This window comes from Lacerta agilis, chromosome 11 (genome assembly GCF_009819535.1).
Source record: "Lacerta agilis isolate rLacAgi1 chromosome 11, rLacAgi1.pri, whole genome shotgun sequence".
NCBI classification, from domain to species: Eukaryota; Metazoa; Chordata; class Lepidosauria; order Squamata; family Lacertidae; genus Lacerta; species Lacerta agilis.
Genome location: NC_046322.1, coordinates 11,172,194 through 12,208,610, shown reverse-complemented (window position 1 = coordinate 12,208,610; position 1,036,417 = coordinate 11,172,194). Strand labels below are relative to the sequence as shown.

The window sequence follows — 1,036,417 nt, the reverse complement described above, 5'->3', positions numbered from 1 at the left end:
CACACCATGTTTTAGAGGCATTGTGTTTAACTTATGGCCCCATCTGCACTATGCATTTACATACCTGATTTGACTGGGACATCCTGGAATTACAGAAACCATCCCAACTTCTGATTGGATCCCAGGATGTCCCAGGTTTTGGTCCCGTGCTCTTGTGTGTGTCAGCTGGTTCAAAGATGCTCGTTTTTGTGTTGGGTGGGCTGGTATGTTTGTGGACATGCGCCCCACAGCACCGGGAGCAGGGAATCTGAGCCAGAGTGCATAGGCTCCTGTGGGATGGAGTCCCCTCATATTGCTGTCCACCATCTCCTACTTGCCATCACACTGCTGAACCAGTGTATCCTTGGAGGTGAGTCATGGCTGTTGCTTTGGCCCGGGGTGATGGAGAGAAGAAGAAGAAGAAGAAGAGAAGAAGAAGAAGAGAAGAAGAAGAAGAAGAAGAAAGAAGAAGAGGAGTTTGGATTTGATACCCCGGTTTATCACTACACGAAGGAGACCCATGCTCTGTTCTCTCCCTTACTGACTTCACTAGATGGCTAGCGGATGTCAGTTCTGTCCCAGGGCAGGAGACAGATAGTCGGAACCAATGCCTAAGCAACCACTCACATTGGTTGTATTTAAATAAAGTTGTGGCCAAAAATAATGCCCAAAACCTTAAACTTAAATTGCTGGGAGAAGTGTGAATTTATTGGGGGGTGTCTTGGGACCTCAACATGCAAACACTCTGTGAGGTGAGCGAGACTGAGAGACTTCAAAGAAGTGTGACTAGCCCAAGGTCACCCAGCAACTGCATGTGGAGGAGCGGAGACGCGAAACCGGTTCACCAGATTACGAGTCTACCACTCTTAACCACTACACCACACTGGCTCTCAGTTCCTTTTGCCCCTGGCTAGTGGGTGTGCATATGATTGCCTCCATATGATTGGGTCCCATGTACAGATTTTTATCAGCAGGATGTTGGAAGGTATGCATTTAAAGCAGTATCAGACCCCTTTAAAAACTCATGCCTTTCCCCTAAGAATTCTGGCCATTAAGGGTGCTGAGATTTCTTAAGAGATGTCTATTTCCCTTAAGGTAAAGGTAAAGGGACCTCTGACCATTAGGTCCAGTCACGGACGACTCTGGGGTTGTGGCGCTCATCTTGCTTTATTGGCCAAGGGAGCTGGCGTACAGCTTCCGGGTCATGTGGCCAGCATGACTAAGCCACTTCTGGCGAACCAGAGCAGCGCACAGAAATGCCATTTACCTTCCTGCCGGAGCGGTACCTATTTATCTACTTGCACTTTTGACGTGCTTTCGAACTGCTAGGTGGGCAGGAGCAGGGACCAAGCAATGGGAGCTCACCCCGTCGCAGGGATTTGAACCGCCGACCTTCTGATCAGCAAGCCCTAGGCTCTGTGGTTTAACCCACAGTGCCACCCACTCATACAGCCACGCAAAAACATAATTACACTGAATGGTATTCAACTCAGCTTTCCTCAGAGCAAACTCAGTGAAATTAATAGGCATGATCAATTATTATTATTATTTATTAAATTTGTACACCACGCTTCATCCAAAGATCACAGGGTGGTTCACATCATAAAAATAAAAATGAGAACAAAAAATACTTAATAAAATAAAAATAAACCAATAACCCCCCTCCCACAAACACATTTAAAAGCCCATCGAACATTAATCAGAAAAAGGCCTGGTTACAGAGAAACTTTTTTGCCTGGTGCCTAAAAATATGTAATGAGTCCATTAATTTCAATGAGTCTACTCCGAGTAAAATTTAGTCGCATGCATCCCACTGCATAAAAAGAAAGGCAATTTGACTGACATCCTACCCTGGTGCGTCGTTCAGCATAACAGTTAATTGAGCCTTGACATAGTTTCAACAGGGAAAGAGTCCATTTGATTTTGGGGTGAATGTGAATAATATCTGCTGTTTCTTCTCCGCCGTGAATGTGAACATTAGACACACAAGAATGGCCGAACAGGACATGAAATAATGCAGCCGTGATCCAGTAATGACTGGCATTGAATTAAAATTCAACCTCAATTTCCTGGAGGGGAAAGAAAAACATCTTTCAGCCAGCTTCACAATATGAGTTGGCATTAAAAACCCATAGCAGGCTCACTGTCCGGTGATGAAGCGTCTCGCCAGAGAGAAAATATCCTGCCGCCTATTCTCCATACAGGAGAATGTGCCTCGGTTTCACATTAGTGCCTCCATTCCTGCAAGAAAGGGGAGACATTGTTCAGCAACATTCTCACTGTCAGAGCCAATGAGCGATATCTTTGTCCCTTTTAATCAGAGACCCCCGTACATTTTTCACTTAGGAAACTAATAGACAGATAACACATTTATATGGGCATATTTTACAGCCAGAGAGGCACACACAGTAATTTTTTAAAAAGCAATTCCAGCAGGCCCCTTGTCCTAGAGCCTGCCAAAAGAATAATCAGGGAACAAGAAGTTCCTCTCAAAACCTCTCTGATCCCAATCTGCAGAAACTGCAGACAAGTACAGGCTGCCCAGATCTATTTGCAGCGCCGTTTATTAGCGAATGTCATCGCTAGGCAGAGGGAGCTGCTCCGAAGTGTTGAACAGGGCATTCAGAAGGTGCATTTAAACTCTCCGCCCCTGCCCCAAGACCAGGGAAAGAGAACTCATGGCCCTCCATGAATTGGTAGTCCTCTTGGTAGGTCAACCAAGCTTATTAAGGGTCTGGAAACCAAGTCTTATGAGGAATGGTTGAAGGAGCTGGGTATGTTTAGCCTAAAAAAGAGGAGACAGAGCAGAGATATGATAGCCATCTTCAAATATCTCAAGGGCTGTCACACGGAAGATGGAAAAAGCTTCTTTTCTCCTGTTATGGAGGGTTGGACCCAAACTAATGGCTTCAAGTTACAAGAAAGGAGATTGTGATTAAACATCAGGGGTAACTTTTTGACAGTAAGAGTTGTTCAACAGTGGAATGGTCTCCCTCGGAAGGTGGTGAACTCTCCTCCCTTGGAGGTTTTTAAGCAGAGGTTGGGTGGCCGTCTGCCATGGATGCTTTAGCTGAGATTCCTAGATGAACCTCAGGATCCCTTCCAACTCTATGATTCTATGAGTTGTTGGAATTCCAATTTCCATGAGCACCAGCCTTGCTCAGCGATGGGATATCAGTTTAGCAACATCTGGAGAGTCTTGGGCTCCCAAGTCCTTTTCAAAGTCGCCCAGGGTACAAATTCCCTTTAGCGTCCTTCCACTTCTTCACATTTTGAATAATTTTTCAGGGCATTTGTTTGCAGCCCATTCACAACTTTGACATATGATCTGCACGTGTGATTTATCCTTGTCGTAGATGACAAATTTGCATGGAAGGAGCTGGTTGCAATGGGGTTTAGGTTTGGAAGCTTTCTTCCAAATTAAAGCAACAACGTCAAGAAGGACGCAATGTTGCCAGTTCAGTGTTTGGAATTTTGATTTCTGGACCTGTACCTCTGTTAGCCTGAATAAAGATCTCTCCTTTACTTTCAAGTAAGAATCACTGTCATTTATTTAACTCAGATAGCTTCAAAAAGGAGTTAAATAAATTAATGGAGGATAAGATTATCAATGGCTACAAGTATACCCTGGGATAGCTCAGTTGGTAGAGCATGAGGCTCTTAATCTCATGACTGTGGGTTCAAGACCCATGTTGGGCAAAAGATTCCTTATGGTCGCTTCCAACTCTACAAGTCCGCTCACCCCTCTTGGTGTGGCGGCATTGCAGGATGGCACTGGGGCCCCAACGAGGTAACTGGAACAGTGATGCCCTTCCTGGTAGGAAGTGGGGGCCTAAGCCCCTTCCGTATTGGGAACCGTATGCTAGCCTGCAGACTGCTTTGGAGAATGGGGATGCAAGCTGGGGACTCGGGCTGAGCCGACGGAGCAGGTAGGCTTCCCTCGGATCTGCCCCTTGCCCCATTTAAGCAACCCACACCTGGGGCACTACCTGTTTGTTCCTTCGCTGGGTTTAAGCTGACAGTCAATGACTTTGCTGTGGCCATGGTGGTCGCCGCTCTTTATGGGGCCGGGTAGGAATTTGCCCACCGGGCTAATCGGCACAGACCTGTTGGCTGTGTCTACCTCTTAGTAATCGCTACGACTGGTTGAACATTGGGGCAATCCTTTGTTTTGGACGGAGGGGAGGTTGTAGTCTCCGCCTGCCCCTCCAAACACTGGGGTATCCCATTAAAGGGATCCGGGGGGGAGTGGCCATGTCCGTGTGCCCATGGGGGCCCTGGGCCCTGCCGGGGTCACCCTATTTGATGTAAGTCTTAGGAACCCCCACCTGGATTGACCATGCATCACTTCTGGCGGGCGGGCCAGAAGTATTTTGATTGCCCCATGCCCAAGCCAAACCTCTTTCATCTGTATTCAATAAAGTTGTGGCCTGTTTTGACCGAAACCAGTCTTATTGGTCGCTTACTTGCATGGGTTGGGATATGGGGAGCCCGACGCCTGGTCCTGCAAGTCTATGATTCTAAGTCACGGTGGCATCCCAGTTGCTGCAGAACGCAAGCGGGAGAGTGTTATCACACTCATGTCCTACTTGTGGACATCTCCAGGAAGTGGGTGGCCGCTGTGGATGATGGACTAGTTGGCCTTTGGTTTGATCCAGTACAGCTTTTCTTATGCTAGTATGAGCAGTAGCTGCCATGGGATGAAATCACTAGCCAGGTCTGTCTGCGTGCAAACTTGGAATTAATTAACAGCCGCACTGAATGATAACAAAGACTATTTTGATTCTGCTATATTAGGGAATGAAAAAGGGGACAAAGTCTTTTCAAAGGTCTGCCTTCCTAATAACAAGTGGTTGTCAGTTGTTTATTAAACTGCAATTATCTAAACAATTCAATTGCAAGTTATCTTGAGTAATACCGAGGCTTTCGACATTCATATGAAGAAATGCAAGTTACACATTCCATCCGGAGCAGTAAAATCTGTGGGAAGTACAAGAGGCTCTGCGTTATATTTCAAAGTTCAGTGCCGGAAAGAATGCATTTACTTTATTCAATATCTCTATTAACTTTATTCCGGCAACAGAACTTAAAAGCAATAATTCTGATCAACATTCCAATGAGACACCAAAATTAAATTAGAGCTGCAAGCATTTCATGCGCGCAGGCACACACACACACACAAATACCAAAAGACTACTGCTGTGTTAATAGCATACATGATTTTAAATGAGCTCACTCCTCTGGTGGTATAAAAACAATGCAGTTTAACTGCCTTGCATTGCAGTTGAGATAGGCTTGTTTATTTAATTTAAAATAGTTCCACAACCTTTCTGAGCTTAACTGATAGACTGCACCTCTTCATTCGCATTAGAGAGCAGAGTATAAAACTATGGCAGCTGTGGTAGCATGTTAGGAACAGCTGCCTTAGGCAGAAAAGTGATGCTCAGGCCACATACATTATCAGAAATGAAAATCACGTTAAATCTGCTAGTATTTTGTTTTCAGCTTAGAATAATTAAGCACATTTTTAATATGCTAGATGAAAAACCAAGTGTCAGCATCCAAGGAGGATTAGTTGGGGCAGCTGGCCAGGGAGGCAGAGAGTCACTCACCATTGCAGTTTCTCATTGGCCTAGTGCCTACAGCCTAACACTGCAAATCACATCCAGCCATTGCTGGCAGCGGCAGGAGAAGAGAGGTATGCAGCAGCCAGAAAATAATGATGATACTGCCTTTGGGCAGGAGCAATCAAACTGAGCAGTGAGGTCTCAGTGTTTCTGAAGCAGTCCCCTGAAACCTTAAGGCATAAAGGTTGTATGCGGTGATCTGTAGGTAGCCACTGCGACAGCCAGAGACCCAAACACAGAGAATGGCAATGTTGCATGGGTGAAGTCCTAGAGTCTAGACAGACCTGGAAGTAGGCTATTTATAGTCTTTCCAGGTCACGGGAAACAAGTGGGCAGGATCATTCTGGAACCTAGGAACCTTTTGCTGTCTGAGTTAAAATCTAGCCTGGATTCTTAGTGGTTACAGAAATGAGTTCCTATTTGAAGTTCCTGTGGTTCCTCACAGAACAGCACCTCATGGTCCATGGTACAAGTTTTGTTGTTGTTGTTGTTCAGTCGTTCAGTCGTGTCCGACTCTTCGTGACCCCATGGACCAGAGCACGCCAGGCATGCCTATCCTTCACTGCCTCTCGCAGTTTGGCCAAACTCATGTTAGTAGCTTCAAGAACACTGTCCAACCATCTCATCCACTGTCGTCCCCTTCTCCTTGTGCCCTCCATCTTTCCCAACATCAGGGTCTTTTCTAGGGAGTCTTCTCATGAGGTGGCCAAAGTACTGGAGTCTCAACTTCAGGATCTGTCCTTCTAGTGAGCACTCAGGGCTGATTTCTTTAAGAATGGATAGGTTTGATCTTTTTGCAGTCCATGGGACTCTCAAGAGTCTCCTCCAGCACCAGAATTCAAAAGCATCAATTCTTCGGCGATCAGCCTTCTTGGTACAAGTTTATGGGAGGGCAATTTTATGGGAGGACAATTAATGGCTTGTTACACACTTGGCTTGTATGTGCATTAAATCTGCTAGGGCACAGGGCAGAGACTATTCACCGTAGTACCCACAGTTTGGAGTGCACCATCTACCTCCATATCTGCATATCGTAGGCAAGGAACGGCACTTTTATTTATGAACACACGATTCTCTACATACTCATATGTCTGTTGGCAGTTTGCGTTGCTATTCAAACTAGCGTTGAATTTCTGGCTTCTGGACCTGCGTGGCGCTGTTTCAAAAATACTTCATCTAAGGGTCCGGCAACCCGATATGTTAAAGAACATATCAAGCACAAAGACAAACAAGGTGATACTACATCTGAGAGTGAACTATTTTGGATACATTTTCTGATCTGAGTTCATTAGGCATGTGCTGAATTGTTGAGGTTCTAAATGATTGCATATAACAGGCACTTTGAAATGTAGACATTTCTGCAGCACTCAAAATAACTGCAGTATTTTCATTTTGTGATAATCTAATTTTTTGAAAAGAACTTACACTTAAATCAAATTATAGATGACAAGAAGACATCAAAGATTTGCTATTTGTCCTTGCCTCCGAAAATTTGCCTTGAATGTAACACACAAGTTTACAGCCATTTGATTGAAAGCGACTTGCATGGCAATAGTTGTTTTTGCCTGTTTATTTTGCCATCTTTTCAGCTGAATTTATTTCTCCCTTCTTCCTGGTCTCAGCACCAAACTAAATATTATATAAATTTTGTGACTAAGCTCTCTTCCCCTCTGCCCCACAGCCATATTAGTGGCATCTGTGGGCCTGTGACAGAGATGTGGGGACCTGGGCCCCACTCCCAGCACAGTTCCTGACTGTAACTCCCATCATCCGTGATGCTGGCTGGGGCTGATGGGAATTGGAGCCCAACAACATCTGAAGGACAACAGGTTTTATTGGACCCATTTTTAACCCTTTCATTCGGTGTCCTTGGATCTAGGTCTACGTGGTGGGGGCAGAAAACGACAGCTGAATCGATCTGCTAAGTTCTTCCTAAGTTTCCAGATTTCTGGAAGGAAGGCTTCTGCCTGTGCTTGTATCTTCCATCGCAGGAAGGAGGCTTATTCACATGTTACACTGAACACAGGCAAAAACTGCTCTACACAAAACTGCTTGTGTGAAAGAGGACACACTTGTCGATTTGTGCAGTCCAACCTTTTGTGTATGTGTGGTCATTGTAACAAGTCTAGTAAGTGCTGGTTTTGACCTGTACAACTCTATACAGCTTGGGGTCTCAATATGTGATGGAATGAGCCCCCCAGTAGATACCTACTAGCACCTTGAAATCATCTGTGGAGGTTCTTCTCTGTGCCTTCTCTCCACAATCTGGAAAGGAACTTCTTTAGTCATAGCTCCACAGCTATGGAATGTTGTCCCTAGGGAAGCTTAAGGGATCCCTATATTGTTCTGGTTAAGACATTTGTATAGAGTGAGCACATGCAATCTGAGCACATGTGCATATACAGTTTGCTAAATTTATTGTGATGATGATATTCATAGGAAATGGCACTGTAACATCAACCCCTGAAAAGTTGAAATCCATTGCAACTCCTTTCTTCACCATTCTGAGCTTCAACTGAGTATTTTCAACTCAAGTCTATGTTTGCATCTATAAGGGCTAGAAACTTGCTGAGAATAAAGATGTCGAATTATATGTCCTATACAAGATTGTGTACATGCACACTGTTATGAAACACACAGAGCCTGTCTCTAATCTGAGCACTGGAATTTCAGGGTTAATTTGCTGTAAAATAAATAGCCAGTTCAGCTCAGCAATTGTATCATCCCATAACCCTCATCTCATAACCTTTGCTTTCTTGCATCTCAAGACTGATCTTTGGTGATTCTGTAAGTTATAGCTTTCTGAACAAGACTGAGTGATGCAGCAGACCATATTTCATATAACCTCCTCTCTGAGTCGGCTGTGTGAATTTTCCGGCTATGATTTCAGGAAGCATAAAGCAGTCTTTAGATGGCAAAATAAGTTGTTTTATGACATGCTCTGTGAAACTACCCCAATTGGTAGTATATATTTCAGCTAGGCTGCAAATAGCAAATAAATAAATTTCTTCCCTTTCACTGCTGGAGCAAAACATTTCACATAGTTTTGCTAGACACTTAGAAGCATTCTGAGATCCCTGTGTCTTGCATCTAAAGTGGATAGAGAGGTAGTTGTGATTATTAATTAATTGATGGTAGCTGCACTGATGGTCACATTTTAACCTAATCTTTTAGCCAAGGAGTTTTCACTGGTGCATCACCTGTCCTTCAGGAAAACCAGCCAGCCATTATTTAAGATAAGATAAGATAAGATGTAACAGAAGTGCAGGGTTCTGTTGAAAAGCTGAGCTGAAGTGCATGTAGTGATGGGGAATAAGTATGATTTGGTTAGCATTTAAACATGAATTTCCCCAATTCACACTTTCTGAAACAATGGGTGAACCAACACATCTCCATCTTTTGAAATTTTCACTTTTCTGAATTTTGCAATGCAATTCTCTGACCATTTAATGTGTAGAAAAATGCTTATACAATGATAATGTATTAGTGAAAATAACATACAGAGTGCATAGCATTTTGGAAATTAGATAGGAAAAAATAGGATACATTTGCATGAAAAATGTTGGTGAATTCTCGTGAGGACTAAAAAAATTGCATATCAGTGTGGAAATGTGTAGAATTGAATTTAAGATGGGGGGAAATGAGAAACTGAGTGCAGATCCAACCCCCTGCAATGCAGGAATCTCAGCTAAAGCATCTATGGCAGATGACCATCCAACCTCTGCTTCCAAACCTCCAAGGAAGGAGAATCCACCACCTTCCAAGGGGATTTGTTCCACTGTTGAACAGCTCTTACTGTCAGAAAGTTCCTCCTGAGGTTTAGTCGGAATCTCCTTTCTTGTAACTTGAAGCTGTTGGTTCAAGTCCTACCCTCCAGAGCACAAACATGGCGAGGAGCTAGAGTGTACCATGCTTCCCCCACCCAAATATGGCAGCACATCAACCCTTCCACAGACTGCCACATGTGAGGATAACATTTGCACAATGCCCGCATGCACAAAATCCAACACATGCCCTGTCAATCCTGGAATTTTATTTGCAATTCCAACTGTGCAACCCAGGAACACGTGTTTGAGTGGGTGGAAATAGCTGCTGTTCAAATGTTACACCCCAAAGAAGCTGACATATACTGAGTCAAAACATGGGTAGGCCTAGCTCAGTATGCAGTCAACATGGTGCCTTCCAGCTGTTGCTGGACTACAACTCCCATCAGTGCCTGCTGACAAGGCCAAGAATCAGGAATGATGGGAGTTATAATCCAACAAAAAAAGAGTAAAGGTAAAGGACCCCTGGATGGTTAAGTCCAGTCAAAGGCGACTATGGGATTGCGACACTGATCTTGCTTTCAGGCCGAGGGAGCCGATGTTTGCCCACAGACAGCTTTCCAGGTCATGTGGCCAACATGACTAAACTGCTTCTGGTGCAACAGGACAACATGACGGAAACCAGAGTGCAAGGAAACATTTATCTTCCCGCCATAGTGGTACCTATTTATCTACTTGCACTGGCGTGCTTTTGAACTGCTAGGTTGGCAGGAGCTGGGGCAGAACAACAGGAGCTCACCCCATCCAGGGATTCAAACTGCCGACCTTCTGATTGGCAAGCCCAAGAGACTCGGTGGTTTAGACCACAGCGCCACCCACGTCCCTGGTGCCTCCATTAATATTCAATTGATAGGTGCAGAATTCAGTGAGGTTCAGTGAGAAAAGATTGTGTTATTACTTGATTGGCAGTCCCGTAAGTAACCTCAAAGTAGTAGCAAGAATTTCTACGCTGCATAAAAAGAAGTTAGATTTTGCATAGGAAAAACTATTGAGTTTCACTCAGTAGTTTTAATTCGACTTTTTAAATCCTTGACTCAAGTATCTTGAAGAACAAGCTAAGCAGAAAATTAGGCTATTATACAGCCAAAGAACTGTCCATAGTCTTTGCCAGAACTGTTTATTACAAAATGTACTATTGCATTCGCTTTGGATTTGTGGAGACAACCACAAGTCTGAAGCTGCACATGGCACATTATCCTTCACTAAAGTGTGAGCTCCAGCTGAATAATCACATTTAGTGTTAAGAGTTCACCGCCAGAACATTTGTCAAAAGGGTACAGCAAAGTAAAGTTACCAGGCAGTACAACTCATTCCCTCTGGGATCCAAGTCTCCCCGCAGTTCCTTTGCACAACATGTTAACCAGCAAGATCTTCTAGATCTTCTAGCATTTTATGTCCTAGCTATATTTAAAACGCACTGATACCAAGGCTTATGGATCCGTAACATTTTATCTCTCTTTTATATAAATTTATACACTACCCTTCAATTAACAATGCCCCCATGTTCACCCCCCCCAAAAAAAAACTACAATTACAACACAATGCTACGTACATTTACTTGGAAACTAGTTCCACTTTGTTCAGTGGTGTTTACTCACTGGTGAGCCCTTTCCCCATATAAATCTGCCCAAACCCTGAGATCAACACAGGAGACCTTTATTTGAGAGAGATTCAGAGGGCAGGGAAGAGAGAACAGAGCTTTTCTGCAGTAGCAGAATTTCCCTGGGACGCTTTCCCCAGGGAGGCTTGCCTAGTGCCAACTTTGTTATCAGTTTGGTGATAGGCTAAGAGAGTTACAGGTCCCAGCAACCCTTAACAAACCACAGTGCCTATAATTCTTGGGGGTTGTGCAAGGTATAGTTTTCATGCAGCCCTAGCTTAAAGAGCTCAGCACTCTTGCAATTCAGAAGAAGAACAGCACACATGCCACTGCAGTAGTAGTATGAGTCAGCTTTGTCTCTGAAAGTGCCTAACAGCATATTCAACTGCTTTACCCAAACTTGGGTTCACCGGCGACTCTGGGTCATTTCTCTATGGTAGTCTACCTTAAAGTTTTTATGTGTTTATATGCCTACCGCATTTTTAAACTTAAAATCCATTGCTGTGCATTGTTTTAAATGTTTGTTTTGCTTTTGGGATTGTAGTTCCATTTGTGTTTCACAAGCTGGTCTCTGACCGTAATAAATTTCATATCATATCATATATCAACTGCTTTATGCAAAGCCAGACCACTCATCCATCTAGCTCAATATTGTCTACACTGACTGGCAGGGTGTCAGGGACCATGGTGAGGACGGCTGCACTGAGGAAGAATGGTGGGACCCACCCCCTCCTCTTGATCCTGATCCTGAATCTTCCCAGGGGCAGGAGGACTTTATAGATTTGGAACAGTGGTTTGCAGAGGGGCATAGTTCAGAAGGCAGAAGCTGGGAAATACTGGATGGGGAACAGCTAGAAGAAGAAGAAACACTAGAAGAGAGAGGGTTAACAGATACACAGTCTCTGGACAGCATCCACCTCCCTTCCCCAAAGACACAGAAAGCTCAGAAAGTTTCAGAATAGAAAGCGCAGAGGGTACAAGCTCAGATTACAAAACGTAGGGGTGACTTGGATTAATAGCGATGGAAGGGGGAGTGAGCACCACCATTTCTAGGGAGACGTGCTCTTTTCTCACTCACTGTGATTATTAAAGCATCTAACTGGTAAGACATTCCTTTCATTTGATCTTATTTATGACCATGGGGGAGGAAGCCGATTCCCTGAAGCCTGACACAGGGGCTCTTGGGGTTTCAGAGAAGGGTCATATCTACCTGGAGATGCCAGAGATTGAACCTGGGGCCTTCTGCATGCAACCCAGATGCTATACTGCTGAATTGTGGCCCTTACTTCAAGACTGCAGCATTCTCTGCACCAGCAGCAAGGGTGGTCAATGGAGGAATCCTCCCTCTGTCTGCTGCTGGCAGAACAGATTGCAAAGTGACACAGTCTCTGGGATTCTCAATTAGTCCAGGCAGGTGGTGTTCCCTGCAACTGGATAAAAAGCACACACAAACAAGCAAACGGTTGATTGTTATTTTTCAGCTCAAGGGGCAACTCCAGTTGCCATTGCCATCTCTATTTGGGATCTCTGTCTACTTTCCACCATGGGCAAATGCATGTGCTAAAATTCACCAGAAATAAAAGAATAGCCCCCAACATCCTCTTTTGCTTTGTTCTGCCTCATTTTGAGGGTTTCTTATGCTTTTTTTTTAAAAAACTGATGTTCAAGCTTCAAGCTGCAAGAAAGCCCTCAAGCAGCACATCTCCCCTCTCTGACAAGTTGCTGAGCAACTAAAAGCTGTTTTTGCTATATTTAAAGGTATCTTGGGGTCTTTATTCAAAATTAAATCCAAACAGTGCTGCAGCCTCTCTGTCAAACATAGAAATGACAAAAAAACCCACATCCCTATACCATGTAAAGTTTGATCTTCCCATGTCAAGTTGGCTGCTCTTTGGTACAAAGTCCTGTGCGAAATAACAACAAACAGCTTTCATATTTGAATATTCTGTGGTGGTGACTGGAAGGTACTGTAAATGAAATAAAATGTGTGTGATTTTACCCCCTTTGTGAATAAGCAGGTGGTGAATGAAGGTGGTCAAAGTGTGGAGAAAGTGAATAGGGATTTTTCTTCTTCTCCCTCTCCCATAATATTCGAATACGTGGACATCCCGTGAAGCTTAATGTTGGAAGGTTCGGGACAGAGAAAAGAAAGTACTTCTTCACACGCCACATAGTTAAACTTTGGAACTCACTGCCACAGGAGGAAGTGATGGCCACCAATTTGGATAGCTTTTTTTTAAAAAAAGGATTAGACAAACATATGGAGGATCCAGGTATCAATAGCGGTTGGCCACACTAAAATAAAGAGAAAGATTTCAATGAATTAAATAAGTAGTAATGAGATGACCACCCCCTTTCCCCTCTTCCCTCTTGGAGACACGCAGAGTGTGCCCTAAGATGGAAAATGTCAGGGATTGGACTCAAGGGGACGAGATAGAAGAGGAATGGTGATCACCCCCCCCACACACCCTGTTTTCCTGATGCTGCATGAGAAGAGGAATGCAGCATTGATTTACAGCAGGGGTTTGACGGGTTTGAGGAAGGTCACAGCTCAGAGATTGACAAACAGAAGAGTTGGGAAGTGTTAGAATAAGGGAGGAAGAGACAGAGGCAGGGCAGCCAGCTGACACATTGTCACTGGAGAGTATTTGTGACCCCCCTTCTCCCAGAACTTGGTTTTCGTTAAGAGTGCAGGAACAAAGGACTCAGAGACAATTGGCCATGAGCGGCCACCATAAGGGGAGATGCTGTTGCTCGGAAGGAAGGAAGGAGGAGCTCAGTTGGAGCGACACCATGGTCAGGGCTTGCTGTGTTCTTTTGTCTCTCACTATTATGAATGAATAAACTCATTAAAAAGGACTCTACCTTGTTTTCTCTGCTCTTGCTGCAACTGGGGGAGGAAGAGCTTTTCCAAAGCCTTGAACGGCTTAGGGAGCTGGGTATGTTTAGCCTGGAGAAGAGAAGGTTAAGGGGTGATATGATAGCCATGTTCAAATATATAAAAGGATGTCATACAGAGGAGGGTGAAAGGTTGTTTTCTGCTGCTCCAGAGAAGCGGACACGGGGCAATGGATTCAAACTACAAGAAAGAAGATTCCACCTAAACATTAGGAAGAACTTCCTGACAGTGAGAGCTGTTTGGCAGTGGAATTTGCTGCCAAGGAGTGTGGTGGAGTCTCCTTCTTTGGAGGTCTTTAAGCAGAGGCTTGACAGCCATCTGTCAGGAATGCTTTGATGGTGTTTCCTGCTTGGCAGGGGGTTGGACTGGATGGCCCTTGTGGATGTCTTCCAACTCTATGATTCTATGACAGAATGCTTGAAGAGCCTGGAAACCAAGTCCAATGAGGAATACCGGTAATTGACAGAGCTGGTTACGCTTAGCCGAGAGAAGAGATTATTAAGGGTGGGAAAATAGGGGGGCAGCAGCTGTCGGAGAGAAGATGGCTTGTTCTCTGGTGTTCCAGAGTGCAGGACTAGAGCTTCGGCATTGCAGAAAAGTCAAGTTTGGCTAATCCTTAAGGGAGAGTAGAAGAGAGAGCACTGGGAATTGGTGGGCTCTCCTTCACTACAAGTGTTAAAACGGAGGCTTTCAGGGCTGCTGTAGTTGTTGAAACATTCATGCACTGAGCAGGGGTGACTTTGAGGTCCCTCCAATCCCGCTATTCTTTTAAAAAATATATTGGTGAGTGCCCTCCAACCCTGGTGCCCCAAGCCAGTTCCAGGGGTGCTTGGCCCCAAATCAGTCCCTGAATACGTAAACTGAAGTTCACATTCAGGCCTCCTGCTTTTCTTAGTGCTCTCCTTGGCAAAAAAAAAAAAAAAAAAAACCCACAAAAAAACTTGTCTCACTTTTGCCGGAAGGTTCCTATTAGTCTTGCTGGAAATTGCCCTTCCTCTGCTTGATTTAAACGAGAGCTGTGGCTAATTGTTCATCAGTATTGCAAACCGACTCGTTAAAGTTCATGAGTTGTCTGCCATTTGTCACCAGGCGTGCTCTTCATCATGATCCTGAATTTGCCCATTAGGCGTACTGTTAGAAATGAGCCTAAAACAACCATCAGAAATGTCACTCTCCCCCCCCCCCCGCCCACCCGCCCTGCTTTCCCCTAACAGGCAGGAAATGATTAAGCAAACAGGTCTGCCGATTAATGAGAGACAAAAGGGGATATGCCAGAGTCAGAAGTGATGGGTGGGGGGGGGGATAATGCACAGGGGAGGCCAGGAGATAAAAATGTGAGGTCATTGAGCAGGTAGAGTTGGCTGCACATCTTATCAAGGTTAATTGGATGATCTCGGCATTGTGGTACTGACTGAGTTCACATCTAATATTGCCTGAGTCACTCAGTGCTCAGATCAGCCTTTGTCAACCTATCGCCCTCCAGATGTTTGGGACTGTTTATTTAGTTATTGTATTTAGGAGTAGCTTCACACACAGCACCCTGAAGTGAATTACAATATAATAAAAACACACAGAAAAAGCAGTTACCTATATAAAAAACTTTTATATGCCTGTTGTTTTTGTCCATGGAGTTTTCTTGGCAGGGATACTGGAGCGGCTTGGCGGTTCCTGCTCCAGGTGGATCACGTTTAGTCAAAACTCTCCACTTTGGACACCTCATGAGAAGACTCCCTGGAAAAGACCCTGAGGTTGGGAAAGATTGAGGGCACAAAGAGAAGGGGACGACAGAGGACGAGGTGGTTGGACAGTGTTCTCGAAGCTACCAACATGAGTTTGGCCTAACTGTGGGAGGCAGTGGAAGACAGGAGTGTCTGGCATGCTCTGGTCCATGGGGTCACGAAGAGTCGGACATGACTGAACAATTGAACAACAACAAATCAGCAGGTTGCCCTTCCTTGCAGCAGCTGGTCTTCATTGACCTATTGCCTCGGAGCATGGAGCACCCTTATAGCAATCACAACTCCGAGGGCCTTCTGGCGGTTCCCTCACTGCGAGAAGTGAAGTTGTGCCCGCCCCGTGGAATGGCCTCCCATCAGAGGCAGTGGAAGCGGGAGGCAATGGAAGAAAGGAGTGCCTGGCGTGCTCTGGTCCATGGGGTCACGAAGAGTCGGACACGACTAAACGACTAAACAACAACAAATATAAAAAAAGTTAAAACAATTGCATATTTAACATTTATTAACACCCACCCACACATATAGTTTAAAGCAGGGCTCCCCAAACTTTTCATGTCACCACCCACTTTGTTTCATGAGCTCCTCCCCAGTGCCCCCTACCCTATAAAAAGCATTATTCAGAATTGTCAGGATCCTTCTGTCTTGAGAGACAATGGACTTCAGTGGTGAAGTCAAACCGCAGTGTTTGCCGCATTGAAGTGAACTCCCTGGGATGCAAACCTGGGCAGTGTGTATGGAGGTCCTGGTCTGCCCCAATTACAAGACGCACTTCTCAACCTCACTGATGTGGTCCAAAGGAAAGCAGAGCAATATGTCTGGCACCAGCTTGGTAATAATAAGAATAATAATAACAACAACAATAATTTATTATTTGTACACCGCCCATCTGGCTGGGTCTCCCCGGCCACTCTGGGCGGCTTCCAACAAATATTAAAATGCATTAATTGTTTCTTCCATTGAAGGTACATTTCATTCACACTGAATCTGACAGTCACTCTTCCCCTGTCGCTCCAATCATCTGAAAAAACCCACCCATGTCTTCCTGCTCTGTCTTTTGGTCAGTGAGTGCTGATTCATGTCTTTTCCTCCAAGTGCCTCTAGAGCACTTCTAAATATAGAAGGAACACACCAGTTTCAGCCGATGAAGCAGAAGATTGATCTGTTATATAATGCAAACTCTTAAACATCAGAGGACTCAGGTGAACACATGAGACAGTACAAATGCCTCTTGTCAAACGAGAGCACATTATCTCTGCTCCTCTTGTCCTACAGGAAATTAATTTCCAGACCACTTTGGTCAATGAGCAATTTGCAATGGATTGGTTTTGCCTGAATGTTCATGCCCGCCACAGCATTTGTGTGCAGAACGGGAAGCGGAGCGGTAAACAATACCTGAATGACGAGAGGAGGAGGACATCTTTGGCAAATTGCTTTGGTCAGTTGCTTGTTTTCAAGTTTGCAAAACTGTTGTTTTTCAGCATTTAAATGTGACTTATCTGCAGCGTCTGATTAAAAAATATAGGGTTGGGTCCAGCAAAATAGTTACGCAAACAGGAGCCGGTGAAATGAATCATAGAATCATTTTTTAAAAATTAGATTTATATACCATCTTTGATCTGAGGATCACAGCATGGTTTACTGTAAAAAAAAAAAAACAACCCCACAAAATGCATAACAAACAAAACAATAACCCTCCACTTAAACTGTTTAATTAGCCAAACACCTGGGAGAAGAAGAATATTTTCGCTGGGCACCTAAAGCTATGTAATGAAGGCACCAAGCAAGCCTACCTGGGAGAGAGCATTCCACAAATTAATTGCAGAGCTGGAAGGGACCCAAGTCCAACCCTCAAGTCCAACCCTCAACAATGCAGGAATCATGTCCTGCTAGCACAACAGGGTTTCCCACCCCACCCCACAACCCTCCCAAATTGGCTTGAGGGGACTCAAGATAACCCCAGAACAGTGTGCAGAGGAAGAGGAGATCATTCCACCATGCAAGCAGAAATATTTGTGCTGATGGTAAAGTAAAGGTAAAGGACCCCTGAACGGTTAAGTTCCGTCAAATTTGACTATGTCACTATGGGGTCAAATTGTCATCTCCACACTCATCTCCACTTTCAGGCCGAGGGAGCCGGCGTTTTCCACAGACAGCTTTCCGGGTCATGTGGCCAGGCCAGCATGACTAAACTACTTCTGGCACGGGACACCGTGACAGAAACCAGAGCGCACAGAAACACCATTTACCTTTCCACTGCAGTGGTACCTGTTTATCTACTTGCACTGGTGTGCTTTCGAACTGCTAAAAGGTGAAGGGACCCCTGACCATTAGGTGTAGTCATGTCCGACTCTGGGGTTGCGGCACTCATCTCACGTTACTGGCTGAGGGGAGCCGGCGTACAGCTTCCGGGTCATGTGGTCAGCATGACTAAGCCGCTTCTGGCGAACCAGAGCAGCGCACGGAAACGCCGTTTACCTTCCCGCTGGAGCGGTACCTATTTATCTACTTGCACTTTGATGTGCTTTTGAACTGCTAGGTTGGCAGGAGCAGGGACCGAGCAACGGGAGCTCACCCTCTTGCAGGGATTCGAACTGCCGACCTTCTGATCGGCAAGCCCTAGGCTCTGTGGTTTAGACCCCTTTGAACTGCTAGGTTGGCAGAAACTGGGACAGAGCAATGGGAGCTCGCCCTGTCGCACAGATCCAAACCTCTGACCTTCCGATCGGCAAGCCCAAGAGGCTTTGTGGTTTAGACCATAGCGCCACCTGCATCCCCCCCTGTGCTGACAGAACAATCCTATTGGCATGACATTGAATTCCACCCCATTGCTATCAAACAGCAAAGTAAAAAGATGTATCAGTTTGTGTGTGTTTGATTTCTTTTATTCCATATGACTGGAGGAGCAAAATAAAGTATCCCTTCTGCATGTTCATTTGGGATCAGAATGGATTATGTATATAGGGCAATAAGTCCAGGACCGGCACCTGGAACGTCTAGAAGACTGGCAAAGGGAACTCACCTTCCTAGTGCTCCCCTTTTGCTGCTGTCAGACTTTGGAGGAGAGATGAGACAGCCAAGCTTGGTGAGAAGGAGCTTCCTGCTCTGAATTGTATTGAAGCCAGGCTGTAGAGGCTCCTTTGCAAGCACTAGCACCTGGAACTTTATTTATTGTCCGGTAACTTTCTTTTTTTGCTTCGTGCTTATGCATTTAAAGCTATATTATGATCTTTGCAATATTTATTTTATTCTATGTTGGCTCAGTTGTTGGTTTTTGTATGATTTGAAGGTATTGATATGTTTTGTAAACAGCTTTCTCCCCCCACCCCTTGCCCAGTTTCTTGCATTTTGATATTAAGTGGGTGTTTGTTGTAAGCAGCTTTAGGCACTGTGGAAAGCTAGCATATAAATAACCCCAATCAATCAATATGCACTGTTGGATATACAGCTAGGTTATTTGTATGTACTTTCCTGCATTGAAATTATTGTTATTACTATTTTACAAAAAACAAAAAAAACAAAAAACAAATTGTGCAGCTTGGGGATTTAAACCCATTGACTGAGAGATGTTCTTTATTCAAACTAAAACAGAATGGCATGTCTGAATTCAGCCTAGCCACCTAGGCAACTTTCTGCTTCATATGACTGATCTGAACCAAGAACAATTTCTCTAATGAGAAGTCGAGAGGGGCTTTTAAACAAAGATGTTATAAGCCTAAAGCTAACCTCTGATCCACAGCATAGATACAAAATACAAAACAGTGTTCAAGTTACTGAGGGCAGCACCTTAGCTCTAGTCTTGCTCATCTCTACGCACATATTATTGAATATGTCAATCGTGATTGCTCCCAGTTTCTCCTTTTTCCCATCTCAAATTTCAGTTCTCCACACTTCCATGCCAGTGGGCATTTTTGAAAAATGGTCCTCATGAAATTTCACCAGCATTTTATTGCAAATTTCTCATAATTCATACATTCATTCATTTAAGTTTAAGTTTAAAGGTAAATGTAAAGGTAAAGGGCCCCCTTACCATTAGGTCCAGTCGCGGCCAACTCTGGGGTTGCGGCACTCATCTCGTTTTACTGGCCAAGGGAGCCGGTGTACAGCTTCCGGGTCATGAGGCCAGCATGACTAAGCATCTTCTGGCAAACCAGAGCAGCACACGGAAACACCGCTTACCTTCCCGCTGGAGCGGTACCTATTTATCTACTTGCACTTTGCCGTGCTTTTGAACTGCTAGGTTGGCAGGAGCTGGGTCCAAGCAACAGGAGCTCACCCCGTCGCAGGGATTCAAACCGCCCACCTTCTGTTCGACAAGCCCTAGGCTCTGTGGTTTAACCCACAGTGCCACCCGCGTCCCTATGTTTAAGTTTAAGTTCAGCAATATTACAACACATCTTCCACACCATGTCTGTCTTGGCTCTGAAACAGAGAATTTTTCTCTCATATAAAGCTGTCTCAAGCTACTTATCCATCAGGTCCTGTATTATAATTTGACTAGAGTGTGCCACCCCCATGGTTTTCTGACACAGGCATTGTGTCCATGGGTAAGTAGAATAGAGGAGCAGGAATGTGTGGGGATGAGTGTCCTAGGTTGCCCCCTAGTTGCCATCTCCCCTTCCACTAACTGGAGGGTGACCATCTGCAGTGGGGAGCCAGCTGTGCTTGAACAGCAAGAGATATAGCTCTGTGTTAGAGCATTTATTTTTCATGCAGAAGGTCCCAGGTCCAACCCCCCCCCCCCAACATCTCCAGGTAGGGCTAGGACAGGCCCTTGTCTGAAATCTTGGAGAGCATGTGCCAGTCAGAATATTAAGCTAGATGGACCAATGGTCTAACTAAGAATAAGGCAGCTTCCTCTATTCCTTTGGAGACATCCCCATAGCAATGCAGAAACCTGATTTTTAAGGGTTCCACATCACACACAGATCCTACTTTAGTATAGCAGGCTTCCTGCTGAAGATGGTAATCCTCCAACTCATTGGCTGCAGACTGGGGGCTGGGAGTGGCCACCAGGACCATATAGCACTGGTCCTAAAATATCTGCATTGGCTCCCAGTATGTTTCTGAGCACAATTCAAAGTGTTGGTGCTGACTTTTAAAGCCCTCAATGGCTTCAGCCCTATATACCTGAAGGAGCGTCTCCACCCCCATCATTCAGCCTGGACACTGAGGTCCAGCTCCGAGGGCTTTCCGGTGGTTCTCTCACTGTGAGAAGTGAAGTTACAGGGAACCAGGCAGAGGGCTTTCTTGGTAGTGGCACCTGCCCTGTGGAACGCCCTCCCATCAGATGTCAAAGAAATAAACAACTATCAGACTTTTGGAGAACATCTGAAGACAGCCCTGTATAAGGAGGTTTTAAATGTTTGATGTTTTACTGTGCTAATGTGTTTAATTTGTTGGAAGCCACCAAATAATAATAATAATAATAATAATAATAATAATAATAATAATAATAGATGGTGATGGGACTGGTGGTCCAGCTACTTACTGACCAGCCTAACAACTAGTTGGACTAGCCAGATTAGAGGACTTTCCCATCACTTGACCAGTTTAACTGGAGATACCAGGGACTGAATCTGAGACCTTCTGTCTGCAAACTCTGTGTTCTACCACCAAGCAAATCCTACTGCTTTGCCTTTAATTCAAGCAAACTTCATTAAAACAACAACAATAAAAAGAGCACTATCAAACCAAAGCAAGTCCTCTAGATATCAGGGTGGGAATCTTCAGCACACATGCATGACAGTGGTGCCGGCTGCACACTAGAACTGGTAGGGCAGCAAGCCAGGAGCCCAACAGTAGGTGGCGCTAGAGACAGTGATAGGCGGAGCCACGTAACTCTAGTTCCATCCCCACTATGCTGAGTTCTGCAAGGGCAACACAGAGGCTAAAGAGAAGGAAGCAGATTGGCAGTGCAAACCCCCCCCCCCCGGACTAGTAAGAAAGAAGGCAGGCAACTGGAGGCTGGTTGACAGGAGACTGAAGTTGGTGGGGCAGTGCCCCCTTCTCCTTACTGCAGCAGCCTCCACTGCTGCAAGATGTCCTTTGAAGTCAATGATACTTAAAAGTGACTAACATTGGCTGGATCCCACTCTTATTTTTCAAGTTTTTCTAAGGAACAAAAAAATGAAACAGTTAAAACATTTGACACTACAATAAATTGCCGCAGCTTAGTTTCCATGGTTATCTTGCGAGGGACTATTCTCTGGTTAATTATAATGTCAGTGAGCTTATCAAAAGGTTTTGGTGAACCAGACGCTCTGGATGTTTCAGCTAGAGGACTGCAGGGCTGACCTTTGGGTCAGAATATTTGTTTTGTTAACAATGCATATCTGATTTGCACCGATAAGTTCCCAAAGGTACTGCACATGGAAGGTTTTGCTGCTTGAAAACTAGCACCACACATTCAACAGGGAAGATGTGGACTTTCTCAAGTTTTGTGGTCCGCAGCTAAGTCATCTGACTTGCGGAATTCACTTTAGCATGCAAGGCCTGGCTTTCCAGTGGCACTTTGTCCATGGAAAAGCATCTCAGACCAGGAGCAAGACTTGTGGGCCTTGCCCTGATTCCCTGTGTTATTGCAGTCACCAGAAGCTTATGCCAATTCAGGCTACTGGTCAATCTAGTACAGTATTGTCTACACAGACTGGCAGTAGCTCCCCCGCGGTCTCAGGCACTCCCTGGAAATGTTGGGGGATTTAACCTGAGATCTGCCACAGCCCTTGTTCAGAGAAGAAGACTTTAAGTAGGGATGGAAGTAATATAAAGCAAATTCAAAACCCCACAAGAAACTGTAGCTTCAGATTGTGAACAAACAACCAGTAAGCTGCTGGAAAGGTTCGGATGACACTTTCATCCGACTGCTTTCATCTGGTTACTGTACCATAGACTCAGCTACATTAGTAAAAATAAAACGTTATAAATGTGTTGTAACACTGTGACACCAGATGGTGCTGTAGAGCTGAAATCAGAACTCTATGAAGTTTAACATTGTGAGCTTTAAAATGTTTTTTTAGAGTGTTTTTTTTTTAGTTGTGTAGATGCAGCCCACAACTGGGTTTGCTTCTGTTATATTTCCCCTTTGTTGTGATGGCTCTGTACCTGGACCTGTTGTTGTGATTGTTGATATTATTCTTTGTTCTCTCCTATCCTCCTTTATATCTAATTCATTTGTAACTGAAAATCAGTAAAACACAAATTAAAACAACAACAACACAAGGCTTAGTGTTTGGTGCAAACTGGATCTTTAACAACCATCCCCAAAATGTTCACACAAATGAACAGTCTGCTTCTTAAGGAAATTCCCCTAACTGAAGTGCTAAATGATCTTCTTGAACTTCCAAACATAATGAAGGATAAGAGGGGAATCTGTCAGAATCTTAACAATGCAAGGAAGTTTGCTACTCATTCTATTATGATGATGATTATCCATCAGCCTTTTAAGATCTGCTCCATAAAGTACGAGCAAGCCATTAAAACATGCCGGCTATTTGCTTCCCAATTCCCAACTTGGCACGGGGTAGCAGCTAGGCCTAGAAACTAACTTGAGGGGCTGTAATTTCTGAATGTCGATTAGGCTTGATACCATTTGGAAAGTGAATTTACAGCTTGGACGAGTTGTGGGATCAATATACCCTTTGGAGTTATGGGCTGGGCAGCCATGCCAGAGAAATTGCTATGCAAAGCCAAGGGGCAGGTAACTTTTAGAGCACTGAAAAGGGAGAGGTAATTAAGGCTGATCCCGGCAAGACCGAAAGACAAATGAGGAGGTGCTATTTCAAATCAACGGGGAAGTTTTCAGATGAAAGCAGTAAGTCTTATGCAGAAAACAAAATTGGATACTGCTTGAACGAATGAGGATATTCAGCTTGCTTTGTGTTGCTGAAAACAGATTTTCTGGAGATAATGCCTTGCTTGGTTCTTGAGGTGTCCAAATGTGGCCAACAGCACCTCTATCTCACTCCATACCCAGCTATCTAAGATGTGATAAACTAACTTATTGGGCAAGGGCCATTGCTCAGTGGTAGAGTGTCTGCTTTCAATGTATATGGTCCCAGGTTACACCAATGATCTGACTGTAACATCATCATCATCATCATCATCACCATCATGTGCCTTTAGTAGGAGAAAGGAGCTGAACTACCAATGTTTGTTACTCCTTTTCTCCATTTAAAATAGCAGCACCTATACCTAAGAATATGGAATTTGCCAGGATTTGTGGTCAAAGGCATCTTATAGATGGTTGTGGTGGTCTTTGAGCTTTGCAGAAGGGGATACAGATAGTGACATCTGCTTAGGCTGGAATGAAGGGAGATGCATGAGACTAGAGGGGAAATCACAGCACATAAGAAAAATGCTGAGTTGCACCTGGGAGCTGCAGAGAGGCAATTGCTGACCCACTGTGGTAATGCTGGTGAACGGATTTTGGAAGAGAGTATGTGCAAAGAATGTGGCACATTCCTGTTAGATGGTGAGGGCAAACTTTGGAGCTTGACTTGAAGCGCTGTGTTTTACAGTTTTGTTCTTTGCACCAGTGTGTGTGTGTGTGTGCGCGCGTGTGTGTCTGAGGAGGAAAACTAGAAACATAGGGAACTGCTATTTTCCCACATGGAATTTTGTGGGCACAGAGAATGAGGTGAGCTGCAGGAAGAGAAACCCAAATGGGGTGATTGGTGTGCCCTGAAGAGAAGAGGTATAGACTAGAATTATGGAGTTGGAAGGGAACATGAGAATAATTTAGTTCAACCCCCTGCAATGCAGGAACCTTTTGCCCACTGTGGGGCTCGAATCCATGACCCTGAGATTAAGAGTCTCATGCTTCACCAACTGAGCTATCTAGGGTGAGTTCTGAGAGCCAGTTAGGGAGGCTTTCAGGGCTGCATTTGACCTATGGGTCTGGGGTTCCTCACCCCTGTCCCACTGCATGGAAAATACATCCAGGCAGAAAATTGTCACATGTGTGGCAGCCTTGAGCTTATTAAGTAACTACAAATCGCTTTCCTCCCTAGCCTCATCATCTTCCCCGAGAAGCTCTTCCTTGACATCTTTATGGGGCTTTTATTTGCACAAAAGAATCCCAAGGTCAGGCTTTAAATGTGAATGATACTCCCTTCCCTGGAACATTTGATCACTCAAATAACGGGAACGCAGCTGATGTGTTGCCATTCCATCTCCGTAAAGCACAGCTGTATTTCTTGACGGGACCCATATGGACATTATAAAGACAATGCAAACTGTTTCCCCCCAATGCTCCAAGCACCAGCTTTCAAATCCAGGTTGTGGTTTTATGGACCCCGTAGATGCAACATGGTAAACTGTGCTTTTGTCTGCCAGGTTTCAGCTGATGCTATGCTTAAATAAAAATAAACCCCCCTCGAGCCAGAAGCAAGATTTGCCAGCTGTTTTCACAATGTTTACTGCACGGGTCTGGGGCCAGGAGTATTTGCATGGCATAATTTATACACATCCAAAGATAAAACATAGCTGGTGAAAATGAAGCTTAATACGAAAGGCATATCCATACAGAGATGCCGCACAATTCAATTTTGTGCCTCTCTAACAATTTTGAATTCAGTGGCCTTAACCAGACGCAGATGACTCCCCCCTCCTATCTGTGTGTGTCCCAATGCCCCCAAATCAGCTCCAGAGGATTGGGAGAAGCCCCAGAACAGATTTAGGGATGTGCACTGGGTGTATGGGGCAGGGAGTCTCTTTTCGCAAGTTGACTGTGTTGTCCAATTAGCACTATGTTAAATTCCACCTAATAAAAAAATAAAAGAAGCAATAAAAATACAACAGTTCTGGATAAGGGTACACACTCACTGAAGGAGCAAGTATGTAGCTTGGGGCTGCTCCTTGAGCCATCTTGGTCCTTGAAGGTCCAGGTGGCCTTGGTGGCACAGAGTGCCCATCAATAACTTTGGATGCAGTGACAACTACACCCATTCCTGAACAGAGAGAACCTGGCTACTGTGGTCCATTATAACCCTTCAATTTGACTACTGTAATATGCTCAATGTGGAGCTTCTCTGTGCTTGCTTCATAAACTACAACAGCAGGGACACAAATATGGTGTTGGAAGAACTGTACTGGTTACCTATAAGCTATCAAGCCATGTTCAAGCCATGTTCAATGTTTTGTCATTGGTACATAAGGCCCTAAACGAGTTGTGATCAAAATATGGAGCTGACCGACCAGATCTTCAGAGAAGGCCTTGATGGCTACACCATCTTACAATATCTAGGAAGGGTCCTTCTCAGTGATCTGTAGTGCTTGTCCCTGACTCATCCAAGGCCCAAGGTCCTCCAAATATCCACAATTTGGCTCAGGATTCAGGCCCCAGGTAAATTTGGTGCACAGCCCCACTTTTTAGGACTGTGGGCACATTTGGATTTTTGAGCAAGCATCGTGGGGTCTTACCACTTTGGGACACTACTTCAGAGGAATTGGTCTGCTGAAAAGTACAGAAGACAAAACAGTTACCCTCACCACCTCTAAACCATGGGAGCTGTGTGTGTGTGTGCACCAGATGAACACCTGAAAGGAGAAGTAAAACTCTGATCCCAAATCTCTACTGCTTCATAACTTTAACCGTTCATGACAAAGCCTTCAGGAGTAAACCCCGAGGAGCAATCTGTACCTGCTGCCTTGAGGGATATCTGCGGGAGAAGAAAAGGCTAAGGAGTAAATCCTATACAAATCTGGAGTGAAGTCCCTAAGATGGATGGTGCCTTGTACAGTATGCCTCCTTCTGGCAACTCCTACAGCCAACCTGGAGTCAAATGTATTGTTTTTCTTTCCCTTGGACCACATCAGAGAGCTCAATGGTCGTCTGGGCAGTGCAGGAGCTCTATTCACACTGTCCAGTCCTGTGCACCATGGAAGGTAATTTCAGTGCTGCTAACGCAGTGGTTTGGCTTCACCTCCAGAGGCAAACTCCATTGCCTCTCCAGACAAGTGGATTCCAACAAAAAAATAAATACATACTTAATGGCAATATTATTATTATTATTATTATTATTATTATTATTATTATTATTATTATTATTATTCTTTATGCAATGCAGGAGAATGGACAAGGAGGGTGGTGATTAGCCATGTCATGCAATGCCAAACACTCCCTCCACCAGCTATTTCCTCCCCCAGTCAGGCTCTAAGACTGGAACCACGCCTGACCTAGGAGATAAGGATGAAACAGTTATGAGAGTAGGCTATGGGGACAGTTGACGATTGGTGGTAGGGTTAAGCATGCCCCTGCTACTGACTCCCCCCTGCAAATTCTCCCTTGCTTCTGCAATAGCCAGCGAACACAACGGGTTGTTGGTTGTTGGGTTTTTTTTTTTTTGGTTTTTTTTGTAATGGGGAGATGTGCATGACAGAATAATGTGCTGCTGCTTCCTTGGTAGAAGAGAAATGCCAGCAAAACAACTGGTGATGAATAGCTGTGAAGGGAAGCAAAGAGGGAGCCTGATTAAAACAAAACAGGGAATGAAAGAGAGAAATAGTCAGAGGGGGGTGAGGGAAACCAGGGACCCTGCAGAGGTTTAGAAGACAGCATGCTACAAAGCAAACCATCAATCCACAAATAGCCCTGTATGGACGCCAGATGCCCGTGCTCTCTCTCTCTCTTTCTCTCTCTATATTTATTCTCACCAGTGGTGCTAACAACTAATAAAAAAACCCCAGGTGCAAAGTGCTCAAGTAAATAGATTCTAGAATGGCTGAGGCAGAAAACAAAAAAACACACCCAGGAAATAATATAATAAGCTTACTGCTAATGCATGTTAGCTCCCTTTGCCCTTTATTGACAAAGCAATCCGATGGCTTGTTTCCACAACCTTCCTTTTCAATGGAGTAAGAACTTCTGGGGTAAAGAATTGATTCATGTGCCCACAGCTGCTCCTTGCAACCCATTTCCCCCAGTCTGAAACAATTTATTTCTCTCCTTTTTTATGACCACTGTCCCCAGTGCGTAATTAGTGGATGGAATTCCTGGCCGCAAGCTTCAATCATTTTTTTTACAAAGGGAGTCAACAGATGTGTGGTGGTTAAGGCTACAGTGGAACTTCCATATGCAAAGGCAATGAATTGTATTCAGCTAAGTCCTACGCAGAGTAGACCAATTGAAATTAATGACTGGGATAGCTTAATCCCTGGCATCTCCAAGAAGAACAGAGAAAGGATCGTGTCTGAAATCCTGGATAGTTGTTGCTACTCATTGTAGACCAGCCTTCCTTGGTCTGGTACCTTAAAGATGTCACTGGTCTACAACTCCTGTCACCACTGGTCATGCTGCAGTGGATGATGGGAACTGTGGTCCAAAACATCTGGAGAAAATCAGGTGGGGAAGGCTGGTGCAAACAGTTTTGAACTAGATGGGTCAATGGTGTGACTTGGTATAGCAAAGTCTCCTATGAAGCTCCTCAAAGCTCACCTCTTTTATGAAGACCTTCTGGAACTGTCACAACTTACTCTCACCCACTTCTTTTTTTATTACCCCCAACTGTTCTCTATCACTTTCACCCTTAGCTCCCCCCAAAGGTGTGTTCAGGCTCAATCAATCACCAGTTTCCTCAACAGGAACCGACCTGGATTCTGCAAACATCATCTGAGGTCCTTGTTCATGTGCCTTCTCCACAAGAGGTCCAGATGGTGGCAACAGAAGAAAGGGCCTTTTCTGTGGTGGCTTCCCATTTGTGAAATGCTCACCTGGTGCCTTGGTTACATATCATTAGGAATGAGGCAAAAAACAGTCCTCTTCTCCCAGGCTATTGGCTAATTAAACAATCTGACTTTTTAAACCGGGGGGTGGTATTATTTATGTTTGCAACTATGTTGTGTATTTTTGTGTTTTTATATTATAAACCACCTTCTGATCCTCAGATGAAGGATGGTACAGAAATTTAATAAATCACCCTCCTCCTCCTCCTCATTTCATATTCCTCTTTCCTGCCAAAATTTGCTCTTAAAGTCACTTACAGTTAAAATCTTGTGACCCCTTGGGGGATGACTCGGGGGCCACATTTGTCCCTGGGTCTGAAGTTTCCCATCTGTACCCAGCAGGCAGCCTAAATAAATACTTCTCTCCCCTCCCTCCAATCTCCCTCTACATAAGCAGTCCCTTTGGAAAGTTGGCAATTATTATAATGATAAACGTGAACCCCACATTTATGCCTTCTGCTCTGCAAAGCAGAGGATTGATTTAAATGAGTGATTCAACAGATATGCAGCCTGCATTCTTAAAAAAAATTGAATTAAGCTAAGGAGAATACTTTATTCATTTTCTCTTTCAATCTCGCTTGCAGGGCTGTCGGGAGGGGGGCGACGGTGCTGCGGGGAGGTAGTGTACACAACTTGGTAATTACGAAGCCAAGCATGAGGAATTATCTAAATTACAGACAAGACATGTAAGGAATAAAGAACAAAGGGTTCTGGATGATCATCTCCTAGTAGCTAGCGAGGGATAATACTGTGAAGTGAGGGAGCATCAGGGAAGAATTACAGGAAAATGGGAGAGAGGGAAGGGAAAGAAGGAAAGCCAATAAAATGAACATGCCTACTCAGATCATTGGGTCCATCTAGCTCTGTATTGTTTACATTGACTGGGAGCAGCTCTGCTTGATTTAAGATAGGGAACATTCCCAACCTGACCTGGAGCATCCAGGTATCGGACCTGAGACCTTCTGCATGCAAAGCTGATCCTCTACCAGCTGAGCTATGGCCCTTCCCCTGAACAGGATCCATGCTGATTTCGCATTTCTTCCCATGGGAAACCAAAAAGGGCTGAAGGAAGCATCAATGTGTTTCTTATAGAGTATAAAGGATAAAAAAAGAATTGATGGGGGAAAAACACAGATTAAAATATGTTGGTATCTAAACAGAAGTATTAGGAAGGCTGAAGACTCCAGGGTTTGGCTTCAGGTCTTCCAGGTCCCCTCCAAAGCCAGGCCAAATAGAAACATCTCAGTTCCTTTTTGGCATGCTTTCAGACTGCTAGGTTGGCAGAAGCTGGGACACAGCAACGGGAGCTCACCCCGTCGTGGGGATTCAAACCTCCAACTTTCTGATCGGCAAGCCCAAGAGTTTCAGTGGTTTAGCCACTGCGCCACCCGTGTCCCTAGGTTTGCCTTTAGCAGTGATTTAAAATGGAGAAACTTGCATGTAAATATTTTCATGGAATGGTGGAAAGCAGCTGTGAGACAGTCTATCCATGTGGATATTACACCACCAGTTGTGCTGTCCGCCAATAAGCCCCCAGGCCAGGTTTCCAGGCTTAAGGTTTTGGTGTTGACATATAAAACCATAAACAACTTTGGGACCAGGATACCTGGAGGAGCGCCTTTCTCTGCACCTGGGGTGGGGAATCTTTGTGGCTCCACAGGCCAGATCCTTATCAGGAGTAGCCTTATGGTCCACGTGGACATCCCTGGTAGCATCTGGTACATCTCAGAAATATTGTTGTTGTTGTTCAGTCATTCAGTCGTGTCCGACTCTTCGTGACCCCATGGACCAGAGCACGCCAGGCACCCCTATCCTCCACTGCCTCCCACAGTTTGGTCAGACTCATGTTGGTAGCCTCGAGAACACCGTCCAACCATCTCATCTTCTGTCGTTCCCTTCTCCTTGTGCCCTCCATCTTTCCCAACATCAGGGTCTTTTCCAGGGAGTCTTCTCTTGTCATTAGGTGGCCAAAGTCTTGGAGCCTCAACTTCAGGATCTGTCCTTCCAGTGAGCACTCAGGGCTGATTTCCTTAAGGATGGATAAGATTGAACTTTTTGCAGTCCATGGGACTCTCAAGAGTCTCCTCCAGCACCATAACTCCTCTCTCCTGCCAACCTCCCACCCCAACTGAAAGAACAAAAAGGTTCAATCTCCAGGTAAATTTGTTGGGAGTCAAGCGAATTCTGCTCTCAGAGCACCTCTCTCTGTAACAAAGAGGCGAGATATTATAGTTCTGGACCGTTAATGTTAATGGTCAGATTTTTATCTGTTGCTCCGATTAACTTCCCACAGTGCATTTCCATCACTAGAAATTAGACAGTGTTAAAAAGGCTGTCAAGAGCAATAGAAAAATGAAAGGCAAAAGGAAGTTGCAGCCTCCACAATTTTTTTAAAATCATGCTTCCCCATTCATTCTCTCCAGTTTCTAACTCTGGTCCTTATTTCGTCCATAGACCACTGCTTAAGGTTTGTGTTAAAAATGCAGGCTGTTGGCTGCTTTAACAGCCTGTTCTGTGATTCTGAGGAGAGAGTTGGTTGGCAATGAGTTAAAGAGGTAAACGGGAAAAGGGATGTGTATAAACAGTCTGATGAGCTGACCAAGGTAAAAAAAAAAAAAAAAAAAGCAGATTGAACTGTGCTGCACAGTGATTTATCACTCTGACTCTCAGATTTTCCTCCCAAGGAACTCAAAGCATCTTATGCTTATCTCAAGTAGTCTCCCATCTGGATGACTTTTGCAGAATGCCAGACAAACCATAAGAATCCAGACAACATTTGTGGAATAGCCTTCTTTTGGAAGCTCCCTTGGCACTAACAATCATTTTGGTACCCACTTCCAAGCTACAAGACCCTGATGTTGGGAAAGATGGAGGGCACAAGGAGAAGGGGACGACAGAGGATGAGATGGTTGGACAGTGTTCTCGAAGCTACTAACATGAGTTTGGCCAAACTGCGGGAGGCAGTGAAGGATAGGGGTGCCTGGTGTGCTCTGGTCCATGGGGTCACGAAGAGTCGGACACGACTGAACGACTGAACAACAATCCAAGCTACAGCAGGTCTGGTGAGTTTCCCAAGGGGTCCCAAGGGTGGCAAACAGGACACCCCTCAGCTCACAGTTCTTTCTCTAGCCTCTGCCTCCTCCTCCTCCTGCAGCCTCCATGTAATGGTGACATCTTCTTCCCTCCCTTTCTTTTCCATTCTAATCTAAGTTGAGCATCTAAGTTTGGCACTACGTGTGAATCCAGCACCCTTCCTTTTGGCTGTATGACCAAACCTTACCAAACTATGAAATAGCAAAGGCTGGAAACAAAACCAGACAAAGGCATGGTTTGTCTGACTGTCTGTGGGGCAAACTCATGGTTTCTTAAACAAACCACGGCTTAGCATTACACGCAAACCAGGAATCTGAATAACAGTGGTGGATCTTTACAATGTAAGGCAGAGGTTTTTATTAGCCCTGCTTTCTGCCTAGCCAAGCTGGAGATGCCAAGATTGAATGTGACCTTCTTACCCTGGAATGCAGAAGCTTTGTTGGAATGCAGAGTCGTACTAGGAGAAGAGTGTTTGTAGTTAATTAAATATTTGACTTCTTGCTCCTTCCTGTGCAGGGGTGCCTTTTAAAAATACAAAAATAGCATGTGATAATTTCATTGGAAATTATCATTTCCACTCGATAATGATGATCTCCTGCTGCAAAGACAAATGCCACGCACATGCACATATATATATTAAAAAGAAAATAAATATTACAGAGATGCTTAGGCATTTTGATTGCCAGGAGAAGGACAGAATGACCCCTTTTCCCACCCCCAAATCCAATTTCAGATAGTATATTAGCTGCCTGCCAAGCCAATTACACCAAAACAATATAACAATTATTAAAAAACCCAATGTGGAACAAGTCTAAGAAGCAGAAAGCAAAGCTGGTCATTGTAATGAGTCACTCATATACCAGATGCCAAAAAGTCCGCTATCCAGCAAGCTGAATGGTGTAGAGTGAGGAGGTAAGAGATGTTTTTTCTCCTTCTCTAATAATGTTAGAACTTGGAAACACACTATCTAATTAAGAGCCTAAGGACACAAAAAGAAAGTGGCCAGCATCCTGTTCTCATGGTGGACTCGTAATCTGGGGAACCGGGTTCGCGTCTCCACTCCTCCACATGCAGCTGCTGGGTGACCTTGGGCTAGTCACACTTCTCTGAAGTCTCTCAGCCCCACTCACCTCACAAAGTGTTTGTTGTGGGGGAGGAAGGGAAAGGAGAATGTGAGCTGCTTTGAGACTCCTTCGGGTAGTGAAAAGCGGGATATCAAATCCAAACTCTTCTTCTTCACAGTGGCCAACCAGGTGCCTGTAAGAACTCCTTTCCTTTCCTGCAGTTTCCAACAATTGGTTTTCAGAGAAGCATGCTGCCTCTAGCAGGGTAGGTAGAACATACCCAACAGTAGCCACTGATTAGTCTTAAATCCATAGTCTTTAAATCTTTTAAAGACATCCAAGTCAGTGGCCATAGCTGCCTCTTGTAGGGATGAATTCCATAAATTTGTACTGTGTGAAGAAGCACTTCCCTTTGTCTGTCCTGAAGTGCAACGTAACCTGCAACTCGGTCTAAACACATGCAGCGAAAACTCACAAACCACTTCCCTGCTTAACCCTGCCACCTTTTCCTACCCCTTCCCCTGTAAAGGGATCCGAAGGTTTCAGGATTGTGCAGTGGAGTCATGATCCACCTGGAATGAATCAGGTGCACCTGCTTTGGAATCCAGGTTCTGAGGATTCTTCCCAGATCCCCCACCCTCACTTTTCCAAAGCCAGCACAAATTTAGAGATATATTCATATTCCCCCCCACCAGTCAGAGTGTCGGAAGCAGGTAAACAATAAGGCACAAGGTGTCAATGAAGTTAATTCTTTATTCAAAGAAACAATACAGCTCAGGTCTAGTGAGCTTAGCAACTTTTCCCAGCAGAGGCAGCTGCAAGGACTGAAGGTCCTTTCCACAGCTTCCTAAGTCTCCTCCCCCCCCCCCAGGTCCTTGCCAAGCAATCTGAGACTCCAACCCCTTGTCTGTTTCTGCTCTGCCCTCTTCCTACCTCTTCTGGTTCTGGGAGACCAGGGTGGAGGGGAGCTGGTCACAGTGGGAGAGGAGACTCCCTGACTTCTTCAGCATCCTACCTCATCTCTGCCTCTTGCACCCCTCCTCTCCAGCCTCTGCTTCTGGACTGCTCTCTGCCACAGCCTCTTCCTGCTCACTAAGCCCTGCTCCCTTTTCAAACACCTCCTTCTCCCAGTCTTCTTCTTCCTCTGAGCACTCACCACCAATCCCTGGCTTTGGGCATTACGACACCTCCCCAATTCCATTGTGTTCCTCAAGAACCAAGAAGACGGGCTTTGAGTATAAGCGCATGCACCACTGCGCATCACTTTGTGAACTGCACATTACCTGTTGTTATTTCAGCCCCTGGCAGATTTCCTGATCCTATTACTTTGGAAATGAGTAAGAGAAACAGTGGTGTCGGCTGCCCCCCCTCCTTTCTGCAGTCCTAATATCGCCATCAGTAGCCAGCGAGGGAGCAGGCGAAATGGAGGACCCAGAGGAGAGTGGCGTTCTCTGCTTCTCGTCCACTGCAGTCAAGGTGTTTTATATGGTCATTTGTAGTTTGGGCCATAAAAACAATGGAGCATATAATAAGGAGTCTCCGTTTCATTGAACGAGACCTTGAAGCTACTGTGAGGAAGTTCTTTTGGAACATTGCTGTGATGCAGCGATTACTTTTGGTTAAGCGAGTGAGCAATCGGGGGAACAGGGATGGGCTCATTGTCGAAGTGCACCAGTGCCTTTGCCCTACTTTTCTCGGCACTTTAGGCAGCTAAAGATCCCTGCAGTTAAAAACAGTCGACTTTCCAAGCTGAAAAGGTTCTTGATAAATGCCACTCTCTTTTCCTTACCGTGTCGGCAAATAACACTGTTGTTCCTGAGTTTCTCTCTCTCTCTTAGACACCTGCATGTCAGTCGCAGGGTTCACCAGCATAGCACCTGTTGGCATTAATGTGCCTACCTGTTCTTCCTCTGGCAACTTGAGCATGGTTTAACCATGGACTGGTGACATACAGCTAATCAATGGGGATCAGTGCCAGATTTACGTATAAGCTAAGCAAGCTATAGCTTATGGCCCCACTCTCTTTGTGGGGGGGGGGGACAACTGGAGGTACATTTCCAAAATATAAGATAAAAAACAAATAAAATAAAACCTACATACAGCAACAGTATTTTGTGTTTTGTATGCTCCTATGATGTAAGCCTGTTAGCCTGCTCCCTAAAATATTACTTTGATAAAATACATATTTTGTTATGTGCCAATGGCTTTAGATACCTATTAGGTCCATAAATTACCACATAGCACATATTCAACACAAAAAACAGCAACAATTTGTTGTTGACAAAGGACAGCTGGACATATAAAGGGTCCCATTACCTCCAGTAGTTTAGGGCCTCATCAAACCTAAATCCAGCCCTGATGGGGATGATGATGGCACGATCAGGGAAAATCAATAGGCTCTCTTTTGCGACTAAAAACTAGCACAGTCCCCTTTGACCTCCACTCTGTAACCCTGACCAGATTCCCACAAGCGACTTTCACATGCAGATGCTGAAGTTCCTGTAGCAGCAGCAGCAGCAGCAGCAGCAGCAGCAATAATAATAATAATAATAATAATAATAATAATAATAATAATAATAATAGTTATACCCCACCCATCTGGCTGGGTTGCATCAGCCACTCTGGGCAACTTCCAACACATATAAAAACAAAATAAAACATCAAACATTTTTTTTAAAAAAAACTTCCCTATGCAACGCTGCCTTCACGTGTCTTTTAAAAGTTGCATAGTTGTTTATTTCCTTAACATCCGCTGCTGAGAAGGCCCTCTGCCTGGTTCCCTGTAACTTCACTTTTCGCAGTGAGGGAACTGTCAGAAGACCCTCAGAGGTGAACCTCAGGCTGAACGATGGGGGTGGAGACACTCCTTCAGGTCTTTGACAGAATAAAAATGATCTGTGTAATAAACTCAACCAAGTTCCAAAAGAGCTCTTGGTAGAATTAAAACTGTTATATTTCATCTCGCAAATAATCCATTGGAGTGAGTCTTGTGGACCTCATTTTGGAGGGGGGTATTCCACAGGGCAACCAACCTGTCAATCTCACGCTGTCATTATGATGTCAGACGATGGCTTCAAAGTGGTTCAGTCTTAGTGCCAGTAGTGGATCAGCATTGAGGGTGAGCTCCTTTGAAGGTGTGCTGTCAGTGCCAACCAGTGGAGGGACGTTACTAGAGAGCCCCTCCTGAAATTCAATTGCAAGTGCACTTCATAGAATCCTAGAGTTGGAAGAGACCACAAGGGCCATCCAGTCCAACCCCCTGCCAAGCAGGAAACACCATCAAAGCATTCCTGACAGATGGCTGTCAACCCTCCGCTTAAAGACCTCCAAAGAAGGAGACCCCACCACACTCCTTGGCAGCAAATTCCACTGTCAAACAGCTCTTACTGTCAGGAAGTTCTTCCTAACGTTTAGGTGGAATCTTCTTTCTTGTAGTTTGAATCCATTGCCCTGTGTCCGCTTCTCTGGAGCAGCAGAAAACAACCTTTCTCCCTCTTGTATCATATCACCCCTTAACCTTCTCTTCTCCAGGCTAAACATACCCAGCTCCCTAAGCCGTTCCTCATAAGGCATCGTTTCCAGGCCTTTGACCATTTTGGTTGCCCTCCTCTGGACACGTTCCAGCTTGTCAGTATCCTTCTTGAACTGTGGTGCCCAGAACTGGACACAGTATTCCAGGTGAGGTCTGACCAGAGCGGAATACAGTGGTACTATTACCTCCCTATTACTTCAGATTGAACTTGTGGCTGCAGAGGCACGCCTTCCTCTAAAAAAGATAAAATAAATTGGGCAGTGTATAGCTTGCTTGGCTGGCTTTGTGATATCTGCCTGTCTCTTTCTGGATGTTCTGCATGCAGTTGTCTCGCCTCTGATTAGGCCTCTGCCTCTCTGACTTGTTTTGGTTGTGAGATGCCCTCATTTTACCTTCAAGCAGAAAGGCCATTGGCAATGCATAAGGCGCTGAGAAGAATGTGCAAACACAAGTTTGAATGAATCCATCACCAGAGCATTTTGATTGCTGAAGTGCAGGCCAATAGCTGTATGCAAATGTTAAGTACATTATTGTTGATGGAAAACTTCGAGACGAGCAGCTTGTATTTTTATCTTGTGGTCCATTTGCATCATAGCCGAGCAGCTTTATGTCATTTTTATATGCGAATTTGCAGATGGAAATGCAGGACAGAAAGCTTCTTAATAGACCAAAGTTTTGTTATTGTTTCATCCTTGGATAACACAAATCCCGAAAATAAATAATTAAGTTGCACAGATTCCTTGGCTATAAAATGTCTGGGATCTGCTAAATGCAGAAACATTATGGCGAAGCACTGATTGTGGTTCCTCCCTCTCTCTGCGTGTGTTTTCAATATCTACTGGTCTTCTAGGCATTATACCATTAAATACATATGGTGTGGTAGATTGCAGATATTAATATTATGCAACATGTGACTGGATGCATAACAACTGAGGCCTTTTGAAAATAAAGCATTTCTGACAGTATGATCTGTTTGACAGTGGAACGGTCTCCTTTGGGAGGTTGTGGACTCGCCTTCCTTGGAGGTTATTAAGCAGATGTTGGATGGCCATCTGTCATGGATGCATTGCAGGGGGTTGGACTACATGACCCTTGAGGTCCCTTCCAACTCTACAATTCTATGATTCTATAGCAGGGGTGGCCAACTCCCAAGAGACTGCGATCTACTCTCAGAGTTAAAAACTGGCAGTGATCTACCCCCTTTTGGGGGGTTCAGTTCAAAGTTGTTGAGCTATTTTCAGGGAGGAGCTTTTTCTAGGGGAGCCACAGTTGTTCAGCTTCTTTGGGGGGAGCCAATGATCTACCAGTGATCTACCGCAGATGTCCAGTGATCTACTGGTAGATCACGATCTACCTGTTGGACATGCCTGTGATGAGGTCAAGTACCATATTTTTCCGTGTATAAGACTAGGTTTCCCCCCTAAAAAATAATGTCCATTTGGTGGCATCTTATACACTGATAGATCTCCCTCCATTTTCTTAAATTGCCCCCCCCCCAATATACAATCTTATGCAGGGGGGCATCTTATAGACCGAAAAATATTGATTGATATTGATTGATTGATTGATTGATGGGACAGGCATATACCTAGGAACTCAGAGGAGGGTAAGCAGCAGGCTGCAGCATTCCATTGCAGTTGCCTTAAAAAATAATAATAATCTAGAGCACCTTTGATTTCTTCTTCCATCACAGGGTACGGCACGTTTCAGTGCCATTTTTCTGAGAACCTTCTTTGTTGGCCTTTAAAATAATTCCCCACTGAGCAGTTAAAACATGGAAATGCTTCTAGCTTTCTCTTTTCAGACATCACAGACTTTGTAAAGTGGAATCCCACTGAACATTGCTAAAAAAGTTGTGTTTTCAGCCACGATTTCAATCAAGGTCAAAAGAAGTGACACCCCAATTGGCTCCTTACAGTTGTCATCTTCCTCCAAATAAGCTGGTGCTCAGGATGACCAGAAAATATCCAAGGATGCATAGCAGGAAACCCCCCTCACAAACTCATAACTTATGACTCTTCTAGATTTCTAATGCCCATTTACCTGGGAGTAGTGATGCACCTCATTTTGCACATTATTATATGTCTATTATATGGGTATGATACATATATACCGTCGTTTCTTGGATCCGGAACTCCTTGCGAGTCGAACGTTTTGGCTCCCGAACGCCGCCAACCCAGAAGTGAGTGGTCTGGTTTGCAAGTGTTCTTTGGAACCCTATATATCCGCCGTGGCTTCCATGGCTTCCAATTGGCTGCAGGAGCTTCTTGCAGCCAATCGGAAGCCGTACCTTGGTTTCCAAATGTTTTGGAAGTTGAAAGGACTTCTGGAACGGATTTCATTCTGAGGTACCAGTGTACACTCCAGGTTTGCTAAAGTAACTTTCACATAAACAACAGACAACATTGCATATAATTATATTAGAGTGAGGCATAGGGCCTGACATACATGCACACACACATTTTTGCATATCATTTTTGCATAGTTAATTGGGCTTTTAAAAAAGAAATCTGGAAATGCATGAGAAACTTGAACATACCGGTAAGTGGCTGGTTTCTCCAAGTTTGCTTCATTTGAGCAGTCTAATTTGTTATGTGTACATTAATGTGATTTTGTAGGGGGAGTCAGAAATCCTTCCTAATCTACTGCAACTCGCCCCCAGATTTCCAGAATCAACACTTGACTCTTCCTGTTGGTTCCTGTTAAAATCTACTAATTGAATCATTGATTTGTGGCTACTAGAGATGGAAGAAGAAATTGATTTCTATAACCAACTTCCTTTCAGATCATTTTTTTAATAAAAAAATGCACACATTTCTCTAGATTTTGTGACGTCCCCCAAAATATGTATTTTATGTGAACAATGTGTACAAAATGCATATTTTAGGGAAAATACATAAAAAGCATTTCAATGCATTGTAAAATGTATATTTTCCAATGCATTTCATTGTGCATTTGAGATGCATACAATTCAGGGTGCACATGAGCTGTGTACATTTTGCACACAGATTTTTTAGTGTATTCTTTTGGAATGGGACCTATGACTGTGTGCCAGCAAATGAACATGGAACATCCATCCCTTAGTGTTGTTTTTCCAGTTATCTCCAGTTGTACTTTTATGTGTTGGTTGATCTTTATTTTGTGTAATAGTTTACATTTATCTTTTTTTGAATTTTTCATTTGCCAGTAATATCTCAGCTCTCCAGTTTATCAAGATAACATTTGAATCATGACTACAGGCTTCTTACCATGTGAAGAAGAGGAGCGTGCTAGTATGTGATAAAGCTTATCACTTGCTAAACTAGCATATGAAAGGACCCTTGGAAACTACCCAAGTCACAGACCCAGGAGAGGGATTCTCTGCCTTTGGCCAAGTACATTTCCATGCCAAGATCTCCCTCTGTAGTCATGTCCCTTGATAAAAGATAAATCAAGGCATCTCTCTTACTGTCCCTCCAGTGCTTTTCCACTTCCTGTGGATTCAAACTGGAGTCACTGTGGAACAATGGTTTAAGAAATGCCGTGTGCAACAAGTATCAGGGAAAGCTGTTGTGTCTCCTGTTTACGACTTTCCAGGTACTATTCACCCACATTAAGTGCTGTGCTGAGCATTTCTTTGTTTTGACCATTCCATCAATGAATGGAGATGGCACGTGAAAATTATCAAAGGGGAGAGAAAATGTGAGTAGGATTCTTATTGGTGGGGTGCAAGGTTTCTGCTGTACTTTGCTTCCTTTGGAAAAGGCTGAGAGGTGTTTGTGACTCTCTTGAGTGTCCTTTCATTCTACAAATCCACTCTATAGTGGTCTATGCTCAACAGCATTCCTAGTTTCCTGTACTTCCTGAAAACTCATGATGTCATCAGCTGAACAGGAAGGTGGACCTACTCTGCACTCGGCAGCTGTTTGTTTCTTTTTAAAAAAGTGAAGTCTTCTTACTTTTAAAGAAATCAGTGGGGAGAGATCTCTTAGACAAGGCAAAAGGACTTCCCTTTCAATAACAACCTCTGCAAATGTACTTTCCTGCACTTTAATTAAAGCTCAGGGGAAGGCATCAGAAGGCAGCACCCCTGGGTATTTTCAGATCAGGAAGCACTGGCAGGCAAAGTGACTGGAGAAAAGTTTAATGGAAATGAGCACATATACACAGTCTCCGTGCTCAGCAAACTATTTGGAGGAACTTTTGTGGATAATAATATTGCTTTTTTGGGAATGAGAATGGAAGCAAGAGTGCAACAGCAGGGAGTAGGTTATTCTCTCAGCTCCACCAGTGACAAAGGTTCCCAAGCAGGTCAATATTGTTTTGCATAGTGGAAATAAATATGAGCTGGATTCTGCAATACTGGACCAGATTTTGTTATCACTACTATTAAGGATGCAGCACCCTATAAGAAGAGGATAAAGTTGAGATGAACTCTAGCTCCTTCTGAACTTGAGGATGGAGAGGAACCAAGGGAGTTAGAGGAGACTTTTGAGGAAGAGATGATAGCCTTGGCCCAGTATACCTGAAGGATTGTCTCCACCCCCATCTTTCAGCCCGGTCACTGAGGTCCAGCTCCAAGGGCCTTCTGGCAGTTCCCTCACTGTGAGAAGCAAAGTTACAGGGAACCAGGTGGAGGGCCGTCTCAGTAGTGGTACCCACCCTGTGAAATGCCCTCCCATCAGATGTCAAGGACATAAACAACTATCTGACTTTTAGAAGACATCTGAAGGCAGCCCTGATTAGGGAAATTTTTAATGTTTGATCGTGTTTTTAATAATTGTTGGGAGCCATCCAGAGATGGGCGGGGTAGGTATGTATAAATTAATAAATAATCTAGGGGCCACACAAGTAAAAAAAAAAAAAAGTGCACACTGCCTAGCCCTAGACAGTTGACTGAGCCTGAAAAGCAAGTTTTGGGGGAAGGTGTTATGAGCTTTGGATGCTGATAATTTGCACAAATGGTCTAGTTTTGTGTGTGGTCATAGTCACTTGGTGAACAAGATGGAGTAGATATAATTTCAGTTTGCGCTCCAGATGTTGGACAGGTTATAAAAACAAAACAGGAAGATAGGAAAGGAGAATGAGCAAAATGCGGTCATCATGGAATACAATTGATACTGTCTGGTGTTACAAAACAACAACAACAACAACAACAACAACAACAACAATAACAACAACAAAACAACAACAGCAGCAGCAGCAACAACATCAACAATGGCTGGATTGCCAGATTAACACACCACCAAAGGTTACCATGTTGTGACATGATAAGAGCAAACCCACATGCCTACCTCTGTATTGGATTGTGGCCGTAGTCAGAAACCTGCAAAGATGCTTGACAAGAGTCCATAAATTCTTTGCCTGCACGCTCTAGCGAATAACTCTGATTAATATTTGCTCATTGATTCATGGCTAGTAGCATGTGGGCAAGATAGGACACCATTTCTTTCTTGCAAAAGTGTTGAATTGCAATGATGCTCCCTGTTTTATTAATAATAAACATTGAGCCTGTTTAGTTCAACCAACCACCACACACAATGTACCCAAATGTTTACTTTAGCTGGGTTTTTGTTTGTTTGTTTGTTTGTTTGTTTTTTGGTGTTGGGCAGCTTTTAGAGGAAGTCTCACTGGTAGCTCAAATAGTACTGCTTAGATTTTCTTTCATGTGTTAAGGAAATTTCCCAGCGAGGCTCCAGCTGCTGTTCTTACCAGTGGATTTGACTCCTGGCCCCTGCAAAGTCGGGTTTTCAGCAAATGGGATTGGCTTTAATGAGCTTATCCTTGCTTCAGATTTGGGAAGAATATGCCTCCTGCCTGGGAGACAACATCCTAAATCTGCAGCTGAATGGCTTTATGGGATTCCGATGGTAAAAGGGACCAGGACTAACTCATAGGCATAATGGTGTTAAAGCAAATTCTCCCCAGGCTATTAATTTCTGAGCTGCATATCAGGAGAAAGCAGGGAGAGAAAAGGAGAAAAGGAGAGAGCATACTCTTTTGAAAAGGAATGTGACTTCAAAAGAAATCCCCTTATAGGAGAGGAAGAACTCAAATTAAGTATGATGAGAAATTCTGGTCATGAACTGAAATATCTCATAGTCTGAGAACGCTGGGTATTTTGTTTATTCAGTTTTTTTTTTGCATTAGAGAGCAGCCAGGGCTTGGGATCAGGACCACAGTGCAGGAACGGGTTTCTAAGGCTGCATTCACATGGCAACTTATTCCATTTTTTTTTCAATTTAAGTTCTGCATTATACTTGAGCCTTCACATAATGTAAGAGCCATTTCTGGGGCTATTGTAGAACATAGTGCAAGTTTAATTTGCAAATAATGTGGAAATGAGTGCTGAACTTGAGTTTTATATTCCACTGTAATTTTGCTATATGCCACTTCTACATCATGTGAAAGCTCAAAAAGAATGTGGAAATTGGCAGTTAGGAACTGTGGTCCTGCTCCCTTACCCCCCTCAAAAGAGAAAAGTCACTCCCTGGTAGCTATATGCGGGTCTTTGTGCAGGTGATTGCCTAAAACAGCTTTGGGAAGGTGGCAATTTTCATTTGGACCACAGTATGGCAGGGAAGGGCAGAAAATTTCCTCCCAGCCTTCACAGTGATCGTTATCCTGATTCCTCCCTCCCCCATGGCTGCTTTTTTCCAGTTTTAAAAAACAATGCCAAACTACTAATTTAGTTGTAACGTGTAGTTTAGTCCTGATGCTAACTACACCTCAGGGCCAAATATATCATAACATGGCATATTATGCATATTTCTGTCATGATCAGCCAGAAAGATGGTGAGATCTATTGCCTTCCATGCAATAAAGGATATTTGGGTGAGAACAGCTGAATGTTCATTCTTGTTTCAGGCTGTTCCTTGTAGAATGCTTTGACCAACCCAGCTCTTATGCCTGATGTAAACTGGCTAAGGCATCTGTTTTGCATGCAGAAGGTTGTAGGTTCAATCCTAGACATCTCCAGGTAGCTCTGTGAATGTTCCCTTTCTGGAACTCAGGAGAAACACAGCTAGACAGCGTCGACAAGACTGCACTGGATGGACAAATGGTCTGAATCACTGGTGGACGAAGTGGGGGTGGGGGGCGGTCTGACCTGGGTGCCACCCGGGGGGGTGACATTGTCTCCACCCCGCCCTGGCCCCCCAGGACGCTTGCCACGCACCCCCAGGACAGTCGCCGCTTGCCACACACCCTTGAGATGATTGCCGCTTGCCGCGCACCCCCGACGTGTGCCATGCCCTCGCGGGCGGCGCACCACGCCCCCTGGGACGTGCGTCAGCCACGCCCCCAGAAATACCACTCCCGGTGCCGGAGCAGGTAGCTTTGCCACTGATTTGAATCAGTATAAGGTGCCTTCCTATGATTTTGACACTCTGAATACACCACCACACTTTTTAAAAGGCCCTGGGGACTGAAAGAGCTTCCCTGTAAGCAGAATGCGTACTTCTAATTACGTTACCTGCAAACAAACTTCTGTGCAAAAGCAATCTTTCTGATAAATGTACAAATAATTTGGGACCTCAGACATTCTAATAGCTTTATTTTCTCCTCCTTCCTCCCCCATATTGATATTGCGTTTGGAAATTCCATCGACTTAGCAGCGTAAATACATTAGCGTGGAGTGAATGCATTCATTTGGCTGCTGTAATACTCTGCTTAATACTATCCTTCCGTATCTGATGATCATTTTAAAAGGCTTTCCCTCCAAGTGTAAGATATGTCAAGACGTGTATGGTATAAATATATTAGAAGACTGATGTTTCCATGTGACATTCCTTTTATCTGAGTTCTGCAAGCTCAATAGCATCCAGTGAAAAGTACAAAAGAACCAACAATTGTACACACATCCTTTCTGCAATGTAAAATATTCTGTCTACATGCAGAGCCTTGCAGAGAAAAGTGTCACACATTCATACCCATATAATTAGCACATATCACAGCGCTCCTCTTGTCTTATCATCTATTGCAAAACTAGGTGAGCGCACTTTGGAAACACTCTTTTGGTGTCAGAAAATCTGCCATCTGTTCTGCAAATGGTGCCCCAGGACTTTTAATCAATATCTTGGGCCAGCTTCAACTTAAAAAATAAATAAAAGGTTAGCGATCATAATAATTTTAATTTATTAGCCACCTTTCGCCCTAAGGTCCCAGGGTGAGTTACAACAATTTAAGGCAGTTTGAAAACTTATAATTTAAAAATGGAATCACAAAAGTTAGGGTGGATCTTGAAAGTATACAATCACAGGTGTCAAAGAAGTGTATCTTCAGCACCAAAAACTACCGGTATATAATGAAGTTGTCAGACACATCTGTGTGGGGAAGGAGTTCTGCAACTTAGGGGCTGGCATGGAGAATGTCCTCTTCTGGGCTAACAAGAAAACCCCCTCTGCCCTTCTTAATACCCAAGTGGAGTCTGTAGGGAAGAAGGTGGTCTTTCAGATATGCGGGGCTTGGGTCAATCAGGGCTTTAAATACTAATGTGAGCACCTTGAATTGGTCCTGGAAATGAACTGACAACCAGTGTGGTTGTTTTAAAACTGGGGCTATATGTGATCTAAATGCATGGGTAGGCAAACTAAGGCCCGGGGGCCAGATCCGGCCCAATCGCCTTCCAAATCCAGCCTACGGACAGTCCGGGTATCAGCATGTTTTTACATGAGTAGATTGTGTCCTTTTATTTAAAATGCATCTCTGGGTTATTCAGGTCCTGTATACCTGAAGGAGTGTCTCCACCCCCATTGTTCAGCCCGGACACTGAGATCCAACGCCGAGGGCCTTCTGGCGGTTCCCTCACTGCGAGAAGCAAAGCTACAGGGAACCAGACAGAGGGCCTTCTCGGTAGTGGCGCCCATCTTGTGGAACGCCCTCCTATCAGAGGTCAAAGAGATAAACAACTACCTGGCATTTAGAAAATACCTGAAGGCTTTAAGGAAGTTTTTAATCTGTGATATTCTAATGTGTTTTAATATTTGTTGGAAGCCACCCAGAGTGGTTGGGGAGACCTAGCCAGATGGGTGGGCTACAAATAAATTATTATTATTATTATTATTATTATTATTATTATTAGTGGGGCATAGGAATTAATTCACCTCCCCCCCAAAAAATAGTCCGCCCCAAAACGATGCAGGCCAAATCAAAGACACCAACCTCCTCCCCCGAGATCCCACGTTAGTCACGTGACCTGTGTGAAATCACATACCTGGGGGGGAATTGCTTTTGGGGGGGGGGTTGAGATCATGCGAGAGCGAGACACCCAAAATGGCCATCATACTCTCATAGGGAGAAACAGGATGTCTCAGTTTTTTCTGGGGCAGTTGATGGGTACGACAGCCATGTATCTTCTTCTACACTGATTTTGCAACTGTCCTTCTACCTTGATTCCCCTGTACATTTTAGAAACGCATCGAGGCAGGTGAAGTTCAAAACTGGCATTCAAGACACACAAGACACAAGGTTGATTCATCCCAGTATTGATGCCTTTGCTAATACGTATCTTTCACTCTGAGGGGTGGGGGGGCTGCAGATGGCTGTGTCATCAGTAGGCCAGGACGAGATGATCAGATTTTAATCTCCTTTCGGTTGGGTCCAGGCCAGAATCTGGGCTGCTTCTCCTCCCTTGGGCTCAGCCTGTCCAGAAGAGTGACATTCACCTTATGGTTCTGTGAGTGTGATTTGTGCTAGGTGGGAGTATGAATTACACACTCGGCATTGTGCAGACAAAGTGCCCATCTGCTGAGTGTTTTGGGGTGAGGTTTTTTTTTTAATTTTTAATTTTTTGCAAAGGAAGGCAGCGAAAGCAAATCAGCCAGCCCCCCTCATTTCCCATAGCAAAGCGATCACCCGATGCTTGCCAAAATACAAAAAACAACAACTAGGAGCATTGTTGTCATGGATTTCCCTTTACAGCCTGGAAGTGTGAACAAGAACAAAACAGATGCAGGCGCAGCAGGAGAAACATTATGTGAATGAGCATACGCTCCCGGTAATGTCTCTGTGTTAGCTTAGCTAGCCACAATTCCGCCTCCCTTCCCTCTCCCTTTTCTAGTTGCAAGGAGTGGGGTGCCTGGGAAAGGTGCCTCGGTTTGGCTTCATATTGGAAATAAGGTCCCACAGAAAGAAAGAAAAAGGCTTGTGCATACTGCCCACCTAAGGGGAGGGCTCAGAATCAGAAAGAGAAAAAATGTACAGTGGTACCTCGGTTTTCAAAGAGCTTAGTTCACGAACAACTTAGAACCCGAAAGCTACAAAACCGGAAGAAGGTATTGCGGTTAGTGACTGCTTCAAGAGCTACGGCCATTCCTGGACTGAGAAGGCCTTGCCACAGTAGCCCGTGCATTGGTTACTTCAAGACTGGATGACTGCAATGTGCTCTGTGTGGGGCTTCCCTTGGCTCGAAGCTGCAGTTGATGCAGAATGCTGCAGCACAATTGCCGACAGGAGTGAGGCTTTGCCAGCATAAACACTGTGCTCAGAGAACTGCACTGGTTTCCAATTTGCTACTTAGCCATCTGGCTGGGTTTCCCCAGCCACTCCGGGCAGCTTGCAGCAAAATATTAAAATACAATGCGCTCTTAACAACATGGGACCAGTTTACGCTACTGCCAGGCTTCAGGGAATCTGATCCTCCTCCCTCACGGCAGGCTGCCTGTAATGGAAAGACAAGAAGCTCTTACCAAGGTATCTTATTCAATATTCACAGAGAGAGACGTAGAATTCTGTCTTTTGAATAATGGCATTGCTCTGAGTAAAGTCCCACCCACTCCGCCTCTCCTATTATACGTCATCCCTGCGTCGGCTGATCTGTGCTTTCTGCCTCTGAACTTTCTGTTCTTCTACTCTCAATGCCCACCGGGTTCTGGGAGGAGGGGAGTCTGGAACGCTGTCTAGAGACACTGAGTCTGTCAACTGTCTCTCCCCTGGTGTTTCTTCTTCCTCCTGCTCCCCTTCTAATATTTCCCAGCTTCTCCCCTCTGCAGCCTCTGAACTATGACCTTCTGCAAATCACTGTTGTAAAGCTATACTGTCACCCTCTTCTCTGGGAAATGCAGGAGAAGGGGGAGGGAACGGCCACCACCATTCCTCCTCTCCAGTCCAGTCCCTGACAGCTACATGTGCCCACTTGACACTACAAGTGTCACATGACATCTATTCTGCATTTGTATGAACTCAATTGTTTGGTGTGACAGCGCCTGCACTTTGGAACTCCCTGCCTGTTGAGACCAAGAAGGTGCCTTTGCTGTACACTTTTCAGCACTTGCCAAGAACATTGTGTTTAGACAAGGATGCTTAGAAAGTTGAGGTAATTTGGAATGGAGGTGGCCAGCCCCCCCCCCCCCCGGAACCGAAGAGCCCCGAGGCATTGCGGGGTGCCACCGAAGCACCCGTTGTGTATGAAGAGGTAGCCATGCAAGCCTTGGCTGGCAGCACACCGGGGCTCGTGGGCCACATGGGTGGAGTGTCCTGTAGGTGCACTACGAAGAGCTGAGGCGGCTGGTACAGGGAGATCCGATGTGCCAGAGGGGCTCCAGTTGGGCAACTGGAGTCTGCACCCAGCAGCTCCCAGGAGAGCCTGCATCTCAGAGGTTGCACTAAAAAAACAGGGGTGGAGGACCCACAGTGACATGCTGTCCCCCTTCCCCATGGCGATGCTGCTGCCCCTTTTGCACTTTGCCCTGGGTGCTGGCAACCCACGCTGTGCCACTGAACCTAACTAGCCTAAGCTAGTTTCCTACGTTCCATTTTGGTTTTGCCCTCCAAACAGTTCAAGAAGTCAAAGTGCAAAGTGGGTTCATCCGCTCTGGAGTTTGAGCTCTGCCTGTTAAGAGTGAAAAATGCTGGCTTACTCTCTTCCATTCTTGATTCATTGTAAATAAATGCATATTGTTGTCATCTATATGCAGGCTTGCCTAAGTAGAGTGGAAGTAATTTCTCCTGCTGCAAGAAGAGTGCTATATATCATCAGATGCTCCTTTTTCTGCTTCTTTCTTTTGCTAAGATTTCCCCTCCCGGGCCCCTCCCTTGTTTAGGAGGCACAAATGAACCTTTTTTCTAGGATATGAAAATCTCGCCTAGTCAAACAGAGGAAAAATGAGTTTCTAGATGAGGAGTGCAGTGTTTCTGATGAGACCCAATTACCCCATTCAGTTCCATCAGAGTCTGAACAAAATTGCCTCGGGTTAATCTGACGCACATTTTTATTGAAACTCTGTGATTTGGAAAGTAAAACGTTTATATTTACATATTTGAGAAGTCGTGGGATATTGACTTGCTTTGATGCCAAGTGTAATGGGAAGAGGGGCAGATCCTGCCCATTTGAGAACTGAACTAGATATTATGTGTGAGATTCAAGGAATGTCTTCCCACTGTGGGGGGGGGGGATGCAGTCCTGGTGGGCTCTGAATTCAAGGAGAGCAGCAGCAGCAGCTGGGGAGATTAGGCGCTAAAGATTTTCCCTGTGGGCTATTTCTCCAATCAAAATTGACCTCAGGTGCTTTTCTCTATGAAGGAAAGAAAGGTGTGTATTATTATATTAATTTATATACCACTTAATGCCAAATTAGACTTCTAAGTATTAAAAAATGGTGCAAACATTAAAATAACCATAATTAAAATTTGCAAGGGTTTGTTTCCAATGTTGCTCCCCCACCCTCCTCTTAAACACTTCCCAAAACTGTTGTAGGGGTTTCCCCAGCCCTGTAGAGCAGATTTGAGGAAGACATGTGGGGCACACAAGAGGAGGAGGAGAGAGGGGCAAATCCTTGAACAGATGGGACATGTTGGTTGGATATCACACATAATGCTAAAAATAAATGCCAGCAGCATATTAAAACACTTGTTCAAATATTGCTGTGAGGATTGAACACGCCATTATCAAGCTACCCAAGTCTTGGTAAATAAAAATGTCTTCAGTTGATTGATGCCTGAAGATCAAGTATGGAAGATCATTCCACAGTCAGATCTCGCCACGGAGAAGGTACCATCCAGACTAATACACTGATTTAAAAGTAATTGTCCTCCTGATCTCACACTCTCCAGATTTTGTGATACGGTTCTTGGCTCACTATATATACCAAAACGCATGGGAGGGAAAGCATATTTTTAAGATAAAATACATTTAGAAATGTGTATTTTGAGATGAAATACATATTTAAATATGTATTGATGATAACATGTGCCATAAAATATGAATTTAAATACAAATTTCTGTATGGCCCTTTAAAAATATATAATAATAATAATAATAATAATCATCATCATCATCATCATCATCGCAGATTAATGTGGAATTGGAACAGAAGAACAGACTGCTGAACAAACACATGCAAAATAGGCCACAGACAGGTTCATAAGAACAAAGGCAACTGCTTCAAACTGAGTAACTCCCTCAGTATTGCCTACATGGCTCTCCAGAATTTCAGAAGGAATCTCTCCCCCCCCCCCAATCCTTAGCTAGTGATGCTGGGGATTGAACCTGGGACCATATGCACAGAAAGCATGTCCTCTACTCTTCCCTGATACTGGATCTTCAGATGATGACATTGATTGATTTATTGATCCATCCCTTCCCATCTACCACATGTCCCCAAAATGCTGCCATTGGGATGGTGATGTACCATGACGGAGCTTGGCCGTAGAGGCACTGTGTGGAAAAGTAAGATCAGCGCCCACTGGCCACAACACAAGACTGTGCTACTGGTCTCATGTGTGCTCCTCAACTTCTTCCGAGGCTGACCAGTTCAGCCTCCACCCACTGAAGCATCTGTAGCAGAAAAGTGCCTGTTGCAACATTTCTCAGTGGAGTCAGTGTCCTTGTTTGAAGATTCTATCCTCATTATTCTGCTCACATTTTTCTTTTGCATTAATTTCTTCATTAACGGGGGCAAATTGAGCCAATGTCGTCATAAGTTAATAACTTTCGTTAGCTCCTTCCGTGCACCAAGTACACCAGAATCCTTTTTGACTTAAGCCGACAGGGGTCCTCTTGTCTTCAATACGACTAAATTGACTTAGAGCCACATACACCGGCTTTGCTATCTCATGGACTGGGATGAATCCAGCAGTTATAACCGGCAGAGCGGGGCATGTAAATAGAAGCATTCCCCCTGAAATGTACATATATAAAATTGATGAAAGATAATTTGGTGCTAATTTCTCATGCTCCAGTTGCCCTGCTCCTCCCCTCCAAAAATATGCCAGCTAAATGTTTAAGTCATTATTTTCTGTGCACATTAATAATGAAGAGTTTTGCGGCATAGAGGGATATATGGCCAATTGAATGCTTGATGTTCTGTCCTTGAGCAACATTCAGATCTATATCCATTTATCAGTCACGCAACAACCAAACAATTCCAGCACATCAGTCGTGTCCAAATCGGCAAGAGACTCATTTCTCTAGCAAGGAAAGATGCTTCAGGGAGCAAAGAAGTCCTGGTTATTACACCCCTCGATATTCCCACAAAAATGACCTTGAGAAGGATATAGGTGGAGAGAACATGCAATCAGTGTGTGCTAAATAGCAGGGACAGGGTTTTAAAATAAATATTTACAGGCTGCCTGATGTATAATACTAGTTCTGAAGTTGTAGCCCACCCTGATGTGCGTAAAAAAACTATATGGGGAAGAGATGGAGCTCCGTGGTGAAGCATCTACAGTGGTACCTTGGTTCTCAGACTTAATCCATTCCGGAAGTCCGTTCCAAAACCAAAGCATTCCAAAACCAAGGCGTGCTTTCCCATAGAAAGTAATGCAAAATGGATTAATCCGTTCCAGACTTTTAAAAACAACCCCTAAAACAGCAATTTAACATGAATTTTACTATCTAACGAGACCATTGATCCATAAAATGAAAGCAATAAACAATGTACCGCAGTCACACAATCAATCAATCAATCAATCAATCAGTAGCTGAACTGGGTTCCACACAGTCACAAAAACAAAACAAAAAAGCCGCATAAAAACAGAAATGCAAAATAAATAGCAAAAACAGACAGACCTCAGTGTAACACTCAAAATGGAAGTGTGCCACTCAAAACGGAAGCGTAACACTCAAATTGGAAGCATAACACTCAAAACGGAGCATGTCTGGCTTCCGGAAAAAGTTCGCAAACCAGAACACTTAACTTCCAGGTTTACAGTGTTTGAGTTCCAAGTTGTTTGAGTACCAAGGCGTTTGAGAACCAAGGTACTACTGTACCTTACATGCAAAGGTCCCAGGATCAATCCCTGGCTTCTCCAGGTAGGGCTGGGAAAAATTCCCTGCCTGAAACTCCGAAGAGCTGCTGCCAATCAGTGTAGACAATACTGAGCTAGATGAAACAAGAGGTTTGACTCATTATAAGGCAACTTCCATGTTCCTACGAAACAGATCCAAGGATGGAGCTATGCAGACAAAGAGGTAAGGCTATAGAGTTAGTGATGGTGCTGTGTACCAGACCCTCCTCCAAATTGGGGAATTGTGGTTGTCATATCAGCCAGCCCTTGGGTCTGTGGATGCTGTTGCTGAATGCCAGGTCGGCTTTGAGTAAGACCTCCCCCATCCACAATCCAATTATAGGTGAGGAAGTGATCTTGCCTGTATCACTAACACCTGGATGGGAAAGTGGGATGGGGTTGGTTTTAACTAGCTGTGACCACCTGGCTGTGGCATTAGGGCAGACTTAAGGGTTGGTGAGGGGGAGTTGCTGTAGTCGGTAGAGATTCCACCTCTCTCACTAGGCTCTCTAAGGCAGGCATCCCCAAACTCAGCCCTCCAGATGTTTTGGGAATACAACTCCCATCATCCCTAGCTAGCAGGACCAGTGGTCAGGGATGATGGGAGTTGTATTCCCAAAACATCTGGAGGGCTGAATTTGGGGGTGCCTGCTCTAAGGGCTTCTTACAGTCTTGCTTGAAGGAGGTGGCAGAACCGAAGGTTCTGTGACTTGTCTGCAAAGCATTCTGAGGATAAAAATGCTTGCACTCACCAGGATCTTGACTCCACTGTCTCAAGGGGTGTCCAGATCAAATTTTCCAGTTCTGTTGCACTGGGTGATTTCCAGCTGGTAAGGCTCAAGAAGCTGGACAAGATGCTTGGATTGGTTATGGTGACCACTTGCACTGTAGACCCTTGTCCCTCTTGGTTGATAAAAACTAGCACGGGGAGGTCAGCTGGCTGGGCTAGGGAGGTGTTTAATGCCTCCCTGTGAGAGGCAGTGATCCTGGCCCCCCCTCCACTGGATTAGAGCATCATAAAAAGTTGAATGGAGGTCCAGGTAGGAATCAGTGGCGGACCATGCCAAAGAACCGGGGCCCTGGCAGTGCTGAAAGATGCCAGCCCTGTCGGATGCTTGGTGGTCTTGGCTCCCCTGATAGGATTTCCATGGGGTTCCAGTCTGTTGTGGTCAGATACATATTGCACCTCATGCAATGTACGAGACTTCCTCCACACATATCCTGCTCATCATAACAATGGGCACTTTAATGTTAACAAACAAATAATAGTGCCATCGTTTGTATCCTGTATGTTTTTGGCCATGTTGACATTCCGCAAATGGACAGAAGGAAATCGAGACTCACCCCTTGAGCATCTGGAGCTGAGAGCATTCAGGGAGGCAGAACAATTTATGGATCAGAGGTAAGAATCTGGGCTATAACCTGCATCCGTTTAAATAATGCACAGTGCAAGAAATATTAAAGACAAAGGTCAGCCAAGTAGAGCATATCGCTTAAACTGTCAGCTTGACTTTCTAAAGCAAAAAACACCTTGTAGCAATTCCTCCCTCCTCCTTACAAAGTCCCTGCTGATTTATTATGAGGCCTAATGTTATTTTGTTACCTGAGAAACTCAAAAGGGGATTTAATTTATGAGGCCCGAAGGAGGACAGAATCTTTTTGTGCACGGAGTAAAATATTCCCACTTGCCTGATAATATACTGAACCATGATAAATTTATTAGAGCCCCGCCATTTTCAATTCAAAATGAAAACCTCAACAAATACCATACATCACGGGTTCGTTTACCCTACAGTCATATTTCTCTGTGCTTAAATGTAATATAATGGAATGGGCACCCATTAATCCCTACTGACAATCCCAAATAGAATTTTTCAAGGACTCCACAGCATAGATAGAGAAAGAAGAGGGATAGAATGTAACCCCCAGGTCTGCCATCTGGGTCATCATTCAAATATAATTAATTTTCACCTGTTGTCTATACCATGGGGGGTGGGGGGTGGGAAGGAAGAGCCTTCATAGAAGGAGGTGTCTTCTTTCTTATCAACTTACTGAAGAACAAGATTCTGTAGCGCAACACTGTTTCAATGTAATGAACTTCAACCCTTTCAGCTATTTTTACTAGTGTCACTAGATACCAGACCATGGCATACCAGGTGACAGCGGTCTCTCGGAATGGTGAAGGAATTTGGTTCAGTTCACATTTACAAGCACTAATTTCCGATTATTCTCATTGTACTATTTTACATTTTGTTAATCTCTACGCAGTTCTTTATTACTTTTTAACGTTCCCGTTTCTTATCCAGAATGTTCTTCTATATACTGTCTTTGTATTTCAAGATTCATTCTAAGTCTGCCAGTTTACTGTTATCACAATAGTTTTTAAGATAGTCTTTAAACATTATCTTAACTTTCTGTACTGAATTTCCTCTTAATCCCCCTGTCATCCTTACGAGTTGCAAATGTTCTATCATTTTTGCTTGCCAGTTTTTGTGGGGATGTTATCACTCTTCCAGTTCTTTGCTATTAAAATCCTAGCCACTGTGGTTGCATACATGAAAAGGGGTCAAATCTATGAATCATAGAGTTGGAAGAGACCACAAGGGGCATCCAGACCAACCCCCTGCCAAGCAGGAAACACCACCAAAGCATTCCTGACAGATGGCAGTCAAGCCTCCGCTTAAAGAGCTCCAAAGAAGGAGACTCCACCTCACTCCTTGACAGCAAATTCCACTGTCGAACATCTCTTACTGTCAGGAAGTTCTTCCTAATGTTTAGGTGGAATCTTCTTTCTTGTAGTTTGAATCCATTGCCCCGTGTCTGCTTCTCTGGAGCAGCAGAAAACAACCTTTCTCCCTCCTCTATATGACATCCTTTGATATATTTGAACATGGCTATCATATCACCCCTTAACCTTCTCTTCTCCAGGCTAAACATACCCAGCTCCCTAAGCTGTTCCTCATAAGGCATCGTTTCCAAGCCTTTGACCATTTTGGTTGCCCTCTTTTGGACACGTTGCAGCTTGTCAGTATCCTTCTTGAACTGTGGTGCCCAGAACTGGACACAGTATTCCAGGTGAGTTCTGACCAGAGCGGAATACAGTGGTACTGTTACTTCCCTTGATCTAGATGCTATACCCCTATTGATGCAGCCCAGAACTGCATTGGCTTTTTTAGCTGCTGCACCACGCTGTTGACTCATGTCAAGTTTGTGGTCTACCAAGACTCCTAGATCCTTTTCACATGTACTGCTCTCAAACCAGGTGTCACCCATCCTGTATTGGTGCCTTTCAAATTTTTTTTGCCCAAGTGTAGTACTTTACATTTCTCCCTGTTAAAATTCATCTTGTTTGCTTTGGCCCAGTTCTCCAATCTGTTAAGGTCATTTTGAAATGTGATCCTGTCCTCTGGGGTATTAGCCACCCCTCCCAATTTGGTGTCATCTGCAAACTTGATCAGGATGCCCTCAAGCCCATAATCGAAGTCATTGATAAAGATGTTGAATAAGACTGGGCCCAAGACAGAACCCTGTGGCACCCCACTAGTCACTTCTCTCCAGGATGAAGAGGAGCCATTGATGAGTACCCTTTGGGTTCGCTCTTGATTTCCATGGACATACTTCCTAATAGGAAGGCCTCATTTTTATTTTTTATTTTTTTGTAAATGAGAGTTTGAGGTTTTTTTTTTTTAAGTTCATTATATATACTGTCCCAAAATTCTCTTATTCTCTTACACTCCCACCACATGTGCATAAATGTAGCTACCCCATTTTTACACCTCTAGCAAACCTCTGAACTGTTCTTATACAACTTGGCCAGTTTGGCTGGGGTTAGGTACCATCTGTAGAACATCTTCATTGCATTTTCTCTAAGATTGCAAGATGCAGTGAATCTGATGTCCTCTTTCCACAGCCTTTCCCATTCATTCATGTATATATTGTGTCCCATATCTTGGGCCCAACGCATCATGACATCTTTCACCTCCTCCTCTTTTTGGTGGGAAGATAACATTTTGGCCTGCCACAGTGGTGGCTGCTGCTCCTTGGAACTGGTGGGGCATGAGAAGGCACAGAAAGCAACCAGAGGACAGGTAGAGTCCATCCTCCTCCCTGCCCAGTTATGCAAAGGCAACACCAAGAGTAAGAGGCAGGAGGAAGTAGATAGGCAGTGCCACTCTTTGGACTAATTGTAAGTAAGAAGGGTGACTGAAGGTGGGGTTCTGCTGCATTCACTGTAATTGGCAAGCCTCCTGTGGCCCATACAGCAGATCCAGTTTCCCCACCCCCCTGCTCTTTAAGAATCCCAAGCAAATCTGGAGTTAAAGGATAGAAGAGAGGAGCAGCATTCTCCCACCCCAGCCGACTCTTTCAGCTATCGCTAAGCGTTGCCTCGTCAGAAGAAATCCGTATTGTGTGTGGGAGAAAGGACTGTTGGATTTGCATTCAAACCTTGGGTTATTAATGCTTTCTCTTTTCCAGCGAGGCTTCTAAAAGCATTTTTTTTGAGGAATTTAAAGAGGAAAGGAAAACCAAACGCAAGAAACCTGCCGGAGATGGAAAGAAAAGCCATCAAGTCTGCAGCTGTCAGAACCAAAGCGATTTCCTCTTAAGACGCCCATGGTGAGTGGCTGCCTTTTTTCCAAAGCGAAAGCTTCTCTGCTTCAAATGTACTGTGGGAAGGTTGAGTTAAAAACACCACCTTGGCAGAAAAGAATGGGAAGGGAGGCAAAGATGGTATTAAATGTTTGACAGTGCAGTTCACCAAGAGGGGTGCAGCCACTAGGCTAGCCTCCTGCCAGGTGAATCACTGTTGCTTACTGGGACCGAAGAGGTGGCAGGGAAGTCAGGGTGGTGTAAATATGCTGGCATGAGCAATGGATTGACTCAGCTGGTGCCTTTGCACCATGCTGACTCACCTGCCTCTTCTTCCTCCTGGTAAACAATAGCAAGCCACCTGTCATGAAGCTGGCAAGCCACATCTGATGACAGCATTCCATGCAAAGGTTGGGAACCTCTGAAATGGGGAGTCACAGCCATTGCCCTGGCCACTTTTCCCCCTGACCCTGCCCACAAATTGCAGATGACCCCTGAAAGGCTAGTCATGAAGAAATGAGGCCCCTGGCTTGCAAAACATTCCCCAACCCTGATTTAATGTCTCCTCTGAGTGGTGGATGGGATGCGGGTGGCGCTGTGGTCTAAACCACTGAGCCTAGGGCTTGCTGATCAGAAGGTTGGCAGTTCAAATCCCTGCTATGGGGTGGGCTCCCGTTGCTCGGTCCCAGCTCCTGCCCACCTAGCAGTTCGAAAGCACATCAAAGTGCAAGTAGATAAATAGATACCATTCTGGCGAGAAGGTAAACGGCATTTCCGTGCACTGCTCTGGTTCGCCAGAAGCAGCTTAGTCATGCTGGCCACATGACCTGGAAGCTGTCTGCGGACAAACGCCAGTTCCCTCGGCCTATAGAGCGAGATGAGTGCCGCAACCCCAGAGTTGTCCACAACTGGACTTAACTGTCAGGGGTACCTTTACCTTTACCTTTACCTTTACCTGAGTCGTGTTAGTAAAGCAGCAATGAAAGCCCTTTGGGAGAAGAGAGCGACATAGTCTAGGTTCCACCACTGAGAAGACCCTGCTTTCCATGGACACCCACAGCATTTCAGGCAGCAGGAAGATGCGTGGCAGGACCCCTGGCCTGAGTGCAGGAATAGGTGAAAATAAACGAATCAAGTCTGTACGACAGGATGTCACGGGACTAAGCTTGTTGCGCTTCTGGATTGAGAATGCACACCCCAATTCACCCAAACATCTCTTTCACACCTGATGCATGAGGCCGACAGAGGTAAGTTTTGTATCAAAACTTTTATTTATTAAACAAAAAAATGCACCATTGGAATAACATTTCTATAAAAAAATGAATATGAGACTGTTCTACAGTACATTACAAAACCCCCCCTTTGTTCCTCATGTAGTAGTATACAAGATTGTGTGTAGAAACAGTCATTTATTTCCAAACCCTAAGCAAGTTCCCTTCCTCGTAGAACAAGATTTACACTTAAATATTGCAGTCACTAATCTAATTTGGTTAACAATGCTAGAGTCCAACAATTCAAAGAAAACTTTTGTAGGATCAAAATGCCCAATTTTTAGGCTTTTTGTAACAACAAGATTCTTTTTCTCCCCCCCTAAGGCTAGTTAAAACTGTGGTGTAAGTCACTCCTGTTTGATAAATGCCTCCAGACACAGGTTAATGACTTGTATGGATTCTCCCTTGAAGACTGGGCAGCGGCAGAACCTCTGTTTAATAACTGTGAATTAGCCGGAGGATGAAACCTTGGAAGCCATGCTTTAGGATACAATTCTTAAAAGAAGAAGAAGAAATAAATCTCCTCTGCATACCCACACACCTTTTCAATAAGAACTGAGAAGGAACAATGCTTAGTATGTTACATCCTCATTATTTTTTTTTTACACTGATGAAAGATTTTTTTTATTTTTGCAAATGAGGGTTCCTTCTGTTGGGAAGTTCTCCAGCACAAGACAGGCCCCAAAGTAAATGAGCAAAAGCTCCCACTTAGCTTCCATTTCTTTCAGGAGGAGAACTTCCCAGCAGATCACCTCCAATGTTTCTGAATATCCAGTCCTTGCAAATCACTGAATACAGTGCACACCAAATACAATGTACGTTCTTAAGGCAGGCAATTGGTTGCAACGGATATAAACGGGAAACTCAAAAGTGAACTGCAGAATTCTCCGATATAGTCAGGAGCTCTGGAAAGCAAGTCAAACACACACACACACACCCCAAATTGGGCACCTGTGAAACCAAATGCTAAGACCAGGAGGCTAAAATCTGCCACTGGAATCGATTTTGCACATTGAGAGAAACTATGCAGCTTTCTATTGGTCTGCATTTTAACAAAATGTGTAGAACTGCAGTTTTCCCGAACCTTTGAGGACTGATATACACATTGCATTTTGCAGGTGAACACCAATCTTTTTTTTAATGTAATCTTACAAATATAATGTATGAAGGAGACAAACGTGTGTATCATAGAAGCATGCACTTGTGGAGAGTCAGATTGGCTGAGCCAAACATACTCTTGGTCACCAACTCTGGCTTCCTGCCACATATGGGAACGCTCTGAATCAGTTTGCGTTGAGAGTCTCTAGCTAGAAACTGGGGAACAAAGTGTGGTAGGGTAGGGTCACGAGACTATAAGAGAAATAGAGAGACGTGAACTCAAGGCTACACAGCCTTTACTGTCACTGGTCTGCAGTTCCCATCATCCCTGACCACTGGCCATGCTAATTGGGGCTGAGGGGAGTTAAGAGTCAAACAGCATCCGGATGGGCACCAAGTTGGCTACGCTTGCTATAGAGAAATAACTGAAGTTCAGTTATTTCAAGGCATACCTGTCTCTGGATTGTGTCCTATGTCTCCAGCCCTCATGAAGAAGAGGGTTGCATCAGCTTATTAAAACATTGCTTCCCGTGTGTGTTTATGTCAACGTATACTGAATTTTTCGCTCCATAAGACGCACTTTTTCCCTCCTGAAAAGTAAGGGGAAATACCTGTGCGTCTTATGGAGCGAATGGTGGTCCCTGGAGCTGAATTGCCCAGGGGCCAAAAGCAGAGTGTGCTTTTTATTTTACAAAGAGAAAAGGGGGTGTTGAAAGGACCCCGCTCAGCAGCTGATCAGCAAGAGATCGGGAGAGAGATAAGAGTCCCAGCTCCCTTTCAGCCCCGCCCCCTTGCCCAGGCCTCCTTTGTTGAATGTGCTGCAGAGGGAGGTTGTTTGTTTCCCCAGGACATGTGACTGGCTGATTAGATTATCTGCCTGGAAACAGTAGAAACTGCTCCCTTTCCTTAAGATTTTTCAGAAATGTGAGTTGAACCCCATAAAAATGGGCCTTTTCCTCTTTGCTTTTCTCCCTTTGCAAAAGGAGCTTTGCTTTTCCCCATTTGCAAAAAAAAGCTGCAAAACTTTTAGCTGATCCTCAAAAAACCCAGGGCTTTTCCCTTTGCAAAAAAGCTGCAAAACCTTTAGCTGATCCTCAGAAAAACGGGGCTTTTAGAGGAGGAAAACCAGAAAAATATTTTTTTCCCTTGTTTCCTCCTCTAAAAATGAGGTGCACCCTATGGTCCAGTGCGTCCTATGGAGCGAAAAATACAGTACTTAAGCACTCAAGAGAGCCAGTGTGTTAGCTGCTCTAATGGGGAAATTCCAAATGATGACTAATTTGACCTGCAAGGCCACACACACACACACACCCTGACATGCCACCTGTCATTCAACTGCCATCATATGGCTATTAAGGAACAACTGGGGGTCTTGGAGGGTGCTCCCAAATGTTGATATGCGAGCACATCTTGCATTTGGTTCCATTTAAATTTGGTGATGTCAGGTGATGAACAGACAGGTGTTCCCACCCACCTGTGAAATTTCAGAAATTTCTACATAGAAAACTAGTCTGGTAGGAGAATGCCTACTGTTTTTTTTTGTGTGGAGGTGGTTCTGTGTGGAATGTTTTTGCATGCCTCACCTGCACTTCGAAGAAACATAGCTCAATGAAGTTGACTACCTCATTGAGAATCTGACTTGGGTTACAGACACAAAAACCACCTCCCGGCTTGGTCTTTTCACCCCAGGGAAATGAACACATAACAACTGTTTGCACATTATGATGAACAAATATCATCCAGCTTCCTAAGTACTCCTGGTTCCCAAGGCTGCTCCTTGAGCTAATTTAATTAAGTGGTCACCTTTTGCAATCTCATCCTAGAAGTAAGAAGAATGCCATCCTTACTGTAAAACTTTTTTCTTTTTTAAAAACACTTTGAAATCTCATTTATTTCAACCAAAGGATTTTGCATACGCCTCTCCCACCGCAATACACGGAAATTAAAAGGGATCTCGGTTCCGGTGGCATATTTTGCCATACTGATTACCTGAAATCCAAGCTTCCTTTTAGATGCTTCTTGCAGGCAGCAGTTTCAGTGAAGAATACTGCCTAGGAAGATCTGCCTGGAGAAGACTGCGCCAAAGACTGAGGCTGAGATAAGGGGAGTGCAACGTACAGCGAGATGAGATACACCACAGCTTTAACATCCTGCTCTAGGTCTCCAACCAGGTGTCCCTTTTCTCCCCACCCGCCCCGATCATAAATTATCCCAAAGAAACCACTCTAAATAATAAATTAAATATTACTTATAAAAAATTGTACCCTTCTTCCCTCCCTCCCCTCCCCTGCCCCAAACAGGATGACAATTCACAAAGGTAAGAATTGCCAGGTCTATTTTACAATAATAAAAACAGCATTGTTCCTTCTACCTACCAGCATCGTTTCCTCACTCTTCGTCAAAAGACATTTACAGCATAGCAGTGAGATAACACTGGTCTGGGTGACTTCATGGCATGTTATTTTTTACCATGTTGTTATTACTGGTCTCAAGGAGAAAACAAAAAAAAGGGGGGGAATGACTGAACATTTGCAAAATGTCTGCTAACATACCTAACAAGGGAGATACATAACCTCAGAGTATTATTAATATTATTTGAATCAGAGAAGGCATAGAATTGGCTAATAGCAGTGAGCAAAGAGTCATTACAAAGATTAGTCTTTCCTAATCACATCTTAAAAGACACAGGTTAGAATGGGAGGTGGAATTATTTTTTTGAAGACACTCAAATTTGCAAAGACATGACAAAAGACTGATTGTTTAAAATGCACATGGGAAGTCACTGCAATAGTTCTCCAGACTGGTGTAAACTCATTTGTCATCTCTCTTTGAAGCACCAGATACTCATTCATACAGGGCTTGCTCCCTTCTCTAGCCATGCACTGGAATTCAAGTAGCATCCACAGCAATTCCCATATACAACAAAGCCTGGAAAACTGTGGCTTCACCAATATACAGCCTCAGCAGGGTCTTTTAAAAGAGAACTCGGAACAGTTTTTCCTTTTCTTCGTTGATTCAGAGTTATCACTATGCTTACGGTCAGAAATATCCCTCCACTCCTTGCTTTCCGTAATTTTAGGGGGAATGGATTTGGGCGATCAGATCTGAGGACTTGCAGTTAAGAGGGCACATTAATAAAAATGAATGATATCAAATGGGAAGTTTAAATGGGAATGCGTTTATTGGAGCACAGTGTGCAATATGGCAGGCACCACTCTGCTGAGCAATATCCGTGCCACAGTGAGTAGGTGCTGCTGTTATAGATGCGAATGGTGTAGACAAATTGGAGAGGAAATAGGCAAGGTCGATATGAACAAGATGTTGAGTGCTCTGCAACCCTAAAAACACGGGACATTGTGAGGAGCCAACAACTGCCAGGGCTTCCCTTTCTGTTCCGTCAGGGATTGGAATACACCTTGGAGCCAATGAATTATGGTCCCTACTTGGAATGAGCTGCTCATAGGAGGAGGAAATTGTTTGCTGGAACCTGGGAGTAGAGGGAACGAGAAGGTTAGAAAGATTTTGAGCTCAGCTCGTAATAAGCTCAGGGTTTATGAGATGGGGTTGTTTCTAAATCTCACCTATTCTGAACTTCAGCTCCACAGTCATTTGTGCTGCATTAGACTAATCATGCTAGTGCAGTAATTTAGTGCATTCCTGTTTATTAGTGTGATGGGAGAATAATCTGATTAGTAACAAAGCAACATCCCTCAGTGTACAGATACCCTGGATGGGAACAGCAAACTGAATGTCCAATTGCATCCTTTGCATTTGTTTTCTATGATCAGGATTGACAAGATGCTTACCCGTGGCTGGTATTCTTTGAATGGTGATCTGTAAATGATTAATTTGAATCTGCACCTAGAATCACAAAAGCATAGAATTGTAGAGCTGGAAGGGTCATCTAGTCCAATGCCCTGCAATGCAGGAATATCAACAAAAGTGTCCATGGCAGATGGCCATCCAACATCTGCTTAAAAACATCCAAGGAAGGAGAGTCCACCACCTCTCCGGGGAGACTGTTCCACTGTTAAACAACTGTTACTGTCAGAAAGTTCTTCCTGATGTTTAGTCAGAATCTCCTTTCTTGTAACTTGAAGCCATTGGTTTGAGACCTACCCTCCAGAGTACATACATTGTCAGCACCGGCTTGTGTGGCAGTTAAAATCCAAGTGTGGATCATCTCCTTCTATGAGATGTCCTTCTTTGGTGATTTCCTGGAGTTGCTGCAACATGGGTCCTTCCCAAATCACAATGGTAAGAATTGATGCTTTTGAATTATGGTGCTGAAAGAGACTCTTGAGAGTCCCATGGACTGCAAGAAGATCAAACCTATCAATTCTGAAGGAAATCAGCCCTGAGTGCTCACTGGAAGGACAGATCCTGAAGCTGAGGCTCCAAGACTTTGGCTACCTCATGAGAAGAGAAGACTCCCTGGAAAAGACCCTGATGTTGGGAAAGATTGAGGGCACAAGGAGAAGGCGACGGCAGAGGACGAGATGGTTGGACAGTGTTTTTGAAGCTACCAACATGAGTCTGACCAAACTGCGGTGGAAGACAGGAGTGCCTGGCGTGCTCTGGTCCATGGGGTCACGAAGAGTCGGACACGACTGAACAACAACAATCATATCACCTCTCAGTCTCCTCTTTTCCAATAGAAAATCAGGAAATCTGGGGTATGTAAAGTCTATCTTCCTTAAGCTCCAAATAAAAAGCAGTGATGCTAATATCCTGGCACAAGTGGAATGGGCATGCCAACTCACGGAGAATGGTAACATCAGGTTAAAGTAGCACTTTAGATGTGTGCATTAGCAGGAATGCTGGTTTAGTATGGAGGGCCAACAGCTCAATTGCTCTATGTGCAGAGTAGATTGAACTCTAAATTCGATCTTAAAGCATAGGAGGCATAAATCACAGGGCATCACAGCTTCAGGGATCATCCATGAGTTGCATCAGAACTAGGGAGAGGCTTCAGATTGAAAGAGGAATTCTGGCAGGCAACTACATGGGAGCCAACCCCTTCCAGAGCAGACGGGTGAAATTAAGAGAAGGCATGGGAACAATGTTCATAAATTGCTGACATATAAACTCAGAAAGATGCAAAAGATATTCTAATGGAGGATTCATATGCATTCAATAATACATTTCAGAAGTCAGGTCTAGTATGAGTCCACACTTTGAAGTATCCTACTAGGATGCAAAGAAGGAAAGTCTGGCACTGGAGATAATGTGTAAAATTATTTCTGGACAGTTAAAGAAGGTTTGTGAGCCAAGGTTGTGGCCACCATGAGATTATGAAAATACAGTTTTGGGAAGTATTTGTGGATAGAGAGAATATATACCTAAGAAGCCCCATCCAATGGGACCAAAATCTCAGAGAACCCCAAAACCTGGTTACCTTGAACCAGAGAATTCAGCACTTGGTATTGTCTGAAGTTGCCTCTTAGGGAGATGCATATACACAATCATGAAGGTCATAGAAATAATGAGGGGTGATTAATCAAAGTATAGCCCTTGGTACCAGATGCAGACACAATTAGGATGTAACAGCTATTATCATAATAATAATAATAATAATAATTTATTATTTATACCCCGCCCATCTGGACATAGACCATATCATAGACACTGTCCTGCTGGAGAAAGGCACATCTGTGAAGCATATGCAAAATGGATCCAATTCATCGAATTCTTTGCCCATATTGATGTAGACAAAAACATCAAGGGTGAAATGAAGAGGTTTCTGTACAGTGCTTTGTATAGATTGATAAGAATGACAGGAATGGTAGGGAAGAGCAACAGGTTCTTGAAACAAGAGAAAAACACTTATGTCTGCCAAATTCTCAGTGCCATGGACAGTTCGATGGGCAGGACTCAATACTGGAAGTATTTGTCCCTGGCAGCAAAGTGAAGGAATCAATGGTGTTGAAGTAATAGACGGAGCCAATCAACTATCTTTCTTCAGGACAGTGAAGTAATAAAAGTAGAAACCATATTGATGTCTATGTATGGGAATAGATTCAATAGGTCCTTTGTTTACAACAGGGTTCCCTTCCCAAAGCAATACTAGATTAGGACAGGTACTCTAGAAGTGAAGTTCTGTGGAATAACCTAATCTGACAACGGCAAACACCCAACTGTCCAAATCCATCTCTGAATGTAAACTAGAGAATGAAAAGGATGTCTTAGCTTGGAAAAATTGAAGACTATGTGTAGAAAGTGTCTAAATCTCAGGAGGTTCGCTCTTTGGCTTCTGATACTTCCTTTTGGAAGAGTACATTTTCTTAGCTGGTTTATGATGTCTCAAGGGCTTTGGGAGTAAGCAACTGTAGTGTCAATTGTGCTAACAGAACGAGGTGGCACCTCCCAGATATATAACTAGAAATATTCAAGAGCACCATCAGATTGTGCACTAAATAAACCATCCAATTTTAAGCACACCCATCCAACTGCTTTGAAACCAGTGGGATAAAGAGTTTGTCCTTTGAGGGGGGATAGCAATATTGTAGAAGCCTGTTGAGAACTGGCATCATTGCTCAGCAAGAAAGTTGTTAGAGCAGATGTGTTAGTAGGGTTGCCATATGTCCTCTTTCCCCCCCAGGACACATCCTCTTTTTCATGGGTATGTAAAATGAGAGTTGTCATAGCCATCCATAGGTAAAAGTCGAAGTCGGCAAATGTGTCCTCTTTGTTGCTCTTCAAAATATAGCAACCCTATCTCTGTAAATGATTTCCCTCATTGGGTCTATTCCCACATCAGGGCACCGAATAAAAATAAATCCAGGAGAATGATTTCTTCATGTTGTGTTTGGTGTCGACATTGTACTCTCCACCAACATAGATCAGGCCCTCTGAAATAGGAACTCCTCACCACCCCAAGCTTTGTTGTCATTGTTAAAAACGTGCCTTTGCTGTTCCACAGATGCACAAGTTGCTGAATAAGGAAGAGTAATTCATGGGAAGCAGAATTCACATCTTAGACAAATCACATCTCGCTTCCCCTGCAATGGCAACAAGTGAGAGAAAGGGAAGAAGGCCATGTGGGGTTTCATAAGGAAATTTACAGTGGGAGGGGCACTGTAGTGATCCTGATTCCATGGAAGTCAGACGTTAACTAACTGGGAGGGAATCTGTTGCATCTTCAGGACATGTGGCAGATGGACACATCCTGCTTAACCATGGCTAGGTGCACTTGCCCTCTGACTAGTGTTCCAGAAAGTTCTGAAGATACAGGTGCGGAACCCATTAGGGGCCTTCACAACAAAGAACGAAGTGCATTCTCATTTTAACATTCTTGCAGAACTATCTTTTCAGCTGATAGTGTTTTAAATGCAGAGTCGGATTTGCTTTTAGGAATTTAGCAGTAGGCCTTATCAGTCTACTAAAAATTCATGGATGTTTTTCTTTTCTTTTCTTTTCTTTCTTTTTGTTCTCTCCCACTTGGAGAAGCAATCTTGTCATTCCTGCTTTTTGTTGAAACAAGACATCGAGTTCCATGGCATCAATGCAACTGGATGCAGCTGGGTGCCATCTCAAATTGGTCAGAACATTAAAAAACTCAACCTCCCATACTAAATAAGACTGCCTAGTCATTAGGAAATGTTGCATTAACATTCCAGGCTAAATTGAATAAGAAGCATTATTTTGGGAGAACACATTCACAAAGACACTAGCATTTCTAATGAAGCATTTGGATTCTCTCTTCTCCTACCCACCATAAGGTTGTGTGTGTGTGTGTGTGTCTATGTGTGAGTTTTCCGAATTATTACTTCTGATACTGTGCCATTTTATTCCAAATATTTTATTCAGGGCTTCACATATAATTACCTTCCTAATAAAAAGAGCTATTAGGATGTAAAGATCCTCTCTCCTTTCCATGCTCTTTTAAAATTATGACCTACTCAAGCTTGAAATCAAAGGCAGTGCTGAATGCAATAACTCACCCGAAACCTTCTCATTGGGCTTTTGCAGCCTCATAACTGATAAATATGCAAATTTAGCTCCCTTTTGGTGATTTGCCTGCGAAAACAGGGATTAACTCTGAATGAATGCAGAAGGTTCAGCGCTGGGAAGCATGCACACAACATTTTGTTCATGTTACCACTTATGGATGTCAATAAACACTGTAACAAAAAGCCAGAATACTGCAATGGGACTGGGAGGTAACACTTAGAAGGCATCTTTTAGGTTCATAGCCAGTATCCTGCTGTAAATGGTGCAGACCATTCACAGGCTGCTGCCCATATGGAAACTGTTGTAGAAGGACTTCTTAAAAAAAAACAAAAAACTTTCTGGCACCTTGTTTGTAAACATTTGCACTGGGGGGCATGTTACCCCCCAGCAGTGCTGGCAAAATGTCATACCTTGTGACACAACATCCTATTGATCATCCTATTCTAGGAATTTCTTTGCCAGCACACAGATCTAGCCACTGGTTCTTCATCTCAACTCACTGCCTGCACCTAGGACTTGCTTGATGTCGACAAAGCTCAGCGTTTCCCATACGTTAGACGTTTTCTTCTTGGATAGTTGTGTTGCGGAGTTATGAAACCAAGCAGTCTTTGGGGGCGCCAGGATGAAGCAGAGAGAGGTCAAGAGCGAGCATCCTTTCCCACTGTGGTGCTGCTAAAGGTGGCTCAGGGTGGCACAAAGCCTGCATAGCTTTACACGTGCCTCAATTCCTAGCTTAGGAGCAGAATAACTACATATCAGAGCTCGTTTCAGATGTATATAGAGGTTGACAGTATGGCTCTGTTGCCAATTAACTCCCCCCTCTACTCATATCTTATGTTTAGGCATACGTTTAACTGCGGGGAGATTTGCAAATACTTGCTATGTCTGCGATTTCTCTCCATAAATGGCTCCACCGCTTGTGCAAGTTGAGTGCTTAAAATAATATTTCTTGGTTTTAATTTTAATTTTCGTTTTTTTAAAAAATGAGTGTTATTGTTTTTTTTCTTCGTGTTTTGTGCTGTTGAGAATACTTCCAACCCTTTGGTGCTATGCGATGATGCTTTTGCGTTGAAACGATGAAAAGCAAGAGGATCTACATATTTTATATGATATCACAGTGGCCTACAATGTGCATTGCAATGCACCTGGAAGATCCACACACACAAAAACTCTCCTAGAACCCTCTTTAGCAAGTTAAAAAAAAAATGTTGGGCCTGCTACACATATTATCCGGGTGGTGTAATTTTGGCAGGGAACCTGACACACATGGGTGCTTCCTCATAGTTGAACATGCCAATTTCAACAACACTGGAATTAAATCAGTATGAATAAAGCTAGCACAACGCACAAGAAGGCTCCCTTCCCAAAACGTCAAACCACATGAGCAATGGGTATGCGAAACATGGATAAATTTTGCTAGCGGTATCAAAAACTCTTTTGGCTTCCTTAGAAATTCCTACAGTGCTTCTGCCTGAGGAGAAAAATCTAGATTTGCTTCTAATTTCATATTATGAACAATCTGGGGACAGAGAGCAATGGATAAGCTCCCCTCCAGCTCACATCATTATTTATTTCTCGCTTACTCAGAGACCTCTTAGAGTAGGGATGGGGAGCCTATAGTTCTCCATTTTTTGCTAAACTCCAGCTCTTATCAGCCCCAACAAGCATGGCCAATGGTCAGGGCTGCTGGGAGTTGTAGTTCAGCAACACATGGAGAACTGCATGTTCCTCACTTGGACTTAGCAAAAACTAAGGGTGTTTATTTTTGCAAATGTTTGTAGAATTGGTAATGCTGTAGCATCTGGGGAGCTTCCTGTCTGTTTTCTCTACTGCCCTTCCCATAAGGAGGCCAGTGGTGAGAAGGGCTGGTAGGGAGCATAAACAGTCATAGATGTCCTGCTTTAAGACCCAGGCACTCCAACCTGGATGCTTATGTGGAGAATTGGTTAATGCCGGGAAAGCGAGAGATATTAGAAACTTGTTTGCACAGGCTCTCTGGCATTAATGGGTGCCATGCAATACCTCTCCCCTCTTCCCAACAATCAGTTTTGGGAAAGGAGAAGGGCTGGAGGAAGTGATGGCTTGCTAGCAACAGGGAATGTTGACAGCAGGATGAGTCCATTACATGCTCGGTGGAATGGCTTGGAATGGGCTTCACTTGGGAATGGGAGTGCCTTTACAAGTTTCCAAATTATAAATTTTGGCAGCAGAATCACTTCTGACAATCTATGGATGGGGACTCACCTCACCACCCACCAAGAAATGCCAGTAGTCTCTTTGACTTCCCTCAAAAGATCTCAGGAGTTTCACCTGAGGAAGAACCACCCAATTCACTTTGAATTTCACTGGGGACAAAATTGGTGGCCTCCCTCATGAGGAGAGAGGCCAGCCTAGGTCAGGTTACCATCCACATGATAATGTGTGAAGCAGACCTTAAGTAAGATCCCACCCTGCACACTGTGAAGATCAGCAGAACAAAATAGGCCAACAGGAGGCACTGGGTGGGTCATGGAGACATCTTGTTTCTTGCTTCTCAGGGCTGTTCTTTCATCACTGCTTCAGACTGTTGCTTGACCAATAGGAATGCACGGTGCCATTTCAAGACTGTGAGATCTCTCCTTAGAACAGGGTTTGATGGCGCATTGGTTGGCTTTATGGCAGACGCAGGTGTTTGGTGGTGGTGTATGTGTGAAACGCTGGTATGCTGCAATGTTCCCGGGTTACTCTATTCTTCTGTTCATCCAAAGCTTTCAGAAGGCCGAGCCTGTGATGGCATTAAGCTGCTTCATTAGCCCCTCCAAACTAGCCATCTGTTCACTAAGATCATCCTGTTCATATACCTGCGGAGAAAGCAACCAGCTAGTTAATGCTGTTTCTTTAAGCTTGTGTCCAAATCTATCCAAGATAATCAGCATGGATAACAATTACGACCGGTCACTGCAGAAACATGGAGAACTGTATTTAAGATTGGGGGAAAAATAGAAAGGGACAGATTCATCCATCCCTACTCTGGATCCAGCCCTGATTTCCCCCTGTCTTGCCAGTTTTAAAAACAGACTTTCAGCGGATATTTTCAACGTGACTATCCTGAATCAGTATCAGTACATCAAGGATGTAACACGGAACAGTTTGAAGAGAATGTCCTATAAAAGACATCTTAATTTATATGTGTTTGAAAGGGAATGGCATTATTGGAAAGTAAGTTGGGAGGATACCCAAGTGTTAATAAAAAAGCCAAAGTCTTTAGGATGCCCAAAGAGGTAGAGTGGGACTGAGAACCTGAACTTTGCTCCCCATTGGCTCCTCTTCCATTATCTCCTCTAAGTGTTCCCACTCCTGCCGAGACTTCCCTTGGGAAATAATTTCTCCAGCCATTACGAAAAATAAGATATTTAGAGCTGAAATGTTCCACACTCGACAGCTCCTTATACCAGTCATTTCAACCAAAGTGGCCGTTTTCATTTCTTCACTCCCTTCCCAATTGCATGACGCCAGGCTGCCTTATCTCCTGTACACAGAACAGCCGTCAAGGCTTGGAAACCATTCAGAGGCAAAAAAAATAAAGGCTGTGCAATAATCCAAGAGCTGCCCTGGGATGGCATTGTGCAGTGATGGCTTTTGCCCACCAGTTAGTCTGCCTATTGTGTTTCCGCTCACTTCAATTACCATTTGTTTCAGTTGCTGCTGCTACTTGCAGGAGATGGCCTCTAAATCATGGTGCTTGAATTGCACTAGCGGAGCAAATGCCCTGGACAGGATCCAGAAAGGGAAATAGAACCGCAAAACACGGGGGGGGGGGGAATCACTTGAAAGTTTCTTCCTTTTAGGGTGTGAGGATAATAAGAGGGGCAGATTAAAAATCCTTCTACACTGGCTCCCAGTACGTTTCTGAGCACAACTCAAAGTGTTGGTACTGATCTTTAAAGCCCTAAATGACACTGGCCCCACATACCTGAAGGAGTGTCTCCACCCTCATCATTCAGCCCGGACACTGAGGTCCAGCTTCGAGGGCCTTCTGGCGGTTCCCCCACTGTGAGAAGTGAAGTTACATGGAACCAGGCAGAGGGCCTTCTTGGTAGTGGCGCCCACCCTGTGGAACGCCCTCCCACCAGATGTCAAGGAAATAAACAACTATCTGACTTTTAGAAGACATCTGAAGGCAGCCCTGTTTAGGGAAGTTTTTAATGTTTGATGTTTTATTGTATTTTTAATATTCTGTTGGGAGCCACCCAGATTGGCTGGGGCAACCCAGTCAGATGTGTGGAGTATGAATAAATTATTATTATTATTATTATTATTATTATTATTATTATTATTATTATTATTATTATTATTATATTCTGCTTGTGGAAGTGGCTTAACACACTTCCATGTGGCAGAGCTATACATTCAGGGACAAAGGTTGAAACTATATAGCTTACTGTATCAGGGTCCCCCATTTTGTGGAAGCTGGTAGCTGCCAAGAATGTGGGGTACAGTCGGAGCCATCTATATGGCAAGGGCATTTCAAACGATGCAGCCCCCATCTGTTCTAGATTGCAAATGGGGAGAGCACAGGAGTCTATACTCTTCCATTCAAAATAATAATAATTATAATTATAAAATCATTGCAGCGCCTACTATTCCAACTAACTTCAAGCCGATTTGCAAGGTGAGAAGGAAATTAACTATTAATTATTAATACAGCAAAACGGAAGGATAAAAAGGAACTCCACGCCCATCACTGAGTATTTTAACTGCATGAAAAACTTTACAATGAAAAAGTTGCAGACTAGCCACGGGAGTTAAAGCAGCTAATGGCTGAGAAGGACAAATGATTTTACAAAGCTCTTTGAATACTTTACAGATCTTTAAAAATAAATAAATTGAATTTGAATTTGAACAACAGACCTGAACTTTGAGAGTGCATTTGAACTTGACACAGATCCTGTAATATATTAATATTGAACATGAGAAGTAAATGTTAAGGCTCCAATTGACCGCGGTTAAGCTTTGGGAGGAAAAAAAAATCGGGATGAAACTTGGGGAAAATGATTATTATCCCTTGTATTCTAGAACAAGGGAAGTGCAAACCGCTATATGGTAGAGGAAGAGGAAGAGGAGGAGGAGGAGGAGGAGGAGGAGGAGGAGGAAATGGGCAGTTATTTTCAGTGCCAGCCTTGCTTCCCTAGTAATACCTGCCTTTTGCAGTCTCATCAATCCAATTGGCAGGAGACTGGATCTACAAAACATTTCAGCTAGTGCTTCTGGACTACAAGATAACTATGGACTTGTGCTTACATTTGCAGGATCCTCTGTTTGTTTGTGACCCTCTTCTGAGGCTTCTGGGGCTGTCGGCACTGAGACGGGAAGCAGAGGGGACCTTGCTTTGCCAGCTAGTCCAAGCGATGCTGTCTTAACCTGAGCCTTGGGAAGGTTGGGTGCTGCAATATAAATGGAGGACTATATTAGCACATGAATCATGCACTGAAGAAAGCAGAAGCAACGTGAGAATACACATTAAATCAGCCATATTTTGCCCAGGCCCTCCCTTACATTTATAATCTGTTATCACCTAAAATGTGTAGCACACTTTTTTTTTTTTTAAAAAAAGAATGAAACCACAATAGTGTATTGAATCCAAACAGTGAAAGATCCAAATAGGAATCTTAAAATAAAACCCAGTTAGATTAATGCTACAGTCTTAAGCATACTTAACTGGAAGTAAGTTCCACAGAAATGAATTGCAACCATTTCCAAGTCAATTAGAGGTGATATTGGTAATAAACACCTTTAATTTTTTTCACGGATTTCGGTGGGCTACCCAATTACATGCTCAAGCCTTTCCCACTACAATCAATGAGTGCAAAATATTAAATAAAGGGATGAATGAATCTCAGTTTTGGTCTCTCTTGCTTTCTCATTTTTCTGATCTTAAGTCAGGCTTCCTCAACCTCAGCCCTCCAGATGTTTTGAGACTACAATTCCCATCATCCCTGACCACTGGTCCTGCTGGCTAGGGATCATGGAAGTTGTAGGGCAAAAACATCTGGAGGGCCAAGGCTGAGGAAGCCTGTCGGAAGTTCAGTTCACATTTCCGCATCAGTTTGCAATTTTTTAAAATAAGTCTTCATGAAAATTCACCAGCATTTTAGTGTGAATTTCTCCTTACAGCCACAAATTTGTATGTAGTTTTGCTTAATATCCACATTTGATTCATAGAATTATATTAGTTTAATTAATATATGCATTTTTATGCCCACTTCACCCTAGTATATGCATTTTTTGCACTCATTACTTCACTGGAGAGCTATATCGTATAAGTCAGAGAAATGTGAATTTCAAAGATTGGCTGTGTTTCAGTTTGTGTATATATATATATTTAGTGTGAGTTACAGGTAGGTAGCCGTGTTGGTCTGCCATAGTCAAAACAAAATAAAAAAATTCCTTCCAGTATCTGAAGAACTGTGCATGCACACAAAAGCTCATACCAAGAGCAAACTTAGCTGGTCTCTAAGGTGCTACTGGAAGGAATTTTTTTATTTTTTATTTTATTTAGTGTGAATTAGGTAAGTTGGTCTTTAAACGCTAACTGAATCTAATTTCTCCCCGAAAAATGTAAAGGTAAAGGACCCCTGACAGTTAAGTCCAGTCACAGACGACTCTGGGGTTGCGGCGCTCATCTCGCTTTACAGGCTGAAGGAGCTGGCGTTTGTCCGCAGACAGCTTCCGAGTCATGTGGCCAGCATGACTAAGCCGCTTCTGGCAAAACCAGAGCAGCGCATGGAGATGCCGTTTACTTTCCCATCAGAGCGGTACCTATTTATCTACTTGCACTTTTGGTGTGCTTTCGAACTGCTAGGTTGGCAGGAGCTGGGGGAGAGCAATGGGAGCTCACCCCATTGAGGGATCCATATATCTTAATCTTAAATCCTCCCTCAAACTGCTGGTCTTGCAGGGCTTTCAAAAGATGCTCAGGCTCTGACTTCTGTAAGCCTCCAAGGGAGAGGTTTTCCCAGCTATGGGGGAACCAGAGGAAAAGGTGGGACATAAACTGAATTATCCCTTGGGTGATTGTAGAGATCATGATAGGACACAAGGGATGAGAAGGCCTCCTACTCATATTGGACTTCATATATAGCAATTCCAATGTTGATTTCCACCCAAAAGGGTGTCATCCACCAAGAACCATGGTGACAGTTTTGTGAAGTTCAGCACCTCCCCTAGATTTGAAAGTTACCATGGGTCTTTGTGCTTAAGCCCCAGAGTAGTACTAAGTACAAATGGGCTTCAAAAATTGGGAAGGTTTGTTAAAAGACCAGAAGACTTTTTGCTAGGAATTACAGGCCATGTCTTGCCAAAAAAAGCATAGAAGACTACTCATGTATGCCACAACAGCGGCTAGGATATCACTAGCCCAAAAATGGAAAGACGACAAGATACCAACTAAAGAAGAATGGCAAGAAAAATTGATGGAGTATGCTGAAATGGCAAAGCTAACTGGAAAACTCAGAGACAAGGACAATAGACTTTTTTTAAAAAGACAGGGAACCATTTATGTTGTATCTACAGAAATATTGTAAAGAAATAGACTCACTAGTTGGGGTTTGACTAAACACTTACAATCAGCAAAATAGAGAGATCGGGATGTAATAACAGGAAAATATCAAAATGTAAGAGGTAATAAAAGACCCTGATGTTGGGAAAGATTGAGGGCACAAGGAGAAGGGGACAGAGGACGAGATGGTTGGACAGTGTTCTTGAAACTACCAACATGAGTTTGACCAAACTGCGGGAGGCGTGCTCTGGTCCATGGGGTCACGAAGAGTCGGACACAACTAAATGACTAAACGACAACAATGGTATAAAAGGAGGAGAATATAATAACATTTATTTAAAAGGTTGCAATATTAAGGTATAACATAACAAGCAGGGGAAGTTAATGTGTAAAGAACCAGAGAAGGAAGTTGAGGGAAGTCGTGGGGGGGGAGGGGGAACTAAATCTTTCTTTTTTTCATGGGAATAATGTTATAGTGATGAATATAAAACTGTAAAGCCTAATAAAATTATTTTTAAAAAAATTTGGGAAGGTTTTTGGTGGTGGAGAAATAAAATATATCAGATCTCTTGGCAGAACATCAAAGCATCTTCAGGCACAGAAAAGAATAAGGGTGTGCAATATTGACCTGAGGGACTGGCAGGAAGAAGGAAGGATTTGGACTTGCCAGCTCAAGTATGTGTACTAAGAGTGACTGACCTTGAGTAAAGAGAGACAGAGAGGGCCAAGAACCTGTAACAGAGACTTCTCTGCACCCTCACAAAACCACAACTACACTAAGGGGAAACTATCACGGTTAAATTGGTATAAAAAGGCTGCATTTGTAGCTGGACTGAGCAGAGCCAAAATGCCAAAAATGAGAGGAAATTTTTGCAGAGTGGGAACAATCCCAGACAATTTCAGGGATGCTTATTTGTTATGGCTTTCTTTCTCTGCAGCTCTGAAGGCAGCTACTCCTTCTCTCCTTACACAGCGAGAGATAATTTCTTGGTCAGTTGGCAGGTCAATTGGTTGCAACTACCACTGTTCTCCTCCCAGAAGGTGCCGGGATGGGGCAAATATTTATTGGATTTGTTTAAAATAACTGATACACCAGTAAATATAACAAAATCTTGAAGCTGTTCACATCAACCATGAAATCACAAGCAAAAAGTAAATACATGGAGGGAAAGTCTATGGAAACTATGACGTTTTCTGGAGCTGCTTAAATCTGGCCACAGCAGGTACCTTCTAAACTGCAGGAGGAAGAGTGGGCCAGAGGGCTGGTGTCACTACAGACAAGTGGCTTTGTCTCAATGCAAGAAGCAGTGCCACTGCTTGGACCTTCCGAGAGAAAAATAATGCTGATGTCCCGAGTTTTCTCTACTCCATTGTGTTTGGGCATGTGTGTGCATGCATGAAAAAGAGAGCAGGGGCTATTCAGTCTTGAGGAAGCATTAATATGTGTGATCAGGGAGGAGACTACTAGCTTCACCCCTGCTACTACACATTGGAGGGTGACTTGTCAAAGTAGGCCGTGTGTTTCTGCTTATGTAGGCAGCCCATGCAATGTAGAACCCTGAATTCCATGAGTCTGCATCATGTGGAGAGTCTCTATGACCATAGCAGGCTCCCTCTTTTGGATATTTGATCTTCAGCTCATGGAGGGTGACAGGCACAGTGGTGTTGGGCAGAATTGTCATCCTTCCCCCCTGCTCCCTGTTCCCCTCTTGTATATCTGGATTTGTAGAACACCTAGAGCTAGATAATGAGTGTTTTGCAAGTACAGTGGTACCTCTAGATATGAACGGGATCCGTTCTGGAGCCCCATTCGCATCCTGAGAAGTCTGCAGCACTGCTTCTGCACATGCGCGGGTTGCGATTCGGCGCATCTGTGCATGCGTGTGACGTCACTTGCATGTCTGCGCATGTGCAACCTGCCAAACCCGGAAGTAATCCATTACGTTACTTCTGGGTTTGGAGCTTTCGTAACCCGTGCCGTTCGCAACCCACAGCGAACGCAACACGAGGCACGACTGTACTCCCTTAAAAGAGATGCTGGTCCATTAGGGCTTTCTTCTTTGGCGACCACTAGTAGCCAAGTAAGATTGTCTTCCATAAACACGATTTTAACAATGAGTCCGTAAGTGACTGTGGAGGCCAATTCTGGATCCTTCCACAGTGGGGACATTGGTTTCCGGGCGGGAGCTGATCACGGTGTGGATTTGCCAAGGGTGCCTTCCTCTAAGCACATTTCTCCCATGTGTCCTGAATTTGAGTGTCCTCAAAGCCTATGACACTTTTGGTAAAGGCTGTTCTCCAGTTGGAGTGCTCACAGGCAAGTGTTTCCCAATTGTTGGTGTTTATACTACATTTTTTAAAGATTTGCCTTGAGACAGTCTTTAAACCTCCTTTGTTGACCACCAGCATTACACTTTCCATTTTTAAGTTCGGAATAGAGTAGTTGCTTTGGAAGATGATAATCAGGCATCCACACAACATGACGAGTCCAATGAAGTTGATGTTGAAGAGTCATTGCTTCAACACTGGTGATCTTTGCTTCTTCCAGTACACTGGTATTAGTTCGCCAATGGGACACTGCCCTGCCAACCTCAGTCTGCCCCCTTCCCACCCTCACCTGTCTGTCTGCCTGCTTACTTACAACATGCCCAGGGGATAGCCCTGACTGTCAGCTTTCTCCTTAGTTTCAAGTGTTGCCATTGTATGACTCAGTAGAGAGGAAGATGAGGGGCAAAACTAAAATTACTTGACTCTGCCCATCATTGACTGTGGCTCCATCAACTGTTGGTCTCCCTGCTTTCCACCCTCCCAGGCCAATTGGACACAACCACCACTTCTCCCTTAACAATTCAGCACAGCTCCCTCCCCTCATGGCCACCTCCCCAAAATAGGGTGATGAAATGGGGTGGGCCATTCGTATTCTGCTCTAGTTTGTGGTGGAAATATTTCTAAATGTCTGGTTTTAAAGATATATATTTGGCTATACTTAAGAAGTGTAATTCAACACCAACAACAGGCTACAGAGAGAATGTTTAAAAATGCATTTTGATTTTCTTTTCTTTAGAACTGATTTTTCCCCCCTTTTCAAAAACCCAAACATTAATTTTAATCAAATGTTAAAGCACAGGGTGAGCAAGGCTTGCATTGCTAAATGTTGAAGAATATTCAAAGCAAAGCTCTCCCAAATTAGAGTGTCATGTTGAACTTTGCCACTTATAAATATCTTCCTACTAGGAAGCATTAGACAAAAAGAGAGCCAGACATTTTCTGCATGCCTGAATCTCTTTGATAATCCAAGTTTAGCTGAAATGAAAAAAAGGGAAAGCTAAGAAAGAAAGTTAAATAAATTCTTCAAAAGATAACAATCAGCTTCCTATCTTCACTGTAATAAATGAGTTCCTCAATAAGTAGTTTTGCTGAACTTCCCAGAATCTAAAAGAAAGAACAGACGATATAGCCATCCACAGAAGATAACGGGCGGGGGTGTGTGTGTGTGTGTTTTAAAATAATATGATCCAAGAGGGGAAAGAGTAAAAGGAAGAAAATGTATTTAGGCACAACTGCTTGAAGGCATTTTGATACTCTCAGTTGCTCCTCTATATGGTGTGAGAGTACGGAAGGGAAAATCTGCCAATTTCAAGTTCTTTCAGTTTCTCATTTTATTCAGTCTTATGTTCAGTGCTTCGCACCTTCCACATAAGTCCTTATGCAAGTTCATCAGCATTTCAATACACATTTTCCCAAGTAGACACATCTTTGTATGTACGAAGAGTTGGGTTTTGGGTTTTTGCATTGTTTTGGAAAGGGTGTACCAAAGAGGTTTGAACTCAATTTCTTTCTCCCCCAACCCCATCCCTATGTGAGAACAATGAAACTAAGGATGGAGGAAGATTTTATTTGGTCTCCTGCACTCCTGCCCTTCAGAATTCACACGTCTCTGAATTTTCTGATGAAGAAGCACCAGACCCTATTGAAAATGTGTATTTTAGGATGAAATACAGTATCCCCACCACTATATGACTTCCAGCAACTGGTATTAAGAAGCATTACTGCCCCTGACTTTGGAGCAGCCTCCTCCATGAATTTTGAAATTCATGGAAGTGCAAAGCCCAAATGACAATTATGTGTCAACCTGCACATTAGCACAGGAAGTTTGGATCAAGCCAGTTTGCATTTGAACTTATCAAGCACCCCTAATTTCCAAACACATCTGACATCACAAAGACACCACCATCTCCAGTGCTCTGCAATCCAAAGCTGCAATCATCTAGTGGCAGAAGAGGGCTGGGTTCCTTCTTTCTTTCTGCCCCCAAAACACATTTTATTTTTCCATCTACTGATTTATATCAGCATCACCTTAGACAGCTGATGCTTAAGAGATGCGCAGGCAGCAGAGACAGATCCTTGCACTGGCACTATTCATTTATTTCACAAAAATTATACCGTATTTTTCCGTGTATAACACGCCCCCTACTTTGGGGGACTCGAAATTAAGACAGTGGGGGGAGGATTGCCCAGTAGCCACTGACAATCTCCAGCTCACGGCAACAAGCAATCCCACGTCCCCCCCATGCACTATCCGTGTAAAAGACGACACCAAATTTCAAACATAATTATCTAATAAAAAAAACCTCGTCTTATACACGGAAAAGTACAGTATATTGATTGGTGGTGGTGGTTGTTGTTGTTGTTGTTGTGTGTTTATAAAAAGCCCTCAAGGCAGTTTACAAAGTGAATAAAACAATAAAATTATTTGGGGGGAAAACCTTTCCCACACAAAAAGAGCTTTTAAAATTTACGATGGGGTGGAAGGTTCACAGGCTATGAAGGAATTGCTCACAAATTTATTGACAGCTGCATTATTGATAGCTAGGAAGTGGAAGGGGCAAGCAGAATATAAAATGGAAGAATGGTATAAAGAGGTGTGGGATAGAGCTATTAATGATAAATTAACATGTGCCATTAAGGTAAGACGGGGAATATGCAGAAGGAATTATTTTGAGGAGATATGGAGGGTGTTTGTAGAATTTGTACTGTTAAAACGGAAAGGGGTCAAACCATTGCAAGAGGTCTTGAAATTTTGGTAGGTTGGATAGTTACAATGGAATGGTCTCGGTGATGGGGTGCACATTTTTATTCTTATTTATTTATGATTATTACTTTGTCAAAAAAATAAAATAAAGAAAAACCCCCAGCTTTTTAAATCTTTCAAAACATAAAATCAACAATAAACTAAAAACAGATTAAAGGGTACATCCACATTCTACACATCTGGGTAGGCATGTCTAAACTAAAATGTTTTTAGTAGGTGCCAAAAGAGGATAGTGAAGGCACCTGCCTCACATCAATAGGCAGGGAGTTCCAGAGTGTAAGTGATCGAAGTAGTCTGAGAGCTCATGCATTGGGTAAGGTGATCTTGCAGGTAAACTATGGAATCTGTGGCACCAGTTGCAGGTTGGGACTTTTTAGAAGCAACACCTGCGTGCTGAGCAGCCAGTAACTGCATGTGCATTCAGGACTTAAAAGTAAATAAATAAACAGCATAGGTTTATTATGCTAATTTCTTTCATTTCAGTTTGTTATTCACATTTGCACAGCAATGCTAATTAAAACAATTGCCAAATAAATTACAGGACTTCCGCTCTCTCTCCTGGAACAAGCCAGTCATTCAAAATCCATTTAGGCCTGGCACACAAACTGTATGGCAGAAATAAAGTTCGCTAATATATGCCTGGCACATGGGATATTTGCACCTGTGAGCCTGGTGGTAAGGAAGTGGGGTGAAATCATGTTATTCACATGTAACTCATTAATTGATGTCACTGCGCCTTAAAGAGCTACTTCTCTGCACAAAGGCAGATGGCTCCGTTTGGGCATTGCTAATGAGAAACCAAAATGGCAATTACCGTAAGTTTCCCCTCCTCCGTCTTTGGTTTGGGACTAGCAACAGGTAGCAATTAAAGCTCAAAATTTAAAGTAAAACACACACACACACACACACACAGAGAGAGAGAGAGAGAGAGAGAGAGAGAGAGAGAGAGAGAGAGAGAGATAAAGAAGAAGCAAATGTTGGGATAGCCTCTTAATCAATGTTGTAAGAGTGAGGAATAAGCGGCTGGTAGTAGGACCAGCTCAGAAGTCTGTGCTGAATCTGCACCCCTACCCCAACTCTTCCTGAATTTCATTATCTACTACCTTCTCCTCATCTTCTCTCTGCTGTCACTGATCACCCTCCCTCCCTCCCTCCCTCCCTCCCTCCCTTCCTTCCTTCCTTCCTTCCTTCCTTCCTTCCTTCCCTCCTTCCAAACTTACTCTTCTTTCTGTTGCCATTGCATCGGCAGCTAGCTCTCTTTGTCCCCTCACCTTGCCTTGTTCTGAGAAAGGACCCAAAGGGTGTGTGTGTGTTGGGGTTCTTCCTTAGAGCAAAGCATTGGAAGTGCTCAGCATTTTTACCTAAGTTCCAGCAGCGCTCTTAGGCCCTGCAGCAGAGGGGCAGGTGGTCTCCCAGCCACTTCAACCTAAACACATCACACTCTACGGAAGGACCTCCCCCTTTGATCCTTTCCCACAGTAAGGCGGGATGGAAAGGGACTGACCTGCAGAAGCCTGCAGAAGCCTTTCATGTGCAGCAGGAATGCTGCCACCCATGTGAGGCCAACACTAAGGCAAGAGAGCAAGGAGTCCATGGGGACACCATATTGCTCCCTCCACCAGACCCTGCTGGATCAGGCAGTTCCATCAACGTGTTTTCACAGTGGCCAACCAGATGCCCATGGGAAACCCGAAGGAGGACCCAAACAAAAGAGCACCCTTCCCTCCAGTGCTTCCTAGCAGCTGCTTTTCAGAAGTGTCATTGCCTCTGGCCATGGAGACAGAAGAGAGATGTCATGCATACTGCAACTTGAGGCAGCTGCCTCAACCTGCCTCATGATTGGGCTGGCCCTGACTGGTAGCCCCTGGCTCTTACACAGCCCCTGTCCTGGTTTCGTTGCTCCACACAGTTTTTTTTCCTCTGGCCCCACCAAGCATGTGGCCCTCAGAAGATTTCCCAGGAGGCAACATGGGCCTCTGGCTGGAAAAGGTTCCCTATGCTTGCGTTACAGTCTCGCTTTCCTAAGCCTCGCAAGATGTGACAAAAAGTGTCTCATGAGATGCCACCAGAGCCTTGCAAAACATTGGCCAAACTGCATGGTTGTGTTCCACCATCTAAGTGGCTCACTCAGCATGCTGTGGTGGGCTAGCCCTGTTCCTGGCAGAGGTGGAGGAAGACATTTGGTCACCTGGGGTGGCAAACCCGGGGGCCTGGCAGCAGCACGCACTGCTCTGTGGCACGTATGTGCAGCGTTGCGGCGTACGACGCACGCCGCATGCACCGTGCGTCATATGCAGCGACACATGTGCTGCTGTGTGCGGTGCATGGCGCATGCACCGGGGGGCGGGCCCCGGAAGGGCCGGGGGGCGGAGCGGCCTCACTCCGTGGCTTGCTTGCTGCTGGGGGCCCGCCGGCGGGGCTTGGCTTGGGCCGGGCCGGGGGGGCATGTCGTGTGTCACCACCTCCCCTGGAACATGAGGCGCCCCGCCCCCATCGCACCCACCTTGCTGCACCACTGGTTCCTGGGTCTCTGCAGCTAGCTGTGCTCACTCCCTGCAATTGATTAAAATGTCCAAGAAGGGTTCTTTTCTTTGAATGCAAAAAAACGATTCAACAGAACGACAGCAAAACAAAACGCAGCGAAACAAAGCCCGGCACACGGGAGGTTGGAACTGTAAGTAAACTGAATTAGGCTAATTATAAAATTAATCAAACGAATGGCACTTGGGTCCTAACGCATGCCAATCCAGTAGGGCATCTCAAAGTGCCAGCAAAATCTAGAAACATGAAAGAAAAGGAAAAGGGGGAGGGAGCCCTGCACAGGTTGGAAAGCAAAGAGATGCTGCCGCTGCTCTGCAGAACCACAGCAGGAATTGACTGTAGGAAAATTTTATTTCCTCCATAGGGTTATTAAACATTTCATTAGCTCATTAGTTTGACGATATATGTCTGCCAGGTGCAAATACTGGCTAGCTTATTATTACCGGAAGGCCTCCTTGAGCATATTAGCTGAAGCTTGCTTTAATAGTTCGGCAGCATTTCATATCGGTGCACAAACAAGAGAGACCCTAACAGATGTGACATTTTCCGCTACTTCCATAGCCTCGATGCCTCAAAAATGGTTGTCCTTTTACAATGTTGTTTATGCATATTTTGGCATCTACAAAATATCCAGGTGCCAAACACCTGTGCCATAAATCAGAGCTATATGCGCCACTTGGCAGTACGACTGCAGAGTTAATATTTGATGCTATCATCTTGATTAATGCAATTGTTTGTATGTGTAAGGTCTACCAGGTTCAGTCTCTGGCTCTCTCCAGGTAAATGATCTCTGGAATGTGTCCTTAAACTCCCATAATGCCTCTTGCTTGTTGCAATGGAGGATCAAGGGGGTTGCATGAGTATGAGAAAGAATCCCCATCCTTGTTTTAAACAAACACTTGTCTTTTGCTTTTATGGCAACAGTTAAAAAAAGAAAAGAAAAGATCTTATTTAAGCTGTTTTGTGAGGTCCACCTAAAAAGGGGTATATAGATAAAGAAATATCCCAAAGAAGTAGAACAGATTGCTTGTGATGATATGGCGAGCTGAGCTGAATACATCTCATCCACTGGATTCCAAGATTTATTGCCAGCATTAGTTAGGGAAAAGACAACATCGGAGGTCCCCTTGATGTGCAGGATTTTCAGGCCTTCTGCCTGTTGTCAGAAGTGGATTATTTAGTGATGGGCAGCAGGTGTTTGAAGTGGAAAAGAAAACACCTGGTGTGGGTTTCAACTGTTGTGTAATTCTTATCTGTCAGGGATTAAGAAAACCTGGAAGACTGAGCAGCTGGGAGAAATCCGATTCTGGACACTTCAAACGATCTCCATTGTGTAGTACATGAACTGGAAGAAAACATTGTGTGATGGCACCTTTCATATCTTTGAGATATTCACCTCTTCGGGATGCTATGAAATTTCACAAGATCCACTTGTAACTTGCCATTTTGAGTCCTGCTGTTTGGTTTGGGCTAATGATTGATCACTCCACAGTTCTATTAGTCAGTAGCAAGACAAATAGACTACAGCAGACATGGTCCTGGCAGACAGACCTATCAAAAGCTGCCATGAGCATGGGAATTTAGGGCATCTATCCTAATGTCTAGGTCAATGTATTTCTTGTCCATGTTAATGTTGCATGTTTTCAGTCATATGTCCATATTATTATTATATTAATGTATCACAGCAAAATGGGCATTTCTGTAAATATTTCCTTTTAAATGCACATTTTTCTGCATGTGTTTACCTCCTAATACTGAATGAAGAACTGCATTGCAAAATCTGCACAAGTGTGCATGCTGAACGATAACTGCATTCTGATCCACATGTTAGTCCAGGAAGTGGGAATTTGGCCAGTTTGCCAATGGCACTCATTAGAAAGAAGACATGACACTGTGTGTGATGTAATATATACATACTAAAACCTATAGCATGTAAATCATATACACATTTGTTTTTTGTGCTGTGAGCCTCCACACTTAGCTCCATCTCTGTACTGCACAACCACAGGGTGAAATAAGACATGCATATTTCCACTGCAGATATAGGTCCAGGTCACTAGAGGCCTCAGTGGCCCAGAGTGCCCATCACCAACTTTGGTCCTACCTGGAGTTTTAACCTAGGACCTTCCGCAAGCAAATCATAGGTTCTACCATGGGGCGAAGGGCCTTCGTTCTGTCGTGGGCACTCTACTTTTCTAGAGGTCACTTACCTGTTTGAGATAAAAGGGGTGTATAAGGGACTTTCGGTTCTATTGCACTCATTGGTGGAGGTAGCAAGGGGTTGGCGAAGCTGCGCAGTGGATGTGTAGGCCGGACACATGCCGTGGGAATTGTCCTGCTTGGGGCATCTTCGCTGCTGGAGTGTTCAGGCTGCGTCTGCGGTAGCATGGATGTCTGCTGCGGGGCTGGTCCTTCAGTCACTGCTGCAAGAGGAAGGTGGAAGAAGATGTAAGCAGCTTGAACGCCAACCTGAACTGTAAGGTCATTTATAAATAATAAAGATAAATATTGTTAATCCAGCACTGCTACCACAACTCTTTACTGGGTCTGTTATAAGGAGCTGGGCATTCTTTCTTAGGAGCGAAACCCTTGGCATCATCATGGGTGGGGATGTGGAGCAGATGGATAGGTCTCTGAGCTCACAGATACACCTTGCACTCCCTACTTGAGCCATACCAGTGGAGATTGGAGAAGGTTTTCCTCCACGTTGCAGAAACAGTCCTAAGCCGCCTTAGCACTTAAGAGGAAGACAGGGAGACTTGAATGCCATAGGGTGAGTAGCATCTGGTACCTTAACCACAAGCAAGAAAAAAGGCTGTATTTGGAAATATGACTAGGGTGGAGGCTAAACCTATTATCTGGCCTTTGGTGAAAGGCAGGTCCCACCACCACATCAACAGATTTCAGCCTGGAACAAATGAGTCTTTAAAGTACTTCCATGGTTCCATAGGAATGGCGTTCCCTAACCACGGGGCCACTGCAAAGAAGATCCTATCCCTTTTGCCTGCCAACCCTAATTGACCATACTTGTTGGCACTCAAGGAGGTTCTCTGGAGTTGAGAAGAACATAAGAAGATCTCTGCTGGATCTTCAAATCAAAGGCCCATTTGGTCCAGAATCCTATTCTCACAGTGGCCAACAAGATGCCTCTGGGCTTGAGTGCAAGTGTGGCCTCCCCACCTGCAATTCCAAGCAACTGGCATTCAGAGAAATACTTCCTGAGACAATAGATGTGGAACATGGCCATTATGGCTAGTAACCACTGATAGCTTTATCCCCCATGAATTTGTTTAAGCATTTTTAAAAGCTGTCTAGTTTGGTGCCCATCACCACATCTAGTGGGATCAGACTCCATAGTTTAACAATGCACTGTGATAAGTACTCGTCGGTCCAAAATCTTCCAACATTCAGCTTCATGGAATGTCCATAAATCCTAGTATTATAAGAAAGGGAGATAAAGCCCCCCCCCAATCTTAATAAATAAGCAGGATCATAGAACTTAATGAAAGCTTCTGAGAACGGAGCCAGCTAATGAAATCATTTCATATTGTGGCTACCTTTTTAAGGATGTCTATTTGCCTAGCTCATATTGTTCAAGTACAATACAAATCAACAGCTTATTAGTACAAATACAGAAAATGAGATTCTGCCTATGCAGAGGTAAATCTTATGCACTTGATTCTAATTTAGTGCCAGACACCAATTAATGCTCAAGTAGAGGAAAGTAGTTAAGCTCAGTGATGTTCCTAAGCCTTTGGGAAGGAGGAAGAGTTGACATTTTCAGCAAATCAAATATAGTGCATCTAACATTAAGTTGTGAGCTTTGGGGGGGAAGTTCTGAAAGTTTTCTAAAAATACAATTGGTGATCTGTTTCTGAATTGAACTCAGAGCAATATTCCCATTGCTAGCATCAACCCGTGTCTATCTACTTACTCCTGTTTCAATGCACTGCTGAATTTGGACACAGCCCAGTAATTGGCTGCCTGTGCATGAATTTTCAAGGGAGGGGGGCACACACACCTGGCGACTGTACTTCTTAACTTTTCTACTGTGATTTCAGGATTTGGAAAAATCAACAAAAGACTTAAGTAAAGCAGCCGAGTAAGGAAGACAGTGACACAAATTGCTGCATACTGGATCCTTTGTGTAGAAGCCTATGACATTATGATATCTACACCTTCTGACAAAGACTGTAGACAAAAGAGGTTGCTTAATTAATTTCTATTTAAACCAAATGCCATATCCTTCCTTGAGACAGCTGCAATATTGCCAGAGCTGCTGCTTTATGCTTTATTATCCTGTATTGAGAGTCAAATTTTCTCTGATTTGAATATGCCACTTCAAACCTTCACATTTAAATTGGGCTCTCCCATTGTCTGGAGTATTGCTTATAGGTGAGGAATAAGAAAAGAAAAGAAAAGAAAAGAAAAGAAAAGAAAAGAAAAGAAAAAAGAAAAGAAAAGAAAAGAAAAGAAAAGAAAAGAAAAGAAAAGAAAAGAAAAGAAAAGAAAAGAAAAGAAAATCAGCCTGTGCGCTTTCAGCCCTCAATAGTAGCATGAATACCAAAACAGAGATATGAAGCCAACTCACTCCTCTACCCTGGACACAAAGTCAATGGGGTGACTATTTCACATGTGATGCTACTGCTGGCAATGCCACTAAGTTGCACAGGCTCAGTCTCACCTGGGTAGGGATAGGACTATTTCCTCTCCCAATGCAAACCCCTTACTCAAATGTGAATTTTGCCCCAGGTTTTAGTGGAACTTCACTTTGAATCCAAGAACAAAGCCATTTTCTTCTTATTCCCCCCCCCCCACCTCCAAACCTTAGCAGCTGAGAAACTATGGCTTGGTCTAAGTGCTTGGAGATAAGAGTGTGTGTTGTACATGCATGCATGAGAAGTCTGGTGCCCCTTTTCTCAATTAAAAGAGTCCTGGTAATTAGGACCACAAAGATCCTTGCTTGACAGCTTGAAATGTTGTTTCTAGTCAGTGAGAGAGTATTGGGCTACGTTGAACACTGATATGATCCAGTGCTGTCACAAGCATTCAGAACTTTTGTAATGTATGCAGAGGATGGCGACCAAGATGATCAAGGGTCTGGAAACCAAGCCTTATGAGGAACAGTTGAGGGAGTTAAGGATGTTTAGCGTAGGAAAGAGAAGACATTGAGGAGATATGATAGTCATCTTCAAATATCTAAAGGACTGTCCCATGGAAGAAGGAGCAAACTTGTTTTCTCCTGCTCTGGAGGGCAAGATTCAATCCAATGGCTTCAAGTTACAAGAAAGCAGATTCTGATTAGACATCAGAAAGAGCTTTCTGTTAAACAGTGGAATGGACTCCCTCGGAAGGCAGTGATCTCTCCTTCCTTGAAGATTTTTTAAGCCGAAGTTGGATGTCATGGATGCTTTAGTTGAGATTCCTGCATTGCAGGTGATTAGACTTGATGGCCCTTGGGATCCCTTCCAACACTACAATTCTCAATTAAATTCAATAACTTTTATTAGGCATAACAAACGCAACAATTCTATGATTCTATCTCTCACAGGCATGCAACGGACACCCCTGGAGTGAAGCCATCATGTAAAAAAGTTGGAGGCAGGAGTGAAAACGAAAGATAATCCAACAGGAACAGGTTGTTGTACACAACATAATTTCCACTTCCTTCCCTCTTCTCTAGCCACTTTGTACGCAGGCTAGTAATTACAGGCTGATTATTACAGCTCAGGGCATCCTAATGAATATGGCCCAAACTGCTCTGCCAACATGAGGCAGTCATAACTTCAGAGGGCCACCTGGAGAGGAACGAGAGTTCAGCTCAATTTTCATGTCCATTTGTTGCTTGGTTACAAGTCTGGCAAGGATAAGAACAATGTTAAATTATTGCCCCCATACATTTATTCACATCAATGAGTGTTTCATTTCCCCAAAGAGCATAAAGTTAAATGCAGAGGGCCTGCACCTGAAGTACCAGCACTGTGGGAAGTTGAGGGCCTGATAATGAGTAATCACATCAAATTGGTAAAAAAAAAAAAAAAAAACCCACTATATGAGGGCTATTAAAAAAATGCCACACCTTTTGTTACAGACAACACAGCAACACAAAACAGAATGTCATAAAACTGACACAGTATTAACAAATTTTTTTTTAATAAAGAATTTATTGGTATTTTCCATAACAAAGAATACCGTCACCCACCCACATTTATACAAAACAAAAACAAACATAACCACGATTCTTCTTCTTTTTTACACACATAAAGAAAAAAAATTCTAGTTTCGAATCTTTACAGTTGACTTCCCCTGCCTTCTCTCCTTCGGATCCAGATCCAGATTCTACTTTAATAACTTCATCTCTCAAAAAATTGAATTCATTTAAAAAGAAATTCAAATCTAAACAGTCATCTTAATCCATAATAATTGATAACATAACTTTATATCTTAACAAATTATTCTTATATCAGATCTAAACTATTCTTCTTTCCCTTAAACTGCTGCTAATAACAAAAAAATTCAAAATATCCCTTTTCTTGTTAAAAAATAAAATAAAACTTAATGTCTTAACCCTCCGATTTCAGATTACCATAACAAACCATTTATATTCTGCACTTAACACACTTCACCCTATCCCCCCTCTATCCAATGTCCTTCTCCATCTTACACCGGAACCACTCCTCAAATTGTCCTCTTTTCTTGTACGTCCACAGAACCAGACACAGTCCCCAACAGTCCTTGCATCGAACATCAGGGCACACTGTTCATCTTCTTTCGGCTTCTCCCATTCAATGCTGCATTCTTCTTCTATTTGTAAATATCTTAATTTCTTGCCCTTCGCTCCCGAGCTCTCACCTCGGGGGCTGGATATAACATTCTTCGCCGTTCCCGGGCTGCCACCGCCGAAGGACGTTTCTTTTTCCGGGAGTCGCCAAGCCATCTCTCTCAGTTCTTCAATCATCCCCTTCAGCTCTTTGCCAAGGCTCTCTTCCATTGTGTCGAATACCTGAAAGGTCTCCTCTGTGGGAAGTAAATTTTTCTTCATATCCCCACTCAAAACCTTCAATTTCTGATTAAGCAGTTCCAGTTTCAAAATAATAATCCTTTGTTCATCAGTTAGTCCAGAGTTCAAAACAATTTCAAAAACAAAGCCCAACATGGTGAGGACGGGCATAGGTATCAAATTTCAGTTTCTATTTCAATGTATTCCATCTTATAGCAGTAATTTTCCACTTCGGCTCAGACTTTTCGCAGCCATTTTCTCTGAAACCGGGGCGCAAAGACCATAACTTTCAAAAGGAATATTCTCCATCCTCTTCCTCCCCAAAGGGAGATCTATAAAGTCTCACTTGTGAAAAAATCTTGACATTGTAACCATCTCAGTAGCAACAGTATCATAGACCGTTATTTTCTTGCCGCCGAAGGGAGGGAGGCAGACTTCCTTTCTCTAAAATCTCCCGGATCGTTAAGTCGTTAAGTTCACAAATTAATCCAATCAAGTACTCACGACCACCGGGCTTCGTTTCCTTTCATCTTTACAGGGAGAACGTCGTCGCTCGTCACGGCCAGTACTCGCCGCTTTTCCGCCCAGTTGGGGCATTTCCCCTAATGGCCCAGCTCCGCGCTCCCTTCACCCCCACTCCCCCTTTACAGGGGGAATGAGGGAAGAGTACGGAGCCTAGCGGGCCCGCCGGGGAGCCCGAGGTGCAGGACGCTCTTCCCGCGCCTCACCGGAGCCCCGCTTAGCGGTAGCGGGGCTCCAACCCCCGGGCTGGACTGGGTCGCCTCGCTGCCGAGGCAACCCATGACCGCCCGTGATGGCGACCTCGCCGGAAGTCCAGTATTAACAAAATAAGTCAGAAATGGGTTAACTGCTTTTGGCCCATTTCATAAACCATGTAAGATAAAATCTGAATGAATGAAGGAAACACTAAAACAATGGGGTTTGCGAAGGTGGTCTATGCCTCTAGATCGTGACATGCACCTGAAAATATATCTCCAGTTGTGTGTCAGGTATTTGACCTCTCTGTGAAACCTGTACTTTCATCAGTATGGCTACTCCCAACATCTCCCTCCATGTGCATCAGGGATGGAGAACCTGCAGCTCTCCAGATGTTGTTGGACTCCAACTCTCAGCATCCCCAATCATGGTCCATATTGGCTGGGGCTGATGGGAGCTGGAGTCCAACAACACCTGGAGTGCCATAAGTTCCCAAATCCCTGATATATGTAATACTAGAGGCATCTGCTAGAGCAGGCATGGCCAAACTTGGCCCTCCAGCTGTTTTGGGAAGACCCCAATTTTGGCAGAGGAGATGTAGGCTTCACGGAGGCATTACGTATCTTGAACATTCCTGCATCATGGGAAGCTGAACCTTTCACATATGAGGAAGGGTGGCAGAGAGGCACCGATCCATACCAGAGAAATCACATGTTTCATATACATCTTGGCAATGGGACTTGGCAGTTGTAGTTCCCATAAAACATCCCCGGAGTAGCAAAGGCCTTTGTGAATCTCACACTTCTCTTGGTTTGAACCGGGTCTTCTCCACCATCCCATTATCACCTCTAATAAATGGAACATGATTCCTCCTGAGATCTCTAGATGGGAGGAAGTTTCCATTTGGATCAGGGCCATGGCACCACGGAAGGCTTTGTTAACCACTTCCCCATGTCCTATTTCTCCAACTGAATTTTCCCCTCCCCCAGTTGTTACTGGCTATAGAGGGGGAGGTCAGGTGCAATCTGGATATTTGCACCTCCCTACACCCCACTGCAGATAACAGCAACTTGAAGAAAGCAATTTAAGCTTTGGGAATGGAGTGGAATAAAGGGATAACAACCTTTGACCTTCAATACCATATTCTCAGCCCAAATTGGACCTCCATCTTGGCTATTTTTAATGAAAGAAAAAGACATTGGGATGTCCGATCATGAATTTCCCACCTCAGGTCTAGTTTGGCCGTAAATGGCAAAAGATTGTTATTATACTGTTGGAGGAGGAGAAGAAGAAGAAGAAGAGGAGGAGGAGGAGGAGGAGTTTGGATTTGATATCCCGCTTTATCACTACCAGAAAGGAGTCTCAAAGCGGCTAACATTCTCCTTCCCCTTCCTCCCCCACAACAAACACTCTGTGAGGTGAGTGGGGCTGAGAGACTTCAAAGAAGTGTGACTAGCCCAAGGTCACCCAGCAGCTGCATGTGGAGGAGCGGAGACGCGAACCCGGTTCACCAGATTACGAGTCTACCGCTCTTAACCACTACACCACACTGGCGCTCTCTCTGTGTTAGTGCTTCTTTACAGAAAGATGTGATTGTCAGAATGTTGAATTCCAAACCGGATCCCTCATTCTGTGCTTGCATGCTCTGATCTCAGGGGCCTGGGCTGCACAAAGCCCCGCAAATGAAAGAAATGTCTTAATATGAAACACAGTGGTTTAATCCACTGCAGGTACAAAAGCCTCTTAATATCTATGCCAGTGGGAACACCTAGGGCTTAGCAGACAGTCATGCAACATTCATCAAGAGCCCCCAAGACCAGAGCATTTCATTGTTTTTTTTGCTGGAGGTAACAGCTTCTCTGCTTATCTACATGATGAGAGCAGACTGTTGAACTCTGGCTGGTAGTTCCATTGCTTGCAAAAGCTGATGCGGCACGGAAGGGCCAGCAGCACAAAACTAAAAAAGAACATAGCCAGGTGAACTCTCCGGGCACATTATAATGAAGAATGCCTTGGGGTGTGCATATATTTCTCTACAGGCACCAAATGAGATACTAACTAAGTAGGAAATGCTGGACTGAAATGCATCATTACTATGCTTTCCCAGAACCAGATTATCCAATTCCTGGGAAATACTGGGGAGAATTTTGTCATAATGAACTGCAGACACTGGAGACTAGCTAAAAGCTACAAGGGAAAGCAGAGGTCAGTGCCATTTGCAGAAAGCTTTCCTGTGTATAGTTAAGTTTCCCCAGTTTCTCCTAATGACTAGAGAACAAGTGAGTTTGTGCTCATTTCCTTCTGCTGCTTCTCTTGGTCACTGCAGTCCTTCAGCAATAAACAATTGGTATTGATGTTGCCAGAGCTCATAATTATCTCGTTCAAAACACAAATTTGCTTAGCTTGTAAGGCTGAATTGAAATACAGATTAGCTTGGGATGTAAAAAAAAAAAAGGGGGTTCTCTGTGTGCGCGTGCACACACACATACAGTGCACACACACACACACACACACACACACACAGTGCATTTTCAATTGAAGTCTTCTTTTTCTGTTTGTCAGAGTTTCAGACAATAGTTCCAGCTCAGACAGATCTAAGCAAATCAACACAAATGCGTGTTTTTTTTTAAGGTTCTGTGAAAATCTAGAAAAAGTCCAAAAAGCCCATGCATCTTGGGACAAAGAAGGCACACAACCCCTGAGCTTATCTGACCATGATGATCAGGGGTCTGGAAACCAGGCCTTATGAGGAACGGTTGAAGGAGTTGGGTATGTTTAGTCTGATAATGAGGAGACTGAGAGGAGATACGATAACAATCTTCAAATACCTATCTCGACTATATATTTTATCCAGCTGTCTCCCCATCTAGGGTTGCCATGAAATACCTAACTGGAGCTCCACCAAGACAGCAGCTATTGAACCTAACCATTCATTGCATCCCTTCTGGTACTGGTTTGTTCCCATTTGCTGAAACGCTTCCCAAATGACATATTATTCAAGCTTTGGATGTCTTCACCCATATGCACCTAGTCAGTCTGCATTATAGCAGCTGAGAGTTGTTAGGAGAGCCTTCGTTTCCCTCACAGAGTCATAGTTCCCAGTATTCCATGGAAAGAGGGATTGATGACTTTGAGAACTGTAGCTCTGTGAGGGGAATAGGGGGTCTCCTAACAACACTTGCTACCTTTAATAAACTGGAGTTCCCAGGATTCTCTGGGAGAAGCCATGGCTGGTATCCTAGTGGTTTAAACATGTGGTGTGGGTGTGGCCCTAGTCCAAGATTCCAACCACCATGCCATGCAGGCTGTTAAAAGTTACATCATGGTAAAACCAGACAGCTCCGTGGGAACTAGATTCATAACAGAAAGTGGCGGATGGTTGTGCATAGGCAAGAATGAACAGAGATGTCTTACTAAGCTCCATTGACTCCCTCCGCCCCTTTTGGGAGCTGCTATGGTGATATTTAACGCTCCTTGGGCTGATACCAGGGCTTCATTACGCAGGTTGGCAATCAGCCTGATGGACCGTTCGACATGCACTGTCGTTCTTGAAAGCCTTTCTAAAGCCACAGGAGCTAAACATTAAAAATGAAAGTTGACATTGGAAGGAAACCCAAGTGTCATGAGCAGACACACACACAGAGAGACATCTGGATTTGCCATATGAAGGCTTGATGAAGTAAAACTCCTCCACCCACCCTAGCTGCTATGGAAGAGAGCGGTGGGCTTGTTCTATCAGGATTCAGGGGAAGCTGGCCCGACTTGCAAATCTTTACAAATGGGTTCATCTAGGAAAATGCTGGTGGATCTGAGAATTTGAGAGAGGTGCAGAATATGGAATGCAAACAAGGAAGTAGAAAGAGTAACTACCGGTAGATGTGCTAGGAAACAGGGTCCAATTTAGGGGCAGCTGACAGGAAACTGCCTGGGGGGCTAGTTGGGAGGGCCCTGGTCATGGCAGGAGATGGGGCACTGGTAAAAGGTGCCTAGTCAACTATTCTCCTTCATGGATCACTGCCTTGTCGTGGCGAAGGGGCTTGAATAACTCAGGGAAGCTATGAGCTATGCCACGACAAGGCTGTATATTGTCTCCCTGCTTATTTAACTTATATGCAGAATTCATCATGCAAAAGGCTGGACTGGATGAATCCGAAGCCGGAATTAACATTGCCGGAAGAAATATCAATAACCTCAGATATGCTGATGACACAACCTTGATGGCAGAAAATGAGGAGGAATTAAATAACCTTTTAATGAGGGTGAAAGAGGAGAGCCCAAAATATGGTCTGAAGCTCAACATCAAAAAAACTAAGATCATGGCCACTGGTCCCATCACCTCCTGGCAAACAGAAGGGGAAGAAATGGAGGCAGTGAGAAATTTTACTTTCTTGGGCTCCGTGATCACTGCAGATGGTGACAGCAGTCACGAAATTAAAAGACGCCTGCTTCTTGGGAGGAAAGCAATGACAAACCTAGACAGCATCTTAAAAAGCAGACACATCACCTTGCCGACAAAGGTCCGTATAATTAAAGCTATGGTTTTCCCAGTAGTAATGTATGGAAGTGAGAGCTGGACCATAAAAAAGACTGACTGCCGAAGAATTGATGCTTTTGAATTATGGTGCTGGAGGAGACTCTTTTTTTTTTAATGAACTATTTATTCAGAAGATATAAATACCTCTTAACAAAAATCTGCAGCTGATTTACAGAAAAAAGAATCATCGTACAATAAGATATGCACAAAGTTCAGAATACAATTAATACATTTCGAATGCGTCATTTAAAACAGCCACTAAACAAGGTAGCACTCTCAAGCATCTCCAATAGACCTTTTTTTCTTTTTTCCCCTCCCCCTCCCCTCCCACCCTCCCCTCTGGACAGACCTTCGTTCTTCAGATCTTTATCCATGTACACAGTCTGTTCATTCGAGCTTGTATGTTTGGGTTGGCTTCACCCCTTTCTATCCAATTCCTATAAATTGCCCATTTATTTGTAATTCTTTGGCATTTATTTTCCCAACTATCCTCTGCCGCTATCTGTGCAAATATTTCAGATTGTACGTATTCAAAAACATAATCATTCCATTTTCCCATTTCCCATTTAGCCTTTTCTTTCCATCCCAGTGCAATAACTGCCATTCCGGCTAGAATCATAATCTTATACAGCTCTTGCATATTACTTTTTACTTTGTTATTTCCCAGTATTCCCGAAAATAGTAAATCCCTATTCACTTCTATATTTATTTGAAATAATCCAGAAATTACCTTTGTAATCTTTTGCCAATATTCCTTAACCAGACTGCATTCCCACCACATGTGGGAATAAAATCCTTTTTCCTGACCGCAATGCCAACATTTGGGACTAAACCCTTTCACTATATACGCCATTTGTGCCGGAGTTCTATACCATTTTAATAAAAATTTTCTACTTAGTTCTTTAAACTTTTCTATTTTAATATTATTTATATTCTTCATTAATTCTTGGACTACACTTTGATGAATAACACCCTCCTGCTCCCATTTACTCTGGATTATTCTTATCATTCTTTCTTTATCCCTCACCATCAATCCATACAACATCCCCGCTATCCCCTCTTGAGAGTCCCATGGACTGCAAGAACATCAAACTTATCCATCCTTAAAGAAATCAGCCCTGAGTGCTCACTGGAAGGACAGATCCTGAAGTTGAGGCTCCAGTACTTTGGCACCTCATGAGAAGAGAAGACTCCCTAGAAAAGACCCTGGTGTTGGGACAGATGGAGGGCACAAGGAGAAGGGGACGACTGAGGATGAGATGCTTGGACAGTGTTCTCGAAGCGACTAGCATGAGTTTGGCCAAACTGCGGGAGGCAGTGAAAGATAGGCGTGCCTGGCGTGCTCTCGTCCATGGAGTCACGAAGAGTCGGAAACGACTGAATGACTGAACAACAACAGTCAACTATTCATTTAGCATTTGAAATGAATAGTGCAAATAGTTCATCCTGGAAAGCTGTAAGCACGGATGTGTGTAGGCAACCTTGCATTAATTAAAATAAACAAAACAAATGAAAAAAGCAGAAACTTACAACACTGGTGCCCATTCAAAAGGCAGTCACTGTGATTGGATCCATGCGTGTAGATTTCTCGTCTTATATGACAAGGGATAAACCACACATGCAAACTGTACAGTGCAATTGTGAAATGCAAAGTTGCACAATTGCAAGAAAAGGGTGTTCAGGAGTTGAATAAATAAAGGGAGCAGTCCTGAAGGGAGCTTGCCTGGGATGTAATTTGGCCTGGCACCATCCCTGCCAAGACCTCTCTGGAAGCTGGTCTGGATTTACTGGGTTAAGCTTGTGAGATGTGAGCTAGAAAATCTCACTTCAGCCACATGTTCATTAAGGGAGCAAACCTTTCCACACTTACTGGGGATCAAGTCTCATTTGACCCAATAGGGTTTACTTTTGAGTAGACATGCCTGGTTTCCGTTGCATATGCCCCTAGGCAAGCTGTTGATTCTTAGCACTCTGTTGACTCCCGCACTCTGTAATAATACCAATTCCCCCCTTACAACAGAGTTATTACTGAGTTAATGTTTGTGCATTAAGCACTAACACACACACACACACACACACACACACACACACACACACACACACTGTTATTATCACAGAAACCTGTAAGCCAAACTGGCTTGAAGTTGTTTAAAATTAGCCTTTTGCCTTAAATACTCTTTGCTGTTCATTCCACAAACTCTCTCTGAATGGCTACAATATTACAAAGTGGTTAAAAGATAAGGCCATGGACAAGCATATGAAATGAACACAGTAATGAGATATAAACTGCCATTAGATCCATTAGTCATATTGCTCAGCTGTATAAAAGATGTAGCTCTATGTGAAGATAGAGAAACGATAATACAGCTTTTGGCGGCGGCGCAAACAACCCTCTGTGCTAACTGCAAAAAAAATGAATTACCAGTACATATAAGATCTAACATAAGAAGAGTGGATTGTAAGGGTCTGGGATGCAGCCTACCATGTGTCCTGGCTCTCATCCCAACAACACACAAGCAGCAGCTTTTACTCATAAGAGAGCAATAGAACTTCATTCAGGTAAGCACCGGTAATAGTACATGCTCAGCACCAGACACAGGGCTCAGAAATCATGTTTCAGGAGTTCAGGAGTGGGGCAAAAGGTTCAGAATTGGACAAGAGCAACAAAGATGTCCCAACAAGTTCTTGCACCCCACCTGCCAGGCAAGCTTTTAAAGATCACGTGTGCAGGAATTCCTTTTCAGGAATGCTAAGATAGCAAACATGGGTTTTGTCAGAGTGGTAGGTGGGTCTGCTCCAATCTGATAAGGTGGTGCCTGGCTCCCCCTGGCTGTTCAAAGCACTCCCCGCCCTCCATTGAGGTGCTCTGCTCTGCTTGAAGGTCAGCAGGTTGGGGGAGAGAGAGCTGACAACCCTGCTCCCATTCTGCACATTTCTATCCAAAATCACAGCTTGTTATGTGTTTCTGATTGCACGTAGCAAGGACACTAACACTAGTGGCCCACTGAAGGCATTTCCTTTTGAGACCATGTTGTCCACCACATGCTTGCTGTGGTGGATGCCCTACCATCAAGCATCACTGATTTCATGGACCCTGATCTGGACAAGATGCTCATCATGCCTGGAACAGTTTTCCATGGGCCTGGACCAGCTTCAGTAATCTAATTCAATGCTATCATACACAGGGTGCAATAAAGTCCTTATTGTTTGAGGTTGGAGCATTAATGGGGGGACCTGTGGCCCTCCAGAAGTTGCTGGGCTCCCATCAGAAAGGCCAATGGTCAAGGAAGATGGGAGTTGTAGTCCAGCAGCATCTGGAGGAGGGTATAGGAAGAAAAACAAATCTAGGGTCGGTAGCCTAGAATATGCAGCTTAGATGTCTCCGTCACACACACACACACACACACACACACACACACACTGAAACAGCGGCATGGATTGAAATCACTCTGACAAGATATGCACCTTTATTTTCTGGCAGAAGGAAAAAGAAGAAAGAAGCCAGTGCAAACTCATTATTCTGGTCAATTGCTACCACCCGCTTTGACAGCAGACAAAATGGCAGACAGGTTTATCATCCAATGGAGGCAGGCATGACTGAAGTCTGCCTTTCCCCTTCATTTTCTCCAGTTTCTCTTTCAGCAGATGGCTGAGGGAGAATATTGGCCTTTTCTTCTTCTTTTTTGCTAAGGCTGATTTTTTTTTTAAGCATTGGCTTCTTTCTAGTTCATTAGAAATGGGTTTCAAGAACAGAAAAGAGGGATTCAATCACGGCCCATTTGGCAGGATGAATGGCTGCACCGTCCATGGTGCCATTGCATATGATGGATTTGAAGGGTGCCTCTCTCCAATCAATAGTATGTGCAGTCATGTAATAATGTAGGGACTGTGACTCTGGAATGAGTTACTGCAGTGCACAGTTTGTACTTGTCTACATTTGAGCATGGATCTCATGGCTCAAGTTAAATACTCCTGGTGCACATATCCGACATCTCACTATATCTCATTTATGAACCCATGAAGTTATCCTACACTGGGTAAAACCACGGGAACACTCAGCTCAGTACTGTTATGAGACCCCCTAGTCCCCTCAAAGAGCTACAGTTCCCAACACCCTTAACAAACTACCGGTACTAGTCCCAGTATTCTCTGGAGGAAGCCATGGCTGTGTAGGAGTGGTTGAGATGTATGGTGTCGATGTAACCAACTGTCAGGGACTGGCTAGATGAGGAGGAATGGTAGGAAGCTACAGCTGAAGAACTTCCCAAGGCAGCATCAGAGTGGGAAGGCGAATGGTGGTGGGATACAGAAGACACGTCATTGTCAGAGGAAGAAGGGGGCGGATGTATTGGCGGCTGAGCAAGCATTTGTGAGAGTGAGGCAGATGAGAAGGAGGAGGCTCAGATCCTCAGTTCTGGCAACTGCTTCATCAGGCTAGTTCTGCTTTGCTTTTCTGAATAAAGAATCAACCTTACTGCTCATCGAGGGACCCAGGTGGCGCTGTGGGTTAAACCACAGAGTCTAGGGCTTGCCGATCAGAAGGTCGGCGGTTCGAATCCCTGCGACGGGGTGAGCTCCTGTTGTTCGGTCCTAGCTCCTGCCCACCTAGCAGTTCGAAAGCACGTCAAAGTGCAAGTAGATAAATAGGGACCGCTCCAGCGGGAAGGTAAACGGCGTTTCCGTGCGCTGCTCTGGTTAGCCAGAAGCGGCTTTGTCATGCTGGCCACATGACCCGGAAGCTGTCTGCGGACAAACGCCGGCTCCCTCGGCCTATAGAGCGAGATGAGCGCCGCAACCCCAGAGTCGGACACGACTGGACCTGATGGTCAGGGGTCCCTTTACCTTTACCTTTACTGCTCATCTCTGAGTTTCTGTGCTGAACCGCAGCTGAACAAGTCCTGACACCTACATTTGCAACCAGCCCCTGCCAGCACAGCAAATGGTCATGGGAGTTGTAGTCAACCAACACCTGGAAGGCATTATGTTTGGTATTTTTTATGTATGCCACGACAGCGGCTAGAATTTTATTGGCAAGAACTTGGAAGGGTGAAGAGACACCGACAATTGAAGAATGGCAGATGAAGCTGATGGAGTATATGGAGCTCGCAGACCTGACCGCTAGAATCCGAGACCAGAGGGAGGAGAAGGTGTCGCAAGATTGGAAGAAATTTAAGGATTATTTAGTTAAGTATGTTAAACTGAATGTTTGAATATTTGAGCAGAAATATATAGAAGAACCGGCTTTAGAAGCTTAAGGTTAGTTATAATGGTCTAGAAGAAATTTTTGATGTGATAGATTTATTTGTACAAGAAGGTTTTAAGATATAGAGTATAAGTTAAGATGTATATTGGTTAAAGTAAACTTAAAGAGCATTAAGAAATTGAGTATAAGTTAATGGGAAAAGAAATGAAGCTATCTAAAGAGTATATATGTTTTTGAAGACAGTGGAGGGACCAGGGGAAGTCCCCCCAAAAAGTAAAAAATAAGTTGAGAAACAAAGATAGGTATTTGGTAAGGTTTGTATAAGTTTTCTTTTTCGTATGTTATTGTTGTGTTTGATATTGTTGATTGTGTATTATGTTTTTATTGTGTTAATGTATGTTTAATGTTGTTTCTGTTTTGTTATATTGTAAAATAATAAAAAATCTTTTTTAAAAAAAGGAAGGCATTATGTTTGCTATACCTGGTTTAAAGGAACCTTTATTTACAGAGATAGCTGATGTTTCCCATTTTACTGCTATCGGCAAGAGATGGCCGTGAAAAGTTCAGGTGTGCGGGTCCTTCCAAACGGAGAGCTAACCAGGCATGAGGAAAGTGCAAAGAAAAGCAACCACTTGGCTGGTGTCTCGTGTCAGTGGTAATGTGCACCGAGTGTCATGTTTTCGTCTGGTTGCCTATGAATGCCTCTTGGTTTGACAGACAGAGGCGTGTGGATACTAGGCACACCAGTGGCAACAATGGGGGAAAGAATTCAATCTTGAGAGTAGTCACTCTCTCTTTCAGCTTCAGTTCCCAGTCTGCTAAATGGGAAGGGGGTGTATGGCCTTCCTTGGGTAGTTGTGAAGGCAAAACAAGGTAAAGATCATGATCAATCAGGGATGAATAAGGATACTTCAGTTGCACGGTTCCTATCCCAGCAGGCAGAATCTTTGCTAGAGAAGGAAGGAGAATAGGAGAGCCCTCGGTGCTTTGAGAAAACTCTTTCCCTATCAGCTTTTGCTGCCGAGCCCCCATTGTTTGAGCCAGCAGGAGAACGGGTGAGGTGTCAGACTAAATTCCCGTGGAAGCAAGGTAAAGGAAAAAGGCAGAAGGGGAGCAAGGCAAAGGGAAATAAGCAGATGGCAAATGCAGTTCAGGACAGAAAGAAAACATGAGATTTACAGGGGTCAGAAGCGGTGCTTCGCAGGGGGCCACTGCTTCCCTAACCTCCTATCAGCACCATTGCTTTGGTGTACCAGGAGGGTAGGGGGCGAGTCAGCAATGAGGTTGTTGTGGTGTGAACACACCAACAGGACCTCTAGATCCAAGCGTAAATGGGGAAAAATAAGCCTTTAGATGTGCTTTAGAGAGCCAGTGTGGTGTAGTGGTTAAGAGCGGTAGACCATGGCTGTCAACCTTCCTTGGAATTTCCCGCAAAAAAGGGAAGGTTGACAGCTGTGGCGGTACACTCATAATCTGGTGAACCGGGTTCGTGTCTCTGCTCCTCCACATGCGGCTGCTGGGTGACCTTGGGCTAGTCACACTTCTTTGAAGCCTCTCAGCCCCACTCACCTCACAGAGTGTTTGCTGTGGGGGAGGAAGGGAAAGGAGAATGTTAGCCGCTTTGAGACTCCTTCGGGTAGTGATAAAGCGGGATATCAAATCCAAACTCCTCCTCCTCTTCCTCTTCTTCTTCTTCTTCTTCTTCTTCTTCTTCTTCTTCTTCTTCTTCTTCCATGAAACAATTAATTGGATTATTCCATTACTTCTACCTGTCAACCCAATTTATCTGGCTCTAGGGGTCACAATGCTTTAAAAACGCATTGTTACTGGTGGGATAGCACTTGTAGCATCCATTTTGTGTCTTATTTTGTGTCCTGAAGCTGAGGAGGGAAAGATAAACCACTTTACTTACTTCTTCCTGTTCCAAATGTCCGGTCAACCGAGAGCGTTGGGAATGGCACAGGTCTGAGCGTGAACTGAGGGTGTGGGTATCCACAGGTGGGGGATGGCAGGATTCCTGGGTACTGAGCACTTTCTAGCGTTGGCACTGGGATGGCACTCACCACAGCTGGAAATAAAAAAAGGGACAGAATAGTCTTAGTGCTGTGGATTCCCATGGAAGACTCACGAGGGGATGTTTGGGCCTAGAATTAATTCAAAGGAATGGGGTGATGATTATTATCATGGCTGTCTGGGCGAGGGAGACACTTTCTGAGAGGTGGGAGACATGGCGTTTGGCAGAGACCTCATTGTAATATTGGAGCCTCATTGCTGGCTAGGAGAAAATAAAAGCAAAACTGTTCAATCGTGTCAAAATCAGCTGCTCAAAGGAAAGAAGGCACATGATGAATTAAATTACAAATCAAGTTGATGCTATTCATAATAAAAACTGATCAATTAGCGCTTATTTAAAGTTCAGCACAGCCTTCAAATTAAGAGCGAGGCATGATTTAATGGCAGTGAATAATTGGAAGATGCCCACTGCTATCAAATCCATGTGAGCTGCAGGAAGGTAGAATTAAAATGCGAAATTAATTTTTTTTCTGATTTGCCTATACTGGTCTAAAAAATTAGAGAATAACATATTGAATGCACACCACAGAGAACAGATGGGAAAGAAGGGCTGGAGAGAGTGGAACCCATCTTGATCATTCTATTCCTTGAATAAGCATATAAAGGAGTTTATTTTGAATACATCACTTGAGGATCTCAAGGTCAGAATCATACATCTACTGCAATCATTACTGTAGCTAAATTTTATAGTCACAATGATCAGGGCTGATTCAAACTGGTCATTTGTTTCTAAATGCTTTTTTTGAGGGGACTGTAATAATAAAAACAAAAATATTATTAAAGCATGCAATAATACATATCTGATGGCAAGCAGAATACACACAGAAGACTGCAGAGATTGTGAGGGTTATCAACGTGTTTCTTTGTATTTCTAAATAGTTACGACGTTCCTCAACTAAATCCTTCCCTAGGCATCTCCAAACTTTTATTAAAAATCAATTTACAAAATATACAAAAGCATCTAAGTAAAATATAACAGCAACATAAAGGTAAAGGGACCCCTGCCCATTAGATCCAGTTGTGTCCGACTCTGGGGTTGTGGCGCTCATCTTGTGTTACTGGCCGAGGGAGTCGGGTTACAGCTTCTGGGTCATGTGGCCAACATGACTAAGCCACTTCTGGCGAACCAGAGCAGCAGACAGAAACGCCATTTACCTTCCCACCGGAGTGGTACCTATTTATCTACTTGCACTTTTGACGTGCTTTCAAACTGCTAGGTGGGCAGGAGCTGGGACCGAGCAATGGGAGCTCACCCCGTCGCGGGGATTCGAACTGCCGACCAATTGTTCGGTAAGAAGAGCTGGAGCTGACATGGTTGACATTCTGGCCTCAGGTTCATAGCTGCCTGCCATTGATGGGATGTTAGCCTGCTAACTGCAATTCACGGGCAAGAATTTTTAATCCGGCATTCAATTTATATCATGACCTGATCTTATTTTGTTCTGATTAGATTGCTGTTATAATAAAGTAAATATTGTGAATGTGAAGCATATTATTTATAATCTCCATGGATTTAATTGCATGATCACTTCATTGCTTTCCCCTCAACCCCGTTTGAGATGCTCCTTTGCAAAAGTGAACGTGCACTTTTTGTACTGGGAGTAGAAAACCGCAGGCCAGCTACCAACCACTAGCCTGTGAATAAATTACTAGCTGTTCTGCTTTCTCTGTCCTTCTTGCCACCTGTGCTTTCAAAGGAAAAGGAAGACTTGAAGCTTCTCCCTGCTGCTGGATTCAAACACAAATTACCCATAGCTTTGTGATAGGTGACCTCTTTTTGAAAGGCAGTGGCACAAAAGCAAAGCAGATAAAGAATTTTCACATTTGTGGCCTTTGAGATGGTGGGACATAAATGCTGTTGAGGATTAAACAAGAAGATTAAACACTATTTGTGAGTTGAGGACGGGTGGGCAGGGGAGAGAGAGAGAGAGAGAGAGAGAGAGAGAGAGAGAGAGAGAGAGAGAGAGAGAACAAGACCATCATTAGAAAAAAGTGGCAGCTGTCTCCCTCCTGCCCCCTCCTTCTTCCCAGCCTTCCACTTGACAAATGGATAAATAAGTTTCCATCCAGGTTATGACAGAATCTTCTATTGCAATGAGCTCAATGGTAGCCCAACTTATTAATGCTGGCACAAGTGAGTGAAGATTCACTTTCATTTTGTGCAATTAAAAAAGGCATGGCTTTTACAAAGCAATTATAGCACAGATAAACAGATTACACCTACAGATTGTTGTTTTCTGAAAGAACACTTTACAACAATTGCTTATTATATATGATACAGGAGTGTGTGTGTGGGGGGGTGTTGCTAGCGTTTTCCAAATTCAAATCAGGAAGAAGTGGCAAAAGCTGTTCTAACAAAAAAACAATGCTATCTTCTGCTACTTGACTCAGACTAACACCAACCCATTTTTTTCCAGATGTAACTGGCACACAGATATGGCATAATTCTGAACTGTACTCCTTTGGACTGTAGGTCATGCTAGAGAGTCGTGTTTTTTGAATGCACCAGCTTGAAAGAGACAGTGTGACAGTGTGAGATGGTGCCACATCTAGTTAAGGGCGTGCATTTGAGAAACCGTTCTAAACATATTTAAAACTTGTTTGTTCTTCAGTAAACTTTAATCTTCATTGTTGACTTTACAAACTGACTGAGACTCAGTATTTCACCAGAAGAAACCTGGTTGGTGGCAGCGGAAGAATAAAGCAGTGGTGTACAGGTCAATAGTCCATGAAACGACTGAGGCCTCTATACAGATGCCACAATCCTCAACCAACTTTGGCTGTTCTGCCAACTTCAGTCTATCCTAGGCAAGTTAGGTCTGGCCACAGCTACCAACACCTTGATAATACCAAGATTAGATTACTACATTGCACTTTCTTTAGGGCTGCCTTTGAGGGTTATCCAAAGACTTTTGGCTTGATACAGCAGGCCCTTATTTTCATCTTACAACAACCAGAATTTAATACTTTTAAAAATTGTAAAGTGCAGGGCATTACCTTTTTTATGGGCATTCATTGAAAAACATGATCCTCGACCTGTACTCTGAAGGAGTCCAGTCCAGAATTCTATAAACTCATTCTGCGCAGTTTGTTAAACAGCGTCTGCTTGCACCTCAGAAACCAATTACATCCTTATTAGCTTCTAGTAATTACTCCCTGATTAAAATGATCTGGTGCTGCCATGTATTCCAAATTATTGTTGTTGTAGGTTACTCCCCGTCTTTCTCCCTTACCCAGCAATTTGTTTACATTAGGCTTGCATAACTTTTGACCTTCCAGGACAGGGACCATTCCCCTTCAGGTGAACTCTCCAGGCACTTGATAAGCCTCCCATTTTTGCTTGTAGCCTGGGAACGCCAAAAAGTAAAAATAAAATAACAATTCCCCCCGGGGTGGGGTTACTGAGCACCTGAAATGCCACTGTAAATGCTTGGTGATTTCACATTCACCTTGGTGGGTATAGAAACTCCAGCTGGATCATGTTGCATCTATGCTGTGGCAGCTGCATTGGCACCATGCCTGTCTGTTTCTTGGCCCATTTTAAGATGTTGATATTGACCTTTGAATCTAAAATCAGATGTAGCCAATGTGTGCCTTACAGATGTTGCTGCACCACAGCTCCCATCTGCCTCAGCCAGCATAGCCAATGGTTAGGAATGATGGGCATTGCTGTCCAACAGCACCTGCAGAGCGCTGTGGTCTAAACCACTGAGCATAGGACTTGACGATTGGAAGGTCAGCGGTTTGAATCCCCACGACGGCGAATCCAGAGTAGTGCACGGAAACACCATTTACCTTCCCACCTATTTATCTACTTGCACTGCGTACTTTCGAACTGCTAGGTTGGCAGGAGCTGGGATCGAACAACGGGAGCTCACTCTGTTGCGGGGCCTCGAACTGCCGACCTTCCAATCGGCAAGTCCAAGTGGCACAGTGGTTTAAACCACAGCGCTACCCACGTCCCCCTACCCTAAATTGTTAGTGACTGAGTTATCTGAAGGATTGCTTACACCCATATGAAGCTGCTTGGCATCTGAGTGCCCTCTTCTCTAGTCCAACAATGAGGTCCCTCAGGTTTGGTTTTGTTTTTCCTACAAATTTGGAAGCTTTCAAGTTTATAAAGTCAAGACAGCGCACAATATAAAAGTAGGTAGCTGTGTTGGTCTGCCATAGTCGAAACAAAATAAAAAAAATTCCTTCCAGTAGCACCTTAGAGACCAACTAAGTTTGTTATTGTATGAGCTTTTGTGTGCATGCACAATTCTTCAGATACACTGAAACAGAAGTCACCAGACCCTTATACAGGTATATAGTGAGAGGGTGGAGAGGGGTATTACTCAGAAGGGTGGTGGGAATGGGTGATTGGCTGATAGGTGTGGTAAAGCAGTTGACGACTGTTAACAACTGCAATTAGTCTTACAGGAAAATGCAAGGGATGAGATGGCCAAAAATAGCTTTATCATGTATAATGAGATAAGAATCCAGTCTCTCTATTCAGACCAGGTCATCGCAAGACAGAGAAACCAGTAGGAGAACACTTCAATCTCCCAGGACATTCTATACAAGATCTCAAAGTAGCTGTCATATTACAAAAGAATTTCAGAAATAGACTGGAAAGGGAAGTTGCTGAGTTACAACTTATTACCAAACTTAAAACCATGGAGAGACCTACTGCCATCCCTAGTTTGTTTACACTATGGGTCTCAAAACTGAAAAGACCCCACCCTTCATGCCCACCAGTGGGGCACGGAGCAGGACCTACAGTGATGTCCTGAGCTGGTGGACAGGGAGAAAACACTCTCAAAAATTTTACCTATTGAGATAATGTTATCTTTTCATATGACAAAACACAACAGCACTTGTGTTTCAGAATTAGGGTGGGCTTTATCCTTTAGGCCAAGGAACCTGTAGCTTTGCTAGATCCCATCATCCCTGATCATTGGTCATGCTGGCCGGGACTGATGGGAGGCGAAGTCCAATAACATCTGGAGGGCCACAAGCTTCCTACCCTGGCTGCAGAAACACAACTTACAAGGATTGCTGGGCTGTGAGTCCATTGGAATCATGAGCTTGGTGCGTGTTGCTCTGCGGGCTGCGAGAGACCGTTCCAATGTAGACATGCTGCTCCCCACTTCTTCTGTGTCCGGAGCTGGGAGATTGCAATACAAAGGTTAAATGAGCAAGGGTTCCACACATCAAGCTGAGCAGTACCCTCATCCCACCCCTAGTGGGCTTGGTGCAGGACAGAAGTTTCCCCATATCTTCCCAGAAGGAAAAATGCTGGTTACTTGGTAAGCATCGCCTCCTCCTAGGACCACAGAATAGACCACTTTGGAACAGAAAGAATTGCTTCCCCCCTTTTTTTGCAATTGACTTTTAATGCTAGTTCATTTCTATGAAATTTCATCGCAGCTTCGCAGTCATGCCTCTTTGTAGCTGCAGTGAAAGCACACTGCCAAGAGAGAGAGAAAGTGACCCTGACTGTCATCCTAAAATGTGGTTTGTTGCCGACCTCCCTTCAAGTTCACGTAAAAACTCCATCGCAGGGATGGCCAAACTCCCACACACTAATTATTTGCTCAAATCAGCGTTCTGCCTTCTGTGTGATTGGCGGTAGTGTTTAAAAGGCGGCATATAATCACCCATTTACTCAGGGCCATTTGCTACAGAAATGAGAGTCTATGCAGTGTATTTGGGAACAAAAATAAGTCTCGCTCTCTATTTAATGGCACCAGATTTAAATGTTTTAGCTGAGTTACAAGAATAAAAAGTGGTTTAATATTACCCCCAAATTAAGCTCTTAGAGATTTGGCAGGCTAATGATGAATGCAATGAGATAATGTTTTAGTTCTACATGTGGTTAGGTAAAGGAAGCTGGACAGATATCTTTTTTGCCATATGCATCATTTGCTATATTTAATACTGCTGTAAATAACCCAGCTAGATCCTAAAGTATCAATTCGTAGTTTTGCCAGTGGAAGGTTTGCTAAATGAAATCAGTTGAAGCTCGTTAGCGCTTCATTAAGCCTTGGATGACCTTTGAACTATGTAAATATCATTTTTCTCTATGCTGACTTCAGAGCTGCTTTTTGCTAATGCTTTGCGGAAATAATGATATATTTGGAGTGTCCGAAGCAAGATTTAAATGTGATGTTGGTTGAGCTAAAATTGCTTTACTGCTAAAATTCCATGCAGTGGGCTTCATGTTTAAACTGGGCCCTTAATCGTGCCAGGGATCCATGGCCCCAGCAGGTGCTATCCTGGCATCCGAATGGGCTTTGGGCCCAATTTAAATGTGGAGCTGGCTAAGCGGAACACTGATGAATGGATAAGCAATTTTTGCCCCCAACCAGCATCACCGATTAAATCGGGCCATGGATATAATTAGCAAAGTTTCCAGCTAAGGACCAAAATGAATAAAAAGCACATAGCCTCAAGCAGGAAATTCTTCTGGCTGCATTTGGCAAAAACTGTATTGGTACAACCAGTCATGGACTTTGCCCACACTTTCTGCTCCATATTAATGAAGGAGACAGTGTGGTATAATGGTTGGAGTGGTGGGCTCTCACTGGTGAGACCAGGGTTCGAATCCCCACTTAGCCTCATGGAAGCTCATTGGGCAATGTTGTGCCACTCAACCATGAGCTCCTTGCATATAAATGCAATGCATGCACACAAACAAACATAGGTGTGCGCTGGTGATCGTACCAAGTGCCCGGACCAGGGATTAGGTGGAGCAGTTGGACTAGGGCGACCATCTTGGTGTAATATGAACAATAGGTTAAATCACCCAGTACTTGGGCTCATGTCTTGAGGAGCACATCCCCCATGTCTGGATGTTCTGAGATAAGGGTGCCAGGTGCACTGGGTTGCCATAGCAACACCAGTGAGGTCGAGTGTATGACTTGCTGAGCTGCTTGCCCTCCCATTGGTTCAGGAAATATGGCTATGTGTAAGAGACAGTGTTCTCGAAGCGACTGGCATGAGTTTGGCCAAACTGCGGGAGGCAGTGGAGGATAGGGGTGCCTGGCGTGCTCTGGTCCATGGGGTCATGAAGAGTTGGACACGACTGACCGACTGAACAACAACAACAACAACAGGGCATGGTTTTCACTATGTCTTGTCAAGTCCTGTTGCTGTACTGTTTGCTGTTGGGGTCTGACTCTGAATTCGTGAGTCAGGGGAAGAGGCTGTGGGTTTTGCACAGCAGTGTCAGCTAGAATGGTGATAATATTAGTGGATCTTTCTGCACATATGTATCTTTACTTCAAGGACCCAAAGAACTGCATATAGTAAATAGCAGTGTTCAGCTTTATCTTGTATCTGCAGACAATAAAAACTTTGTTGCTTTGATCTGTGTAGGAGAGTATTCCCCTTAACCAGGGACTCTGGAAGAAGCTGTCTGCTAGGAGTAGGAAATCTCTGTAGACTCTGCTGGGGCTGCGCTTATTCTGTTGATACAACATACAGGTGAAACTCAAAAAATTAGAATATCGTGGAAAAGTCCATTTATGTAAGCAATTGTTTTCATTAGCTACTGGAGTTTAATATATAAGATAGACTCATGACATGCAAAGCGAGATATGTCAAGCTTTTGTTTGTTATAATTGTGATGATTATGGTGTGCAGCTGATGAAAACCCCAAAGTTCAAATTGTTAATTTGGGGTTCTCATCAGCTGTACGCCATAATCATCACAATTATAACAAGCAAAGGCTTGACATAGCTCGCTTTGCATGTCATGAGTCTATCGCGTATATTAGTTTCACCTTTTAAGTTGAGTTACTGAAGGAAATGTACCTTTTCTATGATATTCTAATTTTTTGAGTTTCACCTGTACACTGGTTGAGGTGTGGTGAACTACCGACTGACTTCCTCAAGTCACCAACAGACAAGGGTTCAAAAATCCACCCAGCCATGAAGCTCACTGGGTCACCATGAGCCAGTCCTGGTGCTTCAGCCTAACCTACCACATGGAGTGGTTGCGAGAATAAAATGGTGAGGGGAGAATCATGAACCCCTTGGAGGAAAGGGCACCACATCAATGCAATGTATTTATAAACAACTGTAACATGTATAGCCTTTCTTCCAAGGAGGCTCAGAAATACGCAGAAATACGAAGCAGAAATACGAAACAAATCAAGAAAGAAAAGTCAACAGCAAAAAATCTTAAGCTCAGCACCTTTTTGGAGGGGGAGGGGACATGGGCCAAAGGGCCAGAATTCTTTGCTGGGTTTTATTTACTTTTGCTTTTTATATTCCACCTTTCGTCCAAGAAACCCATACTTATCATATGAATAAATGCAGGATCAGGTTATCACTTTCATGCATTAAACCAAACCAAACAGAACAAGCAACAGAGGCAAAGCTCTGATATTTGTCGTAAACTCAATATTTGTCAGTGGTGGCCATTCACACATTCATCTGTGAGTCATAGAGGGTTTAGCAATTGAGTGTCAACAATGTCTATGCATGTGCTGACTGGCCCTTTGTATAGGTAGCAATGTTACCAGACTGTGAGGCACTCTTGCTGCCCATCTGAACTTCAGATTGGCTGTGGCTGCCTGGAGTGATGTCCTGGCAGCTCTGCATTGGGGAATCTCTTCCTGTTGGATCAGAACCCGCTGGCTTTTCTATATTCTTCATCTCCATCTCTTCATGGTGTATCCAGAGATCTGGGGGCCTCAGGTCTTTCTGGCTGCCCTTCCTCTTGCCAGCACTGTGAGTTGCACGTTTTCTGTTGGGGAAGAGAAAAGGAGTGGAAAGTCAAAACACCTGAAGTACTTAAATGCTGTGTAACTTTCTATCCAGTAGATAATGCTATTTGCATGACCAGGGCTTCAGTCTTCAGTCTCCCAAAATTCTCATCACTAGGTGTGGGCAGTGAAATGGGAGGAATATTTTGTTGGAAATTCTGGGGTGGGGGTTGCAAAGGTGAAATTCACTAACATTTTTTCTTAGTGCATCTGGCCAGCGTGGGTGAGTTTACACTTTTAAAATCTATGACTCCACCTAGCTCCTAGCCGTTCCTAGCCGTGATTGGTCAAGCTACGGGGCGGGGGCAATTCATATTTCCTTTGTTTCAACTCATCTCCCATGTAGCAGCGGTGGCCTTTAAGCTTTCCAGCCCAGGGCTTTACTGTTATACACGTGTATATTTCTGTGGGCCCTTCCAGCTGCCATTGCCATATCTGGGATTTGTCTGTTGGAAATAACGTCTGATTGGAATTTTAGGAATCGGTAAAAGTATCTGGGGAAACCCGGGTGTACGGCAACCCATATAGGAAGCGTTGATCTTTTGGCAAATTATGTGTCCAGATTTTCACTTTTTGAAATATGGCAACCCTAATTTATTTGACCTGCTCTAGAACCAGGGGCCGGGATGCAGGTGGCACTGTGGGTTAAACCATAGAGTCTAGGGCTTGCCAATCAGAAGGTCGGCGGTTCGAATCCCTGTGACGGGGTGAGCTCCCGTTGCTCGGTCCCTGCTCCTGACAACCTAGCAGTTTGAAAGCACAAAGTGCAAGTAGTTAAATAGGTACCGCTCCTGCAGGAAGGTAAACGGTGTTTCCGTGTGCTGCTCTGTTTTGCCAGAAGTGGCTTAGTCATGCTGGCCACATGACCTGGAAGCTGTACGCCAGCTCCCTCGGCCAGTAAAGCGAGATGAGCGCCGCAACCCCAGAGTCGTCCACGACTGGACCTAACGGTCAGGGGTCCCTTTACCTTTAGAACCAGGGGCCACCCTCAAACCAGCTAGGGAGACAGCTTGCCATTGTTTTTAGCACCTCTGCAGGCTGCTGTCAAACCAACTTCCATTGTGGGCTGCCCATAGTCAACTGGTGACTTACTGTAACAACTTAATGGTGAGTTGGACTTTCCTTAAAGAGAAGTATGTGCAAAATAACTGTTCATGCAACAAATCATGCTTCATATTATAGAAATGGCATGGAGAAGATGCCATTGGGGCAATGTTCCAATATAGTATACAGCCATACAGCCATAACTGTTACAGTGATAGGTGTCTTGATCTGTTGATCATACTGTCTTCTGTGAAAGCTTCCTGTGATTTATCTCTCCTGCCTTTTAAGCTCTTATGCCTCTTGAGACCAGGATAGCATCTTCAAATCCCAAGGGCATGGGGTCAGATGCCTAGTTTCTGCTTAGTCTAAAAGTGTAATGGGAGCCCCAGCTGACAAAGGATTTCAGTCCCTGTAATAAAGAGTTAAGGCAAGCCATTAAGTAGACAGGAAAGTGAACCTGTGTGGGTTTACTAAACTGACTTGATACACCCATAGTTATATGTTCTACCAAAAAGCATCTCCTGAATCATTTGGGAGAGTCAAGAGGTCCAGTTCATAGCCATACTGTAGATTGGGAGATTTACTCAGCTTGACCAGATTTTGCATCCCAGTATGAAAGTAGCTCATGTATGTTTATATACATGGTCAATTGTTGCTGAGTAACTATAGGGACGCGGGTGGCATTGTGGGTTAAACCACAGAACCTAGGGCTTGCTGATCAGAAGGTCAGCGGTTCGAATCCCCGCGATGGGGTGAGCTCCCGTTGCTTGGTCCCTGCTCCTGTCAACCTAGCAGTTCGAAAGCACGTCAAAGTACAAGTAGATAAATAGGTACCGCTCCGGCGGGAAGGTAAACGCCGTTTTCGTGCACTGCTCTGGTTCGCCAGAAGTGGGTTAGTCATGCTGGCCATATGACCCGGAAGCTGTACGCCAGCTCCCTTGGCCAGTAAAGCGAGATGAGCGCTGCAACCCCAGAGTCATTTGTGACTAGACCTAATGGTCAGGGGTCCCTTTACCTTTTTTTAACTATAAGAAACTACTCAATTCACATTTTAGACAGGGTTTGCAATGCAGAGGTAAATACATTTAAGAACTGGAAGGAGTTCTTTCAGATGCCCGTAAAAACTTAAATAAGGGGTTTATTTCTGAGGACTTTTTAAAAATGTTTGACTGTAACCTGCTGCTGTTGCTATTTATAGAGTTGGATCCAGAGAGTAAGGCTATCAATGACTTCTAGTCCTGATGGCTACATGGATCCGACTCTGTATATGCTGGGAAGCAATAGCAGTGGGTGGCTGCTGCATCTGGTTGGCCAGTTTGTGAAACAGGACACTGGGGAAGATAGGTCTTCAGTCTGACCCAGCAGGGTTCTTCTAATGTACTCCCATATCAGATGCTTTCTTCTGTTACATAAAGTGACACCAGTTTTAGCTCCAGCTGAGGCTACCTGCCAACCCCTTCCAGCTAGACATCAGGCCCCATGCTGACAGCATATGTTGGGAAGATGCATGGAAGGAGTCCAACGAGAGGAAATGTCAATAGTGGCTTGAAGGGATGCAGGCCTGCAGCTTGACAGAGTAAGTCATTTGTTAACCAGATGATATGCAACCGTTAAAACAGCTCCCTCCAGAAACAGAGGGAATGGTGTGAAGTTCCCCTTTTAGAAATGTGTTCTTTATGATGGAACAATCACCCATTAGTAGCATCAACCCTTTAATTAGTAGAGCTGGCTTGTGCATCTACACTTCCCCCTCTGTTATGCAGCATATGTTGCATTTTTTTTTTAAATCCAAGGATGCATTCAGTGTCAGATCCCCTTTACCACTTTATGAATATTAATCACAATATGTTCTCTTGCTGTATGACTTAGGGTTTCTGTGCAACTGACCACTCTTCACATTTTTTTTAAAAAAAGTATTTCACTTTTCATATAAGAAACACCAAGTGCTCTTAAGCAGTTTACCCACATAGCACGTAATTGAGGATGCTGTTAACATAGAATATGGAATTCATTTATTTTATAAGGGGTTGCATGCAAAGCTAAACCATGTCACTTATCTCGTACTACCATGTTCAGCAAATGGAAGCTGCACGTGGATTGTCTTGTCTATGTTTATCTATGACTCTAGTTCTATAGGTCAGGGGTGGGGAATCTGTTCCCCTCTAGACATTGTTGGACTCGAGTTCCCATCAGCCACAGCCATCATGGCAGGGATCATGGGAACCGTAGCCCAACAACAACTGGAGGTTCCTCAACCATGCCACAAACATACAGTGCCAAGCTCTATTTGAAACGTCAAGTCAACTTTTGTTATTTGGGGGGATTTGATTGGTTTTTCAAATGACCATTCATTCGACCTAATTTGTGCTATGCCACAGAAACTTCAGCAATGTTCCCAGAAACTGTAAAGAGGTTATAAATAATGAGTGTGTCACTCCAGACAGATCTTCGGTCTTGCTTCAGCGACACTACTGCTGCCTAAAGACTTTAAAGGGAGAAAATTTAGCATTCAGTACATTGTTTATTTCTGCACATTACCACCAGTCTCGCTGATAATAAGCAGTGACAGAAATCTGAGACAAGACTATAGAATGAAAGGACATCAATAACAAAGAAATGAAAATGAATGAGTCATCCAAATGTATGTTCTCCTAGTATAAACAACAGTTTTGGGTTTTGTTCTCAATTATTGTCAAGCTCCAGGACTTCTCAGGAAGCAATACCTCCCTGCAAACTTTCTGTAATGGATTTTGACAGCCTGTTGCAATATAAATGTAGGGCAACCTGGCTCTGTTCTGAGTGAGTCAGTGAGCCAAATCCATTTATTTATGTCAGGTAGCATTGTGAGAAGATTTGGGTGTTTTTTTGGAGGGGGGGCTATTGGCTTATTTTGTTTTTGTTTATATTATATACTTTATGGCTTTATTTTGTATTTTTATACTGTGAACCGCCATGTGATCTTTGTTACAGGTAGGTAGCCGTGTTGGTCTGCCATAGTCAAAGCAAAACAAAACAAAAAATTCCTTCCAGTAACACCTTAGAGACCAACTAAGTTTGTGAAAGCTCATACCAAGAACAAACTTAGTTGGTCTCTAAGGTGCTACTGGAAGGAATTTTTTATTTTATTTTGTCATGAGATCTTTGGATGAAGATTTTTTACCAGTGATGGGATCAACTTAGACTGAGTAAATATTCTTCTTCCACTACTGCCTTACTGGCACAACTTTTCCCCTATACTGCTGCTGTTGTTTAACTTGGATTAGTTAGTGAGTGGGACATCTGCTGGAGTAGAATTCAGCCCAGCACGAGGGTTCACAGCTAGAGCAGTAAACTGTCAACCTTCCCTCCACATGCGAAAGCGCTTTCTATTTATGCATGGGTTCTTTGGATCCCAGCCAGAGTTTTGTATCAAATTTGCCATAATGCTGCTTTCCTGATCATATTGTTGTACTCTGATGCTGCGCAGTAATGGCAAATAACAAGTGAAACAAGAGCTCATTATTCATTACCATCAGGTCTTTCAATAGCTGGCTGGTGTGCAGTTTTCTGACTTGCCAATTTAAAGCAATTATTGCCCCATATCCGTCCTCCCGTCGGTAGGGATTCTGCTCATACACAGCTGTAAACAGGTACAAAGGAAGCCAAAGGATACTGATTTCAATTTGCCTCATTGGTCCCAACTGCATGTAAGCCGGTGATATGAAATACTTGCTTCCTTTGTTTCACATGGCTCCATAAAGGGGCCTCAACTGATATCAATGTACGAGGAAGAAAGGAATAGATCGTATTTAGAAACAAGAAATAATGTGCAAATGTGTCTTCTTGCTTTACATGCTGTCACAGAAGGGCTTGGAGGGGAAGTGAAGCTTTCCTATGGTCACACACAGCCCAAACACATCCACGCCCAGCAGAAAAGAGTCAAGGTTTTAAAGCAGAATTGCATACTGTAGCTAATGAGTGCTGGAAACATAGCGCAAAGCTAAAAGAAGAACAATATCCCAAGGCGGAAATGGCAGACTTCCTAGTGATGCTGCATTCTTGCAGTGCCAGGATGATAATTCTTCATTTTTATCAGCTTAGGTTCAAAGCCTGATCCAGGCCCATAGATACTTGTCATGATAAGTTATAACTGTGCCAGAAGGCATTCTTAACATATACTTAGTTTCCCTCCCATTACTAGTGAGGGATGTCTTTGTTCCAGATAGCTTTCTAATATAATAGTCACAGATTGATGCTTTTTTTCAGGGATGGGAGGAAAGACCACTCTTCTATGATCAAGTTGCCATATGGATTTTTGAGTTCTTTCTGGTTCTGGGAGTTATTTTATAACAAACTCTGAATCCATTTAAGCCAATAACATGTCTCTAATTTGTATTGGACAGGCTTATGATCTTTTGCTGAATTGCTCCATTTGAAGCTGCTTCCTCACCCTAATTACATAATTTATCCTTAACAGAGCTTATTAAAGTTTCCTAACACATTCTTCAGTTCTACTAGTTGGCAGTATAAGGCATGCAAAAGTCACTTTGCATTTGTTCTGGTTTCGCTTTCCTTCCTCCCACCTCATTTGTGATGTCCCTAGGCATTGTGATGCTGGGCAGCAGACAGGATGAGTAGCTGAAGGAACAAAGAGGGAAATTCAGTGGGCAGCAAAGAATGCAAAAATCAGGGAGAGAGGATCCAGACAAGGCCTATGCTCTTTCCCTAGCAACTCTGATGCTGAAGCTTTTATAGTTCTACAAGCTTATGGGAAACCTATGAGCTGTCTGGGTGGGTGGAGCCACCAAAAAGCATGGGAGGACATCAGAACCCTGGGAACCTTCAGTCCAGAACTCACTCCAACGAAAAACAAAGGGTGGTATCTGATTAAGATGCACAGCGTAGACCTGTTGAAATCAGTTAGTTAGTCTTGGTTGATTTACGTCAAGTGATTTCAATGGAACTACTCTCAGGATGATGTAAAAGGTAAAGGACCCCTGAATGGTTAAGTCCAGTCAAAGGCGACTATGGGGTTGTGGTGCTCATCTCGCTTTCAGGCCAAGGGAGCCGGTGTTTGTCTACAGACAGGTTTCCGGATCATGTGGCCAGCATGACTAAACTGCTTCTGGAGCAACGGGACCTGTGACAGAAAACAGAGCACACAGAAACGCCGTTTGCCTTCCCGCTGCAGCAGTACCTATTCATCTACTTGCACTTGTGCACTTTCAAACTGCTAGGTTGGCAGGAGCTGGGACAGAGCAATGGGAGCTAACCCCATCTTGTGGATTTGAACTGCCGACATTCTGATCAGCAAGCCCAAGAGGTTCAGTGGTTTAGACCACAGCACCACCAGTTCCTAATAAGGATGATGTAGTTGAATAATACCCAAATAACTGATCTCAAGGTTTCAGATTCTAGCCTGGTTCTAGCTTTTGATTCTGGGAGATTCTTTGCAGCTCTTAAGTTGTTGCTTTTAATTTATATTTGTTGTTGTTCAGTCGTTCAGTCATGTCCGATTCTTCGTGACCCCATGGACCAGAGCACGCCAGGCACGACTATCCTTCACTGCCTCTCGCAGTTTGGCCAAACCCATGTTAGTAGCTTCAAGAACACTGTCCAACCATCTCATCCTCTGTCGTCCCCTTCTCCTTGTGCCCACATCCATATCAGAATGGCCTGTCAGCTACAAAGGTTCACTTGTAGCCAACTTCTACTGGTGCATCCTCCACGGTGTACTCTTTGCGCATACATCCTGTGTGCGAAATCCTCCCTAGATCTCTATCAGCTCCTTATCTTCAAACAGGTAGAGTAAAGAAGCCCTGTTGTTTCTGATGTTACTGTATTTTTGCCATTATGGGTGTGCAAGCTTTACTTACTACTTGGATTTCTGCCTGATAAACACACACGCACACACACACACACACACACACACACATATCCTGGCCACTAAAGCAACTGAATTTGACATTTACTTTTTCCACAAACGGGATGAGACTGTGTGAAGTATCTGGATTCCTAAGTATATTTCACCATTGCATGGAATCTACTTTAGGGTGGGGGGAAAAAACACAGGTTTGCATGGATTGACTTGCTCCAGAGCAGGATGGAAAGATTGATTGACAAGGGTATTTTCCAGTTACTTACTTCCTCTGCTGTGCTGATGAACGCCTGGTACAAATCACAGCCACAATCACCACCACCACAATAGTAACCACCCCAACGGTGACAACGATGATGACAAGAAGGTTGCTGTTCTTCTGCGGTGTTACACTTCCATGAGGAGGGTGCATCTGCCCAATGGGCGGTTCTGGAAGAACATAAAAAGTCCTGAAAGACTGCAAACAGCTATAATGTAACATTCACAGTTTTCCAAATTTTAAAAAAGGAACCATGAACCTTTAGCAAATGACTACTGAAGTCTTCTTTGATTCCTTTAAGCTACTAAAAAGTTAAGCAGGACCAGGTCAACCTGACTATAAAGCTGGGGTGCCTAAGCTGTGGTCCAGTGCTCGAATACAAGTCCCATCATCCCAACAGTTGGTCCTACTGGCTGGAGGTGATGTGAGCTGGAGTCCCACAACATCTGGAAGGCCAGAGGTTAGCTCCTTCTGCTGTAAAGAATCATGAAAAAAGGACAATAGGAATTGGCCTTCGGTCATCTCCCTAAGGATGAGAATAAATAGAAGAAGAGTTTGAAGAGTTTGGATTTGATATCCTGCTTTTCACTACCCGAAGGAGTCTCAAAGCGGCTAACATTCTCCTTTCCCTTCCTCCCCCACAACAAACACTCTGTGAAGTGAGTGGGGCTGAGAGACTTCAGAGAAGTGTGACTAGCCCAAGGTCACCCAGCAGCTGCATGTGGAGGAGCAGAGACACGAACCCGGTTCCCCAGATTGCGAGTCTACCACTCTTAACCACTACACCACACTGGCTCTCAATTCCTATTAACATTTTTTCAGGTGACTTTTTATTGCTATCTACCACTAGCTTTTGAGAACATTCTAGGATTCAGTTTTCTTTTGATCTTACAACCTTGAAAAACCTACATGTTGATAATTATACTGTGAGGAAGGGAGGGAGGAAGAAATTAAAGGCAAAAATCTGCAAACCCACTCTGTAGCCACTTCTCCATCTCGAAAACAGATTATGTGAATGGGCTTTTTATCTGAGAGCCTAGGGTCTTAAACCATAAGAGAATGGAGAAGTGGCTACAGAGTGGGTTTGCAGATTTTTGCCTTTAATTTCTTCCTCCCTCCCTTCCTCACAGTATAATTATCAACATGTAGCTTTTTTTCTAGGAGCGTCCACAGAAAACCAGACATTTGGGCCAAGTTCCTGTTGCTTGGGCTGAAGATCTCAAAGTATGTATGTTGACACATGTGGGCATTGCTTGAAGCATAACTATTATGCAGAGTCAGAGCTGGCAAAGATTTCTATGGATTTCTACGAGGAGCAATTCTTTTTTGCACATCAGTAAGATGATTTTATACTGCAGAAACACATCCTGTGATCTGAGCAGTGAAATATCATAGCTTATGAAAAATATCTGATGTATTTTGATGTGTAGGAAGACAAACTACATAATGCTCCACTGGCACAAATTTACTCCCCTTATTCCCTATCTCCACGTATAAAAACAGATACAATTTAATACCTGCCAAGTGCATGTGAATTTTGCTCTAAAGAACAGGCCTTGCTTGGGAAAGGAGCCATAAAACTCAGGGAACTTATGCTTTGACACATCATGGAAAAGGGGAGAGACCCATCCATTGGCCAGAGAAGGAGTAGGTGCAGAGAACATTCCTGGTAGAACACTTTGCTCCAATTGGGGGAGCAGAGCTGAAGGAAGGCACACTCTAGCTTCTGCCACTGGTCCCCGGGGCTTTGCATTCTTCCTTCTAGGAGGGAGGACTGTGCACAGTCTCCCCAACCCACTTTGTGGGTCCCTTCCAATCAGTCTGACCTGTCCAGGGTCATCCCCAAGGCCACCTGCTCCACCCTGGATCCATGCCTGAAGCAATTTAGTCGGCTAAGGGTTGTTAAAACCCTATTTCTTACTTATGATGGGGAAGGAGGTGGAGGGAGAAGGAGATACTGCATCTCCTTCTGCTCCCATCCTCCAACCAAGACCAGGCAGGTTTGATCCTTCAAGGTGTTTACCCAATTGAATGAAGATTCTCAGCATTGTGATGGGGCGCCAACCACCACTGCAGAGAATTTGATCTTGTGTGGTGCTGCTTCAGGAGGCAGGAAGAAGGAGAGGCCTGGTGGGAAGAAGGGCAGGCAGGGGGGATAAGGCTCCCATCCACTCCTACCTTCCCTTGTGACGATGCAATTGTCTAGCAGGTTCCACCTTTTGTGGCTTCTCCTTCCTGCTCATGCCTGCCTCTCTTTCCTGCCTGATGGCCCCTTACAGCCCTGGATTGCTCTGGGATGCATAACTTGACCCATAGTAATCTGGGGCTGTCTCAACCTGACCAAACCAATGCCTAGATTCCTCCAAAATGGCCCAATATGGCTCAGGGCTCAGGTGAATCCAGTGAACCCTACAACACCCTAACTCCAGTCATTGACCAGTGAGGGTGCTGGGCTGGCTTCATTCTTGCCTCTTTCCTTTGTACCACATCAATTGAATACTTAGCCTACAAGCAGCAATTATCTTATCTTTTGACCCCTAGACAGTTTTTGGGAAATTTCAGGCACTTCCTAAGTCTTAAATAACAACACAGAAAGGAAGAAGCCATTTCAAGTAAGGAACCCTTCATTTACTTCACACTAGCAGCCATTTAGTTAGCAATTGGTGGTGCTCATCATTTTATTAACCTTATCTCCTTGAAGATGGGAGAACAGGAGAGATGGATTCTTATTTTCCTGCCCAGTGGTGTTTATGGTATAATGAACCTCCTCATCTGTTGTCTAATTCGAGGTTCCTGTTTTAACACTCAGCTCACAATCTGTCACAAATTATGTTAATATATTGGTACAGCACCCTTGATTCAAAATTATGATCGCTCTCCTCTCCGGAATCATTGATGTATATACCAAGCTCGGTGTGATGAGCTTTCTCTGTTTGTGCCAACAAAACCATGGCAAGGGACTGTGCACCTAATTTCATTCTTTCCTGCACTTAGGTCCCCAACGCATTTGCTGCTGTGCTGAGAGCAGAACTGAGAAGAATGGGAATACCTGTGTGACCTGTGACTGCTTAGTTGTCACCCCGTGAGAGCTTTACCTACCCTGGTATTGATGCTTATTTTATTTTAAGGAAAACCATTTGGATCATTATTTGGATCATTATTTTAAGGAAAATCATTTGGATCATTATTTGGGCTCAGGAGGATATCCAGAGAACTACCAAGGCTGAAACTCTACAGGTAGGGCAAACTCAATACTTTTTACTTTTCTCTTCTTCTTCTTCTTCTTCTGACTGGGGCAAAGATGGAACCCTCCATTCCTCTATGGAATTTGCTCCTCCAAGATGTAGTGATGGCCACCAACTTAGATGGCTTTAAATGAGGGTTAGATAAGTCAATGGAAGATAAGCCTATCATTGGATACCAGTTCAACCTCCTCTGCTTGAAGCAACATTGCCATTGAAATTCTACTCAATATTGACCCAAAGTAGATTCCAATGTATAGTTAGATGAGTAACAACTTAAACACATTGCAGGATTCCAAAATAATAGACCAGAGGCAGTTATATTTCACCCAGCAGAGTTTTACTGCTACTGAAGGCAAATGAGCATAATGGCCATAAATCCAATACATTCAGGATTGGCACTGTCCATAAGAAATCCAGTTGCAGCAGACTTAACTCAAACTTTCAATAACTTATAACAAGCCTAACCTTAACACTATATACAGAACACCACACCAGAAGGAAAAGAGACAGAAAGAGAAAGTGTGAAACTCAGGCTCCTTCTGGCCTCTTATTATAGTCAGCATGACCTTGACAGAAAGAGATAACAGAACTAGTTTAAACCAGCTGTGCTCAGCTTCTCTGAAGGAATAACCCAAACATCATGAAGTTTTTTTTTTTTCACACAGAGAAGCTTCCAGAAGCGTCCAGAACCTTCTGGAAGAATAGAATAGGAAATATCTTTATACATCAGATCAATACTTTCTGTACTAAGAAATGCAAACTGACAAACATGACTCTGTAACATTAGTTCTTGGCAATCAAAAGTTGGGAGAGTGCTGCGGGCCACTACATCCAACCTTTGGACTTCTCATAGGCATCTGGTTGAGCACTGTTAGAAAAGGCATGCTGACTTAGATGGGCCTCTGGCCTGATCCAGCATGACTGCTTTTATGTTCTTAAGAAACCACACAGACTGGCCACTCAACCTTATTTCCACACTGGTGAAAGACAGTGCCCTTCACCACACATGCGGGAAGCAAGCTAGCTTAGAGGAGGCCAAGCTAGCAAGTAGACACCACAGCACATCTTCCAACAGCTCAACCTCCACGCCCTGCTCCCTGCAATGGCTGTGAGAGAAGAAACACAACAATGGGAACATCAAGAGGGTAATAGTCATTACTATTGACATCTAGACCTTAACTTCCTTAGCTTCTAGTTATGGGGCGATAATAGAGGGCTCATCATGGGAAAATAGACCTGAATACAGAGCTGGTGGATATGGATAGGCAACTGCCACCTTGGCCAAGATGTGGCTCTGCCTTAGTTTGTGACAAGCCAAGTAAATAGAAAATAAAACTCCTCTGCTTATTATGTGCTGCAACTCAGACACTCTCAAAAAAAGAAATCCTTGAGTAATTACCTTAATATTATATAATAACATGTTTCTCACTGCTAAAGCATGTCAACGAAATATGTTGTCATTTCCATGCTGGCTAAGTTTAATATTCTTTGCTTATTATACTAAACCACTACTCCAGAATTCATTTTAAGGCTTCCAGTCCTTTCGAAAGGAGATCACTTGGCTCAGTTCATCTCATCATTGAAGCCAGGCTGCTGAGCTTCATGCTAAACTATAACTCCCATCATCCTGGATCACTGGCTATGCTGGATAGGAATGAAGGTTGTTGTAGTCCAACAACATCTGGGGTGCCGAAGTTGAGAAAGGCTGGGTTAGGATGTCTGACTAGAACTTGGGCGCCCAGACTCTGAATCCCCACTCAGCCATTTAGCTCACTGGGTGACCTTGGGCCAATCGCTCACTCTCAGCCTAACCTACCTCACAGGGTTGTTTCGAGGATAAAATGGGGAGGAGCAGGCCTATGTGCACCAACCTTGAGGGAAAGTGGGATATAAATGCAATAAATAAATAAATAAAAATTTCTAGGTTATAACTGGATTTATTCTATGTTTGCTAAACTGTTGATCTTTGAATTCATGGAAAGGCAGCATATAAATAACTCAACCAACCAACCAATCAGTCAGCCAGACAGCCAGCCAGACAGCAGGCTCCATGCCAATATGGCTCTATCTAAATCAGGCTTCCTCAACCTTGATGTTTTTGGCCTACAACTCCCATGATCCCTAGCTAGCAGGACCAGTGGTCAGGGATGATGGGAATTGTAGTCTCGAAACATCTGGAGGGCCGAGTTTATGAGGGAGCCTGATCTAAATCAAAGCATTCACGTGCATGAGGCCATTGGCCTCCACTAATGCACACAAGAATAGGAGGAGAAACCACAAAGTGGCATCCAGTCCACATGGGAAGCTTCTACACATTAATGGCTCACTGCATAGACCAACCTCCACACGAATGGCTTCATTTTTGACACATGGCAGACATTTCATATGACACCGGTTCTAACCATCTGTTGTGCTTTTCCAATAAATAGAGTTTGTTGTGGCTTTACAGGGCATTCATGTGTTTACCACTGTAATGTAAAGCCCCCCGTCCAAATGTAATGCTCAAAAAGCTAGAAGATTTTAATATTTAAAACGATAGAAAATGATTGATTTGATGCTATCTTTCCCAAAATAACATTTTTTTTCAGAAGCTGCTTTCCCACAGACTCAAGCCATGCTGCAGGTCTTAATCATCTGAATCCAAAGGGTGCAACATGACTAGGTGGATATAAACTGACTTCTCTTTGCACTGATCCAAGCTTAATTGGCTCTGCACACATGATATAGTGATGCAAATGAGATTGCAGAGCACTTCTGACTTTATACTAGAGATCTCATAGCACAAGGTCTACAGGGCTTCTTTATAGAGAAGCTTTATCTTGTACCCACCATTACTTGTGAACAGAGGGTTAGAAGCATCTTCTGTCTTTTAAAAAAAAGAAAAAGAAAAAGAAAACAAAACAACAACTTGGAAATAATTTTCACATTTCAATCCTGGGAAAGAAACCCAGAAGTCCTTGCTTCCTGTGAACTTTAACACACACAGTATGGTTTCCACCACTAAATGATGTACATTTCCATCAACAGTCGAGACCCCTGATTTACTCAGGCTCTGATAAGGAAAATTCTTAGGTGCAAAACATCATGGAGACCTAATTAAACAGGTTTTACTGATACCATCTCTGACTTAGCTACCTAAAAGACAAAAGAAAATTCATCTATCTTCTGATTAGCTACTTATTTTTTCTTTTTTTAAGGAAGACAGAATCAAGAATTGCTTCCTCATCTTGTGTATGGGAGGGGGGAAAAATAGCCCATCTGATTTAATCAGCTATGTGCCTTGTACTAATTTTCTATTTTTGAGGCTGGCTTTATGTAACCTTCAGGTTACATTTATTTTCTTCTTTTAAATTCATGAATCCCCATTAGGTATGGCATAGCAAAGGAAAGAAGCTGGTAGCATGCCTTAACGGAAGTTGATAATGATCAGAAGTTATAAATCCTTTGTAAACCATAGGGCTTTTTCTCCCACAACTTGCAATATCAGGTCAGGCTTAATTAAAATTACATGTCCCATCAGGCGCCTTTACGTGAAAAACAGAAACAAACCTCACTGAATGCGCTTTATGTTCTTTTCTAATTATCTGAAAACCATTTTTATCGTGTGAGAGCAATTTTAGTAGCCATTTCAGACACCAGCCATCAGGAAGCTCTTCTTATTGAAAGGCAAAGATGACTTGTATAACCGTGCACCCCATTGCATTGAATGGGGTGACATCCAACAAGGGGGTGCAATGGTGGCTCTGGAACTGATGTACTTGTTTCCCCTTCATCCCTGGCTGTCACAAGAGCAGATGTGGTGCTTCTTCTAGCATGAACTCTCACTCTTCTTCCTAGGGTGCTACTCTGTGGCTTCTGAAAGGTCATGGGGTATTGCAGAGCCTCTCCTACAAGGTGTGACCAGAAAGTTCGGTGAATGGTCACAGAAATCGGACAGCAAGAAATATTCAGACATATATAGCTTACAGGCCTTCAAAGTAGGTCCCCTCTAATACAATGCACCGTTGAGAAGAAGAAGAAGAAGAAGAAGAAGAAGAGGAGGAGGAGGAGGAGGAGGAGTTTGGATTTGATATCCCACTTTATCACTACCCGAAGGAGTCTCAAAGCGGCTAACATTCTCCTTTCCCTTCCTCCCCCACAACAACACTCTGTAAGGTGAGGTGGGGCTGAGAGACTTCAAAGAAGTGTGACTAGCCCAAGGGTCACCCAGCAGCTGCATGTGGAGGAGCGGAGACGCGAACCCGGTTCACCAGATTGCGAGTCTAACCACTCTTAACCACTACACCACACTGGCTCTGACAACATTCATAGAACTGTTGGAAACTTCTGGAGAAGTCCTCTTTTCGTACGGCTGTCAGTTCCCTTGTCACAGCAGCTTGGACGTGTGAAACGCTGGAAAATCTGTGCCCTTTCAGTGCAGATTTCAGTTTTGGAAAAGAAAGAAATTTGGCTGGGCCAGATCAAGAGGGTAGAACAACTCATAACCTCAGTAACAATTTCACGCAGAATATGCAATTCTTCCTCCATCATTTGGACGGACAAACGCCGATCCCGCATCAATAACTCACGAACCCCATCAACATTTGCCATTCTTCTGCTCGTTGACAGTCTACCAGAACGAGGGTCATCTTCGATGGTTTGCCGCCCTTCACGGAAACGCTTAAACCACTCATACAATGTCTTTCAAGCTACAGCTTCATCTCCGAACACAGTTGTGAGTATTTTGTGGGTTTCTGATGCTGATTGTATGTTTGAATATTTCTCGCTGTCTGATGTCTATGACCATTCACCGAACTTTCAGGTCACACCTTGCATTTTGTTAATGACCTGAGCAAACAGGTTTGTTTGGGGTGTGTCAGAATGGAGGCACAGATCCCAACGCATGGAGCGTCCCATACACTTTCATGGCTGGCATTGTACCAAAGGAGACAAAGGATTTGAGTTTACCAATTTAAAGGAATACTAATATAGATTTGTGTGAGTGGGTGGTGTTGACACAAAATAGGGCCTGCTTCTTAACACAGTGCAATTTCCTGGCTCTGCAGTTTATATCTGCTAAATCTACAGTGCATATAATGACTGCTCTGTCGTGGCTAGGAGAAGCCTAGGAATAATGAATTTCCCCCCCAATTATCTATTCCATCCCCTCTTTAATCTCCTGCACTTTCTTTTCTCACAGAGATTCTTTTGCTCCAGTGATTCTGGCGGGGAAAGGACTGTAAATTTACTGCAGGCTTCCACCCTGCTTTAATACCTTATCACTGTCACCTTTTTTCCTAGCTAGTGTGTTGGGTCACAATTGTTTGAAAGCTTTGTTCAAGTTTCTCCTGACCTTGCCTGCTCACCTAGCTCAAATGCATGATGCTGGGGGGGGGGAGATGTATCTAGACTGATCTGCTGAGCCGTTGTAAAGGTAAACAAATGATTTCCTCGGGGAGCTGCAGCTGCGGTGAGAGTGAAAAGTCACAATTTGATTCCATGCATACATGGGACATTACAGCAGCATAGTGGTGGACACTAGAGCTTAAACACTACTCAACAACACTATCTGAAGAATCTGAAGAAGTGTGCATGCACACGAAAGCTCATACCAATAACAAACTTAGTTGGTCTCCAAGGTGCTACTGGAAGGATTTTTTTTTATTTTTTTATTTAGTTTCATCACTATCACAGGATGAAATGCATTTTCAAGAAAGGATTGGACAGAAGGAGATCAGGCAGATCAAGTCACAATTTGATTCCATGCATACATGGGACATTACAGCAGCATAGTGGTGGACACTAGAGCTTAAACACTACTCAACAACACTATCTGAAGAATCTGAAGAAGTGTGCATGCACACGAAAGCTCATACCAAGAACAAACTCAGTTGGTCTCTAAGGTGCTACTGGAAGGAATTTTCTATTTTGTTTCGACTGTGCTGCCAGTTCGCGATTTCCATTCTCATCCTGGGGCAAAGTTCTCAACCCGAGGTACTACTTCCGGGTTAGCAGAGTTTGTAACCCAAAGTGTTTGTAACCTGAGGCACCACTGTAATTAGAATAGGAAAGATCTCTACACATCAGATCAATACTTTCTGTACTAAGAAATGCAAACTGACATACAGCTCCTATCAGCCTCTGCCAGCATTGCCAGTTGCCAGAGATGATGATAGCTGTGGTCCAAAACATCTAGCACCAGATGACATTGCAAATCCCAGAGCTGGTCACTTGATGGAAGCCATTAAGGGGCCCACAGGGCTGCTTATCTCAGCTTTCAGCTCCTATGACCCATCAATGTGCTGTACTAACATTAAGAGTAGCCCAGAATCCTTGTGGTGCTGCCATATAAGCTGGGGCATTAAGTCGTATTTCTCATATTTTCACCAACAAACTCTGACAGTTATGGGAGGGGCTGTAGCTCAGAAGCAGAGAATCTGCTTACGTGCAGAAGGACCCAGGTTCAACCCCTGGTATCTCCAAGTATGGCTGGGAGAGACTGCCTCTCTGAAACCCCGAAGAGCAGCTGCCAGTCAGTTTAGACAATACTGAGTTAGAGGGACCAGCAGGGCTGGTTCAGTATAAGGCATCTTGCTATGTCTTCTTAGGCCAAGTTGCCTGTTTACGACAGCTGCAGTTGGCTGTACCATAGTAAAATGTATTATTCCATCTGATAAAAGCAGAAAGATTTGATGAAAGTGGAGACAAGGAGGGGGGACATGGATAACAAAGACATTCTGGTGTTTAAATGTATTGAACAAAGAAGGCTAATTCAGAGGAAAATGGTTTTAGTCCATATTTACCATTAAGGCTGCTTCGGTCGATCAGATTTGTGTCAACTGGCCAGTAGGCCCCATCGCCATGACGACCTGCGAAAAGGAAAATGAGCATCAGTGCAGAAGGGCTGATATACCTGAGTCAAGACAGGTTCAGTTCTTCAAACAGTGTCGATCTGACGTTTAAGCTATTAGATATTGTAAGAGGAGGTGACTGCACAGCTGCCTGAGAAAAATCTGCCATAAAAGCAGCCTTTTCTAAACCAAAGTCTCAGAGCACTTTGACGCTCCCCAGCCACATGCTGCTTGTCATTACTCTGCTATTCAGAGTTGCTAGTTAAAAGTGACAAAAGAAGGTGAGGATTGTGGCATGAGCTAGAATATTCTCTCTCAGAAGATGACAAACCCGACAGCAGAGATATTCATGCATCTTCAGACAAGTTTAGTGCTAGATGTGCTCACTTCTCAGAGGTTCATTTCCCTCCTCAAAGCTCCAGCTTTGACATTTTATTTATGTGCATGGTAACTGTACAGTGGTACCTTGGGTTAAGAACTTAATTCGTTCCGGAGGTCCGTTCCTAACCTGAAACTGTTCTTAACCTGAAGCACCACTTTAGCTACTGGGACCTCCCGCTGTTGCTGCGCCGCCAGAGCACAATTTCTGTTCTTATCCTGAAGCAAAGTTCTTAACCTGGAGCATTATTTCTGGACAAAATAAAATAAAAATTCCTTCCAGTGGCACCTTAGAGACCACTAAGTTTGTTCTTGGTATGAGCTTTCGTGTGCACGAAAGCTCATACAAAGAACAAACTTAGTTGGTCTCTAAGGTGCCACTGGAAGGAATTTTTAAATTTTATTTTGTTTTGACTATGGCAGACCAACACGGCTACCTACCTGTAACTGGAACATTATTTCTGGGTTAGTGGAGTATGTAACCTGAAGCGTCTGTAACCTGAGGTACCACTGTATTATTCTGCCAGGTGACACCATGTCTCTTTAAGGCAGTGATGGCCAAACGTGGCCCTTCAGCTGTTTTTGGACTACAACTCCCATCATGATGATGGGAATTGCAGTCCCAAAACAGCTGGAGGGCCGAGTTTGGCCACCACTGCTTTAAGGCATCCACATCTGGGGTAGTCAATGGGGAGCCCAATGACGGACTTTAACAATGCTAACTAGGGCTGATGGGAGGGCATCACAGACTAGACCTAATGCTTTCTTGGCATATATGTCTCCTGTTGACTGACTGACTTCCATGCAAAGTCAAATCACTCAAAAGGAATGTGCTACCAAAAGCTGAGGTGTTTAAAAAAATAAAATAATAACAACCCTGCTCTTTTATTGATCGATTCTGTTTTCACTTTGTGTTGCCTGGTTCCTAACTGTTCGTATAATATTTAATAATATGTCACAGAATGAAAAAAAAATAATATTGACAGATGGTACAGAAATTTTGTAAATAAGTAAAACAAATAGCCTCCTTCACACTCTTGTTATACTAAGCAGCATACCAACTTCTGGATGTCGTATTCCAGAACATAGTAATGGATGTGAGTAGACTTTGTCAAATAAAATGGAAAGTGGTTATTTTACCATATGAAGCATTTTTGAAAAAGTGAAGTTTATTTTAGAAGTATATATCAGCTGTTTGAAGGACAGCACATTATAATAGCTAACCTCTAAGGGCACATGGATATTACACAATATAAATTGTACAGAATTATAGCAGTTTCTTACAATAGCAGAATTTGCAACTGTTCACAAATTGCCTCACTGCCTCCCAGTACTAATGTTGAGTGAACACTGTGCTAATGATGCAAGTCACATTTCCCCATGACTTGACAGAAAAGAATGACTCAGCAAGTGTGGCATTGCACAGCACTGCCATTCCTTCGCAAAGACTCACAAAAAGGCCCTCTAGCTATCTTGTTCTATATCAGTCCTAGGATAAATTCTCAGAGAGTCAGAAGCACTCCAGATATTTCTAACTGTGCCAGTTCTAGCCCACATTGATTAAACCAGGCAGTTTACTCATATACTTTAGCTTCATTTCTAAAAAAGATAAATTATGGATTTATATGTGTATATAGTGGACATGAGTGGTTGCTGTGGTCTAAACCACTGAGCCTAGGGCTTGCTGTTCGGTGATTCGAATCCCCGCAATGGGGTGAGCTCCCTTGCTTGGTCCCAGCTCCTGCCAACCTAAGCGGTTGGAAAGAACATCAAAGTGCAAGCAGATAATAAGTACCACTCCAGCATGAAGGTAAACGGCGTTTCCGTTTCACCAGAAACGGCTTAGTCATGCTGGCCACATGACTCAGAAAAACTGTCTGCGGACAAACATCGGCTCCCTCAGCCAGTAAAGCGAGATGAGCGCCACAACCCCAGAGTCGTTCGCGACTGGACTTAACTGTCAGGGTCCTTTGCCTTTACCTTTTTATGTGTATATATATACAGGTGAAACTCAAAAAAATAGAATATTGTGGAAAGGTTCATTTCTTCAGTAATTCAACTTAAAAGGTGAAATGAAATATGAGATAGACTCTTGACATGCAAAGCGAGATATGTCAAGTTTTTATTTCTTATAATTGTGATGATTATGGCGTACAGCTGATGAGAACCCCAAATTAACAATTTCACTTTGGGGTTTCATCAGCTGCACGCCATAATCATCACAATTATAACAAGCAAAGGCTTGACATAACTCGCTTTGCATGTCACGAGTCTATCTCATATATTAAACTCCAGTAGCTAATGAAAACAATTGCTTACATAAATGGACTTTTCCACGATATTCTAATTTTTTGAGTTTCACCTGTATGTTGTATTAAAGTCATGGAGCAGTCGTGATTTCTGCATTAGGTAAAATGTCTACAATTTGGGGTAGAAGGGAGATCTGCACTTAGAGCAGGAGGAGGAGGATCACTTCCAGAAATGCTCCCATGCCCGGAGCTTCTCCTGCAATTTTTGCATTACACACCCTTGTCCCCAACAACCGGGCAGAGAGATCAAGCAGAGAGTTGGGAACTACAAGATATGTTATTCTGATTACCCGCATGCAGCAAGTTCAGGGTCTTAAATTACAACAAAAACTTTATAGACTCGTAAAAATTACAGGGTTTATAGTCTCATAAAAATAACAGGGATGCCCCACAGGCGCCGAGTGGTCAGGCATACAACTGATGGATTTGCCCATGTTACCTTGGAGGTGCACACCGTGAAACGAGTTTAGGAGAGGCTTCGCAGCAACCCGCAGAGAGGCCTGACATATGCTTCGAGAATGATGGTGGTTAACCCGAGAAGTTGTTTCATTGTGCTGGAGAGGTGCCTGCAGCTTAGGTACACCTGAAATTATTCCTCTTTGCTGATTTGCCTATCAACGGTGTGAAGTGCTCTGGTTTGAAAGGCCCAATTAGGAATGTAAGGTCATTATCATCACGGGCGTTTTCAGCATAATCAACTTCTCAATCAAGATAATTGCAGAGCCATTGGCATTTGATCCTCGGAAGCAGAGTAGAGCTGCACAACGGCTCCGTCGTAATCATTAGAAATGGAGAGCAAATTAGTCACTTTGCACTCATGAGTGGGATATGTGGTGTTTGTTTGTGCATGTGGTCAGAAATCATAGACCAGCTGGAACTTGCACCCCTTGAAATATTGTCACATATTTACTGTACAAATTTTAAAAGGAATGTTGCAACATGTGGAAGCAGTATACAGCAGTGATGTTGATGTTATTAGAACGGATCCCACATCCCATTTGAGCAGAATTCCATCCTTGCCCAGCCATACCTTTTGGCTGTTTTCCTAGGGGCGGTGAGAGAGACACGTGACCTTTAGCTTTACAAAAAACAAAAAACACCTGTGGTTAGTTTTAAGCTCCAATTATGCTGGAAAATAATGTAATGAGTGCAGATATATATGAGTTGGTGATTTCATTCCAATCTACCGAAACCTCCTATAATTATCAAATAAGACCCACTCCAACTTTAGAATATATTCTGAAGTGTTTTCAAAATAGACCTTCTCCTTAGGGAAGCAAAATACCCTGGTTTTATGCATGAAAGCAAAAGGTCTGAGCTTTTGATTTGTGGCAATTAGGCTGATAGCAGAGCTATAAATCAAACAGCCCTTAACAAGTCTAGTGCATGGCATTTCAACAAAACTAATCCAACCAATATCTCATATTGGATTTATGGTGATGCAATTTTATTACTCAGCTTAGACTTTGCTTAGGCATGCAAAGAGAGGCTGAAGATCACCAGAGGGACTGTAATCCTGCTCATCCTAGACCACTCAGAAGCATTTGATAATTTGATAATCAATCCTTCTTGACCATCTGAAATGCATGGGAATGGAGAGCACTGATTGACAGTAGTTCTGTTCCTATTTGAGGGGCCAGTATTAAGAGGTATCTCTCTCTCTCTCTCTCTCTCTCTCTCTCTCTCTGTGTGTGTGTGTGTGTGTGTGTGTGTATCATTGCTCTCTCCAACTGGAGAAAACACGCCTAGGTTCCATCTTGTCCCTGTGGTTTTCAATAACTATAATGAGCCTCTGAGTTTTGCTATGGAAAAGTAACACTTCAGATTCAGAAGCAATTCAGAAAGACTTCTGTGTTTGCCTTATGTCATAGAACCGCAACACTTTAGATTACTGTTACAGGTCGGTAGCCGTGTTGGTCTGCCATAGTCAAAACAAAACAAAATAAAAAATTCCTTCCAGTAGCACCTTAGAGACCAACTAAGTTTGTTCTTGGTATGAGCTTTCGTGTGCATGCACACTTCTTCAGATACTGGAAGGATTTTTTATTTTATTTGTTTTGACTTTAGATTACTATTTAAGTTGAAGAGATGGTGCCCATGTTTGCATTTTTCCTCTTCCTTGCTTTTAATTGTTGTGACATTTTATTTTTTAGAGCGCAAGACTGTGATAAAAACTATCTTGTTTTTTATTGATTCTATGCCAGGTACTGCAGGAGCCCATTCAGCTGAAAAGTGGGGAACACTTTCAAATTTAAATATATAAATTACTTTAAATTAAAACTGAAAACCAGGAGAATCATAGGGCTGCAAGGAACCTCAAGAGTCGTCGAGTCAAAACCCTGCAATGCAGGAACCTTTTGCCCAAACTTGGGCTTGAACCCATGACCTTGAGATTAAGTTTCTCATGCTCTGCCAACTGAGCTATCCCAGAGTTCCTTGCCAATCTTGCTTTGCTAGAATATCTTAAAACGACAAATAGATGAAGACAGAAAACAATTCCAAGGTGACATTCCTCCAAGGTTAGGATTGGACATATGAATAGCACTGAAAAATTTTTCCAACAGCACCAACGCCTTGGCATTTTTACTCAGTAGTAAGTCCCACTATGGCCAATGAGGCTTACTCACAGATAAATGCACACTGGATGGCAGCCTAAAGCTATATTAATCTTCTGATTTCCTGAATCTTCTGGCACTTGCTGCAAGCCCCTCCCCCCAAAAAAAACCACAATTGGACCACTGACATCCAATTATATCTTATTATCTCCACATCCCGCTGAGTATTCACCCTACAGGAAAAACGTTTCATAAAAATCAGAGGTGAAGCCGGAGGGGAGGGGGAACTCTTTTGAGAGAATAGGCAAATATGTATCGGTTAAAAATCATATTTCTCAAGTCTCTCTCACTCTTAAAAAAGGCTTTGAAATCCATCTGAATCTCTCCTCACTGCACGGCAGCTGTGATCCAGGGAAAGGTAAAATAAAATAAAAATGAGGCATATTTCTGCTACTACAGCACTGAAAGAGAGGTCTGCCTGCATGCTGGCATTAGGCAATAGATGTAACTTTCAGTGTTCTCCTTACTAGCTGGGAGAAAGCACCACAACAAGCAAAACCAGACAATTTCTGGTGTTCGGCCAAACAGTGTTGAGCAGAGGCGGTTTATGCTTCAAATAGCCAAGCAGCAACATAACTGCCTGTAATCCAAACACGACACAGGTTGAATTACATTTTTGTTTGGAAAGAGAGAGAGAGTAAAAATTGGAATACCCAGGCAACGCTTCAACTGCCTTACAAATGCTATTTCCTTGAAAACTCAAACAATTAGCACTCTGTTTATTCATGAGATTAAAAGCAGCGAGGTGTAAAATGGCAGGTGTCCTGTCAAACGCAACACATTAATTCCTCGGCCAGAGAAGGCTCGGCATTTTGACAGGATGGGTTTCAAGTTTCTGCTGTTTGCCTTCCACGGAACAGAGGAGGCAACAATTTCTGAAGTTTGAAGCATATGGTTCTGGTTTTCAGCCTGGAAGGTCTGTCCAGTGGTGCTCCCAGTCAACTGGAGGATTATGGGTCTCTTTCCAGCAGGTTCCTTCTAACTCTAAATTTCTAAGGTTCTTTGATTCTAATACACACTGCAACCCGCTAAAAGACAAAACCGGGGGTTTCTGAGGAATCCCCCTACACTTCCCCCATTTGCTTTAAATTTTCCCCATTTTCTGTGGCTCTTCAGATCCATTTTGTACTTCCCAGCACCATCCTGCAGAGCACAGTCTCACAATAGAGGAAAAGGTCATCTGGTTGTCTAGACCAGGGATGTCCAACCGGTCGACTGCGATCTATAGGTTGACCCCCATGTGATAGTGGTCAATTGCAGGCTCATTTTCCTTCCTTTGCGGGGAAACTTTGGTTCCCCCCCCCAAAAAAAAGGTCAACAACTTTGCAGGAAAACTTTTTAAATAACTTTTTTTTTATATATAAAAAAAATAGTTTTCCAATATACCTCCAGTAATAGCCAAATTGGAGGGATGTGGGTGGAGCTGTTGAAGGGGTTAATTAGCTAACCTGGATATATTTACCTGAATGTACTGTTAGAGACTCTTTTGAGTGGAGGCTTTTCTGTATGAAACCTTTCTTTTTGCTGTGAACTTTGATCTGCATTGCACTTCTTTCTAGCATATTATTGTATTAGCTGTGACTAAGTGTCTGAAGATAACGATGGAAGGTCAACCTTGCACAGAGAGGAACTGTCTAGGTCAGAGACAGATGGGATGGCCTTGCTGAAGTGCGCATGCTAGCACAGGAACCAACTCAAGGCTTTGCCTTAAGATTGCAAGAACAGGAAATGTTCCTTATATGGACAAGGACAAGATTCCTGGGGTGGGAAGGTAAGAACTGTCTGAAAATTGACTAGCTTTTGTACTTGCTTGGGTGTCTGAACACCGCAAGTGCCTCTACATGCAGAAAATAAATTTTTCTCTCTCTGAAGCCAGCAGCCTTTGTGTCTTTTCTGCTTCCATGTTTTCTCGCCGGCCGCAACCGTAGGAACCCATAGGGGCAAATAAGGCTGCACTGTGGTCTAAACCACTGAGCCTCTTGGGCTTGCCGATCAGAAGGTCGGTGGTTCGAATCCCCATGACAGGGTGAGCTCCAGTTGCTCTGTCCCAGCTACTGCCCACCTAGCAGTTCGAAAGCACGCCCCCAAGTGCAAGTAGACAGGGGCATAGCAAGGGGGCGAGGGGGGTGGTCCGCCCCGGGTTCCATAATGGAGGGGGTGACAAATTATCAAGGAACAATTTTTTTTGCAAAAAAAAATTCTTTTTGATTTTTTTTTTAAATGCCTGCTCCGAAGGTCTTATCTTACTATACTAGGGATTGTATAGCTATATATGAAATTTCATGCATATCGGTTAATATATTGACCCTCCTCCACCAAAATAGCTGTTCACTTGGCTGTTTTCCTATGTCATGAAGGCTGGAATTTCAGTTCAGAGAACACTTACTGTTCCCAACCCTAACCCTGTGGAAAGCCATCTAATTAGACTTTAATTAGATTTTGAGATGTTTTTAGGAGGTAATTTAATTCTTGTTTGATTTTATACCAATGTTATGTATCTGATGTTAGCCACCCTGAGCCCGAATTTGGCCGGGGAGGGTGGGATATAAAGAAAAGTTTTTATTATTATTACTTGTTATTATTCCTTTGTAAAAAAAAATATGAAATAACATAAAACATTTTTTGCGGGGGGGATCAATGGGGGGGGGGGTTGACAATAAATTTTCCTCACCAGGTACCACCTGACCTTCCCATGCCTTGGGGGGGAGGGGTGACAATTTTTTTTTTGCCTCCGGGTACCAATTTACCTTGCTACGCCCCTGCAAGTAGATAAATAGGTACTGCTCCGACGGGAAGGTAAACGGCATTTCCGTGCACTGCTCTGGTTTCTCCAGAAGCAGCTTAGTCATTCTGGCCACATGACCCACAAAAACTGTCTGCGGACAAACGCCGGCTCCCTCGGCCTGTGAAGCAAGATGAGCATCACAATCCCAGAGTCGTCTGCGACTGGACTTAACTGTCAGGGGTCCTTTACCTTTACCTTTTTAATAGCCAAATTATAACAATAACAATTTGGAAGCCATGGTTGGTTTCCTAGGCAACTGAGTGACGACTTCTGGCATCCTGGCACTTTCAGCACAGTGCTGAAAGGGACAAAACGGCCACAATCGCTGTGCTGGTAAAGGATCAGAAAAAGAAATGAATATCAGGGTGGTTTTCTTGGAGGAGGGAGCATGCTGGACAGTGCAAGGGGCAAACGTTATGGCTCCCCAAACTGAGCCAAAATGGAGGCTACAAGTTTGCAGTTATTGAACAGGACTGTAAAGTTAAACATTATGGGTCGTGAGTTTTTCCTCTGAGTTGTTGTTGTCGTTCAGTTGTGTCCGACTCTTCGTGACCCCATGGACCAGAGCACGCCAGGCACGCCTATCTTTCACTGCCTCCCACAGTTTGGCAGTTTTTCCTCTGAGTAGGCCCATTGAAATTAATGGACCTAACATAGATTTATCTGTTGTTTTCATAATTATTTTCATATCCATTATTTTCAGTGAGTAAGGCTAGCAACGGACACAACCCTTAGGTCAGCGTTCAACAAAGTTTTACTCAGAGTAAACCCACTGAAATGAATAAGCAGAACTTCAGTCGGTTTACTCTGAGTAAAACCTAATTGGATACCACCGTTTGCTTCAGCTCAGGTGTACAACAGATTATTTCCCAGCCCCGGTCCCGGTCCCCTTCAAACCAAGAGTCCCATCTAACAAACGTTTGAGCTTCTCTACAAACAATTATCCATTCTGATTTCCCAGGTTTTCCTATTGTACAGTTGTTGTTGCTTAACTTTCTCCTCATCCTGCGCACAGTTTTCTTTTTCCTTAAGGGAATTAATTCCTCATTATATAATCGCTCTGAAACCAGTGCAAAGAAATGCAGAAATGCACTTTGGTATAATTATATAACCACCGAAGTAATTTCGTTATGAAAACAGCTGGCTTTGTATATATACACACTTTGTATATATAGGCAACCCAAACTCTGCAGAGACCTTGTGCTGGCCACTGGAGAAATACAACCATTTCATAAAGTATGCAGCATCTAATAGCATGTAGAGCCACCTTGTAGCTTTCAGGAGAAGCAAATGAAGGGCTTTTGTTACTTGACCTAATTAAATTAGGTGCTGACATAAAATCAAATCAAATCAAGGACTGCATTTACTCAACACCTTTAGCCTGACACGGAAAACTGATTTAATAAACGGTGAATGGAAATCTACCTTGAAATGATTTAAGGGCCCTCATTTGGCCTTGTCCAGCTGATTTCAAAAATAGTCCTGGCTTCAAGTGTAGGAGTTCCATAAATTTATTTCTCTAGAACTTAGCTTCCTCCTATTTTGCACTTAACAGCAAAATGTGGGCTGTGCCAGAGCAGGAAGGGAAAAAAATGCAATTAGGCTTGAGTGAGAAATGGGAAAAGAGGAACAAATGTCAGAGGCACTCTGTGCATGCCTGTGTTCTATGGAGGTGTGAACATGGAAATGTGAAGGAAGCATGTAGGGACTTGCTGGAACATTTGAGTCATACGAAGCACATGTGGGGACATCTGATCTGTACACAATCAATGGCTATCCCTAAGGAGAAAGAGGAAGAAACAGAGTGGTCCGCTCAGAGTGTGGGTGTGTCAATCGTTTTGAACCTGGACCACCAACCCACTATGGACTACAAGATGGTACTATGGGATCCTGGGCCAACAAGGAGGGATGTCAGAGAATTCCCTTTGAAATGAAAATGTGGATGGAAATTCCTACAATTCGTATGCTTGATCATGGTCAGGGGTGGAAATCACGTGAGCAGATATGGGTGGCATCTGTTATCCTTTTTAAGTCTGCATTTTTTTAAAAAAACTTTTCATTCCACTGAAATGCAATTGAAATTAATCATGTAATTTATTGAAACAAACAAACAAAAATTCCTTCCAGTAGCACCTTAGAGACCAACTAAGTTTGTTATTGGTATGAGCTTTCATGTTGGTCTCTAAGGTGCTACTGGAAGGAATTTTTTGTTGTTGTTGTTTTGACTATGGCAGACCAACACGGCTACCTACCTGTAACTAGAACTATGTAATTAATTACATAAGCAATAGCAGATAGCAAGATGAACAATGTAGGTTTTAGCAGAAGCCAAACTGCAGGGGAGCAGAAACATCACTGATTGCAACAAACCAAGGATGGGAAAGAAATTTCTTCTTCTTCTTCTTCTTCTTCTTCTTCTTCTTCTTCTTCTTCTTCTTCTTCTTCTTCTTCTTTACAAGTTACCTGCACTGCTCCATGCTGTTATGTGCTTCCCAGAGCAGCAATGAGTTCCAAGGGTACCTGTCTTCTTTTGGAAGATGAGTACACTGGAGGTTTGTGGCGTTTTGTAATATCTGGTTTTATTTACAAATAAGTTGAGCATAGGTGGTCTGCTACAAAGCACTACATCTGCTGCCCTAGATTAGATCCCAGAGTAGGATTTGGGGAGAAATTTACTTCCGTTTTCATTTTAAACCTACCTTACTTCACACTTGTCAAAAGCAATATGTGGACTGAAGCAAAGCTATCCTCTGACATTTGCACTTGCAAATTTGGCAATGCGCTTCACCACCAAAAAAATGCTTGCAAAAATATTAGGGAAAATAACATATGAAATATAGTACATTAAGGGAAATTGCTGGCATTAACGTGTTTATAAAGAAAAATGTGCACTAAAGTGCTGGCAGTTTTTTTAAAGGATTTTTAAAAAACCAACCAACCAACCAACCAGGGGTCATGTGAGTTCTAAACTGAGCCATCATCTGACTGCTGCATTTTGAAATCATCCTGGATATCATTTTGAGAACCCCACTGCTGTTTTTCACAATGCTTTATAAAGAATCCTCTGCATCAACATTTCTGTGCATGCATGCATTATTTTAATGCACGCTTATAAAAAAGAACCTGATCGAAGCTACCCATAAAGTTTTACTGAATGCCTGCAGCAGAAAAAAGGAAGGTGTGTTCATTTCCCTTATTTTCCCTTGGCTCCCAGAGCTTTCCCCAGAGAATCAGTCAAAATGAGGCAACACATGTTTTCTGGACAACAAGCGGCACTGCTGTGAGCACATGAGGCCTGGTTACAGCCTCCAACTCCTTGAAGAGGAAGGCATATTGCAGCATACAAACACATTTTCTGCCAAACCCATTGGTAACCTCTGCCACTTCCCATTTAATTTCTTTGGTTCCCACAGCGCAAGGAGAATGAACAAATGGAAGGGAGTGTGGGTGGGAGGAGAGGAGATTTATTATTATTATTATTGCATACCGGGAACTGATGTCTTGTTGACCAAAGTGAGGTTACTGCCACATACACAATCTAATTTTAATCTAGCATGCTTATCTATTTCTCCACATGAAATAAAGTAGTATGAGCTTTCTCAGAATGGGCCGAGCCCCAAAGGGACTTGGTTCTTTTCTATCCTGATTCAAATGCATTCGAAGGAAAAAGATGTTCCCAAATTCACAGGTGAGCCTCCGGGGTCGTAACACGGCAGCCTATTGCAGCCCACTGGACACTGAATGGGGAAACTGGGGGGGCCAGTGGGGCATGCTGGGGAAAAAAACCCTTTACACATTGATGTGAGTTTTAAGGCTAGACTGGTATGCTCTGAAAGGACAGGAATTTACGGGGCACGGGGGGTGGGATTGCCAAGCAAACGATTGATCTGGTCACACTTGTCAGCAGGTAAGTTTAACCACTTCCCCTTAGGAAATGGGATTTGCTGTGGACAGGATTCACCTAGTAATACAATCAAGACCTTGGGCAACTAAGGCAGTACTTTGTCTTTCCAAAAATCACCCCAATTCTGGCGAACCAGGAGTCAGCAAACAAGCACCATGCTTGAGCTATAGCAATAATCTTGAAGCTTGATTCTGAAGTTTTCACTGGTCAAACCACCCTGCTGCTAAAAGGAATCATGTGCCACCTTCTCTGCAAGGAAACTAAACCAGAAAGCTAAGTTCTAAGCATAATTTGTTGCTTGGCTAACCTTGTTACTGTGGGTAGCCGTGTTGGTCTGCCATAGTCAAAACAAAATCGAAAATTCTTTCTAGTAGCACCTTAGAAACCAACTGAGTTTGTTCCTGGTATGAGCTTTCGTGTGCATGCACACTTCTTCAGATACACTGAAACAGAAGTCACCAGATCCTTAAATATAGTGGGGGAGTGGGGAGGGGTATTACTCAGAAGGGTGGTGGGAATGGGTGATAGGCTGATAAGTGTGGAAAACCTGTTGACGACTCTAAACGGCTGCAATTAGTCTAGCAGGGAAAGGCAAGGGGTGAGATGGCTAAAGATGGCTTTGTTATGTATAATGAGATAAGAATCCAATGTCTTTGTTCAAACCAGGTTTCTCCATGGTTTTAAGTTTGGTGATTAGTTGCAATTCAGCCACTTCTCTTTCCAGTCTATTTCTGAAATTTCTTTGTATTAAGACAGCTACTTTGAGATCTTTTATAGAATGTCCTGGGAGATTGAAGTGTTCTCCTACTGGTTTCTCTGTCTTGTGATTCCTGATATCAGATTTATGTCCATTTATCCTTTGGCGTAGGGTTTGGCCTGTTTGTCCAATATAGAGAGCTGAAGGGCACTGTTGGCATTTGATAGCATACACAATGTTGGAAGATGAACAATTAAATAGTCCTGAGATGGTGTGTTTGATGTTGTTGGGACCAGTAATGGTGTTATCCTTTGCTGCCACATAAACCCGGATAACACCATTACTGGTCCCAACAACATCAAACACACCATCTCAGGACTATTTAATTGCTCATCTTCCAACATTGTGTATGCTATCAAATGCCAACAGTGCCCTTCAGCTCTCTATATTGGACAAACAGGCCAAACCCTACGCCAAAGGATAAATGGACATAAATCTGATATCAGGAATCACAAGACAGAGAAACCAGTAGGAGAACACTTCAATCTCCCAGGACATTCTATAAAAGATCTCAAAGTAGCTGTCTTAATACAAAGAAATTTCAGAAATAGACTGGAAAGAGAAGTGGCTGAATTGCAACTAATCACCAAACTTAAAACCATGGAGAAACCTGGTTTGAACAAAGACATTGGATTCTTATCTCATTATACATAACAAAGCCATCTTTAGCCATCTCACCCCTTGCCTTTCCCTGCTAGACTAATTGCAGCCGTTTAGAGTCGTCAACAGGTTTTCCACACTTATCAGCCTATCACCCATTCCCACCACCCTTCTGAGTAATACCCCTCCCCACTCCCCCACTATATTTAAGGATCTGGTGACTTCTGTTTCAGTGTATCTGAAGAAGTGTGCATGCACACGAAAGCTCATACCAGGAACAAACTCAGTTGGTTTCTAAGGTGCTACTAGAAAGAATTTTCGATCTTGTTACTGTGATCCTTGAACACCAGGACTGTAAAAGCTTCCCTGACCACTTGCCATGCTGGCTGGGGCTAATGGAATCTACACTGGTTGGTAATAGCGTTAAAATGCATTCTAAAAATGTGACACCAGAGGGCGCTGCAGAGCAGCGATCCATTGGCAATGGGAAACTACACTGAGAGCTATATAACTTTTTTATAGCCTTCAATAGCATTTTTACAGATCAGCATAGATCCAGCCCAACAATATCTGGAGGCCACATGCTCTCCATCCCTGATGCAGAAAAGTGGTCCCCTCTTTTCCTCTCCTTTTTGCTATATCCTACCTTTTATTTATTTTATTTTTTGTGATGCTCCATACTGCAACCATCCTTTTCTGCTGGTGGAGGCTGGGAAAATGAGAGCCGGTTGGACTCTGAAGCATGGCCGTCAGTTAATAGCAGTTACCAGTGCATAGCCTGCCTTGCTGCCTGAAGGAACTGCTCTGGCTCCTGTTATTGCTGGAGCTTTTCAATCCAGTGAGCATTTTTAATGTAATCTTTTTATAGAATTCTACAGGCTATGCCCATTAAGTAGAACAAGTCCCCAACAACAACAGAAGCAACGGGCTTGGCATCATGACGATGGGATTTAGGGTGTGTGTGTGTGTGTGTGTTTGAGAGAGAGAGAGAGAGAGAGAGAGAGAGACTTTAATGATTTATAAATAACAAGGCACAACCAAGGCTGTAACGAGAATATTCAATGAAGGGTCTCCCCCCCCCCTTTGTCTTTGCTTGGTTTGGCAGAGAGGCAGAAAGCACACGATGTGCGCATAGCTCAAGTCTTTCCCAACAATTCCACTCCTACCTCAATGTGGGGGAGGAAATGCAAGGAAACTCTGAACGAGAAATGGAAGAGGTGCATGCAAGCTATAGGCAAGGGAAATCTCAGTTGTAAGCGAGGGTATAGTCAGGTGAAGGGGAAAGCGGCCTTTGCTAACCGGTCAGTTCCCACCCTCGAAACGTTGGAAGGCCTTTCCCAACTATAGAGCCCTTTTGCTCCCCTCCAGAAAATGAAAAGAACCATTTATTCTGTTCATTTGTATGAGGCAGGAAACGATGGTTCTGAAATGACACTCAGGGCTGCTTCTGGGCTGCTGCAATTTTCAGTCACGTGCCAGAAAATTCAGGTTGCGCGGTCAAAGTGGATTTCAAACTCTCGAAGAACAAGCCTGCTTCCTCCAAAAATCAGACTTGTTTGCAACAGGGAATGCAATAAGAAAAGGAACTGGAAAGTGTGGGATGACAATTGATCAGTGCAGCGTCATACAACCTCCCTGCCCTACAAACTGCATCTAAACTCTCTGCAAATTTTGTCCAAACAGGTCAGGATGAATGCGCAGGAAGCAGCCTTTGCCTCTGGTACTACATCAACACAACGCCCCAATATTTTCTATGCACGTCTCTAATTTGTATGAGGATCAGTCAGGTTCCACTTGCTCAGTTCTTTGTGTTATGAATCCCATTTTCGCTACCTTCCTCCTTGTTCCTACATCTGACCCTTTGCTCTGTTTTGTTTGAGACCTTGTCTATACATATAGAAGAGTGAGGTTGCAGGATACAGTCCTGAGGTGGTAGGATGGGGCTGCATCACCAGTTCAGCTTGCAGGTGGGGTATAGTTTCGGCTGCTCTTCCATGCAAAAATAAAATAAAAAATAAAATAAAAAAATCAACGAAGCCTACACAACAGAACTCACCACAAGTAGAAAGTGAACCCAACAGGGGTCTCAGCCTTTTGCCTCATGTGCTGGCTTTCTGTGTGCATGCTTTTTAACCCAAGGAAGCATGCAAAATTAGCTCCTCTACTGAAAATCAGAAGTGATGCAGCTCTTTCAACCACCTCCTTATTCCCCCCCCCCATTCTGTTGCACGAGTAGATCAGGCAACATTCATCAGCGCAACGGCAAAGTCCTTTTTCACCTTTCCCTTATCCTTCAGGTACTTTTTCAAGAACAGGATTTATAAACCACTTAATCCTCCAAACCTCTAAGAAGATTACATAAAATAAACGTCAAAATTACCAACAGAACAAGGTAACAGCTGGGTGGGGGTGGGGGCTATGGGCACCCCAACTTTTCAAGGAGGAGACCCTCAAAACTCTGTGGCAGCCTATGCACACATGCTGCACGATGTGCTCACCTCAGTCATGCATGCCGTGGGGTGTGCTTACATCACTCGTGTGCGCCGCACAGTGTGCGCATGACCTGTCAGCACGCCCCATCATTTGCATGAGTGACATCAGCATGCCCCATGGCGTGGGTGCATGTTGCATGGCTCCAGCCCCCTTAATCGTGGGGGCAAGCCGACATGCATGCAAGGTAGCCATATTTAAACAAAACAAAACCGTAATTTAAAAACATGTGTCTTACAAAACAAAATGTGATATCAAAAATACATGTCAACTTTACATATCTAGGTAGCTCCTGTCTTAAGCATTTGCTTTTATCAAATGATATCAATATGAATTCAAGAAAGGGAATAAATATTTATTATTCCTGATGCTTCTTACGAGAGCGCTGTATTATGACACTTAAAAAGAACACCTTAAAATATCCATGGTCTTTTAACTCTAAGCTGTACTACAACATGAAACAATGCCTCGCAAAGCAGCAATAATTGCCCAGAAAACCTCCATTTTTCAAGCACATTCCCATTGTTCTTTTCACATTTCACTTTTCCAAATCTCAATTTATTATTCTGATACCACGTAGGCAGGGAAATTAGCAGTGCTGTCACCCAAATGATAAAGAAACCTGCCTTTGATTCTATTTGTGTTTACTTGGAATCGCTACAAGGTATGTAAGGAAAATGGCATCTACTTTATGTTCCAGAATGTCTATTAAGATCAAACAAATTCGACTGTTTACTTTGCCCATTTATAACTGAATGCTAAAGTTGGAGAGAACAGTTTGTTACGCTGCATGACTTTCCAGCAAAAACAAATTAATTCCAAGGCTTTTGCCTCATGGAGAAATGCCATCCAGACGTTTTCTTGAGTTACTCGTTTTATTCAGTGGCAGTGTGAAGTGACAGCTACAGGCTATTATTTTAGTAGAAATGTTTATATTACTTAGCATGCATTAACGCCTAGGAAATATGAGTGTAAAGGACATCATTGTTAGGGACTCTTGCAAAGCTTTTCGGGTTAGGGCTGGGCGATAAATTGGATTTTGCTTGCTATTTAATGAGAAACTTCCTAATCTGCACTTCTTAGACCAATAGATTAACTGAAACACCGTTGTTCTTAGAAATTTGCTTTTCCTTGAATTTTGCACTGAGGTTCCCCAATCAGTCTGTACAAAAATGCATATATTAGGAGGAAGCGTGCATATATTAGTGAAAACAGCGTGCAAAATGCATTATATTAGGAGAAATGGTTTCAAAAGCATGCATCAGTCAAAACTGCATTCAGAAAGGTGATTAGAAGAAATGCACACTAAAATGCTAATATTTTCCATGAGGATTTTTCTTTCAAAAATGCAAATTGTGACAGAAGTGTGAAAGCCTGAAGTATAGATTTTTTAAAAAAAATGAGAAACAGAGAAAAATGCATAGATTCATCCATCCCTAGTTTGGGCCCACATAAAATCTGGGGCTTGTAATGCTTACTTTCAAAGAAGAGGTGAGCAACACGAGACTCCAGAATTAACCTCTAGCTTGGATTGAAATCTAAGGTGGAGGAAAATTCCCAACCTACTCACCCACCGAGACCTCAAATGTCTGGGCCACCTATCCCCGTTCTCTTTAAACAACCCTTATCCTACTGGGCAGTAGCAACAGCTGTTTTCTAATTGTGGGAATTGGGGTGGTGGTCTGTCCCTTCCTGCCCACCTCTGGTGCACTGGTAGTGTGGCAGGTGGAAATGTCCTGATGGAAACCTACATACCTTGCAAGGAAGATGGTCAATTTCCAAAGTCAGGATGGTTTGGAAAAAGAACCAGAACTATTTAAGGATTCTGTCTTCTTGGGGAAATAGCTTGACTTATTTTCTGGGCAAATCTGACGTGGGATGGGGTAAGTCTAATAGCTGATAATGTACAGTATTCCCGAGACCTCAAGGTCCCAAGATATTCTTGGGCTACCCAGATATTCTTGGGCTACAAATCCCATTATTGCTGACCATTGGCTATGCTGTCCGGGGAAGGTGGGGGTTGTAGTCCAACAATCTAAAGGAATCTAAAGGTTGGAAAGGCTGCACTAGGAAAAGAGTTTGTGTTGCATTTTCCATATTCATTTTTATGCATCCTCAAGAGCTTAAACAAGGTTACTTAAGGAGAGAATGTGAAAAGAGAGCTTTCTTAGGGCTGTTGACAGAGGAATGGGTAGGAAGGACTTTTGCTCAAGCTGGTATATAGTATTTTGTTTCTGGGGTGAAGTTTTATGGAGCAGAAAGTGTTCTGTTTCCTGGTTATCACCCCCCCCCCCCATTTATATTAAGACCAATCCACGTAGAGCCATTTTCTGGAAGCAGGGTCACAGACTGCACATATTTCCATGGAAACTAGAGCATCATATGCAAGTGGGTAAAGGTAAAGGACCCCTGGACAGTTAAGGCTAGCCAAAGGCAACTATGGGGTTTCGGCGTTCATCTCGCTTTCAGGCCGCGGGAGCCGGCATTTGTCCACAGACAGCTTTCTGGGTCATGTGGCCAGCATGACTAAACTGCTTCTGGTGTAACGGGATGCCGTGACATAACCCAGAGCACACGGGAATGCTGTTTGCCATCCCGCCACAGCGGTACCTATTTATCTACTTGAACTGGTGTGTTTTCGAACTGCTAGGTTGGCAGGAGCTGAGATAGAGCAACGGGAACTCATCCCGTCGCGGGGATTCAAAATGCTGACCTTCCGATCGGCAAGCCCAAGAGGATCAGTGATTTAGACTACAGCGCCACCCGCGTCCCTGTCATATGTAGTATATATAATGCACATGCCCACCAAGGACACATTCAGACACAGTGAGATTGTGCATACCCAGTCAGAGGCTCCTCTCCTACCTCTGGGCCTACTGAGCATCCACACATGGCTGTAATATTTACATGTGGCCTACACAGAACATGCATATGACAGATGCACACATCTGATTCAAAGACTGTGTGTGAGCTGTTGATCACAGCATATAGAGCTACATGAATTTTATGCACCTAGGCCTAATCCAAATGTTGACCCTGAGTATCAGGTAAGCCAAGAGGAAAACTGGCAAACCAAGAGAGGTAACATTTCTCAAAGTAAAATGTCTTCTCAAAATAACACAGCAGATTGGCGCTTGACATCCTTTGCAGCTGCTGGAGGAAATTCCCCCACCCCAAAAAAACCCCCTACAAATAAATATGTGTAGAATTATTTCCGCATCATGCATAAGGCCTACTTTTCACTATGTCCCAGAGTGACCAGTGCAACCAAAGTACAATAAGTACAGTAGAACCTCTACTTATGACCACCTTCTACTTGGGCCCAATCCAAGTTGTGACCGCGGCAAACCGGGAAGTAAATACCGGGTTTGCCATGATTTGCGCATGCACAGAAGCGATTTCTGCCGTTTGAGCACGCACAGAAGTGGCTGCCGCTGAGTGCACCTGCGCACAACGGCGCTTCTACCAGCGACCTGGATCAACTTACGGATGGACCTCTGGAACTGATTACGTCCGTAAGTAGAGGTTCCACTGTACCAAGCTTGATAAAAGGGGAACCTATTCAAGTGGGGGGAAACCGAACCCTCGGGACATGAAACTGGTGTTGTGGCATGTTTCCCTCATACAAATTCAAGGGGTGAATCAATAGAAGCCAACAGCTAAGCAAAGACAGCTATTTTCCTTTACAAATGCCTGGAGAGACTCTGCCATTCCTCCCCCACAAAAATATGTAATTACCTAAAGTGAAAATCAACTATTTCCCCCTTCATAGTAAACAGATTACAAGCATTTGGTTTGAAATGAATAACAAACATCACAATGAGTTTAAAAACAGTAGGAAAAGGATAAAAAGATACCAACAATTATGCCTTGAAAAGTTGACTAAACCACCATCTTCCAACATGAGGGAGAAACTGATTTATGGATAGATAGATAGATAGATAGATATAGTGGTTCTTACCATGAGGCTCCAGAACTTTAATCTATAACCCACAAAAGGGTGTAAGAGCAGCTTGGAAATTATGCCAACCTTAATTATACTTAATGTGAATTATTCAGAAGTGCAGCAGAGAGAGGAAAAAATTTATTTCATACAAAGGAGCCTGACATTTTAATTGGTCCTTCAGAAAAGAGACAAAACAATTTCCTCTCAAGAAAATTTACATCTTCCCCATCAAAACAGCATCCTCAGCCGAGCAGAACTTCATTAACAAGATTAATTATCATGCCAGTGTCTGCCTCATCAGGTGTGCTGGCCAGGTGAAGAGCAGAACACAAAGGAAGAGGGGCTGACACCACACCTACAGCTTGGCGTTGATTCCAAGAGAAAACAGGACACAATAAGGCCATCTTACCTTGATCATTAGCCATTTTGTCAGGATGTTCCACTGCAAGGCAAAAACAACAAAACAACACTGTCAGTCATTTTTCATCAGTAGGCACTTAACGCATCAAAGCAGCCATTTTGTTAGCTAACTTTCTTATCAAGTTGCAGACTCTCTGTTCTCCCCCCCCACCTTCTTTTTTTTTTTTTTACTCTCCAGTCGATTGGATCAGAATATGGCAGGGAAGATTTTGACATTATTCTTTAATTTCAGAATAATCTTGAGAGACGGAAAGCACAAGTATCAGTCAGTTCGTCTGTATCTCATAACTAATGAAGTCGTATGTTGTTTTTTGAAGGAGAATAAGAAGTCTCAGGTTGTCCCCACCCTCAGCTCCCCTGATCTGGGGTATCATTAGGAAAGCTTAATTAAGATGCAAGAAAGAAGAAGAAATGGTTTCTTTGAATAATTAGGCACAAGCCCTCCTGCAGACTGAAAGCTAGCTCGTAGTTTCAGTTCAAAAGCGATTCTACATGCTTTTAAAATATAATAATCACATACAAAGGAAAGATGGGATTACAAGTGTTCCAGTTAAGCCTTCAGGATTTATAGACATTGCCAAGACTCTCAGGCTGCAGTGGCCTTCAGCTATTTATTTAAATAGTGCAGTGAACTCAGCTCAAGTTGAAATCTTGCAGAATTCTGTACTGCTCTTCTATTGTTTCAGAATGTTTGGGAGAAATACTATGTTAGGAGTAACCAACGTGGTGATCTCTAGGTGTTTTGGACTTCAGAACCCATCATCCATGGCTATTGGCTGTGCTGCCTGGGGCTGATGGAAGCTGTAGTTGAAGCAATGATTCTTCAACCTCAACTTCGTCGGACTGGTCATGTTGTGCGGATGCCATCGTCTTCCAAAGCAACTACTCTATTCCGAACTTAAAAATGGAAAGTGTAATGCTGGTGGTCAACAAAAGAGGCTTAAAGACTGTCTCAAGGCACATTTTTTAAAAATGTACTATAAACACCAACAACTGGGAAACACTTGCCTGCAAGCACTCCAGTTGGAGAACAGCCTTTACCAAAGGTGTCATGGACTTTGAAGACACTTGAACTCAGGACAAAAGGGAGAAACGTGCTAAGAGGAAGGCATGCTTGGCAAATCCACACTGTGATCAGCTCCCGCCCGGAAACCAATGTCCCCACTGTGGAAGGATGTGTGGATCCAGAATTGGCCTCCACAGTCACTTATGTACTCATTGTGAAAACCGTGTTTATGGAAGACAATCTTACTTGGCTACGAGTGATAGAAGAAGAAGAAGAAGAAGAAGAAGAAGAAGAAGAAGAAGAAGAAGAAGAAGAAGAAGAAGAAGAGTTCAACAGCCCTGGAGGGCACCATGTTAGTTACTCCTGTGTTATGAGTTGTCTGCCCAAGAAATATCATTGCGTAGATGCTTTGCCTATATCTAGCAGTTATGCTTCAAAGGGGCAGCAGAACGGAAGCCCAGGTAGTTCAGTGGCATCACCCAATTTCTCCATTTTATACCCATTATCCGGTCATGCTCCTGCCCACACGCAGAGCCCACACATAGGATTATCCTCTAGCTGACCACCCAACTGAGTCATATGCCTTTCAGGGTAGGTCAGCTACCAACATGACTGAATCTTGCTTAAAGTATGAAACAGTTGAAACAGGTTGCATTCAAAAAGCTGACAAAACACTTTTGGTCTTCATAAATGAAGGCAAGTAATAAGGGATGGATACTGTTCTATAACCCACAAAAGACATCAAGAAGAGGTGGCAAGAATACACAGAGGAACTATACCAGAAAGATATAGATGTCTCATACACCCCAGGTAGTGTGGTTGCTGACCTTGAGCCAGACATCCTGGAGAGTGAAGTCAAATGGGCCTTAGAAAGCCTCGCTAACAACAAGGCCAGTGGAAGTGATGATATTCCAGCTGAACTATTTAAAATCCTAAAAGATGATGCTGTTAAGGTGCTACACTCAATATGCCAACAAGTTTGGAAAACTCAGCAGTGGCCAGAGGATTGGAGAAGATCAGTTTACATCCCAATCCCAAAGAAGGGCAGTGCCAAAGAATGCTCTAACTACCGCACAATTGCACTCATTTCACACGCTAGCAAGGTTATGCTTAAAATTCTACAAGGCAGGCTTAAGCAGTACGTGGACCGAGAACTCCCAGAAGTGCAAGCTGGATTTCGAAGGGGCAGAGGAACCAGAGACCAAATTGCAAACATGCGCTGGATTATGGAGAAAGCTAGAGAGTTCCAGAAAAACATCTACTTCTGCTTCATTGACTACGCAAAAGCATTTGACTGTGTCGACCACAGCAAACTATGGAAAGTTCTTAAAGAAATGGGAGTGCCTGATCACCTCATCCGTCTCCTGAGAAATCTGTATGTGGGACAAGAAGCTACAGTTAGAACTGGATATGGAATAACTGATTGGTTCAAAATTGGGAAAGGAGTACGACAAGGCTGTATATTGTCTCCCGGCTTATTTAACTTATATGCAGAATTCATCATGCGAAAGGCTGGGCTGGATGAATCCCAAACCGGAATTAAGATTGCCGGAAAAAATATCAACAACCTCAGATATGCTGATGATACAACCTTGATGGCAGAAAGTGAGGAGGAATTGAAGAACCTTTTAATGAGGGTAAAAGAGGAGAGCGCAAAATATGGTCTGAAGCTCAACATCAAAAAAACTAAGATCATGGCCACTGGTCCCATCACCTCCTGGCAAATAGAAGGGGAAGAAATGGAGGCAGTAAGAGATTTCACTTTCTTGGGTTCCATGATCACTGCAGATGGTGACAGCAGTCACGAAATTAGAAGACGCCTGCTTCTTGGGAGAAAAGCAATGACAAACCTAGACAGCATCTTAAAAAGCAAAGACATCACCTTGCCAACAAAGGTCCGTATAGTTAAAGCTATGGTTTTCCCAGTAGTAATGTACGGAAGTGAGAGCTGGACCATAAAGAAGGCTGATCGCCGTAGAATTGATGCTTTTGAATTATGGTGCTGGAGGAGACTCTTGAGAGTCCCATGGACTGCAAGAAGATCAAACCTATCCATTCTCAAGGAAATCGGCCCTGAGTGCTCACTAGAAGGACAGATCCTGAAGTTGAGGCTCCAGTACTTTGGCCACCTCATGAGAAGAGAAGACTCCCTGGAAAAGACCCTGATGTTGGGAAAGATGGAGGGCACAAGGAGAAGGGGACGACAAAGGATGAGATGGTTGGACAGTATTCTCGAAGCTACTAACATGAGTTTGGCCAAACTGCGGGAGGCAGTGAAGGATAGGCGTGCCTGGCGTGCTCTGGTCCATGGGGTCACGAAGAGTCGGACACGACTGAACGACTGAACAACAACAACTGTTCTATCTGTCCATTCACTACTCAACCCAATCTTTATGTTGTCAAAGGTGTGACAAAACAAGCCAGTGGTTATAAGGAATCAAATCTCAAGTCTTTGCAGTTTTCTGATAGGGGTAGCACTCTCACAAAATACGTTTGTTCCTTTATTAACTAACATAGCTATTGTGTTAAATCTGCCAAACATAGATATATAACCAATTCTCCATTAGGAAAACATCTGAAGCATAATGAATGCTGCTGACAGCTCTTGGCTTGTCAGAGACAGAGAACAGGAGATACAAAAAATGAAAAGCATCTTTCTATTATAGCCATGGTGACATTTGGGCAGTTCATGGAAAATTATGGTTTACAAAACCAGAGGCAACATTTCCGTGAATACAAAGGAAGCTGTATCTTTTAAAATTTAGTTGTATTAAATAAATTGGCTACTAATATCTCTTACTTATGATAACTAATTGAAACTTCGCCATACGAAGGTATCATGTAACATGTCAGACCACTGGGTCCATCTAGCTCAGTAGTGTCTACTCTGACAGGCAGCAGATCTGCAGGGCATTGGATAGGACTCTCTCCCATTCAAAGAAGATGCTGTACCACCCTTCCCCTAATACTGAACTATGCAACAGCACAGGAGACTCTTGGCTTAATATCCCAGCTGTGCATTTCTTGAAGTTATATGACTGGCCACTGTGGGAAACGGGATAGTAGACTATATCAATATTTGGTCTGATCCTGCAGGACTCTGCACAAGTTCATGCAGGTTTTATGGATTTATGTTCTTGCTAATGAACAATCACCCAACAAAATGTTATTATGAGAAGAATTCTACTAAATATCTCTTTTGGTTTTGGTTGTTGAACATCTTCCAGTACTGCTAGGTAAAGATAAAGGTAAAGAACCCCCTGGATGGTTAATTCTAGTCAAAGGCAACTATGGGGTTACGGCGCTCATATCGCTTTCAGGCTGAGGGAGCCGGTGTTTGTCTGCAGACAGCTTTCTGGGTCACGTGGCCAGCATGACTAACTACTTCTGGTGCAACAGGACACCGTGATGGAAACCAGAGCACACGGAAACACCGTTTACCTTCCTGCCACAGTGGTACCTATTCATCTACTTGCACTGGCATGCTTTCAAACTGATGGGCTGGCAGGAACTGGGACAGAGTGACGGGAGCTCACTCTGCCGTGGGGATTCGAACTGCTGATCTACTGATTGGCAAGCCCAAGAGGCTCAGTGGTTTAGACCACAGCACCACCCGCGTCCCTACAGTCCTGTTAACTCATATTCAGCTCCTCTCCCCATAGTTAGAAGGGTCCCAACACTATCTAATCCAGTTCTTGCTGCAAGGTGAGACCATATCTAGGACAGTATTCCCCAACCTGGTGCCCTTCAGATGTTCTGGACTACAACTCTCATAATCTCTCACCATGGATCAACAACCATCTGTTTATAACATCTGCAGGGCACCAGTATGGGGAAGACCGGACTTCATAAGGAAGTGTATAGGAATCTACTGACCCTTTCCCTTCCACATCGACTCAAGGGAGAAGAAATCCTAGAGCATAATTTTTTAATGGAGTTGGTTTCTCCACAGATCTATACCTATGATTTATAATTAGGGCATCAAAAACAAATTCTCAAGCATTTATGACATTTGTAACTAAGCTAGATAAGATGTTGCTCTTTTGCTTTTCATGTCCCTTCCACTGCTGTGCTCTTAAGAGGATGAAACCCTTGTCATAAATAATGTAATGAAATATTTCAGGGTTGCTTTGGTCTACGACATTGGTTCCTGGCAAGTTCCCTGTAACTCAGAGACGTAATTTGGTTTCCCATTCTCACACTTGTCACCCCAGTGAAGCATTAGAGGGCACTATAACGCTAAAAATTCTGCCTGATGTTGTCTCTTCAAAAAAAAGAGAGAGGGAGAGAAACACTCTACGGTGACAATATCAGCAATTATAGAGTAGTTTTTCAGAAAGAGAAGATTGCAAATTTAACACCGTTGTCGGTCATGTCCTGCAGAAAGCCCCAAATAAAGACCTTTCTTGTCTGTGTTAATAGGAGGGTAATGCCGATCAGAATTAACAAGCAAACAGCAACCTCTCTCTCTTCCTCCCTCCCTCCCTCCCAACTGACACATATCAGTTCACATAATTTATACATCCTTCAAATTAAGGTTACGGATGCTCTCTCTATGTACTGTGATAGCAACGCATCGCCTAGGCAATTTCCAGAGGGTTAGTCTGTTAGTCGCCTGCCGTGAAAACAACAAAGAGTCTTCTGGCATCTTAAAGAGGAAGCGTTAGATCCCACTTTAGCAACACTTAGAGAAGACCTACTGAAACAAATGGATTCAAGTCGGTTATGACTTACTCAAGGCCATTGATTTCAACAGGTCTGCTCTGAGTACGGCTTAGTCAGATGCAACCCTGGAAGAAAGATGATGGCACATGCCGTATTTTTCAATGTATAAGATGCCCCCATGTATAAAACAACTCCTATTTGGGGGGACTCCAAATTAAGAAAACACCCCTCAGCACAACCCGTGTGTAAGACGAGCCCCAATTTTAAACCTAAATTTTTGGTTAATAAAAACAACACCTAGTCTTATACATGGAAAAATACGGTACTTTTATGGAATGTAGTCCATGTCGTTGGATGCATGAAGTATGTTCTCTTCACTTGGCAGGTGACACACACCTGGCTAGGAGTGGTGGATTGTCCATAGTGAGGTGAAAGGGACATGAAAAGAAAAAAAGTACTGACTACAGGGGAAACTGTGGGGAAACTGGGCAGAGCTCTTGCTAGCAGGTCCCCTTGATAATGTTGGGGTGGGAGCAATTTGACCACTATACCATACTGCCTTCAAAAATTGCCCTCAAAGTAGACTATGTTGTTGTTGTTGTTGTTAGAATTTGTACATTGCCTTGTATCCAGGGGTCTCAGGGCGGTTCACAGAATAAAATCAATATATAAAACCACAAAACAACTAATAAAAATAAAAACAGCAACCCAATAACCCCCCTCCCAAAAAACCCCCACACATTTTAAAAGGGCATAGGATGTCAATCAGGGCCTGGTTAAAAAGGAACCTTTTTGCCTGGCGCTAAAGGTGTGTAATGAAGGTGCCAGGCGAACTTCCCTGGGGAAAGCATTCCACAGACAGGGAGCCACTGCAGAGAAGGCCTGTTCTCATGTTGCCACCCTCTGGAACTCTCGAGGAGGAGGCACATGAAGGGCCTTAGAAGATGATCTCAGGGTCCGGGTAGGTTCATTTATGTGGTTGCTGGAAGATACTTAAACCTTGTGGATGCCTGTCTGTACCCATTTGCATGAATTGGGACCTACTTGGTTCCAACGTAGATGAAAACACACCAGGAAAAGAAGAGCCTAAGAGGAGATATGATTGTTGTTGTTGTTGTTCAGTCATTCAGTCGTGTCTGACTCTTCGTGACCCCATGGACCAGAGCATGCCAGGCACTCCTATCCTCCACTGCCTCCCGCAGTTTGGCCAAACTCATGCCAGTCGCTTCGAGAACACTGTCCAAGATATGATAGCCATCTTCAAATACCTTAAGGGCTGTCACATGGAAGAGGGGGCATGCTTGTTTCCTCCTGCTCTTGATGGTAGGACTCGAGGCAATGGCTTCAAGTTACAAGAAAGGAGATTCCGACTAAACATTTGGAAAAACTTTCTGACAGTAGGAGCTGTTGGGCAGTGGAACACGAGAGGTGGTGGACTCTCCTTCCTAAGAGGTTTTTAAGCAGAGGTTGGATGGCTATCTGCCATAGATGCCTTAGCTGAGACTCCTGCATGGCAGGGGGTTAAGACTAGATGACCCTTGGGTTCTTTCCAGCTCTAAAATTCTATGATTCTATGAAACTGGCCTGAACCATATGGTGTCAGGGAGTGGGCATCAGAGGAATGGTGGAGACCGCCTTCCCAGCCTGGCGCTTCCAGAGAAGAAGAAGACAGTTCAGAATGACAACAGGGGTTTGAGAGAGGTCACAGCTCAGAGGCAGATGAGGGGGAAAGCTGGGAAATAATGGGAGAGGAGGAAGAACCAGGAGGGCAACAGCTGATGGACACAGTGTCTTTAGAAAGCATTCCAGACCCGCCCACTCCCCAAACCTGGCGAGCATTGAAAGTAGTAGAGTGAAGGGGTAAGAAGCAAATGGCCCTCAATGTCACCCGTAGGGGAGAAGGTGATGAATGAGGAAGTGGGAGAAAGGGGGTGGAGTCACTCGGGACAACGCCATTATTCCAAGAGGCTGCATTCCCAAGCCTCTCTCTGTGACTACTGAATAAAAAGCAGATGGTAAGGACTTTTCCTTTTCTTATCCGTTCCAAGCAACCTGCTGTGGGGGTTGGTTCTTCTGCCACCTGACACATGGCACCATGTCACACAAACAGCAACTATCCACACTGTTGGTTGGCTTGTTTACAGCAGCGATGTCCAACCGGCCGATCGCCTGTGTAATCCAGGTGGATCGTGCGGGATTGTGGCCGATCGTGGGCAAGTAATGTCCCCGCCTCCCGCGCTCAATGCCTCCATCAGCACCTTGTCAGCAGTGAACGTTGTGGAAAAAGCTCCACAACTCTTTGCCCCCGCCCAAGTGACAATGATATTGTCCTCCCTCGAATGACAATGGGTAGATCACTGCCAGTTATTTTATACTGGGAGTAGATCACAATCTCTTGGGCGTTGGACGTACCTGGTTTACAGGATGTCTTACCTGTCCTTGAATAAGTTCCCAGAGCAGGTTACAACAGTATACAGTGGTACCTCGGGTTAAAAACATAATTCATTCCGGAGGTCCGTTCTTAACCTGAAACTGTTCTTAACCTGAGGTACCATTTTAGCTTCCCGCTGCCACCGCATGATTTCTGTTCTCATCCTGAAGCAAAGTTCTTAACCCGAAATACTATTTCTGGGTTAGCGGAGTCTGTAACCTGAAGTGTCTGTAACCTGAAGTGTCTGTAACCCAAGGTACCACTGTACTAGCATAGTAGAAAAATCAAAACCATTTAGATCAGAAGTATCTTTGGCACCCGTCACAAAGCTATTTAATGAAGGCGCCAGATGCACCTCTGTGGGGAGGGGATTTTGGAGGGTGGTAAAACTACCAAGAGTGACCCCCCCTTGCCAATCCTAACACCCAAGGAGGTCTGCAGGAATGGAGAAAGTACTAAGGGGTGGACATGCCATTCAGATTACTGGCAGCAGGATAACGTGCGTGAAATTGAAACACAAGTATGTGAGTCTATTGAATACACATATTGAATAAAAGCCCTCAGAAGATGTGACTCTCTTTCATTGAAGGTGTTTGTTGCTGTTGTTTTTAGCAGAGGTTGGATAGCCATCTGTCATCTATGATTTAGTTGGGATTCCTGCACTGCAGCTGGTGCGACCAGATGACCCCTGGTGTTCCTTTCAGCTCTACAATTCCATTATTCTGTCATGGGCGTAGCCAGCGAGGGATGGGGGGGGCAGCCCCTCGCTGGCTATGCCCATGACAGAAGCAATTTTTAAAAAAAAAATGGTTATAAAGTGATGAAACGAAACAAAATTAGGTAGGGCGATGGCGAATAATCTGTTGTTTACCACACTGAAATGGTGTACAAACCGAGAAGTATCTAGAGCCACCTAGCGACTGGTAGAGGAATCTATGTCAGCCAACCAGTGGGATTCAAGGGAAGGAGAGGTCTCTAGTGGGCTCTAGCAGAGAGAAGAGGGAATATTCTAGAGGGGTCTAATGAGTTCCACGTCACTATATAAACTGAGCTGCCTGCCGGTAGTTGATCAGTATTTTAGTTGAACGAAGGCTACTGTTGAACGATCTTTCGAAGGGTAAAGACCTGGCTCAGAAGTACAATGGGAGAGGACAGACTGACTGGGTTGTGTTTCATGAGCGTCCATCAGAAATTATTCAAGGAAAATCAGGACTGGATTGAAACAAAGGTTTTGAACAAGTTTTCTTCAAACCCAAGAAAAATGATATTAGTATAAGACATGTAACTAGAATAAAAATTTGAAAAATTCAAGCAAATAATTGTAATAACTACCATAATAAAGCACTGCTATAATTATATATAATTTTCTTAAATTTTTGGTTTCATTCGCCTTTTCCGTGCTGAAATGTCACAACCTGAACGACCATGGCTTGCCACCCCCCCCCCCAGTTTTGATCCTGGGTACGCCCCTGTATTCTGTGATTCCAGGGCAGCAAACTTTCTCTCAATTTGTGGCTTGGCACAATAAAAGACCTTTAATAAGCCACTGCCTCGCAATTCCCACTTATAATACAGTTTGCAATTAAGATTGATTAGAAAATGAGGAGTGACACATTAGAAGAAAATTATGCTACAGTTGTTGCACAGAGGACTAGCTCTCATCAGCCTGGCTCTTCCTGAGTTACCTATCTCAGCCACAGGTGAAGGGGAAAGGCAGACTCTTAATGAATTATTTCAGAGACCGAGGGGGGAAATCCCTTCCCTGCGTGACATTAATTCACTCGGCTCTTTTCAACCTCCAATTCTTTAGTAAAGAACATTCTAGAACATAGCTTTGGATACCAAAGAAGAGCACGGGAACATTGCTGCTGGATATTTACTATTTAATGTTATTAATCTGTCTGCTGTAAGCCTAATGGGACATTGAGAGTGAAATGCTGTCTTCAGAATGATTAAGTACGGACCATTAACTGCAAAGGGAACTTCTGGTGCCACGTTGCATCATTTTTGTAAGCATCTATGAAGAGGAAAGCGCAAAATATGGTATGAAGCTCAACATCAAAAAAACCTAAGATCATGGCCACTGGTCCCATCACCTCCTGGCAAATAGAAGGGGAAGAAATGGAGGCAGTGAGAGATTTCACTTTCTTGGGTTCCATGATCACTGCAGATGGTGACAGCAGTCACGAAATTAGAAGATGCCTGCTTCTTGGGAGAAAAGCAATGACAAACCTAGACGGCATCTTAAAAAGCAAAGACATCACCTTGCCGACAAAGTTCTGTATAGTTAAAGCTATGGTTTTCCCAGTAGTAATGTACGGAAGTGAGAGCTGGACCATCAAGAAGGCTGATCGCCGAAGAATTGATGCTTTTGAATTCTGGTGCTGGAGGAGACTCTTGAGAGTCCCATGGACTGCAAGAAGATCAAACCTATCCATTCTCAAGGAAATCGGCCCTGAGTGCTCACTAGAAGGACAGATCCTGAAGTTGAGGCCCCAGTAATTTGGCCACCTCATGAGAAGAGAAGACTCCCTGGAAAAGACCCTGATGTTGGGAAAGATGGAGGGCACAAGGAGAAGGGGACGGCAGAGGATGAGATGGTTGGACAGTGTTCTCGAAGCTACTAACATGAGTTTGGCTAAACTGCGGGAGGCAGTGAAGGATAGGCGTGCCTGGCATGCTCTGGTCCATGGGGTCACGAAGAGTCGGACACGACTGAACGACTGAACAACAACAACATGAAGAGGACATTTACTTCATAAAACTTATATGCCACTTGATTGTAAAAAACAACAACAACCCTCAAAGCCATTTACAAAGAGAACAAAACCATAAAGCTATCTGTAAAAACAGTTAAAAACAACTACTTAGAACATTTTTTAATATTAAAAAATCAGCGGTAAATGAAAAACGAACTTCAGTATTCTACATATCTACAGATAGTAGGTTTGTCTAGTAGCTGCCGAAAAAGAGTACAGTGAAGGTGCTTGTCAATTGGCAGGGAGTTCCAAAGGGCAGGTGCTTCCATACTTAAACATTAATTTCTTACAAATGCAGAATAGGTATTCTGTGACATGTGAAACAGTGCCAGTCCCTCAGATCAAAGTTGTTGTGTGGGCATATGTTTGGGTAATTTCACAGGTAATCTGGTCCCAAGTTGTTAAGGATATACTGTTAGTATATAAACACCTTGAACATGGCCCAGAAGCAAATAAGGCAATCAGTGAAGATTTCTGAGGTATTATAAGTATGTGGGCAAGACTTCACACTCCTGTCAGCAATTGTGCTGCAGCATTCTGCACCAACTGCAGCTTCCAGATCTAGCACAAGGGAAGTCCCACATAGACTCCACGGCAGTAATCCAGTCTTGAAGGAACCAATGAAAGAACTACTGTGGAAAAACTTTCCTGACCCGGGAGTGATTGTTAACTGTGGTACCAACAGAAATAGGTGAGAGGCACTTCTGGCCTCAGAGATCTCTGACCAAGAAAAGGTAAGCAAAATAATGTCAAAAAAACAAATTATATCACACAAAAATGACCATGCATCCAACCAAATCCTACTGACAGGAGATCCTCTGGAATTAATGGGCCCAAGGTAGCCATATCTGTTGATTTCAATGGATCTACTCTGAGTAAGACTAGCATTGGGCACAATCCTATGTTAGGAGAAATGCACTTGAGGACATCAAAGATGGAAAATGAGAAGAATAGGATTTTGGACTGGAAAAATGAGAAAAACTGAAATTGGTAGATTTGTTTATCCTTAGTCCGCTTTCAGAAAGAAAGAAAGAAGAAAGAAAGCCAAAAAAAAAAAAAAAAATCAGTCATGCTAAGTATATAAACACACACACACACACACACACACACACCCCTAGTATTTCTGCATATTTTAGAGATGGGGGTTGTTCTTTTGATGCTTACATGGTTCCTTGTGAAATTAAATGTATTGCGACCTCTCTCTTTCTGCATAATAATAATAATAATAATAATAATAATAATAATAATAATAATTTATTATTTATACCTCACCCATCTAGCTGGGTTTCCCCAGCCACTCTGGGCGGCAACAAAAGATTAAAAATACATTAAAACATCAGTCATTAAAAGCTTCCCTAAACACGGCTTCCTTCAGATGTCTTCTAAACATCCGATAGCTGTTTAGGTCTTTCAAGACTGGTGTTATGTTGTCTCAGCGGCTGCTCCCAGTCACCAGTCTAGCTGCCGCATTCTGGATTAATTGCAGTTTCTGGGTCACCTTCAAAGGTAGCCCCATGTAGAGAACATTGCAGTTGTCCAAGCAGGAGATAACCAGAGCATGCACCACTCTGGCGAGACAGTCTGCGGGCAGGTAGGGTCTCAGCCTGCGTACCAGATGGAGCTGGTAGACATGTACGTGTTTGTATATGTAGATATAGTTATTGCCAAGAGATCCTTCAGTGGGACACCAAACACATCTTCTTAATCATTATTAAGGACAAGAATCCAATAACTCTGCATAATTGAGAGTGTGAGCCAGACATCAGAAGCTCTTTGCACCTTATATGTAGAAGCAGATTTATCAGAAAAAACCCAGTTTGAATGTTATTGAACATGACATATTTAGGGTCGGTAGCATTAAATATTCATGCCAGGGTATTAGACTGTCCTCATAGGCTATTAGATGACGGAAGAAAATTATTATTTTTTATTTTATTTTCCAAAAAAATATATACACCTCTGATCTAAAATTCATCTCCCCGATGAGCTTGATGATACCTTGCATAAACGCTACAAAGTAGGTGATTTTGAGTTCAGTTCTAGTTAGATATCTGGATCTCCTTAGCATTTGATGTCTCATTGCTCTGCAGTTATTATACTATGATGCTGTGACACTTAGTTGAGGGGGGGAACCCCCTTCATTTTAACATGGGCTTTTCCTGTGACACTCATCGAAAGCATGAAAGGAAGCTGGTGCCCATTTAATCTGGTAGATGAGAAGCCATAGCAAAGGAAGTGTTCTCTCGTTGCAATTTATGGTGGTTTAAAAGAAGTGAAAAGCCACCAGAGTTGCACTGATTATTTTATGCAAAGAGAAATCTGACTTGGACAGGCGAGGCAAACTCCTGAAAATCCTGGCTGGGATGCGATAAGCTAAGAACGCATGCAGATGAATTTCTTAGAATTGCTTCACCCAGTTCCTGTTAATTCATTAAAAATTATTACATAAAGAATGTCTCCCATGTTCAATTTGATTTCTTGGTAGCTTTTTTTTTTCTTCAACAATGATAAAAATTAAACAGAGAGCTATCAGCTTCTGCAAAAAGACCAGCCATCTGTCAGAGCAGCTTAGTGCTCTGGGCTTGTAAATTCTCCAAGACAAATTCCAGTGCTTCAAATCAGCCCTAACTTGCTCACTCATTGAGTAGCACAGATGAAGAGACTTGTTTCTGTGAGGTTTCATTGGAAGAGGCAAGCTGCAGGCCATGAGAGATTATTTCTCAGGAGAAACCTGGTGTCTGGGCTAGCTCACTGACTCTGCAGACTGAAAGTTGCTAGGAAAAATGGAATGGGGTTGCATATTCCAAGGGCACGAATCATTTTTCTGGGACCCCCCCCCCCCAAAAAAAAAACCTTTGATATAATTTGCAGGAGGTCCCTTTTTGATATTGTGGAATGCCCTTCCCCAGAGTAGGGGTAGAAAAAAAAAATCAATTTGGTTTGTCTCAGGTTTTCCAAATTTAAATACAGTTCCCCACAATTCCACATCAATTTGCTTTTTGAGTGGTGGGGTCCTTATGAAAAATCATAATTTTTCACGATGCAGACCTTTTTCTGTGTGGTTTTACCTCATGTACACATTTTTTGCAAAGCAATTTTTGCTAATAGAATGCATTTCGGTATATTTCCAGTTATATAGGCATTTATATGCACAGTTCACCCTAGCACATGTGTTTTTTGTACAGATTGCTTGGCGAGAGAACAGCGCTGCATAATTCACAGAAAGGTGGCTTGATGAGTGCTCTCACCATCGCTATGGAGCATGTTGGCTGCCATGGTACTCAATACAAAATAAAATAAAAAATTCCTTCCAGTAGCACCTTAGAGACCAACTAAATTTGTTCTTGGTATGAGCTTTCGTGTGCAGGCACACTTCTTCAGATCGGTACTCAATGTGAGCAATGAAACATGAAATCGGTGGTATAAGACTCAATCAGAAACTGACCAAACATTTGTGAGGCCTACCTCACCCATCATGTCTATCACATGGTAGTGATGGTGGAAGTTAATAAATCTTACTTCTCTAACTCCATGGTGTCCACAAGTAGCTGTCTGGCAGGGTTTTTACAAGTAGTGAATGGGCTTTTGCCCTCTGACCCAGAAAGTGTTGCCTTGACACACTTGGGGGGGGGGCTCCCCGCTGTAGCAGATCACCCTTCCCAACTCATGGTATGTGTCAGGAATGATGCTGAGGGGGGCTGCACTGAGAAGGATTGGTGGGAGTCACCCTTGATCCTGAATCTTACCAGGAACAGGAGGACAGTAGAGATTTGGAAGAGTGGTTTGCAGAGGGGCATAGTTCAGAAGGCAGAAGCTGGGAAATACTGGATGGGGAACAGCTAGGAGAAGAAAAACTTGAAGATGGAGGGTTAACAGATTCACAGTCTCTGGACAACATTCAGCCCCCATCCCCAAAGACACGAAGAGCTCAGAAAGTGTTAGAACAGAAAGCACAGAGGGCACAAACTCAGATTACAAGACGTAGGAGTGACGTAGATTAATTGGGACCGAGGGAGGGAGGGAGCCTTAATTGGAGCACTGCCATTTCTAGGGAGACGTGTTCTTTTCTCTCTCACTGTGATTACTAAAGAATCTAACTGGTAAGAAATTCCTTTCATTTGAGCTTCTTATTTACTGCCACAGGGGAGGAAGCTGGTTCTCCAAAGCCTGAAAGTATGTGATCGGAATGGTGATCCTGGGGTTAGCAGAACTCATCCTTGCTGCCTCCCCCCGCCCCAAATGTTTTCTTAATACTCAAAGTGAATGCCTTAAATGGGTTGGTGCAATTTTTGGGACAATCTTGGGGAAAGTGGTAGACTTCACAGTGGCCACCAATCCTCACGCCCAGAATGCTACGGAATGAGTAGTATATCAGAGGAAGTAAACCTGTACCCAGGCTGCCAAAAGAGCTTCCCGAGGTAAAGGAAGGAAGGAAGGAAGGCACCAGCCACTGCTAACAGTGGTCTGTCCCTGGAAAAACATGAAGAAACGCCACCCCGAAATTATTCTTGGTGCAACTGGGGCCACAAAATTCAGAGGCCATTTTGGTGCATGCCCTCCTCATTGCTAGGGTTCTCCGCCATTATTGATCTTCTCCTTCGGGTACTTCCAATAAGCTTGTGAGGAACTCCAGGATTTCCCAGGACATGGTTTAAATTATTTGTTTCATGTATGGCAGAGAAAACGTTGCCTGCACGACATCTTATAAACCTTGGGTATGTTCATAAAACAATTCTATTGTGCCTATTACTTTTTAATGCATTTGAAAAATCCCCAAACAAAACAAGAAACGGAGACTGCAATTTTGAACTTCCATTAACCTCAATGAGTGAATCACTGCTAGCTTCTTATTCACAAGAAATCAATACAGAAATGAACAGGCGCCTGGCTGGAGGAAATGTGGGCAAAGGAAATTTCATGTTTGATGCTTCTGTAACTGGCACAAATTTCACTCATCTTTTCCTGAATGGTTTTGATGCAATCACAACCGCCACTCATTATTTTGAGCTATGGTTGAGCTACAATTGAACTACTGTTGTACATGGGACTGTTAGTTTATTATTATTATTATTATTATTATTATTATTATTATTATTATTATTATTATTATTATTTCCAGTGGCAGAAATCAGTTGTGTCAAATGTTTTCAGGGGAAGGGAAGAGCCATAGCTCAATGGCCAGGCATGTGCTCTGCATGGAGGAGGTCCTGAGAGCCACTGACAGTCAGTGTAGACAATACCGCTGTAGTTGGACCAGGATCTGGGCTCAGTATAAGGCAGTTCTCTATGTTCCTACGTCCACTGTCTTGCCAGAAAGAGCACACAAAAACTGCGACTGATGTCAAAACTCAAAATCCTGCCCTATCCTACGATCCAACTCCTTAACGTATCAATTCACAACAAATAATTGAAAATCCAAACCTTTAAGAGTCCGGAAGAGAATGGGATCTGAGAGAGGACCCACTCCTTTGGCGTTACGGGCTTGTATTCTAAAGTAATACACTGTGTCGAGATTGAGGTCCATGATCTGATGGGTGAGCCGGTCGCCACTGATGGACTCCATGACCCAGTCGTCAATGGGGGAATTCTTGTCCAAGGTGAAGAACAGGATGTAAGCTGCAACAAACACAAACACACACTTTCTCTTAATACATGTAGTGCATATCTTCACACTGACTAAAATCTGTGTCATCGGTAGTGGTTCACCTGGTGGGGCAAAGTGCTGGCGAACCACCAGCAGAGTTTCTGCAAGTTACCCAATGGTAGAGGGGAAGAGGACAACGGCATGGTGTGGGTTCAACGGTGGGAGTGGTGGATTGGCTCTGCCAGCATCCCGGCACAGTGGTGACTTTCCACTGCCTCACGCCCTCCATCCAGGTAAGTGGCAGTGACTGTACAGATGGGAGAGCCTGGTGTATTGTGCCGTTCCTTCCCACCAGCTGCTACAGTGTGGCATATATTGGGTGAAGTCTGCAATCCGTAAATACCAATGATCCATTCCCCTCCTTTTTATTTTGGTACTTTGGGAGTGCACCCACTTTTGTTATGTATTGTTATGCATGTGCACTCAGAGCTAGTTCATACTACTACTACTACTACTACTACTAGTAACAATTTATTATTTATATCCCACCCATATGGCTGGGTTTCCCCAGCCGCTCTGGGCAGCTCCCAACAGAATATTAAAAACACGATAAAACGCCAGACATTAAAAACTTCCCTAAACAGGGTTGCCTTCAGATGTCTTCTAAAAGTCAGATAGTTGTTTATTTCCTTGACATCTGGTGGGAGGGCATTGCACAGGGCGGGCGCCACTACCAAGAAGGCCTTCTGCCTGGCTCCCTGTAACCTCACTTCTCGCAGTGAGGGAACCACCAGAAGGCCCTCTGAGCTGGACCTCAGTTTCCGGGCTGAATGGTGAGATGGAGAAGCTCCTTCAGGTATACTGGGCTGAGGCTGTTGAGGGCTTTAAAGGTCAGCACCAACACTTTGGGTTGTGCATGTGTACTCAGAGCTAGTTCATACTTGAACTTGTTCTCCATGTGAATGCCTCAGGACTCTGCAAGCTGTTGATGGATTTGAGCTAACAGCAAGTTTATAAAGATTATGCATTGAAACTTGAATGTGTTAGTGCTGGAGTAAATGTAAGTGACATTAACGTGGCACATCATTTCCTGGGTGTTCATGAGAAACATGCCAATATATTCCAGGGAAAGTACAGTAACTCAGTTTGAAAGAAGCAAAACTAAGTGTGTAGCTATTCTTTGTCCTTATGCACAATGCTTCTTCTTCTTCTTCTTCTTCTTCTTCTTCTTCTTCTTCTTCTTCTTCTTCTTCTTCTTCTTCTTCTTCTTCTTCCCATGAGTACCCCCACCCCCAATAACCCTGGGCTGTGCTGCATTAAGGTCCACAGCCAGTTGGGAAGATAGAAGATGGCAGGAGACTGCCAACTTGGATGGTTCTTCAATTTGCAGGGTACACTGGTAAAAATGCAGAAAAGTGGGGAGGAAGCCCTGACCATTGCTTGGGAAGTTTACTAGAAGCAGGGAGGGGGCACCAGGATGGCACCTCACCACCTTGGGCCACCAGGGCTTCCTGAGACCTTGTGTTAGGTGCTCAAGTCTGTCTTGCTGGAATCTTGTTATCACTACTTGCATGAGAGCACACCAGAAGGCCCAACGTAGGGCATGTTAATGTGCAACACAGAGACCCCACATGCGCAGTAAGGCTTCCATTGACTTCAGGAACGTCTGCATCTCACCATGGTACATCCAGTGGCTTGCTCCTTCCCGGCCTCTCAGCATGCAGACCATTGATGCTCCTGCTGCAAATAGTCTGTGTGCCAAAGAGTGTTCTGGTGGATGCAGTAAGCCGAGGCATAAGGGAAGGACTTCTTGGCAGGTAGAACAGCCACGTGTTTGCATTTACACAAAGATGGCCTGGCAGGGAAGGCGAGAATTCGAACACTCTCCTCCTGTGCATTGAGCAAGTGGGTTACCCAGAAAGCATCTGGGTGTATGTCAGTATATAGTCTCATTTCTGCTCAAACAGATTTCAGTCCTAGTATTTAGATGCAATGGTTTATTATGGGTTTGGGAGAAAGTTCCATTGAACTCAATGAGACTTATTTTTGAGTAGACACGTATAGGAATGCACTGTCAGTGTTTCCTTCCACACACCATGAAGTTGCTTGATTAGGATAATTGATCCCCCCCCCTTCTCCAGACATGTAAATATACACTGTGAGTGAAAGGTTTTCAGATCTCTAACTCCATTGTTCCAATCTACGAGGTCACAGTCAGCACATTTCATAAGCTGCACAATATTCTTCATCATAACCACATGCTTTGGAGATATTCATTAATAGCCTAAAGGCGTCATTTAAATGCAACATCTCTGGGTTTTCATTTATTCATTTGTTTCTTTTAAAAGGAGCTCTGTTCTATTTTTCATAGCAAATTAGCATTACAGACTCCTAATGGAGATCTTAATTAGGCAGTGATGTTACGGCAATATTTGCGGGGATAAGGTCTGTCATTGTATACCATTCATTAAGCTCAGAACTTGTCAGTCAGTATTAAAAGGGTTTCAGATCATCAGTGCCTTACCTTGCTATTGCAAAGTTAAATATCCACCAATAAATCTAACCATAATGTGTCAGGCCAGGCACCCTATCATTATGTACGTTATGTTTTACATTATTGTCAAACAGCTTGCTTATTATTAGCTATCCCTAATTGGCACTGAGCAGAACGCATCGGAAGACCTTTGCTCTGGAGGGCTATGTTCTTTCTAATGCATTCGGTATTTTCTTCCATGAAAAACCAAGGGCTCACTTTGTTCCTTTCTCATCAACTCTCCCTTGCACTGAATTAATTACTGGACCCTTTTGCCAGCAGGAATAATAATAATAATAAACCAACAAAATTAGTGGCTGGAATTTTTTCCCAACTAATGGAGCTCTGCTCAAAACCACTTCCCTACTCTATACAGTGTCTAGCTGCACTGGGCTATATCTGAACGAACTTCTACTCAGGGTAGAACCAATGAAATGAATGAACCTGCATTAGTTTTGATGGGTTTTGCTCTGTGTAGGAACAGCAGTGGATACAAACCGGAGGCTCACCCGGATTTGGCAATGATATAGCTGCCCCAGTAAGGTAAGCAAAATGGGCATGTACTCTTATGCTAGTTACAGAGCCTATCTCAATGAGTCAGAGCATCCTGTTTTCCACAGTGGGCAGTTAAATGCTGATGAGAAATGCAAACGCAGAGCACACAGTGTTAAGAGCCCTCTTTCACTGTTCTTTCCCAGCAATGGTTATTTAGAAGCATGGTGCTGTGATTAAATGCATATTTAATTACATATTTCAATCTGTATTTGATGTGGATTTTTATTCAGCATGTTATGGGGGGGTCAGATTAATGCAGGAGCGGAGCACAAATAGGGACAGGTGAATATGCACATTTTGAACACTCCCAGTTTCTCATTTTCCCAATCTTAAGTTCAGTTCTGTGCATTTCCAAATCAGTTTGCTTCACAATTTTCACACAGATTTCTCCCACTACACACACATTTTTGTATGAAATGCTTCCTTCCATTTTTTGCAAAGCAATTTCCCCATAACATAATGAATTGCAATGTTATTTTCACTAATATATGCATTCATATGCATACTTTACCCTGATCTATTAATTGATGTGTACAATAGGCCAGGGAAGCACATTGCAAAATTCAGGTATGCATGAATTTCAAAAGATGACAATTGTTCAATTCACGTATAGCTGCAGAATGTGCAAATCAGCTAAGTTTGCTTTTAAACGTGGACTGGGTTTAATGCCTTCCCCATCCTTAGATGCAACAGACTTATCAAGAAACACATATTGAGATTGACATGAGCTAGAAATAGACCGATCCTTCCTTAGAAAATATGCCCCCAAACTTGATAGCACTGCCATTTTTGTGGCGTTTCCACTGACAGCAAACTCCATGCCATTTGCCGGGGGGGGGGGGTGCTACTTGCATATGGAATTTATCACAACTAGATTCCCATCCCAATTTTGTGGGCCTGTATTTCAGACATGATTCCTGGAGTGGACCTTGCAGGGGGATAGTCTATTTCCTTGCTGATTCTGGGGACTATTAGAAACTCAGGCTAGAAAAAGAGATCAGGGCAGAAACATTTGTAGCCTGGACTAGAGGCTTGAACCCCCAGTGTGTTTATGGAGAGTGATGGTTCTGTTCCACTCACCCCTACCACCCAAACCCCCAATATTTTGTGGTCGGCTCTGTATAAAAGCACACAACCCTATGTATTGGGTGTGGAAAGGAAAAGAAGACATAGAAGGCAAAAGGACCTTACCAGTAATTTTCCCGTTGGCTTCTAATGGAGGTTGCCAGCTGACAATGACAGCCCGGGGCTTCCCTTCTCGAGTAATGACTGTCAAATCCTTGGGAGCAGAGGTTGGAGCTTAGGAGAAGGCAAAAAACAACAGCAGACAAATGTGTAAGGTGACATATTGGAAAAGAAAGCTAAACAACATTGGGCACAGAGCGCAACAAAGGTATTGATAAGCAGGGCCAGAACTGTCATTTAGGCAGAGTGAGGTATAGTAGCAGCCAATTCATTAGAGCATATCATAGAATTATAGAGTTGGAAGGGACCCTGAGGGTCATCTAGGCCAACCCCCTGCAATGCAATGTTGCCAGCTTTTATGAGGGGCTTCTGAAGGTAGGCAAGGAAGCTGTGCCTGTGCAGTATTTTGCATGTTGTGCTGATCACAATGTTTAACCTGAACTGATGAAGCTATACAGCGAAACCTGTGAGTAATCCGGAAGACAGGTCTTCTTTCTTCCCTTGCCACTTTTGTTGATTTCGTCTGGATGGTGATTTTGCAAGACTTGTATGTACACCTTTGAAAAAATCTACCATCATTTCACCATCAACTATTTGTGAACTTTTTGGTGGCATTAAGATTTTGTTGCTATACCCAACTTACTGCTGAATGGTTCAGTTGCATGAACATTTTATCTTATATTATGTATTCAGTTATATGTTCTATACATGGCTCTGTTTATCATGTGGCTTAGTTGAAGGAACATTGGCGTTTTAGAAGAGTGTTCCAGTAAATCTTTCATTACATTTTCAGCCATTGTGTGGTGGTTTGTTGTTTAAGGAATTTTGCTTGCCTGTGTTGGGGCAGCAAAGTTGGCATTGCACTCAAGGCCAGACGAGTTATTTGGACACTTGAGAAGAACATCCCACAGAGGCCTCTTCCCCCTCCCTGTTACTAAAATTGCAACAACAATAAATTAAATAGCTAACAATTAGTTGCCCTTTCATGACATCCAAGATCAGCTGGATGTCTTCTTGGCTCAACAGTAGGGTTGTATGACCAAGGACGATACACTTGGCAGGATAAAGGCAGAAAACACCCTTCTTTGGTCCCTGCTCTTCTCTTTCCTCTACCTTTCTCCTTGTCTTTTCCGCATACCCCTTTCTCTCCCAAAGAGTTTTGGAAATCTATTCTAGGGGGTTAGGCAAAAGAGAGGGGAAATGGAGATATTTCTTAACAATACAGGGACAAACTGTAGCATAAAGGAAAATTTAGGAGGCTGACAATGGAGTTGTTGCTGATTAGCAGCACCTAATTAAGCTTGCTGAAACTAATAACACATAGTTGAAAATCTTAATTTAAAAAGGGAAATTAACAGAGCTTCTGAAAACATCCACCCATTTCCCCATACTGATGTCAGGATGTAGTCAAAAGGTTGCCTCTGTATATCCCACACATGAAAGAGGAAACAAAATAGAAAATTCTTTCCAGTAGCACCTTAGAGACCAACTGAGTTTGTTCTTGGTATGAGCTTTCGTGTGCATGCACACTTCTTCAGATACACGAAAGCTCATACCAAGAACAAACTCAGTTGGTCTCTAAGGTGCTACTGGAAAGAATTTTCTATTTTGTTTCGACTATGGCAGACCAACACGGCTACCCACCTGTACATGAAAGAGGTTCCATGACTGTGGCTGTAAGCACAGTTCCTGACCACTGTCCCCAGGCTGACATCAACATGTTGTGCAGAACATCTGAAAAAGGGGCACCTCCAGGAATGATGCATGACTGGGGACCCCAGTTGTGCAAGGTCCCTAACGGTGGAGGAAGTCTAAATTTGAAGAGCAGTTACAGCTCTAGACTTCCCTTTTAGAGATTGCCCTGAGTTTGCAGACTCCAAGGAAGGATCCAGAGGCTGAGGGCAGAGCTGCCAGCTGCAGTTCATCTACCCCTCCATTTGTTGGGCGTATGAATGGGAAAGGAGTGTGTAAAAGAGCTATTGTGAGGCACTGGTATTTATTATATGACCCCCGATTGGTGGAGATCCAGGACTCCATGAATGAACCAGGAATGAGGAAGGGGATATGGTCATGTTGGCATCGAAAGTGTAATAGTTAGGGGGTAAACAACGGCAACAAGAAGGGCTTGAACACAAAGTGAAAATATACACGCAAAGTACTGTTTGGGAATATTCTGCGGTTACCTACTGTGAAATCAATATTCCCAGCTTCAAAACAGAAACCCCAAAGCAATACATTAAACTGTTGTATATGCAGCACCAATCTAAATAAATGTGATTTATTTAGGTTTGGATGTTGCCCAATATGATTAATATTTATAATATTTATAACCTACCCTTTGCCATAGCTATCTTGGAACAATGAAATTCAGTTTAAAACACAACAATTCCTGTACAATAGATAAAGACAGCAGCTGTAAAAAATAAATGCAATCAGCAGTCATTAAACTATCGTCAGACTGCAGAGTGGTTATCTGAAATGACAGCTAAGAACCTTCAAGTGCCTGAATATACAGGTATATATATGCAAATAATTCAAAACACTGAGAAAGTTATATAAGAACAACTCAAGACTTTGTATTCTTAATGGTTTTCTTTTTTCACTGATTTTTGCATGTAGATAGAACAGAGGGGGTAATACGGTTTCAAAACAAAACTACATCCATGTTTGGATGCAATCAGACTACTTGAGCACCTGATAAATTAGTATAGAACACGGACTCCTCTCTATCTAATAATAAAATAGGATTTCTACACATGTTTTCATCTGATCACGAGTTCTTTTGAAAAATGAATTGCAACAATGCCTCATCGTTAGCAGGAAAGGTCTTTGAAGTTCAGTGCATTTATGCAGCATAGTATTGTAAATACCCCATTTATTAAAGTGCAGCAACCCTGGAATTGGAGCCAAAAAGAAGCTACTAGGTGGTGTGCCTTTTTTTGCCATGCTTCCCCCTAGAATGTGTTGTGCTTTTCGCACAAATGTGTTGTGGCAAAAGGAAAACGCAATCTGTGTTAGCAGCAGAAGTGGATGGTTGTAGTGGAAGCCATTAAAATAAACTCGCCAACATTTGAAAACACCGGGGGAAGAAACCTAACGGAGACATACCTGCCTCGTAAGTAGTAGCGTGAGCTGTCATACTCCATGTGCTTGACCTTCGACCTTTCGTGACCATGACTGAGAACTCATACATGGTATTTGGCTTCAGTCCCGATACAGTGTGACTCAAGGCTGTTGTGTCTGCGGACTATAAAGGGGGGGGGGGAGAAAATATAGGTATAAAGGACAGTCATGCCATATTCCTGATGGAAAACCAACTTTGAGAATGATCTTCTGAGGCTACCGGTAGTTCCTTCTTCTGGGACACTTATTTGGCTCCTTTTCTTCAAATTGTTCCTCAGAACCTTCCATTCTCACAAACCTCTTGATTAATCCGCCGCCCCTCATTCGTTATTCCTCAAATAAAACTATTTGTAACTGTCTTTGCTAATATCCATCTCTTTTTACTCTGTGTCTCCCTTCTCTTCAACTGTATCCCATCCCTTGATTGTTTCCCATCCATCAAGCTTTGACATTGCATTGCATGCTCCCTGGGGACCATAAATGCTAAGGAATTCAGGAAAAATGGAAGGAAAGCTGAAAAGCCCCTTGCCCAACTTCCTAGCCTGAAAATGGACTTGTAAACATGCTGAAGGAGACATTTCAGTTCAGCTCTACACTGGGGCACCCCAGGGACCAACTTTTTCCCCATCACAGGTTGTGAAAAAGCAGTGTCCTAACCTATTCAAGCTGGGTTGGGACATTGCATGCCCTTTATGGGACAAACAAGTTTAAAAAAATGTTGGTTTGCATTACTTTTTTGTTATTATATTAATCCCTAACTGGGACCTATGACATTCACTTTATTGAAGAAGTTGTTCCTTTAAAAAAGGGGGGGAACCCCATAATAATGCTTATTTACCTGTCCTTTGCAACAAGGACATTCTGAGCTGCATTCCTACATATTTAATCAGGTGATCGAAAACACCTCTGCTGCCTCTTGGGTAAATATGTACTGATGCTCTTATAAAAAGTTCTGATGTTAATACCTTGTGCTTGTTTGTGCTTTGGCTTGGTTAAGTGTGTGCTTTTGTTCACGGGTTTTATGGAGGCCAATGCATTATTCATCTTGTTGATGGAAGTGTGCTAAGAACAGGCAAACAGAAGGGCCCTAATAGGTATAAAGGGACTTTGGTAATACAATATTTCTCCTCATCTATCTCTTGTTTAAGGTTGTATTAAGGACCCACTTGAGAATGGCAAGTTTTTATCTCGAAGTATGAAAATAAGCAGCAAAACCAGAGGAAGCCAGCAGTAAAGGAGTGAGGATCATGGACTATTCTGCATCTTTAGAGCATTAAAGAACAACTCAGGAAGGGATGTAGCCCTTTGGAAGAGCATCTGCTTTGCATGCAGAAGTTCTCAGGTTTAATCCCCAGAATCTCCCGGTAGGTCCAGCTATGCCCTGGAAAGCTGATGCCAAGTGGAAATGGAAGTGGAAATGGAAGCTGAAATTATCTCAGAATGCTTAGCTCTAAAGATTCTGGTTCCTATGGGTGTGAAGATAAGTTTGAAAATTAGTGGTCAATGCCTCATGAGGCTCCCATTCTCAAGCAATCCTTCACTACAGCACTGGAGAATCTCTACACATTGTTGGGTTACAGATTCCATCATTCTTGCTGCTTGGAGCTAATGGAAGCTGGAGTTCAATAATGTCTGGAGCACTATAGGTTCTCCATTCTTGCCCAGCAGTATGAAACCATGCCCAGCTCATGACATGCCCATCTAGATGATTTTTTGAGCAAATGTTGGGATTCAGAAAGAAAGTTCATGACTACAGCGAAACTTCACCTTGTATTTCGCACTTGTAGAGTAGCTGGTTCTCCATCGGACCGTGTAAAACCGAACCTCCGTTGTCTTTTGATTCTTGGGGACAGAGTTGTCTGCCCAGCTGACCCTCACAGCGTCATGGGTTAACGCGACAGCCTGGACACCTACTGGTGGGAGCATGGGGGTGGAGATATCTGGGACTGAGGTAGGGAAATCATCAAGCAAAGGATAAAAATCAACTTCTAATGGGTCAATGGGATCTGGGTCACAAAAGCCACCAGAAAAAAATGAGCATACCACAAATTAAAATAAAGAACAGCATTGTCAAAGAAACAAACAAATAAACAGCCACCAGTGAGATACACATCACAATGGGTTAAATGTATGGCAATAAAGATGATGGGAGGAGAATATAGGAACAGGAAAAAAACAAACAAACAGCCATTAATTGAAAAATACATGAGCAACAAATTAAGTCACATTAATTTGTCAAGAGCAAACCAACATTAAAGGCACATTCATATGCATTTTCATTACACTATTTTGCTTTCTTTTCTCCCGGTGAAGTTGCAATGGTTGGTGTGTTTTCAGAAGGATCCACAAGCCTTTTCAAGGAAACACATAAGTGATGCGTTATTTTTTAATTCCCTACAATGTCCTAAAGCAGAAGTTATTTGAAAGCCTTGTTTTGTAAATGCAATGCTATCCAGTGCATGTTAGAGTTACCTGTATTACTGCCTCTCTCTTTCAGAATTGCTCGATAATTTGTTCTCTGAACATTGTACCATCTGCTTAACATTTTGTTTTTGGGGAAGTCAGAACAGGATGGGCTTATGTGTGTGGGATTAGTCCTGAGCCAAAACTATTTGTCTTGCTTTTCCTCATTATTGTGAGCACTGAAATGCGCTTCTCTTTATGACTACTTTCAGGGCTCATTGAAAATATCTGCTGTGTTGTGATGCTGTTCTCCTCTGTGATGTTCTTCTTACTGCTTGTCCTCACCGACCAGCCTTGCTCTCACTTAAAAGTTAAAGGGACCCCTGACCATTAGGTCCAGTTGTGTCCGACTCTGGGGTTGCGGCGCTCATCTCACATTAATGGCTAAGGCTCTCACTTACTGCCATTCAAATAATTCCGCAGTGATTCTGTAATGATTCCAGAGATTTTGCTTACAGCATCATGAGACTACATTTGATGAGATAGGATAAAGGATATTTGCAAACATAATAATGTGACCTCACGCAGAAAATTAAATAATCGTTGTAAATAAGGTCAGTGAGGACAAGTTAAAAATAAGAAAATGGTGCCGAGAAGCAACAACAGCTTGGACAGCAGGATGAAACCGGGATCAAACATTCATACTGGGTTATATCCAGTGCAAGTCATTATTTTCTTGGGACTTCACCTTCCTCTTCTCTCCCCACACCTTCCAAATCTCCTCCAGAGGGTCCCACAACATTTCTGAAAGTGCAGTGGAGAGCTGCAGCGGAGAGGAGGAGAATATTCCATGGCAGGAGTGGAAATATGTTCTGGACTGGCAGTGCTGGATACAACCCAATCCAAATTTTCAGAAAAGGTAAGTAAAGCTGTAACTATTTTGGGGAAATTTATTTGCCTCTGTTGAATGTTTAAATTGGCGACTTCCGGCGGCGACGCCATTCCGGGTGGTCGTGGGCTGCTTCGGCTGCGAAGCGCCCAGTCCATCCCGGGGGTTAGGAGCCCCGCTACCGCAAAGCGGGGCTCCGGTTGGGGTGCGGGAAGAGCGTCCCGCACCCTGGGCTCCCCGGCAGTGCCCGCTGTGGCTCCGAACCCTTCCCTCGCCCCCCCTGTAAAGGGGGAGTGGGGGTGAAGGGGCGACGGAGCTGGGCTACAGGGGACATGCCCCAACCGGGATGTAAATGCGGCGACAAATCCCGAAATGAGCGTTGAAGTTCTACCTGTGATGCATCAATATGAAGAACCCGGTGGTTGTGAGTACTTGATTGGACTAGTTATTATGCTTTTTAGACGACCCGGGGGAAGGAGAAAGGCAGCCTGCCTCCCTCCCTTCGGATGAAAGAAGGTAACCAGTTTGAGTGACTGCTGCTTCAGAACTGGATACAAAGTATTTGAGCTTTGATAAGTGAGACTGTTACAATTTCCCTTTGGGGAGTAAATTTGTGAAAGATATCTCCGTTTGAAGTGTCGGTCTTTGCACTCTGGCTACAAGAAAGATGGCGACGAAAAGTTTAAACCGAGTTGAAAAACAACTTTCACAAAAGGAAGAACATAGAGACAGGAACTGTAATCTGACACTCACTCCCTCCCCCTCTTCCACTATGCTGAACTATGTCTTCGAACTTGTTTTGAACTTTGGATTAACGGATGAACAAAGACTCACCGAGCTGAGACTGGAACTTCTTTATCGGAGAGTGAAAGTCTTGTGTGGGGATTTGAAAAGAAATTTATTACCCACAGAGGAGGCTTTTAAATATTTTAACACGTTGGAAGGAATCCTGGGCAAGGAGCTGAGAGGGTTGCTTGAAGAATGGAGAGAAATGACAGGGCGACTCCGGAAAAAGAATTCGTTTTTTGGGGGTGGCAGCCCCAAGACGATGACAAAATTTGTTATATCCAGACCCCGAGGTGTGAGCTCGGGGGCAAGGGACAAAGAATTAAGATATCTACAAGAAGAAGAAGAAGAATGGTCTAAAGAAATGGGGCAGCCGAAAGAAGATGAGTTGGATACCCTGAAGCTCGCTGCAGGGAGTGTTCTGAACTGTGCCTGGATCTGTGGTTATTTGGGAAAGGACGGTAATTGGGAATCTGGCTCTGGTGTCTTCAGGAAAAAGACATTGGACAGAAGGGGAGTGGGGTGAAGTATTAAGTAAAATTTAGAATGGTTTGTTATGGTATTTTGAAATCGGAGGGTGAAGACCGTTAGTTTTATTTAGCTTTTTTGTTTTTAAATAAGAAAGGAGATATTTGAGGATTTATGTTACTAGCAGCAGGTTAAAGGATAGAGGAGTAAGAATTTGACAAGAATAATTCACGAAGATTTATGATGATGTATTATTACGATGATGTATTATTAGTAAAATTTCAAATATATAACTGTGTTTAACTTTCAGAAGAAGTGGTTAAAAAATAGATCAAGGATATAAAACCGAAGGTGAAAAGGCAGGGGAAGTCAATGGTCAAGATTTGGAAATAGAAAATTTTTTTTTTTAGGAAAGATTTAAATAAAAAAACTTGGCAATGTTTGTATCTGTTTTATGGGTGTATTTGTTTTGTATTTGTTTAAATGTAGGTGTGGGTGTGGGTATATGTTGTTATAAGAAAAAATGTCAATAAATTCTTATAAAAAAAATGAATGTTTAAATTGCGGGGAGGATTAGGGAATATGCAGCTATATGCGACGATGATCCATTTTTGTTAGTTTGATGCTGTTAAAAATGATTCGCGGCTACAGATGGATAATTGATTTGTTCAGAATCGTGTCTGTCTACTGCTTGAGGACTAAACAGCACTGCTTCTTCTAGGCATCAGCTGAGCCTTTTGCCTTTACGAGGCGCTACGTGGCATGACAATCTCTAGACCATAGAAGCAGACATTTTGAAGGCACAAATTGATACACACCAACAACCTCCGAAGCACTTTCTGGAGTTTTGTCAACACACTTCAGAATATATAAAAAGCACAGCATTTCAAACATTTTCTGAATTTGGCAGATCTGGATTACAGTTTTTGAAGCTCCCTCGAGTTCTCTGCTTTTTGATGCATGTTTTTGAAATGGTGGAGATTATACCACACATTGAGTCAGCATCCATTTTCGGCTTCTGTGGTCTCCCTGACACTTTCCCTTTTTCATATGCCAGATTAGAAGATTGAAAGTCTCCAGTTCTGCTTTTTTAAATGAACCTCAATTTGGAAACCACAATTTCCTGTGATGGCTTAACTCTGGAGATTGTGGTTTGTTTATAAAACGATGCTTTCAGAACACTACATTTTGATCCTGGCTAGATTTCACTAACCACAGTTACCTGCATTTGGATGCCATAGAGCACTGTGGTTAGTTTACAACCAGAGATAAGAAAGAAGGGGAGAGGGAAGTACAGGTGAAACTCAAAAAATTAGAATATCGTGGAAAGGTTCATTTCTTTCAGTAATTCAACTTAAAAGGTGAAACTAATATATGAGATAGACTCATGACATGCAAAGCGAGCTATGTCAAGCCTTTATTTCTTATAATTGTGATGATTATGGCGTACAGCTGATGAGAACCTCCAAATTAACAATTTCAACTTTGGGGTTTTCATCAGCTGCACACCATAATAATCACAATTATAACAAGCAAAGGCTTGACATATCTCGCTTTGCATGTCATGAGTCTATCTCATATATTAAACTCCAGTAGCTAATGAAAACAATTGCTTACATAAATGGACTTTTCCACGATATTCTAATTTTTCAATTTGCACCTGTATACGAGCCTGAGAGCTTGGTTTCCTATTACATCAAATCCCATTACACCTGAACTAGGCTAATGAATTTTATGTTAGCAAACTCATTATACTATTCCGGGTGAAGTGGATAAGGAGTCAAACTTGTAGAAGTCAAAGTACCAATATCTGTGAAATTTCCTTGTTGAGTATTAGATCATTTCCTCTGTGTCTGTCTATCTAGCTGTATGTCTTTTTTAAAAGCACTTTTTAAAAAAGCAATTAGTTCTGCAAATTTTCCAAACAATTATCAAGCAGTAAAGCAGTGTTTTGAATAAAAATAAAAACACCCAAGAGAAAAATGCTAGCGGAAATTTATGCAGAACCATAAATTTGGTCAGAGTGGGTATATTACTGTGGGGTTTTTTTCCACTTTTCATCCTTGAGGACTACCTTATGAAACTTCAGTACAGAACAGAACATGCCAAATTTTCATTTGTGTAGGAAATTCAAGTAGACTATGCAACATGATTTATGCCCCTGTTGGAGAATAATGGAGAATATTACCCATTTGTTCTTAGAGCTTTCAAATTCCATTTGTAAACCAAACATCCATTCTCCCACCCTCAAAAATGAAGTAATAGAAAAATTTATAGATGCAATATTGCAAGTTTCCATGGCTCTAGCCAAAAGGTAATGTGTGTTGTACATTAAATATATGAAACACTTTACATCTTCCTTTTACATTTTATCTGCCTTGGGAGATCTAGCAATTTGAAGGCCTCTTACATATGACACAGTGAAAATAATAATAATCCAGTCTAGCAATATTAATGGTTGGAGTCAATTGGGATAATGTGCATTTTGAGCTATTTCATTGCTAAGCAGCAAAACCAGAGGCATCCCAGTAATCTAATCCATTGGCATAGGAGCCAGCTGCTAGGGGCCAAGGTCCCTTCACCCACATAAAATATTTGAGGGGGCCAGGGTCCCCCCAAAATGGATGAGCATTGCCATTCAAATGTTGTGTGGTTATGTGGGGCGGGGCTTACCTGGATCCCCAATATTTTATTCAAGTGGGCACCCCTGTCCACTGGTGTTTGAAAAAAGAGGACCCTAAAAACTTGAACCATTTCCTTCCCCAGAATATCGTCACTTGCTGATGTTGGCACATTGACAGCTGACATTTAGTAATTACATGCTCTCGGTGAAAGAAAATGCAATTGTTTTCTCGTTTTGTTTGTTGTTTGGACCACATACATTTTCACACCAGAGCCAGCGCTTGGGGCTTGCATGATTCGTCATTGGCCAAGGGCTAGAGGCTCACCAGGGAACCAGCTGAGCTTCTTGTTTTCTGGGGAAATGGAGGCAGTGAAAGTCTCTCTGGTATGGTCTGTGTCTTCCCTGGGTTCTCACTGCGTTGTGGTACAATTATGTTCCCCCAGAGTCATTCGTATCATATTGAGGGTTTGCAGGAGACTCTGTGCTCTATATTGAAGGGATCTTTCTCCATTTGTACGCCCTGTCAATTTTAAGGAAGTACACTAGTGATCTCTTGCCAAAGGGCCCCTGAGCAGTGGGGAACAGCAGGGAGGGTTGACAGCTACTAAACAGTGGGTGCAACCGCTATGCCCTGGATCCTTAAGCGAGTCCTCCTTTAGATCCACACATGGCTGTCTATTTCTTAATTTATGTTTGGGATTAGCCAGTCTAGAAGACACATCCTTTGACCTTGAAGCCGTTCCTTGTGTTCTCAGATGTGCAAAAGTAGGCTATGGTCACTCTGTGAAAATTTACCCTCACCATCAACCCTCTTTAGTGGGTTAAACCAAGACAGGTAATTGTTCAAGATCACCTAATGAGCTTTTGTATTTGAATGGAGATTTGATCTCCAGCACTCTAATCACACTGTCTCTCAGTGGGCCACAGTTACAGGGAAAATTGGCCCATTGGGGTGGGGAGGGTAAGACATTATTTATACTTAGAGATTCTATCTCAGTGTTGCAAAAATGAGTCCTGATGTTGACGCTGAATCCTGCTGACACAACTTAAAATATGTATGTGTATAAAAGTATAACCTACAAAGGTTCATAAGGATTTTTACAAGCTACTAAAAGAGACTGGGAAAGTGACTTCAAGGATGTGATGTACAACACACTGCCCCATGTCCAGATTTATTGAACTAAGAAGATGCTCATCTCAGTGCTACCTATGGCCTTTTGTGTTCCTCACAAAGCAGACACCACCTGAGGTCCACATTCCTGAAGGGACGTCCTTTCAAGTGCCACGTACCAATGCTAGGTGGGGCTAGAGACTAAAATAGGTGGGGACGGAGGCAATAGTGGCTAGAGCAATGGGTGTGATTCTTACCTTGGTACAGAAGACTACATTCCAGAGGTTTCTACACACTTAATTATCCATCCTTCAGGCAAACAAGAGGCATTATGTGAGAACTAGGTGTGGCCTCAAGAGAGACCTAGAGGCCAGGGGGGCCATATTCAACTCCCTTTCCTGCAGTTCCCTACTCTCTGGTAGGGATTACATTCCACATTTTTAACAACAACAGCAATAACAATAACAATTCACTGGTTAGACACACAACTGTTGATAGAACCATATACTTCAAAAAACATTTAAAGGAAAAAGATAACCTTAGATCATTTTGAGAAACATATATTCAGAAAAGTTTCAAAACCTGCATGCACAGAAGAGGGAGAGGTGACTTTTTGCAACCACCAGAGTGGAGGAGTAACATTTACAAGGGGGTGGGGGACACATACTGAAGTTATTAGAGTATGGATCACTTTATTCTTAGGGGAGGGTTTTTTTAAGGGTGTAGATTGGAAAACATAATAGATTTTTTCTCTTTATGATTTCCAATACTTTTTTTTAATGGGAATACTTCACAAAACTCATAGGTGCAAGGAATGGTTTGCCACCTGGAGCTAACATGCTATAATTTGGTCCATCTATTCCTCATGAACAACCTTAGTGTTCTGTTATTCAGTCTGTTCTTTCTTGCTTTGCTCTCAGTGACTTGACTTTTCTCTACTTTAGGAAAGTTCTGAACAAGATAGGTTTTGCACGGGGAAAGATGGCAATTGTCTACCAAATTATACACGTTGCTCCAGTGGGGGGGGGGAGGGGAGAATATGACATAATTATTAGGATTTGTAAGGCATGTTGGAATGTTCAAAGCACTTCTCATACATTGTCTTAGTAATGCTTACAACAGGTCACGATTATCAGCATCTTTCAGATGATGGTGGGGAGAGACTAAAAAAGAGTGGTTTGCTTAAGACTACTTATTAAGAGTTCGTGTCAGAGCTGAGTATCATTGGGGGCTCCCAGTACACCTAGCCACTGCACTGTGTTAACTCACTGAAGCTGTTGTCAAATGCACACTTTCTTGAGAGTAAATTCCATTGAGTTTTATGGGGCTTATATCTCAGCAGACATCACTGAGCTCTCACATCCCCTTGAATGATAGCTTCTATTGCACACTGATTCTGTGGCTTAGAACCTAATACAGCAACTCTAGTGTCATTCAGCAGCAGCCTGGAAATGTGCATGGAAGGAAGATGGTGCATTGGAAAGGATGTGGATGGTTCTGACTGCTATTCACAGCTGAGCAAAACTGGCGATGTCTTAAATTAGCACTAATATATCATCTCAAAGAGCAACCTCTCTGCCCGACCCTTGTCTGTGTCTCTGACTTTTGCTGGCTGTGGCAGATTATTTTCAACCTAGCAAAACTTATGAATGATAGGGGGAATGACAAAAACCTGTTTCTGGAGGGGCAACATTGTTAGAATTCTTCTAATGTGGCCTTTACATATTCAAATTATGCCCAGATCTGGCATTTTGAAAAGTAAAACTGCTCAAGTAGAGAACATTGTCATAAGGCTGCCTGGAGTTTATAGCCAGCAGCAAAAATGTAATCATTTCTGAGAGGTATAATCATTTCATTTTGCTCTGTCACTGGTCCTTCAATTTAAATCTAGACAAAGGAACAGTTGACATCGCACTGAGTCAATTTGATCAGAGTCGGTTGCCACTGCCATCCCAAAATATCCATGGAAGGTCAGGTGTTTATGCCCTAAAAGAAGAATGATTGATTCACATTTGCTTCAATGGAACAGGACCCTATGCTACCTCAATAATGTCTATAAAGAGGAACCACATTGGCTGAAATTACCATCCATATGTAATGGTAATTGTAACATATGAAGCTGGCCAAAGACTAAACACCCCTTTTCTCTAATCTTAAATTTTTCACTATATATTAGTAGAACAGAGTAGTACTACAGAATTTGTTAATAGACTATAGCCTGAATCCTAATGTTTTACTCCATAAAATGGAACAAACGTCTATTCATGGAAAGTGAATTACATTTATGGAGGGGGTCTTCCTACACATGGGAGGAAGAGATCCTTCAACAGGGGCAACAAAATTAAGGAGCCTATGAGCATCCTAACTGTTCTTGCAGGAGTCATATAATCCCTGAGTTCAAAGTACTGGAACCATGACTTTGCAAGTTTTTCCTTCAATTGTTACTTGATGGCCTGGAAGCTGGGGTGTTTCCATGTGTGCACCAGGACTGTGTGTGTGTGTGTGTGTGTGTGTGTGTGTTCATGGGTGCACACACATTGATCCCAATTGAGAAACCCATTCTTACATAGATACAAGAAAGTTCTCCATGGAAATGAATGGGGACATTTCTTCCCACCATCACAAAGATAGCATCTCTCTGTGTGTGTGTGTGCTAGGGTAAGATAGAGGACAACTCTGAGGCTGCCAATTTCAGAGACTTCATCAATGTTATTCTGGATGGATAATATTTGTGTTGAAAGAAATGCTACTGAAAGAATGCAGTAAAGCAGCATTCCTTTTAACAGGAGGAGAGTCACTCTATGGAGCTTCTCCCCTGTAGGCTTCAGGTTCAAGTTAGGATATAAGTCCTAACTTGGTGGGGCTAGGTTGGTGCAAGGGAAAGGAGAGGCTTGTGTGTCTTTATAATTCAGCCATTTTTACAAGTTGCTTTGGGTCCCTTTTATGAGGAAAACAACTAATATATATAGTAAATAATAAATACAACTATTTCCAAAGGTGTTAACGGCTTCGCTGATTTATTCAGCTCACATTCTACAGCATTATATGTACTTGTCCTTCTCAAAGAGCAGTGGGCAACTGGGCACTGCATGGATTCTCTAATTTAGTGATAAAAAACAGAGGTCTGCTGAGTCAAATCCATCATCCCCCAAGGTGTGCCTTGCCCCTACAGTGCCTTTGTGTCAGCCACAGGTGAAGACACACCTCTTTCATCCGACTTTCAGAGGTGGAGGGGAGGGGTGTGATGGGTGAAGCCAGTTCTTACATAAGACACTGTTGCTGTATTTGCTATGCAGGTATTTTATGAGGTTTGGTTGTAATGACTGTATTTGTGTTTTGTTGAATTTAATTTCGCTTGCACACCGCGGTGAGTCTCCTGTGGTGAAGGGTGGCATAAAAGTACCTTAACAAACAGTTGCACACATGGTTTCCCCACTTGTGACCTCAGAGGCAAAAGAGAATCATGTGGGGGTGGGGGTGGGGGAGATGGTTATGGCAAAGGGATATATTTGACATCCATTTGGAGCAAAGAAGGCAGACACACCATGCAGCTCCTCCTTTCCTCTCGGAAGCTTGCAAGGGTTACAGTTACTTTGAAGCTGTGGGACAATGAAAGATGATGGTCTGGGTGAAACACGGGATTTCAGACTGTGGTGACTCTTTCCCCCATCCCCACTTCCATCTCCAGACATAATCTAAGACAGGGGTGTGTGGAGTCTTATAAAAGGATTATAGGAGTTCAGTAGACTTGAAGAATGGAAGGCAGGCAGTGTAGACCATCTCCAATGCATATTGATACACAACTCACACAATGCACAGTGATTCAGGGTTCTACATGATAGATGTAGGGAATCATAGGTTGTGCTTCCAAAGAACAGGAGTATCCTTCCCCCTTTCAGGAACCTATTCTATTCTGGCATTTATGGTTTATTGCTCAAGAACCAAATGGAAGGTGTGAATGAACATGCATTCAGTACTGTGAATGATCCAGCATAAGGCTCTGCCCCCACATAATTCTTCCATGCAACATCCTTGGAACAAGTCATTCACTTCTTCTTCTGTTTTGCATGCAATGCAAGAATGGCCTTAATCAGAAATGGGGAACCTGTGGTCCTCCAGACAGCAGGGGACTCCAACTTCCATCAGACCCAGTCAGCATGGCCAACGGCCAGGGATGATGTGAGCTTCAGCCCAACAATATCTGGAGGACCACAGCCCTCCCCCTTCAGCATTCTTGTTTTTCCTGGTGAAAAGGAACCCTGTGAAGCTTAAATGCTGTTTTCATGTGTGGATAAGTCATCACAGATATGTAACACAGCTACATTTATATTTCACGATGCCATCTCAGATGCAGCGCTATGGGTTCAGCGCAGTCATGCACCTGAAAGCAATGCTCATGCATTTCTGAGCCAGTCCGGACACTCTCTCTTAACCTTTAAAGATCACCACACCCAGCCTAGTGCATTACACTCATCGGCGCAGGTAATCCAATTAAAAACACATCTACTCACCTTACATACACGCCCACTGCTTTCTAAGCTCATGCGTTGCTAAGAGAGAGTTAGCAATAGAAATGGGCAAACATATCAGCCAAGCATTCCAACTCACCTGTCAGAGATCTGGTAGTGGCACTCTCATAAAGAGGGACTCCCTCCCCAGCATTGTTAAAGGCTTTCAAAGATATGACGTAGTGGGAACTTGGTTCTGTAGGAGAAGCACAGACACAACACAGCTGGAATTAATGGCCTGAAAGCAGATTTTGGCAACCATCTAATGCACACCCAAAGAATCAAAGGGACTTGCAGGATGCAGACAGGACCCTTGAGAAGAGAGTTCATGGAAGACCAAAAGATGACAAATTAACTGCTTTAGACCAGGCATAGTGTCCTTGATTTCAAACATGCATTAGGCACATATAAAGTGCTCTAAAACTCTTATAATTTTTTTAAAAAAGATATTATAGTTTTTGACTACATGTGAGGGACTGGGCAGAGGAGGAATGGTGGAACTGCCTCCCCAGCCTGACCCTTCCAGAGAAGAGGAAGACAGTTCAGAATTACAATGGGGGGTTCAGGGAGATCACAGCTCAGAGGTAGATTAGGGGGAAAATTGGGGAATAATGGGAGAGGAGGACAAGGAAGAGGAAGGGGAAACACCAGGGGGCAACAGCTGATGGACACAGTGTCTTTAGAAAGCAATCCAGACCCCACCTCTCCCAGAACCTGGCACGCCTTGAAAGTAGGAGAGCAAAGAGCTCAAAGGCAGAGGGCACTTGTCAGCACCCACAGGGATGACGAATGAAGAAGTGGGAGAGACGGGGTTGGGGAGGAGATTCACTCGGAACAATGCCATTATCCAAGAGGCTGGGTCGCAAAGCCTCTCTCTGTAAATACTGAACAAAAAGTGGATGGCAAGAAACATTCCTTGTACTTGCTAAACAAGTTTTCCTGCTTGGCAGGGGGTTGGACTGGATGGCCCTTGTCGTCTCTTCCAACTCTATGATTCTATGATTCTAAGTACAAGTTGCTAAATAAAACCGAGAGTGGGTCTAACGGTCAAGAAGATGGTTTCTGCATGTGCTGTAGAGGGAAGTGAGAGGCACATGGGGTTGATCAATTTAGGTAGGGAGTCCATCTAAGATAAGGATAACTCTACTGCCTTGTGAAAAAAATTCAGGAGAAGAGAGAGCTAAGGAGTAAAGCCTACACAAATCCAGACTACAGTCCCTAAAATGGTTGGATTTTTGCCTCATATTCCAGCAACTCCTGCAGTCAAGTTGGCACCAAATTTATTACTCTTCTTTCCTTTGGACGACATCAGCAAGTTTGAGGGGGTGTGTGTCTTGTTATCTGGGCAGCCCAGGAGTTCCATATACACTGGCCAGGCTTGTACCCCAGGGATGTCACTTCAGTGTTGTTAACACAGCAGTTTGACTTTACACCCAGAGCCACACTCCGCTGTGTCTCAAGACAGATGGATGCCAACAACACAGCTTGCACCCAAACAAATCAAATGCAGCCCTTTAGTCATGTGACCTGGTAGCTGCATAACAATTCTGTAGTTTCCCTCCCAGTCTTAGACTAAAAGGGAGAAAAGGAAGTTCAAGTCTGGTGGCAACACCTGGAAGGCTGCTACACATGGTGACCTGTGTTCAGCTTGGTGTAATATAAACTGACTGGGCTTCTTTAGAACCTGGCTACATGTTACACTCACCATGAGAGAATTTCTCAGACATGAGCTAGGAATTTCCAGTTGAGAATTCTGAAGCCACCATTGGAGATGGGAAGAGAAGGTTGCTTTTCCTCATCAGTGATCTTTCCTTACATTCTTATATCTCTGTTAGCAGCTGATCATCCTTGCTCCTTTTCTTCCAAATGCCAGTAAAGAAGGAATAAGGAAAGCAGAATGAAGGGGAGAAGTGGCTAGGAACTCTATACTGTAATTCCTTCCAGCATTGGTGCTGCTTATCTCTTGGGGAAAGCCATCAGAATTCTCAACGGTAAGAGCTTGGCTTACACATGTTGCTACTTTTAACATGATGAGTGCAATGTGTAGCCACAACCTTGACAAATTAAGTACAAGAGAATCTTCTTTATTTCCATTCACATCACAGACATGCTACAGTATGTTACTGGAGCAATATAACTTTTAGATTATTGTTAATTGCTACCTGCCTGGTTACTGAGTGATCAAGTCTCTTGACCCGTTAATTCTTACTTCAGGAGAGGAGCTATATCAGTAATGTTCATTTTTAAACTTTCCTTCTTACTAATACTGAGATCTTCTCAAGTGCTCAGCTGCCTAAATAATGTGGATTCCCTTGATTTAACTCTCAGGCGCTGCATATTTCACTGGAGCATGACAGAATAAATGATTATAATTTACAAAGTATTGTACTAATGAAAATCACTATCATCATCAAATGAGAACTATCCACATCTAGCAAAGAATATTTTGTGGTGCTCAACTGCAGAGATAGGTTGTCGCTCTGTTTCGTATGCAGAAGGGCCTGGGTTCAATCCTGGCAACTCCAAGAAGGGCAGGGAGTGTCCCCTGCCTATATCCCTGGAGAGCTATGACTGGTTAGCATAAACAGTACTGCACAAGATGGACCAATGGTCTGACTCAGTCTGAAGCAGATTCTTGCATACCTATTTAACTAACTCACTGGACAGTTGGTTTCCCCCCTTGTTGATATTTATTTTCGTATTTGGCTTTAGAAGTTTAATAACATTGATGGAGATCTTTAATACCAATAACTTGGGCACAATCCTGATAAAAGATAAACATTTTTTATGGCTGTGATGCTGTGCACATTTACCTGGGAATCCCATTCAACTCACTGGATTTGCTGTACATCCCATAATTTCAATGAGGAGGTTAAGCAAGGAGCTTCACAATGGGGGACATATTTAATCAAATTGCTTAATTTTGGTTTGGATAATGCCATAGTACTCACAATGCCAAAAACTCACAAAAAATACCAAGCAAAACAAAGCAAGACATATCCATTTTAAGCAAATAGTGGGTGTCAATTATGCAACATTCACCCACTCATTCTTGTAGCACAGATCAGAAGGGAAAAGTATATATAAATATTGGGGCATCGGGGAAGCAAAAAATAGCTGAAGATCATGCATCCAACCCTACAAAGCAAAAATATCCAGGGATTGCTGCCAAATATTTGCAGATGAATCATCTTTATTCCTTTACCCAGATAGCATTGGCCCTGATCCAGCTTTTATGAGCATACAGAGGAGAAGGCCTGCTAGCGACAGGCAGCTCACAGTAAGGGAGCAGGGATAATAAATAAATTCAAATTGTTCACCTTCCTCACACCTTCTCTTGCTACTTCCCCTTGGCTCCTGGTAATGTGCTTCTCAGAACTACTAATTCTAATATGATGTTATTTGGAGATCATCTATGATACTGTATTGTGAGGCAAAGGAAACTATTTAATTAACTTGTTGTTGTTGTTGTTCAGTCGTTCAGTCGTATCTGACTCTTCGTGACCCCATGGACCAGAGCACGCCAGGCACGCCTATCCTTCACTGCCTCTTGCAGTTTGATCAAACTCATGTTAGTAGCTTCGAGAACACTGTCCAACCATCTCATCCTCTGTCGTCCCCTTCTCCTTGTGCCCTCCATCTTTCCCAACATCAGGGTCATTTCCAGGGAGTCTTCCCTTCTCATGAGGTGGCCAAAGTACTGGAGCCTCAACTTCAGGATCTGCCCTTCCAGTGAGCACTCAGGGCTGATTTCTTTAAGAATGGATAGGTTTGATCTTCTTGCAGTCCATGGGACTCTCAAAAGTCTCCTCCAGCACCATAATTCAAAAGCATCAATTCATCGGCGGTCAGCCTTCTTTATGGTCCAGCTCTCACTTCTGTACATTACTACTGGGAAAACCATAGCTTTAACTATACGGACCTTTGTCGGCAAGGTGATGTCTTTGCTTTTTAAGATGCTGTCTAGGTTTGTCATTGCTTTTCTCCCAAGAAGCAGGCGTCTTCTAATTTCGTGACTGCTGTCACCATCTGCAGTGACTTAAATACAAGCAAATCTCTCTCTAGCTGCCCAGCTTCCAGGCTGGCACCCAGCAAGGCAATGTCCCAGATCAGCTTAGCTTCAGCAACATGGCAGCCTGATGAACCTTCAGGATAGAGGTGGGGAATCACTGTTGGGCAGTGGACAAGATCCAACTGATGTCAACCCTCCATTGGCCACATTTGAGAAGTGGGTGGTGCTGTTTGCCTATCAATCACCTGCTGTCATAACATGGTAACCAGTCTCCGGGCAAATCAGGGCAGCTTAAAATTGGCACCAATAATTAAGGAGAACCCAATGCAAACTGTGGTTGCAAAAGAAGATTGGGAGCATGCTCTAAGGCTCCTAATTTTTCCTATACAGCCATGGCTTTATCTGTCCCATACCTGATGTCATGTGGCTGGGGGGGAAATGGTCTAGTGAGGAAAATTAGGAGTTCTTGCAGCCTGGACACTGAGGTCCAGCTCCGAGGGCCTTCTGGCGGTTCCCTCACTGAAAGAAGTGAGGTTACAGGGAACCAGGCAGAGGGCCTTCTCAGTAGTGGTGCCTGCCCTGTGGAACGCCCTCCCATCAGATGTCAAGGAAATAAACAAGTATCTGGCTTTTAGAAGACACCTGGAAGCAGAAGTTTTTAATGTCTGATGTTTTAATGTATTTGTAATATTCTGTTGGGAGCCACTCAGTCAGGTGGGTGGGGTATAAATAATACATTATTATTATTATTATTATTATTATTATTATTATTTAGGTCTGAACGTCAGAGATTCCTCAGCTGTGCTTCAGACCCCGAGGTCAGGCTGTTCTGTGTCTAGGACTGCACTGGGAAAACCTAGCATTACCTCCTTGCCTCCCTTTGCCAAGATATAATTCGTGGTAGTTGCATGATTAGTGATACATATGACTCCCTCCGCCCCAACTGATGGGCAGAGAATGATGGGGGCACTCAGCGATGGAAGGTTAAGTTTCCAAGGCACAGTGTATCCATCTTTGCAGCGTACGAGTTTTCCCCTAGTGTACATTATAGGAGTAACTGATGACAGGCAACCACTGGATCAAGGATCCAACGCACTTGACATCATGCCTGGTCCATGGTGCTTAGAGTCAGGCATTTGCTGCAGTACTTAGCTAGACTGGATCTGGAGAGCTCATGAGCTTGCAAGACTGACACCCTTGATTCAGAATTCCATATTTCATTCCAATTTATAATCCCAGACATGCTCAGGATGATTAATCCTATTATTCAAATGCCAAATGAATCAATAATACTTATTTTACAATACCGCTTAATGATTCCCTGCCCCCATATTTTGTAATTACTTTTATGTTCTACACGGATACATTTGGTTAATGTTACTAATGAGATGGATGGCGTGTTCCTTGCCAAAAAAAAGTGGGGGGGGGGAGAGCGAAACTTTTTTTTTTTTAAAGGCTTCATGAATTACCAGAGCAGTTATCCATTCACAACACTCGAGGGCGAACAGATCATTTTCGCAGCATTATTCATTCCATTGGCATTCACTGCAGCCTTATTGGCCAAGCAGAAATGATTTGGTATTCATGGAGATGGATGCAGAGATATATTCATAGAATTTCCACTATTAACTTTCCGACTAAGGATGTGATTTGCACAGAATGAATTTGCACAGGGTTACCTCCCACAAATGCACATGAGAAGAAGGGGGTGGGTGGGTGGGCGAGGTTAGCTGGCTCTGAATCCTCAACAGCCACAAACACAGACCTGCTGTCTCTATAGCAACATGGCTGCACTCAAGAGCTCTTCCCATCCCTCTGTAAGAGGAATTTCAACAAACACCTTTAGAGGCTGCGAGGTCATTAGGGAGAGGGGTCCGCCGCCAGTGCACTCCATCAAGTTGTTTATTAATTAATTTATTTATTTAAAGCACTCTTGTCCCACTCTTCAAGCCGAAACAAAAACAACAGAAAGGCTCCCAAGAGTGGCTTACAGATTTCGCAGGTGTAAATTTATAATCTGAAGCACGTGGCATGAAAGGAAAGGAGAGTAGGAGGGAGGAGGGAAAAGCAAACTCAAGGACAAGCTCTAAGGACCACGGGTAGGCAAACTAAGGCCCGCGGGCCAGATTTGGCCCAATCACCTTCTAAATCCAGTCCGCCTGGCCTTTGGGTTGGTTTCAGTTTATCCCTGATGTTTCATTCTTTTGGTGTGATTGGTGAGCTATTTAAAAATGAGGCTGCAGTCTAAATTAAATTTTAAATTGTATTTTAATCTGTATTTTAATGAATTGTTTTATGATTTTGTCGTGATTTTATTGGTGTTAGCCACCCTGAGCCCAGTTTGGCGGGGAATGGCGGGGTATACATAAAAATCTATTATTATTATTATTATTATTATTATTATTATTATTATTATTATTATTAAAAAATACATATCTGGGTTATTTGTGGGGCATATAAATTCATTCATCCCCCCCCTTCAAAATATAGTCCGTCCCCACCCCACAAGGTCTGAGGGACAGTGGACCGGTCCCCTGTTGAAAAAGTTCACTGACCCCTATCTAAACACTAGTTTCTATCACCATCGTCTCCCTTCCACCTAAGAGCTCATCCTTCAACCCCAATCCATCTTCCCTAAATGCATTTGCCTGCAGGTATCAGAACTCACTTCTGGTTACTGCAGGGACTTGATCATCTTTTCTAGCCAAAGGACATGTTTTGTAGTCAAACCCTCTCTTGACTACAAAAACAATCTCTCATATGGTTCATAACCTGGTATCCAAAATCCAAGGCTGACAATGGTCCATTTCACCATACCAACTCTTTTGCAAACAGGGTTTAGGAAGTTTGTTACTGAGGAGTGGGGTTTTTTTTTTGGGGGGCGGCAGTGTCCTCTCCCCCACCCCCACCTGGAGCAGGTGCACAATAAGTCAAGAATGACCCAGAGCCCACCTTAAGAACATATCCCCCTTTAAAGAACCTTTTTAATCCTATTAGCTGCCTTTAATCACATTAGCAGTTCTCATTTATTTTATTTTTTTCTTTTAAATGCAGTATTAACACAGCATTAACCTCCTATCATGGTCATGTTCGCCAAAGCAGTTAATTTTCCTTGCTGCCTTGAACCACAGCAAGACTCCGCTTTTATGCGATGCTTCCTTTTCCCATCTTGCACGGCGCCCTGCCTGAACAGAGTTCTGAAATAATCCTGCCTCTCAGGAAGGCATAATCTCTGTTAATTAAACCCCTCTTTAAAATCTGACCTCATCTCTTTTTTTGGGTCTATTATAGTTTGGGATTAACGCAAAGCCAATACAGAGGCAAATACCTTTCCTACAAGGCTGGAGAAAGAGACAATAGATAAACCCAGGACTGATGCAGAGTTAAGTACAGCCACCAGAAGCCCTTTAATTTTCATGGGCCTAGTTGCACCCAGGGATGGATGGATGGATGAGTCTATTTTAGAGCCATGGAAATATTTCACGTGTTCATTCATAAATCCACCCCATCTTGTTTCTGCACTACCATGAAATTCAAACAAACAAACCACCGGACACTATATATATATATATATATATATATATATATATATATATATATATAAAACTTCTTTTTTAAAAAATGGTTTTCTTACAAAATACATGTTTTTGTTTTTATTTAACAAAATGTATATACTACTGAATTGTAATAAAGCCTCTAAGGAGATTAAAAAACAACAACCCAACAACCTTTCAGGACTCATCTCATTTTTGGTGAGGTTTTTTTTTTCTAATTGTAAGTTTTAAAAACTGTTTTCAATACTGTATTTTGGGTTGCCGTGGCTCACCCTGGGACCTTAAGGTAAAGGGATGGTTAACAATAACAATAATAATAATAATAATAATAATAATAATAATACCACCATCTGTTTATAAAACAGGTATGTGTTTTATCTTCATGTTTGCATTATAAAATGTACTTTTCCCTTAATCACCCATTCACGTTGGTACATTTCTAAAGCCGAGAATTGCATTGCAAAATTCAGAAGGGTGCAATATTCAAAAGACAATTACGTTCCCATCTGTTCATTAGCCCAAGAGGCAAGGCTCAGGTCTGTTTGCATCAGAATTCACGAAGATCAAATTCCTTAAGCATGCCCCCCTAATGTCCCCCAGGATCCTGCTCTAAATTGTGCATATCTTGGTTAGGATCCTGTTGAGTAATTGGTAACTGCGCCTAGCATGCATCTTTGACTTGGACACATTTTAATCCCTCTGACTTGCAAATTTGAGAGTAGAGTGTGGGAGAGCTAGTCCACAGAAGCCTTTAAGGTCTGGGGAGTGCCCAGAAACCTGCTCTGGTGTGCAGCTGGCTGGACTCCCTGCACTTCCCTTCTTTAGCAAGAACTGGGCAGTGGAGAACCAGCCAAATCTCCACCTGACACCCCTAAGTTCAAGACCTGCTACAGGTTCAAGCCCACGCATCTATCCCTCCATCTTCCACGATTGCCCCTGCCCTACACCTTTCTCCTTTGCTGTCGATGGCTTGCAGCACCCCCAAACCGAATCAACTTCTCTTTAGCGCCATTGCCATAATCAGCACTTACCCGTTTCAGAATATGACTCTATCCAGAAGAGCACCAAAACTGTTATCTGCCTGCCAAATTAAAATGCTGCCAATAAATGGAGTATCCCAGGAAATACAGATTTCACAGGAAACCCAACTCCTTAGCAACAAAATTATGGAAACTGGAGCTGTCTTCCGACGCTCAAATTGAGTTTTAAATATGCAGAGATCTACACCAGATTGCAGGGTCCTGCAATGTGTGGGGAACTTCCATGCATCAAGCAGTCACCCTGAAATTTGTGGTTGGTGTCAACAAAGACCACCAGGGAACATCTAGCATGTTTGTCCCTTCACATATTTAACACACTATCCAAATACCTGAAGGGTGCACACCTGTCCTAATGCTTAGCAACAGTAGCTTATTTTCCAGAGGAAGAGTGGTTATTTGGATGGCCTGGGGAAAATACACTTCTCAGGATCCCTATATATCCCAGAGTCCTTACATTTCTAGGACAGAGGGAGGGAAATGAAAAAAGGAGGCGTGGTGTGGCTTGGTAGCACTCAGACCCCATTGTGCTGCAGATGATCCCACTGAGGCTGTGACAGGATCTAAATGCAGAACTGAATTGGAGGAGGGGACAAGCTCTTTCCTCATTTTTAAAGATAATGGCCCAGTTTACTGAATCCAGTTTGGAACCGAGTTGTTGGAGTTCTTTCCTTATGGCGTTAGAAATGCAGATGGACACTTCACTCATTCTGCACTGAGGACCTCTGCAGAAGCCAGATGGATGCCATTCGGTTTGTATATACTCACTGTAACCAACAACTTGCATAGCAATTTGTGTGTGTGTGTGTGTGTGTGTGTGAAACCTGGGCGGGCTTCCAAGTACAGCTGGTCAACATATTGCACAGAATCTACGGTATTCTTAAACTGAAATGGTTCTCCTTTAAGCATTGTGGCAAGTTTAGAAAGTATGAAAAATGTAAGTCTAGTTCTTATGGACATGTCAAATCCCTGTCTGGGCTGTACCCACTTCAGTACCCAAGTGATCTGAAAGGCCCTGTTAGCCAAGCCACCTGCACCTAAACAGATGTCATATGGTTAGGTAGGGGGGGGCAGATAAAGATGCAGCTGCACCACAGAGAGCTGTGTGGCACTCAGCTGATCTTAAAAAAAAAAAGGTAAAGGACCCCGGCAGTTAAGTCCAGTCGCGGACGACTCTGGGGTTGCGGCGCTCATCTCGCTTTACAGGCCGAGGGAGCTGGCGTTTGTCCACAGACAGTTTTTCCAGGTCATGTGGCCAGCATGACTAAGCCACTTCTTGTGCAACGGAACACCGAAACCAGAGCAGCGCACGGAAACACCGTTTACCTTCCCACCGGAGCAGTACCTATTTATCTGCTTGCACTTTTGGGCGTGCTTTCGAACTGCTAGTTTGGCAGCAGCTGGGACTGAGCAATGGGAGCTCACCCCGTCTCAGAGATTTGAACTGCTGACTTTCTGATCGCCAAGCCCAAGAGGCTCAGTGGTTTAGACCACAGCTCCACTCATGTCCCTCCAATTTGGCTATTACTGGAGTTATATTGGAAAACTATTTTTTTTTTAAAAAAAAGTTTTTAAAAAAGTTTCCCTTCAAAATTGTTGAGTCACCTGATACTATTGTGATGACAGGTGGTTGACAGGTGGTGACCCTGCCCATCTGTCAAACCTGCCCAACCTCCTGCAACCAGCTGGAACTAGCTCCCCACTCTTGTCCTACTTGGTTTATTGCCTCTGACCCCCTGGCATAACCTGTTATTCTTATTCCCCTCCAACAGTTTCCCAAGCTTAATCCCAGCATGATTTATACTTCATGCGAGGGAACTGTTCTCGGACTGATGAGTAATAGGGAAGTTGACCCAGGTGTCACTTTCCAGTGAGGTGGATATTAACACTTCATGACGGTACTGCACTGCTCAAAGACTTTCCAAAAGGCCAAGTCTCCAGTGAGTTATTACATCAACAAGATGCCTGGACATCCGAAAAGACTTGATGGCTCTTCAGCAAACACATTTCGTGAGGCCAGGGGCATGAGGGAGGTAACCCTTCCTTGAACTACATGCTATTAAGAAGATGTCGTTCTGATACTATGATAGATTTCAGAGGTCTTTTCATGTGCTGATGGACACAGATGCCTTCCAACGGAAGACCTTAAAATTAGGGAGCCGGGCTCTCGTTATAAATTCTCCCTGCTTCGCTAAACCATCAGGCACATTATATTAATGCAGTTCAAGAGATTAACAGTAAATCCCATCTTTACGGTAGCTTTTAAGATGTCAGCCCATCCTGCCTCACACCTGCTCTCCAATTTCTCACACGAGAGACATCCCGAATGCCTCGTAGCCAAATGCCAAGGCCTTTTAAAGGCAGGCTGGAGCCTGAACACACTTAGATGGAAGTTGAACCCCCTGTGGAGGCATGAACCTTTACAACCCCCACAGTGCATTGCAAGTTTAGTGCATCCATTGAAGAGCATAATGCTTAACCAAGCTTGGGGGAAATAAGTAGTCTGTATGTGGCATGTAAGGTTTGGAATCGATGCAACAAACAGAATGTTAAACTGGCCAAGTTGGAAGGCAAGTAGAAGAAGAAGACATATGGAGAAATTAATTAAAAATGAGCCACCCTAATCTGAGAGGCATTGTGACTTTGGGATATAAAGTGCATTCGGCATGTAGCCCTGTGTGCAAACATTAATGCACAAGTTGTGCCAGAGTTTTCACAGTTGCTTTGCCAGAGATGAAAAACAAAAAGCAAAACATGTTAGATGGTTGCATGAGCAAAACATAAGCATATATATGAAGAGATTCCAAGCCAGTTTCCTGCTCTTTTGTGTCCACGTCTTCATTATGGATGCCATGGCCCTTCGCGGTGTTGGTTTAGAGCATTGGTACAAAGCTCTTCAGCCAAAAAGCCTTCCAGAGTGGCTTACATACAACAGGTTAAAACAAGACAGACACTCTCTGTAAGTTGGTAAAGGTAAAGGGACCCCTGATGGTTAGGTCCAGTCGTGGACGACTCTGGGGTTGCGGCGCTCATCTTGCTTTACTGGCAGAGGGAGCCGGCGTACAGTAAGTTGGTAACACAACACAAAAAGAAAATGAGACGTAGATGGAAGTGGGGGAGCAAATTCAGGCATTTAAAACAGTTCTTCTGATGCCCAGCAGCAGTGGAAACAGTTCAGGGGCAAGGGACACTTCATAGAGCTGGTCTTTCAACTGAGTTGATAGAATGAGGCCGGCTTCCCCTGTCTTCCACTGAGGCAGCCTGCTGAAATGGCTGTTTCGAGCTTAGGCATTTACAGAAGCTCCCTTGCATAGGGAGAAAGAAGGCAAGGAGAACAACAAAATATTTTTCTGCACACGGTTTTCCTGCTGGATGGGGAACTGCATGTGATTAGGGCCTAAATTCATGTCCAGATCTGGAAGCAGATTTGGATCAATACAACAGCGTGCATCTGAATGTGAAACATATGATCCACATTTGAACTGGTGATGCTATGCATTTCTATCGGTTTTTCAATATGGGCAGGTGTAGAGCAAATTCTTTGCACGCGGGAAGTCCCAGTGTGATTTCCTGACCGCAGGTAGCAGTTGATGGGGAAAACCTTCACAGAGACCATTGGAAGCTGCTGTCAGTCAGATTATAACATTACTAGCTTAAATGGACAAGTAGCCTTACCTAGTTTAAGGTCTCACCCTGTGCTTTCTAAATCTTTTTTTCCTGTTATTCTTCATTTTATTGATTTATTTATGAAAGCGTGGGTCTCCTTTTTCATGTGTCTCAAGGCAGTTTACAAACATACAGCAGAAAACAGTTCTTCTTAAAACCCATGCAGAAAAAACAACAAGTAAACATAGGGTTGAAAACAGTACAAGATGAATACTTAAGACCAGTGCTTTTTTTCTGGGGGTATGCATACCCCTAAATATTTTGTGGATCTTTGTACTTTTGTCCATTTGCTTTATTTATTTCTCCCCATTTGAACTATAAAAGAGTGATTGTCTTGAATCAAAATGGGAGTACCCCTAATCATGTTTTTTGAAAGAAAGAAAAAAGCACTGCTTAAAACAGGGACATTTTTTAATTCGGATGGAAGAGCTTGTCAGATTCCCCCCCCCCCCAAACAAATCCACTCTCACTTCCTCATGGGAAGCAAAGATAAGGGAAGCTGTTCCATAAAATGGGGGCAGCCACACTGAAGGCCCTGCTCTGGGGCCCTATCTGCAGTGCACATTGAAACCAATATCACATCCCTTTAAACATTCACAACTTCCACCATTATGGGAACTGTAGTTTGCTATGGGTGCTGAGAGCCATAAGGAGGCCTCTACCCACCTCAAAGAGCTACCGGTACAATTCCTGCCCCACAAAGCTACAAATGAAGAGGGATTGGCTGTTAAACTGCTCTGAGAACTGTAGCCCTGTGAGGGAAACAGGGTTCATTTTATTTTATTTTATATCGAAAGTTTTCAGAAGGAAATTAAGGGAAAGGGTGGAAAGAAGAGGAAAGAACATGAAACTGTGATACTGAAATTGTTGTTAGGGTTTCCTTACAACTCTCGGCAGCCTTAACAAAGGACACTTTGCAGGATTCTATGAGGAAAGCCACGCCAGTTTAAAGTGGGACCTGAGTTACTGTAGAGGCGGCTTCTGCCATTTTAGGGATGTGAATGAGAAACCTACTGTTTTTGATGGGTGTCAAAGTACTTTTTACAAAATCCCTTTCATCGTTTTGTTACAGCTCTTTACATCAGGGGGGAAAAATGTAAAATAAAATTGACGTGCTGAAAGGTGCACTTGACCCTCGTGGTCAAATAAATATAAAGTTGAAAGAAAGGTATACTTCGCTGGGCCTTTGATATACATTTTGACGTGCTCACTGAAACGGATCTATTCTCAGGCTGTTTTATCAGCATCGCTCCTTATCTGCCTTTTGTTGTATTCAATGGGGGTTCTCTTTGCCTTTTTTTTCAAGTGTATCAGTCTCCCTCTCTGGGTATCACAGACTTCTGATGAATTTAGGACTGTGTGGATCAAATTCTATTTGTCTTCCTGCTGGGAAGCAAGACAGGGGCTTTGTCATGAAATCGTGAAGCTTAGGCTCTCCACAGATCAAAATCCCTTTGGTTTATATAGCTAGCTGTCAGCCCAAGGATTTCTATACCAAAAGTGGGGAAGGCGGGGGGAGGGAATGGGGACTTCATTTGCTCCAGTGTGTTTCTGAGCACAATTCAAAGTGTTGGTGCTGACCTCGGCCCAGTATACCTGAAGGAGCGTCTCCACCTCCATTGTTCAGCCCAGACACTGAGGTCCTTTTCTGAGGGCCTTCTGGTGGTTCCCTCACTGCAAGAAGCGAAGTTACAGGGAATCAGGCAGAGGGCCTTCTCGGTAGTGGCACCCAACCTGTGGAACGCCCTTCCTTCAGATGCCAAGGAAATAAACAACTGTCTGAGTTTCAGAATACATCTGAAGGCAGCCCTGTATGCTTTAGTATGTTTCAATATATGCTGTGAGCTGCCCACAGTGGCTGGGGAAACCCAGCCAGATGGGCGGCTATGAATATCATATAAATATGATGATGATGATGATGGAATGACACCCTAAATAGGAAGGGGAAGTCCAAAAGAGAGCACACCTTTTCTGTTTTGGCTGAATTTGAATGCCAGCAAGAGTGATGCTCCTAGCTGGGGAACCTTGACAGTTCACCAAAAAGGCTTCTGCACGATTTAAACTAATTATAGAATCATAGAGTTGGAAGAGACCACAAGGGCCATCCAGTCCAACCCTCTGCCAAGCAGGAAACACCATCAAAGCATTCCTGACGGCTGTCAAGCCTCTGTTTAAAGACCTCCAAAGAAGGAGACTCCACCACACTCCTTGGTAGCAAATTCCACTGTCGAACAGCTCTTACTGTCAGGAAGTTCTTCCTAATGTTTAGGTGGAATCTTCTTTCTTTCAGTTTGAATCGACTGCCCCGTGTCCGCTTTTCAGGAGCAGCAGAAAACAACCTTTCACCCTCCTCTATATGACATCCTTTTATATATTTGAACATGGCTATCATGTCACCCCTTAACCTTCCCTTCTCCAGGCTAAACATACCCAGCTCCCTAAGCCGTTCCTCATAAGGCATCGTTTCCAGGCCTTTGATTATTATCAGCACATTCATCGAGAGGAAGACCACAATCTGCTTTGGATGTCAACAGAACTGCTCTCAGGTTGAAGTGCTTTGAGGACATCAGGCCTAACATAAAACATATATGGATACCACACAGAGTAATCTCTTCTCCCCCAAGTTTTTTGCAAAAGCTACCTTCATGTGTTACTCAATGGTGTGTGGGTGCTTTTGTGGTTGTTCTGATTGCTGTTGCAGGAATTGTTGTTGTTGTTGTTGTTGTTGTTAGTAGTAATAGATAACATACCTTCCAACATTTCTCCACAAAAATAGGGATGTCTTCTTCTTCTTCTTCTTCTTCTTCTTCTTCTTCTTCTTCTTATTCTTAATTACCCTGCCCATCTGACTGGGTTGCCCCAGCCACTCTAGGTGGATTCCAAAATTTTTTTTAAGCCTTCATATGTCTTCTAAAGGTTGTACTGTATAGCTACTTATCTTCTTGGCTCGGGGGTCGCATAACTCCTTCCCCTCCAACATTTCTCTGATGAAAATAGGGATGTCCTAAAGAAAAGCGGGACATTCCAGGATCAAATTGGAAACTGGGGTGCCTTCTGTAGATCCAGGACTGTCCCTGGAAAATAGGGATACTTGGAAAGTTTGAGATAGGGCCTTATTGGTAGTGGTGTCCTGACAATGGAAAGCTCTCCCCTTCAGGGAGATAACAATAACAATATTCATTCGTTCGTTCGTTCGTTCGTTCGTTCATTCATTCCCTGACCATCTGGCCGGATTTCCCCAGCTACTCTGGGCAGCTCCCAACAGAATACTAAAAACATGATAAAAGATCAAACATTTAAAACTTCCCTTAACAGGACTGCTTTCAGGTGTCTTCTAAAAGTCAGATAGTTGTTTATTTCCTTAACATCTGATGGGAGGGTGTTCCACAGGGCAGGTGCCACCACCGATCAGGCCCTTTGCCTGGTTCCCTGTAGCTTCACTTCTCACAATGAGGGAACTGCCAGAAGGCCCTCGGGTTTGGACCTCAGTGTTAAATGATGGGTATGGAGATGCTTGTTCAAGTATACTGGGTGAGGCCGTTTATGGCTTTAAAGGTCAGCACCAACACTTTGAATTGTGCACAGAAACATACTGGGCACTGAGCCTCATAACTTTTCTGGCAGCAGCAGAAGAATATCTTCTTTTGCAAGCAACCTAAACAAACTATGGTGACTACGGCCAGTTTATATAATATCCTTTGCATTGCCTCTATCCCTAGCTAGTATGTGATGTCAGCTAATGTTAATTGATTTTAGGAGGCAGTCTACCAGGTAGTGTGTGTGTTTTTCTTCCCCTCAGAAGCCCCACTGATATGAAAGAAGGCTGAACATCTGCTTAGCAGAGACTACTGAACAGCTGTTTAAACAAACTATGGATTGCTGCATTCAATCATAAGCCAAACGATTTACTTTTGAAATGAGGCATGCTACAGTCATGCAGTTCAGCGGTAGCTAAATTAAGAACGCCTTATTAAAAGACCCGAAATTGGTGACAGCAGGAAGAAGGAAATGGGATGCCCAGTTTTAACGATGGCAAAATAGGAACTAAAATGGAATCATAAATTCATTTATTAGATTTGTGAGGTCCATGCCTTTACACAAAATACCATATAACATTATTAAAAGGGTAGAATTAAAATTATTAAAGTTATTAAAATAGGTTATAAAATTCATGCCGCGCTGTCCCAGCAAAGGAGACAAACAAAATAAAAAAACAACAACCCAAAACCCCCCACCAAACAGAAAAGAGGATACAACAACAGGTTAGGAGAGCGATGGGAGGGCCTTCACTACATCATCCAGGAACCCCACCCTGGTTTTCATAGCCCTCGCCACAAAGACCGCTACCACGTAGGAAATCCATGGATCAGCGCCACCAGCAGAAACTTTACTTGGTCCTCAGAGTTGACTATTGAATTGGGAATAGTTTGCAAGATCACATCCCTGAAGGCCGAGTAGATGGGACAGTGCAACAAGTAATGTGTGAGGTCTTCACTAAAATGGAATCAATTGCTTTGTCTCAGCTCTAGGAGTAACAGTTGTCACTTTGTGGATGACTTGTTCCTCCAAAAAACAACAAGGATGGTGATTTGATAATCCATCCTTGGAAGTCATGATGGTGTGGGGGTGGGGAGATGGCTGAGTCTGAGCTACAAAGGGTATTATAGGTCGGTGGCTGCATCACTACTTGTACCCACAAGGCGACAAAATGACGGGAAGAATCCGAGAACAGCGGGACCAGAAATTCATCAAAGACTGGTGTAAATTTACGAACTATTTGAGAGACAATGATTCTCAATTGTATACGTTTATAGGACTTCGGGAAGCTTTGTAGACAAACGTAGAAATATTACTGTAATTATGAATTTTACAGTGATTAATATGCATTTGATATTTTAAGCAACGATAGATTTAAGATGTATAGATTTAAGATAGAAATTTGAAAGCCATTTGGAAGGTCTGAGGGAAGTCACGGCTATGATAGCCAAAATGGATGAAAGTATGTGGATTTATTTCTTATTCTCTGTAGTTGCTATAGATTAAAACAATAAAATTGTACTTGTACCCACAAGGCAGCAGAGCATTGGTACAAATCCTGGGACATGGTGCAATGTGTTCCTTGTGGCTCATCACAATCAGGACAGGAGATCAATTAAAGCAGTTTCAGGAAGCATCACTGGAAGCACACATCCTCTCATGGGAATGCCAACGCTACAAACTTAAACTGGTTTAACAGTCATTATCTTCCTCCGGAGGGAGCTGTAGTGCTTTGAAGGAAGCTAGGAATCTGTAAGAGGCCCGTGGGATTCTCAGTGGCCTTTATTTCCAGGATTTGTTGGTGCAGAACAATGGCAGTTACTTTGGCATAAAACTGATGTAAGTGTAGCTAAAGGGGGCATGCTAGTCAGTTCCAAACCCATGCTTGATTGGAACAAGTGAGACATCTTTCAGCACCCAATGTGCCTTTTAGCCTTCCAGCACATTGTTTAAACCTTCCTGTTTAGGAAGTTTTTGGTCTTTTAGTGGCTGTACCATGTCGGAATACGTTTCACGGATCCGCCATGGATTCATAATTATTTGGTTATTTTATGGGTTTTTCAAGGTCTACTTTTGGTATAATTGCGCGCAAAAGTGAAAGTGAAAGCATGAATGAATAGTGTGATTCACTTACAAGATTAATCCGCCTTTATTTTGTAGATCCGGTCACGTTCAAAGTTGTTAATGAGCGTTAAACTTGCTTCCCGCCCTTTTGGAGGGCAGCAACAGTGATTTTATTGGTTAAAGTACTAATGATGATGTCACGTTTGTTCCCTAATAAAAGGCAGAGGCACCCCGCTTAGGCACGAGTTGTTCACGTTCAGTTTGGATTTAGGCACGTTCTTCTTATGTTCTTTTAGTTGGGTTTTAGTTGAAGTCAAGTTTAGTTTAAGGGACTAGGAGCGGGCTGGACGGGTTGGATGGGTTTTTCTTTAGTTAGAGTTAGATCGCGGAAGATCATTCGGTTCAGCCTTAGTTAGGTTTTCTTTAGGTTTAGCCTAGGGCTAGAATTGCGGAAGATATTTCGGTTTTAGTTTATTTAGTTAGCCTCGCGGAAGATTGGGCGCGCAGGGTCTTTAAGCTTAGGAGAACTTAGCTTAGGGGACGAGCCTACGCGGGTTCTGCCGAAGCCACTAAAGATACAACCGGTGTCTGTCTTCCTTTGGGGTTAAAGGGGGGAGTAAAGTAAAAAAAATTTTATTTCTTTAAACTGGTCCGTCTATTCAGAGTCAGGGTATATATTTTATTTCACGAGGCAACTGTTCATTAAAGAAGGCAATTAGGAATTCACACACTATCAGAGTCTTCAATTGGCTTACTCATCATCCTTCAGACTGTGAGGCTTGGCCGGCGACCGTGCTCAAAAGCACGCGGAACGCTGGCCACTTTCCCCGCAACTGGTACCTCGTGCATAACCAATCCAAGGCCGTGCACGAGGAGCTCCAGCACCCAAACCCCGACAAGTGGTGCCCCGTGTGAGGCAAAGCGTAGTCAAAAATCGCTTCCACGAAGACTCCGGTTGAAGGCAACATATCGGAAGTGGCTCGGAAACAGACATTGAGAGGTGAGGTATAACGGCCCGGTTTATCCAGGATTTCGTTGCAGTAGCGCGAATCCACCGCTTGCCCAAAGTAGTGTAAATAGAAGTCGCGCGCGTGTATTTTGCCCCAAGGGGTCCCCGGGTAGAGCGGCAAGAAGTTTAGTGTAAGCCTACGGGCAGGATAAGGTCTTCCCTAAAGCCTACGGGTGGGAAGGGTTCTGGCAAAAGCCTACGGGTGCCAGGGTTTTCGGTCAAAGCCTACGGGTAGGGCCGGTGTCTCCCGAAAAAGCCTACGGGTGGGAGGGAAAGGTTTTCTGGCTAAAGCCTACGGGTGCCAGGTTTTTCGGTCAAAGCCTACGGGTAGGGCCGGTAGCCCCTAGTAGAAGCCCACGGGTGGGGGCGGAGGTTTTCTGGCTAAAGCCTACGGGTGCCAGGTTTTTCGGTTAAAGCCTACGGGTAGAACCGGTGTCCCCTAGTAGAAGCCTACGGGTGGGGGAGGAAAAGTTTTGGAAAAGTGTTTAAAAAATGGGCTCCTCACTCTCAACTGCTCAAGTAAAATTTTGTGAAGATTTATTGTACCTTTTGAAAAGAAATGGTCACCCTGTCTCTGAATCAGAAGTAGAGCTTTTAGTTAAAACCATTGGGGAAATTTGTCCCTGGGTCCCTAAGGAAGGAACGAAAGATTTAGCCTCATGGGAAAGGATCGGGTTAGAATTTATGGCCAACCCGAAAATCGGAATTCCTGTACAATTAGTATGGAGCAAAGTAAGAAACTGCTTTCAACAAATCGCTCCAAGAAATGTTTTGCTTAATGGAACAGTGAATTTAGGAAATACTGCTTTTAATAGTGCCCCTGTGCTGCCGCTTGCGGTTGTGCCATTTTCGGCCCCCTCGCAGCAGCCAGTTCAGGCCCCGTTGTCGTACACGCACTCGCCCTTGTCCAATTTGTCGTTGCCAGATTCATTGCCGCCTGTGCTGGTGCAGCAGACGCCGTCGGCCTTTCAAGCCCCGCCGCGGACTGCCCCACCGCCAGTCGCTCAGCAGTCATCGCAGGCCTTTTACCAGCCAGCGATTTTAAGTCAGCAGCAGCCGCGGACCTCGCTCCAAGCAACGGTCCCGCTTCCTCCATCGCAAGCCGCGCTTTTGCCAGCGATCCAGCAGCAGCAGCAGCAAGCAGCCTTTTTGCCAGCAAACCCTGCTGCCCTGCAGGCCGCGCTCAAGCCAGCAGCTCCAGTTTTGCAGCAAGCTGATTTCCAATCAACAGCAATCCAAGCTTCAATGCAAGCAGCACAACAGCAATTTACCAACCCTTCAGCACCTCCAATGCCAATGCAGATTCCAAGACAAGAGCAAAGCCAAACAATGATGATCCAGATGCCAGGACTTGCAGTACAGAGCCAACAACCTTATGCTCCAACTCCAAGTCAGCCATCTTGTCTTCATCCAACTTCAAGTCAGCCATCTTGTCTTCATAGTCAGCCATCTTCAAGGCATCCAGATGTCAAAGACTCTTTAGCACCATCTAGTGGCTCATCATTTGGAAAGCATCAAGAAGATTTAAACTCACTGATGCCACCTACAGATCCAACAGCAATGCAGCCCATCTGCAGAACTCAAGCTTTAGAAGCAGCTTTGGGACAAATAGACTTTAGTGCTGATCCAATGCACATCTTTCCAGTGATTCGTGCTAATGGAGGACAACCTGCAAGATATCAAGCCATTCCTTTTGAAACACTACGTGAACTGCGAAAAGCCATACGCGAAAATGGACTTCAAGCTCCTTATACTAGAAGTTTACTTGAAGGACTGTCCACTAGTAGACTTCTGCCATCTGATTGGAAGTTGATACTTCGCACCTTTCTGTCGCCTACAGATGCTCTTCTGTGCCTGCAAGAGTGGAAAGAAGTAGCAGCCAGACGTGCAACGCCACTTGCCACAGAAGATATGCTCACAGGATCAGGACATTACTCCAATCTCAATCAACAGCTAGCCATACCTGATGCTGCACTTGTCACCATAGCAGACATTGTGGTCAAAGCTTGGCGCAGACTACCCAATCGCACAGATGCTAGCTCAGTATCAGGATTCGCTGCAGTTAGGCAAGGTCCAAAAGAACCTTATGGGGACTTCGTGGATCGCCTGATTGTTGCAGTGGAACGCCAGATAGAAGATCGTCATGCCAGAAACATGCTGACAAAACAACTTGCCTTTGAAAATGCCAATGATGACTGCAAGAATGCCCTAACAGCAGTTGCAGCCCGTCCAGATGCCACATTGACTGAGATGCTACGCGTCTGCCAGAATGTCGGTACCCACTCCTACAAAGCACAGCTCTTGGCAGCTGCGGTACAGATGCCACGTCAAGACAGCTCTACGCCAGTCAAGAAGTGCTATGGGTGTGGAGGCGATGGGCATTTCCGGTCGCAGTGCACAACAACGCCAAGGCCTTCTGCCAAGCCGCCAGAGAGATGTCCCATCTGTCAGAAAGGATTTCATTGGGCGAACGATTGTCGTTTGAATCCACAAAATACATCACCTACCTCATCTCCAGTTCAGGGAAACGGTTCTGCGGGCCGCGCCCCGGCCCCGGTAAAACAATAGGGTGCAAGTTCAAGAACATCATGAAGGTCAATCGTCCCAGAAAGGTGAACAACGCTACTCCTTATCCAGGTCATCAGGAAAAAGGAGTGATCCAAAGAGATATCTACTCTCCAGATGTCCAGAGAAAAGATGTGACCTCATCAAGCATTCAGGTTCCAGAGGTTTCATCATCTGCCTTACCTATTCAAAGGGTTCCAGTAGAGAACACAGCATTCAGTTCACCTTCTGCTGACCGCCCTTCAGTTCCTGCTGATGTTGATCCTGCTTCACAGCAAGCAATCACAGTCAAGTCTCTGATCGCAGAATTGCCTTCAACGTTGAGAAAACATCCTACTGAGGTCAACCTCGCAGCACCTGAGCTTTATTCACCTTCGAGTCAAGGTCAATCTGTCATTGAAGGACATTTGCCCTTGATGAAACAGCAGTGTTCAAGTTGCAACCCAGCTGATGATCACTTTCCATGTGGCCAAAGAATGCAAGTGAGTGAGCCAGCTCCCTCTTGTGGAAGCTTCAACATCACTCCAGTTAACAATGTCCACACCTTTGTGTCACCTCCAGCTTTTAAGCTCAGCCCGCCACAACCAAGCAACTATCAGGAACAACAACTTCGACTGCCTCGTGTCAAAGAAGAAGCTCCATCCTGTCAGTTTGATGCACAACTGACTGAATGCCAGCAGGTTCAACAGCATCAGCAACTCTTACCAACGGAAGAACCTCAAGTTTGCCAACTCAACGCCAAGCAGCTTCAGAGTTGCCAACTTCAGCAGTGCAAAAAACCCGAAGCCAAAAGGATATCTTCAAACGCTGCCAACGAAGAACAAGAAGAATCTTCTGTCCCAGGTATACCACTCTTCTTAACAGAGGACTGTTACTTTTCAAATCCATGGTTTGCTCAGCAATTGCCAACATCCATTCGTGGTCCATTCCCAGACACTTCGATTTGCCTTATCCTGCCTAGGATGGATCGCCTCCCTGCCACAGTCACATTGACTGTAGGCCTAGTTCGAATCACAGATTCATCGCAGTTGCTGATTCCAGGATTTTCAACCGTTCCTTGTGTCCTAACAAAAGGTTTGGAAATTGCCAGACTCTATTTGCTTACTTCTACGCCTACAGCTCCTGTAGACTCTTTGCCTCCTCAGACAGCAATGGCGCTAATCAAGATTACAGAAGAACGCCCTCATCTCGTCTTAGAAATGGGTGGACGAAAGATCAAGGGTCTTCTTGATACAGGCGCAGATGTCACAGTGATCGCCAGAAAAGATTGGCCTGACCAGTGGGCAACGACTGTCACCCAGGAAGTCTTCGGAGTCGGAGGTTTCGAACCCGCCCACCAGAGCGTGCATCCGATTACCTTCCAGTCAGACTCAGGCTCCATGGTGCAGCTCCGTCCACTTGTTATGGATGTACCTATCACCCTTTGGGGTAGAGACTTATTGTCTAAAGCAAGAACTGTTGTCCATACACATTTTTGATGTGGGCCTTTGCATCAGCGCCAGTACATGCTCTTCCACTCACATGGAAGGAAGGACCCCCTGTATGGGTCGACCAATGGGCGCTGACGTCAGAAAAGCTCGCTGCAGCAGAGGCCCTAATCAAAGAGCTACTACACCAGGATCGTGTGCAACCCTCTAATAGCCCTTGGAACACTCCAATTTTCGTCATCAAGAAGAAAAGTGGAAAATGGCGTTTGCTTCAAGACCTGAGAAAGATCAACGAAAGAATTGTTCCAATGGGTCCCCTTCAATGTGGACTTCCTAACCCTAACCTCATTCCTAGAAACCATCAGCTTGCAATCATCGATCTTAAAGATTGTTTCTTTACCATCCCACTGGCACCTGCAGATCAAGAAAAGTTCGCTTTCACTCTACCGGTGTTCAATAACACCAGACCAGCTTCCAGATACTCTTGGAAGGTACTCCCTCAAGGAATGGTGAATTCGCCGACTCTCTGCCAGAACTTTGTGGATAAAGCATTACAGCCTTTCAGAGCACAATATCCAGCCTTAGAAGTTTGTCATTACATGGATGACATCTTGATCCATGGAGAAAAGGTCTCAGAGCATCATATTGAGCATCTTACGCGCATCCTGAACTCTTTTGGGCTTTGTATTGCCCCAGAAAAGGTACAGCGCACTGCTCCATTTCATTATTTGGGTCACAGACTGCTTCAAGATACAGCCCTGCCAGAGATGCCGAGCATAGTCATTCCAGAATCCTTTACTTTAACACAATTGCAGCATCTCTTGGGACAGATAAACTGGGCTCGAAAGTCTCTAGCAGTTCCAACATCTGAACTCTCGCCATTGTTTTCTGCTCTTAAGGGACATACATCTCCTTCAGATGTTATTCCATGCACTTCTGAGATGCGTCTTGCTTTACAAGGGGTAAACACAAAACTGCACCAAATAGCTGTAGATCGTGTGCCAACAGCCAACTGCGCTCTTTCATGTGCTATCTTCACTACACCAAGATTGCCGACAGCAGCCTTATACGTTCCGGATACTTCCTCAAAGGTGGCAATCGTGGAGTGGATTCATCTTTCGCACACGCCTCAAAGGAATGTGTACCCCAGTATGGACGCTGTTGCTGATCTCCTTGTTAAGTGCAGAGGCCGTGCAATTCGCCTGAGTGGAAATGATCTGCTTTCCATCTACCTTCCTTTCTCTCAAGAACAAGTACTAACTTTGATTCAGTTTTCAGATAGTTTCCAAATTGCTATTGCAGATTTTGTCGGTTCATTCTTGTATAATCCTCCTAAGGACAAAAGATTCACTTTGTTGCAACAAGTAAACTATCACCTTTCATCTATGTTGGTGCTTCAACCCATTCCCACTGCAAAAACTCTGTTCACAGATGGCTCCTCTTCCTATGGTGTCCTTGCATGGAAGGAGGATGGACAATGGAAAACTGTGTTTACAGAGAAACAACTTTCAGCACAAAGGTCGGAACTGGCAGCAGTGATTCTCGCTTTTCAAACTTTCACTACAGAAGCATTCAACCTCGTTGTAGATTCTCAGTATGTATATAGACTGTTATCATCGCTTCCAGTTGCTTATCTGTCTCCGTCCATGGACGAAAATCTTTTTAATTTGTTCGCGCAGCTTCAAGAACTACTACAGAGACGTTCATTTCCCTTTTTTGCTGCACATTTGCGCTCTCATTCTAACCTTCCAGGATTCCTGGTGGAAGGAAATGCAGTAGCAGACGCTGCCCTCAGGACTCTAGCTTTCTCCTTGTTCGACAATCCTGTGACAAGCCATGAAACTTTCCACCAATCAGCAAAGGTTCTACACAAGACCTTCAACATTCCAATGTCACAAGCAAGGGACATTATTTCATGCTGCCCTTCGTGCTCCAAGTCTCCTATCTGCTTGCCATTTGACGCTGTAAATCCTCGAGGCACGGAGGCGAATCAGCTGTGGCAGATGGATGTGACACATGTCCCAGCCCTTGCTCCAATGTCTAAGTTGCATGTCACAGTGGACACCTTTTCAGGTTTCATTTGGGCTACAGCACTGAAGGGAGAAACTACGAGGCACGTCATACAGCACTGCATGAGAACCTTTTCAGTTATGGGAAAACCTCAAGCCATTAAAACAGATAATGGCCCGGCCTATGCTTCTCAGGCCTTTAATGACTTTTGTGTGCAATGGAATATTTCCCTATCCCACGGGATTCCATTTAATTCGACAGGCCAAGCTCTCATTGAAAGGACACACCTCACTTTCAAAACTCTGCTCCACAAACAGACCGCAGGACGTCACCTTCCAGCCTCGGAGATCCCTTTGGCAGTTGCAAAGGTGCTGTTCACCTTAAATTTTCTTCTTTTTCCACATAACAAGCCTCATTCCCCAGTGGATCTCCACTTCAAGAAAGAAGAACAGCTTCCTCGACCCTTGGTCTCTTATCGCCTCTTGCCTGACATTGAATGGCGAGGCCCAGTTCCACTCATCACTTGGGGTCGTGGATATGCTGCAGTTGCCCTTGAAGAAAAGGCTGTTTGGGTGCCTGCCAGGTGCGTGCGCCCTTGGAGAGCTAAGGAACCAAGTTGAGAATATCCACCTCGTTGTTTGACTGCATCTAGTTTCCAGTGTCAAATGCAGCAATTCTTCAACTATCCTCAACCTATGCCTTTTGTTTGCCTCTGGGCAGCCCCTTGGTTCCTGGCTGCCTAGATTTGTTCCAGTTACTCCCATACCTGCATTCACTAGCAGATCACCTTGATTTGCTTGCTTAATCTCCTTTCTTCTACAGGTATCGTTGTTTCTTCAGAGCTCGATGTTTCAGTACTTTCCTGAGCTCCATGAACTTTTCCTGAGTTCCAGGACTATTTCTTCTACATGGTCGTGTGTAGTCGGAGAAGAAGACGACCGGCAACTCATTCATCGTCTTCATCCTCCTCTCCAACACCATTTTGCAGTTCTAAACCTGTCTTGTACTTTATATTGTATTTGTAAAAATTGCATATTTACCTTTGTATGCTTCTTGAAATATCCGCCTCGCATATTACATGTGTTTTCCATATAGCTTGGTAATTAATGATATGGGTGTTTATATATATGAAACTTTTCTGAAATGGTTTCCATTTAGAGCGTCACAATTTTGATGATATGGAAATGTTTATGTAAGGTCAAAGCATCGTCTTTGTGCAGTTCTAGTCATAGACATATTCATGCATATATGTTTTATAATCCTAAATCTCCACGTTGTGCTTGCAAAAGTTGTAGTTCAAAATGTGGTAACACTTATATGCCTTATTTGAAATATTTCCTTTGGTCAAAGAATTGGTCATTCTCGGATTTGTTCAAGATATATATGTCAAGTCTGGTGGCGTCCTACCCTTTTGGTACCCCTATTTTCTTTGAAGAATACCCCTCTATATGCTACCTTTGGCAGTAAACCAGGTTCCCAGCTTTTCCCTTCACTCTGTTTCCTGCTGTTCATGGGAGACCTTTATGTAGTTGGTTTAATTCCCATCTCGTTTCGCTGGAAACCCTTGCGTAGATGGTTTAAATCCTCATCTTGGCTGGGACACCTTTATGTAGGTAGCTTAAATCCCCTCTTGTGGCGAAAAACCACTTGTACATAGGTGGCTTAAATCCCCTCTCTGGAATCGGACCCTAGTTCCCCGTTACCTGTGGTCGCTGTGGTAAGTCCAGAATCTAAAGTTCCCTCGATTCTGTAGCCTCAGAGCCACACACCTTTTATGTTTCCTTATCCATTTTCCTTGGTTTTACAAATAAAAATTAAAAAAAATGGGGGAGGGGTCTGGGTAGGCCATGTAGCCCCAGCTCTAGTTATACTTTAATTTTGGGTCCCGGATCGGGACCTCTCTTATGTTTGGGCAGTCGTTATCCGTTATTTTTAATTTTGGACCTGTATCAGGTCCTCTCTTGTGTTTGGGGAGTAATTTGTTGTTTTACGCTGCACGCGAAAGTATACATGCTTATAAGGTAATTTGTTGTGTTACACTACATATTGAAGTATTTATATATGCCTTAAAGGTTTACAGTGTATCGGATCGATCACTTTTTATGTTCGGCTAGTGGTTTGTTATTTTCATGACTTTATTGCTACATTATTGTACAAGTATTTCCTCTTATGAGGGGGGTGGATGTTGATAGTGTTGCTGGTGTTTATATCACAGTTTTGATGTGGACACTGTTGGCACTGTTGATGCTCTGCCCTTTCATGTCGAGTTTATATCAAAACAAATGGTAATGTTTATGTCAGATAAATGCTTATGATATCTCTATTTTTTTTTTATATAACTAAAACAAAATTAATTTAATTTAAAACAAAAAAAGAAAGATGATATGTCGGAATACGTTTCACGGATCCGCCATGGATTCATAATTATTTGGTTATTTTATGGGTTTTTCAAGGTCTACTTTTGGTATAATTGCGCGCAAAAGTGAAAGTGAAAGCATGAATGAATAGTGTGATTCACTTACAAGATTAATCCGCCTTTATTTTGTAGATCCGGTCACGTTCAAAGTTGTTAATGAGCGTTAAACTTGCTTCCCGCCCTTTTGGAGGGCAGCAACAGTGATTTTATTGGTTAAAGTACTAATGATGATGTCACGTTTGTTCCCTAATAAAAGGCAGAGGCACCCCGCTTAGGCACGAGTTGTTCACGTTCAGTTTGGATTTAGGCACGTTCTTCTTATGTTCTTTTAGTTGGGTTTTAGTTGAAGTCAAGTTTAGTTTAAGGGACTAGGAGCGGGCTGGACGGGTTGGATGGGTTTTTCTTTAGTTAGAGTTAGATCGCGGAAGATCATTCGGTTCAGCCTTAGTTAGGTTTTCTTTAGGTTTAGCCTAGGGCTAGAATTGCGGAAGATATTTCGGTTTTAGTTTATTTAGTTAGCCTCGCGGAAGATTGGGCGCGCAGGGTCTTTAAGCTTAGGAGAACTTAGCTTAGGGGACGAGCCTACGCGGGTTCTGCCGAAGCCACTAAAGATACAACCGGTGTCTGTCTTCCTTTGGGGTTAAAGGGGGGAGTAAAGTAAAAAAATTTTTATTTCTTTAAACTGGTCCGTCTATTCAGAGTCAGGGTATATATTTTATTTCACGAGGCAACTGTTCATTAAAGAAGGCAATTAGGAATTCACACACTATCAGAGTCTTCAATTGGCTTACTCATCATCCTTCAGACTGTGAGGCTTGGCCGGCGACCGTGCTCAAAAGCACGCGGAACGCTGGCCACTTTCCCCGCAACTGGTACCTCGTGCATAACCAATCCAAGGCCGTGCACGAGGAGCTCCAGCACCCAAACCCCGACAGTACCATACACTTGGCATTGACATAACTGGTACATAATCCTTTTGACTTTATATTTCATTTTATTGCCCCTCCTTAAGAACAACAACGGATTTTACTTGCTGGTTTGCTAGTCTTTTCGTTATCTCCTTTGTGTTTTAGTTAATTTTTAATGCCTTTTACAATGTCTGTTAGCTGTCTTCTGCTGAACAAGGAAACTTGGGACAGAAGTACTACAAACAAAAAGACAGACAGACAGACAAGTGTTTATTGGTTCTGAGTAGAGATGGAGAATTCCAATGAAAACCAAATCAGGGCAGAAACTTGCAATGTTCATGTCTTCGTCCCATGACCAGAATGGAGATCAATCCAGCAAATACAATCAACATTCACTGTTGCTCTTGCTTTCAGTTTGCAAATGATGCATAACTGATCATGCCCCGCCTCAATTGCATTGCATTTCCTTTGCACTGAAATGAATAGGATGGAATAATGTAATGAAATCATAAATTGCATAATTAATTAATTATGTAAGTTACATAATTTCACCACAGTAGACAGTGGGGTGAATAACATTATTTTTGGCAGAAAATGAACTGCTGTGGTATGGAAACAGTGCTGCATGTGATGGAGACAGAGTGAAATTGAAAACCGTGTCTTCTTGATTCCCTAGTCCTGAAAGGTAGGAAGGACTTCCTCCCTCCAAGGCTTAATGTTTTGCAGATGCTCAATGCTTTACAGACTAGGCCTAGGACCAGGAGGATGTGTAAAGCATATGCAAGAAGCAAAGTGAGAAAGATTATTATTATTATTTCTTGCATTTATGTACCGCTGTTCATCCGAAGAGCTCAGGGCAGTTTACAACATAAAACAGCATGCTGCATGTTCCTATCAAACCATAATTGTTAAACTATGGCTTAATGTGATGTGAGAACCAAGCTGTGATAAACAGCAAGTGCTTATACCACTGTTTACATCTTCAAAACTTGAACTTCAAAATCCAGATAGCATAGACATTTCTCCACGGTGAACATAATAGAAAGGCTAGAAGAGTATTTAGTTTTACACAACCACACAAATGTTTCAGGGGTAGTTTGCCTCCCAATTAGTTGCCTCCCAGAAAATGGCGGGCAAGCTTTGCCAAACTATGAGCAGCAAACCATAGGAGAAACCTTGGTTTCAGATTGGGGTTAGAAAAAGCTAAATCATGACCTGGGTTCAGAAACACAATAAGCAAAACCACAACCTACTGGCACAGCAACAAAACCAAGGAGGAGCCAAGCAGCCACAATTTCGTCTCCAGGAACCCATGTATTTGTGCAGAGGGCACCTAGAGCAGCAAACATGACGTGCACTCGGGGGCGGGGCATCGCTACGTAGCGCACATGTGCAGTAGTGACGCCGTGCATGCACGTTCCGTAGCGGGTTGCCGCTGCCGCTCCAGCACCGTACGGACCATGCCGGGATCCTCTGCTCATGGCTGCAGCCGCAAACGGAGAATCCTCTACATGCGGCTGCAGCTGCGAGCATAGGATCCCGGCACCGTCCATATGGCGCTGGAGTGGTGCCGCCAGCAAACTGCATGCCTTGTCACCCCCGGAGACGTGGCACCGGGAGCGCTCCGCCCCCACCACACCCATGTTGCTATGCCTTTGTATTTGTGCTAAGCAACGACTTTAGCTTAGTGTGATGTACAAATCAGGCCATTAAGATTATCCTGTGCAGTCATTCCCTCAAAATTTGATCTTTGTTTCCCTGAAGCTAGCATGCACATTCCAACCTCCACCGCATTTCAATACATTTTTTCCTGATATGGCATCAAGGCAACGTGTCAGAGAAAGCACACAATGAATAATGGATAATGAAACACCCCCTGACACTATTTTGACACAGGGGAAGCATGAGGGTTTGATTGCCATTGTGTTCAGACACTGGCAGTGGAGGAACGAATGTGCTCAGAAGTCAAGCGTGGGACTTTGCATCCACTCAGCATGGCGCTCATTAGCATTTCAACTTCTCTATGGAGCAACGGCAACCTTCGGAATAACCACACCAGCACTGCAGTCATGGCATATAAAACGCCGATTATGTTTCGGACTCTGCCGTTGACGTAACAAGCTCATCATTAGATCAGCTTTTTTCTCAGAGCCTCCTGCACAGCAAAGCAACTTGATTAGGAAAATGTGTTAGCGGCGCTCCGGATGCCAAGAAATTAATGAGCAAGACAAACACAGTCTGTTTTCAGGAAAGCGGTGGTGGGGACTCCTGAGTTTGTGATCTGCCGTTTGCTAGATCAGACTCTTGCCTCCACGGAGGAAGATTAAAAAGAAACACTCCACTTTCTCATGCCTGTTACTGTCTTGATGCTAACAGTCACAGCTGCAAGGGCACTGCCTCTGATCCACAAGCCAAGTCAGAAGAATATGGGAAGTCATACTGGGAGACACACCAATGATCTTTTTTAGCAAAGAGCAGAAATGGAATCTCATAGAAATTAGGGATGCGGAGGAGAGGGGGAAATTGGTTAACATTTTAATCTAACGTTTTAATACGAACCTACCAACTTATTGGAGCATCCACCTGTCTCGAGAGACAATGGAGTGTGCTTCTAGGGGTGAAGTCATACCTCTGTATTAGCAGCACTGAAGTGACCTCCTCGGGGTGCAAGCCTGGGCAGTGTGTCCTGGGCTGCCCAGGTCCTGGGCTTGCCAGACAACAAGGTGTCAGTATGCCTGGTTCAGCCCACGTCTTAAGTGCTTGGATAGGCTAGGCAACTAGAACATGTTCACCGACCTTCTGATCACAGGAACATTCCTGGAGAACAGGTCCGTCCTGGTGCAGTGGACTCACATCTGCTCATTGTGAGCACCAGATTCAGCAGAGTAAAAATGCGGAAACAAGCTGTGAAGGTTCTGAAGCATACCTACTTTATTTCTAACAGTTACTACAAATAACTATGGACATACATGAGAGGAACAGCTCTCATGCAGCCATCTTATCTCTACATAGATAAGAGCGAAACCCTTTTCGTGTCAGGGACGGAAGAACAGAAGAGCAGTTTCCGCTCCCTCATTTCTCATAACATAAGATCAGCAGATTCTTGCAATGGGAGGGGTGAAAATACCAACACAAGGGACCCTTCTTGGCCTTGATGATGTGGTCCAAAGGAAAGCATGAGCGATACATTTGGCACCGGGTTTAGAATCAGAGTCTTCCTTCTCCTAGATGGGCTACCTTCCCAGGTTGATGAGCTACGCCTGCCTCTCACTTCCCTCTACAGCATATGCTGAAACTGCCGCCTTCTTTACCATTGGACCAACTATCGATCTCATCTGCTTAATCCACCGGTGCCTGTCTTCACATGCAGGGGAGAGTTTGAGACCCACTGGCTACCCTCCCCTGGTTTATCTGGCCAGTTACTACTACTTTTGTGATATAACTCTGCAGCCCAAAAGTGTGCACCAAAATACATTAGTGAAACTATTGTACAAAATTAAATCACACTAGGGGAAATTACTCACAAAAACGTGTAGCTTGGTAAAATACAGATATTAGGAGAAATGTGCAGACTTTTAAGAGAGCGAAAACACACAAATTGACGTAGGAATAGTGCAACTGAATTTAAGGTTGAAAAAATGAGGGAGTGTATTCAAACTTGAAAAATAATCATGCATTCCTTTAAAAATACAGTATTTGGAAGAGAAAAAATAGAAATGTTTTCCCTGTAAACCTAAATCCCACTTAATGCACTTGTAGATGAGAACTGGGGGAATGGTAGAAGTTTGATACTTCCCATGTGCAAGGATTCCTCCCATGCAGATTCAGTTGATTTCCACCCAGTCAGACACCAAAACCAGAGATCAAAGCAGAACTGGTAGAGGTGGAAAGTTATGCATGGCTTCTTATCATCTTAGCAAGTGCCGGTTTTGAAATTCACCTGGTTTAAGGTAACATTTAGTTGAGCACCAAGTTGGAGATATATTTCCATGAATGTGCTCTGTTGAAGTCCAGTTAAGAAAGTGGCTTCCTCTAGGGCAGTGTTCCCCAACCTTGCGCCTCCAGCTGTTTTTCGACTACAGCTCCCATCATCCATAGCTAGCAAGGCCAGTGGTCAGGGATGATGGGAGCTGTAGTCGAAAAACAGCTGGAGGCCCAAGGTTGGGGAACACTGCTCTAGGGGACAGATAGCCTAGTTTCCTTTCAGCTACAGGTTGATTGACTGAAAGTGAAAGTGCATAGATGACATCACCACGGCAAATTCCACCATCACTGGTTGTCAAAAGAGCACCATAAGTGAAGGGGACACTTTTTGTGTCCCAGAGACAAGGACTTGGACCCTTGTTAAATAGAAATATATAAATAAATATTAATAAATAAAGATTGGTACTTCTTTTCAACCAACCAGAATCTACTAATGCTTTATTGACGCTTTATAGATATTTATAGACTGGTAATACTCTATGTTATAAAGTATAACATATGCCTTAATATGTCTGATGAAAGTGTAGATCATAAATATTCAAATATTCAAATGCTACTTAGCAAGTCTTACTATTGCCAGAGCTTCACAGTATACCCCAATGACCAGAACCGAATATTTCAGGAAGTAGTAAGACAAATCATTTTAGTGACCTTCAGTAATTTAAGTGCAAGGGTGCAGGCAATAAGAGTTACTGAATTATATAAGAGAAAAGGAGACAACAATTTTAGGCAGTTGTGGCAGACGCTGCTGATCCTGGGATATGATGAAGAAGGGGAGCTGATTTTTGTCAATCCACCCAACTGAGTCCCTGATTGCAGTCTATACAACTCAATAGAGAACTGAGGCTACCCTAAATCTGAAAAGAGGTCCACACTTGAGCAAGAGAAAAATCCAGTACTCAGTCATTATAAAGATATTTCCTTCTACTCCTGGTGCTACAGCATGTAGCCAAGACATTTGTTTCGAAAGCTTGAGCCCCACTCCAACAAACACATAAACTAGACGTTCAACTTCATCATTCTCAAAGTTAATTAATTGGCAATCTCAATTAATCCCAAGTCGATTTTGCCCTGAGCTGCCACAACCATTCGCTGGATGCTAAAAAACACACACACACGAAAAAAACCAACCACACACATGCATGAAAAGAGGACATGGGGTTTACTCTGGGCCAGGTTCTCATTTGAAGGTGACAGGATGACATCTGATGAGTCAAGTAACAAGAAGACAGCTTTCAGTTGAATGTTAATATAACCTATTTGCTAACAGAACACATTGCCTCGAAGGGTGGCGGGATCTTTCTGACCTAGGCCACCTCCACACAATAGATTTAATGCACAGGGTTTCCACCAAAGGAACTGTAGTATATCCATCACAGGGCTACATATCCAGGATTCTTAATCCGCAGTTTTTTGGGGGGAAACCCTGGCATTCCCTGGGGATACTCTGCATTTATGGCCCGGAATAGACTACAAGGCCTAGTAACACATTTCGCCCCCTCCCCAAGCTTCTAAGCGTTTCTGTCTTAAGCGGCCCTGGAGTGGAAATTCCACCTACCCAAGTGTTCAATGGAATAGTAGCGTTGTTTGCTGTCCACTCGCACCGTCTCGGCGTATGGGCTCCCCACTCCGTAGCCAATAATGTATCCGCGCACAACGATGTTTGGGTTCAGCGGCGGCGTCCAGCTCATTACAATGCTGGTTGACAAAGGCCTCACATGAAGAGAGCTTGGCTGGTCGGGAACCTGAGATTCTAGGAGTCAAAGGAAGATGCTGTTAGTAGTGCCACTGTCTGCGTTTGATCGGCGGCAAGAGCACACTTCAGGCTGACCTGTCATTGTTTCCGGAAATAATTAAAAGTATCACATCCTTGTCACATGCAGAAGTAGCATGCAAGTCATTAAAATATACAGCTTGTAAAATATCTAGGCTGGGTTATCTTCTTTAAACGCACAACTTAATTTTTCCCATCGCCAAGCACAAGATGCCTGACTGTGCCATTCAACAGATGCAGTCATCTCCAAACTATGCTTTCGCCTTCGTATCATTGAATTATTATTCTTTGAAGAGTCAGACAAGCGGGGAAGCAGGAATTATCCTTTATGAAAAGATGGCGGAGGACAAAACGAGTAAGTTCAATAAATTAAATACGTGGAAGTAACTCTCATTCTCTCTCTGTGTGTGCATATATTACTCACAGAAAAACATTTCATAATAGATACAAAACAGCAAGCAAGCTCAGAAAAGCCAGTGAGCTAAAAATGGACCAGCAACTTAAGCAGTATTAAGTAAGTCAGTGCCTCTAACATTACGTGGCGACAATCTAGGCCTGTGGCATTCATTATCGCAACCATGCATATTTTCATTTTTCCTTCACTCACCCTGCCTCCTCTGATTAATACTAAAGCACTTGGGGGGGGGGGAGAGAAATCCGTCTAGCAAAATAATGATATACCGACAGCATTCTATTAACAATGCATCCGTTTGCATTTTATTACGCACAAGCCAGAAATGAGATGGTTATCCAGTCTAATGGTGTGGGTGGGTGTTTTAAAACCCTTTGGAGGTGAAAGGAAGCCCTTTTGCTGAAGGTTTGCCTAGGAGCTACCATACCACAAGTCTCCTCAGAAGAGCAGGAAAGCAGCTTGTCTCTTTGAGAGCGGAAGAAACAAGTTGCAATCTTTCCCCCCATGAGGAGGCCTGTCATATTTTAGCCATATGTTGGAGGAGGTAAAAGGACTGAGATGCAAAATGCTGGTGCAAACTCCGAGAAAAGGGCCTCCTTTGATTGTGAAGTATTCCCACTATAAACGTTGGGTGACCGGGGGGGGGGGAGGCAGTAAAAAAAAACTGATGGGATTAATACTTTTCAGCGGCGCTGTCATTGATTCTGCCGTCCGTGCCCTTGATAGTTTATAGGCTTTGCAGTGAATTTTGGGGGCAGAATAAAATTCTTCCGAGGAACTGCTGGATCCACTGGAAAGTCTTATGAGAATGTTAGAGGTCGCATAATGCACACAGCAACATTTGCAAGGGCTTCACACTCTCCACAGTCTCAAAGTCAATGTATTCTTGAATGATGCTTCATTTAAGGAAGAGCAGACAAAGAAACGAGCAAACAAACACGACACCATTAACTGTTGCTCTGACATATCTCCTGGACCACTGTGTGCACGTATCTGAAATGCAATACAATTTCTTACTGTTAAAATAAAGCAAGCTGTTTTGAATGCTGGACATCATTAGGAACATATTCAAATACAGCAGACATAAAGGGGTGGGATGTTGCGTTTCAAGGGCAGGGATTAAAATGAGGCACGTCAAAATGTTCAGGATACTTTACTATTTTTCATAATCCTTCATTGCTCTTCAAGGACAACTTTATACCAAGCACTGTATAGCACATGCATGTGTCCTCATAGGTGTACAATCACAAGGGGAGAGTGAATAAAAGGAGAGGATGAAAACATAGGAAGGGCACAGGTATAGCTTAAATGCAAAACTTGATGGGATATGGGATAGTTAACTGGTAGCAGATGTTTCCTGCATTGTTGTTGGTTTTCCCCACTGGAAGCTGAGGAAAAATTTAAAGAGAAGTAGTGTTTGATTCGTAATTTACCTGTGAAGTAGGAAGGGGGCAAATTGGCGTTCTGATCAAATTAACTTTGAATTTCAGCAATATCACCTGCTTCAACTTTTTTCCTGTGCAGAGGGCTTTATTTGGTCTACCCAGACACACAGAGATGAAATTTGTATCTATGCATATTCCTATATCAGGGACAGCCAATGTTGCGCCCTCCAAATATTGCTGGACTCCAGCTCCCATTATACCCGGCCATTGGGTGTGCTGGCTGGGGTTGATGGGAGTTGGAGTCCAGCAAGTTATGGAGGGCGCCATATTTGTTACTCCTGTCCTGGATATTTCTACACCGACAGAAATTCAGCTAAGGAGAAACCTGGGGCAAAGGATTTTACCAATCAGTGAGTCTGCCAATCAGTGTGACAATGCTCCAACCTGAAAGGAATATGTGTGTTTGTTTGGGTGTATTCAACAGCATCCAACTTTGAGTAGGGAGATCATATAAATCAGGGGTCGGCAAAGTTTTTGTGGCTTGGGCCGGTTCATGGTCCTGCAGACGCTGTGGTGGGCCGGAGTGTGTGCGTGCGCACACGCATGCATGCATGCATACACAAACACTATTTCTGGCGCTCCTTCCGGTGCGGAGGAGGAATGCACAGCTTCCCATTGGCTGCAGGAGCTTCCTGCAGCCAATGGGAAGCCAGCCAGAGTCGCAGAGGGCAGTCCCCGCTCTGTCTGCGCCAGTTTAGCGCAGCACCAGGGAGCTGACCGAGCAGGCGGTGGGGGTCCATGGGCCGGTTAAACGACCCCCATGGGCCGCTTGTGGGCCATGGGCCTTAGGTTGCCAACCCTTGATATAAATCAATTCTTCAAGAGGGAAAAATTATGCTTCTAAAGTTTCCCTCCTACAAATTTATTCTAGATTTTGGAATACCACATTATTTGGTACCATTGTTTATGCACCAATTTTGTATATAGACAGCACAGGGTGCCACTGCTTCCAGTTCTTAATCGTTCCAGGTCCCATGTTCTATCTGAAACCCCAAAGAGCCATTGCCAGTCATTTTAGACAATATTGAAGAAGATGTACCAATGATCTGATTCAGCCTAAGGCAGCTCTCTACATGGTGTGTTATCAGTGCTCAGGAGAGCACAGCTTCATCATTATAAAACACTGTGCCAAGTGCAATCGTACATACAGTTGCATCAAGAGTTCAGTGTTTCATCAATGCACACAGATGCAACGGTAATATAGAGGGGTAGGTGAATGCAAATGAATGGAAGATTGGAGCATACTGGGCATTATCCAGTTCTAGAATTAATTCCAGGAATTCTTCTAGGTAAACACAGAATTCGAGAAGAGCTGAATGGAGAGTGAACCTACTGCAGAAATGGAAGAGATCTGCTCTTGTCTAGAAAGGAAGTTAAACACCACCTCCAGAATACACATAAATATATTGCTCCATGATATTCCTATACAAGACTCATCCAGGATCCCCAACATCATTACTTAAACTGTTCGAGTCAGATGTTTTGGGGGAAATTGAGCATCCAGTGGTTTCCTCCCCCCCTCAGAGAAAACAGCATAATGCTTTATGCTCAAAATAAATATTTAAAATGCTCCCAGCTGTCAGAAAGACTATTCTGGCTTTCCAGGGAACCTTGGATCAGCAGCAGTGTTTGGATTTCTAATCACTTTAACAAAACACACTAATTAAATGGGCAATCCATAGGGAGTTAAGGGAGTTTCTTCGAGATACTCTTCATTTTGTGTATGTGTGTGTTACTGCAGATGCAAAAAAAAAAAGAGAGCATCCGGTGAAGGAACTTCTACAGCAAAAGAGCAGAGAGGGAATTGCAGTTAACAATCCGCACAGCAGCACCAAAGGAATTTAGCTGATCCTTGCAATGTCTCTAACCTTGCAGATTTCACCAAAGGAACCATCCCAAGAGGTAGCTAGAGCGCAAAACATGAAGCTCCAAGGTGATGGTTGTTTAAAAAGCCTCTCTCTCTCTCTCTCTCTCTCTCTCTCTCTCTGTGTGTGTGTGTGTGTGTGTGTGTTCTCTGAAGCAATTTAGTCTGGCCCTGCACTGGGTCAGTGATTCAAGGCACAGGCTTGGCTCTAAATGTTTTCCTGCCCTTGTGCTTGCTTCCGCAGTGTGAACAAACAGAAACAGGTTTAAAACCAAGTATGGCGCAGGGTGCCGTTCTCAGCAGTGAGATGGTTATTGGGGTTTCAACTGCAAAAGCACAATTCCAAAAAAAGGCCAGCCTGAGGGAAAGGATCTCATATCCCTACATGGCTCCCATCTGAGCTATACATTTAAAGGAGCATCATAAACAGTCATGGCTTCCTCCAAAGAATCCTGGGGACTGTAGTTTGTAAAGAGCGCTGAGAGTACTTAGGAGACCACAGTTCCCTCACAGATCAACTGAATTCATTGGGAAGAGGGATTGAGGGTTAAACCAATTATTGCAGCTTTGTGAGGGGAACTGGGGTGTCCTAAAACAACTCTCAGCACCCTTGACAAACTAAGTTTCCCAGGATTCCTTGGGGAGAGGCGTGGTTATTTAAAGTGGCATGCTACCCCTTTAAATGTCTGCTGCATATGGGGCCACGAATGGCTCTATCATTGACCAATCAGCTATGACAGCTGAATGAAACATCCATATTTGAAAACTGTACCAGAGGGGCAGGTATCCTGTGGCCTTCCCAAGTGTTGGGGTACAGCTGCCATTATCCCAGTCCCTTGGCCTTCTGGCTGGGAGTGATAGGAGTTGGGGACTGGAAGGCTACAGATCCAATACGGAATGGTCATCACCATCACAGAATTATTATATGTTTTTCAGGGGCAACGGAAAATGTGGGTGGCTTGGTGTCAGTTAGAAAGGAAATCCCAGGTCCAAGTGCTCAGAACTGGCTGCTCAAGTGTTTCAGAGCAAGGGAAGACCAAGGTCCCAGAGAACTCCTGCATATTGTTTTGATAGCAGATAGGCCATTGGCCTGCCACAAATAGATGGCTTCTTTTGATAAACCCCCAGAGGTATCACATCATGGAAGAATAAGCAATACGGTTAAAAACAAACCTGGCTTTCAGTAACCACCCCAATATTATAATTTTGGCAAAAGTTGCAGCAGCAACAGATGGGAAAGAAGTTAAAATTAAACACAGGTGCTAGGAACGTAGTGGGAGAGAAATGAAGCTGCCTTTCTTTTCTCACTTCTGCTTCACTTGTCCATACACGGGGAGAATTTTAACAGCATGCAGCCAGTAAAAACCTTCTGCTCAGAGAAAGCACTCAGACAACAGCTCCAACGGGTCTGGAAGCTGAATGCTCCTGACCTCCACCGCAACCTTAGCCTGAAGGGCAAGGCAACAATCAGAATGAGCAAAAAGCAGTTATAATGGCTGTGAAAAGAAATACAATTACCATCAAGATCGCTCTCTGGAGTTTCTGCCGTATACCAGTCGGAGGAGGGTCCTGTCCCATTGACTGTCATAGCTGCGACTTGGAAACTGTACTGGCTGCCTTTGTCAAGACCTGCGTGCGATACAAAACAGACATACAAAAAGCTCAGTTAATATTGGCAGGATTGGATGAGCCACAATCTACAGAGGCCATGTACACCCAAAAGGAACTTTGTTTAATTACAGCCCACCTCTTCCTCCAAGGAATTCAAAGTGGCACATACACAGTTCTCTCCAGTGGCGTGCAGTGAAATTTTTCGTGGGAGAGCCTTTGGGGCCAGAGGCACCAGATTGCAAGGGCGATTAGTGGAGGGCTGATGTCACGAGTGTGAGCATTGCACCTACCTTCCTGAGCCACACAGAAGCTTCCTGGGCTTTGGGACAGGATCTTGGAGCCCTCCTGTATCCTTCCTGTTATGTATTCAGGTGTGTTTTAGGAAGGTGGTCGAAGGGCTCTCTCCCTAAGCCGAACAAAAGCTTCCTGGGCTTTGGGAAGGAGGCACCAGGGGAACATTTAGGGGACAAACTTAATTCCCCTAGGCAACTGGCTGCATGCCACGGATTCTCTCCCTCCACAATTAATCCCCACAACAGCCATGTGAGGTAAGGTGAAGGTAAAGTTAAAGGCGACTATGGGGTTGCAGCACTCATCTCGCTTTCAGGCTGAGGGAGCTGGCGTTTGTCCACATACAGCTTTCCGGGTCATGTGGCCGGCAGGACTAAACCACTTCTGGTGCTACTTGCACTGTTGTGCTTTCAAACTGCTAGGTTGGCAGGAGCTGGGACAGAGCAACGGGAGCTCACCCTGTTGCGCGGATTCGAACCGCCAACCTTCCAATTGGCAAACCCAAGAGGCTCTGTGGTTTAGACTACAGCGCCACCCGTGTCCCCATGTGAGGTAGATGAGGCTGAGAGGCAGTTACTGACCCAAGGTCACCCAGTGGACTCTGATCTCCCAAGTCCTAGCTTGACACTCAAACCACTACACCTCACTGGTGTTCTAGAGGTGCCACCTGCTTTGTGCCTTGGCAAAGCATAGTCTTACTGATTGCGGCATGCAGTGTTCCTAACAGAAGTGTGAACAATTAATCTGAAGCAGTGTGAATCCTGGCACAGCTAATGCCTTCCACTCTATGGCTAGCGTCTATTAGAGAAGCATCATGCTGGCGCTAACTGTGCGCTGCGACTTTGTTCCCTGCGACAGCAATATATGCTTTTTTATCATTTTATGTATCTCATACTGACCATGAAGCATAAAGATAAACAGTTACATTTAATAGCAAAGTTCCTCTGGGGAAGAATGTTCAAAATTAAAAACAACACTTTTAAATTTTAGCTGATGGCAAATCTTACATTAAAATCAATCGTCTTGATTTAGAGTCCTTGTTGTAGCTCTGGATTTCTTTGCTATTGCAGCTGTCCTCATTAGTGGGCAGAAACACCTGCCTTCACCAGCAGAAGCTTTTAAGGAGACATAAAGTCTTGCTGCTTGGATATTTAAATCATCTCTTTAAAAGCTGCATGATTTCCAGCTCCTTTGGAAATCCTGTAATACGCAACTAAACAGCAGGAATGAAAGATGTGTTTGCTTCCTTTCCATTTGGCCTACTTAAAAATGAATTTCTACAGCCCTCCTTGAAAGTTCTCAAACGGCTCACTTTATACGCGGGCTGACAAATTGCAACAGATGCCCTGCACCTTTGGCATATTTACAAGATTTTTATTTCACCTTTCAATATATATTTCTCAAGTGATGTATGGCCAAAAACAGAAAGAACCAAATTGCAATACATCATAAAATATCAGGAAACAGAAAAGTGAGAACAGAAATAAAATTGGGCCAATAAATACAAAACTGCAGGACAGCAGAAATTTTTAAAAACTTTGAACTTCCGAAGAAACAATAAAAGAGAAAGGGGTTGTAAAGGGAAAAAAGGTAAAGGACTCCTGGACTGTTAAGTCCAGTCAAAGGTGACTATGGGGTTGCGGCGCTCATCTTGCTTTCAGGCCGAGGGAGCCAGCGTTTGTTCACAGACAGTTTTCCAGCTCATGTGGCCAGCATGACTAAACTGCTACTGGTGCACGGAACACCGTGATGGAAACCAGAGCACACAGAAACGGCGTTTACCTTCCTGCCACAGCGGTACCTATTTATCTACTTGCACTGGCATGCTTTCAAACTGCTAGGTTGGCAGGAGCTGGGACAGAGCAACGGGAGCTCAACCCGTTGCGTGGATTCGAACCGCCAACCTTCCAATCGGCAAGCCCAAGAGGCTCAGTAGTTTAGACCACAGCGCTACCCGTGTCCCAGAATTGTATCCAATGCTAGACCTGCTCAGAGTAGACCCACTGAAGTGAACAGCCACATAAACACCACATATATAAATTACTAATGTACCACTTCACCCAAAGAATTATGGGAAGCGTAGTTTGTTAAGGGTGCCGAGAGTTGTTAAGAAACCCCTTACAGGGCTACAATTCCCAGAGTGGTTTGACAATCAATCCCTCCTCTCAGGGAACTCTGGGTATGGTAGTTGTGTAACCAGAATAGGTGTCTTCTAACAACTCTCAGCACCCTTCTCTGACTATAGCTCCCAGGATCCAATTATAGCCTAGGGGAAGACCTCCTCCTATGTAGAGAAGGTCTGTAGCTCATTGGTACAGCCTCTGACTTATTTGGAGAAGGCTCCAGCATCTCCTGGTAGGGCTTGGAAATTGCTTCTTGAAACCCTGGGGAGCTGCCGCCAGTCAGTGTAGACAAACTGAGCTAGATGGTCTGATTCAGTATAAGCCAACTTTCCAGAACAGGAAGCATGGGCAGCCAGAAAGGAGACTCAGTGCTGGTGATTTTTTTCCTGGAAAGCCAAAGATGAACATCACCCGTGGCCTCCTCACTGTCGCCCTCCAGTTGTTGTTGGACTTCAAGTCCCACCAACCCCAGTCAGCGTGGTCAATGGTCAGGGATTATGGGAACTGCAATTCAGAATAAGATGGAGGATCACAGGTTCCTTATCCCTGCTCTAAAGAAATTCTCAAGCGCTCTGAGATGGAAAAAAAAATAGAAGCCTCTTTTGCAGGGGGAAAAAGCTTGCAAGAAATTGGAGGGCAGATTTTGCCAGCGCACTAGAAGTCTTAGGCATAGCATCAGATAATGTGCTCCCACGTAGGCTTTTGGTGCAAGCTGCTCCTATATCTTTATATGGCTGTAATTTTAGCCTTCCGTTCCACACACAGGCTACCCCTATACAAACTAATCAAAATTAAATCGATCTCATAACAACCACACTGACAGCTCTTAAATATCACTGAGAGTTATGCAGAAGAAGGAAATTTCATTGGCGCATCTTTACGCAACCACACCAGCTCTGCACATCGAGCATCTCGGCAGAATATTCTCTTCTAAACAATGTTTAGAAGGTACATTTGTCCTACTTCATACCTGATTATCGCCTACTTTACAGCTTTCCAAAGGGAATAAAAGCATGTTTTCTTCCAACAACCACACATGGAATTATTCTTTAGAAAATGAAGGGGCGTTCTTCTTTTTCTTTTTATTCCTGGACCTTTCTAATTCTGTTCTAATTTGTATCATCTCTTGGTAAGGAGCTTGGGACGGGATCATATGGCCCTCGGCATCCTCTAGATTTGGAATCGGAAGGAGAACTTCCCATAGGTGGAGGAGAAACTACCAGAGTCCTGTTGCAGAAGTGGCAGAGTTGACTTTTCAGATGAGATATCAAAACAACAACCACACAAGACCCTTCCTCTGTCTCTCCCTGTCTAGTAGTGCCATTAACAGCACCAGGATCCCCTCTAACAGCAAACTCAGGTGGTTGAACAGGAACAGGAAAAGAGCCAAAACAAGGATCAGAGAAACAAGAGTTCACCTATTTATTTTATCTTCTAAGAATGCATAGTTGCCATTCACAATTGCTGCACAATGTCACTTCATTGTGTGGACATTGCTAAACCATGGGTTCAGATGACAGACAAAGCCAAACCATGGTTGAACTCAGCGTTGTGCAGCAGCAGAAAGATCAAGGGAGAGCAAAGTCCCTGAAATCTCTTGTCTGGGAGCCCACATGCTTACTTATTTGTGCTAAGCCATGGTTTGGTTTAGTTGTTGTTGTTGTTCAGTCGTTCAGTCGTGTCCGACTCTTCGTGACCCCATGGACCAGAGCACGCCAGGCACGCCTATCCTTCACTGCATCCCGCAGTTTGGCCAAACTCATGTTAGTAGCTTCGAGAATACTGTCCAACCATCTCATCCTTTGTCGTCCCCTTCTCCTTGTGCCCTCCATCTTTCCCAACATCAGGGTCTTTTCCAGGGAGTCTTCTCTTCTCATGAGGTGGCCAAAGTACTGGAGCCTCAACTTCAGGATCTGTCCTTCTAGTGAGCACTCAGGGCCGATTTCCTTGAGAATGGATAGGTTTGATCTTCTTGCAGTCCATGGGACTCTCAAGAGTCTCCTCCAGCACCATAATTCAAAAGCATCAATTCTTCGGCGATCAGCCTTCTTGATGGTCCAGCTCTCACTTCCGTACATTACTACTGGGAAAACCATAGCTTTAACTATACGGACCTTTGTTGGCAAGGTGATGTCTTTGCTTTTTAAGATGCTGTCTAGGTTTGTCATTGCTTTTCTCCCAAGAAGCAGGCGTCTTCTAATTTCGTGACTGCTGTCACCATCTGCAGTGATCATGGAACCCAAGAAAGTGAAATCTCTCACTGCCTCCATTTCTTCCCCTTCTATTTGCCAGGAGGTGATGGGACCAGTGGCCATGATCTTAGTTTTTTTGATGTTGAGCTTCAGACCATATTTTGCGCTTTCCTCTTTCACCCTCATTAAAAGGTTCTTCAATTCCTCCTCACTTTCTGCCATCAAGGTTGTATCATCAGCATATCTGAGGTTGTTGATATTTTTTCCGGCAATCTTAATTCCGGTTTGGGATTCATCCTGCCCAGCCTTTCTCATGATGAATTCTGCATATAAGTTTAGTAATCCATGCCAAATGGGCCAGAGAGACGTTGCACCACTGTAAAAATGCAAGAGAGAATCCTTGCATATCCAACCTGTCATTTAAAAAAATGGACATTTTGGTTTGTTTATGAAGAATAAAGAAATACCCCGGTAGCAGCATGACAGCTTTTGGTTTTGTATTTGAGTTGGCATTCATGGAAACTAATTTAGGATAGAAACTGCTAGGCAGAATGGGGAATTGTGTTTCAATCTCATTAAGCGCAGGAAAATGGAGAGGCACACACATAGGATAAAGCCATTAAGGAGGAAACAAAGTAAAAATGTATGAAGGTTGTTGCTGTACAGTCCAATAAGCGTCACCTAAATGCAAGGGGAATGGCATCCTATTCGAACGGAAAGTGCGTTTTATTCCCAAAACATTTCCTTCATCAACAACATTGTAAGGCCGAAACCGTGTAAACACTGACCTGTGAACAGGTACCAGAGGTTGTTTGGCTCCAGTGTTTCTATCTCACCCCTGCGTGCCGTCTTCCTGTGTCGTATTTTATAGCCAGTGATAAATCCATTTTGTGTGCCAGGAGGCGGTGGTAGCCAGCTCACTTTGATGCTCTGCAAAACAAAAACGGAAAAGCTGATTTTATTTTCGTAGAAGAGGTTTTATACATCAAATTATACACAATACTCACCTACACACACATTTATTTGACAGTACTCATTTGTACAGAGAGCTGTTGCCATTTTGTTTGTTTATTGCCCATGGCAGCCATTTTGTGCTGCCACCTTCGGTACTTTTATCAAAATAGAAGTACTCTTTAAATAATAATAATAATAATAATAATAATAATAATAATAATAATCATAATCATAATCATAATCATAATCATACAAACATGTAAAGGCCTAAAGCCAGCTGAAGTGTTAGCTTGTGTCAGACTGGTTCCACTTCAGACTCCGGTTTGGGGCTCAATATCATGGAAATTCTACTCAATCTTGATCCAGAGCAGAACTCCAAAGTATAGTTAGCAGAGTAAAAAACACATTGCAGGATTCCCCAAAAATAGACCAGAGGCCATTAGACCAGAGACTTGAAATAGATAAGTGACTGCCCCTCCATGCAAAAAAGGGAGATAAAGTACTTTTCTGTGTCTAAAACTAAACAACCATGAGATGTCCATGCTAGGTTCTGTTTTTTGTTTTGTTTTGCTTTGCTTTGCTTTTCATGTGGTGGGTTATGTTCATAGAGATGATTATTTGGTCATAGGAGCCTCTCCCTTACATGTTGTAATGTGGTGACAATGTGTCCTACTTTACAGAGGCTACTCCTCTGTTTGAAGGGCCATCCAGTCAACATCTGGTTTCAAAATGAGGAAACACAAGGAGGAAGAGCTGGAGGGGCCTTGAAGATGCCCATCAACAGTTAGCAGCACCCAGACAACAGATCTTAGCAGGCACACGCAGGACAACTGGGACTCAGCTACATTAGTCAAAAAACAACGTTTTGAATGCATTATGAACATTCAGCACAAGATGGTGCTGGAGAGCAAAAAAAATATTTCTGATTTTCCATATCGTTTTTCTTCTTCTGTTATAATGATTTAATTTCTGAGTTATTTATACTGTTTTCCTCCTGTGTGTAGATGCACTCTGGTTAGCCTTCCCTGCTACAGGGAGACAGACCGCCTTTCTGTTTAAGTTTATAGTGTCTATTTCTAAATGTGAAACTAATGGAACAATCAAACAGCACTTCAGACAAGTTTGTTTTGGATCCTGCTAGAATGCAGTCAATCATTAAATCAGTGATAACAAAACAGAAATTTTAATGTTTAATAGCAAAATATTTGCATCAGTTGCTGTGATAAACGCAATGCTGTTTCCACCACCTTGGATAGATAATAACATCAGGGAAAGCGGACGGTCAGTCAGGATTACAAGTTAAATTGGGGGTCAAGTGACATGTGCCAATGAATACACAAAATCGTGTCAGAATACTGCTGCTCCTTCAAAGCCAGTTAATAGCAGGTGTCAATGAATACTTTGCAAACATACTCAGTTTTATCAGTAGGAAGTTGATTAGTTCATAAATAAATATAAACTTTGGCACACACATAATTTATTTGCTCATTATAAAACTTGGGTTTGTGTATATGTGTTGCCTAAGATTTTGTTGCATGATACAATCTCAGCTGTGCTCTGTCTCTATGCTGGATGATACAAAGTGCCCTTATGGCTGAACAGACTGCATATTTCAATTCTGGAAATGGTTATTTTAAATGTGGGTTTAGTAGCCAGGGCTGTAAAGAAAATTGTAGGCAGATAATGCTTATATGAAAATGCAAATGTTCAAAAATAGCTTTAAAATGCACACCATAAGCTGAAGAGCAAACTTATAAAACACTCTTGAAGTACTATCATTTCCAGAGAGTAGCAACAATCCTATAAAAACCTAACATAAATGCAATCCTATAAAACAGGATTAAATGAATGGTTTTATTTAGTAGTTCAGATCCACCAGAGTCAATGAAAGCCCCAGTTCTGCAATGGATGGAACACCAACACTTCCCTGTGAAATCAATGAACTGCAGATTCTTGAGATGTTGAATCTCAAAGGATCAAAATAAACAATCTATTTCAAGTCCAAGTAGTCAAATAAACCACCGGTACTTCAATTCTCCTATGGAAATAGCCACAAACCACAACTGCTTACGTAATTGACCATTTCCCCCTTAGTAAGAATGGATACAGTACAGCACAGTGTTTGTTGTGGGGGTGGAAGGGAAAGGAGAATGTTAGCCGCTTTGAGACTCTTTCAGGTAGTGATAAAGCGGGATATCAAATCCAAACTCTTCTTCTTCTTCTCTTTAGCCACTCTGGAATAGAGGAACCTGACTGTGATTCCCAGTCCTGAACTAACTTCAGTCCAGAGCCACTTCCAGCTACTTCTGGCAACCCACAGCAGGTACGCAGTCTCTTTATGTGCCATTCATCCTAGACAGGGGCGGAGGAAGGGGGTGCAATAGGGGCACTCTGCCCCATGTGTCTTCACTGAGGGGGGGGTGACATTTGGCACGCCGCCCACCTGTGACTCCCAAGCCTACCCCAAGCTGTCGGGGGAAGTGGGGAGCTGCGCCACCTTGCCGACTGCATCGCCCCCTTTCCCATTTGTTTTGACAGCTGGGAGAGGCTTGCGAGTCGCAGGCAGGTGGCGTGCCGAATGTCCGCCATTGGCGGCTCGCTCCACCCCCAGCTGCAAGGCGCGCACGCTACTCCTCAATGTTCAGAACTGATAACGTCACCAATGATGGGCCTGGAACGAAGATCTTAGCGGCTAAATGAAGGGGTCCGCAGGGGGCTGGTCCACTATCCCTCAGACCTTGTGGGGGGGGCAGACTATATTTTGAAAAATAATAATGAATGAATTCCTATGCCCCACAAATAACCCAGAGATGCATTTTAAATAAAAGCACACATTCTACTCATGTAAAAACGCCAGGCAGGCCTCACAAATAACCTAGAGATGCATTTTAAATAAAAGGACACATTCAACTCATGTAAAAACATGCTGATTGCCGGACCGTCCGCGGGCCGGATTTAGAAGGCGATTGGCCCGGATCTGGCCCCCGGGCCTTAGTTTGCCTACCCATGTACTAATGCCATTCACACAATTGCTCAGTAAACTGTGGCTCAAATTAAGCTCTGCCTGAATCACAACGTGTAGAGTTGCACATTGGACGCATTCGTTATAAAACAGAGCTGCACATTTGCATTCATACAGATACAACGGTCATCAAACCTGAATTACGCACCGGACTAAGGCCAATTTCCTTTGGGAGGCTGCAGTACTTTCTGCACTGTCTCCGCTTTTCTTAATCAATACTATTTTAGATGTTGCTTTGGCTCTCGCGGAATCAATGGCAAAGCTGCAAGCGATGCTGTATCGTCATAAAGTTCTTAGGAGATAACAGAAAAGAATACTAATTACCCTACTCCAGACAGAGGGGCAGGGAAACCACCTTAAAACCCCATTACCTGGAGTTGTGATATATCACACCCCTTGATTTCCTAATAGGCCTTTTAGAAGACAATGCATGTGTTTGAGGAGAAGTGTATTTCCCCCCTAGGAAATTTTGCACATCTTACTAAGGCAGAAGCATTCCATGAGGCAAAGGGAGGCAGCCGATTTTAAAAGCTTTTAAAGATGGCAGAGTGGGAGACAAACAAATCTGACTCTATCAGGTACAATGAATTGATAATAGAGTGGCTGCCATTTCTGTTTTATAGAAAGCACTCCTCTATTCAAAGGTGACCATTAAAAAAAAAAATTGGAAGGACTATCTGATTTAAGTCTGGTTTCAAGATAAATAAAGGGGAGCAGCAGCAGCAGCCTCGACATTGCACTTCAATAGTTAGAAGCATCTGGACAGCAGACTGAGCAGGAAGATTTGTTGTAATTCTACTTAAATGATAGCAATTACTTCTAAATTTAAACGGCTCAGGACCGCAATACCTCAAGGACCGCCTCTTCCCACATGAACCTACCCGGACCCCGAAATCATCTTCCAATGCCCTCCTTCGTGTGCCTCCTCCTCGAGAGGTCTGAAGGGTGGCAACACAAGAATGGGGCCTTCTCTGCAGTGGCTCCCTGTCTGTGGAATGCTCTCCCCAGAGAAGTTGGCCTGGCGCCTTCACTATACATCTTTAGGTGCCAGGCAAAAATGTTCCTTTTTAAGCAGGCTTTTGGCTGATCCGATTTACATCCAAATGCCCTTTTTTAAAAAAAATGGGGGGCGCTATTGGGCTGTTTTATTTTTATTAGGTTTTGTCAGGAAACCCCCCTCCCCACGGCTGGTAGCATTCCAGGACCTTTTGCAGTACAGGGAACCACCCCCTTTGTTCACCAGTTCGTCATCCCCCTCCTCAGGAAGAAGCGATCATTCCTCCAGTGGGGAGGGGGAGTTGGAGGCAGGAAGTCGGCGCAGGGGCTGTGAAGGGATCGCAGAACCCGAGCACCAAGGGGAAAGCGGGGAACAGGGACAGCTTCCCGCGCCCCGAGTTCGCAGACAGGAAAGACGTGAAGGGGGAGGCGGGGGTTTAGAATCCCGCGCCTTTTTTGCTGGACCAAGAACCGGAAGGGTTCATTCCCGGACTCTGCGGAGGGATGAGATGGACGTTTGAACTTTTGCTCCACTGTAAATATCTGCACAATAAAGAACTTAGTTTTTAGAAGTTCTGCGTTCGGCTGATTTCTCATGAGCAACCACTGATCGACCTGACAGGTATCTTGTGATTTTCTGTCTTGATTTTATTCTGTGAACCGGTCTGAGACCCCTGGGTATAGGGCTGAATAATAATAATAATAATAATAATAATAATAATAATAATAATAATTTCATTTGTACATATAAGTTGGCATATGAACACTGGGGCAGATTTGTCTAACTGGTTCTGCAGAGCAGCACATGGGGAGATGAGAGGGGAGACTGTTCCTTGAAGCAAGCAGAAATGCTTCGGCTGATGGAGCGATCTCCTTGCCACTATGTTGAATTCCTCCTACAGTGGTACCTGACAGGGTTACATACGCTTCAGGTTACAAACTCCGCTAACCCAGAAATAACGCTTCAGGTTAAGAACTTTGCTTCAGGATAAGAACAGAAATCGTGCTCTGGCGGTGCAGCGGCAGCAGAGGGTCCCATTAGCTAAAGTGGTGCTTCAGGTTAAGAACGGTTTCAGGTTAAGAACGAACCTCTGGAACGAATTAAGTACTTAACCAGAGTTACCACTGTATTTTAAACAGATTCCAGACCCACCAAGTGTTCAAAAAGAAAAATGAAAATGAAAAAAAGAGGGAACGTCCTGTTTTTTCCCACACAAGTTCATGGTGGCCATTTGGGATGCTGCGATTTCTTGCTCTTGCCGCTCCCCAAGCACTCCCCCCCCCCACCGGAGCACATCCCAGAAGACGTGCATCTTGGTTTTTGAAATGAATAGGTTGGACACCGGGACAGTATAAGACTGGTGTCCTCTTCTTTTTGGTGCTGCACATCCACTTTCTTGGCAATGCACCACTGGTCGCCCTAACAGAGACTTTCCCGGTTCCAAAGCTTGATGAAATAAATGGAAACAAAACAGCATTCTTGGCCCAGCTCCCGTGCATTGCAACGAGGATCCTACAAGAAACCTTATTCGCGATTGTCTCTCACATTAATAAGTTGGGGGAGAGATCATTAGGAATTTCTTTTAAATCTCAGGCCCCAAAATGCTTCGGATCAAACTGGCCAAAATTTAATATTTATTCTCGTGAGGTTTGCATCCAGAACGTCATCTGACAGTCTTTCTATCTACCCTTGGCTACTTCTCTTCTGTGATTAGAAAATCACTGGTGAATCAGAAAGGGCTTTTTAAATCCACAATAACCAACCAGATTCCTACAGGATGCCTGAAGCAGGACATGGACACCATAGCTGTACCTCTTGCTGTCCCCAACTGCACCCTAAACAGCGGGCATTTAATAGCATGCTGCATCTGATACTGGTGGCAATACAAAGTAGCCTTCCATGACTACATCTTCCATGAATTTCTCTAATCCCCATCTATAGCCAGACAACTTGGGGGGGGGGGGGCATCAAGATATCTTGTGCAAGCAAACTCCACAGTTTAGCTATGTGACAAAGTACAGTGGTACCTCAGAAGTCGAACGGAACCCGTTCCGGATGTCTGTTCGACTTCCAAAACGTTCGAAAACCAAGGCACGGCTTCCGATTGGCTGCAGGAGCTTCCTATCAGAAGACGCAGAAGCCCTGTTGGACATCCGGGTTCCAAAGAACATTCACACACTGGAACAATCACTTCCAGGTTTGTGGTGTTCAGGAGCCAAAACGTTTGAGTCGCAAGGCGTTCAGGATCCAAGGTATGACTGTACAATTCACCTGCTCTTGAATCTCTCACTATTCAGTATCGTAGGAACGCCCATGTTCTCCGTGACGTAGATCATGTGACACCCTTCTCTCATGTCTCTTCCTATGTGCCTTTTTCTAAAGCCAGTCACAACCCTGAATACTGTAATTATTTAAATAATTGGGGACTTAGTTCAATCAATTTATCCACTTTAAGACTTTTCAGTTTCAATTTTGGACGCAATGGAACTACTTGTATGTATAGAAAAGCTAAGACTCATATGAGTGCCTCCTTGAATCAGTCCATCTAGTCTGGTATTTTTTACTCGGGCTGCAGGAACACTTTTGAGGTCTCAGGTTCTTTTCCCAGCTGCACCAACCAGCACCTTTTTGCAGAAGATGATGGAGAGTGGACCTGGGACCTTTGACGAAGATTGACAAAACCAGGCTCCAAAGCTACATCAAAAAATTTCCACTGTGTTAGTGGGCGGCAGCACGAAGGGGAAGGGGCATTTTTGCCAAATATTCTAGGATGGGTGCAATCGAAATACACCAATAGTTCAAGAAGAACATGAAGAAGAACATTCTCGGGGGGGGAGGGGGGTAAGAAAATTATTGTTTTGCCTGATAAATTTCGGCCCAGCTTTAAATACATCCGCCGTATTATCAAGCTAATTTTTCCTTTCCTAGCTGAGAAGACAAAAATCAATGGGTACTCCCCCCCCCCCGCAACCACACACTTTATTATTTCAAGCAGCAAGATGTTCTGTGTCTAGCATAACTGGAAAGTAATTGGTTTCACCAGGAACTTAAGCATCCTGAGGAGAAAGGAAGAGAGTGTGACGTCCTGACACGCTGCCAGGAGTGAGCTCTTTCAGCTTCTACCATGGGGAAGATCCATTCTAGTAGGTACCTGTTACAGCAGCTGTGAATCTGCTACAAACACCAGCTGCTGAGCGTCTGAGGAAGAAGCACGATATGCAAAATTCATATTCTTTGCTCAAGCTGTGGAAAGCTGATGTGTGTGTGTGTGTTCAGGGAGGGGGAGAATGTCACATAGCAGAGAATATGATGCATATCTCTGCTTGAAGCACCTTCAATCACCTGCTTCTCTCTAAATGAGCCACTCTATGGAATGATGTGTGTGCTCTCTCTTTTGTGTGTGTGTGTGCATATGAGAGAGAGAGAGAGAGAGAGAGAGAGAGATCATTTTGCTCATCCTCCACACCAAACTGTGGCCCTTTAGGAAGCGTTGGACTCCATCTCCTATCAGCTTCAGCCATAATAATAATAATAATAATAATAATAATAATAATAATAATAATAATTTATACCCTACCCAGAGTGGTTGGGGAAACTAACAGAATATTAATAACATGATAAAACATCAAACTTTTAAAAAAACTTCCCTATACAGGGCTGCCTTCAGGTGTCTTCTAAAAGTCAGATAGTTGTTTATCTCCTTGACATCTGATGGGAGGGCGTTCCAAAGGGCGGGTGCAGCTACCGAGAAGGCCCTCTGCTTGGTTCCCTGTAACCTCAATTCTCGCAGTGAGGGAACCGCCAGAAGGCCTTCAGCATTGGACCTCAGTGTCCAGGCTGAAGGATGGGGGATAGAGATGCTCCTTTAGGTATAGTGGACCGAGGCCGTTTAGGGCTTTAAAGGTCAGCACCAACACTTTGAATTGTGCTCAGAAACGTACTGGGAGCCAATGTAGGTATTTAAAGACCAGTGTTATGTGGTCTCGGTGGCCACTCCCAGTCACCAGTCTAGCTGCTGCATTCTGGACTAGTTGTAGTTTCTGGGTCACCTTCAAAGGTAGCCCCAAGTTCAGCACATGGCAGTAGTCCAGACCACTGCATAGCCAGTGGTCAGGGATGATGAGAGTTGTAGTACAGAAGCAGGGCTCCGCTTGTGTCTACTTACTGTGATCTCAATTCTACTTCTCACTTAACCAAAATGGCACTGACCGCACAAAAGACAGAGGTATCAGCAGATTCAGCGATACCCCAAAGTTGAAGAATTGTGCGTGCATTGCACAAACATATATATGTGCTGTCCTTTAATTATTACTTTAGCTGGTCTATATACCACTCAACGTTTGAAGGAGGGGACTCTAAGCAGTATATAAGTATACTAAAATATAGCAAATAAAAATCAGAGAAGCATTACCAAAAAAAAAAAGGAACAAAACCACCAGTCGTCAGTTAAAAACAATACAAGCAGCAAACGAACAAAAAACTCATTGGGGTTTAGAAAAGGAAGAAACCCCAATGGGCAACAATGCCAAAAGAGCCCAAAGAGGACTGAGCATATTCAAGCACCACAAAATGCAGACTAACAGTTGGGTATAATGGGGTGAGGGATGGAATTGAACATCAATGTGGAGTGGCTGGCTGGCTGGCTGCAATCCACACTGCAATATTTTGTTGCCGAACCCACGTATACGTGTGTGTGTGTGTGTGTGTGTGTGTGTGTGTCATAGCTGCCAACTTTTCCCTTTTTTAAAGGGAAATTCCCTTATTCCGAATAGGATTCCTCGCAAGAAAAGGGAAAAGTTGACAGCTATGGTGTGTGTATGCAGGAGTGCTAACTTGGCCCCGTGACCGTGGATGCCCGGGACTGTGGGTGCCATGCACCATGCATGGCTCTGGCACCAAATTTTGTGGGTGCCCATCCCTTTCATGGAGAATTTTGTGGGTGCTCAACCACCCAAGGCCCCAGGGAGTTGGCACCTATGTTTATATGTGTGTATGTGTATTGTTGTTGTTTTTTAAGCACTGTCTATGGCATGAAAGTACATTCCATCAGATGCAAAAAAAAAATGTCCTCAGTCTTTCAACTGCACATGATTTCTCATGTATATGACTTGAGGGTGCAGGGATCAAGCATGTTAATGTAAAAAGCAATGGATCACAAAGCTACAGAAAGAGCAACCTGTAGATGTGCCACTTCCAAAATGAATTGCAGAAATTCTCTTTAACTTCCGTTCAACTTCCAAAACATTCGGAACCCGTGTTGGAGGTTCTGGTTTGAAAGAACGTTTGCAAACCGGAACACTCACTTCTGGGTTTGCAGCGTTCGGGAGCCAAAACGTTCAACTCGCAAGGCGTTTGACTTCCAAGGTATGACTGTAATTGGAAGATGGGAAGAGAGGACCACTGGGCAGAGTCTACCGATGGAAGATATCCATGCATCCACCCTAAAACCCAACATGTACACTGCAAATTAATTTGCTAAGCATGCCTGAGACCACTTGCAGTTGCCTAGGATACAAGCATTTTCAACTTCCGAAACTATGTTGCTGTTTTTGCAAAACATTCTCTGAGCGCTCTCCTCTCTCAATCAACAAAAAGAAAATAATTATCTTTGGCTGTCACTTTTAAAACATTAAACCCTTCCAGGCAGCATCAGACTCAAAGCGCAAATTCTCATTTCCATGTTTCAATGTTTATCTTCCACAATTATTTTCATAAATAGCTTATATGTTAAATAACACTTAGTACTGTCAAATTATTCAAGCATTAAAAAATAATACACTGGGAAGAGAACTAAACACACCAATCCATACATCTATGTCACATGACTAAAGAGAGAAAGGGGGAGGGGCTAAGGGTTCGTTCCTATCTACACTTTCTGTCCTTCAACTCTCATTTAATGGTTCAAAGATGAACACATGAATTGGCTCTATTGAAGAAATTTGTTTTAGAGCTGATGTGAAGCAATACTGAAACTCCTTGGGGTTCCTTCCAACTCTATGAAATATCTACCTCTAGTAGATATTTGGCCAGCATTAACACATGGGAACTCACCACCACTTGATTCCGTACGCCACCTTCTGAGGACTATTATGCCCTCAGAACTGTGCCCATTAGCACATTAGCTGTCAGTGCAGCTCTGTCTACCAAGTATTGTTAGGTTCTGCTGGGATAGAATCATAGAATCATTGAGTTGGAAGGGACCCCGAGGACCATCTAGTCCAACCCCCTGCAATGAGGAATATGCTAATGTGTAATACGGGGATCGAACCTGCAACTGTGCCGTTATCAGCAATACACTCTCTAACCAACTGAGCTATGTCTCACTCAATGACCTAGCTACTGCATTCTGTAGCAGCTGCAGCTTCTGAACTAAGCCCAATGGGAGCCCCACAAACAGCTTGTTTCAAGAATCTGATCTTGAGGCTTGCCAATGTCAGAACCACAGTGGCCAAGCTATCTTGGTCCAGGAATGACTGTAGCTGTCTTACCAACCAAAACTGGGAAAAGTCACTCCTCACCGCTGAGGCCACCTGCGGCTCAAGAGATGCAGAGGTCCTCCCAATTCTTTAGCTTACTCGGCCTCAAGTTTAACAGGTCCAGTTTGCAGCTTCCAAAAGGCTATCAGCATGCGGTCAAATTAACCTCCGGGAGGGCTGGGCAGACACAGATACAAACAACAGCTTCCTGGCAAGAGAGTAATCCTATCATTGTCTAATGCCTGTCACATCAGCCATGTAATGGGCCTGGCATTTGCCAGCAGCAGACATGACTTCCACAGTAAATCCGTCTGCTACGCACTCCCTATTAGCATGTAAATAAACCCATTAAAATGCACGTGTCCATTTAACAACCCATCAAGACAATCCTGGTCTGGTGCATCAGTTTTTAGTCTTCCATCATATGGAGGGCAGGGGGGCATTATGAGAAAGGGTTTAGGGAAGATCGTATTTCTCCAAGGCTGCCTCTCTGAGATGCCAAAGTTCACTTCTAAGAGGACCCTGTGGCTTTCGACCATTTTGAGGGCCACAAGCAACTGTCAATGCCTCAGTCCTGTTTTCAATTACAGCCAGGAGAGTGATGCTTTCTAAACTGATGCACAATTAGCGGCTATCATTTTAATTACGGATGGCACCCGTTGTGATTACTTAAATGATAGCTACACTAGGGCCCTATGATTAAGGGTTTATCTAACGAGGGGCAAAACAATGCCAAGGCAATTAACCTATACAAATTCAGATGAGGAGCAAATCTCTAAAACATTCCTTCCTTTCTTTCCTTTTAAGAGGATTTCCATTTTAAACAAGGTGGATACACTATTCCTTTAATCCAGAAGTACTGATATGAAGGGGACAGCAATCACCATAATGCCACTAATCACTTGCCTCTCTATGGGGTAGGAAAGTCATTTGAAATAAGCCAATTGTCCATCAGGACAAAAGGCATATCAAGAGAAACTCCCAGCAGATCACCCTGACTTCTAATCGGTTTTATTAAATAGTTGTGCTTTGGCAGAGGGAATGGTTTTGTGCTTTTTCGCTTTCGCATTTCACTTTTCTGCCACAATAGGTTCTTCCTGTTTATAGCAACTTTCTGGTGTGTGCATGAAGAAATTCAGTGAACTGTGAAAGCTGCAGAATGATTGGTGCATTCTCTTCAGCATTTTGGCTGGGAACAGCATTCACTGAACACTTTCTGCTGGCATTCTGACCATTTACTCTTCATACCTAAGCGTACGACATGCCCCAGAGGAATACTTGATTTGCACACAAAAAAACCAAACATGCTTTCAGTGTTGTGGCTCAGGGGAATCTCAGGCTTGGGGACAAAACTCCCAAAGATACGCCCCTCACCAGCCCTGCTCTGAGCTTGTCATCATCATCATCCTCATCATCATCATCTGAACAAAAAATACAAAATAAAAAAAAAAATCCTTCCAGTAGCACCTTAGAGACCAACTAAGTTTGTTCTTGGTATGAGCTTTCATGTGCATGCACACTTCTTCAGATGCCATCATCATCTTACTTACTGATTGATTGATTGATTGATTGATGGATTGATTGATTGATGGATGGATGGATGGATGGATGGATTGATTGATTGATTGCAATAATGCCATTTGCTTTTTGCGATGGAAACACACATGCGATAAAATGGCTTGTTTTTTTGAGCAACAGGACTGCAGCATAATAGAAAGAGTCACATCCATTATTCTGTCTACTTTTGGTAACCTGTAGGTTTGGAAACTTCAGCTAGTGCAGAATTCAGAGGCTAGGCTGCTCCCTGGGGCAAGTCGGTCTGAGCACATAACATCAACCCTGGCCCAACTCAAAGTGCTGGTTTGGACCTATGAACCCTTCAATGGCTCAGGACTGCAATACCACAAGGAACACCTCTGCCCATAAGGGAGTCACTCCAACAACCCCATAGCTTTCTGCCAGATCCCTAAACTGGGTTAATCTCAACTATGGCTAGTTGAACTGTACCATATGTGTAATCCAGGGTTTGTAGTTGGCTTGATTCCACTATCCATAGTTAAAAGACTCACCAAAGTCCAGGTTCAGACATTGCAGCAAGTTATAGTTATTTAAAATAGTAGTGAAAACCGCTGGACTCTTCTGCCCAGCCTTACCAGAGATGGAGAAGGGAGGGGAGGCATGTGGCCAGGGAGAATGCTGGGTTCTTTCTCACAAACAGGACTGGTCACCATGGTTGAGCACCTTCTGAGAGCTCACATTCCAGTAACAAGCACCCCCTGGACCAGTTCTTCCTAACATCACTGCAACTTGCATATTCATCTGTCTCTCACCAGAGATGGAGGCACTTGCCAGATAGAAGAACTTATTGGTTCTCTATTTGGCAAGTAAACAGGTGGCACAACAGATAATGGTGGTAAAGAGATGGCCTCCTGAAGGAAGCATGGAGGGAGTCTTGTCAAAGGGTCCTCTAAAACTGGCACTGCTCATAACAAGCCATGGTTTACAGTTACAAGGCCAATGTCTCTTTTGGCTGCCAGAAATGCTACATTCTCTTTCAAAGATGTGATCTTCTGCTTGCACCGAAGAAGCATGACCATCACATTTTAAATACTGCCTGTACAGCTTCCTACACTTCACCCTGCCCAAGGCTGTTCTCACATATACATTTTGATTCAACTCTATTTGTTCCTTTGCCTTGAGCTCCCTTCTCTTTCAAATCTATAAAATATTGTATCCTTAAAGGAGACCCCCCCCCGGGCACCACATACCGTCCCTGACTGCAGTCGACCATGAAAACACAAAATCTTTACTAATGATTTTCCTTTTGATCTCTCTATTTCCCTCTTTAGTTTTGTTAAATTCTAGGGGGCCAGAAGGTTTCTGTAATTATCAGGAGATTCAGCGATTGGGCTTACAGGAGAAAGGAATATGACCGGAAGTCACCAGAGAATGTAGCACATTGCATTGATTTTTATAGGATTAATGGCCAGGGTCATTCAGGCATAGGTCTTAAAATTTTGCACCCTGTGGCATCTATTTAATTAAGTTACTTTTTATTCCACGACACATGCACTAACATTAAGCAGAGTGCTTGAAAATCAAGAACTTTGCCATAAAACAGCTTTCCCCCTTGTTATTCATTTTTTTAAAGCTCTCTTTCAAAGTGATTCCCCCCCCAACCATTGAAATGGAGATTATTTCCCAATTACAAAGCAATTACATTGTGAAGGAGCCAAACATTTGAAAATGATATTTAGACCTGGACCTTTGGTATGTTTTGCAGGTATGTTAATAGGATTAGTAATAGGGGGAGCCACAACAAGATCTGGTCTAAAATATGGTTGTGCCCTTTGCTAGGATGTTCCATTCCATTTTTATAAGAACACAAGAGACTGGTGGATCAGGCAAGTTGTTCATCTAGTCCAACATCCTGTTCTCACAGGGGCCACCCAGGTGCCCATGGGAAGCCGTCAAGCAGGACTTGAGTGCAACAACAATCTCACATGGTTTCCACCAATGGATATTCAGATGTCTACTGCTTCTGACAGTAGACATAAGCATAGCCATCCAGCTTAACAGCCATTGATAAGCTTATCCACCATGGAGACACAGGCACTCAGATCATGTATCCACAGTAGTGAGCAAATTAAGAATGGCCACTGGGGGGAACACAGAGAGAAGAATCACCATGGTATATCTGCATCATCACAACCGGACACCTTTATCTGCCCCACCTGCAACAAAACATGTTGCTCCTGTATCAGTCTCTGCAGCCGCAGCAGACACTGTAACTCTTGAATGGTTTGACTTTACCCGCAAAGGTGCACTCTTCCATTGGCTCCCAGGATAGGCGGATGCCAACAATTGTTTAAACAGGGACGTCTAACTCCCAATAGACTGCGATGTACTCACAGTATAAAAAAACTGGCAGTGATCTACCCATTGTCGTAAAAAGACTGGCAGTGATCTACCCAAAGTTGTTGAGCTTTTGGTAGGAAGCCGAAGTTGTGGAGCTTTTTTTAGTAAAGGCAAAGTTGGGTTGTTGTTGTTGTTGTTTGCTTTTTTGTAAGGAGATTGCTGAGGGGCCAGAGATCAGCCAGGATCTACCAGGAACACCCCACGATTTACCAGTAGATCACGATCTACCTGTTGGACATGCCTGGTTTAAAGCTATCCAAGTGGATGGCCACCACTCTCTCCCTTAGACTGTCCATTCCCCCCACTAAAAAAAAAGACCCAACCCTCAGTTAGTATTCTGTGGTTACTGTATGTGCTCAGCTATCATTAGGCTGTTTTTTTTTAAGTCTCTTTTCCCTCCCCCTTTTAGGGTGCTCTCCTAGCAATCTGTTATAGATCTGAGGTTGTCCTCAAGCTGGTCTTCATACTAAGTCTTGTAATTGGTTCATCTAGCCCAGTATTGTTGAAACTGACTGGCAACAACTCTCCACGGTTTCACATGGGGATGTTGGGCACTGGCTGGCTGATGAGGAGTGCTGGGAGGCACCAGCTAGGGAACCCCTTGGGGATATCCCAGAGGAGAATGGAGCTGTTTTGCCTCTGTAAGGTTCCAGCATAGAGAACAAGCCTGCTTTGGGTGGGCAGGACTGGTCCAGAGCCTAAGAGTATTTAACTGCTAGTCCAATGCACCAGGTGTAGTTCTGTGGCTTACCACATGAACCAGCTCCGCATGGATCCACAAGGCTCCCAGTTTGAGCTCTACACCTCCTGACACACATTTGGTGCCCCAGCACCATTGGAAGTATGGCCTCTGGAGCAGTGGCGTAGTGTGGGTTGCCAGTGCCTGGGGCTACGCAGAGGGGGTGGGTGGAAGGGAGGGAAATGGATGGAGTATGCATACACATTCAACTGCCTTACGGTGCTGTGTCACCCAGGAAATCTTAGCCGCAGAGATAAGAAAAGAAGTGTTGCTCCATTGTTTGGAGAGGCCACTTCTGGGTACACATGGAGAAGCTGTTTTCAACAGAGCCCAGTAGCTGAAGTGCGCAGCTGTATTGAGGCTGCACCAGATGTCGAAATTTTGCACATCCTGACAATTTTTGTCTCTGGGGAAACTGCCCCTGTGCCTCCCCCCCCCCCCGGTGGCTACACCACTGCTCTGCAGAAACAGCTTTGTGAGTGGCTTGCGCAGTTGAGCCAGGCCTGGCATTCAGCCTGAGCTCTCTGAGTTGACGTGTCCTCCCCTTATGTCCCGTCATAAACTATAAGATGGGCCAAGAATAGCCTATTAATAATGTATCTTCTTTGTGCCAAGTTAGGTCAACAAGTGCACAAACAGAAGCTTCCCTAGTGTTTGAGACTTCCTTCACACAGAAACTTGCCCAGGTGTTGTTGTTTTTTTGAGGGACTGGGAGACTTCCAAACTGAAGCTGACATTTGGCAGTGGAGGTTAAGCTGAAATATTTATCTCTGTGTCTGTTCTGCTGATTTTTCAATTGGCTATTGTGGATATGTTTCCATGCATTATTATCAGCCTTTGGGCAAAAAACCTCAGTAAATCAAATAAATGGGGAGGGGGAGAAGAAGAAACCACATAATTCCTGTAAGCTGCTTCTCATGGCACACCAAGCCAAACTTTGGCTTAACCTGCAAGCTCTCAGAGAGGAACTCACAGCCACTTTGCTCGACCCGGGTCCTTTTGTCTGCTGTGTCATGCTCAACTCAGCGACAATTTAGCGTTGCATGACATCTGTACAAGAACTCTAGATTAAGTTCTCTCCTCACCAGTTAAAGCCCAGGGACAGCGATGAGCTTAACTGCAAGTAGTGATGGGGGAGACATTTGATCCAGTTTGCATTTAAAAGCAAACCTACATAATTCACAATTTCCAAATCATGTGATAACTACAATTTTATGGCATCATTTCCCCCACCTGCATTGCATTTAGAACTTATGATACATGCAAATCTGGGGTTCCAAATAACCTGATCTTGGGTGCTTCCAGACTGATGATTATTCTATATTACAGTGGAACCTCGACTTACGAATTACTCGACATATGAATTTTTCGACTTACGAATGAAAAAAGTGCCCACATGCCTACGAATTTTTCGACATCCGAAGGACATCCGTTGGTGGTTTTAGATGGGGTTTACTCGACTTACGAATTTTAGATGCGGTTTACTCGACTTACGAATTTTTCTGAATTTTTCATTTCCAATGCATTCCTATGGGGAAATCACTTTTTTGACTTACGAATTTTTCAACCTACGCATGTGCATTTGGAACGGATTAAATTCGTAAGTCGAGGTACCACTGTATTATTATTATTATTATTATTATTATTATTATTATTATTACGACAAAATGTTTTACCCACCCTTCAACCTAAGTTCCCAGGGCAGGTAATGACAATTAGAATACGATTTTAAAAGCAGATTTAAGTGACTTAACATTAAGAGAAATAAAGTGGGTCCTAGCATTATCCGCTCATTGTTCTTTCATTCTATGGTACAGAACTATCCACATTTCAGTGGATACATTTTCCTACCTTCCTTCATGCCAATGCTAACTCACTTTCACATGGCAAAGAGTGGAAACTCCACATCAGAAATCCTAGTATGGAAGCACCCTTTATTACTGGAGTGTTACCAAAGTCTTAGCAACCTATATGAGGAAGGACCATAGCTCGGTGATACAGAATCTGCTTTGCATTTTCATTCTTCAAATCATCTCTCTGGTGGTCAGCATTCTGCACCCTTCCTGGATGCCTGTATATCAGTTACAGTCCAATGGAAGACATCCTCCCAGGGAAGGAATGACCAGAGCATGCAGAAGATTCCAAGTTCAATCCCTGGCATCTCAAGGTAAGACTGAGAGAGATCAGTGTCTGAAGCCATGGAGAGCTGTTGGCGGTCCGTAGACTATACTGAGCTAGATGGACCAATGGGCTGACTTGGGATAAGACACCTTCCTGTGTCTTCCATTAAAAAAAAAAATACCCTAGCTCTCTTAAAACTACTGTGCATCCCCAGCTAGTGCCTAATCCCGTAAAGGCTACTGATACACACTGAACGTTGATTAAATCACAGCATGAAAAGGAATCTTGAATCTTGCTATTAAGCATTGGAAAAAGCTTAATAGCAGCATGGGGCCAGCCATCATGGGAATCTCATGGGAGGGAAGATTTAAGCAGCTGAGGAAGGGTTACCCAGCAGGGAAAGGAGGGCTAGGGGAGAAGGAAGGTGAAGTACCTATGATCCTACCCACTGCCATAGCTGACCCAGTCCCCTGCAACAAACTACCTGTCCCTTCCATTTTGTCACAGCTGACATTCAGTGTTCTCAGTTACACTAACCCTGTATTACTGAGACTGCTACAGTTTTGCATAACTGTTAGCAATAAATCTTATTGTTTGGCCCATTTATAATTCCCTTTTTCTAAATGGGAGTTTGCATGATCTTAGATACTGTATGTTCTCATATAGACCGGAAGACACATTCACATTCCCTGATGCAACTTCAGATTTGTATCTACCTTTTTCTTCAAGGACCTCATTTAATCCCCCACAGCGACCCTGTGGCATAGGTTAGTCGGAGAGGCAGCGAATCTCCCAAGGTCACACCCAGTGAGCTTTACAGCCAAGTGGGGATTCGAACCCTGCTCTCCCAGGTCCTTGCCTGACACTCTAACCATTACACCACACTGGCTGTCTTGCATATGACTTGATCCATTTCTCAGCCATGTGATCCATTGGGGAGAAGCAGTGCTTAACGGCTCAGCAGGGCTACCAGTCTGCCTCACCGGGGCAAGACAGTTTGAGCATATTACACCAATCCTGCCCCAATTGCACTGGCTGCCAATTAGTTTCCCGGCCCAATTCAAAGTGCTGGTTTTGACATATAAAGACTTAAATGGCTCAGGACTGCAATACCTCAAGGACCCGCCTCTCCCCATATCAACATACCTGGAACTCTGAGATCAGCCTTTGGGGCACTTCTTCCGGCGCCTCCTCCACGAGAGGTCTGGAGGTTGGCACCACAGCAATGGGCCTTTTCAGCAGCGACTCCCTGTTTTTGGAATTATTTTATTACTTATATGTCACCCATCCGACTGGGTTACCCCAGGCACTCAGGGCAACTTCCACCAACACAGTGAGAATGCTCTCCCCGGGGAGGTTTGGCTGGTGCCTTCATTATACAGTCACTGCGGGATATGAACGTGCCAAACTCAGAAGTACAGGAAGAGGTTACTTCCGGGTTTCGGCACTCGCGCATGCGCAGACACACTTAATCGCGCTTTGCACATGCGCAGAAGCACCAAATTGCATCACACGCAAGCACAGACACAGCGGCGTGGGTTGCAAACACTGCAGGTTGCAAATGCACCTCCCGCATGGATCGTGTTCGCAACCCGAGCGTCCACCGTACACCTTTAACCAGGCCTTTGTTTTGGAAGGGGGGATTTGGGTGTTAGTTTCAGCCCTTGGACTGACTCCATACCCTCCAACATTTCTGTGATGAAATTAGGTACGTCCTATTCAATAACAACAACAACAACAACTTTACTATTTATAGCCTACCCATCTGACTGGGTTGCCCCAGCCACCCTGGGTGGCCTCCAACATATATAAAAACAAAATTAAACATTTAAAAAACCCACTTCCCTATACAAGGCTGCCTTCAGTTGGCTCAGGGGTCTGAAAGCTCCATACCACCTGATGAAAATGAGAACATCCTAAGGAAAAGCAGGGCACTCTGGGATCAAATCAGAAACTGGGACACCTTCTGGGACTGTCCCTGGAAAATAGGGACACTTGGAGGGTCTGAAGAAGTGTGCATGCACACGAAAGCTCATACCAAGAACAAACTTAGTTGGTCTCTAAGGTGCTACTGGAAGGAATTTTTTATTTTATTTTGTTTTGACTATGGCAGACCAACATGGCTACCTACCTGTAATCTGCCCACCCAGGTTAGTCACTTGCTCCTCCTGGACCAAAAGGAGCATAGAAGTCTTCCTGTTCCTACTTGGGCAGGAAGGGCTTCTTGCATTCTGGTGTGTTCCTTGTCTGTCTTCTTATTCTAGTCAGATACTTGACCCTGCATTCTAGTTTGCTGCGTGGAACAGAGGCAGCTGAACAGAGACAGTTTTCATTGGCTTTGTCCCACTGGCTTGGTGACCCATTTGATATGGCCCTACATTTTATTTCTGGACACCCCAGATGGATGATAAGGGAAAATACAGCTGTAATGAATAATGGAAAACAAATCCTTTATTGTAGAGAAACTCATTAATTCTCTCAGTCTGAGAGCTACAGTCCTGAAATTGAAGTTGATGACAGAGCTTTCAACAGATGGTAAATTTAATGCTGGTTGTAACTGGATTTGAGATTGGGCTGTAAGTGAGTTACTAATAGAATGTTTTGTCCCCCCAACAGTAATGTTATTTAATGGATAACATTACACTGCTCTTTTCCTCCCAGTGCTTCTATATTAAAAATAATTTGAGTGGCAGTTATAATTTAGATATGCAAAACATATTTCCATTTCATTTCTAGATTCTTCCAGGAGTAAAGCATTAGTGTTGCAGAAGGAGCAAATTATATGTCTGAAAGCAGTCTAGGAATTTGTGCTACTTGAGAAAATCCAAGGAAAAGCAAGAAGGCATGAATGAATGAGTCTACAATTGTAACATTTGGGGCACCAATTAGGTCAGCAGTGAATTATACTGCAATAGAATGTCCTCTGAATTAAAATATGGTTTCTTCATTTGTGTTATTGCCTGCTTTCATTAATACTTCAACACTATAAGGATCATTCCATCAAATGTATTTTTTTTAATAGTTAGAATGATTTCTTATCACAAGATTTACATTTTTAACATCAAACATTTGGTTAAAATACGAATGTGTTTATGGAGCAAATCAAACCTGGGTCGGGGGAGCATTGGGGCAGAACAGAGCAGTCTGGGTAGAAGGTTTGTATATTTGGATAGTCTTTTGCAACATCATTTCTAGACTTGCATAGACCACTTGAGCTGAAAAACTGTCCTTTATTTCCTCTTGGCAAAGAGATTCATTCAAACTTTGGCAGCATTCTGATTGGTTCTCCCTAGTTACTCCTGAATAATTCCCCCATTCATCAGAAATTGAGCCTATTTTAATTTATGACTTAAACCAAGTTCATGGATTGTTGTTCTTATTCCTTTCATCACAATCCCAAATGATTGAACATTCTTATCTAAATTGAGTCATAAACATTGCTCAAACCAAGAAGAGATATCACCTTTATCCCAAATGGAACAAAACAAGGGGTTGCTATCCAACTATCTCTTACTCAGAGTAGACCTACTTGAAAAAATAGACTAAAGTCTTAATTGGATTTGCCCCAAGGTCTCATATTCACTATAGATCTACTCCATCCTTTTTCTAACTTAATTTCCAGAAGAGGTTTTCACCTCCATAAAAGGAAAAGTTTACTCTAATGCAGTGCTTTTTTCTTTAAAAAAATGTTTAGGGATACTCTCATTTTGACTCAAGAAAAACCACCATTTTATAGTTCAAACTGGGAAAAATAAATACAGTAAATGTACAAAAGTACAAAGGTTCACAAAATGTTTAGGAGTATGCAAACCCCTTCATCCCCCCAGAAAAAAGCACTGCTCTAATGTAACAACAGCAGAACTCCCTCTTCCAGAAAAAAGAAGAAAAGCTTACATTTCCTAAGCTTCAGCTTTGAGATTTCCACAGCATAGCAGCAAAGCATTACAGTATAGCTTTGTGTAAAATGCAGAATAATAAAACCATAATGGAGCAAATGTAAGAGATACACTTCACATTTGAATTTAAAAAAACCCAAAATTGAATTAGAATCTGACACAGCTTAACTTCTAACTATGCACGAATGAAAAGTCAGGACATGAGGAAACATGTCAAATCAGGCCAAAGACCTATCTAGTCCAATATCTTGTTTTCACAGTGACCAACAAGGTGCCCCTAGGAAACCCCCCCCCCTGTGTAACTGCACTCTGCCCATAACTGTCTTTTGTTTGTCCTGAATCTTCTGACAGTTTCATTGGATGGCCTCCGATTCTAGTATTATGAGAGAGGGATCATCCCTCCTCTGTTTTCTACACTATGCCTGATTTTATACACTACTATCATGTCCCCTCTTACTTGCCTTTTATTTAAACAGAAACCCTCAAATGTTGCAACGTTACCTCATAAGCAACTTTCTTATGAGGAAGCTTTGTTGTTGTTTAGTCGTTTAGTCATGTCCGACTCTTCGTGACCCCATGGACCAGAGCACGCCTCTGTCTTTCACTGCCTCTCATAGTTTGGCCAAACTCATGTTAGTAGCTTTGAGAACACTGTCCAACCACCTCATCCTCTGTCGTCCCCTTCTCCTTGTGCCCTCCATCTTTCCCAACATCAGGGTCTTTTCCAGGGAGTCTTATCTTCTCATGAGGTGGCCAAAGTACTGGAGCCTCAACTTCAGGATCTGTCCTTCCAGTGAGCACTCAGGGCTGATTTCCTTCAGAATGGATTGGTTTGAAGTTTGAACTTCTTGCAGTCCATGGGACTCTCAGGAGTCTCCTCCAGCACCCTAATTAAAAAGCATCAATTCTTCAGCGATCAGCCTTCTTTATGGTCCAGCTCTCTCTTCCATACATCACTACTGGGAAAATCATAGCTTTAACTATACAGACCTTTGTCGGCAAGGTGGTGTCTCTGCTTTTTAAGATGCTGTCTAGGTTTGTCATTGCTTTTCTCCCAAGAAGCAGGCGTCTTCTAATTTCGTGACTGCTGTCACCATCTGCAGTGATCATGGAGCCCAAGAAAGTAAAATCTCTCACTGCCTCCATTTCTTCCCCTTCTATTTGCCAGGAGGTGATGGGACCAGTGGCCATGGTCTTAGTTTTTTTATGTTGAGCTTCAGACCATATTTTGCACTCTCCTCTTTCATCCTCATTAAAAGGTTCTTTAATTCCTCCTCACTTTCTGCCATCAAGGTTGTGTCATCAGCATATCTGAGGTTGTTGATATTTCTTCTGGCAATCTTAATTCTGACTTGGGATTCATCCAGTCCAACCTTTCACATAAGGTGCATCCATGTTTCGTTCCTCTGGGTTAAATCCAAAAAGTTACACTCAGAGTAGACCCACTGAAATTAATGAATCTAAGTTAGTCATGTCTATTAACATTAATGGGTTGTATCCAAAGTAGTGCTGATGGAAAACCCCATCAGTGCAAATATTTCTTCTGCATAATGGAATGTTCTCCCACAATTGAGACACCCCTAAATCAGTTCTGGGGTTCTCAGAGTGGTTTTTGGGACAGCACAGGGTGCATACAAAGGAAGAGATGTCCTATTGTGCAAGCTTTCATTTGCCCTTTAGGTCCAAAAGAGTGAGAAGGAGGAGGGAGAAAGGAAATTCTGCGTGAGAATATGAGTAGGAAACCCAGATCCAGAAGCTCTAGAGTGAGGAAATCCACATGCTTCCTTTTGAGAAACAACCATCACTGCCCTCCAGATCTTTGCCAATTGGCTTCTGAGGATCTTTCTTTCTTTCCCTGGGACTGATGCAATCTCCAAACACCAGAAAGAAAATTTCCATTTTGTTAGTCACAGTAACCAGTCTCCTACCTTTCTTGCTCAAAGTGCATTCTCTCTGAAAGCCATAGGCAGCTCTTAATATTAATCTTGTTCCTGGGTAAATTTACCTCCGAGACCTTTTAAGCACTCATTCCAATTGCTTGTGTTTGAGTCAAAATCAAATATTGCAGATACAGAGGAAGTTCCTGAGCTACGCTGAAGCAATAACTCTGCCGCATAACCCTTCTCGCAGGGGAATCTTTCCAGAGCTGTGGAGTGCTTACTTTTTATGACTTCAAAACAATTATACGTGTAAGTTAGAACAAAAAAAGAGCCTTCGACGGATGAGACAAATCTCACCCAGGTTTACACTTTATTAGAACATTACCCCTTAAAAGAAAGGCAAGAAGCAATTGACACTTCAGGGGCTCGATTGCTCGCCACTGGAGAAGCACAAGCGAACTGCAGCAATGCTCCTCTTATCGTACATACTTTGGAAGTAGGGATGAGAGAGAAATTAGATTCGGCTGACATTGAAAGGAAAAGTTATTGAAATAGTCTTCCCCAAAACAATACACAAACCGAAGCACTAGCTATCCTTCAGATTCATACTTGTCCGAATTTTGCAATGCAGTTTCCCAGCCAATAAATGTGTGCAACAATGCATATACTAGGGTAAAGTGTTCATATACTTGCATATATTAGAGGACGTAACATATTAAAATGCATTTTGTTGGGGAAACTTTCTTCGCAAAAAAGTGCATATTAAGGAAAATTGCATATAAAAAGATGTGTAGCAGAAGAAATTCACACAAAAATGCTGATGAATTTTCACAAATGCTTCTTTCTTAAAACAACAACAAACAACAACAACAACAACAACAACAAACTGATGTGGATTAAGAATGGAAAAAGGAGAAACTGAGAAAAACTGAAATCCATAAATCCCTGTTTGTAAGGCAGGCTCCTGAAGAAATGAAGAACTTTATCAGAACACCCACCCATCCATATTTTTTATTATTAAACGGGAATGAGAAAAGCTAAGCTATGCCTTCCTAGATCACTTCAGAGCATAATGAGAACTTTCTATCAGCAGAAGCAGCATCTGTATGCAAACAGGCAATATAAACTCATCCCTGCCAAGCATGGATTGGTTGAAAAACCATTTGTGATCCAATAACTTTCATCTACTTCTGTAAGGTGTGTCAACTGATGCTGCTCTGCTACTCTTTGTAGACATAAGAGTCTTCAAGAGGGTTGGAAGAGGTATGATTGAGGCATAGTTCCCTGTAGCACATATATTTATTTATTTCGACACCCCTCCTCGCTGGCCGCCCCTGTGGCTCCGCCCCGGCAGTGCCGAAAATAGCCTAAAAAGGGGAAAAAAATTAAAGTAAAAAAAAGCCCAGCGGGCGGGGCCGCCCCCCAATGTGTTACCCCCAGCAGGGGCGCTGCACGGGGCCCTCCGCCCCCTCAGCCCCCCTTGCTACGCCCCTGGAGTCGTGGTTGTCACAGTCACATCGGGCAGGGAGGAGAAAAATAAGAATTCTCCCTTGCTCTCTGGGGCTTGAAACCCCCGGGATCCACTCTTATGTGACACATTTCTGCCCTCCTCACCAAAAAAAACTTTGATATATTACTACTTTAAAGATGTGTTTATTTAGCAGCCCAAATCCCCAATGGGCACAGCTGCTGAGCAATTAGCAATTCAGTTACAAATTAGGTTTGAGAGACATCCCGGTTAAACTTATCACATATGCAGGAATGAAAATTAATTCTCCTTTTCACTCAAGTAGTCTTATTTCTATGATGCCTCAGGAGGTTTCAGCTTCCCGAAAATATTATAACAATGCTATAATACTCGTAACAGAATGTGCACTTTCTCATTTGCCTCTGTGATTAATTACTCGCAGGATAAGGAAACACCATGTTTAATTTTGCTATCAAAAGGTGGACGAGCTCTTCTGATGTAGCTGGCATATTGCTCTACTATTCAGGGGCGGGGCGGGGGTCTCAATGAACGAAAAAGGCAGGAAGAGGGACATGGGAAATGGAAGTAAACTCCACAGAGGAACGCTGAACATAGGGTAGCTGGCTCAGAAGAAACCAGATCCTGAGTTTTCAGGGCCCAAACCTCAGAAAAGGAGGCCGGTCCCAAACAGTCTATGCAATAATTTGCAGAGAGGGAGGTTAACTTTTGAGCCTCCTGCTCAAGAGTTTGTGTAATAATTTGCAAATGGTTCCTGCTGGGCTGAACCTTGCAAGCTGCACACTAAGTACTTGAGTATAACCCTAGTTTTTCAGCACATTTTTTTGTGCTGAAAAAGCTGCCCTCGGCTTATACTCAAGTGAGGCGGGCGGTAGGGGGGGGCAAGAAAGAAGCCCTTTCTCTCCGCTCGTGCCGCCGCCCGCTCACCCCAGTCAACCATTCTTTAAGAAGCATACAAGAACGACAGTTCTTTACTCTCCCCAGGCAGCTTGTTCCATTCCTGAGCTGCTCGCATAAATGTAAACTTTAGACCCCAGAAGGAAGAAAGCCTATCAGTTGAGGAAGTATTAAAACCCCACAGGTGCTCACTTTCCCTGGCTCCTGCTTAAACAGGACAGGATCCCAGCCTTCTCTGTATAACACAAGGGAACATTGCGCTGTGGGTTGAACCACAGAGCCCTAGGGCTTGCTGATCAGAAGAATGGCGGTTCGAAACCCCGTGATGGGATTGAGCTCCACAGCAGCTTTCGCCTACCCCCTTAGCAATTATCACAACTTCGTAAGGTTTGGCGGTTAGGCACTGGTATAATGAAGTGTGTGGGAGGGGAGGAATCTGGGGGTGCTAGATCTCATCCAAAGTCCGCTTGAGGGGCTAGGGCCATGCTAGGACCACGGGGTGAGCTTCAGTTGATCTTCATCGATGTTGCTCCCTCGTTTGGTGTTTACCCTTTCAGACTACCAGCCAGAGAGGCAGGAGTCAGTTATAGTCTGTTGCCAGTGCCTAAGCCAATACCACTCACTTTGCTGTGATCAATAAAGTTGTGGGCTAGATTCTGCTTAAAATTCTACAAGGCAGGCTTAAGCAGTATGTGGACCGAGAACTCCCAGAAGTGCAAGCTGGATTTCGAAGGGGCAGAGGAACCAGAGACCAAATTGCAAACATGCGCTGGATTATGGAGAAAGCTAGAGAGTTCCAGAAAAACATCTACTTCTGCTTCATTGACTACACAAAAGCATTTGACTGTGTCGACCACAACAAACTATGGCAAGTTCTTAAAGAAATGGGAGTGCCGGATCACCTCATTTGTCTCCTGAGAAATCTCTATGTGGGACAAGAAGCTACAGTTAGAACTGGATATGGAACAACTGATTGGTTCAAAATTGGGAAAGGAGTACGACAAGGCTGTATATTGTCTCCCTGCTTATTTAACTTATATGCAGAATTCATCATGCGAAAGGCTGGACTGGATGAATCCCAAACCGGAATTAAGATTGCCGGAAAAAATATCAACAACCTCAGATATGCTGATGACACTACCTTGATGGCAGAAAGTGAGGAGGAATTAAAGAACCTTTTAATGAGGGTGAAAGAGGAGAGCGCAAAATATGGTCTGAAGCTCAACATCAAAAAAACTAAGATCATGGCCACTGGTCCCATCACCTCCTGGCAAATAGAAGGGGAAGAAATGGAGGCAGTGAGAGATTTCACTTTCTTGGGTTCCATGATCACTGCAGATGGTGACAGCAGTCACGAAATTAGAAGACGCCTGCTTCTTGGGAGAAAAGCAATGACAAACCTAGACAGCATCTTAAAAAGCAAAGACATCACCTTGCCGACAAAGGTCCGTATAGTTAAAGCTATGGTTTTCCCAGTAGTAATGTACGGAAGTGAGAGCTGGACCATAAAGAAGGCTGATCGCCGAAGAATTGATGCTTTTGAATTATGGTGCTGGAGGAGACTCTTGAGAGTCCCATGGACTGCAAGAAGATCAAACCTATCCATTCTCAAAGAAATCAGCCCTGAGTGCTCACTAGAAGGACAGATCATGAAGTTGAGGCTCCAGTACTTTGGCCACCTCATGAGAAGAGAAGACTCCCTAGAAAAGACCCTGATGTTGGGAAAGATGGAGGGCACAAGGAGAAGAGGACGACAGAGGATGAGATGGTTGGACAGTGTTCTCGAAGCTACTAACATGAGTTTGGCCAAACTGCGAGAGGCAGTGAAGGATAGGCGTGCCTGGCGTGCTCTGGTCCATGGGGTCATGAAGAGTCGGACACGACTGAACGACTGAACAACAACAACAGATTTTGCCCCTTAACTTAAACCAAAATTGTGTGCCAGTGTGAAGTTATTTACTTGGAGAAGGGCTTTGGGGCCTCAGGGCGCAACCACTGAAATTATGAAGAACCCTATAAATGAAGCTATTCAAAGATCACAAGGAAGGAAAACTATCAAGAAATTAAAGGACAGTAAGTGGCTGGCTAACTTTTCTGATTCCTAGAAGCAGTCCAAAAGAAATGATTCCCAGCCTCTTCTCTCTGCATCTGTATAAATAGTAGTACTGTTGTATAACATGAAAAGTCAAAGTGTTGCTAATGGGTGGCGTTTTAACTAAACGATACAGTAATACAAAAACCAAGCAACTTTTGCAGGTGATGTAAAATTCCTCTGACTTAAAACAAGCCACAGGGGTGCCAACAGAAGAGAAGAGATTTGTATGAACATTAGAGAAAAAAATTACCATTGTGCTAATTTGGGTGCGCATCAGAGGCGTAATAAGCTTTTAAAATGGATCCACTTTAAAGTCTTTCCAAAGAACTGTTGCATCTTTCTTTCTTTCTGTTGCATATCACCCCCATAAACAAACAAGATACGCAAGCCCTCGTTGTAATGAATGAACAAACAATCGTTGTCAACGTGACTTCATGTAGCAGTGTGCAGCCATTTATTTGAACAGACGCATCGCATTTCACCGCACCTTTCCCACCTGCTTCGGCAGCCAGACAAGAAATGCAAAAAGCAGAATTCACAAGGGCATCAAACCGAACTGGTGCCTGACATCCTTGTCTGCATGCTCTCCCCCTTATCTTTCTACATTTCGTTTACACTCTAAAACCCAAATATCTGTGGGTTTTTTTTTTTTTTTCATCCTTGTTATTGTAAGAGACGTTTGCTCCAGTCTGAAACATGTTTTTCTCACCTTCTCTTATTTATTCCTGCAAAGTCTCAGAAGCTCAGATGCCTGTCAACCTCCTTCCCCCAATCTTCTAGAACCCAGAGAGCAAATAAAACTTCATTAAACATCCCTCAAAACAAAAGGCATTTGAGAGCAGTTTGGTGGTTCGCTTGAAATGGCCAACAAACGACTGTCTTCAAAATATTATATTGCTTCCTCCACACTCTCTTTCCTCCAAGGGAGGTACTGAATCCTGGGACTCAGCTACACAGCTGCAAATGAAACATTTTAAGTGTGTTTTAAGTGCAATATACAATACAACACCAGGTGGCAATGGTGAGCCTTATGGAAAATTCAATGCATTTTGAAAAACATTTTTTTTTAAAAGCATTTTCTGAACTTTTTTTTATATGTGTGTAGATTCCACCCTGGTGTGTTTTTGCATGTCCAGTGGAAGTGGAAGAGCCACAGCTCAGTGGTAGAAAATCTGCTTTGCCTGCAGAAGGTTCCAAGGCAGGACAGGGAAACATTCCCTGCCAGAGACCACAGAGAGCTACTGCAAGATAATGCTGACTAGACAGACCAGGCTTAGGCAAATACTGGCCCTCCAGACGTTTTGGAACTACAGTTCCCATCATCCTTAGCTAACAGGGATGATGGGAACTGTAGTCTCAAAACATCTGGAGGGCCGGAGTTTGCCTATGCCTGAGACAGACCAAATGTTCAACTCTGTGCAAGGCATCTTACTATGTTCCATGTTGGGTCTTGACTGCTTTTCTGCTTCATGAATCCTGACCATTTCCAGACAACGCAGAGGGAGAATGGGCTTGCATGCTCTCTCCTCTTCTGACATGCAGGCATTTTAAAGTTTTGAAATCTTAATAATAATAATAATAATAATAATAATAATAATAATAATAATAATACTGAGGAGGGGTTATTGTTTTTGTTTGTTCCCATGTTACGTTACAACGTTATGCAGTTTTGTGCTTTCATATTGAAAACCGCCCTGTGATCCTCAAATAAAGGGAGATACAAAAATTTAGTAAGTAGTCATGAAAGTGCAAAAAAGAACAGTGTTAAAGCGTGTCCTCCATAAAAGAGGGCACGTGTTGCGGTGTGACCTGGCCACCTGACCCAGTGTTGTGGGGGGTAATCTGGAATCAGCCACCACCCCTGATAGGTCGGTCCCTTGTTGCTGGGGTGCAATCTGACCAATGGGGTGTCGCAAAAAGCAGCAACGCAGGACCTATTTAAGCCCATGCGAGGCTACTGAGCTTCCTCTTTGGGGCTTTCACATGGGAACACCCACCCACCTCTCCCTATATTTAGGGCTTGCACTTGACCTTGCTATGCCGCCATGTGTCATCTGCCATTGGGGCGGGGGCACGGCAGGAATTTTCCCCACTTGGCTGATTGGCTGGTGCCACTTGGGTTTTGCCTGCCGCATAGCAAACCGTCACAACTTGTAAGTTGCGGATAGGCTCTGGTTCAGGTGATAGGCGTGGCACGGGATGTGGCCACGCCTATGCAATTGAAGGATATTCCGGTAGAGGAATCCAGGGACTCATTGGTTTGGCATTCCCAAAAAGGGGTCCGGCGGCTGATTGGTACTCCTCCCAGCAGCTGTCCCTGGTGTTCATCCTTGGCTGTCCTACGAATGTGGCTCTGGGACAGCACTGCCTGCAAGGGTGCAGGGAGTTAGTCGAACCAGAACCTATGCAACCACTCACTTGGTTAAAGTGTAAAAGGGTAAAAGGTCTAAACACACAAGCAGATTCTCTAGGGAGCACCATGTTGCACCCTTCTGGAGATAGGGAACTCCCCATCAGTTTAAACTGATTTCCAGGGAGAGATTGCCAGTTGCACCCGGCTAGAGCAGTCCATGCATCCTTTGATTAAATGAAGCTGTGGGTCCTAGATATTCGATTACTTGTACCTAAAATATAATGTATTCCCTCCCTTTTCATTTGCAATTCAACATATCATACCTCATTATTTGATCAGAACAGTGTTCTTTAAATAAGTATTTAAAAGTACTACTTATTAGAAATGATCTGCTGGCATTTATATGCAATTGATCCATTTTAGTCACCACCTTTGTATCTTTCATTGCAAGCTTCTAAAAAGGGGGGGGGAGAGAATCTAGGTGGAATATACCTTTTTTATATTAAAAAAAACCTGATCCTCCAAATTTGGTGAAAGCCATCTCTTCTTTCTGCCCTCATGGACAATGCCATGTCAAGCTGATTTTTCTTGATTTACTGGAAGAAAAGCAAACACAACCGAAAGTGCATCGAAACATCACCCCCTTCCCTTGGGAAAAAGAGAATAGGCCAAGAGGAAGATAATTCATAATCCAGCACTAGCCTAAACTGGGATTTCCTTCATTTTATTAAGAGCTTTATAATGATAAGATTCCCATCTAATCTCTTTCTAATAAGCGCACATTCTTTTAATCCCCCTTGGGTTGTCTGTGGGGCTGATATGAGGAGGAGGAGGGGAGAGAACTCTCTCTCCGTCTGGACAAACAATCTTCTAGATTATTTGGCTATATCCACCTCAACAGGGTTCCCCCCCTTTGTTATCTCTGCCTTGAAATGATCTTTTGTCCACTATATATTGTCTATATTATATCCATCTATCTACTGTATTTTTCTGTGTATAAGGCAATGCTTTTTGCTAATAATAATAATAATAATAGGCAACAATTGGGTGTTGTCTTATACATGGATAGTGAATGTGGGGATGTGCAATTAATGGCAGCAGCAAGCAGGAGATTGGCAGTGGCGATTGGGCAGGTGATTGGTGGCTGCAGTAAGGCCTGCTGGCAATTGGCTGTGGCAAGGTAGGCAGGTGATTGGTGGCTGCAGCAAGTGGGCGGGTGGGCTGTTGGTGGTGGCGAGCGGGCAGACAATTGGTGGCTGCGATGAGGTATGCTATCGGCAGTGGCTGTGGCAAGCGATCGGCAGTGGCGGGCAGGCAGGTGAGCGATTGGCGGAAGTGACCTCCCCCACCCCACCCCCCAAAAGCTAAACAACTTAATTTCTTAATTTTGGGTTTTAAAAAATAGGGGTCATCTTATACATGGGGGCGTCTTATACACAAAAAATATGGCATATAATATCTATATATCTGTGTGTATTATACAGTGGTACTTCGGTTTTTTTATGTCTCTGCTGACGAACGTTTCGGAACTCGAACACTGTAAACCCAGAAGTAAATGCTTCAGTTTTTGAACATGCCTCAGAAGTCGAACATGCCACACGGTTTCCGTATTGAGTTTTCGGTTTTCAAACATTTCGGAACTCGGATGGTCTTAAAGAACGGATTACATTTGAAAACCGAGGTACCACTGTATTGTATCTAGCTATCTATATGTAAAGTCAATGCCAGCTTCGGATAAACTTTCAGCGCAGTTACTATGGTTGCAGAGAGATGAACGAGATGCCAAATTAAACAGCAGAACAGATGATTTTGGAGGAAAGAAGCAGTTTTGCCAAATTATTGCTAAAATCTGACAAACACACTCTCACATCAGCTGCAATCCTTGACCCTTGGTTTCGAGGGATCTGGATTCAGTTGACGGCAATGACATTTCCCTCCACTGTTGGCTCAGCTGCTGAGGTGGCATGAAAGGTTTATGAATGTTCTAACCACGTGTCATGTTTAAAGCTGCCAGCACATGAGGCCTGGTGCAAATGGGCAGGTGTTTCTGGTGGTGGGGAGAGGTGCAGTACAGAAGGGTTTTGGCAGCCCTACCACAGCTTTTTAGTCAACTGTCAGAACGTGTGTGATTCCTGCATCTGAAAGACATTGCATTGTGAAATGCATGCATGTATAGCGTGTACAAATCAATGTTGCATTTACAGGGCATTCTCCGTGGTGTCCCCTGGGCTGTGGAATGGCCTCCAAAGAGTGTTTAGTATCATCAAATTATAGTTTTCGGTGGTTGGGTCAAGATGTACCTGCTTACCAAGTTTTAGCAACCTGACTAATTTTAACTTTCCGAAACAACCTACAAGTCAAAACACAGCCAACCTTCGAAATGTGCAAGTCTCTGAATTCTGCAATGCTGTTCTCTGGCCAAGTGTTCAAAAATGTATCTGCTAGAGTAAACTGTGCAAAAATTGCATATGAAAGAGAAAATAACATCCCAACAAGGCTGCTCACCCTTCTCAGGTGGGCGACGGTTGCAGACCTTCACACAATTCACCATTCCCAGCATCAGAAGTCCACATGTTGGCCGGCCATTAAGGGAATTCCCTGGCCAGACAAAATACTGATCAGGATTCCCCACCAGAAAGTCAAGATATAATGGGCCAATCAGAGGCTCTGCTGGAGAGGCAATGCCTTACTGCCTGGCTGAGGTCATGCTCAGGCAGGCAGCATAAAACCCAACTGCTTATATCATATTTTGCTTTGCAAAACTGTGTCCATTAGGCAAAATGGCTTACTAACATGTGCATATTAGGAGAAAGTACGTAGCTGGTGAAATTTCACAGAGGACTTTTTATTCTTTAAAAACCGCAAACCGTTGTGGAAATGTGGAGAAGTGAAGAATGGAAAAATGAGAAACTAAGAGAAACTGAAATGGACCAATTCTCCTGTCCCAAGATACGTGCAAGAGTAAGATAGAGTGAAGGGCACAGAAAGATCATTATGCAAAACCTAAATAAAACAGCCACATCTGTAGACTGATTTGGGGGGGTGTCACTTGTGACATAACACTTATGAAAAGGTACTTGCACCATTCACTATTTGCCGTTGTTCAGTGCAGCAATTTCAGGGGAGACAAAACCTGCAAATTTGCACACATTGTTGATTGAGAGAGTTGTATCAGGGAGGATATGGAACAGGTTGTGAAATCTCATTCTCCAAAAATGGTCAAATAAAGACCTAAACATCCATAGGCTAGTCATAGATTAACCTGTTTCATGTGGGGGTGTGTGTGTGGAGAGAATTGGCTTCCAATAGCTGCAGGCGCCTTCCCACCTTATTGTAAAGGGTTATTTTAATTCTACTCGTCTCCCAGCGGCAACCTCAACACAGTGGAATGAAATAAAAGCATATATTAATTTCTCATTCCTTTGGCAGACATTTGCCCAGCCTCTAAGTTCATCTGTGCCTTCAGTGTTTATCCAAATCCTAATTATTGCACAAAACCAATAAGCTCCAAATAAGACTATTTCAAAGTCTGGGGATAACCATCTGTTGGGATGACTGACCTTGGAACCAAATTCCTACATTCTTGCTCACTCCTGCTGTCAAAGCTGCGTTGAAACTGGGTGATGATGAGCTGTTGGGTCCCCAGGAATTTGGGCTACAGCAAACCAGTTTGAGGCGGAAGAAAAAAAATCGCAAATCAACCTGAAAACATTTCCAGACATACCATGCACCAGGGCCAGGCCAAATCCATAGGTGGTCATACATGAATGTGAACCTGGGTTTCTGAGGTCAGTAGCATAATAATAATAATAATAATAATAATAATAATAATAATAATTCATTATTTATACCCCGCCCATCTGAATGGGTTTCCCCAGCCACTCTGGGCGGCTCCCAAAAGAACAATGGTGGCCAAACTTGGCCCTCCAGCTGTTTGGGACTACAATCCCCATCATCCCTGACCACTGGTCCTGTTAGCTAGGGATGATGGGAGTTGTAGTCCAAAAACAGCTGGAGGGCCAAGTTTGGCCACCACTGCAATAGAATATTAAGAACACAATAAAACATCAGACGTTAAAAATTTCCCTAAACAGGGCTGCCTTCAGATGTTTTCTAAAAGTCAGGTAGTTGTTTATTTCCTTGACATCTGATGGGAGGGTGTTCCACAGGGCAGGCACCACTACCAAGAACGCCCTCGGTCCTCTGCTGAGGACTGAAGCACAGCAAAGAGCAGGTGCTGTGATGCTAACCAACCCAGATTCCTAGATTTTATCTCAGACTTGACCAATCCAGGGGTTTCATACTGTCAGTCAGTCACCATTACAGGTACTTTCTTGGTCTGAAGGTAGTCCTGGGTCCTGTTTTCAAAGTGTCCCAGGCATTATACCAGGCTCCCTCTCAATGCCAGGTTCTGAAACTCATGAGTTTCTGTGTAAAAGGTTGCCAAGAATCTATTTTGTAAAATAAAAATAAAAATAAAAAATCAAGTGGCTTTTAAACACCAATGCAAAGAAAAGCAGATCTGACAGTGAATCCTGGCCTCATTTTAGCATGCACAATTGTGGAAAATGCTTAATTCTTTCCCTGACTATACTTACTCCCAAGCCACATTCATTCTCCCACTGTGTTCTAAAGCATTCATACTTTTTGTGTATTAAGCAAAATTGAATATATATATATATATATATATATATATATATATATATATATATATATATATATATATCTGTCTGTTAGGAGAAATGTGCACTAAAATACTGATGGATTTTTAGTTACAGGTAGGTAGCCGTGTTGGTCTGCCATAGTCAAAACAAAAAAATTAATTAAATTAAAAAAATTCCTTCCAGTAGCACCTTAGAGAACTTAGTTGGTCTCTAAGGTGCTACTGGAAGGATTTTTAAAAAAAAATATATTTTGTTTTGATGGTTTTTTGTGAGGATAATTTCTCATTAATTGTAAAGTGATGTGGAATTGTGGGGAAACAAACTTGGAAAAATGAGAATCTGGGGGAAGGGGAGAGAGAAATTGACAGATTTCTCCATCTGCAGTAATCCCTCTGTTTATGTGATAGTGATAACATCGGCAGAGGCTACAACATAGATAGCCTTTCTTCTTTCCCCTCTCTTACTTTAATATCATAACAATTCAGGACTTCTTTGGAATGTTCTTCCAGACTTCAATTTCCTTTCATTGTTCCCCACTCCCATAATGGTCAGGCTTTTATTTCTTTTTAATGGCAAGTGGCAAAATGTAGGAACATTATACTGAAAGTCTGATGCCCCTGATGTTTGGGCTGGTCTTGCCATGCTGAAAGTGGATTCATCAAGGAGCTGAGACAGGTCACCAGCTAGTTATTGCAAGCTTTTTAGAAACAGTCAAAACTGCCTGGGAGGTTTATGCATTCTTCTTAGGCCCTTCCTCCCCGTTCTCTCTGCCTGAAAATGGACCAGAGGAAGATCTTCATAACAAAAGGAAGATACAACTAAAAGTTGGAAACAGCCCCCTGATGTAGATGCATAAGCCCATCTAGCAGATGTTTTGTGTAACTCGGAGAAAAGGCAAAGGGAGCTTGAGAGTAGCTTTTAATGCACAAGAGCTTGGCAAAGTAAGATGCTTCTGTATTGTGTGTTTTTAAGCTGGTGGCAAGAAAGGGAATAAAAGATCTGCCTGCTGTGCTTATAATAATAGAATCAAAGTGGTGGAGGCAGACTTGCAGGTCAAATTGTCCAAGACACTACTTGAATTAGGAAATCCAGAGACAGAGCATCCTCTATAATAAAGTGCAAGTGTCTCTGCGTCCATGGTATTGCGCTACTGTGCATGTGCCCCACGGACAGCCGTTGGGACTTGGAGCATAGAGACTTCGGGCGGCCGGGCGAAACTGTTGAAGCGGCGGGTGTGCACGGGCACATGGCGGGTGTGCGCTCATGTGGACTTACTTCTAAGCGGCAGCGGCCGTTACAAGTGGCGGCGGGCGAGCGATGTCAAGCGAGAGCTGCTCGGTTGTTAGGGGGGGAAAACGAGATAAGCGAGAGCCGCTCAGTCAGCTCTGCGCATGTCCCCGACGTTGCTAGGGCAACAGTTTGACCACATATGTTCTAGCGCCCGTTAATTTAACTGGGTTAATGTACTAATATCCAATAAATGCCTGGCCTCTGCATGGGGCAGGCCCATAGCTAAGTGGTACAGATCCTGCATTGCATACGGAAGGTCCTAGGTTCAATCTCTGTCATCTCCAAGCAGGGCTGGGAGAAACTAGTCTGAGATCTTGGAGTGCTGTTGCAAGTCAGCATAGACAACATGGATCTAGAATAAATTAAAAAATGGTCCAGTAGTACCTTAGAGACCAACTAAGTTTGTTCTGGGTATAAGCTTTCGTGTGCATGCACACTTCTTCAGATACTACTGGTGCTACTGGACAATTTTTTAAATTTTTAAATTTTTTTTGACTGTGTCAGACCAACACAGCTACCTACCTGAATCTAGAAACATGGATCTAGACCAGCCTTTCTCATACTTTGGATCCCAGATGTTGTTTGGAGAAAGTAGACTGGGAGAGATGTTTCTCCTTCTTTCTTAATATTAGAACTCAGAGGGCTGTGCCAACCATGCTGAATGGTGGCAGGTTCAAGTCAGGGAGGAGGAAATGCTTTTGCACATGTTGCATAGTGGAACTACGGGATTAGCTCCTGTAAAATGACGGCTGCAAGCTGGGATGGATTTTTAAAGGCGATTTAACTAATCCATGGAGGCTAAAGCTATCCATGGGCACACGTCATGATGGCTATATACCACCTCCAGTACCAGAGGGGGGTATGCCTCTGAATACCAGTTGCTGGGGAACAAAACTGGGAGAGTGTGCATGTTCTACATGTTTGCTTCACATAGGGTTTTTCTCCCAGTCTTATGACTAGCATCAGAACCTGGCATTTTTGGCCAGTCGCCAGTTCCCTTGCATAGCCTACTGATGATGCCATGGGCCCACATTTATTTATTTATTTATTTGCCATCTTTCTATCCATCTATCTATCATCTATCTATCGGCCTTTTGCCAAAGTTGGTCCAAAACTTGGAGCAGGCCTTGTCTGTGATGTGGCAAGAGCACAGATGTAGCTCTCAAACACATATCCAGTGAGGTTGGTGGGTATTTTGCTATTTTATATGGTTTCCCTTGATTTATTAATTTATTGGTTTCCTGGATGCTGCCCATTCAGGATGGCCTGGGAAGAAAGGAAACGGGCTTACTTACAAACTCAGTCTGAAATCCAAGCCATAAAAGGAAATTTTGGGAGGAAATTGCATTTGATCCACAAGACAGCTATGCATTGTGAGCCTGACAAATTTCTATTCCATGCGAGGTAAATCCACTCTGCAGTGGTACCGATAATCCTTTCCTACAGGCATCTTCAGGGTGTAGTAACATGGCTTTGGTCTAGACCAGCATAGTGGCAACCAGGCTACAGTACTTGCTGCAGACGCAGACAAAAAAAACCATGATTGTCCTTTCATTAACAACTTCATCATTTTACACACATATGTAACAATTTTAATGGCCCATAATCTACCAAAGACTGTAAGAGGTCACTGGCTTACTGATGCAATTAGTCTCCCTGTTTCTGCTGATCTTGAATCCAAATTTCCCATATGCTCATTCTTTTGTAAGCTTATTCATTAAATTCAGAAAGGTAGCCCAAGCCATGGCCTTAGCACTAGAGGTCACAAAATGGTTGTCAATTATTTTTAATCAGGATCCAGCGGAGCAAATGCCCTAATGTGAATCTTTTGGACAATGGTATAAAATTTTATTGCAATTTATTGTAAATTAGCAACATTAGTGTGACATCTCTCGGGGCAGGGGGGGGGTATAAATGGCAATCTTTATATGGTGGACTTTAGCCAAGAAAAATGATGTATGGGTTGGATAATTTATTTTTAATTTATTTAAAAAAACACGCATTCATTTTATTGATTTGCAGTAAAATACTGAGCAATTGAAGTTTTATATTTAAAAAGTTTATTTTAAGCTTGGGGATAGGAAAGGGACAACTGGGTCCCTAAGTTTGGGGATAGGAAAGGGACAACTGGGTCTTTAGGAGATGGTTACAAAGGCTGGTCTTGGACAACGGAGCAAAGGAAATACACAAAGAGTCCATTCCTACAACAACAAAGAACAGATATTCCTTAAAAAAGAAAAAGAAGAAAGAGCAAGGAATGCAGAATGGTTTCCAAATTTCATCACCAGGATAATCAATTTTTTTAAACTTTCACTACACTGATTTCCTCCCAATAATAATAAAGTCTTCTGTTGGGATGGTGTGAGTTTATGTGGTGGTGGGCACAATTTTATTTTTTCATTTTGATGTAGGTTTGGGGAGTCAGCCTCCATGATGCCCTTAAGGTAAAGGGACCCCTGACCATTAGGTCCAGTCGCGGACGACTCTGGGGTTGCGGCACTCATCTCGCTTTACTGGCCGAGGGAACCGGCGTACAGCTTCTGGGTCATGTGGCCAGCATGACTAAGCCGCTTCTGGTGAACCAGAGCAGTGCACGGAAACGTTGTTTACCTTCCCACCGGAGCGGTACCTATTTATCTACTTGCACTTTGACGTGCTTTCGAACTGCTAGGTTGGCAGGAGCAGGGACCGAGCAACGGGAGCTCACCCCGTCGCACGGATTCGAACCGCCGACCTTCTTATCAGCAAGCACTAGGCTCTGTGGTTTAGACAACAGCGCCACCCACATCCCTTAGTCCCTTCCAATTCCCCAGATCCTGTATCTGTAGGGGTAGAAATGTGAGTGGGAGCTTTGCCCCTTTGTCTTTTCAAAGGTTGTAGCTGGCTAGTTAAGCATGACAATTAACAACCCAAAATAATGAGCCAGGTTGCAAGAGCTACAACTAAGTGATGGTGTCTTCTGGGCAAATGGGTGGGCCGGATTTAGATTTGATGAGGCCCTAAGCTACTGAAGGTAATGGGACCCTTTATATGTCCAGCTGTCTTTTGTCAACAACAAATTGTCACTGTTTTTTGTGTTGAATATATGCTATATGGTAATTTATAGACCTAACAGGTATCTAAAGCCATCTGCACATAACAAAATATGTATTTTATCAAAATAATTGTATTTCCCCCCCCTTTAATTTTTTTGGGGACCCCAAGAGATTGGGGCCCTAAGCTATAGCTTGTTTAGCTTTTACGTATATCTGGCACTGCTTCTGCCTCGTCACCCGGCTGGTAGACAGAACAACAGGAGTGTAGTTCCAGTTACAGGTAGGTAGCCATGTTGGTCTGCCATAGTCAAAACAAAATAAAAAATAAAAAAATCCTTCCAGTAGCACCTTAGAGACCAACTAAGTTTGTTCTTGGTATGAGTTTTCGTGTGCATGCACACTTCTTCAGATACCTGAAGTGTAGTTGTGTGAGATCTGAGCTACGAGGCAGGAAATAGTTAGAGATGCAGAAACATGGAGGGCATGGAGATTCACAGAAATGCTGACAATATATGTTGTAAACCAGGAATGGGGAACCTGCATGGCCATCTAGAAACTGCTCAACTCATCAACACCCACCAGCCCCAGTTAGAATGGCCAATGGTGAAGGATGGTGGGAGTTGTACTATGGAAACACCAGGAAGTTCTCCATTCTCACCACGAGTAATTCCTCCTCTGGAACGCCAGTATGGGACTCACTCGCCAAGGTGAGGGCCTGATTGTGGGTTTTGTGCTCCGGGCCCATGTCCAGTTCAAGAGACAAAAAGTTATTCTGATCCATAGGAGCCAACTCCTAGGGGCTGAGGTCCCTTCAGCCTCCCCAATAAAATACTTGATAGGCATTGCCATTCAAATGGTGTCTCTGTGTGTGTTGTATTGTGTAGTCAATTATGCAGGGCAGGGCTTACCTGGGGCCCTCCAATATGTTATTCAAGTTGACACCCCTGTTCTGACCTTTACAGGTTTTTCAGAAGGGAAGACCACTCTCTACCCCAGCAATGAGGCATCCAGCTAACAGTAATACTTGGGAATGATGTTTTTTTTTTTTTTTTTGTTTTTTTTTTTTTGGTATAATGACCATAATTCAGGCTGAGGTCTGAAGAGCTGTTTTGTAGCAGCTAGAGATACAAAATTGCTCTGATAATATACTCAGGTGGGAAAAGAGGTATTGAGAGAAAAATGCATCCTATTAGGTTACCCAAACAACAGGAGCAATGAGACAAAATAGATAAAATGGGTACAGAGTGGGCATTTCTTCACACAGAGAGACAAAAAGCTTATTCTACAATATCTGAGAATTAGAAGTAGACTTGATGGGCAAAATATATGCATATCATAGTTCAGAAGTTATTTGTGCGTTGCTCCCTCTAACCCTGAAGTGATGAAAATCACTGTTATCCCCCACTAGGGATGGGCAAGTCTTTCAATTTAGGTTTTTTCCTCTGTTTCTCCCCCCCCCCCCCACTCTAAGGTTGAGCTCTCCACATTTCCACATTAGTTGGGGATTGTTATTATTTAAGTCTCCATGGGAATTAAAACAGCATGCGTAGCTTTCCTAATATCCATGCTTTTGCCAAGCAATTCCCCCATATATGTTATGCTATTCACACCCTCGGCATTTGAAACTGTAGCATTTCCTTTTCAGAACATAGGAAGAGTCTGCTAAATTAGGGCAGTGGCCCATCCAGTCCAGCACCCCATTCTCTCAGTGGCAACCCAGATGCCTGTGGGAAACCCAAAAGCAGCACTTGAGCACAAGAGCACTCTCCCCTGCCAGGGTTCTTACCAACTGGTGTTCAGAAGCATCGCTGTTCCTGAATTCTAGCGCTTTGAGAGTTGGGACAAAAGCTTTCTCTATCTCCTTTTCCCTATACCATGAAAAATTTAACACGCCTCTGTCATTTCCCTCCCTTACTTGTCCCTCCCTCTTTTCTCTAAACTAAAAAGTCCAAAAAACAATGTAGCTTTTCTCCATAGGGGCATTGCTCCATCCCCTTTATCAGTCAAGTTGCCTTTTAGTAGTACAGCAGTGGTCGGCAACCTAAGGCCCATGGGCCACAAGCAGCCCATGAGGGTCGTTTAACTGGCCCATGGACCCCCGCCCCCTGCTCGGTCGGCTCCCGTGCGCCACGCCAAACCGGCACGGAGCAGAGCGGGGACCACCTTCCACGATGCTGGCTGGCTTCCCGTTGGCTGCAGGAAGCTCCTGCAGCCAATGGGAAGCTGTGCACGCTTCCTCCATGCCAGAAATAGCGTTTGCACATGCCCACACACACTCCAGCCCACCACAGCGTCTGTGGGACCGTGAACCAGCCCAAGCCACAAAAACATTGCCGACCCCTGTAGTACAGTAAAAATGACTTTCTCAGTATCGTGGTCACTGCTTTGATGGTAGCTGTAATGTCAACGGAAAACATCAAGGGACACACACACACCCATGCTATTTTGAATAATTCCTATTTTCTATCTTTATCCCTCCTCCCATCTTGACTATTTTCTATCACAAGTGCTCTCTGTGTGCTGTCACACTCGGATTCTACTTGCGGTCTTCCCCTGAGCATCTGGGTTGGCCATTGTGAGAACACTGGATGGCCCTTGTGGTCTCTTCCAAATCTATGATTCTATAACACGATGCTGGACTAGATGCCTTTTGACCTGATCTGGAAGGGCTCTTTTATGTTCCTAACCCCATCCTATTCTAACTGTTTCTGATCCTTATTCCCCCTCCCCTTGTACATGCTTTGAAGGTTGTGTGCTCAGCATCTGCAATGTTGCAATTAAATGGAAAAGGGTTGTTTCCAGCTGTGCCAGGGGGCATGTTGGCTTATACAGTATGGCATGAAGGATATAGCAAAGGTAGTAAACAGCTGAAAGAAAGCAGCACTGAAATAAAAAACCTCTCATCTGGAAACATCTTCAGGTGTCCACCTGCCTTGATAACCATTTCTATGCCTTGTGGAAACCACTGTTTTCAGGGTACAAAATGATAGCATTTGAGTAAACACATTCAATTCTGGTGTCCAGAAATGGAACTTTTTTTTTTAAGGAACAGCAAATGAGACAATGTACCAGCCGCATGATTCTTCTTGGACCAAGATTTAAGTGACATAGATATGTACACTCTGGCTTGCGCACCGCAGCATAAAAGCCCCAACTTGCTGCCTGAATGACTATGATTAAGGGGGTTGTTTACTCTCTGCCTTGAGTACAACTTTATTATCTAAATGAAATATCACTCCTTTATCCTTCAGAGTTGACCTGCAAGTGATAACTCTGCTGAAGCTGGGACAAGCAGAACAACAACAAAAGGCAGGAAGGGTCTCTTACTTTGGGCATTCAAAACATGGTCTAACCCATTTGAAGCATTGTTAGGCAGTCTAAGCATGCAGCACACATTTGTGTAACTGTAAATCAGTGTAGCATAGTGGTTAGAGTGCCAGATTTAAACCGGGGAGACCCTGCCTCAAATCCGTATTTGGCCACTGGTTGACCCTGGGGAAGTCTCTCAGCATATTGGTGAATTTCATTACTGAACTCAAATCACTTGCAAATTAAATATATGAATTATCTGCCAAAGGTGCAGGGCACATACAAAGCAAGTGACCAGTCAGCAATTAGGGAAGAGGGAGAAATTTTATTTCCTTTGCACTTAAAATCAAACCTACCTAATTCACACTTTTGGAAACAATAAGCAAACTGAAACACGCCAGTCTTTTGAAATTCATACTTCTTCAAATTTCACAGCGCATTTCTTCAATCAAGTAACATGGGCAAAAAGTGTGCACCAAATGCCTATATTGGGACATTATATTTAGGATATTCATTTGCAAAAAATGTGTATATTAAACAAAATGGCATTAATTATATTAGCTTATGCATTCCTACAACCCATTCTCAGTAAAGTGGCTTCAACAAACTTTTGCTCTTTAATTATTTTCCCTTCTTATTTTCTCTCCTCTTCTATACAACCCCCTCATTTATTTTCTATTTTTTGTACTTGCTAATGCTCTAACAGATTGGCTAAGGAAATTATTTATGTAATGATGTCTAATGAACTCTGTCGTTTTTCTCCCCATCTAATTTCGACTTTTTTGCGATATAGACAGCTCCCCCATCCCCTGCCCCCAAGAAAAAAATGATGAACAGAAAGTCCTAAAATATCTGAACCACATGATGATATGAAAGCCCTATCATCCATCCATCCATCTATCCGTCTATCTACATGAGAAATTATGAGAAATGAGCACTAAAATGTTAATGATTTTTATGAGGACAAATCTGCAAACAGATATGGAAATGTGGAGAACTGAACTTTAGACTGGAAAAAACGAAAAAAAAAATGCAGAGAAACTGAAAAGGAGAGTTTTGTTCCACTCTACCAGTAGTGTCCAACGTACCTCCACCTTGTACAAGCTTCTGGATATCCCTGAAAGTCCTTGAATATTTCCACCCGCCCTCCCATTTTACCACATGACAAAGTGCCGCCTCTCTCAGTTTACTAATCCCTGCGTTGAAGTGCATTAGACATTGTGCAAACCTCAGCAGATACCATGACATCACACTAAGCCACTTGTTGAATGTCTGGATATGCACATGTCTGTGTATATTTAAATAAATAAATGAATAAATTTAGGATTTGAGGAAGTGGGGGCTCAAGTCTCCTCCCCAGAAACTCATGGGTATAAAAAATTTACAATGCGCTTCCTCTTTTTTGGCATCAGAACCACCAGTCTGTCTGGAGAGCCAGTGTGGTATAGTGGTTAAGAGTGGTAGACTCGTAATCTGGGGAACCGGGTTCGCGTCTCCGCTCCTCCACATGCAGCTGCTGGGTGACCTTGGGCTACTCACACTTCTTTGAAGTCTCTCAGCCCCAATCACCTCACAGAGTGTTTGTCGTGGGGGAGGAAGGGAAAAGGAGAATGTTAGCCGCTTTGAGACTCCTTCGGGTAGTGATAAAGCGGGATATCAAATCCAAACTCTTCTTCTTCTTCCTGTCCAGGGGCGTATGAAGGGGGGCTGGCGGAGGGGGTGGTGCACCCTGGGCACCACTCAGGGAGTGATAAGATGGTCCACTGCCTCCCCCGCAGCTGTAGAGTGGCCAAGGGCATGCGTGCAGTCAGTATGGGTGCCACTTGTGCAGTCCATACGGGATGCCACGTGTGCGCAGTCTGTACGGATGTTGAGTGTGCACCGCCGGGTGCTTTACCCCGCCCCTCGGCGTCCCGCCCTGGGTTACCGGGGGGGGGGGGTGTTCCTCTGCCACTGAGAGCCAGTGTGGTGTAGTGGTTAAGAGCGGTGGACTCGTAATCTGGGGAACCAGGTTCGCATCCCCGCTCCTCCACATGCAGCTGCTGGGTGATCTTGGGCTAGTCACACTTCTTTGAAGTCTCTCAGCCCCACTCACCTCACAGAGTGTTTGTTGTGGGGAAGGAAGGGAAAAGGAGAATGTTAGCCGCTTTGAGACTCCTTCGGGTAGTGAAAAGCGGGATATCAAATCCAAACTCTTCTTCTTCTTCTTCTTCTTCCTGTCTCTCTTGCTCTCCTTTTAAAAAAATGGTTGGAGATGAAGATCATTTAGCCACTGTGCTAAATGTCCAAAGCAAAGACTCAGGTGGGTCTATTATTAGTGGATTCCCCTCAGTAATAGTTACACAGAGCCAACAGGAGTTAATTACACCACCCATGTAATTTACTTACTGTTGATCAGGGATACTAATCTCCAAGGCTAAATGTGGCACGGAATTCAATGAAAAGAAGCAATTTGACCTGTTCCCTTCCACTGGTGCTATCTCACACTTCTCCAATCCTTTGCTAACCCTTGCTTATCCAGCAAAGGAAAGAGAGAATATAAAGCCAATGCAGATTTGAGCTTTAAAATATGCTTCAAGTGTATGTGTTTTAACATTATAATTTAGTTCCAAAATGTTGTGCCTCATTTAGAACACCTTTGCAAATTCCACTTGCTCGTTTACCTATGGTGAATCGTGACCATTCTTAGGTGAGTACTCAGCCATGCCTGATGTGGCAATGCAGTTGCATGGGCTCTTTGCCACAGTAATGCATGCAGGGAAAATCTCTGCAATGGAGGTTGTGCAAACTTTTCTCAGGATGGAGATGCACTACCGTATTTTTTGCTCCATAGGACGCTCTGGACCATAGGGCGCACCTCGTTTTTAGAGGAGGAAACCAGGAAAAAAAATTTTTTTTTCTGGTTTTCCTCCTCTAAAACCCATGGGGTTTTTTTGTGTTTTTTTTTTTTTTGAGAATCAGCTCAAAGTTTTGCAGCTTTTTTTCCCTTTTTGAGGATCAGTGCAGATTTGTGCAGCTTTTGTAAAGGGGGAAAAGCATTGCTTACAAACCAGTAAGCACCAGTACAAACCAGTACAGACCAGTAAGCACCAGCAGGTAATAGGAAGCAAGAGGAAAGCAAACCAGTACAAACCAGTAAGCACCAGTACAAACCAGTACAGACCAGCAAGCACCAGTACAAACCAGTATGTGCCAGCAAGTAATAGGAAGCAAGAGGAAAGCGAACCAGTACAAACCAGTAAGCACCAGTACAAACCAGTACAGACCAGTAAGCACCAGTACAAACCAGTACGCACCAGCAAGTAATAGGAAGCAAGAGGAAAGCGAACCAGTACAAACCAGTAAGCACCAGTACAAACCAGTACAGACCAGTAAGCACCAGCAGGTAATAGGAAGCAAGAGGAAAGCAAATCAGTACAAACCAGTAAGCACCAGTACAGACCAGTAAGCACCAGTAGAAACCAGTACGCACCAGTACAGACTAGTAAGCACCAGCAGGTAATAGGAAGCAAGAGGAAAGCAAACCAGTACAAACCAGTAAGCACCAGTACAAACCAGTACAGACCAGTAAGCACCAGTACAAACCAGTATGCACCAGCAAGTAATAGGAAGCAAGAGGAAAGCGAACCAGTACAAACCAGTAAGCACCAGTACAAACCAGTATGCACCAGCAAGTAATAGGAAGCAAGAGGAAAGCGAACCAGTACAAACCGGTAAGCACCAGTACAAACCAGTACAGACCAGTACGCACCAGCAGGTAATAGGAAGCAAGAGGAAAGCAAACCAGTACAAACCAGTAAGCACCAGTACAAAACAGTACAGACCAGTAAGCACCAGTACAAACCAGTACGCACCAGCAAGTAATAGGAAGCAAGAGGAAAGCGAACCAGTACAAACCAGTAAGCACCAGTACAAACCAGTACAAACCAGTACAGACCAGTAAGCACCAGCAAGTAATAGAAAGCAAAAGGAAAGCAAACCAGTAAGCACCAGTAGGTAATAGGAAGCAAGAAGAAAGCAAACCAGTAAGCACCAGCAAGTAATAGAAAGCAAGAGGAAAAGTAACAGCCCCAAATGGCTGAAAAACTCAATTTCCCAGGATCCTCAATTTCCCAGGATCCTACTGTGCAAGGGGCCTGGGCGGGGCAGGAAGGGAGCTAGCTCCCTTATCTCCCTCCCCGATCTCCTGCAATCAGTTGTTGAGCGGGTTCCTTTCAACACTCTCTTTCCCTCTTGTTAGCCTTTAGCTCTTTCTAAAACAGAAAAAGCAGGATCTGCCTTTCCCCCCTGGACAATTTGGCTCCAGGGACCACGCATTCGCTCCATAAGACGCACAGACATTTCCCCTTGCTTTTTAGGAGGAAAAAAGTGCGTCTTATGGAGCAAAAAATACGGTAAGTTCTTAACATGGCAAGTGAGAGGCTATCATAATATTTGGTTATCTCCTCACACCTCAAGAGATATGCATGTAATACAAGAGAGAAGCCATTCAGTCTTGAATTAGTTGAACCTTGGGCAGGTGGTGTAAATATTTGGTGGTTTGATAGAAATGTCCGGAGACAGCTGTCAAAAATGGGATGAGCAAGCCCAGCAACTCACTCTGTTGAAATAAATGAGGGAGCTCATTCATGGAGGAGCCACATGTGTGCTTTATATGTGCATGGTAGAGGTTTTTAATGAATTCAGTATGTGTAATTTTCTATATGAAGCACCTGGAGACCAACCATAATGAGAAACAGGTAGGTCCCAAACCAATGGATTCAAATTTCAAGAAAGGAGAATCTAACTAGACATTATGCATAACTTTCTGATAGAAAGAGCTGTTCAACAGTGGAATGCATGACCTCAGAAGGTGGTAGACTCTCCTTCATTGAAACTTTTAAAACAGAGATTGGATGGCCATCTCTCAGGGATTCTTTAGCTGTGATTCCTGCATTGCAGAGGGTTACACTAGATGACCCTTGGGGTCTCTGCCCACTCTACAATTCTATGAAGTTTCCTATGTATGTATGTATGTATGTATGTATGTATGTATGTATGTGTATACCCCTAAACCATAATGATCTCTCAGCTGCCCACACAGAATACCTGTACATTGCATTAATCCAATCTTCACATTACTTTCCTTAATCTAGAATCATAGAATTGTAGAGCTGGAAGGATCCTAAGGGTCATCTAGTGTCGAACACCCTGCAATGCCAGGAAACTCTCTGTTTCCTCCAAGCACACTTGGCAATCCACTGGCTGTTGCCCTTATCTCAATGTTGTGACATAGTTTAGTGCTGTGACACTGTTCAAATGTAGAACAGTATGCAGTGAAATACAGGCAATCCTTGTTTTGTGCAGAGGTTACATTCCAGACCCATGTGTGTGTTGGTGGGGCCCATGTAAAGCCTTCAAGTTCTGTCCCACCCCAGCCCCATTCCTTGCTTTTAGTGACATTTTCGGGTCACTTCCTGGTTCAATGCTATGTGTGCATGTGCGATAGCACATCAATTGCACATGCATCAATTGCTCATTGCCTATATGCATTTTCATAATAAAGTGCACATTTAAATACACGTATTGAGGGAAGGTTTAATAATATACACAGATTAATGTGGATCCGGGAGGGAGAAGAATTATGCATAAGTGCCAGAGAAAGTGTAATGGACCACAAATTGGTCCGGTGATCCACGCTGCAAAGAGCTCTGGATAAGTAGCTTGATGATCCTCAGTATTCATTCTGCTTGAAATGGCATTCATCACTGGAGCTAGGCCAGCAGTGCTCTGCCAATACAGTATGATCATTTTGGATGGATTTGTAATATGATAGTTTATTAGAAATTTAATAGGTGACCAGTCTTAAGGGAGGGAAGCAAAAATGCATTGTGACAGGCTGGTCGATGCTACAGTATATCACCTACCTTCAATTGACAGAAGTCAGCAAACACAGATGTCAAGTCGTGCTATTCCCAACCCCTCATCCACTGGCAACATCTGGCATTTCTGTGCCACATGGCTGTCACAAAAGAATTATCAAGTTGGAAGGGACCATCCCCTTGCAATGCAAGAATCTCAAACAGATCATACATGGCAGATGGCCATCCAACCTCTACTTAAAAACCTCCAAGGAAGGAGAGTCCACCACCTTCCGATGGAAGCTGTTCCACTGTTAAACAGCTCTTACTGCCAGAAAGTTCTTCCTGATGTTGGGTTGGAATCTCCTTTCTTGTAACTTGAATTCATGGGTTCAGGTTCTAATCTCCAGAGATGGAGAAAACAAACTTACTCCATCTTCCATGGGATGACCCTTTAGATATTTGAAGTTGGCTGTCATTTCTCCTCTCAGTCTCCTCTTACCAAGGCTAAACATACCCAGCTCCCTCAACCATTCCTCATAAGACTTGTTTTCCAGACCCTTGATCACCTTGGTTGCCAGCCTCTGCGTACATTTCAGCTTGTCCATACCTTTCTTAAATTGTGATTTAAGAACTCAACACATTACTCTAGGTATGGTCTAAACCATCCGTGTTCCTGATGGGCATCCTGGAAGTGCAGGAAGCAATCCAGCAGCAAATCGCATAATAAGATTAGCAAAAACCACACTGCTGGTTTTTCTACATATTTTTTTCAAGGGCAGAAGTAATATTTCATGAGTACTTCTGTTATTGTTAAATATTAACCAGGTCCTAAGTGTGCACTCTGCAACACCCAAGGCAGAAAAATACTTTGCAATCTTATCCTACACAATTAGTTTCCGCAGCATTTGATGGCTGGGGTCAAGGAAGCAGGCAGCTATCTTGTCAATGCAGATAGCTTGGGAGGAAGAGCAGGATAGAAATTTTATAAATAAATAAATAAGGAAATGAAAACACCTCACAGAACAAGCGCAGCCACTGCAAAGCTCCTCACTATTATCCAACCCAGTCATGCTTCCACACAGAAAAGAGACACAGAGTCTCCATTAAGTGGGGTTTTTTTTTTCTTATTTTTTGTTACTACTTCTGCAAAGCTTGAAGTTCTACCATCACAACATTCTACTTATCAATCAAGACTGCACTGCAAGTGTGGCAAATGCAAAAATGTTTAAAATGGGAGCGCTTTCCCCAAGACTATTGGGGATGTAATACCCATTGTAAAAGACCTTGAAAATCCTGTTAAAAAATTAATCGATTACCCCCCCCCCCGACATCATTTGTTAGGATAACTGAACTCAAAACTCTCTCAGGTGCATGAAATTCTGCAAAATTAGCCCTTCACATATTTCCACTATTTATTTCCGTATCGATTGCCAGGAGTTTGGATTCCTTGCCAGTAGCAAAAACAGTAATGAATGTCTCAGTTAATCAACAAAAGGTCTTCCCAGAATGAAGTTATGAGTAATTTTAATTGGTGGATCAATTTATGAGAACTTTGGTTAGCTTGGTTCTGAAAAAAAATATATATTATTCAGTTCCTCTCATTAGACTCAAAACATTTCTGAAGCATTTCTGCACTCCAATGGGACCCTTTTGGTAAGGAGTAGCCAGTCTGTTTAAAAACAGAATAGGAAAATCATCCACTTAAACGCAAAGTGCCCCAAGTGGAAATTTCAGCTGCTCTGTCAAAGGAATAAAAGTCATGTTTGGAAGGGTTTTGATCTCTGACAACCTTATTTTTGCTCCCTCTCTGCTCTATCTGAAACTAGGGCGGGGAGACGGAAGCAGAAAAACCTCATTGTTTTTGATCAGAGGAATAAAGAATTGAAGGATTTCACACAGAAGCTCTCACTTGAGGGTAACATACCCAATCTGGCACATAATGAGTTTTATGGTAGTTTCCCCAAAACTTTATGCCTTTGCACAGGCAAATCACTCCGTCAAGTTGCAGTCTGAAAAGCCCTACCTCCGCAGCTGCCCTCCCGCTTCCTGATATAAAACATTTCCCATACTGTCAGAAAAATGCAATAAAACACTAGCTTCTGCTAATTTCTTTTTTTAAAAAAAAACACCACCCAAAAACATTTCACACTATTTCTGGTACCCTCTTTATCGGTTGGATTGAATAAAAACAGGCAATGCTAAAGCTGGCTTTCTGAAAGAATTGTGAGGACAACATCGGCATAGGAGACAACTCCTTGGAGCTGAGGTCCTTTTGCACACACCCCAATAAAATATTTGAGGGGGCTACTCCCCCCAAAAAAAGTTGATGGGCATTGCCATTCAAACAGTGTGTGTGCATCATCAGTGAGAGCCAGTGTGGTATAGTGGTTAAGAGCTGTAGACTCATAATCTGGTGAACCGGGTTGGCGTCTCCGCTCCTCCACATGCAACTGCTGGGTGACCTTGGGCTAGTCACACTTCTTTGACGTTTCTCAGCCCCACTCACCTCACAGAGTGTTTGTTGTGGGGGAGGAAGGGAAAGGAGAATGTTAGCCGCTTTGAGACTCCTTTGGGTAGTGATAAAGCAGGATATCAAATCCAAACTCTTCTTCTTCATCATCATCATCATCATGTATGGTGATCGATTATGCAGGATGGGGCTTACCTGCCCAACCAAATATTTTACTCAAGTTGGCACCAGGGGCATAGGAAGGGGGACGGGGGTGATGGACCGCACCGGGTGTCACCCTGAGGGGGGTACAAAATGGCGGGCAGCCGAGGGCTACACTCATTGTATCAGCAGCGCTTGAGTGGTGCCATCCTTATCAGCGATGTGCATGCACCATCCGTATTGATGCCACGCATGTGCCCTGCCCCTCGACACCCCGCACCGGGTGCCGGAGAGCCTTCCTTTGTCATTGGTTGGCATTCCTGAACATCAGTGAATTAAATTTTGTGAGGGATCTGCCAAACACTATAATCTGCCCATTGCTGGCATGCAGCCCTCAGAGAACTGGCTAGGGGTGAACATAGCCTTCTGGTTAAAAGTTTTTTAGCCACCCTGTTTACAGACAATATTGAGTTAGATGCCTCCACCTGGCAGTTGTTTGACTCATTATAAAGAGACTTCCATGTTTCTACCTTCATTTGGTTCTGCTTGTCTGCAATGACTGAGGGTGAAGGTGTGCCTGGCCGCTTCCATGTCTTGTTAAAAAAATAAAGGCAGAGGGAAAGGATTCAGAAACCCTGTGGGATTTCTGATGAGGTCAGCCTGAGTGAGTTTCTAGTCTTTCAGGAAAACAACTTGCTTTTCTGAAAGCCAAGCCTAAATGAAGGCTGGGGAAAGGTTTAGTCCGTCACTAATTTTCATTAAGGGAAGGGGTGTTTACATGCCTAATACAAAAGGCCATTTATAAAATATTAATAATAGATGAAGAAGAATTTATTACTTATACCATGCCCATCTGGCCTTCAGATGTCTTCTAAAAGTCAGATAGTTGTTTATTTACTTGACATCTGGTTGGAGGGCATTCTACAGGACAGGTGCCACTACCAAGAAGGCCCTCTGCCTGTTTCCCCGTAACCTCACTTCTTGCAGGGAGGGAACGACTCGGAGCTGGACCTCAGTGTCTGGGCTGGATGACGGGGGTGGAGATGCTCCTTCAGGAATATTGGGCCGAGACCGTTTAGGGCTTTAAAGATCAGCTCCAACACTTTGAATTGTGCTTGGAAACATACTGGGAGCCAATGTAGGTCTTCCAGGGCTTGTGTTATATGGTCTCCATGGCCACTCCCAGTCACCAGTCTAGCTGTTGCATTCTGGATTAATTGTAGTTTCCGGGTCACCTTCAAAGGTAGCCCCACGTGGAGCGCATTGCAGTAGTCAGATTGCCAGAGCATGCACCACTCTGGCAAGACAGTCTGAAGGCAGGGAGGGTCTCAGCCTGCGTACAAGATGGAGCTGGTAGACAGCTGCCCTGGATACAGAATTGACCTGTGCCTCCATGGACAGCTGCGAGTCCAAAATTACTCCCAGGCTGCGCACCTGCCCAGGCTGTGCACAGTTGCCCCACTCAGGACCAGGGAGTCCCCCACAGCTGCCTGCTCCCTGTCCCCCCAAAACAGTACTTCTGTCTTGTCAGGATTCAACCTCAATCTGTTAGCCGCCATCCATCCTCCAACTGCCTCCAGACACTCACACAGGACCTTCACCACCTTCACATGTTTTGATTTGAAAGAGAAGTAGAGCTGGGTACCATCCAACCCCCCTGATGATCTCTCCCAATGGTTTCATGCCCTCTTGATGCTATGGGGCTACAACTCCCATCATTCTTGCCGGTGGGACTGATGGGGATTGTAATTTCAAAACATTTGAAGGTTGAAATGTTGCCTACCCCAATCACAATAATTGGTGTTTGGTTGTTTTCCTAAGCCAGGGCCGGCCCTGTCATGAGGCTGAGTAAAGAAAGTGCCTCAGGCATCAAATGCTGAGAAAGAGAAGGCTCAGCAGCACCAGGCTGTTCCATTTGCCCCACAGTTTCTTCTGGGACCCCTAATCTGCCCTCATATGGTAGAAGATGCTATCCTGTCACTGGTATCAAAGTAAGATTCAGCTTTCGGTCCAGCCAGCTGGAGGGGGTGTCGTCCTTTGCCTTAGCAGCAAAATGTCCTGTGGCAACCCTGTTCCTTCTCCGAGAGTCTAGGAAGCAAAGATTAGATTTTGGATCTCAACACCTGACAAGTTTGAGTGTACTTCTTGTCCTAGACAATAAATCAGGGTTTTTCCTAAAGTGGTTGATATTGATCCTCAAGGCTCAATTGGACTGCGCTAGGTGATGAATAAAGACCTAGGGGTTGAAAGGGAGTCAAAAGGGGCCTAGGGATGGAAAAGAACTTTAAGAAGTATATTGCCAAAAAAAGGGAACTATGAGCCTCAGAAATAAGGGACATGGGCAGGTAGAGAGTGCACTTCTTTTTGCCAGTGACAAACATCGGTGTTTAATAAGATCACAATACCACATTTTACCTTTCTTCACATTTTATGACTCTTAGTAATAGACATGGATAATTAATAAATGTTGATACGTCTTGGCTTTATTTCATTTACATTCCTAAGAATATGGGCTGGGGTCCATGACAACTTTATAAGCTCATCAAGGGGTCAGTGACGTTTGAGAAACCCTGCCATAGATGATAAATGACTTTGCAGATTCCCATTGAAGTTATTAGTAGCACAACTCCATAACCACGCAGTCAAAGAAAATACAATCTCCTCTGAACTCCAGGGATCAGAGATCAATAAATCTAAAATCAAGTAAAATAACTTTAGTAAAGGTCTGGGGAAAACATTCCTCGCGCCCAGCAGGAAGTCTTGTCAACATTTAGAACTTAAATTGAGAATATTTCTTTATTACCATGAGAGAGTGAAAGGAAAAATCCATATCTTCTGAGACTATGCATCATGAATTATTTTGCAGCATTTCAATTTATGAATATTTCTTTTCTCACTTGTTCTTTTTATTTTTTATTCCAGTTTTAAAGATAAGTGCCGTGCAGCCTCATTGCCACGTCTCCAGATGCACGCTCGGGAAGCCAAAATGTGTTGCAGTGCAGTGGGAGAAGAATTATGTAAGAGGCTTTTTGATTGATTGTCTTTGCCACTCATAAATAAATCAGTTGTAAGATGTGTACATCCCTCATAATTTCCAGATGAAGAAGAGGAGTTCAAACAAGGTGTTCTTATATTTGCAAGTGGAGCGTAGTTTTGCCCACATAATTCTTTTAAAAAATAAAAATAATCATCACTCCCTCAAGAGAAAAGCTCTAACCTCTTTGCACCAAGGTGTCTGAAAACACAATGGAAAGATTTTAGCTGTATATCCAAGAAAGAAGGGGGGTCATTTTGCATTGTCTGGGGGAAATAGTCAAGGGCATAGAAAGAATATTGAACCAGAATGTTCAGGGATGTCAGGAAAGAATTGTGCACCAACACCCAGCCTTAACTAAGAGAAAACTGCAGGTAGATCAGACAAAACTGAGACCTGATGAGGTGATGCTCCCTGACCACTGTGGATCCAGGATACATAACATCCTAAAGCTCTTAATTACAAAGCAGTGGCGGGTTGCCCAGTTCCATCCCATGGGCAAGAGCGCTTTGATGCAGGGACCCAGCCAACCAACATGGCAGCCCAGAAGCATTCATCGGTATATTAAGAACACCTACTTTGCATGTAACACTATGCAAAGTCCAGCCAACTCCGTATTCCATTGGCACTACTGCTGTGAAACAGCCATTGTTTGCTTGCAGAGCAAAGGCGCCATCATCAAATGAGGAAGGCCATGTAGTTATTTAATGTTCCACAAACTGGTGTAGAATTCTAATTGTATTGTATTCAAGTTACTGCGAAGAATGCAGGGACACAAGTTGAAGGCTCCACAGACTCTCCCAGCTCACTAAGCCCTGTTACTCCTTCAGCTTCTGACACCTCCTTTTCCTGGGCTTCTCCATCTTCTCCCTCTGACTGTTCATCGTCATCCCACCACCACTCCATGGGCTCTGAGTCTTCTGCCCTTGGTGGTTCCCCAGCTGCTTCCTCCGCCCATACCTCTGCATTCAACTAGTCCTTGACACTCTAGGTCATAAAGCTATTGTGCCCTGGACACAATAATCGGCACTGATGAAAGATATATAGATGGAAGGGGCAGACCCCAAGCCTAGGAGCCAAATGCAACACCCTAGGCCTCTCCATTTGGCCTTCAGGACACTTCTCAGGCCACACCCCCTTCCCAGCCAAACCTGCAATGGCCTCCTTGAGGGTTTTTACCAGGCTGGAATGTGTCCTTGCACTCTGATGCTGGAGGACAGAGCGTGCTGTTGAAGTATGCATAGAAACTAAGCAACTGTAAAATTTGCAGTCTGAGGGCAAGCACCCCTCAGAAAGTTGCTCAGAAGAAAACACAGCCCTCAGGCTGAAGAGAATTCCCCAGTGATATTGGCTGCATACACACCACCCATTTATAGCACATGACATTCCCCAAAGAATCCCAGAAACTGTAGTTTGTTAACAGTACTGGGAATGGCAGCTCTGAGAGAGGCAAACTACAGTTCCCAGGATCCATTGGGTGGAATCGTCTGCTTTAAACGGATGGTCTGTCTGCAGCCACAGACAACTAATGGCTCCATAATACTTGGAGAAATGCATCTCCTCCTAAAGCATCACTGAAAGCAAATCTTGCTATGAGATCCTGCCTGTTGATTTCACAGATCCAGGATAGGACGATGCCTGTCTCTGCCTGCTGTGGGAGCAAATGAGAGACCTGCAGTGTGCAGACAGAGGTAGGCTGTGTAGGATGAATAGAGCAGGCAGCAAAGTGACTGCATATTTTTAGGAATTTATGGGAAGAGAAAGGTTTGCCAGCAGTAGCCCCAGAAGGACAGGGAGGCACTGGCTAATCTTGCAGATTCCCCATATGAGGCCCCTGACATCACTCTGGATTCACACAGCTGTAGATTGCAGGATGTGGTAGAGGACATGTGTTGCATGCAAAGTGGACCAGGACCTGGAGCTAGTTTCTCCAGTTATCTGGAAAAGACCTTGGAGAGTTGCTCTGAGGTCAGCATAGAAAATGTTAAGGTTGACCAATGCCTGGCTCAACTTAAGTTAGCTTCATGTGTTCAAGCATACCGAAGATACATTGCAGGAAGATCTGTGGGCCTCTAGGGAAAAAAGGACCTCCAGCTAGATTACTTAGAATGTGTGTAGAAGTTGGTGGGGGTTTTTTTGTTTGTTTTTTGTTTTAAGAAGGGCACACCTTGCTTCCTTCAGTTGCACAACATGATGTTGTGGTTCGTGAAAACCCACAGCCTGCCCTGCCTCGCCAGCATCTAAGGCCAACCTTCATTTCACTCTATAGACTTTCTGCATAATTAGGGACACTGCTGGTCCCCACTGATTCATCAGTGAAATGTGGTCTAGAATAATTAAGCCGCAGTTGGGCGGGGGCATCTCTTAAGAGCCAGAAAGTACAGAAGGCAATTAATGAGTTTCATTATTTGGTTTGAGAAAAAACAACTTCTTCGCATTGTTTTTTTTTTTTTCCCCAGGAGGACATCTCTTTTCATGGCTTCCGGCACACAAATGAGCTGCTTTATGGGTGACAAGGAATGCTTTAATGTCTACGCTCGAAAGCTAGTATTCTCTTATAAATTCCAGATTGCAACATCAAGTGTGCCACATGAGTGATGCCTCATTAAAAGTATCAGAAGAAGCCATTCTCTTGTCTGTCTTTTAGTGTCAGCAACTGCCTTGCAAAGTCTTGTTGTTGCCAGCAATTAATAACTACCCACATCTGCCCAGGTTCTAGCAAAGCAGGGTGGTTTTATTAATTAAACTGTTGCTCTGGGACCTGCGACATCTCACCTGATGCAATGTGTATGCGTGTGTGCACGCACGCTGGAAATACACAATGCTTCCCCTGCTGCTTTTCTATCTCAAACAACCAATGGCACCTGGGATGGCCAATGGAACTAATGAGGAAGGATAAATAGGTAATCAACAGAAATAGCTTCCTGGCAAATTTAGAGCAAGTACAGTATTTGAGAAATAGTCTGCTTATCCCAATGTACTTTTCTTATACCTTTGGCCTTGGTGAAAGTTGGTGAAAGTTTTCCCATGGAACAGTCTCCCTCAGGAGGTTGTGGGCTCTCCTTCATTGGAGATTGTTAAGCAGAGGTTGGATGGCCAACTGCCATGCGTGATCCTGCTTGCAGGGGGTTGGACAAGATGACCCTTGGGTCCCTTCCAACTCTACGGTTCTATGATTCTATGATCCATTCCTGCCTGAATTGCAGGGAGAAATGTGCCAATGTCAACAGCACATTGGCAACCAGGGATGAATGGTGCCCACTGGAGCTGGTAGGGCAGTTGGCGAGGAGCCAGAGCCAATGATAGGCAGAGCCAATTTTATTTTGTTTTGTCCCTATCCTCCTCCTGGCTGAGTTCTGCAAGATCAACACTGAGGCTAAGGAGAATGAAGTTGCAAGAACACAGGGGAGTGATGGCAGGCTGAGGTTGGCAGGGCATTGCCCCATCTGCCCTAATGGAGCAGCCACTATGGCTGGCAACATTTAGGGAGAACTTGCTGTTGCAATTGAGTTCCTTTGAACGATGGCTGGCTGCCATTTTCCTTTCCCGCAAGTCCCCAGGGTCCATGCTAGGTTGTCTTAGAAGAATGCTTTCAGTAGTTTTGGGGAAGTAGTAAGTTATAGCAGGGAGGGACCAGGAGGATGTCCAGGCAGTAGCTGGTATGGAGCAATCCCACCCCACTCCTCTCTAGTCTGGTGGGGCTTTAAGGAGTAGCTAGGCAATCACCACATCTACACCCCATTTTAGGGCTATCCACCGGCTGCCATCAGTGGTGAGCTGACCAGCCGCACATCCGCCCACTTGGCAGGTGGAAAGGTGGAAAGGTGAGCTCTACACCAGCGTAATGATGCAGGCAGCAGAAGGATGGAGCCAGGAGGGCTGGCAGAGGGAGACCTCCACCAAGTCCACACACTTCGGCTCGGGGCAAAGGGGGTTTGGACTGATCTGCCAGCCCCTCGCCAAATTAACTGATCCTTAAAAAGTTGGCTTAGTCTCTCCTCTCTCCTCCTTCAAAATTTCTGAATGTGTTGCTGAATGAGTGGCAATTTTTGCTCATTTATATATTTATTTTGTTTCTAGGATCACAAGGGATCCCAGGGCAGGGTACAATAAGCAATCTAAAACCATAAGAATAAAATCAGGGGCGTAGCAAGGGGGGGGGGGCGTAGAGGGCAGGCCAATCCAGGTTCCACAATGGAGGGGGTGACAAATTATCAAGGAACAATTACTGCCCTACTGGGGCGGTTCATAAAAAAACTCTTTTCTTGAAAATGGCTGCTCCAAAGGTCTTATCTTACCATACTAGGGATTATATAGCTAGATATGAAATTTCACGCATATCGGTTAATATCTTGATCCTCCTCCACCAAAACAGCTGTTTACTTGGCTGTTTTCCTATGTCGTGAAGGCTGAAATTTCAGTTCAGTGGAGCACTTACTGTTCCCAACCCTAACCCTGTGGAAAGCTATCTAATTAGACTTTAGTTTGATTTTGAGATGTTTTTAGGAGGTAATTTAATTATTGTTTGATTTTATACCAATGTTATGTATCTGATGTTAGCCAACCTGAGCCCGACTTCAGCCGGGGAGGGCAGGATATAAATAAAAGTTTTTATTTAATTATTATTACTTGTTATTATTCCTTTGTAAGAAAATATGAAATAATGTAAAACCATTTTTGCAGGGGGGAAATCAATGGGGGGGTGACAAGAAATTTTACGCACCAGGTACCACCTGACCTTCCTACGCCTCTGAATAAAACCATAAGGGGGGGAAATCAAATTGTTAATCAATACAATCGTATGATAAAACTAGGGCCATTAAAACAGATCAGTGAAGCAGCCACCATTAAAAGACAGCGAACTACATTTTAGTACCCAGTCTAGACAGAAACATCCAGTAAATCCCTGAGTGAACAACCTTGTTTTCAGCAGGCATAGAAAAGCAAAAGTTAATTTATCCATTGCGTTATAGAGTTCTTGTTACATTGTTCCTCTCCCCTCTACTTATGTCATTTCCTTGTTTCTATTTTCTTTATTTTCCCTTTTTTATTTCACTTGCTTTCTTCTTCTTTCGCGTGAGAAGCAAGGGTGTTTGACACAGAATGGTTCTGCCACGTATTGTCACAGGATAATATTAATTAAAAACTTAAAAAAGAAAAAAGAACAAAAACCTAAAAAGAGAAGAACAGAAAGCACGGAAAAAAAGAAACGGAGCTGTCCTCTCTCGCTTGGAATACTCAGCTATGATCAATATTTCCTAAATTATGGCGGGTACATGCATCTCCAGGACAGTTTGAACCGTTTTCAAAAACATCTCAAAATGGGGCATTTCTCCTTCAAAACAAAATGCACCCTAAGAGGTCTGAGTTATTCCAACACACTAGCTAGAAAAATGAAAACTGGTACACATGTAGCCCAAGACATTTGGATTGCAAAACAAGCCTGAAAGGCCATCTTTCATATCACAGAGCACAAAATGGTAAGCACCCAGAAACTTGAAATTTAGGACACAGGTAATCTAAGAATACAATGTCTTGCTAAGCTGATCATTCCATCAGTGCACAAACTGGGCAGAATCTAAGTGGGGGTGGAGTGGGCATAAGGGGTCTGATGAGAGAGAAGCACAGCAGCCACCACAGTGAGATCCCAGATACCTGGTCTGAACCACATCGGACTCTAACACAGGCCAACTCCCCAGGCTGCTTCCTAGCTAACAGACAACAACAAGCATTTGACCAGCAAGGGCTGGTGAAATAAAGGCCAGATCCTTACCCAACTCCCATGACAAGCCTGCTTCCTCGTTGTATAAAACCAAATAAAACTGTGGCCTGTTTCAACCCACAAATGAGTCTTTGTTTGGCTTATTCACGCCATGCTAATGACCTGCAACCTGTGACGGCTGCACAGTACAAAATTCAGAATACAGGGAGACCTTCCAACAAAACCATGTGCGGGACTGAAGGCTGGGCAGCGGCAGGTCCACTCCTCCCTCATACGCTTCAATCAACTGGGTGGCAGTGGTTGGGGGTGGAGATGCTGGCTTCCAGAAGCATCTAGCCATGCATATTCATACTAGCAAACAGAGTTAACAACAACAACAACAACAACAACAACAACAACAACAACAACAACAACAACAATTCAAGTTATATACCACCCTTTATCAAAGGATCTCAGGGTGGAGTACAACATTAGAAGCACATCATAAAACATCCATGATAAAAACATGGTAAAAAACATGGTAAAAAAAATGCAAACTGTTAAGACAGCCTAACAGTAATAGAATCATAGTTATAACCATCCTCTCCGTGTGTGTGTGTGTGTGTGTGTGTGTGTGTATGTGTACACATATAGGAAGAGGCACAGAACTGGATCATTTCAAATTAGGGTGCTGGACCCACACTTACCTTTGAGTTCACCACTTCCAAGGAGACATTCTGGGGCATAGCACTTGGAACTGAAATTAAAAAGGGGAATGGATGAGATTGGGAAAAACCGTAATTAGAGTTACATACGCCAATGGGACCTCTTCTAAAAACCCATCTGCCTTACTTCTCAGTTTATGATAGGACATAGCAACTTCAGCGGGTGGAGGAACACAGTGGGTGCATCAAAGGTCTCCCACAGAGGTGAAAACTAGACAAATCTACTCCTTTTCCTCCACTTTCATTTAGCTCATTAGCCAGTCCTCATTTTAGCGGTGGCCTATTAATCATTTCTGTGATCTGGGTGCTATTGCCCTTAAACAGGGCAATGTAGTGTGCCCTGCGATTGGCTGGAAAGCAGCCAATCAAATCCCCCCCCCCAAAAAAAAAATATCTCAGGGGCAAGCTTTGTGTGCTTCCTCTAGGTGAAATTCGAAAAATTAGAATATCATGGAAAGGTTCATTTCTTTCAGTAACTCAAATTAAAAGTTGAAACTAATATATGAGATAGACTCATGACATGCAAAGCGAGATATGTCAAGCCTTCATTTGTTATAATTGTGATGATTATGGCGTACAGCTGATGAGAACCCCAAATTAACAATTTCAACTTTGGGGTTTTCATCAGCTGTGTGACATAATCATCACAATTATAACAAGCAAAGGCTTGACATATCTTGCTTTGCATGTCATGAGTCTATCTCATATATTAAATACCAGTAGCTAATGAAAACAATTGCTTACATAAATGCACTTTTCCACGATATTCTAATTTTTCGAGTTTCACCTGTAAGTGGGGATGAGGCAGACTCACTCCTGCCACAAATGTGACAGCTGTTTATAGCGGCAATGGGATTTCATAGGCTAGCAATTTATTTCCCCAGTAATGGCCCTGCTCCAAGTTCCCCCACCTTTGGAGGTTAGGCAAGAGACAAATGGAGACAGGACCCTTTTGGTGGTGGCACCCCAATGGTTTGCCTTATGCATTTTAATGTATTGTGTTTCTATATGGCACATTCAATTGCATTCATGTCTTTAGTGACTTTTGAAAAGATGAAAGGTGGTCTAGAAATATTTTTAATAAATACAAAACAAACACACAAAGTGTAGTAATCTGCCCCAATTTCACTCAGCTGCTGCCTATTTAGTTAGCTTTTAGGTGCCAGTTGAAGAGAATTTTATATTCCCAAGCTTTTAATAGACAATATTTTAACAGTGCTCTTGCTGTTTTATTACTGATTGGTGTTTTTATGACTGCTGATTGTTTTACGACAATTTTTATTGCTGCTTCTTGATTTTTCTTATACCTTTTAATTGATTGTTTTTAATTACTGTTGATGGCTGCTTTGAAAATGTACTCTAGCAGAAAAAGGGAGGAATGAAATGTGCATGGATCCCCTACCTTTGGGATCAGGGATGTAAAACATTGGCCGTTGCAATCAGCAGGGTAATTGTTAGCCAACAGACTAAATTAGATCTTCTCAGATGAACATGTGGATTGGAACAAAGTTATCCTGTGGTTTTCACACTTCTCTAAATTTTGCAGCTGCATCAAGATGCATATTTTACACCAAAATGCATATTTTATTATAAAATGTCATACAAAAATCCATATTTTAGGGTAAATGCTTTCAAAAATATCTGGAAAAAATATTTAAAAGAATGTGAATTTTCACACATGCTTTGTAGGGTTGGTGCAGAATGGCTTTGTGAATGAACACTGGCAAAAAAACCCAGAAATTATTTAGAAATAGGCCGTCCATCATTATCATAGTCTGTTGGGAGTTCAGTCATCAGCTGAAGTTCTGGATCCAGGATAATCTCACATTCTGAACACCCACATACTTCAAGTGCTGATTTAAGTATAGCCACGTGAACTGGAAGGGCAGATCCTGAAGTTGAGGCTCCAATACTTTGGCCACCTCATGAGAAGAGAAGACTCCCTGGAAAAGACCCAGGTGTTGGGAAAGATGGAGGGCACAAGGAGAAGGGGACGACAGAGGATGAGATGGTTGGACAGTGTTCTCGAAGCGACTGGCATGAGTTTGGCCAAACTGCGGGAGGTAGTGGAGGATAGGGGTGCCTGGCGTGCTCTGGTCCATGGGGTCACGAAGAGTTGGACACAACTGAACGACTGAACAACAACAACCTGAACATTAAGCTAGGCCAGACAGCTCTAGCTCTAACGTTGGAAAGGTGAAATCATGTGGAAGGGAGAAGGTAATGTGGTTACTTCCTACCTGAGCAGTAAACACACATACACACATGGTTCGGTACTGGAGCACATGCTTCGCATGCAACAGCTCCCAGGTTCAATACTTGGAAATTCTAAGCTGGACAGGCCAAGTCTAACTCAGTAGAAAGCAGCTTTCTACTCAATCTTGCTATTTTATCCCTGTCAATCTTGGTGACAATATGGAATTCCAAATTCAGATTCAGTACAATGGCACCTTGCTTTAAGAACAGCTTCGTTTATGAATAACTTGGATTAAGAACGCTGCAAACCCGGAAATAGATGTTTTGGTTTGTGAAATTTGCCTTGGAAGCGGAACATGTTCCGCTTCCTTTTGAAGTGTGTTCCATTTGTAAATTGAGTACCCCACTGCTAGGAGAAAGCACGCCTTCGTTTAAGAACGCTTTGGTTGAAGAATGGACTTCCAGAACGGATGAAGTTCGCAAACCAAGGTATCACTGTATTCCAGTTCCAGTGAATACAAGTTAAAACTGTGGGGAGAGTACAGTGGTACTTTGGTTCTCAAACTTAATTCATTCTGGGAGTCTGTTCGACTCCTGAAACGTACGGAAACCAAGGCACGGCTTCCGATTGGCTGCAGGAGCTTCCTGCACTCAAGCAGAAGCTGCATTGGACATTCGGCTTCTGAAAAACATTTGAAAGCCAGAACACTTACTTCCGGGTCTTCGGTGTCCAGGAGCTGATTTGTTTGTCAACTAAGCTGTTCAAGAACCAAGGTATGACTGTACTATTGATGTCAATACTTTCTTGTGGGCTTCCCATAGGAATCTGTTTGGTCACGACAGGAAGCCAGATGTTGATTTAGTGGGACCTTTGGTCTGATCCAACGCACACAATTGCCAGAACCCTTAACAAAATACAGTTCCCTGGATTCTTTGTGGGAAGCCACAGGCTTTATATTAACAGTGTAGATGTGACCCACATTTATCCTCCTACCCCATGTAGACTGCTTTTCGAGTTTAGTTTTGTTTTAAATATAATGTCTTTTAATGTATTGGCTGTCCTTTATAAAGATCGTGAACCACATGGAGGGCTCAGTTCAAAAAGCAGGGTGTAAATCTACTAAATATTATAACACAACATAATGTGAAATCTCTTTGAACCTGTCTTAGACATGAACTGCTATCATGCAAAATGCAGAATGGTAACTTTTATCATGGAGGCACCGGCAAAGCTCGAAAGCTGATTTGCGTGTACATTATGATATCACCTGTTTAATTCTGAAATATCAAGCTGTTATAGCACCAAGATTGAGATTTTAATTAAATATCAAAGCAATCAGGGTGTTATAAACAAGAACAAGATGCACCTGTTTCCTCAAATGAAATGTTTTAACATCAAAAGTTGACCTCAAACACTGGTGTGCATATTTACATGTTAAAAAGCTTCAGTTGCTGCCTTGCACAGTTTGGGGCAAGCACTGACAACTTTGAAAGTGTTTTCATCCATAGGTGATCAGCTTCACATAAAAATATTCTCATTAAAAATATGTATCAGGCAGTTTTATTATGGAGGAATCTGGGGCACAACCACTCCTCAAGTAAAAACAGATGACTCTCAGTTTCTCTTAGTTTCTCATTTTGCCAACCCTCAGTGCACTCCATGTCCACCTTAGACTTCCTTTTTAAAACAACAACAACAACAACAACAACAACAACAAGCCTTCACAAGATTCATCTGCATCTTTTTCTAATATACCCATTTTTATATGCAATTTTGTTTTACATAATTCATGTGTATGTGTGTTACTTTCACTAATGCATGTTTTCCAATGGATTTCCCAATGGACTTTTAGCCGCAAAATCACACCACAAAATACAAAGAAGTGCAAGTTTCAACAGATAGCTGTGTGAAAACCAGCTCAAGTAGTACAGCAGCATTTGAAACCCAGTCAAAATAATCTGGCCAAGGACACAACATATGGCAAGGGCACAGGAACGAGCCCGAAGTAAATCACACTGAACAAGCTGGAGTCCACTGTTTATTAGCAAAACAGGATCTGCACAGGAGTGTCAGGCCTAATGACCACATCAACCCCCATAAGGAAGTTGGCAGGACTAAAGGTCCCAGCCTCCCCATAGCCACCCATGTCTCCTCCTCTCCAGGGTTTTCCCCAAACAATCAGAGACTAAGTCTGTGTGCCTGCTTTTGCTTCTCCCATGTTATACCTCTCCTGGTCCCACTAGCTGTTGACCTGTAAGGCCACAGCTTCCCTGTCCCTGATGCAGACAACACTGAGCTAGATGTACCAGCGGTCTCACTTGGCTAAGTCATCTTCCTATGCTACTTAATTATAAGATTTTTGATGAATTCAGAACAGTTCTGTGCATTTGGTGATGACTATTAACATTCTCATGCTATTTTGAAGAGGCGGATAATGAGATAGACCCTTGAGTTGACAGCATCTCTGGAAAGGACCATTCTTCAAACAATCTGCCCTACTTTTGAGAAATGAGCTCATATTTACAACTGGCTAAAGAAAAAATTAAAAGTTGCAATGTGATTATAGATACAGCTATTGATTTGTCTCATGCTGCTTTATATTCCAGCCTTTTCATATGGCAGTCTCCTTCATTTTATTATTCTGGGCAGACATTGCTGCATAGTGTACCAAATCTTGAATGGGTCAATCCTATTACTCTGAAAGATCAATAAGAAGGAATTATCCAATAAGCTCAGAGACCAAATCACATAGAATTACTGTTCCTCTCCCAGTTCTAGGAATTGTAAAACCAGATTGTGAGAAATAACTAGATCAAGGAAAATATTAACGGTTCAAACCACTTATCATGGTCATACATATACTGCCCTAATGTGATCAATCTGCCTTGTCCATTCCTGTCAATTTCTTTATTGGTTTTACCCTAAATAGTTCTTCTGGGGGTTTTACCTTGTGAAGTCCCTCTTTAGGGCATTCTCTGCTTATTTAAAATATAAATAGCTCCATAGAGCTATTGTTAGATGGAATTAACCAGGTAGTGAAGCATCAATAGCCAGCCAGAGAGAATTTAATGGCTGCTTTTTTTAAAAAAAAAGTTACAATATAATCAACATCACGTATTTTGGGTGCTAGTTAACTACTTGGTTTACTTCTCAGAAAGTTGTCCAGGATAAAGTTCCAGGCTCATATCTTCACCGAGGGATAGAAGAGAAGTGAAGAGAATGGGAGGGGCGATAATTTGGTTCTAATTTTAATGCCTAATTTGCCCTTCCTGAATCAATTCTTTTGACTGGGTTTTGACATGCTGCAATACTACTTGAGCTGGTTTTAACACAGGGGACAGAATTCAGTGAGTCTTCTTGTGTGTGTGTGTGTGTGTGTGTGTGTTGTTGTTGTTGTTGTTGTTGTTCAGTCGTTCAGTCGTGTCCGACTCTTCGTGACCCCATGGACCAGAGCACGCCAGGCACCCTTATCTTCCACTGCCTCTCGCAGTTTGGCCAAACTCATGTTAGTAGCTTCGAGAACACTGTCCAACCATCTCATCCTCTGTCATCCCCTTCTCCTTGTGCCCTCCATCTTTCCCAACATCAGGGTCTTTTCCAGGGAGTCTTCTCTTCTCATGAGGTGGCCAAAGTACTGGAGCCTCAACTTCAGGATCTGTCCTTCCAGTGAGCACTCAGGGCTGATTTCTTTAAGGATGGATAAGTTTGATCTTTTTGCATTTTAATGGTATGTTGTTTGGACTTCATGTGAACTACCCAGAAGACTCTAGTGATTGAGAGGGCAAGTCTTTTGCATCAATAAGCAAAGTGTATCATAAACTGTCCTGCTGGTATTATAAATGCATTGAATAAAATAAAATAGATGCTTCAATTCAGCCTGCTGTCATTAATCTGAGGTTATCAGAGCTCTCTAGCTCATTAGCAGACCTTGATGTTGAGCGGGAGGTTTTCTTTAAAAACACTCGTCTCTTGGTGCTTTTCTGCTGAAGAAGATTTAAAACTTTATGAGGCTAACTTTCTAAATTCCTGCATGAATATGAATCTCCCTTTTTCTCCCAGAAAGTCAAAGTTCAGTGCTGAGGCCATCATCCTGGTCTTCAGAGTCTCAATTCAATCTCCATAAATTAAGAACAATATAATTTTTTTCACCCAATTGTGTTGGTGTGTGTGTTTTGTTTTCATAATTATACGCATGAGGTATTTTATTCTGCCAAGGTCCGTTTTGTAGTATAAAAAGGTATCTCAATTAGATGGATAGGTGAAAGTGCCACTTGAAAATGTATTAGAGAAATGTCAACGGTGGAAATAACAGACCAGCTCTCCAAAAAAGAGAGAGAAGGCAGCGGTATTACAAATTAACTTTTACAAGGTAATAAACAGTGCTGCTTACAATAACATCTGTAAAGAGGTTTGATCTGCTTAGCTTTGTAAAAGATATTTGCAGCCTTATGAAATGAATGGCTATCTCACACAATCCTTCGTGGTTACTGAAGAGGTTTTATTCAAGTAACCACAGGTTATCACTGCGAGGCAGTCAAGGGGGAGAGATCAATTCCAAGTCTTTCTGCCATCACCACCCTACATTCAATTTGGGGGTCAGGCCAGCAATTACAAGGGTCAGGAAATGTGTGAAAATATGTATAAGGACACAAGGCCTTTGGGCAGGATGCAGTTTGACTTACTTTCCTTTGTGTAAAACAAGCCCGAAGGAGGCCCCCAACCTGCTCACAGGTCCTTGCAGGCATAGGCAAACTCTGCCTCCCCCCCAAATGTTTGGGACTACAATCCCCATCATCCATGACCACTGGTCATGTTAGCTAGGGATGATGGGAATTGTAGTCCCAAACATCTGGAGGGCCAGAGTTTGCCTATGCCTGGGTCCTTGTATGATCAGTGGCAACAGTTTGTCCTGGGAAGTATTAAACATTCTCAATTCCAACCTGATAATTGCCACCTGCCCAGATTTTAACTTGTCTGAATTAATTTTAAGATGTATTTTAATTAATTGATGTCTGTTTTTATGCATATTGTGTTGTTTTTATGATGTTAGCCGCTCTGAGCCCGGCCTCGGCTGGGGAGGGCGGGATACAAATAAATATTATTATTATTATTATTATTATTATTATTATTATTCAGAGTCTGTTGGATCAGGCCAATGGCCCCTCTAATCCAGGAACCCATTTTCACATTGGTCAACCAGATGCGTTAATTCGAGATTTGTTTTAAATAATTCAGTACATTAAAAAAAATACACATTTTATCTCAAGATATACATTTCTGTATTGTAAAACACATACATTTTTATGCCTTATGGTACTTTTTTTTTGAGGCAAGAACTGTATCTGAAAATTTGGAGCAGTGTGAAATCTGAAGGATGATTGGGTTCTGATCTGTGAATTAGTCAGGCAGGTGCGGATTATTTTGGTTCGTTTAAAAGCGCAAACCGAACAAATTCTCTTCCACCCCTCCTTATCATCCTGAAACATCATATTCTGACTCAGTGATCAGGAATATTAGGGAAATACTAACGTGATACTAACTCTCACCCCTCTTCTGCACTGGTAACCCACCTTTGTAACTTCTGGGTGTAGCTGTTTGTGAGCTCAACTCAAATTCCCGCTTGGGTGGGTTGCTTCAAATAGGCTATTTTAATGGTTCCAGAATTTGGGTCATGTGGGTTCTACTATACTTCTTCTTTTTTAAATTCCTGCTTGCTCTCAGTCTTCTTTGTGGTCCTATGCTGCCCGATCCAGATCTCCAAACCTGCAGATACTTTCTGGAGGCTTACACCTCACAACCATCTCCAAGTGCAACCCTGAGCAAAGGGCTGAGCCAACCTACCTCTCTGTCTCAGTCAATTTATAAGGTTTCCCTCCTCCTCCACAGTGGGCGAATCCACCAAGCATTTGATGCATGAATGGCAATTCACAATGGCAGCGCTCGTCATAGGAAGAGATGCAGACTGTACAACTTTCTGCCCATTTACCCCCCTCCTCTCTCCTGTGCGTATGTTATTTGTCCTGCCTTACCATCCGAAAGGGTTCTGACTGTCAGGTCTTCAGTTGAAACTCCAGGTCCATAACGATTGTAAGCCAGAAACCGTAGGGTATATTCTGTGAATTTCTTCAGTCCTTCCAGCTTGTATGACAGATCATCAACTTCTATATTCTGGGCACAAAGGAAACAGCGAAAATTATTACCGCACCAAATTGTTATACAGATAATATTAGTTAGATGCCTTCATTTTTGAGGCCTCCTATAAACTTCTTCATTTAAGCTCTAAATGGCGAGGATTTTGAGAATTTATCCCATTTCAGATGGATTCTGCGAAGAGGACTTGAGGTTGCAATGAAACCTTGCATTTAATTTAGGCAACTGAATTTATGAATGAATGATTCCCTCCCTCCTTTCATTTCCCCCCCCCCATGTGTTAATTTGCTCACCTGTTCTTTCCCAGTAACTACTTCTGTACAGTACAGTCTATAACCTTGGACTGGACCATTTGCATAGGCAGGGGGTTCCCACGTAATAAGAATTGAGGTAGGTGATACTGATACAGCCCGCAGGTTTTCTACCGGTCCTGGAACTTGCACTGTGTTGAAAGAAACACAAACAAGAATTGAGTCATACAAAAACCAAGCTGGGATTTAAGCGTTTTGGGGTTGTCTCCAAGGGAGTCCTTCCACCCATGAAAGGAGTCCCCCGTCCCCATTTGTAGAAGTGTCCTTGATCTATCACAGGCACCTGCTAGTGGAAGAGGAAGGGGATTTTCAATGATTGCATCTTTCCCCCTGTAGTCCTGTGACAACATTCCTAATTAAAGTTGGGAGTGAGGCAATGTGGCTGGATTTGAATGCTTTGAAACAAAATAAAACAAAAACAAAAATAAAAAATAACAAAATAAAAAACAAAATAAAGTCAAAACAAAATAAAAAATAAAAGAAATCCTTGTTTTGACTATGGCAGACCAACACGGCTACCTACCTGTAACTTAAAATTTAGTAACACTGTAACACGTAACTCATATTTTTGTCATTTTGTCACCCCCTCACCCAGTGTGGCCCACCCCCACCCCTACCCCCCGCACCCCCTTCCAACGCCCCTGGGTGGTGGAGAGTATTGGGATGTTTCAATGTTACTTTACTGTGAGCAAGCAATATTAATTAATCAGATTTTTATACTTTCTCGTTATCCCTCCCATTTGAGGCATTTGTATAGTTAAAGGCCTGTAACAACTTCCTGCTTTCTTTGTAGGAAAAAAAGACATAGCCAGGCATGCATTATCCATTTTGCCTCCCGCACAGCCTTTAAATGCAAAAAGTAGAAATCAATGAAAAGCTGACAGCCTCATGTCATAAAACACACACAATACAAATGGACTTTAAAAGGCATTTAATATTAATACTCAGTTGTGAAATCAATAGAGTGAGAGTGTTGGTTCTTCAATTCCCCAAGCTTTCTATTTGGTTGCAAGACAGGCAGTTGAACTAATGTGCTTTGTTCCTCAGCGTGCAGAAAGTCTTCAATAATTCCATAGATTCCCCACTGTTAAATAACAATTTACTGAAAATTAACATTTATGGTCTGCTTTCCCCCTCCTTTAAAAGTTCCTTTTGATTTGAGTGCTGTGTCTGAATCCTTTTTCCCCCAAACTGTACATTAGACTATTCCCCAAGAATACAGAATTGTAGAACTGGGAGATACTCAAGTCCAACTTCCTGCTAATGGAGGATGCAACAACTGGATCCATAACAGAAGGCCATTAGACCTCTGTTTGAATATAGGTGACTCCCCCACTTATGCAGGGGTTATGATCCAGGCCCCTGTGCACATAAGCAAAATGCACGCAAGTGGGGAACCCACTGCAGTACATGCAGCTTCCCAACCAACAGCTGTTGAATAGGGTAGTATGGCAGCAGCAAGAGCTCCCAAGCACCATTTTGGAACCCTTGGAGTCTTTCTTCTGGACTTTTGGCTCACTGACATCCTCTTCGGGCTCTGGGGAGAATCTCCCCCTAAGCCACAAGGACTATCCAGCTCTTTCTCACTATTTCAGGTTATAATTGATTGATTGATTGATTGATTGATTGATTGATGTTCCAGGACTGTACAACAAAGTTGCAAGTGAGACAGTTGTGCGCAATTGTGGGGAGATGCTTGTAATAGGGGTCCGCACCCCGTTCAGCAGAGGCCTGAGCCAAACTGAGCATATAAAGAGTGCCTCAGATAAGTTGGGTACACACAGCTGTGGGTCACTGTGGGTCAGGTTGGAGTGGTCAAGAGCAATTGGTGGCCGTTGGGGTTGAGGCATCAGGCAGGAAGGTGAGGCATGCAGTGCACAAACAATGTTGGAACCTACCTGACCAGTGTCTTCCTAGGAGAAGGTAGACCTAAACTATGGCTTTCCTTCCTGCCTAATGCCCCACAGGATAAATGCCCCGGATCAACAGATGCAGGAGAGCCGCCAGTCCTTGTCATGATCCTCCAGACTGAAAACACTGCCAGCATCACCCCTTTATGAAGCCGTTTGACTTAATTCATAATAGAGAGAGCATGCCTTGATAGTGTGTGGGTGTGCGATCCCCCCTCCCTCCCCTACTTCATCTCCTTCTGTCTCCTTGCACTTAACAGCTTTAATGACATTTCTATAAAACCCGCTTCTGGGCTTCTGTGGGGGTGATGCAACATCAAAAGACTTGGAGGCAATGTAATTATTAATGTAATGAAATCCCTGCTCCTTTGCTCTGAACATGTTTAGAAGACACGACAGCTATTTGGCAAGGGAGAGAGAGAAAATAACACCCACACACACCCACAAACACACCTTTGCTGATGATCCATACAGGTTGGGGTCCTCATTCCAAGATCTTTATCTTCAGGACTGTCCCAAGACATTTTGCTGTCTCAAACAAAGCCCAAGATGACCCTTGTGATATAATGATAGCACATGCGGCTGTCGATTGGGGGAAATTGTGTCATGAGCTAAATTAGGACCCTTGTGGGACCAATTAAATATTACAGTGCTTCTAAGTATATTTTAAGGGACGCGGGTAGCGCTGTGATCTAAACCACAGAGCCTAGGGCTTGCCGATCGGAAGGCCAGCAGTTCGAATCCCCACGATGGGGTGAGCTCCCGTTGTTCGGTCCCAGCTCCTGCCAACCTAGCAGTTTGAAAGCACGTCAAAATGCAAGTAGGTAAACAGGTACTGCTCCGGTGGGAAGGTAAAGGGTGTTTCCGTGCACTGCTCTGTTTCGCCAGAAGCAGCTTAGTAATGCTGGCCACATGACCCAGAAGCTGTCTGCAGACAAACGCCGGCTTCCTCGGCCTATAGAGCGAGATGAGCACGCAACCCCAGAGTCATCCACGACTGGACCTAATGGTCGGGTGGAATCACACACTTGCCAATCACTTGATGCTGCAATGACACCAGGCGACTCATTTCCCTGCCCCTGCAATGCAGTTTAACATCAAACAGTGCAAGCAAAGCCACAGTATTATGCAAGTCCCAATGATCAGGGTCTAGAAAATGCTGCGCATGGAGCTATGCATGGGGCTGCTCAAACCCCCTTTTGGCCTAGCTAAATCTTGGTCTGCCCCTACATTTGGCATGCCCCACACCTGAGATCATATAGGACGAATGGGTGTGGCTTGGTCAAAATGGTCTAGTGGGGCAAATTATTATTATTATTATTATTATTATTATTATTATTATTATTATTATGCATTTTTGTATGTTTGTTTGTTTGCTGTTGTTGCTGTTCAGTTTTAAATTATTTGTGTTTTACGCATTGTGACCAATTGTGACAGCTTATAGCTTTTAGCAATAAATATTTCATTCATTCATTCATATTATTATTATTATTATTAGTAGTAGTAGTAGTAGTAGTAGTATTTATTAGCTTTACATTCCACCCTTCATCTTAGGGCGGTTTACAGAATAAAAGACAGGATAAAAAAGTAAAAGCAAAACAATAACCCCAACTTCCCACCAATACATTTAAAAGGCTGTAGAATATTAATCAGCCCAAGGCCTAGACAAAGAGGAACATTTTCGCCTGGTGCGTATATATATATATATATATATATATATATATATATATATATATATATATATATATACTCTCTCCATAGGGAGAGCATTTCCTAAACAGGGAGCCACTACAGAGAAGGCCCGTTCTCATGTTTCCACCCTCTGGACCCCCCGTGAAGGAGGCACACAAAGAAGGACCTCAGATTGTGATTGGGGAGGTTGTAACTGAAGAAGGCAACACAGCACTTGAAACCCTCCAAACCAAAGACTGGCTGGGAGAGGCGGAGATTGATAATGCCATTATGAAAAGAAAACATGGTTGGGCCATATCTGCTGAAAACATCAGAGACTCCTCGTTCCCCGACTGAACCACAACAGGGATGATTACGCTGATTCTAGCTCTGGTATTCAAAAGATAAGAAGTTCATTACCCCGCTGGCAGATTTAGGCTAGTGCACAGAGAGCTGGAAGAAGACAAATAGATTTCCATAGTAGACCATCAAACGGGAGTTTTGGAATAATCTCAAAAGCATCTAAAATTGTTTGTGTTCTCTCGCGAAGGGAGAGATTAGATCTGTTTTGCTTTATAGTAATTGCCAAAGCCTTTCAGATTATTTCAGGCCCAAAGTGAACAAAACGCACAGCCAAGCTACTCAAGGACCGCTTAATCACAACCATCCTTTGATGGACCTAAAGATGAAGAAGGGGAAATTGACTGTGGCCTTTCAGCCAGTTTGAAGTGTGAAATATTTCATATGGAGAAGATGATGTGTCCCATGGTTTAAAAAAGAAAAAAAATGAAGGAGAAAAACCAAAACAACCTGATTGCTGAAAGTATCTGAAAGCTAGAAGCTAAATCCTTCTTTGAGTTATTATGGCACAGAGGCTGGAGTCAAAAAACTAGCATTTTCCAACAATACAGTGCTCTTTAAAAGCCAAGTCGAAACCAAGTTGTTGAAAGGGGGTCCAAATGTTAGATGAATGTAGCAGTAGCTTGAGAATCCTTCAAGCTCAGATTAACAAGGTATTTATTATTTACTAGTCATGGGCACACTGCAATAATAGGGAAGCTTTGGGGGTCCAATGAGCTATGCTCCTCTCTCTCTTGATCCCTGCAACATGATCTCATTGACTAACATTCAACTTTACCTTCAGTTATCTATCTCTTTCTCTAAAAACCACACTTCGAACGCAGTTCTCTATACATGTTTCCAGCACTCTGGAGTGCCTTGACATATTCTGTTTTCTTTTCTTTTTCTTAAATCAGCATGTCCTGGAATAAGGCACTTTCTGAAACTTCTAACTAGCCTTGGGTAGCACAGGGATGGAAAGCCTGTGGGCCTCTAGATGTACTGGTGGGCTACCTCTTCCATCTTCCCAGACCAATGGACACTCTGGTTGGGATTGATGGGAACTGGAGACCAACAGTGATCCCAAATCCTGAAGCTGTGGGTTGCTGGAAGATGGAGATACAGGAGAACTGCTGACAGCAGAGGCAGATTTAGGGCAGCACAACCAGTTGCCCCACACTGGGCATTGAGCTGAGGGGGTGCTACAGGGTGTTGCAACTATGACCTAATGGAAGGCATCTGTCAGTTGTATATATGAGATTTCTTTAAAATATTTGAAAAGTTCGCTCCAGGATTGTATCTAGTTATTCTCCTTCTGCTAGACGATATTTTCCCAGTCTTCAGTTCCAGGCATCACAAAATCATTTTCCTTCCACACAAAAAGAGGTTCTCTGAACACTATTATCGATAAAACTCAACAATAGTCTTCCTCCTGTCCAGCACACCAGCTTTGCCTCCAATCCTGAGAAACAATATATTATTGATCTGTATTCCCTGAAGGGTCTCTTTGCTGTGGTCACATACTAAGACAGGCATCCATAATTGTTCACTTCTTGTTTATTCATTAATTCGTACCCAGGTCCATATCTTCCAATCCTGTTTCCTTTTGCCCAAGGTTTTCCATCCTAATTACCTGTTGATTGTTTTCTGTTACTCTAAACTGTTGTAACCTTAGATCAGGTGACAAAGGTATTGAGCTGCAAATTGGCAATCTTGATAGTTGTTAGCTGTGCTATTTTTCTAGAAAAAGAGGTGCTGGAACTCACCATGAATGCCTCCTTTGATCTCTTATAATGGCAATGGTGCCCATCTGAGAGGTGCTGGAACTGAGTTCTGGCAAGTTCCAGCTGAAAAAAAAGCCCTGGCTGTTAGTCTTTCTCTGAACACAACAGTGAACAAATGGCTCTCCAAAAAGAGCTGCATAGCCTTAGGCAGGCTAAGACAGACTGGAATGGGGGAGAGAGACACCGTTTTGTTTTTGTAGTTATCTTTTATTTCTGAGATGTTGAGCCTATTCTGGACAGCACAAGGCATTATATGGATATTTTGATCCTTATGTTTTGTTTTTAAATAATAATATTCTTATGGGACTGGACAATGATCTCTTCCAAAAGAAGTCAGTTCTTATGCTTCCAGTCACTTCAAACTGTGCAATATTAATACAGTGGTACCTCTGGTTACAAACTTAATTCGTTCTTATCCTGAGGCACGCTTTCGCTAATTTGGTCTCCTGCTGCGTGCGTGCCTCTGGCGTGCAATTTTCGTTTGCATCCTGGGGCAAAATTCACAACCAGGAGCAGCTACTTCCGGGTTAGCGGAGCTCATAACCTGAAGCGTTCATAACCAGAGGTACCACTGTAACTGCAATATTGAAGTCCTCTGAAGATGCCTGATTTGGCTCAGGCCTTCACTAAATGTGGCGCACAGCACAGCCTTATCCTCTATTGATGGGTCTGATCCTCTTTTAAAACCATACAAGTTGGTGGCAATCTTTTGTACAGTCCATACAACTAATTGATGGATTTCCATATCGGAAAGTCTATGAAAATCACTGCAAGCCTTACAGTGTAGGATCAGTTTCAGACAAAAATGGAGGAAGTAGAGAACAGGGTAACGAATAAGGAGATCATGTATAACTAGGTGGCCGAAGCTCAGACTGCTTTGTTTTGAACAAGAACTTGCTATACAGTAGCTATACTAAATCGGAGGGGATCCTTGCAGATAATTGCTCGGAATGCTCCTGTTCTAATTGCTGATGCTTTTACGATTGTGGATGTTGTTTTGCTGCTATAATTGTGCCAGCTGAAAGTTTACATGGAAAGGGCATTGCAAAAAATATAAGCTGCAGCTCATTAGGCCTCAGAGAAACTCTTCTGTATAACAGAATACAATTAAAACAAATGTCTTCCTTAGCAGACAATAGTTTCTTTTTTTCCCCCAAGGAGAAAGCAAAGCCTTCCTACAGAACTGAACTCTACTGCTGCCTATATCATTTAGGATATCTTTGGTCACTCATACATGATGTTTTTGACACGATCCTAAGTGTTGGCACAACCCTAAGTTCATAAGTACATCCTACTGAATTCAGTAGGATGTATTCATCCTACTCGGAAGTGCATCCTATTGAATTCAATGGGGCTTACCCACAAGTAAGTGGGATTAGGTAAATAGTAAATGACCCCTGGACAGTTAAGTCCAGTCAAAAGCGACTATGGGGTGCGGCGCTCATGAGTGTTGCCCCAAATGTGGGAACTGGGAGAAGAGAGGGGCGTAATCCTTCAGGGATATTTTTTAATAATTTTCTTGGTATTCAACATTATTATATGGCTTTGAATGTAGAACATGTTCTTTACTTACAGGCATTCTTTTGCTGAGAGACTTTGGATGCTATTGCTGAGGATTAAGGAAGATATACCTGTAGAGTAATTCAAATTCACTCTGAGTTACATGATTATTATTACAGTCTTACATGTTTTGGTGCTTTTCAAAGGAGACAGTAGGCTTTTTTTCTTTCTTTTTTTAAGGAAAACTATTCGGTTTTATTATTATTATTTTATCCCTGAGTTAAATTAAAATGAACATGAGTCAGGTAATAACTAATCTACTTAGTAATAATTACAGTTAAAGACAAGGCCATTAACAAGTTAAACCATCTGGCAAACTCTGGGGAATCTTTAAAGAAGCGAAGTTAATTAACTCTTGGCTTGCCCCGCCGTGCTGGCTCACTCAATTTTCAAAACAATTTCATTATCAGAAGCTTCAAAAGCTTCCGGCAGCCGCCATATTGCGGGGAAACCAAAATGGTGGACACTTGGAGTGCATTTTATTTTTTAAGGCATGGAGAATGAGCTGCTCTATAAGGAAAGTTTGGAGCCTCCACCCATTAGTGGGTGCAAAGCAATCTCCCCTTGAACCTGGAGCCTTTCCGTTGTTTTTTTTTAAAAAAATAATATTTATTAGGCTTTTTCCAATTATGACCAAATTACAGTCAAATTACAGCACATGATTAAATTTTTCTAACCCCCCTTTCTCTCACCAAGAGGAGCATACCAAATAAACCCCCCTCTCACTGGGGTGAACACTTATACTTTGCCAATTTAATCACTTACAATACTCCAAACAAAAACCTAATTTACAGTTATTGCCAATTAAACCCAATGTTATTTCCTCTCTTTCTTACATTTACCAATATTTCTTACAAAATACTTTTCCAATTTATAAATCTAATTTATAAATCTAATTCATCATTTTTAACTATCCTCCACATTCACTGTATTTCTAAGCTTTCATTGTTATTCCCCAATCTATTATAACAACATATTTAAAATTGAATTTACCTTAAAGTCCTTCCCCCCCTTTATCTCATCATCCATTTTAAGACCATACCATTATCCGTTAACATACCATACGTCAAACCATAATAGCAAAAAAGTTTTGGAGCCTTTCCTGAGACAATCTCTCTCCCACGAAGTATTGAAAATAAAACCCCAGTCTTAGCCCTATGTAACTTGGGGGGGGGGAGGGGTAGCTCATCAACAAAATGTGTGCCGGAGCACAGTAGTGTGCCACGGGGACACAATAAATAAATTGAGGTTCTTTTGTGATCTCCAAACACTCGGCCATCCACTAAGGGGTGGTGCCTGCTGTATTCCTGCCTGATTCTGGCCTTGCCTCCTACTAATCCACCACTCTGGGTGGGCAAACTCCACTCTTAACACAATTACCTACCCACAGTAGATGAGAAGGGGGAGCTCTCTAAAGGAAGGTAGCTTGCATATTTACAGTGGTATAAAGTTCTCAGAAGTTAGGAAAATTCTGTCTATATATATTGATAGGCACTCCTTGTGCACAAGGGCACAAGGAGAAGGGGACGACAGAGGATGAGATGGTTGGACAGTGTTCTCGAAGCGACTGGCATGAGTTTGGCCAAACTGCGGGAGGCAGTGGAGGATAGGGGTGCCTGGCGTGCTCTGGTCCATGGGGTCACAAAGAGTCGGACACGACTGAACGACTGAACAACAAATCTATATATATTGTTGGCATCTGTCTATCTCGAGAGAAAATGGAGTGCACTTCCAGGGATGAAGTCCAACCACTGCGTTCCTGAAGGTCCTGGGGTGCCCAGATGACAAGAGCCCCATCTCGGTCTTGCTGAGGTGGTCCAAAGGAAAGCCAAACAATACATTTGGCACCAGCTAGGCTGCAGGAGTTGCCAGAAGGATGCGTACAAGGCACCATCCAAGCATCTTAGGGACTTGTGCAGGGTTTACTCCATAGCCTTTCATTCTCTTGAAGATATCCCGCAAGGCAGCAAGGGGTTAAGGATCAGAGTTTTCCTTCTCCTATATGGTCTACCTTCCCAGGTTGATGAGCCCCATCTGCACGCTCTCTCTCTCTCTCTCCTATTCTAGTCTATCGAGGACTTATAAGTAGTTTACAAAGTAATCCTTTGCCTAAAGTATCTCAGGTTTGGAAGTCTGAGCCTGAATTCCTGGCGATCCATTATCCACCACTTTTCATGCAAAAGAGTGAGATGGATCATGGAGTGCAACTGACACTAACCTGACTGTAGCCTGTGACCCTCCATAGGTTGTTGGTTTCCAACAGTCACCTGTTCGAGACAGCATGGCCAGAGGTCAGGAATGATGGGAGCTGCTGTCCAGTTACGTTGGGAAGGCCACAGTTTAGCCATCCCTGTGCTAAAGCAATTCCACACCATAAATTTTTTAAAAATGTATTCAATTGTGGCATGCATATACACATTTAATTAAATTTGCACACTGGAAATGTGTTGATCATCTAAGACTCCATTCTCTACAGCAATGGTGGGGAGACCTTCTCCAGCCTGAGGGCCACATTCCCTTCTTGGCAACCTCTTGGGGGGCCACGTGCCAGAAGCAAACATGGGCAGGCCAACAGATGCAACAGAGCTTCTACACTCGCACACCTTTCTCTGTCTTCAACCCAGGCAAGCAAGAGTCATTACTCTTCAAGGACACATTCCAGTCAGGCAAGAACACTCAAGGAGGATATGGAGCAAGGCCAGTGAGGGGTGTGGCTTGGGGCAGAGGGTGCGGTTGGGAAACGGGTGTGGCCTGAGAAGAGGCCCAAGGGACTGATAGAGAGGGCTGGGGGGGGCTGCATTTGACGCCTGAGCCTGAAGTTCCCCACCCCTACTCTACATTGTAGCCTTTCCCCATTCTGATTGATACAGGATAAATAAAAAGAAGATTTAAAGCCTGACTGAAAATAACCAAGGCCTGTGTTTTGAATTAAAAGTTATGCTCATTTCCTTTTCATCCTGTCAAGAGTTCTGAGCCAAAAGTAGCTTGATTGTATCGATCTATGCAATACTGTCTTCCAGGCAGCTTGGATTGGGTGTGCGTGATTTTCCTTCTTCTTAAGGCATTCTCGGGGGGGGGGGGGAGGGGGACCAGTATGGCATGATTAACTGCAATTTTTAATTCCAGGCTGACTGGCAAGTATGTATTGACAAAGTGCAGGTGATGGGATTATCTTGCTGGCATCTGTCTATCACAGGGAGATGGGTTTATTTATTTTAGCAATACACATTGTGCTGATAAATCCGACAATAAACTGCAGATTCAAAGAGTGAATTAAAAGGCTGTCAGTTTTACTTAGCCCCTCTGATTTATTTGATCCGCTAAGCAAAGCTCCCCCCCTTTTTATGTTGCAATCTATGTGGCTGACCTTAAGGTCACCTGTCGAATTGCAGCAGAAACTGAAGCCCTACAAGTTAAGTCCTAAGCCTCCTTTGGCACTTCTTGTGTCGGTACCTTCAAACTGCTTGCCTTCCTCTCCTTTCTGAGATTCCAGCTGCACATTACTTTCTTCCTGTGAAAAGTAGTCAAGGGTAAAGCCAGATTCTAAAAGATCCCCAGCAGGCAGGCATAGCAGAGGTTCTGCCTTCCTTTCTTTGTCCATTGTTCATATATACAAATCTGTTTCTCATTTTAGCTCCTTGTTCTACCCCTTAGGGAAAATTACCCTTGAGCACTGAGAAATGATAAGCAAATATAAACCTTGGTTGGAGTAAGGGGCTGCAATCCCCTCCAGTGATCTCAGCATCGTAGGAAGCCGCTTGGGCACCCGGAGTGGCAAACGTGACCTGCACCTGGGGCGGGGCATCCCTATGTAGCACGTATGTGCAGTGCCACTACATACGATGCATGAGTTGTACATAGCGATGCCGCACATGTGCTGTACATAGCGGGTTGCTGGTATGGATGGTGCCGGGATCCTCTGCTCGCGGCTGCAGCCACAAACAGAGGATCCTCTAGATGCAGCTGGACTGCCGCTGGACTGCCGGAGGTGGCAAACCGCATGCCATGTTACCCCTGGAGACGTGGCACTGAGAGCGCATCACCCCCACCGCCCCCCTATTGCTACGCCACTGAGTGGTCTCTCCCAGTTTCTGGGAAAGCCTTTCCGAAAGGACTGCTCACCCCCAAATGAAAACTTGTGGGCATTCCAATCAAATGCTCACAAAAAAGCTAAGCACTCTCACAAAGCACACACACACACACACACACACACACACACACACACTGCTTATTGTTTCCCTATTCCCGATGCTCAGAAAATAATACTGGGGTGCTGTGGTGCCAAGTTGAATAAAATATTGGAGGAGGGAGGTAAGCCCCACCCTGCATAATCAATCACAAGACATGGCACACGGACACCATTTGAACGGCAATGCCCATCAACCTTGGGGGGGGGGTGGCCCCCTCAAATATTTCATAGGTGTTGTGACCTATAACCTGGGTTGTGGGGAAGGGCTTCACAGTGTACAATGTTCAGGCTGCATCCTTAGGGAAAAGGCCACCAGGACTTTATTTAGGGTCCTCCCAAACCACCCAACATTTTGGGACAGGAAAGCAGAATATCTGAACACTCTTCAGCCCAGTACACCTGAAGGAGCATCTCCACCCCCATCGTTGAGCTCAGGCACTGAAGTACAGCACCACGGGCCTTGTGGCAGTTCCCTCACTGCGAGAAGAGAGGTTACAGGGAACCAGGCGGAGAGCCTTCTTGGTAGTGGCACCCACCCTGTGGAACGCCCTCCCATCAGATGTCAAGGAAATAAAAAATTATCCGACTTTTAGAAGACATCTGAAGGCAGCCCTGTTTAGGGAAGTTTTTAATGTTTGATGTTTTATTGTGTTTTTAATATTCTACAGTGGTGTCCCACTAGACGAATGCCTCGCTAGACGATAAACTCGCTAGACGAACGGCATTCATCTAGCGGAAGCTGCCCCGCAAGACGAAAAAGTCAATGGGGCTGCTTCGCAAGACGAAAAATTTTCGTCTTTTTTTTCCGTTTAGTGGAGCGCGGCTGTCATTGCCGCTTTGCTAGACGAAAAAACCGCTAAACGAAAAAATTCGTAGAACAAATTATTTTCGTCTAGCTGGGCACCACTGTATTGTTGTTGTTTTGTTGTTTTGTTGTTGTTGTTAAAGATAAATGACCCCTGACAGTTAAGTCCAGTCGCAGACAACTTTGGGGTTGTGGCGCTCATTTCACTTTTCAGGCCGAGGGAGCTGCTGTTTGTCCGCAGACAGTTTTTCCAGCTCTTGTGACCAGCATGACTAAGCCACTTCTGGCAGAACAGAACACTGAAACCAGAGCAGCAGCTCATGGAAATGCTGTTTACCTTCCCTCCAGAGCGGTACCTATTTATCTACTTGCACTTTTTGGGTGTGCTTCCAAACTGCTAGGTTGACAGGAGCTGGGACCTTGCAACGGGAGCTCACCCAGTCTCAGGGATTCGAACTGCCGACCTTCTGATCAGCAAGCCCAAGAGGCTCAGTGGTTTAGATCACAGCGCCACCTGCGTCTATTATTATTATTATTATTATTATTATTATTATTATTATTATTAAGCTACTGACCACTGGAAGTGGTGTGCTTCTGGTTGTGCTGTGCCCACTTCCAGGAATATGGCAGCGGCAGTGGTCAGCCGTTATGGCAGTGGAGCTTATTACAGAGGCCGCAGCAGAGTAGGAGGAGCAGGCAGAGACAAGGCGGCAAAAGCAGGACATCACGTACTTCCAATGGAAGCCGGGGAAGCTTTTGTTAATCTGTAATGTCCTGCTTAATTCGGGACATTTGAGTGGTGTGTCCTCCTGGTCAGAGGGCATAGATCTGACTCCATCCTCTGACTCCCCTCTAGTCCCTCGATCTCCTCATCCTGGCAGAAAGCAAAGACTACAAAATAAAGTGAGGGTCCTTTCACCAGCCAGTCAGCTGCCTCATGGCAGAAGAACCTATTGCACTCCAGGCTTGATCAGCCTACCTTAGGCTTCTGTTGCCACTTTCTCCCTGCAGAGATTATTTCCCTCAAAGCTTTCATATCAGGCCCCACTGGAGCTGTCCTGTGTCCAGGCAAGCTGCCTTAGAAATTCAAATTGGTACCCGCAACTATAGAAGATAGAAACTGGTGCCCTCTGTTCTCTGGCAACCTCTTGCAGCCTCTTAGAAGAACCACAGCTATAGCTCGCATATGATCCTCATGCAGGGTGAAAAAGATGAGATAATCTTAAAGCAGCAAGAGATTTCTATCCTGATTGATAATATGGTAGTAGAATTATACAGCGTGAGAGTGAGTGGAAGGGAAAGGGGGCAGGCTTCAGCTAAATAAATAAAAGAAATGGGAAGACTTAATCCAGCAGCACACACACACACACACACACATGCCACCCTTCATATAAATCTAGTCCTTCTAGTCAGAATAATTATTTGAAGAGCTGGAACTTGTACTGATCTTTTAAACTGATTACAGCTGGAGAGATTGCACACATTTTATTCTGTTAGAAAGAAAGAGTACGGGGTGTGTGTTTTGGATGCTCTTCTCCATCAGCTATTAATCCTCAACTGGGATAATTTGCATCACACTTTTGGTATTTCAAAATTATACAAAGAACCTTGGCATTCAATTGGAAATGCACGCTGATTACGTCAGGAAAGGGCAGAGGCCAAAGATGGTGGATTATGCACAGAATGAAGGATGTTTGATAGAGCGGAGATTATTTTGTCGCAAGGGGTGGGGAGCCCCTCCCTGCCCAAAATTAACAGCGGTTTAAACAAAATGTTTCCAGGGTGTTGCAACTAGAGCCACATTCACCCCATACATTGAAAGCACCATGGTACCACTTTAAACAGCAGTGGCTTCTCCCATAGTATTCTTCCAGGGTGACTTAACAATCAATCCATTTTCACAGCAGACTCTGGGAATTGTAGCTCTGTGAGGGGAAGGGGGTTGATTCTCCTAACAACTCTCAGCACCATGTTAAACGACAGCTCCGAAAATTCTTTGGGGAATACCATGACCGTTAAAGTGGTACCATAGTGCTTCAAATGTAGCATGTGAATGTCGTCACGGATATATACTGTATATAGTGGGCCAGGCAAATGCAATCAGATGGTCCTTCCTCTCTCTGCCTTGGAGTCTCTGGAGGGAGAATAATGCAAAACCTCCTTTTCTCTTCATCCCTACACTGTGGCTTTGTCAGGCGCAATGTGAGGCCAGTAAAGTTGCTCAAGCATTTCGTTAGTTCTGCATTCTTCATTGAACTGACCCAATTCACGTGTCTCCTCTAGGCATGGCTGCTCTGAAGTGCGCAGAAGAGCTCCCATACCCCCAAAACAGTTTTCCTATCCATTTCTATACAGATACCCAATCTACCCCACTGGTTCCATCACCTCCTGGCAAATAGAAGGGGAAGAAATTGAGGCAGTGAGAGATTTTACTTTCTTGGGTTCCATGATCACTGCAGATGGTGACAGCAGTCATGAAATTAGAAGACGCCTGCTTCTTGGGAGAAAAGCAATGACAAACTTAGACAGCATCTTAAAAAGCAGAGACATCACCTTGCCAACAAAGGTCCGTATAGTTAAAGCTATGGTTTTCCCAGTAGTGATGTATGGAAGTGAGAGCTGGACCATAAAGAAGACTGATCACCAAATAATTGATGCTTTTGAATTCTGGTGCTGGAGGAGACTCTTGAGAGTCCCATGGGCTGCAAGAAGATCAAACTTATCCATTCTGAAGGAAATCAGCCCTGAGTGCTCACTGGAAGGACAGATCCTGAAACTAAGGCTCCAATACTTTGGCCACCTCATGAGAAGAGAAGACTCCCTGGAAAAGACCTCAATGTTGGGAAAGATGGAGGGCACAAGGAGAAGGGGATGACAAAGGACGAGATGGTTGGACATTGTTCTCGAAGCTACCAACATGAGTCTGACCAAACTGTGGGAGACAGTGGAAGACAGGAGTGCCTGGCATACTCTGGTCCATGGGGTCACGAAGAGTCAGACATGACTAAATGACTAAACAACAACAATCTACCCCTTCATTGCTTTATACATATCTCTATTGTGAAAGGAGGAAGGAAGAGGCACTTCCCCCCTCCCACACACACACACACACAAAATCATGCATGCACATGGATCTCCCAATTCAAGTAACCCATTAGGAAAAGGTTTCCAAGTCAGCAATGATCAGCTACAGAAAGGAGAATGTGAGATGGGACTTGGAAAAATAGCCCTTGCCAACCTGGTGCCCTCCAGATGTTTTGGACAACAGCTTTCATGTGTTGGCTGGAACAGGTGGAAGTTTTAGACCAAAACACTTGAAGGGCACCAGGTTGCCAAAGGCTGATGAAAAGCATCATCTACACAGATGGCACACATTATGCAACCAATGCCTTTAAAATTTAACTGCAGCATCTGTTTAGCTCCTTGTGATAAGGAAAGGGCGATCAATGATCTTACTACACCTCACAACTTTCCCACACCGCTTCCTCACAAACATCCCATGAATTTTACCCCAATGATTTTTTTAAGGAAAGTTTCTGGCCAGTTGATTGGTCCCCAACTTACATCTTAGCCCTTCATTTAAAACCCCAAGACAAATCCCTGTTCTGCTCTAAATGAAACACAACAAACATTATGAACATGCAAATGAAATTAACGTGTGCATTCCTTAACACAAACCTGGTCCAGAATCAGAGGGGGTGGCAGCCACAGAAAACAAGGGGAGAATTCTAACGCTGTCCATCCCATTCCGTGATGAGAAATCATTTCGTAGACATTTTGGAGAGTGCATATAAAAGTCGGCTGTGGAAATGTGAAAACACAAATGGCTGCCAACAAATCAGGATACTTACATTCGGGTTGTGTGGCCACCTTGATGGGCTGTGAGCTTTCTCCTGGTCCCCATTCATTGTACGCTACCACTCGGAAGGCGTAGGTCTCTTCTGGTTTCAGATTCCCCACGGTAAGCTGGAGCATCCCAGGCTGTGATGTGTTCAGAGCCCGCTCCCTAACCAAAAACAGCAGCACAAGGGGGGAAGGGAAACGTCAGGATGAAATACTTCCAGTCACATATTTCTAGTTGGATTCACAGAAGTGCTCGATAATGTGAAAACGACGAGGCAATGCTGCTGAATAAGCAGCAAACAGCTTAATGAATATAATGTTGTTTCTAAGAAACTGTGGACGGTGGGTTGCTGTTATTTCATTTTACTTACCCTTTCTACAATGTAAGTCATGCTGGGGAGACCAAGCATGGCCAGAGAAGAGGCTCAGAACCAGACAGAGAGGCTCAGAGGGTCAAATTCATCTCACTGTCCCGAGGTTGCCTATCTTTGCTTTAAATAAGCCTCTCCAGCTGCAAAAAGTGGCTGGCAAGCCCATCCATCTCAGTAGCCTTCTGACTTTGATCCACCTGCATTCCTCTTCCTGGACTAGATCCTGAACATGCCTGGAGAGGCTTCTTTTAAATTTTAATAAATAGCTAACCTCTATCTCTTCATCTGCAAGTTGACCCAACCCACTCACTCCCCTGAAATTTCTTTCTCACAAATTTGCCCACCTAGCATGAAAAGAACAACATAGATTTCCTCACTACTAAGTCAGACTGTTAGCTGATATTGTCTGCTCTGACTTGCAGCTGCTCTCAGGAGTGATTTTCAGTGGTGAAGGAGTTAACCCTTTCCCCCACATGTTCCTTCAGTGAATGTTGTTTGTTAAAAACAAAGAGCCCCAAGGAAATAAGGATTTAATATTCTTTCATGTAATAGACCACCAATTACTGGCCTGGGACTAGCTCATCTTTCATTTTGGGTGGGCAGAAATTGGTAATTTTCTTTGTTCACCCCCCCCCCCATCTTTCGCGACCTTTCTTTAGCGTGCTGTTTGAGGGCTTTTGTGGCATGAACAACATTAAATAAGAAATGTAGCATAGCAAAAAGATTAAATGTTTCAAATTTGCCTGAGGAGAGAACGGGTAATGGTCTCAGAGCTCTAACCATCACAGAGTATTAAATAACAGATCGAGATGGGCATCTTCAAAAGCAAAGGGGCTCAGTTTTCAATACTAATTCTCCTAATCCACAGCCCTCTTTGCTCAAGACAGTTCCCATGGACCTGAAACAGGAAAACCCCAAATCTGATGTTAATAAAGCACCAAATCAAAGCAAAACTGGCTTCATTTCTTTGACCATTATCCTATGTGCCTACTAAAAAAAATGTGTCTGTGGAGGATTTTGGTTATCAAATAATGCTGCTTTAGACAGTCTAAGTGATTTTGCTGTAGTGTAGAGCCAGTGAATGGGGACTATTTAGCCACCGCGTGCTCCAAATGGAGCACAGGAAACTGCCTTAAACTAAGTCAGACCAATGGTCCATCTGCCTCAGTACTGCCCACACTGGCTGGCAGCAGCTTTCCTGGGTTTCAGAGATGAGGACATTCCTAGCTCTGTTTGGAGGTGGCAGGGATTGAACCTTGGACCTTATGCATGGAAAGCAGACACTCTGCCACTGAACTATGGCCATTCCTCTGAGAACATCTGCAGCAGCTGGTCCTATGAGACTAGAACAGGCATAGGCCAACTCTGGCCCTCCAGATGTTTGGGACTACAATTCCCATCATCCCTGACCACTGGTCCTGGTAGCTAGGGATGATGGGAATTGTAGTCCCAAACATTTGGAGGGCCGGAGTTTGCCTATGCCTGGACTAGAACCTTCAGGCGGCAAGATCAGGGGAAATTCACAACCAAAAGATGCAATAGCACACCAGACCTCTGAAACATCCTGTTGCTCAGCCAAAGTTCAACTGGAACAGGAAGATCCTCTTCTATTCCTTCGTGTTCTGGGGGATCTAATGGTCAACCTGAGTAGGCAGAGTCAGTCCAGAACTTGAAGTTATTTCACTGAGAAACTGCCACCTGCAGTTCAAATGTTGACCACCTGGGAGAGCTGTACACAGATCCAACTGGTCATAGAATCATAGAGTTGGAAGTGACCGCAGGTGTTATCTAGTCCAACGTGCTGCAATGCAGGAATCTTTTGCCCAACTTGGGGCTCAAACCCCCCAACCATGAGACATTGCTGACCCATCTTTCTTCTGGCATTCTTCTTTGGGTAGAGCATACTATGGTGTAGACTTAATGGGAGTTATTGTGCCGCAGAAGAGGAAAATGCAATAGTTTGCCTTTGAGAACCTTTCGAAATTCTGGCGACACACAATCACACACACGAAAAGGGGTTTTAGTATAAAAATTAATAATGAAACTATATTGGAAAACACGACGGCATCTAGGAGCTCTTGAGAAGCAATTCATTAAAACACACACAGAGAGAATTGCTCCGAAATGCTGAAATGCAAAATAAAAGGTAGTTTCAAATATGACTCATTCACTTACAAAACATGGAACCCTCCGAGGGTAATTTGCTGAAATGAACGTAGAGTGACTTATAAGTGCATTGCGGTGTCAAAAAATCTAATTGCAGCATTTTTGCACACTTGGTAGGTGGGCCACCAATACTTCTGCAATCTATTAAACACCTAATTAGTTGCTTCAAGGTGGAAGAATCATGGTAATGTCTCTGACTGCACAGTACTTAATACCACGAAAACGGACCAAAGGTCCTTTCTCACCTGTTGCTTCAGACTACCTTGACAAAAATTAATAACAATAAAAGTATGTAAATTACTATAAAACCAAAGAAGTGAAAGGCTGGAAAAGAACCCAAGGGTCATCTATTCAGGACTAATAGCTATTATGGGTAAAAGATTCCTGACATCTGACATAGGGAGATGAACCCTGATGCACACACAACCTAAGGCACACTGGCTTCGACAAGGGGAGGAAGTGTGAACATGTGACCTATGTAACCTCTCCCTTAAAAATGCCTCTCCCGACACGCCGTTAAATGCAACAGGAAATGGTTGGGGTTGAGGTGAGCTGTGAGGGGAGGAGCTTGGGTGAGCTGTGAGGAGAAGGGGAGGGGTTTGGCATGAGCTGTGAGGGGAGGGGCTTGGGTGAGCTGTGAGGAGAAGGGGAGGGGTTTGGCATGAGCTGTGAGGGGAGGGGCTTGGGTGAGCTGGGAGGAGAAGGCATAGCTGTCAACTTTCCCTTTTTTGCGGGAAATTCCCTTATTCCAGCGCCATTTTCCATTGCAAAAAAAGGGAAAGTTGACAGCTATGATACCCGTTTCCTAATGCAAAAAAGGAAGGTTGACAGCTCTGGTGAGAAGGGAGGGGCTTAAAATGAACTGGGAGGGAAGGGGATTTGGGCAGGCTGGGAGGAGAAGGGCATTGTCTGAGCTGGGAGGGAATAGGTGAGGTTTGCGTGAGGTGTAAAGGGAGGAGGGGTTGGCTATGCGTGACAACTCTGTAATCAAGTCAGTAAGCATTTGCCTTTGCTTTTCCAATTCCTTCCTTTTCTATATTTTTAAGACTTTTGCTCTCCCCTTCATTTTGTGGTCTCCTTACTACCTCAGTCAAAATTTTACTAGAAACTCCTTATAGCAGGGACCTGCTCTTTGGGGTGATATGTTACCCTGTTAAGTAACACAAATGGACAGTCCTAGGGTTTAGTCTATTTTAGGTCTGTCCCATTTCTGCATTGATCTGCAGTGGACAAAAATTGCATTCGAATAGTATTTAAGCACACATTTTTGAATGTATTTTCTCTTACAGTATGGATTTCAAAGCCTACTTTTAACTGCATCTTGAGACGTTTTGAATGGAAAAACCCATCACAACATTTGGAGGAGTGTGAAATCTGAACATTAGCTATGGATTCTCACCAACCAGCAAGCAGGTGCAGATCAGGGTCCATTCATATCAGAATTCCCAAAGATAAAAATTCCTCAGGCATGCCTAATTAGCCCCTGTGATTCATGCTACTGTACATGTAGCAAAGAGAGTTTGTTTCCACTATGCATTCAATTGTTATCTTACAGACCAGGCTTGCAGTAAACATCTTTCCCCATCGTCCTAAAGGGCACAGGCATTGGTCAATTTACAGGAAATGTATTGCCTATTCACCAGTGCAGATAATAGGGTGATGGAACACAGATTTGATTTGTTTGTATTGGCTACAGTGAATCCAACACCAGTTGGATTCATGTCACTGATTTGGGCACAGTAACTTGTATCCACCGAAAGACTATTTTGCAATCTTGGAGACAATTGTGAAAGAGCCAGCATAGTGGTTAGAGTAGAGGATGATGACCTGAGAGACCAGGGTTCAAAACCCCACTCAGTCAAGAAGCTCACTGGGTAATTTTGGGCCAGTCAGTCTCCAAGTCCAGAACAAATTTTCAGCAAGTCCAGAATTGTCTATTCTGATTTGTGGGACCTTTTTCATGTGACTCATGTGATCTATCACCAAGCTACAGTCTTCCTTCCACCTAGCAGAGCAATAAAAAGCAGACTTTAAAGGAAAGCTCGTCCACCATTTTCATCTGCTAAGCTTCTTATTGAGGAGCATCTGGGAAAGCTTTGAGGATGCCCCAGAACACCGTTCTGGTCTAACTCAGCTTTCCACAACCAGGTGCCCTACAGATGTTGTGGACTACAAAACAGCTGCGCTGGTCTGTCTCATTGGGAGTTGTAGTCCAAAACACACTGGCAAAGGCTGGTCAAACCTTTGAGTGTGATGTCACAGGACGGTTACAATATAAGGCCATGCATTAGCTGAAGATGTGCTGCAGAACGGTTCTATATGCAGTTCTGGCATTACGAGAACTGTCAATTGTCAAGCAAAATTACTGTTATTCTCCAACACCAGGAATCGTTCAGGACTCTGGAGTTACAGTAATTTGTCTGACAATTTCTGTGCATGCCTCAGGTTAATGTCAGATCTGCTGTTATTGTAAAGAGAAAAATAGCTCTTCTGTAAAAATAATGTATAAACAATAAATGACTCAGTGTTCTACCCGAGCACTTAAAGGAAACTACATTTATTTTGTTCACACACTGGAAGCCTAAAAGTTCACAGGACCGGAGGCAGTTCTCGCCACAATGGAAGTTTTAAAATGGGTTTTCTTTTTCTTTCTTTTTTAAATTAAAAGTGGCATTTTAAGCCCAGTGCCACCCCACTGGCAAAAATAGATGATATTCTTTACAGTAGCAGACTTGGTAAGGGGCAAACACTATTTTTCAATGGACCTCTATCTTCTGTTTCATGACAGTCACTACCTATGTATGTGTGCTTGTTATGTGCACATGTGCGCAAAGCAAGGGTATGCATGGGCAAATTGACACAACTTGTTGCTAGAAGCAGAACTAGATGTTATGCTTGACACAGGGCTCTTGGTGCCCCCCCCCTTTTATGACGATTTCCCTACAAACTAAAAAACTTGCTGTACTAGAAGCTCTGTTGCAAGCCAAACCAGATCTTGTTTCACCTCTTATGGGGGAGTCTGTTCCCTAACCTTCCTGACTTGCTGAGCCCGTAAATCATTGCCTTCTCATTGCATCCCCAGTCCTTAACTCTCTGCTTCCCATCTGCTTCATTTGTTTGTAGCATTGCATCACTATATCTCCATGGGACCCTTTACAGTGGCAGCCCTTTGCAATGCATTTTGTTAGCTTGGAGATGGAGGATAACAGGGATGCCTGGTGCCCAAAAGTTAAGAAATACCCATTTACTTTCCTGGGCATTTGTGCGACATGAATGCCTGGCTTTTAATGGCTATTAGGTGTTCATTTTTGTGTTGGATGGATGGTGGATTTTTCTTTTTTCATGTTTCTGGGTAACGTTTCTAAAATAAAGACCGCAGTATATTTGTATAGTTTAAATTGTTATTTGATTGTATTGTGGTGCAGCTGAGAGCTCCATGTTTGGCTGAGTGTCCCAATCAAACACTCAAAGAGAAAGACAAATTTTGGGGGAAAGGAGCTTTAAAGTATTTGATTTGAATGCTTGAGCCAGTTTGGTGGGAGCCAGTTTGGTGTTGGGAGCCAGTTTGGTGTAGTGGTTAAGAGCGGCAGACTTGTAATCTGGGGAACCGGGTTCGTGTCTGCACTCCTCCACATGCAGCTGCTGGGTGACCTTGGGCTAGTCACACTTCTCTGAAGTCTCTCAGCCCCACTCACCTCACAGAGTGTTTGTTGTGGGGGAGGAAGGGAAAGGAGAATGTTAGCCGCTTTGAGACTCCTTCGGGTAGTAAAAAGCGGGATATCAAATCCAAACTCTTCTTCTTCTTCTTCTTGAAATCCCAAGGGGGAAGCTGATGGGGGGGGCAAGTGACCCACATCTCTTATGCATTTTAGAGCCTCAACATCCAACCTGCTTTACTTGCATATTGTCAACATATGCAACCATGCTAAAAACAAAACTGTCTACCTCCTCCTGCAACGGCTTAGGGAGCTGAGTATGTTTAGCCTGGAGAAGAGAAGGTTAAGGGGTGATATGATAGCCATGTTCAAATATATCAAAGGATGTCATATAGAGGAGGGAGAAAGGTTGTTTTCTGCTGCTCCAGAGAAGCAGACACGGGGCAATGGATTCAAACTACAAGAAAGAAGATTCCACCTAAACATTAGGAAGAACTTCCTGACAGTAAGAGCTGTTCGACAGTGGAATTTGCTGCCAAGGAGTGTGGTGGAGTCTCCTTCTTTGGAGGTCTTTAAGCGGAGGCTTGACAGCCATCTGTCAGGAATGCTTTGATGGTGTTTCCTGCTTGGCAGGGGGTTGAACTGGATGGCCCTTGTGGTCTCTTCCAACTCTAGGATTCTATTATTCTAATGCTTCAGAGTGAAGGTAATCTCTGACTGCTCAACTCCAGTTTACCAAAGATGTCAACAACATTTCTAACCCTCCCATTTAGGCTGCACTGCATCTTCCTGTTCCTATGGTACAGCAATGGTACAGCAATTTCAAGGACCCACAAATAACATCATCTTGCCTCCAGGACTAGTTCCAGAAATGCCAACTTTAATTAAAATGTAGTTGTTGGGAGAAAATACATGCATTTCACACTTTGATGACAAAAAAGCAAAGCAAAATAAAAACCACTTTGGGCATTGTGTACTTTCCAAAGGTTTTGCTAAGGAAAAGAGGCTTCAGAGCCCCCCCCCACTCCAATGATAAGGGGATAAATGTAATAGCAAGAGTAATTGAGATATAGAGAAATATGACTACATAGCAATGCTTGGCTATCATCACAACAACTTTGTGAAGTAGGCTAGGCTGAGGGAAAGGGACTGGCTCAAGGGCAGGCAGTGAGCTTCATGGCTGAATAGGGGTTTGGACTCAAGATCTAATCCAGCACTCTAACTGCATATGATGATGCATGATGAAAACATTAATACCTACTCTGAAAGTTATCCTGCAAAATTGCACAGTTAAAAAGCTGGGGTTTAGGTACAATTAAATAACAAAACACCAGTACTCAAAACTGGAGCTTCTTATTTCAACACTGTGGAGGGATACTGGTTGCTGTACTAATGTAGGCACAAATACTGTACTGGAGCTAAAAGTTACAGGGAACATCAAGGAACGTGCAGGGGAAAGGCAAGCTTAATAGTTCAGGCAAGAGAAGGAGAGGATGCAGAAATGAATGAAAAAGAAGTTGCTGGCATGGGAGAAGTGCAAGATGACTTGGGGGGAATCGTAGATTAAGATATACCTCTACCCCTGCCATCACCCATTATTTCTTATTGTGCCGCTGTCATAGTGCTACATCACAACTGTGGAAGTACAGTGACATACAACTAAACATGTGTGACTACGTTTCCTACAGCCCCACCCCCCAGCATCGTTCAACTATTATTTCCTTCCTTCCCCATCTTACAGAAAGTTCCAGTTACAGGTGGGTAGCCGTGTTGGTCTGCCATAGTCGAAACAAAATAGAAAATTCTTTTCAGTAGCACCTTAGAGACCAACTGTGTTTGTACTTGGTATGAGCTTTCGTGTGCATGCATACTTCCTCAGATATCTGAGGAAGTGTGCATGCACACGAAAGCTCATACCAAGAACAAACACAGTTGGTCTCTAAGGTGCTACTGAAAAGAATTTTCTATTTTGTTACAGAAAGTTATTACTAACTCCAGTCAGTGAGTTTCCAGCTTGGAAATAAAATTGAAGAAAGGAAATAAGATGGCGGAGGAGTTACTCTTGACTTAACTGGGGGTCAAAAGTTGTATCCTACACATGACCCGAATGATCTCCAACTGGCATTTGACCCCTCCACTATCTTTCTGGCCTCCGTCACCAATCTGCAAGCTCCCATTTCCTCCTGCCAGCAAGCACCAGAATCCCATCAGTGTCAGCCCCATACACCACTACCATTTCCCCACAGCCAGTTACCAAAAAGCTGGCACCTGAACTGCCACCTTCAGCCACCACACATTTCCTACCTCAGCCATCCTCCACTATCCAATCACAGCAGCGCAAGTGCCAAACCCCGCCTCCACTCCATGTCCACAGGCCTTAAAGACTGTCATTCCTCCCCCCCCCCTTTCCACATTAGGAAGAACTTCCTGACAGTAAGAGCTGTTCGACAGTGGAATTTGCTGCCAAGGAGTGTGGTGGAGTCTCCTTCTTTGGAGGTCTTTAAGCAGAGGCCTGACAGCCATCTGTCAGGAATGCTTTGATGGTGTTTCCTGCTTGGCAGGGGGTTGGACTGGATGGCCCTTGTGGTCTCTTCCAACCTATGATTTTATGAAATGTGGAGGAAGAAGCATCACATGGCACCACATCTAAAAAGCAACCAGAAATAAAAATCCCTTCTTCGAGGGGGGGAAATGCCAGGCACTCATGCTCTTAAAATCACCTTAAGGATGCCATTATTTCAATAGGAGACAAAATGGAAAGTGAGACAGAGCTACAGATGAGCTCCTTCTGTATTCAGTTGCATCAGTTGGTTCTTCTAATGTTGTAATCCAGGAATGTCCAACGGGTCGACCGTGATTGACAGGTCGTCCCCCAGTTGTTAGAAGTTGATCACGGTCAATCACGGGCTCATTTTTGTCCGCGGGTGAAAAGGAACATTTGGCCCTGCCCCCTCCCTCTTTCCTTTATCTGTGAACGATTTCAAGAATGGAAGACGGAGTTTCCGCTGGTGGGTTGAATTATTGTTTATAGACTTTTGTTGCTGCCCCCCAAAAGCAACAGAGGTATTTGCTGTGTCCCCCTAAGAAAAGCTCAACAAGTTTGACTTGACCACGTCAAAAAAGAGTTCAGCCGTTTCGACTTGCTCCCCCTAAAACAGCTTGACAATTTAGACTTGCCTCCCTATAAAAAGGTCAACAACCTTACTTGCACCTCTAAAAAAGGTCAACAACTTAGACATGGCTCCCTAAAAAGTTTGACCTGCACCCCTAAAAAATGGGTAGACCACTTCCAGTTTTTTATTCTGTGAGTTGATCGCAGTCTCTTGGGAGTTGGACTTCCTTGTTGTAATCAATAACTTCTGTGATCCATAAAACAATTGTCTTCATTAGCAGAAAGGGTGTGATTCAGTTGGGAGTATGGGGACCAATATACCTGCCGGGCTGGCTTACTAATTATGAGAATTATACATGGGTTTCATAGGTTGTGTTGCCATCTGTTGTGAATGCTTTAGTTGAGAATCCTGCATTGCAGGGGGTGGGCTAGATGCCCTTTGGGATTCAACTTTACAATTCTATTGTTTCCTGGGAATTTGGTGGTACGGGTTTGGGTGTTTTTCTGCAGGAATCTATAAGTGAAAGGTCATCTGTGGGACAAGGTGTGGTTTGTTTGTTGAATGACCCATGGCTATATTCAAACCAGGCTAATATCTCATTAAATTATCACTCATACTCCCCTTGATACTAGCATGTATTTGCTTTGTTTTGAGGAGGATTAAGCTTTTTAATAAGGCAATACTTTTAGAAGACATCTGAAAGCAGCCTTGTTTAGGGAAGTTTTTTAATGTTTGATGTTCTATCATGGTTTTAACATTCTGTTGGGAATCGCCCAGAGTGGCTTGGGAAACCCAGCCAGATGAGCAGGGTTTAAATAATACATCATTATCATTATCGCTGTCATCATCATCATCAGTATGCTATCTACTTGAATATTTGACTAGCAGGTTGGGCGATCTGATTCACTATAAAGCTGCTTGATATGTTCCATGACTAGGAAAAGCAAAACAAATCTTGCAACACCATGAAGATCTTAATTTATGCAGGTCGCAGAATTTAGATCCTTCTAGGAGCAGAATTCCTCAGGATACACAGGCATAAGCTACACATGCTATCCAAGTTGGTGTCCAGCATTGGGACCTACCTGTTGATGCTTTCCCTGGAGAAGTAGACTGCATATGTCTGAATGTTCCCTTTTGCCTCCGCAGGTGGGCGCCAGCTGAGACGGACAAATCGACTGGAGACCAAAACAGGGACCACATCTCGGGGAGCAGAGGGGAGGATACTGGAACTTGGGATAGCTAAAGAAGGGGAAGGAGAGGAATCCGTCAGAGAGGTTGGTGGTGCAGGGGTTTCGGGGCTAGTGGGAAGAAGTGTAGCAGGCACAACTAACATTTTTGAAAACAGAAGGACCAAGTGGATCAGGTGTGATTCAGATGAATGGAGGAACAAAAAGAGAAAAGAAAAAGAGAACTAACAGTAAAACCACTCTTTAAAATTCAGTTCCTTTCTTTTATAAATAAAAAAACATCAAGGAGACATAATTTTGTAACAGAAACACCAAACACCTTGGCTTCCCCAGCTTAAGGGTGTTGTCCTAAGGAGGGAGTCCCACTAAATTCAATGGGGCTTTCTCTCAGGTAAGTGGGGCTAGAATTACAGTTTAAGCTACCCCCTTTTTCACAGAGCTCACATTCCTACAGAGAGTTCAGCAAAATTATTAACTGGGCTTCAGTAACACTGGCTGCGCACACATTACTGGCTTAAAACACAACTAGATTGCTCTTTTTCTCAATTAGGATCATAGCTATTTGGGGGGGGGGAGAGATGCATCAAAATACAGTATTTCATAAGAAACAACAGGATGGATATGGACTGCAGCATGCTCACATGTGTACGCTGCTTCTCAAACCAAGGGTGGGAATGCACTGCATGCCAAGTAAGCAGGAGTGTGTACACAGCCTCTGTGCTGGATTTTGACCAGAATCTAAGATCAGGGGCATTGTTAGAAGGTGCCTCAAGGGGTCTGAGCCAGGGGTCTTTTGCAGTGGGCCATTAATCTCCTTCCAGTTTTACCGCTTTCTTTAAATAAAACAAAAACTTACTTTATTTCTGCTTATAGGGCAGCTGTGTACACTGGAATGCACAGTGCTGAGGGGATCTCAGCCACCCACCATTTTGATTTCCCAACAACAACTATAGATTTAAATTTGCACGTGCAAACATTATGCAAATTTGTGCCATGGGCTTGTGCCTTGAGTCCTTAGGTGTCTAGAAACACCTGTTCCCAAAAGACTGTTCTCTGCAACACACAATGATACACGTGGAATACCATGGGCATAAGGCCCAAATACTGGATTCCTGAGAATCCTAGGATTATTAGGCATACAAGCCTAGAAACTTCTCAGGTCATCCTCAGGTCTCCCTGATGCCACCATTAATAACTAGATGATTAAAAAGAAAATTTTCATCAGCTTTTCTGAGTATGTCAAAGGCCCAATGAAGGTAGCCGTTGCAATTTTGTATAACCATGAACTAGTATCAGCAAACCACATAATATAAGCACAACACAATACGGAAAGCAACCACAATGCAAAGAGACAAGAATTAAAATCAGAACTTGCAAACAAATGATTAAGACATTAGAAATTAGACATTAGACATTAAGTTGAGAATCAGTCTTAGGGTACCAGACGGAGGATTTCTGTACAGCTGCACCATATGTGCAGACACTAAAGACCTGGACACCCTCAACTTCACAGGGGACGGATAGTTCAGAAAATGAGGGGCTGAGGATTCAACAGAAGGATTCAACAACTAATCCCCTGCTGACACAATCACACAGGCAGAGGTTACTCTCTGATGTTAAAGAACTACAAGGGACTTGCCAAAGGTCAGAGGTGGGGAAGCTTTTGTGTCCCAATGGCGGCATTCCCTCCTGGAAAAGCTTTTGGAGGCCACACACCAATGGTGGGCAAAGCATTGGACAAACCTGGAAGGAACAATGGATGTGACAGAATGCTACACTGCAGCCATAGAGCATCAAAAGTCTTCTATGCACAGGCATATCTATCCAGGCAACCAATGGGCACCATCACTGTTCAAGGACACATTCCAACCTGATAAAAGCACTTCAGCAAGGCTGCTGTGGGGTATAGTCCCAAGGGCCACACAGAAAGGTCTTCAGGGCCACGTTTGTTCCCCAGTTCTGAGGTTCCCCATCCCTGCCATAGGCGATCAAATCTACTGCTACAAAAAATTCAGTCATTGCTCTGGCAGGGCATACTGATACCTGACCTATGTTGGGTCTTCCCAGACTTGGGTTGGCTGTGCCACAGGGGCAGGCAGATGAGGAGCTGACCTTTTAAATGTTCCTACAGTGCCCTGGAGTGATACTACATTAGACAGTGTGGGAATGTGAAAATGGTGGATGGGTGCAAGCCCATCTTCTACAGATCGCAGCAATGCTGCTGTTACTGCTTCTCATCATTACCAATAAACTAGCCAAGTTGGAGGGTCTACCAGTGTCAAATTTGGCCCTCTTGCAGTAGCTCAGTGGCAGAGCGTCTGTTCTGCCTGCAGAAGTATCCAGGTTCAATCATTGGCATTTTCAGGTAGGGCTAGGCTTGGGCTGTTTGGAAACCTGGAGAGCTGCTGCCAGTCTGGACCAATGGTCTGACTCAGTATAAGGCAGCTTTCTGTGTTGCTACTGTGCAAGGGCATTTTGCCAGCAGGGACCCCACATCTCATGCTGATGTTGGTGTGAATCCAGCTTCCTTTGGATTCAAAATCCAGCCTACATCCTTGGCGATGCCCTTTCTGATGTATACCTGAGCAACAGCTAAATCAACTCAACCAAACTTCATCAGTAGCAATGTGATGCCTTGCTTAACTCACCAACCAGCCAACAACATGCTTTACTATGCAGCTGTCTGCATGTATTGAAATAAGTCCACTGAGCTCAGTCGAGCTTATTACCAGGTAAGCTTGTGAAAGATTGCAGCCTTAAATAAAAGGATTTAAATTTGCTCTTTTGGAATCAGGCTGAAATGCTATTGGCTGTTCTAAGTGCTCCAGATATCAGTAATGAACCTGAGTTCAGAAGCCATTTCATGCATCTCCACCTCCTATCCTCTTGCAATTCTGCAAACAGTGATGTGCTTACAACATAACATTTTTTGCTATTACTGGTGAAGGGAAAGCCCATACCTCTTTCACCTTTGCAAGCTGCTAGCCGGATGGCAGTGAATAGTAAACATGTTTTTTACACTCAGAGTACAATACAAAAAGAGACAAGTACAGCAACAACCATTTTTTATATTTCTCAATAGGTTCCTTCTAAATCAATGAAAGTTTTTTACAAGCATGCTCAATCATTTCATTCCTCTTCCTTTTTTTTCCTAAACCAGGGATATTTGCCTTTCATAATAGATTGTACAAATCTGCAGACAATGGACACTCCCTTAACGCTTTGTCCTTGCACAGTCATTTAAACATGTGCCAGAATACTTTTGCCCAGGAATTAATGGCTGAACAAGGTGGAAATGAATCTAACAGCCAGGTCCATTACTGTTAATTATCTCTACAGCCATTTCCAATGTGCAAAGCACTTTACAGCTTACAGCTCATTTATCCTCACAGGAATCTTGCAAGACTTGCCCAAGCCCACACAGCTACCTTTGTCAGTCAGCAAGGATCGAAACCAGAGTCACTCCATTTCTGTGCTCAGTCTTAGGATCCTAGTGTTGTGCCAAATATTTCTCATGAATCCCCCGCCCCCAAGCATTCTCCATCAATTAATGAGGAAAAAAATGCACCTGAAAATTAACAAAAGAGGCAAAATGAGGGGGTTTGATGCATTTGCCTCATTTTTTAAGTGCTGAAGGAGGAATTTGTGAAATGTTATTTTGTTCAATCTTCAAATCATCTGGCATGGAGGGGGAAGGGAGACATGGAAGTTGCCAATTATCAACCACTGAGATGAGTTCCATGGCTGGTGCCATTTGCAGATCCAGAGGCAAGTCTCATGATGCCCCTTTGCCTCTGTTATGTACTGAGTTGAATAGGATCCAAAATGCAGCAGTCTGATTGGTCCTAGAACAATAGGATTGAGATTGCAGCAGTCTGACTGGTCCCAGAACAATAGGATTGAGATTGCAGCAGTCTGATTGGTCCCAGAACAATAGGATTGAGATTGCAGCAGTCTGATTGGTCCTCAGGAACCACCCAATCCAGCTCCAGGTGGAAGTGAATCTGCAACCTGATTGGCATACAGGAGTATCCCGGAATTAGCCAATCACGTGGGGCCCATTGTGTAAATAGTGTATATAAAGCAAACATTTTGGGGGGACTGCATTCCTCATTACTATGAGCTGAATAAAGAGCATGAAATTCACACGCGACTCCGAGTATATTTCAGCCTCTTTTGGGGCAAAAGAGTCCTGGAAATGGTACTTTGGCGAAGGATCTAAGGATGAGGTTGGACGTGGGTGGAACATAGGAAGCTGCCTCACATTGGGGTTAGACCCCAAGTCCGTGAAGACCTGCTGAAACCCTGGATAGCCATTGACAATCAATACAGGCAATAGATGGACCAGTGGGCAGACTCAGTTCAAAGTGGCCCCCTACATTGCTTTCTGCTGCTCCAGAGGGATTGCCAGAAGGGACATTCTGATCAAACATTAGGAAGAAGTTTCAGTGAAAGCTGTTTAATAGATTGGACTCCCTCAGAAGATGGTGAACTTTCTTTCACTGGAGTATTTTAAGCGGTGGTTGGATGGTCATCTGTCAGAAATTCTTTAGGTGTGATTCATGTATTGCAGTGGGTTGGATGAGATTACTATGGCGGCCCCTTCCAACTCTCTACAATTCTACGATTCCTATGCTCTGAAGTTCATTGACCATTCTAGGACAGCCAGAGGTAGATAACTGGTTCTTTCTGTTTTGTTTCATTTTGTTTTGTATACAAACCCAGAAAGCGCAGAAGAGCAAAGTTGAGCCATTCTGACTCAGATTAGATCTCTTGACTGATCTAATATGCCAGTACAAGAACAAAACAGCCAACAGCAAGTATATAAACACACAATGGCAGCAGAGCAGAGCTTCTCATCAGGTCATAATAGGGGCATCGCTCCCTCTCATAAGGCCTGTTATTAGAGGCTAAGGGAACCCATATATTCCTAATAAGCCATTAGTGCTGCTAAGAGAGCATTGTAATAACAGACATCTGGCCTTTTGCTCAGAGACCCAAGTACACAACCCATCAAGACGATACTTAAACAAGGCCAGCAATTTCCCTTATGGACATTTATCTATATCTCATTGACATAATGTGATTGCTAAGAAAAAGCAATGGAGTTGGTGGAAAGCTAAATAACTTCTCTTAAACATCAACCGCAGCTATCGGATCAGGGCCTGCTTGCATGAACATTTATTGGGGTGGGGGGCTAGGTGCAGTGGCGGAGCTTCATGCTCCGGCACCGGGGGTGGGAAGCAGGTGGGGCTGGGGCTGGGCGCATTCTGGGGGCATGACACACCACCCACAGGGGCGTGGTGTGCATTCTGGGGGCGGGGCACGCGTTCTGGAGGCGGGGCTTGCAGTGTGGGTGGGGGGCAGCTGAAATGGAACCCTACCGGGTTCGCGCTGCCCGGGGTGCCCCGCTCCCTACGCCCCGCCCTTCCTATGCCAGTGGCTGGGTGGTAAGCATCCATGTCAGGGCAGCCATAAGAAAAGAGAGAGCTGCTTTCTCACACCACAACTTGAAAGTAAAGTAATTAAGTTGTCCATGGGGAAAAGAATGGATGACCCAGAGAGAAAGGAGTCCCCATATATTTAAAGCACTGTGATACCACTTTAAACAGTTGTAGGTTCCCCCAAAGTATTCTGAGAGTTACAATTTGTTAAGGGTACTGAGAGTTAGGAAACAGTTCTTCCCCTAACAGAGCTACAATTCCAAAGTTCCCTGGGGACGGGGAGAGGCTTAAACCACTCTGGAAACTTGTCCAGAGAGCACCCTTTAAAAACTACAGCTACCATAATTCTTTGCAGGAAGCCATGACTATTTAAAGTAGTACCATAGGGCTTTAAATGTATGGTTGCTCCAGCCATTCAAGTTTCTGGGAGTCACAAGTGTAGGCAAATTGTTTTGAGACTACAATTCCCATCATCCCTGACCACTGGTCCTGCTAGCTAGGGGTCATGGGAGTTGTAGGCCAAAAACATCTGGAGGGCTGAGTTTGAAGAAGCCTGCTCTTGAGGTTATTAATAGCATGCATTTGGAAGCAAATGGGATGAATAAAAACTGACTCTTCCTGAAATAAAATTTGTCCAGTCCAAAAATATGGTTCAAAAGCCTTACTTCAAAACTTAACTCCAAAACAAACTTAAAACAAGTTGCATTCAGATAGATGCATAATATCATATGCTGATCTCAGCACAGGCAAAATATCTTAGAATATCTTCAATCCGGAGCTAAACAACCTACTTTAGCCTTGGGCTGTTTTCCTGGAGAGAGATTAGCAACATCCTTTCTCTTCAGTGGCTTCAGAATAAAGAACTAACACACCGAAAATGGAGCACACGCATAGATCTGTAATTGTATCCTTTTCATATGGTTTAAGTTAAACAGCTTGCAAGTGAGGCACAGTCCTGTTGGCATCTGTCTGTCTCGAGAGACAATGGATGCAGCCCTACTGAATCATTAACTGTTAAGCTCTCTGCAACTCTTGTTTAGCTTCAATGGAAATTTCCATGCCATGCTACACAGTATACATGCAGACACATACAGAGTTATTTTCCATTTCAATGTACAATTAAGCAATTATACCTAAAAAATCTCAGCCACCTGTGCTCAGCTAACATGGGAATGTTAAGGAAGACAATCCTGTACGGCTCAAACCTCCACCAATTTCCTGGATCAAGGAGCAAAAACTCAGGTCCTGGCTCCCATTTCAGCCTGCAGTGGGCTCTTACATACCTCTGGATCACAGAGAGCCTGAACAAGCCTAGACATTTCAGCAATGACATTTGATGCATGCCACAAAAGAAGTGCACACAGGTAATGCCCGGAGTTCAGCCTGATGCAAGATAACAACCTTATCTCTCCATCTTTGGATGTAGCATTAAGTGATCACAACACCTGCTGGGGAATCTCAGCCACTTCGTTTGATATGTTCTGCTTGCAAAAGGCAACTTTTTCATGTTTGATGGGAGGAAACGGGATGTATTTTTTTTTTCCATCATAAGCATTTTTTTTTCTGGATTCCATTAGCAAATTGCTGCTAATACAAGTGCACAACAGAAGGAGGGGTGGCAGGTGAGGATACAGAACTGCTGGCAGAGCTGAGCTGAGCTGAGGAAGCTCAAAAGAGCATCTGGCCACCCTATCTCTGGCTTGAGCCCCAAGCTAATGGTCTCTCGCTTTCATGAGCACAGACAAATTAAAAGGGAATGGAGGAGGGAACTGCCAATGCTACAAACCAATTAGCTCTGTACAAACTGTGCGTGATCAAAGTGCCCACTAACAACATGCATATCCTAGAATGTATGAACTTACGCAGAGTAAGCCTGCAAAAAAATTCACAGATCTCCTCCTCCCAACATCACAGCATCCATTCTGTTAGTTTTGGCATGCACCATCTGAGGAAACAGAGCGAATCTAAACTTAGAAGCCCAAACAAAGCCCTCTTCCAGCTCCAGTGCACCAAGACCTTTTAACATCTGCCTTATGTCAAATCAGATCATCCTAGCCCATCTAGTCCAGCTACTGACCACTCAGGATGCGTACAGCTCTCTCTTAGGTTAGGTGTCTCCCTGCCCTCGGCTTTCCCTGTAACCAGAGATCTTTACCACTGAATACGCCATGGACTGAACCTGGGATTTTGTGTATGCAAAGTGCGTGTTTTGCCACCGACTCATCAGTCTTCCCTTCACAAAATCAATAACCATTTAGTGTGGTGTAATGTCCTGATTAGACATGCAAGCAGGGAAGTTCCCGGTTTGAATATCAGCCACAAACTCACTAGGCAAGCCAGCACAGGCTCAGCCACATGACAATTCTGGTGCATGCAAGTATGTCACAGTGATTGTTTCGCAGCATGATGCAGATGAAAATGGGGACACTTGTGTTCATGTTAAACTTTCTCTTCTCTTGAAAAGGATCATTCAAGGAACTTTCAAACAGTTGCTGTTTTCAGGCATGATTCAATTATGTACTGGCATACTCAGGTCATGCACCAGAAGTTGATTTGGAGGTCATGTGCAACAAACCCGCTTTCCCAAAAGTTTGGACTTTTTGCAATAAGGAAAGTGACGAGGAACTGCACTGCAAAGTGACAAATAGTAACTGCTTAATGTAACATCATCTAACCTCCTCATGAACAAATCAGGGTGAATTCTCAAAAAGCAGGTAACCTGGAAGGTCAGTTCAGACACACTGTCACCTCTGCTCCTGGGCAATGTTGGTGGGTCTGGAGTGAGGTGATGAAACCAGTCAATGTGCAATGGTCCTTTCAAACCAGTGGCCTCTTCAAGTGGAGGATCTTCCACCCCACCCATCTGGCTGAGTTTCCCCAACCACTCTGGGCGGCTTCCAACAGAATGTTAAAATACAATAATCTATTAAACATTTAAAGCTTCCCTAAACAGGGCTGCTTTCAGATGTCTCCTAAAAGTCTGGTTGTTGGTTTTCTCTTTGACATTTGGTGGGAGGGTGTCCATGTGGTCAGTGTGCGGGGAAATAACTGGTGAAAACCAATTAATGTTTAAGCTCCACATCAGTGGGGAACTACAAAGGAAACACAGCTGATCACCTGATTTCAAAAAGTGCACAGTGTTTGACTCAATCTCTAGTCAAAAAAGCCCCCAGCAGTTGTGAAGTGTGGGGAATACAGGTTCTTAGACCTTCAAATGCTCCATTATTAAGTGCTGACCATGTGCTCCCCTGCCTCTACCCCTCTCAGAGTGAATAGACCATGACCTTGAGTAAGTTTAAATGCTTTCCTTACATTAATCAGAGGTCTCACTCATGCATCTCAATGCCACAGCAAAGATAACATAGGTCGAAACATTTCTTGGGTGCAAAAATACAAAAGGATGTCTTCAAACATAAAGTTTGGGTTAGGGAGCTCCAGTCTCATGCCTGTGGTCAGTTACATGGTTCAAAGAGAAGAGGGAGAGAGCAGTAGGAAACAAACTATACTTCTTCCTTCCCTGAAGGTGAGGCATGGGGGTGTGAACTAGCTGTGCCTTCTCTGGAAATTTATAGCTCTGTGGCCCTTAACTCCTTACTTACTAAGCAATTATGCAAAGTTCTGTTTAGCTGCATAAAATCTCCCATAGTCAGGATGGTCACTGGTCTCCACTAATACTCCTGAGACTGTTACCTGGAGATCAGTGAGATGGCCCTAGTTTTCCTCTGAGGTCTTGTGCAGTTCATGGCTGATCCTGACAGAAAGTTGGTGGGGTAGACCACATGGGGGGGGGAAGAGATTGTTTTAGTGGACCTTTTGCCACAGCACATTCAATTGCCTCTCTCAGGACCCAATCCACATTACCTCACAGAAAGAGAGAGGTGATGTTCCTTTGCTGAAGTCTTTTTACTGTTTGCTTGTCTGCTGACATGGAGAGTGGAAGTGAATCACCAGCAACAGGAGCAGCAGACTCAGGAGGGTACAGGGAATGGCAGCATGTCCTCTATTGGAAGCACAGGCTTAATCCTTGATCCTTGACACTGTCCCTAGTTCCATAGCTCAGTGGTAGAACATTTGCTTTGAATGCAGAAGGTTCCAGGTTCAATTTATGGTGTTTACAGATAGGACTTTGCATGTCCTCTGAAAACTTGGAGAACCCATCAGTATGAAGAGCTAGATGAACCAATATTGAGCTAGGTGGACCAATGACTTGGTATAAGGTACCCTTCTAACTCCTATCTCTGGTCCTCCTAAATCAGGCATGGATAAACTTGGCCCTCCAGATGTTTTGAGACTACAATTCCCATCATCCCTGTTCACTGTTCCTGTTAGCTAGGGATGATGGGAGTTTTAGTCCCAAAACATTTGGAGGGCCAAGTTTGGCCATGCCTGTCCTAAATGGAAGGACTAGCTTCCAGCAGGCGATATTAAGCAAGCTATCCCTGTAAGCTGTAAATAGGATGTTGGCCTGTTGTTTGGGGAGCTCATTGAGAAAATATATAGGTACATTTCTGAGTGAAAGAATGAAGCTGTGCCTGCAATTTTAATTTAAAATACAGTGTAGCCATGTCTGGAAGAAAGTGGCCTAAGGGCGGCTTCACATGAGACTAATGCGGTACATTTGCTGCCTAGGACTCTTATGTTATATTCATTTTCATTCGTCCTGGTAGTGAAAACTCCAAACAAGTTCCAGAAGCTTACATTTTGTTTGCAACAGATCATGACCAGCATGTCTCTTTGTTGCTGTGCCAAAATCTCTGGCAAGTGTCTCTGTCCCCTTTCATTTTCAAAAACCCAGGCACGAGCGAAAAAATTGCCAGTAAGGCTGTAAAGTTTAAACAGAAAGCTCATTGGCCCGCAAATGGCACTTGTGCTCTAAATCCATTATGTGTAAGCAAGCAAAAAAGAAGTAACTCCTTGCAATGATTAATTAAAGTAATAAAAACTCATTATGTGATCATAAATTGTGGGTTTGCTTCGACCGCTATCTCGTTTCCTATCACTTTAGGTAGGAAAAAAAGTTAATTTTCTAGAGTTTGGGAAATAATGATGTGTTGCCAAAAGCTATTTTAAAGTAAAACTTCTGCCATCCCCACCGAAAGAAAATCTCTCTCTCTCTCTCTCTCTCTCTGTGTGTGTGTGTACACACACACACACACACACACACACAAATTTTAAGAAAATGCACAATGGACTTAACATACATTAACATTGATAGTCACTGCAAAATATAAGAAGGTGGGTTACACTATACAACTTCAGACTTAAAGTTATATGAAAAGACCATAACTCAATGGCAGAACATCTGCCTTCCATGCAGTGTTAGGGAAAGTGAAAAAAGGGTTAATTCTCCACGAGTCAGCAGAAATGTCACACACAGACCCGCAGCTGCAGGCATCTTGTGACTTTCTTATCTGAGTTGCTAGGCAAGTTTAGCATGTAGCACTTATGTACAGTGAAACCTTGGTTCCCAAACACCTCTGTTTCGGAACATTTTGGCTCCCGAATGCTGAAAACCCAAAAGTAACTGCTCCGGTTTTTGAACAATTTTCGGAAGCTGAACGGTCTTCCGGAACAGATTACGTTTGAACACCAAGGTTCCACTGTATAGGACTTGGGTTACAGCATTCATTGTTGGGGGTTATTAGAGACTGTTGAAGAAATCTATGGATCTGTGGAAATGTGGGAAACTTTGAGATCTTCTGAGGGAAGCTGAATAACTTGCAAGATTTCTGGACTCGGAGAACTCTGGCAGTTGCAGAACTTTGTTAGCAACTGAATTTTTGAACTTGTCTTGTGGACTTTGTCACAGTAAGGACTTTGTAAGCAAAGAACCCTCTCTGGGCTCAGAGAGTGAAGATGTGCACATAGTGTTTGTGTATGTCACATAAAAGCTACCTTGAGTACACAGTTGTTTCCTGTGGTGAGCTTCACCCAGGGGTGGGCAACCTAAGGCCTGTGGGCCAGATGCGGCCCAATCGCCTTCTCAATCTGGCCCACGGACGGCCCAGGAATCAGCATGTTTTTACATGAGTAGAATGTGTCATTTTATTTAAAATGCATCTCTGGGTTATTTGTGGGGCATAGGAATTTGTTCACCCCCATAGATATAGATATAGATATAGATATAGATATAGATATAGATATAGATATAGTCTGGCCCACCACATGGTCTGAGGGACGGTGGACCAGCCCACGGCTGAAAAAGGTTGCTGACCCCTTGCTTAACCACTTGAATCAACTTCCACGGCACATATGCAACACCCAACATGCAGAAGGGTCCCAGGTTCACTCCTCAGGCATCTCCAGGTATGATTCAGAAGGACTTCTGCCTGAAACCCTGAGACCTGATGCTACTCAGTGTGGACAATACTGAGCTAGACTGATCAATGGTCAAGTCAGTATAAGGCAGCTTGCTATGTTCCTTGCTATGAATAACATGCCTTATTTAAGTTGGTTGGTATTTCTGATTCCCTTTAGACAAAATTCCATGGTGATCCTACATTGTCCTGAGTTCCGGCTGCAAAATCACATACAGGTGAAACTTGAAAAATTAGAATATCGTGGAAAAGTCCATTTATGTAAGCAATTGTTTTCATTAGCTACTGGAGTTTAATATATGAGATGGACTCATGACATGCAAAATGAGATATGTCAAGCCTTTATTTGTTATAATTGTGATGATTGTGGCGTACAGCTGATGAAAACCCCAAAGTTGAAATTGTTAATTTGGGGTTCTCATCAGCTGTACGCCATAATCATCACAATTATAACAAATAAAGGCTTGACATATCTTGCTTTGCATGTCATGAGTCTATCTCATATATTAGTTTCACCTTTTAAGTTGAATTACTGAAAGAAATGAACCTTTCCACGATATTCTAATTTTTCGAGTTTCACCTGTATGCACCCTATATTGTGTTACTTATATTAGGCCAGGGGTGGAGAACCTGTGGCCCTCTAGATATTGTTGGATTCCAAATCCCATCAGTCTCAGCCAGTATGTTCAATGGTCAGGAATGATGGGAGTTGTCGTCTAACATTTGGAGGGGCCACATATCCCCTGTTTCTGTATTTGGCAGCAATTTGGAATTCCTGTCAAGTTTTGTTCTTTAAAAAAAGGGGGGGGGGAGTATTATTTCACTTCTCTACTTCATTGGACGGGCAAATTGTTGCTCATGTTTGTGAGAAAAATCAATTGGAAATACAGCCATAATGGCCGCTTTCATTTATGCGCCGAACAGGTCTCAGTAATTAACTGACACCAAACACTAGGAAATCAATTGGCAAAAATAACAGTGATCAGGCCTTCAGACGCAGAGTCACCCTATTATTGCCTCAATCAAGGGCTGCTGGGGCAGTGTTCACTTCATAGCTCAGGTGACACCTGTCATAAGCAATTAGTCAACTAGAAAGATGTGGGTTATGTGAGAGAAGGAACAATAGCTTGGAGATTTCAAAGAAATTCAATCACCCACAAATGGTCTCTTAGGAAACAGAGGTCAGTTAATCTAGTCAGGCATTTTAGGTTCACAGAATAAGAGTCGCCTGCATTTTATTATTATTTATTATACTAAAAATGAATACTAAACTAATAATTTTTAACTCCATAGATAGGGTTGCCATATTTTGAAGAGCAAAAACTAGGACGCTATGATGGCCATTCAAAGCAAATAAATGCAGTTTGTCTCAAATGCTACCCCTGAAAAGGAGAACATGTCCTGGAAAAAGAGGACACATGGCAACCCAGCATAGAAACACAGAAACCTGTCTTACTTTTGGTTAGACCACTGGTCTATCTAGCTCAATGTTGTCTACACCAGCTGACAGCGGCTCTCCAGGGGTTCAGGTAGGAGTCTTTCCCAGCCCTACCTGGTGATGCTGGATCAGGCCAATGGCCCATCTAGTCCAGCATCCTGCTCTCACAGTGGCCATCCAGATACCTATGGGAATTGCACAAGCAAGACTTAAGTGCATCAACACTCCCCTCTCCTGCAGTTTCCAGCAACTGCCATGCCTCTGACAGTGGACATAGAACATAGAACATAAAACCTCTTTTTAAGCCTGTTATTACTACAGTAATAATCTCTGTGACGGGGTGAGCTCCCGTTGCTCGGTCCCTGCTCCTGCCCACCTAGTGGTTCAAAAGCATGTCAAGTGCAAGTAGATAAATAGGTACGCTCCGGCGGGAAGGTAAATGGCGTTTCCATGCGCTGCTCTGGTTCGCCAGAAGCGGCTTAGTCATGCTGGCCACATGACCTGGAAGCTGTCTGTGGACGAAACGCTGGCTCCCTTGGCCTATAGAGCCAGATGAGCACCACAACCCCAGAGTAGTCCACGACTGGACCTAATGTTCAGGGGTACCTTTACCTTTATTACTACAGTAATAGCACCATCAGGGGCAGATTTAGGGCAGTGTGACCATTTGGGGGATGCCACAACTATGATTTACAATGGAGTGAGAGAGGTGGAGGGGCCTTGAATTTTGGCATCACACAGGAATTTGAGACCCCAAGATCTGCCACAGGTAGCATATTACTTTTCTGGCATTCATGCACCACTTAAAACCAGCGTGGTGGTGTTGGCATCCATCTGTCTTGAGAGACAATGGAGTGCGCCTGTGGAGATGAAGTCAAACTGCTGTGTTAGCAGCACCAAAGTGGCCTGTCTCTTCAGGGTGCAAGCCTGGGCAGTTTGCATGGAGGTCCTGGGCTGCCCAGACAACAAGACCCCTCTCTCAGCCTCACTGGAAGAGAGCAAAGCAATACATTTGGCACCAGCTTGGTTGCAGGAGTTGCTAGAAGGAGGAACACAAGGCACCCATCCAACTCTCTTAGGGTTTACTCCTTAGCTCCCCCCCCCCTCGAAATATGTCCTGCAAGGCAGCAGTTATGTATTTTTCCTCAGGGAATGAGTATAGGCACAAGGCAGTGGAGGTTTAGGATGAGAGTGAATTAAGAGTTAGGTTTGGGTTGGAGAGACTTGGGTTTACTCTCCACCCTCCTTACCCATTAAACTTACTGGGTGACCTCATTGCCAGTCAGCATCTCTCAGACTAACCGGCTTCACAGGGTTGTGGTGAGGACAGAATGAGGGAGACCATATACACTACTGTGAAGTTTTACCCATCTCCTCTAATTCTCTCTTAAAAGCATATAAAGTTAGAGGCCCCCGTTACATTTTGTAGCAATATATTCCACAAATGAATTGCATATTGGACAAAGAACTCTGGTGTCTAATTCCCACCAATTCCATGGTGTAAGTCCACATTATATAGAATTATAGGAAAAGGAAACATCTTGATTGGACTCACAGGGGAAACGAATTGGGGGGCGGGCTCTAATGGAGACCTCAAACCCTAGCAAATGCGTGTGTCTTTTCAATGAGGTCTGCCTTGTTCATCAGAAACCACAGACATATGTCTAGAGGGATGCAGACTCTATTTGCTCACCCAACGTCTTGCAAAATGGAACTATTTGCATCCCTGAAGGTAGCTATACAGTTTTTAATGAACACAGCAGTTTCCAGTAATCCAAATGAGAGCCTGTGAGGAATATACATAATTAACATATGTGAATAATTAATGCCAGCAACAGGGGGAAGCAGAGAAGATTTAAAACAAATAAACAAAGAGAGAGAATTAGCATAAGTAGAAATAGCGTAGGTATCTGTATTGTTGTGTGTATGTGACTGTGTATGCATAGAGAGGCAGAAAACAGATGTATAGACGGACAGATGGAGCAGGGCTCATAGCAGATTTAGGGTATATGGTTCAGATCTCAAGACAGAGGGTTGCTTCTAACATTGCACAAATGATGTTCCGCTCATGTAATGGTACTTCTCTTTCCTTTCCTCTCACCTGTTGTCCTCCAAATCTTGGGAGGGTCCCCCAACCAAATTCTGAGGGTTCATGGAGGTTGCAGTAAAGCAGAATGGAGGAGGTATTCCATTCTTCAAGTGGAAGTCTGTTACATGAGCAGAATAGCAAAATCAGTGTTTGATGCAACCCAGAGTTGGAGATAGGGTAAACCTTGTCCTCCTCTTCCTCCTCAACACCTATTGCCAATTCTCTAGTCAGAATCAGATACCTCCAACAGCAGAAATCTTATCAAAGAACTCTCGTGGAACCATGCCATGGCTATTTGAGCCCTAAGTAATCTTTGTGTGCTCTACAAGACACATTTCTTCTCCAGGAAATATCTCAAATTTTGGTTTCTGCTCAGTTGTGACAACAGAAAATTTTGGCTTCTCTTCCCCTTGAACTGTTCACCATTTCAGCTAGCAATTATCAGGACTCTGTAGCTAAGAACTGTGTTTGACTTTTCCTCCTCGGTTCCCAGTTCTTTTCCTTCTGTGTCTTTAAGATTGTAAGACCAAAGGCATGGGCTGTCTTAATGCTGAGCTTTTAAAGTCACTCTAGAAGGCTTTTTCCCCTTCCCCCCTTTTTCTGAAGAGTAAAAATGCCCCAGATACATAAAAAAAACAGATGAAATGTGCTGATTTGCTACATGTTAGCTGATTCTACCTTAACTCAACCAGCAGGATAGGATTGAATTCAGCACCCCTTATTCTCAATTCTGCGATCAATTCAATTCCAGAAAAGGGAAAAATACCCAGGAGAACACACCATTTCCTTGGACAGGTGAGCAGGAAACATGTCAGTGTATTTGTCAAGAAAACACACTCCTTTACGTCCCTCATGCTTGTAGACAATATCTGTTTATATATAGAGCAACCTTGAAGATTTATTACGAAGGGTTCATACAGATCCAATCCCTTCAACCATGCTATATATTTCAGTAAAGTTTTCAGCCTTGCCTCCTGTGGTTATAAACTGGGAACAGCAAACCAATAAACAAAATGAATCAAATCCCTCACTCAAAAACGCTGCTCTCTTAAGGACATATTTTGGCTTCCAAACATCCTCTCTCTCTGTGCTGCAGAGGACTGCTTGTACCTACATCATTCATTGTAGTACAGCGTATTTATGCCTCATGGTGCCCTTCTAAGATGCCTGGTCAGGAACAAAAACTTTTTGCTGGCTTTTGTTAAATGCCACCCAAGCCCTGCCCACATAGCAACAAGGGAAGAGAAGACTTTCAAGAATCTTAACCGCATATACTGATCTTCATGCTGAGTGGGTAGGGTGCAAGGGAACAAGGAGGGGGGATAAGAATGTAATGATGATAATGATGATGATGATGATGATGATCAGTACCCACCCAACTGATTGGGTTGGTCCTGCCACTCTGGGCGGCCTGTTTTTACATAATAAAAGATTACACATTTAAAAAAAGCTTCCCATAAGAAGAGCCTGCTTTTGTCTGCCCTGAATCTTCCAACGTTCAGCTTCATGGAATGCCTCCAAGTTTTAGTGTTATAAGATCAACCAACAGTTAAGGAAAAAGGAGAAAAAGCTGTCCTGATAATTCATTGTACTTTTTAAAAAAGTGTGGTATGGAGATATTGGAAGGGACCATGGTTTAATTATAGAATGCGTCTTCTACATGCGGGACGTCACAGGTTGACCACAACCAAATATCCTCTAAACCAGAGGGGGTAACAAAATGTGGTCTATGGACAAACAGTAGCCCGTAAGCTTCATTCAGGTGGTCCATGGCTTGTCTGTGAAGAACAACAGGAGCAGTGGCTGTGAACGGCTGTCACAGTGCATCCCTGTTGATTTTAATTATATGTTTATTGCTTTTTTATTTCTTATATTGTAGCTTATTATTTATTGTTGTGCTTTATATTGTATTCCATGGAATTCAAAATACAGTACAATAAAATGCAATCCAAGAAATTAAATAAGCAATTAAAATACGTTTAGAAATTCATGCAGCACCTAGCACACCACATTACAATGGCTACAACAGGCAGATAAATCATTATGTGGTTCCCCAAAACTCTCAGCAATTTTCACATGGTCCATGTAGGGGGGAGTTGGGAACCACTGCCCTAAAGTTGAGGAGCACTGCCCATAGGACCATGCCTCTCCTACAAAAAAGAGTGTGTTTGTGTGTGGAGGCTCTTCAACTTTCGTGTGTGTGTGTGTGTGTGTGTGTGTGAAATTCTACCCAATTCTACTACTTCTAGAGGGAGCAACTTAATGACAAGATGATCAAGGGTTTCTATTTTCCCTCTTCACAATAAAAATGTGTCTTGACTTTGATAAGGCTGGGGATTCAGAGAGTGAAAGAGGAAACTGCCCTCAGACCATTGCCAGGTGTACATACTACAGAACACAGGAAGCTGTCTTTACTAAGTTGGCCGCTTGTCCTTCTAGCTCACCATTGTCTACACTGACTGGCAGAGATCTCTGGGATGGAGGACATTCCCAAACCCTCCTAGAGATGCCAGGAATTGAACATGGGACCTTCTGCATGGAAAGTAGGTGCCCCAAACACTGAGCTATATGCCAGTATATTTTTGTCCTGTGGTCACAAGGTTGCCTTTGTCCAGCTCTGAGGACTCCAAGTCAGAAGCCCTGGTGGACCAACATTCACCCCCCCCCACTTTGTTAGAATCAATGAGTCCTAAAGCAGGCTGGGCCTGTTTAAATGAAGAGGCTCCTCCATGGAAGTCAGAGCTATCTACCTAGGCAGATCTGCATGTCTTATTGAAAGCTCCTTCTGAGGCTGACTGCTGCTGAAGCCAACTTTGAGCTCTGCTCTTGTGATCTGCTGCCTGAGTTCTTCATGGTGCTGTCCAGGGTGCTAGTTAAGCCTTGCCGGGGTCCTGCTGAGGCCGTTTCTCTAAACAGAACAAAACACTTTGCTGACACTTCAATCAATAGCAGAGCAGCCCAACACTGCTGCTTCTTCATTTAAAAGAGAACAGTGTTACATCACAGCAAACCTTTTGAGAGAGGGTCCAAGTGGAAGCTCAGATGGCAAAAATAGACACCCAAATAGATGAGTCATTCAGCTATCTTGTTTCACCTCCTGATTTGAAGAGAGGTCTGGGGAAAGTATGTAGGTGGGGGTAGTGATACACACAGCTGATTCCCCCTCTTTTCTTTTTTGGAAACTAACCAATAGCTTCAATTACCCTTCACTGACCACTGTTAATGAAAAGTCACCTTGGCTTTTACAACCCTTTCATTTGGCTACCAGGAAATAAATTTTGCCAGCTAGCTTCAGAACTAACAGTACCAAAAGAGACATCTGAATTCAAGGAGCAAGTCAAAGAGCAAGATCTTTTAATGAACAGGCCAGCTCTGCAGTGGCTTCCTTGACGGCTCATAATGCATGAAACATTTTGGGCTAAACACCTGGAACAAGCAGCTGGGGGTGGCGAGGTCAACAGTGAAATCTGCAAGCAGCTCAGAAAATATGTTCCCTAAAGTGCAGTTCCAAAGTTCTCCCTTCTCCAGCTGTTACACATACTTCAGAGTCAAGGCACAGGGCATTTATACACATTGCACTCAACAGGAAGCCCTCTAGCAAGCCACAAAACTAGCTGTCTCACAGCACAATGCAGCTATTCCATGCACATATTGCAGCAAACATTTGCCATGAAATGATAATTTGAAAGGCATCTTTCAAAGCATTCACACAGAGATTGCCTCACAGATTCCTGCAACAATCCTGTAAGGTAAGCCAATATTATTTCCTCCACATTGCAGATGGGAGACTGAGGCTAAGAGAACAGCAGCTCTCCCTAAGGCTACTTAGAGTTCATGAAAGCCATGTGGTTTGAATGACTTGTGAATTAGCCCTGAGGGTAACAAATACACCTTGGAGTGAATGCAGGTCACCTCTCTTCCAGCACACTGCTGACAACAGGCTACCCCAATCTGACGCTCACTGAATGTTTTGGAGTGGAACTCCCAACCATGAACATTGGCCACACTGGCTGGGGGTGATGGGAGTTGGAGACCAACAACATCTGAAGAAAAATAAGCCTGGAGGACAGATTTTGGCTCAACACTACTCTTAGCAGCAATAGATAGATTCTGGGTGGAGTAAGAAAACCATACAGTAAACACAGTCTTGCCAAAATTAAAATGCCGACCCTATTTTGATATTAATCCTAGTGGGGATGTTAACATAAGATTGCCAAAATCCTGCCATAAACAATAGGTCAGCCTTTGTGAGCTTGTTATTACTAAAAGGTTTACTCTGTTTAATATCCGCCTACCAGCAGGGGTAACCCATCCTGATTCTCTGCTTGAGGTGAAACAGGAAGGTGCTGCCCTACACACACACACAATGTGCCAGGTTCTTGCAAGATCTTGCAATGCCCCAGAACCAGTAGTGTAGCATGGTGGGGCTACAGGGGCAGTTGCCCTGGGCGCAGAGTTGTTAGGGCTGCAAAATTTCAACACCTGGTGCTGCCTCAACACAGCTGTATGCTTCCGCTGCTAGGCTCCATTGAAAATAACTTCTCCGTGCAAACCAGGATGTGACCTCTCCAGACAACAGAATGACACCTATTTTCTTATCACTGTGGCTGCGATCTCCTGGGTGACACACACACCGTTAGGCAGTTGAATGTGCATGCACACCCCATACAAGACTGCCAATATTTTGTGGGAGGCATTCAGGTGAACACTGGGAAATTTAGGTTTGTGCAGTTAAAGTGGATTGAAGCACCCTGTCACCCTGCTGCAACAAAATCCAGTTTTTGAGGCTAGGAAGGTAATTTGGAGATGCAGTGAAAAGTGTGGGATGAATGAATGACTGATTGGAAGACCACCACTGCACCCAGGGAAGGAGGGAGCGGGGTGTGGTCTGCCCAGGGTGTCACCACTGAGGGGGGGTGACAAAATGCCAGGTGGCACTCACCGTGGGGCCTGCATAGCGCCCGAGCCACGCGTCTCTCCTGGGAGTGACGTGGTAGCTTGGGTGCCCGCAGGCTCCGCAGTGCCTCAAACGGTCTGCCCACTGCCTCCCCCTCAGCTGTATGGTGGCTGAGTGGGAGGAGGGAGGCAGAATCCTTGGAGGCCCTGCGGAGCATCCTGTCCTGACTCACCCTGCCCTGCGGACAGCTGTCCCCACCCCAGGGCACAGGGTACGCATGCTGCCCCAGGTGCCCGATTGGCTTGCTCTGCCACTGACTGCACCAGCAACCAGGATGTATTTTTATTGTATTATAAGCACCTCACAAACGAATCAAAATGAATGCTTAACAAAGACTGAACTCAGTCTAACCTCAATGTAAGCTTTGTGCAAGCAAATCAGGACTCATGCTCAACAGAAGCTCTGGAGGAACCCCAAATTTATCCAGCTTGTAATTCTCAGTTCTCTTTTGTCTCGGAATGTAGAATGAGATTCTTTGCATGTACACAGGGTACTCTAAGGTTATGTCTATTCATTGTAGGGATGCTTGAAGAATTTGGTGTTTGCAAATTCTAATGTAAATTGACCTGAGCTATAACCCCCTAATGTTTGCTTTTGCACTTCGCAAATGTTCCAGCATACATCTAGGCTCAAAAGAAGCAGTACATAAAGTTTTTTGTTTTTTGTTTAAATGCATGTTTTGATTTTTGTTTGTTTAAAAATGGCTTCGAAATGCAAATTTGTGTAATAATACTAATACTAATGGTGATGATGATATTATTTATACCCTGCCCATCTGGGTTACCCTAGACTTATAGATGAACACATTTGAGAGTGACACAGACCAGAAATAGACTGGTTTCCCAAATTCTTTGTCCAAGTCCTGGCTGCTAATTGGAACTCAGTGTAAGCTCTAATTAGTGTCAGGAACTTGGACTTACAGTAGATGGGAATTTACGGCGATGTGTTACCAAGCAAGCAGCATTTCTAGCTCATTTGGATTTGGGGAAAGGGGCCACCCCCGACACTTGCAGTTGATGATCCAAATCTGGATTGAGGTGTGGGGTCTTTATCCATCCCTATCTGCATGTGCAAACACTTTATAAACTGAGACTCAGGAGAACCACAGACATTGTAGCATATGCCCCAACACAGATAATTCTTTCAGTGTGAGCTGAAGCTGGGGCGATACCGGTAAAACTGAGAGTCCTGCTGCTACATATAAAAGGCATGTTGGTATATTTGGGGGGGGTCAGCTATCTCTGCTGTATATCTGCATTTTGGATCTGCTCCTAGTTATTATGGTCCCCCCAATGATAGGTGTTTAATTTTGCATTGGCGTTTGAGATGGTAGCTTTGCTAAGTATTATCCATGCAGTTCTAAAACATGGATTTTATTTATTTTTTATTTGCAAAAAAAATTACGATGTTGCAAATCACTTAAGAGTGGTCAGTGTGAAGCTGTATATAAATTACCTAGATAGATAGATAGATAGATAGATAGATAGATAGATAGATAGATAACAATCTTAACTGAATCCAAGAGGATTTCGTATAATACAGACTACTGTAAGTATTGGGCAAATAGTATCTCCAGCCAGTAGGTTGTGTTCTGCACACTGACATCTTGTTAACAGAAGCACATCTGAACACTCAGCCATTTCCACTGCTGGGGCAACCAGCAATGATTTAACTAAAGCAAATGTTATGACGCTAGTACTAATAACAACAGTGCTTCTTGCAAATCACACGCCAAAGGGCCAAGGTTAAAATTACAACAGAAGGTTAAAATGGACAAAGTTAATTCTGAAAAGCTGGAAAGCTCAGGAAAGAAGTCAATGTTTCTAAATGTTCCAAAGTAGACGATGCAGGTGATTATGGACTCTGATTCTCAGTTTGGATAAGGACCTAAATTGCAATGTCACTTTCAACTCCATCAAAAGTGGCAGTGTTTTGTGGTCAGCATTTTCCTCCTGGTCAGTGATGACATTGCTTCACCTCTTCTGTAAACCATTTGGTTTAACTCCTTAGTCCCTGGTTCCCAACTTTCTCACATTCATCTCTTCCTACCCTTTGTAATCTACGCCGATGGCACTCAGTATATTCACTCATCCCCTGGGAAGGTAGCAAATCTAGGACAAGGAAAGCTCTGGTCCTAAACCTCCTCTGCCTTGTGGGATATTGAAAAACCTAAGGAGTAAACCCTACACAAATCCAGAGATCACTCCCTAAGACAGTTGGATGGTGCCTTGTATGTGTCCTTCTGGCAACTCCTGCAGCCAAGCTGGTGCCAAACATATTGCTCTGCTTTCTTTTGGACCACATCAGCGAGGCCAGAGGGTGGGGTCTTGTCATCTGGGCAGCCCAGGACCTCCATATACACTGCCCAAGTTAGCTCCCCGAGCTCATTCCCAGAGCTGCACTCCAACTTCAGTGTGATTTTATTTTTAAGATGGCGTTAGGAACTATTAGTTCCTTCCCCCCCCCCATCTGTCCACTTTGAGGCATATAGCACATATGGGTTTGGTTTGATGAAGATTCATGAAAGTAAAATACAAAAGGAAAGGAAAGGAAATGTGTGGATTCTTGGTGGGTGGGAATCATTTCATTCTTAAATATACTCCATTTGAAATGTTATGTCAAAATGTTCTTTATATCCAAGGTTCCTAATCGTTTACCGTGACAGGCTTAAAAACAAGCAAATAATTATCAAGAATCCTTAAATAATTGAGTAACAAGACATAGTATGCAAATGTGTTCTAACTTCCCAAGATTCATTATTTATAATCATTATACAGTGATTAATCTTGTGCATTTTACACCACATCCCTTATAAATAACAAGATTGATTCCTTTTAACAGGATGCAGGGTGCGGATTTGAACAACTCTGGGCAAATACGCCTCTAGATTATTGTAATTTCCACCATCTAAAATCACAGGAGAAATGATTTTCTGGCAGGTTTGCACACACATTTATGGGAGGGGAAAGGATGCAAACTGAAAACAACATTGTTTAATGTCATTATTTATTGGCAGAGCATTTTGGAAGGGAGGTGTTCTAGTTGGAATCCTGTGCCTTCTACCACTGGAATCAATGAAAAATGAAAAATATATAGAGGTCAGTGCAGATGAAGCTGCTTTGTACTGAGTCAAACCATTGGTCTATCAAGCTTAGCATTGTCTATACACACTGGAAGTGCCACTGCACTCCCCTCAAGTGCAATCTGGAAATGGCAGGCAGGCGTGTAGTTCTGACCATTTAGAAATAGATGAAGGTATTTTTCTTATGCAGCCTTTTTCCTGTCAAGGGCCTTATTCCATCAGGGGTAATCTGTTGGGAGCAACATATCAGTGGTGGGTGGAGCCAAAGTAAAAAAGGAGCCCAGGGTCGGAAGTGGGCGCAAGGCAGGAAGTTAGACTAGACGGGTCTTTGGCCTAGTGCAGATCGTGTCCTCCCTCAAAGAGGGCATGTGTTGCAGTGTGACCTGGCAACCAAACCCTTGTGTTGTGGGTGGGAACATTTGGACAGCCACAACACCCTATTGGTAGTTCCCTCGATGCTGGGAGTAATCAGACCAATGGGACGCTAGCTAAATGGATCGAGGGACCTACATAAGCCTATGCACGTGTCCCTGAGCTTCCTCTTTTGGGCCAGTGCATCAGAACACTCACCCACCTCTCCCTATATTTAGGGCTTGCGCTTGACCTTGCTATGCCGTCGTGTGTCGCCTGTCATTGGGACAGGGGCACGGCAGGAATTTTTCCCATTTGGCTGATTGGCTGTTGCCACTTGGGTTTTGCCTGCCGTGTAGCAAATCGTCACAACTTGTAAGGTTGCGGATAGGCTCTGGTTCAAGTGATAGGGGTGGCAGAACGCTCTCGCCATCCCTATGTGAAGGGTATTCCATTAAAGGAATCCAGGGATTCAATGGTTTGGTCAACCCTGAGAAGGGTTGTGCCCGTGCCTGAGTCCAGGGGGACATCTGGGTGGTGGACTAGCATGACCCCGCTTTCCACTGTTCCAGGTGTTTACCCTAAGCTGATGGAACCCTGGTTCAGTGCTACCTGCCAAGGTGCAGGGAGCTAGTCGAACCAAAGCCTATGCAACCATTCACTTTCTGTAATCAATAAAGTTGTGGCCTAAATTCTGCCCAAAACCAAGCCAAAATTTTGAGTCTTGTCTGAATTTATTTAAGGGGGAGGTTAAAAGGTCTACACACGCAACAGGCTCTTCTCATGTCTCAGCCTGTGATTCTATGGCAGGGAAAGGAAGAATAGCTCCTTATTTGCCCCTTTCTGCCTTCTGACTGCTATCCATTCCACTTTCCCAGTGTTTCCCGTCCACTTGGTGGAAGGGGTGACAGGAAAGAGGGCTATGCTCCTTCCTGGATCCAGTTCCCCCCCCCCTTTCTAACAGCTTAGTAACAAGGCACAGGGAACCAGCAGTGAAGTGTTAAGAAACTCCTTGAGGATTTGCAATCATTCATCCCTTGAATGTTTTGTGGGTGCTCAAAGGGTTTGCAAGCCAAGAAGTGTGGTGTTTAGCTATTCCTACATAGACGAAGAGCCCCAGTATCCAATACGCCCTGTCTTCTTTTGAACTTCCATTATTTTCTATGTTCTTTCTTCCTGCACGGTTTGAAGAAGAATGTATAAAATTAGCTTTGCCTTTTTTTTGTTTTGGATTATTGATTTGGGAGGGATGGATTGTCCAGTATCTTATTGATCCATGAACCCTGCTGTTTGCTGATGCAAGCAAATGCAGATGAATGTAACTTAGCGCAAGCCAGCCCTTAGGTTTTGAAAATGTCTCAAAGTCCAATTGCCTCTCCACCATTCCATGCTACCATCTGCTTAATACTACACAATTTAAGGACTGTGAAGTGCTACCACCACCCAACATCCCCTTTCCATACCATCTATGGTAGCCCTGATATTGAAAACACACACACACAACATTTCTGAGTGTTTTCCATTTCATCATCTTATAGGGGGGTTCCCCCCCAAAGTATTTTTCATTAAAGATTTTCTTGATTTACAAAGGTATGTACAATGTCTCTCTCATACTTTTTTCCCCCAAGTAACATTTTTACACGTCAGTTTCGTTTGTTGAGACATTGGGAAGAAAAGGGGGAGAGGGGTATCCCACTAATGCAAATTGTTTCAAACGGATCTCACAAATTACCACACATTTTGTTCATGGCATTTAAGTCCTATAATATGCAGGTTAGCGCATTTCAAGTATAATGGAACAATAAAAATATATATATTGTCATAACCAACAATTAAGCCTCCCTTTCTGCAATAAGTTTTTTCTTTCCCCTCGGGTAACTAAATGAATCCTTTTATATTTCCTTTCCATTGTCGCACTTCCACTACCCTGCTCAATCTAACATGATTCCCCCCACCCCAGCCTGGGCAACTATAATGCTTTTTTTGCAGCTGATATATTATTTTTTCTTATCAGTCTTTGACAATTTGTATTCTAACATCCCACTGTCTGCCATCACACCAGACTGGTAGAATTATTCTAGTGTGACCAATGTTTCAATGTACTCTTTGGTGTCCTCTCAAGTTCTGCCTGAGGCAGTTTGTCAGAGTGCCATTTTTTTTTAATGCCACCCTGATGACCTGAGAAAGAAAACAGTCTGTAAAGTAGGGGGGGGGGGGAGAGCACATAGCTGAAGCTGCTGTTCTGCATTATAAGGCTTCTATCTGGCTTAGTAAAAATAGATGTCATGGTATGGTTTGTTTCTTTTGCAAATATCCTATAAAAAAATAGAAGAAGCAGCTACCACTCCTGTTTGAAATAGAGCTTACTCTAGAACAGGGGTCAGCAAACTTTTTCAGCAGGGGGCCGGTCGACTGTCCCTCTGACCTTATGGGGGGCCGGACTATCTATCTATCTATCTATCTATCTATCTATCTATCTATCTATCTATCTATCTATCTATCATCTATCTATATTGGGAGGAATGATTGAATTCCTATGCCCCACAAATAACCCAGTTATGCATTTTAAATAAAAGGACACATTCTACTCATGTAAAAACAAGCTGATTCCCGGACCGTCCACAGGCCGGATTTAGAAGGTGATTGGGCCTGATCTGGCCCCCAGGCCTTAGTTTGCCTAGCCATGCTATAGAATGTGCAAAGAGAAATCCTCCCAAAACTGGGAGGTCATCATCGGAAAATGATCAGCATGCTCTGCAGATGAGGGAGAATATATGGGTTGTTCTGCATGAACTGCAGACTTCCTTTTCTTTCAAATACCATCTGGGGCTAAAAGTTCAGCTCTGACTTTCAATGTAAATTATTATTTTTTAATCCCTTCAACAGAGAGTGAAGTGTTTTAAGCTTTATAATAGATATAGCATTTGCCAGCGGCTGCAGCCAGGCATAACACCAAACCATGGTTTGTAAAGACAAGCCATGGTTTGGTGTTGTGTTTGAACTGATGGTGGCTGTCCCCTCGATCAAGCAAGAATTGTGTTAGCTGCCCTACAAGGCTTCTAGTGGACTGTCTCGCCAGAGTGGTCCATGCTCTGGTTAGCTCCCGCTTGGACTGCTGCAATGCACTCTACGTGGGGCTACCTTTGAAGGTGACCTGGAAACTACAACTAATCCAGAATGCAGCAGCTAGACTGGTGACTGGGAGTGGCCACCGAGACCATATAACACCGGTCTGAAAGACCAGTATGTTCCCGAGCACAATTTTTTTTTTTTTTTTTTTTATAAGATTTTATTATTTTCTATAACGACAAAAGAAAAACATAGCGTAAACAACAACATTCAAACTATAAAATACAAAATACAATACAGAAATACAACACAAAACATAATCAAACAATCACAATAAAAAGAAACATATACAAACCTATAAACTAACATAAACTAACATTTATCTTCTTACTTTTCTTATTACTATCTTCTCCATTAAGGGGGACTTCCCCCATTCCCTCCACTGTCTTCAAAATCATATATATCTCCTGGGTAGCTTTGTAACTTATTCTATCCATATTAACTCAAGTTTTTAAATACACTTTACTTTGCTTAATCTTATCTTCACTTAAACACCAAATCTTAACACAATTTCTAGCAATTAATTCTTTCACACAAAAATATCTTACTAAGAATTTTGTCTAACATATATCTACTAAAGCCGCTATTCTATTTGATTCTGGTCAAATATTCAATTTTACTGTTTTAACTAAATAGTCCTTAAATTTCTTCCAATCCCTTGACACCTTCTCCTCCCTCTGGTCCCGGATTCTGGCGGTCAGTTCTGCGAGTTCCATATATTCCATCATCTTCATCTGCCATTCTTCCACCGTTGGTATCTCTTCACCTTTCCATGTTCTTGCCAATAAGATTCTAGCCGCTGTTGTGGCATACATAAAAAACACTCTATCCTGACTGGGTATCTCTTCATTAGTTATGCTCAGAAGAAATGCCTCTGGTTTCTTACAAAAGGTAACCTTCATTACCTTCTTGAGTTCGTTATAAATCTTATCCCAGAAAGCATTTACCGCTGGGCACAACCACCACATATGAAAAAAGGTACCTTTCGCATGTTTACATTTCCAACATACATCTGACATTTTGGTATTCATCCTAGCTATCTTAACTGGTGTCAAATACCATCTATAAACCATTTTCATTATATTTTCTCTTAAACTATGACAAGCAGTGAATTTAATACCTTTTTGCCACAATCCCTCCCAGTCATCCATCATAATATTATGTCCTATATCTTTCGCCCAGTTTATCATTGACGATTTAACCAGTTCATCTTTCGTATGCCACTCTAGCAAAAGATTATACATTTTGGAAAGGTTTTTAAAGTTCGATTCTATCAGTTCTGTTTCCAGTTTTGATTTTTCTACTTGAAAACCAACTTTTTTGTCCATTTTAAATGTTTCATATACCTGATGATAATGCAGCCAGTCGGGGACCTGACTTTTCACTTGATCGTAGCTTTTTAGCTTAAAAGAGTCCCCTTCCTGCTGCAGTATGTCCATATATCTTAACCAGTTTGCAGACATATTCGGTCTCTTGTAGGCCTTGGCCTCCACTGGAGAGATCCATCTAGGGGTCTTTCTCTCTAACAAGTCTTTATATCTAGACCAAACCTGGTATAGGGATTTTCTAACTATGTGAGACTTAAAAGTTCTGTGGATCTTAGCCTTGTCATACCAAAGGTATGCATGCCAGCCGAACATATTATCGTGTCCTTCCAAGTCCAATACATCAACATTCTCTAGTTTAAACCAATCCTTTAGCCAGCAAAAGGCCGCTGCTTCAAAGTAAAGTCTTAAATCCGGCAGGGCAAAGCCTCCTCTCTCTTTGGAGTCTGTTAAGATCTTAAACTTAATTCTTGGCTTTTTGCCCTGCCATATGAACTTTGATAAATCCTTTTGCCATTTCTTAAAACAATCCAATTTGTCCAAAATTGGTATGGCTTGGAATAAAAACAGCATCCTTGGTAGTACATTCATTTTTATCACGGCGATTCTTCCCATTAACGACAGTTTCAATCTTGTCCATATTTCCATATCTTTCTTTATTTCCATCCACAGTCTTTCGTAATTGTCCTTATACAGGTTCAAATTCTTGGTTGTGAGATTGATACCTAGATATTTTACTGTTTTAACAAAATTGAGGCCAGTGCCTTCCTGTATTCTTTGGATTTGTTCTGCACTCATATTTTTTCCTAAAACTTTGGTTTTCTGCTTATTTAATTTGAAACCAGCTACAAGTCCAAATTGTTCAATTATTCCCAAAGCTCTGGGGACACTGCTTTCCGGTTCTTGCAGGGATAACATCAGATCGTCTGCGAAGGCGCGTAGTTTGTATTCCTTCTCTCCCACACGAATTCCTTTTATCTGTTTGTCCTCTCGTATCATATTTAGGAGGACTTCCAGGACCGTAATAAAAAGTAAAGGTGAGATAGGGCACCCTTGTCTTGTTCCCTTTTCAACTTCAAACTCCTCCGATATCACACTGTTTACTATTACTTTAGCTCTTTGTTCTGTATAAATGGCATTGATGCCATTCAAAAAATTTTCACCAACTCCCATCCTTTCCAAGTTCTTTTTCATAAATGTCCAAGAAACTTTATCAAATGCTTTCTCTGCATCAACAAACAATAGTGCTGCATCTGTATTTATGTTTCTCTCCAGTTTTTCTAAAATGTCCACGATAATTCTCGTATTATTACTAATTTGTCTTCCTGGCAAGAAACCTGCTTGGTCTCTATGTATATAGTCTTTCAACACTCTTTTTAACCTTGTAGCCAGTATATTTGCAAAAATTTTATAATCCACATTCAACAGGGATATTGGGCGATAGTTTTTCATTTGAGTCTTATCAGTATCTGGTTTTGGAATCAGTGTGATAAAGGCTTCCTTCCACGTCTCTGGTGCCCTATCTCCTTCTAGTATCTTGTTGCATACTTCTCTTAGTGGCTGCGCTAGCCAGTCTTTCAATGTCTTATAATATTTTGCTGTTAGTCCATCCGGTCCTGGGGCCTTCCCCAATTGCATATTGTTTATTGCGTCTTCTATCTCCTGTGTCGTTATTGGGTGGTTGAGAGTAACTAGTTTTTCCTCTGGGATCTTTTGCAATCCATTCTTTTCCAGAAATCGGTCGATTTCTACTTCATCTATCTTCTCCTCCTTGTACAGTTGCTTGTAAAATCTTTGAAAACACCATCTGATTTCCTCAGGTTTCTCCACGTTTTTCCCGTTTACTACCAAGGTATTGATGACATTTACCTTTTGTCTTTTCTTCAATTGCCAAGCTAGTAATTTTCCGCATTTATTAGCCGATTCAAAAGTTCTTTGCTTCATCATTTTCACTTTCCATTCAATGTCCTGATTCATTATATTGGCATATTGGGATTGCAAGTATTTGATTTCTTTTTGGATTTTCACGCATCTGGGATGTCCTCTTAATTCTTTTTCCTTTTCTTTGATTAATTTCAACAATCTCTCCATCTCTGCGTTTTGTTGTCTTTTCTTTTTTGCTTTTTCACTAATGAAGAATCCTCTCATTACAGCCTTACTTGCATCCCAAGCAATTCTTTTCTCCACTTCAGAACTCCAATTTATCTGAAAATATTCTTTCATCTTTTTCGCCGCTCTTTCCATTAGCTTGGTGTTTCTCATCAAAGCGTCATCCATTCTCCATCTAAAAGAATCCTTGGAAATCATTTTTAAATTTAACTGTACAGGGTTGTGGTCTGAAAGAGTTTTGGGGCCAATTTCTGCCTTTTGTATTTTTGGAGCCAATTCATTCGAAATCCAAATATAGTCTATCCTCGACCATGACTGCTGAGGTTCGCTAAAGTATGTTGCCTCTGTATCTGTGGGATTTTTTAATCTCCAAGAGTCCACCAAATTCAAATTGTCCACCATTTCGAAAAAGGTCTTTGGGAGTTTCCCATCATTCGTTAATTTAGTTCTTTGAGATCTGTCCATTAATGTGGAAACTGCACCGTTAAAATCTCCAAGGCAAACTATTTTGTAATCCAAATAGTCCAACAGCAAGTCATGTATTTTCTTATAGAAAATTGACTTTCCATCGTTTGGTGCATAAAGTCCCAGAATCAAGAATTTTTCGCCTTGTATATTAATTTCAATTGCGATGTATCTCCCTTCTTCATCTTTAAAAAGCTGTCTTGGGCTATATTTCTCCTTTGCGTATATCACTACTCCTCTCTTCTTGACCTTGTCCGATGATATAAACTCTTGGCCTAATTTTTTATTCTGTAATAATCTTCTGTGACGTCGGGCTATGTGGGTTTCCTGTAAGCATATTATATCCAAATTCTTCTTTTCTATGCTGTAAAACACTCTGCGTCTCTTTGGTCTCTGGTTCAATCCCCGGACATTCCATGTCATTAACTTGAGCGCCATTTTCCTTTCTCTAGTCTTCTCCTCCAGTTGCTTCTCCTTTCTTGTCTTCCTCTGGATCCTTGCCTGGACTTGGTAGACTTGGTGGTGGTCCCGGCGGTGGTGGGAGTACCTCTGGGAACCTGTAGAATTGTGCTGGGTCGAGTGGTGTGCCTTTAAATTGTTCCAGGTGCTTGTCCAAAAACTTCTGTTTCTCCGCCAGGGACCTTATTCTTATCTTTTTTCCTTCAAACGTGAATGCCAGGCCTTCTGGAAATTCCCAACTGAAGGAGATTTTCCTTTTTCTAAGCTCAGTTGCCAAATCGTTGTAAGGAATTCTTTTGTCGAGGAAAAATCTGGGGATGTCCTTATAAAAAATTACTTTATTCTGCTCTACCACCAGGTTGTTTCTATAATGGCAATCCAGAAAGAAGTCTCTATCGTGTCGATCGTGGCACACAATCAAACAGTCACTGACTGTTTTGTTACTTTTCTTTCCTCTGGAACCTCTTGGACCAAATCTGAAGGCCTTCACTATGCGCGCTGAGACGTTAATTTCTTCTATCTCCCAAAATCCTGAAAATAGCTTCACTATGTAGTCTTTTAAGTCTTCCCCTTCCACTTCTGGAAGATTTCTTAGGCGGATGTTGCCCTCTCTTTGATGTAGTTGCAGAAACGCAAGAGACTCTTCCACAGACCTCTGTCGTGTTCCAATATTCTCTATCTGTTCCAAATCTAAATTGTCCAGTTTTTCCTCCACCTTTTTTATTTTTTCCTTGACCACTTTAATTTCCTCTGAGTCCTTTTTCAAGGTGGCCACCTCTTGCCCAATCCTATTAATCTCTTCGCTGTTCTTCCTTACGTTCTCCTCAATTTGTCCAATAGATTTTTCTAGGGTCTGCGTAGAATTTTTAATATCAGCTTTTATATCAGCTTGTAATTTTTCTATTGCTGAATTCACTGCTGTATTTCCTGAAGAAACTTGGTCTTGTGTTTGCTTCAAACCATCAGTCACGCTTTTCAATCCTGCTGCAATTTCTGCAACACTGGCAACTAGTTTCTCCATTTGTTCCTGTAGAGTTAGGGAAACAGAGCCTTTTCTTTTTTCAGAGCCAGTTCCTTTAGATCTAAGTTCCATTCCTTGTGGGCTCTGCAGCTGTAATCTCAAGGTCACTCCAGTTTCTGTAGTAACAATCTCAGACATTCACAGCAGAAGGCCAACAGTCCCAAAAATAAACACCAGGTGGCCAGCAGCTCAGTCCTGAGAACAAAGAGGCTGCTGAGCCAGGAGCCCACACCAGTCCTGAAAATCCAACTTTTAGGCAAAGGGTTTTGATTTTCCAAAATATAAATTCCTTAAAGCCAAGAAGAGTCTATTTTCAAATAGCCCAAGTCAGTCACAGTTCCTAGCTTGCAGTGTTACCACCAAAGTCCACAAAGTAACTTGTAACTGGTTACAAAAAAGTCAAAATGTCTCCACTGGTAAACAGTCACTGAAACACCAACAAAGAAAAAATGGCAACAATGTATTACAGCCCGCTACTGACCCGGAATCCTAATCCAGAGGGTGAGGGGCATCTTCTTTTGCCATATCAACTGTTTTTAAGTCTTTAAGCATCCTTTAAATAACTTTTAATCAACTTTTAAAAAGTTCGCAAAACTTTTCCGTTAGTCGCGGCTTTGATCTTTTAGCGCTACCAAGCTCGCGCAAACAGTTCAAAGGGAACAGGCTTCCTTTTACAATTCCTCTGCAAGCAGTGCTCTTAAATCTTGTAAAAATGATCCAATTTTTAACTTACAGAGTTTCTTTGGAAGTTTCTATGCAGGAAGTGCCGGGTGCTCGAGTCTGGCGGGATCGCTGCTTTGATCCTCCGCAGGCAGACGCTTCTTCAGTCCCGTGCCGGCGCTCCGCTCGCCCGATTTTCCCCCTTACGAGGGTCAATCGGGAACGGAGACGGCACGTCTGGGACCCACGAAGCTCAGGTCCACGGGACGCTCTTCCCGTGGCTTTAAGGGACCCGTGGCGCAGGCACAGAAGTCCCTAAAGCCTGACGGAGGACGGAGCCGTCGGACTCCCGTCCGCCATTGACCGGCACCTAACCGGAAGTCCGTTCCCGAGCACAATTAAAAGTGTTGGTGCTGACCTTTAAAGCCCTAAATGGCCTCAGCCCAGTATACCTAAAGGAGCATATCCACCCCCATTGTTCTGCACAGACACTGAGGTCCAGCTCTGAGGGCATTCTGGCGGTTCCCTCACTGCGAGAAGTGAGGCTATAGGGAACCAGGCAGAGGGGCGTTTCGGTAGTGGCACCCGCCCTGTGGAACGCCCTCCCATCAGATGTCAAGGAAATAAATCTGACTTTTAGAAGACATCTGAAGGCATTCCTGTTTAGGGAAGTTTTTAATGTTTGATGATTTATCACATTGTTGTTGTTGTTGTTGTTGTTGTTGTTGTTGTTGTTGTTGTTGTTGTTGTTATTCTGTTGGGAGCCACCTAAAGTGGCTGGGGAAACCCAGCCAGATGGGAGGAGTGTAAAATTATTATTATTATTATTATTATTATTATTATTATTATTATTATTATTTTATGAGGTGCTGTCAAGATATCAGATTCCTCTTCCCAGCCACACCACACCCTCTGCCCATGCCCCACGATAACTCTCATTCTCATTCTTGGCTCTCCTCCTACCAGACGCACCCTCTGCCTATGCAGTTTTGAGTAGGAGGAGGGATGAGCTTGAATATGTTGAAACAGGACAGGGGACCCTTCTCTCTCCCCCCACACCAAAAAAGTGATGGTCACATTTTTCTAGGGATGGGAGGCAACCTTACCCTGCCTACTCCACAAGGTCTCACTAGACTACCTGAGACCAGCCAGGAGACAGTCATGCTATCCTACAACTCAACCGGGGCCATGATACATTGACACCGAGTCATGAGTTTCAGTGGTGGGCATGTGGGGAGGAGAAAACAATTGCCTTCCTCTTGTAAGGATTAGTAAAAGAATCTATGTGAAATGAGTTGAACATTCACAAAGTGCTATCTAAATGGGACATACTATGATCCTTGAATGGAATTAATTCGGGAAGACAAGCCATTTTCTGCACCTCTAGGCAAGCACAGTGAACCTTCAACATTTAACTAAGACAACAAATCTTCAATTATCACATCATCCCTCATGGCAAGACTATGACTGCCCCCCCATGTCCCCCCCAGCCCTTCCAAAAAAAGTAATTCTGCGGTGAAAATAAGAATGCCACATCTTTATACTGTCTTCCCATCTCTCTTTTTCATATGCTGTTATTTATGTGTCACTCAGACTCTGTTTCATCATCAAGGCAAGAACATTGTGTTACATCTCTTTAAAAAGCAAAAAAAGGACAACTAGATCCTTGCTTGATTTGTCTTGTTGGGTTTTCTCCCTAATAAGTGATTTATGGGATCCCTTAAAAGTAGAATGTGTTTCTTAAGTGGTTTTGTTTACTCAATTTCACAGGGGACCCAAAATTCGCAGGGTAATGGAACAGGTTTTAGTTTCTGTTTGGTCTAAATGGACACCATTTTGAATTAAGATGGTGGACTGAACCTTTCAAAACTGCACATATTTTTTGTTTCTTTGTTTGTTTCTTAGAATTCCTGAGCAATGTCAGGGTCGACGCTGCTAGCATTTCTAGAATATGAAACATGATTTGAATCCTGGACTTGTTCTGCAAAGGGGCCATGTCACAGGTAGACAGATAAGACATTGGGAATGTTAGCTGGTATTAAGAGTCACAAGTGGGGGCTGCAACAAAATTTTGCAGTGTGTCTGCACACCCTAATAGGTATAAATATAAATGTCCAGAGACTTGCTGGTTTATTGCTGGAACATTTGACTCCAAGACAGTACATGTGCCTGACTTTTGGGGTACAGGTCAAATCTACAGGCAGGAAAAGGGGGAGAGCCAGAGAGCCAATGGGGTAGTGCAGGCTCACCACTGGTCCTGTTAGCTAGGGAGGATGGGAGTTGTAGTCCCAAAACATCTGGAGGGCCGAGTTTGCCTATGCCTGGGGTAGTGCATTTGAGGTACAGAACCTTATATTGAATCTAAGGTAAAAATTTGGGGTGTGCGCATTTTATTTCTTTAGGACATGGACTTCCAACCTGGTGTGTTATATGCTGGGGAGTATGGGACCTGGGGTAACAGGTCAGCCCTACTGTGCTTTTTCTATTTTTTTTAAAAAAGCCTCTTCTCTCTATATATTTGTGTGACTTTATTGTGTGCATGTATCTTTTCTTAAAAAATACTTATACTTCTTTAAATCATAAGCTTGTTTGTCTGATTGCACGTCCAGCAAGCAACCAAGCAGCAGTTCTAAAAATGTAATAGGGTAGTTTTGTAGGAGATTCTGCATCAGACTCTGGATCGGAAATAAAGTCTCCTAAACTTAAATTTCTATGCCCTGTTTCAGCTCTAGTCATGACTAGTCATGACCTGCATTCAAGATTATATGGGTCAAGTGGCCACATAATGCCACAGTGCATCATTTGTCTGAAAAGGTCCATTGTTGTTCACGATTCCAGCCAATCGTTACTTCCAGATCGGGCGTTCCACTCTCCCCCTTGTGTTCCATTTTTGTTTTCCAAACGCTGCGACATTCCATTCTTCAGTCCTCACTGGACTGTTTTTCAGGAGAATTACTTAGCCACTGTCCCCAGCAGCAAAGAAGCAAATATTTCAGTCTATCAAGAGGGCATGAAACTGATAACCTCTTTGCTCCTCTGAGCATCTGGTACTCAGACATATATTGCTTCTGAAAGTGGAGGTTCTGTTTAGCTATCACTATTTATTGATTACATCTTTTAGCCAAGTCTTTTTCTAAGGAGCTCAGGGCAACCCATATGACCCTCCATTTTATCGTCCCAACAACCCTAGTGAAAGCACTTTGAGGTTTTCAAGCTGGTTTCATGGTTCAGTGGAGAATCTGAACCTCAGCTTTTTCAGAGATGGAATTTCAGACATTATATATAAATATTTTGAATAAATGGGAGCCGGTAGCTCCTGAGATCTTTAAACCAACGAATCACAGTGGCTTAACAGAAGGGTTGCTGAGAACTGTATCCCAGCAACATCCAGAGAACCACAGGCTCTCTCTTTCTGCCTTATATGTTATGGGAGCTTCTTTGAAATTCCAGAGCTCATACAGATTGTAGAATCATAGAATCATAGAACTGCAGAGTTGGAAGGTACCCCAAGGGTCATCTAGTCCAACCTTCCTGCAATGCAAGAATCTCAGCTAAAGAATCCATGATGAATGGCCATCCAACCTCTGCTTAAAAACCTCCAATGAAGGAGAATCCATAACCTCCTGAAGGAGTCCGTTCCACTGTTGGAAGTTCTTCCCAGCTCCCTCAACCATTCCTCAAAAGACTTAGTTTCCAGGCCCTTGATCATCTTGGTTGTCCTCCTCTGCACATGTTCCTGCTTGTCAATATCCTTCTTAAATTGTGGCATTCAGAAATGGACACAGTATTACAGGTGTGCTCTGACCAAGGCAGAACAGAGTGGTACAATTACTTCCCTTGATCTGGACACTATACTGTTGATGCAGCCTTTTAGCATTTTAAAGCTATTGGTTATCACATAAAAGGTAGCAAAAACAACATTTTCTCTCTCTCCGATAGATGGTATAATTGTATTGTTTCTTCTGCACCCGAAATAAAGGGACATCTGTCCAATGTGGGGTGAAGTCAATGTTCTCCATCCCTTCAGGCTGAAGTCCTGGGCTATTTACATGGAGATCAGCTACAGTGTGTTGAAACGCTTCAATACAGGATAACTTGGGCCTTCAAATTACTCTGAACAGACAAGACCAGAGCTACAGATTCCGACAGGCTTCTCAGCTTGATTACATTAATGGCTGATTCACAAAATTTCTTTTTTTGGGGGGGGGGAGAGAAAACGGAGGCAGCTTGCTTATTTAACACCAAATGGAATAAACAAAAAGGTTTTTTTTTCATATCCCAGATGACGAAATAAATGTGTAACCAAATGCAATTATTATCTTGAACTTGGAAAGCTCAGGGCCATTGTGATAATCAGTAGCATAAGAGCCACTGCTGGCATGATGAAGGCTCTCGTCGGAAATGAACCCTGCAATTCACATTTAGCACAAGTGTTGTCTGCATTTCCCAAACCCCCACAATGAAAAAACAAAACAAAAAACCTTTCAAAGCTTTGCCCATTTAGAACTAGACATGGTTTTGTGTCAGGATGAATACCGACAGATGGGAAACCTGGAACCCGCTGGCCAGAAAGGGGTCTGAAAGATGTTGAATCAATGACTCATCATCAGTTGAACATCAAACTACCATTGCTCAAATTGCCAGCTCTTAAAGTCCAAGAGAAAATAATGAGCAGTTTAAGCAGAATCTATGAAAAAGGAGCTGTTTACTCTTTCTAGCTTTTTCTAAAAGTGAAATTAGTGGAATTAGGGGTTTTACCCTAGACAGTTTCCTAAACCTGTAGGAATAGTTACCAAAATCTGTACTGCTCTTCTGCAGTTCACTAACTCAGAGAGTATCCTCTGTGTCCTCACCATATCATTGCAGAAGGACTACCTGTAGGTAGAGGTCCACAAACCTCCAAAACATGATGCAGTGTGGCTGTGAGCAAATGTCCACGTGCACAAAAATATCTAAGAGATGTATGGCGAGCCAAAAGAGAACTAATTGGAACCTCGGAAGATTTTTCATGGGAATTCATTGCTCTGGGTTGGGAAAATATGTCTCAGGATCAGACTAACACAGAAGTATTCTGCTGCTAAATGGGTTTTCAGCATAAATCTTAAGGCCAAATATATTGGTAGAAAAAGCAGGGGAACCCAGCAATTTTCTTATCTGTTCTCACTTACTATATTTAAAATGCCTGCCCGGGGCAGTGTTTGGATATCCATGCTCATGGATGAGTGGAGTTATATAAATGCTTATGTGTCACAAATGTTCCCTCCTCTATGCACTGTAGGTTGGAATAAAGTTTCCCTCCCTCCAGTTGGAAGTGTGGGAAGGCATTAAGTCATTTATACCTTGCTGTTTTGGCATTGCCATAGCAATGACTCAGCTGTCACCTCACCTCCCTCTTTAAGGAGTCTGACGCACCTGAATCCAGCTGCAGTTTGCCTAACACTTTGTGAGTTAAATTGGAGTAGCAGGCCGAGAAGAAATTTTCCCACGAAAGCTCTCTGATTAGTCTATGAGGCACATTGTTTTGTTTCTTTGCTTGCTTTACTGTGTACAATGAGAGCCAGTGTGGTGTAGTGGTTAAGAGCGGTAGACTCGTTATCTGGGGAACCGGGTTCACGTCTCCGCTCCTCCACATGCAGCTGCTGGGTGACCTTGGGCTAGTCACACTTCTTTGAAGTCTCTCAGCCCCACTCACCTCACAGAGTGTTTGTTGTGGGGGAGGAAGGGAAAGGAGAATGTTAGCCGCTCGTTCATTTGAGGCTTTGTTGGCCAATGGAACTTGCTCTGCAAAGGGTGTCTGAATTAGCTCCATTTCGGCTGTTTCAGTCTTACTTTTGTTAGGGTTTGCCATAACTTTAGGAAGCATGAAGGTGAGTACACATGTTGTTACACAGTGGAACAGACTGCCCCGGCCACTCTGGACGGCTTCCAACAGGATAATAAAAACACAATAAAAGATCAAACATCAAAAACTTCCCTAAACAGGGCTGCCTTCAGATGTCTTCTAAAAGTCGGATAGTTGTTTATTTCCTTGATATCTGGTGGGAGGGCATTCCACAGGGCGGGCGCTACTACCGAGAAGGTCCTCTGCCTTGTTCCCTGTAATTTTACTTCTCGCTGTGAGGGAACCACCAGAAGGCGCTCAGCGCTGGGCCTCAGTGTCTGGGTAGAATGATGGGGGTGGAGACTGGAGATGCTCCTTCAGGTATACTGGGCCAAGGTTGAGGCCTCTAAGCAGAGGTTGGTTGGTTGGTTGGTTGATCAGGGATCCTTTACTGGAGTGATGTTTGTGGTGGACCAGATGAGCTTTGCTTCCTCTCCCTTCTAATTGTAAACTTCTGGGGAACAACCGGGGGCAGCTCCTAGGAAACCAAGATGGTCCCTTTGGCACACCCATCATGTGGGATGTAAAACGCAGGAGCAGTCAAACACAACATTGCTAGAGTGGACACAAAAGGCATCTTAGTCCACCAGCCGGAACTTCCTGTTTATTCTGGGCTGGGATGGACTTTCTCTATGTAACTGGAGATGGGTGTGGTCTCACCTGGGCAGGTTAATACAAAACCACAGGGACCAGGCTCCATCTTTCTCTTTTGGACGACGCTCTCAAACAAGCTGTATTGCTAAGATGCTCTCTTGCCAAGAGAGGACAAAGGGGCTGTTTTCCCTTATGGAACAGTCTCCTGAGTAAATGTTACTTTTACTAAGTTTAAGTCTGCCTCTGGGATCCAATTGTGAACAGATGATTTCTCGTGAGTAAACATTTTATGCTTTTATAGAAGACTGTGTATTGTCTTATTTTGAGAAGGATTGATGGGGAAAATACCAGGACATTTATTACAAGGTTTTAACAAACCTGAGCAAGCTATCTGCTGTGTGTGTGTTTAAAAGGGGAATGAGAACTCTGCTAATTTCTGGGACTTGTAAACATAAGTTGGAACAGGATATCTTAAACAATATACCCTCTCCTGCATCCCAAAACATTCCCACACATCAGGGTTTGTTTCTTCATCTCATCGTCTGGAGTTTGGCGATTCAGGATTGCTTGAAATGGGTGGGGCTTGTTTTGACAGTGTGATCTTCAACAGTTTTTCTTCCTAATGCTAGAACTCCTAGGCATCCAATAAGGTTGAATGATGGATGATTCAGTATAGATAAAAGAAAGAACTTCTTTACACAGCACATAGTTAAACTATGGCATTCGCTGACACAGAGAGCAGTGAAGACCACCAACTTGGATGGCATTAAAGGAGGAGAAGACTATCAATGGAAGTTCGCCATGATGACTATGCTCTGGCTCCACAGTTAGAAATGGTATGTTGATGAATACCAGTTTCTGGAAACACCAGGAGATAGTTGTGCTCAGGTCTTGCTTGTGGGCTTCCCATGGACATCTGGTTGGCAACAGCGACAACAGAATGCTGGACTAGATGGGCCACTGGTCTGATCCAATGGTGCAGTTCTTATGTTCGTATAAACATATGGCATTGGGAAACCAGACTATGATCTCACATCCAAAGATGGGATTATCCAAAGGCCAGGGATAGAACTCCTGGGACTCACCGCTTTCCCCAAGAGCAGGTTAATACTTCACTGGAAAAGCATTTTGAACACTTCCAAGTTATCCAGTTTTGCAGATCCTCACCAAAGATTTTGGCCCCTTTCATTCCACATCCATCTTTTTTCACCAGTAGGAGGCCAATGAGTTTTTCTCCTACACTATGAATGCAGTTGCTGAGGGCTATGGATAATTCACTTTCAGAAAGGCATTGTTACTTTGTGCTGTGGTTATTCTGGTAGTGAAATAAGGCTTACCGATCAAATGCTTGTGCCCTTGTTCTGACAGTGAATGACTGTCAAACAAACACCAGCCTCTTGGAACATTGTGCAATTGTTCCCACCTACGCATGAGTTTGGATGAAGACATCCTTCTTCGGTATTTGGGAGATGGAGGAGCAGGGAGCAGTATTCAAGTGTAGTGAGCCTTTACTGTTCTTTCTCAATCACTGGGGGAGTGAGAAAAAGGTCACCCCAGTCACCGGACAAGTCATTGTTAATTAGAGCAAAACCTTGCCCCTGTAGATGGAAAGGCCTCCTGCGTCATTGCTGCATTTAAAGGTGGGTGTCTTTCTCCAATTTGCAACTAGGAATGCTGATCCCACTCTCCCATTCCAAACCTCTCTCTGGAGGGGAACAGAGGCAGTAGTGATCTGCACACCTTTGAAGTGTATTGATAAAACACCAGCATCTATAAAAAGGATTCCAACCAGTCAATATAGTCAGTAGATGATGACATTTTATCATTTTATATACAGTGGTACCTTGGTTCTTAAATGCCTTGGTACTTGGAACCCAAACAGGGCAAACCCGGAAGTCAGTGTTCCAGTTTTTCGGAAGCCGAACATGCTCCGTTTTGAGTGTTATGCTTCCAATTTGAGTGTTACGCTTCTGATTTGATTGCCACACTTCTGTTTTGAGTGTTACGCTGAGGTCTGTCTGTTTTTGCTATTTGTTTTGTATTTTCCTTTTTGCGGCTCTTTTGTTTTTGTGACTGTGTGGAACCCAGTTCAGCTACTGATTGATTGATGGTGTGACTGCAGTACATTGTTTATTGCTTTCATTTTATGGATCAGTGGTCTCATTAGATAGTAAAATTTGTGGAAAATTGCTGTTTTAGGGGTTGTTTTTAAAAGTCTGGAACGGATTAATCCTTTTTGCATTTCTTTTGAAATGCGGAAGCGTGCATTGGTTTTGGAACACTTTGGTTTTGGAACGGACTTCCGGAACAGATTAAGTTTGAGAACCAAGGTACCACTGTACTGTTAACTAAGTTACAATCTTTTGTGGTGAAAGCAAATAAAAATACTTGAAATAAATAAACTCCTCAGGGCAAAAAGGGAGTAAGTGGATGGCGGAATCAATATAACTTTGTACATACCCCCAAATTCCTAGAAATATCCATGGGTGTCATACACAGGGCATCATGTTGTTCAAGGTGCCTATAATGAAACTGAATTACTGGAACAAATTTCCATGAATATCTGATATTAGGGAAAGCTAGAGTGTGACTAATAATGCTGAAGAAATTACTCCAGAGTGATTGCTGCTTATATATCCCTAGGCCTGCCCCTGGGATGCTTTCAAGGTTAAGAGGACATTGTCTGACTTCCTCAGACAACATGGGGAATTAAACGGAGATGCTTCAGGTCTCTACCTTTAACATCCATATCCATGGAAATCAATTCTACAAATTACAAAGAAACAAGTATATGCTTTTTGCACTTGTGCCTCTTGCACACTTATTTCCCGTGTAGTGCCTCATGATTGTGACCCTATGCATACTTAATTTCAAAGTCCCCCAGAATTCAGCGAGCCTTATTTCTGAAACACGTGCATGATTGTGTTGGAAAGGGTTTGTTATTTTATTTTATTTTATTTTATTTTATTTTAGTAATGGCCTTCCCCAGTGGTTTGCCTGCAGCATCTGGTATACAGAGCCTCCCCACTTGTGTGGGTGTTACATTCCCTGTTTAGGGAAGTTTTTATGTTTGATGTTTTCTTGTGTTTTTACATTCTGTTGGGAGCCACCCAGAGTGGCTGGGGAAACTCAGTCAGATGGGGCAGCATATAAATTATAGAATTGTTCTTGTTCTTGTTCTTGTTGCTGCTGCTGCTGCTGCTGTTGTTACATTTCTGGGCAACGAGCATGTACATGAAATAATGTTTAGTGGAGAACAACATCTAAAATGACCTCTCCACAGGCCTCAAATATTGGCGCAAAGGCTCCTGTGATTGCTAGCCATTTCCCTGATCTTCTGTGCCATTTTTTGGGGCAGTTTTCTTGCTCTTTGGGGGCCCTTTGTGCACCTTTTTTGTGGTTTAAATAGATTTATTAAATTATTTCCTGGTGCCACATGTCTACGCGGTTGTGCACAAGTTGAACCTGCATAAGCGGGGATATCGTCTCTGGGCGTGGGAGATCCAGTCATCTGTCCCAATTCTCTCTATTTCCAGTGCATTTGGAACTAGAGTAGCATATTCCGAAAACAAGAGGTGTGTGGCTAATCTGACCAAAAGTTTAACCTTGCATGTTGCCTTGGTTATACCAGTTTTGCATTTTGCATTTATTTTTTTTGTATGTTATGACTTGTTTAGCCTACAAACCATTTGTTCCCCAGTTAGGTTTTATTAGGGGTGCTCACAGAATCAGTCCCTGCCGGATTCCTCCCTGGAGTTTGAGGTTCTGCTTTATGGAGTACGGTTACCGAAGTGGAAATGATTAATGTCGGGAACCAGAGTTCTTCTGGGTTTCGTATTTCCAGTAAGTTTTCAACAGTTTTTGAGTTGTTTGGCTGTATCATTTTATGTGGATCATTTTATATTTCCGTAAGCCACCTTGAGAAGGGTGAGAAGTGCATCCTCTTAACTAAATAATAAATAAACCAGCATAATGTTCTTAATAAATTATAGGGGTATGTGCTGGCACTGTGTGTACCCTGAGTAACGAGGTGAATTGGAAAAATTCAAGGTAGTTTTTCACATTACCAAGTTGGATCACGCTGCTAACATGACTTGCTGAGGCAAACCAGGGAATGCCTCACTTCTGAGTAGCTCTGTTGCCTCAGGTTTCCCATAAAGTTAAACATGTGGGGGTGGGATTGAAGTAACAAGCCTTGTCAGCAGAAGCCCTGCTCAAGGTATTCTGCTTGTGAAACAGGACTTCTCCACTCTCCCCCCCCCCCGGCATACCCCTGTCTGCACCCCTGAAATTGGCTCTGTCAAGGTCTGAAGAACTCCGAAAAATGGCAGGGGGGAATAATTCCACATGACCAAATTGAACAGTTTGTTCTGATGGAACATAATATGATGCTGAATTATCTCCATGATCATTTCACCCATTTCCTCCCCCCTGTTCAGCCTAGACCCTGAGGTCCAGCTCTGAGGGCCTTCTGGTAGTTCCCTCACTCTGAAAAGTGAGGTTACAGGGAACCAGGCAGAGGGACTTCTCGGTAGTGGCGCCCACTCTGTGGAATGCCCACCCATCAGATGTCAAGGAGATAAAGAACTGCACAACTTTTAGAAGACATCTGAAGACAGCCTTGTATAGGGAAGTTTTTAATGTTTGACGTTGTGTTATGCTAATTTTCCAGAGGCATCTATACATTGAAAATTGGCATGTGCAAATATCATGCACATTTGTGTCAAATGTATGCACCCTGAGTCTTCTATAAGTATCTAGACACACATGTGCAAGCCAGAGTTGAAGGTTTTTGTAGACAGTCACAGTTATGAGGAACCAAAAAGAGGGTGTCTCAAAGGGTAGAGCTGAAAAGGAAGTAGCTAAGAGAGCAGAGATCTCTGTAGGCAACGTCTAGCACCAAATTAAGGGTCGCCAACTCCAAGACATTGATGTCTAAACAAGTACCCCAAACTGCCTCGGGAAGGCTAGAGAAGTGCATTCCAGTTGACGCAAGATGGTAATGATGATAATTATGCAAGATTAATTGAACTACACCTCATTTCACTGAAACGTTTATCTCCTTAAGCATAGCATAGCGGCGCTGGAGCAATTTCCCTATTCCTTTTAACTTGCCAGGTACGTGAACTGACCCTAAATGCCAACCTGCCGTTCTTTCATGCTACTAACTTGTTTTATCTCAAGCTGGCTATTTCTCTCTGTATCGCGGCACTCTCCTCTCTGAGCATTAACGAGGGACATTTCTTTCGAACTGAGTTTTAGCTTTGCTCTTAACTCCTTCAAAATCCCATCTCTTTCTAATAAAACTTTCCCTCCCCATGTTCTGACTCTGGAACTTAGAGCAGTCATTTAGTATGAAATGACTGCCAGTCACAGGTGATCTCTGCAATGGGAGGGGATGTTCAGGAATATTCCAGCCCTACCACTGGAAGGACAAGTTGGCAGTTGCTGCAGTGACAGCTCCCACAGCCCTTCTGGAGCCTGCTGGCAACTCCCCTCTGTTGGAGAGCAGAGCTTTGTACACTGCACATGTCATGCACCCCTAAAGTAGCCTGCTGCCCTCAGATGCACAGGAGGACAGCACCTCATGACCAATAGACTAGGTACAAAAGGCAAAAGGTAAAGGACACCTGGACGGTTAAGTCCAGTCAAAGGCGACTATGGGGTTGTGGCAATGGTCATGCTTTCAGGCCAAGGGAGCCAGAATTTGTCCACAGACAGCTTTCTGGGTCATGAGGTCAACATGACTAAATTGATTCTGGTGCAACGGAACACTGTGACAGAAACCGGAGTGCACGGAAATGGTGTCTACCTTCCCTCCACAGCGGTACCTATTTATCTACTTGCACTGGCATGCTTTCGAACAGCTAGGTAGGCAGGAACTGGGACACAGCAACAGGAGCTCACGCCGTTGAGTGGATTTGAACCGCCAACCTTATGATTGGCAAGCTCAAGAGGCTCAGTGGTTTAGACCACAGTGCCACCTGCAATGTAGTTTAGGTGGGGATGCCTGACCACCACTAACAGATTTGAGGCAGGCAGATCATATACTGTAACACCAATACTGTTGCAACTATACCAACCACCTCTATGCTTCCGATCTGAATAAAAAGTAATGGTTTTAACCTATAAAGCTTTTTACACACACCCACACACACACCCACACACACACACCTGTACAGTGGTACCTTGGAACTTGAACGGAATCAGTTCCAGAAGTCCGCTTGACTTCCAAAATGTTTGGAAACCAAGGCGTGGCTCCCGATTGTCGGACGTTCGGGTTCAAAGAACGTTCACAAACCGGAACACTCACTTCCGGGTTTGTGGCGTTCAGGAGCCAAACCATTTGAGTTGCAAGGCGTTCGACTTCTGAGGTACGACTGTATTTGTATTCCGCCTTTCCACAGTTCAAACCATGCTCAAAAGCACCTTACAACATGAAAATATACATAACTACAACATAACAAAAACTGTCCAAAACCATAAATAAAGCATTAAAAATTGCACAACCAAACTGAATAATTTCCACATAAATCACAAGATCTAAAATAAAGATACGAAAACACACACACACACACAACAGCAAAGCAGCAGCAACAACCCCCAACAAAAAACCCTCTAAACAATAACTCAGCCCAAGAGACTGAGTTAGAGCTACTGCTCAGGACTCCAGTATCTTCTGGAATCCATCTCCTGATACGATCCTACCTGGACCCTTAGGTCATCTTCTGCAGCCTTTCTCCAGGCGTCCCCTATGAGGGAGAATCAGAGGGTGGTGGCAAGGAGAAGGGCCTTTTCAGTTGTGGCCCCTCATCTGTGGATTGCCCTATCCAACAAAGTCTCCCTGGTGCTTTCATTGATATTGTTTTGGCACTATCTCTCCCCCCCACCCCACCCCTCACTGTGTCTTTTGGTAGATTGAAATGATGTTGTTTTGTTATTAGTGTGCTGCCAAGTTTCCTGTGGCTGCTATGGAAGTTTTTTTGTTCTGTTTTCACAGTACTATGTATTTACATTTATGTTTAAAATGTCTTGCAAGTTGCTTGGAGATCTTAAGGAAACAAGCAACTAATAATGATGATGACGACGATTATGATATTCAGATTCACCAGAAGATGCTACCCCATTGCTATTCTTGAAGCCAGATTCAGCGGCCAGCCCAATCTGCTTCTGCAAACGGAATTGGAAGGGGTCCCAAGCATGTCCTTTACCTCAGGCAGCAAGAAGTCTCAAATTCTGAACAAAATAGGAAATTCTTTCCAGTAGCACCTTAGAGATTTGGTATCTGAAGAAGTGTGCATGCACATGAAAGCTCATACCAAGAACAAACTCAGTTGGTCTCTAAGGTGCTACTGGAAAGAATTTCCTATTTTGTTTCGACTATGGCAGACCAACACGGCTACCCACCTGTATCTCAAATTCTGGGCTATGATGCCAGTGTGTGCACTCCCTTGCACTGAGTCATATCAAGGTTCCAGATAAGCACCTTCCTTTTCCAACCCAACTTGGGAGGCGCCAGGGATTGAACATGCAACTAGCATTGAACATTGCCAGAGTCACAGCTTTTCAGTGCTGTTTCACTTTTCTCCTCGGTTTCAATGCAAAGTTGGCTCTCCCCTGTGGCAGACGGCGTTACTGCTTTGCCGAGTCAGACGAACCACAACACACGACACTGAAACTGTTGTCGAAAGAGTTCAGCTGCTCTTGAGTGGCAGGCAAGCAATCTCATGAAAGAGCCACCCATGTATGTGGTGCAATGGCTAGTTGAGCTGCCTTAAAAATCATTTTTAAACTCACTGTGGGAGAAGGCTTGCTGCCTCTTAGTCAGCAGGAGTTTGTTGGGCTATGTGTTGAGCAACACGTGAGGTTTCTGCATTAGGGGACTGTTTTCAGCTTCTCCCTTACTCTTGGGAGAACATCTGCAGTGATAACTATTGTGAAATAAAACAGAAGACTGTTTTTCTCTGGCTCTTGTTAAGGAAAGGCTCTGCTTTTTTATTTCTTTAAAAACAACAACAACTAGATTTGTTTCTCAATATTAATTCCATTAGAGTTTAAGAAGAGGTTGGATGGCCATCTGTCATGTACAATCTAATTGAGATTCCTGCATTGCAGGTGGCTGCACAAGATGACCCCAGTGTCATTTCCATCACTACATCCTATGATTTTATATATATATAAAAAATCCTTCCAGTAGCACCTGAGAGACCAACTAAGTTTATTCTTGGTATGAGCTTTCGTGTGCATGCACATTTCTGAAGATGGACAGACAGATGGCCATCCAACCTCTTCTTAAACTCTAATGGAATTAATATTGAGAAACAAATCTAGTTGTTGTTGTTTTTAAAGAAATAAAAAAGCAGAGCCTTTCCTTAACAAGAGCCAGAGGAAAAACAGTCTTCTGTTTTATTTCACAATAGTATCACTGCAGATGTTCTCCCAAGAGTAAGGGAGAAGCTGAAAACAGTCCCCTAATGCAGAAACCTCACGTGTTGCTCATCACATAGCCCAACAAACTCCTGCTGACTAAGAGGCAGCAAGCCTTCTCCCACAGTGAGTTTCAAAATGCTTGTTTTAATTTCTGTAAAACACCCTGAGTCCTGCTTCCAGGAAATGAGAAGGTATAAATCAGCTTTTCTCAACTTTGGGTCCCCAGATGTTTTTGGCCTACAACTCCCATCATCCCTGACCACTGGTCCTGCTACCTAGGGATGATGGGAGTTGTAGGCCAAAAACATCTGGGGACCCAAGGTTGAGAAAGGCTGGTATAAATAAATAAAATAATAAATAATATGTGGTAGAGGATCCACTCTGTTCAAGGATGTTATTGGATTGGATACAGATCATTGGTTGATCTTAGTTCTCATTTAAACCAATGGAAGTTAAGTTTCTAGTGGAACTCACATTCAGCTAATTGAGTCTGGGTCCAACATACTTTCTGTCATAGTATTATTCATATTTGATGGGGGCACTGAACTATAGCTTCTATCTATGCAATCAGAAACCTTTTTTCAAGTCACTGGCATTATTTCTTTTCATAGCAAGTCTTCTTAAAAATAGGGGAAGTTCCTAATCTAAAGGTAAAGGTAAAGGTAAAGGTAAAGGTAAAGGGACTCCTGACCATTAGGTCCAGTTGTGTCCGACTCTGGGGATGTGGTGCTCATCTCGCTTTACTGGCCGAGGGAGCCGGTGTACAGCTTCCGGGTCATGTGGCCAGCATGACAAGCCCCTTCTGGCGAACCAGAGCAGCTCATGGAAATGCCGTTTACCTTCCCGCCAGAGCGGTACCTATTTATCTATTTGCATTTGATGTGCTTTCGAACTGCTAGGTGGGCAGGAGCAGGGACTGAGCAATGGGAGCTCACCCCGTCGCGGGGATTCGAACCGCAAACCTTCTGATCGGCAAGCCCTAGGCTCAGTGGTTTAGACCACAGCGCCACCTGTGTCCCATAATCTAAAGGTACATACAGCAAAATCACTAATGGTCCAAAGAGAAAGTAATCAACACTACCTATCTGTAGCTGTCCTGCATAAATACAGTCAGCTAGGAAGCTGCTGATATTCTTCTAGAGGCTAAGGATTTGCACAATTAAAAACCTTATGAATTTTAAATGATTCATCATTCAGTTCATTCCTCTGGAAAATCTGTCTGCCATTGCGGACTCCCCCCCCCCCCAAATGCTGAACACTCAGTTCATCTGAAAGTCCTGGCTAGGATTCCACTGTATCATGGGTTTTGTAGTCTTAAGGTTGTATTCAATATTACTTCTTTCCTCAGGGGATCAAAGTTAGGACTGGGCAGAAATAGTTGGTGATTGTTGCAAGTGTTGTGGGTATGCTGAAAATGCTCCTGAAGATTGGATTAATCATCATCATTGAATTCTTAGTTTTCAGGGGTTGTGGGATGTGTGTGTGTGTGTGTGTTAAATATAAAGTAATTGAATACTGACTTGACCCCCACATTGAGGGGGCCCAGCATCATGTGATGAGATCATGTCCCTGCCTGGTTTGCAATCGCTGCCTGGTGGTGCCAGGTGGTTGGGCATGGTGGCCCTTTCAATATTTGGGGGTGGCTCAGCCCCCTACTCACAAATATTGAGGGGGCCAAAGCCCCTTCCAACTCCCATAGCTGGTGCCCCTGGTGGAAGATTTCTTTCACTTACAAAGCAAAGTGTCTGCCTTGTCACAACTGGAAGTAATGGATTGGCTGCTCGCAGCTCCCCTGGCTAATAGTACATTGTTCTTCCCATGGGGTGAGGGAGATGCCTACCCCATTGTGTCCAGCAATGGGTGGAATGGGTGTTAAATATTTTTACCTGTTGGATATTTAATCTGGATGCCCTGGGAGGGATTCAAGGTAATGCTATGGCAATCATTCTTTTAGCACAAGCTTTCCAGCTTGCTAGATGGAACGACTCCTCCTCTGTTCCCCCATGCGCTGTTTTAGGTGCTCTCGTGAACCAAATGGGGGGGGGGCATGAGGGGTACACAGGAGAAGGAAAAGACGGGGCGTCCCATTGCATTAGTGGGATCCTTTCTGCCAGATTCTGCTAGCAAGAAACATTAGTTGAATCCCGCCCACTGTGCATGTTATAGGATGGTGATGGTTTATTAATTTGCATACTGCTTAACGGCCAAGCTGTAGTTGTACATGCTGTAGCTGCAGATGCCATACACGATATTTAAGACAGTTTGTGCATAGTGTATTCTCTTGTGATGTTTGGCGGGTGCCCTCGTTATATTCTTTTGGATGCCACCAAAAACATACTTTATTTTTTTGTATTTCTGCAAGCCTACCCGGCCATATAATTTAGCATTCATATTAGCTTTAAAAGTTTTACTGGTTTTATCCAGTTTAAATAATTACTATATTCATGTTTTAGTTTCGTAGATTTTAGCTGCCTTTTATTCCCGGTTTTATTATGTACACAGCTTAGAGAGCTCATCAATTAAGCTCTTTTATAATTTTGTCCAAACAAATAAATAATTTTTTGAGAGTGTATAATTTTGCACTTTTTTTAAGAGAGAGAGGGGGGGGGGAGAGAGAGACAGTTCACTTGATAAAAACAAAATAAAATAAAGAATTCCTTCCAGTAGCACCTTACAGACCAACTAAGTTTGTTCTTGGTGTGAGCTTTCATGTGCATGCACACTTCTTCAGATACACTGAACACCTTGTTCTGGAATTATGGGTGATCAGAGAATTGTGACACACAAATAGAGGGCATCTCATCCCACAGGGCAGCAGAAAACAGATGTTTGGGTTTTCATTTCTCCTCACATGGCAGAGTGATAGTTCCTCCCCCAGACAAAGCAAATTTGAGATCTTCATCGGATCTACAAAAATACAGTGCACAAGGCAACATTCAATCCAATCAGCTGCTAAGACTGAAGCAACCTCAACTTTACTTTCTTCTCCAGCTCTGAAGGGTTAAAGAGCTCAGCAGAGAAGTCACACAGAAGGAAAGAGAGAGAGAAAATGAGATAGATGTCTCCTAGGACTGAAATTTCCACTTAACTGACAAACTTCTGAGCATACATTTTCCTCCAGCTTCCCATCATAAATAAGGTGATTATAGATTCTTTATGGGCTGTTTTTATAACAGAAACCTCATGGAAATGAAGCCTTAAAATTCATGGCCATTTAGCTGGGAGGGGTTTGCACTACTTTTACGGTGAATGCACGGCTCAGTCTGCTGGAAACTTCCGATGTACACAAACAAGCCCCATTAAAACGAATTGGTCCCCTACAAAAACCAACTTGTGCTCTCACCCACCAAATGCTCCCATTAAATACTATGGGATCTACACCGCAATTCAAGCTGTGCTCTTGCACAAAGCTCATTTGCTTCGATGGAACTTGCATGGAAGACAATTCTGCCATAGAATGCGTTCCTATTTTCCACGTTTGCACACTCTTCTGAATGCCCCCCTCTGAAAACTGCTCATACTCATGAGATGATGTTGAAGAAGCACTTCTTCCAATGTATTCTTCCTTAAGACGGAGATCTCCTCTTATTAGTTATTCTCTTAGCCAAGTTGCTTAGTCCATGTTTCCAAGGCAACAGACAGGAAGCGGGAGTTAAGCAAAATCTTTCATGGGGGTGGGGTGGATGAGGGAGCCTGAGCAAGGTCAGGCGTTTACCGCTAAATACAAATCTGTCACGCCTAATAGATGACGCTCTTTAGTTTCCAAGCTACTCGGCCTGCTCCCAGCAGCCAAGGAGAAAATAAAAAAGACACTCATGCATGAATGCCAATCAGCATGCGCTGGAAACATTGATGTATCCGCACATGTGCCATAACAGCTGCACCGGAGCAGGGCTATGAATGGTAAGGAGGAAATAAAGAAGAGTCAATAATTACGGAGAAGGTCAAGATGTAAAGATCTGAATATTAGATACATTTCCATCATGTTGATGTGGGCAGAGGAAAAGCTTGTGTTGCTGCCAGTGCACTCACAGGTGGGCGGCGCATGAGAATAAAGGCAGAGAAATATGCGCTCAGCAGTTCAGCATCAGTACAGAAAACTCACAGAGCTTCGTACCGTCTACAAAAGCCCATATGTTAAGAACTTCAGCTTGCTTGCTTAACAAATATCAACAGTTTCCAGCCCCCATGGCTATTATTATTATTATTATTATTATTATTATTATTATTATTATTTATACCCCCACCCATCTGGCTGGGTTTCCCCAGCCACTATGGGCAGCTTCCAACAGAATGTTAAAATACAATAATCTATTAAACATTAAAAGCTTCCCTAAACAGGGCTGCCTTCAGATGTCTTCTAAAAGTCTGGTAGCTGTTTTTATCTTTGATTTCTGGTGGGAGGGCATTCCACAGGGTGGGTGCCACTACCGAGAAAGCCCTCTGCCTGGTTCCCTGTAACTTGGCTTCTCGCAGTGAGGGAACCGCCAGAAGGCCCTCGGCACTGGATCTCAGTGTCCGGGCAGAACGATGGGGGTGGAGACGCTCTTTCAGGTATACTGGACCGAGGCCATTTAGGGCTTTAAAGGTCAGCACCAACACTTTGAATTGTGCTCGGGAACGTACTGGGAGCCAATGTAGGTCTTTCAGGACCGGTGTTATGTGGTCTCGGCGGCTGCTCCCAGTCACCAGTCTAGCTGCCAGGTTCTGGATTAATTGCAGTTTCTGGGTCATCTTCAAAAATAGCCCCACATAGAGCGCATTGCAGTAAACCAAGCAAATGATAGCTAGAGCATGCACCACTTGAGCGAGACAGTCCATGGGCAGGTAGGGTCTCAGCCTGCGTACCAGATGGAGCTGGTAGACAGCTGCCCTGGACATAGAATTAACCTGCGCCTCCATGGACAGCTGCAAGTCGAAAATGACTCCCAGGCTGCACACCTGGTCCTTCAAGGGCCCTGTTACCCCATTCCGGACCAGGGAGTCCTCCACACCTGCCTGCCTCCTGACCCTCCAAAACACTACTTCTGTCTTGTCAGGATTCAACCTCAATCTGTTAGCTGTCATCTATCCTCCAACAGCCTCCAGACACTCACACAGGACTTTCACCGTCTTCACTGGTTCTGATTTGAAAGAGAGGTAGAGCAATGTGTGTGGGATGTAAACACAGAGCAGCCAAACACAACACTCCGAGAGTGGACATGAAGGTAACTCAGTCCTCCAGGCTTAACTTTCTGTTTACCTGGACTGAGTTACAGGAACCAGAAGTAGGTGTGGTCTTACCTGGGAACCAGATCCCAAAGAAAACTCCCCATTTTGCCTCGTCCTTTGAACAAGCAGGATGCTCTCTCTCAGCTTGCAGCTGAGAGAAGCAGAAGTGAAGCTTCATTCCTTATGGAATCAGCTTCACCACATGTAAATATGTTTATCTAAGTTTATCTGCCTCTTTCAGCCTGTACTGTGACTCTTGGATGTCTGTAAGTAAACTCTTTTATATCTAATAATCAGTACTGTATTGTGTCTTTGCTTTTAAGAGGGAACAAGGGGAATATACCAGGAATATATATTTCTTATAGAGGCTTTAGTAAGCCTATGCAACCGTTTTCTGCTGTGTTTTATTTATTTATTTTTTTTTTTTTTTTCTTTTTAATTTTAAAATAAATTTTATTGTTCTTTAAAAATATTCTTACATAACTCACATATGTGAATGAATATATACAAAAAAAGAAAACACAGTCCAAAACATATGTCTACATTCATTGTCCAAAGAAGAGAGAAAAAAAGGAGAAAAAAGAAAAAAAAAAAAAAAAGGAAAAGGAAACAAGAAAGAAAAAAGAAAGGAGAAAAAAGAAAAGAAAGAAGTCAGAGGGGGAGTAGAGAAACTCCAACTGACATACATGGTTAAGCTTCACACACAAAAAGAACTTCCACTGCTTTAACAACGCTTCATATTTTAAATAAATTACCTTGTTCTATCTGTCGTTTGTACATACTTCACAAATTTTATAAATCTTCCAAACATCGCTTCACAAACTTTACTAACTTTAATTCCTTTCATTATTCTAGACACAACCAATATCTTCTATTCTTATCTTGTTTCCCCAAATATTCATTTATATATTTCCATTGATTTTTAATTATTTCTTTAGAAGCACCTCTAATGTAGTTCGTCAGCTTCGCTAGCTCCAGGTATTCTACAATTTTACTGACCCATTCGTCTTTTGATGGTAACTGATCTCCTTTCCAATATTTAGCCACGAGCGTTCTTGCGGCGGTTGTCACGTATAGAAAAATATTTATTCTATCTCTTGGTATTTCATTGGTAATTATTCCCAATAAGTATAGCTCTGGTTTTTTGGTATACGATATTTTGATCAGCTTTTGCACCTCTTCGTGGATCATCGTCCAAAATTCTTTAATTTTGGGGCAAGTCCACCAGATATGGAACAACGTCCCAATCTGGTCTCTACATCTCCAGCACTTATTGTTCTTGGAGTTACTTATCTTGGCTGTTCTTTCTGGTGTTAGATACCATCTATGGTGTACCTTCATGAGATTTTCTTTTATTTGGTAAGAGGCTGTAAATTTAATATTTTTCGTCCAGAATTGCTTCCATTTATCATATTCAATTTCATACCCAAAATCTTTTTCCCACTTTATCATGTTGCTATTTTTTGTACCTGAGGTCTGCTGTTCACTTTTTATTAATCTATATACTTTGGATAATATTTTCTGTTTGCACACAATTATTTCATCTATTCTTGTTTCTTTATTTTCGAACCCTCTATTTTTTAAATCCTGTTGAAATATCGCTCTCAATTGAAGATACTCTAGCCAGCTTATGCCAGTAGGTCTCAAGTCTGCATAATTTCTTAATTTTGGATTTTCTTTCTGCTCTTCCACTAATTCCTTATAGATAGGCCATCTCCTTTTAGTCGTGTTCTTAAAAGTTGAGGTGGCCTCCACCGGTGAGATACACCAGGGTGTTTTTTTCACTATTTTTGTTTTAATTCTTTCCCAAATTTCAATCAGCGCTTTCCTTACCAAATGATTATTGAATCTTCTATGCATTTTTAATTTCTCATAAAAAAGGTACCCGTGCCAGCCGTAGAGCTTGTCCCAGCCTTCCAATTCTAATGTTTCTTTATTTTCTAATGTAATCCAATCTTTGATCCAGATCCACCCAGCTGCATCATAATAAGTTAATAAATCCGGAACCCCGAAGCCGCCTACTTCTTTCTCGCTTAACATAATTTCTTGTTTTATTCTCGCTTTTTTCCCCTGCCAAATAAAGTCCGCCAGATCTTTTTGGCAATTCTTTAAGTACCTCGTCCCCACGATTACCGGTGCTATTTGAAAGAGGAATAGGATTTTGGGAAGTACCATCATTTTTATCATTGAAACCCGTCCTAATAAAGATAGCTGTAGTTTCTGCCATTTTTTAAGTGTTTCTTTAACATCTTTCCAGAGTCTGATATAGTTGTCCTTAAATAGATTTGTATTTTTGTTAGATATCCACAGACCTAAGTATTTAGCTTTAGTTTCAATTTTTAATCCCGTTACTTCTTCCAGTCTTTTTTTCTCCCATTCCCCCATATTTTTTGTTAATAATTTAGACTTTTCTTTATTTAGCTTGAAACCTGAGTTCTTCCCGAATTCATTAATTTTCTCTAATGCTTCTTGCAGGCTTTCTATCGGGGATTCCACTGTAATGATTACATCATCTGCGTAAGCTTTCACCTTATAATTATAATTACCCACTTTTATCCCTTCAATTTTCGTGTCATCTCTTAATGTGTTAAGGAGAATTTCCAGGGTTATAATAAATAACAGTGGGGAAAGGGGGCAACCTTGCCTGACACCTCTCTCAATTTCGAAGCCTTCCGATAGCTCATTGTTTATGATTAATCTGGCTGTTTGTTTGTTGTAAATACTCTTTATCCCATTCAAAAAATTTTCTCCAATTTTCCACCTTTCCAGATTTTTCACCATAAAATTCCAGGAAATGCTGTCAAAAGCTTTCTCGGCGTCCACCAACAGCATTGCAATTTTTTTACTAGGGTTTAACTCTACATATTCCCATAGATTGATTATTGTTCTGGTATTATCTTTAATTTGTCTCTCGGGGAGGAAGCCTACTTGATCTTTATCTATCACCCTTTTTAATAATCTTTTTAATCTGTTTGCCAATACCCCTGTAAAGATTTTGTAGTCTATATTTAGCAGCGATATCGGTCTGAAGTTTTTTGTTAATTTCAAATCAGCGCCTTGCTTAGGAATTAAAGTTATCAAGGCTTCTTGCCAGGAATTAGGAATCTTCTTTTTTTGCAAGATCTCATCCAATATAACCTTTAACTTTGGTATTATTATCTCTTTAAATCTTTTGTAATATATTACTGGAATTCCGTCCGGGCCGGGAGATTTTCCTGTTTCCATTTTATTTATTACCTCCTCTATCTCTTCTATCCCGATTTCTGCATTTAACATGTTATATTCCTCATCCTTAATTTCTGGCAATTCTTTCCCCTGTAGATAGTTTTGCATTTCCCTTTCTTCCTCCCCTTTGTCCTGATATAAATTTTTATAATACCTCCAGAATTTTGTCTTAATTTGTTCCGGGTCTGTTAACTCCACCTCTCCATCCAATATTTTATTTATCACCCTATTTACTTGTCTTTCTTTCGCTAGCCATGATAACATTCTCCCTGGTTTATTAGCCTGTTCGAAATATCTTTGTTTAGTCCAGAGAATCTTCCTTTCTACCTCTTTATTTATCAAATCTGAGAGGTGGGATTGCAAATTCCTGATGCTCGATCTTAATTCTTCACTCTTCGGCTTTTTAACCAATTCCAATTCCTTATCTCTTATTTGCTTATTCATTTCTATAAAGTTGTTATTCTTCTCTTTCCTGATTTCTTTCATCTGTTGAATCCCAAATCCCCTCATGTAAGCTTTACTGGTGTCCCAAATCACCATATTATCCGTTATTTGATTTTCATTTATTGCAAAAAATTCCTTTAATGTCTCTTTTGCTTTATTCACTCTTGCCTCCTCCCGCCAAAGTTCTTCATTCATCCTCCATCTCCCACTTGTACGTTTCCTAAATTTCATCTCTATCGAGACTGGATTATGATCGGAGATGGATTTATTTAAAATTTCAGTTTTTCCCACATTCAACATTAATTTTTTTGAGACCCAGATAGCGTCAATCCTCCCTCCAGATTTATGTGCTTCCGAGTAGAAGGTGATATCTCTGGCACATGGGTTTTTGGTTCTCCAGGTATCATGTAAATTTAAATTAGTGACCAAATTAAAAAAAGATAGTGGAAGTTTACCAGAGTTGGTTATTTTCTCCCTGTCCGTTCTGTCCAGGTCATTAGATATTACACCGTTCTGGTCTCCCATAAATATTATATCCTCCCCTGCAAAATCCCAGAGTTTTTCCTCCAGGTTCCTGTAAAATTCCTCTTTCCTATTATTGGGAGCGTAGAAACCGACCAACACAATTTTTCCAGCTTCCGATTGTATCTCTACAATTAATATTCTTCCTTCCTCATCTTTAAATAATAACTGAGGTTGTAACCCTGGATTAATATACATCACTACGCCTCTTTTTTTCTCTACCCCCGCTGCTATAAATTCCTTTCCCAACCTTACATTCTTTAAGACCCTTGTATGAATTTGGGAAATATGGGTTTCTTGTAAGCAAATGATGTCCCATTTTCGCTTTTTCAATATACATTCCACCCTATTCCTCTTTAGCTTACTGTTTAGACCGTTTACGTTCCATGATACACATTTCAACGACATGACTATAACTCTATCTTTATTCTCCTTTTATGTAATTAATAAGAAAACTCTAAAGAAAAAAGAAAAGGAGGGAGAAAAAAATGAAAATTAAAGGAAAGGGAAAAGGGGGGAGAGGGCACAAAAAACAAAACAAAACAGAACAAGACAGAAAAAAAAGAGAATCCACGGCGCCCAAATTGCAGAAGGGCGACGTCAGTTTAAAAATAATGCTTTCCCTGGTCCAATTGCGATTTAGTCAGTCGGAAGAAACCAAGGGAGGTCAAGTTGAGCTTAGTCCTCCGTTGTTCCGACCACCGCTTTCCTCGTCGTTTCAGTCGTTTGGGATGCTCTTTTCTGGTCGTTTCTCTCCACCCAGTTCCTCCCAATATTTCCTCCAGAAGATTTCGGTGTCGTCTACAGATTTAAAGAGTCTTCTTCTTTCCTTAAAAGTAAACGAGAGTCCCTCTGGGAACTCCCATCTGAACAGAATTCCATTTTTCCTCAATGCTGATGTTATAAACTTATAATTCTCCCTCTTTTTGAGCAGACGGGTCGGAATTTCTTTCATTATTTCTATCGTATTTCCATACATTTGAAGAGGTTCTGCTCTTCCTTTTAGCAAGAGCTTGTCTCTCAACAGTCTTGAATTTAGGAAGATGAGGCAGTCCCCTGGACCTTTCCTGATTTTGGTTTTATTCACTTTTATTCTGAAGATTTTTTCTATGTCCAATATCAGCTCTTCTTCTGCCACTTTCAACCACTCCGCTATTGCTTTTATGATTATTCCTGAAATATCTTCATCTCGATTTTCTTTAATGCCCCTCAGGCGGAGAATCATCTCCTTCTGCCTCATCTCAAGAACAGCTAAAACGTCCAAAGTTTCTTCATGTATCCTCTTTAATTCATCTAGTTCCAATCTATCTTTTTCTTGGTATCTTTTAATTTCCTTTTGTTCTGACTGTGTCTTTTTAATGTTCTCTTCTTGTTTTTGCAGCTTCTCTTTAACCTCTTGCACCGTTGCATCTAGTTCCGTCTGTTTAGCTGTCATTTGGTTCACTTGGCCTGATAATTCCAGGATTAGGCTTGAGTTTTTCTCAATCTTACTTCCCATTAGCTCCATCTTTCCATCCAGCGTTTTGATATTCCCATCCAGCATTGTTAATTTGTCGCCTATATTTTTCTCCATTCTCTCCATAACTGTCATTAGCTCTTTCATCTCCATACTAGTGTCGTTTTCTATAATCGAATTCCTCCGTTGATGACCTAAAGCTGCTGCGTAGCTACTGGATACTGTTGTTTTTTTAGTTCCCATTGGTATATCGCTGCAGCTTATAATTTTTCAGTTCCTTTTTACTTTAACTTTATGATATTAGCTTGCTACAACACCCGTTTCCTTCTTTTTATAGGGAGTTCCCTTTGGGGATATTGCTTAGCAGCTGTCCATATCCACTCCTTATTTTCTTAAGTGTTGATTTCCCCCGTAGTTCTTGGGGCGACCACTGGGTGGCGTAAGTTCAGATAGTTACTTTGTTTCCAGCTGCAGTTTTGTTTATGGCCGCTTGAGGTCGCGCTTCTCTCTCTTTCTCTTGCCTCCCTCCTTCCTTCCCTTACGGTCTACTTTCCAGCACCTCTTTGTCTCCTCCTTCCGCTTTCTCGTTCGTCTCCCTTCCTCCTACGATGGCGGCCCTTCCGCTGACTCAGCTTTCTCGAAACATTCCGGTAATTAGAAAGGTTGTTAATTGTCTCACTCGCTCTTTCTCAGGGTAAAAAAGCTTGAATTTGTATGTTTGCACGCTCTTCACCTTCCCGCTCCCCCTTTAGCGGTTTCCTCTCTTTCACTTTATCTTGCGTGCTTTGTTGGTTTCCGTTTATACCCTCCCGATATCGTTCAATCCGCAGGGGGATAGTTTACGATACTTTCGCTACAGTCTTAGTTGTTTTATGACAGGTATTTCACGTTGTATCACAGCCCCCCTTGCTGTTACTGTCCGTTTCCGCCTTGCAAATTCCCCACGTCCTCTCCCTCCGATATCGCCCCTTTGTTCCGGGGCTACGCTATTGTTTATTTATGTATTTAGTTCTTCTATATTCGGGGGAGTTTGTTCTTTGCAGTCTGTATTTTAATGGGGGAAAGTTCGGCGCCGCTTTGCCGAGGTTTGGGGCGTGTGTGTTGCAGAGGGGTTTATGCCCGTTTGCACGGCGGTCTCCTGGTTAAATCTTTCGCGCCCTTACAAGGTTTGTTTTTTTTGGGCAGGAGACCCCAAATCGTGCCGCCGTGGGCTTCTGCCCCCAGAATCCCCCCCTGGGGTCGGTTGACTCACGCTTCGTCGCCCGTTTTCGCCTCTATGCAACACTGGTCCGCCTCGAGATAGCAGGAGCGCGGATCCCCACCCGGCACTAAGCACGCCGTCCCGGAAGTCCGTTTTCTGCTGTGTTTTAGAAGGGAATGTAACTCTGCTAAGTTTGGAGCTTGCTCACACAAGCTGGGATTGAGATATATAAATAATATATACTCATCCACACTCCTAATCATTCCCACAATGTGTACTGAGATATCTCATACCTGGGAGTGGGCTGAGAGTCAGTGAGTAGAGATCTTGTGATTTCAGTGGTCTGGGCATGGATTTTGCCTGAATCAAGGCAGCTTTTTTTCAGCCATCAACAACAGGCCAGGCTCGGTAAGGGCTGCAGCATAACTATGGGGCACTGTGGGGCCCATTCTACCCCCTCAGAGGTTAGGGCAGCTGTTCCTTGGTTCCTTCTACAGAACATGCTGTACTGCCTTCTCTGTCTTCCATCAGACTAGGGGAACCCTGCTCAGGGAGTGAATTACCAAGCCTACCATTGCCAAGCTATCCTTTTCCCCTTCAAGCTACAGGTTCTGCCTTCTTCAGATCTCTCCTCCTCCTCCTCCCCAGGTCTCACTCTGAAGATACTGGAGAGCCACAGGTTCCTTATCCCTCTTATAAACAGCTGCAACCTGCAGCCTCTCATCACTCTTCCACATGTCTGCAGACTCACTAGTGATGGCCTCAACAGGAGAAAGCAGATGTTATAACACAGAGGGCAACTGAAAAGGCTTTCCAAGCTGCCCAACACTTATTATAACACTGCTACCGTCTGCTGTGCTGCCAGGGAACTCAGGGCCCACAACAGACCACCAACACCTGGAGGTGAACCCCTGAATCTAAAACAGCTACATTGGCTGCCAGTTTGTTTCTATGCCCAATTCAAGGTGCTCACATTGGGGTTTAAGGCTCTAAATGACTTAGGCCCAAAATATCTCAAATACCGCTTCCTTCCCTACAGACCCTATTGGGCGCTAAGCACCACAAAGGGGACCCTCTTAGTATTTCCACCTCCCTCTTAAGTTTGGAGGTGGCCCAGGAGACCTACATTCTCTGTGGCAGGACCTACATTGTGGAATTTCCACGCCATGGAGATGTGATACCCACCAACTGCCCTGATTTGAGCAGCACATCCTGGAGTTACAGAAACCATCCCCGCTTCTGATTGGATCCCAAGATGTTCCATTTTGGCTCCTGCAAGAGTGCAGCCCTCAAAAGACACATTTGGGGGGGGGGCGGCGGTGCTCTCTTGTTAGTAACCTGGCTCCCACAAGAGCAAGTCCCCAAAAGGCACCGATTTGGGGGTGCCATGTTCTTGCAAAAATCATGTGACTTGCACAGGAGCACAGCCCTCAAATATGCGTGTCCCAATGATCCTCTGTGGCATGTTGGAGGGTAGGAAAAGAGTGTGAGTGCTTCACTGTACAGCTTTTGTTGAATGCTGAAGACACACCTACCTCTTTACACTGGCTTTTGACACCTGAGATGTGTGTTCCCGGGGTCCACACTATTCCTGTGATTGTCATCCATTTTAATTTATTTTGTTAAAAATAATAATAATAATTGTTGTAACCTGCCCTGGGAGCTGCTGGTGCAGGGCAGATAATAAATTTAATACTGCTGCTGCTAAAAACAACCATGATTTTTCTGTTTTGTAGCCACATCTATCATGGGATTCAAGAAACTGGAAGTCTATAAAACATTAAAAGGGGGGTATAGTTCTGCATCTCATAAAAGGAAAGACTATGCATAAGCCATATCCCATCACATACACTTTGGCATTTCTCCAAAACAGACTGGATCCGAAATTAGATGCCGTTAAGCACGGTCTGCACATTACACAAACCCACCATAATGTTTATGATGTGTAATAGGCAGGATTTCTCCCCCCTTTATGTTCCTCTCTGATGTTTTACAAAGTAAGACACATCTGAAGGTTTTGCAAAACAACAGCAACAGCAACTCCGCCATTTAGAACTGCAGCAGAATGGCTTGAAGGTCTGGGCACCCCTGAAAAGTGAGGATGGATAGGAAGATAGTGCATATTGAGTCTAAATACTGGGTCATTGAGCTGAATACTGTCTGTTCTGGTTGGTGGAGACTGCTGAGGCACCCAAGGGCTATTGCATCATAAGGTCAACAATAAGGTGGGGCTTCCTTTCCCCTCCATTCCTCCCCTGTGAAAAATTTGGAAAACTTGCCCTGCCAGTCTCTGGGAGAATTTTTACCACCATCACCTACTACCAGAAAAAAGAAATGCTAAAGAAAGCTGGGCCAACGGTTGACATTTTAATGCAAGCAACCTAATTCTCGCTTCCTGAAATGATGTGAACCAAAACACAGCTATCATACCAACAGTGCATTTGTCCAGATTTAGTGATGCAGATCTCCAACAACAAAAATGTGTGCCAAATAATAATAATAATAATAATAATAATAATAATAATAATAATGGAAAGCATGCATTGAAATGTCCATATTAATGAATATAACTTATATCAGGGAACATTGCTTTGCAAAAATGTGTGGATTAGGCCTAACAAAACCTATATGTTAGGAGAAGTGTGAACTAAAATGTGGAGTAACTTTAATGAGATTTAATAAAAATAAATAAAAAAATTAAACACAAACACAATTTTTTTTGGGGGGGGGTGAATTTAAGATTAGAAAAAATATGAGACTTTTAATTGTAGGGTCATGGATTTGAGCCCCACATTAAGCACAAGATTCCTGCATTCCAAGGGGTTGGACTAGATAATCCTCGTGATCCCTTTCAACTCTACAATTCTATGATTTTATTACTCATTTCAAAAAGACAGATCCAGCTTCAGACTACTATAACCATGGGGATACAGCAACGTAACCAATCTGGAAGAGTCAGCGGATGTTTTATTCCCTTAATACACATCTATAGAGTGAATTCTTTCTTTTCTTTTTGGTGTGTGACAAATAAGATATACTACATATGGATGTGTGTAGCGTTGTGGTCTAAACCACGGAGCCTCTTGGTCTTACCTATCAGAAGGTTGGTGATGTGAATCCCTGCGATGGGGTGAGCTCCCATTGCTCTGTCCAAACTCCTGCCAACCTAGCAGTTTGAAAGCATGCCAGTGCAAGTAGATAAATAGGTACCGCTGCAGCGGGAAGGTAAATGGTGTTTCTGTGCACTCTGGCTTCCATCACGGTGTTCCGCTGCACCAGAAGTGGTTTAGTCATGCTGGCCACATAACCCGGAAAGCTGTCTGTGGACAAATGCCAGCTCCCTCGGCCTGAAAGTGAGATGAGTGCTGCAACCCCATAGTCGCCTTTGACTGAACTTAACCATCCAGGGGTCCTTTCCCTTTCCCTTTCCCTTTCCCTGCTACATATTGGGCTGGGGAAGGGCTGTAGTTCAGTGGTTCAGCATCTGCATGCAGAAGGTCTCCGGCATCTTCAGGTAGGACTGGGGGAGACCCTCGTCTGAAATCCTAGAGCACCTCTGCCAATCCATGTAGTTAACACTGATACTGGAAAGACCTGTCAGGAGTAAACATGGACCAATGGTACCAAGTAGTATGGGAAACAGCACTACTAGAAAAACTAACCAGTAACCTGAAACTGACACGGTGACAAACGGAAGAAGACACCTTCACCCCAGTATGGTTCCCCTTCATCACACACACAGCTCAACAAGACAATGACAAAAATCTACCGACAGCATACAAATCAATATGGCTAACCTGATCAAAAACACCCACCCACCCACACAGGAGACCAAAGATCACCACAGCCAACCACAAATGAACAATCACACCCTACGCCAATCCTGACCTCTCTCACCACCAAAGAAACACAAGCGAACAACAGAGAACCTACACAGACAACGCTGACACCAAACCCTACATATATTAAGGAAAATAGAAACATCGTCACCCCACCTCACCCATCCCCCCATCCCCCCACGCACCTCTTTCCCCCTTCTCTCCCTAATGTCCCAACAACCCAAACTGATTTGTAAAAATGTTACATGGAAAAAATACAAGAGAGACATTGCACCAACTTTTGTAAATCAAGAAAATATTTAATTACAAAACAACAACACTGAGATAGATGGACCAGTCATCTCAGTTCAGTGTAAGACATCTTCTTTACCTTTCTGTGTTCCTGCACTATCTTAAGTAAGAGACAGAGCAAGAAGCCTTATTCAACTGTGGCTGAAACACTGTAGTTTGGATGACCTGCCTTTTTAATGAGCCCCAGAACCCCTCCATGTTTAAGATCTTATTTAATGCCTAGTTCTGCATCGGTAGGTGAGCAGCTGTCTCGATTTTTATCTATCAGTACTTCACAGGGAGTTACATTAATTTAAATCTGGAACAAATCTGTTTCACTTAATGAAATTACACCAGATTTGTACTGGCGAATGAAAGATTAAAGTGGCTGTCATTCCTACTGACAGACGCTTTAGCAGCAGAAAGCGGGAGAGCTCTGTGAGACTGCCAAAGAATGGTTAACTCAGTGCAAACGGGGAGTGGCAGGGGTGGGGGTGGAGAGATGAGGAAAATCAAAAGCTCCATCTGTCAAAGCTGTCAACTTTTCCCTTTTCTTGCGAGGAATCCCATTCGGAGTAAGGGAATTTCCCTTAAAAAAAGGGAAAAGTTGACAGCTATGCCATCTGTGCCAGCAATAGTCAGGAAAACTGTGTGTGTGTCAAGCAAGAGTAAACTCCTGTGCAAAAGTGATTATCTGCAGTATTATTTACTTATTTGAATAAATAAATTATTTGCACACACACAGTTTGCAACAATGGAGGTCACAGCAGGGTATTTTTAATATACAGTGGAATCTCTGTTGTCAAACGTAATCCATTCCAGAAGACCGTTCGACTTCCAAAATGTTTGACAACCGAGGAGCAATTGCCGGTCGGCAAAAACCATTGGGAAAAAAAATGAGAAATGAGCCTCAGAAGCTGTTCAACTTCTGAGGTGCGATGGAATTGTTCACTTTTGGGTTGTCGGCGTTCAAAAGCCAAAACGTTCAATTTCCGAAGTGTTTGACAACCAAGGCTCCACCGTATATAAAATCCCTCCTCATCCAGAGAGCTGCCGCCTGAACAGAAGGAAGCCAGTCTTTAACATCAGCTTTATCAGCAGAAATCAGAAGGTGAAAGTTTTCACAGTCTGAATACTGAAAAGAAATACAGAGTCAAAACGGCCAATATCTGCAGAGTGCATCAAATATAGGAAGCTGCAGGGCTTTTTTCTTTCATCCGGAACTTACCGGAACTCAGTTCCACTCTCAGGTGGGTGCCATAGCTATTGTAAGAGAACAAGGTGAGTTATGGCACCTCTTTTTCTAGAAAAAATAGCACTGGGAAGCTGCCTTCTACTGAGTGAGGCCATAGGCCCATGTAACTCAGTTTTGCCAACATGAACTGCCAATGGCTTCCTAGGGTTTCAGATGGAGGGTACTACTTCCTAGTGGTGCAGCAGTAAAAGTGCTAGCACATTTGAAAAGCTAAGCAGGGTCCGGTATGGTTTCAAACTGGATGGGGGACTGCATGTCGAGATTCTAGCATTGCAGGGTGTTGGGCTGAACGACCCTCAGGATCCCTTCCAGCTCTACAATTCTGCGATTCTACAAAGCTCACCCTAGTCTTGCCTCTGCTTCTCCCCCACCACCCTCCTTATTGTCACCACCAACAAAATTGGTTTGGCATTTTGTCATCTGATATGGAAAATTACAAGCTAGATTAGGGATAGCCAACCTGGTGCCCTCCAGCTGTTGCTGGGCACCATCTCCCATCAGTCACAGCCAGTGAATAGGAGTGATGAGGACAGCTGTTATGCACCAACATCTGCAGGGCATTGGGTCAGATACCCTCCCTAAATGGTCCAACAGCATGACTTTTTATAAGACAGTTTTACAAACTTTCAACACAGGACACTAAACACAATCATACATAAATACCATTCGACATGTATGCAACAGGGAGGGATGGGCAAATACAGTATGTCAATTCTTGCAGTTTCTCATTTTTCCAGTCTTGAATTCAGTTCTACATATTTCCACAGTGGTCTGCATTTTTTTTAAAAAATTGTCATTATAATTCAACAGCATTTAATGGACATGTCTCCTAATATTCATGTCTGCATGCAATTTTGCCTAATATAATGCATTCTTCTATGGTATTTTCACTAAAATGTGAATTTTTATGCAGACTTCACTACACTGCAAAATTCAGAAAAGTTTGAATTTTGGGGGGTGGCTGGGTTCTGTTTCTCGTATTGTTTCAGAAAGTGCAAATTAGTTAGCTTCACCTTGAAATGAAAACTGAATGGAGTTTCTCTCCCTTCCCTAGCAGTGGTACAGCCATTCTGTACTCTACATTTTTGTAGTATGAACATCTCAGGTTAAAAAAACCTCAGGTTACAAACACCTCAGGTTACAAACACTTCGGGTTACAGACTCCGCTAACCCGGAAGTAGTACCTCGGGTTAAGAACTTTGCCCCAGGATGAGAACAGAAATCGGGCGGCGGCACAGTGGCAGGCCCCATTAGCTAAAGTGGTACCTCAGGTTAAGAAACGGTTTCAGGTTAAGAACGGACCTCCGGAACGAATTAAGTTCGTAACCAGAGGTACCACTGTAATTTAGTCTACATGTTGACTTTAAAACAATCAACATCATCCATATGTCACTCACCTTCTAAAGAGCCGTCTCAAGGCAATTTACACACAGGTGAATTTGAATTTAAATTTAAAATCAGGTGAAAAGCACAAGAAACAACAAATACATTTAAAGCAAGACTAAAACTCTAACAAATAGGCAGTTGTGGTAAATACCCTTTTATGCAGCTGCAAAATCCTGTAGGAGCAAAAATGGCTTCAATTCTTCCCACAAAGTGTTGATAATGGGCACCTCTCATATCTGAACACCACGGAGAATCACAGAGTTGGAAGGGGACCTGAGGACCAACTTGTACCTGTGTTTGGCATAAAGTGTGAGCGGCCCTACAAGGATTATATCACACTAAGTGCCCAATTTACGTATAAGCTAAACAAGCTTTTGCTTAGGGCCCCACTCTCTTGGGGGCCCCAAAAAAATTAAAGAAAGAAAAAACCCTGGATGTACATTTCCAAAATATAAGATAAAAAACTAATAAACTAAAATCTACATACAGCAACAGTGTTTGTGTTGTGCAGGCTCCTATTTGTTACGTGCAAATGGCTTTAGATACCTATTAGGTCCATAAATTACCATATAGCATATATTCAACACAAAAAAACAGCGGCAATTTGTTGTTGACAAAGGACAGCTGAACATATAAAGGGCCCCATTACCTTCAGTAGTGTAGGGCCTCATCAAACCTAATTCCGGCCCTGATCACACTACACATTTTTTTTTCTGTACCAAATATCATGAGCCAGGGTGAGAGGAAGTGGAAACATGGGGTCACTACATATTGTCGTGCATGAGACTGAGTCTTCTAGAAACGTTTTCCTCATCCAAGGATTATTTTTAAGTCATGTCGCCTGCTCATGTCACCAGCAAAAGTCTACAAGAACCTGGAGAGCAAAGCGAAAAATCCTTTAAGACGATATTTTTTTAAAAGAAAAAAGAAAAAAGGGAAAAAAGAAAAGGATGTAAAATAAGAGACTACAAGGGAAAATTCCATGCTCGTAAAATGTTTTAATCTGCTCAAAGAATATGAGAGAAACGCTCTGAAAAGAAGAAAGGGATTCAGTCTGGTCTTATGCAGGAATAGAGCCTAATTTAAAGACTAGGGGTTTTCAAAGTCTCTTGTCTGAAATCAAGAGGAAATAGTAGCAGTCCTTTCAAGTGGAAGTCACATAGTTCAGCCTTCAGTGTATTTAAAACAGAACCAGAAACAAGAGGAACCAGCGTGACTGCATGCTACTCTTGTTTTCACAAACAAATTTCCCTGGGAATTGGCAACGAAAGATATTTGTTGGCAATTTTAAGTAGCATTTCTCTGCTTTCGTGAATTTTCAGTGGAACATAATATATGTGTGTGCAGAATGAAAGCAGGATTTACTAGTATATGACAAGGATATATGCATGCATGCTGTGCCCCTCACTTTGAGACTTGTTGTTGTTTAGTCGTTTAGTCATGTCCAACTCTTCGTGACCCCATGGACCAGAGCACACCAGGCACCCCTATCCTCCACTGCCTCCCGCAGTTTGGCCAAACTCATGCTAGTCGCTTCGAGAACACTGTCCAACCACCTCGTCCTCTGTCATCCCCTTCTCCTTGTGCCTTCAATCTTTCCCAACATCAGGGTCTTTTCCAGGGAGTCTTCTCTTCTCATGAGGTGGCCAAAGTATTGGAGCCTCAGCTACAGGATCTGTCCTTCCAGTGAGCACTCGGGGCTGATTTCGTTAAGAATGGATAGGTTTGATCTTCTTGCAGTCCATGGGACTCTCAAGAGTCTCCTCCAGCACCATAATTTGAGACTTACCTCATGGCAAAACAACAACAACAAACAAAAAACAAAAAACTACACAAACACCCTGGGAATGACGGCTCAGTCAGCAGTGACCTGGCGAACATCTAGGGGGAAGAACAATTGGTCTCTATTAAGAGTGTTTCCCCTTGCAGGCAAAAGGTGCCCTGGCATTTTCAGTTAAATGGCTCAGGAAGAACACCTTTGCCCGAGACACCGGGCAGCTGCTGCTAGTTGGGGTTGTCAATACTGGGCTAGATGGACAAACTGTCTGACCTGAAGCCTAAATTGTGGGTGTTGTGATGCTCCCCAAAACAAAAGTCTGGGAGTCCTGCACGGTTCTGACATAATTCCACATATACTAGCCCTTAGGGGGGCATAGGAAGCTGCCTTATACTGAGTCAGACTATTGATCCATCAGGCTCAGTTATTGCCAACACTGACTGGCAGCAGCTATTCAAGGCTTAAGATGGGGCACATTTCCAGCCCTACCTGAAGAATCAGGTAAATAACCTGCTTGGAAAGATTATGCTCTCCCACTGGTAAGTGGTAACTCGTCCCCTGCCCAGAGATTTTCCAGTGACAGTCGTGGATCTATAGAAGCTGTCCCGGTTTCTGATTTGATCCCAGAATGTCCCGCTTTTCCTAAGGAAGAGGCATCTTGGCCTCTCACAACACTGAAGGAAACTTATGTATTCTGCGGGGCAAGAGGGCCGAGCAACAGTTTTACTGCTCCAAAGTCTCCAGTCTCTTCTAACTGCTGTGCCGTTCCAGGGGATGGAACAGGGAGGCGAGGAGGCTTCTGAATATAAATAGGAATAAAGTCTATTACAATTACAAATCCACCTACCCAGTGCTCTGCTCTAAACCCTGAAATGATAGGCTTGACACCGCCATTCCCACCTAGACACCAATTACAAAATACATCTTACAGAGGCCAAGGAACCTGACAGAGGAGAGGGCTGGAAGGAGAGACGGGCCCTTTTCAGGGATTCATCCTTCCACGAACTTGGGGGGGGGGATCATATCCCATAAATTATCAGCAGATCATCCCCTCTAAATAATTGATGTTTAAATCAGGTGTGTGTTATTATTCCTGAACAGAAGAGAGACGGAGAGTTGGGGGAGGAAGGGGGAGGGGAGGGAGATATGAAGCCTATTTTCTCTTGTCACTCAGAGCGACGCAATATTTCCATTTTATCCATAAGAGATTCTCAGGTGTCCCATGGGAGCAAAGAAGGTTGTGTTCTCCCCCCCCCCCAAGAAAGAATGTTGTGGGGGGGAGGTTTTCTCCATAGCATTCTGAAAATTGCTTACAGGAGCAAAGCGAGTTACATTCAGGATACATTTTATATATACATTAGTACATTTCGATGTCCTGTCTACCAGCTTTAAAAGGAAAAGAAACAACTTCCAAAGGGATTTTTAAGATGTTTTGAGGACCTATTATGTTTAAAATAGCAGAATTCTGGGGGGGTGGGAAAATAGCAATTGGCTAAGCCAATTAAACCACAGAGCCTAGGGCTTGATGATCAGAAGGTCGGTGGTTCGAATCCCTGCGACGGGGTGAGCTCCCGTTGCTCGGTCCCAGCTCCTGCCCACCTAGCTGTTCGAAAGCATGTCAAAGTACAAGTAGATAAATAGGTACCGCTCCGGTGGGAAGGTAAACGGCGTTTCCGTGCACTGCTCTGGTTCGCCAGAAGTGGCTTTGTCATGCTGGCCACATGACCCAGTAACGCGAGATGAGCGCCGCGACCCCAGAGTCAGACACAACTGGACCTAATGGTCAGGGGTCCCTTTGCCTTTTTAAGCCCTACATCAGAAAACACACACTAAATTTAAATGAAATGTGTTCATGCAAAAACTAGAATCGTATCTGGAATTTTTCATTCTTTTTGTATGTATATGCAATGTGATGGGTACAAGGTTTTGTGTATTGTAGTCAACAGGTAGTAGTGTAAAATACTACTGAAGAAAAGCTCTGGCTGTAGAATCTAATGCTCATTTTATCAGCCCTGCAGAGAAACCTTCCCTCGCCCCCATTGTTGACATTCTGGAGTCTCATTTCCATCTTGTGGTAGGTTATTCAATAAACAACTCAAAACACTAAAGAAAAACACACACACACTCCTCCCATTGTAACATGGCCACAACAAAAGGAAGACATTGCTTAGCATCACAATCCAAGAGGATGCTCTTTTGATCTCATTAAGAGACTGTCTGCTCCTAAACTCTAAACTGGGCTTGCACTGCAAAAAATCAATTTGTGAGCTCATTACATAAATCCATATTAAACTATTTAGTCTATATTTAACACTATAGCAGGAATAGGCAGGGTGAATTAAATGGATTGTATTTCTAGATGGCAGAAAGCCAGTATTAACCCTTCTTCCTTTTTTTCCCTTCCTTTTAGTTATATGTGTGCGCGCTGCTTTTGTAGGTCTTCTAAACCCTTTTGTAACTGTGGAGGGGAGAGAGGGAGGGAAATTGGCATTTAGAAGCAGCTTTGGGAAAGAAAGAGGTGTTCGCATGCAAAAGGAAGGGGGTGAAAAATTGACAGTCCTTCATTATTAGGTCTTTAAATCCTAATGAGATCAATTTATTCAATCCTCCGGGGGCTATTGACAATGCATTTCTGCGGCCTCATTCTAATTCTGCCCATGTTGCCTTGTTCTAAGCAAAGATTTTGCAATTACATAGATGGAAAGTGCCAGAATGGATCATAGTATACATGCACCGGCAAATATAAGTGTGGTTATTTGTTTGTTTGTTTCAAATTCTTTTCATGGATGGAGCCAGAGTGACTTTGTGCTCATTTCCTCCGTGTGCAGGATATTATTGGCGGTTAGAATCCACACAACGGGGTGAGCTTCCGTTGCTCTGTCCCAGCTCCTGCCAACCTATCAGTTTGAAAGCATGCCAGTGCAATTATATAAATAGGTACCGCTGCGGCGGGAAGGTACACAGTGTTTCCGTGAGCTGCTCTGGTTTCCATCACGGTGTCCTACTGTGCCAGAAGTGGTTTAGTCATGTTGGCCACATGACCCGAAAAGCTGTCTGTGGGCAAATACCAGCTCCCTCAGCCTGAAAGCGAGATGAGTGCCACACCCCATAGTCGCCTTTGATTAAACCTAACCATCCAGGGGTCCTTTAACTATACCTTTTACCTATTACACTAGATAGGCTTTTGGTTTGATCTTGTAGGGAGCCCCTTGCAGTCTTACCCAGTTCAAAAAACCTTCAAACTCACATTGGATTTCTCCCTGGACAAGATCCTGAGATAATATAGGAATCAGCAGTTATTCCCCATCACCACCACTTTGCACTGAGAAATCTTACTTGCCACCAAAACGTTGTGTTTTCTTGATAAAACCCCTCAGCTGTTTTGTCCTACAAAGTTTGCTTGAAACTTTCAGTTTTGTGGAAGCTCTTGGTGGAACTCCCCAACAGCAAAACCCTCCAGAAAAATCCGCGTGCCAAGTCTAGAAGTACCCAAGCACCGTAATAATTGGGAATAGTGAGAGTGTGTGCCAACAATAGGATTTACAGGTCCCAGAACCTATGTGAATAGTTAGCTTTGGCCTCTGCTTCCCACAGTACCCCTTCACTGATGGTTTGGGCCACAACTTTCCTCAACCCCATCCATCACAGCCAGTTGTTGCTACTGTTATTTATTCTTTATTCATCACTTTTTCACAAAGAACGCGCCCGAAAGTGACTCACACGTCATAAAATACACATAGCAAAACCAGCACTGAAGGCAAGTATATAAAAACGACAAAAGAACGAAATGTCCCAAAAGTGCTCATCCATCAATAACTATAAAAAAGGGACGAATCGCAAGATGAACACCATAAAACAGGCCAGAAATCACACCTTTCCAAAATTCAATTTAACAACCCGAAGTCTGGGTGGACAACTGGTGTCCAAGAGCTGAGAAAGATGGTGCCAAGCTGGCATAGGAGAGCCCAAAACTAAGAGTCTGGGAACAACTTCTAAAGGGCATTTGTTACTCATGGATGATTAATATGCATGCATACTATACTGCCATGACTAGAAATAGAAAAATAAGCATTCAAAGGGACCGTGAAACAGAGAAAGGGCACAAATCCACCCTTGTTTTTATTTTATTTTTACAGAACAGTCAAAGGTCTATGGCAGAAGGCTGTAAGGGGTGCAAGAGGAGTCCATGCTAAAATAAAAAGTAAAAAGTAAAATTATTTTTTACCCTCCAGATAGAGTTTTTAACATCTGAAACCTGATCATCCTTTTCACGGTATCTTTCTTCATATCATGGGAAGCACAGCAAAGCAAAAGAAAACAAACACCAAAACAGACTCCATGCAAATTTCCTCTTATGTGGCATATGGAGACTTATTTACAGCAGAATGAGACTGCCACCTGCTCCTCACTTTTTTCTAATTGAAATTCCATCATTAACAGAGTCAAATATTTTTCTTTAATTAATACCATTGTTGTTTAACAACAGAACCATTAGGAAGCAACATGAATCCACTTTGTATTATACAACATATTTCATATGCCTCAGGGAAAGTGCAAAAACATTTTTTTTATCAAGTAAAAAATAAAACTGCACTCTGAAGCACGTTTACTTTGAAGTAAGTCCTATTAAATGCAGTGGGGCTTACTCTTAGGTAAGTGTCCTTATGCCCACCTACTTGAGAGTAAGCTCCAATTATGTTAATGGGACTTACATTTGGGTAAACACACACAGGATTTCACAGCATGCCAGCTTTCTTGGGCTTCTCATATTCCAACCGGCATTTCCTGGTAAGGCTGGGAACATTCCCTCTCTGAAAACACAGAGAACTACTGCCATTATTGACAATACTAAAACAGATGCAACAATGGTCTAACTTCCTAGAGGGTTCTTGCTTGTTAAGAAACCCAACTCTCTTCACAGAGCTATATTTGCAGAGTGGTTTAACAATTAATTCCTCTTCTCAAGGAACTCTGTGAATTGTAGCTCTGTGAGGGTAATAGGGGTCTCCTAGCAACTCTCAGCACCCTTAAGAAACTACAGTCCCCAGGATAGTTTTCTTGGGTGGGGATCCATGACAGCTTTAAGTGGTATGCTATTGCTTTAATTGTATAATGCAGGTGGGGCCACAGTTTCAGTCAACATACAGTACAATTTTGTATAGCCCAGACCCTCCCAGCATGTCCCTATTTTCCAGGGACAGTCCCACATTTACAGAAGCTGTCCTGGTTTCTGAACTGATCCTGGAATATCCCACTTCTCCTTATGATATCCCTATTTTCACTGGAGAAATGTTGCAGGGTATGGAGTTGTGCAACCCCAGGGAGATAAGTAACTATACAATTTTTAGAATACATATGAAGGCAGCCCTGTATAGGGAAGTTCTTTTTAAATGTTTAGAGTTTTGATATAGCTTTATGTATGTTGGAAGCTGCCCAGAGCAACTGAAGCAGGCTTCTTCAACCTCGGCCCTCCAGATGTTTTGAGACTATAATTCCCATCATCCCCGACCACTGGTCCTGCTAGCTAGAGATCATGGGAGTTGTAGGCCAAAAACATCTGGAGGGCTGAGGTTGAGGAAGCCTGGGCTGGAGCAACCCAGTCAGGTGGGTGGGGTATAAATAAATTGTTATTGTTATGTTGTTGTTGTTGTTGTTGTTCAGTCGTTCAGTCATGTCCGACTCTTCGTGACCCCATGGACCAGAACACGCCAGGCACCCCTATCCTCCACTGCCTCCCGCAGTTTGGCCAAACTCATACCAGTCGCTTCGAGAACACTATCCAACCATCTCATCCTCTGTCGTCCCCTTCTCCTTGTGCCCTCCATCTTTCCCAACATCAGGGTCTTTTCCAGGGAGTCTTCTCTTCTCATGAGGTGGCCAAAGTACTGGAGCCTCAACTTCAGGATCTGTCCTTCCAGTGAGCACTCAAGGCTGATTTCTTTAAGGATGGATAAGTTTGATCTTTTTGCAGTCCATGGGACTCTCAAGAGTCTCCTCCAGCACCATAATTCCAAAGCATCAATTCTTCGGCAATCAGTCTTCTTTATGGTCCAGCTCTCACTTCCATACATTACTACTGGGAAAACCATAGCTTTAACTATACAGACATTATTATTATTATTATTATTATTATTATTATTATTATTATTATTATGTTGTGCTAAAGGTGTCAGGGCTGACTCCAGACTTCTACCACTGATGCGCCCCATTGATGCTGATTGGCAAACCCAACTACCCCCAGCACTGCTGCCTGTGCCTGATACCAGGACCTGGCAATCTGCTACAGATATCAGTTTTCCCTGCCATAAGTGGACTGGCTTACCCAGTGGCAGAGTAATGGGCTGAAAGTTGAGCGTCTCCTGGGTAAGCTGGCAGGAGGCTGCTGGAAGCTACAGCACTCTCAGGGCCAGCATCACCAGGAGTCCAAGAGGCAGGGAGCAGTGCCACAGGCAGCAGCATCAAAGATCCAGGCAAGGTGTGGGTCCCAACATGCCCTGCCAGGACAGAGGTACCCAGCATCTGCCAACGGGCCCTAACAGCTACTGAAGTATGCCAAGTGCCAATGCCAGGCCTGCTCATTGTCTCCATTTGTATTTCTGCCTTCCAACACACTGGCATCACTTATTTTGGGCATCTATCCCCAGAAATAATGTGTGTGCATTTTTTGCAATGCAGTTCTGAGTCATGGTTGCTGTGGACCTGAACATTATGATCTGCAATTGGCCTCAGCTGCACACCCTGTTCTCCATTCCCCAGCACAGGCCTCTCTCCAAGTAGTCCAATAAAAACCAGACTCATAACTGTGCTCAGATGTTCAGTTGGTTTAACTGCCTATCTCTGCATCCAATCCATCATACATAGGTGGGTGGGGGAGGGGGTATGCAATAATAACATTATTAAATCTGCTGCCTGTTCAGGACTCTTGGGCATCTGATACCTCACCAGCATTCTGAGTGTGTCAGTCCAATGAAGTGTGCCTTCTGGGTTACCCAGTGGCTTTTTAGGTCAGCATCCTGCCCCCCAGCAATGACATGGGATGGAAGCTACAGAAGAAGGGAATGTGATCGTGCAATTACAATACAGGACTGCTATGGCTGTCATTCGGGCTGTCTTCATTGAGTCTGCAGTTTAGAAGAAGGAGATATAAAAACAGTCCCATCAACCTGCTTTTTATGTGCAAAATGCTTTGGGGAATTATAATATTTAAATGGAGAGGAGGCAGATGGATAATTGTTTAAGGCAGGTAGCATTAAACTGAAGCAGTCTGAACTTTTCACACTTATCTGACATTAGAACGCCTATTAAGGTTTCGTGAAAACTTGACACAGCAACTTTTAGGGGTGGTTATTTTCTCCCCCTTAAGAGCTTCTAATCACTGTGTAATGTGCTGCAGCACTGTAAGGAGGACATAAAAATTGCTGAGTTTGTGCCAGATAGATACATCTATATTAATCTCAAAGATAAGATGAGTTTTCAGAAGAAAGCTCTTGCCGTTCCACTTAAAAATCTTTCCTTGGGAAACGAAGCCTAGAAGTTATAGGAGTCTACTCTACTCAATAATGTTCACTTCTCTCCAAACCTTGTTTATCTTGTAGTGCTTGGAAATAACTAGTTCAGTTTAATGAAGTTCAGTGAATTGGTTCAAAAATCTCTGAACTACACCTGAAACTAGTTCCCATAACTGCTGAGTGAACTGAACATTAATTAATATGTTTATGGTTCAGAATTTTGAACTAGTTCAAGTTCAACTTCAAGTTCATTTTCTTACATGTGTTCTTTAAAAAACTCTTTAGTCCTTTAAGCTAAAGGTCATAATTGTTGGGAAACATAAATGAAACAATTAACATTCTACTATGTGTGCACTTTGATGTTTTCATCAAATATATTTGAAATATTTTACACTTCAGCACGGAAGCATCTAACATTCTAAATGTTGATGATTGATTGATTGATTACTGCAGATCATTTGGATGAAGTTGAATTAGAACTCTGAACTGAACATGAACTGAACTTTTTCATTTTGTAAAGCGGCAACTGTGAACTGCAATTAGTTCTGTTTGAGGCATGTCAGATTTGAACTAGTTCCTTTTTTAAAAAAATAATCAATCAATCAAACCTTCAAAGCTCTGTGCTTTTGAGGTCGAGATTCAACCTATGTAGCAAAATACGAAAGTTCAAAATACAGTACTTCTCAAAAAAACAACAACCTTGAACTGTAGATTTGAATAACTGTTCTGTGCTGCATACATAGGATGACCCACAACTGGCTCAAAATCATAACACAGGTGTGAATCAATGTCATTCAAGCCATATGCTTCCAAAGAGCAACTGGCTTAAACTGCAGAACAGCTTGCACAGTGGGCCCTGTAATTAATGGGTTCAAATTAAATACATTTTTTCCCCAACACAATGCAACACAGTAATCTGTAGCTCTGGAAATGCTTCTATATATTAAAGGGTGTTAATCATTGTACTTAATTGTCCACAACTGGCTAAGAGGGGACTAAGTAGTACATTACTTCTGCTACTTGTGTGCAAGTACTTTAGCACTGCAAAGCCAGGCACAAATTAAATTTTAAAAGATCCTGGAGTGTTAGGGCAAATGGTGCAATTAGTCTTTCTATCCTGCCAGCCCTCTGAAGTTTCCTGTAATGATGTCCCTGTGATTCTGCAGAAACCCAGATTGCAACCTTCAAACAAGCCACTTATTTCTAGTCTAGTCCCAGGCTCTCAGATGCAGTTGCCCATGTTCTCAAACACATGCTTATGGCTCCATTGGTGGGGGGGGGGGTAGCTAAGGAGAGGGATTGGGCATTGGGAAATGTCAGAGAATGAAAGGGTTAAGCAATGCCTCCTCCCATCACCACCTCTTTACTCAAAGGATGTGCCCTTCCTAACACATGTTTTTAAATGTGTTAAAGTATAGGAGAGCGTTAAGAGAGGGTTGGTACCTCTGGCGGGGGACACATTGCTCTCCAGTGTGGTGTAGTGGTTAAGAGTGGTAGTCCCATAATCTGGTGAACTGGGTTCGCGTCTCCGCTCCTCCACACGCAGCTGCTGGGTGACCTTGGGCTAGTCACACTTATCTGAAGTCTCTCAGATTCACTCACCTCACAGTGTTTGTTGTGGGGGAAGAAGGGAAAGGAGAATGTGAGCCACTTTGAGACTCCTTATGGTAGTGATAAAGTGGGATATCAAATCCAAACTCCTCCTCCTCCTCCTCCTCCTCCTCCTCCTCCTCCTCCTCTTCTTCTTCGGCAGTTTGTCCCTGCACTCAGCTCTCACTTGTGGCTCTTAGAAGCTGCCAGCATGTGACAGTGGACACACCATGGGAAACAGCCTTGACTGGCGGGAAAACTAGGTGAGTGTAGCCAATGGGTTTCAAACCCTCAGCGAGTTGGGGACTTCTACAGCGGAGTGAGCAGACAAGACCAATAGTGGGCCCAACAGTCAAGAAGGCGGTTTCTACATGAGCCATAGAGGGAACTGAGGGCAGGCGTAGCTCGTCAACCTGGGAAGGTAGCCCATCCAGGAGCAGGAAAATTCTAGTCCTAAACCTTTGCTGCCTTGTGGGATATCTTCAGGAGAAGAAAGGGCTAAGGAGTAACCCTACACAAATCTGGAGTGGTTGAATGGTGCCTTGCACACCTCCTTCTAGCTACCCCTGCAGCCAAGCTGGTTCCAAGCATACTGCTCTCCTTTGCTTTGGACCACATCAGCGAGGCCAAGATGGTCTTGTCATCTGGGCAGTCCAGGACCTCCATACACACTACCCAGACTTGTGCCCCAGGGAGGTCACTTCAGTGCTGCTAACACTGTTTGACTTCACTCCTGGCGGTACTCCATTGTCTCTTGAGACAGGTGGATGCCAACGAAAGATGTACTTAAAGTACAATAGAGTTAGTTCTGCCAAATTCCGTTCTTTTCCCCTGATCATTATTTACTTTTCTCAATTCCAACACTTCTGAGTCACTGTTCATGGTCTCCTATGGTTTGGGTACAAAACTTGTATCTACCAGGAGCTTTGTGTTCACCATTATCGTTTGTACCCATTATGTGGAATCGGACAAGCTCCCTTTTCTGTTGCACTTCCAGCTCTTAGTGAGAACCTTTCTATTCCATTAGGCATTTTAAGTAGGCTTTCTGATTTCATGGTTAGTTTGGACTGATTTTACATTTTATTGCATCTTTTAAACCTTACTGTACATCGCTTACAGACCAAGTGTGGTAGAAGTTGTTGCAATTAGGTAGCAAGTAAACATACGATAAACCAAACCTGCACCTCTTTATAAATAATAAATAGCATCATGTTGTGTCACAAAGTAAGAAGTGACACACTAATAGGCAAGATTCAGAGACTGACATATTCCATTTATTCCTCCTCCTCTTAGAACCAGCAGAGCCAAGAGGAAAAAAACACCCAAATGGTGCTTTGAGTTAGATGACGGGTTTTATTTTTAGAAGCTCGTTGAAGGAGGTTTCGAGCTGAATGCTATTCCCCCCCCCCATTGCATCTTCTTCTTTGCAACTCATTTCACAGGAAACAGGGACCTTTTTGGGTGGTGGTGGGGGGGTACTAAACAGATGTGACATGGAAGTTCAGATCATGACCCTGAAATTATTAGATTTCTGTCTGAAAAAAGAAAGTTCAGAGAAATAGGCATCTTTTTGAACTACATCTATTTTATTTTTATTTTTATTTTTTTTTAATTTTTAAGAGGGGTCCATTCAGATCAAGGAAATGAGACAAGGGGAAAAGTTAATCACCCTTCTGTCAGCGTTTCTCATCAGAGTAAGAAACACCATCCGCAAGGCTGCCCTTTAAGTTACAAAACTTAGCCTTGCTTTCCAAACAGTAAATAATGAAACGAGAGCCTGTTCTCTCAGGAATTGCTTCTGGACCAGCATTCTAAGAATGGGTAAAAACAATCCAATTCCAGCCCATTATCAATTTCATCTCTATTCAAATCTGTTCTGTCCCATTTTGCATTTAGCTGCTATTTTTTACATATGTATCCAAACATTAGTGCTGTGCAGCCATCCCAGCTGAATCCCAGATCCTGAACCTAATTAGGTCATTTTGTATTGACCCAGGCCTTGCATGAGTGAGCTGAAGGAATCCTAGATTAGCCCAGGTCATATCTGACCCACCTGGAGCCATCCAGGACTGCCAAAAGGAGAGGTGGGGGAGAGATGCAGTCAGCCTGCTAGTGTCTCCCATCTTTCTCCCTTCTGACTGCATGCTTAATTGGGTTTTAAGGCTGTAATTAAACACTAGCGACTAACATGAGTTTGGCCAAACTGCGAGAGGCAGTGAAAGATAGGTGTGCATGGCGTGCTCTGGTCCATGGGGTCATGAAGAGTCGGACACGACTGAACGACTGGACAACAACAACAATTAAACACTATGCAAGGCCTCAAATTCAGTTCATGGCCCAGATCGGGATTGGGAAAGTCCTGGATTATCCTGGATCAGAATGGATCCACACTGAAGCCCCTCATCAGGCCCTGAATCAGATGGGAGAGGCATGCACAACCCTATCAAATATGTGTCACTGAACACCTTTTTTTTTTTTTTTTTACTAAATACACATTTTGAAATACAGCACGTTCTCTAGAAAACAAACGTTTTAAATGTATTTTATATGTTACTCTGTCCGTATATCAGTATTCCACCCCATACTTTAGTTGGGAAGGGCAGAGCTGCTCATTCCTATCGGAATTCACAAATATCCAAGTTTCCCTACCCAACCCATTCATATTTGAAAGGCACCACTGATATTTTCCTTTGCATTGGAAAATTCATTCTGGCGGCTGCTAACAAAATTAATAACTAAACATTCTCTCACCTTGTTAACTTGCATCTACTTCATTAAGATCATATGTACCAGGTCAACCTGATGATCTCAGGGTATACCAGTTCATAGTTTCTTCAATCATTTTCTGTCCATAACAGATATCACCACATATGATAAAAGTCTCCCTTGGTGTCATTACAACACCAGCCTCACCCAATTGCTGGCTTTATAGGTCTTATCTAACTTCCAAGGTGTAATATACTGGTGCTGAAGTTAATATCTTATAACAATTTTCTTTGTTATAGGCACCTCTCTTTATTGCAAAATTCTGAAATACGAGCCGCTGGCTCAATTCAGATGACACAGTGATGGCTCACTCAAGCTGCTCCTGGTTCTGAGTTTGCAGTTTGAATCACAGATTAACAAATCAGATTTATTAGCTTGGAAAGACAGAAAGCCACTGAGGTCAACAAAAACACCAAGTTGCAGAAGTCCATGCTTTAACAGGTGCACGTCTATGCACCAAGTCGTAGCACAGCAACCTGTGACCCCACATTTCTTCCACTGAAGCATGTCGTGGTCCCAGAACTTGTGGGCACATGCTCTAAATAATGGAGCTATGAATAATGGAGCCTGCACTCTTCATTGCTTTGAGAAGAGACGTGGATATGGATGAGAGAAGCATCATGGAACATCTTCCTAGGGGCGTTTGCAACTCCATTTCCAAAGTGCAGTGGAGCTGTGCTGCAAATGGGTGCTCAGCTGAGCCATGGCTATGCTTTCAAAGGTTAGGAGAAAAAGAGAAAAATAAAGCAGGTCTTGGATTACAATATGCAAGTACTATCCCCACCACCTTCTTGAAAACCTGAAGAATTGCACCTCCGAGAATGTCCCTGAATGTCCCTCAGTCTTCAGTGGAAAGGTCCAATGAAAGCAAGGGGACATTTTCCATCACCATAGTTTGGTTGACCTTGTCTTCCCGCCTTCCTACCACCTTTTCTAACTTGTCAATCAGAAATGGTGGCCCATTTTCCTACAAAAAGAGGTGCTGGGACTCATCACGAATGCCTCACTTGTTCTCTTATGATGGCAAGGACACCCACTAAGAGGTGCATATCAGGACAACCCAGTGCACATTTTGCCCCCAGAGGGAAACTGGGGATTCAAGGAAGGGATCAATGTTTGAGGCGATTCCATACCCCACCAGGTGTACAGAGAAAAAACAAGGTACGTGTTGTAGGGATGGAATAAGTAGTCCCATTAAAAGAACTTCATATTCTCCCAAGGATATCACAACAACATTTGCTGCAAGGCAATTTGTGGGTCAGGGTTTAATCCAGATAAACATTTGGCTAATTTGGTTTTAAAGCAAGTTTGTTACAACTCACACATTCAGTGTAAGGTTATAGGATGTTAAACTAAAGGGCGCCATAAAATATGCATAAGCAATAATTCATAGTTAGCATCGTCACTGTTATTATTATTGGTGCTTATGTGGACTCATAAGGGCATAACAAACTGGTTATGCATGCTAAAATATGGGTAATCAAATTTTCCAACTATGGGACATAAAGAGAATATGGCAGGAAGTCAAAAAGCCACTCTCCACCCCCCCTTCCTGCCCATCTGCATTGTTCTGTATAGCCCTGTGCAAATGTTGATATGTTTTTGAGCTTTTGGTTTCATATTTTGATTGTGTATTAGATAGATGGGAGGAATTCTTCCTCTGAATGTGTAGGGATGGTTACAGGGTGACAAATGGTGGATCACAGAGTTGCAAGAGACTTCAAGGTTTATCTAGTGACTCCCAGATGAGGAAACATTGCAGCATTTCAAACTTTCTTTCTTTCTAGATTTTCTTGATTTACAAAAGTGAGTGCAATGTCTCTCTCATATCCCCCCCCCCATGTAACATTTTTACAAATCAGATTTGGTTGTTTTTAAGGAAAAGTCAAGTATGCAGTGACATGGTAGAAGTTTATAATATTATGAATGGCATGGAGAAGGGGGACAGAGAAATGTTCTTCTTCCTCTCTTTTCCTAGTAAAACTTGTGGACAACCAACGAAGCTGAATGTCTGCCAGATGGAACAATCCCTCATCATTTCCCACTGTGCTTGTTCTGACCTCCCCACAAGAGTGGATTTGGGGGAGGCACAGGGGCGTATGGGGGGAGGGGAGGGGAGGGGAGGGGAGGAACTGGATGGATGAGGAGCCCCCAAGGAGGACAGGGAAGACAAATACTTAGACCCCGGGTCCTGGTGGTGTGACAATGGAGAGGAGACTGGGGAAGGAATGAGCTGGGAGGTGCTGGAAGCAGTAGGTTGGAGAGATGGGTTAGAAGAAGGCTACCAGGACAGGGCTGGAGGCTGAGCAGCTCAGTGTGAACACAGGCATAGACAGGGGGGAATCAGAGGGTACACTTGCCATCCCACAGCAGGACAGTCGCAGTGCTGCTAGCTCTCCTCCTCTCACACCCTGCTCTAGGAGAATCCTACATGTTGCCGAGAAATGGGCCAGACAGGCCCAGTGGAGGAGCTTATCCCCCACGTCACAGTCTTTGTCTGTTGGGGAGGGCTCCAGGATGAGAGGCTCGAGGGGGAAGGTGGGGCTGGAGCTCAGTTTCCAGAAACGTCTCAAGCTGAAGGACTCAAGCCAAGGACTAGCTGTGTTACTTTCTGTGAATAAAAGTCAATTGCATTTCAAGCTTCTGGCCTTTTCCTGACCTGCAGTGGTCAAGGCACTTTCCTGTCAGCCTTCGTGACAATGGGAGCCTTCTACTAGCACACTGGTTTAGCTGAATCCATGCCATTATGGTTATTTCTGATGGTTTCTAATATATATTTTTAATTCTTATTGTTCACTTGCTATGCTGTGAGACACTTCAGGCACAACTTTGTGTGTGTGTGGGTGGGGGGAAACGGCATACAGATAAATAATTATGATGCATGTCTACTCAGAAATAAGCCCTGCCGAATTTAACAGACGTTTTCCCCAGGCAAGGGGGGGCATATAACCTTAAATTAAAACCACTGGTGCGCCTGGAGAATGAAGTGCATTGAAATGACCCCCATTGCACTATTGCTTCACCTTTCAGCAAAATGCCCCTGTTAACACATAGCAGCCTGAATAAAAAGGACACAGGTAATACAATGTAAGGATAAGATGAGTGAGATGAGGTCAGTGCTGTAACAATGAAAACCCAAGGCCTTATTGATCAGTGCTCTGTAAGGGGTGTGTGTGGAAACAAATATGAGAAAAGGGAGGCAGAAACTGCACATAGCCCTAAGACTTAAGTAGAAAATATTGACATTGAACTTAAGGCATTGAACTGCAACATAAATGTATAGCTTGTGATTGTTTTCAGGCATAGAAAATGTGGGGATTCTAATTGTTGACACACCAAAGGTGGAGGAAATATGCATGTGCTTAGATTCTAAAAGAGAGCATGTTAGCTGTGGGTTACATCATCATAAATTGTTAATCCTTCGTCCAGACTTGGCGGAACTACAGGGAAGTGTTCTAAAGGTAACTTAGGGCAGAGGAGGAACTTTTCAGTGCCATCCTCTTTACGGCCTTTAGGCTGAGGGTCCTTTGTGCCAAAGGACTGCTTTTAGGCCAAAATCACTCACAACAGAAGCGCTGCAATTTAAGGGATCCTCTATACCTGCCGAGGCAAAACCAATGGATTCTACCCCAACTTCCTTGACTGCCTGACCATGTTTCTTTCTGCTCCTCCAATTCCACTTCTCCAGAATCCTCTTTGGAGTCCCTGCAAGAAGTCTGGGCAAAGCAGGATTCCTTATTCATTGTGGTCTGCAAGTGCCCTAAGAACACAAGAACAGCCCTTTGTTTCAGACCAAAGGCCTGATACAACTTCCTGCTTCCTACAATGACCAAACAGACGTCTATAGGAATTCCACAATTTCCCTTTAGCTCTTGTGGCTTCCAAGGTGGCTTCCAGATGTTGCCAGAATATAACTCCCATCATCCTTGACCACTGGCCATGCTGTCAAGGGCTGATAGATGCTGTAGTCTGACAACATCTGGAGGGCCAGAGGTTCCCCATCCCTGTCAACAGTTGGTGAGCTGACACTGCACACAACTTTAAGCAGCATGGTGCCCTCCACATGTCGTCGAGCTGCAGCTCCCATAGTCCCTGACCACTGACTACGATAGCTTGGGCTGCTGGGAGATGGAGTCCAGCAACATCCAGAGGGGACCACACCAGCTACCTCTGCTTTTACACCCTGCCAGTAGATCTGACTGACTACAATAGCTTGGGCTGCTGGGAGATGGAGTCCAACAACATCCGGAGGGGACCACACCAGCTACCTCTGCTTTTACACCCTGCCAGTAGATCTGACTTAACCCACTGGGAGCATCTCCCTGCAAGCTGTACTGAAATGAAGTTTTTGTAAGAGGTGGGAAGATTTGCCTATGATTCATAACACGGTATTATTATGATTTTTTTTGCAAGTAATTCCCGTGCATCCTATGATCCTTTCTCCGTCTGATAAAGCCAGTACAACGTGGGAGCTGTCTAGCACAATATTTTGGTAAGACATGGTTTTCTTTATCATGGCGTTTGTAAGTTACCTCCTGCAAACAATGCCTGGAGCTACTAATTAATAATTTTCTCACATGCCCAGGACTGAGCATGCATCCTCCAGCTAAGTTTCTAGCTAGCGAGGAAAGTGTTATGAAATACTGTTGACAATTATCCTACTGGTTATACATCAGGTGTGGGAAAAGCTGATTATTTCAAATTTGCCTTGGCTGGCTTTCTCTTCTCCCCCCACCTCCCAATGTGTTACTCTATGGAATATATTTTTTTTAAAAATGCTTCTCTGAGCCTATGTCTGAATAGCAAAACAAAACAAAACAAGAGCTAAAGCAAATGATTTTCACTATGATTATTTGATAGTTCACTTCTGGGGAAGGAAGTTTCCTCAGGGACATGCTTCTCATTGCCTGTTGTTTGAATAGCCTCAGAGCCACTCAAGTTTACGGCTACAAGTCGGCAAAAGCCATTTAAGAAGAAGCTGACAGTCTTGAGCTGTGTTCAGTCATAGAAACACAATGGGGATGTTGAGTTTTTAGCAGCCTCATTCTGGCCATTCTCTGGCCCCACTCCATACATCAGGAGTGGGTCTCCTGGTGTCCTCCCAGATGTTAATGACTACAGCGCTCATCACTTCTGACCGCTGGCCCTGCTGGCTAGGGCTGATGGGAGTTGGGAGTCCAACAATGTTTAGAGGGCCACAGTTTTCCATCCCCATGCATCCTACATCCTCATGTGTTGTAGATCAACAAAAAGAAGCACATACAATACTCTTCACCCAAATGAGAACCTTAAGCTTTCCTGTTTCGGTGGAGGGACTATACCAGGGATGGGAATGCACAGCCTCTCCACAGTCGTTGCTGGACTTCAACTCCCATTAGACCCAGCCAGCATGGCCAATGATCAGGAAAGATGGAAGCTGTAGCTCAGCAACACCAATTCAATAAATGCATGAGGGAAGTGTGTTTAGTTGCCCCAAAAGGCTTTTTCCCGCATGTGCCTATTCCTGCTTCTCCATGAACCAGTCATCTACCATTAGCACCTTTCCCTCAACACAACTATTGCAAAAGGATGAGTTGGTCACCACTCACAAGCAGGGGTGGGGTGGGGGCATTAGATTCAGCACATACAATGCAGAATCTATCACATTCTCACTTTCTGAACTGAATATGTGAACTGAGCCACAGCGATCCTTTGGAACTCACACTTATCTGAATTCTGCGAAGCTGTTCTCCAATCAAGCAGTTTTAATAAAAATGCTTATATCGTGGGAGAGCGTGCATAAAAAATAGAAGATCTTGGTGAAAACTATCATACAAAAATGCATTGTATTAAGGGAAATTGCTTGCAAAAATGGGTACGTTAGTCAAAATAAAATTGTGGTCATTAGGGAAAATTCGCACTTAAGATGCCGATGAGATCTCATGGGGATTTTTTTTTTTGGGGGGGGGGGTGTTAATTCACAATTTGCTGCAAAATGTGGAGAACTGAATTTAAGACCGGAATAATGAGAAACTGTAAGCTGAAATTGTCAGGTCCTTCTATCCTGACTCACAAGACTATATCAAAAGTTCATTAGGCTCTTTGAATTACTGTTTGACCTGCTGCTACCAGGGACTGTCTGCCCTACTTAATCTGCAATGCTTTGAGGGGAACCATGTCTGATGGCATATAATATACAGAAATATCTAAAAGAAAATGGACTGTTGGTTTAAATGGAAACTGTTAGAATCTGTCTGGATTAGACCATTCACAGACACTGAAACTGACTGGCTGTTGAATGGATATTGGTATGAATTTTGAAAGGAGTAGATTTTGAACTATGGTAAACTTCATCTCTAGGGATCCGTGAGCTTTTATCACCAGTCATCAGTTCTGAACTTTGGATTTGGGGATGGTTATCTGAGTGGCTATCTGCACATACAGCGAACTTACCGCTTGGAAAATAAACTTGTGGACCGAAACTCTAGCCAATTAGTCTAGACTTGGAATTGAAAGACTGAATATCTTCAAAAGGAGGAACTGGCCACCACTCAGAAGACTATATCGAAAGTTCATTAGGCTCCAATAAATATCCAGCGACAGCCAGGGGTGGCTTTAATAGGCCATTGTCTGTATTTCAGCACCAAATGGATTTGTCACAGTTGCTAGGGGTAACACCCCGTCTGTGGCCTGTGGACAGGCTCAAACAGAACAGCTGGGGAATGCAGCCCTCATGCCGTGTGAGACAGAGATGGTGCCCATTTATTGACAAGGTTTTAAAACAGAGAGGGCTATGTTCTTCTCAATGTGATGAAGTCCAGGGCTCAATTTGTATTTATACCGGGCTCCCCCACCATCTGTGCATGCCGCCGTTCTCAACATCTCAGAGGAATCAGAGTGGCATTGTTTGAAGATCTGATTAAATAGCCAGGGAAAAGCAATCCATCATTTATAAGGGGGAGAATGGAGACAGTTTGCAATGGCGTCCCCATAGCTCTTTAGGATTTTGTCTTCATTTGTGTTTGCTTTCATTCTAGTCCAACGCCAAACTTTTGTGTTTTTTTTTAATGCACACCCAAAGAACAGCAATTTGCTGTCAAGCGCTCAAATATCTAGGTGGCAACCGCAATGAATTATACAACTTCCTCTAGGCTGTTCCCAGTGATGAATTAAATGACTCCAATCACAAAAGATGGCCTCTATCGCTCCCCCACTGTGTTGGCATCTGTGTAAAAGAGCAGAAGCTGAATGTGGGGACCAGACTTCCATGTAAAACAGCCACACACACAAACTGTAGGCTTGCCAAAAGTGAGATGTGTGACACACACAGCAGTTCTTCAGAGGAAGGTTATCATTCTGAGCACAGGTGACAGGTAGAATTACGACCAGGAGCAGCTGAACTTCCTGGCACCAATGGGGAGAGGCAAGGTGTGGGTGGATCAGCACATTTCTGGCCCATGTGAGTTTTGCACTCACTTAAGTCCATTATGTTCTATTTATGCACTACTCTATGTGTGTGATGGTGGTGGGTGAACAAAAAGATAACTGCGCAAATTTGTACTTAAATGCATTATTCTCCCATATAATGCATCTTAAATTTACTTTATCCTAAACATACACAGCTTTAAGCATTGCTTTGGGCTGAACACTACAGGATGTATACAAATAATGCAACCGTGAAAGTATTCAAATACACACACACACACATACACACACACACAGTGGGAGGGAATATACCGGTAATCCATAACACATACAAATGTCTCAAAAGAGGCACTTAAGATTCCAAAAGTGCAATGTTCAATGTGCAAAAAGTTCAATGTGATAAGGTGCTCAAGTCTCTTAGGCGTCAACATCTGTTTTCCGATGGGCGGCTAGCTTGCATTATCCCCCTTTCACTGTTATCGTTTCTTCAAGGGACGGACTTCAAATATTTGTACATAGAAACTTAACAAGGCTGAAATGCTCACAAACCTCAATGGTTCCTGGTTGGATGCCCTGGTTTTGTGTGTGTGTGTGTGTGTGTGTGTGTGTATATATATAATTGAATACTTTCATGGTTGCGTTATTTGTATACATCCTGTAATTTTACCGTGTTGTCTGTTGTTTGTTGGGCTGAAAACTGGCAAATGGCCAAATCTGGAGAAGTGAAAAATCCCATGGGTTCCAGTGGGTTCCAATGGGCACATTAGTCCAAGGTTAGGCAGCAACTGGATGAACTTTGTATTTTAAGGTGCACCGACCTATCTCACACTTTCCAATATATGTTAACTGAAATGCGCTTCTTCAGATTGTACAAGGCCAAATACCATGTTCAAAAATGTGTATATTAGGGCAATGCATACATAGAAATGTGTGTGTCAGTGACAATAGCATGCAAAAAAAAAAGTGTTATATTAAACTGTTTGGGGGAAATGTGTATATTATGTAAAGTTGCATACATAAATGTGAATATTAGAAGGAAATCACATTAAAGTGTTGATGAATTTTCATTGGAACTTTTTCTTGTTATTAAAAAAGAATCCTCAAATGATGTGGAAATATTAACTGCATTTAAGATGGGAAAAATTAGAAACCCAGATTGCCGGATTCGCCTACCCTTCGTCCAGGAAGTCATGGATCAGGTCTGTTCATACTGGAATTTGCAAACAATTAATTCCTAAAGTATCCCTTTCCATATGTTGCTTATTTATTATTTTATTTCACAACATATAAATATACCAGTTACGGTGACTGCCTGAAAGCTAGGTGAATATCAGCACTTAAATCTAATGTGAACGTTGACAACTCTAAATGGTTTTCTGGATGTACAAAAATGCAGAAACATCAGAGAATGCTGAAAGCCATCATAGGTACAATGTGACTTGCAATATGTCAGATCATAATCACATTGTTAATAATAAAACAACTGCTGCATATGAATGTGAGTGTCAGGATATCAAATGACACGCACAAAGAAACACAGATTTGATCAACAGCAAGATTGCACTGTAATGTCTTTGTCCTAGAAAAATGAAAGTATCATGGCACACACCCTTTAACTTTTTCATGGCTGGAATATAATCTGTTGTACAAAGGTGTGAGTCACATCCATTACTACACCAGCTTTTGCTGCTGACCCCCACTCACCTACATAATGTGCCCCATGAACCTCAAAAGAGGTTCCCCACCTCTGCCATAATACCTGTGTGAATCAGCCCGATTTGCATTTGTATGCATGTAATTGAAGATTGACAAGTTAGGAACACAGATTATTTTTAGGGTCAAGGTTAAAGAGATGGAGAGAAAGGCTATGGGGGAATTAGCCACCTGCTCCTTTCTCCCCATCTGTTTTCATAGGGATGGTTTATTTTTATTTTTTGTTTTGCAATGTATTTATTTTAATTTTACTTTTCTACCTTCAGTTTCAGTCAAATAGCCAAGATCATTCTGCCTCCAGAATAACCATAAGGTGAGAATGCAAATGGACAGCAAGAATATGACACACATTCTATGAAGATCAGACCCACAGAAGGAGTTAGAGCTGAGTACCTGTGTTCTGTTCTCTAAACATGGCTTCTTTTTTCACCACCTCCTCTTTAAAGAACAACATCCGTCCCCATCAAAGCCAACTTTTCAGCATATTTCACTTTCTTTGTAATGCAAACACTTTAAACAACAACATGCAGCAAGGAAGCACCTGTCCCCTTCAGGTAATGAAACATTTGCAGGTGGGATGCTCAGGTGGGATGCCCATATTTGGCATCTCCTTCCATCCACCAGCCTACCAAAAGGCGCCAGCCACCATGGACAGAACCTGCACCTGCCTTCTTCCATGGGCTTCCTCTAATTGTCCTGTCTACGCCATCTCCTAGGTCAGTACAAATAGCAAAACCACCAAGTAAAAAGGAGATGAAGGCAAGTCCAACTCTGAATAGACCCATTTTAAAATGCATTTAAGTTAGTCATTTTCATGGATTCCAATGGGCTTACTCTGAGCAGAATTAGTCAGGTACAACCCAGAGATGTGATTCCGCACACCTTCTGCTGGGGTGGGACACGGAGGGGAATGACATTTCCTGCAGCACATGTGGCAACTGCTTAGCATCATTCAAGGGCCAGCCTGGGGCTCTCCTGTCCCAATGGAAACGGGTGATGTACAACAATGAGTGATTACTCGCCAGTATCGCTATAGTCCAGGCATGTCCAACAGGTAGATCATGATCTACCGGTAGACCAGTGGACGTCAGTGGTAGATCACCGGTAGATCACTGGCTCCTCCCAAAGAAGCTCAAAAACTTTGCCCTGCACCCCCCAAAACAGGGTTCTCCTTCCAAAAAAAAAAAAAGCTCAATAACTTCAAATAACTTCAACCTGAACCCCCCCCCCGAAAGGGGGTAGATCACTGTCAGTTTTTAACTCTGTGAGTAGACGCTTGGGAGCTGGCCACCCCTGCTATAGAATGATGACCACAATAATCAGAATCCAAGCAAAAACCCAGGAGCTGGTGTAGGTCGCACACAAGGGTGGAGGAAGTGGGGTGCAGTTGGGGTGGACCGCCCTGGGTCACATTTGGCGTGCCTCCTGTCTGCGACTCCCAAGCCTACCCTGAGCTGTGCTGCTTTGCCGGTGGCATTCCCCCCCTTCCCCCTTCGTTTTGACAGCTGGGGGAGGCTTGGGAGTCACGGGTGGGTGGCACATCAAATGTCCGCCACAAGCGGCTAGCTCCACCGTTGTGGTTGACTCGCTCCGCCCCTGGCTGCAGGGCACACATGCCGCTCTGTGCACCCAAGCAGCTATCCTGCACCTGGGTAGGCACCCTCTGTGCCCTGCCCCTCTTTGGGAGCATGCCCTGCTCCCCTCGGGAGCGCGCAAGCCCTGGGCAGCACGGGCATATGCTCCGCCGCTAGTCACATGGTCCAAGGCTCTGCTAATCATATTAATCAAAAAACAAAGCAAACAATTCTGAGTGTCTTTTGCATCTTACCAGGTTCAGGGATGATAAGCTGTGCACTGGTTTGAGCGTTCCCAGCATCATTTTCAGCTACACACTGGTAGAAGCCTTCATCTGATTTTACCAAGCCCAGAATCCGTAGGTTGCTGCCACCCTAAAGAGAGGGAGAGAAGCAGAAGCAATTACCTAAAGCTGTGCCTCCCAGACTTCACAGAGGTTTTTTTCTGAATTAAAATTGGAGGCACACTTCAGTTTTAAAGTTTCCTCAATGTTTTCTATGAGATAAGCTGTGGGAAAACTTGTTTTCTATATAGCATTGGAGCCAGCAGGGGGGGGGTTCCTTGTACCTGACCTCCCACTGCAGGGTAGCTACTGCTTATAGCAGTGGTAGCGAACCTTTAAGAGACTGAGTGACCAATTGCAAACCAAAACCCACTTATTTATCACAAAGTGCCCAGAGTTGCTGAGCTTTTCGTTGAGTTTTTTTTGGGGGGCTCCCCAAAGTTGTTGAGCATTTTGGGGGGAGCTGCTGACCAAAGTTTTGGAGCTTTTTGGCAGAGGGTCGCAAAAGTTGCTTTGCTTTTTTGGGGGGGGGACACCCCAAAGCTGCTGAGCTTTTTTTGGGGGGGGGAGAGAACAGAAATAAATGATGAATAATACCTTCGCTGGAACTAACGTGCAGCACTGACATCATCGTCTGCCATAGCGCCAAAAAAAACCAGCACAATATGGGTTAAAAAACAAACACTGTTAAGCCCAATCAGAAACAGCCACTGATGCAGCAAATTGAAAAACAGACCAATTGCCGAACACAATCTCTGGCTAACAGCAAAAAAGAATGAAAAAAAGGTTCTGGGTTTTAACAGTGGACACAAGCTGTAGCAAGTTGTAGCGTGGGGTGGGGGGAGTGGGAGCACAAATGGGGGGAAAACAACAACAGCATGGATGGGCCGATGGCATGTGTGCCACCAGTGACAGCTCTGCGTGTCAAGTCTGGCAAGCGCACCATAGGTTCGCCACCGCTGTCTTATAGGGAGGGGTGAAGACGCTGGCATTTCGCAAGCAGATGGGTAGGTATGCCAGGTGGACTCTGTTGGGGCACCCACATGGTGTCAGCCACCTGCTGCCTCACCCTCTTCTCCCTCCTGCTAAGAGGTGGAACAAACTCCCTTGGGAAGCTGTGGGCCCTCGTTCCTTGGCGGTTTTTAAGCAGAGGTTAGATGACCCATCTATGATGGATGCTTTCCTTGAGTTTCCTGCATGGCAGGGAGTTGGACAGGATGGCCCTCTGGGTCCCTTCCAACTCTACAAGTCTCTGATTTATATGAGGTAACGACTCTGCTGTTGGGAGGCCAGGTGCAGGGAGCCACCCCCAACCCCACAGGCCACTACCTCTGTTCAAGGGTGCATTCCCTTGTGGCCAGTAACCAGCTGGGTTCATTGGCTCATGGTGTGCAGGTCTGATGCTAGTGGTGGGCAGATCGAGAGTCAAAAAGGTTGATAGGCCTAGCACCAACTATGAGTATGGCCAGAACTGAAAGCAGGTGTGTCGCAGGTCCTTTCTTTCCTGCCACCACTTTTCTCTTTTGTCTTCTCTTTCAGCCAATTTTTACCTCTCCTTGCCACCCGCACGACAAAGGTTGCCTCCCCTACCACCGCACTGCAAGGCTATCTGTCCACAAGCCCAACTTTTGTGTGTGTTTTGGCATGCATTGCTGTTGATCCTCTTAGGACAGGTAACCCAGATCTGCATGAGGTCGAACTGCAAAAGTCTGAACCATTTTTTTTTTACATTTTCTGTATTGCATTTCTTGCACGCCACTGAGAGATTATTGTAGTTAAAGCAGATTATTGTAGTTAAAGCTGCCACTATTGAAACCCCGCCCCCCCCAGCAAAAACCTTTTAGTGCCAGCCTCCTTTAGTAATGTTTTAGAAGCTAGCAGCAACAATAACAACATGGATATGCTAATGGAGCTAATACTAATGCCCTGGTAAAGAAGGCCCAGCAGAGACTTTATTTCCTCAGACTTTTAAAGAAGAACAATCTGAGTGAGAGACTGCTGGTGTCCTTCTATCGAGGCAGCATAGAGAGCATTCTTACGTACTGTATCTGTGCTTGGTTTGCCAGTTGCACAGTCACCGATAGGAAAATGCTCCCGAAGGCCATAACCACAGCCAGAAAGATTATCAATCATCCTCTCCCATCTTTGGATGAACTATATAGCTCCTGTTGTCTCAAAAAAGCAAGCAACATTTTACAGGATTCATCTCATCCTGGATATAGTCTGTTTACACGGTTGACTTCGGGCAAGAGATACAGAACAATTAAATCAAGAATGAATAGACTAAAAAAACAGTTTTTTATCCAAGAACTATAACTATTTTAAATGCTGTAACCAAATGATATGATCTCTGGGGAGTCGTGATGGATGGTATGTATGTGTATGTGTGGCTGTAAATGTATAAATGTGTATATGTGGCTGTAAATGTGGGATGGCATTCAATTTTGTTGTACTATGTACAATGACAATAAAGTATATCTATCTATTTATCTATCATCTCTATCTATCTATCTATCTATCTATCATCTATCTATCTGGCTAAAACAGGGGAAAGAGTTGTGCAGAAGGTTTCCAGCAACTGGAAGTCAGAAGCATGGTCAATCCATCATTCTGTCATCCCAGTGGCCAACCAGATGCCTATGCGAATCCTGCAACCAGGACCCAAGGGCAAGAGTACTCTGCCCTCCTGCGGTTTCCAACAACAGATAGTCAAAAGCAAACAGCCTTCAAACATTAAGGCAGAGCATAGCCATCATGGCGAAATTCCTTTCCCTCCCATAATTTGTTTGATCCTCTTTTAAAGCCATCCAAAAAAACATCCTCTTTAAGGTATGCTGGTATTCACTCATGCCCGCCAGTTGCTCCTCCGAGGATTGTAATAAAATGCACATACATTAAATAATGTGCTGACTCTGTTTGCTCACCCTGCTAGCAGGGCATTTGATTAACTAATAGTAACACTGCGGCCGCACGTAAGGGCAGCGCAAACACTTTATGCAACACGTAGAATCGACATTAAGAGGGGTCTGCGTTGCATAATGGGTGCACTTAGTGGCAGAAGACTCGGTGGATTTCTGTGGGTGTTTTGCAATACTTTTCCAGGCAAGCGAAAGGATTTGAAGGTCAACCCTTCCCAGGTTATAGGCAGCCACAAAGGGAAGGAGGCCATTTAGTTTCAGCTGCATCTGGGCAGGGTTTCATCTGGAGGTGCTGTTGGCAGGCAGAATTAAATGATGCTGTAAAACTTTGGCTTCCAAGGGAGAGCCTTTGGCACCGCAAAAAAGAAGAAGAAGAAATAAATAAAAATGTCCTGCCTAGAATGATTCTCTTATTAAAAGTCTTTCTTCCCTGGGCAGTTTTGGGGAAAAAGAACAAAAAAAAAAAAAAAGAACCTGCCCTTTCCCAATTACTTAATGAAAATGTCTGTCTCTTGGCAAGCTGAGCAAAGACTGCCTGATTGTCTTTATTATAAACAGCAGTGGTGGGTAAAGTTGTGTGAACTTGGATGCTCCCATAACTGAGTAAATCTTCCTCTCTGAATGAAAAGCGGGGAAAGAGCCCATGCCTTTTTATTAACTGGAACATGTTTAATTTAGATAATCATTGTCAATTTCACTTAATAGAAGGAACATTAATTAGGAAAGGGCAAGCTGATCCATATGCATAAGATTGCTAAACATCTAAAATAAAAGTCATTATGGTGGGGTGGATTATCCAATGGCCACAATTTTTTTTTTAAATAAAGCATCAGTTAACTACTTCTGAACTGAAGACAACTCCACATATTCCACGTATTGTCTGGGCAGGCATACAATGAAGGTTAGGTGTAGACCGGTAACTGCCATTGTACATTATCCGTGATTTCCTGTATCAAAAACGCTTTATGCAAGAGATCTACCAGTGGGGGGGGGGGAGAAAGTCTAGAATGTTATAACAGGATGGGGCACACCTGTTTTGACTGCCTAATGTTAAGAGCTGTAGGGTAGATGTCATTAGGATGCCAAGTGATTGGCACCCATCTGTCAAAGTGGGTCTATGGAGGGCGTTTTGCAAAGTAGCCCACTAGCCTGATCCAGTTCTTGGCCCTTGCTATAATTCTATGATGCAGTAGTCTTCAAAATTTTCTCACCTGGGGCCCAACTTTAGTACAAAAATGCACCTGAGTCCTCACTTCTTTGTTTTTCTTTTTAACCACTTTGTATGATAGTAGTGCTGCTGTCGTGTTTCACAGTAGATAGGATGGCTCATTAAAGACCAATGGTCTGGGGCAGGATCCTTGGATTACCCTAGAAACTTTTTAAGGGTTCCTCAACAAGCAGTGAGTGATGACAGACAAGTTTCCTGAACAGACAGGTTGCCCACTGCTACACATCTTTGTAGCATCCTTGAAGGTGCCCTGGGTATTTCTTCTGAGGCCTTGAGCTTGTTTGGAGGTTCTAGCAGGGGAGCGCAGCTATCGTATACCCTTGACCGAAGAATGGTACACTCCTTCTATCTGGGATGGTCGTCCTCTTCCACTGAGTGCGCAGCTTCGGGAGGGACGCACATGGAGAGGTGAGGGTGGAAGAGGACACCCGCCTAGCCAGCCAGATCAGCCGAATCAACCCTGGCGGTCAATGGGGTGACAGATGTCGCAGCCAGATCACCCTTAGTTTCTTCCATACCCGGGGAGGACAATTGGTGATCCCGGCATTAAGAGCTTTTGTTGGGAAAGCTATTCCCCAGATGTTATATGGGGTAGAACTCTGGGGGTGGAACCAGAGGCTGTTGGAACGGCTTGAAATTTTGCAAAATTACTATCTCAAGAGGATCCTAGGCCTTCCTCAAGGCCAGCGAGGAGGAGCCCACGGGGAAAGGAGAAGGGCCCTCTCCTTTCCCCGGGACGGCTCCGCTCACGGAGCGCAGCGGGAGAGGGGCGGGCCAGCTGGCCCGGGCAGAGGCGTCGCTCCGTGCGCATGCGTCATGACGTCATGCGCAAGGAGTGACGCCCCGCCCCCAATGGGTGCCGCTTGGCTTGCCGCCCCCGGCAGCCCAGGGGCTATCTACGCCCCTGTCCAGGTCTTCCCTCTGAGGGAGTCTCAGAAGGTGAGAGGCCTTTCTGGTTGTGGCTCTTCATCTGTGGAATGCTTTCCCCACTGAGATCCACCTGCCACCTTTGCTGACATCTTTTCAGCACCAGGTAAAAACTTACCTTCTGCTCATAGGCTTTTGATGGACTAAGGTGATTTTCTTTTGCTGTTAGTGTGCTGTCATAGCTTCCTTTAGCTATTAGTGGAGATTGTTCTTTTTTATGAATATATCCAAGTGACCAGATAGAGAAGTCTGGCTGGGGTATATTAAAGGACCAGGTTCAGAACAGGGCAGGGGAAATAGTTGCTGCAGCCGAAGGCAGGTGGAGGGGAATAGCAAGGGACCTGGGAGAACTCTGGGGAAGCTTGAAGGAACCAGGAGCTAAAGGAAAGCTAAAGCTAACTAAGTCTACTTTTGGTAGCACCTTTTACAGAGCTTTTGTTGCACGTATTGAATTGTCTGTTTCCTCGTTTTGGAATAATGATAAAAACAAATAATGATTACCACTATCTGAAAATAATCACTAGGAATGACGACTTCTCCATTCTTGATCCATTGTACTGTAGGAATTGGTTTTCCAGAAACAGAGCATTCGAACTCGATGTCCATACTTTCGTAGGCATAGAGATTTGAAGGATGATTAATAAACCATGGTGGAACTGCAAGGAAAAAAACAGGGAGAAAAATATCTTAGTGAGCATGAATGCATATATATATATCACAAATAAATGACACATCATGTTCTGCTCCCCTTTTCCTTCTCGCTGAAAGCCCAGAGAAAACGATTTCATCCAGCCTACATCATGCAATGCTGAAAGCTTAAACCTGGCTCTGGCCTCTGCCCACCATATACAACTGAAGGAGCGGCCCCTCCCCTCCTTGTCTGGCCATGTTCACTATCTCTTGATGCTTTCCTTCATGGGCCATCACTGGTCTTTGTGCCTTAATGGCTTAAAAGGTAAAGGTAAAGGTACTCCTGACCGTTAGGTCCAGTCGTGGATGACTCTGGGGTTGCATGCTCATCTCGCTCTATAGGCCGAGGGAGCTGGCGTTTGTCCGCAGACAGCTTCCGGGTCACATGGCCAGCATGACTAAGCCACTTCTGGTGAACCAGAGCAGCGCACGGAAATGCCGTTTATCTTCCCGCAAGAGCAGTACCTATTTATCTACTTGCACTTCGTGCTTTCGAACTGCTAGGTGGGCAGGAGCTGGGACCGATCAACGGGAGCTCACGCCGTCGCGGGGATTCGAACCACAAACCTTCTGATCAGCAAGCCCTAGGCTCTGTGGTTTAGACCACAGTGCCACCCATGTCTCTGTCCTTAATGGCTTAAACTCAGCTAGTTCTACCAGGCTAGCACAAACTAAACCCAAGTATTTTGGTGTTTGACACAGTTTAATCAAACTTGATTAATTCTAACTTCTACTAACTCTAAGAATTATGGGTGACTTGCACCTACAAACTCCAGCACCCTGGATCTATAACAGCAGCCATTCAACTGCAACCATATCTAATATAGGTCTTCATGATGCATCATGTTTCAAAACTGACCAGACCATTGATGTGTCTAGGCAAAGCTTGGATAACCACATTGATTATGTAACAGTGGGGACAACATCTTCATTTGCATAAGTATAACCTGTGATTAGCTTTGCAAAATGAATCAATACGAGCAACATTATTTCCAAGCACAGAGGAGGAAGACTTAAGCCAGATTATCTTTTCAGAGGACAAATTCCTATTAAGCTGGCAATTATCTGTTGTCTTGTATTACTATAATGTATTAACACTTTTGCTGTATGGTATATGATATGCTAATTTAATTTAATTTCATCATTACCATAATACTAGTTATAGTATGATAAAAATTTGCAATTCAAGAGAAACTGCTAATAACATCACATTTCTAATGAGTTTTCCCATCATCAAAGGAGACAAGGGGGGTGAGGGGAACCAGTCCTGTTTTGTCAGCTTTCAACCAGGGAACAATGTTCATTATTTTGAATATTCATGGTTGCTAGAAAACCAGATTAGATTTTAATTTCCTGGGTAGCATCCCTGGCTTATTTTTTGATACAGAAAATGCAATTGTATTTCTTAAGCAGCCATGCATAATGTCTGAATTATAAAGTTTTTACAACTGTATCAATAGCAAATGGCATTGTGAAATATTCACATAGTGGATTCCAGAGTCTGCCAGAGCTGCAGACACATATCAAGATTCTTCAACCTTCTTGTACTCAGAAGCTAAGGTTCAATTCATATCATTACTTTTGATCACACAAGGTCAGTAAAAATACTTATGTTAAAAGTTATATCTAGGTATCATTAAAAAAAAAATCCAAGTCAGGTAAAGTTTCAGGATAAAAATAACCATATCCGAAAGTGACAATATAAACATTTAAAAAATAAAATCTTAGAGCAGCAAGATATAAACATAGTAAGTATGAATTATGTGGGTGGTGCTGTGATCTAAACCACAGAGCCTAGAGCTTGCCGATCAGAAGGTCGGCGGTTCAAATCCCCGCTACAGGGTGAGCTCCCGTTGTTCGGTCCCAGCTCCTGCCCACCTAGCAGTTTGAAAGCACGTCAGAAGAGTGCAAGTAGATAAATAGGTACCACTCCGGCGGGAAGGTAAACGGCGTTTCCGTGCGCTGCTCTGGTTCACCAGAAGAGGCTTAGTCATGCTGGTCACATGACCCGGAAGCTGTATGCCAGCTCCCTTGGTCAGTAACGCGAGATGAGCACCGCAACCCCAGAGTCGGACACAACTGGACCTAATGGTCAGGGGTCCTTTTACCCTTTACCTATGAATGAGAGCACCAGCAAAACAGTAGCTGCATACAGTGGTACCTTGGTTCTCAAACTTAATCTGTTCCGGAAGTCTGTTCCAAATCCAAAGCATTTCAAAACCAAGGCATGCTTTCCCATAGAAAGCAATGCAAAATGGATCAATCCATTCCAGACTTTTAAAAACAACAATTTAACATGAATTTTACTATCTAACGAGACCATTGATAGATAAAATGAAAGCAATAAACAATGCAGTCACACCACCAATCAATCAATCAATCAGTAGCTGAACTGGATTCCACACAGTCACAAAAAAAGAGTCGCAAAAACAAAAACGCAAAATAAATAGCAAAAACAGACAGACCTCAGCATAATACTCAAAACAGAAGTGTGGCACTCAAAACAGTGCACGTTCAGCTTCTGAAAAAAGTTCACAAACCAGAACACTTACTTCTGGATTTGCGGTGTTTGGGTTCCAAGTTGAGAACCAAGGTACCACTGTAGAGGCAACTTGTGGCTCCCAGCCTAATTTTGAATGCCCCTTTGAAAGAGAGGAGTGGAGCCCACTAGCATGAGCAATCTGTCCCCTGCCACCGCAGCCCCACTGGGAGGAGGATTGGTGGAAAGGGAAATGGAGGCTCTGCATGCTTTATATTCTGTCCTTGTCCATTGCTGACTTTAGCTCCACACACAATCAGCATGCAGCCCCTGACAGATTGCAGGAAAATGCAGCAATCATCAGGAAAATAAGTGGCACGTCCTTGCTATACAATGAATGTCAGGATTATTATTATTATTATTATTATTATTATTATTATTATTATTATTTTAAAACTTCATTAAAACAGTAAAAATGATGACATGGAGAAAGCAGACAGAGAAAAGCTTTTCTCCCACTCTCATAACATTATAACTCATGAACATCCAATGAAGGTGAATGTTGGAAGATTCAGGATAGATAAAAAAAAGTCCTTCTCACAGCACATAATTAAAACTATGGAACTTGTTCCCACAGGAGGCAGTGATGGCCTCCAACTTGCTTAGTTTTAAAAGAGGATTAGACTGATTCATGGAAGTCAAGGCTACCATTGGCTATTATCCATGATGGCTACAGGTATGTTCTGCTTCCACTGTCAGAGGCATTATGACTCTGGTCAGGTGGGTAGAGTACTGTCCAGCTTGCAGGCTCCCTGTAGTCATCCGATTGGCCACTGTGAGAATGTTAATGGCTTTTTCCTCCATGAACTTGCCCAGTCCTCTTCCAAAGCAAACCAAGTTGCAGACCATCACTACCTCTTATGACAGCGAATCCCATATTTTAACTAACTGAATGAGTACTTCCTTCTTTGTGTCCAGAATCTTCCAGCATCCACAAAGTATTGACAACAATGGTTAGAGTCATAGTTCCGTCTGTTTCACGAGGCTGCTGAACCACAAACGTGGGTGAACTTATGAAGCAGACTCATACATTCACACCAAGCCTCTCCGCCATTTTATTTTGTCTGACCTAAATCTTCCAACAGCCATCTTCGCTGGACGGACATGAGCTCTAGCATTATGTGGAAGGACAAAAAATGTCTCCTAATCTACTTTCCCCATACCATGCACAATTTTTGTCCTGTTCCCTCTTACTCACTCTTTTTCTCCAAATGTTGCAACCTTTCCTCATCAGGGTATTGATCCAATCCAATCCCTTGTTCTGGCTGCCCTTTTCTGAGTGGGACTCCAAGGCCAAGAAGTTAGCCTAATGAGCTACTACAGACATGTCGGTCCACTATAGGCCCTTTGCCTAGAGGCCAGTTTCTCCAACTTAACATTACCCCTGGGAGTCTTAGCTGGAGAATAGGCCCTGCAGGGCCCCAATCCTGAACCCTGACAACTGATTCCTTTTCAAATGTAACAGGGAGGCATACCAGAAGCCGCTTCAAGTGCTATTTGATTTCAGGGACATAAGGCAATGGAGTTCTGATCCACACACAAAAAAACGAGTGTGGTTCTCTATGCTTCAGCTAAAGGAATCCAGTGCCTAAACAAACAGACACCGATCCATCTACTTCAGGCCAATTTGCACAATTCAGCTGATATTAGAAAGCAATTTTGAAATCAGCTTCCTTTCCTTTTAGCTTTATTTTGATTTTGCCCTTTGGTCATAATCAAATGCTGGCATTATACACCAGTTCTCTGATTAGCCTTTCACCCAGTTCCAAAGGAACTGCATGGTGGGAAGGAGGGAAAGGTTAATTGTTTGTTGACTCTGCTTGTAAGAAAGAAAGCTGTGAACAGCGGTGCAGTCTGGGTAAGGACATAGCATCACTCAATTGTTTCCATCCCCCCCCTTCTTCACTACAAATTTCAGCACTGGACGTCTGTAATATCACACCCCTCAACTGTCCTAGGGAAATTGGGACATTCCACTTTTTAACGCAATCCTGTCAAGGTTTATAGAATCATAGAATCATAGAGTTGGAAGAGACCACAAGGGCCATCCAGTCCAACCCCATGCCAAGCAGGAAACACCATCAAAGCATTGCTGACAGATGGCTGTCAAGCCTCCGCTTAAAGACCTCCAAAGAAGGAGACTCCACCACACTCCTTGGCAGCAAATTCCACTGTCGGACAGCTCTTACTGTCAGGAAGTTCTTCCTAATGTTTAGGTGGAATCTTCTTTCTTGTAGTTTGAATCCATTGCCCCGTGTCCGCTTCTCTGGAGCAGCAGAAAACAACCTTTCACCCTCCTCTATATGACATCCTTTGATATATTTGAACATGGCTATAGGTTTAGTTCCTATACAGTTTCTTTCTTCTTTCTTTCTTCTTTATATTTAAATACCACTTTCCAGGAAGACCTCACAAAGTGGTTTACGTAAGATATTTTACAATAAGCATCAATATTTAAGAAGTTGCTCCTAAACCATTCGTCTAGAACAGGCATAGGCAACCTTCGGCTCTCCAGATGTTTTGGCCTACAACTCCCATGATCCCTAGCTAACAGGACCAGTGGTCAGGGATGATGGGAATTGTAGTCCGAAACATCTGGAGAGCCGAAGGTTGCCTATGCCTGGTCTAGAAGAAGATAAGTCTAGGGGGTGGAATTTTCTGAAAATATTGCTGTTGAGCCTCCCCACCCCACACCCAACTCTTGCCTTGCTGCTTAATCTCTGATAATAATTTTTATTAGTTTTCAGTTACAACAATCCAGTAATAGCCTCATTATAAGAATGCCAAATTATAATACAATTAATAATACCAGTAACTGAGATGCCAAATTATACAATTTAGGTGCCCCCACCCCCGCATGCTAGAATTAATGATTTGATTATTTATTTTGTTTCTGTGTTCTGTCTTGCTGCTTTATCTCAATTGGGTGCATTTCTTCAACCAGTTCCACTAAAACCATGAACATTTTTTTTTGCATGTTATATGTATTATTACAAATATGTTGTTGGACTACAACTCCCATTGGCCCCTGCCAGCATGTCCAAAGACCAGGGACAATGGGAGTTGCAGTCCAAGAAAACAGACTATAAACATTTTAATTCAGAGTGCATTTGATAAATACAATACAAGCTACCCTTCTGTAAGGAAAGCATTATATAGTTCACCATAGTCATGTTGGACAATAGTAGAGAAATGGGCAAGTGTAGTCAATTAATAGTCTATCCGATAATTTGTTGTCTAATGATTTTTCAAAAATCAATTTTTCACCATTCAGAAGGACGTTAAACAAATGGTTGCCAAAGAGGGTAATGATCAATTTTTGCCTTTAATGCCATTATAAAACTGATATTCAAACATTCCCGGTAGCAAGTGACTTCAAAGGCTATTTCTCGTTGTCTGAGAACACCTTTTGTCCACATTTATGGCTCAGTATGCTCGGCATCAAGAGAGCTGATGCCGAGGAGTGGATTTCCCCCCTGGAGGTGTCTGTGTGTCTTCAAGATTACTGTAGGAAATGTCAAGCAATTCCTGCAATGAGCCCACAAAGGTGTCCCAGCAACCCATTGAATGATTACCAGCAAAGGAGCTCGTTAGGTGAGGTGCATGGCTGGACGACCTCACCATTCCTTGAAATGTCTTCCTTAGAAATGACACCTGCTTTTGCCAAGGAGAGCATCTCTACGGCAAAAGATGTCCACTATTTTCTAATGCATAATGTCTTATGCTTTGAATAGCAACAAAATAATTGTGCTGGTGGAGCCAAGGAAGATGATGGCTGTCATCAGTTGCCTGAGCCCTGTCAACATTTCCAAAAGGAAGACTCATTAGCAGGCCAGATTGTCCTCTTTTAAGCTGTTTCAAATGCATTTCTGATGTATTTCTCGTGATAGATTCACTTTATAAACAATACTGTGGCAATGTTTCTTGTCTTCTCCTTGTAACTTAACCAGATTATGTGCCTGCTGCTTTTGGCCTATAGGTACTGTATATGGTTTAATGTGATTATGGAAAAAGACAGACAGAACAAAGGACCTACAGGGATCGCATTACCAGCCCATTTATGTCCACCTTGAGAACATAAGGAGAGCCTGGCTGGATCACACCAAAGATCCATCTAGCCCAGCACCCTGTTCTCCCAGTGGCCAACCAGATGTCTATGGGAAGTCTACAAGAGATAGGAGTTCAACAGCTCTCTTTCCACTTGTGATTTCTAGCAACTACTATTCAGAGGTGTGCTGCCTTTGACGGAAGTGGCATCGCACAGCCATAGTATGTGAAATTGTTTTAATCCCTTCTTTAGGAACACAAGAGCTCAACTCTTTCCTGTTCAGATGCCTCTCTGTTCTTGCATCTGTTATGTACTCCCATGAGAGCCACTTTATTTTGTAAGGGTTTTATATATTAAAAAACAACAACACTGCAGATAGGACTTTGGGGTCACATCTCAGCTTTCCTGTTAACCTTTGGGGTAATTATAGCCAAAGCTTTTCACACATAATTTTTGCTCAGTTAGAAATTCTGCAGATCCTTTCTACAAAGGAACCAGAAGTCCCCAGGCTAGGAACTAGCTTTCAACATGTACCTGCAAGTATGCCAATAGAATTTCCTGGGTTTGTTTTCTGGTATGCAGATTATCATAGACTAGTAGATTATGGACGTTAAATTAACGGGCGCTAGAACATATGTGGTCAAACTGTTGCCCTAGCAACATCGGGGATATGCGCAGAGCTGACTGAGCAGCTCTCGCTTATCTCGTTTTTTTTTTCTAACAACGCGAGAGCCGCATGATGTAGCCAGCTCTGCGCATAGCGTCCCTGTTGCCCTAGCAACGTCAGGAACACGCGCAGAGAGTCTCTGCGCTCCAAGTCCCAACGGCTGTCCGTGGGGCACACGCGCAGTAGTGCAATCCCATGGACATAGGGACTGGACGCAGAGACACTTGCACTTTATTTTAGGTGATTATCATAGAATTGTAGAGTTGGAAGTTGATTATCATAGAATTAGATAAGTTGATCACTAGATAAGTTGATTATCATAGAATTGTAGAGTTGGAATTTATTGCAGTTCCCCTCACTGCAATAAATTGCCAAGAACTGCTGCTCATAGGAGCCGACCCCCAGGGGGCAAGAGGTCTTTGCCCCCCAATAAAATATTTGAGGTGGCTGGGCCCCCAAAAATTGATGGGCATTGCCATTCAAATAGTTTGTATGTACTGAGTCATGTGATCGATTATGTGTGGTGGGGCTTACCTGCCCCCCATATTTTATTGAAGTTGCACCCCTGCTACTGCTTAAAATACATATATTAAATAAATCTAGCCTAAGCACCCTTTATAATGGCAGCTTATCTGTATAAGCCTGAGCATGTTGCCTCCATGTTTTGCTTATTAACTTTCTTTTTAGATGTGCAATTGACTTGTTTGTTTAAAAATAAAACTAATGTGTCCCTGGTAACACATTTAGCCCCTGTGTCTCCCTTTTGTTGGTGGCCCTGTGTAACCCTGTCTATCACTGCCATTGTGATGGAACATAACCACTTTCAATTTCCATGTCATCTGTTGGTTGGTAATGTCTCAATATAAGGCAATGAAAATGGCCCAGAGGCTATGCCACTGAACTATTCCATGGACGAGAGGCACCTCAGATTGAAAAGCGCTTCTAAAAATGGGACAGTTGCAGGTTGATGTTGCAGCCACCATAGGGAAACCTATGACCTGCCTCCCATGGTTTAGAGGAAGCTGCCTTTACTGAGTTGGGCTATTGGTCCATCTAGCTCATCCACATGAACTGGAATTATTAACTCTTCAGGATCTCAGCCAAGGGACATTTCTAGCCTTGCCTGGAAATGCCGGCAATTGAACCTGGAGCTACTACATGCAAAGTAGATGTACTACAAAGAAGCTATAGCTAATAGGTAGCCAAGCAGGAAAGAAGATGAGACAGGTCAGAGAGGTGGGGAGGACAGGAAAACCAGACAAGCAAGAGCAACCAGTTGGAGACAAGTTGATGATCTAGCAACGGAGGAACATCCTGAAACTGATTCAGAAGAAAGTGTTTTCTCCAGCTTCCTCTCATGATGAGTTCAGCATCTGTGCATCTCACAGGGACAGGTGAATGATCTACATACAACTTTGGAGACCTTAGTGGACCCAGAGCACAGGCTGAATTCACGTCTCTGCTCAGAACCACTTTCTTCTTACTGTCTTTGTCTCTTTCTTGGAAATGATAATTGCTTAGCTGGGCAATCTCCCAATCTCCTTATCAACCTGAACATAAAGCTCAGAGTTTTTTTATAAAAATAATAATAATAATGCAGAAATGAAGCAATTGCCAGTATAACTGAGTCCTGCAGCATCTGGGAGCTAAACCCATTGGACTGGAATCCACAGCAGCACCTGAGACTTTTATCTTTCTTTCTTTCTCTTCCCTCCCACTTTGTGACTATATATAATCACAAAGAACCATACAGTGCATAGCAACAGAACTGGAATATAAGAATATCATTTCTATCTGTGATATAAAACACAGAAAAATAAAAATAAAATGTGATAACATGTGGGAGTGACATTCAGTACACTGAATTCAAATCCTAGAGGGAAAGAGTGTTATGATAGCACTAGTGATTGATAAGTCACTTCCCCCCAAAACTGGGGACATAGCTTGGATTACTTCTGAGCCAACCTGAATTAAGATTTGTCTGGAAATCCATAAACCCACCAATTCCCAAAATGCCCTGCCCTCTTCTCCTTCCCTTATTATAATGTGAGTAGTTTTTAAATCTTTCAAAATAGACAAACCATTAACTGTGGTTTGCTTTGATGTGCATCCTGGGACAATCAGTGCTCATAACATATTTCTCAGTCATGTCTTGTCCGTAACATGGCCCAAACAACCAACATTACAATCCCAAGTGGAATAGACCTCTGGATCAGTTCTCAGAAAGGGGGGGGGGGAAGCACACACACTCTGGGGGAGAAGTTGAATTTAAAATAAATGGGGAAATAATACAAAGAACAATTGCAGCTGAACCAGGCTACCTTCTCACCGTTCAGCCAATTTGTTGCTCTAGGGATTGAATAACCTTTGTTCTCAGCACTAAAAGTTAAGTACAGATAGATGAAAGGGAATCAAACCAAGCCTTGCAGCTATAGGCAGTCCATTACATTACTGCCCTTCCATTTTTGATGAGGTGGCTCCATTTTGATCAAATAGGAAGAAATCATCGAACTCTAATTTGATTAGCAGCAAGCATGCCATGTGGTTTTTAAGTAATCCAAGGTCACCGGGTAGGGAAAGCGCTGCTCTTTTGCATGGGTTGTTCAGAAAAATGCAAACCATTCAGTCATTTCATTTGCTGCCGGTGCAGGATCAGTTCTAAAATTACTGCAAGGACAGTGCAGTGCAAGGAATCACAAGACTGTGTCTGGTCCCTTGTACTGTAATCACACACTCATGAAAGGATTATCACCAATGTTTCCCACACCTTGGTTCATTTCTTATGCCCTTATTATTTTAGATTGTCCAGGAAGACTCCCATGGAGATTCCCACTGAAGCCCAGACTAGAACCAGACTAGAATTACTAATTAGTTTCCAGGCCCAATTCAAAGCGCTGGTTTTGACCTATAAAGACTTAAACGGCCCAGGACCGCAATACCACAATACTTTGCATATGGACCTACCCGGACCCTGAGATCATCTTCTGAGGCCCTTCTTCATGTGCCACCTCCTTGAGAGGGCTGGAGGGTGGCAACACGAGAGTGGGCCTTCTCTGCAGTGGCTCCCCATCTGTAGAATGCTCTCCCCAGGGAAGTTCGCCTGGCGCCGTCATTGTACACCTTTGGGCGTCAGGCAAAAACATTCCTCTTTAACCAGGCATTTGGTTACTTATATCCTATGCCCTTTTAAAATGTGGTGTTTTTTTTTGGGGGGTATTGTGTTGCTGTTTTTTGTTCTCATTAGGTATTTTGTGGTTTTATAGATTGCTTTTATTCTGTGAACCGCCCTGAGACCCCCGGGTATAGGTCGGTACATAAATTAATCAATCAAAGAAACAAGAATTATTTATATCCAATGCTGTCTTCAGCCTTTTAGGACTGTGGCATAAACAACACAGACTCCTGAGGAACTTGTTAGCTTCCATGGGTAGGCATACATCAAAAGACCGAGTGTCCATACCCCCCACTTCATCTTCCTGCAGACAAATAGTCACAGCTTGTTCGGTGCACAGTTGTTTATTAGGGATAGAGTATTATACCACACACTATTCCTTTACTGAATACACTCCAGCTATCACTTGGCGGGGCAGCAGTTGGATATAGTCTGAGGCCTCACGCCACATACTGGAGCTTGCCAATCCCTCACATCCCACCACCTTCTCCCTGCTGGGCTTTGTTTCAATAGACATGCCAGTCAGATCTTCTCCTTCCCTTCCTCCTCAGTTTTAAGGAACTCTGAAGCCTCACTGTTAACGGTAGTGTTTCTTATCTGCTTTGCTCCCACTGCAGGGAGGAGAGATATCCTGCCTTTGTCTGGCTGCAGACTTGTCTCTCATCTATTCTCACTGACCAGGGACCTGATCCTGCATCCACACAGAAGGGACACACAGGGCAGCGGTGGTCCTTTGCAGATGTCAATGCATCTAAGAGCTAAGAAGAAACACCACAAACAAATCCAGATACAATGTGAGTTTGTTTTTTAATTAAAAAAAGAAAGAAAAATGAAACAAAACAATTGCCTTGTTACATTCTGAGGGGAAAGAGGACAGGATTAAAGATGGCTCCAGAGCAAAAACAATAATAAATAGTGAAAGCATAATTTCCTTCCATTTGTACGTCTCATTTCTGTGCAGGTAAATATAGGGACATTTCAGCAAATTTCCAAGGGAGAAGAATTACCGGTGAGAGGGGAACTTGCTGCCTCAAGCTCCTATTATTTCTCCAGAAGCCCCAATTTGCTCAGAGGTGCATTAGTGAAATAAAAATATATATGGTGGTAAGGCACCAGAGCCCCTCACTTTTGCAGGGAGGAGAGGCATGGCTCATTATATGCTCATTATATGCAAGCTGAGAATCTTATCCGGAAGCCCGTTGGGTACAACCTGTGTCATTTCTGGGCTGCCTGGAGCCTTGACCTCAAGCTGTTCTCAATTGCAAAATGTCCAAAGCATATGAATTTTAACAGCAAAACAAGAAATAGGATTCAAAAAGCAAAACAATTGCAACTGAGAAGCTGTTCAAATGCCTACTGGATGATGCTCTAGAACAGGGGTAGCCAACTCCCAAGAGACTACGATCTACTCACAGAGTTAAAAACTGGCAGTGATCTACCCCCTTTTGGGGGGTTCAGGTCAAAGTTGTTGAGCTTGTTTTACAGAGGAGGAAAGACGCATTTTGGGGGGGGGTGCAAGGCAAAAATGTTGAGCTTTTTTTAAGGGGAGCCAAAGTTGTTGAGCTTCTTTGAGGGGAGCTAGTGATCTACCAGTGATCTACCACAGACGTCCAGTGATCTACCAGTAGATCACGGTCTACCTGTTGGACGTGCCTGCTCTAGAAGGTATAGCAAGGAGCAGGTCAGATTATTATTTACTAGAGGACAGGGAAGCAATTCTAAGCACAACTGAGTGTGGCGAGGACTGCAAAATAGGGTGAGATTACTCTAGTCCACTTCATACATTACTCAAGCATACATTACTCAAGCAAAAGGGCAATGTGGATAGAAAGGGGATGCAGGTCTGTGCCTCTAGCATTATTTTGGTCCTACTTGGAGATTCTGGGATTAAACCTGAGGCTGTCTGTATGAGAAACACCTCATGCTCTCTCATGCCCTATCACTGCACTTGCATATTAAAATTTTTGACAATTTAGCTTGTGCATATTGAGAGATGGTTTGAAAACAAAAAAACAGCCTTAGCTGAAACAGGAACATTGGAGAGAACATTGTGAGGCATAACAATGAACAGCTAATACCCTCTGAAATCTATTGTTGTGGGGAAAAAAAACCAGTTTATTTCAGGGGAGCACAGAGGGACAGCAGGGAGGGGATTTCAATCCCCATGTGTTTTAGGATCTCATTCCTCAGGAATACTTGCATTTCTTTTCTCATCATCGTTATTGTTACTGGTGTTTTTTATTGTGTTATCGAATTATTCGATGCAAACCCCTAACAGATATTACACACATGAATTGCCATACAGAAAGGAGCACCTGTATTTCTGACTCACTTGCTGATTCTACACAGTAAGGGATTATTGTTAGACAACAATAAAACAGGCTTAAGTACCAGGCATGTTTGCCAAAGGCACAAATAATATTGTGGGTTAACAGAAGAAGAAGGAGAAAAGAAAAAGAAGAAAAGAAAAACAGTGCAGAGGTTGTTCAGTCTGTGTTTACAGAAATGTTAGTATGAAGCATTTAAAAGGAAGCAGAAGAAATCTTCTCTGGCTGTGAAAGTAGGGGAGTGATTCTGGAGGTGGTTGGACTGGATAATTATTCCAACTATGAGGGTAGGGGTGATAGAAGATGGGATTAATTCATAGGTTGGGATTCAATTAAGTTGTTTCAGGCATGGGAAGAAGTCAGCTTGCTTTCCCATTTCTTTCCCCCATGCTTTCTAAATCTACTTTGTAGGGTTGGGGGGAGGGAATTGGGGAAGTAGAAGTGGTGGAGTCCCATTGCATGAACAGACTTCATTCCCTGTGTGCATGCCCTATTTACAGTTACGTTCCACCCATCTATTTCAGTTTTAATAGGTAAAGGTAAAGGGACCCCTGACCATTAGGTCCAGTCGCGGATGACTCTGGGGTTGCGGCGCTCATCTCACTTTACTGGCCGAGGGAGCTGATGTTTGTCTGCAGACAGCTTCCGGGTCATGTGGCCAGCATGACTAAGCCGCTTTTGGCGAACCAAAGCCATTTACCTTTCCGCCAGAGCGGTACCTATTTATCTACTTGCACTTTGATGTGCTTTCAAACTGCTAGGTTGGCTGGGACCGAACAACGGGAGCTCACCCCGTCACAGGGATTTGAACCGCCGACCTTCTGATTGGCAAGCCCTAGGCTCTGTGCTTTAACCCACAGTGCCACCCATGTCCCAGTTTTAATGGGAATTCTCAAAAAACACAATTCTTGAATGAACACATGAACCATAGCACATGAATATAGCTATCTTTCTAAATTCTAAATTTTGAGCTGCAATTCTCTCAGCTCCTATGCTTATGGGCTAGTTTTATACCAGTTTGGGTATTCAGATGTCCTCCTCCCCACCTCCACTATCATTTGAGGACATTCTCTCTGGTTGCCCCCCGCTTTGCTCGCAATTGAATTCCTGAAGAGGGCATTCTTTATGTAGTCACTGTGTCACCAGCAATTTTTTTTTCATCAAGGTTACCATTCCCTTTAATGATAGAACTGCACCAAGACAAACCTGACATCCACCCTTCATGGTTCCGGTAGCTTCATCCTTGCATTAGTATTCATTGAACGCTTTCTGCAGCAGTGATACTTCTGGAATCACCAGAATCAGGAAGGCCAGAAGCCAACGCAAATTTCAGCTCACATGCCAGAAGTATGTGATTTTAAATGCTTACCTAATATCTAATGCGCTGATTTTATACAACTAAGCCATTTGTCGATGTATCTCCATGACTTCATTGCTATGCCATTCTACAAAACCACAGTGACAAAGAACTCTAAGATAATGGCCTCAAGGATTTTCTTATTACAGTCATGTGTATCCCTTGGCTTGGCTCATTACCTCTTGACTCACATTATATTTGTCTCTATTACACAAAAGGTTTTCCATGCATTTTCTCTAGGCACCACAATGCTTGCATCCCTCATGATCCGGTTAGTTGAATTATCCATTATTAGAGACAGACAGATGACAATGCATGGCCCTGAACTGGAATATGAATGGGGACTATTAATAGAATTAAATTATTTGAAACCTCTGTTGCATTGTGTGTCCAAAATTGCAATCAGCAACAAATTTTATAATTACACTCCTCTCCGTTCCGCTTATTTATTCTCCCTCTGTACTGCATTATTTGCCTCTCTGCTATTATATGCACAAAACTAAGAGAAGGTAATAAATTTAGCAAGTTAGAAGGAGATATTGAACAGGTACGGCAATGTTTCTTCCATAGATCTTATCTTACCTCTGCAAGCATTAGGGTCATGTAGATGCTTCAGTCACATACAGCCCCCTCGAGCATAAATCATATTGCCATACATGAATTAAACTCCTGACCTTCTCTGTGCCCAAAGTGACATCAAGGGTCTGAATGAACTTGTTGTTGTTGTTGTTCCCATGTCTCCTCTAATAAATTTTGTTTATCTTTCCTAGCAAATGTCCTATTGTTAGTAAGAGGTGGTTGGTGAGAAGAATCATGAATTGCAGGAATCCCTGAAAGCAGTGGAAAACCAATCCATTAAGGCAAATGGGGCAGTCTTTCCTCAGCCAGTCTCAACCTGCCTGCCTTCTTATTTAAAACCAGTTCAGGGGGCTTCCTCCTCCTTCTAGTCTCAGTGCTGCCTTTGAAGAACTCAGCAGGGATGAGGATGGGGGCAAAACTAGCATTAGTTGGCTCTGCCTGTCATTGGCTCTGGCTCCACCATTGGCCTCTCTGCCTTCAACCTTAACAGTCTCAATGGTCATCAGCCACCACTGCATGCAAGTCACAAGGCCTTTGCTGTGCACAAAAGGACAAGGCTATTGAGCAGAGGACTGTTCCACATCCTGACTTACTTGTTGCTCCATTTCAAAACATAGGGGGTGGGAGGCCTCCTCTTTCACCTGCTGATGCAGAAGGGGCAGCATCAGAACTCCCCAGTTCTCATAAATGAGTAGAACCCAGGAGAGGTGGCTTGGATGGAGAGGCTCAAAGGGCTTCATTCAATCTCTTTCCAGATCAAGTTGCTCATTCAGAGCTCTCCATGGTGCTTAAACAACTGATCTACCTGGCCTATTGTTCCTCAATGGGGAATGAATAGAACAATTTAGATTTGGGACAGCCAACATGGTGCCTTCCAGATTATGTAAAACTACAAGTTCCTTCAGCCTCAACTAGCATGACCACTAGCCAGGGAGATGGAGTTGTAGTCCAATAACATCTGAAAGGGCACCCCTATTGGTTCCCCCTGAATTAGGACTATGGATTTCATCCAATGTTAGTCATACTCAGAGGAGACATAATGGGTGGTATTCAAAAAAGTGTTATTCAGAACAGACCCAATGAAATAAATGCATCTAACTTAGGTTCATTAAATTCAATGGGCCTATACTGAGTAGAATTTAGTTGGATACAGCCCGTTTGTCGCACCACATCACTTGAATCTTTATTTTGAATTGGTGATGTGAATTTGCATGAGGAAATGTCTCAGGATGGGATCAACAGAGAAATGCATATAATTATTCAGGTTTTTTTTTTCTCCAGCTACAGATGAAATAAAGGCCCAGCCTTGTTTGCAATTCAGCTTTGGTTTGACTTTCTACCAGATTATGATAGGGTATCTCAGTGACATAAGTACAATAAATACAATTCTATAAGGCTAGCGATACTGACACTTTTGAAAGGGTGTTCTATTGTATCTTCCATTGTTCCTCCTCCCATAAATATTACAGAACCATTCAACATAATCTCCTCCACATTGGTGGAATCTCCACTGGAGATCTGTGTGAATACTACAGATTAACTATGCATTTGAGGCTTTTGAGAGGCAGGCATTGAGCACTTTTATGCTGTTCCATGAGAAGGCAAAAGGTTACACTTTGGTATTCAGTGACCTTTGGAAGTTTTAGTGTTTTGATCAACAGTAAGTATATTTTAACAGGAACTGGGGAAGGGTAGGCTAGCCCTCCCACCCCCTGCAGTCAAATTCACTAATGGGTTGTAAGCTGTAAAGAGAAGCAAAGATACAGCCTGACACATTTTTAAGAGAATGACATGACATTTAACAGCTAGATGGCTAGGATACATAAGCATTAGCCTATTCTGGATCAGACGGTGAAAATGCCCTATTTATTCTGAGCTTTCAGCAATGCGACAGCATGGATGATAAAGCAGCTTCCGTTTAATTGATAAACTTCAGAAGTTGTGGTATGGGGACACTGCTGCGTTGGGAAAAGAACCTGTAAATTCACCAATACTGGGAATAAATACATATATATATGTAACAGACAAACAAATATGATTGAGTACTTTCCCTTCTGTTTCTTACAAATGATGTGTAGAACCACCACCACATACTGATCCAGGGAATATTCTACATTCTTGAAATTTGAATGCCCAAAGAGGCCCCCAGATTCATTCCCCAGTATAAACAGGTAGGGCTGCGAAAAGTTCCCTGTCTGAAACCCTGGGAAGCTGCTGTTAGTCAGTGTAGACAGTATTGAGCTAGATGGACCAGAGGTTTGTCTCACTGCAAGGCAGCTTACTATGTTCCCGAAAAAGTACAAAGCTTCCCATCCTCTCACATGTGGCGTTTCATGGATCTCACTGAGACTCTTTTGCTTCTCCAACAAATCTAACCAAATTACAAAGCTACACACACACACACACACCTTGAATTTTGCTTTAGGTGAAATTGTGTGAACATCCCCACTTATTACATTAACACATGAGTACCCAAATGGCCTCAGAAATAAGCAGGATCTTGTTAATTGTCACCATGTCTCTGAAAGTTGACATTAGTTTATTTGTTTATATTATTTTTATCCTGACCTTCCTCCAAGGAGTTCAAGGTGATGCATTTTTTTCATCCTCACAACAATGTTGTGAGGTAAATTGGTCTGAGCAATAGCTACTGGCTCAGGAAACTGTGGGGTCGAATGAGGATTTCAGCTCAGTTTCCCTAGTTTAAACCCACTGCACTGTATCTATTCCAGTATGAAATCATGACAAAGTATTTCTGCATTGCCCTTCAGCTAAAACTTCCTGGAGGGCAGAATGTTTTAACTAGAAATGAAAAGCAGTTATTTCACTATATATATATATATATATATATATATATATATATATATATATATATATATATATATGCCGGCATTATTAGGACACTTATCCACAAAAGCAGATGTATAATTGTTTTAATGCAGGATCCAATCATTATTGTACAGGATTTGCAAATTATTATCTGCAATTGGCTAACTTGTGCACTATGTTCCCACTGCAAAAGCACCTCAGTAAGGCCTAAAGGAGAAGTGACACACAAATGCCCATTTAAAAATTCATAGCAGTTATTAAATGACGTCCTGAGTTAGTCATACTCAGACAATAAATTAAGTGTATTGATTTCAGCGCCTCTTGTCTAAGCATGACTAACATTGTCTGTCACCTGTCTTATATATGCAAAAGCAACATCAGGATGCTGTGATAAGCAGCGGAGCAAGCCGATCGGGTGCCTGGGGCGGCGCGCATGCCCTGTGCCCAGGGGCGGGGCCAGCTGCCTGCAGGGTAGGGTGAACAGGGGCAGGCCGCTCTGTGGTGCCTCCAAGGTGTCTGCCTGCCTCCTCCCTTCTGCCACCCTACAGCTGAGGGGGAGGTGGTGGGCGGACCTTTTGGGGCAGCGCGGAGCCTGCAGGTGCCCAAGCCACCACATCAGTCCCAGGAGAGAAGTGTGGCTCGGACGCACTGCAGGCCCCGCGGTGAGTGCTGCCTGGCATTTTGTCATCCCCCTCAGTGGTGACACCCGGGGCGGACCACCCCCACTGCACCCCCTTCCTCCACCCCTGGCTGTGATTGATACTGGTGTCAGGGTCAAGTCAGATGAGGAGGAATGGTGGCAAGCCCCCCCTGACAGGGCAGCACCCACAGAGGAATCTGAGAAGTTTGTACCTGGGGAGGACTGGTGGCGGCACTCCTCAGAGGAGGAGGAGGAATCTGACAGGGAGGAAGAGGCAAGACCAGAGCTAGAGGAAGAAGTGGGGCCGGAAGCAGGTCCCAGTCAGGAGGGGAATCAGCCAATCCCCTCTCCTCCTCCCTTCTCAGCTGTGGAACGCCGAGCTGAGAAGCGTAGGCGGCAATTGGAGACAGCTGTAGCTCATAGGAAGCGTGGGAGTGAACCAGCTTCATAAGGGAGCCGACTAGCCCACTCTACAGCTTCTGCAACTGTTGTCCTGGGCACATGGTTGCTTTTGCTCCTCTTGTTCCTGCGTTTCTGGTTGTTCCTGACTCCTGACTTGTTCCTGATTGACTTGGTTTGTTCCTGACTTGGACTGTCCCTGACTTCGGCTTCTCCTGATCCCAGTACTAAGTACTGGTACCTGACTTCGGCTGGCTTCTGACCTGGACTGTTTGACCTTGGCTTATCTCACCCTGACTGCTGCGCTTCAGCACGCCAACTTGTTGGTGCCCTAACACTGGGGAGGTAGTGTGTGTGTGGGGGGGTGCTCAGTCCCTTCCCCTCCCCTCCCCACCTCTTTATTTTTGCCAAAAGTGCTCCTCCCTATACCTGATTTCTCACTGTGGGGAACCAGACATGCTCTTAAAAAGGTAAAGAGACTACTGTCCATTAGGTCCAGTCGCGGACAACTCTGTGGTTGCGATGCTCATCTTGCTTTACTGGCCAAGGGAGCAGGCATACAGCTTCCAGGTCATGTGGCCAGCATGACTAAGCCACTTTCTGGCGAACCAGAGCAGCGCATGGAAACTCTGTTTACCTTCCCGCCAGAGGGGTACCTATTTATCTACTTGCACTTTGACGTGCTTTTGAACTGCTAGGTTGGCAGGAGCAGGGACCGAGCGACGGGAGCTCACCCCGTCACAGGGATTTGAACCGCCAACCTTCTGATTGGCAAGCCCTAGGCTCTGTGGTTTAACCCACAGTGCCACCTGCATTCCACAGACATGCTCTTACCATGGTACATAAAAATCTGAAAGTCAGTGGAGACAAAAGCAGATTTTTAGAAATAGGAAAAAAAGTATCATAGAAAAAGGTTCCATGCTCTCTCCCCAACTGAATCTTGAGATGCACAGCACAGTTGAACATGCTCAGAGTTGTTTTTAAAGGTACAGTACAATCTATTTCTGATCAGGAGTTAGTAAGTACTTTGAGATATTCAAGTGCCAGGGAACCAAGGAAGACAACTCTCAAAGCACATACAAAACACTCCTCTAACATCTTGAAGAACAATGGTGAAGATTTGATGCTCTATATATTTTATTAAACATCCCCCAAACCTCACATTACATTTTACAGCTCTCCCAGGAAGTCCATTATACTACAGAGAAATGTTGTAGAGCCGTTAGGAATTAATCTAGCCCGCCATATCAATATGTAGAACATGGAAGGTAGGCTTCACAGAACAACTGCTCAATCAAGTGAACGAATACCAGCCGCAAAAGGAAAAGGACAACAGCCAGTGTCTCATAACAAATAAATTAAAAGACCTGTTTCTCAGCATTGAAAAGCTTGATGTTCTTTTCAGTTTTAATAAAGTGCAAACATGATGGTGGGCCTTTATGCTGATTAAATAAACCTTAGTTGATTAACCAGTGTAAACTGTCTTAATTAGCAAATGAGGGAGGGGAAGCAATAGTACTTAAAAAAAAGCTAACTTTCATAACTTTTACATGATGTGCATATTTGCTGTTTATTTACTACTTTCATATTTCTTCTTAATTGCCTTACTGGGTTATCAGTTTAAGAACAAAGCCCTGACTGGACCTACTTGAGATTCATCAACAACAGAATTGATGCTGGCCACGGCCTGCTTGATTAGACATGATTTTAATTATATTTGTATATTATTGTACTACTGTACACCATCTTGAAATGCCCACATAGCAGGTGGTATTATAAATATCTTAACAAATTGCTGTACCTGCCAGTAAATCACCTTGGGTGGAAGGTGGGATATAATCCTAGAAATATATAAAATAATGTAGTACCTTGAGTATAATTGAAGCATCCTCTCCAAAGCAATAATAATAATAATAATAATAATAATAATAATAATAATAATAATAATAATAATAATAATTTATTATTTGTACCCCGCCCATCTGGGTGGCTTCCAACAGAATGTTAAAATACAATAATGGGTTAATTATCTTCAAGGCTGTGTCCAGAGAGCAGCACTGGGTGGTTATTCCTCACCCCCCAGTGCTTACGTTGTGAAGTTCCACATAATTCTATTCTCTCTACTTCCAACAGCCTTTTTCTAGCTTTGTGTGGTTGGCCAACTGTGGCCATTCGTATATAGCAGGGACGTCCAACTCCCAATAGACTGCGATCTACTCACAATATAAAAAACTGGCAGCGATCTACCCATTGTCATTTGATGGATCAAAGTTGTTGAGATATTTTTTTAGGAGGCAAATGAATGAATGGAACTGAATATATGAATGAATGAAACTGAATCAGCATTGCGATATAGACAGAACATAATAAAAAGTTGACTATATAAAACACACAGTTGAGGGTCCTGAATCTGCAGTCATTTGTTGTTGTTGTTGTTCAGTCGTTCAGTCGTGTCCGACTCTTCGTGACCCCATGGACCAGAGCACGCCAGGCACGCCTATCCTCCACTGCCTCCCGCAGTTTGGCCAAACTCATGCCAGTCGCATGCAGTCATTTAGTGGACCTTAATCTGATGGTCCACTTTTTTTGCTAGGAAGCAAAAGTTGCTGAGCTTTTTTTGGAAATGCAAAGTTGTTCAACTTTTCTTAGGAAGCCAGAGTGGTTGAGCTTTTTTGTAAATTCTTTTTTAATTCTTTATTTTTGGGGGAAGGAGATCCCTGAGGGACCAGAGATCTACCAGGAACACCCCATGATCTACCAGTAGATCGCGATCTACCTGTTGGATGTGCCTGCCATATAGGGATACTCAGACCTTTGTAGTCCATGCATTGATAGCATTGAGAGACTGGTTTACAGCAATGAGTTTTAGTCAGACCTGCTCTCCAGCCTGGTTTGGAAGCTTCAGCTGGTGCAGAATATGGCAACCAGGCTGTTGAAGGGGGACAGGGCCAACCCAAAACCTTTTAGAGACCCTAAGCACTTAAAATATTTAGGTGCCTCCATATAGATCTAAATAAAAATATAAACAATAACACACCGTAAAATAAAATCTTGTTTTTCAAAATGAAATAAAACCTACAGTAAGGTGGAAAATAATGTTTCTTTTTGTACACTTTCACTTTATTTGATTAATTTTCTCCTACATTTTCTAATTGCAAAGTCTTTGATTCAATCCTTTAAACTAATCTTGCATAACGTATCTGCTTCTATATACTTTGTAGAGATAAGGCATCCAGCCTGCCTTGTTGTGGTGTTGGGATTTTTGATGTGCCTCAACTGAGAAAATGAATGCTCAGTTGAGCAATTAATGTTAAAGAAATCCAGCAATGGGAAATTTCTGCGGAGCCTCCCTTCCCTTGGTGCCTTAAGCACATGCTTATTTTGCTTAATAGTTAATCAGGCCGTCATGGGGTCACACGGCTGGCAACATGTGACGCCATTGTTAACACATCTGCACTGGCTGCTCATCTACTACTGAGCCAGGTTCAAGGTCTTTGTATTAATTTACCAAGTACTTGAACAAATTAGGTCCAGAGCATCCGTAAGAGCATTGCTGGTTGTCTGCCAAGTTGGCGATGCCCATTTGACACCAACACAAAGCTGAGCCTTTAGTCCTGTGTGAAATGCTCTTCCAACTGAGATTCAGCAGGCATCGTCTAAACATTGAATCATTTTCTGAATACTTTTCTTTGCTGCCGGAGTTGTGCAGATAATTAAGAGAAACGTTTTCTGTAGTAGTTGTTGCACGGTGTTCTTTTTATTTAAAAGAATGAAATTGTGCTGTACCATTATTCTTGATACTCAATAACAATCTGATGTAGGGAATTTTCGAACCTCTTCCTAGATTGTGCAAATGAAAAGATACCGAGAGGTGTAGCCTCTGGGTTTCTCCTTGGGTTCTGAGTACCTCCTATTCAACTGTTCTGAACAAGTACTTGAGGGGGGGGGAAACCACAACATAAAAATTGTAAGTGCTTGAGCTGTGCTATTCAGTTAACAGCTTGGTAAAATGCATACTAAGTAGGCTATTATGATCTTGGGAGAGCTTTCATTTTTTGTTAACAAGTGCATAATTGATTTCATCAAACAAAGTTTACCGGTGAACATTTAACTTGTTGCTGACATTCGTGTCAGGAGCTATTAGAGCTAGAACTATCAATAGCTACTTGCCATGAAAGCTATGATCTAACTCCACTGCTGCAGACAGTTTGCCTCTGGATACCAATTGCTGAGACAGTGCTGTTGCACCCAGTTCCTGCTTGCACACTTCCTCAATCCAACAACAAACCTGGGTTACATACAATACTGGCGTAAAACACAAACACATGTAACCCACTGAATATCTTGAAAGCAGTCTCTTGTTTTATATCATGCCCACAAACTGGGGTTCAAATTGCAAAGTAAAGTCAAAAGTCCATAAATCGATGTAAGCAGAACAAGGCTTTCCGGAATTAAGTCCACTTGTTTCGCCTTACGGCTTCTTCAACAGCTATAAGTCTAAATAATGTAAAATGATGCAGTATAAAGTTCTATTCTTGAAAACATGATGAACTCAATTAAATTATACAAATAAATTATATTATACATACCAACAACTATATTCCAGTAGGGAATACTGCAAGTATTTGCAAGGTTCCAATTCTCTCTACAATATAATGAGGAATATTTGAACCCCAGTTTGTGGGCATGATATAAAACAAGAGACTGCTTTCAAGATATTCAGTGGGTTACGTGTGTTTGTGTTTTATGCACATTTCCTCAAAGCTTCTGTTTAGCCACTTTGAGAAGCCACTCCCCATATACTCCAACTTGGGCTCTGCAGTCCACACTGGAGGCCTTTCTTCATGTGCCGCTTCCATGGTACTGCCCATCACAATCCACCATCCCAATAAAGGAAAGAGAATTTTGGGGAAAAAATAATCAGGTACATAAGAGTATAAAACTTCTCCTAAGGGAGGTGGTGATGGTGACTTATTAAATTTATTAGTTACTTTTTTGCCATTGCAACTCAAAGCCACTTACAAATACAATACGGTTTTGACTGTTAAAGAACTCATATAGTTTTGGTTTCTCATCCTTATGCTGTTGGACTTTCTTAGAAGGCAACTACTTTCAGCTCATTCCCCAAACCTTCAAAGGTCCAATGCCATTGTTTGTAATGCAGAAGTTTCGTTGTTTGTTTTTAAACCGCTGCTGGGACACAATATCATAAGATGCCTGCTGGATCAGTTCAAAGGCCTGCCTAGCCCTCCATCCAGTTCTGTGGCCGACCAGAGGCCTATGGAGAACCCACAAGCAAGACCTGAGTCCAACAGCATTCTCCCCACTTGTGAATCCCAGCAGCTGGTATAAAGGGGCAAATAGTTTTAATAATAATAAGAATTTATTTATACCCCGTCCACTCTGGGAGGCTCCCAACAGAATATTAAAAACATAGTAAAATATCAAACATTAAAAGCTTCCCTAAACAAGGCTGCCTTCAGATGTTTTCTAAAAGTCAGATAGTTGATTATTTCCTTGACATCTGACAGGAGGGCGTTCCACAGGGTGGGCGCCACTACCGAGAAGGCCCTCTGTCTGGTTCCCTGTAACCTCACTTCTCGCAGGGAGGGAACCGCCAAGGCAGCCTTCGGGCAGAACAATGGGGGTGGAGATGTTCCTTCAGGTATACAGGACCGAGGCCATTTAGGGCTTTAAAGGTCAGCACCAACACTTTGAATTGCGCTTGGAAATGTACTGGGAGCCAATGTAGGTATTTCAGGACTGGTGTTATACGGTCTCAGAAGCCACTCCCAGACATCAATCTTAGCTGACGCATTCTGGCAGAGCAGTTCGTCCTGTGCTTTCCCCAACGGCTAAAATAAGCCAGATGAAATAAAACCTGTTCTTAAACTCAATTTCAATCACCAGCTAGGGAGCTGTTTTGTTTGCCAATAGTAGCACCCTCAGCCTCAGGGCTCTCATACTTACCAGCTGCATTTGTCCCATTACTGAACTCATTGATGAATTTAATCAGAGGTTCAGAAAGCAAATCTCATCCATCACCTTACTTGTTTGAGAGCGCTATTTACAATTACGGCAGTATCCATATTAATGCTCTTTTGAACTCCACTTTTCCTGAGCATTTGTTGGATTAGTTTGTGGTTATCGATTATTTATAAAAAGGGCTTGGTGGGGAGGAAAGTGGGGAAGAGAGAAAGGGCTTATGGAAGTATAATAAACATTGTTCCTGGCTGTCACCTTCGTTAATATCTAGAAGCTACAAGCAAAGCCATCCTAGTTTGAACATTGAGTTTCTTCAACACTGTTGCTCTCAAGAACCTAATGATTACTGCAGATTCAAATATCTCAAGATTCCTTAAATTCTAAGCCTAAGGTTCCTGGGCATTTTTTAAAAATACAAATTTTATAGCTTTTTTAAAAAGAGAAATAAAAAATGTTTTTTTTTTAATAGAAAGAATGATTGCCTCTGGAGGTCTGATTTGAGGGGACCTTTTCTGATTAAAAGGTAAAACTGGGCTGAATGTCAACTTGCAAAACAAGAGGATTGCTTGCTTGACTCTCACCTGGTTTGGCTGATCAATTTCTAGCACAAAGTGTCTGACTGAGACTGTTCCTTCCTTAATAGATGAGGGAGGGCAACAGAATGCTTTGAAATAAATTCCCCTTGAAGCCTAATCATTTCCTTTAATAAACTCAATAAATCTTTTCAAAAGGGAGTACACAATAATTGTAAATAAGTAAAGTATATAGCAATGGCATAAAAATACATGCATTTTAAAAATAAGAATAAACCCAATTAAAATACAAAGTAGATATCAGCTTAATACCCGTCACTGTGACAAGCATGGATAATGTGTGGGTATAAGCTGACATGAAACACTTTACCCACAGAAATTTTGTGGACATGATTTGCCAGGTGCCACATGCATGTTTTGTCCAGGGTTGTTAAGCAATGTTCAAGCTCAGGGGTAGGTGATTATGTCAGTTTTGGTTTCTCTCCATTTCTCATTCTCTCATTCCCTTAGAACCCTACAATCGTATGAGTCTATCCCTCCACTCTCAGAGGCAAGTAAGCCCCTGAATATCAGGTGCTGGGAACCACAAACAAGTAGAGCAATGATGTGCTTATGTCCTCTTACAGACCTTTCATTGGCACATGTTTTGTCACTGTGGGGACAGGATGGTAAATGGGTGGGTCACTGGCTTAATCCGGCAGGACTCTTCTTATGCATTAAAGGTAAAGGTAAAAGGGACCCCTGACCGTTAGGTCCAGTCACGGACAACTCTGGGGTTGAGGCGCTCATCTCGCTTTACTGTTTTTGTTAATGTTGTTAATATTGTTTTGTAGATATGAATGCTGTCGTACTTTGTGAATCCTATAATACAGTGGTACCTCTAGATGCAAACGGGATCCGTTCCGGAGCCCCGTTCGCATCCTGAGCTGTCTGCAACCCGCAGTGCCACTTCCACGCATGCACAGGTTGCAATTTGGCACGTCTGCGCATGCACATGACGTCATTTGACACATCTGCGCATGCACGACCCGCCAATCCCAGAAGTAACCCGTTCTGTTACTTCTGGGTTCGGTGCGTTCGTAAATCGTGCCGTTCGCAACCCACAGTGAACACAACACGAGGTACGACTGTACAGTTTTTGGTGTAATTGTGGTGTTTAGCTTATTCTTTAGTTGTTTTGCTAATAGTGTTACATGGATGGTATTTGTTTTATTTGGGATTTGGGATTGTTTTACTGATGATTTGTTAAGTATTCTATGCGATTTATGCTGTATTCGTGATGTTTCATTATGTTATTTTCTCTTTTGTTTGTAAGTCGCTTTGGGATTTATTTGAATAAAAAGCAGCATAGAAATATCTATCATCTATCTATCATCTATCTATCATCTATCTATCATCTCAGACATTTATTTTAAAATGTTTTAAAAATGAGCTACAACCCAGAGCAGAGGAACCATTTTGACTTTCTAGTTCAGTTGTGAAAACATGTAAATGAATGACTTCTACATGAATCTCACCTAAGAGAGAACACACAGTTACCTCACCTAAAACAATGGGTGTTCCTGGATTGAAGCATCAATTAAGAACCCAGGAAATTCTGATGCATTGACTTTCTACTATTCCCCATCCTTGGCTAGAAAACAACTTAATTCAATATCAAAATGTTTATTATTTACACCCTTATAAAGTTACTCAACCCTTCCTCACAGCGGAGACCTCTTGTTCCCAACACAACATCCGCTGCTGGCATCAAAACTAATCATTGCGGCATTGATACACTATCACATAGCTTAAGGTATTTCACACTAAATAATGCAGATCTCCCCAATTCCCTCTTTGATGCAAATCAAAAGCAGAATAATGGATAAAAGCACAAGATAGGCACACACCCATGCATGCATGCACACAGACACACACAATCCACAGACAGGAGGCAAAACAAAACCCTCCTTTATTCAGCATTGAGCCAGCATCTACATGCAACATGGTTACCAGCACTATGCTTTTGGTTTGGCTGCAGTCTACTCTAGGTCAATAAGGCAAGGGTATCAACACCTAATGGAATAGTATGCTTTCACAATTGTGCACATGTCAGAATTACTGACAGCATAAAGCAAACATGGAGCTGGGTCTGGAGCAGAATGTTTTCATTGCTTCAGACGTTTGAGTTACTGCTTATCCAAACCAATTTACTAAGCTGTGATTGCCACATAGCAACAGCAACCCGGGTCAGCCTGAGGCAAAAGGCCCCCCTCCCCTAATCAAGGTATAGTATATGATTCTCATGGATGCTTAAGTTGTTCTGGGACCTAAGACAGAAGATCCCACAAGTACTCAAGTCTGATTTACAAGATTCCTTCTGCACACACACAAAAAAGGGAAGACAGGTTGTGCAAACCTGATCTCTGCACATCCCACCATGTGGAAAATCCACATTACATGGGGGAGTGAGGACAGGTTATCTCAGTAAGCATGTGCGTCGGCCCACATTGATTCTAATACCTGCCCACTTGACCATTTTGAACAGTGTTACAGATGCCACATAATACTCATTCAACCATTTTTAAGAAACTGATCTTTTAGTGTGGCAGTGCTGACCCCACACTTTGAAACTCCCGGTGTATTGGCATCAGGAAGACACCTTCAATGTTCTCTTTGCATCATCCGTTTAAAACATTTCTGTTTAGGTAAGCCTATCCAGAAAGCTTAATGTTCTATGTTCCAATCTTTATAAGGTTAATCTTAATCCATTTTAATTGGGTTTTTTATTGATAGTGCTAATATTTCTTATAAAAACATCCTCGGGTGTTTTTTAGCAGAGGTTGGGTGGCCATCTGTCATGTCTAGTTGAGATTTGTGCATTGCAGGGGGTTAGACTAGATGCCTCTTGGGGTCCTTCTACAATTCTACGATTCTATGAATTTTCTTGTTTAAGCTCTTATCTCCCCCCACCACCACCACCACCAATAACTGCCAATTAAAGAAACTCCTGTAACAATCTGTCTGTGATATTGGCCTTTTTTTGCCTAATAAATTGCCACTCCTTGGCTTAGAGTTTACCACAAAATTGTGTTAATATGGCTCAGATTCCTTTCATTAGATGGTGGAATATGTGCTTGAAGAGATAGCACATATCAAGCAAAACGAGGAAGCACACCAATTTTAATTGCTAAATATCTGTGTTTCCCTTGGCATTCCAGATGCTCCTTTTGAGAAGCACTTAATGCAAGCGTCTGGGACATGCGAGGTAAAAAAGGCCAGAAAGCTAAGCACTCCAACTGTTGTAGGGAGTGTTATAAGTTTGCTACTTGCAGTGTAATCCTTAGCACTTCCTGGCTGAACTGATAGCTTTATGCAACAGATCAGTGGTCTATAATAAGTTTTCCCCTGCTGAGAAGTCACAGGGGATAAACCTGTTCAAAAGGTCTCATATTTCAGGCACTGTACCTTAGTGAATTTTTTTCTTTTTATCCCATCCCCTGAACTACAAGGTGTTGTTGTGCGTGTTTTAAAATGTTATTCTTCTGTATATATTACCTTCAGGCACATGTTTGCTGCACAACTGATCTCTGGAACTCTCGGAATGTGAATCTTTTGTTGCAGCTTTCCCTTTTGACTGTTGCTGATAAAGAGCCGGCTCACAGCCCAAGTCCTCATGTCTTCTCATTGAGAAGGAGAGATTTCAATCAGTACAAAATGGGTTGCAACATTTTGCTTATAATTTTTGTCCAGCATTTCTTATGAAACAGGGGGTTGAGGGAGAGTGCCACACCATTAAGCTATAGAAAATAAAAAAAGAATGGTTGCAAAGGTGTCTGTTCATAGTACTGGCTTCAAAATTTGATCAGCTAAAGCTGTGGTCCTAACCATGTCTACTCAGAAGTAAAGATGACCAAATCTGTCACATTAGGTTTCTTCTGGCTTCTCGTTTCTTTTCAACTCAATTTAAATCCAATTCTCTGCATTTCCACATCTTTTAGCAATTTTACTTTAGCATTTTAAAATGTAAACTGACTCAATATCTCCATCTTCTTGGTAGTGGCGCCCGCCCTGAGGAACACCCTCCCATCAGATCTCAAAGGAATAAACAACTATCTGATGTTTAGAAGGCATCTGAAGGCAGCCCTGTTTAGGGAAGTTTTTAATGACTGTTGTTTTAATGTATTTTTAATCTTTTGTTGGAAGCCGCCCAGAGTGGCTGGGGAAACCCAGCCAGATGGGCGGGGTATAAATAAATTATTATTATTATTATTATTATTATTATTATTATTATTATTATTATTATCATCATCATCTTCCATGTGGCATCCCTTTAGTTTTTTGAAGATGGCTACCATTTCTCCTCTAGATCTCTTATCCAGGCTAAACACACACAACTCCCTCAACTGTTCCTCATAAGGCTTGGTTTCCAGACCTCTGATCATCTCGGTTGCCCTCATAGGATCACAGAATTGTACAGCTGGAAGGGACTCCAAGGGTCATCTAGTCCAACTCCTGCAATGCAGGAATCTCAACTAAAGCATCCATGACAGGTGGCCATCCAACCTCTGCTTAAATACCTCCAAGGAAGGAGATCTCACAAGTTAACTGAAATGGTGCCACCCACCTTTAACTGGGACAGCCTCTCCAAAAGGAGATCCTACTTGATGGTACTGAAAGCTGCTGAGAGATTGATGCGAATAGAAAGGGACACATTTCCCCTGCTTCTCTCCCAACAGAGGTCATCATACAGGGCGACCCTAGCAGCTTTCGTGCTGAAACCAGGTTTAAACCCTGACTGAAATGGATCTAGAAAATCAGTTTGCTCCAAGAGCTCCTGCAAATGTTTGCAGTAGCATTGTTACAGATAGAGACATTGCTGGAAACAGCTTTTGTTCATGTTTGCCCATGCCCTTTTGGTGCAATCTCCAAATTGCTGGAATGAATTTTGGCAGAAGCAATTATATTACCATCAATGCATAGAGAGGCACAACTTTGGGTATGGGATAAGCAGAGTTGACATTTTGTTTAGAAAGTCTCCCATGCAAATCTGTTGAGTAATAATAAAAACAAAAACAAAGGGGAAGAAACACAGAAAACAAATTCAGAGCTGTTTCTAAATAAAATGTTTATTGAAGATTTTCAGGAGGTTTTTGAGTAGTTTCTTAAGTGGAGCGTTATTGGTTTCCCACAGATTATGTACTCCACAATCATACTGAATTATTGAAATGTCTAGCATCTAGCTATTTATCTGTGCAAAATGTACTGTTTCATCTTCATACTGTGATTCCAGACTTCATAGAGGAAGAATTTCAAAGATGAATGTGCTTACATTTATTCATAAAGCTAACATTTCCTCAGGCACTTCAAGGTACCCAACAGAATGCTGGCATCTTGATTTATAGATGAGGTTCTAGTTCTCAGGTGTCGATTAACAAATCTTACCATTTGAGGCCTTGTATTGAGAGCCCTCCCTTCCTCTTCTCAACCAGGTCCCCTGAAGGTGGGAGGGGAAATACTTGCAGTTCAAGGAAGCAACCACTTAACTACATACCATTAAATGAAAACAAATCTTCAAAAATTAATCCTACAATATATCTCTATGTTTTGTTTTGTTTTTGTTCTGCGTTGAGAGTTATTTCAAACATGGTTTTTTAATAACTCACCTGCCTCTTCAAAGGAAGATTCAAACTGACTGATGTGAACCATAACATATAAATTGTTCAGTGTGTCTGGCTGTTAACCAGAAGGTTGGCGGTTTGAGGCCACCCAGGGGACAGCTGTGGTCAGGATTCCTGCATTGCAGAGGGTTGGATTAAGTGACCCTTGGTGTCCCTTCCAACTCTACAATTCTATTATCTTTATATAATAAATTGCTGTAATGTAGAGGGCTGGCTGGGGCTGGGCTGGGCTGGGCTGGCAGAGGTTCATGGCTGGGTGGCAAACATCCACCAACATCTAGCCCTCTTACTGGATACTTCATTTCCTTTTCCATCTACGCACCCCACAACAGTCATCCAACTTTTCATGGCTGCTGAGCCATGCCTGTCTCTGCCTCATGGGGTTGCCCCCCCCATATTGCTTTTGTACTTCTGCAAACATTGAAACTTACCAAGGCCTTTTAGCACAAAGAAGAAAGAAGGACCCCAAACTCCACTGAAAGCACAGACAATGGGAGTCATTGACCTGGGTGGGAAAACATACCCAACTGCCTCAAGGCTTGGTTTCCAGACCCTTGATCATCTTGGTTGCCCTCCTCTGCACACATTCCAGCTTGTCAATATCCTTCTTAAATTATGGCACCCAGAAATAGACACAGTATTCCAAGTGTGGTCTGACTAAGGCAGAATAGAGTGGAATTATGACTTCCATTGGTCTGGACACTATTCTTCTGTTGATGCAGCCTAGAATAGCAACAGATTTCTTTTGCTGCTGCATCACAGTGTTGACTCACATTAAGATATACATGGTAGCCCCCAGCTTTATCTGCCTTTGCTTCTGGCCCCACCTATGACTGTCATGAAGCCGCTTTGGAATACCCCCCATGAGAGAATGCAGCTCTGAGACTGGAAAAGTTTCCCACCCGAATCTAGAGGGCCACAGGCTCCCCAACTTATATATGATCAGTAAAGATCAGTCGATCTTCTGCAAACTGACTTAAGAGTAAATGCATGTTTATCAGTGGGGCTTACTTCTGGGTCATATCCATAGAATTATGTTGGACTCTAATCCAAAGCACACTTACTGTGGAGGGAATCGTATTTAACTCAATGGTATTTCTCAACAGGCATGCCGAGGATCTCACTGTGAATCAGCAGCATAATATTAAATCACAGCTTTCTTTAATTTGTGCCTTCAAATTGCAAGAGCCTCAGGCTGATGAACATCTTTGCTCTCCCACCTACTGAGATGAATAACCATGTAATTAGTTGTGTGCTTCAGCTCCGCCATGTTTAATGGGATTGGAATGCATGCACATTTCTTTAGAATGAAGGCCAATAGTTTGCAGAGTGACATAGCCCAAGAAAGCCAATAATAGCAGCAGACTGTAGAATTCAGCTGAAAATCTTCCTCCACGCTAAAGACAACATGCGGCACACAAAAAGGATGCTCAGATCCCGCACCATGAAACTAACAGGAAGTGAGACTGCTTAATTGTACGCTAGACTGCTCCCTAAATGAGTAAACTAGGCTCTGTCACAACATAAACTCTGATGCAGATAATTTCTCATTTGGTGCTGGTTAGTGGGATGCTTTGCTGAATCTCACGGAGCCCAGCTTCGATAGAAAGAGTGATTAAAGGACTCTTCTAAATAAGATCCAGTGCTGCCTTCTCAAGAGGGGCCTTAGGGAGCCTCCTGACTCCATCATAAGCTCTGGACATGTCTAGCAATGCAGAAGAAGGGACACCAGCTCCACCTGCACCTTCCATTTGCATCACCTGAGGAATCAGACGGGGAGGTCAAGATACACAAAATATGTGGTAAAAATAACAACGGAAGCAAACCAATAATCCCCCAGTCCCATCTGGTTGGTTACTATGGAGGGGGGCAGGAAATGAAATTGATGGTCCTAGCAGAGGTTTTCTATTGTTCTTATGGTACAAGCTAGAGGGAATCTCATTGACAGGGGAGACTATAAATGCAAATGTAATTAAAATCAAACTGGTGATTTTAAATTATAAATCTTAACTATATGTTGAAGCCTATGAGAACTAATGCACACAACAGTACTGTAATCAGATTGATTACACCTATCCCAAGAAATATAAATTCATCGCATGCCACTTGCCTGTGCTGTGCATTAAAGCAGGTTTTTTTTTGGGGGGGGGGATTGATTTCTGTTCTTTTGCTTAGATTAATTGCCACATTAAGTAAACAAGATTATCCCAGTATGTGGCAACACCTACAACTAGTCTTACTCACTTCTTAGGAACATTTAGAAGGCAGGGGTACTATGTTATTGGTTTCCTAAACTTCTGCCAGATGGATTTTATAGTGGAGAAAGTCCCTTGGGCTCATCTGTGTGCCAATGTTGCTAACTGTGAGGGCAATTGTCGGAATACGTTTCACGGATCCGCCATGGATTCATATTTATTTGGTTATTTTATGAGTTTTTCGAGGTCTACTTTTGGTATAACTGCGCGTGAAAGCGAAAGTGAAAGCATGAATGAATAGTGTGGTTCACTTACGAGATTAATCCGCCTTTATTTTATAGTTCCGGTCATGTTCAAAGTTGTTAATGAGCGTTAAACTTGCTTCCCGCCTTTTTGGAGGGCAGCAACGGTGATTTTATTGGTTAAAGCATTAATGATGATGTCACGTTTGTTCCCTAATAAAAGGCAGAGGCACCCCGCTTAGGCAAGAGAGAGACCGCACGTTCTTCTTATGTTCTTTTAGTTGGGTTTTAGTTGAAGTCAAGTTTAGTTTAAGGGATTAGGAGCGGGCTGGACGGGTTGGATGGGTTTTTCTTTAGTTAGAGTTAGATCGCGGAAGATTATTCGGTTTTAGTTTTAGATAGGTTCTTTTAGGTTAGCCTAGGGTTAGGCCCGCGGAAGATATTTCGGTTTTAGTTTATTTAGTTAGCCTCGCGGAAGATTGGGCGCGCAGGGTCTTTAAGCTTAGGAGAACTTAGCTTAGGGGACGAGCCTACGCGGGTTCTGCCGAAGCCACTAAAGATACAACCGGTGTCTGTCTTCCTTTGGGGTTAAAGGGGGAAGTAAAGCAAAAATTTTAATTTCTTTAATTTGGTCCGCCTATTCAGAGTCAGGGTATATATTTTATTTCACGAGGCAACTTTTCATTTAAGAAGGCAACTAGGAACTCACACACCACCAGAGTCTTCAGTTGGCTTACTCATCATCCTTCAGACTGTGAGGCTTGGCCGGCGACCGTGCTCAAAAGCACGCGGAACGCTGGCCGCTTTCCCCGCAACTGGTACCTCGTGCATAACCAGCCCAAGGCCGTGCACGAGGAGCTCCAGCACCCAAACCCCGACAAGTGGTGCCCCGTGTGAGGCAAAGCGTAGTCAAAAATCGCTTCCACGAAGACTCCGGTTGAAGGAAACATATCGGAAGTGGCTCGGAAACAGACATTGAGAGGTGAGGTATAACGGCCCGGTTTATCCAGGATTTCGCTGCAGTAGCGCGAATCCACCGCTTGCCCAAAGTACTGTAAATAGAAATTGCGCGCGTGTATTTTGCCCCAAGGGGTCCCCGGGTAGAGCGGCAAGGAGTTTAGTGTAAGCCTACGGGCAGGATAAGGTCTTCCCTAAAGCCTACGGGTGGGAAGGGTTCTGGCAAAAGCCTACGGGTGCCAGGGTTTTCGGTCAAAGCCTACGGGTAGGGCCGGTGTCTCCCGAAAAAGCCTACGGGTGGGAGGGAAAGGTTTTCTGGCAAAAGCCTACGGGTGCCAGGTTTTTCGGTCGAAGCCTACGGGTAGGGCCGGTAGCCCCTAGTAGAAGCCCACGGGTGGGGGCGGAGGTTTTCTGGCTAAAGCCTACGGGTGCCAGGTTTTTCGGTTAAAGCCTACGGGTAGAACCGGTGTCCCCTAGTAGAAGCCTACGGGTGGGGGAGGAAAAGTTTTGGAAAAGTGTTTAAAAATGGGCTCCTCACTCTCAACTGCTCAAGTTAAATTTTGTGAAGATTTATTGTACCTTTTGAAAAGAAATGGTCACCCTGTCTCTGAATCAGAAGTAGAGCTTTTAGTTAAAACTATTGGGGAAATCTGCCCTTGGGTCCCTAAGGAGGGAACGAAAGATTTAGCCTCATGGGAAAGGATCGGGTTAGAATTTATGGCCAACCCGAAAATCGGAATTCCTGTACAATTGGTATGGAGCAAAGTAAGAAACTGCTTTCAACAAATCGCTCCAAGAAATGTTTTGCTTAATGGAACAGTGAATTTAGGAAATACTGCTTTTAATAGTGCCCCTGTGCTGCCGCTTGCGGTTGTGCCATTTTCGGCCCCCTCGCAGCAGCCAGTTCAGGCCCCGTTGTCGTACACGCACTCGCCCTTGTCCAATTTGTCATTGCCAGATTCATTGCCGCCTGTGCCGGTGCAGCAGACGCCGTCGGCCTTTCAAGCCCCGCCGCGGACTGCCCCACCGCCAGTCGCTCAGCAGTCATCGCAGGCCTTTTACCAGCCAGCGATCTCAAGTCAGCAGCAGCCGCGGACCTCGCTCCAAGCAACGGTCCCGCTTCCTCCATCGCAAGCCGCGCTTTTGCCAGCGATCCAGCAGCAGCAGCAGCAAGCAGCCTTTTTGCCAGCAAACCCTGCTGCCCTGCAGGCCGCGCTCAAGCCAGCAGCTCCAGTTTTGCAGCAAGCTGATTTCCAATCAACAGCAATCCAAGCTTCAATGCAAGCAGCACAACAGCAATTTACCAACCCTTCAGCACCTCCGATGCCAATGCAGATTCCAAGACAAGAACAAAGCCAAACAATGATGATCCAGATGCCAGGACTTGCAGTACAGAGCCAACAACCTTATGCTCCAACTCCAAGTCAGCCATCTTGTCTTCATCCAACTTCAAGTCAGCCATCTTGTCTTCATCCAACTTCAAGTCAGCCATCTTGTCTTCATCCAACTTCAAGTCAGCCATCTTGTCTTCATAGTCAGCCATCTTCAAGGCATCCAGATGTCAAAGACTCTTTAGCGCCATCTAGTGGCTCATCATTTGGAAAGCATCAAGAAGATTTAAACTCACTGATGCCACCTACAGATCCTACAGCAATGCAACCCATCTGCAGAACTCAAGCTTTAGAAGCAGCTTTGGGACAAATAGACTTTAGTGCTGATCCAATGCACATCTTTCCAGTGATTCGTGCCAATGGAGGACAACCTGCAAGATATCAAGCCATCCCTTTTGAAACACTACGTGAACTGCGAAAAGCCATACGCGAAAATGGACTTCAAGCTCCTTATACTAGAAGTTTACTTGAAGGACTGTCCACTAGTAGACTTCTGCCATCTGATTGGAAGTTGATACTTCGCACCTTCCTGTCGCCTACAGATGCTCTTCTGTGCCTGCAAGAGTGGAAGGAAGTAGCAGCCAGACGTGCAACGCCACTCGCCACAGAAGATATGCTCACAGGATCAGGACATTACTCCAATCTCAATCAACAGCTAGCCATACCTGATGCTGCACTCGTCACCATAGCAGACATCGTAGTCAAAGCTTGGCGCAGACTACCCAATCGCACAGATGCCAGCTCAGTATCAGGATTCGCTGCAGTTAGGCAAGGTCCAAAAGAGCCTTATGGGGACTTTGTGGATCGCCTGATTGTTGCAGTGGAACGCCAGATAGAAGATCGTCATGCCAGAAACATGCTGACAAAACAACTTGCCTTTGAAAATGCCAACGATGACTGCAAGAATGCCCTAACAGCAGTTGCAGCTCGTCCAGATGCCACATTGACTGAGATGCTACGCGTCTGCCAGAATGTTGGTACCCACTCCTACAAAGCACAGCTCTTGGCGGCTGCAGTACAGATGCCACGTCAAGACAGTTCTACGCCAGTCAAGAAGTGCTATGGGTGTGGAGGCGATGGGCATTTCAGGTCGCAGTGCACAACAACGCCAAGGCCTTCTGCCAAGCCACCAGAGAGATGTCCCATCTGTCAGAAAGGATTTCATTGGGCGAACGATTGTCGTTTGAATCCACAAAATACATCACCTACCTCATCTCCAGTTCAGGGAAACGGTTCTGCGGGCCGCGCCCCGGCCCCGGTAAAACAATAGGGTGCAAGCTCAAGAACATCATGAAGGTCAACCATCCCAGAAAGGTGAACAACGCTACTCCTTATCCAGGTCATCAGGAAAAAAGAGTGATCCAGAGAGATATCTACTCTTCAGATGTCCAGAGAAAAGATGTGACCTCATCAAACATTCAGGTTCCAGAGGTTTCATCATCTGCCTTACCTATTCAAAGGGTTCCAGTAGAGAACGCAGCATTCAGTTCACCTTCTGCTAACCGCCCTTCAGTTCCTACTGATGTCACCCCTGCTTCACAACAAGCAATCACAGTCAAGTCTCTGATCGCAGAATTGCCTTCAACGTTGAGAAAACATCCTACTGAGGTCAACCTCGCAGCACCTGAGCTTTACTCACCTTTGAGTCAAGGTCAATCTGTCATTGAAGGACATTTGCCCTTGATGAAACAGCAATATCCAGGTAGCAACCCAGCTGATGATCACTTTCCATGTGGCCAAAGAATGCAAGTGAGTGAGACAGCTCCCTCTTGTGGAAGTTTAAACATCACTCCAGTTAACAATGTCCACACCTTTGTGTCACCTCCAGCTTTTAAGCTCAGCCCGCCACAACCAAATAATTATCATGGACAACAACTTCAACTGTCTTGTGTTAAAGAAGAAGCTCCATCCTGTCAGTTTGATGCACAACTGACTGAATGCCAACAGGTTCAACAGCATCAGCAACTCTTACCAACGGAAGAACCTCAAGTTTGCCAACTCAACGCCAAGCAGCTTCAAAGTTGCCAACTTCAGCAGTGCAAAAAACCCGAAGCCAAAAAGATGTCTTCAGACACTGCCAATGAAGAACAAGAAGCTTCTTCTGTCCCAGGTATACCACTCTTCTTAACAGAGGACTGTTACTTTTCAAATCCATGGTTTGCTCAGCAATTGCCAACATCTATTCGTGGTCCGTTCCCAGATACTTCAATTTGCCTTATTCTGCCTAGGATGGATCGCCTCCCTGCCACAGTCACACTGACTGCAGGCCTAGTTCGAATCACAGATTCATCGCAGTTGCTGATTCCAGGATTTTCAACTGTTCCTTGTGTTCTAACAAAAGGTTTAGAAATTGCCAGACTCTATTTGCTTACTTCTACGCCTACAGCTCCTGTAGACTCTTTGCCTCCTCAGGCAGCAATGGCGCTAATCAAGATTACAGAAGAACGCCCTCATCTCGTCTTAGAAATGGGTGGACGAAAGATCAAGGGTCTTCTTGATACAGGCGCAGATGTTACAGTGATCGCCAGAAAAGATTGGCCTGACCAGTGGGCAACGACTGTCACCCAGGAAGTCTTCGGAGTCGGAGGTTTCGAACCCGCCCACCAGAGCGTGCATCCGATTACCTTCCAGTCAGACTCAGGCTCCATGGTGCAGCTCCGTCCACTTGTTATGGATGTGCCTATCACCCTTTGGGGTAGAGACTTATTGTCTAAAGCAAGAACTGTTATCCACACTCATTTTTGATGTGGGCCTCTGCATCAGCGCCAGTTCATGCACTTCCACTCACATGGAAGGAAGGACCCCCAGTATGGGTCGACCAATGGCAGCTGACATCCGAGAAGCTCGTCGCAGCAGAGGCCCTAATTAAAGAGCTCATTCTCTCTACAAGCCCTGTTACATAAGTGCATTGTTCTTTTCTGCATTGCTCATTCAATGATCCAATCGCCAGCCATGGAACATTCCTTGTTATGTTCAGTGCTGACTTTGGCAGTGGTTGATTGAAAAACTATAACTCCCGGCGGAACTCTTGGTTCTTTGGCTAGATTCCTGTTTCTTTATTATCCTCTATATTAACAGCATGCTGAGAATATCCAACTCGTTGTCTGAACATACCGGTTTCTCAAAGCAAGGGACTTGTTTCTGTTCCTTAAGAGGAAGTTTCTAAAATTTGGCCCAGCCATGGAGAACTACGGTTTCCAGCTGCCCGCCTTCGTTTGTGTGTTCAACCTCTACTCTTCAACAAGACGTTTCTACAGTTTGTCCAGTTAGGGAGAACTACGGTTCCCGGCAATTTTGCCCAACGCCTTGTCAAATGCAGCAACTCTTCAAAAGTGCTCAACTAACAGCACCAGTTGAGTTCTGGGCAGTTTGCCTTACCCTCCTACTGCCTAGGCCTTTTGTTTGCCTCTGGGCAGCCCCTTGGTTCCTGGCTGCCTGAATTTGTTCCAGTTACTCCCATACCTGCATTCACTAGCAGATCACCTTGATTTGCTTGCTTAACCTCCTTTCTTCTACAGGTATCGTTGTTTCTTCAGAACTCGATGTTTCAGTACTTTCCTGAGCCCCACGAACTTTTCCTGAGTTCCAGGACTATTTCTTCTACATGGTCGTGTGTAGTCGGAGAAGAAGACGACCGGCAACTCATTCATCGTCTTCATCCTCCTCTCCAACACCATTTTGCAGTTCTAAACCTGTCTTGTACTTGTAAAAATTGCATATTTACCTTTGTATGCTTCTTGAAATATCCGCCTCGCATGTTACATGTGTTTTCCTTATAGCTTGGTAATTAATGATATGGATGTCTATATATACAAAGCTTTTCTGAAATGGTTTCCATTTAGAGTGTCACAATTTTGATGATATGGAAATGTTTATGTAAGGTTAAAAACATTGTCTTTGTGCAGTTCTAGTCATAGACATATTCATGCATATATGTTTATTTCAATGATCCTAAATCTCCTCGTTGTGCTTGCAAAAGTTGTAATTCAAAATGTGTAACATTTATATACTTTATTTAGAATGATTTCCTTTGGTCAAAGTATTGGTCATTCTCGGATTTGTTCAAGATATATATGTCAAGTCTGGTGGTGTCCTACCCTCTTGGTACCCCTTTTTCTTTGAAAATATCCCCCTCTATATGCTACCTTTGGCAGTAAACCAGGTTCCCAGCTTTTCCCTTCACCTTGTTTCCTGCTGTTCATGGGAGACCCTTATGTAGCTGGTTTAAATTCCATCTCGTTTCGCTGGAAACCCTTGCGTAGATGGTTTAAAATCCTCATCCTGGCTGGGACACCTTTATATAGGTAGCTTAATCCCCTCTTGTGGCGAAAACCACTTGTACTTAGGTGCCTTAAATCCCCTTTCTGGAATCGGACCCTAGTTCCCCGTTACCTGTGGTCGCTGTGGTAAGTCCAGAATCTAAAGTTCCCTCGATTCTGTAGCCTCAGTGCCACACACCTTTTATGTTTCCTTATCCATTTTCCTCAGTTTTCCAAATAAAAAATTAAAAAAAATGGGGGAGGGGTCTGGGTAGGCTATGTAGCCCCAGCTCTAGTTATATTTTAATTTTGGGTCCCGGATCGGGACCTCTCTTATGTTTGGGCAGTCGTTATCCGTTATTTTAATTTTGGACCCGCATCAGGTCCTCTCTTGTGTTTGGGGAGTAATTTGTTGTTTTACGCTGCACGCGAAAGTATACATGCTTATGAGGTGATTTGTTCTGTTACATTACATATTGAAGTATTTATATATGCCTAAAAGGTTTACAGTGTATCGGATCGATCACTTTTTATGTTCGGCTAGTGGTTTGTTATTTTCATGACTTTATTGCTACGTTATTGTACAAGTATTTCCTCTTATGAAGGGGGTGGATGTTGATGGTTTTGCTGGTGTTTATATCACAGTTTTGATGTGGACACTGTCGGCACTGTTGACGCTTTGCTTTTTCATATCAAGGTCTATATCAAAACAAATGGTAATGTTTGTGTCGGGATAAATGCTTACGATGTCTTCAATTTTTCTTTTATATAACTAAAACAAAATTAATTTAATTTAAAACAAAAAAAGAAAGATGATATGTCGGAATACGTTTCACGGATCCGCCATGGATTCATATTTATTTGGTTATTTTATGAGTTTTTCGAGGTCTACTTTTGGTATAACTGCGCGTGAAAGCGAAAGTGAAAGCATGAATGAATAGTGTGGTTCACTTACGAGATTAATCCGCCTTTATTTTATAGTTCCGGTCATGTTCAAAGTTGTTAATGAGCGTTAAACTTGCTTCCCGCCTTTTTGGAGGGCAGCAACGGTGATTTTATTGGTTAAAGCATTAATGATGATGTCACGTTTGTTCCCTAATAAAGGCAGAGGCACCCCGCTTAGGCAAGAGAGAGACCGCACGTTCTTCTTATGTTCTTTTAGTTGGGTTTTAGTTGAAGTCAAGTTTAGTTTAAGGGATTAGGAGCGGGCTGGACGGGTTGGATGGGTTTTTCTTTAGTTAGAGTTAGATCGCGGAAGATTATTCGTTTTAGTTTTAGATAGGTTCTTTTAGGTTAGCCTAGGGTTAGGCCCGCGGAAGATATTTCGGTTTTAGTTTATTTAGTTAGCCTCGCGGAAGATTGGGCGCGCAGGGTCTTTAAGCTTAGGAGAACTTAGCTTAGGGGACGAGCCTACGCGGGTTCTGCCGAAGCCACTAAAGATACAACCGGTGTCTGTCTTCCTTTGGGGTTAAAGGGGGAAGTAAAGCAAAAATTTTAATTTCTTTAATTTGGTCCGCCTATTCAGAGTCAGGGTATATATTTTATTTCACGAGGCAACTTTTCATTTAAGAAGGCAACTAGGAACTCACACACCACCAGAGTCTTCAATTGGCTTACTCATCATCCTTCAGACTGTGAGGCTTGGCCGGCGACCGTGCTCAAAAGCACGCGGAACGCTGGCCGCTTTCCCCGCAACTGGTACCAGTCGTGCATAACCAGCCCAAGGCCGTGCACGAGGAGCTCCAGCACCCAAACCCCGACAGGCAATGACATTTGGCAGCTCTTAGCATTATAGATTAGGTGATTGTTTCCTTCAAAAAAACCATAACCTGGATCATAATATATTAGCATTGCAAAGATTTCTGCATCAGTATTTCCTATCGATTCCATTTTCCCCATTTTCTGTGTTCAAAAGTCATTGGCTAGGCTGCTGTGTGTCATAGAATGGGAGGAAGTGAGAGGAAAGTAAGGGAGACAGAGACCAGTAGAAACAAAAAGAGCTATGAACTGGAAGCAATAAAAGTATGATACAAGTAGTCATGCTGCTTGTACCGTCATATGACATTTGGGTTGCATTTTTTTGTGGCAGATTTTTAATAATTAATGCAGAGTGAGGTGTGAATGAGTGTAATGAACTGGAAAATGTAGCAAGCAGTGCATGTACAAGTTTCAGAATTATGTCCTAAGACAATTCTCCGAGTTAAGGCAGAATTCAAGAGTATCCCAATACATGACTGAGTGAACCCATGTACTAAGTGAACAGAACAAAGGAAATGAATTCTTCCCTACTGATGAATGATGCCTGAATTGTGCCTCTTTCAAGTGGTACAGTAATGGGTAACTCACATCACTTGGGAACTGTTGTACTTTTATTGCCTCTACGTAAACCACTTGGAATTGTTTTATTATCTTGAGTGGCATAAATGTTATGCCTTTTCTGTGTCCCTGTGCTGAGCATTTAAGGTTTGAAAAGATGGTGTATTAGAATACAGCTGTCCTAAGATGACCCATTTATGTGATCTACATACAGAAATGTACTACTGAATTTATTGAGGAATGTATATTTTGCAGGTCTCATGGAAGTAGTTTAGCCCCCATGTGACTTCCTTAGTGCTCTGCTCTAAATCTCTTGTTTCCTTAACATAAAACATAAAAGATTTAAGTGCGTCGGTTAATAAGGAGCATTTTATATCCTTGACATCCTTTTCTCTTATGTTGTCTTGTATGCATTAAAGGCATCATATTTCCTGGAAGTACAACTATCTTTGGCAAGTGGTGGAATTAAAAACATAATTTTCCTTCAGGATGTCAACATTCTCTCCAGCTACTTTCCCTCTGGTTCTTCTACTTTCATAAACATTGACATCAGGTTGCTCTGCACAGCCTTTACCCAGCTACCCGAGAGTCAGCACCACTGAAACTGCATTCAGGAGCCTCAGAGAGGGGCTACCGGTGGCTGAGACAGCACGTGAGTTTTACAGATCAGACCCTAAGTCACAGGGCTGAGCTGAGAAGGGATTGGAACAGGTGCAAATATCTTGTTCCCCAGGCCACTTCCCCCAGAATTCCCCTTCTGTGGAGTGGATTACTGTCAGGGACTGTGCTGAGGAGGGCTGCATTGAGAAAGAATGATGAGAGCCACCCCCTCCTCCTGATCCTGAATCTTCCCAGGAGCAAGAGGGCAGTATAGATTTGGAACAGTGGCTTGCAGAGGGGCATAGTTCAGAAGGCAGAAGCTGGGAAATACTGGATGGGGAGCAGCTAGCAGAAGAACCGCTGGAAGAGAGAGAGTTAACAGATTCACAGTCTCTGGGTAGTATCCACCCCCCTTCGCCAAAGTCACAGAGAGCTCAGAAAGTGTCAGAACAGAAAATGCAGAGGTTACAACAGGCATCCCCAAACCCGGCCCTCCAGCTGTTTTGGGACTACAGCTCCCATCATCCCTAGCTAACAGGACCAGTGGTCAGGGATGATGGGAGTTGTAGTCCCAAAACAGCTGGAGGGCCGGGTTTGGGGATGCCTGGGTTCCAAGCTCATGTTACAAGACGTAGGAGTAACTTAGTTTAATAGGGATGGAGGAGGGAGGTAAATTAATTGGGAACACCACCATTTCTAGGAGGTGCGTTCTTTGTCTCTTACTGGGATTATTGAAATTTCTAACTGGTAAGAAGACTCCTTTTCCTTTGTTCTGCTTATCTACTACTAAGGGGGTGAGGAAGCCGATTCCCTGAAGCCTGACAATTACAGTGGCTTAAATTCTGCTGAAAGAGCCCCAGCTGAGCTGGGGTAAAGTGCTTACACCAGTGCAACTCTGTCTCGGTTGGGGTGAGGAGTTTATGGCAGCTGAGTCCCAAATCCAAACTCTCTCATCCCAGTTGGGTTTGGATCACACTGCTGGGAGTTCTAATATATTGTCTGAAGACAGACTGGAGAGATGGGATGAACGCTTTTAAAATCTGAACATAAATGGTAATTAAATATTGCATTATAAAAACAACAACAACAACAACAACAACAGCCTCTTAGCAATGTTGTTGGGCAAAATATTACACACATGCCACCCCTTTCATTCATGCTTCCACTCTGGCAATATCGTTCTGATGCAACTCAGATTAACAAGAAGTCTCCGTATTTGTATCCTCTCCGCTATGGGGGTTGGGGGAACAGAACAGAGCAAAGGAGCTTAGGGATTCCCTTGACTCTACAAGGTCATTACAATTTGTTAGGGCACAGCATGAACACCACTGAGACTTTGAGTTGCCAAGACTAAAGCAATCCAGCTGCCACATATATATTGACAAAGGCCATGACTTATGTGCTCTTCTCACCGGAACTGACAAGACTGGAGCGACTTCTTGAGTAATCATGTTGCCGATTCAAGAGGTGATGCAAAGAGGGCTAGACATCGGCCTGTGCACTTCACCACACGTATTTGGGATGAGGCAAATCCCTGGACTTTTAAGGTAGATTCATTTCTTTCATTGGGATCAAACTGGATTGATCAACAAGGCAGGTCCTCACAGGCTTGTTTTCAGCATTTCTTCCCTCTGCTGAAACTTACTTGCATACATTTACAGTGTGCAAATGGCCTCTTGAAATTTTCTACCTTGTTTGTAGGGAGAGACGTGGTGGGGCAGGGCTGATATTTCAACAACCTTTGGGCTCTAGGAAATGTTTTCGGATAAGCCAGGCCTGTACAAAAAGGATAGGTTCCATTTGGACTGGGATGAAGCCAGACTGCTGGTGCTTAAAATAAAAAGGTGACACAGGAGCTTTAAACTTATTTCAAGCAGGGAAGCCAGCAGGAGTTGGAGGAGAGAGATGGGAGAGACATTCAAACCTGTACAAATATATATATATTGGGAGAAATTCACACTAAAAGGTTAAAGCATTTTTGATAAATAAATAAATGGCAAACCAGTATGGAAATGTGGAGAACTGAAATTATGGTTGGAAAAATGAAGATATGAGAGAAACAAAAATGGGCAGGTTCACCTGTGTGCAATTTTGGTCACCACCTCTTAAAACGTTTACTTTAGAGATGGAAAGATTTCAGAGAAGATGAACCAAAATGAGCAAAAGCCCAGAGCAATCCCCCATGAGGAAAGGTTACAATACTTGGTTCTTCTTCATTTAGAGAAACAGCAAGTAACATAGGACATGGTAGAGGTGTATAGAGTTATCCACGGTGGAGAGAAAAGGTGAATATGGAAGCGTTTTAAATCCCTCCCTTATTACGCTGAGAGTTGGGCCCAGCCCCTGAAGCTGAGAATCCCACTTCTCTGTACAGCCATTAGCTTAGTAGATCGCAGTTTGTCAAGAGGGTGTTTTGAGAACTTCCCTGTGTTTAACTTTCCAAGCGAGCTTGGCGCATAACCTTTCTGAGTTTGTTTTCTTTCCCCTCAGCTTGGCATCAAGAGAAAAGAAAGTGATTAATACCCTTGTTCTTGAGCTAAGCATTTTGTAATCGCTCTAATTAATCAAGCAATATGCATTTAAGCAGGGCCCTAATTGTAAAGTTTAATCATAACCACAAACAACCAAGCGTCTTCTTCAAAGCATTATTGGGAGCACCTTGAAGGCTACAGCTGTCTAGTTTTAGTGCCAGATATGCAATGAGTTTGCATATTCTCTTCACTTCTTTACGTCATTCTGGGGATTTGGCTTTCTGAATCCTCCTCCTGGAAATATGTGTGTGTGTGTGTGTGTTTACTGCATTTAAATCCCACCTTTTTCTAGGAGCCACAGGTGAGAGTTGAGTGCAGGGTGGGGACCAAAGTTGGACAAACTACTCCAGAAGGAGAACAATGTTGCCACCACCAGAGGTACTACATACATACATGCATACATATCCAAACAAGTTCTACTCAAAGTAGCCCCATTGAATTGATTAACCTAAGTTAGTCATGGCCATTAACTTCAGTGGGTCTACTCTGAGAAGGAACAGCATTGGACATTAGCCTAGCCACTGTGCATAAAAGAAAAATGGCTTCCACCAAGGGACATTTCTGACCCCATTTTGAAGATGTGTGTGTGGGGGGGGGTCCTGAGTGGGGAGTGTGTGAATTAAAAAGCAGTCCTCAAACTAGCTCAGGAGCTTTGAAGTGAAGCTCTGCCACAATTCAGAAAAATGCACATTCTGTGGAGGAAAAAAAACCCTCTGGTTCTCCTATCTGTTTTTAGTTTATTGCTGATTTTTTTGAATGTTTTCTATAATTTGTTGTGGTTTTTTACTGTTCTTAATGAAAAAATATCATTTTATTCTCTTTGTAAATGACTTTGGAGCTTTAAAAAAAATCTAGCTGTGTATACATTTTAGTAAATAAATAAATAAATATCAATCCAGGACAGTCTGAGTAGGCAGTTCATATTGGAATATGAACTGAAGAAATTCCTCAAGCATCCTTAAGAGGAAGCAGACTCAGATCCCGATTATTCATTTATAATTTGCAAGGTGTCTTCGAGGATCCTCCAAAGTCAGGGTAAAAAGTAATGAGGACTAAAAATGGAATCAAAACACTTATGCAACCATTTTTTTCCCTACTTGAGAGAAGAGAAGGAGATAAAAACAAGTAATTATTTAAGCCACAGCAAGAACTAGATAAAGAAAAGCTTGCTGAAAGTGACTGAACCATTGTTTTCCACCAGTGAGCTGGACTTTTGCTTAATAAACTGCAGGCACAGTGGGAGACATCCTGAAAATTGTATTGATTCCCTTCCCCTTTCTTACTGACATTTAAGGCACAGGATGGGCTAAAGGAGGAGGAGAGGAAAACTCAACGTACTATGGCCATGACCCTCTGAACACTGAGGCTGACACTCAAATCCAGATTCTGGTGCCGTGAAAAAGGAATTTAATTCAATTCACATATAAAGGCAAACCCTCCTAATTTGCACTTTCTGAACCAACACACAAACTGAAACACAGCTGTCCCTCAAAATCTGCACTTTTCTGAATTTTGCAGTGCAGTTCTCCAGACAAGTAACAGGTACAAAAAAAAAAAAACCATTTTATATCTATTTTTATTTATTCATTATATTTGTTAGTTCCTTTTGTGGATATCCAGCCTGATGGACGGGGTATAAATAATAAAATTACTACTAGTACTACTATTTTCTCACAGCATGACCCAAAACTACTTGCATTAGCTACCGATCTACCATTAAGAGTGGTTTTAAGGATTACTGAAGTAATCAGTTCTATGTGAAGCACTTCAACACTAAAAAAGAGAAAGAGCACAATATAAATATTTGGAAGCTAAAGGCATGATATTGACTTTGGTTAGTGCAAACCATGGTTTGGAAGGATGTCTGAATAAAACCCCTAGTTGAGTTTTGTTTTTTCAGTTGACTGGACATCTCCTTTTGAGTCGAGGAGGTGTACACTACAAGGAAAGGGTTTGTTGAGAGGACCAGAGACTTAAAATGTCAGAGGGCTGTCAGAAGTCTCTCATTTCCTCTGTAAGCTCTTGGACTGGGAAAATAATTGGTAGAATGGGGTAGGCAATGTGGTGCCCTCCAGAAGATATTGAACACTAGCTCTCACCATCCCTGCCCATCCACCAACCATTCTACCTGTGGCTGATGCGAGTTGGAGTCCAAAAAAATATTGAGGGTGCCATGATGACTACCCCTGCAGCAGAGGATTTTATCTCCCCCTGTCAGGTGGCAGAGGATCCAACCCCCACGGCAGGTTGCCAGGAATGGATAAGACAAGGAAATGTTCTTACCAACTGCTTTTTTTCCAATATTCACAGAGAGAGACTTAGAAATGCAACCTCTTGGAATAACGGCATTTCCCCGAGTGAGTATTCACCCCTCCCTCTCATGTGTCATTACTACAGGTGCTGAGAAGTGCCCTCTGCCTTTGAGCTCTTTGCTCTCCTACTTTCGATTCTCATCGGGTTCTGGGAGAGGGGGTGTTTTCCTGGAATGCTTTTTAAAGATGCTGTGTCTGTCAGCTGTTGATGCTTCTCCTTCTTCTTCTTCTTCTTCTTCTTCTTCTTCTTCCTTCTCCTCCTCTCCCATTATTACCTAGCTTTCCCCCTCATCTGCCTTGAGCTGTGATCTCCCTCAAACCCCTGTTGTAATTCTGAACTGTCTCCTTCTCTGGAAGGGTCAGGCTGGGGAGGCAGTCTCCACCATTCCTCATCTGCCCAGTCTCTGACACCCCCTGGCCACATTCTCACTACAAGTTATTGTTTGTTGCAGTTAGTAACCCTGGAGGAACAAGGTAAGCATGTTGTTTTCCCATCTGTTGCCAACAACCAAGCACAAATTTGCAGCGTGAACGCTTTTTTTTACAAAGCAATATATATTGGAGTTAATGGGTTTTGTATTGCCACCATAGAAACAACGGACCTGGACGCCTTTCCATATAAATCGAGCTGAAAAGAAGCACAGCTATCCTTCCCACAAGTGAGCTGCGAGGTGCTTATTTTAAGCAAGCTCAAGGGCACAGATCTCCACTAGACTGCTTTCCAGGCAGCCTCTCTTGCACATATATATTTGCCCACTCCACATAACCTCCTGCAAAGAAACAAATTGTCTGCAGGAATGCATGGGTGAATATTTACGGTTTAGTAAGTGAGCAAGAGGCATGGCGATAATCCAAAGAGGGCTCCCAATCAATAATACATGGCCAGAGATGAGTGGAACTGAAGTGAAAAGAAAACATCTCCTCCTCTGCTCCACCCACCCTCCCACTGCGGAAAATATCAGTAATATTTTCATTGTAAAATGGGATTTCCCTTGTCAGGCAGCTAGGAAAATAATGCTTGACATTTTCAGATAACAGGAATTATTGGCAGCATCTCTGTGTGTGGTGAATGTGTCTGCTCAGTAATTTCTTTCTTTAAGCATTCCTCCAGTCTAACATTTGATCAACCTCATCTTCATTCCCTTTTAGAAATATTTATTGATCCACCTAATCTTGGTTTCCCTTCAGCAATATTTGTTGAATAAAATTTTTTTTTAATGCCTATTAGATAAAATACCGAATGGCACAATGAACCATTGATGTTATTTACTTTGTTTTAAAATAGTTTCTTATATGTTTTATCCCACCATTCTTTTATAGTGGAGCCCAACAGAATATGCACAGGGTTCCCATGCGGTCAACCCTAGGGATGAACAAATATGTCAGATCCACTTTGTCTCAGCTTCTCATTTGTCCAGTCCTAAGTTCATTTCCCCACATGTCCACCGTAGTATATCTATAGTCCTCATGAAAATTCATCAGAATTTTAGAGTGAATTTCTCCTAATATACACACTCTTGTGCAATTTTTCCCACTATACACATTTTTGCTGAGCAGTTTTCTCTAATATTGTGCCGTTTATGTGTTGCGTTCATTAGTATATGTATTCATATGAATATCTGGCAGGAGAACTGCATTGCAAAATTCGAAGAAATGTGACTTTTGAAGGATGGCTGTTTCGGTTCGCGTAGCATTTCAGAAAGCGGAAATTGGGTGAATCCAACTTTAAATTTGAACGGACTAGAACCCCACCCCATCCCTAATCACAGTTCCATGCACAGATCCAGATCTGCTTGTTTTCAGCAGTGGTTGCCTTATTTGCCTCCCAAAGAGGGACTCTTTGGGCTTCTTGCAAAAATCCTCAGACATTTTTCCTTAGCAGAAGCCTCAACTTTCACTGCAAAATGTTGCTTTAAAAGAAACATCCGAGACCTGTAACAAATGTATCCCCAGCTCTTCATAGGGAGTCCTGCTGCTGTTCGGGACCTTAGATAGCATTGGAACCTTTGTCCACTTTGGGGGAGAATTTCTCAACTAAAATGACTCAGCTATTCTGAAAGCTTCCTTATCATCTCAGTACCGCCTCCAATCTTTCCTACAGAGTTCTTCCTGCCTCCCATTCCTCAAACCAAAGTATGAAGAAAGTTCGAAATCAGTTTGGGAGAAGGCTTCCCAACTCCAGGAATGCATAGGCAAATCTGTTTTTCCCAATTTTTCACCCCCCCCCCAATTTTAAATTCAGCTCTTCATTTCCTCAGCAATTTCAATTCCCCCCCCCAAAAAAAAACACCTCATGGAAATTTATTAGCATTTTAGTGTGTGTTTTTCATAGTAAACATCTTTTTCAATGCAGTTTTTACTAATACACACACACACACACTGTATATTCTGGCATATAAAACTACTTTTTAATCCAGGAAAATCTTCCCAAAAGTTGGGGGTCGTCTTATACATAGGTCGGAGAATCTGCGGTCAAGTATATCTCAAACTCTATATTTTAACTGGAAAAGTTGGGGGTTGTCTTATACGCCCGGTCGTCTTATATGCCGGAAAAGATGGTGTGTGTCTGTGTGTGTGTGTGTGTGTGTGTGTTGCACATTTCTGTCCACTTTGATTGATGGGAGCACTGCAGTGAAATATTTGGAGCAGTGCCTTTCCCAAAGAATAAATTCAGGGGTGCAAAATGTGTGTGCACTTTCACTTTCCGTCTCCCGGGGTTGGGGCATATCTAGGAAATTGGGGTAAGAAGCGATGGGGGGGGGACACACCCAGAGCACTCACTCAAAAATCCAAATGTGCCCACAAAAGATTGGCAACCTCTGTCCTTAAACTCTTGCCAACAGGAAATTCCCAGCAGAAGGATATCTGGGAACTGTGGTTTGCTTCTGGCTCCTTGAGCACAGGATGAAGTCTGCCATTAAACTAAATCAAATTCAACAGAGCTTCTCTTTGGGGGGTGGGGGTGGGGGGAAAATCACATCCTGTCTGCTTCAGAGCATTCTGGCATTCAAATGCACCTTTCCACCCCTCTCTTATCTTTTTTTGTTTGCCTGTAGGGATGATTTCAAGCCTAGCAAGAATCTAATAAGCAGGGAAAGAAGTAAAATGTCAGTAGAAGCTTATTAACACTGGCTAATTAAGAAGAGGGGAAATACAATAGAGCATGCATCTGTCCCCCATGTGTAAAATGTAATATGCTGTGTTTGCACTAATAAAGTGGGCTAAATCTACTGCTTGCTATACTCTCTGAGCTGTTGTTTATTAATATTCAATATGAAAATGCCCGGTCCTATTGAGGATCTCCTTTTAATAAACATCCCATATTTGCTTACCATACCTCTGAGGCCACACAATGGAACAGGATCATTCAGGCTGTGCCAGAGCTCTTGCATTCCTCCAACTGCAGTTGCATTTATTTATAAAATTGGACAACTGACTTTCTGACCCAAACCACTAATGACTACCTCCTGCTGCTCTTCATCGAACTCTTGTATGCTTTGCTACCGTACCTTCCACTCGCAGCGGGGAGCTCTGCCTTGCAATGAGAGCTGCAGTGAACTGGGGCCCTCATCGCTCTTGACATATAGACCTGGAGCACTTGTAATGAAGAGGGCATGTGGTCCCTTGGGAACTGCAAAACAACTACAATCAGTGCTGCTCCAACTGGCCCAGAACTAAGGGCAGCTCAACGAGGTACAATGAATGTGACATGCTTCAGTGAGAGCAAATGCTCCTCTTACAGAAGGTCCCAGGTTCAGTCCCTGGCATCTTCAAGCAGGGCTAGGAAAGACTCGTGGATGCTGTGCAAAACCCCGGAAAGTCACTGCCAATAAGTGTACACCATCTTGGGTGAGAGAAGCCAATGTTCTGACTCACTTATAAGCCAGGTGCTTAGATTCCTAGGTGATGGCAAAAGGAGTTGGCAGAAATCTGGTCTCTTGCACTTCAGAATGTGTTGTGTGTGCATGCATGTGATGATTCAGAATGCTCCTCTGCATGGAGAAATGCCCTGCTTGTAGAAAATTAGCACAGCAGGAATTACCCTAGTCCACTCCTTGGTAAACTATGTTTGCTACATCTTTCCACAAGGGCTGACATTGATGCTGAAATCCAGCATTGCCTGAGCTTGGCGAGTGCTGCTTTCTCCCAATTGAAGTGTTTGAGGACTGGGACATTTGCAGGGAAACTAAAATGCTTGTTTACAAAGCTATTGTAATACCAATCTTACTGTATGCTTGTGGAACATGGACCACTTAAAAACGCCATCTCCAACTGCTTGAAAGATTCCACCAAGTGATTTTTTACATATCACTTGGGGAGACAGGTGAACTAATGCCAGTGTACTGGAAGAAGCAAAGATCACCAGTGTTGAAGCAATGATTCTTCAACATCAGCTTTGTTGGACTGGTCATGTTGTGTGGATGCCTGATTATCATCTTCCAAAGCAAATACTATATTCCGAACTTAAAAATGGAAAGTGTAATGCTGGTGGTCAACAAAAGAGGTTTAAAGACTGTCTCAAGGAAAAACTAAAATAATAATAATAATAGTATAAACCCCGACAACTGGGAAACACTTGCCTGCAAGCGTTCCAATTGGAGAACAGCCTTTACCAAAGGTCTCAGGGGCTTTGAAGACGTTTGAACTCAGGACGAAAGGGAGAAACATGCTAAGAGGGAGGCACACTTGGCAAACCCTCACCACGATCAACTCCTGCCCGGAAACCTATGTCCCCACTGTGGAAGGACGTGTGGATCCAGAATTGGCCTCCACAGTCACTTACAGACTCACTGTTAAAACTGCATTTATGGAAGACAATCTTTGGTGGCCGCTCCAAAGAAAGAAAGATGCTATATTTGCACATTTATGGAGCATTCCCTCCCACCCTCAAGGAAGCACATTTGGAAATAGTAACACCCATATTGCACCCACAAGCACCCACATCTGCAGCCTGTATCTGTGAAAGTCTTTAAATTGAATGGCTTAGAGCCAGGCTAATGAAATGATGGTGTTTCATGTAATGCACAAACATACACACCTCTGGTACCAGAACAGGTACTAAAGATGATGGATGAGAAACTATTTTTTAGAAAACCAAGAAAACCCCTTTTTTACTGCTCGGCTTCCTCCCTTCAGTTTTCTTCTTTTCAAGATCCTAAGATGATAACTCCAAAAACAGAGCAAGAAAGTCTACTTTTCCTACTCCGCTGCCAAATATCAATTCACTAGTTCATTATTAAATTATCCTCCAGTATCATAGAGCATTTGCCATCCAAACCAACAGCGACAGCTTAGATCACATGTCACAACCTATTGCCGTACCTGCTCTGAAATATAAGCTTTGCAGGGAATGCCCAGGTGATCCAATTGGCAGAGACAAGGATCCCCTGCAGAGAAAGTCTGCCTCCTTCTCTGCTTCTGATCTTCCTATGCAGCCACAAGTCAACAGGCCGTGAGACAGAGTGCAGCAACCACCTCTAGCATGAGGTGCCCAGTATTTATGGTGCCACAGCGCTACCGGGCAAAGGCACCCATGCTTAATGGACCCGGAACTAGGCGTATAAGAAGAAACATGAATACCTAATGTGGTTTTCGAAACAAAACACCACAAACTTCAGGCAGGGTTTTTGGAAATGACTGCTTTTAAGGAAAGGTCTTATAATAGTGCTGTAGAGGAAATGCAGAAGACCATTGCAATTTCGAGGAGTTAGGTGACATGTCTCTTTCCCTTTTACATCCCCGGTTTAAGGTCTGCTGGTTTATGATATTATAATTTGCTTTTTCACACACCTGTGTCAGGAGTTTCCTGGGTCTCCTGTGTTCTAAGTGCTGATGGGGAAGTGGGGAGGATACCCAGTTGCAGTGAGTGTGAGACTCTCAGCTGCTCTGCATTAGTCACACTCGGTGTCCTGGGCTGACCATGAGTAATGCCTGTTAACCAGGTGCACTCAATTGCATCAAAGTTGGCTATAAAAGCTGTAGGCTGAAGGCACTCTGTGAGCTTCTTCACAGATTGAGATACCCAATGTTGTGATACTGTCAGCCGGGTTTTCTCTTGCTGCTCTATCTGGGGCTCTGGGCAGCTGAAGGGTAGATTTTGTGTAACTCGTGTCTGGTATGTTTTAATTTGTATGCCTGCTGTTTATTTTTTGACCTTCTGCAAATAAAGCATTGCTTTTCCTTCACCCACCGGCGTGCTTATTGGCTCCAGATCCAGAAAGAAGCCTGCCCTTGGCAGAACAAGGGCTGCATAGTTTTTAGTAGATGTCAGGGAAGTTGAGGACAGGGGAATGCATTCAATGGCAAACCAGCTTCTCTCTGATGGAGAGCTGGAGGGGGAAGAGTTGCCCCAGTTGTCCACAGTGTATTCAGAAGCAAAGAGAGAGAGAGGAGCTGAACAGAGCTGGGGGGGGGGGTTACCCAGTTATGAGATAATGACAACAGAGCCAGAAGGGAGCTAGTTGAGACATTACTTGAGAGTGTGGGGGACCCCCCTCCCTCACCATGGACTTAGAGGTCCAAACGTATCAGAAAGCAAAGCAGTCAGAGGGAGGGAGGAACTTCCTGTTGGCGCCCAAAATGCTACAGTATTTGGAAGGAAGATTAGACTAGCCAACTGCCCTCCTTGCAGAGAGCTGCTTAGGCAGTAAAACGGCAGCAAAGCTTAAAAGCATGTTTTCGCTGAACACTTTTAAATGCCGCCCCCACGCTCACTCGGCTCCAAAAACCTCCCCAAATGACTGCTCCCATATGCAAGCGCCCCTCCACAGACACACAGACACACAATACCAGGCACTTCTGCTGTTTCCGGACGTACGAAGGGGACGGATCATCCACAGAGAGAGGAAGGTGTATGGAAGTGGCAGCGGGCGCGATGGGGGCAGCAGGCGTGGCAGTGATGGCGAGCAGAGTAAGGATGCGAGCGCAAAGCAGCCAGCAGGAAACCCTCCGTTCCGAGCCAAGCAAGGAAGCGAGCCAAGAGGAAGTCCCCTGGCTCGCGCCCTCATTGAAATGGGTCCCAGCCACAACCCCTAGCCAGCCGATTGGCCGGCTGCCAATGACGTGGCCGGGATCCTCCGGGCAACGCGGGGCAACTTCCCCCGCCCCCTGAGGAGAGTGCGTGGCTGTACGGCCGACTGCAACCCCACCCCACGGTTAAGTGGAGCGGACTTGTGCTCGCAACATGACGCTGTAATAAAAGGACTGTAAATCTATCAACGGCTCGTTAATTCTTATATCTGAAGTTACTGAAGGGAGGGCAGGACTCTCCACACCTGACGGTAGATTTATTTACTAGATTTTAAATATTAGGGTTTTTTTATTTTTTTGTAATGAGGTTTAAAATATTATCTTTTATATGGTTTTAGCTTTGGGTGTTTTATCTGTGTTTGTTAAAAAATTTTGCAGAGCCACCTCGAGTCCCAGATCTGGGGGGGAAAGGCACAATATAAATAAATTAAGCATAGATGTTCAAGCTGATCTGGCATCACTTCAAGTGTAGATTTCTCCCCCTTCCCTGATATATTACACAGACAACCTCTTATTTTTTCCCCTGGATGTGCAGGAAGACATTCCTACTGATCTTTAATTTCAAATGGTGTGTAGAAGTGTTTAAAAGGGATACTTTGCTAAGAAGCCATTCAAGATTTAGCAGTCACTGGAGAACATTCAGGATTACAAGGTTTTTGGGCCCACTGAACACAAAGAAGAAACAATTATTCCTTTCTAGGCCTTCAGACACAATACATTTCCAGCCAATCTGCTTCAAAGGAGAGTGCCTGCCGAACGACAAAGCCAAGCAGGTAAACTACAATGTGGCTTTGTGTCCTCTTGCAGCTGCCAAGATTAGAGGCAATTTTGTTCAAAAATAATAATGTGGTTTGGCTGCCTCAGGGGCATTTTGTTAGAACTTTGCTACAAAGCTTAATGCTGTTATTTTTTGTTACCATCATGCTGTTCATGGGTATGTGATATTTATGATTATTATTTTTTAAAAAATAATAATTCACTGTTGGCATCTAACACTTAAACAGCAATAAAACCATTACCTTATATAACCCTGTTCATCTCCCTAGTGCCTTCCAGACAACTCCCATTAACTTCAGCCAAAGCAAAATAAAAAAAATCCTTCCAGTAGCACCTTAGAGACCAACTAAGTTTGTTCTTGGTATGAGCTTCTGTGTGCATGCACACTTCTTCAGATACTTATCGACTATGGCAGACCAACACGGCTACCTACCTGTAACTATAACTTCAGCCAGTATGGGTAGCGGCTGGGATGGGGTACCAGGCACAGATGGGGAAGAAATTTAATTCAGTTTTCATTTAAAGGTGAACCTAACTAATTTGCATTTCCCCATACAAATTGAAGCAAAGCCGTCCTTTGTATTTCACATGTCTCTGAATGTTGCGATGCAGTTCTCCAGCCAGAAAAAGTTATTTCTAAAATAGCATGCAGAAATGCATTATATCAGGGAACATTACTTTGCAAAAAAATGTCTACATTAGGCAAAATTTTATACAAAGAAGTCAAACTAAAATCCTAACTGAGCTGAACCTAAGATTGGAAAACTAGGAGAAAACGAAATCGACAGATTCATCCCTTCCTAGCACCAATGAATGCTGTTCCATAATAATGTAAGTCTTGTCGCTTTGCACTTTTTAATCTGCTTTGCTGGCACAGATGAACGTGAAACCACCTGGAGGAGAAGAGGTAATGAAAGCTAAAAGATGGTAGTTTGGAATCGGTGTTCTTTCACTGGAGAGAAAGATTCAGAAAGCTCCTTCAAATGCCCTAGTCATGACAGCACTGCTCTCAGGTGCTTAAAGGGAGATGTTGGTGCCTTTGTAGCATCAGCCATTACACCACCTCGGACCTATCTGCATGTCCAGCAACCAACATAAATCACGCCAAGAAGAGGTGAACCTCTTATGTAGACAGTTCCATGCACATCCCTGGGACGTATTTGACGCAACAGATGCCACAAACCTTTTCCAGTGCACCTTGAACTGGTTTGGAATAAGTCAGGCTCTTTCCTTCCAAAGTAGGAAATGTATTGTCCTTCTCCAAACCCATCCAAGTCCATTTATCCTCTGACACGAGCCTATTTCTCCATCTATTCCAATCTCCCTGCTACTTGCTGGAGGTTAGCCTTTCCCTCTTCCCACCTCCATAGAGCTCTGCAATGAAAGCCAGAGGCCAGAAATACTGAGGTATACATTTTGTTTCCCCGGCGTTCCACAATAGCTATAATTGTAGCACTAAGTTTCTCCTTTCCCCTATTGACAGAGCCAGAGGAACCTCGATAATGGGGAAGATGCTTCTCTTCTAGACGAACATAACAACGTAGGAAGCTGTCATAGGATGAGACAGGCTATTGGTCCCTCTAGTCAGTATTGTCCACACTGAGTGGCAGTGACCCATTAGGGTTTCAGGTAGGGGTTCTCTCCAGCCCTGCCTGGGAGCTGTTGAAGATGAACCTGGAGCATCTGCATGCAATAAGATGCTCAACTACTGAGCTATAGGCCTTCTACAATTTGGTATGTGTAGAAGGTTTGTAATGGTGGGGCTTGCAAAGGTCAGAGGGTGGCTTAATTCAGGTGTCTCCTCACATCTACTGTTTACCTTGTGTGCACCCCACGTTTACGTGTGTCACTGGGAAATAATTAATAAATTGATTTAATCCGCAAAAAGGCACAGAAATAGCAAAAACGGCCCAGGAAAAAAGCAGGAAACTGCAAAAATAGCATGAAAACAGCCAGAAAACAACTGGCAATCCTAGTTGCCCTTTGCAACTGCAACCCCACGAGCCTTTGCACTAACCTTTGAGGCCTGTGAATAGTGTGAGAAGGAAGTTGGAGGGTTTTTTCAAGAGTTTTTAGATGTTTAAAGGTTATTTACAGGCCTTTTAGAGATGGTGTTCCCCAGTATACGAGTTTTCACGTATACACACGGTACCCAGGAATGTAACCCCTGCATAAGTGAGGAGACGCCTGTATTTCAGATTACATATGCTTGTTATGGCTAAAGAAGCCCTCAATAAGTTGAATTAGCCCTAAGCAGCTTCATGGACTTGAAGTTCTGTTTAACATTGTAAGTTTTGTTTTGATTTTTCTAAGGTCTAATTGCCAGTGTTAGGAAAACAATTTGATATCTCAAAACAAAGTGTGACATCACAAACTGAAATGAAATGCCAAAACAGAAGAAAACAAAATGCCAAGCAGAGCTTGTGAAACCAAAATACAGGGAATAAGACATGTTATTGGGAATGTGTCATTTGTAAAACTGGTAGTTAAGATAGCTAATAGCGTGCGAACACTTTTGTAGGCAGAATAATTAATTAAACTCTGTTAGTCTGCTGAATTATTTCCTTCCATTTCCCTCCATACCTTTTTGTTGTGGCATTTTGAACATATGAGCCTGTGAGATCCAGCATCCTGTCTCCCAGCGGCCAACTGGATGCCTGTGGGAGCCTGCAAGTTGGACCTGAGCACAAGAACCCTTCCCCCACTTTTTATGTACTGCCAACTCATAAAATCGTAGAAATGGAAGGGATGGAAGGGAGCCCAATATCCCCAATGGCAATGCAGGAATCACAGAGCATCCCTGATGGATGGCCAACCTCTGCTTAAAAAATTCCAATGAGGGACAAGCAACCACCTTCTGAGGGAATCTGTTCCACTGTCTTACAGCTCTTACCATCAAAAAGTTATCCCTGATGTTTAGCCGGAATGTCCTTTCTTGTAATTTGAATCCATTGGGCTGCATCAATAGGAGCATAGCGTCTAGATCAAGGGAAGTAATAGTACAACTATATTCTGTTCCGGTCTTACCTCACCTGGAATACTGTGTCCAGTTCTGGGCACCACAGTTCAAGAAGGATACTGACAAGCTGGAACGTGTCCAGAAGAGGGCAACCAAAATGGTCAAAGGCCTGGAAACAATGCCTTATGAGGAACGGCTTAGGGAGCTGGGTATGTTTAGCCTGGAGAAGAGAAGGTTAAGGGGTGATATGATAGCCATGTTCAAATATATAAAAGGTTGTCATATAGAGGAGGGTGAAAGGTTGTTTTCTGCTGCTCCAGAGAAGCGGACACGGAGCAATGGATTCAAACCACAGGAAAGAAGATTCCACCTAAACATTAGGAAGAACTTCCTGACAGTAAGAGCTGTTCGGCAGTGGAATTTGCTACCAAGGAGTGTGGTGGAGTCTCCTTCTTTGGAGGTCTTTAAGCGGAGGCTTGACAGCCACCTGTCAGGAATGCTTTGATGGTGTTTCCTGCTTGGCAGGGGGTTGGACTGGATGGCCCTTGTGGTCTCTTCCAACTCTATGATTCTATGATTGGTTTGGGTCCTACCCTCCGAGGAACAGAATACTAGCTTGCTCCATCTTCCATGTCACAGGCCTTTAGATATCTGAAGATGACTATCATATCACCTCTCAGTCTTCTCTTCTCCAGGCTAAACACACCAAACTCCTTCAACTGTTCTTCATAAGACTTGGTTTCCAGACCCTTGATCATCATGCTTGCCCTCCTCTGCCCACTTTCCAGCTTGTCAATATCCTTCTTTATTTGTGGTGCCCAGAACTCAATACAGGACGGCAGGTGCTGGGTTTGACCAAACCAGAATAGAGTGGTTTAACTATGTGTTGTGTAAAGATAGTATTTCTTTTTGACCTGTACTGAATCTTCCAACATTCAGCTTCACTGAATGTCCACAAATTCTAGTATTATGAGAAAAGGAGAAAAAAAAAATATTTCTCTAGCCGCTTTCTCCTTGCCATGCATAATTTCATCAGTTTCTATCATATCACCTCTTACTTGCCTTTTCTCTAAACAATAATGTTCCAAACACTGCAACCTTTCTTTATAGAGCAAAAGAGAATGGTAGGTGTACTATTGCATGCTTATTTAAATTTTCTTACATTTTGCAATTGTCAGTTAATGATCTTGCAATGTTGCCATCTTTTATTATTGCATTATTTACAACTACACTCAAACTAGTTATAAAACTGGCCAATTTTTTAACTTTCAAGAAATTTAGGAATGCCTCTATCTCAGTTTGAGTTTCATATGTACCATTTGGTTCATCTGAGACTGCTCCCTTAACAGCTGCTGTGTTATTGAATATTTCGTACAGAAAGACTGAGGTGGGTTTTTTTATGTTTTTCCCTGATGCCTCTCCTGATGCCTTATTGATTCTTTATTTTATAGTAACTTTGTTCCTTCTCAAACTTTTTTTCTTTTTAATTAAATAATGTTATTAAACTTTTTAAAAACTAGTGTAACAGCAATAACAAACAAATAGGAGAAAACTAGATTCCTACAGTTCACAATAAAGGAAAAATACCCCATCACAAACTTACATAACTATGTACAAAATCATACAGACAATTAGAGTAAGTTGTTGGTAAATAAAAAATAGGTGCCTAGAGAAGTGAAAATACATTGTCTCAGAGTTCAACACAGCAGTACTGTTTTTTTCTTTAATGGTCTGCTTCTCTTTCCCTTCCTTTTATGTGAATAAAGATATCAAAGAGCAAGCAAAAATCAGTTAGTATGTCCAAAGGTGAGAATACGCTAAAGGTAGTATAAGCAACTGTGTTCCATTACATTAGCAAAGTTAATAAGCAGGAACCTATTCAAACAATCCTTATTTCCATTCCTAGTTTGTGGATGAGCTATGGGCAATAAACCAGCTTCATATATTTTTAAATGTCTAGTGCAAAGGGAAGAGGGAGGGCATGAGTCCAAGAAGAAGAAGAAGAGTTTGGATTTGATATCCCGCTTTATCACTACCCGAAGGAGTCTCAAAGCGGCTAACATTCTCCTTTCCCTTCCACCCCCACAACAAACACTCTGCAAGGTGAGTGGGGCTGAGAGACTTCAGAGAAGTGTGACTAGCCCAAGGTCACCCAGCATCTGCATGTAGAGGAGCGGAGACGCGAACCCGGTTCCCCAGATTACAAATCTACCGCTCTTAACCACTGCACCACACTGGCTTGTACCTGCTTCTTTGTGTAATGCTAAACCATGGTTTAGCATTCCAACTGAATAGAGTGGAGTTCAGTGAAGTAGATCCACTCATCCAAGGTCTTTTGGTGGTGCAACAGAACTTCCCTTCACTCTCTTTTCTGGAGGTTCTCACAACCCTCCAGAGCAGATCTGGGAAGGGTGCATGAGAGGAGAGGAACTTCCATTCGGCTAGCAGACATCCTTGAGGCAGCAGATCTGCTTGGCTGGATGCCATGCAAATAATGTTTCGTTTTTCTTTCATTCCAGGTTGGAAGCTGCTTTGTGCTTATTTTCTTAATTGAAAAGGCAGTGCGTGAACACCTTAAATAAATGAGTATTTCTGAAACCTGGACTATTTGTTTTGCATGGTGGCATGGAAACAGGGGTTTAAGCCATTTTGTCTTAGGCTTGAGCTGTTTTATTTCCTCACCCAAAAGTGTCTTGAGATACAGTGGTCCCTTGGTTCTTAAACTTAATCCGTTCCGGAAGTCCATTCCAAAACCAAAGCGTTCCAAAACCAAGGCGCGCTTTCCCATAGAAAGTAATGCAAAATGGATTAATCCGTTCCAGACTTTTAAAAAACAACCCGTAAAACAGCAATTTAACATGGATTTTACTATCTAACGAGAACATTGATCCATAAAATGAAAGCAATAAACCATGTACTGCAGTCACACAATCAATCAATCAGTAGCTGAACTGGGTTCCACACAATCACGAAAACAAAAACACAAAGTAAATAGCAAAAACAGACAGAACTCAGTGTAACACTCAAAACGGGGCATGTTCGGCTTCCGAAAAAAGGTTCACAAACAGGAACACTTACTTCTGGTTTTGCAGTGTTTAAGTTCTAAGCTGTTTGAGTACCAAGGCGTTTGAGAACCAAGGTACCACTGTAGTGCCATGAAAAAGTCTTGCATCAAAAATAAGGTCACACAAGGGACAAGTATCTAATGAAGTCTCCCTTAGTTGCATTTGTGCTTGGGAGTTTTGTTTGCAAAGTGAAAACAGGCCGTTCATAACATAGCTATATTGGACCCTCCATTCTCAAATGCCCTCCCCCTTTTTAGTGGGAGATTTAATTTGAGCAATTCATTTCTTCTCCCTTTAAATGCTGCTTCCTACCGTCCCTCCATTTGCATCCTCATCTCCCATTGCTCTTCCTTCTGCTGCCGGAATGCATTCAGAGAGGGCATTGAGGAGTGTCTATTATAAAACCAATAAGAAGAGAGGAGACCTTATCTGTGCAATTAATCTTTATAGCTATCTGCTCCATTCAATCTCACCTTGCAGTTTTCTATTATTTTAAAACTTTAATGTTCCCAAGTTAAAAAAAAAATATCACAAAATAATTGCATTTGCTTCTTAGGATTATTTTTATGTTCTAATTTCTGCTCTTATTTAAACCAGCTTTGGATGTAGGGAAAACCTCGGTTGCGGTGCATTAACCGCACTGTGCTGTCTCGAAAGAAGCTCGCACCAAGGAGGTAAATAAGAAGACACAAAGGAAGACCTCATAGTGATGTTCTGGGAAAGGCCAGAAACACGAATGCTTGAAGGACTGCTGTTCTCAGATACTCTGCAGAAAGGAGAGCAATCATTTTAAGGAGGAGGTGTGCCTGAACAAACAGAGGGAAGGTGCTGCGAAACAAATTGGTGCATTCATAAAGTCGCAAACAAGCACTAGGTGCTGTGATTCCAACGGGGGTTTCAATAAGTATGGGTGGAACCTAGGTATATAGGCAAATGTGTCAATCTATGCACCTCAAAGAAGACACACCAGTAGGTCCATGGAGTTGCGTGATCTTGGAAAATGCAAATCTTATCTGGGGGTACAGGGATAAGTAAACTTCAACTGCTTATTCAGGCTATGTATGCAGCTCTTGAACCAATATCAACACACCTTTGGGGGCAAACAAATGCAGGAGTCTTCCTGCAGCTAAGGAAAGCCAATTGGGTGGGGAAACTCTTTGCCACCTTTGAGATGGTCCTCTCCTTCCTCCTCTCCCCATCTACTTTCTTTAGCCATCTTTTCTAGGAAGGTCTTATGAAGTGGCTCACAAAGTCCAGCTGTTGCCTTTGGGTACTGAGGAAGCTCTTAGGAAGGGCTGCAGCTCAGTGAAAGAGCATGAAGAAGACCCCAGGTTAAATGCCCAGCATCTCCAGAAAGGATTTGGAAAGACTCCTGGTCTGGAACACCGGAGGGCAGATGCCAGTCAGGATAGATATTATTTGTCTAGATCAACCATTGGCCCTATAATGTTACAAATCTTCCATTTGGCTAGCATCTGATCATGTGATATATATTTTTTGCAAAATGTGTGTCATACTGAGCAGTGAAGAATATATACTTCTTAAATTCTGGGAACCAAAATTTAAAAAAGGATGTTGACAAGGAACATGGAACATGTAGAGGAGGCCAACCAAGATCATTAAGGGTCTGGAAACAAAGTCTTATGAGTAATGGTTGAAGGAGCTGGGTATGTTTAGCCTGGAAAAGAGGAGACTAAGAGGAGATATGGCAGCCATCTTCAAATATCTCAAGGGTTGTCACATGGAAGAGGGAACAAGCTTGTATTCTCCTGCTCTGAAGGGTAGGACTCGAACCAATGGCTTCAAGTTATTGTACAAGAAAGAAGATTTCTTGTAAACATCAGGAAGAACATTCTGACAGTAAGCTCTTTGACAGTGGAACAGACTCCCTTGGGATGTGGTGGACTCTCCTTTCTTGGAGATGTTTAAGAAGAGGTTGAGTAGAGCTTTCATTGAGATTCTTGAATTGTGGGGGTTGGACTAGATGACCCTCATGGTCCCTTCCAACTCTACTATTCTATGACTCTGTGATTCACATCTAGTTCAATGATGCCTGGGTGTGCATCATTGGGCCAGTATACCTGAAGCAGCGTCTCCACCCCCATTGTTCTGCCTGGACACTGAGGTCCAGCACCGAGGGCCTTCTGGAGGTCCCCTCACTATAAGAAGCAAAGTTACAGGGAACCAGGCGGAGGGTCTTCACGGTAGTGGTGCACGCCCTCCCACCAGATGCCAAAGAAATAAACAACTATCTGACTTTTAGAAGATACCTGAAGGCAGCCCTGTTTAGGGTAGCTTTTAGTATTTGATGAATTATTTTATTTTAATAGTTTACTGGAAGCCACCCAGAGTGGCAGGGGAAACCCAGCCAGATGGGTGGGGTATAAATAAATTGTTGTTGTTTGTTTGTTTGTTTGTTTGTTGTTATTGCAGGAATCTGCAGTGGAAGCTACCCCTGCCTTACCGGCACATTTTTCTTTTCATTTTGCTGGTAAATAAGAATGGATTGTCATCTGATTGTTTTAACATTTACATATCATCTTAAAGAGAACCTATTTGAAATTGTAACTTGGCATTTGTGGGAAACAATGAAAATGCATTCCTTTATTTTTAAAGGCATTGGTTTGAACAGGTGGATAGAAAATATGAAGCTATGAAATGAAAAACTAATAGACAAATGAAAAAGAAAGGGAGAAGGCTCCAGTTAATAACCCAGAGTCTGGGTCAATTGATATTACCACACTTGTATTCAGAAATATACCTGTGCTTTCAGAATTTTACAATCCAGAAAACAAATAAAGACCAGACCAAGAGAGCATGGAAGTCTGCTGCTGGCCCTGATGGCATGAATCACATAACGGCATTTTAGGGGGACTTGGAGGGGGCTTACGGAATGGGTGATGGGGCTTTCCATCTCTTTATTGTGCTCCGTTTTTTAATAGTTGAAATAAAAGAGCTAGCAGCTTTGAAATAAAAGAGCAGGCTGATTTTATTAAGCAGTTTACAAAAGAGAAAGAGGGATGGGGGAAGCCCTGCTCCGCTTCACCCTCCTCCTTTAAAAAAAGTCCCATTTTGGGGGGCTGAATTGTGGCTCCTGAAACTGCCCACCAGAACAGGTGCCCCATATTCACCATTTGCAAATGGGGTGGTAAATAGGGAACATTTTTTTCCAGCACAGGGCTAGCTAAAGTTTTCACAGACAAAAGGATTTGTAATTTTGCTATTTTTATGCCGCTCACCACAGTAATACTTTTCTTTTAGCATTGACAATATTCTCTCTTTTTTTAATTGCCCATAAAAAAATATAACATCAGAACAAACGCTCAATAAAGATTGGACATCGTATAACCTCTCTGTTAGCTTTGTGCAAATAAATAAGGATTCATGCTCAATAAACAGGTTGGGTGTGAGAGCTCTGAGATGGTAAACCAGTGTCTCAGCTCTATTACCTCAGTCTGCAGGTAGTGACTGAAAAGGTTCAATAGTCCCACAAACAAACAAACAAACAAACAAATCACTCCATTTGTAAGACTAGCATGTCAGTGAGGAGGATTTCCAGTCTAGGAGGTGGTGTTGTTTTTAAAGTTCTTATTGTTGTCATTGTTATCATTCTTTTATTATTAATCATAATTTCCATCACCTTTTATACAATCATCCAGTGCTTTTTTCTGGGGAGGATGCAGGGGTACGTATACCCCTAAACATTTTGTGAATCTCTGTACTTTTGCCCATTTACTGCAGGGGTCAGCAACCTTTTCTAGCCATGGGCCGGTCCACCGTCCCTCAGACCATGTGGTGGGCCGGACTATATTTTGAAAAAAATAATGAACGAATTCCTATGCCCCACAAATAACCCAGAGATACACTTTAAATAAAAGGACACATTCTACTCATGTAAAAACATGCTGATTCCTGGACCATCCACGGGCCGGATTGAGAAGTCGATTGGGCCGCATAGCAGGTTTTCCATATAGAGAGCACGGGTTGCGGTGGGGGCCTGCAAACTATTCCTTTGTTGCTGGGCAGGTTGGTTTGGATGGCCACTACTTTGATTGGACCCTGGGTGTTGTTGGGGGGAATTATATGTAGCCAATTTGTGATGGACAGCCCAGCCAAGTTAAAAGAGCAGCTCACAGTGTGCTCCGCCTCTCTGTTTGCGAGCTTCGGATCACCCACCCTTTCCCTCCCTATTTTTAGGCGTTGACCTTGCTGTGCCTGTCATGGGGTCGTCTGCTTTTGAGGCAGGAGCCTGGTAGGAATTTTTCCATTTGGCTGATTGGCTGGTGCCATCTGGTTTTCGCCTACTGCATAGCAACTAGTCACAACTTGTAAGGTTGGCGGTTAGGCATTGGTTCTTATTTGATTGGTTGGGGAGGGGCTGTTGACATATTCGTTTGCCAAATTGATGACGGTTGGTGGAGGGGACTGCTGACATATTCGTGCGGCCCTCCAAAGTCATCATGGTGTGTGGGGATTTCCATTAAAGGAACCCAGAGGCTCGACATGCTTGTCCGTATCCTCCGGTCGGGGGCCAGGGCCCATGCAAGAGCCCCTGGGAGCCTGTGGGAAGAGGGGAGAGTGTGTTTCCCCCTCACTTTCTTTTCTCGAAAGGCTTTCCCCCTACTGACAAAAATGTCAGTTCTGTCCTTAGGGGACAGATAGTCTGAACCAATGCCTAAGCAACCACTCACGTACCTTGTGGCCAAAATTATGCCAAAAACCAAAACCAAAAATCTTGTCTGTGGTTGAATTATTTCAGGGGTGGTTTGGGGGGACCTCAACATGCAACCAGGTTGCCTACCCCTGATTTACTGTATTTATTTTCCCCAATTTGAACTATAAAATGGTGATTTTCTTGAGTCAAAATGAGAGTACCCCATATATATATATATATATGGAAAAGAAAAGCACTGCAATCGTCTCAAGGCAATAAAAAAAAAGTTTAAATCATAAACACCAGCAGGTGCATTGAAAACCCTACTAAACAGACACTCCTGGCAAAGAACCATCTACCCTGCTGGGAAAGTCTGTCAGAACAAAATACATCTTCAATTGTTTTCAGAAAGTGCAGATAGTGAGAACCTGTCTCTTCTTGACAGGAATGCTGTTACCGCAGAGTAGTTTTCTGAGATCTTTGGAACATGCAGGAGAAGCTTCCCCACAGACCATGGGAGGTAGAAATGGGAATTGTGTTCCTACATCCTATGGAGAGGAGCTCATTTGCCACATTCCCCTCCCCTGCAAGAAGAGGAGAGATCAACTCTCCCGCAGGGGCAACATGGACAACCACCTGGGGGCACTTTGCCCTATAGGGGAGAGGTGGGGATCGGGCCACTATCACAGGCAAGCTTCCTGGAGATGCAGGAAAGGGCCTTCTCAGTGGCTGCCCCTACCAGCAAGTGAATACCTTCTTGTTACAACAGGCTTTTGGGAACTGACTGCTTTCAATGAAATGGCTGGCACTGCACAGTCTTTTTATGGTAATTATTTTTATGTTTTAAACATATTCTGTATAGTTTTAACTCTATCAATGCTTGTTTTTAATGACAGTTTTCCCTATAATTTTAGTGATTCTTGTAAGATGCCTCAAGTCCCATCAGAGAAAGAGGCCAGTATAAGTATATACTGTAGTGAGAGAAATAATAATATAACTCTCCCCTCTTCTAATTAAAACACCCATCCTCCCACCATTTTGCAGTGTGGACTCTGCTATTTGCCCTATGTAAGAGGACTTAGTAGGCTTTTTTTGGGGGGGTTCCACTAATGGGTCTGTGTGACCTCTTTTTCACCTACTTCACACTATGGGTGTTGTCAGTGTGACTGGAGTGGCGTTTTGTTTGAATTTGGCTAATAGGTGTTTGGTCCGGGCAGGTGAGTAGATTTTGGAAAATATCCAATTAGTATCTGAGCCAGAATGGGGTTTGGGCCTGTCATTCACACTGGGGTTCAGACATTCAAGGAGCACGCAGCGAGGGGTTTCCTTGGACCTTGCTGCATGATCACAGCATGCTGCTGACTGCCGGTTCAGGAACTGGCTGAGTTGAGAGCCTGCTGTCAATTAATCTACCACCTCGGCCTCATTGGTTTTGGTCGGGAGTCTCATTAGGGTCACCCAAGGCGGTAAGGTCAAAGGGGAGGAGCTAGACAAAGAATGATCCAAAAAGTCCCCAATGGCTGAACAGGCGGAATATAACAAGCAGTATGTTACCACGGCTGTGAAGGCGGGTGAAGGCTGCAGCAGATAAGAATCTACTAAACGTCATGATTACTCATGCCATCGGAATTCAGCCTTACTGCGAAAACTGTGTTGTTGGTCAGCGTGCACTGATCTACACACATAAAACAAATTCACACACAGTCATCGTCTAAAAACCCATCCCAAACCCAAACACCGTGTTTATGAAAGACAATCTTACTCGGCTATGAGTGATAGCAGAAGAAGAAGAAGAAGGAGGAGGAGGAGGAGGAGGAGGAGGAGGAGGAGGAGGAGGCCTCATATATTAGTAGCAACTCATTGAACTTGGCTGGGCAGTGCCAACTTGTAAGCAGGGTGTTATATTCTTCTCCCTGGCACTTTGGGATTTTTATTTCAGTTTTCTATATGGAAGACCAGTAACCAAAATTGAAAGTAGTACAGTTCAGGCACATATTTATCACCACAGAGGGAACTAGACCAAAAGCCAGCAGATTTGGACCCTGCCTGCAGGATAGCTCCAAAGTCTGACCATGCTTCTGACTAACACTGTCTCCAGGATGTGCTTCCTGTTAACTATACCAACACCAGCAGCCAGTCAATTAAAAAAAATAAAATAAAATAAACTCTGGATTGGTTGAGTTGCCGGGATCAAAATATGACAAAGGTCAGAACTCGGGGGGATTAAAGGAATAAAATGATTTTATTTTATCATTGCAGTGACTTAATCCCTTCCAGATGAATATGTGGGCAATGATTGTTTTGTGAGATTTATTTTTATTTAAACACACACACACACACACACACACACACGGCCTTCCAGTGCAGAGATAAAAACTTTCAGGGTAAGAGAAATTGTGGAGCTGAATTGCTTCTCAAATTCTCCAAGCCGAGATGCTATCCCAAACGAAGCCCCTGTTTCTCATTGTTGTTGTTGTTGTTGTTCAGTCGTTCAGTCGTGTCCGACTCTTCGTGACCCCATGGACCAGAGCACGTCAGGCACGCCTATCCTTCACTGCCTCTCGCAGTTTGGCCAAACTCATGTTAGTAGCTTCAAGAACACTGTCCAACCATCTCATCCTCTGTTGTCCCCTTCTCCTTGTGCCCTCAATCTTTCACAACATCAGGGTCTTTTCTAGGGATTCTTCTCTTCTCATGAGGTGGCCAAAGTACTGGAGCCTCAACTTCAGGATCTGTCCTTCTAGTGAGTACTCAGGGCTGATTTCTTTGAGAATGGATAGGTTTGATCTTCTTGCAGTCCATGGGACTCTCAAGAGTTTCCTCCAGCACCATAATTCAAAAGCATCAATTCTACGGCGATCAGCCTTCTTTATGGTCCAGCTCTCACTTCCGTACATTACTACTGGGAAAACCATAGCTTTAACTATACGGACCTTTGTCGGCAAGGTGATGTCTTTGCTTTTTAAGATGCTGTCTAGGTTTGTCATTGCTTTTCTGTCTAGGTTTGTCATTGCTGTTTCTCATGCAGCCAGGTAAAACCAGAGAGGCCATATGGAGGACACACATTTCAGTTCTCTGCCGGCTTCCAAACCAACCTAGTTCTGTTCATTCATCTCTCACTGGGCTACAGATACTTAGTAAGTGCTTACAGTTCCCATGCACGTATTGGAAGGCTGCATACGGACGCCTGCTTCAATGGTAACAAAAGCCAACACATCACCCAACACATTCAAAAGCTTCATGCTTCTGCCAAAAAAAGCAGCCTCTTCATACTCGAGGGTCAAATCACTGTCTCCAAGTCAATTCAAGTTATTCGTCTTCTTCCCCCCCTCCCCCGCTCCCCCAGACCACTCACTAACTTCTGCTATTCAGTTTCTCAGCAAACAACTTGTCAGGAGAGTAGGAGGTCAAGAGAATCAGATGTCAAGGAGTGGCGAGTAATTACATGTAGAGAAAGTCTGACAAGCAGCAATGGTTGTATCCATCCATCTGGGGCACCCATCTTATTTATTATCTACTATACCTCTGAACTATGACTTGATGTAGTTTTGTTCCCACTTAGGCATAGGAACAAAGGATGCAGCCTTATACTGAATAAGGCCATAGGTGCATCTCACCTGCACAGACTGGAAGTAACTCTCCAGGGTTTCAGGCTGGGTTCTCTCCTACAGGGAGATGGTGGGGATTGAACCCTGGACCTTCTGCATGCAAATCAAATGTTCCAGCATTCAGCAATGGCTTTCCCCCCTGGACTGCAAGTTGTGACAATCTGCACAGGTGGGTTGCCTCTGATGCAGTGGGACTGAACCTGGGAGTTATTTCCCCACTTTGCCAAATGGTGGAAAGATTGCCAGTGTACTCAATGTGAAATTGTGTTGTTGTGTGTGATTCATAAGGGGTCTCGTACTTCCGTCTTGTTGTACCTGCATTGCAGAGGGTTGGACTTAATGGCTCTCAGGACCCCTTCCAACTCTACAGTTCTGTGATTCTATGAACACAGAGCCTCATCTCTTCTTCAGGATCTGCCCTTCTCAACACTCTATATGACAGAAGCAGCAGCTGAGCTGTTGACTGCCATCTCTGCAGATGGTGGAAAACTTTGGTTTAAAAGGAAGACATGGGAACCATCTGATGAATTATTATGGCAAGTCCTAGAAAGTGCACTGAATTCACTTCCCTTTCATAATGCTCTGATTATGGAGTAGGAGGCATTTGAAGAGGAGGAAGGGGGAATGAGACAATGAAACAGAACCCTTTTGATGACTCCCCACCACCACTTCCACACCTGCCCAAAACTGCTGAGGATGTGGGCATCCCAGAGATTGCCTCTTCCTCGTCTGGTGAAGAGAGGATGCCATTAGGGACTGTAGTGGCCATTTCCCCATTGGAGGAAAAGGAGGTGAGTCTGGTATCATGAGAAAAGAGGAGACTCATCTCCTTTAGGTAGCATGTTGACTTTCAAGCCAGGAATTCCAACACAGACAGGGATTCTTGGGAGTAGCTGTGCCACCTCTGCCTCTGTTTAAAACACACACACACACACACACACACACACACACACACACACACTTGCAGTGCATGGTGGCAGTCCAAGTATCGCTTACATTTAAGAACATTCTCAGAGCCATGTGCATTCCTCTGCAGGACTCAAAGACGATCTTTGTTTAATAAGTTTGGATTCCATTGCTGAGGAGCATGGCAGAGTGGGAATCTATGTAGTGCAGGCCTGGGGAACCTGTGGCCCTCCAAATGCTGTTAGACTCCAACTCCCATCATCCCTGATCTTTGGCTATGCTGGCTGGGGGCGATGGGAGTTGTCTGGCTGGCCACAATTTCCCCAGCCGTGATGTACTGGCATATGGAAAGCACTTTGCATGATGAGATATTTCCTCGCTCTCTCCAGTTGCATCTTGATGAGGGCAACAACAACAAAATACAATCTAGCCGCCAGATTTTATGCCAGATTTTAATAAAATAACCTGCTCAAGAAAACACAGATGCCTCTTGGCTGTGAGGAGCTGATGAGGGAAACAGCCACAAAGACCAAGGCTTCTCGTTTTGAAAATAAAACACAGGAGGCAGTGAAAAACGGCCAGAATTTTCTTCTCCCCCAGCTGATACATATCTTATTTATTCTCCCTTGTAATGTGTGAATGCTGTGCTGTGCCCTATTTTGTCTTCTGCCTCAATTAAAATGTAAATTTCTGCAGCCCATCTCTATAATTCCAAACAGCTCCGGGGATGGGAATTTAAACTGCTTTTAATAAAACCAACTACAGATGCTGCAATAAGATCCCTTTCAGGGTGTTTGAAATCTATATTTTTTTTAATGCCAGCCCACGTGAGACTTGGCGATGCTGCAGCTGGGAATATTTCCATAAAAGCGAAATGAGGAGTCACGATAAGCCCCGGTGCATGCCCAGGCATGCATACACATTCCTGCCTCAGCAATCATTTGTGGCCAAGGATGTTTCCCAGTGAAATAAGCACATTTCAGCATTGGTTGATGGAGCCCTCAAAGGCCACATTTGACACTCATTTTAGTTGGGATGATAATCTCTCCAGACTGCGGTGGAGGTGTGGGGGGGGGGTTGCATTTCCCCTAACCTGTTCACCCACATCCTTACTCATTTTCCGGACCTCCAACAAACATCACCGGATAGCAAAAGTCTGGGTGAACCATTTGAATAAACCAGGGGTCGGCAAGCCTTTCCCAGCCAATTGGTGCATTTGTAATGTTGAGAAAGTGCTGTGGGTGACAGTCTCAAAATGGCTGCTAGTGGGGTATGGCATAACACAAAATGGCTGCCGTGAAGATATGGCATGACCACATGACTGTCACATCTAAAAGGGCAGGGAAAGAGACAGGACCACAAAATTTCCCCCACCAAGCTCCATCTTCCATCAGCCAACCCTCACCTGTCTATTGCCTTACTTGCAACTAGCTGGGAACCTCCTCCCTTAGTGTCAGTGATGACATTGTAGGACTGAGCAGTGATTAGGATGAGGGCAAAGCTAGAATTATTTGGTTCAGCCTACATTGGCTCTGGCTCTGCTTACCGTTGGTCTCTCTGGTTTTTGCCCTACTACTCCAAATGGGCACCAGCCACCACTGGAGGTCAGAGGCTGAAATGAAGGCGGAGGGTTGTTTTGTGAAAACTAAGGTGACACCATGTTTTTCATGAAATAAAAGAAAACCGGTTTTATCTAAAATCAAGGTGCGTGGGAAGAGAAAAAATCTATGTTGCAAGCCTTCCAATTAAACTTAATAAATGTCAGTAGTACAGGATCAAATTCATTGGAGCACTTAATTAGGTGCTTAACTACAAGACTAAAGACATATACTTCATTACTTTACTGAATCTGGGCCAGGATTACAGGATAACACTTTCTGTACTAAAAGTCTTGCTTAAGGCGAACAACTTAGTACACTGGATGAAGCATTTGGGCTCATATCCTTTTGTGGCTTTGGTTGGCCTCTCACTCAGTTGGTGTTTTTTTTAGGGGTCCCTATCTCACAGAGTCACTTCCCCATCTTTAAAATGGAGATGGATATTGCTTGGTTGAAGGCCCTCCAGATGTTGTTGGATTCCAACTCCCATAAGCCCCAGCTAGCATGACCAGGGATGTTGGATGACAACACATGGAAGTCCATGGGTACCCTCTCCCTGCCTACAGGTATATTCTGAGGGTAAAGCTCTTAGGATTGTAATGAAGTGTGTCCTAAAAGCTAGAAGGTTTAGGAATTAGTGAAATATATAATGTCTGAAACACGTAAAACTAAGACAAATGTATTAGAGTGTCAACAGGTCATAATGTGGGCTTGAAGCAATAACACTTTTTGGTCACATGCACACTATACACTCAAAGCGTGTTTAACACACATGTTATGTGTGGTATGTATGTAGGTGTCTGCGTGTGGGTGGTGGAGTCAATGGAAGTTAAAGAGCTTGAATGCAGAATAACGGCATTCTTCAAAATTGGAAATTAAAATGCTATCATTCAAAAATGGGAGTGGGGGCAGGAATCCAGAGCCTCAAATGGCTAATATTCTAAGTGTCAACTGATGTACTCTAGATTTAAGGCAGTTCTGGACTCACTGACATGCTAGTCTTCCAAAATGATTTTCAAGCCAAATTTGAAAGTAATTATGAATCTCCTAACCACAGTTCCATAGAACTTCAATGTCTCTTCTGAGAATTTGTTTAGAGCTTGATTCCATCTATGAGCACTGGAACTTTGAAAATTACTATGGCAATGACCAGACTTTCTACTGCAACAAATTTATTTCAGCATCTTCTTGGTTTTGCATGCAGCTTTCTCTTAATACAAATGCTTCCATTTCTCTATTGCTGCCTTTCTGCTAGCCAGTGCCAAGAAGAAACAAAGACCATGCCACATGCCAGCTTTGCCTGCCAAGTTGGGAAAGCTGATTTCTCATGAGGATTAAGGCTCTGCAATGCCAAAATAGAGCTCGCATCAAGGTGATGCTTTCAACACCACTCCCTAGGAATTAGTAGCAAATGCAGATCTTCTGGCACCATGTTTAGAATTTAATCTCCAATGAAGTATCAGCCATGGATTTGGAATGGAATGCTCATTTGCTTCATGATTCTAGGAAAAAACCCAAGTAATGAGCCATCTTACCCTTTCCCCATTTCTCAAAGAGATACAATTAATGAAACAAGCAGGCTAGTGCTCACAGTGTTGATGGGACTCTCCAAATCTCTGTTCTATAATGCTATAATGCTCAACACAAATATTTTCTACTAAGCAAGGTTATTTCTTAATCCACATTTCTTGAATGGAGCAGAAATTTGGGGGCACTCTGACTGCACTTAATTAGGGAGAGAGAGAGAGAGAGAGAGAGAGAGAGAGAGAGAGAGAGAGAGAGAGTTCAGAATAAAATACTTGCAGTCACCACTTTGGACATCACCAAGAACACGTCTTGAGATCTCATTCAGACTGAAATAGGTCATTTGAGAAGGAATCATAGCTCAGTGACAGAACACATGCTTTCTTTGTAGAAAACCCCAGGTTCAATCATTGGTGTCTCCAATTAAAAGAGTAAGGTAGTTACCGATGGAAAAGACCTGCCTCTGCTTGGAGAATTGATGTCCAGTATCAAGCTAGATCATGGTGTTCGACCCCAACTTCCATCAGCCTCCGTGAACATGGTCAATGGTCAGGACTGATGGGAGTTGTAATCCCTATAGCATCAGATAGACAACCCCATAGGTACAAGGGCAAATAGTCTGTCCTGGTGCAAGAAAGTTTTCTATGTTCCTAGGCATGCTTTTTTCTGCTAATGGAAATCAATTCCTGCATTTCCAGTTACTGGACCCAAATTCTCTCAGCACAACAAAGATCCTGCCCAAAATCTGTTTGCAGGAGCAGAATGTTCTTAGCACACTGAAATAAGCCTCCTGGTTATGGATCCATATTGCTTCCACACAAGCCTATTGTGTTCGCAGCCAACATGCAGTGCAGTAGTGAAAAGGAATGGAAAGCTTAAGGCACAATCCTATATACATCACATGTAGTTCTAACAATATACACAGAATTGATTTCCATGTGGATTTAAAAGATCATGGGGAACAGAATTTCAGAGGATTTGCTTTTCGTGACAGTTGCTACAGATTGTGTTGCTGAAGGTTCAATTGCACATCCTCCAATAAGTACACCCATTTTGGGGGTTGAGGCCTACTGGATAGGGTTTTGTCTTTTTTTTTTTTTTTTTTTTTTTAAATAAACCAGAAATGCAGCAACCCTTTTTGTCTTCTGAACCAAAAATTGAATATTCACAGTTGTGAATAAGTGTCCCAAATAAAGAAGCAGATGTAAAAATAGCTACTGCAGATTGACACAAGCTGTTGAAAAGAAAAGAGGGAGGGAGGGAGGGAGGGAAGGAGGAGCACTAGTTAAAACACAGCAGCTTTGGATAGGATGAGCACTAGTTAGAAAAGATGGATGACCAACAGTTATTGATTCCCTAAAATCAGGGGTACTATGATGGGTACTAAGTGGATCAAATCCTTGCACACAGTGCTTCATCTTTATATGAAGATAAATGCATAATAATGCTAACATCCAAAATAACATGCAAAGTAACAATCTGGAAAATCTTCACAAAAACTTACCGTATTAGCCTGAATATAAGCCACACTTTCCATCCAAATTCCAATTGTGAAAAGTTAAAGTGTGGCTTATATTTGTGACCTTACGCTGCTGGCAAAGCGGTGCTGCTCACGCCCCCCCCCCCCCGAGCAGCCCAGGAGCGTGCTGCAATGGCGCCCATCCCGTCCACGGCTCCCCAGCCTCCCCCAAGCTGCCAAATTTTAAAGGTGCGGCTTATTTGCAGGTGTGGCTTATATTCAGGCCAATACGGTATATTGTTCTGGTTTTTATTGCTGAGGGCTCCTACACATGACCTGTTTATTGATTTGATTTGCTTGAACAAAGCTTATGTGGACGTCATATTATGTTCAGTCTTTATTATATATTCATTCTGATTTCCTCATGGGAAAGTTAGACATCAGTGAACATTCTTCCTGGATTCATCTTGATTTCCTTGCACAGCAGTTATATATTTTCCTGGTAATCATTTGTTTATCCTACTCTTTTCAGTGTTTTTTTCCTGTCACTTCCCTAACAGCAAAAAGTCAATTCACTCTTTAAAAAACAAAGATATATTGCACTGGGCCAATAGAGCATTTTAATCCAGTTTAATTGTACAAATTTAAATTTCCAGAGTGTGCTTGAATCCCTCCTGCAAAATACTGACAGTCTGGAGGTGACCTGAGGTAGTAGGTAGTATAAATATGTAACAACAACAACAACAACAACAACAACAACAACAACCTTCTGCACACATGTCCTGAATATCCAATGCCATTTCTCAGATACACAGAAATAGCAGGGAAGGGTTCACAAAGCAGTTTCCACCTTGTGTTCTGTTATACTTGGATTTGAAGTGCCTCCTTTGCTATGTGTGATTTGGGCATGGTAAGAGGAAAGTGTACAGTTAAATAAGAAGAAGCCTTCATTTCCCCATCTCTTTTCAACTAAGAAATTCCAATATGCCTGCACTTTGCGAACACCTTCTCAGTATGCAAGCTGAATGGCCCCTGTCCATCTTATGTGATTATTTACATGTTATTGCTTTCTCAAATGGTCTTTTGAAATGCAGCAGTGTTCGGCAAATCAGTTTTGATCTATTCAGTGACACCTTCTGAGAAGCAAGGCAGTCTCTCCTGTCTTTACCAGAAATTTGATTGAGAAACACTTTTGCCTACTGCCTTGCACAGGCTGTGAAATGAGTTTTCAGCCCTACTCAATGCAGTGAACTGGGTGAACCCAAAATAAAAAGAAGTTTAAGAGAGAGAGAGAGAGAGAGAGAGAGAGAGAGAGGGAGTGAAGACCTATTTGAAATGCAGATTTTTAAATTATTTGTTTGCTTCATCTAGTGGATTAATCAGGGGTGCATATTAATGTTTACTGGCCCATGTGCATATCAATTTATATCAGTTTATAAATGAGTTACGACATGGAGAAAATGAATAAATAAAAAGTTTTTCTCCATGTCTTGTAACACTAGAACTCATGGTCATCCAAGGAAGCCGAATGCAGAAATTCTGGACAGATAAATCGGGTTCTCACTTGTGAGAGCACGCGTTGTGGTGGGGGCTAGAAAGACACCTCCCTGGTTGCTGGGCTGGCTGGCTAGCTGGCCACAGCTCCTATAGGTCCCTGCGACTTGCTGAGTAGAACTGAATGTATCAATTTTGTGATGGACAGCCCAGCGTCCTTTATATTGCCCTGCATGCAGGGAAATCCTCCTCTTGGCTGTTTGCTTTGGATCAGCCACCCTCCCTCCCTTTATTTAGGCCTCTGCATTTGACCTTGCAACTGCTTGTCATGGGGTCATCTGCTTTTGGGGCAGGGGCCCAGTAGGAATTTTGTCCATCTGGCTGATTGGCTGTTGCCATTTGGTTTTTGCCTACTGCAGTAGCAACTAGTCACAACTTGTAAGGTTGGCGGTTAGGCATTGGTTCTTGTGTTGGTTACTGGAAGGGTGCCCCCCCTTCCAGAATGATGATGGTGCAGGGAATTCCGTTAAAGGAATCCAGGGGCTCAATATTGCTTTTGTCCGTACCCCTGGTAGGGGGACAGGGCCACGCAAGAGCCCCTGGGACCGCTGGGGAGAGGGAGGGCTCTGCTCCCGGCCTCCTTAATGCTCCCTAGGTGGCATTCTCCTGACGCTGACCGAAAGTCAGCTCTGTCCCGGCGGACAGCTAGTCTGAACCAATGCCTACGCAACCACTCACATAATTTGTAATTTAATAAAGTTGTGGCCTAAATTATTGCCAAAAACCCAAACAAATATTACGTCTCTAGTCTGAGTTATTGGGGGGGTCTTGGGGACCTCAACACGCAAAAGAATGTCCTTTGTCATGCAGTGCATACTTAAACTATGGAACTCACTCCTACAGGAGGCAGTAATGCCCACCAACTTGGATGGCTTCAATAGAGGATTAGACAAATTAATGGAGAAGGCGAGGCACAGTATGTCTCTGAATACCAGTTCCAGGGAATCACAGGTGAGCAGGGTGCTGTTGCACCTGTGTCCTGCTTACAGGTTTTCCATGGGTAACCGATTCATGGAAAAGTCTATCAATGGCTAATCGCCATAATGGCCATTCTCTGCCTCCACAGCTTCTGCATGCCAGTTACTGGAAACCACCGGTTGGGAAATTGCCCTCGTGTTCAGATTCTGCTTGGTGACATGAGGGGAGAGTGCTCTTGTCCTGCTTTCAGGTTTCCCAAAAGCTTTTGGTCAGCAATTGTGGGGAGAGGATGCTAGACTTGAAAGGGTCATTGGTCTGATATGGCAGGCTGTCTTCATAATTTCATGAAAATTTGATATGCCTCACAGTTGACTTGGGATATTGTGAATCCACATGTGATTTCAGCGTGAGTGAAAATATAAGGTCCTGCCTTGTGGCTTGCAATTCACAGAATCTTCTTTACTTCCCCAAGGTATTCTTAAATTAATGTCCCATGTCACCTCAATGGAAGCCATTGCCGCATAGAGCACTCCTAAAAAGTGTCATATCATATGGTTTGAAGTCCATATCAGCCCCAGCTAGCACATTCTGGCAGGGAATGATGGGAGTTGTAGTTCAAAACATCTGGAGGGAACCCATGTGAAGCCATGAATGGATAACACAATTGTCACATGATTGTATCTCCCAGGAGTAGTCTTCTTCTTCTTCTTCTTCTTCTTCTTCTTCTTCTTCTTCTTCTTCTTCTTCTTCTTCTTCTAAATAGCAACTGTGAAGGAGGGGGGTTATGATCGCCTCACTCCCAGGGCTGCCATTTCTAAATGAGAAATAAGCCTGCAAGAGATGACTATGTGATGAATGTATCATCTATTTGGCACCTAATTTAGGGAGCAATCAGAGGTGAAGTTCCTTTTCTTTTTCTTTAATAAAAATCTTCCAAAGATTTCCTACCCTTGGGGGCTCAGTTATAAAGGTGTGGGGAAATTACTTCAGCAAAATGAAACTTTTAAAATTTGATTCTTTTACTGCTGCGGTGTTATTTTCTAGCTCTGTATTAGGTACACAAATAATTCATAATGATATAATAACTACAGTATGAGAGTACCAAAAGTCAATTATCATGTTTAAAGGTTAAGAGCTTGGCTGATGAACTTTAATTTTCTTTTCACAGCCCAGAGCTTTCCTAAGAAACCATCTCACAGAGAAAAGAACACTTGAGGATTATTGAGTTTCTTTATCAATTTTCCAAAGGAAAGGGACCATTTTATTTTACTTTTTAAAACATTGTGACCCGATTCATGAAATCTGCAGGATTTCCCATGTACAGACATCTCAGGGGCCTAGATTATAGGAGGGCAGATTTCAGATGGCCCCTAGTTTTTGAGTTCTGGCAAAATGGACATGTTCTTATCCAAGTTTTTGACAAAATAAAACTGATAAACCTTCAGCTCCCATGGGGTCCATTGCTACTTTTACTGCAGAAGACTAGCAGTAATCCATCTATACAGTTGATGTCTCTTCTTCCCTATAAGTTCATAACATATATTGATGACATTGAATACATTCTAATCACATTTTAAAAATTAATCATAATGAAGGTGAGTAAATTGTGGAAAAGAAGTGAGATCCTTCCACACCCCTTCAACACATGTTGTGAGAGGATAGGAAAAGAGATAGACTCATAGCATTGTAGAGTTGGAAGTGACCCCAAGGGTCATTAATTTAACCCCTACAATGCAGCAATCTCAACTAAAGCATCCATGACAGATGGACAATCAGTGTCTAATCAGGGTTGCTGGTTGCAAATATCTACTGTAGCAGATGATCAATTTAAGGGAGAATTGATCTTCATTCTGATCAGATGAATACAGTATCTACAATAATAAAGTGCAAGTGTCTCTGCGTCCAGTCCCTGTGTCCATGGGATTGCGCTACTGTGCATGTGCCCCACGGACAGCCGTTGGGACTTGGAATGCAGAGACTTTGGGCGCCGCGTGCCACTCAGCGACCCCAAGAGCAACTATGGTGCCTACCAGGTGGGAACAAGGGAGTGCAGGGGCCCCAGGTGGGATCTCTGAGGGATCGAGAAGAAACCCCCAGGCGGCTCTTTCCTGGGGGCGGCCCAGCCATGAAGCATGGCGGGCGAGGCAGAGAGGGAGCCAGCGGGCGGAACAGAAAGGCCGCGCAGCGAGGGAGCCAGGGGAACCCATGGCGGGAGCGAGCGTGGCCATGCGGAAGACCGGAAGGTAGCCGAGGGAGCACGGGCGGAAGCGAAGCGACGGAGGAGAGAGAGCGACGGAAGAGACGCCGGAAGGAATGTTCTAGCGCCTGTTAATTTAACTGGTTTAATGTCCCAAATTTTACCCCTGGAAAAAGACGACATCTCCTGGAAAAAAAAGAGGACACAAGGCAACCCTACTTATTGTATAAATTTGTAGTAGTTGTTGTATTTTTTTAAAACATGCAATTGCTGGCAAGCAGCATACAATTAGCGCAATCACAAAGAACACATAGAGGGAAACACGACTGCAGGAAGCCAACCCGTTTTCTTCCTCCTTATATGTATGAATGATCCATTGACAATATTGAACTGGAAAAACACTCTATTCCCCTTGCAGTCACTGAAGCCAGACAGGCAATCACTCTCAAGCCCATTCCCATCCCTAAGAGCCTCAGGAGGTTAAGCATCCATTTCTAATCTGCCTACTGTTTAGATTTGCCAAGCTTGCTGAATTCCTAAGTTCAGTTAATAATTCTCAATCGGAAGCATGGAGTAAGATGACTAATCAATCAGGAGGGAAAAGCCCTTAAACAAATTAGTGGTGCTATATATATATATATATATATATATATATATATATATATATATATATATATCGAGAGAGAGAGAGAAGTCATACACAGTAAAACAAACATCAAAGCATCAAGGCTTATATTCATGAGAAGTATTGTTTTCCCATAAGTGGAAACCTCATTATGATGAGAGCAAACATCTTAGTGAGGGTCAAACTAGACAGGACATCATTCATACAATTAGCAATTGCATGAATGGCCCTTTCTAAGTACCACCGCATTTTTCCATGTATAAGACGCCCCCATGTATAAGAAGACCCGTATATTTAAACCCAAAATAAATAAATTAAGTTGTTTAGTTTTGGGGGGTGGGGTGGGGGAGGTAACTTCCGCCAATCGCTCACCCGCTTGCCTGCCACTGCCAATCACTTGCCACAGCCACTGCCGATGGCACACCTCAGCGCAGCCGCCAATTGTCTGCCCGTTCGCCGCCACCAACAGCCCACCCGCCCACTTGCCACAGCCGCCAATCGTCTGCCCAATTGCCAGAGCCACAGCCAATCACCAGTAGGTGTTGCCGCAGCCACCAATCACCCGCCCAATTGCTGCTGCCAATCTCTTGCTTGCTGCTGCCATTAAGCACACGTCCACGTCTGCCTTCACTATCCGTGTATAAGATGACACCCAATTTTTGCCTATTTTTTTAAAAAGCAAAAAGCTTGTACATGTCTTATACACAGAAAAATACGGTAAGTTGCAGGTGTGGGAGACCTGATCCAAAGAAAAATTATGGTGGTGATGGGAGTGTGTGTGTGTGTGTGTGTGTTTTAGGGCATATTCACACCTCCATTTGGCCTGCCACATTCCCCTGGGGAAATCTGACCTTTAGGACTGAATTGGAATGACAATTTGATCCTCCATGGATTGCCATTTGTTCCAATTTAATGCTAAAGAACAGGTTTTCCAGGGGAAAACAGTGAAGCAAAGACAAAATGGCTTGGACCCCTGCCTAGAAAGCACAGGTGAAGTAAAAAACCACTCAGCCCCATGTTTCCAGGCACAGGAGAAGTGGAACAATTAAGGCATCTTAGAATCATAGAATCATAGAAGAGTTGGAAGAGACCACAAGGGCCATCCAGTCCAACCCCCTGCCAAGCAGGAAACACCATCAAAGCATTCCTGACAGATGGCTGTCAAGCCTCCGCTTAAAGACCTCCAAAGAAGGAGACTCCACCACACTCCTTGGCAGCAAATTCCACTGCCGAACAGCTCTCACTGTCAGGAAGTTCTTCCTAATGTTTAGGTGGAATCTTCTTTCTTGTAGTTTGAATCCATTGCCCTGTGTCCGCTTCTCTGGAGCAGCAGGAAACAACCTTTCTCCCTCCTCTATATGACATCCTTTTATATATTTGAACATGGCTATCATATCACCCCTCTTGTTATTTCATCTGCCAAGTATCAATTTGTGAGGGAAATCAACTTTGGGGTGATAATCAATGATTTTGCAATGCACCTGGGGAGGGGAAATGAAGCTTTAAAATGAATTGGTCTGTTGATAAAATATTAACAGCTGCATTTATCCCTCAGAATAATTTTAAAAAAAAAATCAACGTAACGTAACAAGGACTGTGTTAGGACCAACCCCGAGCTACAAAGAGTCAACAAGCTTTGAAGAATAGCTCATCAGACTGGATAAGCCAAAATAAGCCAAAGTACCCGGTGTGGCAGGGGCATGGCGTAGACATGGCGTAGATCCCAGGGGCGTGATGCACCACCTGCAGGGGCATGGCGCGTGCCCTGGGGGCGTGGCGCACCGCCTGTGGGGGTGTGGCACCCAGTATGGGGGGCAGCTGTGATGACACTTCACTGGGGTCATGGTGCCGGGGTGGTGCGCTCCCCCCGTCCCCTCTTCCTCCGCCAGTGAGTGGGCGTAGGTATCCAGAGCTATAGAAGCAACTGTAAGTGTTGTCTTTGACATTAAAGAGTTGACTATCTGCCATGTGCACTCTTTTGGCTGGGAATAATCCTTGACTGTTCACCCCTTTGCACACCATGCAGTGAATTTTTTAAGCTATGAATTCTCAGCAACGTGGGCATTGTTTCGAATTATTCCAGTGAAGGTGGCATGAAACCAGAGATGCAGCAAGGTACTTGAAGAAGCACAGCAACTCCAGTGATAGAGTTTGTCAGCTTTTGTCTTCTACCCAAATGGGATCATTTTTCTTTTCTGTCCTTTTTACCAACGTTACATATGGGAAATTAGGAAATGACAAAGAGGAATGGCTTGCAATAAACACACTAATGTTCAAGGTGGGGAGGGGGGAGCATTAGAGGACTGTGGATTTGTTTACAAACCGAATTAAAGATGAGTGGCTGAACAACTTTCTTGGCTGCCTGTGCAGCTGAAATGCAAACCAAAAAAGGGCCCCCACTGAATGCAGGTGGCGAAAACTAAGGAAGATGTAAATTCAGATGACGAAAATCAAGGAAGGAGCCAAAATTCTCATCTTGGCATCTAGCGGTTGAAGAATAGACGTAGCCAGTGGAAACAGATGAGACACGCACAACTTACAGATAGCGACACTCTGGGTAAGTCCAAGTATGGGTAAGGGAGGCATTTTTCCAAGCCCCGAAGGCCATGGTGAATGGGGATCCTTACCATGGAGGAAAAGTTGGGGCAATATTGTAGATCAGGGGAAGGCAACCTAAGGCCTGTGGGCCGGATGTGGCCCACCCGCCTGCTAAATCCAGCCCGCGGATGGTCTGGGAATCAGCGTTTTTTTTTCATGAGTAGAATGTGTGCTTTTATTTAAAATGCATCTCTGGGTTATTTGTGGGGCATAGAAATTAGTTCATTTCCCCCAAAAAATACAGTCTGGCCCTGGTCTGAGGGATGGTGGACTGGCCCATAGCTTTAAAATGTTGCTAACCCCTGTTGTAGATCATGCTTGCAGACGTTTACCTAAAGCATTTACCCATATCTCTGTATGAGGCATCTTGGTCTATGATGGAGCTAAGCAGGAGAAATGATAAAACAGAGCAGGATGGTGTACCCTCTCCTCTTGAAAAAAAGAGTGAGTGACTAAGCTTCTGCAAGAACGGCATGATCTGCAGAGACAGAATGCTCTCTCAAGAATTACAAAAGTCAGAATTCCTGTTGACATTTCCTTCACACATGCAGAAAGAGCAGCAGGAGATGGGCACAAAGAAGGATGGGCAAACAGCATAATAATCAGGGGCATCAGCCTTACTCAGGTCTTCTTCCCATTGCAGGATTACCATTGTGTGAAGTTACAGGTGGGTAGCCGTGTTGGTCTGCCATAGTCAAAACAAAATAAAAAATTCTTTCCAGTAGCACCTTAGAGACCAATTAAGTTTGTTCTTGGTATGAGCTTTCGTTTGCATGCACACTTCTTCAGATACACTGAAACAGAAGTCACCAGATCCTTAAATATAGTGAGGGAGTGGGGAGGGGTATTACTCAGAAGGGCGGTGGGAATGGGTGATCAGCTGAAAGGTGTGGAAAACCTGTTGAGGACTCTTAACAGCTGCAATTAGCCTTGCAGGGAAAGGCAAGGGGTGAGATGGCTAAAGATAGCTTTGTCATGTATAATGAGATAAGAATCCAATGTCTTTGTTCAGACCAGGTTCCTCCAGGGTTTTAAGTTTGGTGATTAGTTGCAATTCAGGCACTTCTCTTTCCAGTCTATTTCTGAAATTTCTTTGTATGCACACGGAAGCTCATACCAAGAACAAACTTAGTTGGTCTCTAAGGTGCTACTGGAAATAATTTTTTATTTCATTGTGTGAAGGGAAGTGTGGATTTATGCTCACTAATCCCATCCCCTTCATTACATCAGAGTCTGGCCTACAGCTTTAATCGCATCCCCAGTGCTTCGTTTCTACCAGCTCCTAGTTCTTCTGGGGTCGGGGAGAACTGAGCATCGAATTGTTACTTATTTGTGGGGCATAGGAATTCATTCATCCCCCCCCCCAAAAAAAATATAGTTCGGCCAACCACATGGTCAGAGGGATGGTGGACTGGCCCACGGCTGAAAAAAGGTTGCTGACAGCTTGAACTGCCAACTGCCTTTGTTTTAGACCAGGGGTCAGCAAACTTTGTCAGCAGGGGGCCGGTCCACTGTCCCTCAGACCTTGGGGGGGGGGGAGCAGCAGCCATATTTTGAAAAAAAATAATGAACGAATTCTTATGCCCCACAAATAACCCAGAGATGCCTTTTAAATAAAAGGACACATTCTACTCATGTAAAAACACACTGATTCTCAGACCATCCACGGGCCGGATTTAGAAGGCAATTGGGCCAGACCCAGCCCCCAGGCCTTAGTTTGCCTACCCATGTTTTAGAGATTTACCATTAGTGTAAGAACTGAAGAGACCTGCTGGATCAGACCAAAGGCCTATCAAGCCCAATATTCAGTTTCCAGCAATGGATAACTAAATGCCTTTGGGAAGCCCATAAGCAGGCATGAGCTGTTTCCTTACTTGTGCTCCCCAGCAACTAGCATTCAGATGCAAATCGTTACTGATACTGGAAAGAATGGTTTCAACTCTACTGAAGGAAGTTACGGTACAATTTGAGAAATGGGAAGGAAGCAGAAAAAGATTGGAATGGTTTGATCTTATTTATGAGCCAAGCCAGAATTCAAAGGACTTTTGGCACAGGTGATTAAAACTGGGGGAAAGGGTGTATTCTTTTGAACATGTCCACACACTCACATATACACTCTAAAACTCAGCAACAGCTCTTATTGATATCTTGCCCCTGGACTTAAGTCTATGCACTATGTATATTGCAATGGAGTGAGACAGCCACACAAAAACTAAGAGGATCTCTGCATTTGGCATGAAGTTGACGCAGCAAGGCAGAAGAATTAAACTTGGAATGAGTCTCTAGTCCACCTTAACAGTTACAAATGTGCTGGCATCAACAAATACACCCGAGTGCTACCAGTAATTGTGAATAAAAGGCTTTGCCATGCTTTCTATTTAGGAAGTGTTAAGAATTAAAGTGCACACTAGACAAATGAGTTCTGCTCCCCTGAACCCACGAAACAACAAAAACTATTTCAGAACTATTTAGAAATCAAGTGAGGACAATATACAATAAAACACAATTGAGTTTAATTAAATGCTCCACTTTCATCTTTCTGCAACTAACAAGAAAAAGACGCTGATTAAACATACTTTTTCGAATCTATAAAGATCCAAATGTCATTTTTTATTGTTCTAGTTGTACTGAAGGAAAAACATAAACAGTCTCCTTCCATTTGCTATCCTATTTGTAGGTGTAGAACAGGCATGAGCAAACTCGCCCCTCACTATGTTTTGGGACTACAACTCCCATCATCCCTAGCTAACAGGACCAGTGGTCAGAGATGATGGGAATTGTAGTCCCAAACATCTGGAGGGCTGAATATGCCCATGCCTGGTGTAGAATGTAAGAACAGCTGTTCCAATGCCATTTTGGGGCCAAAATTCTGCCTCCCAACAAAAATGGGGGAGAGGGGTCATACTGTGGTGATGGGCAAGGGGCCTTCTTACCCCTCTCTCTTTTACCATTTAGAAGCCACCATCTCTGCCAGCAGCAGGAGCAGAACTGTGTTCACCTATGGAAAGATGCTAATATGCCCGCACTAGTGCCGTTCATCTAGTGCAGATGTGGCACTGTCGTCCCCAGACTGTCACCAGCTATTTCATCCTGCTGTTGTGTTGCCAAATATGTCTGTTGACCCAATAGCTTTTAAATGATAAAACAGAGGGTGGAAAATCTCCTCCCCTCTTCACCAAAATGGTTTCATTAGTTTCATGCCTCCCTCCACTTGCCCTGCATAGGGATCCACCTGGTATTCCCCACCCATTGTTGAGCAAGGCCAAAAAACAGAAGTGGCCTCCCAAGTGGGAAGGAGCTACTGCACTTAACTTCACTGCAGGTGGGTCAGTGCTGCTTCCAAGGACAGAAAGAGGAGGGGCAAAGAGTCCAGGGGGCTGGCGCAGTGCAAATGCGCTTTGTGCTATGCCAACCTCCCAGCTGCTAGTGTCTTCAGGACCATGTTGTGGTCACTTCCTCCCCAAATACCCCAAGAAATGTAGCCAAAGGGTTAACTTCAACAAGGGTGCTGTCTGTGTACCTGCACACACTTTAGCTGAACAGTGTAAATCAACAATTTACAGTGGTACCTTGGTTCTCAAACTTAATCCGTTCTGGAAGTCCATTCCAAAACCAAAGCATTCTAAAACCAAGACACTCTTTCCCATAGAAAGTAATGCAAAATGTTTTAATCCGCTCCAGACTTTTAAAAACAACGCCAAAACAGCAATTTAACATGAATTTTGCAATTTAACATGGATAACAAGACCATTGCTCCATAAAATGAAAGCAATAAACAATGCACTGCAGTCACACATTCAATCAGTAGCTGAACTGGGTTCTACACAGTCACAAAAAGAAAAAGCCACAAAACCAAAAATGCAAAATAAATAGCAAAAACAGACAGACCTCAGCGTAGCACTCGAATCGGAAGCGTAATACTCAAAAGGGTGGCACTCAAAACGGAGCACGTTCAGCTTTCGGAAAAAGTTCACAAACCAGAACACCTACTTCTGGGTTTGCATTGCTTGGGTTCTGGTTGTTTGAGTACCAAGGCATTTGAGAACCAAGGTACCACTGTATGGTCTTTTGTACAGACACCTGCACACACGTAAAGACAGTTTGTACCTGAGTTCAGTGCAGCACGTGAACAAGCCTTAAGGGTACTTAAACTTCACACACACAAAAAGGAGTTAAAAAGCAAGGAGGTACCGGTAGATGAGAGAGATGTTGATAATGGTACCTTCCATAATAGCTGATTTTCACATTTTTCACATGGTTTTCATTGTATTGCTTTTATGTATAATTGTTGTAAAATGCTAAACTGCTCAGATTTTTCTACATAAAAAAGAACAGTTGTATATCAATATTTCTATAGATAAAAGGAATGAATAAATAAATAATTTCAGTGCATTTTGGACCCTGTTGGCCCTTCTCCAGTGAAATTCAGAGAAATAAAGATCTAGCATGTACTGCCTCTTCTTTTTTATGCTAAGGAAGTACTCTTAAAACAATTTAACTCTGCAGTGAAGATATAGCCTACGATGCTACAGCTGTCCAGTGCATGGACTAGGCCGGCTGGAATCCATATTCACATATATACTCAGTATGTGAGGGGGCACCTGAAAACATGCCCTGTGCATTGTCTCACTGCCACATGTGTCTACCTAGAACCTGTAGGAATCTGAGTAGGTTCCCTTTATTAGGTCAAATTCAAATACATGAGCTTCATAAGTAATTACATAATACAGCCTCTTTTTCACTTCATCCCCTCAGGAGAAACTTGACTTCAAGTGTGTAATTTGAAGAGACCTTTTGTTCATTCCCACAGATGTATTAAAACATTTCCCTGCAGTCTTTGCAAAGGGATCATGGTATATATATATATATATCCCCAACCTCTGCATCTATTGCATGTCATACAAGAGAACAAGAGTAAAGAAAGCTAAATGTGCAGCAGAAGCAAATGATAGAATCATAGAGTTGGAAGAGACCACAAGGGCCATCCAGTCCAACCCCCTGCCAAGGAAACACCATCAAAGCCCTTGTGGTCTCTTCCAACTCTATGATTCTATGATTCTATTATTCTACCAGCCTGTGATTAAGAGTCTCATGCTCTGTCGGCTGAGCTATCCCAGGTCGGAATACTGTCCCAGGTCCTGACCACTACACATCCAAAGGGACATTGTTGAGGTCTACCAAGAGACGCTGTTTAGTAGAGATGTTGCAATAAATTAATCTAGGAAATCGTGCAGATGTGAACTCTTCTGAATGATTGCTCAGAAGAAAGATTGGGGTGTGCAAATCCATCAGTGTTAGTTTTCTCATTTTTCCAATCCTCAATTCATTTTGCCACACTACTGCACCAGTTTGTTTTAAACAGTATGTATATGGTCGTTAAGAAATTCAGCATAATAAAAATCAACCATAAAACAAGTGTTACAGAATGTGAGATTCACCATTACCATGTGAGACTATGTCCCCAAGGTATTATTCAAGGATAAGATGAAAGGTATTATTCAATGATAAGATGAAAGGTATTATTCAAGGGGGGATGAAAATAATTCACTTCACCCAAATGCATCCCTCCAAAATGAACTCTGCAGGTGGGCACATTCCGTTGACTTGGTGATTGATATATCCAGAAAAAGGAACTCTTGCAAAAATTGCGGTGTGCATGTCTACCAAAGCACACATTTCTATAGGGAGTTTTCCCTAATATACACATTTATTCAAGCATTTGTCCTAATATACTTTTTGTGTCCTTTTCACTAATACAAAAGTCTTTGTGTTTTTGCATGTTTCCCATGCACAGATTAGATACCAGACTGAACAGACGACATGCTGTTACTCTCAGTGGGAGTTTTTACATATTTTACATACATATTATGTATTTGACATTCATTTCCTTCTGAAACTCTACCATGAATTCAGTATCAAATACACTCGCGTAATATGCAGAATTCCTCCCGAAAGGAATGGGACTTCCACAAACACCCATCATTCTCAGGGGGGATTGCTGCATTGATTTCAACATGTATAGTGGCAGGACACCAGTGTGAAATGCACAAGAGAGTGAGAATCTGGCAGCACATGAATAATAGAGTGTACATAAGAGCCTGCTGGATCAGGCCAATAGCTTGGCATCCTGTTCTCTCAACCAGATGCCTGTGGGAAACCTACCAGCAGGATCTGAGCGCAAGGCCACTCTCCATTTTTGGTTCCCGCACCTGCTGTTCAGAAGCATTGCTGCCTCCATCTGTACCCCCTGCTCTGATCCACACATTGTTCCAGGCAGGTGAGTCCATCGGCTCTGGAATCACGGCTTTCTGGATTCCTCCTCCATCCCCAGCATCTTCCAGTCATATTGCTTCCACAAGATTGCAACTTCCCTTCAGTTGGCCAATCTCTGCTTAAGCATCCTTTGCCTAAATTCGTCATATATACAGAAGCAATATGTGCAGTGCTTCTGACATTAAGTAAAAGGTAAAGGACCCCAGGACAGTTAAGTCCAGTCCTTCAAAGGCGACTATGGGGTTGCAGCACTCATCTCGCTTTCAGGCTGAGGAAGCCAGCGTTTATCCACAGACAATTTTCCGGGTCATGTGGCCAGCAGGACTAAACCACTTCTGGCGCAATGGGACACCATGATGGAAACCAGAGTGCACAGAAAACACCGCTTGTCTTCCTCTCAAAGCAGTACCTATTTATCTACTTGCACTGGTGTGCTTTGAAACTGCTAGGTTGGCAGGAGCAGGGACAGAGCAACGGGAGTTGTGGGGATTCGAACTGCCGACCTTCTGATTGGCAAGCCTAAGCGGCTCTGTGGTTTAGACCACGGCGCCACCCACATCCCACATTAAAGCCCTTCCCATCGCCCTAGAATCCTGTCCACACTGTCTAGGAAATAACATACATATTTTGTGATTGCCTTTGCAGAAAATAACATTCGGATACTGGTGTTTGTACAAATACAAATATTTCAGCACATAAAATGTACATGTACCCAGAGACTTAAATAACCAACAGGCCAGATTCAGTAGCTTTCTGTTTACATGCTATGTTCAACATGCATAGGAAAACTGGGCTGGTAGATACCGGTATGATTTGGGACCAGGGACAGGCATAATCTTACTGGTAGATCCTGAGTAAATGCACTTTTATATATCCATGAGAAAAGCGTATGCAAAATAATGCAAGAATGGCACTGACTGCAGGAAGGAGACTATGCTCAATCTTTTTATTTTATTTTATTTTTATGACATAGCACAAAATTACAAAGCAACAATGTAAAATTATAATGATGTGGAATATCACTAAATTATCACCCATTTATGTATGCTGATGCTTATCAGTTTACGTTGCGTGGATTAATTTGTGCATCTGATCAGGCCAGAGGAAAAAGAAAGCGAATCTAAAAGTCACGGGTTGTCTGTCATTTTGAATTTACGCTCATTTGCTTAATCTCATTATACAGATGCACAGTGCTAAGCCCATTGGGTGGCTTGGCGATTTTAATACTCTCCTTCAGCCATAGCCCAGTGTTTGCCTCAGCTAGGGCACGTGGCCTCTGTTAACCCAGCTCACTTGTCAGATAAATCCTTGCTGTGCTGCACTCCACTGTATTTTAATAAATCAAGCCTGAACCAATTCTCCCAGGATATTTTGAGAACCAGCAAATAGGTGGGGGAGACCCCACCGTGACCTGATCTCCGACTGCCTAGTGAATTTCAGTACAGTCTGAGTGCTCCAGAGGGGATTGATGGGCTACCATAGGCAAGAACTACAAATTATTCTCGTGTTCCTCTCCCAGCATGGGGTGATTTCATCAGAAAACTTTCTGACATGTTGTGTGAGAATTCAATGGCTAACAAAAGGACTTGAGAATGAGAAGTAACAATGAAGTGGGAGGTTCGTTCGTAGCTGAGATACTCAGCTAGGTGGAAGTAAGTGGACTTCCTGAGCTCCATTTAGAGAAATATACTAGACAGGGGTCAGCAAACTTTTTCAGCAGGGGGGCCGGTCCACTGTCCCTCAGACCTTGTGGGGGGCAGGACCATATATTTTTTGGGGGGAAATGAACGAATTCCTATGCCCCAGAAATAACCCAAAGGTGCTTTTTAAATAAAAGGACACATTCTGTTCATGTAAAAACACGCTGATTCCCAGACCGTCTGCGGGCCGGATTTAGAAGGCGATTGGGCCAGATCTGGCCCCCGGGCCTTAGTTTGCCTACCCATGTACTAGACAGTAGACAGAGGAGCAAAACGGCCATGGGGTTCAGTCTGAGCCCCAATTTAACGCTTAGGAAATCTGCCTGCCTCAGCCTGAGGCACTTCATAGACTTGATTGGTTATTTAATTTTTATACCGCATAATATATTAAAAGTCTCTCCAAGCAGTGTACACTGGTACCTCAGGTTACAGACGCTTCAGGTTACAGACTCCGCAGCGCTAACCCAGAAATAGTACCTCAGGTTAAGAACTTTGCTTGAGGATGAGAACAGAAATCGTGTGGCGGTGGTGTGGCGGCAGCAGTAGGCCCCATTAGCTAAAGTGGTACCTCAGGTTAAGAACAGTTTCAGGTTAAGAACGGGCCTCCAGAACGAATTAAGTTCTTAACCCAAGGTACCAACTGTAAAGTAAACTGAAGCAGCAACGGACAGTTTAAACAAAGTATTTCAAAAATACACAGTAAACGTATAAAAATGTTACATTGACACAAAGTTACTAATATATATATCAGTATCAATTCAGGGGCTTCTCTCCTCCAATCCCAATTCAGTGTTGGCAAAATAAATAAATAAATAAATGCCATGGCATTTGAATAGCAATGCCCATCAACCTTTTTGGAGGGGGGGGGGCTCAAATATTATAGGGGGGTGAAGGGAGTTGGCTCCCATGCAGGGTTGCATCTAATAGCTGCATGTTTTTTTCCTCATGTGACCCCATCTTTCTCATGTGGTTTTCTACACTCTTATATTACCACGGAACCTCAGGAACAAAAGTTTGAAGCAGCACACTTCTTTGTTTAAAATGTCAGTAAGCTGATTACGCTAGACGTTTTGTTAAGAAGCAAGTGTAAATCAAATCACCACCAGAGTCAATATTCCTCCAGGCTGAAGGTATGGAAGAATGGCTCGCCTAAGGCCAACAAATGGGATCACAGCTGAGATTTGCATCAGGGACTTCCCTGCAGACAGCTGGTGTTCTTAAGAAATCTCCAGATCTTAATTTCGCTGTTGGCACTGACTACAACCATGTTCTTAGGTCTTACTTAATGTTTGCTTCTACCGCCCATCAGCTGATGGGCAGTTAGAAGCACACCTAGGGCAAGGAAAGGAACAATTGGAAGCCTGCTTTAAGCTCCAGAGATCATGAACTGTCAGGACAATGGGGAGGAGGAAGAGGATCCTGATGATGGGTGTAGCCAGGACTGGGACACACAAGGGCAGGCCCGTCTTAGAGGGATCTGCCGCCCTGGCGCAGCGATCCCTCGGCGCCCCCAGCCTGCCGCCTCTCCGCCCGCCTCCCTCCCGCGCTGGCCGCCCCTCGGGAGGGGGGGTGGGCGAGCGGGGGATGAGAGGCGTGTCGTTGGAGCGGGCGCCCGCGCTCCGGCAGGCGGAGGATGAGGGGCGGGCGGACGGGCGCTCGCGCACCGGCGGGAGGGCGGGCTGCAAGCCGGCCGCCCTCGCCTCCCAGAGCCCCAGCTGGAGTGCTGGAAGGTCGCGCAAAGCCCCGCGCCGCTTCAGCGCTCCAGCTGGGGCTCCGGGAGGCGAGGGCGGGCGGCTTACAGCCTGCCCGCCCGCCGGCGCGCGAGTGCCTGCCTGCCCATGGGGGCGGGGGCGGGTTGGGGAGGGGGAGCCCGGTATGCCGGCGGGCTCACGGGGGCGCCCCTGGGGTGCCCTGCGCCCTGGCGCGCCGCGCCACCGGCCTCTATGGATGAGACGGCTCTGCACAAGGGCAAGCAGGGGGGTGGGGAAGGAAATTCTCACAGGGTGACAGAGGATGACGAGGGGATAGGGGGTCAGTGCACAGGAACTGGAACAGCAGGACCCGTCTCCAGAGCCAGAGGGGCCCTTGTCTCCATGAACACGGCAGGCTCAGAGGTTTAGGAAGCAGTGGGGGTACACTCTAGAAGGCTGAGGCAGGCAAGGGCCCACAGCCCAGCTCCCTAGCTGGCCAGGTGGGGCTCGCCAGCTCTGGGAGGAGGCGAGCGATTCCTCAGCTGGAGCAGGCTCAAAACAGGTGAGGGTCTCATCAAGCCCAGATGCTGCAATCAACATGCAAGGTATAAAAGGGAAGCTGAGCTGAGGTGCTGCATCTGTTCAACTTTGTACATTGGTTGGAACTTGGTGTGGAAGCTCCTGGACCTTGTTTCGGGTTTGATTCTGAACTGTGTTTCCTGGCCTTTGGACTTTGCTTGTGGTAGACTGACCCCCGGGCTTTGAACTTTGGACCTGACATGCAGTTGTACCTCGGAAGTTGAACGGAATCTCAAAATGTTCGGAAAGCAAAGCGCGGCTTCTGATTGGCTGCAGGAAGCTCCAGCAGCCAATTGGAAGCTGTGGAAATCATGTCGGACATTTGGGTTCCAAAGAATGTTCGCAAACCGGAACACTCACTTCTGGGTTTTCAGCATTCGGGAGCCAAAACATTCAAGTCACAAGGCATTCATCAACCAAGGTACGACTGTATTGACTTGCTGCTGGGTGGGCCAGGGGTTCAGGACACAAGATGATTCCTTTGAAGCCCTGTCCACACCTGATATCAGATATACTCTCAGGTGTAGGATAAGTGGGCATAGCTCCCCTAAAATGACACTGTGGATTCCTCACCCCTGCATTATGCTAACTTTAATCAGTAAATTTATCTGTACTTGTCTCTGCGCATTTGGACGTTTGCTGCACTTTTTGAAAAAGCTGTCATTTTGCTGAAAACAAGGATTATATAAGAACAACCACTCTAATTGCTTAATTAATGACATTACTGTTATTTGAGTGTATTTTAAATGCATTTTCTGTTCTCAGATGTCCTGTTTGTTCTCCTGTTGGAGAAAGGGTGGGGATATACCGGTAAACATGGTAAATATCTTGTTTACATAAAACAATAGGAGATTTGCTCCTTTTACTCACTGCTGCTATTTTGTAGACGAACCTTTCATGCTTCCTATGTTTGTGCTCTGAAAGTCTAGACAGCTTGTGAAGTAGCGATGTGCAAAAAAGTAAAAAAGGGTACAGAAAGCACTTTTCTATGATAAGAGTCTCTGAAAGAAGGCTTGACATGGTGGGTGGATAACATGATTGCAAACCTTCCTGTGCAGCTCAAGAGAGAAATATTCTCCCTTTGCTTATTTTTCCTACAAGTAGAAGTGGATGAGAGCTGTGCCATCAGCAACACTGTTTGGCTGTTAGTTTTCATTTGCAGCATCAATGGAAACTTTCAGGTCATTCAAGAAATTACACAGCTACATCCAGCACATGGGTGACCCAGAGGGGGAAATTGTTCTGAAGCAGCAAGCACAGTCACCGAGAGACTAAAAACTTCTGTGAAACAAAGCAAAGCAAAGCATTCAAAAACAAGAAGCTACCTTGTACTGAATCAGCCCATCAGTCCATTTGCTCAGTACTGCCTACACTGACTGGCAGAAACTCCCTGAAGTCTTTCTCAGCCCTATGCAGGATAGAACGAGGAACCTTTTGCAGTCAAAGCAGACATAGAATTCAATGACAATTCCATCTCTTTGCCAAATGCTGAGAAGATTGCCAGTAAAAGCAGAATGAGGCAGCACCACTGTGTGTGATTCGCAAGGATTCCCATCCACCTGTCTTCTACTTGCAAGCCTCATCTGTCCCACAGGATGTGGGTGGGAATTTCCCAGAGTTTGAGCTGTGTGGAAATGGTCTCCTTTGTTCTAGATGAGAGTGACAAAGTTGAGAAGTGCTGTGGCGATTGGTTACTCTTTAGAGGTGAAGTAGAATTCTCCAATTTCAGGATAGCTGAACACTAAAGAGTGGTTTCCCCCAGGGGAAAGCAGCAAGGCAAGAGGAAGTGGGGATAAACCCTTGTTAGTCACTTTTTTATTAAAGTAACTCAAAGCGACTTACAATAAACACACACACACACACACACACACACACACACACTAAAACAAGCATAAAGCAAAACAAAGCAAAGTCTAAAAGACAATCCTATATTTTAAAAGGTCCTATTTTAAAAGGAAGGATTAAAACATCTCACCCACTCAAGGAGCCCAGAGGTAATCAAAAGGCCATTAATAGTGGTATATAAATAAAATAAAATATGGCAAAAGTTGTACAACGAAGCTGTTAGATATAGCTCTGTGGGTAGGAAGCCCCACAAAGTGAGAAGCTGCCACAGAGGAAGACCTCTTTGCTTCTGGGCATGCCCATCCCCAGAAAGGTGCTCGCGAGGGACTGGAGGCCTTTGTCTGAAAAGGGTTCACCACCACCCAGTGGTGTAGCATGGTTTGCTGGTGCCCGGGGTGGGGTGTGGATAGTGAACAGAGCCTGCTGCAAGAGTCCAGCTCTCGCCACCAATGTCACCGGAGTGACGCCAGCCCTGCACCACTTTGTGAGGCTGGCATCCCAGCCTCACAAAGTGGTGCAGGACTGGCAAGGCAGCATGAGCAGCACACACACACTGAAAATTGTGCCTGCAGCCATCACCCTGGCAGCCCGCCCCAATGCTACACCCCTGCCACTACTGTTTTAGACCTAGGAACTAGAAGGCCACTAATCCCTGGCTCTAGCCACTAAGCTTCTTTTAAGAGGAGACTACAACCCTGCCTTTTAAACAAAGAAGAGAGTATCAAATATAATGGTTATAAATCACCCATTCCCTACTTCCACCTCATTTTTATGATGCTGCCAAGCTGACAACTTCTAGTAAAATATATTTTATTGCAACAGACAGTGCGTGGTAATTGTTACAAGCATGAGCCACACTCCTGGCAAAATGATGAATTTTGCTGTAAACAGAATCTGTTCTATGTAATTGTTAGCAAAATGTCCGATCCATATAAAAGCTAATTATAACTACCAGTTTTAAGACCAGTCTGGGCAAAACTCTTCTGGGTGCAGGGAGGAGGCACAGGATGGGGTCTGAAGGCTCAAAATTTATCACAACTTTCATTAAGGTCCTTGAAGTGTGATTAAATAAAATTAATATGGGAGATTATTACCATATTACCAATATCCTTCAAGAGGGTTCTCCCCCCCTTTTCATTTACTAAGCATTCCCAAGCTTATCTGCTAGTAACTAGTTTAATGGTTTTCAAATGTGTTCCTGGGTGTACTTGAGGTTCTACAGAAAGAAATGTACTGGGAATTACTCACTGAGAGGATTACTCATGGTTCACGAAGTCCCTTAGAAGCAGCTTGACCAAAGCCCATCATTACCAATCATCTTGGTGTCCCAACTCCCATCAACTCCTCTCAGCATGTGGAGTTGTAGAGAGGACCATGTTGGCCACTCCAGCTCTAAAGGAGCCAGATAAACCAACTACAAGAAGCAAGTTGACACTTTCAAATTCAGAAAGTCAGGATTTCAGCCTCAAATTAGGGCAAGCGCACTCCCTAATATCAGCTATTCATTCAGAAGCTGCTTTCTCAAAAGAACTCTCTTTGTCAGTGTTGAGCAGTTGCTAAGTGGCACAGCAACGAGAAAACAGCATGCGCTATTTTGTTTATAGACACTTGTTTCTGAAATGAAAAGATGGTTTGAATATTTAAACTGATATTTAACAACTCCTTAACGGTCATACATTTTAAAATTCAATGGATAGTAACATTGACTGGGAAGAGTCAAACAAAAGGAGAGGTCTTTGTTTAGCGATAGTCACATGCATCCAACCGCAGTGAGTACAAGAGATAATTTGCAACACTCTTCAACACCCATGCTTGTTTGTATGCTATTTTTGACTAAAAAGAAATGGAAAAACAGAAAGAAAAATGTTTCTTTCTTTCTTTTACATTTTAATAGCTTCACTGTGCAACACTACCAATTTTAAATTCTCTTTTCAAGGAGAGGACTGTCTGCTGACAGCTGTTCAGATAGAAGACTGTTCTTCTATAAAGCAAAAAACATGGCTATCCTAGCAGGAACCCGTGACAAGCAACCGGTAAGGTCCCAGGCACAGGAACCTTGAAGACTTTCACAGTCCTGACAAAACTTGACAGATAGGTCTCTATATCTGGGTGTGAGTGCTGCACTACACAAAGATTCCTCTCCACAATTGCAAAACATCATGCACATTCCAACATTAACCAGATTGCAAGACCAAATAAAAAGAAAGTGTTTTGCGAAACAACTTGTTTTCCTTCTCTCTCTCTCTCAAAAATTACTTTCGTCATTATGAAATAATTGAAACCCATGAAACATTAATGCAGCAAAAGCCACAGAGTTCAAAGCCTCCATCATGCACAATTTCCATAACATTGCATTGTGGCTTAATAAAAAAGGATATTGTTGTGCACACATCAAATCTCTTCTAATCCGAATAAGGGCTTTCTGTTCACTAATGAAAGCATTTTTATGCATAAGGTTTAAAGCCCAAATGCAAAATAAGCATTACAGTGATATTGGGCTCCTGTTTGAGCAAGTATTATCTGTGTGGTTCCTTAAATCTTTTGGAATAGCCCAAAGATAACTCAGCATCGCTCAGTAATTAAAAACAAACCACCTCTCTAAATGCAGTGTTTGTACAGTTCTGATTCCATGAAAAACCGACACACTGGCAAACTCAACTCTTTGATCCCAGACCCAAGACATTTCCCCCTCCCCTCACATCTCTGTCAAATAGCATGCTTACTGTCTAATGAATCATTTGCAGGAAGAAAGAGAGGTTTTCACAAGGATGAAAACGGGGGCAAAGTGGTATGCTTTGCTCCTCAGCAGGTGGCATGGAAAACAACAGTGCTTCCAATTTTCCCCCCCTGAGTACTGTTATTTCTGTGTGCTAGCTGCTAGCATCAAAATGTTACATCACAACCGTGCCGTGCATGATGCCTGGATATGGACCCAGAGACAAAGTCAGTCAAGGCTATTCCTCCTGACAATGGTAGTAAATATATGTACCCTGGTCCACTAGGTAGTTTGGTTAGGTAGTTTTCAATGTGTCTTATTTATTTTTACGACTACTTTGCTATGTTTGTAATTACTACGTAAATCTTTTCATATTGTAAGCTGCCTTGAGCATTGTGGAAAGGCAGCATAGAAATAAAATGATGGTGATGTTTGCACAGATGAAATGCATTTGGAAAATACACACCTTGCACAACTGCAAAAAATAATAATGGAGCAAGCGGTTGCTGCACCATGTTGTTGTCGACAAAATAAAGAAGAAGAGAAGAGTTTGGATTTGATATCCCACTTTATCACTACCTGAAGGATTCTCAAAGTGGCTAACATTCTCCTTTCCCTTCCTCCCCTACAACAAACACTCTGTGAGGTGAGTGGGGCTGAGAGACTTCAGAGAAGTGTGACTAGCCCAAGGTCACCCAGCAGCTGCATGTGGAGGAGCGGAGATGCGAACCCGGTTCACCAGATTACGAGTCTACCGCTCTTAACCACTATACCACACTGGCGTATAAACCCAGTCCCCTGAAAGCAGCAAGCAATGGCCTCGTCATCTGAGTTATCGATCACCTAATGACATGAATTCACTATAGGATCACAATCAGTGATCACAACAGTGCACACAGTAAGCCTATGGCTTAATTTTTTTGCCATCATAAAAAAATGCTGTTGGTGACATACAAATAAAAAATAATAAGCACTGCAAAATTTGATATTTAAATCCTAAAGAACCCAACAAGCTCAACATAACGAGGGAGAAAACAAACACAGGAAAATCATCTTACCCATAGAGGTGAAAATCACCCAACCACAGAGACAACATTTGGAATTCAATTTGAGAATAAACACAATTGAATGTTTTTTGTGGCATTGTAGGCATGTGAAGACGTCTTTCAACCTGACTGAGATTCATAAAGAAAACCCAATAAAAGAAAGGTGAGGGTATTCCAATTTGCAAACTAGTCATTGTGATATAGCAAACAAGTAATGAGTGACAGGTTTTTTGTTTTTTCACTTACCAGATTAGCCTTTGAAAGTATAAATTTTATTAAAGGTGGGGAGAAGATATAAGCCAGCATTTTTATGCCAGTGACGTAGTCTGGACGCTTTGCGTGAGCCTCCACAATAAATACCCATCTGGAAGCGCAATGAATTCTTCTTCAGATGCAAAGGACTTTTTCAGACCACAAAGGACTCCGCAAAAGAGACAGAATTCTCTGTACTCACCCAAAACAGATAGCTCAGCTGAAGCACTGCTGTTTTCCTCCCTGTAGGTGACCACACAAGTATATGTGCCAGAATCATCATCTGTTGCATTAGATATCAGTAAGTTACTGCCAGCCAGCAATGAATACTTTTTAGACCTGGAATATTGGCAAGAAAACTTGGTTTAAAATAAGGGAATGGGCAGGATGGCTTTGTTAGTTTTAGCAGGTTCACAACCTACCCTCTCCACTGTTCCTGGTAGCTCACATCAATTTAAAAAGAAATTATACAATATCATAAGCATGAATGATCGATTATATTCAGTGGGAGGGCTGTCCACTCCTTCCTATTTGTAGGGGTCCAGCAGACTTATGAATTTTTCTCCTTTCAACAATGGTGTTCCCACATGGGACAAAGCAGCGGATCCAAAAGTGAGCAGCAAAATTCTAGATTTGCTCTTCCCCAATGCATTGTTATAAACCGAGGAACTAGGTACCTGAATGGGATTGTCTCATCTCCTCGCAGCCACGTAAACGTTGGGGCTGGATAGCCAGAGACGCAGCATTCCAGCACAGCGTCTTTCCCTTCGACAACTACCACATTTGACGGTCTCTGCAGGAAAAATTGTTGCCTGTGCAACCCGGGATCTACGGAAGGAAAAAGGAATGGTTATTACTTAATAATCACACCATTTGTCTTAGGAGCAGCGGGGAGGAGTATTTAAATATTCTCAGTGGGAAATCTTCCGTTTCGCTGCGAGAGAGAAAATTCACACATGCAAACACACTATAGAATAAGGGAGCAGAAAGACAGCAGAAAACGAAATGCAGGATAAAGATTTGAATCCAGAGAAGTGAACAGCGATTTACATACTAAATGAAAGTGTAACTCTACAGAGTTTGACTCAGATATAAGTCACGCTGAGTTTAATGCACCTTACAACCAGGCACTTGTGTAGTGGCAAATTTTAAAATACAAGTGCAACATGACATTCCCCCATAGGGGAATCCAGAAATACAGGCTTCTGTAGAAATAAATGCTATGAAAAATTGTGGCACTTTCATGGAGTCCTGGCATATGATAAACTTCCCAGCAGCATGGCTCCAGCCCCATGTATAGTTTCCTGGGAGTAAGCTTCATTGAGCTCAGTGATGCTTACCTCCGAATGTATGGATTAAACTTGCAAAACACATTGAGCTTTAGCAAAAGATCTCCTGCCCACTGAAATGTAACCTTAAGCCTTTAATTAGAAATGCACACAAGCTTGCAAAGACTGCTATGACTTAAACTCTTAAGAGTTTATTTACTTGCCAGAGCAAGGAGACTCATCAGTAACCCCCGGTACTCCAGCTGATGACATCACCACTCCTGCATCCCCTTGTCCAGCTGCTCCAGGTAAGTGGGTGCAGGATTGCAGCCTGATTTTATGCTTAATGGGCAAATCCAGCAACTAAAGCTTTTGATGATTAATGAGGGGTCAGTTTTAATTGGTGAGGTTGAGAGTTAATGCCATACTCGTGCATTTTGCAAAGCTGTGTTTTGGTTCTGGTGCGTTCCTCTAATAGGGAATGAAAAATAAAATATTAAATATGATATTTCCTTTTTAACCACGAGTGCTAGTTGTTCCAGTTCCTAAAAACAAATAAATAAATGAGGTTTGGTAAAATGCATATTTTAAGGTGGGGGGAGGGCATTTCCCAAAAAGCTTCCATGGCTATGCAACTCAATCTTTTTCAGTTGGTTGACAGCCCTGATACTGAACACAGATCAGCGTTTATAAAGTATTGTTCAGGGATGGTTCTTGCTCATAACAGAGATCTGTAGCAGTGTGCTGTACTGGCGAAGCCAGCGCACAGATTAAGAAATGTAATGTTAAGTGTGTTCACATCCTGCAGAGAAGAGGGGAATCCCTGGAAAATCACCATATATACTGGGAAGCAGAACACTGGTTCTGGTGCAGACTGGGAATTTGAAGTCATTCCAGATCCAAAGTGAGGCAATTAAGAAGCACCCCAACCCTACTTATTTTTAGTTAACACCTGAACAGAAATGTTATGAGAACCAAACTTTATTTTGTTACCCCCCATTGAACACCCCAATGTATATTAAATCCCCCCCTCCTGATTAACATAATGTGGTCTGTCATTATCATTAAATCTTTCCTGTTCCCTACATTGCCAATTGCCTAAATGAATGTCCTTGCTATGCAAAAAAACAAAACAAAACACTGGGAAAGGCGAGGCAGAAAAGTAAAGCATCAACCCACAATTCTTTAATTAAATCAAGGATAAGCTTTACATCAGTATAATAAAACACTAGAAAGATTTGGAAGGTTTTTAATGTGCAATCAAAATGAAGTGTAATAACAGGAGCCCTTTTGTGTTTGTTGAAAGGAGGAATTGTCTACTATTGTGTGAGAGGGCTGGGATATTTTATGGAATTTGGCTGTAACTGCTCCAGATAAATGGATGATGCTTCACAAGGGAGACTGATTTGTCACTGCTCGCTTGGAGTCACGCTGCACAGAACCATGAAAGTTGAAGGAGTCATTCGGAACAACCATTTATTTTGCTAGAGAAATGCACAACCTTCTTTGTGGCGCCGAATTACTTCCTGTTGGAGTGCATCAGGCAGTTTTGTTTAGCTGAAGGGAAACTACCATGCCACAATTGCAATTGCCACCGAAACATAATCAACAAATACAATGCATTAGGCTGGTGCAAATTTGATTCCATTGTTTTGCAAAGCAGCAGTACATCCTAGCAACCTAACGAGGTTCCATTAATATGACACTGATGAGACAGAATGCCTCATACTCCCCATTCCAAAATGTGATTAAAACAGAAAACCCACCATGTAAGGACGTTCAGTGGTTGCTCATGAAGGATCAGCCAAACGCAGAACTTCTAAACTAAGTTCTTTATTGTGTAAACTATATACAATGCAACAAAAGTTTCAACGTCCATCTCCTAACTAAGCAGAGTCCAGAAATGACTTCTTCCTGTTCTTCTTCCAGCAAAAAAGCCGTGGGATCCTGAATCCCCTCCTCCCTCTCCCACGTCCATCCTGTCTGTCCCTCAAGAGCGTGGGAACTTGACCCCGTTCCCAGCGATCTCCACGATGCTGAGGCTCTGCGATCCTGTCCGAGCCCCTGCACCACCTTCCTGCTTCCGACTCCCCCTCCCCACTGGAGGAATGGTAGCTTCCGGCAGAGGAGGGGGAGGATGAGCTATGGAAATGCACAGGTGGTTCCCTATACTGCAGACGTTCCTGGGATGCTACCACTCGTGGGGAGGGGGGTTTCCTGACACACCACCTCCTGAATACTCCTGTATAAAGCCCAAAGCTCTCTAGTGCAGATCACTATGTGCAACAGGTTAAAATTGGAACTTAATAACTTGCTCCTCAGTGCCTTTGCAGTTTGCTCAGTTTCTACAAGGATGTGAAACCCCAGTGCCACCCTCCCGATTTGCAGATAGCTGCTGCTGGTTTGAGAAGCCACAGGGTCACTCCACCTGATAACCACTTCCGTACAGAACACAGGGGATGGGTAGGATTGTGACATATTAATTACAGTAGGCTGGAGGAAGGACACAAGCAATGATAAAAGGGCCTTTGGGAAAGTATTCAACTCTGTCTCGCAAACAGCCTGATTCTTTGCTCCTAGACCAATAAAACAGAAAAGTCCCTGCCATCAATTCCAGACCCTCGAAGTGTTTCTATTTTCCAGGAACAGCCCCAGATTTACAGAAGCCGTCCCGGTTTCTGTTTTGATCCCGAAATGCCCTGCTTTTCCATAAGAGGTCTCTATTTTCATCGGAGAAACGTTGGAGGGTATGGAATAGGACATCCCCAGGGCTTTTTTCCCCCGGTCAGAATTTGATGGTACTCAGTTCCGGTACCTTTCAGGTGCGCACCATTGCCATTATAAGAGAACAAGGGAAGTGTTAATAGTGAGTTCTGGGACCTCTTTTTCTAGAAAAAAAATAGCACTGGGCATCCCTATTTTCACTGGGGATATGTTGGAAGGTATGGAATAGGACATCCTCGGGGCTTTTTTCCCCAGCTGGAATTCACCAAAACTCAGTTCCGGCACCTCTCAGGCGGGCCATTATAAAAGAACAAGGGATGCATTCATGGTGAGTTCTGGCACCTCTTCTTCTAGAATAATAGCACTGGACATCCCTATTTTCACTAGAGAAATGTTGGATGGTATGTATTTCAAAATCTACAACAGATGAAAAGCACTACCAAGGCAGGAGGATTGTAGGGAGGGAGGCTGAGGCAAGACCAGTAATGTTATTTTAAAAGGCACAGCACAACCAGAGATGAGTGAGTTCCCTCCTGCTTCTCTTGGGTTGGCTGGGGAATATGACGAGCTCTTTATTTCTTTAAAGCATCTTCACCCTGATCTATTGACAAAAAGCCTTCCAGGATGATTTATATTTGTTAATTTGTAAAGAAACAACAACATAGAAAATGGAAAAAAGATGAAGATTTGTGTGCAACTTTAAAAACCAAAAGGCAAAATGGTACTTTTCTTTTCTGTCTTGTCAGAATGGAAATGTCAAATTAAATGCCTGGCCATTGGGCCTTGGGGGCTGTGTTGCTAATCCAACTAGGGAAGGAAACCTACTGTAAACCACGATAGAGAAATCCGTCATTAAAGCGATACTCATCTCTCAATTTATATAATGCATTAAAGGTGTATAACCACAGTATGAGCAACCTGTCTGGAGGTCTGATTCCCTTCCCACCCTGCTCTCATGATGGAAATTCGAGCCGGGCTCCACAAAGCCAACTAAATGATGTGATAAGCAACAGGATAAAGCAATAAGCAGGTAAAGGGATAATCAAATTCATACTGTGATCTCACTCAGAGAGTGTTTTCAAAAATGCATTATCAAATTTATGGCTGTTTTAACCAGAGGCAAGACAAAAATATTAGATTAACATTTTTATTTATTTATTTTTTGCATTAATCCAATCAAGCATGTTGAATTCATACTCCATGAACTCTGAAGTTAATGTTCAATGGAGCAAAGTCAGGCTCCTTTTTATTATTATTAACTGCTTGTTATTATTTTTTTCCTTGTTTGTGATGAAAAGGACACACTCTGCTCTCTGTGGAATGCAGGCTGTCCTTCCTGGCTCCAAGACAGGTTAATATGTAGTAATTACCTCTTTCAATATAAACACATTTCACCATACTGTGTTGTAACCTGGGAACATATAATCTCACCTTTGCTTTATTCTGTATGCTTATGCATCAAGACTGTGCCTTGTAAGGAATGCTTCTTACAAAGAGTTTGTGAGTTATAGCTGAACCAAGCAGAAAATATCTAGCTAGGCAGATTGACCGCAGAAGAAATAAATAATGTCATGGGTCCTATGTCCCCAAGGAGACAGGATGTTGGGAGAAACAGGATGTCTGCAGAATGTTCTGGGTGTTTGAGATACATATAGAGTTTTGATCAAGTCTGACATAATGAGATTTATATGCTTACCAAGCTAAAACAATGGCCCAACGAAAGGAATTGGGGAAGAGTTCACAGGGCGCAAAAGGTCGTTACAAGAAAGCAGAAGTGAATCTCCTTGCTTCAGCTAACTAGGGTGAAGTTCAGAGAGTCTTTTAGGGACAAGAGGGTTGGATTTCTGGGGTGCTGTTATACGCTGTCATACGCTCATTGGCTTGGTGCTTAATGCAAGATATGAATATGTAACGTTTGAAGGATCTATAAAAACTTTTGGACACCTGTGATGGATGTCCAGATTTTTGGAGATGACTCACTGGACCTTATTGCTCAGCAATAAAACGCTTACTCTTGATTTCTCCCAAATCCGTGTTTGGCATTTATTTTAAGAACTAAGGCTACATCACTAGACCCGAGCAATGATCTACCTGATCCCATGGTGTCCAACCAGGCGTCAGTGAGAAGCCACGAAACAGGGATGGGGAACCTCAAATCTGGAAACCTGCCTCTTCAGGCCTTTTTGTGTGGCTGCTGGGACTTTCTGCAGGTCACAGCCCATCACCTCAACCCACACACCCCACTGGCCCTACTTTTTCTCCCAGTTGTTTTTGCATGACTCATAAGTGCCCTTGAACTCTGATAGTGACCATGGATGGAAGCTAGAGAAATGTGTGCGAGTTTGTGTACAAACTAGCCCACTGCTCAAAGCACGTGTGTTTTATGCCCCGCCCACTTTGCCTCTGACCACTCCCATCACTTTTCTAGAGGGCCTTGGAAGGTTGCCCAGAAAATAAATAAATAAATAAATAAATAAATAAATAAATAAATAAATACAACAACAACAACAACAACAACAACAACAACAACAACAACAACAACAACTGTATCCTGCCCATCTGACTGGGTTGCCCCAACCACTATGGGCGGCTTCTAGCATATACAAAAACACAATAAAACATTAAACATTAAAAACTCCCCTATACAAGGAATATGGTTCTGAGGCTTGAAAGGCTTCCCTTCCCTTCCCATCCCGGGGATAACTGGTCAAAAGGAAATTTGAGATGGGAAAGCTTAGTTGAATTTGGACCACTAAAGAGAAGAGAAATAGAAAAGAACTAAGAAAGCAAACAACAATGTGAGCAGACAGAAAGATTGCTAAGGCCACATAGTTGTTGAAGAAGCAGGTCTTTGAGCACCATAATTTTAATCAAAAGAACCAGGTCGAGTACGCTGACTGATTTCATATTTTTTCAAGTGTTCCTCACCTGTGGAACATCACATGTTCCCTCACTGCAAGTTCTGACATAATTTCCTGCCATTGATCAATGTGAATGTAGTGCTCTCAGGCCCTCACTAGCATTTGCCTAACAAAATTCCTTCCCTTTGGACACTGGGTAAACACCTACACACAGTATTATGCTTTGGTGCCTCAAGAAAATGGGTAGGGAGCTGGATAATGCCCGTGGACCAGAATCTTATCTCCACCACCCCCATAGGCCAAGCTTTCCATGTGGGTGCGGACAGCTGCCAGTTGCCTGACATCAGAATGACACCAAGTGAACCATTTTGCCCATGTGGTCAATACATCCATATCTATGCAGGCTTTTCTTGCAGTACAACTTGGCCGCGTCTTGTATCACTAAACTGTTTTAGCTTGCATTTTATTTTGTATATACTACCTGTATATTGTGAGTAGCTTTGAAAAGGTGTTCACCCTTGCCTATAAACCACGGGGCTCCTTTGTTCCTGGACCTGTAATGCTGACAAGTTCTTGCCATAGGCTTGCAACTTATAAAAGAGGCAGAGCACGTGGGAGGGGAAAGGGTGGGGGGCAGAAATCATCATTTTTAACTGTTATGCTATTTTAATGAGCTTGTTTATTATACATTTTAATTATGGGTGTTTTAATGAAATTGTTCTACTACGTGCTTTAATTATGGGTAGTTATATTTTTATAATTCAGTTTTGCTTGCTATTCTGCTGTTGGCTTTTGCGTGGTTGTGAACTGCCTTGGTATTTCTTCTCAAAATGAGGTGGTATATATTATTATTATTATTATTATTATTATTATTATTATTATTATTATTATTTATTAGTGGAGTCTCTGCTTTGCACACAAATTCAATTCTTGGCATCTCCACATAGGGCTGGGAATGTACCCTGCCTGAATCTCTGAACAGTAGCTGAGTTTGGATTTGATATCCCGCTTTTCACTACCCGAAGGAGTCTCAAAGTGGCTAAAATTCTCCTTTCCCTTCCTCCCCCACAACAAACACTCTGTGAGGTGAGTGGGGCTGAGAGACTTCAAAGAAGTGTGACTAGCCCAAGGTCACCCAGCAGCTGCATGTGGAGGAGCGGAGATACGAACCCGGTTCCCCAGATACGAGTCTACCACTCTTAACCACTACAACACACTGTGTAGACAATACTGAGCAAGATTGAACAATGATCGGACTCAGCATAAGGCAGCTTCCTATATCTCTATGAATCTGAAGACACCTCTATCTGCTGGAAGGCAGAACTTGCACATAACATATGTTGTATGTTGTTTTCATTTGCTAGATTGGTTCCATATGTTCCTTGCTCTTGGACCACACGGCGAAGGCCAGGTGATTAGTATTCATAATGCATGAATTTAAAAAGTAACAAGCCTAGGAAGGAAGGAATAGAGAAACCTGTGCTGCTTATCACTCAAGCGCATTGGTGTTTTTCAATATTTTATGTATCTTACACAGGCAAAGAATGTGTAGCAAGATCTTCACATTATCCCATGTTTTGTGTGTGTGTGTGTGTTTTCTCCCCCATACACTGCAGAGTGGACTTGCAGTGAATAAGCAGGACTCATTCCATCAACTCCACTGAAAGGCCAGGCCCAGTAAGATGTCTCTCCTTCAGCTGTCATCTGTCAGCAGGCTGAAGCCACAGTAGCGATGGAAAGGAGAGGGTCATCTGAACAGCACTGCTGAAAGACGAACTCCACTGAGTTCCTTCTGTCTTTGAATGGTTTTCATTCCAGCTGACTTTAGAACTACTACTGGTAATCAATTCCCCCCCTTCCTTTCCCACCAGAGCCGTCTCATCCATTGGGGCTGGTGGCGCGGCGCGCCAGGGCGCAATGGCCTGGAGGGCGCCTCAGTCCTCCAGCCCCGCTGGCAGCGCCTGCCGGCAGCGCCCTCTGACTCCCGGCAAGGGAGCTGGCCGGCCACGCCACGCCCTCTGGCTGCCCAGCAGAGCACAGGAGCACAGCTCTGCGCGCCCTTCCAGCGCTTCCGGGACGGGAGGCGAGGGCGGCCGGCTCCCGCTCCCGCGTGCAGCCGGGCAGCTCGCGCTCCGCGCGCAGCCGGCCACCCACCCGATGGAGCACAAGCTGCCCAGCCGCGCCGCCCGGCTGCGCCGCGCCATCCGGATGCGCGCGGGAGCGCGAGCCGGCCGCCCTCCCGTCCCGGAAGCGCTGGAAGGGCGCGCAGAGACCCGCGCCGCTCCAGCGCCACGCCCCTCATCCCCCGCTCGCCCACCCCCCTCCCAAGGGGCGGCAAGCGCGGGAGGGAGGCGGCGGAGAGGCGGCATGGCGGGGGCGCCGGAGGGATAGCCGCGCCAGGGCAGCAGATCCCCTTAAGACGGCTCTGTTTCCCACCATCCTCCCATTTTATGTAATGTCTTTCAGACTGTAAACACATAGTATTTTAATGTATTTAAATTCATTCATTCATTCGTCTATTTATTTCCAATGTTTATTAGCCATCCAATGACAAGTGCCTTCTGGGTGGCTCACAGGTAAATATTAAAAACATACAATAGAAAAGGAAATTATAATCTCACCCAGAATAGGACCAGCAACAGAGAATGACGTCCATAAAATATATGTATAAAAAGTAGTGGGGGGGGGGAGACTGAAAATGCATGAAGCTGGCACCTAAAAAGGTCATCAAGTGGGCACTAGGAAGACCACTCTGGGGTACCAAATACTGAAAAGGTCCTCTCTCTAGTAACCCATCTTATTTGTTTCAATTTGTCCCCATTCTGTCCTGCATCCATTTGTGAAACATCTGGCAGAAGAGAAGTTCACAGCCACAAAACAATTTATATGTTTTCTTATCAAATTGTATGTAAGCTCACTGAACAGCAGGGTAGAAATTATCTAGATCGGAAGTAGTCCTCCAAATGTTGCTAAATACAGCTCCCATCAGCCCCAGCCAGCATGGCCAACTGTCATGGTTGATGGCAGTTGTAGTTCAGTAACATCTGGAAGACCAAAGGTTCCCCACACCTGCTCTAGAAGATACCATTGACAGTGCTTTGGGATTTTATGGAAACAGTAGTGATTGGTTGAGCTGTCCTGATGTCACAGGCAAGGTGCTGGGCAAGCGATGTCATGGCCCTAGCCATGAATGATACCCAAGGCTTAAAGCCATAGAAACCACCTGAAAAAAGTCAACCAGTTTTATTGATACTTAACCCAAGGTGATAGCCATGAACCTGACTTTGAGTCATCACACCCATGGATTTATTTGAACTCAAGCCTGATTCAGCTGGGCACACTCCTGTCTCATGGTGCATCAGGAACAGGAGGCAAGAATCCACTGAGAGACAAGAAGTTTTTGCTTCCAAGGCAGGGCAGCATCCCTGCAGTTCCTCAGGTGGCGGAGATAGACCCTAAGAGAGGTACACAAGAAGCTGCCTTATACTGAGTCTGATCATTGATCCACCTAGCTCAGCACTGTCTACACCAGTGGTCTCAAACTTGGGTCTCCAGCTGTTGCTGGACTAAACTCCCACCATTCCTGAACACTGGTCCTGCTAGCTAGGGATGTTGCAGTCCAACAACAGCTGGAGACCCAAGTTTGAGAAACACTGGTCTACACTGACTGGCAGCAGCTCCCCATGGTTTCAGGCAGAATTTCTCCTACCACACCTGGGGATGCTGGTGGAGATACATGGCAGATGTTTAACTCCTGAACTGTGCACTCTGGCTTTTGTAAGACCCCAGCTAAGCCATGTCTCTGGCAGAGGTGCTCAGATCTAAGGCAGGGGAAGGGAGAACAGGAGGCTGACAGAAAGTGTTGAGGGGAGTCGAAAACAATAGGAAGAGCCTCATTAAACACACACACACACACACACACACACACAAAGGCAAGGCAAGGAGTCCTCGACAAAAGATGAAATCCTGAGAGGCAAAGATAAACGGGAAGCGAGAGTGGAGCAGTTAGGAAGTATGTGTGGCCAGGGGTTTCAGATGTGAAGAGGGCTGATGGTTTTTTGAAATAGCCAGCAAAGCACCCAGCAACAGGCTGCTTGTTCTTTTTGATTGCTTTCCAAGCCTGCACATTGCAAAGTGAATCAAAGCAAACAATAAAGTCCCACATTTGTCAGGTAACCTTTTGGGTGATACTTCCGCCAACCATCACATCAAAGCACACAGAGTTCAGTCTGCTGTGGAACCTCCGAATATCATCTCCTTCTTCAAATAGATTCAGCTCCAAATTACATGACACCCTTAAGCCTCTTTCTGTGACTCAGGTTGGTGCTTCGCATATCTTAAGCAAAGAACGGCAATCCTATCAATCTCGGATTGATCGCCACAGGTGCAAATTTCTTTAATCAACAATGGACAAAACCCTCACCTGGCCACAGGCCAACGTGCTCTGTGTAGACAGAGTGAAAGTCAGCTCTTTCCCGACAGCTATTCATTCTTGCTCTTATAACTCTATTATTCTTGTGAGTTCACGGAGCAATTTCATCCAAAAGTGACTCACTGCCAAAGGATGTGTGGCCATGTCAGTGTTTCTTTTTGTTCACCTATCTTGTCATTCGCAGTGAATAATGCTTGTATGGGAGCCAATTCTAGGGATGGTTGTGGAATCCTATTTAGAATTGACAGCAAAAAAAGGTCAGGGGGACCTAAAGTTATGGCGAACTTGGGAGTTGTTTCTCAGGGAGATTCATCAAGTGAAATGGCTAGTTCACATGGACTATGGATTGATTCCAAATAAGTCATATTCAGAGTGGACCCTAATGGGCATGACTAACTTGACTACATAGATTTCATTGGGTATGACTAAGTTTTATGCAGCCTTAAGAAAGGATGCTTGGAAGGACTAAGTACCCAAGCTCATTGCTTAAGAACATAACAGACTACTCGATCAGGCCAATAGCTCACTTGCTCTAGTATCCTGTTTTCACAGTGGCCAACTAGATGCCTGTGGGAAGCCTACAAGCTGGACAGGAACACAGCAGTGCTCTGCTCACCTTCAACTGGTATTCAGAAGTATGAAGCCTCTGACAGTGGAGGTAGAACATAGTTTTCAAAGCTAGTAGCCATTGATAGCCCTAAAAAGGTAAAGGTGAAGGACCCCTGAAAGTTAAGTCCAGTCACAAATGATTCTGGGGTTGTGGCGCTCATCTCGCTTAACTGGCCAGTTTTTGTGGGTCATGTTGCCCACCGACACCAGAGCAGCGCATGGAAAAGCCGCTTACCTTCAAATTTACAGCCTGTTATACCCTAAGGGAAAACACCATGAAAATGCTTTACAGGTGGCACCACACCCCCTCGAAATTATCAAAAATGTATAAAGGAGGGTCACCAAATTGCTGGAGATGCCAAAAAGCCGTGGGGTCTTACTACCATATGTGGTGGACGTGTGTAATTATTGGAGAATTTTGGGATAACATATACAATGAACTGAAGAAATTGTTTAAAATTACTTTTAAAAAAACCCCAGAGATTTTCCTATTAGGAATTTTACCCCCAGAGATTAAAAAAGAAAGGAGAACGCTATTTATGTATGCTGTCACAGCAGCTAGAATTCTTGTGGCTAGAAAGTGGAAAAATGAATCAGTACCGACAATCCTAGAGTGGCAGATGCTAATGTTAGATTATTTGCAGCTGGCGAAATTGACAGGAGGAGTTAGAGGAGAAATGATGCAGAAAACTTTTGGTGAATGGAAAATATTTAAAGAATACATCAGAATATATTGCAATAATAAGGCCATATTAGCAGAACTAGAGTGATACTTGTAATTAAACAAATATCGAATACTATTGAAGATAAAGGAACGAGAAATGAAGATCAAAACTGTGCAGACAAACAATGATGTAATGAAAGTACAATAAGAAAGATCGGAAGACTTGTATGTATGTGAGAAGTGTGGTTATGTAAATCAATTTTAACCCTTTTTGTGTTTTTCTTCTTCTTCTTTGTTCTCTTTTTCTTTTTCTTCTTTTCTTATCTGTGTTGATGAGACTGTAAATATTTTTAATGTGTGTAAATAAAACCAATAAAGATTACTTTAAAAAAAAGAAAAAGAAAAGAAAAGCCGCTTACCTTCCCACCGGAGTGGTACCTATTTATCTACTTGCACTTTGGGGCGTGCTTTCAAACTGCTAGGTTGGCAGGAGCTGGGACCAAGCAACAGGAGCTCACCCCGTCGCGGGGATTCGAACCACAGACCTTCCAATCGGCAAGCCCTAGGCTCAGTGGTTTAGACCACAGCGCCACCCGCGTCCCATTGATAGCCCTATCCTCCCTGAATTTGTATGATCATCACTTAAAGCTGTCCACGTGTGGGGCTTGCTGAAATATTAAGCAATATCAAACTGGATCTTTTCACAGATGGAGAAACTGGGGCAGGGTATTTTACTTCATATTCTCCAGGGAAAGGCTGGAATTTTCCTACTGGTCAGGAAAAGCTTGATGACAAAAACAGCAGCAGCAGCAGCAGCAGCAACCACCACCAGAGAATTCTTTTCAAAGAAGTGTCAGCTCAGTCCTACAGAAAACTTCAGGATGTTTATGCTTCAGAAAGATATTCAGATAGCTAAGAAGACATGTTGTCACATTTCCTTTTTTATACGAAACTGCCTTATTCTGAGTCAGGACAATGGTCCACCTAGTTCAGTATTGTCTACACTGGCATTGTCTATAGGCACAAGTGTCTCCCAGTTATACAAGGAGATTCTGGGAATTGAACCTGTGACCTTCAGTACGCAAAGCAGATGTTCCAACACTGAGCTACAGCACTTCCCCATTTGTTAGGTCTTGAGTACGGGGAATTCTATCAGCTTGAACTGTGGCAGTTACTGGAGTGTCGTGACCTGCAACCTTAAGATAGCAACTAGGGCCAATACACAATGGATGGTAGTTTAGATAACAAACATGTAGAGCAGGGAAAGGAACTTGTGGCCCTCCAGATGTTTTTGGAATCTGACTCCCATCAGCCCCAGTTGGCATGGCCAGTGATAAGGAATGATGGGGCTCATAGCATCATCTGGACTGAAACAAGTCCCCCATCCCTCATCCCTCATTTCGATGCAGCTACATCAACTGCAAGGCATCATGGCAGAGTTCACTAGCAGCTCATAAGTATAACATATTAAGACAATTAAGTTTGTCTAGTATATTTTGAAATGGGAGAACAAGTACTCTCCTAGTTTTTCAATTGTAAGATCAGACCTAGGTAGTAAATGCCCCCCCCAAAAAAAAAGTATCTACAAGAAAGAAGATTCCACCTAAACATTAGGAAGAACTTCCTGACAGTGAGAGCTGTTCGACAGTGGGATTTGCTGCCAAGGAGTGTGGTGGAGTCTCCTTCTTTGGAGGTCTTTAAGCAGAGGCTTGACAGCCATCTGTCAGGAATGCTTTGATGGTGTTTCCTGCTTGGGCTAGTATTTTTTAGAGAAAGAAAAATGGGTTGGACTGGATGGCCCTTGTGGTCTCTTCCAACTCTAAGATTCTATGATACTATGACTTGCAGCTATACTATAGACAGCACAGTTAGATGTGGGGCAAGATTAAGCCAGCTGTTAAACATTGTGAAGTTGCTTTGTTTATTATCAAAGAGAAAGCTGTTAAGGTCAGTTCATGAACACATTCTATTTCAAAAACAAACAGCAGAGGGGGGGGGGCTGGTAAATAAATGCATACAGAAACCAGAAAAGAACCTTCAGAAATATGCAATAGTCAGGTCAGGACCCAGTGAATTACTATGAAATCTTAGATATGAGCAACAAACATATTAGTCTAATTTTGGTTCAAGGCACTTTCACAGCCTTTCATTGTTCAGTCTTGCTGTCCTCTTTCTGCAGTTATATGAAGATTTTTTTTATTTAAAAAAGCTGCGCAAAATTATTTCTCCCCTTCCCATCCCTACTCCCATTTGAATTAGTTGCTCATTGTTCTGAGACAGCCTGGTGGCTATCTTTCATTTTTTTTTTCCCTACTCCTCCTAGCAAGATATAGGTTGCATCTAATACTGCACAAAATGAATTCCACTTGCACACCCAGGCTTCCCTTCCTCTCTTCTGCCTGTGTCCCCCTAAAATCTGCTCCATAGGTCCCTCCCAACCTCCACAAAACAAATACTAAACAAAATGAGAAAGTTCTGTAGGACAGGAGTGTGGCTTTGGTATTGGAGGGGATTTTACAAAACTGCTTAACATTCTCATTGGGAGGGCACCCAGGAGCTCTAGTGGAAAGCCTCCACTGGTTACAATATCTGAATATTGTGGTATTTTTTGTTTATAAAGCCAGGCAGCGCCCGCGGGTCTCAAACCACTGGAAGCGATTAGGGGATCTAAGCAATGCTTTGGTTGATGGAACCGCTGGGCTCAGTTGGCTCATCTGAATATTGTTTTATAAAGGGAAGTTAGTTCGGTCTAATTAAAAAGTTGCCCAAATAAACATCTCAGTTTCATAAAATCCTATTAAAGCAATTTATTAATCAACTGAACCAATTCCATACATTTCAAGATGACTTTCAGATATAAAGGTAAAGGTAAAGATACCCCTGATCGTTAGGTCCAGTCTCAGACAACTCTGGGGTTGCGGCGCTCATCTCGCTCTATAGGCTGAGGGAGCCGGCGTTTGTCCACAGACAGCTTCTGGGTCATGTGGCCAACATGACTAAGCTGCTTCTGGCAAATTAGAGCAGCACACGGAAACGCCGTTTACCTTCCCGCTGGAGCGGTACCTATTTATCTACTTGCACTTTGACATGCTTTCGAACTGCTAGGTTGGGAGGAGCTGGGACCGACCAACGGGAGCTCACCCCGCCGCGGGGATTCGAACCGCCGACCTTCCGATTGGCAAGCCCTAGGCTCAGTGGTTTAGACCACAACGCCACCCACGTCCCATCACTTTCACATATAGTTTGTTATTAAAACATTCCAAATCACCTATCGTGGGATTAATACATCTATTGAGTGAATGGCAAACATATCCATGGGTCCCGTTCCCCCCTTGTCTTCTTTGCGATGTAAGAAGGCACGCATTCAATTGTGATTAGGTATGAGAAGCAAAATAGGACAGACTTTGTGTCACACTAGCTGACACTGCTTGCAATTGGCTCAGCAAAGAGACTGGCAGTCTGTGTGGCTGGTCTGGCTTTAAAAACATGGCAACCAAGAAGTGCTAAAGGGCCATGGCAACTGCCTAAGAACCCCCATACAAAATACTATTAATATCAATGTCCTTGTAATGGAGATTTTCTTGATGTATTGGTTATGCTGCCCATAGAGCAGAAAGCCTTAAAATGTGCTGTTATTAGACAGTAGAAAAATGCTTGTTGCAGTATGTGTGTTAGTGGGAGTCAAGTTCTATGTCAATTAGTTAGTGAGGAAAGAGCTAGCTCATTCCTGAGATATACCTGGCTGAATCTGGTGACTTCCTCATTAGTATTACTGGGCAGATTAGGTACATACCTTTCTATTTAAAGGGATCATATTACAGCATGGGACAAGAGTCATTGGTCATTATCAGGGAGGAGTGGGTCCTTGTGGAGCTGCAGAGTTATCGGAACGTTTTGAGAAGAACTCATCTGAGAAGAAGACTTGGGGGATTTTCAGACTTCAGGACTCTCTGCAAATTGACTTAGAACTTGAATGTGGACTTTGTTCACAAGGACTTTGAAGTACTGGAACCAGGCAGGAGAAAAGCCTTTGTGTACCCTGTGTGTAGTGTGTAAATATAGAGTGTGTGTTTTGTGTGTGCCAAGTAAAACAACTCTGCTTTAAAGGACTGTTTTGTGTTGGTGAGCTTAACCGCTTTCTTGAACCTCTCATGACACACACACACACACACAACATACATACACATACACACAAACACAGAGCAAGATTTATAGGGTGATTATAAACACATGCACCAACAGGCCTGTGGGGTGTGTGTAATGTCTTTTTATAAGGTTTTAAAAACAGACTTTCGGTATGGAGGGTCGCTATAACTGAGAAATCTCTTGGAGAACTTATTCAGCCTAATGATGATGCCTTTGTGCTTAAATGCTAAAGCAATTCTCCTGAATGGGAATGAAGTCTTCCAGTGCTGACTGGGACCTGGGGTGCTTTATGTGGTGTTTAAGGAGCTGTGAAGTTTTAATTTCTGCTCGCCTAATGTAGCTGTTGCTTAACAACCATCAAGCTCTTTATATGCAAAGCCTGTTGCTGTCTTGTTCTAGTTTTATTTTGTTTTGTTGGGGTGTTGTTGTTGTTTTTTTGTAGATGGAATGGCAATTTTATTTTATTGTTCTTAATGCTGCTTTGTATCCATCTCATCCCCTCTCTCCCCCCCCATCCCCATTAACACCTTTATGCATAGAAGTGAATCATCTAAAAAGCCAATTGACTCCAGAATGTTAAACAAGACATAGACTAACAAGGTTTTCTTCATTTTTGCTCCATTGATTGCCTTGGAATTGTCTCTGCATTGTAATTCTTTCCATTAGGAGCAAAGAGACAAAAGAGAAAAGACTCGAGGAAAACAAAAAGTGGAAAAGGCTCATTGTCATCTTCCGCTAATGATGATGCAATATCATTAGTAATAAATGGGGGGAAATAGTTACACAAAAGAGCTGTGTGGTCCTCAATTATTTGTTTGCTTTCTTTAAAAAAAATCTATATGAAAAGCTTTTAAAAATTGAGGTAACTGAAAATAATGCATCAGTGGCAGGTTGAAGGCTTACTAGTCTTACTAGTGATAGAAGAGAGATGGGGAACCTCCAGCCCATGGAGCAAATTAGGCCCTTCAAGCCTTCCCATCTGGCCCACGAGGCCATCTGTGGGGACTTTAAAGGGGCTCCCTGTAACTGTCAATCAGCTGATCAGCAGTTACAGGGAGCCTCTTTGAAGGCATCCTCCCAGCGCCAATTAGTTGATTGGCAACCTTCTTTGAATTTTGACAGGTGTCAATTTCTGGGTGTCATTATGACATCAGTGACTGACAGGAGGGTAAAGGTAAAGGGACCCCTGACCATTAGGTCCAGTCGTGTCCCACTCTGGGGTTGCGGCGCTCGTCTCACATTACTGGCCAAGGGAGTCGGCGTACAGCTTCCGGGTCATGTAGCCGCCATGAATAAGCCGCTTCTGGTGAACCAGAGCAGCGCATGGAAACGCCGTTTACCTTCTCACTGGAGAGGTACCTGTTTATCTACTTGCCCATTAAACAGTCTCCTCCCCCATCGTTCTGCCCGGAGACTGAGGTCCAGTGCTGAAGGCTTTCTGGCGGTTCCCTCACTGTGAGAAGCCAAGTTACAGGGAACCAGGCAGAGGGCCTTCTCGGTAGTGGCACCCGCCCTGTGGAACACCCTCCCACCAGATGTCAAAGAGAAAACCAACTACCAGACTTTTAGGAGACATCTGAAAGCAGCCCTGTTTAGGGAAGCTTTTAATGTTTAATAGATCATTGTATTTTAACATTCTTTTGGAAGCCGCCCAGAGTGGCTGGGGAAACCCAGCCAGATGGGCAGGGTATAAATAAATTATTATTATTATTATTATTAAGAAGAGAAGAAGAGTTTGGATTTGATATCCCGCTTTTCACTACCCAAAGGAGTCTCAAAGCGGCTAACATTCTCCTTTCCCTTCCTCCCCCACAACAAACACTCTGTGAGGTGAGTGGGGCTGAGAGACTTCAGAGAAGTGTGACTAGCCCAAGGTCACCCAGCAGCTGCATGTGGAGGAGTGGAGACACGAACCCGGTTCCCCAGATAACGAGTCTACCGCTCTTAACCACTACACCACACTGGCTCTCTTATTATTATTATTATTATTATTATTATTATTATTATTATTACTACTTTGGACATGCCTGCTCTAGAGTGATGAAAGCATGTTGGCCCATTCGACCACCATTGTTATTTCTCCTCAAGTCTTGGAAGTGTCAATTCAGATTGCCTGGTCCAAATGACATTTCTCAACCCTGAAGAAGTGAGGGGCATTTCAAATGAAGTTAGCTAGTGCATTGAAAACCATTGCTCTTTGGGGAAACCCGTCAGAAAACAAAGCAGAAGTCTGAAACTGTCAAACTTTACTTCTCTCAGATAAAAGTACCCTATATTTCAGAGTTTATTTAGCAAGGACAGGGATGGATGAATCTGTCACTTTCAGTTTCTTTCAGATTCTTATTTTTCCCAGTCTTCAGCTCAGTACCAAGTAGATTTGAATTCCATTTCTGTATCATCTTGTGAAGTTTACTTTTCTTTTTCTTTTTTTAAAAGTACTATTCAAAACTTTTGCATTCTGTGTACATTTCTCTGAATGTCTGCAGTTTTAGACACGCCTTTGCCCAATATTAACCAATTTGCATGCAAATTCCCCATAATAGGATGTAATTTTGTACATTGTTTTCACTGATACGTGCACTTTGGTGCACACATTTTGGATGGAGAACTGCATCAAAGGGCTTTGAGAAGTGTGAATTTCCCAGGGTAGCTGTGCTTCCATTTAATTTATAGGTTCAGGAAGCACAAAACATGTACCAGTGTTGCTATGCCAGATTTGGAGACGAGAACCCTGTTACTGCCAACTATTTCTGTGGCATATTTGCTTCACAAAGTAAATTTGCCCCAGTCACCTTCTCAAAGCTATTCTACAAGCAACCAGACCATCAATCCCCTTTTAAGCAGGAGGAACTGAAGCAGGAGGACATGGTTGGTGCTGTGGGTGAAACCACAGAGCCTAGGGCTTGCTGATCAGAAGGTCAGCGGTTCGAATCCCCGTGACAGGGTGAGTTCCTGTTGTTCGTTCCCAGCTCCTGCCCACCTAGCAGTTTGAAAGAGCGTCAAAGTGCAAGTAGATAAATAGGTACCGCTCTGGTGGCAAGGTAAACGACGTTTCCGTGCGCTGCTCTGGTTCGCCAGAAGTGGCTTAGTCATGCTGGTCACATGACCTGGAAGCTGTACGCCGGTACCCTCAGCCAGTAAAGCGAGATGAGTGCCACAACCCCAGAGTCGGGCACGACCGGACCTAATGGTCAGGGATACTTTTACCTTTACTTTTACTGAAGCAAAGTGAATGGCAGTGCCAAGGTTACCCAAAATTCCAGGCAGAAGTATCGTACTGCAACACTCCTTCATTTGGACCACACTGACTCTCCCCAATAATATATCTTATACTGAGTAACAATATTTTCTTATCTGCATCAAACAGATCTGCAGTTTTTGATTGTTTTTACATCAGGACTTCAAAATTATATTTATTTGTAGTAGGTCAGCACAAAGCCCTCTACTCCACCTTCGCCACATAGTGGCTCAGAAATGAAGATGAAAATTGAATAGTTCCAGGGTCCCATGGGAAGCTGGGAAATAGATTCAAAGGTTGCAGTTGAGAACACCATATATTGGTTGGTTGGTTCTTCTTGAAGCAGGACATTTCCCCTCCCCCCAATGCTCTGGGAAGGTATTCATGGGATTTGCTTTTGTAAAGGTCACATTTACATGTTGCATCCTCTGCCCTTGTGAAGAGACCACAGTGGCACAAAACAGGCACATAAGCTGGTAATACTTACAATTTAAATTGCAAAAAAGGTCAATGGTTTTCACTGGTTCACTTCAAAAGACATTCACATATTGGTGGGTAAATTTGCATTGCAAACCAGATATAATCAGACTTCAATGCCATAACTTCAATGAGTGATTTTACATATATTTTTAAAGCTTCTTACCTGACAAAACTCTGACTTCTGCTTCGTTTCCAGTTCTTGAACTGGCAGGGTTTTTTGCAAGGCATCTATAGATCCCACCATCCCCTGCTTGAATTCTGCTAATTTGTAAAGATCCAGAAGGCAGAACTGCCACACGGGTATCACCAGGATTCAAAACCAGATCTTCTTGGTTCCTTTGCCAGTGGATGGTTGGCATAGGTTCCCCAACAACTTCGCATTTTAATAAAACAGTGTCTCCTGTAAATGCTGTGACAGAGTCTGTCTGGGATAGAAACCTCAATGGACCTGTGGAAACAGAAACAAAACACCAGTTGAAAAGAAGATCTAAAAGGTTTCCTGCTGGTTTGGTTTCACTTAATTGCTCTTCAAGTCTAAATTATGTTAACCAGTTTACTCTGCACCATATTTTTTGAATAAAACTATGGCTCAGAAGTAGTTTATGAACAATACCCATCAAGATGCATGGCAGCTGTGAAAAAGGTGAATTCCATATTAGGGATCATTTTAAAAATACAATGAAAATAAAACTATTAATTAATTATTGTAGAAGTGGGGTAGGAAAGCTGGGGGGGGGATCAAATTTGACAACCAATGTGCCCCTTTGGTTTCAGATAATACATGGGTAGACGAGTCTAAAAAGCCCGAGACATAAATTTTCACAGCCCACTAGCATCTATGTTGGCTCATTTACCAAAAGTAACACACTGGAAGTGTATACTTTGATTCTGACCAAACCAAGCCTCCTAGAGTACAATATACACCAGGAGGCTAACTTTGGTCAGTATAGACTCAGGCACGCCCAACTCTGTAGAGACTGCGATCTACTCCCAGTATAATAAAACTGGCAGTGATCTACCCATTGTCATTGCCCATAGTTGTTGAGCTTTTTTTCCGGGAGGATTGCATAAAATCAATTGCTTGGTACTCTGATGCCCTCCCTCCTTCCACCACTCTGAAGCAGCCTCAGTGATTACAAGCTTTCACAATGCATAGTGCAGGGGGTGGGGCATGTCACGATTGCTCATGAGAAAGCAGGCGGTCACTTTTTTTTACTCACACGACCGACCTGGAGCACCCCAACGATCAACCTGTCAATCGCAGTCAACCAGTTGGACATTGCTGGTATAGAGTATACAATTCCAGAGTTGCCATCTTGGCTGAATTGCAAGAAGTCTCTTTAAAGGTCATTATAAGATGGCACTGGACACCCCTATACCTTTCAAGAGTTAATTGCAATTTATTGTCTTCATGCTGGAGAGGACATAAGCTTAATGGAATGCTTCTCCACATGTGGTGGGAGTGTGCATTGCTTAAAGATTTCTTGACCCATTTCCCCCCACTAACATTCACCATTATGAGGCAACATCTTGTACCCAATCCTATGCTAGCCTTGATGTTAATGCGAAAATATATCAATCCAAAGCTCAAGCATAAAGAGTTGAACTTCTTTCTCATGACAGCAATGAGACAAACAGTTGTTTCCAACTAGAAAAAGCACCCAATCCTATGCTAGCCTTGATGTTAATGGGAAAATATATCAATCCAAAGCTCAAGCATAAAGAGTTGAACTTCTTTCTCATGACAGCAATGAGACAAACAGTTGTTTCCAACTAGAAAAATCACCACCTACCACCACAGAAACCTGGACCCAATATGTGTGGAAGATAGCACTTATGGAGCACTTATCTCAGCATAATAGGGTGATAAGAGGGATAACAAAGAAAGATGGGTTTGACTCTGTATAGTCTTGGTTTATATCATTTATTAACAATAATACAGTCATCTTCCTTCTGTCACAGCAGCCACTATGGAGAACTGTAATGTAAGATTTTCCATGTTTGTGTTGATGCCATACAAGACTTGATATCTGCACATGTATTATTTGTCTTGGAAGACAACACCTTGTCAATCAAAAGTGTGGTTTTAAAACCATAAAAAAAACACAAAAGCTATTTCGCTACAAGGATCTCTGTATTGCAGATTGGAGTGGACAGCCAATGTGGTGTAAAGTGTTGGGAAAGGACCCAGGAGAAAAGGATTCCAATCTCCACTCAGTCATGAAGCTCACTGGGTGACCTTGGGCCAGCCACAATCCCTCAGCCTAATGTAGCTCAAAAGGGATAATTATGTATGCCACCGTGCCCCTTGGAGGAATGCAATACTAAATAAATTATAAGTCAGGAAATGGGGCATTCTGGCAAACCTTAACACAAGTGTCTCTTTTATTTTACTGAACTACAATATTCGAATACAGGTATATAGATAGCAATCAGCTTCCATATTCAGAGCTTGTATACCTCTGCGTAATGAAGCAAGGAATAGGAGATGACTGTTGCCCTTCAGCCCTGCTTATGGTCTTCTCAAAATCACCTGATATTGGAAAACAGGGTGCTACAAAACTAGATGGGCCTGTGCTCCATTGTACGTGGCCACTTTTCGTGTGTGCTCTTTTAGTCCTTCTGGAGTGATATGCAGAAGAGAAAGCTCACATCTGAAGCTTGTGCTGATCCCTGTAGAAGAAACATGTACGTCTCCCTTCAGGTGTTACTGAAGAGGGTCTTGAGCTTGGGAAAAGAACACATGCTTTGCATGCAGAAAGTCCTAGGTTCAATTCCTGACACCTTCAGGGAGGACTAGGAATATGCCCCACCAGAAACCCTGCAGAGTGAATGCCAGAGACTGAGACCCTTTGGCCGACAGATGTTGTTAGATTACAACTCCCATCTTCTCCAGAAAGCATGGTTAATGGTCAAGGATGATGCGAACTGTAGTTCAGCAACATCTGAAGTGCCACACATTTCCTGGTGTAGACAGTACTGAGTTAAATTGACCAATTTTCTGACTTGGTTAATACCAGCTTCCTATGTACCACCGTGCTCTGGAATTGCAAAATCCAGAAATTTGACTCGCTCGTGCTTCATCTGAGCCTCATCCTCCAACCCCCCCCCTTTGGGCTTTTTTCTGCAGCATTTGCTCTGTTAATTGATGCAACTGTCAAGACAAAGTCTTCCACATCTCAACTTCACATTGTGTCTTTGTCCCTTCAGGGAAGATTGTCTCCTAACCAGGGAGAATAGTACACCTTCTTTTAAATTCTAATCGGAAAATGGCACGCAAGCCTGATTTGCCCTACGGCCTGGTTGGCAGCCTATCAAGATCCCCCATCTTCCCCCTACAGAAGGCCTAATTATTAAGTAATTAAAGTTCATTTAATAAAAAAGGGCTTATCATTTGGGGGACAGACCTTGGGGTCTGGAGCATGTGTGTGACTGCTAAATATTCAGCAATTTAGTAACAGTCGGTGCAATCCCCCAAGGAGCGGTGCTTTAAAATGCTTTGTTTGTTTCAAATTAAAGTCTGCAAGGTTATTTAACAGAAAGGAAGGACCTGTTTCCCCGCCCATCGCCTCCCTCCTTCCATTTTCAATTTGAACTACAGCTGAAGGGCAGAGAACCAAAGTAATGGAAAGGAGCCATTTGCTTCAGTTTGGTTCAGATAATACCAAAAGGGAATGAACAACAGCAAAGTTGCAAAGTCAAATCTTCCACAAGTCCTTCTTGAGCTTTGCCTGAGTTTTCTTTCTTTCTCTCTCTCTCTTCCATATTAGGCTGGAACTACATGTGGGGGTTGGGGGGTACTGCACTGAGGACATGGGGCACAGGGACAAAGCTCAAACTTTGGGAAGAGGACTCAGGAGATATGGAACGCAATGGGGATTCAAGAAGGCAGCAATTTTCATTCTGGCCTGTATTCATCACAATCAGCACCATTTCCATTCTGCTGCACTTCAGTTTCCACCAAACACCATGTTATTAATCTCACTGTCCAACACTTACCCATAACTTATGTAATTGATCTTCTTGGCGATCACTCATAGCCAAGTAAGATTGTCTTCCATAAACACAGTTTTAACAATGAGTCCGTAAGTGACTGTGGAGGCCAATTCTGGATCCACATGCTTCCACAGTAGGGACATTGGTATCCTGACGGGAGTTGATCATGGTGTGGATTTGCCAAGAATGCCTTCCTCTTAGCATGTTTCTCCCTTGTGTCCTGAGTTAGAGGGTCTTCAAAGCCCATGACACCTTTGGTAAAGGCTGTTCTCCAATTGGAGCACTTGCAGGCAAGTGTTTCCCAATTGCTGGTGTTTAAATTACATTTTTTTTTAGATTTGCCTTGAGACAGTCTTTAAACCTCTTTTGTTGACCACCAGCATTACGCTTTCCATTTTTAAGTTCGGAATAGAGTAGTTGCTTTGGAAGGCAATAATCGGGCATCAACACAACATGACCAGTCCAACGAAGTTGATGTTGAAGAATCATTGCTTCAACATTGGTGATCTTTGCTTCTTCCAGTACACTGGTATTAGTTCACCTGTCTTCCCAAGTGATGTGTAAAAATTTTCAGAGACTCCGTTGATGGAATCTTTCAAGGAGTTGGAGATGGTGTTTATAAGTGGTTCATGTTCCACAAGCATACAGTAAGGTTGGTAGTACAATAATGTACCCAACTGTATAAACAACTTCCGTTCATTTTGACGTAAAGGAAATGTCAAAACAATGTAAAAAGAAAGTAATTAATTCCTTATCATTTGTGGACTTTAAAACAATGGTGTGAACAAAAACTGATCACATTCACGTGACTGATTTTTATTCTGGACCATAAACACTGCAGCAATTTCCATTTCACTGGCCACAACAGTGCAGGCAATGAGTCCTGAAGCATACCCCTAGCCAGAAGCTTTGAATAGTCCAAGATTCCAACTCCTTACCAGACGAGGACACTGCAGACCCAAGAGAACTGGCTTCCAAATATCAAATGAAGCAGTCACTGAGATGGCTATATTGCTAGAGAATTGTATCTAACTCAGTCAGAGGTGGTGTTGGGGTGGGCCGGATCTTGCTGGTGGGCCAGATCCTTACTTTCCCCACCCACCCCCACTAACACTCAGTCAATGATCCCACTAACAATCAATGAGTCACACAATGGGAAGCTGCCTTATAATCTGACAAGCCCATGATCCGCCTAGCTCAGGATTACTTACTGGCAGCAGCCATCCAAGATTTCAGACACGAGTCTCTTTCAGCTACCTGGAGATTAAACCTAGGACCTTTTACATGCAAAGCTGATGTTCTACTGCAGAGCTACAGTCATTCCCCTAAGCACTCTGCAGCTTCCAATGCACTTGCAAATTTATTTAGTTGGTGCAGGTTGTTGTTGTTGTTGTTGTAGGAGCAGGGTTTTTACATGGAGGCAAAATTTGAGTTTACAAAGCGGCAAAGAATGGTGCATGTCATTTTCTTTACAATAAACCTTTATCCAGCACTCTAGCCTCCCTGGCTGCCAGAACGCCTGATATGAAAAAGCTCAATGGAAAGGATTTATCCAATGGATAAATCCACAGGTTTTGCCTGTGCTTTGACACTTTGGAAGCCTGTGGAGTGCAGACCCCTGGGCAGCTGATTTACAGAATGAAAGAAAGGACACTTACAACATTCCAGGTCCTCTCAAGAGTAAAGTAAGCAAAACAAAGGACCAGCACCCCAAGCCTGAGAATTTCACTGAAATTCCCTCTTCCCTTTGAGAATTTTCAAATGCAATTGCTTTTCACATTAAGTGATGGGCAAAGGTTGGGGTGGAAACAAGGTAATTTTTTCAGCATAGGTCTAGTTCTCAAGTTCTTATTGTGTAGAGCAGCCATTAGATTTCCATTTTCTAAGTTTAATAAAATGATTGAAGGGTGTTTCTGCTCCTATTCGTTTTCATACCTGACATTCTTTTTTTCTTTCTCTCTTTTTTTGTTCAGATACATCATCATCCACCAGGTTTTTCTTACCCAAAACCTGGTGTGTTCTTCCCAAGATTATACATGGTGTTTTCTTACTGATATTATACATGGTTTGTCTGGCAATTGAGTATAATTCTTAATTAAATAGCTACCTTTTTGCTACTTCCAGTCTTGAAATTTCAAAGAATTATTTCTCATTGTATCTAATCCAAAGCCTGTCATTCTTGTGCACCATTAAACAAATTGATGCATCTTACTGAGAATGGTGCAGAAGATTAGTCGTTCTGCTGCATGGAAAGTACCTTACATTTGGTGTTGTATCCTGTTTAGTGTTGCTAATAAATGTGAACATTGTGTGAATTGGCACTTCTGATTCCTCATGGGATACAATACAGAAGCAACAGAAAGAGAACCTGAGAAAAAGAAAAAGAAACCAGAGGAAAAGGGTGTGTGTGTGTGAATGAGTAGTTAAATAAATATAATGTGCAGACAGGGTAAATTTTTAAGAACAATGGTCTAAATGGCTGTGTTTCTGCAAATCCCACCTTTTGAAAAACTATAAGTGAAAAATTTCAGTGGAAGTAATAATATTGATGCAGAGTTTCCAGTAAATCTGTGCAATTCAGATTTCTGATTTAGAAGAACCTACTGGGAGAAAATTGGTGTTAATTATATGCATCTAAGAAATGATTTTATAATGGAAATCCAAGGAAGCTACCTCACACCAGGAGTACAGAGGGAGGGGGGGGAGTGATAACCAGAGTCTTATTTTTATCAGGTTTGTTAGTACAATTCATCTGATGTTTGAGTTGTTCAACAAAAGGCAATGAAATATACTTTAGTCACATGCCATTTACAACACTGGGAAAATTGCTGTCATTTCAAGAGATGTAAAAAAAAGTGACACCAGGAAGCATAGAGGATGAAAATCTCAAAACAAATCTCCCTAAAAGGCAAATCATTTGTATAGTTTGATAGTGCAACAAAAAGCCACCAAGTGTATTTTGCGTAAAGCAAGCTGATTATGGAGATCCCTGTTCAGCTGAGATATCTGCAGAAATGTTAAGGTGAAGTCCACAGAATTTTAATCAGATTTGCAACATTTCTTGGTGGGAAGGTTTATGAAACACCTTTCTGAATGTATAACAGTGCTCCCAACTCCTTTAGACGGTCCAGAAGGATGTTATGATCGATTGGTGTCAAAGGCCGCTGAGAGATCCAGCAGGACCAGGAAACAGCTTTCACATTGGTCCCTGGCCTGCCGGAGATCATCGACTACCACGACTCAAGGCAGTTTCAGTCCCGTGATGAGGCCTGAATCCTGACTGGAAGGGATCCAAATGGTCCGCATCCTCCAGGCATGCCTGGAGTTGTTCATCAACCACCTGCTCAATCACCTTGCCCAAGAATGGAAGATTTGAGATTGGGCGTTAGTTGGCCATATTGTTGTTGTTCAGTCATTCAGTCGTGTCCGACTCTTCGTGACCCCATGGACCAGAGCACCCCAAGCCACGCCTATCCTTCACTGCCTCTCGCAGTTTGGCCAAACTCATGTTAGTAGCTTCGAGAACACTGTCCAACCATCTCATCCTCTGTCGTCCCCTTCTCCTTGTGCCCTCCATCTTTCCCAACATCAGGGTCTTTTCTAGGGAGTCTTCTCTTCTCATGAGGTGGCCAAAGTACTGGAGCCTCAACTTCAGGATCTGTCCTTCTAGTGAGCACTCAGGGCTGATTTCTTTAAGAATGGATAGGTTTGATCTTCTTGCAGTCCATGGGACTCTCAAGAGTCTCCTCCAGCACCATAATTCAAAAGCATCAATTCTTCGGCGATCAGCCTTCTTTATGGTCCAGCTCTCACTTCCGTATGTTACTACTGGGAAAACCATAGCTTTAACTATATGGACCTTTGTCGGCAAGGTGATGTCTTTTCTTTTTAAGATGCTGTCTAGGTTTGTCATTGCTTTTCTCCCAAGAAGCAGGCGTCTTCTAATTACGTGACTGCTGTCACCATCTGCAGTGATCATGGAACCCAAGGAAGTGAAATCTCTCACTGCCTCCATTTCTTCCCCTTCTATTTGCCAGGAGGTGATGGGACCAGTGGCCATGATCTTAGTTTTTTTGATGTTGAGCTTCAGACCATATTTTGCGCTTTCCTCTTTCACCCTCATTAAAAGGTTCTTTAATTCCTCCTCACTTTCTGCCATCAAGGTAGTATCATCAGCATATCTGAGGTTGTTGATAATTTTTCCGGCAATCTTAATTCCGGTTTGGGATTCATCCAGCCCAGCCTTTCGCATGATGAATTCTGCATATAAGTTAAATAAGCAGGGAGACAATGTACAGCCTTGTCGTACTCCTTTCCCAATTTTGAACCAATCAGTTATTCCATATCCAGTTCTAACTGTAGCTTCTTGTCCCACATACAGATTTCTTGTATTGGCAGCGTCCAAATATGTTATATTAAAGAAGCAGTGGGTGAGGAAAATGGCAGCCCCCCCCCCCAGCATCAACAGTTGTCTCTGGGTGGGGAAGATGGCAATTCCCATCAAGAGTCTGTAGGTTTAGCTTCAGCAAGTTGGTGGTCTCATGAGCCTTCAGGCCATCCCCTGGGGCATTTGATGACAACTGGGAAACTTCATAAAGAGGAAGGGAGTCGGGGAGGTTGCTCATCTCAAGGATCATTGCTGTTAGCTGCCAATAGCCCAAAGGATTGGGTGTGGGGACCCCAGAACCAGTGAGAGACAAGAATCAGACAATCAGAGACAAGAGAGGATGCCGCAGCTTAAGTACAGGAACAGGAAGCTGTTTTGTGGAGCAATCACAGTAGCAGAGACAAACTGCCAATAGAGTTTTGAAAGACATCATTGGGGGTGTTACTGGTAATTATCTCTGGAGCTGGCAGGACCAGCAGAACCGAGTGCCAATATTCCCTGTTAATAAGAGTCCTGGGAGGTATGAGCTGCAGCCCACAATGCCTCTTTCCAGGGGTGTGCTTGGAACTTGTCAAGGGGATGACTTTTACTCAACAATGGGGGAGTCCTCATGAAAATTGGACAGCATTTTAGTGAAAATGTCTCATAACAAACACATTTTTCTATATCTTTTTGTCTTATATACACATTTTTTGGAAACCAACTTTCCCTAATAGAAAGCATTTTTGGATGTTATTTTCACTAGCATCAAGCATTTTTATACACATTTTAGTACAGTGGTACCTCGGGTTGCGGACACAATCAGTTCCGGGGTGCTGTTCGCACCCCAAAAAGTCCGCAACTCGAGCAGTGATATTGTGCATGCGCCAAAGCGCGATATCACGCTTCAGCACATGTGCAGACTGCGCAGAACACTTCCGTGCGTGCGTGCATGAGCAGCAAAAACCGGAAGTAAACACTTCCGGGTTTGCCGCATTTCGGAACCTGAAAAAACGCAACCCGCAGCTATCACAACCCGAGTTATGACTGTATATGGATTTTTGTGCATGTTTCTTGGCTGGAGAACTGCATTTAAAAAAATCAGAGAAGTGTGCATTTTGAAGGATGGCTGTGTTTCGATCTGCATATTATTTTGGAAAGAGTGAATCAGGTTGGTTCACCTTTAAATGGAAGGTGAATTAAATTTCTCTCTAGCTCTCTCAGAGTTCTGTGGAGGCCCAGCCTAGTTCCATGTTTTGAGGCCCTTAGCCCTAATAAACACACTCGTGAACGAATGAGACGTGAAAACAGAATAAGGCATCAACGAGCAAGAGTGAGATGTAATTTGAATACATTTCTTTAACAAATGCTTTTCCAGCCTATTTCTGTGATGTGCGCTAATTACTGAAGAAAGTCTCACTTTCATGCAATGTCACGGTATATATATATATATATATATATATATAGTTGTGAAACTTATCAACTGCCAAAAAATAATAAGTGTCTAACTGTGCTAGGGTTGCCATATTTTGAAGAGCAAAAAAGAGAACTCTACATGACAGCATTCAAAGCAAATACATGCAACTTTTCTCAAAATTTACCCTGGAAACAGAGAACACATGGCAACCTTAGTAAGCCCCACTTTCTGCTTGAGGCCGTGAGCCAAATACCCTCCTGCCCTTCCTGCTTCTGATTGGCCTTTTTTCTCCCCTACCCCTAGCGCTGCAGCAATTTAGCAAGAGAGAAACTGCCTTATACTGAGTGAGAACATTGCTGCATCTAACTCAGCACTATTTATGCTGTCTGGCAGTGGCTCTGCAGGATTTCGCACAGGGACCTCCCCCAGCCCTAGCTGGAGATGCCAAGGATTGAATATGGGACCTTCTTGTCACTGGAGCTCTCAAATCTCAGTGGTGCCCTGTGTGATGCTAAAATTCAGCGTGCACCCCTCCCCCGCCTCTCTCGTCCTATTCCACAGCATTGTTTGGGTGTCCCATGTTGGGCAGTGACCACACCGGCCGCAGCACCCTAAAATCGCCTTCGCTTCTGTCTGTGATGCAGCCCTTGACTGGCTTTTCACAGCTGACTTGTGTGCTGAGAAACAAAGCAAAAACGCATGACTTGGTACCTTGCCAAGAGTCCATCACACCTCTCTATGTAGTCCCTCAGAGTTCCATGATATCTCCCTGTAATGAAACTCAAGAACCAAATGTTTCGGCTGGCAAGTTCCTGTGCAGACCACCTTTCCCTCTGCACCACTTTCATTTGCGTCAAAGCTGAGATTCAGTAAATAATTTTAGTGTCAGGGCTCAGCTCTGTTTATTATGAAAAATAATGACATCTCCTTTGAGCATCTGCAGAGTTTGCATAAGTAGAGAAAAGAGACCCCAGTTTGATAGAATCTCCCCCCCTCCCTTGCACAGAAAAAGTCCGGACAGACAAGCTCTGACCATGTTGCTTTTTTCTTCTTCTTTAAACTGAGCACTGCCCTCACTTCCCACCCCAGCATGAGAGACAGCAACAAAACATGAGAGAATCTCTCCCCTTTGTATTCTACCACCTTTTTATATGCGTGTGTCTCTGGCATATTTCCATCTGTCTCTCCTTCTCACATCAACTCTTCCTCACCCTGTTCTTTCGGTGACGGGTAAACTCCTCTCAGTTTGATTTGGAATTGGGTCAGCAATTACAAGCATCACTGGAGAATTTTTCTGAAGGGAATTATGTTTGATTCGTAATACACTTCAGCATTACAAGCTAAGCAAATTTGTATTCTGAAGCAGGTAATTACAAAGTTGGGAGACATCGCCCCTCTCTTTCCACCTCCTTGCCTAGCGCTTTAATATCCATGCATGTGCTTCACAACCATTGCAAGCACAATGCAATATAAAATGTCTAAAAGAGTAATATGGGAACTAACATAGGGTTACCAGACGTCCCCGGTCCCCAGGGACAGTCCCTGGATTTGCAAATCTGTCCCCGGACAAATTCCGTCCCTGGAATGTCCCCAGATTTGCAAATCTGTCCCCAGGAAATGTGGCAGCGGCAGCCACATCAGCCCGGAGCCAGCCTGGTAGCACAGTTGGCTCTGGCTGGCTTCAGGAGCTGCTGGCTGCCACAGCGCCTGCCATTTTTCCTCACCAGAAGTCCCCATATGATGCGCACATCATATGGGGACTTCCGGGAGGCAAACTTGTGGGCACCAAGGCAGCGAGCAGCAAGCAGCTCCTGAAGCCAGCCAGAGCCAACTGCGCTACCAGGCTGGCTCTGGGCTGCTGACTACCACTGCCACTGCCACTGCTGAAGGGGAACTGGGGGCGTCCGGCGGTACTGATCTCCTGCCCCTTCCCCCTTTGTTTTGGCTGATCAGGGGAGGCTAGGGAGTTGTGGGTAGGTGGCCGTTGCCCAGTTTTTAAAAAAAACTCTGCACATTTATGTTTCACAGGGTGCAAAAGAAGGGCTTTGCACCTTTATACAATATGCATGTGTGCTTGGGCCCAGGATCTTTAGCCTCACCATCCCCACTACTGACTCCCTGTTGCTACTCAGCTTCTAAAACAACAACAACAACAACAAAAACGTGTCCCCGGATTCATTGGGGAAAAAATCTGGTAACCATAAACTAACAGTGTAACCCAGTATATGTCTCCTTGGAAGTAAGCCTCATTGAGTTCAAAGATACTAACCCCTCAGTAAGAGTACACAAGAGGGGTGCAGAACCTGGGTCCTCCAAATGTTATTGGACTCCAGTTCCCATAATATCTGACCATTGACCATGCTGGCTGGAGTCTGATGGGAGTTGTCCAAAAACATCTGGAGAGTTGCAAGATTCTCATCCCTGATGTATAAGTTTGCAGCATAAATTGCCTAAATTACCTTCGGGATTCTCATTCTCTAATTTTATGAAGAAACCTTGACCCTGCATTAAGGGACATCATCTTCTTAAACAAGATTTGTTTGGGTTGTTGTTGATTTGTTTTAAAAAAATTAGAAAGACAAAAGAGTTGTTTGCAGCTAATTTCCACTCAAGAGTAGACCCATTGGAATGAATGGACACGAGTACGGTAAACCTATAATTTCAATGGATGTACTCTGAATCAAACCGTTGTTGGGTACAACCCTATATATCTTCCAGGTGGTGAAATACAATAAAAATCAAGAATATAATTGGAAGGAAAATAGGAGAACCCAGAGGTAAAATAAATGATTTGCATAGCTAACGGTGTCTCAAAGAAAGAAGGAAGATAAAAACAAAACAGAACTATTTCTAGCAATATGGCATAGTAGATAAATAAGGTGGGTAACCATGTTAGTCTCGCAGAAAAACAAGAGTGGTTTGAAGACCAAAATTTATTACACCATAAGCTTTCATATGCTAGAGTCTACTCCACTTCATCAAATGAATTAAATAGCAGATAAAGACTGGAGCTGCTCTTTTTACGCAGCTTGCACGTAATAGCCGATTGCTGATTTTTAGATTTTATTGCAAGAAAAGAACTATCATTGGGCTAAATGCCTGAATTAGGATTGCTAAGAACCTGGACCCTTGTTTTGGCTGTCTAAGGCCATAGCTCATGGCTAGATTGTAGGCTCTGTCTGCACACAATCCTTGGTACTTGTAGGTAGAGCTGGCAGAAACCCCTTTGAAGTGCAGATAATGAGTGGTATTTATTTAAGTTTTACTCATTATGGGCCCATTGAAAGCAATGAAACTAACTTAGTCATAGTCATTCAGTCTTGATGAGGCTACACTGAATAAGACTTAGTTGAATGACATATATGGATTCCTCCCAGTAGGACCTTAGAGACCAACCAAGTTTGTTCTTGGTATGAGCTTTCGTGTGCATACCAAGAACAAACTTAGTTGGTCTCTAAGCTGCTACTGGAAGGATTTATTTATTTATTTTGTTTTGACTATGGCAGACCAACACGGCTACCTACCTGTAACTGGACATATATGGACACACCATTAAGCAGCTTCCTAGGCGGGACGTGGGTAGCGCTGTGGGTTAAACCACAGGGCCTAGGGCTTACTGATCAGAAGGTTGGAGGTTTGAATCCCCATGACAGCTCACTCCTGTTGCTTGGTACCTGCTCCTGCCCACCTAGCAGTTCGAAAGCACATCACGTGTAAGTAGATAAATAGGTACCGCTCTGGTGGGAAGGTAAATGGCATTTCCATGCACTGCTCTGGTTCACCACAAGCGGTTTAGTCATGCTGGCCACATGACCTGGAAGCTGTACACCAGCTCCCTCGGCCAGTAATCAAGATGAGCGCCACAACCCCAGAGTGGGACACGACTGGACCTAATGGTCAGGGGTCCCCTTTACCTTTAAGTTCCTAGTATTAACATTGAAACAGGACACAGTCTCAACTGCTGTCAGGGGCAAACTTAGGGACTGGCACACCAGTCTGATACTCTAACCATTACACCACAATAACTCTGAACTACAACTCCTGTCACACTTATTGTTCATGATAGATGTGGCTGATGTGAGTCTGTAGGGAGCACCATATTGGCTATCCCTGATTAAAGTGACCTGATTTTGTGCCCATTAGTAAAAAAAAATATTCCTCATTTGTCACAACATTCCCCGGTTGGTTGGTTAGTCTTTACTCTTCCCTTGTTGAGCTATTTGCTATTAAACCACTGTCAAAAAAAGAAAATCACAACAAAACTATATTTAAAGAAACCCAAAGAAAAATAACTTTTTAGCCATTTCTTGTTAAGTCTCTTATTTTCTGTAAGCCAGACCAGTTCTCTTACCCTGGAGCTAGACTTTATATCACCCTCGCATTTGGAGTGGTTTACTGAAACCAAAGGGATATCTAAAAATCCCAAATTTTCTCAGCTTTTATGTTGCTTGTTTACTTGCTGGGTGTCAGTCAGCATGACCGGTAAAAATCGAATGTGTTTTTTTCCTGGCTGAATATTTATGCTGCAAGCAAAAGAATTGTCTGTTGTGAACTGGACAGTTCCACAGTCAGTTTTATGTTGGCTTATTCATTGTGTTCTCTGTTCCAAGTGCTCTGGCAAAAATAGCTGTTGCCTTTGAGATGCCAGAACTCTGGAAATCTATTAGCAATGATGAAATTCAGTTGCTTACTACTTCTAGTAGTAATGATACAGTAAGAATGTGTGTGTGTGTAGTGTAGTGTATGTATATGCATGTGTATGTATGTATGTATGTATGTATATGTGTGTGTGTGTGTGTGTGTGTGTGTATATATATATATATATATATATATATATATATATATATATACACATATATATATCACAGAGATATCTTAAACACATGTGCTGGTATTCAGCTAACTCACCCCATTGGTGCAAGGATTACTGCTAGCAGAATGAGACTTCTCCAATCTCATACTGCCCTCCCTGCATGTGCCCCACACCATCCCCAAATCTGTTCAGGAGCATTGAGGGATTTAGGGGGTGCATGGAGGGAGAGTGGGTGCAAGCTGGAATCCTTGGACTAATGGAACCCTGATTTAACACTATTCAACTCATGGATTTCAAGGATCTGCAATGCACATTGCGGTATATACTCAGGGCAGGTTTAGTTAAGTGAGAGAAGGAAAGAGAGGGAATGAGACATTAGAATGCTAAAGGGGGGGAGACGACCCCAAGACAGAGTCAATAAATATGCAGTTCTATATAAGTGCTTGGAAAGTTCATTTTAAAAAGGAATTAGTTCCAGTTCACTCCCTCTAAAATGGAACTAGTTCAGTCAATTCACAGTTCCAAGTGGTCCTTGGAAGTTTTGGTTTTTAGGGGCACATAGCTGCGCATGGGATGAAATATTTGGATGGTGGTTGCAGCCAAATGTTCCTCCAGACCAAGCCCAGACTCCAGGTGGAGGTCACTGACTGGTGCAGTGGGTGCTGGCTGTTAGCCTTTGCTGCTGCTCAAATGTTCTGGTGCGCTGATGCGCCCTACTTGGCTATGATCCCCAACCACACTGCACGAAGGTGCAGTCTCACTGGCTTACCCATGAACTGCTGATCATGTGTCGCACCATCATGCAATGCTCCCTGCCACATCTTCTGCAAGGTGCCGCAGTCAGCAGACACATCTGGAAGAACGGGGATGGAATAAAGCTTGTGGGGATCCTCCAGATGTTGTTGAACTTCCACCTGCTCCAGCAAACATTGCCAATAGCCGGGAATGATGGGAGCTGTAGTTCAGCAACATCTGGAAGGCCCAAAGTCCCAATATCTGGAAGGCCCAAAGATGTAGAATCTGTTGTAGGTCAACAGTGTCACCCAGAGCTGAGTCAAAGTTCAGAACCAGGTATGCAGAAAGACCTGCCAAACACACTGGGTTACTGTCGCACATCACATTTGGCATAAAAAGGAATGCTAATGATATCAATGAACTCATATCTGAATTATCACCATCAGCATCCCACTGTGGGACCAATTATCTGCAGCAGTAAAAGTGGGTATTTCACTTCACTTTTAAAAATGCAGATATTTCTAATATCCCTAGAAATAGACACAGTCAAGGAAGAAAAGTACTATGAATATATGAAGTCAACCGGCACTGAGTCAAACTATGGGTTCCTCTAGTTTAGCCCATCAACTTTTGACCTTACAAAGACCCTGCAGGGTCTTGGAGAAAGAGAGGTCTTTCACATATCAAATGCTACCTAAGAGCTTTTTAATTGGGAATGCCAGAAATTGAGCCTGGGAGAAAATGTGCTCTTCGAACTCTGACCTAAGCTCCTGAAGAATCCAATTCTATTTGGAAAAAATATATATCCAGTGACGATTATTTATAGAACTGGAAGGTGTTCAAACGTCCTTTCACCAACCTACATTGCTCTCTCTAAGAAGCAAACCTAGATGGAAGGTGCCTATAGGACTGGTCACTGAGAAACGGTGGGGGGGGGCTTTCAGAATGCTTGGGGGAACCCCAAGATTTGCAGTACAATTCTTTTTTTAAAAAATGAGGGGGGACACCCCAACAAGGGTTCCGCTTCCTCAGCAACTATTGAATGTTGTGTATCAGCTGAAAAGAGCGGTGTAAAATGCCACTCTATCAGTCACTTGGAGCTTATAGTACCTTGAAAAAGGACATACAGTGGAACCCTGGGTTACACACGTGATCCGTGCATAACATGGGCGTGCGTATCCCAAACACATGGGGAAAAACCAAAAAACCCGGAAGTAGCGTGATTTGAGTGCTTCTGCGCATGCGCGAAGTGTGCAGAAGCGTTCTGCGCATACGGGGGTCGTGCTTGCTCCAGAAACACTTTTGGGTTGCGCGCGTTCTTAACTCAAACGTCCGCAACCCGGGCTGTGCGTAACCCGGGGTTCCACTGTAATTGGCTGGAATCTGAACCAAGAGCAAGAACCTGATTAGCAGCCGATGATTCACAGCCACATTTTGTTGCAGTTCCCACTTGATGCTAACCGCCATCCAAGCATTTCTGAGTATGATTTCCTGTAGCTATAAGGCTCTGGACTGGCATCCTTTTGCCATTATTTACCCAAATTATGAACCTGGCCATGATTTGACACATTGCAATAACTGGCATGCCACGGAGAGCACAACATGAGCTATTCCCCTAATGATGATCAATTCTAAGGTCTGTTAATTAACATTTCCTTAATCTGGTTAATCTTTGGAGAAGCTTCCTAGGCCTTTTACCTAATTGATGAATTTTGTAAAAAACATCCTTCTTCTTTATGATGCCTTGAGTTATGTTCGTAGGTATCAGTTATGCTCAAGTGCAAGTACTGGGATCATAAGTCTGGCTGCTGCATTATCTACAAATGCTTTGCAATAGAGGGAGTCATCTTTCTGTGGGCCAAACTTTGTGGTATGCCCTCTCAGGAAATAATGCATTAGATTATTTGAGGTTATACACCCTGTGCTCAGAGTTCACCTACATATCAACACTACTACACCCAGAAAAGAGAAGGCAGCTGAACCTTAAGCCAACACACAATAAATTTTAAGAGGGTTGAAGGCGATATCATATAATCTGTGGCATATACACTCTCAGTTCTTTAATTCTGCAGTACTCCCTGGTCAAATGGGCTTTTGCAATCATAACCCACGTAGATAATTTGCCAAGAAAGGCAACAGTGGAATGAGTGTGTGCCCACTGTAAGGAATGATGCCTCTATCATTTGTTGTTGTTGTTCAGTCATTCAGTCATATCCGACTCTTCGTGACCCCATGGACCAGAGCACGCCAGGCACCCCTATCCTTCACTGCCTCTCGCAGTTTGGCCAAACTCATGTTAGTAGCTTCGAGAACACTGTCCAACCATCTCATCCTCTGTCACCCCCTTCTCCTTGTGCCCTCCATCTTTCCCAACATCAGGGTCTTTTCTAGGGAGTCTTCTCTTCTCATGAGGTGGCCAAAGTACTGGAGCCTCAACTTCAGGATCTGTCCTTCTAGTGAGCACTCAGGGCTGATTTCTTTAAGAATGGATAGGTTTGATCTTCTTGCAGTCCATGGGACTCTCAAGAGTCTCCTCCAGCACCATAATTCAAAAGCATCAATTCTTCGGCGATCAGCCTTCTTTATGGTCCAGCTCTCACTTCCGTACATTACTACTGGGAAAACCATAGCTTTAACTATACGGACCTTTGTCGGCCAGGTGATGTCTTTGCTTTTTAAGATGCTGTCTAGGTTTGTCATTGCTTTTCTCCCAAGAAGCAGGCGTCTTCTAATTTCGTGACTGCTGTCACCATCGTGCTAACATTACGTTACATATAATTAAAAGAATAGCCTTCTTGATGGTCCAGCTCTCACTTCCGTACATTACTCTATCATATGACCTTCAAATTTCTAAAAACACTATTCTCTCAGGTCTGCTCTGACAGTGGAGGAAGTGACTTGCATTCCCAGTTCTGGGAACATTAGTTGACCAGTGAATAAAGCAACAAGCCAGATTATTTCTCTATCTAGCCCAGTTTTGTTTCCCTCTAGCTGGCAGCAGTTCCCTGGACTCTTAGTCTACGATCAGCTTAGATGGGGTGCCTTCAGAGGAATTTTTTTCAGGTTGAAGCAGATTTTTGTGAGGCTGCACAAATCAAAGCAGGAACTTCTGAAGCAGTTTGTGGTGTGTCAGTGATCCAGCCATTAAAAAAACTATATGCTGCAGACAATTATCTGCAAAAAAACAAAACTATGTCTCTAAGCTTAGCGTATAAGGAAAAGACCAAGGGGGGGGGGGGAAGAGAGTGAGCAGCATTGCAAGATTGAAACATATGTTTTTAATTTAAGGAAGAGCCTAGGATTAGGAGAGTGGACAGAGAACACCTTTGTGACTTACATATCAAGTTTGTAACCAGAGAACATTATTTTACTTGGGAAGAAAAACTCTATTTGTTCTTCCCACCCCAAAACCAGATTTCACACCTAAAGGTATCTCTCTCATGCCTGCAATTTTCAGACCAATTGCCTACAAAGCACAAGGGGGGAGTAAGTTATTTCCCCCCCCCCCACCCGACAGGATATGTCCAGGGAGAGAGTAATACTTCACTAAGTGGAATAGCTCTGTCCACTGCCTTGAATGAGGTGATTTTGGCAGAAGGGGCTATATATCAAAACCATTTTTATTTTTATTTTATTTTAAATGTAAGAACAATAAAAATCAAGACTCTATCCTTCGGGTGTTATGCATCAGGAGTTGGATGGCAATGAAATATCTGTAAATTGCTCAGTTCACAAGTAAAGTTTGCATCAAATTCCTTTAGTGGCAGCCAAACTGGGTCTTAGTTCCTCTAATAAAAAAATAGAACAGGAACATTTTCCTGTTCATCCTGTCTTCCAGCATCCTGTTCTCACAGTGGCCATCTAAATGTTCACAAGAAGACCACAAGCAGGACCTAATCAGAAGAGCATTCCCCCCTCCAGCAGTTTCCAGCAACTTGTATTTAGAAGCACTAGTGTAGGAATTGGGGCTGCAGGAATTCATTATACAGAGAGCCAGTTGGCCAAAAATAAAATAAAATACAAATAGATAACAATATCAATTTAAGACTGTAAAAAACAACAACTCAAATATACTAATTTGTCGATCCCTGATTCACAGTAGTTGATTCACTCAGGATGGTTTGACCTCAATAGTTCAGGCATAATTTATTGATAGATTTTCTTACTACAGTGGTATCTCGGGTTACATACGCTTCAGGTTACAGACTCCGCTAACCCAGAAATAACGCTTCAGGTTAAGAACTTTGCTTCAGGATAAGAACAGAAATCGTGCTCTGGCGGCGCAGCGGCAGCGGGAGATCCCATTAGCTAAAGTGGTCTTCAGGTTAAGAACAGTTTCAGGTTAAGAACGGACCTCTGGAACGAATTAAGTTCTTAACCCGAGGTACCACTGTACTTGTACATTACCCTGTGATCATACAGGATGGAAGGTGGCTTAGAAATATAAATAACAACACAATTGTCTCTTCAGATGCCTATTGGAACTTTGAAAAGTACATAAAGGTGGAAGAGGAAGGAGAGAAGATATATGCTCTTCCAACTTCCACCTCCAGGAGTATGTGCTTTTCAAGAGAGAGAAAATGTAAAAATCTAACCACCACATGTCTAAGAGTGGGAAGGAGCTGAGATGCTCTGTGAGCACCAGGAGAATTTTTCAAGTCCACAATTGACCCAAAGCCACATGGGTGCCAACTTGGTGACCCAGCTTGAGAGCGCAGAACCTGAACCCATAAATTCAAACCACAAGAGAAAGGAAGCATATTTTTTTTTTACATCAGCAGGTGGTTGAGTTAGATTATCTTTGATGTCCCTCCCAGCTCTATGAACCTAAGCTACATAATTTATTAGGTCGACAGTATCATTACTAACTGGAACATATAATCCAGTCCAACAAAGCTTTCTCATTTTATCCATTAGTATTATTTCATGGGGAGGTGAGCAGGGGGGAGAATAATAACTATGGATTCCAAAAGTTTAAGTCTCTTAAAAATTCAACACCCTGCTAGTGTTTAGCTTCTATCGTTGTTATGCTTCGCCACAAACATCTCAAATAAATCAGCCGCAGCCTTCAGCGTCAATAAGTCACATGAATATTTTATACTGCACCATGTCTGACTTCACATTTAGCGTGAGTTTTTTTAAAAAATAAAAATAAAAATCAGTTGCTGATGATGGGTAGCAGTAGACTGCATTGTCCCAATGAATTCCTTATAGGTATTTTATGAGGTAAGATAACTCTGCACTGACTGCCAATAAGCTTCTGGGTCCAGTTCAAAGTTTTGACCTATAAAGACTTACCCTGTATTTTTCGCTCCATAACATGCACTTTTTTTCTTCCTAAAAAGTAAGGGGAAATGTCTGTGTGTCTTATGGAGCGAATGCATGGTCCCTGGAGCCGAATTGCCTAGGGGCCAAAAGCAGATCGTGCTCTTTTTTTTTACAAAGAGAGAAGGGGGTGTTGAATGGAAGCCGCTGAACAGCTGTTCAGCAAGTGATCGGGAGAGAGATAAGGCTCCCTTTCCAGCCCTGCCCCCTTGCCCAGGCCTCTAATGTTGAATACAGAGGGAGGCTGTTTGTTTCCCCAGCGACATGTGACTGGCTGATTAGATTATCTGTCTGGAAACTGTCGAAATGGCTGTAGGACTAGAAGCTGCAGAACTGTGAGTTGGACCCCATAAAAACGGGGCTTTTCCTCTTGCAAAAGAAGCTGCACTACGTTCAGCTGATCCTTAAAAAACAGGGCTTTTCCCTTTGCAAAAAAGCTGCACCACTTTGAGCTGATCCTTTAAAAAACAGGGCTTTTCCCTTTGCAAAAAAAGCTGCACCACTTTGAGCTGATCCTCAAAAAACCAGGGCTTTCCCCCTTTCCTCCTCTAAAAACTAGGTGCATCTTATGTTCAGGTGCGTCTTATGGAGCGAAAAAACATATCAGCACTGTAATACCTCAAGGACCGCCTCTCCCCATATCAACCATCCTGGACTCTGCATCCAACATCTTAGGCCCTTCTTGATGTGCCACATCCTCACGAGGTCCAAAGGTTGGCAACAAGAGAACAGGCCTCCACTGTAGCAGCTACCCGTTTGTGGAATGCTCTCCACAGGGAGGTTTGCTTGACACCTTTGTTATATACCGTATTTTTAGGTGGCGGGTGAAAAGGTTCCTCTTCAACTAGGCCTTTGGCCTTTTAAATGTGTCTGTGGGAATGGTGGGTTGTCGTTTTTTATGTTTTGTTTTAATTATTGACTTGCGTTTTTCTCTTGTATCTTGTCTTTTATTCTGTGAACCATCCTGAGATCTTATGATGAAGGGCAGTATATAAATTTAATTAACAGCAGCAGCAGTAACAACAACAACACACTCTTCCTGATTTTTATTTTATTTTACTTTTTGGTGACTGCAAAGAGAAGGAGGTATCTGTGCAGAGTCCATAGCTTATTAAACTATGGCGGATCATTTTCTATAAAAGATCTCAAAGTAGCTGTCTTAATACAAAGAAATTTCAGAAATAGACTGGAAAGAGAAGTGGCTGAATTGCAACTAATCACCAAACTTAAAACCATGGAGAAACCTGGTCTGAACAAAAACATTGGATTCTTATCTCATTATACATGACAAAGCTATCTTTAGCCATCTCACCCCTTGCCTTTCCCTGCAAGGCTAATTGCAGCCATTAAGAGTCGTCAACAGGTTTTCCACACCTATCAGCTGATCACCCATTCCCACAACCCTTCTGAGTAATACCCCTCCCCACTCCCTCACTATATTTAAGGATCTGGTAACTTCTGTTTCAGTGTATCTGAAGAAGTGTGCATGCACACGAAAGCTCATACCAAGAACAAACTCAGTTGGTCTCTAAGGTGCTACTTGAAAGAATTTTCTATTTTGTTTCGACTATGGCGGATCAGTGAGAGAAGCAGAAAAACAGAAAGACCAAGGAGGCAAGGAAGAGAATAGCCCTGCTGGATCAGGCGAAAAGCCCATGTATTCCAGCATCCTGTGGCCAACCAGATGCACATGGGGAGCCCTCAAGCATGATCTGAGTGCAACAGCACTCTCTCAATTTGTGGTTTCCAGTCATACCTTGTATCCCGAACTCCTTGCGAGTTGAACGTTTTGGCTCCCAAACGCCGCAAACCTGGAAGTGAGTGTTCCAGTTTGCAAACTTTCTTTGGAACCCGAATATCCTACATGGTTTCTGCGGCTTCCGATTGGCTGCAGGAGCTTCCTGCAGCCAATCGGAAGCTGCACCTTGGTTTCCAAACATTTTGGAAGTCGAATGGACTTCCGGAATGGATTCTGTTCAACTTCTGAGGTACCACTGTACTGCCTCTGACATCGGAGGTAGAACATTGCTATCATGACTAGTAGCCAATGACATAGCCATATCTGCTATGAATTTGCCTAATCTTCTTTTAAAGACTCCCAAGCCCTGTGGGAGCGTATTTCACAATTTTGCCATGCACCGTGTGTTTTAATAACCCACATGCCATTTCAGTTTCAGGAGTGTAACACGCAGAATATATTTCACTTCAATGCACTTTTTACGTAGTTAAGTTTTAAGTTTGGCTCTTTCTTTTATGGCTCCCCCCCCCCTGCCGTTTGTTTTGTGTTTTTAGGCTTCTTTTCAACTTTAATTTTAGTGATTGATATTTGCACTTGTAAACCACCTGGAGTTTGATTGTTTTCGAAGAAGAGGCAAGATATAAATGCCCAAATAAATAAGCCAACAAAATAAAGACTCCCACTGTAGACATTTATCTCCATGCCTCCCCCATGAAGCAAATCCCATAGATTTTGATGGAGGGGCTTAATTGTACAGAGCTACACGGCAGAACTGTGTGCAAGTGGCTTTGAATGGCGTTGTCAGGAGGTAGCCTGCCTGCTGTTTGCTTGCTAGATCCATCACGACAGAGCGAAAACACAGCTGGGTCACACGGGGTGGAGGAAGGGGGCGGTGGGGGTGGTCCACCCCGGGTGTCACCACTGAGGGGGGTGACAAAATGCCAGGTGGCACTCACTGCGTGGTCTGCTCCTGAGCCACGTGTCTCTCCTAGGGGTGACACGGTGGCTTGAGCGCTTGCAGGCTCCACGCTGCCCCAAACAGTTCACCCGTTGCCTACCCTCAGCTGTAGGGCAGCTGAGTGGGAGGAGGAAGGCAGACTCCTCGGACGCCCCGCAAAGTGTCCTGCCCCAGCTCACCCTGCCCCATGGACACCTAGCAGGGCAAGCACTCTGCCCCAGGTGCCCAATCAGCTTGCTCCACTGCTGGGTCACATCTGGCTGGGTGTGGCTGCAAGAGTGGACTAAATTTGCTGACTCAGCCCCTGCTTGCCTATCAAACAATGGGCATGATGGAGGACAAGGCTAGCAATGACATGTATCAATGATGGCTATGCTCCCCACTCAGACACAGTAATGCTTCTGAATGCCAGTTGCTGGAAACTGCAGGAGGGGAGCAGGTGCGCCGAGTTTTCCCCAACATTGTGGGGGCCCGTCACACATGCATGATATCACACTCAGACCACTACCCCCCCAACTCAGCCAGGCCAACTTGGTCCACCACCACCACCACCTTCCCACCACCGCCTTACCTTCGCTGCATCCCTGGCAGAGGACGCACCAGTGCGAAGATGCTTCCCGCGGGCGCATCCTTTTGAGGAACACAGTGGAATGGGTGGAGCCCTCCTTGAAAGCATTGGGTGGCCCTGGCTTCCATGGCCCCTGAAAGATGACCCCCCCCCCAATAGATGGTGCCAATGGAGTGGAGAGTGTTATTGTGCTCAGTTTCTACTTGTGGGTTTCAAGGTGCTTGTGAGAACAGGATGCTGGACAAAATGAGCCACTGGTCTGATCCCACCAGGAATCTTCTCATGTTCTCATGCTATTGTGTCCTTAGAAGCATAAGTCAATGCAGCAGCAGCTGCCAGCAGTGACAGAGCTATGGGGAAAGTTTACTTCAGTCTCGAAGAAAGCTGAGAAGAGGCAGATTTAAGGGAGGGAGGACTAGAGCAGAGAACTGTGAGTGGGTCAGTTACACAGCTCTGGGCACTGTGGGGAGGGGAAAGGGCACATAAAGCATTGGATGATTATGAAAACTGTGCAAATAAGTCTCAGAGGAAGCTTATGGCGACCAGAGTCTTGGACCTCCTCCACAGGAGGAGCTTTTTTAAAAAAAATAAATAAATGAAATGTCATCTTTAATATTTCATGTTGATTCATTAAAACATAGAGAAATGATTTGGGAGGCCTTGACTGTGATAGAGAAGAAACAGGAAGGGAGGGCAATAAAAGGTTATTTATATGTAGTGGCCATGCAAAATCATTAAAAAGGCCTGGGAGAAGACATACAAAGATCGGAAAGGAATGTGGGAAACGAATGTTGTTAAAAAAAATTGAAGTTACGATATTGAGATGTACAGGTTCTGTTGGACTTATTGAACAAAAGACTTTGATCCTATACTTAAGAGTGGATGCCAGGTTAAGACTAACCAGCTCCTACAGAATGAAGAAAATAAAGAAGATAAAGAAGATTGGCAAAAGAAACTATTGAACTATGCAGGACTAATCAGTTAACTTGAAACCCAAGGAAGAAATAGGACTTTGAACTTTAAAAAGGGGACGACTATTTAATGCATATCTTTTAAGCTTTGTGTATAATTTTTACACTAGTATAACTTTTAAAAGTCACTTGTAATAAGATGATGAAGGTTTAAAATTGAAATATTAAGAGTATAAGGTTTTAAGGACATGATTGAACGAGTGTTAAACAATGGAACCAAGAGGGGGAGGGAAAGGAAGTCAAGCAAAAATTATGATTTAAAAATTTGTTGATGATGCTTTTTGTTGTTATTTTTGGAAAATTAATAAAATGTTATCAGAAAAAAGATTCATTAAAAGATAGTAAGAGATACTTGATCTATTACTGTATAGATTTAATCTACACCTAAAGCAACGTCCAGTGATGTCTGCCCACTTGTGCAAGGAAAATCTGCTTGGACAATGGGATTTATGGGTTCTCTTCTCCTCCATACGCCCACTCACACTTGGTTGGATCTCACCCATAATAAAGAAATCATTCCCAATTGACCCAAGAGAGCACACAACTACCATGTCTGCATGGGAATTGGCAGCTTTTAATTAGTATATAAATTCTTCCCTAAGAAAAGCAAATGGCTGAGTGCAACTTACAATCTGTGGAAAGTGGTTTCGCAAGCTAGCTCAAGGAAAGATTTTTATGGAAAGATCTGTGCTCTGAATAAAGTACAGTACGTTAGTGAAGAAACTAATAGTGTAATTTCAGCTGTTAAAAATAAAACCCTTCCCCCCCTCCACCCTTCGGTGTGTCCCCCTCCCACCAGCCATATTAGGGAATAATCAATTATGTATCCCTTTAACCAAATAATGGAGAAGCAGCTAGTTATTTATGGTCAATGTTTAGACTGAAAGAGGATGCTCTAATTACAAGATGATTATTATTTTCTCATTGGTGCTGATCTGCCTCATTAGCACCATAATCCCTTCCCTTCATCTTACAGACTGCTGGTAACCTTTCCAATGACTTTGATATTCAAATTACCCACTTAGGGAAGGGGCCTGTGGGCCTCTGAGCACTTCCTGGGAGGGGCCGAGAATCCTCAATATATCCATTCCATCCCATGTACTCATGGCAACACAATTATTTGAGTGAGGATCCTCACGTACCCCAAACACTGCTATCTACCTGTATGCACAAGAGTGGGGTATGAAGAGGTTTGGGAGGCCTGGACAACTATCAAAAATTGAGAGAGAGAAAAGTAGGGGGCACAAAATAACTCAAAAGGGACTAAGTAAGCTCAGCAGTCACAGAATGCTAAACTGGGGGGGACTGGGTGAAATGAAATTGAGTATTCGGGAAAAGAATATGTGTGGCTGTCTGGAACGTTGGAAAGAAGCACTCCATGTTGCAACCTTTTTGGCCTGAGGGCCTTCTATAGTCTGGCCCCAACTCTGCCTGCTGAACTACACACACACACACACACACAGAGAGAGAGAGAGAGAGAGAGAGAGAGAGAGAGAGAGAGAGAGAGTCAGACCATTACTCCACCTAGGTCCCCACTGACTGGCATGAGCTCTCCAGAATTTCAGATGGGAGATAGTCCCAGCCCTACCTAGAGATGCCAGGGATGAACCAGTGGCCTTTCCCAGGCAAAGCAGATTTTGTATCTCTGAGCTTTGGCCATTCCCCAAGGCCCATCTTTACATGCAAATAGGCCAAGCGCATTCTTAAGACTCACACATGTACTTTGGCCCCCAGTCTCAACCAGCCAAGGGACTGTGACTGTTGGATGCTTTCTGTCACCATCACTTTCAGGGAGTGTGCAAGGACTTCCTGCCATTGTTTGTTTCCCGCCTAAACCGATTAAAATTATTTACAGTGAGGCAAGTCTTGCCGATTTAAGAGTTGGTAAAGTGCAAGTCTATAGATTTACTTTGAAATAATTGCCTTATGCTATGTACGATATTTGATAGAAAGTCCCGTGGGCTCGTTTTATGTTCATCGATCAAGGCAGCTTGATTTATAAGCTCTCGGTCTCTCATAAATATATACATATATATATACACACCTATATCTATATTTATACAACCTTCTCAACAAATAAAGGAGATAGGCTGATCACACGCCAGGATGTGGGCTCACGGAGTGCTTTTTTAGGGCATTAAGTAAATCATAAAACATAAACCTTTGCCAGAGTTGGAGGGGAAAACAATAACGCCATTAAAAATATAGTTAATCTTGTCAGATTTGTAACTTGGCACCCGCTTTTGGTTAGTGGGAGGAGAGGAGGAGGGAGGAGGAGGAGGATAAGTTGACAATGATAAAAGTAGTGATTTGCAGCCTTCAGAATGGGAGGCATCTAGAAGTGATCAAGGTTAGGGATGTGGGAGAAATTGGGTTTAAAGACATAAGGTTGGTCAACTGGATCAGGCCATATATAGATATACTGTTGTGGGTTTGGTGGGGTCAGTCTAGATGATGCTCCAAGTCCCTTCCAGCTGCCCATTTGGGCAATAATCATTGGGCAGAAAGAGAGACCCACGTTCTGCTCAGGCCCTTCCCACCAGTGTCTGCCAACCTGGGGGTCCCATAGGATGAACCCCAAAGTGAATGTGGTCCTTGACTGCAAAGCAGAACAACAACAACGGTTCTCTACCCCCCTGGTGGATAGGATTGCAGCCTAGGATTGTGTTTCTTAATTTGGGTCAGTTGTTTTACAGTAACACAGAAAAGAAATGCAAACACCTTCTTTGCAGTTAATATAAACTGGGGAAAACAGGCTCCTCTTCAATAAACAACTTGCATTTACACAGCAACATTTATGAACCAGTGTGCAAAGGAACACATTGTGTTACTGGCAATGCTTCTTTCTTTAGTGGGATTGGGGAGCTGGAAGAAAAATTCATACCTGGGAACCAATGCACCCCTTTGGTTTCAGATAGTACATGGGTTGATGAGTCTAAAAACCACAGTACACCAATTTTCCTGGCACTCTAACAGCTGTGGTGGCTTATTTTTCAGAAGCAGGCCTTTTTTCCCCAGCCAGAACCCACTTGAACTCAGTTCCGGTACCCCTCAGGTAGGTGCCATCATCATTAGAAGAGAAAGAGGGTGGTGTTATGCTGACATCTGGCACCCCTTTTCCTAGAAAAATAGCACTGACCAGAAGTAATGTATTTAGCTGTAACTCTGGAAGTGTATACTTGATTCTGACCAAACTAAGCCTCCTAGAGCACAATATACATCAGAAGGCTTTGTTTGGTCAGCATCGAGTATACACTTTCAGAGTTATGGCTACATTACTTCTGGCAAATGAACCACCATAGATACTAGAGGGCTGTGAAAATTTGTGTCCAGGGCTTTTTAGATTCGTACTAGCTGGAATCCAAGGGCACATTGATTGCCAGATGTGAAATATATTGGCATTACTTTCAGATCTCCATCACTTTGCCTTCATTGCTCCACTGTGCCAGTCACAGCAAACACCTTGTTTATAACTACAAGTATATGTTTTGCTTGAACTTTAGGAAAGGCTTTGTGTGTGCTGGTTGATGCTCCTGTCCATTGGCTAGAGGAACTATCTCAGCAGATATATCTGACACCTATTGTGGGATGTGATACATAAGAAGCAGTCAAGTACAACATTCCTTGTATTCCTAGAGTGGACATGCAGGGGAATGTTTGGTTTAGCCAGTCCAAAACTTCCTGTTTCCTCCTGGGCTGGAACATCCTTCCTTTGCATGTGACTGAATGTGGGCGTGACCTTACCTGTTCAGGTAACAAAAGGACAAGTCATGCAGGACACTCACTCTCTTTGACTTCCTCCATCGTTGGACCAGATTTTTAGCTAGAAATGCTTTCAGCCAACAGAGGACACTGGAAATATCCCTATATGGGATAGATCCATATGTATGTATCTGTAACTAAGTCTGCTTTCAGGGATCCATCTGTGAACTGATGTGAGTAAGCTTCTTTTATATACTTTAAACAAGACTGTGGTGTGTTTATTCTTTTAACAGGGATATAAGGGAACTTACCAGGAACCTAATACTGAGAGGCTTACACAAGCCTGCAACCAGCTATCCACTGTGCGTGTTTAAAAGGGGAATGTAAAACACTGCTAAGTAAAAGAACTTGCTAGCGCAAGTGAGGAAGCATATTAATAAACAATATATCCACTCCTGCCTCCCTGAACATTCCCACACCTATCAAGCCTTCCCAGTGAAGGTAGACAGCAACCTCGGCCCTCCAGATGTTTTGAGACTACAGTTCCCATCATCCCTGACCACTGGTCCTGCTAGCTAGGGATCATGGGAGTTGTAGGCCAAAAACATCTGGAGGGCTGAGGTTGGGGAAGCCTGGTGTAGGGGCAAAGGAAGATCAGGGTGATTCATGTGGACTCCAGTGGTACCTGTGAGATGTCTCTGCTCTGAATGGATGTCAGCTTGTTAGGAAGAATACAAGAACTGGTCCTGCAAAGAGCAGTGCCCTTAAGGCCAAGACCAATTTCTCATAGGTTCTCTTCCACCGTGAAAGAAGCTTCCATTTTTCCTCCTCATTGAGAATGTCTTCAGAATTTCTTTACAATTCCAGCCATTACTAGGTTCCGTCTTATTTATTTATTTGACAAATACAATTTATGCACTGCTTAAATGCAAACAAAAACCTTCCAACTGGTGTATGCAAAGAATAAAACAATGCAATTATCAGAAAAAAGCAGTTAAAAATAATCATATGAAATACCAATTAACACCCAATGATAAGCTAAAGACCGTATAAAAACACATGACAGCATTCTACCACTGGTCCTGTTAGCTAGGGATCATGGGAGTTGTAGGCCAAAACATCCGGCATGCCGCATCTGGGGAAAACTGGGAGAAATTTGTAGGCAGAAGACTTTAAAAAAATAGTCCTTCCAGGCTAGACTGGTTTACTACCAGCTACAGTCCCATGCACAAGACTGCCAAATGCCCCAAATTTTACAAAACTGTAGAATTCCATCCTCTTTGAGGACTGTTAGATTTGCAGATAACGCAGCAAGAAAAGCAATGTGGCAGAACCAAATACATTATTAATCGGTAACTGGGTAAGTTGCAATAAGGTGTCTCTGTGTGTGGCACAGCTGATTTGTACTACAGTGTGCATGCATGCACACGCACGCACGCACGCAGCACCACACACAAAAACTACATTTTCACAGAGGTGGGTTTTTTGCAAGCTTGAGAGATGAGAGCAGCTTGCATCAGATCAATGCTAAATGTGTCTTTGCATGCTTTAAAAAAAGATGCAAAGCATCAGCTGGGCTGGGTGATAATTAACAGGACCAGACCTGGCAAGGAGAGAGAATTTAACCTCCTGCTGTGGTTTCCTGAGGAAAATGCCTCCTCTGAAGCTCGTATTACCATTGGGAGAAAATTCCCAGTTGGCACCAGTGGGGGATTTTCCACTCAAAATACCAGCTTCAGAAAAGCACTGCTTCTTTTTCTCAGAACCACAGCAGGGGAAGTTCCCTTTCTAGCCTGGTCTGATCCTGTTAATTATCTCCCACCCCAGCTGATGCTCTGCATTTTAAAAAATCTTTTTAAAACAAAAAAACAAAAACATAGGCTAGTTGCATTTAATGCCACACCTAGGTTAGCCTTTAGCCTTGTTAATTTGTAGCTGAGCTTCAAAACCACAGACACTCTGCTCATAAATCAAGTGGGGTTATAATGCAAGCTCTGAGCAAATTATATACTTAATTCATTCTGGAGGTCCATTCTTATCCTGAAACCATTCTTAACATGAGGCGTGCTTTCGCTAATGGGGGCTCCAGCTGGCGCATGACTTCCGTTCACATCCCAGGGCAAAGTTCGCTACCAGGAGCACCTAAATCCGGGTTAGCGGAGCTCGTTACCCGAAGCATTCGTCAGGAGGACGGTACGTAACACGAGCTTCCACTGTGCAGTGGTACCTTGGTTTACAAACTTAATCCGTTCCAGAAGTCCGTTCATAAACCAAAGCGTTCTTAAACCAAGGCGTGCTTTCCCATAGCAGCGGAGGACTCAATTTACAAATGGAACACACTCAACAGGAAGCGGAACACGTTCTGCTTCCAAGGCAAAGTTCACAAACCAAAACACCTACTTCCGGGTTTGCAGTGTTCTTAATCCAAGTTGTTCATGAACTAAGCTGTTCTTAAACCAAGGTACCACTGTATATCATTTAAAACCATTAACACACCCTAGTGATAGCGTTAATCTTTGCTATAACTCTAGGGAAACCTCATTCAGAGAAGAAGAAGAGGTCTCAGGATACCTCAAGTACCACTGTCACAACTGAGCAGCCCGATTTACCCAGTCCGAAAGACACTTTGCCTGACCCCCTCGAAACCTTACATACCATACCTAGTCTCTTGTCGCAACTCTAGATTCTCCTCTTTCAGCTCCAATCGCCTAAGAGTGGAGGTGGTGTTGGGCTTGGAAATAAGTTTGGAGTTTGTAGAAGAGAGCTAGATTAGAAGCTTCACTAACAATAGTGCACTCAAAGGGAAGGAGGAGAAATCAGAGGACAGGGTGTGCAATAGGACACAGCAGACTACTAGGAAGCGGGAGGAGCTGCCTGAGAGGGGATAAAACCTCCCAGTATGTGCATTTGCTGGGATAGCAGATCTCTCTTGGTTTTGGAAGCTCTGAGAGATGTGGCACTTCATCCCAGGGGACAGATGTGGAACTCTAGGCTTCTCTACAGGCTATTGTGACTTTCTCCAGGCAATACGCCCACACCATCAGCTCTGCTCATGCTGAGTGCTTTTGCCTGGCTAAATTTTGGCCCCTATAAGCATGAAAGGATGAATGAGTCCTTGCAGATGCTCCTGGCTTTTGTGTGGCTGTGATGTAGCCCACTGTGCAAAGATAAGAATAGCATCTATTGCTCTGACCATTTTTGCTCCTGGGTGAACCCACTCTGACCTTTAGCTGTGCCCACCCACCACTGACACATGACCCCCCCCCTGAAATGTTGCTCACGAAGCAATGATGACCCTGGCATGAAAACGTTTCCCCACACCTGTGGCTTAACTTACTTGAGCTTCAGCTCAACCTTGTTCCAGGTGATCCTAGCTTCAGAAACAGCAGTGGTGGTTCAGCGGAGAAGAAGAAGAAGAAGAAGAGTTTGGATTTGATATCCCGCTTTTCACTACCCGAAGGAGTCTCAAAGCGGCTAACATTCTCCTTTCCCTTCCTCCCCCACAACAAACACTCTGTGGGGTGAGTGGGGCTGAGAGACTTCAGAGAAGTGTGACTAGCCCAAGGTCACCCAGCAGCTCCATGTGGAGGAGTGGAGACACGAACCCGGTTCCCCAGATAACGAGTCTACCGCTCTTAACCACTACACCACACTGGCTCACTGGAGAGGATTGGTGTTGCTTACTTGACCTTCCATTACTGGAATTTCTGTAGAAGGGTGGGGCAGCAAGGAGGTTGGTGCAATGAAAACACACTGGCAGGGCCAATCCAGCCCTCCTGCTGGGGTGTTTGCACTGCACCGACCTCTCTGCAACTTCACTTCTCATCCTCTCCCTTCTGGCTGTGCAGTGATGGGTGATCAGCATCCACCCTACTCAACAACAGTTCTCCTTCGTCCTGCTCCCAGGTACTGGGAATTAATGAGGGGCACATAGCAGTGGGAGAGTGGACAGGAGTCCCAAGACTAATGGCAAGTTGGAGAAAGAGAGGAAGGAAAATTAGGGCAACTGAGCATGCTGTACTTAGCGAAAAGGATATTGGAGCATTTTCACTCAGTGGAAGCTGGGGGAATTGACTTAGATGAGTACTATTAAAAGCAGCCATTAAGGCCTCGTTTTCTGCTCCATACATTTGCCCCCAAGGAGCGTAAACTTGCATCCCAGGCATTTGCGCAGTGGTCTGATAGGTCTTCATTGACCTTAGTAGAGTTAAAGGGGTCACACGGCTGAACAGTTCCTGAGCAATTTTTTTCCAATGTATTAAGCACAAAAAGCTTCATTCTAACACCACCACACATGTTTATTCCACTGATGCATCCCTGCTCCCTTCCCCCTTCACCAAAAAAGAGCCATGTTTATTTGAGCAAATGTTGTTCTCCATGTAGATACACGTTTTCTCCCGTGTGTTCCCCACAGGAATTTACTCTCAATTTTCTCATCATAGATAAGCAAGTCATAAAACGAAGTGGTCCACTGAGGCATCTCGAAGGAGGAGTTTACACACAGGCCTGCATCTCTGAAATGAGGAAAGAGACTAAGGAAGGTGCCTCCAAGCTTCATTTTTGCTCTTTGTATTCTGAACTTAATTGTTTCTGCAGAAACAATCCAGCTCAAGTTAGTTGCACCCCCAGTTCAGCTATTGTTTGACACCTTTATAAATACCCTCCAACATTTCTCAGATGAAAATAGGGACATCCTATTCTACATCAGGAAGCTTCTCCCAGATTTGATCTTGCTGCACACATACATGTCACATACAGGGTGGGGGGGTCTGTTCTGGTCACATATGTGCTATCAAAATTTCCATATGGCACCTCCTAGAGATTCTGTGTACATATTGGAGTGCAAGACTAGGACCTCATTCAAAGGTTCAAATCGTTACTCCAGCCATGAAGCTCATCATGTCACCTTGATCCAGTCACTGTCACTCAGCTTGGCCTACCTCAAGGAGTGGTTGTGAGGATAAAATTGAGGGGGGGGGGGGGCATGCATGCATGCATGCTGCTTTGAGCTCCCTGGAGTGTGTGTGTGTGTGTGTGTGTGTGTGTGTGTGTGTGTCCTTTTCCTTTTTTAAAATCAACATTTTACAAGCTTCACGTGTTTTTAGCAAAAGTGCATTCCCTTCGCAGTTGTGCTGCATGATAGTCAGAAATTGCATAGCTACTTAGTCAGTCTCATGCATGCTAGAAAACATTTTGAAGATTAAACCTAGCATTATGGCAGCCTATGTGAGCCCAAACAGAATCCATTGAAGTAATGCACACATTATGAATTCAAACAGCCCACCAGTAGGGAAAATAAACTGTGCTGTGGTTTAGTACTATTTTAAGACTTGCCATCTTTTTTTTGCACATTTGCCTCCTTACCAAGAAAGGCCTTATCAAAGAATAAAACACTGCTTTCTTTCTCTCTTTGCTGAGGATTTCCCCCAAAATACAACCACAGATAGACACACATATAGGAAGAGTTAAAGCTACTCAGGCATGTTTTATGGGCTCTCCCCTACGTCTACCAATGAAGGAAACAAGGCTAGCCGCAGCCAAACATGCATAGGCAACCTGCCGTAATAAAGCAGAGTGTGTGAAATAGAACAAAACAATTTTGAGGAAGGAACAAATTTTCCGTTTCATGCATCCAAAGGGATCTGTTTGGATTGCCAGAAGACCGGGGAGTGTGTGGGTGGATAGAATTACACGAAGCATAAAAATGTTCTTCCGGTATAGTATTTCGGAATTAGCTGCCTGCTGTTGCATTTCCAAGCATGCACACACAAGGAAAAAGACCAAGCTGGTGGCCACATCAAGAACAGAATAATGAGTTACAGATATAGCCGTGTTGGTCTGCCATAGTCAAAACAAAATAAAAAATAAAAAAATCCTTCCACTAGCACCTTAGAGACCAACTAAGTTTGTTCTTGGTATGAGCTTTCGTGGTGATGAAGAAGTGTCTGAGGAAGTGTGCATGCACACAAAAGCTCATACCAAGAACAAACTTAGTTGGTCTCTAAAGTGCTACTGGAAGGAATTTTTTTTATTTTTTATTTTGTTTAGAATAATATGAGAACTGCATGAGAAGAGCATTCCGCTTCCAATAGTAATGAGAAAGATGCTTCCACAGAGGGGGGGTGGGGAGAGACACAGTTGGGACTCATACACCCTCTTCTCCTGAACCTTCCCAAGGGCAGGAGGAGAGTATTGATTTAGAACAGCGGTTTGCAGAGGGGCATAGTCCAGAGGGGGGAAGCTGGGAAATACTGGGTGAAGAACAGCTAGAAGAGGAAACACCAGGGGAGAGACAGTTGGCAGATTCAGTGTCCTTGGACAGCATTCCTGACCCCCCCCCCTTCACCTAAGACTAGATGGGCTTTGAGAGTGATATAATGAGCACTCACGCTTTACATTGTGGGTGACCTTTGAGGGATCGCGTGCGGTACTACAGTTCCCAGGGAGCTTAGTGGCAAACAGGGGAAGACTTGCCTCCCAGTGTTAATTTTTGGAGGTTCACGCCCAGCCTCAGTAATCAAGTTTCTTACTGGGAGGGGGGTTTGAAGTAGTGACTCACCCCCCTGCAGTGGTGATTCCAGGGTCCCCCTCGTAAAAGGGTTATATATATGGGTGTCACTGGCCATACACTGACCCCCCCCCTCCCAAATGACGTGCCTCCTGCTCTCAATTGGCTTTTTCTGACTGCCATTCAACCCCTACCATGGATATTTTGCCTCTGGCAATCAAATAACTCTTCTTTCCCTAGTTAATTCCACCTAATAGCTCTCAATAAGCAATCTCCATGCATTTTCCCAACTCCTTAAAGGGGTGGGGGGAGCAGCCAACCCTACCGGCCATCCCCAGCTCTTGTGGCAGCAGATTCCCGTTTATCTGAGTGTTGTCCTGTTTCTCCATTTGTCCCTGACTTTGAAACGTGTCCTCTTTTAGGCATCCTCACAATCTTTGTCGCTGAGATCTTTTTTTTTTACTGTGCACCAAACACAATCAATGCCTGCTTGCTCTGATTCACACCATGACTCATTTCTATTATGACCCAAACATCTTTTTAAGAACTTGAGTTGACAATCATGAAAATATAATAGCTGAGACTATCAACTGCACCACTACAGGTTTGCGGGATTGGAAAAAATGGTGATTGTAGACTCTCCTTTTTTTATCTATTCAAAATAAACTCCAGAAAGTACAGTCTGGCATCTTAAAAAGCTGTATTATCCATTACAGAGGCCAAGAGTGTGTATGGCAGTTTTAATGACACATCATTTTTTTTTTTTTGATGGGAGCAACACAGTCCATCCAAAAGGAGCAGAAGGCAAAAAGGAAAGGAAAGGGGAGAAAGGTTCGATCTCTTTTGTAGGTTTAACTTTTTACCTTCAGTATTAGGGATGTGGAGAATCATGTATAGAAATGTCACTAATCCTCTCAAAACATCCACCCTAGCAGGTGGGCTGCAAGTGGAAAGTTCTACCCAATGCCTATGCCAATCCTCTTAAAGTTGTGGGCTGGTTTTACCCCAAAACACTAGTTGGCATGCCTCTTATTCTTGGAGTTGAGGCAGTTCAAAGGACAAGGGGGATGCCTTGCCATGCAAACCTCTGTCTTCTGCATGGCTGGAATGTAGCTTCTGCATTCTTGCAAAGATAAGAATCACATCCTTTGATCTACCCACTTATGCATTAGGACCTGACCACCACTGCCATGTGGAATGTAGCCCTTGGGATGAGCAAGGTTAGCCACCCCTCTGTTGAGGAAATTGCTTTCTTTTTAAATTTTAACAATATCTTTCTGCACTGGTTTCTTAAAGGAGAGAGAGAGAGAGAGAGAGAGAGAGAGAGAGAGAGAGAGGGAGTTCACTTTTAAATAAAACCGCAAAGGGTGCTATTTATTCAAAGGAGACCCACTGAAATTAATGCACCTAACTCTGAGTATAGCTTAAGTGAATATCACCCAAACAGCAGTCAGCTCTGTCTTCTGAACTTATAGCCAAGAACACAATGGGCTTTACTAAAAGCACAGATCCTCAAGATGGCTGTAGAGTGCAGACCACTGGAGAGATAATTTGCAACTGGATAGCTCAGTTAGAGTGTGTTGTTGATAATGCCAAGGTTGCAGGTTCAATTCCCATATGAGACAGCTGCATATTCCTGCATTGCAGGAGGTTGGACAAGATGATCCACAGGGTCCCGTCTAACTCTACAATTCTATGATTCTATGAAAGTAAGGATACAAGCACCCCTTGACCACATCAAAATCAGCTAAATATAATCACAAAAACCCTGCACTGCACCCACCAAGATTTTCACTGATATCTCCTTTCATAATTTACAAATGCTATTTCTTTTCTCATCAATTGATGTTAAATGGTAACACCTTGCATCAAACCAGGACAGCATCAATCTTTTCCACATAATCAACTCTCCACTGGATGAGAAAGTCCCAATAAATTGACTGAGCTCCTTCAGTTGCCTCAACTGCATGTGCTTGCACCATGGAGAAGAGGCTCCCTTTGTTACTGCGAAGAATGCCAAAGATGATCTTTAAATGTTTCATAAAATTTTGTGGACAAATTATCTAGGCTGAAAGTTTGCTCGACTGGAAATTGTATATAAAGATTCTCCAACTTTTTTGTGCTCCTGTTTAATGTCACTTATTGTTCCTCTGACATTTCAGGAGATTGATGAGTAGCCAAATATCCTTGTATGGAAATATTCCATCTCAGTGCTCTGACTACAACTCAACATATTTGACAAATGTGTCCTCCTTTGGGTCATTTACAAAATCTATGGTCCTCTTTTTAAATTGGTGGTACCATTTTCTTTTTTATGAGCTTTGTAAAACAGTTTTTTATTGCCTTTCAATAGCTAGAATTAAGCGAGTTTGTGGGTGGAGTTTTAGCATTATCTTTTACTGGGTTGGAATTGGATTGTTTATATGTATATAAATACAACCCCGAGCCCTGAGGTTGATATGCACTGTAGCTTTCTTTTAAGCTTACCTTGAAGATTGTAAAATACTCATCCAAAGCCCTTTTCAGACATCCCAAATCTCTCATCACCACCAATTTGTGGGCCAGATTTGAAAGCTGGGTCCCATTTCCTTTTCTTCACACCGTTTGAAAGCTACAGTGTTTTGTAAGCACTATCATTTAGCTGGTGTCCTAAGGGGGACTCCTAGAGAGCCAGTGTGGTGTAGTGGTTAAGAGCGGTAGACTCGTAATCTGGGGAACCGGGTTCGTGTCTCCTCTCCTCCACATGCAGCTGCTGGGTGACCTTGGGCTAGTCACACTTCTTTGAAGTCTCTCAGCCCCACTCACCTCACAGAGTGTTTGTTGTGGGGGAGGAAGGGAAAGGAGAATGTTAGCCGCTTTGAGACTCCTTCGGGTAGTGAAAAGCAGGATATCAAATCCAAACTACTACTACTACTACTACTACTACTCCCCTTCTTCTTCTTCTTCTTCTTCTTCTTCTTCTTCTTCTTCTTCTTCTAGTACAATTGAATCTAGTGGCGTTCCAAAAAATTCAGCTGATGGATGTCAGTGAGCCACTTTGCAATAGGAACAATCAGGAGCTCAATTTAACCCCCAACTGTTTCATTGGAACCACATCCTTACCTGCCCCACACCTGAAGTCATGTATGACACCAGGCTTGGGGCAGGTGGGTATGATTTGTGGGGAGGAGAAACAGTTCTATGGGCCAAATTGGGACCTCTGCTGAGCCGTATCAGTTTGCGGGTCAGAGGTTCCCTACCCCTTCCCCTATACAGTGGTACCTTGGTGCTCAAACTTAATCCGTTCCGGAAGTCCGTTTGACTTCCAAAGCATTCTAAAACCACGACAAGCTTTCCCATAGAAAGTAATGCAAAATGGTTAAACTGTTCCAGACTTTTAAAAACAACCCCTAAACAGCAATTTAACATAAATTTTACTATCTAAATTTTTTTACTATCCATGAAATGAAAGCAATAAACAATATACTGAACAGGGTTCCACGCAGTCACAAAAACGAATTAACCGAAAAAGCCCCCAAAACAAAAACACAAAATAAATAGCAAAAACGAAAGCACTAAATATAAGCTCCAAATATCACCTCCGTGTTGTGTGGGTGCTCAGGACTTGCCAGCTGACAAACCTCAGCGTAGCACTCAGAAGAGATGTGTGGCACTCAGAAGGGAAGCGCTCAAATGGAGCACGTTTGGCTTCCGAAGAAAGTTCACAAACCGGAACACTTACTTCCGGTTTTGCAGCGTTCGGCTTCTGAGGTGTTCGACAACTAAGCCGTTCGAGAACCAAGGTTGTGGTGGTTCAACTGATCATGAATCATGTTAGCAAAGTTCAACTGATCATGAATCATGTTAGCAAAGTTCACCACCATCTGCCATGTATTGATCAGCTGTAGTATGTAAATTCTGTATACAGAGATGTATGTAAATATCAGCTCTGTCTCCAGGGTGGCAGACCATCTAGACCAACCCCTGCAATACAGGAGTCTCAACTAAGGCATCAGTGGCAGATGGCCAGCTAACCTCTGCTTAGAAACCTCCAATGAAGGAGAGTCCTCTACCTTGTGAGGGAGTCAGTTCCACTGTCAAACAGTTCTTACTGTCAGAAAGTTATGCTTGAAGTTTGGCTGGAATCACTTTTTCTTGTAACTTGAATCCATTGGTTCTTGCCCTACCCTCTATAGCAGAACCTCCTTTTCTTGTTGATGCCACACATCTTACAATGTCCAGAAAAGGTTTGTGTTCTCAGTGGGATGGGGGGGATAACCCCCTCCCTCCACTAGCCAATGACTTTTCCATCACAAAGAGAAGCCAGTGGGATTCACAAAGCAGCCCATGCTCATGCCGAACTGCACCAGGAGTCTTCACGCTAATCATCAATCACTGCATTATTTTGCCTTTTGAACAATCATTTCTTCAAATGTGAAGTGCATAATTGGCACCTGTGATTACTTTAAACATAGGTACTGATTAGCACTGAAGGGATGGGAAACCTCCCAACTGCCAGCTGATCACATAGCAGATTATTGTCTTAAATTGTGCCTCAGTCCTAAACCCTGTCCCCGTTGGCTGAACAACTGGTGCATGGCTGACTACTAGAGCAGGCAAGTGGCCAACACTGGGGGGCCGGTGAGCACATCTGCAAACTGGTGAACCCTTTGCCAGCCACACCTTATCCATGAGCTAGCAATGAACTTCACTGAACGTCTGGCCCTGGCCTGGTGGAGTGCCCTGTCGCAAGAGACCAGGGCCCTGCAGGATTTGACATTTTTCCGCAGGGCCTGCAAGACAGAGCTGTTCCGCCAAGCCTTTGGTCCAGGCCCAGTCTGACCCCCCTCTTTCTATGGGACCCTGTATGTAAGTGGCCTCCTTGGCTCTTTCTGTTAGCCCATATGGGACCAGCACGGGTGGCCGGGCCATTCCTTTACCCCTACGATTGTGATTCGTGGGTTCCCACTTAGTTTTATTCTGATTTTAAATGTGATTTTGAACTGCATTTTAACCAATCGTTTGATTTTGTGTTTTTAATGTATTATATATTTGGTGTTAAGCGCTCTGAGCCCGGTCTTGGCCAGGGAGGAGGGGTATAAATAATAATATTTATTTATTTATTTATTTATTTATTTATTTATTTATTATTTGATGGGTACTTTACAAATCCACTCTTGATGTGAATTCTTAATTTGTAGGCCTCAGCCTGTTGAAGTCTAGACCATGGCGGAGAACCCTTTTGTCCCAGTGGGCCAAAACTAAGCAACCAAGCAGGATTGGGGCCAGATCATGTTTTCTTTTCTTTTTCTTTTTAAATAAATTTTATTTTCCATTTTTCAACATAAATTCCATACATTCCATATATTTTCCATATACACAATACTGGAATATTTTTTCAACCCCTCAGATTTCCCCACCCCACCCCACCCCCCTGACTTCCAATTTTAACCTTATTTCCTTGCATCTAATTATATTTATCCATTCTATTTATTATCCTTTCTAAACATTAACTTATATTTACTTCACAAATGTTATAACATAGAACATATAGAATGTTCTATATAACCACTGTGGCTTTTAAGATATTCTATAAATGTTCTCCATTCTTGATCATTTTTTTTAATCATCTTTCCAGATTGTGCTTTTTGCAGAGCTACAGTGTACAGTATGGGATAATTTACTATGGGGAACTCTCATGCACACACAGGCCCGTCAGCTTTTCTGCAGGGAAAACAGACACACCTCTGCCCACTCTATATCCAACATCATATATGACATCAGGTTTGGGGTGGGTGGATACAGTTTGGGGAAATGGTCCCCTGGAACAAGTGGGACTTTAGCTATTCCTGCTTTAACTCTTATGCTTTGTCGTCCCCCCCCCCCAGAAGTTATCTATAGTCTTAGAACACAGATGGTGAACCTATGGCACACATGCCAGAGGGGGCACTCAGAGCCCTCTCGGTGGGCACGCACGCCGTTGCCCCAGCACAGAGTTCACTGGACATTAATTGTTCAAAAGCATGCCAAATGCAAACTTTTACCTTTCAATAAAAAGTTGTTTGTATCGTTGAAAGCTCTGTTACTGTGTTTTTCTTTTAAGACAAAAAATGTTAATGTATGAGTTGTTTTTTCTAAACTAAAACCTCAGTAAAAAGGTAACTTAGGGACCCCTGATCGTTAGGTCCAGTCGCAGACAACTCTGGGGTTGAGGCGCTCATCTCGCTTTACTTGCTGAGGGAGCTGGCGTACAGCTTCTGGGTCATGTGGCCAGAATGACCAAGCTGCTTCTGGCGAACCAGAGCAGTGCACGGAAACGCCGTTTACCTTCCCGCCGGAGCGGTACCTATTTATCTACTTGCACTTTGACGTGCTTTCAAACTGCTAAGTTGGCAGGAGCTGGGACCAAGCAACGGGAGCTCGCCCTGTCGTGGGGATTTGAACCGCCTATCTTCTGATCAACCAAAACCCTAGGCTCTGTGGTTTAACCCACAGCGCCACCCACATCCAAAACCTCAGTATTCAGGTTAAATTGCCATGTTGGCACTTTGTGATAAATAAGTGGGTTTTGGGTTGCAGTTTGGGCACTCGGTCTCTAAAAGGTTCACCATCTCTGTGCTCCTTTAGAAATGAGAGAGCGCTGACACCAAACCCTACATATATTAAATAAAATAAAAACATCGTCACCCCACCCCACCCATCTCCCCATCTCCCCTACCTCTTTCCCCCTTTACTTCCTAATGTCTCAACAACCGAAACTGATTTGTAAAAAATGTTACATGGAAAAAATATGAGAGAGACATTGCACACACCTTTGTAAATCAAGAAAATCTTTAATAAAAAATACTTTTTTAAAAAAAAAAAAGGTTCACCATCACCGGCCTAGAAGGTGCTGTGTGTGCATGTGTGTGTGAAAAATCTGATTCTATAAAGTTAAGATGATTTTATTTTTCCAAATCTCTCTCTCTCTCTCTCTCTCTCTCTCTCTCTCTCTCTCTCTCTCTCTCTTTCATACACACACGGCATTTTCCTCACAGACAGCCAAAATGGATCATTTGAAGACTGCCATATGCCATATGTCTTGAATAAACCACAGGTACCAGAAGCAGCCACCACTATTCAGTACTGAAATGATCACATGAACCCTGCTTGCTGTTGTGCAGTGCCCTTGCCCCTGAGCTATGCAAGGTAATAACATATAAAATCAGTGTCATACTTATTAATCAACTTTGAAATCAATCCTTAGTGAAAGAGAAGCCACTCTGGGCAGGGGGAACTCCAAATCAGTGTATGGAATATTATCAGACCTCTGAGGGAGGGGTGGACCCCACTAGTCTCTTCATCTGGGCTAACTAAATGCTTTTGGACAGTCTAGTGAGAAAACATCCACGGTATTATTATTTTTAAAACCTCTACATCATCCATCATGATAGTGGAAAATCAAGCAAGAATGTTTCCCAGCTGCAGCTTTCAAATGTTCATGACAGTCTTCGCCACGCTGTATTAGTCCAATTTGATCATGTTACCCATTTGCCGTTGAACCTGTTTTTAGTGGCGCTTCCACGGAAATGACAAGCAGAGCTCATATCAATATTGCGTTCAGGCCAAGTGATTGCCGAGGCTTATGTTCCAGAACATCAACATGAGCAAAGGGGGTGAGGGGGTGAGGGCAGGACGACTCGCTGTAGCAAAGCACACATTTTCATGGCAGATTTATGCAAAGAAGCCATTCACACAGAATGGATGAGCTTCCCCCTGCCCCCCCTTTTTTTGAATGATGGGAAATGTAAGACAAGTCCATGATATGATATGCCAACCTAATAACCAGTGTTTTTTTCTTCTTAAGGGGGCACTCAAGGGTACGCAGTACCGGCACCCCTTCTGTTGTTGTTAAAATGTGTGGCACTTACTGTCACGCAGCGGTAAATTAATCAACACAGAGTCTTCTTCATAAACAGAATAAAACTTTTGCTTGAGAAAACAAAGTTGTCCATAAACAGCATAGTTAAAGAGCATACACAGTAAATAGCATGGTAAATAGCATAGGTTGGGCTGCCTATCGGAGAGAAAGCACTGGTGTTGCACCAATTGTGCTTGGATTCATTTATTAAGAATAAAATACATAAACTGAATAATTATGGCACGCATCTTGCTCACTGTCACTTGATGATATATCTGAGCTACTAAATTTCTGAAAAAAAATATTAATTCTCTATTGAATTAATTCTTACAAGTGTAGGTACTCCTCTCCCCTTTACACATGGCATTTGCAGCTTGGCTGGTAATATATACCTTCTCTGAATGTAAAATACTCCCTCTCTCTCCCCTCCCTTTAACCATCTGGGTCCTGGCTTGCATATTATCCATACAGGAATTCTATTAAGCAACCTTACAGCTCAGGCTGAATTTTGACTTCACTATTCCTCTCCAAGAGGGCATGCACGAACACAGTCTGGATCAGAGATTTCTTGGTCAATACACCAATCTCCTCACCGCCACCACAATTCCAGCATCGCAGAACAGCTGTAGACAAAACTAGTAGTACATGTGAAACCTTCCCCCAGTCCTATATATAATATTAGAAACATCTAGTGCTTCAAGCTAGGCTGCATAGCTGAGACTGTTATTGCTTCTCAAGAATTTAGAGGAGTGGTGTTGGGTTTTGTTTGGGGGGGGGAAACATTTTCTGCCTTCAGCAAGCACTTTTTCATCTATACCAACTCATTTCCCATGGTACTCCTTTGTATTGTGTGTGAAGCAGAGCCGGCCCTACCATGAGGAGAGTGAGGCAGCTGCTTCAGGTATCAAATGCTGAATGGTACACAGAAAGCAGAGCTGTGTGCTGTTACTGCAAGGTCTTCCCTGTACCCCCTAAGAGGGAGCTGTTCATTTGCTAGTGCTGAAGTCAGAAATGGCTCACCAGGCTGGATGGAGCTGCTAAGCTAGCTTCCTGGCACATGGGCCACTGTTGCTTATCAGGAGGGGCAAGGGAGAGGCAGTGAGGAGGTATGGCGCAAATACACCTGCAGGAGCACCACACCGGCTCTGGAATCAAAGAAAGAGTCAATTGCCAATCAGATTGGCTTTTGTGCATGGGTTGGGGAAAGAGACGACTTGCCCTTCTCCTCGGGCAGGAAAATGTATTGTGTTGGCTGGCCTTGATGGATTCTGGGCATTCTGCAGCCATATGGTTGGTTCATGTGTCACATTGCCATAGCCTGGTGGGCCACCCTGGTAGCTTTGTGTGAATTGGAAGCAAATCTCTCCTACAACAGGGAATGGCCATAGATAGAAGAGGTCATGACTGGGTGGTGTTGCAGCACATACGTTCATGCGAACTGATTTGAGTATAGATGCATTTGTGGAAAATGCAGTACATAAATAAATTAGCTATGGCAATGCCTAGATTCCTACACTGAGCAAGGAGCTTCAAGGGCCCCTCCCAATTCTATGACCATTCTACCAGCTCCATCTGGTATGCAGGCTGAGACCCTACCTGCTCATGGACTGTCTTGCCAGAGTGGTGCATGCTCTAGTTATTTCCCGCTTGGACTACAGTAATGTGCTCTACGTGGGGCTACCTTTGAAGGTGACTCGGAAACTGCAATTAATCCAGAATGTGGGAGCTAGACTGGTGACTGGGAGTGGCCTCTGGGTCCATATAACACCAGGCCTGAGAGACCTGCATTGGCTCCCAGTACGTTTCCGAGAACAATTCAAAGTGTTGGTGCTGACCTTTAAAGCCCTAAACGACCTCAGTCCTGTATATCTGAAGGAGCGTCTCCATCCCTATCACTCAGCCCGGACACTGAGGTCCAGCGCCGAGGACCTTCTGGCGGTTCCATCACTGTGAGAAGTGAGGTTACAGGGAACCAGGCAGAGGGCCTTCTCAGTAGTGGTGCCCACCCTGTGGAACACCCTCCCATCAGATGTCAAGGAAATAAGCAACTATCCTACTTTTAAAAGACATCTGAAGGCAGCCCTGTTTAGGGAAGTTTTTAATGTTCAGTGCTGTATTGTGTTTTTAATATTCGATTGGGAGCCGCCTAGAGTGGCTGGGGAAACCCAGCCAGATGGCCAGTGTATAAATAATAAATGATGATGATGATGATGATGATGATAACAGAGTTGCCAACTTCAATGCATTCATAGCCCATGCAAAGCAACACGGGCAGAATGTGTGCTTTATTGAGGGTGCATTCAAATCAGCATTGGATGCGCATCCTGCGGTTCTCAATGTAGCAAGTGATATGTGTGCATAAGCATGTCTGTGTGCATGGCTCTCTTTAGGTGGACCGATGTGTGCATGTGTTCGTTTGTTGGGCCATCCCAGGTCACGAGAAGGTAATAACAGTTCAAATTTCCAATCATTAAAATCTCCAGCCCTTGGTCGGATGCAATCTTTAGCCCCAGATTATTTCTTTTCCCAGGCTGTTATTGCTGTGCTGAAATTTAATGAACAGTGCTATGGGTACACATACAGCTTGAAAATGATGTATGGTACAAGCAAACCACTGATGCAGATTATTTCATCCATTTTAATTAAATTTTAGTTTGGGGCATTTTTATGTTTATTTTTAGATTGTGACGTTTGAGCACTGAGATAGGTCTCCAAACCTATTGGTTCACATGCTGTTTTTGAATGCGCAGATTAGGTAGATTTGCCTTTAAATGTGAACTGAATCGAATTCCTCTTCTATCCCTACTTACAGTGGGCCTCTAGTCAGGTCTTCCTAGTCTTGGCTTTGTTGTGTTAAACCAGGACAAGAGTGCTCCATCCAAGCTAACTAGATGAAGACCCTTCCAGAAGGTGGGCTAAAGGGAAGCAGGATTCTACTCTCTCCTGACTGGTGGGTATCTCATCGATGAATGCAATAGAAGGAAAGAGCTGGCGGTCAGGGTTGCAATGAGGAGCTGGAAACACAGGTATGCTCTCCATGAGAAGCTGAAGCAGTGGCCTGGCAGAAGCGAGTGCAAGGGCCCCTGCTAGCAATACGGGGTTTTCTCCATCTCCTCTCCTTGTACCTCCCCCAAATCCATTCTAGAGGGTCAGGAACACCCACAGAACAGCTTGCAGAAGTAGGAGTGGGGATTGTTCCATCCTGTAAGCAGAAAAGCTTGCACTGAAGGAACCACCAGAGCAACATGGCATTGAATTTATCCCAATAGCTTTGGTGTTTCACCCTACAGAAACCTAATGTGGAACAATTTCTGTTGGAGTGTTAATGCTGATGAACCTTTCATCTTATGTTCAGCCTGTACGTACACACACACACACACACACACACACCAGACTGGTTTGAACAATTTAGCCCCACTTTTCTTTGCAGAAATCCCATCTTACACATAAAAGTTGAAAGGCGTGGAGAGGCACCAAAAACAATATTCACAACTACCTTCCCCCAACTCACAATAATATCAAAAGTAGCCTCTTGCACTTCAACTTCCATAAGACTGAGCCAACATTTAGAGGGATAGTTTCCTGTTCTAATTTTTGGGTGGGGGAGACATTGGGAAAAACCTGCTTACCTTTATCGCTGCTGTAGTTTTGCAGCAGCAGTGGTCTTCCTAGTGGCCAACCGTATTCCTCCTCCATCCCTCCAGATTCCCAGTGAACATTATTTCAACAAGTAGGATCATTTAGAAAATTTTTGGGTTGGGAGGGGGGAATGAATGGCAGCAGCCAGGTTTTGAACAGTATCTGTCACCAAACCCTAGTCCCTTTACTCTCTGAAAACAACAACAACAACAACAACAACAACAACAACAGCTAGGAAATTCCCCCAGCTGGGCCTTAAGTTTCTATGGCAAGTCCTATTATGAACTGATCAACACAATTCAATTTAGTCTCACCAGAAAATTCTTCTAAAGCAAACTTTGGAGGGGGGGATCTATTTGGGAGCTACCTTTCGAGCAAAACCCTGAAGAGCCTTGGGGGAAGACAATGAGATTGCAATAAGAGAAGGAAATTTCTCAGGGGAGTTCTTCCCCTCACTACTCTTCCCACCCAAACCTTATTTCAAATTGAATTTGGAGGATGCCCCTACAGATGAAACATCTGAGGAATTTTGAGTTTAGATTACTTGGTATGTTCCAAGAGACTGTTTTGCACCCCCCTGCAGTGTTTTTCTTTCTCCCTTTGCTTTCAATACTATGTTTTGCAGGACACAAGGTTGTTTCAATATTATGATAGGGCACTTAGGATAAACCATGGAGTATTTTTTTTTTAGTAATTGTTTTCAGATCAGTTTTTCCACCCTTTGGCAAAATGCACACTTTAGGGGCGGAATTCTCTTGCTTACAGACTGTGAATTTTGCCAGAGTGGGAGAATGGCTCAGCAGCATTGGGTTTTCACACCTCCTGAAAAAAATATTGCATTAACTCACAAGCGAGGTGTGTGCAGACTGGCCAGGAAACAATTACATTTGTTTTTATTCTGTAACTGTTTCTCTCTCTCTCTCTCTCTCTCTCCACCACTACACAGGGACAGGGCCATAAATAAGCCTGGGTGACTTCAAATTATGGAAGCATGATGCATGTAGCACACCACTTCTTTACAACCATCCAGTCTTCCCTAACCTGATGAAACAACTAATTGTCTTTGACATTGGCTGGGGTTGGTGGGGTTGTAGTTGAAAACACTTGGAGGGCACCAGGTTGGGGAAGGCTTGATATAGCATATATATATCTCTCTTCTCCCTGAAGGTGAGCTAACTGAAAGTACAATTTCTTTTTGCTCCAAGCAAAAAGGGATGTAAATGTAATTATTACATTTATTAATTATTATTAATTACATTTACATACCACCTTTCCTCCAAAGAACCGAAGGTGGCATTCATTTATACCCCACCCTTTCCCACTAATTTTGTCTTCACAATAACCCTGTGAGGTAGGTTTGGCTGAGATATAGTGATTGGCCCAAGGTCACCCCTTGTTCCAGTGCCTTCCCTAATCCTTCCTCCAGCTGCTTGCTCTTTAGTGGCATTAGCAGAAAACACCTGCCAGGATGGAGACCCTGCCCGCTTCACATCCCTGTCACAGATACACCCTCCTTCCTTAGCTCTCAAAAGTTAGACCTGTCTCCCAGAGGCCACCTCAAAATGACAGCATTCTTAAGCACACAAAGCTGTGCCTGAGAAGGCCAGCAGCCATGAAATGAGCCCCAAAAAGTATGGACGATGAATATCTAGCTCAGGGGTAGCCAAAACTTTGTCTTCCAGATTTTTTGGACTCCTGACTCCCATAAGCAAGTTGGGAGCTGTTGGGAGTTGGAGTCCAACAACATCTGGAGGGCACTAGATGATGATGTCAGTGTTCAATGACAATTTCATAACCTGCTCAAAGATCCAGCAAAAAGAGTGGGAAAGGCATTTATAGCCTCTTAAGAGAATACTCAGCTCAAATTAAAATCAATCAGGCAAGCCACTCCTTTACAACCATTAGGTGAATCAATTTATGAAATTAATACGGCCCTTTATATTTTCCCGTCAAACTAGCCCCCATTCATCTTGCACATCTTAATCATCTTTCAGCTAACCATCTTTGAACAATTAGTTTTAATACTCAGCTCCCCTCTGCCTCATTTTTTTTTTAAAAAGGTGGGGATTTTGTTGTTGCCATTTTAGCCAGAGGGCAAATCTCATCCATTTTCAACAACCCAGTTTAATGAGATAGCCTTTTACATCACCTTCATGATAATCATTGGACGAAGGGTTGGGGAGAGCAGAACACCAAATTTTGACACTCTGTGTAATATATCCCTGCTTAATCTGGGTATTCTTTAACAGGAAGTTATCAGAATACAGACTGATGGGAAGAAAGCCCAGTAGTAAATGATTAATTGGGGGAATATTAGCATGGTCTCTCCTTTAGCTAAATATATTTGTCAGATGCCCATTAAGTAAATTATGTGTGGAATAGTGGAGCCAATAATATTTAAAACTCTGCACACACACACACACAAACATCAACACTTCTGGAGGATATGCATGTACAAGATTGATGGAATGTCTGGATTAGCGATGCTGCAGAGCTAGAGAGAAGGTGGAGTTAGTAGCCACCAATAATAACTTCCTATATGGATCAACATTCAGATTTAGTATAAGGAGGGCACAGCCAATGGGATGCACTCAGTTGATTCTTTAAAAAAGAAAAAAAAAGAGAGGATATCCCTAGGTAGACATCACATTCTGCTGGTACTTAAAACGGATAAATAAAAACTGCCCACCTGACTTACACTGAGGGATACAGATGATCTCTGTGGCTTTTGACACCTGCTGTGCACACATTAAAGAGAATGGGAAGGGATGTCTCATAGTCTCAACTTTGAGCATCACCTACAGATATCTGTCAATTTCACCTACAGATATCTGTCAATTTTTCTTTGCGTTTCTCATTTCTCCAATCATAAATTCTGTTCTCCACAGTTGCACCAGTCTGTGACTCATGGAAATTTGTCAGCATTTTAGTGTCAAGTTCTCTAATGCACACATTACTGTATGCAATTTTGGCCTATGTCCATGTATTGCCCCAAATACACATTTTTTGCAAAGCAATTCTCTGCAATATACCACATCCTTTGGTGTCATTTTCACAAATATATTTATGCACATTTGACTCTAGCATACTGTATGTGTTTCTGTACAAATTACTTGGCTGGAGAACTGCACTGCAAAATTCGGAAAAGCCCAACAGATTGTTTCAGAAACCATGGGTTAGGCAGCTTCACTTTTCAGCCTTTGGGTAGGAGACAACAGTAAACAATGGGCAAAGCCGGCCAGCGCCCAAGTGAGAAACTGTGATAGAACAGCAGCCTTCTACCTTCCACAAGCAACAAGTAATTCAGCGCATTGAACAGAGAGCCCATCACAGCCAAACTACACGTCTCAAAACTTGGCTGAGAGTTATTAAGAGCATAAAGCATTAGCCGTCATGGCAACCATAATGCCATTTTAACCATCCTATTTAGGGCTCCAAGTCAATAGCGCCGAGCTGTGATTGCCGGCCCACAAGCCAGCCTGGGGAAAGAGCAAGGCGCTCAGAACAAAATGGTGTTTTTCATTCTGTCCTAAAAGAGATTAGAAATGGTGGTTACATAACCGGATGAGCTCCCTTGGGAAACTAATGGGGGGGGGGAAATACACCAAATCATATTAAGGCTTTAAAGTTGCATGTTCGTTAGAATGGGCAGTGCCTTGCAAAGAAAGGGGATAAGCAGTTGTTTGCGTTCCGGGCTTGAAAAGGAAATTACACAGCGTCCCGGGATTATTATGGATCTTGTCAAAACTACTCCAGAGGCAGACGGTGGGATTACAGCAGAATTGACTTTCTCTGGATGGTTTTAATGAAAAGTCAGATTTCTGAGACAACGTTATAATAATGTTTCCTCTTTTCCTCGCAGCCTGGAGCATCCGTTCCCCACCCCTTTTCTTCTCCCAGCATGTCTTCCTAAACTCTAATCTGTTCTTTGATGTTCTTTTATATATATTTCTCTCTCCAACTAAAGCTTGTTCCTTTGGCATACATATGATTTTTCCAACGCACCATTATAGGCATGGCGTGTCAGGCGAAGATCAAAGATTCACACTGTTCGCTTGTCTGTGGGGAAACAGCAGTTTGTACTTGAGCCGGAATGACATAGTGTGAAATTGCCTATGCTGAATATACCAGAATAATCACATATGTTCCTTTCAGATACCCAAGAAGGAGAAATGTAATGCATATATGGATGAAGAAACGCTCTCTGGTGTTGATAGACAAGAAGGTACCCGGCACGTTCATAAATCATGCACCTATAATTGTTCTGAGCGACACGCGTAATATTTTGCAAGTGTAATTGAGCATAATGCTCTTTCAAACACACACATATATCTTCCTTGTACTTAGAGTAGGTTATACATTGCTGCATCGGTATAATTAACGAGAAAACCCAGACTTAACTCATATATATTTATTTGCTAAACTAGGGCTCAGTGAGCTGTTTGGGGTGCAAGAAACATTAGCTTTGCTGAAGCTAACCTGATCAGTTCCTTGAATGCAATACAGCAGGAAGACACATCTACGAGCTGGATATATTTAATAACACTGAATGCTCACTGGGTACCTAAAATGAAATGTCTCCATCTCTCTCTCTATCTATATATACATATATGGGTGTGAGTTGATAAATAAAATGAATAAAAATCCATGCCCAGCTCCTGAACACCTCCGATTTGGAACGTTTCAGCTCTCGAACACCAAAATCCCAGAAGTAACTGCTCCGGTTTTTGAACGATTTTTGGAAGCCGAACAGCTTCCAGGGAGTTCCCCCCTTTCTTCTTCATTGATTTTGCCGACCGTCCTTTGATCCTCAGTTGTTGAATGTTTCGGAAGTCGAACGGCCTTCCGGAACGTATTACGTTCGACAACCGAGGTCTGACTGTATAGGTATACCAGAGTCTAGAAGCATATTGTGCCTCTAGTTGCACCCCGACAAAGTGGTTAAAAAAAATAGAAGAGTGGAACCCCAAATGGGGTGGACTGGTTCATTCTGGATACTACTCCATCACATTCCTGATTCCTGAAAGCCTCAAAGATGATTCATTCTAAACCCCATCCCACAAGGCTTTGTCCATATCTGAAAGACCACATCCTTCCCTATAGACCCTCTCAGGTGTAAAAATCATCAGAGAGGGCCCTCTTGGTATTTGCATCACCCTCAGAAGTTAGGCTGGTGGTGGCCCAGTAGAGGGCAGCACCTAAATTGCAGAATTCCCTCCCCACAATCAAAGAATTGTAGAGTTAGAAAGGACCACGAGGGTCTTCTAGTCCAACCCCCTGCAATGCAGAAATCGTTCACCCAATGTGGGGCTCCAACCCATAACCCTGAGTTTAAGAGTCTCATGTTCTCGTGACTGAGCTACCTGGCTTCTTCACTATACAGTTTTCGGAAAATGATGGAGATATACCTCTTTATCCTGGTCTTTGACACATCAGGTGCTTGTTTTTAGGATCCTCCTCTATACTTGTGATTGTAATCTGTTTTAGCTTTTCATAGAATCATAGAGTTGGAAGAGACCACAAGGGCCATCCAGTCCAACCCCCTGCAAATCACGGCATAAATTAGCACTACTAATACAATAGAAAATAATGTATTGTTTTTTTATTTTATTTTATTTAAAAAAAAACACCTTTGCAAAATTTTATTTTTTCCCCTTTTGTATAGAAAGGTAGTGTCATGTACTGGTTACAGTGTCAGACTAGGACCTGGGAGAGCAAGGTTCAAATCCCCACTCATTCATGGAGTTCACTAGGCCAGTCACTGCTCCTCAGCCTAACCTACCTCAAAGTGATGTTGTGGGGATTGAATGAAGAAATGGGAACCATGTGCAGCATCTTCAGCTGCGTGGATAAAAAGGTGAGATATACATGCAATAAATAAATAAGGAGAATTTTGCACAGGAATTCTGATTAATTTTTATGAAGGCTTGTTTTTATTTTTAGAAAAGCAAATTTAGGAGGATGCCTTATTATCGGTTCACAAATTGTTTCTGAAAGTGCAAATTAGACAAATCCATCTTTCAAGGCAAGCTGAATCCAATTTCTCCCCCCCCCGAACCCTATTTGCCAAATATCAAAATTGCATTTTTATTACATGTGCATTCCCACGCATGCACTAAAATAAAAGCTCTGCTGTGTGAAACAGTCCTGAATAGCAATCTCTGCGTAACTGCTTGGAACCCAGTCAAGGTGAGCAGAAGCCGCTGTCGTGACAACATGGAAACTCTCCATTGACCACTAGCCCTTCCATATGCTGGGCTGCAAACATGAGGAAAAGTTTCCATGCAACAGCCGAGCACAAACTGAGAGCTGCTAAGAAGATGCTGCTCCTCTCCAGATGCCATCTTGCACTCCTTGTAACAGCCTGTGATTGCCTGCGGTAAACAAGGCATATAGACAGACCTCCTAGTGTATACTGAGCTCCAGAAATCAGGTGCAGGTTCTGTTTGCTCCGAGACAGGCTCATCTTACATGCTGAGAGCAATTACAGTCTCTAAGAATTACTATCTGCGCTGCCGGTTATTTCAAATATGTAATTTGCTCTGATTAATTGTTTGCTGAGGGATCCGGCTGAAACCCCGAGAAAAATGGCACATTCGCCAGAAGAACTCAGAAAGAGGAGAGGATACACAGAGGTGCCATCCAGTCCAATGGTGCTACCTTATTATTATCCCCCGGGAGAGAGATGGGAGGGGGAAATACCACAATCGAGAGGTGTGGCTACCAGCCTGTGCCTGCAAGCTAATTGTGGTGAGCTTTTGTGGAATGTCCTTTGGGAATAAAGCCTTCTCATCCCCTCACAGTTTTGCATACTACTATTTTAATTCAAGCTAAACATCAAAAAAACTAAGATCATGGCCACTGGTCACATAACCTCCTGGCAAATAGAAGGGGAAGAAATGGAGGCAGTGAGAGATTTCACTTTCTTGGGTTCCATGATCACTGCAGATGGTGACAGCAGTCACGAAATTAGAAGACGCCTGCTTCTTGGGAGAAAAGCAATGACAAACCTAGACAGCATCTTGAAAAGCAAAGACATCACCTTGCCGACAAAGGTCCGTATAGTTAAAGCTATGGTTTTCCCAGTAGTGATGTACGGAAGTGAGAGCTGGACCATAAAGAAGGCTGATCGCCGAAGAATTGATGCTTTTGAATTATGGTGCTGGAGGAGACTCTTGAGAGTCCCATGGACTGCAAGAAGATCAAACCTATCCATTCTCAAAGAAATCAGCACTGAGTGCTCACTAGAAGGACAGATCCTGAAGTTGAGGCTCCAGTACTTTGGCCACCTCATGAGAAGAGAAGACTCCCTAGAAAAGACCCTGATGTTGGGAAAGATGGAGGGCACAAGGAGAAGGGGACGACAGAGGATGACATGGTTGGACAGTGTTCTTGAAGCTACTAACATGAGTTTGGCCAAACTGCGAGAGGCAGTGAAGGATAGGTGTGCCTGGCGTGCTCTGGTCCATGGGGTCACGAAGAGTCGGACACGACTGAACAACAACAAATTTTAATTCAATAAGAGCTGTTTGGCAGTGGAACAGGCTGCATGGTGAGCTGGTGAGCTCTTCTTAACTGAAGGCAACAAAACTGCCAGCATAGTTGCAAAGCTAAGCGAGGTCTGGTGTGGTTTCAAACTGGATGGGGGACCATGTGCCGAGATTCCTGCATTGCAGGGGGTTGGACTAGATGACCCTCAGGGGTCCCTTCCAACTTGACGATTCTATCATTCTATCATTCTATCTGTCAGAGATTCTTTAGTTGTGATTCCTGCACTGCGGAGGGTTGACCCTTGACGTCCCTTCAATCTATACAATTCTCTTTCCTGTTCAATTTCAAGTTGTCCAATTTGGTGGGGGGGGGTTATATTCAATTTATGAATTTCTTCCTATCAGTGGTATATAACTATATTAAATGCATGCATTTATTTATATAAAAAACATGTTTATGCTACCATACAAAATATTTGGTTGGTGTGAAACATTTAAAAACACAATTTAAAAAAATACAAAAACAAATTTCTTTGAGCTACAGACAATGCCTGAACCTCCAACCCATAGCTGTCAACTTTTCCCCTTTTTAAAGGGAATTTCCCTTATTCCTAATAGGATTCCTCGCAAGAAAAGGGAAAAGTTGACAGCTATGCCTCCACCCTCAACAAAAACCTTCAAAAATTTTTTTGCAATATATTCAGTTCAAACATTTTAATATCACCCTTCCTCAAAACTGATTCTAGGGATACAGAAATAGGGACAGCATTAAGGAAGCTATGGGGAACCCCAAAGCTATTTTTGAGACAAAAAGGGGGGGGAAAGTGAATCAGGGAAATATACAGCTCCATGATCCTTTTGATACTGTCCAACACATATTTTATTCCTGGTCCATTTTACAGGGAAGAAAAGAAAATATATTGACGCATAAAAAATACTGCACCACAACAGAAATGCCTGCATCACACAAAATGATAACACTTGAACCAAAGTCCTTAGAGATGGCTCTCATTGTGTGCGCATGTGTGTGTTTGGGGTGTGTGTGTACCTCCAGACCTACGGCTACTGTATTCTCCTTCTCACAGCCATCATTTACAAGTTGTTTTTATTCATGGTACAATGGAAAATTGTTGAAGTAATAATCATGAAAAGCTAAGCTGCGAAAAGTCCAGCAAAGCCTGTCATGATTTTTCTTGGCTTTTTCTTTTTTAAACTTATTGCTTTTTTACTTTGTTAATCATCATCTCACTTATCACTAACTAAAATAATTCTGTCGCCTTTTCAGACAACAATCAAGCAGATTCCACGATTCTACTGGACCTGCCTCAGCACCCACAAATTCATCAAACTTGTGCACCAAGACTACACACATAGGAACAAAGGAATCCGCCTAATACAGAGTCAGATCATTGGTGCATCTAGCTCAGTGCTGTCTGCACTTTCTGAAGATGCCACAGATTGAACCTGGAAACTTCTGCATGTAAAGCAGATGTACTAATGGCCCTTCCCCAAATCATATGCACATAAGCTTAGCCCTTGATATCTGTTTCTTTAATTTCCCGGGGTACGAGATTGTACAGACTCGTATCTGAAGAAGTGTGCATGCACACGAAAGCTCATACCAAGAACAAACTTAGTTGGTCTCTAAGGTGCTACTGGAAGGAAATTTTTTTATTTTTTTTTGTTTTGATCATTTTATTTGTATGCCTGTAACCTTTCCATAGTTAAAACCAGGCTCAAGGCAGCTTACAGCATGAAATGACTTACATAACGACAAAAGTAGTCAAACAATAAATGAAATGCAGCAAAAAGTGCACAGCAAAATCGAACAATTCCCACATAAATCTTAAGATACAAAAATAAAGATACAAAAATTAATATAAGTAAGAGCAGCAGCAACAAAAACCAGCAACATCCCCAAACAATACCCCAGTCATAGGCAATGGCCCTCCATATCCCTCTGGGATGCTTACAGGCAAAGCATGAAGGCAAAGGCCTTTGAATACTGGGGCAGAGTCCACTACCTCTGGACCCTTTAAATACTATGCTTACCAGAAGACATCATTTCCCCATAGGGTATGTTTCCAAATCTTTTGACTCCCATTGTAGGATTTAAAAGTGCATTGTCTATTTCTTAAGAGAGAGGGCTTTGAGCTTTTGGGAGCTTTCTTTTAATCCCCAACAACTACAGCCAAAGTAATGAGGGCTTAACAATCCTTCCAGCTATACTTACAAACAAGAAGAATAAGATATTTTTTTTTAGCTTCTAGCTCTAAGGCTTGTTCCTCCTACTCTGTAATTGTGTTGTAGTTTCACTGCTGTTTCGAACAAAAATGCTGGTTTGGTTCCAAGTGCAACTGAGAGTGCTGGTTACAGTTATAGCATTTAAGATCCTATATAGTTTGGGTTTAGGTTATTCTAAGGATGCCTCTGAATGCCAGTTGCTGGGAATCACAAGTGGGCAGAAAACTGTCGTGCTGTGGTCCTGCTTCCAGGGTCCCAATGGGCATGGCCTGATCCAGCATGGTTCTTCTGACGTTCTTATGAGCCCATGGTGAAAAGCAGGATATAATGTTTTTAACAGAAGTGTTCTACAGGGAGTTGGCTTCAGGCACCAGACACATTGGCAGACTAACTCCATTTTACAAAGATAGCTGCAAATGAGACATGAAGGCTGGCAACATCAACCCTGCCCCGTGGGAATCCCTTTCAGATGACTGCAGTGTCTGGAGGTTGTGTATCCATGCCAGTGACCACAGGAGGAATGGTAAGGTAAAGGTAAAGGACCTCTGGACAGTTAAGTCCAGTCAAAGGTGACAATTAGGTTGTGGCGCTCATCTCGCTTTCAGGCCAAGGGAGCCAGCATTTGTCCACAGACAGCTTTCTGGATCATGTGGTCAGCATGACTGAACCCCTTCTGGTGCAGCGGAACACCATGATGGAAACCAGGGCGCACGGAAATGCCATTTACCTTCCCACCACAGCAGTACCTATTTATCTACTTGCACTGGTGTGCTTTCGAGATGCTAGGTTGGCAGGAGCTGGGACAGAGCAACGGGAGCTCACCCCATTGCAGGGATTCGAACCATCAACCTTCCGATCGGCAAGCCCAAGAGGCTCAGTGGTTTACACCACAGTACCACCTGTGTCCCTTAAAGGAGGAATGACTGCTGGGAGAAGCTCAGAGAAAAGAAACACCATGGTGCATCTGCAGCAGCATAACCGGACGCCTTCATCTACCCCAGCTGCAACAAAACATGTCTCTCCTACATTGGTCTCTACAGCCACAGCAGGTGCTTTAACCTTCCAACAGTTTGACTTCACCCCCAAAGGTGCACTCTTCCATTGTCTCCTGAGCCATACGGATGCCAGCAACCATGTTTTAAAATAAATAAATCTGTAACCTCAATATGCAGCAGCTGGCTCATCACATCTGCCCATCTTGCCCTGAGCCACAGCTTCTTATTTGGCATTTAATTAAGCTCAACATCTTTTTGTCTGCAATGTGATTATCACCTTGGTCAGGTAAGTATCACTGGGTCTATGAATGTTAAGCCCCACCTGCACTAAACATGTAAAACAGTAATGACCCACTTTAGACAGCCATGGCTTACCCCAAAGAATCATGGGAGCTGTTGTTTGTTTTGAGTGCTGAGTGTTGTTAGGTGTTCCCTATTCCCCTCACAGACTCACAATGCCCAGAGGGACTGGTTTTTAAACCACTCTGTAGCTCTCTAGGGGGGGAATAGGGGTCTCCAAACAACTCTCATCATCCACTGAGAGCCAGTGTGGTGTAGTGGTTAAGACTGGTAGACTCGTAATCTGGGGAACCGGGTTCGTGTCTCCACTCCTCCACATGCAGCTGCTGGGTGACCTTGGGCTAGTCACACTTCCTTGAAGTCTCTCAGCCCCACTCACCCCACAGAGTGTTTGTTGTGGGGGAGGAAGGGAAAGGAGAATGTTAGCTGCTTTGAGACTCCTTCGGGTAGTGAAAAGCAGGATATCAAATCCAAACCCTTCTTCTTCTTCTTCTTCTTCTTCTTCTTAACAGTTCCCAGGTTTCCTTGAGGAAAGTCATGACTATTTAAAGCGGAATGCTATTGCTCTAAATGTGTGGTGCTGGTGGGGCCTTGGACTCTATAGATGCTGATAAATGGGACCCCTGGGGATGGGTGAAGCTTCAGTGCCCCACAGAACATGGATAATATAAACATGGGAGTATCTCTTAAGCAGCCACCTGACTGCAATCAACTAAACCAAAACCTGCAGGTGTGAATTCCCTGTCCTCTGAGACATTAAATAAAGAAATGCACTTTTCAGGTGCCCTGCCTTATTTAGGTATGTCCACCTCTCTTATTTTCTAAATGTGTGAAATATTCATTCCTAAGTTAAAATTGTGTGTGCCAGACTTCAGTTCAGGTGAGTTCTTACGGATGAGTTATCAGCTCAGGAAAATAGAGTTTATAATGGAAATTTCAGGCAAGCGCTTAACTGCGGTTGCACTAGTGGCAGCCATGAAAGGCAATCGCTCATTTCGTTTTACCGAATTGTATTGCTACAGAGGAAATTAAAAAACTTAACTTTTTGCACTCCACTAAACTGTCCTCTTCTCTTCCTCTTCCAGAACTACTTTCTTATTTTTCCATTTCAACTTTTTTTTGTTTTCTTTGTGTGTGTGTGTGTGTGTGTGAGAGAGAGAGAGAGAGAGAGAGAGAGAGAGAGAGAGAGAGAAATTCAAAGCCATTCTTTTAGATTGAAACTCATTCTCTCTCTGCAGCACTCCGTTGCCAATTAACAGGAAAGTGGCATATAAAATGCAAATGCTCAGTCTTTGAAGTCAGAGCTGGGATTCTTGGTCATAGTGGCAGGACACAATGGGACTTGGATCAAGAACCTCTACCGGCCAATGGCTGGTATCCATATTTCAGGATTTCCATCAACCTCTCAGTCTGAACCTGGGGACTCACTGGGTACAATCTTCACTGAAACAGAGATCCAAGGCATGGAGTATTGGGACACAGTCCAGAAGAACCTAAGAGGGCAACATGAGCGCTTCACATGCCTTTTGTGGAGGGTGTGTCATGTGATTACCACAAAACAGGACTAGTAGAGTGGCTGACACTAGCCTAGGACCTCCAGCTTTTGAATTATGCCCTAATGTCAGGGACTGGAGAGAGGAGGAATGGTGAAGGTTTCCTAAACCTTCCCAAGAGCAAGAGGACGGTATTGATTTAGAACAGTGGTTTGCAGAGGGGCATAGCTGGAAAATACTGGGTGAGGAACAGCTAGAAAAGGAAGCACCAGGAGAGAGACAATTGGCAGATTCAGTATCCTTAGACAGCATTCCTGACCCCCCCCCCACCTAGGACTAGATGGGGTTTGAGAGAAGAAGAAGAGGAAGAAGAGGAAGAAGAAGAAGAAGAAGAAGAAGAAGAAGAAGAGGAGGAGGAGGAGGAGGAGGAGGAGGAGGAGGAGGAGGAGACGACGGAGGAGGAGGAGGAGTTTGGATTTGATATCCTGCTTTATCACTACCCAAAGAAGTCCCAAAGCGGCTAACAATTTCCTTTTCCTTCCTCCCCCACAACAAACATTCTGTGATGTGAGTGAGACTGAGAGACTTCAGAGAAGTGTGACTAGCCCAAGGTCACCCAGCAGTTGCATGTGGAGGAGCGGGGAAGTGAACCTGGTTCACCAGATTACGAGTCCACTGCTCTTACCACTACACCACACTGGCTCTCCGCCAGAGTGATAGAACAGAAAGCTCAGTGGCAACAAGCTCAGATTACCCAACGTAGGAGTGATGCAGATTAATGGGGACAGAGGGGGCGGACCTTTACTGGGAGCAATGTCATTTCTAGAGAGATATGCATTCCTTTGTCTATCGCTGTGATTATTAAAGAAACTAACTGGTAAGAAAGCTCCTTTCATTTTATCTGCTTATTTACTGCCACCGAGGGAGGGATATGATTCCGCAAAGTTGGGACAAGTTTGCCTGCGAGATCACCTTACCCCATATGTGTCTCCTTGACCGCTTTGATCAGCAAAATTGGCACTACTACAAGTTCCACGTAATGCTCATTCCAGATTTGTAAGGACTCGGTGGTTTAGTGGGGCAGTGCCTGCACTCTGGAACTCCCTGCCTATTGATATCAAGCAGGCTCCTGTACTTTACTCTTTGGGGCACCCGCTAAAAACACTCTTGTTTAGATAAGGCTGCCCAGGTGCTTAGAAAGTTGGTATCATTTAATCTGTTTTAGTATTTTAACTTCTGTATGTTTCAAAGCGGGGTTGCAAATTGATTTTTTTAAATCTTTTCTTTCTGTAAACCACTTTGAGGTTTCTTACAATCAAGCAGCATATAAAGTATTGGGCCAAACACAGCTCTCCAGTTCATCTTCCCTTCACCAGCTATGCTGAGTGGTTTTGTCTGGCTAGAATGTGTCCCTGAACTGTGATATTGCCCCTTGCTTAGATGGAGGATAGAGAAGAGTATGTGTTTGTAAAAAAATAGCATACTGTAACAAAGGTGAAATTTACATCCATTCCTCTGCACACAATTGCCTCTAGCCAGTGCCAGATTTACGTATAAGCTAAACAAGCTATACCTTAGGGCCCCACTCTCTTGCCCCCCCCAATATTTAAACAGGGGGGAAACTGGATGTACATTTCCAAAATATAAGATAAAAAAACAAATAAAATAAAACCTACATACAGCAACAGTGTTTTGTGTTGTGTAGGCTCCTATGATGTAAGTAATGGGCCTTGCCTGCTAGCCCGCTCCCTAAAATATCACTGGTTTGTTGTTGACAAAGGACAGCTGGACATATAAAGGGCCCCATTACCTTCAGTAGCTTAGGGCCTCATAAAACCTAAATCCGGCCCTGCCTCTAGCCTCACCAACTGCTGGTATGAAGCCCCAAGAAGGGAATGTGGCTAAAAAGATTCTTCTGCCCCTGAGAGATACAAGATAAAAACACATAGATTCATACTGATCATGTTCATCTAGCCTGTCAGAGATCCATTACTTGATTAGAGAGTTGCAACTGTGCTCTACACAGCACATGTCACAAAGAGTTATAACCCCACATGCATTACTCTCAGACAGATGAGCTTCCTCTCCAGGAATGCAGTGTTTGTTACAGGGAACCAGCCATCCAAAGGACCCATGGAGCTGAAAGATAAATTTTGTCCCTGAAAAAATTATGTAACAGATACATAGATAAATGGGACACAACCATATGGGCTGCATGTCCGGTATAATGAAGCTGAGATCCAGTAGGCATGTTCTTAGTGCCAGGAATTTGATACTTTTCCAAAACCTCTGTGCTGGAATCTTATCTTGTCATTTTATATTGGATCTTAAGGCAGTATTATTACTGCTATCATTATGCTGCAAGCAGAAGCATAATGCACCTTAATCATTAAAACAGGCTTCCTCAAGCTCGGCCCTCCAGATGTTTTCAGACTACAGTTCCCATCATCCCTGACCACTGGTCCTGCTAGCTAGGGATCATGGGAGTTGTAGGCCAAAAACATCTGGAAGTTTGAGGAAGCCTGCATTGAAATATCCTGCCCTGCCCCCGTCACCACAACTCCAGGTCTTTGAAAAGGGTTTTATGTCACTGATAAATACGGAATGTCCAAGTTTAAAGGAATGAATAGGACTACATAACATGCGCAAATTAAGTTAAATTAAATGTCAACAGCTAGGCTTGTATTTCAGTGTGTGATGGGAATGCAAGCCTGTACAATTACGTTTGGAAAACAGTATTTGAGTAAGTTTATTCTATTGCGGCACAGGTGATACAAGAAAGGAGAGTCCAAATAAACATCACAAGATTCTGACAGGGAGAACTTTCTGACAGTAAGAGCTGTTTGACAGTAGAATGGACTCCTTTGGGAGATGGCAGACTCTCCTTCCCTGGAGGTTTTTAAGCAGAGGTTGGATGCTTTAGTCTGAGATTCCTGCTTTGCAGGGGATAATAATAATAATAATAATAATAATAATAATAATAATAATATTTATACCCTGTCCATCTGGCTGGGTTACCCCAGCCACTCTGGGTGGCCTCCAACAGAATATTAAAATACAATAGTCTGATAAACATTAAAAGCCTCCCGAAACAGGGCTGCCTTCATATGTCTTCTAAAAGTCTGGTAGTTGTTTTTCTATTTGACATCTGGTGGGAGGGCGTTCCACAGGGCGGGTGCCACTACTGAGAAGGCCCACTGCCTGGTTCCCTTTAATTTGGCTTCTAACAACGAGGGAACCACCAGAAGGCACTCGGCATTGGACCTCAGTGTCCAGGCAGAATGATGGGGGTGGAGACGCTCCTTCAGGTATACTGGACCGAGGGATTAGGTTAGATGATCTGTGGGATCCATTCCAACTTCACTATTCCATGATTCAGCCTAATCTGAGGCTGGCTTTATAAAATCGGTTTCTAGATTACCACAATAATTTACTGTAAGGATATACTATTTTTACATGTCTGCAGCTAGAAATATAGTAACACGATATTGGAAAACAATTACTAACTTAACTCTAGAGGCATAGTCAGAAAGGCTATGGAATACAACCCTTATGGAGAAACAAATGAAGCATCTAAGAGTGCTCAGGAACACAAAGACCAGCAACAATTTCAAAACTGTGTGGTATATATTAATTCAGTACACTGGAAAGGACAATGCCGTCCCCTCAACACCAGCTGCCCCTGGCTCGCAATGGGACAAGCTGTTAAGACACGAAGTAAAAGACACGTAACTGATGTAATCAATTCTAAACAAACTCACTTAATATTTGACTGCATTCTTTACATTGTATATGCATGGAATGGTTTTTTTTTTGGGGGGGAGGGCATATGTTATATATACCTGAAGGAGCGTCTCCACCCCCATCGTTCAGCCCGAACACTGAGGTCCAGTGCCGAGCGCCTTCTGGCAGTTCCCTCCCTGCGAGAAGCCAAGTTACAGGGAACCAGGCAGAGGGCCTTCTCGGCAGTGGCACCCGCCCTGTGGAACGCCCTCCCACCAGATGTCAAGGAAACAAACAACTATCTGACTTTTAGAAGACACCTGAAGGCAGCCCTGTTTAGGGCAGTTTTAAATGTTTGATTAAAAAAAAAAAAATGTTGGAAGCCACCCAGAGTGGCTGGGGAGGCCTGGCCAGATGGGCAGGGTATAAGCAATAAATTATAATTATTACTACCAAATAATAATAATAATAATAATAATAATAATAATAATAATAATAATAAGTATTTTTAGAAAATGGAAAAATAAAGTTGAAGAAGTGAAGAAGAAAAAGAGCACCTCTTGTTACCCATCCAGGTGATATCACCAAAAGCAACCCAAAAAGCTTGTAAACCAGAGCTCTTGTCTTATTAAGCCTTTCCTTTGAAGCATGAACAGATTTCAAGTATAGAAGGTCATGATGTCATCAAAGAGGTTAAACTGAAACCAGGAGAGCATGTGAGCAGGTCACAAGAGCATCCCACTCAGCACAATTAGATTAACCTTTCCAGGTCCCTCTGGTAGTTGTCTCAAGTCCCCCCACCCTGTTTTTTAATGAGGTGAATGAGATTGAATTCCAAAGAGTATGTATTTGGTGGTGTGTGGAGGTTTTATTGTTACCCACCACACGGTAACTTTCCGTAGTGAATTAAATTCCACCAGAATCCCCCTGCTGCAAACCATTTTGGAGGCTTGTCCTTTGAGCATGTGATCAATAGTACCTGTTGCTGCCTTCACAAAGCAGATTTTCTTGGTCAACCTGGCTGCAAGAAGCCATGTTGCACTATAGGAAGGAAAGGTAAGTGCCAAAAAAGAGAGGCAATACACACCCAGTTTCGCCTGCTGAAATAAATTTCACAGTGGTTGAAATCTCAAGTCGTTAGACCTCAAGTTAGATGTTGACTTTACTCCCTGTTCTTTCTTCTCTCTCTGTCTCCAGAGAGAGAGATTGGTATTCTTGCTGCAACCAACAGGAGAATGGAGGAACCGTTCCTATACATTTAAACACATACGAGGCTGCTGAGTGTCCATTCCTGTCCTTTCCTCCTTGGGGATACCTCAACCCACTTTAATCCAGGCCCCAAGTTTCAACTCTTCTGAATACCACAGGAGAGGAGAGTGTTCTTGTGCTTGGGTCTACTTTGTGGGTTTCCCAGAGGCATCTGTTCAGTCAGTATAAGAACAGGATGCTGGAATAGATGGGCTGCTGGCCTGATCCAGCACACCCTTTTCCTGCTCTACTGTTAGGATAACAGAGGGTTGCAGGAGGCAGGCTGGGGGGTGGGGAGAGAGAGAGAGAGAGAGAGAGAGAGAGAGAGAGAGAGACAGCTGCTTACCTTCGTTTGGTTGCTTATGCAACCTACAGCACTTACAGCCTTAAGGCTGCCAGCAAGTCAAAAGTGACCTTTTAGGACACTGTGGTCTTGCACTTGACTTAGCAACTTACGGTCTGGCTTCTCCATCTGGCAGGTTACAGCTGAACAAATAGCCTAAAGGTCAGAGAATGCCATTTGGGTGGACGGGGCAGGAAGAGAAACAGAAGTCCAAGAGCAAGTCGAGACAGAAGGCTCCGAGGAACAAAATGCTGACAAGACACATTAAGATCCTTGCTCATCTATGAGGAGACTGTTCGTTGGTGGGAAGAGGGGAAGTGGTTATGAAGAAGGACAACCAAAATGATTCAGGTAGTTGGAAAGATCTTTAGCATATATTTGATACTGCTTTGCAACATAAATGTTATGGACATTCAGAGTAGAATACATGAACAGACTGAGGACCCCCCCCCCAAAAGGTCCTTTTTTATTGTAAATTCATGAGGATTTGTGCTTATGCTGGTTTCTAGACAGTTAGACATAACGAGTCTTTCAATATTGTTTGTGCTGCAAAGGAACGGCTTAGGGAGCTGGGTATGTTTAGCCTGGAGAAGAGAAGGTTAAGGGGGTGATATGATAGCCAGAGAAGCGGACACGGGGCAATGGATTCAAACTACAAGAAAGAAGATTACACCTAAACATTAGGAAGAACTTCCTGACAGTAAGAGCTGTTCGACAGTGGAATTTGCTGCCAAGGAGTGTGGTGGAGTCTCCTTCTTTGGAGGTCTTTAAGCGGAGGCTTGACAGCCATCTGTCAGGAATGCTTTGATGGTGTTTCCTGCTTGGCAGGGGGTTGGACTAGATGGCCCTTGTGGTCTCTTCCAACTCTATGATTCTATGGTTCGGAGCAGACACACTGTCTCGTTTCTGATCAGTGCATGTCCTGCAACTTCCTGAATTCTGTCCACCTCAAAACAGGATTCTGCAGACTGTAGTGTAGGCACGTAGCCCTCAGAGCTTTCTACAATGTGAATATGTGAATATGACCAAGCCAGACATGGAAAGCAAGAGCTAGCTCTTCTCAGCAAAGAAAAATATCTGTAGTCAAAGCCCAATGATCAGGATTCTAGCTCCAGTTCCCAGATTCAGTTTCCCTAACAGAAAGGAGGGATTCTTGGCTGGAAAACCCCAAGGCAGCTCTGTATCCTGCGTCAGTCACACCCATGGACCCTGATAGTCTCTGACAATAATGTACAAAAACTGAAGGGAAAGGATAAGTAAGTGTGGGAGATGGATTAAGGATTAAATCTGTAGATTAAGATGTAATCTCCCCATCTCATGTTTGTGGGAGAAAAACAAAAATAAGCAGACTGTGAAGCCTTTTCCCCCAGCAGAGTTAAAACACATTTTGCAGCTTACCGAAGTTTAAGAGTAAGGCAGTTATACCTTTGCATCCCCATTTATTTGTGGTCTGCTGACTTTCCCCTCTTCACCCCTGTCGCAGAAGATGAACGACACATTTTAATAAGATAAACCAAAAGGTTTACTTACATTTCAATGCAGGCAGCAAATACAGCAAGGTAGTAGACAGAAAAATACTTCTAAGTTACAGTAAAATAAAAGTTGGGAGTCTCAAAATAGGGTGCATGATTCTGGAGCCCCCAAGCACAGGTCTGCTTAGCTTGGAAACTGAAAGAAAGGGAGTCTCCTCAGAAATGAATTGAGAAATCACGAAACTTTTAAAAATGCTGTGCAATTAACACACACACACAATAAAATACTGTAGTATTAAGAGATTGACTTGACACTTCTGTTGGGTTCTTTTCTATAAGGAAGTGATAGAAACCTCATCATCTGCCATTAAAAAAACAAAACTTGCAGAAAATGTGCTGGAGGGAATGATTCTTTTCAGAGAAGAGAAACAAGTTGGATAATCTAATAGCCCATCTCCTAGGGCTATGATGTATTGCAAAATGGCTTAAGTGTTTAATTCACTTAAACTGATGCCCTGGTTGCTGTGGCTTCTATGCCTGTTCTTTGAGGTGGTGGTACTACTGCTGATCAATCATGCACATATATTTTAAAAACATTAGCCTACACTGAAAAAGCCTAGGGGGCAAACACCTATGTACATTAGTCCCAGGAATTGCATGCAAATATAAGTGCATTTGCATGGCCAGTGTAGAATCCATCTTTTTTTGGATTCAATCAATGTTGCTGATGTTTGTTTTCAGGAGTGAAAATCACATGGTCACCGCTGCAGCTAAGTGTCCCAGATATAGTAACAGGGTTCTGAAGAGTTATGGCAGACCTGCCAGCATATTGGGAAGCAGGGACAGTGCTAGGGTTTTTTTGCGCCCTAGGCGAGATCAACTTATGGCGCCCCCCCCGCCAATCCCTAGCACCGGCCCTGCAGAGAAGCCCGATTTCGGGCTGCTCCCCCCTCCCCCGCCACTCTGCCGCTGGTGGAGGGGGGCGGAGAGGCCCAATTTCGGGTTGCTCCCCCCTCCACGTCACTCTGCCGCTGGTGGAGGGTGTGGAGAATTTCGGGCTGCTCCCCCCTCCCCACCACTCTGCTGCTGGCGGAGGGGGCGGAGAGGCCCAATTTCGGGCTGCTCCCCCTCCCCGCCACTCTACCGCTGGCAGAGCGGCACCGGGCAGCGGTGGGGGGCAGGCTGGCCAGCGCCCCCTCCATTTTGGCGCCCTAGACAACTGCCTAGTTCACCTAAATGGACACGCTAGCCCTGTTGGGAAGAAATGCATTTTGCAATCAATCCTGGTATGAGAAAGAGCTGGCATCTGGTGCAACAGCATGTGGATCATATATAGGGCTATACAGCTTTGTTTATTGGGGGGCAGGGGTGGGGGGAAACCACTTCAGCTAACATTGCACAAACCGCTGTTTGAGTCAATATAAGGGATGGGGGATAAAATGCAACTAAGATTTATAATCAGAGCAGGGATTTGTATTTCTGTGCCCCCACCCCACTCCCGTACAGCACCAAGTACATCAATGGAATAATAATTAGCACCACCATCATAATTTCCTTTGGTTCCATGACACATTCCTGACCACTTCAAGTACTTAGGGAGTACAGAATGCACCCCACGGTGTCAGAAAGTACAATAGCAGAATGGACTTCTAAAACAAATCCAGACAACATGAACATCAATAAAGTTCAGATCGGGAGGAGAATTTATAATAGGAACACCCGAAGCTCACAAGGTTTTGCCTGGCTATTGCACTATTCTTGGTACTGTTTAACAGACCTAACTCCAGTTATCAACTCAAAAAAAAAAAAAAAAAAGGCAGAGAGAGAAGTGGAATCACACAGCTTTGACACATTATTTGCTAGATCTCCAATTGGACTCAACAGGCTTGTAACCGCCTCCCAAAAATTGGTAAAGATATAAAAATGTTCTTTAGGCCTTGAGAAATCTGCAGCTCAGGATTAAAGTGACAATCCTCCACAGCAGAAAACAACAACAAAATAGGCACTAATTTTCTCCCTATGCTGTATTTGATGTACTTTCAGCTACAGGTACCTGGGAACCCGAGAACCTACTTAAGTTTCAAATCCGCTTACCAGCTTCTCCACAGATAGAGAAGACTCCTTAAAAACACTGAATAAGGAGCTTACTGATAATAGCGAAATAAATGCAATTAACACCTGCCTGGGTCGTTCCAGTTCGATGGGGATAATTAAATAGCCTGATACTAATTTAAATGCACCTGACAGATTAACCTACCCACACTTGTGACAAGGTTCTGAATGCATCACCCAAGTGCCCCAGTTCAGAAAGAGGTAAAGGGTTAGCACAACTACATTCAGTCTGGAAAAAAATCAGACATGCAACCTCTAAAATTACTTCAGGAAAACCTGATCACCTAGGTCTCCAAGCAGTGTTAGTTAAGGAGGATCAGAACTTTACTTCTCTGCAAGCCTCAGAGATGAAACATTCCAGCCAGCCTCAGAATCAACAAAAGATATATAACACAGGAATCTAAAGCCTCACGTTGGAAATAAATCAATAACTTTAAGGGAGGAAACATGAATGCCCCTCCATCAGTGAAGTGGCTAAAATAAAACTTAAGGGAAACTATCATGCGCTTCAAAATTTATCTGATGAAGAAGAAGAAGAGAAGAGTTTGGATTTGATATCCTGCTTTTCACTACCCGAAGGAGTCTCAAAGCGGCTAACATTCTCCTTTCCCTTCCTCCCCCACAACAAACACTCTGTGAGGTGAGTGGGGCTGAGAGACTTCAGAGAAGTGTGACTAGCCCAAGGTCACCCAGCAGCTGCATGTGGAGGAGTGGAGACGCGAACCCGGTTCCCCAGATTACAAGTCTACCACTCTTAACCACTACACCACACTGGCTCTCTGAAAACAGGATGTCATATTGCATTATTATTATTATTATTATTATTATTATTATTATTATTATTATTATTATTATTTTTTATATCCCACCCATCTGACTGGGTGACTTCCAACATATATAAAAACATAATAAAACATTAAACATTAAAAAACCTTCCCTGTACAGGACTTCAGATGTCTTCTAAACATTGTATAGCTACTTATCTACTTGGCTCAGGGGGGTCACATAACTCCATACCCTCCAACATTTCTCTGATGAAAATAGGGACGCCCTAAGGAAAAGCGGGACATTCTGGGATCAAATCGGAAACCAGGGCAGCTTCTGTAAATCCAGGACTGTCCCTGGAAAATAGAGACATTGAGAAGGTCTGGAATATTCCATAGATTTATGGGCATTATGGCCAACATACTGGTAAGTGATGTCCATGGAATATTGTCCAAACCAGGGGCAGGATTCAACTAAGTTTCATCCAGAGTAAACTCATTGAATTGAAATTAATGCACCCAATTTAGTCATATTCATTATTTTCAGTGGGTCTACTCTGGGTAAAATCTAGTTCTGGAACCCAGAAACTTCTGCAAAATGTCAATATAACTACAGAAATGGCAAGAGCTGCTCTGTTTCATTTGGATTGCCTTGCCAGACGCAATCGCAATGCAAACAACATTCACCACCAACCGGGTATGAACTGCCCCTTTACTTTAAATACAGTCCCCTAACTCAGATCCCCAGATCTTGCAAACAGCAGTTATGCATTATATCACCATGAGTCATTTATAGCAACAATATAAGAAACTGGGGGGGAGGGGGGGATCAAGTTTTTTTTCCCCTTAACCCCCCCAATAGAATATACTACTAAACAGTTACTTATTTTAATAGGGTAGCTATTAAACAGACATGGCAATATTTCACACACATAAAATTGAAGGAGGGAAAAGCACCTGAGAATAATATAACAAAACCAACATTAAAACCTAGCCTTGGAATGAAGCCTGTTTGGGAAGTAAAAATAATTCATGTCAAATACCAGCTGCAGGAGTTGCTCCAAAAGCCCTCAAACAAAAAATTGAGATTACACGTGCCATTGTTCCTATTCAATACAATGCAAAGCCACTATCATTCTTCATTCTTGCAATGTAACAAGATAATTCCTAAACAATTATTGGGACGTCTTACAGAAAGAGGTTTGAAATATCAGATCTGTTCTCAAGTAAATAAAAGTACTACTATAAAACCATCATCAACAACAACTATTCCCCAGAGGGCTCCCCAAAGTCCAACATGCACAGATATTCAATGGACTGTGCATATTTACAGCTTAAAATTAAACTGAGTATGTGGTCTAAAACCGCTTCACTCCAAGCCTGAGTGTAGGGCATATTAGATTTGCATTAAAAGAAAATCCATAGCAGGGAGATATTGATATGAAGTTCATAAAAGTGCAGCCATCCACGAAAATTTGCAATTGGCTAGTCACATTTCCCCCATGGATTGTTTTCCCCTTTGCATTGTCACTTGCCAGGATTTAGACGTTTGTTATTTCGGTGCTCTCAAACAAATCAATTTTTAAATGTTGCAAGAGCAAAAACCCTTGAAAAAGGAGCCATTTTTAAAATGCTGTGCCTGTTTGTTATTATATATTAATGCATTGGTGAAAAGTGCAATGGGGACGTCTAGCCTCGGGTTGCCAATCCTGGCTGACAACTTGGGCTGAAATTAGGGCTGAGCTGAAGCTGCACCATTTTGATTTCAAGCCTGCTTAGAAGAGTGGTTTTCACACTTTCTTCCTTATGGAAATGTAGGAACGTCAAGAGTCTACTATCAGGTCAAGAGTCTATTGAGAATGGCAGCAAATTTCCAGGTTTATCAGGCAGAAGACCCTTATTATCTGCAGTGTCAGGGACTGGCTGGACAAAGAGGAGTGGTGGGAGGCACCAGCCAGAGGATTGGTGGTGGGACACTGGGGAGAGATCAGAGGGAGAAGACGACTGGATGCTGAAGGGGCAACAGAGTTTGGTGTGCAGGGGCAGCAGTTGACAGGGAGCAGTCCAGACTCTGAGGCTGAAGCAGAGGAGTGGGTCTCAAGAGGCTGCTGAAGAATCTAATGAATTTTTTTTTTGTGACAAGTTCCCTTCCCCTGTGGTCTCCAAGAATGTGCAGAATAACAAGGAGAGCAGAACAGAGGCCAGAAGTGTGTAGATGCAGTTTGAGACTGTCCTGGCAACTGCTACATAAGGGCAAGACCTTCTAGGAAGGGTTGCTGAGTTGTATACAGAGTTAACTTCACTGATAATGGAGCCCTGTATCTTTCATGCTGACCCACCTTTGGCTCCGGCCCCGACAACCAGCTACCCAAGCCTTTTAACTCAAGATGTCAATGAGTCAATCTGGGACTGTGTGCCTAGAAAGCATGGGTTGTGTCACTGAGCCATGACCACTTCCAAGGACAGTAGTCTTTTGAGAAAAAACTTGTGTCCAACACAGAAATTCCAACAAGGGCATGTTCCAGTTAACAAGGGATACTGACTGACAGGGCTTTTTTTTCCAGGGGGGTACTCAAGCTGGAATTTGAAAAAAAGAACTTTCCCCTGAGGAATCAGAAACTATCAATAACTTGAATACAATTATTTCTTGCAATGGGCTTTTTGTGTGTGGACTGTAGTTCTTGAGGGTTTATAGTACTCACTGTTAGTTGAGATTTGGCAGGTGGTTGTAAACTTCTAAAATGTAGGCACTGTGTACATTGAAAACTTCCTTGAACTTATGCATTGCAGAGGGAGAGGAACAGTCTCTCTTTCAAATAAACACCCACTATTACTGATAGTGTCAAGCCCCTAAGAAGCTTTTGTCTTGCCCCAAACACAATTATAAGCTCATGAGGAAAAACATTTCCGCTTTATACCTCCTTTTTTATTCCCACCACCACCACCAAGGTTATGTTTTTAACATGTTTCCAGAAAATGGTATCTGTGAACAAAATCACCAACCCTTAAGCTCCCCAATTGGAGGAAAAAATAAAAATGGAATCAGAGTAGAACACCTGGTCTGAATGTGAAGGAAATTATGCCTTACTCAATCAAATTAGCAGAGCTGAATCACCTCTGCAATTATCCTTCTCATCATTACCAATGCATGCAATTGATACATGAAGAAAAATGTCTCTTTCTCCTCCCCATACACCCCCAAATGACCAATGCTTATGCTGGCAACTAAAGCCCAAGAAACCTCAGTGCATTGACCCAGGAATTGTTGATGAAAAGAAAAACCAAATGGTTTAACATAATGTCTCTATCTTCAGACCTACCAATTACGAGAAATACCAATAATCAGTAGCCTGTTAAATTGGGACTTTTAATAAGATGTTAAAGTAGGAGGCAGCCTCTTAGTTTCTCTTCACTGCTCTCATTCCCTCTCCAGCCAAGAATACTTTTACAAATGGCGATTGCAGAGGCTTGGGGAGCCCTTGAGAAAGTCCTGGGGAAAGATGATTTCTGATGCCCTGTCAGCACTGTGCACAAAGCATCTTGCCTAATTAAAAAGATGGATTCCACTCATTCTGTTCTCTTGGATCCAAAGGCATTTTTGCTCTGTTCCAGGTGGTGAGGCAGATGGGGGTTCCAAGGCAAAGGAAGGCAAGACTTCACTTTCCAGGTAGCACCCTGGACAGCTCCGATAGAAGATGAGGCTAGAGTGAGATGTCCAGAAGGTGGCCTTTTCCACCATGACTCTCTGCTTGTGGAATGCGTTCCCTAGGAAGACTCACCTCGCACCTTTGTTACATATCTTTGGCCACCAGGCAAAAGCATTCCTCTTCTCCCAGGCCGTTGGCTAATCAAACCATCTATGGCCTTTTAAATTGTGTTTAGCGGTGTTATTGTTTTTGTTTGTTACTATGTCAAGTACTTTTGTGTTTTTATATCGTATACTGCCCTATGATCCTTAGGTGAAGGACAACAGAGAATTGTTGTTGTTATTATTATTGTTGTTGTTATCGATGATGATGATGATCCATACAAGCAGAAAGAAATACTGCCTCTGCAAATGGCAATGCTAGACTGAGACGAAAATACGGAGGCAGTCTCTAGCTCCGCCTCCACTGGGAAAAGCCTCTTGTAGTTAAAGGGTTCTTGTTTGTTTTAGGAGATGGTGCTGGGAGTATGGTGGCTCTGCTGATTCAGGCTGGAATCCCCAGGCTCCAAGGACATCAGTGCAAATGCCTCAAGTCAGAGAGGTGGACAAAAGATGGGCTTCTTAATTGTTAGAGTTTGAGCAGGTGGGATCTCCATCACCTCTTCAAAGTCCAAGGCTCCCTATTCAAACTGGGAACTTCTGCTTGATCAACAGTTGGCTTTCCTGATGCTGACTCACCCTGGCTATTGTGTTGTACACACCAGCTTTTGACAATGGTCTTTAGCTCCCACTTTTGAATTACTTCGAAATTCCAAGGAATGCCTCCAAATCACTTCAAATGTTGGTTTGTTTGAAATTTCACTGGCAACTTGTAGCTTTAAACAACATTGCACTTACAAGGCTCATGTATGCTACGCTAAGTAAAATTGACTGCTTTCATCAGGAACTGGTTTATGAACTACTAATGCCTTGAAAATTAGATGAAACCAAGCACATACTCGCTCTTGGAAGAAAATGCGTTTGACTTAGTGGGTCCCTGTGGTTTGTCATTCATAACCACGAAAGACATTGATTTAATATGTTACCAAGACATAAAAGCAAGATCTTAAAATGCTGCAAGCAGCCCTATTGTCTCCGAATGAGAGTCTAATATTAGATTGTAAGGATTCAGTGACCAAACCCATCCCCGCTATATGAAATATTAAAGGGCAAGTAATTTATTTTAATCTCTTTGCTAGTATAATATTCTTTTTTAAAAAAGAAGAAGAAGCATCAAAGCAATTTAACATTTAGTAGCATGAAAGTTCCTCATGCCATACATAAAAATCCTCCAGAAAATCATTAATTCTTATGGAACCCATTTAGAAAAGGTAGAAACAGACTTGGCTTTTTAGCAAAACCTGCTTTAGGGTGCAATTGCAGTTCTGCAACTATAATGGAAATACAGAAGACCTTTGTAATATGAGGAGTTAGTGGTGTACAGCAGTGTTTCCTCTCATGCTTAGACTTCCCTTCTGAAGTTAACCAGATGCATTTCCTATCTTGTGCTGTGTGTGTATGGGAAACAATCCGGAAGATATTGTCACGAGGAGATAGAGTGGCGTGTCTTAGAGTTCTCCCCATATCCGAGCCGCGCCCCAAACTTAGCTTCTGTGTGGATGTTTCTTTAAGGAAAGAGAGCTTGGATGTTTGACCACAGATGTTGCTAATTAAGATCAAGCTCTCTATAAAAGGCAGGCATTAGGGATGGGAGAGAGAGCCTCCTCATGGACCCAGGGTGAGGGTGCCATGAGTCTGTTTGTGCGTCCTCGCTACCCATTTGAGGGGCTCCTGGGAGCAGATTGGGGACATTTTGGGTATGTATGTTTCCTTAATAAAGCTGTTTTGGTTCCCCTTCCACCTGCTTTGTTTATTTGCCTTGGAAAGAACCGCTGCAGTTGGCAGAACAGTGTGTACACCAATATTTTCTTGGAGGTACTACTTTAGGCTTCCCTCACCATCCAAGGTGATGCAGGTGGCTTCTGGGGAAAGGGGCCTTCTCAGTGTAGGTGCCTTCAATGTTCTCCTCAGGGATGCTCCTACACTTGTTGTCTAGGCTAATCTGATTTCAGAACCAGGTGAAGACCTTTCTTTTATTTTTTTCTCAGGTCTTTTATTTCTGTCTGATCAGTCTCATTGCGGTTGAGTTTATTGTTTGTATGCTACTCAGATTTTTACTGTTTTGTTATATATTTATATGTTTTTTATTCATATATTTTAAATGTGATTTATTGTGGTTTTAAACATGGTAAGCTACCCGAGGAATTTTACTGATGGGCAGGATGTAAATCCCCTCAAGCAAACAATTATATACCTAAAATAGAATTGAATCTGTTACTACTCTCTCCCCCTTACCACAAGGTTATTTTCAGATACTTTCTTGTATGCAGAACAAAGTCTTGGGACAGTTTCAGCACCTGAAAGACATGGTTGTCCAACACTCTTGGATATATCTTCAGACTTCCATAGAAGGAAAGAAGCAGTCTGACTCTAAAAAGTAGACACTTGGTGTAAGGCACAAAAGTACACAGAATGAAGACTCTCGTCAAGGGATGACATTCTCCAACAGAGGCAGTACAAAGAATTTCAGCATGAGAGTTTATACCACAAAAAAAATGTGTCAGTGCAAAAGCCTGTGGTTTCAACTTCACACAGCTTGCTCTATGAAACTCAACACTCATTTTCACCTGACAGCAACTTACTTCTGATATAAACTTACTTCTTCTCCCTTCCACGGAAAATAGCTTCTTTGCTACATGGCCTGCCTGAGGGCTTCCCAGAGACATCTGATTGGCCATGGTGAGAAACAGGATTCTGGGATTGGACAGGTCATTGTTCTGATCAAGCAAGACTGTTCCTGGATGAGCTTCTGTTGAAATTACATGAAATTAGTGCATGCAGCAGGAGGGGGAAACATTCCCACTGGCTGTTCCTGTCCTCCATGCACTTATCATATCTTGTGTAAAAGCTTTACATATGCAGGATATATTTGTGCGATCTGTGTCAGCTGCAGATTTTGGGGGGTTTTCAGGCAAGACAGGCTACATGGGCTCCCTCGCCCTCAGTGACTCCAGCTCATCACTGCAGCAAATCTAAGGGGCTATTCGAAGGGATGCCCTCAGCAAATGCCCAAACATGCCAAGTTTTGATGCTGGCCCTTCATGGAGGTCATATCCAGTCTCAGTGCTTTGATTCTTCATGGATTCTATGCCATCTGCCCAGTGCAATGATGGCTATTGACCTAGATGGCTTTGGAATAATGTCTCTCCCATTATTAACATTCAGGAGGAACTTATAAACGTCCCTGTTAGGGCCGCACAGATTTGGCCAAATCCCAGACTGAATCCTTGGCCAAGTCAGGTGGAGACAGCCCCAGATTTCCCTGGGTCAGATCAGGCTTCATGGAATGATCCTGTGCTGTCGGTGGGAGGGGTGTCAGGCAGGAGAGAAAGGCAGGCAGCTCTGCTGAATTCCCCATGCTAGGAAAGCACCAGACCTGATCAGGATTGAATCCTCTGCCCATCAATTTAAAAACCCCAAGGAAAGATTAGCCCAGCCTCCAAAATTGATTTTGGGCCAGGTCAGGTGTTCCTCAGGTCAGCCTGAAATGGGTGGAGACTGTGCAGATGCTGTTCCTGGAAATCTCAATATTATTATAGCTGTGAAGCTACGTGATTGTTCTTAAATGTTTCTAGATATTCTTCTTATTTTTAATTTGTTTTAACTTTACAGTTTTCACATTCAATGGGTTTGCTACCCTGGGTTCCTTTATGAAAAGAGGCGGGGTAGAAATTTAATCAGTAATAATAATTGTAAAAAATAAAAGTAATCATCGTACACGTTGTGTACTCAATCGCCTGTTATGTATTGCTACAATATCTTCTCATACATCCATAGCATCTATCAATGGGAGTTAAAATTGTCCATCACTTGTTGCGACTGCCGTCCTGCCTGGATAAGCACATGTGAACAACTCTGATAAACTAGACCAATGCTTCTTCTAGACTGCCGTCCTATTTCTACTAATAGCCAGCAAGATGATCTCTTAAAGCCAGGATGTGAGGCATGGCGGCAATTATGCCTTTCTGTAAAACTAGGCTTTTATTTTATATATCTTCAGTCTACTGCCAAATCAGCCCAAGTTTGACAGTCATGAGGGAGCATTCTCTGCACCAACTTCCTCTGTGCCATAGGTATTTTTTAAAAAGAACCTTTCTCATGCCTCATTAGTTTCACAAACTTACCCCAAGGAACAACCTTACTCTGGAAGTAATACTTTTTGCTTTGCTTTGCCTTACAGATGCCAAGATAAACATGATACCAGGTCAGCCCTTCATTTTTATTTTTTTTACCTTTACACTTTCTCTGTCTCCTTTCCTATATTCCATCTGCCCTGTGCCTTAAGACAGGAACATGCTGCCAATATTTTAACGAGGGTCAGCTCAAGCACATTTCCAGTTCAGCTAGCAATATTTATCTCTCATGCAGAGGAAAATGTTTCTCTGCAGCTGAATGCAGAAATTCTTCCCTTGCAGCCTCAGACATGTTCCCTAGCACACTAAAAAAAATCACTTAACCCTCTCAAAAAGCAGGCACTCCAAATTTCCATTAACAGGTGAGGGATGGCCATCTAGAATGAGGGTTGCGATGCACCAATTGTAATACAGATTAATAAATAGCACTGCCCTTCCAGCAGTATTATTGGACCATTTGTCCCAAGTGTTGACTGCAGGGACTTTCACACAACACTGTGCAGCGGGGCAAGGTAGAAATGATAGAGGAAGTTGGGATTGCAAGTGATTCTGGAGTTTGTGCTAAGCTTCAGAGGGGTATGGGGAAGAGAAAGAAGGAAAGCATGTGAAACTGGAAAGACCAGAACGGCCTCAAGTTGTGATTCTGGTTCAAATAGGGATTGGCAATATATAAACTATCTAGATGAGCGTCTAGATGAGCATCAGGCCCCAGCATTTAAACAGCATCATACCACTTCAAACAGCCATAGCTTCTCCTAAAGAATTATGGGGACTGTAGTTTGTTAAGGCTGCTGAGAGTTCTACAAGAAAACAATGACCAGCGTGGTGATAAAATGACTGCTGTAATAGACACAGGATAATATCACCAAGGCAACTATCTGTAACTAAACGTCCATAAAAATGGGGAAAGTAGTTTCTTTCCCAAATAGGTTTTTTCTTAAACAATAGCAAACACAGTAAATAAAGAGTTCACTTGTAATATATCAGTGGTTCAGTGCTCGTTTCTTCTCTTTCCAAATTAGATTTTGTCTTGAACAATTGCAAATGCAGTAGTAAAGAGTCCACTTGTGATGTACCCAGTGCTTTTCCCCCCATTTTGACTCAAGGAAATCACCATTTTATAGTTCAGATTGGGAAAAACAAATACAGTAAATGGACAAAAGTACAAAAATTCACAAAATATTTCGGGAGAAAGCGTACCCCTAATTCTCCCCCCCCCCCCCGAAAAAAGCACTGGATATACCAGTGGCCCAGTGCTCGGACGTCATTCCAGTAATCCAACATTTCATCGCTAAAGAGCTTAGTCATCAAGATTTGTAGTAAGTAATATACAAGACAAGACAGTATGTAAATGACTTAAAGCAGGAGTATATCTGTCCCCATCTGCATGTTTCCATCGGGAGGAGCATAGAAAGAGGACGACATCCTTCAGTTTGTTAAACCTCCTAAACTACCTAGATGAGCATTAGGCACCAGCATTTAAACAGCACCATACCACTTCAAACAGCAGTAGCTTCCCCCAAAGAATTATGGGAATTGTAGTTAAGGCTGCTGAGAGTTCTGCAAGGGCAACACTTAGACAAAGGAGAAGGAAGCTGACAGGCAAAGCCACCACACCCTGGACTGGCTGCAAGGAAGAAGTTTGTAGGTAGAGGCTGAGTGAGGCCAGTCCACTGATGGTGGGGAAATTATGCAACTTGGCTTTATTTTTCTAGGAATATAGAGAAAGGAGGGAGGGAGAGAAAGAGAGACTCTTGCAGGGGAGGGATTAAAAAAACTTTCACTTAGTACCCCAAACCAGCAGTGGGGCAAGGCTTCCCTGCAAATCTTGATTCACATCAGGATTCCTTCCCCCACAGTCTTCATTCATTATTTGGGAGGTTCCGTTCAAGGGTCTATTGATTGGTTAAGCTAATACAGATCACGGCTGGTGTGAACAGAAGACACTTCTAAAGTACAAGACAGCAGATTACCAAGTACAAATGGTGGGATTCTTTTTTAACATCCGAATGTAGCAAAGTCTCGGATTTGGCAACCTTCACAAGGGTCGTGAATCTGAATTCAAGTATTTGTTAAACACCCTAAATCATCTTGTGATTTCAGAAGTGGCCAATTTTGCGTCAGCTCTGTATAAGAGGCACTTCACCCAAAAAATGAGCGGCAGAAACTAATGCTGCTGAATCCAGTAAGTTCTCTAATGAATTCCTGTCACTCTAGAAAAGCTAAGGGGGGGGGGAGGGGGCGAGAATACTAATAAAAGTACATTTCACATTCTGCAGAAGTTTGGTATTTTGTTTTTTCTGACCCTGAATTAATCTGGAAAGCAGTTAATTTCTAGCTTCAAAGACTGCTTCTTGTTTTTGAAGATAATAAACATGCTTCAAATATCACACAGCAACAAAGGGTTGATTAGACATATTTAAGCATGAATAGTAGCTTGTCAGAAATAAATTACTGTGGCAGTAATGTCATGTCTAACTTCATTTCTGTGGAGGAGAAATACCACATTTTCTATATAAAAAAGGGAATGATAAAAGTTTTCCCTTTTGTCCTGATAGTTATTTAAAAAATTAAAAGTTGATTGCACGCAACAGGATTTCCATCATTGTTGTACTCTAGAAGAGTTTATCACTGGTACACTGAAATCAGAAGTAGTGTTACTGCTAATAATTGGGTCCCTTGCATTTAGGGCCCCAATGGTAGGCAACAGACCTCAGCACCGGATCCATAAAATGAACAGGCAGCCATTGAAATTATTTTTAAAAATGGTGTGATGAGCATAAGCCTGTCGACACCAGTTAGAAGTCTGGTGGCCACATTCTGCACCAGATGCATCCCTAGGAACTGGTGCTCTGATTCTACAGCACCCTCACACCACATACTTCAATTCTAGGCTATACCTTACTCCACATTTACACTGATCTTTGCGAGTGTCAAACTCAGCTCTTTGGTTGGGAGAGGGGCAAGATGTGGCAAGGGGAAAGGGGCACTCTGTAGCCAGCAGCAGAAGTTCAGTCCCCCAAGTCTGCAGAGCAGAGAGCAAGCCAGAAACAGAATTTTTTTATTGTGGCTCTTCATTTCCTCTGACCTATTGTTGTATAGAGGTATCCTTGATTATTTGTCTCATCTCCCTGCAGTTCTCTCTTTTGGCCACAACTGATGGTTGGTGCACAGTCTGAATTCCTGCCCGCCCCAGATTAAGGTCCACTATGTGCTTCTGTCCTGGCAAGGATTAGGAAAAGCATTGATCCAAAATGCACAAACAAAACAAGTCTTAATCCATGTAGAGTTAGCATGAGAACATCCTCTCACCAAGAAAGAAAGAAAGAAAGAAAGAAAGAAAGAAAGAAAGAAAAGCAAGCTCTTACCTGCTACAGAGACTTTGGCTGTCCGACTGATGATAGCTCCAATACCTTCTAATGATGCTTCACATTGATAAAGGCCCTCATCAGGTTTATGGTGTCTGGAATGGACTATGTTTTGTATCAAAAGAGATCCATTGGGAAACTGCTGCCTTCTCTCATCCACTGCCAAGTTTAAAAAGACTCCATCCTTTTTCCACTTGATGACGGGAATCCCTTGATCCGATTCTGCCGTGCAGTTGAGCAACACGTTACTTCCTCGCATGGTGACAGCATCCGAAGGCTCAATCAGGAACCGCAATGTTGTAAATCCCTTAACTTGTGTGCCTGTTGGGATAAATGGTGAAGAATAGCCCAGTTAGTTCACTACAACCCTCACAAAGCAACTTTTTTTTGGTCTGGGGAACATTGAGATTGCCTCTGAAGAAATGATGCTAGAGTATAAATTCATTTAAGTATGGTTGAAATTTCCACTGACATTTTGCCTGTGTTAAGAACAAGCAAATCCACCTTGGATCTTGCTTTAGGGGAAAAAAGTCAGACACAACTTATGGTTGTGTGGCCCTTCCAAGAAAATTAAAATCACCCCTCGCCTCACCTTGTCAATCTGCCTTGGATTTTCTTTTGGCAGAAAACTGGTGGCCGTTCTACAAATTCTATTTTAGAAAAGCTTATTTTTTCTGAGCAAAATTTCAACAAGGATATATTATTACCTTATCAACCTATGCAAACCAAATAATGAGAGAAGAGAGACCAGTTTGTAATTTAAGCAGCCAACCCAATCTCCCCACAGCCTCCAAGTCTCCATAGCGTACAGAAAAATGAGCAGTTAACATCAGATTCAGCCAACAGCAGAGGCCCAACAACAACTTCTGCTCAACTTATTTCTTATTTAGAGGGCTTAGCTGGGATTTACTGTAAGTGGTTTATTACATCTGCGCCAACCCTCTGCACCGAGATGAATTTTACTCCCAAGAGGACTGCTGTTATTCGATAGAGCTCTCTCAAAAGAACAAATTCCTAGGGAAGAGAAAGCAAATTCTGAATGCCACCAAGCCACTTGGGTGGAACACCAAAGTACAGTACACATCTCACTGCCTGCTGTTCTTTGCAATTTCATAAAATCCAGTGCAACAGCTTCCCGTAAAAACTGAAATACAAGGAAGACACTAAAAAAAGGTCTCTATGAGTTTTCATATCACTAACCTCTATTACAAAGGTTTCAAACTGTGCACTTGGGGACCATTGGATTTCTCAGAAACTTATCAAAGGTTTCCAAGTGAAAAGATTAGACATGATGACTGTTGCAGGCAGGTTATACTAGCACCTGGCTAGAAACTTTGAAGGTATCAGTTTACATTCAGCCACAGACATGAATTGGTAAGGATGCTTCAAGTGTTTTATCTTTGTGAATCCCTGTTCAGCCTCACCTAATCTGCACAACCTTGATTAAAGTATGGACCAGAACTTAGTTATCTGTAAGCTTCTTCACTTTCTGAGCATGCCAGCTCAAAACCCAATCATTTTATAAATGCATGTTTAGAGAGAAATATTTTAAAAATACGATTTAAACACTTATTTAAATTTCTGTGAGGTTTTTCTTTCTTTCTCAAGTCACATACCAACATGGAAACAGGATCAAATAGACTTATGGATGAATACACATTAAAATGATGTGGGTTGAAAAATAGACCCAACCCAAGAATTGACTCCATTCATCCCACTCAGTCCACAACCAAGGTTACAGGCAGGAACTGACAGACAGCATTTCAGCAGTCAGATCCATGTGCATAAACCAGCCTTCACCAGCTTGGTGCCTCCAGTTATTTTGGACCAGGGATGATGGGGGATGTACCGGTAGTCAAAACATCCCACATCAGCCCTGGGCCAAAACATATGGAAGACACCAGGTTGGCAAAGGCTGCTGTAAACTTTTCCTTTCTTTGGTGTACATCTAAGAAACTTACGTCTACACATACTAAGAAGATTTATGTCTACACATACTAAGAAGATTTTCATGTGGCTGCTAGGGTTGGTGGCAACTTCTCATCAAGCGTACTGTTGGTGACAAATACAGATTTGTGTTATGCGGCCTCTTCTAAGTCTCCATATGTTTTTGACTACAACTCCCAGCATCCCTGACTACACTGGCCACACACACTAGGAATGATGGGAATTATAGTCCAAGACATTTGGGACAGTTTCACTGCCTTTACTAAGGATGGACAGCCTGTGTCAATTTCAGATGCTTTCATTCAAAAGCCCATTCCATTATGCTGTTAAATCAGAATACATTAAAATAAAGAAGAAGAAGTATGAAAAATTGTATATAAATATTTTATCTCAACGCATGCATTTATAAACTTATTTTACCCCAAAGCAATTGTAAAATAATACTGTTACTCTGTTTTAAATGGTTCATTTTATGAATTGAGAACTGTAGCACAAAATTTGAAAAAGGTGCAAAATCCAACGTTTAATTATATGCATGCATTGGTTTTGGTCTGTGGCATGCAAAGTAGGTCAGTTTGCTTTAAAATGTGGACTGCACAAAATTCTCCCTCCTCCATAGTTTTTATTGCACTCATACCTGACCCCATTCATAGCCCAACTTCCAAACTCCATAACACTTCCAAAAATAATTCTCTACTTTCACTGACACTTTAAAAACAATAGCCGTAGAATCATCAGGGACGTTTTGTATGCTCCAGTGAAGATGTCATTTGCTTTAGCAAAACCATTTAAGACCTTACACCAGTGATCTATTACCGCAGGAAAACAATCCTCATATTTTGAAACAGTGGTGCTCTGTCAGTTTTCAGTGTGCCGAGTACATAAAGTCGCAGGAGTTAAACAAAGATTAACTCTATTTTTTGTGCAATTACCCCAGCCATTGAGTCACAATTTTAGCTATTCATATTCACTCCAAAAGCTACAGTTAGCTGAAAATTGCTTTGGTAGACGATGCTTAACAGTTTGAGTGACCGGAGAAAGAGTTTTGGAAGGGGAAAGAAAGGGAAATCGCCTCTGAAATACGGCGCCTGGAGAAACGAAAGGGGAAGAAACAAGAGTCACAGGGTGTTATATCACAGAAACTGTATGAATGCTACCCTAGGAGCTGCTGGAAGAACGTTCAAACTGTGCTTCAATTCCTTTTTACAGGAAAGAGCAGGTGTGGACTGCAGGGAGGGATGTTGGCACCATCACTGCAGCTTACTGGGAGAGAAGAAGGGATGAAGTGATGGGGAGGTTGACATAGGTGCTTCAGGGGAAGAACCAGATAGGGTTTATCAGGATGCCCAAACCATGCCCACCTCCCTACTCCCATTCTCTCTCCTGTTAAGCCACAGCAATGTTGCTGCCAGGGGGCCAGATAAACACCACCACTCCCCTCTTTGACACATGCTCCTGGGAAACTGCTGCCAGATGAAGACCTCCTCCAGGTTAAGAAAGCATAATTGGGACAAGATGAATAGTAAACAACTCCCCTTATGGTCCAATATGGAACAGTTTGCTGAACTATCATCAACAGCAATCCTCAGTGTGATTCAAGCCTTCAGGCTAGTTTGCTGGAGGTCTTCTCAAGGTTGACCTCTCAATGCCACACCTCTCCTTTCATTCCAGATTCTTCCTCAGTAAAAGCACCTCCATTTCCAGCTCAGTTATGTAATATATGAGCTTATTTGTTCCTCTCCTTTTGGTAGGTGAAGTCAGAATTGGATCAGCCACGAAACACTACCTTTCTTTTGAAATGGCACCAGGCCTTATTGCTCAGTGATTGCAGGAGCAAAAATGATTACATGATAAGGGAAAAGCTTGAGCTTGGCTGATAGCTAGGGATGTGTCCATCTTTCCATTTTGGTTTCCCTCAGTTCCTTGTTGACCACTCTGAGAATAGGCTGCTTCTCCCTCACCAGCAGCCACATCCCAAGATTTGGGAAGGTCTTGCCCAAAAGTCCCAAGAACATTACATATATTATACATATAAATGGCTATATTTTGTTCTGCTCCATGTAAGAAGCATGTTGGGTCCAGGAACTGGACTAAAAATAGATGACCTTTTAGGTTAATTTAGTGTGATGTGACCAGCATAATAATTAATTTAGAACTTTTTTTTGGGGGGGGGTGATTCCCCACCATTAAGCATTCTCTGGATTTCTCATTATTGAAGTGAAGGTAGTTTATCCATTGTTAATTAAGAGTAAACTAATTAAGGCTAAACTATTATTGCCAATTTTACAGCCACATCCCCATCTTAAAATATTACAGATACACACGCTATAAGAAAGGTGATCTCACAGAAAAGTAGAGGGGAAATGACACAAACACATCCCATTTGTTTTCTATGCATTTGACGGAGAGGAGGGGAGACCACCTTCAATGACTAGAAATGGTTGGTGCAGAAAGCAGCGAAGGAAGAAAGCTAGAAAAGGAGCATGCATTATTCCTTGTAATGAAATCATTAGAAATATAAGTCTATAACACAATGTGTCAGATCCAGCTCTGTTCACCCCAGCAATGACAGACCATTGCACATAAGAGGCACAAATGGCAGAACGCCCAGGTTGTTCTGACCATTTAGCAAGGTTGCTCTGGAAGCTTTACTGACGGTATTGTGCTCTCTCTGTAATCTCCTCCTTTGGCCAGGGCTTGGTGGGAGCACACAGGTTAACCCCCTAGCCTGACATCCCTTAAATCCCTGAGATTTGCTGTAGGCTCAGCAATTGCAAGCACATTGGTACAGCCCTATCTGTTCTTAATTCATCTCTCAATGTGATGATCTCACCCTCCTTCCACCCTCACACTCTTTTATCTGCCACTAGTTATAGAGTTAGAGGGGGGGTCTTGCAGGCCACCTCACTCAACCCACTCCCTGATACGGGAAACCCAGAGGTAAAACACCCCTAACAAACTTTTTAAAAGTTATCTCCTAATGTTCAGCTGAACTCGACCCTCCTACAATTTAAGCCCATTAGATCTTTTCCCACCCTCTGGTGCAACAGCTCTCTTCTGTGTCTTTGTCTCCCTTCTGTGTGCATATTTCCAGGTCACTGAAAAGAGCTATCATGCATTTCCACTCAAGTCTTCACTTCCCCAGGCTAAAACTGCCTGCTTCTCTTAAACTTTCTTCTTATGACTTGTCCTTCTGCACATTATCTCATTTGCCTACATCCTTCTGAAAGTGTAAAACTGGGTACCATATGAGGTCTGGCTAGTGCCAAGTAAAGTGGATCCATGGGGCTGGCTTTTTTATGTGTTGCTGCCTAGCCAGCCATGGCTGTGGCCAATGCCTGGCTGGCCAGCAAAGGAATTCCCCAAGACCTGGGCCCCAATTGGCCCATTTGGACCTGGCTACTGGCCAGCCATGGGGAATACCCCTTCAGCTGGTGACTGTGTGGGTCTGGATGGATAGGAAAGAGGCAGAGAATGAAGGTCCACAACCGACGCCCACCGGGAAAATGGTGAGCATCCATTAATGTAGAGAACTCAATTGTGTTCATTAATATCAATAGCTCTACACAGTAAAACTTAGTTGAATAGCACCACCAAAACAACGGGTACAATAAGAGGACAGATGATTCAGGAGGTATGGAGAGAATGGAGGATATTTAAAGAATATTTAATGGATAGTGGTTTAAACGGAATCCTAGTAGCAGACCTAGATTGAACCTTAGATTAAGCAAATAGAGAGTATGAGAAGAAAAATATGAGTAACAAATGGGAACTATAACTGTACGTTATGTTAAACAAAACCAAACACGAAATACAAAGAGGATAATTGGAAGTTTGAGAAGGTGTGAGTCCAAGTGCTGACAGTTGGTATGCATGGTATGTGAGATTAAATGTGTGCATGTAAGTATTTATGTTTGAAGTTATGTATGTAAATAATTATGTTTGAATATGTTTGAGTATGTTTGAATATGTAGTTGCATGTGATGAGTATGTTTTATTTGTTATGATTTTAAATAATAAAGAGATATTTTTTTTTTTAAAAAAAAAAACTTAGTTGAATAGCACCCATTGTTTCCCAGGATTTGCAAAGTATGTTGCTTTCAATGCAGTATAAAATTCCATTCCCTGTCCTTCCATCCAGTTTCCTCTCTTTCGCAGTTCTCATCTTTGCAGCACCTCCATGGTAGCTTAGGATAAGTGGCATGGCCTTCTCCAAGGTCGTACAGTGAGCTTCATAACTGACCAGAATTTTTGAATCCCTGTCTCCCCAGAGCAAGTAGGATTCCTTAGCCAGTAGGTTACACTGACACTGCAGAGAAGATGATTGCAGATGAAATGAACAGGTTTTGTACTTCTTCACTAATGACTCCCCCCCCCCATTTGTACATGGTGATCAGCAGAGCAGCTTTTAAACTGATCTCTCCCCAGGGGAAAGCTGACAGGGAAACCACTAAAGCTATCATTCTGGAATTTAGCAGGAATTATACCCTCCAAAGGGATGAACATGCCTGCAAATTTCACCCCCAAATGAAAAAAAAAGTTATTAATGTTTCCAGATAGCTAGACAGAACTTTAGCAGGGGCTGGCACAAAATCCCTTGGACCTGTTTATCTGTAATTTGGCAAGCTCAATCCATTCTGGAGGGCCTCTCATGTCTACAGATTTCATCCACTTCAATCAAATGCAAAAAAAAGGAAGTCCTCTTTTCTGAACCAAGACTGGTTTTTATTTATTGTTTAATAATACTATCTAACTTTATTCATGTAGTTTGAAGATTTTCTCCTATGACCTTTGCATTTTTAATATTGTTATTTGTAATTACAGATAAATAATAAATATTGTATAATAAACATTCAAATGAAAAAGCAGTTATCGTTGTTTTAAAAATATTTCGTTAATTTAGTTAATTTCACATAAGGTGGGTGGGGCAATTAAGCCTCTTCCACACATACGTATGTCAAAGCATCTTCAGATCTCAAGTGAAATCAGGCAACCTCTGAAACACATCAGACCAAGGTGGACTGTTACACAAAGAATCAAACTGAGGTTCAAACTTTGATATCATCATTTGTTTGTACCCTGCCCATCTGACTCGGTTGCCCCAGCCACACTGGGCAGCTTCCATTAGAATATAAATATACAACAAAATATCAGGTATTCAAAACCTTTTGTGGTCAGAGCCCAGCACTAGAACTCATGAAATTCGCATTAGATCTGACTTGAGGAGGGGACAAAGGCATGCTCAGAGATATGAATCAAGGCTCTGTGGAAGACAATCTAATATGGGATGAAGCTCTAAGAAGTTATCTGTAATTATCAAGAAGTGCCACCAGCTGATCAGTTGATGAAATGGAAGTACAGTTGAGGACATGCTTCTTTTAAAACATCTAATTTGTTTGATAGAGGTTGGGTTGCCATGGATGCTTTAGCTGAGGTTCCTGCATAGCAGGGGGTTGGACTAGATGACCCTTAAGGTCCCTTCCAACTCTGAGATTCTACTTCAGATGGTTGATTCAATGAGGGCAACAACAATGGCGGCAAGGAGCAGAGATAGCAAAATCATCCTTCGCAACACTTCCCTGTTGTGAGTTTACTTAACACTTTCCACTGATGCTAGAAAGGGCTTACATATGTGTGTGCCTCTGTGTGTTTGCTTTACTGAAGAAAATGGCATAGTTCAAAGTTTTAATGGCATACCTGTGCTACCCATTTCAAAAAGTTATTGAGACATCAGGCTGTACCTAACTCTGCAACATAAGGCTGCATTTTTTTTATTGACAACAGTATAAGCCTTGAGATCAATACTCAAGCAGTATGAACATGTCACCAGAAATAAACTCTGGGAAGAAAATACAGCCCTGTATTGTGTACAGTTCGGTGCGCTTTCTTGTCGATAAGACACAATAAAGTCAAGGAGAAAAGGGCTTTTCTGTCTCCAAATACCTGTAGTTCTTAACAGAACTTCACAGCTGGGCTTCTTCAAACTTTCAAAAATATGTTATTTGTGTACAATAAGAAAAAAAAGAAAAGCACACCCTTATTTTGAATACTGAAGAAGTTTCTGTTGTGACAGGTCTTTGGCACTGTGCTGCCAACCTTAAAAAAAAATTTTTGCCTGAGTTTCCAGTTTGTCCCTTTAAAAATATGAACTAGCAAAACTTCAAATTAACTTGAAACGCCACACATAAGGAAGCTCAGAATGTGGGCATTTCATTTTTATTTTTTTGCCACTTCCTGTTTATTCAGAAGAATAAATTGATGCTTTTGAATTATGGTGCTGGAGGAGAGTCTTGAGAGTCCCATGGACTGCAAGAAGATCAAAGTTATCCATTCTTAAAGAAATCAGCCCTGAGTGCTCACTAGAAGTTGAGGCTCCAGTACTTTGAGGATCCTGAAGTTGAGGCTCCAGTACTTTGGCCACCTCATGAGAAGGGAAGACTCCCTAGAAAAGACCCTGATATTAGGAAAGATGGAGGGCACAAGGAGAAGGGGACGACAGAGGATAAGATGGTTGGACAGTGTTCTCGAAGCTACTAACATGAGTTTGGCCAAACTGTGAGAGGCAGTGAAGGATAGGCGTGCCTGGCGTGCTCTGGTCCATGGGGTCACGAAGAGTCGGACATGACTGAACAACAACAATTTATTCAGAAAATGTATATACCACTTAACAAAAATCTGCAGCTGATTTACAGAAAAAGAATCAAAGTACAATAAGATATGCACAAAGTTCAGAATACAATTAATACATTTCGAATGCAACATTTAAAACAGCCACTGAACAAGGTAGCGCTCTCAAACATCTCCAATAGGCCTGAGTAAACAACCAAGCTTTTAGGAGACTTTTTTTTCTCCCCCTTCCCCCTCCCCTCCCACCCTCCCCTCTGGACAGACCTTCGTTCTTCAGATCTTTATCCATGTACACAGTCTGTTCATTCGAGCTTGTATGTTTGGGTTGGCTTCACCCCTTTCTATCCAATTCCTGTAAAATGCCCATTTATTTGTAATTCTTTGGCATTTATTTTCCCAACTATCCTCTGCCGCTATCTGTGCAAAAATTCAATTTTTCCATTTTCCATTTAGCCTTTTCTTTCCATCATCCCAGTGCAATAACTGCCATTCCGGCTAGAATCATAATCTTATACAGCTCTTGCATATTACTTTTTACTTTGTTATTTCCCAGTATTCCTGAAAATAGTAAATGTGGGCATTTCATATTGAGTGGGTCACCCTGCTTAAAAATGTATTTGGACGGTGAGCAGAGATAGGTTCTTGAATAGCTTCTTTCTCTCCTCCCAACACCCTGACTGCATATATAATACCCACCGCCTCCCTGTTTGACAGCTCCAGATTGCCCCAGGTGGGTCTGATCCAATCCAGGGCAGCCTTAAACTGCTCCAGACAAATCTTGGAAAGGCTGGGATCAGTCATATTTGCTCCAGCCTCCAAGATTCACCTAGACCGGATGCAGAGCCCCAGTGCATGGATTAGCAATCTCACATTTGCTGCAACTCTCACATTGAAACATTTAGGTTCCAATCCTATCCATGCTACTTGTATAAAACAGCAAATAGCTTCATGACTTGCAGCCTCAAGTGCTAGCTGGGCAAAAGCCAGTTGTGAAGCTTTGTTACATTTAAACAAATTAATGTACCTATGTCCTGATAATGCGAAAACATGGGGTAATTCAGACAATCAATAAGCACGACAAAACATGCAGGTTTATTACCTGAAATCTATGGTTATCTTGGGTGCACGAGGCACTATCAAGGATCAATGCAGCCTGATAAATGCATTTCCAGATTTGCCTGCATGGATCTTCCTTTCTTATCATGCTCCATCCTGCCCCCCTGGTTACACAGTGGCATGGCAGGATGATTGAAGAACAAATCCTTGACCATGTGCCCATTGAGAGGAGATTCGCAACAGGAGACAATAAGGCTACAGCTGTCCACTAAGACACGTTGTGCAATCAAACATTGCATTGGGTATGGCCTATTGCAATGATGTGCACCTTCACTACCATGGTGCTAAACAGGACAATGTGGCACTAGACAGATACGGCACCACGGACAGAGGCTAACAGCAAAAACCTTGAAGGGCATAGCTCAGTGGCAGAGAATCTGCTCTGAATGCAGAAGGTCTGTGTTCCACTCCCTGGAATCTCTAGGTAGGGCTGGGAGAGAACCCTGCCTGGAATGTTGGAGAGCAGCTGCCAATAGCAAGCTGGATGGATAAACAGTCTAACTTGGTATAAGGAGGTCTCCAATGGTCCTATGAAGTCTCTGAGTTTAAAGGGTCTTAGGGAGCAGAACTGGGGAAGATCCCTGCCTAAGAACTTAGAGGATCTTTGTATGCCAGTGTACGCAGTGCAGGAAGAAATGCAAGAATGGCAGCTTCAATATGTGAAGGCAGCTGTTGTCAATCTGGTGTCTACAGATGTTCTGGTGTACAATTTCCATCATCACCCATCAGCATGGCCACATAGGGTGGTGCTGGTGGGATTTGTACTCCAAATCATCTGGAAGACACTAGGTTGTTGTAGGCCACGAAAATTTAAAACAAAGGGATGGATTCCCAGCGTTTCTTTGATCCACATCTGTCAGAAGGGTCAAGTAGTGTTTATTCTGGGATGGAAGCATTTAAATGCAAGAGACAGTTTACCTGAGATGAAAGTTAGCATGGGAGCAGGGCGGCAAAAGGAAAATCAATGTGCTTCTCCACTTAAGCTCCAGTTGCAGAGTGTTGATCCTCTTAGTTATCCAGATTTTCTCTTTTAATATACCCAAACATAGCACTTCATCAACTTAGCAGAACATCACAATTCAAATCTTGTGATGTTGCACAACCTAAAAGAAATAGAGTCCCATTCAGGCACAATCTTTGCTTTTGGTCATGCCTCCGATGAGTTCTTTCCTTCTTCAGGGTAGTGGGGGAATTTAGTGAGGCAAAAATTTGATTTGTACTTTTGGAGTGAACTCTTTAATCCTTATTTGTTCTCTCCCTCCTCCCAAGTCCAATGCACACTCCCGAATTCGCATATATTAGCATAAGGGGACATTAATTACACTGCACCACGGCTAGGACAAGCCCGGCGCTTCAATCAATCTCAATGAATCACATTGGGAAGGTGAACAACACCGGCTAGCCTTATCAAGACAACATAATAGACACAAAAAGCATGATCTGTGCCTGTTGCAGCTGTGATTTATTCCCAACAACCCAAAAACAAAAAGCGGAAAATTACCAGGGGACTAATAAATATCAATTATCTTAATGATACATGGATAAATTGTGTGCTGCTGTATTTGTTGGAGCTGAAGGTTGCGTTTACACAAGGGGGGTGGGATGGGACGCACTGGTACAGCCCCGGCAGCAGAAGGTCAGCTGTCTCCTAAGCCTACCCCCTGCTACACAGTAGCACAGTGTTTTTCAACCACTGTTCCGTGGCACACTAGTGTGCCGCGAGATGTTGCCTGGTGTGCCGTGGGAAAAATTGAAAAATTACTTTATATATAGTCAATATAGGCACAGAGTTAAATTTTTTTAACATTTTCTAATGGTGGTGTGCCTCGTGATTTTTTTCATGAAACAAGTGTGCCTTTGCCCAAAAAAGGTTGAAAAACACTGCAGTAGCATGAGAGGCTACATAGATCTCCTAGAGTAAAACTGGAAGCGAGCTTTCATTTTGTGGCTCTTTGGGAGCAGTACTCCCAAAGGTATGGCTCAGTTAAACTGCTGCTCATGCGGAAAAAATCATAAAGCAGAATGCCTCCCGAGAATATGAGAGGCACGGTGTCATTAGGCTGGAAAGGGGAGACAGAGAGAGAGGGGGGGGTTACATTGTTTGGTGTACACACAATACATTTTTCCAATACAGTTCCTGGTGAAAACCACAAGCCAAGCCAATCAGCACAAAACTAAACTGCAAATCTAACTGCAACTTTCAACAGCTTTGCCAGCTTCATGGAACCCACATTGACTTTCTTTAATGCTTTTCCGGTAGAATCCAGTAGCAACTGTAGATTTGCCAGCCCAGGTTTCAAGGATTTGTAAGGTTCACAGATTTTGCTGAGGCACAGTCTGGACACACCTTTTAAGAAATGTGTTTGTTTGTTTGTTTAGGTATCATCTGTAAAAAAAAATAGCTCAAAGAAACAGAAGTAATGGTGTGGGTTTTTTTTAATTAAAAGAGGCAGAAGCCGAGAGAGCAGGGTGCCATGTCAAACAACAGCTACGGAATATCGAAATGGATGAAACCAAGGCGGCTTCTTTGTTTTATTTTGCATTTCTTTGAAGAAGCATTAGTTTTGAATCGTCTGTGTTTAAGAGTCTCGTCACTCATTGACTGACTTCAAAAGGTTGTGGCAAGGCTCATTATGTTTTGGAGTAAATGGGCTTATATGTGGCTTAAAGAATTAGTGGGTTGGGTAGTCTACCCATAATTTACAATGCACTGTTTCTTCCTAACTTAACTGTCTACAATGTGTATAACTTATATAGCATTTCCCCTCATTATTTCAATACACATATTTTCTCAACAAATCCATGCTGATATACTGCCTTTTCAGGAAAACTCTAGCTTAGGGCTTGTCACACTTACCTTTTGCCCACATTTTCTAGGCACAGGCCTTTATTTTAAAGTTCCGTGTCTGAGCACTTTTTCTCTTCCCTGCCACTTTCCCCAGGAAAACCCGCTGTTTAATGCTGAATCGGAATAAATGGCAATTGAGGTTTTCTGCAGGTTGCTGCTTGCTCTGACTCAGGGGTAAAGAGCAGGTTTTCACAGGGAAAGCATTGGGGCAAAAATAACGACAATAAAGTGCTTGGATATGGGGCTTTGAAAGAACAGATTTGTGCCTCGAAATGTGGCATAAAAGGAAGTCTGGTTGAGCTTTTAGTAGATAGATAGGTATTGATACTTGTCAGGGAACTGTCCCCAGCTCAGCGCAGGGTGGTGGAAGGGCTCTCAGGATGCTACAGAGAGCCCCAGCCCCACCTGACCAGCAGCACCTCCTCTGCCAGTGGACGAATCAGTGATGTCTCCAGTGGGGAGGGGCAGGCAGCTCCGGGGCTTGAGAGCGGAGGCTCTGGGGATGTTGGAGAGACCCTGCACTCCCCTCGCTCAGCGGGTGAGGAGGGAGGAGGGAGACACACCTTTTCCAGTGCCCCAAGTGTGCAGAGGGGTGAAACGCAAGGAGGGGAGGTGGAGATTTCGGATACCGAAACTCTTATGTTGGGGTCACAGCCGGAAGGGGCCGCTCCCAGATTCTGTGAGTGACTGATACAGACATGAACTTGTAGCTCTGCAGTGTAAATAGCATGCACAATAAACCTGTTGAAAGACAGGTCTGCGTCTTGTCTGGTTACTCGCAAGCAACCACCCCAAGGACTTTACAATACTGATATTGATATGGACTAGGGGCTGCTGGCATTGCTGGCATTGCTCCCCAACCTGCCTACCCTATCCCCTGCCAACCCCATGTCCCTTGCCAACCTCCAAATGCCTTGACATCCCCTCCCTTTACACCTCACTCAACCCCTTCAACCCTCCACACACACACACACACACACACACACACACATTAATCCGACCACCACATCCCCTCACAGCTCCTTCAACAAAACAACCCCTCCATCCCAGATTTTCAGAGGCCAAGAGGACACACCATAGACCTCAAAGCAGACAGTCATGAAAATACAGGACTACCCAGTTTCAAATATTATACCTAGGTGCTCAGCCCTGACCATATCCTATTGCACAGGGAGCAGTTAAACTATCAAAAAAGTTCTCATCTGGAGAGAAACCTTCAAAATGTTCATAATAGAGAAAACCTGCTTCATCTGCCACACCTGTACATTAGGGCACACCTATAAATAACAATACTTTCCTTTCTCTCCCAAGTGGCAATCTCTCCCTATAATTATCCTTTATGCATTATTTCATACCCAAAATAAGAAAGAGCGCTCCGTTCCATTTCTGGAATGAATAACTCTCTCTCTCCCAAATCTTTAGAGCCTTTCATTGAAAGATGCCGGAGAAGAAGAGCAAAATGATTGCTGTTAAGAAAACAAACGACACTGCTAAGATAATGTATGTTACCGTTAAGGAAACCAATGATGTTATTCAGTGCAGACACAAAGCAGCCTTTTTCCCCCCCAAGCTGCAAAGATCCTGGCGAGCCAACAGAGCAGGCGTCCTGACTGCAATATTTCAGCTTTTCAGAACTCACAAGAAGAGATTTGAAGAAGAAGAAATGAAAAAGTAAAGAAAGAGAAAGGACATAAAGTAGGCATAATCAAAATCATAAACTACCTATTAAATGATGCATGGTGCAGCATCGACTGCATCTCAGTGAAAACATCAGCGCCTTGTTCTTCCCAAGTGGCTTTTGCAAGAAAGGTTTCAGCTTGCATCCAGTTCTGTGCATGTAATTTTTTCCTCCTCATCATCTGGAGGAGTAGATGAGGAAGCCAGGAAAGTACCATCACACAGTTGCCACCAGTTCATGTTACACTTCCCTACTTATTTTTTCTCCTTTCTACATGAGAAGAGAAGACTCCCTGGAAAAGACCCTGATGTTGGGAAAGATGGAGGGCACACAGAGAAGGGGACGACAGAGGATGAGATGGTTGGACAGTGTTCTTGAAGCGACTGGCATGAGTTTGGCCAAACTGCGGGAGGCAGTGGAGGACAGGGGTGCCCGGCGTGCTCTGGTCCATGGGGTCACGAAGAGTTGGACATGACTGAACGACTGAACAACAACGACACATATTAGGTATGGATGCAGAAGAGACCAGCACAATTCGTGACTCAATAAGCAAAATGTAGCATACCAGCCACATACCAGCTGCTTGACAACTGTCCTATTTTTGCAGTCCCATGCAGGCAGGAAAAGCAATTCTCTTGAGTGGACTGCCCTACATGGCAAATCACTGATGTAACTGGTCTCAAGCAGTGAGGTCCTGATACAGAGCCAGGAACATAAAGTCAACTAATGCAACCCTGAGCTATGAATAAACACTCTGTTCCACAGTTTCCATTTCACAGTTCCCTACATATCAATCTACAGAACCACAGATTGTCACAAACAGATCCACTGGAAGAATCAGAAATGACTCGTTGGAATAAGTCAAGATGTAAATTGCTGGAGAAAGTTAACAACAAGAACCAGACACTGAGACACTGCAAATAGGGCATCTCTTCAAGCCACGGTTCCCCAAACATAGTCATCAACCCATCAATTATGACTTGCCAAAACTCCACAGAGACCCCAGGACACAGACACATCAGCTGCCTAATTGTGAGTTTCTTGCAGGATTGTTATTTGCCAAACAATGTGCAGGGAGGCACTTTAGCTCAATGGCACAGCATAAATTTTATATGAAGAGCAGTCCAATCAATTTTCCTCTGTGGAAGGAGTGGAAGGGAGTGCTTCTCCAAGGTAGAGCAGACGACACTAGGATCAATAGACCACTCATCCAACTGATATGGGAAATGGTCATAGCTCAGAGGTAGAGCATCTGGCTTTGCATCCAGAAGATCCCAGGGTCAATCTTTGGCAGCTCCAGGTAAGGCTGGGAGGAGCCCCATCCCCTGCTTGAAATCTTGTGGAGATCTTGAGGATCAATGTAGTCAATATTGAATTAGATAGACCAGTGGTCTGACTCTGTATAAGGCAGCTTCCCATGTTTCCTCCCTAGTTCTTTCTGGCATCCATTTGCCACACCAAACATCAAACTGGGTTTTCAAGTTTTCCTAAAATTCAGTTACATTGACAGGTCATAGAAGTATGGAGCATGATGTTCTGGACTTCTAGAAAAAAGCAGGCCAGGCATATGGCAGCATCAGCAGCATTATCCCTTGCTAAGGGATAATAAATATTTGGGCATACAGTTTTCTGCTAGCAATGTTTGTCATCCATGCGCATTTTAATCAGGAGGCGTTTGGCTCTCAGGGTGGCCAAGAGCAGACAAGGCCTTGGCATCAGTCCCTAAAGCCAAGGTCCCATCTGCATAGTATTATCTACATGACTAGGTTTCCGCCCTCAAAATCAATGGAACCGTATGGTGATATTCCAGTCTGAAAATCATTTCAAATGGATCCCTGTGTCGTAACATCTCTGCACTTGCTATGTTGGCGATTTCAATTTGGAAACCCATTCAAGGGAATAATTTAACATAGGGCTGTTCCTTCTGTTTCCCTTTGGTGGTGACAAACGCCCAGCAATTTTTCTATTCTCTTTTCTTTTTTAAAGAATGGATTTATTGTAAACAAGCCTTTATTTTTTAAAAAAAATATTAAAAGTATTTATATACTGTCAATTCGTTATCTATCTATCTAAGCAGTTCACAGCAGCTTTACAAAAAAAAAACAAATACAATGAAAGCCATATAAAAAAGTTAACATCAGGAGTTCAAATTACGAAGGGAGATGGGGAACGGCAAGTGGGAGATTCCTTAGCAATGAGTGCAAAACTGATGGATTTATTGTGGCATGAGGTTTATTGTGAATAGCAAATTGCGTGAACTGACCTCTAATATCACATGTCTCAAAGGACACACTTAGCAATGGAATTGTTCACACTCGTTATCCTGAGGCACTAGAATAGACAGACCTTCCTCACACATATGCCACATTCATCAACTCAGCCTGTCGCTGGCTTTCTGCATGCTTGGGTTTAGAATTCAAAAAATATCATTTGGTGCAGGTGAGGAGACAGAGCCCATTGAGATGGGTAGGGCAGAAGGCAGGGAGACCAACAGCAGATGGAGCCAGAGCCAAGGACAGGCCCAGTCAAGTAATTCTAGTTTTGTCTCCATCCTCCTCCCTGAAGAGATCTATAAGGGCAACACCATAACTAAGGAGGAGGAAGCTGGCAGCCAGGGTCAGTCAGCTGGTGGCAATTTTCTTGAACACACCTAGCCCAAGGAGGACAAATGGCTGGTAGTTCAATTAATTATCAACAAAGCACTAATAATAATAATAATAATAATAATAATAATAATAATAATAATTTATTATTTGTACCCCACCCATCTGGCTGGGTTTCCCCAGCCACTCTGGGCGGCTTCCAACAAAGATTAAAAAATACATTAAAATGTCACACATCAAAAACTTCCCTAAACAGATGTCAGATAGTTGTTTCTCTCTTTGACATCTGATGGGAAGGCGTTCCACAGGGCGGGTGCCACTACTGAGAAGGCCCTCTGCCTGGTTCCCTGTAGCTTTGCTTCTCACAGTGAGGGAACCTCCAGAAGGCCCTCGGAGCTGGACTTCAGTGTCCAGGCAGAATGATGGGGGTGGAGATGCTCTTTCAAGTATACAGTATCTCCTGAGGTGCACCAAACATGTACACAAATGCTTTGTGGAAGCTGGTGTCCCTCTCTGGGCTTGTATTCCACGTTGGACTTTTGGAACAATGGTGTGGACATGCCTACAGCCAAACTTAAGTGCCCTCGTCTGATGTTGCAAGCATAAGCACCCTTGACTTCTCCTACACAGAAGTTGTCACTGTGCCTGCGTCCTGGTCCTGGGAGGGGGTTCATCCAGGCCCCTACACTTGGACACTGACTCTTCCTATGATCCTGGTGCATCCTGTCCTTTCTCCAGCTCTGGCTCCATGTCATGCATCTCCTCCCTCATCTCCAACTGCTCAGACCCCTCCTCATCCTCCAGTTCTGGCTCCTGCCTAGTGGCAGTGTCGTAGGGAGCCGCTTTGCTGCCTGGAGCGATAAACAAGGGGGCGCACCCCCAGGGGTGGGGCACCACTCCCTAGCGCGCAAGCAGCAGCCTTAAAAGTTGCCACCGCCGCACAGAAGGGGTGCCAGGTGGCGGCTTGGGAGTGTGGCACCGAGTGTCACCCTCCTCCCAGGCTGGCACCCGGGGTGCTCTGCCCCCATCGCCCCCCCTTGGTACGCCACTGCCTAGTGGGAGGCATAAAACCCCATAAATCACTATCCCCTTCTCCTGGAGAGCCAGTGTGGTGTAGTGGTTAAGAGCAGTAGACTCGTAATCTGGTGAACCGGGTTCGTGTCTCCGCTCCTCCACATGCAGCTGCTGGGTGACCTTGGGCTAGTCACACTTCCTCGAAGTCTCTCAGCCCCACTCACCTCACAGAGGGTTTGTTGTGGGGGAGGAAGGGAAAGGAGAATGTGAGCCGCTTTGAGACTCCTTCGGGTAGTGAAAAGTGGGATATCAAATCCAAACTCTTCTTCTGGATCAGTCTCTGGCCCTGTATCCTCTTCATCTCACGCCTTGGAGCCTCGCCAGCCCCTGACAGCAATTTACTGAAACCCAAGCAAAAGGAGGCTCTGCATTTCCCTGCTAATTTTGCTCCCTGTGAGAATTGGTGGAAACTCTTCTTTTGACATCCTAATTGAATGCTCAGTTTATGCTGTGAGTCAGCTGTGCAGATCCACAAATGAGTGATCTGAGGGATGGATCATTTCCCAGCACTTAATGGCAACAGAGGCTTAGATAATGACCCTATCTATTCAGCATGCTATAGCACAGTGACTGAGTCACCCAATGGCAGTGAACACACTGTCCCCATTCATAATGATTTTTCTTTCTCTCTCTCTCTCTCTCTCTTCATTGAAGACTGACTTAAGCCTAGCATATTGACAGCCTAGAAGGTCAGGATGTTGAGTTGAAGGCATCACTTGGATGTTATCTCAGTGCATTCAGAACTGACTCTGACGTCCATGTTCTGTAAAAACAAAGGGAGATGGGTGCCATGGACTGAATATTCTACATGAATGGATGGTGCAGATGTAACATGAGCCTATTCAATGCTGGAATGAGAACTGAAGATGTTATCTATCCAATTATAGGTGAATAGCTTAATTAGCTGTTTCTTTGTCATAGCTTTCCAACAAATGAAAAAAATAAAATAAAAAGGTGTTGTACCCCATTTTTAGTTCCAAGTATTTAAGTTTGTTTGTTTGGAGGTTCTAGCAGGGGAGCACAGCTATCGTATACCCTTGACTGAAGAATGGTACACTCCTATCTGGTATAGTTGTCCTCTTCCACTGAGTGCGCAGCTTCAGGAGGGACGCACATGGAGCGGTGAGGGAGGAAGGGGACACCCGCCTAGCCACACAGATCAGCCAAATCAACCCTGGCGATCAATGGGGTGACAGATGTCACAGCCAGTACCACTCCGACGGGAAGGTAAACGGCGTTTCCATGAGCTGCTCTGGTTCACCAGAAGTGGCTTAGTCATGCTGGCCACATGACCCGGAAGATGTACACCAGCTCCCTTGACCAATAAAGCGAGATGAGCGCTGCAACTCCAGAGTCGTCTGCAACTGGACCTAATGGTCAGGGGTTCCTTTACCTTTACCTGTCTAAGTTTACTCTCACACAAAACTGGGATCTATGGGGGTGGGGGTTTGGCACACCTGACAAGGCCCCTGCACATTGAGATGTGTGGTTCACCAGAATAGATGCATCCGATCTCATTTCTGGAGGTAGAATCTAATTTTCAGTGACAAAACAATGCCCTCACCATCTGACTCCACCTCTGCTGCCTCCTTCTCCAACTCAACCCCTCCTACTGTCTGATCAAACATCTGCCAAATTGTAGGCAGATGCATTCAGGTGTTAGCATGCAGGGGAATTTAAAATACAGATGCCAACAACAATTGGTTAATGTGAAAGTTTCCCCTCAATCACCTTCGTCTGCCTTGTTATATATATATACACAAAGAGCCAATGCATGCTCCTTCTATACCAGTGTGTTTGTCAGATGTATGCAGCAGTACCTTAGCATGAACCTATGCCTTCTGGTAAAGCTGTCCGAGAAACATCACAACATGTGATCTTACAAACATAGTTCACCAGTGCAATAACTCAGCAGTGGAATATTAAGATGCCATTCCATTGCAAACTTGCTCTTTGGCCGTGGTTTTACATCTTAAGAACCATTGAAATACAGCAGGGGCGGGAGAGAGAAAGCACAATGTTATTTTTAGATTCCAACATGACACACTTCAACTGTGTATGTGCAGAACAAGCCATTAAGAGTACTTGGAGAATCGATGTTACATAAGAGCAGAGCACAGACTGCTGTCTCTGCAGATTACCAAGTCACTGGCCACAGAATGTGAGAAGACAATGGACCACAGAGGGACAAATTGCAGCAGAGAGAATAAATGCTGTGGAACTTTGTTAGCACATAACCCACAATGTAGTCATCCGCATTACTTCTCTCTACCAGAAATTGCACAATGCTAGTGCAGGGCTGAAGTATTCGGCTCAGCTACCACCACTGCTTCCGGATATTAGGCTGATAAAGGTAATCAGTCATCGACTTTTGTGTAAAAGGACAATGAGATCGATTCAGTTCTGGTACTGACAACAAACGCCTATGCTCAGAACAGGCTGCAATGTGTTCTTTAATTCAAGCTGTATGAGTTTTGCACTCTGCACTGGCTGGTAGATCTTGGGGTTCTAAAAACAACAACTAGATTTGACAAGCCTGAGGTTTCCCAATCTCTGCAATCATAGCCATGCACACAGGGTATGCTGGGTGTTCCTAGGAACACCCTAATATTTCAAAAAGAGTTGCCATATCTTCAAGAGCAAAAAAAAGAGGGCAGCCCAAGCCTTTGCCAGTCTGAGCTGGGGAAAGAGGTGCATGGCTGAGAGCGTGTGGGGCCACTGTCACTGTGCCTGCATGCTTCTTTCCCTGGCTTGGGCTGGCAGCGGCCGTGGTGTGCAGAGCAGCCTGAGCCACCCAAGCCCAAGAAAAACCCAAACCCCCAGACATTTCCTTTAAAATGTAAAAATCTGACTGGGTGGGCATGTTGGCCCCCCAAAAGAGGACACATCCGGGTTTTCCTGGACATATGGCAACCCTTAAAAAGTGTGTGTATGTGGCAAGCAGTGGCAATTCAGCTGCCTCAGCTGCAGGGAAGTAGTGGTGTGGGAGGAACGAAGGTAGGGAGGAGGAGGAGGAGGGAATCAGACAAAGAGAAACTAGAATTATAAAATAGAAAATTCTTTCCAGTAGCACCTTAGAGACCAACTGAGTTTGTTCTTGGTATGAGCCTTCGTGTGCATGCACACTTCTTCAGGTATCTGAAGAAGTGTGCATGCACACGAAAGCTCATACCAAGAACAAACTCAGTTGGTCTCTAAGGTGCTACTGGAAAGAATTTTCTATTTTGTTTCGACTATGGCAGACCAACACGGCTACCCACCTGTAACTAGAATTATAAAGGCTGGAATAGAACAGTTGCTTTCACCTGCATCTGTCTCCGGAAGTGGTAGATGCAGGCAGAAGCTGCAGGTCCATTCCAGTCTTTTTCTTCTGCCTGTGACTGTTTCTGTCATATGCCTCTGTCTCTGTCTTGAGTTGTGCTCATCACCTTATGGAGAGAGATCTGTTGAGGTTAGGGAGTGCTTTTGTGGCAATGCATGCAAATCAGGACAAAGAGCCGCCCTTCAGCCTGCCAGATCTGCCTCCTTCTGTTCAGCTTGGGATGGGCCTTTTTCTCTGCAGGAAACATCTCCTGTTTCACCTTCTGGACCACTGTTGTGGTTGTTTTGTTACTGGGGTTTTTGTTTTGTTTTGTTTTGTTTTGTTTTGTTTTGTTTTGTTGCCTCTTTGCCTCTTTCTTGTCCTTATGTGTTTGTCTTGTTGCTTTCCCCCATCCCTTCTTCCTTCACTGAAATACATACATACATACATACATACATACATACATACATACATACATACTTTTTTCAATATGAGTAGGAAAATGAGAGTACCCTTAAACATTTTTTTTAAAGAAAAAAGCACTACATACTAAAAGGAGCAATACTGAAGGCCCAAATGCAGACAATACCAACAAGAAAGAAAAGTAGGAGGCATCTAAGGAAACCGGTGTGGCTGCATAAGGAGCTTACAGATGAGCTGAGAGTTAAGAATGGCATGTATAAGAAATGGAAGAAAGGGGAAATCACAAAGGAGGAGTATACACAAGTAGCCAACAGTTGCAGGGGGAAAGCTAAAGCTCAGAATGAGCTCAGGCTTTCAAGAGAGGTTAAGAATAATTTCAAAAGGTTTATTCGGCTATGTCCAAAGTAAGAGGAAGAACAAGCAAGTAGTAGGTCCTCTGCATGGGGAACACGGAGAAGTGCTATTGGGTGACAGAGAAAAGGTGGAACTACTCAACATCTACTTTGCCTCTGTCTTCACAGAAATGCAAATTGATGCCCAACCTGGTTATAACAGAATAAATGATGTAAGGAGGGAGCTGCAGCCCAAGATAGGAAAAGAGATGGTAAGGGAGCACCTAGCTACTTTAAATTAATTCAGATCTTCAGGGTCTGATGAGCTGCATCCAAAGGTACTAAAGGAGCTGGCAGGTGTAATTTCAGAGCCTTTGTCTATTATCTTTGAGAATTCTTGGAGAACAGGTGATGTCCCTACAGACTGGAGGCAAGCAAATGTTCTCCCCATCTTCAAAAGGGAGGGGAAAGGAAGACTCAGGTAACTACTGACCAGTGAGCTTGACCTCGATACCAGGGAAGGTATAGAACAGATAATTCAACAGTAGGTCTGTGAGCATTTAGAAAAGGATGCTGTGATTACTAATACCCAGCATGGGTTTCTCAAAAATAAGTCGTGGCAGACCAATCTGATTTCTTTCTTTTTTTCTTTTTCTTTTTGATGGAATTACAAATGTGGTGGATGAGGGAAATGTTGTGGACATCGTGTATTTTGATTTCAGTAAGGCTTTTGATAAAGTCCCCCATGATATTCTCGCGAGGAAGCTGGTAAAATGTGGGTTGAACGAGGTAACTGTTAGGTGGATTCGTAGCTGGTTGGCTGACTGAACCCAAAGAGTACTCATTAATGGTTCCTCATCATCCTGGAAGAAAGTGACAAGTGGGTTGCCACAGGGTTCTGCCCTGGGCCTGTTGTTGTCCAATGTCTTTATAAATGAAGGAATTGAGGGGGTGCTCATCAAATTTGCTGATGACACGAAACTGGGAGGGGTAGCTAATGCCACAGGACACAGAATCAGAATTCAGAATGACCGTAAGAGATTGGAGAACTGGGCATAAGCTAACAAAATCGATCTCAATAGGGACAAATGTAAGGTTCTGCATTTAGGCAGGAAGAACCAGATTCACAAATATAGGATGGGGGACAACTGGGTTACTAGCAGTACATGTGAAAAGGATCTAGGAGTCTTGGTGGACCACAAGCTTAACATGAGTTGACAGTGTGATGCATCAGCAAAAAAAGCTAATGCTATTCTAGGCTGCATCAACAGAAGTATAGTGTCCAGATCAAAGGAAGTAATAAAAGGTAAAGGGGCCCCTGACCATTAGGTCCAGTGGCAGACGACTCTGGGGTTGCGGTGCTCATCTCACTTTATTGGCCGAGGGAGCAGGCGTACAGCTTCCGGGTCATGTGGCCAACATGACTAAGCCGCTTCTGGCAAACCATAGCAGCGCACAGAAACGCCGTTTACCTTCCTGCCAGAGCAGTACCTATTTATCTACTTGCACTTTAATGTGCTTTCGAACTGCTAGTTTCACAAGGAACAGGGACCGAGCAACGGGAGCTCACCCCCTTGCGGGGATTCGAACTGCCAACCTTCTTATTGGCAAGCCCTAGTCTCTGTGGCTTAACAGTACCACTCTATTCTGCCTTAGTCAGGCCACTCTAGGAATGTTGTGTCCAATTCTGGGCACCACAATTTAAGAAGGATATTGATAAGGTGGAATGTGTGCAGAGGAGGGCAACCAAGATGATCAAGGGTCTGGAAACTAAGCCTTATGAAAAGTGCTTGAAGGTCCTGGGTATGTTTAGCCTGGAAAAGAGGAGACAGAAAAGAGATATGATAGGCATCTTCAAATGTCTTAAGGGCTGTCACATGGAAGAGGGGGGCATGCTTATTTTCTCCTGCTCTGGAGGGTGGGACTGTAGAGGTTTGGAGCTTTCATGGTTAACAAGCTCAACCAGGTCGCCCCGCCCACAAGGAGGAACAGCGCCACCGGAAGACGCTGTGTAATGTGTAATGTGATACTTGTTGTTTTCTGTATCTTGTGTTCTTTTTTTTGTTTTTGAGCCGGAGAAGGAGAAGACGAAAATGTCTTGCGTCTCTCCTGGGATGTAATTTATGCCTTGTAAATAAAGCTTCTAGATTAGGAAAGAAGCTGGACTCTGTCATCTGTAATTGCTGGCATGCACACACACCGTTGCGCAAGATAAGAGAACTCTGCTGATGGCACAGGAGGAGCAAGTGAGAACGTACAGCAGGTACGTGCGCAGGAGGAAGCTTGCTAGACTCCATGTGTGCGAAGTTGGTTTGAAGCCTTTCCAACAATCAAAAACGCTTCAGGGACTCGTACCAATGGTTTCAAGTTGCAAGAAGGGAGATTCTGACTAAACTTTCAGGAAAAACTTTCTGATAGTAAGAACTGTACAGCAGTGGTGGAGGAGAGGTGGTGAACTCTCCAACTCTAAGACTCTATTATTCTAAGTGCATGAGATCTCCAAAAGAACATCTTACAACATACTAATGCCAAAGGGAATTATAGGATTATATTTTATATATGTTGAGCACTCTGCTAAAAAAAAAAGGCACTCTTGTACCCAGGATTACAAGGAGTTCAAACAAAAAAAAAAAATCCCTGCATTAGGATAATTCTACTAGGGTGCTTTCTGGGCGATATAGAGATATAGATGAGGCAATCCAATTTTGTTAGACATTCGGCATGCAAACACAAGTGGCCTTCACCGTTCATAGGTGCCTGAATTTTATGAGGCAGTTTTCCAACCAAGGTTTTAAGAAACAGCATCTTATTAGGGAAAAGCATGTATAAAAATTATTTGTGAAAATAACATACAAAAATGTGTTACGTAATGGGGAATTGCTTGCAAAGCGGTGTATGTCAGTCAAAATTGCATACAAGAATGTGTTTAACAAAAGGAATTAAAATTCTATTGAATTTTTATGTTTCTTTTTTTTTAAAAAAAAGGTTCACAGATTGCTGCAGAAATGTGGAGGAATTAACTGAACTAAGTTAGCAATACATATTAATTTCAATAGGTCTACACTGAGTAGGAATAACAGTGGACACAACCAAAAACGTCAGAAGAGTTCATCATAGCAGGTAATGGAAAAGAGCATTTAGCACTTTTATAAGATGAAGCCACTACATTGAATTGTGCACAAATAAAGATGTCTTTGATTTTTTTTAAAAAAAACACCACTCTTAAAGTCTGATGAGTAAAGGAAATAGTTAAGCATTCTCTCCTGGAGGGAATACTTATTTAAAAAACAGAACAAAAAAACCAAAACTGCACAGCATGGGAGGTGTGGAAGGTTACAATCAAGCATTTTACCTCAAATTACCAGTCCTTCCACCGATAAACAGCACTCAGTCATTTTAGCAAAGCACTAAAGAGGTTTTAGCTCTCAAATGGCCCATTTCTACCAATTATGCCAATTAATTTGTGGGGGGGGGGAATTGATGGAACAGGGGTGTCTGAGCTTCTCCAGGAATAAACTCAGAAAGAACGGAGATCCATTTAGATTAATAAGCAGTTATCAAAATATTCCATGTGACTCTCAGTGTAACTGTGAGTTTGAATCAGATTTGGTTTAGAACTCGTTCTCCTCCACACTTGTACTGTACAGCAGAGCAAAAGCAGTGTGTGTGTGGGGGGGGGGGGTGTTCATACTTTTTTGCCATGAGGTTCTGCAGCCAAGTGATGGATGCAAAAAAAATGCACATATTAGTTAAAATGACATACAAGGATGCATCAAACGATAATGCTGATTTTGGAATACTACCGCTCTCTCTTGAAAGCCTTTCGCTTTCTTGCTTTGAACGTTTCTCTTTCTTCTTTATTTATTGTTGTTATTACTGCTTTTGTGTATTAGAAAACGAAAACAATTATTCTGCATATATTTCTAATGTCTCGCAACAAATGTAATTGATCTGTAGAAAACACCACCTGAAAAAAGAGACAATGCACGTATTCTTGTAAACCAAGAAAATCTATAATAAAAACTGTTTGAAAATAGAAAATAAAAACAATTATTAAAATGCATTATATTAGGGGATATTGTTTTGCATATATATAGTATACAAAAATGTTTATATTAGGTGAAATTCACACTAAAACGCTGATGGCTTTTCATGACCCAATTTCTTTCTTTCTTTCTTTTTAAAAGCAAACTGATAGCTTGGATAGCTCAGTTAGTAAAGCATAAGGCACTTAATCTCAAAGTTGTGGGTTCAAACTCCAAGTTGGGCAAAAGATTCCTGCATTGCAGAGGGTTGGACTCGATGACCCTTGTGGTCCCTTCCAGCTCTACAATTCTATGATTTGAAAAATGAGCAACAGAACCAAAAATGGACAGCTTCTCCCATCTAGACATAATCCACGTGGCCCTGATGTGCAGAACAGCATTCCTGTTTAGATATGACTGGCTTCTACTTTCTACACTTTCTGAATACAATTGAAGCCATTTTTGTTCCAATAGGCTTTCTGCTGTTGTTTTCTGCTTTGCTTTTAACTGCTTTTTTATTGTATCTTGTACATTGCCTGCCTTGAGACCCGTGTGTAAGAAGGCAATCAATCAATCAATCAATCAATCAATCAATAAGGTACATGGAGGAGGAGTCAAAAGAGGATAAAGTTCAGGCTCTTTCTTTGTGGGTAGATCTGTCACTACCTCATTCAGAGTCCTTCCAGCCAGGGGACACAGGCCTACCACCATCCTCAGAAACAGAGGAGGAATCCCTTCGAGTACCTCTATTCCCCAAGACTCACCAAGGCCAAAGACTACAAAATAAGGGGCCTTCAAACCACCCAGCCTGTTGTTCCTCCATAGTGGTGTAGACCACCAGGCCTGATCAGCCTACATAAACACTGCTGCTGTTGCTGCTGCTGCTGTGAGTGTCTGGGAAGACCACTCCCTCCTCCAGCCAACTCCATTGGGTTTAGGAGGTGGGCCTACACTCACCAACACAGCTTAAGAGGCGCCGAGAAGGGCAACCTTGGCTCTTACTCTGTAAATTACTATTGTTTGTATAATGTATTTTACATTGTAATGTAGCCAAAGCAAATTCCAAGTATATTGAAAAATGTACTTGGCCAATAAATTATTATTCTATTCTATTCTATTCTATTCTATTCTATTCTATTCTATTCTAAATATAGCTCCCTGCAGAGGTAGTTTCTGATTAAGCTGATTTCCTAGCATCCCTTGGAACTGTCCAAGGTCCTGAACATTCTCTTCTGAGCTGGACACAGCCTGCTTCCACTGTGAGCTTCAAGCTCCCACAAAATTACGCAACTAGGATGGTTAAGCTAGCTAGCTATTTTGTCTACCAAGTGTGACCTTGCAAGAGCAACCGTCTTTCATGAGATTCTTCATGGTTTTGCAATGAAACAACCCGGGGAAAGTAACACTTTAAAGTGAATCTATTTACAAAATGTTTGCAGCCATGTCGATCCTTTAACAATCAAACGAGAGAGAGGATTATAACTCTGTTCAGACCAACCAAAAATTACAAGAGAGTCAGCAAGCTTTGCAGGACACTCCTTCAGGCTCGATGCTATATTAAACAAAAATAGCAAAATCAATCAATCAGGCAATGCGCATTATCTTAATTTGTTAACTTAGGTGGGGTTCCGGCATTGACCATGGCATAATGTGAAAAATGTAGCAAGTGTGATTTCTACAGTATATTCAAAAGATTTCAAGGTGTGATTTCTGAATTCAAAACAGTTTTTCCCAACAACTCATGGAAATGTATGTACAAGATAGGCTCATGAGATTAGTGTCAGAGTTCACAGGGATGGACTTTGGTCTTTCAGATTTCAGCAGTGCTCTGCGCAAGGCCAAAATTCAGCACCTCCTGCATCTTGCCTTCTGCTCAATTATAGAATCATAGAGTTGGAAGAGACCACAAGGGCCATCCAGTCCAACCCACTGCCAAGCAGGAAACACCATCAAAGCATTCCTGACAGATGGCTGTCAAGCCTCCACTTAAAGACCTCCAAAGAAGGAGACTCCACCACACTCCTTGGCAGCAAATTCCACTGCTGAACAGCTCTCACTGTCAGGAAGTTCTTCCTAATGTTTAGGTGGAATCTTCTTTCTTGTAGTTTGAATCCATTGCTCCGTGTCCGCTTCTCTGGAGCAGCAGAAAACAACCTTTCTCCCTCCTCTATATGACATCCTTTTATATATTTGAACATGGCTATCATATCACCCCTTAACCTTCTTTTCTCCAGGCTAAACATACCCAGCTCCCTAAGCCGTTCCTCATAAGGCATTGTTCCCAGGCCTTTGACCATTTTGGTTGCCCTCTTCTGGACACGTTCCAGCTTGTCAGTATCCTTCTTGAACTGTGGTGCCCAGAACTGGACACAGTATTCCAGGTGAGGTCTGACCAGAGCAGAATATAGTCATACTATTACTTCCCTTGATCTAGACACTATGCTCCTATTGATTCAGTATGTCATAGTTGTGATGCCCTGCAGTGCCCCCTAGGCTTGGTGCCCAGTGTGACAGAATCCTTTGCACTGACTTAAATCTGCCTCTGCCCCTCACCCATTGACACTTGGGCCTGGCTGTACACTTAAAAGCGGTCCATTTGTTTAAAAGCCCACTTAGGTCATTAAGTCGAAGATATGGTGACCTTTGGCCCTCAATGTAGATCAGTTCAGATTTCTTGCAAGAGTCATCTGCCCCTGTCCTGACTGCTGATGGGCAGGGAGGAAGAGGGGGAAAGACAGAAAGTGAGGTGAGAGAGAAAAGGGGTGGCTGAGAGAAAATTGGGAAGGCCATGCCCAAGTTGGACACTGGTTCTGTCTCCCACAATTCAAGGACAAGAAGGCTGTCAATGGCTACTAGAGATGATGACCACATTCTGCCTCCACTGCCAGAAGCTGTATGCCTGCATTCCCATTGTTGGGAGTCATGGAAGAGAGTGCTGTTTGCGTGCTTCTCACAGGCATCTGATTGGCAATGGTGAGAACAGGATGGTGGACAAGATGGGCCATTGCCCTGATCCAGCAGGGCTCTTATGTTCATAAATTACCCAGAAAGGAATGAAGTGAAGCCTTTGAAAGAAAGAAGGTTCCCCACCAAAGCCTTTCCATTAAGCAATTGACATTTGTGTGTGTGTGTGTGGAGTTCAACTGCAGAAAATTGAATAATAATAATAATAATAATAATAATAATAATAATAATAATTATAATTATAAATACATAATATAGGTGTCCCCCCACCCCTGGACACTGAAAATACAGCAATGCATTGCCAGCCTGGATAGTTCAGTTGGCTAGAGTGTGGTGCTGATAACGCCAAGGTTGCAGGTTTTATCACCGTCTGGGACAGCTGCATATTCCTGCATCGAGGGGTTGCACTAGATGATCCTCAGGGTCCCTTCCAACTCTACAATTCTATGATTCTTTGATTCTCTGCGTAACTCTTATGACAACTCTGTAAAGTAGGCCAGTATAATTACTGGTATACTACAGACAGGCTTTTTTCTAAGGCCGACTCAGTGAGATGAAGTTTGAACACGAATTTCCCAGGTCACCCCACACTCCATCAGCTGCTTTGCTGTCCTAGTTCTGTAGAAGAGAAAAATTAGGTAATAGGCCAGCTATGCTGCAGCTGCTCTTAACACAACTACAATTCCATTATCACCCTTACAGTGAAAGGGAGCTCAGTTCTCAGAAAGCCAATCCTGCCTCTGGTTCTGAAGCTTGTTTAACACGGTCGTATCAGAAAGCAAATATATCACAAACAGATGTTTCTTATTTGCAGTTGAAAAGTATACCCTCTGGGGGTGGGGGAGCACACAATTCTGACTACAATTTCTTCCGCTGACATTGGTTAAGGATGCAAGAAATTCACCAGCACTTGGGCTTCCAGACTGTTCAAGGAATATAAACACAGAGTACTGTAACTCACCCTGAGATCATGTAATTGAAATGAATTTCATATCCTTCCCCTTTTAACCAGGTGTGGATTTCCCTACCCTCCTTTCGCTTGCCTTTTCTGTGTCACACCCCCCCCCCTTTGTAAGCTCCATGAGGTAGGGATCTGGCCTTTGGCTTTGTAAATCACCACACAGTGCCATACAAACTATGTTGTAAGTGCTCAAAGATCCTATAGAGATGCAGCATAATTCTTCCTTCTCCACTGCCAGAGGCTCTGTGAGATTTTACAATTGTAGCTACAGCAGAAATTCAATAGGTGCAGTGTTTCTTGACATGACAAGCTTCTTTTTTCTGGAAGGGCCACTGCATCATGAAGGAAAGCTGCATCTGCTGAACATCTGGCTGCTGGGAAGCTTTCACAATGCAGAGGTCCTTCCAGGATAAAAGAAGCTTGCCGTCTAACTGCAGAATTTATTCCTCCAAGAGTTTGGGTGCTTGGAGAGTGAATGCAATGCAGGTTCTCTCCCTGGGATATACAAGGAAGCACTGCTTGCAAGAAGTACCATTAATATCTCATTCCAATTTAAAAGCAAATTGCATTTTCTACAGCAGGAAAAGAATATCACGCACCAGGGCTCCTGCCAAGTGTTTATTATGTTTATTATTATTATTATTATTATTATTATTATTATTATTATTATTATTCATGCAACTTCCCCTGCCACTGACTGTAATATGATTTTGCGTATATGGACACGAGACCAGAAAACCCTCTCAGATCCAGTTTGCAACATCAAAAGTATCAGGACTGATACAATTTTATGACATTTCTTGCACTTTGAGCATTTCCAGATGGCCTGTTTATTGAACATTCATTCTGTTTTGTTTGCAGGGAGATCAGATGTCAGTTGCTATTTAATGAGCATTCATTCTTATATGTTTGCAGGTGGAGTGTTAGATGACACTTGAGCAAAGCAGCAAACCGTGTGGTTCCCAGCAGAGCTTTTTTTTCGGCCAGAGCTTGCTGGAACTTAGTTCTGGTACCTCTCAGGTGGGCGCCCTTGCCATTATAAGAGGAGATGGGAGGCATTCATGGTGAGTTCAGGCACCTCTTTTTCTAGAAAAATAGCACTGGTTTCCTGAGTGATTTCCCATCGCTTTTCTTATTCAGTTTTGAGGCAAATGGGTTTGCTGTACAAGTCCTCCCAATCAACTACACTTGCACGACCCCCGATGTGATTGAATGTAGCAGCAGCCTGGAAGTGCCTTTACATTCAGTTGCTATGGGGTATAACACTCAATATCTAACCTGTTCCATGGATTCCCAGCCTGTGCTTTTAATGGTAGTTCTGCAAACTTTCTGTTTCCCACAAGCCTGTGGATACCTCCCAGTTTGTGGGTGGTTGGTGTCATTCGGCTACATAAGCGACAGTACAGTCAGCAGGAACATTGAAGAAGAAGAAGAGTTTGGATTTGATATCCCGCTTTATCACTACCCAAAGGAGTCTCAAAGCGGCTAACATTCTCCTTTCCCTTCCTCCCCCACAACAAACACTCTGTGAGGTGAGTGGGGCTGAGAGACTTCAAAGAAGTGTGACTAGCCCAAGGTCACCCAGCAGCTGCATGTGGAGGAGCGGGGATGCAAACCCAGTTCCCCAGATTACGAGTCTACCGCTCTTAACCACTACACCACACTGGCTCTCATTGGAAACAGAATGATCTATTGGTATGTGTGAAAGCTTCCTTCTCTCCCCCACCCCCGGTAGGATTAAACAAGACAGATAGGTGTGTACATAGGTTTCCTATGCTTCCAGCACACATTTAAATTAAGCTGGGACTAGCAATTAACAAAACCTCTCAAGGATTTTTGCTTATCTAGTTTAATTTTTTATTCTCCTGAGCAGGTACACTCCCAGCATGTTTGATCATTGACTAGTTTAGCTCAAACTGCAGGGAACCTAATGGAACAGTTTGACTTTGGGGCTGCAAAGTAAAAACAAAAAACAAAACCTGCTGCAAAGCACATAGCAGAGCGCAACAAAAGAGCCTGAGCATGCAACAAGACGCAGCTCCAGCACTTTGGACCCCAGTTAACATAGCTGGATTTGGGCGATTTCAGAACTTCTTCAAACCAGCATGTACATACTCATTGCACTTAACTTATATAATCTGCAAACTTTTCTTCTACCTTCTCCCATCTCCCTTGAGCTTCTGTCTCTCAGTTTTGCCCTTGCAAAGTGTGGGATGTGAAGTGTGGGTAGCAGTCAAGTGCAACATTCCTTGTAATGCTAGAGTGGACATGCAAGGGAATGTTTGGTCCAGCCAGTCGAAACTTCCTGTTCCTCCTGGCCTGGAGCATCCTTCCTCTTGCATGTGACCAGAGGTGGGCGTGACCTCACCTGTCCAGGTAACAAAAGGACAAGTCACACAGCACCCCTCCCTTTTTTTCTCTTTCTCCTTTCGTCTGCTTCCAGCTAGGACTGCTCTGTTGGCTTTCAGCCAACAGCAGAACAGGGATTGTCCCCCATATGGGGTAAATCCACATGTTGCTATTTGTAACTTTAAGTCTTTAAACCTGCCTTCAGGATTGATACTGTGTACTGCCTGAATGTCAGTAAACTTACTTTTTGTTCCAGTTACAGGTGGGTAGCCGTGTTGGTCTGCCATAGTCAAAACAAAATAAAATAAAAAATACTTTTCAGTAGCACCTTAGAGACCAACTTCCATTTCAGTGTATCTGAAGAAGTGTGCATGCACATGAAAGCTCATACCAAGAACAAACTTAGTTGGTCTCTAAGGTGCTACTGAAAAGTTTTTGTTTTTGTTTTAACTTTTTGTTGACTGTGAATAAGATTGTGTTGTCTTTAGTCTTTTAGGAGGGATTTAAAAGGGGATCTTACCAGGAACATACAATTCAATCTGAGGCAAATTGAACTGCATAATATTAAGAGGTTCTAAGGAGCCTGCAACCAGCTTTCTGCTGTGTGTGAGAAGGGGAATGTAACTCTGCTACATAAGAAACTTGCCAGCGCAAGTTAAGAAGGATATTAAAAAACAATATATCCTCTCCTGCCACCCTGAACATTCCCACACAAAGCTGCTCAGTGGGGTGGTCTTCGCTCTGAACATGTCACCCCCTAATGAGATGATTCTAACAGAATGAGCACCTACTCTCCACCCACCCTCCACCCCGTACCTGGAGCCTGGTCTTCTGCCTGCATCTGAAAATGCAACTTGCCTCTGCTCTGGCCTATCTGCTGCAAAGGTGCATCCTCCAGAACACGACATTTTTGCCTATTTTCCATTATAGATCTGGGCCCCACCAGGAGAGTGACTTTATGACCTTTGGGTTCTGGCCCAGTTACCACTGAGGGTTTGCACCCCAGCAAACTCTGACACATTTTTCTTCTATTGCTAGTATATCTAGATTTATGTTACATAGAGTTGGAAACTGGACGCACACCTATTAGAGAGCCCCATGATACCCTACTGATTTTCAAGCGATTAAATAGCAAAATACATAGTGCAATTTCATGGTTTACTTCTACTTAACACCTCACCCTTAGCCATTTTTGAAATGCACACATCTTATTCTTCTTTTATATATGCATTTTCAGTTTTACAGTACACCATACTTGAAATGCACGCTTTGCAACCTGCAAAAGCCTTTTCTCCGCAAACACACATTTTCAAAAGTGTGCCGACAGATGACATGTTCTGCCATGCGACCTTGAATGGGCTGAGTGATGTTTTGTGACCCGAAGAAATAGCCAACTGGCGCATTGCATCAAAGCATGCACACGTGGCATCTTTGGTGCAGGGCGATGGTGGTGCCAGTAAATGTTCAGTTTGGACAAGCAACTTCTGAACTCCCATAAAATCCACAGATTGCACCCATAATATGTTTTCTACTCCTTGCCAGTGCTCTGAAATATGCAGCTCCCTCTGCCTCTCTCTTTCTCTGTGGAGTAAGCAAGCTGTCTTGAGATTCCCTCTCAGAAATAATGGAGGGATAGAAATACTAAAAATAAATATAACATTAAATAATTCAGTGCTTCTCAAGAGTAAAAAAGAAAAAGAAAAAAAGCACCAGGCAGCCTGCTAACCGCCTCTACCTCCTTTAAGTCCAGAGCAAAACCTCACCACCAGCCACAGCCTCACCCTTTCCCTGCTTAATTGTTTTCAGCAAGGATTGGGGAGAAATTTAACACAGTTTGCTTTCAGTGGTCAATCTACCTAACCCGCACTTCCTGAAACTGTGTGCAAACCAAAACCCAGCTGTCCTTCAAAATTTGCCCTTCTCCGAATGTTGTGATGCAGTTCTCCAACCAAGAGCCATGTACAAAAACAGACGTGTCATCTGTCAGGAATGCTTTAAAGGTGTTTCCTGCTTGGCAGGGAGTTGGACTGGATGGCCCTTGTGGTCTCTTCCAACTCAATGGTTCTATGATTCTATGTGTCAGGATCAAACCTGCATAAATGTATATATTAGTGAACATAAGGTACAAAAATGCATCACATTAGGGAAAAGTCCCTGTAAAAAATGCATGCATTAGGTCAAATTCCATTCAAAATGTGTCTATTTGAAGAAAATACACACTAAAATGCTGATGAATTTTCAATAAGGACTTTCATTTGCTTTTCTTATTACAAAAAAATGCATACTGGTGTGGAAATGTAAAGAATGGAAATTAAGGCTGGAAAAGTGAGAAACTGAGCAAAACTGAAATGAACCTAATTTACTCACTACTATGCTTGTGCAGCGAAAATGAGCATGGTAAAAGGACCAAGAACGCCACTCAAATATTAACGATGTTTATTTGCATTTATGCAATGTAGTATTTTAGCTCAGCTGTTAGGACCTGAAAGCAGGGGTTGAAGGATTGGCTTACCTCCCACTCACCATTTAAGTGGCAGTGTTGTTTAACCCTAACCTTTTAAAAAGAAGGATGGTGTTTTATATATGTATGGAAATGTCTGCTTTGCAGAAGCCCTCCAGGCACTGAGAGTGATTGTTTATGAGCGTCTTTATCAGGCTAAGAGCTCCAGTGAGTGCTGGCTTTCTGGCTATGCTATGAAAACAATATACCATAAAGCAAAGTTTTCAGACTATGAGGTTGCAACTAGGCCTGGGCAAAAAATGGTTCAACAGAGCCATGGGGAAGGACCACAGCTCTGATGCATTCAGGAGGTCCCAGGTTCAGTCCCTGGCATCTCCAGGTAGAGTTAGGGGAAACTCTTTGTTAGAAAACCCTGGAGAGATTCTTGCTAGTCATTGTAGACAACTCAGACCACTGGTTTACCCAGCTCAGTATTGATCACACTTACTCACAGTCCCTCTCCAGGGTTACAGGGAACAGTCCCCCCCCAGTCCTACCTGAAGATACTGAGTCTGAACCTAGGACTTTCTGCATGCAAAGCAAATGTTCTACCTCTGAGCTACAGCACTTCGCAAAGGTTGGAAGCTTCATGGAGCAAAGACCTAACTCTTCAACTGACATTACATTCTATGCTGTTATTTTTAAAGATACATTAGTATCCCACCCTCCCTTCTGCAATGGAACCCAAGGCAGTGTACCCAAGGCAGATACCCAAGTGGTCTCCCATCCAGCCACAGAACTCTTAGCCTTCAGATCTTACTATACCACGGGATGGATGAATCAGTCTAATTCCCATCTGTGTCAATTCTGCTTCATTTCTGAATTAATCCAAAAATACACATTTCTCCCCCAACATATGCCTTTGTAAAAGCATTAGCTGAGCCAAAAAAATGTTTCACAATATTCAGAGAAGTACAAAATCCAAGGGAAAGCTATGGTCCAATCTAATCTTCATGCAAGTCCAGGAGAAGCAGAGAAGATCAGTTTCCTCAGCCTTCCCAATTGTAAGTCATCACCTCCGTTGATGGTACTGCATAAATTAGGAAGAGGAAGGAGAAACCCACTTCCAGTCTGGGAATCATAGACTTCTTGCAGTTCCCCCCCTTCCTGCCCAAAGAAAGAAGATAGGGAAAGCATGCTGGACTATGAGGGGGCTTTGATCAGTTCCAGCAAGGCTCTTCTTGCATTCTAAATGCTTGGTTTTGCTGGTTATCAAAGACCGTCTCAAGGAGCCCTGAAGTACATTGCTGTGTGAAGCCTGGGGTCTGAGGCTAGGGGCCCAGTCTCCTGACATGTACCCTGCACTGTTTCTCAGAGCCCTACTTAGGTGCTGAAAGGAATGTTCTTCCAGTACTGTCAGTGTTCTTCTGAATACCAATTGCTGGGAATCGCAAGTAGGGAGAGCATTACTGTACTCAGGTCCTACTCTATTCCGAACTTAAAAATGGCAAGCATAATGTTGGTGGTCAACAAAAGAGGCTCAAAGACTCCTTCAAGGAAAAACCTTTTAAAAATGTAGTATAAACACAGACAACTGGGAAACACTGGCCTGTGAGCGCTCCAATTGGAGAACAGCCTTTACCAAAGATGTCATGGGCTTTGAAGACGCTCAAACTCAGGATGAAAGGGAGAAATGTGCTAAGAGGAAGGCACGCTTTGTAAAACCCTCACCATTATCAACTCCTGCCCGGAAACCTATATCCCCACTGTGGAAGGATGTGTGGATCCAGAATTGGCCTCCACAGTCACTTACAGATCCGCAGTTAAAAATGTGTTCATGGAAGACAATCTTACTCGGCTACGAGTGATCGTGAAAAAAGAAGACTCAGGTCCTGCTTGTGGGCATCTCTGAGGATGACATGCTGGACAATGATGTGTCTTTGGCCTGATCCAACAAGGCTCTTCGTATCTCCTTAAGTGGATTAAACTTCTGTAACATCTGCAAAAGGTTCCTGGACTAAGCAAAAGAGAAACTAGCTCAGCATTGCATTCAGTAGTACTATATATATTTTCTTTCAGAGGCTAACCTCCCAGCAGATGTCACTGTGGCATGAGGAAGCACAACAGAATTACACTGCATCACCTCAGGCATGATGTTCCCAAATGGTACTGTTGTTGTTGTTCAGTCGTTCAGTCGTGTCCGACTCTTCGTGACCCCATGGACCAGAGCACGCCAGGCACGCCTATCCTTCACTGCCTCCCGCAGTTTGGCCAAACTCATGTTAGTAGCTTCGAGAATACTGTCCAACCATCTCATCCTCTGTCGTCCCCTTCTCCTTGTGCCCTCAATCTTTCCCAACATCAGGGTCTTTTCTAGGGAGTCTTCTCTTCTCATGAGGTGGCCAAAGTACTGGAGCCTCAACTTCAGGATCTGTCCTTCTAGTGAGCACTCAGGGCCGATTTCCTTGAGAATGGATAGGTTTGATCTTCTTGCAGTCCATGGGACTCTCAAGAGTCTCCTCCAGCACCATAATTCAAAAGCATCAATTCTTCGGCGATCAGCCTTCTTGGTGGTCCAGCTCTCACTTCCGTACATTACTACTGGTACAAATGGTACTACAAGAAATGGTACTACAAGAACAGCAAACCTTACTTGTCTCTCCACAGATTTTATCCATCCAGTTACTATAACCACACTTCAGAGTCTCTGGGAGAAAGAAGTTGGCCCTTCCTTCCTTCCTTTTTTAAGTGTCTCAAAATAGCATGTCGAGTTAGGGGACAAGGACATAGATCCTCAGCTCACTTTGGACACCTTCCTTCCACTAGACCTTTGGGAGGAAGCTGCATACCATTTGCTGCAGTATTCTTAATGTCAATAAAAACCTTTTACGCGACATCGTAAGATAAATGAATGGTCTGTTAAGTGCAAAAGAAGTCTACCACATATGCTTCTAATATTGCTCAAATAGAGAAGAATTGGGGAAGAAAATGAGGGGAAATGGCTTAACCTTTCCACTTGGAACACTGAACATGCTTTTGGCATTAAATCTTGAAACATGTCGCGAGCGGACAGTTGAGGAGCCCCAGTGTTATTCTGTAATTTTATGGGTCTCCCTGACCCATGTGGCAGGATTGCCTGCATAAAGCTACCGTGCACTTATTTTTGGCACCTCCTGGCTCCCCAGATACTCTGCATTATCAAAATGTCAGTAAAAAGGAAGACCATGAAGTTAAGGAATGAGGCAAAACAAAGTTTGTTCAATATGTTATTAATTGTCCATTTGTTTCCATTGTCTCCCATCAGTGGCCAGGACATATTAATGCTATCTCCACTTGCATTCTAAGAGAGCAATAAGCCTTCAAGAGTGCTAATTGTCCAAAACGTATTCCTGGCCACTATATACTGCCTTTAATTTCTTCAATTATTTTTATCACTTTTATGCAAATTGTTTTTTTTTTACAGACTTTCATTTTGTGCAATAAATTACAACAGCCCTTCAAAGGAGGGCATTGTTATTCCCAGTTTATGAGGACAGGAGCTAAAAACAAAACAAAACCACTCATCGCACAATTAAGGTAAGGTTGTGTGAATGCCGTATTTCCATGAAAGCATAGAAAAATCATAGAATGTGAAAGCAGACAGAGAATGTTGCTTCCTGAAAACACATTTTTACCTATTGGAGCTCTTGTGACTCACTAGGGTGGTGTCATTGAAACAGAGTGAAATTTCTAATCGATTTGGAGAGGGTTCTGGTATCTGCATAGCTCTTTCCTTCTCACGGCAAGCAACACAAGGATAATTTAAAATATTTTAGAAATTGGGAATTATGCAAAATATCTAAATTCATATAATTATGCTGGTTGCAGAATCCAGCTTTACTTGATGCAGGATGTTGATTGCCTATGGTGTGTGTGTGTGGTGTGTTAGCATGGTCTATACTCAGATGTGGACAATTGACTGGTGTAGGTCTTCTAAGCTAAACTCCAATATGCTTCCCATATCAATAACAAACAAACAAAAAAACTCTTTGCTCAACTGAGCTTGTGACTTCCCTCCATCCCTTCAGCCGGTTTTTTGTTTTCAAGTCTTTATATCGCACTTTCTATGTTGATTGCCTAGGGGTGTGTGTGTGTGTGTGTGTGTGTGTGTGTTAGCATGGTCTATACTCAGACCTGGACAATTGACTGGTGTGGGTCTTCTTGAAGAAATCTGATTTCCCCCCCCCTCTCGGGTTAACACAGAAATACTTACCAAATCTGACATAGAGAAACATCTCAGTTGACAGAAGAAATGGCATAAATCATATGGCAAATCTCTTCTCTTCCCTGCCCACCCTGAACAACCCCCAAGTGGGAAAACAAAGGTTCTGTTAGCTTTGAAATGGTTTGGAGCTGAGAGTGCCCATGGTTTAAAAGGGGCTTTGATGAAGTGTACAATAGCTCAGCACCAAAAATAAAATACTGGAATGTTGAAGGTAGGAAGAATGCATGTGAAACTATGCTTGGAAGGTCAGAAGAGAATGTATGAAAGCAGGGAAAGGAATGGATTTCGTGGCTTCCTAAAGCAGAGTTTAGAAACAATCACCACCGCAGCTGTCAGTCAGTGGTGTGAATTCCCCAGGGGTCAAACCCACTTAAACTGTCAACTGATGAAGCTCCCAACTTAATGGGGTTAATGCAGTCTACACTCCTTTCATAGCGCCAAAGAAATGACACATTTTCTAGCTCCTTATACGAAGCACTGTATACTCCATCCCAATATTTGACAGTCACCACTGGAAACCAGGCACTTGGTCTGACAACTGATGCAACTGCAATTTTCATATGTGGGGGTGAAAATTGCATATTTTTGTCACCCCCACAGGAATGAAGACACGTGTCGGCATGTAAGATTGAGAGCCACATTTTTGTTAAACTTCCAGACCTGTGATAAGCATATGAAAACCAGTAAGCATAAATCAATGCAAGCACATACAAAATTGAGGAGCTGTTTCAGATTACAGCTTTCCCCAGGTTCTTGTGTGTGCATGATGGTCAAGGCATGTGCTGTTTGTCTACCTGATTCACATCTCCTCTGCCCACTCCCCTAATGCATCAGTAGGAAACTTGTGGTGGCCACAGATGTTGTTGCTTTCCAAGTCCCATCGGCCACATCCAGCATGAACAATGGTCAAAGGTGGAAGCTATAGTCTTGCAACATCTGGAAGGGAACAGGTCCCTCCACCTTCCCAAGGCGGGTCTTTTTCATGTAATTTTTATTAATTTCTTTTTAAACACAATATTTCCAACATATCAATAACTAACAAACAAAAAACTCTTTGCTTGTGACTCCCCTCCATCCCTTCAGCCGGTCCCCCCCCCCAAGTCTTTATATCACACTCTCTATCTCCAACCTCTGACCTTTTTATCCTTATAGTCCACTTTATCTCATTGGTCTAGAAGGTTTTTTTAAAATAAGTTTTTTTGTTGCAGGATTTATTTCAATCCCACTAGTGTCTTCACATTTTTACAATAATTATTCATATACTCAATAAATTTACTCCAGTCTCTTTGAAATTTTTGGTTGTCTTAGCCAAGGGGGTCTTGGGTTGCAATGACACCCTCACTCACTGGTGTTTGGTGGGGCAGATCTATCCAATCAGGGATAAGGTAAAGGTAAAGGGACCCCTGACCATTAGGTCCAGTCGCAGACGACTCTGGGGTTGCGGCGCTCATCTCGCTTTATTGGCCGAGGGAACCGGCATACAACTTCCGGATCATGTGGCCAGCATGACTAAGCCGCTTTCTGGCAAAACCAGAGCAGTGCACAGAAATGTCGTTTACCTTCCCGCCGGAGCGGTACCTATTTATCTACTTGCACTTTGACGTGCTTTCGAACTGCTAGGTTGGCAGGAGCAGGGACCGAGCAACAGGAGCTCACCCCGTCACGAGGATTCGAACTGCCGATCTTCTGATTGGCAAGCCCTAGTCTCTGTGGTTTAACCCACAGCACCACCCATGTCCCTATCTAATCAGGGATGCTACCCCGCAAAAAAATAAAAATAAAATAAAATCTCATGCAGTGGGCTAGCATAGCCCATATTGACTTGGTGGGTGAACTGCTGCACAGAAGCAGGGAGGCAGCTCTTACTTCAATAAGGCTGGCTCCCAGGTCCATGACTGGCCAAGCTTCTCCTGCATCACACGGCACTCTTCCATCATGCAACCTCCATTCCAGACTTGATAGAGGACATCACAAATTTGCACTTCACAGAATATGATGGATTGAGATGCATAACTATGGAGTACCCCACAAAAGGCTATTTCCCCCCAAATGTATTTCACAATGAATCTAGCGATACAGATTTGGGAAATGTATGAAATGATTTGGTCATCTGAACAACAGCCACCCAGCTCCGTAATAGCATGTTCATCTGCCCTTGGACCAGGAACTTTTAAGCTACGGTGCAAATGGGAACAGTACACATTGAAGCCATAAACTAGCTTGCAAAGCAATTAGTTTGGAAAGAACTACTCACATTCACTTTTGTGGATGACATGTCTCAGACAAGTGATGTCACTTTTTAGCAAGACAGAAATATTGCATGCTTGGGCTTACATGCTTGGACTTCTCCTGTGAGCAAGAAGATGGTAGGGGTGTATAGAAAAATGGCATTGGCCCTTCTTTAAAGCAGGGATGGGGAACCTGTGTTTCTTTGTATGTTCTTGGACTTCAGCTCCCACTATCCCTGACCATTGAACATATTGGCTGGGAATGATGGGAGTTGGAATCCAACAATGCTTGGAAGACTATGGGTTTTATCCCTTTAGGAACCAGTTGTCTGTATGAACATTACCAGAGCAGATTATTTCCAGTCTAGAAAACAGAGCCCTGGTTTGGTGTGTCCCCCCCCCCCATGACTGCACAATTGGTGATCCAATATAGGCTTCATTTTACAGACAGAAGGAGAGTGATACATTTACTCAAAGGTATTCAGTAAGACTGTTACTGAATTGGGACCTGAAACGAGGCAGGTGTAACCTTAGGCACCCTAAACAGCATATTTAGGAGTTCCTCACTCGCTTTGCATGGGCTTGTGCCTTGCGAAGTTATGTTTACAAACTCAGCCTAAAGAAACGACTGTTTTCACAGTATCAGCGTTCTTGCTATATCTTAGCTTTTTCACATAAAACCATCAGCAACATCGTATTTCTAACCCATTTATTTATTTAGAAAATGCGGGCCTTGCTTCTTCTCATCGATCTTCAAAGCGGCTTACGATAATTAATTCATCACAATGCAAATAAAACGAGCCTGCTGGAAGTGAGGCATCACCAAGCCAACTTCCATTTCCCATGGCATATTAACCCTTTTGCATGTACAAAACACACAAACATGTTTATGCAGCCTTAAAAACTACAAATCCCAAATTGAACCGGGGCACTAGTGGAATGCTTACTCAATATTGGGCACTTGTGAGCAATTAACTACACATAAAGAACGGTGGAGCACATAGATCTGGCTGAAAATCAAATAGGCAGATGGATTTTCTGCAGAAATCTGCTGCTCGGGGTCAGAGAAACAGCAATCCTCCTGGGTTTGGCACATGCTTACCCAGTGCTGTCTACACAGAGTGACAGCAGCTCTCTAGGTTCTCAGACAAGAGACTTTCTGATTGGAGGTCTCTCACTGAAGGTAGCAGGGATTGAAGTTAGTCCCCTTACATATCCAAGCATATGTTGTGCCACTAAGCTATGACCCATCCATCTTGCAAATATTTTTTCCCCACCCCATAAATTGCAACTCCAAGCTGTTTCCTGGAATATATTTCATCACCTTAAAAAAAAAAAAACAGAAACAAAAAACCACCTCCCTGAATCTTTAAAAGAAAAATGACTTTATCTTAGCATGCATACTTGGAATCACTGCTCTCCATGCAAAATGCTGGCTTAAGGAGACTGACAGCATACTGCAAACTCTGCACCGACAAGATGGACCAGTATTTTGGCAGAAGGGACCACGGCTGCATTAGCTTTGAGTCATGTCATACAAAAATGTCAGAGATTCCAGAGACGTTCTTGGCAAACACAGGTTGGAAGCTTACAAAATGCCAAGCGATTGAGAGGGCTTTCCTAGGCTGTGAACAAAGGCACTGATGTGTCACATACTGAACTCTGTCACTGATTAGATATAATTGTATCATTACCCAAAGTAAAATTAATGGAGGCAGCTATTCAGGAAAATAAGCTTTGAAGTAGATTTTAATTGTGGGAGAAATCAGTCACATTTGTTCAAATTACTGGTTATGGTGCCAGTTTGCCAAATCCTGTTTGTCATTTGGAGACACATATCCCTCCTCCTCCTCCTCCCAAACTCAGCAGGCTACAACCACAGAGCAGTCAAGGGGTTGTGATGGGCACCTGTAGTCTAATGTCTGCTCAAAATGTTGGTCTGGAGATATAATTTAGTCCCTGTACATTTAGGATTTATGTCACCTAGAAAGAACACTCGCAAGATAATGTGAGGGAAAATGTCACCTACTAAGCAGTAATAAATAGAGCTGAGCCCGTTTTTTAACAGATGAACAAAAGGAATTTGGAAAGGAGTCTCAAAGATTCCCAAACCTTGAAGGCGATATATGAAAATGAGAATTCCCCGGATGCCAAGATCCAAGTTTGGGGAAAGTACTCTTTGGTGAGAGAACCCTGGCAGAGAATAAAAATCACATGCCACAAGATTAAGTGTGGAAATATAGACCGTTACACATTTAAAATATGCCCTACTAAGTTCCTTCCAAAGTTCCCACCACACATTTGGTAAGTTAAAAATGGTTTACTAACAAGCTCTCAAAAGGTCAGATTCATGTGTAGTCATAAAACACAGGCAGTAAAACTTGGCTTAGTTACAGTGGTGAAAGCTCCTAAATTATTGGTATAGTAACACAATAAAGGCTTGTTAGAGGCAGGTGGCTAAGCTGCAGCAACAGGTTTAGCTGATTCTCAAACCTGTACTGGTACAAGATTCCAGTAGGGTTCAATACAAAAAAAAACATTAACCAAAACAAACAAAAACAAACAAACCCCCCTCGCCCCCCAAACCCCCCTGCATCTAACGCATACATTAGTGTTGTATAGCATTCACAAATCCTCACAGAATTGTAGAATTGGAAGATATCTCTAGGATCATCTAGTCCAACCCCCTGCTATGCAGGAATCTCAACTAAAGCACCCATGACAGGTAGCCATGCAACCTCTGCAGAAAACCTCCAATGAAGGACAGTCCACCACTTTCCGAGGGACTCTAGTCCGACAGCTCTTACTGTCGGAAAGTAATTCCTCATGTTTAGTCAGAATCTCCTTTCTTGTAACTTGAATTTGAAGATGGCTATCATCTCTCCTATCTCTCTCCTCTTTATCAGGCTAAACATACCCAACTCCCTCAACCATTCCTCATAAGGCTTGGTTTCCAGACCCTTGATCATTTGAGTCACCCTCCTCTGCACATGTTCCAGCTTGTCAATATCCTTCTTAAACTGTGGTGCCCAGAACTGGACACAGTACTCCAGGTGTGGTCTGACCAAAGCAGAATAGACTGGTACTGACTTCCCTTGTTTAGGACACCATACTTCTGTTGATGCAGCCTAGAATAGCATTAGCTTTTCTTGCTGTTGCATCACACTGTTGACTCATGTTAAGCTTGTGGTCTACGGAGACCCCTAGATCCTTTTCACGTGTACTACTGGCAATCCAAGTGTCCCCCATCTTATATGTTTGCAGCTGATTCTTCGTGCCTAAGTAAGTGCAGAACCTGACTTTTGTCCCTATTGAAATTCATTGAATGAACCTGATGTACTCCAAAGACAATTTGAAGAGCAACATCTCAGGGATGCTTTGCCTGGGCCTCACAAGAACCTCCCTAAACCCATCCCAAGCCCTGACTAGATCTTGAGTTTTTCACATTGCCCCGCCCCAGGCCTCAGAGTGAAGGCAGCAGCAGACCCAATGGGAAGCCCAGAGTCACCAAAGAAATCTGTTTAAGCAAATCAGTTCTTGTGTGGATTTCAAAAAGCTCTGAATAAATAGACATATATTCAGAGGGTGTTTTTTTTAATACATATTGAGACAATTTACTTAAACAGCTGGTTCTCAGACAGGTATTATTGGTGCAGGAACCCTGTCTAACCTACAGCAGTAGCTCAATATTTGACCAAGTCTTCCAAACCAAAGACTCATCAAATGTGCTCCTAGCAGTCAAAAGGGATGAGGTATATAGACAGATCAGCAATTCAATTAAGACCTCAAAATTTACCCTCCCTGCCCCCATGCTTCCCCGCACAATGTTGTACAGCCCGTTTGGCCTCACAAACTAGTCATGAACAGCATTGGAATTAGCAATATATTATTATGATGATTGGGGACGTGGGTGGCGCTGTGGGTTAAACCACAGAGCCTAGGGCTTGCTGATCAGAAGGTCGGCAGTTCGAATCCCAGCGACAGGGGGAGCTTCCGTTGCTCGGTCCCAGCTCCGGCCAACCTAGCAGTTCGAAAGCACGTCAAAAGTGCTTCCCTGGCGGGAAGGTAAATGGCGTTTCCGTGCGCTGCTCTGGTTTGCCAGAAGTGGCTTTGTCATGCTGGCCACATGACCCGGAAGCTGTACGCCGGCTCCCTTGGCCAGTAATGGGAGATGAGCGTCGCAACCCCAGAGTCGGACCCAGAGTCAGGGGTCCCTTTACCTTTACCTATTATGATGATTGCTGAGGGAAGGGGCCTATAGGATCTTCCACCTCACACACCAAAATAACTTGGCAGATTTTGAATACTATTTATCTTGATGTGTAAATTACTTGGTCCTGCGAAATAGAGCCTAAGGCTGTGTTGATATGACATTACATTCTACATTCAAGGCACACAGAAATCTGTTTTTTCTTCACCTATTCCGCACACATTCAGGACTTATTGCATATTTTATGCCCCTGAAAAGTGCTTTTTTTACACACCAAAAAATGTTTCATTCCAAAAGAAGCTCATTGCAGATTGATCTGCAATACCCTCCAGTGCCTGTTTGGAAATGGGTAGAGGCTATGGCAGGAGTATCCACACTTGGCCAATTATGTTGGTGAGTTTAAACCAAGATCACAATTACAACTTTGTTATTCATTCACCCGAGGCATATGCGGGGAGGAAATGGCCTGGGTGACCTTATCGAGGTGAGGGCTCAATGAGTGTACCTGTGCACACAGCAGATGAGCTGTACGAATAAACAAGCCTAGTCTCTTTTGATCAAAAATTTGTACCTTTGTACAGGCAGCTTGTACCTGCGTTCAGGGTAAAATGTGAAGTAGTCTGACTAGCAGATGGAGAAGAAAAGTGGGTTCTGAGAGTTCTTATGGTGGCTAAGAGAATTGCACTGCAAGGCTGGCTGCAGAAAATGCATCCACCATCTATCACTCAGTGTTCTGAAGCTCTCATTGCCTTTTCAACATTTGCACACAGAGCTTATAATCATCAATGCCATTCCAAAACCTATTTGCAGATCAGGACTGCCCTTCCTTCCTTCCTTCCTTCCTTCCTTCCTTCCTTCCTTCTCTCTCTCTCTTTCCCTCTTTATTAAATTTGTATACCACCCTATACCCATAGATCTCAGAGTGGTTCACAACATAATTTATATATTTAAATCAGGATTGATGGAATATTCTTACTGTGAATGTCAGCTGGCAACAGTTTTGCTGCTGCTGCTGTTGCTGTTGTTGTTTTCCATTTTCTGCTACATTCACAAATAAAATATTGGAAAACATGTGAACAAGTCTATTGTGTATTTGTTTTGGTTCTGTTCAAACCTGCATCAGGAAACTACGTCAGTAGGCAAGATTCTGCCCCACGCCTTCCATGAAGGACCCTAGCTCATTGGTAGAACATCTGCTTTGCAATAACTTGCATCTCTTGGCACAGCTGGAAATGTCCTCTGCCTGATGCCAAGCAAGATGGACAATGGTCTGGTTCAGTATAAGACGACTTCCTATGTTCTTATTCTCTGAATGCAAACAAGGGCTAGAGAGGCAGGTGCTTCCTCTGTTTTCTTGCACAGCAAAATGCCATCCATTAATTGTACGCATGCCATTTCCTAGTGCACCTTTTTGGAGGAAGCCATGCCATTTCCAAGGTAAAAATAGATAAGATTTATGATCTGCTAGTTGACAAAGCTAACTACAGTGGAATAAAACACACACAAGGAGGCGGGGGCTGGAATGCTTTCTGGGAAACCAAACGCTCAATTATGAGACTTGGATCTAAGAGCTCGAAGAGTTCTGTGCCTGCCTGGTTGTATATTTCCTAAACAAATTAAAATCAATTGCTACATTTCTCTGTGACAGCTCCATGAACAAAATGCGCAGTAGCAGTGGAAGCTGAGGCAGCCAGTGGCACAGTTTAAACACAGCCCCATTAAAAGGCAAATAGATTGTGTCTCCCATCTCGGCTCTTCAAACGGGTATTTTTGGAAATGTTTTAACAAAGCTTAAATGCTTTTCTAATATAAATTGAGTTAGAGGCACACTGGTGAAAGTCTTCAGTTAAAGCACAAGGAAATCAAGTTTAATAAACCCCAATGGCTAACAGGAAGAAAATTGCACTTAATGCATTTTAACTCATTGTAATTGAAGAGGGGAGATCCCCAATGACAAGCTTTGCAAAACAGAGTTGTGCCAGTTATACAATAAGGCCGTCCTTTTCAGCCTACTTTTCAGCTGTGAATGGTGGACTAAGCCTGCAGTACATGTTGGTTAATTGCACTATTGAACAAGCCAGCTCAGAGAACTGCCTTTTTTCCACCAAGCAAAATTATGTGTTGGCCTCTTGGAAAGGCCCAGTCTCTATCAGGGGCGGTGGCAGCAGCAGCAGCAGCCTTGACTAAGGTAGAATAACAGAGGCACATCCATTTTCTGGTTAAGATACTGTATTTTTTGTGTATAACACACACCTTTGTATAAGACGTCCCCTATTCTGGGGGACTCAAATTTAATTACCAAATTTTGGGGACTCAAATATTACCAGAGTTGTTGAGCTCTTTGGGGGTAGGTTTGCTCGCATTCACTAACCTGAATGACAAGCGCTAAGAATCGCTCGCATTGCAGGAGCCGACAAGCGCCTGTCCATTTGCAAACAACAGCCAGAAATTGAAGGCCCAGTCGCCGCAGCAGCAGCCAATCCAAAGCAGCCCTTGCCACAGCAACCAATCACCTGCCCCAATTAACACAGGAGCAGCCAATCCAAAGAAGCCCTTGCCGCAGCCAACAATCACACATCAAATCGTCACTTACAAGCTGTAGCTCACTGCTGCAACCAATTACCAGGTCCCCCAATGCACTGCCTGTGTATAAGATCAGCCCTGTTTTTTAACATTATTTTTGATTAATTAAAAAAAACCCCTCGTCTTATACACGGAAATGTGTGGTACCTGGTTCACCCTAACATTGGATCCAGGTGGCCCCATGCACATCTCCCCAAAAAAGAAATGCATGAGCAAAAAAGAGGCCAAGATGACGCAGATCCGTATAAAAATTGCATGTGAATGCAACTAAATTTATACACTGTTGTTAGAATTTAAACAGAAACAAATCTCTCCATGGTGGGGTAGATTGTGACGAAATGACCAGTATGCCTGCTCTTTAACTTACAACTTACACGAGGGCATGCAAAGCATGTGTTCTCCACTAGGGATGAACAGGAGGAGAAAATTGATTCCATTTCCATTTAAAGGTGACTATATCAAACCTGCATTTTCCAGAACAATATGAGAACTGAAGCACAAACATATTTTGATATTCGCCTTTATCCGGATTTCGCAATGCAAGCTCTGTAGCCCGGCAGTTGTTCACCAAAATCCATATATTAAAGTGTGTATAAATATTAGTACAGGAATGAAAGTAAACAGAAATGCATCATGTTAAGGAAAAATTGCTATCACAAATGTGCATATTAGTCAAATTTGCACTGAAATGCTGATGAATTTTCAAGAGGATTCTTTAAAAAAAAAAACTAAACCCTAAAACTCATGCAAATTTTTTGGGAAGCAGCTTTAAGAATGGAAAAATGAGCAACGGGGACAGCCAAAATTAACAGATGCTCCCAAAACTGAGATCCACCCCCCAACCCTACTCTCCGCTAAGAGCTATGGCTATTCCACCCTAAGTGATACAAACTCTCTGCCTTATTGTATATGGACACCCAGCCTTAGAAAGAGAGAACAGAGATGGGGCAGAGGGAAAACAGTAAATGATCAATGGACAGAGATTTCAAGTGGAAAAGGTTAATTAAATCTTTTGGTAGCTTATAGTTTAGGAACCACTTCTGCACAATGTAAATATATAAAGTGCCCTTTTTCTCAGGTTGCATTTAGCCACATACTTGGCACATGAGAAGTGAAGCCTACAATAAATCATTATTTCGCTTTTCCAGAAGGTAGAAATGCTGGAAATGTATAGCTGTTGAACTGCAAATAAATCTTGCACTGCAGACGTGTCCATTGTTGCTGGCTGCATTAACTACAAACAATCTGCTTCTCTCTTTCGCCTCCTTCCACCACTCTTAACAGAAATGTATAGAACACAATTATGCTATTAGGACAGATTCCTGTATAAATCTCCTTGGGTAAGGCCACTGCAATGCTCCCCAAAAAAACCCACAGGGAACAGAAGTAATTATTGCCTATCCATTGTACCATCTCTGATGAAGGTCACTGACCAGGCCATTACAGAAATTGCTCTCTTGCACACACACTCTTAACCTGCATGTACTGCCTATAGTACTGCAATAATCAACGACAGAAGGTTGAAATTGCTTAAGATTGTGTTTTTATATGAACATTCTGTTTGTAGCAATAAAAGAAGCACCAACAGAAGGCTGAAAATCTCACCAAAAAAGAGACTCTGCTTAATGTGAAAGACAGACACACCCACACACCCACACACCCACCCACACCCCGAACAAAACTGAACTAAAACCATGCAAAGTTTTCCCCACAAAAACATTTTTGGCAATCCCAACCAACACTCTCCCTCTAGCAATTATTTTTTAATCACTCATTGTGTAAATGTTTGTTCATTACGGTAAGTTATTTTTTCCTTCCCTCTCAATTGTCCTCAGCCTCTTTGGTTGCTTTCATCATGTAGTCATGACTGACTAGGAAGATGTAAGCAGAAGCAACCAGAGGGAAAGTGGTACCCAATTGCCAGTAGTCTTTAGAAACAATGACACCAACAGGATAAAAAAAGCGAATAATTCTGACCCAGAATAAATATTGTGGAGGGGATTTCTACCCCCATCAAAAAGCTAGGCTTTTTGGTTAGGTTTGTTTTTTTGGAGAGGGGGTTCAAAGTCAAAACTGGATAATATTCTGGATATCTATACAAAGACATGGCAGTACTAGATGCCCTGGCTTCTAAACTTGTTAGGACTCTAGTTTCAGAAAGACAGAGGAAAATCTATAAGGTGCATCTTTTTTAAAAATCATGGAAAGCTCACATTCAAGTAATTAGGCTACCCTTGATAGAACTTGAAAGTGAACTGGAAGAAAATAGAACCATTTTCTAAATGACATGGAAACATTAAGAAGCTGGGATATGCTCAAGCAGAAATCACCCAGGAGTAAAATAATAATAATAATAATAATAATAATAATAATAATAATAAAACAGAAGGGTGCAATTTTTGCATGCAGTCAATCCATTTTCCAAATGGAATAAATATTATCATAGGTTTGTAAGATTCTATCCTTGGCCCCCTCGAGCTCACCTAGAGCCTTTTGATGCTTTCGGTTTAAGGTGGAAGTCTTAAACATAAATACATAATGATGTATTTAATTTGTCCAGATACTATTTTTTTTTAAAGCAAGGGAATCCATCCATTGGCTTATTCCAATGTGCAGTTGGATGCATTTTGTACAGTGTCAAAAAATTGTGCGGTGTGAAATATGTTTTTGTACTGTTTGGCATATGGGATTCAACAAGAAACTAGGTTGTTGTTGTTTTAAAAAAATAATAATAATAGATGAGAAAAGGGTAAAATATAAAATTAAAATACTGTTTCCTGTCAGTCTTCATAGCCTATGCTACAAAAAACTTTCTCCAGCAGCCACAGCCCCTCTCAGCCCTTGAAATGGCTTAGCCCTTAGTTCTTGGGTGGCCAGCTGTACATTGCCACAAAAGAGGACACTGATTTGCATAAGTTTTGCATGTGCAAATTAATCTGTAAACATGCATATCACTCTAATCTAATTAAATAAATATACAAATGTATCAAGACTATGACCGGGTAACCTGTGTGTCTGCCTGCTCAATCCGCTATCTAGGTTCTAACAACTGCTCAAGGCCCTTCCTGCTCTCCTTACTTCTGGGCCAGAAAGATCTTCAAGTAGAGGACACCCAAAAATATAGGACTTTTGGTTTACACCCCCTCAACCAGAAGATTGTCCTCTGTAAAGTAGGAAACATGGCAACCCCATTTAGTCAGCGGGCAGCATGGCAAATCAGAGAACAGGCCCCTAGCTCTCCTTCAAGCAATTTGTGCAGACACCCCATTTTTCCATCTCCAATCTGTCTATCCTCTACTCTCAGTTATAAGAGCAGCTACACCAACATAGGAGCTGCTTTTCGAAAATTCCACCCAGCCGCCATTTCCGACGGACGAATCCCAGCTACGTAGGGGAAATTCCAGGCGTAAGGCAGCCCTAAGCACCAACTATACAGTTTTGGGGAGGCCATTTTGTGAAGAGCCTTCATTAATTCCTAGTAATATGCCATAATAGTATATATGAACAGAAAGCTGAACATGGAGCCAATTTGTTAGAGGAAACGCAAGTCTCCACAATTACAGTGGGGAGGGTGGTTCAGCCCATCAGTTAAGCTTTCTTTCTTTTGGTGGGAAGGGAGAAAGTCTCTGTAGTTAACTGTGGGTTAAGGAAGACAGATTATCTCATCCCAAAATATTAGCGGGAGGATAGCATCCACTTACTCTCCTTTTTTTCCCCTCCAAGGCACCTTCATTATTACTGATCCTTCTCATTCCCCCCAATCTTTGATCTCTTTATTTCCTTCTTTCTCTCTTATTTACACTTCCTGCTCTTTTATTTGCCAGTTACTAAAAATATGAGGGTGTTGGGGAGGCTACTTCTGCAGTGTTGGGGGACTCGGTTAAGGTTAGAATAAACCCTGGACCTATACTGGACCATGGCATAGATACCACAAAATGCTGTTGGAAAGTCAAGAGCAGCTTGCAAAGGAGCACGTGCAGCTGCAGTTTGAGAAGCCCATGACCAAAGACCCCCTTGGGGACCTGGAATTAGCAACTTTGGATCCTTGCCTTCGCCAGGCCTTTCCTTAAGTGCTCAAAGTGCTTTGCATATATTATCTCTGCAACCTTTGCAACTCCAGTTGACAAATCATTTTTAAGCAACACCATGTTTTGAATGGAAATGCTGCAGAGGCTCTTTAACACACACACACACACACACACACACACAGTGTGAACAGCTCTGATGTGTTTGCAACTGTTGTGGGAAACTGCAGTAAAGCATGGGGCTAATTAATGCATGATGGTGTTAAGATCACACAAGTTTATTCCTAGACTCAGGTCACACCCCTCATCTGGAAGGAAGTTATGTTTTCTCCTTTGTTCATTCTCTTTCACCACGTGAACTCACCAAGATAGGACGTGCCTGAGCTTACTCTCTGCAAGCTTAGACAATGTGCTTGGAGCTATTTCACTTTAGTTTGTAGCCCAAGCTTTTCTACCCGAGTTCTTCCTGCTGCTGCATGGAATAACACATGTCTCCGATCTTTGGAGTTTTGTAAGTAAAGCGTTGAAACTTACTTAACAGTGTGGCCTGTTCACTGCAAAAGGGAAGCACTGTTGGCAACTCAAATGGGATATTTAAAAATGTTTAACAGCCTAAATCCACATGCTACACTGCTGCTTGCTCTTTTACTAGAATTACTTGCCATGCATTTCTGGATGTAGGCATCCAGGATATTCTTTTACTGGCTACCTCACACAGGTGATCTCTATTACTCTTTCCACCCCACAACTGTTACCCTTGGGCTTGATATAGAATCTTCAGTTTGGGCTTGGTCTGGAAGCCTTAGTTGATGCAAAAGGCCATGGTTGAGCTGAAAGTGGGGACAGGCCACTGCCAGCACATTAAAAGCCTGCACTGACCACCCATATGTTGGAAGGCCAAGTTTAAGGTTATGGTATTAATTTACAATTTAATACCTTAAAGACTTAAATATTTCTTTATTCCCTGCCTGACTGGGAGAGCCAGTGTGGTGTAGCGGTTAAGAGCGGTGGACTCGTAATCTGGGAGACTGGGTTCACGTCTCCGCTCCTCCACATGCAGCTGCTGGGTGACCTTGGGCTAGTCACACTTCTCTGAAGTCTCTCAGCCTCACTCACCTCACAGAGTGTTTGTTGTGGGGGAGGAAGGGAAAGGAGAACGTTAGGTGCTTTGAGACTCCTTCGGGTAGTGAAAAGCGGGATATCAAATCCAAACTCTTCTTCTTCTTCTGATTGCTATTCATGGTCCCCCATGGTCCAGATACATGGTTTGTATCCACCAGGAGCCAGGCTTTGGGGTCCTATAGGGGATTCTTCAAATATTCAGTCCAGTCTCAATCCTTTTGGGTAGGTGTCCACCAGTTCCTACTTAGTGTCTACTTCCTACACATTCTGAGGCCCAATCTAGACATTATGCATTCCAAGGTTGTGGAATTCTGAACTATACCACTGTAGATTGCAGGTGTTAGGGTCATATTTTGAAATATTTAACCATGGAGTAGAGGGGAAGGACCCTGCATGTAATAAACACCATACCAATGAGGATGGAACTGCTAAACGTTTTTTTCTTTTTCTTTGATAGGCTTGTTTAGTGTGTATGTAGAAAATAATACTTGTGAGAACATTAAATCAATATCACCCCACACCTGTAGTCCAGAGTGGTACCATTCAGAATTTCATTCTCAGTTCCTACTTCCTCATTCTATGTAATGGGTAGCTTGGGGTGGTGGTGGTCTGAGACCTAGCCTTTAAATGCAGTGGAATGTAGTAGAATAATGAAGTAGTAGTAGGATAAACCTCACCACTTTCAGGCTGCTCCACCTTCTTTCCTTGTCATACTTGTTGCCCAAGAGGAGACTGTTGACATTTTCGCTAGCACAGATTCAAGCCTATGTCAAAACTCCCTGCAGTTTTGAGGGGAAAGGCAGGCAATGGCAGCTAGAAGGATCAAGGCTAATCTGTGCTCAGTGCAGCTTGCAAGCATCGGACTGGGGTGGCCACTTATGTAAGCACCTCTAGGAACATAGGACACTTTCAAAGTGTTGGTGCTGACTTTAAAAGCCCTAAACAGCCTCAGCCTAGTATACCTGAAGGAGCATCTCCACCCGCATCATTCAGCCTGAAGTCCAGCTCTGAGGGCCTTCTGGTGGTTCCCTCACTGCTAGAAGCGAGGTTACAGGCAACCAGACAGAGGGCCTTCTCGGTAATGGCGCCCGCCCTGTGGAACGCCCTCCCATCAGATGTCCAGGAAATGAACAACTACCAGACTTTTAGAAGATGTCCGAAGGCAGCCCTGTTTAGGGAAGTTGCTAATGTTTGATGTTTTATCGTTTTTTTAATATTCTGTTGGGAGCTGCCCGGGGTGGCTGGGGCATAAATAATAATAATAATAATAATAATAATAATAATAATAATAATAATAATAATAATATCAGTCTATTAGTCCATCAATCTCAACCTCTCCCAGACCTACCTGAAGATGATGGGGATTGAACCTGGAACCTTCTGCATGCAAAGCAGATTCTCTACCTCTGAGCTATAGCCCTTCCCCTATGCCAGTGCTCATGACATCCATACTGAAAATGAAGATGTTCTACTCACTGTGCCTTTCAGCTGTTCTGCCACTGAACAAAAACAAAGGGACAATCCACAGGAGTTCCTTCGCAAGCCCCATTGAAGTGGATGGGAGCTGCACCTGGGAGCCCTTTTGCACAACTCCCATTCATTCCAATGGGTTTTGCACATAGGATTTCCCCAGCGGATTCCTACCACTACTTTCTGCACAAACCTTCATGTCGAATGACCTGGAAACTTCTATCATCCGTTTGCTAGGCTGTTCATATTATTTAATTCTGGGAAGGCAAGAGGAGTAATGAATTGTGAGCACAAAGAATCGAGTCATACCATTGTGATGGTAAATAAGATGCAGAAAAGGAAATGGCATCATCTGGCCTTTCCTGTGTGGGTGGGTGTTATATATATATAATCCACAATGGAAAAAGATCAGAAATGGCACTTTGCATATCACACAGAACAAAGGTAGCCGACGCAGGCGAGGGAAGGCAGAAGAAAGGGGAAAGACAGCCTCGGTGTTATCATAACGATCCCATTTTTTTAATTGGTCACAGTTTCAGTCATGCCTTTGGTTTGAGTGGCAAGGGAAAATCTTCTCCCCGGTGATTAGTGGTCAGTTGTATGTGATCAGAATTTTTAAAAAAAAGAGGGGGAGGAAGGAAAAGGCGGCTGTGACTGTTTTATCGATTCTGCTTCTCAACGGCAACAAGCCATTCCAAAAGTCGCTTACTTTCAGAGACACCGAAATAGCAGAGAGGCCAATGTCTGGTCATCTTGATCCTCCCCAGCAGAGGTCAGTACATTAATAACTAATACTATGAAAGCGAGAGAGGGGAGAAAGGTAAAGTGACAATATTCATGGATATAAAGGTCTTGCATTGTGGCTGAACCCCTGGGGGCCAAATTAGGAAAGAATTTGGAATATCCCCAATTTATTTATTTATTTATTTTAAAAAAGATTACATACAGATACAAAGGAGCTGATCCATGGCACTAGGAAAGGTTTAACTCCCCCCTCCCTCTGCATCTTCCCAGTCTAAATTGCACCACTGAAGTTATTATGAGAGAGAGATTATCAGTATGTTTCCTTCCCTTGTGAATAACAGCACTCCATGGCTCGTTTTAAACAAAAATGTTGTTTATTATTATTGTAATTTTAAACACACATATATGCCACACTGAATTTGTGACTTGTCCCAACAAATGGACCAAAGCTCTATTCTCACTTTTGGCTCCAGATGCTAAATGAATGCATAGAGGGGAAAGGGGGGTTGTGGCTGTGGGTCTTGGGGGCAGCCAGGTCCAGTTGCCCCAGGCCTTGGAGAGCTATGCCAGCCAACGAGCCCTGCCAGGGACCAGATACTTTATTATTATTATTTTTTGCTAGAGTTTGTAACTTTATTATAACAAGACTTCCGCTCTGGGCCTCAGACAAGTTCTCCACAGTCTTGGTGGGTCCCACCCCTTATTTCAATGCATTAGACAGCATCTTAAAAAGCAGAGACATCACCTTATAGTCATTTTAAGTCAGAGTTAAACCAAGGGGCACCCCTCCTGTGATGGATTCGGTTCACCTGATGGTCCGGAACAGTAAAAAAGGAAGTAAGCTCGAGAGACATCACCTTGCCGACAAAGGTCCGTATAGTTAAAGCTATGGCTTTCCCAGTAGTGATGTATGGAAGTGAGAAAGCTGGACCATAAAGAAGGCTGATCGCCAAAGAATTGAAGCTTTTGAATTATGGTGCTGGAGGAGACTCTTGAGAGTCCCATGGACTTCAAGAAGACCAAACCTATCCATTCCTAAGGAAATCAGGCCTGAGTGCTCACTGGAAGGAAAGATCCTGAAGCTGAGGCTCCAATACTTTGGCCACCTCATGAGAAGAGAAGACTCCCTGGAAAAGACCCTGATGTTGGGAAAGATGGATGGCACAAGGAGAAGGGGACGACAGAGGACGAGATGGTTGGACAGTGTTTTCGAAGCTACCAATATGAGTCTGACCAAACTGCAGGAGGCAGTGGAAGAAGACAGGAGTGCCTGGTACATGGGGTCACGAAGAGTCAGAAACGACTAAACAACAACAACAACAAGTGGGAGCAACAGGCCCTGGGCCACTCTATCTGCCCATTGGAAGTCTCTCCAAGCCAAGCCACCTTCTCTCTGGGCCTCACCCTTCACTGTCCCTGCATGACTGGCTTCATTGCCCCCCAGGTGTTTTTGCCTGTCTGGAGTGTGTCACTGAGCTCTGATAAGGTTTCCTGGATGATGGAGAGGGATGTGCAGAAACCACAGCTGGAGGCGGCAATGCTTCTAACTGCCACTTGCTGGAAACTGCAGGAGGGGAGAGAGTGATGTTCTGCTCATCTCCTGCTGTAGGTTTCTCTAGCTGCAGCTTTGCTGGATCTGGGCAAATGCCCATCTAGTCCACCATGGCCAACCAGTTAGTATGAAAGCAGAACCAAAACACAGCAGCACTCTTCCCACCTGTGATTCCTAGCAACTGGTATTTGTCCTTCTCTCCACTTGTAATTCCCAGCGATTGGTACACTGAACCCAGAAGTGGAGGTGGAACATAGCCATCATCGCTAGCAGTCACTGATAGCCTTTTTATTTAAAGTCATCCTAGTTGGTGAGGGACCCAGGTGGCGCTGTGGGTTAAACCACAGAGTCTAGGGCTTGCCGATCAGAAGGTCGATGGTTCGAATCCCTGCGACAGGGTGAGCTCCCATTGTTCAGTCCCAGCTCCTGCCCACCTAGCAGTTCGAAAGCACGTCAAAGTGCAAGTAGATAAATAGGTACCGCTCCGGCAGGAAGGTAAACGGCGTTTCCGTGTGCTGCTCTGGTTCACCAGAAGGCGGCTTAGTCATGCTGGCCACATGACCCGGAAGCTGTCTGCGGACAAACGCCGGCTCCCTTGGCCTATAGAGCGAGATGAGCGCCGCAACCCCAGAGTCGGACACGACTGGACCTAATGGTCAGGGGTCCCTTTACCTTTACCTAGTTGGTGACCATCACTGCCTCCTGCAGGAATGAGTTCCATAGTTTTAACTGTGGACTGTGTGGAAAAGTCCTTTCCTTTGTCTGTTCTAAACTCCCCAACTTTCAGCTTCATCGGATGGCTCTGAGTTCTAATATTATGAGAGGGGGAGGGAAAAAAAATATCCATCTGTTCTCTCCAATCTGCTCATAATTTTGCACCCTTCTATTACATTTCCCTCTCACTTATCTTTTCTCTAAATCTTTTCTCTCTGGTTTCCTTGTAATCATGCATGAGACTGCCTTGAACCTATTAGAATACATGAGAATAGAGTCCAAATATATTCTTTGGTCCTGCTCAAAGTTTTCTGTTAACATTCAAAGAGACACAAATAAGACGAAGGAAAAGGAATTTTTCTCTTCTCATGGTACCAGCGTTGTCTTTACAAGAATTCCTTTAATCAGTGCTCTCTCTGTTCTTTCTCCCAAGTTTTAGCAACGTGAATTAAATCCACCACTCTCCGACCCCAGCTGAAATAAGGAATCGTACATTGTTTTCATTTTGCATTCACTGCAGCTGATTGGATTGGGCTTCTGCATTTGTGAATATGAAAGCAAAAGGATGTGTGAAGTCTTGGAGGAGTGGGGAGAAGTGTGCTGATTTTAAAACGTTGATTTGCCTTTAAAAAAAATTAAAAACTGGTGTCTTTTCAAAGTTGCAGGGCTCCCTTTGATGTAGCTCGTCTTTGTTTGCTCACTAGCCTTACCAGGGATTGCTGACAGATGACCCATCAAATGCTCATTTCTTTGTCTTCCGAGTCCTTATCGTGCCTTATTTCATACAGAAAAGGGAAAATCTGCTTGGCTCCCTGCCTGTTGTTTCTGGAAGAGCAGTTGGCGAGCCTGGGGTCTCCCATGGACCCGTTGGCTGTTAGGCAGAACATGTCTGTTCCCTTTTTTGTCCCAGGAGAGATGTTGCATAAATTAGAGGATATTGTAGCAAATGCTGTCAGGAATAAATTTGTTCTTATTTGCCACAACTGTCAAAAGGAAGGAGGGGCTGCCGTGATGGCCTTTCACAAAAAAACCACTCCCTCCTCAAAGGCACAGATGCAAATGCAGCCTCCTGCTAGGGTGTTGCCTTGATAAACATTTGCCAAACTTGGTTGTGGGGAAACCAATATTCTAAAAAATAAATGGCTCCAAACTGGCAGGCATAATCTTTTTCATCTGCTTAAACTTGGGTTGAAGAACTGTGCATGCACACGAAAGCTCATACCAAGAACAAACTTAGTTGGTCTCTAAGGTGCTACTGGAAGGATTTTATTTTTATTTTTTATTTTGTTTTGGGTTGATAGGTGAGTGTGAAAGTAGTGCTTTGAGAAGGCCAATCCGCACCCCCTTAAATCATTATACATCTTGTTCTTTATGTTTTGTTCTCTGATCAGCTGCTATTTCAACATTATTTAATAATTAAGAAAGGGTTCCCTCTTCCTGGGAACAATGGCCATGCCAGTTAACGATCACATGGCAAAGGGGATCATGTCAAAATGCTACACTGTCAGTCTGAATTGGCTATGCAATAATATTACAAAGCCAACTGAGAGTGAAGGAACTGTTTCCTGTATCAGTATAGTCCTCACTCTGAATTAGCAGATGTGTTTCCCCGCTTCCAATGTGCTGCCACCAATCATTAAAATATAAGGGGCTTTTCACTGTTGCCAAGCTGTTTTTGGTGGGGCAGAATTTCTGCCTTTGGGCTTTCCTAATGACCATACTGCACTATTCCGTCTTTGTAATACTTACCAAATATGCAGAGAGGTTAGACTGCACAAAGATAAAAATGATCACAGATAACTGCATATATAATTATATAAACCGGCATCTCTAAAATATTCCACTATTTCAAAGTTGTTTGATTACCCAAAATTGCAAAATGAATTGTTTTAGTACAGAGCATTGACACATTTCCTCTCTGAGCTGTCCATACCTTTAGGCAGAGTGAAGCAAGTGTCTCAGTTAGCAGATGCTTGGGCAGGGGGCTGGACCAACTTACTGCCACTGTTCCCCTGAGTCTTCCCAGTCACTCTCGTCTGTTGCCACACAATCTATCCTGAGGCCCTTAATCTGGCCAACTGCTCTCATCTGCCATGGAGGTTGATATCCTGTTACCAGTGTTGAAGTCAGATTCGTGTTGTCAACTGCCTTGTGATTTTCAAATGAAGGGTGGCATACATACATCCTCCTCCAACAACAACAACAACAAACAACAACAAACAACAACAATTCAACTAGAAGCCTAGTCAGCTTCTGTACGTAGAATGGAGGGGATGCCATCCAGTCTGCCTCAGGCGGCAAAATGTCTTGGGCCGGCACTGTTTTTTTACCAGCTCATCTCTGTGATCCTGATCATTTTGTGTGAAGGTGGAAGCTGCTTAGCTATACCCAGCCAGTGCAGAGACAAAAGAGCAATGACCGCTCCCCACATCAAAAGGGGGAGGCAACTTTTGCGTGGTCACGTGCAGCCCCCTGGACAGTGCAGCTCCTGGTAGTTCAGACTGGCTTCATCCTCCCCAGGCTGGATACCTGGAGGTCTCTGCCTACCTCAGCCAGTCGCCCAATTCCACCTGGGGAGGTAAGGGGAGGAACCACCTGCACACACAATAGCTTTCAGGTGTAGGTAGTCTTGGCAGTGAGACCGTGATTTTGCTGTCTCAGGTGGCGGTTTCCAGCCTTGGGCAGAATCTTTAGTCTATCTTCCTAAATGGGGGGGGGGTGAGGTGGTGACCCACGCCCCCTTTGCTGTGGGGATACCAGGGTTCCCCGTTAAAGGGGTCTTGGGGGAGGCATTGGCTATACCCCGAGTGGTTGTCATTGCTCTCCCCCTCCAGTGGCAATGAACGGTGGGTGAACTGTCTGCTTGAACATATGTTCTCCAGAGCCAGCCCAATCCCCACACCTTCTGGATAACCCTGAAGTCTCCCAGATCCCTGGCTGGGGACTGGGAAGGATAAATGGCCAATGCCTGAGCCAAGGTCTCCCTACATCTGAATCTTAATACTATAAAGTTGTGGCCAATTTTAATCCCATAGTACGTTGTCTTGCATCATTATTCCGCTCAGGGGTTGCCTGGGGTTTGGGGGACTCCGCCTGTCTACGCAAAACAGCTGAATTTTACGTGGAAGGATTTTTACAAATTTCAAGCAGCAAGCCATTCTAGTTCACAAACTTTTTTTTTTTTAAGTCCTCTGAATCTCAATAGAAGATCGGCATATGGGGTTACAAAATATAGGTCAGGATCCATCCATAAACAAACACATTTTAACACCATCCTTAAAAATCTCTCCTGCTGAATGGAAAAGGCATTCCTTATTGACCAAGTCAATATTAGCATCACATTGGGTACTGCCACACGGGCCTTTGAATCCTAGCCTCAAATCATTTGTTTGGCATAATCCCATGGCTTATGTTCCCCAACTCCCCCTTCCTTCCAAAAATTATTTTGGTCTTCTCTTCTTCTTAAAAAAAAAAAAAACTAAATTATTTTCCCACGAGCTCCAAGTCACAGCTATATTATTAGCAGCAGCTGGAGGAGAAATCATATTCATTATAAATATGTAATTGAATGACTGTTGCGACCCAGTTTTTTCCTGGAAGGAAAAGCAATGAGGAAGAAAGGTAGCGGCATACACAACCTGCTCTGCAAAGGTGTGAATCAAATGGCTGTTTCTTAGCTCCCAGTTCCAGGAGAGAGTTCAGCCCTTTAAACCTTACCCCAGTCACACACTTTCCAACTAACTTCCACATGGCTAGGGCAACATCTAAATTAGTGCTGTGCTAAACATTTAGTGTTTGGTGTGTGTGTGGCCATTTTCTATTAATTAATGAGAAAAGAAATTGCACTAAAAAAAAAAAAGATCTTTCCCCTTTGATAATTGGTGCAATTGCTTTTCTCAGTAATTGATAGAGGTTTCTGCACTTCCTGAAAACCCGGTGAGGTCCTTGGACTTGGCTTGGCTTTCTGGGAAGCCAGGGAGGTTGTCTCATAGTTAAGTTAGGTCAGGTACATGTTAACTCAACAGCAAGGGAGCCAATCACAGACGTATGACTAATCGGGCATATGGCTCCTACAAAGCTACGGTAACAATCTGTATGTCTTTTATTTACAACTGTGGGAATTGCAAAAGAACAAAAACTACAGACCTGACCTATCCTGTTTATATGCATTCAATTTGTATCTCTGGTCATAATTGCAGGAACAGTATAATTACAGAAATACTACCTAGCAATTACAGCTCATTATTGCGCACAATTCCATTGGCTTTTTCCTAAGTAAACATATATATTTTCCCCATCACCACAGTAAATCAAGATCAAATTGCCGGTTTCTGGACATCATCCAGTCATCTTGAGCTACATCTGCTCCTCTGTATCAACAACATGTACAGCAGACACTGATGTTCCACAGTTCCAGGCAACACTTTAAATAGTTTCTCTGTAATTAATGATCTGTAATTAAGCTTAATATGATTATATTTATGTCCTCCGAGGTAGCTTGCTGATAATTAGTGTACTAAAAACAAATGCGAGGTGAGCTTCCACTCCTTTTATTGTGGAATTTCTTACTAGCGGTTTGCCAAAAGGAGACATCCGCTATCTTGTTAGATGAAAAGGAGAAATTGGGGGAAGGTGTCAAAAAAAAAGAGAAAGGCAGTTTCAGTGGCAGTGTTTGGGTGTCATAGTACAAAAGCAAGGGTAGCCAATAGGAGGGGAAGAACCGTAGCTCAAGGGCACAGCATCTGCTTTGCAAAAAAAAGTCCTGGGTTCCATCCCTATCAATCTCCAGGACTGGGGGAGATCCCTAGCTGAAATTCTGGAGAGCCACTGCGAACCAATGTAGACAAAACCAAGCTAGCTGGACCAATGGTCCTACTCAGGGGCATAGCAAGGTAAATTGGTACCCGGGGCAAAAAAAAAATGTCACCCCCCCAGTGGTGTAGGAAGGTCAGGTGGTACCCGGTGTGGAAAATTTCTTGTCACACCCCCCCATTGATTCCCCCCTGCAAAAAATGGTTTTACATTATTTCATATTTTCTTACAAAGCAATAATAACAAGTAATAATAATAATAATAACTTTTATTTATATCCCGCCCTCCCCGGCCAAAGTCAGGCTCAGGGTGGCTAACATCAGATACATAACATTGGTATGAAATCAAACAATAATTAAATTACCTCCTAAAAACATCTCAAAATCAAATTAAAGTCTAATTAGATGGCTTTCCACAGGGTTAGGGTTGGGAACAGTAAGTGCTCCACTGAACTGAAATTTCAGCCTTCATGACATAGGAAAACAGCCAAGTGAACAGCTATTTTGGTGGAGGAGGGTCAAGATATTAACCAATATGCATGAAATTTCAGATATAGCTATATAATCCCTAGTATAGTAAGATAAGACCTTTGGAGCAGGCATTTTTTAAAAAAAGTTTTTTTATGAACCACCCTAGTAGGGCAGTAATTGTTCCTTGATAATTTGTCACCCCCTCCATTGTGGAACATGGTTCGGACCGTCCCCTATGCCCCCCCCCCTTGCTACACCCCTGGTCCTACTGAGTGTAAGACATTTTTCATGTGTTCCTCCGCTGCAGATGCTGTTGGACTCCCATCAGCCACAGCCAATGGTCAGGGGCGATGAGAGGGTGCAGGCTAGCTTTGGAATAAGCTGATTTGAACAAGCCTAGGCAAGTGTTCTCCCTCTTCCTCCAGTGCAGCCATAAGGAGTTGGGAAGCTTATGCTTCACCAAAGAACTGTCGTGTTCCCTGAAGCATTGCCGGTGCCTGATGTGCATTAAGGAGGAGCCTCACACATTTCTGCAAAGCCTCCCCGCATGCGTCGAAGAGCACTCCTTTGGCAGTGTGTGCAGTTTCGCTGTTCTGTGATCCTTGCTGCTTCTTCAAGAAAGGGGAATGAGCACTCACACTTTACACTGTGGGTGCCCTTTGCCGGATCGCGCGGTGCTACAGTTCCCAGGGAACTTACTGGCAAACAGGGACTGGCCTGCCTCTCAGTGTTATTATTTGGAGGTTCACGCCTAGCCTCAGCACATTTCATCACAACTTGGGCAGTTTATGGCTTTGGGTGGAATCCTTTAGTATTTTCTTCCCTATAATTGGGGGGGGGGAATGAAGTGGTGACTCACACCCTTGCGGTGGCGATTCCAGGGTCCCCTCTTAAAGGGGTTATATGTATGGGTGTCACTGGCTATACACTGAAAGGTTGTCAGTGAACTACCCTGCGCGTGGGGTAAAGGGGTGGGCTGCCTGTATACACATACATCTCGCAGTGCACCCCCACATTACATTTACCTTAATATGCCCCACTTCCCCCAGCTGGGGGGCTGGGAGGGATACACACCCAAGGCCTAAGCCAAGGTCTTCCTACATTCAGAAATTTAATAAGGTTGTGGCCTAATATTAATTCCATAACACATTGTCAGTCTTTATTCCTTTCTTATGATCCCTGGGGGCTGGGGCTGTCATGGACTGGTCACGCAATGGCTGTAGCTCAGTGGCTGAGCACCTGCTTTGAATGCAGAAGGTTCTGAGCTCAATCCCCGGTGTGTCTGGGCAGATCTGGGAACATTCCTTAAGCTTTGTTTATTATTAAATAATGTTGAAACAGCAGCTGATCAGAGAACATTCCTTGTCTGAAATCCTGGACAGCCATTGCTAGCAGGTCCGTCTTAAGTAAATCTGGCGCCCTGGCGCAAAGATCCCTCCAGTGCCCCTCGTGCTCCGCTGGGCAGGGCCAGGCACAGCGGGCAGCCGGAGGGCACAGTGCAGTGGGTGGGGACACTGAACTCGTGCTCCGCCGGGCAGGACCAGGCACGGCAAGCAGCCGGAGGGCGTGGAGGGGCAGGTGAGGATGCTGCCAGCTGTGCTGCACCTCCACCTCCTTGGCCAAAGTGGTGGTGCGGCATTGCCGTCCAGGGAGCCTTGGCTGCAGCGCCGATGGGAGGCTCGCTGACGGCCTCCCCGCATTCACAGCCCAAGAAGAGGTGGGCGAGAGCGGTGCTGCCGGCGGGGTTGGAGGGCACAGGTGCCCTCCTCAGGCCGCGGTGCCTTGCGCCAGTAGCCTCAATGGCTCAGACGTCCCTGATTGCTAGCCTGAGCTGTGTGGACTAATGATCTGACACAGTACAGCTTTCTTATGTTTCTATGGTCCCGCCTTTCTTCCTATATAAGGTGTAGGTGTGTGGCAAAATGGGCTACCACTAAAACTGCATAACTTTTGTTAACCTGCTTAAAAAGTTCGGTAGGTAGTTGAGTGTGAAAGTAGTGCTTTGAGGAGGCCAAAATGTTTCCTTAAGTCATTCTTCATCTTGTTCTCTGATCAGCTGCTGTTTCAACATTATTTAATAATAAACAAAGGTTCTCTCTTGCTGGGAATAATGGCCATGCCAGCTAAGGAGCACATGGCAGAGATGATCGTGTCAAAATGCCAGCCACCTGCAATTTCAGAAAATGAATATCCTTGAGTTGCCCTCCAGCCATTGCTGCCCCTTCTAAAGCCACCACCCTACACGCACACGCACACACACACACACACACACACACACACACACTATCCATAGAGCCCAATGAAAGTTCAGAGGTCAGAACACTCAAGCGTTCTTTTCTACTACGATCTGCGTTACTCAGCCAAGTTTTCAGGAGATCAATAAGAACAGCAGGCCGGCCATTATCACTCTATGATGTCGCCTCACGGCCAATAAAACTGGGTCTGTCTACCTGCCATACTCCACGGGTCAGGAACTTAATTAGAATTTAGTGGAGAGAAAGCATCTGCTTAGCTGCCGAGATTGTCGTTTCCCCCATCCTCCCCCTAATGTTATTGTTTAGCAATGTCTCCTTGTGTCATTACTTGGCAGTTCTTTCACCTCGTTCTTCCAAAGATGGATTTGCATAATGGGCAACTATATAACTTTGCTGCAGCTAGGGTTCTCTCTTTCTCGGGTGGTGGCAGGGTGGGGAGGGAAGACTTTCTGCACTTAAAACTAATGGTCCATGTCATACATCCACTTGCAACCATCAACCGATATAGCAATGGCAGAAGAATTTCAGGTTCGAGGGGCTTCCGGTTAGGTGCCGGTCAATGGCGACGGCTCCGTCCCCCGCCAGGCTTTAGGGACTTCTGTGCCTGCGCCACGGGTCCCTTAAAGCCACGGGAAGAGCGTCCCGTGGACCTGAGCTTCGTGGGTCCCAGACGTGCCGTCTCCGTTCCCGATTGACCCTCGTAAGGGGGAAAATCGGGCGAGCGGAGTGCCGGCACGGGACTGAAGAAGCGTCTGCCTGCGGAGGATCAAAGCAGCGATCCCGCCAGACTCGAGCACCCGGCACTTCCTGCATAGAAATCTCCAAAGAAACTCTGTAAGTTAAAGAATTGGATTATTTTTACAAGTTTTAAGAGCACTGCTTGCAGAGGAACTGCAAAAGGAAGCCTGTTCCCTTTAAACTGTTTGCGCGAGCTTGGTAGCGCTAAAAGATCAAAGCCGCGACTAACGGAAAAGTTTTGCGAACTTTTTAAAAGTTGATTAAAAGTTGTTTAAAGGATGTTTAAAGACTTAAAAACAGTTGATATGGCAAAAGAAGATGCCCCTCACCCTCTGGATTAGGATTCCGGGTCAGTAGCGGGCTGTGATACATTGTTGCCATTTTTTTTTCCTTTGTTGGTGTTTCAGTGACTGTTTACCAGTGGAGACATTCTGACTTTTTTGTAACCAGATACAAGTTACTTTGTGGACTTTGGTGGTAACACTGCAAGTTAGGAACTGTGACTGACTTGGGCTACACGAAAATGGGCCCTTCTTGGCTTTAAGGAACTTATATTTTGGAAAATTAAAACCCTTTGCCTAAAAGTTGGATTTTCGGGACTGGTGTGGGCTCCTGGCTCAGCAGCCTCTTTGTTCTCAGGACTGAGCTGCTGGCCACCTGGTGTTTACTTTTGGGACTGTTGGCCTTCTGCTGTGAATGTCTGAGATTGTTACTACAGAAACTGGAGTGACCTTGAGATTACAGTTACAGAGCCCACAAGGAATGGAACTTAGATCAAAAGGAACTGGCTCTGAAAAAAGAAAAGGCTCTGTTTCCCTAACTCTACAGGAACAAATGGAGAAATTAGTTGTTAGTGTTGCAGAAATTGCAGCAGGATTGAAAAGCGTGACTGACGGGTTGAAGCAAACACAAGATCAAGTTTCATCAGGAAATACAGCAGTGAATTCAGCAATAGAAAAATTACAAGCTGATATAAAAGCTGACATTAAAAATTCTACGCAGACCCTAGAAAAATCTATTGGACAAATTGAGGAGAACGTAAGGAAGAACAGAGAAGAGATTAATAGGATTGGGCAAGAGGTGACCACCTTGAAAAAGGACTCAGAGGAAATTAAAGTGGTCAAGGAAAAAATAAAAAAGGTGGAGGAAAAATTGGACAATCTAGATTTGGAACAGATAGAGAATATTGGATCACGACAGAGGTCTGTTGAAGAGTCCCTCGCGTTTCTGCAACTACATCAAAGAGAGGGCAACATCCGCCTAAGAAATCTTCCAGAACTGGAAGGGGAAGACCTAAAAGACTACATAGTGAAGTTATTCTCAGGATTTTGGGAGATAGAAGAAATCAACGTCTCAGCACGCATAGTGAAGGCCTTCAGATTTGGTCCAAGAGGCTCCAGAGGAAAGAAAAGCAGCAAAACAGTCAGTGACTGTTTGATTGTGCTACACGATCGACACGACAGAGACTACTTTCTGGACTTGCATTATAGAAACAACCTGGTGGTTGAGCAGAATAAAGTAATTTTTTATAAGGATATCCCCAGATTTTTCCTTGACAAAAGAGTTCCCTACAACGATTTGGCAACTGAGCTTAGAAAAAGGAAAATCCCCTTCAGTTGGGAATTTCCAGAAGGCCTGGCATTTACGTTTGAAGGAAAAAAGATAAGAATAAGGTCCCTGGCGGAGAAGCAGAAGTTTTTGGACAAGCACCTGGAACAATTTAAAGGCACACCACTCGACCCAGCACAATTCTACAGGTTTCCAGAGGTATTTCCACCACCGCCGGGACCACCACCAAGCCTACCCAGCCCAGGCAAGGATCCAGAGGAAGACAAGAAAGGAGAAGCAACTGGAGGAGAAGACTAGAGAAAGGAAAATGGCGCTCAGGCTAATGACATGGAATGTCCGGGGATTGAATCAGAGACCAAAGAGACGCAGAGTGTTTTACAGCATAGAAAAGAAGAATTTGGATATAATATGCTTACAGGAAACCCACATAGCCCGACGTCACAGAAGATTATTACAGAACAAAAAATTAGGCCAAGAGTTTATATCATCGGATAAGGCCAAGAAGAGAGGAGTAGTGATATACGCAAAGGAGAAATATAGCCCAAGACAGCTTTTTAAAGATGAAGAAGGGAGATACATCGCAATTGAAATTAACATACAAGGCGAAAAATTCTTGATTCTGGGACTTTATGCACCAAATGATGGAAAGTCAATTTTTTATAAGAAAATACATGATTTGCTGTTGGACTATTTGGATTATAAATTAGTTTGCCTCGGAGATTTCAATGGTGCAGTTTCCACATTAATGGACAGATCTCAAAGAACTAAATTAACGAACGATGGGAAACTCCCAAAGACTTTTTTTGAAATGGTGGATAATCTGAATTTGGTGGACTCTTGGAGATTAAAAAATCCCACAGATACAGAGGCAACATACTTCAGCGAACCTCAGCAGTCATGGTCGAGGATAGATTATATTTGGATTTCGAATGAATTGGCTCCAAAAATACAAAAGGCAGAAATTGGCCCTAAAACTCTTTCAGACCATAATCCTGTACAGTTAAATTTAAAAATGATTTCCAAGGACTCTTTTAGATGGAGAATGGATGACGCTTTGATGAGAGACACCAAGCTAGTGGAAAGAGCGGTGAAAAAGATGAAAGAATATTTTCAGATAAATTGGAGCTCCGAAGTGGAGAAAAGAATTGCTTGGGATGCAAGTAAAGCTGTAATGAGAGGATTTCTCATTAGTGAAAAAGCAAAAAAGAAGAGACAACAAAATGCAGAGATGGAGAGATTGTTGAAATCAATCAAAGAAAAGGAAAAAGAATTAAGAGGACATCCCAGATGTGTCAAAATCCAAAAAGAAATTAAATACTTGCAATCCCAATATGCTAATATAATGAATCAGGACATCGAATGGAAAGTGAAAATGATGAAGCAAAGAACATTTGAATTGGCTAATAAATGTGGAAAATTACTAGCTTGGCAATTGAAGAAAAGACAAAAGGCAAATGTCATCAATACCTTGGTAGTAAACGGAAAAAACGTGGAGAAACCTGAGGAAATCAGATGGTGTTTTCAAAGATTTTACAAGCAACTGTACAAGGAGGAGAAGATAGATGAAGCAGAAATTGACCGATTTCTGGAAAAGAATGGATTGCAAAAGGTCCCAGAGGAAAAACTAGTTACTCTCAACCACCCAATAACGACACAGGAGATAGAAGATGCAATAAATAACATGCAATTGGGGAAGGCTCCAGGACCGGACGGTCTAACAGCAAAATATTATAAGACATTGAAAGACTGGCTATTGCAGCCACTAAGAGAAGTATGCAACAAGATACTAGAAGGAGATAGGGCACCAGAGACGTGGAAGGAAGCCTTTATCACACTGATTCCAAAACCAGATACTGATAAGACTCAAATGAAAAACTATCGCCCAATATCCCTTTTGAATGTGGATTACAAAATTTTTGCAAATATATTGGCTACAAGGTTGAAAAGAGTGTTGAAAGATTATATACATAGAGACCAAGCAGGTTTCTTGCCAGGAAGACAAATTAGTAATAACACGAGAATTATTGTGGACATTTTAGAAAAACTGGAGAGAAACATAAATACAGATGCGGCACTATTGTTTGTTGATGCAGAGAAAGCATTTGATAAAGTCTCTTGGACATTTATGAAAAAGAATTTGGAAAGGATGGGAGTTGGTCAAAAAATTTTGAATGGCATTAATGCCATCTATACAGAGCAAAGAGCTAAAGTAATAGTAAACAGTGTGATATCGGAGGAGTTTGAAGTTGAAAAGGGAACAAGACAAGGGTGCCCTATCTCCCCTTTACTTTTCATTACGGTCCTGGAAGTCCTCCTAAATATGATACGAAAGGACAAACAGATAAAAGGAATTCGTGTGGGAGAGAAGGAATACAAACTACGCGCCTTCGCAGACGATTTGATGTTATCCCTGCAAGAACCGGAAAGCAGTGTCCCCAGAGCTTTGGGAATAATCGAACAATTTGGACTTGTAGCTGGTTTCAAGTTAAATAAGCAGAAAACCAAAGTTCTAGGAAAAAATATGAGTGCAGAACAAATTCAAAGAATACAGGAAGGCACTGGCCTCAATTTTGTCAAAACAGTAAAATATCTAGGTATCAACCTCACAACCAAGAATTTGAACCTGTATAAGGACAATTACGAAAAACTGTGGATGGAAATAAAGAAAGACATGGAAATATGGACAAGATTGAAACTGTCGTTAATGGGAAGAATTGCCGTGATAAAAATGAATGTCCTACCAAGGATGCTGTTTTTATTCCAAGCCATACCAATTTTGGACAAACTGGATTGCTTTAAGAAATGGCAAAAGGACTTATCAAAGTTCATATGGCAGGGCAAAAAGCCAAGAATTAAGTTTAAGATCCTAACAGACTCTAAAGAGAGAGGAGGCTTTGCCCTGCCGGACTTAAGACTTTACTTCGAAGCAGCGGCCTTTTGCTGGTTAAAGGACTGGTTTAAACTAGAGAATGTTGATGTATTGGACTTGGAAGGGTATGATAATATGTTTGGTTGGCATGCATACCTTTGGTATGACAAGGCTAAGATCCACAGAACTTTTAAGTCTCATATAGTTAGAAAATCCTTATACCAGGTTTGGTCTAGATATAAAGACTTGTTAGAGAGAAAGACCCCTAGATGGATCTCTCCAGTGGAGGCCAAGGCCTACAAGAGACCGAACATGTCTGCAAATTGGTTAAGATATATGGACATATTGCAGCAGGAAGGGGACTCTTTCAAGCTAAAAAGCTACGATCAAGTGAAAAGTCAGGTCCCCGACTGGCTGCATTATCATCAGGTATATGAAACATTCAAAATGGACAAAAAAGTTGGTTTTCAAGTAGAAAAATCAAAACTGGAAACAGAACTGATAGAATCGAACTTTAAAAACCTTTCCAAAATGTATAATCTTTTGCTAGAGTGGCATACGAAAGATGAATTGGTTAAATCGTCAATGATAAATTGGGCGAAAGATATAGGACACAATATTATGATGGAGGACTGGGAGGGATTGTGGCAAAAAGGTATTAAATTTACTGCTTGTCATAGTTTAAGAGAAAACATAATGAAAATGGTTTATAGATGGTATTTGACACCAGTTAAGATAGCCAGGATGAATACCAAAATGTCAGATGTATGTTGGAAATGTAAACATGCGAAAGGTACCTTTTTTCATATGTGGTGGTTGTGCCCAGCGGTAAATGCGTTCTGGGATAAGATTTATAACGAACTCAAGAAGGTAATGAAGGTTACCTTTTGTAAGAAACCAGAGGCATTTCTCCTGAGCATAACCAATGAAGAGATACCCAGTCAGGATAGAGTGTTTTTTATGTATGCCACAACAGCAGCTAGAATCTTATTGGCAAGAACATGGAAAGGCGAAGAGATACCAACGGTGGAAGAATGGCAGATGAAGATGATGGAATATATGGAACTCGCAGAGCTGACCGCCAGAATCCGGGACCAGAGGGAGGAGAAGGTGTCAAGGGATTGGAAGAAATTTAAGGATTATTTAGTCAAAACAGTAAAATTGAATATCTGAGCAGAATTAAATAGAATAGCGGCTTTAGTAGATATATGTTAGATAAAATTGTTGGTAAGATATTTTTGTGTGAAAAACTTAATTGTTAGGAATGGTGTTAAGATTTGGTGTTAAAGTTAAGATATGATTAAGCAAAGTAAAGTGTATTAAAAATTGAGTTAATGTGAATAGAACAAGATACAAAGCTACCTTGAAGATATATATGATTTTGAAGACAGTGGAGGGAATGGGGGAAGCCCCTCAAAATAGAGAAGATAGTAACAAGAAAAGTAAGAGGATAAATGTTAGTTTAAAGGTTTGTATATGTTTCTTTTTATTGTGATTGTTTGATTATGTTTTTGTATTGTGTTTATGTATTGTATTTTGTATTTTTATATTGTGAATGTTGTTGTTTATGTTATGTTTTTTCTTTGTCTTAATAGAAAATAATAAAATCTTATAAAAAAAAAAAAAAAAAGAATTTCAGGTTCGAGGCTTTGATCCACCACACTGATTTATAGGGTAGTTAAGTAAATAAAGCCTTCTTTCTAACTTGAAGATGACTTTGGGGGTGTTGTATCTATCCCATGGTTGAAGCTGCCTCCTCGAATTCAGTGGTTTTGCAAAAATGTGACGAGCAACACTGGGATTTGCTATGTGCTGGTGTGATGCTGGATCCCACAGAGAAAGTGGTGAAGCTGGTCAGAGATCCCAAACCATGGATAGCTCCAAGTGAGCAGTTTGTTCCAACAAAGGTTGGGAGCAGACTGAGGCCTTCTCCTGGCTCAATCCTTGGCGTGTTCAGAAAGGGCTGAGAGAGACTCCTGCCTGAAATCCCGGAGAGCTACTGCCAATCAGTGTAGACAATACTGAGCTAGAAGGAACATAGGTCTGACCTGGTATAAGGCAGCTTCCTATAAGTGTATTGAAAGGGGTTATAACTTAGAATTTTCAGTAGCAGTGATGCTAAGAGGTGAACAGCTCTTCTTAAGTTTGGAGGGAAGAATGGTAGGTGCAAAATTGGGAGCACAGAAATGACTAGTTATGGCACTGACCAAATCAGCATGGACCAAAGCTTCAGGGAAGTGGTAGCTTTGACCAGTGACTCAAAGAAAATAAAAGCTGCAGGGTTTGTTTCAAAAGCAAAGGAAATGTTTGCAGTCCCTTCATATTCAGTAATGAAAACCACATTGGGCCGGTGGTCCCTTTGTTGGCACCACACTGAAATGCTCAGTGCACATTAATTTATGGGGCTGAAACAACCACGGTCCCATATAACAAGATCTGCAATAATCATTTGAGAGGCAAAGGAGGTACATGGGTTGATGGGGGGGAGGCAAAGGTTCATTTATATAACATGACCAGCTTCCTTTTTTATGCTTTAGTTCTACAATTGAAACAAAGCAAAGAAATAGACCAGACATAGGCAAACGCGGTCCTCCAGATGTTTTGGGACTACAACTCCCATCATTCCTAGCTAACAGGACCAGTGGTCAGGGTCCCTGTTAGCTAGGGATGATGGGAGTTGTAGTCCCAAAACATCTGGAGGACCACGTTTGCCTATGCCTGAAATAGACTGAAAGGTTCCTGCAGTGATGCGTAGGAGGTTTAAAGCTGTATGCATTTATGGGATGTCTTGGGGGGGGGCACATAGGTGATGTGAATCCTTTGCTTGAGGAAAATGGGTCTTGTGAAGCAATACAGGGATGTGTAGCCATTAGCACATGCTGTATGCATTCTTAATCATTAAACCATCTTCAAACCGAAGCTGCTCGCTGGAATGAAAAGTGCAGGGGTGGGGGGAAACAGCAGCCCTTTAGGATCCTAGGCATGTCTGGTGTCCAAACAACTAACTCATCAATCACAGCTCTGATTGCACTCATTGGCTAAAAACACTGAAAGGCAGGAACAGCCAGGATGGCTTATTTCACAGAACTAAATTTGAAAGCTAAGGCTTGCCTGCACATTTTGCTTCATAACTTTCAGGATTGAAGTGTTGTTGTTTTTTTGTTTTGTTTTTCGACGCAAGTCTTTACAAAAGAGGGGAGGGCACAGACAGTCCTGCCCATGCATTGAAAGGAGGTGTGCTGGGAGTCAAAGACTGTGTGGTCAAGGTCCCCTGATGTCCCCCACCCATGGCTCATCCATGCAAGATGGAACCTTAGCCCAATCGGGATCCCTCTGGAGGAGTAGAACTCCTTTAGTTGTAGTTTTCAAGTGTGAGCATCAAGAAGAGGTTGGAAGAAGAACACGCACCCATCAGAAATTATTCTCTCATCTCGGGGAGAAATTCTCAATTCACCCTTTGGGTGACCTGAGATTATTTTAGCCACACAGATTAACTTTTCCAATGAAAAAAAAACAGGTTGAATGTACTAAGCAGAATTAGACTGTCGTTTCCTCTACAGATATAGATGTGTGCATCACAGAAAGTACAAGGGAAGTCGTTCTGATTTAATAGGTACTATCTAAAGATTGAATTTCTCTTTTGTACCTCAGGAGGCAATGATCTCTACAGCAGAATTAACCTCAGAGAGAGATAGTGAGAGAGATTAATGAAAAATAACAACTTAATATCCCCTGTAAAAACTATTTCCAAAGCTCAAGTTCATTTAAGTACAAGCATCTCTCCCACAAAATCTACAGGTGGAAAGTTTCCCTTTATTTACATTCTTTCCATATTTCCCAGAGAAACTACTTGCCAGCTCTTTTTGCCTTCCAATACTGAGGAAGAACAGGCTGTGTTCTGAAATTTCTGTGTTCTGATTTTGGTTCCAAAGCCAAGTATTGCTGCATAAATTGCAAGGGTAAGCTTATTTTGTGGGCACCCAAAAGCAGTTAACTAAGAGATGTCAACTCAGCCATGGACCAATGGGTCTGTGCATCTGGCTTTTAACCAGAAGGTTGGTGGTTTGAGCCCTTACCCCATACTAAGACTGCTGTGAGAAGGATTCCTGCATTGTGGGGGGGGGGGACCTGATGAGCGTTGGGGTACCTTCCAACTCTACAATTCTATGGTACTATGCCGGTTGTTTTTTAAAAGATATAAGCTGCCTTGAATCCCAACTTGGGAGAATATAAATACATTGGAGAATAACAAACAAATAATAACAATCCAACTACAGATCAGGAGCATATAAACAGTAGAAAAATAAACATAAGCAACTGTTATTATAATTTAAGGGATGAGATTAACCATGTCAACAGTATGATGCAGCAGCTAAAAAAGCCAATGCAATTCTGGGCTGCATCAATAGGAGTATAGCATCTAGATCAAGGGAAGTAATAGTAACACTATATTCTGCTCTGGTCAGACCTCACCTGTCCAGTTCTGGGCACCACAGTTCAAGAAAGATACTGACAAGCTGGAACGTGTCCAGAAGAGGGCAACCAAAATGGTCAAAGGCCTGGAAACGATGCCTTATGAGGAACGGCTTAGGGAGCTGGGTATGTTTAGCCTGGAGAAGAGAAGGTTAAGGGGTGATATGATAGCCATGTTCAAATATATAAAAGGATGTCATATAGAGGAGGGTGAAAGGTTGTTTTCTGCTGCTCCAGAGAAGCGGACACGGAGCAATGGATTCAAACTACAAGAAAGAAGATTCCACCTAAACATTAGGAAGAACCTCCTGACAGTAAGAGCTGTTCGGCAGTGGAATTTGCTACCAAGGAGTGTGGTGGAGTCTCCTTCTTTGGAGGTCTTTAAGCAGAGGCTTGACAGCCATCTGTCAGGAATGCTTTGATGGTGTTTCCTGCTTGGCAGGGGGTTGGACTGGATGGCCCTTGTGGTCTCTTCCAACTCTATGATTCTATGATTCTATGTCTAAAAGCCTGAGCTAAAATCCTGGTTTGAAGCTGGTGCGTGCTTGAAAGGAAACAAAAAGCATTTTTGCTGAGCAAAGACTGTATTGATCATGGATCTACCAATAGTGGGGAAAAAGAAGAAGTTGTATACCCCCTCCCCCCAAAAAAATGGATGGGGGAGGGGGAGGGAGTGGTGTGTCTTGTCATTTTGGTTAAAAAAAATTCCTCAACACATTGGATTGTTTTGCTACTAGAATGTCTCAGGCTGGGCTGACTGCTGAAGAGTCACATTCTTCCTCTTGAGAAAGTAAAGAGGAATGACTAGTTTGCATATATAACATTGTCATTCCAGTTCTTTGAAAGTTCTGTCTAGTTGCATCGGGCGCAGATTTCATTTTCCCTACCAAAGCAGAAGAGCACTGACAGCACATAAGTCAAGCGTCCTTATCTGCCTGAGCACAGCGCAAGCATATTTACATCTGCTGCCATCGCAAAACACCAGGACGCTGCTTCAACCATCTCAGCAACAAAGTATACCGAAACATCCTTGTCACACACAGCAGGATTTCACACACTACCAGCCCTTTGGTCTCCTGCTCCGTTTCAATCAAGGAGGCCTCATCCAAACGTTCAGGAGCTTCTAATCGCAAAGGAAGAGGTCCCTCTTTAAAATGTCAACTATAATGTGGCTTGGGAGGGTGGGGGCAGGGGACGGAACATGAGAACCACTCGGGGGGGGGATCCATGAAAAGTGGCAAGGAAGCAGTTCTAAAGCCAACCGTAAAGCAACAACCATAAGCGAATGTTTCATTTCTGCAAATCTGTCTTTGGGCTCTTCCAGATGACCAGTTTAGTGAGCATTCAACCTGGTTTGCTTTCACAAAGCTTACACAGAATTCCAACTATATCTGATCTTTATTGGACATTTGTTCTGATTTGTTGCCTTTTTTTTGGGGGGGGGGTTAAATGAAATTAAGAAGAAGAAGAGGAGGAGTTTGGATGTGATATCCCGCTTTTCACTACCTGAAGGAGTCTCAAAGCGGCTCATATTCTCCTTTCCCTTCCTCCCCCACAACAAACACTCTGTGAGGTGAGTGGGGCTGAGAGACTTCAGAGAAGTGTGACTGGCCCAAGGTCACCCAGCAGCTGCATGTGGAGGAGCGGAGACGCGAACCCGGTTCCCCAGATTACGATCTCTGGTGGACCTTTTAAATAATAATATTGATGTTGCCTGACCAATTTAAGTTTTGAGAAATTATAGGGCCCAGGAACTTAAAGGACTCTACCACTACAACCACGTTACCAAGAATGGAAAGTGGCTGCGAGATGGGAGGATGCTTCCTAAAATCGATTATCATTTCCACTGTCTTTTGGGCATTTAGCACCAAGTTATTCCTCCTGCACCACGAAACAAGATGGTCTACTTCCCGCCTATATGCAGATTCATCATCCTCCTGGATAAGCCCAATGACTGTCATATCATCTGCAAATTTCAATATCTTAACCTATGGTTCAGTTGAGGTGCAGTCATTTGTGTATAAAGATCTATTTATATAGATCTCTTAAGCTGACACAGTCCCTTTCCATATGGTTTATGGAAGCTTATGGTTCCAGGGATGGAGATATAAGGGAGGCCAACAGAAATTGAAAAACAGGAGATGAGGTGCTGAGTTGAGGGTCCCCCCTGGAGTTGGAGCACATGGAGGTCAGGATTGCAACCATGGTTACGATCTAAAGACTTGATGTGACATTATTCATGGCATTTGGCATTATTATTCTTGTTGTTTTTAACCAAGAGCTGATCAGGGAGGCGGAGGGGAGACCAGGACTCTGGCTCAAGGCTTTAAACTCTCCCTTCCCACCAATCACACGCCTAACCCTAACCAGAGGCCTCTATTCCTGTGACTTGCAGTTGAAAGAGCTCCCAATACACCATTACTTCATTTAAAAATAGTAATAATAGATGCCTTTGGCCCCAATTCAGATCAGGACTGCAGCGGGGCAAGGGCTAAAGGCCCCCTCCTTGATGCCATGTTCCCTGCTGCCCTCAGATGCACTGGAGGAAGCTGTCCTGTCACTGGTGTTTAAGCAAGATTCAACCGCCAGCAAGTCAGTTTCTGCTCATGGAATGGGGGCGCCATTTTGTTCATCATCTCAGGCAGCAAAATGTCTCGGGCCCTCCTTTATTCATCCCATTCCAATGGCTGACAGTGGCAGGAAATTGCCCAGCATAATGATTGTGTTGCTCCCCACCTGGGCTGCCTTAAAAAAAAAATGGGGGAAAATGGACTCCAGGTAAACTAAAAAAAGGAACAGCTTCATTTAAGTATAGTAGACAAGGAACCCTGCTTATTCCTCAGCTTCCAGGCCCACACTGGCTTGCTCTACAGGAAGTTCCCCCTTCAAGAAATTGCTCTTAACCCAGGGGAAAAACTATGTACACAATGATAGGAAGACATGGTGGACATTTCAGAAGTGGAGAGCAAGAATTCATCATAAGGGTGGCATTTTCAGCTATTGCTCATCTTTTTGTATGACGTTTCATCGCACCCTCTACTGTTTAAAACCCAGGACTCTCCAGTTTTCCTCACAGCCACCAGAACATTACATTGCTTCCTCATTTCAGTAAACAGTAGTTTGGAAATAATTTGCAAAGCAAGTAAAATTACACAAACCACAATTATGTACATAATAATCTTGGGCGGTGTGTTCTATCAGCCTCCCCCCCCACAAAAAAATCCCATAAATATTTGCGCTAGCAAAAATCAGCTCTTATTACTGTGCCTCAAACAGCAAATAAACCAGTTTAGGCCCTCACCACGGATGACATACATTTTGAGGAAAGACACCAATTCAGCTGCAGACCACACAGTGTCCTGTGAGTGTTCCTACTTGATTCTTGCTTTATTTAGACACAGCTGGAAGTAGTTCTACAGAACTTCAGCATTTACCAAGACATTAGGAAGGGATTTGGTATAATGCTCATTATTGGCCTAACGTGGAATTGATGCCTTTTGAAAAATGTAAGGCGAGCTCAATTACTCCATGGTCCCATGAGGGGAAAACACTCACAAAATACTGCTCTTTTTAGAAAGAAAGGAAAGGAAAGGAACAGTGCTCAGGAAGAGGCAATAATACTTTCCTGAACTATTTGTTGTAGATTTACCCAACAGGAGCCCTGGTGATTCCTTTATCCAACTCCAGTTGAGTAGATTGTCCCCAACCCACTAGAGCACTTTGAGTGGTTTTCCATGTCTCAGTTTTTGTTTTCAAAAATATCACTCATCACTTATAGAGTTGGGCAGTTTTCTTCTGAAACTGGTTTCAGATTGATTTGAAAGGTTTAATGGGATTTATTGTCTACAGCTCGGTGAGCCGCATTTAGCAATACACAAATGTCACCGGGTTTTGCAGAAATGGGGGGGGGGAGAAAGGAGCACAGTAAATGACCAGTGTGCATGATAATTAATCTTGAGGGTAACAGAGCCCCTTGAATCATTTCAGCTTTTCGTTTGTTTTTATATTTGGAGAGGAACCCAGACTTCAGTGGAGTCAAAACTCCACACAATATATCTCTTTTTCATCCTTCAGCAAAGCGAATGTGTCCTTCCTCACTTAGGTGCCCTCTAGATGTTTTAGACCCCAAGTACCATCATTCCTGACCCTTGGCCAGGAGTGCTAGGAGCTGGACTCCAGCAACGCCTGAAGGGGCATCCGTTTGAAGAAGGCTGAAGGAGTTCTCTGTTTGAAAAGCTGTTTGGTCTAAGTCTAGTTACAGGTAGGTAGCTGTGTTGGTCTGCCATAGTTGAAACAAAATAAAAAAAATCCTTCCAGTAGCACCTTGGAGAGCAACTAAGTTTGTTATTGGTATGAGCTTTCATGTGCATGCACAATTCTTCAGATACACTGAAATAGAAGTCACCAGACCCTTATATATAGTGAGAGGGTGGGGAGGGGTATTACTCAGAAGGGTGGTGGGAATGGGTGATTGGCTGATTGGTGTGGAAAACCTGTTGACGACTGTTAACGCAGTTGGTCTTACAGGAAAAAAGCAATGGGTGAGGTGGCTAAAAATAGCTATATCATATATAATGAGATAAGATTCCAATGTCTCTATTCAGACCAGGTCTCTCCATGGCTTTAAATTTGGTAATAAGTTGCAATTCAGCAACTTCTCTTTCCAGTCTATTTCTGAAATTCTTTTGTAATAAGACAGCTACCTATTACAAAAGAATTTCAGAAATAGACTGGAAAGAGAAGTTGCTGAAGACCGGTAAGACCAATTGCAGTTGTTATTATGAAATAATAATTTTGACCAAGCTAGAAAAACAAAATGCATATATACCTAAGTATTACCGAAATGTATACCTACTGTTTCACTAAAGGACTTTCGACTTTGTGCGCTGATTTACCAAAGACACGTCGCGCTAGTGGCGGCGCTTATCAATTCACAATGGCAGCGCTTGTCAGACTCAACGATGCCGTGCACACAAAATTAACTAAATTTGGGGGCGCTGGGCGGATCTTTGAACCCCAGCGGTGCATATGCTAAAGATGGCCCTGTTCCTAGTTGCTGTAAAGGAGATGTATGGGGGCTGTCAACTGCTGCTGCCACTGTTGCTGCAACAGTGGCAGTAGGCGGTGGGCCAGATTTGCTGCACCTGTGGATCCAACCGTCTAAAGCATTCGCCTCATCTGGTCTCACGGATGGGCCAGCACTGATTAGAGGTATTGTGTTTCCATTTAATTGTATCAATTGTGTCTAAATGTAGATGGCAGGTGAAGAGGTAGTGACAATGAGGAGGAGAAGCCTCAGGGCCAGCAGATGTTGGAGACCTCCTGCATGGGTGCAAACTTCAGCAGGCACCTGAAGCTGCTAATCCCGGTTTGCCAACCTTGTTTCATTGTGTGACCAAGGAGCAGACTCAACATTAACCTCAAATTGCAACATGACTCCTTGCAAACACAAGCACACAAGCACACACACACACCAGAAGGAAAGGAAGGCAGAACTCTTGTACTTGTAAGCTGTAAAAAAGAGGGAATTTTGGCAGGTATGATTCAAAAATGGAAAACAGAATCTGAAATGGCAAATTCATCCATCCCTAGTGTATAGTTAGGTTGGTTGACAGACATGCTTCTGGTTTCCTCACCCAATTATGGTCCCATGTCTGCTTCTGTGGAGACAAACTAGCCTCTGTGAATGAGGCCTAAGCCAACAGCCCTGTAGCATACAACAAATACACCTCTTCTGTAATTATCCAGATAAGTAGTCCATAATATTTCTGGACATTCAATTTCTTCAACAACTGACAATTAGTATTCCCCCATGTCACCTAGCATGGAGTTCTTAATATTCATTCTTCCGCCACCTTCTTTCCTTCTTCCCGATAACTTCAGTTGCCAGAGTCATTAATATGATAATACTCGGGTAATGAATTTGAAAAGATTCCACACAAATACTACATGGACTAATACAATGACTAAGTGTGGGAGCACTATACATAATTCATTGTGTAAGTGTGTGTGCAACAAAAGGATCTACCCAAAGCACTTTGGAAAACGGCATGTATTTGAAAAGCAGCTATCCAGCAATATCATTCTATATATATTGCTAGGCCTAGATATGGTTGAAAAATACTGAACCATTTCTTCTACTTGTTACACTGCTAGGTCCATCCGTTCACATAGATTAATCTTCTGAATGCTTTACAGCATTGGTACATTTAAAGATAATTTAAAATGAAATAAAGGAGGAGATTGTATTGTAGATGTTTGTGCGTTTCCCCCCAGGAAAACCTGACTTCTCTTAGAAATACTAAACTAAAAGCAGATCAGAAGCAAGACTTCATGAAGTTTGCTCTTGCTGTGTAGATGAAAGCACCGGGAACAGCAAAGATTCGACACCAGAAATTTTAAATATTCACAAAAGGCATTGTTACGTTATAATTAAGAAAAGGAAGCTTTCCTTCATTATTCTCATCTGAACAGCTGTGACAATCAAAATCAATTCACTTCCAGCAGCATCTGTAAGGAATGAGAAATGCTATTTTTAAGAATGTTATTACTGTTGAGATCTCATTTAAGCTCAAGGGGCCACTGCTGAGCAAACGTATCTTTAACTTTGCTGGACAACATGAGAATTTTCTTCCCGCTTGTTAGCGAGACACAAACCAATAACTGTTTGCAACAGGGCTTTAAAAACAACAACAACCCCACTTTGATTTTTAGGTCCTGGTTCAGCAACTGAATTCCAGGTTTATATTGATTAAACTAGACTTGCCACCAAAACTAGTTAGAATGAGCCAGGAAGCAAATAACTGCTTTTTGTTTGTTTGTTTTTTACTGAATCCAGGAGTAAACAGAAGAAAACAAGGGCAAGTGTGGCCCCTTTTCTCTGCTCACCATAACACTATCACACAATTTGTTGATAGTGTTATACATAACCCCTTCCCTCACTCATTTTTTTTCTTTACAACAATCTTGTGAGGTAGGTTAGGCTGAGAGGTTGTAATTGGCTCAAGCTGACAGATGATTTATGTGTGAATAAATCCCATAAACATGGAAGACGCTTCCTGATGTAGAATACAATGTCCTCATCTTCATATGAGAAATGTCGGAGAGTACACAACATTTACTAGAGAAACTTGTGGATGGTAAGAGACATTTGACAAAGCAACCTGTTACATAAAACAGGATTTCCGAAAGTACGCAAAAGGGTTACTAAGGGTACACAACACAAATGGCTATTGTAGTTAAAAATGCAGATAAAATTGTATTCTTAAACCATCCCCCAAATTATGTTCAACCGAGAAAAGGTATGCCAGTAAACTCTTATAAAAGCAGTACACAATTATTGTAGGTTTGGCAAAAACAGACCAAGAAGGATAGTGGGTTCTCCCTCCACGAAGTTCTCCAGATAAAGGCTGGGCAGCCATATGATATAAAGGTTCCAACTCTAGATTTTGTGCATCAAACAGAGTTGGCCTACGAGGTCTCTCTCCAAATCTTATGATTTTAGGCCATTTTGAGGACATTTGGCCTTATTTCACAACTGAGAAGCAAATAAGGTAAGAAAGAACAATCAATAAATTTGTGGAATTAACCATTTATGCAATAACTTGGTGTGCTGCTCATATGCCCTTCCAGTCAGTGAATAGTGACTTTCCTAACACAAAGTTCGATAGCCGACACATCCTTAGCCAAGACTGATGAGCCTTTCCAATTTCCCTTGCTAGTCACTCACTCATAAGAGTCTCTAAGTGACTTACAAAACAAAACAAAAACAAAACACCCTGGTTTCTTCTCTCCACCCCAAATTTTCTTTTTTTTCTTGGAAGGAATAAAAACCCAGTTTATCAGCACAATAGCACTTCATTTTAAACATCAAGGGAGTCAATTAAGGATCTCCTTTGGAGTTTTCGAAAGGTTGTATCTGATGCTATCATTTTAGTATGTGATTATCGGTGGATTCCAATACTAGCCAAATAATGAAGACGTATAATAAGATGTATAATTACCGCAGATGAACTTGGTTTAATTTTACCTGCATGGTTCTTAGTTGTTCGGTTTAGGTCACTTTCTCTATGCCTGGGAAAGTTGTTTATTACTTTGAGAAAGGCACAGTAAAGGACAACCAGTACATTTAGAACTGAGAAGAGAGAGAAAGAGGTTGCAGTAAATGAGGGGATGGGAAGAGAGAAAGAAACCATATATATTCTCTCTGTAGGCGAAGCTGATTGTTTTAGATAAGTAGGTAAAATGAGAAAGATAACCACTATAGTGAGCAGAGAAAAATGGACTCAGGTGAAAAACCTGGATGAGTAATAGTGTAAATCAAAAAAGTAAGCAGAGAGTGCAAAATTGAAGTCTTTCTTTGGATAATTGGTCATAGTCAGAAACATTCTTTTGCCCAATAGCAGATTCCCCCCCCCCAAAAAAAAGTTATGGGGTTTAATCAAATCTGAAATTTCTGCAGATTGCAACCAAATGTTCTTATGCCATTATTTACAGTGCTCTGAATGTTTGCACTCTGTGAACACAGTTTGCACCACTGGGGTTGCCCATTAACCAGAAAGAGACCACCCTACTGTTCTGCACATATCACTGTGGTGGAATCAGTACATCAAGTTGTTCACCGCATGGAGTGAAAACATTATTGCCTGCTAATATAAAGTTGCTGTTGCTGTTAAAGGCACAGCTACAGCAGTTAGTTGAAAAGATCACAAACCTATGCAGCATTATTTTCAACAGCATGGCACTCCCAGAAGCAGTTCACTGGGTGGGGTTGAGTCGCCATCTTAGCCTCCCAGCAGGTGGGTTGCTGTTGCTTACTGGGTGGGATGAGGGGAGGTCAGTGTGGTGCAAACACACTAACAGGAGCATCCGATTGGCTCTGCCGGTTCTTTTGCACTGCACCGAACTCCCTGCTCCTTTGTGCTTCCCCTCCCAATAAGCAACATCTGCTGGGAAGCTAGCATGGCAGCTCTGTCCCATCCGATGAGCCACTGTTCCCATTATTATACTAAAGCTGGGGGATGAGTTGAATCTATTTCCCCATTTGACAATGCATTCTTTGCAAAGATATAGACAATCTGCTCACTTGCTTTCGTTGATCTGCCATCGGGTGGGGTGGGGGTGGGGGTCAAATGCATATGTATCCAACTGCAATAAGTACAATAAAACCTCCCTAGCTAAGTAGTATTTGTCAGGATATTATTACACGCCGAGCTGCAAAAGCAGCAGCAAGGCCGACGTGACTATGTGTCTGTTTTTATCCTGTGAGAAAGCCACCAGTCCTATCCGCTTTCTCACACATGTGATGTTATTGTACTCTTACCCGGTACTTTCACTTCTGGCTCGAGAGATGCTGGACACGCAGATGCACAGCTCTGACTTACTGAGCTGGCAAGCAGAGACAAACTCTGCATCTTATCTACAATAAAGTAGTTTAGCCTTAATGGCTTGTGTGTGTTGTTCTTCACGCTGAGGAACAATCGCATATCAATGTGCCCCTGGACTCGAGTGCAAACAGGCTTTGTCCCTACCTGGGGAGTCAGTCTCACAACTTGCCCCAGTGGGACGTTTGCTGACAGTATTATGGACATCAACTGGGGATGAAAAAAGGGTGATGAAGAAAAAGCAACCAATTATATTGATCAGAACAAAAGCAGGACATATCACGTAGAGCCTAAGTTTTTTCTTTTTGGTGTGGGGGCGGCAGACATTTCACCATACTGACATCATTATCATAAGAAGAGGCCAATGGCCCATCTAGTCCAGCATCCTGTTCTCACAATGGCCAACCAGATGCCTGTGGGAAGCACTCGAGGACCCGATTCATTTCAACCCAAAAATTTCAAGAAGAAGATATTCAACAGGGAGCGTCTACTCTCTAGAGAAGCTATACTGATGGTTATTCCTGTCTGACTTGGTCTGTCCTTTCAGCTCTAGTCTCTTTGAGAAGGCAGATAGCTGAAAGAAAAAAAACAGTTTAATGAACAAGGGGAGAAAATGACTCACAGGCTCAGTGAAAGAAAGGGAACTAAAGAAAGGGAACTATAGAGCCTTGTTATATAAAGTGGCAAGCCTGAAGCTTCTCTAAGCTGACAGCGATATGACATTCTTGCAATCTAATGGCTATTTGACATGAGTTAAGTGAGTTATCTTGGCCCAGCACTTAGCTGACATTATACAATGTCACTGACCTGCAATAACAGGCTTTCTTGTTAGAAGTCCCGGCAGAGACATCAAGGGAATCAATAAGGGAGACAGGACTGGCTCCTCATCAAGACTGTAATCATCTTGGGCCCTAGAACAAGGGTACCCAATGTGGTGCCATCCACATGTTGCCGATCTACAGCTCCCATTGGTCCAAGCCAGGAAATTGTGACAGATGATGGGAGTTGGAGTCCAACAAGACCACATTGTCTACTACTGCCCTAGAATAGCCCTTGTTGCCTGCAGTTAGAATGCAAGGCTCATGAGCACTATTTGTTGGGAAGCTGGAATACAAAAACAACCAACAGATATGCCGTCTCCTGACAACACCCTACTGCTGTCTAAAGAGATCAAGCAGGTCAATCTCTATGCAAAAGAACAGACAGAAATGTGACGTCTAAACGTGGCTGCCTTTGGAAACCAGAGTGGGAGCAGTTTCAATCTGCCAGAACAATGCTGCCTTGACCCAAACATCCCTCAAATCAGGAGCTTCAAAGGCAAGCTTCACGTACCTTTCACCCCACGCATAGTTGTCATCACACCACGTTTAAACCCCAGCTCCAACATTGTTAGAGAAATATACTAGTTTCACCGCTCACATTTGCCCCTGGTAACCAGAAGGCTGGGAGTAACCAGCTTTCAAATTTCCCCAATGTGGTGTTGCACTGGGGCATTGTGGGAGATTTAAACAGTAATTAAACTCAGCCACTCAGTGGCTGCTTGGAGCACCCCACTGCTGCTGAACATTGCCAGGTAGGGTAGGACCCACCAACAGCTTGTATCAGCAGCATGTCAGTGGAATGCCAGGGGTATTGGACCAGGTTCAGCAAGCATGCTTCCGTCTACAAAGCCTCGCCCTTTCATCTGCCCACCCACCACAGTTCCATTTCTTGGTCAGGAACTTGAGAACTCCCCCCACCTTCCTTTAATGGAGAGATTTTCATCTTCTGCCTTCATCCAAACACAGTGGCTAACCCAAATCACTTTGCTAACTGAACTGAGTTGCAAGACATTGAACAGACAGCATTGCTTGCTACCTTCCCAACATGAAAGGTGAATCTTTTTTCCTCCTCACTCTCCCCACACCACATCTCTCCCCACCCCCTTCCTCTTCATCCTGAGAAAATATGAGCACATAAAAATGGAAATAGAAATGTTAATTTATATTTAGGGCTTAGTGGAATCAGCCTTGTTTTAATTACAAGATGCAAGTCTCAACTTAGCGTAATTTAATTTTTCCTTGAGATTTATGAGGCACACACACACTCAACCCAGTTAAGCTGGCACATTTTTTTTAAAAAATGCTTTATTGGGAGAATTTCCTGTATAATTTATTGCACAGATTGGGGTTTCTTAGAGGATCGGGTTGCTGTTGGATTTTATTTGTTTTTGTTCCCCCCTCTTCCCCTCTTTTTAATTGTATGAGAAATAGAATTATTGTCCTTGAAGTAGGACTCTGGGATTGGGGCCTGTGAGATTCCACCACGTGCTTGTGACCATTCTGGATCAAAATGTTGAATACAAGCGAAAGAATTTTTTTTATAAAAAAATGGGTTTATTGGAGCAAACCATTTTTCCTCTTCCTCCTCCTCCTCCTCTTTTGTTGCAAAAACCTGTTTTTCTTTGCACTGTGCTCAGTGCTACATTTTCTGCCTTGCTGATTAAGTCTAGTGTCCTTGCCGACATTATGATAAGTCACAAAGCTGTTTCTCAACAGCTGGAGGAAAAAAAATGGCACATTGCTTATTATTGCCAGCAAATGCGGAACATAAAAAGGCACAGAAAAGGTAGGAGGGGGGTGAGATGAACAGAGGAAAAAAGATGGAAACTTGAAAGCATGAATCGAGTGCCTGAATTATGAGGCAAAGACATGAAATGTCTCAAAGAGGAATTCTACACTAAGTAGCAGTCCTTGAATAACCTTGTTTAGCAAATTGCAATGGTAATAATAAAAAGCCACTGTGCATAATCCAGTTACAAACAGCTCACAGGCTTCATTCACAGAGAAACAGTGTAATGAGATTAAACCATGCAAAGTAAACATGTCTGGCGGTAGTGTATTGGGTGGGAAGGAAAAAGCATGAACATCTGAATGGGTAAATAAAGGAAAGCAATTAAGAAGGTCAATTGATGAAGGTGGGAGAAGAGAAGAGAGCAGTTAGGAAGGGCAAACAGTGGGACAAAAGACGAGGCTATAGCTCAGTGATAGACCATAGTTCTCTACACCTGAATAGGTAAATTTCGAAGTGAAGCATTTGTGCTCTCCTTTATTTTAGCCTTGTCACACAGGACTTGAACTGAGTGGGTGAGTTGGATATGGAAATATTCATATGCATGGTTAGCCCTGTTCAGACATCCAAACAACGTTTCTAGGAATAAAGTGTGGAGGAACGCCAACGTCCTTGTCCTCACCTGCTCCACTCCCTAAATGAAAGGAGGAAGTTGTTTGGTTTATTAGAGCAACTTTTCTCACTCAGGTGGATTTTGTGATGCTAAATCAGCACTCATCTTCATTGAGGCAGAGGGGTTAAAATAAAAACAACAAAGGAAATTATGAGCTCCATTCTTTTGAAGGTACAAAAATTCAGTTGAATCTGGCTGGGAAGACCAGACATGTGCTATGGGAACTAACTGGGGGAGCTATTTAGGCTGAGTAAGGTGCTAAGAAAATTGAAGAGTCAGTTGAATTTGCCAGCCCAGAAGAGGGGGGGGAGAGAGAGAGCAGGTGAAAGAGAACCAGATAGGTTTGTGGAAGACAGATGTTAATATCTGCTAAGGAGAATGGAAGACAGTGACTATCTCCCCAGATGTAGCATTGCTTCAGAGATTCCATTACAGAGTGCTAGCCTGAGCTTCCGTTCCCAATAACCGTCTGTCACCTATCACATTAAAAGAAAAAGAAGATCATGGATGGATAAGACAGAAGGTGATGAGGCACCCTAAACAATCAACCACATTTTGAGCAGAACACACAAAATCAAAAGGGGGGGGGAAATAGGAAGAGAAGACCACACGTTTGAGAAATTGTGTTCTCCGGAAAGCAAACCAAGGAATCGCACAAACAACAGGGTCACATATTAGCTTGGCCTATGCCTTCCACACAGAATGTGTGTGTCTGGGAGGTCACTCATTTGCAGGACAAATATAATACGAAAGGCAGCAGTGCACATATTTACAGCATTTTAGCCTCACCTAAAAGTTCACAAGGAATCTTACAAATAAAAACTGTATTTCATTTATGCAAATCCATATACCTATTGATCGTAAACATACAACACAAACCTCAGTGTTTTACAAAAGGATAAAACAATGACATTATCAGTAATAAACAGTTAAAAGCAATTCAAAAAATTAATTCAAAAAATTAAGGTCAATGTCAGGAAACCCCCCTCCCCGCGGCTGGTAGCATCCCAGGATCGCTTGCAGTACAGGGAACCACCCCCTTTGTTCACCAGTTCGTCATCCCCCTCCTCAGGAGGAAGCGACCATTCCTCCAGTGGGGAGGGGGAGTTGCAAGCAGGAAGTCGGCGCAGGGGCTGTGAAGGGATCGCAGAGCCTGAGCACCAAGGGGGAAGCAGGGAACAGGGACAGGTTCCCGCGCCCCGAGTTCGCAGACAGGAAAGACGTGGAAGGGGGAGGCTGGGGTTCAGAATCCCACGCCTATTTTGCTGGACCAAGAACCGGAAGGGTTCATTCCCGGACTCTGCGGAGGGATGAGATGGACGTTTGAACTTTTGCTCCACTGTAAATATCTGCACAATAAAGAACTTAGTTTTTAGAAGTTCTGCATTTGGCTGATTTCTCATGAGCAACCACTGAACGTCCTTACAGTCAACAATAAGCTGAAAACCAGATTAAAACCTATCAACATTCTATGCATCTAGATAGGCTTGCCTAAACAAAAAGAGGTTCAACAATCCCTCTTCCCAGTGAACTTTGGGAAATGTAGGTCTGTAAGGGGTCAAGGGGTCCCCTAACAACCCAGAGCAACCTTTAACTACAGTATAAGTAAAAACTTTATTATTATTATCATTATCATTATTATTATTATTATTATTTCTTCTTCTTCCCAGGATTATTTGGGAAAGCCATGGCTGTTAAAGTGATGCAAATGCTTTAAACATATGATGTGGATGTGGTCACAGTGGGCTGAGATTCCTGGCCTTTCTTCCATCATCTCATCCTCCTCTCCCTGTTCTGCTAGCTCAGAGCAGAAAGGCCTTGCTCCGTCCAGAGATAACAGTGTACTAAACATCCTTGTTGCAATGATTCCCTAGCAAATATAAGCCAGTATTCCCTTACATCACACTGATATTTTTTTTTAACTGAGGGTTGACTTTTCAAAAGGTATTTGGTTAAACTTTACATATTGTTTTTTATTGAAGCTATTGTCAAGAATGTAGAAATCTCTGACATTTAAATGACATTTTCTAACCGGCAGGAAGAGGAGACCTCCATTCTTTCCGTGAGCTATTTCAATTTGAGTGCAGATGTTGAAATGAGCTCTCCGCAGTGGGTTGCTAATGTTATTTCTCTTGCACTTTGTTTTGTTTATGAGGAAACTACCAAAGTACTCATAATTATGAAGAGAAAGTGGTGTGTGTGTGTGTGTGTACACACATCACATTGCAAAACATCTGAAGACCCTTGCTGGATCAGGTTCAAGGTCCATCTAGTTCAGTGAGAGCCAACATGGTGCTCTCCACAAGTTAAGCTAAAGCTCCCATGATCCCTGGCCATTAGCCATGCTGTCTGGGGGCAAATGGGAGCTAGAGTCCAACAACCTCTAAATGTCACCACACTGGTTACCACTGCTTTAGGTCATTGATGCCCATAATCAACTAGATATATCTGGAAAGACAACAAAAAGAGAATGAAAGCAACAAAGAAGCATTTTGTGATGTTAGCTGTTAGCCCAGACCTGCAGTCTGAAGTGGGGCAGCCTAGATACCTCAGTGAAAACTGGAGTCCACTTGTGGTTGTTGCCGTTGCTTTGTTCCCAAGAATGACTCAAAAGTGACAAGCGCAAAGAAATACTAAAATGACATACAATAAATGTTGGACAAAAAAAATTCCTGCACTGATTATGAAAATGATATATAGATGGTATTTGACACCAGTGAAGTTAGCTAAGATGTATCATGTTACAAGTAATATGTGTTGGAAATGTAAAGATGTAGAAGGTACCTTTTATCATATGTGGTGGACATGCCCAAGGGTTAAGGCTTTCTGGGAGAAGATTTATAATGAAATTAAAAAGTAATGAAAATTACTTTTGGTAAGAAACCAGAGGCCTTCCTTTTGAGCATGTGTAACCATGAGATACCCAGTCAGGATAGAGTGTTTTTTATGTATGCCACAACAGCTGCTAGAATTTTACTCGCAAGAAACTGGAAAGGTGAGGAGATCCCAACAGTAGAAGAATGGCAGATGAAATTAATGGACTTTATGGAACTCGCTGAACTGACCGCGAGACTCCGAGACCAGAGGGAGGAGAAGGTGCAACAGGACTGGAAGAAATTTAAGGACTATTTAAAAAATCGTGAGAAGTTAGATATTTGAAGCAGAATTTGTTTGTTTATATGGCTTTAGCTAGTTGATGTTAGAGGAAAATAATACATAAGAAGTAATGTTATGAATGCTGTAAAATGTTTAGAGATATCTAAGGATATATTATTTAAGTGATGACTTATAAATGGTAAGTGAGTATCTTTATGATTATTAAGAATTGTGGTAAATGTTAAGAAATTAGTTACAAAGTTACCAAAGTATATTGATATAGAATGCAGCTGAGAGCACGGGGGAGGTCCCCTTTAAAGAAGAGAGGAACTAGAATATAACAATGAAGTATATGTTTGGTTTGGGTATGTATGGGTTTTTTCTTTGCTATTTTTATATTGTTTAATGTGTTTATGTTTCTTTTTTTTTCTTTGCTTTACTCTTTGTTAGCTATTTTTGTTTAAATGTTTAAGTGTTGGATTTATGTGTTGTTTAATGTAGAAAATAATAAAATCTGTTTAAAAAAAAAATCCTGCACTGTTGACTAGATGACTCCCAGGATCCCTTCAAACACTATGATCAAACAACACACACACACACACACACACACACACACACACATACCCCTATACAAATAAAAGACAGGTTTGGCAGATCCCGCCACACTAAAAGAGGCCACAAATACTTAAAAACCCTTCAGACTAAGGGTCAAAAGCCCATTAAAAAGGAAAGGTTTTGTCTGGTGCCAAAAACTAGACAAAGAGGACATCAGCAAGCCTCCTTGGGGAAAGCATTCCACAAGCAGGGAGCCACCACTGAAAAGACCTGTTCTCATGTTGCCACCCTCTTGATCTCCAGGAATGGCCATCCTACCATTTGAAAAACAGTTCCACACTGCCTGTTCATAATCTCTGAAGCCACTCGTAGTTTCATGAAGCAGAGCCAGCATCAAAGTTAGGCATCTGCAAAGAGCCCTCAACATAGCAGGGGGTCCCACTGACAAGAGCTTCCTGAACCGACCACTGCTTATGTTCCAGTAATGAGCAGCCCTCCAGGGCTGGCCCTACCGTTGGGCAGAATGAGGCAGCTGACTCAGGACAGGCAATTGAGAATCTGTTGCCTAAAGGTCCTCCAAAACCTAGAGCCAGAGCCAGCACTGTCATGAAGCATGGTAGATCTGCCAACCTCCCATTCATGTCCCATCACCTATCCAGCTTTCACACCAAGCAGGCACATTCTATTTTCTTTTTCTATGAGATCAAACTTCAAAAGAGTAAATACACCTTATATGCCTTGAAAATCCATTTCATTTTCTACTTTAAGGGAATTAGGACCACTCAACGATCATTATGCTATAAGAGGTTATGAAACAGTAGCTGTACAAACTGCAGATTTATAAATATGCAGCATATCCTTCACACCCAGACAAATTAGTTTTTAGAGAGCTCGGAAGTGGGGGGACGGGATTGTTCAGCAGCAATTTATCAGCAACATTATCTGGATTTCAGCATGATGTTCTTTGAAGACATCCAACACAGGAAGGTCAAATTCTTCAGGGATATCTCCTATTCCGATTCTCCTCTCCCCAGTTATTCTTAGCAATGCCACTGTCATAGAGACAACATCTGAGAAGTTTAGGTGCTGTGCGGCATCACATTAAAATTCTGCATTCAGCAAGGACCTCTTCACCTTGAAGAGTGCTACCCTCCAAGTGCCCTCATGATCGCTTTTGAAATAATACATGGAATGTTCTAAAACGGGCAATTTTGCACTTTTGAAAAAATGAAAGTGATTGCCGTCTCCTTCAGTCAGATGAGGTTAGATGCCAGGGAGTATCAGCTCACCTTGGCTGTTCTACAGCATCGGTTAAGCACTGAACTGTGACCTGTTGTTCAGTTATTAGACTTACAGATCATGCAGTGAACAAGAATAAGGATAGATGGGTTTTCTCAATGGGGTGAGACACGTGTTGCTCCATGTCATATACTCAGCCAGGGAGCCTCTGCCCTCCACTTGCCAGATAGCCTTCCTGGAATGAACATTGCCCAATTGCCCAATTACACAGAGGGCCCATTCATATGAGTTCTCCCAACTCTTCCCCCTTTTCCAAGCTGATCTGAACTGAACCCGGGGAAACCAATTCATCATTGCTAACTTCCAAGGTTCATGTATAAGTGTTCATCAGTAGAGATAAAAGCACATGACTTGGATAAGCAACAAGTGCTTTAGGAAGCTGCTTCTTACAGAGGTCTGGAGTTGATGAACTTGAGCATTGATCTGTAGTCTTGACAGTCTGGTATTTAAATCCCAGCTTAGATGCAACCTCAAATCTGATTTCATGTCTGTAAAACGGGGAACAACCATGATCTGCTTCAGAGGACCACCAGGAAAGTCATGGAATTATTATCACCTATCTTTTGACTCATGTGGGGTTAGCCACTGGTTGATGGCTACTAAAAACATTTGACCCAGGATAGTTGACTCAGTTTTAAATTCCAGATTTGATCTTTGAATGGCTAAGCAGCTCACCCTTAAAAGCTATTGCTATGATTCCTCCTACTCAAATAGCGTTAAATATTCAGAAGCACTCTCTCCTCTGAACACGGTCCTTCCAAAGAGGGGGGAAAAAAATCAAAAGTCTGACTACTTATGGAACTGGGAAAACTCCTCCTTAAGCATGATGATCTATCATTGACATCTGAAGCACACTCACACTGTTCTGAAATAGACATATGCACCTGAATCAACCAGGAGGGCCACAATCAGATCAAGATAAAACTATACAGGTGTGGAGCTATAAGGAGACATTTCAAGATGCAATTATGCAAAAGTAACTTTTAAACCAGAGTTCCTTGCTGTACCACAAGAACTGAACTGTCCACCACTCCTCTGGTCAGAAGAATGGTCTGGTCAGAAGTAAAATTAACAAACTGATCCTGAGCTAAAACCTTGTGCTTCCCTTTCTCATCACCCTAGGAACCTGATTCACCATAATTCTCTTCCTAGTTTGAATAGTTGGAAAACATCTAGGTTGACTCTTAAGGACTATATTATTGTTAGCCTTTGGAGACAGAAGATGTTTAAATTAATCAGCCTGAGGACAATCTCACTGCAGACTCCACAATGGAAAGGGTCTGCCTGGATCAGGGGTGAGGAACTTGTGCTTCCCTTGATATGGTTGACCCCAAGTCCCACCAGCCCCAGCCATCACAGCCAATACTTGGGTAGGATGGGAGCTGTAGTCCAACAACAACCAGGTGGGCCACAGGTCCCCAACTCCTGATCTAGGTGGTTTCTGAGGGCCACTACCTCTACAATTCATTGGAAATATTGTTTAGAGCCAGAATGTTAGCAGGAGCTTCCTACTCTTGTGTAGGACCCTGGCAGAGACACATGCCCAACTGGCATGTTCTCTCCCTCCTGATCATTCGTTCAGGAGCTTCAAAAGCTTTCTTCTGCCCGAACATCACAGCGACTGATACTAAGAAGCATCAGCACACTTAGGGCTCCGCAGAGTCTTCGCTGCATGCGTAAACAGACCTCAGCAACTCAGCATTTTGGCTAATCTACTTTATTTACATATAAACACACAAAGAGCACTGCAACATGGCTCCCTCTCTCTCTAGCATCAGACAGCAAAGAGAAAGAACAAAGGACAATAGTCCCACTTCACGGAACACAGTAACACAAACATCCTGTCTCCATCACTTCCCACTCTGTGGAATGAAAACATACACCGCCATGTGATAGACAACAATCCCATGACTGCAGACATGGGGAATGAATATCTAACAGGATCTACCCAGCAAATCAACGCTATCATTGTTGCTAAGGTAACTTGTTTTTCTTTCTCAATATGCACTCTGCTATTTTGATATGAGGCTCTTATCTTTCATAATGCTGAGTTCCTTCTTGCCAAGTGCTCAGTGTAAGTATTCAATGAGGCTTACTCCCAGGCAATGGGGGGGGGGGGTCAGGACTGCAGCCTCTCACTGGCATGATTTCACAGTTCAGTATAAACTTGTCACGCTGTCTCATTTCCATCACTCAGGCATGAGGTGGGGACAGTTTAGGATCCTGTTGATATTTTGCACTCTGTGTCCTGGATTGCACAAATGTTTCCTGCCACTTAAACACATACAAGTCCCCTTTTTAAATTTGCAAAGTATATTCAGACAATTGAAATATACAACTCTCAAGCTAATTTCCATGTGAAAGGAGCAAGAATGAACAGTGCATTAAAATTCACAGCAGGAAGCAGATTAAGGTTGCATTCCTAACCCCACTTATATGGGAGTGAGCACCACTGAATTCATTGAGACTTCTGAGTAAACATGCTTAGAATTGCAGCCTTAGTCCCTATAGCCTGCCTCTAGCAATGAGCAACTTATACAAAGTTGACAAACAAACTTGGGGGGGGGGGGATGCAGTAAGGCACCTGTAGAGGAAGTGGCAATTATGCATCAATACATTTGCAAATAATGTACATTGCAAAGCATTTAAATGTACCTTTTTTAAAATAAAAAAACCCACTTTTGTTATAGAGAGCCAAGGCAAAATCATTTTTTTGTTATCCTCAGGAAGGTTAACTGTCAGTCTTGACAGTTTCCTCTGGTATTCCTATTAGAATACAAGCCTGGCCAAGTTATTTTGTCATTTGAGACAGAATTTTTTACAAGTGCCTCTCCCTAGGAGTAAAAATACAACGACAACAAAATAACTCACAACTTGCTGACCTTTCATGGCATGCAGAATCGGCTGTTGATGTGGCCACCTTATTCTTCCTAATGGTAGAGCTGGTGGCCCTTTCTGGAAGCTTCTCTGATATATGCATCTCTAGCTGTCTCAAAAATCAAAATGACTGCCAGGCACATTTTCCTTCAGGTACGTCAGGTAGCTTTTAAAACCACCTGGGGCTCTTTAACCTTAGTGCCTGTAAACCATGTGGCATGGATAAAATTGCTGAGGGAGATTCATAATAATCAATATTAAATGCATTTCAGAGGCGTCCTTGAATTAATTTACCTCAGATATTGCCCGCATCTTCCCCCATCCGTCTCTCTCCTCCTAACCTACAAAAAATATAATGTATTGCTATCAGGATAACTGGTGAACTCTGTTGCATCATATCCTGCCAGCTCCCTGCACTTTAATTGATAAAAGACACTGACCTGAGCCAACAGCCTCTATCATTACCACAAAGAAGACCTAAGAGAGAGAAGGGGGATCGATTGAAATTCTGAAGGATACCACAGAGGGATGGATGGCCGGATTAAAACTTAACTACTTGCATTATCCCTAATCAATTAGGTCTTCACTCATGTAGCGCTGCCGCAGTGTGACATCCAGAAATCAACAGGAATGAAGAAGAAAATTTGCCATGAGAAAATGTAAGCAACAAATCTGGTTAAACTTTGATATTTAGTTTGTTTGCCTAGAAATAGAAAGAAAGAGAAGAACTCTTTTTCTACAGCCAGGGGTGCCAATTGGAATAAAATATTAGGGAGGGGACAGGTAAGCTCCACCCTGCATAAGCGATCACAAAACACGGCACATGCACATCATTTGAAGGGTAATTCAACTTTGCCCCCCCAAAAAAACCTCAAATATTTTATTTCAGCCCTTAGGAGTTGGCCCCTATGTCTACAACAGATGAAAGGCTTCCAGTTAGAAACAGTGAAGCTCTGTTTCTCCTTATTTCCACCAAAACTGCTAGGCCAGGTTGGCCCTACCATTAGGCAGAGTGAGGCAACCACCTTAGGTGGAAAAATTATGTTAGGAGAGCCCTGTTCCCCTGACAGAGCTATAACAGTGAGGGATTGTTAAACCACTTTAGGAATTGTATTTCTGTGAGGGGAATGGGGGGTGGGCCCCTGATAACTCAGCAAACCACACTTCCCAGAATTCTTGGGGGGTGGGGGGGAAGCCATGACTGTTTAAAGTCATATTGTAGTGATTTTAAGTGTATAGTGTGACTGTGCCGTCAGAGCCACATTTTAAAATTGCCTTGGTACGTATTGAAAGGTACGTGTCCCCTGTTGAGCTCCATTATCCTCAACGGTTGTGATAGGGAAGATATGAAGTTACCTTATACTATCACCTCTCCCTAAGGGACATGGGTAGCACTGTGGTCTAAACCACTGAGCCAAGGGCTTGCTGATCGGAAGGCCGGTGGTTTGAATCCCCGCGACGGGGTGAGCTCCCGTTGCTCGGTCCCTGCTCCTGCCAACCTAGCAGTTCGAAAGCACATCAAAGTGCAAGTAGATAAATAGGTATCGCTCCGGCGGGAAGGTAAACGGCGTTTCTGTGTGCTGCTCTGGTTCGCCAGAAGCGGCTTAGTCATGCTGGCCACATGACCCGGAATCTGTCTGTGGACAAAACGCCAGCTCCCTCGGCCAGTGAAGCGAGATGAGTGCTGCAACCCCAGAGTCGTTTGCGACTGGACTTAACTGTCAGGGGTCCTTTACCTTTACCTTTTTATCACCTCTCCCTATAGCAGCCTGCCTATGTCTTAAGATCAATCCTCAGTGGGGGGTCTTTCTCCATGTCCCAAGTGGATTATGTGGTGGTGTGAGAGAGGGCACCACATGCAAGCCATGCAATTATGAATTCTATCCCACCCTGGGATCTGTGCAGATGAAGTGTGGGTTGTAAATATTTTTAATAAAATAAATATTGCAACAGCTATCCATGGATGGAGTCTCTGCTTTAACTGTCAGAGGATCTCCAAGTTGATAGTGGAACCACACACAAGATTCTTTAACTGGAAGCGCCAAGGCTCAAAGCAAGACTTCCTATATGCAGAACATGTGATGCAGCAACCTAGAGACCATGAAAGCAAGGTTTGTGGGGGAGGGAATACAGGTGGACTACCCCCATTTTAAACAGAGAGCACCTTACATTTTCTCCCCTCCATCTCATGACACAAGAATTTATTGCTGAGTCAGCCTTGCTGGAAGAAGCGTGAGTGGCAGACTCATGATTTATAGCAGTGGTTTGGAACTTCAGACCTGGGGCCAAATATTGCTCCCCTAGCCTCTCTCTTCAGCCCTCAAGACTCTCCTCAAGCAACACCTCTCACCAGCCCAGCTTGTGCGCCCTCCTCGAGTGGTTTTGCCTACATGGAACGTGTCGTTGAGCAGTGATAATGCCTCTTACTTACCTGGATAAGGAGTTGGAGGTGGACCCCAGTGTACTCTGAGGTTAAGTCCTGATAGCTCACACAGTCCCAAGAGCAATGCTAGAAATGAGTCATATAGTCCAATGGTTCCAAACAGGTTCAGGTCCCATGCAATGAGAAAGGTTTAAGGTCAAACCATAAGGATCTGCAGAAAATTCAGGTTTGGAATCTTATGGTCAGTCCTAAAATTTCAATCCAGTAGAGTTCCTGAAGCAGCCAAGCCATGAACCATCAATGGAGAATGTTTAGCAAACACAGACTCTCTGCTTTGCTTCCATTTCATTCCTCCCAATCTTGTTTGACACAGCTGTGCTTGCTCCAGCCCAGCAGCAGTGCCTCTCCACTTGACAAAACACGTGATCCTCACCTGCCCTGAGCTTAATCCACCTGAGTGAGTACAACTTCCTCCCAGACCTAACAAGCCCCATGACCTTCACCTGATCAACTAGTAAACTGGGCTGTGTTCTCCCACCTGCCTCGGTCTCTTAAAGTGCACTTCCCACAGTCCCTGACACCTCAGAGCATGCCTTGTTCATGGAGACGTGGGCAACACTGGTAGTATGTCGCCTTTCACTGGTTCCTGTGAACTGTCAGCTGCCCCTTCAACATCCTCTGATGTCCCATGAGTACCTCCTAAGACCCCAACTTCCCCTTCCCTTCTTCAGTTTGTCATGGTTTGTACCAATCATGGCTACACCCCTTGCCAGGATATTCTTACCCTTCCTCACTGTCCTGCCAGTTCATGACAGTAGGAAACTGTTGGAAGAAGAAGAAGAAGAAGAAGAAGAAGAAGAAGAAGAAGAAGAAGAAGAAGAAGAAGAAGAGTTTGGACTTGATATCCCACCTTTCACTCCCCTTAAAGAGTCTCAAAGCGGCTAACATTCTCCTTTCCCTTCCTCCCCCACAACAAACACTCTGTGAGGTGAGTGGGGCTGAGAGACTTCAGAGAAGTGTGACTAGCCCAAGGTCACCCAGCAGCTGCATGTGGAGGAGCGGGGACATGAACCCGGTTCACCAGATTATGAGTCCACTGCTCTTACCCACCACACTACACTGGCTCTCTGGCTGGAATACACACTACTGTAGAAAAACATGAGAGTTGCATCTTTGCTCTAGCCCTTATATATTCTTAACTGATCGGATAAGCAAGAACAGCATGTCTCTTCTGCACAGCATGGAGGAAAAAGAGACCTGGTAGCCCAAGATAATTTGGAACGTGCTAAATTTTGCTGTACCCATTCTCCATAACAACAGCCATTATTTGTTTCCTACATAGTACATTATTATATAATATATAAAAAGACTTGCATGTGACTGTGAGGAGTGGAACATTTAATGTCGTTGGAGGGGTAATAATACCTGAATAAGTAGCAAGTTAATCTTGGCCGCTATGCAGTAGCAGGAGTTGCTAGTACTTAACAAATTGACTAGAGTAGTTTATCAGTTATAATAATTGCTGTGCCTCGCCTACTTTCAGTGGCCCTGCATTAAGCAGTGGCATAACTTTAAAGATTTTAAATCAGCCTCTATGGTATACAATCCTCTCCCCCCACAAACCACCCCTCCCACGATAATCTCAAATGTAACATTGAGAAGTTAAAATGCCGGTTTTGTATTAAATCAACTAGCCCAGTGGTGTCTGTGATGCATTCTCCATTTTTCTAGTGAGCTGCTTTTGATTGGGCATAGGGAGATCTAAACACTGCCATCTTTCTGTACTCAATAGAGACAACTTCATAAACATTTTGTTTCTGACACTAACAGGACTTCAATTAAAATCAATAGGAAGCTGCATCTATTTTCTAAGAACAGTTTAGTAATCGTGAGAGGAAAGCCACAGTTGGGAAAGTGACTGCAGGGGTAGCTAACATGGTTTTCCCCAGATGCTGCTGGACTCCAACTCCTATCAGTCCCCAGCCAGCTGGGCCAATGGTCAGGTATGATGGGAACTTTAGTCCAACAACATCTAGAGGACTTTCCAGGGGCATTATGCCAATGGACAGGGGTATCAGGGACTGGAATGAAGAGGCAGAGGAATGGTAGGGATCAGGGGAGTTTTTAGCATATGCACCGCTGGGGTGCAGAACTCCGCCCAGCGCCCCAAATCATTGAGCCTGACAAGCACCGCCATTGTGAATGACAACCACCGTCGCTGGCGCGGCACGTCTTTGGTAAATGAGTGCACAAAGTCGATACATTTCAGTAATACCTAGGTATGTATGTATTTTGTTTTTCTAGCTTGATCAAAATTATTTATTATTTCATAACAGGTTGTTGTTGTTGTTCAGTCGTGTCCGACTCTTCGTGACCCCATGGACCAGAGCACGCCAGGCACGCCTATCCTTCACTGCCTCTCGCAGTTTGGCCAAACTCATGCCAGTCGCTTCGAGAACACTGTCCAACCATCTCATCCTCTGTCGTCCCCTTCTCCTTGTGCCCTCCATCTTTCCCAACATCAGGGTCTTTTCTAGGGAGTCTTCTCTTCTCATGAGGTGGCCAAAGTACTGGAGCCTCAACTTCAGGATCTGTCCTTCAGTGAGCACTCAGGGCTGATTTCTTTAAGAATGGATAGGTTTGATCTTCTTGCAGTCCATGGGACTCTCAAGAGTCTCCTCTAGCACCATAATTCAAACATAACAGGTAGGTAGTTAAGAGTTTAGGCGGCATCAGCAGCGGGCACCTGGTGCCCCCCAGAATTTGGCGCCCAGGTGCCCCGCACCGCTTGCACCTCCGGATAAAGATGGCCCTGGTGGGGATCTTCCCCCGGCCTTCTCCTGTAGCTGACAGGGAGGAGAGAGACAGTATTGAAGTGCAGCCAAGCTATGAGGGAGGTAACGAGGCAGAGAAGGGCAAGCAGCCAAGCTATGCTGAGTTAGGAGAAGTAAGGGAGGCCAGAGAGCAGCCAGCAAACACTTCAATAGACAGCATAGAGGATCCTCTGTCCCCTAGGATGCAACGGTGGTTGAAGGTACAAGAGCAACGCACGCAGTGACGTTTGGCAACAGGAGGCTTCCATAGGGGCTGGTGCTGTTGGGGAAGGAGGAAGGAGGAGGAGCCAGAGTGAGCAACTCCATCATGGAGGAAAGACTGGAATTCTTTGTCTGTTACCACAGTGACCGAATAAATCACAAGTAAAAGCTTTCTTGTTTCCACCCGGCTCCTTGAAACCATCAGGAGGGGAGGGAGAGATTCCACAGGCCTGACAGAGGGTGGGGGCAAGAAATGTTAATTTTTACCTTTGCATGGTGGTCTAGTTTCTACACACACACATACACCCTTTGGGAAGAGCCATAGCTCAGCGGCAGGGCATCTGCCTTGCACACAGAAAGTCTTAGGTTCAATCCCTGGCATCCCTAATACAGTAGGATTGGGAGTGACTAATGTCTAAAACCCTGCCAGTCAGTGTACTGAGTGTACTGAGCAAAATGCATACCCTACAATGTGATGCGGCCCCAAACCCGGGACACCATCTCTTGGGTCCGCACTCCTGTGTGAGTCACATGACCCGCACAAAATCACAGACCTGGAAAAGGCATTTGTTTTCATGCACAGCACCTAAAAGCATGTGTTTGGGGCTGCTGTGCAAGATCACGGAGCCCCCCCCCCCCAAAAAAAAGCTTTTTCCAGGGCGAGATCTTGGCCTGAAATTTTGCTGCCATGCTCTCACAGGGGAAATGGGGTGTCCCAGGTTTTCCAGGGCAGTTGACAGGTATGCCAATGATCTGACCAGTTTCCAATCTTCTACACACCCCTCTCTATTCTCCACTCGAGAATGAGCATTAGAGTTTAATGACGCATCCCGGTCGTCAAAAACACTCAAAGAGGATGTGAATTGCTGCCAGTAAGAAGCGTGACCTGGGGAGGGTCCCCATGGCTCCATAGAGCTGCATTTGGCCCTGGGACTGAGGTTCTGCACCCCTGCCCTAGAGAGACCAAGAGCCTAGTTTCACATCAGATCTACAGGGCTGTTGCCTATTGCGGCATCTCCTGCGAATCTGGTTTTGCTACATCAATAGTTCCTGCTTTGCGCCTGCATTACAGGAGCTCCCCCTCACACCCACCTCCTGCTTCTTTCTTGCTCACCTGGCTTAAATCCCCTGCTTGGAGTTCGCTATCTTGCAAACCAAACATTGAGTAAACATCCTAATTGGTGTGATCACAAATTTTCTGCATTGTGATGGGTGGCAGGAGTAATATTGACCAATCACTGGGAGCTGACAGCAAAATGTCAAGACCGGGTTGTCACAATGCACTTGGTAATGAACCAACTTTGAATATAAAGTTGGTCGGGGAGGGCAGGAATCGAGTGAGAATGGAAAGGTATAAACACTTCTGATTAACAACCAATAGCACCAGCTGGAACCGACAATATAACAGGCCTGCTGGAGCACGAGGGTCATATCCGCTGGTGACAGGCCAGGCATTTCAACCTTGTTAACAATGAGATGAAACCTCATTTGCTCGCAACTCCATAGGATGTTCTGCAGACACCTCTTGCAAATTGATGCTAGCAGATGGAATTGTATTTTGCTCAGATTCACCGGCACCAATAAAGAATTTCAAGCGGTATGATTTCCTGTCAACCATACGGGTGTCACATCCAGTGCCATCAAAACAGTGCTAACAAACTGTGTGGCAATGGAACAAGACTGACGTCTAGAAACTTTGTAGTCTTAAGGGACATCAACATGCTCAGAAACAGCATGTGGGGCAGGCACCCCCAAACTCGGCCCTTCAGCTGTTTTGGGACTACAACTCCCATCATCCCTAGCTAACAGGACCAGTGGTCAGGGATGGTGGGAATTGTAGTCCCAAAACAGCTGGAGGGCTGAGTTTGGGGATGCCTGATGTGGGGTATGGCCCCACAGACTCTGACCATTTCACATATCTGAAGCAACTCCCTTGTCAAAAACTTCCAGGCGTGGGAAAGCGAGCAAGGATTCTAAACCAACCCTGCCCTGAGGTGCTAGCTTTCTATGTGCTGGGATGCTCTAAGGTGGCCTGGACTCCTATGGCTATCTCCTTTAAATTGCTCCCATACATGCCTGACTAAGAAAAGATCTCCCTCCTGCAAATGACTAGAGGTCATGCATGTTAGCTGAACCTGTGAACCATCTAAATTGGAAAGTACCTTCCGCAGGCATCAAATAATTTGAAATGCTCACCTGTAGGGATTGATTCATCATTTAAACATGGCACCATTTGGCATTGCACTAAGCAAATCATAAAACTGCATTTATTTCAAAATCCTCCCCTAAGCAGGCCATACATTTTATTCTTACAGCTACCTTGCGAGATAACTAAAGCTGAGAGAAGCATGTGTAAATCAGTCCATCTGCTATGCCATTTTCAGGATATCATTACCGCCTACCGATCAAAGCAACACTGATGCTTGAGAAGATTTTTTTTTTTCAAAGGGGATCTTGAGCAATAAGTAGAAGCTAGTTATAGAATATTAAAAGATTAAAGGGATTAAGCCATCAGCATGTAACTGCATAAACATTACTTTTTGTGGGAAATGATTTATGGCCGAAAAACATGAAGCCGCTTTAGGGAGACTTCCATTAAACAAACAGTATTTAGTCTATAATCTCCAGAGACTATCTCCAGTATTGCAGTGGATGCCATCTAATTTTGTCACGGGGAGGTAAATTGTTTTCAATTGAGCTGCAGAGGACCCAAACAACTTGGGACCCCAATGCCCAGAGAAGTGCTGATCCCCATACCAATATTCTCAAATTTACCTGGTCATGTTTCATTCGGCGAGAGACAGCTAATATTGTGCCCTCCATATCTTGCTGCACTACAGTTCCCATCAGTCCTGAGCACCAGCCATGCTGGCTGGGAATTATGGGAACTTAAAGTCCTACAGCACATGGAGGGCACTGTCTTGGTTTCCCCATGCATTAGAAATTCTCCCCTACTCCAGAACCTACTTCTGAATTTTGGATAGAATTCTTCTTCCAGAGGAGAATTCAAACAGCTTCCCAAAACTCTCCACTCTAGCTATATGCAGAGAAATCAGGAGGGACATTTTACTTCATTTTTCCAGGAGTGTGTGTGCCTGTGCATGGGCGTATTTTCCAAGATGGTGGGGTTCTCCAATAGTAGTAGACGTATTTCAGACACATACAAATAAAGGATTTGGGGTTGTTTGGGGATGTTGTTCTTTTGCTGCTCCTGTAAGTGATAGGAACAGCAACTGTCTTGGCAGCATGAGCACTATGTTGTATTTTCCACAAATGCCCTGTTCTGGGGTCATTGTGGGATAATGATGCTGTTGATGACAGCAGCAGCAGCAAAAACAATAATGGAGAATATTTTTTCATGCCGGTGAAAATTTTGTATGTGTTTACTCATAAGTCCATTTTGCTCCCATTTCTGCATTGATCTTGAAGAGGGAGAATTTAATTTTCTAGTTTTATTCTAGTCTTTTAATTTAGTTTTATAACTTCTCTGCATGACTTGCAAAGAACACTTGATATTTAGCTAAAAGACCTATATGAGTTTTTTTTTAACTGAGTTTTTCTGTGCCAACACTCTACCTCTGGTTCATACATTCTTTACTGACATACTTTGAATTACAGTGAGCAGTTAAGTGGGTCCCTAATCCCCTTACTCTTACTTACTCCTCACCTTATCTATCTCTCCTGGTTCTGCAAGGCACGGGGAGGCCCCAGCGCTCCTAGCTTTTCTGAAGGGAAAGTCTTTATCTCTTTCTCTCCTGGGTCTGCGTGACACGGAGGCCCCCTTCTGGATCAGTGCTCCTAGCTTCTCTGAAGGGAAAGATTTTTTTATATTATAACTGGCATTGCTAGAGACTCAAAGCTGAGCTCTCACTGAAAGTCAGCCTTTTCTCAAACCTCTCTGAAGGGAGAGAGTGAGAGAAAGTCTTTTCAGCTTCTCTGGATTTACTGGACTGAAAATCTACCTCCTCCTCTCTGTACAAGTGAGTCCTTTATTCCTATTAGAAGCTTCTAGGACAGCTTGATCTTCTTTTTAAGTCCTTTTCATATCCCCTCTTAAAGCCCCCCCTTCTTGCCCTCTCTCTTCTCCCTTTTAAAGCCTTTAAGAAATTGACTTTCCTTTTCTTTAGGCAAGCCCCTTCTAAAAGTTATTTTGCCTTTCCAGTAAGCTCTCTTTGTGATAAGTTCTTTTGTCTGATAATTGGCTTTTGCCTGTTTTCTTCACATTATATATTTTATATTTTGCTTTTCTGTAAGCTCTCTTTGTGATATGTCCTTTTATCTGATATGTAGCTTTTGCCTGTTTGCTTCATATTATTTTATATTTTGCTTTTTCCTGTAAGCTCTCTTTGAGATAAGTCATTTTATCTGATATTTACCTTTTACCTGTTTGTTTCATATTATTTTTTGGTCATTTATATTTTTATGTTATTGGCATAATATTTAGTTGTTGTTGTTTTTCTAAAGCTCTCTTTGTGCAACTTGCTCTTGGTACATTCCTTACTGGCATATTAAGCCAGGAAAGGAAGAGATCAAGAGGGGCCCACTCAGGGAGATAGGAATGGCTGTGACTAGTACCTAAAGATAACAGTGGAATGTGAACATTACACAGGGAGTAAGGGCTGTCTAAGCCACAGACAAGATAAGTCCTTGATAGATGGTTTGTCTGAAGCCCATATGGAGACAGGCAGACACCAGGAACGAACTCAAAACCAAGTGACCTTTTGGCTTAAAGATAAGATTGCAAGAACAGGAATTTTCAAGGATGGTACTAATGGTGTGACGTACAAGATTCCTGGGGAGGGGGAATGAGGGGTCTAAAGGATATATAAACTGTGTGTAACTGATGCTCGGTGGACTTGCAGTGTGCAAGCACGCAAGTGCCTTCTGCTGTCCTAGGCAGTCAGAATAAACTCTTTCTCTTTACAACCACGGTGTCGTCTTGACTCCTTCGTCTCTTCATGAGGGTGCAACGTGTATCCAGGGCAAAAAGGCTACATAACCTGGGGGCTCGTCCGGGATCCAGCGTTCCCCGAGACTGGAAGGACGGAGGGCCGTGGAGTCACCGCAAGACGAACAGCTCAGTCCGAAGTTGCAGCTCCTGCGCGCACCTACCACTTTGTAGGAGGAGCCGGCCACTCGTTCGTGAGTGGAGACGCTTGCGGTGGCAAGAGAAAGAGGCGGCCGCAGGGGAAGCAGGGAAGGGGATCCCAGAAGAAAAGGTAAGCTCCAAAGTGGTCTCTTTTGGGGGGGGAGCTAAAGGGGGGCCTGATCAGCCCCAACCGGTAGGGCAATAACGTGCCACCGGTAGTTCGGTAGGAGCAGTAGAGTGCCGCCAACTTTTGGTAAAGGGATAGGAGAGGGAGGTGCATGTCTGTATGGGGACACTCCAGTGAATGTTTTTGAGTGAATGAGACGCTGGGACTCAGTGTCACTGGTGAAGCGAAGTGTGGTCTTTGAGGTGCGGTTCCTGGTGACGAGAGTCCATCCAGGCCACTGACAAGACGCGGAGAGTGTGTGTGTGAAAGAAGTCCAGTTAGGTGTCGGAGTGTCCCAAATCCCAAGTCATGGGGGGAAGAAACAGCAAGCCAACCCCCTTGCAGTGCTTTTTGGACAATTGGAAGGATGCCACAAAAGGGGATGATTGGGGTTTCGAATTAAAGAAAGAAAGACTCCGCTCCCTGTGTGAAGTTGACTGGCCAACCCAAGGGACAGGATGGCCCAGTGAGGGAACCTTTGATGAGAATTTAGTCAACCCCCTATGGCGCAACATCATTAATGTCCACACAGATCAAATTCCTTATATTTCCACCTGGAAAACAAATGTGGATCAAAATCCCCCATGGCTGAGGAAATGCAGGAGTGTACCCCCCCAAGCCAAATTGTGTGCAGTACGGAAGCAAGTAATGCAACCAGAAATAAAACCACCACCACCAGTCCTGTCAGCCCCAGAGGAAGAGGATGGTGGAATAATTTGGCCCCCTTCCGCCTTACGCACCAACTGCAGCAGCAGTGCCAGATCCGGGAGCGGTTGGGGGTGCAGGAACTGATCCCCCTCCCCTTGCCCAACTCCTCGCCCAGGCTAAGGCTCTCCAATCCCCAGACAAAAAGGATGAGGACAGCGAGGGAGAAGAAGATATTTCAGATGAAGAATTTAGAAGGAAGCTGGATGAGGAAAGAGAATGGAAAAGGGAGGAACACAGGAGAGTAATGAAATTTATAGAACCGTATAAAAGCCATGCCGATGTGTCTGACCACGTCTTAGAGGCAGCAAGCAACAAGAATTGGAAAAAGTGTCAGAGGGCTTTAAGGAAGGCATGGGATAAGGCAGTTAAGCATCGGGAAGCAAAACCAGAAGGACTATACCCTGTACTGCCCAGTGCCGCAGTGATGGCCCCGCTCTGCCGAGTGTATGACCCCCTAGAGCCACCCAATGCTCAGGGTGATCGGCCCGCACGTACCTATACTATGCAGCATGTGCCATTCACAAGCACCGATGTATGCAACTGGAAAAACCAGAATCCATCTTTTGAGGAAGATCCAGCCAAAATAATCAAATTATTTGAAGGTGTGTTTAAAACCTATATGCCCACCTTTGATGATGTAAGCCAACTCTTGGATACAATGCTGACCACTGAGGAGGTCCGGAAGGTACATGTGGGAGCTAAAGAGCAGCTAAGGAAAGCAGATAAGAATGATGCAGCAATTGAGGCAATTTATCCTAAACAAACCCCGGATTGGGATTATAATGCCCCTGAAGGGAGAACAGCCTTAGAAGCATACCATAAGGCCGTGATAGATGGTATGAGGAAAGCGGCTAAGAAACCTATTAATATGTCCAAGGTTGCAGAAGTGGTTCAGAAGGCCGATGAACCCCCCGGTGTGTTCTTAGAAAGATTGAAGGAAGCGTACTGCAGGCATACCCCCATAGATCCCGATGATGTGGATCAATTGGTGATTATAAAGTCTGCCTTTGTGGCACAAGCAGCCCCTGATATAAGACGAAAAATTCAGAAGAAGGAAGGCTTTATGGGGAATGGATTGGACTGGATGTTGAACCTGGCCCAAATCACTTACAACCAGAGAGAAGAAGAGGCCCAGAGACAGAAAGAGAAGTATCAGAAGAATAAATTGATGGTGCTCAGAGCTGCCAACCAGCAGTCCGAAGGGCAGAATCGCAACCCCGGGATGAACACAGAGGCTCGTGGAAGGGGCAGGGGGCGACTGGGAAGGAACCAGTGTGCTATCTGTAAGCAGGAAGGCCATTGGAAGAGGGACTGCCCACAAGCCCAGCGCCAAGGGCAACCCCACGCACCCCAGGGGTTGGCACCACGACCACTGCAGCCATGGGCCCCTGCATTCCAGCCACAGGCACAGTCGTGGACCCCAGGAAATCAAGGCAGGGGGCGAGGACAGGGACCTGCCTGGACCCCACCTCAGCAGCCGGGAGCATACGGCGCAATGGCCGTAAGAGGGGAGAAAGATACTTACTAGGACCGACCGGGCCCAACGAAAGCAGGTTCCCATGAGCCCATGGTCAACGTCATAACAGGGAACCGAATCATACCCTTCATGGTAGACACTGGAGCAGCTTACTCTGTGATACCAAGTCCCGTTGCCAAACCAACGGCTGAATCAATCAGCATTATTGGAGCTACTGGAAAATCACAGCAAGTGCCAGTCTTGCATCCTGTGATTTGCAAATTAGGAGGGCAGGTAGTCCAGCATAAGTTTATCTACGTACCTGATTGCCCCATTCCGCTGATGGGCAGAGACTTATTGGCCAAATTGCAAGCACAAATTACTTTTCAACCATCAGGAGAAATCACCATGTCCACTGCCGGGCCATCCGGAGAACTAATAGTGGAAGCCCCGTTGAGGGAGCATTGGCGCCTCATGATGGTACAAAAGGAGGAAGAATCTATCCCTCCCTGCATTTTGGAAAGTGTGAATCCTGAGGTATGGGCTGAAGAAAACCCTCCAGGTATGGCTAGAAATATACCTCCTATAATTGTGAAGCCCAAACCATTTGCTAATCCCGTAGCTGCAAGGCAATACCCCATCCCCCGTCACGCAGCTGAAGGGGTATGGATCCATCTTAAGAGACTACTCCAGTACGGGATCCTGAAACCCTGCCAGTCACAGTGGAACAGCCCTTTGCTCCCAGTGAAAAAGGAAGGGGGAGGGTATCGTCCGGTCCAAGATTTACGTCTTGTAAACGGGGCCGTGGAGACCCTCCATCCAAATGTCCCCAATCCTTATACCCTACTGAGCTTGATCCCACCGAAAGCAACGTATTTCACTGTATTGGACTTGAAGGATGCCTTCTTCTGCTGTAGGCTAGCTGAAGAAAGCCAGAGCTTATTTGCCTTCCAGTGGACAGATCCAGCAACTGGCACTAAAACTCAGTTCACGTGGACAAGACTTCCGCAAGGGTTTAAAAATTCACCGACACTTTTTGGCGTAGCGTTGGCCTCTGATCTAGCAAGTTTTCCTACTTCCCCGGACCGGGTTCTGTTGCAATATGTTGACGACCTCTTGATTGCATGTGTGGATGAGAATACGTGTCTACAAGCAACCCAAGACCTTTTGAATCATCTGGCAGCAGCAGGCTACAGGGTATCTAAGGCAAAGGCCCAAATCTGCCGGCCAGTTGTCAAGTACCTTGGATTTGATATCTCCCACCAACAGCGTTCCCTACGAAACGAACGAAGACAGGCAATCACCCAAATTCCAGAACCCAGAAACAGGAGAGAATTGCGTGGGTTCCTAGGTTCGGCAGGATTCTGTAGGGTGTGGATTCCAAATTACAGCACTATTGCCCAACCTCTGCACGAGTCCACTCGCGGCACTGAAAAGGATCCTTTCGTATGGGGACCAGAACAACAACAGGCGTTCTTGGAGCTTAAAGAGGCCTTGCAGCGAGCACCAGCACTAGGGATTCCTAATCCAGAAAAACCATTCACTTTGTTTGTGGATGAAGACCAAGGCATAGCCAAGGGCGTACTTTGCCAGAAGCTGGGCAGCTGGCAGCAGCCCATAGCTTATCTATCCGAAAAGTTGACCAGCACGGAACAAGGTTTGCCTCCCTGCATGCGGGCAGTGGTGGCTGTGGCCACTTTGATTACAAAAGCAGATAAATTTACCTTTGGTCAGGAAACAATGTGTGTCACACCTCATGCTGTACCTGCTCTGCTGGATATGAAGGGGACCTATTTCCTCTCCCAAGCAAAGATGAGGAAGTGCCAGGCACTACTAATGCACCCGCGATTGCAGTTTCGAGTCACAGAAGCCCTCAACCCCGCTACGCTACTACCTGTGGCAGAGGACAACCCACCAACACATGACTGCATACAAGTGATGGATGAAGTATATTCAAGCAGACCTGATTTAAAGGATGAGGCGAACCCCAGGTGGCCCTCTTGGTTCGTGGACGGTAGCAGCTTTGTAGAAGATGGTCAGCGAAAAGCGGGATATGCAATAGTGGCCCTAGAGGAAGAGGTTATTGAGGCTCTCCCGCTCCCGCCCGGAACATCAGCCCAGTTAGCGGAGATTGTGGCTCTTACCCGTGCTCTGCAGTTGGCTGAAGGTACAGACATCAATATATATACGGATTCGAAGTATGCTTTCCTCACCCTGCATGCCCACGGAATACTCTGGAAGGAACGTGGCATGCTTACGTCAAAGGGAAGCCAAGTACAACATCCCCAGGCCCTTATGGATCTTTTAACCGCAGTATGGGCACCCAACCAAGTGGCTGTAGTACATTGCTATGGACATCGGACTGGACCAAGTGATACAGCAAGAGGGAACCGCTTGGCCGATAAAACAGCCAAACAAGCAGCGAGGCAGCTGGCACCCACTTTCTTCATAGGATCCCTGATACCAGAGAACATTGTGGACACTACCCACAAGCCATCGTATGCAATACAAGAACGATTGATGGCAGAAGCTGAAAAATTGGCTATCACAGAAGAAGGATGGTACCTTACTCCTGACAATCGATTGTGGATCCCTGAGTCCCTAGGCCTGCAGATTGTGCGACGGTATCATGACACCTGCCATGTTGGGCCTGATGCTCTAGCCAAGCAACTCGGGAGTTGCTACTATATCTCCAAGATTTACCAGCTGGCTTCCCAGATTTCTAGGCGGTGTGTTCTCTGTCAGAAGAACAATCCTAGAACTGGGCCCCTGCCTCCTTCTGGAATTCAGCATCAAGGAACAGCACCCATGGAAGATTTGGTAGTGGACTTTACAGAATTACCGAAATGTGGATTCTACAAATATGTTTTGGTTGCCGTCTGTACATATACTGGCTGGGTCGAGGCATGGCCAACACGGACTGAGAAGGCGTCTGAGGTGACGCGGTGTCTGTTGCGGGAAATTATTCCACGATATGGCCTGCCCAGGTCAATAGGTTCTGATAATGGCCCTGCATTTGTGCATAAAGTTCTGCAGAAATTGGCAGTAACCTTGCAGATAGACTGGAAACTACACACTGCTTATAGGCCACAGAGTTCAGGAAAAGTGGAGCGCATGAACAGGACTTTGAAAAATCAGTTGGCAAAGCTAACCCAAGAAACTGGGTCTAGCTGGGTCGCCATGCTACCTCTTGCGCTTTTACGCGTACGCAGTCTTCCAGCTAAAAACACTCGCTTGTCCCCATTCGAGTTGATGTTTGGTAGACCTGTACCCTATGTGCGCATGTTATCCCCAATATCGAGTCATGATATGGATATTGAACATTATGTGCAGTCACTCTCCCGAGTTTTCTCCTCTTTAAATAGGTGGACCCATGCTCGAACCCCCTGTGTCTTGGTCGAGCCCCTGCATCCTTATGAACCAGGTGACGAGGTGTGGATAAAGGATTGGGCCCTAACCCCATTGAAACCCCGTTGGGAAGGACCCTACACCGTTCTGCTGTCCACACCTACAGCCGTTAAAGTCGCCGGCATCACCCCGTGGGTCCACCATACTCGTGTGAAGAAAGCTGCATCAGATTGGACTGTGACGACTGATCCACACCAGCCCCTCCGACTCACCATTTCTCGACGCCCACCAGACGACCGCCCTGCTGGTGCCACCCCCGGGAAGCTGGTACCCCCGGGAAGCTGGTATTCTTTACTGACATACTTTGAATTACAGTGAGCAGTTAAGTGGGTCCCTAATCCCCTTACTCTTACTTACTCCTCACCTTATCTATCTCTCCTGGTTCTGCAAGGCACGGGGAGGCCCCAGCGCTCCTAGCTTTTCTGAAGGGAAAGTCTTTATCTCTTTCTCTCCTGGGTCTGCGTGACACGGAGGCCCCCTTCTGGATCAGTGCTCCTAGCTTCTCTGAAGGGAAAGATTTTTTTATATTATAACTGGCATTGCTAGAGACTCAAAGCTGAGCTCTCACTGAAAGTCAGCCTTTTCTCAAACCTCTCTGAAGGGAGAGAGTGAGAGAAAGTCTTTTCAGCTTCTCTGGATTTACTGGACTGAAAATCTACCTCCTCCTCTCTGTACAAGTGAGTCCTTTATTCCTATTAGAAGCTTCTAGGACAGCTTGATCTTCTTTTTAAGTCCTTTTCATATCCCCTCTTAAAGCCCCCCCTTCTTGCCCTCTCTCTTCTCCCTTTTAAAGCCTTTAAGAAATTGACTTTCCTTTTCTTTAGGCAAGCCCCTTCTAAAAGTTATTTTGCCTTTCCAGTAAGCTCTCTTTGTGATAAGTTCTTTTGTCTGATAATTGGCTTTTGCCTGTTTTCTTCACATTATATATTTTATATTTTGCTTTTCTGTAAGCTCTCTTTGTGATATGTCCTTTTATCTGATATGTAGCTTTTGCCTGTTTGCTTCATATTATTTTATATTTTGCTTTTTCCTGTAAGCTCTCTTTGAGATAAGTCATTTTATCTGATATTTACCTTTTACCTGTTTGTTTCATATTATTTTTTGGTCATTTATATTTTTATGTTATTGGCATAATATTTAGTTGTTGTTGTTTTTCTAAAGCTCTCTTTGTGCAACTTGCTCTTGGTACATTCCTTACTGGCATATTAAGCCAGGAAAGGAAGAGATCAAGAGGGGCCCACTCAGGGAGATAGGAATGGCTGTGACTAGTACCTAAAGATAACAGTGGAATGTGAACATTACACAGGGAGTAAGGGCTGTCTAAGCCACAGACAAGATAAGTCCTTGATAGATGGTTTGTCTGAAGCCCATATGGAGACAGGCAGACACCAGGAACGAACTCAAAACCAAGTGACCTTTTGGCTTAAAGATAAGATTGCAAGAACAGGAATTTTCAAGGATGGTACTAATGGTGTGACGTACAAGATTCCTGGGGAGGGGGAATGAGGGGTCTAAAGGATATATAAACTGTGTGTAACTGATGCTCGGTGGACTTGCAGTGTGCAAGCACGCAAGTGCCTTCTGCTGTCCTAGGCAGTCAGAATAAACTCTTTCTCTTTACAACCACGGTGTCGTCTTGACTCCTTCGTCTCTTCATGAGGGTGCAACGTGTATCCAGGGCAAAAAGGCTACAATCTATTACTATTAAAAAAAAGGTTTTGGATTTTTAAAAAAATCATATTTAAATATGAATTTAAATGCATTTACCAGCAAAAAACCATGAAATTTTGTTTAGCATTTGAACACATTTTTAAGGTGAGAGGTGGATCACAAAATTCAGAGAAGTGTGAAAGCCGAAGGATAATTACTTTCCTATTCTGATATTAGTCCAGAAGGTGTGAATTAAGATCCGCTTGTTTAAAAATGGGGACCAAATGAATGGAGAATTATCAGAGTAAGTTCTGAAGAGTGGTCTTTTTCTGCGGCAATGAAATATCTCAGAAATAGTAAAAAATGAAGTCTTTTGGGAAATTTCAGCTCAAATCTAACTCACATGCCTTTCATTATGAATGCGCACAGAAAAGCAATCTTGATGAGATTCTTCTTACAACTGTATCAAGATTCTTTGTGCATCAGTAAAACACCAAAGGGAGACACACACACACACACACACACACACACACTCTTCTCACTCTTAATCCTAAAGTCCCAGGGCAGGTTGCAACAATTTAAAATACAACATTACAAAGAGTTTAAAACAGATTACAATTATGAGAAAAGTGTGAGTCCTTAAAAATATGCATCCCAACTGTTAAAGGTTAGGGTAATGAAGTGTGTCTTGGGAATATGACAAAAACTGCATAATGAAGGTGTTGAAGGCACCTCTTTGGAGAGAGAATTCCACAAGTTAGAGACTGTCCCAAGTTTATAGGGGTGGGGAGCTCCCAAGAAGGCCCCCTCTGCTGAGAGTGTCTGTAGCGGAGAATACAGTCTTTAGATATATTTTATCCCACCAGGTGGGATCGTTATGCTTCTGCATTAGCATTTTTGAATGATGCATCACACCGGAAAATCTGACTCCCAAACCCAAAGTTTAAAGAAAACAACAACATTTTTCAAAGTCTGTGATGATCTTTGCTAAGAAGTGGCCTGAATTTATCTCCTGCTTCAGTTGAGGCTTCTATGGTGTTGTCTCAGTAGTGTTCTACCATTGTTAACTTAGAACGAGGGTTTTTCTTTTCTTCCTGCTGACTCGTCTTTTGTTTCGTTTTAATTATTATCATTTTTTATTCATTTGTATAGAATTAACATTTCACTGACATGAATGTGATTTGAATGTAGGAGCTATTTGGTTGGGGTGTTAAGTACTTCTGTGACCTTACAGAGGACCATAGATGCAGAGAATAAATGCAATGTGCACTTTCAAAAAAACAAAAGAAAGAAAAGAAAAGAAAAGATAGATAGATAGATAGATAGATAGATAGATATAAAGTCCTAAGTCATTTAGGACTTTAAACACGAATGAGAGCAGCTTGAATTGTGCCAGGAAACAAAACTGGCCACCAATGCAGCTCTTTTATCAATCAAATGATCACAGTTAGAGGGGTTTTTCCCCTTCCCTTTTTTGTTACTGCTGCTGGTTTAATTGCTCACATGTGCATCAGTAAAGTAAAAGGGAAGCCAGATGCAAATGAATGGAAAGCTTCAGCAGATGCTCCGGTTCCAGAATGAATGTTAGAAATTCTCCTAAATTCCTGGCTATTCTGGAGGAATAGGGCATGCTGAACCCATAAATACGATTCTCCCTGTTGTCTATCCATTCTTACCCAGGGCCACTAATTTCATGATGAAATGTAACATTCTTCCTATGCCCCCGCCTTCAAACTGAAGAACCATCGTGAATTAATCCAGTGCCATTTCTCCACCTCAACAAGTACATTGATCCTGCAAGAGATACAATTTGCAATTCTTTAAATGCCTCAAGATCAGCAGACATACATTTTCACAACAAGTATCATTGTTAAGAAGGAATAACTTAGGGTGCATTCAGACACGGGGGTTATTGCATTAGTTTTCCTGGTTACAAGACCAGAGCTTCCGTCCTGGTCCTCTTTTCATTCCAAACTACCTGTTGTGTTATAGAACTGTGGCTTTTTGACTGGCATACTACCGTGTCATTGCTAAATTTCATTTGCAACAATGGGTGTGGTGTGACACAGCAGCCAGACATCACTGGACATGTCATCACCCATTAGGCACATTCATGCTTTTGGTCCCAGGTGATTCCCATATGAGAACACGGCGCAAGGACCGTATGGTAGAAAATGGCCCCAACTTTCATCACACAGTGTGATCTAAGAAAACAGCACAACACTCCCACTATTCCCCAAATTAACAGGGTTGCAAACATGGAGATGAACACTAAATTGCTAGGTTTTCAGCAGCAGTTTTTACATTGTGTGAAGGATCACACAAAAATGTGAAAAGTTTCTGTTGAGGAAATGTTGGAGAAGTGAAATAAAATGCTGCCTGGATCCTGCCTTAGAAGTTGTAGAAGAAGAACAGGGTAGAATCAAAGCAAGAGAGGATGCGATCACACAAAGATTATCCCAAAGTTTTGGACCCACTACTCAGCTGAAGATAACCATTTGTGGTTCAGTTATCATGGATGCACCAACTAATTTGGGTCCAATTCAGGATGCTGTTCCTACTCCCTTGTGCCTGCAACCCACAAATCTCATCTAACTACTATATAGTGACCATGACTATTGATAACCTTATCCTCCATGACTTTGCTAATCTCCTATTAAAGCCACCCAATTCGGTGGTCATCCTTACATCTTGGTGGGGATTTCCATGGTTTAACTATTCACTGAATGGTGAAATATACAGGTGGAACTTGAAAAATTAGAATATCGTGGAAAGGTTCATTTCTTTCAGTAATTCAACTTAAAAGGTGAAACTAATATATGAGATAGACTCATGACATGCAAAGCGAGATATGTCAATCCTTTATTTGTTATAATTGTGGTGATTATGGCGTACAGCTGATGAGAACCCCAAATTAACAATCTCAACTTTGGGGTTTTCATCAGCTAGATGCCATAATCATCGCAATTACAACAAACAAAGGCTTGACATACCTTGCTTTGCATGTCATGAGTCTATCTCATATATTAAACTCCAGTAGCTAATGAAAACCATTACTTACATAAATGGACTTTCCCATGATATTCTAATTTTTCAAGTTTCACCTGTATATTCCCTCTTGTTTGTATCGAATGGTCCAAAAGTCAGCTTCATTGGATGACTCTTGGCTTGAGTACTGTGAGATGGGGGCATTATCTCTATCTTACATTCTGCACAATAATATCATGAACTTCTGAATATGTATAGAGTGGAACGTTGGAACAGGCTTTTAGGATCATAAGAAATTGCATTAGTCCATCTCTCTCAGGGTTTGAGACAGCCTTTCCCCAGGCCTATTTGTAGATGCCAACAGGGCCAGACATATCACCAGGTGAAGTGAAATGCTCACCCATGGCATCAGACATTCACCTGCAGCTATCACTCCTTAGCCCCCCTTGTCCATTCCCTTCTGTTGGAAATCAGAGTTGTGTGTGTCAAAAGCCCGTCAAACACCTCCCAAATGAGCCTGCTTATCTTAGATACGCTGGAGGACACTATCCACCTGCCCATGTTGAAGTAAGATTCAGCTGCCAGTCCACTCAGTATCTTTGTGTAGAAAGGGGACGCGCCATCTTGCGAATTGCCTGGGGCATCAAAGCATCATAAATCCAAGACTTTCTGCACTTCCCCTAGCAAAAATGACCCCCTGCCAGTCTTGACCCTACCCCCACCCCTCATTCTGAAAAATGATATAGGAGAAATTAAGGGCAGGAAAACGTCCGACAATTCTAACTACTTGTCTACAATGCCATTACTCTTTACAATAGAAAAGTGGTATGGAAACAAAAAGAAAATGAGCCATGCAACTGCATAAATTGTTGTCAAGAAAGAACAAGCCAGAATGCTAAGGAAAGGGAGTCACATGGGTGCTATATCTTAGGTCCTCAAATCATTTTTATTTTATTTTACTTTTTTGGAATCCTGCTGGCGAAGATTACAAAATTGGAGATTCAATTGCTCCAAAGAGACCTGTCAAGGATGTCTTAGGAGAGCTGAAACATATTCATTTTCTTATAAGAGTTGCCAGTGGGAGTTCCAATCAAGAAACTATTTCCCCCCCCTCCTCTCTCCCCCTAAAAGCACTTTGTATAAAATGAAGCCTCTGATCCCCAGAAACAACAAAAATAACATGCTGACATCCTCATATACTGTAAATTCAAGACCTAAATTCTGGTTGAAGTTGAGTAGGGGTGTGGGGGGTATGTGTGTGTGTGTGTGTGTGTGTGCGCACAACTCTAAGGAAAGAGGGTCAAAGACAATATGAGTATGAAGCTGATAAAGGACCTTAAGCACACTGGGGATGATGGAGATGATGATTAACCTTGCAAAAGGCAAACAACGAAGTGGAAAATGCTCTCTTATTTGTCTGATAATTTCCCCTCCCTCCCATGGTTTCTGGTGAAACAGCTGCTGTGGACCAACAAAACACAAAAAAGCAAGGCTTGTTTAAGACTTCTTATCTGTATAGTTTGCCGACAAAGGTCCGTATAGTTAAAGCTATGGTTTTCCCAGTAGTAATGTATGGAAGTGAGAGCTGGACCATAAAGAAGACTGATCGCCGAAGAATTGATGCTTTTGAATTATGGTGCTGGAGGAGACTATTCAGACTGCAAAAAGATCAAACTTATCCATCCTTAAAGAAATCAGCCCTGAGTGCTCACTGGAAGGACAGATCCTGAAGTTGAGGCTCCAGTACTTTGGTCACCTCATGAGAAGAGAAGACACCCTGGAAAAGACCCTGATGTTGGGAAAGATGGAGGGCACAAGGAGAAGGGGATGACAGAGGATGAGATGGTTGGACAGTGTTCTCGAAGCTATTGGCATGAGTTTGGCCAAAGTGCGGGAGGCAGTGGAGGATAGGGGTGTCTGGTGTGCTCTGGTCCATGGGGTCACAAAGAGTCAGACACGAGTGAACGACTGAACAACAACAATCTGTATAGTACTATAAGAAGGTCCAGCTGTTTGGATATCTGAATCTGCGATGTATACAGCAAGGTTTGGGTACTAATTTCCCAAGTTTGGGCAAGTGGTCCTTGTTTTGTTTTTATAATGAGTGTTTGTATAGTGGGACTTGCATCTACTTATAAGAAGGTAAAAGGTAAAGGATCCCTGGGCGGTTAAGTCCAGTCAAAGGCAAATATGGGGTTGTGGCGCTCATCTCGCTTTCTGGCCTAGGGAGCCGGTGTTTGTCCACAGACAGCTTTCCGGGTCATGTGGCCAGCATGACTAAACCACTTCTGGCATTGTAGTCTAAACCGCTGAGCCTCTTGGGCTTGATGAGTGGAAGGTCGGTGGTTGGAATCCCTGTGACGGGGTGAGCTCCCGTTGCTCTGTCCCAGCTCCTACCAACCTAGCAATTCAAAAGCATTCCAGTGCAAGATAATTTGTGTTTCCATGCGCTCTGGTTTCCGTCACAGTGTCCCGTTGTGCCAGAAGCGGTTTGGTCATGCTGGCCACATGACCCGGAAAGCTGTCTGTGGACAAATGCTGGCTCCCTCAGCCTGAAAGTGAGATGAGCACCACAACCCCATGGTTGCCTTTGACTGGACTTAACCATCCAGGGGTCCTCTACCTTTTTTATACTTATAAGAAATAATACAGGTTCCCCTCACCAAAAAAGAAAAGAAAAGAAATCTGCTGCCTGGTTAACTGATCAATAGCATCCATGTGTCAGATCAGAAGCAAGTCCCATTGAGTTCAAAGGGGTATATTCCCAGGCAACTGTGCATAAAATTTCAGCCTTTAACTCTCCTTTCTTAGCTCTTTTTAAAGCTGAGACTCAAAGGTCTATCTGGGATGCTGTAAGAGTGTGTTTTTTCCTGCATCAGTTGGGGGGTAGGACTAGATCATTTTTAAGGTACCTTCAATTATTTGGTTCTATTTACCTGACTGACTGACTGCAGCATGCAGTCTTAGTAATTTCAGAACTTAAAATGGTATCTGACAATCATTTGCAATTATTCAATTAAATATGCAACTATCCATTACGAGCAATTTCAGTGCCTTGTTGATAGCAATAAATTATAGCAGTAAATAATGCTACCCAAACAACCAAGATTTAAAATATAAATACAGGGTATTGCAGAAACCACCATGTCTAGAAAAGCTAGCTTTTCAACTCTGAACCCCTTTGGCTGCAAAATAGACCTGCCTGGGTGCGTTTCAGCAAAAGGAGCCCCAGTGCCCATGTGAAAGGCAGAAATTTCTTCTTAGCAAATTAACATGTGAAGAAAGCTAGACAGTTCCACAAATGCCTGCTAGCTCCTCTGTATAGGAGGCCTTCTGCAAATATTATGAAGTGTCGTTAACTCCATATGCAAGAGCCTAATGCTTTCTCTGTTTTCTGTGAGATAGTCTTTAATTAGTCAATAATTGCTTGAAGGCACCAATTGATTGGCTTTATAAACACAGGAACATGAGAGTGGCCTTTTCATTTCAAAGCTGTGTTTAAGATTTAGCTTTTGAAAAAAGCAGCAGCAGCAGCAGCATGCCATTAAAGGGAAGGCAGCAAAGCTGTCTACACTGTACATTAAATGCCATGACTAAACACAGGCTTCTCAGCCTCTTCACTTCCCAGATTACAAGAATGACAACTGGGAGGCGAGACGGGAGGAGAGGAAGGAGCAGTGGGAATTATTCACATTCATTTCTAGGAACAACATCATCCTGTTTAACATTTTTGCTGGATCTCCAAATATTTCTCTAGAGAGGAGGATTTAATAAGCATCACAAAAGTAAAACAGAAAAACAACCCAAGCCCAGTGTTATATTATTATTATTATTATTATTATTATTATTATTATTATTATTATTATTAAAATCTACACTGCCTTCCTTTCCAAGGGTACCCAAGGCAGCTGACAGATTATTAGATAATATGAAACTAGTAACACTGCCAATTAAACCCAAAACACGCATCAGTTTGCATGTATGGATCTCGGAGAATTTCAGCGGAAATTGGGAGTTGTGAGTGCTGCAATTTGCATGCTCTTCTGAGGTGAGGTATGGAAATCATGCATCATCATCATCATCATCATCATCATCATCATTATTAATACCCTGCCCATCTGGCTGGGTTTCCCCAGCCACTCTGGGCAGCTCCCAAAGGAATATTAAAAGCACAATAAAATGTCAAACATTAAAAACTTCTCTAAACAGGGCTGCCTTCAGATGTCTTCCAAAAGTCAGATAGTTGTTTATTTCCTTGACATCTGATGGGAGGGCATTCCACAGGGCCGGCGCCACTACTGAGAAGGCCCTCTGCCTGGATCCTGGTAAGCTCCCTTATTGCAGTGAGTGAACCACCAGAAGGCCCTCGGAGCTGGACCTCAGTGTCCGGGCTGAATGATGGGGGTGAAGTATGAGCTCAGAGGATGGTTTGGGCATGTGGAGAGGAGCATGTGGAAGAAACCAGTCTAGGATGGCCATAAGAAATCAGCCCTGAGTGCTCACTAGATGGACAGATCCTGAAGTTGAGGCTCCAGTACTTTGGCCACCTCATGAGAAGGTAAGACTCCCTGGAAAAGACCCTGATGTTGGGAAAGATGGAGGGCACAAGGAGAAGTGGACGACAGAGGATGAGGTGGTTGGACAGTGTTCTCGAAGCTACTAACATGAGTTTGGCCAAACTGCGAGAGGCAGTGGAGGATAGGCATGCCTGGCGTGCTCTGGTCCATGGGGTCACAAAGTGTCGGACACGACTGAACGACTGAACAACAAACAACAAGAGCTGGAAGGCACCCCAAGGGTCATCTAGTCCAACCCCCTGCAGTGCAGGAATCTCAGCTAGAGCATATAATGTATAACTTACAACACTGCCATAAACATCTACAAATTTCACAATTCCTGAAACGGTAAGTTAACCATTGCCCTGTTTTTGACTGAGGGATGCTTTCAGCCTTAATGGCATCACATTATTAAAACAAAATGTTTTCCCAGAGGCTGATTTAGAAACTCTTGGATCTAGCAATTGGCTAGGGCAATGCAGCTGAAAAGTCAAGGGGAAAAACCTTTATTGATGGATTATTATGGAGGCAACACTTTATATTAGTCAATGGAGCTGCATCACTTTCTTGCAGCTGAGAGATTTGGTCCAACCGATGTTCCTGTGCTAGATAAATCTAATCCATTGATCTGCAGGAGGCATTTATAGAGCACCCATCACTGCAGTAATGAGGAGGTAATTGTCCCGAGGAACTGAAGATGCCTGTAAAAAAAGCTCACCCAGATTATTGGCATTAGGAGGGCTATATAAGGAATGACAGAAGCACTCAGATGTGTTTAATCTAGAGCAAAAAAGGAAGGCATCAGTGTGTGTGTGTGTGTGTGTGTGTGTGTTGTGCAGGGGGAGAGTGATAAGAGATCACGAGTGCTTTACAGGCTCTTGTAACAGGAACTGTTCTCAGAAGATGATAGAAAGGATCTAAAAAACAAGGTCAGCTCTCCTCCAAGATGCACATGCACCAGATACAGAAACTGTGTGCTAGATTTCTTCCATCGACATCCTCTCTGTTCAGCAGCTACCTGCATTTAACTGCATCCCACTTTATAAACAACCCTACTGCCAGCACTTCACTCCTGGGCTTAAAAGCTTACACTGACTGCCCATGGGTCAAGTTCAAGGTTCTGGTGTCAATTTACAATTAACAGCTGGGTCCAGGATGCCTTTACGACTGCCTAATTCTTCATATCCTTGCCCAGTCACTGTGATCCAGTGCTTTTTTCTTTTCTTTTTGAAAACAGTTTAGGGGAACTCTCATTTTGACTCAAGAAAATCACAATTTTATAATTCAAATAGGTAAAGGGACCCCTGACCATTAGGTCCAGTTGCAAATGACTCTGGAGTTGCGGCGCTCATCTCGCTTTACTGGCCGAGGGACAATTGTCCGCAGACAATTTTTTCGGGTCATGTGGCCAGCATGACTAAGCCGCTTCTGGTGAAACCAGAGCAGCGCACGGAAACGCCATTTACCTTCCTGCCGGAGTGGTACCTATTTATCTACTTGCACTTTGATGTGCTTTCAAACTGCTAGGTTGGCAGGAGCTGGGACCGAGCAATGGGAGCTCACCCCGTTGCGGGGATTCAAACCGCCGACCTTCTGATCGGCAAGCCCACAGCGCCACCCATGTTCAAATAGGGGAAAATAAATACAGTAAATGGACAAAACTACGAAGATTCACAAAATATTTATGCATACCCTGTGCCCCCCCAATAAAAAGCACTGCTGTGATCTGTTATGGAAGTCTCTCCTACTGAACCCCTGCATGGCTCAGAAGAAATGCCTGTACCCACAAAGCTGCTGGCATCGCTGTAAAAAGATCAGCAACTCTGGGAAAAGGGGGGGGGGAATGCGTGCAGGAAGGATCTTTGAACCACGGCGCCAGATAGGCTTAAGACGGCCCTGCATCCCATAGTTCAGTTTTTGCCATTAAAAATGTTGCCTATGATTTTAAGGTATAAGAGTGTGCAGAATTTCTTTTCCTACATGCTTCAAGTGCTGCAAAAGGAATTTATGCCAAATTATGCATTCAGCTATAATAATGCTACTTCCATCCCGGCCAATCTCACATTTACAGACGCTGCTGAGATCCCTTTTGTAGTTTTACCACCTGCGTTGGCTGACCGTGGAATTTAACCCAGCAAGACTAATTATGATGTGCACTCCCATTTAGGTGACAATCACACATACTAGCAGGCATGATTTTGATAAATGGATACCATCACTGAAATAATGGTGTGTCATAGGATATCACTTATCCAGAGAACAAAAAAACAAAAAACCCCAACCCTCCAAAACCTTGTATAATAGCATTTATTTCCCCAGCAAAAAAATGCAAAGCCAAACAATTTATCTGATATAGGTTTGTGTGTTTATAGGGTTGGAGCCAAGCACAGGGGGCAAAAATGATATGAGGAATGCTAGTAATATAGAACGAGAATATCATTAATCACTCTAAGAGCCTGAATGATGGGGCATGGGAAAAATATGGGGTTGCTCTATTGTCCCTGATTCTTCACCCCTGGAATACTGAAAAGCGAGAGTATATGGTTTGCCTAAAGTAAGATAGAGTCAGCTCTTTGTCAACCATCACTCATGATGGGTTTGAATGCTGGAGGAATTCAGTGTTTGCAAATGTTGTTCCCCACTTTTCCTTGGGGGTAGGGGAGGAGTTGGCCATGTCCTCCTCCCTCGAAAGAAGAGGAGAGTTCATTTAATCACGAGGGGGATGTGGTTTACCATGTGGGGCTTGATCTTTAAACAGTTGCCTAACCCCAATCCTTCTGGGACATCTGAGATTGCAAACCAATGGCAGTCATCAAACTCATGATGCTCCAGTTTGCACAACCATATCGTGAGAGGTAGGGCAGTCAGGGAGGGATCAAAAGTTAAGGAGCAGATTTTATGCCAGCACAAAAATACAACTCAGATGTTGACAACCCTTTACTGTATTTACTTTCTTTTGAGCCCAGAGAACATCTACCAATGTTAGATATATTTGGTAGATATATTCGGTTGAGGCCCCCTTGTATAAAATATTTAGTGTAAGGGTTAAGATCTGAAATGTTGGGATTTCTGACAAGCTAATTGGTGCAAGAGCTCCTTGATAAATTTCAGGAGTAATTACTCTTGGAGATTAAATGGCGACTGTCATTAAACACAACAGGTTGGAGGGTCATTATCATTTCCTGAGAAACATAATGACCGGAGGTTGACAGAGAGCTACGTCTGCATTTTAGCCAAGGCTGTTTTTTTTAAAAATTAAATGCTTTCTTTTTATCACACAGAAACATGAATAGTTGACTATCATTCAGAAAACTAATTTATCAACTATCCTTCTTCGTAGGCCTTTTCTCAATCAAGCTATAGGAAGGCACCAAGGCAAGTGGAATATCAAGTAAGTTTTAAATATATAGAGAGGGTATCATTTCCGCTTGCCTGTTAGAATTACTTCCCATCTCATTTTCCTCTCCCCATTTTATCCTCACAACAACCCTGTAAGGTAGGGTAGGCTGAGAGACAGTGACTGACCAAGGTCACCCAGTGAACTTAAAGATTTGGACTCTGGCATTCCTGTTCATAGCCCAGTAATCTAACCTTTACATAACACTGATTTTCTTGCTTGCATTCATCTTTTTTGTTGATTTTTGTGCATGGGGGAGATATTGTAAAAATCTAATCAACACATTAAATGAGCAGCTGCAGAATACATTGGTTTGCACTGAAATTTGCAAAGCTCAAATTCGTCAAATCGTAGGAAGAACCACATTGTTCTGTATTCTAAAGCCTGGCCTTTTGTTCCTCCTCTGATTATCTCAAAACAGCAGATTTTCCTGAAGTAGCCACCACATTATGGGGGAGCAATAGCACGATGGTCTAAATTCCTTCATTTTTCCAAGCACATATTCATAATTCCTCCATCCAATTGTCCCACAAGGGGCCACCTTAAGCATCTTGACAGGCACTTTGAGATAATGGCAGGTGTCTAAATGTCCTCCCTGCAATGAAAAGCCATCTCCATGATGCTTGTAATGATAATGGAAAGCAGGGGGAGGATGGAAGGGAGAGGAGAAGGCAGGTCAATTTGATTAATACTACACGAAGCATGTGGTGAATCTTCTTCTGAATCTGAATCAGGCTTCCAAAGCAAGGATAGATTGTAGAGCTGACTGCAGTGAATGAAAGGCTAGAAGCAGAATTTCCAGTGTTACAAAAAAAAACCCGAACTTTAGCTGGATACAGAAGTCACTTACATACTCAGCTGGGGGGTAACATCCAAAGCAGCTCTGAGTTTCGGATTATAAGATTTAAAATAGGAATGCACAGACCATTCCATTTAACGTCTTAGTCGCCTTTGCAAATGTCTGTTTTATCCCATTTCTGCATTAGTCTGCATTTTTTTTTTATTTATTTATTATTTTAAAAAAAACACACACACACAGATAAATTTACATTTAAAATACCATTTTTTAAAATGTATTTGAAACTGGATTTTGTCCCACCCACCCCTCTGCAGAGAACCTGGTTGCAAAATTTGAAGAGTTGCAAAATCTAGTGCACAGCCACAATCCAATTTGCACTTTAACCCAGGAGGAGCACATTTGTATTGGAGTTCACAAAATTGAATTTGTCAAGCATCCCAGGGCCGAAGGGTAGGGGGTCCAACACCCCAACATATCCCATCTTTTCGTCAGCATTCTGAGTTTGACATTGCTTTCTGCCCACGAGCACATATCACCTTTTCACAGATACTCTTGCCTGGAAACATATCTTTTTTTCCTTTCCATCTTTCAACACATCCTAACGCTGAGCTTTAAAAATGTTGTTCTAAGATGCAGTTGCTCTCCGGAAGAAAATTGCTCAGAGGCAGAAATCTTGTAAAGTTCAGACCTATTTCGTGAAGGTGAACCTCCCCCTGAAGGCAACAGTGAAACTGGTGGGTTTGGAGAAAATGCAAAGAAAAATTAAAAGACTCCATCTAAACACAAAAATGCATTATTTACAAATCAGTTCATGCATCTCCTTTTAGGTATTGGGCTGGCTGCTATTTGTATTCCTTTGTATTCCTTTCCAATCCCCTGCATTACCAAAATGCCCATTATTATGATGAGCTGGGGGTACACAGTGTATCATAGGGATTCTGTGAGTGATGCAACAAACATGTGTGTGTTCTGTGCATACAGCAGAGGGCAACCAAAATGGTCAAAGGCCTGGAAATGATGCCTTATGAGGAACGGCTTAGGGAGCTGGGTATATTTAGCCTGGAGAAGAGAAGGTTAAGGGGTGATATGATAGCCATGTTCAAATATATAAAAGGATGTCATATAGAGGAGGGTGAAAGGTTGTTTTCTACTGCTCCAGAGAAGCGGACACGGGGCAATGGATTCAAACTACAAGAAAGAAGATTCCACCTAAACATTAGGAAGAACTTCCTGACAGTGAGAGCTGTTCGGTAGTGGAATTTGCTGCCAAGGAGTGTGGTGGAGTCTCCTTCTTTGGAGGTCTTTAAGCGGAGGCTTGACAGCCATCTGTCAGGAATGCTTTGATGGTGTTTCCTGCTTGGCAGGGGGTTGGACTGGATGGCCCTTGTGGTCTCTTCCAACTCTATGATTCTATGATAGTGCCATGACACCCTGGGGTTCCTTGAATGTTGGTCAGGGATGCTACAGGCAACACTGGCCTCTGTCCCTCTTTTCTTCCCTCTCTCCTCGGATGCCCTCTCAGGTCTCTGCCTCCCAAAGCCTTGCACAGCTATTTGTTGCAGCAGCCTTAGCTACAAGCTCTGCAGGCAAATGGTACCTCTGGGGCTGGTTAGGGGGTGCTGGTCGCCAAGAACTTAGGCGGCCACGGAGTAAGGAAACAAGCAGGCGAGCCCAGCCAGCCAGTCCACTAGCCCTTGCTGTTGGGAATAGACAGACAAGTCCTAGGCTCCTGTGGGGCAGTGTGAGGAAGCACCTCTCTTTGGGGCATGGGGGGGGGGAGCTCAGAGACCAGGGGCGGTAACAGCAGCTGCCTGGAGGACTCTCAAGAAGAGGAAAGGAGGATGAGGGAACCCTCCACAAGGGAGGGTGTTCAAAAAAATGGTGAGAGGCTGCCAGCTCTGCAGGCAATGGGGTGATGTTACTGGGCTCCTGAGCCCCACAGGGGTGCCTCAGACAGAATGCAGTTGGCCAGGGAACTGTGGACTCAAAAAGGTTGAAAGCATCTGGCATAGTGAGATATTCCTATCAGCAAAATTTGAGAGTCTGGTTTTGACCCACAAACTGTGTCCAGATTAGATTACCTTTATTGGTCAATTGGGGACATTAGGAGCCAAGCCACTTTGCATAATCCTGTCCTGGATCATCCATTTGTCAGGGGGTGGGGGTGGAGAGAGACACCAGAATGTGATGAAGATACATAATACAAGAGCCTATATCTTTGTCCCATCTATTGGCATTAGATTGCTTTCTCAATCCTGCACCTGGCCATTCTCTTACCTATGAGTAGAATAAGTTGCCACACCATTGAGGCCCCTTACTGCCCTTGAAGTTTAATGTAACTCACACATGCGAAGGTGGTTGGTCATTGGTGGAAAGACCCTGAGTGAGAGGCAGGGAAGTGAAGACCTCCCTAGGGTAAGGAAAGCTTCCAGGTGAGAGGTAGGAGGGTCCACCACTTTCTGTAGGTGTTGAGAGTTAAGAGCTACCTGTACCTTTGAGAGAGCACTCTGTTTTCTTTTGCTCTTTCTTTCTCTGTATTTGTTTTTTTTAATCTTATTGTATTATGAAAAAGCTTCAATAAAACCTTAAAGGGTGGGTGTGTGTGAAGTTTACTGTAACACAGTACCCTCACGTCATTGCTCATACTGCTGATGGATCCTGAATGATATTTATCCACTTGTTTGGATATTGATAATGACCTTGGTGAGTTGCAATTGATCATCCACAGGAGCCTTCAATAGCCAAGACTTGTCTTCCAGGAAGATGGATGGCTATTTAAAAGTTGCACACAAGCATGTTAGATAAAATTGCATAGAAGAAACTTTTTGTGAATGATTTAATTGTTAAAGAATATTTTAAGATATTGTGTTTAAGTTACGATTTATATTGGATTAAGTATACTTAAGAGTATTAAGAAATACAGTAAATGTTAAGGGAAGAAGATATAAAGTTACCTATAACGTATATAAGATTTTGAAGGCAGTGGAGGGAACAGGGGAAGTCCCCTAGCAGAGAAGCTAGAAACAAGAAAAATACAAAGATAGGTGTTTGTTAAGGTTTGTATGTTTTTCTTTATGCTTGTTGATATTGTTATTGTTTTTATTGTGTTTATATATTGTGTTTTTATTGTGTTTATGTTTATGTTTATGTTGTGTTTTTTCTTTGTTTTATTGGAAAATAATAAAAAATCTTTAAAAAAAAAAAAGTTGCACACAAGCAGTGGCCTTCCAGAAAGCTACAGAGTGGGGTTAATGTATACAGAAAAAGGTAGAATTTTAGGGTCGTAACATACAGTTGGGAGTGATACCATAGCAGCACAGCATTATTATTATTATTATTATTATTATTATTATTATTATTATTATTATTATTTTAAAAAGAAAGTCCACTAAATTTTACTCAGAGTATACCTACTGAAATTCAGGGATCTAAGTTAAGGGATCTAAGCTAAAGGATGGAGGAGAAATCCACAAATCAGTTTCACATTTTAGGGTAAATTTATCTTTCACACTTTCTGAAACAGAACATGAACCATAACAGTTCTTCTTTGAAATTTGCACCTCTCTGAATTTTGCAATGCCGTGCAAAAATGGCATGGCATAAAAATGCATATATATGTGAAAATGGCAGACACAAATGCGTTGTATCAGGGGAAACTGTTTTGCAAAACTCTGCAGTGTAGGATAAATTTTCACTAAATTTTGATGAATTTTCTTGAGGACAAAAATAGCAAACTGGTGTAGCAACTGGAACTGGAAAAAGGAGAAAGGGAGAGAAACCAAAATCAGCTTATTTGCCCACCCCTACCTAAGTTAGGAAATGGGACACGGGTGGCTTGCCGATCAGAAGGTCGGCAGTTTGAATCCCTGCGACGGGGTGAGCTCCCGTTGCTCGGTCCCAGCTCCTGCCCACCTAGCAGTTTGAAAGCACGTCAAAGTGCAAGTAGATAAATAGGTACCGCTCTGTCGGTAAGGTAAACGGTGTTTCCATGTGCTTCTCTGGTTCGCCAGAAGCGACTTAGTCATGCTGGTCACATGACCTGGAAGCTGTCTGCAGACAAATGCCAACTCCCTTGGCCTATAGAGCAAGATGAGCACTGCAACCCCAGAGTTGGACACGACTGGACCTGATGGTCAGGGGTCCCTTTACCTTTTAGAGTTAGGAATGCCCATTAATTCCAGTGGCTCTGCTAATGTTGGATATGTCCTTATGAACTTACAAGCCTCTAGTTTAGGTCCAGGACTACACCTATGCCTGGGCTCTACCTCTTCAGGTGGCTTGAATCCTCCTCCACCCACAACTGTATCCCTCCACATAGAAAGCATTGCGGTTCCAGGATTGCCTTTTGCCTGACATGCTGACATGCTGGTTTTCTGCCAGACATGCTGGTGGGGATGTTTTCAATGGGGGGAGCATTGCATCACCTGAGGTGCCCCAGGCCCATGTTGATCGTTTCACTGAGAACTGTGTCTCAGACCAAGTATGTACTTACAAACATTCATGATAATTGAATAAAATATACACTAAAATATGCTCTACAGCTTAGGCCAAGTGTGACCCTCCAGGTGTTGTTGCACTCCAACTCCTATCAGCCCTAGTCAGCATGGCCAATAGTCAATAGTCCTTCCCTATGTGTCCTTAGGTCCCACCCTCAGTCAGCCAAGAATTGCCTCTCAACACACAAAGGATATCTCAGAGTCTCCAGCGAAGCAACACAAGCACCCCTCGCTCTGATTGCAGTAAGGGACAACCATGGTCTCTGCACATGGGCAACAAATTAAAATAGAGGCCACAGGACAGGATTCACTCACATCTGACTTTCAAAAAAAAAAGGATTTGGACAATCATTCCTAGTACATGTTATGAAAACTTTGCGCGGGGGCAAGTTGAGAGACTGACCCCCAAGGCGGACGAAGCTTCTGTGCCCTCTGGCTTCTGGAGTCCAGGGGCACAATTGTAATATGCGGTTGTTCCCAGCTTGAAAACAACACACATCAGCCTTTTGGGCTAAGATCTACTTTATTGTAGATTAAGAGCAGAGTATGCCTCTGCGCAGCAGCTCATTATTTCAGAGCTGTCTGTAAAACGTCTGCACCTCCTGATGCAGAACTGAAAGTAAAAAGTACAATAGTAAAATACAATGGCATCACATGTGTGGGAGCTGGTATGCCCAGTGTAATTCCCACAAAGAGGAAACATGACTCTTGAGTCTTGTGACCTTGCTGCAGCGTTCGCAGCTCGTCATGTCATAATATCACAACAGTACAATGCTCTAAATGGAACATGCAGGTTCTCTTTGCTAAGGGCAGAATTAAGTAGCCTTCAAAGTCAATAGGAAACTCAACTGAATTTGGTTGATCATTGTCTCTCTCACATACAAAAGTATTGGCTTTGCTGCAAGTTTCCTGTGTGATCATCATTTATCCTCTGCTGATTATTTTTCAGTCAGTTATAGACTGAGGAAGATGATCTCTTCCCTTACCTAGAGGTACATGAGGTTCATGAGATCATTTCTTAATGACTGCAAAGTACATTCAGTTTTCCACAAGGAAGTGCTGAATGTGATTATAATGCCACAGTGTTACTCATTTTCTCAGTGAACTTTTGCCTCTGGTTGGGTTTAATTTTGAAAAACAAACCAGAGCTTGCATTAATTTTTCACCGCATGTGACAAAACGTTCAAGCAGGAAAGATTTGTTCACTCGGGCATTTATGCCAATCAGTCATCACTGATATAGCACTTTTTGCACACATCACATTTTGCAATCCTTCAGCTCATTCATTTCAACATTTTGGTGTAGGTCTCTAGCGTAGCACACAGTTAAACTAGGTAATTCGCTCCAGACAAAATGTAGTGATGGCCACCAATCTGGATGGCTACAAAAGAGGACTAGACAAATTCATGGAGGATAAAGTTATCAATGGCTACCAGACACAATGGCTATGTTTTACCTCCACTATTGGAATCAGTATGTCTCTGAATACCAGTTGTTTGGAATCACAAGTGGGGGAAATGTTGTTGAACACAGGTCCTGCTTGCGAGCTTCTCATGGACACCTGCTTGGCCACTGTGAGAACATGATGCTGTGCTTGATGGGCCTTTGGTGTGATGCAACTGGACTTTTCTTGTGCTTTTCTACAAGAGCATATGGCAGCAATGGCCACCATATGCAAATGAGTCCAAGCCACAATCACTTCAGTCAGTTATCCATTCAGGGTCATGCCCACCCAATCCTCCCGGTCCTCTGTTTTCAATTAGCACATAAGTCATATGAACATGTGGCTACCTATTATTACCGGTAAGTTAGATAATTAGTCCATGGTTAGCCTGGGTTTGTCAAATCTGACTGGGAGCAGGTCTTGGGGTCTGCAGCGGGGGTTGTTTCCAGACATACAAAATGAGGTCTTTGGAGAAGCAGATATTCAGTTTAGACTGGGAGATTCTACATTCAAAGTGTGTGTTCTGCAAGGAGCTATCGCTCCCATAACTTTGAGCTGGAGTGGGCCAATTCTGCTCAATTTGGATGTGCATGCCATTCCCTTCATGGGAACAAATATTTGCAGTAAAAGTGCAATGTGGGGCTGTTTGAAAGCCCCTTTGCAAACAGCCCATGCTACTCTTTAAACCTCCTGTTCTCAGAGGTTCAAAGAGCAGCACAGGGCTGTTTGTAAAAGCCATGTACTTTGAAGTCATAACAACTGAGACTTCCAAGCACAGTACAGGTAGCTGCTCATTTACGTATCTCAATATGTGCAAGACCGTGGATATGCGCATTATACCGAACCCAGAAGTGACCCAGAAACGTCATAAAGATGTCAGTGAAACATCCCTAAAAGAGTGGAACAGGGGCAGAATGGGGGGTGTCACTGAGGTGGCATGTCTGTGCTTGGCCTCAACCATTTCAGGTTGCAGGCGGGGTAATCATGTGACTGAATGCTCCTTCATTCAGAATATTCCTGGTTCCAGGCTAGTTTATCCCTAGAATGTTCAGTTGAGAAGAGCTCTGTTGTTGTTGCTGCTGCTGCTGTTGTAAGGAGGAACATTTGGGAGCTCAGCTGAAGTGGTATAGCCCAGACTCCTGACAGAGAAGAAATTTGTCTGGCCTGCTTTTAAAGAATCACAACTGGAGAGTTGGAAGGGACCCCAAGGATCACCTAGTCCAACCCCGTGCAATGCAGGAATCTCAGCTAAAGCATCTATGACAGATGGCCATCCAACCTCTGCTTAGAAACCTCCAATGAAGGAGAGTCCACAACCTCCTGAGGGACTCTGTTCCACTGACTAACACAACTAAATAGTCCTGAAGCTGATTGCAGATCTGAACACAACTCCCAGTCAGATTATGCACTTCCCTGAATTGGGCAACAAAGTTCTGGTATTCAGAACGTGGATAGAAATATATGTATCTCATGATTTAAATGAATTTAAAATAAATACTATACAGGTGAAACTCGAAAAATTAGAATATCGTGGGAAAGTCCATTTATGTAAGCAATTGTTTTCATTAGCTACTGGAGTTTAATATATGAGATAGACTCATGACATGCAAAGCAAGATATGTCAAGCCTTCGTTTGTTATAATTGTGATGATTATGGCGCACAGCTGATGAGAACCCGAAATTAACAATTTCAACTTTGGGGTTTTCATCAGCTGTATGCCATAATCATCACAATTATAACAAACAAAGGCTTGACATATCTCGCTTTGCATGTCATGAGTCTATTTCATATATTAGTCTCACCTTTTAAGTTGAATTACTGAAAAAAATGAACCTTTCCATGATATTCTAATTTTTTGAGTTTCACCTGTACATAAAAGTGCACTGGAAATGATATTTTGGGGAAATATATACAATAATGCTTATAATAATGCATCCCATTTAAAAGTGAATTTCCCATATATTCTTTCAGAAAATCTTGCACAAATGTAGGCTGATCTGCCCATTTCTATCACACAGTTTTACCAACTCAGAAAGACCAATGCACAACACCAGCGGTGGGGTACCTGTGGCCTTCCAAATATTGCTGGGCTCCTCTTCAGCACCTGCCAGTCTTTGCCCAGCAACATCAGAAGGGATACAGATCCCCCAGTCCTGCATTAAATAAATAGCTTTGAAAAGGAGATGTGACTCCTTGCATAATGTGCAAGCGTTCCTATTGCCAAACAGAATCCTGAGGACTGGAGGTGTTCACCTTGATTTACTTGTCCAAAGGTTGGCACTCTTGCTGGCAGGGCCCATTGAAGTGCACTGTCAGTAGTTTGTGGCACTTTGATGATGTATTGTTTATCCGATTATAAAGCTGAATGTTGGTCTCCTCTCTTTGACATCAAAGGGCAAGATGACTGACTATTGGTTTGAATCTTTAAGCACAGTGAGCCATAGCAGGGAGGGCGGGGAACAGAAAAGCAACAGAGTTGTTTGGGCAAATACCTCCCTTCCTCCCAGAGCTTTGAAGATTTGAAAGTTTTATGGCACTGAAATATTCCAAATCTAGGGAGGCATCGACTCGGCAGGCTGAATTTATCTCCATGAGAATTCTTGCTCAGCCTGAATCTGTCCAGTTTTATAATTCACTCCCGTGGTTTTTTTTTTTAACTCATTCACATTTTGCATCTTAGCAACTGCAGGATTTATGAAGAAGGTTGCCACGCTACGTTGAAATGATGCTGAGCAAGAGGGAGGGGGAAGAGGGAATGACTGTAATGAATTGGGAATGCAGGCAGTGGGGAGGGGGGCGTCAGCGGGGAGACAAAATGATGAAGCTGGCAACGTCTCAAGCACTTTCAAACTCATGTCGCCAATTTTCACCTGGCACTGGACCAGGTGCTGCTTTGCATGAGGTCAATTTTGCACTCCTGCCGCCTTCCACTCACATAAATCCCCACGACTCCAGGAAGCTATAGCAGACTGCAACATCCAATAAGGAGCAAAACTGCCACAAAACGTGCATTATGTCTCATATCTGAAGCACAATCCTGGAGCTGCACTTCCACAACTCATCGGGTTTCTAGAAATTAAGCAAAAGCGGCTCGCTGCATGGGGCAGAGCCAAGTAGGCTAAATTTGTCATTGCGTGCATCTCTGCTGCTTACTGGCAAGGGAGAAGCAGCAGCAAGGAGTTCAGCACAGTGGAACCACAGTGGCAGAGCCAATCCAGTGCCCCTGTCGGAATATCTGCATCATAATGTGTTCAACAGAAGGGAAATGATTGGTACTGATTCTTGTATGTTAGTAAGGTAAAGGTGAAGGGACCCCTGACCGTTAGGGATCACAGACGACTCTGGGGTTGCGGCGCTCATCTCACTTTATTGACCGAGGGAGTCAGCGTACAGCTTCCGGGTCATGTGGCCAGCATGACTAAGCCGCTTCTGGCAAACCAGAGCAGCACACGGAAATGCTGTTTACCTTCCCGCCGGAGCGGTACCTATTTATCTACTTGCACTTTGACATGCTTTTGAACTGCTAGGTGGGCAGGAGCAGGGACCGAGCAATGGGAGCTCACCCCGTCGCGGGGATTCGAACTGCCGACCTTCTGATCAGCAAGCCCTAGGCTCTGTGGTTTAACCCACAGTGCCACCTGCGTCCCTGTATGTTAGTAACTTTGTATTGATGTAACATTTTAATATGAGTGTTTTTGGTAATGTTTCTCTTGGGAGAAAAGCGATGACAAACCTAGACAGCATCTTAAAAAGCAGAGACATCACCTTGCCGACAAAGGTCCATATAGTTAAAGCTATGGTTTGCCCAGTAGTGATGTATGGAAGTGAGAGCTGGACCATAAAGAAGGCTGATCGCCGAAGAATTGATGCTTTTGAATTGTGGTGCTGGAGGAGACTCTTGAGAGTCCCATGGACCGCAAGAAGATCAAACCTATCCATTCTGAAGGAGATCAGCCCTGAGTGCTCACTGGAAGGACAGATCCTGAGGCTCCAATACTTTGGCCACCTCATGAGAAGAGAAGACTCCCTGGAAAAGACCCTGATGTTGGGAAAGATTGAGGGCACAAGGAGACGGGGACGACAGAGGACGAGATGGTTGGATGGTGTTCTCGAGGCTACCAACATGAGTCTGTCCAAACTGCGGGAGGCAGTGGAAGACAGGAGTGCCTGGTGTGCTCTGGTCCATGGGGTCATGAAGAGTCAGACACGACTAAATGACTAAACAACAACAAAAGCAGGTTCCCTTCTCTTAAGTTTCATTTTTAGAAAGCAAATAGTCCCAAACACTTATGCCTTTGCATGTGTGGAAGGCATGGCAACCCCTCAATCATCTCAGTTATCCTTTCCTGCTGCTTTTCCATCTCTACAATACCCTTTTGTAAGATGCAGCGAGCAGGACTGGCGACATCCTTCCAAGCATCTGCATATAGATACACACACAAATGGCATTCTGTGAAACGGCATCTGCGAAGCTGACCAGCATTAGGAATAGGTGTTCCTGCAAAAAGCTTGATCCACGCACACACACTCCCTCTTTCTCCACTGCCCCCAAGGATTTTAATCCAGATTGTCTTTACCTGGCATGTATTCTTAATGGAGAGGATACACAGCCTAGTGTCTGAAAACATGCAGATGTTAAATGGATCAGTGACATACCTTATTAAATTACACCCACTGGGCCAAGTGAATTAATCTTTAAGGCTGCGGTGTGCAGTTTTATCCCCCGGTGTGAGCATGACCCTATGCAGGCCTTTCCTGGTAGAGTTCACGTTACTCCCATTGATCTTTCCTAACTATTCACTAATTGGTAAGGCATGCTGTATGTGTTTAGCCCTTCCCTCATAACCTCTGAAATACGGCTACAGATATTCAATTACTGGGAAGACTCCCTGGTTGGCATGCCACATTTTTTATTCTCGCCAGTGTTTGCCCATCTTGATAAAAGGAAGACCCAACAACACCAGGCTGCAGTCCCAATTATTTATGGGGGAAAGGGGCTAGGCATCTTGAGAAACCTTTGCTTGCAGCAGTAGAACAGATATTTTCAATAAAGAGGAATAAATTCCTGCCTGACAACTCCCCGGGAAGACTTAGAAACATAAAAGGCTACAACTCAGAAAATTTGGAGTACACATGTTTTACATAAGCAGGACCAGGATTTCAAAGAGTGCATATAGTTTATAACCACCACCCACCCACCCACCCACCCTGCAAAACAAAACGAAAGCTCGTAACCTTGCCTTTCCTCCAGTCGCCAGCTTTTTATTTAAAGCATTCTCTTTCCATTCTTTCAGCAAAACAAGCCTACCCTTATGGTTGAGGGATCCAGACTTGGAGATGGTTATCAAAACGATGGCAGTATATTCCTGTGGTTACATCATCAAGGAATAAAAGAAGACCCATGCTCAGTCAGGCCAAAGGACTGTTTGGTCCACAATTCTGTTCTTACAGTGGCCAATCATGTACCGGTGGGAAGCCTTGAATGAAACTGTGCACTCCCCACTGGATGGACAGATCAGGACTAGACAGATCAGTCTACTACCAGTCCATGCCAGATTTCCATGTGTTCATCTGTAAGTCTGTTCTGACCCTTTTTTAAAACAGCAGTCTATGAATATATAGCTGGGATAGCTCAGTCAGTAGAGCATGAGACTCTTCACCTCAAGGTCATGGGTTTGAGCCCCACATTGGGCAAAAGATTTCTGCACTGCAGAGGGTTGCACTAGATGACCCTTGGGGGTCCCTTTCAACTCTACAACTCTATGATTCTGTATTAAATCAACCTAACCCAAGGGTTGAACTGGGAACCAAAGGCCATCGCAGAAGGGAAATTGGCCCACTCTGAATCATGCCGGGTGGGTGCAGACCCCAGGAGACCCCAGGTGACAGCTCCTACCCTTTCCTCCCTAGGGGTGGGAGAAGACCAGCAACACCTCCTATTTGCCGAGAGACCACTGTAGAGGGGGGTTAGGGCACTGAAATATACTCGGAGTCAAGTGTGAATTTCATGCTCTTTATTCAGCTCATAGTAGTGAGGAATGCAGTTCCCCCAAAACGTTTGCTTTATATACACTATTTACACAATGGGCCCCACATGATTGGCTGATTCCGGGATGCTCCTGTATGCCAATCGGAGTGCGGATTCACTTCCACCTGGAGCTGGATTGGGTGGCTCCTGCGGACCAGTCAGATTGCTGCAATCTCAATCCTATTGTTCTGGGACCAGTCAGACTGCTGCATTTTGGATCCTATTCAACTCAGTACATAACAGGCACCAATCGAGGTGGTGGCAGATTTTGCCTCCAAGGAGTGTGACCCAGGCTGGATCTGCCACTCCTGTTGATCCTGTTGAACAAGCCAGTCGTGTCACCTTGCCTCATGAGTGAGCCGGCCCTGGGACCAGGCCATTCCAGCATCCTGTTCTCACAGTGGCCAACCAGATACCTGTCGGAAATGGCAAGCAGGACCTGAGAACAAGCTCACTCTCTTCTCATGTAGCTTCCAGCAACTGGTTTAATGAAAGCCAGAAGCTGTTGACAGTCATAGGTTGACCACCTCAGTGTTAGGCAGAAGCAGCATTCAGTCTTGCTGTCTCCCCCATATACCATTTTTCTTTAGGCGGGAATGATTTTCTTTTCATAGAAATGCACAAACACAGGAAAGTGCCTTATTCTGAGTCAGAGCATTGTTCCATCTAGCTGAGTATCCTCTGAAATAACTGACAGCACCTCTCCATTGTTCCAGACGGAAGTCTTTCCAAAACCTACCTGGAGAGGCCAGAGATTGTGTCTGAGGTCTTTTTCATTCAGAGCACATTGTGAGCAATAGAATTCTCCCAGCTGACCTTTAATTACTGCAACGTTTTAGTAATGGCAGTCACATCCTGTCCGACTCTTAAAGGTACAGGCGCATATTCCTTATCTCACCAAAGGAACTGAGAATTCTTTCAATTATCCCTTTGCCCATGTGGTTGGCTGTTTCCTCTAAGTCTGCTCCCCCCCACACACACCAACAGAATGAGGCATTTCCCCTTCCCAAATCAGCTGCCTTAACCTCCAAGATCTGCATGCAATTCTTTGCGAAGAGCACAGCCCCTTGATCACTTCCCTACGTATAATAAATGCTGTTGCTGCTATTTTCTGGAAGCAGAACTGAAAGCATCAATTGCTGTAATTAACCGATTAATGGCTTTGATTGCCAATTAAAAACAGAGCTCTGATTATTTGGATCCGGCCATCTGGAAGAGCTCTCTGAGTGATGTTACTAGAATCCAATCAGCAATTCCTATTGCAGTTCCTTTTCTCACTGGGGCTGAAAGGATTAGTCTGAAGGTTAAAAAGAAGAGGAGGAGGAGGAGGAGGCAGCATCCTGGTCATTTTACAACTAGGAAATGAATTAAAATTCTTTGGTGGTTTCTACAACGATGCTAGTGCATTTTGGAGGTTCACCACGTATGACACTGCCAGTGCTTATATGCCAAAGTATTCAGGCAAGAATTCATTACTTTTGGGAGTAGGGATGAAAACAAACAAACCCAATTCAGATGGAGGAGATGGAGGACTTCCCTATGAGAAAAGTCAACTAAGAGGACCTCTCCAAACTGAGTGGATGGGCTGTAAAGTGGGAAATGCAATTCATTGTAAACAAGTGTTAAGTGATTCATGTTAGGGCAATAAATAAATAAATCTTAATTTCACATGCTTGCTCATGGGGCTGTGGCAGATCAAGAAAGAGTTCTGGGGATCATAGCAGACAGCTTGATGAAGATGTTGACCCAGTGTATGGCGGCTGTGAAAAAGGAAAATTCCACACTAGTGATCATTAGGAAAATAAATTAAAATAAAACTGCTGGTATGATAACGCATTAAGCAGGAATTTACATGGGGGTTACATTCCAGGAGTCGTACCTATATTGTTGTTGTTGTTTTATTAAAGCCAAAATCATGTATAGTGAAAACACATTGGGTTCAATGGCAGGTGGGTTTGCCAAAGTCGTTCTTCCTGGAGCCCGCCCCCTTTTCACCCCCTTTAAAAAATTCTTTCTACTGTTTTGCCACATGCCTAAATGCACATAAGTTGTTGGTTTACTGTACCATTATGCAAATCTATCAAGTGACTGCATTTGCAATAGAGTTCTAGTCATCTCACCTCAAAAATGATATTGTAGAATTCAAAAAGGTACAGAAAAGAGCAACTGAGATGATCAAGGGAATTGAATTTCTTAGTCTAGAGAAATGTGAGAGTAAGAGGCAATATGAGAGAAGCTTACAAAATTATGCATGGCACAGAGAGAGGAAACAGGAAAAAGTCCCCCTCCCCCAATAGCACCCATAGGCATTCAATGAAACTGAATGTTGGAAGTTTCAAGAGGAAAAAATAAATAAAGCAATTCTTCATGCAGCGCATAGCTAAACTATGGAACTTGCTTCTGCAGGAAGCAATGATGACCACCAACTTGGATGGCTTTACAAGAGGATAAGACAAATTCATGGGCTATCAATGGCTACCAGCCATGATGCCTATGTTCTGCCTCTACAGCTGGAGGCAGCAGTGCTTCTGGATTTGCTGGAAACCATGGGAGGGGAAAGTGCCCATGTGCTTGAATCCTGTTTGCTGGTTTCCCACAGTCATAGAATCATAGAATCATAGAGTTGGAAGAGACCACAAGGGCCATCCAGTCCAACCCCCTGCCAAGTAGGAAATACCATCAAAGCATTCCTGACAAATGGCTGTCAAGCCTCTGCTTAAAGACCTCCAAAGAAGGAGACTCCACCACACTCCTTGGTAGCAAATTCCACTGCCGAACAGCTCTCACCGTCAGGAAGTTCTTCCTAATGTTTAGGTGGAATCTTCTTTCTTGTAGTTTGAATCCATTGCCCCATGTCCGCTTCTCTGGAGCAGCAGAAAACAACCTTTCACCCTCCTCTATATGACATCCTTTTATATATTTGAACATGGCTATCATATCACCCTTTAACCTTCTCTTCTCCAGGCTAAACATACCCAGCTCCCTAAGCCGTTCCTCATAAGGCATTGTTTCCAGGCCTTTGACCATTTTGGTTGCCCTCCTCTGGACACGTTCCAGCTTGTCAGTATCCTTCTTGAACTGTGGTGCCCAGAACTGGACACAGTATTCCAGGTGAGGTCTGACCAGAGCAGAATATAGTGGTACTATTACGTCCCTTGATCTAGACGCTATGCTCCTACAGTCATCTGGCTGACGACTGTGAGAACAGGATGCTGGACTAGATGGGCCATTGACTTGATGCAGATGGCTCTGCTTATGCCCTTAGGTTGTTACAACACTTTTGCTGGAGAGTGGTGGGACTTCTCAAATACAGCAGAGGACAGAATCCCAGTCTCACTCATGATAACTGGGCCCCCCTGTTTTCAATAGACCAATGTATGGCATTGTTATGTGAAAATTCTTATTTTTTACAACGGTTTAAAAAGGAAAAGGGGAAGAGGAAATCTCAAAGGTCCTAATAGATTTTGGGAGCAAGTACCAAGCTGGTTTACCTGTCACTACAAACAAGCACAAATACCTTGAGATTCTGCTTGATTTGTGGCAATCTTTACTATGCAGCATGTAGCTATTCCATGTTAATAAGGCATTGTCGGTAATGAGCATTCATACGGAGGTGCAGAGAGAAAAAAATCAATAGACCCGCGGGACAGTTTCCTGAGAAACGTCAAGGGACTATTTGTTTTACATTAAAATTTCATGCAGAGGCAACAAAACCACCGCAGCATGCAACATCCATTTATGTTCCCAGTTGTACTGGCATCTTGTCAGCCCCAACTACGGCATCATTTCTGCAGTCTCCAAAAATTAGGCCATTATATCACACCCACCCCAGAACTATTGGAGATTAAAACGGTAAGCACTGTTTGATACATTGCAAAAAGAGCCTATCATTGAAATTTCATAGGGGTTTTATTACTTATGTCCTGCATTTGTGTCAGGTTCATGTCCAAGGCAGTAGCATGCAGCCAACTGTCCTACAATCAGAAACGGGCGTGCTTAACATGACCCTTGAATTATTCACTTTCAAACTTCTGAGTTTTAGGGGGCTGGACTAGATAGTCTGCCTAAGCTCGACGAGGTTTAGTTTGCCAGAATCAAGTACAGTGGTACTTCGGTTCTCAAACTTAATCTGTTCCGGAAGTCTGTTTCAAAACCAAAGCATTCCAAAACCAAGGCATGCTTTCCAATAGAAAGCAATGCAAAACAAATTAATCAGTTCCAGACTTTTAAAAACAACCCCTAAAACAGCAATCTAACATGTATTTTACTAACGAGACCATTAATCCATAAAATGAAAGCAATAATCAATGTACTGTGCTATAAAATAAATAAGACAGTATTGTAGATGATAAAAATTAAAATTATTATTTTTTTCCTTACCTACACTGATGATAGTCATTGTTCGAATGGGGACCTTTTAACCATTTCCACAGTCAATCAATCAATCAATCAGTAGCTGAACTGGGTTCCACACAAACAAAATAAATTAAAAAATTCCTTCCAGTAGCACCTTAGAGACCAACTAAGTTTGTTCTTGGTCTGAGCTTTCGTGAGCATGCACACTTCTTCAGATACACTGAAACGGAAGTCACCAGACCCTTAAATATAGTGAGGGAGTGGGGAGGGGTATTACTCAGAAGGGTGGTGACTTCCGTTTCAGTGTATCTGAAGAAGTGTGCATGCACACGAAAGCTCATACCAAGAACTAACTTAGTTGGTCTCTAAGGTGCTACTGGAAGGATTTTTTTGTTTTATTTTGTTTTGACTATGGCAGACCAACACGGCTACCTACCTGTAACTGGGTTCCACACAGTCACAAAAACAAATTAACCAGAAAAGCCTCAAAAACAAAAACACAAAATAAATAGCAAAAACAAAAGCGTCAAACTTAATCAGTTCCAGATGTCTATTTGACTTCCGAAATGTTCAAAAACCAAGGCACAGCTTCTGATTGGTGAAGGTGCCCAGGAAACAATAGCCGACAGCCACATCGGTTGTCCGGCTTCCGAAAAACGTTCGGAAACTGCAACACTTACTTCTGGGTTTTCGGAGTTTGAGAACCAAAGCGTTTGAGAACCAAGGTACCACTGTATACACTTCCAGTGTTAACACTAAATACATTTGGTAAATGATCCACCATAGCTGCTAGAGGGCTGTGAAAATTTGTGTCCTGGACTTTTTTGACTCATCCATGCATGTACTATCTGAAACCAATGGGGTGCATTTGTTGCCAGATGTGATTTCCTCCACCCCTTCAGCTCTCCTACCTCACTAATATATTAAGAGATTCTACAGATGAGCTCATGTCATCAAATCGGAAGCCAAAAAATGTAAAGGATGACCCCTTCCTATATCCAGGTTTCCCCTTTACCAAGGTATGATACAAAGGAGGAAGGGAGGCAGGGCAGAATGGCAGAGAACAGCAGGCAAGCCGAGCCTGAACTTGGGGTGAAATTTGGGTTTGGTTCATATTGGGGGCAGAGGTTTGAGCTCTTCTAAACTTTGAGCTCTTCAAGAAGGCTGATCGCCGTAGAATTGATGCTTTTGAATTATGGTGCTGGAGGAGACTCTTGAGAGTCCCGTGGACTGCAAGAAGATCAAACCTATCCATTCTCAAAGAAATCGGCCCTGAGTGCTCACTAGAAGGACAGATCCTGAAGTTGAGGCTCCAATACTTTGGCCACCTCATGAGAAGAGAAGACTCCCTAGAAAAGACCCTGATGTTGGGAAAGATGGAGGGCACAAGGAGAAGGGGACGACAGAGGATGAGATGGTTGGACAGTGTTCTTGAAGCTACTAACATGAGTTTGGCCAAACTGCGAGAGGCAGTGAAGGATAGGCGTGCCTGGCGTACTCTGGTCCATGGGGTCACGAAGAGTCGGACACGACTGAACGACTGAACAACAACAACAAACTTTGAAGCTCTTCTAAACTTTGAAGCTTTGAAGACGACAGAGGATGAGATGGTTGGACAGTGTTCTCGAAGCTACTAACATGAGTTTGGCCAAACTGCGAGAGGCAGTGAAGGATAGGCGTGCCTGGCGTGCTCTGGTCCATGGGGTCACGAAGAGTCGGACACGACTGAACGACTGAACAACAACAAACAAACTTTGAAATTGTTCACAGGGTACCATCCCATTTTCACTCCATTCTATGAAATCTTTTGACTTTCTCTGTACTGGTAGCATGCATCCTGGAGCTAACCGGGAGCTAGTGAAGAACTGATGTCAACCCCTAACTCTTTGATGACTTCCCTGAGCAAATGTGGTTGGGGGGGGGCACCTCAGCAGCCTACAAAGCGCTGTCTTAAAGATAGGCCACAAGACGAAGTTGTTTTTCTGAAAGCTGCTACAAGTGGTTTGTAATTGGAGACCTTTCAAAGCATATCATTCTGTCTCATTTTCATTTGCGTGAAAGAATGACGGGTACTAATTGCATCTGCACTGCCATTCTCGTTAGCTATCCAAACAAAGTGTGTGAGATGTCATTACTGGGAGCCCTTAATTAGACACAATGCACTGTATTTATAACTGCTGCCCAACACAATATCTTCCTGTTGGATTTGGTGGGATGTGATGGGCGCACAAATCAGTTTGACTTGTTTCTGACAAACCAGGTTTCCAGCTTCGCTATGTCGCGCTGTGCACAAGTGATATTTTCTTAATTATCATGCCAGTGTATGACAGAGAGGAGCAGATTTCAACTCTTTCAGATGATTGTCCTTGAATCTTCCCCCCATGCTTGACATCCATTCTTGCCACATCAGTGGGGCGTGCCACACCCTTTGTAAACCACTAGCTTAGGGGCTACCATAGAGAATGCCCTCTCCTGCCCCCCACCCCAAATCCTTGAGGGAGGTGGGACTATCACGAGGTGCCCTTCTGTTGATCTTGAACCCTGGGAGGGTCTACAGTGGTACCTCTAGTTGTGGACTTAATCCATTTCAGGGTGCTGTTCACACCCCGAAAAGTCTGCAACTAGAGCACCTCTTCCGCACATGTGCGAAGTGCGCAGGTCACTTCTGCGCATGCACGGGCAGCAAACCCGGAAGTAAACACTTCCAGGTTTGCCGCATTCGTAAGCTGAAAGTCCGTAAGAAGAGCAGAACGCAACACGAGGTATGACTGAATAGGAAAGGAGGTGGTCTTTCAGATATTTGAGGGCTAAGACATTGAGGGCTTTAAACAGCAGCATGAGCTCCTTCAAAAGAGCCCCAAACTAAGCTGGCAGCCAGTGGAGCAGTTTTGAACAGCGGTTTTAAAAGTAATCCCAACCAGAAATCTAGCCACTGCATTTTGGAGCAGCTGAAGTTTCTGAATCATCTTCAAGGGCAGCCCCACATAGAGTGCAATGCAGTAATCCAATATGGAGGTCGCCATAATATGGAGTGAGATGCACAAGTCATTTCTCTGCTAAAGAGGCTGCCACTGGCAAACCAGACATAGCTGGAAATAGGCACTCCTATCACAGTAGTTGTTCATTCTGGTTCTGGAGGTACTTGCTAGGAATATTAGAATGGATGAAGAAGGGAAGGGGGGAAGGGGGGAAGGGGGGAATGTAATTGACTGTATTGCTGACAATTTGTATGGATTTTGAATTCTTTCTTTAATAAAAAATTTATAACAAAAAAAGAATAAAGTTGCATTAAAAAGAATTTCCATGAGGACTTTTTTTTAAAGTACCATCACAAACTGATGTGGAAATGTGGAGAATTGAAAGTAAGCTTTTGGGGGAAAGAGATACTGAAATAAACCGAAATTGATATTTCCCCCCATCCCTAGAAGGGTTAACCAAATGCACACCTTCCCCCTGCTTACATTTACTCCAACCCATCGCTTTCCCTATTTTTGATAGCTCCTGCTTAGAAAACATCAGTAAAGTTCAGACTGTCTAGAAGATCAAACTTTTCAGAAACCAAATTTAGGAGAGGAAAGAAACAACACCCAGTAAATGCCGAGAAGTTACAATGAAATGATCAATATACAGCGGTACCTCCAGTTGCGGACCGGATCCGTTCCAGAGGTCTGGCCGGATCCTGAGGTTTTCGCAGCTGGGGAGACCACTTCTGCACACGGGGCAGTAGCGTGCTTCTGCACATGCGGCAAAAACCCGAAAATATACTTCCAGGTTTGCCGCTTATGTATCCCAAAGTTTATGTAAGCGGAGATACGACTGTACTGCAATGGACCTAAGTTAGTCATGTTCATGTCTATTAATTTCAATGGGTCTACTCAGAGTAGAGTGTAATCTGCAACAATCCATTGTTTTACCTTTCTCTACAGACGTTCTACTCTTCCTCTATCACTCTTCTTGCTTTTAAAAAAAAGAAACCCGAGTACATTTTTTTTTCTTCGGCTACCACAGATACACGCTAGTGATATTCCGGCACAATCTGTCTTGAAATTTGAATGAAATGCCAGCAGCCGGGCTGCTGCACCTTCATCTTCATTGTCAGCTAATTTTTACAGACAGAGAACAAGGTCCCTCATTTACGGATTCTGACAACTTGAAGACATGAGTAAGGGTTGCTCGATGCTTGATTTCCACACCAGCAGAGAGGAGGGGGGAAGTTTGAATGATGCGACTCCGGCGACTGCCAACATTTTAACTTCAATTAGTGTTAAATGTAGACTGGAATTTAAAAATGGGTGCCGGTGGTGTGGAAGCGAGTGGTGTATTTAATGAGTATTTATGTAGTGGCCTTTTGTCATTGATGGGCTTCCCTGCTCCTTAGAAGCACAGGACTGGAACAGAACACAGAGCTAGTTTAATCCAACACACTCTGGAAAGGCACAAAGCACACACACACACACACACACACACACACACACACACCTTCAAGGGAAAGCAAGGGTTCGCTATCCTGTTGCTACTGCCTGCAGGCCAATAATAATAGCTCAGGAAGACAATCTGGGTGGATCAAAAGAGTGAGTCAATTCAGGCAGCAGAAGGCAACTTCCTACTTGGCAGACAATAAAGTGTTTCCCCTATTTTAAGACATAATCATAAAATAAGCCACAGCAGGATTTTTTCACATTTGCGAAATATAAGCCATACCCCGAAAATAAGCCATAGTGATAGGCGCAGTTCTGGAGGGTGCCAAAAGCCCCTCGGAGACCCCCCTCCCTGCGCCAAGCAGCATCTGCCCTCCGGAGCTGGTGGGGATGACGGAGGGGACGGGGACTTTGAAAGCGAAGGAGAGTTTGCTGGCTCGTCTCCTCTCTTTCTCTCCCCACGCTCACCAGGCCCCTCCGGAGAATGCTCTCCTCCCCTCCTGCTGAGGGGAGAGCCGGAGGCAGGTTGGCTGCGAGGCGCAGAGCAGGCAACTCACCCGTCGCAACAGAAGAAGAGTTTGGATTTGATATCCGGTTTTATCACTACCCGAAGGAGTCTCAAAGTGGCTAACGTTCTCCTTTCTCTTCCTCCCCCCACAACAAACACTCTGTGAGGTGAGTGGGGCTGAGAGACTTCAGAGAAGTGTGACTAGCCCAAGGTCACCCAGCAGCTGCTTGTGGAGGAGCGGAGACGCGAACCCAGTTCACCAGATTACGAGTCTACTGCTCTTAACCACTACACCACACCGGCTCGGAGATGCCGCCATTGTCCCCGGCCCAGCCCGGCTGCATCCTCAGCCCCTCTCACGTCCCCTCACAGGGATCCACCATGCAGGGAACCAGCGAGCGAGAGGCACACTGCTCCTGACTTAATAAAAACAAGACATCCCCTGAAAATAAGCCATACTGTGTTTTTTTGAGGGGGGGAAATAAGACGGTGTCTTATTTTAGGGGAAACACGGTATTTCCAGCCCCAACAGTTTGCTCTCTATCTGTGGGACGGATGGTAAATGCCAGTGAATGAATGCCTTTGCCCCATATGAACAATACCTAGGATATACTGTGATGTCCTGAAGATCAACAGAGATCATCATCTGGGCAGTCTAATATGGACTTATTCTGTGGAAGCTTCACTTAGAAAGATGCCAAGCCTAGCTCGACTGATTTAGAAGCAAGGACTTGATGGTGTGTGTGTGTGTGTGAGAGAGAGAGAGAGAGAGAGAGAGAGAGAGAGAGAGAGAGAGCGCCACATCAAGGTCAGACTTTAGACAAAGTCTACGCTCGTCTGTTCTCAGAAGCAAAGCTTTCAGCAAGAAGTTGCAGTATGGATTATAACACTGTCAAAGGGAAAACAAAAGAAATAAAGAGTGCAGAAAAAGGCAAAGAAGATAGGTTTGCTTTCAATCATCAATGTGGGCATGAATTTTAATTTCTTCCATGGGGCATACAAGCAGGAGGAGAATAGATAACTCTGCAAATATCTTTTGAGTGACAGACAGAATATTCTCAGTCATTTTTTAAAATGTCTTTATGGCTGGCTCATTTTGTGTTTCTTAGGAAATGTCGACATTTCATACTTAAAACCAGATTTAAATCCGCAAGGTTCCCAACAAGCCAAATGTCAGGAGCCCGGTGGATCCTGGTGGATTCCTGAATAATCTGTGGTACTTTCCAGGGAACAGAGTAGGTGATCCTGTTGGTGTAGGTGATTCTAGGGTGTTGTGTATGAAGAACAAGGATGAACAACAGTAGAACTTCTCTGAGGCTGATCAAGCACTGGTTTTAGAGCACATAATCACACTTACACTAAGGGTAGTGAAAAAAGTCCTGCTTTGCAGCCGCCTTGTATCCTGAAGTAATTGTTGACTGGAGGTTTTCTTGGTTGTCTGGAATCTGGTTCCACTTGCAAGTGAGGATGGGCTTTTGTTAGCAATGGAGGTCTGCTGTGACCATTTGGTCCGCCATTTTGATGATCTAGTGGCTACCACTATGGCTATAGCTCCAGCCAAGATGTCCAACGCTATGTCTTCCCTGCCTTAGTGGGATAAATTTCAGTCGGGAAGACTAGGTGACAGGAACGGGGTGCTTGCAAGGATGTTTCCAACTACATGCCCTCGTGATACTGATTCCTAACTGGTGAAATCAAGCTGAGGAGAGTTGATTGGGTGGGCCCAGGGAATGGCGAATGCTTCCTTGAATGAAGTGTGGTGCCTGCTGGTACTCAAACAATGCCTGGGTACTCAAACAACTTGGAACCCAAACACTGCAGACCCAGAAGTAAGTGTTCCAGTTAGCGAACTTTTTTCAGAAGCCGAACATGCTCTGTTTTGAGTGCCACGCTTCTGTTTTGAGTGTTATGCTTAGGTCTGTCTGTTTTTGCTATTTATTTTGCGTTTTTGGTTTGTTGTTGTGACCGTGTGGAACCCAGTTCAGCTACTGATTGATTGATTCTGTGACTGCAGTACATTGTTCGTTGCTTTCATTTTATGAATCAATGGTCTCATTAGATAGTAAAATTCATGTTAAATTGCTGTTTCAGGGGTTGTTTTTAAAAGTCTGGAATGGATTAATCCATTTTGCATTACTTTCTATGGGAAAGCGTGGCTTGGTTTTGGAACGCTTTGGTTTTGGAACGGACTCCCGGAACAGATTAATGTATTTTAATATTTGTTGGAAGCTGCCCAGAGTGGCTGGGGAGACCCAGCCAGATGGGCGGGGTACAAATAATAAAATTATTATTATTATTATTATTATTATTATTATTAATAATAATAATAGAAGCAAGGCACCACTGTACTGCAGTAACTAATGAAACAGCCAGTTCTGGACTCAATAGACTGCAACAACTACCACCTGGTCACAAATACCTCCTTCCTAGGTAGAACAACTGCAGAAATTCCTGGTTGAGACTGAGTCCTGACCTGGGTTTGGGAACAAACCAGCCTTGGACAGCCTTTACACCAGAGCAGACATATAAGGGTGTTTTTTCCCTTGAATTTTGTTGTGTGTGGGTTTTTTTTTTTAATGACAGTCTGGATTTGCTTATTATTCCATTAAGTTCAAGGAGAGAGATTATTTCTTTCATATTGTACCTGTCAACCACCTTGTGTTTCCACGTGAAGTAAGGCAGAGTAATTTAGTTTAATAACAGTAACTTTGGTCTATCACCATTTTCTCTTGAGACATTCTCTCTTAGGCCCACGCAGATAGACAGTCATTAAATGTATATTTTACTCTCTCTCTTTTTTGGCAAACCACATAGGGGTTTTATTTACAGTTAAGTGGTGTGCAAATCTTGCTTTAAATAAATTAATTGTGATAAATAATTTCTAACCGCTGCATGCTTAGCTCTACTGCCTATGGAGGAAATTAAAAGATGAAGAGCATCCCCAACTAGCACTGAAGACTCCCACATGCTAACTCTCTTAAGTCCACAAATCTTTCCTCCCAGTTTAGCAACTACTGCTCTCTGCTTCTACGGAGATTGCAGCCAAGCCCCAATTATGCATGAGGTCTGAGGCTGTATTATTTTGCGGAGATATCTTTCGCCAGAGGGCCAAATGCACCGCATATTCCTGTCCACGCACTTTTCCATTTGTGACGGGATTGCATTTTGGCTCCTTTTAATACAAATATGCCCGTGTTTTGTTTGCCAAGGGATTTTCTCTGTGGAAAACCAACTCCAATCCCAGCTAATCATCTTACATAGAACGAGCTAAAACACAGGGAATGAATATCTCCTGGAGGGATAATGTAATACTCAGGAAAAGCGCAATTGTGATTGCAAAATTTAATTGAGCTTATTTTTATCTTCCCTGTAGATCCTATATTGGGATTTTATATACCTATCCCCCCCCCCATCTGCTCTTTCTGTATCTGAGATTTCCAGAACATGTTCTGGAAGGATATGGCTATCAATAGCTACTAGCCATAATGGCTATGTTCTCCATCCATCATTGGATGTTTTGCTGGGAATTGCAGGTGGGCAGAACATTGATGTGCTCAAGTCCTGCTTGCAGGTTTCCAATGAGCATCTGGCTGGCCCCTGTGAGAATAAGAAGAGTTTGGATTTGGATTTGATATCCCGCTTTTCACTACCCGAAGGAGTCTCAAAGCGGCTAACATTCTCCTTTCCCTTCCTCCCCCACAACAAACACTCTGTGAGGTGAGTGGGGCTGAAAGACTTCAAAGAAGTGTGACTAGCCCAAGGTCACCAAGCAGATGCATGTTGAGGAGCGGGGAATCAAACCCGGTTCACCAGGTTACGAGTCCATTGCTCCTAACCACTACACCACACTGGCTCTCAATTGAGTCCGAGGAAGAGCCTGCCCATGGTTGGAGCGCTGCGGCAGGCTCTTCTGTTGTGGGTGGCTCTGCACCACGAGTTTGGGGGCGACTAAGCCAGCAAGACGCTGAGGTGGCCAGCCAGCTCTGCCCTCCTGCGCACCTGGGACTGGGCAACCTGGAGGAGTGGATCTTTGCACCCTGGCGCTGCATATGCTCAAGACAACCCTGGATGTTCATATTCACAACCCAGTTCTAGCCATAAAGCTCAGCGACACTGAGGCGGTAGAGCTACCTGTAAGCCTACCCTACCTCACAGGGTGGTTGTGACAGTAAAATGCAAGACCAAGAACCTCGTACACCAGGCACCCCCCAAACTCGGCCTTCCAGATGTTTTGGGACTACAACTCCCATCATCCCTACCTAACAGGACCAGTGGTCAGGGATGATGGGAATTGTAGTCCCAAAACATCTGGAGCGCCGAGTTTGGAGATGCCTGTCGTACACCAATTTAAACCCCTTGAAAGGCAGGCAAGCGATCCGTGGAATCAATAAAGCACTGAACTAACAGAGGGCTTTGTTATGCCTACTTCTCAATCACCTCAATCAGGATGAGGAATCTCTGAATTTCTAGACTGTGTCCTAGGCTGGATACAGGTAGGTAGCCATGTTGGTCTGCCGTAGTCGGAAAAAAACATCCTTCCAGTAGCACCTTAGAGACCAACTAAGTTTGTTATTGGTATGAGTTTTTGTGTGCATGCACGGAAGCTCATACCAATAACAAACTTAGTTAGTCTCTAAGGTGCTACTGGAAGGAATTTTTTTATGTCCTAGACTGGAGTTAGAGTCAGATGACATCTGAGCCACACATCCAAGTCACCCTTTATCTAAATAATTCAGTGCTGCCCACATATCTAAATGTGCTTGACAACAACACTCACACTTTGGAACTCCCTGCCTATTGATACCTAGAAGGTGCTGTCACTGTATTCTTTTCATTTTTGTGTAGGCAAGCCTGTCCATACATGTAGAATGTCGACATGTGTTTTACTGTGGTTTTTAATTTACCATCGATTTTAATTCTTTTTTAAAACAATGCTTTAAGTTGTTTATAACTGCTTTTTACTGACGGTTTTACTGTTCTTTATGTAATCCACCTTTAGGACTTTTATGATTAATTGGTATATCCATCTTCTGAAATTAATACATAAAAACGAAATGCATGTGAATTTATGGGTTGAATAAAGACATTTGGCATGCTCATTCTTGCTTATCTTATTCTGAGTCAGATTGGAATATTGTTTTTAATCTGTGGCTAAGAAACTACGATCAATGCATTACCAGGCCAGAGCCTGTTGTCTGCCATCCTTTTCTGCTCAATTAAAGTATGTCTGCCCCCACTCCCCACAATGCAGACACTTATTTTGTATTGTGCAATGAGAAACAACAGCCTGTGCAACACACACTCAGAGTCAACACATATAATATTTCTGACTTCTCTTGTATCAGTTTTACAGATGTCAAATAGTTAGAAACATCAAGAAGAACAGACCACCTCTGATTTTATTTTTAACACCAGTAATTCTTCCATACTCTAAGGCAGGCACGTCCAACTCTCTAGAGCAGGGGTCAGCAAACATTTTCAGCAGGGGGCCAGTCCACTGTCCCTCAGACCCTGTGGTGGGCCGGACTATTTTTATATTGCGCGGGGGGAGGGGGGTAAATGAATTCCTATGCCCCACAAATAACCCAGAGATGCATTTTAAATAAAAGGACACATTCTACTTATGTAAAAACACACTGATTCCCGGACCATCTGCGGGCTGGATTTAGAAGGCGAATGGGCCGCATCCGGCCCCCGTGCCTTAGTTTGCCTACCCATGCTCTGGAGACTGCGATATACTCCCAGTATAATAAAACTGGCGGTGAACTACCCATTGTTATTGCCCAGAGTTGTTGAGCTTTTTGGGGGAAAATATTGGCAAGAGGGAGGGGGTTAGCCCAAAGATTTTGAGATTTTTTTTGGGGGGGGGGGATTCATATGATGAATAAAATAGATTACCCGACTGTCCATCGCCCTCCAAAATTCCCCATTTCTGACGCCGCCGTAGCAAATACGAGCAGGGCGCAGCGTGATCAATCAGGAGAACCCAGGCAATCCGGATTAAGCACACACACACACGCTCTTTTAAATACACACACATGCACACCTTAGATCCTTAGGCAATATCAGTAACCTAAGTGAAATAAGAATTCTAATCCAAGCAGCGTGCGCCTTGAAAAAGCAGCTCAGTACCAAAGTGCAGGCAACAGTTATCGCTGCGAGACATTTGACAGCTACGGTTGGAGCCTCACACTGGCTTGCCTCTGTGGTTGGGCAGTAAAGCTACATTGAGAAGGGATATGTGTTGCAAGAGATACGTTTCTGTGTGGGGATTTTGCCAGCTGGGACTAAAAGCTTAGAGAAAGAGACGTTTCCGCGAAGCCTGACTTTGCAAAATTTCCAGAGCAGTTTTACTGATTCGTCAAGTCATTTCCTTTTCGGCTCCAAGAGGTTCCTGCAGTTTTGGGAGCTTACCCAGATCAGGCGTGCAGCCGACAACACTTTTTAGAGGATCAAGCAGCTGGGCCCTTCCAGCCAGAAATCTCCAAAGGATTACGTTAAATCCACACACAGCCAGGTGATTTCTGCTCACCCACAGTTTGGACAGCTAACTTCATCTCTGGTCCAGCTGTTTTGTCAGTCCTCCAAGTATTACATTCAGATTGAGCGCTGCAGGATCATCTCGCATCTCCCTTCCCATGTACATGCAGGCAGATATTCAACAGGAGTAGCTCACAGAGGCCTGGGAAGGGGTGAAAAACTTGGCACCATTTAATCTGACACTTTAGATGGGGTTGGAGTTGGAAGTTGTCAGTCAACACACACACACACACACACACACACACACACACACATCTGTGAACTGACTAATTATCATCAAGAATGGTTAAATATTCAAAACGTTAAGCCTGTGCCCTAATCATGTTGACTCAGACATAGGCACCATTAAACTCAATGGAACTTACTCCCAGGTAAATCAGGCTAGGATTGCAAGCCTGATTTATTAGAACAATAAACAGAAGATTTTGCTAATTATGAAAACAGGGGTGAGCGACCTCAGAAAGAGGGGGTAAATGTGGCCCTCCAGACCTTTCTATCTGGCCCCCAGGACTCTCAAGTGTTTTTGCCCAGGGGTTTTTCTAGGTTTCCCAGAACACCTCTAAAGTTGAGCTTTTTAAGGAAAACTCAAAAAGTTGTTGAGCAGGTAATTGACTTGCCTAAGATCCAGGACAAAGCATCACCTTTCAGAAATTCCCCCGGATGTCAATTCCGCCTTTGAAATCCCAGTAATGTTCAGGAAAATCTGGATGTATGGCAGTCTATTCTAGCGCTCTGATTATCCTTCTTGCTTGAATGGATGAAGGAATGAGGAGGGGGGGTGGAGAGTGCTTTCTTTCTCCCCCCCCCCCCGCCCCCCAAAAAACTTGGGAGAAGTGAGATAATCCCTTCCAACTCTACAACACAACAGATCAATAATCTATTTTCATGGAGCACAGAATCTGCCCCTTCAACCACAATAAATTCATACCCTCCAACATTTCTCCAATGAAAATTAGGATGTTCTAGTCCCAAAGAATTAACCATTATTATTATTATTATTATTATTATTATTATTATTATTATTATTATTATTATTACCATGACCATCTGGGCTGGTGCAACCTAACCCAACATATTAAAAAAAAAACCATAATTAAACATTAAAAACTTCCCTATACAGGGCTGCCTTCAGTTTGTATAGTTACTTATCTCCTTGGCTCAGGGGTCACATAACTCTATAAAGGTAAAGGGACCCCTGACCATTAGGTCCAGTCATGTCCGACTCTGGGGTTGCGGCGCTCATCTCATGTTACTGGCCGAGGGAGCCGGCATACAGCTTCCGGGTCATGTGGCCAGCATGACTAAGCCACTTCTGGGGAACCAGAGCAGCGCACGGAAACACCGTTTACCTTCCCGCTGGAGCGGTACCTATTTATCTACTTCCACTTTGACGTGCTTTCAAACTGCTAGGTGAGCAGGAGCTGGGACCGAGCAATGGGAGCTCACCCCGTCGTGGGGATTCGAACTGCCGACCTTCTGCTCAGCAAGCCCTAGGCTCTGTGGTTTAACCCACAGCGCCACCCGCGTCCCCACATAAGTTTATACCCTCCAACATTTCTCTGATGAAAATAGGGATGTCCTAAGAAGAAGTGGGACATCCTGGGATAAAAAAAGGGGGGGATGGCTTCTGTAAATCCAGGACTGTCCCTGGAAAATAGGGGCACTTGGTGGGGTGTCTTTAAATTGCAGGTCACACTGGACCTTGATGGGATCTTGTTGTTTTATTTCTGCAACCATCTCAGAAAGCTCTTCTGCGGGGGTAACAAATGTGGTGTCTCCAGATGTTATTGGACTCCACCTCTCATCAACCCCCAGGAACATCTGGAAAGCCTTGTCTTGGCTACCCATGCTCTACTTCCTGAAAGGTGGCATATAAAACTTTTAGATGAACAAATGTGTTTGGTGAACCTCCTAGAAAGACAAGCAGATGGAAAGGCCAAAGGAAATGAATCTAAGGCTCTTCGACCCAAATATCTATGACCCGTTACAGCTCTTCTCTCTTATGACACGCCATTTCAGGAGCATTCCTGAGTGGCTGTCAAAAGCTTTCTTGGCGGAGAGAGCTGAAATGGTCAAGGGACTGGCAAGGGACACCCCCTGGGACTGTCAAGGTGTCAGAAGCCTGCTGGAAAAGCGGGAGAGGGGGGGGAGAAAAGAACAGATCAGCTTCTAGTGACAGGTAAACTGGTGGTTAGGCTGTCTGCACAGTCAGGTTTAAAAGGGAGCGTCAGAGGACACAAAGGAAGCAGATGTTCGGCAGCATTGTTATTCAGCAAACACACACACACACACACACACCTTCTTTGTGTACAAAGCTGTTAAAAAGTGCTAATTCTGAGCTTGTTAACTCTTTTAAAAATAGGAAGAAGGGAAAAAAACCCAGTAGCAGCCAGTGTGATGAAGAAGAATGGCAGAGCTTACCTCCTGACACCAGCATCACTGGGCCACAGGCAAAGCTCTTATCTGTGTCCACATTCTGTGCATGTCCTGTCATGCTGCCAGTCAAATGTGCTGGCCGCTTCCCATGTGATGTTGGCACACCCATGTGGTGTTCGTCCCATCCAAGCCACTGATTGCTGGCATGCTAATTCTATATGTGCATCGGCCCACGGCCATCGTAAGTTAATTTAAGCATGACAGTGCTCACGTGAAGGACTTGCAATGGCCAAGGGTGCCTGCACTCACATTAATATTTTGGACTACAACTCCCATCAGTCCCAGGCAACATTGGCAGTGATCTGGAATGATGGAAGATGTTGGCAAGAGCACCGCCGAGGTGTGTGTGTGTGTGTCCCAGATTGGAGAAGACTGGTGCATAAATAGGCCTGAGTGGAGGGTCTGACAATTTGGGTTGTCTCCATTTTTCATTTTTTAAATTATCAACATTTTGCAGCAATTGGGGAGGGGGAGGGAATTGTGAAAATTCAACAGCATTTTAAGGCAAATCCCATGTTTTTATAGGCATATATACACATTTTTGGAAGAAATTTTCCTGGCATTTATGTATGTTATCTCACAAGGTGTTTCATTTTTATGCACACTCTCCCCAAATACATAGTTTTGTAAATTTTGTTTGGTTGGCAAACTGCATAGTGGATTTTGGCTAAGTGCTAATTTTGAAGGGTAGATGTGCTTCAATTTGCATAATGTTTTGGAAAATGCAAACTTGATAGATTTGGCTGCAAATGAGGCCCAAATCGAATTTCTCCACCATCCTTAGGAAGCTCTTTTATATCCAGCATTTTTTAGTCCACCTTGATCAGCAATGTCCAAACTGATAGGTAGCAGATCTTCAGGGTCTTAGGCTGGGGCCTGTCCCAGCCCTACCTGGAGATTTCGGGGATTGAACTGGGAACCTTCTGCATGCAAGGCAGATGTTCTGCCACTGAGCTACAGACCTTCCCATAGACTCGTGGGGAGCAGAGCTGGATTTAGGTTTGATGAGGCCCCAAGTTACTGAAGGTAATGGGACCATTTATATGTCCAGCTGTCCTTTGGCAACAACAAATTGTAGCTGTTTCTGTGTTGAATATATGCTATATGGTAATTTATGGACCTAATAGGTATCTAAAGCCATTTACATATGTTGCCATTCAACCAGTCTATGCAGAATGTAAGGTAAAGGGATCCCTGACCATTAGGTCCAGTCGTGTCCGACTCTGGGGTTGTGGCGCTCATCTCGCTTTACTGGCCGAAGGAGCGGGCGTACAGCTTTCGAATCATGTGGCCAGCTTGACTAAACGGCTTCTGGTGAACCAGAGCAGCGCACGTTTACCTTCCCGCCGGAGCGGTACCTATTTATCTACTTGCACTTTGACGTGCTTTCGAACTGCTAGGTGGGCAGGAGCAGGGACCGAGCAACGGGAGCTCACCCCGTTGCGGGGATTCGAACTGCCAACCTTCTGATCAGTAAGCCCTAGGCTTTCTGGTTTAACCCACAGCGCCACCCGCGTCCCATATGCAGAATGTAGGCACCCTATATATAGAAAGGAGCAAACCAGTGATATTTTAGGGAGCAGGCTAGCAGGCAGGGCCCATTATTTACATCATAGGAGCCTACACAACGCAAAACACTGTTGCTGTATGTAGGTTTTATTTTATTTGTTTTTTATCTTATACAGGTTTTTTCTCCTTTATTTTTATTTTTAGCCCCCCAAGAGAGTGGGACCCTAAGCTATAGCTTGTTTAGCTTATACGTAACTCTGGGGATTCTGTAACACACAGACGTAAATATGCATCCACATGAGCCCCACAGCACATGGCCTGCCATTTTGTACGCCACAGCTGGAGAGGTTTGTTTCCAACTGTGAGTATGATAACACAGCATAGGACAAGCATGTTTTTCTAATATATCTGGAGCTCAAAAGAACAAGCACCCCTTTGTCTTTCAAGTCCGTGCAGAAAAAGCTATTTCAGGTACTGCGTCTGGTAAGCAGAGAAGAATCAGTAATGTGTCATGGTTTTTTTGTAGGGTGGGGTGGGAGTTTTCGGGCAGTTGTGAGAATAAGGCCATCGGAAGTAGGGTCTTCCTTTTTCCAACCATGAAATATTGGAAAGTATTCACTCTACCAGCATTCAAAAGGAGGAAAATTGCATCTTCGCACCCAATCTACTTTGTGAAGGATCAATGCCATTTAAAACCAAACTCACTCTCTCTCTCTCTCTCTCTCTCTCTCTCTCTCTCTCACACACACACACACACACACACACACACACATACACACACACACACAAGCCAATGAAAAATTCCCTCTCCACAAGGTTGGGTAAGAGTTTGACACAGCTCAGCTAAAAAGTCCCTGAGGACTTATGATTGATTTTGCAAACGTGATACTTATCTCTGTTAAATAGTTATGCTACAGCTTTAATCAAGATCGAATCAAATGGCAAACAATAAATTACCCAGCAAAGTTCACACCTGAATTAATAAACAACCATTGTTCAAGGGCGGGCGGGCAGGCGGTGGGGGGGGTGGAGTAATAAAAAACCATTGAGAGTCCAATGAAAGGCCATGATTTAGTAGAATGTATTTTTTTTTGCCTTGGTCCTTTTCCTGTGGCGGTTCAGCGTGAATACTAAGGAGATAATGCAAAAATGCTAAAATGCCATGTGCTCAAGGGAATGAATTAACTGGCTGCCGAATATCGCAAGCAGGTTGTATTCTCCCATGAGCATCAGGGCTACTTTAAAAATATGTATCTCGAAATGTGGTAATTAGAATTACAACTGTCCTGTGTACAATGTATAAAAGGAGGGGAAGAATGTGTCCAGCATATATTACATTTTTATCTCACCCTTCCTCTTCTCCCATACATTTCTTAGTTAGACTGGTTCCTTCCTTGTGGTTCTTCTCTCAGCAGATAAAGACGTTTTAATTCAACAGGTGTGTAGGAACCGACTGTTTTATAAGGTAAGGGCTGGTGCTGTGGTGTGTTTTTTTAATTGTGATTGTTAATTTGTCTTTTTATAATATCTGTTTGTTTGTTTGTTTTCCTATTGTTTAATTTTACTTGTGTTTAATTGCTTTTTAGGGATGGACTTTTCCATGCTTTTAGCATTTCTCTTATACGTGTTTTGTATTCTTATTTGTAAGCCATCTGGATTCCTGGTCTGGGGGCGAAAGAGGGATATTGATAAATATAATAATGATAGTACAGTCATACCTCATGTTGCGAACGCTGCAGGTTACACGTTTTTGGGTTGCGCTCTGCGCCGAACCCAGAAGTACCGGAATCCGAGCGTCCACTGTAATAATGGTGATGATAATCACAATGAAAAGAGTGTTCAGAGGAGACAGAGCATCTCTGAATACTACCTGCTGAGAATAATGCTGTTGCACTCAGGCTTTACTTGCAGGCTTCCCATAGGCATGTGGTTGGCCACTGTGTGAAGAGAGTTTCATGGGGTGTCATAGAACTGTAGACTTGGAAGGGACCCTGAGGATCATCTAGTCCAACCCCCTGCAATGCAGGAATATGCACCTGACAATTGAACCTGCAACCTTGACGTAATCACCACCACACTTTAACCAAGTGAGAATGATGGATCGGAAAGGCTTTGGGACGGACTCTTATATTCAGATGATCTCCCCCCCCCATCCATGCATTAGAAGCTGGGAGTCACAGGCTCATGGAGGTTATCACCACAGCTGTCCTTATGTTTGCATGAGCATGAAGGGATTCTCTGCATGTGCTGATGCGCATACAAAGAGCTCCTTCACGTGAGGGGCAGGGGGAGATCCTTTTGGACCATGCATGTGTTCACTGGTAAAGGCAAAGGACCCCTGGATGGTTAAATCCAGTCAAAGGTGACTATGGGATTGTGGCCCTCATCTCGCTTTAGGCCAAGGGAGCTGGCGTTTGTTCACGGACAGCTTTTCTGGGTCATGTGGCCAGCATGACTAAACCGCTTCTGGCACAACGGAACACTGTGACGGAAACCAGAGTGCACGAAAACACTGTTTGCCTTCCTGTCGCAGCGGTACCTATTTATCTATTTGCACTGTTGTGCTTTCAAACTTCTAGGTTGGCAGGAGCTAGGACAGAGCAACGGGAGCTCACCCCGTCATGGAGATTTGCACCACCAACCTTCCAACCAGCAAGCCCATGTCTTGTATGGACAATACAGTGAGAAGTAGCCCATGTGGCTTCATGAAACTCCCCCCTCTCCTCCTCCATTCTTTAAATATGTGGGGAACATTGTCTGAATCCTGTAACATATGGATCACCAACATGGCACCCATGGGTGCAAACACAGAGGCTTTCCCAGGCATTGGTAGGGTTCCATCCCCACCACACCATCTGCTGAATTTAAACTTGAAAGTGGTAGGGCATCTACTCTACATGCAGAAGGTCCCAGGTTCAATCATCAGCATCTCAAGGTAGGGCTGGGAAAGAACTCTTGCCTGAAAACCTTGGAGAGCTGCTGCCAGACAGTGTCAACAATATTGAGCTCATGGTCTGACTCAGGATAAGGCAGTGTCTTATGTACCCTGTGTTTCTTTAAATATCCTGATGGAAAGAAATAGGACTCCTTTGATTTTCATAGGAACTGTTTGTAGCATCTTATGGGAAAAGCCAGCTTACTGTTAAGATAAAGCTGTCCATGCATATATCTCTGAAATATGCAGACTTATGGACTCAAATAGACTGATGGACCTGCACAGTGAAAAGCAATGGAAAATTAGCTACTTTGGCAGTTTCCCCCTTTGGCAAAGAGTTAAGCAAACACAATTCACAGTATGCAATCTTGTTCCATTGTAAATTTACATATCTTTCATTGTCTTGCCATTGTGTCTTCCTTTGCCTTTTTCTCTCTCCCTACATACAGTATAGGGGAAAGGATTTAGATGGGGGGTGGGGGTGAATGATTTCAAGAAGAGCTGAGAGAATGAGCTGGAAAGCAGTGACAATGCTACTAAATAGGTAGGGACATTAAGAGTTGCAAATTAAACCGAAGGAAAGACTATCCTCCATCCAACCGTCCATTTGGCCACAGGTGTCCATGCTTCAATCAAAGCCCAGGGGAAGGCATCTGAGGCCAGCCCTCCCAGAGGTCGGAGGACTACTACAAAAGGCAATAATTTGTAGGACAGACCTACCTTTGTCTGCTGCAGAGACAGCCTTGGCCTGGGGTCTGCATCATGGCACTCATGGACACTATGGTACCCTCAGACCCTCTTGAGCAACTGCAAAGGTCTCCAAATTTTAATTAATTTATTTATTTGCTTTTTGTTTGATTGGGAGGTGCCTGTTTTTCTGGGGTAGGGTGGGGTGGGGCTCCCTTTATCTATTTTGGGGGAGTGAGTGTACAGGTGTTTTCTCTCATAGAGAGGGGGGAGTTCTGAGCATTGTCAGTTTTTTCCCATCCACAAAATGAGTATTTTGTGGTGCCTGTGACAGTTTCTTAGATTTCCAAATGTACCTTGTGACCTGCATGGACTGGGGACTCTTAGCCGTGGCTATATTCAGTGCAGAGGATCTGGTTGTAAATGTGAACAATAATGGCGAGTAATTGAAGCTGTTCCTTTCAACAAAAGTTATAGTTATGTCAACTTTGGTCATTTGTTGAGAAGCCATCAGGGAATGCTACTGCTGCTACTGCTTCTCTCTCTCTCTCTCTCTCTCTCTCTCTCTCTCTCTCTCTGTGTGTGTGTGTGTGTGTGTGTGTGTGTGTGTGTAAGTACTTTACAAAAAAAATGTTAATGTGGGAACACCACAACACAAAATTGGTTTGCAAGACAACAAGAATTGCCAAGTTTGACATTGATGGAGGATCGACCAACATCTAGCAGAATTCAATGAAAGTCTAAGAAAAGCCCCAATGCACTATTTTCGACTCTATTTTTTTGTTGTCACATTCTTAATTGCTACTCTGAGATGCTAGCAACATTGCTGAAATTTTTACGACACCTTCTGCTTTCCAAAACACAAAAAGCTGTGCAGGGGGCTTAAATGTAAAGATGCTTCCACACACAAAAAAATATATATGTGTCTATCATTTCGAAACAGCATTAAGGACTAGCTGTGCTGAAAGTGATGCATGATAACTGTCAGAAACGGGTTGATTGATTATTGATCTCAATCACTTGCTACTCTCTTATGGCGAAATTTGCTGTAATTCCTTTGTACAGCTCTTGATAACTCTGCATCTTTTCTCTTCAAAGGCAACATATGCATTAGTGCAGCAAGACAGATCGCTCACTGAAGAAGAAAATAACCCACAGATAATTTTAAGGCGGACACTAATCTACCACTGTGGTCTGTTGGTGAGGTTTTGTGCTGGAATTTTTTAGAACACAAGTGTGAAGAGCTCCCATGGGCTAAGTACTTGGATGTAAGAACACAATACATGGCCTCCACGGGGCATGCTCTGGTACAATCCCGGTTGGATTACTGCAATGTGCTATATGGTGGAGTTATCCTTGAAGACTGTTTGGAAGCTGCCATTGGCTGACAACAGAGGAGTAAGACTGATCTCTGGTGTTAATGACAGAATGTCCGCAACACTCATTCAGCCCCCTTCTGCACAATACATTTAAGGCAGTCATGGCTTTTCCCAAAGAATCCTGGTTACTTTGACTCTCAGACTAGCCTGGAAGACCCCCTTTCTCCTGACTCCTCTTGTTTGCTCAAACCCCCAACTTCTAGCACCTCCCAGCTTGTCCCTTCTACAGACTGCTCCTCAGTATCCCACTACCAGAATCCATGATCTGAGTCATCATCTTCTGTGCCCTCCCTGAGGGGCTCTTAGGTGGGTAGCTCCCACCCAAAACTCTTCCTCATCCAGCCAGTCTCTGACACCTAGTTGTCCAGGACCATGCTGAGGAGGGCTGCACTGAGGAGGAATGGTGAGAGCCTCCCCCTCCCCTTGCTCCTGATCAGGATCCTGAATCTTCCCAGGAGCAGGAAAGTAGTATAGATTTGGAACAGTGGTTTGCAGAGGGACATAGTTCAGAAGGCAGAAGCTGGAAAGTACTGGGTGGGGAACAGCTAGGAGGAGAAAAACTGGGGGAGAGAGAGTTAACAGACTCACTGTCACTGGAAAGTGTTCATCTGATCAGCCTAAGGCCAAGAAGAGCAGATAAGGTGGCAGCACAGAAAGCACAGTGGTTGAGAGATCAGGCTGCAAGATGCAGTAGTGATGTGGATGCCTAGGGAGGAAGTGGGTGGTACCCTTAATTGGGAGCACCTTCATCCCAAGGAATGGATTCTTTGTTCTTTCGCTGTGGTCATTAAAATTTCTAACTGGTAAGAGACTCCTTTCACTTTGTTCTGCTTATCTACAGCCAAAGTGGGGGAGGAAGCCCAGCCCGAAAGCCAGACACTAGTCCCCCCATAGAGCTACAATTCCCCAAGTTCCCTGGAAAGAGGGATTGAATCAAATTACAAGAAAGGAGATTCAAACTAAACATTAGGAAGAACTTTTTGATGGTAACAGCTGTTTGACAATGGAATGGACTACCTTGGAAGGTGGTGTTCTCTACTTCATTGGAGGCTTTTAAACAGATGTTGGATGGCCTCCTGACAGGCATTATTTAGCTGTGATTCCTGCATTGCAGCGAGTTGGACCAGATGACCCTCGTTGTACATCTCAACTCTACAATTTTGCGATTCTATGATTGCTAAGCCACTATGAGAACTGTAGCTTTGTGAACCATCCTCCACAGCTTTAGTTTTATGAGGGCTCCCTCCATTAATAAAAACAAAATGTGGAGGAGAATATTTGCACAGGGACTCTGGTGCCCATAAATCCCAGAGAGAACCATTTCAGAATCAGACGCTGGGATTTTTACTTATTAATTAACATCTCTTTGTGCTAAGACTTCAGAGCACTGTTCCCTGAAAGATAAAATCATCTTACAATTAATAACAAAGATAATAGCAAATTTCCCTGCAGGTTCCAGATAGGGATTCTGTCACAACACTGCATGAGAACACAGGCGATAATGGGAACACTCTTACAGAGGGATGTTGGGCAGGCTTTTTGCCACTACAGATTAGCTGCTTCTGGCAGGCTTGGAGACATGAAATGCTGACAAATTTTATGCCCTGGGGAGAGACCATCAAGGTAATGGCAGAGAGGCATTCTCCTAACCAGGCTGTCAAAAACAACAGGAATTACATCCCACAAACTGCTGTGCATAGTAAGCCGAGAGAAGGGCCACTCTCCCTCTGAAGGTTTGAGGGAAGGGAAATAATTCTGTGGAAGATAGGGGCCAAATATCAAGTAGAGACAGAGCTGTCAGTTTCAGATTGTCTCTGTTTTTCACACACACACACACACACACACACACACCGCTTTCATCTTAAGTTTCCACATCATTTCCACATCAGTTTGCAATTTTTAAAAATTGCATGAAATTTTGTGTGTGTGCATTTCTTCCAATACACACATTTCTGCATGCGATTTTGCCTAATAGAATACATTGCTGAGCACAATTTTTGTTTTGTTTTGTTTGGTGCAAATTTTGAGAAAGAGCTGTGTTTGGGTTCATGCATTGCTTCAGCAAATGCAAATTACATAGGTCCACATTAAAATACGGACTGAATCAAATTTATCTTTTGCACTGGCGTAGTTCTCTTGTCTCTGGAATTAATTCCAAATCAGACTAGTCAAGTATCGGTATCTAATAATATGACTCCTAAGTTTTCTTTGATCCTCACACTGGGTTATTGCACAATGGCCAGTGAAGGCGCACACTGATGCATAACCCCACCCTGGGGCCTTATGATGAAGGGGCCTTATGATGAAATAAACTCTCTGGCTCCCCCATAGAAATCAACAGAGTTACCATTGGGGGAAAGGCTTGGTAAGCAGGAAAACCACAGAAGATGGGAAAGTACACCAGCAATAGCCCTAGCTAAAGACTAGTTTCAGAATAAACGTTCTGGCCTACAGCATTTCCATAGAAGATACAGAAAGCTGTCATCAGGATGTGATTTAACATTAAATAACACAAGATGCTGACCCAAGATCCGTTGCCTTGGATCGCCCCATCAGCTGGTGGCAAATATGGGAACAGCTCCGTATAAGAGCCAGCTGGATGCTATCCATCAGAGCACTTACTTGTCTACAGGAACTATAAAATTAAAAACATGAGGCTTACCACCTCCAGCGCTTAATAGCATGGAGTCAGCCTTTTGTTACAACATGAGATCATTGACTGACAGCAGTTCAGGCTGGCTGTGGGTTCTTTCTTCCCACCTTCCCTTGGCAGTCCTTGCTTCCCCAAGTCATTTGCACATGTCTCATTAGCATCTGCCCTTCAGGCACCTCTGGCAAAGTTCCTCCTGCTTTCTAGTGGATGATTCCAGGTTGCATTCTATGAATCGGAAGTATGCATTGAGTTTCATTCATCCCTTTACTCTCCCATCTCTTGCCTCCATTGATATTTGTTTTGCATGTTTGTGTGTGTGTTTTTTTAATTTACCTTTTTGGAAAGCATACTAATATCCTTAATTTTTCTACTCCTGGTGTAAACATTCTAATACTAATAATGCACATTCACTGTTGTGAATAAACACCTTCAAATGCAGCAGGTCTGATCCTGAGACTACTGTCAGTGGATACAAAATGCCCAGTGAAGGCACAAACTGATGCAAAACCCACCCTGGGACCTTATTTTGAAGGACAAGAAAGAAATCAGATTAAATATAATATGTTGTTCTGTGGGTTTTTTTAAAATATATAATTACCCACCCACCCCACACAGCAGAGTTATGTTTTTCTCATCAAGCTAAACAGATTGACTTTATTCCTAGGCAAGTTGACACCTTAAGGGATCTAGGGATGAATATATAATCTCTTCATGGTTACATCTTTCCCAAAGTGAGGCCACTGGTGATACATCTGAGACTCATTCATCCTTCTGCATTACTAAAACACGTGAATCAGTACACATGCAAACCATTAATGTACCCACGTGTCACTTTATCCATACTATGTATTCTTAATCCATTTATTTTCATTCACATTGCTAGCAAACATTAGGAAAAAATACCCCATCAATTAAATATAATTATGCTTAATGATTGCTTAAACTTGTCGTCCATAAATCATGACCAGTAAGCCATCAGGAACCCATTCATCATGAATGCTGTCATTAGCAATGTTTATATTTATGGGATGTAAATGCCAAATGGCTGCATGTCCGCATTTCTGAGCAAGCCAGGAATCTAGCAAAACCTATCTGATATTAAAACCATTTTCCATACAGCTTTCCTACTGATGGGAAGATTCAATCCTCAGGGAAGCTCTCCTGCATAAGCCTTATTGAAATTAAAGTGAGCTACACAAGAGCATCTCCCCGACTCATCTCCAAAAGATATATGCAAGAAAAATATCCTGTTGGAAAAGGTTGACGAAGCCTGCTGGGTTCAGGTCTGTATATGAGCTTTGATGGTTTGTAGTACTTACCTCAAAGAAGAGGTGGGTGTTACGAGGCCCCTAAATCCTTCTCTCAATCAGACTGAAACTTGAACAGAATACCAATTCTTTGCTTAGCCATGCTGCCCAAACCAGAATGCCTACCCTAGTGGTCCAAAGTGGGAATGGGAAAATTCCTATTCAGTTCCAACCAGCTAATCCTTACTTCACAACCCATACCTATCTCCACTACTAGAAAAGGTGACAGCCCAAACAAGATAGTTGGGAGGGAGGCCTCGGAATTCCCAAGCTGATGTCATGTTCAAGTGAAGTCAGGACTTCTATGTAAATTCTGCAATGAGCAGTACACTAGTGATTTCACATGCACCCACACAGATTTAGGTCACGCTTAAATGTCTCAGCTTTGGTCCCACATCTGGGATCAGGGAAAGGGTGCATTGGTGAAGTACATTAAGAATTTGGCACAATTAATGTCACTGGCTTGATAAAGGTAACTATCAGACATCTTTGAAATTTAAGATCCTTGCTAGATTACAGTTATATGCTCAACCCCACCCCACCCCCAATGTTTCATTGTTTTAGAACTCTCCTTATCCCCGTTAAAAATACCAAAATCTCCCACATCCTTTCTGAAGTGGCATTCCTAATTCTTTGATAGTATTAATAGACAAACTTTTACACATATAATTGTTAGTTACTGATCTGGTGCCAAAACGTTGTCAGTGGCGAATCAATTAGCATGAACATATGTTGATGCATAATTCACAATTTACAACAGGGCTTTGTTGTAAATTTGATGGAAATGCATGAAAGAGTCTTCCCAGACTTAAGTTGCACGGTTGTAGCCTGTGGCATTCATAATGTGCAGCCAATTATTTAGTACAGGCCCTTGCTGGGGATGTGGCAGAACCTCACGGTTACCAGGTTTAGAATACAAATTGGGTTTGCCCTTGAAGTAATCCATGTTCCAAACTCCCTCCCTGTCTTCCTCAATAGTTATTCACTAGTTGTGATGGTAATCTGAGGCAGAGAAGAATCCCAGCCTTGCAATCCCTCCTACTCATTTATTTGCAGGGATGGACCAAGGAGCTAATTCTGTCCCATTTGGGACAGATCGCAGTTCTGGTCCATCCCATTCTGCAATGTTCCATCCAACTGTCCTCGTTCCATATGTACTTTTGGGGGGAAATTAGAGCTGTACAAGGCCCTCACATGCACCCCATGATCCCAAATGGGGTGTCCCCATCAGGTCAGTCCACCCCTTCCTAAATAAACATATGGCTAGGAGGGGGAGCAGGAGACATTGCAGCTCCCCCCACCACTGCAATCCCAACTGAGAGCAGTGGGCAGACAATTCTACCAAGCGACTTCTCCTTTGCAGAGGACAATTCACCATGCAGGATCAGTGCCTCTGTACAATAGTTGTGCAAAGGCGCTGTGTTCCTTTGCAAGCAGATGTTCCTCTGCAGGAAAGCCTCTTGTGAAGGAGCAACCTGCACCACACAGGATCAATGCTTCCATCGGCAGGCTACACCACTAATCCTGCATTGTGCGGCTTCAGGGAGGAAGAAAGGAAAACCAGGCGGCAGGCTTCTACCTACTCCCAGGAAAAAGTTGGTGGTGCTCAGGGTAAGTCACTAACTTTATGTGGGGAATGTCCCCACATGATGCCTGCATCTCCTTTCTTTCTTTCTGTCTGACAGTCATTGATAACTCTGGGCCATCTACCGCAACCTCTATCACTGTCTGTACCTCTACACTGTCATCCAATATTCTAACCCCTCCAGGTATGTCTGGTTTGGCTTGTGCCTCAGCCATATCCAGTTCACAGCTCTAGTCCATAAACACTTTTCAATACATTCACCAGTAAACAATGCATTCAGTGTGCATCTTTTTGTGTAAAATATGCTTTTTAATGCACACTATTGTATTGCAACACCCGGAGATGTGCAACATCTGATTAGGAGTTGCGTTCCAATCTGGAAGCAAGCAAGTTTGGGACTCCTGAAGCGGATTGGTCTGCTGCGAAAAGGGGACCAAACCAATTCCCCACCCCCTGGTTATCTGGGGGCAGCTGTGTTTGCCCTCCCTGGTTGTACCGACATCTCAGACGCCAAGGAGTGGGGTGAGAGAAAGCTACCATGTGTCCTTCCTTTTTCCACCCTGGTTTCTTCCATAGCAGGAGGGAACAGGAAGAGGAAGAGATGGAATAGCTCTTTCAATATAGCATGAGACTCTCAACCTTAGGGTCATAAGTTCAAGACCCATGTTGGGCAAAAGATTCCTGCGTTGTAGAGGATTGGAATAAATGACAGTTGTGGTCCCTTTCAACTCTACAATTCTATGCTTCTATGAAAGGAGATCACCTTCACTTATTGCCACCTCCCATTGATGCCATTGGGGACATGGAGGAAGTCAAATTGGATTGGAACTGAGTTCATAATCAACCAAGGTATTTTTCCATTGTTTTGGGGAAGTTTGTCAAGCCCAATTGCACATTGAACTGACATGGGGTAGGGAGAGGACATGCTGATCAATAGTCTGTGCATATCCTGAGTATCCTAAATGCCTGCTACAAAATTCTTAAACAATATTATGGTTTTGAGCTATGACGGCACAGCCCTATTCAGTAGTTACTCTTGTGTGTAGGTCATTTCCATGTTGAATCTGAAGTTAAGAGCTCTTAGGACAGGCTTCCTCATACTCGGCCCTCCAGATGTTTTGAGACTACAATTCCCATCATCCCTGAACACTGATCCTGCTAGCTCTCATAGCTGTCAACTTTCCCTTTTTTGCGGGAAATTGCATTATTCCAGCGCCGTTTCCCATTGCAAAAAAGGGAAAGTTGACAGCTATGGCCGTTTCCCTATGCAAAAAAAGGAAGGTTGACAGCTCTGCTACCTCGGGATCATGGGAGTTGTAGGCCAAAAACATCTGGAGTGCCGAGTTTGAGGAAGCCTGTCTTAGGAGAACATTATTACCCTCAAAGAGCTACAAATCCAAAGTGCTTTAACAATCCATTCTTTTTTTCCAGGTAACTCCAGGAAATATAGCTCTGTGAGGGGAACAGGAGCTCACTGGGTGGCCTTGGGCCAGTCACGGCCTCTCAGCTAAACCTACTTCTGATTTGTTGTAGGGATTAAATGAGGAGAGAGAGGAGAACCATTTACACCACCTTGAGCTCCTTGGAGAAAAAGGTGGGATATAAATGAAATAAACAAATTCACATTTTGTTGGCATCACATGTTTAGAAGGATCCCATTTAAGCTGTTGGTTTAGTCCTGCAACTGAGATTTCTGATTGAAACTCAGTTGCCTTCTTTTATAGAAACTTTATGTAAAAGAATTTTTAAAAGTGTGTGTGTGTGTGTGTGTGTGTGTGTGTGTGTAATGATTAAAAATGAAGGCAGTGTATGTGAATATGCATAATGTTACAACGAAAACTCCCGTCGATAATCTTTTCCAGTCTTTACTCTTTCTAGAACTGCACAACTTCATTTTCTAATTAAAATAATGTTTCTTTTAAAGTGCATAATTAAAATAGATTATTCTATTGAAAATTCAATTCGATTGAATTCTTCTGTTCGACCAATTCAACTGAATTATTAGAAAGGCAAACTATGCAAGACGCAGAGGCAAACGAGCTAAGTTACTCCCAATTAACATCAGGTGGTCTCAATGCCTAGTCTTAGAAACTATTGCACATGGAGAAGGGCAAAACATTTTGCTAATGATGTCAACATTTCCCCCCCCCTCCTTTTTACATTCCTTAGAATTCTTATGTTCTTGCTCGCCACCCACCCCATACCCATCCTAAGAGGATACACCATGTTCATCTCAAAGTTTTCTTTGCAAAGCTCAAATCGGAGCTGCTAATATATGCTTAAAAGCCCCCAGGGTGGGTGGAAATCACTTGGGAGATGAAAAGTTTGTGCTTGTTGCAGTAAAAACAGTCCCCTCTCTACACTGCTTCTCAGGAAGTTCCATATAAATTTCATTTGTTTTACGGTTTACCTTCAGCCAAAATTTAAGGCCAAACGACATGTGATGTTCAGTGCAGAATTAGATGGTGCCATGACAGATCTTTAGTTGAGATTCCTGAATTGCAGGGGGCTGGACTGGATGACCCTCAGGGTACCTTCCAACTCCACAATACTATGATTCCATAATGAAATGAACCTTCTCATTACAAAGAAATAAACATTTTTTAAAAAGAACTTTTGAAATTAGTTTTAATTACAGTGAGCTACATGTGTTTAAACATTTCCTCTCTGGGCTTTCGCGACGATTCAGTTAAAATGTGGCTAAGTATGTTTTCTTTGATCTTGTACAGCCCCATTTCAATTTGATAAAAGGTAAGTAACGCTAACTGCAGCGATAAGTTAAAAAGGGAAACTTCAGTAGAAGCAAAACACTTAAAGCAGAGGGCTTATTTGGGGGGGGGGAGAATCCAAATGACCACTTTTTAAAAAAATAGTTCAGTGGCAAACTAAATTTCAAGTTAAAAAGCAAGTTCAGGAAAGCTGATAAGGAGTCCTTCGGGTGCAAAAATAAAGATATGCATTTTCAGGACTAATTTAAAAATTCTAATTTTAACAAGGTACAAAGAAGAAACTAGTTAATATTCCTTGGTTATCCCTAAGCATGGAGCAAGTTCTCATTCAAACTGCCATTGCCATTCTCCCCCACCCCTCTCTCTTTCACACACACCATATAGAATCATAGAGTCATAGAATCATAGAATCATAGAGTTGGAAGAGACCACAAGCGCCATCCAGTCCAACCCCCTGCCAAGCAGGAAACACCATCAAAGCATTCCTGACAGATGGCTGTCAAGCCTCCGCTTAAAGACCTCCAAAGAAGGAGACTCCACCACACTCCTTGGCAGCAAATTCCACTGTCAAACAGCTCTTACTGACAGGAAGTTCTTCCTAATGTTTAGGTGGAAACTTCTTTCTTGTAGTTTGAATCCATTGCTCCGTGTCCGCTTCTCTGGAGCAGCAGAAAACAACCTTTCACCCTCCTCTATATGACATCCTTTTATATATTTGAACATGGCTATCATATCACCCCTTAACCTTCTCTTCTCCAGGCTAAACATACCCAGTTCCCTAAGCCGTTCCTCATAAGGCATCGTTTCCAGGCCTTTGACCATTTTGATTGCCCTCCTCTGGAGACGTTCCAGCTTGTCAGTATCCTTCTTGAACTGTGGTGCCCAGAACTGGACACAGTACTCCAGGTGAGGTCTGACCAGAGCGGAATACAGTGGTACTATTACTTCCCTTGATCTAGATGCTATACTATATAAAGCTGGCCTGTAACAAATTATTAGACCATTGGTGCATTTAGCTCGATATTGTTTACACAATAACAAGCTGTACCGGGAAATTGAAGGGATGCTGAATCCTTGCTGTACTGCTTTGTATTCCTACTGTACATGGCTTAGAAACTGTTGCATCGAGCAATGTATTAAGTTGTTAAAACAAGCACCCAGAGGACATCCCATTGGCAACCTCTGGTGCAGGTTCTGCTTAGACCAGGCTTCCTCAACCTCGGCCCTCCAGATGTTTTTGGCCTACAGCTCCCATGATCCCTAGCTAGCAGGACCAATGGTCAGGGGTGCTGGGAATCGGAGTCTCAAAACATCTGGAGGGCCGAGGTTGAGGAAGCCTCACTTAGACCTTCAGATGAAGGACTGGTGGTTAGAAGCGACTACTCAGTGTGGGGGAAAATGTTATAAGGCTGTCTCTAGAACATAGGCATAGCCAGGGGGCTGGGGAACAGCTGCCCCTCTCTCAAATCAGGAAAATAAATTAATATGTTTAACTAAAAGTATAAATAATCAGAATATTTGAAACTTGTTTTACTTTAGGTGTTTTTTTTAAAAAAGGGAGGGGATAAAAAGGCATTTTTTGTAGTTTTGCAAAACATATTCATTAACGGCATGAAACATTAATTGTTTTTATTTAACTTCCTAGTTTTCAAATGACTCAAATGAAGATTTTGACAGATTTTTTCCTGAGCACTTGAGGTCAAAGGAAAGTAATTTAAAACAACTTTGTTGAGACATTTCATTCCGAATCTGCTGGACAGAGTCAGACAGTAATAATAAAATAAATAAAATAATAAATAAAAACATAAAAACATAATTTATTATTTATATTTGGCGGCTCCCAACAGAATATTTAAAACGCAATAAAACGTCAAACATTAAAAACTTCCCTAAACAGAGCTGCCTTCAGATGTCTTCTAAAAGTCAGATAGTTGTTTATTTCCTTGAAATCTGATGGGAGGGTGTTCCACAGGGTAGGTGCCACTACCAAGAAGGCCCTCTGCCTGGTTCGCTGTAACCTCACTTCTTGCAGGAAGGGAACCACCAGAAGTCCCTCAGAGCTGGACCTCAGTGTCTGGAGTGGAGATGCTACTTCAGAATGATGACAAGTCAGTGTCCTGCATCCCTAACATAAATCCTGGCTATGCTTATGTCTAGAACAGGGATGGGGTAACTTCTCCAACTGAAGGGCTATATTCCCTTCTGGGCAACTTTTCAGGGTGCACATGCCCTGGACGAGGCCAGAGGCAGAAGTGAGCAGAGCAATGGATGTAAATGTTACCTTTGTACAATTGGTTCATTTCTACACAGACAGCTCCATCCTCCACCCAGGTGAGAATTCAATGATACATTTCAACCAGGCAAAAAAATACTCAAGGAGAGTGAAGCAGATCCAGCAGGGTTGGCTGGGAAAGGTGTGTGCCTGGGAAGACCTCAGAGGTCACATTTGACCCCCAGACCTAAAGTTCCCCATTCCTTATCCGGAGCACTTCATTGGATGCATTTCCTTTCCCACATCGTCTAACAGTTTAGCAGTGAAGTATCCCCCCATGAAGAATATACAAAGACTGCTGTACTTCTGCTGTCAGAGGCATTCGGTCTCCAAATACCAGTTGCTGGGAACCACAAGTTAAGTGTCAGTTTCAGTGAGTGTCCAAGATTTGGTGAATAAGAACATTTATCTATGAATACTAATAACTCCAGATGAATTTGGTGAACGTGGGGGAAGCCACAGTTATCACTGCTGATATGATGCTAAATAAGATAGTCAACATTTTCTTATGCATATCTTAAAAGTGGGAATATACAAACACACACACTCTATCTCTCTTTGGGGAATTCAGAAGATCCATCTGGGATTGACAATATTCATGTGCTGATTAATCGCAGTGATTGATCTAAATTATGGCTGGGGGCTTCCAAACAGAGGTCAATGTCCAATTAACAGTGCAATCTTAACCATGTCTACTCAGAAGTCAGTCCTATTGGATTCAGCAGGGCCAAGACTCAGGTAAATGAGCTTATGGTTGTAAGCTCAAGGTAGACGCATTGCTGAAATCCATTGATTTCTAACCCATAAAAGTCTACACTCCTCTGGGCCCGAATAACATCTTTCACAGAATGAAGTGGACAATGAAAGAGAAGAAATAGAAAGAACTGTGTCAGTGAGCTGTTGCGAAAGAAAGATATTGCCCATTTCTCATCTTACCATTCCGGTTATCATTTTAATGTGATTTTGAAATATTAAAATGGGAAGAAAGGAAATATCGATCCTTCATTGTGTCAGCAGAAAGCGATTTCTTTCAGTGTAGCAACCACCACGTTAGAAAATTCCAGAGACGCAAGCCTTTTTGTTTTATTTCTTTATATTTTTTAAAAATGTGCTAAAACCATTTATATTCCAGGTTCAGATAATCATTGTGCTACGCTGGCAAACTACTGTATCTTTGACCACACCTGGAGGCATTAAAGATAGGGTATCACAGGTGCTGGCTCTCCCCCCCCCCACTCCACCCCACTGAGGCCTCTTTGTGGGCACAAAATCATACATTCTCTCTTCCTCCCCTCCCCTCCCTCTTTACCCCCAGTGACTTCTGTCCATCACGGTTCACTAGAAGTTCTTCATCCACAAATCATGTCCCACTCAGCTGCCAAGCAACCTCCAGCTGGAATGGCAATTAGCCAGATGTCAGTGGTCCTATTATCTCCATTCCTCAGTTCTCCATTATTTAGTCACTGCACGATGGGGGAGAAGGAGAGAAAGAGAGAGAATTACAGTAGAGTGCCCCACCAGGGCTCCACTTTAGAAGCCTGTGAAGAAACCTAAGGCGGGCTGGTGGAGGCAGCAAAAACAAGACAGGCGCCGCTACTAAACACAGTCATTATTGTCTCTTGCCTCGCATATTAACTCTTTGCTGGCAGACGGCATGAGCTCCCCCCACCCCCGGATGCTGGAAACTAGAAAGACCCTTCAGGGGAAGAATTTTAATGAAGATTCACCTTTTCTCAGACACAGCATTGAGTGCATAGCTGTCCTGGTTTCTGATTTGATCCCAGAATGTCCCACTTTTCCTTAGGACATCCCTATTTTCACCAGAGAAATGTTGGAGGGTATGGAATAGGACATCCCAGTGATTAAGAGCGGTAGACTCGTAATCTAGGGAACCGGGTTCGCGTCTCCTCCACATGCAGCTGCTGGGTGACCTTGGGCTAGTCACACTTCTTTGAAGTCTTCTCAGCCCCACTCACCTCACAGAGTGTTTGTTATGGGGGAGGAAGGGAAAGGAGAATGTTAGCCGCTTTGAGACTCCTTCGGGTAGTGATAAAGCGGGATATCAAATCCAAACTCCTCCTTCTTCTTCTCCTCCTCCTCTTCTTCTTCTTCCTCCCCCTCCCCCCTCCCTAGGGCTCCCCCCCCAGCTGGAACTTGCTGGAACCCATTTTTTCTAGCTGGAACTTGCTGGGTGCCATTGCCTTTGTAAGAGAACAAGGGAGGCATTCATTGTAAGTTCCAGCACCCACTTTTTCTAGAAAAACAGCACTGGACCTCCCTATTTTCATTGGAGAAATGTTGGGGGTGTGCAAATGTCGTTTGGTATTCAAAACAGACAGTACTGCACCAGTAATAGGAATAGGAATAGGAATAGGAATAATTTATTATTGGCCAAGTACATTTTCCAACATACTTGGAATTTGTTTCGGCTACATTGCAATGTAAACATACAGACACTGTTCCTCTCACAATACAAAGAAGTAAAGAAAACCCACCCATATTTTACCTCCCCTTAAGCTATACAACTACGAATTTAACAATTTAATGGCACAAGGGAAAAAACTATTCTTGTGCCTGGCCGATTTTGTATATGAAGTCCTGTAGCGACGTCCAGATGGAAATAAATCAAGCAGATGATGACCGGGATGTAAAGGATCTGCTACAATTCTCTCTGCTCTCTTCCTTACTCGGGTAGCATAAATTGTCTCTATTGAAGGCAAGCTAACGAGAAACTGACCAGTAAGCCTTTAATCTTATATAATCTGAGTCAATATGAGTCAGCTTCCTCTTCTGCCTGTTCAGAACCAGAGGGTGACAAGCGGAACCCAGAGTGGGAGCTGGGGAGCCACACCAGGGAGCTAGAGAGTTTGGAAGAATCTTTTTGACCATACCTGACCAGTATTCCTGTTTGGGTGGGGGGAAAGAAGGTCCATGATTTAAGACTGAGGATGAAAAAGTCCCTGTGGGGTACTCCAGCCACAAACTAGTTAAGTCTGCCATTTATCTGACGTGAGGGCGCCAAAAGTGTTGCCAAGAACAGGGTGGGCTTGGGGGAGTGAAAGAACGGTGGGTGAAGCACTGGATGCGCTGGGCAAACCAAGCCAACATATCTCACTATGGCCTGGGATGCAGAGCCACCAGGTACGTTTGCTTTCCTCTCTCTCTCAGCGTCATACACAACCACAACAATATGAGGTTATGGCAGGAGGGGAAGGCAACACACACTAGCTAACTGGTGTGTCAATTTGAAAATTCTGAAAAAGACCACATGGTACAAATATGAGGCAGTTTACATCATATTAAGCCCCAATAAGAGGTCCCCCCCCCCAATGCAGACTGACTGCACACAGAAAGCTTTTGAGCAAACCCCATATTGCTAGAAAGCTGAGGCTATACATGGCAAGTCCTATCGCAGTAAACCAAGATCGAGGTTCCTCTTCACCAACACGATCATTTTTAAATGCAGGGGGAATGGCAGTTAGTATTTCTGGGTCACTGTTCAAGGTCACCAATTAATCAGCACTTCAGATGCCCAGACAGGTGATTAATCAGTGGTCTGGAAGAAAAATAAACCATGTACGAAAAGCAAACAGGACAGCCGGATTTCTGTAAACATTTAAAGCATGGACTGAAGACTGGACCTTCCCAAAGTGAAATTGTGCAGCTCCATATTTATTTGCTTTTCTCCGACTCCTTCCCCTATCACGCTGAAAACACATGATTTATCTCTTGCTGCTCCCTGAAAATAAATCCTCTGCTCTTACTTTGCACTTGTGTAGCATGTGAGCTTTCAGATGGAGAATATACCAGTTCCCAGCTTTTGACCCATTCATCCAATATTCTGTTAACAGACTCTAGGGTGGAATTACAACAGCAGGAATAGGCTTGATTCCCACTTAGAGGAATTGACTTGATTCTCACATAAAGGGATGGGCTTGATTTCCATAGGCAGGAATAGGCTTGATTCTCAATGGCTACAGCCCCAAAGGCAGTAAGAGCACTTATCCCCTGTCACCCTATACTCATTGCTTCCTCTCTCCCCCCGCCCCCATGTAAGTACATTCCATGGCTCTCCAGCCAGAGATTGAGAGAAAATTATCCTTCCTTGCTAAGTGAGCCTTGGGTATGTGAACCCAACATGCGCACCCAGGGCTCACTGTCCATCAATGACTTGCTGCCCAACAATGACAATGAAGCCTTCATAGTCTCCAGTATCTTTGCTAGCCAAAATGTAAACATTCCAGATGTTTGCTAAAATCCAGGGAAGAAATCCAATTCTGCCAAAATATTTTCTGATCACATCCAACGACATCTGCTCATTGTTTGTTTGTTTGTTTGTTTGTTTGTTTGTTTCAAAAGACTTGTAAATCAAATCCTGCAGAGCTGGCCTAACAACTTTTTTTCTTAATATGGTATAATAAACAGAAGGGAGTATGGGACAGATCCAAGGTATAAAGAGAACATGCCCTCCACAAATGAAAATATGGAAACTAAAGCTGCCGTCCTGTACACCAAAGATGGAGAACTTGTGGCATCCCAGATGTTGTTCTGTTTCAGCACCCATCAGCCTTGACAACCTGGCCAATAATCAGGGATGATAGGTTTTGTAGTAAAGCAACATCTGGGTGGCTAGAGTTTCCCTATCCTCTTCTGAGTAGATGTACGATCATTTCCACCGTTAGATGCTCAAAATGCAAGGGTCTCAGACCAGTAATCACTGCCACACCCATCAATGTATTATGTGTTGCAAGATGTTCTCCCCTATACTTGTCATGCTCTGTTCAATTCACCCTGCAACAGGCTGTTCAGCACAGGCTTCTAAAGCAGGCGTGACGGTGGCCAATTCATCCTTACAAAAATTCAGAATGCTTAATAGAATCAAAAAGTCATAGTGGATCAGACTATGCTTTCTTAGGCCAACAGTTTCTTGCAGTTCAAGCATATTCAGGAACATTTATTCTTTGGGCAGATAGCTGTGGGAAGATGGGGGAAAGGCTAGTGTGCTGGTGTGTACCATAACTAAATTTTAGGAAGCCACTATGGGAACATAGGAAGCTGCATCACACCAAGCCAAACCATCCGTTTGTCTAATTCAGATCTGTCTGCAATTACTGGCATGTGCTCTCCATGGTCTGAGGTAGAAGTCTTTCTCAAGGCCAGTGGTGGATGAGGCACTGCCCCACCAACTACAGTCGACCCCAGCCTGTATTCTTCTTCAAATCAAGTCCAGGATTTAAATCCAGTCTTCAATCCAGTTCTTATTTTCAGTGCTGCCCTTGCATACACAGCCCTGGTTTTCCTGGGACATCCCAGAATTACAGAAGCCATCCTGACTGGATCCTGGAAGGTCCCACTTCCCCTCTTCAGCACTGCCACCACCGAGCTCAGGGAGGAGGATGAGCTTGCAGCTGGCAATGGTGCTACACTCTCATGCGACAACAAAAGGCATGCTAGCTGACTCATGTGAGAGTAGCACCAAAAGATGCACATCCCGATTTTCTTTAGAGGAATGTTGGAGGACATTCTACACCCCTTGTAGAACACACCAGGGAAGAGGGCGGGGGCCAAACCAGCATTAGTTTGCTCTGCCTGTCATTGGCTCTGGCTTTATCTACTGTTGGGCTCTCTGCCTTCTGCCCTACTAGTCCAAACTGCTCAGACCCATCTGGAGATGCCATGAATTAGATCTGGGACCTTTACCATACAAAGCATGTTCTCTATGACTGTGCTGCATCCCTTCCCCATAAGTCTAATGCTCTCCCAATGGACACAATAGGGGCAGGATTTATACAAGGGGCAGCAAGGAGTCAGAAAATAGGAGCTGTCTCTAGGCAATAAAGACCATTGGAGCATATGAAGAGGCAAGAGCTATTGATTGACTCCAGCTCTTCGATGCAGTTTGAAATTATTTATGGATAGAAATTATTTATAAATAAAATGTACTTAACTCAACCACGGTTAAAATCAACTTACTCCTATGCTGCATACATTAGCACTAAGGAGTGAAACGTCTGTGTTACAGCTATTGCCACCAATTTAACAATTCCAAAACTTCCACACCAAGTCCTTCTTTCTCTGTTCTGCAACAGAGGCAATGTATCCCTAGACCTCACTCTCCTCCCTTTGTACTTGCCAGAGATTTCTATATTCTTTTTTCCTTTCTCTATATATTTTTAAAGTTGTGGGTGCAGCCATATATTAAACCATTGTTGCTGCTTCAGATGTATAGCTAATATATGTGCAAACTACCTCCACTGAAAAGACTCTGCAACTGCACTTGGATTATGTCGTGGTTTAATAACCCAGGATACACACAAGCTCCCTCTGCTCTCCCCTTCTCTCTACACAAGCCTGGAGAACAAACCAAAGAGTTGCAGTGAACCATGGTTTCCTGTTATTTGTAAACCAGGAAATGAAGGTTAGTGGTTTCCAAACGAGCCAGGATCTTAAACCATAGTTTAGACTTGATTTTAATCCTGCTAGGTTTGGAAGCCATTATGCAGATTTTCCTGGTTTGCATGTAATGAAGCTATGTTTAAGAGCAGCTCTCTGGTTTGTTACCCCACTTGTGCAAAAGGGGTAAATGGGCTGCAAGCAGGTACACAGGCTCATGCATTTCCCAGCTTATTAAGCTAGAATTGTAAGCAGAAGGTCTATCTGTAGTATCTGCTATTTGATGGCTTGTGTACACCAAAGTCAGCATCCAATCAGGAGATAAATATGCATGTTTGAGCAGGGCTATAGAAGGATATGTAGTTAGTTGTACAGTGCTTTATATTTTCAGATCCTCTTCTTGCTCCATCTCCTTTGTTCTCTCCTCTTGGCTCCTCCTCTCTCTCACTCTCAATCATATTTCCCCTCCTAACTTGCCTCCTTCATGACTCCCAAAGTTCTTTCTTCCTTTCTTCCACTGAAGCCTGCCTCCCTATTGGCCAGGGCCAAAATTCTATCTCAGGGCCTTTCAGTTGTATATAATAAAACACATTATTCTTATCAGTTTCAGCCTCCAAGAACTGCCACAAAGCTAATATGGATGAATAGCGAAATAATTTATCAAAGCATATCTCCATTTCATTCTGGAAGCAATGTCTCATTCGTATCTCCTTTCAGCCCCCTCAGGCAACTCCTCTTTGCCTCTTGCTTCTGAAGAAATGTTGGGTGTATATGTGTGTGTGTGTGTGTGTGTGTGTATATATATATATATATATATATATATATATATATATATATATATAGTGCCAACTCTTCCTTCTGGGAGAGGCCTGAAATATCAAGTAAGCTTATGGTGTATTAGAGAAGGGATGGGGAGCTGGGGCCTCACTACTCAGGCCTACAGCACCCCCTTTTCACCTTTTCCCTTCTGCAATGATGCTTCTCAACCCTAACCACAGCATAGGGGAACTTTTTTGTGGAGTGGCAACTAGAGAGACAGGGAATGGGTCTTCAACAGGGTTCTACTGCACAAAGGTTTGATCTATTATTTAATTTTCATGAACCTAGGACAAGCAAGCAAATAAAATCATGAGCAATAATAAAACAAAGCTAGTCAAAGAGAAATAGAAAACCCCAGACAAACATTTGCAACCAGCCCAGCCTCATGACATTAGCCTTCTGAGAAATCTTGAACTAAGAGGTGCATTGCTATCCAGCACTGAGAAGTAAGCACATGTACATGGCTGGCATGTGGACCCTGGAACATTACACAAAAAGGTAGCATGCCTCTTGGGCTAACAAGGTCTTCCCACCTGTGCAGTGACCATGTCACAGTGACCATAAAGCTGCACAAAGAAAGAAAAAAATTCAAAATGGAACAGTGAGGTCAAGAATGCAAGACGAAGATGTCCTAGGGAGGTAACAAATGTGGGTAATTTCTGAGACCCAGTTATAATCTTAGAATGGTGTTCCAACAATTCATTCATCAATTTCACTTAATAAATACCCTATTTGTTTTCTTACTAGGTGCCTCAGTTGCTGGTTCGTGTTGAATGTCCGCCTTACAATGGAGTCCCACCATCATAATTGACTTTAACCAACCTTCAAGAAGTCCGTCCATTAAGAGGCTGGTGGGGGGAGCCATCTCTGGCCATCAGTCAAACCCCACCGAGCATCTTCTGAGGCTTTCCACAATCAATATGATCTATTATGAGCCTGAACTTTGAATGCAATTATCTAAAATATCAATGATTTTTACACATAGCCACTGTCGGTTTAGATTTCCTGTGTATTTTATTGTTTGTGAGAGTTCCTTAAATATTTTATTTGAACAGGGAGAGTGTAAGCGCTGATGGTTGAGAGCGTAAGGAAGAAACGGCACTTTAATTGCAATTGCATCAACAGAAGCAGTGGAGGATTTCTTGCTGACACATTTGAAAATGCCAGGAAAGGATCTGGAGTCTGTGTTGGAGGGCTTTGCCGAGCGCATTTATCACAGGGCGTTAAACACAATGAAGTCTGCCTTAAACAACCTGTCAGTTGCTCAAACGGCTGCATAACACAGGCTGCCTTCTAATAAAGGTGAAGTAAAACATAACCCAGTGGAGCAAATCTTCCAAAGCAGCTCAGCCATGCAGTTTATATACCTGGCCCTTCAGCAAGAGCTTGTCTGCATGAGCAGGAATTAAGTATATAGACCCACTTCAGGTCAGTGCCTACTGTTACCAGAGTGAAATCTAGGTTTTCTTGATGCATTGAGGCAGCCACTGCTTGTCCCATCCATTCTTTTCCCCAGACCCATTTTCTTCCTCCTAGCTGTTGCATCCTGTCTGCTTTAGGCCCACAGGGATGGGGCAGAATCATACAAGACAAGCTGCAGGCAGTGGAGATTAGAAGTTGGGGTTGGTGATGGTCACCTGCAGAGAGCCATACAGCAGGACAAAGAATTAGCTGGGCACATTCTACAGAACCATGGACAGCTCCCAAGCTAAACAGTTGCCAAGGTCAAATTGTGTTCTTATGTACCAGCAGAAGTTTTGATGGTGAATTCAAGGAACAAGATAGGAAGCCGACTTAGTATCTAGATCAGTATTGAGGACACTTACTAGCAGCTGCTTTCCAGTGGGAGCAAATGAATTTAAGCATGATGCGCCCGTATACTGGTCAAACGACACAACACCGTTCCATGACACAAGAAGTCCCATAGGACGGAAGTGTTAGCATTATAATCAATAAAAGTTAACACATCTGAATGCATCCAAAGTGTGGGCACCCAGAAAACTAAAATGCAGCCCACGAAAGATATGACACTCACAAACACCTCTTGGCCACCTCAGAAGAAAGGTTAGCATGTCAAAAACCCTGCATCCCACCCATGAGGATTTTGCTGAAAGTTTTCCTCCCCTTGGATGATTTTTAAGTGCAATTTATTTTCTCATGAATTGATGGAGAATGGTTGCAGGGAGCGGAGGACTGAGAAATTCTGAGCACAGCACTACTTCCAAGCATTCATTCGTTCTGCACGCAAGACTCAAGGGAGGGTTTTCTAAAGCCCACTTCACTTAAATAGCTATGTAGCCATTTACTGTTTTGGTATTTGCAATGCAGTAAAAGGTAAAAAGGATTGAGGAACTGGATCTTTGCAAATTCCATTATGCACTGACTTGATCCTCACCTCTTGAACTAATGTGTGGGTGGGAACTTAAGAGCACATGTGAAAGTGAAATAACATGGAAATTAATTGATTCACCCATCCCAGAATTTCAGACACGGAAAATTTCCAGATTTACTTAGAGATTAGAACCTGGGATCTTCTGCATACAAAGCAAACTCTCAAAGGCTTCTGAATAGGATGCAAGTCTTCCAAGTATCATACTACTTTGGGCTAACCACAATCCTAATTTTGTCATACAAGCAACATTGGGGTGCTAGAGGATATGCAGAAGGTCCCAGGTTCAATTTCTGGCATCCCCAATGTAGAGCCAGAAGATGCCCCACCTGAAACGACAGTAGACAATACTGCAGTAAATGAGCCAATGGTCTGACTCTGACACAGCTTCTTATGTCAGTTGCAAGCAGCTGTTCCAGCTGCATGAATACTAACGAAATGTCTCCCTATTCTTTCCTTCCTTTTGCTGGAACTTCTGTCTCCTGGCCTTTCAACTTTTTATTTTTTATTAAATGTCAGCACATCAAAACAATCTCATGGTAGGCTTAGTAAGATGATTTTTTCCATCATGGAATTGACAAGTGCTGCCTTAAGTCAGAGCCTTGATAGCGACAGTGTCGGTGAGCAAATATCAGGGTTCTGATGGATGCAAAGCACATTGGGTGTTGTCTTGACAGAGCCCCCATGAAAGGCCACTGAATAAACGGCTATATAACAACAGTGTCAAGCTCATTGAAATGCAGACGCTATTCAGGGCAATTGCATATGCATGGCTACCTTCCCACTGCCTCCTTAACAGATGTCAATGGATCAGATATACATGTTCAGTGAAATGAAGTGCAAACGCGGCTGCAGAAAATTGAGGAGGGATACAGGAAGTTCAGGCCTGCATATCACGCCATGTGGCATAAGCCGCACAGCTGCCTGACTGATATAGCTGCAAAATCAAAACTCCCTGGAGTTGAATTACATAGCAAAGGTGTACTTATGTGCTATGATTTCTGCCCTTGCCCAGTCAACACTGCTTCAGAAATGTAAAAGGTAGCAACAGATCTCCAATTCTTCCTACCCCTTGCAGTACAGAAAGGGCTGCCAACCTATGTCACCTAGTTGCAAACATGAGACCCACAGATGCATTAAGAACAGACCCAAAATGCATAAATTGAGAGCCAGTGTGGCATAATGCTTGAAGTGTTGGACAACGACCTGGGAGAGCAGGATTCAAATCCCCACTCAGCCATGAAGCTCACTGGGTGGCCTAACCTACCTCACAGGGTTGTTGTGAGGATAAAATGGGGAGTAGAGAACCAACTACACAACCATGAGCCCCTTGGAAGAAAAGGTGGCATATAAATGTAATGAATAAATAAATATCAGGACAGGGAAATGTGCCAAACAGAGCAATTACTGGTTTAGGTGTGATATACTATCTGTTTTATTTTTTGTTGCATCCCTGAATGCACCATCAAAGCTTCTTTATGTTTATGCAATCAGTACACTCTTATGCACATAAGAACAGAAGAAGTGTCCTGACTAGTCATGCAAATTATTGTAATTCTGTCCCAAACCCTCCTCCTAGGAGCTCAGAGTACCATCTGAGATTCCTCCCCATTTATTTTCCCAAGCTCCTTGTGAGGGCATGCTAGGTTGACAGAGTGACCAGCCTAATGTCAATCAGTGAGTTGTGTGGCTTTGTGGGGATTTGAATCAGAGGGTGGTATTCAACTAAATTTTACACAGAGTAGAGGAAGTGAAATGTATGTCCATGAGTAAGTCAGGTCCATTAATTCCAATAGAGCTACTTTTGTTTAACTCCACCCTGGGTCTCTTGATTCTTAGAACATCACTCTCGTCACCGTGTCACTATGTGACATTAACATTCAATCCCTCAAATGAAGCAAACCCACGAGTGATGAGTCTGTTTTCGTGCAAGCTTCAGAGCCCAGTGGATCTCATGGAGCATGATCTGTATCTGCATGTAGAAACCTCAAAAGACTACACTGTGGGCATTCACACTGTAAAGGTAAGGTAAATGATCCCGGCTTTGGGCCGGACTCTTATATTCAGATAACCCCCCCCCATTGCACTCAGGCTTTACCTGCAGGCTTCCCATAGGCATGTGGTTGGCCACTGTGTGAAGAGAGTTTCATGGGGTTTCATAGAACTGTAGACTTGGAAGGGACCCTGAGGATCATCTGGTCCAACCCCCTGCAATGCAGGAATATGCACCTGACAATTGAACCTGCAACCTTGGCGTAACCACCACCACCCTTTAACCAAGTGAGAATGATGGATCGTAAAGGCTTTGGGCCGGACTCTTATATTCAGATGGCACCCCCATCCATGCATTAGAAGCTGAGGGTCACAGGGTCATGGAGGTTATCACCACAGCTGTCCTTATGTTTGCATGAGCATGAAAGGGTTCTCTGCATGTGCTGATGTGCATACAAATAGCTCCTTCACATGAGGGGCAGGGGGAGATTCTTTTGGACCATGCATGTGGTTACTGGAGGTATGGTAAAAAGTAAATGCAAAGGACCCCTGGGTGGTTAAATCCAGTCAAAGGTGGCTAAGGGATTGTGGCGCTCATCTCGCTTTAGGCCGAGGGAGCTGGCATTTGTCCACAGACAGCTTTTCTGGGTCATGTGGCCAGCATGACTAAACCGCTTCTGGCACAACGGGACACCATGATGGAAAGCAGAGCACATGATACCTATTTATCTACTTGCACTGGCCTGCTTTTGAACTGCAAGTTTAGCTGGGACAGAGCAACGGGAGCTCACCCCGTCACGGGGATTCGAACCGCCGACCTTCTGATTGGCAAGCCCAACAGGCTCAGTGGTTTAGACCACAGCGCCACCCATGTTCACACTGTAAGCCATGCTGGCTATTCTCTGCCTCCACAGCTGCTGGAACCCACAAGACTGCTCGTGTGTTCAAATCCTGCTTGCGGGTTTCTCCACAGGCACCTGACTGACCACTGTGAGAACAGGATTCTGGACTAGAGGGGCCGCTGGCCTGATGCAGCAGGCACTTAGGTTCTTACACATCCACAAACAATTACAGCATCTGTCAAGGAATGCCCAGTGCACAAGAGAGAGACTCATATCACAGCAAACTATAATAGGACAGATGATTACGGCGAGCCACCGTTGGAAGAACTGGATCTCTTTTTGGAGTTTCTTAAAAAATGTGTAATAGCACATTTCCTGAGTGGGCTATTATACATGATTAAATTTCCCCCAAAGAAGTGATTTGTGGGTTGTGGCCAAAACAGTTGAAGACTGTAACAAAGGCCTCATAAGTGGCAAAGGGCACAATACATGCCATAAAACTTGGCAGGGGTGGTAGCTAGCCCCTTGCTCTTAGAATGCATTGCCTGCCAAATATATTGCATTCATTATTTCTTGTTCAGCCTCTAAATATTCTTTGGATCCTGCCCAGGTGTGAGGCAGAAGCATCCAAGGGATCAGTACACACCGTGAGCAGCCTCGGGTCAAGGAGATTTGCAGTCCTTCAACAGCAACAAAAGCCCAAATCATCTTTTCACTGTCTTCCCTTCCCCAGAGGAGTCTCTGTTCATTTCTTTCCATGCTGCCTTGTTTTTTTAAGCTAAGCTAAGAAAAATTTACTGCTTGTTCGGGTCTGGAAGATTGTGTTAAACAGCTGGAAATCTTGACTTGAGTGAGTTATGATCAGAGCGGCTTACTTAACATGGAAGAGGGAGCCAAATCTGGTCTTTTATGCCTCTCCACTTCCACCCTCAAGCACATGCTGCTAACGGAAGGTCTTTATTTTTCTTGAAGCTCTGTTCGGTGGTCAAAACATTCGAAGCCGGGCTGTCAACTATATGAAAAGCCAGAGGCAATTTGGGTTTACGTGTCGGGAAAAAAGAGAGTAGTGTGAAATAATTCCTCTGGAGAAGCCGTAAGCACAATGCCAGCGAATTTAAGAAACTGCTTTCAACAGCCAGTTACGAATCTGTTGGCACTTGCAGAGCCAGGAACATTTGGAATTTTTTGGTTACGACCTAAATAGCTCTGCGTCCGGAAGATTTGGGGCATCACATGGCAAAAGACAGTCTCAAATAAAGATGTGCTCTCCCAAGCCCACATTCCCAGCATGTTCACATTCTTGTCTCCACAACATCTACTGTATGCTGGCTTGGTCATGTCCACATGACCAAGGGTCCCCAAGGATGTGCTCTATAGGGAGCTGGCTTCAGGCACCAGGGCTGTTGGCAGACCAACACTGTGTTACAAAGATTTCTGCAGACATGATGTGAAGGTTGGCAAAATCAACCCCACTGTATGAGAATCCCTTGCAGGTGCCCACAGTGCTTTGAGACAGTCAGTTTATGTATCCACAGCAGTGACCAGAGGAGGAATGACCACTGGGAAGAGCACAGAGAGAAAAAAACGCCATGATGCGTCTGCAGCAACACAACTGGATGCCTTCATCTGCCGCAGCTTCAACAAAACATGTCTCTCCTGTATCGGAGAGGTGTTGTAACTCTCCAGTGGTTTGACTTCAAAGGTGCACGCTTCTGTCATCTCCCGAGACAGATGGGTGTCAACAGTGTATCCCCTGAAAATGGGATGTTCTGGGGCATAACAGGAGCAGGACTTGGACTGGATCCTATGCCCATTCAGCTCAATCATGTGACCTGGCAACTTGGTGTAAATTAAGTGGCCACAAGGGTGGTCTAAATTTAACTACCCAGCTCATCCAGCAGTGCCCTCCCCCAGCTCCTGAAAGGAGTTTCAGTCTCATATACGTTTTGCTGGCTTAATTTATGCTGGCTTCCTTTATACCAGTTTATTGTGTATAGGATTATTCCCTGAATCTATTTTCTCCCTCAATCCTTACCTGCCCATGAGCTTCCTGGTAGGAAGCATCAGTTTGGTCAGTGTTGGGAAACAAGTTACTGGATCAGTTGAACCCTTTCAATCTAACAAGCTTCTTCATCCACCCCTCCCTTCTCTAATCCCCCTTTCTCCTGTCTACTCTGCCTTCCTGCACTTTATACTTTGCATTTTCAATAGCTCAGCCATCCATCACCCTTTTCCCCTTACTTCCCTTCCTCCTGCTAGGAGATCCTTTGTTTTTTTCCAATGGTCAAAACACTCTACATTATGCTGCCAAATTGCTGCAGGCAATTCAGCTATGAAATACCTATGGAAAAGATTGGCTCTACAGGTTGGCTTAAAGAAAAACAGCACATGCATTTAAAAGCCAAGTATGAACTTAAAAACCTTGTATCACGTTGGCTACTAAATGCACACAATTGAGAATCTCATCACTCAGTAGAATATATGAATTTCTTCCCTTGGAGCGGGCTTGCCATTTGAAGTGAGGAAGTAAAAAAAAAGATAGGGGAAGAATTTGTTGGATCAACTTTTTGCAGAGGAAGGACCTCATTCAACACTCCTGAACTGGCAGGAGGATTGGAATGCAACTCCCAGCCAGGTTACTACTGTGGTGCAGTTTGGATACACAGAAAGTGCACATGAAAATACATTTTCTACATAAGAATTTAAGAAGTTTTTCTGCCGGGTTGGACCAATAGCCCATCTAGTCCAGCATCCTCTTCCTACAGTGGCTATTCAGATGCCTGTGGTAAACCCACAAGCAGGACTTGGACACAAGAGCACTCTCCTCTTCCATGGTTTCCAGCAACTGGTATTCAGAGGTGTTACTGCCTCCAACCATGGAGGTGGAGCATAGCCATCATGGCTAGTAGCCACAGACAGCCTTGCCCTCCATGAATTCATCCAATCCTCTTTTAAAGACATCCCAGTCCATGGACATCATTGCTCTTGTGGGAGCAGGTTCCCTTATTTAACTATGTGCTGCATGAAGAAGCTCTCATTTTTTAATCTATCTCAAATCTTCCAACCCCCACAAAGGACTTAAACTCCTGATTAAGCATGTGGTCAGGAGGAGGGAAGGTGGCGGTGAAGCTGACCACTTGTTTAATTACCGTTTGAACTCCTATTTTTAAATCACAGATTGTGGAAGATCCTCAGCTTTGGGTCAGGCGCAGGTCAGTCCAGGTCAGATTGGGACCCAATCAGGTTTCATAGAATCATAGAGCTGGAAGAGACCACAAGGGCAATCCAGTCCAAACCCCTGCCAAGCAGGAAACACCATCAAAGCATTCCTGACAGATGGCTGTCAAGCCTCCGCTTAAAGACCTCCAAAGAAGGAGACTCCACCACACTCCTTGGCAGCAAATTCCACTGTCCAACAGCTCTCACTGTCAGGAAGTTCTTCCTAATGTTTCGGTGGAATCTTCTTTCTTGTAGTTTGAATCCATTGCCCCATGTCTGCTTCTCTGGAGCAGCAGAAAACAACCTTTCTCCCTCCTCTATATGACATCCTTTTATATATTTGAACATGGCTGTCATATCACCCCTTAACCTTCTCTTCTCCAGGCTAAACATACCCAGCTCCCTAAGCCGTTCCTCATAAGGCATCGTTTCCATGCCTTTGACCATTTTGGTTGCCCTCCTCTGGACACGTTCCAGCTTGTCAGTATCCTTCTTGAACTGTGGTGCCCAGAACTGGACACAGTATTCCAGGTGAGGTCTGACCAGAGCGGAATACAGTGGTACTATTACTTCCCTTGAGGTTTGCTCAATAAGGTCCCAAATTGAATTGGAGTGGCCTTGCACAGCCCTAGAAAAAACCATTCTGGATTAGGCATGCCTACGGTTAATGCTGTAATGACATTCTCACTATGAAACACATATGAATGTTTGTGGGTGTAGGCTGGTCATTTCTACACTCCCACCTTTCCTCCTGCCTACACAACTGTTGACAGCATGGGAGGAGATGTATGCATGGGAATAAATAGGATTCCTTTTCCTAAGCAAGTTCACAGTTTTTATTAACTTACCCCTGGATTTTGCATCTGATTATTTTTTTTCCCTGGAAAACATGGCAACCATCCTGGAAGGCAGTAGGATAAGCAGAGTCTCACAATTCAGTGAGAAGTTTTTGTCTCATTTTGTACTCGAGGAAACTCATTACAGAGCATCGCGCTTTGCATTTTCTTGTCTCGTCTTCGCCTGTTGCTGGAGTCGAGCAGGAGATGCCATTTTTAACCTTGTAAAAAGCTCCCATTACATTAATTGCTAGATCTATTAGTATCACTTAATTACGACATCTTGCGCATCTTGGAACCTCTGGTGGGGCCAAATTGTCATGATTTATTGTAGGCTGGCAATGATATTTTTACATTAGTAAGCAATTAAAAAATGTAAACAATGCCCCCGGGGAACTTCTCGAAGGCTTGGAAGAGCTGACATCATTCTGAGTTACAGGCAGCCCCAATGAATGATTTTCCCAAACCGGAGCAAAGAACTAACACCGTATCCACATATTTATACGTGAAAGAAAAGCAAAAGCGTTATTCACATCAGAGGCGAGTCTGCTGGGTTCTGGTCCCTGGGGCATTGTGCTGTGATGAGATTATGACCTATATAGGACAGGAGCACCCTGGAAACAGCTAGAGAAGACTGGTAAGCTTGTTCCCAGTAAGACTACTGTTCTGTGTCAAATATGGGTGGTCTGTGGCCCTTCAGATGTTTTTGGACTCCTGCTCCCATCAGCCCCTGTCAGTATGATGTGACTTGGGCCTTATTCACACAATAAATGTAAAGTACTATGATGCCAGTTTAAACAACCGTTGCTTCACCCAAAGAATGATGCTGCAGCTTGTTAAGGGTGCTAAAGATTGTTAGAAGACCCCTGTTCCCCTTGCAGACCTACAATTTCCCACAGTAGTTTATCAATCCCTCTTCATAGGGAACTCTGGAAATCGTGGACCTGGCCATCATAGTGCTATGAATGTATGGTATGAATATCCGAAGGGTCAAGGAATTTTTACAGCTGCTATATTTAGAAGAGAGAAGGGTATGTAGGTACGAAAACATGACTCTCAATGGGGCTCCAGGGATGGAGAAGAGATTGGGTTCCCACCTCAGTGACATCCTTAAATATACTCCTTTATTTCTACCATTATCCGGCATCACTGTGATGAAGACTAATGGCCTCAAGACGCATGTTCACAAAATGATGAGCAATCTCATCACATTATTAAATATTAGGTGTGTTGGAGGGGTGTAATCAAGACTGTGTGAGGATAGGACATTTAAGCCTTCCCTCTCAGCATCTACTCTGAACGCAGAAGATCCTAGGTTCGATCTCCGGCAGCTCCACATAGGGCTTAGCGGGAACTCTGTTTGAAATCCTGGAGAGCTGCTGCCAGTCAGTTTAGATGATAGTGAACAAGGTGGACTAATGGTCTAAGGCAACTTCATCTTCCTGTGTTCTGTGGGTCTTGCATGCTGTGCAAATTCACCCAAACCATCCCTCCCCAGTTGCAGTCTCTGTGAAGCTAATACTGAAATTAGATGAGAAGCTTTAGCCAAGATTCCTGCATTGCAGGGGCGTGGACTACATGGCCCTTGGGGTACCTTCCAACTCTGATTCTATAATTATTAGAGGGAAAGTTCCATTTAGCACCAATAGGATGTTTTTCCTAAGTGTCAGGGGTGCGGAGGGAGAGAGAGAGATTTCAGAGATTGTGGCTGGCAGATAAGTAGGGTTTAAGCCTTTTCTTTGTTTGCTCCAACCCACAACATGGTGGCATTTTTTAAATATACACACTCTTATTAATCAGAGTAGAGTAAACATGTAGTTAGTCTGTAAATTGCTTCTCCTGTTGGAAGTACAACAGCAGGGATCAATCCGTTAGTAATCTAAGGGTTGATTACTATGACCAACAAAGGGGTGTGTGTGGAGGCGTTTCCTAGCAACCATGATCTTTGTTGAGGTAACTTATGTTCTGATTGGTTGTGTAGTTCTGAGGAATTCCCCTACCCCTAGGTCAGTGTTTTTCAACCTTTTTTGGGCAAAGGCACACTTGTTTCATGAAAAAAATCTCGAGGCACACCACCATTAGAAAATGTTAAAAAATTTAACTCTGTGCCTATATTGACTATATATATAAAGTAATTTTCCCACGGCACACCAGGCAACATCTCGCGGCACACTAGTGTGCAGCGGAACAGTGGTTGAAAAACACTGCCCTAGATATTGTTTAGTTGTTGTAAGTCTTCCTGCTACAGACAAGACCTGGCTTTCTCCTTGGGTTATACCAGGCTTCCTCAACCTCAGCCCTCCAGATATTTTGAGACTACAATTCCCATCATCCCTGACCACTGGTCCTGCTAGCTAGGGATCATGGGAGTTGTAGGCCAAAAACATCTGGAGGGCCGAGATTGAGGAAGCCTGGGTTATACTCTTGTTCAGTTTACTTATTGAAGCATTATCAGCACTTATTTTCTCCCTAGATTCCGTCTGCATTATTTAAGTGACTGTGCTAATATCTCCCGCCCCCATGTGCAGTGTACTTTTCATATATATGTGTTTGTGATAAAACTTCCTAACTTGCTGCCTGCCACTTTACTTCTTGCCTCTGCTAACTGTATCAGCTGGCCCTTGTAGGTGATTAAAGAGCTAAGCACTTAGGAAGGGTCTTGGCTGAATGCTAGAGCATATTCTCTGTGCACAAAAGGTCCCATGTTCAATCCTTGGTGTCTCCAGGTAAAACCATAAAATATTCCTTTCTGAAAACCCAAAGAGCTGCTGCCAGTCAATGTAGGCAATACAAAGCTAGATGAACCCTTGGTCTGATGCATTATAAGGCAGCTCCCTTTGTTCACTAGCAGTGCTCAGAAATGCTAGCCTGAGTTTGCAGCCCAAGGGGGAAAGTCCAAGATGAAGGGAATAAACTATGAAGTGTGACCAAAGTCAGGCGAAACAAGAGGGAGGGAGGGCAGAAAGACCTTCAAAAAGTATGAAGAACGACACGCTTCTCCAGTGCTTATTAATTCCAACAGAGAATGGCTGCCGTGGACCGAAGTGCAAAGCTCTTGATACAACCAAAGGAAGCTTCTGTCTTCGTATCCTTTAAGGCTTCTGAAACATGCCCATTGTTCCTCATTAGTGTAAAATCCAACCATCTGATGTTGCATTCACAGTGAGCACCCAGAGGACTCTGTGGAGGTTTCTGGGTCCTCAACACTTCCAAAGATGCACCACAGGTGGCTAGTTAGGAGGGCCCGGCTATGATGCAGGTGTCCCATTTGAGCAGAACACCTGCTGACAGCTCCAGCTATCCATGTAGCCTCCCTTTAATTTACCCACAAGGGAGATCCTTACGCAGAGGCTGTACACCCGCTCCATCGTCCCATATACCTTTCGAAGTAGAGGCAGAGCATAAGTTAAAATCAATGCACTTTCAGATCTTAGGTAAAAGTAAGCAGTCAATATTTGAATTTAAGTTGCTTGCTTCTGTGCATCTGTGCTGGGATGCAACACAAGGGTGGGGAACTTCAGGTCTGGGGGCAAAATGTGGAGAGTCAGTGTGGTGTAGTGGTTAAGAGTGGTAGACTTGTAATCTGGTGAACCGGGTTCACGTCTCCACTCCACATGCAGCTGCTGGGTGACCTTGGGGTAGTCACACTTCTCTGAAGTCTCTCAGCCCCATTCACCTCACAGAGTGTTTGTTGTGGGGGAGGAAGGGAAAGGAGATTGTTAGCCGCTTTGAGACTCCTTAGGGTAGTGATAAAGCGGGATATCAAATCCAAACTCTTCTTCTTCTTCTTCATCTCTATGTGGCCCTTGGGACTCTCTCCTGGTCACACCCCTCCCTGTCCCTGTTCTATAACCTCTGAATGTTTTTGTTTGGCTGGGATATTTAAATGAACTCCAGTAATGCCTATTGCATGTCTGGATGAAAGATGGGGAAGAGTGTGTATGGTGGAAGGGTGGGATTTAAATTGTTGTAAAACAGTTGTACCTTGGAAGTCGAATGGAATCTGTTCCGGATGTCCGTTCGACTTCCAAAACATTCGAAAACCAAAGCGCGGCTTCCGATTGGCTGCAGGGAGCTCCTGCAGCCAATCGGAAGCCACGGAAGCCCCATCAGACATCCGGCTTCCAAAAGAACGTTCGAAAACCGGAACACTCACTTCCGGGCTTTGATCGTTTGGGAGCCAATTTGTTCGGGAGCCAAGCAATTTGAGATCCAAGGTACAACTGTAATAATAATAAATCAAATGGAACAGCAAAAGTCCTAAGAGGAGCCTGCTGGATCAGGCCAAAGCCCGTCTACTCCAGCATTCTTCTGTCATGGGGGCCAGCTAGGACCCAAGCACAAGAGCATTCTCCCCTCCTCTGGTTTCCATAAACTGGCATTCAGAATTGTTATGTATGTAGACCAATAGGAGCTGTTCAACCATCTTACAAGGTCCGCCTCCTGGTGCGACCTAGCCAGTTACAGAAGAGCTAGGAGGGCGAACACTCCTATCAGAAACAAGCTAACTAAGGACTTATCTTCTGAGAACACAGTTTTGGCGCGCGGCAGTTAGTCTGGCTCGGGCAGGCTCACATGCAGCATGGGTTGTTCTTGAGTTCTAATTCTGTTGTGAATAATAAAAGGACATTTGGAACCCATGTTGACTCTGCCTCTTATCCTAGCCGAGAATGTAACAAGAAGCATTACTGACTGACCATAGAGGTGAAGCATAGCCATTATGGCTAGTAGTCATTGATAACCTTCTCCTCCATGAATTCTGATCCTCTTCTAAAATCATCCAAGTTGGTGAGCATTCAAGTTGGTGGCTATCTACCCCACAATAAATAAATGAAAGATGCTTGTTTCTAGAATATATATTCCATGTTGGTTCCATCAAAATCACAGCCATCTTTTTTTTTTTTTTAAGCTGAACTCCCACTTCACCTGGGAGCAAATCCCAGGGAACTCTCTGAAGCTGAACTCATTGAAGCTGAATTGGCTTGCTCTGTTAATGATGCTAACAGCGCTCTTCTGTTTGCCCTTGTGGACTACCATTATTTTATTTTTTTGGTTCTGTTGCATTTATTTTTTAATAGATATATATATATATTGTTATTATTGCCAAACAGACTCCTTTGTCGAGCTACAGCGACCCCCACTTTGCCGCCTCTTTGACAATCAGGCAATAATTTAATAGACTGCAGGAGTTGAGTGATTGGGAATGGTTCTTAATTAGTTTCTCAGCTCCCTCCGTCCCAGTGGTTCTGCCTCAATAATGCATAGGTTTTAATTATAAAGAAATTTCCTATGGAATTTAATTGGAATCCGAGGGCTGAACCCCTCTGCGTCACTGCCAAAAAAATTAAGGGCATTGTTTTATTAAAGGATTGGAAATAAATATCGAGATGCAATGGTGTGAAGGAGCGTTTATGCAAATGGGGGGAGGAAGGCACCGTTCCGAATAGACGCGCCTCACTATTTCTTTCTGTCCTCGGCAGTTTCAAGCGACCATTAGCATATTAGCTAAGCAATCGAGCTGAAACAAAATATGGCTTTGGAGGTTTGTAAATCAAAGTGCAGCTCACTTTTCCTCTGCATAGAAGGAGAAAGATGATCAAAAGCAGATTTTAAAATATGGGGAAATGCTACACCATAGAGCTTTAGGGACTCTGTCCTTGGTCATCCTCCCATTCCCAGCATAGTAGTAATAATAATGATAATGATAATGATAATAATAATAATAATAATAATAATAATAATAATAATAATAATAATTTATACCCTGCCCATCTGGCTGGGTTTCCCCAGCCACTCTGGGCAGCTCCCAACAGAATATTAAAAACATGATAAAACATCAAACATTAACAACCTCCGTAAACAGGGCTGCCTTAAGATGTCTTCTAAAAGTCAGGTAATTGTTTATGTCCTTGAAATCTGATGGGAGGGCGTACCACAGGGCAGGCACAACTACCAAGAAGGCCCTCTGCCTGGTTCCCTGTAACCTTATTCTCACAATGAGGGAACTGCCAGAAGGCCCTCGGAGCTGGACCTCAGTGTCCGGGCAAAATCATAGGTGTGGAGACGCCCATAACTGGCTCACATCTATCTGTAAAGCAGGGATGGGGAATCTGTGCCCATACAGGTGTTTTGAGGTTCCATCAACCCCAGCCAGCATGGCCAGTGGTCAGGGATGATGTGAGTTGAAGTCCAAAAACATCTGGAGGGCAACAAGCTCTGCAGATCCCTGCTGTAAAGCTTGTCCAGAGACTCATGATTTGGATTCTTTTCCCATCTTCCCTTACATTCCCTTCCCCAACACACATATCGTAGAAACAGAGACCACCATATTGGGTTATTCTGCAACAAGTAAACACATATTAAGGGAGATTTGCAAAGAGGTGTGTAGGTACATTGGGAGGTTAATTTAATCAGATAGATATAAATGAATAGTTACAATACTTTTTGCCAAGTATATTCAGCCCTTCCTCTCAAATGAGCCCAAGGTTACCTAATTTGCACTTTCCACAACAATACATAAACCAAAACTCAGCTATCTTTCAAAAGTTGCACTTCAAATTTTGTGATGCTGCTCTACAGCGTAAAAATCTCTCAAAAAATGTACATGTTAAGGAAATTACGCATAAAAAGGCATATAATATTGAATATTCACCATATTAAGGGAGATTTGCAAAGAGGTGTGTAGGTACATTGAGAGGTTAATTTAACAACGTGCAGCTAACCCCCATGACTGGGGTAGTCCTTATTTTCAGATCAGGTTGAAAATGGTGAAAACACGCCATAAAATAAATCCTCACGGAATTCTCTGACAACAACACACTTTTGATAACTTGCCAGCAAAGCACATTTGATCATGCTAAAGGAGAAACAAATCTTCCTCTCTGTTAAATATGTTTACTCATTCAGTGGGGCAGTACAGAACACAGCAGGAGCTCTCACTGCAGTAATAACCTTCTAAGTCATAACTAACAAACTAAACAAAAACCTCTCATGACCTTTATGCAAAATATCCCTGAATGTAATAAAAATTCAAATTTATTAAATCCCTCAACTTCAAAGCTCTGGGTGTTTTGTTTTGTTTTCAATCAGTGCCGTGGAATAGTTTGTTATCATACATAAATAAGATGACAGATTGATAGATTGACAGATCAATAAATTAGATGAGAGGCATGGTGAAACTGGCAGCATTCTTGGCTGCGGAGAATTCTTGCAAGATCAAAATACAGCAGTCATAGCTACTGAAATAGGGGAAACAAGATTGTAGTAAGGAACTTTCTGGATAAAAATAAATTAAGCTCTGATAGCAAAAATAAAAATACTTAAATGGAGGTTGGAGCCACACTAAGGCTGAAATCAGATAGATATAAATGAATAGTTACAATACTTTATGCCAAGTATATTCAGCCCTTCCTCTCAAATCAGCCCAAGGTTACCTAATTTGCACTTTCCACAACAATACATAAACTGAAACTCAGCTATCTTTCAAAAGTTGCACTTCAAATTTTGTGATGCTGCTCTACAGCATAAAAATATCTCCAAAAATGTACATGTTAAGGAAATTATGCATAAAAGGCATATAATACTGAATATACACCATATTAAGGGATATTTGCAAAGAGGTGTAAGATAAAATTGCATACGGAAACATGTATATCGGGAAAGATTTGCTTACTACCTGGCAGCAAGTCAGTTTGTCAAGACCAGAATCCAAAGTCCAGGGATCAAGCCACATCAAGCAAAGTCCAATGGTCAGGAAACACAGTCCAGGGTCAATCCATGCAGCCAAGTCTGAAGCCCAGCAATCTGGACACTGTATATAGTCAAACCCAAAGCACAGTCCCATAGAAGCCCAGAAGCATTCAAAGCAAGGTCCACTAACATGGACAGTTGAGCAGACACAGCACCTCAGCTCTGCTTCCTTTTTATACTTTGAATGTTGATTGCAGTATCTGGGCTTGATGAGGCCTGTGACCCCCCCCCACCTGTTCAGAGCCTACTCCAGCTGAGGAATCACACACCTCCTCCCAGAGCTAGCGAGCCCCACCTGGCCAGGTAGGGAGCTGGGCTGCCTGTGGGTCCATGCATGCCTCAGCCTCCTAGAGCACCACTCCTGCTGCTTCCTATGCCTCAGTGGAACTCAGATCCAGCACCTCTTGGATGGGCGCCATTGCCATTATAAGAGAACAAGGGAGGTGTTTGTGGTGAGTTCTGGCACCTCTTTTTTTCTAGAAAAATAGCATGCTCCTATAAATGCAGGAACGTCTCTTCCAAACAACACACAGACATCACAAGCGAAGTATGAAGCTGCACATGTATTTTTGCACAAAACACTAATTGCCTGGCCTTTGGTGCATTGTTTGTGCTGCCATTTGGCCCAAACCCTGAAAATTTACTGCACTGTCGCTGAACCCATAATATGCTTCAGTTGTACTGGAGCTGTTGGCAATTCTTCATTAACAGGAAAAGGACACCTCAACTTCTAGTCCATTTTGTCTGGTCTGAATTTTAAGCAAACAGATTTACTTTGCACTCACGCAGCCAATACACAGATTGGAACATAATTATGCTTCAGATTTTGCACTTCTCTAAACGTTGTGATACGGTTCTCACCAGCCTCCAAAATACCGAAAGGCATATGAAACTGCATGCTTTAGGATAAAATACATTTAGAGCAGTGTGCATTGGGATTGGATACATATTTAAATACTTTCTGTGATAAAATATGTATTTAAGTGTGTGTTTATTTTTAAATATGGATTTTCATATATACATATTTAAAAAATGAAAATTGATGCAAAATTGGGGCAGAGCAGACTGCTGAATGAACACATTCAAAAACTGACATGGACCTGGAACACACAGATCCATCCATCCCCAGTGGAGGCACATCATTAAGTCAAGATCTAGAGAAGAAGTGAGGAACTGAATTTGGCTAGCAGGCTGAGTATTGATCTCCCCCACCCACCATGGGTCAGGTACGAGTACTAGATGTGGCCACCAATCAATCACATAATGTCACAATAATGTCAGGTGACCCATTTTGCACAGTGCTCTGCACGGTTGCCCCACAGACCAGCTGGTTACCAGGACAGCAAACATAAGAGCCTTGCAGGATCAGGCGAATGGCCCATCTGGTTAATAATAATAATAATAATAATAATAATAATAATAATACCCAGCACGGGATGCTGCTAGGAAGCCTGCCAAGCAGGACCTGATTGCAGATTCCAGCAACTGTCATACAGAAGCACATGGCCTTCAATACTTGCAAAGTACTGTGCATGGGGCTTTCCAGATGTCTCCAAACTCCCATTTTGCTTCACTTTCATCTTGACCAAAATGGTATTGGAGGCCAAATGGAGAGCCACGGCAAGCCAAAGTAGGCAAAGAATGAACTCCATGATGGAGCTGTGACCCTTCCAGGCAGATTCTGGGGGAATTTCATTTAAGAAATGCAAGTTCCTTCTATTTGGAGATGCTGGGTACTTCTATATCAAGAGTGTGTGGACCACATACCCTCTGGGGCAATCTTCCAGTGGCCACATGCCAGTGTTGGGTATGGCCAGAAGCAAAAATGAGTGAGGTTTCTACACATGCATATTCACATCTCTCCCTTCTTCAAGAGGAATTATCACAGTTCAAGGACACCAACCAGCCTGGCAAAAGCACTCAAGGAACTTGCAGTGTAGGACTAGTGAAGGGTGTGGCCTTTTGAGAGTCAGGAGAGTCGGATAGAGAGGCCTGAGAGAGGGCAACATTCAACACAAGTGCCTCTGATTCCTCCACTCCTATTCTATAGGCAAAGCATATTCTACAGCCTCCCTCCCAGCTGAGCTGTGAAAAGCTGCTGAGATTGCCTCAAATCCCCTTTCCCTGTCCTAGGGAAAGTGTCATCCAAACAATCACACCACTCTGAAATTTCAGACCGTATCATTGGCAGACAAACTGTAGTACAGAGATGTTCTGCGGGCTGCCTAAATCTTTGGGCATGTTCCCAGCCTCTGCCAGAAGAATCCATGTCGTGCACCAATGCAACACAAGTTGTCATATTATGCCTCTGACAATCCACTCGTGGAAATGATGGCTAGAATTGCAATAACAGATGGGAGAGAGAGAGAGAGAGAGAGAGAGAGAGAGAGAGAGAGAGAGAGAGAGAGAGAGAAGCATCAGTTCAACTTTGATGAATGCCTCACTGCTGGACCAAAAGAAGATTTGAGCACAATCCCTCTTTAAATGCCTATGTAATCTTGAAGTACTAATAACCAGGTAGAGATTTAATATCTAGGACACTGGGGCCAAGAAGTCGAGCAAAAACATACAGGCTAAAAATGTTGCCAAAGGGGGGGGGCATGGAATAATGATGAAAGAGATTTTCTTCTGCTTGCAGCATTACACAGAATAATCAGAGTTTAATGCCATTTAGATCTGTAGCAGTTTAAGAACCTGCATTACGGGTTGAACGGTTGGATCCTGAGAAAAAGGGAGAGCCTGTTCCAAGGATCACAGAGCTACTTGTGCAGAGGAGAGAGAATTTTGTCCTGTGCAGCTTCTCATGCATTAGAAAAATCACTTGGGGGGGGGGCAATGCAGCCACCTGGCTGAAGCAGAGCAAGTCCGGCTCTGGTCGGAGACCCCAACAGGATCATTAGCTCCATGATGGAAGAATGACAATCTAGAAATGTGCTAAATCAAAAAAATTAAAAAGTGGTCGCATGTGAGTCCTGCGCTCCTTTGCATCTGCTTGCCCATTTTAAAGCATGGGTGGGGGAAAAAATTTATTGGAGGGCCACTTTCCCTTCTGGGTGATCTTCTGAGGGCCGTATCCCAGTGGCAGATGGAGCCAGAGGAAAAAGTGAATGAAGCAATGAGTGTAAATGTTACCTTTGTACAGTAGACTGGTTTCAACACCCCCCCCCATTCTATCCTTCACCCAAACAATCAACAGAACTTATCAGAGCTGAAGGATGCATTGCAACCAGACAAGGAGGGTGCAAAACAGGACTAGTGAAGGTGGTACTTGGGAAGTGTGTGGCTGGGGAGAGTTTTATGGGCCAGATATAGAAGCCTGATGAAAAGCATCAGCTCATTTTTTCCCTACCCAGTCAGCTGACCTGTGAGTCATCAAGTGTTGAGATACATTCATAGAACCATAGAGTTGTAGAGTTGGAAGGGACCACCAGTGTCGTCTAGTTTAACCCCTTGCAATGCAGGAATATTTTGCCCAACATGGGGCTCAAACCCATGACCCTGAGATTAAAGAGTTTCTTGCTCTACCAACTGAGCTATCCTGCCTTCAAGTCTCTAGAGAATGGCATGTTCCTGTATGAACCTGCCAGTTCATTAAGACCAGCCTCGGAGACTACCCTCCAGATTCTGCCACCGGCGGAAGTGAGATTTTCTAGGTAACAATTGGGGACCTTGGAACTGGGTGACAACTGGAGCTGGTTGTCAAGTGGAAATGGGCCCTTTTTGGTGGTGGACCCCCATTTGTGATATGTTCTCTCTAAGGGTGTCCACCTGGCACTAAGAGCAAAAGGTAAAGGACCCCCGGATGGTTGTTGTTGTTGTTCAGTCATTCAGTCGTGTCCGACTCTTCGTGACCCCATGGACCAGAGCACGCCAGGCACGCCTATCCTTCACTGCCTCTCGCAGTCTGGCCAAACTCATGTTAGTAGCTTCGAGAACACTGTCCAACCATCTCATCCTCTGTCGTCCCCTTCTCCTTGTGCCCTCCATCTTTCCCAACATCAGGGTCTTTTCTAGGGAGTCTTCTCTTCTCATGAGGTGGCCAAAGTCAAAGACAACTATGGAGTTGTGGCACTCATCTCGTTTTCAGGCTGAGGGAGCTGGCATTTGTCCACAGACAGTTTTCCGGGTCATGTGGTCAGCATGACTAAACCACTTCTGATGCAACAGGACGCTGTGACGGAAACCAGAGTGCACGGAAACACTGTTTACCTTCCCGCCGCAGCGGTACCTATTTATCTACTTGCACTGGCATGCTTTCAAACTGCTAGGTTGGCAGGAGCTGGGACAGAGCAACAGGAGCTCACCCCATCATGGGGATTCAAAACACCGACCTTCTGATGACAAAACCCAAGAGGCTCAGTGGTTTAGACCACAGGACCGCCTGCGTCCCATGTACCACCTGGCACTAGATCAGAATGAAGACAAGCCTGCTGGATCAAGCCATTGACCAATCTAGTCCAGCATCCTGCTCTCACAGTGGCCAACCAGATGCCCACGGGAAGCCTGCAAGCTGGACATGAGTGCAGTAGCATTCTTCCACCTGCAGCTCATCACAATAGGCATTCAGAGGCATGATGCATCCACAGTTGGAATACAGCCATCATAGCTAGTAGCTGCTGTATTTCTGGTGCCAAGCAAATACCTTTTAGTTCTCCTAGGTGAATAAACAATAAGTTCTAAACTCCATGATTCAGGTCTTTGACTTTCTTTTCTTGTACATTGTTATGCACCAGTAGTCTTTGGCGTTTTCAGACCTGGGACCCACCTTTAACCCAAAAATGCATTGGGGAGAGTTATTCCTTATTTTATCATTTATTTGTATCTTAATAGTGCTGGCAGTGTGACCCATCTTAGATCAGACTATGTGACCTGATAATGGGTCCTGACCCACCACTGGAAGACCAGTGTTTCATAAATCTTTTTGTAAGCTGCCTTGGAGACCCCAGCTGAAAGGTGGTCTAAGAACCTTTGAAAATAAATCAATGAGGTGCAGTGGTCGCTGAGCTACAATGCCCATTTTTGTTGTAGCAAACGAAACACGGACATCTCAAGCTGCCTTAAACTGCATCAGGACATGGGCAAATCAATGGGCTTAAGCATGCTTAACTCTGCATTGGATTCTTGCCATTCTCAATTACATTTGGCTGCATGGATCATTCTCTGTTTAAGACTCATGTCAATTTAGTTAATTTCAGTGTGCCAAATCCATGTTCATGGCACTCACAAGAACACTGTTTTTTTTTTTTGGCCTATCTGCAACCAGTTTTTCAAGAGCTTGGGAGGTGAAAAAAATGGTACTCATTTGAAAACCCATTCAAAAGATGATACAGTGATGGAGTAATATCAGAAGGTATCCTGAAAAACATGAAAATCCATGCAGTGTCCAGCTGTTCAGCTAGCAATGTTTTATAAGTGGAAAGGATGCTTTCCAGGGCAATGTTTTTGGTGGGCAAAAACAATAAAATGCACAGATCTAAGGTGCAAACATGAATTCCTACACTGCTGGGCACCCTGCTGCAGCTGACTGCTGAACAAAGGGGGAAAATACTGCCTACATCGCCTGTGAAGAACGAATATTAAAAAGGGCAAGAGTCATTGTCTAGGTCCAAGAAAGCTGAATCAGTCTTGATTTTGCCTGACAGAACTACCCAAGTGGAGCAATCTTATGAATTATAGTGAAGCTTTACTTGTCAGGAAGAACAACAAAATAATGAATGTACTAGTCAGGAACAAGAATGACAAAACATATATGTGTGATGCTATTTTTCACTGTGTTCAATGAAGCTCCGCGGCTTGGATACTCCCCCAAAATAGATCCTGCGCTGAAGACGATGCATCCACTTCTCTAAATTGGTTCTCCTTCTCTAACGTAGCACATGGAGGAGATGTTGATTGGCAAAGAGATAGGGAACCTTTTTCACCCCAAGGGTCATATTATCTCAGGGGCAACCTTCTGGGGACCTCATTCCAGTGGTGGGTGAAGCCAGAGGCAAGTGGGTCGAACAACAGAAATGATTCTTAACTCTGGGTAATAGGCTACATTCTAGCAATGCAAAGGTCAGAGATTTCCACACAAGCATCTCTCCATGTACAGTAGGCAAGGTGCCACCGGATAAATGGGGTGTGGCCTGTGGAAGAGGTCATTGCTTGAGGAGAGGGCCTGATAGAGACCTGGAGGGCCACATGGCCTGAGATTCCCAACTCCAAGGTTAGTGGTAGAGGACACCCTAGCCTCAGGAGGATAACATTGCAGTGGTACCTCGGTTTAAGAACAGCCCTGTTTACAAACTATTCAGTATACAAACTCCGCAAAACCGGAAGTAGTGTTCCGGTTAGCAAACTTTACCTCGGTCTACGAAAGGAAGCTGAATGGTGGAAGGGCACCGGCGGCGGGAGGCCTTATTAGGCAAAGCGTGCCTCGGTTTAAGAACGGCTTTGGTTTAAGAATGGACTTCCGGAACGGATTAAGTTCGTAAACCGAGGTACCACTGTACCTTGTAGCAATGTGCTCTGGAGCAGTTCCCATTCACTTCAATGGATCTTGTGTAGAATAAAAAAAAGAACATCACCAGCTTGTCCAGCTCTTTTACACTCCCACTGACTGAAAAGGAAGGGCATCCCCTCTAGGTGTGCAGAACCGTACTTGAGGTCTCTGCACTTGCTATTGATTTTGCTCAGTGGCCTTGTTGGTACAAGCAAGATCAAAGCGAAGTTAAAGTGGTGTTGTCTGCAACTATCCTTGAACTAGACTTTAATGGATTAGTTAGAGGAAGAGAAATCTTTGCAAACATAATTTTGGAATGAGCAGCAGCAGGGGGAGGGTGGGCTGAAGCGAGAGAGGAGGATCGTAGAGAAAACTGATACAACAAGTCAGCACTTTAGTCTGGGAAAGATGCCACAGACAGCATCTTTTCCCCAGCCTGTTGATCTGTTGAACCTTCCAGACATGCAGCTTTCATAGCTGTCAACTTTCCCCATTTTTTAAGGGAAATTCCCTTATTCCGAATAGGATTCCTCGCAAGAAAAGGGAAAAGTTGACAGCTATGGCAGCTTGCCAGCCATGTGATACCCTTGCAAGTAAAATTTCTTCCACTTCAGAAAATGGCGCAGCTATCTATGATGCTGCCTCTGTTGTGCTTCTTCTAAGTTCTAGACAGGGATGGGCTGATACGTCAATTTTTGTTTTCTCAGTTTCTCATTCTGCCCTCCCTCCCCATCTTAAATTCAGTTTTTTCCACATCAGTTTGTAATTTTATTTAATTTTAATTTTTGAGTCCTTTGAAATTTAATCAGCATTTTAGTGCAAATTTCTCCTACTATAACCAGTCCTAGATTCAGGACGCACAAAATAAAAGTCCTTCTTCATACAGCACATAGCTAAACTATTGGATTTGTTTCCATGAGAAGAAATGGGGGCTACCAGCATGGGTGGTTTTAAAAGAGGATATTAGACGAATTCATGGAAGATAAGGCTAGAAATCGTAGGCGGGAAGAGTACTCTGGAACGTGGGTCTCAATTGCGGGTTTCCCAGAGGCTAGTGGTTGGCCCCTGTGAGAACAGGAAGCTGGACTAGATGGGATATTGGACTGATCCATCAGGCATTTCTTACATTCTTGTGAAATGAGGTGAGCCGTAGCATCACTACATTCCACTAAGTCATACAGTGGTACCTCGGTTTAAGAACAGCCCTGTTTACAAACTATTCGGTTTATGAACTCCGCAAAATGGGAAGTAGTGAACCAGTTTGCGAACTTTACCTCAGTCTAAGAACAGAAGCCGAACGGTGGAAGGGCACCAGTGGTGGGAGGCCTCATTAGGGAAAGCACGCCTCGGTTTAAGAATGGTTTCGGTTTAAGAACAGACTTCCTGAACGGATGAAGTTCATAAGCCGAGGTACCACTGTATATGGAACACTCTACGGATTGGTTTTGAGACACTATGCATGCAGATTTGATTCTCTATCATTGAAATAAAATCCTTCCCAAAATGCATTAACCAAGATCTGGTGATTCAGAGTTCAGAAATTGTGTGTGTGTGTGCATGCGCGTTGGAGATTGGGTTGCAGGCAATCTGAATGAGGATAATTTCAGAAGCATTCCCAGGAAAAAAACAACAAAGGATTAGCTTCAAAGAGGCCTGTGTGTACTGACTGCCTTCTGCCTGCAAATATTGTCTTTCTCAGTTGTTGTTTTAAGAATTTAGGATTCACCTCATGTTTTAACTTTAAAAGCAGTCAATAGAGACCGAAGCTCTCAACTCCAAGGAAAAACAGAAGGATGTTGCTGCTGCCCTCCTCCTGCTCCTGAATTGTAATGTGCGGCCTTCTGCATCCCTGAAATTCTTACTTTAAAGATCCCCCTTTCACCCACCTCTTCTAAGCCAGTTGTATATTTTTTTCCTCTCCGAGTAAGACATACACTTGCTTTCTTCTCGGAATGAGAAAAGTTTGAGAGTCCTCAACTATTTAAGTGGCAACATTGTTTTCTGCACAGCCAAAGCATTAGGGAAGGAAGTGTGTATGTGTGGGGGGGGGGGTGACTTAAGCATTGTACAAAGGAAATTAATCACACACACCAAAGAAGAGATCAACAGAAGACACTGCTTTGCAGATGTTAATTTATATATATGTAAATATGGAAATCATGAAATACAATACCTTCCAATACAGTGGGGAAGAAAGTGAATAACTGACCTGTGCAGAACAGGAAACTATCTACAGCTGGTAACTGGGAGAAATGAGAGATATACCATGTCTTGCAAATATATAAAGTGTTCTGCTCTCCAGGTGTTATGATGAAGTGGCATGCAAGTTCATAGAGTAGAGTTGAAGGGGTACCAACAATATTATTATTATCATTATACCAAAAGGCCATGTAGTCCAACCCCCAGCAATAGATGAATCACAGCTAAAGAATCCCTGACAGGTGGCCATGCAACCTCTGCTTAAAAAATATCTAAGGAACCTGAAATGAAGGAGAGTCCACTACCTTCAGAGGGAGTCCATTCCACTGTCCAATGGCTCTTACTCTCAGAAAGTTCTTCCTACCAGAGGAAGTTCTAGCCACAGTCAAAACTGTAGTGGCCCATTTGTATTTTCACGCCATTACCTGGTGCTTAAAATGCATGTGTGAATTAGTGGGGACAACGGAGGGAAGCAATTTCAATATGCTTTCAGTCTCCAGTAATACACCAGTTTTCATCTTCGCCAACTGGCCCCCATTGATGACTCAGCTAATGTTTTGCTTAACCTAAGTCTGGGATCTGGATCATTTTTCAGCCAGGGGGGGGGGCACCTTTCCTCCTGGCAAACCTTCCTGGGGCCACAAGCCAGTGGTGGGCGGGACAACAGGCAAAAGTGGGCGGAGCAATCAATGTGAATTTTACCTTTGTACAGTAGGCTACTTTCTACCCTTCATCCAGGCAAGCGAGAGGAATTATCAGTGTTCAAAGACAACATTCCAGACAGGCAGACACAATCAAGGACAAACAAGAATGCAAGCCAATGACCAATAAGCAGTGCTGGATTTATGTATAAGCTAAACAAGCTAAAGCTTAGGGCCCCACTCTCTTGGAGACTCCCCAAAAAATTAAAGGGAAAAAACCCTGGATGTACATTTCCAAAATATAAGATAAAAAACAAATAAAATAAAACCTACATACAGCAACAGTGTTTTTTGTTGTGTAGGCTCCTATGATGTAAGTAATGGGCCCTGCCTGCTAGCCTGCTCATTTCTATATATAGGGTACCAACATTCTGCAGGATGGGACGCAGGTGGCGCTGTGGTCTAAACCACTGAGCATAGGGCTTGCCGATCAGAAGGTCAGCGGTTCAAATCCCCGCGATGGGGTGAGCCCCCATTGTTTGGTCCCTGCTCCTGCCAACCTAGCAGTTCCAAAGCATGTCAAAGTGCAAATAGATAAATAGGTACCTCTCCGGCAGGAATGTAAACAGCGTTTCCATGCGCTGCTCTGGTTCGCCAGAAGCGACATAGTCATGCTGGCCACATGACCCGGAAGCTGTCTGCGGACAAATGCCGGCTCCCTTGGCTTATAGAGCAAGATGAGTGCCGCAACCTCAGAGTTGTCCGTGACTGGATCTAATGGTCAGGGGTACCTTTACATTCTGCAGGGACTGGTTGCAAGGCTACATGTGCAAATGGCTTTAGATCCCTATTAGGTCCATAAATTACCATATAGCACATATTCAGCACAAAAAACAGCGGCAATTTGTTATTGACAAAGGATAGCTGGACTTATAAAGGGCCCCATTACCTTCAGTAGCTTGGGGCCTCATCAAACCTAAATCTGGCCCTGCCAATAAGGGGTGTGTCTGGGGAGGTGTATAGTCTGGGGAGAAGTCCTGCAAGGTGGTATTTGGTTCACCTTCCCTGATCTAAGACTGGTTTGGTTCACCATCCTCCATCTGCCATCAATACCTTACAGTCCTTCTTCTCCCCCATACACCATGAGAACAACTCTCTCAGGGAGGTCGGTTTTATTTCCCCACCTGCTGCAGCTGGTAAACTGAGGCTGAGAGACAGTAGCCTTCCGGGGGGGGGGGGGGTGGAGGCACACATTAGTTTCAGCTATAAGACTGAAACCGGAGACACACAACTCACAAATTATTCTGTCTCAGCTACAGACAAGCGCTACACTTATTCTCAAGTCCTGAAATAAAACTGTGTTTGCGGTGGGGTGGTATGAGCCGAGTTCAGGTGTGCTTAAACCCTTTGTACACTAACGTATCAATCCCATCAGCATTTGTTGTAGTCAAGGGGGAGCTTTAGATCAACAGAGCTGCACATGCAATTAGACCACGAGTCTTTCATTAAAATTAGACTTAAAACACTTATCTGAAGAAGTGTGCATGCACACAAAAGCTCATACCAAGAACAAACTTAGTTGGTCTCTAAGGTGCTACTGGAAAGAATTTTTTTTTATTTTGTATTAAAATTAGAATGCAGCTTTAACCTGCTATGTCATTAGAATAATAGATTCACTGAACTGCGGAGTTGGAAGGGCCCCCTAGAGTCATCTAGTCCAACCCTCTTCAATGCAGGAACCACAGCTAAAGAATCAGAAACAATATAGGATCCCGTGGTTCCTTAACAGCTAACAAACTTACAGACGTACCTCGGGTTATGTCCGCTTCGGGTTACGTTTTTTCGGGTTACGTACTCCCGTAACCCAGAAGTGTTTTTTGCCGCACGCGCAATCCACGCATGCGCAGAAGCATTCTGCATGGTCTGTGCATAATACCACTGTATTATAAGTTGGATTTTGACTGTCCTTTCCCTCTACCTTTTGTGCCTCCCCAACTGCCTATTATCCAGCCTGGGCTTCTAGTTCACATACAGCTGGATAGCAGCCAAGTTATGCATAAAATATGGGTATCCAGGTTGTAATTTGAATAAATGAGTCTGAGCTGCCCTTCATGTAAAGTTGCGCCCCTCCTGTCCTTTGATGCTTTAAGAGTACAGCTCCTACCTGTTATTATCATTTCCCTTCCAGATATCAGACAATTTGCAGATGGCTTTCTAGTGATATCAAAATGCAACCGTTATTTCCATGCTTGCACCCGTTTCCATTTTGCTGCTCTTCCTTTTGCAGGGGAAAAAAACGGAAGAAACATTGATAATGCTTTTTTTTCAAGAAAGAAAGAAAGAAAGAAAGAAAGAAGACAGCGTCTTCTCTCCCATCAACAAATCTAACTGAGGCTGAGGTCAGATTATCTCTGGCACTGCTGTACATTGCAGAATAATTAAGGGCAAAGCATGGTTATTGCACATAGCACGTCTGACAGCAAGACAAATTAGGAGTGCCCCGGTCAAGATTTAATGACAGTAGTTGAAGCTGATCATGAAGAACTTGTTGAGTTGACAAGTTAAACCACAGACTATCTTAGTGGCTCTTCTATTTCCCCCCCCCTTTCCTTTCCATTTTTTTTTGTTGCAACCATCTTCTTTGTTCATACAAAATACACACACCAACCTTTCTTCTTCTTCTCCCCCCCCCCTTTTGGCATAGGGGGGATGGAGGACCTCTGGCCCTTCATACAGGTGAAACTCAAAAAATTAGAATATTGTGGAAAGGTTCATTTCTTTCAGTAATTCAACTTAAAAGGTGAAACTAATATATGAGATAGACTCATGACATGCAAAGCAAAATACGTCAAGCCTTTATTTCTTATAATTGTGGTGATTATGGCGTACAGCTGATGAGAACCCCAAATTAACAATTTCAACCTTGGGGTTTTCATCAGCTGCACGCCATAATCATCACAATTATAACAAGCAAAGGCTTGATGTATCTCACTTTGCGTGTCATGAGTCTATCTCATATATTAAACTTCAGTAGCTAATGAAAACAATTGCTTACATAAATGGATTTTTCCACAATATTCTAATTTTTCAAGTTTCACCTGTATATTGCTGGACCACAACTCCCAGCATCCCTGACTACTGTCAGAGCAGGCTGGGACTGATGGGAGTTGGAGTCTAACAACATCTAGAAGGCACCAGGCTCTCCATCCCTGCTGTAATGTCTGGCACTTGAAGGACAAGAGGTTTTTGTTATGTTATGGTATTCTAATGACCACCGGCTTCTTCAAGCAACTGGAGTTTGTGACATAGCCAAGCTTGATACCTTATAGGCAAAACATTTTGCGTTTTTCAGTCTTGCAACAGGGAGAAGGAAACGTTTTTTTAAATTTTTCTTTAAAAAATAGTAAATAAAATAAAATAAATAAAAGGGAAACAAACATGTTGAGTTTGGGAGGGGGCTAGAAAAGATTGCTAAGATTGCTAAACTATCAGAAGCAGTTTCTAGGTTTTGGGGTTGCTGTTGTTACTGACATTTTTAAATAATAAGAAGAAGTCTACTATAAAGTCCTCGATTTTTGCTGCAAACTCTAGAAATAATAAAAGGTGGTGCTGGTAGTGATGAGAAACAATCTCTCCCTCTCCCTCTCCCCCCCCCCATGTTTGATTCTCATCAGCTCAGTCTATGCCAGCAATGGAAATGCTGTGGCCCTCAGATATTGATGGACGCCAACTCCCAAGAGCCTCAGCTCACATGGGCGATGGTCAGGGATGATGGGAGCTGGCATGCAACCAGGGGCATAGGAAGGGGGTGGGGGCAGTTCGCACATGTGCCCTCACTGAGGGGGGTGGTGTTCGGTGCTCTACCTGCCCATGACTCCCAAGCCAACCCCGAGCCATCGGGATAAGGGGGGAGCTGCACCACTTTGCTGGCAGCATTCCCCCCTTCCCCCTTCGTTTTGACAGCTTGTGGGGGGGCGCGGGCAGGCGGTACACCAAATATCTGCCATACCATACCAGCTGCAGGGTGCACACACCCCTCCATGCCACGCCCCCAGCGCACCCACCCTGGGCAGCGTGGGCATATGCTCTGGGCTACAACAACTGGAGGGCCACACATCCCTCATCCCCCCCCTGTCTCTGTCTGTCTTTCCACACCAGTGCTGTCAAGTATCCTGTTTTCCTGGGAATCTCCATTATTTCAAGCAGTTTCCCACTGCTATCCCTTATTTTTTATATCCCTTTAATTTCCCGTTTTTTCAAAGGAAGCAGCTCCTCTCCCTCTCCCTGCTGGCCAGGGACTGGGAAGACCTCGCCTCCTTGCAGCCTCAAAGCAAGCGGGAGCCATTTCCCGCGCTAACAGGTGTCGTAGCCCACGGGCAGCGTTTCCAAAACACAGTAAGCCTACTGAGTGCATTCACACCAGTGCCGCCCACTTTTGCTTCTGGCTCCGCCCACCACTGCCATGTGACTGTCCCCGGGATAGGTGAGGCTGCTGATCCCTTATTTTCAAATCTGAAACTTGACAGCTATGTTCCACACACCCACAAACACCAGTACAAGTGGCAACAGCATCCACCATGTTGCATCCTCCACAATGTCCAGGACCTTGCAAGAGCATTTTGTTGGTGCTGAATGGTGACAGCCACAACAAAATGGTGGACAAGATTTGGAGAAAATTCTCCAGAGCGCCCTTCTTTTTCATGGGGGTAGGGGGATGATAAAAATACAGGACGTTTCTCAGAAATATGTATTTTGGCTGACTTTTGTTCAGCTCCAGCCTGAACTGCAGACTATTTGTTGGATATTTAATCTGGTTCTTGCCATCTCAGAGATAAATGGAGATACTAGAGAATGGAAGTGAAGAGAAAGAGAAAGAGAGAGAGAGAGAGAGAGAGAGAGAGAGAGAGAGAGAATATCTTCCTGTCTATCTACAGCTGCAGCCCTGACAGCTCCCAAGTCAGAGATGTGGAACCCTTTAGCAAGCATAGCCCATCTCAGAGTTCAGTGTCAAAAGGCTGCGTGGTGTGCCATTAAAATTCATTACTGTCACAAGATGGAAGACCTCAGCCAATGTTTCTGACAGGCCTGAAATCAACAAATGAGAACGGTCAATTAAAACCAATTTTATTTTATTTTTTGGAAAGGCCTGGAGCGAAATTTGGCTAACTTTGCTGCCTAGATCTGTGATGATTCCCAGTTATAAATTTCTCTTGTCCCCCCCTCCCCCACACACTTCTTTTCTCCCCCATTCTCCACTTCTGAGCCAGCCTCAAATTAACTGTTTTTATTATCCCCTCTTCCTAAGCCTATTAGAGTTTAACTAGGAAAAGTTGCAGTGATGTTTTACCCCCTGCTTAAATTGTCTCTGCAAGAATAAAGCTTCCAGCTCCCAGCTGTCAGGCCTCCCAGAGGTTCAATAGGCTTAATCCTAAAAAGATCTCAGCATCTTTCCTAAGGTTGTAATGACATTAAGTCGTCAGATAAAACTGTTCTATTGCATCCTGTGAGTACAGTAGAGGCTCAGAGCTGAATAGAGGCAGTACAGGAGAAGAAAAACATTCTCAAGACTTTTATTCCCCTTAGGCCCAATTCAGTGTCTGCACCTTAACATGGAAACTGCTAAGTAGTGCCTCTTAGGAAACTACTTTATGCCGAGCCGAAACATTGGTCTACCTGGCTCAGCATTGCCTACTACACTAACTGACAGAAGCTCTCCAGGATTTCAGACAGAGGTCTTTCCCAGTCCTACCTGGAGATGAAGTGGATAGATCCCAGGACCATCTACCACTGAGCTACTGTGCTTTTTGCACATCACAGGTTGTAAATTGGTAGCTGTGAGGTTTGGAGCTTTCACAGTTAACAAGCTCAAGAGATTCGCTCTGCCCACAGGGAAGAATGTGTCATACATCCGGGTAGTTCTGCTGTATGCGAAGCCTATGTGATTTGTGACACACTGTTTTTCTGTTCAGTTCAGTTTCACTTTTGACCGGGCGAGATGTGTCATGTCAGTCCGGGAGTGTCTGTGATTTATGCTTGTAAATAAAGCTTGCTTGCTTAAAACAAGATGGACTCTGTGGAAGTTATTGCTGGCAAGAAGGCACACACACACACAGTTGCGCAGGAGAAGTTTGAAAAACTCTGCAAAAGCACCGGCGAAGCAGAGGGAAAGGCAGCAAGGAGCGTTGCTGGACGCCATTGGTGTTTTCCAAGTGTTAAACTGTTTTTGAGGCTTTTCCAGTTAAAACAAAAGCCCCAACAATATCATTTGGCAGGGCTGGTTCTACCATTAGGAAGAGTGAAGAAGCCATGCCAGTTGGAAGGTGTTGGGGGAGCAAGATGTCAGAACCTACCCTGTACCCTCCAAGCCAACCTGGTGCCCTCAGGTGTGCTGAAGGATGTGTTGTACTGTGTTGGTAAGAAAATGTATTTCACAAAGAATGTAATGTAATGAAATAAAATGAAATGTAACAGCTTCAAAATCTTGTGACTCCAGTTAAGGTCACAGAAATGCTGAATCATTGCCTTGTCCATTTGTTAACTGCTTTTAAAAGTGAGCATGTGTGTGTCCCAAGTAGCGATAGAAAGGGTGGGAGTTAGAGATGGCCTGGTTGTCTCACCATGGTCTTGCTGAGTGTGGAGACTCCAAGAACATGCTTCCTGGAGGAGTTGGTGATGACAGACAGTGGACTGATAATTTATAGAAGCAAGAAGACCCTCTCTTGGGCTCAAGAGAATGAAACACACATACACACACAGGGGCGGAGGAAGCTGCTTGGCCGCCGGGGGCAGCCAATGCAGAGGAACCCCCTGGGGGGGGAGGCATTGATCCGCAGCGTGCATGCGTCCTGATGCATGCGTTGTGACGTCACGATGCACGCATCAGGATGAATGTGCCGCGGAGGTGAGTGGCAGGCCAGCAAGCCAGCGTCACACTTGTGGCTGGCGTGACGCCCCTCGCTGGCCCTCCCCTCCCCTCTGCGGCTCCACCCAGGGCCCAGCAGCAGGAAGGGAGGGCGCACGCCGGCCAAGAGGGAGCAAGCCGAGCCCAGATGCCTGGCAAAAACCTCGCTCGGCGTGTGGCAGCTGGCTTGTGCTTGCTCTCTCGCTCTCTTCTCACTTAGAGAAAACTGTACCTAAATAAAGACACTCACAGGACTGAAATAAAACTCATAACGTTTATTGTAAGCATTTGCTTAGACCATAAGATGTAATGCTGTAATATAATAAGGACTGTATGTTTAAAGTATAATACAAAAAAATTATTAAGGAATTTTAGACATTTATAGAATGTATATATACGCTTAAGTAACAGCAATGTAAAGAAGCCAGAAGAGGGGTGGAGGGAAGTTAATTCGGATAAGATATAGATTTTAGGGAGAATAATATTGTTAAACTGTGTTGTGTTTAAGATATTTGGAAAAAAATAAAAATCATGGGGGGGTGGGGGTGGGAGAGAAGGACCAAAGCAAAAAAGATGACAATACGCCACCTCTCTCTCCCTTTCTCCCTTTCATTGCTCCATTGTTCTATCCTCCATCCATGCATTAATTCTCTCCCTCCCTCCTCTCACATGCACACCTGTTCACAAACACATACAAACCAAAAATATCATCCCTCCCTCCCCTTCAGTCACCCATCACCCATTCATTGACTTATATTCTCTCTCTCTCTCTCTCTCTCTCTCTCTCTCTCTCTCTCTCTCTCTGGCTTAGGGGGCTTTATTGAAAGAGATGGGAGAACCACCAGTGACCCCTGGCTGCAGGTTGCCCACCTGTGCTATTACAACGTTGCCATGATGTCATCCTTGCTAATATCCAGACAACCCACAATTAATTCTGCTTTATAATTTAAGAGCATCCTCTGTAGCAAACCTCACAGAAAAAGGGGTGCGATCTCATATATTAATTCTGCATCTGACACCCCTGAAACATGAATGATGTGCCAAGTGGCAAGGAAAAAAGAACAACAAAAGAAATGCTTGTGGTGGGGGGGGGGCAGGGGACATGTTGAAAATTGTTGTGTGAATTCAGGCATCTTACACTGCCCAAACCGCTCTCAAAATCAATAGGAGTTTTGCCCGCAATTAGAGTTGTTACCAGAACTATCATGCTCCAAGAAACAGTGCAAATTAAGGGCAATGTCCTCATATTAACACATAGCTGGAATTGATGGGAAGCAATGATAGTCCAGGGGTTTTGAGCAATGGAATAATATTATTAATTGGAGAAGGATCTCTGATAAGTTTGTTTTGTATGGATTATTGACCGTTGAATGGGCTACATTCATTCTCTCGTGTGGGGTGTATGTAGAAAGTGATTATCCTGATTACAACATCCCAGTTAAACAGTTAAAACTTAATTCTTTTCCTCTGGGGAAAAACAACCACCAATGACAGAATCCCAAGTAGAATCTATATAAACCACGGACCGTTTCTGGGGAAGTGTGCTATCTGTGATATATGGACTCCTGCCTTGGGGAGACATTGCAAACACCGACTTCTTGTCTTCAACCAAATCCTTCTTTGTCTTCCATTCATAATCATAAAACTGGGACCCACAGAACGGACTCTCCCTAGTAAACAGGGACTCTTTGGGCATCTGCAACCTCTATGCCGAAACAGGGAACAGAATGTCCGCGTCGGAACAGATTTTAACACAACCCTTTCATATTGAACTGGGATCATAATCAGGCCAGGGAGCTTTGAGTCGGAGTCAGGAGGTATCAGTTTAACCGAAGTGCTTTGACAATGTGTGTCACCGCCGCCCTTACGCACTTAATTATAAATTGCAGAAGTGTCAAAGGGACAAAGAGTGCTGGGGAATAGGTGTGTGGGGGGGGAGACAGCAGAGAGGAACAAAACTCACGAGAAGTGGCACTACACAATATTTGCTAAACAAGGACTAACTTCATTTGATCTCCTTTCAGGACACAAATGTGTCGCACTCTTCCCAGACAATGGAAGGAGCAATTAAAAAAAAGAACAAGCGCCGCCATGCGGGTCTGAATAGAGCCACTTCAAGCGCTAGACCTTAAACAGATGCGGCTTCTTTTGGCAACACAAACATAAAGGGGGGGACGGTGCTTCCTCGGGGTGGCTATTGTCAAGCTGAGACTCCTTGGGGACAGCTTTAAAAAAGAAAGAAAGAAGGGAGGCGATGGGTTCACACAGAGATGAGACGCGCCCATTGTGTCTTAACAACTGTGCCGCAGAGGCCTTGGTGAGGAGCTCTGGCGTGCACCTGGAGTCCGGGCCTTTTTTTGCTGCAAGGAACCAAGAGGAGAGAACTTGCTGACCAAATGATTTAGTAGCAGATGTCTATTCCCCATCAAGAGAGGCCCCTCAGCTCCACAGAGCGACACAAGAGACTCTTCAGTCCCCTGCAGAAGAGCGTTGAGCCTTCCCCGCAGACAACGGAGAATCCTAGTAATTTATTTTACCCACCGCTGTGGCTCAGGGGCCCTCCTGCCTGCGGGGCATGAATTATAAAAGCGCGCAGGGAGTAATCGGCAGGGATTTAACGTGTGGCTTTGCTGAAATTAAGAAAAATCAACCCATTTTGCAGCAGGCTTAAGGACATTCCTTTGTGTTGTGCAATTAGGTTTTTTAAAGGGGAGGAGAGGGAAGAATCCCGCTGGCTCCCCCTCCCCCCTCAAATTCTATCTTAAACCATGAAAAATTAAATAATATAGTCTGCAAGTTAATAAAAGTGTTAATTAAGGCTGGAGTCGGATGAATCCTAAATGGGAGTAAGGCCCACTGAAAATCAGTGCGATTTACTCCTGGGTAAACACATCCAGGATTGTGCTGCACAGGAGTTAAGGAAACACAGGAGTGTGAAATTAGTGGGAATTAACAATGCTTAACTTTAGCTGGTTCAAGACCATATATACCATTAAGCAAGTAACACAAGTGATTGAACACCATTTTGCATATTGATATGCATTCTGGAAAATTCAAGAACTTTTGTGTTTCTGGGTTGGATTAAGAAGATTATGCAATTCAAAAAAAATAAAAATGATCCAGCCAAAATTAAGCAGTTTAAAGGCCACTGGATTTCAGTGAGAGAGTTACACATTTGCTTAGCTCTGTCTCACTTGACTTCAAAGTACTAAGCTTTGCCTGGATCATGCACAATTATTCACTTTCCGAATGAGAAATTTATGCTCTTCACGTAAACCTCAGGTTGCTAAAAATATAGCCAAAGTAGCCATTAAATTTCTAGCTCTGTAACATCTCTTGTTTAGGCTGTATATTTCCTTCAAAGGTGTGGAGGTGTGGGAACTGAGCCATATATATACACTTCAGATTTTGCCCTTGATATAAATTGGAGCATTTGAATTGTAACATGGGGCAAGATGAAATGGCAGCTAATTTTTCTTGGTCCTCACCCCCTGCATCCTGTAAACCAGGGGTGCTCAAACTAAGGCCTGTGGGCTGGATACGGCCCGAGGGACTCAGTTACCCGGCCCACGGTGACCCCCGCAGCCCTCTGCTGCCGCCCACTCTTACCGGTGCAGCGCGGCTGCCTGCTTCCAGGTTGGCACAGTACCAGAAATAGCTTGTGCACATGCACAAACATCATTTCCGGCACACTTCTGGGTCTGAGGAGGCCCGTGCGCACACGCACAAGCTATTTGCGGTGCTCTGCCGACCTGGAAGTGCACCGGAAATAGCGTGTGCGCACGCGTATGGGCGCGCGCTCCCCTGCCCTCCGGCCCGCCGTGCGATTGGCGCTGGAGGAACCGGCCCAAGGCCTAGTAAGTTTGCCGACCCCTGAAACTAAATCAAAAGTGGCTTAACCAACTTTCTTGGTCCTTGCAGGATGGAGAGTGGGCAAATATGTAGCACAGATAATGGTGCTCTGCTTGCAATTAATTCACACATTGCTCCTTGAGTCCCATTGTAGACAAGAGGGGAATACATAGGTGCATTTAGGACAATTAGTGAGCAATCCAGCAAGCATGGCAATGGAAAAAAACACCAGAAAACGAGCAGCCTGCCAGGGTGTCCAGATGACATTGGCTCCCCCATCTCAGGACATCTGCCCTCTTTGTTACCTTTGTCCACCCTCAGTCCTCCCTCTTGCATCAGTAGCCAAAGCCTGACTTCAAATAGATTTTCGTATTGTATCTGAAAATACAGTTTCTTAGGCACAAAGCTTGTTTTTCACACGGGGCAGTTCAAAATCACAGGCATAATTAGCGGCTGCAAGGGGCTGATTGCAGAAGCAAATGCTTAAGTTCTACAAAGTGGCATATCCCATTGATTGGAAAAAGAAAGGGATGAAAGTGGTTGGCTACCACAGCTTCTCCCCGACTCCCCTGCAGAGTACAGACAAATGGTTTTCCTTTCTGCGTATTCCTTCTTTCTGCCCCCAGATCTTTCAATGGGTGGAGGTAAGCTGTGGGGTCTCCCAGATCTCTGTATTGGGGCCGGTGCAACTTAACTTGGTTGTCAGTTATCTGGAATCATAGATCATAGTCAAGTGGCTAGGTTTGTGGAACAGGGATGGATGAGAAATTCAGTTCAGTTCACACAAAGGTGAATCAACCTAATTCACTTTCCAGGACAATACACAGTCATCCTTCAAAATGTGCACTTCTTCAGAAATTGCAGCGCAGTTCTGCAGCTGAGTAACATGTTCAAAAATGTATATTGTCAGGGATTGCCCGGCTCCTCACGAGGAGAGGGCGAGGGGAGGTCCTACTCGGGAGGAGAGCCGGGGCAGAGGTATTCCTTGTGAGGAGTGAGGGGAGAGAGGTCCTCCTTCCGAGGAGGAGGGGGAGAGGAGGACTACTCGAGAGGAAGGGCTGGGAGGAGGTCCTGCTCACAAGGAGGGCAGGGAGAGAGTTCCTCCTCGGGAGGAGGACTGGGAGAGCAGCCCTTCGCGAGAGAAGGTCTCTCTAAGTTACAGGGAACCCCAGCCACTTCTGTCGACGGACTCCTCCTCCTCTAGCATTTCTCCTGAGGGCTATTCAAGGGAGGAGGAGGAGGTGCAGAGGATTGGAGACTCTGGGCAAAGACCCAGCAACACCAGCCAGAGAGGATCTGAGGAAGAGCTGCCGCTTCCAGTGCCAGCACAGCATCAGGGGGTCAGGAGACACCACAGATGTCGTTTTAGGGTGCCGAGACTTTGGTGTTGGGCGGGAAACAGGAGAGGGGCACTTCCAGATTCTTCAAGTGACTGAGCAGTCATGTTTGGAACTAGCTCTACACTGTAAATAGAAATGCACAAAAATAGTCTTAGTAACTGAAGGCTCTGTCGTTACTCATGAGCAACCCTGGGAAGGATCCTGACACATATGCTGGGGTAAAGTGTCCCTAAAGGCACGTGTTGGGGGGGGGGGGATTGTATACATTGTTTCTGGGAAAATGCCTCTGTGAAATTGTGTGTATTCGGCCTTCACGTGACAGAAATTTTAAAAATTGTGCATGGCATAAGCCATTTGAATAGAGAAAAGGAGGATATGGCTATCAAGGGCTACGAGCAATGATATTTATGTTCTGCCTGCACAGTTGGGGGCAGTAATACTCCCGAATATCAATTGCTGGAAGCCACAGAAGGCTCTTGTGATTTGGTCCTGCTTGTCGGTTCCCCATACACATCTGTCAGGGACTGGCTGGATGATGAGGAGTGGTGGAAGACTCCACCCAGAGAACTCCCTAGAGCAGGCATAGGGAACCTTCGGCTCTCCAGATGTTTTGGACTACAATTCCCATCATCCCTGACCACTGGTCCTGTTAGCTAGGAATCATGGGAGTTGTAGGCCAAAACATCTGGAGAGCCGAAGGTTCCCTATGCCTGCCCTAGAGAAACCTCAGAAGAGGAAGGCTCAGAGCCAGGGGAGTGGTGGTCAGTCAATGAAGACCAATCAGAGGAGGAAGGGGTTCAGAATGGTTGGATGCTGAACAAGCTTGAGTGAGAGAGAGGAAGAAGAGGCAGAAAGCCCTGGAGATATAGGCTAAGGCGGAAGTGGGGGCTGAGCCTGCAACAGATTCACAGGAGCTTGCCAGTCCTACTGTATTTAGCTCTCCTCCTCCTTTGTCCACGAGGACATGGAGATCTCTGAGCAAAGAGCACAGAGACCATGGGGTGGGGCTCTCCCCAATGGTGTTTAAGGCTGCTGGGAAAACAGCCAGCTGGGGAAGAAACAGGGGAAAATGGGAAGCCCAGATAATCAGTTTTGGCAAATCGGGTTCTATCATGAGTAAGAGCACGTGTTGCGATCGGGACCTGGCAAGACACATCCCTTCCTGTGGGGGTGGGGCCGGTAGCCGGCCTTAGCAGCTATAGGGCAGAGAGGAGTTACTGGGCAAAAGTAAATGTTGCAACTTGTGATGGACAGCTTAGCGTCCTATATATTCCTCTGCACGCAGGGTGATCTTTCTCTTGGCTTCGGCTTCTGATCACCCATCCCGCCCCCCCCCCCCTCTTTTTCTTAGGCCTCTGCGCTTGACCTTGCAACTGCCTGTCATGGGGTTGTCTGCTTTTGGGGCAGAGGCCCAGTAGGAATTTGTCCATCTGGCTGATTGGCTGTTGCCATTTGGTTTTGCCTACTGCAGTAGCAACTTGTCACAACTTGTAAGGCTGGCGATTAGGCATTGGTTCCTGTGTGGATTGCTGGATTGGGCGGTTCCCATCCAGAATCATGATGATGCTGGGAATTCCGTTAAAGGAATCCGGCGACTCTTATGCTTTGTCCGAACCCCCGGTAGAGGTTAGGGCCGTGGCCGAGTCCCCGGGACCATGGGGAGAGGGAAGCGTTGTTCCCCCCCGCTCCTTAACTCTCCTCAGCGGCATTCTCCCAATCGCTGGCCTAGGTAGGACAGTAGTCTGAACCAATGCCTACGCAACCACTCACCGAATTTGTATTTAAATAAAGTTGTGGCCTAAATTATTGCCAAAAAACCCAAACAAAAATTATGTCTCCTGTGTCAAGTCATTGGGGGGGGGGGGGTTGGTGGTTTGAGGTCCTCGATACGCAACTGCCATACCAGGACCAGTATTGTTTCTCTGTGTATTCTGTTTCCTTCAATAAAGAATCAACTCTACTGTTCATGTCTGAGTCTCCATGCTGACCTGCAGTTGAACCAGCCCTGACAACATCTGGTTGTTCACTGTAAGAACAGAATACTGGACTGCATGGGCTACTGGCCTGATCCATCAGGCTCTTCTAATGTTCTACTGGCTCTTCCCCAAAGGCTGCCTACAGATCAGCACTTCTCCAGACAACTCCTAGCTCTCTCTTTCTCCAAATCTCTGCAGAATTCACTACAATACCCACATTGGGTTGGTGGCCCCGTCATCAGTGACTTGCATCAAAGCTGCAGGGGTGTAGATCATTTGTTGCCTTCCACAACACCACATTAATGTAATCAATACATGAATATTCCTTTCACCGTTTAGCGTCTCACCTGACAATTGCCGTATTTGTTTCTCATTGCAGGAACCCAGGATTCAGGGAAAGATCGTTGTGATTAAAGATTGATTAGGTGGTGGAGTAGGGAGAAGGTATTTAAGGCAACAAAAGGGTTCTCATTTACTATCTCCTTCCTTTCTTTCTTTCTTTCTTTCTTTCTTTCTTTCTTTCTTTCTTTCTCCCCTCTCCTTTTCTTTCTTTGTAATCATCTGCCGGCTAATAGATGTAATGAACTTATTATTCACAGTATTTCTGAAATTGCATTACCCAATTAAAAGCCTCTGCTTAATGGACCAGAATTCAATCTAGAAACAATAAAGACGCTGAAACTTCAACAAGCTGCTTTTCTCTTCACCTTCCCGCCACCTTCAAAGCTTCAGTTCTAGTACCACTATCCTTCAAAAGTACCTTGAGGGCTTGGTGATGCATGGAACGCTCTCTGTCATTATAAAGGGACCAGCTTCTGCTAACACAGGAGCTTCCAAACTCTTAAGCTGTAATCCCCCCAGGTGAATGGAAGTCTGGAACTCCTCCAAAACCTCACAAACCTATCTCCACCTGGAATGTGGTTTTGGGTGAAAACCAACTTCTCATATGGCAGCTGTCACTCTGTTGTGAAGAACCCAAAGGCTTGGGGATCAGTATGTCCTTGCAGTCCTCTCTAACTGGCTCTCAGGACTCTCCCCAGGCCACACCCTTTCTCCAGCCACTCCCCCAATCTCCCCCAATCTCCAGGCCACACCCCCTCTAGCCCCTGCTTCAGGTGCACCTTGAACGCTTTTGCCAGGCTGAAATGTGTCCTTGAACCCTGATAATGTCACACGTTTGCTCAGAAACATGCAGGACTCTCCTCGAGTGGGGTGTCAGAGTGGGAGGAGAGCCAGTAAGACTGGGACTGTCCTGCTGCTGTGGAGCAGGGACAATTTTTTACTCCTCTCTGTCTGAATCTGCACTCACACTGTGACTCTCAGCCTCCAGTCCAGTCCAAGAAGGCCCTCCTTCTCCTGACCCCCCCTTGATTGCTCAAACCCCATGCTTCTAGCACCTCCAGCTCATCCTTTCTGCAGACTGCTCTTCAGTGTCCCACCACCACGATCCAGCTCCCATCACTGTTCCTCATTCAGCCAGTCCCTGACACTCCACTATGAGAGGCATCTGAAAACCAGTTGCTGGGAATTGCAGGAGAAAATAGTGCTATTGTGCTCATGATCAGCTTGTAGGCATTGCAAGAGCATCTGGTCAACCCGTTTAAGCACAGGATACTGGACTATATGGGCCACTGATCTGATCCAGAAAGCTCATCTTATGTTCTGTCCTGAATCAATGGTGTTACATCAGTTTTATTTCCGGGCGAATGCATCCATACCAATCAAGAGTCCCTTGGCATAAAAGAAAATAAACAGATCCCCTAAAACGTATTACTGAGCATGGAATTATGACAGTGAGTTATGTTCATTTATCAGCTGCCAATTGAAGCAGGGAACCAAGGTTGACTTATTTACTGGTTTTGCTGTGAACTCCACTGAGGGAGTGCAAAGCTTTCAACCTATCGCATTCGATTCTGCATAATTAAACCTTTTTGCTGAGCCTTTCTGTATTAATTTGTAGCACTCAACTACTTCTTGGGGCTGGAGCTGGGGGGGGGGCAACAACCCCGTATCAAACTTGATGGCCTGGTTCATGATCTGCACTGAGGAGGGAGGGATTATGGCAACAAGACAATGCAATGTGCTAATTTAACTCCTGTAAAGCTCTGCATTGATGAGATCTGTAGGTAAATCGTGGCCCAGTTTATCTGAACTCCTGGTTTTCCAAACCAGTAATCTCTGAAGGCAGTGAGCCTGATCAGACTTGTTTCCATTCCATGTCCATTATTTAAGTATTCAACCGTAAGTCCATTCCATAAAAACCTCACAAAAATACTTAAATGTTAAAAATATTTAAATACTACACATTTTTGTCAGCATTTTCAGCTAAATCATAGGGGTAAGGAACTGGATCCAGTCAGTAGACTGGATCCATCTCTTTGCCTCCCCCCCCCATGGGCCATGGCTACTAGCCATGCTGGCTGTGCCCTGCCTCCACCACCAGTGGAGCCAGTGTGGTGAGGTGGTTAAGAGCGGTAGACTCGTAATCTGGGGAACCGGGTTCGTGTCTCCACTCCTCCACATGTAGCTGCTGGGTGACCTTGGGCTAGTCATACTTCTTTGAAGTCTCTCAGCCCCACTCACCTCACAGAGTGTTTGTTGTGGGGGAGGAAGGGAAAGGAGAATGTTAGCTGCTTTGAGACTCCTTTGGGTAGTGATAAAGCGGGATATCAAATCCAAACTCCTCCTCCTCCTCCTCCTCCTCCTCCTCCTCTTCTTCTTCTTCTGAATACCAGTTGCTGGAAACTGCTGGAAGGGAGAGTGTTCTTGTGCTCAGGTCCTGCTTGAGGGCTCAGTCAAGCATCTCCTCAAATAGTCACAGAAGCCCTACAGTAAGCTTTTAAAGTGGCTACCAACTGTGCAGATTCTAATTGGCTCAGATCACCCACTGCTTAGGGGGGGAAATCATTTGGAATGACATCAAAACTAAGTTCAGGCAAAAGAGTTACACATCTTAAGAGCTAAGCAGTCCTCCTGTTCATTTGTGACTGGTATTTTTGAAGTCACGAGAGCTTGGTGTAGCATGAACACAGTGGGGAACCATTACACAGAATTACAACATGAAGGGCTAGGAAGTGCCTAGAGAATTTCCGAGCTTCTTCGGGAGTCTGTCTGGCATTTTGGACACTCCAGTTCTCACACCTGTTGCAAGTAGAGAGAAAGAGTGAGAGAAGAGATTGAGAGAGAGAGAGAGGGAGAGAGAGAGAGAGGGGGAGAGAGAATAGACTACTATAATATATGCTTTGTGGGGCTGCCTTTGAAGACAGTCCAGAAACCAGTAATCTATTTTAGAACTGTCATTATGTTGGTGACGCTTAAACTGTGGCCATTGATCGCTGACTCACTTTCACTAGGAATGCAATGGACAGTCATGGTTTTAATCTTTTTAGAATGAAAATTGCATATTTGGAACCACAGACAAGTGGTTTTCAGGTGATTATTGAAGATTAACAAAGGAAGGAAGGAGGAGTAAGTCTGTCCTGAAGGATGTGATGGTGAAAGATTTTCTTTTCAACAGTTTCCCCGAGCATCTGTTCAACAGCAACCCAGGAACCTCTTACAAAGGAAAGGTGACAGGTAGCAGTGAAAGGTGTGTTCTTATGCTAGTAAGTGAAGTAACTTGCAATTTACTCATTTGGAAAATTCTTGCGAAGGAGGGGATAGAATACACATGCACTTTTGCAGAAATCTTCAGCTGAAAAAGGCTTCCGGTGTAGTACAGAAACAGTCCCTGCTCTCAGGCTAACAGCCTTAAAAGCATGGCACAAAAGGGGAAAAATATTGTGAGGGTGGAGGGTGAAAAAGCAAACCAGGCACTAGATCCTAGGTGTAGGACTCTCTCTCTCTCTCTCTCTCTCTCTCTCTCTCTCTCTCTCTCTGTGTGTGTGTGTGTGTGTGTATACTTATTTACCAGTTAATATGGGAAAGCTGCAGTTTAAGGAGAGCAGGAACCAAAAGTTGCTAGTCAAAGCAGAACCAATAGGCTGGTCCTTGCTTCCCTTCTCTTCTTCTTACAGGTGGGTAGCCGTGTTGGTCTGCCATAGTCAAAACAAAATCGAAAATTCTTTCTAGTAGCACCTTAGAGACCAACTGAGTTTGTTCCTGGTATGAGCTTTCGTGTGCATGCACACTTCTTCAGATACACTGAAACAGAAGTCACCAGATCCTTAAATATAGTGGGGGAGTGGGGAGGGGTATTACTCAGAAGGGTGGTGGGAATGGGTGATAGGCTGATAAGTGTGGAAAACCTGTTGACGACTCTAAACGGCTGCAATTAGTCTTGCAGGGAAGGCAAGGGGTGAGATGGCTAAAGATGGCTTTGTTATGTATAATGAGATAAGAATCCAATGTCTTTGTTCAAACCAGGTTTCTCCATGGTTTTAAGTTTGGTGATTAGTTGCAATTCAGCCACTTCTCTTTCCAGTCTATTTCTGAAATTTCTTTGTATTAAGACAGCTACTTTGAGATCTTTTATAGAATGTCCTGGGAGATTGAAGTGTTCTCCTACTGGTTTCTCTGTCTTGTGATTTCAAGCTCTGGGAGGAAGACCCTTCATCGCATACAAACAGCCACCCAATCTCAAACAGCTCCTCACCCACAATAATACAAAAACAGGACTCAACATGGACACTGGTACCAGAGCCTGCAATAAACCCAGATGCCAACTTTGCTGCCACATAAACCCGGATAACACCATTACTGGTCCCAACAACATCAAACACACCATCTCAGGACTATTTAATTGCTCATCTTCCAACATTGTGTATGCAATCAAATGCCAACAGTGCCCTTCAGCTCTCTATATTGGACAAACAGGCCAAACCCTACGCCAAAGGATAAATGGACATAAATCTGATATCAGGAATCACAAGACAGAGAAACCAGTAGGAGAACACTTCAATCTCCCAGGACATTCTATAAAAGATCTCAAAGTAGCTGTCTTAATACAAAGAAATTTCAGAAATAGACTGGAAAGAGAAGTGGCTGAATTGCAACTAATCACCAAACTTAAAACCATGGAGAAACCTGGTTTGAACAAAGACATTGGATTCTTATCTCATTATACATAACAAAGCCATCTTTAGCCATCTCACCCCTTGCCTTCCCTGCAAGACTAATTGCAGCCGTTTAGAGTCGTCAACAGGTTTTCCACACTTATCAGCCTATCACCCATTCCCACCACCCTTCTGAGTAATACCCCTCCCCACTCCCCCACTATATTTAAGGATCTGGTGACTTCTGTTTCAGTGTATCTGAAGAAGTGTGCATGCACACGAAAGCTCATACCAGGAACAAACTCAGTTGGTCTCTAAGGTGCTACTAGAAAGAATTTTCGATTTTGTTTTCTCTTCTTCTGCTCAACATGCATCTCTAGGATCCAAAGACTGCAACATGGCAGAGTAATATGGTTGTCCACCCACTGCTAGACCACTGGAAGACAATCTGCACAGCCTCTATCTTTTGTAATGTCATCACACATTTCCCAAAATTTCATCTGCAGCCTTAAGGGCCAAAAGCTGGTGTAGTAATAAAGGAGATTTGCAGGATATGGTCCCTGTGCCTGATGCCAGTGTCCAGGCTTGTACAGTTAAGGCACAGAAATGTAGAGTGAGAGAGATACAACCTCCAAATTATACTCTCTTCAAAAGGAGAAGAAATTGATTTACCCAACATACGTGTCTGCCAGTGCACAGAGGCATACAGGCAAAGAACTGAGGGATGGAAGTTTCTTGTTAACAGATCAGCCTAACAAAGGACTGGTGGCCTTATCTAATATCTTCTGCTATATAAACCTCTTGGGGAATAATTGGCAAAAATGACTCAGGCTGTGTCTTTCCAATGGCCTATTATATTCAGTGGAACATCTTCCTTAAATATTAGTGCCCTGGAATTAAAACTAGATAAGAGTGTCATTAATAAACTAAGGGGAGACATAATTGATCTGTGGAGGTTTAATGATGACTCTGAGCCATCGAGCACAGAGAGGCAATTCATCTCTCCATCAATGTCCAGCTTCTGCCCTATTCATGACAATGGGCTCAGTTGGAAAGGGAAAGGCTTATCTTCGTTAATGGCTGGGGTGTAAGAGCTTGCTGCAGCAAGATGGATTGTTATGGCCTTGCTTTATTAATTACGCATTCTTCTCTGTAGCCCTGAATCATTTAACAAAGAGGGCAGCCACCTTTTCACACTCTCCGCTGTCCAAGAAGAAATTCTACCTCTATCCTTTGACATTCGGAAATCTTGCAAGCCTTGGTTTACATTTCACCTAGCTTGGGTTTGCTGCATGCAAACAGGGCAACCCTGACATTGAGCACAGTGGGGCAATGGCCTAAGGTCTCCATGCCTAGATTGGTGGTGACAACAGCACCATCTTGCTCTTTTCCTCGGGCAGCAAAATATCTCATTCTGGCCCTGCACATAAACACACAGGCAGAGACACCTGTGTAGTATGTGGCTTTATCCCAAATCTCTGTGGTAGGGGAAGGGCTACAATTCTATGGTAGAGCATCTGCTTTCATGCAGAAGGTCCTAGTTCAGTCTCTAGCATCTCCAGGTAGGACTGTGAGGTCCCACACGCCAAAACCCTTGAGAGCCACTGCCAGTCCTTGTAGGCAGTACTGAGCTAGGTGGATCAATAGTTTTATTTATAAGACATTTATCAAGATGGAGCCTGGCCATTCAAGAGGATGTCGTTTTCTGGGACAATACATACTTCCAGTACTATTGGGAGAACAGAGTGATTCTTAAGGGAGCACAAGTTGGTTGCCTCTGATCTGGACATCCCTCTCCTGTTCCTCTCCATTGTGACGTCTTGCAGGGATTACTCTTTCATATTATTGCCCAGATGAACAACAAAGCCTAATCTAAATTCTGCAGTGACAGGTGGTAGCAGGTTGCAATATTAATGGAAATGAGAAATGCTGCACCTTTTACGCTGGCAGGAAGCTGGGTCTCATCGTATAATCAACAGCAGCCTTATTTAGCAGCACACTCAGTGGAGTTCCTCATTCAGGTTGGATTTCTCCACAGCTGCTTTGAAACTCATTTGGACTTATGACAAAAAACACACAACCTAGAAATTACACAGCTGAACAGGAAAGTCAGGTCCAGTGGAAGGACAGGGTGCGGGGGAGGGGGCAGAGGAGAAATCTGGCTGGATCCATCTTGCATCAGTTCGTCTCTCTTGGCAAGGAATCAACACAGAAGAACAAAATAAGAGAGAAACAGTTTCCTGCATTGTACAGTGCAGAGATCAAGAACCTCAGACCTTTGGGGTGCAAATGTGGCCCTCCAGGCCTCACTGTTGGACACATGAGACTCTTCCTATGCCACACCCTGTCCCATGGACTACACCCTCCTTGAGTGCTTATCCCTGGCTACATATGTTCCAACTTTCCAGGAGGGCAAAGTGGGTGTCAGGATGCTGTCAACGGCTCCTGGCTGGTTGCCCAGGAAAGTGTAAAGACAAGGAAAAGTTTCTTACTGTCCATTTTTTTTCAATGTTTTCAGAGAGAGGCTATAGTACCCAGACTCTTGGATAATGGCGTTGTCCCGAGTGAATCTCCATCCCCTCCGTCTCTCCCACTTCCTCATTCGTCACTTCTATGGGTGCTGCTACATGCCCTCTGTCTTTGAGCTCTTTGCTCTCCTACTTTTAAGGCTCGCCAGGTTCTGGGAGATGGAGGGTCTGGAATGCTTTCTAATGACAACGTGTGAGCTGGGTGTTGTTCTGGCTCTCCCATGATTTCCCAGCTTTTCCCCTCATCTGCCTCTGAGCTGCTACCTCCCTCAAACCCCTGTTGTAAATCTGTACAGTCTTCCTCTTCCTCCTCCCTGAAAGGGTCAGGATGGGGAGGCGGTCTCCACCATTCCTCCTCTGCCCAGTCCCTGACAGTGGGACACACACACACACAACTCCATTCTGACCACACTATCTCCGTGTTCCTTAGTTCACCCACTCACCCACCCACCCAATCTCAGTGCTACCTGCTTGCCCTGTCTCCACACTCCTTTTACAGGTAGGTAGCCCTGTTGGTCTGCCATAGTAAAAAAAAAAAATCCTTCAAGTAGCACCTTAGAGACCAACTTAGTTTGTTCTTGGTATGAGCTTTCGTGTGCATGCACACTTCTTCAGATACACGCAGAAGGAGTGAGAAGGAGTGAGAAGAGTGATGCATGGGGCAAGGTAGGTTTCACTTCCATTTTTTTGATCCTGTGCTCTGGTGTGAACCAATCAATTCATGGAACCAACCCCCCCCCCCCAATCTTTAGGTCCTGTGCTCTAGCGCAACCGGAGCACAGGAGCCAAAACAGGGGACCTGGGATTGGGATCAGAAGCCAAGACAGCTTCTTTCAATCCAGACAAAATAGAAAATTCTTTCCAGTAGCACCTTAGAGACCCTACTTAAAATGGGACAGTTGGGTGGCTGGAATGCATCCTTGAACTCTTCCTTGCCTGGAAGAAGGATGGTGCAATTGCAGCGGGGTGTGTGTGTTTGTGTATAGAAAACTCCAACTTTTGCACAGCTGGAAAGCAACTTCCTTTACAAGATTAAGCGTCCCATCTGATGCACTGCCTCCTTTTACATCTGGCTCCAACCAACACCGGATGGGGAGATGTGGTCATTGGACTGAAAAAGGGTTTCCTACCCCGATACAACATCTTTTAAAAAGTAACAATGGGTACAATGTAGGCACATGTAATGTCATTAGAAGCCTTTTCAAGCATTAAGCAAATGCCTAAATCTCTGTCACAGACATTGCTGGGACTTAAGAAACATTGCTGGAACTGTGACATTTTAATCCAATTTATGATTCAGTTTAAATATTTATTAGCAGTAGCAGTCTTAGTGTTCTCCCCACCTGGTGGTGTGCATTTGGTTCCCAGGTTGTTACCCGTCTAGCTACTGGCTTTCCCTCCAGTGGCAAACAAAAGCAGCACAAAGGATATTTCAAAAGAGGGATGGGCAAGTCTTATCACTTTCCATTGTTCTCAGTTTCTCATTTCCTCCACATTTCCACATCAGTTTGTGAGATATATATATCTCATCATCATTTTGAACTCATCCATACATTGGGACTTCTCTCAATATGCACATCTTTGTATACAACATAGCCATTTTTGTACACATTATTTGGCTGGACTGCAGAATTCAAAAAAAGTGTGGATTTCAAATGTTTATCAGTTCGTGGATTGTTTCAGAAAGTGCCACCTGAGGGAGTGGATTAACCTTTAAATGCTGACTGAATCCAATTCCTGCCCCCATCCATATTTCACACTACAGTATGTGCGACAAAGGTAGGCTGAATACTCAAGAGTGCTACTCAGCTACGTTTTACTCAAAAGCAGACCTATTGAATTGAATGGACCTAAGCTAGCCGTGTTCATTACTTTCCTGAGTAAACCTTAGGCAGCATTCACAGCATACATCTAAAGCATGGTGATACCCCATTTGCCTTCCCCCCAAAGAATCCTGGGAAATGGAGCTTGTGAAGGATGCTGAGAGTACTTAGGAGACCCCTATTCCTCTTCCTACAATTCCCAGAGTTCCCTATGAAAAGGGTCTGTTTGTTAAACCCCCCTGGGGATGGTTACTCGCATGTTTTATTTAATTATCTGTTGGTACTCCTAACAACTCTCAGTACCAACTACAGCTAACGACTCACTTAACCAACTACAGCTCCCAGAATTCTTTGGGGAAAACCACAAATATTTAAAGTGGTAAAAAGGTAAAGGTAAAGGACCCCTGACATTTAAGTCCAGTCGTGAACGGCTCTGGGGTTGTGGCGCTCATCTCGCTTTACTGGCCGAGGGAGCCAGCATTTGTCCGCAGACAGTTTTTCCGGGTCATGTGGCCAGCATGAATGTGGCCTTTGTATGCACGCCGCCCTTATTCTGCTTCTTTGTACATTTGACAATTACTATTCCAGCCGGCCCTGGGAGCCAAGCTTGTTAGAAAGGGGCTTTGCTGTTTGCTGAGGCAAGGAGAGTGCCGTGGGAGCTCAGGAGTCACCAGCTGCCACGTTCAGCAACTCCCCGCAGGTCCAGGCATCCCAGTGCTCTCCTGAAAAGCAATGCAGCTGAGGTCAGCAGGGAGCCAGGGAGCTATCTCCAGATGCCTACCAATAAAGCCTCAGCTGGAGCTGAGTTATTTGGGTGAGGTGAGGAGGAGCTGCAATGTCAGCCACCATCGTTGCCAACAACCTGCAGGTCTGGGCATCCTGATGTTCTCAGTGCTTCCTGGCTGATATAATGTGCCAACGCCGGGGGTTGGGGTGGGGCAGGGTGTTACTATTGGAAAGCCCTGTCTGAAGACTCCCTGAAAAAGCTTCTGAAAAATACCAAGCCAGCTCCAAATCAATTTGAGTAGAGTTCATCACATGGGATGCGGGTGGCGCTGTGGGTTTAACCACAGAGCCTAGGGCTTGCTGATCAGAAGGTCGGCGGTTTGAATCCCTGCGACGGGGTGAGCTCCCATTGCTCGATCCCAGCTCCTGCCAACCTAGCAGTTCGAAAGCACGTCAATGTGCAAGTAGATAAATAGGTACCGCTCCGGCAGGAAGGTAAATGGTGTTTCTGTGAGCTGCTCTGGTTCGCCAGAAGCAGCTTAGTCATGCTTGCCACATGACCCGGAAGCTGTACATCGGCTCCCATGGCCAATAAAGCGAGATGAGTGCTGCAACCTCAGAGTCGTCTGTGACTGGACCTAATGGTCAGGGGTCCCTTTATCTTTACCTAGAGTTCATCATGAAGCCCATGTTCAGTATCTGGTGCAGGGCCCAAAAGCAAAGGGGAGGAAGAAATGAGGTTTTGTTTATTTATTATTTCATAACATTTAAATATGGCTTGATTGTAAACAAACAAACAATGTGATTGTGGACAGCGGAGTCTTGTCTCTTTTCTCTTCAAACATAGTTTGTGCCACTTTGAAAGTATTAATCCGCTTCTGTTTGTATGTATGTTTGTTTGTTTGATGCCAATAAAAGGATGATGATGATGATGATGACAAACAAACAAACAAACCTCACAGCAATCTACAGAAAAAACATAAAACAATAAAATTATCAATAAGAACAATTAACAACAATAATTTAAAACTTTCTCAAGTTAAAATAGCAATAGACTAAAAACAGATGAAAATTTGCACCAACTTTCTAAACATCTGGGTTCGCTCGTCAAACCAATAATGTTTTAAGCAGGTGCTGAAAAGAGTACAGGGAAGGGGCCTGCCTGATATCAATAGGCAGGGAGTTCCGAAGTGGTAGGTGCTGTCGCAGTAAAAGATTGAGATCTTACAAATGCTTTCTGTGTTGCAAAAAGCACGATGGAGTTAATTCTACAGGAATGAAGAAAGAGGTAGACTTGTCCACACACAAAAATACTAATATGAATCGTTGACACCTCCACAGCCACACCCCTCTATCCAGACCACGCCCCTTACAGGTACTGCTTCACACCCTCCTGGAGTGTTTTTGCCTGGCTGGAATGTGTCTTTCAACACTGACCGTGCTTCTTGCTTGCCTGAATAGAAGACGGAGAGGAACGTGTCAGTGTGTGCCAAAGCTAGCCTGCAGTACTAAGGTAAAATTTACACCCACTTCTGCCTCTGCCTCTCCTGCCATGGGCATGTGGCCCCTGGAAGCTTTCCCAGGAGAGAATGAGGCCCTGAGGTTTTTTTTTAAAAAAGTTCCCCCGCTAATGCTGCGCTGAACAGCTGGGGCTCAACAAGACTCACTAGAAGGCAGCTTCATTTGTGCAGAGACTGTTGCAGGCATCAAAATCTAACATACTTTCTTGGTAGCTATAAGAGAAAGTAAATCAAGGGTTTATTAGTGGGGCCCTTCCTGCCTTATGCGGGCATGTTGGTGTCTGGATCTGTCAGTCACCCTGTTGCCTTTATAAGCAGGATGCGTTTAATAATGTGTCTATTACTATAAAAGGATGCTATTTTGGGCCAGGTGTTACAAATGATGGCATCGGAAGGGCTGACATATGCCATGTGTATTATCCCATCACAGGCGCAATCTGTGCATTAGAGCTTGTTTTTGTTGTCTTGGGTTCCTCCTGCCGCCCTCCTTTCTTCCTACCAGCTTGGCTGCGCGGAAAGAACATGTTGCTTTATGTCATCAGAGGGAAAATGTGAAGCGCATTGTCATATTCGCGGCAATCTACAGTTTTCGTAGCCTGTGCCCTTGTCAAGACACTTTTATTCCCTTAACAGCTGATTAGCTGGGGGTAGGGGGATTCACACTCGGAAAGCTTTGATGGGGGCTTGAGAGGCCTCTTTCGCAGCCTAACAGCTTGGTCCCTGCATTCCTAAGAGGCTGTCTTCAACCTTTGTGCAGCTGCGATCCCTGAGATTGGCCCAGAACGCTGTTTTGACAGTACAGTCAGAGGTTGGACATTCCACCACACAGATGGGATATTTGGTGCTCAGCCGAAGGTTTGCAGACTTTGGGCTGTGTGGAGGCAATTGCGGTGGTGGCAGCTTCTAAAGTCGCAAAATCTTCCCTCTTTTTGGACACCCAGAATGCCCTGAGTACCTGCTATTCCCTCCCACTTCCAAGTGCCTGAGAAGGTAAAGATAAAGATAAATAACCCCTGGATGGTTAAGTCCAGTCAAAGGCGACTATAGGGTTGCAGCGCTCATTTTGCTTTCAGGCCAAGGGAGCTGGCGTTTATCCACAGAAAGCTTTTGGGGGTCATGTGGCCAGCATGACTCAACCACTTCTGGCACAAGGGAACACCGTGACGGAAACCAGAGAGCACGAAAACGCTGTTTACCTTCCTGCCTCAGCGGTACCTATTTATCTACTTGTGCTGGTGTGCTTTTGAACTGCTAGGTTGGCAGGAGCTGGGACAGAGCAACGGGAGCTCGCCCCGTCGCAGGGATTTGAACCACCGACCTTCTGATCGGCAAGCCCAAGAGACTCAGTGGTTTAGACAGTGGTGGAGCTTCATGCTCCGGCACCGGGGGGGGGGAGCAGGCGGGGCTGGGGCTGGGGCTGGCGCGCGTTCTGGGGGTGTGGCGAGCCAAGATGGAACCCTATCAGGATCCCGCTGCCCAGGGTGCCCCGCCCCCTACGCCCCACCCTTCCTACGCCAGTGGGTTTAGAACAATGCAACAACAAGTAGCCTAAGTCCCAGGGTTGTTGGAAGGATTGGGAAGAATGTGGTCTACCAGATGCCATAATTTCCCAGGCATTCTGTGGGTGAGGATGAAAGTCAGTCAGAAGTGGCTGCATCATAAGGTGGGATTGATTGATTGATTGATTGTGTTTCCATGCCGCTTTTCTTTCAAATGGATCCCAAAGCATCTTACAAATCATAAATAAAAATAAGACAATCAAGCACAATGGAGCATCATAATCACAACGTAAATAATATAAAATAATTAACAAATAATCAGTTAAACAATTACAATCTATGAAACACTTTTAACAAAGCATCAACCAAATAAATTCAGCTAATCATCACAATTAGAGCAAAATCACAATGAGAGCAAAAGTCACATTATGTGATCTATAAATCAATACGGCATTTCTAATCTATAAAACAATATTAACAAAATAGCAACTTTAAAAAAAGCCAAGCACTGCTAAGTTCATACACACAATCTCCATGCCCTCGTGATATTTCACTCTATTCAATTCATTAAAATGCACATAAAGCCCATTGCTCAGCCTGCTCAGCCAGATGCTGTGCTGGTTGCTGTCCTAGGTAGTGGTGGGCCACAGTACAGATGGTAGGGCATTCAGGTCTACCACCAGTGGCAAGGTGGATGTTGACTCCAGGTAGCCTACCCATGCACTGTTGATGAGGAACTCATCCATGTTGCCCTTGGTAATCAGGAGGACCAAACCCACTTGAGGAATATTATGTGAACATTATGCTCTGCTGGTCTGAGTTAAGATCCATTCTCCTTTTTTAACTGCCCCCACTCATAAGTGCCCCACATCTTGAAACATGTGGACACACCTTCAGTCATCAAAATACTTGCACGTACACACCAAATTCACCAGCTGAAATTAGGCAGGCATGTCATGTCATGATGTTTAAGTGCTTACTGAACACATTTTTTTTTTCTTTAACAAGGCATTCACTGAGATGTGACCCTGTGATTTATGGAGCAATTGTATATCCGAGGACATTGTTTTATTGTGTGTGTGTTTTTTTAAGGATTTATGAAGATGGTTTTGTTGTTTTCTGAGATGGTTGGTGGATGGCCCTTGTGGTCTCTTCCAACTCTATGATTCTATGATCTAATTGTTTTGAGAACTTGTGTTTCTGTTCTTTTTTTCAGTCTTGCACTCCACTTCAGTTGTGATATTCTATGAAGTGAGTCTGTAAATTTGTTCAATAATAATAATGAGCAGAAGTAGCAGCAGGAAGATGCATGATTAGGGTTCAAGAAGACATTCCGGTCAGGCGTAAAAAACACTCAAGGAGGGAATGAAGTAGGGGCAATGTGGCCTGGGGAGAGTCCCAAGGACTGGAAAGAGCAGAAGGAAACAGTTTATCTACATCTGGTTTACAAGGCTTAGAAGGATATAACACTTCCAGAGAAGCGGACACGGGGCAATGGATTCAAACTACAGGAAAGAAGATTCCACCTAAACATTAGGAAGAACTTCCTGACAGTAAGAGCTGTCCGACAGTGGAATTTGCTGCCAAGGAGTGTGGTGGAGTCTCCTTCTTTGGAGGTCTTTAAGCGGAGGCTTGACAGCCATCTGTCAGGAATGCTTTGATGGTGTTTCCTGCTTGGCAGGGGGTTGGACTGGATGGCCCTTGTGGTCTCTTCCAACTCTATGATTCTATGATTCTAACACAAAATGATGAGAGCACAGCCACCCATACTCTGAATTTTCTCACAAGCCTGAATTTCTATCTGTTCCCATGCAGTATTATGCTTTTGTTGTTTAAGTTCCTTGCAGTGTCTCTGAAACCCACTCACCTCCAGCTATCTTATGTGACAAAGAAGAAAATATCAAGAAAGAGAGAGCCAATCTCGGATGCATGGGGGTTTCTGGGCAGCTGGCCAGTAAAACTCGTATTGTTCATTTGCCCCTGCATTTAGATTCCCATTTAGCCTCGAGACCAAGCAAAGCAATCAAAGAGGATTTCCTTCCTTTTATTTATTTTAAAACACCGACTGCACAGGAGAAAGATTGGGCACCCCAAAACAGATGCTAGATGATTCTTTGGCAGCAAAACTGAAATTCCCTGTGCAAAGAAAAGGTTTTTAAAAAGGAGGGGGGGAGAGAGAGAAAAGCAGGTCTCGGTTTTATTGTATTGTGAAAATTAAATCCGAGAGTCCCGACAACATTTGAATGAGAAACAAGCCTTTTAACCTTTACTCTCATGGGGCTAATAAACATATTTCAGTCAGTCCAATCTCCAACCACAAGGAAAATACATTAAACATGAGGGGGAGGCTTTGGAGAAAGATGTCTCTTTCATAGGGACCTTTAATCTTCTTGTGCTGTAATTTAAAGGAAAGAGACGCCACTGGGGTTGTTTAGCAATCATCCGGCAAAATTTTGAAAAGATACCATATTCTCTTGTGCCCCGCTTCCCCCCCCCCACCACTTCTTCTCTGGCTCAGCTACTCTTGCAGTTTGGGAGCAAAGGCAGTTTCATGTGATGCTCGATACAAAAGAAATGTTACCATTTCTGCCAGTCTCCAGGTCGGGGAGCGATGCACACATTCAACCCTGCAAATTTAGAATTCAGGAAGACCGGTTCCGAGAGCCACAAACTGAGGTGTCTATGCCAGAAATACACAAAACCTTCCCTGTGATAAGCACCACCTACCCCACCAAAAAGCTGCAGAAGGCAAGACTCAAATTGGACTGGAAAATGTAGACTCGTGACTCCCATTTTCATTTGCCCATAATGCTCCTGGCCCCGGTTTTCCTAAAAATTCCCTTCCAGGGCTAGGTGGTCAGTTGTTTTCACCCAACCTCACGGATGCTTCTTGCTCACTGCCATGCTGAAGTGGGCTCTGAGGTGGGGTGGGGGTGTTACACCACCAGGATGTTGCAGGTGGGGCCCACAGGACTTCACAGCCTGTGTCTCCTCAAACCTCACGCTGCAGCTAGTTATGTCATAGGACAGGGCTTTGGGGAAGAGGCCCGGCTTCACCCCCACCCCCTCAGCAGAATGAGAAGGGGTGTCCCCAAACACTGCAGGATTGGCTTATCAAATTTTGAAGCCATAAAGTACAGACAAGAGAGATTCAAGTGCATAGTGGAAAGGTAAAAAAGTAAAGGGACCCCTGACCATTAGGTCCAGTCACGGACGACTCTGGGGTTGCGGTGCTCATCTCGCGTTACTGGCCGAGGGAGCTGGCGTACAGCTTCCGGGTCATGTGGCCAGCATGGCTAAGCCGCTTCCGGTGAACCAGAGCAGCGCATGGAAACGCCGTTTACCTTCCCGCCGGAGTGGTACCTATTTATCTACTTGCACTTTAACGTGCTTTCAAACTGCAAGGTGGGCAGGAGCTGGGACTGAACAATGGGAGCTCACCCCGTTGCGGGTATTTGAACCACCGACCTTCTGGTCAGCAAGCCCTAGGCTCGTGGTTTCAACACAGCTATTTTTTTAAGGGGCATGAGCCAGTGTGGTGTAGTGGTTAAGAGCGGTAGACTCGTTATCTGGGGAACCGGGTTCGCGTCTCTACTCCTCCACATGCAGCTGCTGGGTGACCTTGGGCTAGTCAAACTTCTCTGAAGTCTCTCAGCCCCACTCACCTCACAGAGTGTTTGTTGTGGGGGAGGAAGGGAAAGGAGAATGTTAGCTGCTTTGAGACTCCTTCGGGTAGTGAAAAGCGGGATATCAAATCCAAACTCTTCTTCTTCTTCTTCTTCTTCAACTGACTGCTATTTGTGATAGGTAAGAATATAGGGACAAAGGATGTGTCAGATGTGACATGAAGGCTGGCAACATCAATCCCTTGCAGATGATCATAGTGCCAGGAGACAGGCAGTCAAGTTGTGTATCCACAGCAGTGACCAGCGGAGAAATGCAGAGAGAAGAAACACCATCGTGCACCTGTAACAGCAAAACTGAATGCCTTCATCTGCCCCAGCTGCAACAAAACATGCCTCTCCCATATGGATCTCTACAGCCACAGTAGGTGCTGTAACCTTACATCCGTTTGGCTTAACCCCCAAAGGCACACTACTCCGTTGTCTCCTGAGATGGATGGACAACAGCAGCAGCAGCTTGGGTTCCTCAAGGTCAATATTGTCTACACTGAATGGCAGTTGCTCTCCAGCATTTCAGGCTGAAGCCTCCTCAAGCCCTTCCTGGAGATGGTGGGTATTGAACCTGGGACTTTGTGCGTGCAAAGCAGATGCTCTACCATGGAGCGGTGCCCCATCCATTAAGACTTAGGAACATAGGAAGCTGTTTGGAACTGACTCAGACCAAATGACCCATCTTGCTCAATATTGTCTGCACTGACTAGGAGGGACTCTTTGGTGTTTCACTCAGGGATCTCTCCCTGCCCCACAAGGAGATGCTGAGGACCTTCTGCATCCATAGCAGATGCTATCACCCTTCTCAGTACCATGATATCATTTTGCCTATGTCCTGTTGCAAATACCAATAATGTTCTGCATGCCCTCTTTGTGCTCCATCCAAACTTTTCAGTAAGTCTGAGGCTATGAATAAATGTATCTCATTTAGAGTGCCGCAGTCCTGTTCTCCGTTTCTTCCCATGCCTCTGAAGGACAGCCTAATACCACCGGGCTCTACTAATGTCCATTTGATTGACTCTGCCTAAACAGCCTTTTATGAGGCGCAGGCTCCTTCTGTATGATGGATGGCTGCAGTTTATGGCACAGACCTCATTTGCAGGCCGAGTTTGGAAATTCTTCGTCCCCCATCAGAACTCATGTGAATTCTCACGGCATCATTATCGCATTCTAAACTCATTAGAGTGAAAGGATGGAGAGGGTGGACTGGGGATTTGTGAAGTATCCACTAATCTCGTTGTGTCAGAAAATAAATTCAGTTTTCTGTTGAGGGACTTGACCCAACTTGAACTTTTGTTTCCTATTAAGCACCAGGTTCATCTGCCAGGGGAGGGTCTGTGTGGGGAGGGGGTAGAGCAAAGGAACTCACAGAGAAGTTTGGAATGTGCTTGAGCTGTCAATCACCAAATTCCACCTGTAGTGGCAAATAAAAAATTGGGGAGGGAGAGTCAAAACACGCCTAAGCAGCTGTTTAAATCAAAATGTAAAGATTCCGATGCAAAACAATCTAAATTTTAAATTTGGAGATTCCTGCTTGATTCAAATAGTCAAGGAATCTAACCAAGTTATCATTGAAATCTGATAATACTTTGTGCTTGTCTGGATGGAAGATAGAGCAGGATGTCTGGGTGTGGGGAAAAAACCTACCTTACTGTACGAAGGTAGAATTCACATTTATTGTTCCCCCTACTTTGTCCTCTGGCCCCCACCCACCATTGGCATGTGAACCCAGAAGGAACTGTAGCCCCCCAGGCTGAAAAACTCCCCCCACCCCTGCTCTAGGATGTGATAGGCATTGCCTTGCATGCATTGATCCAGGCCTGAAACAGAATGGGTATGAGTGGATCCTGGGTCCAGGAAAAAGTCCCCCACTATGGGAAACTGGGAAGGAATGTCCCCAGACGATGCCACGATGCCTGAGTACCATGATGGCCTCCATTATCAATGGAAGCCAATGTGCAGCTTTACCAGCGGAAAGGATGCCTTGAGCAAAGTTTATATCAGTCACCGTAACCTAACTCACAAAGCATTTGAGAGCATAAAATTGGATAACCTTGTGTTTGCTACTCTGGAATCAGGAAAGGGAGAGGGAGATACAAGAGAGGGAGAGGGAGGCAGGGAGAGAGGGAGAAATTGTATACAGTCGTACCTCGGGTTACCTACGCTCCGGGTTGCATACTTTTCGGGTTACAAACTCTGCTAACCTGGAAGCGCAACTTGATGCGCGCTCGATTTGCGCATGTGCAGAGCGTTTTTCGAGGTTTTTTCCATTTCCCCCTGGTTTTTTCGTTCTGCGCATGCGCAGAACGAATTGTTCGGGTTACGTCCTTTTCGGGTTATGTACTGTAACCCGGAATGGATTAAGTACGTAACCCAGAGTACCACTGTATGTGAGGTTACAACATTTGAGGGGTTTCGGTTTAGAAAAAGGTGAGAACATAAGGACCTATGAAGTGTCTGTTAGATGAGGCCAAGGGCTCCCAGTACATTTCTGAGCACAATTCAAAGTGTTGGTGCTCACCTTTAAAGCCTTAAACGGCTCAGTAGACCTGAAGGAGCGTCTCCACCCCCATAATCCAGCTCGGACACTGAGGTCCAGTGCTGAGGGCCTTCTGGCAGTTCCTTCGCTGCCAGAAGTGAGGTTATGGGGAACCAGGCAGAGGGCCTTCTCGGTAGTGGCGCCTGCCCTGTGGAACGCCCTCCCAGCAGATGTCAAGGCAATAAGCAACTATTCTACTTTTAAAAGACAACTGAAGGCGGTCCTGTTTAGGGAAGTTTTTAATGTTTGATGCAGTATTGTTTTTAATATTTGGTTGAAAGCCGCTCAGAGTGGCTGGGGAAACCCAGCCAGATGGGCGGGGTATGAATGAATGAATGAATGAATAAATAAATATTATTATAATATCATCTAGCATCCTGCTCTCACAGTGGCCAACCAGATGTCTGTAGGAAACTGGCAAGCAGGACCCAAACACAAAAGCAGTAACTAAATACATTAATTCCCTCTACCCTTCTTCCCTCCCTGCATGATTTGAAGCCTCCAAGCAACTGGCAAATGAGGGGAGGGTGGGAATGATAGAGGTGAATACAATCATTCATGGTGTGGAGATGGTAGATAAAGAGAAAAATTTTCTCCCTCTCTCATAATAGTAGAACTCAAGCTCTGGCTGGCTATTGTGAGAATCGCATTTTGCTCTGTATTCCAAAAGATTTCCAGTTCCCAGTTTATTTGTTGTGAAACCCATCATTACCAATAGTGACAAACACTGGTATCATCAGACCTACGGTATCTAACTCAAATGCATTAAAAAAAACACAACAACAACACATAAGGACTTGTGAAGTGTCAAAAATGAAACATAAAACCACTTTCCCGCTAAGCATCAGTACGTACCACTTCGTTGTAAACAACTGAAATGACAACCTTTAGCTCTGCACAAAGACTGCCACTTTGACTCCTGTCAAGCTAACTCTGCTAATTCATTTCATTTTTTTAAGGGAAGAAAAATCTTCCCATTCTGAAGAAAAATTTAGTGTAGAAAAAGTCTACTTTAATTTATTGCCTGGCTGTTCTGTACAGACGAAGGAGCTGGCAGATGAACTGAAATACTAAATGTCAACACTATAACTCAACTTTCAAAAAGAAGGGCAAAAAAAAAGAAAGAGAAGAGAAGAGAAGAAGCCCAAAACATTTACAGGTCTCCTTATCATGGCTGTGTAATAGCTATCTACCATGTCACACCTTTAAAATCATTCACTGAAAATTGTTGTGGAGTTTTCCTTTAGTGTGGTTATAAAAGCTGGCATTGGCATTGACAATTAATTTGTCAGTGAAATTCCAAGGCCCTCTTCCTAAAACAAGGCTGGGGATCCTTTTTGGCTCCAGGGGCCAGATTCTGATCAGGATCTGCCTCACCCACCTGTCAATCAAATGACCTCATAATGACACCAGGCACAAGGTGCTTTTAAACCCCAAAGGTGCTGCTAAATGGAAGGTTTAGATCCTGCCAAACTGAGCAGGATTGAACTCCTTGTTTATCAGCTGACAAGTGGGGAGTTTAAGCCTACCATCTTGTTACCTGCTGGTAACAAGAGTGTGCAGCCAACACAGGATTTAGCCCTGTCCTCCTGCTGATCATATGGCCTCAGCTGATGGGTGGGTGGGTGGGTGTCGTCTGAGGGGTGAGGAATGGCTTTGTGGTCCAACTTTGACCCTCTGGTGGGCCAACTTTGGCCTACAGATTGAAGACTCCTCACCCCTGTACTAAAATAACATTGTTTCCAGTAGCACCTTAGAGACCAACTGAGTTTGTTCTTGGTATGAGCTTTCGTGTGCATGCACACGAAAGCTCATACCAAGAACAAACTCAGTTGGTCTCTAAGGTGCTACTGGAAAGAATTTTTCTATTTTGTTTCGACTATGGCAGACCAACACGGCTACCCACCTGTAACTAAAATAACATTGTTAAACTTGAAGGCATGCATCCCAATCCAGGAGGAGAAACCAGTGTCCAATAGTAGCCTTTGGTGTCCATTATCACTCTGCAGTCCCCATGTGCATCACAGCCTGCTGAACCGACTGGATAGCCGCTGGCCTGCCCTTCCTCGGGTGTCTGCTTTGTGATGGATGTTACACTATAAGCTCCTTGGTGCAGGAACCCATGCTCTTAAACTTCACACCGAAGGCACACAAACAACAGCAGCAACGATAATAATATGAAGATGGCACACGTGCGATGTCGAAGATGCATGCTGCCAAGATGTGAAATATGAATGCTACAGGTGGCGTTCTGTTAAACTAACACCAGTAACACCAGTAACAAAACAATAAATATTCTGTTGAGTCTGTGAGGTGTAGTGATTAAGAGCGGTAGACTCGTAATCTGGGGAACCGGGTTTGCGTCTCCACTCCTCCACATGCAGCTGCTGGGTGACCTTGGGCTAGTCACACTTCTCTGAAGTCTCTCAGCCCCACTCACCTCACAGAGTGTTTGTTGTGGGGGAGGAAGGGAAAGGAGAATGTGAGCCGCTTTGAGACTCCTTCGGGTAGTGAAAAGCGGGATATCAAATCCAAACTCTTCTTCTTCTGTGATCTCATCCAACATGACTAAAATGTTTTGCTGCCTGCTCACCTGCTTTCCTCCTCTCCCAACTTTGATACATTGTCCTACCTACTTAAGGAGAATGTTCCGCGGGATCATTTGCTTGACGGCGCAATGTGAGTTTTTTTTGCTGATTTCCCATATGGGAAGGAGGAACATGGGGAGGGAAATAAGATGGCATCCCTGCACACACAAAAATTAACAAACCTTCTTTTGAAAGGTCCAGTAAGGCACATGTCGTAAGTGACTACTCCCCATCCGCCCAAGCGAACATCTGTTGCAAATGCCAAATGCAGAATAAATGCTTTTAGCATTTCACCCCCCCCTTCTCCTCTGATTAAAGCCTGGAGACCAAATGGAAGGCTGGAGTTCCGCACTGATTACATTCATTTTGCATGCGGTCAAGGTGTGATTGTCCCAGTGTGCTGTGCCGTGAGTGAATGGAAGGGGAAGCAGACAAAGCCCAGCAGGAGAAAGCTTCCCAGTTCTCCTTTGCTGCCTGATCCTAATGTCAGAGGCACAGCAGTGTGTCCTGCTTATTCCATGTGCTAAATTATTTACTTGCAGGGAAGGGAGGCATACTAGGTCGCAACCGAAGATGTTGCTTTAGCGTGTCCAAAGACATCGGCATAGCCTGCAAGACGTTTGAACTCCCCTGCCCCCTTCCTTCTGAACAGATCAATGTTATATTTATAACGAGCTGAATTTGAATATGTTTATCTTATAGAAATGCCCACCCCAAATACTTCCCCCCCTGAAAAGCCATGCCGACTACTATGACAAATAGGTTAAAAAAGTAAAGGTACCCCTGACCGTTAGGACCAGTAATGGACGACTCTGGGTTTGCACGCTCATCTTGCTCTATAGGCTGAGGGAGCCGGCGTACAGCTTCTGGGTCATGTGGCCAGCATGACTAGCCACTTCTGGCGAACCAGAGCAGCGCACGGAAACGCCGTTTACCTTCCCGCCGGAGCGGTACCTATTTATCTACTTGCACTTTGAGGTGCTTTTGAACTGCCAGGTGGGCAGGAGCTGGGACTGAACAATGTTAGCTCGCCGCCGTTGCGGGGATTCAAACTGCCGACCTTCCAGTCGGCAAGCCCTAGGCTCTATGGTTTAGACCACAGCGCCACCCGCATCCCTTGTCAGATAGGTTAGGATGCCATAAAGACATAAGATCCTGGTAGATCAGGCCAATTCCCCATCTGGTCCAGCATCCTTTCCCCACGGGAGCTAACCAAGTGTCCCCACCAATGGAAGCCTGTAAGCAGGATTTGAGCACAAGAGCAATCTCCCACCCTGTGGTTTCCAGCAACTGGCAATCAGATGCATCCTTGCATCCCAACTGTGGTGGGCAGAGCATAGTTATCCTGGCTGGAATCTACCAATGGACCTCTCCTCCGGGAAGCTTCCTCAAAGGAGGCCCTCTCATCAGCTGGTCCCATTAGCCCACAGGGATGTTCATGTGGCATACCATGGGCTTATGGCCGGAAGCAGCAGTTCCTCTTACTCCCATCACATTGGAGCTGGTTCCACTGGGTGAGAGAGGTGACCCAGCCCCCACCCACCACAATTGTTAATCTGCCTTCCTCAAGTCAGAAGGCTGATTCTCAAGGTGGCACTTTTAGGGAACCCGCTCTAATCCAAAGAGCTTTGGAACCCAAAATACTCCTAGGCAGCTAACAAATCAAAAGCAAAACCATATAAAGAAGAAGAAAAACTCCGCAAATGGCCCTCCCACTTCTTATTCCATTTGCAAACCCTCTATATAATATTCAAGTTTAACTTTTTAATATTCTTTTAAGAATATCCATTGCATGTATGTGCTTGTATGTGTGTGTGTGTGTCCCCCATCATATCTGTAGCAACGTTACAAATGCAACTCATCCTCAGTGTTGCTTTTGGCGTGCTTAAGCTAGTACAGAGGACCATTTAATTATTCCTAGCATAATCGCTCCGGGTATAGAACTGAAGTTGGCCAAAGAGAGAAATACTCCTGAGAAAATCATCACATATGGTGAAAAACATGGGGATGAGGCACAATGGCACTTCTGCTGTGTGTGTGTGTGTGTGTGTGTGTGTGTGTGTGTGAGAGAGAGAGAGAGAGAGAGAGAGAGATCTGAAGCTGCAATATATGCACCTTGGCCCCTGGGAAGGGAAGCTTCAAAATCCTGGCCTCACACTACACTGTTCCCTTGGGCAAATCTCTTACAGGGATGAATTAGAGATGGAGTAAAGGAGGAATCAAAGATTGTATTCTGGTTAGACTCACGGTGTGAATGGTTAACAGCTAAGCCTCTACATATTGCGTGCTTAGATTAAGAAAAAGGTCATTTCGCATACATATATAAAAATATATTCATCCTCTCCCGTCCCCCCTTTTATTCCCTCCCCTGTAATGAAGTGAGGAATAAAAGCAGATCAGGACATAAAGGCCAAGAGATGGTTTTCTTATGAAACAGGCAAATCCTTAGGATTTCATCCCCCCTGCCATTGTTCTCTCCGTGCGCTGCTGTGCCAGAGGCATAATTTATTCTAGTGTCACAAAAGGTGAAAGGAAGATAAAGCTGAGCCCTTAGAACCCAGAGATGGCAACACTCCCAACTCAGCAATATTGCACCCCTGCCTGGACCAAACTCTGGCATACGCCCCGTTTGCAAGGAGAGGGCATTGTTTTATTAATGCCATTAGAAGGCACTTAGATAACAGAAAATGAGATGTGAGTGAAAGGGAGAACTTCCTCTGTTCGATTCATCTCAGCATCGGGGAGGAGGCAGAAAGAAATAGACTGCGTACGCTGGAAATAATAAGCTGTGCAGAGCATCTGAAGTCAGCTGCCAAACAGCCAATGTGCCAGAAACATCAAACGCATCAGGAATCTGCGGGGCAAACTAGGTTTTTAATTCTGTAGCCACACACGGGGACATCTCTGTCAGATCCTAAGTGGAGACGCACGATAAAAGGAACGGTGGCTGTCCAAACACACGGCGTGTTGGCAATAAGCCCCGGACATTGAAAAACCCAGAGCAATGTACAAGGCACAGCTCAAAAGGAAAGCCTGGGGAGACGGTAAAAGAGTCAGGAAAGGGAGCCTTTGTCCAAAAAGAGATAAAAGTGAGAAGCGGCAAAGTCAAAATGAACTGCGGGGTTTTAAAAAAAGAAAAGAGGGGCCTGGCAAAAATGCAATTGACAGTTCAGATGTTCTACAATTTAGGAGAGAGAAAAGCATTTCGAGATTGAGAGGGGCTTCACTCACTTCCTTAAAACAGGCATAACTCTTTCCCCCGTCATTAGATGAGTAAAGGTAAAGGGACCCCTGACCGTTAGGTCCAGTCGTGTCCGACTCTGGGGTTGCTGTGCTCATCTCGCATTACTAGCCGAGGGAGCCGGCGTACAGCTTCCGGGTCATGTGGACAGCATGACAAAGCCGCTTCTGGCGAACTAGAGCAGCGCACGGAAATGCCATTTACCTTCCCGCCGGAGTGGTACCTATTTATTTACTTGCACTTTGATGTGCTTTCGAACTGCTAGGTTGGCAGGAGCTGGGACCGAGCAATGGGAGCTCACCCCATTGCGGGGATTCGAACCGCCGACCTTCTGATCAGCAAGCCCTAGGCTCTGTGGTTTAACGCACAGCGCCACCCGCGCCCCTCAATAGATGAGTACCAAGGCTGAAATAATGTGTGTGGGGGGGTGTTGTGTGCAGATTAAGACTGAACTGAGCTCCCCGTCTTCACCCTCTAAGGAAGCTCAAGTTGTTTGCCAGGGTATCCTAGCTTAGCTCCCTCCATGTCTGCACTCCTGCCAATGTGACCAAATTGAATAGCCAACCAGCCCAATCAGCAGTGCACAATCCTTAATGATAAAAAGAGGTACTCCATGTGACAATTTTGTTTGCCCCCACCTGGAAAAAAACAACAACACAACCCACTGCCTATTGCTCAGAGATGAGGCATCTTATTTGCCCGCAAAAGCTCCCCGCTTCAACCCCTGGCATCTCTGGGTAGGGCTAGGAGGCAGTGCTGTTGCATGAGGCTGGCTGGCTGGCTTGCCATGCTGCCAAAAAAAGAGGCACAGTCAACTTAAGTGGCAGCCCCTACTGGTCAAACGTCACTCTGCATTGGGAAGATGCCCCTACATTTAAATTTGAACTGGGGTCTCCCCAGTTCCATTCCAGCACTCTAACTGCTACACCCGACTGCCTCTCGTGGTGATGTCATGGGGTGGGAGTATAGGGAGCATGGAGTGTAAATGCCACCAGTAGTAAGTGGCAGAAATGCACCACCTATCCTACAAGAATGACCACCACCACCCCATTCTTCAGCCTCTGAACTGGATGGCAAATTTCAGAAGGGGCGGGGGTATTTTAGCTCCATGTGCGACACCACTTCTGATAAAGAACATACAGTATTGGTTTTGGCCAGGAGGGGATTTTTGATACTGCCAAAAATGTTCAAAAATAAACCCGCAACACAGGAAACCAAAGATCACCACAGCCAACCACAAACGAACAACCACATCCCAAGCCAACTCCGACCTCTCTCACTGCCAAACGAGCACAAGCAAACAACAGAGAACCTACATAAACAATGCTGACACCAAACCCTACTCATATGAAGTAAACAAGAAACACCTACCTCCCCGTCCCACCTACTTCTTCCCCCTTCCCCCCTTTCTTTTCTAATGTCTCAACAACACTGACTTATAAAAATGTTATATGGAAAAACTTGAGAGAGACATTGTACTACCTTTGAAAATCTTCAATAAAAATATTTTTTAAAAATAAAAATAAACCCGCAAATGGTTTGGTCTCAGCTACATTTGTCTCTAAGCATCTGAGGTTGCAAAGGGTTGAATGATGCTTTCCTCGAGCTTAGCCTAAAAGGATCTCACCTTGAAATGTTTCCCCCCCCCCCCTGTAAAAGATTCATCAAATGATTTTCAGACAGACTTCTGCTTTGTTTGTTTTGGCAAGAAGCAAACTGATGGGAAAGGAATCGTCCGAGGGTCATGCATGAGTGTACCTCTTTGCACATTTTAATTTTTTGAGAGAGTGTTTTCCAAGTGTAACAATGTTATACAAGATTTGTAGAAAGGCTCTCTCTGTGTCACGAAGGAAGACGGTCATAAATATTACAAGCTAATTCTTATGAAGGAACAACACAAAGCAGTTCCAACCACCACTAAATGCCACAACAATCAGTTTGGATCTGCCGTGCTGAGGAGATCTCCTTTGTTCCGAGATGCTCTTGAACTGCTCAACTCTCCCTTTCTTCCTCCCATCTGTTTTGTTTACATTTGATGTGCACGGAAGCTTAGTGGCACAAAGCACAAATATGCCTCATCCCTCTCTTTGAAGCTTTTGCACTTGAAGAAATGCCAGTTTGCAGTGGATCTCTTCATAAAAAGGCCCTTTGTGTTTCACAGGCGGGAACACTGATTCAACGTAGGTAAACCCTGGAGGGGAGAGAAGTTAGCTGAGGTGGTGGTGGAGTTCTCTGAGTTCTGGCTCAGAATCAAATGCCATCGACAAAAAGCATATGCGAGTTTTGCAAGTCTCAAACTTCCTCCCCAGCAGGCATCAAGACAGAAGGAGGACAATTCCCAGCTTCTCCTCATCCATATCTGCTGCCCTCCCACATTTCTAAAAGACGGCCTGCCACGCTAAAATACATTTCATATGTGGTGGTCGTGTTCAGGGGTAAACGCTTTCTGGGACAAGATTTATAACGAGCTTAAAAAGGTAATGAAAATTACCTTTAGTAAGAAACCAGAGGCATTTCTCTTGAGCATGACCAACGAAGAGATACCCAGTCAGGACAGAGTATTTTTTATGTATGCCACAACGGCGGCTAGAATTTTATTGGCAAGAACCTGGAAAGGTGAAGAGATCCCAACAGTGGAAGAATGGCAGATGAAGTTAATGGACTACATGGAACTCGCAGAACTGACCGCTAGAATCCGAGACCAGAGGGAGGAGAAGGTGTCGCAGGATTGGAAAAAATTTAAAGACTATTTAGTTAAATCTGTAAAATTGAATATTTGAGCAGAATTAAGCAGAAGATCGGCTTTAGCAGGTTTATGTTAGATAAAACTGTCTAGAAGAAATTTTTTGTGTGAATGATCTAATTGTTAAAAAGTATTTTAAGATTTGGTGTTTAAGCTATGATTTATATTTGATTAAGTAAAGTTAAGTGCATCAAGAAATATGGTAAATGTTAATGGAATAAGATATAAAGCTACCTATAACATATATACGATTTTGAAGACAGTGGAGGGAACGGGGGAAGTCCCCTGAATAGAGAAGATTGTAACAAGAAAACTACAAAGATAAGTGTTGGTTAAGGTTTGTATATGTTTTTTTATGTTTGCTTATATTGTTATTGTTTTTATTGTGTTTATGTATTGTGTTTCTATGGTGTTTATGTTTATGTTTATGCTGTGTTTTTCTTTTCTTTGTTTTAATGGAAAATAATAAAAATCTTAAAAAAAAAAATACATTTCCCCTTCCCTTACAACAGTACTGCCGAAGTGGCAACAACTACTATAAAGATGGGAAACCTGTGGCTCCTCCAGGCCCTTGGAGATCTCATCAAGCCACAATCTTCATTTGCCACACCCTCTCCCCAGGTGACTCCCCCCCAACTGGACATGCTTCATGCCTTCCTCAAGTGTTTTGCCTGGCTGGAGTCTGTTGCCAAACTCTGAGGATCCTTGCTTGTTTGAAGGGAGGGAAGGAGGGAGAGAGTGAAGAAACTAGCCTACTGCATGCTCTCCAACATTTCTCCAACGAATATAGGGGTGTCCCATCCCACAATAATAAAAATTGTATTGTTTATAACTCACCCATCTGACTGGGTTGCCCTACCTACTCTTGGCAGCTTCCAACATATATAAAAATATAATTAAACATTTAAAAACATCCCTATACAGGGATGCCTTCAGATGTCTTCTAAAGGCTGTATACAGTACAGTGGTACCTCTGGTTACGTACTTAATTCGTTCCGGAGGTCCGTTCTTAACCTGAAACTGTTCTTAACCTGAAGCACCACTTTAGCTAATGGGGCCTCCCGCTGCTGCTGCGCCGCCAGAGCACGATTTCTGTTCTTATCTTGAAGCAAAGTTCTTAACCTGAAGCGTTATTTCTGGGTTAGCGGAGACTGCAACCTGAAGCGTATGTAACCTGAGGTACCACTGTACTAATTTTCTAGAAAAAGGGGTTCTGGAACTCACCGTGAATGCCTCCCTTGTTTTCTTATAATGGCAATGGAGCTAACCTGAGATGTGCCGGAACTGAGTTCCAGCTGGGGGGAAAAAGCCCTGGTTGTATAGTTACTTATCTCCATGGGGACTGGGGGGGAAATCTCGAGATAGACAGACCTGGAGAGCCAACTCTGTCCTTACTGCAATGTAAATCAAAAGGGGAGGAGCCATAGCTCAGCAGTACAGCACATGCTTTTGCATGTAGATTTGGAGCTTTAATCCCTGGGATCTCCCATTTCAAGAGGGTCAATAAGCAGGTGATCGGAAACACCACTTCATGAGGCCATAGGAAGTAGCTGCCAGTCAGATTAGGCAATGCTGCTTAGTGTCTGATCTGGAGCAAGGCGACTGTTGCAAAACAGAAGCATATATGCCCAGTAGCTGCACATCACTCATGGAAATTTATTTATTTTTAAATAAAAAACCACCCTCACTTTTCTTGGAGAATGATCACCACCCATCATACCCTACTCAGCAAGAGACCCATGCCACTTTAGATCTTTCAGAACTTGCCCGGCCTTACTGATCTTCACTGCCCTTTTCCGACTTTCAAATCCTTTTCACATTCATCCCCACCTCACCCCTCCACACACAGCGATTGAGGGAGATGGAAGCCAGCCTGCCGGCATGATGCGATCTAATTTTCAGCTAGCCGGTTCAAAAGGAGGAGGTTGAGAGAAAAAGACCAAAGGAGAGTCTTTGTCACCTGCTACTTGGACTGAGACCAAAGGATCTTGGGAGGCATACAAAAAAAAATTGCAGGGGAAAGCTGGAGACCTATAGAAGATGGTGATGAATTGAGGCACGAGGAAAGCAGTCAGATTTTTGAATCATAATTTAGGGATGAATTCCAGAGGCATGGCAGCCTTAGCAACAAAAAAACAACAAGGGATTGTGAAGCACCTTAAAGTCTATCACCTTTACTGCATGTAGAGCTCTTGGCATGGACAAGCGGAGTCCCCCAACCCCCACGCGACCCCCGAGTGGAATAATGACACAAGACAATGTGCTATGGGATTAAAATTGGCCTCAACTTTATTAAGATTCAGATGTAGGGAAACCTTGGCTCAGGCATTGGGCGTTTATCCTTCCCAGACCCCAGCCGGGGATCTGGGAAACTTCAGGGTTATCCAGAATGTGCAGGGATTGGGCTAGCTCTGGAGAACATATGTTCAAGCAGATAGCCCGCCCCCCGTTTGCCACCACTGGTGGCGGAGAGCAATGACAACCTCTCGGCGTATGGTCAATGCCTCCCCCCAATACCCCTTTAACGGGGAACCCTGGTATCGCCGCCGCACTTGGGGTGTGGAGTCACTGCCCCATGGCTCCCCATTTAGGAAGATGACTAAAGGATTCCGCCCAAGGCCTGAAACCGCCAAAGTTGTGACGAATTGCTATGGGAAAGGCGAAACCTGCCAATGCAGGGAAATTCCTTTCTGGCCCTTTAACAGCGGCCTTGACATAGCAGTGCCTGCGTACATGTGGAGAAGAGGTTAACCTGCAAAACAAGCGTTAATTGAGGGAGTGGAGGGTGGGAGAAGCTCTGGAGCCCGACTGCTGCTTCCCGGTAAGCTACACCTTCTATTGTGTGGGCTGGGTAGTCCCTCCCCTTACCTGGCCAATCCCCTGGCAATGCCTCTCCCTGGGGTAGGTGGAGACCCCAGGTAGCTGGGGTAGGTGGAGACCCCAGGTATGCCTCCTGGGGGAAGGCGCAGCCAGTCTGAACTACCAGGTGTCGCCTAGGAGCTTAAGGGGCTGCACGCGACCACACAAACGCCCCCCCCCCATTTGATGTAGGGAGCGATCACTACTGAAATGTGTTTGGCCACATCTGGACTTTGGGGGGGGGCAGGTGTTTGAAGGAGGAAAGGGTGACCTCAGGCAGATGTATGAGTTGCTATTGTGGGCATATTAGCATGTCCTAGAGGGGGTGTTCTGGGGGCCAAAGGCCAGCCCTACCATTGGATAGAGGAAGGTGGTTATGCTGGCTTTCACTGAGATACAGCATCAGGAATGAGGTGACCTACGAGACTCCTCCCAAGTCTATGACTCTATGAGTCAGAGCAATACAGTATTTCAGTTTTCCAAGCATGAGATATACTGAGGTTACATCGGAAAATCATCTACCATCTGGTCAGGGGAGTCAGATCTTTGTCGCTCCTGGTTTAGTACCAAGGAGTTTCCGTGACAGCACATTTGTGTTTCATTGTCAGAGCAGCCGCCTCTGTCGTTAGATATACTGTTTCATGATTAACATTGAGTCTGACCGTAAAGGCTGCTGCAGAAAGAATAGGGAGAGGGAACCTACAGTGCTGGCTGCAGAATGTCAAACTGGCATCAACGACTAGGTGAAAGAGCCAGAATGACACAGATTTCAATGCCATTTGCAATTACTCCTGAATAGATTTGAAATTCATGCAAAGGGATGGGGAACTCAGGGCTGGGGGCCAAAAATAGTTTTTCCCCGCCCCCAGCCTCTCTATCTGGCTCTCAGAACTATCCCCAGGACACACTCTCACTAGCTCTGCTTCACTCCCTCCTTGGGTGTTTTTGCCTGACTGGAATATGTCATGGAACTCTGGTAATGCTTCTTGCTTGCCAGAATGAAAGATAGAGAGGGATGGATGAGTGTGTGCAAAAAAAGGGAAGCTTACATTCAGCAGTCCCAGCGATCACCAGTGGACATGTTCTATTCCCACATCAATGCATCTTAACACTCGGCAGAGTCTCTTCACACTTGACATGCAGGCAACCCGGTGTGGCCAACCATTAAGCAAGAGCAGGAGGCATTTCTTATATTCTTAAATAAGAGTGCACACTCGGGAACTCTTAGCACTGATTGATTATCTAATGAAGTGGACTCCAATCCATGAAAGCTAAGGCCAGAATAAACTTCTTTGTCTTCAAGGTGCCACAAGACTGTTTGCTGTTTATGCATTATCAGGGATGCTTCTGAAATTTTTCTCACCTGAACTTCTCCCCCTCTTTTTGGAGTCCCAAATTATCTTATCTTGCTTCTGAAACTGAACCAATGCATCAGGGTCTGTCCACTATTCCTTAAAATAAAAAATAAAAATAATCTAAACTGTATACAGAATGCTGTGTTCTGACAATTATCAGTTCCTTTGCAGCTTTGTTTTTATCCCTGTACATTGCTGATGTGCCATGCATGCATGGATAAAATATAGCAGGCCTGGTGTGAATACATGTAAGTGCTTTGCACAGATATGCAATATGCTTCAGTCAAATACACAAAAATAATCTGGATAAGAAGTGGGAATGTAACAATTGGTGTACCCCTGTTCATTGTTCCTATTCATCAGCCATACTCCCCTCCCCATACCCAGTTTTATTTTCCACTTCCCACCCAGTCTTTCACTCAACTCTTCCAGCCAATAACCATTCAGCATTCCCTGGCCACTGAGCATGCTCAGTTCTCGTTGAGCTGTTGGGGTAGTAGAGATTTTTTTAAAAAAAGAAAAATTATTCTGCAAACTTTGGGATTCCACTTCATCTGCTGATGAAGACCTTGTGCCTAGATCAGGCAAAGGCAAACTTGGCCCCCCAGATGTTTTGGGACTACAACTCCCATCATCCCTAGCTAACAGGACCAGTGGTCAGGGATGATGGGCATTGCAGTCCCAAAACATCTGGAGGGCCGAGTTTGCCCATGCCTGGCCTAGATGGTACTGCTATGTGTAATAAGGACTAGAACCCAGAGAAATTATAAATAAGCATGGTGATACTGAGGCAGTCCATATGAGACTGTCCACCTATTAAGCTGTTTGGATGTCAGGGACTGGGCAGATGAGGAGGAGTGGTGGAGACCTCCACTCCAAGAAGCTTCCAGGGAGGAGGAAGATGACGATATTATGGACCCAGATTCATGGTGGTGGCAAACATGGCACGACCCAGAAGAAAAACCAAAGAGCTGGGCAATAATGGAGCATGAGGAACAAGAGCAAGCTAGCAGATGCTCAAGTCCTGAACAGAGACAGGACTCAGAAGTGGGAGAAACAGTACAGCAGACAGTGGACACTACGTCACTTGGAAGCCTGGTAGAACCTCCTCCTTCTCCGAGAACCAGCGCTCCCTTTGTATCTCAGAGCAGAAAGCCAAACAGAGACGGGGAGTTTCCTTTGCTGGCCACCGTAAGCAGTAAGGAGGGGTTTGGAAGCTAGAAAGTACCATAAGGGGTGGTGGAGTGGGCACTCTGAGCAACATCTCGAGGCTGAGGGAGCATAATTCATGTGTATTCTGTTGATTTAAATAAAAGAACTGGAAGAAGCTCTCCACGTCTCTAGTCATGACACTGGAGAAGGTTCTGTGATGTGTACCACCACTGTTATCTGAGATCGAGTTGAGAGCGGGCCTCCTCGGTAGTGTTGCCTAGGTTTTGGAATCCCCCTCTTTCAGAGCTCCTTCTGGTTCCATCACTAACTTCCTTCCAGAAGATGCTGAAGGGTATCTTTTTATGTTAGGCTTTCCACAAGGATCAGATTCCTTTCCCCCACCTTGATAGTCATTGCTTCCTGTTTAAAATGCTATTGTGCTACTTTCATTGTGTGGTCCTTTTTATGGCAGTGTTTGTAATTCATGTTGATATGTTTATTATGCTTTTTAACTTCTTCCATATGATACTTTGGGGGCCTATTGGCCAAAACATGCCATAAAAAATAAAGAGTAACATTAACATTAGTGAGTTTCATAGAGGAAAAATGACACCATGAAAGATTGATGACAGCCCAAAGCCAAAAAACCTGCAAACTTAAAATTCTAACTTTCCAAACCAAAATGCAAACTGAAATGCAGTTATCCTTTGTATTTTGCAGTGCTCTGAATTTCGAGAGGCAATTCTCCATCCAAATATATATATATGTGTGTGTGTGTGTGCGCGCGCGCACGCAAATGTTTTTGGGAAAAACACACACAAAACAGTTAATGCAAATTACATGCAATTATGCATTAAATCAGGAAAAAAATGTTTGCACAAATGCATTTATTAGGCAAATTTGCACAGGAAAAAATATGTGAATTTGGAGAAATGGTCATGAAAATGGATTCATATTTCTTTGTCTGCCTGTTTTCTTTTTTTAATCACAAACTGATACAGAAATAAAACAAACTGAAGATAAGGCTGGGAAAATGAGAAAGTGAGAAACCAAAATGGGCAAATTTGTCCACTCCTCCTGTGCCTTCGTTCAGTCAGTAGAAACAGGAATATCTGGATTTCTTTTTCTCATGCACTGATGGGAGAATAGAGGCTGACAAAAGAGGAAGGCAGGCTTGTTAGAACAGCTCTCAATCCTTCTGGGAGGCAGCATGTTTTGAATTATTGCCGCTAAAAAAGCAAGAAATGCTACAGAATCCGTAGAAGCGGAATCCCCAGAGGGACAGCTGATCCTTTCCTTGCCCATGCTGCATATTGCCCATGAGACCCAAAAAGGGAAATGCATAAACTGCCTGTATCCCCTATTGGTATGAGTTGTGTCGCCTTTCCACCTTCCCTCCTGTGGAACAATGCAAACCTCTCCATACTTTCCTATTTTTAAAAGGCACAAGGTGACTTTTCATCAGCATTTCCCCTGGCAACCAACATACATGGAAAACCAGCTTTCTAAAGGCATGGTTCACTGCCTCAGCCCTCGTACATTCCACCAGCAAAGATGAAAGAAAGCAGCTTGTTAGGCTTAGGGTGGTGGAGCAGCAAAACGTGTCTGGAGTTCCATCGCTATAGGACTGAAGGGAAAGGGGAAAACAAACACGTGGCCCTCCAGATGTTGCTGGACTCAGCCCCAGCCACCATGGACAAACATCAGGGGAGGGTTGGAGCAGCAGTGAAGCAACATGTAGAGGACTGCAGGTACCCTGACCATACCATCTTGTGGGATAGGGTGGGGGGCAGGGAGCAAAAAGTAAGTTTTGTCAGATCTGCATCATGAGAATGTAAGAAGAGCCCAATGGTCCAACTAGCCCACCATCCTGTTCTCACAGTGGCCAAACAGATGTATATGAGAGGCCCTAAAGCAGAAGGACCTCTTTGGGTGCAATATCCATCTCCCCACTTGCAGACCCCTCCCAAGTCTCCCTAAAATGGTCAAAGGCCTGGAAACGATGCCTTATGAGGAACGGCTTACGGAGCTGGGTATGTTTAGCCTGGAGAAGAGAAGGTTAAGGGGTGATATGATAGCCATGTTCAAATATATAAAGGGATGCCATATAGAGGAGGAGGGAGAAAGGTTGTTTTCTGCTGCTCCAGAGAAGCGGACACGGAGCAATGGATTCAAACTACAAGAAAGAAGATTCCACCTAAACATTAGGAAGAACTTCCTGACAGTGAGAGCTGTTCAGCAGTGGAATTTGCTACCAAGGAGTGTGGTGGAGTCTCCTTCTTTGGGGGTCTTTAAGCAGAGGCTTGACAGCCATCTGTCAGGAATGCTTTGATGGTGTTTCCTGCTTGGCAGGGGGTTGGACTGGGTGGCCCTTGTGGTCTCTTCCAACTCTATAATTCTATGATTCTATTTTCCAGGGGCAGTCCCAGATTTACAGAAGCTGTCCCAGTTTCTGATTAGATTCCGGATAGTCCTGCTTTTCCTTAAGATGGAGAAATGTTGGAGGGTATGGTAGGATGTCCTTATTTTCAAAGGAGAAATGTTGGAGGGTATGCATCTGTGATTCCCATCAAATTCCCTGACAGTGGAAGCAAAGCAGCTGTTGTGGCCAGTACCCAATGCTAGTCTTATCCTTCACCAATTTTTGACTTGCAATAACACAACTTTCCAAGTTTCAAAAACAGACACCGGTCAGAGGAGCGGGCAACAAGATGATTTGGCTGTTAGTGTTAGCACTGTTTCTACCAGCTGTACCCCCTTTGCCTGGCTACTGCCCGGACAACATTTCTTAAGTAAAAAAAATGGCAGTGTAGTTGAGGTAGAAGATAGACATCATGGCTAGTAGCCCAACACACCTGTGTTTGGAGACAGATTGTAGCTCAGGGAAAGAGGGCACATGTCACATGTCGGAGGATCAAAGCAACTCCACATAAAGGATCAGTCGGCAGGCTGTTGGAATGACATCTGTCCTTGGATAGCCATTGCCAACCAGAGTAGAGAACCCTGGACTCAATGGACAAATAGCATGATCTGGATGAAGAAGGTTTCCAGTGTTTCCAAAGTCTTTGAGTCTCAGGTGCTTGGTGGCAGGGATGAGCGGGATTCCCCTATCCCACAGCGAGCCAACTTTTCATACCAAGTGGGCCGCAAGAGTACTTTGACACGGAACCGTCAGGCAGCACACTGCCTTGTGCACAAGGTGGTGTGGTGGAATGAAGACAAAATTTCACACTCTCACACACACATCCCTCACACTGCCTTCCCAAAGATGGCTAAGCAAGGCACTGAGCTTTGTGAAGGAGGAGCAAACCTCTGGCAGGGTCTTAGAGCCCTCCCACCTCCTTCCCAAAGCTGGAAAAGTGCTAACTAGGCTTTGTTTGGGAAGGAGGACAGAGGAGTCTAGGGCCCTGTCAGAGTCCTCCCACCTCTTTCCCAAAGCCCAGTGCCTCACTTACCTTGCTTTGGGAAGGTAGCACAAGGGCTGGGGAGTGTTAAATGTTGCTGGGGGCCATGCATTGCACCATATTGCCCCTCCCTGTTGCCTTATTGTATAGGCCGGCTTAAATGTGCACCGGCCGTGCATCACAGCCCACACAGTTGCGGCTTTCTGCTGCAAGACGCCCCTTTTCTGTGGTGAAGTTCACAACATAATAACACAGACTGGCAACTGCTTGACCTGTCACAGATAAGACCAGCTGGCTGTGCAGTCCTGAAAAATTGTACTTCAGAAAACCGAGCTTTTCAAACATATATAATCCAGGGAGAGGATAGAGACATAACTGTCTAGCTGTGTAACAAATGCAGCAAAGGTAACAATTGTAAGGGCCACTACTGAGATCTCAATAACCTCCGAGGAAACATTCACTCCCTAACAATCGCTTCAGGTTGTGAGTAGCCTCAGGAGTGCAGGGCATCGCTGTCTTTGAGACTGCAGATATATTATCTCTGCAACAAGAGAGCTGGGGAGTCAGAGGTGGAGGCTTTAGGAACCAATCAAGTGATAACTGGACACTGTGTGCTGAGCGCCACTTCAGATGATGACATTGCAATCGCCTGCATGTGTCAGGAGGACTAGTAGTGGCCCATTGGATGATGCAGAGCTCCAGGGCTGCCTTCCCAATTCTAGCATCACTGCAGCTTACTTGGACAGGGCTGGGGTAGGGCAAGGGGACACCAAGGTCAGAGCTGTGCAGACGCCCCAGTGGAGCCAATGGTGTGCTTCCACCTGCGCATCCATGCAGCTGCAACCTTGCTGCTGCTCTGCCCTGTCCAGGTAAGCTGCTGTGACTAAAACTGCTAGAACTCGGGGACAGCCAGGGAAGCTGAATGTTGGAAGATTCAAAAATTTGCTCCCACAAGAGGGAGTGATGGCCACCAACCAGAATGGCTTCAAAAGAAGATAAGACAAAATAGGTATAGAGTTGATGGTAGATAATGCTGCCAATGGCTACTACCTCCGGTAGCTACATTTCATCTCCACTGTTGAAGGCAGTAGTGCTTCTGTTACTAGAAACCGCAGGGCGGCAGGGGGGAGTACTGTTGAGCTCAGGTCCCACTTGCAGGTTTCTCATGGTCATCTGGTTGGTCACCATGAGGCTAGGATGCTGGACTAAATGGACAACTGGCCTGATCCAGTGGGGGGTTCTTATGTTACACTGCCATATGCTGCAGCTGACCCCATACACTCACTTTATTCACTCTGTAACCCTTTACCAATATTAAGAGCACATATAATGAATGGGTGCAGGCAAGGTGTGGGAATGGTGGTATTGTAGTGTCAGGCTCCGCTCCTCCTCTCTCGCAAGACCATGACAGCTGGTCCATAGAACTGAAGCACAGAATAGTAGAGTTAGAAGGGACCCTGGTGATCTCTCTGCAATGCAGGAATATGCAGCTGGCCCATATGGGGATTGAACCAATGACCTTGGCATTATCAGCACCATGCTCTAATCAACTGAGCTAACTGAATTATGGTGCTGGAGGAAACTCTTGAGAGTCCCATGGACTGCAAGAAGATCAAACCTATCTATTCTTAAGGAAATCAGCCCTGAGTGCTCATTCACTGGAAGGGCAGATCCTGAAGCTGAGGCTCCAATACTTTGGCCACCTCATGAGAAGAGAAAACTCCCTGGAAAAGACCCTGGTGTTGGGAAAGATTGAGGGCACAAGGAGAAGGGGATGACTGAGGATGAGATGTTTGGACACTGTCCTCAAAGCTACCAACAAGAGTTTGACCAAACTGCTGGAGGCAGTGGAAGACAGGAGTGCCTGGCATGCTCTGGTCCATGGGGTCACGAAGAGTCAGACATGACTAAATGACAGAAGAAGAAGAAGAAGAAGAAGAAGAAGAAGAAGAAGAAGAAGAAGAAGAAGAAGAAGGACTGCCTTGGAAAACTCCCCAACTACAGAGGTTTTATTTTTCTAATGCAACTCCACATTACCAAATGCATTGTCCTCTGAGAATATTTTGGATCTTCCCTGTCAGATCAGGAAAGCTGCTTTTGCAAGGTTTTCAATTGTATGTAAAGCTCTCTTGTAATGTACATTGGTAGGCTTGCTCCAGGCACTTTCAGCACCTAACCTTTGAAAGTCCCTCCCCTTAAATATTATTATTATTATTATTATTATTATTATTATTATTATTATTATTCAGGTACGTAGCCGTGTTGGTCTGACACAGTCAAAATATATACTATTTTTTAAAAAATGTCCAGTAGCACCTTAGAGACCATCTAAGTTGTTTTTGGTATAAGCTTTTGTGTGCATGCACACTTCTTCATATACACATGCATGCACATGAACGGTTATACAAAGAATAAACTTAGGTGGTATCTAAGGTGCTACTGGGCAATTTTTTTATTTTTTTAAAATTTTTTATTATTATCATTATTATTAGGCAGGTTCCATCTCTGTTGTCTTTTTGGCACCTATTCAAGACTTTCCTCTTCCAACATGCCTTTTAAGTAGATATCACTCCCAGTATTTATCTGTATTGGAATTGTTTTAAAGACATTTTAAAGAAGTTTGAATGGTTTTGCTGTTTGCCATCTTGGGTTCCTTTGGGAGGAAGGGCGGGATGTTATTATTTCTTTAAAAGGTCACTTTGAGATGATGACGGTGATTTGCGGAAAGTCACTAATTAGTGAAATAAACGATGGGTGTGGTGATGATGAAATAAACTACGCTGCAAGAACAAGCCAAGAATGCAGAGTTGATCTAATCAAATCAGCTTCCCACAATGGTAACCCTGAATAAGGGGGGTGAGAGAGAGAGGGAGGGAGGGAGGGAGAGGGAGGGAGGGAGAGAGAGAGAGAGAGAGAGAGAGAAAGAGAGAGAGAGATAAGCATCTAATAATTATTCAGGGGAGCATTGCGAGGTGGTTCCTGGATAGAGGACGAAAGAAAAGTGGGAAGAGGACACCCAAAAAACGATAAGGAAGTTGGCATTCAAAGGAAGGAGTGAAGACGTGAGCCAAGACACCAGGAAAGACAATTGTGTCCCAGGGACGTGACAGGAATGTACAGCGGGACAAATTATAGAGGCTTCCCCCCGCCTCTCTGTTCCAGATCAGCAGTGTGAAAGATTACACTGTTCGTCTCCTAGCATGTTAAAGAAAATCCTTCAAGAGACATCTACTGGGAGGAGGGTTCAGGGATAGGGGTGGAGAGAATATTCAAGTGGAAGAAATGAGAAAGAAGGCGCTTTCTGGACATGAGATACCTATCAGGATTTATAAACAGAGCACAGACTTCGGGATGCTGTTAGAAATAAGAGGTTATCATTTATCCAAAGAGAGCTAGAGGATTCCTCAAAGAAACAGCCTCCTCTGTGTTTCTCTTGAGATAAATGATTGGCTCACAGCAAGTATTTGCTTTAAATACATCTTTCACACCCACCCACACACCTGCCGGACTGAATATGCACTATGTATCCTTAGCGATCCTCACAATAAGATAAGCATCACATGATACACGTAGATTTGCATCTATTCTTCTTGGCTGGCATTCTTGTCTTTGATCTCATTTCGATCCACATTATAGATGTGTAAGCACTGAAGGGAAAACACGAAAACACCATGTAGAATAATTTGGATGAAACAGGCAGGGACGTCAGCTTTAGATGAACAACTCTTGATTAGGCAGAGATTTCTTTCTCCCCACCATCCTCAGCCATGCAATTATGATCTCACTGTTCAGCTATATGAATATGGTGTTTTCTTGAGGATGTCTTGGCTCACCTAGCTCTTGTGAGTGGTCTGGTGAATGTTTTGGGAGATACTCAAGGCTGTATTGCTGCTGGAGCAAAGTAGGTATGGCTCGTTCTGAGATTTCTAAAAACAGAGAAGTGTGACTTAGCCACTGTACTCCCTGCTCACGTACCCTCTGGACTGGGCTACTGCAATGTATTCTACCTGGGGCTGCCCTTGAAGATGCTGCAGGCACTTAAAGTGGTCCAAAATGCAGCAGGCAGGTTGCTGGGTAGGGTTCCATTTAAAATTCGCATAGCTCCAGCTTCATTGGTTGCCAATTTGTTTACCAATTCAAAGTGCTCCCATTAACAGTCAAAGCCCGAAATGACTTTGGCCCAAAACATCTGACATATCATCTCCATCTCTACTGACCTTCTTGAGTGTCAAAGTTCTGCAGAAGGGTCTTTCTTGGTAGTTCCATCACTCCCAGACATCCAGGGAATGGTGGCCTGTGGTGGCCCCTAAGTTGTGCCACTCCTATCCCAAGACTGTGTGTCTGGCATCTTCACTGTACAGCTTTCGTTGATTGCTGAAGGTGTACCTTTTTACTCTGGCCTTTAACAATTAAGGTGTTTTGTTTTGTGGGACCCTTTATACTGTTCTGTTCCATTTGGAATAGTTTTACCTGCATTATATCTGTAACAGTTTTATCTGCTTTTATAATGATGTACAGTGGTACCTTGGGTTACAGATGCTTCAGGTTACAGACTCTTCAGGTTACAGACTCCGCTAACCCAGAAGTAGTACCTCGGGTTAATAACTTTGCTTCAGGATGAGAACAGAAATCGTGTGGCGGTGGCGCGGCAGCAGTGGGAGGACCCATTAGCTAAAGTGGTACCTCAGGTTAAGAACAGTTTCAGGTTAAGAACGGACCTCCAGAACGAATTAAGTTCTTAACCCAAGGTACCACTGTATTCTATTGTTGTAACTTGACCTGGGATCTTCTGGTGAAGTACTGAAATATTATAAGGAAATAAAATGTGTCTCACATACACTAATATCCTGTCATAATCAAGCACAGTGTTCCCCAACCAGTGGACCTCCAGGTGTTCTTGAACTTCCAACTCCCATCAGCCCCCACCAGGATAGGCAATGGCCAGGTATGGTGGCAGCTGCAGTCTACAAGGCCATAGGTTGGGAGAAGCCTGCTTTAGCATGACCAAGGGATGGAACCTTAGGCAGCAACTCTATGGGGCTGAGGACAGCTCAGTTTCTCCCCCACCCCAAGGATGTGGGGGACAGGGCTGAACCTTCCCCCAATCTTGAGGGGTCAGGCCCCACTGGGTCTCCCTGTGGTGGCAGAGAGCCTTGCTGGGCCTTGCGGCCTCCTCCTGATGCCTATGACATCACACCTGTGTGTCACACGTGTGACGTCATGCACACGTGATGAGTCCCATCCCCTAATGTTGGGTGGAACACAGCGCCTCTGAACGGAACCCAGCAAATGAAGAAATGGGAATGGTCATTTCAGGCCTGATTCCATGCTAGATGTCTCGTATTGAGGTTTATGGAAAAGAATAAATGGGCAGCAATCTGGAACACAAATGTAACATGGAGAGGAATCTGCCTGTGCCTCCGCAGGTTTAGCCTGATAATGCCCAAACAGAACCTTTTTATCTCTCCCTCCCCCATATATGTAAATGCATCACATTCACTTCTTTTGGGAAAGGTTCAGGGTGCCTAGAAGTGTCATAAGAGCCTTTGTCAAATTCAAAATGTTTGCACAGCAGTGTGCAAAGTCCCAGTCATTATTCTGATCAACTTTCCAGGCAAGCAATTTGTTACGGAGAGAAATAGAGGGAAACACGCCACCATCTCTAGTAGACTCATGTGAATTCATCCATAATATATCAAAGCAACCAGCAAGACATGTATTTACCTGTTCTGTACAGTTCCCAGTGTATTGTAGAGGTTAATGCAAAGTAGCAGGAGCAATTTTACCAATGTGCATGTATATATGTGTATATATACCAGAGTTTGGATTTGATATCCCGCTTTTCACTACCCGAAGGAGTCTCAAAGCGGCTCACATTCTCCTTTCCCTTCCTCCCCCACAACAAACACTCTGTGAGGTGAGTGGGGCTGAGAGACTTCAGAGAAGTGTGACTAGCCCAAGGTCACCCAGCAGCTGCATGTGGAGGAGTGGAGACAAGAACCCGGTTCCCCAGATAACGAGTCTACCGCTCTTAACCACTACACCACACTGGCTCTCCTTCTGCTTTGCATTAATATACTATGTGCATCACTTTATATCTGTAGCAGTCGGAAGTAGCTCATCCTGCTTCAGATCTACTCTGCATCATTCTGATTCCATTTGTTATTTGGGTCTGAATCTGACCTGTTAAATCCAGAACTCTGGTTTGCCCCCATTAACTGTAATGTGGGAATCTCAAAAGAAACTATAATGAGTTTTCACAGAAGTGAATGAAATTTGCAGACAAAGGAGCCCCTCCCGAGTGGATTACTCCTGACATATTTTCTGGGATTTCCACAAAGTAATCATTTAAATTTAATTTTTTTAAAATAAGGGAGGGTGGGAGGGTGGGTGGAAGGAAGGAAGGAAGGAAGGAAGGAAGGAAGGAAGGAAGGGTCTTGAATGTTTTTCTGGCAGAATTTCTCTGAAATGGGCAGATTTTAAAATTCTGGTGTTGGAAAACAGAAATCACATTCCCTCTCCTAGATAACTTCCTGAAAATACTCTCTGTGAAGAAAAAAGAGATCGTTCCATGATAGCTAACTGTTTGTTAGAGAAAAGAATGCTTTTCAAGAAAATAGGCTACCCCACTGCTTACTCCCTTTTCTCACAGCCAAGACTTGGAAGAAAATGGCAAAGCCTGTGTCTATTCAAACCCCCCCCCCCCCCAAAAAAAAATCACTGTGATTGGAGCCCAGTGGGTTGATCGTTCACTGTGATTAAAAGCTAGACTTGTCCATCAAAATGAAAGATTATTCACCCCTTCCCCTCTCCTCTACACCCTGTCACCTCTTGGGCTCTGAGCATTTCCCATTAGCTTGGTTTCATTTCTCAGAAAATGAAAGAAAAAGAGGGGGGAACAAAACAGGTATGCATTTAACTTGAAAGGAAAACTAAGGCAACCAAGCTACTCAGAAAGTTGGACACTCTCTGATCTGCCTTGACATTACTTGTTAGCAGTGCAATCTAACTGGGTGACATCAAATAATACTCAGATCCACCTTGTTATTTAACGTAAATAGAAAGTTTACACACACATACACACATTTGATCACTCACTCAAGCACGCAACAACACACACAAATCATGAAGGCATGTTTCTTCAGGCAATCATGATGCAATAGCAAATGCACTAATACAGTATACTGTATATCTATAATCTCCATTGACCCCAGTCAGCCCCCATGACTCACAAGAGCTGCACTAGACCATATGCGTCTCTTTCTGCAATGAAAGCATCATCATCATTCCATGTGAGCCCCAAAACTAGGTTAATTCAGCAAGTGAATAAGCTTTCTTAACAGACACGTAGCAGGGTTCATTGACAGGGCAAGGGGTGGAATAGAAAGTCTGAATGGTGATCTGTACTGCAATTGGCTCATACACATAAACAACACGCAGTGTGCAATGCAATTAATGGCTTGGTTTCCAGTACGCAAATAATCACTCTCAGACAACCTGATCCTCCAATTCAACATTTGGCTGTTAATTAAGTGTGCTGTACCTGACCCTCCTGCAGGGATCAATTCTCCACTAACGGTAGTTGGAGCAGGGTTGTGTAAAATGTGAAACTGATGAAGATACTTTGCTGGTGAGCACACACACTGGGTTTAGGGATTGCATAGTTAATTTGTATTTCAAACGTTCTATCCAGGTAGCAGCTGAGGGGCAGAGCTTGATGGGCTCTGGTGGAAGCCATGCTAACACTAACAGCAGAACGGTTCCCTGGCCCACTCCTGTGACTTAAAAAGTTGTCTTACAGCAGGTCAGAAACTACCTTCACCGTCATAGGCAGTATGCTGGGAGTCCCACTGGTGGGCTTCTTTCATAGGCATCCGTTTGGCCACTGGAAGAATTGACTCCATAGGTGTTTGGGTTGGTCCAGGCTCTTCTTAAATTATCTTGCTCTTTGGACCATCAAGCCCAGTGCCATCTACAGTGGCCCTCCAGGATCTTGGAGAGAGGTCTTGGGAAGTAGGGGGGAATATGTAAGGGGAGAACATTACCTAGTACCCCTGATCATTTTTTATTTGCTATGCCAGGGATTGAATCTGGGACCTTCTGCATGCAGAGCTTACGCTCTGCAACTGAATTATAAGGTCCCTTCTACCTTGGATTCTACTGCAAGGTGAAGGGGTTGCAGAGAAAGATGGGTACAGAGGCAGCCACCGCAGCTGGCATTGCTACAAGATACCTAGAGGTTTTACTCTGCTTAAGTGGTATGTGCATTTAATCTGGTATAAAAAATGTGTTGATGGACACTACCTTAGATGGCACTGAAAACTACTGAATCACAGCAGAGTATCTACTAGAGTGGCCCATAGATAGATAGATAGATAGATAGATAGATAGATAGATAGACAGACAAATACACTGTACAGGGGCCACAAAAAACCTTTCAGCAACACGGTGAAATAACTATGGCTGGGTTTCCCCAGCCACTCTGGGGAACAAATATTAAAATACAATAGTCTGTTAAACATTAAAAGCTTCCATAAACAGGTTTGCATTCAGATGTCTTCTAAAAGTTTGGTAGTTGTTGTTCTCTTTGACATCTGGTGGGAGGGCGTTCCACAGGGCGGGTGCCACTACCGAGAAGGCCCTCTGCCTGGTTCCCTGTAACTTGGCTTCTCACAGCGAGGGAACCGCCAGAAGGCCCTTGGAGCTGGACCTCAGTGTCCGGGCAGAACGATGGGGGGTGGAGATGCTCCTTCAGGTATACTGGACCGAGGCCATTTAGGGCTTTAAAGGTCAGCACCAACACTTTGAACTGTGCTCGGAAATGCACTGGGAGCCAATGTAGGTCTTTCAAGACCGGTGTTATGTGGTCTCGGCAGGTGCTCCCAGTCATCAGTCTAGTTGTCGCATTCTGGATTAGTCGTAGTTTCTGGGTCACCTTCAAAGGTAGCCACACATAGAGCGCATTGCAGTAGTCCAAGTGAGAGATAACTAGAGCATGCACCACTCTGGCAAGACAGATAAATTAAATTAAAATTTATTAATTTTAAACCCCAATGAAGCACCCATTCCCCAACTCTCATTGCAAGACGCATTTTCCTAGCCAATGCTCTGTGCTGCTGATGTACAGTGTAGCTGTTGTTGTTTTTCCTAATTCATGGTAAAGGCTGTAGGTCTCAGCTTGACTCTACTCCTGTCTAATCATAATATGGACAGGTGTTTTTTTTTTTAAAAAAAAAAGTTCTCACCACGTTCCAAAAATCCATCTGTGATCATGAGAACTAGAAAATTGCAGGCTGCAAGGACAAGCGTGGAGTGCTGGGATTCTATAAATCCTGAGCCAGGCATCCATACATGTATTTGCATAGCAACACCCCATGACCACCCTGTTCCCTATGTATTTCTCAGGAACTGGATACCAGTTTTCCCCACCCCAGATTATATCCATTACGGAGGACTCCAGCTCTCTTACTGCCGCTAACATTCTAAATGCCGTCTCTGAATGAGCCAGCAGAATCTTTGCCGAACTCTCCATACGCTAATATGATTCTAAATGATGTGCGATAAACACAAGTCTTGCCAGTTTGCCAGAAGCAGCGCTGCCACTGTGGGTAATGTAACCCACCCTGTAATCGACTGATCTCTGGTCTCTGACAGCTTTCTCTCTCCTTTCTCTCTCTCTCTCTCTCTCTCTCTCTCTCTCTCTCTCTCTGAGGCAAGCCACGATTGCTCTCATTCCCCCGCTCTCGATTATGTATGCTGCATTTGGTATTCTGAGCCACACTGCTCATAAGATGAGTGTCAGCCCTTCTTTAGAAAAGAAAAAGGGAAGATGATGAAGAGGAAGAACCTGGGTTTCTGCTTCAGCACATTGTTTAAATTGGAAAACTAAAGTAACTCAACAGAACATGAAATTTACAACACCCCCAAACAGCATGGTTTCAGTAAGTATAGGATTTCCTCACAACACATCGGAATTCTAATATCACAGGTTTCTTTGGTTTGGTGAAATAATGCAAAAAATGAAAAAGAAGGTGGGGGCACAGAATTACAGCTCTCCCCCTCCCCATCAGATGTTGCGTTGGACACTTATGCAATCTCATTATTTCATATCAGCTACAAAGTGATTGACAAGCAAAAAGGACTTTGAAAATTCAGCCAGATTCCGAGCAAATTAACATCCCTCCAAATCCATTTTGCTTTTGCTTGGATTTGCTCCCTGCAAGTTAAAACATCCTCAAGGCCTAACATGCAGTTTAATTTCACTGTTTCAAGATGCAAACATCTGATAGCAATTTAATAATTTGCTTAATTATTGCCTATCTGGTTTCGGGATCTTATTCTTTCAAACTTTGATAAGAAATCATAAGGAACAAACCCACTTGGGAGTTCCCCCCCCTTTTCTTTTCTTTACTGCCTTTAATCTTTGAGATAGCTTTATCTTATTACATAATTACTCATCTTTTAAATTTGCAATGAGTATTATGAAGATGGGAAATTGTAAGAGTCTTTATTAAAGTGTGGGAAACTGTTCAAAAGAAAGCAAAATATTCCATGTGCTACATGGAGCAAATATTTAGAATAAACTGGGCTTATTTGATAGAGTACAAAATGATGCCCATATGTGCCCATAGAAATGTTATATAATTTGCATTTCCTACTATGCTTGTGTGTGTGTGTGTGTGTGTGTGTGTGTGTCTGTAAAAAAATATAGAGCATCTTTCTAGTCCCCATGACTGTGAACAAACTAACATTGACTGAATGTTAGTTGTAACTGGTTCTGTTGTAACTGGTGGAGGGGCAGTGAGATGTCTATGCCCCCCCCCCCGGAATGCCAGTATGCTAGGCACACTGCAACGTGCCCAGCTATTAGCACTGCCACTTGTAATAATGATATAGGTGGGACCCGCAACCAAATATTGCAGCATAGAGTGCTTCTTTTCAGTCTTTCAGCCATTGATGATGACTGCCAGCCATGAGTGCTATGTTTTGCCTCCACAGTTGGAGGCAGCAATGCTTCTGAATGCCAGTAGAAACCACAGGAGGAGGAAAGTGGCTTCCCACAAGCATCTGGTTGGCCACTGTGAGAACAGGATGCTGGTCTAAATGGGCCATTGGCCCAATAACATTATGTTCTTCTGTTCCATTCCTGATCCCACCTCGTTTTCCATATTCTTTCACCACCAGCGCAGTCAGTCAGCATTCTGTGATCACTGAACTTTGCCTCTTTGGGAGTTAAAGCCCGTCTTCCCAAATAAAAACGTACTTCTGCAAACCTTGGGTATTTAAAACTGTGCAAAACCAATGGAGTTCAAGCCCATGTCATTCAGCATCGCCTACACTGATTGGCAGCCACCCTCCAGGGTTTCAGGCATGGATCTCTCCCAGTCCTAACTGGAAATGCTGGGGAATGAACCAAGGACCTTCTGCACACTGGACAGATGCTCTAACACTGAGCTACAGCCCTAACCCTCCATTTAAACACATTTAAAACATTTCGTTAATAAAGCAAAAACAGGCAATAAATAGATCTGCTCTTAGAGTATATACAGTTTACAAGAAAGCAAAATATCCCAGTGTGCTATGTGGAGCAAATCTTTAAAATAAATTGGCTGATTCCCTTTTTATTACACTGTTCATAAATGCCTGAATGCACTGAAACTGAGCTACAGGTGGCACAAGGCAGACTTCAGAGGGGAGCGTATTCTGCGGTTAGGGAGCCAGTATGGGCAAGACCCTCTCCTGCATTGTTGAAAATACAGTATGGTTCCCAAAGGTGAGTAAGGTTCCCCCAAGCTTACTGATACCTCCCTCTTGTGTGTAGGTAACAAGGAGCATAGTAGCAAATTCAGAAGTGAAGGTTCCTTCAAGATAGTCTCAGCCACACAACCTTCTTTGATTATGACAGGCATCCCCCAAACTCAGCCCTCCAGATGTTTTGGGACTACAACTCCCATCATCCCTAGCTAACAGTGGTCAGGGATGATGGAAATTGTAGTCCCAAAACATCTGGAGGGCCGAGTTTGGGGGTGCCTGGATTATGCAAAAATGAATTGGAGTGCTCCTGTATCTTCTTTCAGGTTGACTTAATTTGCATTTTCCATTGTTGATTTTCCATTCTATGAAACAGAACTTGCACACCATTCGATTGAAGCAAAAGCACCTTATGTCTTCCATGTACCGGTAACTAAATGCTTAGCTTTGGAGCACACAAAAGAACTTCTCTATGTTCTTCCCACGTGTTCTTCTCCAGAGGGACAATCCTTTGTAGCTGACTCACTTCCTTTCATTCTGATGGACTCCAATCAGCACAAAGGATGAGGAGCTGCTAATAAGCTCCCCTTTCATACCCACTAGACAGCTCTAGAATGCTGGGGGACAAGGATTTGCTGGGGACCATGCTGCAGATATAGTCATGGGTCTTTGACTCCCTACAACCCTGGACCACAACACTTTGGGTGGGTGGTGCAGATTTGACTACATCAACAACAGCACTCACGGCCTGAACATCAGAATTCGATGGAGTGCAGCATCACGTGTTTTTGATTTATCAAGACAAGTAACCTGTTAGCCTCTTTGGAATCCTTAAAACATTCCTATAAGGAAGGTAGATATTATTATCATCATCACCACCAGCACCCCCATATTGTCACGGTCTGGGCTGTTAGTGAACAAGTCCCAGCAAGGCACATCAGGACCAGGGGCAAGATGGCAGGAATGAGAGTCCGAAGAGCAGGGGTCCAAGGGTCGAGCAGCAAGCGGTACGAAGTCACAGTCTGGGGGTCGAAGAGCAAGAAGCATGAAGTCGCAGTCCGAGGGTCAAGAAACAAGAAACATGAAATCGCAGTCCAAGGGTCGAGACACAAGAAGCACGAAGTCACAGTCCGAGGGTCAAGGCAAAGAGCCGAGGGAAAAAGCTGGCCTTATATCCCCTGCCAGCTCTTGCCACCAGGTGCAGTGAGTTACCAAGCAGCCTCACCTGTGGGGCCGCGCCCTGCCTCTCCAGAACAAGCCAAAGAGTGCCCCAGTTCTGCGAAGCCCTGCTGGTCCCAGGGCCTGGCTCCTGCATGCACTCCTGACACATATCACTGATGCGACTGAGGCTGAGAAAGGTTGGCTTACCCAAAGGCAACTTAGTGAGATTGTGGCAGAGGCCGGATTTAACCTGGGGGTTTCTTGATTTGAAGCTCAGTCCACCGGCCTTCCTGCGCTTCACAAAATGAGCCAACTCTCCCTGCGCAGCTTGTGGGTGGTTTGCAAATGCAAAGAAGGGGTGTCTATTGTGTCCATGTGGGAAGTACAATGTGCTTTTTGAGGAACTGAAGTATCCCATACAGCATTTAAAGAAAGATTATAGTATTATGAAAATGAGCGCGGAATTTGAAATATGAGAAACAGCTTTGAAATATTGAGGTGAACAATTTAGGATGATTAAATATAGATATTAGGAATAAAAATACACAGCATTTAAGGGTAAACGTAGAACATCATAGAAGGGTGGATGAGAGTTCAATGTAATGTCTATAGAAAAATGTTTAAAATTTGAAAAATCAATAAATAATATTTATTTTGAAAAGGGAACAACAACATGCTTTAGAACAGGAATGGGGGGGTTCTCTGGCTCTTCAGGTGTCCTTGGACTTCAGTTTCCATCACCCCCAATGATGGGCTGACCTGACCAAGGCTGATAAGAATTGTATTCCAACAGCATCTGGAAGTCCAACCAAATCCAGAGGACCACTGGCTTCCCACTCCCAGCTTCAGAGGAATTAAAATTCAGAACGTTCAATCATATTCAAAGTTTTCGTATGCTCCCAGTGATGGCAGCACTGATGAAGCACCTGAGCATGCAATGCCAGGAGCAAAACGACTTAGCATTTCAAAGCACACCATGCGGTTGCGCTGCTGTCACTTAGCCATGTTGCGCATTGTTCTGTCTTCCCAAATCACTATCAAGTTCATTGGCTTTTGCATAAAATATCCCCATTCCCCTTTCTGGAGCTTCCAGCAGCCTCCTCCGAGGTGATGGATGTGATCCAACGCGTCTGACTGCCACGGGAAATGAGAGGCGCCGCTGATCTCTCAGATTATCTACCCGTCATAAATTATAATTGGTAATATTCGGATTTCAGATGCAGGCTGCCTTTCCCCCACCCCACCCCCCCACCCTTCTTAGCAGCAGATGAGATGACATTTGTGGGAAGGGATGGAGGGGGAATGGAACGGAGACAGTGATGAGTCCAGATGGTTTAAATCTTGCAACAAAGATGAAAGACTTACAGATCTATAGTAGAAGTAAGATAAAGATGGGAGTGGGAGATATGCAGGAGGGGAGATGAGGAAAGCAAATCACTTACAGATATAATCATACGTAGGAAGATTTCTCTTATGTAGTATGCTGCCACTCCCTGGTTTTAAAACAAACAAACAGCACTCCCTCTAACAGCAAACTCAAGCAGTGAGTGCCAATGGAATCACAACCCAAGCAGGGCCACGGAGACACAGGAGGGAGATAACAGCAAAAGGTAGAAGGTAAAGGCAGGGGCGTTGCTAGGGGGTAGTAGGGGCGCTATGCCCCGGGTGCAAGGGGAGGGGAGGGGTGACAAGCGGCGGCCCCTCCTGCCACTCCCCAAGGGGAGTCCTGCCGCCCGGCACCCTGTCTGTGCAGCGCTGCTGCTCCCGGGGTGACGGAGGGAGCGGCGGTGCATGGGGAGTGGCGGGAGCGGCCGCCGTTTGTCACCCCCACGCGCCGCCGCTCGCTCCGTCACCCCGGGAGCAGCAGCGCACGGCGTGTGCGGTGCTGCTGCTCCCGGGGCAACCGCCAGGGACAAGGGGCACTACAGCGCCTTCCTCGCCCCCCGTTAAACTCGCCATCTTCGCAGTGGCCATTGGAGGAAGAGGAGGAAGAGAAAGCAAAGGAGCCCGCCCTCTCACCCGCCTTCCTTCCTCCCCCATTTCCCCCTCAGCCTTCGCTTTCGCCCCCTTCGTTCCCGTGCGAAGCTGCAGCAACGCTCCTCCGTCTCTCTTTCTCTCTGTCTGTCTCGCAATGCAGCACAGCTGTTTTCTATGCTTCTCCTCCTCCTCTTCTTCACCGCCTCAGCGCCTCGCCTCCCCAACTCTGGCGTGCAGAGCCTGCAGCAGAAGAGCACCGCGGGTGGCTCTGCAAGTGTTCGGGGCGAGCGTTGATTGAGGAAGCGAGCCAGAAGGAAGTTCTCTGGCTCGTGCCTCGGTTTAAATAGCCCCCCGCCCGCCAGCAGATTGGCTGGCTGGAACTTTGATGTGGCCGGGACCTCCGGTGATGCTCGCTGCCATGGTGCCCGCCATGTTGCCTCGCTGGAAGTCCCCAGGCATAAATCTGGGGACATTAATTATAATCCAGGGACATTCCAGGGACAGATTTTGTCCAGGGATGGATTGATGAATCCGGGGACTGTCCCCACGAACCGGGGACGTCTGGCAACCCTACTCTGGGGGTCCCTTCCAACTCTACAATGCTATGATTCTATGATGCCGATCTGGCAGCCTCTTTACCTCTCTCATTCTGCCTCCTGCAGCAACACTGTTGGTGGGTGGCCAGGTAAGTGCTGCTGCCCTGCCCCTCTGATGTTGACTGGAAGTGTTTATACTCTGAAGCAAGGGGTGATTAGATCAGTCTCTTTTCAATTTGTGTCATTTTTGCATGTGCCCATTCGCATGTCCATCCAATCTGATTTCTGCATTGAAATGTTATTTTAGTTTTTACCAAAAATTCCCCACAGAAATTCTTTTAAAATGCATATTTTATCACGTTATGACAAATGCATCTCAAAGTACACATTTCTGAATACATTTGGCACATTTTTAATGCATTTTTGGATTTTTTTCTGAGCCAGGAATGGTACTGCAAAATTCATTTGATACTTTGCAATCCACACATTAGTTTGGGGAGCATGGATCTGTTTGCACACATCAAAATTCCCAGGAATCTTTTCCCACAGGCATCCCTACTGTAAAGCATTGTTGCAAGTTCCACATGTTATTTCTTAAAATACGCATCTCTTACTTTTCATAGGTCTCCCAGTGGTCACTCATTCAAACTGCTGATGAAATCTACACCCACTTAGCTTTAATAATTGCTACAGCATCAGGTTGCTATCCCGGAGCCTTTGACTGAGTATTTCCATATTCCTTCTAAAATCACATTTGTAATTCTGCCTCTGAAGTAACAAATTGTCTAATTTCGTGGTGCTCAAATCCCCGGCAATCTCTGAATCAAACCAACTGGTATCCCCTTCTCTTGCCTTAGAAGACGGTGTTAGGGAGAAGTATAAAGCAATTAAATGTCAGGAGCAATTAACTCATGCATTTTTCATGGACCACAGAATGGGATCACTTTAGAAAGCTTCTATAATTAAAGTTAATAAAAATGAATACACAATCCGGGGGGCCCTCATGGCTTGTAAGTCACAGGAGTTTCTCTCGCTGCTAAAATAATCCATATTTTCCTCTGCACAACTTCTGCAATATTCATTCAGCATTCAGACATTGGGGAGGAAACCAAGAGCAGTTTGGGGGGACCCTGGAAGTGCGTTGATCCTGGGAAGCCTCTGGAAATAGTCTAATTAAGAGCTAATTATATATTAGTAAGGGATCATTTTCATCTAATACAGGAACATAGAAAGCTGCCATAAACTGAGATAGACCATTGGTCCATATAGCTCCATATTGCCTACACCAGTGTTCCCCAACCTGCTGCCCTCCAGATGTTTTGAATTACAACTCCCATCATCCCTTACCATTGTCCATGCTGCTTGGAGCCGATGGTTGTAGAAGCCCAAAACATTTGAAGGACACCAGGTTGGGGAGGTTTGGTCTACAATGACTGGCACCAGTTCTCCAGGGTTTTAGACAGCGGGCACACCCAACCCCACCTGGAGATGCCAGGATTTGAACCAGGGATCTCCTGCATGGTATGCACCAAGCTACTATAGGTGCTGAGCCTGAAAGGGCATAATATTGGTCTCCTCTCCAGAATTCCTCCAGGCAACTCATTACTGGCACCTCTAGACTCATGGCAATCCTAAGAGGTAGGCAAGAGAGAGAGAGAGCCATCAGGTATATCCTTTCCTCTGTCCTGGAAGTGACATTTATAGTTCCATAACAATCCATTGACATGGCAGCCCTGTGACGTCGACTAGGTCAAAGCATTAGCCCTACACAGACATCTTAATTATACATTGCTGCAAGGGGGCTTCACTGAGTAGCCATGTCCCCAACATCACATATGCAGACTCGCCATGCCTCTATGACATCTGTGTGGACAGCACAAGTGTTTGCAATGATGCAAAGGTTCCCTCCCTTCAGACATTCACCCTGTAGAGGAGATCCAGTACGCCTCTGAATACCAGTTGCTGGGGGAAAGTGCTGTTCCACTCAGGTCTGGGCTACCCACAGACATCTGGTTGGTCACTGGTTGACCTTTGGCCTGATCCACTAGGACTCTTCTGACTTTCTTATGTCAGAGGGTAGAGCTAGTCTGTGCATGTGAAATCAATGGCATGGCTATATGCTCCCTGACAGCCTATTGGGACAATGTGTGAGAAAATCTGCATTGTGTTATAGAATGAAAGTGTTCAGTAAGTTTGCCCACTGTGGCCCTGATCAAAGGCACCCAACCCTACAGCGGTTTTTTTTTTAAACTATAAGCTTAAGACATGAGAAATCTGATGATGTGTCTCCATCACTTTGCCAAATTTGGACCCACAAATAAGAGTCCCTCGCTGCATCTGCCTTGTTCCGAGTCAGAACTGTGATCTATTTCGCCCACTGTTATCTACTCCAGGGAACGGGCAACAATTTTCAGCCTGAGGGCGGCATTCTTTTTCGCACAACTTCCTGGAGTGCACAATCAAGTGGTGGGCAGGGCCAGATGCAAATGTAGGTGGAGCAACACATTTCACCTTTGTACAGCAGGACAGTTTCCACATTCACTCACACAGCCCTCATAGATGTGAAACAGACATTGTAAGGCACTTGCAAAAAAAAACCAAAAACCCGCAGACTCCCAGTGACAGACTTTGGGCTCTCAAATTTCAGCAGCTCCCTGTGCGACACTAAAATTCGGCACCCCACTCACCTCTTATGCTCCATTCTACAGCATTGTTTTGCTATCCCCAGCAGGGTGGAACCCAGTGCAAACATACCAGTCACATTACCCTAAAGACACCTTTGAAACTCTGCAGATCACAGCCACTGGGTATAAGGCAAGGTGATCCTTCAAGTCACCTGGTCCCAGTGCTAAGCTAGAAATACTATGTCATGGATGCTGAGACTCTGCATTGCAAGGGGTTGGACTAGGTGAACCTAGGAGTCCCTTCCAACTCTACAATTCTATGATTCTGCGACTCTATAAGACAGCTTCCAAAGGCTGCTATTCCAAATTGATACTCCAAAGAGGTACTCTTTTGGCAGAAGGATAAAAAGCCCCATGTCACAAACAAGACCAAGCAAGCCGACCCCAAGGTTATTTTGTTTCATGCCCCAACACCCAACAGGGATGAGCTGCGATTTACAAGTCAACATGCAGTTCAGGAGGAGCTATTGAAACTCCCATCCAGACAAGCGTTTAGCATAAAAGTCTTTATTCAGCGCATGTTATTCAACAGCCTCCTTTTTAAATTTGCAGAGAAGGGATTTGAATCCTATTGACAGAGATAGTTTTTAATCTCAGAAACACATCCACATAAAGCTGCTGTCTTTTAAATGCACCCTGCATACTCCAGCTATCAAAGTCTCTTGGAAGATCCTGCTTGTTTGATGCTTTATTTTTATTATTATTATTATTATCGGTTATTAATATCAAGAACTGGATAAAACCAGCACTGCAGTACCAACTGGTTTGTGCATGACTCCTGCTGCTAACTACACCAGAGTGGGGGGTATGGGGGCAGAATGGAGGGAGGGATGTTATTTGGATTATGTACTGTGTGATCAGATCCACAAGCACCTAGGAAAGCCTGCATTTGGTGATTTTATAAAATGGAGCACATTGAATTGTGTTGGATGCTGTTGTCTGCTCATAGACTTTACTCTCAGATTGTCCTGGCTCCCACCCAACACACACAATCAAAGAGGATCTTTCTCATAAGTAAGAGTTTTTTATTCAGGCAGGCTCAGCAGCAGACACAGCGCTCAGGATCCACAATTCAGGAGTTTAGGAGCAGGGCAAGTAGTTCAGAACTGGGCAGAACCAATGAAGATGTCCCAACAAGTTTACCTACCCCCACCCACCAAGCATGGCCCACTCATTTCTGAGACTCTCGCCTTGTGGGAATGCTTAGATTGCAAGGTGACACTCTGTCAGGCAGTGACATAGCAACCTCTGCCAGCACCTGGGGCAGACCAGCAGCCAATGGAAAACACTGCAGGGGACCCCCATGGTGCCCTACAGACCCCCCTGTCACCCTACCACCCCCACCAATGCTACTGCTGTCAAGGAAAGTGAGCTTCTTCTCACCTAGGAAGGCAATACCTGGTTCTAGGTGACCAGACCATTCCATTCTGGCTCTGGTTCAGTGGCCACTGCCCTCTCGTTCAGCCTCCCACCTCAGCTGAACAAAGCCCATCACAGCCTCCAAGGCTCTGCAGGAAGTTTGGAGGGGAGAGCCAGCATCCCCAACCCCCTTCTAAAGTGGCTGAAGTTAGGGTGCAACCCAGGTACCCACAACTCAGTCCCCCTCCACTGTTACTTCCTCCATCAGAGTCTTCCGCCCCAAACCTGATCCCAAGAGTGCCATGGGACTCATGACAAAGATGGATATTGCAGGCTGGACAAGTAACTCTTGGGTGCTACAGATATCAGGTTACATGGATAGGATTCCAGGAGAGAAGGAGTTGGCAGGGAGCCATGAATGAGGAGATCTAATACTGGTGCTAAAAAAAAATTAAGCACTGCAGATTAAGAAGTAGGAACACTCTGTCAAGCTTTGATCAGAGAAAGAGATGGAAAACGAGATAGAGCAAATGGGCCACTTATTAGAGTACTTGTTATGTAAGGGAGTTCATATTTTGGAGCATGCACAATCTCTACTAAATGCACACTTCCATCACCACTTCTCCAAAGTCCCTTCCCTCATCAAGCAGGGCAAGCTTTTTGCCAATTTCTAGCCACTCTGCTCTCTTGTTTAAAAGCAGCAGTGCCTCGCAATCGTGCATTTTCTTTTTTCTTTTTATCAGAATTTATTGACATTTTCACAAAATAACACAAACCCAACCCACACCTACAAATATCAAAACAAATACAAATACACATAATGTCAGGATTCTTCTTCTTATCTGTATACCTTATTAAAAAAAAAAAAAATTCTAGTTCCAAATCTTGACGTTTGACTTCCCCCGCCTGTACACCTTCGGTTTTAAAACAATACACTATTTCCTTAACAGCTTTTCTCTATGAAAATTTAACTTTACTTAAAAAAGAAAAAAACACCTTTGTCTTATTCTTTGCATTATAACCTAAAACTTAACCAAATATTCTTACAGCTAAACTTATTTCTTCTATCATTTATCATGCTGCTTTTAACTTAGGCTCAATATCTCCTTACTTATTTAACATAGACTTATAATTAACAAACTTCACACTCCGATTTCGGATACCATGGCAGACCATCTATATTATACATTAATTAGTTCAACCCACTCCCCTTCTGTCCATTATCTTCTCCTGTCCTTCACCAGAACCAGATCTCCAATTATATTCTTCTAAATATCCACAGATCCAGGTTGCAACCACAACAAACCCTGCATCGAGCTCCAAGATGTTCGTCCTCTCCATTCTGAGTTTCTCCGTGCCTTTGTGCCATGCTTCTTCTTCCTGTAGAAATCTTAATTCTATGTCCCTCGACCCCGAGCTGCCACCTCGGAGTCTGGATATTAAAAATCTTTCCGTTCCAGGGCTACTGCCACCCCCTGAAATCAGTCCCTGTTCCATTCGGATTTGCTCAGCCATCTCCAACCATCGTTCCAACACATCTTCCAACTCTTTGCAGAAGTCTGTTTCCATTGAATAAAACTTTCGAAAAGCCTCCTCTGTGGAAAACATATTCTTTCCATTTACAATTCCACTCAAGACTTGTAGTTTTCGATCAAGCAGTTCCAGTTGAAAGACAGTGAGTTTTTCCTCCTCCTCCCAGTCCCTCAATGCCAACGTAAGCGCGAAGCCCAACATCTTCGGGGGGGAGGTGGGTATCAAGTTGCGTTTCCTGTCTTTTCCTTCCTTTGTCTCAATTTTTTCCTACGCAAGTCCAAATCGCCGCCATTTCTTCCGATCCCGGAGTATAAAGATCAAAACTTCAAATGGAGATATTTTTTCCTCAGTTAACCCCCAAAAGGAGATCTCAACAGACTCAGTTCTCAAATTCCAAATACTTTCTATTGATTGTTGTAACAGCAGTCACTTAAAGAGTTAATTTCTTTCACCACCCGAAGGGAGAGAGGCGGGCTGCCTTTCTTCTTCTTAATCCCAGAGCTTTCCCGGAATACAAAGAGTCAGTTAATTACTCACAGCTTCTGGTTTCTTAGCAACTCCTTAATGACAGGTAGAACAGAGACGCTCATCACGGACTTTGCCGCCGCATGTAAACATCCCGGTTGGGGCATTTCCCCTAGAGCCCGGCTCCGTGGTCCCTTCACCCCCACTTCCCCTTTACAGGGGGAGCGGGGGAAGGGTTCGGAGCACAACGGGCACAGCCGGGGAGCCCAGGGTGCGGGACGCTCTTCCCGTGCCCCCACCGAAGCCCCGCTATGCGGCTGCAGGGCTCCTAACCCCCGGAATGAACTGGGTGCTTCGCAGCCGAAGCAACCCAGGACCGTCCATAATGGCGCCAGCCGCCGGAAGTCACAATCGTGCATTTTCATCAAGAATGAATTAGGTAACCTCTGCCCAGAACAAATTCCACACTGATAACAGTAGCCGATTTGGGGGGGGGGAGATAAAAACCCAGCAGGATGAAAAGTTCCTACACCAAAGAGCCTGAGCTCTTAACGTTTCTGAAAGAAGGAACTGAAATGCTGATTCACACATACCATCTTTCAGAAACTCTCTCCGCTAATGATCTTGTTGAAAGACACTGACCTTGTGAGTTTAATCGATAGTTCAGGGCACTACCAAGGTGGCCAGGTGTCCTCCTTTACTGAGGACGGTCCTCCATTTGAAGTGATTCTGTGTTTGGAGAGCTTCCTCTGTGGTATCAGATTCAAAGACAAAGGGTAGCATTCAACTCAATCTTGCTCAGAGTAGACCCAACAAACTTAAAGAACATGATTAAGTTTAATTTCAATGAATCGTCTCTGAGGAGGGGAAAAAACTTATATGAATACCACCCACTCAAGGGCAAGACAGGAGAGCAGGAGGGGGTCTTTAAACATATCTATATCTATTATACATGGGTGGCGCTGTGGGTTAAACCACAGAGCCTAGGGCTTGCTGAGCAGAAGGTTGGCAGTTTGAGCTCACCTACAACGGGGTGAGCTCCCATTGCTTAGCCCCTGCTCCTGCCAACCTAGCAGTTCGAAAGTACAAAGTGCAAGTAGATAAATAGGTACCGCTCTAGCAGGAAGGTAAACAGCGTTTCAGTGCACTGCTCTGGTTCGCCAGAAGCGGCTTAGTCATGCTGGCCACATGACCCGGAAGTTATATGCCGGCTCCCTCTGCCAATAAAGTGAGATGAGCACCACAACCCCAGAGTCATCCGCAACTGGACCTAATGGTCAGGGGTCCCTTTACCTTTACCTTATATATATTATCTTTATCTATGACCTGCCCTTCACCCTAAAGTCCCAGGGCAGGCTACAACATTAAAGCACAATATTAAAAAACAGTTAAAAACAACATGAAATGGCAAAAGTAAGGTGAGTCCTAAAAATGTACACCTCGTGTCAAAGGCCAGGGTAAAGATGTGCATCCTGGGCCTCTGAGGCTGGATGAACTACCCAGAGGGCATCCTCTGCTGATATCTACGCCAGAGAGGGTCTGTAGGGATGGAGGTAGTCTTTCAGATATTTGGGATCTGAGTCATTTAGAGTTTGAAACACTAACGTGAGCACCTGAAATTGGACCCGGAAACTGGCAACCAGTACAGCTATTTTAAAATGGGGGTTATATGAGATTGAAATTGAAACCTAGCCAGAAATCTGGCTGTTGGCTTTTGGACCAATTGAAGTTTCCAAATCCTCTCCAATGGCAGTTCTGCAATAATCCAATCTGGAAGTTACCAGAGCATAGAGTACAGTGGCCAAGTCATCTCTGTCCAAAGGAGTCATAGCTGCCAAACCAACTGGAGCTGAAAAAAGACACTCCAAGCCACCAAGGCCACCAGAGACCCTAGTGAGAGTGTTGAACCCAGGAATGCTCCCAAACTGTGAATATGTTGTTCTTTATTAAACCCCTGGGAGCTGTCATCAGGAGATCTGGAGTGAAGTGTCACCAATATGCAGGTGATACCCAGCTCTATCTCACTCTCTGCTTCACCTGAATCAGGAGAGGCAGTTGAGATGTTAGACCAGTGCTTGGAGGCAGTGATGGGCTGAATTTGGCCAGTCAGTTGAAGCTGAATCCTGAAAAGACAGAGGTTATGTTATGTTTTCACAGGTTCTCATGTCCAGGGGATGGGGATGTGGCCTGCCCTGGGCAGGGTTGCAATCTTGCGGAAGGAACAGGATGGCTTTAGAAGAGTGTTATACAAATTCATGGACAAAAAGGCTATCCATGGCTACTATCTATTATGGATACTGTCTCCACAGTCTGAGACAGTAATGCTTCTGAATACCAATTGCTGGAAGCCACAGAAGAAGGAGGATATTGCTTGAGGGTTTCCCACAAGCATCTGGTAGGCCACTGTGAGAAGATGATGCTGGGCTAGATGGGCCATTGGCCTGATCCAGCAGGGTTCTTATTATGTTCTTATGCTGTCAGATGGACATTTTGTTTGTGCTTTTTCTGCATATAGATATGCTTGGCGTAGCTTGGTTGGAAGCTGATGCAAAGGGTAGTTCCATTTTGTTCGTTTCCTCTGTTCTGCTTTTGCAGCTAGTTTGATTTAGGCTTTGGTGTCTTATGTGTAGGTCTCGTAATATGAACTGCTGCATGTGCATGCATTGATGTTATTAGGGGTTGGATATTGTTAAACTGGCCTACTATTATGCTTTATGCTCACTTAAGCTTTTGATATGCTTTGCACGAACTGTATATTGTTGAACTGTCAATGTTGTATCGTAGAGCTATTATAATTTATTTTATCATTGGTTTTAACTGATGTGTAATCTGAGATATGCATGTATGCATAGTTAAAGTAGATCCGTTGAAATAGAGGAAACTAGTTTAGCTATGCCCATTAATTCCAATGAGTCTACTCTGAGTATGACTAACATTGGATACAAGCCATAGTTTGTACTATAGCTAATAAACTAAAAATGAAATCCTGCATAAGGCTGGGATAAAATGCTTCTCCTTGAGATCTCATTTCCTATCTGCAGGAATTGCCGTTCTCTCTCTCTCCCTCCCCCCCTCTCTGTGTGTATGTAGAAAAGCATTAAATCACATGAGTCTCACCAGTTATCAAAAGTGGTACAGCTCAGGGTTAAGTTTACTGTCTCCATGAAAAATAAACCTTAGTTGCTCCTGAGAACTAAATGCATGTGGTCTGAAACAAAAAGAAGATGACTGTCACCATAAGCCTTCCCATAAATCAGAGGTTGGAAATCTGTGGCCCTCCAGATGTCACTGAACCCATCATCCATTGGTTATGGTGCACCACCCTGAGACCTTCGGGTATAGGGCGGTATAGAAAATAAATAAATTTAATAATAATAATAATAATAATAATAATGGTGGCTGGGACTGATGGGAGGTGGAGTTCACTAACATCTGGAGGGCATCAGGTTCCCCACTCCTTCCATAAATGGTGCCCATGTACTCTGCAAGAACAGTTGTGATCTTTGCTTATGGATCTCTTTCTCAAACACATACCAATACATACATATAGTGAGGAATATCTGTGGGCATTTGTGAGCATAGGTCCGTTAAATGTAATACAATGCACCTGTCAGATGTAAAACTGCAATTAATTATGGCAACAGGACTACTAAAGAATTGCTCTGAGGCATAGTTTTAATGTCTTCCTCGCTGTCATTTTATCAGCATCTTCCTCGCTGCTATATTATATGGGAGCCAAAGAAGGAATGGAAAGTTTTGTTCCAGCAGAAACCCACCCAAAACCACACAAAGGAAGCGAGGCGCAATAAATGTTTCATTGTGGTTTGAAAGTTCTGTATATATTTATATATATAAACTTTATAGCTGGGTTAAAAGGTAATAAGATTTCACGCTTCAAAGCATGGGAAGATCACCTAGGGAGAAAAGAAGTACAGAGGGAATGTTCTCCAAACATCCAAGAAGGAGAAGAAAATCTGTTCATTGCCATCTATATAGGTTAGGATTTTAAGGCAAACTCAGCTACTGCATAGCACATCATGCATCAGAAGCAGCTTTCTTGGCTTGTAGGTCCACAGGTAACTGGTAAGGCTCCTTAAACTCCAACTGTTATGTGTATGGGATCATTAGAGGCAGGGGAGAAAATCTGCATGTCCCAAAACCAATTATGCAAACTGAAACAAAGCTATCCTTTGAAATTCACGCTCCTCTGAGTTTTGTGGTGCAGTTTTCCATCCAAAAAACATCTCTGTGACAAGGCACACACAATATAATGTATACAACATAGCAAAAACACATATCATGAAAGAATGGTGTATTAGCACAAATGTACGTGAACATGTATGTGTATGACTGTTGCTGTAGACTTCTGTGTGTGTGAGAGAGAATCTATCCCCCCATCCTGTACCACCAAAGTAAATGGAACTTTGAGAGTACCATAAGCAACATAATCTTATCAATTGTCAACATTCTTTCCCGTTCAAGTGATTTTAAGTGCTTGTAACAATGTGTGCCTATGTGTTGTCTACATTACAGAACCTGAGTAAATCCAGTGAGCTGTTTGAACATACTGCAATTGTCAGTGGCTACTAGTCATAATGGCTATGAGTCTTGACGGCCACATCCTACCTAGGGATCAGAAACAGTTTGCCTCTGAACAGCAACCGCCGGAAATCAACAGAATTATATTGCACAGGCATCTGGTGGTCCACTGGAGGAAAAAGGTTGCTGGGTTAGATGGACCTTTTGTTTGATCTTCTTAGATCCTTAGCTGCCTTCCTGTGTATGAAGTTGTCTTCAAAACCACAGAGATAGCCAACCTAGAACAGCGCAACCCAGCATATGTCATTGATCCATCATGTAGCCTCTTGTCATCTTGACAGATGCTTGAAGCATAGAAAGCAGCGAGGGAAGCCTTCCGCAGCACAGAGATAAACACTATCACCTGCTCATTTCTGCACATCCAGCTGCTATTAAAGACACAGCGGCAGGAGCTAACTGGAAAGTTGGCCACTTAGGCTCTGTGAATGAATTACAGCAATCAGGTGGACCCAGTTAATAGTGCACACCTTGCCTACCAACAGCAGCTTTGATGCAGCTTACTGGGAGGAAGAAGAGGAGGGGGAAGGCAATGGCGATGTCAGCACAATGTGGGTACATTGGTAGGAGCATCAGTTTGGCTCCACTGGTATGTCAACACAGCATGAAAGTTAAACCCCTCTTGTCCCTCTCCCGCTTTCTCCCAGTAAGTCAAAATGATGCTGTCAAGGCATGTGTCGCCCACATTCCCTGATGGCCACTTCTGTCAGAAAGAAGGAGTGGAAGCTGGTCTATTAAGGCAAATGGGGCACTACCCCACCAACCTTGGTCAGCCCTCTGTCAGCCCCCTTCTTATTTACAGTCTATGGTCTGGCACTTCCTCCTTTACCTTAGTTTGAGTAGTCAGCCTTGCAGTATTCAGCAAGGGGGGGGGGGGCAAAACTAGCATTAGCTGGCTCTGGCTCCACCTCTTGTTGACTTCCCAGCCTTCTAACTTTCCAGTTCCAATGGGAACCTGCCACCATGGATGCCAAGCTAAAACAGTAAAGAAGAATTCCCTAAGAATAGCCCTTCAAGATGGAGGACAGGGCATTTCCCCAAAAAACCTAAGCATTATCCAGTTCTCAGTTGCTATCTCTCCTTCTGCTACATGGGAATGAACACCAAATTAATAAGGTTATACAGGACAACATGTGGAAATATATATATATATATGAGTCACTGGGGTGCAGTTTTAGATTTCTGTTGTGCCATGCAGTGAAGAGATTTGAGTTTGAACCAAGATGTGGCCAAGTCTTCCTGCTCTTTAGTACTTTCAAGGCGACTTTGCCACCACTCTCCTCCAAAGCACTTCATTTTAAGAGCCTCTGTGGAAGGGCAACACCAGATGAAATATCTCCTCTGTCACACTTCCCAAGCATAGGGCCATTCTTCAGTTACAGTGGTGCAAAATCACTCCTTTCCCTATTGTTTCTTAAAGTGATGAAAATGCCACAGTCACCAGGCCAGAAGATACTTTTTTTCCAGGCACACTGCAAACATCACAGGCTATATGTAGAGCTTGGTGGCGTTCATTGCTAAACATTTACAAGTCCTACCAGCCCATAGAAAGCTTGGCCAATGGCCAGGGGAAATGAAAGTTGTAGTTGTAGCAACATTGGGGGTGTGTGTCAAAGGTTCCCCATATTTGCTTTAGAAGCAGCCTCTAAACCTCAACAAGGAGACTGACTTAGGTCCAAGCTAGATGTGAAGTTTATCATGTAATATTCTCTCTCGTAGCTGATTTTTCTTTTAAGAAATAGTCAGTGAGAGGACATGAGCCCAATTGCAGCAGGATGGCTTTAATTCATAAATTATTTCATTGATTTTTCTGTGTGTTTATTAAATTTCTTTCCCTCCCTTCCTCCCAATGGAGCCCACAGCAGGAAACAATAAAGTAGCAAAACAATACAATTAAGAAGAAAACACATAAAGACATATAAAAGCAGTAAGAACATCTAAAACGATTTTAAAGCAATCACATATCCACACAGCTAATGATTTCAAGGTTGCTGGGAATGATACATTCCAGCCATCAAATGCCTGGGTAAACAGGAATGTTTTTTAATTCTCCCTGAATGGTCACCTGGGAGGACACTCCACAGATTTACTACTTTTATATAGAGCCAACCAATAATTGTTCTCTGTGCAAGGAAATGGCATAACAGAATGATAAAAAGGAACAGTTTGTGGCATTCAAACTTGCAGCGTTGGGAAGAAGAACCAGAGAATACCTGATCCACAGATTTTAAAGGGCCTGGGAGAATATGTGTGTCCTCACCTGGTGCCAAAATGGCATTACAGAAGGCTGGAGGAAGGCTTTTCTGGGAAGAGCGTCCCACAGCTGTGGTGTTGCTGCCAGTAATGGCTGCATTGGTTCCACAACAATGTGCCACCACCTGGTGTCTGGTGCTTCACTGGCAGGGACTGGCATGGCTCCATAGAGGGTGTGGGGGAGTCAGGGGACCAGGTGAGCGATCCAGGGGAGGGTACCAGAGTTGTATAGGGTTTGGCGCCACCCATGAGACAGGGCAGGGGGGAGGAGTCAGGGTAGTCTGAGAAAGAGGAAGGTGTGCAGGATGTGAAGGAAGAAGGGGCTGTTCAGGCAACAGATGGGTAAGTAGACTTCCCACGTTCCCCCGTCCTGCTGTCGCCTAGAACAAAGAGGGGCTTGAAGAGGGAAGAGCAGTGACAACTTCCGTGCAGGAGAAGTCTCAGGTTGCAGGCTCACTGTTGTTGCAACAGCTCCACAGGGCGGAGATTTGAGGGACAGCTGCGAGAAGGTGGGCTGATTAATGAGGCCTCTTTCATTTCAGTTCATTTAAAAGTAATAATCATCATCATGTGTTAAATAAGTATACAAAAACACAAAATACATACAGTAATGAAAACAAAACAATACAACCTTTCCCCACACCTCATGTAATGCCATAGAGTTTTCCTCTATAATATGATTTCACCTCTCACCCAGGCTCTCCATTCAGAAGGACTGGCGTGTGGGTGGGCGAATCTGTCAATTTGGGTTTCTCTCAGTTTCTCATGTTCCACTCATGTCAGTTCTCTACATTTCCCAAATCAGTTAGCATTCCTTGTAAAAATCCGCCAGCATTTTAGTGCAAATCCCTCCTAGTGTGCATTTCTGTATACAATTTTCCCAATCACGTGCTTTTTTATGAAGCCATTTCCCACTCCTCCCCCCCAAAAAATGCATTTTTCCATGCTCTTTTTACTAATAGATCCTTTTTAGATTGTATATGCATTTTTTGCACACATTACTTGCCTGGAGTACTGCATTGCAAAATTCAGAGAAGGGTGAATTTCAATGGCTGTGTTTTTATTCACGTGCTGTTTTCAGAAAGTGTGGATCAGGCTGGTTTGCCTACCTGAATTGAATTTCTTCCACATTTCCAGATTGGCTCAACAAGGTAAGTGTGTGTGTGTGTGTGTGTGTGTGTGTGTGTGTTTAGAAAGAAAAGAAAAACTCCAATACTTTCAGTCCTTCAAAACACCATTTTTAAGTCCTACCTCTGTGTAGAATATATGGCACTCTTTTGCTTATAGGGTAAGACTGGAGAAAAGGCTGTTTTTTTTAAGCTCATGGTATTTGGTGTAAATCAGTCTGTGAGCCAAGGCTAACTAAGTACCCTTGACTAAATCCCAGCGCTGTGTTTACTGACACTGAGAATTCTGAATAAAAAGCCCTCTTCCCTTGCCAGCCTCACAGAGCCATAAAATATACATTAAAGGCCCTTCTTTGCGGAGAGCAGGTGCCGAGACCAAATCTTCACCAAAAAGAAAAGAAGAAAACGAAGAACCAGGGCACACTTCCTGGATGTGAAATGCATTCTCAAATCAGCGTCAAAATGCATTTGTGTGGTATTCTTTAGGCTTGGATAATTAAAATGCATGGATCAAAATCTTTTCCTTCCTCCATTCTCTTCCTTCTGCAACAAGATGGGGTGGGGAGAAGGAACATATGCACACCATTCTCCACTTGCTTATAATGCGAGAGGGAGGGGTACTGAATACCATCAAGAGGAGAAGGGGGAACAATTAGGGCGAATAGTAGTTTGATGGAAGTGGAAAGGGAAAAAGCGGACACGGAGCAATGGATTCAAACTACAAGAAAGAAGATTCCACCTAAACATTAGGAAGAACTTCCTGACAGTGAGAGCTGTTCGGCAGTGGAATTTGCTGCCAAGGAGTGTGGTGGAGTCTCCTTCTTTGGAGGTCTTTAAGCAGAGGCTTGACAGCCATCTGTCAGGAATGTTTTGATGGTGTTTCCTGCTTGGCAGGGGGCTGGACTAGATGGCCCTTGTGGTCTCTTCCAACTTTATGATTCTATGATTCTATAAAGAGAATTATGCATGTTCAGAGGGGGACACAAAAATGATTATAGGGATGGGTGGAAGTAGGGTAAGCAGATTAAGGTTTCTGGTACAGAGAAGAGAAGATAGAACGACCAAGAGAAAGCATTCTGTACTTTTAGACAGATGCAGGCAGAAGGAACTGCTGCAGGGCAAACATAAGGCTATATCCAAATGACAACCACCCATCCCAGGTAGTTGAGATGTGCCCATAAACTGGTGAAAGTCACAGGGCCGTCTTTAGCATATGCACCGCCGGGGTGCAAAGCTCTGTCCAGAGCACCCAAATTTAGTTTAGCCCCCCAAATTAACTTTTATTACGCTTATGTCAGACTCCACTTTATCTCTTGTTTACAAAAGAAGGGAGGAAAATAAATGTGTTTCTCGCTTATCATTCGTCGCAAAATGGAGAAAAAATGCAGCTTGCGGAATTCATAGCGTGCGCTCTAGGCGCGTTTTTGCGGAAATGGAAAACTAAAATCGCATGCTGAAATGTTTGTGTAGTAGAGCCCTAAGTACTAAGTACCGGTAGTTAGTCAAAGAAAATACCGACAAACTACTAGTTAGTCAAAGAAAATGTCCTCTAGTGAAACAGTAGGTATACATTTCAGTAATACCTAGGTATACAGGTGAAACTCGAAAAATTAGATTATCGTGGAAAAGTCCATTTATGTAAGCAATTGTTTTCATTAGTTACTGGAGTTTAATATATGAGGTAGACTCATGACATGCAAAGCGAGATATGTCAAGCCTTCGTTTGTTATAATTGTGATGATTATGGCGTACAGCTGATGAAAACCCCAAAGTTGAAATTGTTAATTTGGGGTTCTCGTCAGCTGTACGCCATAATCATCACAATTATAACAAATAAAGGCTTGACATATCTCGCTTTGCATGTCATGAGTCTATCTCATATATTAGTTTCACCTTTTAAATTGAATTACTGAAAGAAATGAACCTTTCCACGATATTCTAATTTTTCACCTGTATATGTATTTTGTTCGGCACCCGTGTGCCCCACACCCCTTGCACCCCCTGGGTAAAGACGGCCCTGGTGAAAGAGAACATGCTTTGCATGTCAAGTATCCTAGGTTTGCTTGCTGGGGGTCTGCAGCTCAAATGGATCTCAAGTTAGAAAGGCCCCTTCCCGAGACTTTGTGGAGCAGGGTTGCCAACTTGAATAAAACATGGGGGAGGGCTAGGTAAGCCCCGCCTTGCATAATCGATCACATGACATCGGACATGCACACCATTTGAACGGCAATGCCCATTAATTTTGGGAGGCCCTCAAATATATATATTTTATTGGGGGGGCAAACGGACCTCGGCCCCTAGGAGTTGGCTCCTATGTTGTAGGGCATCCTGACCTACGTGGACCAATCCTCTTGCACAAGGCATAACTGCTTCTGCCTAGGATGTGAAAACCCTAAACATCAACAACAACCAAACTTTCCATGGCTAACAGTTTCACAGCTGCCAACACACAGTACCCTTTAACCACCCAATTTCTGGGTGGAAGTGGTGGTTTTAAAATTCCATCTGAATAGAAGCACCGCTCCAGGGAGGGCGTTCCAAAACCAAAATCCACTATTGAGAAAATGCTGTCTCCAACAACAGGGCAGTGCCCAGCGGCAGCCACCTGCCCTGCTGACTATAAAACCCAAGGTCTTTGATGCTGGAATAGGAAATCTCTTAAGGCCTCGGGTCCCAAGCCAGGATTCTGGAGTTGAAATCTCCGTTGAAATGAATATGGCACCTTTGCAGGTGAGGGAATTTCTACATTGACATAAAGAGCCTCTAGGCTGCTGGGCCACAACAACGAGAATAGATTGCCAGTGTATTTTCTATTTGGATGTTTAATTAATTTAGGGATATTTTTTTTAAGGGATTGGCTATGGATATTGCATCCACCTCTGTAGCTCATACATGTCAGCAGCTTCAAGTATGCTTGCCTGCTTGTCTTTGGAAGGTTGGCAATTGAAAACTCAAAAATGCCATTATTTTCTAAAACACACTTAGTATGTATGCATGTATGTATGTATGTGTGAGTGAGAGTGAGCATGTGTGTGTCTGTCTGTGTGTGTTACTGATAGGGTTGCTAAGTGACAACAATTCACTTGCTTACTACACCATTTAAAAGGGGAGGAAAGTGCGAACACATAAAGCCAAGGAAATGAAGAGTTAATGATGTCATCAATCTTCCAGTGCCACCCTAACCAAAATAAACACAGCGGTCTTATCAAGTATGAAGGAATACATATTTCATCCCAGCACCACCTTAGCTCTGACCCAGAGATTTCTCTTGCCTAGTTTGTTTGCTTTGTTTAATTCATTGCAGAAGTTTCCCTGATTATTTATCTTTTGTTATCCTTGCTAAGAGACTTACAGAGCAATAATAATAATAAACCCTTCTGCTGGGCTGTGTGGGTTTGGATCAATTAACTCAGCTTGTCCCCCATCAACCACCAAATGGGTGATCTCTTGCTGATGCCATCACACGATTGCATGGGGTTCAATTCATACATGATCAACATGTCAGCCTGGAGCTGTTTCAGGGATCAGATCAGATCACCCTGTACTGCCCACCATCATCTTCCAGCATGGCTGGCTGCAGACATGGAGGTGGGACAACTGCAACACAACGTCCTGAAAGCACGGGGTGGGGGTTCTAGATTACATTCCATTGGACAACAAAGGGTTCAAACAGGAACTACTGCACACCCAATGTGATATAGAAGCATCAGAAATAACAAAGTAGAAAGGGTCTTTCTTCAGGTCAAAGATTGTCAAGCATTTAAAACAGGATTATGTTAATCACAAATTCGTCAAAGGCTCAGGAGTCCATTGCTTCCTAGAAGGTTTGCCATCCCAGTCACATGGAGGCCAAAAGATCATAGAATTGTAGAGTTGGAAAGGAATACAAGGGACATCTGGTACAACCCCCTGCAATTTGGGGATGTTTTACCCAATGTGGGGCTTGAACCCACAACCCTGAGATGAAGGGTCTCATGCTCTACCAGCATGAGCTACCGCAGCTATTCCTCTCCAGAGCATGTGCAATAGATTCTGTGCTAGCTGACCTGATTCTCGTGGCCTATCCTGCTGAAATATTTGTGTGCCATGATTGCCCCGCATCACAAATGCCTGGAGTTAGAGCTTGTGGTCAACAGGAATAGGAAGCTAGGCCCTGTGGCTTAATTCAGCGGTACAGAATCCAGATGTCTTGGCTTCCAACTCCCATTACCTCCGGCCAGAAGTGCCAATGAATAGGGATGTCAATAGTTGTCCAGCCGCATTCCTCATCCTTGACTTGGTTGATACGGAATGGGAGGAACTCTGGTGAGAATTGTAGAGAACATAGAAAGTTTATTCAGACCATTGGTCCATGCTGATTCAGACCATTGGTCCACTGAGTTTCACTAAAAGAAGGGTGAACCTTCTTCTAAATGTGCTCCTGGGTGTGGGTGGGTGTTAGCTAGCCTCAGTTTTGCTGGGCTGTAGAAATCAAGGGATCTCACTCATTTGCTCCATATTGCCCCTGTAGCGCTTATCTCCTTGGATTCATGACTACTCTTTAGGATGACAATCAAATAAACGGTTCACAACACAACTGTGCATTCTGCCATGCTCTGTATATGCAAGGAAAAGGGGTGTGGAGAGCTTCTAATATGGAATAGTACTCAAGGCGTATTATGCAAGGCCAGAAACTCCTCCATGTCTACCCAACCCCTATAAAAGAAGAAAGAAATAACAATTTGATGCGTGGATGGTTATATGCAAAATCAGCATATCTACATATGCTGATTTTGCAGATATCTATCCACGCATCAAATTGTTATTCCTTTATTTTTCGGGAGGTGGTGTAGAAGTGGGGTTGTCTCTGGTCTTGCATGAAATATCTGCAGTGGGTGTAAAAGCAAGTTGCCAGCATCTCTTACAATCTAGCATGACCAAGAGATGGGGGGAAAAAGACAAAGCTATGCAGAGGAAGAAGTGGGACTGTGTTTACAATTATTCCTTCTATCTCTGATGTTCAGGCAATGAGTGCCATTGCTCATGTAGCCAGAACAGTGCTTACCATGCACAAAGGGTGGTAGCAGTAAGTCTGGGGAACCCCAAGGTCTGCAGAAGTACAAATATATATATTATTAATACCTAAGGGGTCAGGGAGACCCAAAATCAGTCTACAGTCATACCTTGGGTTGTGTTTGCTGCGGGTTGCGTTTGTCACGGGATACGAATGCGCTGAACCCGGAAGTACCAGAATGGGTTACTTCCGGGTTCGGTGCTTCGCACATGCACAGAAGCACGAAATCGCACTTCGTGCATGTGCAGAAGCGCCGAATCGTGCTGCGCACATGTGCAGAAGCACCACATCGCACCATGCACATGCGCAGACGCGGCGCTTCAGGTTGCGCTCTGCTCATGTTGCGAACGGGCCTCCGGAACGGATCCTGTTCGCAACCAGAGGTACCACTGTATTGAAAACTGTGCATTCTTAGTGGAAACGTAATGCAGACTTGAATAAGAAGAGCCTGCTAGAGCAGGCCAGTGGCCCATCTGGTCCAACATCCTGTTCTCACAATAGCCAACCAGGTGCCTGAAGGAAACCCACAAGCAGGACCTGAACACAAGACCACTCTCCTCTCTTGTAGTTTCCAGCAACTGGCATTCAGAAGCATTACTGCTTCTAACCATGGAGGCCCATGGTCCATGGAGGCAGAGCATAGCTAGTAGCCACTGATAGATCCTCCATGAATTTGTCAAAGGTTATTGGCCATCACTGCCTTCTGTAAGAGCAAGTTCCATAGTTTAATTCAATACTGCAAGACTAAGGACTTTCTTTTATCTGCCCTTAGTCTTCCAATGATCAGCTTCATTATAAGAACCTCAGAAGAGGGTCAGTGAGGGGAATGAAAAATTGGGTGGAAGAGGGAATTGAACGGAGCATTGTACAGAAAGGTATGGCTATCTGACAGGGACAGGGAAAAGTAGCTCTTAATAATGCAATGTTTTGCTACAGGTCCAATTTGTTACTTCCCATAACTGAAATCCAACAAGTATGCTTAAATCTATTGTTCTCGGGGTCTTTAAGCACACCATCTCTGCTGGTGAGGATAGCTAATAATAATTGATGATGATGATGATGATAAAACCACAAAACACTTGATCTTTCAAATATGAAATAACTAAGTTTATAAGCTCTATTTAAACGGAAGACAAGGAAGTTGTAGAAGTAGAAAGAAACCACTTGGTTCTCAAGTTCATGCAGCACTGCTGAAATCAAGAGGCTGGATTTTTTTCCTCCCCAACTTGGTCAGTGAGTGACCTTGAACAAAAGGGTTAATCTCTCTGCTCTCCAATTTATTTCTATGTACTGAGTAAGGGAGCACAATCCTAACCTACCTCACATGAGGCTTGTGATGATTGATGAACGTTTCGTGATTCCAAAGGAAGCATTTTGTTTGGAAACTGAAAGTTCCTGGGACCTTCAACAAGATGAAGAAGACATCTGAAAAGCTATAGGAAATTACGCAGCCTCAAAGCTGATTCTCATGTTCTTTTTTTTGTGTGCATATCATGTTCGGTCCCTGTTTTCTGGGGGGCAGGAGCTGGCAAAATATTATCCCAAATTGGCAGGTTGGGGAAGAGATCAAGAATACCATGTGTTGTTTTTGCTTTACTGCACAAGAAATGAGTTTTAAAGCTTTGGCGCAGGGAAAAAAAAATCTTAAAGACTTAAATGTTGCAAAATAATAATAATTTAAAAAGTACATTGCAAAGAACTAGCAATGGTTCAGTCCTTAAACCATTTCTTCCTCTGATCCCAGAGACAATCTAAGCAAGATTTACAGTTTTCATTGCTAAAATCAAAATGTATCTCTTTTCTTTCTCTGCATGCTGGTATCTCACAGTGTCTGTCTCTGTGTGTCTCTCTCTCTGCTGCAAGCAGCCTCATTTACATGTATACACACACAAGCAATTACTCAGATTTCAGATCTCCTGTTTAGTCACAAGACTTAAACCTTGTGGTACAATCACCTACCACACCCAGTGGAAAAGTACCCCCCTCCCCGCCCCCCTAAAATGCATTTTATTACACTTATAACTTTAACACCAGGCTAGAGCTGCAGTCATCTTTCCCAAACTCTCTTGAAGTTTGATTTGATTTATTATATTTCAATGCTGCTTTTCATTCAAATGAATCCCAAAGTGTCTTGCAAATAATAAATAACAATGATATGACGGAAGAGGAGGAGGAGGAGGAGGAGGAGGAGAAGAAGAAGAAGAAGAAGAAGAAGAAGAAGAAGAAGAAGAAGAAGAAGAAGAAGAAGAAGAACAACAACAACAACAACAACAACAACAACAACAACAACGCTGGGTGGCTTCCAACAGTGTATACCAAAACACAATAACAACAACCACCACACAACAGAACATCTCACATTAAAGATGTCCTGATGCAAGGCTGCTGTCAAATGTCTATGGAAGGTTGTATAATTATTTATCTCTTTGACATCTGAAGGGAGGGCATTCCATAGAGCAGGTGCAACTACCGAGAAGGCCCTCTGCACGGTTCCCTGTAATGTCACTTCTCGCAATGAGGGAACCACCAGAAGCCCCTAGCAGCTAGACCTCAGAGTCCGGACTAAACAATGGGGGCAGAGATGCTCCCAAATAAATATTAGGAAGAATACAGTGGAACAAACTCCCAGGAGGTTTTTAAGCAGAGGTTGGATGGCCACCTGCCATGGATGCTTTAGCTGAGATTCCTGCATTGCAGGGGGTTGGAATACATGACTCTACAGTTCTATGATTTGCTTTAATGGACCAGCCTCAACCAAACCCAGGTTCATACCCCTACTCAGTTAGGAAGTTTAATGGATGACCTTGGGCCACTCACTACCACTATATATTGTTGTGCAGAATAAAAACGAGAAGGAAACATGTATGCCCCCATCGGAGGAAAGATTTATAAATCTTATAAATAAATAAAAATAACATCAATAATAAAGATTGTCCTACTCATGCATCAGTGCTGAGCTCAGCTTTACTTGTTCCCCCCCCCTTTCTTTTTAATCGACAAACATTATAGCAGCCTTCAGTCTCAGCAGCCTGTTACTGCCCTGGTGACCCCTTGCTATATCCAGGGGCCTGTGAATTATGATTTCCGTGATGTTTCTTGGTGCTATGTGGGCCTCCGCGATGCTATTACCTGCATTATGAAGTCCAACCCAGTTAGTTTCTGTTGATACGAGGTTCCTCGAATGCACTCTGCCCTATTGATTCTGTGTGTCTGAAAAGGCAGCCTCATTTATTATGGTTTGATTTAAGCAGATAGAGCCCGCCTGAAAGGTCGCTCATTTTTATCTGTTTCGAGCAAACAACACCCCCCGATTCCATTACTACCATTTCCAAATCGATGCCGCTTTGCTCTTCCCCCACTTTCTCACTCTCGGGAGTATTGGGAAGATCAATGGGACTCGTTCCACACCCAGTTTGCAAAACACTGCACAGAAAACAGCGCAAGAGACAAAGAAGGAAGGAGGCTTTTTGATGAGACCAATGACCTGAAACTTCAGAAATGTCATCTCTCGGTGGCATGCAGCAAAAATATCCAAATTTTACCATGCCAAAGCATTTCTAAGGGTATAACACAGCAAAAATGTTGATGGAACACAGCTCCTGTGGACAGTTAGGAACATAGAAAGCTGCCCTATCCTAAGGGGTAGTCCACGTTCCACTTGTCCCACCACTTTCCAATGGGGAAACCCACTGAATCGCAGCAAATGTCAACTGGATTTTCTGTGGATTGATGTTTGCTCCGATTCAGCTCTAAAGAGTGGGTTTTCCTGTGGGAAGTGGTGGGGGAATGGGAAACCACTCAGACCCATGTCTAGAAAGCATGGGGAAAGTGGAAAGCTTCTTTCAAGGCACGGGAGAAGTAAAGTGTGGACGGAGCCCTTGGTGAGACCATTTACACATCTAGCTCAGCATTGTCTACAGTGGTCTAAACCACTGAGGCTCTTGGGCTTGCCGGTCAGAAGGTCGGCAGTTCGAATCCATGAGATAGGGTGGGCTCCTGTCGCTCTGTCCCAGCTTCTGCTAACCTAGCAGTTTGAAACCACGCCAGTGCACATAGATTCCCGCTGTGGCAGGAAGGGTAAACGGCATTTCCATGCACTCTGGTTTCTTGGAAGGTATGCTTTTGCAACTGACCTACTATAATAGAGTCTGACTCCTGTTAGATGCAAGTGGTTTTATCCCCAGAATGCTTCACATACAAGTTACAGCAGTTCACGGAGGGTATTTTGAATTGCAGGTGAGCTGAGATGTTGTGTTTTATAAAACAAAATACAGTAAAATAAAAAATAATAATAAGAGCATCAACCACAAGTTGCATACAGAAGCAAATCTTTGGAAGTCCAGCCCTTGATGTCAAATACAGGAGGAAGGAATAGGGGAAGATACACTGAAGAAGACCAAAGTGAAAGATTTATCAGCTCAGTTGTGGCTGCAAGCCACCCTCCCATTAACAGCCCACATCCAAATAAACACAAAGAGTGTTGGAAATAATTGGCTCATCTTCTTTATGTTTTAGGAATCTAGCAGCTGCATGTGTAATGGCATTACAATAATCAGATACAATAAACCCCCTTCTCTCAAGTGGGATAGAAGGATTTTAAATCCCAAGGAAATGCACTCCTGCTTTACCTAGACCAGGAGAAACTCCTCCTGCATTTAATTGCATTTTTAGCCCTCGTTAGAAATGAGCTGGGCGTGCTGAAAAATGCAGAGGAAACAAGAGAGGCAAACCTTGTTTTCCACACCTTCTCACCTGCTCTGTATCTGAAAATGCCTTCTACAGCTGCTGTTACATAAGGCATGGCTTCAAAGTCAAACACCAGCAGAATGAAGGAGCAAGGAGGGTACGGAAAGTCTTGAGAAGAGAGGCCTCATAGCTGAAACGAAAAAACTTTCCTGACAGACGTAAAGAAAACAGGTGGCTGTTTCAGAAATCATCAAGCACTACTGAATAGTGCTGTATTTCTCTGCTTTTATGGGGAAAGTTATTGGTGGCATGTTCACATTCCAGAAAGTCCTGTGGGTGAGCAGCACAGGAAAGGCCATTCCACACACTTCATGGCATCAAATCCAATTTTTGTTCATTCAACTGAGAACTGCAGTACATCTAAGTTCTACATTTCAAAAAAAAAATGTCATCTCGTTTAGAATTTGCGCTTTCTGGGTGCATACCCAAAATGCACACACAGTCATAATATGAGAGAGCCTATGTTGAAGTTGGCTTCAGTAACCCAATCTGAAACATGACTTTAAAAAAAAACAATATTTTGCTAGGTCAGTCCTAGAGTCCATGCAGACTTGCATTTGATCTTCAACAGGGGCTAGCTTAGTTGACCCTAGGAAGTTCACAATAAACCAAAGATGTGAGGTGCCATTTTTTTGCCATTTGCCTCTAGGACATGTGGGGAAAGGATCCTCTGCCCCCTTTGACCTAATTGGGCCCACCAGGCCTCAGAGCTTGACCTTCCAGGCCTGTTCTTTGGTCAACCCACACCCACATTCCTGGGCCTGAAGTCATATATAGGCACAGGAAAGTTCAAGGAAGATGAATTGGGAAGGGTGTTCCCAGTCTGGTGATTGACAGATGGGTGGCCTCAACCACCTGCCGCAGTGGCCAGATCCAGTTCCTGACCACTTGCCCTACCCTCTGGTACTTGGGGGCACACAGTTCTCTCTTAACGTTGCCGTTAGATAGTACGGCTAATGGCCATTCATCGACTTACCCTCCATTGATCTGTCTAGTTGTTGAAAAGAATTCCTATAGAGCCCTCACCAGCTTCAGCACCACTTTGCTGAATGTGAGAAGCACGTGTAAGAAATACTCGTGCCTCTTTAACCTTAGTATGTAAAGAAAACTGCTGTGCAAGGACCACCCTGCTGAGAGCCTGGGGCTCCACTCCTGCTTCACTTCACCCGGCCCAGGGTGGGGCCTGACAGGTTTCAGAAGGACTGCTGCTGCCCAGCCGAGAGGACCGCATCTTGTGCTAAATTGCTTTCAAATTGGTTTTTAAAAAAATCTTTATGTGTGTGTGTGTTTGTGTGTGTGTGTGTGTTTAAACTCTTTTTAACCTACATTCTATGCCCTTTTAAAATGTGTTGGAGGGTTATTTGATTATGTACTTTGTGGTTTTATCTTCTGATTTTGTCCTGTGAACTGCCCTGAGGCTTGAAGGTATGGGGGCGGTAAATAAATTCAATTAATAACGATGATAATAAATAACAAGCAAGCAAACAAACAATGAAAATAGTTAACTGTGTGGACTAGCCCAAGTCTCTTAAGGCTTTGAACAGGGATTCCCAAACACATCTAAAACGTTAAGAAATGGTTATGGCTACCAGAGAGGAGCAGCCATTTCACCAGTGAAAAACTAGTGATGCTCAGAACCTATCCAAACAGGCAAAATCCATCCCAAAACAAATAAAACACAGGCAAAAAAAGCTAAAAATACCCCCCCCAAAAGAGCACAACCTCTTCCAACCAAATAAAACCAAATAAAAAGCGACCCCCCCTTAAAAAAAAAGTGGGACAGGCAGGAATGTCACACTGGGGGCCCTGGTTTAAAAGCATCTTTGAGCCATTTGGGGAGAACTAAGAAACAGTCAAGTTCACCCCAGGACTTGATATTGTCCTCTACATCAAGCTAGGCAAAAGCTACTGAGTGGCCAGTTCTGGAGCCAAAGAGAGAAGCTTGTTGCTGTCTCCAACACGATATTTTCCATCTTGCTCCTGTGAACTTTCAAAGGATACCTGGATGGTCACTGGAGGAGACAAAATGCTGGTACAGACGAACCCTTCACCTGACCTTGCATTGGCAGTTCATGTGTTTTTATCTCATTTTGAGGGGGGGGGAGAAATTGGCTCCCTCTGCTCCTCGGAAAAGTTCAATTAGTCTGATAATAAAGAAAAACCATTTATGCTAGATTTTTCATAATTCTTTGGCACTCCACTGCAGCATAGCAGAACCGGGGCCATGCCCAGAAGGATCACAAAGATTTTTTAAAAATGAATATGTTCCCACATTTCTGATAACGCTGAAGCATTATGCTAGCCAAACACCATCCATCACCCATTACAACAGCACCTCTTTGCTATCTCAGTAATTTGCATTTTGCACTGAATATATTTCAAGTGGATTTATTTATATTATCCTTTCTCCTTCCTTTTGGGGCTTTGAAAAGGGGGAAAAAGGTGTCTGCCTGTTCTCCTCACTGACACAGCAGCCCCGAATTGTGATAAATCATTTAAAGTTTGACTGCATTGTTAATATTGGTATTCATGTGGCTCTGACACTTTAATTGCCTCCACATGCGGAGATGTGGCGTAAAGATTTCCTAATGGCTTCAAGTTACCTTTGTGAGTCGCAGTGGCAAGTCGTTTAACTACAAAACCTGAAGGCATTTGTGAGTGGGGAAAATATAGGTGTGCTCACCACTGCCTCGTGCAATGTCATATTTCAATTATCGAAATTATACGTCTGGAGCACCAAAAAATGAGCTCATATCTGAATAAGTGTCTATGGAGGCAAGTCTAGACACCATATCCTGGGCCCAAATCGGTGGTTTTTATTTCCGTTTATCCTATGGGGCATTCACATATTCAGTGTGACTGTACTGTATTCCACTGTACTGTATTCCACTGAAGACCACTAGAAACTTGCAGTCTACATGAAGTTGACCTTGAAGACCACTAGAAACTTCAGTTGGTCCAACATGCAGTTGCCAGATAACTGACTGAGGTCAGGGGCGTAGCAAGGTAAATTGGTACCCAGGGGCAAAAAATTTTTTGTCCCGTCCCCCCAGGCATGGGAAGGTCAGGTGGTACCCAGTGTGGAAAATTTCTTGTCAACCCCCCCACACACCTTTTATCCCCCCCTGCAAAAATGGTTTCACGTTATTTCATATTTTCTTACAAAGGAATAATAACACGTAATAATAATAAAACTTTTATTTATATCCCACCCTCTGTGGCCAAAGTTGGGCTCAGGGTGGCTAACATCAGATACATAACATTGGTATAAAATCAAACAATAATTAAATTACCTCCTAAAAAACACCTCAAAATCAAATTAAAGTCTAATTAGATGGCTTTCCACAGGGTTAGGGTTGGGAACAGTAAGTGCACCACTGAACTGAAATTTCAGCCTTCACGACATAGGAAAACAGCCAAGTGAACAGCTATTTTGGTGGAGGAGGGTCAAGATATTAACCGATATGCATGAAATTTCATATACAGCTATATAATCCCTAGTATAGTAAGATACGACCTTCGGAGCAGGTATTAAAAAAAAAAATTCAAAAAAAAAATCCTTGATGATTTGTCACCCCCTCCATTATGGAACCCGGTGCGAACCGCCCCACCCCCCACCCCCCTTGCTACGCCCCTGACTGAGGTTCTACTTACATCTCATATAATTCCTATTTTTAAGCAGCTACACTATTTGCCAGTTCGTTTCTGTGTGCAATTCAAGCTGCTCATTTTGGTGTTTAAAGCCCTAAACAACTTGGGTCCCAAATATCTGTAAGGCTGACTCCTTCCCTGCAGAATATACAGTATTTGGTGCTGAGATGGGCAAGGGGGCCATCTTAAGTAGAGAAACCATCAGTTCAGAAGTCCTGCTGGCTCACACCAGCCAGAGTAAAAGGTGCGCAATGGGAAAGAGGGGGTAGATTTTCCTCTTATTTTCATTTTCTTACTGAGTCCTGTGGAGGAAAAATACTTCTCTCCTATTGACAAGAATGGAGGGCAAATAACTATGCCAGCTCTGGTTCAGCCTTTCTAGGGTCATGTCCTGAGAAAGCAGTTTTCCAAAATGTGACACTTTTTTAAAATGCTATTTTCACTAATATGTGCATTTTATGCAGAGTTTACCTACTATATACATTTTTGCCTACACTACTTGGCTAGAGGACTGTACTTAAAAATACCAGAGGAACGCAAATCTCAAAGGATGGCTGTGTTTCTGTTCTCATGTTTTTAGGGGGAAAGCGCAACTTCGATAGGTCCACCATCAAATGTGAACTAAACTGAATTGAATTTCTATCTCTCTCTCTCTCTCTCTCTCTCACACACACACACACACACACACAGAGAGAGAGAGAGAGAGAGAGAGAGAGAGAGAGAGAGTCTGTGAAGCACTACTGCTGGTACAGAAGTCATACCAGAGCTCTCCGCTGCTGCACAATGAAAGGAAGCTTCTGCCCATAGGACTGTCTCCAGTGATGTAGAAGCAGGTCCCTAACATCCAGTGACCTCTCAACTGCTCTTCCTGTCAGCGTATGATTGAGCCAAATGTTTAAAAGAAGATGACGCAACCACTACGTTGTATTTGGTTAGGGTTTGATGGCTTCTTTCCTAGCTGAAGGATTATATATATATATATATACCACTTGAATGTATATATATACCACTTCTCTTCGTGAGAAGAGAAGACTCCCTGGAAAAGACCCTGATGTTGGGAAAGATGGAGGGCACAAGGAGAAGGGGACGACAGAGGATGAGATTGGACAGTGTTCTCGAAGCGACTAGCATGAGTTTGGCCAAACTGCGGGAGGCAGTGGAGGATAGGGGTGCCTGGCATGCTCTGGTCCATGGGGTCACGAAGAGTCAGACACGACTGAACGACTGAACAACAACACACCACTTGAATGTAGAAAACCTCAAACTGGCTTACAAAAACCATTGGCCCAATGAAGGATAGAACAGAGTTTTGCCACAACATGAATCCAGCCCAGAATGCTGGCCTCAGTCATAAGCGTTTCTAGATCCAGTCTGAGAGTCGGCAGGGGGGGGGGGGGGTTAAGCACCCTCCGCCAAATGAGGCTTCTCTGCTGTAAATTGCACCCTCCCCGTGCTACTTTGCAGTTGTTGGGTGCCACTCTATGCTCCCAAACCCACTTTTTGTTACTGAATGTCTAGTTCAGCCTTGGGATGTAACTATTCCTGAGCTTAGTCAATCACACAGTTCTTTAAGGCTGCTTCAGACCCACCTGAAAATTAGTGTCGTGAAACTCAGTGGGACTTATTTCTGGCTAGGCGTGCATAGGATTCCACATGAAATAAATTATTTTTCACATAATACACATACATTACCTTTTGATATGATTTAGATCTTTATCCTGTCCCGAAAACTCAGAGGAGACTACTTACTTACTGAATAAGCCGTTACCTGTTAAGATGGCGCATTTAAATCCAAATGATAAAAACAAATGCAGTGGGGAAAATAAATCAGAAAGCCAAGATAAAAAAACAAGCTGTGTCACTTTAAATATGCCTTTCCCCTAACATAAATCCTAGAAAATAAATGCTAGGACAAAAAAGGAATATCTTACAATGCTTTCAAGAAGAAGCAACTCAGAGGCATGGGAACTGAGGGAGATTACCCTCAGGGCCTGCAGAAAGCCTACAGCAAAGTTTGCCAAATTTGCAATATCTGGGACACGGTGGTTGTTGTTTTCCCCTTCTCACAATGAAACCGTAGGCACAATATACTCCTAGGAGACTGCTAAGGTCAAACTAGTTGTGACATTAGATGTGTGATCGCATTTCGTATGTCTCTCTTCTTCCCTTTAAATAACAGCGGTGGGGGGACCAGCATTGCAGAACTGGCCCACCCATTAGGCAAACTGTTGCAACTTGCCTCAGGCAGCCAAGGGCCTGGAGCAGCAAATTAGCCCCTCCGCGGCCATGCTCACCTTGCCCACTTCTACTACTCTTCCCCCCTCCCTTTATTTTTAATGTTTTGCTAGCATGGTGATAGCGTGCCTGCTTCACCAGTTCCTCCTCTCTGGCTTGCTCTGAGGAAAGGAAGTGGGTGCTTCCTCAAAACGAGGCATTCTGGAAGGATGTCTGCACTGCCACTGCTGTTCTGGAGCAATTATTATTATATTATATTATATTATATTATATTATATTATATTATATTATATTATATTATATTATATTATATTATATTATATTACATTATACTATAGTGGTACCTCGACTTACAAGCGACTTGATTTCTGTATTTTTCAACTTCCGAATGACCTCCGGAAGCGAAAAAATGGCTGCTGCTTCCGAAATTTTTGATACCTCGACTTATGAAGTTTTGAATGCGGTTTTTTCAACTTACGATTTTTTTTCCTGTTCCAAGATGGCGCCTTCGACTTACGAAGATTTCGACTTACGAGCGCGCCTTCGGAACGGATTACTTTCGTAAGTCAAGGTACCACTGTATATTATATTACAGTGGTGCCCCGCTAGACGAATGCCTCGCTAGATGAAAAACTCGCTAGACGAAAGGCATTCGCTAGCGGAAGGCTGCCTCGCAAGACGAAAAAGTCAATGGGGCTGCCTTGCAAGACGAAAAATTCGCTCTACGAAGACACTCGTAGAACGAATTATTTTCGTCTAGCGGGGCACCACTGTATATTATATTATATTATATTATATTATATTATATTATATTATATTATATTATAATATTCCCATTAGTTGACACCTGAAGGTCTTCAAGTTACTTACAGCAAACACACCCATACTAACATAAGGGAAGGGTGGGGATGGGGGGGTCATACAATAATATATCAGTGTATCTTCTACCATAGCATTTATGCAAAAAACGAAAAGCAAAAACCCGCCGTTTAAATAATAACAAACAACATTAACTGGACATTCTCTTTTAAAATTATTCATAGAATTGGAACCCCATGAGTCAACTAGGCCAAGCCCCTGCAATGCAGGAATCTCAGCTAAGGCATCCATGGCAGATGGTCAGTCAAAAGTTTAAAATTTATTAATGACCTTACAGAGGGTCCCTCTTCAGAAAGTAATGTATTGGGGAATCTGTGCCCTTCTAGATGTTGCTGGAATCCATATCCCATAATCCCTGACCATTCAGTGTGCTGGTGAAAGCCGATGGGTGTTGGGATCCAACAGCTTCTGAGGGGCTCACACACATTGCTTTTCCTAGGGACCTGGGGGAAAAGTAGAATTAATTTGTGCCTTGAAAAAGCACATTGACCTACTGGCTACTCCCTCCCATTTTGCCAAGCTATTCCCCCCCCCCTTGGGGAAGTTGTGGGTCTGAAAGGCTGGGTGTGGCAGTGGTGGAGACATAAAACTAAACGCAATGGGGGTTGCATCCACTTGAATTGGGGAGCCCTGATTGAGAAAGTAGGAGATGTTTGCATTTATAACACGTTCCTGTCAAATGTTCACATCACCGCTCAACCTCTCCACAGCCCTTTGGGATAGGGCAGGGATGGAGAACCTTGTTCTCCATCAACCCCATAGCTGTCAAGTTTCGGTTTTGAAAATAAGGGATCAGCAGTCTCACCTATCCCGGGGACAGTCACATGTCAGTGGTGGGCGGAGCCAGAAGCAAAAGTGGGTGGAGCAGCAATGTAAACTCCAAGCGGGCTCGGAGCAGAGCAAAGAGGAGGGCAGCCATGTGCTCCGCGCGATGGAGCCCCATCGTCTTCTTGCCTGATCCCATCAAAACAGGACAGGAAGCAGCAGCTGCTCAAAGGCAGCCAGGCTCCGCCCACCAGCTAACCCTATTGGCCGGCTGAGGGGCTCAGTGGCAACGGATAGGGGCTGATGTAGGGGGAGGAATACACCCCCCTGTAAGCACGGGAAACGGCTCCCACTTGCTTTGAGGGCTGAGGCTTTTCTCTCCAAGTAGGCGAGGTCTTCCCACCCAGTCCCTGGCCAGCAGGAGAGGAGCTGCTTCCATTAAAAACGGGAAAATTAAGGGAAATAAAAAATAAGGGAGAGCAGCAGGAAACTGCTTGAAATAAGGGAGAATCCCGGGGAAAACGGGATACTTGACAGCACTGATCAACCCACCAAAAATCTTGTTGGACTGCACCTTCCACCATCCCTGACCACTGAGCATGATGGCTGAGGCTGATGGGAACTGGAGTCTAACAGGTCCCCCATCTTTGGGGCAGGGCAGGCTACAGATTTGTCCAACCATTCGATCCATGATTCCTGGGCATGTGGGATAGGACATGGAAGCAGTGTGTGGAAGCATCTATCTTAGGCCCACCTTGCCCATTGACTGCCCAAAAAGTGCCCCCATTCTGTTATTTTCCTTCCTTTTACTACAAACAGTTGTGTCAAAATCAATCGGACTTTATAGGACAGCGGCTGCATATTACGGCTCCATTTAAACATATGCTGCTTAAAGATACCCATTACGGTTTTATCTCTCGCTCTGTCTTCTATTATGTTCCAGAGAGGTCATTCTTTCCACTCTATTCATTGAAATTGTTCAGTAAAAAAAGGGCAATAAAGAAATCTCAGCTCAGCAAAAGAATGCAGTGTTACTCGAGATAATCTGCATTTGTATGTGTAGGGTTGTTGTTTTTCGAGATGAATTTTAAATTAATTTTCTCTTCAAAGTTTAAAGAGCTTTGTACTCTTGCCATAAACCAGCAAGGTCAATGTATGGGGAGAAAACGAATGTACTTCTAAGTCTTTAACTCTTCATTACAGCCAAACCTCTGTTTACGTGGTTACGTAAACTTCGGGATGTGCGCGTGGGAAATTTTACCAGATTTCGCTGTGTGCACACGCGCAAAAGCTGCCTGCGCATGTGCAAAAGCGGTCCTCAGGTTGTGGAAACCTCGGGATCCGACCGGACCTCTGGAATGGATCCCGTCTGCAACCGGAGGTACCACTGTATTTTAGTTTATTTTAATTAGGGCTGCACTAACTATTCTCATATTTAAAAATGTGTAAATGCAGTATTATCTGGGAACAAAATCCCCCCATAAAATGCCTTAACCTATTCTTTTAAGTGCCATATTTGAACATAAGGAGAACCCTGTTGGATCAGATCAAGAGCCTATCTAGTCCATTATCCTAATCTCGCCATGGCCAACCAGATGCCTGTGGGAGCCTGAGCATGAGTACAACAGCACTGTGTTTTTTTGCAGCTCTTAAGCAGGCTTCTTCATGATCACTACACAGGCCAAGCCAATCTAGGGAGTCAACTTGATTGTGGTATACCATCATTAAGCCAATTCAGAGTGAAGGCACTGCTTCCCTCACTCTGAATGGGTAAACACTCGATGTTGTCTATAGAACCCACTCTGGAAAAAACCACCAAAGTATCAGTTTTAAGCACCCCTCTGTCCTCTAAGGATTAGCTCTAATACTCGCAACATGCTGGCTGCGTTCAATTTTCTTTCAAAATGACAAAAATGCTTGTAATGTCCAGGTATGCAGGGGAGATATACAACCGGGAAAGCCTGTTACCTGCCTTGTATGCTAAGCTCGATGGATTTTTGATGCTATGCATCAGGTGTTGGCAGTCTTTCTCTCTCTGCTCAAAAAGTCTACCCTCTGTGTTTTGTAGTAGTTCTAATGTTCCAGGATCTGGAGCGCTCATCCATGAAGCTCATTATGTGACTTGGGCCGGTCACTGACTATCAGTCTAGCTAGTCACATGCTTTGTATTATTGGGAGGATAAAACAGAGGTGATAAGAGACTCATGTACCCCACCCTGACCTCCTTGGAGGGAAGGGTGAGAGAAGGAGGAAGCAAATAAAAATAGCATAAAACTGCACAATGAAACAGGGGTGGGGAACCTGTGCCCCAACAGATGTTGTCGGACTCCAACGAGCCCCACGCTGGGCAAAAAGATTCCTGCATTGCAGGGGGTTGGACTAGATGACCCTTGTGGTACCACCTCTACAATTCTGTGATTCTATTATTCTATGCAGCAAGCATGGCCAATGGACAGAGATGATGGGAATTGTAGCTCAGCAATGTCTGAAGGGTCACAGGTTCCACATCCCCACAATAAAACAATACAAAGCCTCTCTGATACACTGAGATAGACAGGGAGGACTACCTGTTGAAAGTATGGCACAACAAAATTGTTTATGCTTGCTTCTGAAATAACTCAAGAGAGGGATCTATGCAGATGGCCAACCCAAGATTGTTCCAAGTCTCAAGAGTGATGAATGTCATGAGCAGGCAGGACACCAAGGAAAGGGAGGAGCAGTGTAGCCACAATTGGTAGCCACCAGGACAAGCTGAAGATGGGGAAGAGGAGATTGGAGATTGGGGACTTAGGAGGTACTCACAGGACACTGGAGGATGCCAAGGGGGCAGCAGACAGTTCATGGGAGCCAAGAGAAGGAGCCACATCACGGGAACCAGAAGTGCCCCCATTTCTGCAGACAAGGTGGGCTCTAAGGTATTGAGAACAGTAGGAAGTGCACTCCTTCAGGAGACTGAGGCAGGCAAGGAAACACAGCCCAGTTCACTAGTGTACCAGGTGGAGATCAGGGGACTTGTTAGGTCTAGGAGGAGGTTTGTGGTCACTCAGCTGGGTTAAGCCCTGGGCAGTTGAGGATCACATGCTTAGTCAAGTGGAGAAGCACAGCTGATCAGCTGGAGCAAACTCAGGTGTAGCAATTAGGCTTGGGAAGGATAAAAGGGAAGCAAGACAGAGACTCTGGGTCTGCTCAACTTTGGTGATGGAGCACAGCTTGGCTGCTTCAAGAACGCCACTGAATACCTGGAATTGACCTCAGGTATTCCAACCCTGTATCTTCTGCAGAGACGAGAACCTGGCCTTAAGGTTTGATTTGGGACCTTGCTTGTTGTATTGGAACCTGGAGCAGTATTCAACCATTTGGACGGTCTCTAGCATTGCCCTTGGGACTGTGTGCGCCACCATCTTACCCCTGGGTATGACAGGGGTCAGGACAATGACTGAAAAAGCCAGCTCCTTTAAACCAGATTTGGACTGGATTTCCCTTCAAGTGAAGGACTTTCCTCTGTAAAGTAGGACACATGGCCACCGTACAGCCATGGTGCTGTGACCCTCATCAAAGCACCTTCATTCTACATGCACGAACAACTGGAAAGGGCTTGCACCTTCTTCTGAAGCCTCATTTAAATCTAAAGGCCCACTGTTTATGTACTTCTAACATCCTCACTTCAGGCGATGCACTACCTGGGGAAATCCTTGAAAGTTAATACGATGTGCATATTTTATGAACCCGTAAGATGTTAGTAAAAGGATGGTGTGGCCTGAGCATTCTCAGAGAGTCCCGAAATATGTGTTTACCTAGGCCTTAAATTCATTCCAGAATGATCTATGCCCCTCAGAAAGCTGAGGGTTGAAGGGGTTGCCTTTGAACGCTTGGCACCCACGGATGTGCCACACCTGGCAGCCAGTTTCTGAGGCCTGTGAGAAGGCAAGTCCTGACTTCAAAAGATGAATCTTATGAGCTCCACTTCAAGGGGTCTGATATCCCCATGGCACGCATGCCTGACTCCAACTGGCAATGTGAGTTACAGTCCAAGAGGTGAAAAGAGTGAACCCCAAAGAACAGGAGGAGGAGGAGGAGGAGGAAGAGGAGAGGAAGCTGAAGAATAGGAGAGACAGACCAAGGACATGGTGAAAGGAGCAGGCTTGAAACAAAGGCTGGGTTAAGATTCCCTGTCCCAAAACTATTACCCTAGCCTCCCAAAATTGTCATCTCCCTGTGAAAATGGGCGGTGAGGTGATCTGCTGCTGCTTTCTTGTGGGTGAAATGGGGCAGGAGAGAAATTGTGAACAGAGCACTGGACTGAGGTGTCTTTTCAATGCTATAGCACTTGTGTGCGGGAACTCTTAGACACGGGTTCATAACTCAGAACTGTTGCAACATTAAAAGTCCCAGCAGGATGAAAAAGAGGGCAATTGCGCTGAGCCAAAGCGGTGTAGCAGTTAGACTAGGACCTGAGAGAGAAGGATTCAAATCCCCATACAATCATGGGGCTCACTGGGTGGCCTTGGGCCAGTAGCTACCTCTCAGGCTAACCGACCTCACAGGGTTGTTGTGGAAATAAAATGAGGAGAGAGAGAACCATGGGTGGCATCTTGAGCTCCTTGGAGGAACAGGTGGGATATAAATGCAATGAAGTAAACAATAATATAAGACACTTGCCACTTTTTTCCAGATAGCAAGGGCCTATGGGATCAGTCCTCTACTGTATGTGGAGAAAGATATTTACAGTAAGGTTGGGATAAGCCCACATAAAATAGCTCTTGTAGCCACATCTACGGGACAACTTAAACCAGGGACTTGTGGGTTCAAATATCCACTCGGCCATCAAGCTGCTAGTGTCATCTTGGGTCTAACCTATTATCACAGGGTTGTTCTGAGAATGAGGGCATCACCAGACATCATTTCTTATTGTGCATATTTCCGCTTACAAGTGGTATCAGGGTGGTCGTACATTATCATGCTTTCAATACTGTTCGCACCTGCAAATGTTCTGAGCATGTCATACTGCTTTTTTTCACAATCGGTGCATGTCACATGCTTTCCTGTTGAAATCCTATAACTTTCCATGCTACAAATGATCCAGGTGGTCTTTTTTGTGGGGGGGGGAGTACCACCTTTGTTGGGCTATTCTGCCCCTTCAGAGGGCAGTGATTTGGCAACACTAGATAAGGATCACAGAGCAATGAATAAAGGTGAATGCACTATTATTGCCCAGTGTAGGGAGTGGTTCCCCACCCCCAATTCCCCAGTCGATCCTCACAAAAGGAGGTAAGCTAGGTAGTTCCTCATCAAAATACAAGCAAAATCATAGATCTCCCCCACTTTTAGTGTAGGACAGGCTTTTCTTCAGCTGGAGCAGAGGTGACAAGAAGGAAGTGGAGTGGAAGAGAAAACCAAGGCTTGAAATTCAGAATGTTTGGTGGTGACGGATTTGTCTGTCGAAAGGCATCTGTAACCTGCAGTGCATAATTAAGCAGCAGAAAAATGAAACTGTTCCTGGTTATTACTAGCTAACAAGTGATGAATGGATGGTGTCGACTTATGCCCATACGTTGCCTGTTGCCTGATACAGCAGTTGCATTTATATTATTTGTTCTCCTTGATGTTGTCAGCTGATCGTGTGAGAAGCTTAAAGGGGGGGGGATCTGTGGCGAAAACAATTCCTGTGTGCTGGCATTTCGGTTTGTGAGCTCCCCAGAAAGGGGAACACCAAGCAAAATGAACAGAAAGCCCATGAGGTCTCTCTCTTTCAAATGTCTTTGACACGGCACTATTCCGTGAGGAGCGAAAAGTCCTCAAAGACCAACCAAGTGCATGGAAATCTTTATTCGCCTACAGCTCCCCAAGCACTAGTTAAGCCTCTGGAGGAAAGGAGCTAAGAAACACAGTATCTTCTGAGTAAGGATAAATTGAAATACTTGTGTTCAATAAGGTTGAAAGTCAATGTTCCTAGAAGGTTTCCGTCTTGCAGTTTTATGCTCCTGAAACTCCCTCTGGGATCTTACTGAAATTACAGCTTTTTCTTCTCCGGCTTCCTAAGCCTCCCGCTTGTCAGGTTTTGCTCCTTCTCACAATGGAGCAGAGCAAGTCTGGTGTGGTCAGGGATGAATTGAGCAGCAGGAAAGCTAGAAGCTTACAATTGGAGAACATATTGAGATCAATTTTTTAAAAAAACAGCGAGACTCTCTCACCATTGTAACCTTTTCAAGGTGTCTGAAAACGATGTTCTGATTAGACAATAAGAGGTGAGTGGGTGGAAGGGATTTCTAAACCTGCAAAGTATGTGTGTACCGTATGTCTCTCTGTGTGAAACCATGTGTTAAAGAGACCTCAGATACTCTGTGTTTCTCAGGGTGGGTAGAAATCCTACTTCTGTGCCCATTTCGCATGTGCTCCATCATAGATCTGTCTCGCTTTAAAAAAAAATAAGCAGACGTGAAGAAATGAACAAATCATTGGCACGTAAATTGTGTGCATTTTGCACACATTTTGTTCTGTAGTTTTACTGAAAATACACGTTTGTACTCTCTGAAATGCTTTCCTCCTAAAATATGTGGTTTTTGTGCAGTATGCATTTTTCCTGTAAAATACTCGTTTTCGTGAACCAAAGCTGTGTTGCAAAGTTCCAAGAAGTGCCATGGGTAACACTAATCTGATCTGCAGAGAATCAGGTCAGGTCACTGCAGAATGAGCAAGTTTTGTCTCCATCCCAATGAGTAGGGTGGCCAGGTGAAAAAGAAGAAAGGCTTCTGAGTCTTTCGTTGTATTGCAGAAGAGAATGTTTCAGCAGGTGTAGGTTATCATGCAACAGACCCCTGCTGAACTTTCCCCATCTGCACAATTCTGAAAGATGCAAGCGTCTAGTCCTCTTCTGCATCTGCCCACTCTTCTCATAGGTCTTGTCAATGTGGAAGGTTTGCCCCACGAGGAGTGGTGGTCCATATATCAACTTGAATATTTGCTCACCCGCTCAAACTTCTCCGCAGATGCTTGGGGGTGCGGTGTAGTGAGGATTTTGAAAAGCAGACAGCCAAAAAGTCTACCAAGAAGCACCTCCTTCCAGATGGGGGAAGGAGCACATCTCAGTGCTAGAGAGTACATGTTTTGCATGCAGAGAGTGCTAGATTCAATCTCCAGCAAGAAGGAAAGGAGCAGGTAGCAGTTGATGGAAAAGATCTTGGAGGGTAGCTGCCCATAAGAGTAGCTAATACAGTGGTGCCCCGCTAGACGAATGCCTCGCTAGACGAAAAACTTGCTAGACGAAAGGCATTCACTAGCGGAAGGCTGCCCCGCAAGACGAAAATGTCAATGGGGCTGCCTCGCTAGACGAATTTTTTTTTTTGCGCGAAAACCTCCGCGCTCCATTGCCGCTTCGCTAGACGAATAATTCGCTCTACGCAGACACTCGTAGAATGAATTATTTTCATCTAGCGGGGCACCACTGTACTGGCACTTGAGGGACAAATAGCCAGCATGAAAGTAGTTTAATAGTCCACCCCCTTTCCCAAGGAACCCTGGGAATTGTAGCTCTGTGAATGGAATAGCGCTGTGGGTTAAACCACAGAGCCTAGGGCTTGCTGATCAGAAGATCAGCGGTTCAAATCCCCGCGATGGGGTGAGCTCCCGTTGCACGGTCCCAGCTCCTGCCCACCCAGCAGTTCGAAAGCACGTCAAAAGTGCAAGTAGATAAATAGGTACCGCTCTGGCGGGAAGGTAAACGGCTTTTCTGTGCACTGCTCTGGTTCGCCAGAAGCAGCTTTGTCATGCTGGCCACATGACCCAGAAGGTGTACACTGGCTCCCTCGGCCAGTAACGCGAGATGAGCGCCGTGAGATGACACGACTGGACCTAATGGTCAGGGGTCCCTTTACCTTTAACCATTCTCAGCACCCCTGGCAAACTACAGTTCCCAAGATTCTTTCAGGGCAGACATGGCTGATTCTGCTTTAAATGTATTGTGCAGATGGAACCTCAGAAAAGGTTCCTTTGGAATCAGGATCCCAACTAAAGGAGACATTATGAAAGCACTTGATGACATCAGCTCGCTTTCCTGTGCTCTGGGTGTGAGGAGGTGAGCAGCAGAGTATTTTTAGCCCTTGCGAGACAGAAAGGAGCTCTAATTTTCCAGGAGGTGATGCACAATTTGAATGCAATTTCACACAATGGAGTAATGATATGATAACTTACACTTGCAGGCAGGGAAAGTGGCCTTGTGGTCAGTTGCAATGCTGTCTGAATCACAATCATTCTGAGGAAATGGATCCAGATGAAGCGTGGGTGTCACAGGGCAGCTTGAGAAGGCCTTGAATCTCAAAGCATGCCTTACTCAGCTCCATGAATCAAGCAGGTTTGGATACCTCCCTCCCTGGAGGATTCGCTCCGAGGGCTGCCTGTGCTCGTCTCACGCCGCAGGGCGGGACAAAAATGGTCACTTCTTTTAGTCCTGTGCTCTGGAGCAGTCAGACCAGAACATGGGAGCCCAAATGGGGCATCTGAGTTTGGGATCAGAAGCCAGGGGGGCTTCCCTGAATCAGGGATGTCCCACTTAAAATGGAACGGTTGTGCAGTATGCTACTTTGATCCATCAGTTGAGTGCTTTTGCCTGCCTGGAATCTGTCATCTAACTCTGATAGCGACATTTATTTGCCTTGATGTAGGATTGAGAGGGGTGTGTGAATTTGTGCAGAAACAAGCCTGCTGCTGTACAATTGTGATAGTCCACCTTTTGCTTCTGGCCTTGTTTACCGCTGACAAGTGGCCCCTGGAAGGTTACTCATGAGCGAATGTGGCCCTCAAGCTGAGAAATGGTCCCTGTCCTTGATGTTAAAGCTACCAGAGTTGTAATCTTCAGTGAAGGGCCCACCCACCCATGAGGCAAGGTGAGGTGACTGCCTCGGGTGGCAGGATCCACAGGGACAGCAAATCCGCCTGTTGCTGTGGCTCGTTCATTGGAAGCCAAATCTGCTGCCTCTACAGCAGCCTTTTGGTGAACAGGAGGTGCTGCTTATCTCCTCCCATGCCTAGGGAAGAAATGGTGGGGGCTGCCCTCTGGGGTCTCCTGGGGTCTGCACCTGATTCATAGTGGGCCCAACCCCCCCCCCTCTCCATCTTGCATCAGCCTTTGACTCCCACTTCAACTGTCGGGTGAAGTTGATTTAATTTCCCCCCTTGTTCCCAATGAAAATATTCACTCACCACTTCTTCCCTGACAGGGTGGCAGAAGCCATTTTGTGGTTTCCCTCAGGTGCCAAGATGTCTTGGGCTGGCTCTGCTCCCTGTCACTGGAGCATGATTTCAAGCGACAAGGTAACTGACTTCTTTGCCATGAGCAGAAATAAAGTTAATTAATTCCACCTTTTACTCTTCTTCCTTGGGAAATTTCTGCTGCTTCTGCCCCTGAACGAGACCAAGGAGTTACAAGTAGTTGGCCTCCACAGACACCGAAAATCAGCAGCTGCCATGAGCAATTCTTTGTGTGGAAATTAAGGGTTGAAGTGATAAATGGAGGTGCAGCTTGGGGAACAGACCCTCCTCAGAAATCCAGGCTGGTCCATTTCCTTTGCAGCTCAAAGCCAAGAGCGGGACTTCTCTTTTCCCACTGCACAAGTTGGAACTGATAAATTAGAAAATTTGCATTGCAGCCTGTGATGAAGGGCATAAATATTGTTTCGGTGAACTTGTTGTTTTTACCCAGCTTTTCATAACAGTTCACTTTGCTAGGAGTAAAACAACAACAACAACACACAGATGAGATTTTAAAATTTGCAAGAAGCCTACATTACTGTGGCTATACACCAGCTTTACGATGCAACTCTCTACTTGCTTACGTGGAACTCAGCAGAGCTTGATTCTGAGTAAACACATAAGATTTCACCTAGCCTTCCATCTTGGACAGTGTTTCCCAAACTTGGGTCTCCAGCTGTTTTCAGACAACAATTCCCATCATCCCTGACTAGCTAGCTAGGGATGATGGGAGTTGTAGTCCAAAAAAACAGCTGGAGATCCAAGTTTTTTATGTACTAATCTAGGAGAACCAACTTTTCTTCCAGACCCTGTTGCAATATCTTGCTCTGTGGCAGCAACCTAAGGGCATAAGGTGCATCCAGACATGGAGAATATCATACTAGTTTTCTTGATTACAATGCCAGTTATTCTGTCTCTTTTTTTGCATGTTATTTTCATGCTGCTGTGGTTGTTGTGCTATGGAGCTGTGACTCTTTGGCCAATATGTCATGCTAAATTTCTTTCACACCAGTGGATGCGGTGTGACACAGCAATTGACATCACTGGACAATGTCACTTCTTCCCTACCCTTTCTGCACAAGTGTTCTTGCATGATCAGCTCCCCCTCCCCCCCAAAAAACCTGTATGCCGGTGCACCATCTCTGGAGAAGAGAAGACTGAGAGGCGATATGAGAGCCATTTAATAGAAGAAGAAGAAGAAGAAGAAGAAGAAGAAGAAGAAGAAGAAGAAGAAGAAGAAGAAGAAGAAGAAGAAGATATACGAAGGGCTATTACATGGAAGGTGGAGTGAGCTTGTTTTCTGCTTTCCCAGAGGTTGGACCCAAATCAGCAGCTTCAAATGTCAAGAAAGAAGGTTCCAACTATATACCAGGGAGAACTTTCTGGTGCTAAGAGCTGTTTGACGGTAGAATGGACTCCCTCAGAAGGTGGTGGACTCTTCCACCGTGGAGGTTTTTAAGCAGAGGGTGGGTGGCCATCTACCAGGCATTCCTTAACCATAATTCCTGCATTGCAGTGGATTGGACTAGATGACATTTGGGGTCACAACCTACAAATCTATGGTTCTGTTGTTCTAATTAACAGTCAGAGAAGTGGCAAGTAAATGGAATTAACTGTGTGAATGTAGCCACAGACATGCAGTGGACTCGTAATCTGGTGAACCGGGTTTGCGTCTCCGCTCCTCCACATGCAGCTGCTGGGTGACCTTGGGCTAGTCACACTTCTCTGAAGTCTCTCAGCCCCACTCACCTCACAGAGTGTTGGTTGTGGGGGGAGGAAGGGAAAGGAGAATGTTAGCTGCTTTGAGACTCCTTCGGGTAGTGATAAAGCAGGATATCAAATCCAAACCCTTCTTCTTCTTGTAGGTAGATGTATTGAGGAAAGTTTCACCTGCTGAATTTCTGTATATTCAGTTGGCAATGCTAAAGGCATAAGAGCTCAGCACTAGGAAGAACAGTGGCCACTGAATTCCCTTCTGCAAGAAATGATTAATTAATGCAGTATGGTTAGAAACTCTTATTAGAAAAAGCAAAAGTAAATATGAGTTCTTAGGAAAGTATAGTTGTGCCTTGAAATGGCAAACAAAAGAGCTTTATTTTAATATTAGCATTAGTGTGGGATTTTTGTTTAATGCAGTCTGGGGTGGATGATAAAATACACCAGGTTTCTTTATTCCTAGGGTTTTGGAACAATTATCATCTTAACAGTGCAGAAAACGTTCAACAGATAATTAAGTTCTACATTTAGAATAATTAGGAAATCCAGGTGTTAACAGGCAGCAGGGGGGGGGTGTATGTGGAATGTCATAAAAACGTTCCTAAGTGGTACGTATGGGAAAGAGTGTAAATGAACTGTTGGGAGCTCTTCCCTTGCTTGAGCTGCTGTTTTCAATGTTTTCAGACCTAAACATGCATTTGGAGAACTATCTCTTGTTTCTTTAAAACCATATATCTGTATGGTGCTAATGTGATCCACCTTAGATTAGGCTGCAACTCAGAAGTCACTGGTTGTTAGACTCTTGACAGCCCTCTTTCAAAGCCATCACAGACAGGATCCATCATTATATCTTATGGCAGCAGAGTCCATAGAATCATAGAGTTGGAAGGGACCACGGGGGTCATCTAGTCCAACCCCCTGCAATGTACGAATCTTTTGCCCAATGTGGGTCTCAAACCCATGACCCTGAGATTAAGAGTCTCATGCTCTACTGGCTGAGCTATCCCAGTACGGAGGGAAAAGGAGAGAGAGATTATCTCTATCCACTTTATCAACATCATCCATAGTTTTGTAACTTTCCATCATGCCCCCCCCCCAGTTACTTGCCTTTCTCCAAACTACATAGTCTGAAACATAACCTTTCCACAATATGAGGAGTTGTTCCAGTCCCCTGGTTATTTTGGAATGCCCTTTTCTGCGCCTTTCCTAGCTCTACAATATCAGATGTTGAACATTCTCCAGATCGCCTCCAAGTACTTGAGCAGCTGCCGATATTTGAGACGTATCTGTTTGAAATCCTATTATTCAATATTTTCTATTTGACAGCTGATATTTGATGTGTAATAGTATTTTGCTTGACAGCTGATATGGTTTCATACTTGATGCCTGCCAAAACACCAAAGAGATTCCAACAAGCGTCAAGCTTCCGAATTCCAATTTGAAGGATGAAATTAAAATTTGAGTGCCAAAATTGCAAATTTCAAAAATTGTGGATTTTTGTTCCAACACTCCTTGATACACTTGTCTCACAGAGGGCATCACAAATCACTAGAAAAGGTGCAGTGAGTATGGTGTGCAATCTTGTTTCCTCTCTTTTTAAGTATGAATGCAATATTCACATTTGTGGCCCACCCTTTCCTAAGTCCTAAATTCCATTTATATCCTACCTCTCCTCCAAAGAGCTCAAGGTGACGTACATGCTTTCCCCAATTCTCCATTTTATTCCTGTGAGGTAGATTAAGCTGAGAGATAGTGCCCGTCCTGAGGTCACCCAGTGAGTTTCATTCCTCAGAAGTCCTAGTCTGACACTCAAACCACACTAGCCTCTTCCAGAAGCACACACAAAATAATGTCCAGCGTGCCATACTGACAATCTGTGTCAATAAGTCAGGGGCATCTGGAGTGGAAATGTTTGCAAAGCTGCTATTCCTATGCATTAAATCAACCGCAAATGTGAAATACAGCCGGGGCGGCCCAAGATATTTTAGCACATGAGGTGAACCGCACAATTGCACTGCACTCCCCACTGGGGAGGTAGGGGTGAGTGGAGAACTACCACATTTTTCTGTGTAGAAGAAGCCCCCTATTTTGGGGGACTCAAATTTAGGAAAATGGGGGAAGATGGCCCATTGTTGTTGAGCTTTTTTTAGGGGGGGTGCAGAAAGTCACTAACCCCACTGACAAATGCTGACAATCGCTCACGTCACAGAAGACAACAAGCGCCTGCCTGCTTGACAACAGCAGCCGGCAATCGCTGCAGCCAATCCAAAGCAGCCCTTGCCACAGCCACCAATCACCCACCAAATCACCAATGACAAGCTGCAGCTCGCGGGTGCAATCACCAGTCCCCCCCCCATGCACTATCTGTGTATAAGATACCCCCATTTTTAAACATTTTTCCCAGTAAAAACACCTCGTCTTATACACAGAAGAGTACGGTACATCTGGAACAAAGACGGAATAGAAATCTACATTGGGATCTGCTGGCCCTGTGATCGCCTCACCTTGCCTTGTGGAAGGGCCAGCCCTGAACACAGAGCAATGAAGTTAGCAAGGTAAAATGTCACTTGTCACCTGTGTTTTTCTGCCATGGCATGATGGCTGGGGAACACCCTCACCAGAATGGCTCAACTGGTGCCTACACTAAAGTTTTCCCAAGTGACGCGGATGCCACTAGGCAGTTGGATGTGCATACGTACTCCATCAGTTTCCCTCCCTCCTACTATCCCCCTCTGCGTGGCCCCGGGGCACTGGCACCCATGCTATGCCACTGCCCCGCACCCCACCATGCAACACAGCCCTGTTATGACTGACATGTGCCTAATGATATGCCCCAAATGGTGAACATTTTCCACCCACTCCACATTACCCTGCCCATTGGCCTTTAGGTACTTCCATATCTACATTTCAGCGCCAGTGTGTTCTTGGAATATCTTCATTTCTCCCCACAACAGAGCTCTGTGAACCCCAAAAGCTCACCTGCTGGAAACTACGGGAGAAGAGGGTGCTCTTGTGCTCAGGTCCCACTTGCAGGTTTCTCACAGGCATCCAGTTGGCTGCTGTGAGAAAAGGATGCTGGACTAGATGGGCCACTGGCCTGATCCTGCATGGCTATTTTTAGGTTCTTAAATGCTTGCAACAGAAGCTGATTCAATCCAGTATCTTTTTTGCTTCTGGGTTTCATCACATTAAATCCTGCTCTTTCCTAGCCTCCCCCCACCCCCAGCTTTTCAAAAATGTATTTGGATTGTGTTTGCCATTTATACACCTTGCTAGGAGTTTCCTTTTCAACAGCTATTTCCATGGAAAACAACAGCCTGCCAGAAGGCTATTTTGAAGCAGCTTCGCATGGCATGAAACTAATCATTTCAAAGGCCACACGTTTTGGTTTTCTTTCTCCCTTGCAACATGTGGGCAAATATCACGGCGATAATTCCGGCTGCAATTGCTGGCAAACCCCAAGCACTCCCTTTGCTGCACATTAAATCAATATAATGAAAAATAATCCTCCCCTACCATCCTGCTGCGCTGCGTAAAATTAACGTTTTAAGGTAACAAGGCATTTTGCAGACGAATCCTTTCAAACCACATCAAAGAATCCGATCTGACTTAGAAGTCTCTTGAGCCTAAAGGAGCCACAGCTGTTGATCGAAACAATTTATTAAAGCCAGAGCAAAGAGACACCTGGGAAGAACTGGGCTCCCTCCATATTATTTTTGCTACCAAGGCTCAGTGCCAGAGTTTATTCTGGGTTGAAATCTCTCAGTTTTCTCCCCCCCCCCCTGAACATAAATGAAAGGGGTTCAGCAAGAGGTTGTATGATGTGGGCGGGTTGGAAGTCATTAATTGAAGGCCATTATTGGAATATAATGGTCACCCTTGAGGAACTTGACCTAAAGGGGAATCCTCAGTGGTCCAGGTGACACAGCTGGCAAGGGCAAAGAGAAGCAATCAGTGAATACTCCAGGCTCCCCTATGTTGTCAGAGAGGAGGCAGGGTCAGCGGGTGGGGGTGGGGGTTACACATTGCCCAGGAAAGAGAACAGAATAGGGTATAGATCTGCATAACGATTGCATGCGCTAACGTCTAGGCACAGATTTAGAAATGACCATTACCAAAATTTAAGTAGAAATGCAATACCTCTCACCAAAGTGGGAAACAAGAGTTTGTCCAGCTCAGGTGCTCTCAGTGTTGATGGACAATTTGCAGGGTCCTTCATGCTTTTCCTCTTTAGCATTCTTTATCTTTAATACAGGCAACACGATGACCAGTAATAGCGATAGCACTGCAACTCTTATTGCATTTTATACATGACATGTTGTTGTTGTTCAGTCGTGTCCGACTCTTCGTGACCCCATGGACCAGAGCACGCCATGTTGACATAGTACAACATAAACAAATATATACACTTATAAGGTTCTCTTGTGAATCTAAAGCCAAATAAACAAAGGTCTGTGAATCTCAGAAGGTCTGTAGAAGCAATGTGAGTCTTTGAATGAAACAATCTAATAGTTGCTATCCCGTAGGCCAAGCTGTAAAGCTTTATATTTGCGTTCTATGGTGCTGAAGTAGTAAGCCAACATCAACGTAGACAGTGATCCCGGATAATCTGAATTGCAGTGCTATCACTATTACTGGTCATCGTGTTGCCTGTATTGTCGTTGATTCCAGTTTGCAACACTGGGGTTAATTGTTTGGAAAAACTTCTTTATCTTTAAAGCAGCCAATCAAAGACAAGATGCCTTATAAAAGCCCTCAGACATCCTTTCAAACTGAGGACTGTCCTCTGTAATGTAGGACACAAGGCCATCACCTGGGGTCGTCTTTAGGTGAGTATCAGTGCCTAATCCACAGTATGATCTCACATCCCCAAGTCAGATTGTGTTGTTAAGAATGTGTCTTGAGACCCCTCACCTAAATTCTGGCCTTATTTTTTCCCAAAAACACGCACCTTCCTTCTTCTTCTCCTTTCTTTCCTTTTCCTGAGAAATGAAATCAAGGAAACTCCCAGATCTTTCAATTTGATGTACAGGTCTTCCTTTCCATCAGAGTTGAATTAGTTTCCAAGGCCACTCCAATCACAGTGATTTGGGAGAGGGCTGCAGGAAGAAATAGAGTTGTTCTTCACATGGGTTCTTCACATTCTCCTCTGAGTTCTGGCTGGGAGAACAGCAGGACTTCAGTCGCAGAGTTAGATGATTGGGGGGACCTGATTTGTTCCCAGTCATTCTTTACCCACTAACTATTAAAAGATTATAGTTTTCTTCTTTTATTATTATTAATGGAGGGCACTTCCAGGAAGCAAGGAGAGGTGAGGAGGGAAATGTGACTATTAAAGTTATATTTCTCATTTTTTCCAGTCTTGAGTTTGGTTCTCCACATTTCCACTTCCACACCAGTTTGTGATTTTGTGCTTTGTGCATTTGTGTGTGAACAAGTCTTCACGAAAATTCATTAGCATTTTAGTTCAATTTCTCCTAATATAGCCCATGCCTGTATACATTTTTGCCGACTATACAAATGTGTGTAAACAATATTTCTGATTATAATGCATTTTTGTATTGTTAGGTTCAGTAATATATGCATTTGTTCTGCACACGTCACCACAGTATATGCAATTTTATACGCATCACGAAGCTGGAGAACTGCGTAAGTTTGGAATTTGGAAATGTGCAAATTTTGCAGGAAGGTTCTCATATTGATTTGGAAAGTAAGAATTAGAGAGAGTTGCCTTTAAATGCAAACCAAATCACATTACTTCCCCATCCTTCCGCTGAATACCAGTTGCTAGAAACCACAAATTTCCCATAAGCGTCTGGTCATTGGGAAAACAAGATGCAGAACTAGAGGGGCCTTTGGCCTGATCCATTCAAATCTCTTTTAATGTTCTTATGCTCTTACCAAGAGAGTGTTATCATGTGGGAAATGTGTCAAACCTAAATGAAAGCCTTGAGATCTAGCAACTTTGTGGGCCCTAGCTATGGATGTCACAGTAGAATAATACTGCAGGATAGCAGATGATCCCCTATAAAGCCAAAATCTGTTATAGCAGCTGCTCTGCCTAGCAGGACCTGTTGGCTGTTAGCTACCTTGGGACTACTTCTTTTCTGATAGCGTTCCTCTATTCTACCCCAGTAAAAAGGGCCTGTGGGTATTTTTAACTCTTATGCTCGTTAGCGTGCAAAAAAAACCAACCACCCAGTATGTTACTGCCAGTTAAAACTAGGAGGCATGGGGATGACAAATGAGGCTCCTTCATTTAAACTCCATGATTTACATAGGGAAAGTGCACTGAAATTAGATGCAATTCGAGAACAACCACAAAACGTCTTCAGTGAAGCTGCGTCTGAAGAGCGATGCTGCTGACAGCTCCGCATTCTTCACAGAAAGACTTCCAAACAGCGACAACATTCTAAATGCAGATCTTCAACATTTCAATGAGGGAGAGCGTTTGCCTACAGTATTTTGTATTTTAGTGGGCAATCTCTTATTTTTAAAAAAATAGAAAGCATTTCTGACGATGGTCAACAATTTCTCCTTGGGGAAACCGGAGCTGTGTTATGCCCCTAACTGTTCCCAAATGACATTTTAAAAGAAAAGAAAGGAGTAGCTGAACCAGCGGCAGGGAGCCACAACGTGGGAGCCTAATGCAGCTGTCCAGGCTGCCAAAGGCCTCTCTATCTGCTCCTTGGAACTCTCCCGGGACCACTATCTGCTCTCCCCAGGACCCCCCCCCCCCCCGCTCACTCTGTTTCACACCTCAAATGATTGCAAATGTGGCCTTGGACAATGAGAATTTCTCTTGTTTGTCTGGATGGCGAATAGAGGAGGGTGCAGGCATGCCCCTTCAATATTTGCTGGCAGGGGTCCTGGCCAACTCGATGTTGAGGGGGTGGAGAAGGCCGAGTGTGGTGCGGTTCAGTGACTGACTCCTCCTGAGCATGAGAGAGGAAGGTGTTAGGCCTCCTTCTAAAGATGGGATGTCAAACGTGTGATGCTCGCATGACGTCACATCATCAGAAGGAGGCTGAGTGAGGAGACCAACATGGTTTCCTCTCTCACACTCAGGAGCAGCCAGCCATTGAACAATGCCCATGTGGCCTCCTCCCGACAATTAAGAAGAGGAGGAGAAGGAGGAGGAGGAGGAGGAGGAGGAGGAGGAGGAGGAGGAGGAGTTTGGATTTGATATCCCGCTTTATCACTACCCTAAGGAGTCTCAAAGCAGCTAACAATCTCCTTTCCCTTCCTCGCCCACAACAAACACTCTGTGAGGTGAATGGGGCTGAGAGACTTCAAAGAAGTGTGACTAGCCCAAGGTCACCCAGCAGCTGCGTGTGGAGGAGTGGAGACGCGAACCCGGTTCACCAGATTACGAGTCTACCGCTCTTAACCACTACACCACACTGGCTCACCACACAATGAGTCATTGTGGATATGATGTCACACACGACTTGCTCTGCCCCCCCCCCCCAATCTTGGCTGCAAGATGGAGCTTCTGGAAGAGTGTGTGTTGTGTAGAAACTAGCCTACTGTACAAAGGTAAAAAGCCTGTTTCTCCACCCATTTTGTCTCTGGCCCCACCCTCCATGGGCATGTGGCCCTCCACTTGCAAAAGGTTTCTTACCCTTGAACAAAACAAATAATGGGTTGAATTCTAAGTGTTAGGAGACCCCCAGTGAGCAAGGACAAATACGAGAGAGCTCATGATATTGGTGGTTTAAGGAGTAGATCGGTACTAGTAGAGTGACGAATGCAAGGAGGAGAATGTAGAGAAAGCAATGAGGAGACAAAAGGTGGAACAAGATTGTAAGAGAGATAAGAGGAAGAAGCTTGCACTTAATGAGAAAGATAAAGGGAGCCAATGGAGAGAAAGATAAAGAGGTGTAATAGGGTTACAAGGCTGGCCAAGATAAATCAAATGGGCCGATGAGTTCAAGGGAGAAGCAAGTGCTGCAAGATGAGAAAAAGGAAGTTGTCCTTAAATAAAAGATTGCCACAATAAGAACGAGACACAATGAAAACCAGAACCAGAGTTTTTGCAGACACAGTAGGAAGGACAATGTTAGCCAAAGCGATGCCTTCTAGATGTTGTTGAACTACTGCTCCCATCGGCCCCGTCCAGCGTGGCTAATGGCCAGGGATGATGGGAGTTGTAGTCCAACAATATCTGGAGGGCATGGCATTGGCTCCCACAGCATTAGAAAGAAACAAAGTTGCCCCATGCACTTATTTACTCATTTAATAATCAGTCTAATCCCCCTTTTCAAAGCATCTGAGCTAAAGCCCATCGCCCCACCTTATGGGGCAAATTTCATAAATTAATAAACCATTGTTTGAATATATATTTTCTGGTCTTTCCTGAATCTACCCCAATCAGTGTTTGCCCATCCTGCATCCATCGCCAATTTTTCCCGGGGTCACCCCAGAGATCTGTTACTACGATGGAAAGAGAAATGTTGCTTTCTCTATCCACTTTCCCTATGAACTGCTGTCATTCATGTCCTACCTTAATTGCCTTTCTTCTAAATGGAAAGCCCTCAAGTGCATTAGCCTTTCTGCACAGGAAAACAAATTCATTATATATTAATTAATAGTAATCAAATAACTCTTGAATATTAATGTACATTGAACTAATACCCATTGCATGAAATAAACGAAAGAGCCCCACTGGTGATTTAAGGCTGTTAAGGGAGTTGGTTAGTTCTAAATTTGCAAGCAACAGAAATATGAAAGGGGGGTTTTATGAACTGGCCTTATGCTGGATCAGAACATTGAGGCATGGAGCACAATTCTGCCTGACTGTGACTCTCCAGGGTACGCATGCCTGACAGCTTTCTGATTGCCACGTCTTTACAGTGCAATCCTAGCCATTCTTTTTGCTCAGGAACAAGTGCCATTATGTTCACTGGAACTTACACCCAGGGGAGTGACTCCAGGGTTGCAATCTAAGAAACTTTCAGAGGGAAATCCACGCTTCACACAAAATATATTATTTGCCCACTGAGCTACAACCTCCCCCAATTAACAGTCTGTGACAACATCCTATTCACACGCATTTTTCACCTCTCTCCCGATATGCACAGCCCAATCTGCTGTTTGCTGCAACCACATCAGGTAGCTGCCAACCACATAAAACATTCTATTTACACTCTCCTTTGCTTCTCATATGACTCCTCCTGTTTTCACATGTCACTAACTTCTTAGGTTTTGGTGCCATCCGTTTTAAAATTCTCCCTGTTACATTGCATGCTGTCATTCCATTTTCTTCCCTCTTTCCCGCCAGCTTCCCGTAAAGCCAATTTGATTTTGCTCTCCTGCTTCTGTCACTGTTTCCAGCGCCCTGTTGTTTCTCCACTCAGACTTTCTGGGGGTGGAAGGAGAGGGAGTAGGAATACGTCTCTCTGAGCTGCTGTAGACCAGCCTTCTTCAACCCATGGCTCTCTAGTTTCTGACTACAACTTGCATCAGTCCAGGGTCAGGGATGATGGGAGCTGGAGCTCAACAACATCTGGTGTTCACCAGGTTGGGGAAAGATGTTGTGGGTTTTTGTTCTTCTTAATCTCAGGGGTGTGGGTTCGAGCCCCACCTTGGGTGAAAGATTCCTGCACTGCAGGAGGTTGGACTAGATGACCTTTGTGGTGCTTTCCAATTCCACAGTTCTGTGAATCTATGATTCTCTGATCTAGCTTGCACTGTTCAACCACACAGATATTGTTCTGTTGTGAGCTCTGGCCACAGCAGGGTTGAGGAAAGGGAGCCTTCAATAGCTCCGATGCATTATGATGCGTTACTTATATACAGTATTATAAAGTTTTGTATATTATTTGTGGTTGTGGGTCTTAATTTAATTATGTACGTTGTTTACAAATATTTATTTCATTACATTTCTTTAATATTTGGAATTATTAGTGCTACCATTGTTTGCTTTTGAATACCGAACTTGTGAAATGTGCAAAGTATGAACAGTTCCTCTTGAATGTCGCGAGAACGACAGATACAAACATCTTTTCTTGAGCTGTTCTCAAGGAGCCGATTGTCTGTGTGCAGACATGCACAGCTCCTGCTTTTCAACATTGTTCATGAGTATGTCTGAGAGCTTTGGTTTGGAGGTGTAAACCCAATGCATCTTAATTTTTGCTTGCAATTTTGCCAGTCCAAAGGTTCAGATAAATCTCCCCAAATCTGAAATGGTTGTGGGTCGGTATCAGAAATTGGTGGATGAATATGGGAACGGGAAGGAGATGAATGATTGTGTCAGAGGTGGTTTCAGTACTGACAAGCAGAGCCTGCAACAAAATGCCATGCAATTCCATCTCTCCCCTCCTTGCTTTTCTGTTCTACCCCTTTCCAACATTTAGCATTCTGTGCTCATTCCTTCCCCTCCCCATGAGTTTTCTCAACAACAGATTTTTTAAATATATATATTTTTAAGTAGCTGGGGAAGGGGCATCTGCCTTACATGCAGAAGTTACCATTTTCAATCCTTGCAATCACCAGGTAGGGTAGGGCTGGAGGAGATGACATTCTGAAATGCTGGAGAGCAGCTGCCTGTCAGTGTGGACAGCATTGAGCTAGTTGGACCAATAAGCTAACTCCTAATAAGACAGCTTCCTACGTTTCCGGCCACCCTCGCCTCCCTTCCCGGAAGCGCTGGAAGGGTGCGCAGAGCCCCGCGCCGCTCCAGCGCCACGCCCCTCATCCCCCGCTCGTCCACCCCCCTCCCAAGGGGCGGCAAGCGCGGGAGGGAGGCGGCGGAGAGGCGGCATGGTGGGGGCGCCGGAGGGATAGCCGCGCCAGGGCGGCCGATCTTCTTAAGACGGCCCTGAGTGCCAGAGCCTTTGTGAAGATACAGTTGGCCAAGAAGTTGTGCTATTGAGCTGAGATGCCAACAATTGGAGTTCTTTTTAGTAAATGCAGCAATAAAAAAAAACAGACCAAGAACTCAGGCCAATATAAGTTTCAATAGTGAGAGTATATATTCATGTCGTGTTTGATGTAAATATCTTAGTCTTTCGGTATATTCACATTCATCAGTTTAATACTTCTAGCTGATGAAGGTGAATATACCGAAACAGGGCCCTGTCCTGGCTTCTGATTTATGACTGACTCCTGACTTCTGATCAATGATTGAGACTAAGATCTTTACATCAAACACGACATGAATATATTCTGATTATGGACTAGCATGAACTTGACTCAAATTAAAGGCTCTTATATCCAGTGCTGTAACAGATTATTGTTTTGCATATATCCTTGTGACTTTGAGTTTACAATTTCTTTATGTACTCTTGTTGCAATTCACATTTGACTTGTGAGTAGGGATTACTCTCACTATTGAAACTTAAATTGGCCTGAGTTCTTGGTCTGTTGTTTTTTTTTAAAGAGATGCTAACAATGCTGGAGGAGACTCTTGAGAGTCCCATGGACTGCAAGAAGATCAAACCTATCCATTCTCAAGGAAATCAGCCCTGAGTGCTCACTAGAAGGACAGATCCTGAAGTTGAGGCTCCAATACTTTGGCCACCTCATGAGAAGAGAAGACTCCCTGGAAAAGACCCTGATGTTGGGAAAGATGGAGGGCACAAGGAGAAGGGGACGACAGAGGATGAGATGGTTGGACAGTGTTCTCGAAGCTACTAACATGAGTTTGGCCAAACTGCGGGAGGCAGTGAAGTATAGGCGTGCCTGGCGTGCTCTGGTCCATGGGGTCACGAAGAGTCGGACACGACTGAACGACTGAACAACAAAACAATGTCACACATGGTGTCTGTGGGAAGAATGCCATCAGCGGCTGGGGGCAGCTTCAAGATACGTTTCAGGAACACCACACACTTGATAGGGTTTTTTTGACAATAGAACATGCAATTCCCAAATGCAGATTTAGTCTTATCGGGCCCCACTCACCCATTCCAACTGGACTGTTTGAGAGAAGGCCTCACAGATTATTTGCAGACTAGCATATGCACGCAACTTCCACCTGCAATGTGCAACTGGAAGAAATGTTCAAGGATGCATTCTAGGCAGACAAGGACAATTCAAGCAGGGGTGTGGCTGGGGATGAGGAACAACTTGTGGGAGGGAGCTCCAAGGACCAGCTAGAGATGCCTGCATTCCACCTCCAGTTCTGAGGTCCCCCATCTTGGGATGCTACTTTCTTTTCTTTTTTTTTATAAAGTTTTATTATTTTCCAATAAGACAAAGAAAAGAAGAAAAACACTACATAAACACAATACATAATAAACAATAAACAAAATCAACAATAATAACAATAACAATAACAATAACAATAAACATATAAAAGACATATACAAACCTTAACTAACACTTATCTTTGTACCTTTCTTGTTTCTATCTCTATTTGGTGACTTCCCCCGCTCCCTCCACTGCATTCAAAATCATATATATGTTTTGGGTAACTTTATGTCTTTTTCCCTTCAACATTTACCATATTTCTTAATACTCATTAGATTTACTTAATCGAATATAAAACATAACTTAAAGCTCTATCTTTTAAGGTGCTTTTTATCAATTAAATCATTATCCACAAAAAGTTTCTTCTAAGCAATTTTATCAAACATTAACATGCTAAAGCCGATTCTTCTAACTAACTCTGCTCAAATATTCAGTTTTGCACATTTAATTAAATAGTCCTTAAATTTTTTCCAATCCTGCGACACCTTCTCCTCCCTCTGGTCTCGGATTCTTGCGGTCAGTTCGGCGAGCTCCATATATTCCATTAACTTCATCTGCCATTCTTCCACTGTTGGATTTGGGATGCTACTTTCAAGTGCTCAAAATGTTTCACATGAATTATCTAGTTGCAATCCTTACAACAGTCCGTGTTCATATCCCCCATGTTGTAGATGGAAGGACTGATGGAGGGGTTTGGATTGCCTAAGGCCATCGAGTGAGCTCATGGAAGAGACAAGATTCAGCTTGGAGACTTACTGATTCAAAACTCAGTCTGTTAACCTCTACATCACACCAGGTATTCCACTGAACTTCTGTACTACTTGAAGATCTGCTTTTGTTAGCTACAGGCTACAATCAGCGAGACTGATTCCACAGCAACGTAAAGTGTGAAGCAGACCTAGGAGTCAGATACAATTGTACAACATTCTGTTAACCTGCCCATGGAATTTAAATGTATTACTTGCCCAAGTAAAAGGAAATCTATACGGTGCAAAGGCTTGCAGGCTATCAGACTTATTACATTTCTGCATGCACTAAACTAATTTCAGAGAGATGGCTACAAGGGCTGGGGGTTTTAATTTGGTGGCAACTTGTCTCAAAGGAGAGAATAAATCCATCTCAAGCCTTTGGTGCAAGAGGTAGATGCAATCCTCAGAACCGCAAGTGAAGTAATGGAATAGGAGCAATTCTTCCAGTGGAGATTCACAGTGCAAGCCTCTACACAGAAGTAGGTCCCATGGAGTTCAAGAGCTCACGGCACAATCCTAACCATGCCTAAACAGAAGTAAGATGGATTTGAATCACAATGCCATCATCATGTGGATAACACCCATCTCTCTCTCTCTCTCTCTCTCTCTCTCTCTCTCCACCACCTGAATCAGAAGAGGCTATTCAGGTGCTGGGCTGGTTTCTTGGTGTCAGACGCATCTTGGATGTGGATCAATAAACAGAGACTGGATCCCAACAAGATAGAGTGATTGAAGGTTGATGATTCCCATATCTTGGAATTGGGAAGTTGGCCTGTTCTAGGTAGGGTCGTGAGGTCACATAATCATACCAGGAGCAGATCCTGGGCTGGAACACAGCTTGCAAAGTTTTACACTGCTGTGAGAATGTGTGGGGCTTTCCTAAAACTCTTCAGTGTAAAAAAAGTTGAGCTAGACTCATTGGCAACTTGGTCAACATGATAAGCTAAATGCAACCCCCTGCCCCTGTCCTATGATTCTGATGAAGCCTTCACACTCTCTGTGAAAGAGCCAATGGCAGCAGGTAAAGAACCAAATTAAGTACTGCACTGCTGGCTGGTGACACAGGGCAGAGCCTTCTTTGTGATGGCCCCCTGGTTATGGAACTCCCTTCCTTTGAAAGTGTGGCTCTCCCGCACACCAACAGCTTTCTGACATGAACCGAAATGCATCTTTTACTTCAGACTTCTGGGAGGCAATGGATGATTGAAAGGGCTAATTAAATTTCTAAGGGCTAGACTGATGCCTCCTATTATGCTGTGTTATTCTTTTGCTAGGCTGGGTTTTTTAAAAATAAATAAATAAATAGAGTTTTCAAGATACTGTTTTCTTCTACCTTCAAATGGCAGTTTTGTGAACAGCACTTTTTAAGAAATGAAAAATTTATTAATTAATTGGAATTGTCCGTTGTGCTCTTCCCCACCTCTGCCACACACACACCCTCTCCACAGCAGTTTTGACAGCTGGGATGCTACCGAGCGTTTCCAGCAAGGCAGAAGGAGCAAAATACTTTGGGGGGGGGGGAATCAACACCCGGTATCACTTGCAGCGTGGGGAGGAAGGCAAAGGAGGAAACCATTTTGTCTTCAGGGTCCCTGTAATTTCCCTGCATTATTCAATAAGATATTGCAGAAGTCGCCAATTTCATTCATGCCAACTCAGACGGGAATCGCTGTATGAACGTCATGCTTGTTTAATTTGGTTCCGTCTGTGAGTGAGGAACAGGCGTATGTTGTTTACCACATAGAGTTTTGGTCACTCAGGCATATGGCTAAACAAGACATGGATTAAGCAGGTCTGACTGTATTTAATTTGCAAAACTAACAGCACAGTTGGAGGCAATGACAAATCCGCTGCGTGAGGAGAATGAAAATGATCCTTTTCCAATTAAAGACTGCAAAAAGAGAGAGAGAGAAACAATATATAGAAGCATCTTAAACTACGCTCTGGTCCATGCAGAGCAAGGAGAACAAATGTGCTATAAGATTATATGAAGTCCGTGGATTTTTGACATCTTTAAAATGACTGAGAACAGATCTGGTTTCTATCTCTTTATTTGGCCCTCCACCCACTGATATTTATTACAAAGGATTCATGGTGTCTTCTCTCTCCAGCTCCGAAAGGAGAAGAGGGAGAAAGAAAAGCCAAAGTGTGTTGCTCTGGTTCGCCAGAAGCAGCTTAGTCATGCTGGCCACATGACCCGGAAGCTGTACGCCGGCTCCCTCAGCCAATAAAGCAAGATGAACGCCGCAACCCCAGAGTCGTCCGCAACTGGACCTAATGGTCAGGGATCCCTTTACCCTTTTTACAGTACAATAAGTACATACAGTGGAAGAGATAAGGGCAGTAAAAAGGACACAGCATCTGGCTGAGAATGAGGGAAATACACACAGAACTGGTGCCCAGGAGAAACAAGCCTAGAGTTCCTCTTCATATATTCCTCTTCACAGGTAGACAGTCAGTGACCTCAACTCTGTTATAGACAGTCCCTGATGTTGCCCCATTCAGGGTGTGGTGCCTGCAGTCTTGTTTCTCCATTTTTTTCCTCCCAAGCTTTTAAAAGTGTTACACACACTATGTAGTTTCAGAACAATTGGAAGGGGCGATATTTTATTTGATAAAAACAAATTGATGTTTGTTTTTGCTTTGTTGCTAGTTGTACTGCTTGGGGGAAAGAAACCGCCCCGACTCCACTGTCTGAGAACAAATTGGGAGGCTTCTGCCATGTCTGTGTGCATCAGTGCACGTAGTAGACTAAAGTCAATAGCTGTATTGGTCTGTACTAAAGGGGGGGAATCTGCTGTATGCTTACTTGTTAGTAAGGCAATCAAACCCAGTGGGCCTTACTTCTAAGTAGATCTGCACTGGTGATCGCTATGGTAAAACTTGAAGGAGGACAGTCTTAATTCTGGATTAGCTATTCCCAAACACTTTTGTCTCTGATTCCACCTATCAGAAGCTCTGACCCTGCCCGCCTCTGGCCTGTGGCCCCCAAAAGGCTATACTCAAGGGAACGTGGCCCCTGAAAAGGAAAATAGCTTGCCCATCCTTGCATTAACTCTTGATGGAAGTGCAAGAGAGCTGGAAACAACCAGTCCTAACTAGAACCCAAGGGGCTTGGAGAGAAATACTTCCCTCTATTCCAGTCATCAACCTTTCAATGGAGTGAATATCTCCTTGGCAGGAGGGAATCCTACAGTAGTTCTGAAACTCTGGACAGGTCAGGTCAGATCTTGGGACTTTGCTTAACATGCTGTTGCCCCAGGGAAAGTTCACTATGGCAGTTGAGACTTAACCATGCCAAAATGAGATGTGCAAAATGGTGGCCAACTGACACAAAACAAAGTTAGCGTAGTTGAGAGTTCTTAGGAGACCCCTATTCCCTTCCCAAGGTGGTTTGTTAACCATCCACCCCTCTTCACGGGGAACTCTGGAAATTGTAGTTCTAGGAGGGAAATAGCTGTCTCCTCACAACTCTCAGCACCCTTTGCAAACTACAGCTCCCATAATTCTTTGGGAGGGGTGCCATGACAGCTTAAAGTTGTATCATATGGTCCAAATTTGGCTTAGGTGTGCACTGAAGAAAAAAATATAGGGTTGAAAGTTGTTTACACAGACAGAAAAGCCATTGGAACCTGCTATATAAGATGCTCGGGTGTTGCGTACAAAGAAGGGATGCAACCCATTTCTCATTCAAGCCACTGGCCAAAACTTCATTGATATTAATGGCTCTGGATTACACCCCATGTGTGTGCAAGTTAGTGGCAAAGGCATGCTCCCCCTGCCCTGTGACGATCTCAGAAATGGGACCTCTGAAACCTTCCTCTGCATTTTAATCTCACTCTTCTTTCTGATACACGGAAGCCCATCTGTCAGTGTTGCTTGTGAGGGGTTTTCTCGAGAATGCTAAAGTGGTTTTGGTTCATATTTATGAAGCAAGAGTAAAGTTCATCTTTTGGAACAAGGCCCTGGGCCTCAGGCAGCCACTAGGGCTTGTGAGGCTCCTTATGCATGGCTGAGCATCACTCCAAGAGCCCTGTGGCATTGGTTTGCTTTTTTGTTCTCCCCGGAAAATATGCACATTGAAAATAAGCAGCATAAGGTTGGCTGTCATCGTACCATCTCCCAATAGGCTGTGGGAGCAGTCCTGGCCCATCCTTGGGCATGTGTTCAGGGTGTGTGCCATCCTTACAGCAGCAGGGAACATGTGCAATAACAAATCATGGTTAAGGCTGGCAGCAACTGCGGCTATAGAGAATTCCACCCAGCCCCACCGCAAGCTGCTGTGATACCAGAGACCTCTGCCACATTCGCTTTCTCCATGTGAATGCACACCTAGGGACAGTCAGCAATGCCCATGCCGTCTGTACCTGGAATTCTTCCCCTGATCATATTCCAACCTCAGCTGAAAACTCACCTTAACTTGTAAATCCTTTGTCTTAACTCATTAGTTCCCATTCGTGTCTTATTCAGTGCCAAACAGTGGTGCAGTTAAGTAAAGGTAGGCCACGTTAGGCCACATCTACGCCATACATTTAAAGCACCATGACATCACTTTAAACAGTAAGGGCTTCCTGCAAAGAATTCTGGGAGTACAGTGGTACCTCTGGTTATGAACTTAATTTGTTCCGGAGGTCCGTTCTTAATCTGAAACCGTTCTTAACCTGAGGTACTACTTTAGCTAATGGGGCGTCCCGCTGCCGCGGCCGCGCAATGTCTGTTCTCATCCTGAGGTAAAGTTCTTAACCCGAGGTACTGCTTCCCAGTTAGCAGAGTCTGTAACCCGAAGTGTTTGTAACCCGAGGTGTTTGTAACCCGAGGTACCACTGTATTTTTAAGAGTGCTCCAGAGCTGTTAAGAAACACTACTCCCCTCCCAGACCTGCTCATATACACCCCAAGTGTCCTATTTTAAGTGGAACATCTTGGATCACAGAAGCCAATCCCAGCTTCTGTTTGGATCCCAGAACATCTGGTTTTTTTGTTCCAGTGCTCTGGCATAAGTCTCCATGCCAGAGTGCTAGACCAAAATACGCCCACTCTGGCGCAAGTAACAGGGTCACACCAGAGGTGGTGCTACCCTGCTGATGAGTGCCAGAATGCCTTCCAGTCTGGTGCTCCAGTGTGACCCTGCTGGCAATCCCCAATGGGCCTACTCTGAGTAGGTCTTTGTTGAAGACAATCCGATGACACATATTTCATCTTACTACATGCTTAGTATACCATCCTCAGCGAATGTATCCTTTGGAAGGCCGAGCGTTGTTTACCACTGGAATGATGTTTATTTCCTTGCCTTTAGGAAACTTTTACATGATGGCCTGCAGCTGCAATTTTTGTAGAATGGTTGCAGGTGTGTGGAGGGGGAAACACAGGAGAGATTTTTGGCACAGCACTACCGTAAACACTTTGCCACATGACAAACTGCTTAGACAGCCTCTGAATCGAGAGAAGCCAAAGAAATTTGCAGAAGAAAGCAAATTTGACTGGAAAACTAATGGGTGCCCCACTAGTTAGCAACAGCCCCCCACCAGCCTTAAAACCTGATAAATTTTCTGCCACATTAATTCATTGTCTGAAGCCATTGTCGCTCCGCTTTCCACACAACCAATCCAGCCCCGGTACTTAAATCACAATTCACCGTTGTGCAAATGAGGGTGGATATACCAGTCAAATATTTATGCAAGACAAGCAATTTCATCAAAGGCCCATGAAAAATATATTATTTATAGACAATCTTAGCTTTATTGCATGGCAAATCAATATCTTTCCCCCTCTCCCTCTCCCTGCATTGATCATTGCAGCATACATCACCGTGCCTGCAGTTTCACAAAACTCAGGTGTATCAAAATTTATTGCTGTTTCCTCGGAAAAACTCTGTGGGATACAAATCCACTCGTACAGAATGTTTTGCCGCTCTAGAACAGACCTTGATTTCTTTATGATCATCTACGTAGCCCTCGCAACGGGTTGCACAGGCATAGAATTCCATAGAATCGTTGAATCATTGAATTATAGAGTTGGAAGTGACCCCGAGGGTCATCTAGTCCAGCCCCCTTCAATGCAGGAATCTCAGCTAAAGCATCCATGACAGGTGGCCATCCAGCCTCTTCTTAAAAACATCCAAGGAAGGAGAGTCCACAACCTCCCAAGGGAGACTGTTCCACTGTCAAACAGCTCTTGCTGTAAGGAAGTAAAGGTGAATGACATATTTTTGCCATTGAAAGCCAACTTAAGCAAAGGAATAGAAAAATGGATTGTGTATACATCATAATTATTATTTTACATTTTTTTTTAAAAAAAAAAGGGACAGGAGAGAAGGCCTACCACAGCATATTGTTTCATTATTATTGCCACTTCTTTTTTTAATGAAGACACAGCACTCCACTTTATAGCCCTCATTTATACCATAATCAAAAGCATGTGACTCTTCCAAAGCCTAAAGAAGAATTGCTGAATCGGTGATTTAGAATGTAAGAGGAGCCTTGCTGTTGTTATTCAGTCGTTCAGTCGTGTCCGACTCTTCGTGACCCCATGGACCAGAGCACGCCAGACACACTTGTCTTTCACTGCCTCCTGCAGTTTGGTCAGACTCATGTTGGTAGCCTCGAGAACACCGTTCAACCATCTCGTCTTCTGTCATCCCCTTCTCCTTGTGCCCTCAATCTTTCCCAGCATCAGGGTCTTTTCTAGGGAGTCTTCTCTTCTCATGAGGTGGCCCAAGTATTGGGTCCTCAGCTTTAGGATCAGTCCTTCCAGTGAGCACTCAGGGCTGATTTCCTTCAGAATGGATAGGTTTGATCTTCTTGTAGTCCATGGGACTCTCAAGAGTCTCCTCCAGCACCATAATTCAAAAGCATCAATTCTTCGGCGATCAGCCTTCTTTATGGTCCAGAGCCTTGCTGGATCGGGTCAAAGGCCCATCACGGTTCATCATTCTGCAGCAGCCAGCCAGGTGCCCAAATGTGAAGCCCGCATGCCAGACAGATAGCTTGTTGCATGAGCCACCAGTGTGTGCCTTGAAAAATACAGTCTTCAAGATGGATGTGTTTAGCACTCTAGTACTGACCACTCTGGTCTCATTAGAATGGATAGACCCAATCAAGCATGCTCAGTCTCTTTCTCTGGCATTATGTGACATCATCCCAACTGAAAGCAGAAGGCTGATCAGAAGCTCAGAATGGCCACCTCTGCCCAGAAAGCAGAGCCTCATCCCCAGCCCTGAGCTAGGGCTCAGTGGATCGTATTCTTCTAGTCCATGTCACTATAACATGCATTCAATCATAAGTCAATTCCATCCCATTTCTGCATCAACCTGCAATTTATTTACTTTTTATCTAAATGAAAATTCACATTTAATTGTGTCTTCTTGAATGCCTCTCCTCTTAAAATACACATCGCTCTTGAATACACATTGCTCTTGAAATACAATATCGTATTGTATCTAGTAACAGGCATGCTGAAATGCATTGTGATATGGAGGGAGGGTTAGCAGATAACTGAGCAGAGCAAAATTTGGAGATGCGTGGAATCTGAAAGATAACTGTGTTCTGAGCTGCCTCTTAGACCAGGAGGTGTGGATCAGGTGACTCCAGATTTGAAAAGGTCAACTTCCTTAAGCATCTCTATCCTGGGCTCTGACTCAGTGGCAAAATGGTAGCAAGCAATATGAACTATTCCACAGTTGCAGGATAGTGTCTGTTCGTGATTCTAGGAGGGGATCAATATGTCTCTGTGTGCGAACCTTTCTGAAGGCAGGAGAGCAGTGTACCTCCAATTTAAATTCAGGAGGGAAGATCGCTACAGTGAAAAATTGTGATGTCTTATCTATCCACAGCTAAGCAAAGGTCTGTTTCACATGAAATAAAAAAAAAATAGAACAAAAGAGTCCTGCTGTTTCAGGCCAATGGCCCGCCTAGTCTAGCATCCTGTTCTCATGGTGGTTAATCAAATGCTTGTGGGAAACTGGCTAGCAGGATCTGAGCACAAGAGCACTCTCCCTGCAAGTGGATTCTAAGAAGCCCTCTGATCATGGAAGCAGAAGATAGCCATCATGGCAGACCATGGCAGTGCAACAGGAAACAAACAACTACCTGACTTTTAGAAGACATCTGAAGGCAGCTCTCTTTAGGGAAGTTTTTAATATCTGATGTTTTATTCTGTTTTTAATCTGTTGGGAGCCGTCCAGACGTATGGGTGGGGTATAAATAAATAAACAAATAAACAAATAGTCCCCATTTTCCAGGGACAGTCCCAGATTTAGAAAAGCTGTCCCGGTTTCTTATTTGATCCCAAAATGCCCTGCTTTCCCCTAGGATGTCCCTATTTTCATCTGAGAAATGTTGGAGGGTAAGTCATGGCTAGCAGCCATTGATGGTTAGCCAAATTATGGCTTACGGGAACTGTGCAAATATGCAATCTCCCAGAGAGGAGCTAAGGACTACTTTGCTCTCCCTAGGCTGCACCACGCAGGGCTAAGCCAAGGTTCAGCTTTGTGTGTGTTCTCCAAACCTAGACTCAGGGTTAAGCTCTCTCCTCCCTTATCCTGAATGGTAGCCAATGTTTTTGTTCTTGAAACAGCAGTGAAAAGAACCAGGGAGAAACAAAGCAGCTGTGAGTTACACTGTGGAAGCCTTCCTCATGCCATCCCATAAAACCATAGTTTGGCTTACCACATTGGGTGAACCAGGTGAGTGCATGCATTTAATATTGTGTGTTCAGTAACAAATATAGCATTCCCGCACAGTAAAGCAAACTCTTTGAAGGGTGTACTTAATCTGGAAACAAATGCCAAGTTCTCAGAAATCGGCAAGCTATTCATTCGGTCCCTGCTGGCAATAACTAAGAGCTGTTTGTTTCAAGCTAAAGCCTTCTAACTTCTTTGAATTACACTTTGGAAGATTAAGGTAATTAGCGCTGCTGCATTTTCTCCATTAGGGATACTTGCATGCCATCATCATGAGCTCCTGCAGTTACCTGATTCATGAGCACCGTGTGTGCAATCAGCAGAATCAGGTGGTAAAGCCTTTTGTTTTTCTAAATGTCCTGGACTGTAGCCATTCAGGGCTGTAAATGGAAGGGGAAGCGCATAATTGAATACTCACACAAACAGAGGAGGGAAATCTCCTTGAACACTGAATGCTCATCTTTGACATGTTCCTATTTTTTTCCATGACCTTGCTCTGCACACTTTTGTATCCTGAAGTGGTACGAACCAACAAACACATTGCCTCTCAATTCTACCAGTGCAGTCCTTGAGTTCAATGGGGATTTCAGCCTTACAGTGTGTTCCCATCCATGTTGTAGATTGTGCTTTTGACTGTTAAGTATAACGGTTTAATTGACACAGAAATGAAAAATGGTTTAACACGGTGTTTTTCCACGGGGCTATATTAAAACCAAGGAGAGCACATGGAACTCTTGCTAAGTGAATGATTAACTAACTGATTGTTGTTTCTCCGGTAGCTAACACGTGTATATTGTAACCTTAGATCATGTGAGAGGTATTGAGTTGCAAATCTCCATTTTAAAGGGAGTTTTTTCTCCCAAACTCAATGGAGTGAAGATGTAAAATGAAGTCCTCCGGAAGGAAGAGTAAACAGCCTGGAGGGTGGAATTCAGGCTGTGGAGACAGAGAGAGAGAGAGACCTTTACTTTTAGGAGATGTTTGGATTATTTCATATTTTGTAAGATGCTGAACCTGTGCTGAACAGCACAACACTGACAGTGACCCTAACCCTAAACATTAGGAAGAACTTCCTGACAGTGAGAGCTGTTCGACAGTGGAATTTGCTACCAAGGAGTGTGGTGGAGTCTCCTTCTTTGGAGGTCTTTAAGCAGAGGCTTGAGAGCCATCTGTCAGGAATGCTTTGGTGGTGTTTCCTGCTTGGCAGGGGGTTGGACTGGGTGGCCCTTGTGGTCTCTTCCAACTCTATGATTCTATGGACACATTGTATGGATGTTTTGGATGAATAATTTACTGTATACTGTTTTATTTTAAAGAGTTCTGCCAGTAAAAGTTTGAATAATATTTTTTATGGGTCTGGACAATTATTTATTCCAAATAGTTATTATGCTTCCAGACACTTCAAACTGTGCAATATTAATATTTGCAACAATAACTATATAACCATATACATAGAACCAGATGTGCAGAAAAATGAGCTCCATCAGTCCCGCCAGGCACCGTACCCAAGGGAGCTCATTTCTCCCTTCGCATGCTGGACACATGGGGTTGTGATAGGCTCCTTCACCCTCTGTGCCCTGCCCCCCCCCCGCGCTTGCACATGCCCACTCCAAACACCGTGAGCTCACACAATGCCACTGAACCACAGAAACACCCCACAAGCAAATCAGGATGAATGCTCATTTTCATATAACTGCCTCGCAATCAAGTGATGCTCAATAAAGACCAGGCATGGCCTAACCGAGTCAAAAGCTTTGTGGATGCAAATCAGGATGAACCCTTGATAAATGGGTCATATAGAACAGCCTTCCGCATTCTTTGAACTTATGGGGCCTAATTTCTGAAGAGAGTTATAATGAAATGAATGCCCAATTCCAATATAATCTGAAATAAACCTGAGAGCAGAACATGAAGCTTTGTTTATCTTCAGCTAGGCCTCATATGTTCTCACCATTACTGGGCACAATCTGGGCACCTCATGCCATCTGGAGCCAAGAAACAGATGCCACCAATTTTGTTGTTTTACCTTTTGACCTGCTGCTGCTGCGAACGTCTGTGGAGATTTACTCAGCCTTCTGCCTAGAAGGTGTTTTGGTGGAGAAAGGCAAGACACTGTAGATAATGGAGATAAGTCACCAATTGTAGCTCAGCTGAGTACAGAAAGGAGCTGTTTCTTCCTTTGCTAAGGCTGGGAAGCGTCAAGAAAATGTGTCAGGTGTGGTGACGGTCGGAGGCGAGGCAGCTTTTGTCAACGGGAGACTGGATTGTTCTTTCCACTCACTATCCTAAGACTAATAGCTCTTGAAGTATGTATTCATTCAGAGTTATAAGGTTGTGAAGGGAAAGCTTCAGGTGACTGCTGGAGGGAGAGAAATGCTAACTTTATACTTCTCAGTAGGCTGAAGAGACCAGCTACTCCTGCATGGGCAAACAAGGACTGTTTCAAGGGCATTTTATGGAGATTATTGCTATTCTAACCGATTCCAGACACTGTTGAGTCTGTGCTATACATTTAACGCAGTATCATAACACTTTAAACAGCCACAAAGAATCCTTGGAACTGCATTTGTTAAGAGATCTGAGATTTGTTAGGAGACCCCTATCCCCTCACAGAGCTATAAAGCCTTAGGTAAAGGTAATGATAAAGGACCCCTGGATGGTTACGTCCAGTCAAACTTGACTATGGGGTGCGGTGCTCATCTTGCTTCAGGCTGAGGGAGCTGGCATTTTCCCGTGGACAGTGCAATACATCAAGGACTGCCTCTCTCCACATGAACCTATCTGGACTCTGAGATCATCTTCCGAGGCCCTTCTTCATGTGCTTCCTCCACGAGAGGTTTGGAAGGCAACAGCTTGAGAAAGGGCCTTTTCTGCGGTGCCTCCCCATTTGTGGAATGCTCTCCCCAAGGAGGTTCGCCTGGTGCCTTCATTTATTTATTTATTTTTTAAACAAATCTTTATTATGATTATTAAAATACAAATGTATACAAGTGTATAACAATAATGAAGGAACAACAGCAACACCAAATCCATACAAAACAAACAAACAAACAAACATATTCTATGCATTATGTTGCTTATAAAAATTTATAAAAGTTTTTCCAGTTAACGAAGCAAAAAAGAAATAGCAAGACGTGATGAGTTTAAAGAGAGAGAAAAGAAAAGGAGAGAGAGGATAGAGGAAAGAGAAGGGGGAAAAAAGAAAGGAAAGGAAAAAACATGAATAAAGAAAGAGAAGTAAAGAAAATGAAAAAGAAAAGCAGAAAAAAGAAGAAAAAGGAAAAAAGAATAAGAAAGAATAAATAAAAACATTATACACATGTAGGCGCCAGGCGAAAGTGTCCCTCTTTAACAAGGTCTTTAGCTGATTGACATCTGGAGCTCTTTCAAAATGTGTTATGGAAGGGGGGGTTATTGGATTACCTTTGTTTTTGTTTTTATTATGTATTTTGTGATTTTATACAGTATAGTGATTTTTTTGTTGTTGTTAACCACCCTGAGACCTATGGGTTAAGGGCAGCATACAAGTTTAATAAATAATAATGGTGGTGGTGGTGGAGATGGTGATGGTGATTTCACAAGTTCCCTGAGATGAGGGATTGTTAAACAGCTCAGAGTTCCCTGGAAAGCGGGATTGACTAAGAATTCTAACCATCCAGCACTTGGGACATTCCCTACACCACATCCCTCACTGGCCCTCCGCCTCTTCTTCACTGAGAGCTTTTGCTTGGCTTGAGCTTTGATGAGACCACTTCCATGCCTGAATGGAGAGGCAAGGTAGCCTAGTGTAAAAAGATAATGCTGACCTCCTGTGATTATAATGCTTCTAAGGGACGCGGATGGCACTGTGGTCTAAACCACAGAGCCTAGGACTTGCCAATCGGAAGGTTGGCGGTTCGAATCCCCGCAATGCTGTGAGCTCCCATTGCTCGGTCCCAGCTCCTGCCCACCTTGCAGTTCGAAAGCACGTCAAAATGCAAGTAGATAAATAGGTACCACTCCGGCAGGAAGGTAAATGGCGTTTCCATGTGCTGTTCTGGTTCGCCAGAAGTGGCTTTGTCATGTTGGCCACATGACCCAGGAGCTGTCTGCAGATAAACGCCAGCTCCCTCAGCCAGTAAAGCAAGATGAGCGTCGCAACCCCAGAGTCGTCCGTGACTCGACTTAACAGTCAGGGGTCCCTTTACCTTTACCTTTACCTTTAAGCGGCCATTGTAGAGAAGGTTCCCAATACCTTCCATGTGCTGGACCAGTGTGTCCCAAACTTGAGTCTCCAACTGTTTTTGGACTACAACTCTCATCATCCCTAGCAAGCAGGACCTGTGGTCAGGGATGTTGGGAACTGTCATCCAAAAACAGCTGGAGAGCCAAGTTTGGGGAAACCCAGCGCTAGACCCAGACACCCACATCAACGTAGTTCCCCACGTTTATATTTTCTACATATTTCCTCTTAGAATGAGTTTCTGCAAGAGAGTAGCATAAGGGATTGAAGAAGTGCAACCTCTACCAGGCCTTTCTGGAATCCCGTGACTGCATTATCTATGTGACCTGCAGTTTAATCGGTGGGCATTTTCATCTGCCTTTACATAGCCCGAGAGCAGCAATTAACGGGACATGACACCGCTGGACAAGGTCATCTGATACAACCGCATGACATGTAGGACTTGCAAGGGAAGAAGGACTCTCCCCCCCCTCCCTTTATGAATTGAGTAGACTTCTAAGCAAGTAGTCAGGGACTTTGGAGATACCTGCCTGTACTAAGCCAAGCTGGGTATTGTGGTCCCAGCCGATAGCTACTTAAAAGTCCTCATTTGATGCTTGATTCGCATGCTGACCTCCCTTGCCTTTGAATCTTTCCCTCTGATCTTCTCCCTATTGCTAGTTGAAGTCTAAAAGGCACTAAGAGCACTTGGGGGATGGTGGGATTATCTCTACAATATTCACTCTGTTCCTCTCTTAGCTACAAAGGGAGAAAATCGGCATCAAGAATGTCGCAATCCATATTCCTTCCCCCTTTTTTATCACTTTTCCCTCTCAAGACTTTGTGATGCTGATCAAAGGAGCCATTTTAAAGTGGCCCCTTCATTCTCTCACCCTGCCTTTCCCCCTTTTCTTCTCTTGTCCATCATACTTAATAATAAACCACAAGAGGACATTTGAGTTGGATGGGGCTGAAAGTGAACCAAGATTTTCCACTGCGAGGCAAGGCTGTCCGCAGTCAGTTTCTGCATGACCCATAGGCAGAGAGCACGGCCTTACATGTTTGGGCCCCACAGTAGTCATCTTGTTTAGAAGGTCTGCGCCAATGGTAGGAAATCTGTAGCCCCCCCCCATCGACTACCACTCCTATCAGCCCCAGCCTCCACAGCCAATCATGGATGATGGGAGTTGGAGTCCAACAACATCTCTGGAGGGTCAAAGGTTCCCCACTCCTGGTCTACTCCGTTCATTAAAGGGCGGGAGCCATTAATGCAAATGATGCAAATTTGCATCATTGTGGATAAGAGCAAATATTGTGGGTAAGAGCAAATTTTCAACATTGGTTCCCAGAAGGTTGCCCATGAAGACATGCAGACATTGGCTGAAAAAAGGATCCCTACTCCAGTGGCAGCAGAGAGAGCCACCAACAAGCTTTCAATAGGAGATCCATCAGTATTATTTATTTATTTATTGTTTTTTATATTGTATTTTTATGTTGTGGCCCTCCCTGAGATGTACAGATGAAGGGTGGTATACAATTTTTAACAACAGCCGCAACAACAACAATGGATGGTGATTTTAACACTGCTGAAATAGATATTGGCATCCTCACATGAGAGAGAAAGAGGAAGGATAATTACTAAATAAAATAACCTCTCCTATTCATTTAAATCCATCCAACAGGTTGCTTTCTCCAGTTGCCAGTGCTATCAATCCAAAACAGAACTAGGTCAGTTGGAGGGATCCAACACAGTGCAGAGTCCACAGGTAGTATTCACTAGACACATAGCAAAAGGGAAATTTCTCTAACAGAAACTGGGCATTTTCAACTATTATTCCTGTACATACATTATACTCCTGAGGACCATACACACCTGCCCTACAATGGACCTGAGACTTTGCATTTGTGGGAAACTTTGCAAGGACAACGTACTTTTTTGCTCATTGGGAAAAAGGCCCTAAAACAAAGAGTTATTTTGTAAAAGCTCTCATGGTAATATTGACCTAATAAAGAATGAGCTTAGATTAGAAAATCAGGACCTGCGACTGAAATATTGCAATCTGTTTTCGCCTCCTAATAGGGATGCGCTTATTCAAGATGCCAGCTAGCAATTCCCTCTTCCAGCATGCCATGCCATTCCCCCGAGTTATCAGTTTCCCTTTTCCGACTGACACACAACATTCCATGGCTACTGAGCATGCTCAGTCCTCATTGGGCTATGTTGTTCTGTTTTGGTTTAACTTTGCAAACTGTGGGTTTCTCAGAACCTGCTGACCCATATTTCACCACCACCACCACCCAGCGCTCCCATTTTGGCACAATGTCTGTTGGCACTCCCCGCCCGAGTTCACAATTATTAGATTAGATTGCTAATCTAGCATTTCATGGCACCACCCCAGGTTCTGCCTTTTAATTAGCAATGCCTTCGCAATATCATTTTTTCTTCTGTAGGTGATATCTTGCATTATGCTTGCACAGAAAACAACAGCAAGGCTAAGACAAGCCCTGCTGGATCAGACCCACCTAGCCTAGCATCTCCTTTCTAACAGTGACCAGCCAGATGCCTCTATGAAGCCCACAAAGCAGGGCTTTAACTCTTTCCACACCAGCTGGACTAAGCATCTTGTCTTTGCTAAAGCAGCTGTGCTCGTATTAAGGAGATTATTAACCTCACAGTCGGGGAGATTTTGTGAATGTCAGCTGTCTTGCATCTTATCTGCTGTGTAGGGAATTTGTCAGGTCCCAGCATTACGTCGTTGAAGTATTAGTTATATCTTGATTGCAGGCATAATTGAGTTGTATCATATTAATAAAGTTCCATATTAATTCAGCGGCCGTGCTTCTGAGATTGCCAGCATGAGGAACGGTCCACCCACAAATTCACATGGGGAAAAGCTAGGGATTGTTTTAATACTTAAAATTTGCACTTTCGCCTCTTGCTCTGACATTTCCTTCCCCCTCTTGCTTAAATGTGCGTGCTGGCTTTGAGCCACCCAAATCCCTTGGCAGGGATGCTTTGTCTCAGATTGTCTTGATGAATTGGGAGTAAGCATTGAAATGAATGCACTGGGATTTTTTATTTTAAAAAATACAAAATCTGTTTAAGCTTAAGTGTCATTTAATGTTAATTCTTAAACTATTGCTGAACGGGGCCCAAGAAAACTGAAGGGGGAAAAAATGAGATTCTCATTCCCTCTATTGCTGAAGCTGAGGAGTAAGTGAGAATCGTTATGTAGCCAAAATGGCACCACCCATGAAGACAAGGTAGGAGACGAATCCTGCCCCTGCACAGAAAAAGGATGAAACATTATATGTCTGGCTCACACAGACCAATTACTACTACTACTACCACTGCTAATAATAATAATAATAATAATAATAATAATAATAATAATAATAACTATACTATACTCCAAAGTAGCCCAGGGCAGCAAACATAACAATAAAATATCTACAAACAACTACAATAGAGAGGGAAACTAGGAAAGATCTTTACTGAAAATGCTTGTCTTCAGGATGTGCCAGAAAGACAACAGAGGAAGCACCTGTCTAATGTTTAATGTGAGGGAGTTCGTGCAAGATTTGAACATTCAGTGTGCAGGCCAGAGCCAGCCCAATACATTTTGTTGGTTGGTTGGTTAGTTATCGGGACCACCTGAGAAGGTGCTCTCCCCAGCTACGTAACAGGAAATCATTCCACACATGATAGTATGAAATGGCACGAGTTCAGAACAATGTAAATTCCATACCAACTTGGGAGAATGTTTACAGTCCAATCCAAGTAGGTTCTGCCTGGTGATACTGGACAGTCAACCTGTGTTGATCTGCAGAAGAGTATTTGACAAAGGTGAATTGTTGAAGAGCAAGGAGTATAAGGTTCAGATGCCATTTTGATTCTGGATCATGTTATTTCCAGTACCAGACTCAAAACTTACTACAGGAATATCTGTTGGATCTGATGTCAGTTTGGCTGCTTGCTGGGCTGGAACAGATATTACACCTGTAAAGGTAAAAGGTAAAGGACCCCTGGACGGTAACGTCCAGTTAAAGGCAACTATGAGGTTGCAGCGCTCACCTAGCTTTGAGGCCAAGGGAACCGCCGTTTGTCCACAGACAGTTTTCCGAGTCACGTGGCCAGCATGACTAAACTGCTTCTGCCACAACACTGTTACAGAAACCAGAGCGCATGGAAACGCCATTTACCTTCCCACCACAGCGGTACCTATTGAACTGCTAGGTTGGCAGAAGCTGAGACAGAGCAATGGGAGCTCACCTCATGGTGGGGATTCAAACCGCCGACCTTCTGATCAGCAAGCCCAAGAGGCTCAGTGGTTTAGACCACAGTGCCACCTACGTCCCTGTATGTTCATGTGAGATGGTACTACGACAACCCAGGTTTAGGCCCTGGGAATTGGAGCACAGGACTTCTGCAATTGGGGGGGGGGTCCTTCATTGCATCTTCTAAATGATGCTCCAACGCCTTGACCCAAGACACTTTGGCATCTGAGGGGAACCACAAAATGACTTCCCCCACCCTGCCACAGAAGAAGGGCAGAACCAAGAGTCACATCAGGAACAAAGGGGGGGATAAAAATCTACTCCAGGATCCACTGCCCCCATTGATCCTACTGCCTGAGGTGGCCACCTCACCTTGCCTCATGGGAGGACTGGATCTGGTGCAGACTCCTTTCTGCATGTGGTGATAGGAAGACCAGAAATAGCCTCTGCAAAGGGCATGCCTCTGAAGGCATGGATTCAACCATCCCTCAGCCATTCTTCCTCAGGTGCAGATCCTTTCCCTCAGGTTTTCTCCACCTGAGAAGTGGGAGTTTTGGAGGCACAGACTAGACTTGCTGGCAGCTGTTCCAGTCTGTGCCTTCAATGGCTCCTTGGTCAACAGCCAAAGAGGAGAACCCAGAGAGCCCAACCACCACCTTCACACAAAACCTTGTTTTGTGGGGCCTAAGCATAGACCCTTGCCTTGCTGCCCCAAGCCCACTTCTAGCAGTTGACTGAGCTGCTGTGATGAAATGTTCATGAATGTAACTGCTGGGATGGGGGAAATCTTTCAATCTTTTACAGGCAGATCTGTTATTTTGAGAGGAGCAAACAGTCGCTTAGCTTGGCAAGAGTCTCAAAAAACAGCTGGCCAAGATAATCAAGGATCAAACTGGGTTGCTGGGAAGTGCAGGGAGGGGTATTGTTTTGTTTGTTATTATGGGATGTATTGGGTAGTGTTTTATATTGTAAACTGTCCAGTGATCTTCTTCAGATGAAGGATGAGATGTAGAAATTTAAAGAATATATTGAGCTATTAGTTACCAGGCAGAAAGCATGGGGTGGGGATTGTGAGGGATTGCACAGAGTACGGATAACTGCAGCAGTTGGATTCATGCAGAAACAAGCAGCGTTGGATCTGCTTATAACATCTCGCAATTAAAGAGAAACACAGGATTCCATGTGAAGAGTTATTGGGACTGATCTGGCCGGGAAGGTGTCATATGTATGGCTAAGAAGACATACCCATCAAGAAGCTAGACGAGAACTTCACTGTATCTCTGAAGCACGAACCAAACAGCAGCAGGAGACTGCCAAATCCACCCAGATACAACTAACTCCAGTGCCATCTATTGACACTAAAATATATAATGGCAGGAAGGAACATATGAAGCTGTATAATAGTGGGATAGGTTGTTAGCCAGCCTTCTGTCTCTGACTGGCAGCAGCCTCTAATGTTCCAGGAAGAGGCCTTCCCACGGTCTACCATCTCAGATCGATTTATGTAGAGATGCTGAGGGAAGAATCTGGAACCTTCTGTATGCAAAACAAGTGGGGGGTTTTTGCAACTGAGCCAGAGGAATATCTCAAAAAGTATGCCAAAAAAAAGTGAACGGGCCCAATGCAGCCTCCCCCATCCTGGTGATATGCAGTTTTCAAATACTGCTCCTATCAGCCCCAGCCAGAGTTATTGGAGTTGTAGTCCAAACCTTCTGGAAGGCACTAGTTTAGGGAAACATGGACTAGCCCATGAATGATGGGGTTGCTACCCGTCCCTAGAAAAACATGGCAGTCTTTTTCTTTCTTTCTTTTTAGTGAAAAGTTTCCACTGTCTTGTTTAGACTTCAAACGGGATGCCTTTTCCACATATTCAGGCTCATCCTCATCCTCAAAACTGGGTGGGCAGAGGGTGGGTCCGGTGGGAGGAGGAGTTTGAGAAGGAGAGTTTTTGTGTAGGGTGGGTTGTGGGTTGTGGAGAGTGAGAGAGGGGGCCTGCTACCATGGAGTCTCAGCTTTTGAATGGTTAGGAGGTGTGCTGGGTGCATTGGGGAACAAGAGGGGGGGGTTGCAGCAGCACAGGCCTGCCCCAGTGCTGGTGATGAAAGACTTCTTTTTGCACTTGCAGAAGGGGCGGGGGTGAGTCGGACTTGGAGTGCAAGAGATGGGGTTGGCCAACGGGCTTGCTCTGGTGGAGAGCAGAAGAGTTTGCAGTGCACAGGAAGGGAGAATGGCCAAAGAGCAAGATAAGAAGAAAAAAGAATTCACTGAGCGGCTTCATAGTGTTTCTGTTGTTGTTTTCATTGAATAAAACACTATAACCCCCATGTGCCATTGTAATGGATTGCTTTGAAGTCATTTCTGCACTAGGTAAAGTAAATTATAGTCCCCTAATTTCCCCCCAACCTGTCCCATATTTTGCCTGACCTGTCCTCTATTATGCCCGATCAAAGGTGGCAACCCTAATGGGTGATGTTTAGATAACTTTTGCTCAGAGCAGACCTATTGAAATCAATGGACCCAACTTATTCATGTAAATTAATTTCAACGGATCTATCTGGAGTAAAACTTAGTTTATACCACCTCGTGTCTGTTTATGGAAGGTATCGTGAGCTGCCAACCTGCAGGCTTTTGTCTGCCCCCTGTCTCCGCTGGCAACTTTGCTGGCCCCAAAAACACCAATCTATTTTTTCTGCAGTAGCTGAATCTGCACTGAGTGGCATCTAAGTCCAGCCCGTGGCAACAATGGGAAGGAAAATTGCATCCTTCCCGCTCTTCAGATGATCAATCTGAAGAGCAGAGAGGACCCTTGAGAGGTATTCTAGTGTGGCTGCTATCAATGTAAGCTAGAAAACCACTTGTTAAGAACTCACCTTATCCACAATCATGCTAAGTGGCCTTCAGCGAGCCACTACTTGCATCAGCATCAACACTTGGTACCCCGGGCAGTTGCTGATGCCCTTGTACCCCAGCAGGGTTCACAGGAGCTGATACCTTCCCTTTGGGCTTCCCATCAGGCATCGGGATCAACAATGTGCCATTTTGATTTCTCTTGGGTCACACTACATCAGGGACTCTAGGGCATCATGGGAAATTAAAATGGCAGCTCCCAAGCACTCATGGAGTACAGCTGCCACCACCCTGTAAATCCAGGAGGGGCCACTTGCTGGAAACCATGGGGAGAGGGCTCTTGTGTTCATGTTGTGCTCTCTGGTTTCCCACAGACATCTGGCTGGCCACTGTGAGAACAGGATGCTGGTCTAGATGGGTCACTGGCCTGATTCAGCAAAGCTCTTCTTATGTTCCTGTCAACCTAAGAGGGGGTTCATCCACCAAGGGGTAGTTTGCAGATGGCCCGTTCAAATCCAGAGCCAGCCTGGACCACAAAGTCTCTGCCTCAGACACCTATCTACATATCCATAATGCAAATGTATCTGACAGGGCTCTCATAAGGAGTATTCAGTTAGTTACAATGTTTCTGTCATCACCCTCCAACATTTCTCTGATGAAAATAGGAACCTCCTATTGAGTAAAAGTGGGATATTTCAGGGTCAAATCAGAAATCTGGGACTGTCTCTGGAAAATGGGGACTCTTGGAGGGTATGATTCTGATTCCAGTCAGAAACAAAGCACACTGTGTTTCTGACTGGAATCAATGGTGCCTCCCCCCCCCCCATCTCAAATATACAGGCCGTAGCTCAGTGAAGTATCTACTTTGCTTGCAGAAAGTCTCTGGTTCAATCCCTGGTGACTGCAGATAGGACTGGGAATGGCCTCAGTACGAAACTCTAGACAACTACTGCAAGTCCACTTTTGACAATACTTAGGGTTGCCATACATCTGGGAATTCCCAGAAATGTCCTCTTTTGGGGGGCCTACATGCCCATCCGGGGGGATTTTTACCATTTTAAGCAAATGTCTTGGGAAGGGGGTTAAAAAAAAAATGTCTGCGTGGGGACAGCTTGGGTTCAGGCTCGGATGCCAGCGTGGGGTACCCAGGCTCTATCTCAGGCTCTGTTTCACGCTCTTGTGTGGGCGGCTCTGGCTCAACAACTTTTTTTGTCCAGATTTTTACCTCTGGAAATATGGCAACCCTTCAGTGGTAAGCTACTTGGAGCAATACTCCGACTCCGTACAAGATGGTTTCCTATGTTCCATAGGATGACAACACTAAGAAGTTGGCAGGATTGAAAGTCTACAATTAGGTATTATGATTTATGATTAATTTTGATTTGTTATGATTTATTTAATGGAAGTAGTGAATATTGATTTGTTACTAATAGAATGAATGCATATGCATGATTTGTCTTGGTTTGATTTTTTTGGTGTATTTTGTTATGTTTGATATTTACTTTTAGGTTTAGGGTTTTTTTTGCTTTTTGTGTTGTTGTTTTGTTGTGTTTTGTTTTTAATGTATGAATGTTATAATTTTCAATAAAGATTTAATTTTTTAAAAAGGATGACAACACTATGAACCCAGTTTTCTTACTATTCTGATATGACAGCTGTATAAAAAATGATAGCAACATGCAAATCACCTTATTTATTTAAAACCTCCATACCACCCTTCAGTTCATAATTTCCCAAAGTTGATTTACAGTGGCTCATAAACACAGCCATAGCCAACCAACGGTAGAGCACAATTCATACTCTCCCTGCAAAGAAAGTTCAGGGAAGCGGCAAAGAGGAGAGAGTCACACTAGTTTCACTGCAGAGATCACTCCATATCTGTGGTGCCACCACTGAAATGGCTATGCCCTAGCAACTGCCTGCTTCTTTTGCAGGGAATCTGGGGCAGGGTTTCCAACGGTGACCTAAATGTCTCAGGAGATTGACACGTAGAAAGAAGATTCTTCAGATTACTGAGATGGTGTAAATGGACTGCTTTACACACTTCCACTGAGCTATAGAAATGCAAAGTATTGTTATTTCATTCCAACTCAATTACATCTGTCTCAAAAGGAATAAAAGGAAGATAGGCAAGGTGTTCTTTAAATACTATCCCAGATGTATGGTTCTATTATTCCCTGATTAAACCATTTGTATGTGTAAAGATTCTCCCTCCTCCTCTAAATAAAATACTGCTTTTCCTTCCCTGCCTCCATTTCCCTTCTAGCAATCTTTTAGTGTTTTTTTGTAACAGGTACAAAATGTGATTGCTACATTCACAATTTTAAAAGCTTCCTCTGTTTGACAACCAATTCCCCCCCTCCCTTCTCCCCAGTTGCTTTGGGCAGTCACTTCTCACAGTATTCATTTTTCCTGTACTGTATTTTTATTTATTAAAAAAAATAGCAGCATATATTGGCATCCCCATTGGCAAATGGTTACTATCAGTGCAGACAGTGACAGACATTTAATTGTGTGATTTATTGTGTCTCTCTGTAACCGCAGATTCCTTTACAGTTCATACATCTATAAATGAGATGGTGCAACAGTTTTAGATTATCCCACTGTAACACGAAGGCTTACACATCAAGCTTTAAACTGACAAACACCATTTAAAAGCGGGGTGGAGGGGGAGAGATTCCGATAGGCCTGCCGTTATCTGTTCCGTTATCTCATTCGAAAATAATATACTCTCCTTTATCAGGATCTTTGTGATGGAAATGTAAAGCTATGATGTATGCCTCTGCACCACTGCCTTCCGGGGGGATAAACCACATTCGTCTTTCTCCGCCTCTGGGTCCATAGAAATGCAAGCTTGCACTGTCTCAAATGAAGACTTTTAGCGTGAGCTGCAATTATTGGCATGCAGCCGTGGGCTACTGCCCATGTGTTTTTCCCTACATCAAGGATGGGGAACCTGAGGCCCTCCAAACGTTGTTGGACTTCAGTTCCTATTGTCATGAACTGGAAGGGCAATGGGGTGGGGAGGAAGAAGATCCTCGCAAGGGGTGGAGCTGCGACTGAGACCCCCCCCCGGGGGGGGCAAGTCGGAGATGGTAAAGGATAGATTGGGTTTCTGGAAAATACATATGGGATGACAGAGGATGGCGAGGGGATGGGGGGTCAGCATGCAGGGACCAGAAGAGAAGAGCACCTTATCAAAGCCAGAGAGGCCCCCATCTCCATGAACAAGGTGGGCTCTAAGGTGTTGGGAACAGTGGCCGAGTAAGCCGATGGCTTGCGTGCCCTGTGCCCAGGGGTGGGATCAGCTGCCCGCTGGGGCGGAACCAGCCACATGCAGGGCGGGGCCAGCCAGGGCAGGACGCTCCATGGGGCCTCCAAGGAGTCTACCTGCCTCCTCCACTGAGGGTCAGGTGGCGGGCGGACCATTTGGGGCAGCACAAAACCTGCAGGAGCCCAAGCCACCGCGTCACTCCAGGCATTTTGTCACCCCCCTCAGTGGTGACACACAGGGCGGACCGCACCCACTGCACCCCCCTTCTTCCACCCCTGGTTGGGAATAGTGGGAGGGACATTCTGGGAGACTGAGGCAGGCAAAGGCCCACAGCCCATGTGGGGCTCATTAGCTCAGGGAGGAGGTGTGTGTTTATTCATCTGGAGTAAGCTCAGAACAGGTGAGGGTCACAGGCCTCGTCCAGCCCAGATGCTGCAATCAACATGCAAGGTATAAAAGGGAAGCAGAGCTGAGGGGATGGAACTGCTTAACTCCCCATGTTGATGACATGGTCGTAACCAGGATTTATGTTGGGGGGGGGGCAGAACCTCAGTTAATTTAGTATTTGTATAGATTTACTTGATTGGGGGGAGCAGCAGCAATCCATATTGAGGGTATATCTGCAATAGAGACAGTTTCCCTCTGTTTGGTATTTGTTAGCCAGTCACCTGCTTACAAATTATTTTTAAGTGTCGGCAGCCTCAACCACCTAATGGTAAGGAATGAAACACCAAGGTAGATTTCATCGCATTGCTAGTTGAAGCCACCTGTATCTTATGGAAAATCACCAGAGGACTCATATTAAAGGACTTCAGGGGAGATAGATTAGAGAGCAAAACCCAAGGTACAAAGGCATTTTAGATACACATTATGCATTTCTGGAAGAAATCTGGAAAAGGCATACGTTTTTATGAAATTTTCATTCATTTGGCACAAAGAATTTGCTCATTTATTGAAGTTGATGCATGTAGTTTTCCACCTCCTGTTTCCCTTTCCTCAAACTCACTTCTCCTTTATCTACCCTTTTGTCAGATTCTTATCTTTTAGCCACCAACCTATTCTGCTTCTTCCCTCAGCCACGCTGCTTTTGGGCACCTTAGCCCTTAGCTTCTGCATCTGAGGTTCCTGCTTCCAGGGGGTTGGATTGGATGACCCCTGGGGTCCCTTCCAGCTCTATGTTTCTATGATCTCCTTGGGACACTCTCTCCTCTCCCCCCCTCACCCCCAATTGGCCCAGTTCTCAGCCAGCTCATCTTTTGAACCCATATGAAGTTTTCAACCCAGCCATACTGACAACTTTCTATTGCCTCAGAGAAAGTGGACTGCAAACATTCCACACCACAACACCATGTCCTCCATTTGGTATCCAAGCCTTCACCACCACAAGTGCAAGACAATATAGAATCTATATTACATTATTGATTAATCTCAGAATCACTTTTCTATTTTTCTCTCACTCCCTAAGTGCAATGTTTACTCCTGCCTAATGGATCAACAGTAAATGCAATAAGCAATAAAGAAAAATATAAATAAATAAATGTTTGAACAAGCTCATAATCTCTCTTTTAGGCAGCACAAATTATCCAGCCCAACAGAGCAAGTTCCTCACAATCAAAATGGTGAACCTGATTTTGGCCTCACCATTATTTAAAACTCAAGGCATGCCAATTGTCTACACCTGATTTACATAGCTGTAAAACCAGAGAAGCAGTCATCAGAATATGACCCCCAAAAAATTTCTGTTTTCATTCACAGGAGAAATAAAATCCACTTAATGTTCCAACCCCAGGGATTATTTTAATATAGCCAAGTTATTTTTGTGTGTGTGTGTGTCTTTGGTTAATTGAGGACATCTCTGTGGAGTTTTGTTAATATTCTTTTTATTCAGACAACATCAGCATTTCCCAATATTTCCATCTATCCACTTTTCAACAAATAAGATTATTTCCCAGATTGGACCAACCTGTAGCTCCTCCCCACCCACTGTCATCAAATACAAATATTCAAGTCGTAGCTTTCCTCCACAATCTACAGTACTTTGCATTACCTCCCCAGCAATGTGAAAGCAATCTTTTTCCACTTAGACCAATGTACCCAAGGGGCCAAGAGATAAATCCTGTTTGTTTACATGATCTGCATGCATTTATGATTATTTGAAATGACATACATCAGTATCGGCTTGCAGGATTCAGAAAAGATAACATGCTGATTGGATGAGTGTATAATTAAAGGGCAGCCAAACATGGCAGCTATCTGGTAGATTGGAGTTGGTATGGGGAGATCCAAGTTCAAATCCCAGCTGTGAAACTCTATGTGACATTAATAATAATAATAATAATAATAATAATAAATTTTATTTGTATCCTACCCTCCCCAGCCAAAGCATGGCTAACATCATATAAATAAGACAATGTGCATAATACAATATACAATATGCAAATAAAATAGCATTCAACATTCATTAAAATAATATAGAATAATATTAAACATCAGCATTTCAAGATTAAACAGGAATCCACTCTTAACAGTTACAATAAGTAATTTCTAAACTCCAATCAATGAAACAACAGCAAGCCACAGTGCACAACATAATATAAGACAAAATGAGAAGCAGAGACTGGAGGATGGGGCACAGCAGGTGGAAAGAGGCCTTGCCTGATGGAGTCTCCCAGCTCACATTTCTTCCTCCAGGCACAGCTTCCTTGTGAGGAGTCCTGGGGTCGGGGTGGGGTGGGGTGGGGTGGGGCAAGGCAGGTGGAAAGAGGGTCGATCACTACACTTATGAACTGGAGATATATATGAGCCACCCATGGCTTATGTTGAATTGTGTCAAAAATAAACCAAGCACCATAATCCCCTCCACCAGCTCCCCAAACCACCTACCCCAGGCTTCCTCAACCTCAGCCCTCCAGATGTTTTTTGCCTACAACTCCCATGATCCCTAGCAAGCAGGACCAGTGGTCAGGGATGGTGGGAATTATAGTCTCAAAACATCTGGAGGGCCGAGGTTGAGGAAGCCTGACCAACCTAGGATGAACTGGGCCACAACCGAGTTCAGCAATATGAACACTTCTGCTAAGGATAAAATGAGACCAGCATGATCTCATTTGAATTCAAAAATCTACAGTTAAGGATTGGGTTTTGATCCAAGATTCATACCTTTTGATTTTTTTAAAAAAGTGCATTGATTGTCACATTACATTTTTACATAGTAATGATTATAGCATGGTATTAAAAAGAAGAAGAAGAAGAATGTGACAAGCCATGCAAGCGCTTTATGTCTAGCAAGTACCAGAACCAGGAAAACAATTTTATTGGATTTAGCCATATGCACACATTTACTTAATGATCCTTACAATGCCTCCTTTCCACTCTAAGTACAGTTTGCAAAATCACTTGCGACACTCTTTTCTTAAGGCAGAGGAAGTAGCCACAGGGGAGTGGGGGGGGGGATGTAATGAAGTCATTTTGTTTTCTATGGAAGGAAAGGAAGCCACCATTCTTACTATTTCCAAGTAGTGGCATTGCCCCCCCCCTCAAAAAAAACTCCTGTAAAAATGATGTGTGCAGCAAACAAGCACTTCAGGAGAGTCAACGGATGTGATTCTTTCCTGCATCAGCGTTGCTTCTTGGGCTGTGTTGTCATGGCAAAGGAATCAAGCATAGCAGTTGACTCTACAGAATGGTCACTTGATATGCTAACCATCAGAGTGGATTGAGAAGCAGAGGAGAGGGACTTCAAGTCAACATTTGTATAGCACTAAGGGGTGTTAAAAGCATTCACATGCCTTATATCTTGTTAATCATTACAGCTAGCTAGGTAGCAATTCCCAGTGGGGCAGCCTGTTGACCTGTTACTGGGGGGCAGGGGAGGAGACTCACAAGGGTACACAAAGATGCTCAAAATTATTATTATCTAGGCTCAACATATTTCAGCTGAAACCTTTGTCAGGTGTATTGGGTGATATCTAAGTCAAGGGTGGGGAAACTGTGGCCTTGCAGGTGCAGTTGTTGGACTCCCATCAGCCTCAGCCACCACGATCCATGGGCAAGGATAATGGGACAAGTAGCCCAAGGACATCTGAAAGGTCACAGGTTTCCCATCCAATGGGAAAGTCCATTGATTTCAAGGGGTCTCTTCGGAGTATGAGTAACGCTGAGTTTCACCCATTGTAAAATAGATATTAAGAAATAAAATGGCGGTCTCTTCCTTCCCACCCTTTCTTCTTTTCCACCCATGGCCCCAGTTAGCTCCTGACAGCAGCCACAATGAGATGCTTCCCACACTGAACAGATGTCATCTGAAAAGCCTAATCAACAAAGGATCTGTGCGGTTGCAGAGGTGTATATAGCGTTTGACGGAATTATTCTGAAAGATCACCAAGCAAGGTGCGATTAGTTGAAGACGACTTATCATCAGCAGAGCTTATGGCATTCTAATTATCCTCTTCCAAAAAGGGAAAGAAAGAAAGGCAAACTGTATCATCCCATCAATTTAAAGTATGTATGTTAGAGAAGCTTTGTCACAAAGTAGGATGAATGGAATGTTATATATCAGGTGTGCACTGGCAGGGGCTGATGGGAGTTGGAATCCATGTTTTGGAGAGTACCATATTGGTTACCGCTATTGTATACCATGAGATCACATGTCCCATGCCAGCTGAGTCATGTAGCATGCCTGGAGAGGCAGAAATAGATTCTGCTAAACTCACCAGCACAAACAGGAATTTGTTTGTTTGTTTGTTTGTTTGTTTGCAGATTTACCACTCCCTCAAAATCTGGGGGGGGGGAGTGTACTGAAATGTCATTTCTGACTGTTAACTTACTCATAAAACTGCCAGCACAAAAAACAAATCTACTCACATGAATGTGTAGCACAGGAAGACACAGTAGCAATAGACTTCAGCTAAAAGCTCAGTGTCATTTCCCAGATGTGCACAGTCTCCTTTTAATCTAAGCCATAAGAGAACTACTCTGGGAAACGGCATTTGAGTTACAATACATCTGTGCACTACAAGCCTGGGCACATTTATATTTCTAACCAAGTCATTCTGAACTACTGAATAATTCTGAACTCTAAAGAAGCAGAACCAAAGCAGACCAGCTGGGATGTTTGGTCTGGAACAGTTTTTTTTCTGAGCAGAGCTCAACAGCTGACTACTGGACAAACCCACCACTGCTCCCTTCACTAATGCTAATGCTAATGCTAACTGAAAATGAAGACGCAATAATATTGGCACAGGAAGGATGGGGTAAAATCTGGCTACTCAAAGATAACGGGGGAATTTTGATCTTAAGTACCAGATGAATTGATATAGCCAATAAGGAATATCATTGGCATAGTTCATTAAGACTTTCCTCCATTGCAGTACAATAACTGATAAGTCAAATCCATCTACCAGCCTTTATGAGATGGTTATAGATTGTGCAGACAGCTACAGAAATGAGAGGAGGGTGAAAACTCTAGAATATTATTGTAAAGCAGTGGTGGAGCTTAATTAGAATCATGACTCATGCAAATCCCAATGAATACCTGATCATTTCAGAAAAGCTAATCAGCCTCCTATTGGATGGAATACATATTGTAGAACCAAAACAATGCCAGCCACTATATCTACAGATTATTTTCCATGCTCCCCTGTACCGATCTCAGGTTGGGGTTCATACAAACACATTTGTTACTTTATGCCCGTGACATTGAAGAGGTGATTTGTAAAACAGGCATGGCGCCTCCAACAATGTGAGCAGAACTTTCACACCTGACATCACCTCAAAACACACAGGAGGCAATTCTCAATGGAGGCAATTCGCACATCCAACTGAATGTCATCGAGCCATAGGTTGCCAAATGATGAGCTATTGAGTGATATAAGATGCAAGTGTGAGTTAGCCCTCAATAGTTGCATCCACCTCTTGAGCTGCAGATCTTGTTTAATTAGAAGCCTTACTCAGTTTAAACTCCTACAGACTTCTAGGGGAAGATTTTGTTACATCCGCAGACTGGAATGTCTCATATGATGAGTAGGGTAGCTTTCTACGTAGCTCTGTGCTGACTAACATCTCAGTCCAAAACACAAGCCCAGAAATTAAGATTGGATCATTAAACTCCAACTGAGGCAGCTGGTACTCAAGAAAACAGAGGAAACAGCTCAGATAATAAAGATGAACAACTCTGTGGAAGTAAACAGTGAAACTCTCTTCTGCTCATTTTAAGTTTAATTTCAATGGAACTGTTCCAAAAACCCAAACCCTGAAGGTGCATTATTACTACAATTGAATCTTGTAGCAGGCTTGTAGACTTCTCTGAAGCTGTTACTCTGGAGTAGGTGGCTTTAGGATTGCAGGGTTAATGGTGCATTTTCCCCCTCTCCCTCCTCCTTTCTCAAAACTGTAAAACTGCCTTACTAGAATTCCCATTTTGCAGACTGGAGTTTGCGACCAATAAATAATGACCAACTTCTCCTGCCATGCACCCACACCCCAAACCACCCAATTTAAACCTATGTCTACGTCACAGAGTAGCCCTGCCCAGCCCCCGTGGCATAATGGGGTGGGATCCATGCTCTTCTCTAAGCAGCACAAGCCCCAACTTTCCGGCAACATTAAACCGAATGCACGGTGGCCTGCCCAAGTCATACGCCACGTGTGGCAGCTCCTGCCACTCGACAACACAAAGGGCAACTCTGCCTGCGTGTGAAATGGATGCTATGACAGACCACTGTTGATTTATATTGCACCACTTGCCGAGAATATGATTGCTCTCCTGCCCAGACACCGGGAGGTTCTCTGGCAAGGCGATGCATCCCTCTCTTTGACTCTGCACCATAATGAGGAAGTGCGGAAGGAAAAGGGATTAAGGGTAAGAACGGGCGGGGATCTTCCTTCCACTTTCAGACAAAGGGGACCTCCTGAGTATTCACTTCCCCATGAACCCCGAAGCACCCACTCTATTGTGCGGCACATAGGTTTCCAGGAAAGGGTTGAATGCAATCCGTAAATGCAGGGGGTGCGATTCCCCCCCCCAAAAAAACCCCCGACCATTTCTTTATCGTCTGCATTTCCAAACTGCAGAGCGGAGCACACCCAATCATGCTCAGGGCCATGTGTGCACCACCAGACACTCTCGCTTCTGGCCCGCGAAATGGATGGAACCACCTCGCTTGTGTGGCTCGCCTGCTCATTTGTGTTTTGTACGGAAGCATCCTTTAGGCACCTTGGAAACAATAGGAAGGGAAGCGGAAGAGAAAGGACTGTGCCAAAGGAGGAAAATAACCTTTTTTATTTCTCTTCTAACGCCAACACCGAGCGGTGCTCATTTTCGGAAAGAAAGTTTAAAAAGGAAACACACACGCGAATTTTGCATCTCCAAAGCAGCGCTGTGCTTTAGCTAGAAAGCGGGGAAAGGACAAAGCTACATTGTGCCGCAGATCTGTAAGCCCTTTGTTACCCATCAACAAAGTCTTTAAATGCCCTGCTGAATGGGAATTTCACCAAGCGGCAAACTGGCTACTTGGCCTTAATAAGGGCACCTCCTACTGGTCCTTTCATGGAGCGAAATCCTGCTTTCTTCCTGATCAGTCCCCTGCTAGGATGCTGAAGGGGGAGAAAATAGCTCCCGGAGGAGGGGAGGGGAAGACATTCAAGCAGATGAGCTTTGGCTTCTGCCCATTCAAGTGGCGCCCAAAGCTGCGCGTAAAACAAACAGCCCTGGGCCAAAATTTGCCTACAGGTGAAACGAGGGGAGAGGAAAACTTTGCCTGGTCTTGACGTACAGAAACCCAGCAGCAGCAGCAGCCCTGCCCCGTCGCCACAGCAGTCAAGCATGCACAGAAAGCGTGGGCCACAAAGGCAAGAGGAGAAAGACCTCGGCGGCAGCAGCAGGGAGCCAAACATGCAACGCCAATTCCTCCGAGGCGGGGAGCAAAACGTAGGCTACCACCAAAATCCACAGCGCCTTTCATGACTCCCCCTTTCACTCCCTAGCACCATAGCGTGCTACACCTCCTCTGCTCTTCCTATAACCTGACCCCATCCTCCAGTGCCTTCCCCGTGCGCAGATTTGTGTACCCGCACCCACCCATCCATTTATGCCCTTAGCCGGCAAAGATGCTTTGCAAGTCCATCATCTTTTCAGAGAAAGAGCATCACCAACATGTTTCCATGCGCCATCCGTTCAGCCGGGAACTCGGGAGAGACGCCTATTCATTACCCCATTCTGGCTGTCTCTCCAGCGCGCGTTGTGTGTGCATAGCGCACAGACACACGCGCGCGCGCACCAAAAGAAATGAGCCTCGATGCATTTAAAAGGAGGTTCTTACGGTGCACCTGTTAAGCCTTAGACAATCAACGGAAGCGTTATCTTTCTTGGGCCCCTTTATAGGATGCCATTTCAAATATTTGCAAGCGACCGAATGACACCGGAGCAGAGTAAACTTTTTATTCTGTATTAGGCTGAAATGTTGCATTTTTGTACATTGGTGGTAGGGGTGTAATGTTCGCTTCTGTTCGGGGTGAGGTGGGGTGGGGTGGAGTGGGGGGAGAGAAATCAGCATGCATTGTTCATCAGTGGCTTATATGACACTCCTAAGGTACGGCTGGATTTGCAGAACGTGACCCGCTCCTTCCGAGATTGCCTGCTAATGAAATGCTACTGTTGATCATCCAAAGCAAAGCGAAGGGTCGTTGGAAGCGATCATTCCCGCCGCCACCCCTTGCCACCACACACCGGTCTCCAAGCCCTACTCGCTACAAATGGCACCACTACTTTCCTCAACACTTCCTGGCAAACCTCTCGTTTCATTCCAGGGTTTTATTTTATTTTATTTTATTTACCCTGTTCTTTCACCTCCATCGCTTCCCAGCCTCCTGAGAAACGCTGAACAACACCATATCGCTTCCCTTTCCTCTCCGATTCAGTAACGCGACCAGCTTTCCCATTTTTAATTAGAAAAATGTGTCTGCCAAGTGCAAAGAGAGGCGTGCCCTCCAGAATATCAATCAAATGGAGTTTGGAGACATGTTTCCCTTTTTCTGCAAACTCTACCTTATGGACAACCTCTTGCATTCAACATAACAAGAGGAACAACAACCAACGCACCCCCCACCCCACCCCACCCCACCCCCCGAATTTCTAAAGCTGGTGATGTCTCAGCCCGGAAGAGCAAACCACTAAGCAGAACAGAAAAATCACACCATCATCACTTTCTGCTATATTTCCCTTTTGACTGGAGGCTTCCTTCCATCCTGACTGAATTCTCCTTAATAAAGACCAAAGGAGGATCTTCTTAATAGACTTCACTGCCCAAATCTCGGCAAAGCTCATAGCAACTCATCCAGCTAGAAGGCTGTTCAGACAGCAAGAAATCACAAATCTGCAAGCATCTCTCTAAACTGTCCTGCTTCATCCATTAAAGCCAAAAGGAAGACGGGAAAAGCAGGAGGAGAGTTGGAATAAACCCACAAATGACTTACCAGTGACTGTAAGGTCCAGAGTGATGACAAAGATCCCAAACAGCAGAAAAGCCAGTTTTGGTACCCAAACACATCCAAAGCTATTCTCCATATTTCAACCCACACGTAACCGATATTTGGGTCCGGATCACACAGGCAACAATCCCGGCACGTCTCCACAAGCCGCTTCGGTCTCCTCCCTTTTCGATGGGGTGGTCGTGGGGTTCCCTTAGCTCTCCCCACCCCCACCACCACGGGCAAGGTAAGTGGGTCGGAAGGCAGAAAAAGAAAAAGTTAAATGTAGTCCCCAAGCCAGGAAATGTCCAGAAACTAACGAGGAAAAAGAGGAGAGGAGAGGAAAGGGTCTCCCAGCGTTTGAAAACCATCCATAGGCGCGCGCACATACAAAAATCCTGCAAAAAAAACCAGAAAGCCAAAGAGGGCGCATTAAAAGCACCGGGGCTGCTCCATCTCTGCTGGTGTACAAAGTAAAACGCAGCCAGAAACGCCGACGATCCTGTGCAAGACCAAACAGCTGGGCTAGTATTGGTAATAGTGTTATTATTATTCCTCCTTCTTGGCTCCGCAGATGTTCGCTGCGGGGAGGGTGGCAGAGAGAGGGGCGGAGAAGGGGGAAGGATGCGATGGTCTCTCACTTGTTACTGGCGCTGTCCACCAGCAGTATGTGAGAGGGAAGAGTTAGAGCTGTAACGTCCATTGATCCGGAGAAGAGGAGGGCTGGGAGGGAAAACGTGGAGAGCGGAAAGAGACGCCGACTGGATCGGGGAAAAGAAAAGACTCTGCTTGGGGAGAGCGAGCGAGGGAGCGAGAGACAGACTGGCGAGAGGGAGAAGGCAGTCTGCTTTGCCTCCAGCAGCTGTATTTGCTGAGCCTACATATGAATGAGCAGGGATGCCCTCTGTAGGCAAAGCGTGGGAAGTCACTTTTCTCAATGGGCCTTAGTAATACAGCCCAGACACACGGCTGGTTGCAGTTAGGCTGGGCTGCGCCCACCCCCCGTGGCTGGAAAACTTTGCTTTGGCTCACTTGGTTTAGTGTTCAGGGAGATCTGAAAGACATTAAAGCAAGAATTGCACATCTATGTGCATGGAAGTGTGCATGGAATTGTTGTTGTTGTTGTTCGCAGGACAAAGCAGTTTGTGTGTTGCTTGTCCCTTTATGGGTTTGCTTGCTTAACTATCAGGATCCCACCTTTCTCTCACAGAGATTCGAGCTGGTTTAGGATTCAAAACCAAAAGGCCATCTCCCATTTAAAACAGTTTACAACAGAGGTGCCAACTTGAATCAAATATTGGGGAGTGGCAGGTAAGTTCCGCCCCACATAATTGATCACATGATGTGGTGCATGCACACCATTGGAATGGCAGTGCCCATCAACTTTGGGAAGGGCCAGCCCCCTCAAATATTTTATGGGGGGGTGAAGACCCCCTCGGGCCCTAGGAATTTGCTCCTACTGTTATAACACAGGCACAAGAGAGTGTTTTTTAAAAAGGCTTTTAAAAAAGTGTTTTTTTAAAAAAGGAAATTTACAGGAGCAGAAAGTAATATCAATGCAGGCCAAACACTTTAAAAGCCCACATTTTTTGTTCAGAGAGCAGTGATTACAGGCTTTTGGAGTGGGGTGATTCCACAGAACACACACACACACAACATCACATTTCCCACCTACTATTCATCAGAAGATGTAAAGATGGACAATCAACAGGATCTCACAGCTGTGGAATTAGGTGCCTGGGGAGACTTAGAAGGAAGTAAAAGGTAAAGGTACCCCTGACCATTAGGTCCAGTCATGGACGACTCTGGGGTTGCAGCGCTCATCTCGCTCTATAGGCTGAGGGAGCCGGTGTTTGTCCGCAGACAGCACCTGGGTCATGTGGCCATCATGATTAAGCCACTTCTGCAAACCAGAGCAGTGCACGGAAATGCCATTTACCTTCCCGCCAGAGTGGTACCTATTTATCTACTTGCACTTGGATGTGCTTTCGAACTGCTAGGTGGGCAGGAGTAGGGACCGAGCAATGGGAGCTCACCCGGTCGCGGGGATTCGAACCGCCGACCTTCTGATCGGCAAGCCCTAGGCTCTGTGGGTTAGACCACAGCGCCACCCGTGTCCCAGGTATTCCTCCAGATATCCAGGTCCCAGACCAGCCTGGTACCTTCCATTTGCTTTGGACTACAGGTCATCTCAGAGACGCGGGTGGCGTTGTGATCTACACCACTGCAGACACTTTTTCATGTGACCCAGGCAACAAGGTCTATGGTATGGAAGACGGAGAATAAAAAAGCTGGAGAAGGAGGGCATTTCTGTACTTCCTGATCACCAAGCAGCCCAGGAGCTGCTCAGGGAATAGGAAAAGACCCCCTTTTCCCCTGATAAAATTACACCCTTGAGAGTACAAGAATGTGCTTGAAGCTGTTTGGAGGAAACAATTCTGAACATGCTCAGAACAGGCCCCAGGTTTACTTAGCAGAGACTGGTCTGCTAAAGCAACAAGGGCTCAGACCCACCAAGTGAAATGACCAGCGGGTGTTTTTTTAAAAAGTCCTCTTCTCCATCTCAAAGCCACACTCATTCCTGCCCAACACATCCTTCCACAATCCACTTCAATGGAAAGACAGTTCAGGACACTTTTCAGTCAATCTCCCATTCACTGGCCAACCAGCTCTCTGCAATTGGTGGGGCAGTGCCCCATGCACCCCAATAGACCAGCCACCATTGCACATGAATGATGTTGCTTCAAAGAGCAGCAGCAATAAGAGACGCCTCTGTCCCAAGGTGCTTACAACCCACATTACAACAAAGAGGGAGGGAGGGAGCAAAAGGTGAGAGAAGATTCAACATGGATTGGAGAAGCACAAATGCAATTCACATGCTTAGGTTAAGATTTGGTTCAGTGAAATAAAAACATCCTTGTCTATGTCTACAGATTTGTATGCTTAATTTATGGACCACTGTTGCTTTTTCACCCCAAGGGTGAGGGCTATAGCTCCGTGACAGAGCACCTGCTTTGTCCTGGGTTCAACCCCCCCAACATCTCCAGGTAGGACTGGGAGAGAATCCTGCCTAAAGTCATATAGAGCTGCTGCCAGTCTGTGTCATCAATACTGGGCTAGATGGACCAGTGGTCTGACACAGTATAAGGCAACTTCCTATGTTACAGAGTGACTCAAGGTTGACATGCAGCAAATGTAATAAAGCCAGTCCAAACTTTCCACCAAGCTAACAAAAATAAAATAAGGGTTGTATCCAATAGCTGGTTGGTTGAGTTTGATGAATGCTACTTTTCCACAATGAGCTGTCCCCCAATATGGCTTACAGTAAACATTCAAAAACATCAAAATATGAGCATTATTTCTGCTCATGCAGCTGAGCTTCCCTTCCCTCTCCCACCCTCACACACCCTCAGGACTGTTCCAGAAGGTTGGGAGTCCCCTTGAAGCAGATAAGAGGGTCATAGGTCTGGACATTCCACAGGCTATTTATTGAACTGATCACAGGGGAGATCCTGACGTGATGAGAGAGCACCGAAAAGCACCTGAGCAATTTGTAAAATCTTGCAACACAACAATCACAGTGTGGCCAGGATTCCTTTTGCTTGCGGCATTTTGCCAATGCACTCATGTGCCTCTTTGTCACTCAAGACCCGCTTTGCAACCTGTTCAGTACCTGTGAATGTTTGTGTACAGTGCAGTAAGCACCACTAATCATGAACTTGGCTGCCATGCAGATGTGACGATGGCTGCCAGCTGCTTTGATATGTGGGCCTTCAGAGCAAAGAGGAGGAATTCGTCATTACATCTTGCCCTCTGGAAGCCCAGGCTGCATTGCAGATCTTTGGCTGCATTTGAAAGCTTTAAAAAAAAAATGTGGGTGAAAAAATGCTCTAACACAAATTCTTATGAACACAGGGATGCATTAGGGATCAGACAAATACACAGGGAACGTATCTATCAATAATCAATAACTGAATCATTTTAATCGTTTTCCAAAGTTAGAACCATGCTCAAGGCAGTTTGCTACAAACAGAACAAAGGGGGATTATTGGTTACTTGTTCTTATTTTTCTTAATGCATTTTGTGCTTTTTATATTGTACTTTTATCTTGTATACTGGTAAAGTGTACTGCCCCGAGATCTACGTATGAAGGGCTGTATACAAATTTAAGAAATAAATAGAACAAAAATAGTCCTAAACAATAAACAAAGCATCAACAGGTACACAACCAAATTAAAAAAAACTTCCATATAAATCATAAGGTCCAAAATAAAGGTACAAGAAAAATTGCAACAACAACCTCCCACCCAATCAAAACCCTCTAAACAATGCCCCAACTTCTATCTAAAGTTTCAGGTTCAAAAGCAGTATACTATTGAATACTTGCAGGAAAACACCACTCTTCTAATAATATATAGATCAGAACCAGAAACGAGATTGGGGGAGTGCTGTAGCTTAGTGGTAGGGATTCTGTTTCATATGCAGAAGGTCGCAGGTTCAGTCCCCAGCATCTACAGGTAGGACTGAGAACGTCCACTATCTGAAACCTTGGAAAGATGTTGCCAGCCAGTGCAGAAAATATTGAGATAGATTAACCAACAGTCTGACTCGGGATAAGAGAGGACAATTCCTATGCTGGAGAATAAGGCGTCTTTAAAAGCTCAGCTGGAAGGAAGAAGGATGGCAGTACTGAAACACCATAAAACATTTGCTGTTAGTTTACAACGATTTCTAGCTTTGTGCTATTCATTCATTCGTCGTTTTATTTGCATGCCGCCTTTCTAGTTAAAATGATGTTCAAGGTGACTGACAACATGACACGATTTACATAATTACCAACATAACAGAAGTCATAAACGATAAATAAAACACATCAAAAAGTACACAACCAAATGGAAAACAATTTCCACGTAAATCATAAAATCTATAACTAAGAATGCAGCATTAGAATGATAGATAGAATGATAGAATCATAGAGTTGGAAGAGACCCCAAGGGCCATCCAGTCCAACCCCCTGCCAAGCAGGAAACACCATCAAAGCATTCCTGACAGATGGCTGTCAAGCCTCCGCTTAAAGACCTCCAAAGAAGGAGACTCCACCACACTCCTTGGCAGCAAATTCCACTGCCGAACAGCTCTTACTGTCAGGAAGTTCTTCCTAATGTTTAGGTGGAATCTTCTTTCTTGTAGTTTGAATCCATTGCCCCGTGTCCGCTTCTCTGGAGCAGCAGAAAACAACCTTTCTCCCTTCTCTATATGACATCCTTTTATATATTTGAACATGGCTATCATATCACCCCTTAATCTTCTCTTTTCCAGGCTAAACATACCCAGCTCCCTAAGCCGTTCCCCATAAGGCATCATTTCCAGGCCTTTGACCATTTTGGTTGCTCTCCTCTGGACACCTTCCAGCTTGTCAGTATCCTTCTTGAACTGTGGTGCTCAGAACTGGACACAGTATTCCAGGTGAGGTCTGACCAGAGCGGAATACAGTGGTACTATTACTTCCCTTGATCTAGATGCTATACTCCTATTAATGCAGCCCAGAATTGCATTGGCTTTATTAGCTGCTGCATTAATATCAATCATAATTTAAAATGACATAGGTAAAAAATAAAAGCAATTTAAAAACAAAGCAAAAACAAAAATGGCACCCTCTCTGCCCAGCAGCAGCAGCAGTCCTTTATGGAGCCTGTCAGGCCCCACCCCAAGCCAGGTGGAGAGAAAGCTGGGCAGGGCCCTTCAGGCTCCCAGCAGGTCAGCTATAATACTAGAAACAATGTGTGCTACTACGAGTGGGGTATAGATCCATGCAGTGATTGTGAAGCCTGAAAGAGTGTGTAAGACAGGCATAGGCAAACTCGGCCCTCCAGATGTTTTGGGGCTACAACTCCCATCATCCCTAGCTAACAGGACCAGTGGTCAGGGATGATGGGAGCTGTAGTCCCAAAACATCTGGAGGGCCGAGTTTGCCTATGCCTGGTGTAAGAGGAAAGATGGAACAGCTTAGAGCTCAAGATCTGTTGGAACTCTCCAACCATGGCTGCAGACAACTGGAGAAGACTTCAAGTGGACTCCCCTCTAGTCCACCATCCTGTTCTCACAGTGGCCAACCAGATGCCCATGGGAAACCAGCCAGTGGGAAACCAGCGCAAGGGAAACCAGCCTGTGGGAAACCAGTGCAAGAACATTGCCATTGCAGCTAGTAGCCATTGACTGCTTTCTCCTCACTGAATTTGTCTAAGCATCTCTTGAAGCCATTCAAGTTGGTGGCCATCACTGCCTGCTAGAGGAGTGAGTTCCATAGTTTAACTATGTTCTGCATGAAGAAGTGATTTCTTTTGTCTGTCTTGAATCATCCAAAATTCAGCCACAAGTAAAAGGTAGCCATTTTTTATTAAATCTTGTATGGTCCCAAGGTATTGATTTCTTTAATTCCTGTTCACTAACTGCAGTGGGGAGGTCTAGATGTGATACTGCGGTTAACAAGTTTCAGGAACACCGTGTACCAGGCAAAATGAGACTCTTTGAATGAGATGCTTTTTATATACAAGAAATCGAAATGAGACGGAATCCTTACAGTTTTGAAGCTGACCCAAGAAGGCTGAGCCATGCATGTAACTGTGGATAGCTTGCTGACTCATTAATAAGGGATCAGATTGTCCTAGGAGTACATAATTGCAAATTGAGAGGAAGATTGCTAGAAATTAAAGATCTTATATTGGCAAAGGCAACTGGAGTGTGTTAAGCGGCAGAAATCACACAGAGAAGCATAGATTTTTCCTGAGGGTTTTTTTTTTTGGGGGGGGGGAGAACGATGGCTTCTAGTAGCTGTAGCAGAGTGCAGAGGGGATCCGACTTGAAACCTAAGATTGATTATTTTGAAGAGCAAGCTGAAGTCTACACAGAATGTGGCTGTGTGCATGAACCCCAGCAGCACAGAGCCCATGGGGTGGGCACTGGAGAATGTGCAAAAAAAGAGCCAAAATATGGACCACTTTGCTAGAGTCTGAAAGCAATATCGGGGTGATAAGAAAAAGCTGCAGCTGTTCTAGATAAAACACGTGAATTGCTTTTTAAACCTAAATAGCAGGGACCAGATTCTTCCCAAAGCAGTTTCCGCACAATACAACATCATCATAACAAATAACCAACCAGTAACAATAATGGTTTCAATTTAATTGATTTTATTCTGTTGCCTTTTTGGCACCTACTGAAGGCTTTCACCTTTCAACAAGCCTTTTCAGTTGAGTTCTTTCCTAGTTTCCTTTTGTATTGGTCATTTCTTTTTATTATTATTATTATTGTTTTTATTGCAAAAAACAAAACAAAACAAAACAAAATGTCAGCTCACATCAACAACAAGAATAACCCATCAATTCTAACACCTTACAGGTATAAAAGTACAATTTATATAGATATGTTTTATGTTTCATCAACTTCTCAGAAAAATCAAAAATCAAAATTAAAAAATAAAACCACAAAACAAAACAAAACAAAAAAGACCACTTCTACTCAACCAAGTACCAAAACAGACAAACAAACATTTAGACTTCCTATCATTCCCCAATGAACAATTCTTATCTACTTGTGAATGTACTTAACCTTGTTGTCTTCTCCTTTATAACCTTTCTAATACATTCTTAGAACAGAGCTTAACCTTAACTTGTCACCTTCAAATTTTACAACTCCAGGGTCACTCAAAGGCCGCCGTAGACTTTATACCATTGTTATTGCTTTGTAGATATTTTCCATACTTCTTCCAATTTAACACAAAAGCTTGTCTTGTATTTCCTCTTAAGCTATTCGTTAACTGATCCATTTCTGCATATTCCTGTAGCTTATTTTGCCAGTCCTTCATCGTTGGGATATTTCCCCCCTTCCAGTTCATCGCTTTCAGGGTTCGTGCTGCTGCTGTGGCATATAGAAATATATCTCTTACTTTTCCCGGAATATCTTTACCTATAATACTCAGAAGGAAAGCTTCTGGCTTTTTTAAGAAAGTTAACCCAAAAAGCTTTTTGAGTTCCTCATATACAAGGTTCCAAAATTCTCTGATCTTTTTGCACACCCACCACATGTGGTACATGTCTCCATTGCTCCATTGCTCCATGTATTGGTCATGTCTATTGTTTTATTGCCTCTCTGGGCTCCTTTGGGAGGAAAGGTAAGGCATATGTTGAACTCTTGGAATACTACTGCCAGCCAGGATAGACCATACTGAGCTACATGGACCATTGGTCTGTCTTGGTACCAGGCACCTGCAGTTTCCCAAGCCTTCAGACGTTCTGAGAAGATTTGGGGGTGCAAGAATACTCATTGCCTGAGCAGAAGGACACTTCCATTTGTGCAAGGACACTACAACCTTCTATCTCTCTGTATTGTTTTAACTTAAGAGAATATGAATTGGAATCTGAAATTCAACGTAGGAGAATCAAAGAGATTCCATACACACACCCCTCATCTTTGTTTCAGCTCTACTTCACTTCCAGATAAAGTGTTTGTGCACTGCAGCAGCAAAAATTATGGCATGGGTGGGGCAGTGGGGGGGGGGAGAGAACTGATCGAATTCACCCTCTGCCAGACAATCACACACAGTGCAACATTCTTTTTAGAATTCTTGCTTCTTTTACCTGCATAGTCTTTTGGAAAACAATTGGATTTCTGCTCCCCACCATCACCACAATCTTATAGTCCAATAAGCTATATTTAACGCATTTCATATTGTGCTCCTGGAGATTATGTGCAATTACTTCCCCCTCTTGTAATTTTGTTCTCTAAAAATCACTACTCCCCTTTCATTTGTTCCAAGAAATGTTTTATACACCTTCGTGAATTTATCCAACTGTGCAACGCCTAATTTTAACAAACTCCAATGAAATACTCCTTAAGCATAATTAGAAAATGGGTATATGTTAAACAAAGTGTGAATGCAATTCTCTTTTCCACTTAGACCCCCAAAGCCTTTTTTCTTCCACATTATTTAGTTATAGCCTTGACTGATTGTGATGAATCCTGTCTTCCATTTTTCAATATTTCCAAGGTTTCTTGTGTGTCTTAATGGCTTTGCTGCAAATTCAACCCAACATCTAAAGCTGCAATCCTATGCATACTTACACAAGATTACATTTCACTCAATTCAGCTGGACTTAGTTTGTGAGAACTGAGAAAACATTCAGACAGCAAGCATCAATTCTTTGTTTTGGGATCACAAACTCTCATTTATGAATGTTGGCAAGCCAGGCAAAGTCATCCACGGTTGTCTGGAACCCATGAAAGAATAATAGAAAGCAGCAGGAGGAAATAACCAGATGAATAATAGCATTGCAAAATTGGAAGGGGCCACAAGGATAATCTAATCTAACCTCTTGCAATGCAGGAATCTTTTGCCCACTTTGGGGCTCAAACCCAGTTGTGGTTGGCGTGCCTGCCTTGAGAGACAATGGAGTGTGCCTTAAAGGGTGAAGTCAAACTGCCATGACCTTCACAGGGCACAACCCTAGGCAGTGTGTATGGAGGTCCTGGATTGCCCAGATGAAAAGACTTCATCCCCAGACTCCCTAATGTGGTCCAAAGGAAAGCAGAGCAATGTGTTTGGCACCAGCTTGTTGCCAGAAGGAGACACACAAGGCACCATCCAACCACCTTAGGGACTTCATTCCAGATTTGTGTAGAGTTTACTCCTTAGCCTTTTCTTCTCTTGAAGATATTCTACAAGGCACTGGAGGTTTGGGATCAGGTTGACGAGCCCCATCTTCCCAGACTGATAAGCCCCATCTGTCCCTCACTTCTCTCATATGTCACACTCTACCAAATGAACTATCCCAGCAGAGGTGGTAGCAACAGTGGCTGGTGCCCATTGGGACCGGTAGGGCAGAAGGCAGGGAGCCCAACACTAGGTAGAGCCAGAGAGGCAGAGTCAACTAATTCTAGCTTTATCCCCATCCTCCTCTTTGCTGAATTCTACAAGGTGCAACACTGAGACTAAAGAGGAAGTAGCTGACAAACAATGTCAACTCCTGGATTGATTGCAAGGAAGAAGGCAGGGAGATGAGGGCTGGCTGAGGACAGACTGAGGGCGCTGAGGTTAGTGGAGCAGTGCCCCATTTGGGTGGCAGATGGCTGAGGAATGGGCCACAGGATGGAGACTGGTAGTCAGACAGGGTCTTAGAAGCAGACACTGTCATACCATGGACAGCTCTGGCACAGCAGATAAGTTGCTCTGGCAAGATGCAAACTGAACCAAACCCTTTTATTCAAGGGTTGCCGCTGAATACCAGTTGCTGTGAGTTGCAGGTGTGTTTTCATGAGCCTCTAGTTGACCACTGTGAGAACAGAGTTCTGGACCAGATGGGTCCTTGGTATGATCCAGCAGGTTCTGCTGGTGTTCTTATGAAAAGCCCTCTGCAACTGATCCCAGACCTCTGGAAGGAGCAATATGCCTCTCCACTGGCAATCAACCAGGTGGGAAAGAAGAGAGAGAAAGAAAATGGGTTGCAGGGAACAGAAAGGAGGGGTGATGGGGGTGGAGAAAAAGAGTTGGGGCCTTATGACCCTTTTAGCTCTGTCCACACACCCCACTGCCTTCAGCCTTCCCCCAACATGCACCCCTCAGAGAGAGGCAGAGACAGAGATTCCCCTTGAGGCAATGCAGCCCTTGACAGAAAAAAAGTTTCCACCCCTGGATTTTATGGGCAAACATTGAGCCTGGTGGCGAGAGACATTCTGGATTGTTTCTGGAGGTTGGTTGCTTGCATGCTTTTCTGTACAAAAGCAAATGAACTATGCACATCAACAACAAAACGTCAGGGTTGCCATCTAGTCATAGGACCTTAAGAGGCTGCCTTACATTCAATCAAACTGATGACCCATCAAGCTCAGTATTGTCTACACTGACTGGCAGCGACACCACAAGGTGTCAGACAGGGGTCACTTCCAGCCATACCTGGAGATGCCAGGCATTGAACCTGAGACGTTCTGCATGCAAGGCAGATGCTCTGCCACTGAGCTACACCCCTTCCTTTTAGCTGAGAAGCTAGTTTTCCATGTGTAGGCTTCACCCTCCAACACCACCATGGAGAATCAGTATGTTACATGCCTAAAGCTGCAGCGGTACAATCGCAACGCAGCATTACTGCCTCAGTGAGAACACCTTAAAGATAGCGGTTGTTTGCGGGGGGGGGGGGGCGCGGGCAGGCATGGAAGGAAGGGGAGAATTGGCCAGCTTAGTCTTGGTTACTTGAACCGCTGTCTGTAAATGACTATTTTGTTACATGGAGCAGAAACTTGTCCATTAAAAAAAAAAAACCCAAGGGAAGGAAATGGAATAGCTCATTGTGTCACAAGTTATGGTTTGAATTTTACATCTGCAGAAAGTCTTGGCAATGTGTCTTCTAGACCTAGTCCCTGCAAAGAGGTCATTTCTGAGGTCCTGTAGATGGAATTCTCCTACAGTGGAGTTAGAGCTGGGTGGAGGGAAAGGAAGGACTGGCAGACATCACCAAAAGGGTCAACAGGGCAATGCAGTTCTAAATCTCTATTGAACGGCTTCCGGCGGCTGACGCCATTATGGGTGGTCGTGGGTTGCTTCGGCTGCGAAGCACCCAGTTCATCCCGGGGGTCAGGAGCCCTGCAGCCGCATAGCGGGGCTCCGGTTGGGGTGCGGGAAGAGCGTCCCGCACCCTGGGCTCCCCGGCTGTGCCCGTTGTGGCTCCGAACCCTTCCCCCGCGCCCCCTGTAAAGGGGGAGTGGGGGTGAAGGGACGACGGAGCCGGGCTATAGGGGACATGCCCCAACCGGGATGGAAATGCGGCGGCAAAGCCTGTGATGAGCGTCTAAGTTCTACCTGTCATTAAGGAGCTGATAAGAACCCAGAGGCTGTGAGTAATTGATTGACTCTTTGTATTCCTGGAACGCTCTGGGGGAAAGAAGAAAGGCAGCCCGCCTCCCTCCCTTCGAGTGGGGAAAGAGATTAACCCTTTAAGTGACTGCTGCTACAACAATCAATAGAAAGTACTTGGAATTTGAAAACTGAGTCTGTTGAGATCTCCCTTCGGGGGTTAACTGGGGAAAAAATATCTCCGTTTGAAGTTTTGGTCTTTATACTCCGGCTTCGGAGAAATGGCGGCGGTTTGGTTTGTCGTGGGAAAAAATTGAAACAAAGGAAGGAAGAGACAGGAACTGAAATCTGATACTCACCCTCTCTCTTAAAATGCTGGACTTTGTGATTGCACTGGCATCGAACTCTGATTTAAGGGATGAGGAAATGCTCACTATCTTGCAGATGGAATTGCTTAATCGGAAACTACAGGTCTTGAGTGGAATTATTCATAAAAAGGATGTACTTTCCACAGAGGAGGCCTTTCAAAAGTTTTACACAATGGAATCAAGCCTTGGCAAAGAGCTGGGAGGGGCGCTTGGAGAATGGTCTGAAATGGCTGGGCGAACCCGACAGGAAAAGGAATCTGAAACGGGAAAATTTACAATATCCAGACCCCGAGGTGGCAGCTCGGGGGCAAGGGACATGGAATTAAGATTTTTACAAGAAGAAGGAGGAAAAAAATCGGAGGAGCCCAGATTGGAGATGAGGAACGCCCTGAGGCTCGATGCTGGGTTTGTTGTGGACGCTGCCTGGATCTGTGGACACTCAGAGGAAGACAAAGGGAGATTTGGCTGTGGAGAAAGACAGAAAAAGACAATGGATAGAGGGGGAGTGGGTTGAAGTATTAAATGTATAATTTAAATGGTCTGCCATGGTATCCGAAATCGGAGTGTGAAGTCTGTTAATTACAAGTTTATTTTAAATAAACAAGGAGATATTGAATTTTAAGTTAAAAGCAGCATGATAAAGGACAGAAGAAATAAGTTTAGCTATAAGAATATTTGGTTATGATTTAGGTTATAATGTAAAGATTGAGATAAGTATGTTTTCTTTTCTTTTTTAAGTAAAGTTAAATCTTTTTATAGAAAAAAGTTGTTAAGGAAATAGTATATTGAATTAAAACCGAAGGTGAAAAGGCGGGGGAAGTCAAACGTCAAGATTCAGAACTAGAATTTTTTTTGTGTGTGTAAGGTATATAAGCAAGAAGAAGAATCCTGACTTTATGTGTATTTGTATTTGTTTTTGTATTTGTAGGTGTGGGGTTGGGTTTGTGTTATATTATGAAAATGCTAATAAAATTCTGTTAAAAAAATAAATAAATCTCTATTGAACGATCTTACAATGCAATGCTATGCATCTCTGCTGCAAAGATATAAGCCCCATGGAGTTCAGCGGGGCTTACCAGGTAGCAATCCTATACATCAGAGGTGGGGGAACTTTTCCAGCCTGGGGGTCAAAATTCCCTTCTGAGCAGCCCGCCAGGAGCCAAATGCCAATAGAGGGAGGCAGATGCAAAATGAAGCAGAGCCATGCATGTGAATTGTATCCCATTTTTAACATGTAGGCAGAGCAATGCATGTGAATTTTACCTTTGTGCAGTAAGCTAATTCACACACACACACACACACAGAGAGAGAGAGAGAGAGAGAGAGAGAGAGAGAGAGAGTCCAAAATCCAGGCAAGCAAGTAGTATTATTGAAGTTTAAAGGTACTTTCCATATGGGCAAAAATGCCCAAGGATGATGCAAAGCAGGGCTGGGGGGGGGGGGTCTGGGGAGAGTCTCAAGGTCCAAATTGAGTGGTCTGGAGAAGCACCATCCCAGCTATACACTTACCTGGAAATACTGGTGGTTATTTCTGAATAGGTATGTATAGGATTATGCTGCAGAACTTTGAGTATCAGCAGTCACCAATCTTCCACACTTAAATTCTGCCACAGAATCAAGTAGAGTCAAATTTTCAATAGATTTTCTGCCTGGTCATTCTTCTTCTTAATGCTAAATGCAACCACCTCCCTCCCCTGCTAAAAATAAAATAAAAATGCCTGCTTCTGTTATCCTGATGTTAACACAAAGGCTAGGTCATTGTCTCCTTCTTTGTTCCTGAATTTATATCCCACCTTTCCTCCAAAGAGCTCAAGGTGGAGTCCACAGCTCACCCCTTCTCCATAACAACCCTGTGAGGATAACTGGCCCAAGGTTACTGAGTGAGCTTCATGGCTGAACAGGGATTTGAACCTTGAGTCTCCTGGGTCCTTGTCTGGCATTCTAACCATTGCACCACACCAGAACAGCTCTCTTTGGACTGAGCCTAGGAGCAAAAATTAGAAGGTGAAGCTTTATCAGGACATGGAGGTAATTAATGTAAGATGCTAAATCACTGCAGATTAAGTTCACTTATGAACACCAAAGCTACAGGGACTTATTGAACAGCCTTAGCCGCCACTAGTGGTGGTTTTGACCTAAAGGTAAAGGTAAAGGGACCCCTGACCATTAGGTCCAGTCATGTCCGACTCTGGGGTTGTTAGTTTTATTTGTTTGCAGAAAGTTTGTGGGGTGATTATATGACATCGGCTGTTAGCAGGGATGTTACGTGTCATCACACCATCGCATACTCTCCTGTGCAGAGTTCTGGATCAGAGCGAGGCTTGCAAGGGCAGTCTCAGGGCTAAGGGCATTTGCAGGACTGACACCCAAAATCTGTCTAGTGACTGAACCTTGGTGGCGAGCCCTAAAATAAAGATCGCCTAGTGAGAGGATGTGGCTTTTAAATGCACTGAACCCACATCAACAACAAGAATAACCCATCAATTCTAACACATTACAGCTATGAAAGTACAATTTAAATACATATGTTTTATGTTTCATCAACTTCTCAGAAAAATCAAAAATCAAAATTAAAAAATAAAACCACAAAACAAACAAACAAAAAAGACCACTTCTACTCAACCAAGTACCAAAACAGACAAACAAACATTTAGACTTCCTATCGTTGTTTTGTTTTGTTTTTTGCAATAAAAACAATAATTACAGGAAAAAATAATAATAAATACACTGAACCCATGCGCCTCTCCTTTTAGAAATTAATCAAGGTAACCTGTAGTACAGTGCCACATATTGTACTCTGGAATGGAAAAATAAAGTTTGAGTAGCAAGGAGGACAGCAATAAAGAATTTAATGTTTTGGTTGAAGAAAAATGTGTGAAAATTGTGTGTGTGTGTATATATATATATATATATATATATATATATATATATATCCACCTGCCTTTCCACACGAACAAAAGTAATATTTCTGGATTTGCATAGTAATTATTTTTCTTTTGGGGTGGGGGTTGATGGCATTAAACAGCCATCCTTCTGAAAAAAAAAAAATGTGTCCAGGCCACAACATTTAAAAATATCCAGGTTTCAGGGGAAATGGTCCTTTCCATCAGCGGAGAGGAATATTGGATTCTAGAGCATAGTCGTTCATTGAATGGAACTGCCAAATAATTCTTGGCCTCTCCTGGGGTTCCATTCAGTTGTTACACAGCCTTATAAAAAGATAAGATATCATCGCCGTCGCTCAGTAATTTTTCTGGGGTTGGGGATGAAAGTGCAGAACAAATAAAACACACCAAACCCAAAGTATGAAACTTTCTCCCAAAGGAGGTCATCTGCTGAGGACTGGAGGCAGATGTAATGGATGGGTCTGTCAAAAGGGTTAGACATTTTTATGACAGCTAATGATGTTTATTATTTATCCAGCCACATTTCTGCTCTCAGCTAGTCTGGCATGAGACAACTCGCGATTGCTCACCCTCCAAGATTTGAGCTGTACCACCTTAACCGGGGAGGAAATTTGAGATGTATATGTGTGTATGCGTGCATGTTTAAATCAAGTGAATAACCGCAACATGAACTGCAGTGTCAAAGCTCCATGCGAGCATTAGCTAATGAATCTCCAACTAATTAGCTTACTAGCTCGGATGAGATAAGAATAATCAGATTTCATGCTAGAGGGAGCTAGCCGGCTGCTGCAACTGGGCAACAAGTTGCCTTTTCAGTCTCTCTCTCTCTCTCTTTGCACTTTGCATCCAGGCTCTGCTGAACAGTATCTTTGAGAGAGGCGAGAGTCTGTGGTTTTCACCTTCTCAGGAGCATTCTCTGAGGCCCAAAAGTCGACTTGTTGGGTGACATCTGTCAGAAGCAGGAAAGGGGACGTGATGAGTGGCCCGTCTGATACCCTCCCTCCCATGCTTGTTCGCATGTGCCCTACTTTAAAGAAGGAGATGGGATTTTCTCCTCTTTAAAAAGTCAACCAGTCCTCTTTATTTATGTAGGGTTTCAAACTGGGTCTAGCACCTTGAGTGAACCTAAAATGAATCCTTCATCTATGCAGTGCCCTGTGGGCTTCGACGGTTGACAATTCCCCTAAGGCATTGGAAGGTGATGTCCCCAGGCAAGCCGCCATGCAGCAGAAGTAAGACCTGCACAGCGAGAACTTCTTCTCTGTTTCATGTACCAGAAGATCTTTGCTAGGGAGTTGCCTCTCTGTAGCCCACACCTCATAATGATTTTTCCAATAGATCAGATCATTTGGCCCAACTAGTCCAGCATTCTCTGCTCACAGTGGCAAAACAGATGCCTAAATCCCACATGCAGGACACGAGCACAACAGCACTCTTCCACTAAGAGACACACTGGCTTGCAGACCCATTTACTCAGAGTATACCCATTTTAATTAATGGCAGTGACTCACTTAGGTCCATTAATTTCAATAAGTCTATTCTGAGTAAACATTCATTGAATACAATGAACTGTCTTTGATAGCAGAGGTTGTATGAAGCCATCATGACGACAGGCCTTTGATACACTCCATGAATATGTCCAGTCCCCTTTTAAAGCTGCCCATCAGTGGCCATCATCTGATGGTAGCAAATTCATTCACACAACATACAACTTCAGCTCCGTCTTGCAAGGCCCTGCCTTTTCGCTTTAGGTTTACCCTCTGCTTACTCCTGTCATTGGCCTGCTTGTTCACAACATTGCTTCTAGGTAAAACACAAAACATACATGTCATTGACATCTCAGGCAATTGTTGAATGGAAGATTGACTGGGTTAAACAGGGAGCTGAGGCACCTTCCCTGTGAGTAAATAATAAAGTAGAAGACTGATGGGGATGAGATTTGCAAAAAAAAAAATAGGAACGCAATAAGCCTCTATTTACTGGGTCAGACCTTTGGTCCACCTAACTCAATATGGTCTATATTGCCTAGGAGTGAGTCTCTACAGTTTCAAGAATGGGACAGTCCCAGTCCTACCTAGAGATGCTGAGGATTGGACCTGAGATGCTCCACACCTGAGCTATGGTTGTCCTCCTAAATTGCAACATAGGAAAGCTACTTTATGCTGAGTCAAACCATTGGCTCTTCAAGCACAGTATTTTTTTACACTGACTGGCAGCAGCTCTCCAGGGTTCCCAATGTTACCCAGAGATGCTGCAACTGAATCCAGGACCTTCTGCATGCAAAAGAAGATGTTCTATCACTGACCTGCAACCCTTCCCCAATGCTTTGCCCAACATGGTGCAGCAAAAGTGGAAGGAAAGAAGCTTGTCTCCCTCTCTCACCCCCCCCCCTCATATGAGAGGAACAGGGATCCTGTGTCCCCCCCCCCAGATGTTGGACTCCAGCTCCCACCATCCCCAGCCAGCATGGGCTGTGGCCAGAAAGGATGGGAGAAGTACCCAACATAATCTGGATGAACACAACTCCCCTGGCTCGTCATACATTATTAGAAATTGGGCTTCCCTCTTGAAGTTGATTGGCAGAACAGATTCAGGACAGAGAAGAGAATGCAACTCTTCACACAGCACATAATTATGGAAGTCTGTAAGGTATGCATTGCCAAAAAAGAAGAAATCCCCCCAATAGGATACAGTTTTTGCATAAAATTTGCATTTTCTGATTTATATGTATAGCTGCAGATTTTAAAACTATTACTGTAATTCAAATAGAAACACAGAGCATCTCACCCAAATTGATGGGGATGGGGTGATAGGGTGACCATGTGCTAAATTTTGATGGACATCTTCGAGGTGCCTTCTTTCCCTGCATAAGATTTGTCCTTTTTATAGATATTGATGGATGAGCACATCTTAGGTACAGTATTTTGTTTCATGATTACTTTTGTTTGTGACTTTCTTGTGACTTATTAACTTGTAAGACGCTTTTGAATACTTCATTGTGTGAAACAATGGCTACATAACATAAATGAATAATCTCTTTCGCTCGTGTGAATATCGGTGTTTTAGATCAGATGTGATTATTCCACATCTTTGCGCGACTTATTAATTCTACGCATGTGCAAACTTGATATAAGGAATTAGATGGTGCTGTCTACTGGCTGTGAATGTTAAGAGTACAATTCACTCACCTTTAAAAACAGAAAATGTTATCAAAATGCCTATTAGTCCTGTTTATAGAATATGCATGGCTAAGACCTTGGCAAGTGCCCAGGAGAAGAAGAATGAAGAAGTATCTGCAACTGATTGTTTAAAAACAAGAGTAAGGACCTATGGCCATCCAGATGTTGCTGGACTCCAACTCCCATCAGCACCAGCCAGCATGGAGTTGCAATACGGCAACATCAGGAGAGACAGAGGTTCCTCAACCCTGTTTAAAAACGCAGGTGTTTATAATTCAATCTGGAATATAACCTTAGCATAGCCAAGACTGGGCTCATAGCTGTCAACTTTTCCCTTTTCTTGCGAGGAATCCTATTTGGAATAAGGGAATTTCCCATAAAAAGGGGGAAACGTTGATAGCTATGTCTTGAATTGTAAGTGTAAATAGGTAAAGGTGAGGCTAGTCATCTAAACTTTGGAACTCTAGGCAATCAGGCAAGTACCTTCAATGTACTCTTCTTGGCGCCTGCTGTAAACATTCTTGTTCAGACAAGCCTACCTAGATGTTTCAATACATGTTTTAATCTCTTTTTAGACTATTGTTATTTTAACTTTTTGAAAGTATGAATTATTGGTGTTAATTGTTTTTATTGATATTATTGTTTTAATCTTTTTTTATAATCCACTTTGAATGCCCCCCATCAAGTAATGCATAAATTTTATGAAATAAATAAATCAACAACAGCAACCCAGAAGTGGCTCAGCGCAAATCTGTTTTCACAGAGAGCTGATTGCATGAGCAAAGGTAAGAAAGCAGGAAGGCTGCCCTATTCATCTATAATGGATGGGAAACATTTGGTACTCTTGGACTCCAACTCCCATCAGCCCCCGCTTGCATGACCAGTGGTCAGGAATGTTGAAAGTTGTAGTCCAGCAGTATCTGGAGGACCACTTCTGAGCCATAACTGTCCTGCTCTACTTTATATTTCCATCTGCCTTGACCCCATTGCTCCTCGTGTATCCATCCTGCCTTCCCACTAGCTCAAATGAAACTTGGTCACAAAGCCTATTAGCGATGAAGTTCACTAGCAAACAATTAACTTTCTTTCTCACCCAAATTGATTGACTATTTTGCCCATGCCTAATTCATTACACCATCCCCCTTCTAGTAGTTAATGGAACAAGCCCATTATGTCTACCTGTGAATGACAGGCTACTGAGCCAACACTCTTGGGAATGGGAAGCTGTATGTTTAGGGAGACTAATTATTTCAAATCTGATGCCAAGTCCCATATGCTACTCTCTCTGGAAACCAATGTACCATCTGGTCATTCCACTCCCACCCCCACCGACAATTTTGCTTCAGGGTTGTCTGCCTTGTGTTGAAAGGCAATCCCCCCCCCCAAATGCCTCCAAGGATCACATCCAAGATGAGAGGGAATTAAGAGTGTAAATACTCAACAAACTTTACTGAACCAGCTGAACTTTGGCTTCCAATGCGAACCTAGATTAGCAGCTTAATGGCAGCTGTAAAATACCAGCAGGTAAATAACCTGTCACTTGACAACATTTGCTTTTAGCCAGTTTCAAAGTGGAGTCTTTTTGAAACTGACCCTAGTAGAATTCAGTGCCGAGAAGCCAAATGCGGACTCAAGAAATCAAGTAGAGCATCACTCACTGGATCAGATCAAAGGTCCATGTTATGAGTTTGTGGGTGCTAGCCCCCTCTAATTAATCCCTGGATCCAGCAAATGTTAGAAGTTAATCAAGGCTTGGGGTGTTAAACTGGATGCTAGGCCTGTTGAATCCCTGGATCAATCAAATGTTACAATCTAATCAATCTAATTAATCCCGTGAGGTGATAGCCTGGGTGATGAGCCATTAGGACTCAGTGGGAGATGATAAATGGGTGGGACCCTCTTCCTACACAGATAAAGCCAGTGTTTAGAGGAGAGATTGGGTGAGTGACGTAAACTGGAAGCAAAGCAGCAAGCTGGAGAGAGAGGCTGCAGTTATGGGAGAAACATGGCCCTTTTGGGTGTTGATGCTGTGAATTCCTCCATCATGGGCTCCGGTTGTATATATGTGCAAGTAAACCTTATATCATAAAGACACCACAATCTCCACTGTGCCTCATTTCCAAAAGGAAACATGTGCCCAGAGTCAGTGCCTGGAACCCCTGGGATGTTGCACCGCTCAGAGATTAGGGTGGTGTATAACAGTCCATAAACCTGTTTCCACCGACAGCAGTGATAGGGAAATGGCAGCTCTCTAGGTGTCATTGAACTCCAGCTCCCATCCGAGTCCCAGCTAGCATGTCCAGGTAGGGCTGGGACATACTCTTGCCTGAAAGCCTGAAGAGCTGTTGCCATTCATGGTGGACACTCCTTAGCCAGATGGATGGGTGGTCTGGCTCAGTGTAAGGCAGTTTCCTATGTTCCTATTAAAAACACTCATCACCTTGAACTTTGTGTGGCAGCACCTACACTTTGGAACTCCCTGCCTCTAGACAGGAACCTTCACTGCACTCTTTACATCACTGCTGTCCTGCACTTTCTCCTCAATCTGGAGATTCCCTGTGCATTCAATGTACCTCTCCTATTTGGATTATCAAACCATAGGGAATCAACAGATTTAGGGAGGAGAAAGTGTAAGAAAGTGTAGTTGGGAGGAGTGTCTCCACCCCCCATCGTTCAGCCCAGACACTGAGGTCCAGCTCTGAGGGCCTTCTGGCAGTTCCCTCACTGCGAGAAGCAAAGTTACAGGGAACCAGGCAAAGGGCCTTCTCGGTATTGGTGCCCACCCTGTGGAACGCCCTCCCATCAGGTGTCAAGGAAATAAACAACTACTGTATCTGACTTTTAGAAGACATCTGAAGGCAACCCTGTTTAGCGAAGATTTTATTGTTTGATGTTTTATCATGTTTTTAATATTCTGTTGGAAGCTTCCCAGAATGCAAGGGGGAACCCAGCCAGATGGGCAGGGTATAAATAAATTATTATTATTATTATTATTATTATTATTATTATTATTATTATTATGGCACTACCGGTTCCCAATTCACTTTAAGCTGAGCTATGGACAGGCCAAGAGAGAGAGAAACAATAGAATCATAGAATTGAAGAGATGGAAAGGACTGCAAGGGTCATCTAGTCTAACCCCCTGCAATGCAGAAATGCTTTTGCCCAATGTGGGACTCGAACCCATGACCTTGTGATGAAGAGTCTCATTCTCTACTTACTGAGCTATCCCAGACAACTCCGGGAAGACATTATAGGGGACTATTCGAGGTGCAACTCATAGAATCATAGAGTTGGAAGAGACCACAAGGGCCATCCAGTCCAACCCCCTGCCAAGCAGGAAACACCATCAAAGCATTCCTGACAGATGGTTGTCAAGCCTCTGCGTAAAGACCTCCAAAGAAGGAGACTCCACCACACTCCTTGGCAGCAAATTCCACTGTCGAACAGCTCTTACTGTCAGGAAGTTCTTCCTAATGTTTAGGTGGAATCTTCTTTCTTGTAGTTTGAATCCATTGCTCTGTGTCCGCTTCTCTGGAGCAGCAGAAAACAACCTTTCTCCCTCCTCTATCTGACATCCTTTTATATATTTGAACTTGGCTATCATATCACCCCTTAACCTTCTCTTCTCCAGGCTAAACATACTCAGCTCCCTAAGCCGTTCCTCATAAGGCATCGTTTCCAGGCCTTTGACCATTTTGGTTGCCCTCTTCTGGACACGTTCCAGCTTGTCAGTATCCTTCTTGAACTGTGGTGCCCAGAACTGGACGCAGTATTCCAGGTGAGGTCTGACTGCCTCAGGACCGTCCTTGACTGCCCCTACATCAGTTTGTTACCATGCAGTGTATCAGTTATCCCAGGCTGCTGTGTTTTTGATGCCTCCTGATATGATAACTTGAGCATTGGTCCATTTGCATCAGCAGGAGCTGTCATTCCCCCCACATCCCAACAAAGAACATTTTTGACAGCCTGCGTGACAGCTGAGATCGCTGAAAACTGTGGTACGCCTTGGACAGCATTTCCTAAAGCATTTGGAAACCATCTTGACCCCTCCCCCACCGCTTTTGTTTGATTGATTGATTTCCGTTTAGAGATGATGACATCAAGTGTTTGTAATCTACCTGCGTCAGTACAATGGCAAAGGCAGCTTTTGCTAACATGACTCTCCCTGGGAAGACTTCACTCTAAGTCTGACGTCACTAAAACAGCTGAAAGCTCTAGCTAGGGAAATCCACATATAACCAAAAACAACCTTCACCAGCATGGTTGGGGCTAATGGGAGTTGTAGTCCAAGACATCTGGAGGGGACTGACTTGGCGAAAGCTGGCCTATGCCAAAATCTAGCATCGCCTCAGCTCTGCAAGTGCGGCCTTCTCCCAATCGAAGTGCAGAGTGTTTGAGGACTGGGACATTTATAGGGAAACCAAAATGCTTGGTCAGAATTTGAGAAAAAAGTGAGGCTTATATTCAGGCCAATATGGTATCATCATCATCATCATCATCACATGTTAGCATCTTTCTGTTGTCGAAAGCCCATGTGAAGACTCTTAGGACAAGACGTGGGATTTAATTGCTAATTAAATATAAGTGTACAAAATGCATTTGAAGGTGAAACGTGCAAATATGTGAACCGTGCTTCCTTAATGCATGCAACCCTCCCAATCCCCCCCCCCATTTGAGCAATCAGTGTGGCTTCACGTATCATTTTGGAACGTGCAAATCAGTTAAGCTCACCTTTAAATGTGAACTGAATCAAATCTATCCTCTGTCCCTCTCTGTAGCTGAAGAAAAATGGCAGGCAAGTATTTTAAAATTAAGTTGTCCAGATCTTCATCAGGAGCTCATAGCACACATGGATTACTAGATGAGACGCAATAACTTTTTTAAAGCTGCTATCATGGGGGTTATGGGGCAACAGTAATGGTTTCTATATTTATAAATAGGTGGCAGTAGGTTGTCAGACAGTGTGAGTTAATATTGCTTAAGCACCAGACAGGGTGTTGACATGCATATGCGATGATACGATGCTGCATTCACTAAGGAATCTGCCTGCAGTTGCAAGGACCCAATTCTCTCGCAGGCCTGAAGCTACTGACAACTTTTATTTATTGTTGTGGAATTGGTTATTTGTGGCCGGGAAATTTGCATATTTCACTAATTGGAATTTCAGTCACAAAAACGAATGCTACCGTGTTACTATATTGATAGAACTGCAAAGCTGCAAATGACTAATTAAGCCAAGCAAATTAATCAAAGCCTATTGATGTTTATACAGTCTTAGAGACTGCAACTTTTGAATCGGCGTGAAATAACATCCAATTCACAAATATGAGACAGGCAATGTGTACTGTTTCATCTCCTCCTCCTATAAATGTGTGATTTATGTATCGAGCCAGTTTGGGTTCGGAGTTTTGATCGCTTGGGCAGCTGTTATGATGCTTCGCACTTTGAAAGGTGGAGAGGATGGAATGTCTGGTCCATATGACAACACTCATTGTAGCCTTTATGGGAATAGATAGAGATGCTATAGCCTATGGTAGGGCTGTCTCCTTAAAACTTTGCTGGAAACAAAGAATATGTAGGGGTTGGGGATTGATGGGCCCTACGTTAGCAATTTCCCTACACTTCTGGCTCAAAATAGATGTTACCATCTCAGTTGGAAGGGAATCCCAGAGCAAGCTTCCCTTTCAGTTAATGCAAAGCAAATACAGCTGCTCTACTCCTGATTACACCCCCCTTTATCATTCTTCTCCAGTCACATGGCATATTGCCCATTGAACAGCCAGCTGGATTCACTCTCTGGGATTTGGATGGTCTCTGGCCCTTTACAAATCCCATCCAAGGAATCTGCCTAGGGACAAATCTTCTGATGATTTATTTGTCGCCATAGTTGAGAACCAGAGCAGGGCACATATAGAGGTGGGGAGAGGGTTGTCCTCACAACCATCCTGCAAGATAGTTTCGTCTCAGAGAGAGAATGAGTTGCCGGAGGTGCCTCTAGATTTCCATGGACTACAACTCCCATCATGCTTGGCCATTGGCCATGCAGGCTGGGGCTGATGGGATTTGGAGTCCAGCAACAGCTGAAGGGCCTCAGGTTCCCCACTCCTTCTTCATATGCTACAACAGTGTTTCTCAAAACCTGGGTCTCCAGATGTTGTTGGATTACAACTCCCATCTTCCCTAGCTAGCAGGACCAGTGGTCAGGGATGATGGGAGCTGTAGCCCAACAACCGCTGGAAACCCAAGTTTGAGAAACATTGCACTACAACGTACTGCTGGTCTTCTCAAGCAGAGAGTCTACTTCTCACAGCAGTGAGCTCCAGGAGTACCTGTTGCTTTAGTGATGTCTTCTCAGCATAACCATCAGTGAGGGACATGGCCCAGGAAGAGTTTTGGGGGCCAGAAAGAGAATCCCAGAAGGCCATTTTTGGCCCCTGGCCCTAAGGTTCCCTACCACCAACTTGGGTCTATTTGCAGGCCACCTCTCAGATGAAAAGCTACCTGAGGTGGCTTACAAAGGTTATCAAATATACAAAATTCAAGGAACAATATACAGAACAACAAAAAAGTAAAATGAACTATCAACTGTGCTTTTTTGGGGGGTCCTCTTTCACAAATTACCCATCCTCCTGCCTAAGGGACAAGGCTAGTCCACCCCTAAATGGACTCATCCCTAGTGTGCTGGCCCCAAGGGTTTGTCCATGAAGCGAGGTCCAAGTCCAGTCCTGGGTCTAGGGGTCCAAAGGAGGTCAGTCCGGCGGGGAGCGAGGCAGGGAGCAGGTCAAGGTCCAAGGCAGGTTCAGGCACAAGGTTGCAGGTTGAGCACACGCTTGCAACTATGTTGCTCACGCAACTTGGGCTGGGTCTGGCTGGCTTTTATCTGGCCCTATGCTTAGGGCCGCCCCGATCCTCTGGAGACTCGCCTCTCCTCCGGGCCTGGAGGCGAGCACTCCTCCTGCAGACACTTAACTCCCTTCGCCTCTCTGCCCTGAGCCTCTGTAGCTCAGGAGAGGCTGGTGGGTTACTGGACCCAGGGGATGCCTCAGCTTCCTCTGAAGAGGCTGGGAGTGGAGCACCTGCAGGCAATGGGTCCTCCCTCCCATCAGGAGCCAGAGCAGACTCTGCTGATGCCTGCACCTGGGGATCCAGCACAGGTGGGGATCCTTCAGGCTCAAGCCCTGGCCCCGGCTCAGCTGGTTCTGGAGGCGGGGAATCCTGTGCAGGCTGGGATCCCTCAGGTTCAGCATCAGAGTCTGACTCCCAGGCCATCACACCATCCCCCCTCCCAGGCCTCCCCCTCAACTGAGGGGCCGGACCAGGCTTGCTGGGGTAAGCTGCATGGAAATCACGGAGGCAGGCAGGTGCGTGGACGTTTTCCACTGGTTCCCATGAACGATCCTCAGGCCCATACCCCTTCCAGTCGATGAGGTATTGGAGCTTCCCCCTGCGGTATCGTGAGTCGAGAATGCGCTCCACCTCGTACTCAGGCTCCCCCTCAACCAAAACTGGCTGCGGTCGTGGATTGTCTGGGTGGAACTCGTCGGGCGGGGCGACTGGACTAAGTAGGGACCGGTGGAATACTGGGTGAACCTTGAGTGATGGAGGTAACTGGAGGCGAAACGCCACCGGTGACACCTGCGCAGTGATGGTGAATGGGCCGGCAAACCGTGCATCCAGCTTTCGTGAGGGCCGAGAAGGATGCAGGTGACGGGTAGAGAGCCACACCCGATCGCCAACATGGAGTTCTGGCCCCTCCTGACGATGTCGGTCAGCTTGGGCCTTGTATGCGTCCTTGGCCTGGCGCAGTTGCTCCATCAATAATTGTTGCTGGGACTGAAGCTCCTGAAGCCAGTCTGTCACTGCGGGGACCGCGGAAGCTGGCAGCACGTCCGGGAACAAACGTGGATGGTAGCCGTAGGAGGCCTGGAACGGGGTCTGCTGGGTGGAGGCGTTCACTGCATTGTTGTAGGCGAACTCCGCCAATGGCAAGTGATCGACCCAGTCATCCTGCTGGAAGCTGCAGTAACACCGGAGGTACTGCTCCAGCACCGCATTTGCCCATTCCGTCTGGCCATCGGTCTGCGGGTGGTGGGCCGAAGATAGACAGACCTCCGTCCCAAGGGTCTGGTGCAGGGCTCGCCAGAAGTGGGATGTGAACTGGACGCCGCGGTCAGAAACCACACGCTCGGGAAGGCCATGCAGGCGGAAGATGTGCTGCATGTACAGTTGAGCCGTCTCCTTAGCTGTGGGTATGGACGGGCAGGGGGCACAGTGCACCATCTTAGTGAAATGGTCCGTGAAAACCAGGAGGCAGGTACAGTGACGAGATGGGGGCAAGTCTACCACAAAGTCCAGTGAGACCGTGTGCCAGGGACGTGGTGGGACTGGTAATGGCTGGAGCAGACCGGGGGGTCGCCCAGTAGGACCCTTGGCCCGCCGGCAGACATCGCAACCAGCAACATAGCGTGCCACATCAGCCTTCAGGCAGGGCCACCAGAACTCCCGGCTTACCAGATGAGTGGTCCGGTACCGCCCAAAGTGCCCTGCTGCTGGGGCATCGTGGGACATCTGGAGAACCTCAGCCCGCAATGGTCCTGGTGGGATGTATAGACGACCCTGGTGCAGCAGTAGGCCCTGGTGCAGGGCCAGCCCTGGATATCGAGGGCATGACCCGTCAGACAGTTCCCGGAGCCGTTCCTGAGCCCAAGCGTCGACCCGTTGCTGTTCTCGCACCCGAGCCTGCAGTGGCTTGGCCTCCTGAGTGGCCAGGAATGTGGCTGGTGGTAAGATAGTCGTCGGTACTGCCTGCTGTACAGTGTCTGCGACGTCCTCGGGTTTCCGGGACAGGGCATCCGCTTTCCGGTTTTGGGAGCTAGGGATGTAGCGGATCCGGAACTGGAACCGGGAGAAAAACAGCGCCCACCGGATCTGCCTTTGGTTCAACTTGCGGGTGGTCTGGAGGTACTCCAGATTCCGGTGGTCCGTTCTCACTTCCACCGGGTGTCGTGCCCCCTCAAGATGATGGCGCCAGACCTCAAAGGCCACCTTGATGGCCAGTAGTTCCCGCTCCCACACGGTATAGTTACGCTCCGCCGGAAGGAGCTGCCGGGAGTAGTAGGCGCAGGGTAACAGCGGCGCATCGGGTCTGTGTTGCTGAGACAGGATGGCACCGAGAGCCGTACTGGAGGCATCAGTCTCCACCACGAAGGGACGAGAGGGATCAGGATGCTGTAAAATCGGCGCCCTCTGGAAACAGGCTTTCAACCCCTGAAATGCCACTTCAGCCTCCTCATCCCAGGAGAAGGGTGTCTTGGGGCGCAGCAGTCGGGTTAATGGGGTGGTGCGATGAGCATAATCTGCAATGAAGGTCCGGTAATAGTTGGCGAACCCTAGGAACCGCTGTAAGTCCTTGCGGTTCCGGGGCGCTGCCCACTCTCGAACCGCAGCCACCTTCCCAGGGTCCATCTGCACCCCGTCAGGGGAGAGTCGGTGTCCAAGGAAGTCCACTGACCGCTGGTGGAACTCGCACTTGCTGAGCTTGGCATACAGGCGGTGCTCCCGCAAGCGCTGCAACACGGACCGAACATGACTCTCGTGACGGGCTGGGTCACGGGAATAAATCAGAATATCATCTAGGTACACCACCACGTATTTGTCTAGCAAGTCCTGGAACACGTGGTTGATGTACCGTTGAAACACGGCGGGTGCGTTGCATAATCCGAACGGCATAACCAGGTATTCAAACTGCCCATACCGGGTCCCGAATGCCGTCTTCCACTCGTCCCCGGCACGGATCCGAATCAAGTTGTAGGCCCCTCGGAGGTCCAGTTTGGTGAACATCTGCGCCCCCTGCACCCGCTCCAGCAATTCTGCAATAAGGGGCAAGGGGTACCGGTCTGGGATGGTGATCTTGTTCAGGGCCCGGTAGTCATGGCAGAGGCGAAGCTCCCCACACTTCTTCTTAACGAAGAGTACAGGAGCGGCAGTGGGTGAGGTAGAGGGCCTAATGAACCCGCGTTCCAGGTTCTTGCGAAGGAAGTCCTGCAAGGCTTCACGCTCTGGCTCCGAAAGAGAATATAGGCGGCTTACCGGCAGGGGCGCCCCAGGCTGGAGGTCTATGCCGCAGTCGAAGGACCGATGAGGTGGCAGCTGGTCTGCTCCCTGTTCCTCGAACACGTCTAAATAGTCCTGGTACACGGCAGGGAGCGTTGACACAGCCTGCCCCATGGGGGCAGCTGCTACTAACTCGGACTGAGCATGGGAACCCGGGTCTGGGAAGCGTACAGTCCGATTGACCCAGTCGATCTGAACATTGTGCGACTCCAGCCAGTCCATCCCAAGCACCAGGGGAAACCGGGGCATGGTGGCAATGTCCAGGGTTCGCACCTCCCGGTGCTGCTGGTAGCACAGGACCAAGGGCTGGGTCTCCCGAGTAACCGCGCCCGAGCGTAGGAGCCGTCCGTCAATTGCCTCCACCTGTACTGGTTCCGGCTTGTTCTGAAGCGGCACCTGATGCTGAGTGGCGAAGGCAGAGTCCATATAGGAGCGGGTTGCCCCCGAATCCACCAGAGCGTGGGTGAGAATCCAGGGCCCACCGGGGGGGTATAGACGCACCGGTATCATGAGGTGTTGCAATTCCACTGGTGAGGGCCCATCATGCGATGCTTGGGGCCCCAGGTAGCCTGGGCCATCGGCTACTGGGGTTGGCCGTTTCACCTGCGGCTGGCGTTTCTCAGGGCAGGTTCGGGCGTAGTGTCCACTCCCACCGCAGTAGAGACACAGGTTCCCCTCCCGACGCCGAGTCTTTTCCGAGGGGGAGAGGCGAGGCCGCGCTGCCCCGAGCTGCATCGGCTCCTCCAATGACTCAGCTCTGGCCACGGAACTGCAGGGAAGCACCGGCGCTGGGAGCCCGGAGTGCCGGCGGCCCCGGGCCTGGCGACGGTCCTCCAACCGATCATCTATCTGCAGACTCCGTTGGATGAGGGCATCCAGTGTGGCAGGGCGATCCAACGTGGCCAGCTGATCCAGTACCTCGTCTGAAAGTCCCTCGAGATACTGGTCCCGCAGTGCAGAGTCGTTCCAGGTCAAGTCCTGCGCCAGCAGCCGAAATTCTGTGGCGTAGATGGCCACTGTGGACTTGCCCTGTTTCAACCGCCGAATTGCCCGATTGGCTTGACTCCCCTTCTGAGGGTTGGCAAACGTGGTTTCCAGAAGATTGCAAAACCCCGTATAGTCTGTCAGCAAGGGGGAGTCTTGCCGGAGCAGCGGCAACGCCCACTTGGCCGCCTGGTCCTTCAGCAAGCTGATCAGGAAGTGCACCTTGGTGCGGTCATCGGGGAAATCCCGAGCTCGCCCCTGAATATACAGCTTGGCCTGGGCGAGAAACATGGGAAAGCTGGCTGGGGACCCATCAAATTTCTCTGGCAGGGCCACGGGGTACTGCATCCAAACGCTGCTGAAGCGCCGTAACCACATTGCTTAGCTGCTGCACGGTGTGGGTCAAGGCCTGGTTCTCCTGGGCCAATGCCACCAGCGCAGCCGCCTGGTCAGCCATGGCTATTAGTTCCTCCCGAACGCACCCCAGCGAAGGGGGAGTGCGGGTGTGGCGTGAGCAAACTGTGCTGGCCCCAAGGGTTTGTCCATGAAGCGAGGTCCAAGTCCAGTCCTGGGTCTAGGGGTCCAAAGGAGGTCAGTCCGGCGGGGAGCGAGGCAGGGAGCAGGTCAAGGTCCAAGGCAGGTTCAGGCACAAGGTTGCAGGTTGAGCACACGCTTGCAACTATGTTGCTCACGCAACTTGGGCTGGGTCTGGCTGGCTTTTATCTGGCCCTATGCTTAGGGCCGCCCCGATCCTCTGGAGACTCGCCTCTCCTCCGGGCCTGGAGGCGAGCACTCCTCCTGCAGACACTTAACTCCCTTCGCCTCTCTGCCCTGAGCCTCTGTAGCTCAGGAGAGGCTGGTGGGTTACTGGACCCAGGGGATGCCTCAGCTTCCTCTGAAGAGGCTGGGAGTGGAGCACCTGCAGGCAATGGGTCCTCCCTCCCATCAGGAGCCAGAGCAGACTCTGCTGATGCCTGCACCTGGGGATCCAGCACAGGTGGGGATCCTTCAGGCTCAAGCCCTGGCCCCGGCTCAGCTGGTTCTGGAGGCGGGGAATCCTGTGCAGGCTGGGATCCCTCAGGTTCAGCATCAGAGTCTGACTCCCAGGCCATCACACCTAGTAAGGACAATCAGCTTCATGCTCATGGCCAGTGAGTGTATGGTGTTAAAAATTTCCTGACCCTTTGGCAAGAGGGCGCAGATTGCCAAGCGACTCCAGGATGATAAAATCTCAACCAGGCATGGTTTGGTCACCATGCTGGGCTCATAGAGATGGCCATTATGCTGCACATTCTACCACAACATTTATCACATGTATGCAACTGGTATGTGGCAAAATGTTCCTTGCGGATGAACAGGAACAGTTGTGAATTCTGTATGGACTTTATGAAAGTGAACATGCTTCCGGTAGAATGGAAGCCGCCTCTATTTTTTTATTTTTATTTTATTTTTTTTAGAGAGAGAGAGAGATTGCATGAGGGATGTAGGCGATAAATCATGGCATCTCCAGGAAGAGGATGGTGTTTCATCATATTGAAGGGGAGCGGGCAGTAGCCATCTGTCACATCCTTCAAAGAGTTAAAGGGCAGACTTTCCTGAGATCATGGCACCCAAACAGTGGGTGGATTTCAAAAATGAAACATTGTTTTCCACTTAAGATCCAAAAACAAGAGTTCATTTTCTACCCCCCCCCCTAAAAAAATTGCTGCGGATTAGGAGGACCAGATCTCCAGAAGCGACCTATAACTAGGACTGTGCACTGGATTCAGCTGAGACTCAAATTCTGAATCCAACCAGTGGGTGGAGGAAGGGGTGTGTGGCAGGTGCAGAGAACCCTGGGTGTTACCTCTGAGAGGGGTGATGAAATGCTGGGTGGCACTCACCGCAGGGCCTGCAGTGTGCCCGAGCCATGCGTCTCTCCTGGGAGAGACGTGGTGACTTGGGCCAACGCAGGCTCCACGCTGCCCAAATTGTCTGCCCGCTGCCTCCCCCCCAAGCTGTAGGGCAGCTGAATGGGAGGAGGCAGGCAGACTCCCGAGGCCCTGCTGCGCACCTCACCCTCGCCCTACCCCTATGGGTGGCTCACCCCACCCCTGGGTGCGCCGCCCCAGGCGCACAAGCAGCATCCTCCACTGCTGAATCCAACTAGTCCTATTTGGAAGGATCCAGGTCTCAGGTGAGTCGAGTTGATGCAGCTCTGGATTGCTAAAGGTTGGGTTGAGCTGTCGTGGGCAAGGTGTCAGGAAGGAAGGAGAAGCAGGCAATAGCAAGAAGAAGGATAACTGCAAAATGAAGGGGCATAACTGGCAGCTGTGTCTTTACAGGAGAAGGTATGGGGGGTGCTTTCCCCACCAGGCTTCTCCTTCTTCCTTCTATGACTCCACACCTTCTTCCTACCACCTGGAGCAGCACCAAGCAGAATCTGATCCTCTTGCTTATCAGCTATCAAGCAGGAAGAGCTCGATGACAGTCACTGCTCCTTCATGAACACCTTTATTTGAATGCAAGCAAATCACTTGTGAAGGAGCAGCACTATGCAGGACTGGACCCTCATGCTAAGCAAATGGTAAGCAGCGGGATCTGGTCCTGTGCAGTGCCCATCACCCATGTGCAATGCCCATGAGCCGGGAAGCCACTAATGAAGGTGCAACACCATGCAGGATTAGACCCTTCTGCTTCTCACTGTAAAAGAGTGGCAGTGAGGAATTTCTTCTACAGAACTTCTCCCATGTCCAGTCAGTCCCACCCCCTGTAAGGTCCAGGCTGATTACCTTGAGGTCCTTGGTGGCCTAGAAAGAGGAGGCATTGTTACTTACAAGAATGGGGGCAGATAAAAACATGCCGCAGGCCCTGTGAGCCAGAGTTTCTAATTTTCTGAAGGCGGTGTTTCTAGCAATTGCTATGATTTATGGCACCCTTGATCTGGTCTGCTATTAATGTTTCGCTAAATATCTCTGTATCAAACTGCACCTGCTAGGCTGGTAATCACTCCGTGTATAAAATGGCTTGCCTACCTTGAGGGATTATGGATACGCTGTAGGTAAGAGGGCAAAGGATCAGGCATCACCTCTACAAATTGACAATAGCAGCCTGCGCAGCTAATTCCTTCAACTCGGCCTCCCAATCTCCCTCCCCTACCCACACCCGAATTCATAGAGAGGAACGGCGCTGTCCAAGGTGCTGGATTAACAATGCAGTGATAACATCTCTTCCTCCCAGTTTGCGAAACTGCTCTTCTGAGTACAGTCACTATTATACTTCCTGGGGCATAATAATGGGGTACAATCATTCTTTGATGACTTCTTCTCCCAGAAGGTCTCTCTTTGCTGGATGTAGATAATAATATACATTTTTCATTGCACCGGCTCCCTGGGGTGGGGGGTTGGGGTGGGGAGAGAATGAAAGAAAGCAACCCTTCACACCTTCCTAGTTTCTCATAGCATCTTTTGAAAGTAGTGTGTTTTCTGTGATATTACCTCCTTGCGACAGACGCATCTCTCTCTTTTATACAATGTACATAATTATTCTAATCTGCTGCCATGTGCTGTATGCTACAACTTAACCTTTCTCACACCCACATCTCACTCTTCCATACAGTCTTCCCATCATTCCCTGGGTTAAAGAAGATGTAATCGATTATTTCCTGGTACTATTGGCTTTCATGGACTGCTTTCTTGTTAATGAGGTGAGCTCATATATTTTTTAGAAACATTGCCAGGTCAAAGGCATTCGAGTCCCAGTGTGCTTCCCAAAAGATGGATGAAATATCTGAGGGGGCACAGAAAATATAAACACCATAAACTATGTTCGTAAACACATAACAGCCCATGATGAAATCCAACTGGTAAATTTATGAGAGCATGGTTTATGATTGCAGGTGGAGTCCCATGGACTGCTGGTGAACGCTAAGGGCTTTGGATAGTATTTATAATTTATCCACCACATTTATAGCACAATCCTATACATGCTTACTCAGAACGAAGTCCACCTGACTCCAGAGGGACTGAGGCTACAGTCCTACATGCACTTACATGGGAGTAAATTCCTTTGAACATAATAACACTGACTTCTGGATAAACATGCATAGGTATGTAATGCACATCCAAAAGTTTGGATTTTTAATGTGCACAAGGTGACATGTCTGCCAGTGATCATAGTGATTTAGTGTTGAAATTGCTGCAACTGATAGCCAAGTGAGGCAGGTTACAGTAACCAGGCAAAGCAGAATATTTTAAATGCTAGTGTACAGGTGAAACTCGAAAAAATAGAATATCGTGGAAAGGTTCATTTCTTTCAGTAATTCAACTTAAAAGGTGAAACTAATATATGAGATAGACTCATGACATGCAAAGCAATATATGTCAAGCCTTTATTTGTTATAATTGTGATGATTATGGCGTACAGCTGATGAGAACCCCAAATTAACAATTTCAACTGTGCGCCATAATCATCACAATTGTAACAAAGGCTTGACATATCTCGCTTTGCATGTCATGAGTCTATCTCATATATTAATCTCCAGTAGCTAATGAAAACAATTGCTTACATAAATGGACTTTTCCATGATATTCTAATTTTTCGAGTTTCACCTGTAGTTGCCATGCAGGTGACCTCAACAGCTAATGTGCTGTGGTGAGCACACCATAGGATTTAAAAGGTGGGAGACCTTAAAAGTCTTGCTCTGCCATGAAGTTCACTGATTGACTTCCCACAATTGCTGCATGGGTAATGTGGGATAACCCTCATGTACACTGCGCTGAGCCCCTTGGTGGAGTTGAATCCAATGAGTCTATTCCTCACAAGACCATGAATAACTGAATAACTGAATAAATAAATTGGAGCTCAATCACACCAAGCTAACTTGCATCTTTGTGATCCAGTTTCACTGCAGCTGGATCATATTCCTCAATTAAGTCCCACTCTGTCAGTTTATGTGGCTTCAGAAATACAGCCTTAAATCTCACCTTCAGACATTTTAAGAGTAGTCGCATAGACTTCAGCCAAGGGGCGGGGGCGGGGAATGCAAAGGAGCGCTTCTTGGGGACTTTTTTCACAGATTCAGCAGTGATGTCATTTGCGGGCATGCCAATGGAATTGATGGAACCTCCTTGCACTGGCAAATGAATGAAATGGTAACAAGACATTCAAGATTGGCCATTACTTGGGGCAGATTAGCATAGAGGAAGTTGGAGAATGAAGAAGAGAAGAAGAAGAAGAGTTTGGATTTGATATCCCACTTTTCACTACCCGAAGGAGTCTCAAAGCGGCTAACATTCTCCTTTCCCTTCCTCCCCCACAACAAACACTCTGTGAGGTGAGTGGGGCTGAGAGACTTCAAAGAAGTGTGACTAGCCCAAGGTCACCCAGCAGCTGCATGTGGAGGAGCAGAGATGCAAACCCGGATCACCAGATTACGAGTCTACTGCTCTTAACCACTACACTACACTGGCTCTCTTACTGGCCTTCCTACTGTCCTAGGATTATCACATGGTGCTAATTCATTGGGTATTATACTGTGTACTTCTGCTCATGGGTGTGTGTGTGTGGGGGGGGGGGGGTTAATAATGGATCAACACAGCTGCCTGCATTTTTGGAGTTTCCTACTCTATAATCCAGTACTCTATTGTGGATTGTTTTTTTTGGGGGGGGGGATGACAGAAAGCAGCCGCAGATGCCTTCCTAAATATCTAACCAGTGAATGCTGTGGAAGCCATCTCTCTGACCATTAGTAAATAGACTGAACTGATTCCTTCAATTCATTTCATCCAGGCCATTAAATGGCAATAAAACCATAGCCACTGTAGACCTAAGATGAATTTGAATCCAACATATAGAGATCAAAGGGCTTCTGATTCACTTTCTTCGCCCCCTCTGTGAGCTATCGGTTCCCATCAACAGAGATATTTTATCCCATATATAATAGCTGTGTTGTGTGTCACGACTAATATATCCCATACGGCGTCAGTTCCTTTACACTAATATAAGGACAATTGGGCTGAGTCCAGCTGCAAACTGGTAAATAAATATACAGAAAATGACATTAGGGGTAGTATTTTGGCCATGGGGATTCCAGAGTGGACAGGGGGGGAAGTCCAGTGTAATTTCATCCCACAGCCCAAAGTGGGATCCATGATGAGATATGACAGTTAATCTGTTTTCTTATTTCCTGAGTCTTTTAGGCCTAACATTATGTATTTTTCTGGGTGGAAAAAGATGACCAGAGGTTCTGTTAGTGCTGCATCAGCAGAATGGCATTTTAGATTGGGGGGGGGGGGGGAGAGTGAAGTGATATTGACCATTAATCCCTTCACACACCACAAATTGGAATCTCTTGGTAAAAGGTCTCTCCTGCCCCCAAAGTTATTGATTCCCTCAGATTTCTGAAAAGCTGGCAGGAGCTTCAATTTGTGGTTAAAATTACAACCAGGGTTGGTAGCAGAAACCCAAATAATCACGGAAAAGCAAATGAAAATAACTCCATGCTTCCATCTTCCTACAAACGCTTTCAAAAAAGCGCCTACCAGGACCAGTTTGCGCCTTTAACACACCCACACACAATCCACAAACCATGTTTTATCCCTCTGTGCCTTCAGCTTCCTGCCCCACCCCCATACAAATACCCCTGCTGCTCTTGTGAATGAGGGAGGGGAATAAGTGTAATCCATGAAGCAGCAATTGCTGTAGTTACACCCCATTGCTGCACTGCAATTTTATACTGCTTTCCTTATATTGCTGTTCCTTTAAAAAAAAATAAAAAATCTGTTGTTTTTTGTTAAGATTTGTTTTTGAGCTGTTGGCCTTTCTCAAAAATGGAAAGCAGTGTGTGTGTGTGTGTGTGCAATTTTGATCGATGGATTATTTGATTTCTATACCGCTCGATCTATTAAAAATATCTCTAAGCAGCGTACAGAAAAACTGAAGCAACAACATAGAGCTTAAACAAAATATTGCAAAAATATGCAGCTGCATATAAATATGTTATATTTCTACAAAGTTACTAATATGTATAAATCAACACCAACTCATTTTCCTTCCGACACACCCGCCGTCTCAGCCTCAGGGTTCTCACCCAGAGTCCAAACAAACTCTAATCTCATCCACAAATGTCTCACAACAAGAAGAATTCCTGCAAACAGCAGGCATCGCCCTAGTCTCTCACTCTAAAATTGCTTTCTATGGGCAGGCCCAAGCTGGAAGTTACTTCCTATGGCTGTGTCCCATTCAGCTGCACTCTCCAGACCCAATTGCAGGTACAGCAGGTTGGTTGAATCAAAAGGGGGGTGTCCCAAAGGATGGGGAAAGGGTGCCCCTTGACTCACAGCTCATTCTTCACACTCTTTCCTCTCCTCCTTCCCCAGCTGCTTTAAAAACAAACTTATATTTTACTGAAAAATTTAAAAATAAAGAAAGAACCGGGATGCAATGCTCGAGGATTGAAAAGGAGGAGACAAAATAAACAGGGGAAGTGAGAGATGCGGCAGAAAGAGGCATGCAACAGGCAAGGAGATAAAGTGTGCTTCCTGTAAGAACAGGTAAATTACTAAGAGCTCTATATATGAACATCTTCCGGCTTTTCTATTAAGTATTATTGACAAAGACATCCCAAATAATCTAAGAGAGACATTTTTATATGCTATGGCAGCAGCGCGGACCTTGATAGCAAAGGCGTGGAAAGATTTAGAAGCCCCAACGCTAACAGATTGGTAGAATAAACTACAAGAGTTTGCCAAAATGGCACAGCTCAGAAATAGTCTGAGAGGTAGATCCAAACAAAAATTTGAAGAAAAATAGGACAAATATAAAATCTATGTCTGGAAATACAGTAAGGGCACACTAACTATGTCAGCATTTTAGTGACGTTAGAAACAGTACGTGTTTTGTAAGAGTAGCAAGGATATATGTCGGTATAAGAATGTACTAGAAAATATAAAAAGAAATGTACAACAATAAGGAGCACATTCATTTGTACTATTGGAATATACTTTGGGATTGACAGGAAGTCTAATTACAGTGTTTGGTTTATTTATGATTGACATTTGGTGTTTGGGGTAACTTTTGGTTTTTCTTTATCTTTTTATCTTTTATGTTTTTAGGTTGTGGGGTTTTTTTCTTTCTTTCTTGAGGTGTAATATATTTAGTAATAATGAACAAAAGTATTGTACAATAAGAGACATGATCCAAAGTAATGTAATATAATGTTGTTTATTATTGTAATATGTGAAGATTAATCAATAAACATGTTTTTTGTTTAATTACATATGTGTGTGTGTGTGTGTATATGTGTGTGTATATATACATATACATATACATATATATATATATATATATATATATATATATATATATATATATATATATATATATATATCTGAGTGCTCACTGGAAGGACAGATCCTGAAATTGAGGCTCCAGTACTTTGGCCACCTCATGAGAAGAGAAGACTCCCTGGAAAAGACCCTGATGTTGGGAAAGATGGAGGGCACAAGGAGAAGGGGACGGCAGAGGATGAGATGGTTGGACAGTGTTCTCAAAGCTACCAACATGAGTCTGACCAAACTGCGGGAGGCAGTGGAGGATAGGGGTGCCTGGCGTGCTCTGGTCCATGGGGTCATGAAGAGTCGGACACGACTGAACGACAACAATATATATCTTCTTCTAGATGAGCCAGGATGAGGGATTAAGATGGAAAATGCTGTTGATCTAAATATCCTAAGTAGTGTTAAGTCAGGATCAAAGTTCCAAGTAAGCGGTTTTCTCATCGCGTTCCCTACAATTGTGTATACAGTACTGAGGTTGATGGGTCAATGGTCTTACTCAGTATGGGGCAGCTCCCCCATGAACTGATCGGCACTGACTCTCTAGCGTTTCAGACAGGGGTCCCACCTAGCTCTACTTGGAGATGCTGAGGACTGAACCTGGAGTCTTCTGCATGCAAAACAGATGCTCTACCTCCAAGATATGGTCCATGATTCCCTGATCACTTGAACCCTTATATCCCAGCTCGCTTGCTGAGTTCATCTGCAAGAGCACCACTGGCCCTTCCCCAAGTTGATGGGGCTCATTTGACAACAACACAGAAACAAGCCTTTGTGTTGTTGAGCATTCTGCCAATAGAACTTCATCAGGCACCTTCTTTTTCATCAAGCTTACGCAGGCAATTAAGATTGCATCTTCCCATAAAGGTTAGCTGGTTCCCTATTTTAACTTTGCCTATTGTTTTTATTGTATGGTTAAACATACAATTATTGTAAGCCACGCTGATAAATATTTTTGGAAGGAAAGAAAGATTCTGCCCAGAGGTTTCTAGTGGTGGGTCTGAAGTAACTCCAGCTCTCTACTCCAACCAGCTGCCCTGGCACTGAAGTGAATAAGGAACCAGTTCTTCTCCTTCTGGGTGCCAAGGCTGAGCCCAACAGCACCTGACACCCATAAAGAAATCAGCTCTAGACTCTCCTTGCTTGGCACAAAAACTTTGACTGATTACAGGTCATGCAAAAGCAACCTTGATGCAAGAAAGGAGGGAGCAATTCCTGGAAGTTTGATTTCCTTTGCACAGCATTATTAATATTTATTTTTGTCCATGTTAAGCTTTCCAAGGGAATGGCAGGGCAGTTAGGACAACTAGGTTTGGCAAGTTGCCAGGTTTGCCTACAAAAGGATAGAGTGCCTCCCTGCAAAAAAAGGCTGTTTTTTTAAAAAAAAAAATGGCAGTGCTTCATGTTCATTGCAGTATGACAATGTAAGGTGTGCTATACTTTTTAGTTACACCTCATTATTAACAAGAGTTAACGCAGCATAGTGGCTGTGATGCTGAGGTATGAATCATCACGAGGCTCCAGATTTAACTGCTGCCCTTGCCGGGAGATCACATAGTGATCAGAGGTGCATCACCCCATCTCAGCCTCAGTCTCCCATTTGCAAAATGAGGAGCAGGGTGATGATACTAACCTGGGAGGAAGTCCCACTGGACTGCTTCAGGATAAATCGATGCTTATTCAGAGGTAAGTCTCTGTTCAGTGGGGCTTATTCCCAGGTAAGGGTGCATAGTATTTCAGCCAAAAGGGCCACATAGGCAACAAACACATACACAATGTGAACCAGATGAAGAGCCATTTGTATTGCAATTCCATAGATACATAGAATTGTAGAGTCATCTTGTCCAACCACCTGCAATGCAGGAATATGCAGTTGTCCCAAATGAGGATTGAACCTCTAACCTTGGCATCATCTCTGGGGCATCCCTTTGCAGGGGTCTCACAAGGATTACTGAAACAACGGAGTAATTTGAGCACAGTATGGTGTAAGGTAAAGGTAAAGGAACCCCGACCGTCAGGTCCAGTCGCAGACGACTCTGGAGTTGTGGCACTCATCTTGCTCTATAGGCCGAGGGAGCCGGTGTTTGTCCGCAGACAGCTTCCAGGTCAAGTGGCCAGCATGACTAAGCCGCTTCTGGCAAACCAGAGCAACGCACGGAAATGCCATTTACCTTCCCGCTGAAGCAGTACCTATTTATCTACTTGCACTTGGACGTGCTTTCAAACTGCTAGGTTGGCAGGAGCAGGGACCGAGCAACGGGAGCTCACCCCGTGGCAGGGATTCAAACCGCCAACCTTCTGATCGGCAAGCCCTAGGCTCAGTGGTTTAGACCACAGCGCCACCCGCTGTCCTACACAGCATGGTGTAGTGGTTAGATTAAGACTGAGAGGACCTGAGTTCATATCCCCAGTGGACCCTACTCACTGGGTGGCCTTTGATCAGTCACTTCCTCTCAGTACAACCTAGAAAGCCCTCAGTTACTTTTGAGGAAAGGTGACATGCAAATATAGGAAATAAACTCCCAGAGAGCATGATGTAGCAAATGCTTAGTACAGTTGTTTCGTGTTTGCTTCTCGGGAAACATTTCATACTGTGCAATTTGGCAGACTCTGCAGAGAAGAAAACACTCATCTGCCCAGGAAAAGGGTGATCTAGTGTTTTAGGTATTGTCCCTCCACTGAATGAACTGAATAGTTTTTTTCAAGGGGAAAAAACCAAGCCTGCCAATAGAAATTAAACCATGGTGCTGAAGCAAAAATAACGTCCATGTGCAGTACCTCTGGAGGGCTCTTTCCAAAAGCCAATGGAACATATGGACCCCTGTAATAAAGCCATCGCTCCTGTTAGTTGCTTGAAGCAGGGGTGCCATTTGGGAAATGATAATGTCCAGCAGTAAAATGGTATCATTGCATTCCCCCCCCCCCCGCCATCCCCATTCCAACTAGTTTGAGAAAACTGCTTTCAGAGTTGCTTTCCCTCCTCTGAGCCCGACATCCATCCTAGCTTTGTTGCGATGGATGGTGCCGCATTGTATATTATCTAGAGGGGTTGGAAGCAAGCAGCACACATGGCTCACTGCTGGAAATGTCATGCTGTTTGCTGTTTATCAAGGGGTCTGGGACCATTCCTTTCAGTAAGTGACTGAGCCAGAGACTCCTCCATTCTGAGGACGATGCAGGGAGAGGTGGTGAATATGAAATAGCCTTTCTCCGTGGTCACACCGTGCAAGGAATAGGTAGGCCATTTGGGATTTTCAGGTTTCAGGCGGGGGTGTGTGTGTGTGGAAAAGATGACTAAGGAGAAACAAGAATATGAGAAGAAAATAAAAAGAAGACCACTAAAGATGGGCTAATCATCTGCTAATTTCAGATTCTCTCTGTTTACACTTTTTCTTTTTAAAAAATGAAAATATATCAACATTTGACGGGGAATTTCTTCTCATATGCATTTTTGTATGCACTGTTGCCGATTACACACATTTTTCCCCCAAAAGCCTAACATAATGCATTTGCATACATTATTTTCACAAATATGCCCACTTTTATGCACACTCTGCTCGAGAATATGGATGTTTGTACATATTACTTGGGTGGAGAACTATATTGCTAACATCAGAGAAGTGCAGATTTTGGAGAGTGGCTCTGTTTTGGTTTGCACAATGTTCCAGAAAGTGCTCATTGACTAGGTTCATCTTTAAATGCAAATGGAATTAAATCTCTCCCGCATTCCCAAGTCCAGCATCTTGTTCTTACAGTGGCAAACTAGATACCCATGGAAAGCCCATCAGAATGAATGCAATAGCTGCTGTATACCAGGTCAAACTGCTTGTCTGTGTAGCTCAGTCATGGTAGTGGTTTCTTGGGATCTGACAAAGATGTCTCTCTCATCTCCTGCTACCTGCTTTTCTTTTCTTTTAACCAGATATACCAGGAAATAAATCCAGGGTCTTCTGCATGCAAACTATCACTGTGTTATGGTGAGGAGAGAGAGCAGGTGTGCTGTACCCTTGGGAAAGGGGCACATCAAAGGAGGCATGCTCCATATCCTCCAAGTGTCCCTATTTTCCAGGGACAGTCCCAGAATTATGAAAGCCACCCCAGCTTCTGGTTTCAACCCAGAATGTCCCTATTTCCCCCATAAGGGCTGCCACCTCCAAGAGGAGGATGAACTGGCGCTTGACTTGAGTGGCCACAGCAGTGGCGGCTGAGAGGGAGCATCCCATTGCCTCTCCATGGCCTCCCAGTGGCCACTGCTGCCTGCCTCCTCCCTTGAGCAGCTCATAGCGGCTGCTGGAGAGCAAGTGAGGAGGAGGAAAGGCTGCCATCAATAGGACCTGAGCAGGAAGAGCAAAGAGTTAGTCATGTATTGGATTTCCAGGGCAGGGTATTTACTGAGACCTTTTACAGATGCCATAATAGATATTGGCAAGCACACTGGTGACCCCTGACTTAGGGCGTTTTAGAGAAGGGCAACCACTGAACAGCACTAACCAAGTCAAAAGCCTGCTAGCCACAATGTCCTGCTCATTATAGCCTCATGTGTGCGTGTCTTCAAGAGTTGTCCTACATGACACACACAGTGCAGCCATGAAGGTACCAGTGTCTATATAACAGCGGCTTGATCACTGCACTTCACTCAGTCTCTTTCTTCTTGCTGAGCTCCTTTGACATATCTAAAAATTGTCAGCGAAGCCCTCCTTAATCTTCTTTTCTTATCCTCTTCTTGTGAATAGCTTTGGTATATATGCTCATTACCAGACTGAAATAAGAATGGGGGTTTGTTCCTCTGGCATTGATTCAACAAGACTCTATTTGCATACTGCTAACACAGAGATTTTGCACCGTGCTTGGATTATGGGTGAAAGGTAAGGAGACCTTGATGAAATCCACATCCCAGCCCCACCTCCTGGATCTCCCCCATAGCTTTCTGAAAACAGGAGCAATGGAGGACTGCAAAAGGCACCCCTCTCACAATTCAAACACCAGTACTGGAGAAGATATCATCCCTAAGGAAGGAAGTGGTAGAACATCTGCTTGGCATGCAGAAGGTCCCAGGTTCAATCCCTGGCATCTCCAGGTAGGGCTGGGAAGGCTCTGGCCTTCTGTATGCATAACAGATGTTCCACACTGAAATGTGACCCTTCCCACAATGCATCATGCCACGACATTGTGGGGACCATCAGAAATGGTGATTTACCAACCACTTGCCAGGACTGCTCAGTAAGAATAACTCAAGGACTGCAAGAAGATCAAACCTATCCATCCTTAAAGAAATCAGCCCTGAGTGCTCACTAGAAGGACAGATCCTGAAGCTGAGGTTCCAATACTTTGGCCACCTCATGAGAAGAGAAGACTCCCTGGAAAAGACCCTGATGTTGGGAAAGATGGAGGGCACAAGGAGAAGGGGACGACAGAGGATGAGATGGTTGGACAATGTTCTCGAAGCTACCAACATGAGCCTGACCAAACTGTGGGAGGCAGTGAAAGACAGGCGTGCTCTGGTCCATGGGGTCACGAAGAGTTGGACACGACTGAACGACTGAACAACAAAAGGGTCCAAAGGAAGGTGGGTCCTGCCTGAGGTTGCCAGGAGCTGCCACTGGGCCTGCTAATCTGACAGCAAGGAGAAGAAGATTTTGAACTGCTGCTGAGACTCTGTACTTAGTTGTTGGCTCGGTGAGCCAAAAGTTGCCCAAGTCTGCTCTGGTAGCCCTTAAGTGGTGCCCACTGAGACTGCTAGGATGGAAGGCAGAGAAGCCAAAGGTAGGTGGGGCCAGAACCAATAACAGGGAAGGCCAAGTAACAACTATGAGGCCACTTCACGCTATATGCACCCACTTTCCTGCTTCAATCAGTGGAATTGGCACTATTACATGTGCCACATGAAACCTGTTCCACCTGCTTTAACTTTTTGCTGTTCATTTTTCTAAGTGGTAATTTTGTTGTTCAATCTTTTTTTGTAAACTGCTTTGAGGCTTTCTCCCCCTTCGTTTCACAATCAAGCAGTGTCTAAATGTTATGAAACAAATAAATACTAAGATAACTAGTTGATAATAGTAATTTTATTATTTATACCCCACCCATCTGGCTGGGTTGTCCCAGCCACTCTGGGAGGCTTCCAACACATGTTAAAACAGAATAAAATATCTGATATAAAAAAAAACCTTCCCAATACAGGGCTGCCTTCAGATGCCTTCTGAAAGTTGTGTAGTTCTTTATCTCCTTGACATCTGATCAGAGGGTGTTCCACAGGGAAGGTGCCAATGCCGAGAAGCCCCTCTGCCTAGTTATTACTTGGTTCCTATCCTCCTCCTCCCACCTGATGAATTCTATAAAGGTGACACTGAGACTAAGAAGGAAGAGACCTAACAGCCAGTGCCATTCCCTGGTCTAGCTGTAAGTAAGAAGGCAAGAAGGCAGGCAGGCAGCGACTAGCAAAGGACAGTGCCCCATTTGACATAATGGACCAGCCTCTGCTCAGGTGTCTTGTTGAGGTGCAAGGAGAAGAGGAGGAGGAGGAGGAGGAGGAGGTGGAGGAGTTTGGATTTGATATCCCACTATATCACTACCCGAAGGAGTCTCAAAGCAGCTAACAATCTCCTTTTCCTTCCTCCCCCACAACAAACACTCTGTGAGGTGAGTGAGGCTGAGAGACTTCAGAGAAGTGTGACTAGCCCAAGCTCACCCAGCAGCAGCATGTGGAGGAGCGGGGATGCGAACCCAGTTCAGATGATTATGAGTCTACTGCTCTTAACCACTACACCACACTCCCAGTTTCCTTATTTTCTTGCCATGTTTTGATTTTCTATACACAGCAAAGCATTTCTCCCACCCACCCCACCGCTAATACAACTTTAAGGGCAACCCAGGCAGCCGCCGCATTGAACAAAGCTCTCCTTGCCAGGTGAGTGATGGGAATTCAGCCATTGAATTCACTTTGGACACAATCACTTCAGTTGACATGCGGGTGAATTAGTTGCAACAGAGAGTCTGCCTGGGCCATCGTATCCAAGCCGTGATTCTCATTCCCATATTTATCTGCAGAATCCTGAGTAAATAGCGGCTCCGTATGAATTTCAATAAGGTGAGGCCGAAAATTATTACCTGTAACCGTCTACATTTGCTTTCTTTGTTGACTGAGGAGATAAGTTTGAGCCGGAAGCTGTCCTGACTTGAATATTGAATAAATATGATCAGTTCCAGGGGCGTATGGCTCTGACACTTCTTTGATAAAGGATTCCCGACCACAGCCTGATATGTATTTAGACTAATAGAAATCACACTTGATTTGAGAAGAGCAAGAAATGGAATCGGGCACTATGTCGAGATTAAACACATATAGTGCTTGGAAGGAGCAAGCTCTTTTCAAAGAAGCTCATTGAACTAGTTCAAAAATCTCTAAACTACACCGCAAAGGCATTCCCATAATTGCTGGGTGAGCTGAATGTCAATTAAGTTCATTTGGGGGTAGAACTTTGAACAATTCCTAGTTCATCTTCAAGTTCATTCTCCTACTCATTTTTAATTTTTAAACACTTTGGCCAAGTCCCCAATCCATACTGCTCTTCCCAAATACTTACATTCAAGGGATAACTAGGCATCAAATGTCACATGGGGTTCCTTTATTACAAAAACCCATCATCGTCAACTACATATTTTGGAAAGTTGTCTGTTCATTCCCTATGCATTTGTACACCTTGTATGATAGTGTATCCAAATTTTGCATCATGGTTCCTGAGTTCAAGGTTTTGGTCTATGCTTGGATACAATTGGATGCCATTTCAAATCAAGATGGCAGACTGAACCTTTCAAAACTTCACCAATTTTAACCACTGATTTCAAAATTGCATTGATTTTGTCGAGTTTCCTAGAATTTCCCAGCCATGATGAGTACAAGGTTTAAAATACTGTAGACTTTTTGTTCTGCTGGCTGCACATATGGGAGCATCTCTGTTGCTCATTAAAGAGGTGACAAATGAAGTTGGGGTCAGTGGGTCGTAGATTTTGAGTAGCTCATTGACCTCCCCAGCCTTTCCCTCCAAAGAGCTGGATTTTACAAATGGCATGCTCAATAAGGTTCCCATAGAGTTACTTGGTACGTTCATTCACAGTGAAGCAGGTTATGGACCCCTCCCTGCCCCGACATCTTTTTGTCTAAAGGGAAGAAAAAGACACATGCTCTGACACCCAAATTGCATTAACTCGATGGAAAGCATAATAGTTTTCTCACTATACTGCTAACACTCACTCAGGTATTCACAGTTCCAGAACTCTGCAGTCAAAATGATAAATCGGCCAGGCTTTGCAGTTTAAAATGAATCTTTAAAATTTTCCCCTTTCTAAAATTGCTGTGTCTGAGGGAGAACTGGTTGGCCCGCATGATGATGATGATGATGATGATGCTGTTTTCCAAACCGAGAGCAACTTCATTTGTACAGTACTGTGGTTTTGAAGCTTTCTTCCTTCAGAGGTCTTTTCCATAAGGAACAACTCATCTGTTGACAGCAGTGCATCACAAAGGATTCTGAGGCAAATTCTAGGGCCAGGGCTGAATGAGGAAACAGAATTTGATTCTGAGGCAAATTCTGAGATGTTCAAATACCTTGAAGAAGCAGCTCATCTGATACCATTCTGTCCATATGATGGTTTCTTATTGTTCGTTAGTTTATATGTTGTTACATTTATATTCCACATTTCTTCCAAGGAGCTGAAATGTTGTGTGCATGTGTTCTCTCCCACCGCCATCTTCCCAAAACAACAATAACCCTACTAGGGTCACCCAGCAGCTCCCTGCAAGAAAAAAAGTAACATATCAGGAACAAAGTTTCTTCCACAAGCAGTAACTTGATGGTCTAGTTTTCTTATCACATGTACTGAAAATAAGTAGAGGAGCATTCAGCTATTTGATACCCTACCTGCAGCATGAATTGGTACAGTACCATCTCAGCATTGTATCTCATTCCCACAGCACTCTGTTGCATGCCTAGATTGAGCTTGAGTTCATGTGTGACGCTGTCTGATCCAGTTGGCCTTCACTGTTCTCTCCCTGCCAACGAAGAGTGCAAACATGATCACATCCAGCCCTCTCTTGCAACTGCACTCAAGATTGATAGTATGGGCAAACTCTTTCAATCAAGGCAGCTTGTCAGCCATTACTAATCTTCTCTTCGAGGGACTCGGGGGAATAGAGTTTGCAACTGGTATATGTGCTGTAAATTGTTATGCTTCGTAAGGAAAGTTTCTTTTTTTTAAAAAAAGGTATCTGTCTTCTCAGGGAAGCCTCGCTTTCGCTTTGTAGCGGAGAGTGAGAGATGCCGACTTGCTAATCAGCAAAGTCCATATTCCCTCCTGAAATTACACGAGGCTGTAGAATTAAACGAAACATGCTGGGTTCACTAGGAACATGCGCCCTTTTTCCTGCACTGCCAAAGGACCCTCTGGTGCTTGCTTCATACAGACATCAGATAACTTTAACTCAGATAGTTGTTTGGTGTTTGTGAGTGTGTGTGTGTGTGTGTGTGTGTGTTTTCAAGAAGCAGCAGTGTATAGCACTGATGGACCATGAGGCAGAGTGATGAATTCTATTTTCAGAAGAATCACAGACCCTATTCAGACTGCATCACTTGTAGATTGCTTTGGGGGCATGACATGATTGAATGTTTCCATGTAGAAAGAAAGAAAGAAATTATTGCATAAAGCAAAACAGAGCATCGGGGAGAAGGCCCCTAGACTACGTTCCACTGACAATCTACTTTTTCATAGGAAGGGTGATGTCATGGATGGAGTGCTGAGTATGAACTGGGGTGATCCTGGTTCAGATCCCTATATATTAGGGCTGTGCACCACATTTGGTCAAGTCCTAAACCAAATCAGATATATTTGGAGGGACTTGGGCATCTGATGAGTCAGGTACAGACATACAGGAGTTGCTACAGGTCAGGGTGGATGGCAAAAAGGAAACTGCCTTATACCAAGTCAACCTATTGATTCATCCGGCTCAATATTATCTACACTGAGTGGCAGCAGCTCTCCAGGAGCTGCTGGGATTGAACCTGGGACGTTCTGCATGCAAATCAGATGCTGTTCCACTAAGCGATAGCCTTTTTCCTGTCACACCTCGCCAAGGCAACATGAGAAGGTGAGCAGTTTCTGTTTCCTGTTTTCCCAATCCAACTTTGCGAGTCAGGAAGCAACAAGAGTTCCTGGACATTTGATTCAGGCAAAGAAATATTCTACAGTAGATGCTGGAATCCAGTATGACCCAAGCATCATACCATTTTTATACTAATGTGATACTTGCTGGCAATTTGGCTCTCATACCAATTCCTTGGCAAATCTACCATGGAAGTGCTTTCAAACACAGCTGTTTGGGCAGAAGAACTCTGGATAAGAATATTGGCCTGCATTTAATAATGTTGGGATGTTTTCTGGCTGCTTGAGCACTTACTGAACCCCCAACAACTCTGGCTGCATGAATGCTTTTTGATGGCCAAGTCATCTGTCTTCCACCATTGGAATATACACAGTTGGATAGAGTGGTGCTTCATATGTGAAGAATGGGACTCCTTTTGAGCGAATTGAATCTCCCTTCATAATGGATTTTTTCTGGAGGTGGGGTGGGGTTGCAGTGTAATGTGTATATGGTACTTAGCTGTTTATGATTTAGATCAAAAATTGAAGAAGGGCATCATGGCTGGGCTATGATCAACAGTCTCTCGTGATCCAGGAACCACTGGCTATGCTAGTACTCAGGACTGAAAGACAAACTAAAAAGCAGGGTCAAGGAGCATCTTGTCTTCTGCCAGAGGAGGCCAGGTTGAAAAGCTGCAAGGCAAGACATGTTTCATAATCCAGTTGGGGACAACATTGCCAGATCCTAGGCAAGGCAAATCAGAACCTTGGAGAGCTCCCAGTACTGACTTGTACTCATTCAAGGAAAGCTGTTCACAGCAAGATAGAATTGACGAATGTCCAAAAGATGCAGCACCACACCAGAGCTCAGGAAGTCTAACAGGGAGTCTTCTTATACTATTTCCTGCCCATATAGGATAAGGCTATTAATGGTTATGAACCTTAAAGGCTATGTTCTACCTCCACTGTTGGAGGCAGTTTGTTTCTGAATACCAGCTGCTGGAAACCAAAGGAGGGTGAGTGCTGTTGTGCTCAGGTGCTGCCTGTGTGCTTTCCAGAGGCATCTGGTTAGCTACTGTGAGGAGAGCCTGCTGAACCATTAGCCTGATTCAGCAGGGCTTTTGTTATATTGTTAATGGCCAGGCTGGGCAGGGAAAGTCTTTACAGGGGCCTAGCCAGATGCAGCAACATGCAATTCATTGGCCCACCACAGTGGTTTTCAACCTTGGATCCTCGGATGTCAGTGGACAACAAATCCAATCATCCCCAGCCAGCATAGCCAATGGTTAGGGATGATCACAGTTGTACACCAATAACATCCAAGAGCCTGAGGTCAAAGAAAACTGATCTAGTTCACCATTCCATTTGAGGACAACCAAATGAGACTGGAGGTTCACATGCAGAACACAAGGGCAGAAGATTATTCCAAAATATGAATACTCTTCTGCAGCTTAAAATTATGCAATTACTTTATTATCATAAGTAGATTGGTTCTTGTTTTTTTTTTGTAAAGCAGGGAGGGGAAACTTGTGACAATTCAGATGTACAACTCTCATCAACCCTAGTCTGCATGACCAAGCAATGGATGTTCAGCAACATCAGAAGGGCCACAGGTTCTCCATGCTATAGGAACCAAAAAGGAAGTAGTGTAAGATCACCTGACTTTGACCCAGTGCTTCCTTTCTCTGGAGCTTTGTGGTGTAATGAATAATGGGGTGCAGCTTGACATCTCTGCTTTGGCTTCAAACCCCACAATGCCTAGAAATACATGTTGAAAGAAAAATACGTTCAGTTTTCTTTCAACACTGCCAGCTATATTTCTATATAGCTCCTGCTTAGCAGCCCTTTGGCAACAGCTATTTTTTGGAGGACACTTCTGAATCCATATGTAGGGTTGGAGAACCTAAAGATTCTTAGGATGATATTTAAATAATATGCACTTAAGGGAAGGTGTGCTGAAAAAATGTTCACTGAGGCTATTCTTGTGATGGCTGCAAGTTGACCTATGTTTTCACCAGACCATAAGAAATGACTGATATAAGAATGAGCTGACCGTCAGCTATTGATTTTCACTTTTGGGGGTGAAAATAGATGTATCTTCATCCTGGCTTTAAAAAAATTGAACTCAGTTTTTTAGATCCCTGAAATAGCTCTGCAGCACTGGGGTCAATACTCCTTCATAAACAAGCAACCATAAGAGCATATGTGTAGGTCTGGCAAAAAAAATAAAAATGAGTCGCATATTACTTCTTGACCTATGCTCCTTCCACAGCACAGCTATCATTCATATTGCACAAACTATGGAATTTGTTTCCACAAAAGGTAGTGATGGCCACCAACTTGGATGGCCTTAAAAGAGGATACTACAAATTCATGGAGGATAAAGACATCAATGGCCAAGATATTCTCCCTCCACAGAGCATATGGCTCTGAATACCAATTGCTAGGAATCAGAGGTGAGGAGAGTGCTGCTTGCAGGCTTCCCATAGGCATCTGGCCGGCCGCCGTGAGAACAAAATGTTGGACTAGATGCACCTGTGCTCTTAAATTGTCTTTTGATTCATGTCCCCATGCAGAACTAGACAACTGCAAAACCCCAAACTCAACACAGCAGGCTTACCATTCATACAGAGATAATAGACATGCAGCCAGCCAAGATATTGGCTCCAATAATGATTTTATAGAAGGACACTACGAAGCATACTCTGTAAATCATTCACAGCATATTGGGTGAGTGATAGGTGGGTAGTCCTGCCCACCTGTCAAAGTTGACCCATGGGCAAAGGAGTAGAGTTCTGCTTCAGCTGCACCTTCCCTGCAGGAAACTAACTGGCAAAGCAGCACCCAGATGAACTGACCCTCAACTGCCTGCCCATCAGCTGACATCACCCAATGACATCAGCTGATGGCCAGGTGGGCATGGTTTCAGGGGAATTAGCCTCACAGACCAACTTGGACTCCCTGTTAGGCCACAGGCTAGAGGTTCCTCTCCCCTGGATTAGAAGCTGGATGCAGCTCTCAAAAAACATTTGAGTTCTTTCATATCACTTTATTCTCAGATATTTTATTGTATTTTTTTGCTTTGTTTTTTTTTTTATAAGAATTTATTGGTTTTACAACAAACAACATACAAATATAACACCCACATTAACCCACCCCCAGCTAGAAATAAACAAATACACAAATACCAATAATTCTTCTTATGCTGTAAAAAAAAAAATTTCTTGGTCGAATCTTGGTACAGACTTCCCCTGCCTTTTCACCTTCGGTTCCAATCCCAAATATTACTTTCATAACATCTTATACCATCTTAATCTTAAAGATCCAAATATCTAAAAATTAAAATCAAAAGCTTCCTTTTAACAAATCTTGTTTCATAATAAACAATATTTTCCCATTCTTAACTTAACATAGATCAGATCATGTTATAACTTAATATTAATTCCATACAAGATTCTGGTTCTTATCCACTTATTTTCAAAATAAATCATAACAAATATCTTCATTCACTATAACTGCTGTTAGTAACAAAAATTTAGAATACCTCTTTTCTTTCTCTAAAAACTTAAAGTCTTGACACACCGGTTTCAGGTTACCATAATGCAATCTTTTCCTTTATACCTTAATATCATTCACCCTATCCCCCTTCTGTCCATTTTCTTTGGTCGTCTTGCTCCAGAGCTGCTCCTCGAAGTGTCCTTTTTCTTTACATAACCACAGATCCAGACTAGGTCCAAAGTAGTCCTTGCATAGAACATCAGGGTGCGCACCTTTTCCCCCAGCCTCTCCGGTTCATCATCACATTCTTCTTCTATTTGTAGATATAAACATAAAGTTCTCACCTTCACTCCCAAGCTCTCACCTCGGGAGTTAGTTATAACAATTTTCTCCGTCCTGGGTCTGCCACCCCCAAGGGACGATCCATTACTCCGGAGTAGCCATACCTTTTCATCCTGTTGTTCAATCAGTCCCTTCAGTTCTGTGCCAAGGCTCTCCTCCAATGCAGCCATTTCCTGTGCAGTCTCCTCTGTGGGATATAACTTTTTTGACATATGACAGTTCAATATCTCCAATTTTCGGTTGAGCAGTTCCAGTCTCAATAAAATAGTCCTTTCTTCATGGGTCATTTCACAGTTCGTAACCAAGTCAAAAACAAAGCCGAGCATGGCAGAAGCAGGCATAGGTGTCAAATTACAGTTTCGGTTCTCAGACTTCTCCATCTTGCCAGTAACTTTCCATTCAGTCAAAGTCTTTCACGGCCATTTTCCCCGAATCCAGGGTGCAAGAGCCAAAAAATTTAAAAAGAGATACTGTCCACCAGTTTAGTCCCCAAAGGGGAAAACCATAAGTCTCACTTATCAAATTTTAAATACTTTGTTGCCATCGCTGTAACAGCAGTCTCTTAAGCTGGTTATTTTCTATCTCGCGAAGGGAAAGAGGCAGGCTCCCTTTCCAAATGTCCCCCAGGTCGTCAACAAGGCACAAAAACAAGTCCGATCCAGTACTCACGACACCAGGATTCTTAAACTCCAACTTTGACAGGTAGAACGTTAACGCACATCGCGGGGGCAACCGCCGCTTCGCGTCCCGGTTGGGGCTTGTCCCCTGAAGCCCGGCTCCGTTTTTCCCTTCACCCCCACTCCCCCTTTACAGGGGGAGCGAGGGAAGGGGACGGAGCCATAGTGGGCATAGCCGGGGAGCCCAGGGTGCGGGACGCTCTTCCCGCACCCTATCGGAGCCCCGCTTAGCGGTAGCGGGGCTCCAACCCCCGGGACGGGCTGGGTCGCCTCGCAGCCGAGGCAACCCACGACCGCTCCGCCATTGCGTCGCCGCCGGAAGTCGTATTTTTTTGCTTTGACCCCCTGTTAGACTATAGTCTTTAAAAACACACACCTAGGAATGATGTTGTTTTTGTCCATGGAGTTTTCTTGGCAGGGATACTGGAGTGGCTTGCCGGTTCCTGCTCCAGGTGGATCACGTTTAGTAAAAACTCTCCACTATGACCTGTCTCTCTTGGGTGGCCCTGCACGGCATAGCTCATAGCTTCTTGGAGTTATTCAAGCCCCTTCGCCACAACAAGGCAGTGATCCATGAAGGAGCTTGGGCTCCATGATCATTGCAGGTGATGACAGCAGTCACAAAATTAAAAGACGCCTGCTTCTTGGGAGAAAAGTGATGACAAACCTAGACAGCATCTTAAAAAGCAGAGACATCACCTTGCCGACAAAGGTCCGTATAGTTAAAGCTATGGTTTTCCCAGTAGTGGTGTATGGAAGTGAGAGCTGGACCATAAAGAAGGCTGATCGCAAAAGAATTGATGCTTTTGAATTATGGTGCTGGAGGAGACTCTTGAGAGTCCCATGGACTGCAAGAAGATCAAACCTATCCATTCTTAAAGAAATCAGCCCTGAGTGCTCACTGGAAGGACAGATCCTGAAGCTGAAGCTCCAATACTTTGGCCACCTCATGAGAAGAGAAGACTCCCTGGAAAAGACCCTGATGTTGGAAAAGATTGAGGGCACAAGGAGAAGGGGACGACAGAGGATGAGATGGTTGGGCAGTGTTCTCGAAGCTACCAACACGAGTCTGACCAAACTGTGGTAGGCAGTGGAAGACAGGAGTGCCTGGCGTGCTCTGGTCCATGGGGTCACTAAGAGTCGGACACGACTAAATGACTAAACAAGGAATTATGTGCACAGATGTCTTCTCTCTACCACTGCCAGTAAAGGAGAACATTGCCAACCATGTGTTCTAGAGCATTTGTGTCACCTTTAATATTGTGTGCATGCATGTTCATGTAAATTATTAATTTTCCATTTTCAGCATTACATTCTCATGCCATTTTGTCATGACAAAACCCGAGAGCAGAAAAGAGAGAGAAAGACACATTCTGATTACCACTTGAAATTGAAGAGGCTTCTTGTCACGGCAACCTTGCCTTTGGTGTTGCGGTGAGATAACACCCGGCTCGTTTCTCGCTTTTGAAAGCATTTTATTGTCCTTACTAATTACAGAGCTATAATTCACGTCTACACTCCATTAAAACAAACATCCTAACTGCTATCTTCCGTTACGCGCCTTTTCCAACACAATAACCCCTTGGTGCTCCGGAAGTGACGCGTGAATCTCTTCTTCCCGCTTTTGTTCCCCTCCCCCTGTTTATTACTGACATCAGCACTCCCCCTTTCTTCTGGCGATACCTCTAAGAGATTGCTGTCCTCATCGTCGGACGTATCTGTTGAGATTAATGGGCCCGGTTCTCGATACCTCGCCCCCTCCCCCTGCCTGTCTGTTTTGCTGCTTTCCCTCACTGATCCTCCTCCCACGCTCCTCTCCCTATCCAGGCTTGTCTCCGTGACATCCACTCCCTCCTCCAAGCCCCCTTCCTCCCCGGAGTCGCTGGACTCAAGCGGATGGTGTATGATCGTGCTAACATTCTCCACTTCCCCGTTCCCATGCTGCCACTGTTCCGTGCGCGGTGGAGTGACAAACCCCAGGAAGTCTGTGTCCTCATTTTCATCCGACTCAAACACCGTCTTCCACTGTTCCGTCGTAAAGGGTGCGAATGACACTACCTCGTCCACCTCCTCCTCTGACCAGTCTGGATGGGGTTCCTCTGCCTCCTCCCCTCCTCTGGACCCTTGGTCCCCCATGCCCTCCTCCTGATGTCCCTGCCAACATTCATACCCCGGTGGGGCTGGCTTTTGTGGGTATAACGCATGGAATTCAGCCTTGAGGTATTCCTCCTGAATATTATCATGGCGCATCCATGTGTTGTTCTCGGGGTCCTCCCCTTCCCAGGCTACCAAGTATTCCACCTGCCCCTCCCTCCACCGGGAATCGAGGATCTCAGTGGCCTCATTGCCTGCCCCCACTTCCTCCACTGAAGGCCCTGTTGTCACCCCCCCTTCCCCTTGATAAGGGTGCCCTTCCCTGTATGGTGTTAACAGCGCTCTGTGAAACACGGGGTGAATTCTCATGTCCTCAGGCAACCTCAGCTTGAAGGCTACGGGATTGACCTGGCCCACTACCTGGAAGGGTCCCAAACGTCTGTGCTCTAACTTCCTGCACCTGCTTCTGGTGGGCAGCCCCCTGGAGGACAACCACACCCTGTCCCCCACCCTGATGGCCTCCCCCTCCCTCCGATGCTGATCCGAAGCCCTCTTATAGGCTTCTTTGGCCCTGTCCAGCGTGCTCTTGAGTTGCTCGTGCAGTTGGAGCATCTCCTCCGCAAAATTTTCTGCCGCTGGCACACTCGGGCCCCGATCCTCTCCCCTCGGGAACGACTTCGGATGTCCTCCATAGTTCGCAAGAAAGGGTGTCATCCCTGTGGAAACATTAACTGAGTTATTATAGGCAAATTCCGCTAAAGCTAGGAACTTTGGCCAGTCCGTCTGTCGTCGGCTAACGTAGCAACGTAGGTACTGCTGCAGTATAGCATTGGCCCTCTCTGCCTGTCCATTCGTTTGCGGGTGCCTGGCCGTCGACAAGTTGAGTTCCACACCCAAGAGCTCCATGAGCTTGCGCCAGAACCGCGACGTAAATTGGCGGCCTCTGTCGCTCACGACCCTCGATGGTACTCCATGCAGCTTGAAAACGTTGTCTACAAACAACCTGGCTGTCTCCTCTGCCGACACCGCCCTGGGACAAGCCACAAAATGGCACATCTTGGTGAGCATGTCCACTACGATTAACACTGCCGTCTTGCCCTTCGACGCCGGCAGATCTGTCAGGAAGTCAATGGACACCATCTCCCATGGCCTCCCCGGGGTGGGCATGGGATGCAACAGTCCGGCAGGGGGTCTATTGTCACTTTTGACCCGTTGACACAAATCACAAGCTTGCACGTAGCCTTTGACGTCCTCCTGCACCCCTGGCCACCAGAAATCCCTGGTGACCAACTGCAAGGTCTTTTGCTGTCCCGGGTGCCCTGCCGAAGGGCTATCGTGCAGTTGCTTGAGAACCTTAGCCCTCAAGTGATCGCCCGGAACATATAATGCTCCCTTGTAGAACAACAGTTCATCCTTGGCTACGAAGCCGTCTTCCACCCCTGTACCTTGTTGAAGGTCTTTGAATTTCTGCTGCGCAAACGCATCTTCCCTAGTTAGACGTCGTATGAGAGACTCTTGATCCCTGGCTCCAGCGCACTGCCATCGGCTGGGTGGCATCACATGTCTCTCCTCCGGCACTCCCTCGTCCTCTAGGTACTGCGGCTTGCGAGACAAGGCGTCCGCCCTCGCATTCTTGTCCCCCGGGACATA

General features: G+C 43.8%; 1 protein-coding gene across 1 annotated transcript; it reads right to left on the bottom strand.

The window, feature by feature from the left end:
- Window positions 1-68,418: 68,418 nt before the first annotated feature.
- Window positions 68,419-981,104, bottom strand: DCC (DCC netrin 1 receptor). Its single transcript, XM_033163905.1, has 29 exons — window positions 980,325-981,104; window positions 620,490-620,810; window positions 540,548-540,832; window positions 520,640-520,790; window positions 520,165-520,301; window positions 420,663-420,817; window positions 415,059-415,179; window positions 323,808-323,964; window positions 313,425-313,579; window positions 297,298-297,446; window positions 296,884-297,022; window positions 288,640-288,689; window positions 228,400-228,541; window positions 222,913-223,023; window positions 217,458-217,652; window positions 183,811-183,906; window positions 172,690-172,928; window positions 170,908-171,046; window positions 167,806-167,913; window positions 163,364-163,558; window positions 147,071-147,103; window positions 126,830-126,895; window positions 116,810-116,972; window positions 109,397-109,623; window positions 105,920-106,036; window positions 100,727-100,882; window positions 83,571-83,783; window positions 71,471-71,613; window positions 68,419-69,030 (listed from the first exon to the last, which is right to left on the bottom strand). The coding sequence occupies exons 1-29, from the start codon at window positions 980,413-980,415 to the stop codon at window positions 68,941-68,943; spliced, it is 4,344 nt and encodes a 1,447-aa protein (XP_033019796.1). The 5' UTR covers window positions 980,416-981,104; the 3' UTR covers window positions 68,419-68,940.
- Window positions 981,105-1,036,417: the final 55,313 nt, after the last annotated feature.

Bases quoted from the DNA above. Each gene is read 5' to 3' on its own strand.
- DCC (XM_033163905.1), bottom strand. From the start codon at position 980,415: ATGGAGAATAGCTTTGGATGTGTTTGGGTACCAAAACTGGCTTTTCTG. The intron at 288,690-296,883 runs GTAAGGCAGGAC...TTTTAATTTCAG, and splicing joins AGTCAGAACCCTTTCGGATG to TTCCAAGTGCTATGCCCCAG. The intron at 171,047-172,689 runs GTGAAGTTTCGC...CCCCCTTTATAG, and splicing joins CTACAAGTGCGAAATACAAG to TCCGCAGACACAACAGCCTT.